Here is a 904,399-nt window from a genome sequence, read left to right as displayed (position 1 = left end):
ATTGCTGCACCAAAAAGTCAAAAAAAAAAAGTTTACCAAAGGCCAATGGGAGAATGTATAAGAATTAAGGTTCTAAATATTGTTGAAAAAAATAAAAGCTGCAACCAGTTAAATAAAACATACAAAAGCAAATAGTCTAGAACCACCAACTTCCCTACATCCTTTTTGGAAGCTTCATTATTTGAAATATGTCTGTGAAGATTTGGCAGGTTTCAAGTCCCCTATCGTTCCCAGTAGATTGTCGATATTCATCATGATCATCGATTACATCAGAATGTTTGCCACCTTACAAATAAAATAATATTATGATTACTGAATTATAATAGTATAAAATGAGCATGAGAGAAGTCCTCTTCCTGAATCACTGAAAATGGTGTGTAAATCACATAAAATAACGTCATGCACAGGTAGGTACTCTGTGGTATATTGGTCCTGTACCTCTGCAGTACGTGCTAAGTGATTTTAGTATTTGTTATATAAATGGCTTAATATGAGTTGGAGGTAACGCGATAAGCATAGTGAATGAATAAATGTGGGCGAGGCCAATAACCTTTAGAAAAGATGTAACCACACTTGAGTACTTTGTTATATCATGAGAAAAGCATGTTATGTAACTGTTTTCTATTCTCATTGGAGAGACTTTTCTTTATATATCAAAAATAGAAAAAATAACATCCAATAACAGAAAACCAAAAGAGTTAGCAGTATTCCTAAGTGTAAAAAACGTAAATTCATCATCCACTAGCAAAAAGAGAGCATAATATTTGCATAAAACTAACAAACATCCGTTTGGTGGACTGCTTCAAAGAGAATGACCTCAATTATGATAAAGGAATTATCAATTTATGCACAACTGAGATTTTCAACTTCACATATTTTTGTCAATTATATCAAAAACTAAAAGTACAACATACATAAAGGCAGGGACACATTGTTCTGACACGACACCACGCTACGCCACTCGACGTGATGCGTCAGATGAACTGTGTGTGCACATACGAGTTCATACCACGCTAAGCTACATTACCAAAAACATTCAAAAATCATGGCAAGCAGCAGTTCCTCTGATGAGTGGGATCAAGAAATAGAAGCAGTGGCAGGTTTATTAGTATTAGAAGAAAGAAAAAGACAAAAACATTGGATACATCCAATAAACTTGACACGTTATTTTCATGGAGAATATCACACGTTAGAGCTTCTCGAAATGAATGATAATAGAGACCGATTTCATATGTATTTCCGAATGAACAAGGACCAGTTTGAGAATTTGCATTCATTGTCGGACCATTTCAATTAACATAATTTCATCAATTTTTGCCGCCATCACCTCGATTTTATTACCAACACGTGTTGATCTCTTGCACACTTCCAGAATCCACGCTACGTTACACGACTCGATGTGACGAAAATCAGACAAGTTCAGATTTGTATCACGTTGCGGGGCGTCGCGTGGCGTGGGGTAGTATCGCGTCAGAACAGTATGCACACGTACATAAAAATGCACGGTGCAGATCCTTATGACGTCGCGTCACGTCGCGTGGCATGGCGTCGCGTCAGAACAATGTGTCCCTGCCTTAACTCTTGTTTCGGAACAGTTTTAGGATTTAGGCGGTTTTTTAGCCTTGACTCCCTCAATAGAATATATTGGTCGTAGTTTAGTCTATTTTCAGAATTTTTTAAACTAAAAAGCAGTTTTTTTTATTTAAATTCAGATTTAGCATTGTTTTTTGCTAATTCCTTAATGCTGGTTTTAGTGTATTTTCAATGTAATGATTCAAATTCCTTTGGATACAACAAGACAAACAAAGATAAGAGAACGCGAATGGCTTGGTGGTACATAAAAAATTTCAAATTGAGATATTTATTATGACTAATACTATTAAGAGCAAACAATAATGTTCCATCTAAACAATATGTTGAAGCTGTTAGAATCTCTCTCTAATCGGCAGTATCGTTGCAACTCTCAGTATTTGCACGACCCAGTATTGGATGATTGCACGTATCCTTTTGGCCGTTATTGCACACACTTTTCTGCCGTCTTTTTAAGTAGGGCACTATAGATACGTTTTGGTATTGCATCTTGGACTCTTCAGTACATTTCGGTTTCTGTTGAATGAAATTTAGTGGGTCGAACATGGCAACATTGCAAGCGACGCTTTAAATCTACGTACCGTGGATAGGGGGGAGTCCTACAGAACTTGCACGCTACTTTATTTATGTTTATGTTTTGATGGACTAGTTCGGTTCGGCACTGACGCTTATCGGAAGTCAAAAAAAAAAAACGCTCGATTTTTGTTCGTTTATTTCCAAAATCAAAATTTTGTAACCGAAACGACTGGAAATGGATTCGTCTTATTCCAAATTGTGCCATTTATCTCGAAGTCACTGGGTGGATATAGAGTTTCAGGATTTAACTTATTCAGTACCACAAGGAAGAAAAGGTAATGTAAAGACTCATTGAGAAATTTGATTTCATTTTCAGTTGTCTCTGGTATGGTGCTTTCTGGCAAGTCCACATGTGCAGTATTTGGGTAATTCGCAGCATTGTTCCTAGTTAGTACAGGTATTGAGATTTACCCAAATGCTGCACATGTGACTTAGTATACACTATTAGTAAAAAATAGACTTAAAAAATAAAAGCAATGCTCTTGCCACATGCTGATTTAAGATAATCTTTTGGTTAAACAGAATTTTGTTACATGTTTGTAAAATAAAAAATGTTTTAAGAACTCCTGTAAGAAAATTTAAAACTTAATTCATAAGTTCACAAAAAGACAATTTTTCTTCATATATTTCATCTCAAATACTTCATATTTCATAGTGGATGCACAACAACAACCCAATTTAAAAATTCTTGATTAGATAATATTTAAACGAATGTTAACTCAATGCTAATATTAACTATCTAAGAACTGTTGAATAAATGAGTTTTTGGTTCAATGAATTTTTTAAGAAAATAGCAAAAATTGGTATATTATGCCTTAAAATTTGCCATTAAACTTGTAAATTTAAAAGAAATATAACAACAATCGTGGATGAATTGCACATAATGATACAATAAACTGTTAAAAAACAACTTAAGATAATCAAAAGCCAGTTAATTGAATCATGAAGCCTTAGACCGTTTGATTTTATTATTGTTATTAGCAATTATTTCGCTATTTGAGCGTGACTGAGTGGCAAAAATTACGCAATAACCAACCGTAAATTATCAGAGCCAGTTTTTACACCCACTTGAATAATTCTGAGGCTATAACATCTTCAAAACATTCATTAGTTACAGCATAGTAGTAACAGAATTAATTATTACTGAAAAAACAGGCAGCAATCAATAAAATAATCTCTCACCACAATACTACTAAGATTAATATTAATTTACACATATGAATCGTTTTGTAATCGTTGGGTAACAGCTGGAAAAGATTTAATCTAGGACAGTACTCCTAGAAGCTTTTTTAATGTTTTAGCTAAAAAAATAACTTTGTAATTAGGCAAGAAAGTTACCTACATTTTCTGGTTTACTAGAAAGTTGATCCAAGTTCCAGTCTTGCTATTAATAAAAATTATAGTTAAAAGCAGATTCACAACGATGTTTTTTAAATGATGTGACCTTATGCAGCATGAAATGTACACAATCCGCTATTGATTCACTACCATCACTTTTACGACCCGGCTTAATAGCAAATTCTAATACTGCAAATTTACATTATGCTAAAAGGATAACACCGTATATCGCCAAGGTACATTGTTCTGATGATTACCAATTGTAATTTTTTCTTATTCTATTGCTAACCAGTTAATCTGCGACCTAAATATGTCACTCTGGATTGAAACTAATATTTTAATGCTTAACGATCTAAAGTTGTGTACTAAGGCACAAAGAAACCTAAGTAAAGTAAATCTAGTTTTATCAATCTGATTAGCACTTTTCCACACTAATTACAAACTTTTTGTGTAACTTGAAACTCCTTGGTATTTAACCGTAATTTGAACAGAGATTTATGAGTACTATTAACCTGCGTTTTATGGATTTCTGTTCGAAAAACTCATGTTCTGCATACAAGTCGATTAGTTTTGCAATCCAAAATGCAATTTAATGCATGTCTCTATTGAGAACTACTAAAATTCCAAGTGCGATATTAATTACGTAGTATATGCAAACAGCATGACAAGTAGTAAAAGTGAAAAAACTGGGTTATCTAGAGTTCAAATTGCCGTATTTTAGACCAAGGCTGATATTCGGTTGCTCGCATATTTAATTCGTAACAAACTTTAAGAAAAAAACACGTTTTAATCAAGGACACACAATCAGCCATAACCTATCATTGTCACTGATATTATTTGAACACACACATTTCTTAGTATTTTTGATAGATCTTGTTCACCGGTTAGCAGCGATGCTACCAAGATTTATTAAACGTGTATTCTATGGCTATTAACAGATTTAACAAGTTTGAACAAAAAAAAAATACTATAGAAATGTATGTTAATGTTATGGAATTAGCAAATAGGTCAAGTCTCATCATTATCAAGCTGGACTTTTGAAATTAAGGAAGTCCCAACGGGTATTAATTTTCACATATTAAGATGTTTAGTATTCATTTTTATATGACAATAATAAAACCAAAAAATTCAAGAAACAGTGCAGTGAATGCTTTGCAACACAGAACCGATTAGCATGACGTGCATTTTATAGTCTTGAAATCAAATCTACTTGCTGTTGAGAACAAATTGAGATCAAGATGTCAAGGGATATGTTGTAACGCTTTTTTTCTTGTAAAGTGATAGACGTTGTGTAATATACACAATAAGTGTTTGTGCTTTTTTATAGACTCATTTGTCTATGTATATTATCTAATGTCGATCAAGTTTTAGCTGAATGACATTCAAATAGCCAAATATATGAGCGTTTAGTGTTTGCTTTTTACTACAATTTAGTCGATCATCAAGTCTCAATTATATGCTATTATCGACTAGCAAAATGTGATCAATTTTTTTCTAAATGCTCGTAGATAAATGATTCCGGTAAAAAAAAAAAAAATGTCCAAGATGCAAACCCTACAGGTTTAATTTTCACATAAACAACAATCTTCTGGATACTGGATTTAGAGCAAAACCTGGCAAGCCTGGATAAAAACTGCGCATTCACACTAAAATAGCTCACGTTTAATAATAGAGGAGCCGGCAAACGATCGAACCGAAGATAAACACCGGAAAATTCCGTTCAAAAATTATCTGGGAAATTTCTTACCAATTATTTTAAGTCTTTGTCCGGCATCATTTACTGGTTCTAATTCCATTGATGTATACTATAATTCTAATCCATTTATCCCCCGCATTACTATACACCAACAAAACCAATTATATTGTTAAGCTAAAAAAGATTATAGGTTTACAATTACTGCCTTTGCTTCATAAATAGAATTATCCAGTTAAACTACTCTCTAGTAAAAGGTACATGCTATAACGTATAGGAAAGTAGTCACTTTCACTTAAATGCATAATTTTGGTGTTTACTTACATATCGCTATTACCGATATGCCAAGAGTCATGAGGTTGTTACTAATACAGTTATCGCTTTACATAAATTATCATTTAATTATTTTTAAAACCCCACACATGTTTAGGCGAAGGCTAAAGCGAGTCCAGAAAACAAAGGACTTGTATACCAAAACGTTTTCATAGTAAGGAGACCGTCAAAAATTGACTTCTACTCGTCATTTAGAAATTGTATGGAAAGATCATTGACATTAGTAACAAGGTTCAAAATGACGCGTACGTGCATGTGAATGTTACTATAATGAGAAACACTTTTGTTTGAATGACTGACAATGGTGGCTAGAGGCGGTTATTACTGATTGTTCAGTTTAGGACTGAACTGAGTGTTGCCAAACTGGCGTGTTTTTGGTACGAATTTGCACTTCCAAACATGTTTTTTCTCAAGAAAAAAAATAAATGACACTATGCATATTAACAAAATGATCGATTTGTTAGTCCAATGGAAACCAATCGAGCTTGAAGGTTTTTGCACTTATATGAGTGATTTTACATGTCGTTTCAACTTGCCCATTTCTATTTTTACAAAAACATTTACTAAGCCTTGATGAAAAAATTATTTTTCATTCGTTACACCTTACGTCAAACGTTTTTTACCTTAACAGTGTAATGAATTATGTATAACCTCTGCCAAAGTGCTTATTTCAATTATCTATCGAGTTAGATCAAATAATTAGGCGTATGTTCAATATTTACTCCGGTTTTTGCTATAAAAAGTAATTTTAATTATGTACTCGCGATGTCATGCAGTTAGTTATGTTAATGAGTTTTGCCTTATTAACCCAGTTAAAAAGAAAGAAAAAAGTTTTGTTATGTGTTAGGGAAAAATATGTAGTTAGTGCTAATTAATCATATAGTTGTATTTTACTTTTCTGAACCGGTTTGCACCTGATCAAAAAAACTCATTAGACCACTCACAAGCAGGAAGTCCAAACTGTTTGACAAAAAATCAAACTAAAAAAAATTAAGCTGTTATATTACGGTTTTAATGTTTCATTTTATTAATTAATAAATTTTATCTAATATAATGTCTCCTTAATATGACTTTAATATAATGTTTATTATGCAAAAAAGTTTATTTATATATATTTAGGGTTATCAGTATTTTTTAGTGTCAACAATTTTTAGCAACCCACAAGCGTAGTAATAACTCTTTCAAATTGACCAGTAAATTAAATTATTCTCACTTAGTATTATTCAAAACCCAATTAGCCTATTGAAGGTATAAAAATACATCTAAATGGTCATGGTCAAAACTATTCTGGCCTTGGATCAATGCTAAGGCAATAATATGCATAATGGTGCAGAATTTTAATTAACATTTCGGTGAATTTCAATGACCCTGTGGGAATTTACAGATAATATTAGATAGCTCCACTTATTGATGTTCGATTAAAAATGTAAGTGGTTAATAAAAATTAACACTTACAAGTTTTTTTAAATGGCAAATTAAACGATAGGTTAATTAACATTGAGAAGCTGATTTTTTATTAGCTGTCACGGTCATTAAGAGCAATTATGTCCTTAATTCGAAAAATAAAAGATGAACATAAATTGCACAACAACTGTTCTTAATTAAGTATTCCTAATAGTACAAAATTATTAACAATTCTTCTAAACGCCCAACAAAATTAATTTTTTTTTATCTAAAGTTACTATCAACAGTATATTGAAATTGGTTCGGACCAAGCCCTGACTGATATTTAATGTTAATTTACATACCATTTCTTAAATTTGTGACGTTTGTTGTAGGATATACCTATAATAAAATTTACAAGCCTATAAAGAACAAACATATGTCAGTAGAACTAGTTTGCAATGTATGTAATTTTAATTTATTACTACCAGACAAAATAAATTGAAACCTACTTTTAGTTACGCATATTTTACTACCAGAATAGTGCAAAAATGATTTAATTGCACAAGTTTATAAATATGTTGTGAACTTTTTGTATATTATATTTTGATATGAAATTTGCTTTTAACGGTTTTAACAATGAGTGTCTGATAATAGGAAGTAAATATACAGAAAATATTTGCCTTGAACTATGGAGCTTATAATCATAGACCCGTTAACGTGTATACTTAATAATAACGAAAACAGAATTGTTAAGAATGACACCTTAATTAACATTTTCTGCAGAATAACTGTAATTACAAATCGTTAATGATCTGAAAACAGCAAAATGGAAATCTACCGTCATGTACCAGTATATAGGAAATGTATAAAAACAAACATATTTTTTTGCAAGGAGAATCAAGATTTTTTTGCAAATTGTTGAGCAATAATGTGACCTTCGTATTTTTTTGCAGAATTGACTTTAACGAATGGAATTTTTTATTACATCTAAAATTATCCGGTTTTCAATATCTCATCTAATAGATGCAAATTAACTTGTAGGTTGATTAGCACTGTCCGTGGCCTTCACTATTATTGTTCAAATGTTTGAAGTAAAGAAAAAATTCTTACTAAAACTATAGGACATTATGAAAATGTATGATCCTGGTGTCAATAAATGCATTTTAAATTATTCTGCCTTGATCCCAATGAAAAGTAGGTACTCCAATAGAATTACAAATACTACACACGTAAAACTGCCTCGTTACTAAATTACTGTCCACTAAATCTTTGCAGGTCAAAAACTAATTTTGAGAAGCGTCAATGGACATTTTAAGCCCAACGAATTGACCGCCATTTTGGGTCCATCCGGAGCTGGAAAGAGCACTCTACTAAATATTCTTGCAGGATACAAGTGAGTTGAGTTCAGTGAGCTATTTACCTCGTTTATTAGTGTTTTAATTATTGCTAAAATTAGATCTTGTATTAACTGTTAATATACGTACAGTAAGTAATAGCGCGGGTACTTATCTGGGTCACACATTTCTCTAAATTGCTGCAGCCATTTACAAATCGTCTGTGAAGTAAATTTGTTAATTTGGAGTTAAGACCAAATTTATTAAAAAAAACTCCCCTTAAGTACACACAATAAATACATTTTAGAGTGTTGAACCATATTCAAAGTAAAGAAACAAGGTCGTGCATGCTACCAGTTCATATTCTCTTATAAAGTTCCTTGCCTAATAAATACAGTTCAATGCTTCGTCATGCTTAATGTTTTCAGATGTAGAAACGCCAGTGGTGAAATCCTTATAAACGGAAAGTCGAGAAATTTAAAGGCGTTTCGGGAATTATCGAGGTATATAATGCAAGAAGATCTAATGCAACCGATGCTGACGGTGAATGAAGCAATGATGGTGGCCGCGGATCTGAAACTGGGACCCTCGATTTCGGTCGAGGAAAAACAGAAATCGGTAAGTTTGACTGATTTTTGTTCGAACCACAAATTTTATACGGCCTTGCAATCCAAATAAATGACCAAATATGCAAACAAAAATTAAAAAATGCAACCTAATTCGTTTTTGCGGAATATTGCAGATATTGGAAATTTTGGATTTGTTGCGCCTGATCAACACTAAAGAGACACAGACCATACAATTATCCGGAGGAGAAAAGAAACGTCTTAGTATTGCGCTCGAACTGATAAATAACCCCCCAGTGCTGTTTTTAGACGAACCAACAACGTAAGACTAGAATTCATATTGTTTTGTGGTTATATCTTTTCATTCATTTAACAAATAACAATCAAAAAATATTATCTGTATGGTCAACGGTTAACAGACCAGAGAACTATTGCAAAATAGTGCTCTTAACCAACATGATGAAAATAAGTAGAATGCACTGCACATTTTTTCCTGCATGGTTGGCACACAATTTTACTCCAAAAAACGACTGTTTCACGAAATCTTGTTTCAGGGGCTTAGATGACCTTTCCTGCATGCAATGCGTCCATTTACTTCAACAAATAGCCCAAGGAGGCCGAACTGTGATATGCTCCATTCACACGCCGAGCGCAAAAATGTTTTCTATATTCGATAATGTATACATTTTATCAATGGGTCAGTGCATTTACCAGGGCTACGGGCCTGATTTGGTTCCTCATTTGTCCGGAATTGGTTTAGATTGTCCCAAAACATTTAACCCAGCCGATTTCAGTAAGTTTCATTTTCTTCGAGTGGTACAAGGGCTGTAAATTTGTTTTTCCAGTTATTGAAGTTGCTTGCCAAGAGTACGGAAATTTTCAGGACAAACTAGTAGAGGCGATTGATAATGGAAAAATCTCCTACAAAAATACTAACCGGGTTGGGTCGTCAGCATTACCTATGATACAGAAAGTTTGTGATGAAGAATCCCAAATAATGGAACAGTATAGCTCTAGCGAGGGTCGGACAAAAACGAACTGGACCACTCAGTATAACATATTATTGATGCGGATGTGGAAACAAATGTGGAGAGATAAGGTAGTAACCGAATCCACTGAAATGAAATGAACCAATAAGGGAACTTTTAGAGTTACTTGGTGCTTCGGACTGTCCTACATATTCTAGTAGGATGTCTGATAGGAACTCTGTACCTTGGAATGGCAAAGGATGGTTCAAAGACCATATTCATTTTCGGTTTCTACTTTACGTGTATTATATTTTTTATGTATATTCCTATGATGCCGGTGTTACTACAGTGTAAGAAACTAATTTCAATATTTTACCCATTAGTAACTTTACTTTGCAGTTCCCAAAGAATATCAACTAATAAAACGTGAACATTTCAACAAATGGTACCGGCTTAGCGCATATTTTGCTGCCATAACCACCTCCACATTTCCATTACAACTAATTCTAGGAACCGTGTTTATAATACTAGTGTACGTATTAACGGATCAACCAATGGAAATTAGCAGATTTGGATATTTTCACTTGATCTGCATTCTCACCGGTATAATTTCGGAAAGCTTAGGATTGCTGATTGCATCCCAGTTTAGCTTAATGGTTAGCCAATGTGAACTCTACGTGAAGTTTTGTTAACTATAAAACTCTGTTACAGAATTCAATGTTCTTAGGTCCAGTTCTCTCAGTGCCATTTATGTTGTTGGCCGTCTACGGATTTGGAAGCGGTTACGACAGCATACCATCCCTAATCAAATTTGCAATGTACTTTAGCTATTTGAGATATTCTTTAGAAGGTCTCATACACACAATGTTAACAAAAAGAGAGAAACTAGCATGTCCAGAGGACGAAGAGTTCTGTATTTGGACTGATATGGATTACTTTATGAAAGACATGGGCATGGAGAATACAATTCTGTGGCTTGATATTACCGCTCTAGTGTTAATTTATTTGCTGTTTAGGGGTGGGTTTTATTATTTATTGAAGCAACGCTTGTCCCCTAACAAAACGTTTCTGGCATTGGAGTACATTGGAAGAATTATTAAATCTCATATTGCACGGTGAGATTAGTGTTTTATTTTAAGAAAGTTTCTCAGTTTTAATTCAACAAGTAACTGAGTAAACGTGATGGAATAAAAGACTTCAATTTTTTTTTAGTGTCTATTTAAACACATTGACTCTTACATACCACAATTTAGTATTCAGACAAGAAATTCAAATTAATGAGGAGGCGGTACAGGTAATACAGCGCGCATCATAGGTGGCGGTGGCGGCATTGGATTAAACATGTGTGGTGGACGAGGCGGTGGTGGTACCGGCAACATTGGTGGTGGAGGCGGCACTCCTCCCATCATTGGCGGTCTCGAAATCATCGTCGGTGGTTTTTTATTTTCCAATTTAAACGCAAATTGTAAGAAAAATTGTTTTGTGTCGCGGTTCCAGTGAGTCCAGAATTTGTTGTCAACTTTTTCAACTTCACGACTGGGTACCTTTAGAACGCAACAGATTAACATAAAACGTAACTCAAGATTATAAAAAGTAACCTTAAAGGCAATAGTTTCGTAGGGTTCAGCTGCAAACAATAAATACTGCCATTTACGGTCTGGTGGTTCAATTTTTTGCTCATAAGCCGACATAAAACGATGTCTGGGTAAAACATGATCAGTAATTTCTGAAAGATTAATTAAACACCATCAAGTCAGTTCTGGACAGTTCACCTAACTAATTTTTGATAATCTCAAAATGCCCTACCTGGATAATCAATTTGGAACAACAAACTTTGCTGTCCGGTTTCAGGATCACGCTGTTTGGTCACGCGATAACCAGGGCGACCGATTTTCACGAATTTTTTTGGTTCCACCCTAGGTTTTTCTGGTTGCAGCATTGAAGGGGCATCTTTAGCCTCTTTGGCTGCTCTTCTTGCTAAGTTAGCCTAATTTTTGTTAGGAGAGACAAATTACTTTTACTAATCAAAAATGTGATTTATTGGGAGTGCAGGATTTATTGCAGTATTGTATACTCTTTACCATACCTGATGTTTCTTGCCTTGGGTATGGGCTAAATAACTTCCTTCATTGTTATGTAGGGTCAAACACAACTTGCACTCATAAGACCCTAAATGGTTTTTCATAAAATAGGGATCCTTTTGTAAGTCAATTGTTTCAAGAGCAAGTTGCCTTAATCTCTCTCTTCTATCCCGATTTGACTCAGACCATGATGCCACTCCACCTCCTCCAGTTTTGCCTCCAGGGCGATTTTGGAAATCCATGATTCTATAGAACAAACAATTTGACACATAAAGTGGTTGTCTACCTCAAGTTTATCACAGTAAACTTGTAATGTTTTAAATATAGTAAAAAAGTCAAAAGACATTGCTTAAATAAATATAGTCATGAGCCTTTGGTGAGAATGTTATAGAACCTTTACCAGGTACATTATGATAGAAACTTACCTAGAAGTTTTCTAATGGATATTCTAAAGTTGATTGGTCTGCATAGATTGAATTCTTGTCTGAGGCTGTTCTAATGGCCACAAAGTATTGCCGAAAAAGGTGGCAGAAAAAAACGATTGAGTAGGAAGTAGTAATAGGAAAAGAAAATCTTTAAATTAATTAAACCAGAATTGAACACTTTCACTAAAATCAACAGTACACACAACTCACACAACCCAAGCAATCCAAAATCCAAGATCGAAGCATCAACAAATGGTAAATGTCGTAAAATGTTAGGTTAACAGTTTAGTTTATACATAAAAGGAATCCGTCATTGGGTCATGTGGTACCGCCTAACTAGGAATCCACATCGCCACGTGACCGACTTCAAAAATGACTTTTGTTTACATAAAACAGACTTTGCAGCACGTGGTTTCATTTCGAGACTCTTGTAGCCGAGCACGTGATTGCTTTATGTAAATTTTCTAATGTTATGCTGCTAAGACGTCAAAACAAAAGCCTAATGTCAACACCAAATTGTTAATTGTATTTTTATACTTATTTGACGGCTTTTCCATGCCATGTGTTTTTCAATTTTTCCTAGCTTTTCCAATTCAATACTAGTCAGGATTTGTAATGTAGTTTCTCCGGTTGATTTGCAGTTCTAAATACATCACATCACAGCGGAAAGTGTGTGTGATCGGCGTAAAATCGCGCGAGCTATTTCCCATGTATCTAAGTCCAAGATTAGCTAATAATCAATTGAAATTTTGGATACAAAATTTGTCATTATATTAGATAGAAGTGAACTTTGGGATATAAACACCCGGATTTGGCTTCAGTTCATAATTTTGTTTATTTAATAGTTGCTTAGTGATCAATGAACCAATTGACTTTAATTTTTTTGTTGAGCTATCCATCCCAATAATTTTTAGTGGAATCTTCTATAAACAGCTACTGGTAAGTATCCTACTCATTTTGAAGTTAACTTTATTTAACATACTAAAATTCTATTACAGTTTGAAGCTCCCTTATCCACAATTTTTGTGAGAGCCAGAAGCAACCTTAACTATCAAACAAAAAACACTTTTAGCAAATTTACTGATAAAAAAAGTTGCATAAATGATGAAATAATCTAGCCTAAATTATGGAAGCCTTGTAAGTATACTACCCATTTTGGTAACCTATGCTATTCAGTTAGTTTAGTCAGGCTAGGCTAGTCAAATATCCAAGGCAATTAAAACCTTGAAGTCATCACTCATCATTGAAATTTGCATTTAGTTTTTTTTCAGACTCATTTATTTTACTAATGCATTGTGTTGGATTCTCTCTTCAACTTGATACTATAAATATACCCCTTTGTAGTGTTTTTGATGAGTGGTCATATTAAACTTGTATCACAAAACCTGCAAAGTTGCCTGTTTTCACTTGTATTGGCCTTAACCTTGAAACTGATGCTATACAATAAAATATGAAATAATTAGTTCAGTTCACCCTTGAGTTGACTATTTAAAAATACATAAGGATTCTTAGAATTTGAAACCACAAAGTATGTTTAGGTTTTAGAATGTGTTTGATTTCTGATGCAGTATAATTAGTATGTATTTTTATTGAACAAACTGTAGTTTTTAGCTTAAGGTATTCAAAAGTAACAGATTCTCCAATGAGAGAAATATGATTTTGTTTTATTCTTTTCATTTGGCATTTTACCATATGTACCAAACTGAAAAGAACATTTTTTTGTACTTTTGTTTAATTTTAAATTATAGTTTCATCAGCAAGATCATAAGCTTCCAACTGAGCAGCTAGAAAAACATCTTCAAATTCAAACAATCCACATTAAACAAATTTTTATTATTTAAGTATGTGTGCACTAACGTTTATATTTTATTCAGTCCAAGAATTGCAAGTAGAATTTTGTTATTGATTCATTACTTATATTTGGAAACAGTTCTAATCTGCAAAGCTAATCAGAAATTACCAGGATGCAACATGATTTATGTATTTGTTATGTTTAGTTTAGAACATTATCTGTGGACAATTATTTTTGCCATTCAGTATTCTATATTTGTCTCTGTTTATCTTATCTGTAACTTTGTTAATTTTCCTATACATTAAAAATTTACTATTTTAATTTAAAAACATTTTATCCATCATTTTTATGTTATAACTGCTACTAAAACCCCATTTTTTATTAAATCTTCCACAATCTAAGTTTTTATATTAATAATAGTAATTTTTAACCTGTTTAAGTAATATCTTAGATGGCACTCTTTTAAAACTTTTCTAACTAGTTTTCCATCTATTATTTTCAGTAGTTTTAAACAGTTACCTAAGAGCATTGTGAGGCTGTGTTTTATTTTAATTAATAATGCTTACTGCATTCCTACCTATGTAGTGTGGATGTTATTATTATGGCCTTTAAGAAAAATCCATCCAAATTGGTATTGGAAAATCGAGGGCTACATGTTTCACTGGTTGTTGGCCATGGTAGCTTCTTGGTGCGATTCAGCCGGATATAAACGTAAGAATAAGCATATTTAGAGAATGGAATCGTCTTAGGGCCGTTTGTTTTTGCAGTTGTGGAAAGTGGAGATGACATATCAAAGTGTTTAAACCAAAGAACTTTAATTATAGCCAATCATCAGTCAACAGCTGACGTTCCTATGCTGTTTTCTTGCTACAATACAAGAAAACAGATATTACCTAGTATAATGTGGATTATGGATAGTCTGTTCAAGTATACGAATTTTGGTGTGGTTAGCTATTTGCATCAAGACTTTTTCATTAAATCGGTAAGTGAGTCATTGGTTACAATCAACGCCGACTACTTCGATCACTTTATATGTTGTAGGAATTAGTTGTTTTGTGATATTTTTCAACATGATAACCTCGCATTTTTAATTTAATCTTAGTAGTGAAAGGATATTTATAATAGACTGCTGCAATGGTCAATTGTTTCCGTTTTTTATAGTGGAATATGTAATGAGTACTTTAGTAGACATACTGGACTTACTTATAACAATGGCAAATATTACAAAAATTAATGTAAAATCTTTAGTTACCTCATTACTAAAATGACCTTATATTAGATACTTTTGTCAACAAAATCCATCCTTTATAAATCATAACATTGCGCTAGTGGGTATTAACCAGCAGAAATTGTTATCAGACCTTTATAAATCATTCTGACCTTTGCTTGTAAATCACCCACATAACAGGCAAGAGTTATCTGATAACTGTTAGGTAACACACTATATAGAAATAATTATTGCTAATCAATTTTATTCAAAAAGCAATTATAAGGTCTTATGTTTGTCAATTACGCCCCTGAGGTGGGTTTATACTTGTTTACACAATATATGAGATTATTATTCTGGTGGTATTTTATAGTACATACTATTATTGAAAAAAAAACTTGCATTTTGCATTGTAGACTGAGTTATTATTTTAAATTTAATTCGTTTAATAGTTTACATACACTTCACATTTGTAATTCCTGCAAACAAAAGTAATTCCAATTAACTTTTTAATAGTTTCATTTAAACTCAAATAATGTATGTTGGTAAGTGGAAAGGTTTGTTATTTGATGATTACTTACAGTGAAAGTCAAAAGTCAAGCTGCATATAATTTCAGGGCAAGCAAAATCGAGAGCAAGCGTTACAAGACTTGTCACAGCACCTGTTCAACAGATACATACCTCTAAACAGGAAATGGATAGTGTTGTTTCCAGAAGGTGGTTTTCTTCGGAATCGCAAAGCTATCTCGCACAAATACGCCGAGAAAAACAACCTGCCAAAGTTCGAAAATGTCTCCCTGCCTCGATTGGGAGCCATGAAAGTTATTATGAAAACAGTCGGTCCACAGTCCTGTGTAAATAACAATTCTAGTAATAAGTCTGGTAGGTTTAAACCTCAATGCTGCGGGAACCGATTTTGATGTGGATTTTGCAGAGTTTCAAAGAGCACATATCGAATATGTCTTGGACATTACCATAGCTTATCCTAATGGGGTTCCCATAGATTTGAGTCACATAGTTTTTGGGAACAAGCCGCCATGCGAAACAGTATTATTTTACCGAGTTTATCGAGCCACGGAAGTGCCTGAAGATATTGATGCCATGACAAGCTGGTTGTTTAAAAGGTAAATCAGATGAGGTTTATGTTATTTTTTGAATATATTTTAGTTTTTTTTTCAACTTTTTAGATGGGAGGAAAAAGAAGAAATGCTTCAAACCTATTATACTACTGGAGTTATACCAGCAGAATACAGCAGAACAAACTCTAGCGAGGTCCGACCAGTCGTCCAAGACTATCTAAGACTATTTATTCTAAACATATTCTTTATGGTGTCCAGTTACGTTCACGTTCGGATGTTTATCGCAGCCTATCATTGTCTACACTTTCTGGTTTATTAGCATTTGGAGTTTCCCTACTTGGTTGTGCTAGTTAGGTATTATATTTAACAAAAAAAATGTGCAACAATCCGCACATTTTCACTATTCAAAGTCTGAATTCCATTTTGCGTTCGGTGAAGTTTGTACACTGCAAAATGCGAAGCTCTCTGTAGTGGCTTACCTTTGCATGAAGGAGCCGAGGACACGCACAAGGATTTGTTTTTGTACATATTGGTAATTTTTAACGTTTGATACTTGATTACACATTTGTGAATTGAACGGGAAGATTGATATCAGAACAATACTGAATTAGAGTTTTGGCTGGATCATTTTGACGGCCTAATCTATTTTCGTATTCTACATCTAGGAAAAACAAGGTGAGTGTGGTAATAGTGGCAACTTTGACTATAATGCTTATTTAATAACTTATAATTTGTAATTTTATTAGACTCAATTTTGTTCGTTTTTAAATTTAAAAACTTAGAGAATTGAGTGCAATCAAGAGCTAATTTTGACGTATTTTCAGGGTAAATCGCTAGTGGAAACAATTTCAGGGTAATATCGACACATTTTACATTTGATTGGGTTTTTTTTTTAGCTTAATTCACGTTTAGCAATCTGGTAAAAGCTAAATATCTGAAATTTGAAAGAAAACAATATAGAAACTGACTTTTAGGAATTACAGAATGCCCCCCTTTTTGCGCATTTATTTTTCGTCCTCGGGGGCAGTGTAGTTTATGCTCAAACTTAGATTTGACTAGGTTTAGCAGCGTTCCCGATAATCAATCTGTTCGTAAAGTATCAATAAAGTAAATATAAAAGGTTAACATACTGTACAACTTATGACCATTGAAAAGCGTAATTATTCTAAAGGTTCAATAGACCACCTATAGTAGAGTGTATATATTTATAAAAATATATTAACATAAGTTATTGTTCTGTATATAAAATTTTGGTGAACACTTTTGCGTCGGTGATAATGTAAATGAAGAAAGACATAAAGTTGCTTGTGCACATGTTTATGTTGAAGACAGGTTCTTTTTTGTAAATAAATAAATTTTAAACTCTAAATACCCCCAAAGAAAATTTGAATGAATTTTTGTTACTAAAATATTATTGATGGTTGTTATGACAGTTGTATCACTTTTAATTTTATTGGAATGGACCTGAAAAGGCGTATAATTGTTTTTTAAAACAACCCATAAAACGGTAAATCACAAATAATACACTGGCAAACCTGCATTCCAAAATATATTTTCGATATTCTTGAAGTATATTGAAATCATGTCATTTACTATTAGTGTCTTTTACATTCACTATAATATTAGCAACAATTGGTTATTTTCTACACAATGCGTATTTCAACAAGTACTTTCTTTTTGAAGTGTTAAGATAGAAAAACTATGATGTGACAGTTAAATAGCAAACACTGCAATAACAATCAAATCACAATTTTATACACAATTTGATTTTAACCACTGTAAAGCAAATGTACATATTTTGACACATTAAAACTTACTTCTCTGTGATAAACTGTTTTTTTAATACTAAAATTTTCCTTGTCTTGCGTGGCTTTAAGAAAGGGTTAATAGAATGTAATCTTGAAGGTCCACATTTTGTCTTTTTTACAGTAAACCCTCGATTGCCCACAGGTTTTTTGATGTTACTCTTCTCTGTGTAACGTTAAAAAGGTAGGATTATGTTGTTGATTAATGTCTTTGGTTATTGTGATCATTAACGGAACAGTAAAAGCACACTGTATAAAAAACAATATTTATTAGAAAACATTTATGATGGCCAGGAGTAAAGGAATATCGATACAATTCTCTATCCGTAATATTATGAACAAAACTGGCGTGTAACAAAAAATTGAAAAAAACGAAAGAGTTAATTGTCGAGGAACAGCAACACCAGTCAATAATATATAAACAGTTATCAGCGAATATTATCGGTAAATCAGTAGGAGAATCAACATTGCGGACGTACATGTACAGCTTTAATTTGTAAAGAAACCATAACTGATTAGTTACATGTCCCATTCTGTTAGTCACTTTATTGTCGTTCTATACTATATGACAGCGCGCTTCACTTTTGTTATTTGGACTAATGTCCAAATCAGGACATTTAACCACTTGTAATTTCCTTACAGAGTTACACAATCACTGACTGAATCCCAAAAAGCATGTCGGTGACAACATATAACACTTAGGTAAATAATTACATGTATTCTGGATTAATGCCCAGTAATATAACAAGGAGCACACTTATTTTCAATATACTATGTGGCAGGCAGGGGTTTAGAGTGAAAAATATATTTTCTTATAAATTTCTTAAAAGTCTCTAACAAAATAAAATGTGAGGTTACAAAAATCGCAAGGTACAGCAGATAAAGATTCGCTATTTGTCTGATTTGAAGCAGCAAACTCAAGCCTGCTGCTTCAAACTGACTTACTATCGATCCATAATGGTTGGAAACATATATCAGTCACAATGATATTTATTCATAAATAAAGCAATACAACATATAAGTATTCATAGTATGAGTAATAATTTTTATTCTCTTCCTATCTAAGATAAATTCGTTTTTTTAATTTTAAAATTATTAAAAAGTTAATAACTGGACTATATTTACAATTTTTTTGATACCATTCACTAAGAGCTTTATCTTTAGCTCCTAGCACTCTATTAATAATTTTAATTTAAGAAATGCTTCCAAATCGAATTTTAAATTGGAAGTATTTCTTAACATTATTCTTGGCCAGCTATATTCAGCTGTCTTATTAAATACCATCTATAATACAATCATAGTTTGAAACACTTTGTGCGATTAACAATGTATCAGTCAAGTCAATTTTACAAAAATTCATATATTAGATCGTACAGAGTGTACCAAACCGAATCACATACATAGGTAACAAATTGTAAATAAATAATAATATACACTTTTTGGCATCTTGGAAATTACACAAATAATAGACTTTGGTATTTTCGATTTGGTATAAAACACTTATACTTGAAAGTTAGAAAATTTGGTCGTTGGAATGAGTTTATTTTGCATCACATGAAAATATTTACACTTCTTTTTTTAAGTAAAAGCATTCAAGCACAACGCTCTCTGACCTGTATTTTCTGGATATTAGTATAGTATGTTACAGGGAGGCCAATTTCAGCTGAAAACATTTTTATATACACACATATTGTACACAATTTTCTACAGAAGTAAATACTTTTTAGCCAAAAAATTCTCATGAGAACGTTCATACAGCAGATAAACGCTTTTATCATTTTTTTGAAGCTCGTTCCCAACGACCACCCTAAAGGTAAGCTTTTTAATTCTTTGGTACATCACACTCAGTAATTGAATAAACTTATTTTCTCTTCAAACTTACGAGTTTATGGCACTAGCACTCACTCCAAGTTAGCCACCAGGTATTTGGGCATCCCGTTTTAAAGACATCCCGTTTTCGACGGCCTTTTTTTGATGATTCGCTCTGTTTCTTGAAGAACCGAATATTGTACGGATCTTCAGCTAATTCCGGATACTGCTGAACGTCGTGGATGTACTGTCCTTCATAGTTGGCTATATAGCCGTTTTTCATCAGTTCCTCTACCTCGTTTTGTGTCCAATCGAGAATACCACTGAAACCATTTTTGGAAGCTTCTTTCTCTTTGTGCCACGCTTTTCGTATTGCCGATAACTTGGCGTGGTGTAGAAGTCTTTGTTTTTCTTTTTCCAGTGTTGTACCATATCTAAAAATGTCATAATTTTTGCAATATCGGTCTCCCACTATGTTTTTCACATTTAAGAAGAACAAGCAAACATTTAACTTACCTCAAATTGATAACTACATTGGATCCATGGATTTTCACATCGAAATAGTTGTTGCCACTGCCGTTTTCACGTACATTTTCATGGAATGTAGTGTTAACCTGTCCTTGTAGTCTTTTAAGTTGCGCCTTATCATCGTTGATTTTCCAGCTGTCTTTTTTGATAAAGTAAAATGCGTCCTGTTGATTACTGTGCACCACAAAGAAGAATGGCAGCAAAAATGATCTGTTGAACACTGAAGTGTAGACGTCACTGTAGATAGGATTGGCTGCCGGGACACTGGATACTATCGCCTCACCGGAGTCAGCTTTGGACACCAAAATTCCTAAAACAACGAATTTCGGTTGTTAAAATTGTTGAAGGAGAATATTTAAAACTCACCTCGTCCAAATGGTGGATCTGATGATGCTCCGATTTTCTTGGGAACCAAATCAATTACGTCAGTTTTCAGCGCTGATTTTGAGTAAACACTCAGTTGCTTGGCATTGCCCATTCTTCTCGCCTTAATATGGGCTAAATATCCGGACTCGGCTTCAGTAGATCGTTCCGTTGTTATTTGACTGGAAATCACGTCCACAGCTTTCCAACTGAATTTCTCACTCAATGATGGAGGCATTGGCCCTCCAGGCAGCGAGTTCATAAACAATTGAGGGGCCAAACTTTTCAGGTGGAAACCAATTTTGTGCAGCCATTCGATATGGTCTTTTGGGATGTCCCGATCGATGCCCATGTTAATGGGGTCGTTGCCATTGAATCTGTATAAGTGCATTTGTGTTGGAGTTGCTACCCTTTCTAGGACATTCTCCCATAGAGGGGACATCCACTGTCCGATTAAAGGGTCATAAACTTTACCGTTTGGCATGTGTACTAATGATGTAACCTTAAATTAAAATGAATATTGATAGTAGGGTAAAACAGTATTTTATTTTATGGGTGACTACTTACCTGATCTAGAATTCCTCCACAAAAGTCTATAGGCAAATACAAGTATGGATTGGAGTCGTAGACAATATGACCATAAGGTGATCTCATAATTTCTCTGGTTGACTGTCCGTATTGACTAAAAATCATAACGGGAGTTCCACATTGATCAGTAGCAATGTAGTATTTGTGCCGATAGACTTGGGCGTAGATCAAATGACCCCTGTTATCGTAGACCAAAGACATCAGCTTACTGTCACGCGGTGAATAAATCTGGCTGACTTCTCTTGGTCGTTCGTCGTTATTGTAGAAGAACTGAGTGATGTTGCCAAAATTGTCTTTCCGGACTATCAGCCTAAAATTTGTTTGTTGTTGCTTGGCTAGAAAAAAGTACTGTTTCTAAAATCTTACCTGTCCAGGTGGTCGTAGAAGTACTTAACATCGAAACGTCCTCGTTTGGTTGCTCTGACAAGCAGCCCCTTAGCATTGTATTGGAATTTTTCCTCTCTAGCGTTTTGCACTACCATTCCTCTACTGTCATATTTGTACTGTCCCTCTCCAAATTTGACAATCCTATCCATGTTGTTGTATTCCATTGGTATGGTATTACCCCTAAACAGAATGATAATGTTTTGGACTGGCACTGATTGCATTGACTGAAACACTTTAAACAAACCTGTAGGTTAAGGACAGCATATTTCCGTTATCGTCGTATCTAAAGCCCCACGGTTCTTGGGCTTCCACTCCTAAAAGTTGACCGTCGCAATCCCAAGTGTAGTTTTTAATATTAGTGTAAGTGTTCACCCCTACATTTTTAGTGTAGGTTCTTGTTTGAGATATCCTCCTGGAATAACATTGTCCAACTTACTGTTCCTATTGCAAAAGTTTTCAGAGTTCTTACCCATGCATGTCATGATTAAACTCCATCCTGAATATTTCCATCCCATGCATGGTTAGAGAAACTCTAGACTCCAAAAATCTGGAGTTTTGCACGCTAGAAAACAACGCAGTACCGTCGTAGACTTGAGTCTCATTGGCCTTCAGCTTGATAATCTATACATCAAATAGTTGTGAAACTCCCAGACTTAATCACTCTGTAATAGCATACCTTGAATGGTCCAATTTGTTCAACTGCGCCTGTTTTAGAATTGTAGGCTAAAGTATAGGGAGGTAAATTCTGTCCCCCAATTCTGCCTTGCAAACCGATTAGTCTGAAGTTATTGTCGTACTCATAAGTGAATTTGGCATTGCTTAGACCAGTTTTGGCACCAAAGTTAATACGTTCTTCCGACAGTAAACTGCTGTCATATTGGTAGTCCCATTGGTATTCGAAATCTTTTTCTACGTGGCTCACTTGACTGGGCATTCCGGTTGTCTCTGAATATGTGTAGAGGGACTTCCCATCTCCATGAACCACCTAAATTTAAAGTTTCATTCATACATAACATAAATGTGACATTCATTTTACAACAGAATGCAATAAAATTACCTCTTTCAGTTTTCCACTGTCATAATAACGATAAACAATCCGAACCCCTTCTCCAGGAAACACGGTTTGCAGAAGTTTTCCCGAATTAGAAAAATGTTGCAAATAAGACCTGGAACTGCCCGGCGGTGTGTAAACCACCCTTATAATACCTAAAAGGGATTGGAACAAATTTAGGTAATATTGAAATCAAAGTTTTCGGAGTATTTGTCTTGCATACCACACACATACAGAGGGAATTCTAATTTAATAATTGCTCGTGAAATATATGTATTTGCACTTACCCAGAGATGGTTGCAAAGCAAACGAATGTTTTGTTCCGCTTGGCAAAGTCACGTGCCTTAAACCTCCATTGTCGTCGTAAGTCAACAAAAAGTTTCTCTGACTGGCAAGAGTGATTTTCGTTAGCATATTAGTTTCGTCGTAGGTAAATATTTGAATTCCATCCTGAGGGCTGGTTATCTCCGATAGCAGACCGTGGCGATCGTAACTGAATTTCAGTTGAGATTCTCCCCATTTCCACCTGAAATTTTTAGAATGAGTATAATCAAAGAACTTTAAGTATATCGATTGACAGTATCATGTGTGGTTGTATTAATTAATATAGTTTTGTTTAAAAATTTGCCTTGACACAACAAAAAACTGATCAACTCACCCATCAATCCTGTTGAAACTATCATAAGTAATATTCAAAACATCGGCTCCATTATAGGGCGTATAGGTCAAAGGAAGTCCAGCAGGATCGTATGTGATGGTGAGCAACGGTAATTTTTCGGAATCAAAAAAGGTTTCCTTGCTGGTAAACTGATCAAACTCGATTCCCAACATTTTGGAACGGTTAACATGAATCTCCCTGTACAGAGTTTGCTGCGGATTGCGGACATCGCCAACCAAACTAAACGACGTGGACATGATGTTGACAAGGTCGTCTCCTAAAGTTGTGGTTTGTTTGGACCAGACTGGAAGTAGTTCAGCTTCGATGGGAAGCGAAGCTTCTAGCAATGGATGTCGCTCTATGGCGCAAATTTCTAGTTTGCTTTCAGCCGCTGTTTTTAGAGCCACAGTTGAGTTGGTTAGAGTGACTGCTTTTGTTATTTCAGCTCCTACAAAAACAATACAAAAAAAAGATTGGTCAAGTTTTGCAGTAAAAAGCTTTGCGTTGATCCAATTAAATTGACCTGAGTAGAGAGAATGAAATTAGATAATCATTAGTCACGTCGGTTGTTTAATTATTAAAGGGGCCCGTCAAGAACTTACCATCAATTAGAATGACTTGCTTGTTCGACTTGCCATTAATATTCAATACGGTCGGAGGATGACTGACGGACACTTCCAGACCCTCGTTGCTCGACATTTTCGAATTTAATTGCAATGTTTCCCCACTTGGTAGAATCACACCTGTGGCTCTGCCCAAATGATCGTATTGGTATATGACGGTGTCGTCCCCCTAGAATAAGTTAATCGTTTGTTAAAGAATGGTTTTTTATGAACATAAACTTGCAGATTTAGTTATTGATTTAATTCTACATCATAAAAACCATATAGTTAGTTTAGAGTTAACACTAACAACTGCTTACAGTATTGCAACTAAAGAGAAATCAGATTTGCTCGTCACAAGCAATATAATTTAGGTCAACTTTCCCCAAAGTTCATCCGGGCCACGGGCATTAATTATTATTCCAAGAGAAGACTAGTCTTATAATAAGCATCCAATTGCACTTAAAACTTGAACCGAAACTCGTTTCGAAACAGTGCACTTACCCCGCTACGACTTAACAGAAGCCCCGTGTTTTGGTCGTAATCCAATTCGATTTCGGAACGTCCTTTCTCGCTCAGTTTCGACAAATATCCCATTCCAGACATCTTCAACTCCGACTTGTGGTCCTGGGTATTTTCTATTGAGCTCACCGCATTAGAGTAATCCCTGAGGGAGATTAAACGAAAATTGAAACAAATTATGAGGCGTCTGTCTCTTATCTAAAGATGGTACTCTGGAACAGCTAGGATCTCGGGAATATACAACTATACGGTGACTTCAGATTCAGTTTACACAAGGCTATCTTTACAGTGACTTACCTCAAAAATTGGATTTTATTCCCTGAACTATCAGTTACGGTAGATAATTTGCCGAAACTAGTATTTTTCGAATACAAAAATGAGTATCTGGTTTTGTCGCTTGCTAGATCTTTAGTGGCCACGTGTTGACCGTAACGGTTGAAAACGTAGATTTCTCCTGATGATGGGTATGGAATTCGAAACTCTCCGTTTTCGTCATGAGTTGGTAAGTAGTGTTCCAGAGCTAATATATGAAGCGAACCTAGAATGATATTATGACTAGTGAACAGTTTCCTAAATTCACTTTTAGTTATTTTTATTTAAGACACCCTGTATATAAACTCAAACCATCCCTTTAGTTGAAATGTATTTATCCATAAAGAAAATAAACAGCAGTAAACAAAGAGCAAACATACTGCATCTAACGACCAGAACGACCTCTCTGACTTAGTATGCCAGACGGTTTCTTTGTATATACACAAAGGGTAATAAAAAACACACCCACCTTGGTCGGCAATATATAAAACTCCCCCAGGTGAAACGCTGATCGCGGATATGGTTTGGAACGCCGCGTTCGACGACAGCAACGTTTCGGCGTTATTAGTCGTATCATCAGCAATAGAACAGGGACAATCCGGTAAATCTCGACTGTTTCTGACGGGGGTCGCGGTTGTTGCGTTCACGGAACATTGACATTTCCTGTCTCTCGGCTGCAATTTACCGGCGAAATGGGTAATTTTTCCAGCAGTATCTATGAGGCGGACGTAATATGTATTGCGGGTGTCAGACTCGGCTATGTAAAGGTCTCCGTTCGGGTTAAACGCCAGAGCGAGCACTGTACCTGAAGACAAAATATTACGATAAATTATTGCTTCCTTCCACATCTCCGGAGACACTGCATTATTCAGCTAGTTTGCGTTTTACTACGGTAATTAATCACCACCGTTGAAAATTCTTTACCTTTTGGTGGTACATGGGAAAGGTATTAACCAATTTCAGTGTTCTAAAATTGTAGTAAAAGTCACTCGCAAGAAATTTCACACTTACCTAATTCGCTCTTAGCTGCTGTAGACCTATTTTGGGCATTGTGACAATGAAGGGGAGTGCCCGCTACGACAGACACTTTCATTTCGGGCGTTAGTTTGAGGATAAGTCTGTCATCTATAAAATGAATGGCACCGTCGAGAGGACTTAGGGCTAATCCAGTGGGCCACTGAAGTTGAGCCTACAAATAAGAGAGCCAATTAAAATCGCGTTATTCCTGTTATTTTCTCACAGTTGCCGAAGCTAAACGCTTTTAGAGAGCTTTTAACTTGTGTTATGGGTATTTTGCTCCCTCTAAACATGTGGCAAAGAAAATATGTTCTATCATTTGTTGTTCGTTTAAGACTCAATTTACTCGTATTTGTGGAGTGTATAGAAATGCGATTAATGTCGAAAATAAGTGGATTTTTATTTTTTTTTTGCAAAATCAATCTCTGCAAATAGGGTTACTTGATTCAAAATCGAATTGGTATAATCTAACTTGTGCTGCAGAAGTAACTTATGCTATAAATATGCCCTTGTGCATTGGAACCCTCCTGGAGCAAAATTAAAAATTACTAAAATTGCACAGGATAAAAAATATTACAAAATGATTTAAGGTCCTTTGGTATACATTTTATGATATCTATTTACACAATACACAATTTTAATGTTTATTTACACAAGATTAAAAAAAAGAAGCCCTAAATTCCCATGAGTCTAATTTAATTGAAACCCCTCGAAAGAGCGTTTCGCACCGAATTATAAATGAATCAGAAAACAATTAACAGAAACCTGTGCAGCGTTACAATGCCGCAAATCCAATTCAACTTCGGAATACAAAATGGCAGAATGCAATTCAATTAATTTTTTAGTTCGAGACGATTAAATCAAATTAAAGGGCTAATGCGTCATTAAGAGAACAGCTAATTCAAACATGGAAACCGAACGTAATAGGCAATTTAACTTTTGCTGTTAGCAGCGGACCCTAAACTGGTAGATTTTTGATATAATTCGTAGGGAATGTTTGATGGACTAGTAATTTTCATTAGGCGTTCCAATTTAGATATTGAAACCGTTACTTGGACAACTTCCTGTGTGCAATATACGCAAATTAAAGTTTCTGAGAGTTCGGAATTCGAGCGGAAATTAGGGCAAAACCCAAGCGTTGCTTTTCACTTCTGTCTGTGACAATTTTCAATTTAACGATGGCCGAAAATTTAGAAAATGATTCTGCACAAGTTTTCAGTTTGTAAATTGTTTTCAATGACCTATTTTAACGATATTGAACTATTAAACCCAGAGTGATGATTTACCTGACTTGCAGCAATAGCTCCACTACATGGAATTGGAATCCAATGGTTGTGATGTCCATGATTCCCAATAAGGGTGTGTATGATTCCTTTTTGATCTACTGCTCTTATGTTAGTACCATCCGCTATGTAAATCGTACCATCAACCGCTATGGCTATGCCCTTAGGATGGGCTAGTCTGGCATACTTAGCTGGTCCTTCATCTCCACACGCTGTATCATCCCCAGGAATACATCTCTCTCCGTTTCCAATAACCTTAAAGAAATAATGAAACAAACCTTATCTCCTCGTGCCATAAGGCAATTAAAACAGATGACGTTTCTAAATTACGGTTTCCACAGACAGCCCAAGAAACAAAGACAGCTGTACCTATTATCTTAATTTAAACATTAATAAACTACACGTAATTAATGCGTTATGTCTTAAGGAGTCCCCTGAACTGTCATTTGTAAACATCCTATAGGATCAATAAGGCATCGCTTACGTTATTAATAATCTTCGAGATACTAATTGCCCGTATTACTCCCTTCTAATTAGTTTCTATGGGAATTTCGGAGATAGGCAAGTGGAAGTCGCATTTAAACTAAATTTTAATTGGAACAACGTACCGCTTCTCGGTTCGATTCTGGTTCGGCTACCGGATCCAGAGATAGAACCCTCAGAATCTGATGTTTTTCCGGATCAGAAACGTAGAGATGCCCGTCAGCAGGGGAAATGGCCAGATAGTATTTATACGCCACTTGGGTTGCTCTGTAAGTAGAAAAAAATACCAATTAAGTTACCTTTTTTAATTAGAAAAAAGCTTGAAATTAAATTTACTTTAGCTGCAAAACAGTATAAACGTTTCCCTCAGGAGTAATTCTGCGAACAAGGTTGAAGTCCCCTACGTAAAGGCTACCATCGGGGCCGCTGGCCAATGACCCCGGAGTTAAAAGTCGGGCATCTTTAGCAGGTCCTCCACATTCACCAGGACACTCCACACTACGTTGTAACCCGGTGCCCATTACCACTTTTACCATACGAGGGTATTTCTAAAAATATAAATGCATATTAATTAAGGTATATAATATTTTACATCCATATTAAATCGTTACCTTGAAATGCAATGTGGATCCATCCCCTTTTTGTAACACTCCCTCGTGGAAGTTGTAGTGATGATGAATATCCAATCCCCAGCCTCCAATATCAGAAATATCGACATCAAATCCTTTAACTTCGGCAGTTTGAGTCACCCAAACCAAATCGTGGCATGCGTCGTGTTGATATCCAATTGAAACCTACGAACAATTTGATAAGGTCATAAATACAGTGAATTTAATTGAAAAATAACAGTAGCGCGAAATTATTTACCTTTGCAGTGGCAATTCCGTAAACTTTTTGCTTGTAAATATTCCTCTTGTTCCAGGCAAAAGTGTGATACAAATTTGGGTCAGCTTCGTAAGTTTTCACATACAGACATCCTTCAATTTCCACTCGTACGTGTACGTGAGTGAGCGTATTAGGGATTTCGTCTCCAGTGAGTTTCATTTGAATGGTAGTTAAGTATCCCAACGATTGGGAGCTTTGATACATTATATTTAAGTTGGAGCCTGAAACAAAGAACATTCAACAATGTAATAAATAAAACAAACAAACTCAGGCGCAGAAACGTTTTATAGTTCTGCGGTAATCGCATTTATGCCACACTATATCGAATTATCTGTACAATTTCCATAAAAGCCCCATCTAGGCCGGTAATTTTGAATAACGGAGTCTTGGAAATCTGCCAATCTAGTTTGGAAACAAACTATTTTCACCGGTGAACGAGGAGTGGAAAACAATTTACTAACTGCCTTCGAGGAAATAAAGCGATGTGAATAACAGCTTAAAGTACTTTGTAATTTATTTTTACTGTTTAGATCACTTTAATAAAGACATGGCCAGATGAAATGATAACTCTAGAGTTTTGTTTTCGACAGTGTTTATTCTTTACTTAGAAATTTAATAAACCGTTATTTCTTGCAACACAACCTTAAGTTGAAATAGTAGTTTTTTTTTTAATTTTAGTTTTTCAATAGTTCGGTAACTCACTTTTTGTTTCAAACAATGTATTGTTACAAACCCTTTCTGTGTTATTTAACAATATCAGGATAAGGAAGTACCTTCAGGCGCAAAAATGAATGTCTTGCTAGTAAATAACTAAAATGGGCTCAAGGAACTTGAAACCTTATCCCAATAGCTCACCTGGAATGGGAATGGATTCCTGAACAATCTGAGTCTCGGCGAAGATGACGCTCCTGCCCTGCATTCCACCTACAGCTTCTGGCATCCACGTGCCCGTTATGATTGGTCTCAGCATTTCGGGGTCGTGTTCCTCGCAAACGTTGGGCAACGACCCATCCGAATCGAAGAATGACCTAGATACTCCTGGGAAGTATAACGCCGGATTGCGACTGGAATCAAATAAAAGCGTCGGCTGTTATAAAGTTCACTTCGATCGGATAAACGTATCGTAAATCAAAGAAAAACAATTGATTTTGACGGCAATCTAGTTTTTGTTGTTTTCTGTATGCAATATGATTTGACGTAAGGATTGTAATTTGCTGTAGTACGATACTCATTTCTTCGAATAAGTACAAAATTTGCATAATCGAGTTAGTTAGTAAAAATCTGAGGACTATTAAATCAATACAAATTTCCAGCAAACAACATTGAAATTTCCACTTACTCTATCAAATGTTGACTAGTTCCATCGTCAGTAAGCTGCATATGAATCGGTTGCAACACTATGATTTGATTCCAAGGTACGTAAACCGTAATGGTTTTCGGTTTGAATGGGGATCGTTGAAATTGAAGTGTAACAGCGCCGCCTCCGTTAACTAGAACGTCAAACCTGCAAATAAAAGTTTTATTCATTCGGTTAGTTTAGACCACCAAAAGTTTGGCTGTTTGTAAAAGAAGCTAGTTACGAGCCTCAGCGTAAACGAAAAAAAAACCAACATATCAACTTCTAAAAAGTAAATAAAGGGGGAAACAATGCGAACGAAGCGCTGAAAGGGTGGATCTTAATTAAAATTTAACTCAAGTTGCTCCCGATGGGAAGACCGAGCACCCACATCAAAGATATCTGCAAATTTCTTTGTAATTATACGGTTTTTGTCTGGCGCAGCAACGTAAATTAAACATAAATATTTTCTCTGAAATTAAACCGACGTCGTGACTTCTAAGATAAACACACAATTGCCAGAACGGAAATGGCCTTTAAATATTTTAGTTAAATGAACCGCAATAGCTCCGCTTTCAGAAGTAATGGTGTAATATTCGTGACAGGTACGTGCATTCTACGAATATGCATAAGACCATAAACACAATCGACTAATACCACCATCCAGTCTTACTAATCCCTTTACAGAGAGAAATAAAATTATCAGACTATAGTACTGGAAGTTTTGAGTTACAACGCTCGTTTGAATGGTTTTATTTTAATAAGATAAAATTACTTTACCGTGAAACACAACAAAGCAACACAGTAAAGTACGAGAAATACTTCGTTAAATAAAAGAGCGAACTTTTCAGTCGTTTATTTTTTCTCTTTGTGTATGCAAGTCGAAAATAGATCAAAGCCAAAATAATCAAAAACACGTTAAAAATGAAGTATTTTGCGATTTTATTTCAGATTAATTGTCAGGTCATAATTTAGTTGATTATGGTGGTACTTTCATGATTTATTAAAAAATCATTTATATCTTACCATCCTCCAGTTCTGGTAAGAGTAAAGCCAAATTTGGATTCCCTGTCGACTGACACTCGAATTCCTACAATTCCTAGGCCTTGCGGAGACACGACTTGCCCTCTCATCACTGCTACTCGACTAAATTGAAAAAAATCAATTCGATTAGGATACGTAAAACTTAAATCTATCTGCTTTTGCATTAGTGGTTTGATAAAGTGTCGCAGTAGAATCCGGGTAAGTATTTTGGTTTTAAAGTTGGAAAATTGTTTTATCAGTCCCGGATTCCGTGCGATGCTACAAAATCAGTTTCCCAATAAATTATCATGAAATGGAAGTATCCATGCAGAACTTTAGCAATATACCCTTGGAAGCGCTGATAAGATGTAAGCTGCATAGAGCGGTAATAATGTAAAACAATCCTGACATGCTTGAAATTAAATATTGACATGGAACGCTTTGAGCCTTTCTTAGTAAGAATTTTACATTATTACAGCAAAGTAACGTTACGCAGGCAATATCTTTACGTCTAAATGAACAAAAGATCTCTATATTACAACAGAAGGGGTATAGTGAAATAGTTTGATTTTCTGGACTTTTGCTCCGTCACTATGAAAATAACGAATATTTATAAGTCACAAATTAAAATTAAACTATTTAATAATTATTATACTTAACTAAATTAGTATTACTGGCTAACTACTTACCAATAATATCACGTAAAATTATTGCTAGCTAATGCAATGTAAAATTTCCAATTATTAAGTGAGTTATTAGTGGAGACAGGTAGTAATAATGACGACCTCGAGCTACAGCTAAGTGTAGAGCTCATTAAACCGTCCGCTAATGACGATCAGGTAGAGATTAATTGTTCGTATATATTTTCGCATTAATCCTCAGCCTGAGCTTTAGACAGACGATGAAAACTGCATCATCACATGAAACGACAATAAATTTGAGCCCACCGAAAATATATATCACACTGTGGGCTCTCTAATTGCTCACACGCCTTATAAATACTCATTATCATAGTGACACAGCAGTTAAACTTTAACAGTGTGTATGTGAATATTGGACAAAATGCAACGATGCAGAATAAGGGTCCCTTTGGGAAAATTAATTATAAGAGGTGCGATAAAGGATATAGGGTTGTACAGAGGTTACAGGTTAATGTGTATAGAGCAGCTGGTTAAAGCGTAACAAGAACTCGGATTAATTGCCCTTTGAGGTAGTTACCATTTTATCTACATCAGATGAATAGTTGTTGCTACGTTAGCTTTAGACAGCTAGCTCTAGGGAGTGATTCGAACACGTAGACAAGGGTAGGAATCCGGTTTGAGCCGTCAAATATATTTAAAATGTGTTTTCTTGTTTCTAAATTTGGTTGTGTAGCCGTCTTTGTCAGCACGATACAAATAAAAAATTTATCTCAAATATTACTGAACCAATCATATTAACTGATATAAGCTTTATTCCTCTGCGTGTTCTTGATGACTTAATCGATGAAAGATTCTCAACTCACTAAACGGATTGGTTTTTATTGACTACCATAACTCTTGATATGGGATACAGAGGGTAGATAACTTATAATTCAATTAAGCTTGGAAACGAAACGGAGATAAAAACGCATCGGTTTCAGACGATAAATTTTTGACTTGTATCAGTTTGCTTTCCGCGGTCATCTTACCTTATAGTAACGATCTACTAGAATGAAATGCACGATTATGAACTCACGTTTAGTTGAGCCGACATCTTATAGGTAGGCATATAAAATTCTGTAATTGTTGGATGTGATTATTGTGTTTGGAGGCGAGCTAAACTGGTTTACTCTTGTTTGTACCCTTTTAGCTTTCCTCGCAACGGCGGTTTAGGTTAGTGGCCAAGTTATAATGATAGTATGAAGAATATACAGATGACTTAGCGACAGAGCATACAGGTTACAATGCAACGAAACTTTAATGCACTTGAATCTGTAATGAAAGTGAAATTCGAGTTGGTTTACTGTTATCGTCGATTTTCGTTAATGAAGAACTTTGTGTGCTCACTAATAAAGCTTATTACTTACAGTAAATAAGGCATTGGATTAATTTCAATCTTGAAATGCATGGAAAATTACATAAACCATTGACGTATACATATTTTTTTAATTTTCCTTAAAAGGATTTGAATATTGCAATCAAGTGAATGATATGAATGCATAAGGCTGATTGATATCGACTGCAGTAATCAGAATTTTAGCTGTGAATTCTCACCATTAGTTTGAAATTTGCCAGCAATTCAGAACTTTCTGTCTATTGAAAATATTGAGTTAACCAAAGTATCACTGGAACGTAGTGAACAGTGACAAAAGTTCCACACTTGTGGAAGCTTTAGAATAGTTGTTTTATGAAACAAAATTATGTCAAAAACATATATTTTTAATTTTGTGTATACTTGTTATTTTTGTTACTTTTTAATTAGAGGAAGAAGATCTTTAGTTTGGTCGGATGGTTGAGACAATTATTTGTTTACTAACTTTGATTTACAATGAGTATATGGATTATTGAAGCACAAGTAAATATGTTATTATGAGTGGAGTGGTTAAAATATTAGTTTTAACTTTAAGAAATTGTGCAGATTCGTACGATACACAAAATCAAACTTATCTTATTACAAAAATAGCGATTTTCTATTTTCTTGTCTCAGTTAAGTTCAATAAAAAAATTTATAATATTAGTTACAGATTTAGACAAGCTTATTTTATGTTAAGTAAATGGTTGCTAATAAATTAGTAAATGGGGCAAATCAATTCAATCCCAAGTCGAGAAAAACAAAGTTGTGCCTAATCTATATCTGATACTTCTTTGACAATAGTTATATATTACTGTTAAAAAAAAAAATAGAATAACAACTTTAAAGAATTCTTCTGCTTAGCTTATAAATCGACGATAACGGAACACTTTTATAACACACGAACGAAAACTTTTTAAAGCGTCATAAACAAAACGTCGGCCCGAATTTATATCGGTTCACTGTTTCATTACAGTTCCAAGCAGGAAAAATAAATGAATGACATACCATAAAAAGCACGATGACAAGTAACACACAAAGAACAATACATAAAATTTAAGACGTACAAACAGAGAGGGAGGTTCGTATATGAATCGTATGCCGGATAAATTCCAGTTTTGCCATCCTTTACGATACTTTTGTCTGGATTAGGGCAAAACTGGAATGGCGCGTTTCAGGAAAATCTAGCTTTCACTTGTATTAAGTTTTAATTGGAGCTAAGCTAGACTTTCCGACTAGAGTCGTATGTATATTTCAGGCAGTACATAGAACAGACAAACAGACAGAGAACGGTTATGGGAGTATGCTGCGACTTACCGCGGTGTAAAGGAGTTCCAGAACTCGCTAGGGGTTGCAGCAGCGACACAGAGAACACAAGACAGGACAGTTACTAATCACTCCCGTAATACAACATGCTTGACATGAATGTTTTCCTCAAGATTTACAGTTTACCAGTAAAATTGGCATAATTAAAACCTTCATGTCGCATACGTATTACTTTAATCACTTCAATTGTCAAGACAACTGCAACAACACCCACGTATTATGTAAAGTGATTAGGGTCACGAATTTTTGAATATGCTTGACAATTGAAATTGTTTAGTTTCAGATCAATATGCGCACTCTCATTCTCACTTTTCGTTCAACTTATGACAGGACAATGTGACGAACACACAATTAAAAAAGAAACTCAAAAAATAAACGAAACTAATATCTACGGACATCTGAGAGACACAAGTTAAAGCAACTATTGGTTTTAATTTGATGTTGGCTATACAGATAAGGCGTTACATAAAACGTAATTTTCTTCTTAATACAATAAGGCAGTTGGTTTATGTATCTCATAACAAATATTTGATCTACCGATTTCATATTAAAAAAATTATAACCAAGTACAATTTATGCATTTTAGCTTTTACTGGTCAAAATCACTGTTTGTAAATACCATTTCAACTCTCAGTAATTGAAGTTTCTGTTTTAAATTCACCTGTAAACGTCCCACGTTTTGTTCAATAAATAAACGGCACGTCAAATATTTATTTAATCGGATATTTTATAACGGCATGCAAAATTTCCCCCTGTAAAAGAATATCTACCCGTTCTAGGGCTGAGTATCGATCGCCAAGTGCCATTATGTTTTGTTGTTTCTTCCGTTCTTTATCACAAGACGGAAATATTCCGGTCGGAATTTTATCAATTCATTTCACTCGCAATAATATTGAATCTTATCTGCATAGACTGGAAATAACATTTAAATTTTGCTTTCTTAGCATAAAAGTGTCGGTGGAAAAATACAATTTCAAAAGTTCTTTACTTTCATTAACCATCGATACATCCACTCCTTTATTTGTGTATAAAAGTAGAAAGTTTTCTTTCGCGATATATCACCGGCAGTAGTTTTCCGGCTCCTTTTATGAAGCAATTCGTAATCAATTCGCGTTTTACGCAATTTTTTCCAGACTAAACCAATTTGTCTGTCTGAATGGAAAGAAAAATAGGGGCATTCAAATGAAGATATCTCTTCATTGCAATGTAAATAGTTTTGCTAACTCCAGTATTGATCAAACAATATATTTCAGATAGAGTGTTATTATGCAAATTGACTAAAAGTACTTTGACCAAGTAGAATACAAGAATTTTTTAACTCCAAATGTATGCCTTGAACTTGTGTCCACCAGTGTGTCTTTCGATACATACGTAATAGGTTATTACAGGTTAATTAAAAGCTATTAATCGCTAAAAACATACGAATGATAAGTTTAAGAGTATTATAAAGCAGGGATGACTTTAAACGCGTATTAAGGTTCTAAGTACACATAAACTAACCTGTATTAACTTCAAAATAACTTAAGGCTTTATCATTAGAGCTGTAGTAATTTGTGCGATCGCCCACTTGGAAGTAAGTTTTACAGATCAAAAATTATGACAATACTAAGATCACTTTTTCCAAGTCAGCGCCGTAAACTAAACTCATATTACTCTTAGTTGACCAATTTAAATACTGCTTGCTGTACAATTCTACTAATACGAGTTTTGGTGTTAATTTTGTGCTCTTTCCAGAGGTATTAAGGGCGGTTATTCTTTCTGGGTACGCAAGCAGTATTTGGTGAACAAACGTTTTTCTTTTGACGAGAAAAAAATCAGTTAAACCGCAAAAGGGTTCGTTCGGAGCGACAGCTCGGCATGGTTTGGACTGAAAAAGGGTAAAACGCACACAAAGGGATTCAAAGACGAGACACACGGGTATTTTCCGAGGCGCCACTTTAAATTTTTAAACGGATTAGTAGGCAACTGTGCGGATCTTACCGAATTTAATTTCGAATTTTTATATTCCATTGTTCTCGGAGAGCTGTGATTAAAAGTTAAGTAGATTAGGTTCTCTTCTTGCATTCGATTAGGGTATTTAAGGGGTTGGTTTTTTGGTAAATAGCTTTTTAATGATGTGATTCATCACCTAAAAGCAATATTACTGCTGTTAGGTACCGGGGGATCAACTGAAAGCGAACGTTGGTTGTATTTAGAAAACGTTAAAAACTAAACGAACTTTTATTTGACAACCCTAGTATTAGTGGCTGCTGCTTAATAGTGGAGGTAAAATTATAAACAATGCTGTCAAAAAATCCATTTTTACAGTCATACTGTTGACTATACCGTCAATATTTTGTCAACTAATTAACTGACAAAAACTTCTTTTCTTAATGCTTCTAATTGCAGGAATTCATTCAAATGACATTGAATTGCATTTTTCACTAAAAACGACAAGAATGTATTCATTTAATATGCAGATTAACATCGAATTAAAAAAAAATAACAATTAATCATCGAGTAAGGAAAAAGTAAAAACTCATGAATACCAATGAGCACAATTGAATACATATCTGCGGTTTTCCACCAACATTTAAATAATGAATTCCTCGTGAACAAATGAGCAAAGCGGTCGAGGAGGAATTATTCGATACCAATCTTGACAATTACAAATTGGTCAGAACTAGGTCAAAGCGACAGCAAATTGCTCGTTTATAAGCATATCAACACTTTACCGTATGCAAAAAATGCAATTATGAGCACAAAATAAATTTCCAAGTTATTTTACTGTCCCTCCGTAATTATTATTCGAATTAAAACGAAATGGCGGCAATAACCCCAAGCTAGTTACCAAAAACATGACATACAAGCCAATTCGCGTCCGGAATCCCCACAGTTATACAGTGGCAGTCCAATTTACTTCCTATTTAATTAAAGCGGCGTCTCGGGGGGATAGAAGGTGAAATTGGGGTGGAGAGGAAAGAGAGAGGCCAGTCAAGGGCAATTTTTTTCGGACGGATCCGGGCAAGCTGAATTTTTCATGTTCTCAAAATGAAGTGTCTCGAACGATTTGTTAATTTCCCAGAAAGTCTATGACGTGTCAACTTTGTTTTTTTTTTTTGGGGGGCGCTTATCAGCAATCAATAAACAAACCTCATTAAATCCAGGTCTACCTTCCACATTAATTTAATTCAATGCTAACCCAAGTTCGTGTCGTAATAAAAAGCGAGTTAATGCGGGGTAATAGCATATAATAGCCTACATTTAGTAGCATGCATTTTTAACCGCAACTTGCCGGGACCCGGGGATTTGAATAAAAAATTACCCCTCGGACGGACCTGAAAAAAAGCTCGGCCAAGGTAGGTGCGACGTCCGAGCTTTGCGTTGATAATTTTGACTTTACCAGGTATTTTACAACTACTTTTGATGAAAGTCCAGTTTATTCAGAACTAATGCTGTCAATTGAATTTTAATGGTGTAGTTGTGAAAAATCCAGCTCTTTTGCTACTGCAAATTTACATTTTCAATAAATACTGTCTAAATGCTCGATTTAAGAGCATTCAGACCATTAACTGAAAATATCAGTAAATATAAATAGCTGCAGTGTTAAATTTCAATAAATGGTGATTACTGCTGGCGGGTGCCCTCCGACATCATATAATTGTTAAACGGGTTTACCGGGAAAGTATTGCATTGGAAAGTAGATCTAATAATTAATTAGCTAGCAGGGTTTCGAACTGTGTAATTAAACCTGGCTTTCAAAAGCGGTGGATATTAAATTCGCTGATACTGGCATTAATTAGAAATAATAATGACAAACATTGATGAATTCCTGGCCGGAAATTGTATTAATCCTATCACGTTACCGGTGCTGTTATTGAAATCAGACCAATGCAATACCATCACCAGAAAAATTGTGACGCACTGTAATTCTCAGTTTTCTATAAGCTCTAAAAACATTAACGGTCTACTTTAACTTACCTTTCTGTGTACTCGTCTATGTGGGCGTAGGATTGAACCGAGTTTTCCTCTATAAGGAACTTAACTCGTTGATAAAACGATGCAGTGACGGAAGGTGGTTGCTTTCGAAGTAAAACTTCCACAGGATCATTGCTGGATATGCACATGATATGGTCCGAACATCCAGGATGTGAACAGCACTCACTGTCTGAGCAATCGACCATTCCGTCTGTTTTTCCACCCAAATTAATATCAAATTTAAAGTTTCGTTGTTCAGTCATACCATGGTCATTATCTGTATCGTCTTGACATTCAGCCTCCAGTAAAATACTGCAGTCAAAACCGGCCCATCCGTCAATACAGACGCATTTATAAAGTCCTTCTTCCAATGTGCATTGTCCGTGTCCAGAACAGGCGTTTTCGCATCCCGCTATAAAACGAGAGAAAATGTGTGAGCAAAACTGGTCGAAAAATGGAGATTTAAGCAAAACAAATTATGCAATAGTGTTATATCATATCTTGGATAAAAAAAAAAGGTTCAACGGGCTTGGAAACTTTCCCATTATGGGGGATTTCGACCCGAGTTTCATAATGCCTCTTGCGATGTTAGAATACAAATTAGCTAAATGGGGAAAACATTGCCGGGCAAAAACACCATTTTGTTCCCCGTTTTCTTTTAAAATATTGAAACGTATGTAATTTTTGTTTTTTTGGAGGAAACGTAATCATTTTAAACAGCCTTGACGAAGATACTCAATCAGTTATTAACTAATCAAGTTACTATCTAATTAAAAAATATGTAATTACTGGACACCCCTTACCATTTACACATACACAAAGAACTGAATGTCTGCCATAAATAAATTTTAAAGAGTCCAAATGGGTTTTGCAAGTGCCTGAAATTGCAATTTAAAAGTTCAAAGTTAAATTTTCAGCTAAAATTGCAAGAAATAGAATAATGCAAATTGCAGTTGCAATTTAGACTGAAAATTTTGAAATGATGCTATTCTCTGCTATAATGCTAAATGGAAGGGAGCTTATTAGATCACTGACTTTCCAGGACTTTTTTCTAATTTTGAAACTACATTTGCTTGCTGACTTGAGAACGTTATTAAATTTAATAATTTTTTTTTATCAGTAGAACAGAAACTTTACTTACTTTACACTTAGTGTCTGTATTGATTTTTTATAGGGGTAATAATGCTGCCATGAGGCACCCTGTTAATCCAAACTAAGCAATTGAATAACTCCCTTCTAGGGACTAAAATTTTAACAAATGCAAATAATAAACGGAACATTTATAAAAATAGGTAAATCATCGTGAATGAGTTAGTAACTTCATTGTGAATTCAATGGCTTAAATGCAAAGTTGCCTTGCTCAATTACGGTTAAATTGCTCGACCATTATTGCGCTATTATGAGGCAACTTTTTTACATCCCCCGTTCATTCTTGAACTTTTCTAAAAGACTTTCAGTAATATTTCGTCAATTAGTATTCTTATATCGTGCGAGGCATTAAGAATCTCGAGGGATTGAGCCTATCATAATGGGAACTTTTAGAGCTCGGGAATTGCGTTTTCAGCATAACGAAAGGACAATTTGTTACGAAATATAATTTAGGGCAGTTAGGCCTACGTGCTCGTCCGATTCATTAGTTAGAGCCTGAGCGTATTTTATAATGAGAGGGAAAACGTTAATTGTATTGACACCTTTTTTAAAATGGTTTTCCCGCATTGAATGCAGTGAAAATTTGTTTGTCTTCAATTTAAACGGATGCCATCAGCTCATAGATAATTGGCGTAGACTATTGATTTTGTAAATTTGGAACCGTTTCCGTCTCTTGATTCCCACTTGTAATCAAATTTCACCCCCAAAAGAGAAGCGGATACCCTTCTTTCTAAGGGATGATTAAACCCTTTCATTAATTAAAAATCCAAAGACTGTCGCTCACGTTTTCGATGCAATGATGGCCCTGTTTTCAGTCCGTAAAAGTTATGTTGGGGATAATTAATTTTTGAGTGTTGGCTTGTATTAGGGGAACGTGGGAAATTGAAAAAAAGCTATTTGCCGTGCGATTGGTTTTATATTATTAGTGTGGGTTTGCCCAACAACGCCTCAATTTGCCTCTATTTTGATTGGGTAGTGGCAATGTGCATTTTTCTATAAACAATTCAGCCATAACGAAGCTAAATGTTATGAATTGCCCGGTATAACAAAAGGAAACCGTTGCGGGCAATTCCAACTTAAATAAAGTTCGTTGACTCTGCTCCAATAATTGGATCCCCAGAGACATTGTAACGAGACTCTCTCGGTAATAATAGTAGCAGTAAATATTTCTTATTGAGGCAATTCATATGATTTATTTTTCTATATGTGTTGCGGTCGGACGAATAAAATAAACGAACGATACGTGTTTAGAGGCTTGGTAAACAATATTTTTTTGGAAAAAACACTCACGTAACGTGCAATGTCGACCGTTCCATCCTTGTGAACATACGCAGGTACCATTCTTGCATTGACCGTGTTCCTGACATCTGGCATCGCAGGGCAATTGCTCGCAACGCAATCCAGTCCATCCAGCATCGCAACGACATTTGCCAAGTTCACAATGACCGTGATCACCACAATCTAGGTTGCATAATGCTGCAAAAAGACAAGAAAAATGATTTAAAAATTTAGTGAGTGTAGACAGTGACAAATTGCAATAATGGTCATCCTTTTTTAAATAAAACCCTTCTATTTTAAGTCTGCTTTACCTGGAATAAGATAGTATAAACGTTAAAGAACCTTTTGGACTCATAACTGCTCAAGATTACTAAAGCCCATATCGATATCTATAAAGCTAATGGGATACCGGAAATAGCATAGTTATGGTCGTAATAGCCTACTTAGAGCACATTAATTAGCGTTATGAGGAAGTCATATCATTTCAGCTCCGCCAATCCTGGCATATTATGAAATTGCCTCTATTATTCCAATATGTTAATTTTAATAACCATCTCCATATTAGGCTGATTATATGCGCGCCAAATAATTACTGAATTTGTGTGATATATGAAATTACAATATGCAAACCAACATATTGGTTTGTATTGTAGTTGGTTCCTAGTAAAACTTACGTTGCGAGCAATCTGGTCCAGTCCAATGTCGATTGCAGACACATTTAGCAGATTCCAGATCGTATACTCCGTGTTCAGAACATGATGGCAGACATTTGTGAACTTGCTCGTCGATAACGTTGCAATCAGCCCCTTTCCATCCAGCTTTACAATAGCATTGTCCATTAACGCAAGCTCCATGTTCAGAGCAATTGGGATCTTTACAATCGACTTCTTCACATCCCTCTCCTAAAAAGCGAAACACCAGCTTGGTAAAAAGTCTGTGACTAATAAAAAAAATATAGGTTTAACTCCTTTATTTTGGAAAAACTGAAACTGGAATGTTGCAGTGTGCCTAGACGACAAAGTTTTAATTTAAAATTAGAACCCTCCTAAATTAGCAAACACTGTCGAAAGTAAGTGGCACTCGAAAAGTTTGGGCGAAGAAGAAAACAACCCAGAGTTGGCATTGGAGGTTTGGAAAACTTGTATCTGCTTACTCTCCATGCCGAAGTAATTATTTCGCTTTAGGGGGTTATTATTTTCGTTAAGGAAGCAATTTGCATCCGTTCCGAGGATCAGGTACAAGTTTTGGTTGGAGTTTGTCTAATTTGAATTAAGGGGTAACAAAGCGGAAATGAATTATTTTTGGTTGAATCTTTACCTCCAAGGTGAGACTTTTGCCTCATCTGTAGGATGTACCTAGATAAATTATTGCGGACAGTTTAATACCAATATAATATTTTCATTAATTGAGTAGTATTAGTAATTAAATAGTTTAGTAGTAAACAGTTAGCGTTCACGAACCAATTAAAGTTAAGGAAAGAGTGAAAAACTAAAAGAAAAGCTCCGCAAAGCTCTATCTACATCTAATCTAATCAACTATTTAATCAAATAAACAAGGCAAGAAACAGAAGACATTCAGACGCATTACAATCGCAAGAAACTACTAGAATTTTAATCAGTTAAGTAAAATAGGCAATAGCGCGTAAACTGTTTATTTTTATTTGGTAGCGAAGATCGACCACTAATCTGATTAAAAGTTCCCGGAATTTTAACTATCGACGAAAACTTCCTTTAGAAGCCTTTAAGGTCTGCGAAGCCCTAACAAAACAGTTTGTTTTAGGATTAATGCTAATCTAATTCTGGGCAGAGGGTTTTCTAGGAAAAGTGAATCTTTGGGGAATCAAATAATTACCTTTCCATCCAGGCTTGCACTGGCAGAATCCTCGGACGCATTTTCCATGACCGGAACAGTCGGCAATGCGACAATCTCCTTCAGGAACATCGCATTCTGGCCCTTTCCAACCTTCTTCGCAATGGCAAATTCCGCCGCCATATTGCCCGTGACCAGAACAAAGTACCGGACATACACCTAAAACAATAAAAAATCGCGATTTGTTTACATCTCCGACTTTATGACTGAATTTAGGATCCATTAAATGATCCTTGAAAAGTTTAATCACTACATAAATGGAAATGTGATATGTACGTTCAATTGAATTTTTGTTGTAATTAACTCGGTCTGCCACATATTTAATAATTAGTTGAAAACACAGCTATTTTAATTACCTGTGTACCAAATTTTAGGCTATTAAATCAATGGAAATAATTTTAACCATTGGCTGGTATAACACAAGTTTATGTAGTAAATTCTAAATTTTGTGAACAGTTATATTGTCATTTAAACGCTCCTAGGGCAGGAAAAACATGTTTGATCAAGTTCAAGTAACAAACAAACAATAAATTAACTTATTCCTTGAGAAATTAAAAGTTATGAGTTGCCTCACATCTTTTTGTTCTTGCGGCCGGATTCCAAAGATTTTATTTCACGTAAATCTGTTTTGCACAACTTTGAAATTTGCCTTCAGATTTTTAAAGTGAGCAAATTAAATTTTTCCGGCAGTTTGAAAGTTCCAAAGCAAAATGTTATGTCAGGCGGTCTTAAGCTTTCCATTTACCATTTAAATTTCAAATTAAATTGGATGTGTGTTTTTTATACAAAAGTTTCGACACAATAAGGGTAAAAAAAAGGAATTAAAAAACTTTGCAATTTGAATTTCATTACTGACCCGGCTGAAAAGTTATTTTGGGTAAGTAATGTTTTCTATATCTAAACGATCAGCAGATTCTCAACTTTGTTTTTCAGACAAAAACAAGACCAAATTTAATCAAATGTCACCGTTTTACACAATTCGCTAGTCATCACTGGCTAAATTAAATTTAAGCAATATTTAACTAGGCACGGGTTTGTTACCTGTTCAAAATAATCGAGGGGATCCCATCAACCCTTCTAGGGCATGTTTGCCCTTTACACCAAAACTACGTTGTTAAAAGTGAGATATCTTCCCGGGTTTCCTGACTTAAATAGGGTTTAGTCGTTTAGTTGATTCGTTTTGAAGATATAAGACAAAGGATATTTATGTAAGCAATGAAAATTACTTCTTATCGTATGTCGCTTAATTTGACATACGGTTTGTGGCATAATGCATTCAATACTGAAATTTCTGGACATCTGTTTGGAATTACACTTTTATCCATAAATCGCTACCGGTGCTGTGAAGGGTCGGTGGGCAAATAATAAATATTGCCATTTGTTTACCTATTCCTAATCCACAAAGACGACTGTCCCATGTGGCCGTCATGTATTTTAGGGGCAGTTGTATAGTAGAGGATTCAGGGGGATATGCAGTTGAAATCGACGTATTTACCTTTTATATAAAGAGGATTTGCCCGGTATCGTACGCGCTACACTCGAGCAAAGACTGAGTAGAAAGGATACGAAGGTATTGATCTCCTGGATTAGGGATTTTTTTTTTCGCTCAATTGAAATTTTTCACGGTTTCAATGGCCACTTGTACAGATTAAAACCAGAACGGCACTTAAATTTTAATGCAAAACTACAGGAACACCCTATTGGGTTCAAATTTGAAAGCAATGTATATATTAGAATTAGTTTAGTTAAAAACATACCCGTTACTACGTTACCATCCTGCGGTATTGTTAGATACATTTCATGGATTTCTTTTTCATACATTTTAAGATAACTTTCTTTAAAGCAATTCAGTTACTTTATTTGTTTTATTATAAACATTCATAACAAATTCTGGCATACAGTTGTTGTGAGCGGCACGAGAAAATTGAGAGCTTCCGAAACTTTATCGCACAAAGGAAACCGTTTTATGAATCGTATTTGAAGTACCAACTCAGGGTCCAGCAAAAATGTAAAACCCTCGAGGGGTTTGCATTGACGCAAAATGTGGACAGATTTTTAAAGCAAAAATTACATTTTCCCTATCTTTTTATATTTGTCAGGAAAACGAGGGAGCCCTTTTTCAAATTTAACATCTTTTGTTTTGCTCAAACGTCACCGACAGCCAGCTTTGTTAGAAAGAGTTATCGTATAGGCGCTAAAAATGTAATTAACTACCTTCCAACTGTTGTTGGCAAGTATTCCTGGAAAATAACGGACAACTGCAATGTCTGTAGAATCTGAAATTACTTTAATGCTGCATTAACTTATTCAAAGACCAATACCGAGTCTTGTTTTTCTTAGGGCTTAATTTAATGACTGCAAACCATTAAACAAAATAATCTCGTCGGGTCGTCGGGAAGGTTATTTTATTTAAGTGCCAAGAGCTGCAATAAATTACAAAAACAATATCTGAACAAGGACACCTTAATAGAATGTAATTGTTTTAAAACAAGAAAAGTCCCAAACGAAAATCAATCAATAAGGTTTTGAATTGAAGCAAGGAACTCCAAAAATAATATGCACTCCCGATCGGGGGCGACTCATTAAATTCCATCGAAGCATTCCATCAGTTATTTCCTGGTCGAGTGCAATTTGAAAATATCTGGGAAAACAAGGTTATTTCATTAAACTCATTAAATTAAGCAGACGGAAAAGCGAACCCTTGAGCTAGAAATTCGACATGTTTTAATTGGATTATACGGTAGGTTTAGAGTACGACACTGAAGTAAAATTCAATTTTCGCTGCAGTAAGAAGTGGCAACGAAAACCAAGTATGAATTTAAAAGAACTCGTTTCCAGCTACTACTTTGCAGGATAGAAGTCCGGAAATGCTCAACCAGATCGTACGAATAATTGGATTTGATATAGTTTTAATTAAAAACTCCTCTGAGTACTGTGATCATTATTTATGAACTCAACTTAATTCCTTAGGACTCATTCACTTTGGAATCCTGACAGTAAAAAATAAACACTTTCATAAAATTTACCTATTTAAAGAAATCATTTTGTAAAACTTACTTTTCGAACAGTCGACCTCCTGAAAACCATCAATACAATCGCATTTTCCTAAGTAACAAGAGCCTCTTCCGGAACAGTCGTTCGGACAAGTGGTGCTTACTCCTTCCGCTTCAGAGATTACCAAGGATACGCTGTATGGTTGCAATTCATCATTGTAAACCGAGATAAACCAACGGCCTGTATCCAGATATTGCAGCAAGCTAACGTTTACCATCATCGATTCAGCGAATTCAGCCTCCCGTTTACTGATTATGTGCCTTTCGTCTGTCGGAATATCTGAAATTATAAAAAAGATACGTGTATTTCTCTAAAAAGGCTGTTGTTTCTCTGCTCAACTAAAAAAAGAGGCAATTATACAATTGAGTACCAATGTTTAACGTATCCAACAAGTTGACATTACCACAAACATCTTATACTTATGTTCACATAAAAGCCAGAAATTTCACTCTTTTAAGTCCTTTACTACTTCTTCATTTTTTTAAATCTTAACTCTAGATTTTTTCCAAACATGTTATTGCATCTCCCCCAAAACTTAATTTAGTGTAGGGGGAGACAACTTCAAAGAGCTATTGTTCCAACTATCCTACTCTGATTAACTTTAAGCGATAAACAGAGGGGGAGGAAAAAATTCACCACAAGCATAAAAATATATCGATTTTCATGTGATGACTCTAGGAAGTCCCCAAAGATCTGACTCAACAAAATTGCGTACCTTAAACGAGTTTGGCCAAAAATATGATGGAGGGTGGGATAAGTAAGAATTTCCAATTATTATAATATTCATAATAATGAGGGCTTTTGCAGACGTTTTATTTTGATTTGAAATGTTTTGGTTTGAGATTGCCTATCAAATTGAATGTATATGCAAACGACATCATTGGACGGACTAACTGAATCAAAAATATTACCAAGGATGATTCAATAGGAAAGCTTGGGAACGAATATTCAATTTTCCAAATACCGGATGGGACTGGATTAAAAACGAAATCTGCCCGAACAAGCGAACTAATACAAATTTGACTGCATGTTATGCATAATCCCCCTTCTGATTTCAAATCTCGTGCACGTATATCGATTTTAGCGGTGATTTAATATAAAAGCGGTTACCTATATCAACAGTCGGATGCGGCAGATCCGGCAAGGAAAAATCTGTGCGGTAGTCGATTTTTATGTCAGAAGGTATGTAGGATGGTCCCTTGGGTTCTGAGTCGGCGAGGATTTTTCGTGTACCCTCGTACGAATTCGAGATGCTGTCCAATACGTCAGTCTTGCGGGAATTGCGGTTCTCGTGGAAAAATTTGAATTCGGATAATGGACGAAGGTCGTCAGTTTCGCCACTGTCGTATCCTAAAACGGATACGTCTTGAATGGATAAAAGCTTTCAGGAAAGTGCGCTTTGGTAACCGGAATAAATGTGTAGTCTCGTGGTGTGAGTAAGTGAGTGTTACTACGACAAGAATGCGTCTTATAAGAATGTTGATTGAACCCCTTTATAGCATTTGCAATGAGTGAACAGTGCCCCAAACAATTTAAGATCAATAAAAATATTAGTGCTTTTTACATTATTTCTTCTAAATTTGTTGTATCTATTCTCCAATAAAGCATTCAAATCGATGCAGTTTTTACTAGTAATTATGTCTGGACAACGTTGTGCCTCACGGCTGCCAGTTAAGCAAATTTCATTAGTTTTGTTCGGAACGAACGATATACACGAGATACGCCCAATTCCGTGTAATTTTCTGCTTAATGATAGGTTTTCGTGTCAACGAATAGTCATACACAAATTGGAGCTGCGTGGGCATGTGGAACTATTTTAACCCGTTCCAGTATTATAGCACCTTGAAACGAAATCGATAAGTGTTTCATGAAAATTATTGGACTCAACAGCCAGAAACATGCTGATCATATGCGAATTTGATATTAATACGGTGCAAGCGAGATTTTGCTGAATCGTGTCTTAAAGGTAATTCAGGTGATATATTGTCGTTTAGATGCAGATTTATTGATGCACAGTTCCAATCGGATAAGTACTGGATTTGAAAAAAAGTCCATTAATATTTTAATTAAACTAAAAGCTTTTAGCTAAATATTTATTCAGAACATCGTACAGCCGACTGAAAATCCAGGATGATAGCGACTAGTATTTGGTTTTCATTTGAATTTCAATTAGTTTCCGAAATCAATTTTCGCAAAATGTATATAAAACAAGTAAAATACGTATGGTGTGTATGTAATGTATCGAAATCGGTTCACTAGTTTCATAGTAAGTGTATATTTAACGCAAATTTGATTGGGTATGTTATAACATGTGATAATATAAGTGGAAAATCAACAAAAACAGCAGAGTGAGAGAAGGACAAACAATAATAAAACAAGTTGGACACTGAATAAAAATAATAAAAACAGTTGCTTATAAATAATGTTTATAATGGTTACCTTCTTCAAACAAGTCTCGTTTTTTGAGTCTGTGATCTACACGACCTCCTTTAACAAACTCAAAGAAATCGTATTGGGTGATACTGGGTGCTACATTCCTTCTACCGTACACAGCAAAGTTGGCACCCCATGGCAGTGTAAAATTAAATCTGCAAAATAAAAATCACGTTTATAGTAACTGTGGAGAATAGCTACTGTTAGTTAAGTGATTAATCATGTTTTAATATTAGTGATAGAGAGCTACAAAATTTGAGATGATTTTCCAAGATATACAAAGTTTAGAGATGTTGTGGAATCTAGAAAACACTTTTAGAAAGGTCTTGAGAATGCTTCTTAGATTTAGATATAAGTAAAATAAACAATGTTCTGACATTATTTTCTAACTAATAATCACCTGAATAAAAAGCTTTTGAAATATACTTAAATCTGACCTCACTTTGACCTATATCCCTAAAAGGCTTAAACGAGAACGAAAGGGCGAATCATATTTAATTCAAGAGACCAACAAAATATAAAAACGACTTTCGAAAGCAAAATAATCTGCGACACTTATACACGAAAGTGCTTACGCAGTTTCCTCCGCATTCGTTTTTAAAGTAGATATATATTCCATAGCTAAATATTTTAAGAAGGAACGTAGGAAACACAAAACAACAAATAAACAGGATAAGAGGTTTCCACTTGCCAAGTGGAAATCCTTGAAATCGCATGCCCGAAGAGCTTTTCCGTGTTCAATTATATTATTTCGGGGAAAACGTCTATGGCTCTATATACACTGTATTGAGGCTAAATAGAGTCGTCTATAGTTTGAGCTCGAAATGCAGTTCACAAAAGTGTTGCAAAGCCACAAACGTTAGGAGCATGCACTGAAATGTGAGAAAACGAATTATTATTACCTGAAGAAAGCCGGCTGTTTATTGCGAAATTCAGAATGCCAAAACTGGTAAGGTGGAATCGTAGCTGTGTGCAGAATATCCAGTTCACGTTGCTCTAACGGTAATGGAGACCATTGCTGTTGTTGTTGAGCTGATTGCAACAAAGAGCTGTGCTGAGTTGTGGCGCTGGCATGTTCCGCAGTACTAGTTGGAAGAGATTCTAAAAAGAAAATATTTAATTTGTACTGAACCTAAAAACAATCCACTTCAAGCTACACTATACACTTAATTAACTAACAAGCTCCTTTCTTTTACGGTTCAGCGTACAAAAGGAAGGTTAGCCTCTTTTTCATCCAACTTTCCCGACGAAAGAAAACCATACAAAAAGCCTACGGCAAAGTTCAAAAGAAAACTCTTTTATTAAAAGAAATAAATAACTGGGAAAACAAAGTGCGGGTCTTAACTGCAAAAACTTTCCTGGAAGTGTTCGCTGTTTAGACACGGTAATTATAGTATGTCATTGTCAGAAATTAACGACAACACTATGGGAAACTTTGGGAGTTTAGGTTTTGAAATTTTATCCGATTCAGAAATGGCGGCCAGGCAGGAAAACTTAAAAAACTAGCCAGAAAACATTAGTTACGTAACATAAAAGTTTGTTACTGTTCGATGTTGGCATTAAGAAAGGATAGTGCAGAAAAGTTTCAAAGTTCGTGGAAATACACATTATTGTACACATACTGACGATTGAAGTTGATTTCTTGGATAATTAAAGATCTGAATATGGATTGGTGCATGAATTACCTTCAGTTGGAATTTGCGTTGATTCTGAGCCCATTGTGATTTGGTCTTGTGTGGCACCAACTTTCACATCTTGGACGAGGATGCAATTTGAAGAATCTATATTTGGCTTCATTGAACTGACCGCTGAAACAAAAATGCACGTTTGATTATCATTAGCAATATAATCAAACAAGTAGTTTAGATTCTTATACACTTACCAGCAAAATAGGTCAGCATCCCCGTAAGCAAAACGCTCAAAAAGATCAGTAGGATGCTGGAACATTTCCACGAACACCGATATTGACACCGTTTATCGATATGGAACCTGGACGGGGAGTATGGCGAATAATGGGACGACGATGGTGGAGGGGCAGGACGAATCGGGAATACCGGGACTACCATTGGAGGGGATGGTTGATTCGTCACCTGGGACGTTAGAGTGTTGTTTTGTCCACCTCCTGGTTGCATACTTTGAGCCAGTTGAGTTTGCGGTATGCCCGTCATTCTGTAACAAAAAAGTTTAGAGTAAATGGACTCCTTGCATGAAATCTCAATCATATAACAAAATTGGTTTTTGCTGGACTACTCCATCATAGAGTAACTTTTTCCTTTATATGTATACCGCTATCGACATAGATATTGGCAACTTTTAAAGTAACTTAAAAACAGACGAGCTCAAGCACTACTAAATAAAGACTATTATTGTTACATTCAATTGCATCTGAAACAAAATTAGAATGTGGTTAACCTACACTCGTCAACCCCCATTTGCTTTCCGTGTAGAGTAACATTGTTTATTACCTAGAAATCCTCTAGGGCATTTAACGAAATCCGTTTCTAACCCAATTGACCGCTAACCAAAAATATTTGCATAAATCCGGGAAATTCTTTGTGAAACTAAGAGCGGTCATTAACTTCCATTGTCGGAAACGACCCCATTTCAGATCCTCGCTACACAGAATAGTCAATTACTATCCTTTTAAGCTGGAGGGCGAGCAGACGCTAATTTTATTTTGCTAACTTAACTTTATGGCGAACTCTGTACAGCACAATAATTAATTATCCGCAGACTAAAACTAAAGTTTTCCCGCTCGCGAAAATAAAATGTTGTTTTCCGCATTGGAGTGCACGTGAAAAACTTTTAATGGGATTTCGGAAGATTGTAAATATAATTATTTATATTGTAACTAACTTTTGTTTGGGGAGGATTACCAATTAGAAACATTTTTACTACTAATTCTGTTGTTCTTTTACGTTTCAATTAAAAAAAATCTACAAGAGTAAGACCAATGATTCTATAATACATATTGTCTAAAAATAGAACAGTAAAAATATTGTCCAAATTTTGCAATTACATAAGTAACTGTTCCTTTTGGGATACTTTTGAATTCTCTTAGGATGCTACATTATCCATTTGACAAGCTATATTATTGCTCCCACACAGTTTCCAAGGCTCCATCCTCCTACACATCTAATTGGATCATTTTCAAGCTTTTCCTGGTAAGAAAAATTCGGGACACTTTCATCAGCGGCAATCGTTATTAGAATTGAAAATTCATCGATTTGAGCAAATAATAATCCAAGCCTTGATACCGGATTAAACTAACCTAATGCATATTAATAGCAGAAGTTGTGAGCCTGCCGACATCGGCTTCAAATTTGCATGGTGGGCAAATAAAAGCAATTTATATTATTGACGCTGGGGAGAGTGGCATCACACCCAGACGAACTGAACCGTTAAATTACATTTTCATAAGCAATAACAAGCATTTGCAAGTGTATTGTGATGCCTCCAGAGTCGTTCGGCCGTTTCCTCCGTTTTATTAGAAAAGGAATCGCTGTAGTTAATGGTGCCGCGCAAATGTAGATCGATTGCGGGATAAGAATGAATAACGTCCTCTGTTCTCTTTTAGTTACGTACACAATCCTACCGAAAATCTACGGGAAGTAAATTTCAAGTGAAAAATTAGACGAGGAGCTTCAGGAAACGAGAAACGAACGTAAAAAGTAGCTAGTTTTTCTAGATGGTATTTTACCTGAGAAATTGGATTTCTTCGAGTAATTTAGCCTGGAGGTAGTTTTAGAGTGTATAGAGTTCACGGTAGAAAGGTTTCCAATCGTTTTAGCCATATTCAGGACTTTTTGAACTAAATTCATAACAAAATGTTCCGCAAAGATTGGCCGCTTTATTACCTGCATGTTGGTAATGAATAGGAAGACTTAGATAGTCATTTTGTCACACTGGATCACGATCTCTGGCAAATTTCTTTATTTTTTCAACAAATTTAAACAAATTTCACTGTTTTTTGTTGAATATATTTGCATGCATGCATTTATTTTTATAATCTCTCCCACTTCCTAAAGCATGAATATTAAAAATATGTGCATTCAAACGCTCGATTCGAATATTGCATTTGCCAGAATTTGCTCCATTTTTTTTTTCAAACATAAAATGAATCATCATTTGCGGCGACCTTTAGCATATAAATAGGGATTTGGGACCTTCATGGGCCCCGAGAGCAATAAATTCACATTTTTGACGTTTATAATTGGATGCAATTATAGGAATTATTGGAAATCGGTCGAAAGCAATGGCCAAAGCCGAGTACATAATTCCACACCATGCAGTGTTCAACCACTGTGAAATCAGCTGGGCTTCCGATTGTATTCATTATGGTCTTTTGTATGGGTTTAGCCGAGCAAGGGTAATCGATTCACTTCGGGTGCAATTTATTAAAATTGATATGCTAAAGGTCCGATCGTTGCGTCGTTACTGCCTGAATCTCCAGACCATATTGGCACTGCCACAAAACTGCAAAAGCATCGATCAATATACTCAATTTTGCATCGAAAGTGTAGTCATCTGGACTAAAATATGTATAAAGTGTGCGAGATTACTTCGACGCTCAACTGGCACTAGAATTTTATATCTACCTCACTGAACTGTATTTCCACATAACTATTCGTAACAGTTTTGCAAATCTTTATGCTGTTCTGCATAGCATTCATAACAAAGTTCTGGTGTTAATTTGATTATTCATATTTTCAAGGGTCAAATCCCTTGAGATCTCATCAGGACAAGCGTCAGGAGTTAAACACAGACAGGATATTGCTTTTTTAGCTTTGTGAATCATTCATTTTAAACTTTATGTATCAGTGCATTTTTAATCAGACCATCCTAACAACTGAGCCATCAAAACTCTGGGAACATTTCAATTTTAATCCCCGTTTCGCAAAACAAGAAAAATATCGTTATGACTCTATTCGTGTCACTGATTTCTATTTTTCATTTCAAGAGCCCTGTCCGGTCATTGTTTGTGTTTTAAATTAAAAAATACACACACACAGGACAGAACAATCCGCAACAACGAAAAAGAAAAAATAAATAATGAATGTTTATGTTTTACTATTGACGGTAAATGTAAGCTTTTTGCGTAATTGCTATTGGAAATACCGGTGAAGCTTTATTCGGTGCTTAAGGAAATTGAATTGATGTCAGTTTTGTTGGATACTATTGACAGGAGTTGGAAGGAAAACCTCATTAAACTTTTAATCGTCATATGCACATTATGAAAATTACATTAGTCACGAATGGGTTTACAATAGTCTAGACTGGAATACATTAACTACCATGGTGCAATTAAATTGTTTTCCATGTGCTATTTCCAATCAAGGTTTGAGGTTGTGGATGAGTTAAAATTGCTTTATGGCCCTTTCGTTTTGAATGAAGGTTAAATTGGCGAGGTTTCCTACTAAAAGTTTCATACAGAAGTGAAAAGTTTTCTTGAGATAAATGGGGGTGTTAATTCTCGTTTCGGTTGAAATATCTTCACTCAAAATATATTCAAAATACAGCATTTTGCGGTTGTAAATATCATTTTCTTCCCTTCGAAAAAGGGTTGCCATATTTACGGTAGTTACGGTCTAAAAGCAGGAACAAAACACGGTGTAGTCAGTGTTTATGCCCCTGTTTCCACGTGAACTTTAAACGGCCAACTTTATATTGTAAACCGTTATACGGGTAATAAAAGTAGGTTCTTCTAAATGTTAATGCCGTTTTCCGTTGCTCCGGATATTCTGAAAACGAGATCCTTATACGATAATGCGCTGCTCCTTGGAAGCTATCTGGTTTTGCTTTCAGATACTTAATTAAATTACTGTTGAGGCCTTTCTAAGTTACGACCAAATAAAGCTACTTAGAAGCTTTAATTGCTCGACTACTTAAAGGGTATTAAATTTACAGAATTATTATGGAAAAACAGGTCCTAAATATCCAATGCCAGTTCAGAATCAATTAATATTATTTTCCTGTCTCTCTATCGTTTTTTTTTCGATATTGTTTTTGTTCGCCCCCAAGCTTGAGGCATAACCTTAATGACACACGCCAGCCCCACAGATCATCAATCATTCAGTAAGACACAGACACATTTGGACACAATTAGTTGAAACTCGTTCCGCCTTTTTCGAATTGATGCCTTCAGGTTTGTGTATCAAACGCAATTAAAGGAAAGCCGTTCCAAATTACTTCTATTGAATGATAAATAAATATAACGTTGGGTTAATTTTACTCATCGTGTTTCTTTTTTAATGATTAATGGAATCGATAAGCATTAATCATATACAGAGTCAAGTAAGTGTCCTCTGATTTTGAGTCTTTTATAGATTAATTTGAATATAATATTAGTGATAAAATAGGATTTTTCTAGTGTTACTGTTTCAATGGACGAACCGTATTTTTTAATTATTTTATTTGAGTCCCAACAGATTTATTTAATGATTCACTTTTGAGAATTGATTAAGATAGTATTTTACTACCAATTTTTCTAAAAAAAGATCAAAATATTGTCCATTAAAATTATATTTTAAATTTCTACGGTATATGTTAACTCTTTGTTAACTTGCAGCAAATTTCTTCTCTTGACTCAAGAATCTTACTGTGAAGGTTCTTTGAACAGAAAGCAATTACTTGATGATGTTTTCTGATTAAATGTGTGGATTTAACTTCAGATATGTTGCTTGTAACGTAACAACAAAATATTACAGCATTTTCTTATAACCACCAACAAATACAAATAATCTTATTGCTTGAACAACTACCAGCACTTGCTGTCTGTTTTACTACTGACAATATTTTTTATATACTCTCATACATCAAAATCTAAAGGTGTTAAGAGTCTGATCACGTAGGTAGGCATGGGATTAACACAGGTATAAGATAAGTAGTCAGAAAAGATAAGACAGACAGATAACTTAAGTTCAGACATAAGTCATTTGAGACCAAATTTTTGGTGGCAAGGTATGAAGAGGAAAGTGAAAGGACTGGAAGTGACATACACAACGTTCCGCAAGTTCTTTTACTACAAGAATGATAATATTGTAAAACAATGTGTGTTACATATCATAATATAGTAGATACTATTTTAGCTGGTTGGTACATCAACAGTATTTCCAGCATTTAATTAATATCTGGATGAATTGATTTTAGTGTCTCGTCCTCAAAAACTTGTTGTAATTTACCAATGGACGTTTTATCTACATAAAACTGAATATTTTTTAATGAAATTTGTTCCAAATCAGAAACAAAGACATTTACCTGGACTCGTGAACAAAAGGCTCGGCGTACTCATTTCGCAATCTGCGTGGTAGCGGAGGTGGACGCTGATTGTTCGGGTAGTACCCGTCCATTCTGCTTAGTTCAAACAGAATGCAATGTCACTTTAGAAAAATAGAGCACCTCTGAAACACATCACATCTTTGTCGCGATATCGAGCGCGTCGCGCACTTCCAATAAGCCCGATGTCCTTAAGTGTCTTCGCGCTGTCAATTCCAAACAATACCGAAAAAGTGTCTCAAAATTGTTTTTCCCCTGGTTTCGAAACGATCCAGACCGTCCGGATCAATCCTTTACGAACCCTGTGTATAATAAGGGGGATATTTACGATGAAGCAGGAATAATGTGTAAGCAGATCGAACACGCACGCTTCGTTCAACAGTTTGCAGCGAAGTGGGGTTGATGCGGAACAACGGCAACTCGGGGGGGTTGCGAACGTCATAGGGTTGCGCCTGCGTCCCGATTTTCACCCCCCGGGACTCACCCCAATGTCGTATCTGTCCTGTCGCCTCACCTGCCTGGACTACGGCGATACTTCAAACGCAGCGCCCGTTTCGCTTCTAGATTTTATTTTGCAGAAAACTTTTGCCATTGCAAAACTACCGGCGCTGCTGCCTGGGAAGGATTGACAGCTTGATTTGCGTGCAACAGAAAAGCACATCGGAAAGGATGCTCGTAATACGGAAATGTTTGAGATATAATTTTAGATTTATTTTGTCACGTTGTGCATACGGCGGACGAATGTATTATTCCTGGAATATCTGCGACTTTCCGGATAAGGCGTGCAAGCTTTTGACTTCTTTGCCATCGCAAATTCGAAATCCCTCTGGGATCACTCCCTTGGCTTGGATATAAACGGTTCTGATCCTCGTTTCAACTTGTCAAATAATTATATTTGTGATTGTCTCTTTCTTTTTTAAACTAGACAGGGTGTCCCATAACGTTATGTTACGACTTAGTAAATACAATCTTCAACCTAAATAATGGTTTTAATCAAGTTTTGCTTTACAGTAAACTCGTTTCATTTTAATATTTAATAACCTGTTTCTGTAAGTTTTTCAGTCATAATCATCATTCAAAATTTAAGTCCTGCGTGTGGTTCTTCATTGTCTTTAAAAATCCGATTTTAAAACAATAATCTGATGGCGTAGAGAACAATAAAACATCAATTTGTTTTTCATAAGTGACATAAATTCCTACTAAAGCTCTTATACACTCTAATCGTCTTCCTTCTAGCAGATTATATTCATGACTTTTTGTCAAGAAATCACCAGTTTAACAGTACCATTTTGCACGTGAAGCGTTTTACCGACAAGATTCATATCATTTATATGCAAATCATATGTCAATCGCTTTTGCATATCTTCTTTGAATTCGCGGAAAGTAAAGTTGGAATGAATTTTTGCGGTGGGAACAACAAAGGCTTTTTCAGCTACGAAAATAACTAATTTCACGGAAAAATCCCCGACGTTTGACTTTAAATTTTTCCCCTTTGGAACGAAGTTTATGCAGGATAAAATTTGTCTTGAGACTGAAAATGTTAACTCGTAAATTATTTCATCGAAAATGTATAGTTTTGGAATTTTGCAGAGTTTAATCATCAAGTGCAACGACACTTTATTAAAATGCATTGCATTCCTGATTCAGGTGCCAGGTATTGACACCAGGAGCACTTCCACATAGTTTTAAACCTGAGCAGCCAAGTTTGTGGTTTATTTGCTCTAAACTTAACTTTAAATCGCAACGGAATATTTCACTAATACGTTTACTTTCTCGGAAGGGTCAATACTGCTGAGAGTTTAATAAACTATGGCAAAATACCCCTGAAAGCTGTTTTGCAAAATAAAGACACCGCATTATATCCATGGATGCGTGAAATCGAAATATATAAGCAATAATCCCTATAAAACCTATAACACGTGCGAGACATCATGTGCCCCTTAATCTGGTGTTTTCTTCTCTAAAGCAGCGGGGGCAAGTGGATGATTCAGGAATAAAGATTTAAAAACATGGTATATTATAGATTTGTGCTGTAAGGAACTACAAAGCTAGTTAAATGTGAAAACTCTTCTCTACTAAATGGATTTCACACCGCGGTAGCTGCATTTTCTATTCTTCTCCGATACACACAACACATTTATGATAATAAACAAGAAATTCAAGCAGGTCGGAAACATTGAAGTGCGCCCCTGGCATATCTTAAAAGTTGCGGATTTTGGTGCGGTGGAACTCAACAAGCCCGAGTTTGTTTGAACGCCAGATGCTCTTACAAGCAACAACTTCGTCGTGTTTGTAGTGTTTCCCATACCCAAACTTATAAGAGCAGCCCCAAAATCCCGTTCCATTCGGTTCTCCCTTTTAGGAGATTAGGGCCATATGATTTTTAGCACGTGGTGTGGAAATCTCGCTCCACAAGGATATATGCGGGAATCTTGTTTGGGATAAAAAAGTGACGATGCTCTGAATATTTTGAATAAAAAAATCCGCAATAGGATATTTTTTCGAGTGTGACATGGAAATGTAATTTTGACTCATCCAATTAGGTGGTTTTTCGTCAATTATGGTTTAGATATGGCGGTCAAAAGGAAAGTCCGAGAAGCAGATTTCGCACAATGGGACGTAACCATTAGACCTTTTTCGTTCTGTAATTCCAAATATAGCGGAGGCTTTTATAAAGTTCTGAAGTCTGTACCCTGTTTAATGAACGAGAAATCCCATTAAAACTTTGGCAGGTCTGGTGTTAAATTATTAATTAAAGATAAGGTTTCCAAATATCATCTATCGGAATTTATCATTGTGAAGGGATATACGTTTAATGCTCCCCTCTCACAATAATTGATTTAACAGTAAATTTAATGGAAGTGATAGATATTTGTCGTAAACATTGTTTAATGTGCTAAATTGACACTTACATAATAGTAAAGATGATTTTATATTGTGCCCAGTTTATTTAGTTCATGACTGGCTTTAACTAAGTAAAGACTTGGTTTTTTTTTTTTCAAAATTTTCAAACTTTCAATCGTAAGCTTTTGTAACGTTCTAAATCGTATTAAAGCCATTACACGTTTAAACTCCAGTTCGCCGGTATAACAAAAGGGCATAGATTATCAGATTTTTGAACTAGCGTTTACGTAATCTGATCAAAAATTAGCCATTCTATAGAAGCTCGCAAATTAGTGACGACCCAGATTTAAATCAGTGGAACGGAAGCGCTTTCATGTATGTTTCCGTGAGAAGCGAGAAGCGCAGTTAATTCACTGTTTCACAAAGTTAGTCCCTTTCAGGCAGAAGAGTGAAACCTTTAATTACATTTTCCTAGTTTAAAATTGTCAAATGCGCCCGGCTTGACACATCCAGATAACTTTATTTCAATTACCTTCTCGTTAAGGCGCTTCAATTTTTTAGAGAAATTGGACCACATTGGACAGACGAAAAACGAAATCTCGTTGAGATTTTGATTTTAAATCATGCAAAAATAATATTGATATTACCTTACAAGTAGTTTAGGGCAATTTTGATTTAAAATTTCTAAATTAATTGGTAGTGTAAATAAACTAAAAAACATATTTTTTTAGTCATAAAATGCATTTCTGTGGTTTAGTTATTTATTGTCTCAAAATATTCAGAAAACAATTTTTAAACTCGTATATGTACAGCCTGTTTCATATTCATTTAATATAACTCTGCAATTGAGCGCTTATTATTATTTATAAAACAAAAACAACATCCTCTGCATGAGACAGTTGTAAACGAGTAAGATAATACGAAACGAAATCCAGCTTTAGCAATATTTAATTTAATACCATCCTCGTGTTTATTAGACTATGTCTAGCTGGTAACACTTGGATCGATATTTTCAAAATGTCTTCAACTGGGAGAGAAACTTTAGACGAGAAAGTCCTAATATTTTTGCTTTTCTACTTAATTCGGGATATAACAGAAGTTCTGATAAAGTTTTTGAAGGATGTACTTTGTGTAATGAACGAGAAATCCTATTAAAACTTCTGCGGGCTCGGTGTTAAATCACGAATTAAGATAAATTTGCCAAATATATTTGTTCATCCATCAAAACCTGAAGTAAGAACTTCCTTTTAAACCGGACGGTTTATCTAAAGATGTAATATTTTACAGTCACACGCTTTCACTGACTAAATATCTGCTTTTTGTAAGTGGCAATGAAATTTAAACATAAAAAAAAGTAACGTTTACGACCTAAATTTTGATTAGCAACAGAGAGAAGTAATGCAATAAACGCGACAAATGACAAATGAAGAAGACAATAATTGCGTTACTGTAAATTCAATACGGGCTTTATTAGTCCTTATTCCTGGTAAAGTGTAAAATTTTACGACGGTTATTAAATTACTGATGGCATCTTGCAAACTTCATTACCCACCCGGAAAAATTGTTCGTGCCTTTTGCTAAAACTCAGCACAATATCGTGGACGGACCACCCTCCATTGGATAAACACGGTCCATCCTTTTAGCAGTTCTAGTCCAGATATCCAGTTACGTTTTAGCTAAACATATGCGTCAACACGAAATTGTCGGGGGTGTATTAGGGTTGGGTCGAAACTGCCAAAACTCTAGTGTTTACTAATACTATTATAGTGGAGGGATTGATTAAAATCGGTGGGAACAAAACAAAGACCTGACCGAATAAAAAACCTTTACAAAACAGCACCATGAAATATTGCGTAGGTTTAGTAGGTTTAATCGGATTTAGGCTGTTGAATACCCTAATATGACTACTATGTAATATTTTATTGCAACAAACTGGTGCAATATCCGTTTGTTTGAAAAACATTTTTTACTTACAATTAAAATTATTTTACAAATAATAACGAATTTACCTTCAATTTAACGTACTGTAGAAGTTTGGATAAATGGAAGGGCCTAGTTGCTCAAACTATCTAGTTTTCCAAACATTACTACTACTACTAAAGCTGAAAATAACACTTTTCTTAAGTTGATTTAAGCATATTTAAAGTCTTCAAGGGAGTTTAAGTGAGAAGCAACAAGTGCTTTGGCATCTTAGTTGCGCCCATTCAACTTTTAGTTTAGTTCTGTTTTAATTGAAATTACATAAACAAATGCCAAAAAAAAAACTTTTGAAGGGGTAGGATTTCAATATAGTGTGGAATCGTAAATTTCCAATCAAGCCTTTACATACAAAGTTGCAATCAAACATAAAATTGATCGTAAATGCCAATACCAAACTCTAACAAATATAGACGCCACCAGGTCTCTGTATAAACCTTAAATTAAGTTGGTGAGGTCAGGATACAAACGTGCAGGTCATACAATCGTTTAATGCCAAAACTGAACAAAACTCGTTGGGTAACACCCACCCTAAACTCGAGCAACGTGTTGACGCATATGTTTATCCCTATAGTAAAATTTCATATCAGGGCACGAAATTCGTTCAGCGTCGCGACTGGAAACTATAAGGGGAAGTCAATATCTCGGAAATTCTATCCCAAATCATAGCCATTCAAAATCGATAGCTAGCAGTCTGCTGCCGGTTTATGTTCAGCAGCGTAGGTAAATTTATGTCACCGTAATCTTTTTAGTAAACTAACTTTGATATGTGAACGATCACGACTGCATCACATGGTTTCAAACCATGAAAGACGAGGTAGAACAAACAAAATGGATGTTTACTTGTGTTAGTTTCAACGAAAACATCATCCATTTATTTGCACTAGGTAGATAGAGCTTGAAAGATTGATTTTCCGAAAGACTACGCCTATGGGTGGTCCTTAGAGAGATGTTTTGCAAGAAGTAAATTACCATGAAAACTTACTTAGAAAGGAATTCCATGCCGGTGCAGTAAAACAGTACAGTTTACTAGGGTTGAGTGACAGGAAATAGAGGAACCGAAGAAGATGTTTGCGAAATGTATTATCGGGAATAAATATACCTACTTAATGGAAAAACGATTAATTTCCATTGATGAACTAGGGAGACAGATTAGAATTTTTTTCCACGTTGATAGTTGAGTTTCTACGAAAAAGCCAATTTTGTAAAACGTTTGAAGCGGAAATTGAAACTAAATGAAAATTGTCCGACAATAAATCGGTGTGCTTCTGAAGTGTACTATCAAGAGAAATATTTTTCTCAACTACGTCTTAAGAAGCACAGTAAAACATTTTATCAATTTGCTTGCAGAATATTATTCCCGTGCTATCAATATTTTGTCGAACCCGAAACTCTAAATTGAAACTTCAATATTGGGGACGGATTAGGTCAATTTAAATAAAATTTCGTGGAGTTGCCGCTATATTGAGCTAAATAATTGAGTGGTTTTACTCACAAAATAAAAACATGACCGGTTATGGTAGGTTTATTATTTATAATCGGAAATAACGGACTTATTATGAGCGCAAAGCTTTATAAATTGCGAGCTTCAATTTCATCTTTTTTTAATTAAAATGGTTTTTATTACCGGCTGTAATTGAGTTGTCGAGCTTTGCCAGCAAGGTTATGATCAATATTTCAGTGGTTTACTCCTTTACATTCAATAAAAAATAGTTTTAACCGAAAGAGAATGGCTTATTTCGATTTATAAATAGCCTTGCACCTTATTTTAAAGGAAATTTCACATAGTTTCAATAAATGATAGACAAAATGACGTTCCAGGCCGCCATTTTGAATTTTTTGTCAAAATATTGACTTGCACCTCATTTTAAAGAAAATTTCATGTAGTTTCAAGAAATGACTGACAAAATGGCGTCGCATGCCGCCATTTTGAATTTTCTATCAAAATATTGACTTGCACCTTATTTTAAAGGAAATATTGCGTAGTTTCAAAAAATGAGAGACAAAATGGCGTTCCAGGCCGACATTTTGAATTTTCTGTAAAAAGTAGTGAAAAAAAACCCTGATACCCAAGGACGGTAAACAGTAAAGGATTGCTCGATCGACCGAATTTGTTTCCCGGCGGCGAATGGATCCTGACGTCACAGTAAAGTCTTGGGCGTAAAATACGCTAAATATGATCGACTGCAATAACTTATTACGTCATACTGGCGGACTTTTTCAATTAAGCTAAAAATACAAAATTTTACGGTTTCAGGATGAAAACAGCAGTAAAATTATGTTTTTAATTAAACTACTATTTCTAAACTCTCCCCACATGCCGTCAGAACAAAAATGTGTCTGTAACAAATAAAGTTAAACGTTGATAGAAAGTGGCTATAATTTAAATTGCATCCTTGTGATTTATGCTTTGGTATCCTCGTCGGTGTCGCTAACTCGGCGCTAAAACGTGGGGTGGTAAAATTGTTAAATTCGTAACGCTAACACCATTAGGGCTCCAGACTTCATATATTCCTGGGGGTTGTGCAAATTGCAGCGGTGCGACGGATAAACGAAGGCTTCATAGTGCGTAACCCAGATTGAGTCATGGCAGGGAATGGAGTGATAAAGCGCCCTCTTCCAGCCCTTTTATTAAATGCTCCGGCTAATATTACCTTGCTCTTGGACTGTCTCGTTTTTAGAGCCCCTCTCTTTGGTTGCAAACCCTAATTTGGCAAAACAGCTTCAAGAAAAGTTTTTTTGACTTTGTTAAAGGATTACCTTTAATGTCGTCGGTGCTCGAATATTCATTGAATATTAAATATCAAGTTTCGTAAGGTTTCGCTTTGAAATTCAAATTCACCTAATCTCTGCAGGGGGGGTGTTGCAACCGTAATGCAGAAAGAATGTTACAAAGTTCAAACCAAAGCTGGGGTACGAAATTTCATTAGTTTCTTCACGATCTAATTGAAATGCGCATTCAGAGTTTAAATCATACGCATCGGAGACATTTCCTGTGTATATGTTTCACGGTTAGGGCTCCCTAATTTAGTGTTTTATGAAGTTAGAATTTACAATGGGCGTGAGAGCGTACGGGGACACTTTAATTGAATTTTTAGCTCAGTGCCAGGCAAATGCAATCACTATAATGCCGAGCCGACGTCTAAAAGCTTTTATAAAGGGGAGCTGTGATCTTATTGATTCTGGTATCAGAGGAATGTCAGATATTTTTCCAATAGCAGCAAACACCATATATACTATATAAAATTCGCGATAACTTAGGCTTAGGCATGTTTCCGTTATATATTTGCATATTTTGGTGACACGATATTGCAGTCCAAATAGGGCTAAAGTAATTTTTATAAGAGTTTTTAGCATAACCAGCAGCATAGTAATTTAGTTACTCACTACTAAACGCAGTAAAATCTAATTCTCTAGTTAAAATTTGCGCACATTGCTCAAAGCTCCAGCCTATAATTTTGTTAATCTCATAATCAATAGCATCCTAATCAACAATTCCAGGTCTGTTAAACTTACCTTACTTACCTTAGCTTAAAATTAACTGTTACAATTGTAGCATTGTTCTTCATTGATTTAAGAAATGTTAATATTAGTGTGATGGAGGTAAAAAAGAAGTAAAAAATCAGTCACGTAACCTCTAAAACGTGAAATTAATTCATGATTAATATGTATAAAAAAATATGATTAGTTTTAGATTGGGAGAAGAGTCTATACAATGGTCACCATGATCACCCAGTTTAGCTCGTTGGATTTTTTTAGAAATATTTGAAAAGTATCTTGGAAAGACTTTTGAAGATTAATTGTGAAGTAAATTACAGATTTTCAAATTCATCAGCAAAGTCAAAACCTTAACCTAACCTAACCTTAAAGTAATTATTCTAATTCTTCTGCTGTTTTTTTAATTTAGTTGTTTATTTGTCTCAGATTTGTCAAGTTTTATTTGCTTATTGTAAAAGAAATTTGTTATTATTAGAGTACACTACCTATATTGGCACTATTTAAGTAATATTTTTATTATTGGTTCTGTTAAATGTTTATATTATTCATGTTGTCAGCATCTCCTATGACATCTGCATAGAGTACCATTTTTGTTTAAACATTTTTAATGCTTCTTTCTGACAATCAACCTTTTGGAGACGCAAACAAGACGTCCCCGTTCTCTACAGTTCTATCCAAAAGGGGTTTAACGTTACATTATAAAACCGAGTTTTGTTGTATCTCTGAAATATTAAAACTTATGCTCGACGCTGCGATGTCGTTTATTAATAAGCTTCATATTCCTCCCTGTTAAGCTCTAACATTAAGCTCCAAACTGAGGCCGCATTCCGAATATTTAATGCAACTAAAACACGGTGAATAAATAACAGAACGTCTGCGACCGTTTTGCGGGTTGCAAAGGTATTTAATGGAAATTAGTTTTTAATTTTTTAACAGGTTCATGCCTAATGCGAAAAAGCTTTGATGCAGTCCGCAGTTACTTTCTACGTCCGCACATTCGGTGGCCAGAGAATCCGGAGGATGTGGAAAGGAGAGGCTTTGTAATAATTTATTGCTAATCCTGGAATATGTTAGCGAATGTTGCAGATAACCGTTTTTAGCCAGAACATTAATACACGTACCAATTTACGAGCTGCACATGGGGTAATGTTTTAGCTAGATTTTTTCAGCGTTGACTAAATAAATTTGCATTGAAAGTTACAAACTGGATATGCATACAACGGCATTCCTAGCAGAAGTAAACGCGTTTAGGGCAAATAAACTTTTGAATTTTTAACACGTGCAGGCCAAATGCGGAGCACTGAATTTTGTATTCACATAAAGTCCGCTCAAAATCCTAGATTTAGCTTTACGTCTAGACGTGAGGGAGCTCTACATTGAGGAGCTTGAAAGCATTTATAAATAATTAAGGATTTTAAATGCGACCGCTACCAACTCGCAGCTACCATGTTCTTTAATTACTCTAGCTCTAGAGCAAAGTTCTTGGTGAAAATTACTTTTTGTCATGATTTTATGAAATTGTTTTCATTCAATATAGTCCATATTGTATGGTGTGGTTTATAAATGACATCAAATTCATGCATAAGCAAACACAGTCTAATCTAAATTCTTAGTTTGGCTTGTATTCTTCAACAGATGTTATGAAGGATAATGACACCTTATTGGTATTCAGGACGAAAAAATTTGATTTCCAATCCGCTAGGAAAATGTAAATTCCAACAACGCAATAGGGTATGAATGAACACACATATATAAATCTAATTTGAATAAAACACTTCAGAATATTATTACGAATATTCAGTTATAATAGATCAGCACATTATGGTATACTACGTTTTTACGACAATTAATGAAAAATACTATAAAATAGCGGTAAATTGTAAATATTTTTTTAAGGTCATTCAGTAACCTACACAATCACAAACAAAAATCACATTTCTGCAACATTTAAAGGACCGTAGCGCCCTTATTTAAGTTTCAACAGGTTTCACTCAAAGGCATAAAAAATACTACTACAAGTTGAGCTAATACTCTCCTAGAGAGTAGTCTCCTAAAGAGCTAAAGTCTTCAAGTTCTCGAAATTTAAAGCAAAAAATATTGGGTGTATAAAACTTCGTTTTTTACGTATTAACCGACTTTCCCCTCATAAAAATTGGGCTAGAGAAAGCAATACGCCTTATTAATCGCGCTGAAAGGAAATTTCAGAAAAGCCTATTTCCGCCTCTAACTTCTTTCTACAAAAGCGACGACCCGTTTCTGTATTTGTCGCGGGTCCTTTATTAAGTTCAAAGAAATTCGTCTCTGTGGGGGAGAAGAAGGCAATAAAGGAGGGATGCTGCGATGCAAGGCGACTTGCTGCGTGTCTTGTCTAAGATAATGAGAGCTTTCCGTTTTATTTCATTAGGGGATGTGACCCTTGCAGTTGTAGAGCTACGGGCGGCCAATAACTCTGCACCAAATAACTGCACGACTCAATTACAAATCGCTACGTCGGGATTTCGGTTATTTGAAGAATAAACCAAATATGTTAAGCTCGTATTAGTTTGTTATAATGAAAACAAGTCTCTAGATTAGAACTTGGATTTTACTATCACGATTATAAGAAGAAAGAAAGAAAGTTTGTAAAAGCTAAATTGTTTTTACAGAATTTGGACTGTTGTTTCTATTAATTATAATTGAAATTATTTTTGTCAAAATTAACAACAATTTATTGTGACTCAACCTTTAGTGTTTCGTGTTGTAAAATTGAAGAATGCAAGAACCAGGAATTTCCATTCCAGCTATTCTATAGCTATTTCCATTGTTGGTAAATTGATTCGAACATCGTTAATCAATCGAAAGGCGTCTGAATTTCGCGAAATCAAATTTCACGGTGGGGGTGTGTCAGTTAAATCGTGTATCAAACGTACTTCCTCCTCAAAACATTTTTCTCCCCTGTTGCGCGTGAGGGGCTCGCTCTGCATGCCCTTAATTCACTTTTTGTCAAGACCAAAGTCTATTTATTACCCGTCAAAAAGCGAATACGAAACAACTTTTCAGTGTCAATAGGAAAATGAAGTGGGCTCGAGTTTTCCCTAGAAAAGCTTAAAGAGAGACGCGATGTGTCTTTCTTTATACTACATGCAGAGCTTTATGTCATACTTTGTGAGCTTCGTTTCTTGGATACGACAAAAATGATGGGAAGCTATTGCATTGATCGAGACTTGTGTTAGTGTACCGGGTGACTTTCTTGCGAAATGTAAAACTATTAACACAGATGTGCATCAATATTGCAGCTTTTACGAAAACCAAACAAAAAAAAAACGCTTATTAGCAAAAATTCCATCCTTCGAGGCAAATCCAAATCGTTCCCTTTCTACGTCCGTCAAAAATTTGTTGTTTACTCAGCGCGAATTTGGCCTGGTGTCTGGAAACTTTTTCAAATCCAATCAAAGCCTTCAGCAAGGGCTTATAAGTAAACAGCGTTTCATTAAATACGATTTGCACACGCCTGGCACTCGAATACCTCCCCCTGTAAGTGACACAATAGGTCGTGGAACACAAAAAGACTTTGTATGTATGCGTATGGTGAAAGTATTCAATAGGTGGTGTATGTAGGCACTCATTGGCGTAACATTGGTAATTTTTTTCACTTTTAGTATCAAATCATATTGCTACATTATTAAGATACTACATTAAATAAACATAAGTGCAGTCCATCAAAATTTTAACAGCTTTTTTTACTATCGCCATAAATCATCGTCTTAAAATGCGAGTTTAAAATTTCCTACTGCAGCATAAAAGTGTTAAATTAGACATTAAAATCCCTGATCGATACCTGCTTTTTAATTCGATATTAAGGAAGCGCTTTCATTTCCGGTAAACTCCAGCTTTTAATAAGGAATTTCTTATTTTGATGTTGCCTCATCTCTACGTCGTATTTTAATTTTGATCGGTATAGATGATTGATTAAGATTTTATACTTTGGGACCTTTTGTGCTTAAATATCGGGGGATGAAGCCGCTTTTCAGATCGTCGAGTAATTGATTGCTGGTTTCGCGAACGAAAAGTAGATTTAGCGCAAGCCAAGGCTGTTTATTCTTTTTGATCTTTTAAGATGTTTATGTCTGGTAAAAGTTTCAAAGGGGCTTAAAGTGAAAAAATATTTTTTCCGTCGACCATGTATTAACAGTTTTTTTTAATGAACGATAAGGAATGCCAAATCGTTCATTAATCCATCCACTAATGCACAGTATAGTAGTATAGTTCCATCCTTCTTTATTTGTATTAAGCAGAGAGAAATAGACACACATTATTTAGTTGACCTGACCATTAACGATAGAACTGTCACTGTCATTATCAAGGGTTCCTATTTCGTTACCTATTACGCGCACAATGTGACTTTTATGCTCTCGAATGATTGCTGCGCTCCACTTTGTGCCGCGCAGCAAACGTCATTCTCAGAGCATAAAAGTCATACTTTTTGCGCTTAATACATAAATAACTATTATTAACCATTTCGATTATTAATCGCTTTCACTAATACACTCGTTGATTAAATAACTATTAATTCACTAAAAATGACTCACTCTTTTCTCCAATATAGTGACCCTTAAACTATCACTGGAAGATTTATGGCTTAAAAATGTAGTTAACGATTTTAAAAGGTATACATAAACCCTGACGTAATTTAGTGGTGGTTGACAATCCCACCCCCACATAAATTGTAATTTAAGCGAGGGGACCTAAACAGCTTTTGTATCATTCGTTATGCGGATTTCTATTATTAAAACAGGCACGCTTCTATACATTTAATCTGCACAATATGTTCAGCAATAAAAAATGTATCCAGGGAAAACGAAAACAATATTAAAACATCGATTTATAGGGTGTATTTATTAGAATCTTAACCCACAAAGACTAAATTGTGTCCATCCTTAAATATTTTTGGGGAACAACAGATTCCCTCCCAAATAAAAATGAAAAATAACATAAATGAGTTCCGGGGATAATCGTTATGCTAAACGTAGTGGAAAAACATTTGAAGGGCTCTTTCAAGCACGAGGAAATTATATTGTGTCAGATTTTGAGATCCAGCTACACGCCTATCCAATATTCGTATCGAAGTCGTGAGCATGACTGGCACAGTTGTCGATAATGGGATATTAGAAAACTTTTCGGTTTATGAGGCAGAAGTGATTTTCATGTAAGAAAATTGTGTTTATACTTGAACACCCTTGATTATCGTTATTCGATATTACGCTCTTATTAATGCCAAGATGATGTAAATTACCTAAAAAGCATCAAATACTTTAATATATATAATATAATATATGGGTGTAAACGTTTTACGGCTTTTTACCTTAAAATAATAACCGAAATTTCATATCGGAATAATAAAAGGTTCTCTTAACTGGAAAAGTGAAAAACCCGTTTTGATATACAATTTCCATTAACTTCCAAATGGCTGAGTATAAAATTAAGAAAATCAGTATTAAAAGACCGTGCTGCTGACAGCCATTGTGTTTTAAAATTGCTTTATTATTTACCTTAATTACGGCGAGGCAAAAGATCAACAAGGTAGATGAACTGATGAATAATAGACCGGGAGCAAATGCCCAGTTATTCTTTAGAGAGTACGTCATTCGGGTTCCGAAAAAGGTTTTGCTGAGTTTTTTTAAGATTCAACTGCTAAAAATCCTTTAGCACCTAAACTACTTTTAATTTAGATAAACTTGTATGGCGTAGTTCTTGGAATAATAATTTGAAAACAACATTTGCATTTCGACTATTCATGTTCAAATCTCTGTGCTGAATGTCCTCTGAAGACTTAAGTCTTTTCCAAAGCGGTTTACCCGCTTCCTACTTAACATGTTATTGTATGGCTGTCCTCAGCAGAAACCGCTATCAGGCTGCTCTTTGTCTCAGGGTCCTCGATGTTAATAGCGGACCATTGTTGGAATCTTTGCCAGAAAGGGAAATTCTGCTCGAAAAGCGAACCGTGCATATCTCCACGTTACCACTGCACTTATCTAATTAAATCTCCCATTTTTTTCTTTTTCTTTTGAGCAAAAACTGGATATCTCCTGTTAGGATCGAAATTCTCTTTGATTCGGATATCGTATCAAAACCAAAAAGACTAATAGGCAATTTATATTTTTGTTATGTTCCTGAGACAAGATTTAAAAAGCAAACTAGTTAAAAAAAAGATACCTTCAAAAACGTTTCCCGCATACGATAAGCGGCCATCCTTTGTTACTTATCTAGAGGGGTTCTTATGCTGTCAGTCAAAACATAATCTCCTATTTTTCATTCCCTATATATACCCTGACAACCGATCTTGCTCCATGGTAACTGTACCGCTGCAGGTAAAGTGCAGGGAGTTCGATATAATGAGATTACGAACTGGACGACCTTACGACAAGTCAGTGTCGGAGGCTAAAATATTTTCAAAATAAATCCAAACAGGCTCAAATAGCAAAGTCTTAACTCTAATAACACTAACAGTCAACCATATTTGTTTTAATACATTTTATTTTGTTACACTTTGGCAACAATGTAATTTTTTTTAACTCTTGACTCATTATTTTTCTGTAACACACAATTTGGCTTAACAGCATATTAATTATACTTAACTACATAGGAAACGAGTCGTTAAGTGGAAATAGTGATTAAAAGCCAATTAGAATTTTAATTTTATTCTAAACTGTCCCAGTTTTCCAGTTAAAATGCTCAATATCCAGTAGACTGACCTACGAAAGTCGAAAATATTGTCGAACACGATCGAGCTGGAAAATATGACGGTTTTTGCTTCAGTAATACATTTGTAAGTCGACGTTTGGGGACACTTAATAAATATTTTAACACGTTTCTCCCTTTTCGTGTTTCTAATTTTCGTTATATTTCGTAGTTTGCGAAAATATATGGACGACATTTATCCCGACTCAGACTTGGTTTTAGTTTTTGACCGGGACATAAGGAGCTTAACTAGGAATGTTCCTATTTTCAATCTGAAGTTCACATAAACTTTTTCCGTTTAGGTTGGTTCGGCTACTATCATGGGACTTGACCGGTGCCATAAAATTATCCCTTTTTTCCAACAAAGACGTTTTATTGTTCACGAAATATTGATGAAGGGACAAATTTGTGTAAAGTTGAAGAAAAGAGTATTTATTTTCAACCAGGTATGTAATAACGTTATTTCTTATGTGTGAACCAGGTGGAAAGATGAAAATTACCTGCCGGGTGGAAAGTACTCACTTTCCAACCGGGTGAATGTCAATATGCGTTTTGTTATATCTGGGCTTACTTTTTGTAGTGAAGAGACTGTGCCGCCAACTTTGCAACAGCTTCAATCAGGTGATGATGAGTAACATCTGCGTCTTGAGAAATCTCCATGTTAAAGCATTTTAAGAATATTAAAGATGGAATAGCACAATAATGACGTTGTCAAGATTGAAAACAAATCACCAGTCGTTTATTATGGTTGAAGTCATAACTACCCGTGCACTTATACTACCTTATTGTTAGAGACTATTAGCAATCAATATTTCAACTAAATGATTTATTAAAAGTTTGATGAGATTTTGATAAATGGTTGAAAATAAAATAGTATACAAACCACGGTAGAAAGTTTAATTTCTGTCTCGAGATAAAGAATCAAACACTTTCCACCTAGAGTATGTAATATACGAACCCAATAATTTGAATGTCATATTAATTGTTATTACAAGTGAGAAAGATTATAAGAAAAACAATTTCCATTATCAGTTGTTGCTTGTTTCGCCACTTTGTTTATTTTCTCTTGAGGCGTGTCTGGTTTTCTTAATTTAGTTTGGGTCCTAAGAGCACCAAAATAGATATAAAAGCTAGATTGCAGTTTATATGATCCAGCAGATTGCTTTTTGGTCAATATGAGGCAGAATTTACGAGACATCCTGGCTCTAGCCAAATAAATTACGTTGACTTTTGTAGGGGATCTTATGTGACAAATTGTCGGATATTTCTATTTTTTATTACGTCAGTCCAGAAAGTAGAGTCGGACAATATTAGGAAACATAGTTTCCAGTTCGTACCAAACATAATAAAGAAATATTTATATTTGCATTGTTACGAACGACTACCGTCCTTTTTCCATTTTGCCTAATTCTAAAGAATACCTGAGCCAAATTAAATTACGTTCCTGTTCTCCAGCAAACGTTATTGGATTTTATTATTTTAGGATATTGCTTCTTCAGCGTTCCTCATATTTCCTAAATTTATGAATACGACTCGAAAATTGTTCTACATATTTAATGTTTATGGACGAGCAACAGGAAGATTTTTAGATTCACCGGGGGGGAGTTTTTGGAACAAAGAAACGCTTCTCAAAGCACCGAAAACATCGTGCTTTAAATATGCATGGATGATTTTTGAATGCGTTCATTTTTTCTCTTAACATTCCTGACACTCTATTCTATTCTATTGTCCTTATGTCTGTTCGTTGTTCTTTTATGAATAGAAATTGAATAACTTTTGCACCAGCTGATTCGAAATCAACAAAATATGCTTAATTAATGTCCACTTGTGTAGACAGTAAATCAAGCATTGGTAGTTTGTAATTTTTATGACCCCATCATAAACCAACATGCAGATTTACCATATCACCTCATTAATAACAGACAGTGAAAACTGTCCCAAGCATGTGAAAGGAAGCTTCGTGGAAACTGTAATTTAAAATGTCTGTAATTAACTTGACTGGAACGCATAAAGTAACGGCCATCAGACCATCAAAGAACAAACCAAAACACGTTCGCAGCAAACTTATTGCAAAGTGACATTAAAACTTAGCGTGGACTATTAATTAGGCTGTCGACGACAGAAAAGTGCTCGAAATTAATGCCTTTGTCCGGTTTTGTAAATGAAAGCGCTGCCCTAACAAGCGTTTCTGTGCCCGGTACTGATGCCAGCAAAAAGGACGCTGATAAGGTTAAATCTAGATACATTTAAATAGTTTCGGCGCATTAATTTTAGGAAGGTATCCACTTGTTGAAAGGAAATCTGGTTTGATGTTAATTCGACGATAACACGATAAAATGTCATTGTTGCTAAGGATTATTTTTCTGATGGATTATTTCCGCTTTGTTTAGCAGCAGGTGATTTGATATGAGAACCGCTTATCGAATTACGTCTTAAACAGTCTTTTTGGTTTAAAATTAGAAAAATATACCTTTTTAACATCGATATATTTGCTCTTTTGATATCTCTAATTTTTCTGAAAAATTAGATGTAAAATTCTAGCTACCAAACTCTTTCAAGCTGAATAAATACCGAAACTTTGCACCACCTATAGTAAAAGCATCATCATTATTCTGATTGGTAGGGATAATAATATTTTATTACACGTTAAAATTAATCGCTTAAAACAGTTCTAAGTAGAGTTAAAAAAGAATTAAAGAAACTTTTAAAAGAGATCGATGGCGTTCTTGCTTCTAGTATTATTACAGTCTTCAAACAGCTAGTTTGAATAGATATAAAAGGAGTTCGGTTTTCGTCTTAAGTCTAAGGGATTTTAAATAGATCGGACAGGGATCTAGGTTTAGAAATAAAACGAGTATGGCCTTTAAAAGGGAAGTTTTATAGCAATTATACATTCAAACGTCCTGAAAGGAAGGACTTAGAAACCCCTCTAGAGAAATCTTGGAAATAGAGTGAAGTGGATTTTTTTTATGACTGGAAGCTTATAGAACATTTAAAACTGAAAATAACAATTGCCTACTTAGCAAAAAACCACAATTTCAAACTTGCGCTTGTTAGGTCCTGAAATTGACATATGCTTTCTATAACTTCCCCAATATACTTATACCCCTATAGAGAGTTCTGTTTGGCCAATAATTGAAGTTGAACCCTTAAATGTTTCCCGGCAACTACCTATTGTACCTTATCTCTCGTCTACCATCCTGCCAATTCAGGCGCATGCATTCACGTTATAACGGCGCTATTTAGTTAGAACAGTTAATTAATGTTACGTAGACCATGTCGATGTGTATGCGTATATGCAGGGCAATATTCCATGCACCCTTGATCCCGAATTTCTGATAGGTGCTTGCGGGTAATGACTTTGAAAATTAGAAGCGCCGCTCGTTGTTGTCAACAGTGTCGTTTCGAAAATGTAGAGCTTTTAAATCCCATATATCGCCGCATAAATTTGCAAAATTACAATTTCAGTTTAACGGGCGTAGCGGTTATCTAATTTTTCTTTTTTGGACCCGGGAATAATCGAGGAAACTGGGTTAGAAAAACAAGGCCATACTAAAATTGGTCTTAAGTGCCAAAATAACACTTGTGTAAAAATGACAAAGGATATGCTCTTTTAAGCCATTTGGTAACCCTCTGGCTACTAAAACTCTTGTTAAAGCTCAAAATTTAGCCACGTCATGCCTTTCCCGTATATTCCAATTTCTTCTCTTATTTCAGCTTATCGTCGAACTAAACTTTGGAGATATTAATCCGCATATCCGTCGATGCGCTGAGTGCGCGACCGTAATCGCTGGTTTTGTCGAAATCCCCGAGACGAGACTGGAACGTTATATTCGTTCTTTGGCAAGCTTTGTCAGATTATTTTCAGCGACTACACTTTTATTTCCCCACTTAACAAAATGTACGTCACTGTATTCAAAATTATGACGTATGATGCAAGTCCCAAAGAATATAATTAATTTGTAGCGACCTTACGATCGAACGAAACAACTCGACGTATTTAACCAGTAATTGCTATTGAAACTCGTGTAATGCGATAACATACCTACAGTTGGCGTAAACCAAGCCCGACGCTCATTGTTGGTAAATCCTGCCAGGAGTTTAATTAACAGTTGCAGTAAAATAGATAATCACTAATTATCCTCCATGTACAATTCCAAAAGAACAAATGTTTCAATTTTTTTGTTGAAAATGCAGTTTGGAAATTGTGTCAACAAATCTCGGTGCATAATTCAGAGATGTACGATCCACACCGATTAAACAACGTCTAATTAACATGCACAAAAGGACTGCCAAGGTTCAATTGTTGCAACGGCCACATCAAGTGTGGTAATATTATGATAATAGTCTTGTAATACATACAAAACACGCCCTACGCCCATTGTTGTGCTATACTGGCAGGATCCTAATTAACGGCTCTATGAAGATGGATGACAGTAATGATTTCTGTGCAACTGTTGTGGAGTATTAATCAACTGAATGCTGCTTTACGCATTATATAAATACGAATGTATTCAAGGTTTTAAAAGAACAGCAGAAATAATTTTTCTCTTTTATAAACCAGGAAACAACATGAGCTTCTAAAAGCAAGTCAAGACGAACCGTCTGTCCATTTGGAAATTGCATTTTGTTTTCGCCTTGCTGATAATTTATGACAGTCCCTATTATCTAACGAACATTTACGGCGGCTTATTTTTGTGGAGTTTTCAACTAAGAGTCAAACTACTTAGAATCTCCCGTTCCACTTAATGTAAGAGAAAAAAAAAAGGGAACAAATCCTCATCTCTGCTTTGTCAGATTGAAGAAAACCAACAGCATGTAAACATGCAAAAACAGAAATGATGTATTATGAAATAGAATGGAACATTTTACATTAAAAGATTAGACGTTAGTTTTATTTTTGTGTTTTTATATTAAAGACAAGTTTTCTGACTTACTAACTTGACTAACTACAGGGTGTCCCGAGAGGTAAGGGACCAAAGTGGACACTTTGAATTATTATTATAAACAGGTTTTTTGACAAAATGATTATTTCGGAATTTACCTAAAGAACATGAAGTGAAATTTTGTCCTTTACCTCGCGGGACACCCTGTACTGTAACTGTATAGCATTATAAAAAACTAATTTCATGAAGAATTATTGATAGCCTACTTAAATTGCAAACAAAATAGTTTAGATAAACGAAATTACTTTAGAGAATTCCCATATGGGACAAACTGTTTTAGGTAATGTTGTTATTTAAATTGGAATTTGTATATTATAATTCGTTTAATTAAATTCGCAGCCATTCTAATGGACGAGACGGAAATACGATAAAATAATGTTAGATTGCCGTTTCATTGTTCGGATGAGCATGTTTAACAATTTAAAATTATTTATTGGACATAAATATGAACTAGTGTCGATACTCCACAGGGTATTATTCGCAATTTGCAGGCTATCGTGTTTTTTCGGCTCCAAAAATGTAATATGTACTATTTAATAGGAAATTAAACGCAAAATCCCTTGAAGTAATTAAGCGTTCGCGTAATATTAATTGTCCGCGTTGAAGCGAGATAAATGCGAAAAACAAACATGGTGAGAGTGATATGAATCCACAAAGCTTGTTTTACCCTAAACACTTTAATTTAGTTTTGGGGACCTTGAAGCTGCGCGCTTTGTATAATGCAATTCAAACTAGCGAGGGTTCGTTAATAAGCGAACCCTTTTCAGACGCTGACTGACAGTTAAATCAAAACATTCAAAATCTCTTTAGGGGTCTGTTTTAAAATTACCCTCAGCCATCAGCGGCCTGCCCATTTATTCCATTGTGAAACACGAGTCCCTTTAATTAGAGTCTGTAACCTGACGATGCGCATACGTAACTTTGTTAATTAGTTTAATTGTTCGGTGCAAACCTATTTATTTGTGTCATTGAAGCAACAGTACACTCTGATGGTGTTCCGAGGCGTCAATTGACTATTAATTACTTCAGGAGATTTGCACTTACAATTTATTACAGGCACAGCAATACGAATGTTTCTCTTCTATTGTCCATACACCCCCGACAAAAATTTGGTGTATGTTCACTTGGTTTTTATTAAACAGCTGTCACGTTTACATTTTTTGCATGATTTAAGAACATATCAAATTTATGGAATAGAACGATAGGGCAACAAAGCAATTCAGATTTTTATCATGCATGCATTCCCGCAAAACTGCTATTCCGCATGCAGATATTGGAACAGTAACGGTCAGTGCATTGTCGGGTTCGTGCAAAGTTTCTATTTTATTCAGGTTCAAAGTAAAAACAGACGATTTTATTCAAAGACACCTAATAAAGTAGACGATGTAATTCGTAAAGCGCCTTAAAAGCAGGAAACCAAAACTGCATCACCCTTAATAAACAAAATCCTTTTGAAGTCGACACGTTCCGCTTCTTTAGTTTTTTTTTTCGTCGGGAAAAGCAATAAAAACAACTGGAACCGCAATCAGTGTTCAAATGGGAAATTTTATTTGCCTTGGGAGTAACAACATCGAATTTCACTCCCGTAGTTACGAAGAACTCCCTTCAAATTTTTATACTTGCTTTCTCTTCCATCAGTGCGAGAGTTAATATTTAATGCCGGTGAAAATAAATTTCCTTGTAAGTTATTGACCTGTTAAATAAATCGGGCCTTGGAAATGTCGTGGTTAGTGAGGAAGTGAGAGCGTGTCGACGTTTTTTCGATTGTTGGGTGTAAGAAAAGGTTACATAAATAATGCAAGTCGATATGCCAGGTAACTTTAGATAATCATTCGGTTGGTAATTAAATTTAGTCACGAATTACATAAATTTCAAACTCAAGAGCAGATGAATAAAGTAAAAAAGTATGAAATATTTGAAAAACAAAAACTTCATACTTATTGCTTCTATTTAACTCTTCTGTGTTATTAAGTTTCTTGAAAGCGTAAACGCGAGAAATATCCTAGCTTCAGCAATTCAATAGGTTAAATCAACCAGGTGAAGAACTCACTTTCAAGATTCAACTTTCAACTATCCAATATCCATTGTCAGTCAAACTAATTCACTTTTATTCATATATCTTACACGCAGAGAGTTCAGGCACAAAGCACATGCATAAAACCGGGATGCAATCCCTTTATCGATCACGTTGCGTTCGACAAGGATATGCTTTTACTAGGCACCGTGTCCACCTCTGAACATGTCACACTAATCACGTTATCTCCTGCTTAATAGCCGACTTTTTCGCTATTAGCGATGAAACAGACTTCGTGCTGCTTTTAGCTTATATTAAGACGATAACTTAATTTAGCGCACTAAAACGCCCGACATAACCAAGTTTCCAAAATGAAAATACGGTGGCGTTTATGACCTATTCTCCTTTTTTTGGGTGCTGTATAATCCACTTAGGGCTATTAATCAAAGTTTTTTGTTACATTAATATTCGGTTTATAACCCTTGAGATTTCAGTAATACATAATTCACTTTGCTTTAGAGTATTTCATAGAACTCGTAGACGATGTTCTAGGATTATTGCCCGCTATAAACCACGTCTCAGAGACGTAAAAACCTTACGGTGACAGATGCATGTGCGTTGATAAACCAGACTTATGGAGATATTAAAGGTTTTACCGCCTCCCAGGCTTGTTATCTTGTACGTTGTATGTCTGGTGGTAAATTACGAAATTTGAAATAAGACATCACTGTTGCAAGGAAAATTGTATCAAGTCAAAACTTATTACAAGTTTCCAAAATCCCAACCAAATGTTCAAACAACGAAGCACTTTGAATTTTCCTGTAGCAATCTTCGTAGGAATCGTATAGGCATTTGAAAACTGTAAGCAATTTCCTTTACAAAACTAGAAGATGATAAGGAAATTGTCGATCCGTAAATGTATTCTAGTGGCGTCCAAGTTGACACTATATTGCTTTTGCACTGCCGGTATTTTCCAAGGATATTGCCTGCTCTCTAAAAGGAAGAAACATAAAAAGGATTCATAAAAGGTTTCCTTTGTGTGTGTGTTTAGTTTCGGCGTCGTGATATTTAATTTACTTTTACTATAAATCTTGTTTATACCGCATAAACTTTTGCTCCTTTTTAAATTCAGTACATATTGTTCTAGGGAAATGGGGAGGGTTTCCTTTCACGGAAACATTTTCCAAGTTTCGCTTTAACGAGAGCTTGAGTAATATGTAAATGCAAATGTGTGAAGGAAATTTTGTTTTATTGTAGTTAATGGATGATTTTACTTCACTCACACACAATTTAATCATTTTCAGAAGCACTCTGCAAGCAAACTATTTTCTCTTGCATATGGTCATAATGTGAACCCTTGAAATTATTGCAAACTAATATAAAAAGAAAAGTAAGAAGGGTAATTCAGGAATTTTGTGTACTGTAAAATGTAAATTTTTCTAAATAACGCAATTTCAAACCAATACTTTTAGATACTCGAGATGCATATCGAAACGTTGAAACACAAGTTTTGCGGCTTTAATTCAAATTAACCGTCATTCTCGATGGCAAACCAAATCCTGTGATTTCCAATCAGCACAGAGATTCAGTGCCGTATCCTGTTTGCAGGCAGGATCAATCAGATTCGGTTTATTAGCGCTACATGCAATAATCTAATTACTATAGGTTAAATGCCAACTTGCTCCCTAATGATTGCTATTCCATGACGTCCCATTGAAATATTAATGTCCTGTTTTGATTCATGTGGTGGGTGTGTGTTTATTTTCCCAATTTGCAATGATACTTGTTCTTATTATGTCATTCGTTGCAGTCCTGGGAACAACTTATCTTTTATCAGAATTCGTTAATTGGTATTTGATTTCAAATTTTCTGTACTGAAATAGAGGATTGTCAGTAATATTACGGTTAATCCTCTCACATTAGAAACCGTCCAATAAAACACAGTGCTTTTGATCCGGTAGTCAATAGGATTCCATTTCCCGTCCGCTTAATAGGCACCTCAATAAGGCCATCTGCCTGTTCATAATCAGAGCATTTCGATATTAAATACCTTTCGGAGAGTCTTTTGATGCAACACCGCATCAAATCAGTCATATTAACGCTGAATACTTTTTACAAAAGGATGTCCGTTTGAACGATGCAGCGTGAGTTAATTGATACAATGCAATAACGAGCTTTTTGTGAACTATGCTGAAATAGTCGAAAATCCGAAATACTAAAAATTGTCGAACGATATTTTCTGCTTTCAAAAAGGTACGGAAATGTTTAACAACATCATTCACATTAATACCCTGAAATTTATCTTACCGCTTTCCTAAACCCCCTCTTGATGTGTATACTTTATAATTAGACAAGGAAACTCGACGCTATAGATACGAGACTTTGTGGAGTCCAATTTAACAGGCCCTTCAAGTTAAAGCTGCAACCTTTTGAGATAATTTGCGTCTAGACGAATTTCACGGGATTCATTGAATGTATTAAGGGCCCGCTACTAATTCGCTTTCCGTTCGATTTAGCTTGGCTAAAGTTCCAGTAAAGCAAGAGGCTACATACATAGCTTGTGGCTTAAAGGCTCTTGCTGTAATAACACATTAGAGAAAATTTAGCGCTCTGTGCTTTTGTATCGCAACATTTAGTTCTTTAATCATTTGTGTTTCTATCTATATCATCTCGCAATAAAATGTTTAACCCAAATTACTGAGAATGTTTAAAAAGTGCATGAAAATAATTTGTAGGTTTATGATACACACAGTTAAATTCTTACTTGAAACTAGCATTTATGTACTTTATATACGACCTCAGTGTAAATAGCTTTTTACACATAATTTTCCGTTACTTAAGGAACCTCTTTACGCACATTTGTAAAAAAAACGCACAGTTTTAAGATCGGCCACAAACTATCGCTCTAATGCTGGGAAAAATTGATTTTGTTTTTCTTCCCATCAGAGTATATTAGATGGAGATCAGCGCGTAATGCATTGTTCATACAGTTTTAAGTAATTACCACTTCGTCTAGAATATTATCTGCAATAGCCAACACATCAAGTAATATTACTGAAAGTTTTCCCTTTCTTCTTAATAACTGTAATGTCACCATAAATAATTAACTGAATTATATGAATTTCGAAAACAGTACTTTCCATTTCGTCGTAGGTAAAGTATAGTACGTCACACGTGCTCTAAGGCATTTTACGCACTCATGGAATTACACACTCGCCGCTACGCGGCTTCGTTCGTAACTTTTTCCATATCGTGCGTAAAATGCTTCTTACAGCACTAGTTACGTAATATACTATAAAATAGCTGCATCAATTTATCTTTCAGATCCAGTTAGCTACAGTAGGTATCTGACTCTCTTTTGCCAATTGATTTCTTTTATAAAAATACTCTCCATAGCAAAACTTACTACCACAACAGCTGACTCTTTTGATAACATAATTAAAACAACTTTATTGTTAATAAAGTAGGAACAAAATTAATGATGTAAAAGTAATCAAACATAAATTTTCCTAGAAATGGGAAATAATATTCATCATGGCAAATTTAAGATAACAAAATGCCAACTCAGACTTTTCCTACTTTGCATATTCTTTCCGTTTTCTTTGATTAAACAATACCTTTAATTTGGCTAAGACGCGGTGCAACGTTCACTTAGGAAGTTCGTTCTTGGTTTACACACTACTAGCAGTGATGAGTTGGGACGGTTTGGAAAGTTTCCGCTAAAAAGAGCCGCAGTTGAAAACTAGTTAACGTTTAAATTAGCTTTGGAACTAACGGCAGGAAAGTTACAGAAAATAAACATTTAGGAAAAAAATCCGAACGTAGAAACGTTTTGAAAACAAGAAACAATAGTGAACATTGATGCTTAATTTGAGAAGGCAATTCAGTTTGGGAATACATTTGAGCCAATGAAAGCTATTAGCGGGCCAATCAATATAAAAACCGCACTGATAGTTCAGACACTCGATTTTGAAATATTCAAAATTAAAACCGGCCCTCTGGGTACCGAATTCCAATTTGAATCCGATATGAAAATTGGAAATGTAACTCTGTATTTTATTCATAGGGTAAAAATAAATTTAACGTTTTATAACATCGGAACCGGCATAACTCACGTGAACGAAGCAAATGGATTTAATTCAAATGAGTTGCATGTGCAAATGCAGTTTGTGAAGTTGGCTTGATTAAATTACGCTACGTGTATAAATATTAATATTTTCTGACTCGAAGGATCATAAAAAATGCACCCCATTAACGAGATTAAATCATTCCCTAGCTGTGAAAAACTACTTAAATTTACGATAAACTTCGATGGCGGTCTAGATACACAGTGGTTCAGCATTTAATTTACAATTGACCGATGTGAAAATAGTTTCTTTCAGCCACTTTTACTATTTTCTTGGCACTTGTCGGCATGCAACAAACACATTAAATTTGTTTCAGCTGTCACTGCGCTGTTATTGTCTAACTTGTTTGGATACTAACCCACAGTGTATCCTCGTAAATTACCAAAATCGTAGATTCGTGTTTTACCACCCATAATTATGTTACGTATAATAAAAGTAAGCATTTTCAATTACAAGGCCTTAAGGCAGGGGGGCGATAAAAAACAAATAGCAAATAACTTGACACGCAATAAAATCGAATTAAAGGCCGGCAGTGTATCATTTATGTAGTTTATCTTAATAAATTTGGATATAAAGTTGGACTCCCTGCTACGTTTTCGAAAATTATGGATCAGATAAGTGTTGCATGTTGGCGGCAGTTTTTCGATTTAAAGGTGAACTTCTGTAACAAATCATAGAATAAAACACACGCTCTAATACAAGGAAAATATTATTAGTATTCATGAAATTTTACTTTTAAGTAGTTGGCATAAGTAAATTTAAAATAATTGTGGAGCTGAAAAAATAAAATATTATTTAATAGAGTATGACAGAGTGATTGAGGATAGGAGTAGTGAAAGTTGTTGTGCAACACAGTGTTGCCAAGTCTAAATATTTAATGGCGGTAGAATAATCAGTCAAAAAACGGTAGATCAAATGATCAAAACAAATTCATTCATTTTACATTATTATACAGGGTATCTTTTAATAGTTGTCAAAATTTTAATTATTGATTCTTGCTATAAAAACCGTACTTCAAAAACAAAAATACAGATTTTTCATTAATAATTGTTTTTCAAGTTTTGACATTAGTGACAGAATCACGTGGTTTTAAAGGATAATTTAGCTAGGCAGTCACGTGACCATTGTCAAAAATCATAAATTTCAAAAACACTATTTATATCGAATACTGCAAGAAAACGTTTCTAAACCCTGATTTTTGCAACTTTAAAGCATGGTTTAACAGTTTTGACATTAGTGACAGTTGTCACGTGATTGTAAAACATTATTTAACAATTTGTATTATACACACATCATACTGTTCTAATCTAAACCACCATGACTGAATAGAAAAATATACAGTTTATGTGAGTTTCATGCAGAATAAAAGCGTTATTTGGACATACTCACAAAACTTTCTACACAATGTAAACTTTTCTAATGATTTTTATGATGTTTTCTGGAACGTTGTTGCAGTGAAAACTTTTAACAAGGTTTCGTCTCACTTGGAAGTAAATATAAATATGAAATCTTAACATAATCAAAGTGGTGAAAATGTTAAATGGTTAGAGTGTTTAATGTTAGGCTAAAGTTCGTAATCTTCTAATAAAATAGTAAAATGGTCGAATAATAAAAGCAAAAACGCCTTAGGCAATTTTTTACCGTGTAGGCGTGTTCATTCCATCGATGTTCTCCCTTATCTTTGCCCTTTCTTAGACCGTCTTTTTCTTCTACGTGCATTATTTTGCGACCGTAAAGTGGAAACCAGACATCTGGACGTCCGCGGAATTTTCTCGGTTAAAATAATAGAAGCGGCTCGCTCATTTCTCTTTGTTGAAGGTGACGGCGTGCCGTTCTCTCCAAGAATGCCATAAATTTACCATCCAGCTCGACAACCGGAGTTCCGCACGTTATTTGCTTTATCAATTTTATAAGATACCCGTGGAGATTCCGTCGAAATTCAATTCGCCGTTTCCCGAATTGATTCCAGTCTTTATAATGGCCCCAGGGGTCTTACAAACAAATACATCTGGATTTAATGCCTACCTACAAAAACATAGTTGGCAAAAAATTTATTTCGCCATCTACGCCTCATTAATATTTTTAGCGCTATCAATTAATTATCCCGGAGGGCATTTCACCAGGGGATTGTACGGCTCTGTAGTAATAGTTGATAATTTCTCCCCAAGCAAACAATTTTAGCTCGTAAACAAACGGATGTCATTATAAAACATTCATAACGCGTCCAGCGTAATGATGATTAATCATTTAGATTTAAGTGAATATTCATGAATTCAAGAGGGGTTGAAATCCCGTGTCCGGGGATAAAGCGAACCTTGATAATGTAGAGGTATCTTTGGATGGGTTGTGTATGCCGGATCTACTGCAACTTCTGGATTAATTAAAGCTGTGCTCTAGACCTTAAGTTCGAAATTATCATATCGGTTCACTGGAATATTCAAGAAACTCAAGCTTTATTGAATCATATGCTTAACTGGAAATCATAACAAGGAACTTCAGTTTGTACCAATTAGAAATCTGGTGTTTTACAATTGTTATATCAGTCGCAATTATCATTAACAGACTTGCTTTTGGTGTTCGGAAATATACCTTTTCTCAACTATCATCCCAATTAAAACCGGAAATTGTGCAACTCAATTTTGCTCTAGTACGGTGTGAAGTTTGCGAGTAAAATTTTATATTTCTATTTACACTTTGACCGTGTTAATTTAGCTGACAATTAAAATAATGACCGCATAAAAGTGCCATATATTTTCCATATATCCGTTATCTGAAAAAGCATTCAGCGTTTAACAGGTAAACATAAAATAAAAATTCTTTTCTGTCACGCGAAATGGGCATTTTAAAATTATTACCCCAGTCGAAAAGAATTAATAATTCTCCATGTCCGAGAAATGTCCGATAGGGGCAAGAACAATAGTGATTTACGGGGATTTTTTTAACGTTTGTTAGGGTTTCTGTCTCATTGTAAATACATGAATGTTTGGTTTTAACTTCATACACAAAATAAGAAAGTTATCGAAAACTGTAAAATATTAAAAGATAAAAAATTACACATGTTGGAAGAGTGTGATGGTCTAAAATTGGAAATATTTATCCAGATTTGCAAAAATCTCCGCATAGTACTTCCGACTTTGAATTCAGAATTTACATTGTCACATTGCAAAAGCTCTTCAAATCAAATTAGACAAAATTTTTCAGTTTGACAACATTGCAAACATTCTTCGAAGCAAATTAGTAAAATTTGTTAACTTTGGCAACATTGCAAACACTCTTCAAAGAAATTAGTCAGTTTGGTTACATTACAAACCCTCTTCGAACCAAAACTGTAGAACTTGTTAGTTTGATAACATTGCAAGGACACTTTTGAACCAAATCACCAAATTTTGTCTTGGATCTAAATTAGGAGAGTTTGTTAATTGGACAACGTTGCAAGCAAACACACTTCAAAAAAATTAGTTGAACTTGTCAGATTGGAAACACTCTTCAAACCAAATTAGTAAAATTAGTCAGTTTGGCAACATTGCAAACACTCTTTGATCTTAATTAGTAGAATTTGTTAATTTGTCAACATTGCAAAAACACTCTTCGAACCAAAATATTAGAATTTTGAAGTTGGAATTTAGTTAATTTCTGAGTTTGAAGTAAAAATTTAAGAAAAATAACGATTGTGGCCCTTCTACGCCTTCGTACTTTTCACTTTCTTATGACCATCAATTTGAAATCCTAAAGCTACACAAACTGTCAAATATTTCAATCAAAATTAACCAATCAAACTGCGTTAACTAAACTATTACAAAGCAACATAAATGATTTATGGTTCAACTAGATTAAAATCACGTCATACAATGCCGTAATACTCGTTAATACGTTTTACGTTAATTAATTAAGTAGAAAATCAAGCAAAAAGGCACTTAATTTCCCATTCTAACATGTTTGTCTCAAATAAACGGCAACATGTTTTCTTTGTTCCGCCGTACTGGTTTGGTTAAATGCATAATTAATTACTCAACAATTTCTTTACAATTTCCGACCTGTGGAGGCAAATTCCGTATTTATAAAGTTTTCCTGCGGTAAAAGCGCTTTCCCGTCAACTCAAATAAAGAAACGCGCACGTTTGCCCGGTGCAGGAGCTTTTTGTATAATAACAGTCTTTAATGTAGCACCTAAGTTTATTGTTTACAACAAAAACGTACCTGTGTTGGTTATTTGCGTTGGGCTGTGCTGCCATGGGTGACCTGGCCGGGTATACAGAAGCCCTAGGGCTTCCGCCGAGCACATAGTCTGGAACAATGTTTTTGTTAGTAATAGTTTCTCAGTTTAAAAGTGCAGAGTTATTACCTAAAATAACAGCGGAATTTATATGAGAACACTAATAAATTTTGTATTAATATGTGAATTACAACTCATTAATAAAAAGAATAATGCATTATTTATAACACTCATATAAACCACTACAATCTTCTACTTTCATTTACGTTTTAAAATACTGGAGAATTCAGTTATGAAGGATAAAAATAAAGTGCATCATTATCAACAATTAATTACAAACTTAAAATTGAAGGGCAAGCCATGTTACAATCGTTTTATTCCTGTTATTCATATGATTTCGTCTGCATTCGTTGAATGCTCACTCGAATTAAGTAGAGAACATTCTGCTACTTTTCTTATAATTAGACTTCCTCAGCCAAATCGGGTGCTTTGCATGCTAACAAGGGAAATGTGTACCCGCATTTGGAGGAAAACGTCCAGACGAAAGAAACTTTAAAATATGAGTGACGTGCCTTCGAATCAAGTGCTTGCTGAGTGGAGGCGACGGCAGGAAGGCGTTGTAATTTAAAAAGGCTTTGCATATTTTAAGTTGCTGTTGTATGCATAGTGAAATGTAAGTATTCAGCTGCATAATGCCAACGGTAAATACCGAGAATTCTGCATATTCAGATTTCAGCACGAATTTTTAAAATGGGTCAAGTTCTTCTTGTGTCTTGAATTTTTGTAAGGGAAGCGTTTACAAAGTTATCTGGCAAACCTCATAACAAAACACTTCAACTCATTCAGATCATTTGAAGGGTGTAAATGATGTTAAATTTCTTCATCCAAGACTCGTATTTCATATTGTCAGGATAATAGGTTGGTTATTATTTACTACTCCCCTGTTTAATCAGCATAATACACTCCTGCACGGACAGCAAAACGTGTTTCCAAATGGAATAAGAAAAATAACTGCAATAACTCTAGACGGTGTCGAGTTGACAATTGCCCGCTCTCGGGCTGTATCTTATATAGTCAGGGGACTAATTCGTCAAAGTAAATGTCAGCTGAGACGAGAATAGGCGAGGACCGTAATAACCAACCCTAGCTAAAACAAAGAAAAAAAATCAATTTAATATGATAGTAACTGTATGCAGAAAAACCACTTCGGTCACCAAACCAACTAATTAATTTGAATCAACCGTTGCACTAGCAACGAAGTGAATAATACATCATCAAGTACATTACATCGTATGAATTAAAACGTCAGCCATTCATAACTTTTTTAACGAGAGCGACACAAAAGCATGCAAATTTATGAATGCAAGCAAAATACAATTTCTGCTTAATCCATTCGTTAGACCGAAAATAGGACACGTTAAATACTGCAGATTTCATTAAAATTTATTAAAGCGAAACATTTTATCTAGCTGAAGCAGAAACGGCCCTTCATACAGAGAGCGCAATTTCTATTCCTTATTGGCACGCGAAATAGTAATTACAGTATATTTCCAGGACAACGGACATATAAATTAAATGTCCTTTTGTATCGTCCTTCGTCGTCATTTTTGTCTAGAGATGGAGTAGCTAATCTGGAAATACAGACAGACATTCTTCTTCGTCGAATTTCATAAAGGTTAATAATTGTTTTTTGTGATTTATACACATAAAACAGAGAACACAGGAAGAAGGTTTTTTTGTTTCACTTGTATGCGATTTGATTGGAAAGAGCAAATCAACTAAGCCACAAGATTAACTGTTATAGGTCACGTGTAAGAGTCATAAGTTAACTAAAGAACACCTTAAAGAATATAAACTGCAGTAGTAAAACGAAATTTTGTGTTTTGTGAAGAGTCTTTTATGCTTCTTTTTTCAGTTCTTGACTAAAACCTACTCCTCCAACCCCTAACACATTTAGGAACTTTTCTCACAGCTGCCAGAAAAATCCTCTTAAATTCAACATGTCATTTTTAGGTAATTTATTTATGGACTAAAATATTAAAGTTTTAAAGGCAAAATTTTTTTGTCTTCACCTTCGGAAGAATGTTTATATAACTTTTATAATCACTCTAACTCTTCTAACTTTTTATCTCGTCGTTTTGCTTATTATTATCCGAAAAATAATGAACCAAACTGCTTCAAGCAAAACAGTAGGATTTTAATCCTAGATTTGCGCTGGCTTTAATATAATACACGTCCATTATCCATTAGGTTGCTAACCCTCTAGCAACCCTATAGGCGCCAGTGCACATAATCTGGACATATATATTTTTCTATTCCCACCAGTTCCGTTACTTAGGACAATTTTTGTCCCCTCCGGCCAATTTAATCAATTTGGATTAGCAAGGAAATCGGTGTTTCCCTATTTTTCACCAATTACATTGTTTTTGTTGCCTCATGTGACAACTAGGGCTTTAATGAATATATACTTCTCGACGCAAACAACATAATTTATGTCCAGTCAATTTTACTGGATTTGATGGAGTGGGACAACAAACAACTATACAACGAAATTTTGTTTTTGCTACAATTTTCATCATTACGTTCAAGTAAGTATATACAAAGAAAACAAAGAGACGGCTACAAAGCACATATACTCGACTGCGCTTCGATATCAGAACAAGAACCGGCTGAAGTTAGAAACAAATCAGGCGATGGAATAATAGTCTCTAGAAAAGTTTGATTTTCGAACGAGATGTAAATTCTTTGTTTGCCAAATTCCAATTCCATTTAGAGCGCAAAGATCTGCGAAGACGGGTTTATGTTGATAATGGAAAGCTCCTTGGAGCATGATTGCCATTACATTGTCGTTAAAGTAAAGCAATGGAGCCAAAAATTTGATTTTTATGCGTGCTACGTGTAAAATGAAAGACCACGCCCAGCAGTTAAACGCTAGGTTCAATTCACTTAGGTTCAAACGAATGTAACATAAATATATTGCCACAGGTCACGAATATTTCATTAAAAGGTTCATTGAGTTCAGAGCTAGTTGAATTAGTTGGCTGTAATTGAACGAATTTAAACAAAACTAATGTTTATTAATATTTCCAGTTAGTAAAATGAATAGAACGCTAATTAATACCATTTTTATTAAACGAAGCTTAATATTTCTGGCAAATGATTGTTGGAGGGTTTAAAAGTTGCGGAGCTACCCTAGACAATATTTTACGAATGACTGATTCAAGGGTGAATTATAATGCGGGCCTAAATCAGTGTCTCTCGGCAACGGATTCAAATTCTAATTAGAGACACTGCTTGGCAAATTAACCACCTCGTACCTGTAGGGTTGATCACTCCCCAAGGGAAAAAACTCAAGTGTTAAATTTTCAGTTAATTACTCGGTTGTCAAGAAATGAAAGTTAGACAAATCTAGATTAGAAACTGGATAAACCCTCCCCCACTTTTACCGAGGTAAATCATAGGAAGAATCCCGCTAACAGCCCCAACCCTTCATTTATCCTTCTCGGATTTTATCAGAATTTGTCATGTCGGTGCAATTCAGAAGTCCATCAGTGTCAGCTTGGCAAAGAGAAAATAATTACCACTGGGAATTGGACTTAGTGTTAAGTCAAATGAGATGTTCTAAGGAAGTCTGCAACGGTAATTAATGAAGATAAGATTTTCATGGGAATATTTCGCGTGGCAAAATAATAAGTATTTGTCTCTTCCATTAGTGTCTGCGTTTGAACTTTTGCCCCATGCTTTTAGAGTTGAAAATAAAAATTACCTCCCTTAAAAAGAATAAATTACGTCCAACGTTTCAAATGAAAAGTAGTGCAAAATTGCACCAATTACCCTTAAATGGCAATTCGGCCGTCTACCCTTTATGTATCTATCAGCCGTTTAAAACCGAATCATTTAAACGGAAACCTTTTATGTATAGCGATCACGTGTTTGGTTTATTGCTTCAATTTAAACGTTTACAACACTAAAATTTTACCGGGAAATAAAGCAAAGAATTCTTCCTGAAATTGGAACTGATCCAGTTGCCAATAACGTCATCTCATTGAATGTAATTTATTTATTCCATTTAGCTTTCCAGTATATATGAAATATTTTTGTAGTGTTTACAGTCAGCAGACTGGCACAGATCAGCACTTTTTTATCCTACATAATATTAGTTATTTACGTTACTAGTGTGGTATGAGCATTTTTCTAGTCACGAATTGTTGCCACCACCACACCAATACAATATATTTTAAGTTTTGAAACAAAGTTTATTTAAAAAATTATTAAATTTTATTAGCGTTAGAAAAGAAGAGCAGAGAAATTTGTTTAAATAATTTAGAGCTAATTGCCCAGAAAGATTGATTGATTGATTTCAGACCCCAATCATATTTTAAAGAAGAATAAACTTCTTTGTTTGTTTCTCTTCGGAAAAATGTGTAAATATGATTGAGCTGGCTAATTGCCGAGAAATTTTAAAGAAGAACTAATATTTTACCTCACTACAATCACATGCTAGTCGAAACCTTTAAAGACCTACGCTAGAACAGACTAGAAATTTATCTAGAGAGACTGGTAACTTTTTTAAACTTCGAATGCCAATTTCGGTTTGCTTTGCTTTCCCCGGCCGCCATGTAACATATAAATTATTCGAAAAACTTTCTTCCTCCATCTTTTAACTTTTAAATAAGCGCTACCTGATGGCAGAAATCTGGTGCAAAAGCTGTAACTCTTATAAATCCAGATAGCCTGAAAACTTAATACAAGTTAAGGAAAAGTTATCGTATAGTTTATGTAGTAATGATTGGCGGTTATGTTTTAAACTTTCCAACAACTACGAAAACTTTCAGTTTGTTATTTTCTTTCTAATTCAGTTTTCTGCTATTTCGTTACGAAACTTTTTAAATTACCTCGTCAATTTGTTTTGGATCATGTTTCAAGTCGCTTCAGTGAATCATTATTTTCAAGAACAAAAGTCTGCAAAGATTACTTTACACAGTAATTTCAATTTTTATGTTCATCCAACTTGTAATTCAAAGACAGTATAGAGTGTACTTGAAATTATTTACTACGTTTAAAATGACTTATTACTTTGTTTTTCTAGATCGAGTCTCAGCTGCGCTTAGAAAATCGTTAAAATTAGACAAAAGTACTTTAAAACAGTAGTTTTATAAATATAAATTTGTTCTCTTTTCTTGGTCATACTGAAGTTAATTAGAATGGTAAAGGGATATAAAATCAAGTCTAGACTTTATTTTACTTCATTAAAAGTTTCTCTGAAAACTTGAAAACAATACATTTATAAAAAATACACAATTTCTCATAGTCTCTGTCAAAAATGTTAATTAATACTTTTGTTTATATCAAAAATCAGGAAATCTTTATTAATTCCCGCCCGAAATTGGATTTTATTTTTAATTAACTTAAGAATAACAAGAAAACGTGACCTTTCTGTTTTCAACAAATGCGTTGGCCTTTATGGCTAATACTTGTTTAAGTTTGACTGTCCTAAAATAATGAATTAATTATTTGTTCTGAATATTTTTATTCGTTTTAACAAACACACTTTCGTTAATTTAATTTTCCAATCGGCACAAACGACGACATTTCTCGCATTCGTCGACTAAGCTTTGGCAGTCCACTATGGCGACAGGACGTGCCTTTGAATATTCATCGTTTCAAAGAGCGCGTTGCAAGTCGTTCTGAACTTGTTTCTAACCGACAGAGTATTTAATGGCCGTTTAATATTAACGCTCCCATATTGATTTTGGAGCCGGAGTTTTGTAAACGCAAAAGTTTTACCAACTTTTATATTGTTTTTCAAATTTAGCTCATTTACCTGAGCTAGTTGTATTAGAAATTCAGGCTACGTTTTTCATATGGCTTAAGGGTGAAATAATTTCTTTGGTTAAAAGTCATTATACCGCAATGTTTCGAAGGCAAATAACAAACTCGAATTCTGTAATTTCGTGTAGCACGCCCCGAGCAAATACGAACTTTGTTCTCAACAATCAGAGTTCAGTAACGGAACCGCAATTGTGTGGACTAGAAAGTCAATAGATATGTCAAAGTCTGTGGCGGAATTACACCATTAAGCTCAAATGATCATCTACCATTTTGTAACGAACCAATCTCAAATCTGTAATCGAACTTGTGGGAAATTGTTTTGCAATCGTAGCAAAATGGTTAAAACGCAAAAAATACGAGTGTTAAGACTATATTCGCGTTATTTCCAGTTTCTGGACTAAATCCCAAATCCTGTTAAGCGTAATGTACAAACGGAGGGCAAAAATGGCACTCAAATTAAATACCCATTTTTCCACCAGGCCAAGGCAGAGAGGAAGCTCCATTAAAAATTTAACCGCTTAAATAAAAATCTGTACTCCGTGATTTTCATAAAAGTGCGGGAATTACCTTAAAATATTTTAAATGCATTGTCGGAAAATGCGTCTTTCTGCATTTATAAATATTTATAGAGGTTCGGTGCTTTGCATTTTATTCGAGTATAATAATTCTTTCGGTTCCGACGAGACACTAAAGAGACTTGATAATTTTGCGTCTGAACTTGAACGTTTTACATTCATTAGGAAAGTAGTGAAAAAGTTTTTACGACTTTCTATAATTTTATTAACGTGGAAATGCTGAAATGTTTCAACTTTTGTTCGAACATAAAACCGTTTTACGGTTTCTGTCAAAATAGTGTAGCAGCCAAAGATGACAAAACCTGTTGACAATCAAAACCTGAAACTTGTGGGGTTCATTTTAATTATTTACTAAGTAGGTTCTATTACAAAGAAATAATTAAATAGGTTATGTAAACACTATGTTAAGTACAATACATTTTCAGACTAAAAGTGAAAAATTGTATACATGATCGTAACATAATAAAGCCATCGAAGACAAAAAAATTAAAAATTAAACTTCCACATCGAAAGAAAAATTAGAGTTGGCCTGATCTTTTCTCATTGTAACTGCTAAAGGTAAGGCGAATGATAAATTACTTTCGTTTATGCACTGACATTTTGACGGATTTAAAAAGCCAATTTACTTCTCACCGAGATACATAAAAGGGATTCAATTAATCTTTAATGGAAAAGTTATTTTACGATGTTTTATTCCCTTTCAGCCCTCGGTTATCGTAATTAAACTCGAGTTGACATTACCCTTTTAAGTTGTCATCTGCAAAAACGCATCATATTTCCTTTTACCTGCAAAAGGAGCGGTGCCACAAGCGAAAATAACAGTCCAGTTTATTTACAAATGTCTACTTTATGAATATGAGAATATTACACACAAGTTTGTGGATTCGTGAGATGGAAACTGGTAAACTCGTTTGGCACTGTAATATTAGTTTGAGGTATCAATCAAGAGCAGGCATCCTGACCACATACCTAGTGTGTAATTTCCTAACCGCATTCATAGACAAATGACGATAATTGTTCTGATTGTTGTTGTCAGTGGCGACTCACCAGTATCTGTTAATTTTCAACAAGATTAATATTTTGTATTGTCTAAGTGTTCCTGTCATGTTGTGGTCATCAACGGCTCCACCACCCTTCACATGCAAAAGCAAACATTAAAAGAACAGGGCGCAGTGACATTGTGATCGATCACTACGTCTCCGATTAACAAAACTTGTTTGTTTCGTCTATTGGTGAATGAATCATCTGTTAACATTTTTTTAATATGGGATGATAGATGGCTCTCTGTAATTAGCGCATGATGAATTACGCTTCTCTTGTGCATGTGGGTGGCTTTTTTGTTCGGTTTATTGGGGGTGTAACAGAAAAATTCGGTTTTGTTTTGGTAACAAGTATGAAATTTTCCGCATCGATTAAACGACGTTGGACTAGCGTAATTTAATTTTAAAAGGAAAGAAATTGCCAGGCAACCACTGTAAAGTAGTTAACGATGCTAAATAAAATACATTTCCATTAATTGAAAATGGAGATAAAAAGCAATGGCGTTCTATCACATTTAACCAAAATGGTTTCCAATTGACCGTGTATTTTTATACGCCGCTGGGCTGGCGGTAAAAACCCCATTTAATTTAGAAAACCGCCAGATACCCGAAAATAAAACGAAAAACGCCTTTTCCACCTGCGTCATTTTATTTCGCCGCAACGTGAAAAATTCTTTCCTGTTTATATGGGCAATGATTAAATAGGTGAAAACTCGAGAGTTTAAAACCCGGTACGGGGATGCATTTTTCTTTCACTCCTCGCCAAAGACGTTTCTCCACGAAAACCATGAAAAAGTGACATAGGACTAATGTGAGTATGCTCGTGCATGAAGTGGGTATACAGGAAAGTGGATGTTTTTCAGAAACTATATTGAGTAAATGGCCTCGGTACTTTTTTAGAACACGCCTGTAACAACCTATTCATCATATTGTTCTCATCCTATTAAGTATTCTTTAAGGTGTGTTCTTGTATGACATGCTTTTAATTCTCAATCAGCGGTCAATGTCCCCGAATTATTAGCTAGAAATATTGTCTTTTACTGGTAATATCAGTTTCAAACCAACAGTGAGCCAAACTGCCAAACTTAGTGAATCACATACGCAAACAGAAATTAACATTCTCCACTATACTTGATAGACATTAGCACAATTAATTTATTAATGTAACAGTTATTTGGCGACCACCACCCTCATTTTGCCCTTCTAATGCAAAGAAATAAATAAACTTCATACATTAATTGTGTTTATTCAATCCGGTACAGTTGTGTGCTCGAACAATAAGTATAGGTCCCTGGTGACACGCAGTTATAAGGCTTTGTATGTTTTAGACATACGGAGTGGTCCGTATTACTATTGTGAGCATTTGTGTTGCTTTCACCCGTTTATGGGTTTGCAATTCATGAATATTTAAATTCGGCCATAAATTTGATTTCTTACAGCTATCACAGCTTTAGTCATACACGGTGAAGTTAATAAGTGTTAGTACAGAATAAGCCCACTGTGATTTTGACTTTGATTTGACTTAAAAATGTAGTTTACAAAACTAAACTTGACAACATTGAAGAACAGGATAAGTGTCAAATTTAGAATGGTTTTTAATTTGAACATTTATCATAAGGTCTGTTCGCAGAATGAATCTCCAACTAATAATCAGAGCTATTTATTATTCTTACAAACTAAACTTATGCAACTAATAATACATATCGTTCTATAGTCCTAAAAAAATAATAATTTTCTTTATACATACATAATTGCAAATTTTCTTTTAACTCTTTTAAACTTTAAAGGAGAAAAATATTCAATATTACACGAAAAATGTTCAATATTTTTCTTCACAATTTTTTGAGTTTATAGATTTAAGTTTACCTCCTTTCTTTCTTCTCTTTTAATCCAGGGAAGAATGCTTCGATAGGTAAAATTGGATCGTGGATAAAGTGAAATGACTTGGTATGCTTCTGCTTCTAGGTGCGATAGCATTAAACGCTCCTGGTTTGTCGTAGTCTTTAAATGAAGATGTCAAATCTGACACTCTTTGAGACAATGTGTAGTCATCGCTTTTCAACACGTCTTCAGTTACGTTACTCTCTTCAACTGAAATTTCAGTGGAAATATCGTTGCTTGTATCTTCTTCCTCCATGGTGTTTTCAACTTCTTCAGCGTTTTCAACCATTTGTTCGGTGGTGTCATTCTCTCATTTCATTCGTCATCATCATCTTTCATTTCTTCCGGTTAAGTTTCGTTTTTTCGTAACTTTTTCTGGATCCTTTCTTTCAAACTTGTCTTCTGGCCGAAATTAAGTTGGGTCTTTAATCGCTTTTTCAGTTATAATCCCACTATTTTCTGTGGTTGTGATTTGTTCTTGTCTTGTTTGTTTGGGGTTTAATCTCGACCTTATGGTGGTAGTAATCTCATCAGTAATGTCCTCATCAATTCGGCTGCTGGCTGTTGTAGGTCTGGTTCTCAATCTGTTAGGGAACCTAAACCTTGCATTATTATTTTCTTGTGGTTGTCTTGTAGTCGTTGAGGGTGTTGTTGATGTTTGAAGTCTTTGTCTGTATTCTTTCACACTAAACCTAGGTCGATTAGGTGAATCAAACTTTGTAGGTCTGCGCAGCCTAGTAGATCTGACTGTGAAAGGAACTTTTGAAGTTGTGGTTGGTATTTACCCTTAAAATGTCAATGTCACGTAAGCTTTCAACCAATAAAAGTCAGCAAGTTTCAGATGGAAATCAGTTTGAAATTGCCTCTACGAACAGACCTAAAGTAAGTGAGGTAATAATAATTGAGTTTAGGTTAGGTTAGGTTATACTTGGAATTCGATGCACAAACAAAAAATAGAAGTTTACTATTTTTGGTTTTTGGGTCAGCCATAAATTGTTCAAACATTTTTTCAGAGAACCAAACCTCTGATTTTTTATAGAATTTAAACGTAGATTTGTAATAACATCTTAATTACGATTATTGCATGCCTAGAAGCACAACTCCACAACAAACAGTTTATTCGGTCGATTTAGCCCAGTGTCATGCGCTTATCCTGATTACATTATTTCTGCAGGAATATAAAGTTCTATAAATCGACGACATATTTCCCGTAGTTACTGCCAACAAGATAGTCGTTTCGATAAATTTAATCACTATATTTCATCCCCCTACATGCAAATGCAAGGTAAACGGTCTGATCGCGAATTATCTTTATAGAGGCGTATTTTCTGTTTAAAAATATCGGATCTTTGGCGTGTTTAAGCGATTTATGTAAAAATCTCGTACGGCCTGGACGTTGTTACCATCCAGGAAGTTAAAAATGACTGAATTTGAATATTAAACAAGCACATTAATGAAAGTGAATATCGGAATTTTGTCCGCTGGGAAATCAGCAAATGTGATAGAGCTTCGGGGAAATCTGAAAATCGGAAAAGCATGTTGTTCAAATTTTGTGTAAACTAACAAACTGTGGAAATAAACTATGAGAAACTGCGGTCAAATTTTCAAAGAGGCAAAAAAACTAAAACCGAAATTTATCGAGAAGACCATTTTCTCGTTGACTCCAGTTATATGTGAAATATACCGTAATCTCCATGTCTTTATGATCCTCCATGGAGCAATAATGTAACAGAGCCAACTGCGTGGCACATGTCCAATGCAGCGCAATGCAATTCCTAGGGCGTTCACAGTGCCATGTTTAAAATTTAATCATGCTTATAAAGGACAAAAAGCGACTCTAATGCGGCTGCCGTAACGTTTAAAACAAATATTTATGGAGCAAATAAGTATTTACCCTAATCCCGAAATTCCAGTATGTGGGACCGTCACCCTTAACAAAGGCGATTATTTCTCTCGAAAATCTCCTATTTGTTTTCGGAATTATTTATTTCAACCGCAAGCTGTTTGAATTATTTTTGTTTGCAAATTTATTGTTTACATTAAACAGTAAAGCACTTATGATCACAGAATATAGAAATATTCTGGCGTGATTTGTGTGACACTTGAATAATCTCATCACATCATTACATAATTAAACAGCTACTTAAATCTTTAAGGTTTAGACGCAGCTCAAATTGATGAGGGCACTCTTTTACTATCGACATCCTGATTATATCTAATAAGACACTTTGTTCATTTAGCAAATTCGTTCAATTCAATTTATCTTTCAATCGATTCAAGTGGACAAACACACTACTTGAATTGAAAAAAATACTTTAAATAGCCAAATATTTATCCTCCAACTTATAGTGTTTTCAAGTACATTGTGTTTTCAAAAAGTAGGATTTTCAGACAGGCTCAAAGACCTCAATCATAAGAATTGACTTGAGGACAGAAAAATTAGGTTAATTTTTATGGTTTTTCAAACAAACCAAATACTTGTAACTTGAAAATTGACATTTTTAATAGTCACATTAAAAACCTAGCTTAAGTTGTACTTAAAATCGACTTGAAAGTGTCGGAAAAACTGGCATAAGACAAACAAAACCTAACTATAACTTAAGAGTAGAGTTTCGATCTAAGCCATAAAAATTCTAGTTGAACTTATCTCTACTATAATTCCTCGTTAAGTTTCCTTGTTAGTCTCAACAATGTGAAGTATGCGGTAATTATTATGTCTTTATGGTCCTCGGTGGGATAATAATGCAGGCACTACTAGCAACACGGAACTTGTCCAAGGCAAAAGGAAGTAGTGCTTCTAAGGGCGTTCACTCCGGACTAATGCGGATTAAACTGTTATGCATAGCGATTTTAAAAGACTTCTCGAACTCCTGTTTAATATAAATATTAATGTAGGGGAAAGTACCATAATCCGACAAATTTTCATGTTCAGATTCGGGAATGAACATTACTTTTAACGATAAAGACTAATTATATTAGTGTTTTTCCTTTGTTGGTATGAGTTGGGGAGTGAAAATGCGAGAATTTAAATTACATGCTGCATTTAATTTCTCGTTGCCTGCTTTTTAGTTAACTGAAGTATATGAAATTTCGTATTTTTGCAAGAAAGTATCTGAAGATAAGAAACTTAATTAAAATTATAAACCGACAAACTAGCGGTCCATAAAATATAATGATAAAATTCTCTTTTCTTAATTCTTCTCCAAATCGTTCAGCCAGATAAGTAATAAAACCCAATTAACTCGTAATTCCTTTATCCGACTTTCCTTTCTCCTTTATTGGGAAACAAAAAATAATAAACTTTAATTTTCGAGTAATTATTGGGGGCCGGACTGTTTAAAGGGAATTGACGTGGAAGCTATCAAATAAGTTTCCAGCAATTAAAGTTTGTGTAATTTCCGCTCGGCGCAAAAATAATAGCAAACAGACACTTCTTAGAGTTGAAATTTAAAATAATAGTATTGTTAATGCAGTGTCTTGTTTTAATTAATATCTGCTTACATTAGACTGAAGTTTAGGTAAAATTGTCAGCATCCTGAAAAAATATGATATTCGTGAACTTGTAACAGATGACCCTTAAAAGGTAAAAAATTTACTGATAATCATTACAGCCGCATTGCAGTACAGTTACCGTTCAACTGTTAAGAAATATTACGGGCAAAACGTCTAAACTTTACAATTTGAAAGCGAACAAGTTTTCGCCTTAATAAAAATACAAACTACAAAATTGCGCTCGTTCAACTTTCTTACGTCTCATATCTACTGCGATTCAATATCTTCAACTTTCTAATATTGAACCATCAAAAGTGGAATATTTCAGAGATTCTTGGGTGTAATATCAGTCGGACATAACCAACAAGACGGCGTCGACGTAAACGGCCAAAAAGACGCTTTTCAGTGCGATGCCACCGAGTTTACCGGTCAATACACGGGGATGTAGTTAACCCCGTTTACACTGCGAGGTCGCCACCTCTCGGTTCAATTCGAAATAGGTCATCCAAGTCTCTTAAGATACAACTTAAAGATAATCAGTTTATTTGGGTTTTGTTGTTGTAAATTATACAATTTACTGAACATCTCTGACAAACCTATAATTAAACTTACAAGAAGAGAAGCATGCTACGCTTAGATAGACAAAATAAGTTGAATCACAAACATGAGAAGATTCGTCTTATTGCAACAGCATGCAACAGGTTTTCTTTTTATTTTTGACATCACAAAGTTTCTTTTAAATTCCAATTTCACAATCTGGCAGAGTATATTTGGAACATTTTCTAATTTTAACTACAAAAATACTCCCCCATGCATATCAAAGTTTTCGCACCTTAAAAGCATTTTACATCAATTCGTTAGCGCGCTTATCATATTTGCTCACACCTTTTCCACCGCGTTGGATTTCCGTTTTAGTTGAGGTTCTCGTACTGAGTTTGACTTCCTCTGGAATTTTATTCCGCCATCCAGATTTAGGACAGAATATGAGATTTAAATGTTTAGATAGTAGGTGCAATTTTACCGCAAATATTTGCGGAAAATCTTTGTTAGTAGTTCTTTCTAGAATAATGAATTTACTGGCCGATACTAAATAATTTCTTCTAACTGGCAAAAGGAGTTCAATTTTTAGAGAGTTTCTCTGGATTAACGTAAGAAAAAAAAATTTTGGTTGATTTGAGGATCGAATAATAATTAGTCAGTATAAAGGAACATAGAACAGTAAAATTAAAATGTAAGAGTCAAACGGGCAACTCCCTTTTGAATATTTTTACCAAATAGAAGCCAATTTTCATATTTTGCTTTATGACAGCAGTCGCAACGTCCCGTTCCAATTTTTAACTGGAAGCAATTTAAATAAATATCCACAACGGCAGTCGCAGATGCAGAACCGCGTTTTAAAAATATTAATCTCTATGAAGCAATAAAATGTCTGCCGACTTTCAAAGCGAGCCGTCGTTTATTTAATTTGTTAAATAGCTGCTCTTCCCTTCCAAGTAAAGCCCCATCACTAAGTGAATTGTCGTTCAATAATTTGAATGTCAGATGAGTTATTTAGTAATTATCGTACAAAAACACATTTTATTACCGCAAATTGCATTTAAAAATAATCCAAAAACTACCTTTTTAATTTATTAGAAGAATGGTACTTTTACGTGAAAACCCATAAAATCTGAAGTAAGACAGCTCAATGTCTTTTCAAACTAACCAAATTAAAATGAATTATTGATGTCATATGCAGACGGAAAGGTTCTCTTGGAAAACGCCTTTTCATAGAGAAAGTCTTTTAAAACGTTCTTTTCATCCGGAAACGTCCCTCTAGAATATATCTGTTTAAATTGCCACGAGTTAAAAATTTGAATAAGACGCGACGAACAGACTGTAAAGGAAAATGTAAAAATTAGCCTCTTTTCAAAGTATTTTTGTTGATATTCGCAAATTTTATATTTTTCCGTTGATGGCAGACCCTTAAGCTCTCAAAATAAGTATTCGTTTTCAAAATGTCGGTTTAGATTCTTTTTATGAAGGGTTTCAGTCTGTATTGTTTTACTTATTTGTAAGCTTAATGCTAGACTTATTTACGAATATGTGATTCTTTCTATAGTTTATTATTACAGGGTATTCGCCTTACAAAAACAAGGGCGACTAGATGGAGATGATTTATTCAAACCACAATTTGTCATTATACATTTTTGATAAGCCGTTATTCCTATAAGAGTGTCTAGACTGAAAATGGTTATAGACGAAGGGCATATCTTTTATTTTCTTATCTACGCTTCAGTTTTGTGGTTCCTAAAAATTATGAGGGTACATGAAAAAGTCAATTTGCACTTGAAACATTTTTTTTTCGACCCCTATCGTATCCATCAATTATTGATTTAATCCCGTGTTTAGTAAACCAGAGAACGTACCTCCCAAATGAGGCAAAAACGTGCGGAGTTCCAACCTGGACGTGTAGCAATGAATCCTTTTTAATTTAGGTCCCAGCAGGGGGTGACTGCTGCTCCGCACCGGACGGGATTCACAATCACTATTAATGTCCCGCTAAGTGGCAATAAAGTTTAGAGACATCGAATTAGTATGCATCGAACATGTTCCCTGGGAAAATTACGCGACACGGCGACCAAACCCGGCCGTCCTTCGCCGAGAATTGAACTAACGATGTCACAAAGAGCTGCTTGTTTGATTTAAGGTGGGATATATGCGATCTAATTTGGTTGCTTGATGTTCCGGTTGACATAATAATCAGACGGGCTCAAATTTGATTTTAATGTGCATGATTCTAGTTAGGGTGCGCAACACAGAACGTCCACGGTTATTCCAACCAGTCCAAATCCAATAATTGCCAATAAGTAAATTCGATCAGAGAGAGCATAATTTCACAAAAAGCATAATTTCTGAGATAAGAAAACTTCTCTAAAGTAAGTATACTTCGAGCCTCACTATTGGATGATAAGTCTACATGTGCAGCGTTTGTGTAAATCTCAGCACAGTGGGTAGTAGTTTATGATTGATCAAAAAAAGCAGCTTTTAGCTTTAGACCAATTATACACAAACTACCCACAGTGCTGCTTCCATTATTAGTTTAAAATCATCAAAAATTTGCAATTACCTGCTGGTAGGTACTGAGTTTCTTCGCTTGAGATTACGTCTCCATTATTCGGTAATTGATATTCTGTCATTCGTCGTAATGTTGCTGAATGCAGTGATCCGCCTCGTGGTGGAATTTCTGGTGGTGCCGGTTCCGGAGGAGAATCATCAGCAGGATCTGTAATATAAGTACTTTCTGTTTGGCCTAATTGCTTAATTAAGTTTAGTACGCGTTTTACTTTATTTCCCCGTTTGTGGTAATATATGTTGGTGTGCAGAGTGCTCAAGCATATACAACGTTCTTTAGCCTACATAAACAGGGTATTGTTGGAAACTACACGTACAATTAACAATGATTCTCGACAATTTTAGTTCTCGGACCAGGAGATTAAGTAAACACTGTTGAATTTTAATGAGTTTCACAAAATAACAGAGCGATGCAAATATAGCGCCAACGACATGTAAATTTATACAAAATTAATACTGTGTTATGTAAATATTAGGAAAACGCTTCCTGTTTTTATGGCTTTCATTTTGCACCGAAAAACTTTCCGATGGGTGTGCTTTGTCACGATCTCCCTTTTCCAGAAAAGAAAATCATTTCCATTTTTGTCGTTTTTAGGCTCCTCGTCCCTGTTCGATTGAATTTAGTTTCATAGCATTTCACCGTGTAAAACTACAATGGACCAGACCAAGGCTTGAAATTCCTTCGGGAATAAACGTAATCCAGTTAACTGATGCGAGAAACTTGTTCTGGCGCCACCTATCTGGATTTAAGTCAATTATGGCTGCTCATTCATTAGCATAACTTTCTTGCCGCAGCTAATATCATTGTCGAGCTTAGTGTCGTTTGAAGCTGGATCCACCCTATAAACCCAAAGTTCAGGGGGTTCAAGTAGATTACAGAGCAGGAGCAAGATATCCACACTACCGAGCATGATTCAATACCGATTATTGGACACGTAAAGTTACTAGAGGACTTTGAATCAAGTTATCACCAAGTAACTGCCATAATAAACAACAGAGTTATTTTAGCAAGTACATACTTTTCTTTTACGATATTTTTATAATTCAAGAGGTCATTTACATTACTTATTATTGATATTATATTTTATCAGAAAGCATCGTTTTTAAAAATAAGCTACACACAATGGATACTTAATTTGGTACATGCCATTATGTATTAGATGTCAAATGTATTGTTCGTTGATAACGTGAACATTACGTGATTTAAACTACCAAGTAGCAATAATAAATAAACAGACTCTTACTTATTTCTCTTATAAATGCATATTAAATAATCATCATAATAGATTCGTTAGAATTATGCGTAAAACATTAGCTAATTGGACAAAGTAATGTGCCAGGCTTGCACTAAAGACACATAGACATACAAATTGTTTGGAAAAACATATTTCACGAAAAATGATCGGCGATTATCTCTCTGTATAATATTTTTGATTTTCAAAAAATTTGGAAAAAATAATCTACATAAAATTGCATTAATTTCAATTGACATGTAAAAAAAAATATAATAGTATATTACGTAACTAATGCTGTAAGAAGCATTTTACGCAGTATATAAAAAGTTAGGAGGGTGTGTAACTCTATGAGTGCGTAAAATACCTTAGAGCAGGTGTAACATACTATACTTTACCTACGACCAAGTGTAAAGTCGTAAAGACGGTCGTAACGTAATGGAAAACTATGCGTAATTAGCTATTTACACTGAGGTCGTAACATACAAACCGTTATTTTTGAAAGTTATTACACAATTAATTGAAAAATCGTTTCTGCTTTAAAATAGTACATTAATTTGCGTTTAGTAGTAACTGCCTACTATCTAATTACCACTTTATTTTCTATAGAATGAATAGCAATAATTACTTTATTGAAATATTGTTAATATCGTATTTGATTGAAATAATTTTAGTTACGTACCATTGCTGAGCCTTCTTGAATGTGATTCGTGATAGGAAATGTCGCCGTTCGGTTGCAATATATTATCGTTGCCGTTGCTATTGCAGGAAGTTGCACTGCTACTCGATGTCATTCCGCCCATTCTGTGTCGCCTTCCTGTACGACCCAGCGTGGTGTTGTTTGATAACGTTTTCTTGTTTCCGGTCGCGTATATAACTTCTCCTGCAACTAAACAAATTGCTCCTTAAAGGCCTAATTGCTTGCAAGTTTGTACAAATTTCTTCTTGGGAACAAAATAGAAGGAAACGACCTTGATTATCGTGTCCAATTTTAGCTCCCCGAAATCACGAATTACATTGTTGCCTGAAGTACTATAATGAAGTACTAGGACGTGTTTGGAAACAAAGACAAAAAGTATTATTAGGTCTAGACAATTTATTGACGCAAATAGTAACCAAGCGAACATCTTCAAGTGTTTTTTTTTTTAAGTAAATACTTTTGAGATATATTTTTACAAGTGACAAGTAGACAAGCGCGTGAAAGCATATTTTTCAATTTGTAAAAAAAAAATTCAAGAAACTTAGTAAAATGTTATAATATGTTTTTTCTAATTATGGCATATAAAGTGACACTTTTCAAAACTGATTAGAGTGACAAAACGTTTTACTTTATGTAACTAGTTACATAAAGTATCACTTTATGTAACTAGTTATGAAAAGTTAATTTCATCACTCCCTGTTTTTATGCATTTCCGTAGAAACATATGGGCGACATGACCATAACATGTCGTTGTCACTGTTTATACAAGGTGCTATGAAAGTGAATATTTGTGTTAAATCACTTTAAAAGATGGTTTTTACCGCTTTTTGGTCAAAATTAGAAAAAATTATGTATGCAACACGTTTCGAAAATGTCTTATTGTGTAACTCATTTAAATTGTAGGACCTCGCTGCGCTCGCCCTACAAACATTCATTCGTTACACAAAATCGATCTTTTCGTAACTGGTTACATAAATAGCTATTATATCACGTAAAATATCCATATGTCATCTAATTTTTAGTTATTTAATAAGTTACTTGCTGTGACAAAATTTACGTTGAAACTTTTTTTAAGAGAGTAGTTTTTGAAGGCTGAAAAAGATAAAAACAAGACTGAATGTCATCAACATTGTTGTAAGTTTTAAGATGATCGATAACACAAATCGAATGATCCTTCACGTAACACTTCACTACATGAATTACCTAATAGACAATACTATCTTTACCTTGAAAGGTAAACAAAATCATGAAGTATTCTAATCCAATAATCGATCACTTTAACAATCTATAATTAAACAGAGTATGTTAATTTCTCAGTTTGTTCAAACACAAAAAAGAATGCCGGTATAAGCCGGCAATTTAATCTTAATTGTTTTAATTGCCATTATTATTAACATCTCATCAGGAATATCTTATTATTTGTTTTGTCTACAACAAATTTGTTTTAAAATAGTAATTATATAAGCGAGGAAAATTTAAAATCAAAGATGGGTAAATTGCTGATAAAGGTTTTTGACAAGACGAATTAAGAAAGAAGAAATAATATAAAAAAAATCACAAATTAACTAAAAAAAAATTTAATAAGAGGAAAACAAGTTTTAAAACAACAGTTAATGATAGTTAATAAGGATTGATATTTTCCAATGATTAAAAGTAAAAAAATGAAAAATGTTCATAAGAAATTAGTTTATATTTGACTCTGAAAATTGGATGCAATTTTTATTTCAAAATTAAATAAGATAAGGGACAACCGGCAACATGTTTCCTACCAAAGGCAAACCGAGGTAAGCCAAAAACATCACCCCAACATCAAAGGAATTATGCCGGCTGTTCCTTCTTGTTAAAAATAGCTATTCCTTGAAATAGTCTTGATTTTTTTGATAACCTTTTGTTGTGTACTCTTTTGGACAGCTTAAAAAATGTAAGAAACTACATTTTTATAAAATCGTGCAAAACAGTACACATTTGTTTTGTTTGTCAATTAATCAAAGAGAGCCTAAAAAACAATAAAATAAAAAAACAGGCTGTCAATTTAAATTTTTGAGACTTGACTGAACTGACGTGTGGTATCGCAAATTAATAGATGAACTCGTGTGATCACCACATCGCAATGCTTCCCACTCGTAAATATAAAAGTGCTCATACCACACTAGTAATGTAAATAACTAATGTTAAGTTGAGCCGTTTATTTAAAAAGAATCACCATTTACAAAAATAACATGAGAAACAATAAACAGAGTAAATAAAATACTCATTCAGGTCCGACTTGTGAAATGAAACAAAAAAAGAGTACTGGTTTGAGTCGGTTACGATTGCTAGTAAAAAGCACTACCCGTTTCATGTCTAATGATAATCAAAAGGTAAATAGATTTCAAGAATAAGTCTGGCTATTATCGGTAACGTAGTCATTATGTATTATTATTGATAAGCAAAAAAAAATGGTATATAAAGGCAAATCATATTTTGTGAGACCAAGAAGTATCTGAGCTACTACTACAACAAAACCACCAAGATGAAGTCTTTTGTTCTTGCTATTATTGGTGCTTTGGGTAAGAACATTTATTTTTGTATCCAGAATAAAAACAATGTTATCACTTGAAAAAGTCGATATTTATTCTAAATTTGGAATGTTAATAATTTGTATTAGTGGACAGAATTAATTTAAGCGTTGTCTTTATTCTAGCAATTAGTGCTGTTCATGCCGTTTTGAGTGGATCTGGAACCACCACCCGTTACTGGGATTGCTGCAAACCTTCCTGTGCCTGGAAAGAAAATGTTGGAGATCTTGACCCTGTCAACTCTTGTGCTGCTGATGGTGTTACTCGTGTAAACGCCTCTGTCACTTCCGGTTGCGATTCTGGTAAGGTATTTTTCAGTTATCCAGAATACATTCATTGATATATCTTATACATAGGTGGTTCTTCTTATGTATGCAATAACCTCCAACCATGGGTAGTTAACGACACTTTGGCTTATGGATTCGTCGCTGCTTCTTTCACTGGTGGTGTCGATAACAGCTACTGTGGTATTTGTCTTAAATTGACTTTCACCGACACTTTGGAAGGCAAAACGTTCATCGTCCAAAACATCAACACTGGAAGTGACTTGGGAACAAATCAATTTGACGTTCAAATGCCCGGAAGTAAGACTCTCTCTTTTTTTCTGCAATATTCAGTACATTTTTAACACTTTGGTTATCAGGTGGTGTCGGAATCTTCACTTTGGGTTGCTCAACTCAGTGGAACACTTCATCTACCGGTTGGGGTGCGCAATACGGCGGAGTTTCGTCCGAATCTGACTGCTCCTCTCTTCCTGACGAACTTCAATCAGGATGCGAATTCAGATTTGAATGGTACGAGGATGCTGACAACCCTGCAGTCACTTTCGAACAGATCGAATGTCCCGATGCGATTACCAGCGTTTCTGGAATTGCCAACAACGACCTGACCATTGGAGATTAGTTATTACTTTAAGAATTGTATATAAATACAATGAAAATAAAAAGAAAAGTGTAATTAGTAATTCAGTAATTTTTTTGTTTTTTATTTAGTGTAATATGTGCAACTGTTTGCATATGTTAGTTTAACATGACGATCGAGTCAAATTTGATTGTCAAACAACATAAAAGCTCTAAAAATGTTGACAGTTATTGACATTCTTAGACTAGTTTAGTGTAAGGAGAGCTGCGTAAAATTAAAACTGAATTTACAGAAAAGTATTTTGAAGAGAAAGATTTACATATGTATTATGTATACATCTTATAATGTATGTAAAACTCAAAACTGCGATGCTATATTAATTAAAATTATAATTTTCTTGAATTAAGCAAATTTATCTGTAAAATGATTCAACTTTATATTAGGTTAGGTTAGGTTAGTTTAGGACATTTGATCTGGCATTAATAATTCTTGCAAACTAAGATGTTTTAACTGAAAAAACAATAGAGTACAGAAGCTTCTTTTGGATCATTATCTACGGGTTTGTATATTACACAACAACTTTATTACATATTTTCCTAGTGTTCAGATTTATAGAAATACAAGGAAAAAGATCAGTAGGAAGAAGACAAAACTCCTGGCTGACAGACTTAAGAAGATGGTTTGAATGTACCTCAGTTGACATCTTCAGAGCTGCTACATCCAGAATAATGATTGCCAATGGCGGATTAAGAAGAAGATTTATATTATGATTTTTCTCGTCCTGTTTAACACCATTCAACAACATATAACTAATCTCTGGCCAAATCCAAATTATGAGAATTACACACTTAAAAAATAAAATTATGTACATAATGTTGTACTGAGTTATATTTAGAATAAAGTGCCTTTCAAATGAATTAAATCCTTATCATTTTAACTTGCTGGTTAATATTATTACCTTAAAATAGTTACTAATTTAAAAAGCTGCACGTGTATCAAAACAACCAACTTCATCGCAATTGCATATTATGAGTAGCTACTTACTGAAAGTCCGGTTTGATTTAACATTACAAAATATTGCGGATATTTTAAGCTAAATTGCAGAAATTAAACTATTGTAAACCTCTATGATTCTGTGTATTTATGTTAAAATTTAAAATATACACTCTGTTAAATATAACCTTATTTAGAGACTTCTTCCGATGGTTAGTTACCTTGTCAAAATGTGCAAATTGGTGGCTATATTCAAGATGGTTTTTAAGCCATGAATTGTAAAAAATGTTATTGATCATGCTTATGAAACAAATTTAAAAAAACACAATAAAGTACTTTAGTCAAGTATCATGATGGTTAGCTGGATCCCGGATCTTAGACCCGATTGGGCCGGATAGTGGAAAATTACATATCTAGTTTTTATCAAAAAGTAAATAGATTTTTGAAATAACGCCAATCTTTATCGTGTAAATTACAATACAACATTGTTGATAAGCATGTTTTTTTTATATAAAAGCCCTGTCGAGCTTGAGAACACTAAGATTTTGAGCTTCTACAACTACTATTCGTTGCTGTCGGTTTGGGTAAGAATATTTAGAAATAATTAATTTCCAGAAATAATAATTTTTGTAAAAAATATAAGAAGACAGATTTAAAAAAAAACTGGTGACATAAAACTTTTACTGTTTTTACCTTTTTATTATTACTAATATAAAAATAATAACTAACTAAAAATTGTGACCCGAGTGAAGAAAAATAAAAACATAAACAATATGAAATATGACATAGAGAGTTTTTCTCTACTCTACATATTTTAGAGAGTACGAGTTTCTTATATTTTAATATTGGAAAATTATATATTGATTAACACAACGAAGAGTAATTCCAGAAGTAGAACACACATTGACACATCGATGTCCAGTTGAAATGGATTTCATCTCATCTAAGTGATATTATCTAATCACAAATTTTTACGTTAAAGGTTCGTATCTTATCAATGTATTGTTAAATAAATTGTATATAAAGGCATTTTGTTCATTGAGGATAAGGTAAATGACGATCAGCAACTTACGAGACTTACTTGTGGGATATAACCAAGCTTAATTTATTTTTTTTTAAACAATTTAATTGTTTGTTAAGTTATCTATCTCTATAGAGTGGTTTTAATATTGTAGGTAATAGTTAGTATCATAAAATTGTATTGAAATTAGAAATTTTAAATGAACGATAACCATTCAAGAGAGTTGAAAGCTTCAGGATGAATTTGTTGCTTTTTTAAAGAATTTTTGTAAAATGTATAATGTATTGTTATAATAAATTTACCAACGCATTTTTATATTCCTCTTGTCCAGCTTATATTAATAAGTGGTGACCAGCAAATGTTTTTGATGCAATATGAAGGTTCTTATTTTTGAGGTTGATCGTACATGTAACACCTTTTCAGTAGCTAGTACCAATTATGTACTGGAGTAAATTAACAGTTGAATTAACTTGTTTTCGTTTATTTTGATTACTTACCTGTAACGATCAAAATAATTCTGCAAAAAAGGATTACTTACTTCGAGAAAACTATATTTTGCATAGATATTCCCGAAAACACAACAACCTCATTCTAAGAACCTTCACGTGAATGAAAAGGGAAACATGTTTATATCCAATATTTCCTTTTATTGCTATTACAACAATTGAAGACATTTTACTAAAACATTTAACACAAACAAAGAAAAGTAATCACAATATGGCCAACAACGTGTACGAACGTAACCAAATAGCCACAAATTATTTCTGAAGTCTTTTAAATAAATATTATCGCCTAATTAGTTCTGACACAATATTTATTTTCAGAAACCACTTCAGTGTAAGTTATAACGTTCGAGTGATTTTTAAACAAATTTTAGTACATTTACAGGGTGACAGTGATAATAATTTTCATATAAGTTTATGTTAAATTAAATTCTGTATTACCGTAACTCATCCTGTACACCAAACAATAATATGTTGAAGGCACTCAATATTGATGTTAACGTTCTAATTTAAACCAAAGCATCATCCAAAATGTCTACACTTAAGACATCAAATCGCTTTTTTCCGTTCAAAATAATCCATAGAAAAAAATAGTAATCGATCTCGAATTTGTGACGTGTATCAAAACACTCAACTTGAAAATTATTTATCTTTCGGCAAATAGCTTTCAAGAATAAGGCTTACCTTTATCGGTAACAGTGTCAATACGTAACATTGTTTGATAAGCCAGAATATGTTATATAAAAGTAGGCCGAAAATGAAAAGACTAAGAACTGTGCCTGCGAAGAGTTCAAAATGAAGACTGTCGCTGTTGCTCTTGTTTGCGCTTTGGGTAAGAATAAAAAATGTTGTCTTATTGTATATAAAAATGTATTGAATTAAGTGCTTAGTTCTACTAAAAGGTATTTTAAACCGAAGGTTTACTAAAATAAGTAAAACTATGTACTTAGTAGAAGTAGTTTGTAAACCAGTAAGCTTATTAATCCCTAGTATCTGAGTGTTGAAAAATAAATGAAGATAAAGGTAGAAAATTGATTTTTTGAACCACGTTCTTTCAGTTTTAATTTCGTTATTAAAAATGTCATTATTGTTTCATAAATCTTTTGGTTTTTTAGGATTTAGGTACATGTTATTGAAATCTTATAAGAAATTTTCTAATTACTTATTTGATTAAGTCTTCGATGCTTTTACATTCGTTACTGAACTTCAAGTGGCTTTGATATCAATTAGTACGTCATCATAATAGAAATTTTCTGTTTAAGCTCCACTCACTTCCTATTATTAATTATTGTAAACAATTTTTTGTATTTACAGCTGTTGGTGTGGCTCACGCTGCCCTCAGTGGATATGGTACCACCACCCGTTACTGGGACTGTTGCAAACCTTCCTGTGCCTGGAAAGAAAATGTTGGACTCTTGGACCCTGTCGTGTCCTGCGCTAAAGATGGTGTCACCGTTGTAAACGCCTCTGTCCACTCTGGTTGTGACTCTGGTAAGATGGGTTTTGATTAAATAACCTCAATAGAAAAAAAAAACGGTTGAAATTTTTGAACTCAAAGGGGGTTCTGCCTACGTGTGCAACTCCCTTCAACCCTGGGCCGTCAACGACTCTCTCGCCTACGGATTCGTCGCTGCCTCCTTCACTGGTGGAGTTGACAACAGCTACTGTGGTATTTGTCTTAAATTGACCTTCACCAACAATTTGGCTGGAAAGACTTTCATCGTCCAAAACATCAACACTGGTGGTGACTTAGGATCCAACCAATTCGACATTCAAATTCCCGGAGGTAAGTTCATTCACTCCTATTAGTTGATTAACCAACCAACTGACTACTTCAGGTGGTGTTGGTATCTTCACCTTGGGTTGCCAAACTCAATGGGATGCTCCTTCTGCCGGATGGGGACAACAATACGGTGGAGTCTCCTCTGACTCTGAATGCGACTCTCTCCCTGAAGAACTCCAATCTGGATGCCACTTCAGGTTCGGCTGGTACGAAAATGCTGACAATCCCCAAGTTGAATTTGAACAAATCGACTGTCCCGATGAACTCACCAGTCTCACCGGAATTGTTAACAACCCATAATTTTATCGCTTTGTGAAAGTTGTGTTATTAAAACATCTCATTATAACAAACTGGTATATTGTTTTATTATTATGTCAACTCTACTACGTGTGATTTTTAAACATTAGATAAAGTTTTATACATTACAATATTACTTTATATTGAACTATATGAACTAAATAAAGACACTCACCATTAATGGTTCTCAATCTCTCGGTAGATGGTTGATAACTGATTCTTCTGGAATTTAAACTTTCCAAAGGAAAAGGTGATGCTTGACGATGTAAAGGAATTGGCGATCTGGGTGATGCTAGTTTCGGAGATGTTCCAGAGTACGCCACACAAGAATTATCGCCCACAACATCCTCTTTCTCTTCCGATCTGTAGTTGCGTTCTATATCATCTAGAACAAGGATTAAGAGATTCAACGTCGAATCTCTACAGATATAAAGGAAACCGTTTAAGGTGTTTAGCTTAATAAAACAGTAAATAAGGTCGACTGGCTGTATAAGAAAATTTGCATTGAGATTATCTCGTGACAGTTTCCCAAATTGAATTGCCAATTTACGAGTCATCCAGTGCCCAAAAAAGCGCTTAATATTCATTGGTTGTCAATATCGCGCCTTTGGATCTCCATATTCGCTATGTCAGACAAATATACTGTATTAGGTTTTGTGGAAGTGAACTGTAACAAGAAAATAAAAAATGAGTAATTGCATGTTTAAAGTCAAAGTATGCCTTAACCAATTTAAGACCCTTTAATTGAATGGGGGGGAAGAAATAGGATGATAAGCTAGTTAGTAGACAATTATATTTTAAATTAACTAAGGTGTTCTTGTAAGAGCTTCAAGCAGTACGTAAAGAAAAGAAAAGCGCACTTTCCAGCAAGCGGAGCACTGAGGCATCATCCCCTATGAAATTACCTGATTAAATTTTCATATTCAATCTTGAGTTGTTTCCCCGGGGGAAAACTCCAGACTGTGTTCAAGTTTGTACGGCTTCTCTCTCCGTTCCTTTAAATGTCCTTATCTAGCCCACGTTAGCCTTTTGCGAGAATTTATTTCATAACGAACCGGTTAACCTCCCTGATGTTAAAAGTAATTTTGTGGTCGTGGGATTCTACATATTATGTACCGGTGTTTTATTATGGCAGGGGTTAATAAATCTGACTAGTTTATGTGTTTTGCCTTTTGTTTGGGGGTGCAAATTAGTTCTGTTAAAATTACGTTAGCGGGCGTATTAATAAAGTTAAACATTTTGTGTTTGCATAAGCCTTGTAAAGCCGTGTGCATGACTTTATGTAGACGTGGGTGTAAGTTTGCAAACTTACATAGTGCACTAATGACAATGCCTGGCCAGTCCTAAGCCATAAGGATGAATATTTGATGTCCTGTTTATTATTACTACATGCTAATGAAATAATCCTTAAAAGACTCAAGGCAAGAAGAAGAAATTGAGTAAAAGTAATAAAATTGTTTTAAGTTTGTCAAGATGTATTTTACTCTTGAATATCGATTTACGTCATCCATCGTCTTGAAGACATTCCAAAACATGTCAAGCGAGAGAGGAGCAGCCATACTTATTACATTTATTACGCGACATTCCCTCCCTTGACTCAAATCCTTCATATTCTTAGAACTAAAGAAATGAAATTTTCCTGTGGAAAACAAGATATATATTAGGGTAATACGCTACGACTTTTGGCACCGACATGATAAAAATATTTTCATTTCGAGAGGATGTAGTCAGAGCACGCGCACCCTTAATATCGTTCTGATATTATTACGGTATCAGCATGTACCTTGGAATATAGATTATCGAATTATTCCCATTGCCTTCTAATACGAGCTTTTATTACGGAATATCATGATTTAACAAGGAATATTTTAAACCATTAAATTCTTCAAACCTGAGAATAATTGAAAAGCAGTTAGTCAACTGTGGCATGGTTTTCAAGTACCATTTTAGCTTCAGTATTGAACAATTAAATTGGAATTGTATCGTTTTATTGATTAGATTAAATTTAACCACTACAATAAAACGTGGCTTACAGAGTCTAATACAGCGATTTACTGGAAAGTGCTATTTTAATTACTACGGAGCTGTGGAGAAAATAGGTAGGAGCGATAAATTCCTTACGATCTTTGCTTAATCGTTGAATTAGTTTGGGAAATGTACCGGAAATATCGTATGATTAAAGGAAGCTTTAGACAATAATTGGCGGTTAGAGGTGTTGTACGGCATTACTCTGTAACTGATAAACTGAAATTTCCAAACCGGAGCCGAGAAAATCCTCACATATTGGCAGAAGTTTGTTCCGCCCCGTTATATAGTTAATGGTTAGAAAAGTCGTTAGAAAAAGAACACTTGACTTGTCTCTGTCCTATGAAAGACTTTCAACCTAGAAACTCACTCAAAGCTAAAAGCTACTTCAAATTAATGGTGTTTGAACGGTTTAGCTTACGCCTAGAAAAAGAGAGGAAACGTTCATTACTTTCTAGAAACTGGTTCTAGCCGAGTGCGCCTTAATTGCTATCTAAAAATATTTGATGAAACCTTAGAGTAGTTTTTTCGAAAGCCATTCTAGTTGCCAGGACAAACAGAATTAAAATTTGTGCCGCTTTTTTTTTAAATCAACTTGACTTCAGCAAAAACTATTCTTCAACTTTTTTCCATTTTTCCACCTTCCGAAGAGACAGTTAAAGCTTATCTCTATTGATTATGGCCAAGTAAGACAAATTACAAGCAAAGAGTAAAAACACTGGTATTGATAGTGATGATTCCTAACTCTGAAAGATTTTGGTACTTATTCCTTGTTTGCTATACTAGTAGATTAGTAATTGTTACCCCATTACTGACTTCATTGCCAATACGTAGGTGAAATGCTTTTCAGTGATACTAAACAGAAATTAATTGGGACTGAAAATGTCTGGATGCAAGATATCGACCATTATACTCAAGTGAGTCGTATATTTTGTAGTCGCAGTAATCTCAGGTCTCTAATTAGTTCGAAATGCAAAACGGGCTTGTTGACGTCCTTTGGCATCTCGACAGTCTCTTGTAATTAGAACGCCATGGGGACGCTATAATTGACATTTACAGGCACTATCCGATTATCGAGGTTCCGGTTTTTTTTTGGTATTTTGTTACGAAAACGGGGACACAAAATATGTTAGCATGCATTTTGATTGAAATGCACAACTTGGCACCAGCGTGCATTCGAACAAAATATGAGTAATCGTAAACCAGCGGGATTTAATTACGGCATCTGGACAGTATTTCTGCTAGAGTTAGGATTTACCAAAGCCAACAAGTTCCCATGAGGAAAGCGTGAAAAGAGAAAAATCGATGACCCGCAGGGTGAAAGGGTATAATTCCCTAGAAAGAAAACAACTGTAATAACATCAAACATCGTGTTCTCCAGGGTGTATTTCGATTGGACTCGGTGGTTTGCTGGAACACAAATCGTGAACGTGTCACGTTAAGCACGTGGACTTTGTACAGCTAGCGGGGTGTCAACCCCGTAAAGCCCATCTATCACGGCACCACTCGACGCTTTATACTTCAAGTTTCTTTCACATACTGAGCTTATGGTTGGAGCATTATTGAAAAGGTGAGCGAAACTTTGTCTTCTCAAACAGGCTAATTTTTGTGTTTTCCACAAATACTATAACCATAGGCACTGACTAACATCAACCATAATTCTTTTGGGTTTAAAACAGGATCAACTTTTTTGACAGCAGAAGTACTAGTCCAATTACACTGATTCTCATGAGAAAAGTAAGAAGGTCTACCAGGATGATCAGTCAAAATCAAAATCACCAACCAGCATTCTAATATATCCAGGTACTTTAAATACATTATTTCAAATTAGACTACTGGGCTGGCAGAAACAAATTATTTTCTAGCTCACGTACAATTCACATTTTAGCTTCTCGCCTAGACTCATTAAAAATACAATAATCCAACAATAAACATAAAGAAGTTTTACTTGTTTCCAGACAATTTCCCCTCGAAATAATTGGTCACTTTCTCTTTCCTTACACAGACCTGCGGGGTTCGATTTCCTTATACACCGCACCGCAGGATTACAATGCCCTTATAATAAATATTTAAAGACCATTTGTCAAAATTAATAATCCAGGGCCCATTACCGACCTAAATACACCGTCCGTATTCCTCATATCCATTACAGTTTTACCTTAATTTACATAAGGTAGGCTGACTAGGCTTACCGTAAATGTAAACAAATTATTGATACAATGTAATTTTATCAGGAGTATTTTAAATGTTCTGTCTTGGTAATTGATGGTCAAATTCCTTGTAACTGTATAACGTTGTTTCCTACTAAATCCATGGGTAGCTACTTAATACAGTAAGGAATACACGGAGCAATATCAATTAACCCAAACTTCTTAACCCCTCAATGACGTTCGATCGATCCATATCCAGCAATAATAAATTTGACGGGAACCCTTATAATCTCGCCTATATAATTATCGTCAATGTGAAATCAGATTGTAATATTGGTGCTTTACTGCACAAACTAAGTCTTGCAATTAGAAAGCTTCGACAACATTGTAATTGACTTTGCCAGGGAAATAAGCTAACCAGAGGCTTTAGCCTTGTCAGATAGAATACTCGATTTAAGGTTAAAAATACACCTACACTAGCGCTGTTGAGTAGTTGTTGAGTGAGTTGTTAAATACAGGGTGGTCCAGTTTTAAATGTCAATAATTCACCAATCCATAGCCAATTAAAAAATAAGTTGACATTCATTATGTCATTTTCCTGCAAAGTGCTTCCTAAGGAAAATACAGTCCTTCAAATTTCTGTTTAAAAAATCGTTTTTTTTGTCATAACTGTCAGACCGTTGGAGCAATATTGATCAAATTTGGAACAAGCACTTTATTACACGTTATTACGGTCAAAGACCCAAAACTAACCCAACCCAACTTAAAAATTTTCTTGAAAACGGAAAATTCACTTAAGAAGTTTAAAAAATATTATTGTAGCCAGTTTTCATAGTTTCCAGACAAACTAAAAGACCTTAGATTTGAAAATTGAATTAGAAAAGATTTTCAGAAGCTTAAAAATTGTGTTTGTAACCAGTTTTCATGCAAATCGAGAGACTTTAATACTAAAAATTGACTTGTAGACATAAAAACTACTTTTTCAAGAATTTGTTACTACAAATTCATACATTTAAACCTTAAAAATTGACTTAAACCCCAAAATGTGACTGAACTAATAAAAAGTGACATCAGAAGCTTAAAATTTGCATTTGCAGTAAGTTTTCATAATTTGAAGACAAATTTCAATATTTTAGTCTTGAAAATAGTCTTAGATGCAGGACATTGACATTAGATTCATGAAAATTGTCTTGAAAACTAATTTTTCGTGCTTTTTACTTTGTTTTTCATTTTCTTCGAATTCTGGACTATTTTTAGTGCTTCAAAACTGCTTTCAGCTTGGAAAGTCGAGTTTCAAGACTATCTTCACCAAGTTATTGGCATAGCAAACTTAAAAAACAATTTTTACATTCTTCATAGACTTAAAATGGCATTTGAAGCTTTCACTATTAAATCGACTTCTAGACACCTCAGTGCTAAAAATTCGGGTATTTCATAATAAACTAGACTGTTTTTAGTGTTTTAAGGCTGTTTTCAGTGCCTCAAATCGAGTTTCAAGACTATCTTTACAAAGTTTTTGACTTATCAGGCCTAAAAGCCAGTTTGTCCACTGACCATAATCTTGAAAATGTTATTTCAAGCTTCTTCACTATTAAATTGACTTCTACACTCATAGGTGCAATAAATTGTAGCATCTCTAAGAAATTCAGACTGTTTTTAGTGCTTTTTAAGACTATTTCCAAAAGTCAAGTTTCTTCAGTAATAAAAGTAAAAAATGTTGGTACCAAATGCTACAATAATAGTCTTGAGAACTAATTTTTAGAAATAAAATAGTCCGAAAATTTAATTTACTTCTAGACTTGTTGTCCAGTCCAGAAAATTGAGTTGTACACCAATTAAAGTCTTGAAATTATACTTTTGGACTCTCTTTAGTCCTACTAAGGTCCGTTCTAGCATTAAAAGTCAACTTTTATATTATTTTTAGTAGTAAAAAATGAGTTTCATGCACAATACAATCTTTGTCTTGATTTCCGGACTTTTTTTAGTTCTTGAATGCCAGTTTCAGACACTCAACCAGGATGGCAGTCTGAGAAAGCGAATCATAAGACCATTCCTAATAGTAAAAAAGTTTTTAGACTATTCAGTACAAATTTGGACTTTCACAAGTCTTGGATGTTCAGTTTTAAACTATAAAAGGTTTTTTTAAATTGAAATTTGGAGGATTGTATCTTCCTTAGGAAACGTTTCTCAGAAAAATGTTTGATTAGCTATCAAATGGTGAATTATTGACACTTAAAACTGGACCACTTTGTATATTTAAATTCTCTTGATGTTAATTAAAAATCAAGTGCAGATATTACAGCCACCCCCCACGAAATTTTCATAAAAATATGAAATGACTCCAATACATATGTGCTAACATCGTAGCTGCATTTGATTGATAGGAACACCCCTCAAGTAAAACCAATCAACCGTCCCCACATCAGTCTTCAATCACTCGTTAGCCTTTATGCTTGCATGGTTTTCTAAGGGTTTGCGTCTATCTATCTCTGTTCTTCCCTGTAATTCCCGATACATCAAAGCGCAGTCTGACAAGTTATTTTCCATCGAGTTAAAATTATATCGAATTGTTTGTTGTTTCCGTAGATTATAAACTGCGAGCTGGTGTATTAGTGCAAATAAATACTCTGAGAGTTTATTGATTTAAAAGAAGTGCAAGAGAAAAACTAAAATGTTGAATATCTCTCATCAAAACAAAAGGGAACAAACATTGTTAGTAAGTTTTTCAACAAATGTTTAATGGAGTCAATGCTAATTGCTGTTAACAATTTTACATTAAACCTAACTATTGCATTTTAGTGAATTTTCCCATAAAGGAGGCGTCACTAAAAAATATTTAAATGTTAAAACTTGTTCCCAGTTGGAGGGCATTAGCTTAATGCCTCTTGAAGCCGCCAATTAGCATTTAGCTGAGTGCAAGTCTGCTGCCAAATTATAAGCCAAATCCCCCTCAGGTATTTTAAAGTGCATTTCTCACAAAACGTGAGCAGTTTGGAAACGGGCGCTAGAATAAAAGTTAGCCAGGAAAGGGAGGGACGATCTAATTACCTATTTACAATCACCCCTATAATCTACCTAGGGGAAATTACCACCTGCGTCAGGTTGATTTGTTGTCGACTGAAATCGATAAGATGATCCCGTATGAGCAACAGCTAACTGATTATTAATGAGCTTTGCCTGATTTCATTAGGCTTTACGACTAGACTAATGGTTCGAACTTACCTTTAAATTCTTTTTGGGCTTGGGCCAACAAGGAAGCGAAAATTTGACTTTCGACTGGTCTGGCAATCTCATCGTCACTAGAACTGCAGGTACGTTCGTTTCGCCATTCCAGGCTGCGTTGTCTTCGCATTCCAGTCAGTTCCTTGTTCGAAGGCTTGCCCCTTCTATTCCAGGAGCCTCCACCTCCTGATCTTTTGTTCATTTTGTTACGTCATCTGAAATAATTTAAAAAAAAACGTAAGCAGTTGTGCCAGAAGACACTTTTAAACTTAAACAAATACTAAGTAAATAAATTACAGTTTGTTTGATTTAACTTAAGTAGAAGTAAACTCAAACATTTATCGTAATGAAAGAAAACATTTTCAAAGCATTGGTATTTAATTTTATTAGAGAGAGGGAAAAAAACACGATTCAAAATATAATAGACATTTCCTTTTTTTCGTCCTTAAAGCTGTTACGGAAATTTTCTGATCCTCCTTCGTAAAAGTCTGGAAGTGCTTCTTCCAATTATTGGTTTCCTGTATGACCGCGTAACCTCCGGGAATAATTGAGAGGGTTCTCCTGGGAATTTCTTATTACGCCCCGACTCTGTCAACCTTATGTGTATATTGGATTTTTATCGAGTGCTAAAATTGACTTTTTCGATCCTGTATTGAGAGTCAGTTCATTTTGCTGTTGATCCATGAGCAAATTGATTAGTGTTAATAAATTCTAATAGATAGTGTTTGGGATGTGTATGCTAAAGCAAAACAAGCAACCCAACAGGCTTGCCAAACGTCAAACCGCATTCGACAATAAGTAATTTAGTTGTTACCCTAATTGCCTCAAGCTATGACATTATTGCCTTCAAAGGGTGCATAAAATTGTTTTGTTGACCATCGCAGGAAGGGTTCAAATGTTTTCCTATTTACCCAACAACGGGGTGAAACTGCAATAGCGATTAAAGCCATAGGGCGTTAGAAATTAATTCGCCGTATTAGATTCTGGTCAGGAAATTCAAATTTTATCAAATTAATTTCTCCAAATTCGAACAGGATTCACGCAAGAATAGATAGGAGCTTTAATCACTAACTTATCTAATTTCCTCGCACACCAAGAGACTTGCATAAACAAAGATACAACCATAAAAAGACTTTTCTAAACAAATGCAATTAGACGACAAAACAACCTCAGAGTAAAGTAATTAGGAAATCGGTCGAATTACTCATTAAAATAATAGAAGTAACTTGGTAAGCCGGAGGAAGCAGAAAAAAGGACGAGCACAATTAGATAATGAGCTTAAAAGTTCCTAAAGGAAAAATACTTTAGGCAGTTTATGCGGCACTCTTCCAAATAAAAACAAGAATGATATACGAGAAGTCATTTAGATTTTTTTTTGTAAATTTACTGCCTCTGGAAATCAACTTGAAAATTGCCAGAGCAAGTTCGTAAATTTTGAAAGAGAATAATGTAAATTTTCTTTAAAACCGTAATGAATCAAAATTGGGTACGATTTAAGTTTAACAAAATCTTGTTTGAAGCATTAAACGCTAAAGAAATGTATTGTGTTTTGCTTTTTAAGAAGAAAACCGATGGATTTTTTAATTGGACTTCTAGAGTGTCAAAACTGAAAACAGCCAAATAATGTTTCAGTCAAACTTATGTTTATAAGTTGACTGAAGGTTTGTACTTTAAGCCAAGCTTAAGTGTGGTTCAGACTATGTAGAATACAGTGTGAACCAAGCTTAATTTGTACGTTTTAACTCTTAGAGTTGTTGAGTATAGATGTCACCAGATGTTGCACAACTGTGGCAGTCACTATTCTTTTCCCTGACTACCTGGGGCCAACCTGGATTACCTGAAGTTCCACGGCACGACGGACTTTTTTTGGTGACGTAAAACCCAAAATTTGGATCACGTCGGGGTTACCAAATTGTGGGTATTAATGTCCACAAATAAAGGGAGGCAAATGAACGGCTGATGAACGTTCGAGTCAACAACAACAATCACAAAACGGTTGACGAACACGTCACCAAACAAAAGTCCATCGTGCCGTGGAACTGGTGGTAATACCACTGGTAATCCAGGTTGTCCCCAGGTGGTCAGGAAAAGAAATAGTGACTGCCACACCACAACTACTATGTTTACAAACATTTGTCACTAGTCTGTATTAACAACATTATTGCCATTTCTATATGATTTCCAGAACAATTAACCACTATAATAAAACGATCAATAATAAAATCTCCCTCAAGACTTTGTAAGATAGAAAAAGACGAGTTCGAACAAAGCAATTTTCTTCAATCAGCATTTTCAAACTTCAATCATTTATTTGTTCCGCCGATTCTCTTACAATCAGGTATTACTGGAGTGTATTTCTCCCCCGAGTTCATATTGAGCCAAGAGTGAAACTAAATATTTTACGTAATGTTGAGTTATTACCAAGAGATTGGAAAAGCGGCGAAATTCGAAAAATTGCCATCACTGAAAAATACAATTTTGCAATGTTGCAAGTCATTCTTAATGCAATTTATATTGGAGAAATCTTAGACCCCTCGAGTTTTGCCAACAGGCCAAGCGGGAATTTCAGTCTCGAAGATAAATTATTAACGTTTTTTCTTCTTTTTAAGCAATAAAAACTAATTAACAGACTTGAAATATAATCTCTATTCTCTGACACAGAATACTCCACTGATGACTGCAGAAGTAAACCCTTTAGTGGAAAAGAAAAAAAGGTAATTTAATCTTTAAATGGAGGCATAAGCCGACAAACTCCGCATCGTTTGAGGAACACTCAAAAAATTTATGCCGTCGTAGTAACAAAGAAGCAAGAGCATTCTCGGGAAACGCTTGTAATATCTATGAAATTTCAGCTTCCTTTTAAAAGAAAACCTCAGACGCTCAAAATTCTTTCTCGGAGAAAGTTTACTTTGTATTAAATTTGTTCTAGATGGATGCGCACGGGAAATGCTTTATTACCGGCATTGCGTCTTCCAATGGCAAAATGCTAATTACTACGGGAAACACCACAGCATCGTGAAAATAATGTTCTCATGAATATATTCTAGACGGTATATAATGGCAATCTTGAAAACAAAAAGACGTATGTTACAAAATATAAAAATCTTGAATTCTTCAAAAAGACAGGGTCATAATTAATAGAAAAGTATTTGTATATTTCCAATTATCTAACAAATGCTCTTGGATGCCTAAGTCACAGATATCAATGTGACCTTTTGCGTTTTAGTGATAGTAGGTCGAGCAAACACTGTATATTATCGTTGATACTACAAAATAACGTAGTTAAAAGAAACTTTACTACCATATTATTCAAGCGGCAGTTTTAAAATGAAGCACATTAAAAACTTGGAAAGTTTCACCAAAGACCAGACTCTAGCCTTTATTAATTCGTTTGATTTTGTGTTTTGCGATATTGACGGTAAGTTAGAACCAAAGTTTTTTTAAGAAAAATGTTAATAACACTTTGTGCAGGAGTGTTACTTCTTGCTACCACACCTTTACCCGGATGTGACGATTGTATGGATAAACTTAAAAATCTAGGGAAAAAAATTGGATTTGTTACAAACAACACAATATCCTCATTTGAACAAGTTTGGTTTTTTTTCAGCCAGTAAAGTGCTAGTATTGATATAGTTTCTCATAGATCAAAGAAGAACTAAAGCATTTTGATGTTACTGATGATGAAATTGTAACTCCATTGCTCGCTACAGTGGCTTATTTACGCAAAATTGATTGTCCCACTGATATTTTCTGTATATGTGGTCAAAAGTTACGGAATTTTTTAGCACAAGCTGGATATAATATAATTGATATAAAGGTGAGTGCAGTATTTCGTAGAAATAACAAGAAACATAATAAAATAATGATAAAAATCTGATGCGGCAGTGTAATTTTTCAGTCTTGCTGTAGCGCAAACAAAGGCTAATCATCTTTGTATCTGTATAGCTTCCAGCAGTGTTTGTTCTCTCATAATGAACTTTCAAACATGAGATTCTCTTAGAAAAACATTACTCTGTGCTTATGTATTTAGGTTTATTATATTACGTCGTCTAGATTATTTTCTTCTAATTTGCATCGTTAGCGCATGTCAGAAAATGGAATTTTTAGATTGAAGAACTACAAGAAGATATGTCCTGCATTAGAGATGTGTGTTTGGAGTTTTTAGAAAAAGCCCAAAGCGTTGGAGCTATCGTCATGGATTTGGACGTGAATTTCAGACTAATTCATGCAGAAGCTGCCATTCTTTTGTTGACTAGAAATCCCACTATACCTTTTTTAGTGGCTGCTACAGATGACAGTGGACCACTGACCAAAGATATTGAATTTATTGGTCTCTATTAAGTGAAACTGTAAACACCAAACTAAAAAGTGTCCTCATAGGCAACAAATTCTACGTTGACGCTATAGCACGAATAACAAAAACCAAGCACAAAATTCTGGCTAAGCCTAGTATAGAACTGAAGCATTACTTGGAAGAAAGATTTGAAATTCCTAATTCAAATAGGGTGCTGTTTATAGGAGATTCGTAAGTAATAAGCAACTTGTGCGAGTTGCATGATGGCGACCAGTTAAAATGTTTCAGCTTAACCACGGACATAACGTTTGCTAATACAGCTGGATTCCAGAGCTTATTAGTCTTGAGTGGTCAAACTAAATTAGATGACCTAGTTAATTGGAAACACGAGGATGAGAACAGGCCAGATTATTATATTAGGAGTTTAGACTGTTTCAGCAAAATGTTAACCTCTCTAAGCATAATATAGGCCAATTACTTAAATACCTTACGCTGCATATTATGCATAATTACTGCAGACCAATTTTGGTTAAAGCCATAAAGTTATGAATAAATGAAGATATGTTGCGTCAATTTTTGGTAAACTATTTATTAAACTCATTTGGACAATATGTCGAGGAACGAATAAAAATCATAATGCGGGGTTCTCATAATCTTTATTATAAGGGCATACCATAAATATTTTGCGAAATGGCATTATATCCAATCCTGCCAGAACATAATTTTAATGGGTTTGTATCCATTAAAATGGAAAATATATTGAGGGGACATAAATAACGACATGATGGCTTTCTACAGAGTTACGGCCACGTAATAAAGCGGTAATGCCGGATATATTCGGTAACTTAACCCTGGTAATTAAACCATCGTGGTCCAAACATTTATATCATTTTTAATGCAAAAACAAATTATCATTAAATGTTACTCTTTTTTTATAACCAGGTAGACATTTTGAAATTTTATTCTGACTGCCTTATTGACTGTTTCAATATACACAGTTTTTACAAAATATATTCATTAAGTTTGTTATTACTTTTAGCAAAAAATTTAAAGTTAAACTTGTTTCTTTCACTCACTCTTGTCGTAGGTTAATTTATTGTTGTTTTAAGTTCCAGTTATAAAACTAGTCATCACAATTTGTTTCATATGTAGTGTTTGTCTGTTATTCACTTTTTTTGTGCAATCCACTGTTATTTCTAGGTTTAGTACACACTATTCTTCAATTCAGTTCGTATCAAAGTGGTACATTTTCTGGAATACTCAACTGGTTTCAAATTTCTTATAAATATTATACTCAACTTAGGCGATATATTAAAAGTTATCCCAAGTGATATTAAATTTTGCTTTAGAAGACGAGCTTTATTAAATTTAGAAAATAGAAAACCTAAGACTGCACAGTAAATACATTTGGTTGGTTCTCAGTTATGGTACGAAACTGTGCTAATAATACAAAATATTACACAGCAAAGACATCAAGCAGGGTGTTTCCTCTCTTCAAGAAAATATTCCCAGTTGTTCCTGGCAGCTCCATCTAGGTTTCGCCCTTTGAATCTGGGAAGTAAGAGGGTTGATTTCCACCCCTCCATTATTGATTACACTGTTCGGATGTAACAGTACACCGCAAGATGACGCCACCACAACTGGATGTAATATTGATTTTTCATTTTAAATTTTTCTGGATTATAACGGTTTCTAGGTCAGGAAAATCAATAAAAGCATTACAGGAAACGCTTTAACCTATGATTGTGACCGTTGAACGAAAGGGGTTTGAACAGATAAGACTGATTCTAGCTAGCTGGCGTCTAGGTCAGATAACTTGGTTTCAATTTCGGTTTGAGAATTTGTGGAAATGTGGAGTTAATTCTCTAAAATGTTTGTTCTCATGCTGGAGCTTTACTACTTGGTAACGGGTAAGGTAAACTTATAAACCTAGACCGGTAAGGTAAATTGAACATAATCCCGTTCTAGTAGTATTAGCTTTGGCTAAACATTGACTTTGCCCGCAAAAAGGTATAAATCCCAGTCGAAATGTTTACGTTGCGTAATTAAAAGTAACGTACACATTATTTAATTTTATTATCAGTTCTTCCTATCTGGATATCCAACGCCGGCTATTTTTATGTTTAGCCGTTCCAAATCTAATCTTCCCTAAGTAATTGCTCCAAGAACCCATTAAACTTAAATGAGTTTTCGGTTTGGTGTACGAGTTTATTTGGGTTTTCGCGTTAGAACGAAGGGATTTTTTATTGCTAAAAAAGCACAGCCGTAAAACCTCATTAAAATCAGGCGATAAACGTTAGGCAATGCCTCGGATAACACTAATGGATTTGCCCACGGATTTTGGTTTACAGTAAGGTTTTCGTTTGTAATTCCAGATATCTGTAGCATGATACATTAACAGGTTATTCATATATCTGGAAGTTTTATTTGTAAAACAATTTTGTTTATTTCCAGAATTTTAGTAAACAAAAGCAATTTTGATAGACAACACAAATTGATTTCTAGGCTTAGTAGCAATAATAATTACTATGCAACCATTATAGTTATTTTTCCTTCTTCTCCATAAATCACACGAAAATGTTTTATTAATGAAGCCGAATTATTTCGCGTCAGGCTCCAAGCAAAATTTATCTTTTCTTTATCAACGTTAAAATTCATATTACATCCTTGTGAGAAGCACACTAAATTACTCAAAAATGCTGCTAAAATTTCCAGATACGATACTTGCAAGTCCCGTAATGCTCAAGTGTGTAAAACATCACCCAAAAGCTAATTACCCGGTAACATTCCAACAGTGAACCGGTAAAAACAATAGAGATAAGGAAATTCCGTTCGTAGCCAAAAAGGAATAAGGATACCCCCATTATCCGGATTATTGCCTCCATCATCGAATTATAAGAGCATACAATCGTATTCCCCTGGGATCGAATTAGCCTAGTTGCAGAAAAGTGAAGCTGTTAGCTGAGATTGAACTAGCGAACAACAGCGTTTCAGTGTTGCTCCAAGGAAAAATAAATAGGAAACATGCACGTATTAACAATCTCGAATCGGAAAACTAAACGGATGTACCGTCCGGAATATTTAGCATGAGCGGATGCTAGCTAAAGAAGTTCATTGAAATCATTTAATTCCGAAATTAATTCCAATCATAAATGACAATCAAATGACAAATTTAACAATCATAAATGACCGTCAGTTTGATATAAATATGCACTTTGCTGTAAATTGGAACTCTCCTGGAGCAAAACTAAAAATTGCCAAAATTGCACTTTTTGTAAAAATAGCATATTTTTTACACACGTTGCTTTGACCCGATATTACTCCCTTACTTGACAAGCTACGTCAAAATGTCATAGAAAACAAAAGACCCCCCATGAGTTGATTGATAACATTGTTTGGCCGCTAGAGGGCGTCAAATTTCCTTTATGTGACTTAGCGTCACAGGCCGCCATTTTGAATTCCATCATACTGTAAAAAATTTAGTTTTGGACTGTAAAAAAAAAACTGTAATTCATACAGCATCCAATCTATATCTCTATCTAAAAAAAAAAGAAATATAGAAAACAAACCATGAACTAAGATCAACTATTTCTAAAGATTAAGCTCGAAAGTCCTAAATTAGAAACGTCCCGCCTCTAAATTTTGCGGAATTTTGTCATAAACAAGGATCCAGAAGTGGAACTTTAATTAAGTTTAAAAGTTGCCTGCACTTTTAAGGCTAAAAACAAACATTTCCAGACGATGTGCATTAAAAATTACATAATTTACTGCGAAAATTAATTCCCACGCTAAGCCTGGCAAACTTTGCCGCCCTGCTTAAAAAATATTATTATTCGCAAGTTTCCGCGCTTCAATCTGAATTATGAAACAACTTTTGTGTTCCAAAGAATTTAAGAAAAATAAATTTAATTTTGGATTACGCCATAAATCACTACATTAAACATTACGATGGTTAAATTTCACTTGACGTACAGATTAAAATCGCAAAACCCATGCATTTAATATTGGCCCTAACGCAAACTTTGCCTGACAAAAGAAACACGTGCAGCACCAACTTAATTCTCTTTCTATAAATAATTACCGGCAAGCTGAGGCTCTGCAAATGTTTTTAAAATAAAAATTTAAATAGAATTTACAGAGCTTCAGCAATGAAGGAAGCAAATTATTTTCTGCGTCATTAATTTTCCTTTTTTATTGAATCGGCTTGTGAGAATCTCCAGCATTTTAAGTACTCATTTTACTCTATAAATTATCCTCTGGGGGAATTGCGATTTTAGAATTTCCTAGAATAATCCCCATTTCACTACGTACTACTGTTGTTTCCGCTATAAATATTTTAAGGAACTAACTGGAATCAAATTAAAGAGAATAAAAGTAGTTGGCGAAAATTTGAAAAATAAATTTTCAAACAATGCGGAGAGTTCTCTTGATCTATTTTATGTAAAACGTTCAGTTTCAATTGTGAATAACTCCAACTTGGCAGCAGGAACGTTCTCTTTTGTTATCGTTAACTATGACAGTTTATGTGGAGGAATTCTCACAAAGGACCCTAACAAAAGAATGCGAAATGGGAAAAAGCTTGGTATAGTTTATTAAGTTGCAAAACCGAATTTTTGCTAACTCATTAAAAGTTAATAAACTAAAACAGTTTTTAGTACTACTCATTTTTAGCAAAACTTTACATCTAAAACATATCCACATTTTTCCCTGAAAGTAAACACAACTTAATGAAGAGTAATTCGTCTTCTGATGTATGTGTTTCTCTGCAGAATTTTGCATTGTAAGACTGGCACAGGCAGTAATTGAGTCCATAAACGTAATGACAACGAGGCGGGGAATTCAAATAGAAACTACCCTCCTAACTTCCTCCTATTCTCTTTGAGGTGCTTTTGTTATTAGATAAGCGCCTATTTTTAGCTTAATACCGACAAATGTTTGCGCTGAATAAACCAATTCGTTGTTCAATTACCGGCTGTGGAACTGAAATGAATAAAGGTGCATTGCATCGTCTTATAGAAAAACAGGCTCTGCATAATTTATAGTTTTAATTGCCCGCCGCAAGCTAATTTTTTCTTTTTAGAGAATTAAACGATGATTTACGACTTGAACAAATTTTCATTTTCCGCTTGGGAGGTAATTTCTTATTTAGCAACTTGAAAGTTAATGATTTATATTTCAACGGACCTGATTTTAATACCAAGAAACATTTTTCCACGCCTCGAGACAAAGAAATGTTTTTCGTCAGAACTTCAATCTGAGTGGCACGCAAATAAGTTTTTCCAACTTCTAATTTATTTTGATGTTATGAGGAGTCTATCAACCTACGAAGCTTTTTAAACCTATTGTTAGTTAATTATACTAATATATTTAATTACCAAGTGTCTGACCTTTCAAGATTTTGTTAATTATTGAAAAAGTTGAACTGAGAACTGAAATTTCAATTAAACTTCCGCTGGTATTTAAACATTCCAAAATATTGTTAAATTACCCAACCTAATTAAAAGATCACTTTAGAAAAGTCATTAAAAGTCCCATCCAAGAACAAGCCAGATACTTATTGTCTTCAGTCCGAGATCAATTTAATAAAATTTAATTTACTCCCAGAAGCGAACAAATACCAAAAGATTTCACGTTTCATATTCAACTTTGTTTCAGTTAACTAATTTAATTTGCGCCCCAAAGAGAAATTTAGTTGTTTTAATTTGAAGAGCTTTTATAATTAAGCAGACCTGTTTATTGTTGTTTCGGCTTATGTAACCATCTGAACCTAATTACAAAGTTTTAGGAAGAAATTTATACAGATAATCATTGCAAGTGAAAAATTCAATAACCTGAAAATGAAGTATCTTAGAACGAATTTTCTCAGCTTTTCGAGTTGATGCTTGTATCGCCGAGCATACAAAAACATAGCCCTTGCAATAAATAATGCTTGTCCAGACTTGGCTATAAAATTAACATATTTATTGAAACACCACGTAAGTAGCGTATATCTTTCGATCGTGTTCAAGTAAAGCTGTAAAAATTATTTATCCTTTCCCAGTTCCACAAATTCTTCAGAAAACTCGTACGGCTTGCCTAATATAGGTTAATGTCACGTAAGCTCCAGCTAGTAAAACTTTGTTTTATGACCTCAAAGCTTGGAAGCAAATTGATCCTTCATCAGAAATTGTGAGACAGGGTGATCCAGCTGATACGATATTACAAGGTGTCCCACAAATAAATGCAAAATTTCAGTTTAAGAATTACACAAAAACGTCAATATCAGTCAGTTACAGGAACGAAATTTTCTTACCTTGTCCACAAAACTAAAACAATAATGAAACGGATTTGATGAAATAAGAGAAAAATTATTCGTGACAATATAATTTGAAAGGAAATAAAATTGTCCCTACTCCCAAAAAGACTTCTTAGACAGAATTAGTTTGTTTCCCAATGGAGCGCATACAAAACGAGGTTAGAAGGTATTTTAGGTATAAAAAACAAATAAAGCCGAAACTGCCTCGAAATAAATTTCGCCATCCCGGAACAACGCCATTACGTCAAGTCTCCGGAGGTTTTTGTGAGGCGAATGTGAAACATTGTACCATTGGAATGCTGTAATATTTATTTAGCGGAAAGGTTTAATGTTGTAATAAAATTAATGATTTAAAAAAAATTTAAAGAAAATTACAAACAACTTTGTGAAGCACTAAACGTGTTCTGTACGAGAAATGATTAAAACTTTTGTTAGCAATGCCGTTACGTAATTCAAGGTATGTCTCCCTGTTGGCCTTTTGTTAGTGCAGAAAGCCTTACGTGAAATTAGTTTAAGTCTCTAGAGACGACGACAACATGCAGACTGGCATGATTTGGTGAAGCCAAAGTAAAAAGCAAACATTGGTTTACAAATAAATTTTCCCGTTTCCGAACAAAGGGTGAACCAATTCCCGTTGGAATTTATGCATCGAGTGGAGAATGACCATACGTTGTAGCTTGACGTTCAATTTTTGTGTAACGTGGATCTGAATAATGATTGCAAAGTGGGAATTTGCCGCCTGGTATTTATGTCTTTAATTCGACGTGTCGGTCGCCGAGAAGATTTATTCAATCACGTTTAAATGGAAAATATTTTTGTCCTATAAAATATTCTGGAGCACGCGAACAAACCACGGTTTTGTGGGATTACTCCAAAAAATCCAAAAATTTAATCGAAAACACGAACAACCTTAAAAGCTTTCCAAGTTCTCAAGCGCTACTTTATCTATTCAATTTCCTGCTATTTTTCCAGTGATCGCTTATCCTCTTGCTCAGAAAACAGTTAACAAAATATTGAAACGTGCAAACATTACCCCAAGGTATTACGCCGAAAAATATGACAAATATTTCTCAATAACTCAAGCTCTATTGCACAAAACCCACAACATTCGGGATCAAAAATTCCAACGGGCGCTAAAATCGGATTACTTATACACACCCTACCTGAAAAGATAAAACGAGAATATATGCGCAACCAAAATAAATCTTGACGTTCTAATGCCTCCGTTATTCATGGTGAAATACACATATCCATAGCGAAATATCTTTCCTAAAAACTCAAATTCAATCCTTAATATGAACATAAATTTGATTTTTTGTTGCCGCCGAAAGTAAATACTACCAATCCTTATTTATAATGGGTAACAAATAGAGATGTGTCTTGTTTTGTCAAAATGTTTGTGGAAATGTTTTACTTTCACCTAACTTAAGGTCTTTTTTTTTTTGAAAAGCTTAAAATATTTATTTCACCTAATTTGAGGTCCTTTGGTATAACTATACCCTTTGCTGTGCATTGGAACCCTTATAGAGCAAAATAAAAATTTGCCAAAATTGCACTTTTGACAAAAATTGAATTATTTTACTTTTTGAAAAATCATAGCTCTTTTATTTAAATTCGCAGGAAATTCGTTGAAAATGGGTTAAAAATGGTCTCTGTAGCTCCTCATGTTACCGAGATATTGAATTTCAAAAAGTACCTAAAAAACCTCTCTGGTGGCTTTTTTTGTGCTTTTCTCTCGTAATTTATAATTTTTAGGTATAATTATGCCCTTTGATGTGCGTTGGAACCCTTTTGGAGCTAAAAAAAATTGAAAATTTTTACAAAAAATGGCTTTTTTCCAATTTTCGAAAGGTTTAAAGTGGTTATTTCACCTAATTTAAGGTCCATTGGTACAACTATAGCCTTTGCTGTGCATTGGAACTCTTATTATATTGATCGTCCTAACTAATTAAAACCTACAGATATTCCAGCCAAGTTAAATTAACAAAATTCTGTAAGAAATTGCGACTGTATTTCACGTTTGTCTGAATAACCCTGCTTAAAGGGAATTTAAAAACGTCCTTTGACATCCCTTAAGGGCCAAGTACGGGTCTTGAACACGCCAGATCGAGTTTTACTTGAACGAACGAAAAACCAGTGGACATTTGCTACCGCCCTTAATACGTATTCAGTCTGACTAGAAAAACATTCTTCAGTAATAAGTTTGAATATTGATTGAATGTTTAAGTAGTCTCATAAAATTCAATGGTTAAAACTATATTGCTTCGGCGTAATTTATGAGATTCCTGTTTGTTAAAAGTTTGGTGCTTTCAGAATAAAATCAAGAAAAGCTTTACTTTTACAGCTGGAAAGTTAGCTGTAGCAAAACCATATTTTGTTTTCTTCTTATTGTTCGTTCTCTATGATGTCAATATCTTTTGATTAAAATAATTAAATTCATATTTAAACCTGTATAATAATTGTGATTGATTTGCTTTTTTTGACCAATGTTGAACATGTGTACTTAGCATCATCGAGTTTCCTATCTGGTTTTGGCATATTCCAGAAAAACTAAAGCGTTTTTCTAACTTTGGTGGTCAAGTTTATTATAAACCTGGTTTTGTCGATTAAATTTACAGCATCTATTATCATAGCTGAGTGTCCCTATTAATATTAATCTTGCCTAAGGGACTAATGTAATAGTAAATCAAGTTCCTGGGCTGTCCCAAATATTATTAAGAGCAGTGACGAGGGAATGAAATTAAGCTTTCCTTCATTTCCCGTTCTATTATTGATGCCATGACTTTTGTCCATAAAAGGGCTCCATATGTAGGGCAACAGAAACAAACAAAACCATTGTCGCAGTTTTAGCACAAGAACTTGCCTCATAAAAGAGAGGGAACTTTTGAACTCTGAGCTGACGCGTACAAAGGCTCCACGTCAATATCGTCTGTTTATCAAGGAACGATTTATTTCAAACGTTCCGGCACCTCGGAAAACAATAGTAAAAGTTGTTTTATTTAAGCAAGAATCTCGATTAGTACGAAAACTTGTTTCATACCCCACTTGGAAGTTTGATTAAGTTTCGGGCTTGTAACCGCGGTTCGGAAAACTAATTCTCCAGGGCGGGATAAAATTTAACTTATCACTTAAAAGTTTGTTGGCCAGGTTTAACACGTGTTTGCCATGACTAAGTCCTTGTGCTTTACTTGTCAGTACATTAATTTTGAATGGAGGCTGTCTCTTTATCCTTAGTATACATGTTGCCAAAGTCATTTACAACGGCAAAAGCTCTAAAGAAAATACTTTTAGCAATTTGTCAAATTTATGTAAATGTTATTATAAATAAAGAATGTGGAAAGCTGGTATAAACATTTACAGGTGTAATATAATAGCTTATCTCTCACTCAATCACTCAAATAATATGTTCCTAACTGATCATGCTATCACGCAAATACCTCTACGTAATATTTAAATAGGTAAGTACAAAATTCTCCAATATGCATTCTTCACCACATTCCGTTACAAAATATATATTGACCTTTTTTAATACCTAAACCATTACATATAAATCCTCTATTATACTAAATTTTGGATTTTATGTAACCACAAACCGAGACGCAATATCATCCCTTCATTCCCTTCGTGCCCTACAGGCTAGTGCTTGTACGGCATCCGGTTATTAAATTTCAGAACAATGTAACATATATTACCAAACCAGAAGGCCCTAATTTTCAAAGAAACTTAATAATACGGCATTTAAGTTTCTAAATGAGGCGCGTTTATTTTTGGGAATCTATGAGGTCACGTGCATATTTTAGTTAATTTAAATTTTCATTTCAGGGTTCACAGAACGGCGGAATTTCTCGTGAGCTTTGAAGGTTGATTGTTCGCAAATTTGAAACGTTGTTACAGTCAGTTAAGTGTATAAAGCACGAGAATATTCAGTTGGCAAATACCTTTAGTTTTTCAACAAAACATAAATAAATGCGGGACAATAATCCATTGAAATTGAAACAATCGACCCATTTAAGCATTTTCGTTACAGTTGAATTTTTGATAAAACAATTACATCGTTTGCGACTATAAAGCAATTCATGAACGACATTTATTGCAATGATAACAATTTTATCATTTCAAATTTAAATCCAATATTCTGATCATAGAAAAACAGATTTAGTCTAGTTTACGTGCAATTCAAAACTCTTTAAAATAGTTATTATCTCAATTCGCAGCACTTCTACTCTAATCTCCGCTTTCAGCGCTTCAGTGCCTGATGTCTGGTACTGAATTTTAACGACATTTGATCGAGTCGCTCAGCGATTTGTATGCATTACTTTATAGAAGGTAAAATAATATGTTTAGAGTGTCAAGAAAACCTAAACAAACTTTCAATTATTTGAAACAACCTTAACAACTCGTCATTCCAGTTAATACCTTCATCAACTTAGTTCATTTATTAACGCGGCTGTCAGTTTCACGTATATTCCTGATTACTGGCCTATCGATTAGTACATAGAGTGAGAAATAGCCTGTCATACAGCGCACAATTTCCAATCTCTTCTTTATTTCCAATATACCCAACCGGGTTTATTTCGCTTTAAACGTTATGTTACCCATCGAACCATAAAACGGGTGAAAGTGTAAGTCGTTAAACGTTTCTCGTTGTGTAATTAAACAGAATTACCTCTTATTTTGAAGGGAATTACACTAAAGTACCTTTTAATGCCGGTTTCCTTCGCTTATAATGCTGGCTTAGTTTTATCGTTGTAGCAATGTTTCATTTTACTAGCAAACAAAGTTTAACTTAAGACGTAATTGCAGAATTGATTTTATTGACTATAATATTCTAAGTGGCAATTTAATGATAAGACTTTAAATTTACCCACTCATACAAGCAGTACAGCATCAGCTTAATGCATTAAATCTTCAATTTCAAATTTAGTACAAGTACAAAGTTAAGTACAGTTTATGGATTTTAGGTTTATTTTCAAAATATTTTAAAGGTTTCTTAACAATATTTTAGAGCCCAAAATTTATATAAAAATATAAAATTCATTTTAAAACAAATCAAACAGTCACACTGTCACTAATCAAAGTCTTGTAACATTTAGCAATGGATCCTTTTTGAAAGACAATAGTATATGTCCTGGACTGATTTCAAACGGTGGTTTTGTCGACTCGTGTAAACTTAATTTGTAATTAGTCAGTGCAGTAATGATACCCACTTTGCTTTGTATGTATCCAAGTCTAAGACCTAAAAAGGAATATTAGTTTCAGAAAAACAAGGACTATCAACCACTTGCCTATGCATTGCCTAGGGCCAATACCAAAAGGTATCCAAGTAAAATCTGGCCTGTCAGCCAACTTTTCCGCAGCAAAATTATCAGGGTTATATTCATCAGGATTTTCGTAAAATTCCGGATCCCTTTGTAGTCCACTTAAAGGAATGTAGATTCTAGTGCCTAATTAAAATAGTATATTATTAACCAAGGTTTAGACAGAAGCTTTTATTGACTCAGTAAACCGTGGATAATATAGCGTTTTTTCCACTATTAACCATTCTGATGTCTTTTTTGAAAATTTAAAAATTTAAGATAACAACAAAACAGCAACATGAAGAGACAACCTAACTTATCTGTCAGACATTAACATTATTATTTACCTAGGTCAATAAAGCGTTCTTTTTTGTTGTGTTTGTGCCAGACTAGAACGAAAGACTCTATTTTTGACCTAGGTCAACAATGATCATGTAGGTAAAGAACTAATTTCTCAACCTACTAATTAGTTTATCATGTTAGTAGTAGAAAAAACATTGAATGAAGTACTTGAACAAAGAAACCACTGAAAAACCTTTTTCAATTAAAATATTAGTTCCTGGGATCGTATAGTTGCTAGTACTCATTCTAGGAATGAAAGTTGCCACAGGATAAAGCCTTAATGTCTCTGAAAGTAACCCATATCAATTTATTTTATTATTCCCTTAATGATTAAGCACCTTTAACCACTTGATCTAAGTACGACATTTCAGTCAATGCTTCCAAAGTTAATTGGCCATTATAGCGGTTTAAAACTGTTATAATTTCTTCACGTAGTTTTTCTTGCATAATTGGATTTCGAGCCATTTCAAATAAAGTGCATGAACTGGTGGTTGAAGATGACTCGGATCCAGCCAAAAAGAACAGGAAGCTTTCGGATATTATTTCATTATCAGTAAAGGTCAATTCACTTTCTGCAAAGCGTATAAAAGTAACTTAACAACACAACTGATATAGAATACCTTGCAACTTGGTCTGTAACATCAAATCCACAAAGTCTTTCCGTCTTATATTATTGTTTTTCCTGTATTTAATAGTGTCCAACACAATCTCTAAAATAAAGGATTTTACAAATTATTAAATGTTTCTAAAAAGTGTCTAAACTTACTGGCAAACGAATTCGTAATTTCTTCAGGGAAAGCCTTATGTCCAAGATTTGCCAAAAAGTTATGATTGAAGAATGTTTCTAGAAAAAAGTGTGAAAGCTGTGGTTTGCTTGTTGCATCACTAATACGCCTGTAACTCTAACATGTTTAATAAAGTTAAAAATTGTAAACTAAACTGACTTAAACAAATTATCTGGTTCGGTAAAAATGTCAGTTTTTAGTCCAAAGACAATATTAGCAATATTGCCAATGGTAAATCTTCCAAAAGTTTCTTTAGCAGGCATAGGCTGTTTCTTATCAGCAAACGTTCCTAAGAACGCCTCCAAATCACCTGAGTTTTCTATTAGAGTTTGAAAAATAGTTTTTACCTTTCCTAAAATAATTCATTATATTTTTGGCACTACCTCCAAATAGCCCATACCTGTCGAAAATATTGGAGACATTTTAGCTCTTCGAATTTTCCACTCGTGACCTTCCATGTTAAACATATTCATCGTTAGCAAGTCCGTTTTGTGGTGATACACTCCGTGGGATGTAAAATTTGCAAAATCATTTATCAAAATCAATTTTATTAATTCCCGGTCAATTATAACCAGTTCGGGAGCTGCGATACTGTAAATTCCAAGTAACTTATGGCCTGAATTTTTGCCGGAATTATAAAGCTCCAAGAAAAAGTCGTATAACGAGGATTTTCCAGTTACAACCGATTTGAAATCTCCAAATATCAGATGGGGTTTTAGTTGGGGTACGCCCTTTTTCAACCAATATTGATGACGCCATTTTTGAACTACCACAAAAATTATCACGGTTCCTAATAACAATAAGAAGAATTCAAGAAACATGTTTTTGCTTAAAACTGACTGATTTAATTGTTACGATTTTTTCAACACAACTACATGAAAATCTTATCAAAAGGTTATCATTTTTATTCATAACAAAATTTAATAGACGCTAACTTATATAGGGTAGACTATAGAGGGACTAGACTATAATAGGAACATACACAGTCTCTGAGAGTAAGCACTAAATGAACACCCTGTATTTAGACATTCTACTAAAAACTTACAAACAACCTGATAACCTTAGAACATAGCCATGGCATAAGTATTGTTTTCGTAAACAATAAATTTGAATTATTTTATGTTTTACTCCAAGCTAAATTAGTACCTAATTCAAGTTCTAGACACCAATTATTGGTGTGAAAAAAATAAGTGATAACATTATGTAAATTATAAATGAACTTTGGCCAATTACCACTTTAAACTGATATTTGAAATTATAGACAGACACTGAATAAACAGAATAATTCCAATAAAGATAAGCAATCTACTTGTAAAATTTAAATTTTTCAGATCAGATCAGATGTTTTATATTTTTGTCATTTATTAACTTTTTGTCTACTGGGTCAAGTGAATTGTACGGAAACATAAATAATTGATGATGTTAAAAATTTGTTTTTTGTACAACATCTCTCATTTTGAGTGATTATGGCACCTGTTTTGAAGCAGGAAAAAAAGTAAATAATTTTTAGGTTAGGTTAGTAACATTTAGCAACAGTTTTACCTTAACAGACTAAAATCTATAATCTTATGGCTAATTTATGTTAATTATCTTTGGGGGTAATTTTAATTGACTTTATGGCAAGAACCTAGGGCTACATTTATTTAATTGCTCACGTTTTTTTGTCCCAAATTTCTGAATTTAGGCTTAAGATTCCCTTTCCGGCCATTAAGGCGGCACAGTTCCTTAATATTTTCACAGGAATTAAGTAGCCGAGTAGAAAATAAAACGGGAAAAAATTTCGGGCGTCATTTCACGTAGCTCGCCTTGCGTCCAAATCGCTTATTTTTCCTCAAGTGTCGAATACGGAACAAACAGACATTGATTTTCCTTTTCTTGGATTTCCTCTGAGATCTCGAGTTTTTCTCGGCTGCTTGTACGACGCATTTCATATAAATCACGTTTATATCCAAAACATGAAACACGTCTTGTTTTTTCCGATTTTTTGTGCAAATAATTTGTCCCTATTTCAAAGGACACTAACGAATAATTTGCTCCCATTCACACCTCGAAAAGAGCGAAATTAAACTTTCATAACCTCGACGCTTTTTTTGTCTCTCGCTCTATATGCACCAAACAAAACATTTTTGCATTCCGCATCTCATTTAAATTGAAGTAAAAGATGTATGTAATTCCGCAAATTACTAACATGTGTCAGCTGCAACAACGAAGCCAGTCACGAAAGCTGAAATGAAATATTACTGTCATCGCTCCAAGTCTTTCTCCATCAACTCAAATTAGGTGGATTTGAAGATGGATGTAAGTTGTTCACGTGATGACAAAATTGTTTCTTGTTTCGCTTATGTTTTTGCAAAATATACGTTAAATAGTCAAGCAGGAATTTTTCATTTTTATTTAATTAAATCCCTCATGTCACTTTGCAAAAAAAAACAAATTACACCGCAATATGATTACAATATTAAAATTTTTTCAAGTGCTGTTAACTGTTAATGTTTAGTAGATTGAATTGTAAAACTCCTTACCCTAGTCACTCTACATATCCTTGAAATAATTCTATTTATATTTTTAAAAACTCCTTTTCCACGTCTATCTAATTACTACTTGATCCAAAAAAAAAATATTCAACTTTTCTATCCAATTCAGTTCAAACCAAAACATCTCATCGCTTTTTGTAAAATCCGCACTGATATTGAATCCTTTATATTCTTCCAAATGGAAAACCAGTTTTATATGACTATGTAGTTTCGTGCATGTGTGGTCTACAATTTAAAGTGACACATTTTATTATCCGGTTCGTAAATAAAGAATATTGTGAAAATTGAAAATTTTGCTGGAAACACTAAAGGCTCTGCCAAATGTTAAAACACAGTGGTCCAAAGCAATACAATATGCTTGCCTAATTTAAAGTTTAATTTTGTTTCTGTAGCTGCTGCATCATATTTTCTAGTTAAAGACTTTATACAACGGATGCATCTGTGTTTATATTTACGGTCTTGTTTTTTTTACACCAAGTTTCTGGCTATATTAATCACTAAAAGTTAACGGAATTAGTAGCAATTCATTGATCAAGGACAACCCAAGAATCCAAACTCAAGAGCGAAAGTTCCTTAAATCATGTTACAAATTCAATTGGTTCGGGAGCTTGTTGTGCATTATACTAAGGAGTTTGATTAAGTTTCGGACTTGCGGCCTCCATCCCGAAAATTAAATCTCAAAGGGAGGATAAAGTTTATCTCATCACTTAGAGAACTTTGTTAGCTACGTTACTAGTTGAACACGTGTTTCCCATGTTTAACTTGCTGCGGTGTGTTTGCAATTAAATATTGATACTGGGACGAAATTGGAACATGGATTATTTATGTTTGACTAACCATTTTTGTTTATTAATTAACAATTTTTGCGTAAATTGAAATCGTATTTTTTTATTGTATACTTATTTCAGGTTTAAAAATAAATTGTATGCTAAATAACTGGAAAAAATCAATACACTACAAAAAAAATTACATAAAATTTTACATTTTTTTGTGACTGACTACACAATAGCATTTCATTATTTTCCGACATTCCGATTACAAAATTAACATTTTAATTACGAGTTTGTTGTAATGATAAGAAAGACATTGAAAATTCACTTTTTAAGGGTTCATTCATTACAGCTATTAAAGCTGGTTTGCGGATAATGAAAATTACGTCCTTTATCTTTCATAAGCACCCTGTTCCGTGCAATATTTTCCGCAAATTTAATTTGAATGTTTTATGCAAATATCCCCAGCTTTCAGCTTAATAATACCGGATGTCCTTTGTTTTGAAGCACCATACTCTGCGTTCTCCTATTTTGTTTTATGCAGATTAAAATTGGGCTGTAACTTACAGATATGACTTGGGTAGGGTTATTTCTCCACTATAGTACTAAAGGTTTGTGGAAATTTAGAGTGTGCAGTTTGGAATTTCAGCTTGTTGTTTTTAGGTTAAATGCACCGGTCAGCTACATTGCAGTACTCTAGCCAATATCAAGATTGTGATGCATCTTTTATCCGTCTGTTCGATTTCAGCGTACCCAGGCGCCCCAACATCATCATTTTTACGTCTCTATAACCATTTGTCTAGATCCACGATAAAGACAAGTTTCACTTGTGTTCTCCACGTTTTCTCTGCCTCAGCCGAAGGTATGAGGGAATAAAGTAGGTAATATTTTATTTTGGTTTAGTTGTACTGCAGTGACCTATATTCCTCATAAAAGCAGTAAATTTAGCGCCTTTTCACCGAACTGACTTCTTTATTACCAACCCGAGCGCTTATTAATGCAAAATGCCTTCTGAAATTTGAAGAAATTGCATATGCTTGACAATACCTGAAATCGGGTTTGCAATTTTCTGTTCGACCCTGACCACAGTACAAGAAAATTTCAAAACTTTCTAACTCAATATTTAAGGGAGCAAAAAGATTTATGGCATTCCCATGCTCCTTGAAGTTCGGCGTTATTAGTTTCAGTGTCATATTTTATATTCTCAAAAGTTAGACTTATACCTGCCTGTCTGGCTCTCAAACTTTGCGGCAATTTTATATGTCGACGTAATAACGTTATTTACGGCTTCAGGAATTGAGTTTTGCGAAATTGCCTACGAACCGATGACAACACGAATAAGATGTCGAAAACCCTTTTGTGTTGACCAGTTTTGGTTTCCGCCAACTTTTACGACGGCCACGGTAAGTTAAAGAAGGAATTTCATTTCCTCGCCACTCCATCGAAAACTTTTAAATCATATTAAATCTCCGAGTATATTTCGTTTCGGTCAACAGAAATTTCATACGAACTCTACTAGTATTGAAGTGCATGTCACTGAAAAATTCAATTTTCAATGATGCTTCGGTAATAGCAATTACAGGACGGTGATCGAGGAGATATTTTGTCAGCTTTTACTACGCTTTTCCAACGAAATGGGTATTAGATTTTTCCAGTAAATAGTGAAGTTTATGACGTGGAAAATGTTTTAAGGGTATGAATTAACAATACAGGCGATGCATGAAAAAATGTCTCTGCTTACATGCAACTTTTCATTTTACAACCCCGATCAATCACTTTAGGTATTGGAATTTCACTGGAGTAAAACTTGTATTACAATATTTAAACAATAGAAAATTACGTGTGAAACCAGTTATTTTTGACTAGTTTGTCAAGAAGTCTCTTTAACTTAAAAAATGGCCAGACAGATCATTTTTGTATCTTATTTTTTTTATATAATTTCTAATATTTTGTTCAATTAAATGGCGTAAAAAGTTAAACTATTGGAAAGTTTATTAAACACACAAATATCTACAAGTTTTGAATTATGCAATTTGTTATTAAAATAAAAAATAAGACAGTTAAGGGGTTGATCAAAATTTAAATCAAATCAATCACCTTACTCAATAACAACTGAAAATATGTACTCGAGTAGCTCAAAGCCAGTCGGCATTGTAATCATCAACCCTCTCTTTGAATAAGAAGTTGTCTAGGAAATATTTCATTCTCAAAACTTCTAACTATTTCCTCAAATACGTGACTGAAATGCATCAACTCAAAGTACGTTTTATTCCCGTAATAACTATAAAAGCCCTTTATATGACGCTTCCTTGTTAAAGTGTTCCATCTTACAAACTGAAAAATCTTAAGCGAAAGAAAGAACGTACACAAAGCGTTTGGCTTAGAAGAATTAGAGATTTTTTAAGTGAAGGTTGGTCGCTGGATATCGTTTAATAATATCACATTAAAATACAAAGCAGATTAAAGGCTCCAATAGCACGAAATCGCTTTCAACAAAGGAAGTCCTTTGCTGAAACTTTAAATTGGAACAACGCCTTTGTATCTTGATCTCTGCACACTTTGAAAGTTTCGTTATAAAGTCACCTTCTTCAACATCAGAAAGCCAATTCAAAGGTCGTGGAAACATGCATTTCGTATTATAACGACCTTAATCGGATAAAAATGTTCAAGCCGGCACAGTCTTATATTCAAATTCCAGATTTTAATGTTCCCGTTAAGCTTTATTTTAATATTAAAAGCATTTTAAAGAAGTTGTAACAGACAAGTTTAATGCAAATAGATGCTCTGCTCAACTTTTAACTAACACTTACTTTTATTGCATTTTAAATAATTCTGGTCTGGGGTTCGCATTACTGATAACGTTCACGTCACAATAAAATGCTGATTGGCGTTCTAGATCCCCGAAAATAACGCCAGAGTCGCCTCTATTAAATGGAAAATGGAAATTCCACTAAAGTAGTAAAATATCTCTCAGTGAATTATCCAAAACAACGCTGTAAATTTAGTAGCAGACATAATATAGAGCGATAACGGCGCTATTCTGCAGTCCATTAGATTAACAGTTCATTGTGCGGACCATAATTTGATTTATTAAAACACGTTTTTGGTTGCTAAAAAGGGCAATGTTGTAATACGGTTATGGCACAACCCAAAAAGTTGGTCGACCTTTAAATATAATACGACCGAAATTGAGTTTAGTCGGTATTTGAGCAATTTCAATTGGACTCATTCGTTTATTAAAATCGACGTTTTTTTTATGCAAGCTTTTTATTCACTCAAAGTACCTAAGTTAAATGTTAAAAGTGTGATTATAAATTGGAAGCTTTGACAACTCAACTGGATTTTTTTTGTTATATTGAAAAACAACAAAAAAAATTTACACAAATGTTTTATTTTTGGAAAACTACATTATTTAAAAAGCCTGTATGACTTATTGACCAATAAAAGATAAGAGCTTGCCTTGTAAAGATCAGTCCTGTCCTTTCCTGTTGTCATTTTGTGCCTTGCTACCTAAGTACCTATAGCATAATAATATCCATATGAAAATTGAGAAAATTTAAAACAAAGAAAGAACAACAACAGTATAAGAGGATGTTTGTCTTTAAATTATAGTTGTCAGTAAATAATTATTATTAACACTTTTTTGATGCCCTTGGCAACGTGGTAAACCATCAGTTGTGTGTTTTTTAACTAGTATATGTGTATCCTTTTTTATCAAACGTCATTGTAACAGTACAGCAAAGCTCTAGTTTGAATCTAACCACAATTGACAGGTCATGTCAAAAGTCAAAACAAAAGATGGAGATAGATGATTTCAACCAATAACAACGTTCCTAGTAGGCTACGTCATACTGCCCACTAATTAATCAATTTAAATCTAATCAGAAAACTTAAAGATTCGTAAAAAAGTCAGCAAGCTTTATTTTTGGTTTAAATTTGAAAAATATTTTATATTTTTCCACTCATTCCAAAAATGAGGAAAACTAATTTTTTAATTTGTGGGATAGGTAAACTTAATGATAGTAATATACTACTACACTAATGAAGGGTAGGAGTTTTACAATAAAAAGACACTAATTGTACGGTTAGTTAAGTTAAGTATTTTTCTTCTTTTGAAAGAAAGCACATACAAATTGGTGTTCGCTTGTCCAATTTACTGTAATCAGCTAAATCAACCGATAGAAAAACAGCAAAGCAGTGCAAAAGCAAACCTTTATAGTAATGCCGTATCATTTAAATTTAAGAGCGTCCCATTAAATAAAAATCGCCGTTTTAAGAGAGTTAAACGTCGACCTTTCAGGCAAAATATCCCATTTCAAAGCTGGGCGGTGATGTGACTCAACTTCCTGAATTTTTATTTGGAATTTATTTTAAAAGGCCTTTTAATTCGTTCGGAATTTGGCGAGGGAGAATATTCTAATGGGAACAAATCTCTCCCTCAAACAAATTAATAGTAAATATAAGATAACGATTAACTTCTCATTAGTTAAGTACAAGTTTAATTGATGGTATCAACCAATAAGACTTATTGACTCCAAACATGGAAACGTAATTTACGGTGGTCACTGGTAAAGTTGCAATTACAGCTCGAACCGTAAATTAGAAACTCGAAGTATATGGCATCGATTATTTCAAATATATGGTATTAATCCGAACGAGTCGGTTGTGCTTCAGGTGAATTACTAGTTCAATATCCGCACTTTACGATTATAATTTGCCACGCCCAGCCTAAGTGTATGAATTTAACCTCAATTAGAACGTGGCGATTGAGGACGATACAAAAAAACTGTTGAATTTTTATTTTCCTTCTGTAAATTCTCCACCATAATTGCCAAGGAAATGAAACTTCCCCCGCTAAAATTTTCTACGTAATACAGATACACACTGATGTAAATTCTCTATTGTAATATAAACTTGTGCCTTTTATATTCTCTTTTAGAATTAAATAGCTCAAAGGGGAATCTAAACTAGATTTCGGCGTACTCCTATATAGCGTTTCTCGTTTTCGTCCGAAAATCGTCCTTCTTTATCTGAAAACTCATACAGCTCTTACTTGTCTGCCACGTAAAATGTTGTGCTTTGTCTTTCAGATTATAAAGCTTTTGTCTGGGATTTGGCAAAGGTAGTTTTTCAACGAGATTTGCCGAAAGGTTCGCGTTACTAGAGATTTTATTTAATGGTGTAGTTTTGTTCCTACAGTCAAGTTTACATCAAATGTATATTCAAGTATTTCTACAAATTTTGTTAATTAAATGTTGGTTGAAAGTTGAACAGAAAAGTATTCTTATTGTTTGACACACCTTTTCGAAACATGCCCGGTAAAAGACGATAACACCGAAAGTCAAAAAGAGTCTTTTAAGGAAAAACTTTTACCCGTATCCTTTTAACGTTAGAAACGGGCTACGCATTTCTTCCATTAGTTGGAGATATAAAATAATGAATGTTCCGACCTTTATTTATTTTTGTGGGTTAACTGGAGGAAAAAGTGTGCGAAGAGCCGTAAAATGTCAGAAAGGTTCGCGGTGGGTACGTACGAATTAACCTTACAATAGGAAAAATGTCTAGTGTGTGTCTAAAGTGTTTTATCTTATTAGTGCAGCCATAAATTAGGAACGGAAAAAGTCTGCCATTTAATATACATTATAACTTTATGTCCTCCAAGTGATAAATTAGATAAAGACAAAAAGTGAAGAATAATGTATTCACAGTCTTACTCCAAAGTACACAGAGAGATGCATATAAACTTCAAGTTTTACCAGTTTCTAATTTGACGTGGAACAATGTCTTTAGTTAAGCGTTACATGATGGTAAAGTTTTATTCAATTGGCTGCTATTCTAGAGCGTGTCGTGGCCACGTGACTAAACTGCAAATAAACCTGGGTTTGTTTGAAAACTAGCTTTAACGGTGTATAATACTGTGTAAATATAAAATGTATCATCTAAATTGAAAAGTATATAGAGAAACTTAGTTTACATAAAAATTTAATTTTAGTTTGAGACTTAGTCTCTAATTAAATGAAGTGTGGAGTTGACCTGGATTAGAGACCTGAGCACGTATTTAACTTTATCGCACGCTTAAACCCCCATTAGCCACAAAGCATCCTGGGAGGACAATAACTTTGAAACTTGGCCAGGATAAACTTTCAACAGCACGAAAGGCAAAAAGGCAGCGCAGAACGAGTCACAAATTATTGCGCCCACATTCGCCTTGTGCGGCTACCGACCGTTTAATGTCCTATTGTTTCACTGACACAGTTTCAAGCATCATTTAACTGGAATGGAAATTCGGTGGTCTTAAGATTCTAATTTCGCTGTTGTATAGTGGAAAACGTACTGTATCCTAACGGTTAAATATTTCATAGAAATTGTCTAATTACAAAGGAAATAGTATATTGTACAACAAGGGTGAATAGGATGTGCCTATTGCACAAGGACGAAAATTTGAGCACGACGCCAAAGGCAGTCGTCTTTTAGGTTGAGGCATGGATTTGATTCATTGAAAATTATAACTTTGTATCATTTGCTTTCTCATATAATAAAGTAGAAGTTTTTATTCTTTGATTGAACACTAACTGAAACTTGAACGGCATTTTCATTGCCTCAAAACATAACCGAAAATGCAATGGTTTTGATGCCAATTGTCAGTGAGGGTGACAATCAAATGAATGTTTACGTTCAAGATTAGCTGTAATTAGTCTATTTCATATCGCACGCTGAATATTGTCTGTGATTGGTCTATTTCATATCGCACTGTTGCGGAAAGTCTAGGATTCTGTATTCGTTCAACCGGTGGCAATTTCCTACTTATCCATTCTCTTAACTATTAAGGAATTAACCAACCTGAAGGAGTAGAAAAACATATAAAACCAATCATCAATCCAATTCATATCTAACTTCTTTCTGCTTCAAGTCAAAATTTTGTAAAATTAACTAATATAGTCAAATATGCCACGCCATGTTATATTGAGGCCATGCAGAAACTCGTTACACGAATCCAGTCAGCAAGCTTAAGTGGATCAAACACTTTGAGGTATTTCACGTCATCTAATGCAGAAGCAGAGTACCTTAGTGTGGTTGTGCAGACGAGAATTTCAAACTTAATGAAGTGATTATCTCGGTATTAAAGATTATTATTTCGTGAGAGCTTTGATTACGGTTTGCGCAAGCAAAATCCAGATGAAGAGGCTTATCGACGGTCTGATAGAATAGCGGTATTCAAAAGTAAATCTTTTGAAAGAGTTTTATTCTAAATGAATTGGTAATTAAAAACTGATTAATGGTGGAAACGGATTACTTCAAGTACATGCATAAATAACGCTCAAAGAATTGTTCAAAATTGCACGATTTAATTGGAAGGAAAAAAAGCTAAGTTCCTCTTCAAGTAATCGATTGCTATTTAAATAGGCCATTATCGGACTAATGCAAGCGCTTTTAGCAACATTCTTTGAGGCTAGTCTAGCGTGCTGCGGGTATCGGAAGGATAAGCTCGGACTTCCGGACAATCTGATAAATGGAGACGGAGGAACATCTATCACTAAATTGCAGATTTAGGGCTAATTTATAAGGAAGTTTATAGAGACACGCTGCCAACTTTGCGCATCCGATATACTTTTTTCTTTTCCCGAAAATAAATTCACAACAAGTTCTGATACGTAAATAACTACAAAACAATTTGCAAGAGGTTGACAGTTAGTAAAAATATCCATGCTAACACATAACATAACTTAACTTAATATAGCATAACATAACATAATAAAAATGTTAGATTAGGTTAGTTAGGTTAGTTACTATATTTGTAAGGTTATTTAACATTGATAATTGATATTAACCAGACACTAGACTACTCCATATATTACATTTTTCTTTCAAGATGTTTTCTATCAAAGGATAGAATAAAGGAAAAAATATAAAAAATTTTGTAAAACCGTAGCTAAATTTTGGTCAAAAACATGGAATCAAAAACAAAAACTGTGTGTGAAATGATTATGCTAGCGAATTGCCTAAAATTTTTAAGAAAAGAGTAGAAAAATGTTGAAATGATTGTGCTGGCTGGTTACAATTTTCTTTTTCTAGATTGTTCGTTACCAGTGGTAATTTTAGGTTTTTAAGTAATTCTAAAATATCAGTCTAAGCACATTCTTTGTAATGAGTTATACAGCTGTTACTAGATCTAGAAAAAGGACTACTCTGGTTTCACCATTGTCCAGATCCTACAATAACTAACATTACAACATATAGGACAATATTCGTTTTATCTAGAACGCACTATATTTAATAGAGTTAAGTGTCTTAAACTCAAAAACTATACAAATTTCTTGCAGAGTTTGCATAAGAGATTTTGGCACTGTCAGAGACCTAGTGTAAATCCCCTCTTTGTATGCTGCTAGAAATTGCGGCACACCACACAGACAGTTTATATTGGCTTGATAAGGGTTCACTATCCTCAAGTAATTACTGGCAGCTCTTAGTAAGTTGCCAACGACCCAAGAATAATAATTTCTGCCTCTAAACGCCAATGACCCTCTTAAAGCTTCCAGAGTTAGTTTAGTTTGATGATTTAAACCCTTTTTACTATGCTGCCCTTGACCCGAATCTTCTCGGAATGTTTTAATAAAGGCATCCCCGCGACAAAAAAAATGGCATGATCCTTATTTCTCATTTTGGCAGTGATTTCGTCTGTTAGCAGAATCTAATATCCCATTTAAATTTAGGGAAGGAGAAAATTCCTCAAGCCGCAATATATCAAAAAGGCCTAGTGCTTGAAAATGCCTCCTCGGGACCCTTTTGAAATTTATATATACTTTGTGCGAAAAAGCTTTGAGCTTTAAATACTGTGTCGAGTTTATTTGGTATTTTTAATTTTCGGAATAAAAATGTGACGTAAACGCTGTCTCATTTTATTTAATGGACGGTGCTTTACATTGCGCTAAAGTTGAAAGTTTTCATTTTGCTAGCCGGAAGAAAAACAGTCATAACAGTTTGCAAAGCCTTCAGAGCGGTTTTAAAATAATACTAAAATACGACTAAAGCATATTAAAAATTCGCAATATAGCCACTGCAAAGAAATGTTAAATACGGCGAGGTTATATTGGCTTTCGCAGCATGGGCGAGTCGCTTGTTAACCTAAAATGTTTTCGAAACGCCTCATAAATTCTGGTGAGTCTCCCTAAGAAAATTCCATTTAACCCACACCGTCTTTAAATTTGTAAGAGGTACATCGCGAGCGTGGTTTTAATATTTAATAGTCTGCATGCGATAGGGGTTAGTCGTACACGTAATAAAAGCGGTTTTATTGTCCAGAATGTTCCAGTTTTTTTTTCTTCTTTCGATCTCTTCACTGTTTAATTGGATTCCGACTTTCGGGTTGTTTTTGGTTAATTCTATTTTTTCTGTCAATACTGATTCCAAAAAAGTAGTTAAAAAAGACCTCTATATTCTTCTTTAAAATTGTTTGAGATTCGAGCCATCAATATGGTAAAAGATCGAAAGGTAATTAGGCAAAAGCCAAGCCCTGCTCATTATCGATTTGGAGAGCAAATTGGAAGTTAACAATTAATAAAGTTTAACGACTTGACGGTAGCTGGAAACGTGAGAATGGTGAAGTAACTCCTCACCTTTTTCTGCCTAATGCCCCACTCAAAGTTAGGATAGCGCCAGCTTAACGACACTCGACCGAGGGGAAAAACGCTGCTACGCTTCTGATAAATGACAGCCAACTCTCAACACTAAATTTCTTGTTGAATAAAGACCCTGCCTCAAGACATATTATTTCGCCTCTAATGGATTTATTTGTTGGAATCATATTTCGGCTAGGTTTTTCCTGAGAACGTGATTTATCGTCTCACGAATCTTAATAGATCACTCGTGATGATCCAGAGTAATTTTGCATTTGCTTTCGGCGAGATACTTAAATTGATTTTATCTACTCCTAGCATGGTAATCATTCATTACATAGCTCATTTTGAGTTACGTAATGAGCGATTTTACCGCACTAGTGCGATAATAATCGATTTTATCGCACTAGTGCGATAAAACAACTTTAAATGAAAATTTCTGCTGTAATTGTTTATTGAATTTAAACATAACTTTGATACATTTTTTCATATTTCTCCTTTGACTTGGCAGGCAACAAGCCAGATACCACGTTTGCGGCAGCTTCTTCAATATCTGACGGAAGTTCTTCAGACATGTTCATAACGAAATGCACTTTTAAAAATTTGTGACTGACACTGTTAAATTGTCGCTTAAGTGATATGTGGAAACAAATGGCCACCATAGCAACAACACCAAAACAGTACAGCGTAGATGACAAGATTTAAGGGTAACAAATAACTACCCGTAGCAAGCATATACGAGACGTTCCTAAATAGTTCACATTGCACAAAATATGAATTTTTTTCTTACTTTACGCTGCTTCTGATGGTCGTAGATAAAATGTTGTACATCACCCGTGGGGTATGGCAAATTAACGTACTCGTGTGATCACCACAACTCGGTCTACGACCTCGTCGTAGCAACACTCCCACTCGTGACTATAAAAATGCTCATACCCCACTAGTAATGTAAATAACTATAAAACGTCACCAAGCACATGTTAGACAAATCCATTGTCAGAACGCTTTTATGCTTATTAGTGCGCACTCTGCTTCTTATCTACGTTCCGAGGACATTTGAAAAATTAAATCGTTCTCTAACGCCAATTTTCCAGACGAAAAGAACCGAAACGATAAATTTCACGAATATGACACTTATGGTTTATTTATGGAAAGTCGGCAACGAAATTAATTGCCGTCAGCGACAGGGTGCGATAATGAGCCGACATCAATAAAAGAGTTTGCGCTCGGACAACGATTCTATGTCTGGACAATGACAAGTCGTCGTATAAACTGGCCGTTTCGGCTTAAGAAATGAATGCCATTACTTCCCTGTGTAATGAGCAGATTTTTGTTTTTGCAATCTTCATTTTAGTGCGAAAAACGTAAGAATGATATATCTGTCATTATGTTGCAAGTTTTGAAGGAGATTTCTGATCTTAAAAGCTTTTGTTGTTTATTTGTTGTGAATTGAAAATTGGTGTCCCCTAGTTCTTAATAAAAAAATGTGAGTAGTAGATAACTTTTAATTTAAAATACGTACTTTTAAGTAATAAATTACTTTAAATTTAATAAAAACTAGAATTTTTCTAATTTTGTGACCCTTGTACAACAGAATCAATTATTACTTTGTTCGTAAATATTTCCTTTCAAAATGTCAATCATCATCCCACTTAATAATAACAAAGAACGAGGAAAATTGAAGAAAACAAAACTGGAAAAGAATTTGTTCGACCTTGTTAGCAACGACCTCTGCCATCAATTACCGGGCATTGTTAGCGTTATTATAGGCCGAGTCAACTGAAACCCCATAATTTTGTCCCCTTATACGGATGTAACAAGACATAAACCAGCTACATTGTGTTCCGAAATGCCTGTTGGGCTTTTGTCACGGGAAATACGTTATTTTCCTTTAGAAATCGCATTAAACTAATAGATTAGTTAATTCATTATGTTTGCTTTGCTTAAAGCAGCGGTTGTGGAGAAGGGTAAGAATGCTATTGATTGGTTTACGAGATATTGGAGAAGTTGGTTTGGACTTCAAATGCAACATAAGTGGATATATTAAGAGGCGATTCCAAGCTGGAGTAAACCACAAGCAAGAGCGTTTTGCCTTGCAAAGGGCGTATACGGTCGTTGAAAGTTCAAGTGTATGGACTTTGTGAGATAAGTTGACCGTTTAAAGCTAGAGTGCTTTACAGTTTTCATAGTTTATTAAATTGTACGAACGCTATGCGTAAAGCTGAACAAAATCAAACAGTTTAAAATTAATTATTATTCAGTGCTGTCTTTACAAGTACAAAAAATTGTTAACCATTTTACCAAAATGTGACCATTACAAAAGGGATGTGTTGGACTGACACCAAACGACAACCTTCAGGGACAACAAAATTTGTACTATTTATTCAGCTGCAGTTTCTTTAAATTGATTGACTCGATTAATTAATAATTCTTTTGGCGATACAACGGTATTTTTCTCCCATCTCTTTACCGTGAAAGTAGCCACTGACACGAGTATACAGACACTGCAAAATCTGAAAATGTAATTTTTCCAACTTCGATATCTCGAAAACCATTGCAAATAGACATAATTTATAGTTATAATATTGTAGATATGAAACATGAGTTTCCAGCATGTTTAACCAGTGGACTCGTACCTTATACACACATTATACACAGTGTGCATGATTATTTATCATTACTAGCAACAGTAAAATGCTTTTTTGTGTACAGATAATTAAAAAAGATGTTAACGCTTTAATAATAATTTTGAGCAACCACACTTAAAACCGCAAGTCGATAACTAAGTACAATACGCTTTGTAAGTAGAAAGGAATGCTTTAAAGCCACTAAATTTTCCAGCTTTTATCGTTTCAAAGCTGTACGAAGCGCAAGAAGAAAATGCTTTATCGACTATCTACATAAGTTAAAATTCCTGATGGCCTTAATCAGCAAATTGCTCCAACTATAGCGTTGAAATAAAATTCCAAAAATGATAAAAACATCCACATTAAAGTGATACATCAATATCAATATATCAAAAAAAAAAAAACACTTCACTCGCATTATGACGATGGAGATATCACGTGCTGTTCCGCTACTTCCCAATCGTGGTCTTTAAACTCGATTTACGGTACCCCCAGCCATTCAATAACGTTAAGGTTAATATCGGCTATCAATATTCAAGGATCGCTTCTCCATTTATGCTTTTTTGTATCGTACAAAATGGGGCCACATCTACTTGAAAAAGGACTTTATCAGATTATTTAAGCGGAAACCATAATTCGAAAAGTTCGGAACGGAAAACAAGAATTTAGGTCATATAAGAAGACAAATTTTTGTTGTCGAAAATTTATAGCTTTTAATATTGTCATATTTTACTATCTGATGATAGAATTAATCACATTTAAAAACTCCAGCAACTGACCAGTTTTTATAAAAGCGAAACCTGGCACGAAATCCAAGTTTTGCTAAAACGATTTCGTTCATTTCATATTCGTCTATTGTAGTAATGTATTCAACTTGTTGTCACACACATAAAACGCGTTAAGAACACTGCGGGTATGTGATACATATCGAAATGTGTTTCCGTTTTATTTAGGAGTTTTTCCCTGGATTAATTAGTTATTTATTAGTGTGCTGTGGTGTATGCAAATTCTGACAAAGTTCAATATGTTAAGGCTTTCAAACGAAGTTTCCTTGACTTAGTATGGTTGTTACTAGTAAAACCACAGTAGTACTGATATTACACAATGATTAAGTCTACATGTGCAGTATTAGATTAGTCGGTAGAACATTATTCTTAAAGTCCTTACTTATATAAATTAAAGTGTTTAACTTAAAGGAAACAAACAATCTAATTCAATCGTGTTTATTATCAGCTTTTAAAACCCAGTCACAATAACGAAAGTAGCACGATTCTAATTCAGCTAATTGCAACTTTTTTCTTTTTTCTGCTCGATTTCGAGCTAGAATCCAGCGAAACCTATTGTCAGTAAATGGCTTTGTTGTATCTTGGCGAAGGAAAATCCATTTCAAAGTAATTGCGCTGCCCTCGAATGTAATTGGTTGATAATTAAATCCGATAAATTGTTTTCTTTGCTTTGTAGTCTAGAATGTCTGTCGTTTCCGCATGTTTCCACTTTTATCCCTGCGATAACTTTATGCGGTGTAGTCACCCAATAATAATTAATAGCCAGGAAACATAATTAACAGAGAGGAAAGTGGAATAAATCTAGATATTAATCTTAAAAAAGAAAAGGTACGTGATGTTCTTTACCTTGTTATGCGGCACAAATTAGGCAGCTTAACAGAACAATGGAAAATTCTTTGGTTACAAAAAGCAACAATTACTGCTATTCAGTTTTAGGTATTAGCTAATTACTAAAGAGATTTACTTCCTCTTTACCGGATACAATCCCTTTAATGACGCTGGCGTCTTTCATAGCTTAGAGCGGTGGATACTATGGAAAAGACTGGAATCCTCTTTCAAATCGTCAAAGTTAACTTGTTCCAAAACTTTCCAACAAAACAATATCTGTTTCAAGGTAAAACGAAAGTCACAAGAAACCCGTCTCAGTGCGACATGGAAAACATGAAGCACATTTTTCCGAACAGAAAAGAAATTAATCAACATCGGAGTGATTGATGATTCCACCGGATAATGTTTTTAGCTTTTGTGATAAAGAGCTGAGTTCGCGTTCGACGGGAATTAGATTTGCATAAAAGGTTTAATTTTTAAACTTCAGCTAGTGACATCCTCTGGAATTGCTTGTATTAATCCTGTCAGGGGAACGCTTTTTCTATCTACCGCACAACAATTGTGACGAAAACACCGTGCAACCATTAAATAAAACTTTGCAAGCTCGTAGATCATCGTCAGAAAGGATTAAATTTAGTGCAGTTATTCTGCTCATAAATACTAATTAGAATGGTACGTGCCGACAATGGCATTAAGAAACTTCACCTAGTGGAAATTCAAAAGCATCTTTTGGATTATCATAAACTAGGTGCTCGGTTTTCATCTAAAACGAGCCATGAGCGTAAAACTACAAAGAAAAGTTTGCCTCTAAAGCTAATTTTCTCTTTGAATGTCAGAGCTTTATTAAGAAGTTTGGATTAGAGTAATATAAAGCCAAAAATTTGGTATACTCATCTACAGTCTGGTTAAGAACTTGTCACATAGTAACTTGTTAGTAAACACTGTTCTACAAATTATGAAATAACATATTCTTTCATGTGCAGTAAAAACGTTATTTTCTCACAAATTGAGACAATTCGTTTGTACGATCATTGTTTGTTTTACAGTTCTCCGTACTTGTAAATACAATTTTATGATAACAGGATTTGGTATTATAATAAAATTCATCAAGCTGTACAGTATTATTTAAATATCAGATTAATTATAATGATTACGCCTAATTGCACAAATTTTACATTAGTTACTTTTGCTAGTTGACACGTGTTGCGGTACGAAATAATGAGAAACATTATTTGAACGCGGCATTCGGCTTTTAGCTTCAGCTGTCGCATTTAAAATGTTAATTAATTAAGTTCGTTAAAATTGTCAATAAAGCCGTAAATTTAAACCGGTTTTAATTAACATTGACGGACCGATAGAGCAAAAACTAAACGCAAATTGTTTTTCTATTTCGTTTTAATTAAATATTTAATGCTAAGTTGAACTGGGTTTTTAGAGAGGTAATGCTATGCATTAAATAAAATATAATTATTATTAATGTTAGTTAGTTAGTTATTTAATTGAAATATTTGCAACAAGGGATCAGGACGTTCATATAGTCAAGAAAAATAAAAATGATTAGAGTACATCAAAATCCACAAAACGAATAAAAATAAATATTTCCTAATAAGTGGTCATAATACAAAACACCACCCAGATTATTTTAATTGAAACATGTAAAAATATAGGCAATTAATTTGGGTCAGTCGGATTTGTATTTACTTTTATTTATACATTTATATATTTCGCAAATTAATCCTAGATTTGGTAGTATATTGACAAATTTAATGGGATTTATTCCGAAACAGTATAAGGACACAAAGAAATTTATTAATAAGTTGATCAACAAATTTATGTTTACTGCAAATTATCTGTATTTGATTTGTTTTACCACAATTTATTTAAGACAAAAAATACGAATTATGCAGATAGTCTGAACTTTTTTATTCAGTAGAAATTGAAACTGTTTGGAAATTACGCAACATTAATTGCCTCTCTGATTAACTCATCAAGACTACGAATATTTCAGTTCGATAGGCTTTCTATAATATATCGGAAGCTAACCATTTTATTACTAATAAACGTGTCACGTGTTGATCATCTAATATCGAATGCACACCCCATTAACTCGAACAATGGTTGAAATGGATAATCTAGAAACTAATTAATTATGGAAATTAGATTACAGAATTCACTTCACTTGGAGATAAATTAAGTCCAATAGTTTTAGTTTTGATTAATCCTCAATTTGGACAATTCAGGTAATTTGCTTAATACGTTTTCAAGAATGTTTCACTCTAATAGGAAACAAAATTATACTTTTCCCTCGTTCTTCTAATCCTCTATTAATAGCGACTAATTCCATGGCATGTCCATTTGATATAATTTGTGAATTCTCGTTATTTGAGCCTCAATCGATGTCGCGCGTTACATTAAAGTATGCCATCAATTACGCGGACGTAACCAGGACGCGCTAGAAATATCGATTTTGAGGTTTCCCAAATATTTACCCATATTAGAAGGGCCTTTCCCACAGTACACGGGCGTGTAACTTTGCTGGCAATGCCATTTTCCATGAAATATCGCTCAGAAGTAGTGTATAGAAACCACTCAGCTGCTCTAAGAGAAAAATTTCCATTTTTTGAAAATTTATCCCCGGATTTAGTTATTTTATACAAGATTTGCAAATTTCTTTGCCACCTATAATATCAATCTCTGCATGGAAGAATATTGCAAGCAAAATTACCATACAGGCCGAGAGACTGAAGGTGTTTGCATAATTTGATTAAAACCGTATAGCATATCAGTTTTAACTTAACTCGGAATACTTGGCTAAACAAGTTTGCTTATTATTGGCAATAGCGAACAAGTGTTAGTATTAATTAATTGTCAAAATGAATGTGCACTGAATAATATTAAAGATGACATAAAATGCCACTTCAACTTTAAGCCAATCAATTAAATAATAAAAGTATAATTTCGTTGTTAATTTTAAGGTCTAAAGTTCTTCTAGTGCTTGCTTACCTTAACTTAAAAAAAAATTAAATGAACGATAGCCGGGTTAACCAGTTTTGAGTCTAAAAACCCTAATTGTATCTCTTCTGTAGAGCGTGAGTTGCATACAAAAATTGGCCATTTCGCTTAAACTCTCGCCGCAAAATTTGTCACGAATCCGAAATAACCTGCATCTGAAACACGCCTTTGTCTGCAGCAACTTTTCCTGTCAGGCTCAATTAGACTCTCAATTTTGCAGACTTGCTGCAATTACATTCGAACACGTCAACTTGAATTCTGGAATTATCGCGACTCTCCACGTTCTAGATTCTCTTGCCGTTCTACTGCTCTAGAATTGGCCTTATTAAAATGGAAGCCATTCCTACGTAGTTAATCTTTTTTCGGTCACATACGTCATCGGTTTTCCAAACTGATGCTAAATTATAGCTGAAATTATTCACTCGTTTAAAATTAACACGTGTCCGAGCACAGCATGTGTTAATTAAGCTACCTAATGGTTTTATTCCGGAAAGCGTCCATAATTTCTGCACGAATCTACTAATTTCTGCCAGAGAATTTCGAACAGGCGAGCACTTCTGTATGATTCTGACAGCAATTAAAGTCATCAAGTAGATTTCAGTTTCTCTCGTCGCTTTCGTCCTCTTGTTCGGTTAAGTGGATTATTTAATTCCGCCTTCTAAACAAGATTACCTTGACTAATTTGTTTAATTAGCGTCGATTATAATCAATTATGTATTAGCAATTTAAATTAGCATTATCCCTAAAAAATGAAAATTGTCTGATTTCTAATAAAAAGCCTTGGGGTGAGAGGTATGTTTATTTCCTCCAAGGAGACCAAAGTGAAGTTGGACAATTAAAATTCAATTATCCGCCATCGTTTTTAAGCAACTACAGTTGCAGGCTACATTCCAAATTACATAATTACAGCAATTAAACTGCAACCATAATGCAGGATAGAATGGCAAAGTAAGAAGTTAGCAACTTCCACCAGCATACAAACCCATTACATAACGTTTAAGCATCGCTAAGCCGGTTACATGTAGTTAAAACGCAGTAAAGTTCCTGCCCTTATTATGCATTCCAATATTAAATCCAGTATGTCTTGGAAATTAAGCCCCTCTATTTCCTGCAATATATCATTCCGGATTTGACTAGTCAATAATTTAAATTTGAACAGCTTGGAAATTCAACTAATTCCCGCTTCAGTTTATTGCTCCTGGGAACGGTCGCATTTGAATAAACTATTACTTTATATGTATGTACTTGAACAGATACTTTGAAGGCGCATCCAGATCTATTTGAGGGATCACGCTGAAATTTAGTTTACAGAGAAACAACTTTAATTAAAACAACTTTAGCATTCATCATGGAAATCAAACTTGTCAATGCCTAGGCGTAAATCAACAATGCTGAAAACAGTGTTCTGACAGAAGATCACAAATAGCTTCAACTTTAGCTGAAAGGTGAAAAAGAAGCTACGAACAGAAATTTCGAGGATGGAGAAGTGAAAAATATTGTCACGTTAAGGAGTAGCCCAGAGGGAAGAATACTCAGGTTTAGCAATTTAAAGTAATCTTACCCCCAGATGGGTGGGCGATGGCTAGAACATGATGTGGGAAGCAGGATCGAGAAGACGGAAGGTTCACGGAGCAAAAGAGGTAAGTAGGTGTGGCAACTTTTGTTGCACGCCTACACTATTTCCGCTGATACTCAGGTGTGGCACTTGATCACCATTGCTTCACAAGAGGCGTACCCAGACTAACCTAGAGATCAGTCAGGGACCTCCCTCTGAGGAAGACCCCCGAGTTCGGTGGTTTAGTAGAGCAATGTGCATCTTTTATACTCGTCAGCCACCTCATTATGCTAACCTCGCTGACTGTGCTGCTTACTGGGTGTGCACCGTAACTACTAACACGGGTGTGACAATATACACGCTGTTTTCTTATAAACCAAATATAATAGATTTGGTAACTGAACGAATTTCATATAATTATAAAGCTGAACAGCCAATAGTAAGAGTGAACGAGTGAGCAACAGCATATTCTATAGTTCTTTGTTCACTTTATCTCTATGAGTGAATTTTCAGTATAATAAATCTAAGATACCAACAGATAAACCAATTTAATCGTCAATTTCATAAAGCTGTATTATCACTTTATATTTGATAATTATGAACAGATTACTACATGAATTACCTTCTAATTTACTTACAAACTTCTTGGGACTTAAAGGACTAGCATTATACAAGCACTATAAACAGTTACCCTTGTGTTATCACCTTTTGTATTCATTATTCAGGCAACGCAGAAAATTAATTTTTGAATATAGCCCCTTGGAGATTGTGGTTGGATCATGCGTGTCAAAATTCCTAATTAAGAGGTTTACGTTTATAGCTCGGGTGGTAAATGGAATAATGGAATCCTGGGGATTAAGCTTTACATATTATTCATCCAGCGTATAAATGTGCCCTTCATCTAAAGCAGGAAAACCTTCTAGAATCAGTTTGAATGTGCACAGCGATTTCGTTTCAAAAACACTTTTAGTTTATCTAAATCCCTGCAGTATGCAAACAGCAAAAGCATTCCAAATTAAATATAGTTTCAAAACTACTTGAACTGAAAGTACCTTAGTCATTAAGTTAATATTTGTTTCGGATGCAGAGATGTTTTCAGTGGTTGATTTACCAAAGCTCTTGGCATTACTAAGTTGGGGATTACTGCCAAAGCTAAATTTGAACTTTGGCCGTATGCGAAGTAAGTCATAAAGTGGAAAATCATCATGGATGGTTTGTCATTACATTCAGACGCGTTTGATTCAGTTTATTACAGAAACTTTAAGCTTTGTAGTATTAAACTATTCGAGATAGTTAACAAGCGAGTTCTTACTGAAACGAAGCTACTGAGAGCATGTCATTTTCCTTATTACAACCGGAAAGTTTGGAAGTATTCCAGTTAGTAATAAATTAGTTTAAAAAGCGTTCAAACTAGGTCATGTTGGAGCTCCTCGTGCTAGATCTACGGCAAATTGTTTAGATACAATCAGCGTTATTTCATAATAAAGCAGCTTTAGTATCGGTAAAGTTTCCAAGTTTGTTCAATCTATTAATTTTGCTGTAAATTTATTACGTTAATTTATATTTGCGCGCAGACTGTTAGTTAAAAGGAAAGTTTTTACTAGATGGCTGTAATAAGTAACTAATGAATTTAGGAAATAGCAGCACAAAGCAGAGATAACTTTTAATGCCCAGAGGTAAATTAATAGAGTTTCTGGGTTCAACTAGGTTAGAGCGGAAATAATCTAAAATCCACTTTCAAATCAACAGTTTCCGATTTTATTATATCAATTAAGAAGGAAATTAATCATTTTCACGTATTTTAATGAGCCACAACTCGGTTGTAAATGCTAATTTGTTTTGGGAAAAACTCAAAGGCGGGAAAGCGTAAATAATTCTATGTATAGAAAAAGACATAATATAAATCACGTAGATGACAGCGTCTTTCACCCACTTGAAACCAATTAAAAAGTATTTATTTCAGCCGTTACACCCAACTGTGTATCAGGCAGTTCACTGAAAACGTCCACCGACAAAAAGACAACTGCTTTTATGAATGGGTTTTATATTTCTCCTGAAAAATTACAGGTCCGGATCATGGTATTTTCAGAGTGAATGTTCGTAACCTGGTCAGGTGGTAGTTCGACCCTGGATGTTTTCACAACCAACAAATTTAAACTAAACTAGCAGGCAGTTGCCAAACGTGCGAGAATCTCTTTAATTAGCACTGGTTCGAATTAAAAATCTAGAGTAACATCCTGTGTCTGAGGATGTTTTTGGCACGCGTTTATACCAGCAACGATTTGAATAATTCCTTTGATACTGCCCCAACACCTGGAGTTGTTATTTCATTTCAACGTTTGTGAATCAAATCATTTAAGTTGAGCTTAATATACTTCTTGTTGTTGAAACTCAAATTCGACCATGCACGGCAAGATTCAATACTTTTTCCAGGTGTTTGCACTAAAATAGCCAGGCCTGGATATTGATCAAAAAAAAAGTTAATGGATATTTACTGAAAGCCTTGGGTACACTTACTCAATCGTTTATTAAAAAATATCCGCGAAAAAGGAAATTGCAATATTTCCGTTTGCAACGGGCCGACAGGAGGCAATATTGATTCTTGCGGCGAAAAGTTAATTAAATTAAAAGTTTACGTTTCAGAAATTACGCCTTATTTCACATGAACCAACTATTTGTGTTGCTTTTTCCGGAAAATGTTACCTTACAATGAGAGTGGTTGTCGAGGCTGACAGTAGTCTAAATTTTTTTCTTTTCGTGAAACCATTCAATTTGTGGTCTAACTTTATGTGAAAATCTTATAAGCAATTAAACTTAAAGAAGCAAATAATATCGTTTTAGAAAGTTAACATTAATTTAAGTCGAACAAATTCGGGGGTTCAAAAATCAACGTCTTTGTGAAACGAGAGAGGAAAATGTATAATTCCGGGCAGCCACCGCTAATATCCAGAAAGTTCTGGGGCATTAGCCAGATTTAAATCGCTGCCGGATTGATTAATGTTGCCTGGAAAAGAATAATGAGCTTTGCATCCTCTAACCCAGAAAACTTGTCACAAACCGGCCGGTTCTCTTCGTCATTATGAATTATTATGATGAATAAAACGCCTAGGAATATGTAGTTGTATACGCGGATTTTATAACATAATATCAACGCCGACATGTTTTGAATGCCATTTTTATTAATGTGTGTACCATTCAATTTGTTTGGGTTGGGGGAGGGTAATTCAAAAACAAGAACTGTTCATTATTCTAGCCTATTATCTTCGTGAACGCGGATTCTACCTTTTTTTTCAACAGAATAATAAATCTACTATCCAATTTGTGAGGTGTTGTTTGGCACCGCTAGTGAAAAGGCAATGGCAGCCCAAATGAATGAAGCAGCTATAACAAAAGAGCATGTTGCAATTAGCCGCGGGAATGCAGAGCATCACGCAGATAGAATAATCAATACTTGTTAGAGTGGTTGAAAATTGAGTTTCTAGTTGCAAGTAAAATTAGTAGGTTGCCAAAACTCCAAATTGGTATGATTGTTACAATCCCTTTAATATTGATTTACAGGTAGGATCCAATAGAATACAGTTTTTCAGTTATTATTATGTTTCTCGAGTGGGATTACACAGGTGTATATTTGTCACGTAAAGGTTAAAGTTGATAACGTCTCAATGTGTGTAGGTAGAAGATGAACACGACCTGTAAATTATATGAAGCAAACAATGTTATTGATACTGTATCTCATATTCAGAAAATATTAAAAACTTGCGATCCATTTGTTGACCAAATCTTGAAATTCCTCTCAAAGTTCGTGATGTTAGACAACTATAGAGAAATAAATGGCGTCATAACTACGTCAGTTTGCTGAGCAGATGCAGTTTGACAGTTGTTCTTAAGATGTGGTTCGTTAGAACTGTCGTGATTTCGATCAAAATATTATATAAAGTCCATCTGAGCAGATTCTCATAAACGCAAGTTTTCGTCTACCTTACATTTTCTGTTTTCTTTAGGTAAACCGTAGCTGTCGTCACTAACCGATTTCCAACTGGAGAAATGTTGACCTTTATTGGCTGGATAATCATGTGACTATGACACTTTATAAATTTTGTTCATTTGTAACATTTTTCTTATAACTCTCTAAACTTAATTTTCAACTTTGATTCTAAAAAGCCCTTTATGTTTATTATTACTACTACCTTCAATATGCTCCACTCTTAAGCACATTTTTTGGTACAATTTTAAATGCAACAATATAAACATAATTTAATCCAAAAAGGACGAAAAAACCTACCTAACGTTCTACTGACTTACCTTAATGGAACTCATGAAGAATAATCAGCTCGGAGGACCTGAAACCAATTAAATTCCTTCAGTGCATAATAAACTATAACATTTAAATAACCAAAAAACCTTCTCGTATAGGAGAATCTAACGCCAACCACAGCAATAATGTGAAAACTGTTTAATATTAGACTAACTTTAATCAAACAGTTTATTAAACGAATAAAAACATTTAGTTAATTACATCCTGCATGCATTTAGTAAATAATTAACAAAATTTCATTAAATTCCGGTCAATTTTGTTTTAATTTGTCTGGATAATTATAAATTCGCTTGTTTTGAACGAAAAATCGAACCGTTTGATATAGTACGCCCTAAATGGCAATTTGCCAAACTAATTTATAATAATGATCACTATATATTCTAATTCAAAAGTAACGGAATCTTCATAAAATATGCATCCCAGACACCTACTAAAGTTCAATTTTATGATTCCGCAGGGAGACTGCGACACGCTCAGTGAATAAGCCATATCGCTGATCCCATTTAGAAAATGTATGACACCGAATTTTTAATAAAGGTACAAATAGCAGGCAAGACGTGAAAAGTATTCAATCAATTTTGTTATACAAATTTTCTCTATTTGAAAATGAGCACAAAAAATCTATGATTACTGTTAGCAGGGCAAAAAAGTACGCGTAACCTAATACAAAACGTCAATATCACTTGATGCGAAAAATAATGTGATTCGGTATTGAATTGGGATAATTCCGAATGGGATTTCCAGATAATCTGTTTTTCCCATTATGGGTCTCTGCATTATTAAACAGCTTTGGCGTTTTATATACGTAACAACATTAATTTCGGGAAGCTTTAGCGAAAATTGCATGCTCGAATCATTCCAAATTAAAGAGCAAGCTGTATATTTTTTTAGCAAAAATAGTTTAAAAACTTTGTCAAGTAAATTGAAAATTTTGAATCTTTGAGTTTCTGTCAAAATTTTTGGACCAAGAAAACGTACGTTTACTTTTCATTTAATTCAACGGGAAGGCAAACTAAAAATAATGGTTTCAAAGTTGAAATGGTTTCGTATTTAATCACACGCCAAATTGAGCAAGCAACCGACTTCACAAATTTTAAAAATCCCGCTGAGCAAGCAAAAATTTATAGCCCCAGCCCACATATTTCAAGGAAAACCCTTTGAAAATATGAATTCCAAACACCATCCGAAAATTAATTTCACCGTGCCCCAGAAAACCAATTCCACGCAAAAGTTTTATTGCAATTTTATTTTGCCTTAAGTGGAAGGTTTAAAATCTCTTTTCGTTCCTCATTGCTGAAGCGCTTTTATGGTTTCCATTTTAAGGCGTATTTATTTTTCTATTCAAAAATGGGCTTTGTCATGATTCGTGTTAATCGCGTTTACACAGACTGTTTGAAAGGAATAGTCTGAGAGATGCTGTGAAATCTGTCTAATTTGGTATTTACTTACATTACGTTAATTCGTCATGAAGTTTGTGCATGCTGTAGAGTGTTAAATTAATAACATCTGCATATTATCAAATTGCAACGTAGGGGGTCGTTGACTTTCAACATTTCCTAACTAATTTAGCAACTGGTCCAGAAACAGCCATATTTGCGTTTCGCTGCGGTCCAGTGCAGTCACGTCAAATCCCAAAATATTTGGTAACATAATTTGAAAAGTTCACCGGCATACCAAATTTAGTTTAAGGCAAACGCGTTTTGCTTCACTGGCTTTAATTGGGCCATAGAAAATTTCGAAACTTTTCAATGGATTACTGAAGCGCTCCGCCATAAAATAGTTAGGGCATAAATCTAAAACTCCCCTATAATTTATAAAGTGTGTATCCCAAATAGCCCCTAAAACTTAAATTTTGCAATTCCCCAATGACTCTGACGTTACGCTCAAAACTTTTAAACGACTTCCATTTTTCATTTCACTCCACCGTTTAAAACACTTTTTTTCGTTCCATAATCACGTTTGTTCTCCCAAGACTAATTCAGTACGATTTTATTCAATTAATAAATTAAAGCAACCGTAATATATTGGCTGTGTCAGTTTCATCAAATCCGTGTTGTAGGGGCCACTTGTAAAATTAAATCGCGTTGAAATTAGGACCGGACCAATAAATCGTCAATAACCCATTTTGGCTTAATGTTTTTCGAACGATAAACGCAATTTTTGGTCGCCAATTGTGGTGGTAATAGATTAAAAATTAATTACCAAGTTAATTAAATTCGGTTTTGTTACTTTTTTAATCAAATACAGCACCACAGTTATAACGGATAGTAATGATATGAAGCAATTTAGGTGTTAGTTCACAAACGAATTTCTTTTTGTAAAAAGCTTTAGAATTAGTATATGTATAGTATATGTATAGCGCTAATTATAGTAATTAAGATACCAAGGGCATTATAAGGATAATAATGCATGAGACAGATAATGTACTTTGACCGTGGGCATTATTTCCTATAATCCATGTGGTGTCTTCAATATTTAATGTCCGACTTTCATTCTGTAGATATTTATTTAAAAAATGGTCAGAGGGCATTATGAAGAATAACGCTCTAAGGCATTATTTCTTAAATAATAGCCCTGTCGGACATTTAACTAAGTTTTAGTGTTTGTCGTGTATAACACATGACAATTAATTCTGTGAGTTGTTTATCTTAATTATAATATAATAATACTTACTTAATTATTATATATTATTAGTACTTACGTCTAAGTCTAAAGTATAATAATAATAATACTTTAGACTTAGAAATAGAAAACTTTAGAATAGAAAACCTGTTTTTTCTCTGAACTTTGATGGATTAAACCCTTGAAAATTTAAAAAACCGAGTAAAAACCCATTTCTAGAATGTAGTGAAACAAACAACACAGCAATTTACTGCTGCTCTATAAATTGCACTTCTGACATTTGCGCTGCACGTGACTGCAGTCAAATAACTGTCAAACCTATCAACCGGTGATTGTTTCACCTGAGTACGTCATGTGTAAAGTCAACCTGAAAGTGAAAGGATCTCCCTGTATATAACACTGTACTTACACTTTTTGTACAGCACATAGTAAATTGTAAAGTAGACCTTAAAAAGCTGAATATAATAACGTAATTCAGGGTGTCCAATTTCAAATAGAGCACTTTTAGAGTTTTAAACAACCAGTTTGGTGCAAATTTGTGTTGAGTCACCCTGTACATTTTTGGAACTGCATCCTTGTGGTACAACATACCATAAAGTGTTGTAGGCCATTAAAAGTTGCACCAAATGACGTCATAATGTACAGGGTGTGTGTGTGTGTGAAATGTACCACGTTTTAATATAAGTTCACCATAATTTTCATTTCGTTTAATATAAACTAGATTAAAACGTCTTCAAGTTTTACTACCATAGAGTGCCTTATAACTTTAGGGTGCGGTTAACGTTACTGGGTTTGGTAGTGTAAGTAAGCTATCGAAGTTTTGGTTCATTGCTAATATGCGGAAATGCGATTTATGTTTGCGATAAAGCTGAGATGTTGCATTATAGTAGCGCTGGTTACGAACCTTGCAAAGTTATAAAACGTTTCATAGCTGTAAACCTCTTGGAAAATTTAAGTGTAGGTCACTATAGGAATATAACAAAGGTTTTTTTAAACCGTAATCATGTCATCCAATTGAAATATTGCTGGTTGTGGGTTGAATTTTCTTTGTTCTCGCATTTGACCTATAGAGAAACTTGACCCCCATCTAAAATGTAAGACGCTCTCAAAAATTCCACGTGGCTTTCCGGCATCGCATTTGGCGAACAGTTTTCGTGAATATTACTTAGAATTTACGAGCTCGATACCGTCCCAACTATTACCATATCGAATAGTAATGCATATCATGGTGTATCGATACTAGGTTGATTTATAAAGACTATAAAACGAACGGTGCGACACTATCTCTAGGGAAATGACAGAAAATTTAGACCTTCACCTGGTGGCTAAAACTCGAAGCTATTTTCTATCTTCTTCAGTTTTGTATTAAAATTTACGTTGAACCACAATAGATAAAAGGACCGACCTAACTATAATAATTCTCAAAGTAACAACAACTGAATTAAAACTGGCTGATGTTGTCTATAAACAAAAAGTTTTCTTTTCAATTCACTCCCTTGTGCACTCTAAAGAAGTTCTCAAGACTTCTTTAATTATTTTCATGTTGATAAGGACGTCGTATTGTTCTTAGCTCAAGTGGTAGCCATCAAACTTATTTACAAAGTCGACAACTTTATTGCATTGGTTCAGTAGAAAAGTTTGCTTATCTAATTTGTTAAGTGTAAAATGTTTGCGTGGTATTTTAGGTCAAAATCTAAAAATTACTAACTTCTAAGTAAAAAAATACCAACTTCTTCTTCTGTCTAATGTTTATTGTATTCAAATATTATCCAAAACACGTTGAAACAACATAATCTAGAATTCAGGGTGAACCTAATAAACATATCGGACAACTAAACAGCAGCTTATTCCGGAACTGCGTTTACACTAACCGTCGATTAGACTAGGCAATATATTTTAGGAGGCTAGAATGTTGCTGTCACTGCACGTAAATGCTAACCCATAAAATTGGTGATACGTATCATTGGGTACGTAAGCCAATCAGTACCGATAAATATTAATTCCAATTTACGGCTAACATTGCCCCGGACCTGTTTAAACAGTTAGGCTAGTGCCTCTATCGGTTTAGGGTAAAATTTAACAGGGTTATTTGCATGTTGGAGCATTAATATGATATCAAACTTGAACTCGATAAAACGATCATATTTTGAATGTAAAAAAATATAAACAATTTAATATATTATTATTATCTATAAACTGTATAACTGTTGCAGTTAAAATAGGGAAAGTTTCCACGCCAGAGAAAACCTGGCCAACATAGATAATTTTGTTGAATGGTTAACTGATAGATAATTGTGAATGCTCTGTATGAAAACGATTTGTATTGTCTATGGTAATTTATATTAAATTATGGGTCTAGTTCCATGAATATTTATATAGCTACGAAATTCAATTTAGGAACAATGTTTATATCTGTCAGGCATTGAACAATGAGAATTTTATAATCGGGGTAATTCCCAGTTTGGTGAAAGTTCAACTATTGAGATAACATTATAAATAAATTCTAGTAACAATAGGTTTGATGATGATTTCAAAATTAATTTAATAATTGTTACATTCATGAAACCAGGAAGTTTTCTAAATGCTGCAACTACATCCTATAATAACTAATAGGAATCTAATTAGCTGTTGTTATAAAGAGAGTTAATTCACTAATACAACAAGCTACAACCCAATATTGGTTGTTTTTAAACTAAAAATTTATTGAGTGCAAAAACTTTTGCGTTCTAACGAAACTCGATTACTATTACAACCCCGTACTTCATACAATTATAAATGTTCGAGCTGACGTTGGAATAATAACCGTACTTCATAATTTTAGCACGCAATTTCATTTTTGCTCCACATGATATATTGTAACGTCATTTATCTGGACCAGTCCATAGAGGCAGAGCATCCAGTAAAATCGCGACATTTGCGTCTGGCACATATCAAACAAACGGATGGGAACAGGTGCAAATAATTGTTACAAATCAGCTAAGGTCTTTGTTTCGGAAACAAATGACTTGAAAATAGCCGGGGCATGTGGAATATTAAAAAAGGTTACGACTATGTTATGGTGTGTTATTGTTGTACAAAGTTTTTGCCGTAGAGAGTAAAATTAATTAGTATTCAGGGCAACGTTGACCCACTAAGAGTATTTCAACTTGTTTTAGCCGAATTAAAGTTGTTGTTACATAACTACATACAGCTCAAACGTATATTGTTAAGCTGAATTTTTAAACTCTGCTGTTCGTAATTCGTTGTTTACAGTTTGTCCTGTTCGGAAGATATTTAATGGCCTGTAGAACTGCATTGAAAAATGTTTTTTCTACAGACCAAAACAAGAAGAATTGAGAGAAGTAAGGAAAGAAGAATACAAATTGTAATTTAATAGTTTTTGTGATTTTTTTTATTTTTTTATTATAAAGGACAAATAAATAAATCTGAAAGATGAACCTAAAAAATTTACAAAATTACATATTTCAGCCTAGATTCACGACCTACAAATGACTTGACTCTCATACTTTCTAAACGCTGAACCAAAACATGACTACAAAGGTTTATTTAAATTCAAATTTAATTAAAGCCAGTTAAGTTGTTTAAACTTAACTTAGTTTTGCGTTATACAATTTTACTCATATTTAATAATAATTACCAAAAAGTTATGTGACATTGTTATAAAAGCCTAAAAGTGCTTACCGTGTTTTGGGCCTAATTTGATATACGATAGCTGATGCCGTGATATTCCACACTAATGTTTGGTATTAAGTCGAGACGCGTAATCTCAACCACACGATCCTGTGGCTAATAAATTTTAAATGGAATAAAAATACTTACATGACATGTATATGAGTTAGGAGGCCATTATATAAATAATAGCTTACTGAGGTACTGTTAACGCCAGATTGATTACACCTTTTCCTGAAGCAAACTTTGCCAGAAATATAGGATTAACTGGAAATACAAAAAGTAATTATATAAGCCGGTGACTAACTATGATTGATTATGTTCTGCATACAAATTGTTTGTACCTAATGTAACTTAATTCATTGAAACACGCTGAAATGTCCTGCAATTTATCAAAATAAAACGGCACATTCTGTTTTTATGTCTACCAAATAGATGATCAAGTAGCTCTTGTGGAGAAAAATATATTTAGGCTTTTCAATGGCAATATATCAATCTACGTCAATATTTAAGAATTCCACTGGCATTGTTTCAGCGTAATATTACCGGGAAAAGAACACAAAGGCAGTAGGAAATTTTAATCAGTCAACAGCTTTGTTGTGTAAGCATAAATAATTGTTTGACAAATCAAACTCTCTAGCCAGGATACCAACTATCGACTACTGAACAAATACGCTTCGAAATAACGGATGCCATTCCAGATCGCAAACTAAACTACGCGTTTTTTATGCAAATTATCGATGATTGTTTACTGTACCGGATAGCTTTCCACCGCTTTTGTAATACCAATTAACTGGCTTTCTTTTAAAATTATAAACACATGAAAATGTTCAAACGGCTTTGATTAGAACAGTGTGAGCGGAGCAGAATTTAATTATACAAAGTCACAATTTTTTACTTTTATTACTAAAATAACAAAAACCTTAACACCATTCTGAAATTTCCTTTTGGATAGAATTTATTAAAGAATTCCTGACAAAGTGATAATTCGAAATGATAAATCGGTTCAAATTCAACCTTCCCAGAAGACAAGTAAAAATGGAACAAATTTATAACATCCCCATTACGGCCTTTCATTATTAATTTATCTGAGAATCGGAATACAAGAAAAAATATAATTTCCTTTTCATTTCTAACAAAAAATTGTTCCGCAGCCGGAGAGCGGGAAAACCATTTTCTTTGTAGTAAATTTCCGTGAAATAACAAATTACGTTTTCTTCATACCTTGTACGAGTGAGTAATAGGGTAAGTAACGCCATTCGAGGTAATAAAGTCGTGGCGCAGTGGTAATGCAGGTATTCCAAGAAGTTGTAAAGGACGGTCAGTGGGATGAGGAAAAAGTCCCGTGCTGGACATGATATATTTGGAACGGTAAAATTTTAGGTGTCAGATGACACAAAATAAATGACGATCTTTTCAGCAAGATTTCAAAGGTCCTCCTAGCTTTATATAAATGTTACACGGGAACATAAAATACGGAAATAACATAGATATATTCGGGTTATATTCAAGGCATTTTTTTCCATCGATGTTATCTCACAAAATTCATTTTCTAGTAAACGGCCACTTTTAACTGTCGCGATCTAGACAAGTTATTAGCTTTATGAAGATATGATATTCGTATAATAATAAACACTGCATGAGGGGTGGCATACTAATAAAAGTGCACATTTATTAAACCCGCACATGTATTTTATTGCGACCGTCTGTTTTTATTACCTGTGTTTGTAAAATCAGTGACGGGGGGAATGGCATTATTTAAATTACATAAATATTGCATGGTATTTGTTATTTCGCTTAAAATGTCCCCTCATCAGTTTTTATTAAATGGATTTGGGATACGAAATATTTAACTGCAATTTATAGTTTTCTGCACCAAAATATATTAAATGTTTTTGTTCATTAATATTACATTTTTTGTATTTAATTGTCTGAGTAGCTTGACTAGAAAGTTCTTTCAAAATCTTCAGTTCTACTGATCTTACTCTGTTAAACTGCTTTTGTAACTTTTGAAAACAAAGTTGTCCGATATTCAAATTGAAAAGTCTGCTCAAGGTAATAATCTGGAGAGTCTGAACTATTTTGAAACTTTGACACCAAGTCTGGAAAGCTGGAATTTAAAAAAAATATATTTGAGAAGGATTAAGTTAAATGAAACTTTGACTGTAACAGATAAAAAGTGCCATAATCAAAGCACTATACAGTGTGTTCCAAATTGGTTCTACATGTATTGGGATCTCTGTAAAAGTTTTACAGAATTTTACGTGACACTTATTTCCGGTTTCCAAATTAAATTATCTTTCTCCGTTTTCCGGAAAATTGGGAAAACGTCAGAGGCTGCATTTTAAACACTCTTTAACAAAGCCAAAGAGAGTTTTGAAACTAAAACATTATTAAGACACTTTTTTACGTAGAACACGATGACGTAATTAGAAAAAATCTATCGTCATTGGTTTCCGAAATATGGATGATAAGTTTGTAAGCCATCTTGTAGGCGCCCATAAGAATTGATAATAGAAAGAAATTTTGCATGTATATTATATACAACGTCTTTAAAGTGCTTATTTCACCTAATTTAAGGTCCTTTGGTATAAATATGTCTAAGCTGTGCATGGGAACCTTTCAAGAGCAAAATAAAAAGGTCCATACCAAGCAAAGCTAATACACTAACTAAGGACAAGAGTTTTGCAATAAATTCAATTCAAACAAAACTCAATTTTCCTCATCTTAACATAATGAAGGGACACTTTAAAAAGCTGATGACAGTGACGTATTATTTTATTTAACGTCTTGGAATTTTCATCTTTGCAAACAATTACCTGATCCGATTGATTAAGCGAATTGAATCTGCTCGAAATTAACGCAATAATAGGGTATACTAGAAAAACATGCTTTTAAAACTTCACTTATCATATAACTCATTCAAGACGATTCGTTTACTATTTAGTTTCATATTAAGCAAAACACTAAAAAACTGACCAACAAACTGAGAGGGTTAAAGAATAATATTTGTCTTTTCCTAAGTTGTAACCAACCAAAAAAATTGCAGTTTCCAGAAGGTATTACTTTTTACAACAGGAAAGGCTCCCTGGGGTTGAATAATATAAATTCCGATTAAAATATAAAGAAGAACCGAATTAGAAGAGAAAACCCCCTGAGCGCGTAACCAATATAAAACATTTTATGGAATAAAATTTCAGGTGTCGTAAATTCCCCGAAGGGACAGGATATATGGACGACCTTTTTAGTATAAGTTTTAGAAAGTCGGCGTGTGTATAAATTTTATGTCCAGAAAGTTGGCGTGTTACAAAGGAAAGTAGACGCATTGTTGGATATATTCTTTAGGGTGGATGTTTTTATTGTATTCTCGGGGTTTGTGCTGACGTAGTTGCCTGGCTCTGTATTCCAGTTTTCATCCATGAAATGTAACATCGTCAATATTGCCGATGCTCAAAAACGTGTTTGATATAAATGTAAAAATTGAGAATTTCTCTCCAACTTGTGTTACACTCTGAATATGCAAGGCGCGATATTTCAAGAGGATGTTTCATTTGAAAATCAATTTTATCCCTCAATATGTCGTTTTGAAATTGTGCTATTCTGTGCAATTTTTACGAAGAGCTTTTTGATTGAATTATATTATGATGATTGATGTTTTATGTATTTCCAGTCGATTTTGTAAAGAAACTCTTATCAACAATATTTCCATACTATTAAATTTGTATAACACTTTAGATACAAGGCACGCCATATTAAACTAGGAATTTGATTGACCTCTTTCGTTTGGTTGTTTATTTACGGAACGGGAAAATGTCGTTTGACCCTAACTTCGATTGACACAATTACCATTCCCCAATCGAAATGGCACTGCCTAAGTTCAGAGGATCGACATTGCGTCACGCCAAACGATTTCCGTTCAAAAGGGAATGACTTCGCAATAGCTTGACATGCTTCCGATAAGAAATTTTATGAAACCCTCGCATAATTTGATTTTTACCACTTTTTGACAACAAATGATGTATTCTCTTTGTTTTGGCCCTCAGCCGTACTCTGGAAGCGCAAAATGGTATCTCATCCAGATTAATTACTGTCTTCTAGACCAAGGGTATTATTCCGCAACGTCTGTATGATGATGTATTTTATTATCGAAAAAATGATGCACAACCTTTCAAAAAAGTCGATAACCATTTTCCGCTACAAAACACGTCGCCTAAATTTGAAATGAGTACATTATGTCGGCCTGAATGAGTTCCTTTAACCAAAAAGCTTAGAAGTACCGGCCATGAAACACTTTACAAAGCCAAACTCTTTTCGCTTTACCGTTCGATGTGCCTAGAAAAGAATAAACATTGAATTAATAAACTATTTTCTAAAGATGAAAAATAATTGCAAAAAGATAATAATTCTCACTTTGTCTTTCATTTCTCCTACAAATTAAACTACAAAAATATCAGTTCTTGATGATATTGAAAAAAGTAAATTATCCAGCTACGTGACCTGCTAGCAATTTATACAAAAGACAATGGTAATGACGATTGGGCATATTAATCACGATAAAAGTAATGAGTCTCTCTATGATCGTGCAATGAGCAAATTAATCCAGGACATGCGATCATTAGTACAGAAAAAACGACAAAAGTTAAGGTCGCTGTCTAACAAAAAATATGGGATTTCAATTAAAAAGTAGCACGAAGTTATGATTAGATAATGGAAGTGACGAAGAGTTCAGGTTCCTGATATAAGAACCTAAGTCAACAATATTTTCACACTGCAGCTGCAACTTATCAAAATACCGCCAGTGATTCCAAAAATAGCATCAAACAAAATTTTCGCTTCCGAAACTAAAGTTAATTTTAGTATCCCTAGTGCGGAACTGGTGTTCCTTTGGGTGTTGCGTGTGAAGTTATGATTTGCTGCGAGCAAATCATTACGTATTCCTGCGTTTTAGGCCCTGATATGATAATTCGTAACGCATCAATCGGTGAACAAGATTAGGACCGACATTTTGGTTGGATCGGAAACCCTTCATTAATTAGAGTGGCTATATTAAAGGTATAACTGAAATTCGTGGTGAAATTATAATCCTTCCACCATTTTACGCTTCCACGGTCTCAATTATTAAATACTATTAGGATTTTAATGGTCATACATGATTACATTGGAAGAGAAAATGATCAAATCAGTGACAAATAAAAATTTTGATTTACTTAACAGAGTGCACAATGTCCACAAGTGCAGTATTTCCGTAAATGACAGCACTAGTATGTAGGTTGTGATTGGTTAAGAAAAGCAGCAAACTGAAAGATGCTGGTTTGTTGACCAACCACAAATTCGCAAATATGTAGACTTAGCATAGTTGTCATTAGGTATGTTTAGTTTTTCCGCTATTGATTATCAAAGTTGCATAATTCTAATAATTATTACTACAAATTATCTATCTGAAAAACTTTGTTGAATATAGATGAAAATCGATATTGGATCGATAATCATCAGAAATGTGCTTTAAGCTGGTATTTGCATGAAAACTCTGTTATGCTGATAAGTGCAACCAGGTATTGATATTTGCTTATCGATGCCACAATTCCAGTTTCAACATTAATCCAAAGTTAAATTTGCATAGTTTGGCGTTTTGACGACTTTACAAATTTTTTATATGAAAAACAGATTTATTAATGTCAATTTTTAAACAAACCTCACTTACAAAATAACTTTCAGGTTAATTCCTACTTCATGATCTATCCCAAGTTTCGCACCATCACTACCGCACCGAAAAACGGTTCGCTACTGAAAATCGCGAAATGTCAACCCCTGAACAAAAATAACGCAAAACCCGCTGAAAATATTTACGATTTGACCGCGACTCCACCACTTTGTGACAGTAAACCGACGCCTGTGCCCGTTTCCACACAAAGTTTTCGGTGAACTGAGGGACGTCTTCGACGCCGTATTCCGACGCCGTTTGGCGCGCATATTCTTCATTTTTCTGTTTTTGTGCCGTTTCGGCTGCAACATTTTAGCGGCTTGGTCACCTACTTTTTTACTCACTCTGTGAGATAAAGCAGGTGGACACGTTAGCGAAATTTCCCTAATTAGTTTTTGCCTGCAGGGTTAGGTTTAACTGTGAATTTTATTAAGGCTGGCCTTAATGTCGCTTCGGATTAGTTGCGCAACCTGTGTCGACGTACAATTTTCAAATTTTTTATTTTTCACTCTTCACAAAGAGTGTTTTACCATTATTTTTCTAGTACTGGACATTTTTCTAGTGTGGTCATTAAAAAAATCAGTAAAATGTTTTAGAAAGTCTAGAAATTTTATAGAAAGACAGGAAATGTAGCAAAAAATCGAGAAATGTTGCAGAAAAGTCTTAGTAACGTTTTGAAATATCTTAAAATAGTTCACGAAGACTGAAAATGTTGCAAAAACTGTAAGGCAGGAAGTGTAATAATGATTTGAATTGACATAAAACGTTATAAAAACACTGGAAATGTTACAAAAAGTTTAACAACAAGTGTACAAACTACCAAACTGCTGTGATTTAATACTGCACAAGGGAACTTATCATTAATTTACATCTTTCTACAGCCACATTTTATTAATTTGCTAACATTTAAAATCTTCTTAGTTGTTACTAGAAAAATCACTCTCACACTAACTTTCTTATTTGCGGTTTGACCAGTATTATTTCTAGCTAAAAAACTATAATAAGGCTAGTGCCCTCAGTGCGAACGAACAAAGCATTCGCAGGCTTAAATTGATGTAAAAATTGTTTGTTGAGAAAGTTTCCTCAGGCATTTCAGTTTAGAAAACTTTTATATTTTACCGAGAAAACTCGTAAAATACTGCTTTGTATTTCGGAATTGAATTATGCGCTCTTAGTAATTTGACTCCAAAGCAAAGTTCACTGCTTCTCGCGTCGCAATGGTTCAAAATAAAGAAACAATCTAAATCCCTCCAACTTTTCCGTAAATGCATCTGCAAGTTTCCATCAGAACTATAGAAATTTAATATTAACCGACTTGATACTGCTTGGCACCTAATCAGTTAGAAGTTACAAGGTTCAGATTAAACTTATACAGAATAGTCTTTACTGGTAAATAATGTGGAAAGCAATAGGAATTGCAACTCAATCTTAATTAGTTTCCTGTAATAAAAGAGGGCAAAGGGCTCGATGGCGTTTTAATATAATAGAAAACAGGATTTCAATCCAGAAAACTTCTCACGACAAATAGTAAGTTCCAGAAGTGCCTCGAGCAGTTCGAATGAATATTGGCGATTGATGCACTTTAGCGTCTTTTGGTAACCACTTTAAACTTTCTGAATTAAATCCAGATTTTATGAATATTCAATAGAACAAGCACTCGAGATTTTCAAATTAAAAGTAATAATTAGTCTTCTAATAAGATTTTTTCTTAAATATTATTGGTTTTAATTTAAATGCAATGTTGTATCGATTCAATACATAAACCAACAAAATTAAAAAAAGTATATATTGTGTACACAAGGTTGAAAACGTTTTCAAATGTGCGTGTGTATTATGGTATGCGTAAAGAAACGTACACAATTCGAAATGTCTTCTACGATGTCATTCACAAGAAAGTACCTCATTAAAGTAAATTACAACGGACATTCGTGCTATCTTGCGTAGTTCTGTTTTATTCATCAGGGTCCTTTAAAAAGCAAAAATATGTTTTGGAACTGTTTTTCATTTATAGGGCGTCCTAATTACTGGCTTTGTGCGTAAAAAATATGCCCTTTTCCTTCGTTAACTTTTTAAGACTCTTTCCGCGCGATCTGAAAGTTCGTCGATCGTTTTTTATTGCTGTAAAGCTTGATTATTTAGAGTAATTTCATTTGAAAACACAAAAAGAACGCCTTTCTTGACGGAATATTAAATTTTTTCGAAACAATGAAGAAAACTTTCCGGTTAAATTGTTCAAAGTTTCTATTTCCTTCTATCCTTGAGACTGTATTAAGAATAGCCTATGCAAGGGAAGTGGCTGATATAGGATTTTCGGGCTTGAGAAAGGAACAAAAGGCATATTGCAAAAGGGCAAGAGCTGCGGCATTTTCTCGTTTTGTTTTAGACAAAGTATGTTACACGAGAGGAAAGTATTTGCTCAGGTTATTGTTACTTTTGTTCCGTTTCCAATTTTCGCGATATTGGGTTATGTAACTTTTATTAGATATTATTTACTCTCGTGAGGGTTGCTGGATATTTCGATCCGCCTTTGTTTTCCCAACTCTTTGTGTATGCTGGTAATTAATTTCTACTTTAGCAGGAATTGTAACCCCGCGCGGAATTTTGTAGCAGGTTAAAACTTTTATCTATTTTCTTAAAGTTTTAGCAGGTCAAAAAGTTAGAACTTCTTCTTCTATTCCATTAAATATTTACAAGGAAAAGATTGTTCCAAACTTCATTACTGTTCAGCGCTTCGAAATTCGCTTTCAAGTAAGAAAAAGTTTTAACAGTGTTATCAAATTATTAACAAGTTTTAAATTACTGCATAATATTGAAAATGACAGTATTTAGTAGTAATCAAACAGCTTTTAGGATTTCCGTCCTTTTTTATTAGCATGATGGCAGGTTTTAATTAAATTAGCTTATCGTCTCAATGCTTCATTTATTGCATTTGCAAAGCTTCAACTTTGTATAAATTAGATTAAAACGAAATGAGAAAAGGGTTCTACGACTATACTGACAAAGAATTTATTCATAATTCAGTTGCGGATTTGAGTGGAAAATTGTTACCTTATTTAACTCGACCACGGATAATTTAATTTTAAAACATTTTCCGGTTAATTGAAGATGTGATTTTCTTGGTAATCGTTTTTTTTTTTGGGAGAAAAGCTCTCCAGTGGACGGAAAATCAATTTCCACTCACCTAATTCCCGACAACAGAATGCTTTGCAGCTATTTATCAACTCGAATTTTAAGTTGGCTTCGTTGCTAATTAGGCAAATCTCACTTCCGAGATATTGTGGTGCTTTGCATGCTAATGTCAGCGAACTATTCCCGTATTTGCATATAGACAGTCTTAACCGCTGAGAACTTGACAAAGTCAATTAGCTTCAATCGTTTTAATGCAGATTTTAGCGCGATCTAAAATAGGCTGTTTTAGTGTGTATGTGACATAAAAAGTGTAAATAAGTTTGCTGAAAAATTAAAAAATTTTGTTAGTACTCCAGTTTGAAGAGTCTAGACTTCAGACAAGTAATTCAGCTTCTTATAACTTTTCCTTCGTGATTTAATGCTCTGGTAACTTAAACAAACAAGTTTGAGTTACAGGCCAATTTATGTATTTCTATCAAAAACTGTAATGTAATTTAGCAAGAAAAAACCTTCAAATATTGGCATTATAATTTGTAGAAGATAAACTTGGCGTATCCAAGGGGGAAGACTAAGAAGAATCGGGCTGAAACCTTCCCCTCCAGATCTTGACTTTATTATTGCACTAAATAACAAACAGAAAATATTGCCGAAAGCTCAACTAGTCTATAATAAAAACCTCAATACCATTATAGTTCATATTGGCTTGAAGCAAACGAAAAAGCTATGATTGATTATAATGACATTACATTAATTTTTAGTGGGAAAATTTTAAGTAAGCTTCAAAATAGGTCAGTGAGAGCTAAAACCCTCTGAAAAATTCACAAAAACACATAAAGTACTATTTAATATATTTATTTTTACACTCTTTATAAAATGTGAAATTTACACTCAACATTAGGATAGCCACTAAAAAATTACAGATATGTTTAACAAAGTAACAACCACAGCGAAATTAAAATATAAGTCATATCATTATATCAATTGCTTTTTTTTAGTAATATATTTTCGACTATTTAGAACCACCACCTAAACAAAAATTGCTTACGCAAAATTAAACACCATACTTATTCATAGTAATATTTTATATTGCTTTCCACTGTTAATAATAATTACAATAATTTATAAATTTAAGAGAAACTTTTTTTGAAGTTTTTTTTTGTCAAAATGTCCGTATTTATGTTCTTTTAAAAATGTTAATGTTATTACAATTTGTATTCTAACTTCTAACCAAAAATCCGTCCCATCAACCTGAAATTTGCACAACCTAGATTAATAAGACTAGTCTTAACGAGTCTAGTATAATTAACAACTTTTTAACTGTCTGATCAGTCAAATAAACTAAACTCGTTAAAACAAACCTAAGGAACCGTTATTATCTGATAATTGTCAAACTTAGAAAGCTTCTAGACAATGACGTATCCCTAGACTAAAGCCACGGAAGACAAGAAGGCCTGACACTCAAAGTCGCATAACACAAAGGTAAGGAATACCGTTTACCACGTCACTTAGTTCTAGGCGGGGGAGGGGGTGGCTGCCCTAATGGTGGCCCTAACGAAGCTTGTCTGAAGGGCAGAGAAGTTCTACTTGGAACTGGTGGGGGTTTCAAAGGGGCGGGAATCGACATTTGAGTGGTTAAAGTTTTTGGACCTGGTGGTCTAGCGGGAGGGGCTACTCCAGGTGGTAAGGCTGGTGGAGGGTAGGTGGGAGGTCCTCCAACCGGTGTTACCGATCCAGGTTCCGGACTACAAGGAGGTGGTAAAGTAGGCTGGGGACTGGGAATCAAATGGGGCTGTTTAGGGTTTATGTGCGTTAAATTGGTTAGTTGAACGGCTCGAATTTCTGTCGTTTCTTGGGCGTGGGGTAGATGGCCAGCAGTTGCAGGGGGGTGGCTTTGGTGGTGTAACTGTTGAGGTTTTTGAATTTGAGGCTGGGGAGAATGTTGGGGTGGCATGGAGAATTTTTCCTTGCCTTCTTTACCTGCGGCCACGTAGGAGAAGACGCAGAGCACCGAGTAGCATATTTGATCAGCCTAAAATCAATAAAATATTCCACATATCTTCCAAACATACACAGTTGAAAATAAAACGTCAAATAAGCTTACACAGTAAAACTACAATGTCATGCTCCGGAAGGTATTTTGTTTAATTCTTCTGCAAGGCGTGCTGCAAATATTTTATGGAAACAACGTATCAGGTGGCTAGCCTAAATAAAATTTTAAGAAAAAAAATCATGCAATTAATTTTGTGCACATATGTAAAAAATAATCAGTACAGTAAAAGTTTACAACAATTATATATATCACAAACCAAAACATTCACAAATTTGATAAATCGTAAAATTGAAAGATTTGCATCCAATTCTTAAAACGGTTAACCTAATTTCTACTCACTATTTACAATACTCAATCTCAAAACTACTAAAAAATCAAATACAAACAAGCCTAAAAGTGCCAACAACAATTAAATAATTAAAAAAATAACATGAACCTTATAGAACACTTACCATGGGTGATTTGTACTTTCTATGAATAACCTGTCGTGTTTTTGGATCTGAAATAGACACAAATACAACATTAACAACAACTATGAAACAAACCTTTCACTTTTTGATACTTACTGAATTCTTCAATTATAAATATGCTCCCCTTTTGCGTGTAGCATTTCCTAATATGTGAAATCCTCACGAAAAACTGCAAAAATTGTTATTTCAATTTCACCACACTTGGACATAACAAAAAAAGTTGCTTAAATCGCTTACAAGCATCATTCTTCTACTGGCATTTTTTTTGTTGGAAGCAACTTTAGACACACACATAGTAGAAATGAAAATGACATGCACTAGGAAATTGCCATCATGCTAGAAGCCTTAGGCAACTTTGGAGATGGTTTGAAAGACCTAGTTTCGGTAACATAGAGTGTATTTTGGTGTCAGTGATGTTAGTGTGATAATTAATATTTAGTGAAAACATGGTGCAATTAAAATAAACAGTGTTAATTGCCATGCGAGAAAACCCGCAGAAAGCAGCTACAGTGGCTACATTAATCACGCGATTTGCATTGTTACATCTATTTTGGTTAGTTTTTGTTACGTTAACAGGAGAGTTTATTGCATTTTTCATTTAAACTGCTTCAGAATTTAAAGATGATCACATAACTGGATAAATCTTGATTAGATCAAGATCAGATTTGATAATTTTACTGCAGTTTAAACGTGACAGAATTGACTGCACTCTAACAGTGCAATGTAGCGGAAATCTACAGGGAAAGCGGCTAACTAAACAAAAACTATGACTAAAACTAACGACCAATTTTAGTAGATTATTTTTATACCTCGAAATCCTGCAAGCAGCAGCGTGTCGACGTGGACAGAGGGACGAGAAAATAATAATTAACAATTAGTATTTTCGACAAATTCGGACCATCTCAAAAGTTCCCATCAAGCCATTTAATGCTTTCTTGAGGATTGTGTTTTTATTTTATTTAAAAAAAAATAATTGAAAAGGTGGTATTTGAATAATAATTAGCCATGCAGCTGTATACCTCCTCTAGAAAGCTTTACTTGTTGTTGACCACTCATCAAAACGAAGAAGAAGTATAAAAGAGAGATAAAAGAAGAATAAATACATCAATAAGCGTATAAAATGTTAATAATATCAATATTGTCACAGAAGTTTTAATATAAAAAAGGGCACATATAGCGGCATGCAATAACAACGACATTGATTCGTCTTCACAGAAGTTGTTACCATACAACATCACAACAAACTTAAAAAGTAATTTAGAAAGAGTAAAATCAAGAAATAGAAAATAACCCTAAACAATTTACTAAATTAACTAGATAAGAATTGAAGTAAGTAGTAAACTATTCTACAAACTTCATAAAAAAAAAATCTAAAAGAAGTGTATTCATCAATTTTACATGTTACAGAAAATTTCGTCATGCCAAGTGATGCCTGTTAGTTGTGTTAATTTGTCTCAAAAAAATTAATATAATTTTTGCTACAGCCTTTAAAATATAATGCATGTAATTAAAAATATGTAAGAGTGGCGCAGCAAACAGGAAAGTTTTGAGTGGTCCTTGCACAAAATTTGCACATCACAGGGCAAAGAGCTCACAACATTTATAATAATTTTGAAAGTGGCTACAAGAATCTCACTTAATTATTGTAACCACTTAATAATACTTTTTTTAAAGTAACACACGATATCAATCGTAAGAATGCCAAGCATTTCAATAGTCCAGACTCGTTTTTTCATAAGCAAAACTGAATAATTATTTCTTCTCACTAACATAAGCAACTACGTCTACAAAAAAAATACATACCTTGCTGTTTGCAAATAGTAGACCGACTCCTTCCATGCATACCTGAAGCAAACCACCCTCACCTGTTGTCATATCTTGAACAGGAAATTCTCCACCCAACTCTGGGACACTCTGTATAGAACCGCTACGTTCAATTGCCTCTTTTATACAGTAGTACACCTGTTTACACTGTATGCAAAAATTTCATGTTATTAAATAGCTAGAAAAAAAAAACAGACAACCTTTTTAGTGTAGTATTTATGGACTTGAGTTTGTCCTCCTGTCCTTTTCCACAGACATAACACTTTGTTTTTAGGGCTGTACGTCATATTGACCAATCTCTCAAACCACCACCGTTCAATGATAACTCCATTAACGGATCTGATGACCAATCCATCATCTCTGACTTCCAAGAAACGCAAATCGCCTGAACAATCTGTACCATGATGGACTGTGAAGCTTTGACGATGCAAAGAACGAGAAGCTAAAGGTTTCAAATCAATATCATTCCCATTCTGAAATTCATCGAGTGTTAATTTGTAATCGTTGTGAGAATGCTATGTTTACCAGATTGTGAATTTGATCCAGCAATAAATTGATTTCTTGACTGTAAACCAAACCTATGTGGCTTTTACCCAATAGTCGGCGGACTTTGCGCTTAATTTCATCTTTGTTGCAGTTAAGCATCACAAGGCCTGCAGTTAAATTGTACAGAAAAGTGGCTAATAGTCTGTCTTCTTCATGTTCAAGCCTTTTTCGTTCAGTGTCGCTTAAACCTTTGTATCTTTCCATCATTTCTCTAGCCCCCTTTAGAAAATCTTGAGTTAAGTTTGTAAAATACTCCTGGTCAGATCAAAAAATAGTAAAATAGCCTGTCTCAGCTATACAGTCTTAAATTTTGTTCTTTCTTGCTAAATATATAATTTTGGATACTGGTGTATGAGATATTTATGTGACCACATTTTTGATTTAGCGCAGCTCTTTTGATTACTATAACTTTAGTTGCACGTCATCAAGGTAAAAATGTTTTGAGGTCCGGTGAGTTTTACTTGTCATTTATGTCTAAGCTTTTAGTAGTGAAAATAAGTTTAAATCGTCGATTTTCAGTTCACAAATTAATTTTCTATTGATAGTATAAACTTATCTGAAGAAGTTGTCTACCCGTAGTTTAGGTAAAGTTAAACAAAATTTGCATACCTGGTCCATTCCAATCATATCTCTTTCCTGTGACACAGCATCAAGAAAAGCGTCTTCCCAAAATTGCATTTGATCCCACAAGTTTGACCTTTCTTTACCTATCAGACCTTCAAACAAATAGTAACGAACAGCATCAGGAGAAGGTGAAGCTGCAGTGTTGATAATGTGACCGCCGTGGTAACGAAAACCAGCACTTAATGAGGATTTGCTTGACCATACACTGGATGTGCGTTGTTTTGGTAATTTTGGAAACTGAACAAAGATTTATTTTTAAATAACGTATAAAAAAGTACAATAATGTTAATCTAAACGCTAACTGAATGTACTTTACATATCCAAGATGATAAAAGTGATAATTTGTAAAGGTACGATGATTTTAAAAAAAAATTTTTAACGTGTGTAAAAATTACCTGTAAAGTTTCCACTTCAGTATCCGACACCGTTGACCTGAAAGATGCTTGATTGCCACCTCTATGCAAATTTCCTGCTGGACCTGCGGTTATCGATCCTGGAGACACTGTTCCTCCAGATCCCTGCAGTGTCCCTTCTCCCTAAAAATTTATATGATAGAAAATGTTATGGGTCAATTTTTCCCAACTGAAAACCCACAGCAACTTAAATTAACAAGATTTAAACTCACATCACTTACGTCAGAATCAAATGATGTTAGTTTACTCAACAACAAATTCTTCTTTTGAGTAATCATATCTTTCAAAATGTCCGTGGTCGATTGATCCCTGTCAGACTCAACTTCCTGAATAAGCCTTACTTCAGGAGGTTCTAAATGGAAATAACTTTGTAGAATGTCAAATTTATTTACATTTACTATATCAAGTACCTGCTTGGGAAGATTTTCTACTTTCAGTTTCCCAGTCAGAGGATTGCAAAGAGTATCGGGGACTTTGTGGAGATTTTGGACTTGAAGTCTGTAACATGTGGTTTCCTTAATTATTAAGAAACTTAACTAATTTGAGTAATCACCTGAGTGATATCAGAAGACAATCCCGCATCAGCAACATCTTTGGTCCAGTAATGGGTATGAGCGATTTCTTGCATTTGGAACACTGAAGCCATACCACCAAGTCCGTAATTACTGTAGGTCACTTCCAAACCATGTTGAATTGCTTGGAGGAGTTTTAACATTCCTTTCCACACTGATTTTGGTATACACTAAAATCTCACGTTAGAAGTGGTGAAAATGGGTTACAATGTTACTTACCACATCATCAATATGGTCATCTGGAGCTATTTTTTTGTCTAGAGTTTTGTTAATTTTACTCAAGACGTAATTGCGATAAGTTTCTTCTTCCATCAGCTTCTTCAGACGGTTTAGTTTGAGCCACCCCACACCTTCTCCCTCCAAAACGTGTGTAATAATCTGAAACCCAAGTTTTTCAACTAGTATCAATCAATTTTATGTCAGAAATACCTCATTTAGGAATGCTTGATTGTCACTATTAGTTGCAGTTTTATCCATACTTTGCCTTCTCTGCAACTCATCTTGACGTTTAGGCACATGTTTAATAAGTGGACTTTTTTCTACAATTCCCTTAGGACCTCTTTGGAATGGACCAAACAAACTGGATTTTACTTCTTTAGGTTTTTGTGAAGGGGGCTGTTCTTGCCTGCAACAACAGTTAATTAACAATTAGCTATCGCATTTTTTACTAACACATACCTGACGTTATCTTTTTTACTGCCAAAGAAATCGGTAAACATGCTGGTGGTACTCGAAGCCAGACCATTCAAGTCAGATTGGATGTTGGAGAAAAAGTCTCTGCCGGCCCCAGCTATAGCTGAGGAAGCCACCAAAGAGGTGTTACTACTAGCAGACTCTCGTCGTTCGTTACTAAATGATTCTCCCTGAAAAAAACACCATTAAAACCATATTACAGTACCACAAAGTGATTAACTGACCCTTAAAAGCCCTTTCATATGCACAGCTTCCTTGGCGGATTTAGTTAAGTCACCTAGAGTTGATTTGCCTACGTAAGTGAGGTCGTCTATGGTGTTTTTACTCATAGCTGTAGCTGTTTTGCTGGCTTCGTGTACGCTCTTTGTAGCTTCTTCTGCAGCCTTTTTTGCATGTATCGTCAGCTAAAAAAATATAAAGTTTTAATTCTGTTTGGGCAGGAATAATAATATAAACTGTGCAATTGTGATTAGTGTGGTTATTGTTTTTTTTTCAGCTAAAAATTTCAAAATTTAAATAACTTGGTATGAAAATTTTAAAAACTACAAATTTTAATAAAAAGCTATTTTGATATACAAGATAAATAATCGTAAGCAAGTGATCGGTGGTATTCATGCAAGCTGTTTGTGTTTGTTAGTGTAACTGTTTAACTTAATATTTCAAAGTTATTATAAAACAAACTCGAAGTAATATGACTGAATTCAAATTGTAGCATTTTTGTGGAAAACTAAGTTTGCACCCAAACTACCAACAAACCTTATCAAAAGGAGGAAATATATGACTTTCCTCAGCTTCGTTAAGTTTTTCTCTAGCCTGTGATTTGAACTAAAAGTAATTTGTTCTTTGATTTTTTCCTTTTTCCTCAATTTTTTTTATAAATTTCATCTTACCTTATCCATTTGTGCTAAAATGCCATCTTGACTGCTTTGCCTTGTCGTCTCCTTCATTAGTTCTTTAGCCTCAGAAGCAAAACGTTCAAACAACGAACCTTGAGATCCTTGTCTAGTAAGGTCACTTCCGGTACTTCCGGCCGAATGTGGAAGACCTGGACTTCCGGAAGAACTAACACTTGAAGTTTTTGAAAATACGTTTCCGACGCTCGGTTGCTTTTGGAGTGGTGCTGGAGTAATTGGAGGAACCTAAGAAGAATTATTTTTCTGTTTTTGTTTTACTCTACAAGTTTCTAATGCAATTAACCTTTCTGATTTTTCTGTTATTGTTCACTCTATCACTTTCCACTGACGACGTATCCGATTTTTGGTTATTATTGCTTACTATAGTTTTTGGAGTTGTAGTGGAATTGGAATCGGACTCGTTCTCCACACTTAAAGCGTCGTCCCTCTCCACTTTAGTAATTTGCCTCTCCAACTTGTCCCGTCGATTCAATTCAAACTCAGAATCTCGATTGAATGAGGGAGAGCTCAAATCCGAATCCGAACTGGAGGAACTTGAAGAAGCTGGAGATTCCGCCCTATTTACTGGTATTTCTCCATCTGGATATTTCAACTCATGGGGTGGTTTGTAGATGCTCTCTGCATCCACATTAGAAGACAAAGTCATGCTTTGAGCTGAAGCCTTTCTCTGATCGTGATAGGAGAGATAACCAGGTGACAAGTCTGAAGACGCCATTTCTGACACAAAATCACTTAAAGAAGAATAACTTGAACTTGTGCTTTCTCCTTCTTCTGAATCAGAACCACTTTCGTCGGTAGGTTGATTTTCTTGAGCTTGTATACTCCTTAAGGCACCTTCAAAATTACTTTGCTGTTAAACTGGCTAACGTAAATAAAACTCTATTACCATTTAATGAACTACCATCATCCCAAACAACAAACTTAATGGGTTCTAAAGTGTGCAAGTACCACTTGGGTTTATCTCCAATAAGGGAAGGGTCCAGTACTCCAGTGTGAACTCTTTGGAAGGTCACATTGGTTGGAGTTAAAGACCATTCGGCTAGAAACTCGACAGCTTGAGTTCTGGCAAACTTGTTCAGAAACTGCGATGCTCTCGGTCTGGATCTGAGGAAACTATTAATCTGGAAAGCGACCACTGGTCTTGGATACAGCCTCAAAGTTCTGGTATGTTCAGAAAAATTTGCTAGAAGGTTTTGGGAGTTAAAAAACCGCACCTAAATCAAAATATTATTAATTTTTTGAACCATGTTGCACTAAGTAGATTACCATTGCAACTCTAGTAGCCACGTCCACTGAATCCACATCATTGCCATAAATAAATGGATTGTACCCTTGCTGGTTAGTGGGAGAATATATTCGTGGAGTTTGAGGGGGAATTGGTGACTGTGGTGTCAACGAAACTCTATGACTTGGTGATACTGGTGATGAGCTTTCTGGAGTTTTGGTAGTTGACACTCTAAAACGAAAATTGTCAATATAGTTCTTATGGTGAAATTATTTCAACATACCCTAAAGTATTTGGTGATGATGTTACACTGTTTCTTCTTGAAGGCTGAAGTTGTGCACTGTTATTGCTTGGCGTGGACAGGTTGGACATTGCCTATTGAGGAATAATGTTATTAAATGTTTTATTAAACTAAATTTAGTACAGCAAATCATATTTTTTAATAAAAAACTAAAAGTTACTACTATTACTACTATAATTAATTTATAAAAATTATTTACTCCTGTGCCGACTTGGTCCATCAGCTGCATTGCCTTCAAAGGAAGAAAAATCCAAGTTTAACCATTGCTTAACTAAAAACTTGTTGCTTATACCTGTTTTAAATGGTTTTTCAATATTGTCCCTTCAGGTTCAGGTAAAGGAGGAATTTCTGTAGGAGAATGAAGTTTATTAGCATCCAGGTCTACCAAACAGATATCATCTGGCAATCTGCAAAACTTTCAACTTTAAGCAAGAGCGTATACGAAACAAAAACATTTTACCTGAAATTCTTCTTATACATTAAGAAACTCACTGGTAACCCTATCACAAATGGAGTTGGTGCTAACAACAACTGCAATTTTAGTGGTTATTACTTGTATAAGCAATTATTTTAACAAGTTTTTATTATTACCTGCTCTGCACAGCTCATACATGTGGGTAATAAAGGAATCACAGGAAACATATATTCTAAGGGGTAAATCATGGTAACAAAAGCCATCACAGACATACAGAGAGCATTGTAGTCACGAGACTGGAACACAACCTTATTTTCTAGTAATATTATAGTCAGTACTTTGAGGCAGGTTTCCACTCCTACAAACCATGAAATTTAGATTTAGAATTCGGTATTTCAGTTAAACGTTACCTAAAAGTTCCAAAGGTAGGTGTAGGGGAAAGTCTACCAGAGAAAATCGAGTATGGCTTGGCAAGGCAAATACTAAAGGTTCGTATACACTAGGAGACAAAACTTCAACCTCAACCCTACAAAAATTAAAAAATTAATGTAGAAAAATGCATTTGAATTGAAAATTACTTGGTTTTTCCAGGTATAGGCACTGGAGCAGACAGTAACTTTAATATCCACGTTTCAATTTCGCGAACATCGTGCAAAACAATTGATGACGCTCCATCGCCAGCCTGGCCAGTCAATACGCTCCAAACACTGTCTCTAAAATTAGAGCAATTCAATGAAAAAAGCAATTTAGACTCGATTTTTATACTAGACGTTTCCTTATTCCAACTCAATTATCGTTAATTACCTGGACGTTTGTTTGGAGGCTCCCACTCTCCTTGGATTTGACGATTCATTACAAGCGTCAATTAGTTTCTTTAATATAAAAAGGCATTCTCGGAACATCGTAAAAAAAGGATGGTGTGAAAGAATGCATAGTGACGTCAGCGAGTGGTTTCGGATTCGCTGAAATGGAAATTCAATTTCTGTCAACACAAAACCAAAGTATTCCTAAGAGAGTTTTTCTTGGAGAAACAATGCAAACCATAGAACCTTAATAATAAGTTTTCTTTTTCTGTTAGTTTGAAAAGTGAGTGACTCTGTGTTTTGTTTGTAGGTTACATTATAAGAAACGATTCTGACCTGTCGTCTTCTGCTAGCTCGTGGAGATGGTGAATGACTACCGCCACTTTCAGAGTCATTACCACCAACAGCCAACCTGGACGTTGGTAAAGTAGTATTAGGACCAGTCGACTCAGAATCTCTTCTACTGAGTGAAAACTCCTTCTCCGAGTCACTTGGACCTATATTGCTACTTCTATAGTCACTGAAAATGACAAATTTTCATATCCTTTTCAACTAGCTGGACCTGGTTATCACACCTTGAAAACGCAGAATCAGAACTTTTTTCCATGCTTTTCCTCCATGAATCTCGTCTCATCCCAGTGTTAGGTCTGCCTTTATTTAAACCAAACAGCCCTGAACTTTTCTCTACAGATCTGTAAAAGTTGACACACACTCCATAACGGGTTTTTCCTGAATCTTTGTCCGTTAGGGTGAAAACAAAAGAGGACGCCTCCCTCAAAGCGGTCCTTTTTGGTCCAACCGACGAACAGCCTTCAGGCTGGCAGAAGTACACCATATCCAAAGGCATAGGAAAGTCCTTATGGTCCTGGATGGGATAACGACGTAATAGTTCAGGAGCCTGCAAAAAATCACACAATTTGATTACTTTTCTAGAGCAGACGTATTAATTTCAATTAACTAGGAAGTTTCACAGAACGAGGAAACCTCAACTTTGTTTCATTAAAACTTTTACCAGTTGGTAATACTTTGTCAACAGTATAAAATTGTGCATGCCTCTTTACCAAAGTTAGAATAGTTAAGCCGTGATTGAAGGGGTTTTAGCAATTTAATAACCAGACAGTCGAGACAGTTCTCAGAATGAGCATAATAGAACTCACAAAAGCAAGAGCTGTTATTGATAAGTGCTGCAAACATTTACAAAACTCTACGTTATACCAGGACATTGCCTAAATGACACGTTGATGTCAGGTAGAGTCCTACGAATTTGTCTATTAATATCCACTCAATGTTGTTGACTCTGATAGTTTTTCATAATATTAAATTATAAGTGTGTAACACAATCTACACCTAACAAGGAGCAAGTACTTGACGAAGCTTTACTAAACTGTCTGGGTGGCTTACTTTATTGAATCAGCATTATTAATCAAGCTTCAACAAACTTTTCCTTCTATTAAAACCAGTTAAACTAAATTACTTCAGACACGTCGTACACAGCTTCTAATGAAAAGTATTGCCTGAAGAAAACGTCCTAAAATATGCATTGCAAGCTGGAAAATAACAGAAGCACGTGGAAAAATGTTCAAATATTAAATCCTTTCCATTTTCGCAAATGGTCAACTTCTACCAACTTTTAATAAAGGAGTAGCGGAAATATCATATTTAAGAAATGTGGGAAGAATGTACTAATAAATCCCAGAGAGTTTCTGTCAACAATACCACATTACTGTCGGAATGCAGACATCCACATTAATCCACAGCGAACAACTATTACGTAAAAGCCTTAAATTGCATTCTAAAGCAGTCACGGGATGGTTTTTATCTGTAAAAGATAAATAAGTTGTAACTTATATTCCTGTAAAAAAAGATATAGTTGGATATTGTTGTGCTCATCTTACCACAGGGTAATTCTAATAAATTTGAATAAAGAACAATTTTCTATTCTGAGTGTGGGTTTTAAGCAGTGGGCGGTAGTCAATTTTAGCCCTTCATAAGAATTATTTAAAGCAGAGACTAATTTCAGACACGATCGTTTTTCAAATTCAATTTGTATTGGTGACCTACATATTTGGTATTCCTTGGTTAATTAGAGACAATTACTCTAGTTGCTTTATTCCGGAGATCAGATTAGGCATTTGTCTATTTTGTGAAACTTAGCAATAAATAAAACCTTGACCCATATACCCAACATTGTAATCTGAATTGATTAATATTCTTGTTACCTGAATATGAGGACTTGTACTCGTTTTGACGGACGAAGGAGTATGCCTTGCCCCGACTATGGTAAGGTAATCGATCAGCCTGGGGCAGAGAAATTGCCTCTCCGAATCCGTCGACATGGCCCTTGTGTATCCCTGGATAAATGGGTCAACTTGCTAAGAGTGGTCGAGGTCTGGCAATATAGGGCATTCTCAGATTGTATTGTACTAGAAAAATAAAATGAGAATCAAAGCCAAGCACATTCTAAACGCACTGGAGTTACTTTCATTCTTTTGAAATGGTAAAATCAATACACAACATACAAACATGTTTCCGGAACTGATAATGTTCCACTTTATTCATTTTTTTTTACTTTACTACACGAGTTTGACACAATAAATGGTATTATGAGGAAAAATATGTAAATATTTAATTACGATAAGATAATCAATAGGTATACAAACAAATACTACCAAAATTATAATAATAACGGAAGATGAAATAGATAACCACTTTGCGTTTAGATATTTTCTAATAGTTATAAAATTAGTAATCTCTATAGTTTTGTTTTCATTTAATCTTACCACAAATGTATTGATTTTAATTTAATGTTCCTATTTGTGTTTGAAACAGTGACAAACCAACGTAAACGTTTACCAAACACATAACCACCAGAACACTGTATTAACATACGACATGGTTTTGTTGTTGTTAAATTCTGGCACAGTTTATGTGGGTGTTTATCATTTCAGTGTGATAAACGTTTGGTTCCATTGTTTTAATTTTCACATTAAAACTTCAAACCAGCAGTGAATTAGTTCTACTACAAATTAATTGTAACTTCAATTCATATTTATTAATATTTAAATTAGTATTGTTTTGTCTTATCCTTGTGGTAACAGATGACACCTAAACTTAACATTATTAAAAAGAAGAAGAAGTAAGTTTACAAAAATGCGTAATGTAGTATCAGGAGTTATTTGTTATTTTCTGAAACAAACTATTCAGGATTTTACTAACGTACGCTCATTAACTAAAACCCTCCCTTTGTCCTTTATAGAATGTGTATTGGATAAATCCTACGACCTCCTTTCTGAATTACTATTCTATAAACTATCCAGCTATGGAGTTTAATAAGCGTTTACACAAGCAATACAGTTTCTCCTCATTTTATCCATGACCCAAGAAAAGAGCACGTGTGGGTGCTGTTCTATATTTGAAATTAGGTCGGTTATGAAGTCAACTCATTCCGTCCTTAATCCACATAGGATTGAGCAGACTCCATTTGGTTTAGCTTTTATGTCGTGTTCTACTTGCTTAAAGTTTACCAATTCGTAAAATTGGGGATTTGCTTATCGTAAACCCACATGTGCAGTATTTCTGTAAATCACTGTTCATAGTTTGGGATTGGTCGAGAAGAAGCAGTAAGCTGAAAGCTGCTTTTTCTGACCAATCACAAACTATGAACAGTGCTGTGGCATTAGCATTATTCAACTGGTTTATTGCATTGTCATTTCAATCATACAAATGTTACAAGTGCTTTAACCTTTATGTTGAACTGAATGAGTCAGTGACCCGCCAGTTTTCGTCAGGACTGGAAATTGCGCCCTCATTGATCCAATATTTTGATTAGCCGAAAATGAGAGCAACAAATTACATGCCATTCCTTCCAATTTGGAAAAGTAAGTAAATTATAAAAATACTTGCACTCCAAATCACAATAGCTCTTTCATAGGCATTTTACAAATTCCATACAAATACATAATTATAAAATGTCTTTCAACAGGTGATTAATAATTGGCTGACGACTAATGACAAAGTCACTACTTATTCCAAAGTTTGATGAGCTCCCAGATCAAAATGCACTTTGAAGCTTATGAGAAGCTGGATGAAACAGGTAACTTATTTGATAGAAATTAAGTAATTTCAGTCTGGTTGGGTTTTTAAGGATTTTTTTTCCCAATCCTTACAACCAATGTTGGACCAGTATTTATTTTCCCCATGCAATCATTTTTTACTTTGCATTTTTTTAAATGTTTTTTTATAATCAAGGTTACTTATTTGTTGGTAATATACTGTTATTCAAATGCATATTATACATTGGTATTATTTTGTCACCCTTCCACACAAAATGCAGATATTGCACTGTTGGTCTAAACCATTTTTAAGTCCAATCACTGTTTAGTTAAACATTGCAATGGAACATAGGAATCCTAGGTAATCTAAATTATTTAGCTGCCAGTGAAGTCATATCGAACGGTCGCAGATTTGTTGTGTGGAAACGGTTGACTAACATTCAATCATGAAACACCACTTATGGCGACGGTTTGATAATGACATCACTGAATGGGCTGTGGATAACTAGAAACTGGATAATTAAATTTTAAATTAGAGGGCGAATAGTGACGTCACGCGATCTTCAGCTCCCCAGCGAGTTTTTTCTCCCTTTTTAATGCAACAGTTAAACTGAAATGGTAAGTATACATGTGGGTCAATCACAAACTACCCACTGGGCTGAGAGACCACAAGGTGGTGTCAAGTTTGATAATTTAAATATTTAGTGATTCAATTCTTATTAGTTTTGGGCACTCATATTTCTTTGTTCTCTTCAGAACTTCCAAAAGCCAAGAAGAGTATATGAGCCGAACTAAACGCTGCAAATTAAATTCCCAGCTAGGCTCCATGGAAAATTACTGAAGAATAAGTAGGTCAAAGATGTCAGAACATCTTAAGGATTAAGATTTTACTGCCCTTACTGAACCATTAGAGAAACAGATTGGTGCATCAGTTATTATAATCTTATTATAGTTAAAGAACGTAACTTAATGGGTAATGAAAACTGTTATGCAATAACTGTACTGAAATTAATTAGTTTCAAAATACGAAACAAAGGTTTTAGATAGCTTTTCCAAACTTGGATTTTAATTAGCGATTGTGTTTGAAATCAAATTTGCTCAGTTTGAATGCAATTTCTCGGAAACCAATTTTAATTTCAACCAATCTCACAATAATGGGATTATCAGGAAATATTGGCTTTCAAGTGGACATAATATCGACAAAAAACATGTTAAACTTCCTAACCAACGTAGAAAAAAAAATAGCTTGACTTGGAGAATTTGTTTTGTTATTCCTGTCCAAGAGTGGGAGTTTTAATTAATTTTGATGGCAATATATTTAGGGAGTTAGAAAACGGGTTGCGTCGCAAATAACAAGCAAAAGCCAGAACAAGATTGGTTAGGCGGACACGAGTAGCATAATTATTTGTTAGACTTGTTTGTTTCTGAAAGTTCTACTGCAGGAGTTTGTCTTTCCAAAACTAGCGTAATTGTTCTAATTAAATTTAAAAAAGTCTTCATAATCACATTTGTTCGAGATAATAAAATGCCCCTTAACTTCAACCCTAATGGAATGAAATACAGCACTTACGTATTTGAGGTAACCATTTTATTTATTCGTAATCTAGCAGCAACCAAACAATTAATATTTAAACATCAAAAGCACCTCGTTACAATTGAAATAATGCGGAATCAATATTTTTTAGCTGTGCAGCACCCGCACCTTCATCAATTACCCGAATAGTGCGGTAGTTACCCTCAGGAATTTGATATGAATCAGGTCACTTAAAACGTACAAAAAAGTGCAATTTTTTAGGTAAATTTAAAACTTTTGACGCTAGATTTAACTGAATGTACACAAAGTTAAAAAAAAAACAGTAAAGTATGCAATATTACCTTCAAGGACTTTCATATCAGGCACATTTTATCACGGCACACACCCGAAAGCAGTGGAAACTCATGGAAAACTCTGACCCCGAGTCGTAATATAAAGGTTTTTGAGGCAGCGCAGTCGCAATTTTCCGATAAATATCGGTCCGGAGTTTCACTTCCCTTTTAGGCATGCGTCACGCTCTTGAAAGATTTCCAGGACTCCATAATTTCCAGAGAACATGTTGGAAATAGTGAAATATGACCGGTTCGTTCAACCTTCCTGTCTGATTCGGGATGAAAAAACGCAGCCCGATAAAATACGATTAAGGTTCACCAAGATAAGCAGGAAATCGTTAGGATTTCTTTAACTTGAAAAAGCACCTGATTTGTTACCTTAAACTGTGACAAAATGTTCTGGTCGTTTTGTTTTATCTGATTTTTGTAGGGTTTTAATGAAGTGTTTAAAAAGGAAATTGTAAACAGAATCTTTTATTTATGCTACGTTAAGCAAAATCGTTATAGCCTACAGCTTATATTAGATAATGTGTTACACAACTGGCCTTTTGTTGGTAGAACTACATCAGTTAAGACTTAAAGCACTTTCCCATTAAAGTCAAATTTTTTTCTAAAATTCGTCCTTTCGTAAAAAACAATTTAAAACTCACCTAAACATTTAAGTACAATGTAGCGCTTAAAAAGAATATCACATAATCAGACACCTCACTCCTTAATACCCCTACCAGTGTTGTATGTATAAGGGCTAATTTAAGTTACAAGTTACGAATTTTGTAGTTTAAACTTCCGAAAGCTAAAACGCGAAAAATGAGGAAATTTACGATTAACGAAACCACGTTCACCCAGAATGGAAGACTGGTCATGCCAAAATCCGATAATAACTCGTTTGGACTAGTGTACAAACAATAGTTTTCGTTTTCTGGACATATCAAGTCTTCCCGATTGAACGAGTATAAAGCCATCATCAAAGCTTGCATCGCACTAGCCAAATAGGAAAAATTGGACAGGAAATAGAACATATTGTTCATGTGAGGAAACAAGCAAAGAGAACCGTCCATGCATAATAGAATGCTTGTGGTGACAGCTCCGAAAAATGTTCCATTCTGAAAATTTGTTCATTTAGGTACTTGTTTTTAAATAAATTAAAGAATATTTACCACTGGGCTAACTAGAGTTCCATACATAGCACCCATTCCTGCCGCAATGAGCGCTACCATACTGTGTACCAGCAAAACCATAAAAAATCGGTTTACTTCTAAAGGTTGTGAACTAATCACGTATGTTCCAATAGTATACGACGTAGCAAATATAATCTGAAATCGACCAATATTATTTGTTAAGGTGTTACTTTTTAAAGTTCTAGAAGCTTTTACCTGCATGGGTAGATCTGCTGCTAAATAAGCCATATAGAATGTCCTCAGTTTGTACCAGCGATTAAAATGCTCTTTTTTGATTATTTTTAATTCATCAGGAACTGTAAGAAACCGTTAAAGTTGTTACTTCAGTTAAACTACTAATAAATTGTGATGATATGACTTTAGAGTTAAACAGAAAAAACAAACTTACACCTTAAAGCAGCAGGCATTAACGAAGTATAGCATAAGTAAACTACACTGACGTTTTGTAAAGAGCAGTTCTGAATAGCTTTGGAAGCATCATATCCGCTCCCTTGAAAGGTTATTCCCAAGAATATTCCCACTAGAAGATTGACGATAATCTTTAATTTGGCCACCGTCTAAAACCAGGTCAGGATTATAATTATTTCATTAGGTCAAGTATGCAAAGGTGCAAAAATCATGAATATTAATAGCTGAGATTACAGATGGTCAATATTGACTTACCCAATCTCTATAGCAGTAGACTATTTGTTTGTTCAAGAGTATGAAAAAACGATTCAATTCGGTTGGTCGTTTCCTTTTTGTTTCTACGTGTGGTATAGAGTTTAAACCATTTTCTGTTAAAGAAACTGCAAGAAAAGTGTAATTTAAGTTTCCTTTTATGTATGTGCTAATGACCTTCTAGAATCGAGCTACGCCAATGTGGTTCCTGTGCTGATATGGCTAATTTATCTATACTGACAGTTTGCTCTTCGCATAGAACCTCCAACACTAAAAAATAACTTTATAACAATCTAACAGCAATTAACATATCTAGGTTAATTGTTCATCATTAATAAAGTATTTCAGGAAAGTACAGTAACAAAATCCACTTACAAAAATCTGCTGGATTGTGATATTTAGGGCAAACGAAACCATGGGAAGCAAGGTAATCAACCGTATTTTCTGGAGCACCCTGATAAACGCATTTCCCGCTTGCCATCACATAAACATGATTGAACGTGTGATATAAAGAGGAACTAGGTTGATGAATCGTGCAAACGATTGTCCTGCCTCGTTCTGCTAAAGCTTTCAGCATTTCAATGCACTGATTTGAAGAACTGCTGTCTAAACCCCTAAAGTTTATATCAACTATAGTCAAAAATATGAAAACGTCGTAAACACTTACGTCGTTGGTTCATCCAGAAACATTATGGGGGGATCATCGATCAATTCTAAAGCAATCGAAAGACGCTTTTTTTGACCACCTGACAAGCTGCCACATAACGTTTTCTTTAATTTTAAAAGTCCTAAAGTGCTTAAAATATCATCAATCTTAAAAGCAAAAGTCTCATTTAGGCTTTTCTGTGTTCGCACAAGTTGCAACCAAAATTAACTTACCAACAAGTCGGTTTTATCGGGCGGTAAATTGGCAATTTTCAATTTCGTAGTCGAATGCATGATTTCGTAGACCGTAAAGTATGAAATCAAATAGTCGTCTTGTAAAATGTAACAAGATTTGTTCTTGTATTGATTTGCTCCTGTTTTTGACGTTTTGCCATTTTTACATTTTATAACTCCTTCCACACCAGACTGTCTAAAAATAAATGCAATTTTTGATTAGTTGAATGAATTATGGTAATAATCGTTTAACATATTATGGGATATAATGGCTAGATTTGAAAAATCATATTGTAAAGTAGGTAACTTTAAATTTTGGAAGTTAAGACGTCATGAATTAAGATTTAGTGTGCTAAATTAAGGAATGAAAAAATAAAACCGACTAATTAATTAACATTACAAAATATTTTTTAAACTAGACCGTTTGATAACCTAAAATCAATGAAACAACCTGTCCTTGCTCATTTGATAGTTAGACTATTTCAACAATACACTTGAACTTTACCACTGCGTGCTAAACTAGATTTTTCAATAAAGTTCAGTTTTTCGCTATTTTTTTCTTCAAATCACACATACTTACTGATAACCTGTTAAAATATTTAGCAAAGATGTTTTGCCAGCTCCTGAAGGACCCATAATAGCGGTCAATTCCCCAGATTTAAACAGTCCGGTGACGCCTTTAACCACCTTTTTGTAACCTGAAAAACAACTCTTCATCATATTAGGTTCAACTCGAAAATTGGTATAGTACTGATAAATTTCCATTTACTTGATTATCGAGTAAAAGTCAAAGCAAGTGCTGTTTATTTCTAATGACAACGTTAGAAGCAGTAAAAATTATTGAACTAATGATTTTTGATGAATTTTTTTCAGTCGTAAACTTATTTGGTTGGGTTGTTAAACTATCATCACAACATCGTTGAGGTCATTTTGTTGACAATATAAATGAATGCAACTACTAGTAGTATAGCTGTTTACCTGTCATCTAAATATTAAACTCCCAACTAGAATAATGGATGGAATTTTAAATTTACTCATTCCACGTGAGGTCATTGCAATTAGTTTAGACTATTATCAATCAAAAGTGCATAAAAAATCCTTGACCGAATAAAGTGTATTGAACTTTTGCGTACGCAATGGCTTTATATCATATGTTTTATCAAGTTACAACATAAAGGTAAAAAATACCTTAAAGAGGTGGACGTTTCTTGCAACAAAACCATCCGCAATGGTGACATCTCTTAAAACCTATATGTGAACTATTGTAAGTATGCCAGTCTTATATGGTGAGAGTAAACTGCTGATTCTTTACGTAACTTTCATTAAGATGTGATAATATCTTTGCGAAGGCTATCTTCAACGTCACAACCAGTCAGATTGTACATTTTCATGTCATTACATGTTCTGAAAAGTGTTTATCTACTTTCATTAATTAAATTTTAACGTAAGACTGGAGTAAATTTAATTGTTGATTTGCAATTTTTAAAACCTAAGAGCATCGAAAAAACTTGAAAGAACCTCATTTAGCAAGATCTACCTGGTTCCTGTCGTGCAAATTTTCATGGCAAACGGGTTGGCAAAAGTCTTGACCGTTTTGACCTTACCCATAAACATCAAAGTCCTGAATTTGCTAATCCTATGCTAACAATTTGTAATATAATCTGACAAACAATAAAAATGCCAAACGTGAACAATCAAAACAAAATCATACTCTGGTGGTATAAATCTTGTAACAATACAACCAATTAAACAAATATTTGTTTGATCAGTGTAGTTGTAAGCCACTTTGTGGCTAGATCGACATAATCAGTAATTTTTGCTATTTCATGTTAGTGAAACGTGATTATGTATATTCGGTTCATTGGTATCAAGACCTACAGATTTTGTAATGTGCTGTTACAAACAATCTTTTTAAACTTGTAATCAAGTTACATTAAGATTTATTGTATTATTTGCATACACCATTGTTTGAGTTTATGGATAGACTGACGTTTTCAAATTTTAAATTGCAATAACTTTCTGGCTGTGTCATTTCTGATAAAATTATTACCACGTACCGAACTTTATCTGAAAATTTGGACCATTTTCTATATTTCCTCTACCTTGTGAAGTTCACCGGTTTTATTGTGCTAATTAAAATAACATATAAAGTGCATCTGTTTTGAATAACTATAAGATGTACGTAGACGGGCAATTTTCAGATTTATGTTAATCATCCAGGTTGAATTGTTCTAATAATTTGTACGTCTACTGACATAATAGGATTAGCGTGAATTAAGTAATTATCGTTTATACCATAACTTGACATTATCATTTTGAACCAGTTTAATCAGGTTGGCATATGCAAATAGGTCTATTAAATGAGTAAAAGTTTTAATTTCAGTAGTTATTTTAATTAATTTTTAATTATCACGCTCTAACTTACACTTCACTTCATTTCCGGAATTTTCTGAACACATGAAAAATCAGTTTTTTTTTGCAAATAAGCACTTGCAAAACAATTTATTTAATTCGAGTTTCTGTGCATGGTTATTATGTTTTATTCGGCAAAACAGGTTTCTAAGTAATGTGTACGTTTCAACAAAAAAGAGTTTGGTTTCTTTTTCTATTGTAGTTTAACCATTAGTTAAGTACTGTATAATTTACGACTGTTCGTGCTGCAAAGTGTATATCAACTGTTAGTTTAACAAAAAATATACAAAATTTCTATAAGACACATTGGATACACTTTTATAAGCACTGTATCAAATTATGCTTATGTTTCTAGTAATTGAACCAATTGATTAAATATTAATTTAACTGACTTTGGTTTATGTTGTTCTTGGAATGTACGATGTTATGACATTTAATTGTTTTCTGACTAAAATCAATCATCATCAAATTAATAATTTTACAATAAAAAATATCTTACCTTTTCCTTGTCGAACTGTTAGCCAAACATTATCAAACTGAATATCCATGGCTTTATTCGAATATAAACTGAGTGGTTGTTTCTCTTCCATTTTTCACACAAAAAAAATACACTGCCCAACTTCAGTTAGCACTAATTCATAATACAGAAAACACAAAAATGGAGCTGATTTGAAATTAAAGCGGAACAGTCAAAACTCGCTCACTAGTTGGTGGATCGTGGTCAAAATGCGGTCTCACTTCTATTCTAACCACCTATATTGCATTTCAAGGATGACATGGCGCGCTTGGAATAGGTTGGTGGTCAATGTAAGCGACAAAACTGACTTGACCCTCAAAGAAGTTGCTAATTTGGATGTTAATCAGTCGATTAAAAGCCATATCTGTTTCTATTTTGTAGTCTGATAAGTCTAGTAAGCATAGATTAAGCAAGCTTATCAGTGCAATTTTTGAGCGTTTCTGATGAAACTTGTTTTATCAGAAACGCTTTATTATTTCTGAAAACTTGTTATTTTAATCACATGAACATAGGTGGTATAACTTGAGTTAACAAATACAATTTTGGAAAATTAATTTTACGTTCTTTAAATTGTTTAAAAAGTATGCATATAGTAGGCCCAAGGTACAAACTCTACGCACCAACTATTTTTTTTTAGAGCCTAATACATACATTACAAACTGCAGTGGCTCTCCTTGAAATTGAGACAAACACAACAAATATTTCACTAAAAATCCTTTTTACATTTAATTTTTGAAACAGTGACTGACAAAATGATAACCTTTATCATGTACAATTAAGTGCAGAAATATTGAAAACAACGTGCGGAAGTTTGTCGTTAGTGAATCTCTCGTGTTTTCTAATTAGTAGGCAGTTTAGGCAATTTTCAACAAATTTACGTTTTTTTTTAATGGGGGGACTTTGGCTTTAGGTGCATATCAAACCGGCAAAAAAAAATTAATGGTCAAGTACGGACACAAATATGTATTTCATGCAGTCTTAAATACTTAATTGGGCTTCAATTCTCATACTTAATTCTTCATACTTTATTCTTTTAGCGTTTTACGAGTAGGATTTAATCGAGAAATAATGCCAGCTTAATTGAGCATACGTGCAAATGCGTACTAGCTCATTAACAATAAATTATTAATACTTAAAGTTTATTTCAGTCATTAGAATAATTTCAATAGTCTGGGTCAACTTTTTGTCATTTATTTAAATACAGAAAAAACGTAAAATAACGTTTTATTGGTTTCTTTCCAAAAGGTACGTTGATGCGTAGTTTTACTGCGTCTATGTCCATTTATTTGTGTAAGTGGCCCATAAATTACATTAAAATAGTCAAAACATACTTATCATTTTTTTTCCGTGTAATCTTTATAAATTACAACCTAATTAAATGGTAATTTCACAATAGACAAAATCAATTTTTGGACAACTTAGTTTAAACTATTTCCTTCTATATCAATCGATGGCCTTAAAAGTGTATCTTCGACACCCTGTATTAATTGAGTTACTTAACCAATTATACTTGGACTAAAATCAGTAAATTACTGGGTTTTACGTAGATTCTCTAAAAAAAGAATAATGATTTTGTTTTTTTATGTATTTTTAATTTGTTAATTACTAGTTGGTATGTCTGTCTCGTGCTAAAACCAAAATAATGATTATAGTTTGTTAAAAATTGTTAACGGAAGTAATAATGATTTTAAATTATTTTGCTAATCGTAAGTGTGAACAATTGTTTTAATATTTTACCTACGAACTCAGTGAAAATAGCTATTTACGTATAGTTTTCCGTTACGTAATGAACCTCTTTACGCACAGTTGTGCTATCGCTCTAATGCTGGGAAAAATTGATTTTGTTTACATTTCTTCCTCTATCACGGTGTATTAGATGGAGATCATCGCGTAATGTAACTACCACTTTGCCTAGAATATTATCTGCAATAGCAAACACATCAAGTAATATTACTGAAGAAAATCTTCTTAATAACTGTAATGTCACCATAAATAATTATTTTAAGAACAACACTAATAATTATTTAAGTAACATGATTTGTGAATTTTTTTTATTACGTTATTATTTTCTTTTTTAGTGGCATAATACCTATGATAAGTACAAATATGATGTCAATACGTTGAAAATATACTATTTTAATGAACTGAATTATATGAATTGCGAAAACAGGACTTTCCATTTGGTCGTAGGTAAAGTATAGTACGTCACACGTGCTCTAAAGCATTTTACGTACTCATATCTCTCTCTTTACGCGGCTTCATGCTTAACTTTTTCCATATCGTGCATAAAATGCTTCTTACAGCACTAGTTACGTAATATACTATAAACTTAAGCCAGCAATAAATTTTATAAATCAACATTACATAAGGTCATAAGATTAAAATGCCAATTTTTACTAGCCATGTTTTGTGACTCTGTCCTGGATAATTAGTAGAAATTGTAGATTAAAGCACTGCATTAATAGCAATTAACATATTATTTTCCGTGATTATAACCTAATGCACGTCTCGTGTTTGATAATAAATACTAAAAGATTTCCTCGTGTACCTAAACAAGCGTGTGTAATATATTTGCATTTTTATTATTTAAGTTAGTAAACAAGTTAAACAAAATTGATTTATTAACTAAAAAATGTTACAAATCACCTAAAAAAAGCCTTTTAAATTACTAAACCCGAGTTTCTTCAATATTTCACCGTTAAAACTTTTCGCAAGCTGTTGAGCCGTTTGGAAGGCTTGTTCTCGGCCGGCCGCCTTTTTGTTGCCGCTTTCTTCAGCGTTAAAAGCGCCTTTTTCATTCTTGCCCTTTGAGCCGTACCCTCCATCGTAGTACACTTGGTTGCCAAAGCCGCCCCCGAGGAAGCCCCCATTTTTAAATGTCGCCCCCAGGGCATAGGCGCCGTAGTTTTCTTTTAAGTTGGCGTCCTGGTCTTTGTCGAAAAATTCTTTCTCTTTCTTGAATTCGTCTAGTTTACGAACGTTATGATGACCTAAATTGCATGTATTGTAGGTTAAAGTGTTTAATGAGTCCTAAATAAAATTACCTTTTGTATCATGTCCTTTTGCGTAGCTGCCTTGATCAACATAGTTATACCCTTTTTCACCACGGCCACTTTTTTGAGCATTAACATAGAAACCGTCGTCTTGTTGTGCAGCTTTGTTATTTCCTCCTAAAATTTAGTTTCGCAATTTTTAGTAACTTGAAATTAGAAAAATACATGAGAAATACCACTAGAAAATTGTAGCTATTAGCAGAAATGTTTAAACCACTAAGTATTGTATTTAATTATTTTTAAACAGTTTGAATAATTATTCCTTCTTAAAATTTAAATTTGATAAAAAAATTCATCATTAAATAATTTCGCAAACTATCCACCTTTACTACAGCCAGTTCTACATAAATTACCACTTTTTTTGTTTTTTTTTTCCAGTAGAAACAAAGTGCATAATATGTGTTTTATCAAAGTTTGGCTAAAGTACAAAGTTCCATAAAAAACTTACCTTCTTCTGCATATTCCTTTTGTTCGCGTTCTTTATTGAAATTTCCGGTTTGTCCTTTATCAGCCCTTTGATGGAAATTGTAACCTTTCCGTCCAGCTTCGCCTTGTACAGCCTGTTGAGCAGAATCAAACGATTTTCCACTTCCTGAAAATCGGGGCCAGTACATAGAGCGAATGTTAGGCTACCGTCCCTCCAGAATCACTTAAATTTTTATAAAAAAAGATAACAGCGACGGGATGAAAGTTTCGTTTACCTTGATCGTACAGCTGCGATTCTTCAGCGAGTAAATCAAAATCGTTTCCGTCAGAAAAAACACTCCCTATACATAATATACCTAAAACCACCCCTATAAAAACCGTTTCAAACATCTTTATTGTTCTTTTTAAACGGGTGTGATAGCAGCGTATGCAGAATATCTATTGACAGAAACTTCGGTAATCCTCGATGTTTTATAGATAGGCGTAACGAATATAGAGACATTGAACTAGATGTTTGTGTCCAAAAAAAATAGAAATTTCGCAATAGGTACGATTATCTGGGATATTTTACACACTCGGCTGGCTTCCTATTATTTGTGGAAGGTTAAGTTCAGCAGAGATCAGAACGGTGGGTAATCGTTTGTTATGACCGCAAACCGTAAATTTTCACGTAATACTATTACCATTAGTTTTTTTCAGGTTAAGATAATTTTCTTTTGCTGTACATTGGAACCCTTCTGTAGCAAAATAAATAATGGCGTTTTTTCAAAAACCTTTATGAAGCAAAATAAAAATTTGCCAAAAATGCATGTCTTTTTTTGTATTTTTGAAACTTTTTTATTTGAACTCCTATCAATTTCGCTAAACCGCCATTAGAAAAGGGATACAAAATACTACAAAATAAGCCAAAACTCGCCTCTCTAGCTCCTCACGTTACCGAGATATTGAATCTTAAAAAGTACTTAAAAAATATTTTTTTTGAAAAATGAAAAATTTTAAAGTACTCTTTTTGTGCTTATTTCACCTAATTTAAAGTCCTTTGGTATAAATATTCTCTTTGCTGTGCATTGGAACCATTTAAGTAGGAGTAAAAAAAAGGGAACAAAGTTCTACCGTCTTTAAACAAAAAATAAAAAAAGTTAAAATGTAAAAAGTAGGTATAGTTTTTGTTTCTAATGCAAATAATCACATTTTAATGTTTCAGACTAAGTAGTTTTGTGCTTTGTACCCATTTTTGATAGTAATGTTGAAATCTATTTGGCAGTTTCACGAGGAAAAAAACAATGTATGTCAAAAAACGGTAATAGATTACCCAATTAAAATATTTAATTTAATTTGAACCAGGTACCTACTTGAGGGTAAACCATCAAAATTGATAACACGTGTTAAATATATCAAGTAAACATACCTACAACTAATGGGCAATATTACATAAAAGTATAAAAGCTCCAATAACTACACGGTGTTTACGAAATAATAGGAATATGTTGTCAAAATGAAAACAGCTAGTCGATTTCCTGTACCAACATAAATATTTTTTTATTATATTTAAAACCCAAAGATGTTAATTGACAATCAACCATAAAACCGGCAGAAAATCATGAACGTAATTACCCAAACTTTCCAGCAATAATAAAAAGCCCAGAAAATAATTATTATATTTTTGTATGCACTACACAAGATATTATTTCATGCATTTTACATGCAAGATCGCTAGGTCAAGGCTAAATCTGCTCAATGCAATGACATAACATATTCAAGATTATTATTTGTGAAAATGTTAACCTTCCCTTTTAGGTAGCAAATTTCTAATAAACACAGGGCTATGGATATATGCGTTAAGTGCAAGCATATTATGCATCTTTGTTCAATTAGCATGATTAATTATTTAGGATCAGTTAATTCCTATAATTATCATTGTCCTTTCTTTGAAAGTCACAGTTTTCCACATTAGCCAAAGGTGTGTGTTCATTCAATTATCTTAACCGGAATTATTTGGTTATATTCTGACTAAAAAATTGGTTGATTATATTTTGTCTGTTAATTTCATGATTAATAGGAAATGATTATTATAATCAAAACAATAAATGTATGTTTAATGTGGTCCTTTAATAGGTATGCTGTTTTATAAAAAAACTCAATTAAAACCACTTGTCTCTTGCCAGTAAAAGCTGTGATGCAAAATGGTTTTTCTGGAACTAAATTTTACATAATAAAACAAGACAAACTATAGTTACTGAAAAATGTGTGTATTATATTATTTAGTGACATGAAGCCATTATATGTCCTACACTATCAAAATCAATCTTTTCACTGATATTTTTAGTTTTAATATTTTCATCCTGATTTCCAATGAAAATCAGACTGTTCCCTTCAAACTTCCATGCATATTTCTTAACCCAAACTTGCAAAGTCTTCTCATCAATGTCTCCTACAAAAAACAACAGTCAATTTTTCCTAATATATTTACTACTAAACATGTCCTTACCTAGAAGCTGAGCCAAGTGTTTCTGCTCAATGGACTGAAATGTAATTCCAACTACATGACAAACAAATTTTCTGATTGAATCCAAAAAGCCAGTAATCTTCTGAGTTAATTCAGGTGTTGTTCGGATTCTTGTCCAAAACAGTTGGAAATCACATTGTTCCAAAATGTCAGCCAAGTAAATAATCTGATTTATTGGATCAGTGGCCAACTGTAATTACAATGTAACTAAATGAAAATATGTATAGAAGAAATCTGAACTTACTTGTTTATCAGTCAACAAACACTTGCACAATATAAAATCAGTGTGAGGAAGGTTAGTGAGTGCCTTCAGTAAAATTTGGCAAGTGATATCAATATTGAAACTGTGAGGATTGAACTGATACAGTTTCAAAACAGCCAAATTGGCCTCAAGATCGTAAGTGTTTTCTTTTGACTGCATTTCCACATACCGTTCCAATGTAGGTAGATTATCAGGATTATATCTGCAATTTTTAACTTATGGATTGCTTTTTGCTTTAAAACCAAACCGCTTTACCTTTCAATCCCATTAAGCATTGTAGCAACCGTTTGTTTCATAATCTCCGCCATTATTTATGAAGTACACGATTTTCTCAATAACAAATATACCTACAGAAAAACTTTACTATAAAGAAAAACTTGAGAAAATGGAAAAATGGTGTTATTCCTAAAACTTTCTAACCTTAAAATCCCAAACGTGAATTTGGAACTGTCAATTAGTCAATGGAGTTAATTGTCACTGTCAAATGGAGGAAGTTGTCCATTTCAAATTGTCTAAACTGTCAACGTCAACGTCAATTTAGTTTCTTTTTTATCAAGAAGGCTGTGGCACACGTTTTGCAGGCAAGTAGCTTATCTAATATTTCTAATATTTCTTTACTAATTATATTTTTTGTTATAAAATTTACCTCTAAATAAATTTCTACCTCACTAGGTTTATGTTGCCGTATTTTTAGAGGTTTAAAACTCGCGCTAACCGTAACTCACCACATTTCTATAGTTGTGAGGTTAGTTTTCCATTTCCTCAACGTTAACGTTTTGTTTTTCTGTTTTAGAAACGCCACACGATGCAAATTTTCGTGAAAACCCTCACCGGCAAGACCATCACCCTTGAGGTCGAGCCCTCCGACACCATCGAAAATGTCAAGGCGAAAATCCAAGACAAGGAGGGCATCCCTCCCGACCAGCAGCGTTTGATTTTTGCGGGTAAACAGCTGGAGGACGGCCGTACTTTGTCCGACTACAACATTCAAAAGGAGTCTACCCTCCATTTGGTGTTGAGACTTAGGGGAGGTATTATTGAGCCTTCTCTACGTCTCTTGGCCCAGAAATACAACTGCGACAAAATGATTTGCCGCAAATGCTACGCCAGGTTACACCCTCGTGCTACCAATTGCCGTAAAACCAAGTGCGGACACACAAATAACCTCCGCCCCAAGAAGAAGCTGAAGTAGATTAATTTTTTAATTATTCTGTTAGAATTGTACCTTTCAGATGTTTTTATTTGAAGACTTCTGAATGTAAGGCATTTTAACAATACACATTTACTTGTAATATCTTTTTTTTCTGTGATCCTTTTTAAAGAATATTATATTAGGTCTGTTTGCAGAAAATCTCCAACTAGTAATCATTCATTGTAGTAATCAGAGAAATAGGCCTCATTCGTTTTCAAGCTCCATGAAGCGAGCAGCGCGTTTTTGACGTCACGATGACGAAATTTAGCAAAAGCATTATTTAACCAACTGTCAAATTACGTCATTGTGACGTCAAAAACGCTCTGCTCGCTCCATGGAGCTTGAAAACGAATGCGGCCATAGTTACATCCATTGGCCACAAGTCAGAAAACGTCATAGTCACGTGAGAATTCCAATGAAACTTGACATTTACTGTTTCCTGAGTTGGAATATCTAATTCTTTGATTAATAGTTGGAGATTCTCTCTAGGAACAGACCTATTAATTGCCTGTTTGGGCATCAACAAACAGTAAAACAATGATGTACAGTTTATAATATTTCTTAAAGCATTTTTTTATAAATAAAACTACTTGAGACTAGCATATCTAATATACACAGCCATATCTGCAGGTTTTGGGGCTTTAGGTCCATATTTACCCAAATTAACATAATTCTGATATATTTCTATAGATTTTTGACTGACTGTAGGAACCTTTACTTGATAGGCATCATCATTTGAAAATACTGACAAAGGTTTAATTACAGTATTACTGGGTGTGAATGCGCTTACTGTGGTACCATTTGCACGTTTACCAGTCAATACATATCTGCAAAAAAATGTATAGTAACTTTGGGACAGTACATTTTTGCGGTGTTACTTTTTATATGTTAATATATCTTCCTTTGATGGTTGTTTGATGCAAAAACCGTAAACCTCTTCTGTGGACGGAAATAATGACTTGAAGGTGATCGGCTCTGGACTAGAGTCTTTTGAGAATGTGTCTGGAGACCCGTCAGAATTCAGACTATCCTCATCGTCTGATGAGTCCTCATTACTACTGGAACTGGAAGACAAATATAATTTTAATACTGTGGAGTTGTTGCTGGTTTAAATAATATAAACTGCTCACCACGTCAACCGGGACAGTGATGGTTTTGGGTCATTTTTAAAACTACGCCATTCTGAAACGAATCAACAGATTTTAATGCGGTTTGTACCACATTAAGCTTGGTTTATTGGCTCTTTACTGATGTAAAAAACTTTTGCTTTAATGCACTCTAACTGCCTTATACAAGGTCTGAAAGAAGTGCGTGCAAAAAAGTGACATTTTCAAGTAGTCGTAGTTGATGAATATTGATTTATCCAAAAAAGATGACATTACAGTGCTCAAGCTCGAATTATATGGCAGCAGCTTTTTATGTATCATTTTAGTTGGGTGTAGATCCAATATTATCTTTTACATAATTTTTGAAGCAACCCTATGACTAATAAGACCATACAGGGTGGCTAAAGACAATGAAAGTGGAACAAGAACGTGCGCAAAAAAAGAAAAGTATTGAATTACAGCCACTTTACTAATAATTTTAACTTTTTTTTCTTACATAGTAAGAAAGGTAGTAGACTTGTTGTCTATTACCTAGAGGCGTTTCTTAATTAACGTCATGTGTCCAAAGAAATATCGATTTTTCCAGAAAATGCATAAAACACTGTTCAATCTTGAATTGAGCCATATTAGCAGGTTTGTATCTATCATTCAAATGCCGTTGTACGTTGAACATAATCTGAGTACTTTTCAGGATAAGCCCCATATTTGGTAAGACTTTACAGGGTGTCCAGCAACAGTGTGTAACTTGAAATTGTTAGCACAACACTTACCTTGTACTAGAGGCAGCTGAACTAGTAGAACTTTGGCCTGTTACGGATGGACTTTTAGCGGCGTTTCCCTTGAGTAGAACCTCTTCTCTTCGTTTATCCGGTCTTGTCCTAACGGCAAAAGGACTACAGTCCACAGTGCACACCGGCATAAAGTCAACTGAACTGCTTATTTGCAAAGCGAAAACGTCGGACAACATATTCAGTTCGTTCGGCCTAAAAGTTTTGTTATACTGAAAGTAGTTTTCTTCCAAATTTGATAATAAAAGTAATGTCTTACCTATAGTAATCAACATAAGAATCAATCATCTCAACATCATTAGAATGTACCTGAACGAGTTCAAAACAAGCCTTAGTCACATCGTTATAAGCATAAGGGAGACAATTAAAAACACCCTTATCCCACCATTGCGTCAATGATTTCAAAGTAAATATATTTGGCTTGTGATGGAAATAATAATCGCTGGCGTAATCCCAAATTTGGGGTTGACTTTCAACCGGTTTGAACAAGCCCAAAAACAAATTTATAGCATTCTGCTTTTCAGCGTCCGAAAATGTGTTACTGTAGTATCGACTCAACGTTTGCATGATATCGTTGCCTTGCGAGGTCCACGGAGCTGTTTTCCTGTAAGTTTTGATTCTGTGCACCAATTGGGAGCCGCCATATTGCAATGCTAAAGTATCTCCATGGTCTTCGTACAAAGACTCCAACATTCGCACGCAGTCAGTGTCAAATTCGAGTTTAGGTGTATCAATAACTCCTAAGGCGCAAAGTTGATATCCTAGAGCACACTTTCCTACAATTTCGTGATTTTTTAAAATTTGCTAGCAGTTAACGCAAAATAAGCTTACCAATAGCAAATTGGGCTGTATTCGTACGATCTAAACAATCAACGCAATTGGTTCGAACAATTCCAGTTTGCCTGTTCCATAACTTTTGATCGGAACGTCCTATAACAGTGTGAGGTTTCTGGTTGTAATAAGTACGCTGATTATGAAAAAAACCAACTTTGGACACGGCATTCTTTGCAATACCAGCCAGCAGTTCCATGACGTTGGAAGTACTTTTGTTTTTTCTAGCCATGTCGAAAGTTTTGTAAACAATTTGATGTTCGACCGGCAGAAATTGGTTTAAATATTTAACGGCCGTGTTAAGTTGATGGCTCAACATCGACTCTTGTGGCTTACGCTCGCGTTTTTTTACTAAATTCAAAATTACAATTGGGGCGCCGTATCTTTTTAAGAGTTCATTGAAATGCGCTCCTGCTGTTTCCGCAAAAGGATCGTAAAAGTCCATTGTTATCGCGGGTTTTCCTACCATTTTACCCATTTCCTGTTTCCAATGACCTAATGAGAAAGTTGTTTGATAATCATCAAATGTATGTTAAAACATTTACTATGACAATTAAGCTGTCCTACATGAAGAATTATTGAGAAAATACCTGGAATTGATCCACGCATTTGAACAAAGGACGTAAAGTGACCATTATTAAATGAAGACAATCCAGAATCATGCACGATTTGTTCTGTTTCAACTTCGTTGGCAACGTCGCCTTGAAAATTCGCTCCTCTCTTAAGAAATCTAGTTCCAGCATATTTACTGGATCTAATAACAAAATAGTAACCTCTTAAGTAAACTGATGTGATCACTTTCAATTTTAAATTTAAGTGCATCAATCAATGAATTCATGTTTCTATTTATACAAACTAAATTGTTGCTCAACAGTTTACTTACCTTCTTGCAATCAAAGTTAAATACAAAGGTCTACCAAAAACATTGATGTTGCTTTGACCAATAAAACCATGAGTAATAAAAATAATCCAATTAGGATGCAAGTCTGCTTTTAAAGCTAACAAATTGCAAAAAAAAAATTTAAAAGACTCTTAATACACTACAGACATGTAATTATTTTACCTTCACTAAGTAAATGTAGATTCCAAACAAATTTCTTGTGTGAATGTGCCCTAACACCAAAATACTGAGTTTCCTTGTTTCCATTGCCTTGTGGAAACATAGTTTCAGTCAGTAAACTAGAGTCATCATCATTTTGACTGATATTTGTGTCACTATTTAAATTCTGTTCCCGGGCAATAAACTGTTTTGGTTCTGTTAAGTTATGTTGCAAAGTATGAGTTAAATCATAACTGTAACTGTAATTAAGTGCTTTAAATAACAGTTTTGTATTAACAGTTAAGGACAAACCTAAAGTAAAAATTGCTAGCCAAATCAATACTTTGAAACATCTTCAAGTATCTTGATTCATCTGGATGGACAATTCTAACAGATTCATGAGGAATATAAATCATAGTTGTATCTTCAATTTTATAAATGGTATGATGACCAATTACAGCAACTTTTCTTCTTTTAGTTATGAGGATAATATAGTAACCCTCAACAAATTGTATAAAACCTTTAATGATTCCCATAATAGTTCAGATGATGATTTACTATTTAATCTACAGTCATACCAACAATCCCAAAAGCTGATATGTATCTAGATATACCGCTACTGCCAGACTTTCTGTTCCCTGACTCAATCATGTTGACTAGATCACCAATTTCTTCAGCTGAGTATTCCACTTTATCATCATAAATCTCCAAGTCTTTTGGTTCTGTACGATCAATTTTCAGTACTCGGAACCGAGTTTGAGTATTATTAGACCCCACTAAATAATATTTCTATAAAAAAATATCAGGTACAAAGCTAATAAAGAGAATATGTACAGTATCATCTCTGGATATATTACCGATTTAGTTTCATAAAGGGCCATTTTCTGTATAGAACTGATAATAGGGTAAAATTCGCTTCCACTTTGATTCATTTTTTTGAAGAATTTATTTTATTCCTAGTGTTTAATCCTAAAAGATCACTAATATGAAAATACTATTAAATATCAAAACAATAATCTCCTAAAAAGTAAATAAAGCACCAGCTGGAGCTGCTGTCAGTGTCACTGTCAATAATCTTCGATTTAAATGTGGTTAGGTTTCTTCTCTTCTTTTTGTTGGTCTTGTGGCATGTTTTCATTGACATCAAAAAAATTGGAGCAGGATTTGAAATTTCCATACTAACTTGTATATTAAACATGTATTTATTAAAAAACGTATAAACAATTTAAAAGTCTCGGTTATGTAAAGGTATAGGTATAGTAAAGATGTAGAGAAATATTTCAAAATTGTCCGTAGGCGAACAAAACTCGATCAATACAATCAAATCCTTCGACTGCATTAAATTGATCGAAAGTAACGAACATTTCAAAGTAACATATAATCACCAAACAGCAGTAGAGCAAATCAGTGATCTTCGTCATATACCACAAAATAAATGATACAAGTGGATGATACTCTGCGTACACTTCACAAAGAAATAAATAGGAATACATATTGTCTATAATTCCTTTTATAAACAGCTAATCTACAACAGAATTAAAAAAAAACTTGTTAAATGTTAAACGAAGATTTACTCTACCAATACTTACAGATTTTTTAAAACCAAAACTTCACGTAGTGTAAACGCGTTTCTATTTTATCAGTTTCTGAAATGCTGGGTAAGTGGCTTGCCCATTTTAGAGCCCGAATGGGTCATCTTTTCAAGACTAGGTAGAAAATCTTTATGCAGTCATAAAACTCCGTTAAAGACAGCTTCAGATGATTTTGCTGAATTGCTTTGTACAACGACACTACCCTTTTGTTACGGCATCATTTCTGCTTTAGCAGAAAATCATATTTTCTGAAGGATTTTATTGGTAGTAAATATTCAAGACATCTTATGTACCTATACTTTGTAAATTATTAAAAAGTATGTTAAAGCATCATTACCACATGGAAACAAATAAAGTATTTTATGATTTTTTATTATCTCTCCTTCAATAATTGTACCGACTTTTTCAATTTGAATGTTGCTGTTGTTTTATAGTCATATACTTTAAAAAGTGTTATTATTAGGTTTGATATTGACATTTGGACTTGCCTTGAGTATTTCAGGGACAAAGGCTAACGGACATAATCATCAACAAATACATTTTTTTTTACTTTTCTCACCATTTACGTATTTTACTTCGTAATGTTTGCGCAGCAAAAAGTAAATCTACTTCATCAACTACTGACAGCTACAAAACAGGTGTCTACCAAACAACGCACTGTAATTTCTGCTTTTTTAAGTGGTTTGAAGTAATCAACAATTATCAAGTAATTTTTAAAGTGGTCACTTGCCCAACTTGTTTATTGTTAATATAAAACGTTGGCGCCCGCATTATTCAACTCAATTCTACAGCGAATCCGATTTTTTCGATTCGTTATTTCGGATTCCAAAATGAAAGTCGCTATAATCCTTTTTGCTTTTATTATTGTAAGCTCCCGAGCAGCTTCCTTGTCCAGTAGTGATGACCAAACTTTAGGGAATATTCTGAGGGCTGTTCAAGTTCTGGATGAAGATGAAGCTAACTACACAGTGGTATTTATATTATTTGATTATTTTATACGAATGGATTTTTTTCTAACATTTGTTTGATCATCAGGAATATCTAGTGGAGTCGAATGGATATCCTGTCGAAACTCATTACGTGACAACTTCAGACGGATACATTCTCACTGTGCATAGAATTCCAAGTGGAAATTCCGGAAATAACCTGGGAAAAGTGGCTTACTTGCAACATGGCATTTTAGCATCGTCTGCTGATTGGTGTGTTATGGGAGCAGGAAAATCTTTGGGTGAATATTTTTTTTACTAATTTCGATGTTTTTTGATAAATTTGGAAAAAATTGCATTGCTATTGCCACTTTTTGGAAAGCACTTGCCATACCTTCCAGATGTTACAGGCAAACTTCTACTTTAAAAATGATAATTAAAAAACAAACATTGTTATATTAATCAGTACTTAAGGTTATCCAAATACCTATATTATTTTCTGCAAAGTAGGAACGTATAAAGTGTTTTGCAAATAATTCGTGAAGTACTTTTTATGACGCCTTCAAATATTTTTCACTTAAATTTAGTTGCATGTTCATTTGACCGAAAACCTGCTTATTACTATTGTTTTACTAAAAATTTTATTGACAGCAAGTGATTTGGCAATTGGGTGCAGAAAATCTTGCTTTAAACTAAAATGTTTATTTATACACAGCTTACATACACCAACTTCAAATTTATCTATTAAGTGTATGTAAATACAGTGTAATTAAAATACGATTTTTATGTACTTTATAAAATGTTTGCAGCATTTTTGTTGGCCGATGAAGGATACGATGTGTGGCTAGGAAATGCCAGAGGAAACAGCTGGAGCAGGCAACACGTGAACCTGACAACTGAAGATAACGCCTTTTGGGACTTTTCCTTTCATGAAATCGGTACTCGGGATCTTCCCGCTATTATTGATTATGTTCTAGAACAAACTGGAGTGTCTTCTGTAAGCTCCTGTTTGAACCAAATCTCCAATTCTGGTACTTATTGAATAATTTCCAGATTTACTATGCCGGACATTCGCAAGGAACCACCATCTACTACACTCTAATGTCTGAATATCCTGAATACAACAGTAAAATTGTAGTTCAAGCTAGTTTGGCTCCTATTTCTTATATGAGTCACATGACCAGTCCATTGCTTAAAATATTGTCATTTTGGACAGGAACTTTAGAAGTAACTTATTAGTTCACTATGTATAAACTCAAAACTTAATAGAAACAAATCTCTTGCAGACTCTTACCAGTATTATCGGTATTAACGAGTTCTTTCCCAATGATGACTTCTTCAAATACGTGGTTTCTGACGACTTATGTGCCGAAGACTCAGTAACCCAATTCCTCTGCACCAACATTTTGTTTGCTCTATGCGGATTTAGCAGGGACCAAATGAACACCACCTTGTTGCCATTAATGACCAAATACACACCAGCGGGCGCTTCAACTAAACAACTGCTGCATTTTGGCCAAGAAATTAAGTCCGGTAAGAAATTTTGTTCATAAAAATGTGAGTTGTTTGAATCAAAAGTCCACTGTACAGGGTATTTCCGCCAATATGACCACGGAATCATTTCCAATATGCTAGTGTATGATTCTTTGACTCCACCCAGTTACGATTTGGCGAAAGTGACAGCTCCCACCTATCTGTTCTACAGTAAAAACGACTGGCTGTCCGCCGAGACTGATGTTGATCAATTGTGTAGTGAAATGGGATCATCATGCAAAGGCAAATTGTTGATAAGCGACTTTTCTTTCAACCATCTCGACTATACTTTCGGTATAGATGCGCCTACTTTAGTTTATAACAAAGTGATTAGCATTTTTGCTAGGTACTAATAAAGAGTCTGAATTAAAAAAAATTGTTTCAAATATGGTATACATACGCAAAATATTAAAGTTATACTAAAAGAGTTTATACATAGAAACTTTAAATGGAAAAAGGGGTAATTTTTGAAAAAGGGATCTTTGATCTAGCTAGAAATGTGTTTAGATGTTCTTGAAAATTAAGAAGAGTTAGGATACTTATTCATTGGAAATCTCTGCTTCTGACAAAGATGGAAACTTCGTGACAGTTGATCATTTTGAAATATAAACGTATTTTGGCGTCCGTGTTTACTGGGGCCTAATTCTTGAAAGGAGGGAACGGAATTTTCATTAATGAATGTGACAGAAGACGCTGACAACGGCGGGTTTCTGTCACATTCTACAGGTCTTTCTCTTGATTATTCCTTTCCCTCGTTTCAAGAATACGCACCCTGGAGTGTTTGCAATGTCCGTCTAATTTTAACTCATTCTAATGGAAAAAGATGGCTTATGTTACTACAGCTTAAAAGTCAGGTTATTATTGTCCCCAAAATACTATAGACAATGTAAGTCGAAAAAATTGCTTGTACATTTGATTAGGAAGAAATGTGCTTTCGCCTTACAATACAGAATATACCTTTGTGTGTTGTTAGGAAAAAGCCTTGTTGCCATTGCAATTGTTGCATACAATGGTGCACATCTGGACTTCATTTTCACTAAGTCTTGTGTACAAAATTTATAACTTATCCACTCTATAATTTCAGATTTGTGTTAAATGTTTCATATACCTGTAAATATGGTTTATTTTATCCACGTTTATTTGCCATAAAATTTGGTCATAGCCGTTAAAAACCAATTATTACTGTACAAGATAATAATGGAATAATAAATATACGTGCAGGTGATTAAGTGTTTTTAGTACAGGTTTTGTTATTACATTACTGTATCATATGCAAAAAAAAATTTGATTATAGAATATATTTGAAAATTCGTAGTTTTTAGCAAATAACATTTTTTAGTCCAGTAATTATACTATAATACATTTTGTTTGCTATAGAAAAAATAAAGTCTACTTCAGTGTGACTTCACCCAGAGGTCAGTATATGCAACAACTTTCTGGATGCCAAAATTACACTTTTTATCAAGACTGAGCTAAAAACCTTTACAAAATAGCTTTTCAATACTGTATGTACGTAAATAGTACTGGAAATAATAGGGTGTTGGCCAAAAATGTTGTTTTCATGCATCAGCAACTATATTTAGGTACAAAAACATCAACCACCTACCAATTCTTGCAGCGGTTAGTCAAAAACAACATATTTTTAGATTTGTAGGGCTAATTTTAATCTCCATTTCAATTATATACAAGCAAATCTGTTAAAGGTGGTTGACAGCTATTAATTTAGTGTTAAAGCTTTTCTAGCCTTTCCATAGGTATGTTGAACACTGAGATTTTTCATCTAAATAATAATCAGCAGTTTTCAGAATACTTTAATAAATTGTGGAATCTGTATTAGAGATGAGTTCAAAATTAATACAAATACTTTGTTTAAATTTGCTGGTCACAGTATAGTAAAATGTTTGCGACCACTGATAGTCGTGTTATTAGAGAGTAAAAAGTAGATAAAATCTTTAAATGTTTGCAATCAGACCATAACATGTTTAATACGAAAACAAATACGACATAAACGAATTTAATTGATAATATGCCAAGAAAATTGCGGCGTCCAACTGGCGCCATTTATTGACGTCCTAAACTAGTCAGTTTGATGCGGATTACAACGTAATCGTATTTGTATGGCTTACAAAGGCGCAAAACCTATTTTATGATTTTTTCTAGATTAATTAGATAACTTAAAAATGTAAGGATATGTATGTTATAAAATTAAAAAATCAACAAAGTTTCTTGTACCGAATTTACCAAGAATGTTGAACAATTGATTAACTATAAACTATTCTAGAAAAATCTAATAACCACTGTCCTAGTTTCTGTATTTAACGTTTGACCCCCATAAACTACGTGGTTAACGATCCAAACAGTGCATTTTCTATTTTTCGATTTTGTGAATCATTAGTCTTTTGATCAGACTATAATGATCTTTAAAGCCAGGTTAAATGGCCAAACAAGTTGTAAAGTGTGGTAAATATTGATCGGCCACAGACGGCATGACTACGTGACTGCAGACATGCCGAATATTTTTTCTGGGACGCCTTTAATATTTATTATACAATACGATTTTGGGGGTTTTGACGTAGAGATTTAAATTTACAATTTTGTTTTATTTTTTGACTGACAATACTGATTTATTTTAAATTACCTTTAATGAAAAGTTGATATGATTACGTGATAAAGATCTTTATGCCACTTATCTTTACTAGTATTGAAGTGCTATATGTAGATAAGTAATTTATTGTAATGTGTCATTTATATTGTACCTAAAAATTCAATTATTCCTAAAGTAGAATTTACCCTAAGAAATAAATTAGAAAAATTGAATATTTTTATATCCTAGTGGGTTATGATTATAACTTAATTTATTGTAGGTGCCTGTAAGCATTGGGTTATAGCGCCAAAGGTTTAGCAGCAATAATCTTTTGCCAAACAGCCGTAGCGAATAATTCTAGAGAAATATTGGAGGTCGTTTATATGGCTGAAAGGAGATGGTTCAATATGAAAATGTGCCAGTTTTCCAATGGAAAATACTTGTAGATTTAGCTGAGAAGGATGAACTGCACGTGTATACTAGCACAGGATATCTTTTAATGCCAAACATATGCTTGTACTTAATCATAAAACGTGTGAATCTCATTAAACTATTTTGTTTTAGCTTGAACAATCAAAATTAGAAAATTTCACGCTCAATTCATGAATGATATATGTTTTCAAGAACGAGCGTACCGAAATAGACCGCAAAGTTCAAGGTTTATCGTTTGATGCTTGTCAATATTGAAACTTCTAACGGAAAATGGTTATTTATATGAAAAATGTATCAGTTTCCGGTTATTATTAGTTTCAAATAGCACCGACCGACAAATTCTAATTAAACGGTGTGTCAGAGTGTTGCTCAAATCATACAAATTTTAGACCGTTTTGAGAATGGTAAAAAAAATAAAAAATTGCTTCATTTGAACTATCGAAGAATCGTATACTACTCCAAATGTTACAATCCTCAATGGTGGTCACAATGTTTCAACTTATAAGTTTAATATTGACTTTCTTTTCCTATTGCTTTGTTCGGGTTTTTGATTCTGAACTGTTTTGAATATGGGTTTGGACCATTTGCACGAGAATTTTTATATAGTGCTATAAATGAGCATACAGAAACACATGTCCCATTTATGCAGATGGCTCAAATCAGTTCCTGAACGGTTCAGAATCAAAATATAAATCATTTAAAATACTATCTAATAGTTGGTAATTGTTTGTATTGACTTTTATTAGATTATCTTTATATAATGGCTATTCTACTTATTATAATGGCTATTTCTAAAAATAAAACCATAATATTAATAAACCAACTTAACCAATTTACTACAACGCATGTTGACGGAAACTATTCAGTACCAGGATGGAAAAATTTGTGATATTGTTACAGTTTCACATTTGGCAATACGCCAACTGCGGATATAGAAAAGAGAAACGGGGAAAATCAATAGCTGACGACACAACATTTCCAAAAGCGTCGCAATCGAAACTGCGTTTCCTCTGCAAGGCCTTTTGGGCCCCAGTTTGACGTCATCGTCAGCAACCCCAGTCTAGCCTTGACGTCACTGGGAGAAATTTTGGTCTGGAAAAGGGCTCAGGAAAGTTTGCGTGCATTGAGGACGTTGGCCAAGTGGGTGTGGCTCATCGGGTTTTACTGTTTATATGGGAAACAAACATTGCATGTGGAAAGTGAAAATTTCAAAATGTTTATACAAACTTAAAAATTGTATACAGCTATGAGAGGCAAGGCATTACCCACACCCAAATAGATTAATCTTTCCATTTTCAATTTGAAAAAATAGTTGATTATGTACGATCATCCCACTCTGGTTCATGGCTCTGACTACTATCATGTTTTAAGTAGGTACTCTTATTTATTTAGTTCAATCAAATTACTCGTCTTGACCAATACCACAATGCAAAATTAATTATCACTCACTTCAAAGGACAATACTTGTCACCCATTCATAAAATGTGTAATCGGCAATAAATCAGTTGTGTAGTGTTTTTCCATTCAACAACACTATTTGCACACACACAAGTTGGGTAACGCGATAACTGCAAATAAATTACCTAGTGTGTTTGATTATCTAATCTGCTCAGTTAATAACTGGAGAAGAAAAGTTTACTCAATTTAGTAAAAACAAAAAATAAATCATCAATATCAGATCGATTGCTGTAGATCTATACAGATTAAAAAGAACTAATCAAGAACAACCGGTTAATTCGTTATAATGATCTCCTATCTATATCTATACCGTTTATGGTTCAGTTAATTTATCGATAAATCCGGATAAACAAGACAGCAAAAGAACAAAGCAATATACAAGTGCAAAGTCGGAAATTCCGTTTTAGTAATCAGGCTGTTTATGGAATTTGTCAGCGTATGGAATAATTTGCATTATTGTGGCTTGAAGTACATTTTTGCTGAAGGTCAATTTATTAACCTTATGTAGGAAAAAAACTCTGCGTATATAGTAGAAAATAATTTATTAACCCTAAGATCATCACAACAAGAAGGAACTTAAACTAAGAAGAGTTGTTTTCCATCAGACTTTAGTAGTGACCTTTTTCACCACCTCCAACATGAGGACCGATTCCTCTGGTGATGAGGGGTCCCTCGATTTTAGGGGCATAGTTGGTGAATTGGCCAAGTCCGGCGCTCTTGAACACTGCAGTGACCACTGGAGCCCCGTGGATTACTTCGGTAGCTTTGCCACCATCACCACCACCACCATAACTACCACCGGGGTGAGCCAAAGCCACTACTACGAGGGCGAAGAGAACAACCTGAAAATTGATTGTTTATTATGGTTGCTCAATCTAGCGGCTGTAAATCTAATTGCAAATTCAATAGACTAAAAAACTGCGCATTTTTCTCCAGTCGCTAAATTGGAGAAAGTAAAAATTTGCCATTTTATTAGCTCGTGACTGGTAATTGAAAGAAATGGCACAGTAAAGTGCAACAACCTCTAGGGTGCGGCCAGTAATAACATAACTAAAATATCTGCCTTTAGTTGTTTTTAATGTTTAATGTAGCAAAATAACAAAAAAAAATTAGTAATTTTTGATTTTTTCAGTTACTCACTTTAAAAACTGATCAAATCTTGATAAAGCTATGACTAAGTCGCTTATCACTTTTTGTGAAAACACTCAATTTATGTGAGTTGATCAATAAAAACGTTAGAAACTAAGGTATAATAAAGTGGGTTTTAATACATTTTAGTCCATCAAATTAATTCATTTGTGCAGCATTTGCGTAAATATCAGCACAGTAGGTATAGTTTGTGATTGGTCAAGAAAAGCAGCTTTCAGCTTGCTGCTTTTTCTTGACCAATCACAAACAACGAATTGTTTGGATTTACGCCAATACTGCCCATGTTAAATCATATTATAATAAATGTTTACTGTCTTTAATTATTTATTAATAAAGAATTAAATTAAACCTTATAATTGCTGTTTTTAAAGGGCAAAGTACTACTTACCAAAGTTTTCATGTTTAGTGGTTTGGTGGTGCCTGTTTGATCACTGATTGAGGTGTACTGAATCATCATAGGCCCATAGCCAATTTATATGTAATGATTTTTAGTAGTAGGGTGAAGAAATGAGGCAATTTTTTAAGCGAAAATTACGTTTGGGTTCCGCATGGTAAATGATTATGCAACAAACGGCACAGAACGCCTATAGTATAGTGCACTAGCTGATCGTCTTAGTACAGGTGCTGCTGTGATATTTTCATTATTTTTTCTTTTAATTGTGTTGACATTTTCCATTGCTTAAAACCTTAACAAAGCACAAACAAAATAGCAAACAACCTTCAGTAACTAAAATTGTTTAAATTAGACTACAGTGAATGATGTTTTAATTAAAATCAATTTGAATATACTATTATAGCGTACTAAATTGACTGCACCTTTACCATACCATGCCATTTAAAATGATCGCTATAATACATGCTTTTTAAAGTCGTGATAAAGATTGTAGTGATCAATTAATTTAAAGTGTTATTAACATTTTACAACATATGTTGCTGGAAGCTGCAAATGCATAATAACCACGTATGTTTAAAAAATAACTATAAATTTAACTTTGTTTTCCATTTTCTTAAGTGCGTTTAGGAAAGTTACGGTTATGTTGAAACTTGTTACAATTACCACATTTAGCAATCAAACCACTTTTGTGCTTGTTTAATGCAATTTAATGTCATTTCTTCCCTCTTGTATTTTTTTCAGTCGTAAACAGTGTGTTACGGTGCACTGCGTCCGATTGTTATTAAATTAGATTGCACACCCCGATACACGCACAAACAACAAAACGAAAGCCAATTAAAACAATGATTAACGTAGATCGATGAGCTGCGATTGCAAAAACGTTGGAAATTACGACGAAAGATGTTAACTGACCAATAACCAACGAAATTATCACTTCACACAAAAGATTTGTTAATTGGATTTCTGCGATATTTAATTCAAAGATTTTAATCAGAACATGCAATAAGTTATTATAATATGAGTTAAAAGTAGGACGTGTTGAAATAGTTAAAAAGGAAGTTGTTTTTGTGTTCGTATAGTATAGTATAGAAGTTGTAATGCAAAGACTTTCTTAAAGTGTATTTTAGGAGAATTGATAACCAATTTTCAGAAACTGCTACGAGATCATATTCAGAGCAATTATATGTTTATTATTACTTTCATGTTATAAGAATGATTGGAGAAGGAAAAGATATCCATAAATAAATTTATAGATACCCTGTAAACTGTAAAAAAATACTCAAAATCCAACGTTTTTAATTAATAGCTTTTTGGTTTACTAAAACACATCTATACAATTAACTTGCTTTTTGTGTTCAATTCTATATTTTTTTAAGGTTTGGTTTTCTCATTTTATTATTATACTTGATTATTTAAAGATAGTTCCTTGAGTTCTGATCCAGAAAAAAAAGAACAAGGATAGTTGAATGGCACGATACAGTAAATTCCATTATTTTCCTTGAGAATGTTTGTCACGCAGCTGGCATTACAATGGCATGGACGAGGTCGATATCCAGAAAATAGAGTAGTCATTTCTGTAAGCTGAGAAAGGATATTTTTTCCAATTGTGCAGTTGCACTGTAATTAATACCCTATCTCAGATCTAAATTGAAATTTATTGAGAAGATTAACTTTTATTGATCGTGTCGCATATAATGTTCGCCAATAAATTGTTACTTAAAATCAGGTTAAAACTAGTTATTTAACATCTAACCGGTTACCGAATGCAGACAAAAAATAGCCTGTTATTTTACTTTTAGTCAAGGCAATAAGCATTGCCAAGGCACGTATTATTATGTAGGGTTTACAAAAATATAATAGTTTTTCCAAAAAAACTAATGCTTTGTAAGGACCAAGTAAATGATTCATGTCATATATTTTTTCCCAAGCAAGATAAAACGGCAAACTGCCAAGGCAGTGGAAAATTTTCAAGTTTTAACAAATTGCCACTAAAGGTAATGACACTGGGTGAGTCTGCTGTGTGTGTACAGTGACTGAGTAATGACGGTTTATTTATAGTTTCAGGCTATTTTCGATTAGCTAGCTCGCTTCTGATATTTAACAGCTTTATCTTTTTAGAAGTTCAATTTTTACGTTCGTTTCAAATACGGAAAAACCCAAAAGTCCACAATTTTTACAGACAAAACTTGACCTACATTTTGAGTCGAATCTCCCTGCTAAACTAATTCAATTAATACTTTCAATAATTATGGCAAAAATGTATGTGGGACTATCTAGTATGACAAACACGTGGGATTAAGTATGCAAAGTCACCACAACACTCACAGCAGTATGTGTTTAAATTACAATAGCTATTTAACATGCAAAGGAAATTTCCACCAGACTGCCAGGATCTAAATATAGATCATCTGGACGTACAAAACTAGGTTGTATATGCATTATTATGAATTTCAATCAGAGAGTCATTATCTAAACCCAGCTTTAGTCCTCTAATCGTTTGGAAATTTTCCATTCGAAACAGGGGAGGCACAAGCAATACGTTGGTCGTTTGCTATACCTTGAATTTTTACTGTTAGACTATGCGTCATAAAATGAGACTTAGAAATTTCTACCACAACTCAAAAGTTTCCTTATTTTATGTTATTATATTATAACATAAACCACTTTACACAAATCTCCCCTAATTCCTATCAAGTGCAAGCATAAATAAAACACAACCCAAGTTATAAATATATACATTTACCAATGACCTTTCTTATGTTAAACATGATGTTTGTATCTATAATTAATCGATAATCTAATTTTCCACCTTAATCTATAAATAGTAATAGGCTAGGCGCTTGCATAGGTATAGCAAATATATGGAAATTTCAGTTTGTTATAAAATATTTACTAATTGGCTTTAATGGCCTTTTAAATGAGGAGTCGTATATATTTTCATATTAAATAGAATTTTATTTTATGTGACCAAATGGACTCGTAAATATTCAGTTTATCATAAAATGCTAATTATTTATTTGGACCAGGTTTTTATTATTTACAAAAATACTCATAAAGTTAGGTTTGTTTGATGATTGTTTTACATAAAATTTGATGAATACACTGATGCAAAAATATGGACTTGCACCTCATTTTAAAGGAAATTTCACGAAGTTTCAAGAAATGACAGACAAAATGGCGTTCCAGGCCGCCATGTTTACCGTCCTAATACTACCTTATTGTTAGAGTCTATTAGCAATCAATATTTCAACTGAATGATTTATTTAAAGTTCGATGAGATTTTGATAAATGGTTGAAAATAAAATAGTATACGAACCACAGTAGAAAGTTTAATTTCTGTTTCGAGATAAAGTAAAAACTACCTAATTTCTCGACAGAAATCAAACACTTTCCACCTGAGTATGTAATATACTATTAATTATCACCATTTGTCCTGCATTTCCAATTACCTGACTCAAAGTTGCGCAATATTGAACATTAGCTGATGACACTGATGCGTCACAACTCATTATTCAAACATATTCCAAAACGAAATGTTTTCATGGGATTTTCTAAACTAGAATTTACCCAGAAAAAATTACATAAATTATAACGTTTTGTGCTAAAAAGTATGAGCAAAACGCTTGTTTGTGCCATTCCTTAGTGAATCGTATCGTAAAAATAGTTGAGAATAACTCATAAAAAAAATCAATTAATTACTATTGCATGATTGTTTGCGTTGAAGGTCGAACGTTAAAAACCTGCATTACTATTGATTAAGAAACTAAATGCGTTGCACTGAAAAGCATCAACCTATAAAACTATTTTTTTAAATTGTACGAATTTATGAAATGTTAGGGGGTTATGTAAAGTAAAAGCGCGGAATATTTTAACAGTGGCTGTTCTTCAAACAACGCTAATAGTTGACACAGTTATGTTAATTATCAAAAATTCCTTTTCTTATTTAATGTAAGAACAAAACCCGCATGTGTGCCTATAAATGTAAGGCAATAACCTCGCTGATTTCTTTCCAACGGCAAAAAAGGAGAAATACGCTAAACCTGATTTGGAATCCAAACTTTTCATATCGATTTGCAATCATTTACATTCAACATATTTGCAAATGAAAAATATAGGAATATTCCTATCAAAATGTTTGAATAGCAAAAGGAAGTATTTATAGCATATTAGTTTAGGTCGGATATTTTAAATTCAAAATTTGATATAGCAATAGTTAATTACTTCTCCAGAATAGTGTTAAAAATGATTAAACCTTAAAGAAATTTTGATATAAATTCAAAAAATCCTGATACGTATTCTTTTGGTACATTTATACAAAGGCAGAAAACCGGTTACTTATAGCAAGTAGAAAGGGGATTATTATTACTTATCACTGGGCAGAAACAATACCTATTGTTATGCCAGAGTTATACCTATAAATTATAGATTCAAATTAGCCAGTTTAAAACGTATCTTCAGGCTTAGAAAATCCAACCAAAATATGAGAATTTGCATTTACCGTTTTACGATGAGGTCCTGTAGAAAACACAGATAAACGATAAAAAAGCCAAACAATCTATTTAAATTTTTTTATTAAATGTCTTGAGTTATAAAGTTACTACAAACTAAATTGTACTGAACATCATAAATGACACAAACGTTAACATTTAAAATAAATAACATTTTACTGAGTATTGGCGTTTGTATCAAAATACCTTGTCACCCATTTATATACAATTAGACTAGTATATTAATCTAGTTTATTAGTTATTTCCTTGTCAGTTATAGGATGAGGAGTTCCAGTACTATTTCTGGAGTTACTTCTTGAGAAGGCAACGCTTTTGGACCTTGTGGACCTGAAGGAGCCCATTCTTTTGGATGATCTGCTGGAGAAACTTGGCAGTTCAGAGTCAAAAGACATCCAACTGGTGTCGTCGTTGTCAAACACTTGTTCTTCACTTTGTCTTCCTTTTTTTTCACGTTTCGTGTATTTTACCGGTCTTTTACTGTTGAACAAATCCCAGTTGCGTTTCACTATCGGCATCATAAAAGCCATAATTCACAGTTTTCGTAACACGGAGGAACTTTGTTCCTACTAGTACATACAATCAATGGACCAGAAATGCTAAGTTATAAACTTATAAAGTATAATAAACCTTAGTACTTTGTTGGCTGACTAAAAGCTGATGTCTGTAAGGCAATGAAATGGCATACTGATAATAAAATACATGGAATCCTCGTAGATCACACGTGATCAGTAAATGTTTTGAGAATGAATGAATTAGATTCCTATCGCATATTTGTGTAGATTTTGCGTACAGCAACATAATATTATTGAAATGGGTCAAAAATGACGCAAATTACTACATTTCCAGCAATTACAAAAATATTTTTTGTTTATAGAAAATTTATGAGTATTATAATTTTCCAGTGGAAAATCACTTTGTTACAGTTAAAACCATATTACTCAAATACGTTGTTATACGGTTTGCTAGTGAGGGATTTAAACATAATCTTGATTAATGAGTAACTTGAAAGAGATTTGTGTTATTAATGTGAAACGATAATATTATGCTGGAGGTGTTTCAGTGTTTTGAAAGCAGATTTTCAGCTTTAAATTACTACTTAGAACTATGTCACTAGGAATTTGCAGTTTTGTAGGAAAATTTGCTCATAATGGTGGAAATGAGTAACAACGTTATCTAAACACTTCACTAAATGCGGAGTTTTTGTATTCTTATCATTCTCCATTCTGTGAGCTATTACAAAGATGACTCACTAAATTAGAGCTAGTACAAAAATAGGAGAAGAAGCATGATTAAAAAATCTAAAAGAAGAAGGACAATAATTAAATAATAAATAATTTAAATCAACATGTGCAGCATTTACTGTTAACACTTTGTAATTGGTCAAAAAAGTAGCAAGCTGAAAGCTGCTTTTTTCGACCAATCCCTAACTACCCACTATGCATAGATTTTTCTAAATGTTGTACCGGGTGATCCAATAAGACTGTTCCTCGACTATATCTGGGGAACCGGTCGTCGTATGATTTTGGGGTAAACATTTTTTTAGGTAAATCGGCCATGTAGAATTGCTGGAAAACATTTTCAAGTTCTAAAAATTACTACTAGAGGCCGGAACTGCCATCTTAAATTTTTAAATTGCATTTTCTATAAATTTTGCGCAATAAACTAGAGTTTTTTTTTCCTCATTTTTAAAGCGAACCAATTTATCTATCATTTTCGTAAAAAACAAATTTCTGTTATTTCAAAAACAAAGATGGCGTGAGGTGTTCAATTGTTTTTGCAATAACCTGCTGTAACTTCTTAACGGTTTGACCAACATTAACAAATTCGGTATTGTTAAAAAGAGCATTTCTTGGGCACTAAGAATCAACCAAAATATAGTTAATTTAGTTGAATCTTTCTGCGTCAGAGGCCCAGAGGGCTACTTTTGACACCATGACTCAAATTCCAAAAAAAATTAAAAAAAATAAAATGGAATGATATGACTTTTTCTTTATGAAAAAGTAGCCAAATAACATCCAAATAGGCTAGTGAAAACCGTTTTTCAAATTCTCGTTCCTAACCTGAAATATTGAGAAAATGAGATTATGAGATATGGTCGAGGAACAGTCTTATTGGGTCACCCGGTACATGTAGATTTCCATAAAACTTCTTAAAAACACATTGACTGTAAATTGGTTATCAGTCTTGAAATTTTAAAGATTAAACTTGATGGATATAGGAGAATTATAGTTTTTTTACATTTTTTTTTGTAATATTATCGCAGTTTTAATGACTCATTTAATTACCCACTCAAGTATCGATTACATTGTTTTTCTGTTTACCACTGTAACAAATAGTGCAATGATAATAACCCATTACGTTTGACAGAAAATTTGGGTGGAGGAATAAGTAAAAAGACAAAAACATTCAAGAACACTGTCGTTTATTGAGTTAAACCATCATAGTATACTGACAAACTTTAACAAACTGCACATTAAGAAATATGTATTATATCTAAATAAATTAGACGTGTTATTTATGTTAACACATTTCAGAAAAATTGCAATCGGGGAGATATAAAAAAATATTAACAAATTCAAACGTTTAGGAATGTGTTATCAAGAAAATCTACGAGGGCAGTAATTCGATTTGGTGCTGTTTTAAAGGTGTTACAAAACATCACCATTTTACTGTATTGTCCCTCATATATTTTTATAAGTACGGTGGCAATACGCCCATATTAATCTTAATTACATGTAGATTTAGAATATTTTAGTTTTATATATAGGAGTAAACTATGTACTAAAAAATCTAACAAGCAAAATATTCTTTTTAATAAAAATTCTGTTATCATTATCCTCCAACTAACCAGTCTTTCAAAATTAAGTCAAACCGCCTCAAAAAACTGAGGCAAAAATTTAGATTCACAGAGTGACAAGTTCTAAGAATTTTGAACTAACACTATTTACTTTCAAATAAAGCCACCAATAAATATCAATTTTGTCACTCCAAGTAAATATAGGTACATATACTACTAATCTATATACACAGGATCCAGCTGGACTACAATAGGTAAGTACAATCTAGACTAAAACATCAATATGCAAGAGATAAGTTGAGGTGTGTGAATTGGCCACTGCTATATAAATTCACTTTATCAAACTCTAAAAGTTGAAACGTTCTAGAATGTTCGCGTAATCGATATTCGAAGTTTTGGCTCCCATTCAAGACAATAATTATTATTGTTTGTTGTTAGAACGATTGCTTTATAAAATATTACTTTCAGTTGTTACACTAGATTTCGGCTAATCTACAATCACTTACAACACCTAACATATGTTTGCAAACGCTTGAAAAACATTATAGAAAAAGCTACATCATATATCACAGGTGACATATATCGACAATGTTGCAATACCTCAAATACGCACGTAAAGCTAATAATTGGTGCCAGATCCCGGTTGCCAAAGGAAAAACCATCAGGATCACCGTCTCATCCTTTGTGATTTGAAGAATGAAAAAGGGGACGGTAACTTTACCCCGCCCTACAACTTAGGAGGGAACAGTTTTTCCGTGTTTCACCGGCTCCTTATCTCATGAACTCGTTCGTTCATCGTCCTTGCCACTCTTCATGGTTCTTTTCAACTTGTCCAACAACCGATTGTGGAACTTGTTGAGACTTGTCGAAGAATTATTTTTGGGTGGCGATGAAGAAGCGCTCTTCGTGGGACTTTGGAAGCTCTGAGAGCTGGTTCTTGAGTAACTGGTCGAATTCGACCTGGTGTACTGTCTGGAAGACATCTTCTCAGGAACGGAGCGATGAGGAGATGTTAAGAAATCTGAACCCGGTGAAGTTGACATGCTGCTTGGACCCTCCGATCGGCATTCGGAGACTTTTCTAGAACGGCAGGAATTTGTGTTGGAACATTCCGAAGTTCGACGTGAACGATTAGACTTATAAATATCCCAGTCGTTCTTCACTACCGGCATCATAAACGCCATACTCAATGTTTATTTTGATTCCGTTAAGTAAAACACACTTTTTTTCTGATTCGAACACCACGGTTATTCACGATCGTGCGCGCTCTATCTCTGTTCCGTGCTTCTACTAGAATGAACCTTCCGGCTAAACCGAAATAATTTTATGTGTACGTCAGGTCGGGTCTGATGATGCCCGGAGAAGGGGGAAGAACGGTGATTCAAACTCGCTTTAAGTTGTAACTAATCACGGGTTAGCCTATTATCTTCTTTAGTATGGCTTACGTGCAGTTTAAAACATACAATCATAATGATAAAGCAACATAAACAAATTGCACATGTTTTTGTTGATTGTAATATTTAAAGTTTGGTAGCAGAAGTTTGCGCCTTTTTGTATTGATTTATGTCTGTTTACTAAAATGATCGATAGATGTCACCACCAGTTTTGCTGAATCATTGCGTGGATACTCTGTTGACATTATAAAGAAAGCTGCCCTCATCAAGTCATCAATATCTTTACATTTGTGTATTTCAGTCTAGATGGCGCTGTGTCAGATCAACACTCTTCACTAGTATCAACATCTTCATCATTTGGAACGTTCCTCTTCAGCTTGTTTCTTGTTCTTCATAAGGTTCCTGAGTTTGTCCAACCATCCACCACCAGGATTCGCCTGTTTCATATTGCTCGTTGATGCGGACACGCTCTTTTCTGCCGAAACTTTGGCTCTGTTGGGTAAATGTTCCGAACTGGTTCTGGGTCTGGAAAAAGCTCTAGAAGGCATTCGATCTGGCACTGAATGGTGTTTGGCCATAGGCACTTTCACTTTACTACTGGACACTAGGACTGGTCCTTCCGAGCCACATTCCGAAATTTTCCGTGTACGACCAGTGCAAGAGGTATTGCACTCGGAAGTTTTTCGCGCCCGACTGGATTTGTAGATATCCCAATCGTTTTTCACTACTGGCATCATAAAGGCCATTTTTCTTTTGAAATCAAAATTTGGGAGATGATAATCAGTCGCGGAACCAGTGCGGACTGAAATTTTGGACAAAACACCGGCTACTTTATGTAATGCTGGCGTTTAGATGTGACGTCCAGATAGAGGAAAATCAGCATGCTATTTTAAGATGTGGATTTAGACGTTTGAATTGAAACAACGAAAAAACAAACGCAATTAACGACCGGAAAATAATATCACATGATGTTGACAAAATACGTTTATGGAGGACGCTAAATGATACATTTTTGTATGATTGCGTTTTTTGACCTCAAATTCAGTTGTAAATAATAAATTGGAACTAGGACGTTCATCTCCCAATATCACTAACACTAGAAAATGTTCAAAATGTGTTTCATTTTATTGAAATTTTTTTGGTGCATTTAGTATTTATAATGCAGTTAAGATAAAATTTATAATTGGATTAAAGCACATCTTTGTTAATCCTAAACAATTCAAGAAAAAGTTTTATCTCTAATTCAGATTGATTCAAGCCAAGTCCCTATTATACTATAATCCGATTATCAACAATCTGCAATATTATTCTCACTTTCTTTCGTCAGTCACGTTTTATAGAGCAAAAAATCATAAAAACAACTATCATAACTTGCTTGTGACACGTAATTCCGTCGTCATATCATTTACTATAGCAAGCCTAATGATTGAAAATATTTTGGCCAAATAAAGGCAATATGTTATAGTAACGCCAAGAATAATACCCAACTCTGATTTTGCTAGGATGTCCTCTGTAAATATTTTTTAGGTAGTGACCTTCTTTCAAACACCTTTCCATAGTGTGGCTATTGTTAATAACAAAATGATTCTTATTCCTGCGAACTACTTAACAATAATCAAAACGTTCACTTAATCTGAACGAAACATGATCCAAATATTTATCCTGCAATTAAAACGACACAGCACCAAAACAGTGGTCAGGTACATTCGTCACTAGAATACGTGGGCAACACGCATAATAATTTAGTACGTCACAATGGCTTTGGCACAAGTTTAAGCAAATAATTTTTACAGTTTCCAGTCATGTGACCACCAAACATTCTATAGTAATCTGGTATAGATATAAGTTTGTGACGCAAACTAGCTACTTAAGTGCTATCAGTTTTCCGTACGAAAGATCACTTCGATCGTCCATAATTAATTGAATACTAACTAAACATGTTTCTTCATTATTTTGTTCTATTTGTTTTGCTAGTAGCAGTTAACACAGAAGAGCAATGTATAATCAGAAATTATGAAGAAGTTGACGATATTGTAAATAGTTGTACTGATATTGTGATTGATGGAATTACAGTTCCCGGAGGTAAACAACTAGCAATAGATTTGCAGGAAGGATCCACTCTCACTTTTAGAGGCACTACGACTTTTGAGTTTTATGAATGGAGTGGACCGATGGTTAAGATTACTGGAAAAAATGTTTTGGTGAAAGGTGAAGAAGGTATTTTACTGCCCTTTACCAGATTGTTGAATCAAAACTGTTTTAATAAATAATAATGTTTAGGTTCAGTACTAAATGGACAGGGTGAGCTATGGTGGGACGGCCAAGGCACATGGGGCACCGTAACCAAACCCAAATTTTTTAGAATAAAGGCGACAAATTCAATTTTTGAAAGGATCAACTTAAAAAACTGTCCTGTGGGTTGCACCATGATATCAAGTTCAGAAAATCTTACACTTAAAAACTGGAAGATTGATAACTTAGACGGCGATGAGGTTTGTTGTTGAATACATTTAAACAAAGTGATGACCAGAAAAGTAAATTCCACATACACAGGGTGTTGCTCCTGAAAATAAGTTTGGTCACAACACCGATGGCTTTGGTATCAGTAGTAGCACAAATATTGTTATTGAAGACAGCCAAGTTTATAATCAAGACGATTGCATTGTGTTTAACTCTGGTAACAATTTTTAAAACTATAACTATAGGAAAAAATAATTTATTGTTACATTGTAGCGAACAACGTAACTATAAGAAATATGTTTTGTCACGGAAGTCACGGATTTTCACTAAGCGTTGCAGCTTCCACAGTCGAAAATGTTGTGGTGGAAAACTCCATCCTTACCATGTCAGAAAATGGTATTCACGTCAAAACCCACGTTGATGGTGGAGAGGGTTTAATCAAAAACATCGTTTTTAGAAACATTACAATGTTGGGTTAGTGGCATTATCCACTCAGCTTCAAAAATTTTTCTAAACCAGACATTTTTTAGATTGCAAAAATTATGGGATCAACGTTCAGCAAAATTACCGGAATCTTCCATCCGGGCAGCCCCAAGACGGAATTCCGGCTAACAATGTTCCAATTTACAATTTAACACTCGAAAATATTTTTGGAAACACTCTGAGTGGGGCAGTTCCAGTATTCATTTTGTGTGCGGAGGATGGATGCTTTGATTGGGAGTGGAAGGGTGTAACTCTTTATGGAAATACAAATAACAATTGTACAAACTACATTCCGGAAGGTTATAGTTGTTAAATAAATTGATATCTATGTCCTATAGGCAGGCCCAATCCATATATGTTCATCTCAGAATTATTCCTTATACAGGGTGTCCATGAAAAGTCTAAGAGAGCTACTTCTGATGTAGACTGTTTTAGGCACAATAGGCAAATACGCCTTTATACTCAAAAGTGATTTACCGTTGTAAAAATCGTTGGCAGATATGAATTCCCCATCTCGAAAAACCCTCTGATTTCTAATTTAAACTACGATTAAAAATTGATTTTTAAATTTTAACTTTGCCGCCCTGTAACTCTGATATTATCAAGTTTTGTATTAAGGCAAATATGGCTAAATCGCTTTATTTTGACCCCAGCTAACTACGGCAGAGCATTGTAAAGACCTTTCAGGGACACCCTGTAAAATTGACTGTATGGTGAGTGCTAACACAGAGTAGCAAACTCACATGACGTGTATTTAGTAACAACAAAAAAAACATTACAAAGTTCACACTGGAAAATGAGTAAGAAAGCAGAGAAACATTTCAGTGTCTCAGTCAAAACACAAGTTTTTGTCCAATAGTCTATAAGTGCAAACAACATCCACTTCAATAAAAATCCACTCAAACATCCTATTTAAACGTAATCGCCTAATTACCAATATTCAGTACGGTGATAAACTATTCAGCTTCACAATGAAGTTAACTGCCTTACTTTACTATCTAATAGCAGTCGTTACCGCTGATCAATGTATAGTCACTGAATTTGATCAAGTATCTGAAGCAATAGAAAACTGTAAAGACATCATAATTAGTGATTTACAAGTACCAGGAGGTGAACAGCTGTCCCTTCACCTTACCGAAGGGACAACCCTAACGTTCAGAGGCACTACCACATTTGGTCACCACGAATGGACCGGCCCTTTGGTATCCTTAACTGGAATCAATGTCACGGTTAAAGGAGAAAAAGGTACGACCTCAAACGTTTTGGAATTTGGCACGGATTCCCTAATCTTTTTTATAGCCCAATAAATAAAATGTTTAATTATCTTGTTTTTGTGGCTATTTAAGGCTCGATTTTGGACGGCCAAGGAAATCTATATTGGGATGGACAAGGTACACATTTGAACAATAATAAACCTAGATTTTTCAGGATATCAATCGACAATGGATTACTGGAAGACGTTCGGGTAAAGAATTGTCCAGTGCTTTGTATTTTGATACGAAACTCAAATAATTTGGTAGTAAGAGGGTGGAATATCGATAATCTTGAGGGTGATGAAGTAAGTTTAGGAAAATTTCATGTAACTCAAAGTAAAAACAGACTTGAATTTGAATTTTTAATTATTATGGCAGTTACTAGCTACTTATTATTTGTTTTAGAGTGTCGTACCAAAAAACGTGTCTGCACACAACACAGATGGCTTTAATATAGAAGATACCAACAACACATTGATAGAACACTCAATCGTCTACAATCAAGATGACTGTGTTGTGGTTGCTGGAGGTCTGTTACTCACTGTATTTCATTAAAATAATTTAAAAAAAAATGATTTTATAGGTAAAAATGTTACGGTCAAAAACATGTTTTGCCATGGCAGTCATGGCCTGTCAATTAGAGGTGTTGGAGCTATGCTGGAAGACGTCTGGTTCTCCGACTCAATTATGACAATGTGCCAAGTTGGAATTCACGTAAAAACTGCCACTAATGGTGGTGAAGGACTGGTTAAGAATGTTACTTACCAAAACATTACTATACTAGGTTTGTAATTTATTCACAAAACACAGATTCACCATTTCAAAATTTATCAATTATAGATTCCACCAAATATGGAATCAACATTCAACAAAACTACCCCGAAGGTAGTGCTCCATCCAATGCTATTCCTATAAGAGATTTGCATTTGTACAACGTTTATGGAAACGTTGTGAACGGAGCTGTACCGTTGTACATCATGTGTGCAGAAGATGGATGTTTCGATTGGGATTTCAAAGATGTTATGGTGCTTGGTGCCCAGAAGAATAATTGTACCAATTATGTACCAGATGGTTTTAGTGGATGTGGAGAAAGTTAATAAGAAATTGTACTAACAAATATTAAAAAAACTGGTCATATATTTTTACCCATAACGGTTTAGACTTTTTTAATAGAGTATAACAATAAACAATAATCTTTAAGTAAGGTAAGGTATTAGATACAATAACGTAAATATCCAAATCAAACCTAGCACGCTACATACTTTAAATATTTCACAGTAAAAAAAGTTGGATCACAAATGATACAGAGAGTATTAATTACAACGACTGTTCTGCATAACTTCTATCACAGCTCCAGGATATTAAAGTACAAGTAAAACCTTGAATCCACCCTTTTAAAATAACGTAGGCACTGTGTTGTTTGTACACGAAAAATCTACATCCTTGTAAATTTCAATCAGTTTGTTCCTATATCTAGAAACGTATAATACATATTTACAGCAGTATAAGAGAAACGTGTCTTTGATAAAACAACAACAATACTTAAAATATCTCAACTGGCCTCCAGTATATCGACCTTCCCATACAAAGCAGCTTGCAAAAAAAATATTGTTTAGGAATTTTCACCCTCAATTAAATACACTTGGTCATCGTTACTTTTACAGACCGTTCTGCACGTTACTACACCAAAAATAATCAGGAACAACGCCCCTAATCCTATAAGGCCGTAACCTGTGTTAGTACCGATTGATCCGCCTATCAAAAGTAATTTTGCTAAACTTGACAAGTCTTCAGTCAGTTGCGCCTTTTGAGCAAACCAAAAACACGGCATCAATGTGGTTTTAACTTGTGAATACATGCTGCAATAGTAATTATTATTAAATAAATTAGTAATTTAGTTAGGTATTGTACGTAACTCACTCAATGCCTTCGACGTTCCTAAGTAAAAGATTTAACTGGAAGGCCGCGTTAACTTTCAAAGGTAATCCAGTATTCGGTTCCAGTAACATTACACTGGCGTGCCTTTCCCGATTGGGCTTCATTCCGTCTACGTTATGTCTGTAGATTGGATCCGCAAGGTAAAAATGCGGAAAAGACATGTAAGCTGGAGCTCCAAACCTTCGAACAAGAATTTAAGATTAACTGTGCACTCTGGCGTTACATTTTCTACTGAGATACTTATAATAAACTATACTTACTTGCAGCTAGCTACCCCTCTCACCCCTGTAGGCATCCCCGAGGCAAAACAACTGGCATTAGGAAAATAAGTTCCGTTGTCAAACAAATCTGCCATTCCCATGTAATAACTACCTTTAATACCGTACAGCGTTTCGGTACCATTGCGGTGTAAAGTTACATCGCTAAAGTGGAAGTTATATGTCAATTATTTTTAGGGGATTCACTTATTGGTCCACCAACCTGCACATGTCAGGAGAAAAAATCGAAACTGTTTCTTGACCACGTACTGCATACCACAATTCACCAGAACTGCCATTTACAATCCCACAATCACCCGGATAATAAGAAGTTTTGTGTTCGTAATTCCATTTTGTTATTATTCCCAGTTTTGATGGGTCCTTGCCTCCACTATACATGTTATAAACCCCGTCATAGGTTGCACTGTTATTTCTCTATAAAACTAGACTGTAGGTTGTTTTATATATCGAAAGTTTAGTTTAGTAGACTTACATCCACAAACCAAGCAAACTTTGTAAAAGGTAAGTTTAGGCTGGATATGTTTAACTTTGACGCAATGTCGATTAAGGGGTCGTCGTAACCATCAAACAGAATTTCTCTGACAGATTTCTGAATATAAATTTTTTCACCCTTTATAATAAAAAAGTAGTTCACTGCTTTCTTTACTAAATAATGTTCACTCTTAACTTTGTCTGCGACTATCTGAAATTATGATATATTTAGAACGCAATTGATGTGATGCAAATCCATCTTACAATAGGAACAGGATTCAACATGGTTAACACATCATCCAGAGTTCCAGAAGACTTGCTCGGTTCAAACTTCCAAGTTCTCTTATTTAGATAAGTGACTGTGTCGTTATCGTTGAATGTCACGTTCTCCCTAATGTGGTGCTCGTAAAAAACGTAAGGCCCCATTTCAACAAAAGCGGGTTTTACTCCCGGATATTTGTCACCCAAGTGAGCATTGGTCCAGTTGAATATGTAAAATTCCATATACATCGGTATAGGAGTTTCTTTCCACATTTGGTAACCTTTTGTATTTGTATTAGATACTGAAAGTTCCTACAATATTTTTTTTATTACTGTATATTCTCTATAGTATAACATTAAGCTAGAGGGCTGGCAAAATATGACTCACATAATTGACAATCGATTGGAATAAACTGGACCATGCTATCGCCAGATAAATACCGAATGCTAAAAACACTCCGGACAAAGACACAGAGGTCCATTGGGCACATCTAACGGTACAGCACCCCATTCTCACCTGCAATCAAAGTCAAACCACACTTAATTGATTTATTGATAAGAAAAGCCTGCAAGCCCCAATTTAATATCTTTGAGTAAATACATTTTAATCTGAAGAGGATATTGTTGCCAAGTGTGTCTATAAAAACAATTTGAAGAAAAATCAATTATCAATCAATGCAAAGCTTAAGTATCAGATTAAGGTAGTTAGCTAATTACAAGCAATAAGTTAGTATCAACCTTGAAAAAAAATTAACACAGATTTTTAGTGAAACACTAAAACACACACATACCGTTCTCAAGTAAATATTTTAAGTAAGAAGTAATAACCATTCAAGTAAATAGCAATTTAAAACACATCAATTGCATACTGTGCATATTATAACTGTAAAATCTTTAACTTTCCCTATCATTAGCGCGTAAAATATAATTATTTACCATATCAAGTTCAAACCAAGCACTGAACAATTAAATCTGCTTTCACCAGCACCTTATTTAGACCACTCTGCTGCACTGTTATAAACCCTGTTCTAATTTATATTTCATAACAACTGTGTGATAAAAACTGTATGTATTATTTGTATTATCAACAACATATGAGTCAATTCCTTCCTGGGCTTGGACAGTAGCAAAGTTCAATTTTCGTTACTGGCTTGCTAATGATGATATATTAAATAATTTGGTCAATTCAAACAAAGAAAAGTAACATAACCACCTTAAAAATATAAAATTCATGATTTTATAAAGGCTTTAATAAAACTAAAGTAAGTAATTACAATAAAAAAAACTGTAACAAAACATAAATTTACATAACACAAATATTGCATTGTCCAATATTAGACACCATATAATCTGCAAGACTGTCTCTCAAATTGTACAGAGAAACACAACCTCTATTGGCCCCTAATCTTCCCACTGATTTTAATGGCATTACTTCCTCCCTCCACGCTGCATTTTCCATACCTGGACTGTCAGTAAACATTGGTGGGCAATACAAGTTTTCTATTTCTTTTAAACAAAAGTTGTGCAGTACAGTTACAGCTTTAACAATTCTGTGAAGGTTCTCTCCTTTGGCTGTTGTTACTGTCTTTAAAATCCCCCACCTTGCTGCCAGTATTCCAAAAGAATTTTCAATTGTCTGCTGAACATGAGACAGGTGGTGATTGAAAATATTTTGATTGGTTGGTAAGTTCTTTACAGGGTATGGTCTTATGATGAATGATTTTAATGGAAAAGTTTCATCAGCAACAAAAAAATAAGGCATTTTAATATTAGTGTCTGGTAACTCTGACTGATCAGGTAGATTTAAATGAGCATCCTCCACACTTTGACCATATAGACTTTGTCTAAAAACTTCACTCTCACTGTGGGATGCAAGGGCCCCAACATCAACCAGAGTGAACCTATACTTGGAATCACAAGCAGCTAATAGTAAAATGCTGGAATTGTCTTTGCTGACAATTTTTGTAGTTCCTTGAACATTAAGGTATTTTCCAGCTACAGCACCAACACAATGTGGAAAGTTACATGTTAATTGAAACCCTTCAGCAATTTGCAACCACTCTTCTTTTGTGAATATATTCTTTAAGTATTCAGGGCTGAGTATCTCACAGATTGCTTGACAAGTCTCATGTACAATTTTGTGTACTGTTGTGTGTCCCACTTGAAAATTTTGAGCCAATATTTGCATATTTGTGCCTAGAGACAGATATCTGCAAATACATCTTGTTGACATATGTATAATTAACTAATATAAAAAGATTTTCTTACTGCAGAGTAATAACCAGTCTGTCTTCAGATGAGATTCCATCAGTCCTATTTTGCTTTTTTATAACAGAAGCCAGTTTCAGATGAAGTTTTTCAAAAACAGCAACTGTCATTCTGGTGAGTTTAAAAAATTGACCCTGGTCTAAACTTTTTATTTTTGCATAGCAAGAAACAGCCCCTTTATTTGATCTTTGCCTGTTGGTGGGACGTATCTTGAAACGTCGTGTTTGTCGTCTTTTTCTCAATTTCAGTGCCAAATACGCGCAAATAGTTAACCCTAAAGCTGCAATTAACCTTCGTCTATCCATGATAGGATTACAAATAAAACTGAATTGAAAATTGAAAGTAAACAATAAACAAATTCTGTCAACACTCTACTGTCTGTGATAACCTAACCTGATAACTGATAATCAGCTGTAGTATGTCAACTGTCAAAAATAAAATGCCAACATTGCCAACAAATCCAAAAAAAAAAAGAAAAATTATTAAACTTAAAACAAGCTGTTGAAACAGAAACAAAAATAAAAATATAGAAACAAAGTCACTAAGCAAATGAGTCCCTATACCTAAATTATTTATAAAGAGTGTAAAGATTCAAATTAGAACTCAGTAAAGAAGGAAAACACATTCATGATTGATCTACGTTCACATCAACCACACATCCACACAATAGAACAGAACAGAAGTAGGTACAAAGACACAAAAGAAAAATGTTATTGGTTTTGGTTTTATATTAGTAATTAACATTAAATTTTGACATTAAACATTGATGGAGCCATATCACTTACCCAAAAAATTAGCACTGCTTGAAGGACTTCATTTTCTAGAGTGAAAAAATATAATTACTTGTGAGCTTAAGATCTATAATTTCATTAAAATGTAAAGGATAACTATGGTTAATTAACTTAAAACAAAACCCCAATGCAAATCCTATTAATATAAACGTCAAAACTAAACATAAAAACAATTGAATACAAACAAAACATAACCTTATATCTATGACTCAACCAAGAGGGACACGTGACACCACTAGCAACTACAATTACTATTGTCATGTGATCATCTCCATTTGGTATCGTCAATTGACCCCAACAAACGTCATCCATCATCATTATCCTTGACCATAGTGACGTATCGTATTATTGTTTTCATTTTTATCAAAGATATTATTATTTATTTGCAAAATGATTTTTCCTGTAAATATCAATAGTATGTAAGAAGAACTAAGATTTCAGAGAAAAATGAACATGGTGTAGTTATTTATAAAGATTGGCAGGTTGCCTTTAAACATGACTGCCTTTCTCAGTGAGATACACTTTTGGACCACTCAAGAAGATATTCTGGTCAAAGACACCGATTATGGCTCATTCAAGTAAGTTAAATTGCACTTACCTACTACATACTGGAATTCTCTAAAAAATACCACTAAGAAAAGGTGTATTAAGATATTATACAAATTTGTAAAGTCAAATATGTAGTTAGTATGTTTATTCTTTATTAGAATGAATGAAGAGTGTTCTTTTATAAGGTTTTATTAAATAAATGCTTTTTTCTTAACTGAGTTGACTGTAAAAATTGGTTTATTCTCATTATGTCACATTTTTTGTAGTTCAAATTTGTTGTAGACTTATTTGGATAATATATCAAGATAAACAAGAATTAACTTAACTATTTTACCAAAATGTGTGAAATAGTATCTTGCAAACTATCTACTGTTTCTTTTATTTCTTTCTTTGATTGACCTATGTCTTCACCTCATCCCCCTTCTTCCACATGAGAAAAGTTATCCCCTTAAACAGGTGGCTTAAACCTATCATAATCTTAATTATCATTCTAGATATTATCAAAAAAAAGAAAGCCATGTATCAACTAACACTTTGGCTAAAAAAAGCTTTTGTGTTAACTCTGGCATCATCTACATCCCAGCCAATAAAAGACCAGACAAGCTACGAGATCGGTTGAAAGAACTAGAAGAGCATTTGCTACTTAATAAAATTGTATACTACTCATGGGATGACAATAGACTGAAAATTTTATTATCCACTGGTTTAATAGTGAATTTAACCATTAATTATAAGACTGGAGATCTGACCAATATAGTTTTTGATAAGCAATTATTTTTAAAACTTCAAGTAAATATAATCTCAGATGGGACTATATTTGGGTCTCAAGTAATTTGCGTTTGCAACGACGGGCACGTACTAGGATATGGTGGACCTTGGAAGGATGGATGGGTAATAGATGGAGGTCCTAGAAGGCGTTTACATTACTATAATGACTGGCTGGTTGTGTATGGAAAATCAGAAGTGGAACATCCACAACCGTGGAGTCCTTTAACTAAAGACCATCAAAGAGCCAATCTGCATTTGTACTGGATCGGTTGCCGCGATCCTGAACTTTTAGCCTATCGAAAAACTGATGGTGAACCCTTGTTGATTATGGTGAGCAAGGTGTGTAGCAGAACTGTTATTGTTGTTGAGCAGAAAGTGTCACAGAAAGGTCGGTCTCTAAATTTGAATTAAACGTGTTGGTCCAACGTAGTTGGTACTTTCAGGAGCTGTATCTGTGGAGGTTAGCAATTTTGAATTAATAGGTAATACCTTGAAAAGGATTGCGGTTACGTCAGTTCCTTTACAAACCCAAGTCTGTTGCACAGCTCTTAGTGAATCTGAGGAGCGCCTTTTAATAGGTTGTATTGATGGCTCTTTAGCTATATTAGATCGAAATCGTGGCTCTACTAGAATTGTTAAAGCGGCTTTTATTGCCACTTTAGCTGCTTGGCATCCTGAAGGGGTGGGTATTTCACCTCTACGTAATCTACAGTTAGAAAATCTAATTTCTCAACTTAGGTTATTGTGGCAGTTGCAAATGAAAAGGGTTACATTCAGTATTATGACACTGCTTTGAACTCGATTAAGAGTCAACTGAGCAGTGAAGATTGCACCCCGGCGGCTTTGCTTGATTTGAGCGGCTATTTTAATGCACAGTTTAATGTAGTTTCGCTAAATTGGGGTCCAAAAGATTTGGTTATTTCGTTTGATCAGGGGCCTTTAGCTATTTTAACTCATACGGAAGGATCTCTGGATTTTAAAGCTGTGGCAAGGCGATACATTAAATCGGGTAAACAAAGTTTGAAGTTTTCGTTTCAGAAGTTCTGAATATCGGAAATTCTCATCTTTTGTCTATTGTAAAAATTACGTTTTAGGAAAAATAGAACAAGCTGTAAGGTTACTTTTAAGTTGGGACTTTGGTGAGAAAGTTTATACTGTATTGCACCAAATAACCATGCAACTTTTACGAAAACCATTGACTCAGGAAATTGCACAACACCTCCAAGAAGCTTTAGGCTCATTTCACAGTTCACCCACACCACTACCATCGCAAATTAGGCATAAGTTTGGTCATCAAGTATGTGTGCGCGTCGCAAAAATGAAAATTTTAAGTTGAAACCAAATTTTAGGTTTTGTGCATTACACGGCGATTTTTTCATCAATTAGTCCGCACTGGTATGTTTGAAACTGCGTTTCTTTTAGCAGTGGATGTGGGCCATCATGATTTGTTTATGGACTTGCACTATATCGCGGTTAAACTCGGTGAGACTGAAATGGCAGCGGCTGCCAGAGCGCAAGCTTCAGCTTTGCTCAGTAGATGTTCAAGTGAAGGTATAAACACTTTCAGAATTGATGTGCACATTTGAGATATTGAGTTTGACGTGGTTTTAGCCTCAAATTGCTCTAGATCGTTGTGTTCTCAATGCTCAGATAGTGAAAGCTGCAGCAGCACAGCAAATTATGATCAGGACAATGACAATGTTCGGTCAAAGTCTGAGCCTCCCGTTGAAAATGTTTTAAGTACGGACTTTATGCAGTCTGTTCCTACAACGTACAAACCTCAAGACACTTTTGAGAGGAACTGCATTGAGGCTCAGAAGAAACCTGTTCCTCCAAGGGCTACTTATGTCAAAGCGCCTCAGGTGAGTAATAATAATAATAGTCACTGTATAAAAGTGTATTGGGGGTTTTTATAATGTTCTCATTTTTCACTTAGGTACCATCAGACTTCAAAAAAACTAACCAAAGCCGTCCCACCGTCCCCCCGGTGCCATTCTACAGATCGTTGGGGGTTTCATACATTCAGCAGTGCATGGAAAACGTTTCTAATCGAACCAAACCAGCAACTGATAATCACATTCCAACCAACCAAGATATGGATCACAATATACCTGGCCTGCCAACTCAATACTCAGCCACCACAACCAATTTAAGCACTTTTGGTTTCTTCAAAGATTTCCGCCACGGTTACGTGCCGCTAAGCAAAGAATCACCACCGTTACCCAGAGTTTCTATTGCTAGCGCCAATCCGAAATTATCGAAAAGTTGCCATAACTTGGACAATTTCTGTCAGGACATGAACAACACATTGTTACCACCGGCACAGTTTTTAAACGTCCAAAATCACGTGTCTATCGATAATCTGATCGATTTGGACGATCCAGTGCCAAAATCGTCGAATGCCATGCGGAAAGTGAATACTAAAGTGAAATTTTCGGATACAGTGACCGCGTTTATTGTGCCAGAAGTGAAACGTCCAGTCAAACCGCCCTTACCTTCTCATATAACTGATCCGCAAAGAGAATTAGCTGCAAGTCTACCTTTGTGTCATCCGAACGAGGATTATTTAAAGGACTTTGCGCCGGTTAAGAAAGATGGGGAGACCGAAAGTAGTGAGACTAGTGCTCCCCCTAAAATTAAAGTGGTTCATTTTGGAGTAGTTTAGATTTTGATTGTATTTATGTATGTATAACAAACAGTATTTTTGAGAGCCTTTTTGCTCTAAATTTATATAGAGATCTAGGGTCAGAACAATAATAAACTGATGGAAAAATACTATAATCAGTCAATAACGTTGTGATTCTAACTTTGCCTAATATGAAGTAAGATTGCAGGGTGCGGCATGACACACAGTCTTGTTCATCATCAGGAGCTTAAGTGTTACTTAATAATGCTGTCTTTCTATACAAGGATAGACAGGGAGACCCATTGATTGATATTATTAAAACATTAATACGGGGGGAACAAGCCCATACTGGAGAGTTTGAAGAAAGAAAAGTGTTTGCTGAGGATCTGCCCTCAGCAACCAACCGAGATAGTAAGCTAAACGATAAAAAAATTTGTTTACGTTTAGCTCCCATACCCTCAAAATGGGCACCCCCATTAATTTGGGTTTAGAGTTATGAGTGTGTTGTGAATTATTTAAGGTTTTTTCTTCTTTTTCTCCAGTATGGGCTTGTTCGCCCAGTATTAATGTTTTCATAATATCAATCAATGGTTCTCGCTGTCTATCCCTGTATAGAAAGAGCATTAGTTTAATTTTATTAAGTAACACTTAAGCTCCTGATGATAGACATGTCTATGTCCGAAACTAGTCGAGCGCGCCCCCTTTAATTAGCGGGCTACAATAAATTTATAGTGGAGAAGACGGTGTGTCATTCCGCACCCTGTTTGCCTAATATATTCAGAATATATTTTTTTATTTCTTTAGATATAATCAGCAACCATTCCGATTTTACCAAACTATGTACTTAATACCTAATAAACGTCTGCCGCATATTTACTGCGAAAGATGTACTAATGCAATATATCAACTTTTATATTTTTATTGTATGTAGTTTTATTTTTTTATCTTCTATAGCAGATGTGGATAATAATGAAGAATTTAACCAGTATAACAGCAAGTACACCAAGGAATCATTTTCAGAGGTTTTCATTGAATTGAAAGGGAAGGAAAATAACAATGCCCTCATTACTGTCATATATTTTCTATAACAGACCATGATAAAGACACATTTTTATTAAAAATTAAACAATATAAAATATTATTGCAATCGTGATCCGTGTGTACAATGTGAACTCGAAATCGATATACTTTAAAACGTAAATTATATACTTTTGGTTTTGTTAAGTTATTTCGATTCGTTATCCTTATTACGATTCTATCATATTATAACATAGAAAAATAGTAATGCCGATAAAAGCGATTAGGCAAAAAAACAATATAAAAGGACGTCTAAGGCAAACTGGAGGTTACTATAGATATCTGATTAGATGGATGTCCTCTCTGATTCGATAATCACATTACAATATAATTATTTATCTCCGTTATACAATTAAGAACACAATTAACTACGTCTAATGATAAAACTGGCAGTCTTTTTAAAGTTTTAATACCTTAAATATATGACTCACTTATGAATCCAGACATGTTTTGATTAATCGATATTTTTGTGTGTAAAATAATCAGATTGTGGTCATATTGAAGCAAGTCTTTTAAGGTTGAAACTGAAACGAATATGTTATCGATATGAAAATAGCCTCTTATATCAAAGCCTGTTAGTGAACTTTCCCATTAAAATTACCACTATACAACGTTTGCCAAATTCGTCACGATCACGAGATATTAGACCACACTACTAAACCTAAAATATCTGAGACCAAAAACTCTTAATAATTACTAAAACTGCGGAAATTTATATAAGAAAAATTCGCAGTTTTTAACGACCCTTACTTTGTACGCATAAAACTCCTTTCTCAGTTATCTTAGCTACACCACTTGATAAAATATTATACTCGACTGAGTAAAATAATTTACTGTAAAGTATATGCAAGACTGGTTATTTGAAAGTCTTATTCAGATGTCATTAGTTAGTTTTAAATTGGTGATCTTAATTTATTACAATTTAATCCAACAAAGTCAGTAATTTCATGTATTTTGTGTTTTTTACTTCTAAATTATTATTTAGAACTAAAAGCCACAAAAAGTGATAATAACCCTAAAAATAAATTTATTTCATCTTTTGAGATATAAAAAAAATAAACGATTTTTGGTAAGCGTGTTTAAAAAAAGGCACCTTAGAAGTTTTAAATTTCTGTGAGTGTTGACCCAAATTAAGTGTATAGACCTTTCTGGACGAGTAAATATTGTACCAAGTGTCAACGTACGTAGCCGTATATCGCATTCCATATTATCGTCGCTACGGTGGGACCTAAAGTTCGTATTTAGAATGCACGATAATGTCCGTCAAGACGTCGTCGGGCGTGTATTAGCTGACGCCCGCCGGTTTTGGCACTTTGCTCTTCGGCCCCCAAACGCGGATACTGCAGTCGTCGGAGACTGAAACGAGCATGTGCGGATAGACCGGATTCCAGGCCACACAGTTCACCGTACGACTATGACCTTGGAGGGTTGCTATCGGCTGTTCATTTCTAATATGCCATATATAAACCTGGAAATAATAAAATTATATGTTAATTTTAGTTTTGTGTAAATTTACAAGCCAGTCAAAGAAAGATAAAAACGTACGTGATTATCCTCGCTACCACTAGCAATAAAATCCTGATTGCATCCTCCAAAAGTGGAGTGTATGGTGAAATGTCCCTGGGTTACGCCTTGATACCGTCGTACTAAATTCTTATCATTTAGGTCCCACAGATGCACACCTTGAGTAGCCACATTCAAAAGAGCCAATCGGTCGTTTTTATCGACAGTGAATGTCATTATAGGATGGTTTTCTTGCAAGCTGAAACAATTTAATACAACTCTGAACACGAAAATTAAAGGTGGTCATAGTTCTGTTTCTGTAAAACATAAAAACGTAAAATTAAAACATGAAATTGTAATGCTTTTATTCAGTTTGAAACGTAAACAAAAACATAAGAAATGAACCATTTTCATTTCTTATGCTAATGTTCTTACGTCAACTTAGATAGTTCTTACTGTTCTTAGTGTAATTTAATGGCCAAACGTTGCTCAGCATTTATTGCATCTGGCAAATTGCGTTTTAATAACTTTGCTGTAACTAAATTGTAACCATTTATTAAAAGATGCTCAAATCAACCTTTTATATTTGAAAAACTGGGCTTCGTCTTTAGGTTTCATTGGCAAAAAATATGTTACCTAATTTGGATTTTTTTTTTACTAATTTTCTTGGTTTTTTTCAGACGAGATTTTCTCCTTCTTTTCTTTAGTAACGCACAGCACAATATTCCTACAGCCGCCACTATAAAAGCATCATCAAAATCCATTTTACTCACTGAACCTACTTTTGTCTGACAATAGAGAGATATGGATGTGCAAATCAAGCCTTGTGCCTAATAGTGGCCTCCTTATGTTGACATCTGCTCATGCGTTTTTCAATAAGGCTAGCCACTAATAGGGATTGTGCCTGCCGTAAATTAGGACTTGGTCATGCTTGGCTTTAAAGAAAGAGTCCTTATTGTACTTCGGTTAGTTCTGTATCATATTCGGCGAATTTCGTTTCAATTCTCAGGTTAGAATTTAAAATAACAACTCAGCCTTATAGTTTACTAGTACTACAAAATTGTATAAACACTGCCTGACTTTTTTTTACCTTTAGAGCCTGGAGTTCTACCATATCTCTCTCATATTGGCTGGCAAAAGTTACAAGTCATTGATTACATTTTACGGATTTACCGCAAAACTATGAATTGAAAGGCTTTATTTTTTATGTTTCTTGTTTTATGTAATTAAGTTTTACGGAAACCAAACTATGAATCCACCTTAAGTCGAAAACTTACATCTGCTGATCGATTTGGTCATCAAAAACATACGAACGGATTCTATGGTGTGAATCAGCAGCGAGTATTGTTTTACCATCGCTACGATACCACAACCCATTCACTCTCACTCCCTCCCATGAATCGAGAACGTTTCCCTCCATGTCACATTGATAAAAATGACCTCGGATTCCCCCAACCTACACAACATCACCTTAAATCTCAGCCACACTTCTCCGACCAGAAATTACGTACAACAAACTTCTTGCCGTCTTTGTGCCAAGCGCAGCAAGTTAAGGCATCTTCTTGTGACTGAGAAACTTTTAGAAACTTCTCAGTATCCAAATTCCACAACCACACGTCGGGGCTTTCTTCGGGCCCGCAAGCGATCAAATGTTTGGAATCGGGATTCCAGCTTATGTAAGCGGCCCCTAAATATTTAACAAACGAGATTATCTAAATTTTGTGCTCATATTTTGTAGTGATTTCAAAATACGGTCTAACCCAATGAATGAATAAGAAATTGAAATTCATTAAATCATTCCGTATATGATGGCTACACGCCTACCATAACTATGGCCTTCTAGCACCTTTCTTAATGTAAGTTTACAGGTTTCAGGATTGACATCCCATATAATTACGTTGGTATCTTTGGATCCGGTGGCCAATTTTGTGCCATCAGGTGAAAACGCACAATACCACACTTCATCACAATGATCGTTTAAAACCTAAACAGTAATGAGATAACAGCCTGTAATGAGATTTTTCTTTTTTAACTATTGTAAACTTACCTGAATGGTGTGAACCGGAAAATCGTCCTTAGAACAAATATGATCAGACAAAAGAGAACAATTGTCCAAGGTGACTTTATCTTGAGTGTTATGATGAGTGCAGTAAAGCGTTTGTAACTCTAATGCTTGGTCCAACAACTGGCGTAAGCGGTTTGGAGGCAACATTACATTTGGAGGTAGAAATGCCTGGAGTTTTTCCATTAGTGTCAATCGCGACTCCTTACCTTTGCCTTTCCTGTAGATTAAGTTGGTTAACTGCTAAAACCCAAATTGATCTAACCTACCACTTGGTTTTCTCATGCAATTCTTCTATACTTGAACACATCATGTAACTAGATAGTTGATGAACTCTGGTAGTATTGTGCTGCAATGGAGTTAGTTCATTTCTAAGGACATGCAAAGCATCTAAAACTCTGCCATCCTCTAAATATTCAAGGTATTTTTGTTCTAGGAGCAAAAACTTCATATCCTACATAAGAATAATATTTTACTAGCATCCTCAACAACTTTCACTAATTATTTTACCAATATATTATTACTGGTCGGTATTAGTTGTCTCAAGTCTTGCAAATCGTGGTCGGCTTTAGACCAATCCCCATCCATTACGTGAAGCTTAAACTTTGTAGCGGCGGGATGGTCCAATCGACATCCAGATTCGTTCATTAAAATGTCGCAAGTACGACTAAACATATTTTAGAATTAGACTTTTACTGTTATTTAAACTAATAACTCCTTACTGAAGTCCTTCACTGCTGAGATATTGGCCGATAATACGCACTATGTCTTGTGCGTTATTGCTGAGGGTGACACCGTTGGCATCCCCGCAATGACCGTTAGTCGAACAGGACGCGCCATTTTCCACAACCCCATTACTGGCCGGTTGCTGCATATCGCCAGATAAACCCTGCTGCCTTCGGGTTTTTTTGCACGGAGGTTCACCACCACCTAGATCAAAGAATTAGGCCGTCTTTGTTGTTAAAGCATCTTAAAAATTATTTAACAAAGTTCTGGTATACTAACAGGAAAATAATCTAGTCTAGCCTAATTAAGAATGTTGAGACACTTAAGCGTGATTGCAAAACCTAATAATACAATTAAACCAAATAGGTAAAGTAAAACCAAGAGTATGGTAAAGAACAACACTAAAACACAATTTTTCAAGACTTTTTAAATATTCCACATGGACAAGTGAGTTACAGTTAAATACAGGGGCACTTCAGTTGAAACTAACTATAGCATGATTAACTTTCATTTGAAATGAACCTTAATGTTTAATCAACAAACTGATGCTTTGTTCATCCTATTATTTATTAAGACAAATATATGTCTTCTATTTTCAGTGTCATTCAGATAATATGTTGGCTAGAAAATGTAAATAAGTATTACTGTACTTCTCAAGAATGAAACAATTACAATTAGTAACACTGTAAAAGTCAGCTAACAGTACTGAAACCTTAAATAAATGATCAGATCTGTAGTGTAATTTTGATTTAGGTTAAATGTAATTTGGTAGTGTGATCTTTTATAACATATCCTGGGCAATTTTTGAATCTACCACCACTCATTTATTTAATATCCTGTATATTTCATAAATATGAAAATGTTGGTATTTACAGGAAGCCTATAAAATGATGAAATTATCATGCTGTCCACATCCCTGGAGTGAAAATGTGCTGATTTAAACATTGACAAATACACATACACTTTCTTCAGTGCACACAAGCAACACAGGTCTTTAAACCAGACTGACCCAAATGCAAAACCAGTAGTTTTTCATGTGAATTAGTATAAGTACAAGTAAGTATGCAAAAGCATAACAAAATAATCATCCACTAATCAACAAAATATAAACAATGTAAATTAAAAAATAGAACAGTTAAAAAAAAATGCAAGTAATATGCCAAAATACTTACAAATGTTCACTAAAACAATAAAAATCCAAAAAAAAAAAATTAAACAAAGAAATGAGGTTTATTCACTTCTGAATCCCATGAGGAAAAGTTGAAAACAAAGATTAAAATAAAAAACAAAGGCTAGTGCGCATCACCAATACTTAAATAATCTTCAAACTCCATCTTGTCCTGATATTTGCCTTTATCATCTAAATTCTTTGAATTCTCGGGGGCTTTAAATAAATGCATGCTTACCGTCGTCACCTGACGAGTCACTGTCCAGAGTTATTTTGACAGCGCAAATGGCCCCCTTACTTTCCAGATTTTACCGTTCCTGACTTGCAAAATGCAAGTTCTTTGTTTTTCTCGCTTATTTGATAGCTATTACGTCATTCGTAAAACCAGGAAAAAATCCAAGAATACGCAACCGAATTATATTTACTTCGGAATGCACATTTCCATTATGTTTAATTGCCAAAAATTGAATCTTTTTTCGGGACTCCTGCGCTTCGGAAATACATGTTAAACGCGAAAACAAATAACAGCTGAAACGCAAACCTATCGAACCAGCTAAAACAGCTGGGAAATGTTTTGTTGACCTCGAAATAGCACAAATGTTTTTTGTCAAAGTTGTAATTCGTTTCATCATTGTATCAAGTCGACCTGGTTATAGATAACACGATTGACGTTCCATCACGTGATCATCTTAACGGAAATGTATTGTACACCACATGACAACTGCCTTTTGACGTCACTTTAAGTTTAGATCTTGGAGACTTACTTGAGGGGCAAGGGGCAAGATCGATTACGAACGCTGTCGCCTACCTGTCTGTTCTTTTGCTCTGGACTGTCTTTATTAGAAGTAGAGCTGTTGCATTCAAACAGTCTTTCTTTCCTTTTCTTTCTTTTACGTGGTGTACGTGATATTAAAGTACATGCTTGCAACCTGCTACGGTACTCTAGACACTGACGTCATTCATTTGACATTGAAAAATATTTAAAGTGGATCTAACCTCACTTATTTATTTTGAATTTACCTTTAAAATGTATAATTTGTATTTTTAGCTGCATATAATAATATTTCAAATTTTATTTGGCTAGTTCAATTGCTTTTCACTAATTTTTCGTGTCTAGAAACATAAATCATGCGGAGTCGCAGCAATTCTGGCGTTCGCCTGGATTATTACCAGCGAATAGTGCACAAAATCATAATGTCCAAACAGAACCCAGTTACTGGCTTATTTCCTTTAAGTGACCAGAATAACCATGCCTGGATAAGAAATAACGTGTATTGTATCATGTCGGTGTGGGGCCTGTCTATGGCTTATAAAAAAATGGCTGATCAAGATGAGGACCGAGCCAAAACCTATGAGCTTGAACAAGCTTGTGTTAAACTTATGAGAGGCCTTTTAATGGCTATGATGCAACAAAAGGATAAAGTGGAAAGGTTCTATTGCAAACATTTACATTGCTGCATTTTTTTTATGACTTTATTTGTCTTTTAGGTTTAAACAGACTCAAAATCCCCTAGATTCTCTTCATGCAAAATATTGCTCTGAGACTGGACAAATTGTGGTTGGTGATAATGAGTGGGGTCATTTACAAATTGATGCTATATCATTGTATTTACTTATTCTGGCACAGATGACTGCCTCTGGTTTACAGGTATGTATCTTCATTTAATTTAGAACCCCTGTAATTATTATTATTGACTGACTATAAAATAAAAAATTCCAATCATGTTGAGTTTTCTTATGACATAATTTGTATGTTTTACAGATTATATTTAATCTAGATGAAGTCTCTTTCATCCAAAACTTAGTTTTTTACATTGAATGTGCCTATTGCACCCCAGATTATGGTATTTGGGAAAGGGGTGACAAATCTAATCATGGCCTGCCTGAATTGAATGCCAGCTCAATTGGTATGGCCAAAGCTGCTCTAGAGGCAATGAATGAACTAGATTTGTTTGGTGCTAGGGGTGGTCCTTACAGTGTTATTCATGTTCTTACTGATGAAGCCCAGAAATGTCAAGCAGTTTTACAGGTAGAAGTACTGCTTCAATTTTTTTTGTTCAAAATTGATGGGGGAATTGGTTTTAGTCAATGTTACCCAGAGAGTCTAGTTCTAAAGAAATTGACAGTGGACTTCTTTCTGTGATTAGTTATCCTGCTTTTGCAGTTGATGATCCTAATGTGATAAACTTAACTAAAGAAACTATTATTGAGAAACTTTTAGGAAAATATGGCTGCAAAAGATTTTTAAGGGATGGATATAAAACTCCAAAGGAGGTAGTTCTGTATTTCTTTTGCTCTTTTTAGCAGAAATAAATAAGTAGTAAAATTATAGGACCCTAACAGGTTATACTATGAACCATGGGAGCTTAGAATGTTTGAAAATATTGAATGCGAGTGGCCGATGTTTTTTTGCTACTTAATAATAGATGCTCTTTTTGCCGGTGATAAGGAGGCTGCTTCTGAATACATTGAACGCTTAGAAGAGGTGATTCGGTATTACAGTTCCTCTCATAATATTAATGTCATACGCATAGGTAATGATTAAAACGGAGGATGGAATTAAATTAGTACCAGAATTGTATGCCGTGCCTGCGGAAGCGGTTGCAGCTGAATACAAAGAACCAGGAACACAAAATCGAATTCCTTTAGGGCAAAGTCCATTTTTATGGGCTCAGTCTTTGTATATTATCGGTAAACTTTTGGAAGAAGTATGCGCCTGAAATTTACATTACTACATTTATAATACTAACTTTGTAAATTTAAGAAATTTTTGGCTCCTGGTGAACTGGACCCATTAAATAGGCGTTTGTGCGCAGAAAAGAAACCGGATGTGGTAGTTCAAGTGGTTATTTTAGCTGAAGATATTGAGATAAGAAACAAATTAGCTGAACATGATCTAATGGTGCAGACAGTTGATGAAGTCGCTCCCATAGAGGTAGACTATCCTATATTTTTTCTTAAGAATAACTTATGGGGTTGTGGGAATTTTAGGTTCAACCAGCTAGAGTTTTATCTCATTTGTACACTTATTTGGGTCGAAATAAGAAATTAGGTTTGACTGGTAGGAAATCAAAGGATGTTGGTATTTTGAGTACAAGCAAGTTGTATTCACTTGGAGATCGAATATTTGCTTTTACACCTCAGGTGAGATTTATTCTTGAACTTTATATCTGCTGGTCAATATCTGATTTTTTGCCGAAATTCGTAAAATAACTCTTGACGACATGACTGAAAATTGTATTCCTTCAGTTTACTGACCTATCACACAATTACATTGCTTCCGATTACGAACTGATGATAGACATTTGCAAGAGCGAGATTAATTTTCTGAAGTCCAGCTGGCAAAATATGCTCGGGCGTCCGCTAGTTACCATTTTGTGTAGGAGTTTTCAGCTAGGTATTTATAATAATTTCATTTGCGATTAACTAACTGCCCGTTTTTTCTTAGTTTTCGTTTTGGTGTGGAATAACCTAGATGCTTTTTTCTCTTAATATGCGTTATTATAGTGGGCACCATATACTGATTAATGTTCGCTGTTTTGTGATCCGTTTTTTTTTTACTTTAGCAAGTTCAGTTGTGATTGTACTGGTCATTTTCGTCAAAATTTGTGGTAGAACGGTAGCTTTTTTCTGGATTTGTGTAGGTTACTGTCCTTTTTTTTGTGTAAAGGATTAGGGAAAGATAAACAAATACATCACTAAATAAACTCTTTATAAAAATGTTTATAGGATTGCTCCATAGGTAGGGTAAGGGTATCACGTATTTATTCTACCCTGTCTAAGAAGACCTTGCTACTTACAATATACTCGTCGAATAGGGTATAAAAATATATTCCACGTGATCGGTAGTGTCCATTTTTATTGTTTTTGGTAGTCCTGGTATATCTGCAATCTGTAAAAACGGATGGTTGTTATTTGGGCTCTCTTTAAATTCATATCGATTTACGACAGTCACTGCTGATATATCTCGGGAATATTATACATTTTTACTTTTTTAAGAAATTTAAACAGAACATTATGCCAATATTACGTAATTGAAAGATTTTTTTGTTGCATGGTCCCTTTTGTACTAATAACACATAGAATATCGATATGAGTGAATACTATACGAGCTACGACTTGGCACTCCTGGCTGATAAATTAACGACACATCTCGCCTTCTTAACAATGAGTTGGCGCAACTTATTGGGAAGACCGACCGTCACTCTGGTCGCCACTTCTCACTATATAGGTAAATTTGCCAACGAAAATTTAAGCACGAGTAGTGACACTATAGCATGTCTTAATAATTGATAGTACACGCTAACTGAACCCTTTATTGATTGTACAGCTTGTTAATCATCGTAGGAATCCACCATCAGTTAAAAATATGAAATAAGTAAGTAATTAACAGAACATTTATTTTCAAATGATCGAGATTGCTGGTAGAAAGTCACTAATAAAACACCTTCACTAAAAGTGCATACAATTCTCCTGGGGAAATTAATCATTAATAATTTTGGTTTCCACATTTTGCATGTGCAATGAATTATACTAATTAAAATAAATATAACAAATTAAATTAGTTTATTTAAACTATTAGACAGAAATAACCGACAAATGTTTTAGATGTACGTTGTACAGTATTCGTTTATTTCTGACTATCGTCTAAACTGTTTCTGATCGTGCTCTGACTTTGCAGAAAATGGAAAAATACCTCTTGCCATGGTCACAACAATGAAAAAACTTAAATCAGGATATATTAACGGAACTCGTGTTACTTTAGGAAATTTCTCTGACTTTTTGAACACCAGCTCAATAACTAACTTGAGTTTTCTTGGTTGCCACGAGGATGGAGTTCCCGACAGTAAGATAAATCATCTTCGCCACTAATTTATATGAAAACTGTTTTGGTAAATCCAGAACTGAATCCTCAAGTTTACCACTACCTGGAAGAACACTTGCAAAAGTCTTTGGCCCACAAAACGACTTTGTTAACCTCCCCAACACCACGAAGAATCAACAGGCATTTGTTGAAAAGACGGATGTCGGTGCGAGGTGCTGTGAAAAAAACTCGATCAATTAATGTCGATGGTAAGTTAACTTACAGTATGTATAGTATGGTTTTGCAACTTTTGATTTTTTTAAATTTTGTTTCACAAACTTAATAGTTTGAGCCAGTGTTTTTATTTAACCGCACCTTTTTGAATAGCTTTAGACACATGGATGTGGAGCCCTTCGGTTTCTCAAAGTAATATTTTTGGTAAGTGGTGAATCGTCTAGCATTTTTGTTCGCTCTCGATGGTTATAACCACATACTACTTCTTAGAGTAGTACTAATTGAGGTACTAATTACATAATAAACCATATTTCTCATAATGACAACTCGTTCGTTTCCATTTGTTTACGTGTCATAAATGTTATGCTGACATTGATCTTCAAGGGAGAGGATGTTTTATTGTGTCAGTTCGAAGATCACTTAGTGTAAATAAAGCGCCGGATATTATACCAAGTTAAAGGAAAATGTCTTTTATGAGGCCAATCCAATTCTATTGGGTCCATGGGTATTTACATACAGTATACATTTTTATTTAATCAATTTCCTAATACTTACTGTTACTCTAGAAGCAACATTTAAGGAAATCTCTGCCCAGTGGGTAGTTTGTGATTCGACCAATCACAAACTACGAATAGTGCTGTGATTCACGCAAATTCAGCACTAGTGAACTTGCCAATAAACTAATAACTATTGATTTATTATTGACTCGCAACGAGTACGTTGTAAAATATGACGTTTCTATTTTATTTTAGCTGAGACGTTGGGAATGGAAAGTAACGCTACTTTGGAGCGGCGCGGCTCTATATTCTTTTCCGCCAATTCTGACGTCGTAGATAGTGTAGACAATAAAGGGGACAAAAGTCCTAAAGTGCTTACTCCTGAAAAACGACCCGAATTGCCTGTTTTAAGTGTACCAAGGCACAGAACTCAAAGCGAAAGTCAACATTATGCTGACACCGAGGTTAGAATGTTTTTCGATGTTTACTCAATGTTCAATTAATCCAGGCTAACTTACGAAATATGTTTATGATATTTGCTAGGTGGATGAATTGTTTGCCATGTTACGCGAATCCGATTCATTAGACGAACAAGGAGACATTCTCCAATTTTTGGTTGCTTCCAAAGGATTGGACTACAATACAGATATGTTGGAGAACGGACGTGTGGTTACTGTTAGAGATCTACTGAAAGGTGAACACTTATAAACCGTTTCTTATAACCTCTAAACTGGTACGTTTACCAGGTCTTTACGAAAAGGCTTGCCAACAAAAAATGTGGGGTCTAGTCAGACATACAGCTGGAATGTTAGGTAAAAGAGTGGAGGATTTAGCCAAATCTGTTACAGATTTGCTAGTCAGACAGAAACAAATTACTGTCGGAATGCCTCCGAATAATGAGCACACTATAACCGCTCCATTGCCGGAAAGTGAACTAAGGTTAGTTTAAAACCTTACACTTCAAGGTGCTCAGAATGTTTTTTTATTAAAGATTACTAATTCACGAAGCTTACGGTCAAGATGACAGTACTGCAATGCTAACTCAAGAATTGTTGGTCTATTTGGCGATGTTTATACGTACAGAGCCGCAGCTCTTTATGGAAATGCTTAGAATGAGGATTGGGTTAATTATACAAGTTATGGCCACCGAATTGTCTCGGACACTGATATGCGACGGCGACGAGGCTTCTGAGCATTTGCTTAACTTGAGCCCGTTTGAAATGAAGAATCTCTTATACCACATCATTAGCGGAAAGGAGTTTGCTATCAGTAGTGGTATTTATTCGAAAAAAAATTGCTTCTACTATGTTGATGTTAATTGGAGTTTAAATTTTAGTTGGACGTGGAAACTTCTCAATTGTCAGCAATAAATCGAGTCGAATTAGCAAGGTAAATTGAAATTTTAAAGAGTGTCAGTCATAAATTGCTCTTTGTTGTTATTACAGAAAAGTCATATTAGCATCGCTGCCGATTCCACTGTTGACGACTTAATCGAACCTGACAGGCAGGGCCAGTGGTTGAGACGCAGAAGGTTAGATGGTGCTCTAAATCGGGTACCTAGAGACTTTTACCCCAGAGTATGGAATGTTTTGGAACGGGTACGTTACACTCACAAACGTTAAGCAGAGGATTATCTTGGACCGAAGTATTGAAACCAACTTTTTTATAGTTTCATGGAATAGACATTGCCGGCAAAGTGTTACCACAATGTCTTACCCAGGAAATGACGCCTGGGGAACTAAAGTTTGCGTTAGCCGTTGAAACCGTGCTCAACACAATCCCCCAACCTGAATATCGGCAACTCATAGTGGAAGTTTTGATGGTGTTAACTTTGGTAGCCGAGTACAATGTTGCCCCTTACTTAGGCGGTGTTATTCAAATCGAATTTTTGGTTCATAAGGCCAATGAATTGTTTTTGGCTGATCAGGTAAGTTTATCTGATTAAAATGCAAATTCTTCTATTTGAATTATTTTCACTGTATAGATGAGTTGTAATGGAGATGCCACATTATGTTGCGCTAAACCGAAAGAACAACGAGAACTGACCAGTTCCGGGGGTTTACTGTGCGGAGGGGCGGCTTACATATGTCAGCACTTTTATGACAGCGCTCCTAGTGGTGCTTATGGTACTATGACGTACTTGACTAAAGCTATAGCAATATATTTGGATTGTGTTCCTAAAACCGGTGAATTAGAGTGCAGTATTTGCTAAATTATTAGATTTTTGGGTGAATATAGAGTCAATTAGATTTTGTGGTAGAGTGTTGTAACTAATAAAACGTTTAATGAGTTTTATTTATTGTTGTAGTTTCCATTATTTATTAAATTTTTTACAATATGAATATTTTATAGGGTGGTATCAAGTGGCCGTATATGGTATATCAGGAATGCAAACTTAAATGTACTGTGTTAGGTAGATGTTTTCTCGTTCAGATCCGGGGGCGGCACTCTTGCGGAGGTGGTGTATCCTATATTTGGGCAAAAGACAAGTCGTACGGAAAATTGGAAGGTCAGTTTAAAGACTCGTCTTATGCTCACGTAGCAGTTTTATTTAATAACCTTAAAAACAAATTTTTTATGACTGCAAAACTTGTAACCAACTAATTGAGGTATGTCTCAATAATTAGTTGTGTAGTTTTGCAGTTTTATTAATTATGACATTTTAAAATGGTTTATTAAATCATATTCACTAAAAAAACTAAAGTAAAATTTTAACAAAAAATTACAGCTATTTTAAACTGAATTTTATTGGACGTGACACAAAATTCGTCAAGTGAAAGGCCCCTATTCGGCACATGACATGAGTAATGTTAAAACAAATTGAATGACCAGCTTCATCGCAGTTACACAAAAAACAATAATTGAGTGTGGGCGTAGAGGTCAATGGTACAAAAGAACCAGGTGCATTGCAACCAGTATTAATCTGTACTTTTAATTTTTATGGTCTAAAAAATTTTAATTACAATTTAGAATGTATAGGTACTGCCACTGCTTATTTAGATACCATAATTTAAAAACAGAGTTGTGAAAAATTTTAATACTTTCAGAAATATAATGTCGTATGATAATTATGTGGATGTGGCAAGTTATAAAATGACATTTAAAAATAGTCGTATTATCTTAATAGTAGGTCACTCATGCAAAACGACTTAAACCTATATCGCATTTCGTATGTATATTAGTTTCTGTGGCCTATTGTAACACATCTGGCCGATATCAAGCTACCGGATTCGATCGATCTGCTAATTGATATTCACGTAACTGTGTATACAAGTGTACGAGACTTTCAAATGTCGATACGCGTACATATATGTATCAAATATTTAAATTTAACACCTCCAGATTTATTAGAGTTAATAAACAAGCCATAGAAATCGACAATTCCGACATACGTCTTTAAGATCTAAAGCGTTCGTCGCGCAATTTGAGTGGAAAAAAGAGAATCCTACGACAATTCCCCATATAAGGACTATCTCCAAACCACATAAATAATTGCAATTTTAGAACTGGTTTTGCGCCAGCCCACACCAAATAATTGTTTACTTTTTGTTATACTACATGTAAAGCGGCTTGGAAAAATCGATCTGGAGAGTGGGATGGTCATTTCTCGCTTAGGCAGTAATTTAAATCAGACGTTATAGCGAACTAACTGGATTAAAACTCGTGCTATTCAGATATGGTGGATTGGGGTATCGGTTTTGTTCTCAAAATGGGTAAAGAATGTTACGTGCGGGACGTTGTAGGAAAATAATTCAAGTAACGCCCCCCCAAGTTTGATTCTTCCATGAGTGTCAGATCTACATTGTTTCTGTCACTTTGCGTATTGAACCAATTAGCATTTTATAGTTAATTTTGATCTGTTTTCTTCATGAAAGCTGAAACTGTTGAAATGTTATAGCGTTTTGGTGTCATATTGAGTTCATTCAGTTATTAAAATAGTGTAGTGTAATCTGTTTAACAAGGAAAAACCGAATTGTCTTATATTACCCCAGAATGACATGATCTTAGCATATTGAACCATGGGACACCCTATACAGTGCGTTTTTTTTAACGCGCAACATAGGATTTTACGTGTTAAACTTTTAAGCCCATGTTAGACCATGTTATTTTGGAACTACAAGTATAAAACTTGACGGGTGTGTCTTTAGTACCCTGAAGCTTAAGTAAGTCTACCAATTTGGTCTAAAAAGTGATTTAAAACTGCAAAAAAATCATTTTTTTTCGAAAAGATTTTATCCTTTCATACTCCCTGTATGCATTGTTGTTCCTTGTTGTTTTTGATACTGGCAGGGCAGGTAGCAGGTAAAGTGACTTATTTTGACTTCATCACGACCCGACATCTTTTGAACGTCAAAAGGGCATTTTATGATTGTTTGGAATATACTGTTTGGCTTCAAATGGAGGTCACTTTGAACAATTCACTTATAAAAATACTTCTTTTGTTCTTAACTTTCTTGATATAAAGTTAATGATCACCCTGTTTTACTTTCTACGCCAAATTTTACCTGCTACCTGCCGTGCCAGTATCAAAAACAACGAAGAACAACAATGCATACAGGGAGTATGAAACGATAAAACCTTTTCGAAAAAAGATGATTTTTTGCAAGTTTTTTAACACTTTTTAGGCCGAATTGGTAAATTTACGTAAGCTTCAGGGTACGAAATAGCCACCCGTCAAGTTTTATATTTGTAGTTCCAAAATAACATGGTCTAACATGGGCTTAAAAATTTAACACGTGAAATCCTATGTTGCGCGTTAAAAAAAACGCACTGTATATAATTCGTTACACTCATGTGTATGTACAGTGATTACCATAATGATAAAACTTTACATTCAAGGTAAAAAAAGTACTTAAATAGACTGATTACAATATCTGCTTACACTCACTTTTGTCAACTTATTAAATACTAACTAATAGAAACAGCATTATTTACGATGACTTGTACGATTTTGTGATGAAGGCTCAGGTATTTAATTACAAGTTACTTTCATATATTCGTACTATACCGTTAAAAAAATCGATCTAAAATTCAGAGTCAATTGTGTTCGTCATTGTCACAGTTTAATAAGTTAATCCACTCGAAACAAGGGCTTAGTCAGAGAATAAAAGACTGTTATGACACATGGATTATTCTTTTGAATTTGACGGAAAAAATTTGCGTGGGTTGTAGATTTGGCTAAACGCCGAGAAGAATGTTAATATAGACACTCCCAATTTTTTTAAGGACGACCAGCGACTCGTTAAGAAGCAAACTTGTAATAATAATTATGATTTATGGTCGGTCTAACTGTATAAATCAGCAAATTAATTATCGACTAGCCAAATCTTTTTTTGGGCGTATAGAAATGACAAACGTTTTGTGCTTATATTATAAGAGGCTGGGTTTTGAGATAAATGACTTTCCACCAAAACGTCAGTTTGAATTTACCGTTTGATTTATCATTTTGTAGTAAATAATTTCAAGGGTCATTATTTATTTGTATTTTGAAAGCAATATTGTGTGCTATTCTGTATACATTTTTATGTTGAAAACAGTTACAAGCCACAAAAGTAATTTCAATAAAACGGGCATTCTTAGCCAAAACGGACGTAAAAGTGTAGCAATTTGAATACGGAATTTTTCAGAATACCCTAGACTCGGCTAGTATTGGCTAAATATGGTAGACCATTACCATATGAAAGGTGTGAAGAGACAAGCTCGGTTAGCGCACTGTCTCTGCATCATTACCGCTAAGGAACTCGCGGATATGGTGGGGCCCAGATGGAAGCACTTTGCTGGTACACCCACGTGCTATTGCTGATGAATCCACGCAACTTTTAATCCATAGGCGGGTTAGTTTTTTTTGTAATTTAAAATAAACCAAACAACTCTCTAGGAAGGTTAAAAAACATAGACAAACATAATAAAACTTCATCCTGTCCTCCACTCGCTTAGAAGTTAGAAAGAAAATAATTTTTCTTAAAAAATGCGCTGGAGTCAGACAGACAACTGTTAATATGTCAATGGTTTGGCTACATGTTATCAGGAAATATATCAATGTCACGTGACCATTTAGCCAATTACAGCCGACTTGGTCTTTGGTCAAAAATTTTGACATAAAAACTCTATTAACATGTCTATAGATTTTACCACATACTCATGGGAAAAGACTGCTAGAAGTTGCGCAATGTTAATTATAAATCTTTGACTGGTATATCCAAGCAAAAATTCCAAACTTACCTATTTTTCCTTTACTGTACATTAGTGGTTTCCAGCATAAAAGATTTCTAAATTTAATTAGCGTAAAGGAATCCCTTTCACTGTACTAACAATAATGAAATAATTGCGGTTTAGGCCCAACAATTTGCTCGTAAAGTACACTTGGAACTAATTACATAGGAAGAATTTATAATTATTATTTCTTTTTACCGTACAGATACACACTCGAAAAAACCGCTTTTAATATTTTTTTTTTATTTATTCTTTAAGACCAATGTGTTACGCTTATGAAGATCTGCAAGAGTCATACCACGCGAAGAATACAGTTAACAGTCAACTAGACCGACTTTTCTATTTAGTTTAAAATTTAAAAATATTTATTCCTGCATATACACCAGTGATTTTAAGCTAAGATTATAAGAAAAATTTTTGGTAACTATTGGCGTTTCAAGGTAAGAGATACTCCCTCTGGTGATTAGTTTTGAAAACAGTTTCGGGCATTCCAGCTGTCATTTCTCCCTTTGTTTACATTGATTTTGACAGTGACAGTGTCATATTATTTATAATGTTAGGTTAGGAACGTGTTACCCGATTTTAGTTCAATTGGCGCTGCGATCTTAACTTGAAACGCCAATAGTACTCTAACTGGGTGTATAAACATGATAAACCTCACTAGATCAAGTTGAGTTGATCGGCGTTCGTCTTCAGCCCGCCCTGAATGAAATCCTACACATTCTCAATCTATTTACGTGATTAATACAGTAAATGGAAGCATGTATGCCGAGAAACAGTCCTGGTCCCTAAGCTTCATATTCCTGATCGTCGTTTTTCCCGATAAGTACAAAAAAAACGAAACCTAAAAAAAAATGAGCGCTCAACGTAATCAGAAAGTCGTTTGATTGTTATGCTAGGTGGAAACACGATTTATGTGATATTTGAAAATAAACGAAGGTTTTACCAGTATATAGTCGACTATAGTAGAGTTTTCTATCCCTTGTGTGTGTGTGAACGTTGTTTTTGATGTGAACTGGACCAGAGTGATTTAAAAAAATGTCTTGACTTTTCAGTTTGTTTGTTCAAAACATGGATTACCTTATTTATGTTTTACTGGGGTAAGTACAAATTTTGGTAATTTTTCCTAATATTTTAATGCTTATTGGACTGATTGTCTTATGTTAAATGTCATTTTATTATTGAACTGATTTATTGAATAATCTTTGGGAAATAAACTATATTCTTACAGTATTCTCGAAATAACTGAAAATATAGGTATCAATAATCATATTACATACAGAATGTGACAAATACGTCACATTGTCAAACTAGTCCTGTCACATTCTATTAACACTTTCGAATAAAATGCTTGAATTGCTTTTTGTAGCGTGGTTTTTACTAGTTTTTCTTACAAACAGCCCTTAAGGCGTGTTCGGAGGGACGCTATACCTATAAATGTGCGTTCCGTGACGTCATTAAACAGTTAGTCATGTGACTATTTTTTCCAAATGACAACAAGTATCACGAGATCCTCTGTCAAATAACGTCACAGAAGTGCTTTATAAGGTTTCAATGAACATCTAGACAGAAACACTTACAAATATGAACTCTGTTAGGTGGAATGGTTGTGATGACATTTGACAGTTGGCCAAAAAGTTTTAGGGCCAATTACACCGACATATTTAAGGGCACCCTAGACCAAGGACGGTAAACAATAAAGGATTGCTTAATCCAATAAACGCCATGTTGGCCGTATCGGCTCGGGCCGATGACGATTTTTACGTCACCATCAAGTCGGAGATCGCGTATTTTACCGTCCTTGGGTATTAGGAGTCTTTTTTTACTACTTTTTTACAGAAAATTCAAAATGGCGGAATGGAATGCCATTTTGTCTGTCATTTCTTGACACTACGCAATATTTACTTTAAATAAGGTGCAAGTCAATATTTTGACAGGAAATTCAAAATGGAGGCCTGGAACGCCATTTTCTCTGTCATTTATTGAAACTACGTGAAATTTCCTTTAAAATGAGGTGCAAGTCAATATTTTGGGAGAAAATTCAAAATGGCGGCCTGAAAGCCATTTTGTCTGTCATTTCTTGAAACTACGTGAAATTTCCTTTAAAATGAGGTGCAAGTCAATATTTTGGCAGCAAATTCAAAATGGTGGCCTGAAACTGTCAAAAAGTACAACTTTTTTTATTTGTCAAGTTACAGTTGACGTCTCGGTGTCATTTTATGTTAGAATTTCCCGGAAAAGACGCTGGTGTAGTCGGTTTTTTGATATCTCAAAAACTACCAGAGTTAGACCTAAAATTTAACATTTTAACCATTTCTTTGCCAGAAACTCGGTTGGATTAAGAGATACATGAAATCTGTCTAATCTCTAAAAATATTTACAATATAATATGTGATATTATGGTAAAGGAAATTTGACGCCCTCTAGCGGCCAAACGGTGTTATCAATCAACTCATGTGGGGATATTTTTGGAAAGCTTGAAATATGCTCTATCTTTTGTTTTCTATGACATTTTGACGTATCTTGTCAAGTAAGGGAGTAATTTAGGGTCAAAGCAACGAGTGTGTCACAAAATATGTGATTTTATGGTGAAAGAACTTTGCGCCCTCTAGCGTCCATCGTCCATAATAAATCGATGATTATTATTTATTTATTGGTCGTTTGGCCTATTTCCAATCAAACACTTGTCGTTTCTTGACATTATCGCAGTTATATTTTGCCCACCCACACTGTCAATTTCTACCAAAATAAAAAGAAGTTTTTCCTAAAACGAGCAATTTAGTCATCTCTGTAGGTTTGAATTATCCCATCAGTAAAATTGCAAATGTATGTTCCGAGGACACGATTAACTTTTAAAGCTAATTATTCTTCGGTTCTGAATATTAATAATTTCTATAAATGGACATTTCGAATGATTTACCTAACTGCTTTAAGGTAGATTCGCTTAATATAGGCGTGACATTAAAAGCCCAATTTGTTAAGATGTAAAAAGTATGGACGTTTGATGGGTTAATACGAGGGTTAGTTTTTGTTAGCCAGTTTTCTTATCAACAGAATTTAATTTTGTGATTAAACCTCGTAATGAATGGTAACACCTTTTTGTTCTATGGCTATCATAAAGGCAAGGCAATATAAGGAAAATGAAAGATTATAAGCGTCCTACGCGTTCTACTATAATAACGAGTATATTTGTTAAATAATAACCCTGCCATGTTTAAGAGAAAACGTTGGATGCTAGATTTCACTTTGAAATACCTTGCATATCATTTAGCCAGCAATTAAGATGCAATTATGAGTTTAAACCTTTTTTCCTTCGCTTAATGCAAATGTCACATCAAACCAGTAATTGCAGTTTGGATTTAATTTTTAACTGTTAACGGATAATTTATGTATTTCTAATTATTACCATCGTTAAGTTTTTATTGTCTGTGATGCAGTTACGAAAGTGAAATTAGCAATTTCGTTATGGGGAAAGAGCAAGTGAGCTTTTTGCATCGCCTAAAATAAATTGGGTTATAAATATCGTTTGTGCTAATTCCGGATGTTCTGCCGAAACTAAAAGTAATAGAAATTTTGCCAAAATTATTGCTTGCCATTGCCTTCTTTATTAGTTTGATAATTGGCCAAACACGTGTAATGCATTATCTCTAAAATTTTACTCTCACCCAAAGAAAAAGTTTTAGCTCAATTCCAAAAAACCACCATTTCTACAATGTAAACACTAGACGAAAGCCTACTGAAATTTTCGAAAATAGTACAGATGATTATCAAGTAGTGGTAGCTTCTTTTAGGCTAATTCGTATTCGTACAATTAGAATCAACGTTAATTAAGTAGAGACAGATTTTGATAAAACTTCATAAAATAAGAATTTAATCCTTTGTTCTTCAACGTTGTTAATATCAACTGTACAACAACAAATCTTAAACAAAAACAAACAGTCCATATTTAAAAAGGTACATTGTGATATTACTGATATTGCAGCCAAAAACATTCTTTTTTCAAAATATGTAAACATCATCAGGCTGACGCATGAATATACTACCGTGGCGCACTGAAAAACGTAAAAATCTAATTTAAATATTATATAGGCAAAAATAAAATGTTATTTGAAAAACACTGGGTTTAATTTTGTAACGTTGGACTAAAAATATAGCCATGAGAAAATAAACGTGAATTAAAGAGTTTTTTGGCATCTTTTGTATTTTGGTTGACAAAGTAATGTGTAATAGTTATAAGATACATTTTGTTCAACTTAAAAGAAGAAATTGGAAATTGAAAAAATTAAGAGTGTTCCTAGAGGAAATTCTCTGAAAATGATGTGAAGAAAGCTATTGGAGAAGCATGAAATGCAGAAAGATTCGTTGAAGATGAGTTTGGAAGTTCTCTTCCACATGTTCTAAAACATTGAAAATGTTGAAACTAAATTAACTCAAAATGGACTTCTGAAAAACTGTAACCAAGAGTCATATGCACAGCTAACCTGTTCTAGTACTAGAACACAAAGTCACAAACTTCTTTGGAATAGGCACTGGTTAGATATTAAAAAATATTGCAAAAGTGCGTTTTTCTTTCATTCCTTTAAGTTTGTAATAACAAAGTAAATACGGCTTTGCTTGTTTATAAAGAATTGTTAATGCAAATAACTTCTGGACTGCAAAAATAGCTGCTAGTTCGATTCTGCGTTACGAATCCTCTGTGGGTATAATGGACATTAATTTGTCTATTTTGTGTGTGCTAAGTTACTAAATTTATTACTACTTTCCTGCTAAAAAGCCCCCTGGTTTTCTACAGTCAATAAATTAATGTTACCAATTACAGTTTATTCGTACATAAATCAGCCAGAACTTTTGAGAAATGAAAAAGTGTTTTTAAAAAGTGAAAAGCACGAGTTTCTTGACTGTTATATGAATGTTTTGGCTCGTAGAAACACTGTACACGGAAGTATCCCGAACCAGTTGTAGTGATTTTGAAAGGGGGGCGTCGCTGTAGAGCGAATAAAAAGAAACGAAAATTGAATCCGTGGCAAAAATAAAACAAGAATAAACACTAACCGCCTGGCACACTAGCGTTCCCAATCAAGAACCGGCGTCGGCAACCTAAGAACACCCGTACGGGTTAATAATAACTCGGAAACGGGCATCTAGTGCCAAATATGGTTCAATCTCGGGTTTCACGACGGCCAAATCGAGAATAAACCGGGATACGGACGGCGGGAGAGGCGTCCCGACGCCCAAAAATAACTGGACGCGACGCTAATATCGGCCTTGTACGGGCCAGTACAAGCGCGGGCTTTTGGCTTTTACTCACTTTTTACACATTTCATGTTGACACTATCAATAAGGTTCGCCTAAGTCTCTCGATGGCGTTTTATTCACGTTTTTCGATAAATTAACATCGGACCAGAACCCCGAGTGACGTTCTTAGTATTGTTATACAAACTGTGATATTAGGTTTACATTGAAACATGATTGAAAGTAAGTTTATTTTATTTTTTTGTATATTCTAACCCGCTTTATTCGAAACAATAATTATTAGAAGTACCGCAATTTACATAAAAGGCATTAAATTTCCCTTAACTTTGAACCTAAATAAACCGAACATTGCCCGTGTTTTGGTACCCAATTTCTTATCAGTGTAACCCAAATAATTAAATAATTTACGAAGCCTACACATTTTCACCTGCTTTAATTAATTTTAAAATTCCTAATAGTTTTCACAACTTTTTTGATGCAAATATTACATAAGTGGGTCAAAAACTAATTAGTAAATAAGTAGGCGAAACCCAGTTCCGTCTAGAAAGGTTATTATACATTTTTATTAAGTGTGGTATTCACGCAAATCTATGGGCCAACATTTCAAGGTTTTGACACCCCTGGTATATACGGGGTGGCTCCGAATTTAAAAATAATATTGTTTTATAATGATTTTATGTGATTAGTCAAAAAAATGCATCAAACTGAAAGCTACAGAATTGAAAAGAAATGTGGATGTTTTTAAGAATTGCATCAACCCTACAAGCGCAAATAAATAAAATCCATTTTTCCATGTTTAGGTTTGGCTGTTACGTTTGGCCCACTCCTGGATCATTTTATGTCTTCTTAAGCTTAAAACTGAAAGAAACCAAAATTTTTTTAGTGAAAGTACATTAAAAATGTGCCAATTAAACCACTAGAATAGCCGGTTGCGTTTCATTATTGCAAAATGGAAGTCGAGTGCCTTTAGACTTCGTTCTATTTCCGTACCGTTATAATTATGTTCCATAAAACTACTCTTAAAACAAACCTGTGATTCAGAGTCATTAATGGAAACAGCGTTGCGTAAAATTATCCTTTATTTTTAGCCTGAACAAGTAACACAAATAGTTCTCTAGTATGAAAAGATATTTGCATCTCAAGGACTTGTTTTATATACATTAACTCACCTAATAAATTACACGACTACATTTCCTAATTTTCATGTTTACAGAGACGTCTACGATGCAATCGGAAGAAACTGAGGAGACTTTAGTTTGTCCTGGAACTCCCTCCTCAGACAAGATGACCTACTCGAAAGTCACCAGCCTACTTACTGCTGAAAGTTTGGGCAAAACTGAGCCTGAGTAAGCATTTTTTCCAACCACTTGCATATCGAACTAACTCAACAATTGCAGGTCTTCTAGCCCAGCAAAATTCAACACCATAAACCTAGAAGATGATATTGAAAAAGTCGAGGTAGAGTCTCAGAGTTCTTCAACAGCATCCTCAGCGAATGATCACGTCACATTCGAGGATAAGCCCGAGTTTATCCCGTTGCCAGACTTCTCCGCAATCCCCCAAGAAAACCCTAACGAGACTGTAAAAAATTGGTTGAAAAAAATCACCGAAATCCAAAACAGTGTTGTAAAAAAACCGGTAGCACCAGCTCCATCTCCAGCCCCTTCGAGAGTTATGAAGTACCAGGATTTGCCCTACATGGGAGAGATTACCCTGGACAACTCAAAACCACGACGAGGCAGAAAACCGAAAAAAGCCGACATTTGCCATTTAATTTATAAGAATTATGGAACAATTTTTCCGGGGACTCCCAACGCCAATAGTTATTTAGAAAAAATCAGCCCAGCACTAGCCAAAAAAACTGTTCAGGAAAAAGAGCAGGAAGCTCTGGCTCAAAAAAGTGACGTGCAAAACAAAATAATCAGCAGCTTACTGGAAAAGAGACTGACGCTGGAGAATAGAAAATCGGTTAGTGATGAGCAAAAAACGATTGAATAATTTTAATTTTGTGTTGATACTTACAGGCAGCAAGTAGTGAAGCACAGAATGAACCGTTGAATTTGTGCATCAAGGACCTAAACCACTTAAATATAAGGCTGAAGGGTAAGGGCGGACCCTCTACCCCAGAAATCAAGTCGGAGCCGGCATCCGATGACGATATAGAGCAAATCATCGAAACTCCATCTCCTTCGGATATAGTTAAGGCGGAGTTGCGTTTTCCTTCTGCTACTCCAGATAGTATGTCCACTTCTAGTCCCTCTGATACACCAAACACTCCCGAAGGAGGAACAGGAAGGTATGAATGAATATTTCTATTTCGGTTCATTCAAACTTGTATACCTGTGCGGATTTTATTTATATCTGTACCGGAAACTGAACAGAAAACATGAATGAAGTTTAATGATTTCCGTTTTCAAAGTCATCAACGATTTAAATATACCACACTGTAGGTACTGTTATTTTTAGAAATGTTACAAAAAATAATAGATAGTGTTATTATTATCTCAGTAGAGTGAGTAGATCATGATTGCTCAAAAAATATGTTTGGTTGCAGTCATACTTTTGACGTCATTGTAATGTTACTTTATGCTAAGTCTACATGTGTAGCATTTGCCTAAATCTCAGTACAATGCAGTGAGTGATTGGTCAAAAAAGCAGCTTTCAGTTTGCTGCTTTTTTTGACCAATCACAAACTACGGAGTGCTGTGATTTACACAGATACTGGCACATGTGGACTTACCATTATGATGTTCTTAATTTGAAATATCCTATTGAAATGACTGACTCAATTTAATCTTTTGTATAATTTAATGAACACACTACACTAATCCAAGTTGTGCATATAAATGTAAATTTACGTCTTCTGCTGTTTCTCAACTAAGTTTATATTTTGAATTAACAATGGTAGCGCATACTGTAAATGTCTAAATGTTCAATCCGCTTAATGCAATTGAACAACACTTTTAACTCACTAGACCATTTACGTTCACGTCTGTCCTTAATTATTACATCTGAGAACTGAAACTGAAAAAAATGTGAATTGGCACTAGATCTAAGGCTAACAAATGCAAAATAGCGAAAGTGTAGTATTTAATTAACAAGTGAACAGCGGTTACGTGAATTACTAGGTAATTAGCATATACCCATCAACTGAAAACTTGAAAAGTGCGTTTGAATGCAGGTTATACCAATATTAATAAGCCAGTTCTTATAATAATTGGTATAAACATTCTTCATTTGTTCAATTTCCAGTTATGTCTACTGGCCCAACACTGGATTATTCTTGCATCCAGTGGCGTTACAACAACAACTCATGATGTACCAACGTTTGGCCGGTAACATGAACTGCAGTTTACCCAGTCACAGTCCCAGGCCACCTCCCAGCAGTAGCGAAACTAAATCTGAATGTTCGGATTCTTTGAGGAGGATTGCTCCAAAGTCATCCAAGTCCCACGAATCTTCTACCGATGCTAGTCAAAAACACCATAACGAAAGCAAGCCCAAAAGAAACGCGAGTTTAAGCTCGAGTGATAAAACGCCAGCGAAACGGAAACGTTCTGCCATTTTTATACCGCCAATACCCACTGAAAATACCACCAATCCCGCCACTGAAGTTAGCATATGCAAGTTTAAATTTACTGGGGGTGCCAAGCCAAGTTTGCAAGAAAAGAAGATGTTGTCTGTGGATTCAGGAGGAAATTTTCGGTAATTTGTGTACCTCAACCTTAAACCAATTAAGTAATTTTGAACTTTTTTTTAAAGGTACTACAGTGGAACTGGAGATAAAAGTATGAGAGGTTACGAGTTCTTCCCTAGAGAAACCCTTCAACAGCAAATAACCAATGCTCAAGGATCCAGCACTGGAGCTTTTCTTCAAGCCAGTGGCGAAAAAATATACCCAGCACCACCTTTGGAGTTCACTGGTGGTAATTCAACTCAGGATTTTTTAATGACTCCTGAACTTCCTGGATCCAGTATAGCAGCAATCCAGCAGGAAGTAAACAACAGCACTGTCGCAGTAAACCGGAACAAAAAACGGAAGTCGAGAAAATCAATTCAAAGAGAAAAGTTAGAGCAGACTTTTAAAGAAAAGGGATTTCTGATCCAAACCCAACAGTTGGAATCAGCTGAGGGAGCCACTTACTGCAAATTCCGGCAGCTGAGAAAGTTTACCCGGTATTTGTTCCGGTCTTGGAAAGACTATTTACCTGGAAACGTTCGGGAGTTAAGCGAGTCCGAACAAAGGGAATTGCAAGCTCAAGGGGCACAATTACCCATCGAGGCTATAGAGGATGTTTCTGTTAAATCTCCAGACTTAACCAGAACGTCATAGCAACGTACAAAACTGGTATAATCTTGCTCATGTTGAGACTGTTTATTGTGCCGTAATAGTGAATTAAATTCAACCAAATCTGTTGAATCGTCTTTTTTTAACGTTTTTAACCAAAGAACTAGGTGAATGTAGAAATTCTGTTTTTGACAGGGTCAATTATATACGGTAACATAATGGTGCTAACAAATATTACCCTTTATTCAGCCCTATGGGTTTTTAATAACACTTTTTTTGTATATTAGTGTAGAAAGAGACATGGTAGTTTTAAAACGATTGTCTAATCTAGTCGATATTTTAGGAACTTATTGTTTTTGTAGTACTGAGTACTTTGATTATAATTATTGTTAATATAATATCTGGTGTATTATTCAGAAACTTCTTCCCAAACCAAAACTGCAGCATATTTAAACACATTATCGCATTTAATCTCCTCCTCTTGCATTGATTTATTTACTAATAGTTTGTGTTTTTTTAATAGATTACAACAAATTAAGTCACATTTTATGCTAGAATATTTTCTTCTTGTAGTTACTGATCATTACTAAAAACTGCTTCTCTGTCATTAAAACCCTCTCACAAGTTGATCGAATAATCCGTTTCACAGACTTAAGGCGTCCAGACGTCTGGCGTCTGGACGCCGTGTTCCTTATTTTCGATCAAGTTCTTTTCAGTTGCCTGGATTTTGCTAAGCGAGATTGTGCGGTCTGATGAAAATGAGTAAAATTAGCATCCCCGGTTTAAATAGGATAAGCCTCAAAACTTGGGCTATTTTTATGGCCTTAAACAATTTAGTAAGTGAGTTGAAAAGTTAAGTTTTGTTTATTTAAAAAGATATTGCTTTGCAGGCTATTGGCATTATAATTATTAGCAGTGTTTGGTTGGTAGATTATGAGGTATTGGAGTTTTTTAGTGCACCTTTTGCCTTTGGAGTTATTGTTGGAATACTTAACATCATTGCAGCTGGTGTTCTGATTGGTGCATTGATCAATGTAAGTTTGGTTACAAATTCAAACAAGTTTAAAATGCTTAAGAGTGTTTTTAAGGGTAATGAAAAATACGTTCTGCTGTACTTTCTTTTGGACTTTATCGGATTATTCACGCTGACGATAGTTTCAGCCTTGTTCAGCTTTGATCCTGACGCATCAAAAGCTTTTATAGGATTATTTGTATTGTGCCGTAAGTACTGTAACATCTTGTTACACCTGGTTTATCCTTAAAAATCATTGTTTCAGTATTTTACTGGATTGTACTCTACCAAATTTACAAATTTTACTTGGAACTAAATGAGTACAACCACTCCTCAATCCAAGCTGGAATTAATGAAATTGCTTGTAACACCCAACTGAATTCTTCAGAATCCTTTCCAGAGAGAGCAGTAGATACTACCATGGTGTGAATGAAATCGATGACTTAAGAAAAAAATTATTATTGATATAAATCCTACCTAACCCTCCAACCTTTAACCCAGTATTGTAATTTTGTATATAAAATTCTAAGCGGTTGTGTATGAAAACTATAGGCAGTAAAATGATTGTGTAAATCAAAAATGCTGACTTTATGTAAATCTTTCTTATCACTAAAACCGATATGCTGAATAAAACAGAAAAAATTACATTCATATATTTTTATCTACCTTACTGATAAGGCAATAGTTGACATGTGGTTTTGGTAGCATTGATGACAACTTCCCAACTGTTATTGCCTTTGCTAGGTTACTTCAACTTTAACAATTATGTGTGCATTCTATCAAAGGTAAGAGTTTTATTATTTAGTAGTTGATAAATGTTTGTTATGTATATTTCACTAATAATGCACTAAACCACTAAGATTTTGCACTGGCTGTGTGAGTCATACGATTATGCTAAAAACTGAGAGGTGATGGAATACTTTCACAAACTGGGTGTCAATTTTTGACATCATACGTTAATTTACCTATACGATTATATGTAAATATAGATATAATGATGCGTGCTGTCAAAATCTTTTTCGCAAATTAAATTAAAGTTGCGTATGGTCAAAAATAGACCCCCTGTACATAAACCATTTCCCTACGAAAGTCTTTAAGAAAATAACTTTGGTCTCAACAAGTGTTTTATTAACCAAGTTAATCGAAAATAATGTTTACATAAGTTTTGACGAATAATTATCGACTTGTGCTAGTTACTATACGAAGCTTTTTGGATGAATTGTAAACAAATCCAAATCACTTAATATAGTTAATTTGTTGCAACAAATAGTGTTAATCATTTAAAGAACTTTACACAGATTGAATAGTAACAAAGGACAGACATTGGAAATGTGCTGTTTCTGGAAAAAGTTACAACAATGGCAAAACAAAGTTGGAAACAATGGAGGACAGAAAGTTACTTTGGTAGCAGTGGCTCATTTGGTAAGTTTGTTTATAAAGTTTTTTTTACGCGTTTTTAACGCTCACCAGAATGACGAGAAAATTAATGTATTCTCTATTCCCTAGGTTATAATTGTATGGGGTCTAATCCTTACATTTGAAGATATTCATATTCAGCATTATCCGTTTAGCTTACATGAAATAGTCTATGTACTTGGATACTACATGGTCCATTTATTGTTAGTCGCTTCTCTAGTAACAGGAACCTTCAAGGTAAGTTACCTTCATTCCCTTATATATGATTACAGCTTTGATATCAAAATCAAATTCTTCGACTTGTATAATACAGAATGTCTAGGGCTTCTACTACTACTGAAGAATAATAATTCCAGATTCGTTTTAATTGTTTAATATTATAAAAATTGCATTTTTGTCCAAAAATGTAAATTTTTCAGTTTTTGAAAGGTTGTAACTTTTTTATTTAAAGGATTAAAAATACTACAAAATGAACTAAAACCCGCCTCTCTAACTCTTCATGTTACCGAGATACTGTATCTCAAAAGGTAGTTAAAAAAGACTCCTAATAAAAAATTTTAAAGTGCTTTTTTTGCATTTGTTTCACCTAATTTAAGGTTCTTTGGTATAAATATGCCCTTTGCTGTGCATTGGAATCCTTTTAGAGCAAAAAGAAAAAATTTGACAAAAAATGCCATTTTTTCAATTTTCCAAAGGTTCAAATTGGTTATTTCACGTAATTAAAGTCCTTTGGTTAAATATTTGTGCTATATAATATCTGTCAACTTTCAGGCATACCAATTAACTAAAAGTTGATAATATTTTCAGGAAAAACCAATTTGGTACGTGCCTTGGATATCAATTATGTTCATTGTTTTCTCTCAACCGTCAGTTTTGTGGATTCAATCACTATTTAACGGTGCAGCATACTATTTTACAGATAATGTGGTAAACGTGACAATTTTAAGTAAGTTCAATTCAACATTCACTCATTTTGTAATTAATTACAGTGATTTCAGGTTTGGTATGGTTCGGATGGTGGACTGTTATCAAACACTTTTGGTACATGTGGTCAACAAGAACCTATGATGAGAAGATTTGAGGCCTCATTTGGATCTGTTCGATATTTTTATTGTCGCCTTTGTTGTTTATTACCGATAGTGAGAAGTATTGTATATGCCACCAGATGAGATTTAGTACGCATTCTATAAAAATGATAATGTCTCAGGCCAGTCTGGCGCGTTCATTTTTGTGTTGCTAAATATAGCTTTTCTACTTGGTGACTTCTTCGATTTCTCGGCTTATCTTCAAATCAACGACCTCGTGCACTAATTAAAGTTGTGATAACTTTTATGCATTGTTTAGTAACCCTAAAAACGTGTTGTCTTCACCAAAAACTTAGTCTTTACCATCAGTAATGTGTAATTATATTGTTAATGATATATGGGGTCATATGGAATATGGTCAGTGTGGGTTATTCCTCTATTTCTATTTATATCTTTGGTATGGTTATTTATAATCTTAGTTGATTAATTTATATCGTCTTCACGGCAGTAAGGCTAAACATTGTAATGATGTTGAATAGAAATAGCTGTTACCAATCAGGCATGCATGAAGACCTTCCCATAAATAAAATGCTCTTTAATGAGGAAGAAAACATCATTGTATCAATTTGTCATATGTCTTGCATTTTAACTTGTTTTTTAAGTTTATTCGATACATATCGAATTACCAAAACTGTAGAATAGTATTAAAAAGTAAATCTGACTGAACTACAAAGGATTTTGAGATACATCAAATTCCTCAAGACAATGTTGGTGACGTTCTGAAGGTATTTTTAACATCGATAAGCATTAAACGCACCGATATCCAGTGACGTAAATGCTGAGAATAAAAAAACAATTATAAAATAATTGTCGAATAGTTTCCTAATCAACTTTATAAAAATAGCCGGGGATCAAGCGTATCCGAATAGTTATAGGTCAACGCGCCTCCTTTAGCGCCTCCACGTTCCACCCGCCAAAAAAAAACTAAATTAAAATAATTAGGAAAGATAAATGATCATCGGCTAGCACTCTATCGCTGTAATTACACCAATAATAATATGAAAATGGCTACCGATTGTTCAGTTCTTAAATTCCTATTGACCAATACACGTCTGTTGTGCATCCAAGAATGGTGATTTTGAGTCCGTCCTTAACAACGCTCAGTAACTAGTAAGAGTCTTGGAGATTTTATTGTTTCGGCAGGAAATCCGCACTTTTTCGAAAAACTCTGGAATGTCGGAAAGTAAATACGTTACAAGTGGCAGTGGCAGTTTGCACGGTTATTTCAGGATTTTGCACCTTTTTGGTCTAATTTGTGTCCTGCTGCATTAATCAAGTGTAATTTTAACAGTAAGTATTAAAACCACCTTAGTTTAAGTTTTTGACCAAAACTGAAAATACCCTTTCCCAATCCAGTTAAACTCAGGATTAGCAGTTAAACTTCAGCATGACGCATGTAACTATGACCTGCACAACTGAGCATTAATATTGCAAATAGTGTTTAAAAGTCGGTGTGAGTGGACTATCGTTAACAGAACTGCTAAAAATTTGCTTTAAGTGAAACAATTTTTACAGAGTAAAGCTGATATTAAAATTGAGTGAATAGCTGCAAGTTGAATACTTGAATTTCCTGGTCTGAACAAATCTATAAACAGAAAGTATTAATAAAGTAAAAAGAAAACTAGTACCAAAAATTACTTCATTGAATTACTGTGTTTAATAATTATGAATACATAATACAACCACCTGAAGGCATTATAGCCGGGCGTTATCATTACGTCCCGCTTATAACGCCCTGAAACCTTTTTTAATATTAGCAATGGCATTTTTATTCTTTCATGTCATAAAAATTACATATTCCCTACCTTAGGATGCTCTTGACTTTTTAGGTAATAAATTTTCGTTAGCTTTTGCTGCATTTTCTTTTATTTATTCTAAAATTTCGTACAGCTTTTGCCATTTTCACCGACTGACAAGACTATCAAAGTCACAACATTCAGGTAACAGTAAACAACATACCGGTAAAGGTATACCACAGACGTTAGGGAGAGTATAATGGCCATCAGGGGGCCTATTCTTGAAAGCAGGGAACGGAATTCTCAAGAGAAATGTTGATAGAATGTGACAGAAGAAGCTGACAATGGCCAGTTCCTGTCACATTCTACAGACCTTTCTCTTGATAACTCCCTTCCCTCGTTTCAAGAATATGTACCCAGGCCGAAACCTGTTCCCCAGGCTGTTTCGGCCTTCAGGACATTATGTTCCCTCTAACGCCCTTGGTACATAAATAGCTATTATATAGACTTTTTCTACACCTACATCAGGGAGGTTTTACAGTCAATTTCTAAAGAGTTTATAAAAGGGAAAAGTAGACAATTGCTACTGGCTGAACAGACAGAAAATCACAGTACTAATTACAGTTGATATTGATCGTAAAAAGATTGATTTTTATTGTCATTCGCATTGACAGTTGGCACCAAACTAATGTATCAGAAAATCCGTAATTAGTAATCAGAAAAACATGTACAGCCACTGGTCACCAATCAGAAAATGTCACAGTGACGTAAATGAGCCAAATTTGGCTTGCTCAACTGCTGTTCGCTCACATGACTTTGACATTTTCTAATTTACGGACTGTTTTCCGAATACTAGTTTTTTAATGATTTTCTGTGGACGGTAAATTTAATTACTAAGTTCGGTCACTCCTTTTTTCACCAATCAATTATCACGTGACTGCGCTAATCGGGCACAATGGAGTGTCATGTGACGTGACAAAAGAGGACAAAATTATCATCCATATCTCGAAAACCAATGACGATAGATTTTTTCTAATTACGTCATCGTGTTCTACGTAAAAAAGTGCCTTAATAATGTCTTAGTTTCAAAACTCTCTTTGGCTTTGTTAAAGAGTGTTTAAAATGCAGCCTCTGAGGTTTTCCAAATTTTCCAGAAAACGGAGAAAGATAATTTAATTTGGAAACCGGAAATAAGTTTCACATAAAATTCCCTAAAACTTTCCCCATTTAACCGACTCTGTAGCTCTTACCGTTTTCGAGATCCCAATACATGTAGAAGCAATTTGTGACACACTGTATAATAAGAAATCTAAAGTGGTAAGATTTAATTGGCATGGTCACCCAACACATTTTTTTTTGGAACACTTTGTAAAACTATATTACTAATAACTCATGTCACATACACCATAACTGAGCGTAAACAATTCGCAGAAATCTACCGAGCTTTCAATAGTTTACACTTATTTTTATCAGGTTAGACAAATCGCTTTTCTATTACTGATTAAAAATAAAAACATCCTTTTCCTGTATCTCAGATTTTTTCGAACAAAAATAGTTTTTAAATTACGTTAGTAAACAAGAAAAAGGGTTATCGCTTTAAAAGTCAATTATTACAAAAATTTTTTAAATTTTTGTGAACAGTCCCCTATTTGCTTGGCAATTTAAATTATTTGAAACTCATTTTCATTATTTTTTTTTATATAAAATTGTAACCATTCTTTTTGACTTAAAAGAGAGATTAAATATCTCTATTATGCAACACAGTTAAATTAAAAATAATTTATACTATAATAATATAGTCTGATCAGTAGAATGAGTTTTGTAATTTGTACCATGTGTTTTTTTCTGCTTAAGGAACTATCAAAATTGTATTATAAATATTCAAAAAGTTCACCTTTTTTAGGTCATTCACTAGACGTTATCATTCGTGACGATTTACAACTTTTGACCTTTTACTAGCTAATTTGATACCCTGGCGTTTTTGACCTTAACATTTCTATTTGAAATAAAAAAAATTAAGATAACAGCCTCCTGGTTACTACATACAGAAATTCTGTATTTAAAATTCCATTCCTGTATAATCTAATTTAAACAAAAGATAACCATGGTTGGTTGTGAAAACGCGTTGACGACATCAATACAAATTTACGATTGTCGTTATGTAATTAGTTATATTTTATCAATTTTTGGTTTTTAGGCATCATTAAACGCTCCAAAAAGATGCTTACGCATCGTCGATAAAGGCGAACTAAAGTCTACCACGGTTTTATCATGCAAAATTTTTCAAGACAGTATCTCAGTTTTTTTATAGGGAAGTGATAACAAAATTCAAATAAATGGTGACAAGCAATATTATCCGAATTTACGGTCAGGATTAAAGCAGACTTTAAGTTGGCGGATTGATATCAAAATTAGTTAAGTTACTCAACAAATGAGTAACGTGATGAAAAAACGTAATATTTCGTTTGAGAAGGTTTCAAAAGTGACGTCAATAGTTTGATTATCTTAAACTTTCTATACATCAGTTATGCAACCAAGCATACACTGCGGGATTGTTAAAGAAGGACCACCATGGGAGTGAAAACTGACAACTAGTTCACGTGATATTATTGCCATTTGCAACAGAATGATCATGTGACAAACGGTCAGATGATGATCGATATACTATAATCCAAGCCACTCTTTGTGAAAATATAACTTCCATTTCACCGTCTTACTTTAAGTCAAGCTTAAAGTTGAAAAAAGTTACAGTATGGATCAAGCTTAACTTAAGCTTGGCTTAAAGTACGACGGTTGTAAAACTCTAAATAGCAATTCTAAAAGGTAAAAATAATGTAACAGTTAATAAATTGAAAAAATAGAGTATAAAACATTGCATAAAGTACCCGCCTTACAAAATACTGCTGAGTAAAGCAAGATTTAAGATAGTAAACAAATTCCTTATTCAATTTTTAATTAGGCTTGGTATACAAGGAACTATCTAATCAATATAAGGACAGTTCTATAAATACACATTGTTGAAACAACAACTACAAAGTACTACCTGAATAAGGTTTGTTCTTATACATTAAATTGATTGCATCATTCGAAAGATTATGGCAATTTGAGGACATTTTTATTATAATATACTTTTATTTTTATCATTATTTACTTTTTTGTAATGTCGTTAATTAAAAGCCATTTATAGACGCCAATCAATTGACAATGCTCAAAAGGTCAATCGGTGCACAAAAGTTGTGCTTTTGACGTGTTTAATAGTACTCTCGTTATCTTGTGCGGGTAAAAATAAAACGCATTTTTTCCAAAAGTCACCTCTGATGTATATTACAGTTTATATGTCATTATTTCAGATGAACCTCCACTACTTGTCTCTAGTAGTCGTTGGGTTCCTAGTATGGTTTATGGGATATTGTCAAGGGGCACCAGCACGTCCAAATTTCGCGGATGCGACAAACAAGATGAAAGTCTACTGTGGAACCATTTTGGCTGACGCTTTGGAAGCTGTATGTAAAGGAAACTATCAAACAATGAGACCAGGTAATGTTACTCATCTAGAAACAGAGTATTTTTGGCAAAACTCGTTTTTTGCAGAATTAGGTTCGTTGCCAAATACTTGTCTCAATGAGTTTTCCTTCCTCTCACACACAAAATTGCTTTATTGGCAACCTAAGTAAGGTTAGCTAACGTTTTTGGTTATTTCTCTTTTTTACTTTTGGTGTTTAATGCCATTTTTTACGGTTTTGCTAACCTAACCTAACCTACCCTTTGGACCAAAACATATAAATACAGTAATTACAGCTCACAGCATTATTTAACTTACAACTGTTTAAAATTCGAAATTTTCTTCTATTTAATAATTAAATTAGTTACCTACACTAATTTTGAAAGATTGGATCAATTCGAGTATGCAGTTTAAATAAAAAATTGTATCAATTAGAAGTAAAATAATCTTTTACTCCAATTTAACGATTAACTAAACTTAACATTCGCCACTCTCAAGTTTATTCGTAAATATGATAAGGGTACTTTTTAAAATTTCAAAGTAAAATAATATAATCCAAAGTACATAGTTTATGTTATGCTTAGACTACAGTTAGCTAACTGTTTATTTTGGCTAATTATAACAATCTTATAATATTTTTCTTTTTCAGCTCCCACACGTAAAAGAACCTGGAAATCAAAACGAGACCTTAATTCACAGTCTGATTACTCTTACGAAACAATTTTGAGCACCTCAGACCGGAAACGTCGAAGACGAGGTATTTACAATGAGTGTTGCGAAAAACCATGCACGGAAGAGCATTTAAGGCTATACTGTGCAAGTCCTTCAGATAGTACATGAAATGGCTTTGACTTTTGCAACAAGAAAAAAAAAACGGAAATTAGTTAAATGCATTTGTTGCATACTGACAGGAAACAAGGTTCTGAAGACGCTTTTCTTTACTCATGTGATATTATTTGCTGACTAATGAAATTGATTCCAAAAACCTTACCTAACTCTTGCTAAGGATATTAGAAAGTGATTGGAATACACCAACTCAAGAAAAACATTGGTGCTGTGAAAATTATTAGGGAAATTATTTATTTTATAAGAAACACACGTGTATGTTAGTTTTATAGTTTAGGAAATTCGTGATAGCAAATTTAAATGAATTGTCTTGTGTCTTTAGAGAAAAAATTTCTCTCAAAGTTAAATTTCTAATAATTCTTAAAACCATGCAAATATGACGCTTTCAAAAGTTGTTATAACTTTGATAAAGGCATTCAAAAAAAAAAAATTGTTAACAGATATATTTTGTACTTGGTAAGGTCATGTCTATCGCTCCTTGACCTTTTACGTAATATTGCACTAAAATTTTGCTATGCACAAGACAAATTTGCTAATACCAGCGGCTGTTATCTAAATATTAAGTTGGTCTATTATGTGATATCACTTATATCAGCTATATTTAGTGGGTTAAGAACAAACGAGAAGATTGACCAGGGTTAAACGTTATTAACCGGTCCAAAAGTTATGCAATATCTAATTATTGTGATAGATCATGTTGTTATCAAATTTAAGCTACGAAAATTAACATTAATTAGGCAAATGGTATATAGTCTTTTAAGTCTAGACCAAAGTTGCGTGGATATATAATTTTGTTCAAATCGGGTACATAGGCTTAGTAAGTTTTCATTATGTAAATGTGTTGTTGCACATGATTGAAAGATCTCACTAATTGTAAATAAAATTATAAACCAATTGGCGTACATATAACCTTCTCGGGTTAATCATTATCGTTCATATGGTGGTTTTAGTCATTAATTTAGCTTTATAAGCGCTTGAATTGTGAAAGTAATCGTGATCAAATCAAAACTAAATAAAGTGATTATTAATATTGTGATAGATGTTAACAAGTAAATTTATTTAATGTTAAATAAATATTATTTCTTATACTTTTTAGTGTTTAAATCTTAATTTCCATATCATCTACTAATACCACACAGAAAGAAGTTTTACAATTAGACAATTCGTACAAAAATTCTCAAACTTTCTATTTCAGGTCAAGCAGGTCACTCATATTAACATTCCTTTAATTATCAGCTTTATATCTTACCTTTTTCATTTCAAAACATGTTTTCTCTAAATATTTACTTAAATTCTGTTTAATCATTTAGCAAACTACAGCAGTAACCATAACAAACTATTCACAGTTTTGGATCGATGACGACGTTTCAAGTTCAAAAACTAAGTTGGAGGAGTTGAATCTCACTTGTTAAATCTAAGTGAAGAGACCACTGCTCCACTTAATCAATAGAACTCCCAACCTAAATCCGGAAAAATTTGACTGACTATGAAGATTCGAATAGCTTTCTTTGCATGGAAGAGTTAGATCTGGCAATTAAAATCATGCTAAGACCTATACCTTCCACCTGAAGATAACTATTACTCCTTGATATGGTCCTAACCAAATTCACTCAAACTCTTACCAATCTGTTTTGAAGCGTAAATTTTCTTGTCGATATCACTCACATGACTGATAATCAAGTGACGATAATTTCTACACGTATACAAGTTACCTTCGTCGACACAATATTATTTCAAACATTTTAAGAGCAAAATAAACTCACATTCAGTGAGAAATATGTTCCATTTTATCTTATCTTGGAGGATTTAACAACAAATGCCGAGTATTTAATTAGTGCAACATGACATTATAAAATTTAAGTAAATAACCTGCTTATACAAACTAAATTTGGTAGGTTTTTTCAACAGCAGAACTAGAAATACTGTTTTAGGAACAAAAGTAATTGATTTTCTTGTGTTGTTTGTTCTAAACATAGATAATAATTTGTTTAAGTTAGATAGCAGTTTATTAAACTAGAGGGTACTTTTATCTCTGCACCCATGTTTGATTTTTCCCAAAACTGATGAAGCTCCCAAAATGACTCATTTTAGTGCTATACACAATATAACATAATTTGACAAAAAAATAAATTACGAAAAACAATCTGATCTGTGATTAACTGGGTCTTTTTGAGACCTACTAAACTAACAAAAAATTTGTACCTAACAACTGTCCCAAATAGTCACACGTCACAATTTAACCAACCACACTATGGAAAAGGCACAAAAACCATAAATAAATGGATTATCACCAGTATTTATACCTTTTACACCTCTCCGGTATTGATGATATGAGATATCGATAACGTTTTTCCCAACTTCCAGTTAAGAGTATTTACTTAATGTACGTTCCACCAAAATATACAATTTGTCGATTTTTGTTTTAAATATTACGTGTACTGATAAAATTGAATTTGGGTTGGTATTGAACAAAAGTAAGTTGATGAGACTTAAAATTCGTTCTGAGACGTATGAATGTTAATTAGTGATTTTTAGATAACGCAGTATCAAATCTTTGCTTAATTTTATACATATACAGAGTGGTTTGAAAATGTTTTCTAAAACAATTTGATCTATATTAGAAGTATCTAAAATTTTCATAAAATCCAATGTAGGTCAAGTGGTTAGAATATTCTTTACGAAATGACTATGGTAATCATATGTTCAGCATTATCAAATTAATAATAGAATAGATAAATTCAATTGTATTATCCAGAAAGATATTTATTGATAGAACACGTAGTTGGGGATGGAGGGGGATAGTAAAACTTAAATATTTTCATTGTCATCAATATTACATCAACACATTGTATATTGATCTTCATTTATTTCATAACTCATTACAAGTTAGTTTCAGATAAATCTTAGTTTATAAGACGATTACAATCGGATTGAAAAACGAGGTGACAGTGGTGTGTCATTAATTTATATTTCGATAAGTGTGTGTGTATTTGTTTAATTTAACACACCTTTTATCAGGTAATTTTTATCAATGATGTTTGCACTGTCATGTATTCAGCAGGTTTAAAACGTGGCAATTAAGTCATATACAATTTTACCAATATACTTTGCCCACCAAACTTTTAAATTCTTGGTAACAATCATCAAAACAAACATTACTAACATGGTTCCTAACAAAAACAAAAATTTTAAAAATCATCATATGTTAAACTTACCTTTTAACGTCTCGACTGTAACGAAAATCGACAAACAAGTTTTGAAAAAAAAATTAGAACAAGAGTATTAAGGAGAAATGTGTGTATCGTAGATAAGAAAATCGCGTCGTATAAAGTATTAATTTATTGAAGGGCTTAAATTTGTCATAAACCATTTACAAGAAAATTGGTAACAGGTGGAAGTAAAATCGTTAAGATTAGCAAAGACACGAGATAAGATTGCAAACAATAAAATTGAGAACGTTTCAACAAGCTGTAGCTAGTCTAGTAGTAGTAAAATTTTAAAAATTTAAATATAATTTTTTGTTTTGTATCAAATTACATATCATAACTATAAATAGTAAAGCATATTTTCCAAATCAAATATTTGCTAAAATACCGTTTTTCTGTCAAAAATCAAACAAGAGTTAATAGAGATTTTATCGTGCAAAACAAATAACATGTAATAAATTGAAACAACATGGATTCGATAAAATTTTGGTTACTAAGAAAATTGATTGGTTTATAAGTTTAGAAAGATAAGTGGAGGATGTTGTTCAGGTTTTCACCTTCATGTCTGTTTGTCCACGTTTTATCTAAATAAACAGTAATTTTTAAGTCTAATCTATGACCCATTTTCAGGGAAATTAGTAATGAAACAAAATTAAGCAAAAACAAATTTTGTTAAATACTGTACACGTGTCGTAGGCATTGATTAAGTACCAGCAATTTCAAACATTTTCGGCATCATCAGCATCTGCTCTGTAGTATTCTTATAAAATAGAACGAACTTATTAGTTCAGGTGATCTTATTCTTTCAATCCATTTAACTGAGAATAACTGTGTTTAATCCATTTTTTTAACTGTAGATTTACCAAATAGTACTGAATTCAGTTAGTCAAAATAAAGTAAAACACAAGTATGTTGTGAAAATGAAAGTTAATTATTCTAACTTATTTTTGGGCTGTACTGGAATAGTTGAACACACTGTATTTGCTCTTCTATGCCTACGTTGAGTTTTACGTATTTTTTAAGCATTTTTTAGCAATTTTTTGGTCTGCCAAAATTAACCGAAAATTTTACTCAATTTATTATAAATCAATCAGCTTTTCAAATTTCTTGTACTGTTTCATGCATTCGTATTGCTCAGGAACAGGAATAATTAAAACTACATCACTTACAGCAACAATATACTTATTTATTGATACATATAACAAAAATGACTAGAAATGTACTACTAATTGCTTGAAAAAACTGAAAAAGCTAATAATTAACTAATTACAGGAGTAATACTATATACAAATATCACAAAATAAGAATGGCAATACTTTGAGAATTTCTGGTGAATTTCAAACTTTAGGATTTCAAGACGTGATTCAAATAGGCTATGTAACAAATAGCCAATCTGAGAATTTCGATTTTGGACAATTTTTTATCGGGCGGTAAAGTGGGCAAAAGTTTCCTCAATTCTGCGAAAGCTACGTTGAAAGCTTCCACCCGGATACGTTCTCTGGTGGCATGAGCAGTACGGTACTTTTGAGTGGCACGTCGTCGTCGACGTCTTTCCTCCCTGCTCAACATTGACATGTCGTTGCCTTTATCCCTGGAAAATAGTTTTCAATTGCATCAGAGTAACAGGTACTTGAACAACCTGTCGAATTTAGATTTCGGGAAATTTTGTTTAAACACTAAGTCCTAAACCAAACAAACAAAAACGATTATATTTATTACAGGTGGTTAAGAAATACTCTTATCTTTGTCAATATTTCATTTATGAATTAGAAATTTGATGGGTAAATATTAAACCAGGCAAATAAAGTATGTTGGTTTGTATTGCAAAATTGAACTATTTGAAACATAAAATCGTTCAAGTCGATATTAAATGACTGATGATTAATTCTAGAAATAAAATGCTTTTTGGGCTTACTTTCTTTTGGAGACCACGTTACTGCAAGAAGTAATCGTTTGTAGAACCTCCCTGTTTTCCATATTCATCATGTCATTGTCGCTGGAATTTGAGGGTGAGTACTGACTCTCAAAAATTTTAATTTTGACCTGGAAAAATGAAAAAACTCAGATAAATATGACTATACATGTTTCATCAAGTTATTTTCCCACAGACCGGCCGTGTCACAATAATCAAATTACAATTTGCGTCATGATTGATAGGGTTGTAATTCGGGGGTGTTAACTTGACGCACGTGTCCTTCGAATCCCTCTCGCGACAACATTACGCTCTAGGGACTTGACGGGTCCCTGTCCAATTCTCGGAAAGTGGCCTTATATTTTTCGATTTGGGTGGTTTTTAGTAAATTATTCAACACCTACATCGATAGAAACGTCAACTTTTATGAAAATATGGCAAATTTGATGCTGAATAAGTTAGGGAAGTGGCTTTTCCATACAGAACGAAACGTAGAAATTTAAATTCGTGTATTTTTTGTACTATTTAGTCACATCTATAGGTTGATAATAAAATTTGCAACAACACATTTAAGTATGTACCGGGTGACCCAATAATGTTCCTCGACCATATCTCATAATCTCATTTTCTCAATATTTCAGGTTAGGAACGAGAATTTGAAAAACGGTTTTCACTGGCCTATTTGGATTTTTTTTTGGAATTTGAGTCATGGTGTCAAAAGTAGCCCTCTGGCGGAGAAACATTCAACTAAATTAACTATATTTTGGTTGATTCTTATTGCCCAAGAAATGTTCTTTTCAACAATACTGAATTTGTTAAAATTGGTCAAACCGTTAAGAAGTTAAAGCAGGTTATTGCAAAAACAATTGAATACCTCACGCCATCTTTATTTTTGAAATAACAGAAATTTGTTTTTTACGAAAATGATAGATAAATTGGTTCGCTTTAAAAATGAGAAAAAAAAACTCTAGTTTATTGTGCAAAATTTATAGAAAATGCAATTTAAAAATTTAAGATGTCAGTTACGGCCTCTGGTGGTCATTTGTAGAACTTGAAAATATTTTCCAGCAATTCTTCATGACCGATTTACCTAAAAAAATGTTTACCCCAAAATCATACGACGAACGTAACGGCACCCTGTATTTTGTAATCCTATTAAACAGCTCAGAATATTCAATAAGAAAATAATTGCTCAACAAAGCTATAAAATATGGTTTTAGAGTAAAAAAAGTGTTAATACAGAAACTGTTATACAGGGTGAATTTTTAGTTCTGCCTCAAACTTAGACAAATAAGAAGTTTCATTTCAATAACAAAACTTAATTGAATTATTTAACTTGAATTTTCAGTGCTATACGCGTACATTTTAAGACTTATGTAGTAGAGAACAAAGCAGACAAAAAAATTGTTACTACAATGACATCAGGTAAAAACAATGGTGCCTCTTGTAGTAAACGCGAACATTATAAAGTTGGTATCTAAAAAACAAAAAAATCATCTAGTTTTTTAAAAATAATTAAAACAACTTTTGTCTGTTAAAGTTTGACGCTAAGCTAAAAAATCCCCTTTAATAATCACAATCAAATCTTATCATAAAGCTCTAGAAACATTTTTTTTTAACAGGAAAATGAAAGTGAAGCAGAAAAGAACAAGGATGATAACCCGGCGACACGTGTTTCTGCTTTTTGGCTTCAATTTTTTATACAACATTTTGAGAACCTATCTGTAATATAAAAATAATTTTTTGACCACAACCCCTGTTTTAAAAGCTACGAAATGAAGTAATCAAACATAATATCATCATTACCTTTTTTTAAAATCCGTCAAAAACCAAACGCTTTGTAAACTTTACACTTGATTAATATCACTTCACTCACCAACCTGCTGGGTTGTACTGAGATCAAAATCAGCGATAAGGGCAGATTTCACAGTTTTCTCTGCACCCTTAAACCCACCCCTCGCGTCCAATAGCGTGGCTACGATGCCACGAATCCACCCCCTAATCAATAGTTTCCATTGTTGTCGTTTAATTTATGGGAAAATGGGTGGTGACTGTTTTAGCCCTGATTGGTTTCTGAGATTTGAGTAAATCAAATATTAATGAGGCAATGAAACGAGGTTGGAATGAAAATGTTGGTTTTTATGTTAATATTGCAGTTTTTAAAGCAACAAATTTAAGTAAAAGTAGTAAAATAAGTAATATTTCGAGTTCGTTAAAAATGAATGACAGGTGTATAAAAAAAACCAACGTTTCACTTACATAGTGAAACTAACCATCATCAGTGCTTCTGTTTCGTTTGCAATGCACAAAATTTGGAAAAAAAACGTTTTTTGACTATAAATGTTTCTTAATTGTCCATAAGTATTTCAAGTATGAGCAACTATGAGATGACTATATGAAACTCTTTAAAATAGAACTAGTTATATGAAGATAGCTATATGAATGGCATTTTTTCGATTTTTTCTAAACTGGAAAGAAAAATTGGTGCAAACTTTAACTTGCTGAACAATTCATTACTTCAGATTGTCTGGTACAAACAGACATAATCATCAACCCCTTAACATTTAGACTTAATCAATCAAAATTTTGACTTTTTTTAATTTAAAAGACCACGAAAACGCGTGCCACCTAACCACAGAAGGGCCGCTTTATAAATATATTGTCCTTTCGCTATTTACAAAGGGTTGACGGTTTCTTTTGTTGTATTGTTTGTTCTGACGTTGCGGTAAACAGAAAAGAAATAATAATAGGGGGTGGTTTTTGTTTTGGGAGGTTTGATGCCATATCCAACTAACTTATGTAATTCAGTGGTCCATGTTATAATCTCTTCCAAAAATTTTATTTAGTTTTAATATACTTCTACTCACAACAATACAAATTTTCTGTTTTTAGTGCTTCAAAATTATATGTGACATTAAATTGGGTTTTGTTATTAAATTACACAAATCGTATTTGCTGTACTTAAAAAAAAATAATCACTTTTGAGTTTCTGTATATTTTAAAGAAAATCTAGCTTACGATAAGTTTATTTGTTTTTCAATCAGCCAATCTCAAGTATTTTGTGTACTAGTCCGGTTGATATACGTAGATTGTTTGCTAAGCAATATCATAATTTAGTTTTAAGGGCTGTTATCAAACATTATTTGACACATTTTACGGTTTTTACTGTGAAAACATGCCGCTGAATTATTACATAATTTAATTATCAAATAATAAAAATAACTTCATATATCTAATGCGATCAGAACTTTGTTTTCGTAACGTTTAACCCTTTATACAGACTATTATGCTTCGGAAAAGGAATAAAAACTGGAAACTTGCAGGCGCTTCTGGCTCCGGGCTGTTTAACCGTCAAATTAAATAACTAGCTTTTCCGAACATCTGGGACCTCGCCCCCTTAAATCTGCATCCCTCGGGAATATCGTCGCAGCGTTCTGGAAATAGTCTCTGGTGTAACAATTTTGTGTTTATTGCCACAAAAATCATTTCTCAAACCGTTCAATTGTTGTTTAAAATACACACTAATCGTTAGATTAGCAGATTGTTTCGGTCCTAAAATCTTGAAATGATCAAATCCATTCTGGTTGAAAGTTGTGAAAAACATAATAATAAAAACTCAAACCCATATAACATATGGAATGCTATAAATCAACGTGTCTAAAAGGGCATTAAAAGATTTACATGGTGACTTAGTAAGGTTTTTTTAACTTCCCTTATTACAAAAGATCATCATCTGTCACAAACTAAAATAAACTTGCATTGTATATCTGCCATGATTAATGGTACTTACACAGCATTAAAACAACTAAGCATTCGAAAAATCTGTTATTCTTTATTTACACACATCATCCCCTTTTTTATTTTAATTGAGGGTGGAAAAAACACAGTGATGTGATGTAGAAAATTCTATCTATTTCTTTGACTATAATAATAAGTAAAAGACATACGCCAATGGAAATTCAATCAAACAAGTGGGAGTAAGGGAAAATAAAATTAGTAGAAAAGTACAGAAGGTATAGTAGGTTTTTTACATGGTCCATCGATCTCCTCCCCATTATATCCGAGGCGGATAATAAAGGCACGTGTCAGAGTGTGAGATTCAATTGTGTTCGGGTGTCATTACACGCATTAAGGGTGGCAGAAGGGCTATTCTATGGCTAACAGTCCTTATATAAGCTGGATAAGTTAATATCGTTACTTTTAGCTTTCCAAGAAATTTTGTAACTTTAACTAACAAACCATAATACTTAAGCATTTTCCTACAATAAAAACATAATTTTTATTAATTTATCATAAGTTATATCAAATAAAGTATCCCTTATGGGAAAACCAGAGGGTGGTTTTAATTGGTCACGCTCCATCCCCTTTTGTCAGGCTGACTAGAGCCGTTTAAAGGGATTATCCTAACATGATTTGTTATCGCGCCTTAATCCATGGATATTCGAAAGGATCTAGCAGGTGTTTAAATCGTTTTTAGTGCTACATACTATTCCCTTTAGTCATATAACTCAACAAATCTTTCAAAATATAGTCTCAAAAAACTAAACCTATATGTACTTTAAAATTGAAACAAGAAAGAATGTAGTGGTATGTCCCTAAAAGTGTTTCGTGAATTAACCACCTGGCGCGTATATACTGTAATTGGATTATGTTATCTCTTTCTTAATGCAAAGCACTAAAAAGAGAAAGAAGCTACAATTGTTGCATTTGACAGAACCCAGCGCCCATCCGTCAATAACACTACTTTAACTTAACCTCAATAAACAAATTTTATTATTTGAACAAAAGTAAATTTAATTGAATTGGCTCAGTTTGCTACTTAACGCACTAGTTAAACATTTTACTAATTTTATACAATATGTCTCAAAGACGAAATGGTGGTAGTAGAAGCCAACTGACTCAAGAGTCTGAAGAAGTTGCAGATCCCACTGAAATTGTGAATAACATGGTCAGATACATAATAAATAGAGCCGGTACGCATTCCACGATAACCAGATCTGAACTTGTTCGTAATGTGATCCTTAAAGCCAAAGTTAAGTTTGATGAAATTATTCAACAAGTTACAAATATCCTGAACAAGGTAAGTGTATACTAAAATATAGGCAAATCAGGGAGGGGCAGCTGCTGGTACATTTGTAGGTGTATGGATACAATCTAATACTCTGTGACACACAGAGAGGTAAAGAAAAACATTTTCTAGTTAGTAATAGACTGAACCCAATTAGTGAACCTGATGAAGAACCGGATGATTATCACAAAGTCTTGATATTACTAATTTTGTCTCACATTTTCATGTCTAACAATGAAGTGACAGATTGTAAGTATACTTCTGTCATAATGGTAATTTTATTAGATAATACAAACTGAATAGTCCATCACTGTGAACTGCACTTCTATTAATTTTAGCATCCTTATATGCATTTTTAAAATCTTGTGGTATTGATGTTGATGTAAGACACCCGATTTTTGGCCTAGTCAAACCATACATCAACAAGGACTTGATTAAAGAGCATTATTTAGTGTGTGAAACTGACACAGTTTCATATAAACCAAAATTCAAATGGGGTGTCAGAGCACAAACTGAAATATCTGAAAAGAAAATTTTGGAATTTGTTTGTAAAGTAAGTTAATTTGATGATGATTACATTTCAATTTAGTTTAAGAAAGTTGATATTAGAACTTAATTTTAGATGTACAAAAATATAACTCCAGAGGGATGGACTGCACAGTTTCAAGCAGCCAGACAGCAAGGGTTTCAGAACTACCAGGAAGATGCTGGTGAACCTATGGATCAGGAATAGTTTTTGCCATTGTGCATAAAACAATCCAAAGTTTATAAAATATTATTTATTTATATAAAAAATTACTATTATTTTGCAGGTATAAAGTACAATAATAATAACATAAGAAAAGTACAAGAGTAAAAACATTCCAAATATGTTTTCTAATAAAAATATTAATTTTTGTAAAAAAGTGTTGTTATCTACATGCCATTGTAAGCTGGTCCGCCGCCACCTTCAGGGACAACCCAGTTAATATTTTGTGTAGGGTCCTTAATATCGCAAGTTTTGCAATGGATGCAATTCTGAGCGTTTATCTGTAGTCTTTGTCCTTCTCCAGTTTCCAAAGGCACAAATTCATAGACTCCTAATTGAGAAAAAAATTAATTTTTTAAAAGAATAAGTTTAGAATGAAATATACCTGCAGGGCAAAAACGTCCTTCAGGACCGTCAAAAACTGACAAGTTAACTTTTACGGGCACCGTGTCATCTTTCAAGGTCAGATGGGCGGGTTGGTCACCCTCATGGTTAGTTCCTGTCAAAGCCACTGACGTCAGTAAATCGAAACTAATTTTACCGTCAGGTTTTGGGTATTCGATAGGTTTGCATTCTTTGGCTGGTTTCAGTCTTTTATGATCCGGATCTAATACAGCTTATTGTTATTGAAAACCAATCAAGAACAAAATCTACATTTACCTCCGTGTTTCAAGGTCCAAGGTTCTCTGCCGCCAAGAACAACGGAAAATCCACCGTAAGCCAAGCCTCCATACAGTCCTAAAGGAGTGTGAAAGCTCGGTCTTATATTTCGGACGGCTTTTAACTCTTTATGAATCCAGCTATTTCGAAATTTATCCTCGTAACTGAATGGTTGAAACGCTTCGGTTTTCTGTTTTTCTCCGTGTATTGTTTCGTAGACGCTTTCCGCGGCCAACATACCGCTTTTCATGGCGTTGTGAGTTCCTACAGTATGTTTTATTATTGATGTATGTATTTAACTTAAAACTACCTTTAATTTTAGGTAAATTGATCAGTCCAGCTGCACATCCAACCAAACATCCGCCAGGGAATGTCAGTTTAGGAATGCTTTGAAAACCTCCTTCAACTAAGGCCCGGGCTCCGTAGGCCACTCTGGTACCGTCCTCAAAATAATGCTTAACTGAAGGGTGATGTTTAAACCTTTTTAAGTAAAAAAGTTCAAGTGATAAACTATGACATAGTAAAAGTTATGGCAAACCTTTGGAATTCTCTGAAAGGACTTAAGTAGGGATTGGTGTAGTCCAACCCCACTACGAATCCCACCGCTATTAACGGAGTATCCTCGTTCAAGTGGTATAAGAAGGATCCACCGTAAGTATTTTTATCTAGCGGCCATCCAATTGTATGTTCCACTCTACCAGGACTATGTTTTTCAGGATTGATCTCCCACAATTCTTTTAAACCTGTAAAAATAGATGTTATATTGTATTTTTACAACTATATAATGTAAGACAATTTACCTATTCCATAAGTTTGATGTTCTGAATTTGTCCGTAAATCAAATTTGTTAATAATTTGTTTACTAAGATGCCCATGACATCCTTCAGCAAATATAGTGCATTTTGCATGTAACTCCATTCCGCGCTCAAAATTTTCTTTAGGACTTCCATCCTTTGCTATACCCACATCATTAGTGGCAATCCCTTTCACACTACCGTCTTCGTGGTAAAGAATTTCAGAGGCCGCATAACCAGGATATATTTCCACTCCCAATTCTTCCGCCTGTTCTCCAAGCCATTGCACCACATGTCCTAACCTTACAATATAATTCCCATGGTTATACATGGGAGTTCCTGCAAAAATTCTTACTGTTAGTGTTAATCTGGGTAATTTAAAAAAAAATTACCTGGGAAGACCGGAATTGGAATTCTACCGCTCCCAGTAAGAAAAGCGAATTTATCATCCTTTACAGGAGTTTTTAGGGGTGCTCCCTTGTCCTTCCAATCAGGAATTAGCTCGTTTAAAGCGGTTGGTTCTATAACGGCACCCGATAAAATGTGACCACCCACTTGGGAGGCTTTTTCCACTAGACAAACCTGTTTCACAAAATGATCATTACAGTTAAAAATGTCTCAAAAGTTGTATATGTGAAGGTGACGGACCCTAATTTCTTTCCCATCTTTTGCCGCTAATTGTTTAGCCCTTATGGCGGCGCTCATCCCTGCCGGACCACCACCCACAATTAGAATATCCGTTTCGTCGGCAAAACGTTCCATTTCCACATCTAAAATAAGTGAACTAATTTTAGTATCATTAAAATTGATTTAATGATTTTACATGATTAGTATGGTGATAAAGCTTTTCCTTACACTTTTAAAACATGATAGTAAGTAGGTATTGCCACTGGGTTAATTAATTTGATATAAGACAGATTTAAACTGATACTCACCTTTCCATCTTGGATCTTTGTCCCTTGAATGTATAGTGTAATGGGTAGTAATTTTGGGAAACTGGTCAGAATAACATCTTTTAAAGTACTTGATTTGTTTTGCTGAAAAAGAATTATTAATGAAAACAATATGTGCTGTTCAAAGGTCATTCTACTAAGTATATTTAAAAACTGAAAAATCTTGCATAATTCAAAATATTCTCTATACTTTACCAACAATAATTTAGAGTTATTAATACTGAAGTAAAAAAGAAATTAAATTAAACCTTTTTATTGTTTATTATTAAAAAATCATATTAATGGTTATGTAAATACTTACCGACTTTAATTGAACTTCCCAAGTTTAAACTCATTGCAAAATATGATGTACCAAACTTAAGTAGCACCATTAACCGAAAACCATTAAAATTCGAACTAAAAGTTGGCACAAATTTAAAAGAAAATTAAAATAACAAACTCAATGCAATTTTTATTTACCTCCACTCAACCCATATGTTTTGGTGAACTAGGTTTACCACGCAAGCTCGTCTCTACAACGTTGCCGGATATACCAAAAATGTAAGTGTTCATCACTTAATACAGAAATCAAAAACATACCACTTAACTACAAAATATATTTTACAAGCGTATTAGCAATAATCAGAATAACGGGTTTACAGCTCCTTTTCATTGCTTTCAACAACCTCCAACCAAAAATTGGCGTAGTATTCCTCTTTGTCCAATACCTCACTGCAATAAAAAGTAGAAATATTAAGATAAAATGCAACGCAACATGGCAACAACACGCGTTAAGAGTGGGTCGCATTAACCGATGGAATTAAACTTTGGACTTTGAAATCTCAATATCCTACTCAAATTTTGTTTTTATTTTGTTCTGTGTTTTGTCAACAGTTAAGTAGGCAATAAAAAATATTTTTTTGTAGTAATCAACCTACCTGATGTCTTTGGACTTGTCTAATAAATTATCCAACAGTCCTAAAGTATACAGTTTTTGTATACCATAAGTAGCAGCCAAATCTCTAGCATTTTTCTGATTAATGCCCTCACCTAGACAAATCTGGAAAAAAAACAAATGACAATTGTCAGTACACAAACAATCTCCTATACTTGATCCAATCATACTTACAAAAGATGGTTTAGAATCCAAATCCAAAACCGTATAAGATTTGCCATTTTCCTCTGTACTAAAGTCATTCAATTTTAGGTTCAAGTCTAAAAGTTTACCCAGTGTAAACACTTCATCAGTTGGTGATCTTTTCAACCTTTTCTGCTGATCATTCTTCCCTGATTGGTGGTCATTAGAAGGGTCCTAAAACTTTGTTAATTAGCTCAAATGCACCCTCTTTGTAACTGTAGAGGAAAACACCTGTTTATGTCCTACAATATTGTCCACTAAACCCTTCCCAAAGTCCACAACATTATCAAACAGTCTGTCAATTTTATCAAAAGTTGTCTTAACAATTTTATTTTTCTTTTTCTTATTGGAACTTTTTCCCTGTTTAGCTGCCACTTTCTTTTCATTCACTTCGGGCATCTGTAATAAACGTGGTAGAATATTCTCAGCTGCTAATCTTTTAGACTCTTTCTTTGATTTGCCTTCTGCTGTGGCCTCAAAATCACCAACCACACATTTAGTTGTAAATGTCTTTTTGTGTGATGGTCCAACTTCGTCCACCACTTGAAATTCCACGTTTAAGTTGCGTAACTGTGCCGCTTCGTACACTTGGGATATTGGTGATTTGATGTTTTGTTTATTTGATTTGCAATTATCTGCTTCATTGAGACATTGAAAAGTGTCTTGATTTTGTTTTAAACTTTTAAGGGCGTTTTGGGCCGCTTCGTGTTTAGCGTTTTGTATAGTGACAGCTTTGCCAAAAAAACTGTTACCACTTACATCCACTTTAATAGTAAAAGGTCCAGTGACATCACCTCCATCTTTTCTTACATGAATAGAATCATTCAAATAAAGGGTTTCATTTAACTTTTGTAGGTAGGACTTTTTTGGCATGTGGATGTCATCATTTTGACCACCCAAGTCCTAAAGAAGTGTTTTACTAGGTTGTGGAACCACATAAAAAGAAACATACCAAAACACTGTCAGTTACCAACATGTATGTAACTGACAGTCCTAGTTTGGCAGCCAAGTTGTTCAACAGTACAGTAGGGGTGAGGCTTTTAGCACTTTCCTTTAATTTAACAGGTGGATGGATATACTTTGTAGTTTTTAATGCAGCATCAGCTGCCAATTGTTGAGCTTCTTTTAATTTTTTACCTTCACTTGCATATTTTTCATCACCCAGATAAAGCATTACTGAGAAAGTTTTACTGTGTGGTGGACCCTGCAATAATGTCATTTAGTTTAAGTTTTGTGCTGTGACAGTTAACATACTTCTTCACTAATTAGTTCATATGAGTAGCTCAGTTCATTAAATTGAGCTAGCTCATGTATCAGGGACATTGCTGATTTTTCATCAACTGTTGATGCTAGAAAGAAATTAGTATTGTAAAATGGTTGATTTAACTTTTGAAATATTTATTTCAGTTATTTGTAGGTGGTTTATATTAAACTTGACAATATAGTGCTTACACTTATGCAAATCCAATAAATAATAATAAAAATAATGCACACACATTAACTTGCCCATGCTTTCCTTTTATACACACTTTACCGCCTGCTCTGCTCTATGAAAACTTACCTCTTTTAATGTTTGTACTTTCAGCAATTTGATCTGTATTCTTAAGGAGTGAGTCCCAGTTTCCTGTTAAATAAATTACAGTTTTTAGTATAAACTATTACATGTAAAACAGTAATAGGGAAATGTGCAGTTTAATGTCAATGTAAATTAAACCCAATTAAAATAAAGCAGTACCTTGTAATTACATATGCCACTAAATACAAACACATGTTAAAATTAAATAATATAATAAAAACAATCAATTGGATAATGCTAATTGAAGAAGCCTTTTAAGGGTTGGAGGTTTTATCTGATTGCCATTGTATTTACCTGGAATACAGTGTTGGTTGCCAAATAACATAACTACTCCAACATATGCAGATTGGCCCCAAGTAAAACTTACAAAGGTAAATAAATATAAAATACACTTCGCCGGCATATTGCTTTCTAAATTTAAACCACTCAACTAAAAACTGAAAAAAAAGAATTTAAGAATCAAAATCAAACCGTTAAGTTTACATTTTTAACATTGTTAAAGCTTAAGTTAATGAAAATAAAAATAATATTTATTTGAGGTTAGAAACAGAAACGTCTCTAGGGGAATTTTTAAAAATGTTAGGTTACAGGATGGCCAACCTCACTACCGTCTTGGGACGCAATCGTTTTCAGCGTTTGGAGCGAGCAGAGCTTTTTTGACGTCACAATGACGTAATTTGACAGTTGTTCAAATTATGATTTTGCTGAATTACGTCATCGTGACGTCAAAAAAGCTCTGCCCGCTCCATAGAGCTTGAAAACGAATGCGGCCAGAATCACAGATTACGTCAGAATTGTCAAAGTCAAAACAAAAGTTTGGTTATAATTTGTTTACAACAAGATATTAAATATGAATATTAAATAATCGCCAAATGTAAATAGTTTATTCTAATATTATAATAATTTAAAACCTATATAATAATTGTATTTTAATTTAAAATATCATCTTCGTATATCGTTCAGCTAGTGTTTTTAGTATCTTATATCGTCAACAAAAAAATCAAAGATACTCAACATGAAGACTGTGTTAATGGTGGCAGAAAAGCCTTCTTTAGCTGCTTCCCTGGCTAGTATATTAAGTAATGGGAAAAATTCGTCTAGAAAAGGTACGAATTTTGTTCTAAACTCTAATAGTTAGCCCTTGCTTCAGTTCATCAACACATGAACATTGTACTTGTGATTTTTTAGGTTTTAATGGTTCTTGTTCTGTCCATGAATGGATGGGCACGTTTATGGGCACCACAGCTAGATTTAAGATGACCTCAGTTTGTGGGCATGTACTGGGTGTTGATTTTGACAGCAAATATAATAACTGGGACAGAGTTGATCCTGTGGAGTTGTTTTCATGTCGTATAGAGAAGAAGGAGGCAATGCCTAAATTGAAAATGCCCGCATTTTTAGCTTCAGAGGCTAAAGGTTGTGACAACCTTGTTCTTTGGCTTGATTGTGACAAAGAGGGTTAGTATAGTTCCCATTTGCATCTGATGCATATACTAGAAATTGTGTATGGTATGATGAAATAAACTAAATATACAAGCCGGTTATTAGACTTTATTAAGTTTAAAATTCTGTTTTTTAACCAAAAATTATCAAAAACTGTATGGGTCAATAGATTGAATTGAAATAAGGATAGCTCATAAAGAGCCATATTAAAACAGTATCAAGGCATTTTTTAACACTTTTTTATTTGGAAAAACTTATTTTTTTAGGTGAAAACATTTGTTTTGAAGTCATGTCTTCAGTAGCCAACAGTATGAGTGGAGATGTTTATTCAGATAGTGTTACTTACAGAGCTAGATTTTCTGCTATCACTGATAAGGATATTAAAGCGGCTTTTAACAATTTAGGTAAGGTTAAGTATGCTGAACATATTTTTAAATTGGGTTGCTCCCTCTGAATCATGTTAGAAGATTTCTTAATGTTTTTATCAATTTTCTCAAACACTTGAAAATAGAGGGATACAATTTTAGTGCATCCAAATGAAAACGAAGCAAAAAGCGTAGACGCGCGTCAAGAATTAGATCTAAGAATCGGTTGCGCATTCACGCGTTTCCAAACGAAATATTTCCAAGGTAAATACGGCGACCTGGACGCCACTTTAATATCCTACGGTCCTTGTCAAACTCCAACACTCGGATTTTGCGTGCAACGTCACGACGAAATTCAATCTTTTAAACCGGAAACGTACTGGGTGCTTCAAGTCTCAGCCCTAACTAAAGACAATCAGGATTTCGCGTTAGAATGGGAACGAGTCAGGAGCTTTGACAAGGACGTGGCCAATATGTTTCTGAATTTGATCAAGAATGAAAAACAGGGCAGGTACTGAAACCACTCTTATTGTGTGCCGTTTGGTATAAAAGTGGTTTTGTAGAGTGGTGAGCGTGGTGTCTAAGGAAAAATCTAAACCACGCCCGGCCGCTCTGAACACTGTGGAGTTAATGCGGGTCGCCAGTTCTGGACTTGGAATGGGTCCGCAACACGCAATGCAAATAGCTGAACGATTGTATATTCAAGGTTATATCAGTTATCCACGTACTGAAACTACAAAATATCCTGAGAATTTTGATTTACAGTAAGTTTTATACGTTGTGAAGTTATAATGACACCATTCAGGAATATATCAATATTATTGTAAAGTCATAGTTTGGGATTGGTCAAGAAAAAGCAGCAAGCTGATTGACTGAGCAAGCTGTAATTATTTCTAAACCTGACCCAAGATTACATAATCTTATATTCCATTAATTTTGAGGTGATTATTGTGATATGTAACTTTTCAGAGGCACTTTGAAACAACAAGAAAACAGTCCAGACTGGGGTAAAGACGTTAAAACAATTTTAAGTCAAGGCATTAACAGACCTAAAAGCGGACACGACGCAGGTAAGATGTTCCATTAAATTGTTGTTTTAGGTTAGAAGTGTTATTTTTCTTAAGGTGATCATCCTCCAATTACCCCAATGAAATCGGCAACACGCAACGAACTGGACGGCGACGCTTGGAAACTATACGATTACATAACCCGTCATTTTATCGGCACGCTAGCCAAAGATTGCCGATACCTTAGTACCGTGATCAAAATAGTTATCAACAATGAAATGTTTTACATTACTGGGAAAACTTTAATCGATCCCGGTTATACTGAAGTCATGACTTGGCAGGTACTATAAATTTGTATTCCCATCGTTATTCCACTACAAATTGGGTTGGTGTACGTTTAGGCTTTTGGCAAAAACGAAATAGTGCCTAAGTTTAGCGAAAACGAGATGGTACCGGTACAAAACGCGCGTCTTACTGAACACCAAACGTCCCCGCCCGATTATTTAACCGAAGCCGAACTCATCACGCTCATGGAGAAACACGGAATTGGTACTGACGCTTCAATTCCGGTTCATATTAATAATATTTCCCAAAGGAACTATGTGACAGTAACACCCGGTCGAAAACTAAAACCTACCACTTTGGGTATTGTTTTAGTGCATGGATATCAAAAGGTGAGTGAATTGCAATAGATTTAGTTTTTGTAGCGGACTGTTCGTGTCGCCATTCAAAATAATTAAATTTTGATTTTTTTACTGTTTTTTTGATTTTTTTTTCAGCTGTAATCTGTATGTATTGATTTCGTTTTAATTTTGTGTAGCTGTATTTGTAATTTTGATATTTTCGGTAGCCGAAAAGCTAGTAATTAATGTTGATACTTCCCTATACCTATCTTGCACCGTTTTTTAGATGTTTCATAAAAATGGTAAATTTGTCAGCAAAACGGTATTCTAAACATTAATTAAATTTTCAACTTTTGAAAGGTTTGCTTCAGTTAGACAGATCACATGATTGAAAAGTTCAAAGACTGGAAATTAAAAAACCTACAGGGTGATCAATATTTACCTTTAAGTCCGATAGATAGAAAAACTGCCAAAAGTATTAAAAGAACATTAAATTTAGAACAATTCTATGTATACTCTTCCTATACCTAACTTCAACCGTTTTTGACTTATCAACAGTTTTTCCTCTTAAAGTGCGTAAAAAATCATACTCCATACTAATCTGAATACGGACACCTATTTGTGCTAAGTTTGAACCAGTTTTGACTTTGACAAATATCTGTCACAACATGTTGTAGTTATCGAATCGACAACTAGACATTATGACCAAGAAGGTGTCCGTATTCAGATTAGTATGGATTACGATTGAATGCGCCCTTTAAGGAAAAACTGTTACTAACTCAAAAACGGTTGGTTAGGTATAGGAAATGTATACATGGATTTGTTCTAAATTTAATGTTCTTTTATTACAAACCATAAAACACCAATGGATCCATTTAAAAAAACGGACTTTTTGCAGTTTTTTTATCTGTCCGACTAAAAGGTGTTTCAACCATTGTCTACCCGAGTACAAAAGGTCACATGAGCAAACCTTACAGTACTTGAGAATTTAATTAAGTACAAGTAAGTAAGTACATTATTTTTATTGTATTACATTTACAACGCATTGTATGCATTTTAGTATATTGTATGCGATACTTTCATAAAAAACTTAATGATAATTCATTCACAGAAAAAGAAAAACACATTTTTCCACTGACACAGGACAATATTAAGAACTTTTTCTTAATCTGTCAGTAACAAAAAGTAGTTTTTTAAAAATGCTCTATAACAGCAGTTTAAAAATATATTTGGTTCAACAAAAACAAATCACAAAATATCAAAGAAAATGTTAAGAACTAATCTAAAATATGAGTGAATTTCAATATGCTTCTATGACGGTCATTGACTATTTCAGATTGATGCTGAATTAGTGCTCCCTACAATGCGTTCAGCCCTTGAAGAGCAACTAAACCTAATAGCTCAAGGCAAAGCAAATTTTAACGCAGTATTGAAGCACACAATCGACATTTTCAAGCTAAAATTTCAATTTTTTGTTAAAAACATTGACGGCATGGATCAATTGTTTGAAGTGTCGTTTTCACCTCTTAGCGCTTCAGGGAAAGCTCACTCCAGGTTGGTCAAAACTAACCAACTAACTGAAAATAACAATAAAACACAACACACATTTTTAGGTGTGGCAAATGTAGACGTTACCTAAAATACATCCAGGCCAAGCCGGCTAGACTTCACTGTCCGCAATGCGACGAAACTTACAGCATACCTCAGAATGGTACCATAAAACTATTCAGAGAACTGAAATGTCCGCTTGATGATTTTGAGCTTTTGTGTTGGACCACTGGCAATAAAGGCAGAAGTTTTGTTTTCTGTCCCTACTGTTATAATAACCCACCTTTTAAGTATGTTTATTGTTTTATAATGTTTGTTTACATCTCAGTTTTCTGTATCATGCTTTGTCTTGATCAGATTAGTTCATTATTGTGTTTAATTGTTACTAAAGCTGCACTTTAATCTTGTGCAAGTATGAACTATTCCTAAAACCCAAAGTTCTTCAATTAACCAATTTACCAACGTTTTATGCAAACATGAAAAAACATGTATGTCTTGAATTAAATCATAGTGGAAATCTTCTATTTCATGTGTTTATATGAGAAAAAGAAAGATGCTAAAAAATGACATCATTTAAGTCTAAACTCATTACTTTCGTCCTAAACAAACATTACAGAATTATTGAAATATGTAACTATTTATATCCTTAGGGATATGAGGAAAGGAACTGGTTGCAATTCATGCACCCACCCAACTTGTGCGTACAGTTTAAATACCAATGGAGTTATCAACTGTGCCGAGTGCGAATACGGGGTTTTAGTCCTTGATCCATCATCAGGACCTAAATGGAAATTGGGTTGTAACAGGTAAATACACAAAAACAAACCTGTATTATCCTACTATAGTACCCGGTGATTTGTGTAGATGCGATACAATCATTAATCTATTTGATGACGCGCAGAAAATTACAATCCTGGAGGAAAATTGTGATTGCGGGGCGCAGCTAGTAAATGTGGAATACAAAGCGGAAAAGTCTAAACTGCCCAATCAGGTGCCAGAAATGAAAGGATGCGTGTTTTGCAGTTCCGATTTTAGCAGATTGGTTGACAGGCCTAAAGTTGCGATAGTGAGCAGACCTCCCCGACCTTTCCGGTAAGTATTCAAATTCAACAAAAATGGTTGCTAATTAATTTATAAAAAGTCATAGAAAATGTCAAAAAAAAGGGAAAACTCCACTAACTGAATTCACTTCTAATCGCCTCTATTACTATTATAATTTTAAACAAAAATGTTATTACAAAAATTTAAATTTCTTTTCTTGAAGGGGCGGAAAATCTGCTGGTCCAAGAGGCGGTAGAGGAGCTGGAGGTAGAGGTAGAGGTAAACCGAAAGATAAAATGGCCCAGTTGGCTGCTTACTTTGTCTAAACATAAGCTTGTTATTCAAAAACTGTTGTCAAAAATTAACTATCCAACGATCAAGGGTATAAAAAATATAATTTTATGATATCTTAATGTGGTAAATTAACAACGCTTTTTTATTTACAATTTTGCTCATATTGTTTTCTACTAATAGTAATTTTTTCAAATCGAGGAGTAGCAGGTCTATAAATATACTATTATTAACTATTCATAGAGTGTTATTTTTAGCTATACGCGGTAGCGATAAAACTTTAAAAGACGTGTATTTGCCGTCTCGGTCCACAAAGTGATAAGAAGACCTTATCTACCATATTCTTAGGTAGTAATGTGTCTTTTAAAGTTCGAATGATTGTTACTGAATTATTTATCTGAATTATGAGATTTTTTTAATGGATACAGCAAGTACAAAAATTGCTATTATCTAAATGTGCAAAGTTGGTTTATTTGAAAAGTTAGGAGAGATTTGTTGTAATCTATTTTCCTTCCGAATCATTGATAGCCGAAAAATTATTACTATTTTTAATAATTACTTCATGATGACTGACCGCAACTGACCTTTCATTCACCGATAAGAAAGAATGAATGCTTCGAACTTAATCGCGCGAAAATGTCAAAACATCTTAGTATAAATACGATGGCTTCGGTGGCCAGATTAACGGCTTTCCTAGCGTTGATTTCGTTGATCGGCTGGTCGCGGGGTTGCGAGTCAACGTTCGATAATACGAGCGTGACGTTGGTGGGCGCGAAAGACGTGAAAACCATAAGTGGTTGTTTCGCCCCCGTCGATGAGTTCCTTAAAGTTTCCTACATTCAGATCTTGGACGAGAATGTTCCGGTGTTGAAAAGAGACGCCATATCGGGCCTGCCAAATTTGGTAGACATAATAATCGATAATAGCAGTATTACAGACCTTGAAAGTGGCTGTTTTTGGGACCTTCCTAAGTTGTATTTGATCAAACTGCGGCACAACAATTTTAAAACCGTCCGAGAAGGGGTTTTTAACAAATTACCATTGACGGAGTTATCACTGACCAACAACAGTATTGAAACCATTCACCCTAAAGCTTTTAACGATCTTCCTAATTTGACTATCTTGCTGTTGGATCAAAACAAGTTAAGTTATTGGTCGGGAGAATGGTTTATAGGCAGTCCAAAAATTAATGTCCTAAATTTTGAATTCAACTGGATCTCTAATCTACCTTCTGGAGCGCTACGACACGTAAACGGCGTCCATTATGACTCGCGCGTCAACCTAAACATATCCACTCACGTTCATTTGAACAACAATAAGATTCGCTATTTAAGCGATGGTGCTTTTAGCGGTATTGAAACTTTCGGTTGGTTGTTTTTACATCGAAACGAGTTGGAAGAAATCAGCGAGTCAAGCCTCGGTTCATTGAAAACTATCGACTGGGTTCGTTTAGAACACAACCAGCTTAGGTGCATACCTAGAAAACTTGTTGATATCTCGCCAAAGGTGTTGTGGTACATTAGCAACAATCCACTTACAGAAGAATGCAGAAACTGGTATGAAGAAGTGAAAAAATCCATGAATGGCAACAACGAATTAAATTGATTAATATTAAGAGTGTTAATTGAAATGGTTGACCAGTTATTTTATATTAATTCATATTTAATGGGCTATTCAGTTTGGAGTGTTTTTGTAAAAGTGTTTAACAATATTTACTATATGAAGTGCATGACAATTTTTGTTTGAGCTGAGTTATTTATTGCTTTGCATTGATTTGTAATTTATTTGTGGCAATTGAATGTAATTTAAGTAGTGTTTAGTTTGTTCTTTTTTAGTACTGAAAATATATTATTTTATCCACATTGTTTTTAAGGTTTATAATAGACAATTACTCCAATGGATACATCAAGCTTGAAATATAATTAATTAAATTAATAGGCAGGGTATTTTTATATTAAATATATGCACTGTACAATAATGCAGAATTATAAAAACACACCTTTTAAGAGTAATCAGATCAGAATCTTCTTGAAAAATGTGGACAAAAAAGTACCAAATTTTAGCTAAAATCAATGTATAATGTAATACAAATTGGAATAAATGTGTACTTTAAATATATCTTATTAGTGTGTCACATTGCACTTGTAATAAATAACACAACTATATAAATAAATAAGAATAATTAAAAACATGTAGTAATTGGAAAAACAACACATTAATAATGACATTCACATATTAAGCTAATTTTGTGGGTAGAAAATGTTGGTAATACCCTCTAGTGTAATTAATCATTAGATCAGCTTGACATTCTGGTAATTCACCCACTTGAACAGCCGGAGACCCTCCATACTTAGTAAATGGTGGAACTACAGTTTCTGGGGCTAATACAGTGTTATCTTCAATAACACAGCAGTCCCTCAGTATGCATCTCCTTCCCTGAAGAACGAACCTATTTCTCCTGGCTTAGAGTGGAAAGGACATACTTACAATAACGCAGTTTTTCCCTATATAGACGTAATTGCCAATTTGAGCTGCATCAATTAAAGTTCTTTCCCCAATAAATACATGATCGCCTATGCCTAGAGGAAAAAATGCAACCCTACCAAAATTCAACAAGTTACATATTGAAAAATTAAGTGAATTTAACCGACCCTTTGCTGAATTTCTTATAGGGTGGCCTTAACACAGCTTCCTTGCTTATGATACAGTACCTCCCAGTTTTTACATTTGCCAAGTCACCCCTAATAATGGCCTCAGCCTGGACAATCACTTTTCCTTGTAAAATTATATTTTGGGAGCCACACAACACGGTTTGTCTGCAGACTTTGTTTCCAGAAGCCTAAAATTGGTCTGATTTTGAACCTCAGCCCTTCTATTACCCACATTAACTTACAGTTTCAACATATTCGTTTTTATTGTAGGTAATATCGCTCAATTCCATTACGAATACCTTTATTATATTATAAACAAATCCAAAATGTAATAAACGGTTTGTGGTACCACACTTTTCATATATTTATCTAATAATAAATAAAATTACAACAAAAACACAAACATAAAATTTGACAACTATTCTAACCAAACAAATTTGTGACTCATTCTTCTTTTCATATTACTAGGGTTAATGCAAATATGTAGTTTTCGGAAAGAAGAAGACAGTTACATTTTATTATAACCTCTGCTAAGTACATTGTTGTTTTGTCAGAGTTTGACAACTGATTCATCCAATTAAAAATTAAAATATAAACATTTCAGTAAATCGAAAAAACTTTAAAGAGTGCATTTGGTTCTAGTAATGCATTAATTGCAACATTCGCGAGCGGCTTGCTTAATATACATAGCGACCTCGCATTTCAGCAACGTTTGCAAAATTATGGCTTCCGCTGTATCAGATAAAATTAAGGAAAGACGCAACAGAGTGAGTTTTTTAATGCTTCAATGCAAATTGCACAGTAATTAGTGCGATTAAATGGAAGGTTTTTACATAAAAATGTTATTTAGGTGCTTTTGGGACCTTTACCTGATGACTTTCTCAGATTGAATGTGTCCCCTCAGGAACAGCAAGAAGCTGCCGATCGTCAGGCAGCTATAGCTTTACAGCAACAATATACAGGTGGTAAGTGAAAAGCTATGAAATAACTAATAAGTATTTTAAAGAGAATATTGTTCTATAAATTTAAACTGTTTTTTTTTGGTGTGACAAGGAAAAGGTTTATTATTGGTTACTCAAATTGTTATTAATGTGTCACTCCTAACAATGGCTTAGTCTGAAACCAACAGTAAACCTGCAATAAATTATCAGATCTTTTTGTTGATTATTATTATAAATTAATCTAATCAAAGGCATGGCTCACACTTCCAATCCGACGGGAAAACTTAGTATAACAATAGCGCAAGCTAAACTGACCAAAAACTACGGTATGACGCGTATGGATCCATATTGTCGTATTCGGGTGGGTCATACCATTTATGAAACACCCACTGATCCAAATGGCGGTAAAAATCCCAGATGGAACAAAGTGGTCTATTGGTAGGTGCTTATGCTGGTCAATCATGATTGTTTTTTAACTGATTTGGGGTATAGTCTAATTCCTCAAGGCATACAAACAATAAACATTGAAATATTCGACGAAAGATCGTTCACAATGGACGAATTAATTGCGTGGACACAAGTGACAATTCCGCCAAAAGTTTTAGCAGGGGAAACCCATGAGGATTGGTATCCACTCAATGGAAAACAGGGTGAAGGCATGGAAGGAATGATAAATTTGGTTTTAAGTTGCAGTGTATGTTTTTCTGTGGGAGTTAGAGAATTTAATGATTTAAAGTGGTTTTAACAGCCTGCAGGTCCCTATTTTTATCAACCGTATAATCCGGTAATGATTGTTCCAAGGGCGGACGCTGGTGGAGTGAAACCTTTAAGAGTGTACACTGCTCCTCCTGAAGCTGGAGAGCCCACCAATCAGGTTGCGCCAGTTTTCAATGAGCAGGACTTAAAACAGGTCCTTCCTTTAAATGATTTTTTAAAATTTCAGTCTTAAAGTAGCACTTTTAGATAGAAGAAATGTTCCCAAACATCGAAAAAGTGGTCGTAAATACGGTGTATGAAGCCAACAGGGGAAACAAAGACGACACGATAAATTCGCTTTTGCAAATGTCTGATGCTTAACCTAGAACTCTTTTACATGTGATTGCTATCTACATATTTCTAGGTAGTGCAGCCATTATATCTCATTGTTTATTATGTACTCAATAGACTAGAGGTCATGTGATTATAATGTGACTATAAAAGTCTCTATAACATAGTTAAACTGATATTGTTGTATTAAATGTCTATGAATTATTAAAATTTGTTTTTTGTGGAATATTCTTTTCTATCAGCCACCAGTTCTTGATTGGGACTTATTGAGTTAATAAAACGGTCCGTTAATAACCTTCCAAAGTTTTATAATAACGTAATTTTCAGTGTATTTCAACAAAATATAAAATTATTTTTACCTTACAAGTATTACATATTAGGGAAATCTGTATGACAAACCTAAACACGAAAGAAAGTTTAAACATAACAAAAACTTTCAGATTAAGGTCCCTGGTTAAACAACGTATTTTGCAACAAAATTTAAACATACAAAAAAATACCTAATGGGTGATATCTTACTTCCAACTCACCTTTAGACAAATTGAAGCAATTGTACGATTATGTACACTAAATACAACAGAGATTGTTGTAAATTTCTTAGTACAACAGTATAAGCGTTTAAAATCTTTGTTCAGCTGTCCATTTACATAAATCTAAGCTTGTAAAATTATGCAGAACTAACTTGTGAAAATATAACCGTGTTACCAAATATAGACACTAAATAAATGATACATTGTCGGGTAATAAGCTGTTCTAAAGCAGAAATTTAGTTAAAGGAACAATATCACTACATACACATTAACTGTACATGCACCGTTAAAATAGAACGGCTAAAATTATATTCGATTTCCGACCGATCAGGTCCAGAAAGAAAACATTACTTACCCTATCAGTGCTTCCAGGTTAAGGCAATATTTTCGTTAAGATGCGCAACAATTACCTAATAAACCCCACAGAAAAATTAATAAACAACCCCAATATGATCATTTAACGTCGATTCCATGTTTTTTTAAAAGGGCTCGAAGTTCAGCGTTTTCCGCCTCCAAACCGTAATTTTTCGCTCGTAATTGGTCCACGGCGTTTGCCAATTTCTTATTCTCTTTAATGTAACTGCCCAAACGAGTTTCGGTCGCTTGCAATTCTATAATATACTCAAACGCTTTTGCCAATATGCCACCCTTGGATTGGCCATCGTATTGTCCGTTTCCTTTAATGTCAGCAGGACTTTCCGGCAATAGTTTCGACAATTTTATTATCCAGTTGTTTATTTTATCTCTGCGCCTTCTTTCCACTTCGTTATGGGTTGCTCTTCTTCTATCATCTCGCTGGAATTAATCGCATGGTAAACGCTATTGGAAATTCACAAACTTCCAGCTAATGGGCTGGCATATTAAAATAACTGTCAATTTATGTCATCGTGACCTTATCTGCAGAGCGAGTTTGACGTCACGATGACGTAATTTGACAGTGGGTTAAATTATGATTTTGCCAAATTACGTCATAGTGACGCTAAAAACGCTCACTCTCGCCCATGGAGCTTGAAAACGAATGCGGTCTCTCTTAATTCTGGCCGTACTCATTATGACGCTCCATCAAGCCTGCAGAGCAAGTTTGACGTCACGATGACGTAATTTGACAGTTGGTCAAATTATTGTCTCCTTAAACTACGTCATCGTGACGTCAAATTTGCTCTGCACACTGGATAGAGTGTTTAAACAAAATTGACCTTTGTTGGCTCCATAGTGTCAAAACAAATATGGCCTCTGTTGACAAATTTTTGAAAGTGAAAAGTGTCGAAATTTTTTTTAGTTTTGATCTTCAACATGTGACATAAATCATTATTTTTTTTCAAATTACATCATTGTGACATCACATGCTTTATGAAGCTATAACATGGGAAATGCCTATACACAACAAAGGAATAAACACAAAGAATTAAAGTTTCCTCACCTTATTTTTTACCTGAAGAACTACAGAGTTGTCCCCTGATATTTTAGGGGCAATTGGTCTGGCACCAGATGAGGAATAGGAATCTGCATTACCGATAACATAAATGGGGCCGTTCAAGTTTGTGCCTGAGATCATTTGAGGCACTGAGCTGCCAGGTGAGTAACTTGAGGGTGCCGGTATGAAATCGGAACTATCTGAATTATCTTGGACCTGCAGAACCCTGTACGTAATCATAGGGCCTGAAAGTATACATCACAATGTACAAATAGGTTAGGAGCTAAAAAATGTTTGAAAATGTTTTTTCTCAATCTCTCAGAAATGTGTAAAAGGTTTTTAACATTAGACAGCAAGGTTACATTGGTAGAACCAATACCTCAAACCGTATTCTACTATCCGTTCAATAGTCATCATCCAATATTGCTTTATGTTCATAATTTATCTAAATTGCTAAGCTTTATAACAATAAAAATAAAACTTTTTGAGGTTAGTCTTACCATCATCCGATTTCAATGAATACTGAACATCGGCGTCTGGAGTTTCAAGTAAAGTCTGTGGAGAAAGATGCTCAACAGAGGGCTCATCATCACTGTCCATGCCCGAGGTTTTAATGTCGCTTATAACAAACTTTTCTTCAATCTCAGTCATTTCATCTTTACTGCAATTGAAATGTTCATGTTTATGTTTACAACCCAGCTGTGCACGAAATCCTATCCAGCATTTTATCATCAAATTCTAGCTACAGTTACATTGACCTTGCCAAAGGCGTTATATAACCGAACGAAAACAAAACATTTGGCGTGGGGCGGTTTTTCTATTGTCTCACCTGTCGTCCAAACGCTCCAAAACGTCCATGAAGGCCCGATTTATTGGATATTTTTCAACTTTTTGAATTTTAGTGCGATTTTGGTCACGAGAACAAAGTTTGGTCATGTGATGCCGTCCGAAAGAAACTATTTGACGATTGACGTTCCGGACATTTCTTTTTTTAAGTGACAGGTGACAGTCACGCTTGCGCTTATAAATTAGATGATCATATACCATAATATGTTTAACCTTCTTATACTTTTTCTGTTTGTCACTCTGTCAGACACTGACTGTCAACTGTCAGTTATATTTGTTTGGGTTTGGCAAAATGGGAGTGTTTTCCTACTTTGATAAACTATTTTAACTTTAATCTTAATTAATATGTTATTTTAATCAAAGTGCGTGAACCGTTTCTGATATTAAACAACCTTAGGAAACAGATATCAGCATCGTCGCAGTTGTAGCTTGGACGACTGCAAGGAAATTTAGTGAATATGTCACGACAACTGAGTCAGTCGGAGCGAAAGCTGGCGGAAAAACTGATTATTTTGAATGATAGGGGCACAGGAATGCTCACCCGGATCTACAACATTAAAAAAGCATGCGGAGATGCCAAATCCAAACCTGGATTTTTGTCAGATAAAAATCTGGAGTCTTCAATCAAGAGTATTGTCAGAAGATTTCCCAATTTGGATACTAAGAACTTGCAGCCCATTCAAGCCCTTCGCAATGAGATTATCAAGTCGTTATCGCTGTACTACTACACATTTGTTGATTTGTTGGACTTTAAAGATCATGTTTGTGAGTTGTTAACCACCATGGATGCCTATCAAGTGGAATTGGACATATCCACAAATTTTGATTTAACCAAAAGCTACTTAGACTTGGTTACCACTTATGTGTCCTTAATGGTGTTACTATCGCGTGTAGAAGACAGGAAAGCAGTTTTAGGTCTTTTTAATGCAGCCTATGAGTCTATACATGGTGCAACAGATCCAAGTTTCCCCCGCTTGGGTTCAATGATTATAGAATATGATGTGCCCTTCAAAAAGCTGTCTGAAGAATTTGTCCCTCATTCCAGACTGTTAAGCCAAGCTTTATGTTCTTTAATACCAATTTACTTGTCAAGAAATGTCACTGCTGATCAGTGGAGAACAGACCAGAAACTGACTTTGGTGGGCAACCCTGCAGTACTGCTGAAACCAGTACTGTCAGACAGAATGAGTTGTGAATATTTGTCTATGGACACTATGGAAAAATGGGTGGTTTTTGGTGTTATGTTGATGCACTCAGTCTTGATTGACTCAAGACAAGACCATTTCAATAAAGTCCTGTTAAATGCCCTGGAAAGCTTCTGGGTTTTGCCACTATTCCGTGATGAAGTATTGTACATTCATCAATACATCTGGTCATATTTGGACACATTAAAAGGTTAGTTACCAGCACCAGAGTGTTTCTAATCTTTATAATGATACAATATAATAACTATGCAGGTTATGGTAAAAGAATTTCTGAAGTAAAAGAAGCCTACCAGCATGCAGTACAGAAAGCTGGCTACAACCACAGGGAAAGAAGAAAATTTCTCCGTACAGCTCTAAAAGAATTAGGGTTGATTTTTATGGACCAGCCTGGCTTGTTGGGGCCTAAAGCTTTAATGGTTTTCATGGGGCTGTGTTATTCTAGGGATGAAGTGCTTTGGTTGTTGAGGCACAATGATAATCCTCCACAACACAAAACTAAAGGTATTATTGTTGTATGAAATAAATGAATATGGGTTTTATTTGTTGTAAAATTTCAAGTAGGTACTAGAAGTGAAAAATGTTTAGGAATGCTTTTAAAAACATGTCTTTCTTTAACTACAATCTCACCAAGAAAGTGTCTTTATGACATCAGTTATTTAAGGATGTTCTCCTGTCTTTGGTAATTGGTTTGGTTCTCTCTATGAAGATGTTTTTGACATTTCCTTCTATAAATTGTATTAATATTATGGAAAAAGCCAAGTAGAGTTCAATTAATTTTGACCTGGGGGTTTGGGATCATTTAATTGGCTAGATTTACCTGAAAATAACAAGTTTTTCATGTTCTAATAAAGAAATTATAGGGAACTAGAAACAGCACATTTTCTTTAGGTTATAAAAAAACATACAGTGTGTCCAGGATAAGGAGGGCCACTATGAGAATCTTGAAAATGGTAAGAGATACAGATTTGACTAAATGGGGGAAAAACATTTTGAAAACGTCCAGTTTGTTTTTTGAGATTTTAAAAATTTTTTGATTTTACAATTTATTTTTTTGTGACGTCATAGACCAAAAATAATTCCACTTCTCCACAGCAACTTCAGAGCTTATTAAAGTGGCATTATCAATTTTTGATTTCTACGTTTTATCATTGCGGAATAACCGATTTTGAAAGCTTCTGAATTCAAAGAAATGCCCTATTACAGATCTGGAAATTATTTTAAATTAGAAATTGCCTAGTTTAATAATTAGTTTGTTATGTAGATCTAACCGTTTTCAAGCTTCCTATATAATGATCCTCCTTAATGATGTGACAAAAATAAAACTACTAATAGTAGTAATTTTTCCAGGAAAATCTACTGAAGACCTAGTGGATCGTCACCTTCCTGAATTACTCTTCCATATGGAAGACCTTCGCGTTCTAGTACGTAAGTACAGTCAAGTTATGCAACGATACTACGTTCAATATTTGTCCCATTGGGACGCCATTTGCCTAAAAGAACAAATGCAAAAATTCGTCAATTGTCCGGAAGAAGAAGCTGTTATCTTATCATCTTTATGCAGCACCATATCTGGTCTGTCTGTAAAGCAAGTTGAGGAAAACGAGACTTTCAACTTTTTCGCGTTCAGATTGGATTGGTTCAGGCTGCAAGCGTATACGTCGACGCAACAATCCAAACTCAGATTGCTAGAATACAAAAGTTTGGGACAGTTAATGGATATGGTCCAGTTCCACACAAAAATGGTGGACAATTTGGATGAAATGCTGCGCGAAACTTCCGACTTGTCGATTTTCTGTTTTTACAGTCGAATTTTCGAGGAACAGTTTCATATGTGTTTGGAATTTCCGGCGCAAAACCGTTATATTGTGGCGTTTCCGTCGATATGCAGTCACTTTCAGCATTGCACTCACGAACTATGCCCTGAAGAACGACATCACATTCGCGAACGTAGCCTGTCGGTGGTGAATATGTTCTTGGATGAAATGGCAAAAGAGGCCAAAAACATTATAACTGCTATTTGTGACGCTCAGTGTAAAATGAGTGATAAACTATTACCCAAAAACTGCGCCCACTTAATATCACAGCAAATAAATCGAAAGAAAAAAGAAAAGAACAAAAAGAACGCGATAGAGATTGAAAAACCTGGAAAAGAGAGTTATAGAAAAACTAGAGAGCATTTAACCACAATGGATAAACTGCATATGGCTTTAACTGAATTGTGTTACGCTATAAATTACTTTTCCAATATTAACGTGTGGGAGTACACTTTTGCCCCAAGGGAATATTTGCACCAGCACCTGGAAAATCGTTTTGCAAAAGCTCTAGTAGGAATGGTTATGTACAACAGTGACACACACGAAATTGCCAAACCATCAGAACTATTAGTCTGCGTGAGGTCTTATATGAACGTGTTACAAACTGTTGAGAACTACGTTCATATAGACATCACCAGAGTTTTTAACAACTGTTTGCTGCAACAAACTCAAGCTGTAGATAGTCACGGGGAAAAAACTATTGCATCGCTTTACACGCAGTGGTATTCGGAGGTTTTGCTGCGCCGAGTCAGCGCCGGCAACATAATTTTCTCGATGAACCAAAGATCTTTTGTCAGTCTGACTATGGAAGGCACTATTCCGTTCAATCCCGAAGAGTATTCGGATGTTAACGAATTAAAGGCTCTGGCAGAACTCATAGGACCTTACGGCATGAAACAACTAAGTGAAACTTTAATGTGGCACATCGCTAGTCAGGTGGTTGAACTGAAGAAACTTGCGGACTCGAACAAAGATGTGTTATTATTGTTGCGAACTAACTTTGACAAACCTGAAGTAATGAAAGAACAGTTCAAGAAACTGTCGAATGTTGATAATGTTTTACAACGAATGACTATAGTGGGAGTAATTCTGAGTTTCAGGCAGCTATCACAGTCCTGTTTGACTGATGTTTTAGAGCAACGAATCCCGTTTTTGTTAAGTTCGATCTTAGACTTTCGCCATCACTTGCCTAGCGGAGATCCTATGAAAGTAGTCAGCGAAATGTCGAGTGCTGCAGGCCTAAATTGTAAAGTTGACCCCACGTTAATTTCCGCACTAAAACTGCAAAAAACTGACACCGAAGGTGAAAACGAACACCTCCTAGTCTGTCTACTGATGGTGTTTGTTGCAGTATCAATACCAAAATTGGCACGATCAGAGCAATCGTTTTACAGAGCTTCATTGGAAGGTCACACCAACAATATTCACTGTATGGCTTTAGCGGTAAATCACATTTTTGGGGCTTTGTTCACTATATGCGGTCGTGACGATATTGAAGACCGAATGAAAGAGTTTCTCGCTTTAGCCTCGTCCAGTTTACTTAGATTAGGACAGGAGGCGGACAAGGAAGCGGTTCGGAATAGGGAAAGTGTGTATTTACTTTTAGACCAGATAGTGCAAGAATCACCGTTTTTAACGATGGATTTACTGGAATCTTGTTTCCCTTACGCGCTTATTAGGAACGCCTATCATGATGTATATAAACAGGAGCAAAATATGTAAGTTTATTAGTTTAAAAATGTAGCAAGTTTTTTTTTAGTTTACTCTTTAAGTTTATAGTGTACAATATGTTGGTAGGACTGTAGGAGTGAAGATTTTAAGACGGTTTAACAATTTTTGAGCTAAAAAAACAAGTTTGGAAACAACTTAACAGCTTCTGACTTGATTTATAATGAACACCCTGTAAAATATATTCTATAAACATTTACTGGCGAAAAATCAAAAAATTTTTGAGTGAATTTAGTATAATAAAGTAAAACAGTACATTAGACAGTAAGTACAAATTGTAAGCGCTATTTGCAGTATACCTTTATTATTATAGTATTATTAGATAGGCGATTTTTATTTATTTGGTATAAATTGTAAACATATATGATAATAAACTGTATTTATATAAATAATTTTGTGTTAATTTGACCCAAATGGAAAGACTTACTATTAGGGGTGGGTGGAATTGTGTTTGTAGCGCCGATTTTCAGGTGGAGACTTAACAATTCAATGTTTTTGTCAAGAAAACTAAATTCACTTTTACAGAAAATCGAGCATCTTAATAGTTTACTACTAACTTCGAAAAATATTTTGAATGAGAGTATATGGATTATTGAACCATCAGTATTTAGACAGTTCTGCTCTTCAGTAAATGAAACAAACAACTGTTCGTATAAAAACAACTATTTTTATTTCCTTATTTACATAAATATTATTTTTACAATACAAGTTACAAGAGAATAGCGTCAAATATATTTTGATATACTAGACTTCTGTATGGATACCTAAGTCAAACACAATAGTTGAATCGGAAAAGTTTTTTGCGTTTTTCATTATTTTTTTTGAATCTTTGTCATTATATCACAATTCCAAAAAGTTTTAACAATAATACACTATTACCCAATACAAAAATACCGCTTATTTTCGAGTGAAAATGTGAACAAGAATGGTTTCGTTTTAAAAATAAATTGAGATCCGTAAAAAAATCTGCACAAATTTTACAGACGTCCTTGCACATATTACGCAAGTTTATATAACTATAATATACATAATAATCTTTTTTGTTACAAATTGAGCGGCGGCCAAAAGAGAGCAATGTGCTGTGAAAAAATATTTGTTTTATTATCAACTAAAATTATTATTAAATTGTTTTTTTTAACAATAGTATGCATACAATTTCTCCACTTATTGAAGAATAATATGGACCGCCGCTTTTCCATATAATATTATAATACACTGTATAAAAGCAAAATATGCATTGTAATTTGTTTGCTTGGTCGTGTAATTTTTGTTTGTTTTTATCTCAAGTAGGTACGGGACAAGTCATGATATAATAAATACGCTGTTTTGTTCATCGTCTACGTAACGGAGTATAGAATAACAAAATATGAATTAAAACAACTATAAATGTGTATATAAAAATAAAATGACTTGATATTTGGTGCACTATCAATGGCAAAGATGTGTTTTGGATTCAAGAATTATACGCCTGTAAAAAGTATTGGCAATGAGACGGCGCAATGCAAGAGCTCCTGGAAAAACTGCCTCTCTCAGCTAACAATATAAAAAATGTCAAATTTAAAACCACTACACAAAAAATGGAATATTTGAACAAGAAATCAGCCTTGTCTCAAAATAAGCTAAACAATTATAATATGCGGACGAGTTTGCGCCCTAAAAAGTTTCAAAACGGTATCAACTTAACCTACGATCTACCACAATTAACTAGTTCAGAGGGACAACTTTGGTCTTGTTGACTACAAAAAATATGATGATGGAAAATGGTTAACTTTAATGGAAAGCACCACGAGAAACTATAAAAGCCATTTTGTCCCTCCGTCACCCGCTTCGGACCACTTAATAAAAGTCACACGCACTTAAATTGAAAAAGAGGTCTTATTGTGTTCAAACACACACATGTTGGCTAAATCCTTATAAAATCACCGGTTGAACCGAATCCAAAAAAAAAAAAAGCAAAACTACAATACTCCTCACCTAATTAACCCTACAGGGTGTTCCAACTCAGATCACCTTGCACGACCTTTAATATTACGGATGAAAAAAACAAACTAAGTAACGGGCGGCCTGACGATGACCTCGGGACTGGACACACGCGGTCTCGAAACGTGGGGAAGTTGCAGATTGCACGTTGCCTCTTGACCTAAGTCGGTCGGTTGCAACCGGTGGGGCGGTGAACCCGTCGCGGCATTAAAATTCAACGTTATGTTGGCCAACATGGGCGTACCTGGGTACTCGGGCGGGGGAGACACCCTAAGAGGGGCGGCGGCATTGTCGCCGAGTCCACCCTCGTCCTAATTACACACAATTCAAGTAATAGAAAATTAAGTGAAAACAAAACTCAAAGTCGATCTCCACAAAATATTTATTAAGTTGTTATGTGCCTGACATATGTTTCCGTTGTATTTGTGACAGCCATCTTCAGAGGCTTAACTACAAGGAGGGGCAGATGTACAGGGTCTTTCACTGGGGACTGATTAACCCCCTTTTTCTGAATTCCCTGTATGTAATTAAAAAAACTGAAATAGCCATTTAATGTAGTTTAAAAAGTTGAATCCAAAATCGACCACAAAATTTTAAATTTTTCTTAATACTTTATTTCAGTTTGTTGTAAAATTGTAAAACATGTCTTATATTCTACCCTCATTTGTTTACGGCTATGATTCCACAGTTATAATTAATGAATGGTCCTATCTATAATTTTATTTTATCAATATGCAAGGTTCGTCAAAAAACAAATTTCGAAAAATTATTAAAATTTTATTATTATTTTTTTGTAAAAATATTTGCACAATTTCGAGCACATTCCGAAAATAGTTAAATATACCGGGTGATCCATTAGAAAAAAACACCATTATTGGCTTTAGCTCTTCTATTTGAAGGCTAGGAATATTTTGGTACTAATTTTTGCTTCAACTTTTTAAACTACATCAAATAGTTATCTCAGTTTCTTTAATTACATACAGGGAAGCCTAAAAAGAGGGAAAACCCTGTACATAAGCTGGAGACTAAGTAGACCACGTAAGGGACGTCACATAACAAGAACCGCCGTTTTAACATCATTCAACTAACTTGGGTTTTGATTAAGTTTTTTCCCCCTTCAAGAATAAAAAACCAAGCAACCTGCCACCGTGGAACCAGAACTGGGTTTCTTTCTACTGTGTAGAATTAAAAAACCAACCACCTTATGTACCTGGGTTCAGCTGTCCCCCCTCTTGTAGAATGACAGCCAGCAGACTGTGACTCTAATTAAGCCTCTGAAAATGGGTGTCTAAATACACCGGAAACATTATGTTGGTGGATTATGGTTTTGTGGAGATCGACTTGAGTTTTGTTTTCACTACTCCACTGTGAGAATATGGACTAGTACTTTTCAATAATATAAAAAATTTTCTTTAATAAAGAAAAGATGACTAATAAAGTGAGTTATACTTACTTTCTGTCAGACTTTATTTCTTCTCATTTCATAAGCTCCGGCATACTGATGACTGCCGGCGGGAGGCGGCGCTGTGGCTAATGGAGAATAATCTAGTTAAGTTGACAAAAATAGAAAACGTCCATTAGTCTCTGCGTGTTTTCACATGTCGTCTAAATAAAACTTCAACAAACTGATAAAAAACAGAATGGAAAATCAACTGAACATGACGTGGATTGTGGATGGAAAAACTGAAGTAATAAATTTTGAAATCAAAATTAGCCTATTTTAAAGCAGTTAATTAATTATACAAAATATAGAAACTAAAGACTGAAACGTCGATATTATACAATGACTGATTAAGCTGTTGCACGGTAATTCTGAAATTGGTTTTCAACTGTGAAAATGTGACCTCTAGGAGGAGTAACTTATGTAAAGGATCAGTATACAAATACAAATAAGTTAGTCTAAAAACACACCTCTTAAAACTGACTTTATAAGAAACAAAAATGAACACAAAATCAAATATTGCAGGGTTTGGAAAAGCTCTTTTAACAGACAAATTATTAATAAGCTTACGATGCAAATGAACGCTAACACGTAAAAACACACATGACTGGAACGTAAACGTAAAACAATGAAACCAAAACCAATGATTGGGTGAACAAAATTTGGAAAAACAGCCGAACGCACTATATTTACTCGTCTGTTTTTCAATTAAATCGGTCAATTTGATGCAAAATATCTCAAAATGTTTAATCGTATACAATTTCTTAGAAAAGCTCCTCTAAATTTGTAAATGATTAACAAACGACCGATTTAATTATGATGAAGTGATGAAACAAATAAAAAGATGAACGTACATTTACTTCCTTTACCTTTAGGGGCTTGGTAATGTCCCCGGCCCTCTCCGTAACCGGCCCGGGGCCCCCCTTGACTAGCTGTCGGTCTACTCGACCGGTCAGGCCTACTTCTGCCGGGAACAGGCCCGGCCGGCGATCGTCCAGTTCTATTATGCTGATATCCCTACAATCACCCCAACAAATAGTTACGGTTTGTTCTGACAGACGAATTTGTGTTTCAATTAAGCTCTGTTCGTGACTGTTGTTCAAAAAAGTGTCATAAACCTCTACAAAGTGTCTTAAACTTTCCCAGAAATGTTTTAAATTCCCAGAGGCCTTTAGGGCCATTTTAAAAGTGTCAAAACTCTCTAGATACTACTGCAAACCTTCCTGAAATTGTTTTGAATTACCAGAAGCCTCTAGAGCTATTTTGAAAGTGCCAATGGTCTTTAAATGCCCTTGCCAACCTTCTAAAAAGTGCCAGAATCCTCTACAAGTCTTCTCTTGTAAGAATTGTTTAAAAAATTCCAGACTCTCCTAAAGACAACTGAAAATCTTCTAAGAATTGTTGAATTTTTATGTCAATTTTGATTGGTCAGTCATATACTATTAATTGTAGCTCCTACCTTATCACAATTAATCACTGACATACGTTTTTTGCTGGTGATTGTGACGCAACTATCAGAAGTCACTGAACAGGCTATATATTATACTCACCATTCTTCTTAAGGTATTGAGTGGGTGCCTTAACGTATCGGTGATGTGCATCGCTGCGGGTTTTTTGGGATTCGACGAAGGCGTGTGCACCGCGCAACACTTGATAAACAGTCCCATAAAAATGATGAAACCAATGCCCATCAAGAGCACCGCCCACCAATACTCAGTAATCCACTGGGCGACCGTCAACAAAGTTTGACGGTTCAGGAGCAGGTTCATTAGACGTACTAATGGACCATCCGCGTCGACTGCACGACATTTGAGGAAAACGTCACAATACCCCTAAAATGTACAACAAAAAACTGTTTTGCCTCTATTTTTCTCCACTAATTAATGACAACTTTTGCATAGTTTTGATTTTTACATACCTGAAAATTATCACAAGGAGATCCGGGCCTTAAACTAATTCCACCGGGAGGTAAACCAACTTTCCCAGCAAATTCGCTGGTGCTTCTACAAATATCGGTCCCATTTTGACACGCCAATTCGCACAGTTTTCTTTTGTCTATATTCGGATGGTCTTGCGAGGTAAGAGAACACGCCTGCAGGTTCCACTCCAAGCATATTGAACCAAGACATTCTCCCTACAATTATATAACACTTCAAGTTGCTGTCTTCTGTGCTAAACCGGAGTATGTTACCTTAATGCATAACTGAGTGCCATTATTACACTTTGTTTTATCTGGTCTAGGCAATGGAGGAGGACACTCTGCACTTCTGCCATTACAATACGACGTCATAGAGCAGTCAGACTCAGGTTTGCACAACTCATGCTGATAGGAGGAAATAAATCTACAACTGTCTCCATTGCAGCAAGGCCCTTGACTTGGACTACAACAAAGCACTAATGCATTTTCCGCTAAAAATGTGTGGTTCAAAATAAAATACCTGCATTCAGTTCCAGGTTTTCTCCGACATCCAACAGCGTTTCTCTGCCTGTCCTCCTGGCTAAGAATTCTCGGATAACAACAGTTTTCCTGGCATTCATTGTCGTCGTAGCCGCAATCGCATTCCTCGCCGGCTTCCACGATTTTATTACCGCAGAATGCACCCGCAGAAGCCGAGAAACAATTCCTTTTTTTATTGTCATCGATGGCGTCCAGCACGTTGCTAATATTGCCGATGGAACACACCGAAAATTTGCTATTGTTCGGTCGGTCACCACTTGTGGCCGACGCGAACATAATGTAATTTCCAGTCAAACCTCCGGGACGACACATTGGCGGATAATCGTGCTGTTTAAGAACGATTTTATTAATGAGTCAATTAAACTATACAAACTTACAGGTGAACCAAAATTGTGTCCAATTTCATGAGCTAGAGTTAATTGAGACACTTTTGGTGGCACTCGACTGTTGTAATTTACGAAAGTGATTATTCCGGTGTTTAATGAACGTTTCGTTGATTGATACATGCCACCTGAAAATTATAGTCAATACATAACTAAACTGCCACCTCAACCAAAGCAACAATTTTTTTTGAGTCATTTTTGTGTGTTTCTTGCTTGCAATTTTCTGATGAAGAGGCCAGTCAGTCTTGAAACTTGAATAGATACGGTCAAGCAATTCAAAGACAATCCAAGAACCTACTCATAGTTGTAATGAAAGGGTCCAAGAACTGACATTATAACCAAACCCTATGCAACATACAGTATTCTAATTTGATTAATACTGTAATGTTTATAACTGTAAAAGGGCTATTCTTAACGATTTTTCAATAATATCTCGTGTTAAAAAAGAGATAGAGTACAGCAGTTTTCTCACAACGATAGATAATCTGATTGCTTATGGAATAGGTAATAGGAAGCTATACCATTGCATTTCATTTTTTTGAGATATCTAAGATGAAAGTGCAATTTTTGTAAAAACCGAAAACTAAATGGAACATTGTTTTGAGACACTCTACAGGACAGAAAATGCTCTTTAAAATGCCGCAAAAACGAAGTTTCTACGATTAGTCGTTTTCGAGATATTTCATTTCTTTCAAAGCAAACTTTCGACTACTCCCACCACTATATTTGAAGAGATAGAAAAAAAAGTTAAACAAGAAAATTCTTCGTAGAGAATAGGGGATTACTTTTATCAGATTTTTACTATACATTTCCATTTAAATTTTCAGAGTTTTTGGACATTTTTCATTTTAGTGGTGTTCAAACGCCCCCTAGCAGTGGATTTAGAAACCTAAAAATTATTTTCAGTATTTTCTCTTGGCCACATTTACTAATAAAAAAAATTTCTTGTAGCCCTAGTTTCCGAATAACAGGCTTATTGGGACACCCTGTACAACGGACTTAAACTTTTCCAGTTTTAAATTGTCACAGAGACCTCTAGGATCATTTTGAAGGTTCCATAGACCTACAAATGCTATTGAGAACCTTCTAAAAGTGCCAGAGGCCTCCACAAGTGTCTTAAACCTTCTCAGACGTGTTTTAAATTCTCAGTGGCCTCTCTAGGACCGTTTTGAATGTGCCAGAGACCTCTAAACTCTACTGAGAACTTTCTGAAAAGTTCGAGACGTCTCTACAACTGCTTTAAACCTTCCCAGACTTGTTTTCAATTATCAGATGTTTCTAGAATCATTTTAAAAGTGCCAGAGCTCTGTAAATAATACTGCAAACCTTCTAAAAACTGCGAGAGGCTTCTACAAGTGTCTTAAATCTTCCAAGATTTTTTTTTAAATTGTCAAAAAGTAAGAAGAGTGAAAGTTTAAAGTCCAAAGACAATTCAAACTGGATTTTAAAAATGACCCAAAAAATCACTGTTCCAGTTGACGTAGTTTATTTAGTCAAGAAACATTCCCAAAATTATAAACAAAAAACAAACATTAGATACGGGGTTGAAACGTAAATTATAAAACTAAATCTTACTTACCTATTGTCTCGGTGTAGGTCTTAAATTTCTCGCAAATTCCTCCGGAAGCTCCGGACGCGCTCGCAACCCAAGCCAATCCTAAAGTGCCGCCCGTAAAATCTCTGTAAGTGAACACATAAGCGAGACAAAAATCTTCGTGATTTCCCAGCGAGTGAATGTTTAAAAAGTTGCTGACGTCGATATTTTCCAGACAAAACTGATTCATGTTGCCGCAATGGGGACATATGCACGTTGAATCGTCGTCGATCTGTACAAAATTTGATTCGATTAAAGAGGAAAACGCGCGCCTAAGTAGTGACGTATACCTTGATTCTTTGCACCTCAAATTTGATGTTACGATGTTCGTTTTTCCCGTCAAACTTTGTGTCTCTATAAATGTAGTTCACGGCAGTGACGTGGTGAGCAATCAGTGATAAAATTTCCTCTCTAGTTTTTTCGTTTACCTCTGATGCTTTGTGAGGGTCAGTATGCTACAATTTAGGTTAGGGTTAAATTGAATTCATTATTTCTTGAATGAATACACTTTTTACCTCTGGAAATGTTTCTCTAATATGCCTCCAAATAAGGGGATCAGTCTGTATATACAAAGAGCAAGTATTTTTATTCTCATCCCTTCGAGCAGCTCGTTTATGTCTGGAATGTTTTTCATTGGCTTCTTTCGAATATTTCATAAAACCTTGTTCGTAATATTCCCTAGGTTTATTGATGTTATTCTCAATTGTATTGCTATTTTTTATGGTTTTATTGTGTTTTTTCTGCTTTTGGTTTCTCTCAATTGTTATATTGCCTGGCCTTTTCCTAAGAACTGGATCTGGGATTGCTGAGTTTTGTACGGATTCCATCCAAGCTATCACGTCATCGTTGATACCGCAACCAGCTGAATGACCTGGAAAGAAATGAAAAAATTAATCAACATTAAACGCCGATTGTGACCCTATTACAATTCCCCCCTCAATTGAGGGTTTCATTGCCGCCGGATCTTATCAGGAAACGTGATAAAGCCTTTCATTACGTTATTTTGGCACGAATCGCTCTCTAGAGGAAAATGGCAATTCGCTCCGTGTAAACAAATTAACCGGGATTAAACGATAACCGCTGTACCAATTCGAATTATTCTGGTTTTGCAAGAAACCAATAATTCTATATTGTCCTAAATAGTTAATGGTAAAGCATTTACTTACCTTCTCTCACGCTTTCGTAAGGATCGTGTACGTGATCCTCGTGATAAATCACTGAATGGAACGTCCTATTCGGATGCGTTTTATAGGGAAAATAGTGATGAGCCTTTTCTACGTAGTAGGAGCCTTTGGGTGAAACAATCTTCCCTTCAAACACTCCATTTATTATTGAGCCAAAAACATTACTCTCAGGTTCTCCTGCAAACACAAACTCATTGAAAAAAAACCTCTAAACTCTACTCAGTTCACTCACCGATAAGATATCCAGTGTATATGTGCGAAGGGTCAGCCTCAATTCGCTGACCTTTATCATCTAAAACTTCCAATTTATCGCTAAACACCTCCAAATCTCGTTTCAACCGCAATCGAAAATGCTTTTGATGGGCAGTGAACGACACATGTATCTGGTTATCACTGGTAAGTGATCGTTTGCTACGTAGATGAGCATTGTGGACTGCTTTGGTATCGTAACTGAGCGTTTCGTAGTGGCTGATGTACTCGTTCAATTTATTTGCTAGAAAAAAATCAAAATTATTATGAAGTTGGATTAACTAACTAATGGCGTTTTCGATTGGCATTGGTCATAAGATTCAACTTAGACTTATGGATCAAGTAGTCACACTATGTATGACTTTGAAATTTCCATGCAAAGCCTGTTTCACATAGAAACAGAAAAATCTAATTGGTAAATGAAAGTACTTAACAAAAATTTGCCTCCTGAAAGAGTACTTTATGCACTAAAAAACCTTCTTTCAGTAAAACAATTTTAACAAGCATAAGAAAAACGGTGATAGTAAATCGGATGCTAAAACAATGAAGTAATTAGTAAATTTAATGATTTATTTTTGTAGCATGATTGGAAATATGCAATTCGCAAATTAGCTGCAAGTTTCCGTGAAAACCCAGTAAACCACAAACCAAAAAATGCCTTATTATTTAACAAAATTAGATGTTATCTAATCAGAAAAAAATCCAAAGTGGAGAGCTGCAACTTCATCTAGCATCCGTTTTGTTGTAGCAGAGATTTCCAAAAAAAAACTGCTAATTAAAGCGTATAACAAGAAATTGGGTACACTTGGCTTAAATTAGATTTGCTCGATTCTTGCGTTTTTTTTCGACACTTAAATGATTTGTGTAATGACACTCAAACAGTTGAATCATTATTGTCACACACGTTTATTTTGAAATCGTCCTGTAAGGTCATTATTAAGTGTTGCATAGGTGTGTAATTATCTTCACCTAAATAAGGCCGTAAAAATCACAAACCGTTCATTAAGCTTGGTTAAGTAGGTTATAGTTTCTTCAAAAGAGAACTTTATTAGCAATCGTTGGAAAGTGAATTTAATTTTTACTAACGCCTAATCCAATAAAACCGAAACAGTAAGTAACTTTCATGCATTGAGGATAAAACGGTTTTTAATAGAACGAGATAAATTACAGCCGCTAGCCGAACGTTTCAGAACAGCTCGTCGTTGTTAATAAACTATACTCTATAACAAATTGCTTTTCGGGTTGGTTAATTATAAAATATTTTTTTAAGTTGGTAGACATGATAGATTTGAAATACGACAGGAAAAGCGGATATGCAGCTGCCGACTGAAAGTCTTAACATTTCAAGCATATGCTGCTTCGAAAGTGAACGTTTATTTAGTAGGTTTATAGTAAGTAGCCTTATTTGCTGGGTTTGCATATGCAAAAACTATACAATTTCTATTAAACTTAGTTCAAAACAGTGTAGAAGTGAATTATATAGAGAAGAAGGAGAAAAAATTATTGCAAATTAATGCTCTAGATAAAGATACATTTAAACAGTTTGTCACAGTAACCCGCGACCATTTTATCAGGAAAGTTTGGTTGCCCCATGCAAAATGTCAAAAATGTTGTCATCAACTGTCAAATAAGCAAAACTCACTGTTTATTAATGTACCCTATAATTTTAGGTTTAATTTTCCATCAACCATGTATTAACAGCTATTTTTAATGGTCAATAACGAATGCAAAATCGTTCATTAATAGGCATTTACGAAAATTATACCTGTCAATTCCACTGTTTACCACAATCGGTGTAACGATATGCATTGTTGAAATGTTTTATAATATCGGCATACTCTCCGTCCATCTCGCAAACAGAACATATTCCTATATCCATTTTAATTTAACAGGTCAATCTCATAAGCTAGCTAAACTGTGGAACAAACCGACAAACCGTCAACCATAAACTAATTTTTGGGGTTATGATTCTAAATTTTAACGGAAAACCTGTCAAAAGTCACTTTTTTCTAATTTACCGACTACCGACGGAACTTCTCGATCTATAAATCATAAACCGGGTACAAATATTCGGTATATGGGTAAAATTTCAGAACGGCAATAGTAGTTACCAAAAACAATTTTTGAACTCTCTAGGTTAAACAGGTAATGAGTCCCATTAATGTACGATTTTAACATAGACAACCAAATACGCTCATAGTATAGTTCCATCCTTCTTTATTTGTATTAAACAGAGAGAAATAGACGCACATTATTGACATCCACCATTACCGACAGAACTAACTGTCACTGTCATTGTCAAGGGTGCCTATGATTTCGGTTTGTCGTGTTGTGTATACAACTGACAATTAGTTTTTTTCAAACTATTTAAGATAATAAACGTTTATTAAAGAATACAGTAGACGGAAAATTTTTGTAACCTACTCTTATGTTAATTGGCGATTAATAATCTCAATTTTATTAAACCATTTTGATTATTTATTACACTCCTTGGGTAAAGAACTACTAATTCTATCACTACTATTAGGCTAGCCAAGTGCGATTGTTTATTAATGTAACAACACGTTCCAAACCATAATGTTTAGCTTATACGTGCTCCAGTAACGTTTTGAGAAGCACTGTTTACATTTCTGGCTAATTAAATTATAAACAATTACTGACATCAGACTTTTTTTGCCACCAAGTCTTATCATTTGTTTATGACGTGGCAGTGTAATAAGTGGAAGAACTCATTAACTGAATATTTTTCTCTGTAAGTAACCGGTGTTCAATAATTATTATGGTCGTAGTTGAACATTATTGAACATCCGTTACAATAAAAACATCTGCCACCAACATGTCATTGAAATGCAATGCACATGCACACACTATACCACACTAAATATACACAACATGGTACCTAAAAAACATGCAAAACGTTAATTATATACAACTTTACGTAAAAGAGGAAGGGTGTTTTCCGGCACTGCATAATTGAAGTAGTGTTCGGTTATTGCTATATCAAGGAGATTTTAATTTGACAATTGTCATGTGACACTCCATTCTGTACGATTAGTGCAGTCACGTGACAACTATCAGATTTTCGTCGGATTGGTAAAAAAAGGAATAATCGAATTTAGTTTTAATGAAAGCACTAAGGATAAGTACATTTGCGTAAATCAATCATTTCTCTTCCAGTTAATATTTGGATGGTTAATCTAATATCAACCTAATAGTTACCTGAAGGTATGTTACTAACGCTCATTTTAAAAAGAAAACCTTTTTGTCGCTATATCATCGTTTTCAACTGAGGCGTGCTCTAAACCGAATCTCTCCTACTTTATCCGCAACATAAAAGGGTTGTTTCCGCCTGACAAAAAAATGAGCTGGCCTAACCTAAAAGAAATATCGTCTCCGACGCAATAGAATAGGTGATTGCACAAAGCTTTATACCGGATTTATGGATATGGGCTGTTCGCCCTATAGAGAAAAACAAAACGGAAACTGTTTAAAGGATCCGATAAAAATAAGACCAAAGAGATCTGCACAATGGTGGTTTGGATAATTAACATGAGAGTAGGGCAAAGGAAAGAGCGAGAAAACCATTGAAAATCAATGCTCCCAACAACGATGCAAACAACTTTACAAGTGACAGTTAACCGAAAATCACGTCACCTGCTGTCGCATGACGTCAGAGCCACTGACACATATCAGTTTCCATCTTTGTCCGGAGCACTGATTTCCAATATCTGAACTTGTCTCTGCCTGCAACCCTGTAATAAACTAAAATGTTTCCTGTAGGTGCTACACTTTTGTTTGTTGGCAACTTTCTCCCTCTGACTGAACGACGAATAAAGAATTTAGAAATTCGAGTCAAAACATTTTCCATAAAGCACAAAGCATTTAATTTAACACAGCTTTCCGCTCTGCTGCTGCTATATCGATTGCGACCTTATAAATATGGAGAAGTTAAATAAAACAACACAAAACGGCTCTGTATATGTCCCACACCCCAAGATCGTGCATTGTATGCAATTTACGCTTTACTATTATCAAAACAACATTAATTATATTCGGTTGTCTCAAAACCGCCTGACAAATTGGCTGTACACCTAAATGTACAGGAAATGAACAGGTAAAAAGGATTACCTTGTATACACAATTTGCAAATTGGCTTTTAGCTAAATCAAACTGCAAAAGCTTTCAACCCAAGTTATATACTGCAATACATATTATTTGGTAGTATTGTAAGGTCCTCTTTAGCAAAAAGTATGATTTTCACATTACTCATTTAGGTAAATAATATTATTGCTAACTACAATAACAAAAAACCACTCTGATAGTTTAGTCTGATTTATAAACAATTAACCAGTATTATGAATCATAATTGATATCTTCAATCATTAATCAAGTAGTGGTTTCCAATATTAAATTCTGCATAATAATATGAGCTAGAACAAAGTCAACTTTTCATATTAATTCCAAGATCACTGTAATTAGTTCAAATTAACAGTCATTTCCGCTAATTTACCAAACAATCCTACATATTCCATTTAATTCAGTGTTAATGGATTTTATAATAAGAACGAATTAAGATCATCAAGTGTTAAATACTTTCCAGGGGCTATAATCTGCTGTACTTTCCACTGTGTTAAAAGTTCACCCAACTGTTGGTCTAAAAATTGATTTTGTTTGATACTAAGAAATCAAGTAATTCTCTAGAATTTTCTGGTACCAGCTTTTATAAGAAAAGTGATTCATATTTTTATCAGAATCGATGTACTTACTGTTGGTTAGTAATAATTACATACGTTTTCCTAGGATGAAGGATTACCAATTTGATAACCATTAGCAGTATTAGCATTGACATTATTATGATAAATGCAAACACTTATAAGTGTAATAAAAAATTGATTTACTTTGCTTCCACATTTTTCTGGTCTATTGATTGGCCTTGTAAAGTTTCAAATTGCATGGAAGGTTTCAAGGTTTACTATTAACAATTTATGTTGGGTTTTGTAGAATTTTATATTGGGACTTTCAGACATAATCACTAACATTTTGACTTGACCTTGTTACAATTAACCACAATTCAGCAACTTTTCACGGTCATGTAACTAAAGAAGTTATTTTTTTATTGTAATTAAGGCTTTATCTTGCCTTTTTCATTAAAGTATTGTTTCTATAACCGGTGTCATTGCACGGAAGATGGGCAAACTAGCACGATAACCATCTCTCTGCTAGGTTTTAATAAAAATAGAAGGCTCCCAGACAGAAAATGAGAATATTGCTTTCCTTTTCAGGGGGTGACGACTCCTGACTATCTGGCAATGGCAGGGTTGGGAACAATCTTCCTGATAATGGCTCCAAACAAATACAACATTTCTAGAGAACTAATTTGAATTTCGGTAATTCAATATTTGTCTGCCGCATTGAAAATGGAAAACAAATATTTCTGTAGCTTGTAGTTTCCCTGGGCCTACAGTTTGTTTTGGATTCATTATGCTGTATAAATGCGTTTACCGTTCAGTAGATATAACACTAAAAATATTAAGCTTTAGTTAAGATTTGAATCAGAAAACTGTTTACCTACACAAATGGATTATGGCTGCTTTATTATTTCTATGTGCCTAAAACAGGGAATATTAATAGTGGAGATTGGAAATTGTGAAGGAATACACAGCAGAACTGTCCATTGATTTAATTAAAATTATAAATTCAAATTTAATTAAATTGGGAGTTGTGTATTTTAATTAAGTTCTTCCACTCTGCATTTAGTTATGATTGGTATAAAATAGGTCACTGGGACAATCATTGCACTTTTTTATACTTTTAGCAAACAACCTGGTGACTCCTAATAACTAATAGTTGATAGGCTGCAAATTTTTTATATAGGCAACTCTCAGTTCAATATAACTTATGTACTAGATGAATAGGCACTTAAAACGCCTATCAGATGATGCTATGCTAGTTTAAGGTTGTAATGTCTCTTGGCCAGAGAATTACAGGAAGTAACGGATTTTTCTTTATTGTTCGCCGTATCTCACTAACTGTTCTCTCCTGTTTTACCTTAACACAACGAAATTATCTAAAAAAATCACATTATTTTTAGTGATTAAAAATGATAATTTAAACAAAACATAGTTTATACCTATAATAATACACAATAATTGCGACCTCATTTTAATTGTTTGGTTTATCCTTCAATATACCCTTCAGCAGTGGATATTAATTATTATGTAGTTGGATACAGTTTATTTTGAATTAACCCACATGTTGATAAACAGGTTTGCTATTAGCAATATGATACTACTAATTATCATTTTTCTAATTTTAGACCTTGGAAATGTCACAGGGCTTCAACATAAACTAGTCCTTGTTAACTGCACAGTTTTAATTAGTCAAGAGTGTTTTTTTACTGTGTGGATCACAGGTGTTTATTTACTCCATTTTCTCATCTATTTTATAATAACATGTTCAAGTTGGATGGCTCTGTAACCAAGGTTGTGTGACTAATATAATGGGACTGGCATATACAGGAACTCCCCGTCGGTGTCACTGGCCTTGCAAACGTCGTCGTTCGATGAGCTGATGTTGCTTGTTAATATTCCTAAGCAGATTTCCATTTTGTTTATTTAATAAAACAGAGAACAGGTAATAAATAGTCTGGTTCAATCCAAGTTGATGTCAATAAATCCAAAAGGAAGAGAAACTAGGTCAAATTAAACATTTTTAGATATTCATGTAGGGAAACTGTTCATCTAAAGTTCTCTTCCTTTGTATGTTATTTCCATAAGACTGAGTTAGTTTATTTCCAGGCAGACTAATTACTTAATGGGATATCTAGCTTTTAAGGAAATTTACAATTGGAAGAACAATTTTAGAGTGAAAACTTGAATTTAGACAAAATAAGAATGCAGGTTTCCCATTGTGATCTGGGACCTTTTTGGGTTGAACATTAAAACAACCCTTAAAACTAGATGGATATAAAGAAAAAGCCAACAAAAAAGCTAATTGACTAGTAAAATCATTGTTGACAGAACAATAAAATGTGTGAACAACAAAGATATACAATTTCAGTTATCAGTGATAGAGATTACTCATTATATTTAAAAAGGATTTATACTGAAGTGTGTTGTTTATGTATAATTACAGATTAAGAGACAATAATTTGAAAATTAAACACTTGAAACTAACAAGGAGCAGTTTAAAAAGCAAATTATCCAGAATGTTACTGTTGCTACTGTTATATTCTTAATAATAGCAGATCAGACATAATATGGCCCTATGGGCTTTTGAAGCAGAGATAATGGGTTAAAAAGGTTATCTGTATGTGTTCCTAACAAGTACCATTGTCTTGACAATTGCAATTCTACTACATAACACTCAAGCCTGAAATAAATTGTATTTACCATATTACAAGAAATACTACTTCCTCAGTTAATCAGTCATTCTAAAACAAACATGCAAGTTGAAACTTGTATGTATTTCTGGGAAGGACTTGAGGATAGTTTAAGGGATAAAGTATTCTAAGAAATAATATCCTATTGAAAATGCCAAGTAAACTTAAAAATATCACATCAGTGTTCATCATCACTTACCACTTTGTATTGGATGTAAAGCCAAAAGCAGAACTGTAACAAAAACACCACCACAGCCACTAAACATTGTCCCCCAAATAAATAAACGGTCGGGCGAAAAAACGCAGGGCGACGAGACCCTTTTAAGCCATATTTACGAATTTACAGCTGACTAATAACTAACGGGGTCCAGTCCGACACGAAACTATTACAACCTTTGTGATATCCAGACAAGTGCGCATGCTATTTTTTATAAACGGTCCTTTTGTCTGATCGCTACCGAGTAGTTTTATACTGAAGGAAACGTCGTTAGCACCATTATCTAAATAATTCCGAATTTTTTACACATCCTACGTATCTCAAATCAATGAATAAACTAATCTAAATCTTGGTTATTGTTTGTAAATACTTTTGGAAGGAAACTGTGGAGGAGACTGTCAGCGATGACATTTATACGTCAATGGCGCCTGCGCTTGCTAGTTGACGTTTGACGGTTGATCAAACACTAGTCAGCGTTGCCAAATCAACATATTTCTGGAACAATATTAAAAAACACAAGAAAAAATTAGAACACTGCTTACATTCAAAGCACTGCTTCTATTTTTTTTTCAAAACGTATTGCAGTCTCTTTGGCCACTTAAGGAAGAAAAATAAACAAAACGCTTATTTCAGCCTATCTGGCAACGCCAGTAGCATGACGGCAGTAGTACTGTCAACACTAAACGTCAAAACCGAACGAAATCGTGATAGAGAGTGGAAAGTGGAACATGTTTTTGATTCTTTGATAAATAATAACAAACATTTTTGTAATAATAATAAATATGGAAGCGTGTTTGGCGGTTGAAAAAGACGTGGACAAGGTCCTTACCAAATTCAACGGTATCAATGAGCACGGCAAACGTGTCCTTTCCGAGTTGATTGACCAAATAAATAGCCTGAAAGAAGAACTGGAAAATGGTAAGTTTCTTTGTTTGTAAAAGATCTATTTTAAAACGTTTTTGCGTAAGTTTTGTGAAATGCGTATAATTAGATTTACCTGTATTTTGTAACCCCAACGAATATACAAGCTTTGAAAAATTATTAATCTGTATGAACACTTTGGAATGTATTTGTTAAGCAGGTCAATGGCCATTGTGAGATTTTAATAAGAACTATTGAACCCAAATATGAGATAAGCTTTTAATTTGCAGCCCCTGAGGATCATACATTAACAAATGTTCAACAAGAGCTCATCAGACAAACATTGACCAAAATTAAAGATACAACCTCAAGAATAGCTTTGGAACACCGTGAGCTGCATAGCTCTGTTTCAAAAGTGGGAAAATCAATTGATCGCAATTTTACTCAAGACTTTGGAGCTTGCAGTAAAGAAAATGTTTTCAATGATCCTGAAAAAGTCCAGATTGTTAACAAAGTCATTTGCAAACATTATTACAGGTACCTCAGGCTTTTAACAGTTTAGTGTGTTTGTTACAACCTGTTTTCTAGACAAGGAATGCACGATGTGGCTGATAGTTTGGCAGAGGAAGCCCAAGTTACAGTTGCAGAGCATGACAAAGAACCATTTACAGAAATCCATCATATTTGTGAAAGTCTGAGCAATCATGATTTAGAGCCATTATTGGCTTGGGCCACAGCACATCATGATGCTTTAGAGGCTCAAAACTCTTCACTGGAATTCACAATTCATAAATTAAAGTACATTCAGTTATTAAAAATGGGACCAGCTTATCAAGCTGATGCTATCACTTATGCCAGAAATCATTTTAGAAACTTTGTTAATAAGCATGAAAAAGGTGTGTTAAACCTCCCCTTATATGCAACTTTTTAACAAATAAATCAATTGTAGATATTCAGACCTTGATGGGAATGTTACTGTATGTTCCAAATGGTATCAATCACTCTCCTTACAGTTCTTACTTTAACACTGACAACGAAATGTGGATGGAAATTTATGAATCATTCATTAAGGATGCCTGTCAATTGTTGGGAGTGTGTGTAAATAGTCCTTTGATTACATGCATTAATGCCGGTTGTCAAGCTATACCAGCACTGCTCAATATAAAACAGGTTATGATGCAAAGGCAGGTTAGCCAAATTTGGAAAGGAACAGAAGAACTCCCAGTAAGTTTTGTTTTCTTCAGTTTGTCTTCTTTGTAACATTTATGTGGAAGTACAACTTTTGCTGGTTGTGGTTGGTGAATGGTCAAGAAATAACAGAAAGCTGAAAGCTGGTTTTCTTTTGACCAATTATATTGCCAAATACCATTTCCAAATGTAGTTCAGAAAAGGTCAAGCATAATTCAGAATAAGAAACTGCAATTCAGAAACCATCAAATGAAATTCAGAACATTCAAAGGCAATTCCATAAAATGCATTATCTGTGAATAAAATTACCAAAGCTGCAACTCCAAGGCTCTTTAATAAATTAATATACTTTATAATACAATGAATGTTATGAAAAAAATAACACAATTTAGGTTAAAAATTAAACTAAATTACACTTGATATTTTCTGAGTTACAATTAACAATTTCTGAATTACAGTTGCCTATTCTGAATTACTCTTGATATTTTCTGAATTACAGTTAGAAATGGTGTAGATTATTACTTATTAAGAAATACTCTGTTCTAGATTGAAATCGATTTGGGTTCAGAAAACCGTTATCATTCAATGTTTGCGTGTCCGATTTTGAGACAACAATCGACCAAAAATAACCCGCCAATGAAACTAGTTTGCGGTCACGTGATCTCAAAAGATGCCCTGCAAAAGCTGGCTAGCGGCAACAAGTAAGTGTTTGTACAACATTTTGTGAATTTAACTAACTGTATATCAATAATTTGGCGTCGCAGATTGAAATGCCCCTACTGTCCCATGGAACAATGCCTTCTAGAAGCTACACGGATTTATTTCTAGATAAAAAATATAACGTTCAATTGGGTGTTTGTAAGTCAATTATTTAGTTGTTTTTAATTTAAGTCGTTAGTTTTTGTTTAGTTTAAAAACTTGTTTTTTCATCATTATTATTATTGATGGTAGCAAAGTAGGCTTTTTAGGATAAAAACATTTTGATTCACCCTGCAACTGTTCAACGAAAAAGTTTCTATTTGATCTCCACACAGATATTTTTACCAGTTGTCTCTTATGACGCGCTGTTTGTATCAAACGGTTCTAATGTTATGTTGCTTTTCTAAAAGTTAGTCATCCTGTATAGCTTCGATCCTACAATAAGGACTTTTTTGACAACAGCACATTTTCAAGTCTAGAGTAGATTTCTATAAGTAGTTTTAACATTGAAATAGAGTGTTAACTGAATCGTAAACTAAATAAAAACCCTGTAAATACTATTTTTTAATGTGGTTGCCGTATTTCTATATAAAGCGCGTTTAAAATTAAATCAATATATTTCCCACAATTGTCTTGTGTGTTTTTTGCCTACTATCCTATGTTAGTTAACAAAATATGTCATTGAGGAATGCTATAGGGAAAATATTGCGACTTTGAACGATTTCGAACTCGAACGAGCTCTTAAAACATTTTAAGACATTATCAGAATTTTCGTATGCTTTTATAGCAGTTTAAAAAAGTTTCTAGAACCGTCTATAAGGTTTCAAACATCTTTAAAGCAGTCCATCAGAACCTTAAATGCTCTTTAAACTGTTCAGACACCTTCCAAATGCTCCTAATATAGTCTAAAAAGGTTTTAAAGCAGTACAGAAACTCCAAAATGTTTCTAAAGCAATCAAAAGCCTTTCAAAACAGTCTAGAAGTTTCCAAAAGCTTTTAGAACATTCTAAAGGCTAGAATTTTTAGCAAAACAAAATATCAACTGTTTGTTATTAGTATAGTATGTAATCCTTGACATTTTTGATAACCAAAACTCTAAGAATTTGACCAAAACAACATAATGATTGACACAAACAGTGCAGTACGCTTTTAATCCTCTCACTATGTGATGTATTGTTAAATTTTTTAGTGAACAAAAATCTAATAAACTTGCAAAGTTTTCTTAAACAAACTCAAACATTTTGATTAACCAAAAAACAACAAAATATGAGATATGAATCCCTCATTGTATACAATATTCATTTACGTCGCTGGTTAGATATATCAGGCAGGTTCTTGTAGGTCAGCAAAAATTTGAGAAGAGAATAAGCAATGCTAAATATTATTACATAGTCTTGATAATTCGCTCTCTAGTGGTCTACAAACGTTTAAATTAGAATGAAATCGTTAACGCTAATATTACTCTCATTTAATTTATTGTCATTATGCCTGGGTGACAATTATTATGACTCATACCCGTCACAAAGGACTCAATATTACGCACAAAACCAACATTACAACTCGGCCGATTTGCAATGGACTGGTTATAGCAAAAACATCAATGAGGGCAGTTGTTCCGGAAACAAGGTGATTGACGAAGAAATTACTAAAGAAGGTGCGAGTAACACTTACAAACAAACTACCGTACGTATTTTTGCCTCAGTGCGTATTATTTTTATTTTGTTGTTGCATTTATTTTTAGTTTAAATATGATAGCCGTGGTCAATTACGTATTCGATGCATCAAAGTGGTGAATCGTATGGCTTTGGATAGTAAAGCAGGCGAAGCAAGAATTATTGAGGGTGGTGTGGGACATGAGTATGTCAGGATTGAACTCAGGTCTCAGTTGGCACAAAATTTGAATTTCCATGTGGAAATTTGGGCTGAACCCACACAACAGTACTCGTCCGTAGGTGTGATGACTAGTTTACCTAATAATGTTTTTATCATGAATGGGAAGAGATACTGCCAATGTTAGTTTATTGTTTTGTATTTATGTAAATTAGATGTTGTTTATTAGTAAAAATATATTATTAAATCCCATTGCTAGTTTATTTTTCTCAAAACTCTACTCCTCTAAAAGGATATTCATTGCTTTCGCTCAATTCTTCAGCTGCTATCGCCCTAAAGTCCTGGTTGTAACTATCCAAAATTGATATTTCCTCAGGACTTAATTCAAAATCGAAGATTTCTATATTCTGCTTGATTCGAGCCGGATTCGATGATTTAGGTACTGGAATCACACCTAACTGAATCAAATACCTGTAAGCATTTCACTTTGAATTACAATTTGGCAGTGGTAAAATCTAACAGACCTCAAAATAACTTGTGAACTAGTTTTTCCGTACTTTTGACCAATTTTCACCAGTTGGGGATCATTGAAATCAATTGATGGTTCATCAGCTTTTTTCCAGGGGCGTGCCGGTGATACAAAAGGACTGTAGCCAGTAATTTCGATTTTCCTTTCTTTACAGAATGCTGTCAGCTTCTTCTGGTTTAGCAGAGGCGTGACTTCAACCTGGAAGGCATTCTCATTAGTTTTCTTGAAAATAGGATTGCTGCGAACATACTTGATTCATTACAGGTTTGATTCTAGCTTTTTCCAGGATTCTCAGCACTTGTTTGCTGTTAAAGTTGGACAGTCCTATGCTCTTAGCCAATCCCAAGTCCACGCATTCTTCCATGCCTTGCCAGGTTTCGCAAAAGTCGTGATCTACCAGGACAGTATTCTGGAAGAATTTAACTAACAGGAAAAATTTGATTGAGGTTTTACTATTACTTTAAACGGGAAATTTATGTCAATTTCTCCATCCGTAACTTTGGCAGCCACTGGCCAATGTATGAGGTACAAATCGATATAGTCCATCCCTAAATTCTCTAGAGACCTTCTTATAGCCGGTACGACTTGGTCTCGTTCATGAAATGTGTTCCATAGTTTGGTGGTTATAAATAAGTCTTCTCTTTTGACTATGCCTGGGTGAAACATACGAAAATAAGAGTGAGAATGTTTGACTGTGCGTTGTTAATTACCTTCTTCAATGGCTTTTCTGACTCCTTCACCAACTTCTTTTTCATTTCCATAGAGCCAAGCTGCGTCAATATGACGATATCCCACTTGTATGGCATATTTGGTAGCTTGAGCACATTCTCCAGGTGAAGACTGCAATGAACATGTATGTATGTGTTTGTCAAATAAAAATACAAATAGTTTGAAAAGTGATTATGTTAAACGACGTTTTCTTGACATTTGGTGACTGAATATACTGTATTTAAGATTATCTCCCTGAGGTAGAGTTTTCTTTCATATTCATAGCATTGCAACGTTGGTAAATTGAGGAAACTATAGACAACTCATCATACAGGGTGTCTCTAGCAGATTTGGACAACGTTTACACCAATTAGTTGATAGAGAATTGAATGAAACGGGATTATAAATAAAAATGAGAAAACATCACTATGTCAACTATAGCCTTTGATGATTTAGCTATTCTATGCTTTTAATACATCTTATATACAAATACAAATATTTTACTTTTGAAAACGTTTTATGTTGGAACAAAAATGTAAAAAAAAACTCACTAGCCAAGTCCCAAGACCCAAAACAGGACACTGCCGTCCATTGTTCAATGTTATAGTAGGTGCAGCCATACTGAAAAACTGGTTTACGAATGTTGATAAAGTGTAACACTGCGGAAACTGGCGGATCAAACGGTAGACTGACGATTTTTTATGGATCATCGCTCATCACTCATACAAAAAGCTGTATTTTTCCTACCACGATCAAAGTGAAAAAGTAAAAGTAAATAAGTGTGGCAATACGGGACGCATACGCATCGATTTTTTACATCGTAATCTAGCCTTGATCCAGGTGATTTTCCAGGACCGGGAGCAACAATTTTTCGAATACTTTTAGACTATTTAGTTTGCAAATTGAAGCAAATTATTGAATATTTTATTTACCAGTTACCATCAAGTGTAAAAAATACTTAAACAAAAATTACAAAAGTTCAAGTCCTACAAAATCAAAATTCTGGTTCTCGTTGTGGTTTATCAAATTCTTCCTTAAAAGCATCAATTATGGAGTTGGCTTCCTCTAACTGTTTTTGAAGTCTGGCAACTTCACGCCTTTTATTTTCGAAAGCTTCCGAGATATGTTGTAGAGCAATTTCCGTATCAGCGGACACCCTTTTGGCCCTATTGGCTTCGGTCAGTTCCTCAATCATGTCTTTTTTCAGCTTGAGTTTTTCGTTTTCCAGGTCTGAAATGACGCGTTTCAGGTCGTCTCTCTCATCTTCCAATCCGTATTTTTCTTTTTTGATTTCCGTTAGTTCTGTGTTTAGTTCGTCGATTTTTCTTTTGTACCTAAAATTTAGTTTAGTAAGTTTTTTGGGTTTGAAAAATTATTGTAACACCTTTCCATGTCTTCGTATATTTGTTCAGTCTCGAATTTCAGTTTGGTGTTTTCCACTTCCAATTCCGTGACCAAATGCTTCATATCAGCCAATTTATCTTTCAGGATCAGTTTTTCGTCATCATCCCTGAGTCTCCTTATGGTTTCCAGTGCTTGGTCTGACCTGGACTGCTCTTCCTCAAGCCTTTTCGTTAACGTTTTGCAAAGTTCTTTTACACTACTCTCTTCAGGTAGTTTGAGTTCGAAAGGTTCCGGTCTATCGTTAATTTTCTTCAGGATAATGTCGAGTTCTTCAATTGATTTTAAAATTTCTTGCTTCTCTTTCTGTTGCTTCAGCATTTCCTCCTTGCTCAAGCCCGGAGGTACAGACTTTAGAGAGTTAATTTTATGTTTTAGAGATTCGTTCAAGGAATATAAGTGGTTTTTCTCTTTAATTAATTGCTCGAACACTTTAGGGTCTACGGTGCTTTTGCGCAATTCCTCCAAATGCTTAGAAAGTTTTAGCACGTTTTGTTGTAACCTTTTATTTTCTGTATACAGAAATGTTTGGTTTTCTAACAGTTGTTTGTTCATCACTGTTTCACTGGTAAATTCTGTTACACCTTCGGGATTCATTTTCACTGAGAATTTTTAGGGATGAGGTATGGAAAAATAATTATGTTTTGACAAATAATTCAAGACAGGTTTGTGATTTTTGTAATCTGTCATTTTTTTGCTAATAATTATTCTGTGTGGTTATATTTGAAACGACAAGGTTCAGGTGTGATTTTGATGATAATGAATTGTTTGCAAACATCATGGGGACATTTGATCCCCTATAGTGACTGATATTGACTATTTCTGCCATCATCATAGCTGTTAAACTTTTCCGATTTTAAACTAAATACAATGTTACGCCATTGCAGTAGGTACTGCCATCATTTACATTTCCTAAATAAGTACCATGATGTAACTGATTCTTTTGTTGCATCAAGTTATTTTTTGGCAAGAAATTGGATGTAAAAGAGTCAGTAGTATTGCAGTGGAAGTTGCAGCATGAAGCAACATGTCGGTGGTACCATTCCAAGAGTAGATAAAGGTACAGCTTGCTTAAACTTACTAATCTATACTAGTGTTTAGTTCTAAACTTGACTAACAGATGGTTCCTACAGTATTAATTATTCGAAAATTGCTACTGACAAGTACTTAATTAAATAGTACAAGCCGATAACCATCTGATAACCTAACCAAACATCCACTTGATACTATATTACTTTAGCCTAAACATTGATTAACGATTCAGTATTTTTACAAGCTGCCACAAAATCACAATGGCTTCTAAAGTGCCGAAAGTAAAATTGAACAATGGGTTGGAAATACCTATTTTCGGTTTAGGAACATGGAAGGTAAGTAAATACATTTCAGAATTATATTTTTTGTTGACTCTGATGCAAGTGTTGGAATCCGGTTCAATAGGTCATCTCTTTCTTATCCAAATTGGTCACTAAGCGGCTTTCGTTTGCCATTTAAGTTAAATTAATAGTTTATTTTTATGTGTGGTTGTTATTGCAAGATTATTGTTAAAATTAGTATACAAATATAATGGTGTAGCTAGTTTATCTTGTTAGTCGTCAAATTTGGTAAAAATCAAAGTTTTTCCTAAATGATTAGATTGTGATTCCATTTACTTATTACATAAACCGTTCAAACGTCAGTTATCTACTTAAACCAAGCTTGAAGTACTTAAGTAAATATGAAACCAATTCGTCTGAGAGTTGGCATAAAACTTATAGATGTTTAATTAATATATTATTGTAGATAATAAGTGTGAAATATTATATTGGTGACATTGCCAGTACTAAATTGAATGTTAGGAATGTGACATTCATTGATTCCATATTTGTCACATTCAAAACGTTAAGTCACTATTTTACTTTGACTTTCGCCATAAAATTAACACAGTAGGGTACTTCAACAAAGTGTCAAAAACTGCTGATTGGACATTTCCTTTAGATGACCTATGACGCAGTCATCCTGGTATACCTACTCTATACAGAGTTCTTAAAAACAAAAAGGTAGTGAGAAACTCTTAGAAATGATCAAACCTGGGTCTTAATTCTTGAAATCAGGGAACTCTCAAGAGAAGTGTTGATAGAATGTGACAGAAGAAACTGACAATGGCGGGTTTCTGTCACATTCTTCAGACCTTTCTCTTGATAACTCACTTCGTTTCAAGAATACGCACCCTGAAGCAAAAAAAATTGGAAGGATTTCAAAATCATCCGAACCTTATCTCGTTTACACATAATTAATTTGTACTAATAGCTAAAGATTAATGAAAAAAAATAGAAATAGCGCTCTTTGCAAATTATAATTAATTGCGATGTATATAAATCGGGAAAATAGTGGTGATAAGTGCAAACATATAAATGCTAGACGAAGCCAACCTAAAGACATCAGTTGCATGTAGTAAAACTGAACTACAGCAACATGAGGGTAGCAATTGTTCTTGGTTTGGCCGTCTGTGTCTCCGCCTTGCCTTTCAGTACAAGGACTGATGTTTCTGACTTTAGCAATAATGGATTGTCTAATAATCAAGGTAAGTTGATTTATCAAACATCTGGTTCATAAAAATTTCCTTTTTTTAACGTTAGACTACAAGGAAGTTCTTAAACAAGCCGACGAGTACCTCGACGAGCAATTGGCTGAAGGCAAAGTTTCTCAAGATTTCGTCGATAAGATCAACCAACAATTAGATGGTACAGAGAACCTGAGAGAGAGAGAACGTTCTGCATACCTTGATGATACCAACCAACAATTAGGTGGTACAGAGAACCCGAGAGAGAGAGAACGTTCTGCATACCATGATGATCCTGATCCCTCATATGCAAGCTATCGTCCTAATCGCAACAACTTCGCAAACCATTTGACAAACGACGCAATCCGTTTGACACACTTGCGAAAGGTCTTGCAATTCCTCTATCAACCACACTATGGCGTTTCTCCAAGCACCATACAGTATCTTATCCAAAAATACGAGAGTGCCCTTTTTATCCATCAACTCAATCAATTAGATAAAAATCAAGGACAAGGTGGATTTGGTGGACCTTATTTTAATCCATACTTACTAGGAAACCCTTTTTACGGACCTCTTAATTACAGTCCATTTACTTACTACCCTTATTAGATATTAGTTTTCAGCTGGCTATAAGCAATGCAGTCAAACGACAATTCTAGTACTACATTTTTCTTGATGTACAGTCTGTTTTGATTATAGCAATAAATAAAAGTCATATAATGCATAAAGTGGTGTTTTTTTGTGTCACTTTAATTTTGAAGGAATAATGTGTACCTTCTTTGAAAGTGATATTTTTACATAACAAAACGTAAATGTCTGCATGACTAGTTTAAGCAAAATTATGATTTAACTTAAAACCTAACGCCATTAGAAAACGTCCCTCTAGCTCTTTATGTTATCGAGATATTGAATTTCAAAAAGTAGTAAAAAAAGCTAATATCACCCCATTATTTAAATTTTTTAGAAAAATAAAAAATTTGAAAGTTCTTTTTTTGTACTTATTTCACCTAATTTAAGGTCCTTTGGTATAAATATTCCTTTTGCTGTGCATTGGAACCCTCCTGGATCAAAATAAAAAATTGCCAAAATTGAACTTTTTGCAAAAATTACATTTTCTCAATTTTTGAATGATTGTAACTTTTTTATTTGAACTCTTATAGATTTCACTGAAACACAATTAGAAAAAGGATAAAAAATACTACAAAATGAGCAAAAACTAGCCTCGCTAGCACTCCATGTTACCGAGATATTAAATTTCAAAAAGTATCAGCCAAAAACTTTACATCGTTTCCATAGTACAGAAAAAACATAGTTAACCTAACATAACACTCAACACACGTTTAATGCATTTTTTTAATGTTTATCGTTAATTTGGGAAGAAGTGTTTTTCTACAAACAACATTACAATCATTTTAAGTTACTATACTCCTGAAAAATTGTCAAACGTTGGCTTTTACCAAATATTTTATAATGTATAAATAATTTACAAATAGCAATAATTATTCTGTGTGGTTATATTTGAAAAGACAAGGTTCAGGTGTGATTTTGATGATAATGAATTGTTTGCAAACATCATGGGGACATTTGATCCCCTATAGGGACTGATATTGACTATTTCCGCCATCATCATAGCTGTTAAACTTTTCCGATTTTAAACTAAATACAATGTTACGCCATTGCAGTAGGTACTGTCATCATTTACATTTCCTAAATAAGTACCATGATGTAACTGATTCTTTTGTTGCATCAAGTTATTTTTTGTAAATATGAAACCAATTCGTCTGAGAGTTGGCATAAAACTTATAGATGTTTAATTAATATATTATTGTAGATAATAAGTGTGAAATATTATATTGGTGGTCACTCTATTTTACTTTGCCATAAAATTAACACAGTAGGGCACTTCAACAAAGTGTCAAAAACTGCTGATTGGACATTTCCTTTAGATGACCTATGACGCAGTCATCCTGGTATACCTACTCTATACAGAGTTCTTAAAAACAAAAAGGTAGTGAGAAACTCTTAGAAATCATCAAACCTGGGTCTGAATTCTTGAAATCAGGGAACGGAATTCCCAAGAGAAGTGTTGATAGAATGTGACAGAAGAAACTGACAATGGCGGGTTTCTGTCACATTCTTCAGACCTTTCTCTTGATAACTCACTTCGTTTCAAGAATACGCACCCTGAAGCAAAAATATAGGAAGGATTTCAAAACCATCCGAACCTTATCTCGTTTACATATAATTAATATGTATTAATAGCCAAATTTTAATGAAGAAAATAGAAATGCGCTCTTTGCAAATTATAATTAATTGCGATGTATATAAATCGGGAAAATAGTGGTGATAAGTGCAAACATATAAATGCTAGACGAAGCCAATCTAAAGACATCAGTTGCATGTAGTAAAACTGAACTACAGCAACATGAGGGTAGCAATTGTTCTTGGTTTGGCCGTCTGTGTCTCCGCCTTGCCTTTCGGTATAAGGACTGATGTTTCTGACTTTAGCAATAATGGATTGTCTAATAATCAAGGTAAGTTGATTTATCAAACATCTGGATCATAAAAATTTCCTTTTTTTAACGTTAGACTACAAGGAAGTTCTTAAACAAGCCGAGAAGTACCTCAAAGAGCAATTGGATGCAGGGAAAGTTTCTCAAGAATTCGTCGATAAGATCAACGAAAAATTAGGCGGTCTAGGGCAAAAAAACCAGCAGAATCAGTATGCACAAGGGTATCCTAGCAGTAATGGTCTCCAAAGAAGAAAAAGGCAAGCAAGTTATCCAGTACCAATATATAATGTGCAACAATGCTTGCAAAGCGTGTTGCAATACCTCCATACATACCCATATGGCATTTCTCCAAGCATCATACAGCATCTTATCGATTTATACGAGCGTGCCCTTTTTCTCTATCAACTCAGCCAGAACTATCAAAATCAAGGACAAGTTGTATTTGGTGGCCCTGTTTTTAATCCATTTTACGGAAACCCTTTTTACGGATCTCCTATTTACGGACCTCCTATTTACGGACCTTCTATTTACGGGTAAATAAACATTAGACATTAGTTTTCAGCTGCCTATAAGCAATGCAGTCAAACAACCTCTAGTACTACATTTTTCTTGATGTACAGTGTGTTTTGATTATAGCAATAAATAAAAGTCATATAATGCATAAAGTGGTGTTTTTTTGTGTCACTTTAATTTTGAAGGAATAATGTGTACCTTCTTTGAAAGTGATATTTTTACATAACAGAACGTAAATGTCTGCATGACTAGTTTAAGCAAAATTATGATTTAACTTAAAACCTAACGCCATTAGAAAACGCCCTTCCAGCTCTTTATGTTATCGAGATATTGAATTTCAAAAAGTAGTAAAAAAGACCCCTTATATCCCCCCCATTTTTTAAATTTTTTAGAAAAATTAAAAATTTGAAAGTTCTTTTTTTGTACTTTTCACCTAATTTAAGGTCCTTTGGTATAAATATTCCTTTTGCTGTGCATTGGAACCCTCCTGGATCAAAATAAAAAATTGCCAAAATTGCACTTTTTGCAAAAATTACATTTTCTCAATTTTTGAATGATTGTAACTTTTTTATTTGAACTCTTATAGATTTCACTGAAACACAATTAGAAAAAGGATAAAAAATACTACAAAATGAGCAAAAACTAGCCTCGCTAGCACTCCATGTTACCGAGGTATTAAATTTCAAAAAGTATCAGCCAAAAACTTTACATCGTTTCCATAGTACAGAAAAAACATAGTTAACCTAACATAACACTCAACACACGTTTAATGCATTTTTTTTATGTTTATCGTTAATTTGGGAAGAAGTATTTTTCTTCCACCAACATTACAATCATTTTAAGTTACTATACTCCTGAAAAATTGTCAAACGTTGGCTTTTACCAAATATTTTATAATGTATGTATAAATAATTTACAAATAGCAATAATTATTTTTTTTTAATTCAAAACAAATTTTGCTTACTAAACTTGTACCTACCTGTTTCTATTTAAAATTTTGCACTTTCTTGCAAAAACAAAGATATTTCTACAAATTTTTTTTGTACTTTATTTTAAAAAAATGCAATGTTACTGCAAATAATAAGTGTTGTATTTCATCACAATTTAATTACTTTTTAACCGTAAATTATATCGCCTTGTGACATTTCACCTTGCAAAAAAAATCTGTCGCCAAGGAACGATTAAAGAATCAATTTGACGAATTTTAACAAACATGTTTTCTTCACATGTATTAAAGTTACGCTAATTAATAATATCAACCCCGATAAGGGTTCGAATTCAGTGTGAGTTATCGGTGATTTGTGCGTATAAATATGGGCGGATCTGGTTCGAAAAGTATCAGTCTCATCCGATCGGTTTGCCTTAGTTCTTCGAAGAAGAAGAGCAATGAAGTCGGTCATCTTATTAGCTTTGGTGGCGTTTGCTGCTGCAGTGCCCCTCCAAACCACCCCCCAAGTACCCAACCAGGTCGTAGGCGGATTTTTCGGACAGCAAAACGGATCCTTAGGTAACATCTGCCAAGTTGCTCAGTACATTGCTTACCAATTCAACCAGTTCCAACAACTTAAGTATACTCCTGTCCAAGTTAGCGAATATCTTTTGGAGCAAGGTTTCCCACAAAATGTGGCCAATTTCTTCGCTCAACAATATGAAACTGGTTTGACCCTGCCTTACTTCCAAGCTCCTTACTTGATTTTCCAGTACTTCTATGAACAAGGTGTTCCTCAAGAAGTTGAACAGTACATTGCCCAACAAATCGGTAAGGTTTACCAATTATTCCAAAACTACTACTCCCAAAATGGTCAGCAGGCTTACGAACAAGTTTACTCTGGTGTACCAGTACCATTCTCTCAATTCATCATTGAATTCGGCAGATATTACAACCAAAACGGTGTCACTTCTTCTAGCGCTTCTTACGCTTACCAGCAATTACTTCTGTCTGAGCAATACATCCAAAACATCTTCCAGTACTTCCAGACTCAGCAAAGATCCCAACAACAAGTTTACCAATACATCTACAACCAATTAGAGTCAGCTCTGAGATCCATCCAAACTGCCAAATCTATCTATCAATCATACCAGTCTTACAATCAATTCTACGTTCCTTACTATGCTGTTCAGTACTACGGTGTTCAAACCCAACAAATCTACCAATACCTGCAAAACGTTTACCTTTACATCCAACAACAACAGTACGTGTTTCCTCAATACGTCACCCAACAAGTGCAACAAGCCTACTTTGCTGCTTTGAACGCCTACCAAGCTTACCAACCCAGGCAGTACCTTTACGGTCAAGGACTCCAATACGAAGCCCAGAGCTATCAATACAACTATGGACAAGTCTACCAATACGTCCAGTACCTGTTGCAGTACGTCCAACAACAAGTCGCTCAAGGTGTAATCACCCAAGAGTACGCCAGCTACATCATCCAACAATTGGAATTGATACAACAAGCTGTTCAGTCTGGATATGTGTCTACCAACGGCAACGGATACCAACAAATCTTCCAGTACTACCAGAACATCCTGCGATACATTCAAAACAACAGCATTGTCCCGCAATACTTCATCCAGTACTTTACGCAGCGCATCCAGTTTGTTCTTCAACTCCTCCAAGGAGTTCAACAAAGGAACTTCGGTGGTTACTTCTCTAGGTATTTCAACCAATCTCCATCCTACGTGCCTTCAACCTACTCCAGTTCTTCCAACTACGGCTACGGATCTTACAACCCAAGTTACGGATCTTACAACTCAAACTACGGATACCAAGGACCCTACACCTCTTCTTACGGCTACGGTTCTTCTAGCTACCCTTACCAATACGGTTCCTATGGAAGCTACGGTTACAAGGGTTTGCAAAATGTAGGCTACCCCTACAGTTTCAACTATGGCAGATACCCATATGTTTCTGCTGCCGCCGGTAAGTAAAATACAGGAGAAACATTATAAAAGTTTGAATAATTATTATTTTTTTTCAGCTGCCTAAACATACAACCTTTAGGACAACCCAGCTCTACGAGAACAAATATTATGTGTAATTGAATGTTGTTATAGAACGAATAAATTGTTGTAATTTGAATGTTTAGTTTGTTTATGATTACGCCCATTTTTGAGTTGACATTTCATGGCATGACAAGTACACATGTGTGTTTGACAAGATCTACTGGGTGTTCAAAAAAACTATCATTGTATTTTTGCGATAAAATGTCATACAACGTTTTGTATGCTTTCCAGACACTTTTTCACATACAGTATGTGTAAATAGTATGGAAAACACAAATGGGGACATTCCATAATTTTCTTATTCCAGAGAAGATTAAAACTGGTCGGTTTGCAATCATTTTTGTATTTTTGTAAACTATTTTAATAGAAAAATTTAGTTTTTACATTTGTTAGAGTAAACAAAAAGTGTTTAAAATATACTTTCTCATGGTGGGCAAATTCAACATCTGACTATTGATTTTTTTTTAGTCCAAATCTGGAGAAGTAGAACAGGCAGTAAAAGATGCTATTGACATTGGTTATCGTCATATTGACTGTGCTTACGTGTATGGTAATGAAAAAGAAGTGGGGGCAGCCTTGGCTGCCAAAATTGGTGATGGTACTGTTAAAAGAGAAGATCTTTGGATCACCTCGTACGTAAAAAATTTGCCTGAATTACCTGGTTTTGTATTTATTCCTATGTTATTACAGGAAACTGTGGAATAGCTACCACAGACCTGATTTAGTTGAGAAGAACCTTCAAATCACTTTAAGCAGATTAGGGCTGGCTTATTTGGATTTGTACTTGATTCATTGGCCTACTGGATACAAGGTTGTCTTCATGACTCATTTTTTGTAGTTTTTTTTTCAATTTCAAATGTTATTTCAGGAGGAACTAGAAGATTTTCCTAAAGATGCCGAGGGTAACATAATTTATAGTGACGTGGACTATTTGGACACTTGGAAAGCGATGGAGGCAGCCCAGAAGAAAGGTTTGACCAAGACTATCGGCTTGTCCAACTTCAATAAAGCCCAAATTACCAGGGTTTTGGAAAATGCTACTGTCAAACCCGCCGTCTTGCAGGTTGAACACGCACTTTCTGTACTTTCTCAAAACTCATTAATTTTTTGGTAGATCGAGTGTCATCCCTACTTAAACCAAAAAAGGTTGATTGAATTTGCCAAGTCTAAGGGCATTGCGGTGACAGCTTACAGTCCTCTGGGATCTCCCGACAGGCCCTGGGCAAAACCAGGTAAAACTTCCAAACTTTTGTTCTGACAAAATATTAATTTGTGCTTTTAGGCGATCCCCAACTCATGGACGACCCTAAAGTCGTGGAACTGGCAAAGAAATACGGAAAAACCCCAGCACAAATCTTGTTACGCTACCAAATCGAAAGAGGAGTGATTACTATTCCGAAATCGGTCACCAAATCCAGAATCCAGCAGAACTTTGACATTTTCGACTTTAAGCTAGCACCAGAAGATATCGCTTATATTGACACTTTTGACTGCAATGGCAGATTATGTGCTTTGGCAACGTAAGTTGTTTAGTATGAATTTATTGGTAATTTTTAAATATAAAAAAAACATTATTTCAGTGCCTTGACTCACAAGTATCATCCCTTCGAACATGATGAGTATTAATTTTTTTTTATGGTGTAAAAACATGGGTTAATAAATCATTTTGTTTATTTTTTGTGTAGTTATTTCTCCAAAATTTGTTTTAAATGTTTGTTGAAGGAAAAATATGCTAAAATTTGTTTCTTATTTGAACATATAAAATCAATTTTTTAAGCCCTACCCTGGCTATGTATGTACTATATTTGTTTATACTAATTATTTAGCGTTCTGACTAAAAGTGTAAAGTGCTTTTAATCAAAGAAAATTTCCAGTCATGCTTGAAAGCTGTTGGAATAATGGACAAATATCAATTTTTTCATTTTTAAAACTGTCCATATGTGCAGCATTTTCTCAAATTGTAAGCACTGTTTGTAGTTTGTGATTGATCAAGAAAAAGATTCACAAATGTTGCACATTTAGACTTAGCACAATAAGCAAGTTTGAACTTATAAAAAAATTGGTTTAAATAATAACCTTACTTTGTGTTAAATCAGTAGTAAGAGAAAAAACTAAAAAGTGGTCAGTTTCTGCTAATTGGCTTCTTCAGGCATACGAAACAAAGTGAAGGTTGCGTTTCATCAAGGCTACAACCCACAAAACATGAAAATTCAAATTAAAAAAAGTTTCTATGATATTACTGAAAAGTAAATTATAGTGATCACACTACTTTGCCATTGAGGTCTTCTAGTTGAAATTACCTATCAAACTTTAAAAGAAGTTTAAAGGTAGAATAGTCAACCAACTATGACATAATAGCTATTTATGTACCAAGGGCGTTAGATAGGACATAATGTCCTGAATGACTGGACATTATTCTCTCCATAACGCCTGTGGTGCATACAAATGTTTTATGTTTCACCTAATTCAGTAATTATTTACTGTTTCTGACATTGAAAAGTTTTGATAGTCCTGTCAGCTGGACGAAATTTTAGAAAATATAAAAAAAAATGCAGCAAAAACTTATTATGTCAGGTTGTTGAACACTGTAATCTACACCGTTTCCATAACGTATAGGTTGAAACATAAAACATAACAAATTAGATTAATAAAAAAACACTTGTTATTAAGCTTAGTAATCTGTTTACTCCAAACGTTTAAACGTACTCTTATCGTTCAACTTTGTAGTGAAAGTTTGTGCTATCAAATCAAAATTTCCACTTGTAAAACTCATCAAAGCATTTATCCTTGAATCTCGACATTTTTGTATACCCTGTACCAAAATTTTCCACGTGATACATTACTGTTGTTAACTCTTCCACTCGGTGTTACATTATAGGTTCGAATTATATTAGTCAGTTCCTTGTTGCTTAGTATTAGTTATAATAATATTTAACTTGATTTTTTCTATAGACAGGACAGGGTTTGGGTTTTCTGCACTTTTGTATTGTAATTGTGAATATTGGTCAAAATTTATGTGAATACGAAATCTCGTACTAAATCAGTCTATAAGTAATAAAAACTAATTTGAAGTACACTCAATGTTATCAAAATTATGTAACAGCAAAGTTGTCATGATATTTGAGATTACTTAATATTGTTTAATCAGAGTAAATTCTAAATCATTATTTTTTTCATATTTGAGATGCAAAATGATAAATTTATGTAGATTGTGTTTAATAAAGCAGAGTACTTTAAGTTTTTTAGTATTGAATTTAAAAATGGAAAAATATGGATGATATAGGAAGGATCACATGGCGGTAATGCGTTTTGAGCTAGTTAAGCTTGGTTTTAACTTACTTTATTATCAATAAGTAGCTTTTAAAAATACGCTGACATTACATGGTTGACATTTACTTAATGTCACTTTTTTCAATTAAAAGAAAAACATCACAAGTCCGGTTCTGATCAATTTGCTTGTTCGCCTTGAACCAGCTCAATTGATAAATAGAAGGTTTGAAAATAGAATCGCGCGCATTCTATTCCGGCATTTTCGTGTGAATGGTTGTCGGCATTGTTCGTTCCGCATTAACAAACATGACAAACAAAGTACCAAAAATCAAGTTCAACAATGGACAAGAATTTCCCGTTTTCGGTTTGGGCACCTGGAAGGTAAGTGCTTTTTTGCGCTGTTGAATTTCAAAATTAGCAGATTTGGTAGCGGAAAATTTGCCGACCGCAGGTGTGGGTGACCTTGATCGCCTGGCAACTGTATATTATACAATACGTGTGTTTTTTCCTGCTATTGCTTGCCGGTATACCCGAAAAATCTTTATTTTAAGTCAAAATGTTTTCATTTACTTAAATCCTAGATTGTTTGCCATTTTGTATGTTTTTTTAATTCTAGATTTAAAGAAAACGTACATAAACGTTTTTTCTATATTTTTTTAAAGAAATTAATTGTTGTCGTTATATTGATGGTAACTTTTATCAAATAAACTATTTATCAAGAAGCTGGAAGAAGTCAAAACTGAAATTGTGATTTACATTTTTGAAATGTCAATATAAAACAGATTTCAAACCTTAAGATATAATTCATGATATCATTCTGGTGGACTAAAACTGCTTATCTTAATTTAGAAAAAAACAAACTACTTGATGAAATTATTTTGTTTATTTTATCTTATTATTATTATCTATCTCTTTGATTATTACGTTTATTAACGATTTCTCATTTAATCAAAACTCCCTTATAGACTATAATTAAGCATTTTAGTTAACAAATTAAATGTTTATAAAGTTTTGGACAAAACTGCTTTTGTAGAGATTAGAGTTTCTTAACTTCAGATCAAAAGCAGCAAGCTAAAAGCTGCTTTTCTAACCAATCAAAGAACACACTGTACTGCGATTGATCCAAATACTGCACTTGCAAATTTAGTATTATTTACCTAACAAGTGCGGAAAATGGTAATTTCCCGCAGAGTTAAAGGGCGAAAAAAATGTTTTCCTACGAGTATCATTTTTCATTTCATTTTAAGTGTATTCTTAACTGATAAATCAAATATACAGTTATGGTTTTATGATTTAACAATTTTTTTTTTAAATAAAATGAGTGCGGAAAAGTAACTTTCCCCACTAGTTGAGTTACATTTTTTCTTCGCTTAAACATCTCATAAAAAGCTTGGTGAAAATGGGTATTTTCGCTCTACACATATAAACTTCAAAATTGCAGGTTTATTATTCATTTATTGTAAATTAATCTTGCAATGCGGAAAAGTACCTTTACCGCCCTCTAGTAGGAAAAAATTTTACATATGACTACTAATTTTTTTAAATACTGTGACAGTTGGGTTACTCCTTTTTCTGGAAATGAACAAGTTTTAGTGAAATTCTCATTTAGTAAAGCCTCAATTATTTTAACAATTTTTCTGTTTTTTTATGCTTTTTTTCGTCTTTTGTCTATCCTTATTTACACTTTTCTTTGTGCTTCTTTTATTATTTGCATTTAGGTATTAATATCAGTATTTTCTCTACTGAACACTTTAAAATAGCTTTTTACTGCAGTCACAATCTTAACACCACCATAATTATGATATAATCTAATATGTTTGTTGAAATCTCAAATTATTACTTGCAAAAACTGTAAGCCGATAAGTACGCAATTATCATCTTTAAGAGAAAACAAAATTGTTGATAAATTGTTATATTATTTTAGTTTTGTAATTATGTCTAAGATAATTATTATGCAAAGCTGTGACGTACTGTATAAACCGACGTTTTGTTTCATAAAAAGCTCTTCAGAATGATTGATTTCTCAACTCAATCATTGTAATTTTTTCAGTTACTGGGTGGTTAGATTGGAGTTATAGTAAAATTTTTAAAGTTTGGGAATTAGTTCCAACTGAAAGAATGATTATTCGACTTAAATATTAAAAAAACTTCCAAAATTTATGATTAATTATTGTCTAAATTGTGCAACTCAATATTTTCTCACATTTAATAACAGCTTGGAAGTCAGAAATAGAAAGTTACTGATAATGTTTTACGTACAAACAGTCCTTGGATCCATTTGCCAGGAATCTGCTACTCAATATAATCTATTATTTTGGAAAAATTTTTATGTTTAGTTTGCTGTTGTAATCACCACACTGATAATGGTTGTAAATTAATTAAGTGCCTGATTTTGGAAAAAGTTGCACTTTTACAACTCTGCGGTTTTGTTAGATAAATTGGGTTGTCAATTTTGTTGTGTATTTTGAGTTAATTTTTGAAACACGAGCTAACAGGTTATCCGGGTCATCTTTAATTTTGCTTATACACAAGTGTAAAATGTTATCATTACGTAAGACAGTTAACTGGCAACAAATTTTGTAGAATAAATATCATTAGATAGATGATTTGAAAACTAAATGATGAATGAGTTATTAACAATTTTCAGTCTAAACCTGGTCAAGTTACCCAAGCTGTCAAAGACGCTTTTGACATTGGTTACCGCCACATCGACTGCGCCCACATCTACCTTAACGAACCTGAAGTAGGTGAAGCCATCAAGGCTAAAATTGCCGATGGCACCATCAAAAGAGAAGAAATCTACATTACCAGGTAAATTCTTAAATAATTAGTAATTAACTTAGCTGACTTTTTTTTCCTTTAGTAAACTGTGGAACACCATGCACCGACCTGACCTGGTAGAACCAGCAATCAGGAAAACTTTGTCTGACTTAGGTTTGGAATACTTAGACTTGTATCTAATTCATTGGCCTTTTGCCCTAAAGGTATTAATTTCCCTAAAGTTTGATTGTTAGGTAAAATTAACGGTTTGTGATTTAATATAGGAAGATGGTGAGCTATTCCCTGTTGATGCTAATGGCAAAACTCTCTTCAGTGATGTGGACTACGTCGACACATGGAAAGCCATGGAAGCCCTGGTTAAAAAAGGATTGACCAAGTCCATTGGTATTTCAAACTTCAACAAAAAACAGGTGGATAGATTATTGGAAAATGCCACCATTAAACCAGTAACCAATCAGGTAATTTCAGTCATTGGATTGTTTATTGTTCATTGTTCTATTGACCACCAAGTAAGAAAACAATGATTAGTAGCTTTATTGATATGTCGCTTTATCATCCAATTTGGTAGAACGTATATTGCAATATGGTATTTCAGTGGGTATTTAATTTTAATGTGAATATTTTTTATCTAAGCACTTTTATTACGCTTATGTCACATTTCCGATAATGTTTTGAAAAACATATTTTGCAATCAATTTTAGATAGAAGTGCACCCATACCTTAATCAAAAGAAATTGATTGAGCACTGTCAATCTAAAGGTATCGTGATCACCGCCTACAGTCCCTTAGGATCACCAGACAGGCCATGGGCCAAACCAGGCGACCCCCAATTGCTCGAAGACCCCAAAATCCAGGCGATTGCCAAGAAATACGGCAAGACCCCAGCTCAAGTTGTGATCAGGTTGCTAACAATGTAATTTATCCCTTGTTCGTTTTATATCAACTTTTTTTGCAGATACGGACTCCAAAGAAAGTTGATTGTCATTCCCAAATCGGTGACCAAATCTAGAATAGCTGAAAACTTCGACATCTGGGACTTCCAGTTGTCCGCCGAGGACATTGCTCATTTGGACACTTTCGATTGCAACGGTAGAATTTGCCCATACGATGAGTAAGTTTTATTCTAACTGCTTTAGAATTTACAAACTAAATTTGTGGGTTTTCAGTGCTTACGACCATAAGGACCATCCATTCATCCGTGATGAATACTAAATCAACTTCACTCATATCCATATTGTTCATAAAATGAACGGAACAACAACGTTACAAATGCAACCTTCAGCTTGAAATATTTTAAGTAGTTTGTTGTTAAATTCCACATTTGTTAAATACGTATTTTTTTAAATATATGTTAGGATCATACACCTATTATAATTACTTAATGTTTTATTTTTTATCCGGTGAACACTGTACATACAGGGTGTTAAAGAATACGTATTACATGTAGGAAACGCGTCTTATAAACAAATATCGTAGAAAATGTAGTTTAATATCTAAAAAATTTCTTACTCCAAAGTTTGTTTCTGCAAAATAATTATTCAGTTCAGTGGCGGAGAACAGGGTATGTTGTCAAGTAATTATTCCTAGTAAGTAATTTTAATGATACTTAGCCCCTTTTGTAGAGAGAAACAAAATTTGTACAACTTTCACACTATGTATCTCAAAAAACTAAAGCTCTGACAATATTTGTCCCCACGTGACCTATAAGTTTCTAATACGTATTCTGAAACACCCTGAAGTGCAGTTTAGTACCCATTTATCTGATTGTGTAGAACCCTTATTGTACTACTTTACCTCAAATTAACTATATTGAAGGATAAAGTTAGGGATAATTAGGTAATGTAAAACTAACATTCACACAAAATAACTAAGAAAGACAATTTTAACGTTTTTTATTACTCAACAATAGGCATCATTCATTTCAGTATTTAAAACAACAAAAATGCCATAATTTATATGTGTGATAAATTTAACAAATACCCTGAGTAAATAAATTATTGACTTTTTTCCCTTTATAGCTTTTAGTATTCGTCATTTTCGAAGGGATGGTTTGGATGACCAGCACCCCTAAAACAAAAAAAAAAACCTTCTTAAAAACCAACAAACATTAAAAAATGAACAAATCATACTCAGAGTGTTGGCAGACTCTTCCATTGCAATCAAACGTATCCAACACAGCTACATCTTCTGGTTTCAGCTCAAAATCGAAAATGTCCAGGTTTTCTATTATCCTAGATTTGGTCACGGATTTGGGAATTGGCACCACCCCCAATTGGTGCAGATACCTAAATCATAAAAAACGTGCTAAAATTGATTTTTTTTTGAAATATTTCCAAATAAACACACCTGAGGATTACTTGGGCTGGGGATTTCTTGTATTTTTCAGCCAAAGCTAAGATTTTAGGTTCTTTAACCAAAATAGGGTCGCCTGGTTTAGCCCAAGGTCTGTCGGGAGAACCCAAAGGACTATACGCGGTGATGACAATATCCAAAGACTTACAGAAAGCTGTGAGTTTCTTTTGGTTCAAATATGGGTGACACTCAACCTAAATAATATTTCTGATTAGTTTTTAAACCAGTTTCATGGGTTTTTGTTACAATACTTGGTTAGTCACTGGCTTAATGGTACCATTCTGGATGATTCTTTCCAGTTGACGTTTGTTGAAATTGGATACTCCAATCGATTTGGCCAAACCTTTTCTGTGGATATCCTCAAAGGCTTTCCATGTGTCTACGTAGTCAATGTCACCGTATAAAGTTTTTCCGTCTGGTCCTTTAGGGGTGTATTCTTCACCTTGCTGAAATAGTATTTTAATTTCAAAAAAGTGTGATTGTCAAAAGTGGTTACGTATATGTTTTATCTTTTGGAGTGAATTGTTTGCATTCCTAAGTAAATTTGATTTATTTGCTTTAAACTTATCACTATTTAATTGACCACGTTATTTAGAGAACTAATTACCCCCCCCCTTACATAATAACACCAATGCCACAGATGTGTTCAATTGAACTATTGATGGCCTACCAAACTGATATCTTCCACAATAATCACATATTTTAGTTGCTACAACATAAAATACCTTGAAAGCTGTAGGCCAGTGAATAAGGTATAAATCCAGATAGTCCAGTCCCAAATAGCCTAAACTTCTTCTGATAGTTGGTTCAACCAAGTCAGGCCTCATCAGGTTACACCACAATTTACTGGTTATAAACAAGTCCTCCCTTTTCACCACCCCTTCCTCAACTTTGGCTTTGATTCCGGCACCAACTTCTTCTTCATTAAGGTAGTAAAGGGCGCAATCAATGTGCCGGTAGCCAGCATCGATGGCATCTTTCACTGCTTGAGTGACTTCACCAGGTTTAGACTATACATTAAATCAAATATAGTAAAGCAGATTTTGTCGTTGTAAAACCAACTTACCTTCCAGGTTCCCAAACCAATTGCTGGCATGAGTTTACCATTGTTCAGGACGACGTTTGGTACTTTCGGTGCCATGTTTTTGGAGTACTAACTATACTAAACCGTCTATGATGTTAATGCTTCTAAACGCTATAGATAACAATGAATACGCAATAGCCATGTGCGCCACAGTTTTATGAAAACTGAAGGTCGGAATTAAAATAGAATTTGATTTCAGCAGCTTTTGACGCCATAGGCGTAGATTGACAAAAGGCTAGAAAGAACAATGAGTGGAACTAAATAAAGCAAATAGATTTTGCAGGGTGGATTATGAATGAAAAATTATAGAAAAAAGTATTAACAATGTATAAAAAGTATTTCGATTAGTTGATCTGCTTTGAATAGTATTTTTTATGCAATTTCAAAACTTTTTAAAATCGTTTATCTTAATAGTAAGTCTACAGCTGTTAATCACATCACAAACTATGCACAGATTGTGCTATAATTTACGTTTTTTTGATTTAATTTTTTCTTTTATTATTCAACTTTTGTCAAACAATTTAAGAAGACTACAAACAACATAAACTCTAATTTTGCCCGGAAAAGCTTCAAACTTATCAGCGTTTTACATAATTAACAACTTGCGCAACCTTCTCGAAATTATCAAAAAGAAACAAATCAAGGACTGTACTTGTCATTAATCACCACGTAATCATTGCTGAGTGTTTTTTTCATTTTTCTTTTCTAACGTTTGACTTGGAAGATAAAAGTGTTGATTCGAACCGGGTAACAAATTAGTACCACTTCTTATCGATTTGAAAATTATATTTATTTATCCGTTAAAACCAGTCAGTTACAAAAGTTTTATATAATTTTTAACAGTACTTATAATAATTATTATTGTAACGCATATTTATTATTAACTAGTTTTAAATGTATAAGTACAAAAAGATTGTATAGAGTGTGACGCAAATAGTGTAAAAATATGTATAAACAAAACTGTTTACTCTACCATATACCAAAAATTATCAATATGACAATTAGTGGGGCCTCACTATAAAAACAAAAAAATGCTTTTGTAAACGCATCTATAAAAAAATAAAATTTCAATTCCAAATCCAAATTAAAAAAAAAACTGATAAATAACAAAAAGTCGATCAACCTTACGTAAACGAATTAACATTTACTCTTCCCCTTCGGGTATGGTAGGAGGAATCACTATAGGACTACTTTGACCAGCTTCATTAGGATTTGTTGGTAAAAACGAAGGTCGTTTCGCGGAAATTTCAGCTTCAGTTTTGATCGCTTCAGCATCTTCAAAATCTTCATCGTCGACTGAAGATTGCTGTTCCAAGTGACGTTCGAGTTGCATTAAACGCATTTGAAAGTAACGTTTCTCTTCGTTGATGCAGGCCAAGTCTTTTTCTTGTTCTGCTATTACTTGTTTCAGGTCGGATATGATGTTTAGGTCTTCTTGACGTGATTCTCGACGTTCGTAACGTTGACGAACTTCTTCAAATCTAGAAAAAATGTTTATTTATTTTCTTCTGAACAAAACTAAACATCCACAAAAGGAATACATACAATTTAGTGAGGCAGGTAACTTTTCTTTGCAGATGATCGATCGTTTCCTGCGATTGTTTGTGCGAACCCATGTATTTCAACCTAAATGCTTCCCTTTCCTTATCCCTTTCTTCCAATAGTTGGGCGATGGTTTCGTGTAAGCTTCTGTCAGAAATGGAAGAAAGGAGCTTTTACAGGGCGTATCAAATTTCAATGTAGTTTTTCACGTGTAACATGCCAATTATATGAAAATGTTTCAGCTTGTAAATCATGCAAATATACAGGGTGACCGATCGACATTGAATGTTTTTGGATTGATTTACTAATCACTGCTAACTAGTACTAACAATTTCAAAAACATTCAATTCCTATACTGATCACCCTGTTGTCTTGTTAAATGCCTTTGAGGACATTTGATGACAATCACCATCAGTCCAGATTCTTCTATTAATTACTAAACATGTATTTTCAAACAAAGATTACAATAATTTGTTACTTTACAGGAAAAAAAATGCTTTACTTAAACGCAATTTTGTTAATGATGATCAATACAGAGATCATAATGTAAAGGAGTGTTTGACAAATGGATCGGGATAGGACGTATGAAACTAAAGGAAAGATCAGTACTAAGACGGATGTATCCGAGGATAGACCACATTTAGTACATCTATATGAAAGATATAACAACAATGGATGAACGTGTGATTTTATATTAATGCGGTTCTAACCTTATTTTTTCGTCAGCTTCCGTCTTCAATTTGGCCAAGTCGCTGGTCTCTTGAGCGATTTCTTGGTTGAGCACCTGCACGCCACCTTCTAAAGTCTCGATGCTGCTTTGCAGATCGTCTATAGTAGAATCTTTGCTCAGGATTTCGTTTTTCAAAGCGTCGATTGTTTTCAGGAGTTCAACTTCTCTAGAACTTGATGATTTTTGTTGGGTGTACAACTGTTCTTCTAGAGTGTTGTATTTGGTTACGTATTCGTCTTCGACCAATTTAACTGCTTCGCACTTTTGGAGTTTTAAATTTTCCCACTGAGAATCTGCAGAGTAAACATTCAGAAGATGATCATTCATCATTTTGTACACAAGTCAACTGCTTACCTAACTCTAGACGGTGCTGCTCTACTAAACTTTCCATTTTCTGTTGTGCGTCTTTTTCAAGTTGCTCTTTAACAGCTTCTAAATTGGAGGTGACATCGCTTAAGCGACTTTTCCACTGATTTTCAACTTCCCTTAATTCTTGTTCATGCTCCATGGTAATTTTTTCTGAAATAAAGTTTTTTTTATTAGTGTGAAAGCAAAGAGCACTAACCAACCAACCAATTTCTTCATCATGTTGCAAAGCCAGTTTCTCATAATTATCGTGATGGGTCATGTCAATTTTATCCATCAGTCTTCTCAGTTCCATGATATCTCTATCTGTGTTAGACCTCACTCTAATTAATTCTTCGTGGTAATACTCATCTTTCTGGTCCAAAGCCTTCTTCAGCGACTCAATCTGTACAGACAATGCTTTTAGACTCTTAAACCCACTTCAGCAGAAACTTACCTCTTTCAGACACTCCCTCATTTTATTCTCCCATTGAGTTTGTCTTTTCTGAAATTCCGCCTCTTTTTCTTTCCTCACCGATTCCATAGCGTGGTATTTCTCTTCGTTGTGGATCTGTTCCATTTCGTCTTTCAGTCTACCACACTCAGTCAACAATTTCTCCTCCCAGTACATTGCAATCTCGGTTCTTTTCTGATTCAAGGTGTCTTTCAATCTTCGTTCCTTGTCTAACAGTTCTTGTCGGTGTAGCCTTTGGATGTGTTGCAGGTTTTCTTTTTCTATTTCTGTTTAGTTCAAATTAAAATATTGTTAACTACTGGCTAGAGTGTACATACCAATAAGGTTTAGCAGTCTTTTAGTTTCGTTCTTCAAGCTGGCTTCAGCCTGCAGCATTTGACTTTGCTGATCTCTCATCTGTTGCAAAGCTTTTTCTTGTTCTGAGGTTCTGCTTCTCAGTTGTTGCACTTCACTTTCGAAGGATTTCAGAGCTTCGACCTAATAATTTAATTTTTGAATGCGTGCGGTTGGGCAAAACAACGTCACTTTACCTGTCCTAACATTTTCTCAGCTTCACTCATTCGTTCTTCAGCTTCTTTGTAGGCTTGCTGGAGTCTTTCTTCGATGAGTTTCTCTTTTTCGTCCAGTTTCTTCTTGCAAGTTTGCTGGACTTCGCGTAATTTCCATTCGAAATCGGTGAGCAGATCTTGTTCCTTGACTATATTCACTGTACGTAGTTTTTCAAAGTCGGCCTTCCATTTTTTTTCGATTTCTTCTTTTTGTTTGGTTGCTGTTTCGAGAGTTTCAGCCAGTTTCTTTCTTTCCTCATCCCTAAAATATTTCACATTTTTTACCGGCTATAGAAGGGACTAGACATAAGTAATACCTTTCAGATTGTAATTCTACATGTTTGGCTTCTAGTTGATCTTTCTCTTCTTTCAGTTCGTTAATCTGTCCTTCTAAAGTTTCAATTCTAATTCTCAAGTTCTTGATAACGCCCTCCAATTCAGTGATTTTTGATTGAGTTTCCACTTCATACTTGCTGTAAGATTCTAAAAAAACCTTTTATTAGCTAGGAAGAAAGTTGGGAAAAGTTGAACCAAACCTTTTTGGTTTTGAATTTCTTCAGTGAGGTCGAAATTTCGTTTGCGATAGTTTTCTAGCTCGTTTTCCAAGTGACGTATTTTCTGTCTAACAATGTCAGCTTCTTTGTTGGCAGCGTTGAGTTCAGTTTGCAATCCTAATGTAAACAAAAATGTAAAAACAGCTGGTTTTGTTCGAAAAAACTTACGATCCATGCCAGCGGATTTTGCAAAGGCGTCACGTTGCAACTCCTCCATTTGGAAACGCAATTTTGTAGCTTCAGCATCTCTGATGGATAACTCTTTTGACAAATCATTTAACTGACTTTGGAATTTGGCTTCTTGGTTTATCAAATTTTTCCTGCAATTAAAACGTTAATTTTAGTTTACAAATGAATTGTAGTGTCCGAACCGTCCAAAACCACCCGGTGAAATGGTTCCTAAGCTGGTAGCACCAAACACCACCAACTTATACATAAATGAGATTTAAAGTGACTGATTTACGACTCAAATTGTGACTGATGGAAATGAAAAAAAAGGATAATAGAGTTCCTAGGATTGCCTTCTAAAAATACGGCAACATTCTTTTATTTGGCTCCCGAAATAGTCTCAAACTCGAGCCAATTCTTTGTGGAACGTTTTAAAGGTAAAGACCTGTTGGTGAATGAACTTTGTTAATAAAAAATATTTTAGTAAATTAAATTTACAAAGTTTTTTAAACATTTTACATAATTGAGCTGAGTATATTTAAAGTGTATGTAAAGCATGAACTTGAACTAAAAATACGACTTTTTCAAAACATTGTTCCTGATGTGTATTAATTACTTTCTCCTAGGTTTTATTTATTTTTAGGTTTAGCTTTCAACACCTGTTTATATGCAAGTTAATTACGGTTTTTTTTAGACTACTTAAACAGAATTTTGTGATAGAAAGTTTACGTGAAAATTAGGCGTCAATATTGCACGAAAAACACTCAGATATTTTCGTTCTCTCTTGACGCCAATTGATTCATAAACCACCCACTTGTATATCAAAAATAGCCAATTACCCTAAGAATAGCATCAGAAATTTGCGCCTTTAAACCTTTCAGTAAATTTTTTGGAAAAAATAAATAAAGAAGAAAATTCATCAGAACGTCAGCTGGGAAATCCCAGGAATAGTTGCAAAATAACGTTTGATCTACATCCATTCAATTCCAGGGCGGATTTGTATATACAGTTCAGTGAAATGCATTTAAGAATTTGCCTACGTCAAGAAATAATCTAATTTATTTATAGGTCTTGGCAAACTGTTTTAACAGTGGAATTTCATATTTTAATAAAATTAATTGAATTTTCCAGGCGGTAAATATTGTTCGGACGAGTTTGTCTGTGCCCAATAAGGTACTAACCAATTGAATTCCTTTAAAGCAGTTAGCGCACCTTTGAAAGTACGGACAATCCAAACTAGTCCAGTAAGTAAATTTATAATAATTAGGCTATACTTGTAATATAAAATTGACGACAGATTTGTACAATTTCCAACTAACCAGTGAATAATAGTTAGGTAAATTAGTGCTTTTCGTGAATCATTTAACTGAAAATTACCTCGTGACAGAATTATATTTATCTACACGTGTCAATCTCAGTTTGTCGACATTGAATGACACACGGATTTTCTATACCAAAAAATTGACGTAAATTTGACATACGTAAGTGAACAGATCAATTTGCACTAATTCTGTGAACTAATGCTTGCTAAGTCTATTCTAGTTGCGCAGATTTCTGTGAAAAATTATATATATTTTTTTAAACTTGGGAAATTTCTCAACACTCTAAAAAGGATTCTTTTTAATCAAAGCAAGAGAATTCAGTAGGGGTACTATGTAACTTGATAGATATAGAAACAGAGATTTAAACAAGGTAGACTTGTAGTAGGACATGCAAGTCAAAGTGAGATGAAGAAAGAAATTTCTTTTCTATTCCCTTACATAGTTCCACTGCAGGTCTATTTTTGAAAACATGGAACGGAATTCTCTGTTGATAGAATGTGACAGAAGAAGTTGACAATGGCGGGTTCCTGTCACATTCTGCAGGTCTTTCTCTTAATAATTCCCTTTCCTCGTTTCAAGAATACGCACCCTGGAAGCTTATGTATGTTTTTCCAGTCTGGCTCTTATCAATAAATCATGGTGTCACCTCTATTTGTCTTGGTTTCGACTGTATCTGGGCCCTAATTTTTGAAAGCAGTGAGTAGGACCCTCAAGAGAAGTTGTAATAGAAGAAGCTGACAATGGCAGGTTTCTGCCACATTCTGCATATTTTTTTCTTGGTAACTCATTTCAAGAATACTCACACTGGATGATATTGGTTCAGACTGTATCTAAACGCCTATGTACAATTTAGCATGATTGACATTGCATGAAGTTTATAAATTGACTTGTTTAGTGTGTTTCCAAAATATGTATACAGGAGTATAAAACTATTTATTACATTGATATCTATTTCTGGTGCTGGTTTGTCTTATAACCCGAATTTAACAAATTTAGACTTAAAAAAGCTTTATCTTTCTTAGCTTTTCTCCTGCTGTTTTATTGATTTTCTATCAAGTTTATTAAATAGTTTCTTTTAATCAACCACAAAACAAAATTACATACTCGTCCTGTACTGTGCTCTCCTCCAATCCACCATTAGGTAGTCTGGCTATAACTACATTTTCAAATTCCTTCTCCTTTTTCGTATTCTTCTCAAAATCATGGCGATCGTTACCCTCAATTCCGTTCACCGTGTACCTAAAAGTTTTTTTGACCTCCATTATGGGACTTTCTGGTGGTGTGGGCGCCTCCTTTTTCGGTCGAGCATTTTGTGGCGGTACCCTGGGCAAAATGGCGGTGGTACCATGTCCGCACGGTTTCACATTGGAACCGCGTCGTTGCGTGAGGCGATTCCCGTCACTCGCGTTCACTTTGAGTCCGTTTACGTAAGGATCGCACATTTTTGAGTCGTTTGGGTCGTTGTTTTTTTCGGAAAATGTCGCCACTTCACAATTGCCGATAGTTTTAGCTGCATTCAGCACATTTTTTGGCAGGGAAGTGGTGACGGTGTCGGGCGCAAGTTCAGGTGTGGAAGGTTGAGTATTTTTACACATTTCCCGTTCATCATTCGACGTGGATTGATCGATTTTTGAGTCATCCAATAATTGGTGGTTATCTTTGCCTGGACTAGAGTTTTTAACTTCCTTGCACTTTTTGCCATTTTCATCTTTTTTGGACTTTTTAAAGAAGCTGAACATGGTTCCGCGTACCCCGAACCCAACTTAGTTCTTTACAAGCCGCACGACATCGCTTTTGCACGCACTTGGACGATTGTCGAAATAAAACTACAAAATTTCTCACGGTTATTTTAAAAGGCGTGTTATAATATTTTTAGAAAGGCGATAGTCCACTTGAACTCAAAACTAATGAGCTTCCGAAAATTATGTCACTTTTACAAGCGCCGAATGGGGCTTTTGCAAGTGAATACGGTGGTCGCTCTACCAGTCTTCTGGCATACAAAAAAACAACAATGAACAGAGGATGTTAAAGGTGGGAGACAGTCGAGAATCTGGAATTGGCGTCACACTTAAAGAAAACCGCGGCAAAATTAGATCCTGTCCTTGGTTGTGTGGATTTCGAGTTGAAACATTTAGATAAATGCGGTTTAAATTTACCCAAGTGGTTAATGTTTACTTTTTGGCATTGTGTAATGTTTTAAGACTTAAAAATTCAATATATGCTGTGTGCAATCTAGGCTGGATATGTCTTCGTGAACATGAACGCTAACTATCCAGAATAAATGTTATTAGGTGGTATTTTGGGAAGGATTATTAACGGCTCTCACGATTGTACAAGATAGATCAAACCTGTTGACCTAGTTTATAAATAAATTTTTAGTTTTAGCATGGACAAGAGCTTTTAGAGTTCACCCAAATTGATTGAGCGTCTTAATTAATTACCATCAAAAATTAAGTGAAAAAATAGAACATAAATTTTGTCACTTACCAGGAAGTTGCTTGGTATTTTTAGTTTTGGCATTCTATTAAAGTTTAGCCAATCTATTCCTCCACCAAGGTATCAGAAAATACAGTAAGTCGAGTACCTCTGTTTTATTAAGTTTCTACAATGTTCAGCTCTCGGTTTTTTGTAGTTGATTGCAAGTTGTGAGTGAAAAATCAAAGAAAGGTTCATTCCTGATCCAGATATGTATAGATAGAGCTTTTTATACACAATCAAGTCCAGCCTAAATAAATTTGTTCTGGAAAGTACAACACACAGCAAACTAGTTTAAACACTGTTCAATACAAGAAATCCTGTACATTTTTGAAACTAGATAAGCAAAACTGGTAAATGGTTCTTATGTTACTTCTCACACTGAAGGATGTTTTAAAATGTAACTCACATACCTGTGCATGTAACAAGTACCTAATAAGTTTACTGTACTAGAAAGCACTTGTACCTACCATTGAGTATAGTGTTGCAGTAAAATCATCCCACTTCAAAGTGTTGAGGTAGATCCAGTTTTATGTAAAGTAAAACACGGTTGGGCTTTTTCCTGAATTTGCTGTTACAATGTGGCTTGGAAAACTTATGAAAGGCAGCAAACAACAATAACTTACGCAAATAACCTCAAGTCTTGATTTTAAACCGTAAAAATTCATCTATCCTCAAAAAACTCAATTTCCACAATACAAACTGTCACCACTATTACCGCCATATTGGAATTTTTGACAAGCACCTTCTAGACTTTCTACTTTCTAGTATAGTAGGCGGTGTAAGTGGCCATGTGCAGTATTTGCGTAAATGGCAGCACTGTTGGTAGTTTGTGATTGGTCAAAAAAAAGACACACATTGACATGTGATCCTGAACTTTTAGCAATACAGGGTAACCGGATTTAGTGTGTTTTGACAGGAAAACTCCATTTCTCGACTAGATAGGAAAATGTCTAGAGCTCAATTTTTGAAAAAAGATTAATGGCAGAAACCGTATTTTGATACCTTGTCAGTTTGCGGCGCTAGAGGGCGTTTTTCGAATTTTTTGCTGCTACCTTCCGTTTTCCCAATAATTGACATGACTTTCTTATTTTAAAAGCAACTTATAATCGAATATAACTTTTAAAAAAATTAGTTTTAAAAAATATTTACTACGATGTAAGTATGTCTATAGTTATTCTTACAAATAACTGAAATATGAAGTTAACTTGCAATGAGTAACAGATATACAGGGTGGTTCAAATTGATTGTAGGGTAATTCAAGAATGGAAAGAACATTAAAAATAAATCTCCAAAGTGTCATATAAACTGTAATCGAAAAGTTTTTTAATTTTTTTTATATATTAGTATTTAGCACTTTTAGTTGAGGATAAATATTTGTACAAGTCAGAATAAGATTTAGAGCTAGAATGTTATAGTTCACAAATAAATCCTAGATTGGGTTATTTAGTCTTTACTGAAACTGACTTGAAATTGTCTGCAATTTTTTAATCAGTTTTTTTTTAATTTTATTCAAATGTTTTTTTTGCAAGCCACCTTAATCTCAATTTTTTTAGTAAAATTTACTGCTCATCATTGTTTTTCCTTCTTGACGGCACCAGTATACTAAACAACTGGCTCTTCAAGTCAAAAGTATAAACATTTTGAATTAAAATTAATTAATAAGCACCAAAATAACCAATTTTGAGGCAATTTTGGTTACACCTTTTCACTGTTTGGCATGCATTTTATCCAAGAAATCACCGAATATTCAAAACGATCATTTTTAAACTAAAGTTTTAAACTTTTAACTACTGGGACTGGGAACGTTGCATAATAAGCAGCTAATAAAAGCAGTATTGTACAGGTCGTTATTACTAATCGATTTAAATGGATTGACAACTTGATAATAACTTTTTGGCACTGAAATTATTGTTTTTTTTAATGTGAAATTATGTAACTTTTAAACACTTGTTCAGTTGTAGTATTAGTAAGTTTACTACAATAAACCTGAAAAAATAGTAAACTTTTTTATTTGCACACAAAACACACACTGCTGGTATTTGATAGTGATGTGTTTACAAAACTTGGGCCAAATACTCGCCGAATCTTTACGAGCATCAATTTTTCACTTTCACATTGAACTAAATCCCTGTCAGAGCACTTTCCCTTCTGGAAATCCTTCCTGGATTTAATAGTCATCTAATAATATGAAATGTACACCATTAAAAAGTTGCTTATACTCCATAAATTCAACACGAATCCACCTACTACCTGGCTAATAATAACTTTGACACCACAATAATAAAGCGTGTTTTCTCAGACAAAAAACTTACCAGTATCCGAAAAAATTGGATATTGTCGAGCAATCCGCATCAACCCCATTAAGATTGATGGCTTCCATCAAAGTGTCTCCATCTCCTCCAACTCCTTGTATTGTGGGAGGTAAATTAGCAATACCGTCACTAAGAATTGTCACTCCATTCAAACCCCTTTCCATATCACTATTACTGTTCGCAGGGCTGAATGAGTCCGGACTAAAGACCCCAGTATCATCGGATTCATCACTGGACGTTTCGGTCAAATCCTCGTCGTCTTCAGGCTCGTCTGCTCCGTCCAGGCTGGCACCACCACTCATTTTACTGAAGATATTCTTCACGAAACTCATTGTCACCGATTTTTCTGCTTTAAGAAACGCGACGCAAGGCGTACGATAAAAGTTTGGCGTTTTATTTGGTACGACGCTATTTGCAGCGCAAAGGCACGCGATATTTAGACGCTAAGCTCGTACAGATTATTTTTGGCTCTAATCTAGATAAATTTTTGCTGAGCCGATGTCTCCTTCTAGCCTGTTAAACACACTGAGAAATGTGGTTTCGTTGCACCTCGACCGTGTAATTTGTTAATGTTTTTTTTGGCTCTGGAAGAGCCCTGAAATACGGTTTATTTGCTGTTAATTGATACAATAAAGTGGCACGTGTTCCATAAATATTTCCTGTAATTGGTAGATTTTGGAATTTTATGTGATTTTTAGGACTGGTCTACACACTTCTAAATTTATCTGTTTTATTCCAGTAAGGCATTCGGTTGACGTCAGTAGAAACACTCATTTTGTATGTGTAGAACAATGAATTGCGTTTTATTTCAAATGTTACAGTGAGCAACGAACCCATTAAAGCGATTCTAGTTTTGTTTCAATGCATTTTTGGTTTGTTGGTGTGGGAAAATACGTCACATTACACGCATGCAAATCAGAGAAATGTCATTTTTATGGTCCACAAGTACAAGTGTAGTATTTGGATAAATCAGTTTTGATTGGTCAAAAAAAGCATACCGCCCATGTCAACTAACTAAAAACAAGCAAATGATGAGTGAAAAGGGGCAAGCAAAGTCAATACTCAAGACAAAGAGAGATATAAACTTCAACAGAGTCATTCAACAGAGTTGATCACGTGACAATTAAAATCTTGTAATCAACTGTCAAAGTTCCATTTTTGTCTACAGCATTTGCAATAGTTTTCTTCTTATTATGGTATTCGCCTGTATAAGACACGATTAATGACAAATAAATAATATAACACTTTAAACTAATACAAAAACTACTCGTAAATAATTATTATTGTCTGATGATACCTAACTATACCCTGATTATTATAACTTTAGTTGCCCCGCATAACACAGGTGCATCTATTGCCAACCGAACTTACTGGACAATAATATTACATAGATACGGAAATTTAAATTACGCGCTATAAAATATGTTGGCAATAGTGCGCAATGTTGTCGTCTGTTTTTCGATTTTCCTGCTACCGAGTTATTCCGATCACCGATTATCTCGCCCGATCGTTATTCGTCTCGAAGTGTCAAATTTTGACGTTAATATCAGCGTTTTTAAAATTTGTTGTGACTTGTGATTCTATTTTATGTTCCTGGGGTCATTAAACGGTTTAATTGTGGACAAATAACATTCCAACAACCACGTAGCTGTCTGTTATGCCTAAACCGTCGAATACTGGCTCCAAACAACTTTATTCTATTGGATTTATGTGCAAAGCTGACTAGCAGTACTAAAGCTAAGTATTACCATTTACTAGCATGAGTAAGCTTATTCTACCAATAAAAAACATTGAATTGTTAAGCCCCTACCTGAAAATCTACGCAAATAAACATGTCTCCATTATTGCCTCAAAGTTTATACAGAAATGCTGAGTAAAACACATCAGATCTCAAAACTCTCATCTCAGGGTCTCCTAATCACGCTTAAACTAAGTTTGCCTCACTCCCAATACCCCAAAAGTTTAATTAAAACAGTAAAAACCACTCAGACCTTTCTGTAAATGCAATTCAAAAAGTAAACAAACACGGTTCTGAAATTAGATGTCACATTTGAAAGTAAAATCATATTCTTCAATTTCGGTTCGTTTTTTATAACATTGACAACGCCGCCCATTTTCACCTTGATGACGTGCAACTAAAGTTATAATAATCAGGGTATATACCCAGATAGGCTCACAAAACAATTAACAATAACAAATTCTTCTTGATAACAGGAAAATAATTTTAACAGAAGTTTGTATAGAATGTGACAAAGCTCGTTGACAATGATAGGTTTCTGTCACATTCTATGCAACTTTTTTCAGTGGTTTTGTAAGGTCTCGCCGTCTTGGTGAAGGAAGTTCACTAATCTGTTATCAAACTGTTATTTTAATTTTTATAATATACTAACATTCAGTTGTAACCACAATATAATTTGGCACAAAAGATAAAATGCATATAAATTAGTTTCATTATAATAATGTGGTAAAGTGCTATTTTCAGCACCTGCATAATCCGAGTCAAGCTTTGAGAAATAGCAACAATGAACTAAGTATACAGGAATTTACAGGGAATTTACCATCAGATTTTAGTCCCAGTACAGTCGGTATAATAATTCAACAACAAAGTTGGCCGGGGTAAAACAAATTGACAGTTGAAATTACCATAGAAATGCATGCAACAACCAAACAACTTGTCATCGTGACAATCCTAATAATCACAAAGTGGTTTAAAGGCGCTGTACCACTTGGTGTAACTATTATTAAACCAAAAAAGGTCCAGTAATGGAAGGTAATTCTAATAATAGTTTAGATTTCGACAGTCGGCCGGTATTTAGAAAGCAGCCAATTTTGTGCCCTTGGATCTCGAGTCAACCGTATCCATCAGCACAACTTCTCGAAAATAAACTTAACGAACTGGCAAAGAAACATGGTGCTACCACGAATAATAACGCATCGACGGTAAGAAAATTACCAATTTACTTAACTTATCATTAATTAAGGTAAATTTGGTCTTACTTTGAAAATATAGCTTTAAACTAAAAATTCGTTTCAGCAAAAAACTGACTCAACATCTACCCCAGCAGCACAGAATCCGTCGTCCACCCATTTTTTCTATTTTCTACGTTTGATGCAACTGTTTCCGGACACTCATCCGGCCACTTTACACACGGTTCTGACCGTGAGTAAACACAATTTTTTCTTCGCCATCGATCGACTTTTGTACGCCCAAAAATGCAAAACCACCCCAAACAGGAAGTTGAACAACACTAACGGACGCGGACGTGGATATTTCCACAACAGGTTGTTGTTGCACTTTTATTAACGATTATTTACAATATTTGTAATGGTAGTAATCGCGGAAGACCACCCTATCATAAAACTGGAACCAATTCTAGTGGGTTTCAGCCCTTATCAAGAACTGTGTCCACAAATTTGGCTGAGGTTGAAAGGATCATTGATTTAGCTGATAAAAGTGAAGCTAATCACGAAGAAATGCACCATCAATTTTGTGTTGATAATTCTGATAATGGTATTTTGATACCTGATCTGTCTTTCATTGTTCTAACAAAAATGTATTATAGTAAGCTACGTTCAAACTACCAACAATCACGAAGTGATAGAAATCGTCTGTTATGACAATGATCGTCAAGTGTTAAATCTACAAACTAAAGCAGAAGCAGACTCTATGGAAATGGACAGTTTCAGCGAAAACGTCGAGAATATTGTCCCAACAATTGGACAAGAATTGTCTTTAGGAGAAGTGGAGGTACCTCCAGTTATCGTAGTCGGTTTAGAAGATGGTGAGTTGCTACTTACTCTTTTTGTACTCCTCCTAAAGCTGGAAACAACCACATTTTTTTCAACTGTACACTGGTTTAATCAACCCTTTTCTGTACTTGTGCATTATAGAGCAAACACTGATGTCGTAAATTATTCGGCGTCAATATATAGAAATAAATAGCCGGGTTGTTTATCATTGAAGACAAAGCAGATGACAACTGAAACGTGGCTGAAACGAAACGCGTTCATAGCAGTCCAGAAATATCCATCAACTTTGAACTTTTTAACTGAAAATAGTAGTCACAAAGGCTAAGGAATCAGCTGCTTTTGAATCACTCAAAATACGTTGATTTTTTGAAATAAAATCAGGTTAACCGTGCATTAAAAAATGTTCAAACTATTTCTCGTTCAATATACACAATAATCAACAATTTTTGATTTTGTTTTTTTTTTATACAGAACTTGCCGAATCACACCATCTAATCGAAGAGCATCCCCTCAACTCTGAAATAATGCTGTAAAAAAATTAAATAAGTATGTAATTATTATTGTTATAGATTTATTGTTGTCAATTTGTTACACTACAAAGCTTTTCCTAATTATTATATCAATAAGTGATCGATTGATGTTTTGTGTGGTTGCTCGTGATCAAAAATATTGTTTTTAACGTTCTTTGTAATAAAATTTATTGCCTGGATTTTTTTTAATCCACTTTGTTTGGTAGTTAGTGATATCAATTAAAAAAAAAAGTAGATTACCCTGTCTTGAACACGTTTTTGTCACGTTTGTCTGTGATACTGCAATTTTATTTAAGTCAGGAGATTTAGGTGTGATCACACCATATTAGTAGATAATTTTAAATAACAGTTACAATATATGCGTAAATTTCATCATATGATTTACACAAATGTGCCTTTACCATAGCACTCCTTGAACAGTCAAATATGTCGGACAAACATTAGTTTTTCTACAAAAATCCTCAACAGAGCATGCGTACACATACCCCAACTGGATGTTACGTTTTTGGTTTTTCAATTTTCCATTAAACCAAGAAACTCGATCAGAAATATCGTTACACACCACGTCATCATTCACATTAACTTCGTAAGCGTTATTAACTCCTACAATCACAATTCCTTTGCCACTATCTTCATTCTGTATTAATTTCCAAAATAACTTTGGTATAGGCATTAGGTATTTGCCATTAACTGTATGCAGAAACAAATCGGTTTGTCGGTCTGTTTTGGAGTTTCTTAGCTTTGATATACCGTATACTCCTGTAGAAACTTTTAAATTTGTTGAGGTTGAATGTGCCAAGTCCCTCAAACTGATTTCCAGTTCGTTCCAGTTACCTCCATTGAACGAGGCCCATTGTGGTGCTGAGTTGACATAGTGAAATGTTGCTAATTGTTGAAATGGGTAAACAAAATCACCTTTAGCAGTAAGATGTCCTCTATTAATAAATCTATCATCATTGTTGCCTTTAATGTAGAAATCTGAACTATCGTCTAAGTCTAAAAGTCTGTTGATTGTTCTGCGTTCAAATGCTCTATTATATAATTGATCCAGACTAGTTGAGGCTGAATAGAAGCCATCCTCTTCAAAAAACTTTCTAGGAACTCTACCATCTCTGTAGTTAATATTGGAAGTAAGATTGTACTGAGAGTAAATGGGTGATAAATTGATATTGTCAAAGCAAATTCGGATATCTCTCACAAAAGTATTCGTAGAAGCGATATGGTATCCAATTTCTATTTCCTCACCTCCTTCCTCACAACTTTTTTCAGTGTATCTCACTGCGTTTTGTGGAATATCCTGACACCGAAACGAGTAAAAACTTACTAAATCTCCTGAGTAAACAAACTCATCATTATCATTGCATGTTGCCGTAATATCTTCACCCACAGGCAAACCATTGCTCAACAAACGATTTCCTGGACATGCTATAGTAATTTGGTCGTTGTGCTTTAGAGTGATCACGTGACTTCTGGAATTTGAGTACAAAATTTGTTTATGCTTGTCAAGAACCAGTGGCGTCGGTTTGAGACGAAGAGGGTCGATCGAACAATCTGAAATTATTTCATAAAATGCCACAAAAAACGTCAACATTTGCACATACCAGAATAAACCAGAGAAGTAAATGACAGTAATGCTAAAATAATGAACCATGTTAAGGGCATCACTAATAATTTACGTATGTGCGATAATGATGATGAAAATACTAAGAATTTATATTAAGAAGACAGTGACAAGAATGATGACAATAAAAAAAGTACACATGTGCAGAATTTGCGTATATTAACGCTGGTTTGTGGCTTGTGATTGGTTAATAAAAGCAGAAAGCTGCTTTTTTGACCTGTGCTGGGATATTCGTAATTTAGCTTCTTAAAAGATATAACTAACATTTTTTTGCATCTAAAATGCTACTACAACTGAGAAACAAACAATTACACGAAGGTACCACCAGGAGAAATTCTAAAGCTTATAAATTATTCCAGCTGACGTGGATTATAAAATGGTATTCACAAATATTTGCCAACCAAAATTTCGGATTTTAATCTCAGAAAAAAGCGGCTACCGTATAAAGATACAATGCTCATCATTTACGTTGAAAAATCCTACTTGATCCCAGAACAAACCTATTAAATCCTAATTACCTGCACATAATATTATAAGTAACACCAGTCCAGTATTTTGTTGGTTTTCCATCAAGATGCTGTTCTTTTTATGTGTACTTTTGATTGGTGAAACAGCTCTAGCTTTGAGTATACCAGAGTACACTAATATTAGTACCGAAAATGCTGGTAAGTACAACCAGTTAGGGTTACGAACTTTATTTAAACTGTTCTTGCAGCTGTAGCTTGTGAAATTAATCCATTTAATGGAGCCACTCCCACTCCATTAATCATAAATGGGGTAAATTTTGTGTACCCAGCTGCAGCTGGGGAAACCACTCTTAAATTTGCTGAAGGAGAAACAGTAGATTTTGCTTGTCCTGGGGGTCGACTAGTTTTGGAGGGGGTTACCACCACTCTGCAAGTTGCCACAGCTTCCTGTGTCACTGGAGCTAGATTCACTGTTAATAATGCCAGGTTGGTGGTTCTGCAAACTGTTTCAAGCAAATTACAGAATATTTCAAACTGATAGGTATCTTTGGTGGCAAATTCAATGTTCTGTAAATCCAGAATCTACTGCCAGATATACAGGAGGATCCTGCGAGGCTGGTGGAAGAGAAGCTGAAGTTGGGTTTGCTATCACATCTTCTAGATTTGCCAGAACACTACTAGTGTGTTTGGATGTGGCCAATCAGTCCCCGATTTACACTTACTACGACTTGATTCCTGCTATAAATCAGCAAGTTCGAGGTTTGTCAATTCAATAGCAATGCACTAGGATAACTAGCTTTAATTGTAATGTAGGAACTCCACGTCCAAGTTGGACACAAGGTTCAGGATTTTTCACCGTTAGCAACATCAACACCCTGTTCACCCAAGCAGTGCAACGAGTGACAATTAATAACCTCTTGGGGCTGCCTGAAGGTAGTTTTCAGTACGTCCAGAATAATAACAACTACTTCTTGTCTAGAGGACATTTAACTGCCCGAAGTGACTTTTTCTATGCCGCTCAACAAAACAGCACCTTCCACTTCTCTAATGCGTTGCCTCAATGGCAAACCTTCAACGGTTTTAATTGGGACCAGGCTGAAACCGACTTGCAAGACTACGCAGAAGCTAACAATGTTCATCTTCAAGTCTGGACAGGTAACACCAATTCTCCTTTAACTGTATTCAAGGGATAACAAGCTTAAACACTACCAACAGGGGGATGGAACGTAACAACTCTCCCACACGCAACAACAGGAGTAGAAACCCCACTCTACCTCTTTGTTAATGGGAATGAAAGGGCTTTGCCAGTACCAGATTTGTTCTGGAAAGTGGTTTATAATCCGGTATCTATGAGAGGTGTGGCTCTTATCGGAGTGAACAACCCTTACAAGACGGCAGCTCAAATTGACCGATTTTGCGATGACCGCTCTGACTTACTAACGTGGTTAAATTGGAGAAAAGACGATCAGATGAGGGGGATTTCTTGGGCTTGTACCGTCACAGCTTTTCGCAGAATCGTGACTAATTTTCCTGCACTTGATATCAGAGGATTATTGTTCTAGTCGGCCAATATACAAATAAATAAAACAGTAGTTTCTTATATTTAGTTGTTTACGGTAAATCCTCTTCCAAGATTTTTCTTTTGATAGTTTTTGATTTTTTTAAATTTTAACCACTTGTACGACACTGCTTTATCCAGTTTTTATTATTGTATTAGACATAAGCTGGTAATCACGTATTTAGAAAATATTAAATATAATAACCGTTTGAAATGCTTTTGAACGTGTTTTAGTTATTATTTTTTGAAAGTTTAACACAACAACTATAGTAGAAAGTAGAACAAATTATGCAGATATTTACTTTTTCAGTACTTACATGGCATTTCCTTTATTAAACATTTCAAATATATGATAAAATACCGTGTATATGACATTTTTAAGACAGTAAACTTTGAACATCGATATCAGGAAATACAGTGACAACTTGCTTAAAAGTAGGCACTGTACAAGCATAGCAATATCCATTCACCAAACCGGTATTACATCTAAACCACGAAAGACTGCCAGAAATGTCCGGACATATAGGCGTGAATTCTTCAATGTAAGGATTGTTCACCCCAATCAAAGCCACCCCAGCTTTGGATACCGGTTCGTACAATACCTTGTAGAATATCTGGGGAACCGGTAAGACTCTATGGGTTTCATTAACAACCAGATACAGTTCAGTTGGTAGTCCAGTTTCTTCGTGTGGTAACGTGGTGACCCCATGAACGCCAGTCCAAATTTGTAGGTCGAGTCCTAGAGATTCTGTAAAGTCCCTCGTATCGACTTCAATTTGGTACCAGTTTATGCCGTTGAAATTTTGCCATTGTGGTGCAATGTTTTGCATGTAGAATGTTGCGTTTTGTTGAGCTGCGTAGAAACCGTCACTTCGTGCTGTCATGTGACCTCTAGCTAAATACCAATTTCCTGTATCGTGGATGTATTTGGTGGAATCAGCTGGTAGACCCAAAAGTCCATTGACACTAGCTTTTTGATTGACTCTGAGATAGAGGTTGGTTACGGTTCCAATCGACCACATTCCAGTGCCTTGAACCCAACTAGGGCGTGGCGTACCAAGCACACGTTGATTGATACTGGCAGTTTGGTCTATGTAAGTGTAGTAAGCAATTTGCAAATCCCAGTTGAAACAAATGAGTAAAGACCTCAAAAATCTACCATCTCCAATGTCAAAACCAGCTTCTTGTTCTCTACCAGAACCCGAGCAACTGTTACCAGTGTTTCTGATACTTCTAACTGGACCACCACTACAACTCAACACGTCCCACCTAACTGGAATACCATTGATTGAAAAAATGTTGTCTGAAACACAAGTGCCTACTAGAATAGATGCGCCTGTAGATGTGACGTCAACAATGATTTCCCGTCCAGGACAGAACAAGTCTACAACTTCACCAGTTTCGAACCTTAAAACATCTTCACCCCATTTGGGATAAATCCAGTCAATGGTGTTGGTGCGCACTATTAAAGGATGAGGATCCACCGCGAATGGATTAATCACACATTCTGTAACAAATTATAGGCACTCCAGTATTTTTCTTAACAGTGGAGATGACAAAATTCTTACCGCAATTAACCGAAGTAGTCGCCAACGCGAACAAGATAGCGGAAACCAAAGTTGACCTCATGATGGCACAGTAGGAAGCCAAGAATATCTTTTGCACCTTTGTTACTTATATGGAAAGCGCCAGATCAATGTTTGATTACTAATCGTTTTATGAGTCTTAATGATGATGAATTTTTTAGTACAAAATTTCATCTCTTACACCCCGATAAAATCAATATGATTAATTATTTTATTGAAGTAAAGTTTGGATTGGAGTGATCTGGCTTACAAAAGGAAATTGCTGCGTAAGTTGAATGGAATTTGTTTTTTAACTTGTATAGAATTGTAAAGAATTTGTGATATAATCCTACCAACACTTGTAAAAAATTAAAGAAAACATTACTACTTAACTAAATCTAAAAATATAAATAATTCCTAAAGTTTATGATAAAATTCATGTTCCGTTAGAATGACGCTCGATGACTCGCATAAATTATGACTCTCCTTAAAACCAACATGTACCACACTGATTCAATCTAAACCAAATGGTTAAATAACCTGTTGAACACTTTTGTGCATCTTTCACCTTCAACAATACAGAAATTAATACCGTTATTAACTGAGCTGAGAAAGTAACTTTCGTGCATAATGTTGGTTCTACTTATCTTTGTGTTATTGTGTTCCTTAACGAATACTGCAGTGATAACTAGTAAAGGTAAGACTGTTGTAACTGTATGTAACCAATCACCTAAAACATTATTTTAGAATGTGTTATTGCCCCGTTTGAAGTGGACTTTATTCATCCTTTGATAGTCTTATCCGGTACTACTGATTGGATTTACCCACGCTGGGGTGATGAGTTCTTGAAGTTTGATCCAGGAAGTTCCTTGGACTTCTTATGTCCAGGTCGTAGTGTTATCATAGAAAATGAATCTACTGGCAAGTCGATTTTAACAGGCAGATGCATTTCTGGTACCACTTTTTCTACTACCGAAGGTACACCAATTAACTGGAGAACCTTAAGTTGTGATGGTTCCCCTTGGAGGGATATCAGACCCACACAACATTCATGTTCTGTGCAGGGCACTGAATTGGAAATTGGATTTTTTCTGGGTGATGGTAGATTTCTAGTCTACCTTATGGTGTGTTTCAACACAAAACTTGAAACCCCTTACTATACATTCATCAATCAAACCGCATCAATTAATCAGAAAATAAGTGGCACCGCAAGACCACCATTCCTTCAGGGATCAGATATGTATTCGATCAATGGTATTTCAAGTTTATACACCAGAAAACGACAAAGGGCAACAATCAACAGATTATTGGGCCTGTCAAAAAATTCCACGACTTACATAAAAACCACAGGAAATTACTATTTAGCTCGTGGTCATTTGACAGCAAGAGCTGATGGTTTTTACGCAGCCCAACAGAATGCAACCTTTTACATGCAAAACGTCGCACCGCAATGGCAAACTTTGAACGGCAATAATTGGCAAAAAGTTGAAAGCCAACTTCGAGATTGCATTGAATACAATGGAGGTGGTGTGCAAGTTTGGAGTGGTGTGCACGGAGTAGCTAGACTACCCCATGGAGAAACTGGAGAGGGTACAGAGTTATATCTTTACGCCAGTGGATCAACTCGAGCTGTTCCAGTACCGGAAATATTCTATAAAGTGGTCTATAATCCGGAAAGTCAAACTGGTGTTGCTTTAATCGGGTTTAATAATCCTTATGTTGAGTCGGTGCCTTTTTGTGATGACGTTAGTCTTAAATTACCATGGTTGAATATTAAACCCAACCAGGCGCATGGATATGTTTACGCTTGTACTGTGGATAGTTTTAGGAAAGTTGTGACAGTTTTACCGAATTTTATTGTTAAGACATTGTTAGTTTAAAACTGAATATTGTCTTTGTTTTAGTTTGTTATAATTAATCATCAAAATGGGGTTTTTCCTATTTTTGGAATTTAGAGTTAGAGGCATTTATAATTGGTTGTGTATTTTATTAAAGTCTAGATAATTTAGAAACGCAAAAAAAAGTTATATCCTGATTGGCTAGGCGTTCTCAGAGCAAATAAAATATGACACAAGCCGGCAACACGTTCATAAATCTCAATACAGTGGATAGTTTTTGATTGGTCAAAAAAAGTAGCTTTTTCTTGACCAATCACAACTAATTTTGAGCAGACAGGATGAAACTGTTTATAGAAAAACGCGTATTTTTAAAGTCAACATTAAGTTGTGATGAATGACGTCAGAGAATGGTTTTGTTGAAGTAGTGTTGAGATTGTGTTGGAACTGTTAAGCTGGTTGGCAACATTTTTCTTGTTGACTTAAAAAACGGGATTTACATTTAAAGATCCTTTGCTGAGTATTTTATGCCTTTTCTATTTTCCTTAATCAATAAACACAACAAACAATAACAAATGCCGGAAAGGCTAATACATAACGTCAAAAAAGCTTACATTGTCATTGGTCAAAATTGACTTCCAACATGAAATCAACAAATCCATCAGCTCTGAGGCTTGGTGGAAAGTTGAGGCTATGTTGTTTTCATCACAGATTTATGTTGACTTAAAAGACAGTGACAGTTGGATCCACCATTAATTCATCAGCACTTTAAGAACACTTTTTATAAAATTGTGGTGCTTGTGTTGGCAACAATACCTAAACTGTTGACTTTAAAAATACGCGTAAAGTTCTAGAGGTTCTCTTATTAAATCCCTAAAAAATATTATTAAATAAAATAAAAGACTTATTCCTACTATTACTAACCTACTTTAATTTCAAAAATAATGTAATAAAATGTAAAGTTATTGTTTATCATACAGTATTTCCATAAGTCAGAGTTTAAGCCCAGAATGAGTATATTTGGTGATAATAATGGGGTTTAAATGAGTAACAGTCTGAACTAATACGTGTCTAAGTGCTGCTGAATTAATTAGTAGAAGATACAATAAGTACTATTATTTAGTAAAAATACATATTTAAACTCTGCATAACACTAGTACTAACAATCAGTAACATTAAAGTGGACATTAAAACTGGTAAACTACCAGAGGCCAGTGGCAACACAGTTACCGTTTTCCTAAAATCAGTAAGACTGCAAGCGTAACAAAACCCTTCTTCCTGACTAGATTGACAAGTAAACCACGACAGATTACTGGAAATATCTTCACAAATTGGCTTATACTCGCTTTTGTAAGGATTGTTATGAGCAATTACAGCCACGCCTTCTTCGGTCACAGGATTGTACACCACTTTCCAGTAAACTTCAGGAACTGGCAGTGCTTTCATACTGCTATTAACAAACAAATACAGATCAATTTCCTCTCCAGTTGTTTCGTGAGGTAATGTGGTCACTCCGTGTACTCCACACCAAAACTGTAAGTCGGTTCCGCTGGCCTCTACGTAGTCTCTTAAATTAATTTCAAGTCTGTTCCAGTTGCCTCCATTGACGGTTTGCCATTGGGGAGCAACGTTTTGCATGTAGAATGTTGCGTTTTGTTGAGCCGCGTAGAAACCGTCAGCTCTGGCAATCATATGACCTCTGGATAGAAATTTGTCATCAGAGTCCTTTATGTATTTGGTTGAACTGTTGTCTAGTCCTAGCAAAGTGTTGATTGTAGCTCTTTGTTGTGTTCGATTGTAGAAGCTGGTGGCTGATCCTATCGTGTAAATTCCACTTCCTTGTCGAAAGGGTGGTGAGATTGAATTTGAAGCTGACACTCGTTGATTTATGGCCGCCGTTTGATTGATAAGCGTGTAATAAGCGATTTGCTGGACTGGATTGAAACATACCATCAACGAGGTAAGAAACCTTCCATCGCCAATTTCAAATCCGATGTCAAGTTCAATTCCGTTCCAAGCACAAGTTCTTCCTGTGTTTATTATAGATCTCCAATGGTAGTCGCTGCAGCTCAGCCAACTCCAATCAACATAGGTACCATTGATGAAAAAAGTACTTCCGGAAACGCAAGTTCCAACTAGAATAGCTTTTCCAGTTGAAGTGGTATTAACCATGACGTTACGACCAGGACAGAGGAAATCCAAAGAGGTTCCCGAAGAAAATCTCAACACGGTTTCACCCACATTTGGGTAAATCCAATCTGTGGTGTTACTACGTACTATCAAAGGATGAAGATCAACTTCAAAGGGGTTGATGACGCACGACACTGCAATTAAAACAATAAATCATTAATTTCTAACGAGTATAACATTTACTAGATATTTTCAGTTTAGTTATTATAACGTATCATCAATTCCAGGTGGATTTAAAATTATTGCAATACAACTGTCATGATAAAGTTTTTTACAAGCTTTACATCAAACTTTTCATAGCAATTGTGATAAATGTTACACAAAATGGTATCTGTAAAATCCTAGACTACCATGATTTCCTGATGATGGATATATACAAATTATGATAGCAAAATGTAAAATATGATCCCGTAAATACCAAATTTTTTTAGATAATTTGTCAAATTGATGAAACGTTTTCGCCCATTCATTCATTGTTATTAAATGAATAATAAAAAATCGAGTTTCTCGAGAACGAAAATTGGTTGAATAGCTCAGCACTATACAGGGTGAGCCAAGACACAACTTTTATGACTCTTCCATAGTGGAATTTGAGGTTCAAAATATAAACCTAATATAGTATTTAAAAGCTTAAATAAAATGTTAAAATGAGCCTGGCACGATGCTCCGTGACGTAATTAGAGACTCTTCCGTAACGTAGGTGGAAGGCTAAAGTCGGAAAATATTCATTCTTTGTAACCATTGCATTGTTGCCAAAGCTATTAACACTTGCCTAATAATGTCTTGTATCAATCAACTATGTTTTGTTGCTAAAAAACAAATATTCTGTATTTTTCGCTATAAGCAGAAGAGAGACGGAGAAACTGGCTTTTCTTACGTCACATGGAACTATTTCGGTGTACCAAATTAGTGTGGTTTTTACTAACGATTTTTTTATTCTAGAGCAAAAACAAGAAACATTTATTTCATATTTTTCGGAGACTACTAATTACCACAAAAAAATAAACAAATGGATGGATTTCACTCTCATTTGATTGGATCTTGGATCTAGAAATTTGTTTCCGGAAACTGTTTAAGTGACTTAATTAGCAATGGCAGACAATATCAGCTTAGTCTCAGATAACGTCCAAACGGTAAGAACGTGGAAGTGAGACTTTAAAACTGCTGAATAACACCATCAGTATCATTCTATAATATGTCCCTCAAAATAAAAGTTTTTTCTGAATTTGTTCACAATAATATTATGACAATAAGACTCAAAAAAGTAATGGGGAATTAACAAAACACCTTTAACCTACTTTTGGAGTTTCTTTATTTTATTAATACAGCTCATAAATCTAACTTAAACCCAAAAAAAACACCCCATTTTTCTATTTTCTTTATTTTGCACCACTAATCTATACTTAAGAGCTAAAAGTTATTCAGTTCTAAACTTCCAGTAAAGACAACTTACAACAACAATCCCCTCTCAGCTACGTACGGAATGTAACTGACAACGTAACGGAGAGTAGTAATGCTGCAAGCGTAACAGAATCCCAACTCTTGATTATTTCGATCGCAATGCAACCACGTTAACCTCTCCGAAACGTCGAAGCAATATTTATGAAAGGTGCTATTATACGGATTGTTCACTCCGATCAGGGCGACACCCCGTTCGGAAATCGGATCGTAAACCGCTTTCCAAAATATTTCGGGAACTGGTAAAAGTTTACTGGTGTCGTTTACGAATAGGTAGAGTTCAGTTGGTTCTCCATTGTCTTCGTGTGGTAGGGTTGTGACTCCGTAAACTCCCGACCAAACCTTGATTTTTAAAGTTAAACGGTTAATACAATGTCTTAGATTAACCTAATTAAAAGCACTACCTGCAAATCAACTCCTCGATCTGAAGCATAATTTCGAACGTCAATTTCAATTTGATTCCAGTTCCATCCGTTGAATTTTTGCCATTGTGGAGCACAGTTTGGCATATAGAATGTGGCATTCTGTTGAGCGGCATAGTAACCATCGCTTCTAGCGGTAATATGCCCCCGAGCTAAATAAGAATCGGTATTGGTTTGTATGTACTGTTCTGAATCCGCTTCTAAACCCAATAACGAGTTCACCGTAGCTCTCTGATTACTTCTTAAAAACAAATTGGTTACAGTTCCGATTGTGTAAATCCCAGAACCTTGCAGCCAATCCGGTCTAGGATTGTCCAAAACCCTTTGGAAAATTGCAGTTGTTTGATTAATGTAAGTGTAATAAGCAATTTGCAAGTTAAAATTAAAACAAATAGTCATTGAGACTATGAATCTGTCATCAGATACTATATATCCAGCTTCTAGTTCTCTACCATCGGTAGCACAAGTGTTTCCAGTGTCACGGATGTCTCTCCACAAGGTGTTACTGCATATCAGATCAGACCACTCGACTATTTCAGAGCCAATTTGAAATTTTGTGTCCGAGTAACAAGTTCCCGTTACAAAATCGACATCAGTAACATTTGCTCCTATGTGAATCACCCTTCCCGGACAAATGAAGTCAATTGCTTGACCGGTGGCAAATTTCAAGTTTCTTTCAGGCCACTCAGGATAAATGAAACTAGTATTTCCCGAAAGCACTACCAACGGGCGCGGAGCAGTTTCAAAGGGGTAAATTTCACAACCTGAAACTAAAAAAAAAACAGTTAGTGTATGATTAGAACACTTGTCAAAACATACTTTCCCTTCATTTATTTACACTAACAAAACACTAATCATACAAAGAAATTGAAAATGATCTAGAAAGTCCACTGTCCCGTTAAATTTTCGATCAACTCATATTTGAATTAGAATTAAGTTTAAAACTTTAAACTACATAATTTTCTATTAGTGGCACTGTAGCCATATGTGTATGGTTATAACTAACCAAAGTAATCCTAATTTGCCTGCTTTTGCAATCATCATTATTAACTTACCATCTGAACTGTCGTCATGTTTGTCCGGTCCCAAAGTCACATACATAATACCGGCTACTATACCGGCAGTGACTAGTGCGGTTACAGTAACTAAAACTACTGCTAACATTTTAGAATTCATATTTACCCTAAATTTACTACTAAGCAAAGTTAATTTGGAAAGTCTTTTATATCCTTCGGGGGATTTAAGGTCGTCCATCTCAATCATCTCCATGATCAGTTAACACACGTACTCTTGTAGATCCGATTAATAAATTCGTTAAGTCGATAATACCTGTAATTAAGATGAATTGCTAAAAGACCAACTATATGCTGTTTACTGGTCTAAATTATGTTGTGTGATACTAACTGGATTGATATAAAAAAATAAATCATAATATCGATACGTTTGAAACATTTTAGATAAACGAGATAATAATTAATCACTTAATTCATGCAAATAATCGGACATTTTTGTTATAGCTAACACTGCTTTCATTAAACTAATTTTTTTTTTAATCAATCACTTAGTTTAATATACCTATTAGGATAGGGTTAAGCTTTTAAACTTTTTATAGCATTTACCAAAATACAATTTTGCTTGCAACAAGGTAATATGAATTTTTATAATAGGCTCATAAAATTTACAAGAGAGAATAAAAAAGGCTTAATTGTAAGCTAATATCAAAATTGTAAAAAGATTAAATAAGAAAAAGACTCACTGAGTGAATTGTGACCAGTTTAAAAGCAGACACTGGAAGGTGCGGTACTGTTTTGAGTCTATTGGGCAAGCTTGTTGCTTACCACAATTAATAATAACCTTTACCCATCATTTTGATAAGATAGGTGTAATCGTAAATTTTACGCTACAGCAAACGATTACCTCAACACAGGGCGTTCCATACATACATGAATATAGTCATCAATTTTCCCCCAAACTCTTCACAACTTTGTTAGAATATATGTTTAAAAAGATTCAATTAGACAATAAGGGCATAAACGTGAATGGAGAAAAGCTAAACCACCTACACTTTGCCGACGATAACGTGCTGATCTCGGACCAGCTCGACGAGGCAAACGAAGAGGTCTCAGAACTATCCGCAGCTTATCTTCTAGCTAGAAGGAAAAGAGAATCAATATGTAACATCTTACAAATATCTGGGACACGAGATCCGAATGAAGACAATCAGACCTGCGAACTAAACAGAAGGATAGGACTGACATGGGCTGCCTTCGCAGCCTTTCTTCTGCCCTGAGATGTATTCAAATCGGATATACCGATATGTATCAAACGAAAAGTGTTTGACCAATGCGTCCTCCCGGTATTGACATATGGCTCGGAAACACCGAATAAAATAAGAATATCTCAAGGAGTCATGGAGAGGTCCATATGTTGGGAGTGTCACTGCGAGATAAAATCCGAAATAAAGAACTGCGTAGAAGAACAAAGGTTACAGATGCAATCGAAAGTCAATATCAGACAATATATGGACCAATAGAAAGGGGTCTCAGAGACAAAGCACACAGAAACAAGAGATGACAGCCGACTCGTTGGACGGACGATTTGAAGAGGATATCTTTAAATTGGATCCAAGATGCCCAAGACCGAGCAAAATGGTTTATGTTAAGAGAGGCTCATGTCCAGCAGTGGACGAGACGAGCTGCTATATGATGAAAGTCATCAAGGGTTATAATTAAAAAGTGTATGTATTCAGTAGGTAATGATCTCTAAAATGGTATTGACCTAGATTTGGTAGATAACTACTACTAGCTACAATCAATATTTGTATTGTTTTTTTTTAAAATTCAAATACACACTTTTAAATCAATTATAGACAGCGCTGCATAGTAACAAAGTATTTAAAAAATACTGACTCTCTTCTTGTTATATAAAGCCAGCGATTTTAAAACTAAATCAATGATCAAAACCACTCTGTATGTACGTTCGAAAAATAAAACAGCGTTTATGGTTGCTCATTTAATGTTACTTATATTTGAAAAGTACTTCAGCAGTAAATCATATTAAAATAATCATTCTGTACTATAACTTGTTGGCTTCAAACCAACCTACCAGAATGCACATTTTTAGTGTGCTGGGTAATTTTAGTTTCAATCACTCCTAACTCGAGTCTTTAAAACGAAAATAATAATAGTATAAACAGCAAACTTGAGGAGTTATGAGCGACTGAACTGTGACGTATTCCTAACCTGAATAATTAATATTAATGTCACTATGAAGGTTCTGAATCGCGGCTCAAACACTACACAAAACATTACTTAGCCCGTCTATTGGGTTCAGTGGCGGTCGGAGGTGGCGGCGGTCCTCTTCTATCCAGCTCTTCCAAGTAATTCAAGACTAGTTGCGTCCTTTCTTGGGGAATGTGATCCAACACCAAAAAACTACGAATTTTTTCATCAATCATACAATGATTACAATAGAATTTAACGCCTTAACCTACCGTTTATCGTTTTTCAGAATGTCTTCGATTTCCTGCATATGATTTTGATTCTCTCTTAAGAGCGTTAAAGACTTATGGGTAATCAATTTGGTCTCCTGCAATAGTTCTTTAAACTGTGTTTTTGCAGTTATGAGCTTGTCCTTCAGGTAATCTTTAAATTCTCGTTCACACTTCAATAATAAAAAAAATGAATAAATCGACAGAAACAAATTGTCCAACTTTCAACTTACCCGTTCACTCGACGCAAATTTGGTGTAGCGCGGATCGTCCCTAATCAACTTTTTCACGTCTTTCCAATTACTGACCAAACTGACGTCAGCAATGTCGTCCAACATTTCACGGAAACTTTGACGTTTCTTCTTCATCAACGTTTCGACATGCTCATTGAACAATTTCTCTTTTTCTTCGCGGGAAAGTGAGTCGGCTAGGTCCCATCTGTGATCCTTTTTAAGGATCCTCTTCACTTCTTTCCAGGTCAGTTCTGTATTGCGCACCAGATCGACTAACAGTGCATTAAAGTGCTAAAAAAATAAACTTTATACAGTAAGCACTGGTTTCAAACTGGCAATAAGACTGAAACTCACCTGCCTGGCTTCATCCCTCTTATGCTGTTCCCGTTCTTTATCTCTGTCACGCATGTGAGTGGCTAAAGTGCGTTGCACCTCTTCTTCGCGCCGTTTCAAGCTAGCTTCTGTCTTAGCTTGACGCTCTTTTTCCCGTTCCTCTTTAGCCTGCAGACAGACATTTAAATAATTTAGAATTAAAGCTGCAACGCTGCAACTAACCTTATCATTGTCTGATTCGTTTTCGCCTTCGGCTTCAGCCTCTTCGCCCTCCTTGTCTGAAGCTTCTTCTGCTTTACTTTCGTCCTTTGTCTCATCATCAGCCTCGTCTTTAGAGTCTTTGTCCTTGGACTCTTTGTCATCCTTGTCTTTGTCTCGTTTATCCTACAAATAGATTATAGATTACCATACACTATTAAACAATCCTAGCTAGTGTAACAATCAAACTTACCTCCTTCTTGTCTTTGTCCTTCTTCTTGCGCTTCTCCTTCGTTTTGGATCTTTCCTTCTCGTCTTTGCGCCGTCTCTTTTCCTCCTTCAGGATTCTACAATATTCCCTAAACCAGTCCTCCCGCATACCGTGCGAATCGACGGCCTTGTAGCGTGCATCCGAGTCGATTTTGCGCTTGACGTCCGACCAATGAGAATGCCGGTCGATGTCGGAATGTTCGCGAAGCATTGCCATAAAATCTTTTTTCACCTGTAAATCGGGGTGAGCGAATTAAAATCATTGAAGGAGAGCCACAGCTCATCTACTCGCTAATGAGTTTAGAGAAAAATGAAAAGTCGTGAATATGCCACCAATGTTAACAGTAAAAAGCTGGAAAAAAGTTTATTAAACCTGGAAAAAATGTAATTAGAATAACCTGAAATAAAACTCATAATTAGTACTTCCCAGCACTAAATATCAAACTCTGAAAAATAAATTAATTAACAACTTCATGACAATCTGAAAAGAAAGTTTTATTAGCACATAATACACACATGGTGGCACTATTTAAACCTATAAGTTTACAAAACAATTAGGGCTTTGTTTTATTTTATACAGTTTTTCTTCAATCCTGCATAGATATTTTTTCTTTGTTTAATAATTAAAAACTAAAATAAAAATATCTTTACAGGTCAATAATACGAACCATTGCCCAAATTACATATTGTTGAAGACTGGCTTAAATGTATATTTAAGTACCGTCAAGAAAAATAAGCTCCGAGTGACCACGTTCGACAATTTTGACAGTGCGAGTATGTCGACCGGCTGCGGTTCAGTGGACACTTTGAGTGTTATCGACATCAAGCGGCAGCGACACCAACCACGCAGTCTAAGTGATGCTAAAGAACACTATCAATTTTAGAATTTCGATCAGGTCAAGCTGGAAAACTTAGAGTTAAGTTCTATAAATATGTTGTCGACCTCTTTCAACAAGAAGCTTAAATGTTGCTAGACCCTGAAGAATGTGTCCAGCATGGTGGTTAGTTGCTTTCACAGTTCTAGTTGAACGGGACCGCTTAAAGTCCCAGCTACATCCATAATTGAAGATTCGTCGAGCGTGCTGTTTCCGTCTACTTCAAATAAAGTGGCAAAGCTATACAGAGTGAACACCTAATTTGGAGTTTAGTGATCACCCTGTATGTACAACCATTGTCAAAAATTGACAGTATGCCACTCTGTGATGAAGGCAAAACCTGTAATGAAATACATACCTACCAACAACGGCTGTTTATACTCAACAGCAATATTCACCTAAATAAATCTACTAGCGTGCGGCTAATAGAATAACACAAATACGGGAAATGCAAATCATCAAAAATCACATAATATGCAATACTTGCATATTTGTGGTAAAAGACAACAATGTAAATTTTAAGAGTTCTTCAACAACAAAATTCAGTATTTTACCACAAACATTATATAATATAAAGAACGTCCATAACGTATAATATAAAGAACCAACTAATACAACTTACCGCTTCGCGTTTCTGGAACTTTTCCTCCTTCTCCTTTCTACGCACCTCAATCAGATACTCGTTAAAGAGGCTTTCTCTTTCGCGCATCTTATCCACGCCTTTAAAGCGCTCGTCCCTTGCATACTTTTGGGCAAAGTCGCTGAATGAAGACCTACAATCATTTTGTGTTAAAATTACCCCAAAAAATTCATAATTAATGCATTAACGCACTTTCCGTGCAAGTGAGCTTCAGTAAGCAGCTTTTTGAACGCCTCCTTTTTCTCGCGCAGTTTGTTTCGTTTTTCTCTGCGCTCCTCCTCGGCTCGTTCCTTCACGTACTTCTCAAAGACTTGCTTACGTTCTTTTGACGTCAGCAACAGGTATCTACAAGAGAATATTACATTCAGTTGATATTTTATTGTAGAGTGTAACTCACCTAGAGTCAAACACGATTTTATGGAGCTCCTTCTCCCACGTGCTAAAAGCAGAAACCTGTTTTTCCGCTAACATTTCCTTAAAAAGTTTAATCCTATTTTCGAGCGGAATGACCGCCCGCTCTTTAGCGGCACGAACTTCAGCTTCTATAGCCGCTTCCTTACCAATATCGACCTTTTTGTTCGGCGTTGGAGTTCCGTTGGAGCCTTTAAAATAATAATGTCTAGATTATTGACAAAGAAAACGAAAAAAACTTACTCGTAGGATCTGCGTCTGACTTAGGCTTTTTAGCGGGAGTGTCGTTTTCACTCTCACTATCATCGGACGACCGTTTAGTTTTTGCCGGCGTTTTGTTAGCAATTTCTGCAACTTTAGCCTTATCAGAAGCCAAAGCTTCAGGCTGAGTGGCTACCATCTTGTCCACGTCAGCACGCTTTACCAATTCCTCAGGCCGCTCCCATACCGATGTCCTCGACGACGGATTGTAGAAAAAGACGCGACCGTCTCCCGTCCAAACAACGCACCTTCAAGTACAAGTTAAAAAATAAATTGACTAAAACTGGTAAAAAGAAAATATTTACCAGGGCGTGCCAGGCACAGGAGTGCTGGAAACGGGTCGCGACTTGTCCTGAGCCTTTTTCTCCTTCTCCTTTTCTTCGTCCTCCTTCTTTTTTCTGATCTCGTCCTGGAGCTTCTCCAGTTTCTCCTTGGCTTCGGACTCCTTGTCTTTCTGCGTTTGCGGCTCCTGTTTTGCCATGTCGCCGTTCGACATTTGCGAACTAGACGAACTCTTACCTGACTCTAGGAAAGCTGGCAGAGGAGTTTCAACTTTCGGTTTTGAAGCTATGCCTTGAGAGGCGGCTAATTTAGCACCTAAAAATTATTAATGTCACTTTCAACTCGCGATGCACTAATAAAAAAACTTACTTTCAAATTCTTTTAAAATTTGGGGTTTTTCCCAAACTGACTCTCCTTTTTGGGTGTGGTGATAATAGGGCCGTCCATCGGGAGCTTTGTGCTCCGTCCATTCCCTAGCTTTTTCAATTATATCAGGATCTATTTTTGAAAGTATTTCTGCTTCAGTGATTGCGGGTTGAGCGCTGGGAATACTCACTAAAACAAATACGTCATTTAGGACCGCAAAGAATAAAACTCAGCAGCCATACATTAAAGATTCAAAACTTAAGAGATATATAACTTCAATAAGATAATTTTGCATACCTGGTGGCAAAAAGGCAGGAGGAATGCCCCAAGGTGCACCTGGGGGCAACCATCCGGGAGGACCTTGACCTGGTGGCGGCATCCCAAAGGGCGGCATACCAAATGGCGGAAATCCGCCAGGGGGCGGACCAAAGTTCATTCCAGGCGGTGGCCCCATCATCCCCGGAGGTGGTCCTTGCATAGGCGGCACCATAGGCATCTTGTTTAGCTGTTCCAGCTTCGGTTCTTCTACTTCTAACATTCTTACGTCAAAAAATTGTCAAATAATTGAAAAGACTAGTTTACCTTTAGCTTCAGGTTTATTAGTAACACTGGCTTGGGCTAGAGCGGCCTGAGCAGCCGTTGACGTATTTTGCGGCTGGGTATTCGTACTTGCCGCTTGGGCCATGGCTTCAACTTGTTCCTGTTCAGTCAAACGTAAGACAAATAAAAGCACAACAATGAAAACACTTACTTGAGTGATAACTTTAACGTTGGGACCTTCAGGCTTAGTCCACGTCGTTTCTCTAGTTCTAGCATTATAGAAATAGGACTTTCCTTCAGCCGCCTTAGTTTCAACCCATAAATCTTCCAAACTACCAATCTACAGTTGAAATCAATTTTAAAAATGGAAAAAACGTATCAAAATTATATTACATCATTGGGCTTTACAGGTGGTTCCCCATAACCTCCAGCCCCTGGAGGTGGTCCACTTGGAGGGCCACCCATTGGGGGCCCAAAAGGAGGCTGGCCACCCATATGAGGTGGTGGACCTCTAGGGCCAGGTGGTCCCCAATTTGGTCCACCCTCTCCAAAATTTGGGGGAGGCCCATTAAATCCTAGAACAACCGATATTTATTCGAAAATTAATCAAGTAGGAAAAAACGTCATTACTGCACAATTTCACTTTTAATTATTTGATTATTTCCATACCTTACTGAATAATATTTAAGTACAAATTAGAAATGGCTTTACAGTAAATTATCAGAAGTGTAAGTGTAAATGTATTATTAAATCTTAAATTAAACTAAATATTGGAGTCTTTGGCAAGCAGGAAAACATAAACAAATAATACCACACTAGAAACAAAATTGAACTAATAATCTGACTGATGCAACTGAAAGACAAAACTAAAACAATTTTGGTCTAGAGATATCACATGTTTGTGTTCACTCTCACTCACCTGGCGGGCCTCTCGGAGGTGGTCCTCCTCTAAATAATGGTGGAGGTCCGCCACGACCCCCTCTAAACATACCTGGTGGTGGTCCAAAACCTCTGCCACGGAATCTAGGCGGCGCGGCGCCGTCATTTGGAGGGCCACCTGGCGGCGGGACTGATGACCATCTATTACTGAAAGAATAATATGTATATATGTGAAGTGAGAAAAATATTTCAGCTTTTGACACAAATTGTGAGAAAGTGCCACCTTACAGTTCTATGAAATTTTAGGGTGGTATAGTTTATTTGAGTCATTTTAATAGCAAACTGTTTTTTGATTTGTTATTATTCAACTATTAAGTTTTTTTTGGTTTATATAAAACCGTAAGTATTTTGTTTACTCACCATTGTTTTGTATTTTGATGAAAACTGAAATTTTCATTTTCAGTACAAAAAAATATGTAAAAAAAAAGTTCTTGTCATTTGATTTTTGGATAAAAAAGTATTTGTAGTGTAGAGTAGTTTTAATTTTTGCATTTGTGGGGGCTTTGCAACATATAGGGTATGAAAAGGTAGTTACAACCTCAAATCTTAAAACCTTTTCCTTATATTAATGTGGTAATTAATCTGAATCTGTCAATTTGCTTTTACCTATTCCCACAAAAATGTTCCTTCTGACTCTGACATATTATCTCTTATACTCTTCATTTATTAAACAAATAAACAATGGTCAGATGTAAGGTTCTATATTATGAAGAGATTTGTCTAAAGAGCAACTTTACTTCAAAAACATGAATGTTTTAGTGGAGTTATCACTTCTAAACAAACTGAAATTGCAGTTGAAATAACAACAGAACAAACATATTAGATTTCAAATAGGTTATTTCTTGTGCAATTTGTAGGAATGCTAATAAAAAATTGGTGCAACTTTCAATTGAAGTTGCACCAAAATAACAAAAAACTAGGATTATCCAATGGACTTGTAGGTTGGTCAAAGACCTGCAAACTAAATGGTAGGACTATTCCTACCAATCCAAATATAACCAAACCTACCCTAACAATTCAATTATTAGTTTGCATAGGTTATTTTAGAATTAATAGATGACAATAATCAGTTGTAATCTACAAATAATAAAACCATGCAAAGGAAACTTATTATGCATATTTCCTAACCACACAAATTACCACAATACATAAAGTTATCAGACATATCTTTATTTACCTAAATCTGCTTTTTTTCTTTTCATTGGCCTCGTTGGAGCCGTCGTCTTCGTATCCGACATCATCCCCATCGAAATTCTCCTGAGACTCCGGTGGTGCAGTGTCCTCGCCGGTGCTTTCGGCCACCTCCATTTCATTACTTTCGGGGTCCGTCATTACGTTAGTAAAACGTCCGGTCCGATCTTTACAGGCTGTGTACTCAAAAATTGGTAGTTTCGATACTAATTTACTCGCTGTTTCTAGTTAAAATGGGAAATTTATTTGAAAAAATGTACGCTACAAACAGCACGAAACTCTGGGATGCGGAAACTCTCAAGATTCAAGAAACAAGCAAGCCACTAATGACATTTACGGCATCCATTTTTATTCCGCTGGCAGCTGGCAAAATAGGCAGTTGGCAAGTTGACATAATCAGGTGTTGTCGCTTCACAAACACTGTTGCCATGTATTACTCGAGTTCTAGAAACTACTGCCCTAATAATTTTTTTTTCTCAACTCAAAAACTCTGATACTCTTGGGAACCCAGAAAAAAAAACAATTTTTCTGCTATCGTTTTTACAATACTCAAACAATTTCTAAATAAATACTTTTAATTGGGTTAATAATGTAGGTTAAATGCAGTATTAATCCGTGAAATTCGTGATTATTTAAGTGTGAAACACCTTTCGTTTTTATATCGATTAATACTACTTAGAAAACGATCTTGAGTTTTTTTTACATATCACGCATACAACAAAAAAAAATAAAAATACTGAAGCTGAAGATGAAAGATGAAAGCAGAGAACAAACAGTTTTTTTTCTTCAGCTTCTATTACTTTTAAGTGGCGAAAAAAAAAAGTGACAAAATCACATGACTTTTAATGTCATCTGCATAAAGTGACCATGTGAGAACTGTTAGAGTTACTTAAAAAAATATAATAAACTAAAAAAAGGGTATTTGTAAATGGACGAGTTGGTGAAAGAGTTTGTTGTGTTAAAATTTTCAAAGTAGAAAAAAATTTTAGGTATCATAGAGTTGGATGGTTTGATGACAAATTTGAACTTTAAAACTAAATTTTAAAATTTCAACTCAAATTTTCTTGTTAACTTACATAACAAAATTTTCTCTCGTTTTAAAAATGCGTAGAAGGCTAATGGTTTTTGTTTTGCTTCCGTATAATCGAGCAACAAAAGGATGAATGAGAATCAAAACCAAATATACGCCCTTAATTGTCTGCACCAAACCGCATGATAATGCACAATGATAACTTTCAATGTCGATAGTATCGACCATGAATCTAATCACTTTTGCTTCTTCTGTTTGGCTAATAGTTGCGCTATTGAGTACTTGGTCGTACCCGAAAAAAAGGCGGTAGTTTTTACGATCAAAACCCCTGCCCCGAGTGCACTTATAGCCGAATGTCTATCTAGACTAGGCAAAATGTTAGAGGGAATTGGCCGGGTCAATTTCCACTCTAGTACTGCACATTATGGGTGTCTCAGATTATATGTTTGTGTGTTTGTTAGGTGCGCTGCCTGGTAAGTACCGCACTTTTTTTCATTTTTCTGGTCTCAGGTACTTTCCCTTAATGATTCGGTTACTGTGACCCGGTGGCACGTTAATACATGAGAATTGTGTAAGAGGTGATTTTGTGTTTACTTTCCAATTTATCTCATTAAATTTAATTTAACTATAATTAATATTTCAGTTGGTAATGATGCGCTTTATCATCAAACGTGGGTTATAGTTATTTAAGCAAATCATCAAAATACACTCATCTCTTTAAAAATATTTAAGCATTATCTGCTTTTAGTTCTTTGACCCAAAAGTGCAATACATTCTGCATATTAAATTACTATTATGTATATTAAAAATGTGTAAATTACCAGTAATTGCAATTTAACACCTTTTCCATGCATCACTGATCATTGTGTTTCAATTTCCCATTATTGCATCCTCGATGGGAACCTGTACGAAACTAACACTTCCTCATGCATAATGAATTTTGCTATTACGAAGATGTTACGATTATTGAGCAACTCTATATAATTCCAGATACACTTTTTTTTCGTATTTAGGGCCACCCAGTATCTCATTGGACAATGCCAATCTGCAACTCTATCCAATTAACAAAAACAAATGTCATCATATCGATCCGGTACGGGATATTTCGTTTCAGCTCTATACGAGGTTAGTAATTATAGAGTTTTACAAACATGTTTTAATTAGCGTTTTACTGGTGTTTTGTATCTAATTTAATTATCTGTGATTGGCTTGGATTTTTGGAATAAGATATTCTAACCACTTTTGAGCATTATAATGATTTAGAGACGTCCTATATTTATTAATCAAATTAGGAGAATATTAAAACAGGCAGCTTAAATTTAAGTTAAATGTTGTCAGCATGTTTTTACCCCCAAAAGTACCTGAAATTATAGTTTTATGTTAAAATTAAATTCATGGACTAGTTCAGAAAATTTGAGCTTCCATTTTTAAAATTAAGGTTTCAAGCTTGCAAGTAATTGGCCTTCTAAGGTCACGTGACTATTGGGTATTATCTTGTTTATAATAATTTTAACACTAAGCTTAAACAATTTTTTTATTATTTTACGTCATAATTGAGAAAGAGTCATAGTGTGACCATTGTTGCAGTGTTGCAAAGTGTGATCAAAGTCACATGACGTGTCTCTTACGATTCCAGCTTTTGCAGCTGTCCAACTTTAATTTGCCAAATTTCCAGCGTTGAAACGAAATTTTAAGGATCACGTGATTTTTGACAGGTTTCAAAAGCGATTTTTAAGCTAAATTTTCAATTCTTGTTTGAAAGCATTTTGAGCTTCAAAATGTCACATGACTCTTTTGCACGGTGCAGAGTTTTTGATACAAAAATGTTAAAAATTGATTCTTAGTTAAATTTAGTCTTTTGGCGCCATTTTTTCAAGTGACTAGCAGTTTACAGGATTTACTTTTTGTATTTTAAATTTGATTACAAAACAGTTTTTAGCTTGTGGGTTTTTACAGTCACGTGACCATTGTTCAAGGAATAGCTAATTTTAGCTTAAAATTGTCTACTTAAATTAGAACGACCAACAATAATCGAATTTGATTGAGTCTGATACAAATATAATTTGAAAAAACTCTTTTTTCTTCCTTGGTATACAAATTTGTAAAATGCACTTTCCTATTCCTTTTACAGTAGTTAGAACTTCCATTATAAGGCTTCTATAGGATATTATGTTATGAATGCCAAACCTACAACCGCCATTATAGGCTCTGAATAGGGTTAGCAGTGAAAAATACTCACTAGGAAAGGTCACATTCTAATTGCCAGTGAAAAAGAAATGTTAGGGTCGAATTATGACAGTAAACCCGGTAGCTTTTAATTGAGTAAACTTTCAACGAGACAATTAAGTTTTCCAATAGCAATTATTGTTGACTGGCATTTTGCTGTTAATAATTTAGAGAGTGAACGAATTAAACGTACATAACTCGAAAAAACAAAAATGTTTTGGGTGCGGAGCTACAAAACAAACATGCAAATATGAGTTGTTTGGCATAATCAAGGCAAATGTGTCATTTGATTTGTATCAGTGCGTTATTGATTGTGCATGATTGAAAAGCCTTGACCTACCATAATTAGTTTTATATCATTAGATAAATTTGTTTGAAAGTTAATATTAAAAGTAGAACAAATTATCATTTATGATTTTTTTTTGGCTATTTGGCTTAATAGCCTCTGGTTCTAATTTGCCCTAAAGCACATTAGAATTTAATGTAGGTCAGGTACTTACAGCTTTGATACGTAAGTCATTGTTTCCACAGGCACAATCCTTTAATGCCCACACCTTTGAGGATAGATGATGACGAGGCTTTAGCCAACTCTCATTTCAACTTTTCAGAACCAACAATATTTTTCTTCCACGCTTTTTTCGAATCCTACCAGTTGATTCCGGCCACCTACATACGAACCGGTAAGTTTTAAATAATAATAGTTAATAAATTATTTCTGACGCCTTTCACGAAATGTGTATAATCAACATTTCTGCAAATATAGTGTCGTAAGACCAGCGAAAAAGTCAAAACCTACTTTCAAATATTGCTAGTATCAGTATCCATTGGGCGTTGGTTTAGACTGGTATCAGTTAGAATTGTAAATGACAAAAATTGATTTTTTTAGACAGAAATGTTTGGTACTGACCTACCTCTACCAACAAAAGCGAGTCTTACAAACCGCATAATATGCATCTGAGCGAAAGTTGGCCGACATTGACCGTTCTTGACATAGAAAATCTTTAATAACATAATATATTAGATATTACATGTTTAATAACCGTGTAATTAACATTTTACAATTGAAGAAAAGTGCTTTCAATATATAGGCCGATATACACGTTACATACTTTTTGTATTACACAATTTAGTGATCTCATGTATAAGATATAGCCGGGACAGTTTATGTGTTGAAACTGTGTATAATATGCACGAATTCTTGGGGTTTTAATTATTTAATTACATTTAGAAATTTGAATTGCCCTATGGCCAAATTTTGCAAGTGTTTTACAACTAAAATATGTCTAAAAAACTAAAACTAAATTCTTCTTATTCTATTTTTTTCTTGTAGCCTACACTAGACGGGGTGATCACAATATAATTCTGCTGAATGCACCCAGATTGGAAGCAGGTCCTTGGTACTACACAGCGGCTCAAAATACTAGAGTGGTAGGCGAGTACTCTGCCCAATTCATCGATTATTTAGTATCTCGAGGACTCTATCTACCCAGTTTGCATTTGGCCGGGCTCAGTTTAGGGGCGCAAATGGCTGGAGTTTGCGGACAAAATGTGAAAAGTGGAAGAATTCGTCGAATTACTGGTTAGTTCATGATTTATGGTTAAAAAAACAACTAAACCGAAAATCAAACAAAATTGTGATGACATAACAGACTTGTTTGTCATTTTAATTTCATTTAAATATTCTATAATACAAAAGCTACACTTTTGAACTTGGTTAAGTTAAAATCAAACTGAATTCCTTAATGAAAAATACAGTTAGTTTCAATTCAGTTCATTTAGCTTTTAGAAGCACTTAGTTTTTCATCAAACGACTTAAATATAGTTAAATAGCTTGAGAATGCAATTTTATTTTAATTAGCTTTTATAAACTGATTCGAAATATTTCGTTTCACTAAATGAACTGCTTTAAAGTAATATTATATTGAATGGCAAGCTTTAAATATTATGTTTCCTAAAAGCATGAGATTTGTGTATGTAAAACTGGATTTAGAGTTTTTAACAAGGATTTTGATTGTCGTGCAAAGCAAGTCAAAAATCAAGCTTAAACCTTCCTTAAATCCCTACACGAGACACTCAATCCTGAAAGGATTGCAACCCATCAGAGCTTTTACGTATAAAGGGGAAAATGTGTCTTTGAGGGAAAAAACATTATTTTTCCGCAAAGTAATCTATTCCATTACAGACGACCCTCTTTAAAGTTTTAAGCAGATCAATTTTTCTGCGACCGATAGATATAGCTATTTTGAACGTTCCAATGCTTCCTGCTAGGATATGTGTGTGTAAGCGGGGTTTTTAGTCAAATTTTTATTTCACCTTCTAAATAATACATAAAAACAGTCGATCATCGTAGGGTTGGATCCTGCCGGACCACTTTTTACGAAATGGCCTAAAAGTCTGAAATTGGACGCCGGCGACGCCGAATTCGTCGACGTCATTCACACCGACGCCGGAATTTTTGGGTACCCACGTCAAATTGGTCACGTGGACTTTTGGCCCAATCGAGGCATTGCGCCACAACCCGGATGTAATTTTAAGGAAGTGAAAAGAAGAAACCCAGATGCTTTACTAGAATATGGTTAGTTGGTTTTGTATGGTAGAACGTAAATTATTCTTCTGTGGTAGCTTTTTGTAGTCATTGGAGGTCCTATCAATTTTTCGGAGAGTCTGTAGTAGATCCGCATGCTTTCCAAGGTGCGGTAAACTGCGAAAGTTGGGGAGACTACGAAAAAGGCGCGTGCAACCAAGAAAATTCCTTTACCACACCTATGGGGCTTTACGTGGACCCCCGGTAAGCGTGATTTAACACCCATTGAATTATATGTAAAATTGTTTTTTTCAGGGCGCGAGGTAATTTTTATATTAGAACCAATCCGGAGTCACCTTACTCAAAAACCTAACTAAAATATAAATTTGAGGTCTTAGATTATTTAGTTTTACTTACTTCACTGTATTATGTTTACGTGTAAGCTTATTTTCCTTATTTAGTTCCTTTAGCACACTATGTTTTCTGTTACTTCCTAAGACCATTTAATAAGAAATTATTGTACATTTTGTATTATATTACATAAAATTTATATGATTAGTATTATGTTACCATAAAGTTTTTTGTATTAGTCTGTGTGTTTGTTGTATTATTTTACCAATCCAAAATACCAAGTTTTTAGTTCATTGGGCAGGGAGTTGTACAGTTTGATGCTGTTATTGATGTAGCTCTTGTCGGTTAAGGTAAGTCTGTGTTTTGGGTTAATAAGTTTTCACCGTGTCTTGTGGTATAATGATGTCTGCTGCTTACTGTTGCAAATTCTGATATTGTGGATTTTACATGTGCCAAACATTGGTATATGTTGTATGGCTCTGCAGCTGTCCAAGGACTCTAGTTTGCCCATAATTCTTATGGCTTTTTTTGTAACAGAAAAACCTTTTGCCAGTCTGTCGAATTTCCCCAGAATAATAGGCCATATGATAGTTTGAACTGGAAAAGATGTATGCTGCCAGGAGACTTCTATTGGAGTGGTGTGTGAGATTCTGCGGAGGAGAAATAGGGTCGAAGAGAGGCTTGATGTCAGCAAAATAGGTTTTTAGTTTCCTAAGAGTGGCGGCAGAGCAGTGGAGCTGAGCAGTGTTACAATGATGGCATAATGATGGTCAAGAAGGGTTGTGTCATCTGCATATTGAACCTCTGTCAGATTTGAGAGATGGGAAGGTAGTTCATTTACATACAAGATGAATAATAGGGGATCGATTATAGACCCCTGCGGGACACTGAGATAGATAAGAGATACGGAGAGATATAGAGATCTGGATAGATAAGAGATACGGCCTCTGGTAGGGAATTTTAGAGATAGGAGTTCGTATAAATCTTACAAAACCGCCACTTACCTAGTTATTTTTAAAAATTCCTCGCTATTTAGCACTTTTAGGCGCTTAATTTAAACACAAACAAGACAAAAAAAGTAAAAACGTATTTTTTATGAAATCGAAAATGTATATATGCAAAACGACCAACAATTAACATTTAGAAACCATAGTAAAATTAATAATAAGTTTTATATTATTATAATTATTATTAACTATTAACATTAACATGTCAGATACTTTCAAGTTGATAAGTGTAATATTTAAATTAAACATTAACATTTACTAATTAAGTACTTTACCTATTTTTTTAAAATAAATACTGTCATTTACTTGCATGGTGATAAAACACTTAAGTAAACAAGGTTCTTCCAACAATTAGGGTGTATGAATTTTCAGTACCGCATTAGTTCACCTTGTACCTCTTATCATCTAAAACCGTTAGAGATAATCAATTTTTAATGGTTAATAGTTTTTTTCTCACTTGGTATATTAAATAAAAATTGCGGTTTCGTGCTTTTTGAGCGGGTAATCTAAATGTATGCTTGGGCAATAAGCAGCCACACGGTTTATTGACCATAGTTCTGATTAGCGTTCATTTTTTTTACTTCTACCACTAATTTTGCCATACACTTTTGGATTTTAATTATCAATGTTTGCGTTAGTTTAATTTGTTGCACCAGAAACAATTATAGTATGAATGCTAGTGTGTCGGTGTTTTGTTTCCTGGCCAATTTACCAGGTAAGTCTGTGTTTTGTTTGTCAAAAATTTCAGTGTTTAGGTGACAATTTTAAATGCATTTACTACAGGTCCTCCACTGGTTCACTGGCAAAATTTCTCCCTACAATTATGGAGCGTTAACAGAAGATTGTGCCCCAAATTTGACCCTTACAGAGACACAGTGTTTCACTTGTATACACGGTACTAAAATTAAATTAAAAAGAAAAAATAAAGTACAACTAAGAAATATTGTAGGGATGATCCGGATACTTCCAAAATAATCACTCCAGACGATGATGCTTCCTTGACACGATCTGGAATCGACTTTTTTTACAAAACTATAATATTTTTCCACGGTTTTGTGGAGTCTTATCAGTCTGACGATGCCCAGTCCATCAAAAACGGTTTAACTCATACTAACCAGACTGTAATATCAAACTTCTAACAAAATCACATTTTAGCATATTTACAACAAGGAGTCTACAACGTAATTTTAGTACAAAACGAAAGACTGTTAGCTGGTTTGGACTATTTCACTGCGGCCCAAAATTGCAAACCGATTGCTCGTTATTCGGCCAATTTCATTGACTATTTAGTCACAAAGGGCTTAAGACTGCAAGATTTACATGTGATAGGTTTAAGTTTAGGTGGGCAAATAGCGGGAATGACCGGCCAGTATGTAAAAAGTGGTAAACTACCTAGAATAACAGGTTAGTAATTTGAAAGTATTGAAAAAACAGCGCTGTAGTGTTATGAAATTTTAGCTTTGGATCCTGCAGGACCGCTTTTCAACAAAAATCCTGTGGACGAACGTCTGGATCCAAGTGATGCGGACTTTGTTGACGTAATTTACAGCAATTCCGGAGTTTTTGGCATGAAATACGGAGTTGGACACTTGAATTTCTGGCCTAATGGTGGCACCAAACAACCTGGTTGTACTTTACCTGAAATTATAGCACGATATGGATTTGCAGTAAACTGGATGGGTTGGTTGCCTAATTGATTGACATATTTAATTTCAAATTTAATGAAACCAAAATTTGCAGTTTTCTGTAATCACTTTAGGTCTTACCAGCTCTACGTTGAATCAATTTTAACTCCCAAATTGATGCCGGCCAAAAAATGTGATAGTTATTTGTTTTACAAGCTGGGATCTTGTAAAAACAACGATATTGCCTATTTAGGTTATTTAGCTGATTCCAGGTTAGTTAGTTCACAATTTATTAACTGTGGCTTAAACATTTTTAAATTTTTCAGGAATAAAGGAAATTACTACTTGGATACTGGCTCTACAGGGATCTACATTTAATGTAGTTAGGTCATTTGTATATATGTACAGAGTTAGAAAATTAAAGTGTTTCAAAAAAGCAGCTTGGTGATTAGTATTTATTACTTTATATGGTGTGAGGTTTGGTAAAAATCAGCTTTCAGCTTGCTGTTTTTCTTTCACCAATCACAAACTACAAACGTATGGGAATATTGAAAAAGATACACCATCACACAAGGGTTGTAAACTGGCCTTACTGTTTGAGTATCAAGGTTAAATTATTCACAATTTCAATGTCGTGTGCAGAGAGTTTGGGAGACGCTGATTGTTGAAATTCCCAACGGTAAGACACCTGCATCCAAACTTTCTCGGTAGTTAGGCCCAATGGAGTTTGCAGTAAGTTGTGCCAGTTCGGTTTCAGTTCCTTTGTCAAAAGCTAGAAATGTCCATTTACAAGCTGTTGCTTTATAGTAGGTGCGAAATGGACTAACCTGATCGAAAGGGCGATAACCGATATGGAACATTTGATGGAGCAAGGGCACTGAGGGCCGCAGGACTTTATTAGGTTTATCCAATACTGGTTTTTCGCTTACGCCTAGTTTGTTATACAGCCATTCGCTGTTGCATTTTATAAAATGCCAGATTATCTGTAAAAGAAGTTTTGTTAGTTCACAAGAATTATTTTATACAGTGGCCAAAACCTTTAAACTTCTTTTACCTTGCGTAGTCATCAAAAGGTCACTAACAATAATCTCCAGCATTTGCTGACTTTGCTCTATATTTTTAGATCCGGCGTTAACAAAAATTGAGGAATCTTTCTGGTATTCACCGCAATGTTTCAGAAATTCTTCAATTTGGTCTGTGTGTTTGTTATCTTCATCTAGGATTTCACGCTTACAAAATACAGTTTAATCGTGATTGTGTTAAGGAAATACCAATACTGCATAAAGCTTCTGCAGCGGCAAGAGCTGCACTACCTGTAGACACTATACTCCCTCTATTAGTCGATAAAGTGCTAGTTCTACGAGGTAATTCTTGCAATTGTTCAGTTTGATCTTGGAATTTGACTTCTTTTTGGTCTATCAAATTTTCTGACTTGGCTAAAATAAAACTCCAGAATCTAAATTCAGTCAAAAAACGATAACTTACCTACTAAACTAGAATATAAAGCGCTAATCAAAATCTGCATCAAAACTGAATTACTCACAGGTGTAACATCGCCCGGGATTACTTCTTGGAAAATATTTGCAATTCGTATTAAAGACGAGTCTAGAAAAGCGAAAATCCGGAAATTAATTAACCTGATCGGACGTTTATCCGGACTTACCCAGCATATCCCAATATTGATTGAAACATGCCACAATCAAAGACATGGCCTGATACATCGTTGCTCCAGTTTGTAAAGCATTGGTTACCGTTTCCTCCACAACCGGCAATATTGGACAAACTAAATTTATTACGGCCTCGTACCATGGAGAACGGATTTGATTCCAAACCTGACGGTAAACTAGTTAAATGGATAATTGAATCGTTTATTTTAGTGAAGTATTAAGTATAGAAGTAGAGATCTCTAGAGTCTAGATCATGTACCACAGAAGTATAAAAAGCTGTTGGCCCCACGCAACACAGATAAAGAAAAAGCTTATTTTAATGAATATCACTGATCTGACAACACCGTTTTTTAGGTTAACCAGACAATATAAAATCGACCCTTAAATTGAATAATTACGTGACGTCTCTCGAAACATTTAGCCCATTCGGGTCGACTGGTAATGGCGACCACAAAAATGTTTTTCAATTCGTCCTCGTCACCGACGTGCAGCAAAATCTGCGAAACTGCAGCTATCAGTTCGTAATAATGGAAATTGGTCAGCGTAGTGGTTTTCGTTTCGACGTTTCGACAGCTACCATCACCAGGACACAAAAAATTGCCACAATCCGCCGTTTGGTTGGTTGTTTTCTTCAATTCAATGTCGGTGGTTGTCATGAATTCGTTTAGCAGTAAACGAAGGATTTTTTGAAGGTTACTGCACAACACCTTAAAAAGTTTCAGTTTAGACAAGCTTTCAGATTACTGCTTTTTCTGGATCAATTACAAACAACAAAATTCTACTCAAATGCCTTATAGAGGTATTAAAATACCTTTAATAACAGAGCCCAATTAGCTTGCGGTTGGGCCAACAAAACCATCATTTCTAATCCCAGCCATCCCGCACTACACGTTTGATCCGGCGTAAAGTTTTCAAAAAAATGGGGCAAAGCAAAGGTAATCCAAGCGGCGGGACCCTCGAGCTTTTGATGAAATAAAAGTGCATTAACTGTACCTTTTTTGAACACCTGAAAGTCGCTTTTACCGGATTTGCGCCCTTTTCAATTTTTGGCCGGACTTACTTTATGTAAAGTGTCTAGGGTGGCTCCTCTCAGCAACAAACAAGAGTACAATTCTTGGCATTTTACGTGGATGTCTCTAAGAATTTTGCTTTTAATTGTGTGTAGATTTCCCGTTAAGTCATTAGCCGAATCGCAGATTGACGGTAATAACTGGGCGACGCATAAAAGTAAGTTGCTCACGTCAACCAAAAGCAAATCAGTCCTTGCTTCAGTTGGTAGACTCTTTAAGTTGAACATTAGAAGTTGGTTAATAAAATTAAAGGAGGAAATACTTGAGTGTATCGGACAGTAAGGATGGTAAGTGATTCGTTTAGCATTCCGGAGAAAACTCGTTGAGCCATTTTCGGTGGCACCGTAGTCCATAAATCCTCTTTAGTACCTCAAAGTGTAAGATTCGAATGATTGATCAGGAGAAACTTAATATCTCACACCTACCCTGCATGTATAACCACCACATTTGAATTATATAAGATCCACGTTCGGATTCGAAGAAGGGCTTTTCGTTTTCCCAATCTAGACAGTCAGCATCTTGGAGAATGTACAAAGAAAGCAGACGACAGTGCAGATCTAGTAAACGTTCGGCGAGCGCTTCACACATGTCATTGTATTTTTTGTATCCTGTACCCAAAAATGTAGTTGAAAACTTTGTGAATAGTAGTGAATGTTTAGTGGACCTGTTTGTAAAGGTTCCATGGAAGGTGATTTGCTATCCTTCATTTGGATGTAGAACCAGAGAAAGTTTTTTAATAAAGCCGCAGCTCCAATAGTACCTACAAAATAGAGTCTAGTGTTAAATAACGGAACCACTGGAACCAGTTTTAACTGTTTTACAACTCGATGGTTAATATTCATTCATACTTGCAAAATAATCGTACAACAGGAACAGGCAGAGGAAGTCAAGGATATGTAGTACTTATACAACACTCCCGACAAAGATAAAAATAATTTTGTAAGTGACATGTCAGTCGTTCAAAGCGGATGTGACGTAATCTAGAACACAAGACATCAATCAGGTCATGTGACAAAGTTTCATCTATCTTTGTCGGAAACATTGATTTAAGTTCACATTTTGTGATTGGTCAAGAAAAGCAGCTGTCAGCATCACTAACTATGAACAGTCCTGTTGAGAACAATCAGTACATACCTGTGAGTACTGTTAGGTCAGCATGATCTAAAGCCTCTTGAGTCAATACGTGCAAGTGTTCTGAAACCCCCCCCCCAAAATGCTTTTATTACTTTTTTACAGTCAAAAAACACGAACCTAACAATTGATCAGCCGATTTACTTAAATTTGAGATAAATTTTGAAGGATCTGAGGTTCGGACAATTCCGCCGCATGCTCCGGAAGTGTCGCTATTGTCGCGATTTTCTTTGACCACTCTTTGAAACAGTCCTGCAACAAGTGGAGTAGCCAAAATCCACTGAAATTACAAAACTCGAACCTGAGGGTTTTCTGTAAGCGGCCACATATTCCTCCTCCCACCATACGGCCAGTTTTACCGCAGCAAATGAAGCCGACCTGGGAAAATCTAATTTCCCACCTATTATACCCGGGCATATAGTTTCCTGTAACACCGACTGTTTGGCCTAGAAAGCGATCAGATTATTGGCAAATTTGCGCTATGACGACTCTCTGTAAAAAAACTTCGTAAAACCTACCTTGTAATATTCCATATCCCGTTGAATTAAAATATTTACTTTATCCATTAAATTTCCATCTTCCATTACCTCCATTTTCGGAGGAATTAAAAATATAAATCGCTCTTATACGGAACAACAATGTGCGCTAAAAGCTTTATTCGGACCTAAAATATATCGACCAAACAAAATGTGCGTTGTTCACGCGGGGCACTTTGCATGAAAAGGGCTTTGTTGTTACGGAAATTAAAACATTTTTTTGATATTCACGGTATTTTTATTAAAATCCGGCCATGAACGAAACAATACAACGTTTAAATAAATTTTCTGTCATACAGTCAGAAATCAATCACACTGGTTAATCAGTCAAAAACTTAAACCATATTACACATAAAAAGTTGTTTAGTATTCTTTCACTCAGGGTAAAAATATCCTTGTTATTATCTCTTTTGTATATTAAACTGGAGCTTTCGTTAGATGTGGTAATTCACTTAAAATCTTCCGGCTGAATTATAATTGAAACGAAAACACCAATTATCTACTTTCTGGTAAGTACGTTTAGTATTAAGTCTGATATCGAGAACTAATTTCCAAAGGCTTAGCAGCCTCTAGTTTGTCCTTACTCGGATTAGCAAACTTATTGAATTAATTAGCAGGCATGACACAATAGTCTCCTCGAAGCATATTGCCAGAAGATTAAGTTATCTCAAGAGGATTGCAACCACCTCAATTATGAACGTTGATATACGTGTGTGGATTGGTGACCATACGTTTTTCCTTTTTGAGTTTAATGATTTTGGAGTGAGTTATCGATTCGATTTTCTTCTAGGGCATATAAAAATAACCGTCTTTTGATTACTGGGTCGTATGCTAATCTTTTGACTGTGACGATTAGTTCCGGATGTGCGAACTCATGGGATAAATCTGCCTATGGATGAAGTAACTGTTTGATGTTAATTCTGCCCCTTAGGGTCGGCCTAATTCTACAATTTCGACAGTATACACACTATAAATAATACGATGATCATCTCACCGTTAATTTGAATTTATTCCGGTTGAAATGATGTCGATATACTTGATAACTAACTAAGACTCACTGATTGATATTCAAAACCAACATACCTATATTAAAGATGCTTCTAGTTCAAAGAACGTCATAAACGAAGACTGGAAAAACATAATGACATAATTGAGCTGGTTAAGTGCACACAAATTTTGAAAGAAGACTAACTAACTATTAAAGTCAAAAGTCACGTTAGAAAGGTAGAGTAAAAGTATAAAAATATAAACTAAAAGTATAAGTGCTCATAATTTTTAAAAAAAGGCTGAGTAAAATAGCAAAACCAACATATTTTAAAGAAGAAATTAGTTTAGCTAACCTCAGAAAGGAAAAGAGGAAAATTAGGTAATCGAAGGTTTCTACGGTTGCCAAATTTGATTATCTACTCAATTTTAAGCCAGCTTATAGGTAATTTACAACAAATCATTTGCTTTGAAATCGCTCTAACTTTTTTCTGGTAAATCTTTTATACAATATTTTCTCTTTCTTCAACAAAAAAAGTATACTTAGTTCGTATCCATAAGATCAAAAGTTTTGGAGATAATTATTGCAATTTGTCTTCTTCTTGGAGGATGAAGCCTTGCACGAAGTTTGAAAATTGGTAATTTTAGGGATACTAACTAGGTTTTCCCTTTTTTGGCTAGAATATACTGGGAAACAGATCGGGTTCCAGTTGTCACTTGGGTGTACCCGAAAAAAGTTATGTCACTTTTAAAGCGAATTATTTGGGGGCGATGCCTTGCAACTTGTGTCTCCACGAATATGCAACCAGCAATACAGTCCTAATTCTCCAATAACAAACTACTGTCTCTCACAAATATGCAACCAGCAATACAGTCCTAATTCTCCAATATTACGCCGTCATTCTAAGACAGTAGATAAGTACTGATATAAGTTCCACCTCACATACTGACATTCAGGACAGGACCAACCAGCAAAGAAGAGGACCACAATTCCCCCCAGACCTTCCCCCCGGGTGGTGAGAATCGTATTCTCAAAATCTGGGTAGAACCTTTCCGCAGTTATTCCGATGCTAATTGGGCTCTGACTGCACTCCTGGCACTTTTCCACGCTTTGGGGAAAAACCATCCCCCACTCACCAGACCCTAAGAGATGGACGAGCGGACGAAGAAAGAAGAAATGGAGGAGAAGAAGGGAGCCAGAAGAGCCTCCGTCACCGGGGGCATCCTTTTCCCAGGATGCCGATGCAACTCTGGGAACTTCCCGAAAGGAAAAATTTCTGGACTCTTAGAGACTTACTTCCTCTTCCCGCCCTGTCCCTTTGGTCTACAGCGATGGGAGGGTGAAAAGCAATTGTCGTGCTTGATCCATCTATCTGAGGCCGCATTCCTTGCCATTGAATATTGGCGCTCTTAAAACTGAGTTTATAATCAAATTAGTTCTAAGTTGTTCATGAGTTATTTAAAAAAGACCAAATTAAAAAAATAACTTTGACCCCCTGTATTTCTGTTTCCGTTGACATTTCGTATGAGGTTAAGTTGTGGGGCCAGTTAAAGGCAGAAATGAGGCCATTGTGTTAATGCTGTTTACACTGTTCGGATCTGGATTTTGGCAATAGTATAATAGAATATACTACTTGCAAGCAAACATCAAAATTTGAAGGCGTTTGAACTGGTTGAAATGTCCTTACAGCATCAACGTGTAATAGGAACAAAAAGTGGCGCAGTCGGTTGGATTTTTTTGTGATTGCATGGGTTTACACCGTTCTGGTGTATAAATCTTCAAAAAAATTGTTTTTGCCTCACTCAATTAATTTGTTAGAAAGTTTAGGACTACTTTAATGAAGTTTAATTCATCTTAAAACACGCCAACAATGTCCTGTTTTTAAATAAATGTATAAAAGGCAAAATATGCTTTTCGACGTAAATAAAGTGAAATGCACCGATAAAACACTTCATTTATAGCCTATTCCTATGACTGTTTGCGACACCCAAAGCAACAAAAAACATCAAATGAACTCAAGATACTCGATACAAAACGGAATTGATATTGAATGTTCAGTCTACGTTCTACATGACAGATTCGCTATTCAAACAGAACTAATTCAAGGAAATTGAATTTCCAATCTCTCTCTCGCGCTCACACACGTAAATTCTGGGTGAAACTAGTTCGTTCGTCAAACAGTGGACGTCATATCGCCTTTTGTTGACACTGGTATTGGCCTGTCAGACGGCGTTCCTCTGATACTTCTGATTGGGTTATAAAATCCATTAAAAACGTGAACAAAAAACGTTGGCGCGGGGGGGAAAAGAGGGTTTTATTGACATATGGAATTGGAAAATTCCGGCCTTTACTGTTTTTTTTGTTGAGGACAATTCAGTTAAATTGTGAATAAATGGTGCATTTTTTTTATTTATTATTATAAAGTTTAAATTATACAATAGTACAGTTACTGCTATTGGAATGCCTCACTATTGGTAAACAAACTGGAAGTGTAAACCCACTTTGCATTTTGTTATCACAATGACTTTACGAACGCACCTGCGTTCATTTAGTTTAGATTACCATTTCGAGTGACTAAATTTACACTTCCAGATAACGTGTTGAGTGTGAACTGTTCATTATCAGTAACGAGTCTAGCAGAGTCAAATTTTTAGCGAAAATGTCGTTTAATGGCAAATTTGTTCTGGATCGGAATGAGAATTTTTATGAACATCTTATTGCTTTAGGTAAGCTATTTTTCTAAAAATTAACTGAAGGTTAATTATTAGTGTAATAATCAGGAATTGCCGAGGAACGTGCCAAGAATGTGGATAAACTGAAACCAACTTTAGAAATTATTGTGCGAGATAAAGAAGTGATTTTTATTAGTTACAGTGGGGAATTTCATCACAAAACTGTACTGCTCCTAGATGAGGAGGTTGATGAAACTATAGCTGTCGAATATCGCATTAAGGTAGGTTATAACATCATTATACTATATTATACAAACCATTTCCTTATTTCCATTGGGAATCCTGTAACGCTCCGGAGATTCCGTTTAAATTTAGACAACAGTCCAGTAAGTGCCATTTAATACCTTTTAGAGCATTGCAAGAAAAATAAACGACCACACGTTGGAAATCGAATCGACAGGAACATTGGCAGAGAGAGGTATCAGACGATACGAATTTTTTGATAAAAGCTTGATTATGGTAAGAATATATTTTTATCCCACGTAAAGTTATATTTAACACTCAATTGTAAAAAAAAGTGAGTGAAATTTAAAACTGCTACCTGGAAATCGACGGTGATGAAGTTCGCGTAAACTGATCATTTTTGAATCAATCGGGAAATCCGATATTTGCTAACACCAATACAGAATTATCCAGGAAATTGTAAATGCAAAACGTAAAAAGCTTTCAATAATAATTTAATCTAAATATAAAATTTTAATGAGTTTTTTAGAAAATTAGTAATTATGAAATGTGTGAAATCAGAATCTGAAAATGTCTTTTTTAAAATCGCTAGTATTCAAAAATATAATAATTTACATAGTATTCAATTCAAAATAAGCCTACTTTCGGTATAACTAGAAGTGTCATAACATTGAAAATATTTTAGTTGGATTAGACTTGTCTGTCTCGTCGTGAGACACCCTGTATAGTGTGAGGACTTATCTTTGTGATTTAAAAGATTTGCTTCCAGATTTTTGGTACAAATTTTTAAAACTAATTATAATAAAAGAAGAAAAATTAATCATAATTATTTTTTTTTGCAGACTATCGAGAATGACAACAAAAGCATACCGATCGCCAAACGATATTACACCAGACTATCATAGAAGCGTAATTATGCCAAGAGAAGTCTATTTTTAATAAGCTAATTTATTTTTAATTAATTTTTTTTTAATGTTGTCTTTAAAGTGTGCACGTTACGGGTATACAGTAGTTCTGGCGCTCTTCTCTATATTTATTGCTTTTTGTACTGCCCTTGTCATTTATTATTAAACTCTTATTGGTGGCAACTGAACTGATAAAGTATTGTAATCATTTCCAACTTTATTGTATATTAGTGGAATTTCTTGATGGCAAAATCGAAACGACAATCAGAAACCCCTGAGGGCGGACGTAGCGAACAAGCCAGGTAGAGTTAATTAAAAGATATTGCACAACACACAGGGTTGTCTCGTATTTTGCTGACCTGGATACCCTTTTGTTCCACGTAACTAGGGGGAATTAATTCTACCAAAATTAATAACATTTTTCTTTGATGTACATCGGAGAGACCACCTGCCTTCCTATACAGGATGGTCCAATATAAATCAAAACAACCAGAGTATGTTGTTACGAAGTTGTGAAATGTTATCAATACGTAAAATAGACTTTCAATGGGTCACTCTGTAGATTTACTCTTTTTGACTTTTCATGATTTCGATAACTATCTAATCTATCTAACAACCAAGACCTTACCTAAATAATATAATATACAAATATAATAATAAACTAAACAGTGTTAAAAACAAGAGCAAGGTTGCCAAAATAGGTTTCTGTCAATTAGGTCAAACGGAGGCACTATTAACCAAAAATGTAATTTTTCCAATTTTAGAAAGACTGTATGGATTAGGTCATCATCGTTGGTCACATGATCAATCTGTTGCAGTTCGCAAAAATATCACGTGGGACTTGTTGCAAGACTTAATCATAACATATCATTGTAATCAGAAGCACTATTTAAAATTTCAATATGGCGTCCAGAAAAAAGAAAAACTAATTTTTCACAATTTTTGGACTATATCTACTCAAGTTGTATAGTGGCCTTTGATTGAGCTGCGAATTCCGCAACTCTAAGGCTCAAAAAGCGAACACTGTATATTTTACTACTAAAACTCTAAAACTACACGTTTAGAAGATTTTATAAATTATTTTGACATATGAGACACTGGCGATTTCCGGGTTATTTGAGGAGATATCAAAAAAGTGATTTCACCAATGGATTGGGCGCCCCAAAATTAGTCAAAAACCACCCTTCACTAGTTTTGTTTTGATAAAGAACGCTTGAGATGCATTATTGTTAATCTGTCACTTTGACAGCTAATAACGTCAAAACCAGTCCGATTTCACTAGGGTTTATGGTACTCATTTTTGACTAATTTGGGGACGGGAAATCCATTCCAGCTGTCAAAGTGAGTACTTTCCACCCGGGTGGAAAGTAAAAGCAGGTAATTTTCATCTTTCCACCTGGTTTACACATAAGAAATAACGTTATTACATACCTGGTTGAAAAAAAAATCATTTTTTGTTGTTTTATTTCATTTTACACGTACAATTTTAGAAGGATTTTTTTCTCATTATAAAGGCAATCCAGAAATGTTGCATTATTATTACGGGGGGTGGCTTATTTTTGATGCCCTAATGCGGGTATTAAAATGTACGTTTATAGCTGGCAGAAGGGCAGTTGCGACAGGCTCCGAAATTAACTGACTGGGCATTATAACCAAAACCAATGTGATATCTGGCAAACGTTTATTTCCTCTAATTGGTAGCTTTCACTGTACGCCTAGATTAATATGGATAATATGACCTATAACACATATTGCTTCACTAATGTGGAAAGTGGAAAGTTACACACGCGGTTTCTTCCCTGTTCTATATTTCCCAATTAACTTTATATAATGGACACCACTGGCCCTAATACACACTGATAATGATTTTGTACGAGAGCCCTGTCAGACGCAGATAGTATTGACGAACGTTCATACAGCTTACGTGTATTTAATTTACCTGGTGATAAATCCTCTTCAATTACCTTAAAACAATCAACATTTTGCAGTGTGTCTAATAATTTATATAAACAACAAAAATTTTACCTTAAATCTAGCACTCATAAATGTTACCTACGCTTTCCCCTCGAACGTGACTGGAAGAAAAAGCAGGAAAGCTACTACATTCCTGGATATGTAGAATTTTATATTTATATGATATTGTCAAGAAAGGGTGCAGTTTATTGATGGTAGGGATCTGGCTTGGATATTTGCCTTCTGTCATGGGAATCCAGAAAATTTACGAGGGAATATTCACGCTTTATTTGTATTGAATGTTACGTACTCTCGTCCCAGGAGTGAAGTGACAATGACGACATGAATTCACTTCTGTCTTAGATTAGTTGTTAAGAATGTCTTGATGATATTTTGCCAAGATAATAAAAGTTGCATCCCGACGAGGTGTTAAGACTTCTAATTTGAGGCTTTTTTTCTGAGTAGTAGTAATAGTAATTTTATGTTTACAAAAACAGACAAAATTAAAAATTTTAAAAAAATTCGATAAAATTAATTAAATATGTATCGATTTGATTAACGCGATTACAGTGGATCCTCGGAAATCAGCCATGAAATATTGCCGACGAATCATAATAATAACCCCGGCATAAATCACATACCTTATCCAGGTAAAAATGTTTCGACTTTCGTGAAATCAGTCTGTCTTTTTTTTTTTTGAACGATGAAAAAGAGAAAGACGACCGTTGACGAGGCGTCGCGACGCCGTCCCAGCATCCCTGTTGGTGTTTGCGCTATCTCGCTTCAGTCCTAAGTGGGCAACGGAATAGAACGGTTTACGTTTTCGTTCCCGAAACCTTCCCTTGTCCGTAAAGTCCACTTACCTGAGTAACGCGCACCCAGTGAATTTAGAGGCTTTTTGTCCCAAAAAAAATTCGTTTTTCGACTTTCCACGAAAAGGAGGAGATCGAAAGGAGTTTTGAACAGTTTAAGTCCACTTTTAGAAAGTTTATTTCGGGAGACGCTCAAAAACGTTCCAGGCGCGAAATAATTCTGCGACAACTTCGGTAAGTATATGTTCGTATAGTTTTTTGTGTGTTTGTTTGGTCCCTGGGGATGCATTTTTTACCGGTGACTCATACTCGGGAAAGTGCGTTTCCATGCCAGGATGACAATATATTTATAAGATCGGACTTATTTATAATGCGGTTCGGCTTTTAATTGACTTTTCAAATGCTCCTTAATTAAATTACTAGCTAAGTTCGAAGTGAGCGCAACAGAATTAGCGCGCTAATTTTATAAAAGTTAAAAATAAACGTCAATCAATCTTCTACGGTTGCCACAATAAAACAATACAAACCAACAAAATTGCTAATAGCATAGTTTAGTGCAAAACCTCCAAAATGTCAGTTTCAAAAGTAATTAGTTGTCAGTCACGCCAATCAGAACATTCTAATCTAAGAAAACTGAGAATTTTTGTACAAAATATGAAATAACGGCACTTAATTGAAAATTATTTACTCCAGAAATATTATCTCAGTAATAGTAACTAAATCCTAGTACTTAAACTTTTATGGTAAAAATCAAAGTTATATGCCGTGACGTAACAAAATTGAAAAGTAAAAATGTTTTGAATGTCACAAGTATGTAGTAACATTTAGTCTTTTACTGTTTTCAAGACTTTTTGTTATTACAAAATACACTGGTGGTTTGCAAGTCCTACAATAGAACACGACTGCCTTTGGCCACAGAGAGGTCATGTGACAAACTGTCAGATGATGAACAAACCTTGAAACGCTTTGATTGATACCATTCATATCCAACGCATTCTTTGTGAAAGTACAATGTTTCGTCATTTGACATTTCTAATCCAAACGCGTTACAATCTAAAAATCACATGACACGATGATTACAAAATCAGAGGCGGTCACGCGACTTTTGGCTAATGTCACGTGACTATCTAATAATTTACAGAATGGTTGAGCTACTATTTTCAAGGCACTTATTACTCAAACATAAATTTGATTAATTTCACTAAATTGCAAAACTGAACCTTAACACACATCAAGGTAATCAGAAAAAACTACCCCGTTGAAATATGTAAAAATCTCATATGGCTGCCATAAAACCACCATTAGAACAGACACCATGTATATTACCTCCTATGAGACGGTTTCTTCACTAATTTATTAGTGAAAAAACACTACAAAATTTGGTACAGTCAGCGAGAAAGTTTGAACTGCCAGAAAATCAGTTTGAAAGGACAGTCATGGACAAAATCGCTTGTAAAACTCACGAGGAGTGAGAAAATGACAGTTTTAAGCACATTTTTGGAATCTTCATTAAATTTCCTATCCAATAACCTGAAAAAACACTACAAAACTTGGTACAGTCAGCGAGAAAGTTTGAACTGCCAGAAAATCAGTTTGAAAGGACAGTCAGGGACAAAATCTCCTGTAAAACCCAGTTGAAGTGGGAAAATGACAGTTTTAAGCACATTTTTGGAATCTTTATTAAATTTCCTATTCAATAACCTGAAAAAACACTACAAAATTTGGTACAGTCAGGGAGAAAGTTTGAACTGCCAGAAACTCAGTTTGAAAGGACAGTTAGGGACAAAATCGCCTGTAAAACCTACTTGAAGTGGAAAAATGACAGTTTTAAGCACATTTTTGGAATCTTCATTAAATTTTCTATCCACTAACCTGAAAAAACACTACGAAATTTGATACAGTCAGAGAGAAAAACGGTGTTGAAGTTTGAACTGCCAGAAACTCAGTTTGAAAGGACAGTCAGGGACAAAATCTCCTGTAAAACTCACTTGGAGTGAGAAAATGACAATTTTAAGCACATTTTTGGAATCTTTATTAAATTTCCTATTCAATAACCTGAAAAAACACTACAAAATTTGGTACAGTCAGGGAGAAAGTTTGAACTGCCAGAAACTCAGTTTGAAAGGACAGTTAGGGACAAAATCGCCTGTAAAACCTACTTGAAGTGGAAAAATGACAGTTTTAAGCACATTTTTGGAATCTTCATTAAATTTTCTATCCACTAACCTGAAAAAACACTACGAAATTTGATACAGTCAGAGAGAAAAACGGTGTTGAAGTTTGAACTGCCAGAAACTCAGTTTGAAAGGACAGTCAGGGACAAAATCTCCTGTAAAACTCACTTGGAGTGAGAAAATGACAATTTTAAGCACATTTTTGGAATCTTTATTAAATTTCCTATTCAATAACCTGAAAAAACACTACAAAATTTGGTACAGTCAGGGAGAAAGTTTGAACTGCCAGAAACTCAGTTTGAAAGGACAGTTAGGGACAAAATCGCCTGTAAAACCTACTTGAAGTGGAAAAATGACAGTTTTAAGCACATTTTTGGAATCTTCATTAAATTTTCTATCCACTAACCTGAAAAAACACTACGAAATTTGATACAGTCAGAGAGAAAAACGGTGTTGAAGTTTGAACTGCCAGAAACTCAGTTTGAAAAGACAGTCAGGGACAAAATCGCCTGTAAAACCCCCTTGAAGTGGGAAAATGACAGTTTTAAGCACATTTTTGGAATCTTCATTAAATTTCTTATCCAAAAGCCTGAAAAAACACTACGCAATTTAATACAGTCAGGGAGAAAAACGGTGTTGAAGTTTGAACTGCCAGAAACTCAGTTTGAAAGGACAGTCAGCGATAAAATCGCCTGTAAAACCCACTTGAAGGGGGAAAATGACAGTTTTAAGCACATTTTTGGAATCTTCATTAAATTTCCTATCCAATAACCTAAAAAAACACTACAAAATTTGATACAGTCAGGGAGAAAAACGGTGTTAAATAAAATGTTTATTTAAACTTTTTAATTAAGAAAAAAAAGCAGTATAAATTACCGTCACCCTAGCAATTTACTGAATATTTATCTCTTACATATAATAATTCCAGAGGAAATTCTACAAGAGAATCTGAATGAAAAATTGGCGAAAGCGACTGCGAAGATTGAATTCCAAGCCGCATTATGAAATCGCTAAAATGAATGTAATAACCTTTAGCAAGAATGTCGTAGATTTTTATGGAGGAGACTTTTTGATAAATCGTTGGTATTCCTGTTTTATTACAATTTCAATACAACACTGAAATAAGTTAGACAAAGTGGAAAGCAATACCCAATACCGCATAATACGCAGGGTGCAATTAATAAAATTAAAAGTCTGGATTCAAAGCCAAATAATGTTTGCGTTTCAATTTACATTCGACTATTTCGATGGGCTATAAATATGTATTATTGCACAAAGCATAATAATGATAATTATTATTTGCGACACACAACAAACACAGCGAGTTTCTAAAAGTGTTCGATCGTAACTTGGTAATCCCTTTAAAACGAATCTGAACATCTGTTTACGGTGGCTACATCGTAAATCTAAGTAAACCAAACTCCATCAAAGTCTCTACGTGTTGTACGTGCAGAAAAAATGTATTCCACCTGGTGTTGTACAATGTACGACAGTCAAAACTTTACTACTTAGTTTAATCTAATTAAGGTAAATCCGTGGACATTAACATAGAAAAACAAAATACGCAAAGCCGCTTACCGGTTTAGGCAAAGTTCAAAATAGGAGCTGTAAATTGAAAAGTTTAATGGGCTGTACCTGGAATTTGTCCCGGTCCAACTAAATGGATGCAACAGGAAAGTGCAGAATTAAGGCAATAAAAATATCAAAATGAAATGTTGGATGGTAAAAGTTTAAAGTCGTTAAAAGTTTTAATATCCACAGTCTTGGCGGTTTCACTCTCGTAAAGACAGCAACATATTTTTAATGGTTGTTTTATCAAAACGCGTAAAACTTATGTGGTTGTAAAACTAATCAAGAAAATCAGCTTTTTTGCAATCACTCTCAAATGCTGCATATGTAGATCTACGATTTCTGTTAACATTTTACCATTAATGGCTATCGATCCAACCAAGCTTTCATAAACCAACAGTTCAATACAACAAAAGAGCATTCTACTCTAACGTTACTGAAATTCATTATCCTCGGCTACTTATCACATTTACACTTAGTTTCCCCTCGAGATATCCTCACAGCTACCGGGGACAATGCTATATAAACCATCCATTCTTCTTATGTTACATCAACGACTTTACGTCACTACTACTCTCTTGTATAGCCATTATGCTGTCCTGTTGGTTCAGAACAGAGGAACTGGTTTAAATTTATCTCAGTTATAAAATTCACTTGCCCCTAACTCAATTAGCGAACGAAACACAGATTTCAATATCTTTTATATTGAATTCGCTGAAAAATAAAATTTTCCGATAGGAACACATTGTGTATACATAAATCCATGAAAAATGATCTCTCACCGAGCTCATACGAAAGAGGACGTAACTGGTTCACCGTTGTGTGCTTGTTCAAATTTAAGGGCACAAAAGATGTGCTTTATTCGACAGAATAAAGAAAATATGCAGTTTTATATTGTGTTTGAGGTTTTTCTTCTGATAAGATGAGACTTTGATTATTATTGTTGTTGTTGTTAAACAAATTTGTAACGAGTGTTATTAAAAACGTATAAAAATGCAAATTTAACACAAAAAAGCTGCAACCAATAATATGTAACAAAGCTTGCTCGAATTATAATCCACCACCGGATTAAAATTTTCCACATTACGTTTGATCGATTGTTTTGTAATTTCCACCGTTAAAATTCGCACAATTTTCTACTTAAGAGGCACAAAAAACCTGAAAAAGTAACAAAGCCAGAAGTAGAATGTAATTTTCAACCATACGTAATAACGAGGCAGAAAGAGAAACCATTCTTTTTGGTCCATTTCGTTTAAAAGCTCGTTTGCCACATACGCCAGAACTGAAACATTTATTACAATTACCTCTCTGACTGTCCTTAATATGAGAGGAAAGTCGATAGTCTGTTAAGCCTTTATTTATATTAATGACCTTTCTGGGAGCCAGGACCTTTTCCGCAAATTAGCCACCAGGGTTAATTCGCAAGACACCCGAAAACTTTACCAAACTTTAACTACTTTTCAAGTTAGTTTTTAATAGCAAAGACAAACAATGAAAACATTTTCAGAGAAGAATTGAATGGAATAATTTGGAAAAACAAAGTTTGTTAGTTTTTATTTTAGCAAATAGACAAGGAAGGCCTAAAAGCTATTTTTTCTTTTTTCAGTATGATGTACTGAACACATTAAATTCTCCGGTTAGAAAAATAAAACGTCAATCATAATCACCTGAATTATGTACATCATCTGACAGACAAAATATTAATGTTAGTTTGGAAAAATAGGGAAAATTTGAGGATATTCAGTGGAAGTGTTTCAGGTAACACAAACTGCTAATAAGTTTAAGACATAATAATAAATCAAAAATAAAAAATTATAAAAAATTGGTATAAATATACCCTTTGCTGTAACTATTAAGTAAAATACTACAAAATGAGACAAAACTGGCCTTCCTAGCTCTTCATGTTACCGAGATATTGAATTTCAAAAAGTAGTAAAAAAAAGACTTCTAATACCTCCTTTCAATTTTTTTGAAAAATGAAACATTTTAAAGAGCTTTTTTTAGGCCAAAATTTGAAAATAAAATTTTTGCACTAAAAAAGTTTTCTACCAGACTAACAGAAGAAGAATTAAACGGAGAGACGTAAAGAAGAAATAAAGATACCAAAATTAGTCCCATAAAAATATAAAGTTTCAAAAAGTTGTACTTAATTCATGATAATCTTGTTTGACCACCCAGTATAGCATTCTACGCAATTATAAGAGTAAAATCAAACTGACAGATATTGAAATTATATAAAACTGTTGCGCTTGTTAACGTCAGTTTTCAATGCAGTTTCTTCAAACTAGCTCAAACTTTAAAAGGGAACTGTGTTGTTTACCAAATTCCAAGTTTTGTTCGTGACAACTACTGACTAAACTCGAAAACTAGAAATCTTTGCTCTAAAATATAATGCGGAGCGAGAAGTAACTTTCCAATTTCCCCGGAAACTTTTCCCCCAGCCTTCGGTCAAGTCATTTTAACATATTATCTAGCGCCTAGAATAGAAAGTTAGTAGTGGCAGGTAAATGCATATTGAGCACAAGTAGTGATGGGTAAATTTACCGTAAAATTAAGTGCGACAGAAAAATTTAGCAATTTTACCAGTAAATTTATGGGTCTAATTGAAATTTGCTTCAGGAGGTTAGTTTAGCAGTTCTTTACGAACATTTTTGCTCTCCTGCAAATTTTTTGTAACTTACACCATTTTCCAGTTATTTAGGAAAAACTGGGTTGATTGCGGTTTGAAATTTAAGCAGCATGAAACTCGGTTTATTTTGTGAGTTCAGGGAGGTTGAACCAATCAAATTAACCGTTTCCTCTTTCCAGTGGTGTTGAGCAAAAAAAACACTCAATCACCATAATTTTCATGTACACCCTGTATACTGGAAATAAAATCGGTCATGCAAACTTACGGTGCTGAGTTAAGAAGTTGATTAGAAACATTTTTGGTCTTTTGCATTTTTTTTGTAACTTAATAATATTTTACCAGTTTTTCAAAATTGGAACTACATTTTTAAGGTCACGTGACGTGTTTTTGACAGGTGTCAACTGGACTTTACAGTGTTGTAAGCTCTAAAATTGCATAATCAAAGTTACGTTATGTGTCTCTTTAGAATGTCAGCTTTTACAACTGTCTAAAATACTCTAAATTTAATTTACCAAATTTTTAAAATTTAAACTACATTTTAAAGGTCACGTGATTAATTTTGACAGATGTCAACTGGCCTTTACGGTGTTGCAAGCTCAAAAATTGATTTATCAAAGTCACGTGACGTGGATTTTGCAATTCCAGTTTTTACAACTGTCTAAATTTAATTTAACAATTTTCCAAAGTTTAAACTGCGTTTTGAAGGTCACGTGACTGTTTTTGACAATGTCAACTGGCTTTTACAGTGTTGCATGCTCAAAAATTGAATTATCAAAGTCACGTGACGTAGTCCTTACAATTTTACCAGTGTGTAAATTTAAAATACCAATTTTTTAAATAATAGGTGTTTGTTTGACAACGTGCTAACTTGGTTACTATGACAGAAGATTTGCTCAAACGTGAAAATATAACCCGTAATTTTAGACAACCATTCAAAAAATAATTTTTTATTTATCAGAATTTGGAAAAACAGTCACCTGACCTTAGAAAATCAATTTTAAGCTTTCAGCATAAGGTCAACTCAAGTGTCAAAAATTTGGAAAAATGTTTACGTTGTCACCTAACCTAACTTAAAAATTGTTACCGTTTCTGAGTTATTTAGCATAAACTAGTTTCGTGCAACAAATTTATAAAACATTGTGATCTAAAATTTGAACACGGTTTAAAAAAACAAAAGGTTGGAGTTACTGAATCATGTTTTAAGCACATTTTTGGATCTAATGACATAAATAAATACTACAAAGTCAGGTAAAATCAGGGAGAAAATTGGTGTCAAAGTTTGAAACGGTTAGTTGACGGTTAGGGAAAAAATCGCTTGTAAAGCCCACTTGGAGTTAGAAAATGATTGCTTTAAGCACATTTTTGGAATCCTCATTAAATTTCCTATCCAATAACCTGAAAAAACATTAAAAATTTTAGTACAGTCAGCGAAAATAGCAGTGTCAAAGTTTGAAATGACAGTCAGGGACAAAATCGCCTGTAAAACCTACTTGGAGTGAGAAAATAACTGTTTTAAGCAAATTTTTGAAATCCTCATTAAATTTCCTATCCAATATCCTGAAAAAACACTAGAAAATTTGGTAGAGTCAGGGAGAAAAGTTTGAACTGCCAGAAACGTAGTATTTGCAATTTACCAGTAATTTACCGGTCAAACTTTCCTGGTAAAGTAAAATATTTTCTTTACTAGTTGTGACGTACGAAAACCTTCCAAGTATCCGAATCCTCCTCGTAAACTTTACAATTAACGTTTCTTTTTGGAATAACTCTCATCTGAACGAACAAAGAAAAGACATCAGCCGCCGACATTCTCAGACGTTTCAAATGTTTTATATAAATTTGCGCGACGGTTTGAATTTTTATCTAGCTTTTCGTGGGTTTGATGTCTGCAAAAAAAGGTTTCGCAGTAATCCAGGAATGACGTACATTTTTCCGTGCCAAATTTGATGTTTCAGCGCAAAAAGCACAGTAAATGGCATCACTAATACGGTTAAAAATCTAATTGAGTTGTTACAGCTCGCTTCGGTTATTTAACTTTATCCAGTTTGAGTTTTTTTTTTTAGTTAGTGGAGTGTTCCCGTCGGTTTCTGCTCGGAATTTTAAGAGCCATTTTAAAGGAAATTAGAACAAAATGTGAAATTTAGTTTTAATCAAATTGAACATTTTTATAGTTTTTTTCTCAACTTTTGGAGTTTTTTAGTAACGTCAATAAGCTTTGTATAGTAAATTTATCGGGTTAGGACAAGCTGAACGTTAAAAGCCTCGTAATATTTCCTTATTTCGTCGAAATGCCTTAAGCAAATACAAATGGCATACATATAGTTAGAGTCAAGAAGCGTGCATAGGTAAACTCGCGTTACGAGATAGAGAGGAAAATGTTTTTGTTTTGAGGTAGAATTTTCTTCAGCATGTACGTTTTTTCTTTCTTTTAATTACGTTTTGGAGTAACTCAATATAGTTGTGTTCTGGGAGTGGCAAAGTACACTTGACGGTTTGTTATTATATTGTGCATAAGTGTAAGTTATTAGGTACTGTAAGCACTTTCAACAACATAAACCATGCTGTGTAATTTGTTTGTTGTTTTCCTTTGTTTTTTTCTCTTGTTTTGTTGGTATATATACACATTTTATTATATATACGATATTTTCATATTTTGGAGTGTCACAGCTTCTAACCAGAATAAGTTAGAGCCAAAAATATTATAGAAATTTTGTAAACTGGATTTTCTGGCACGTTTTTAATAAATGGCAAAACAAAACTGGAGTTAGTTAAAAAAAGTAATCAAAATTATTAAGCCAGTCGTGAACATAATTCCAAAAAGTATGACACACATTTTTGTTAAGAAATTAATTTTTCTTGCACTAAACTTGTTAAAATCGAGTATTAATTACCAACACGTTAAAAATAAGTGAGTCGACGTGAAATCAGCGATATTCTCATTCGGACATCCCATTTTAATTAGCATGATAAACGGAGATACGAAATCGAGTGTTGAAGAGGGTGAATCTGGAATTAATTCGCAAAGTCAGAAATTCCACCGAGTGGATCCTGTACTGCGATAACATCCCAAAAGCTGCTCATTAGATACGTCGGTCGGATTGAAGGCACTAATTGGCGGATTTTAGAATTAATTAAGCACCGATCTATTTCCAGCTGGAAAAACTGCACAATTGTGTGATGCGCTTAAAGGTTATTTGTTAAATTAAACAGGTGAAACTGTTGAAATGTTAATAACATTTCCAGTCGCGCCCTTATAAAATATTCAATTTGAAAGCCCGCACTAAAGTGGATGGCTTCATAAATGCCCTGTTTTATTCAAATTGGGAAAGTTTCCAAAACTGCTAAACTTTGCCAGCTCTGGATTTTTTACTGAGACTCTTAGTTACTCCATAAAGTCTTTTCCGTGAATTAAATTTATGTCAACAATTTCAGGTTTTATTCGTCTTTGTTTAAACGCCAAGAATATTAAGTGCGTAAGAGGTTTAGGTTCGAAAATTGTTGAAAAATTACCAGAGCGAAAATGTTTCCTTGAAAACAACTTTGTCTAATTACTTGGAACATAATTCTCCTTTGAAAGGGGAGATCGATAGAAGCAAACGAGTCGGATACCCTCAAAACATTAATAATGCATCCTTTCGTGCTTTGCTTGGCCGGAACTTATCATAAACTTTTCTTATTGGTCGGATAGTTAATCCTAACGCCAGGTAACACAATTTACTTTGTGAGGATTGAATTCACGCAAGAACTTTTAGGAAAACAACGTAATGGATTAAGTTATTAAGAAACAACATTGTATCTGAGAAATTTTGTTAGGGGGTTAAAGGAAAATTTGTAACAGGATCCACTACTACTACGTTTTACTCATTAAAATGCAAAAACTTGCTTGTTAACCATGGAAAAGGTTGTGGCCTACATATCAAGTTGCTTGATGCGGAAAAATTCAGATTTGGAAGAGGGAAAACCAACTTTATGTTACATGTACACGTTGGTAACAAGTTTTTAATTATACGACACACAAAAATAAGACCCAATAAAATGACTGGAAACAATTAACCGGATAATTTCTTGGTCGTTAGTCGGTTGAAATGTCTATTTTCCAGTTATTTTTGGTTAATGAACGTGGCTAAAAATACTAGTTTAGCGCAACTGAAAAATGATTCTGCACATAGTTTTAATCAGCCTGTCTAAACGAAATCGTATTAACCTAGAATCTGGGTAAAGTGTTTACAAAAATTTCCATAATCCCTCTTATGGGCCACAAATTTGGGATTTGGCTTGTCAGCAATCTCGATTATAAGACTGAAATTTGCATCGCTTCATTTTCCACGGAATTGAGCATATACAGCAGCAGCATATACATATTATGGTAATATTGTATTAAAACGCCATTCAAGCCGCAATATTCCCCTCCTCAACGCGTTTAGGTAAGAAAGCCCCGCGAGGCAATTTCATTACTGCTAAAAAATATAATTAAAAACCACCTAATATCAGGGGAGTTGCAGCAATGTTTTATTAACTTTTCGACAAATTTCTAATGTAAGCAACCTTAAAGTTCACAAAACTAGCTCCAGTTTATTATTCCTTCTCCCAGTTTCTAAACTCCCAAGAGCGTGTTATTAATTTGGACCCAAAAGTAAATTCAAACCGGTCACAATGAGAGTCGGACAACTTTATAGATGATTACGAGCACGAGAAAATGTTTGAATACACATAGCAAAAATCAAAGTAAAATTGTGTGACGTAACAATGTTATAGAAGGTCTCTTTGCAGAAAAAATCTCAAATTAATAATCAGAAGAATATGATAGTTGTTGTGCAACATCTCTCTATCAGTTAGAAAGTACAGATGGCGTTCCCAAATCTAGGAACAGCCCCATTAAGAAGAATATGTCCAGCTATTGCCCATTAGCCAGAAAATATGACGTGAGTATTATCAACCAATAAAAATCAATATTTTCCTATTTTCCAAATTAAGTATGACGTAGCTAACTTTGAGCGTTGCTATTGGATGTAATAATCTCCACCTTTTATTTTGACTTTTGACATGGTTTACGACGTTGACGTCCCAAATGCGGTTAGGTTAACTTTTGTATTTGTCTCCCTCTATACTAGAAAGCCGAAAATGTTACTTTTAATGGCGGGTTAGCGGTTTTCGTTTTATACACATGCAGTAAGAAATATGTTTTTTTTTTATTATTTCGTGTAGTTGATTGCACGTTGTGAGAGAAAAATCAAAAAAAGTTCATTTCTGATCCAGATATGTATAGATAAAGCTTTTTATACACAATCAAGTCCAGCCTAAACAAATTGGTTAGAACATTTGTCCTGGAAAATACAACACACAACAAACTAGTTTAAACACTGTTCAATGTAAGAAAATATGTAAATCCTTGAAACTAGGTAAGCAAAACTGGTAAATGGTTCTTATGTTATTACCAAGAACATTCATTCAAAATTATTTTTGTTGCTCTCACAATGAAGGATGCTTTAAAATGCAACTCACATACCTGTGCATGTAACGATTACCTAATAAGTTTACTGTACTAGAAAGCACTTGTACCTACCATTGAGTATAGTGTTGGAGTAAAATCATTCCACTTCAAAGTGTTCAAACACTGTTGAGTTAGATCCGGTTTTTTGTAAAGTAAACAAGGCTTTTTCCTGAATTGCTGGTACAATGTGGCTTGAAAAACTTATGAACGGCAGCAAACAACAATAACTTACGCAAATAGTAAGTAAGTATTGATTTTAAACCGTAAAAATTCATCAAATCCTCAAAAAACTCAATTTCCACAATACAAACTGTCACTATTACCGCCATATTGGAATTTTTGACAAGGCTTTCTAGTATAGTAGGCGGTGGTTAGGTTCAAAGCTAGAGCATGGCTATACTGTTTTAATGGCGTTTGATAGAAAAGGATGCATATACACTACTTGAAAAAAAGCACAAAACTTAGCAGCGTGGCGCGGTAGGTTGGCAAGAACATTAAAATAAAATTACTAACTTTAACTTAACTATTTGGTTTAACTGTCATTATAACTCAGGGTTAAAATTAAACTAAAACTCTACAATTGTCCCTTAGTTCAACTATTATTAACAAGTAATATAAAAATAATCTCTGTTATCATCATTTCCGATGGAAATTGCTAGCGAGTTCAAGCCATTTAAAGATTTTTGAACTGGTGCCAAACATAACCTCATTTGGCACGTCAGCAAAGAGTCGACTCCTAAATAGATGAGTTAAATGAATGTAGCATCCATTATTGTCTTTGTCGGGCGTTGGAATATGTAGCTGGCAGGGCAGAGTGTACTGATAAGTCGTCGCGAATGGATTTCAATAAAATGGAACATAATGGACCTTTGTGTTCCCCGCTCAGTCGAATAGGTTTTGTGCCCTCTCTAGTTTCGATTAATGAAATGATGATGATGAAATGTCAAAAAAGAGGGGAGCAGACAAGTTTGCTTCAACACTTAACCCTCAACAAACAATCGTGTGTTTTTACTGTTTTGTTAAAAGTATGAATGTAATTAGTATCCTGGCGACATCTATGTAAGTTTCAACAAACTAGTGTAATGTGATGGGGTTTTTCAAATTAACTGCAATTTTCTTTTCCTTACCTTTCTTTTTTTCTTTGTTTTCAGTTTTTGACTTATTTTTGATTTGATATTATTTTAGAGCAATTTCTAGAACAAATTTCTGAATTTTGGACGGATTTAACAGCGCTTTGAGTCGTCTCTGACAGTTCGATATTTTCATTAGCGACAGCTGGAAAATACGCTCCTCTCAATTTAACCGGAATATTTATGCCTTTCTACGCTCCACATTCCCATTAAGGTGTCAGTCGAGTTTGTTTAGTGCGAATTAGTTTGAATACACGTTCCCGGAATGTGTAGGTGCAGTCCTGGAATTTCATGAGCGATCACATACGTCCCCAAAGCCCCTTTTCCGTAAATCGATACTCTCTGACTTATCGAATATCAAGATCACGATGATCAGGTGCGCTAATAAGATAAGCCGTTAATTCAATTTTAAATGGTCTTTCTCTCTGCGACAAAATTTCGAGATCTATAGAAAATGAGAGCTCCCGGCCAATAATGCGAAATGAAAATTGGCACGTTTCCGTTCATCTTTAAAAGGCTGATAAAGCAGGGCACTTCGACCGGAAATATTAGTTTTAGAAAATGGATTCGTTATCCGATATTCCGATTTCTTTCATTCCGTTATTATTATTTTAACGAAACTGGATTTAACACTTTTTAGTTCATAAATTGTAATAACAGTTGCCAATTTTCAGGTTAATGAGTAGGCGGAGTTTTCAAAAGTCACGCCCATAGGCTTAAGTTTGCAATCTGTTATTGGTAAGAAATTTTAGTGAAGGCGGAGCCTACTTAAGCAACGCCTCTAAGCTTTCAAATAAGTCATTTCTGTTCTTGACACAGATTAGGGGTGAAACCTATCAACATCACCTAAAAAAAGCCACACACACGCCTTTAAGAAAAAAATAAGTTTAGTAGTTGGTTAAAGGCGGGGTCTAACAAAACCACGCCTTCAAAGGAGCTATAGGGCTCCAATTGGGGGTAAAAAGAGTAAGTGGGCGGAGCTTAGAAACAACACACACACCCAAATTGTTTTGTGTAAAATTTGGTAGCAACTAAAGCATAACATGTAATGATTTATATTAATCAACTTTGACTTTTACAACTTAAACACAAATGTAATCATTGGAGCCCAAGACTGCAAAACAGGCTGAATATTTAATAAAAAGTTTTTGATGGCTTCTCCTTTACTGCCGCAATAAACTTGAACACTTCACACACTTTACATGAAATAAATACAAGATTTGCCTCAATTAGAAACCATTGCACAAGTTTGTGTCACAAGTTAAACAACCAAAGTTCAACCCGTCCAAAATGAGGTTCTTCATCAAAAAATCGCACACGTCTTCGTCTTCCACGTATTTGTACGAACAAAATCTGGCAGTTTCAGCTGGAAAACAATCAAGTTTCATCCCAAATCCACTGAAATGATAATTATCTTACTGTGAGTGGCGTTACTCATGGACAGTTTGGTGCATGTTCCTCCGGAAACGCTGGCAAATGTTAAGTTTTCAGCTTTATTAAACATTTCGAGGGAGGTTAAAGACTCTGAAATACTATCAATTTGACATACGGTTGCGGTGGTAAGGTCTACAGGGTTGCCACAACCGCTCAAACCCTTAAAACAGTAGTAACATTCAGTTGGATCCCCAGTGACCAACCCTGTAATAATTAAATGTAATGTTGTTTTGATTAGAGAATGAGTACTTACCTGCCAACAGGGTTACCAACGAAAGTACACTTGAAAAAGTCATTTTTGATACAATAATAAGCTTTTGTAAAGTATTTATAGGCTTGGACGAATTGATAATTTTTGGTAATTGAATTAAAAAAAAAAAACGATATTTTATCATCCAACTATCTAAGCTTACTAATTATTTGACTTTCGAAACAAGGTGAGTGGATTGGAATTTCAAAGAGTACTCAGCTGATTTCCTTTCCTTTATCTTTATTCAAAAACTTAAGTATTTGTAATTAACTAAAAATAAACGAGTGATACGCGAAATTTAAGAGAAAAACGGTGATTAACGGTTGTCGTTCCGTCTCTATTACATGTAATTTACGAATTTTTAACTGGATGACGTAAATAAATTGTTATTAGTTATGAGCTGCTAGAGAGTATACTGCCCTGCATCTAATTACTAGTAACTAGGCAAAGGAAAAGGCATAAAACCCACAAAAGCTGTATCGAAAGCATATTCAAATTGCGGAATAGCTTTTAAAAGCAGACTCTCTCTCAATGGTCTTGTCCACTTCAAAAACGATACAAGCAGGAAATCAGAAAACGTATCCGACCATAAAAGAAGTAAAAGGCGGAAAATACACGGCACTTTCAGAGAGATAATCTCATAACGCCCTGTCGATTTCAGCTCTAGCTTCAGACTCTTACACGTTATATCCCCGGAGATACAAATTCCATTTTAACGTGGTTCAGCCTGACATGACCCTCCTCTATTATTGCGTGAGTGATTTATTTCTTTCCGATCAATCAATTTGGGTTACTCAACGTTTTCAAAAACTGATTTTTTACTACTTATAGGAGCTAGCGGTCAACAAAATGTTTTTTTTTTGTGGACGAATTATGAATTGGGGCTTAATTCTGGTATCCCACAGTAATAAGAGATCCAATTATTTGTCTTCTTTTTTCGGTCAAAATCGTCTCCAAACCGGATAAAATTGTTTGCGGCTTAGCGAAGGGTGAGGGTCAAAAACCCAAACAAAAGGGACTTGAGCTTGAGTTTTGACCAGCTAAACCCAATTTTAATTTGAACTGTGTTGTTCGAGGGTTAGAGTTTGGAGTAACCTATAAAGAAAATTAAGTTACCACAAACAAACGTACGTGTGGCAGAAGGAGTCATATTTCACACACCTGAAAGTTCAGTTCAGAGAACTTTCCTTCGATGATGGCCTGGATACGTCACTTTTGCCTCGCCTAGGGATGGAAACTCCATCACAAAGTATCAAATACGCTTTTAAAACATAAATGTTTGAAAAGCATAAATGTATCATTGTCAGTTCCAGTTTCGAGGGAAACTTGACTGGTAACGGGGAGAGATTCGAAGAAAATCGAAAACTTTCTGGCCACATATGCTGGCAATTTATTTCGGTTAGTAGGTGGGCCACAGTATTTACCTGAACAATATCTGGAAACCGACGAATCTTTAATAAATTTAGTGTTTCATAAAAGGCTGTAATTTCTCTATGGAGCTGTGAAGGTGATTTGAACATTGTTTGTCTGTCAATCCTTTCTAGTAGAACCGAAATACATGCTGCAAAATCAGCTGATCTATCCCCTTCAGACTACTTGTTGGGCAGCATAGGACAGACCTCTGGCTATATTAACCTCAAAATAATCTAAACTGTATGTTTAGGCATCATTAAGAGATACAACTATTAAATTGCAAATAACCAGCATTCGGAGAACCAGTTCTGTTTCGTCCGTTAGCAAATAGTAAATTTAGATGAAGAGGGCCATAATCATTATTTACCCTCGTTTCCACATCGAGGGCGATAGAAATTACGGACCTCTCCATGGGCCCTCTTCCAATAAGGACAGGAATACAACCGCGGGCCAGAAACTTCCCACCCAGGGCACAAAAGAAACTTTCTGCGCTCATCAAAATGTAAATGGCTCAATGCGGTTTATATCCAAACCGTCTCGCTAACATGCTAAAGTTAACTCTGTATGCCTCGGTGTGGATCGCTTCTCAAAATTATTATCTATTCAATTTGTACGCCTAAACGTTCCGACTTCCTGCTAAAGGGGAGGTTTATGCAAAGTCGATTTCCTGGATTTGGAGTCAAGCGTGAGAGATAATCAATCCAGTTGTTAGGACAATGGAATTTGGCCGGATAAAAGCGTGAATTGTACCCGATGAATAACATGTGTTCCTGAATGGTTTTATAGCTTTTTAAACTAGAAAATTTGTCTGGTTAACTTGTTTGCAATGAGTTTTTATTTGTATATTAAAAGTTTGATTTTGCAAAAAATAAAATAAAATGAGTAGCTTGAAAAGAAGGGAGGTTAACTCTAGTTTGTTATATAAACCATGTTTTTGGATAGGAAATTCAATGAGGATTCCAAAAATGTACTTAAAACTGTCATTTTCTTATTCCAAGTTATTTTTAGAAGCAATTTTGTTTTTGACTGTCTTTTCAAACTGTGTTTCTGGCAGTTCAAACTTTGACACCGTTTTCTCCCTGACTGTACCTGATTTTTTAGAGTTTTTTTATGTTTTTGGATAGGAAATTTAATGAGGATTCCAAAAATGTACTCAAAACTGTCATTTTCCCACTCCAAGTGGGGTTTACAGCCGATTTTGTCTCTAACTGTCCTTTCAGACTGTGCTTCTAGCAGTTCAAACTTTGACAACAATTTTCTTCCTGATTGTACCAAATTTTGTAGTTTTTTTACGTTATTGGATAGGAAATTCAATAAGGATTCCAAAAATGTGCTTAAAACTGTAATTTACCCACATCAAGTGAGTTTTACAGGCGATATTGTCCCTGACTGTCCTTTAAATAGAGTTTTTTGCAATTCAAACTTTGACAGCATTTTTCTCCCTGACTGTACCCCATTTTTTTAGTGTTTTTTACGTTTTTGGATAGGAAATTTAACGAGGATTCCAAAAATGTGCTTAAAACTGTCATTTACCCACTCCAAGTGGGTTTTACAGGCGATTTTGTCGCAGACTGTCCTTTCAGACTGTGTTTCTAGCAGTTCAAACTTTGACACCGCTTTTCTCTCTGACTGTACCCGATTTTGTAATGTTTTTTTTACGTCATTGGATAGGAAATTTAATGAGGATTTCAAAAATGTGCTTAAAACTGTCATTTTCCTACTCCAAGTGGGTTTTACAGTCGATTTTGTCCCTGACTGTCCTTTAAATAGTGTTTTTTGCAATTCAAAATTTGACAACGTTTTTCTCCCTGACTGTACCCCATTTTTTTAGTGTTTTTTACGTTTTTGGATAGGAAATTTACCGAGGATTCCAAAAATATGCTTAAAACTTTTAGGTGAAAACACTATACAGGGTGGTCAAAAAAAAATTTCATGGGCTATGGCTGTTTTTCCATAAAATGCAAACAGATATTTCCATAAAACTTTTTAGGTGTCCTGTCAAGGATAAAATACGTTTTTGACGTTTTTGACTACGTACGACAGTTGACACCTACAAAGTTTTTGTAAAAATATCAGAAACCGTTTTGAAGAAATAAATATTTTTTTTTTGTTCAAATTTTAACATCCTGTATCTCCATAGCAAAACATCTTTGGACCACAGTTTATATAGCAAACTAGAGTTATTTTTTGACGTCGTTTTTGACGACCCTGTATACAGAGTAGTCGATTATATGTATAAAAATCGTAACAACCATAATAATGAAAATTTGGTGCAGAAAAACGTCAAAAATAATGTGGTGAAAAACGTGCTTGAAAACCGAAAGTGTCACCATTTTGAATTTTCAGATTTTTCTTGTTTTTACCATTCTGTAGAGTTTGGCTTTTAATAATTTGCGCTAAACTGATCATTTTGAAACTAAAACACTAATACAACTTTAGTTTGTTAATAGAACATAAACAAAGTTTGTTGCAGTGATTGTTTTTAGAAAACTAACTTTTCTACTACAAACGTTTTTCCTACTAATTTTTTTTAGTTTAATTAAATGTCGGTTACACTCAACGATTACAAGTATACATCATTCAGGTGAAAAACCATTTTGTTACGATGAAACGTTGGGTCGATAATTAAAATCCGACTAAAAAGGGCCAAAAGCATAAACTTGCACCGTACAAAACTGACGGAAAATAAATTAGTTTCCACTTGTCTTGGCTGCGTTTCGGTTTGTTGTTCCCAGTTTTGCTAAATTATATTTAGGATATTCGTTAGGAACGCAATGAATCCTGAATTTGACAGGAATAACTCAAAGGATCCCCGGAATACAATCCCTGGCATTTTCGGCTCGATTTTAAGTCTTCCTTTTGCCCGATTCTGTTTCATCATACCGGGCTAATAATTATTTTCTATTGTTTGCCTGTTAATTATGGAATTTTGCGAGCTAGTTATTATTAGTATTTTAAATTAACTTCCGTTGCTTTCCATTATCTTAAAACGAACTTTTCTTTATGCTGAGTTTATTTAGTAATTTGATTTAATTAAAAATATTATTTATGGTGTATGTAAGTTTAGTAATTAAATAAATTTTGCACGAAAATCATTAATTTTAATTTGTACTGATTTGACGTATCAAAAGAGTTTTCTAACAAGCCATACGTGCATTAGCAACCGAATGGAGCATACACGTCAAGAAGCACAAAGCTCATTTATATTTTATTGTTCATAAATTAAATATGAGGGCAAACTCGGAGAATAACGGGCAATGATAACAACGAACGGCGAGAATCCTGGAATTGTTTTGGAGCCTTTAAATTTCAAACTAATGCATACAAACCTCTCCTTTAAGTAAATTAAGTTTGCTTTATTACTGTTTTAACTTAATGAGTAATAAAAGCAAACTTTAGTGATGATACATGCACGTGTGTCGTAGTCTTTTCAGTTATGCCGACTGACAATAACGAATCTCAGATGGCTTCCTACATTTTATTGCTCTGGTAAATAATAAATCTTTTAAAGACCAGATGCGCTCTGTCAAATTGTCAAGAAAATTATCTTAATAATCCAACTTCCTCAACAAGAATCACTCTCCTATTTACGACCAACCATTTAATGAACCTCTTTACAGGAGTTTCTTTTTATTTTGATTGGCATTACATTTTAATTCAATAGAGGGGCACAATGCTGAACAAACCGAGAGCGGGCGAAATTATTATTTTCATAAAGCCCGTGAAGCAGGAGATTTCTAAGAGGACGTCAAAACGTCTCTTCAGTCAATATACGTTCCCGTCTGAAACTCTGAAACAACGTTCGGGGAGTATTATGTTAACGTAAGTTCAATTAACTTCCATTAAAATATTTGACGTTAAGGAGGCAAGAGCTTGATGTCGGACCTGATTCTCCTTGAAAGCAGTTGGTTTTGTTACGGGGGTCTTCTAAAGAATATTGTTTGAAGGACAAAGGAACCAGGAGAAAGGAATTAATAGACTGTGTTGATACTATGGTGTCTAGTTTTAACACACCAGTCCGGATTAAAAAGCTCTAAAATCGTGAAAAAACGTCTTAAAAGCAAAACTATTTTCCTCAAAACAGCATACAAACTACTAAGAGCATATTAAGGTTCTGGAATGCTTTAGAGGCATTTGGAAATTCTTAGACAGTTCTAGAGCGTTCTCAAAGCTTTTGGAAACTTTTAGACCGTTTTGGAAGGCTTTCGACAGCTTTAGAAGCATCTTGGAGTTTCTGTAGTGTTTTAAAACCTTTCTGGACTGCTTTTAAGATGTTAGAAACCTTCTAGATGATTCTAGGAACTTTTGGAAGCTGTTAAACTGCTCTAGAAGCATACGGAAGCTTGAAATTTTTAAGAGCTTCTATAGATAAGTTGAAAAGTATTTCAACTTATAAGAACAATCTTGGCTGTTTTATAAGCTTTTGCAAGCCATTTTGGAGCTTCTATAGTGTTTTGGAATGTTTTTACATTTTTTTAAATTCGTTTGGAGCATTTGGAAATTATTTGGTCAGTTTAAATTTCTAAATTGAGTCTTACCCATTTTGCAACAGATAATTGGTATATTTTTGTCTCTGAGAAGCCTTCAATATCTCAATATAGCTATTGCAATTGTAAATTAACTTATACAAAATAAAACCAAACAAAAAATAGCAGCAAATAAGCACAAAAAAAATGACAAAATTTCTAGAAATCCATGGAGTGAACCACCTTGTGGGTACATTTTGCTTACCCTCACTTTTAAAGTTTATAGTAAAACCCATCACTTCCTTAATTTGTTTGAAGCAAATGTCAACCATAACAACAAAAAGTCCGGTAATTACTCGTAAGCCTAAAATTCAGCAATTAATTGCATCAAACACGAAACCCGCAAACGGGCTAGTAAATTAAGATTATAGGGAAAATCCGAAAATTGATTGCCGCGATATGTACGAAGTTATGCGGCTATAAAACTGTTCGTTTTTTGAGATTAATCGTCATACGTGGATCTGCAACGTGATTCCAAGTCGGGACTACTTTTACCGTAAACGTTTGATAAAATTTGCAATAGGGGCACACTTAAGAAAACACCATAAAAACATTGTTTAGAGTACGTAATTTTGTTAACTTTATACAACAGATACGGAAAGTTAACGAAGTTTACAAAACAAATTTGCACGCTTCTTACCTAAAACTGGTTAGAGGGGCTAAATGATTAAATGAAGTTTAAAAGGGAGCCAAGCAAATACGAGTTTGCGGTTAAATACATCAAAGGTTTTAGTTAATAAGTTGATTTTGTGATTTTATTAAAAAAATATAATTTACATTACTAAGATAGTGTTTACGCATAGTTTGTTTGAGTTGTATTAGAACTAAAATCGGGCAACCCGTTCCTAACCTAACATTATAAATAATATGACACTGTCACTGTCAAAATCAATGTAAACAAAGGGAGAAATGACAGCTGGAATGCCCGAAACTGTTTTCAAAACTGATCCCCAGAGGGAGTGTCTCTTACCTTGAAACGCCAATACTAATTACAACAAAAAAGTTTTTTGGTAGACGACTCTAATGTTATGTTTATGTTAGTTTGTTATGTCTTGTTGAACTGTCAAAAGTCAAATTAAAAGCGCAAACGTCAACATTTGATAATATATTTTAATTTGATAATACCATTAAAATTAATACCATTAAACGGTAACAACGTTAATATGAACCCAATTATCGTAAAACATTTTTCATCCATCCACCTATTATCGAATGTTTTGTTGCCAATCCAAATAACGAACATGGTCAAAACCGAAATGGATATGCCCTGTTCGAAAAAACATTTCTATGAATGAATACGCCCATTCTTTTTATCCATTAACTTTATACCAAATGACATGCATTTTCACTTTAGATTTAATAAAAAAAAAATGATTCAATATTAGATAACATTGAAAGTCAATATTATTCACGACACAGCAAAATTTCGATAACAATCCACGTATTAATGAAAAGGACTGTAGAGAAGTGGAACATTATTAATTTCCACCCAAAGCATCGCAGATATGCCGCACATTGCAACAGCAATTAATAAACTTATGATACTTTACCACGACCCAGTGAACTGAACGGATATTATCGATCGAATCTATGTAGTTCAGGCCAAATTGACAAAAGTTTGGCAAAACAATTTGAAGTGACTGGTTTCGGCTTTCCCAGAGAATGTTGTGAACACCCAAGAAAAAATTTTGTAATTGGGAATCAAAGTTGTACTCAAACACTTATTTATGTAACTAAAATAAGAATAAATCTAATTCAAGCTTGTCCTTACTGACAAATGGTAATCTAAATTAAGTCCAATCAAATACGAAAATTGGAAGCCTCAAAGACTGTATGTTGAAACTTTCTCAATTAAATATCGGATTGATTAATAGACGATCCTTCAATACTGAAAACACTCGAAACTTTGCTCCCTCTTCCTTAGATATGTCATTGCAGACGTCATTCTAAGTTTGCTTTTAGCTGAAACTCGACGAATGCAACAATGAACCTTTTTGGGCGGGTTTACTTCTAAAGTAAAACTACTTAAAGGCTTATTGGAACTTGATTATATTGGAAAGTGCTTTTTAGGAATTACCTCAATGGCGCTTTGTTGGTCAAATAAATCTTAATGCGTGAGTCCGGTGAGTGGAATAGGAATGTCCTGAAGTTGTCCATAAAATTTTGTTAATCAATCAGCCGACGTATGGTGGTGATTTGTTGTTGTATTGATTGCATTTTCATCTGGCCCTGTTTAGTTAATTAAAACTTCAACTTTTAAATTGATTGTTCAATTTGCCATGCAGGCGATAGTATTTCTACAAATCGCGATAACTCTCAAAGACTTCACAGCCAGTTCGTTAAGTGAACTTCGAGGAATCTAATTTAATTTTAATACTAAATTCGTTTAACAGTGAATTAAGAGCACTTTTCCGCAGTGAACTTTTTACATTTTAAAAGTCGTTTTTCAAGTTATAAAACGAGTTTCGTTTCCTCTCTCTTTTCAGATTCATTTCAATAATTGTGTTTCAAGCCGAACCATTGATTTTCAGGCAAGAAATATAGTAGACGGCCATTATTTTTCAAATAAAACGACAGTCTTTCGGTATTGTTTTTAAGGCCAACTTTACGGGACATACGTAAAACTTTATCGCGAAAACTAATCCCTTTTCGCAAAAGTTTTGACTTTATATGTTTTTAAAGTTTGAACACACAAATAGATTCGACGATAACATTGCATCGAATTCGACATAAATCATTTTCAATTTGAGTCGGTTGAAGAGTGCGAGAGACCCTAAACGTCAAATAAATCAATTAGGTCTGGAGAGAAAAATGGGGACTGTATCATTTCTTGCCTGAAGAAGTTTGGATTTCATCTGAAACTTGGATAAACTTCTTGAAAAACGTTTTCTAGATCGATATAATTGGTATTATGTTTTATAGTTTAATGGAAAAACTTAGAATTCAAGAGTGATTACATTAAATTATGGGGTTAATGGTGTAGTTAACTGTTCGTAAAAGCAAGCTGAAAGCTGCTTTTTTTTGACCAATCACAAACTAGCCTGTGCTTTTTACGCAAATGCACTGACTGTACTAAACAGGACCGTACCTATTTGAATTTTTATTTAAGAGGCTGTTCTTTAATGTTTCCATTGACTTGTACCTTGTACATATTTGAGAAATTTATTAGTTACGAAATTGTATCCAAAATCCACTAATAACATAAATTGTGATGTTGATATGGATTTTGGCAAAGTCTATGCAGGTTTTTGACTTTGGCTGTACTGAATAGGACCATACCTGCTTAAATCTGTAATACAGTTTTTGTTAAGTAAATATTTGCTAAAAAATGTAGTATTTTCGAAATTTTACCAAAATTTAAAGTAAAATTTATTAAAACATTAGCACCATTTTAATAAGACTGGTTTTTAAGGTCACGTGACATTTGTGAGCCATTTTGACAGTTCCTGAATGTCACGTACAATGTTGCTAGGTCTACAGTTAAAACGGTATATCTACCGGTTTGTTTTACAAAGTCACGTTACGTTTCACCGCAGTTTTGACAGTTCCTGGAGGTCACGTGACACTTTTTCGTCATTTTCACAGTTTTTACAAAATCATGTGACATTTTACAACTATTTTGACAGGTCCTGAAGGTCACGTGACATTTTTTTGTACATTTCCATAGTTTTTCAAGATCATATAACATTATCAGCCATTTTGTAACAATTTTCAGTTATTTTGACAGTTTTTAAACGACGTTTAACAACATCGCAGCAAAGTTTTCGCCTACTTGGCCTGTTTTAAAGGTTTTCTGTTTTTGTCTCGCGCATGCAATTATCAAAGTTTCTCTGTCTGATATTGCTTCACATACAGACAGAGACAGTTCAAAATCTTAAAACTAGAATTCAAAAAATCCCTAACATAGATACGATACGAAAGGTTAAAATATTCTTTTTTACAATATTTGTAATTAAAAGTAGGGAAATAATAAAATGAAGGTAAAAGATTAATTAAACAAATCTAAATCCCAATTTTTTACAAGAAAAATGTTGGCGAAATTTATTTGTTTTTTTTATGTTTGAGTAGGAAAAAAAAATTGTAGAATTGTCCGATAAAAATAGTGTAAATTTGCGAAGACAACAGGAATAAGTCTTCAAAACGACCGTCGCCATCAAAGTTTTAGCGTCCTAAGTGAAAATCTCATCTTATAAATTGGTACAAACGAGACAGAGGCAGCTTTAGCAACATGGAAAATAATAAATAATTCAGGCAACGTAAAAAGGATTCCCTGACATTTGATGGGAAACGAGACAATCCCAAAAGCTGTCTAATGCCCGGATGTTTGTCACTCTCGCTGTCAAGCCAAAAACCCACGAGTGACAGGGTAGAAAGCCGGCAGCCGCCCATACAAAATAATACATCGAAATGCGATAAAGGGACCTAAATAGAATTTCCAGTCCAATCATTCGATATCAATTCTGGCGGGAAAACTGGTTTAGAGTTTTGGCCCGATCGGTAACACTATTTTCAATATGCGGTAGCGCTTTTGGTTACAAATTTCCTTGTCAATTTTACTTAAGAAAGTCTGCTTAGTATTCCTGTTGTCAAGTAACTCTTTTTTACTAACTTATTAGTTGTATGGTACGTTTCAAGTATTATTAATACAAAACAGAAATGTACACAACAGTTTTAATAATCAGATATTTAATTACGTTTTGCTCTTTATATTTGGCATATAACCAGGCACTTTTGCGATAATTAAATGCCATTACGTAAATATTTGCCTCCAATTATATTACCGATTCAACGATGCAAATAACAAATAAAGCCGTTTACTCGAAACTGGGTAAGTTAAATTAAAATAGTGTAATAATATGTTTTTTCCAATCCACATTTCAAATAACCGTTTTTGGGGAGGTCAATGAATATTAAATTGAAATTTAATGGTTACTACATTATTAAAAGTGTATAAAAGATGTAAGTTAAAGGAATAAAATCGTCGTTTGGAATAATTCCGGAAATAAAGCCGTTCCTGCTTATCATGATGTATTTTAAATTTCCGATATTTATACGTTATTTGAATCTTGATAGAGGAAACCTGTACGTCTGCTTCGTGTTTGTAGAGATTCGATTTTTGTAAATTCGCTATAAATTGCCAATAAAGATTGCAGAGGATTTCATCAGTTAAACCTAAAACTATCATACTTTAACCTAAAACCAACACACATCTTGACTCTCATTGATTATACTCTAAGGACATAAGAGATAGGAAATCCAGACGCGGGCTAAAATTCAGTTATGAAAATTCAGTTTTGGGGTCGTAAATCCGGTTTAGGTGGTAAAATGTTGACCGATCGCGATCATCCCCAATCCAGTTAAGTATAAACAGCTACACTTAAGACGTAGAGCAACCAAGTCTGAGAGACGTGCGCGATAATGGAATTAACTTTATAGGAAAGTTGCGGAACTGGGTCTTTAGCTATAATAAATAAGGTGAAGATGCTCTTTCCCTTCTCCGAGTTTGCCGACGTTTATGGGTAGTGATGAGCGATACCGTGATATTTAAATCACAACGTTAATTGTTACCGTTATATTTTGATATCAGTGATTTAATAGTGTGACGTGATCACGACATTCAGGCATTCACGATTTCGGCTACAAGAAATACAGATCATCTTCCAGCCATAGCTCGATGTACGTGCTGTTAATAAGGCGCGATGTCGCTTGCGGCTCGTGTTAAGTCTTACGATGGTATTCGATAATCGACTTTATAGCAAAAACCGCGTTTTAGTAAGTCGCAACTTTGAGATGGGAACTTGGAAAAATCAGAAAACTGTAATCGTAATCACGTTATTCACGTCACGCTTTTGCGATACTTTTGGTAGCAGTCGTGATCAGTGATTTCTAAATATCAGTGATTAAATCACAGTTCGTTATATTTCGCTCATCACTATTTATGGGTTAAACTAAATTGCGTCTGGTTAGCTTGCTCAGGTGAATGACACGTTTGTTTGCCTTCTCATATTATCTACCAATTAGCGAAATAGGGGATTTTGGAGCATGTGGAGAAACACTAAAACAGTCCCAAATTTATATACGGTAGTTGCACAAATCCTTCAGAAGGGAAAATTGTTTATTGTTACTTTTATTTAAAATAAGTCCGGATTAAAAAGTACTAAAATCGTAAAAAAACACAAAACTCTTTTGAGTTTCAGTTCTAGAAATTTGTTGAAGCTCTTTAACTGATTTTAGACTGATGTGGAAGCTTTCAAAATTCTTTTGAACTACTTGAAGAGCATTTGGACAGGTTCTAGAATGCTTTACAAGCATTTGGAAGCTTCTAGACTGTTTTGAAGGGCTTTAAAAGAATTTTGGAGTTTCTGTACTGTTTTAAACTAAACTAAACTGCTATAAAAGCATACGAAAATTCTTAAAATGTTTTAAGAGCTTCTAGACTGTTATAAAAGCTTTTGGAAGGCTTTTGACTGCTTTAGAAGCATTTTGGAGTTTCTGTAGTATTTTGAAATCCATTTAGACCACTTTAGGAACATTTGGAAGGTTTCTGGAGAGTTTGAAAAGCATTGAATGTTTTGGACTGCTTTTAAAGCATTTTGAGAGCTTCTAGACTAGCTGAAGATCATTTGGAAGCCTTTAGACTGTTCTAAAAGCTTTTGGAAACTTTTAGAACATTTTGGAAAGCTTTCGACTGCTTGGGAAGTATTTTGCAGTTCTCGTAGTGTTTTGAAACGTTTTTAAACTACTTGAGGAACCTTTGGAAGGTTTTTGAACAGTTTAAAGAGCATATTGAAGGTTCTGAAACGTTTTAGAGGCATTTGGAATCTTTCAGACCGTTCTTCGGAAGCTTTTAGACTGTTTCTCTGAAAAAAGCTTCTGAAACCTTGTAGACATTTTGTAACAGATAACCATACAAAAAAAGCAGAAAATAGACACAAAAAAAGCAGAAAATAGGCACAAAAAACTAAAATAAGCACAAAAAAAAGAAAATAACAAAAAAAGCATTAAAATATTTGTCAAATGACGTGTTTTTGCATAAATCGTTCACATTAGATGTCAAAGGTTGGTTGCTTTTATTATTTTCAAAAAGCAAAATTTCTATAAATCCGGCTTCTAATAATAAGTAAATCGCAGCACAGTGGGTCATTTGCGATTGGTAAAAAAAAGCAGTTTCCAACTTATTAGCAGTTTTTTTGACTAATCACAAACTAAGACTCTCTCGAGACTTACCAACAGGGTAAAAGACAAACTCATTAAGCTCAACTTGACATTGAATTTTCCCTCAATCTGTGCATTTCCTCTTATTTATGAAGAGTAAATAGGATCGTTGCTCGAACCACTGGATCACTTAATTTAGCTGCATATTAAACAGCTCTACGTAAGCGGGAACAGGGTGAATCCAGTCTAAATGTACATAATTCTGACTATACTAATATGGTATTGGATATTTAACTAAACCATTCACCGCACATGCATAATTCGTTATTGCGTCCCGGTTCTGGAGCAATCTAGTGCATTATTTGGGAATCGGGCCGAAATGAAGTCAAATCGGTTCTGGTTAAACCGATTTGAAATTAAAATGTCACCATTAGTTTAGTGGGCGCCCATTTGGCGATAATAAAGAAAAACTTTAATACCCAGTGTTCTAGAAAGGTGTACAGCTTATTACTAAATTATCCTTTAAACTTGTCGTTAATAATTTCAAACAAATTAGAAGAATAGTAAGTTGTTAGTTTGTGATTGGTCAAGAAAAAACACACGTACAGTACTCAACCAATTTCCCACTAGAACAATTTTTAAACCAAAAATGTTCTCACTCAACTAGTTTGAAGTTATTTACCCAATTCTCGGTTATTTTTTCTTCTAATGTTATCCAAGCTTCTTAATTGTTTCCTAGCGATTACGAAACCCATTTTCTCTCAGCTTAGCCGGGTTAGTTGAACCATTAATTCCCTTAAGTAGCCGAAACTCTTAAACGATTTAGATATTCGAAATGGTTATATTTTCAACAGGAATTTTGTAGGCAGCTCTGAGAATAATTATGGTCTGGGCTGAATTTAAGACAGTAAACTTTTCTGGATGAGAATTTCCATATAACTGTGCTGGAAAATACATTGTCTCGTGTATCTAAATAAAATGTCGTGGGATGTTCCAATAGAAATTTATTACTGCTATGCATTTACCGGAATATTTGTTGCAGAGAAACTGTTACTTATGGTCGTATGCCGATACAAAGACAAACAGCTTTGGCTTTGTCATAAATCAATCGGAAGTGAAGCATCTTTCCAGCTCATTTGTTCGAAATTTGCAATAGTAAACATTTGAGGGTTTCTTGCTTAATTGATTGCATCGGTTAATAGAGCTGGTAATCCTTTGGATTACAACCTTCTCTTTTGTAAGCCGGATTATGCAAATCGAATAATTCAGGTTTGCTCGAGAAAAATACCACTCTTTGTTTGATTGCCAGAAATACCTGGAAGTGTATATACCATTAAATTCTTCTCAGTCACGTCTTATTTGGACCATTTAGCACGCAAAATTTACGATTTGCTAAAAGACGTTAAAACCTAATCATTTCCCCCTGCTCCACTTTTCCGGTTATCTTTTCCTCCCCTTTCACAATGAACTACAGGAATTTTATCGTTTCACGACCGTCGTGATGAGAAACGTTTTTTAATTAAACTTCCCGTTTGTTTCGTCTCAATTCTAATATGTTGTTTACGCTTTACTGAGCTTTTTTACAAAGCGTATTGAAACAATCAACTACTTTGATTTGATCTGTCTCGCATCACTCTGAACAGTATGACACACAATTTTTTTCCGGAAAAGCACGTTGATATTACTTAGTTTTAGACTACAAATTTTCCGTAAAATATTAGTTAATTATATGGTAAATGAGTTAAACAAGACTAGTATAGTTTGATGATGCTGTTTGAACTTGAAACCAAAGTAAAAAAATTTTGTAACAACGCTAATCTACGTGACTATTTTAAAAATAGAGTTTCTTGGCTTTTCTTCAACTATTTTGAAAGTACTAATTCAAAATGCTGGAAAACTGACACTCTTCAGCCTGTTAAGACACCAAAAAGTCTTCATATTGATTAAAACTTATTTGATTGTGTCAAAATGTGCAAAATTAAGAATGTTACTGTTACTGATACGAAACGGTTACATACACAATTATTGTTACTCTAAAATGGTGAAATCGACCTTTTTGCACTTATAACACTTAGTTAATGTGTACTGATGATCACGTGACAATTTTGTTGTATAGCAATGTGGTAGTATGTTAAAAATGACACAGTCGGATTTAAAGCAACTTACCTCTCTCAAAAAACCTCTTGATACCAGATTTGAAAGTAATATGCTACAAAATGTACAAGAAATTTAAAAAAACTTTACCATCCTGTATCTCGAAAACGGAGCAATTTCGGACAAAGGTAACTTGCTTACAGGAATACGTCAGTCAGTAGGGTTTTGTACAGACCTTTTAAAGACACCCTCTATAAGTAGTACATCTATTAACTGGAATACTAATGTACTAATGTCCGTATCTCCAACATTATCTAAGTTAATTTTAAGGACAGCTTAGACAACTTTTGTTGAGACTGTATTATTTTGCACCTGATCTGTCACATTCAAATCTCAACATAGCTTAAGTTGTACTCTAAATCGACTTGGAAATGTCGGAAAAACAGGCATTACAGAACAGTTTGCCAACATGTTTCTACAATAGAAAAATTTAATAGAACCAATAACAATGGTGAATCGAAAGGTATTTTCGTATCGCGTGTATTGCATTAAATCATAAATTCTGCATGGCATTGTATAGGTTAGAAATTAATGTAAGGTCCAAACCATGTCGAACATGGCAAAGCAATGTACGTTAAATGTGCCCGGAGTCAATGTATCTGCGGACATCTGGATAGAGAATACTAAGCTCGCTTGTATATAAGCCCACAATACGTTTTAGAGCACAAAGGAAATGAAACAATCGTGAAACACACACGTTGATGTTGCAATATGGGATTTTATTCCCTTTTGTTTATTATTTGTTCGTTTCTAGTGCGGAAATTTATTGAAGATCTGCTATTCAATAATGGTGGGTGTAAGTAGGATAACGTGCCTTTATGCCCTTAGAGGTAGTGCAGTATAATGGCGGTGGGCAGGAAATTGCTTTTTGCCAGATAAATGTGATCATACTGACTGCATGCTTTAAAATAAAATAAAATTGGCCTTAGGGAAACCAATTTGATATTAAAATTTTTTTCTCACCACGCCGTAGTAGGAAATAATATCCTCAGCGCTCTCCTTTTGCAGTATCATACGAGGCTCAAAGGATTTCGTCTTAATATAAAAGTAAATGACTCGGGATTAGGTGAAGTATTTTGTACTTTTCCCTAGGGCATAATTACGGAATAAATCGATTCGCGGTTCCATCGAGTTTTAAACGAGCTTTCCCGAAACACCATTAAACTTTTACGCCAGAAATATTACGTTATGATTGCAAAAAGGTGTTTTACAGAGGACAGAAAGTATTCGGTTGAGCGTTATTACAATATACAATGCGTCCCAAATACTTGTCGCATAACTGACATTCCAATATCGAGTCCCCTAATCAGCGTTACAAGAAAATGCTTTCAACCCCTGGTCTAAAAAAAATAATATGCTTTCATTAAAAAAAAAGGTTTTTTTAAGAGAAAATTTGCTTGTAATATTGAAATTTTTCCCCAGAACAGAGATATTATCAGATGAATGTTTCCTTATAACTAGAAAACAGGGTGAACCACGTTACTGACATATTTTCTGCTTCAAATGTTACTACGGAAAAAAGATTCAATAAACAGAGAAAACTGGGTTGCTTGACTATTTTACAAGGTAAATTTAGCGTTTTAACTCAAAAACAATATCAAACCAACTCACTGGCGAGCATTAATACTGCAAATCGGATTATTTGTATAATAAAACTGGATGGAAAGTTAAACTCGATAAATTAAAGATTCAACGATAAATAAATAATGAGGCAGAAGTTTTCTGCCAGCAAGATTCAGTCCTAAACTGTGTAAAAGTTTAATTGGTGCTAAACTCTTACTTGGCCCCCCATTATCGGGTTAAAAACTTTATTATTCGGATTAAAGGGCCATTATTTGCTTGAAAAGTCGAGAAATATTCATTCTAAGCGGTTTCCTTAAGAAATGATTAGTGTGTATTGGATTTAAGGGTGAAAAAAGTTATTTTCCAAATGAGTAGCTCACAGTATTTGAAACATTCAGTATAGACATATCATATGATCAGATTTTAATTATTGATTCTTGCTATAAAAACCGTACTTCAAAAATACAGATTTGTCATTAATAGTTCCATTAAATGTTGACATAGTGACAGATCTCACGTGGTTTTAAAGGATTTTTATAGGCAGTCACGTGACCATTGTCAAAAATCATAAATCTCAAAAACACTCTTTATATCGAATAGTGCTTGAAAACGTTTCTAAATCCTGATTTTTGCAACTTTAGAGCACCGTTTGACAGTTTTGACGTTATTGACAGTTGTCACGTGATTTCAGAAGACTATTTAGCTAGACTATGAAGTGACAATTGTCAAAATAACTGTCATAAATCTCAGAAACACGTTTTATATCAAATACTGCAAGAAAACGTTTTTAAACCCTGATTTTTGCCACTTTAGAATATGATTTGACAGTTTTGACGTTATTGACAGTTGTCACGTGATTGTAGAACACTATTTAGTTAGACGGTCACGTGACAATTGTCAAAATAACCGTCACAAATCTCAGAAACACGTTTTATACCAAAAACGCTTCTAAACCCAAATTTTTGCAATTTTAGAGCAAGATTTGACAGTTTTGACGTTAGTAATAGTCGTCACGTGAATGTATAACACAATTTAGCTAGACGGTCACGTGACAATTGCCAAAATAACTGTCATCAATCTCAGAAACACGTTTCATATCAAAAACATTTCTAAACCCAAATTTTTGCAACTTTAGAGCAAGATTTGACAGTTTTGACGTTAGTGATAGTTGTCAGGTGATTTTAGAACACTATTTAGCTAGACGGTCACCTGATAATTTTCAAAATAATTGTCATAATACTCAGAAATACGTTTTATATCAAAAACGTTTCTAATCCCTGATTTTTGCAACTTTTGAGCATTGTTTGACGTTATTGACAGTTGTCACGTGATTTCAGAAGACTATTTAGCTAGACTATGAAGTGGCAAGTGTCAAAATAACTGTTAAATCTCAGAAAATGTGTTAAAATGTAATTCTAGTAAAATTTTGACAATTCTTACAATAGTGACAGACATCACGTGGTTTTAGAGAATAATTTGGAGTAAGAAAATGTCAAATGTCAAATGTGCGTGTTTTTTTTAGAATCTTTTTTAAATTTCCAATTTAATAAACTGAAAAAGTATATAAAAAGTTTCACAACCAACATAATGGCAATAACGTAATTAAAAACAGTAGATTATATACAAAAAACGGGAGAACGGTAGAAGAACTACAACAACGGTATACCTAGCAACATTGCATATGATTGTAGATAACTAGTGATAGGGACTGTCACGTGATGTTAAGATGGCGACGATAAGTTGCACTGTCTGGCGGTGTTATGTCCGTTTTCCCAACATTGGTACAAGTCGAGTTTAAGAACAGCTTAGATAAGTTTAGTTTAGATTGATTTTGCACCTGATCTGTCACATTCAAACTTCAACTTAGCTTAAATTATAGTTAAAATCGACTTAAAGTGTCGTGGAAACAGGCATTAGCGAGTGTTAAGTATCTCGAAAACGCTCTGATTTAGAGGACTGAAGATTGACCGTTTCTATTGAATTTAAAAACTGATGATTATAGGTTATGATTGGTCACAAACACATTTAGAGTTATCATTTGTTTGTGACTTTAGTGTAACTTTATCTTTGACCGACATGTTTTAGTTTCCAATTCGCTATGCATAGTAACAATAAATCTGACCTACATATTTAAGCATCCTCAAAATCCATTTTTATCCACATTGGAAGGCTACAAGATAAAGAAGAGAGCTTTTCTGTCAGGATATTTCCACTACGCGAGTCGAAAGCTCGTTCAGTAATTTTACATTTCAGTAACTCAAGCACAGATTACTATTTTGCTTGAAACTTGAATTCTCCTATTTGCTGTCCGTTAATTATCATATTTTGAACTTAATTCAACGGAACCGTATTACGATGCGTTACGCTTCGGAAAATTTGAAAAGTCGCCCTTATCCTATGCTACTTTATCTGGAAAATAATATTTTATGGTCTAACGATAAGGAATTCTTAAAAGTGAGCTGAAAATAAAATATTGCTTGCTCGCAACAACAAGATTTACGCCAAGAGCGTACGTGAGGTCGCTTGTGACTTTTACATTATTGTGGCCGTCCTCCTCCAAGAAATTATTATCTGTTTGAGGGTTTTATTCTTTTCAAACCTTTATAAAAAATAAGTTCTGTTTTCTGATACCCACAGTCTACATTTGTAGCTCTGATTTATGTAAATACTGCACATGTGAAGAAAAACTCAACTTCCTCGATTATTAAAAATTATACCCTTTTCGACTGTGGAGTTCTTAAAATCAAATTATAATAACGACTTAAGGTCGTAATTAAGACCGACTAGGAAAAAGGGTACATTTTTCATCATTTAAAGGAAACATCCATTGACAGAGGCCCTTAAAGTGCGACGGTTGCAAACTAAAAGCCATCACCCTTTTCGTTAAAAGCCTGTCCTTGCTATTTGAGCCAGATTCGCCCAAGCAATCTGGCAAACGACGTAAATTTGACTGGAACATAATTTTATTTCCTAAACAAGTTTTTTTTTGGTACAAGTTGATGTAAATTTGTTTAACCTGGGCGATTAAGGGCCAGGTACGAAGGGCTGTATTAACTAATCTCATCAATTACAGTTGCCTGTTAACCCATTACACTCTCAAACAGGAAGTCTATTCAGCACTCTGGGTTATTTAGTTCGAATCTCGACAATATTGTCTTTGAAAAAGCAGTTTTAAACGTGAAAAATATTTATCTTGGAATATTACAGGCCAATATTTGGCCATCCATTGGGTAAACTCAATTATTTTTTTGAGGCAAAATGCAAAAAAGAAGAAGTTGTGCTCAAAACCCACCGGCTCTATGGCCACTTAATTGGAATGAAACAGCGAAACGCAAGCTGTGCGAAAAATTTCCGGCTGATGCTGAAAACCCTCGAGTGAAACAATGGAGAGAGTTTGTAGGAATTTTCCTTGTAAAAAAAGTTTCCTTACCCGAGATGAATCGAGTTGCGCCACTGTGGAAATCAATGCCTGACAAATCTCTGTCACGATTTTTTTTAACTTTGTAGTTGTTTTGCTACAGTCAAGAGACTTTCAATTAAAACAAAGTAGAAAATACGGTCATTTTGTTGTACAGTTAATTACCTAAAATACTTGTCATTCCATAAGTTCAAAATTAACTGTATTTTTCAACAGTTAACCATTATTTTGACCTAACAATTCCAGCACCTCTCCTGTCATACCGTCAATACTAATCTCTAACATTCCAAATGATAGAATGTTTAAGGCATTTGCAGAACTTCTAGCACTTTTCAGAAGGTTGTCAGAAGCATTTAGAGGTCTCTGGCACTTTTAAAATGGTCCTGGAAGCCTCTGGCAATATAAAATAGTTCTGGAAAAATTTAAGACAGTTGTAGAGTTGTTTTAGTAGCATTCAGAGGTCTTTGGCACATTCAAACCGGTCCTAGAGGGTTCTGACAATTTAAAACAACTCTGCGAATGTTTACTACACTTGTAGAAGCTTTTAACCCTTTTTAGAAGGTTGTCAGTGGCATTTAGAGGTCCTTGGCACTTTCAAAATGGCCCTGGAGGCCTCTGGCAATATAAAATTATTCTCAAAAAATTTAAGACAGTTGTAGAGGGCTCTAAAAGTTTTCAGTAGCATTTAGAGGTCTTTGGCACATTCAAACCAGTCCTAGAATCCTCTGTCAAATTAAAACAACTCTGTGGATGTTTAAGACACTTGTAGAAGCTTCTGCCACTTTTTAGTGCTATTTAAAGGTTTCTGATAAATTCAAAATGGCTCTAGAGGATTTTGATCATTTAAATAAATTCTTGGAAAATTTAAATATACACTCTGCAGAAGCTATAGTATATGAGCAAAACCGTATATACCGTTGGAAAACCTATTTTGCTAGTTTGTTTTTCAAAACTTACAGTGCAGATTTTGCTTTTCTAGTCTGTTTCAACCAATAATTTAAATCTCACAAAACTCATCTTGTTTAGGTTAATTCATATTTTATGTAACTCAATCCGCCGAATTTAGTAAATACGTCCAAAAGAGGAACCAAATGAATATTCATGATTCGGTCGAGAGGTTTACTTTGTTTTTGACTAAATTGTTCCTGTGACGTTTCTCTCTGTTTAGTGTTGAAACAATCATCATCTCTGATTACCTTTAGTATTATCAATCATACGGCTACTTTGGAAACACTTAAACCTTGATGATGAAGAAAATGCAGTTAATTCGCCTCTCTAGGGAAATAATCAATTACGCGGATTCATTAATCAGCTAGTACCAAGCAATTATTACTGACATAATGATTTATGAATTTTGTCATACATAATTTGATCGAATACGACACACATTTTGTTATCTTGTGACTGCACTACTTTAATCATCATACTAATATTTCAAATAACCGGTAAATTATAGGGTCTAAGCAATGCTTTTAGAGTAATTGAATGTCTGAGTTACAGCTCTCAACTCTAACAGCTCCTAAATAAACACATCTTCTGTCCAATAAACGTCTAAAGATGAGGAATTGTCGGAACCTTTTGTATTCAATTGTTTTGAGCATATTTTACTAAACAACAATAATATACGCGTCAAGTTTACTTATGCATAGTTAACTCTATCGGTGCATGGCAAACAATTCGGGGTATTTATATCGTGATTACCCGGCTAATTGGCGGAAATTTGTGTGCTGTAATTAATTTGTTAGTTTACGCAAAATAACAGCCTATCGATTCCAAAGAGGTATTGATTTTACTATTGTATTAACAGAATTTTATCACATTTTGTTGTTTCTGTAACTAAATTGTGCATATACGGATTTAAAATGTCAATTCCAATAATCATCAATTCGACCTATATTAGACGTAAAATACGAACGGATTTTGTTGGGGAGGTTTTATTCGAAAACAATGGGGCGTAGATTAGCGCCGGGGCATTTTCATAAAAATATTTCAATTAATATTGTCATTTATTTTCAGTATGTCTGATCGGTGCTTTTGTCCCAAGATCAATATTGTGATTACATTATTTTCGAAATGGAACTCGGTAACATTGGCTTTATTATTCGACCACAATTTTTGGTTAATATTTATTAAATATAGATGACAAGTTTAATAACAAAAACCGTAGCAATGTTAGTGTAATTTTATTTATTGTTATTCTGATTAGTTTTTTTTTTACCCTCCCAAACGTTGTTTCAACCAACACATTTAATAGTGTGTTTTGAAAAAATTATTTTTTTAAACTTCTACATTAAAATATTGTCAAAACTCAATGTTCGAAATTGATAAACATGAATAGCATATCCAAGATACAGTGAATTCATTGAAATAGCAATTATGCCGATTTGACGTTACTGACAGCTGACAGTACTCGGCGGTTTCTTGAAACTTGACAGTTGTGTTTGTTTATGGTATTTTACGTACATAACGTTTTGAATTTTTGATAATGAAAAACTGCAATGTGGACAATAACTGGATTTTTTATGTAAGTTCGATTATTTTCTTGTAATTTGTGTATTTACATGAGCGTTTAATGGAAACCGAATTCGGATTGGTCAAAATGTGAATCGGTCAAAAATTCAATTTTAGATCAGTCAGAAAGCCACGTTCAAAATTACACATCATACCATAACTTGATTTCAATTAATTGAGATTATTAATCGCCAATTAATATAACGTTAAACGATTATTATCCTAAAAAGTTTGAAAAAATCTAATTGTCAGGTTGTACCATTGACATTCAAACGTTAAAAAAGGACAGAGCTAGTACAGGCAAAACGCGAAAAATATCAAGTAGGCTGGGATTTGACTGCCCTTACTGGAAAAAAAAAACTTAAAAGGTAACCTGCGATTTCTACCAAGCAAATATGCCACTCTATAGACATTTTTTGGTTTAGTTTTACGGATTCAGAGTGAAAGCCCCAAGGGGCCATACAACATACACAGCTGATCACGATCCGTCATCAATCCTGTTCATAGAAATAGCAGGCTATGAAGACACAAATTTTGACATTTGATTAAAAGGTATTTCGATAGAATCCGCCGCCGGAGGGAGCCACTTTATTTTTTTCTAAAAAATCGCGTGACCTCAGGATTACCAATTTATACGCAGGCCACGTGATTTTTGGATCATATCGCGTTTAGATCCGAAAGAAAACGACTAATTACTAGTTGTCATTGTTGTTGTCACTATGACATTAAGTAGTCTGCCACGTGCTAGCCGTAAAGAAATGACTCTGATTATCACATGACTAACTGTTAAATATCGTTACTTTTGATCATTAAAGTAAAACAATTGAAAAATTATGCATTAATGGGACTCATTAATGAACGATTTTGCATTCGTTATCGTCCATTAAAAAAGGCTGTTAATACACAGTGGACGGAAAAACTAATAAATAATAAATTTACGACTAATTTTATTTACAGTATTTACAGAGAGCATTCTCATAAATTGACATTTTCTTGACCAATCACAAACTACCAACAGGGCTGTGATTTAAGCTGGATTTATGGATTTACAAAACACAACATAAGCACAATTGCATAAGCATAGCTTCTTGAAATGTTAATTTATAGATTTTGTGTTAATCTCAAAACAAAATTGGAACCAATCACATCGCAACGTTTCAAATCATTTTATAAATCAAATATAGTCCGCCTTTTACCCTCTGTTGGCTAAATAAATCATAGAAGGAATGTAAAAAAGGCCTTCGGACCGCAAACGAAGGTCGGTAAAGGGAAGCACGTCATATTTTCTTTATTAATAATATATTAAACCGTCGAAATTAAATTTCTGCTATAATTCACCTGGGTTTCTAAGGTCTTTTTGTCGTAAGGAACATTTTACGGGGCATATTAAGTGTCCGGGAAATCTGCTCCGAAACGGCGTAATTAAATTAGGCGGAGCGCCATTGGTGTAAAAGGGGGACGTAAAAGTAAGTGTGGTGATTAGTAATTACCACCTGGGAAGGTAATAAATGGAAGAAAGTTGCTGTTACTGAGGAAAAAGTATCACTTTCTGTTTATGACCATACAATGTGTGTATTCTATTATGTATATCGTATTACCCTCCCCTCTATATCTATAGCCGAAATCCATTAACTTATTACGAAATTTAATGGCCCCAAATTGAGTTATCATCAAAAAACATATTCTACTCGATTCATGCATAATTTTAAAAGTTTCAGCTCGCCCTAATAATGGTTTAAAATCCGTTTTAATTAAATGTAATTTAATAAGTATTTGCATATTATCCGTTTGCGCGAGGATGTTTAACCGCATACACGGTCTCATTTTCCCTCACTTTTTCCGGGGCTTTTCTCATGCAAATACCATTTAATGAATTCGGCTTGGCTAGAAAATTGCTTTGAAGCATAATATTATAGAGCGCCTCCGAAAAAAAAAATTGAAAGTTTATTGTCGAACTTAATATAATAAAACGGTTTAATTAAAAAGCAGCTTATCGATTGTTTTTGTTGGTTTAGAATTTTTATTATAAGGTTATTAGCATACATGGTATAGTCAGATAAAATTCCAGTCAGTAATTTCGCATTTATGCCATAAATAACTGATCCACCATCTAAAAAAAAAAAAAACAAAAAACAAAGGATAAAGAAGGGTTAGTCACCCCTTATATTAGGTTTTAAAAATGCATTAGTATTGTTTCCATTTTAGGGGGTCAGCCAGATTAACCAAACTAGAATGGTTTTTCAGCGTACTGCCTACTGTTGCGGTATTATAATTAATGGCTTAACCGACACAAACTGGAAAACCAAATTATCTGGCTAATGGTAAAATATTTCAAAAGCTAATTAAACTAGTGCACGTAATTAAATAGTATACAGTTTCAAAGGAATCTGCATGGGATTCATACCGGACTAATATTCCCAATTCACTTTTCTTCGAATTACTATTGTGGAATGGCAGTTAGACTTGTTTATGTAATAAAACGAATTTTTCAGACGGAATTCAAGAAATTTAATTAGGACCTCTAAAAATATGATTTCAGAATGTTCACTCTCATTTCAGCTAGAAAAAAAAACGGAGTAAATAAAAATACCGCGTAACAGTTTTTCTGTTTTTTTTTCCAGGTATACAACGTCCAAAGTGGATCGGAAACTCTTCAGTTTCGTTCAGGTATTTTTATATTAGAATTGAGTTTTTAATCAATCAACAAGGAGGATTCGACTCGTGTTTCGTGTCGTTTCAATTCCATTCGTTTCGAAGCCACAAAGTAGTAAAATCACGTGACCTATTTACTTCCGCATAAGAAAGCTTCACGTGACGTTTTAACCAAAGCCAGCTTTTTAGCCCCGCAAGAAAGATTAAAGTAAATTAACAAATCACAATTATTTTAAGCCCCAATTAACACAAAAACGGGCAGATTAGTTATATTGTATAATTCCTAATTTTACCGTGATGAAATCAGCCATCTGACATCTGTCGAAACGACGTCAAACTTCCAGCTTTCTGTTTACAATTTTTTTTCCTTCACTTCCTAGTTCATTGCATATTACAAGTTTAGTACAGTAAGCTGTTTATTTATATCGCACAATTCAAAATAAAACTAAAACTATTACACTGACCTGCCCTGACATTGAAACGTTTCCAGCTTATTACTTTAAAACTCAAATGTCTTGTTATCTTTATCGGGAACATAAGTTTTTCATGTGTGCTCTCTCTCACTCTTAGTTCCGACGACTATCAACATCCATTTCATTATTTTTTAAGCCTGATTTGTCATATACGACTTATAAACAATAAACACCGGACACTTCTAGTTGATAAAATTGGTAGAAGCTCCCGGACTATTGTTTTGTATCCGGCAACAATTCAGCCTCGAATTCTCGATTGTCATTACCGCCATGCGCTTTGGCTTTACTGCATTGCCAAACTTTGCACTTTGTTCTTGATGTTTTTCAGTAAAACCACATTAATTTGCGTCACGTAGTGGTCACAAGACTCACAGGTTTACTGAATTTTTTTTGAAACTACTTAAATGTTATTTGAACCTTAACTAGTTTTCAGTCAAGGTATTTTGTTCCATCTGTAACAGCATTGTTATTCAGATATAAGACAGTCTGGCATCATGGCACCGACCGTCTGTCAAAATTCCGCATTTAGAGCTCATGCGTAGCGTTGGCAACATTGTCGTCTGAAGCACGTGTGATTGGTAGGGTCGCGTCTCCGAGTTCACTTAACAAAATACTTTTGTAGTTTTTACCAAAGAAAAATTATTTTGTTGTAAGTTTTTATATACATTTAACTTTATCCGTAAGTTAGTTAGTTGTAGTTTTGCCTTTGCTAGGCTGAAAACGGTCGGTGGGGACGATTTGATGCCGATCCAAAATGCTTGGTTATGTGCTAGTTTGGCTTGGGAGTTTTTTTTGTGATATTCCTTGGAAATTTCTATTTTGTGTTTTGTTTGCTCCATTCCAGCTTAAAAAAAACCGTAGTAAACTAAAACAGTGTTAAAAACTTAGACAGGAAGTGTACAGAATCAAAATAAGCAATTACAGACAAACTTGACCTGCTCTGGTTTCATTTAATGACAGTCTGCAAGGCAAAAGTTTATTGCCCTTTCCCAGCTTCTCATGACTTTATTTTTAGTAAATTTAAAATGCATGGAGATTTTCACGAAATTTTTCAAACAGATTGCAACATTGTGTACCTTAATACACAACTCCAAAGCTTGTGCTAGTTGCACAATTTTAAGTAAAGACCCATTTGTTTATATAAACATAATTTCCATGTAGATACATTATTACTAAGTAAAAGCTTGTTTAAAACCTATTTTTCTCAATTTAAATCCAGCTTTGATATGGTTTCTTGATGTTTGTTGTGTCTGGTCACTAAAAACAGTTTCTACTTGGATTTACAAGAACTAGCTCATTTTAGATAAATTGTTAATCTCAGTCTGTAACAAAAAGTGTGTTCATGTTAAAATATCTAACTGGCATGTGTCAGTGTCACTAAAACTGTATGTGTTAATATATGCCGCATTAATTTTCAAGCTCCATGGAGTGAGAAAAGCGTTTTTGACGTCACGATGACGTAATTTGGCAAAAACATAATCGGACCAACTGTCAAATTACGTCATTGTGACGTCAAAAACGCTCTGCTCACTTCATGGAACTTGAAAACGAATAGAGCCATAAGTAAATGACCAGCAATTAAGTAAAGTTCCAAAAAACAAGATTATTTATAATTTAGTACCTATTCTTTCTTCAGTTCTACAGGGTGTATTGAAAATAGCATCCAAGATCATTCAAAATTTTCACTTTACATATCACGAAAATTTTGGTTAGGTGGTCAATTACTGGTACATTCCACAGTTGGGTGTTCCAGTTGTTATTCCTAGCATAAAATCTTAGTTCAGGGAATCATACACATTATGGTATGTAAATATCTTCAAGGATCTAGTAGTAACCATTTATTACATTTTCAATCAAGTCTTTGTTGTGGTCAAGCAAACAAATTTGAAGTTGCAATGAATAGTGCATTGTACACTTTTGCCATACAATATTTTATCACAGGACATTTTAAATTGATTACATTTATTAGGCACCAACACCAGTAATTTGTTTAATACTCCACTACAAATTTACTGAAAACTGCAGTAGATTTACACAATGAAAACATGTTATAAAAGATTCCCATTTAATGGGTTTGCCTTTTTTTGAAATTATTTGGGCGATGTACTTTTCAGAAGATTTGAGACGGCAATCTAAGAAGTGTCGGGCGTAATAGAAAAATTGGAAAGCCTCATCCAATTTAAGGCAAAGTCGTCTTCTATGTCAGTCGAACCAAAACGAGTACAAAGTTTATCCTTACACAACTCTTTAGACAATTTTATAGTAGAGGTTTACTTTCAAAGTTGTTGCCTTAAATTTTGACGTAAAACTTAAGTCCTATTTAGACCTTTTTTGTTTTGTGATTGACTTAATTTTTTTTTGCAGAACAAAGTACACTGCACTCTTTCACCACCCTGAAACCTCCTAGCCAAATAACCATGGATTTGGAACGCAAGACACATATTCATGATGATCCAAACGTCACATTAACTATCAGACTGATTATGCAAGGAAAGGTATGTGGCTGTGGTTAAGTTTTTTTTTTTAATTTAGGGTTCATAAGTCCTAAATTCCGATCGGAATGGAGGCCATATAGAATTGTGCTGCGCCAGCTAAATTAATATCTCTCCAGCAGGTATTCCTCTCACATGGCTTTCAGTAAATCTCATATGCATCATTTTTGCATAACTGAAAGTTTTTCCTTCCAGTTAATTTGATTTATTTAGTTGGACGGTTGGTTAATTGCCACAGGGCGGCGACATTCAAAGTTTTCTATTCCCTGGAATGTTTATATTCGATCCTGTGTGTGCTCTCGCAAACTTTTCAAACACGTGGGACATTTTTCATATATCCATAATTTGATTCGACGTACAGTTGTTAGAGAGTTATTTCTATATTTGTTTTTCCACGTGATGGGTTTTAATTTATTTAATAACAGAAGTAATAAATCTTCTACAAGACTCAAACCTTATTCTAAAAAATATCCGCAGTCTAGTGATTTTCTACCAAGTTGAAATTAATATCCATCTTCTATTAGTAAATTGCTGTGGCAATAGCACTCATCTTATTGTCGTCTTTTTGAAATCAGTCAGAGTTGTCGAGATGTTCCTTTTGAGAGCCTGAAGGGATCGATAGCCTCCCGTTCTGACCATTTGGCGAATTAAAAATATTACTGAAAGGAAATGAACATTAAAACTACATACATGGGAAAGTCAAGCTTGTTTATCAATCAGATAATTCAATTCAATTCTAGTAAGGCTTGTTAATTGCAGCTTCAAGATCTTTTCTTGAGAGTATTATCAAAAGCACATCTTGATTTAATTACTTGTTGCACAATGAACTCTCTTGCAATCTGGTAAATTAAAATACTCAAATAAATTTATGCAGACGGTTTGCAATAAAGGATGTTTTTCTATGAAGTAATTAGTTGGTTTTGTGGGCCCAGGGAATACTTGTAGTAAAATATTAATTAATTTTCCTAAAGTTACACCATCTCTCTTTCTGTCTTATACAACTTCATTACACAGCAACCAGTCTTTTTGTGTTAATTTAAAAGTGGGTAATTAAAGTTATTTATTGCTGCATTCAGTATGAATCCTATAGTTTTTCATTTAACGCTAATCACTCGATTTATTTGCAAATACACCTGTATTAAATGTCAAGGATGAGCGTTAGAGGTTTCAATAAAAAAATAATGATTACCATCTCTTTTGTTGTTTAATCAATCGACTACACGTGATTTGTTAACAAAACAACTCAAATCTACCAATACAGTGACTAATTTTTAATTTATGTTCATTTTGGATCTGTTCAAATACTCAAAAGCCATACGTCGTCCCCGTAATAGGATTTACGTATTAAAGAAGCCCTATATTTTCCAGAAACAAGTTAGAATTTCATATTTTCCCTGTCTTTCCTGTTAAGTTTCGTAATAATTTTCCCAATGGAAGTTTTAAGTTTTGATTCATATTTTATCTAAGCTCCGGTAAAATGAAGAGAAATGTTTTCAAAAGCGACATTTTATCTGGCTGAGTCTTTTCAGAAGGTAATTTTTTTTAAAATCTACAGTAAATAGAACATCATGATGTTATTTGAGAGGTGGAAAACTTTTATAAACGTCACGCCGTTCTAATTTATAATGTTAAACTGGGAAGCAACTTCCAGTGGAAATTTATAACGATCCAGGCCGAAAACAATTGAGCATTCTAGCAATTAATATTTACTTAGGCTCTCACCCACGTCATCCTGTCAAAAAAAGGACAGTTCCCTTTATTGGACTAAGTGGGACCTAATTATTTATTTACCATTTGTAATTACGATAATCGTCCCTTATTCAGACTTGACGGACACGGATTAGTTTGACATTGTCAAAAACTAAATTTAGACAAGAAAACACAAAGTTAATAAAACGTTTACACTATAGTTGTAGAATAAATTAGAGGCTAATAAATTAGCATATTTCGAACACATGAGACTTCCGTTACTTTGCCAATTGCCACTTCAAAAAAGAAAAAACAGTTTACTTTTAAGATGTGCCAATTAAAAATATTTTAATTATAGATTGATAGTGTTGTGGGCTAGCCAACAGCTTGAACAAACAGACTGGTCTGGGTCAGTCTGTATCCATTGCCAAGATATGCAATGATGTGTTGTGAAAATATGCGGCGCAAACTATGACTGTCTTACTGTGTTGTTGATTTCAACCTTGCAAATTACGAATTATTTCTTGCAATGTTACTATTTATCTAATATAGAGATCATATCTATGATGATCAAGAATCTGTTATGAAAATAAAGGATGATCAAGCCTTCTATGGTTATTAATGTACTTATTTTTTCAGGAAGTTGGCAGTATCATAGGCAAAAAAGGTGAAATAGTAAAAAGGTTCAGAGAAGAAGTGAGTTTAGTAAAACGAAAGTTTTAGAGCTAACTTGTTATGACTATTATATTTTTAGTCCGGAGCAAAAATTAATATATCTGACGGTTCCTGCCCAGAAAGAATTGTCACAGTCACTGGACCACCCAGTTCCATATTCAAGGCTTTCACTCTCATATCCGAGAAATTTGAAGAGGTGAGCAAATGTTTTGCACTTTTCCATCAATGTTCACCGTAATGCACTAAAATTTTAATTAATAATCTGCACCAACTTAGCTGTTAGCGATACTAGACTACTAGGAAGAGAACACTTTATCATACGAACGTGAACTTCCTGGTAGTCTTTGATTATACCGATCCATGCATCTCAGTGTTGTTAAACCCTCGTTCTCCACGCACGCAGTGGTGTTCGTCCCAGTTCCAGGACAATTCAAACAGTGGCGTGCCTCGGCCACCGATCACCCTTCGGCTGATAGTGCCGGCCAGTCAGTGCGGTTCATTGATCGGCAAGGGCGGATCGAAGATCAAAGAAATCAGAGAAGTAACAGGTGCCTCGATTCAAGTTGCCAGCGAAATGCTGCCAAACTCCACCGAAAGGGCCGTCACCATTTCCGGTACTGGGGAGGCCATCACGCAATGTATTTTTCACATCTGTAACGTTATGCTCGAGGTAATTTTTTTGTCATAATACATAACAATTAATTACTGAAAGGTGTCTTAGGTGTTCAAAACTATATTGTAAAGAAACCTGCGTCAAAGGTCAATGAAAGTGGTATCTGTCAATACCAACGCCTGCGGAAACTCTTACAATACGCACATAATAAAGTACCTTCATGTAACCATCATTTCAATGATTGATTGACGCTTTTAGCGTTACCACGAAATTAGCCAATTGTTGTATCAAGGCTACACTGATCACCAATAATTAACAGGAACATGTAAATTTGTAAATCTTGAAATTGAAACATAAATAAGAGGTTTGGATATCATTGAAAATAAAAGTTTTATATACGAAAAATTAAAGTAAATTAGAGTGACGTCACTGAAATACTAAAATCTAATTATTGGCTGAAAGTGCAATGGACTTAATTAAAGTAACATGAAGTGCATTTGTACTGTTAATGACAAGTGCACAGTTAGTTGACAACAAAAATATGTATGAGTCCAACATCTGAAATGGCTCTCCTCATTGGTTGCTTGTATTAAAGTGGCAAAATTTAGGAGTAAAAGTTAGATGAGTTTTACACTACTAAGTTATTAATTCCTCACTATACAAGTGTGAACAATACATTAGTTTATAATGTACCTAACCTTTAGCAGTACATATACCTTACAATTGCAATAGCCATGAAGTTTATGTGAATGTTACTTAATGATATTAATATTTGTATTGATATTAATTTACAGTATTAATATGTTTATATTTGAATTTGCAGTCCCCCCCTAAAGGAGCCACCATTCCTTACCGCCCCAAACCTCAAGTCGGCGGTCCCGTGATCCTAGCCGGCGGACAGGCGTACACAATACAAGGCAATTACGCCGTGCCCGCGCACGCTGATGTAAGTACCCCGATCATTTCTCCCCTCCTCACATCCCATCACGGCCCTCCACATCATCCGATGCTGGGCGGGCCCGCATTGGCCGCCGTCGCCCCTCAACCGCATCCAACACAAATCTTCGAGCTGAAGAATGGACCGTTGCCGGCTCACGGGGCCCTCCCGCCTCAGCACCTGCTGCCAGACGTAAGTTTTGACGTATCTGGTGACCCCCACCCCCCACCCCACAGTCGCCCCGCAACCTTTTTGTGCGTGATCTCATGTTTTTCGTATATTTTCAAAAGTGTACATGGCGTTTTTCAATTTTAACTCTTAAAACTCTGAGTGAGAATTGAGAATCAACATTAAGCTAGTTACGCCATCTCTGCTTTACAAAATATGTCACCTTTGTGGTATGCCGCCCTCCCCCCCATCTTATCTCGCATTTACTACAACCCCCTCCATCTCTGTGTCTTTCTCTCATTAGGAACCTGCAAGATTGTTGTGATGTTAGGACTTGGTTGATTGTTAGCGTAAGGTAATTCGCTTTGTAGTTCAATAAGCTTTTGTTACTGTAATTATCACATTCTGTGACATTCTATAAAGAAAATGGCATGTTAGACTTCAGTGGTCAAAGAGTTGTGTAGCATGCTGATTTTTGTTAGTTAGCAGTGTCAACGTCAAGATTTGTCTTAGTTGTTAAGATATTTTACCATACAAATGACCCCATCAAAATCTTTCAACGATGAAAATCCTACTACAGAAAGTAAATCAACCTTGTCTTTAATTCATAAGGAGTGGTTCAATCACAGAATGCAGCATATAATAGTGATCCAGACCATGACATATTCTTCAAACAAATACAATCAGTGTAGTGCATGCTTAAGATAAATTTACAAGCAGTTTTTAAACCAGTTCATATATTTTAATAAACTAAATTAGTATGATTTTTTTTGTAATTAATTACATACACTATTGTACTTTACTACCATGTTTTGGATACATTTTCAAGTTGCATGGATTTTCGTATTTCAATTATTCAATAATTGTGACTCAATTCTGGTGGGTGGCCATTTAACTTACTTCTGGCAGCTGGAAGTTGCGGTTTACAGGAGGCTTATTTATTATGTTAGTCATTTTAGTGATGTTATTAATGTTTTTTTCTAACTAATCAAGACAAGTTTCCAGAGGTTGAACTGTTAGTTTTAGTTTAATTAGTTGCATCTAATGTTTGAAAATTTTCTTTCAGGTTGCCACTCTGACCAAAAATCCGTTGGCTGGTTTAGCCGCTTTAGGTTTGGGTGGTTTGGCTCCTGCTAACACCGGTGGATTAAATCCTGCAGGTAAGGTTATTGAGGTTATTTTGTATCGGTTAAATAAAACTATTTATTGACGCTACAAGTTTTTAATAATATTTTCACTCTGTCTGTGTTCCCACCTCTTGAAGCTGAATATTAACCACGTGCTTTTTGGATTTCCACGGTCTGAAAACAAAATCATTTTAAATGTACTTTTCCTACATAATATGTATACATAATCATTTACCGAATGATAACAAAAGTAAGTAAACTCTCACGAACGGTTTTCTGTTTTTACTTACATTAATGGGACTTCGCATCTTCCAAAAATTTCTTTTGATATTTTTGCATCATCTTTTACATCATACTTTGCGTTGGTTATATAGTAAACTTTTTTTATGCCCGACTGGACAATTAATTTAGCACATTGGTCGCAAGGAATCCGTGTAACGTACATTGTGCAACCAGTGACCTTTGCACACTTGGCGTTAACTATAGCATTAAGTTCTGCATGGCACACTGAAAAGAAAGTTTATTTTTAGGCGACAATGGTTTAATGTTTAAAAATTTGATAATATACCTACCAAATGAGCCTTTATCTTTCAAAAAATTGTAATTATTTTTATCCCACGTAAAGTCCGAGTCTTTGCCTTGTGGCATGCAATTATATCCCGTACCAACAATCACGTTACTATCAGTAACAATAGTTGCTCCAACCTTGCATACAGGATCTTTGCTTCTTTTCTCTGCCAGTCTTGCTTGTGCCATAAAGTAGTCCTTCCATACTAAAACACTTATTTTACCATTATTATAAAAAAAAAACACTGTGGCACCTAGCAATTAACTGCAAATAAACAATAATTGACATTACCCTGTACTTACCCAGTTCGATCTGTCATGATTGAAAGAATTATATGAGTGAGTAGTTTACTGGAAAGTGCATCCGTTTTGCACTTAGATCAGATATTTATATCAAAAATTATCTAAACCAATTTATTAGTATTACGCGAATTAGCTGTTACATAGAAAGTTGATAAGTTTACGAATCGTGGCCATCATAGTAAACAACAAAAATTATATGTACAGATCGGGTGGAGCAAATATGACGTCACGGTGACGCAATTTGACGTTTGGTCAGATTTTTGATTTATCCAATTGACTCCACCAAACGTTAATCATAAATTCATGCACATCTGCAGTATTTGTATAAATCACAGCACGGTTTCAGCTTGCTGTGTTTTTTTTTTGACCAATCACAAACCCACCCACTGTGCTGTAATATTTATGCAAATATTGCATATGTAGAATCACACAAAAATCAATTTTTGAAAATAATAATTTTATTTTTTAGCTCTAGCCGCTTTGGCTGGTTCCCAGTTACGCAGTTCGAATACCCGCACCCAGCAGAATACCAATCAACAAACCACCGAAATGACGGTGCCGAACGAATTGATCGGTTGTGTCATCGGCAAAGGGGGCACCAAAATTGCCGAAATCAGGCAGATTTCCGGTGCCATGATTCGCATCTCAAATTGCGACGACCGGGAGAGCGGCTCTTCGGACAGGACCATCACAATTACCGGCGCTCCCGATGCTGTGGCGCTCGCCCAGTATTTGATCAACATGAGGTAAGTGCCGCTTTATAATTTATACTCATTTAAGCCCTTTTTTCTGCGATTCCTTGCATGAAATGTCTGTTTTTTTTTAAGTGTAGGCTTATAATAAAAACCTTTCAGTGAAAAAACAGATATTTCAGTATAGACTTTACAATTCCTAAAACGTCCATGCGCGTGAGTGAGATTTGAGAGTGTTATCCTAAACCGCGTTGATATGCAGCATATTCGTGTTGTTTTTTCCTACTTATTGAGTTGATGATATTCCAAATTGACTTCAAACCTCATTTGATCCGTACAAATATGATATTTCCTTACAGTTTGAACCAGGTCCTTTTGAAAGATGTTTCATTATAGTCAGTTTTGTGGATTAATTAATAAATTACGTGTTGATAAAGAACATTTTAAGCTTTCCACGAATTATTAATAGTAGATAATTCTTTTATTAGTTTATTGCGTCTGAAATAATACCGCAATAAATGCATTAATTTAATTTTGACAATTAATTAGTAACTTTATGCATTTTTATAGGCTTTTAGCTTATTTTAAAACCTAACATGATTCTTTATAAATAGACTAACACAGAACAAGCACTTCTTTAATTCTTAAGTCGATAATTGAATAGATTTGTTAAAAAAAAAACTATCCCGAATTGTGTGAGGGAAAACTGATATCGATACCACAAAACTTCCCAATCCCCACCTACCGCGGACCCTAATGCCCGTTTGTATCCCCACAGCGTCGAGCTCCAAAAGGCCAACTTAGAATCCCAAGGCTCTCCCAACGCCAGCAGCTCCAATTCCACATCCACGAACGCCGCCACATCCTCATTAGCCAGTGCCATTCCGCTCGCGCAATTATTGACCAAACCGGGCGCGCTAAACGCTTTAAGCAGCCTTAGCGCCCTGGGCGGTCTGACGGAGCTTTTGGGCGCTCAAACGGGCTCAGCCGCAGCCCCCGTGCAGACCACCGGAGTGCACAGGTCGCACAAGTCGTCTTCGTCGTACGGACGCTCGAACGAAGGTCACAAGCTGAAGAACGAGAGGAATAAGTATAATCCGTATTAGAGAAGCCAAGTCGGCGACGATGGACGTCATTGACTTTATATTTTTGATAGTGGCGAGCGCTTTTAGGTGTCATTTTGTTACACAAAATTAACCCACCAGCAATAGTGGGGGGTAGATTTTGATCGTTGGTATATTTTGGGTAATAATTACGACGCATTGGGGCCATTTTAGGGTAGGATTGTTTCTAGTTTTCGATATTTAAGTTAATTATATAACTGATGTTGCTGCTGAAAGTACCAGTTGACAGTCGAGTTAGACAGTTGTTTTTTAAGTTATCAAACAGTACAGTTAAGATTTAAATCATCTGGCGAATTGACTACTACTACGACAAGCCGTTAAAGTACAGAAGACAACCAAAGATAAATTTCAGACTGATGATGAGTTTCCAATATTAATATAAAGTCAATGATGTTTTCCATCCGCTTTAACTGGCTTCCATTATGACATGAAATGATTTGCGGCTTTTTTGGCGTTACTTTTATTGAGTTTATGTTCGATACCACTCAAAAAGTTAAATCAATATTATGTCAGCAAAACGAAAAATTATTCGGTGTTTTAAACCTGTTGTTAAGTTCTGATCATTATCTGCAAGTGGCAATTCTCTGAAATGTTTTACTTACTTAATAGATTATAATAATTGATAATAATATTGATTCAACTGATAAAAGTTTCACTTAAATAAGAGTTTAACTACTTGTGTACATAAAAAAACCAAGGTTTAAACGTCACTTACAGAAGCACTTAGATACTAAGTATGAGTACAGGGTACAAAGCCACATTAATCAGTTTATCGTAGTTTTACAGCACTAATAACAATTTGCTATTATTTATCACACCAAACGTACAGTTGAAATAATTGCACTTTTTTCTGTATGAGACAATATCAGTATATGCTGCTCAAACTTGTGTAAAACATAATGATAATTGTTAAGCAGTATATTTTTTCAATAGTATCAGTGTCTTTAATTGGGCGAGGCTTTATATATTTTTCAATTTTTCTATTTATTTTTTAAACATTTTTCTACGATGGTAGTTTATTATAACATACAATTTGAAGCTGGAGTGTGTTTGGATTATTTAAAATAGACACGCAAGTGGTAGAAGGTCGATTGACTGCCTTTAGGAATTGCTTCTATACAAGTTGTTATATTAAGGATATATTTGGTAGATTTAGTTTTTTATTTAAGTATACATAGATTTGAGCCCGCAATTGTATCTACTCATTTATTATCAGTAGACTACGTTTCAACTTTTTATCGTATCTAGCTACAAAATAGTATAAATTTCATATTATTAATATAATAATATAGAAAATGGTGTCATTTTATTTCAATACATGAAAGGTAGTTTTCCTTATCGAGTGTTTAAGTCAGCTTTTATGGTGGGATAAAAGTTTCATTTGTCCTCTAAAATAGACAAATGAAACTTTTATTGCAATAGCAAGGTGAGATTTTAAAAATTTCCTGTAACAGGTAAATCTTAGTTTGATTACGGGTTCGTTCATTTGGTAAATTAAGTGATAATTTATAAGTTTGTGTTTTAAAGTGTAAATCTACTTTTGTTTTTTTTTTTGCTGTACTACTGACGGCGGTTTGCTTAATTTATTTTTTTTAGGTAGTGCAATTCTTTACTAGGCTTAACCCATATCCCAGACGACACCTCAAGAAAATTGTGCCTAATTGTGTGTTGTTTTTAAAACCTATACAGTCCCCTATAAACATTGTTTATTCCATCACCAATCAAACCAAAAAGTGTGAAAGTGTTGCGTGTCCAAAGCACCAACCAAAATATAATGCCACAAATACATCCTAATGCCTGCCTGCTAACAGACCAACCACCTGTCCGGATCCGGAGAAGAGTACTGTCCTGGTAAGCTTTCCGTCCATTTTCTCTTTCCCGATCGCGACCTATTTTTTAAATGATATTTTCAAATGTTCTACTAATCAAAATTAAGCTTCAGTCACAAAAAAGAAAGTGTTTGATGATATAAGTTTCTATGCTAGTGTTAACACTCTGTACAGGGTGTCCAAATAAGAGTGGCTTTCGGCTTCATTGACCAAACAATTAAACGAGATGCTTCGAGAAACAAAAACTTGATTTTTTGTGGAAATTTTCCGAAACTTTGGACTCCTTTTTAAAACAAAGTTTATCAACCGTTTAGTTAATAAAACCAAGAGCCACTGTAATTTGAAGCCCCTGTACTATAGTTATTTTAAAATAAAATTATTATAAAAAACAATTTTGTGGCTGAACTTGATATGTAAGGCAATTTAATTGACAAGATATTTCCGTAGGATATCCATGGAAACTGCGACGTTGCCAGGTATGCCAGGGTACCACTATTTGACACCGCACCACATTGTGAAGGCACCAATCCACTAAGACGAAAGTACCAATCACATATGCGTCAGACGCGACGGCATCCAACAACATTCTACTGACGGTTCGTAGAAATTACAATTTAAAAGACGTTTAGTACTTACATAAAAAAACACACATAGAGTGTCACCAAAGTTAATGAAGGCTGGTCTACATCAAATACGTGTAGTTACCACCATATTACACACACACACACATATCGAAGGTTATTCTAACATATCGCATTTAACATACAACACTGTAGTTGACAAATTCTAAACGTAAGTTTGCTCAAGAAGACTGTGTCGCTGTTGCCAAATGTAGACCAGTCTTAAAAGATTCAATATTTAGACAATATACTTGCCGGAAGTAAAATTGGTACTGGGAACAAAGCCAAAGAATTTCCGTTTCGATTTTTATATATACAAGATATTTATGTAGTTGTAGTTTTTTGTAGAGCATTATTATATTTATTGAATTGTATACGTAGTTGCGCGTGATTATTAATCGGGCGGGATTGTTATTAGGTTCGGTTTTAAAGACACTTATTAACGGTTTTTTGTTACATTTTTGTTACTCGTTTAGAAAATTTTACAATGATAATTATTACAAGATGATGATAGATTATTAAGAGGTGTGGAGTGATTTGGGCAATTTCGTGATTTAACGGAGCCCACCAAGTCATTTGGGTAAAAAACATACAGCTAAGATTTTTGCATTTTTTCGTTTTCAATATTGGGCTGTGGATAAAGTATTTTGTTACTAATTAGTAGTTGCTCTCATGTAAAAAAATATGTGCCAAATTACTAATTCTTCCTTACACCAAACACAGTTGTACATATAATATCCAAAATTGTAAATGGTATTGTTATATCCTTCCTTTTCAAGACTTACTAAATGCTCACGTCACTTCAAAACTTGTAGTAAACACCACCACACTAATGAATAATAGCCATTTCGGGTCTTTAGAACTGCTGAAGGTAAATAGTAGTTGAAGTAGTTCAGAGACTGGTTAAGAAGAAGGTATTTGGTTTAACTGTCTTATAATTCAGTTTTAAATGTCCATAATTCACCAAAAAAATGCTTCTCAAGAAAAATATAGTCTATAAAAGTTCAGTTTAAAAAATCGGTCTTGTCATAACTGTCAGACCGCTGGATTTTAATCAAATTTAGAACAAATACATAAGAAATTAATACTCATTATGTGATGTTAATGACGTTTGTCGAAACTGTTCTTGTTCAATTTGACAAAATAAGTATCTCTTATAAAATTCTGATTTGAAACTTTGTTTACGAGATAATTATTACGTTCAAACAACGTAAACCAACCCAACTTAAGAATTGTCTTGAAAACAGAGAAAAAATTGACTTAAGAAGCTTAAAAATTGTCTTTGTAATCAGTCTTCACAGTTTTCAGACAAATTGAAAGACTTTAGCCTTGACAATTGACTTGAGAGGCTTAAAAACTGTCATTGTAGTCAGTCGTTATAGTTTTCAGATAAATTGAAAAACTTTAGTAGTAAAAATTGAATCGTAGCCATGAAAAACTATTTCATCTAGAATTTTTGACTACAAATTCACACGTTTCAAGCTTGAAAATTGACTTGGACACCAAAAAGTGACTGTAAACCAATTAAAAGTGATCAAAAGCTTACAATTTGCATTTGAAGTAAGTTTTCATAATTTGAAAATACATTTCAATATTTTAGTCTTGAAAACAGCCTTAAATACAGGATATTGAGATTAGATTCTTGAAAATTGACTAACTTTTCAAGTTTTTTTGCTTTGCTTTTCATTTTCTTGGAACTCTGGACTATTTTTAGGGCTTTAAAACTGCTTTCAGCTTGGAAAATCGAGTTTTAGGGTTATTTTCATCAAATTTTTGACATAGCAGACTAAAAAAACTATTTTTACTTTTTCCATAGGCTTAAACATGCCATTTCACGCTTTGTCAGTATTAAATTGACTTCTAGACGCTTCACTGTGCTTTAAGACTGAAAAATCGAACGTTTTAAACTATTTTTTATAGTAAAAGTTAAGTTTCAGACTCTTCATTGATGAAATTAAACAATTTTGGCATTAAATGCTACGATATTAGTCTTGGAACGCTAATTTTTAGAATTAAGCGTTCGACAATTCGAACTGTTACCAGTATTTGATTAATAGTCTAAAAAATTGAACGCCAGTAAACATTAGTTCAATTATCCTGTTTTTTGACTATTTTCAGTGTCAAAAATTAACTCGTAAACCGCACAGATGACCAGATTTGAATCCTTTTGAGCCATTTAAAAGTAAAAAATACAATAACCCAAGTAGACATTTTTGTCAATTTTGAATAATATCCAATGAGCGTAGAAAATAAAGACTATCCCCCTATATCGATGCGTTTAAACAATTTTGAAGAATGTCATTCTCATCACAGAGTACTCATTTCATAATTACTTGTTTCAAAATTGGTCCAACGGTCTGACAGTCCAACGGTCTGACATAATGCATGTCAACTTATTATTTGATGGGCGATCGATTGGTGAATTATTGACATTTAAAACTGGACCACCCTGTATAGGATAGCCCATGTTTATCTTTTGTCCACCACATTACATACAATGCCGGTTTACCCCCTTGAACTTGTATTATTATGAATAGATAAACCAAATACCTCAACTTAACTGAAAACATAGATAAACACAGCTAATGAAAACTAACCGCTTATAAAATTCTAGATACAGCTTTAAGGAAGAAGTACAAGCAAATTAATGGTCGTCTAGTCATTTCTAGCTCAAAATTTTACCCAATCTCGCGCCATGAATAAAAGACATTAATAATATATTTAGTTTCGTAATATGTTAGCGGACCAAAGAAAAACGTTTTAGAATTTTCCTTTTAGCGAAAAGTATTTTAAGATTATGGCTCGGTCTCGTGCAAATCGAGACGTTGCGCCCAGCTTTAAATTTGTCAATGTAGGCTACTTTCGGAATAAACCGAGCAGTTTATTCCTTCGACTTCGACTATAATTAGGGACAATCCTTTAATATTTAAAACTTACATGTGTACTTGATATATGGCACTTATATAGATATCTCAGAACCCGCACATATATTATTCTCCTTTAAAATACTCACATATAGTCATAAAATTATAGAGACCAAAGTTGGTACATTTCGACAATATACAGGGTAATACAAATTTGACCCTCACCATTGGGTACTGGGAAACTGTAAGAGATATTGGATTTAAACCTGTCAAGGTGGTCATTGTCCGTTTTGCTGTAACGTTAAAATTGAAATTAAAACTTTTAAAATGACGTCTGGATGACTGAACTTTTCTTAGTTTTCAAAGTGAGGATCAAACTTGAATTACACTGTATACAACAAAAACAGCAAAATTAGTGAGTTTTTCAGCTAGTTCTATATAGAGACGTCGTGTTGTGCAACTAAACAAACTAGACTAGCTTGTTTGTAGGCGCAATATTAATTGAAATGCAATTGCAGATGATACTATTGGAACTGTAAACAACAAAATATGTCGTCGAAATTCGTGGTTATAATAAATTCAAAAGGGACTTGCATCCGAATATTGTTGTATTATACCTACTTTGTTTATTAATGGTAGAGTGTTAAAAACAAATCTCGTGTTATTATAAACATGGACTGATCATAATAAATATTTTTGCAATGATACCTTGAAAATATGACTTGTAAATATATAAGTGATGATGCCCTGATGATTCCCACGATTAAAAGAAATAAATCACAATCATAAAGAAATATCATTTAAAGCCTTTCGAATACAGGGTCTTATTATATTAGAAAATATCGTAGATTATTTTGAAATTATTGTCTACTATTTATATAAAATCCAATTAAACAGCATTGACGTTTTTTGTGACCCACTTGTCAAACAAAATATAATATATACAATTTGTACAATTCAGTTGCCAAAAAAAAAATGAACAAACAATAATATTCTAAATAAAAACTTATGAGCCTCCTTGTATATAAAATCTTTTGGCAACTAATTTTCAGGGTAAAAATGCTTATTTTTCAAACGTTTAAGAGCTTGAAGATATTTATATTTGTAGTATTAGAAACCTAAATGTAGCTGAAAACTGAAATATCTACTTTGTACTCTGATAGCTGCAAAGCGCTTTTTGCTTAAGTGGATCACAACACGACTTATTGTATTTTAGCCTTTAGACGCACGCGCTCTTACTTATTGTCAATGTTGTAGCCATTTTATCACTAACAATTCTGACCTGAACCATATCTTTCTGACATATTAACTTATTTTTAAATAGTAAGTAGTATGTGTGATAGACACACCTGTAGTTGTTTGCTCAATATTTTATATCCGCTTACTTAACTAATTAATAATTTTTCCTCTCTTTGCATGGAATTTTCTTAGCTATTCAGACCAAATAAGTCAATTATAGCAAAAATTCTTTAACCCATCAAAAAAAACCGCTTCTTCCGAATTTCCTTTCGTAACTATAACAAAGTGATTTCATGTGCAATAATGGTAGATGGGGCTATTTTCACTACATTAATGTTTAAAAAAATGCATATCTTTGATATATTTTGAATATTGCGTTGATATTGCAAATACATAAAGTAATAAATAAATGTTTAGACTATAATAAAAAAAAAAGATTGTGCGTATATTATATTATATAGCAGTGGAACAATGTTAGACTTACTGCACATTGCCGTTCTTTCTATTATTCTGCAAAAAAATGTTTAGAATGTTTACTATTTAAAATATTCTAGTGTGATACGTTTGTTTTTGTTTAATAAAGTGTGAATTACATTGTGTGTTGTTTTTTTTCCACCTCTAAGAAAATTAGCTTAGTTTTCACAAAATTTCATTTAAAATAGTTCCAGTATTTATAATTCAGTTGAATTCCATTAACTATTTTGAAAAATTGGATCATTACAAGAACTAAAATTGTCTTTTTTAAAAAGCATTTAAAATTTTATTTCAGGAAACATTAAAACAAACTTGTATGCTACTATCGTAGGTATAAAATATACTTTTTCAGTTACATAAATATTGTTATAAGTTTTAATTCCTATAAATCATATTTTTTACAATATTTAATTTGACACTTTCATCACAAACGAAGAAATCGTCAAACCCTGCTGGCAAAGACATGAAGGTGTTAATTTAGCCTTGTAATACATAAATAGTAATCACCGATTGTCCTGAAAACCTAACAAATTTATAAAATAGGCTGTCTTACTGAACATAATTAGTATAATAATTATATTGTACTGTATCAGTGAATCACATTTTTTAGTCTATTCTGGAATGTTATACAATTTTGATTAGGTTGTAGACACTAGATATAGATTTTCCAATAGTAATATCACCCTTCACTTACAATAATAACACCACAACCCTTTCTCCCCCTATAAAGTCACTCACCATATATTATTTTGTAAAAATAGTAGTGAGATACTTTCTTCTATATTCTATGTGATATAACATAAACTGCGCGCCACCTCAATTTTGATGCAGTTTAGACTATCATTGAGCTTAATTTATGGGATATTGGTTGATGGAAAAAACTCTGACTTAAATGCACCGCCACTGTACTATACAGGAAAAGTTAAGTAGTCCCCAATTGATCAAAAATTTGTTTTAACTTAAGAAAGTGTTGTTTAGGTCAATATCCTGGGACATTTTTGGCCATTTCCCAATTAGTATCCTGTGACTCAAGAAATAGCGATGTATCCAAAAAATGCGACGTAGCAGTGCTCAATCTCGAATTAAGGCAGAGTAGCTTTGAACTGTCATTTTAAGTCAACTCTTTTAACCGATACAGAACCATACAGGGTGTTTAGAGACAGCTAAAGTGGAAGAACAATTTCATGTTTCTCTCACTGTCGCTGAACACCCTGTAAGGGTTCACCAAATATGGGGCTTGTCTTGAAAAGTACTCAGATTAGATTGAACAGTGTTTTATCCATTTTCCGGAATAATCGATATTTCTTCGGACACATGACGTTAATTAAGAAAGTAGGTAATACCCTAGACAACAAGTTCCTTATCTAAGCAAAAAGTTAAAATTATTTATTAGTAAAGTGGCTGTAATTTAATACTTTTCTTTTTTTTTGCGCACGTTCTTGTCCCACTTTGATTGTCTTCAGCCACCCTGTAACTCTTCCTAATAACACTTCCTTATGTTAAAACAAAAAAAAATGTTTGGTCAATTGGGGACTACTTGAAAATTTCACTTTTTTGCACGCACTTCTTTCACACCCTGTATAAGGCAGTTAGAGTGCATTAAAGCAAAAGTTTTTTACATCATTAAAGAGCCAATAAACCAAGCTTAATAACGGTCCAAACCGCATTAAAATCTGTTGATTCGTTTCAGAATGGCGAGCAGTTTATTTTACAGGTGTTTTAATTGCCCCACTACTAACTTTAATTAACAAAGACAGTTTTGAGCAGTTGGAGATACATTCAAATCAACTTGTGCTGAATCACCAGAATCTCCGCGTCGGTTTGGCAACATGGCCATATCCACCGCGGTTTCCATGCGAAACATTACCTTTTCCAGTAAAGTTTCGACGGCACGTGCCACGTTTTGGCCGGTGGCGGCTGAAGTCTCTAGATATGGAAGCCTGATCGGAGTGTAATCATTAAAAATTCCACAATCATCTACATTCAGAAAATTTTACCCATTTTGTTCAGCAAATTCTCTAGCTCTCCATTCAGATATCACTCTACGATCCTCAAGATCCGCTTTGTTGCCACACAAAACTATGTCTGGGGTATCACAATATGCATGTACCTGGTTTAATAATAATTAAATAGTAATGACATAGATATTATTGAAAGCAAAACAAGTCCTTATACTGGGTAGATATTTTAAGTGTTTTTTTAACACACTAATTAAGTGATTTGAACTTTATGACCTAATCTAACCCTGTATATATAAACCTGCTTTGCTTCAATCAAATGACATTGAAAACCATCTGGTTTTTGATACATTTGTGCATAACACTAAAAATCAGTGATTTTTAAAAAGCAGCAAATAATAATATGTAATCATACAGGCATTTCATAGTAAGTCCACAGCACAGTAGTTTGTGATTGGTCAAGGAAAAATTCTGCACATTAGGACTTACCATTAAACAGAGCATCTGTCATTAAATAATAAAGCAAAATCTTGGTTAATGTTGGATGTGAACTAAATCAAAAGGTGTGTGTATTTATATGGCAGAAACTGGCAAAAAATAACCAAACAGCAACTGCATTAATTAGTGCACTCCTACCCTGAGTTGCTCTATCCAGTTACGTATTTCAAGGAATGACTGTTCATTAGTCAAATCAAAGATCAGTATAAAACCCATAGCATCTCTATAAAATGCTGTTGTTAAACTGCGGAACCTATTTAAAATTATAGTCTAAGCACTACTGCTAATTTTCAAAATTGCATTTGTTAGAGCAGGCATAAAACATTGAAAATGCATCTAGTACCTTTCCTGACCTGCTGTGTCCCATAGTTGTAGATGAACTCTGTAGTTACGGCCCTTAGATTGATATATCTAGATGAAAAAATAGATTTTTACCTTAGTTGATATAAGATAAACCAGATTTGTGATTACCAGTCGTTTTTCTCTAAAGTCTATGCCCACTGTTGATATGAATCTTGAATTGAAGGTACCATCTGTGTACTGGTAGAGGAGGCTGGTTTTTCCAACTCCAGAGTCGCCCAGGGCAAGAAATTTCATTAAATAATCATAGTCCATACTAAATTAAAACCAAAAATGTAGTAAATTTTGTTAAAATGATTCTCTACAGCTTACCTTAAGGTTTTGCAGACTTTTAATTAATAAAGCGCAAATGCCCTAAAAAAGCCTTTTTCTGTTGATTTTAAGTAAATAATAAAAAAACACCAAATATATGCCAAAAACAGAAATTAGTAAACAAAATTACGTCAACGCCAGCTGGTGCTGTCACTCTGTCAGTTGACTTTTTTTTACTGAACATAAACTAAATGTTGCCAAGTGCAACATTTCTATTGTGTCCCACGTGATATCTGTACAAGTTACGGTGCTTAAGTCACCTGATCCACTTACGCCATTTAACGATCAATTAGTTTGGGAATAAGGAGTATAATTGGCAACAACGTGCGATCTGCCAGAAGAAAATATTTTGAATTTTTTCAAGCTCCAAATTTAGAATTTGTGAAAATTACCATTTAAAATGCCCCCAGTTTAAAACCCAGCATCCAGTTACATATAAATAATAACAGATACAAAAAAAAATTATTATTATATAATGGAAGAGGTTACAGTGGAAGTGGAATATTGGTAAGGAGCAACTGAAATGTTTTCTCTAACAATTGTAGTAAGTAAAATTTATTGAGTTCTTTTCAGCAATAAGTGTGGATATTTAATGAAATTTGAGGAATTAAAACAGCACCTAACTCACCACCATAGTGATGTAAATGTTATAGGACAAGAAGGTCGAAGAGGTAAAGTAAGCCTAATGAGAAAAAACATCCTTAATTCTTGAACTGGGTGTTAAATTAAGCTTTGTTTTAGGGTCATTTGAAGTAAAAGTCAATGGAACAGTAGTGCATTCAAAATTACAAACCTTGGCTTATCCAGATTATAACGATTTAGGATCCCTAGTTGAAGACACTAAAAGTGGAAAATCAGTAGACCGTTTGTGCAAACAGCAACCTATAACATCTTGTACTATTTGTTAAGTCACATTTTAATGGGTGGGTAAATAGAAACAACCCTATATTTGTAAGTGTTCTATTGTTAATTAGAAATCAATGTCTTAATTTCCTAGCAAAGGAATATTCTGACAGTCTCCTTGATACAAAAAAAAAGTAACCCCAAATAAAACCAAATTTCCGGTAAAGAAAAGAGTATACACACAACTACGGACAAAATGAGATGTAAAAATACACTTACACCGGTTTTCCACGAGACTAGAGAAAGTGTACACCAGTCTCAAATATATTATATATTATTTTTATTAAGTTTACAGTAAAAGTTTCATTCTGACACCAAACTGATAAAAATTGCAGTCGCTGTAGGGGCGGAGCCTTTTAAACCAAACATTGGATGGTCTTAATTTATTTTTTACATTAATTTACTCATAAATTCAGTGGTAGGGACATCCAAGGCTTGTTTAAAAATTCCGCCGCTTTAATGTGATAAAAACGACATCCATACAGACGTTATCTTGCCTCTTACAGCTTAAACTAACTTTTATACTCAGAACAATCACCATCGCTTAATGGACAATATGTATGCGCCAATTATACAGTTGAAAATACATTTTATGTTACAAAATTGATCCTAGTACAGTCCGTCCAGGACGAACTTAATATATTGCGGTCGGCAAAGCAACGGAACTCGAAAAAAGCTTTACTTGTGTACAATTTTCAGTGAGGTTGATGGATAAACTGTCCTGGACAAGACTTTGTAAAGAGAGAAAGAGAAGGCTATGTTAGGGCCATAGTTATTCACGAGACTGTTGATTTAATGTAGAAAATCTGAAAAATGGTTGTTATTACATCAGATTTTGATGTAATAACACAGACAGATGAATAACTAAACATTTCTTCTGGCCACAGAGCAGCAAAATTGGAATTTTGTGCTGTATGAAATATTTCAAAAAAATCCAACAAGCAATATTGGTCTAAAATGATTGTACCTACTTTTTTTGTGTTTGAAAGCTTCTTGCAGATGTAACCAGGTCAATCAATCAGTTTGCTTATTTTCTTCAGATTCTTTCCATAAATCAATCAGTTTGCTTATCCATCTTCAGATTTTCTACACTAAAACAGAAATTTCGATCGGAGTCCGTTCAATATCGAGCAAACAAACGTGACACATGGTTTACCTTAAAATTTACTGTACAAAAGTGAGCTGCCTTTACCCCCTAAATAACTTCTAAAAAAACATTCATACAATCTAACCGAGGTACCTATGGTGGGGGTTCCTAATGGAACCATCAAATAATAAAAATTGCACACTTCTTTGGGTGCAAAGTTTCACTTTCTGATACATTTCAATCGAAACTGAGGGAGATTCGAGCCTCTTCACGCACATCCATTATAAAAGGAATGTTCTTTTCAATATACGTCGCCTCTTTTAATTCGTGTTGTTTCTTGTCAACTGAAATTTACCAGACTATTTCACTACTATAATATAAATGCACTTCCGATTTGCAGCGTCCATTCATTGTCGCCACTCTAACTAAACGGCGCACTTTTGGTAAATCAATTAAGTTTGATTGAGTGTACGATTTTGTTGATTAATCCAACCAGCAAGATAATCCATTGAAAACATTAAAAAAGAACAATTAAATGTATGTGGAGATATTTCAAACTATTTTTATGATGAGTGAGAACACCTCGAAGATTAAACAAAAATTTTGGCTTAAATCTTTTCAAGTATTGAAATACAAAAGTTATCCGGGCTTATAAACCGTGGTCCAATGGAAAGAATTATTATAAATCATCATGCACTTCTTGACAAATTAAACTAGATCCTAACAGTGTATACCAAAACTTATGAGTTTTCATTTCCACATACCTTGATGAACTGGAAATTTCCAAGCTTGTGTAATTCTCAATGACGTTTTTAGCCAGCCTAATTTTGAATTTAGTTGCAAACCACTTTGAACGCGCTGTTAAGTGTCGTTTTTGGTTCGGACAAATATTAAATGGGCGGGTGTCGGTGGTTACAATTTGGTCGGACAAAAAACAACAGCTTACCAGCGCGTCTGAAACGGTTTACAAATAACTCACCCACATTTTGGCAAATATTTGTTATTAAATTACAACATTCGTTCTAGAAAAGAAAAATCTTGCTGATTGAACTAAAGTTTCTCTCACATAAGTAATGCGCACGCCCAATAAAACTTTATGGACCGCCCAAAAGTGGTACACCGCACAAGTCCAATTCGTCACTATTTCACTAGTACAATTTAGTGTTTTCAACGCGCGGGAAATCAACGTTTCGACTTTTTGCTGAGATCCTGCGGCCCCCCTTGCGGACTCAAACCCATGCCGTAACCGAAATAGAAACGCGCCAATTCTTGCTGGAGCTGTTGGTGCAGTTGCAACCAGTGCACGTAGGCGCGTGACAAACCGGTCACTTCGGGTTCGGTGTCGTTTTTGGGTTCCTGCTGCTGTTGCGCGGGAGCTTCGTTGACGTTTGGATCAGCATCGGCGCCACTCTTGGTAGCCTCGTCGTTTCCGGTCTCGAAGCTGCTGCCACCCGGTTTGGGTGTGCGCGTTCTTTGTCATCACTGGCTCACCGCGGGAGATTTTTTGTCCTGCGTGGAGTCGCCACCTTGGGGAGTCGAACTACCCGGTGGTACTCCAGATGGTCCTCGATCGCCCGGACCTGAACCTCCTGCGCCTGTAATAAGTATCATAAGTTTCAAGACACTTCAATATCAGTGACTATGTTGGGTCTGGTGCCACCGTATTTTGGTTTTTTAACCTTTAATGAAATTGATGTCAGATTGTTTATTTAACTTAGTTCTACCCAAAAAAGGGTGGATGAAACTGTTTTTGGGAAAAGAATTGTAAAAAAATACGTTTTGAAAGTGGTCAGGTTACACCAAGTCTAGGAAAAATGTCTCCCCCTTACTACTGGAAATGTGCAACGTTGTCAAACCGAAGGTTCAAGAAAACGATATAAGACGTTTAACATGTAGGGTTTAATCGTTAAAAAGCTGAAAAATTAGTAAATTAAAGAAGTATTTTTACTTTTTACATGCAAAGTGACACTTTACTATCTATAATTACTGTTGACAATGCTAACCATAGTGGCCGATTCATATATGTAGCAATAATTATTAAGATCTCAAAAAGAGAAAAAATATGGAAAACTTCCATTTTAAGAAATTAAAAATAAATTTTTAGAATTACTTTACTAATTTTGAACAGAAAAGCAGTTCTGTTTGACAACGTTACTAGGGTTGTTAAACACCAAAATGTTCAACAATCACGCTGGTGGTGCTGATCAAAAACAAGTCATTTATGTTTAGTATGAAGAATGCCATAAGAAAGGAAATAACGTGAAAATATGAGTATTTCCTTCGCGAAAGTAACCCTTATTTTGGTAAAAGTAAGTTAAACAAACAATCTGACATCGATTTCATCAAAAAAGAACCAAAAATACGGTGGCACCTAAATCGCACCAGAACCGACTCTGTTTATATCGTAGGCTGCGGATCACTATTCAAGCAGAAAGAGATGATAACATATTCGTAATTGTTATCTATCAGCAGTGTCACAAATGTTACCTACAAAAGCTGGGTTACCTTGTCGGCAAATCAACAAAACCCCAAATCTGTTCCGCATTAACGAAAACAAAATTTAAAAAAAAAATCAATCTCAAGTCAATCCTGTTTACATCGGACACCGTTTCAAGCGGATAGAGCATTTCAATCCTGTTATTTTTTAGGATTGTCCAGTCAATCCAAATCGTTAATCTCCGTTGTTTATATCGAAGGTTTTATGGTAGTTTACTTGATCGGATTCAGTTTGCTCGATATAAACGTAGTCAATGATTAGACACAACAATGAATTCTAACTCACCTGCGCCCCACGAGTTTGACCCTTGCATGGGGGAGTCGGCCCCGTGGAAACCGGCACCCCCGTGGTTGTCGTGATCGAGTGAATTGGCAGCGTCGTACTGCGTGTTTTCCAGCCTCGTGATCAGCCGCTCATCTTCGTCGCCGAACTCACCGCCCATGAGTGAGGGTTCACCCACCACCATCACGTCCTAGATGAGACAATTAGTAACATTTTAGCTCTTCAGTCACAATCATCTTGTACAAGTTTAGTCATTACCTGCGACGCTAAGGAAAAATTTGGCCCGGGAGACCGTTTTTTGTTTGGTACCGGCGCTGCGTTGTTGGCTGCCCCGCCCGAATTCGAACCTTTCCGTTTTCGTCTTTTGTTCGCCGGCCTCTGCGATTCTGGACGACCAAATTATCAAAATAACTCAATTAGTATTTTGGACATGGCCCATCTCGGTTCCAAGTTAATGCAAGATTTTTTTTCAACAAATTTCTTGCATCAGCCTTTTCATTTCAACTACTACTAACTATTCGTGCATAATTCGGTAATACGGGTTTATCAGGATTGTTTTCATTTTTGCAATACATATATGGACAATGACTTACTGCGGTTTCGTCTCTCTCTCTCTCTCGCTCGCAGCGACCAAATCATTCCCACCCCCAAAATAATTACCTGTCAAACTGTAAACAGACTAGCTACAAAAATTGCAACCACTCGTCTCACACGCACACAACAAGTAGAGCAAAAATGAATAATCCTATAGTGCAAAGTAAAAGAGGTACCTCTCGTACCAGGCGGGGCGATGATGCGTTGCCATTTTTGAAAAAGCGTCGTTTTCAGACAGTCCCTCGGACTGAGCGCGTACGCCTTATTCCTCGACATTAATTCTTGCATTGGTTCTAATATCACACATAGCTGAAAAAGAAAAAAACAATCACTAGTATTTGTTGTTAACACGATAACTTGAAGAACATTAATTTATAATATCAATAAAAGTTTGTCAAGTGACGTCTTACACTATAGTGATAGTAAATTTCGATTGAAATCCATTTTAAAACTCTACATATTATTCTGTTTTTATCAGTGATTTTCAATTTACGTATAGATGCAATTACGCCACTAATATACGTTACCGATAATAGATTCCTCAAACTATTTCTTTCTCCATAACACTGTTCCTAATAGATTAATCTGTGTTTTTATCTTGAAGCTAATTAAATTAGCTCTATCGTTGACGAAATAAAACATGACGTTAGCCACGTGATAGCCATTAATATTTATTTCATTATATTATGTTAAATGTCAAACATTTATTGTGGATTTAAGTTTCAGGAATCAGATTAGCTTAGATTTTCCTTAATCCTAATTTTGAATTAATATTTTAATCAGTCATCAGTCATGAAAAGTTATTCAAATATTGTTATTATTAGAGCTAGGCTGTAGTGCTTTAAGCAACTCCTCACATTTGACCCAAACTTTATGATTTTCTTTGGGAAGGAAATGTCAGAGCGGTCAAAAAATTAGAGGGCAAGAGGTTAAGTCAATTAACACATTTTTTATGTAACTTATTTCACTACTATTACTGCGATAGGGCAAACCTGACGAACGTTCAGAATTACTATTCATTGAGGAGAGATAGTTTAATTGATTTAGTCTATAAAGGTCTTGAATGAGAGCCTGATGTGCTTACATACTAAGAAACTGAACCAAAATAGTCTTACCCTTAAATAATTAAGAGTAGAATTTGTAATGCCCTGCCTCGTAATGTTCTTGGTAAGCTGATCGAGTATCGCGGGATCCTGTTGCCCGTGCATCCCGACCACGGAACGCGGGATCAACTCCCGGTGCGTTCGCACCGCGAAATGCCACGACTTTATCCTCATCAGGTCGTCAAAAGTAAATTCTAAAATTAATCGGCCTTCTGTACACACCTGGAAATTTAGTTCAGATCAATCCTAGAGTTGTGCAGCTAGAAAAGTTAATAACACTTACCTTAGTAAATAATGGTTTCCCATGGTGCGTAACCATAGTGCATTGATCACAGTCTAGCGTAATACTAGTATTGTGGAAGGACTCTTTTGGATGCTTCATATTATAATACAGTTCAGTCACTCCACCTTCAAATATACTCCTAAAATACCTTGGTATTAACGTCCGCCCGATTGCTGCAAAAGAATTAACATCAGTAATGGAGAAAGTTATATTTGAGGGCTTTGGAACTCACTGTATCGTTTGGGACCGTCCTCTAAACAAAACGCCAACGTTAACGAGGCGTCATCCTCAAAGAACTCGGTGGCGAAAGCGTCCCACCACAGATTATCACTGTCCTGTAACAGAGACAACTCGTATTAACGATTGTTAACTATTCATTTATTACTGTGAGAACGATAAGCGTAAAGATTCAACGAAAGTGCACAGCAATTTTGCAGTCCATTTAGTTCGAAATTAGTGACTGTTATAGGGAGTTTAAATGGGAGGGATTAATGGTCGGAAGAAGTCGATGCTTCAGTTACGATATGCTTTCTGTGGAAGCAATTATTATGATTTAATGCATTACAGCATCGATTACTTTATGTAAAGACCTTATATCACTATGGGACGTGAAAATTTGTTTGGAAACAGTCGTAGTAACAATATCTGAACTTAATTTAGGACCTGTCGTTGTATGAAGTATGGTCAATTGATCTATCTATCTAAAACGGTTAAACTAGGATTATTTGTTAACCTAGCTTCTTAATTTATATTGATAGAAAGACCCCTATTTTCACAAATAACTATGTAGATCATGATTATAATTTGTTTTGAAAAAGGGAACATATTCAAAAAAGCAATTTAATTTCATTACTATTTCAGTCTTACAACCTCAACTGTCTTTCTACCAAGAGTAAGAAGTGAAAATTCACTATTTCCTTTATAGAAAAATAAACAAAAGACTACTTACTATCCTTACCTCCGTCCGCTGCTGTAATCTCTTATTCAACTCGTATATTCGGTAATCGGGCTGTCCGAAGTAAGGAGTGTGCCGCCTCGGTACGGGAAGCGACCTAAAAAACAATACAATTAGCACCATAATAATAACAACATCAACTGTATAAACTACGTGAACTAGACATTCAAGTCGGCACACGCAATTATCAGTAAGGTACATCTCAGCTAAGCTGATTAAGCCACTGAATAATGACGGTGGGAAAGCTACAAGTCAAGGTCTAGGTCTGCAAAGTTCCTAGCCAGGGAGGAAAATCCGATAGTTGCGGTTGCAAGTTATGTTGATTTATACGGCATTGTAATTACATACAAGAGGATACGTTAACTTCAGCGCACCGAAAAGTGATTTATACCATCGGATATGGCGACGGCGCAAGATTTAGGTGAAACCATGGAAATTTACGAACTTAAAATCCACTAAAAATTACCAGTGCAAATTTACAAATTGGTTGTTTTAGTGTGAAGCAGATGAGAGAAATTATAGATTGTTTAGATATGTTTGTAGTTGGTCAAAAAGTTTGGTTTTTGACCAATCAATCTTAAAGATTCACCATGATAGCAAGTAGTATTTGCGTAAATCACAGTTTGTTGCTTGACTGCTTGACCAATCACAAACTACCCCCCACTGAAGCACAAGTTAGACAGTTCTGTACACTCTAGTATGTCTAGAAGATGTATTTACGACAACAACCAATGTGGGCTAATAATTTACAGGTAAACTTAAACATTATAGAAAACTGAAAGTAGTATGAGTCAGACTGCAGGCGTCTGGTTAACTATTCAGGTTATCACCTACTGCCACTACCCTTGAGCTGTTTTCAAATTTCCTGTACTTAGCAAAATTTATATTTCACCTTACTGATATAGAATGATATTTCCAGACTGGTTTAATAGGTAAATACTATTACATGTAGTTTAAACCTCGGTTGAAGTCATCAAAATGACTGACGGTGTGTTTGGGCCCTAGGGGTTTCTCTGATGCAAATAAAAAGTGAACCGATTATAGTCGGCTGGCTGTAATAATAGTCTACAATGAGCGTCCGCAAAACGTTATAACACCACGATAAATTGCTCCCGATGATGTATGTAAGAGCGGTTAAGAGTTATCATCCCAATGGGGATTTATTCAATTAACCGCTCATTTTAATTGAATGAGTAGTGGCCGGTATAAATCATTTCGCTAGTCGGTCATTCATCATTCCGGTGATACAATTCGGATTGTCGCTCACTGGATAATATTGTCTTGCTCTCCCCAAACTCATCTTAAATCTTTGAGAGATAATCGAAACACAGTCTATATAATTTATACCCATCCATTGCCAAAACAAATACTCTGCACAAATATAAACTATGTCTAACTGCGATAAGTGTGAACGTCACTGATAAACAAAAAACACCTGTTGTGGTTTGAGTACCTGTAGTAAGGATTGCCAAAAGGGGAGCAATAAAATGGGTCACCGTGTATATGGGGTGGCATGGTACCGGGTCCACAAGGTGATCCAACTGGTAGACGGGGATGATGGTGGGGACCCGCCGGGCCCGGTGTCCCCACCAAAGTTGGCGCACCGTTGCAAATCGTGACTTCAGAATCTTTCGGAATCACTTTTTTACTTTTCACTTTGCGCGCCTTCACTATGACTCCGATTAATTCACCACCACCTAACAATCAAAACTACACTACAGCACTTCCGATCATTCGTATCATCACTGATTTACTGAAGCAAGTCGGATAACATTAGAGCCGGTGCGGGGGCGTATTTCTTCACAATAATGTATGCACATCCGAAGAGCATCGCCGAGAGCAACGTGTTTCGGACTTGGGGGAGCCGGAGAGAGCGTCGCGACGGATCTGGCGTCGTGGCGGATCGCGTACTAAATCGTAAATCGAAATGGGTCTGTCATATCCACGTGAACAACCGGCCGGCCTATATCCTTTATTGAACAACGGTGCGCGTGTTCCAGGAGGCACTCCTCCCGGATATGCCACAAATGTTCTGTACGGTCCTTTAGCACTTGTAGATCAAGATATAATTTAGAACGATTAACTGTACCAGTATATAATTCAACTGGGTCGTACATATCCCAACAAAAACAACTTTTTGCATACCTTTTGCGTTTGACTTGAATTAATACTAGTGTTCAACGTTATTCCTTGTAAGCAGACTGTAATTTGTCAAATGTCAAGTGACATTAGTGTATGTACTTAAGACAGTCACGTGATAATTGTCAAAATCCCTTCTGTCAACAACAACAACGTCAAACAGGCTTTCACATTGTAGGATGTAACAATCTCCATGGAGCGAGCAGAGCGTATTCGACGTCACGATGACGAAATTTGGCAAAACCATAAATTGACCAACTGTCAAATTACGTCATTGTGACGTCAAAAACGCTTTGCTCACTCCATGGAGCGTGAAAACGAATGCGGCCATTGTAAATAGTTCCGTCATTTAAGACAAATTTTAGTTTTATGATAAAAAAACCCCACATTTGCGTAAATATCAGAACAGCAGCTTTTAGCTTGATGCTTTTTTTGACCAATCACAAACTACCTACCCAATATTTTGCACGATTGACCCAACACATACTGCATGAATACTTCAAAGTATGGATTAACTGCAGTACATTTTCTATGACTTACATTTTACATTTACTAAGCGAAAGGCTGGCTTTCTCATTTTTGTCCCGAACAACCGTTATATCCTTTAGTTGGTCTGTAAAAATTTCTGCATGAGCAAATAGTGATTCTTTCCGTCATTTTACCTATACGCTGTACGCTTTAATATTTCCGTTAGCACTTTGTTTTTAAAATGTGCGTGAAAAGGTATGAGACGTTCAATAACACTTGTGTCTTATATGAAGAACGGTATGGTGGATGGTAGCGGGGTTATAACATTTGGGATTTCGAGGAATGTCCGTTTGTAACAATATTTCTTAAAATACATTAACTAGTTAAGAGAATATCTTTCGAGATGCCAAACAACACGAAAAATAAACCAGGAGTAAGAAAACCGGTCTAGAACGGGCTTCTTTACGCTTCATTCTTCGTTTTCTGCCCGAGGCATCTTCCCGCCGGTACAGTCAACCCATGAAAGACGTGAAGATGAAGAAGCTTATTTATTATTTCAATTTTGTTGGTCTTAAATCACAGGACGATTAAAAATCAACACTTTGATTTCTGAAATAATTATTATTGAGGCAAGGAACATACTGCAGATCTCCTTGTTCCCTATTGCTAATGCGAGGGTATTATGCTGGAGAAAATCGATACTTGCTGTGCATATCGTTATTGATTGGGGTTTCTAGAATGATTTATTACTTTAGACGTATTTTTTTGAGTAATATTTCCCAGTTTCTCACCGACTTACTTTTGGTCTAAATTTAGCGATATCAAATGTCAAAAACCATCCATAACATATATTATAATATTTTGGAAGCGGCAGTAATTTTATTATTAACTCGATGTCCTGTGCGCAACGTTTACTTGTTTAATCCAGCGGAGGCTACTTATAGAGAGAAACTAGCAATAAAACCAGGAGCCATGTAAACTTTGCGTCTATTTTAAAAACTATTTACTCCCACGGGGATTATTTTTAATGCGATTTCGATATTTCTTCGTTGCTATTATTACAATCATATCTCCCTGGCAGATGCATTGTGGAGTATTGCTCCGCGGTTTCGAAATAGAATTATATTTTCGTTCTCAAATTGTAGGTCTTTAAATAAAATCAGATTACGGCTAAAATCATCTATGTAATGTGTCAGTAAAACCATCAAAAATTCTTCCATCCCACCTCTAGATGTTATATTGGAATGCCGTTGTTCGGATGTTTGCTTAACGTTTAGCGGGTGTATTGAATTTGATTCAAAGTGTGTTTAGGAATTGTACTTGAGTTTTGTTAAGTTGTTATTTGTTGACAGTTTGCTATATAAATTTTACGATTGTTGGAGAAAGAGTGCAAACAAACTTTTACTAATATAAGAAGTAGCTTTGTGGTAGCACGTTTGCATTTAAGTAGCGTGATTCTAGTATTAAAGTTTGAGAACAACTAAGAGTGCAATTATCTACGACCAATCAGGTAGCAGTATTTAAAGCTACCTCTTCTGATTGATCAAAATTGCCAATAATAGTGTAATGCTTGAATGCTGTTTTCTCGACATTTCCAAGTCGTTTTTAGGTACAACTTAAGCTAAGTTACTACTAAACTTATCTAAGCTGTCCTTAAACTAAACTTATCCAATGTTGGGGTAACGGACATTAATGTCATTGGCACAAATTGCAAACTTAATTGAAATAATTTGGACCACATAATGTATGCATTAATTAAACCCTGGCCACCTAACTGTGCAGAATTAGTGCATGTTGAACTGTTTACTGTAACCTGTTACTTCATCAACTGGCATGCGTTCGCAATATAAATATTATTTACAAACCAAACAAACGAACGGTAGTTTAACTGACAGAATGATCAGCGAAGCGTTCTGACACTTATACTTCATCTCGTCAACTATTATTCTATTAACGCAATCTACCCACAAAGATGGAACCCCAGGGGGGTTTGTTTGCCACACGGATCGAGCAAAAAATAAATTATAACCGTAACGCCATGTTTGGAGGAACGCGGGACCCCATAAAAGGCTTAATGAAGCGATTAAGTGCACTGCAGGCGTGATTCGAATTATCACTTCTTTTACAACTTAAAACGACTTCCGAATAATCTGATACGACTATTTAAAAAACGTTTAAGATATGATTTAAGTCCGATGGCCACTCTTCGCCTGTCCAATCCATTTGTGTTAGTTATCAAGTTCAGTGAAACTGTCATCTGTCAGCGGGGGGATTTCATTTTTTTTGTGGTTATTTTTGTGTTTCCTAACCTAACAAAATTTACTTAAATAAAATGACAGATATTTAAATAAATAAAAACTCGTAATTTTCAAAAGTTTATCCCGTTTATCCAGCTTTTGATGTAATTCATCACAAGTTAAAGTAAAGGGTGTTTTTAAGCGGTTCAAAGTTCCAGAGACATCCGAAAATACAACAGGTAGTTTGGGTTGAAGGTAAGTAACAACTAAAATCATAAATGATAAATCTTAAATGAATATAAACCCCCCTTAAGATTACTGTAAGCAGTCTTTTCTTTCTAGTAAATAAATTGACATTGAATTGAAACAATCTCATAAATTAGCCATAAAAACGAGTGAACATAGTATAGTAGAGTAACCACAGCATGATTAATGCCCATGCACAAATCGTTTTTTTGAACTATTTTATGTGCCAACAAATTTGTGATACGATTAAGCTGGCAAGGCTGATTAAGTGGCATGGCCATATAAGTTTTTTGCGATATTCTTGCTCAATACACATATAAAATCTTCAGCTGTGTTACGTATTACCTTGGTTCTTGCAGTTCATGACTGGCAGGCATGAAATCAAAGTCAACTTTAAAAAATGATGTTATCGACCGTTCTAGCAAGTAGCCACGAATATCTTGGAGGTCTGCGTTGTTGTCAGCACAAAACCAGTTCAACTGAAACTGATTTCTTCCTATCAGAGTGACCCACCAAGGTTTTTTCTTGTGTGTGTGTGACTTTTTTGGTTTCTTAACTTTTTTCTCCCATTGTATGATTTATGGTATTGGAGAAGCCGTGGCAACATCGCGCTATTCCTGTCCTAGAACTTTACTGGACTGACGACATGGTCGCGTTGATTTTCAGATACTTCTCGCGGTCAGCGTTGGGTTTTGTTTTTATTTTATCTACCCACAAACAATTTCATACCAACGTTGTTACAAATGACGATGCGGGCAACCGGCTTGTCTACGGATTTTGGCGGTCTGCCTTCCACCCACAACTACACCCAAACTCGCCGAGATCCCTGACAAATTACACATGAAAGTATTGCAGTTGCTATGGTATAACGTACTCACAATTTTACGACCAACAGCAAACAAGTACATTAAAGATTTTACAGCCCGCCAACATTTGCATAACAAGCAAACCTCTCAATGAGATTCAATAGTGAAAAATTTCACAAAAACACTTGAAATTGGATTAGGCCAGTTACAATTTGATTGAGTACGGAGACACCTCGTTCATGGAATGGCAAACGTGCACGCACGCCGGATTACAATAATGTGTAATAAAATGCAACCAATTAGGTTGTTTGCCATTATGTCGCCCTTGCTAATGCCCAGCAATTTGGCACTATAAAGGCCGCGACACGACAATGTTTTCTTTATATGCTCCATTCTTATCGTTTCATTCAGTTGGGGATTAATTCAATTAGGTATTGGCTTAACAGGACCCAGTGACAGATATAATGTTTATTGGAAACTAGAACAAGTCAAAGCTTACGGATTAGTACCTCCTAACGTTCACTGGGATTTAGTATGGAATCTATCAGCGACTAGTAAAAAAGAGCCTAATATTCAGATAACAGATATTTGATAAGAAAATCAAATATTCCGAGAGTTGGTAACTTAGTTATGGCAATCAGAATTTGTACACAGGGATTCAACTTTGACAGATACTGTCAAAGACTGCATTCGAGTTGACGCTCTATGAAGCGTGCCAATTACGTAGTTTAACAAAACAATGTTTTAACTGTCAAATTACGTCGTCGTGACGTCAAATACGCTCCATGAAACGTCAAAATGTCCAGTCTAATAATGCAACATTTCACTGATTTATTGACATATACATGGTGAGAACTTGCAAAATGACTTATTAATGGAATTTGAAATAGGGGAAAAAATGCGTTTGTAAGTTAGAATTCATGCTTTGATTATAATAATTAAAGCAATAAATAATAACGTTAAAGAAATACTTTTAGCTACAGTCAAAATTAACCTAACTAAAAATATTAAATTTTAAGAAAGCCAAAACTTAAATCATGAAAATTGTTCTTAGAATTGTGCCAATGAAAACTTCATGACAATTAAGGCATTTGCACAACTTACTAAACTTATAAATGTTTTGTAACTGTGAGACTGGGATTTTCAGTTCTCTGTCATTGATTTTTCTTTTCTGAACTTTCCTTTAGTTAGCTTGAAGGAATAATAAAATTTCCTGGTTCAAGAAAAATCATTACAACTCTCCCTCTAGATAGAAAAAGCAAAAAAATATGGACAATTTGGTTAATAAAACATATATGGACGTGTGGACAATATATCTCAAAAATTCATGGTTCCACGGTAAATCATATTTGAATAGACCAAACATAAATATTTAACCATCTCCGGACGACAATTTTGGCGTTAGCCGGGTTGCCTACCCTACCCGTTACCCCTCCAATGCCGAGCTGAGCAAGCAGGCTGCTACGCTTTGCGCTACGCCGGCCCGGCAATCCGGCAAAACACACATAGAAGGCAACGTTGCCGGCTCTAAATGGCTATACTCCAGTCGGCGCGTCGGGGTCGTTTCCAAGTATTATTTTGTTTAGCTGCGACGTTGCCGCAATGAAAAATTTAACCCTGTTAGAGGTGGTTTTTTTCAAAACAATTTTGCAGTAACGGCCGTTTTTAACGCAATTGTAGTTCAGCACAGTGTAGGATCTGACTTAACTCGGACGTTGCTTAAAAATAACGGAATAGGTTTTTAGTTGTAGCTCAGTAAATTTGGCTACGTCGCTAAACGCAGCAGCAGGACAAGTGGAGAGGTTCGGCAGTAATGAGGAGATCGCACTTTAAGTCCTGCAGTAGACCGTTTACGAGGGCTATTCGAAATGTAATAAAGCAATAGTTCACGTAAACGTTTCGAAATGAATCGTTTTATGTCAGTCTGAATTAATGCTACTATTTGTAAAAACCGGTATTTGGGCATGAGACGTATATGGTACAGCTAAAAATTGGCCGACTGTCTACAAATTCTAACTTCAAATAACATCACTCTTTTGCTGCATTTGTTTTGAACTGTCAAATTACGTCATCGTCACGTCAAAAACGCTCTACTCGCTCCATGGAGATTCAAATAAACGAGGGTCTTAATTTCAACCTGATCTAATTCCTGAACTGAAACATTTTTATACCGAATTTCTGAAAAGTATTTAGGTACCTAATTTCCGACAAAACCTCGTATAATACGAGCACGAATCCCAGACCTAGGAGTATACACAGTATACGCTAACTCCTCGTAACAGTTGCTCTTTATGGGGCCCCGACGCGACGAATCGAGTGTAGACGGCAGGGGGATGGTTACGGCCCGACGGGGCGCCGGTGGCTACGGCACGGAAGGTGCGGCGAGAGGGTGAAGGAGGGGGGACGGACGCCACGATGCTGCGTTGCCGTTGTGACACTAGAAATCCCTATGTTTCGGGACAATGTGCATGTGCGAGCACACGCACGTACAGTGATTGTTACTAAACGATCGGATGAATGGTATCCCACTACCAAGTGAAAGGTTGTTGCCTTTCCAATACGTTAGACATGTTCGGGTTACTTGTTGATAGGTAATTGCGGAAAAGTAAAAAAAAAGAGAAGCCTTCACTATCAGGTGGCGATCGAGAGCGGTTACCTAACCAATTTCAATAAAATCTGAGACTGTCTCTGAGTTACTTATTATTTTACCTTCACATTCACCCTGTATATTTACAAATTCTTTGACTAAAATTGAAAAACAGTCAATGAGGACCAGAGAAAAATATCAGGACTATCGCGAATGAAGGTTATCAGCCTTAACGTGCACACTGCAACACTAAAAAAAAAACGCTAGAAAACGTCAAGACAATGGCTTCGTTTCTACTCTACAGAGTGTTCAGAATATAATAAGAAACGTCACTGTCATTGGAATAGATCTTTAAATACAACAAAACATGTCTGTTTTGACATTCGCCAGCGCTCCTAGAAATTTCTTGATTGGTCATAATGTTTTGGCGGGATAGTTTATCCGATGGTTTTTAAATTTCGTACGACATCGTAAAAGTAGAATTTTGTTTAACTTTTTTCTGATATCGTGTCTTTGTCACAAATGGAGGATTTGCTACCTTCTGATACTTGTTCTTTTTGCTCGAAGATTTAGACCAATAAGAATGCAGCATTTTCAACCAATTACAAGAGTTTCGTGTATTCCTCGGATCACGGACGCATGGGACTTTAGCTTAATGATGGGATTACACTCTTTATATGATAAACGTATAAAAGCCATGTATTCTAACGATTTATGACTTGTCTAGTAGAACATACAACAATCAATGGTTTTGGCGGGAACACGACTATAAGCTTTACTAGACCGACCATTAGTTAAGTGAACCATTGTTAAAGATTAATTAATCAGACAGTGAAAAATCACAGAAAATTTTAATAAATAACAGAGAGAGTAGTAAAAGCATTTATAGGAAAACAAGACAAAAAAAACGTTCTAATAAAATGGCAACGTCGCAGTATGTGCCACCCTCCTCCCTCACCTCAACAGTACATATAAAAATCCGTTCACCCCGCGTTTCCCGCGACTGTCCAATTCTATTGATGGGAAATTCTCTCACAAAATCTAATTGTTGACAATTTTTACTTTATAGAAGTTCTGTCAGTCAGTTTAGTGTAATCTGTTGAAAACAATTACACTGACACACACATTAATTCAAAACTCAAACGTCCGGGTTTTATAATTCCTGCAAATCAATAAAGTTAAATTTCAGAGAAGGGATCATCGAAGACCATCTAACTTGGCAACGTGGGTTAAAACCATCCACGTGGTTAGAGATAATAATGCCGGTTCCAGCGTTGCCATGTCCCTTATTGAGGATTGTTTTTTTTTTTTGTATTTTCTAATGGTTACAATCCCAGAATGGTTTATATTCAACTTTTCAAGACGCACTTCCAATTTAAAATATAGCAATAGTTTCTTAATACATGGCCGACTAAAAAAACCGTTTGAAATGTAAATATTTAGACTTAGTTAATTTACTACTATTATGGTCTGAGGACTAAAATAAAGTAGTGAATTTTATGGCTTAGTAAGTACTGGGAATTGATTGCAATAATGATAAGAATTCACGTCACGTTAAACGGAATAATTTGTTTACAAAATACTAAAATATTAGACTAAACTTACCCTGGTTCTACAGGTATTGGTCCGCCCATCCCTCGGGCCATCATTCCATGTCCCGGTTCCATTGGGCCCGACATTGGGTGGCCGGGTCCTGGACCGAAGGGCGATCCGGGCGGCATTCCAAAACCACCCGGACCTTGGGCGAAATTATGGAAATGGGGATTACCGCCCGGTCCCACAAATGGGGGACCCGAGGACCCGGGCCGACCAAACGGGGGCGGTCCACCCGAAGGAGATCCAAATGGTCCACCGGGTCCTGGTCCATTATAAGGTGGTCCACCGCTGTTCGGTGGCGGGGGAAACCCTAAAAAAAAACAACAATAGAAAAAATGTCTGAAAGTATACAAATAGGGAAATTACAATCAAAGGTTAAGAAAAGACAACTATTGCAAACCAATGCTATGGAAAAAGATGAAGAAAAAAATTAGTTAATGACAAGAATTCATTTGCTTGATTAAATGTAACATTGTTTAGCAGAAGCTCCAGATGAAGCTTGCCAACTTAAATTTCACATTAAGTCCTTCTTAGCAATGGGAATTCTTAACAATCAGTTCTATATTTTCTATCTATCTTCTAATCTATACTGACCAGAATTTTGCGGTTGTCCTGGTGGTCCTGGGGTTGAACTACCGGAAGGCGCGGGGGAGGCGGTGTATTGTGGCGTGGACGCTCCTGGAGGAGGTCCATTGCCGCCTTGGTAAGACGGTCCGCCAGCGGACGCGGGAGAACCTGCACCCGCTGGAGGACCCGCCTGGAATTGCTGCGGCCCTTGGAACCCGGTCGGAGGACCCGAACCGAAACCGCCGGCGCCCCCCGCAAAACCCTGGGGTTCCGGACCGGGTGGCGGACCCTTCCAGGGCGCGGCAGGGTCCTCCAGGGTGACGGGCAGCGTGCTGGCAACGGTCACTCGACGATTTGGGCCTGAAAAATGATATTTTTTCTAACCAACTATTCATTTCTAGTAGTGGTATTATACTAAAAAATAAATTTGTTCAAAATCTAGTAATGTTTGACAAGCAAATATGTATGTAAAACTGGCAGATAACTTGACCCACTAGCCTTTCCATGAGTCAAAAACCCCTACTGAGACTAGATTCTGGGTATTTAATCCAGAACCAGTCACAGACAATTTTTGATCAATGTGTGAAAAAACTTCAAAAAAAAGTTAAACCTTTAAATGTTCAACCAACATATTAGAAAGGAGCAGGTTGCAAATACCATTTTAGTACAACAAATACACTATTATTTATTACCAAAAAACTTAAATGTGACATGGTCATACCTTTACTGGGATAGGGTTTTCAGGAGGTTTTTATCAATAATAATGTCAAAATAACTAATGATGACAGTTTTTATTGAATATATAATTTAGGACGGATGGAGAGAAAGGGAAAACAATAACAACCTACTCTGATACTGTCAAAAATCTGCATAACAATCAAAATAATAAGCACTGGGACTACCTATATGGAGTAATTTGTTGATACCATACCCTACTATCTCATTGGTTAAGGTTTATAGAAAATACACCTGTGGTTTGGTTTTACTGATCCTCACACAAGTAACTAATAATAATAACATAGATACATGAAATATTTGTAAATCAGGATTTGACCTGTTTTAGCAAATACATTGCATTAAAAATTACTTCAAAAGTAAGAACTCAAAACATACATTTTTAGGTTCACCATTTAGGCTGTATATCCTTAGTGCATATAGGTACTAGAACCTACAACCTAACAATATTTGTGAAAATCATTGTATAGTATATGTTGAATCATATAAAGAAATGGCAGATATGAGTATCAGTAAATAGTCTAAAAGAATAGGTACTTCTGAACTTGCACTTGATGCTCGACTTGATGTGTTGAACAGGATTAAACTTCCTACCAGACCAGTTAAAAGCCAGTCTTCTGTATGAAGGGTTATAGGTTAGAAGAGAGGTTAGGTACAAATACAGCAAAAAATGTACCAAACTAACTTACACTATTATTTAGCTAGTTCCAGGATTGGCTGAATTAACTTTAGATGGAAACTACAGAAAACTTTTGGATGTCAGTATTGATGAATTGTTTGAAGCATATTTTAGTTCATTTCAATACACAATTACATATATTTGTGTACTTTTTTTGAACTAAACCTTTAAAGCTTTTTGCTTCTAATTGTAGACACACAACCTCTAGGATTAACCCTAACCAAACATGGAAACTAACTTGGGGCAAAAAATCAACCATATTTCTGACTATATCAGCAGTTTAAAAGTAACTTGTGGTATAAAACCATACAATACCAGTATTTTGGACTAAAACTTCCTATTGTAGGGCTAGGAAGCTGGGTATAGCACTGTTGAATGTTCCAAACCAATGCACAATACAAAAGCACTTAAAAACGATTTTGGAGAGTCTCCAATTGATCCAACATTAAATTGGAGCTTTTTTTCACGCTAATAATACATTTTTTGTTTAGGAAATGTTTAAAAACAGTAGGAAACGCGTTTGATTTATTTAGGTTAGAACAACAACAAACTTGAGGTTAAATGGCGCGGTGTTGTCAGATGTATGTGACCGAATAGGTTCTGGTTTAGTCAACTTTAATTTGGTGTGGTGTGTTAAAAATTGGTACTCACCGGGAAAACATCGAAAATTCGAATAACTCGTGGGATAACAAAGCGACATAACTACGTGTTATCACTGAGAAAATGTTCTGAAATTATAAATAAATACCCGCGACCGAAGATGAATTGCACAGTTTGACACCGCCGGTACGATTCCGCAAAATGGCGCACACGCGCACACGTTTAGGTCTTGAAATTCCTATTATTGTTTATTTATTTATTCTGTTGTAAATAAAAGTTTCAATTTGTTCTTAAATACGTGCTAAGATGTGAACTGACCGAAAATGTATTAGCTAATGGTTGAGCGAGACTTTAAGAGTAGTTGCAATAGTCAAGCTTTCAAAAAGGTCTAAGGCAATAAACATCAGGTAACTGGTTCAAAAGGAAGGCCCTCCAAACAACAGGTAAATTTTGGTACAATATTTTATGATGTTATAGGATAGAGGTTTATTTAATTTAGAGTAAAAGTTTTAGGTCAGTTTTGGTTATAATCGCACCTTCGTCGGCAGTGCCGTTGGCCTTTTCGAGTAAGGGAGCAATGGCAGCAACTTTATCCGGACGATTTAGTTTTCTTCTTCGATTTTCTAGATGAACTCTCCTGTAAACAGTTATCGGTGACGATAGTCGCATCCATTTTTACTGCGTCGGGCTGTTCTCGTCCGGTGTTGCCCAGGCGTGTATATTATCCGATCGCGATATGTTTGAGTGACACATTCCACCGGGTTTCAAATTCAACCACTAAAAAAAGCACTCAAAAAAACTGCAGTAGAGACACACGCGTCGATGCCACCAAAGCCGGCAGGGGCAGACCGCGTTGATAAATAGTCGGGATCACAAACTAGGCCACGAGATTCCGTAGATTTTCGACGCGATCCCGAGTTTTGCTTTTTTTTCGAAGTCTTCCATCGCGAATTCGACGACGGCGGTTGACAATGTCACCCCGAAAAATCAATAGAGTTAAACCAACCCCCTTATCCTTTCCCCACCCTCTGTTCATTCAAAAACATCACGATTATCATTACACCGGTCGTCGGCGGCGTCAAGCGAGCACGGTTTTTCGACACTTGCCGCTTAAACGAACTAACTTTGCCGGGCTTCGGCCTTGCTTGACTCACGCTCAGACGTCACTGTCGCCTTGCCACGTCTCCCCAAAGTAAGTAGAGCAGCCATGAAATGAAAACCATCGGTGTTCGATGCTACGCTACCAGATTCATGGTCGTCGGTTACGGTGTGGCGCGATCAAATCCTCGTGACTTTCTGTCCCTTTTGTTCATTCGCATAAAAAGCTGCAAAGTAGAAAAGTGTGGCGGCACCGGCACATGACTGCCACACACAAAATAAGAGGGGATGCGCCCCCTTTTGTTCACTTACACCATACTATCTTCCGGCGTTTTTTTATTACCTCTTGTCTCTTCATGTACTTATTGCATCCAATGCCTAGTGCCTTTCAACAATAGAGAAGCCTGAAGGTCTGTTCTTATCAACTTAATAATGCCCTCAATTAGTTATCCATTTCCAGAAAAGGGCAATAACTATATTCTTCTTTTTATCTTCCCCACATTCTTATGGTAAAACACCACAAGTTGGAAACTGATAAGTTTACCCACAGTAGTGTACTGGGATATTCTGCACCCCATTTTTCCAGATAGAAGAGTATGTCAAATACAATGTATTTGATTAGTTAACCACAAGATTTAAGACAACTGTTTCCAGTTACCTATCCGGTGCGACTTCGGCGACCTCCAGACCTGATACATACTGATAACTTGTTTTTGTTGGTCATATCTTGAGAATGAGGTTTATTAACGTAAACTCCCAGGCCACATATACATGATTATTGATTAAGAACTGGGAATTAAAAAAAAATGATACCAACTATAGAAAACTTCAAAAGGAAATCAATCAATGGAAGAAATTTTGATTGAAATAATTAAACTATTTAAGTTGCAATACTAACACAAAATATTTGTATACACTTTATTTGTGCTAACTCACATAAATCTATTCCACTTTCATCTCTAAAAATTAAGTACATTAAAATCATCCTCTTAAACAGAGTTAATAAATAACAACATCAAGGAACAAAAAACATACACTAAGAATTTAAAACCATGTTTGTGCAGTAATGAAATAACAATAATTTAAGTAGATGCATAGTAACAACCTAAGACAGGTACCTTTTTAACAGTTTGTTAAAATATGTGACAACAGCTAAAAAAATAACTTTGTTATGTGGTCTTCCAGTTGCCACTTAAGTTTACTAAATCAAAAATAACAACCATCAAACACAACATTAATAACAATAATAAAATTGACTAGTTAAAACAATAAATTACCTATAGGTGGACAATTTGAGTTTACAAGCTTAATGTTTTATACCTTTATCCCCCCAATAATCTTCACTTTGCATCTCTGTCAATCTGGAAATTGTCCGATCAAAAGCAAAAATCTCTTCATCTCCAGTAAAAATATTAGCTGACAGGTCTTTGTCTCCTATTTTTAAGTCATCCATGAGCATTCTGTGCTCATCGCTAATACTGTCACTGCTGGGCTTTGAGTAAATGAACAACTGTTTAATAGGTGCATGAGCAGATAAAATAACTTTCGTTCTTTGATCATACAGTGCATCTATCAATGTTATAAATCTCCTGGCTTGAGATCGCATTTTTAGCAGGTCAATTTGCGGCACGTCCCTTATAATAATTGTATGGAAAAACTGCGTCAAATGGAGATAGTCATTAGCGCCCAGGGGCCTGTCACACAACTCATCAAAAGTTGTATCCAAAATTCCACCACAAACTTTTCTAAATGATACTTCACGTCCCAGAATGATAAATGTTTTGCTTCTCACTATATCATTCTCTTTTGAACAGAGAAATTTAAATATTGGCTCAATAGGGTCAAGCTTGTAATCACCTATTATGAAATAATTAGTCTTATCACCTACAAGTTTCTGTCTATAATCAATCCCTGAGTCCAAATTGGCTACTCTACAGTGACTTTTTAAAACATCAATAAAAGGAAGAAAATTTGATCTTTGTAAACCATTTTTGTACAAATCTTCTGGAGGTCTGTTGCTTGTGGCAATCATCACAATTCCATTGTTGAATAATTCAGTGAACAACCTCTTCAGAATCATTGCATCTGCAATATCAGTGACTTGAAACTCATCAAAACATAACAGCCATGATTCTTTTACAATTGATGCAGCTATAGGAGGAATTGGGTCAAATGGTTTGGCTTTCCTGTCTGAAAAATCCTGCACCACCTCCTGCTTAAGCTGATGCATGTGCTGGTGTACTTTGACCATAAATTCATTAAAATGCACTCTCTGTTTGCATTCAATGCTGCACACATTAAAAAAAAGATCCATAAGCATTGTCTTACCTCCACCAACTGCTCCATAGATATACAATCCTTTAGGAGCATTTTGTGTTTTTGACGACAGCAGCTTACTGAAAAAACTCTTCTGTACTGGTCGGTAGTTCTTAATGTCTTCATATACAGTTTGTAGTTGTTCAGCAACTTTGAGTTGGATTTTGTCTTCTTTCAGTTGATTGGCAGCAATTTTTTTTCTTAACTCCACAACTGGTCCCTCACTAGCCGTTTGAAGACGGGCTTGAATGGAAAAAGTTGCCTTTAGGGTAAGTTGTGATGCACTGGACTGAGCAGACAAGCAGATTAAAGAAATCCTTTGCATCTTGGAATTGCGTTGACTTCAATCTTCAATAACATTATTTGGAAAACTGAATCCGCGATGCTGGCACTAAAGTGTTGTTAAATGTTTCTTTTTTATCACAGCTGTAGCATTTTAAATTACGTAATTTTAGTTAGGATTAAAAAGGTTTTGATATTTTCATTTGAAGGCAAGGCGCCAAGTTGAGCCTTTCTCCTTCATCTTTTTTGAGGTTAGTTTTAAGAGTTTTGACTTTTCATACTTGACACCGTCTGATTAAAATTTAATCCAATCACGTAGCGTTGTCAGAAGAATTTTATCCAATCATTTAAGTTCTTCCTTTTCATCAAGTAGACTGATGACATTTGACATTGATGTTTGTCAACTTCTCTTGTTTTTTACTTGTGCTTGTGCATTTTGTTGGATTTGTTCATTGAATAAAATCACATTTTATTTCTGTTTAAATTGTTACAAATTCGTTATTAGGGGTTACTATGGCTCACTTATCGCGAAGAGAAATTGACGAGTTGAAGCCCTCAATAGAAAAAGCAATCTACAAAACATTGGGAAACAGTGATTCATCAGTGCTTAGAGTAGCTGTAGATTCTTTAACAAATGGCTATGATAGACGGAAAATCGCAGATAAATTAGACTCTTATGTGGACAGTAGAAAAGCTACAAAACTCGCAGATCGAATACAAGACCTTATTGATGATTTAGAGGCGGCAAGGAGAACCAAAAAACGTTCCTATGATGATGATCGAGATAGAGATAGAGACTCAAAGAAAAGCAAAATTGAAAGCAGTAGAGACAGAGACAGGGAAAGTAGAAGTAGAGACATTCCTCGAGATAAAGAAAAGCATGGATCTGATAGAAATGGTAGTAGCAGAAGCCATAAAATGGACCCATTGCCTCCTCCAAGCAAAAATAGCATTAGCCTTGCAAGTATCAAAATCCCTCAACCAAATATTTATGGCATCCCCACAGGTTTATTAAACAAAGGGGATGCTGAGAAAGCCAGAAAAATTGCCCAATTACAGGTATGATTTAACATAATCACTTCAGTTTAGTTACAATGTAAAATAATTGTTGTGTTATATTGTAGGCCCAAATTCAAAGTAAATTGTCAACGGGTATATTGGGCAATGCTATTCAAATACCTGTCATTCCAAATAAGCCCCAACCTCTCATCTTGGATGAGGAGGGCCGTACCATTGACAAAACAGGTAAAGCGATTCAACTTACTCATGTAGCACCCACACTAAAAGCAAATTTAAGAGCAATGAAAAGGGAGCAATACAAGGATAAATCAGAGAAGAGGGATGAGGATAACTCTGAAACTCGTTTTATTGATCCCAGAATTGGTTTAAAACCTGCTGTTAGAAATAAAAGAGCTTTAAGGTTCCATGAACCTGGCAAATTTCAACAGCTTGCTGAAAGGTTGAGAATGAAGGTAGGTGATCTTGGAGAGAGTTGAAGTTGTATTTTTTTATAAATTTGTCTGGTTGTGTGTGTTTCTTGTTAGTCTTAAAATTTATTATTTTTATACTAAATAATATGAAGAAGAAAAGATGTAAAAAAAAGTAAAAGTACTGTTATTTTAAGCATTTTGCACAAATTTCTGTAATTGTGGTAATGGTGTACCCAACCCTGCTGTTCTTTAATTGTCCTAATAATTATAATCTTAAAAAGAAAATATTTCTCTTTGCTGTCACTATAGAATCAATATTTACCTTACAGACCCAATTAGAAAAACTGCAAAATGAAATATCACAAATTGCTAAAAAAACTGGAATTTCGTCTGCAACTAAACTGGCTCTTATTGCTAAAAGTGAAGGTACCACTGAGGATGTGCCTCAAATGGAGTGGTGGGACTCTGTAATATTAGTAGACAGTTTGGATACTTTAACACCTGATGGCAGAATTGCTATAAAGAGGGATACCATTAACAACCTAGTGGAACATCCCACCCAAATGCGTTGCCCCAGTAAGTGTTTTTATTTAATTTCACAAGCAAAATTAAAATATTGGAATTTTAAAGTCCATCATACGTTTGTAGTTTTCATTGGTTTCAGATGACTAAGGTGACAATTTTTTTAGCTGATCCTATGAAACCAGTGTATATGCCCGTTTTTCTAACCAAGAAGGAACGCAAGAAGTTGCGCCGTCAAAATAGACGCGAAATGTGGAAAGAGGAACAGGAAAAAATTAGATTGGGCTTGGAACCACCACCGGAACCAAAGTTGCGAATTTCTAATTTAATGCGGGCTCTTGGCACTGAGGCGGTTCAGGATCCCACCAAAATCGAAGCTCACGTTAGGTATTTTTGTTATTTTAGTCCTTAAACATTAACTTTAATGCAAAACAAACTAGGGAGCAAATGGCTAAGCGTCAAAAAGCGCACGAGGACGCAAACGCCGCACGTAAATTGACGACAGAACAAAAACGCGACAAGAAGATTAAAAAACTAAAAGAAGACACATCTTTGGGGGTGCAAGTGGCAATTTTCAGAGTGTTGCATCTGCACGAATTGGCCGCCAAGAAATTTAAAGTGGAAGCGAATGCTAAACAACTGTACATGACTGGTTGCGTGGTTTTATATCCTGATTGTTGTGTTGTTGTTGTGGAAGGAGGACCTAAGCAGATCAAAAAGTACAAACGGTTGGTTGATTTATAAGTTTATTTCGACCTCTTCTAAAGCGTGTTAAAACAATTTTAGATTGATGTTGAATAGAATCAAATGGGAGGAAGATATAGTAAAAGACCCAGACGGTAACGACGTGCCAAATAAATGCGTTCAAGTTTGGCAAGGCACCACTAAACAAAGAAACTTTGGGGAGGTGAAGTTTAAAGTGTGCCCCACCGAGAAATTGGCTCGCGAACACTTTAAAAAACATAAAGTGGAACATTATTGGGATTTGGCTTATAGCGGCGCCGTTCTAGAGCAAGCCAGTGACCTTATTGATTAGAATTTTAGTATTAGGGGAAGGTAAGATTGGTCTTATTACTTTTTTCAATTTCCAGCAAATATTATGTACTGGGTTTAAAGCACTTAAACTTTGAACAGCAAGGGCTTGATTAGAAAATAATATGCTTTTTTTTGTGGCAAATATAATAGTTTTAAAATATGAATTTTATTTTGGGACTGCCGTCGAGAAATCCTGAACGTCTTTTGAAAGTTCAAATTTATTTAGTTATGACTAATTATGAATAACCAAGGGACTCAGATGAAGAATCATTCCCTTAAATGACCTTTTAGGGTAAAAGTGCCCTGATGAAAGCTTGTAGAGAATTTAATTCGCTTCAACTCTCCTTATTTACACTTTTTTGATATTTTTTCAAATAACGGAGTTATGCACTGGTTTCATTTTTTAAAACAGTTTTGAAGGAATATCTCGCTCAAATGATCCTTTAGGGCAAAAGTGCACTGACGCAATCTTGTAGAGAATCAGATGACAGTTGGCGTTGGCATTGAATTTTGATTGATTAGGGGATGGGTTCTTCCTTAATGTGTATTAAATCACGTTTAGTGACTTCTGACTGTTTGCGTGTTCCCAGAACTGTTTAAAATTGCCAGAGCCCTCTAGGACCATTTTTAAAACTTCCATAGACCTCCAAATGCTATTGAGAATCTTGTAGAACGTGCCACAGGCCTCTACAGGTGTTTTAAACTTCCAAGAGTTATTTTAAATTACCAGAGGCCTCTAGAATATTTTAAAAGTTCAATAGACTTTTAAATGCTATTGAGAACCTGATTAAAAGTGGAAGAGACCTCTACAAGTGTCTTAAACCTTTTTTTAAATTGCCAGATGCCTTTAGAACCATTTTGGAAGTGCCAGTGGCCTCTAAATGCTACTGAAAACCTTCTAAACGCCTTTAGAAGCCTGCAAGTGTACTGCACCTTATAAGAATTTTAATTGTTGGTATATAAACTTGATTGGTTGGTGATAAATTTGTTGTAGCCCTGCCTTAAGTTATACCTACAACTATAATCATTTTGCCAATCAATCAATCAACGACGTATGTTTTTGAGTCAGAAGTCACTGAACAGACTATAGTTGCCAAGAACTATTAAATTATTGAAATACTGGGATATTAATCCAGAGTTTTCTAAATCTTTTAATTCTAAAGTAAACGTTTTAGCTGTAATGACAAATTTATTGGAACAACATTTATCTGTTACAGATAATAAAAACTATAATGCTTTCAAATACATTCACAACTTATACTAAGATAATAAGTAAAATAAATTTATTTGGAATATAAAGTACTCGTATTTTTTTTCAAGCAGGTACTGTCGTCAACTGGACAAAACTTACAACAAATTTCACTAAAATGTACATAACAGAAATAAAGCTTTCTTACAATCTAATATCACTTTTACGTAGGTACTCACATAACGGTAAGCGCCGGTTATACGGAAGCAAATCTAATACTTTGTAGCGTTTCCGGGTATGTCAAAAGCAAACCTAAAACTCAACCAGCATAATGACATCACAGATAAAAGTAACTTGTAGTTGTCTCATTGTACTTGTGCAGTGTATTTGCCTAAATTACAGCACTATTTGTAGTTTGTGAAATCACCCATTATGCTGAGATTTACGTAAACACTGCACATGTAAACTTCAGGGTTACGTAGAACGCTAAGTGTCTATATTGAATATGGACCTATTTATCAATTTAACCAGCTCCAGATATAGGAAACAGTCCCTTCCGGCTGGCTTGCATATTTCCCGATGATCTAGGGGCACGTCGCATTTAATTCCGATATCGGGATCGGCCGATTCGTAAGCGATAAATCGAAGAGAAGTAAACGCTACCGGGGTGTTTTCTGTGTCTATGAAACTGAAAATTTCCGGCTTCCAGGTGTCCTGTGCATTGTCAAATATTTCCAGAAATTTTCGGTGCAATTTCAAGACAAAGTCGCAATCTGTAAAAATTGTTTAAACACACTTCTAAAGACATTTTTAACGATTAAACTTACTCGTTTGTATTTCAAGAACCTCGATACTTCTTCGGAAAAATGGGAAAGTCATATCAGCTATTGGGGATCCTTTATGGGGCACACTGTAGAACATTATGCCTTTGGTTTGCTGGTACAAGTTTCTAACATTTTGATGCTGCTCGTCGGCATTCCACCCTGTATTATTATAATTTAAGTACAACTTCTTGAAAAAAGTTCTGAATTTACAAACCGTTTAAAATAATTTGTTTAATGTATAGACCTCCTTTGGAGTGTCCTACCCATACTATTGGTCTGGTACCTAATCCTAAACTTAGCAGTTCTTCCATCATCTCGTTACTTCTTTGAGGAATAGTTGACCTGAAAAATTTCAATAACGCACCTATTAATCACTATTTACTCACACTAGAATAGATCAATATAAGTACCTAAAAGTTTCTAGGAAACTAATCGATTCTGTGCCGTTTTAGTTAATTAGACAAATTGATATTTCGTGCTCGTTTAACCAACGTTAAACTATAAAACTAGTTTATTTCGTGTCGAAAGTTATTTGTGGGAAAGCTGAGTGAAAAAGTTTTATGGAACTGAATTATTTATTTAGACAGTACGGTAAAAGGACAATTTGGGTCAAATAGGGATTTTCTATTTGCGTCTATACATAAAATAGCTCTGTACTGCAAGTAGATTTTACAAAGAAAAACATTACAATAAAATTCGTTTTTTTTGCTCTCTGAAAAAGTAAAAACATTTTCAGGAATTACTGATAAAACAATAGACAGATCTGAAGGTTTATTTGCTGATATTAGTTATTGCGAGAAATACCAACGTGTTTTCAACTGGATTTTATTTAGTGAAATTGCACAGTTCGACTTTCCCACACGCCAAGACCTCGTTTCAGTTATCATTTTATTGTCAAGTCATTCATATGGGAAAGTACAAAAAATACAGATAAATGTAACTATTACCGTTTAAGTGTTTGTAGATAAAGTTAGGAATTTTAAGTATTTAGTCAGCATTATTACTTACCTGGCTTTTATTTTTTGCCACATCGGTCTCCACAACACATCAGTGGTGTAATTAACCCCCAATACTCTAACATTAGGGCAATCTTGCGGTAACCAGTCTTTGGGCCAACATTTACTGAAATTTTCCACGTTTTCTGTGTCCTCCATATACTCGATTTCCTCTTCCATTTGTTCCATCCTGTCCGTTTCATCGGTTTCCTCTTTGGTCCTGGCAATTTTCTTCGGCACCGTAGTGTATATCCTAGTTAGGGTGCGTTTTAATTTACCATCCTTAGCCTGGGGGTCTTCTTTGACCGGCACGAACAGGTCGCCCGTTGATTTACGTCTAACTGGTGCCAGATCTTTCAGTTTGGGGTTGTTTACCCTCCACGTTCCTTGCCTCCATGTTCGGTCCAAACCTATATTTTAGTATTAGTTTAATTTATGCGGTTTGAAATCCAAACTAACCTCCATGCAATCCGTGTATAAAAACAACATCAGCAGCGATTTCTCCTTCGGGTTGATATAGAACCGCAGCTTCAACGCATCTTTCACCCATTATATGGTCAGTTTTGTCTTCTTCAGGTAAACACTCTTCAATTTGAGGTGCTTCTATACCGTCACTTATGGCCAGTCGTCTAGTGGACATTCTTCTAAACCTGATTTTTACCACTCCTGATGGTATGCTCAGTGGAATTCTTTGAAGGGGTGCCAATGACTTGGATAGACTGTTGGCTAGGAATGCAGCTAAAGCTGGCACTAGGTGGTTTGTGACTGTGTAGAGGACGTTTTGCAACCACAATTTCCTGTAATAAAAATTGTACTATTTACTTTTTTTACAACTAAATCTTAAAATAGATATGTATCATAACAGTACGCGATATTTTATCTCCTGTCACATATTAGATTTGGCTGTAGGTTTATTAGTTAGAATGTTCCTGATAGGATTACATTATTACTAATCTACACTTAGAGGTACAAAAAACCTCTTGTAACTGCTCATAAAAGTGATAGTGACGAATTTATACTTACTTATTTTCGCGTTCGGCCAAAGTATTATACTCAGACGAAATTATGCATTGATCGTTCATTATATCCTCCACGGATAGAACCATTTTGAACCTGAAATAATACAAATATCATAAATAAATAATGCGAATAAGCTATTAATTTACTTGATTTCATTTGTTATACTGTTGTTTCTGGTATTGTTCAAGGTTTATTGATCATGGTTAATTCATTTTCTGTTTGAATTAAAACTAATTTAAATCACCCAGCAATACAATTTTTACGTAACATTTTGTTAACTGGTCTGCACTAAACTTACTCAATTACGTTGATCTTACGTTAATCTCTACTATTTCCACTGGACCTATTTTATCAGTTTAACTAAAACGAATCACATCCTGCCCACCGCAAAATTTGAAATTGCCCAGGATGTAACTGATTGCCAAGGTAAACAGTTTTTGCGTTTCGATTAGAATGTTCTATACAGTTACAAATTTAAATTTTTCCTTGTATGGACAACCTTTGATTTGGCATATGCAATGACCTATTTTAATGCACATTCTGATTTTGCATTCTTCAACTTGGAAAAAATCTTTTACTTTCAAAGAACCAAAATACTTAGAAATGACAATGTGTATTTATGTTTTACTAAATTAATTCACACAAGATAACTAAAACAATCGCAATTCTCAGGCCTTAGAATGTGCTTTTTAACTGTTTAATTTGAATTAGTTATCATTGTTTTAAATAAAATGGTTTAGTAGATATTGAGTAATGGATATTTGGGCTTATCATAAAGATAAATCTAAGGGAGACTGGAGATTTTGGTGTTGTTTTAATTACATAACAGAAATCCACTAAAAAATCTGTGAAATTATGACTCATAATTGATTATTAAGCCATATGGCGGTACTATAACTGGAATTTTTAAAATAGAAATCAACAAGTGCTAGATTTGCCTCAGGCTTTTAAAATTGCGTTCACTTATGTAACGACCACCTGAGAATGTTTTTATTACATTTATACGTTCATGGTACAACTTTAATCCTCACCTTTATGAAGAGGTTATCTAATATGAAAGTATAAACGATAAATTTCCTTTGTGTTCTATTTCTAGGTTGCGTTGACGTATGCCCAAGCATGAAAGTATTCGGATGGGTTAAAACAGATAAAAGGTAAATTTCACCCATTCGGATTTTCTTATCAACAGAAAGTGCCGTAAACACGAGACGTCACACATCGCGTGCTTGTTTTTCATTAAATCCATAACACGGAATTGGTTTATGTGTAGAAAAATTATTCTACAAACACGATGATACATTATAATGACTTGACAGTTGTGAAAACAAAAACGTCCATCGATAAATTTGTACAATCGTTTTGTAATTTGATTAATATTGTCACTACATCCATTTTTATGACCCAGTTACATTATCCTGTTTATCAGCAAGTCCACCAGATAAGTGTTACTAATTTGAAAATGTCATATTACTATAGAAATTAATCACAGTTTATAGCAGGAACACAAGTAGAATTCAAGGGCAACAGCTTTGTAAAGGAAATATTAAACTAGGAACGTTTTATTGTCTACTACTATACCACTTTGGTTGAGTTAACATTCAATAAACAAGAAGCCGCAACCAATTGCATGGTCAAGTTCGAAACCAGCTGTAGAAAACCTTGATTGAATTGGTATTAGTTTGTGATTGGTCAAGAAGCTTGATCACAAATGACCCACTGTGCTGTGACATAAAATAGTCACGTGACATATCTGTCAAAATTTCGTTCACCTTACTTGTGCATTAAGAAAATTGAATTTCCGAATTTGTCTTTTTAGTTCGACCACGTGACCATTCACAAACTACCCACCGTGATGGGGACTACACGCCATTCAATGTCTTGACATTCAATGACTTGATATAAAGTTAGGATTAAAATCTCAAAAAGATAGTGTTCTCAAGTATTGGTAGATAATAACGGGTGTTCAATAATTGTTATGGTCAGGTCGCCTATGGATGGCAATTGTCACAAAAAGCGTATGTCTTAGATAACGTTGCAAACAATTATTATATGACAGCTGTCAATCCAAACCATATACGAACTTATCAACGGCCACAGCCAACTACGACCATAACAATTATTGAACACCCGTTATTATTGTAAATAGTTTTGGCAATAATCAGTAAATGAGAAAGTTGTAATAAGCAAAAAACTGATTGCATAAAATGTTTACTAATTGCACTACAAATTGCTGTTAGTGCTTTAACTATTTTGTTACAGTGAACAACTGACTCACTTTTGTTTAAACTGTCATTCATGATAATTTGTCAGTACAGGTTTTATAACAAATAAAGGGCGTTGCGTTATTTAGTTTTTGTCACTACAATGATACAATTATTAATAATTTACCTGTTTGAATGATACTGGAAAATATTGGCGGCATCAAAATGTGATAAAGCAATATTACGTATTAAAATGTATCGCGTATGCTACTTTTTCACTTAATCAAACGAGGACACAGGTTAAAATTGAAAATGACACAAAATCGAGAGAATTCAGGCGTGGAAACGTATTTTTATATCGCGTTTAGTAGCAGGACAACGAACGAATCCCTGTACCGCAGCAAACTACGAACCGCCTGCCATTTATTTTGCTTCAAAACGATTTGGTTCGCAAAACGGTTGCGCGAGCATCTCTCTGTATGTGTGGGTGATTCTACGCCGGCAGAATAATGTTATAATTAAAGAAATATTGTATTGTCAAACAAAACGCGTCATCAAACTGATCTACTCAATGAGTTGATGACGTTGGGTTCATTTCTTTAAACGCCCAATGGACCAGGGGGCCTATTCTTGAAAGCAGGGAATGGAATTCTCAAGAGAAGTGTTGATAGAATGTGACAGAAGAAGCTGACAATGGCGGGTTCCTGTCACATTCTACAGGTCCTGATAATTTCCTTCCCTCGTTTCAAGAATACGCACCCAGAGAGCTTACCATTTTGTTTTTACAAACTTTTCAGTTTTTCCTTTGAAACCAATTAAAGTATTTTCTTTTTATTTTAAGTATCCGGCAAAAGTCCATCCAGTTTAGATTCAAGACTTAGCAATTGCCACATTCCTTCCACTGTCACTCATCATTCCCAAAATACACAGTTAGGTAGAGAAAAGAAAAATAAATCAGCAGGACGTTTGTTTACTGCAATGTTGTTTACTTTAAACCAAAAGTTAGTGAAACTCGCTCAAAACGTAATAATTCTTATAGTTAGTTGTTAAACTTGTGTCATATTTGAAAAATGTACCAAAATTTGACAGTTGCTTTAAAAAAACTCAAATAACTGATTTGCTAAAAATGCAAATTTTATTCAATAAACTGCATTTCATTCTGTATCTTTACACGTTCCTGAATCGCTTTTACTAGTCATTCCTTGGAGATTTGTAAAATAAATATTGCATTCTTATAGGATTTCATAGAAGATTTATCATAAAAACTCTTATTATTGTGCTGCTAACTCGTGCTATTTTATTATGAATTACAGTACAGCTTTGAGAAAATAATAATGATAATGTAAAGAAGAAAACAAAAATTTTGTGCACATGTCAAGCCAATTTTTACTAAGATAACTTAATACAAGTTTTCATTTGTTACTTCATTTTTGTAAATTCACTATATTAGAACTTACCTTAACATTTCCAATAATTGTCAATTTTACTGGAATTTACCCAGTGGTTAATATTATAAAAAGCCATAGCACCTTATTAAAAGAACACTAAAATTTATATTATTTTGGTTGACAAAACTGATTGAAGTAAGCAAACGTGAAAGGTAATTATGATTGATTACCCACCTATTTTGTAACCAAAAATGATCATTTGTCAACTTAATGCCCGTTCCCATTACATTTTAAAACCAGTTTTATCGTTTATTCCGGAGGAAACTGGACCAAGGCTTTTTCCATTCTGTTTATCCCTTAAAAGGTTACATTTTGAACTTTCAGACGTTGATTTACATAATGCCTTCAATTTTATAGGAACAGCTATCAATGTTGTTTGATATTGTAAGTTTTTGCACTTTTATAGGTTTCCTTATTTCCTTTTTTTAAGCCTACTGGCAACATTGCATCTTTAGGTAAATATCTAGGAATATCTCTGACACGAGGAAATTAATTTATTTGAAAACATTTGTTTTGCACCTCAACTTCTGATCCACTTGGCATTTTAACATACTGAGGGTGCCTCTTTTGGCAATTTATCAAACATTCTAGGCTTGTCGTAGGTTGCCCACTGTAGTTATTTCAGTAAACTGTATAAACCATGAATGGTGCATGTCAATTTACTTTAAAAACAACAACAGAAACGTCTAAACAATGTTTACATTGTTACGTGAGTCCGGTCGTGCAGAAATATTTATCTATCGAGTTTCCTGAACTGAATTTAGCTACTGGCATTTTGCCTTCGGTAGTTTTCGAGATAATTAAACACTCAGTACATTTCTTGGCATTAATGCAATAAAACAAAGGTGTTGTAGTATATTTTTAATGGCAAATATAACCGTACAATAATACTAACATAATCCTTAGTAATAGTTACAAAAGTAAACATTATATACAAATTATTACAGTTACTACGGTAATATAAAACATAAAGTGGCTAACTCGAGAAAATAGTGAATCTGTACAAAATAGTTTAGTACATTATGTATAACGTTTTTTTTTATCGTACACGTAAAATCACAGACACTAAATTTTATCTGGCCTTTGTATATACAATGCTTTTGTATAGGTTAATAAATCTTGATAAACTTACACCCATCACCAGTTTGATGTTGTTATGCAAACCAGGTAAAGGGTATAACAACTTAACAAATAAACATAAAAAATATATTTACCACATTATTAATTTAACGATACAATAAAACTCATGTGTATCAACTTAAATAAAACAACTTTTCTAGGAAATTAAATACTTCAAAACATTAACGAAAATTCTACATAACAAAGAAACTTCAAAATTCGATTTTTAACATAATTTATGTGCATTGTTTAATATTGTCATAACATACGTTCCATAAAAGTACGTAAATATACTTTGATTTCAAGATTTTTGCTAGCAATTCAAAACTACTATACAGATTTATCAAGATCAGAACACATTTTAGCTGCCTTGCACCAAACCAACTACACAACCTGCTTATTACAACACTAAAAAGAACACTTCTTTGGCCAACGAGTTGCTAATTTCCTAATAAAGCACCATTTTTAACTGAAAAATTAGTTCCCGTTCTATTTTCTACTAGTGATTATTTTGATACGGCTCTGTAGTGTTTCAATGTGTTTGGTTTGAATTATACAATGAAGGGGTCACAACCAAAATAATATTAATTAGCAAAACAAAAAGATTTGAAGTCTTTTCTCTCAAATTTACACTATTATTTGCCTAAAAACTTATGATTGCACTGTAAAGTGGATTTCTTGTTCCAATATGCCAGGATTTGTGTAAATCACAAACTTTCCATTTGGTTTTCAACCACCCTTTTTCATGATATCCAGTTACATTGTGAATGAAATAAACTGTGCCTAGGCCATCAAGATGAGGAACTACCAGTTTGCAAATTCGTTGTTTCTTCAATTTCCTCTTAGATGCTGATCAACTACAAACATCAACAAGCAAAGACCAGTACTAACACGTTTTGATATGTTCTTCTTCACGGTTTTTTCATGGACGGATGACCGTCAGGCGGTTGAGAAAACGGCATTAGTCTTCCGTGAGCCATTAGTTCGGCATAAAACTTCAACTGTTCGGGGGTGGGAAGAGGCAGCATCGGTGGCGGCATCGTAGACAGGCTGGTGTACAGTGACATGTTTTGTAAAGCTGCCTGATAGTACAAATTTTCCATGAGTGGAGAAAATGAATTGTGCGTTTCGTGGGGTGCGAAACGGGGCGGTAGATAAGGCTGATGCGGCATGGCTGGCGGTGCCATTGGCGGTTTGTGTTTGCTGTAGTCGGGTTTCGGTGCGTTTATATTATTGCTACTGCTATTACTACTACTACTACTGCTATTATTTTTCACGTAAAGATTGCTAGGAACTGGAATATCTGCCGGGCTCTTGTACATTGTGGGAATGCTGCTGCTGTATTTCGAATTAAGTTTTAACTCTTCCGATTTTAGTTTCGCGATTTTTTGAGCGTAAGTTTCCGAACCGGATCGTTTGGGTAACGAATGTTTTGAAACATTAGACACATTAGGATGTCTGCTGCTGTTCACTAAAGTTATTTCCAAGTTCGGACCTAATTTTCTTCCGTCTGGTAACGGAGGAGGAGTGGTTTTGTACAAGTTTTTTGTCACGCTTGCTCGATTGTACGGGGTTTGAGCGAAACTATGTGCCGTTGGCATTATTTCCAATGCTGGTTTTTGTGGGCTGGTTAAGCTCAGATCCATGGGGTCGCCACCACTTGATGGCTGCCTCGGAACGGTCATTGGAATTGTTTTAGGCGTGTGCGGCATCATGCTCGGTTGTAAAATGTCTTTAGGGTTGCCGTACACGACTTTCTCCGAGTAGGAGTAAATCGATCGGGACTGAACAACTTTTGGAGGTGTAGCACCGTTGAGGAACTGAAAACTTTCTGGTGGTTTTGTCTGTTTTACTGGCGTGGTGGAAGCTTTGATTTGAGTAATGTTAATATTGGCTGGTAGAGAAGTTGTACGTCTTTTAGGCAAAACGTTGCTCAACAAAGGAGGAGGTCCCATTGGTAATTTGGGGACAAAAGAGTTTGACGGGGCTTGAATTACCGAAGGGCGGAACTCTTTAATTGAAGTGGCCATACTAGTGGATCTGACCGGTGTAACTTCGAGACCGCCTTCTTTGAGAATATCTAGTTTGATTCTTTTTACATCTCGAAGCGTGGTGTCGTCTTCTCTTCGTATGGAGTTTGTTTCGGCTCTGGCTAAGGGAGACATAACGCTGGCGCTTTCTTTCGGCGTTTCCCCAACTGGATCGACTTTAGTTGAAGGGATATTTTCCTTCCCTTCAATAGGTGACATATTTTTTTCAGGTACTGCTGTGGTAACTACTGGAGCCACCGCATTGGTCATGGGTTCCGGTATTATTGAACCTTCGGTTTTCGTTCCTTCGGGTATCGAAGGCTTAATAATATCTGGTTCTTCCTTGAACTTCTTCTCTACTTCCTTTTTCACAATCACTTCGTCTTTTCGTTCGTCCAGTTTCACTTCTACCGTTACACTAGTTTCCACTTTCACTTCAACTTTGATGTCTAAAGTTTCGATTTGAGGGGATTGTTCTTCACTAATTTTGGTTGGTTTAAACTCTTCTGGTTCAGTTTTTATTACCGGAGCACTAATGGTGGATTGGTCTAACGTGGTTGATTCTGGATTGCTCGTTTTCATGGTTTCGCTCGCGGCTTTGTCTTTTTGCCTTTCGGGCTTCACTCGGATGCTGCGTAACGACGAAGTCTTCCCCGGAGATACGGACTCCTGTAAGAGAAGTTTATATCAGTGAATGTTTGTGTAATATACACTTTTTGATCAATCACTAAGTAAAATTACCATATAATACTGTTTTGTTCGTATTTCTAACTCACATACTTGTGTTAAATGCGTGTTTAAAAGTGATTAAAACGCGTTATTGTGCGCCCTCAATTAGCTGATAAGCGCGACATAAAAAAGTAGGAATTAAGTTTACAATTTTGTAGCAAACTATGCTAAATGTACGGTGTTATATTTACCTTATTAATGGTGGCTTCTGGTGCGGGAGGGCTGGTACTTGACCTAGACGTGGACGGGCTGTCACTTCCCGACTCCGAATCGCTGGTACCGCACTCCGAAGGACCAGTTTGTTTGTTTTTCAGTCTTCGACGTTCTAAAGAGGGAATGGGTTTGTCTTCTTCGCCTTTTTCGTGCCTTTCATAAGCCAACAAAAATCTGAAATTTGTTTTAATTAAAATTATCGTTTCAGAGAATAGTTTTAATAGTGATGATACCTTTCATAATGTCGACGTATTATAGTAGCTGCACTAGTACTGTTCAAATGACCAGTCATATCGTCAAATATTGACTTCCACAGCCGATTGGTCGTAACGCATTCATAGCCACCCAGTTTCTGCACTCTCGTGTAGAATTCGTGCAGGTTTACTGCAAATATTTAACAGACAATAAAATCCGGAAACTGAGTATAACGACATGCAGCAACTTACATTCCTTATATCCTAAAGAAGGCACCCGTCCCATAGGAAGTTGTTTGGCTTTCATAAAGGCCGATAAAACTTTCATAAATTGCTTATTTTCATTGTTTTCGTGACACCTCGTGCTGCGACGAGTTGCCACAGTGGAATTACTTGAGCATACGCCGTTTGACCTTTCATTATTCTGAAAAATCGGAAAATGATTCATTAAAACAGCAATTTTTCAGTAAATCAAAAATCAACCAAACAAGTTGATCGGTTTACGAGGATAATTGATTGTTTACACAAATAAACAATGCAATCGAATCAGAATTAGTCAATGTTATTCAGTTATGCCTTGTCTTAACAAATTTGCTTTTATGTCAGGTGTGAAGGATGGTAAACCTGACATTCCATTCGAACGGCAGCACATTTTAGCATAAAGTAGAAGAAGAAGAAGTCTAGTTAATTACATTTTTTCGTGCTTCTGCAAAAATGAATAAACTTACCTTGGCATAATGATTACTGACAGACGATTCGGATTCGTTGCTTTCCGAACCGGGCGATATACTGCGTTTTTTCCGTTTGCCTCTGGGACGTCCTTTTAATTTCGGTGCCAAATGATTGCACAGCAATTCGTGCCCTTCCAGTTCCGGATAATCGAAAGTGTCTCGACAAAACAAAACCTGGACGAAATTCCATTCTTAGTACGTTTTACCTGCTATTTACCTCGATAACAGCATTTACCCGAGTGTTCGGATGTTTCACGTAGAAACCTCCAAGAGCGTTGACAATTTTGTATTTCAGGTAAAGATTCTCGACACCTTCCAGACGTTTCATCATCGCTCGATAACGGCAGTACTTTGGAAAACTCAGTATGATGACGTAGGGCCCCGATTTTGATGGATCTTCTTAAAACAAGAAAAAATAAGCGTCATTAACTGTTAATAATAGTTTTTGTCGTTGTTGCATCCAGAATGAAAATATATTTCAAGCAATTAAAAGCTTGTTTTAGTAACTAATATGGGTTTTTCCGCATTTTCACCAAGTCATAAACTATAAAACACAAAATGTTGTGGTCTCCCGAACAAAGGGTTAAATTATCATTTTGTTTTAATGTATGATGGTTTTTAAGTGGGATCGTGCCTATTGCATAACAATAAAAACCACAATTATTGTGTATATAAGCCTCATTCAGCTCACCTAGTTACTTCAATTGATTGGCAAACAGTTTTATCGAATGTTTTAAGCCTGTAACAAGGTATAAAAGGACATACTGTGGGTTATCACATTATTTTACGTTCTGGGTAAGTCCATAAATCATTATAATTAATATCAAATTTTTCTGATATTGTGTTTTACTCTGAAAATCACGATTTCTTGAAACATCAGGTGTGAAGGCGTTAAACAACTATTAAGAATGTACACATTAACATAAATTGTCCATACAATAAGCAATTTCTTTTGAATTGTGTTGTTTTGTTGGCAATCTCATACAGGGTGACTTTATAGTGTTATAGTGCTAAATTACGTTTTAGAGGTAAAACCATTACATACATTAAATGATTGTCGAAAGTGGATCACAAACCTAAACGTTGACATTACCATAATAAATGCAGTCACCCTGTATTTGGTGGCAATTTAGAGACGATAATAGCCAAATCAATTATTCATAAGTGTGTTTAACGATTTCAAGACTGTGTACACAGTACTACCACTACAAAAGTCGATTGTTACACTGACTTCTCGCACTTTGACACGTTAATTTCAGACCAATTTTTTGACTGAAAAGCAAGATGATTTGCATAACAACCTTAGTCTTGCTTAGTGTAGTTTTGGTTGCAAGTAATCCACAAAGGAGCCCTAGTTTAACCATCGCAGAGGCTCAGAATCAGTTGATTGGTAACAATGTAGTGCCTCAAAATGACTGCACTTGCACCCACTGGAGGCGCTGTTTGGATGTTAACTCTGAGTAAGTTTTGATTTTCCAAGTCAATTAAATTAATTAACACATATTTTTTTAGTGTACGATGTCATCCAGACTATGCTTTAGTCTGTTGTCGAAGACTTAGATCCGGTCGATTCTTATTTTAGTGTTTATGTGCGTTATTAACTTTAAGACCATCAGAAATCAAACAAAAGTAAATTTCACTTACCGAATTTATCTCTTTCCTGTTCCACATCCGAAAAATCCATTACGTTCTCGGAGAGGGAAAAACTGTTGCCCGCGGGTTTACGAGGCATTGCCAGCTGTTCCGCTTCGATTGAAACATCTTTTAAGTCTTCTTCACATTTGGCTAATCTACCCCAATTCCATTCAGTCTCCACCGTTATCCACGTGATCAGATCGTCCAAACGTATAACGACTTTTTCGGATATCGCGAGAACTTCATCCTAGAAATAAAATACAAATTTTAGCATGTGAAACGCATTCTGATTTTTTTTTTTCAAGAAATAACATCACACTCTATGTGTTAAAGGTTGTACCTATACGGAAAATCAAAATGTGATCAGAAGAGAGAAACTAGTGGAAATCTATGAGTTTGACAAAGATGTAAGTGAGATGGGGCAGTTTGCCAAAGCGGATGTGACGTAATTAGGCAGTTAATCACAAGATACCAGTCTTGCTGATGAAGTGAAGTCAAGAATGACATTTGTTTTGGCAGACTGACACATATGTCACTTACAACGTTTGTTGATACCTTTGTCTCAACACTCTGTCTATAGCTGTATATCTCATATATTTGATATGTCTATAGGTCTGTTAGAGATTATTATATATTACAACCGATTTGAGGTCTGTTCGTAGAGAGAATCCCCAAGTAGTAGTTCCAGATGTATGTGCAGACATTGGCTAGAAGTCAGAAAACGTCATTGTCACGTGACCATTCAACCAATTACAGCCGACATTTCATTGATTTTCTGCTGGAAACCAGATAGAATTTGCTTCTGCGAACAGGCCTATGACAATGTGGTGAACGTTTAGTGCACTATGTAAGATATTAAGAAGCTGAAAATAGGGTAGAAAGACCCTAGTTATTTACTCTAGCCAATTTAGGTTAGGTTTTATGATTCTCACTACCCATCATACTGGAAAATTAAGCCAATCCGAATTTCGAGAAAGCAGGTTATAATTATTCGGTTTTCCTAAAAAAATTGGATAAATAAACACCAGGTAAATACCTAATTTATATTATCTCGGGGCTATTTACCTCTCGACCCTTACTGAAACTCACACAAGCAAATTTGTATTCTGCTTAGGCTGATTGAACAGAACCTCTATAATTTGATCCAATTAAACATTGAGTGAGTTCGTTATAAAGTAGCTTACTGTGCATGTTTATGTTATTTTTTTGAATCCCAGCACAGTGGGTTTTTTGCCCAATTACAAACTACTTGCACAAATGCTTGAGCTAAGTAAAATACTGTAAAACCGAAAAGAAAATCAACAAACACTCAAAAGGAAAACCTATTAAAGTCTCCAATCCGCCTTGGAAATCAATAAGAAATTTGTACTCTTTTCACCTGGGTAAGGTAATAAATTTTTGTGTCTTCCTCTCTAGAAAAACATACTATAAAATTTTCCCATTATAGAGTTACGGTTAAACTGCAACAACTATTTACATTTAAATTTGATGAACTGCGCTTTTACTGCATAGGTTATTCAGATGAGGATGGGTTCGTGTGTCAAGCACCCAATTAGACGTTTAAAACTACATTTGATATAACCGGAATTATCTCGATTAATCTTTCGTAGGAGAAAACTTTAAATGTGATCATAAAAACGGAACAACTAACAAATCATGTGCTTGTATTAGACAAAGAAGCACGTATGTATATTATATGCGGACTGAAATTGAAATAACAATTTATATCCGCGTGTGTAAAGTAAGCAAGCACTCGGGGTGGAAACGATTTTCCCCGGTGTACACGACACATTGGCGCGGTGGTTTATCATGTCTTTTCTTGTTGTTCCAAATGTTTATACTTTTTCTGAGAAAACACATTTAAAAACTAATTTACACTCTAGTCGTCAGTAGTTTATTTTCTTCCCTCTCTCTGAGTAATTAAATGCAATGAAGATAATATTTGACTGCAGCTACGCCACTGTGCAAATAACCAGTTATCAGAGGGTCTCTCAGCAAAGCATAAAGGACGGCAGGCAAGCAAACTTGCCACCCCGCCCACGCACCCCCTTTTCCGATTAATTACTTTATAATGTAAATATGAATTTCAATAGTTATCACGTTAATACTGCTACCACTTCTGGTACAAATTCATTCACAAATCACGTGAGAGTAGCTTAAGCAAGTCCATAAAAATGGTTGGACTATTAAAAAGCCAGGCACAAAGGCAAATAAGTTTTCCTAATAAAATGTTCCTGCAATTTAATTGAATATAAGCTACAAAGCAGCTGTCCCAGTAACATACCGATTATCTTCTACCATCTTACAGTCGACGAGCGGAAAATGAAAATTCCCAGCGAATTCGAACTATGTTATTTTCTTTGCCGTTAAAATATGGCACATGATTTAAAGTTCCGCATTGCGTCTCCGGACTTATTTTCTCTCGATAACTTAATTATTATCAGCTGCAAGTCGAATTTGAGAAAAACATGGGTAGGAGAGGTCATATATTGTCTAAGGAAATGGTGCTTAAACATGACTTCATCGCCTAGTGAATGTCGTCACCGCTAAACACAAAGAACTCGATGATTATCGATTTGAAATTCTACAAATAATAAATTATACGTACGAGCCAGAATTGTATAGTGTAAAAACTGTATGGTTAATAATAGTACAGGCTGTAAATCAGTCCTAAGTTTACAATATTGATTTAAGGACTTTCAAGTGGTATTAAGATTTGTTCTCAACTTTAGTAGTTAGCTACACTATTATTCTAGTAGCTACTTTCTGAAAAAAGTAGTTAAGCTACTAGTTGGTTTAATCTAGTTACTTTTTAAGTTACTTATTACAAATATAATACAGGGTCACCCAGGGGTGCGTAATTGGTCCATAACTATTTTGCTAGTCTAGTCATTGACTTACTTGAACCACTGGGTCACCCTGTATGTATAACCAAACTTCTAATCAACAATAGTTGTAAGAATCGTATCTTTTAAAATAGTTATCTTATTTATCCCATTCACTCAAATTGTTTCGTGTAGTTGATTGCAAGTTGTGAGTGAAAAATCAAAAAAAGTTCATTCCTGATCCAGATATGTATGGATAGAGCTTTTTTTATACACAATCAAGTCCAGCCTAAACAAATTGGTTAGAACATTTGTCCTGGAAAGTACAACACAGCAAACTATTTTAAACACTGTTCAATGTAAGAAAATCTGTAAATCCTTGAAACTAGGTAAGCAAAACTGGTAATATTACCAAGAACATTCATTCAAAATTATTTTTGTTGCTCTCACAATGAAGGATGCTTTAAAATGTAACTCACATACCTGTGCATATAACAAGTACCTAATAAGTTTACTGTACTAGAAAGCACTTGTACCTACCTATAAAAAGTAAGATTAAAATCCAAATGGGTGTACTATATCCGAATACCACATATTTTGAAACCATTTACAAAGATTTTTTGTAAAATTTGATTCCTCAAATATAGCATTTTGGGTAGTTTTGGAAAAAAAATTTTCTTCCAAAAATTCCATTAATCTGATTTTCCCAATATTTGAGGTTAGAAACTAGATTTTGAAAAACGGTTTTCACTTTAGTTATTTGGCTATAATTTTTCATACAGAAAAAGTCATATCATTGAAACCAACCACCTGGCGGCCAAGGATTTAACTAAATTAACTATATTTTGGTTGATTCTTATTGTATAAGGATTGTTTTTTCAATGATAGCAAATTTGTTAAAATCGGTCAAACCGCCAAGAACTTACAGCAGATTATTGCAAAAACAATTAAACAGCCCCCACCATTTTTCTTTTTGAAATAACTGAAATTTTTGCTTTACAAAAATGCTAAATAAATATTTTATCAAGTTTGAAATGAACCATCAATGTGATTCAACACAAACTTGTGTGACAATCACAAACTATCAACACAGTGGATAGTTTGCGCAAATGTGGCTAAATTGGTGGCTTGTAGAGCACTGTGACAAAACACCCTACATTTTAAATGTAAAAACCTTATTAATATGATGATCCATACCATGTTTTACAAATTAATTTTATACTAGGAAACGGTTACATCGACAATCAAATTTTTACCGACTCATGTTTATAATAAATTCGGTCCGTTATAGTTGGCCTTTCCAAAACATTTTTTGCATACCAATTATAAGAAAATCAAACTTTTTCAAGTGCGATTTACGAAAAAAAAACCGCAGATCTGGACGTAAAACTAAAAAAACTTAAGGCCAACACTAATCAAAACCAATTTAATTAACTTAGGTGGTTTAAAATTGATGTTATCATATCACGAATGCCATTCTAAAGTTTACTAGGCACTTTACCGTTTTTCAAATTCCACTTTAGATAAGTTAGTTTAGTTGAATTAACTAATAATAAGTTTTTGATGCTATTTAAGAAAAATTCCATAGTCGTGATAAGAATATTCAATAATAATGCTTATTAGCAATGTTTTTAAACAAAAAAAAAGCTTAATTTTCTAATGCGTTACTAAAATAAGGTTTTTAACTGCTTCGACAATAACAAGTAAACAAACTGGAGCTAAAATGTGGCCATTGTAATGTAATGATTATAAAACTTGGAGTGGCTGGAAAGCGAGTGCACAGGGAATTATGAAGAGAAACAGAGATAGGAGAAATGGGGAGTTTTATCAACGTTTTATCCCTTTCAAAATTCGTTTTGTTTCAAATTAATTAAACCAGTAATATTCCAATTAGTTTTTCTCTGCTTAAGTGTCTGGCAACCTAACAACTTGTTTTTTTCTTGATTTTTTCATACTTAATTAACATGACTACTTTTAATTAGTGTGAATAATTTAATTTTATGTCACTCAGTCCACTTAATAACTAAAGTAGGGAAATTGTGATGGAGTTTTTTACTAGTTTGAAAGTTCACGTAAATTTAACGTGAACAGCCCAACACTCTCCACTTTAAGCAAACCTGAAACCAATTTTGTTACTTTGTTTGGAGATAAATGAACTGTTGGTTATCTCTGTCGAATGGATCGTTTCGCCTTTTCTATCTTTCCCATTCCACTCGAATATTTATGTAAATCGAGGATTTCTAAAAAAAAAAATGAATCTTCTACAAGCCCTTTCCACAGCCAATAATCAGCCATGCAAGCTTATGTAATCCTATTTATGTACAATAAAGTTTATATCCTTAATAATACGTGCCAACATATGGGACGTGTGTTTTGTAAAGCTAAAATTAATTCAATGTTAGATCGATATGCATAATAATTTTTCCTGTTGAACGAGTACCAGCAGGAATAATTATAGTATTTTAATTACTGTCGAGTATACAGAAAGAACTTGTCCATATTGGTTGCATAATGCAATTTCGTGTAAGTAGCTGAAATCAGAGTGTATGGCAAATGGACGGAGACGCAGTGCAAATAAATCAATATAAACCCTCCTTTAGCCGACCCAAAATGGCTTGATGCTTTTTATTAAAATGTCGAAATCGAATTTCGCATATAAGCATTTCTTTCTATGCCGGTCACGTAAAACGCGGCCCGCTGAACAAGAACGAAAGAAAAAAAGGCTACGGATAAAATAATTAATTTGTTTATTATTTTGCTCGTTTACTAAAACGAGTTATTAATTATTCATACAGTCCGATTTATTCGTGCACACTTCCTTTTTTTCACGTGTTGACACCACAAATACATCTCAAAGAACAAGGATGGTATTAAATTTTATAGCGCCAAGCTGGATCAATTTGAATAGGGGAAACACCGAACAATGGATGATAAAACAACCCCTACTGCCTATTGCAAAAGGGTGAATACAAATTTCTAGCTCTCCGGTTAAAACAGAATTCTATATACACAGGTACGATTCAGACCAGTTCAGGTAAATGTTTACTGTACCGAAAGAGAGTATCCAAATACTCCGAAAATCCTTTAACTCAATAATACAGACGGCAAACAGATTTTAATTACGAAGGTAAAATAGTAATGAATAATAAACTTAACCGGTAAATAAATTTGCAGTCTCAGTCCAGAAAGAACGCATTTATTAGACCTTACACACAAATAAAACCTGTTTAGTGTAAAGAGGACTTAAAATGCGGTAATTTAAAATAATGGTTTTCCAACACCGAACAATATCGATCACCGTCCTACAACCCTTTTAGAATTCAGATAAACAAGGAAAGACATATTTGAATTACTCGGAAATTAAACTTTACCTGCTCCCACTGCAGCACGTGACCGTACTAGCACGTTGCAAATATACGGTCATGTGATTAGTGGATTTCAGTACATACATAAACAATGCTAAGTGTCAAAAGTTGTAGGTTAAGTAGGTCAGTGATTTTGCAGTGAAAAACATCAAGAAAATGGAACGATTAGCGGAAAGCCGGCCGATAATTAGGGCGCTTTACGTAAGTGTAAAAAAAAATGGTTTTTTTTCCTACTAAAAAGGATTACATTTGATTCAAAATTAAACAAAACTTCTTACCATTTAAAAACAGCCCGTCAATTGTTTATATTCACGGTTGGGGCTTTGTACACTTTGGTTTAACTGTCCGTTTTAAGTCAGATCAGAGCCCAAACTCACCAAACCAATTTAATACAAAAAACATGAAAATTTGTTTAAAAAGAAAGGATTGGAATCTTATAACCTAACAAACTCATGTCCTGCCTGAAGTTAGTTAATTCTACTATAAAAGTGAAGTGAAGCGTCACCTGGTGGTCTAACAATCACCTAATTAAAGCCACAATATATGATTAAAAATGTGTACACAAATTACTAGAACTTTGTATAACATTATCATAAACATAATTAGTCAAGGAAACATTTATGAACGTTATCATAGTATTCTTCTGTCTAATAAAGATTTGCATATTACAAACTATAACTAGTCGCTTTATTTTACATATTTTTAAATCCGATTTAAAAAACAACAATCCAAAAATAACTTTGTAGTTTCCTAAACGTTTGGCCCCCATAAAGACTTTTCATATAGGATGATATGGTATAATACAAAGTAGACAAAGATAAAATAGTCGGACCAATCCTTTATGAACGTACATTAACAAGTCAAAGTGCTATTACCGTGGCGGTTAAGCCAGTTTGCTGGAAGGATTTATGAGTGAAATTTATTTTAGAGTCGGCCAGTAAATAATATGTTTCTCAATTTATCATAATAGTATTTGCATTTTGCAATTATGTAATAATTTCCAGGAAACATCATTAAAGAAAGACCCATCAAACAAATTGGCCAGCGTCAAAAAATTGGAAGAAAAACTTGAACAAATCCAGCTGGAAACCGAAGCTCTAAATGCGAATTTCAAACTGTCGGATGACTCAATTTCAAGGCGATATCTTCAACTGAAAGGTAAATTCGGCTCTTAAAACTGTCGTGCTGCCAAACTATAAAAAGTATTGTAGACAAACGGGACAATGTGGTAAAAAACAGGAAAGAAACGACGTGGGAATTAGAACAGCTCAAAGTGCGCACAAGCACTGACTATCAGGACTATGTGGCACACTGCGAAACTGAAATCCGTAACATAGAAGAGGAATGGAAAAGAAAATTGGATGCAATTAAGAGCAAAATTGATTACGAAAACGTACGACATAAGAAAAGAGGTTTGCATAGTGTTAAAGTGTATTTTCGCGTTCAGAATAAGAGCAATTTTAGTTGAGCAATTACACAATGAACTGGAAATTACTCAAGGGGCAGCTGCCTTGGAGCAAGACGAATTCGAAACCAACAGTCGAAGGGAATTAGTAGATTTAAATGCGGAAATACGACATCGTCAACAGTTAAAGCAGAACCTGGAATCGGACATTGAACAAATCCAACAACAAGTAAGTGTGTGTTGTGATTTAAATTTGTCTCTATTTTTTGTTATAATTGCAGATCAACTTTTACCAGGGAGATACAAGTAATAACTTGAGTGATTCCGTCCTGGATGTCTTTAAACTAGGACAAATTGAGGAACTGTATGAAAGCCCAACTAATTACAAGGAAAAGGACCCTAAACAAAGCGACCAAACTGCAAATAAATCTACTTTAAGCAAAGAACCAACCGATTTGAATCCAAAAACCAACACAAGTCGCTCTCTCACAAAATATCAGGGATCAACAACCACTAATTTCACGAAAAATCCTCAACCTGTCCCCAGAAAGCGAAAGGTGAAATCTGAGGAAGAGGACGATATTACAAAGATGTTTAACGAAAACAAACGCAAAAACCATCCAGCAGTGGTAAAACGGACCCTTTTCAGTATGGATAATTTGGATTATTTAAATGACCTTCCAGAAACATACTCGCAAAGTTCAAATTGTTAATCTGTTTTTGGTTTAAATAATAATTAAATAGGCTAGGTTAGGTTAGTTAGGTTTGGCTTTGTTAAAGAGTGTTTAAAATGCAGCCTCTGACGTTTTCCCAATTTTTCGGAAAACGGAGAAGGATAATTTAATTTGGAAACCGGAAATAAGTTTCACATAAAATTCTCTAAAACTTTCCCTATTTAACCGACTCTGTAGCTCTTACGGTTACAGAGATCCCAATACATGTAGAATCAGTTTAGGACACAGTGTATAGTATACGTGTTATTTAAATACAAATTAAAATACTTAGAAGGGTTAAGGAAGTAACAATCCTTTCACATAAATGAGCGCAATTATTGATAATCCCACTAAAATGTGTTTTAATGTAGCCCCAAACAATAAGATCGAAATCAGGACTGCGGTCAGGCCTTAAATAAACTTTACGCATTGATGGGTCCAGGGAAAGTGTTTTACAGGTTATTTAGGTTTAAAAGGACTGTTAAATATCAAAATTTTCAGTAGAATCACCTAGTATAATCCATGCTGATAGGTAATCTGAGCAATCAGGTGAAAGTTCTACTAATGAACTCAAATCTTTTATTTGCATTATTAAGGACAATATAACATTTTTTTCTTTGTACGAACGATAGGAGGCACTCATATATTTTATAGATACGGCCAATACAAGATAAAAAACTGTGTAGAAAGATTAAAGCACGTTAACAAAGCAAACATTCCGAATATTCAGCCAATCGAATTTAGCTGTGCGGCTGACTAATAAATCTGCCAGCATATCAAACTGCAAACAGTAAACACTGTGGTCCGTTAGTGCAATATTAAATACTCAACATTTCCTTTCTTCGTCAAATTAATTAACTTATTAGTAAGTTCAGTAAATATTCCGGGTATCATTCGCTTTCTCGCAAAAAAAAAAGTAATTGCGCAACAACAATAATTACTAATCAGCGTTATTATTATTATTATTTTATTCGTTGTGAATTTTTTCATCCATAATGAATTAAATTCGAGAAAGTAACGATTTTATTGGGAAAACGTACGTAAATACTTGGGGACAAAAGAAACCAGTTTTCATATATTAAATGTTTTGAAGGTAATGGGCGTGCGTTGGCCCGCTCTGTTATTCGTGATTATCTATATTCTATAGAGATGGGTCGGTCCGGTCGGACCCGTTCGGACTGAACGGGTCCAGAAAGAGACCGGGTCGGAACGGGTCCAAGTTTCGTAATAATATCGTTCTTTCGGTCCGACCAATCCAGTCAAACTGTGCGGTTTTATGGACCGACTAACCGAATTAAGACCGATTACTGATTGTACCAGTGTTAACACCAGACTAACAAGACGGTTTTTCTTCTCTGAGATTGGGTTTTATTATTTTTTGTTTTCATTAAATCTCTTTCTAAGGCAACATTTTAATAAGTTATCAAATAGTAACACTTATATCACCTACAATTCTACCGTACACCTGTAATAACTCTTTTAAAAACATTTAATTTTTGAAAAAAATAAAATTTAGTTAGGTACGTTACAAATAAATGATATTTGCCTAACAAATCGAGATTTTTATTGGTTAATGAAATCGGATTGAACGGTTTTGACTTTTATACTGAACCGGACTGAAAATAAACACACGGTTAACCCTATTTACGGTCGGACCGAGAGGAACGGGTTCGTTGGAACGGGTCCGAAGACTGGACCGGACCGAAAGATCCGAATCCGCTTTCGGAACCGGACCGCCCATCTCTATATTCTATGCCTTGTATTGTTCGAGCTGGCCGGATGTAATGTACAGGACCTGACTAAATCGATATCTGTTTCAATTATCATTTAGACTGCTTAGTGATTAATTCGGTTTTCAACAATGTACAATTTCTTGTTATCTACAAACCAGGTTCGCTTTAAAAAAGTCAGTCAAAAGTGAAACATTTTTTTGGTCGAGTTCGTCCCTGTATCATCGTGTATCTTCAGCATTCATTCCGCCAACGGACTGCAGCGTATATTCTTGAAACTGGCAGATTTAAAAATACATCAATGGGAACAGAGATAAAGAAAGGTGCATATAAAAAGTTGGAGAATTTAATTTAAGATGAAACGTTTCGACAATTTGTTGTTCATAACCAGTATTAAGTAATTTGGTTAAATTGCTTTCATATACCCCGGGAATATTTAGCTGGTGCGCATAAATGATTCATGACCTCTAATCCATACTATCAGTTTTGGTTGGAATTGTGAAAGGAAGGGGAAGAATTCAGGTCCCTTTTTATATTTTCCCCGTTATTAATATAAGGAAGCGTCTTTTTATACCCTTTCTCTGTTTGTTTAAGTAGATTTTTTATCTTATCTTATAACCACATATGATTAATTCTTCAAGATCCTATTGTGTGAAAGAGATAAAACTAGAATTTGAGAGTTTTGATGAGTCTTAGAATTTCAGTATAGTGATGGTCTTGATCAATCACCAACTATACCCACTAGCACCAGGATTAGTAAATAGACAATTTAAGAAAAATATGATCACGAAAATTAGTATGCACACCCAATAATAACCTTCTTCGTTAACAATTGGCTGTTACGAAACTCGACTTCCTGGTTCGTTTCGGGCCCAAAATATTAATTATAGTCGAACGGATATCACCGCAAGTTAGTCGAAATTATCCAATACTTCCTAGCATACAGCATCGTCCCGAATCTGGCTTGACCCAGTTTCCAACTTAATAAAACATTTTCATAAAACGTGTGTGTGTGCTCTAGTGAAATATAGTTCGTTCTGCGATAATATCGTTACCCAGAGGAGGAAAACCTCTGCTTGTAAAGTCGATTCCTTCCCTCCTCTCTGTTTTATTATTTATAATCACAGATTAAAACTTTGGTTGATCTAATTGGTTTTTAATAATTGAAATTTATCAGACTCGAAATTTTAATATAATCCTTGAATTTTTCATGGTGTGAAAATATCTCGGAAACGCTTTGACGCTGACATTGTCAATAAAAGTCTGGTCACAAGATATTAATCAGCGTTTTTGATAAACTGGTCACGTGACCAACTGTCGCATAATGTTGCTGCCTGTCGCGTCACTTACGAGTGTTATCTCCATCTTTGTTGGGAGCATTGATTTTTAATGCTTCTCCGAAGGTTACGAGGCAGTACATTATGAGGCATTTTGAGAGTATTTTAAGACATTGCCTGTATATTTCAAAATGTTTTGTGATATTTTCATTCGAATTTTCAGCGAAATAAAGGAAAATTTGCGATATTTGAAGCAATACACTGGAGTAGACAATATAGTATATCAATATAACAAAATTGACTGAAAATTGAACAGAACAGCACAGGCACATGTAATTATTATGATAAAATCTGTGTTACATGATATTGTGTTGAAACAATACTCATTACAAATTGTTATAACAATTTACCAATTTTTCAACGTTTAAACCAATTTTTACGGTCACGTGACTGTTTTTGACAGGTGTCAGTTAGCTTTGACAGTGTTGCAAGCTCAAAATTGCATTATCAACGTCACGTATCGTGTATTTTACAATTTCAGCTTTAATGGCTGTCTAAATTTAATTTACCAAATTTTCAACGTACAAGCTACATTTTAAAAGCCACGTGACGGTTTTTGACAAGTGTCAACTCTAAAATTGCATAATAATAGAACATTTTTATTTTTTTTAACTAAACACAATTTTCAGATATTGACCGGGAAGCAGCGCAAGTAAACAAGTTTTTTTTAAGAAATAATTTGACAGCTCATAACTTCATCCCTGTGGCAGTTGAAAGGTTCGTTCACACGTCACAATGTAGTACGTGATTTTTGCTATGTTTTACCTGAAAACAATTTTCTTTCAAAAATTACAAATAACCGAGATAATTCACATAAAATACAACAGTGTAACTAACAGTACTAGAAATATCACAATTGGCCATGCCAACACTGGCAACCTTGCAATGTAGTCTAATGCACTGCATTGCCAAATGTTTCTCTTTATCATTAAAACACAATTTTTTCTTATTATAACTAAGCGCTACCCCGCAAGTGCAAACTACACTGGAACTACTCGATCAGGTCATCAATTAGAAAACTTAATCTAAGACACATAAACTGAAATACTCGTTGCACCATAACATTTTACAACCGAAAATTCTCCTTTAAATCAATATTCCATATCAGTTCAGTCAATGTGAATGATAATAATTATTAAAATTTAAATTATACAGTACAATTTTCCGCCATTCAAAATATCCGCTGTATCAAGTTAAATTAACAAAATTAATCACTGGTAAATTCCATTTATTACCGGATTATATTTCCTGGTTCGATATAGTTATTATCCGCTAAAAAGTTTCAATAATAAGAGAGGGTACTAACGAGAAAAAAAATAATAAAACAGTTAGCCAGTCAATGAATTCCCACTTTACTCTCTATTTTTAAATATTTTGTTAACTGGGCATTTTACCTTGAAATAACGATTTTATTTCGGTTTACAATGCAAATAAGTGAGTTTGCGTTCGAACGAATATATCGCCATCAATTGACACTAATAATTTTATAGGTGGTATTTGAATTTAATGCCAGAAAAAAACGGTTAAATTATCCTTGGAAAACGCAAAAACATTATATTGTTTTGTTTGTAAATATTTAACCGTAGAACAAATTTTGCGTTTAATAAATTGACTCACTTGAAAGAGCGGATAATAATAATTTCAAGGTTACTTTTCGTGAGAATACGTTGAACTTGGGATCAGCATTAAAATGCAAAATCGCGTTTGTATAAGATCATCTGAACAAGGATTTGTTATTGATAAATAATTCTATAATTAATGAGTGGGGGTAAATCAGAGAATTGTCCCATTTATACAAACATGTGATGTAATCATCCAATTCAGTCAATTAAAAATTCAAGGTAAATTTTGCATCTCTGATACCCCCTACACATTAAATTTTAATGCTGCACTGTTATTTTCTCTTACAGAGAGTATTTTATTTCAACATTGCGAAACACCGATTATCACTTCCCAGCGTAATAATACAATAACAATTATTCTTAAACAACCGAAGCGTCGGTTAACCAACGTTCAGTTGAATTTTATTAAAAAAGCATATCCAGCGTTTTATTCAAAACGCGACCTTATTGTTTTACATCTGATGACTAACGTAAATCCTTTTGAATTCCGAGCTATTCGCGTTTTAATAATAATATATACCACGAACCAAAACCTAAACACACATACTCGCGTATATAAATCGATTCAATACATTGACTGGGCCGCTAAATTCTAAATTAAACTAAACTGGCATACTTTGGAATTGGTCTAAAAATATTTTTTCCTACCGTTAAATGAATTCCACCTTAACATAAATATTTATTTTTACCTTCATACTGTCCCATATTTGTTTTCTTTACACCAACATAATGTATGATTTATTAACAGTTTAGATAGTAAATATAACAGTCAGAAGAATCAGCTGGCCTAGTGCCTGAAGGTTAACTGTGATACTAAAGCCAAAAATTCAGTGCAGAAGATTCTTTTGTTTGTATTGAATTTTAAATTTTTATTTTCTTTATTATTTCTTTCTTTTACTGGATTTTTAGTCCTTGACATTTTTATAAAATATTATATAAAAATAAGGAATTTTAAAGTGATTTTTTTGCACTTATTTCACCTTATTTTAGGTTCTTTGGTATAAATATGCCCTTTGCATTGCATTGAAATCATTAAAGAGCAAAAAAAATTTTTACCAAAAATGACATTTTTTTTATTTTTTAAAGCTTCTTTGTTATGTTATGTCATGTTATATTATGTTATGTTATATTATACACATTTCTACTGCTATAGTCACTGATTACAATCAACTTTTTACAGACATCCTGTATGTCGAGTACCTAACACTTTTTTGCAAAAAAGTTAATACTGCAACAACAATAGGTGGTTTGTGGTGTACACCCTGTAAAGTATAAACAATACAATAATGTGTTATTGGGATTACAATGAGGTATTACAATGATAAACAGCATTTATCTACTTGTTTTAAGCAAGAGTTTTAAATTAGTACTTTTCAGCGTGTAGAGTTCAAAATAGCGTTGTAATTATTGGCGTTTCAAGTGAAGACCGCAGCACCAATTGAATTAAAATCGGGCAACCCGCTCCTAACCTATCATTATAAATAATATGACACTGTCACTTTATATTTATAAAATCAGTGTTGTGGCGAATTGCCATCCACCCCAGATCAGCTGGTCACATTGGCAACACTGCTGATCTCGTCGGCAGACGACAGCAGACAGGACGTCAAAGTCAAGAGAGTTGACAGAAAGAAAGTGAGGAGACAGGAGACAGATTCTCCCGACCGCGATCCGAAGATGACCGACTCGTTTTCGACCCACAATTTAAATCAATAATCATCGGAATGATTTCTCTTTGTAAATACTTAGAATTTCTTTCATTTTTGTACTTTTAGTTCAGTAATAAACTGTTTGTGTTAAGAATCACAAGAGTGGCTTATTTTGATGCTTCCCGACAACCAGCCACAGTGTCAAATTCCTAACCAAAATCAATGTAAACAAACGGAGAAATGACAGCTGGAATGTAATAACGCAAGTTTTTTAAATGTAACTTTTTAACTGATATACCCACCCTGTACAGATAAACAAAGCCTGGAAAATCATTGCGCTTAATTCCGATAAATGCAATCAATTAAGGAATAATAAAAGTATTGTAGAAAAGAAACAAATATTATCGGTGAATTCTATGAATCGTTGGTTTGCTACAGCTGATTATCATTAATTGCGGTTGAAAATTGACCTAAAATATTATAAGATAATGTGTGTTCGTAATTATACTGTTAATCTGATAATTTTATTTGTCTCTTTATGCAAAAAGTATTACTACGCCTATGTGTAAGTACAGAATTACTGCTAATTCCATTGTATATTTTGCTATCTACAAGTAGAATAGTACACGTACACTTAAAAGATAATCGTTGTTAGTATTTAAGATAAAATCTAATTTTTATCAAAAAATAACAATAATCTCTATGCCACTTAAAAGTGATTGGTGTATTACAAATTGGCATTATTGTGTATATAAGGAAGTGGTCTGTTACAACCATAATAAAATATAAAAGCACGTTTGAATAAATAATAATAAAAGAAAGTAGATTATCGTTTGCTTAGTAGGTACTAAACCAATATAATACTTGTAGCTCGAAGTAATGAACTTTCGCATAAGCTCAATTACACGTACGACATAAAGCAGGAAAAAAACTTGCAACCTGTTTTAATAACTGGTCTCCTCTATGCGCATTGTAAATACAGCAAAATAATGAAAAGCTTGAATCTTTTTTACGGGTCAGATTCAAACAAAGACTAGAATTAGGTTCGTAGATACAACCGAAATTACGTGAGAAGAAATCTAAACCGGTTTTAATGCCACCATTAAAATACGGAAAAATTGCTTTGTGCAATATTTAAATTCAAATTTAATGCATTCGCTAAAATAATGATTATTGTTTCTATGTGGATGTGTGCTTGGGTACTTTTCGAGGTTACGTTCATAGTTCAGCAGTTCTGTACAAGATGAAACTGGAGAATTTTTAATTAAGACAGATTTGAAAGGGAAATCGGTCGCGGACTAATATGGTTGCAATAAATTAAGTCCCAATAAAAAAAAAGCGAGTGAATGTTCACGGCGTGTTAGTTCTAGATTTGGAAACTACACTGTGTCCTATGAATACCAATGATACTACTATGCACATCCTATGCCATTGTGGATAATCAACCAAATTTATTGATAAGGAAATCCTGACAATTTACAGTAGAGAAAAAATATTAATCAATCAATCAACTGATAAGAAAATATTCAAGAATTTCTCAAAAATTTTGACACTCGCACTTTAATCACATTTAAAAACAAAAAAATTTTGAATCCTACTATAGCAAATTAACCTAAATATAGTAGCTACAAACACATATGTTTACTTTAAAACAACATATTATTAGTTGAGAAGTCCTTGAAACACTTACTTACACGCTTCCAATAAATATATTAAAATTGGCTTTAAAAAAATTCTAATAATGAAACAATATTTACCTAACTATGATAATTTATACGTTAAGGGTGTCATTCCCGGGCTTTTTGAGTCTGAGTGATTCGACGTACCTACTTACAAGAAAAGGTTACCCTAAAAACCACATTCCAAAACATGCAAAGGGACGGATTTACCTCTACATAATAGTTTACCTGTAATTTACATTCAAGCTGTAAACCAATGTTGTTTCTGAAAGTGAAAAAAAAACTGAAATTTGACAGATGTCATGCTATGGTATTGTAAATCAAAAACCCGATCACGTGATGAGTGTCAAACTTTTGATTGACGCGACGGCAGAGAGATGGAGCTAGGCAAAACTGACAGGACTTCTTATCATTTGCCTGCACCTAACCGGAGTAACCTGTGCATGTTTGTATTTTTATTCTGTTTTTTTTTTAATAAAAAACCTTTGATTTATTCATTTTTATGTCTTGATTTTTTTTTAACGAATGAGGTTCGCACAGCCTGCTTGAGATCTGTCATTAATACTGTTCCAGACAGACTTTGTTCGATTTCCAGGATGTGACGTAATTAGACTGTTTTCCACGTGGCGACTGTACACAAATAACAGTGACTATCACGTGTCTAACTGTTAAATCCGCGCACTCTCGATTTTTAAATCGAAATGCCCAGTTGACTTGATGAAAACCTTAATCATAGGTTATTTTATTGTTTAATCTTCAATAACTCGTTTATTTGCACCATTTTTAGTAGTGTTTTATACGTCAATGAATAGCCAATGCAATGAGCTTTCTAACAGTCTCCCAATTTGAATGGATAGGTTAGACAGTTCGGCCGCTAGAGGGTGTCAAAATTGACTAATGTTTTCTAGACTTTTTTGGTGCATTCGTTCAATCGTCAATAACTACCTAATTTTCCACACTTTGTATAAACTTTTATATGTCAATGTATAGCCAATGAAATAAGCTTTCTATTGACGCATAAAAGTTGACGGGTTAGTGGTACGGTTTGGTCGGTAGAGAAGGTGAAAATTTAAAAAAAAAATTACAAAATTATTTTCAAACTTTGCTCACAGTTTGACAACTGACAGTCAGCCAACTGATTGAATTGCAGTGACACCAACATACTTTAATAATTAATATTAAAAAATCACGCCAGCTATTCCAACGATTATTGATTATATGCTTTAATTGGGTAGTTTAGTCCAATACACAGACAGCCGATGTTCCCACATACATCTAAATACGTAATTTATATGGTTATTGTTCCCGTAATACTATAAATTAGATTCAGTTAATTGTTTGCCGAGCAACCACCAGTTTTTTTTATAAATATTAAACATACAGGGTGTCGCAAAAAGTAATGTTCAAACTAGATTAACTAATACATTGGCAAATTTTAGAGAAGCCATTTTAAGTGATTATACCCTGGTAACAAAATCTCGTAGATAAAGTGGAAAATTGGAAATCCGACCCTGTCCCTCTTGCATAAAACGAAATTAACTTCACTGTGTTGTTGGAAGCCATGTTTCGTGTATTTAGCTTTAGCCTGTATTCCTCTTTGGCATATTCATGTTAGATGGTAAAGAAGGTATTATTACCACATTACATATTATTATTATTGAGTCGTAGTACTACAATGGGGGCCTGCATTAAGTACACATTGAATCAAAATGATAATTTGAATGTGGGTTATTGTTATTACGTAACGCTTTATGTTATGAGCTCAACTTTGAACTTTTACTTAATTAACAAAATACATCACCACGTTTGTATGTGTGTAGTAACGGTCGTAAAAATACTTCACAAAATAGAAACAAACTACATAGAATGGGATAATCTTTGTATATAAACCGGCCCGAGTAGCTCAGTAGAGATCGTTGGGTACACCAGTTATACAGAGTGGCTTACATACAGAAAATGGAGGAAACAACAGTTAAAAACCATTTGCCGCTTTCTACCCACAAGGGACCCATAGTCAAGGATTCATTTACATGAAAAATAGTTGAAAAAGCTGAATTGATTTATACTTAAATAATACAGTCCTTAATTGCAAATACATTTTTGCTCTTTTGTCAGTATGTTTGGCGACATACTAGTAAAAACACAAATATTGATTTATAAAGGGCCCTGACAATAAAATAAGGGTACAGTTTAGCCTTTTCCTACTTACCTCACCCTGATCCATCCGACCCTCTGGCGTGTTTTCCGGTAAAAAGTAAAGACGCAAGCTGGCCAAAGTTTGTTCACTATTTTTATCCGTCCACAACAATTGCAATTCCCCGATGCACAACAAATCAGAATCGCGCCACATTTTAACAAAGAAAAACTCACTCAACGTTATGATTTTTTTGACGCCGTTCTTCGAATATTTGAACGCCTTGTAGAATGTGTAGGGACCGTGTTGGCCACAGGGCCCGCCAACCAACTACAAAAAAAAAGAAACATTGCTAGTTACACACATTTTTAGCATAAGCTGTAAATGTATCTAAGGTGGTAGATAAACTGAAAAAATTATTATCAATCCAATATTGGTAAAACTGCTCAAACAAATCCCATTGTTTTCAGTCACTTTCCTTTGTACTTTAGTAAAATGACAAAGTTGTTGAAACTTCTGAATAATCATGGTAATTCCATAAATTATACAAACCACACAAACGTGGCAACTACAACAGGTACACTAGTTGGCAAAATGCAAGGTGTAAACGTAATTGAATGTTAAAAATGGCGACCCAGTTATAAATTGAGCAAAATTAATCTTCAAAAGTCGTTTTTAAATACACATTTTAACCGGAAATTGTAATTGGTAATTTTAATCGATAAACGTGATGGTTTTCAAGTTGGTTTGATGTTGAGTCAGTTTGGTATTGATTAAATCAAAGCTATGAATATCGTGAGAGTGTTTTGGAACTTTCAGTCAATATAACCACCGGATCTTACTCCAAAAATAAGTAAAAATTAGTTAAAATGATTGATTGATGGTCTTATTAGCTCAGTTTTTATTAATAATTAAAAATTTAAACAGATAAACCATAATTGTCTCTCTAAAATGCTTACCCTTTCTACTTGCATTATTTGCAATCACAATAGCCGCCTGACCACGAGGCATCAAAGAATATGGTTATTTAAAAACCACAGTTTACTAACATATCACTCTGAACATTAATTTCACTCAATTTTTAATAAGAAAAATAAAAAAATAAAAACTTAATGACAGTTATAAAATATAATTTAGGTTATGTTATGAAATAAATGAGTTGACAGACAAAAAAAAAGAAGAATTAGTAGGTAATCATATAACACAAAACCTAATAATATTCATATACCACTCATCATATACCTAATTAGTTGATAGTTTTTTTGAGGCACCGAAATAACTGAAGTACACCACTGAATTCCTATACACAGACGTGTTTGTAAACGTGCATATCTTTAAACTGGTACATTATGTAGGTAGGTACAGAAAATACAGTTAAATAGAAACCCAAATTGGATCTTTACCAGTGCGAGTAATCCGCCTAAAGGGAGCAGTCAAAACATTTGACACCACTGATAAACAGTATTAAAATAAAACAAAGTAGTAATTTGCATAACCAGTGTGTTTGGAATCGCAGTGGAATGATATGCACATTTATTAATCTGTTTGTTGAATTGATGGAGTACGGCCCTGAAAAACTGCTGTTATCGAAATAAATTGAGTGTTTTTATGAGACCTATACAAATAATAAAAATATTTCTATCAAAAAAGCTTATAATGCAACGAGTTATCGGTACATTCGACACACACAGTATAGTTATCTATAGAAACTACTTTGATACACTAATATAATACCCCAATATTGACTAAATGAATAAAATATAATGTAATGAGTAGTAGAATATGCGAGCGATTTAATTAAAACTTTCCAGTCCTGTTTAGTCATCCATTTTAAGTTTAATGCGACTATTTTATTATCACGGTCGGTTAATATTATACTAAAGAGCTATTAATAAATTAAAGACAACAGAAATATGATTTTAGAAACGTGTCGATCAATTTAAAGCGCAACGAAAAAACAAAAGAGCTAATAGAGGACAATGGAGGTATAGAAGATCGGTGCGTGGGATAATATATAATTTGATTAATTTTAAGCAGCAGTTAGCGCGACATTAGCAATAACAAAACCGGAATATAAGGTGAACGGAAGGTGATAAAAATATGAGACTTTCACCAGGCCACGAGGGCCCATTTAAAACAACGTCACAAAAAAATTCATACCTGTACGTCACTAATATCCATTTTTATGTTGAATTAATCACAAGAGCACACGAAAACGGCACGCTGACACCATCGTCTACTTTGTATTTACTCTAATTATGTGACGTCACGATACAGACTCAAATTCGTAAACGATCGTAACAATTCGGGAGGTGCTCGTGCTAACTGGCGCTTTAGAATAAAATGGAGGTGGAGAAACAGAAGGAAATGATCCTCGGTCGGGCCGGTTGTACGGTTGTCTTGCCCATGATGCACCGTGCGGAAAGTGAAAACGACAAAACACCGATAAGTGCCAGTCAAACTTATCCACACACGTTTTATTACCGATTAAAACGCTCGTTTCTCTCCAACTAAAAATATACTAATACACGATCGCTTCCCCAAATAACTCTTCAATTTTTCGAATCAAAGTACGGTCCTGGGCTTTGCTATCTGAATTTATTACGCTTGTAAAGCTCGTTAAACTTCACTGCCACTCATTAAAATGTTTCGATTTCAAAGGTCTTTTTGTTCCACTAAATTTGGAACTCTCCGAAAAACTTCCTATTTTATTCATTCACTCGCAAACTTTAGTCACTAATAAGTTGCAGCAAAATGGCGTCTAACATAACTATTCCTTTTAATCTATTTTAATGTACCGATTAGCTGGTACTGTCAAAGTTAAAATATACTTGTATTATCTGATCATGGTTTGAAAACAAACTTTACATGTGACCGAGTTTATTTTCAGTTATTTTTATCTAGTACAAGAACAAACTGAAAAACTGTGCTGAAATATAAAAAAAGAAGAATTGCAGAACTACTGTCAAATGTCAATTTTTATATAAAAATTCAATCAGTTTTTGAAATTTGTCTATACTGGTAGAGAAATTTCAAAATGTCGAGAGACATGTGTCATTCTGGTCACGTGGTTGAATGAACATCAAATCCACAAAATTTTGATCATTTTTGATTGATTTTTGTTCGCTATACAGACCATACTTAAAAAATTGAGATTTTCATTTATTTATCAATTGTTTTCTAAATTTTGACATTAGTGACAGACATCACGTGGTTTTAGAGGATAATTTAGCTAGTCACGTGACTACTGTCAAAATAACTGTCATAAATTTCAGAAACTCTTTTGAGACTTTTGCATCTTTTGAGCAGAGTTTGACGTTAGTGACAGTTGTCACGTGGTTTTAGAACACTATTTAGCTAGACGGTCAGGTGACAATTGGCAAAATAACTGTCATAAATCCCAGATACACGCCTCGTTTTGCAAACTGTAAAACCGTATACAAAAATAAATGTGGAGAACGGTAGAAAAACCACAAAAACGGTAGATATACCGCTTTAACGGTAGACCTGGCAACATTGCTCAAGAATGTCAATTCTCTCGTTCTTCAAAATAACGAAACAGGACAGTCTGGACAGTTAATACGTGTCGGATACTAATCTCGAATGACCTGTCTAAGACCATATTGTGTCATTTCATTGATTTTCAATTGAGGCGATTTTCAATATGTTGACATTATTGACAGTTCTCGGCGGCGTTCAAAATGGTGACTGTTGCCCAAGGACGGTAAACAGTAAAGGAGTGCTTAATCCCATAAGCGCAATATTGCCGGTATCGGCTCGAGCCGGTGACGATTTTTACGTCACCATGGGTCTCTCGCGTTAGCGCGAATGTTTTGCGCGATGCGCGATTGCAGTCGATCATTCACGAATATGATCTCGTACATAGCATCTCGGGCGAATATTTAGCGTATTGTGCACCCGAAGGCCCACTGTGACGTCAGAATTCATTCGCCGCCGGGAAACAAAATCGGCCGATCGAGCAATCCTTGACTGTTTAATATCCTTGACTGTTGCCCTCGTTCCTGCATAGAGCTCGAATCAGATGAGAAAAGGCCACCGCATCATCAATGACGCAGTTTTTAAAACTATTTCTTTCTCCTTCTACAGTTGCCGTCGCATTAGATATAATCAGAGGCGTCCTATTAAAATATTCCCGAAAATATATTGTTAAGCGGTCAAAAAGCCACTTGGCAACGTAGTACGGTTTTTACTTGGACACAATTAAAACAGATGCGGCAGCGGCCAGGGACATTTGGACCTTTTTATATGCTTTTACTAGCCGGCACTCTAAACGGTGTTGCCAAGTTTAAAAAAATGTAGTGGCGGACAGGGAGACTTAGGGGGTTAGGTTAGGTTCCGTTTTAGTCTGGTGTTTTGGTTGTATTGTTGATGGTCGCAGTTGAAGTTCACATAGTGTTATGAATAAAAAACGTTATTTTGTCAAAATGTCTTTCAAAAAGGTTGGAAAGAAAGGTGTTATCATATACAGCCAAGGCCGTGAAATCGTCAGTAACGTCTTACAATTTATGAAGAAAGAAGCAGAAGGAGTTTCCATTCCTTTGAAAAACTTGTTGTCTTTTATTTTCTTTATTAAAAACGACGAAAATGTTTCATTTTACTGATAAAATAATAGCACGCCACTGACTGGCTGCAACAACTTGGAAAGTAACGAGAGCAGCAATATTTAAAGCGAGACGTACAGAGATCGTGACATCATCGTTTGATGACGCCTGTGGCCTTTTCTTAGCTGATTCGAGCTCTACATTTTTCGAGCTTTAATCAGTTTTTTATTATATTTGAGTCAACCATGCATTAACCACCTTTTTTAATGGACGATAAACGCAAAATTGTTTATTAATGAGTCCCATTAATGCATGATTTTTCAATTGTTTCACTTTAATACACGATTTTATCATAGGCAACCAGATAAGCTCCAATAAATTTTATTTCACTTGTTTTGACTGGTTGAGCTTAGGATGTAATAGACCTTTCTCTTGATTTTCGACTTTTTCCCTGAAAATGAGCAAAAAATCTGTTCTTAGGCACCAACTTCTATCTGCACACATTACAATAGAATAATATTATTAAATAAAAAATAGGTTCTTATGTTTAAACTTAAATGAGAAACAGTTAAATTCACCAAGTGTCAAGAATCAATTTTCAAGGTGATAGAACATTTCAAGGCACCAAATATTGTCAAGAAAACGAATTAAAAAATTTCTGGGCATTTTAACGGAATTAAATAAAAACAACTTAGATTGCACAGCAATAAATTAAAAATTATATTAGTATTTAGATGCTATACGAATCTATGTTAACATTCAGTCTTGTCAGTTTCTCATCTATCCAAGTCCTAAACTTGGCAACGTCCACGTATACCCCAGGTATACCCTTCTCACCACATCCAATTCCCCAAGCCACTATCCCGGTTTGCACGTATCGGCCTGGATTTTTCGCGTCTGGACAAACTAGAGGACTTCCTCCGTCGCCCTACCGCAAAATTGAAATTTTTAATTATTTACATTTCAATCAAAAGAAAACCCTTACGGTGCATGTGTCCTTGCCTGATTCACCTCCAGCACACATAAAACTAGGATGCAAGTTGAAAGCCGCTCCCAACCTCGTTTTTCTCAAGGATTTTTGACACTCGTTGAACTCCACAGTGGGCAAATCAATTTTCTTGAGTATCACTTGGTATTTACCTTTTTTTCCTACAGAAAACCACTTTGTAAAACACTTAATAACCACTAATAACAGACGTACATACCAAAAACGTTTTTTCCCCAGCCGGTGCCATAACAACTCCTCGAGGATATCCTTTCGTTTTCGCTTGGAAGACAAATATTTCCAATATTGTCCGCTCTATCGAAGGGACTGCTCAGTATTAACAAAGCGACGTCATTGTAGATCACTTTAGCTGTGTAGTTCTCGTGTATTATCACTTGTCGCACTGTCCTTTCTTGATGGGGCAATCGTTCTTTGGTTGTTTGTGTATCCCATTCACCGGCCCTTATCAGAAATTGGTTTGTTTGAAGGCTGTCAAGAAACAAAAAGTTAATACTGGGAAATCAACTAGATGATTTCTTTATTACAGTCCATCATTAAATGAATATTACTTTTTCAGAGAACTTACTCAGCAACACAGTGGGCTCCAGTTAAAACCACATTGGGTGCAATCAGAGAACCACCGCAAATAGCGAGGTTCTGATCCTTTTGGGGATCGTAATTCGTTTTCAAAATTGCGACCATCCATGGAAATTCACCGTATTCAGCTTCGTTGTCGCTGTAAAACCTTTTATTGTAATGTTCTTCAAACGATTTTCGTATAATTTCACCTGTTTCCCGTTATAGTAAAATCGATGCCATTGACATTGCGAATACCACAGGACACCGAACTGGGTCGGGGCGTGGTAGAGGTAACGACGGGTGGTGTTGGTGTGGTCGATGATGGTTGTATCAACGTTACCTGAAATGGATCCGGTTCCCGAGATTTTGCTGGTACACCGCAACACTTATCCAAGAAATGATCACACGTGTTCACTCCAAATCTGGATTAAACAAATCGAAACATTTACAATACCAAACAACATCCAACCCACCGTATATCAATTAATCCAACTCCATTAGTATTGGTGGTATTTATGTTGATAACAGTATCGGTAATCCCATCGCAATTGTAATACTCCACGCAAATGTGTACTCCTTCATCGGAACCTTCACCGCATTTCTCTAAGGCACTAAGTCCGGTCGGTTTGGGGGACGTCACTTCCTCCAATCTGGCGAAAGGGTCTTCAATTGTTGGTGCGCTTCCGAACACATCTTCTGCCAATTTTTGATCTTGTTGACTTATTTGGCCATTGGCGGTGTTAAGGATGAGAAGACTTGCTAAGATTATTCCCCACATATCTGAAAAATCAGTTTAAAAAACAATTATTACAGAGTGATGAAGGCAAGGAAGTTGGTTTTCTTTTGAATTTTCCACGTTAAAAAATATTTGTTTAACTTTGACTCCTTCTAGCGTTGTTATTACCAACTTTTGCACTTATTAGAGATAAATTCTCTTATTTTTGTGGCCAAAGGGTGTATAAGGACTGTGGTGTGAACGACTTTTTTGGACACATTTTTCACACTGAATGCTTGAAAGGTAATACAACCAATCTAAAATACACTTACCGGTTTTTTTACCTTTCTACAAACATACAAAATAAAGTAACGTTTTTTTGAACAAATTTGAATAATGTCATGGAAAGACGGCAACCATACACACACGCACGCACTGTTCGATTTATACAATTTGCTTGCGCTATTAACCAGAAATCATTATCTGTTTTAACCTTGACTGTTTACGTAGCTTAAATAAAATTTTTAATCTCCTGATGGACTTCAGAGTCGTACTGGTTTTGCGGTCAAAACAAGTTTTGTCCCTGTTGGATACATCTCCCACTATTGCAGTTCAGTAGCGTCGAAACCAGGAGATTACCATATAAAAACGGTTTTGCTGCCCATTCTAGAAACCTGTTGATTTTTCAAACTTTCTGTCTGTCGAGTTAAATATTCTGCGAAACCAGTTTATACAATGTATGCCTAAATCATTAATGTGAAATATTATGGAATTTCCGGTAATACTGGGCTAGCCCTGACCTGTGTCTCACCACCCTGAGAAGTATAAGATGGGGAATACCGAATTACGAGTTCTGTAGTTCAAAGACTGAACAAAATAATAAATTCGCCATTAAGATGCGGGAAATTGTTTAATTGTTTTACTGGGAATCGACTTTCGACCTTTTTATAATCGAGATATAGTTGCAATTAACGACTTAATTGAAGCTAGAACAATAATGCTATCGTAAGTGCGTCCCAGCACAGTGGTAGTTTGTGATTGGTCAAAAAAGCAGCTTTTCAGCTTGCTGCTTTTTTGGACCAATCACAAACTAGGAACAGTTCTGTGATTTACGCAGATACTGCATTAATATCATTATTTTAAATACCTAAAATATACTATTTATTAATTAAATATAATTTACCTTAATGAAATGGTTTTTTTAAATTCCATGAAGTCCAGTAAATTTTTTTAGTTGTACACTGTTTGTTGTCCCTTTATAAATAGCGTTTTATTATGTTATTTATACATTTATTACTACTTTTAATACCCCAAAAAGTTTTACTTTTTAGCTTGACTTTCACTCATAAGATTACAACAAGCCCTCGTTCCTAATTATCAAATAATGCAAATTTAATGAATTCTTAATGAGCATTTACCTTATTCTTCTTGCAACAGAGTGTATTAAGCTTGATTTTAGTTGAACTACCTTGCAACTTGTGACCTCGACTGAGCTACACTGAAAACAAGAAATTTCATTCAAAATTACCTTAAAAATGTTTCATGCTTGATAAAGTCAAAAACCGATTAAGGCTAAACCGTTAAAAGGTCACCCCATAGTAATTTACCATAAAATTGAATTTTGAAAAACTTAAACACGCCACTGTTATTCAGAAACAATTATAATTAATAACATAGAAAAACCAATGATAACTACACATAAGGATTGACCTAAACGATAACATTCAAGCAAGATAAACAGATCAGCTTAACTTGATCAATAATTAAAATAATACATTAAATCATTGCAACAAACAATCTTGTGCGCATTCTGGGAAAATTTCAGTACCACCGGCCAGTCACAAGGTGAAATACAGGATCGAACCCAAGGAGTACCACCGATAACGTGGTCAACGCAGTCACCATCGATCCGGTGGTACCGGCACTGGTTGTTTGCGATTAGTACTGGATAAATAACATCATCATCAAGGTAATTTGTTGGTTTTACCATAGATCATGTTATTATAGGATGTAAATAAAGTGTTTTTGTGTTGCATTAATTAAACTAATAAACCAGTGATTCATATGGATTTAAGTTGGTGAAATTATTTGGTTTGATTTGTAGATGGAGAGAACTATGTTGGTGCCATTTTTCTTTGTTATTTTTACTGTAAGTGTACAAAGTCAGCCTGCAGCTCAAGGGGCTGCTAGTATAGCTGACCTTATCAGTCAAGCTGAAGGTGGAAAGGCATCAGACCCTTTTAGTGGTAAGTGATAGTACTTTTTTAGAAGATGCAATTAATCACTTTGTAATGATATTTTTAATATTTTAGGCAACATCAATGACACTATCGCCGACATTTTTGGTCGTCCAGGATCGAGCACCGTCCCTCCAATAAGCGGTAATAGCGGAGTAGATGGAGGTACTCCAGTAGCAGGAAGCTGCACATGTGTACCCTACTATCTTTGCAACAATGGAAGTGTCAATACTAATGGTGAAGGCATCATCGATATAAGGTACGCATCATTTGCGCAAATCTTTTTAAAAAGTAAACAAAAACTTTACGAGAGAGTAGCAATAACAGAAATAAATACTTTGCAGAATAAACGACGGACCATGTAACAGTTACATTGAAGTATGTTGCGAAAAAGACCAACAAGAAGAAAAACCCATAACACCAACCCCTTCTCCCCTAAAACAATCCGGTTGTGGTTATCGTCATCCCGAAGGAATTGGTTTTAGAATTACCGGTGATAAAGAGAACGAATCTCAATTTGGAGAATTTCCTTGGATGGTGGCAGTATTGAGAGAAGAAACCATCGAAGGTAACCCAAACAAATTGAACGTGTACCAATGCGGAGGCGCTTTGATCCATCCCCAAGTTGTGGTGACAGCCGCTCATTGCGTCAGTGGTAAAAATAAAGCGTATAAAATACGGGCTGGCGAATGGGATACCCAGCACACCCAGGAATTGTACCCCTATCAAGACAGGGACGTGGAAACCATTGTCGTCCACCCTCAATACTACGCTGGGGCTTTATACAATGATATCGCTGTTTTACGTGCAAAATCCCCGTTTGAGTTTGCGGAAAACGTCAACACCATTTGCCTACCACCTCAAGGTACGGTTATGGACTCTAATGAATGTTACGCCACTGGTTGGGGAAAAGACGAGTTCGGCAAGAACGGAAAATACCAAGTGATCATGAAAAAAATTGATTTGCCCATCGTGCCCAACGCTAAATGCCAAGACCAGCTGAGAAGCACCAGGTTGGGACAGTACTTTATGTTGCACAAGTCCTTTGTTTGTGCTGGTGGTGTGCCTGGTAAAGACACCTGTAAAGGAGATGGTGGTAGCCCTTTGGTTTGCCCTATTCAAGGGCAGATCAACAGATATTACCAGTACGGTATTGTGGCTTGGGGAATTGGTTGTGGAGAGAATAACACTCCGGGAGTTTACGTTAATTTACCGTTGTTTAGGGACTGGATTGATACGCAAGTTAAGGCGTTCGGTTTGGCAACGACAGACTATCAAGCCTAGAAAATAAGATTATTTTTATATGTTACGAACCAAATTGTGACAAATGGTTGAATTTACCATAAATAAATATGTATTTTTAACTATAAAACCATTTTCTTAAACCTGATATTTTTAGGACACCCAGTACAAAAATATTGTTAAACGAAAATGCGACTCTAAACATATGAGTAAGACAAAGAGAAACAATAACGGAAAATCCTTTGTGGGGTACGGCGGTCTTTTTAATCTGTTTATTATCCTTAATTCTTTCTAATGTTTTTCGTTTGTCGGCTTTTCGGCTCCTTTGCTTTTCAACCCGCCGCTTCTTATTCTATTTTGACGGTTTTTAACGGTCAAAATAGGTAGTGGGAAAACTTCTTGTTTTTGACGATTTTGTTTCATTCTCGTTTTAACATTTAAACTGTTTGCAAGGGTTTGTCCGTTTGCGTTTTTGTTCTCCCTTCCTATCCTTGCTTGATTTAATAATCAAAAATGTCTCGTTCAGATAGTTGCGACGTAAACAATTTATACGATAAAGATAAAAGTTTAGATGTGTTTGAAGAGTATTTCCATCGACTTTTTTTGGCTTTTACTTCAACAGAAAAATCCTGCAAACCTCCTGTTTTGACTAATAACGCTCAAGTTGTTACAAGTGGTATTACGGACAGTTTTAATGGAGAACAGTATGCCAGTAAGTATGACCCATATAAATATTTGTTTGATTTTATTTGTGCAATGAGATAAGAGAAAAGTGGATCTTTTTAGATAAAACACTAACACATTATTGCATAGAGATTGATATAGATTTGCCTAGTATTTTCTTACTTCACCAAAATATCATTGAAATTCGTTAAAATTACAATATGTAACTTAAAAAACACCCGTCTGTTTAAATGTGAGTTAACTTGTTTCAAACAAGTTACTTTTAACTCAAGAACTGGTCATAAACAAGAAAATAAGTATTTTTAAACCCCTTTATGGTCTTGCTATTATTAGCACTATATGGTTATACCGGTTATGTCTTTATTTACTCTAATGCACCCTATTTATAATTATTATTTTAAACAAATAGACAACCTTTTTCAAGGAAACTGACTAATTGTGGGAATATTTCAGAGCCTGTTTACCGAAAGTCAATGTTGGGTGATGCACTATGTACGACCTGGACAAATTGGGTGAACGGCAAAATAGTCTCTCCTTGCAGTGCAGTGGGACCACTAATTACGAAACCGAAACGTTCTGAAAATTCGGAAAACAACCTAAAATTTCAGGAAAAAATGGAATTTTTCTCTAAACACTTGGATGATTCGTTAACGCAGAAATTCAGCTTGGAGCCTACCAAACCGCGTGCCATAAGAGGGGGTAACTTAAACCATAACTCTCAGGTAAAAACACTTGGCAACAGTTCACCTAAAGAAATGCAAATATTCGAAAATGGTTCTTTAATTAAATACCAGGTAAGAATCGTTACATTTCTTTTTGTACTTATTTTAGTTTTATCGTCTTTCAGCCCCGAACTCAGGCGTCTAAAACGACAAATCACAATAAACAGTCACCCCCACGTGACATGACCTGTCCACCAAAATGTTGCAAATTTTGTTACAATAATGGAGAGCCCCAGGTGATTTACGGCAGTCACATGGCTAAATTTGTAGATGGCACTGTGTCCTGTCCGATTTTAAGACGGTCAGTTTTTTTTTTCAAATTTATACAGGGTGTCCTATCTCAAGTTAGGGAGATATTGAGCCCCAAAGAACTGCCTTCCAATTAACGTTTTTGGCCATAAGTTTTGAACCACTTTGTATATTGTAATGATTTTTGGGTTTAATATTTTATCGAAAGAGACCTTCTTTTTCATTGAACTGCTTAAAACACAATGTTTTAAAAATTATTACTAGAATTCGTTTTTCTGTTTAAAATACACATGGAAAGCGAAATTAATGCAGAACGAAACGAAAAAGTATGAAAGCTGATAGGAACAGTAGGGGTTGGCAGAATTAAAAAATTAATACAAAGTGCTTATTTAATTAATGAGAGTATTCTTCCATATCTTTCGTTATTTTACACATAAACTTTAAATACTAATTTAAATAAAAAAACTAGTTTTAACGAATATTTTTAAAAACATTGTGGTTTAAGCAGTTCAATCAGTTAGTTCCTGTCTTTCTGCTAAGACGAGATACCATTACAATATACAAAGTGGTTCAGAGGTTGAACGTATGCTCCCGAGAGATTGTCACCCTGTATAATGGATCTGTCATTGAACATTTTTTGATTTTAGGTACGTTTGTGAATTGTGCGGTGCCACTGGGTCTTACTCTCACACCAGAAAATACTGTCCTCTGTACGGAAATATTGTGCTAAGAAGCCAAAAGATGCAAAAGTTAATTTGAAGCATTCCTTCTTTTTATTCAAAAAAACACCCATTAATTGTCTGTGATTGAAGTGGTTTTACTTTTTAAAATAATACTGTATGTTGTGTTGCGTTTATTACCTACTTTTTTTTGACACTGTATACTGTAGTTTTTAATTTGTTAGTTTATGGATTAAATGTTTTTTTTTACTGATTAGTTGGATTATTTTATTTTGAAGGACAATTGGAAGAAAACCCCGATAATTATATCAAAATCTTTATTTAATAAATAAAAAAGAAAATACATATTATCATACTAACTTAATACACAATATTAAATATTGAAATGGTATGTATAAGTTCCAACTAAAAACGATTAATAATTACAAAACTCATAAAGATATAATTAAAAGTGCTAGGATAATTTGAGAAAACACTTATATTTTAACACCGGAAAATTCAGGCTATACCGAGAATTTTCAGGTGGCAAATTTGAAAATACGTGCAATTTTTTAAAACGTACTAAATTCAAGAAATTACGTAGGTGCTGGCAGATCATTAAACTTATTTTTTTTTATTCAAATAGACATTATTTTAAACTTATCCGTAGGCACTCAACAAATTGATGATAATAAGGTCGCGTTGTATTTTAAACGTTTCAGTACAAAAACTGAGACATCTAAAAAGCTTTTCTGTTTATTGTAGTAATTGTCACAAACACGCCGTCACTTTTTCAATACAAATATATCCTTATAAGGTATGTCAAATCCTTATACACGACAAAGCCTATACAATAGACACTACACACTTCTAATCAAAGCTTTGCTACAGCTAGAACCGAAAAATAATGCACACTACGTATACGAATACTGAAAGTGAAGGAAATACTTTGCGATATGAACAAGTACAACCTAACATACTTTGTTAATTAAATGTTTAAGAGCTAACGCCTTAACGCCCCCCTACAGTATACTAATTCAAAAAATAATCTATATATCCATTTAAGTAGGAACTCAAACTGTAATTCTGGCTGTGCAGAATTGGTTTTGTCACTTTCACGCACACAAAAAAACATTGTCCAGTAAAAAATTACAGTTTAATGTAAAAGAACAGTACAGAAACTGAGGGTGGAATTTATGTGCTTTAACCCGTAAATTAATTCATGCCATATTTGATATGTCCCTAAAAGCTAATTTTAATACAGTACATTGATTTGGTATAGTTGCTGGGAGATAAAAATGTATTCGGATTATAAATAAATTTAACAAAAAATACATTCAACAATTTTTTTTAAAAAAGATACTGCAATCTATAACTTAAATTCTAGGAATCACTCATCTTACCATTATCGCCATAATAATCGTCCAGCAATACCACCATAAGTCAGTTAATTTGTAATTATTTATATGTATAGATAGTCACTAAACTTCCTGATGGTTATTTGGCAAAATCAAAACAAAACACACAATCATATTATTTGCACAATTTCAGTCTACTAATTAAATTTGACTGTTATTTGTTGAATGTGTTGACGCCTAAACTAAAATCTCCAAACAAGTGAAGAAAACAAAAAAAAATCACAATTTTATCCACTCCTCAACTCACGGATTACAAGCAGATTAGTGGTATACTTACTAATAGAGTGTCATCATTACTATAGTGGAAATGTTCGACCTTACAAAACTAAATCTACCTAGAGAGAGAATAGTGCTAGAAATTACTTTGGTCTGTACGAAATACTAGAAGTGAAATGGAAATTAAAACAATTAATAATTACATTAACGTATAAACTACTATACAGTTTACGCGATTTACACCGTCCGTGCTATTTTAATAAAATACTGCATATAATGATTCGATAAGAAGTAAAGACGCACACTAAAACAAAAAGGCAAGATCAACAGCTTCTTTCTACGATTGGCGGTGTAAATAGCGTCATGGGACCATCTAATACGTTTTACTTTTCACTGCCAGTTTCGGAATGATCTGAATTGTTATTCACCGATTCGTCCGGTTTCTCTTTTTTGATCAGAGTAATGTCCGGATGATTGGCCAGGACCCCTTTAGTTCGTTTGCCGTCCGATGATCCCACCTAATCATTGATGATTAATCAGTTTTGTAAAACGAGTTTAAACAAATAGTAATTTACGTAACAAGTGCGAAAAGTAATGTTTTCCTGCACGGGGAGAGAAGTGAAGAAGTAGTTGCGCTTTTATGCGGTTAAGTTAATGTAATTTTGTTGTATGAATAAGGTTTCATAGTGCAAACAGCGACTTTAGGTAGTTGATTTGTGCGTAAAACGTGCTACTTCTGACTGTTGCGTCACATCTCTTATCTCATTTGACTGGTAGTAGTATACGATTGAGAACCATCTAAAAATGCCAGAAGCACTTCTACAAGTATCTTAAACCATCCCAGACTTGTTAAAATTGTCAAAGGCGTCTAGGATCATTTTGAATCTACTATAGACCTCTAAGTACTTCTGACAACCTTCTAAAAAGTGCCAGAAACTTCCACAAGTGTCTTAAACCTTTCCAGAATGGTTTTACATTGTCAGAGGCCTCTAGAGTCGTTTTGAATGTGCCAAAGACCTTTAAATGCTACTGATAACTTTCTGAAAAGTTCCAGAACTTCCTACAACTGTCATAAACTTTCCCAGAACTCTTTAATTTGCCAAAAGCACCTCTACAAGTGTCTTAAACCTTCCAAGAATTGTTTTAAATTGTCAAAAACGTCTAGTTTCATTAAGAAAAAGGCAATGGCCTCTAAATACTAATGACAACCTTCTAAAAAGTGCCAGAGACCTCTAGAACCATTTTGGAAGTGCCAGAGATCTCTAAATAATACTGAAAACCTTCTTGAAAGTACCAGAAACTTCCACAAGTGTCTTAAACTTTCCCAGAGTTGTTTTTAATTGTCAGAGGCGTCTAAATGCTACTAAGAACTTTCTGAAAAGTTCCGGAGGCCTCTAGGACCATTTTGAAAGTTCTATAGACCTTTAAATGCTATTGAGAACCTTCTAAAAGTGCCAGAAGCACCTCTACAAATGTCGTAACATTTTCAGAGTTGTTTTTAATTGTCAGAGGTCTCTAAAGCCGTTTTGAATGTGCCAGAGGCCTCTAAGTGCTACTGGCAACCTTCTAAAAAGTGCCAGAGGCTTCTAGAACTATTTTGGAAGTGCCAGAGATCTCTAAATAATACTGAAAACCTTCTTAAAAGTACCAGAAACTTTCACAAGTGTCTTAAACCTTTCCAGAGTTGTTCTTAATTGTCAGAGGCCTCTAGAGCCGTTTTGAATGTGCCTAAGACCTCTAAATGCTACTGAGAACTTTCTGAAAAGTTCCGGAGGCCTCCAGGACCATCGAAGTACGTTTTTTTCTGGTGATTGTGACGCAACAGTGAGAAGGCACTGAACAGACACTCCACCTTCATACTTCGTTCAACCCTTAATGATTTAACACTAAATTTAAAAATAAAAAACAACTATCATAGCAAAAAAAAACGAAAACTTACCAGATTCTTAAACACGCTGCTATTAGAAGGAATGTCTGGCAAAATTGAGTCGGTTTCATCATCGGAAGTACCCTCTTCGTAGGATTCCTCTTTGGCAGGATAAGCACTGAGCAAAACCGAATTAATTCGAGTTATTCGACAATTAATCGACTTACCTAGAATTAGTGTCTTGATTATCCATTTGCGACATGGACATCAAGTAGTTCGAGAGCGTTTGCGGTGTGACGTTAAGCTGTTCCGCCGCCCTAAACAGGGTGATTTCTTTACGTTTCAGTTTCAGCAAAATGTCGGTAGGTCCTTGTTCCGTCCAAAAGTCGCGCACCCTAAAACAGGAACACCCTGTCACTTCATTGCGCACGAGTTTTTAAAAGTGAAATGCTACACTGAGGCTATTACAATTACTAAATACTTTAAATCATGCAAATTAACCTGAATAAACCTGGACTAGACAAACTCTTGATGAGAGAAAAATATTGGAGATTCAAAGCTAACCAGTGTTTAGTGGAAAAACTAGTTTATTAACCATATTTAAAGAAAAACTGAGACCTGGTTAGCTTCGGATTCATCTAATTATTAGTTAAATCAAACCACAGTGTGCACTCAAACTACATTTAACTTGTTAACAAAATTTAGATAGTTAAGTTGCGTACCTTCTATTAAATAGTGGATGAAAACTGCAAAAATGAAAACAATTTCAGTGGCAGAAAAATCAAGCTAACCGTCGATATATAACATAAAGATAAAAGGCGATATTTGTGTTCAAAAAAAGTAGTTTTACCTGTATGGATGTTTCAAACAGCCGTAAGAATCCCGATATCTACCGTACAACGTCCCATAAGAGACTCCTAGTAGTTCGGCGGCCACTTTCATTTCCAGACTTTTCGTTTTAATCGCGTCCATCACCCGTTTAGTGAACGGTTCCTCCCAGAATTGCTGTCTTCTGCCCGTATTCAAATACTCGTTCATCTTAATGACGTCCGGCCATTCTTTCTCTATGGTAGGCGTTAAAAAAGACTGTCCGCTCGACGTGGTCACGTTACCAGCCCCTTTGGACGCGTGATTGCTACTGTTGCCTTTGTCCGAGAATGAATTGTTGCTTTGCTCGTCATCGTCGTCTTGGTGCTAAATACAAACCACCAGGACATTGCTAGTACCGGAGAATGGTGAAAAAACAACTGACCACTTCCTTTTTGATTTTTAAAAGTGATTCCTCGTCCGTATTGTTGGCGTGGTCGTCGTCCCAAATCTGCATGTCGTGTTCGCTACTGGACATGGCATCGTTTGAGTAAGTGTCGTCTACTGCACTGACGTTTCCAGAAACGTGAGATATTTTCGGAGGCGTAAAGTGACTTTCGTAGTCATCTAACAAAAAAAAATATTTTTAGGCTACAAAATATACAAGGTGTATACAGTGCGTTTTTTTTAACGCGCAACATAGGATTTTACGTGTTAAATTTTTAAGCACATGTCAGACCATGTTATTTTGGAACTGCAGGTCTAAAACTTGACGGGTGTGTCTTTAGTACCCTGAAGCTTAAGTAGGTTTACCAATTTGGTCTACAAAGTGATAAAAAACTGGCAAAAAATCATTTTTTTTTTCGAAAAGGTTTTATCGTTTCATACTCCCTGTATGCATTGTTGTTCTTTGTTGTATTTGATGTCGGCAGGGCAGGTAGCAGGTAGAGTGACATATTTTGACTGCATCATGGCCCGACATCTTTTGAACGTCAAAAGGGCATTTTATGATTGTTTGAAATACTGCTTGGCTTCAAATGGAGTCACTTTGAACAATTCACTTATAAAAATACTTCTTTTGTTCTTAACTTTCTTGATATAAAGTTAATGATCACCCTGTTTTACTTTCTACGCCAAATTTTACCTGCTACCTGCCGTGCCAGTATCAAAAACAACAAGCACCTATCATACATACAGGGAGTATGGAAAGATAAAATCTTTTCGAAAAAAGATGATTTTTTGCAAGTTTTTAATCACTTTTTAGGCCGAATTGGTAAACTTACTTAAGCTTCAGGGTACGAAACAGCCACCCATCAAGTTTTATACTTGTAGTTCCAAAATTACATGGTCTGACATGTGCTTAAAAATTTAACCCGTAAAATCCTATGTTGCGCGTTAAAAAAAACGCACTGTATTTATTTGGTATAAATACCAGGTGTCCAAGAGCACCCTGGACATAGGAGATTAACATGGGAAAACGGTTTTGATTTTTTTGCGCCTGTACGGTTGATTTGATTGAAAAATCGTATTAATGAAAGTTGTAGTACCGATCACGGACTAATTTTCTGTATTTTTTTCAGATCTCTAACTTGAGCGCTTTCGTCGTAAAACACGAACAAAAATGAGAAAATTTAAACTTTTGGCCTGCACTGTATAGGCGGTTGTCGGGCAACGGGTAAACATTTCATTGTTGCTGGTACGGTTGCTCGACAACCGCTTAAACAGTGCAGGTAAAAAGTTAAAATTTTCGCATTTTTGTTCGTGTTTTACGACGAAAGGGCTCAAGTTAGAGATCTGAAAAAAATACAGAAAATTAGTCCGTGATCGGTACTACAACTTTCATTAATACGATTTTTCAATCAAATCAACCGTACAGGCGCAAAAAAATCAAAACCGTTTTCCCATGTTAATCTCCTATGTCCAGGGTGCTCTTGGACACCTGGTATACCCTTTGCTGTGCATTGGAATCCTTCTAGAATAAAATAAAAATTTGCCAAAATTGCACTTTTGACCAAAAATGTAATTTCTCGTATTTTTGGAAGATTGTAACTTTTTTATTTGAACTCCTATCAATTTCGATAAACCGCCATTAGAAAAAGGATAAAAAAATAAGTCAAAATTTGCCTCTCTAGTTCTTCATGTTACCACGATACTGTATCTCAAAAAGTAGTAAAAAAAGACCCCTAATACCCCCCATTCTTTCAATTTTTTCAAAATGGAATCCTTCTCGGACAAAATAAAATTTTCCAAAATTGCCTTTTCGACCAAAAATGTCATTTTTCGTATTTTTGAACGGTTGTAACTTTTTTATTTCAACATTGTGATTATTAAAAAAATCACAGCACATTTCCAATCAATTGCAGGGTATATCTTGTTTGATTAATATTCAACAACTATACATCTGGTTTTGTTCTCAGACTTCATGATTTTACCAAAGGATTATTATTATGCAATATAACATTTATGTACAAATTTGCCTTTAATTGTCGCGACAACATAATGATTAATTATTGAACAACCTTCCCATTTTTCATTTCCTCAATACAGTAAAATTAAAAATTGACGCAAATCGGCGGAAAATAAAACTTGACTAATTCTCGGCAAAATAAAAATTGCATAAACCTGGGAAAAAAAATCAATAAGTGATTCACATCAAAAAAACGGAAAATTCCATGCGAAACAAAATTGAGTAATCGTGGGAAAAGTGCCGTTTTACCTATGGGCGGTCGTCCTCGTTTCTTTCGGTTTGGTGGGGCGTGATTGGGCCCCGAATGGGAGTCATTTTTCGGACTATCCATAACGGTGGTGACTTGGGGAATGGCCGCCTGTACTCCATTGGAATTTCCATCGGCCGATGCGTTCGACTGTTCATCGTCTTTCCATGAAACCTCCGCCAGTCCTTTGATTCGAAGTTCTTCAGCCGTTTTTAGTAATGTGGCAAGATGATTCTAAAAAATATTTAAAATTAAAATAGTGCAGAAAAAATGGGTGTAGAGTAGCAAATCCATACAGTTTGGTAACTTAAAAATATTTTTAATACTAAAAAAGTCTTATGCACAGTTTAGGAGTTCCTGGTGAACAATTTTAGTTAAAAAACATAGTGAATCTCAAAAATGGCTAGTATCTCTAAACTAATCCCAGATTTTTCCTAATTATTGTACCATTAACGAGTCGTTATTCACTTAATCTACAAAGCATGATTCACCTATTTCCTAATAAGTGAACTGAAACATACTGTCATCCTACTGTTAATTCAAATGGGTTGCAGAAAAACTTTTAAGATAACAACAGTATGATCTGGTAACATTTGCATGTAAATTGACAATAACACGCAAAAGTCCATTACCGCGATAGCACATTATCATTAAAAACAGAAAAAGACGGGAAATACTGTAGTTTTTTTTTTTTGTCGAAGCAAATGCAATCTAGTCCCAACTAACGACACGATATTCTAACTGTAATTTTATTTCGAACTGCAAATAAAGCAAATATTATGTGAGACCTTGAAACATTTCGCACAAGAAACCAGCAGCTAGGCCAAAAACTATCATAATTAAATGTGCGAATTAAAAATAGCTCTTATCTAATTTAATATATTTTTTTTTCCAAAGTAAACAATTTTGTGAAAAAATGCTGTCACTGAGTCACATTTTCAGAATGTGGGCTGTGACTAAACGGAATTAACAATAAGCGTAGCATTGAATTTTTTCTGCGTTTCAAATTTTACATTTTCAATGACCTGAAATTTAGGTTGGCGTCAAAATGAACATAATAAGAACGTTCTTTCATAACAGCTTTTTGTTAATTAAGCCTTGTTAGGTTTGGATCTTTTTCAATTTGGCTTTGGCAGAAGTGCACTTTCCAAATTTGTATAACTGCATTACTCAACCCCACTATGGTTGAGACAATTTAATGGTGCAATCCTTTTAAACTAGCTCGGATATTCAAATTTGATAAACCCAAAAAAACTTGTTAGGCTGCACTGGTTGGCTGCTCTATAAATTGGTTTAAACCCGAGTTTAAACCACAACACAAGCAAAAGAAAGAGGAAAAAACTTATTCAACGCAACCGCTAAAATAATTCCAAAGCAAGGATAAACAAATTATAATTAACGTGCTGGTAGTACCAGGTTTAGGCCTACAAAATATTTGTGTGTTAAGTGTCATGGTGTTTACTTTTGCCTTTTATTTTATAAACAGCATTTTAGGAGACCCAAATGTTAACATATAGAGCCTTGAAAATATTTAAAAATAACTATTTTAGTGACGTGCTATTATGTTTAAATAACCCTAATTAAAGGGTTTAAATTCAATTAACTAGTTTTTTTTTTACTTGGTTAAAAATTTAAAAAATGTTACACCCTGTATATTGGTGCAACCCCTATACTCCTCCATAACACTGAAAAGACAGTAAACAGGGTATAACTGAAAAGTTCCAAATTCTGGTCGAAATCAACACTCTAGACAAAGCAGGGTTGTCACTTTTCTCCTGTTTGTGTCTTTACTTGAAATTTCTTGACAATTTTAGTTTTTATTTTTTTAAAGTAAAACGGTGCGTATGGTACCAAAAAAGTGTATAGAAGGTAAAAGTTGTATTCCATCGATTCCTGAGATATTGAGCAAAAACTGCAAAAAACGAGAGTCAACTTTGACGCATTCTAGCGGCTAAACGAGACAACATAGTCGTGCCCGATCAACGTCACGTGATAGCCCCGTTCATTAGCTTTCTTTTGTTATACGGTGTGTTTATACAGGGTGTTTCAAATAAGCGAGTTATGGACAATTTTCTGGAAAAGTGCACCAAAAGTTCGTTCAAATTGGGAATTTCTGCTTTTGACGAGGGTGCTAAAGTAAGGCTGCTAGAGCAAAAACAATTGAATATTGATACAAACATTTTACATCAAGTAGACCTAGAATTTGACGTAGATGCCAAAAATCAAATAAAAAATTATAAGTTTGGTTTGTTGCTCAAACTTGGGACACCCTGTATACTGATGCTGCACTGAATTATCTAGGAATACAGTATATGCAAATATCTACAAGATTCATATTTGGTTTTTTTTTTATAAAATGAAAATTAAACAAGTTACAAGGATGTTAAAAATTCATTGAACCACCCTGTAAACTACTCCATTGTATTGTCAATAACTCTGTTATTTTGACAATTATAGGGTGGTTCAATATACCAATTTGTAGCCCTTGAAATTCTCTTTTGACCACCTTGTATAGCATTTTTACCTAAAACATCAAATAAGTGAGTTATTTACTGTTAAAACTGAGTTGTTTGATTTTGAGAAAATTGGAAAATCTGAAAATTCAAATAATTCATTGTTTAATTATAATAATTGTACAACAATCCAATAATAATAACAATGACAAGTTTGACAGTTGTTTTCCCTAGCAAGGAAAATTTTCATTTAGGCATGAAGTAATTTTCCAGTAAATTTCCAAAAATGGAAAGAAATTCCATGTTCCTCATACTAAAACTATTCCAAAAAAGCTGTTTTCCCCAGTTAGTTCCCTGATAAATATTATTGCCCCACAGGAAATTCGCCTGGAAAAAATGTTCCCAAAGAAAAAAAAACCCTCTATTTTTGGAGAAAAATCCCCTAATCTGGCAACCCTGACGCAAATGATGATGTGTCAATGTGACAAGATGGAAATGTGACGTCATTCAGCATTTGGTCACATGACCCCTTAATCAGGAAGTTGTGTTTTACACACTGACACATGTCATTTACAAGGTTTTAATTTCATCTCTTTCTAGAACCTAGATTTCCACATTTCTCTCTTCTCATATAGGATTCCTATGTATAATTTTGAATTCCATCCTGTATCGGGTCTATTTGCTGTTTTATAAAATGGCACTAAACCTGAGTAGAAATTATTCCTAATACTGAACTAGGCTATGAAAAATGCCATCACTGTCATTAGTGATTTTTGACAGGTGTCATGTGACTACTAAGGATTATCAAAGAAGTGAAAGCCTGAAAAGAAATAGTTAATAAATATCCATTCTATGAAGAAACATTATAAGAAAGTGAAATAAAGGTAAAATTTCATGTATACTTTGTAAGTCCAGGGTGCATATTCTTGAAACAAGGGAAGGGAATTATCAAGAGAAAGACCTGTAGAATGTGACAGGAACACGCCATTGTCAGCTTCTTCTGTCACATTCTATCAACACTTCTCTTGAGAATTCTGTTTCCTGCTTTCATAGGCCCCCAGGTGTGCATAATAATAGAATTGTTTCTAGTTTGTAATTGGTCAAAAAAGAGTCTTCAGCATGAAAATCCTACACAGACTTAGCTTAACATTGTGAATTATTTCACTGCTATATTTATTAATGCTTAAATTAATAAATTTCAGTATAATGCAACACATCAACAAAAAAATCAACATGGTTTTTCTTGCCAGTTTGCAACATTGAATGAATGCATAGATTGGCAAGGTCTTCTAATAATCTAACCTTGAATCTAGCAAACATTAAAAAAGTAAAAAATTTGGTGTTTATCTAGTATGTAGTATGGTTCAACTTAGGAAGAAAATTACATCATTATCTGTACTTTTCAAATAAACTAAAAATTATGAATACTTACATGTTCAACATTAATTTCTCCTTTGTACATAAACTCAACAAGGCATTTAATGTCTATGTATTTCACATCTTTCATTATAACAATAGGGTCCTTTTCCTCAAACTGAGAGAGAATTGTTTCAAAATAGGTGCTGCAAGCAGAAAGTACAATTTTGTGTGCTTTTATTGTTCGTCCTTCACAAGCAAGTGTCACATCACAAAAAGCCTGGCGGTCCAACAGTTGTGAAAACATGGTTTGGAGGTTGGAATGGTGATACCTCCATCTGAGGCAGTATTGTTGGGGCAGCATGTTGACTTGGGGGTTTTCCTCAAAACATTTGATGTGTCAGTGTTTTGGAGGTTGTTCAAGTTAAATCAATAATGTTTTTGTGATTTTCAGACTTTTTTGAATCCCTTCTGTCACTGGAATGTATACAAACTTTCTTAACTATTTTGATGTGGTTTAGATGCCAGTCACACAACACACAACAACATTGAGAGTTTTCTCAAAATTCTCCTTAGAAATCAGTCATTTGGAAAATTCCCATAAAAAATTTGTCCCTTGTCGTTTTTTTTATGATTCAATGAGCCAATAGCGACTACGTAAGAGGCATGTATTCGCCGGCCAAGCCTTTGCCAGAGTCAAATCAATACATTTCGTCTTAAAAAAACTGAGCATATTTTGAAGGTTTTTCGAATTTCCGGCACCATTTAACAGCCACTTGTAAACACACTAGCTGAACACAAACTACTAGTTTTTTTTTTAATTGAACAACTAACGGCACCGCGTACACACAGAAACTCAAAACGGGGTCAAAATCTATACTTTGCAGTGCAAACACTCCGTAATTGTGCCTTTCATATTTATTTTTATAAACTTGGACTTTTTTACCAGCCTGGGAAAAGAAACAGAAAACGAATAGACGTCAAGTTCATTGAACGACGGCTGCAAGTTTAAAGCGCTATAATCACAACAAACAAACGCGGATTCTAATCCTGAATATTTAATTGACCACTTTGGGGTGGCGCGGATTCACGAAATGCACTCGCTTTTTCGAAACTGTCTCGCAGGCCTGACAAACGGGGCACTTTCAATACTATAAATTTTGGTTTTTGGAAAAGAGACAACTAGTTGACCGTGTAGGGAAAAAATTACTCGATCTACTTTTTTACCGATTTTCAATTTTTCTGAAAAATCTTGACACCCGACAGTTGGCAGCTATCTTCATTTCGGATTTTCACTGTCACTTTCATTAACGTTTGCCTACTCGATTTATTTAAAAAAATTGCCTTCAGTTTAGAAATATATCACATGACCAGTGTCTTCGTCAAACAAACTGTACCAACGTGACACAACCGCCCCACTTCCAAATCCTGTAATCACGTGACGCTCTTTGCTAACTCTGAAAAATGATCACATGATCAACCTCATAAAATAAAGGTTAATTAAATTCATCAATATACCACCCATTACAAAATTAGGTTCATTTAAAAAATACATATAAACATCAAAGTTTTATCTATTTTAAAAAATCATGTTTGTAAGTATTTATTGTTAACTTATAATACCTATTTTGATGATTATAAGAAATGAAAACAGTAAATTAATATTCAAGTAGTTAATTCATGTTGTTGTGATAAGATGAACATTTTTGAAAAGGCACTATACATTATATTGATGTTATTAACTCAAAATTATGAAAAAAAGTACTAAAACAGATTAAAATAATCTAAAAACCTTAAGACTGGTGGTACTACAATGAGTATTTTACTACAACAAACCTTAAAATTCAGAAATGTTATCAAATATGCTCTTCCAATACATTTAAAGGTAATACCAAATAACCTTTACTAAAATTAACACTCATTAACACCACTATTTGTAGATGAGTAGTGAGGTTGAAAAATCTGCCAAAGCCAAATACGACCCAAAAACTGAAACTATATTTGACAAAATTATCTCCAGGAAAATTCCAGCTGATATAATTTATGAAGATGACAAATGTGTAGCCTTTAATGACGTTGCCCCCCAGGCTCCAGTACATTTTCTAGTTATACCAAAAAAACGCATTCCAATGCTGGATAAATGTGAAGATGAGGATGAGAGTGTAAGTTGTCCACTACAGAACCCATTCTCTCTACTTCTGTATTAACATGTTTTAGATTTTGGGGCATTTAATGCTGGTTGCAAAAAAGTTGGCACACAATAAAGCTCCCAGTGGTTATCGTTTGGTAATTAACAATGGAAAAGATGGTTGTCAATCAGTTTATCACTTACACTTGCATATATTGGGTGGTCGCCAAATGAAATGGCCTCCAGGTTGAAATAAAACACAATTTATGTATGTTGTTATGTACAAATGTTATAATTTACTTTTAGCTTGATCTGTGAATTCTTTTTCCCATTCTAGCACTTCCTTTTGTCTAAGATTGTATGACTTTCCATGCTTACCAATACCAGATAAGAATTTTTTAGCACCTTCTACTATATTTTTTAAAGAAATATTATTGGCATTTTCCCTTTCATATTTCAAAAGATCTTCATACACTTGACTAAAAGTGGCATTGTATGCTGAGTCTCTGTCTGAAAGTAGGCATTCCTGAGGAAATTTCTCTATACAAACAGCCAATTGCAAAGCTTGTCCTAAACCTAAACAAAATAATCATTTCTATGGCCATATCAAAGGACAAGTGTTAACCTGATCCACAAGCTACAAGTTTATTGGCCAGTCCCCATTCAAAAGCTTCTTTGGCAGTCAAGGACCTTCCAGTCAAAATCAAATCTAAAGCTCTGGATAGTCCAACTAAAGCTGGAAGTCTCACTGTAGCACCATCACTTAGTGGAACTCCTAGAAAGTGTTATTATAACTTATATTTCCAAGTGAATAGTTCATAATCACTACCAAATCTGCGTCCATATAAACCTAAAACAGCAGTCTCCTCCATAACTCTCAAATCACACAAAAGTGCCAGTTCTAAACCACCAGCAACTGTATATCCACTAAGTGCAGCTATCATAGGCTTTTTCACAAACCTTTTTAATGGCAACTATAAATACAAAAAAAATATACTGACCTCCACTAATACAATAGAAAATAACATACAATTGAAAAGTGATAATTTGTACTTATTTGAGTCTCATCAGTTTCTGCTATTTCTTGCAAGTCATATCCTGAACAAAAGTTGCCCCCTGTACCATACAACACAGCAGCTAAAGCATTTGAATCTTCTTCAAACTGGACAATTGCTTCTTCTAATAACTTTGAAGTGGTACTATCCAGGCAATTTCGTTTTTCTGGTCTGTTTATACCTATTGTCGTCACTCGTCCGACTTTTTCCACTAATATATCTGCAAATTAAACTGTTAAATAATTGAAATTATACCTACTTGAATAAAAACTGTACAATTTTTAACCTTTGTAACCATGGTCCTACAGTTATAAAGGTTGATTGCTTTTGTTAACATGTTGTATCTACATAATATTCAATTTAAAGTAACATCATTAGAGTTTAGAGTAGAATTATTATTATTTATTAATTATTAATATCATGTAAACAGAAAATTGATACTTTCATTAAAAAGGTATGTAAAAAGTTAGGTTATTGAATATTCACACTATTTCCTTCCTAGATGGTCATTGGTCAAAAAAAAAAAAGCCAAGGAGGCAGCTTTTTTAACCAATCAACTGTGCCGAGAAATGTCAATCGTCATTCAAGTGACCGACGTGAAAATAGCAACCTTTTACCAGGGGGAAATCTTGAGTTCTTATTAGGGCCTTTATATACGGTATCCAATTATATATGAAAGCTTTAATATTATATCTTCAAAACTTATTCGATTGTCGACGCCACTGGTAATTCGGCAATGTTCGGTTGTTTGGTTGCTGGTAAAAGGTTGCTGTTTTCACGTCGGTCATACCATAACCTTCAAACTTTTAAAAAAAGAAGAATATGGTTAGTTTAGTTTAGTCCACAGGAATAAAAATATTTAATAAAAAAGTACCTTTAAACTTAAACTATGAACTAAACAGAGATGTTTAGACCAAATTTTATTATCAAACAATTATTAGTTTATAAAACACAATTACACACAACCAGACGAAGTATATGGGACCTGCCTAAATCAGTGGAATTTGATAAAGCCCTATTCAATCCAGAAAATCTGTCTGAAATTGAAGGTAACATCAAAAGAAGAAAGAGTGTTGGTAATATAAAACGCGTCCAGGAATTGTACCAGCAATTAAATTCTATCAATCTCTCAAACTCCCTATATGAGAGCATATCAAAGGAACTGCACAGGGAATGCTTGCTTATACCAAATAAAACACACCCTGAAGTTGGTAACTACCAAAATGACCCTAAACTAGTAAAATATGTGGGTACCAAACGTACGTTTGATTTTGATCATAAGGAATTCCATGAAATCGCCAAAAGATTAAATCTGGTTAGGACAGAACAGTTGGGTAACTTCTCAGGAAGCCGTAGTTATTATTTACTAGGTGAAATGGCTCAATTGGAGCAAGCTTTAGTCTACTACTTTGTAGATAATTTAATAAAAGATAAGTTTAACTTGATTTCTGTCCCTGACATTTTGCCTAGGCAATTAGTTGAATGCTGTGGCATGAACACTAGAGGTGAAAGAACACAAGTAGGTAATCAAAAATAAGTAAAGTTTTTTTCCTATAATTATCATTGTAATAAATTAAGGTCTACACTCTGGATCCAAAACTGCATGGACCAGATAATTGCCTATCTGGTACTTCTGAAATAGCCCTGGCTGGTTATTTAGCCAATCAGGTGTTGGATGTGTCTGAATTACCATTGAAATTATGTGCAGTTAGTCGGTGTTTTAGGGCTGAAACTTCAAGTATTTTAGAAGAACGAGGAATTTTTAGGTAGGTTAATTTGATGGATTGTAATTATGTTAATTGATTAAAATTTAAGGGTTCATGAATTTACCAAAGTTGAAATGTTTATTGCCTCTGAGCCTGGTCAATCAGATAATATCCTGGAACAAATTCGAACTGACCAGGAAAAATTCTTCCAATCACTAAACTTGCATTTTCAAGTTCTTGACATGCCTCCACACGATTTGGGAGCGCCTGCCTACAGAAAATATGATATTGAGGCTTGGATGCCAGGACGTAACATTTACGGTGCAGTCATGTTTATTTTTTGTCTTTGCCTCTTCTTAAGACTTGTCATCTTGCAGGCGAAATCTCCAGTTGTTCCAACTGTACCGATTTCCAGTCGCGCAGATTGAACATCCGCTATAGGAATGCAAACGGCAAAGTCGATTACGTTCATACGTTGAATGGCACAGCATGCGCAATTCCGCGTTTGTTGATTGCTCTAACAGAAACGCATCAACAAAAGAAAGGGTTTATTTCCTTACCACATGTTTTAGTTAAGTATATGAATGGGAAGGAATCAATTAGCAGACAGAAAAAAATACCAGAGTTAAAACTGATTAAAAATAAAAAAAGTTAGATAAATCACACAGTTTTATTTTACAAGTTTTAAACTCAAAATGTAAACAGTTATCTTGCTGGTTTAGTGAAAAAGTAACTTCTAAGACGTAACCATACAATTTCGATCAAAAAAACAGTTATTGAAGCCACATACCCCTCCAATAAAACTATAAAAGCAAATTTTAGGTCGTAAATTGTAAAAGAGATGAAAGGATCGTTCATCTGATCCCTAGATACAAAATAATTCCTTTGTCTATTGGAATATTTCATTATGGCGTTTTTCCTCCACAAGTCCACCAAACCACCTTCAAAGAGGGCTGAAATTTTATTATTAACCCTTTTCCCCAAGTAGAATTTTTTCCTGTATATTATAGTGAGTGGGTAGGAATAAAATATGGTTCTTCTTAAACAATTTATAGGTAAATGGTATGGTTGAAGGTGTCTGAAATATCATATTAAAGTCTCTAGTGAATATAGAAATTCAATCAAACCTACTGCACTAATGATCCGGTCAAACAAACTGCTGAATCTTTTCTTTGTGCCACTCTGTGGATGCATGTAGTGATATTGTTACAAATTTGGTATTTTCCCTTTGTGATTCCATTATAAGACAAAATATGTTCAGTGTTGGATAAGATTTGCAATCTAAAAAATTACCAAAACTTACAATCACATACTGTGCTGCAGATGTAGACTTCTATAAACCTTAAGTCACTGTTCAGTACATCATCAACCGAATCATAAGGTGTGTGCTTTAATTTTACGGTAATTTCTGAATACAGCCTTGCCGATGATAAAACGGACAGGTGTAAAAGGTAAATCACCCAGAGCAGTATAAAAAGTTTCAGTTTGTTGGATCTAGCTGGCGCGAATGAAGCAGTCCAGAACGGATCTAAAAGCCAAAATATCAAAAATTTGCTTTTTTAATTTTTTTTTTATTACCTGTAGCCAAGCGAAGCAAACAGTTCACCCAATCTTGATTGTATTTAGGTTCATTTTTGCTGAACTTACTAAGAAGCCAAATTGTAATACTTGATAACAAGAACACCGAGAGGAAAAGCAAGAAAAGGGGTGCTATATGTAAGTAATAATAATCATCTGATTCTGGTACACACCAGATCATGTGCTCGTAGGCATATGGAGGGCTGAAGTCTAGGTACTGCTTCCATGGTAAATAGGTGAATGAGGATATAGCTGTAAAGTATCATTTTGAACTTTTAATATTTACTGAAACGTCAAAGAGAAAACCTAAATCGATTTTGGAATGTAGTAAGTCTTGAAAAATTCCAGTAGCTGATCCGTTTTGTTGCAAATAACCCCAATGTAAAGGATGATGTGATACTTTAAATGTAATATCTAAACCCAAATGTTTAGATATGACTCTCATCATCTTGACTTCAAATCCTCTCGTCAAATTTATTGTGTTTTTTTTGCCCGTTATATGTTTGTCTATATCAACCACAAAAGGGGGGTAAATTACGGCTCCTACCTGAAATCAAGCTGATTATTGTTACAACCATATTTTTTATATGCTTCCTACCCGTAAGGTACAGTTTGAAGAAACATTTTTAGCGTCAATTGAAAAGTAGTGTTTTATTACTTTGTCACCTTCTGTTAATGTGTATGAATTGTTCCTTAAACTGTACGAACCAATTTTTTTATAACTGTTCAATTTATTTTTACATTTGAAGTTTTTCTCCACGTGATTCCAGTGATAAACATCCACTACGTTGTCAGTTTCTTGTCTTACTCTTAGTACTGTAACGCATACAACACCATTTTGCATGAATAGCTGGAAATACTCGGTTACGTGCTGGCTTGAGCTCAAATCCACTACAACTTAAAATATCAGTATTTCATAAACTTATGATAAAAAAGCTAACCAAAAACGGTGCTTCTCTCAGGATCATTAAGGATAAAGTAGTGCATTCTATGTAACATTTCGCGTAAATTGGACAAACTGGTGTCCAAATACATCAGGAATTTGATGGGTAAATTATCGCGATATTGAAAGAACATAGGTCGAGCCTGAATGCTTACAATATAAATCGACATTTTCTCATTGTTAAGACGATGATGGAACTGGGGAGGGATGGGTAAAACATCGTTTTCTGAATTAATTAAAACTATGGAGGTTCGAGGGCCTGCATTTTTGACAGTAAACGCATTAGCTGATCGCAACAAAACCAACTGCTGTGACCACACTGTTAAATTATCTTGCCAATTTATTGTTAATTTACCTGAAAATACATACTGTTAAATGAAGAAATTTATTTTTTTTAATTGTTACCGTTTGCGGAGTTGATATTGGCTAAAGAAATCAAGCAACTCACAAACACAACACCAATCATCTTTTGACCTTAATTCGATTAAACTTTCTTATTTATAACCTCGCCATCAAAAGTGATTTCTTAATTGTTATTTTAAATCAAAAACTGTGACAAGTGTCTGTTTTATAGATTGAAATAATCAACCGAAAGGTTTATTCTACAAATTAATATTAATGTTCTAATTCTCTTGACTTTTGGTGAATGTACATGTATGTTGAAGGAAGGAACTTCTAAAGAGTTATATAAATGTCATAAAGTTGAAGGTAATTTATAATGGTAAGTTCACATGTGCACTACGTGTTAGTATTTTCTGATTGATCAAGAAAAAGCAGTAAGATGACTGTCCAATTGTCAAGAAAAAAAAGTTTTCTGATCGATTTCTTTTTATTATTATCAGCTCTAGTTATAAATTATTATTCATAAGATTTCCGCGGTTCGCTTTCTTCCGTTATGCGGTCGATGAATTTTAAAGCGCTTTCGTAATCTTCCACACTTGAAATGGTAATAAATGCGCATCTATTTTCAAAAATCGCTGACTCCGCTTATATTAGTAATAATTTTTTGTCTTGATTAAAGTTTTCCATGGAGCTCTTAACTTAAAGTGATACTTGATGTGTTTATAAATTAGTATAAAGCATACTGTTGTATAAAATATATTTAAATTGGCAATCATTATAAATCGGACATATTTAATTCTCTAATATTACAGATAAATAACTCTCAAATTTATTTTATTTTGGATTAAACAATTCTTGTTTTACTATATTTTCTGATAGCCCTAAACTTACATACTCAATATTTACAACAAATTATGAAGACGCAATACACACTAAAAATATAAATTAAGCTAACGCACAAATATACAAAAAGCACCATCAGTCGCAATAGAACCAATACAGTTCTGTTATTTAAATTAAAATTGTAATTTCAATAGTTAGACAAATTCTTTCAAATTTAAGTTACGTTAATCAGTGCCACAGTCATTAAGCTGAAAAACATTACTATGAATTGACTTTTCGTACTTTGACAATCACTTTGCACTATAATACGTCCTTTAGGAGCCGTATACCAATGATACAAATCAGATATATCCCCGTCACCGTGTTTGTTCTTAGTTTGCACCAAACATTCGTAGGTGGAATCAGCTTGGAGATTACGCAGACGATACCGTTGTGTTCTTTCGTTGGTCTCGGGATTCACGATTTGACCCGGGTTTACTAGCAAATCGTGCCAAGGTCCCGAATTGTGATAAGATCCATTTATCTAGAAATAACTAAATGTAATGCTAATACAATATGAGTAGTAAATTTTTACGTGAACTTTTCTGTACAAAATTCTAGCTTCTGTTATAGGAAACACAGACTGGACCACCCACTTTAGCTCGTAATCGTGAGGATTCGAGTGTGTAGGACTAATAATTTTGGCAGGTCCAGGTTTTCCAGACAGTTCTATGTATCTGAAAATGTATTCTTATTACAATGCTCGAACTACTTATGTTAGTTGGTACCGTTTGTCCCGTCCTATCGAGTTTACTACAGAACAAGAATAATTTCCAAAGTCCGATAACTGGACATTTCTTATAGTCAAAGTCCAGGTTTGTCCATTTTTGGTCATCAATCTCCGATCAGTTGGTTGTACTTCAAAGGTGTTGAGGTACCACATGACCTACATAAGTATTATTCAAATTAACGAGATATTAAAGCCCAACTGATGATACAATTTTAATTTTGAAGTGACTCTGTTTCTTCGAAGAGGCTCTATAATAAAACGAACCCGAAAGCGAAAAGGTAAAGGAGAAAAATTAAATCTTTAGCCCTGAACGCCACACACATTTCGCAAATTCAACGGAAATGGAACATGAATATAATTATAAATCTGGAGATTAAACTTAAGAAGATTGGAGCTGTAGTTTCGTTACGATCCCTCCGAGATACTTCGGTCGCTAAAGTCGGTTTCTGCCGGCATGAACTTTGAAATTCCCATTTCGTTTTAATTAGTCCGTTAGTTGTTTTTGGACGTTAAAACCGCAATCCGAGCTTATACCCAAAGTGATTTTTTCCTATTGCGGCAACAGATGTCCTAGTGATTTTATTCGTCAATTCAACTCCAAAAGTGATCATTCACGACTTTTCAAACCGTTCTAAACTGCAGCTTTTCTTCTAATTACGAGAATTAACTCTTAAAAGGACTAGTAGAGTTGTATAGTTTCGGCGCTATCATGAAGTTATTTGAGTCTGCGAAGCTAGTTCCATGCGAACAACTTTGTAATATCCATTTTCGTTTTAATTAGTTAGGATCCTCGCCAAAGTTTATTTTGCTATCGCGCTCTCTAAATAAACACGAAGCTATCCTGGATAATTAGGATTTGAAGTTTTGAGATAACCAAATTATGTTTATTGGTGTTTCAATGATTTTTTTTGAAATCTCATTAAGATGGAAATTGGTCGATTGGCACCACAAATTTTTAGGTTTTTATAATTTTGGTGCAAACTCAAAGAACACGTGACCTAAACACTGCACGTAATTTTAGGGTCACATGAGTGATTGTCATGACACTAATACAAGTGCAACGAAGGACCAGTGCAGTGAAGGACCTAAGAAACCAGATCAACAAAGCGACTGCTATGTCGGGATTGGTCAATAAAAAGCAGCAAGCTGAAAGCTGCTTTTTTTGACCAATCACAAACTAATTTTTTTGACTCACTGTGCTTATTTATGATTTACGCAAATGCTACACATGTAGACTTGGGCTCCGTTCGTTTTGACACTTCAGGAAGCGTGCAGAGCAAAATTGACGTTGTAATGACGTAATTTGACAGTTGAAAATATTTGGTCGAGTAAACATGGCGTCATGTCACTGTCACAGTAAACACGGATATTATGTTCTCGGTGTTGCCTTAAATAATAAAATAACCATTTTAGACCCAATATTATCAGAAAAGTATAATTTTTAAGCAACAAACCCCACTAAGTTCAATAAAAACAAAAATAAACAATTGTCATGGTTTGGTCTTGTTGAAATGTCAAAGCACAAACGTCAACTTTCTGCGCGGTTGCCGGCTTGTGCCTCTTTTGATTAAAATCTACATCTAGCAGGATATTAAAAACTTCTTTCTAAACCCTCAAATGTCCAACCATTGATCATTTACCTCAGCTGGTGGATCTGCATGTACAACGCAATCCAATTTAGCTTGAAGACCTTCGGGCTTATTAGTCCAAGAACGTAACACAGTGACTTCCGGAGGATCTAAAATTATTATACAAATTATAACTGGTTAAACTAGTTTCTAGTATGTAAACTTACACAAAACGTGCAATCGAATTTCTCCGGTTACAGGTTGTCCTATACCGTTTGAAGCCGTACACTGGTACACTCCGCCATTTTGCCTGTGAACTTCGTTTATATTGAGCAAATAACCAGTCTCAACTTGTAAGCCTGACGGGAGTAAGCCATCCTAAAGTTTGAGGAAAAGTTAACGTCTTGCAATAGCTCGGTTAGAGGTGGGTAAACATAAATATGGCAAATAACTCCGGGCTAAAGGTCTCTACTAACTTTTTTCGACCACTGCACCACTGGAATAGGATTGCCGATTGCTTTACACTCGAATGAGACTGGACTGCCTTTCCTAGTCACAATTTGACCACTGGGCGGCAAGATTTGGATACTGGGTGGCACTGAAAATAAAACACTCCTTAAATATTGAGATCTGGATAAAAAGCGCGCCCATTACAATGCATTATGAAGTTGCACTCAAGCAAAATGCCCCATAAATATTCATGATGCGGCTCGAAATTTGTGACGAAGCATTTAGAATTCATGCCCTCCGAATTGAGCAACAAAAAATACCATGATGGCGCTTATTGCGCGAACCGCGACCCTTTTGGGAGGGTTTTTATTGCTGGAGCGGGACTGGTTCAACGGGGAGGAATGTTAAATTAAATTCGCCAACATGCAGAAACCGATTGCTTGATTTGTATGACAAATTAGTGAGTTAGTTTTTTGTTTAATTAGAGAGGTTGCGTAAATCACAGCTGATCATAGTTTGTGATGTCAGCTGGTCATTTTCTGTTTCACAGTATTTTTGTACTTTTCATTTAGGTCGTCATTCTGGCCGGAAAACCCGTTCTACAACCGAAAATTACGTATTCCGAGTGGTTGCCGCTACACGTCCCTCCATATTTGATAATTCAGTTTAAACATTCTCGGTACAGAGTTGGAAATTTAGCGTGCGGCAAGCGATAGATAATTTCATTTCGGCAAATAACGTAGATTGGCTATATTAACCGGCTGACAACGAATCCCCAGAATCCCGAACCCGAATCCCGGATTCAATGAAGCGAGACGGATGAAAATTGTCATTACGATTCTATGATGCTGTTTAGAAGTTGTCGCATATACAGGTGTGGTAAATCCAAAAGCGACCATAGGAAAACCGTGTAACGGACAGAGAAACGTACATTATTGCATACGCGGGACTAAGACAGAAAACGAAAAAAATATCAAGTAGGCCATATTTTTAGCGCGCTGTTGCCAAACGCCGTAAGTATCCAATACCCTCGACAAACTTACTTACGGCGTTTGGCAACAGCGCGCTAAAAATATGGCCTACTTGATATTTTTTTCGTTTTCTGTCTTTATCCCGCGCATGCAATTACCTACGTTTCTCTGTCCGTTACACGGTTTTCCTATGGTCGCTTTTGGATTTACCACACCTGTATTCTGCTATCATACTATATCATTTTATTTCAAAGGGGAATCTTATGATTGAAACTACAATTAGAACGATGTCAGTCGAACTGGAACCGCAGACTGGCAAATCTGCAAAATGAACGAAAAAGTTGGCTCCATTATTTCCGTTTTTAAAAATAATTCCACTTTGCAAACTAATTTATTTATTAAACCGGAAAGTTTTTTGAAGTCAATTTAACTTTACCCTAACTGCTGTTAAAAGGATCGTCCGCTGTATGTGACTGGTAAAAAAATACCACAAATCATAACACAGTACCAAAGCTGATCTTTAACATAATGCATTTAGTTAAACTAGTTTATGTATGTATATAACCTAGAGTATTTACAAAAACAAGCCTTTTGGTGTTTAGAAATGCGCTGCATGTGTGCAGTCAGTACGTGAATATTCATTCTCTATTTTGCTTGCCTCTGCTCTAAAATGCAAATTAGTTTATTTGGTTTTGTGAACGAAATTGAGGCTCTATTTGGCAATTATGCTGACTTTTTGTTGCGTTTTCGCTTTGAAAACTGTTAAAAATGATCGTTTATTGATTTGGATACGTTACAATTCGCTTTTAAAACATCCACATTACGGTGATTTTGTTTCATAACGTATAGTCAATTGGAAATGTTTTTGTTTAACAAAGAAGGCTTATTGATAAGGCTTTCACAAGTTATTAGTATTAAGCAATAATATATTTTGAAACTTGTTGTCATAGGTGGCAGAAGGATGGATAATCTCCGCTACGCTGATGACACCACACTTATCGCCAAAGATGAGCAGGAAATGTCGAGTCTTATTGAGTGAGTAGAGAGAGTGAGCTTGGAGTTTGGTTTACAACTGAACCGTCAGAAAACGAAACTTATGTTAATAGATCGCACGCACAGCATGGAAGAAATGCCTAATATTAAAGAGGTCGAGAACGTGGAGGAAATAACTTATCTAGGTGCCCACATCAGCAGAAATGGCGGATCAAGTCAAGAAATCAGAAGAAGGATAGCTCTTGCCAAAACAGCCATGACCAAACACAACAAAATTTGAAAAGATCGGCATATAACAACCACAACAAAATGCAAATTAGTAAACACAGAATCCTGGACCTTAAAAGCCACAGAAATCGCCAAGTTGGATGCGTTTGAGATGTGGGTCTGGAGAAGACTACTGAGGATTCCCTGGACAGACCGCAAAACTAACGTATCCATACTCGAAGAACTTAACATCCAAGTCAGGTTGTCAACTAAAATCAAACAACTGTCTCTCAGGTATTTTGGACATGTCAGCAGGAGGAAAGAGGGAACACGACCTAGAGGACGTTCTCCAAAACGATGGCTGGACCAGGTGAAGCAGTTTACAGGAAAATCTTTCCTAGACAGCATTAGAAGCACGTCGGATAGAGAAGAATGGAGGGAAACTGCTAAAAACTGCAAAAAAGTTGTTTTAGTTTTGCCGCCATTTTTTCAACAATCAAAAATAAGAAATATGTATATCATAATAAAGTAAGATGACGAATATGATGTAAGAATCAGAAGAAAGTTTTTAATGAGACGAAACAAAATCAGAAGTTTTAACTGAACTAACTGAACTTTAGAGGTAGAGAATTAATGAAGAAAAATGTGCTATTGAGTAAAAAAACTTTTCTAAAACAATAACATAAAACACTTTTCACATTTAAAAATCGTTTTTTAACTAATAATGCGTTTTAATATTCAGAATACTAATTTTAAGTAAACATTACTGTCCAATTTTGCTGTATCTTTCAATTTAGCCCACATACGCCGTAACCATTCAGATTAGGGCGTTGAATATTCATGGAAGGTTTTCTAGGGAGTTTGATTAAATTAACCTTACCAACCTTCAATTTATTTGTTTTACGAGTCTAAAAATGCGTTAATTTCTACGGTTTTATGAAAATGTTCCACATGAAAACTCACAGTGGAAATTTGTCACAGCCGCGGGGATTCTGAACGTTGGGAATTCAAATTATGCTCACTTTTATTATCTTTCCGTTCTGGCTCTATAAATATGCATGAACGCGTTTAATGAAGTTCCAATATGGGGGAATAGAACACATAAAAGTACAATTTTAATTGGACTCAAAGTACCATTTTTAGGTGGAATAAGTTCAAAAACCAGCTGCGTTTTTAAATTTCAAGTTGCATATTCATGAATCGTCAGCTTTTTATTACTGTCATTAAATATACGGTTTGGACAAAACATACATATTCGCTCGCTGAACAAAAACAAACGATTCAAGAAAAATTAATCGAAAATGCGAATGGAAATGACAACATATTGTCCGGGACGAATACAGAATTAATTCGATTAATAATTCCCAACGAATCGGACGTTGATATCAAAAAGGAAATTAAGTCTTTTGTTTTGGTGTCTAAAGAGACGGTAATTAAACCATTCTTTATGCTTACAGCTAATTCAGCTTAGCTATATTATACTAGTTAGATCAGTATAATACGTTTGCAGTATAAAATAAAAATAAAGCGCCGAGTTGTGCTTATTAGTATTCCTACTACCTGTTTTAATTACCCTTGCAATATTCATACAGGAAACTTGTTAACCTGTCAGAAACTAGAATTCCCACAGCTGTGGGCAAGGGGAAAACGGTTAAATTTACCACACGAAACACAGCTTCACCTAACCTCAAAACTTTGAAATTATTGTTTATGACAGTTTTTTTAAAATTGTAAAATTCGTAGCCAATGTCAGTGTATAAAACAACTGAATGTGTGCTATTTGTAACTCCAGTCAAAAATTCAAATTTCGTAACGTACAAGCTACAAAGGTGAATAAAAATAATATTATCTCAAAGGGTACGTTTGTTTGTTCATTATTCCAACATAAACACCGACACTTTTAATTAATGTCACAGAATACTCCGCGTGTGTATGTATTTTAAATGTTTGTTGTTCTCTCCTACCTTTATTTATGTTTGATTATTCCGATAATAATCATAACTAAAACGGCAGAGTTTCACATTTCATTAACGCAATAACTAACTATAAATAATAACTTTTTCACAAAGTTTAAAGATTTCTCATAGCTACAAGCAAACTAGAGTATATCATAACGGAAAATTAGCATAGTAAGTTAAAAGGTGCTTCTCTCTTGAGCATTTTGGAGTTACCTTGCGCCATCACTAAAGGGTTTATGGCCCTGAATGTCGTTCTGTATAATTTCGGTTGAGCAGTTAAAGTTACGACCGTTTCGACCTTTTGCGACTACGAAAATTTCGTATTTGTCTGTTTTATTTGTACATCGCAGGTTTAGTTGGATCGATTTTGGCAAAACACACGGTTATAAGAAATTAAATGCTACCAACCCAAATCATAATTTGGGAATGAATTATCTAGCTCTGAATTCGAATTAGCTCTTTTTTTCGTTTCGTTTTATAAAAAAATCGCATTTCAACGTTAAACAAATTCCTGGTGACATACATGAGACGATGAGTAATGAGGCTATTTAAATTCGAAGTTGAACGTTAGCCCGCTAACTCGTTATGCTCTCCCTCAATTACTGGGAGATGAGGGGGATAGAGGGAGGAGTGAAAGCAATTTAGCCCGGTGGGCGAGATGTGGTGTAACACAACCGGGAGGCACAAAAATTACGACCGAAATGTATATGAAATTAAAATGATATTTAAGCTAATTTCTAGAAGCTTAATTATAATTTTTGGTTCATTTCACTGGTGCTGGAATTCAGGCAAATCTTTTTACCATAATAACATTGAAAGTGTAACGCATTTCCTGCTTAACTGATCGAGTAAAACATTTGATTGTCGCGGATCTAATGTACTTTATGTCGATTTTATCGGTGCACTCAAAACGTAAATCCCTCAAATAGCTTTGCTAAATTGCAATCGATTATACTAAAAGCTGATATATTGTAAGAGGATTCCGTAATAAGTTCGATCGGAATTATTTGAATTTCAGAGTTTGGATTTCCGTGAGGAGTCTTATTGAGTTTCAGACTTTAAATATCCAACTTTATGGTTTTGCTGCTCTATCTATTCCCAACCAAATCGTTTCTCATTTAATTTGCGCTAATGAAATACGATAATCCACAACCGAAATGTTGCCGTCATTAATCGATCCAATTGTAAATTCAGATTGCTATCAATCTAGTTGCAAACGGAATAACTTCGTTAACATAACTTCGCTTTGTCTCTATTGTTACGTCATTCGTATATTTGTCTTCTCAATTTAAAATTAGTTAGTTTCGTTTGTTTAAATTTGTAATTTATGCACATCGGTTACTTATTTGATCATTATCTCTAACAGTATTAGAACGTTACAATTTTATTATACAGATGTGGTAAATCCAAAACCGACCATAGGAAAACCGCGTAACGGACAGAGAAACGTACATTATTGCATGCGCGGGACTAGGACAGAAAACGAAACAAATATCAAGTAGGCCATATTTTCAGCGCGCTGTTGCCAAACGCCAAGTTATTTTGTCGACGGTATTTGAGTGACACTTGGCGTTTGGCAACAGCGCGCTGAAAATATGGCCTACTTGATATTTGTTTCGTTTTCTGTCTTAGTCCCGCGCATGCAATAATGTACGTTTCTCTGTCCGTTACGCGGTTTTCGTATGGTCGGTTTTGGATTTACCACACCTGTATAGACAAAACATGTTACAGTCAGATATACAGGGTGTTTCAAATACAAAGTGTCTGTCACGTGCTTAAACAGCAACACTTTTGCTAAATCTCGTATTTAAAATCTATAACAGCCTCATGTTGGATGGAAATTTCTAAACTTTACATAAGAATCTCATGTACAGGAAGAGAGTACTACTACAAATTAATGCTCTAAACAAAAATGGAGATAAACTTTGTGACATGCGTCAGTAGGAATGGCAAAACAGACATTACGTCATTAAACAGTTGGTCACGTGACAATTTAAACCAGAATTCTGATTAAAATTTGGTAATCAACTATCAAAATTTACGTGTATAACTCAAGTCGATTTGACGTTTTGTTGGGTTGGTAGCAATGAGTGTTGTTACCAGGTTTATATAGTTAAATCTTAGTTTTTAGAGACATTTTCCAACATCTTCTGGCAGTATTAAGAGATTTTTGGATAGCTTGAGGATTTGTAGAGGCTTCTGGCAATTTTTTAATGTCTCTGGAAGCATCTGGCATATATAACAGATTTTGGAGGAGTTTACAAGGTATTCAGAGGCCTCTGGTGATACTGAAAGCTTTTTTAAGGTTTTCGAAACTTTTAAAATGATTCTGGAAGCCTCTGGCAACATATTTAACGAAACTGACCCTTAACTGCGATCGTATTGACCTTAACAAATTCTGATCATTTTAAGGACAATCTGACATTACTACAAATTTTTTACTTTCAGTTTAACTAAACGGCTCTTAAAATACAATTGGACAACCGAAGCTTAAAATGTTGGTTTATTGTAAAGACCAGGCAATTTTAAGGACCATTTGGCAAATACTAAAAGTTTTCTTACCCCCATTTGCATCGTCGTATTTTAAACCGAGCTTGGTTTTGAATGTAACAAAACTGAAGTGACAAAATCACAGTATGAGCTAGGCTTAACTTAAACTTGGCTTAAGTACGACGGTGCAATAACCTTTCAATGAACTTTTACGTACACTTTTTCCCATTCCACTTACAAAAGTGTAATAAATTCTTGGCATAATCCATTGCGAAGTAAAATGGGGCTATTATATTTAAATAGTAACAATATTCTAAGTACTTTTTTAAAAATTATTGCCGAGGCTTCTGGCTGAAATACAGCACCATAAAAGCGTTGTTCAGTTGTATAGCGTGTGCTAGTCCTTTGGGAAAGTTTTGTTGTGGAGCATCTACGTGTAATGTCTTATTTATCGTTCTAAGTGTTCCCTATTGTAACAAAGTCCCGCCCTTATCATGTCACATTTTCCTACCGCTATCGCTCTTAACTAAACTAGTGAAAATTGTTGCAAAATCTGTAAACTTGTCTACAACCTATATCTTACAAGAATTTTTGCGCCAGAATATTCCCATCAGCATTCATTTCTTAATTATAAAACCTTCTGCTCAAAAAGACTGTTCAAGAAATTCTTTCTCGTTTGTCCATGGTACAATAATCACATTGAAAAGTATGCAATTTAATTTCCCAACTGAAAGGATTTGCCAGAAGAGATACTAAAATAATTCGTAAAAGTTAACAGATATTAAAATTCGCTTTATTTCTTGGCCTTTCAATTCCTTTCGAGGTTTTCTTTGCCTTTTCAGTTTTGGGTTAAGTTGGTATTATAAGATTCCTATCAGTTGTAAGAGGATTATAAAGCAGTAATTTGGAAAATTCCTTTTTATATTTATTGGAATTCTAGTACTTAGTTTAGAGCTATATTGCATATTTTCCTCAAATATAAATCACAGTGCACGCATATATTGATGTTTGCCAACAGTAATATCAATAACGTGTTACATACAGACGCGTAATTAATTAACTTACAATACAGTAATTAATCGGTATATAACATAAGCTCACCCATCTGAATTGAAATTGATAAGTTTGACAAGAAGGGCTGATTAATTAAAAGCCGAAATTCTAGTCGAGAGATGATGAAGAGGTGCAATTTTGTGCGACCGAAATAGCCCTTTTCGACGACGGTTTTCAAAGTTTTCGGGGAAAGCGAATTACTTGACGAAGACCAAAATGCAAATGTGCCTGTTTTAAATTCATGAAGTTAAAAATTTAGTTTAGTTCCGCGAAAGGTTGCTGGATTGAAGATGTAACCTGGCGGAAAAGCAACCGAACGCGTAAACTTTTCTCTCTATTAGAATACTTTTCTCCCTCATAACGGACGTATATGGAGTTAAGGAAGTTAGCAACATGATAAAGTTACCCGAAAAGTTTGGACTTTGAAAAACATCAGAATCATCCCTTTTCAAGGCACGTTTCAGTTCGGATTTTGTCGTATTTGTGGCTATCAAAGGGTTGTGTGTATAATTTGGGGAAATCATCTGCAAATTTCGACCGAATTTCCTTGAACAAGTTTAGCGGAGCTGATAAAATTTGACAAGTTTCCAGAGATTGAGTTTGCTCAATAGCAAAGGGTCTGTCTTGATAAATCCCATAATTTATGCGGGTCATTTCCTTGTGTTTCACTTTACAGAGCACATTTCACTAACTTAGTTCAAAACAAGCCTAAAACATTGAATATGTATGAATTGCATATGAAATCGGATCAATAAATTAAGGTTTGTTTACCACGGTCGAATTAATGACGGAATAATTATTAGCTATCCGTTGCCAGGTCGAAAATGAATTATTATAACAAACAATGGGCAAATCGGTTTTGTGGAAATATCGTGATTTGCCAATTCAAGTGTGATGTAATTCGTACTGGTTAACGATGCTATTTCGACCACAAACGATCCAATTTATTTCTACAAAGCAATAAAAAAATAAAATGGATATGGCGAGAAATTTAACATTAATACAAAATAAATATAACGTTTTGCTGATTTTTTGTATCTACAGAACCGGATAGACAAAGTAATTTCAAAAGTTTTATGAATTTACTCAATGTTTTCTAATTGCTGATAGGGATGGGATCGTGAAAACACCAGGGGCCTATTCTTGAAAGCAGCGAACGGAATTCTCAAAAAAAGTGTTGACAGAATGTAACAGAAGAAGCTGACAATGGCGGGTTCCTGTCACATTCTACAGGTCTTTCTCTTGATAATTCCCTTCCCTCGTTTCAAGAATACGCACCCTGGTGCATATTACTACACCGGGTATATGTCAATTGTCAAATGAGAAGGTTTTTAATATCATTTGTGAACAGCTTGAGTCAGTCTACTGTTTTAACTATTTTTTTAACATCAATTGTTTTATCTTGTTGACATTTGAACTTTGACAGCTTTAATTCGACGTCCCAGACAATTTTCAAGTTCAAAACTATATTTATTAGGGTCATGTAACTCTTTTGATAATTCTTTTAAACATCAAGTTTTGTGTTTTGTTGACATTTTAACTTTAAACACGTGACTGTTTTGACTATTTTTTGAAACTAAACTTTGACAGATAAAACTTGACGTCTGAAATAATTTTCAAGGTCAAAACTGCATTAGAGTCAGATGACTTCAGGTTTTAGGGTCATATTAATAATCATTTCCTTGAAACTTAAAGTAGCCTCAAGGAGTGATCAAGGAGGGTTTTAATATCACCCTTAATGATTTTTAAACACAATTTTGAAATTTGACAGTTTGACAGAGTTGAAGCGGATTCCAAAGGCAGTGTCTTTAAAGATTGATGTCATCTGCAACTTATTCTGATTATAAATGCATTAAAATTCTGTTCAAAAATGTAAAACGTCAAAATTAAAAAAAAGAAATAGTAATGAATTTCAGTTTGGTCATTAGTGTCATCTATCAAATAGGCTGTCAACGCACAACAAAATTTAAATGTTTTTCCATCCCTAGTTGCTGATCTGAGTGTAATCAAAAATATTATACATTCTTGCTTCGAACATAATTTGAGCATGTATGACACACATATTGTTAATCAAACTGCGCCATTTTAGAAAACGCATTTAGAAACTAATCAGAAGCTGTTAATCCTATTTAAGGCAGTAAATTACATTACACTACTCACTTAATATCTCGATGGTATGTATGAGATCTCCCTGCGTCCCATCACCAATTTGGCATGTATAATCCCCCTGATCGGAATGTTTGATATCCTTGATTTGCAAATTGTACCCCTCCAGGGATATTCGCGGATCCATTGTTATCTTTTGCTGACCGGCACTGAGCAACGTCAATCCGCGTTTCCAAACAATGACAAAAGGACCTGTAAATTAAGTTGGTTTTAGTCGCAAGTTTACAATGATATTTTTACAAAATGCATATTAATCTTGTTTATAACGAAATGTCTGAAGATAAAACACCTAAATCCCAGAGTGTGCTTTTTTTTACTGCCAAATAACCCCTCCGGGTTTTTGATTGGCCATATGTTTTCGTTGGGTTTATTTAACAAGACCGGGTGATATTTATTTAGGATTGACCCAAATTTTGCAGTGATTAAGCGTTTTGTGTAGCCAGGCGGATTTTATACTCGTGTCGTTGTTGGCTCGTCATAAATTTAGGCTGACGTGGAAAAAAATTTCCAGTAACATTTCCAGGACTTTACAATGGTTCAGTTTAGTTTTATGTTGCTTTGTTCGGGTATAGCTAACCTAAAGTGCAGATTTGAGTACTCTGGCAACGTATAACCCTTTATCTTTGATACTTCTAGGAATTTTGTTGCTTCCTACATAGTATTAACGGATCAATTTATTACAGTATGTACAAAATATTGTGCATTACTCTCATGCAAAATAGTATCGATATTAAAAACTCCGTACAAGTCAAAAGGGCTGGAAGCCACAAACACTCTTGCGTGTATTCAAAGCGCAATGAAGTGCCAGGTTCCATTGTTTAAGGTATAGCAATTAGGGAACATTAAGGGAGGGAACAATTGAAGGGATGAAAAATTTTGCCACCGGGTTTTTCTCTTCTGATAACTTTTTGTGTTTTGCTGCTGTTACTCATTGTTTATTCAGATTAAAAAATGCAATTTTAACTTTGTTTAAAAAAAAATTGTAACTTGATCGAAACTAAAATGGGCAGATACCCTTTCCTTTACCCCTTATCGTCGCGCCCATCAGGAAAACCGTTTAACTTGTTTTGCGTGCCGGGTTAAGCAATTTCCTTCCGATGGTTCTGATAGTGCCATCCGAATGATTGATGTTACATAGCGTGCTTTTTTACAAAGATACCAAAAAAAAAGCGCAAATATAAGGTATTCAAGTTTGATCTAGGTTTAATATTTACTTTAAAATACCGGAAGTAGATAAATGTGCAGCGAACAACTTAATTTGCAAATATCACACTATATGGCGGGTGTTTTTCATATACATCAAACTATAAGCTAATTACACTGTCAACATGATTATTATTTAAACTTCATTGGTTGAAAAGTGTGATTGTTAGATTTATTATACCATGTATTGTTTTATAAGAGTTAGTTTGGCAACACTGTTGTGTGTCTGTTATCTGTCAACTGAAATTCAGACACACGTCACAGATGTGTCAGTGCCCCGCCTCCTATACTCAAAAATGTAATGTCAAATTTAATGTCATGTCACAGTTAATGGCGGCGACCGGTTTTCGTTTTGGACACAAACATACAGATGCATTTAAGAAGTATGTTTTTTCTACTACTAATTAATAATATGCTTATTATTCACTAGTTTTAAATGGATACGAACACCCATTACTAACCCGTGAGTAATTAATCGTTACTCGCTTCACAGGAGTTCAGTCCACTCTCGTACGCAAAAGAGAAATTACAGTGGATTGACGTAACATATGTCAACTTCAAAATATTTACCTTTCCGTGACGACGTAGAAGTCCACAGCGTTTTTCTTAAACTTTGATTTATTTTCTGTTACATTGTTACGTTGTCTCAATTTACTTTGATTTTAGCTATAGCCCTCAAATTGTCTGATGCCAAACCGGATTATAGCAGGCGACGGCTATTGTCACGTTGATAGCAAATGACGTCATCATGACGTAATTTTGGGAAAAACCATAACTGGACCAATTTTCGGCCATTTTCTTTTGTTGTGAATACTTGACATGTACAACTATAGTTTCACATTTTTTGCAAAAAAACACATTTAAACCTAATCAAACCAGTTTAAGTTAATGACAGCTGTCAACCTACTGATTGCTACTGAACTGTTTCAGTCCGCTGACCACCAACGATTTGCCTTTAAAGTAAACATTATTTGGCAAAATCTCCGCTAAGATCAACTAGTAAAGTTGAAAAATCATTTTCTTTTATGACCAGCAGCCTGAACCCTTGAGCCCCTAAAAGGTTAAATACAAAAACCTTTTGGGTTTTTTTGGTGGCACGTAAAAGCGAAAGCTCGTAATAATAGCAAACTACTTAATGTGTAAGGTCTAAGAGCGGGGAGGCCCTTATTGTGTAACGAGGATAATAGAGAAAGTGTCGGCGCATAATAATGCGTTTAACCTTTTTACGACTGTTATAGATTATGCTCGAGCATACAAGTATCGTATTATTAGGGTACCAGTTTAACAAAGAACCGAACATATCGTAGTTAGTTTTGTGACATTTTTTAGACACTAAAAACCTTAAATTTTAGATGATTCAGTTATGATCTGCCGGCCCTCTTTATGGCTTTTCTTTATTAGGGACCAGGGATTATTGAATTACACCCCTGATGATTGTTAAAGGGTACGTGCACTTGCGGTTTACAACTGTTACGTTTGTTTTGCATAGAGTAATTCGATATCCTGTTTGATTTCATTGTTGTCTGTAGATTCAGCCCACTGAACTCTACTGCTTTGACAATGTAGGGCGTTTGAAGTTAATTAAACGCACTTAATTCTTAAAAATGTTACAAACACGTTTTCCAGTCAAAACCATAATAATGCTAATTGGATTTGGCAAATTTAAAATTATGTAGTAATTTAATCAACCGATTAATAGCTCGAATTACCACCGATAAGCTTTCACCACCCTAATCGAATTTGTAATTCCAGATTGGCGGTTATATTCATTCGATGAAACTAAACTGGGATCAAACTATATAATTGCCAATCGATAACTTGTTACGACAATTAATAATATAGATCAAATGGTTAGTCAAGCAAATTTTACAACCCTAAGCGTGTAAACTAAAACCTAAAGGGTTGGATTAGTTATTTATGAAGGGATAAAAGCACTAACCCTTACAGGGTTGCTTGTCCATCCCAAGAGATAATGACCGTTATAAACAAAATATAGTTTATGTTTGTTTTACTGAAACTAGAAAAGTTGAAATTTAAATTTCAAATTAGGAGGATTTCATTAAAAAATATATAATTTCAAACCAGATTTAGTTTAAAGTTCTAACAATACAGTTAATGTTTCACTTCAATTTAAATTACAAATTTATACATAAAAAAAGGCAAAACCTCGTATTACGCATTCCAAAAGTCAAAACCGAGAAGTTTATTTCGTATATTCATATTTTAAGGGCCCCCCCACGTATAACGTTAGTAATACCGAGCAAGAGTTGCGAATATACCTCAGTGAATTCAGCGAGTTGGCCGCATGCCAGGAATATAAAAGAAGGTAACAATTTCTTTTATACCGGTTTCCTGTGTTAAAAGTTATTTCTTTAATATCGCCAAATGGAATCTTTATAGATTCAGATTATTGCCATTGCTGGTGCTTTATTCAGAAACGGGTTTTATTGTTTTGTCCGGTCAAATAACGGATTTTCATAAGATATGCAAATGAACTAATCAAACTAATCAAAATTCGTCGCTTTTAAAGGATTAACCTAAATCCGATGCAAATAACCCGTATATATCAAAGGATTGACTCTTATCGGAAATTGAGGCCCTTATAACCGAACCGGACCGATTTACTAGGATTATCCGGCATACATTTCGGCACTCGTAAATCCTATAGACTGCGCCAAATGCGAGTAAAGGAAAAAATGGAATTAGAGGGAGCCACAATTGAAACAATAGAACGCCCCAAAACGACCTTGTTGTTTTGTCAATCGAACCAAAACCGCACAATAAACCGAATGAAATATGTTAATACAAATTTGCATATTAAAGTAAGCCGTAATACGCTACACAAACTTGCCATGGTAAGCTCCTATTATGTTCCTATTGTATTTGGAACAAGAAACAACCTGTACCGGTCGGCCAGCTGTTAATATTTATAAAGGGCATTAGAATAATAAAGCCCTACTTACGCTGTGAAAAGGGTTTACGATCTTGATAAGTCGAAGCTTCTTTTTATTCTGTAGAGCTACGATTTTACATCGAGATAAATTGACATGATGATCAGGAGCGTAGACAAAAAATTCTGAACCAAAGCGAGAAGAACACTTTGCACGACACTGTTGTTTTTTTTAATCGAGCAAATAACCAACGGATGCCAATCTTGTGGGGGTTTCCACACATCAACACAACCTCGTATTCCAGGATCGATTAAAATATCAAACAGGAATATGCAAATTTTCCTTTGAAGGTTTTTAAGTAGCTAATTGGATTTTGCCCCGTCAAAAGTAGAATTTTAATTAGTTCTGGTTTAATTTAACAGTACTGTTGTTAGTGAGTTAATAAATGATCTTAAAAAAAATGTTATTTATTAATTGAGTTCAGAAATATATTTTCAGATCCAACTTTTATGACTTTCAGCCCTGATGAGGCTTGGGACTCACTGACCTGGCATGATCGCAAGAATGAACGTATTAATCCGCAAAACAAACAGACGAACCGAGGCGAATCGCAGAATTCGAGTGTAGAGTACATACTCATAACTTTACTTTAAGCTGGAAAGGGATTAATTCCATCAAAACTGGGATAGGGAATTGCTACAACCAAGTGCCTCGACTGCTCTAATTCACGTATCAGTGCCAAAAAATTTTAGTTTTAACCAAATTTCAACTTAACCAATTGTGGACGCGCTTTTACCCAAAACGGGGCGGGATCGAAATAACGTTCCAGACAAATATTAGCTTAAAGTGGGTCGACGTTCCCTATCGCAACAGACCGAAGTAGGTACGTAATATATTCAAGTTCGGTTGATAGTTTGACAATTTATATGTAAATAAACTTGGCCGAAATTACGCAAACCCCGGTTCCGGACTCGTTTAATGCCACACGAGGACAAATTGACTATTTCCACATTTACATAGATGTTCGTTAATCAAACGCCTCGAGAAATGCACAAAATATTCTCAAAAAGACATAAATTAGTTGCGTCATACTTGTCATATATTGCAGACGTTTATTTACTGATAAACATATGGCAACAATGTTTTGGCAAGAGTCATTGATGTACGTCAATTGCGTTTTGACAGTTGTGAGAGTTATGGATTATGTTTTTTCGAAGTTTATCAAATAAACCCCCCAAAAATTGGAGTTGCTTAATTTATTTTAGCCATTTTAGACTACAACAACTATAATGACGGTAAGAAAGTGGCATTATGACTATGTTTAAGTTTGACGTATTTTGACAGTTGATGACAAGAAATCAGTTAATTTTTTGATTAGGCTCTTGTTTTGACACACTCTATGGAGCATGCCACCGTCTACTATACTAGAAAGCCTAGAAGGTGCTTGTCAAAAATTCCAATATGGCGGGTATTGGCGTTTCAAGTTGCAGCGCCAGTTGAACTATAATTTAAACGTTCCTAATCTAACATTATAAATCATATGACACTGTCACTTCATATTTATGAAACCAGTGCTAAATTCCTAACCAAAATCAATGTAAACAAACGGAGAAATGACAGCTGGAGTACCCGAAACTGTTTTCAAAACTGATCACCAGATGGAGTATCTCTTATCTTGAAACGCCAATAGTGGTGACAGTTTGTATTGTGGAAATTGAGTTTTTTGAGGATTAGATGAATTTTTGCCCAACCGTGTCAGTTTTTTACTTTACAAAATACCGGATCTAACTCAACAGTGGTTGAACACTTTGAAGTGGGATGATTTTACTCCAACACTATACTCAATGGTAGATACAAGTGCTTTCTTACAACAGTAAACTTATTAGGTACTTGTTACATGCACAGGTATGTGGGTTTCATTTTAAAGCATCCTTTATTGTGAGAGCAACAAAAATAATTTTGAATGAATGTTCTTGGTAATAACATAAGAACCATTTACCAGTTTTGCTTACCTAGTTTCAAGGATTTACAGATTTTCTTGTATTGAACAGTGTTTAAACTAGTTTGCTGTGTGTTGTACTTTCCAGAACAAATGTTCTCACCAATTTATTTAGACTCGACTTGATTGTGTATAAAAAGCTCTATCTATACATATCTGGATCAGGAATGAACCTTTCTTTGATTTTTCATTCACAACTTGCAATCAACTACACGAAATAATAAAAAAAAAACATATTTCTTACTACATCTGCATACGTTTGTGTATAAAACCGCTAATGCCGCCATTAAAAGTGACAGTTTAGGCTTTTTAGTATAGAGGGCGGTGAGCATGCAGAACGAATTTAACGTCAGGAGAAGATAACTTGACAATCAGTCAACATATAGTATAGTTATATTACTTACGTGGTATAGCTTAAAACTCAGGTTAATACTTTCGCCAAAATACGCCTTAAGTTCGGTTATTCCTCTTTTCACCAAACAGACGATAACCTGACCGTTATCACGTGACGTGCACTAATCGTACATAATAGAGTGCCACGTGACAATCAACAAATTTAAGTTTGCTTATCTGAAAATTGCTATACGAAAAGTTAAAGGCAGCTAGGATGTCGTGCCAACCATTGACATATAAAAAGTATGGACCAGCCGGTGTCTTCGAAATCTGTCACCTGACCAGACCTTGTGTGACGTAATTGAACTATTTACCACGTGATGGCTGAAACACTCATGACAGCTGACTCAGCTTATAGTCTTGTCTCCATCTGTCTCTCTCACTCTGGTTGGTGTATGTCCCTCGGGCTTTTAAATAGGAAAAAGGGGTTCATCTTTTTAAATGGTAGAAACAAGCAGAAACAAAATTGCATTGTTGTCATAGTGTACAAAATTACTTATACTAGTACAGGAATTTCAAAATGACGTACTTGGATTGGTTGATCATAGGATATCAGTGAAAGTTTCTGATTAAGTGGTCATGTGACCAACTGTCAACACAGAAAAATACAAAGTTATTTCCATTTTTGTCGGTAGCATTGATTTCCAAATAGTTCTCTCTCCTCATCATTTAAGTTTTATAATTTCGAAATTTCCATACCTGCCTTACACATTTGGACTGTTTTAGATTAATCAAACTTATTTTTTAAATAATTTTTGATATGTTTACTGTATTATTTTCCTTAAAATTATTTTTGCCATAACAGTATTTACGTGCTCTAACAGCGTTAGTTAAATTGGACACAGGCGAGCAATGCGATATGCCATTAATAAACTACCGGTTAAAATTTGTTGTTGATACACGTATACGATGACGCTTAGTTAGTTCAATTTAAGTTTAGAATTGCGTTGCATAATTTGATGAAAACCGAAATCTGGCGCAATGCAGTTTGCCGGTAAAATTTATAAACCGAGTTAACCGGCAGATATAGCATGGTTGTTGTTGTAACTGGCTTATTTACATATAGATTGTCAGCTAGAAACTAAGCGCGGATGTCTGTGGAATTCGAATTTACGTGAAATATACACCTGAAGTTGCTTTTTGCCCAGTATACTTAACAAAATTAATTTTTGTTTACCTTAAAATATGAACGGATAAATTCCAAGGAAAAACTTTCCAAAAACAACCTTATTTTTGCTTATTCCAGCTGAATTGTATTATTTCAACTAAATTAAAACATTTTAACATAAGCGTCAAAAACACAGTGTAAAATATGATTAAAACAGGCATTTTCATTTAGCCCCATTCAAAAAAACGAAAGAGAAACACAGTTTCCTATAAACAGAAACAGTTTTTTCCATTGTTGTTGTACAAACGTTAAAACAATGGAGGCACGCTATAACGAGACCTTTTGCAGACAATGAGGAGAATTGAAACCGAGCGGCACCGTTCAACCATTTTAGGGCCGAAAATGTTTTATAAAGATGGATTGCGGACAAACCCCGGAGGTTGTTCTCGTTTTGTTGCTTAATAAATGGGTTCGAGCTCCAGCTACATTAGTTTAATACAATACAAGATGTCAGTCCGAAAGCGTAATCCTCATTATGTCCGTTGCAACGCCGCTCTCGCTCTGCTTTTTGTTTACTTTCCATATTATCGTTTTGCTCCGGCAAAAAAAACTTTTTCCAAAATTTCCATTTAAATGTGTAGCAAGTTGTAAAGTAATTTCAGCTTTGACGATTCACGTGGAAATTTTGGCTAACAAGTTCGGGAAGTAAAGTCAAACGCAATCCCAGTATCCTACCGAGCAACTTAATGATCTTAACAACGTTAACCTAACCTAACGTTAATCTCTGGCCAATCACAAACTATGATTTACGTATATTTATTTTCTGTAATTTTATTTAACAACATGATCCTGTAAATTACAAAATACCCCCTGCACAAATAAACCTCATCAAACCAAGGGTTTCGTTTACACTGTTTACAGTGTAGCAACATTTTCGATTCAAATTTGCAAACCAATCGGACGTAAACCGATCCGCGGCGGTAAAAGTAACATTCCGCTCTATCATTAAAACCAGACATGGATTTAAATTTCCCTATTTAATTGATGCTGAAATTGATGGGCCCCTAATCTAAGGGATTACCTCTGCCAGTTACCTGGACAAAATAATGATTTGCCCGGATATCCACGTTAAGTCTGAAGCTTGTTTGCTTAGAATAATTGATTTTTTGTGATATTTGAGGGGTGGGTTATGGTGATGAGCTTCAAATATGAATTACGATCTCCCAATTAGTATTCATTTGGGAGTAAACATAACCGGACCGTGGCAATAATCGCACACACATAATGGTACAAATTTATTTCGTTTCCAGTAACCAGCGACAATAATTCACATTAGGGCGGCCAAGGGATTGTCAACTATGAATAATTTCACTCTAATTTGCGGGTTGTAAATATTAGACCGGCCAGGAATGATATTTGCAACGATCCAATTATCGACGAATCAAATATTTCGTTAATGCCGGATTGCGACAATATTTCAGCAGCGTCCTGAGAATTTACATTCTTTTGTGTGTGTGGTCTAGTTTATGAACAACCCTATCAGTGTTTGTTCAGTTACTTTTCCACAGTTCGTTCCAATTTGCATACCCTAGCCATATAGCAGATGTAACGGGCTTAAGCAAATAAGGGCCGGAGAAAAACGACGGTTAGCTGATTTGGCTCTGTGTATTTTTAAATTAAAAGTCGGCCTTTCATCAAATCGGTACAATTGTATGCGGGAAAAACCGGTCCTATTATTCTAAAAATCATTTTGATTAAGTCCAGCAACGTTATCTACGTCCGTACTATTCAATAACCGAACCACTTTGGGTTTGATTACTCAAATACTAAAATTTGATCACAATCCCATTTTTCCCCCTTACAAATAAGTCTAACGTTCAGTTTGACTAATGACAACACCAAAAGCGCAATTTAACTGAATTCTAAAATAAACGAAATTTGATTATTGTATGGACTAAACGGCGATTAAATTACGAATCGTGCCCTTTTGAACGCGAAATGAAAGGCCGCTTTGTTTTGTTACACTCTAAAAATGGATTTATAGAAAAAAATGCAATCAAATTGCAATCCACCTTTGAAAACTAATTTGAAACAGTACAGTAGAAAAAATTTAATTTTCTTTGAAGCAAAAGCCGCGTTTAGTTATCGCTTGCTTTGTCACGTGACATTCATACCGCATACCCGTTGCAATCATGTGACCAGTTGCCAAATTCCTTTGTTTGATTGAGAAAGGTGAATAACGGAACGCAGTTTAAATAGCTGTTTCACCTACAAACAGTGCAGTGTCAGGTACTACTATTTTAACAATTTTTTAACATCAATTGTTTTGATTTGAACTGGTAACATTGGAACTTTGACAGTTGCAAATTTTTTTAAGGTCACGTGACTGAACTTTTACACTTCAAATTTGACGTTCCACAACATTTTCACATTTAAGATTGTATTTGTCAGGGTCATGTAACTGTTTTAAACTCTTATCGATTTGAACTTTGACAAATTTAATTTGATGTCCCAGAGCGTTTTCAATTTGAAAACTGTAGGGATACTATGTAACTGAATAGAAATAGAAATACAGATTTAAACAAGACAGACTTATAGTAAAATATGCAAGTCAAAGTGTGATAGAGAAATAAATTTCTTTTCTATTCCCTTACATAGTTCCACTACTGTATTTATTAGGATCACGTGACTGTTTATTACATGATGTGTTTTTCGAGTTGTTTCTGAACGAATTACGGCTGCTTTTGGAGTATGCTTGTTCGTATTGGGAATGAAACCGATTAAAGTTGAAATAAGTACGCTACGACCCTTTGAAAATTGACAAAATGCAGTTTTTCTCAAAAATTTAATTTTGCCAAATTTTCTTTTAGCTCCAAAAAAAATCTTTCGCACAACAAATATTAGGTTAGGTTAGGTCTTTTTTCTAAAAAAGCGAAACAAAAAGTATTTCTAACTAACTTGTAAATAGCCTAAACGCTGTTTGTTTTTCAATAAGTGTAAAACTGAACATTTTACGAGGATGGGCTAAAAACGGGTCAAATTCACCACAAATCGCGGACAGGAGGAAAATTTATAGTAAACTTTTTCGGTGCGGTATAAAAATCGTGGTCCACAAACACACACATGGAAACAATGGCATGAATACAAAACGGCAAGGGCGTAATGAATGGCGCAATCCTAAAAATTAATTAAAATTTTGTTTGCTTTCTAGGTGTATACGAGCGCCAGTGTTATAAATGATCGAAAGTAAAGCTTTCCCAGGTTTTTTTCATTGTTGACGAACTGCAGCGTTACAAACAAGGGTGGTTTTTATGTATTAAATAAAAACAACTTTACGCATTCGTTAGTGGGTTTGCAATTCATTATATAAACTGCCTTTGGATGTTTTAATGCTCATATTTAAATAAAAAGATTGCAAGTACACAGAAAATTCAGGTTTGCAAGAGTGCAGTGCTTGTTTGTTTGTTGAGTTCAAAAAATCCTAAATGACACGTGTCAGTCAGTATTAAAACGTATTTGTTGGTCACATGATCAACTGTCAAATTACATCACATTTGCTTCGGCAGTCAAAAAGCGGGTTTTACACACTTCTTCAGTGTAGTTAATTTAGCCATTCTGAATCATCAGCAATCATTTTAACCGTTCTTCTTTTGAAAATTTTAGGCAATAATCCAGCACCATCACACACAATCTTTAGCTAGCTCAATCATTTAAACACATTATTTTTCTCTTCTCTTGAAAACACATCACTAGAGTAGGGATTTCTAGAAATGTTGCTTTTTGTTTTGTTGTTTGGTTTTTTTACCCTTTTTTTGATTTTTTCTTCTTTTTTTGCGTGTTTTAGTTTTTTGTGCATATTTGCTGCTACTTTGACAAAAAAAACGCAGGTTTTGACGTAATCTTATTGGTTCTGTAATCACACAGTGGGTCATTGGGCACTAAGTGTTAACAATGACTTTTGCTGTATTGAAATATTGAAGGAACGACAAAAACATTATCTTAATCATTATCTGTTGCAAAATGAGTATCAAATTACAAATTTAAATTGACCAAAAAATGTCCAAATGCTCCTGAAGTAGTCTAAATGTAAAAACATTCCAAAACATTATAGAAGATCTAAAAAATACCTTGCAAAAGCTTACAAAACAGTCGAGAAGCTTCCAAAAGCTTTTGCAACACTATAAAGGCTTCCAAATGATCTTCAACTAGTCTAAAAGCTTCCGTATGCTTCTAAAGCAGTTTAAAAGCAGTCCAAAACCTTCAATGCTTTTTAAACTCTCCAGAAACCTTCCAAATGCTCCTAAATAAGTAGTCTAAAAAGATTTCAAAATACTACAGAAATTCCAAAATGCTTCTAAAGCAGTCAATAGCCTTTCAAAAGCTTTTAGAACAGTCTAGAAGCTCTCAAGACATTTCAAGACTGTCTAAAAGTTTCCTTATCTTTTTAGAACAGTTTAAAAGCTTCCAAAAGTTTGTAGAACCGTTTAAAAGGTTTCAAATGTCTTAAAAGCAGTCCAGAACCTTCAATTCTCCTAAAGTAGTCTAAAAGGATTTCAAGACACTACAGAAACTCCACAATGCTTCTAAAGCACTCGGAAGCTTTTCAAAACAGTCTAGAAGCTTTCAATAACAGTCTAAAAGATTCCAAATGTTCTTCAACTAGTCTAGAAGCTTCCAAAAAATGTCTAGAACTTGAACTCAAAAAAAGTAAAAAATGTTACATCTCTGAGTTTTGTTCTTTTTTACAGATTTTTATGCCATTTTGAGGAAAATTAATTTGCTTTTTTTTCACGATTCTAGTGCCTTTTAATCCTGACTCTACTCATTACAAATACAGATAGACATACAATAAAATGTACAAGCACTGGCAAACAGAAATTCGTCGTGTTTGAGTGAGAAAATGAAAATCCGAAAACGATTTGGAATATGTCGCGTTAAAACTTTTTCTCTGTAAATCGTAAAGTCGGCTTCTGTCTAAACTCCCTGACAGAACTTTAGAAAATACAAATTGTTGCCGAACCTCTAGGAATTTAATTTAAAAGCGGTTTTTCTCAGTTCAGGGAAGCAGGGGTGAACCTCTCCCCCTCCTGTTTTTAAAGTAATAAATGGTCGTCACAAGAAACGCCATAAATCATATGTATACATGTGGTTTTTCGCAAAAGTATTACGTGGAACCTAAGAACGGCTCTGTTTAGTAAAACAGTTGATTGATGGTCGTTTATGTGGTAAATTAGTACCTCTGTGCTAATTCAGTTGAGAGTATTTTAAATTGCCTCAGTTTTTGAATCTATTTAGCATTTGTCGTTTAGGAAATGACCCCATTTGTGCTCGCTGGTTTAATATAGTTATATAAAACGCTGACTCAGCTAACAGTGCAGTGTGGGATACAATGATTATTGAATCGGTCGGGCAATCTATCTCTCGGCTACGATAAAACTGAACAAACTCGAACGTTTCTGAATAATAAAAAACGAATAAAGTTACTTGCAATTTCCGACAATCGGGTGTGGAGCCCTCTGGCTTGATTTTGGTAAATTTGTTTTCTTGATACATGAAATAATTTAAATAAACTCAATCTGTATCTGTCATGTTTGTTTTATTCTTGTTGCCAATACAGAAATTTGTTGATGGTAAGAATGGTCAATTCCGCGCTAAACTCAGTAAATCATTCCGGGGTTGTAAATCAATCATGTTGTCAGGATTTCTTCGTAGTTTTATTAAATACTGTCAGTGTTTCGGCCCAACATAGAAACGCATCCAATATTTCAATTCGATCCCATTTTCAGCGGATTGAGATTTAACGTGGCAGAAAATTTCCGATGCAAAGTAAGTTTACTGTGAAAAATCGCATTTTCGTCTTTAGCGCTCCACTTCTTTCTTGATAAATTAACTTGTATACGTCTCAATAGATCCTAAAATTTCTTGAATGACTGATAATGTTTCAAATTACTTACTTACCAACTGGTTAAACAAAAACAACCAAACAGAGAAACCAAAGTTTGTTGTCCTTCCTCCCGGCAAAATTGTAAGATATAAATCACTAGCGAGCCATAAATTACGGTTTACCATAAATTTAGAGCAATGTCGGAACGAAACATTAGAGCCGTTTCGTTCGATAACGGGATTTAGTTATTTACCTATGAGTAACTTGTCAGTCAGAAACGGAAAACACTGAAAAATTGCGGTTTTATCAGCATCAAAAACTAAATAAACCTTCCGATAATTTATTAAAGCTTTAGAGTGTAATTGATGGCCGCGATTTAATTGAAAATAAGCCGCACACGTGAAAAATTACAAAACCAATCGGTTATCGACAGACAGATTTTATTATTAATTATCGTATTTTTGCCAGATTGTTAATTGTGTTTAATACCAAATAAATATTTAGAAACAAAGTTTACTAGTAGTTTGTGATTGGTCAAGAAAAAGCAGATTTGTTAACCAATTTAAAGCTGTCAAAAACTGAAAAAATGTCTGGTTTGTCTTGTTATGCACACTGGGTTTAGTTGTTTGGATTATTTTTACATTTGTTTTGTAGTTGTATAAGTCTGTCTGTTATTTTGGTCATGTTTGTAATGGAATGGAATGGAATGGGTATTATCATGCCCGTTTTCCATGCATGCAGGAATTATATTGTGTCGAATGCAGTTGTTAAGTGAGTCTAGTATAAGTTTGTGAGTTTCGGAGGTTAAGTTTTTCAGCAATTTGCTTTTAATTTTGTCCTTGCCTGGTGCGGTATTGACAAAAATGCCGTTTGTCAAAATTGTTAATTTGTTATTTTCTTCCAGAAAGGTTCCAATGCACAGCAAAAGGCATATTAAATTAGGTAAAATAAGTACAAAAAAAGCATATTAAAATTTTTAATTTTTCAAAAAATTTGGGGTCTTTTTTTACTACCTTTTGAAATTCAATATCTCGGTAACATGAAGAGCTAGAGAGGCCAGTTTTAGCTAATTTTTTTATGCTTGTTCTAATGGCGTTTTAGTGAAATCTAGTTAAAAGAAGAAGTTACAATCATTCAAAAGTAAAAAAAAATGCCATTTTTACAAAAAGTGCAATTTTGGCAATTTTTTATTTTGCTCCAGGAAAGTTTAAATGCACATCAAAGGGCACATTTATACCAAAAGACCTTACATTAAGTAAAATAAGCACTAAAAATAATAATATTTTTTAATAATCACGACCAAACAACCTAACCTAATTTGGTCAGCAGGAAAAATATATTTTTTTCCCTATTTATAACGCTCACCGTTGCTCCTTCCCTAGTTTTAGTTAAACAAAAAAAAAGTTCAGTGAAAATTTTAGATACAAATTTTCTGGAGCACATAATGCAGTTACCAGAATAAAGGCAAATATTCCGAAAGGGACTTTATGTAATTTCGCGAACGGCAATTTTACTGTCACTCGCTCTATTTATCAAAGGGCGCAAGCTATGATAAAACTTTTGCCAATTAAATTCGCTGGAATTGAAGCGGTTAATCTGAATAGCTTGTTATATAGCACATAACCTGAACGACGGAATAAATTTTGTCCACACATATAGACCGTGAGAAAAGTTTTCTTTGTCATAAAAAATTTCGGTCACCAATAGATCACTAAATTGTACCATATTCAAACATTCAACTTCACTACTTCTAATGCTAAATTTAAGAATTACTTAATTAAAGGATAATTTCAACTTTTTAATTGAGGCTCTTTATATTTCTTAGAGTGAAAACTTTTAAATATGGAGTTTTTATTGGGTAGTTAAAAGGGAGATGCCGTGCTTGCTCCAGTCCCTTTGTTTCAGAGTTAACCGTGCCTTTTAATGAGTCGGGAAATGCGAGACGAGGCAAACATTGAGCATGTTTTATTCAAATCGCAGTTTTTTCTTTAAAATTATATAGGAATTCGAAATAAAGCCGGATCCTCAGCTGTGCTGAATACCATTGATTGTATTATCCAGGATATTTTCAGTTTACTGCCGGGCCCGTCAACTGCCAAAGAAAGCCACAAATTGAATAAACCGTAAAACGCTCATTAAAAATGGAAACAAAAGGAAAAATTACACAAACATTTTTGGTATTCCATTTTGCCATGGAAATTCAGGGAAGCTAAGGGAAATATGGCGGCTTTTTAATTAAAAAGTTTCAGCTAATTTCATAAGGACCGATTCGGATATGCGAGTTTTGAATCATTTCGAACAATGTAAATCGTTGTACGCGACCGGAGTAATTGCCCAAATTTAAGTTCACCAAAAGTTTAAATTAGTTCTCTGCGTTTCTAGGTAGCTTGCGGTATTTGCGATAATATAACACTGAATTTATTTATGTAAAAAAGACTCTCAGACCATTCATAGATCAAATTTGACACTTTGATTTATTCAACAGCCTGACACCGAGAAACACACAGTTCAGTTAGCGCTAATATGATTGATTGTTAAGTTTCTTGTTCTTGAATGCGTCCGTTAAACACAGTATATCAATGATTTATTGCGGTTAAAGGGCTAACCCATTTGTAACTGACATCTCGAAATCCACTTGAGGCTCCTTTTTAACCAATTTAATAGCTAGAATTGATGATTTTCAGTACTGAAAATCTCTCTTAATTGATTTAAATTAACCAGAAACTACTACACGGAACAAATTTTATGTTAAAATGTCGCCCATAATGGATGCGTGGGTTGCAACCGTTTCATCGTCAAAGCTTTTGTTAACAGAGTTTATTAGCAGCTATAATATGCATTAGCACGACCTTCTGCCAGTCGAGTTCTAAACGCTTTATGAGTTGCGGGACTAAAATGGTAAAAAAATGGACGTCATACTCACCCAAATTGTGGATTTCGCAAGGCAAAACTACCGTATCGCCTGTGACCACCTTGAAGATGTTCCCTCTCGAAACGAAACGTGGCACAGCATGATTATTGAAAATCCCTCCTGAAAAATATTGTTTTTTTTTGTTATTTGTCTAACAAACTTAATGGTAAGTCCACAATGTGCAGTATTTGTAGAAATTACAGTGGGTTAGATTGTAATTGGTCAAAAAAAGCAGAGCGCAAGTCGTTTCACGCTAAATTCAACCTTATAAACCACTTTGTCACCACTAGGAGCCGGGCAAGTGTAAAGTAAAGCATGTTATGTGCTTTACCAAAGGAAAACAAAATCGATATTGTTTCAGTCTGTCCACAAGCTATGACGCGGTTAACAAAACAGAAGGAGATTAATTAGCTCATTACTATATGACAAGGCCGGCCTTCATGTCCGCATGAAGTTGAGTTATTGACGTGTGCACAAGGCAGAAGCTCCTGTTATGCCAATCCGATTGTTTTCAGCTTGTGAAGTGCTGATGATAGCTTCGACGAGATTTGCTGATTTTTGTTAATAATGCACGTTTGCAAACGTTGTTGCAGGAGCTTTAAAAAGAGTTGTAAACTGAAAGAAAACGTGTGACGATACTATGTATTACTGCATATTGGTAAAAATGAGACTGTTTGGAGTAGGACGCAGTATTCAAGGTAATTCACATTTCACAGGAATAAAAGACTTGAGTATTTGAGACTTTTTTATTCAGTAAATTAATTACAAGTTTGTTACAGCCACTGTTGTCTTGAAAAAGACAGTTGCCATAAAAAAGTGCGTTTTATTTTGTCCAACCAATTAAATTGCTTTAATTTGCTGAGATGATATTTTTATCCTTTATTACTAAGCCAAATTACAGCACTCTGTAGTTACTAGTTGTGTATTTCCAGCACCAAATCATCACTTTTCAGTCAGGAATTTTTTATCAATAAGTCTGTTCGTAGAGAGAATTGGCTGAGAGATTAGGCGTAGAGACATTGGCCACAAGTCAGAAAACGTCATAGTCACGTGAGCATTCAACCAATGAAACTTGACATTTGCTGTTTCTGAGTTGGAAACCAGTCAGGGATTGTCTATGCGAACAGACCTTTTATTTCCTACTAATTTTAGTAAATAATAGTTTTAAACTTAAAACTGCGGTTAAAACATATTTTCTGAACTATTGGTAGTTGATAGTAGTAAATGAATTTTTGGTTAGGTCACCTACATTTTACATTTTTTGACTCGGAAAATCGGATTTTGCACATATTTGCAGTTTGTTTCATATTTTCATGGTCACGTGACCATTTTTGACTAGACTCGCTGTGTCTTTATAGTATTACCAGCTCAAAAATTGCATTCCCAAAATCACGTGACATGTATTTTACAATTTAAACTTTTGGCACTGTCAAAATTTTATTTAACAAATTTTCACAACCTAAACTACTTTTTTTTATGGTCACGTGACTGTTTTTGACAAGCGCCACTTTGCCTTTATAATGTTTTCACGTAATTAACATTTTTTTTTAAATTTTTTGCCGTGAATATATTTTCATGGTCACGTGACCATTTTTGACTAGTGCCGCCGTGTTTTTATAGTATTACCAGCTCAAAAATTGCATTCCCAAAATCACGTGACGTGTATTTTACAATTTAAACTTTTGCCACTGTCAACATTTTAGTTAACAAATTTTCACAACCTAAACTATCTTTTTTATGGTCACGTGACTGTTTTTGACCACTTTGCATTTATAATGTTGCCAGCTCAAAAATTGCATTTTTATTCACGTGACGTATATTTTACTGTTTCAGCTTTTCCAATTGTCTAAATTAGATTTAGTGAATTTTTACATTTGAAATTACATGTTTATAGTCACGTGACTGTTTTTAACTGTGTCACTTTTCCTGTACAGAGTTGCCAGCTCAAAATTTACCATTTCTTAGTTGAGTAACTTGTATTTTATAATTTGTGCCTCCATAACTGCTTAAATCGGATTTTGAACATTTTTGTAATTTAGGCTACTCTTTTTATGGTCACGTGACTGTTTTTGACTAGAGCCACTTTGCCTTTATAATGTTGCCAATTCAAAAATTGCATTTTTATTCACGTGACGTATATTTTACTATTTCAGATTTTTCAATTGTCTAAATTAGATTTAGTACATTTTTACATTTGAAACTACATGTTTATAGTCATGTGACTGTTTTAACTGTGTAACTTTTCCTGTACAGAGTTGCCAGCTCAAAATTTACCATTTCTTAGTTGAGTAACTTGTATTTTACAATTTTTGACTCCTTAACTGCTTAAATCAAATTTTGAAAATTTTTGTAATTCAGGCTACTCTTTTTATGGTCACGTGACTGTTTTTGACTAGAGCCACTTTGCCTTTATAATGTTGCCAGCTCAAAAATTGCATTGTTATTCACGTGACGTATTTTTACTGTTTCAGCTTTTCCAATTGTCTTAATTAGATTTAGTGAATTTTTACATTTGAAATTACATGTTTATAGTCACGTGACTGTTTTTAACTGTGTCACTTTTCCTGTACAGAGTTGCCAGCTCAAAATTTACCATTTCTTAGTTGAGTAACTTGTATTTTACAATTTTTGACTCCTTAACTGCTTAAATCAAATTTTGAACATTTTTGTAATTCAGGCTACTCTTTTTATAATCACGTGACTGTTGTTGACTAGTGTCACTTGGCACATACAGTGCTGGACACTTTTACACAAACACACAATTTGTAACAGTTTTATACAAATAATAATAGCACATACAGTCAGGACATAAATAATTGCATTTCCAAAATCACGTGGCGTGTATTTTCCCCTTAAAACTTTTACCAATATCTAAATCTAATTTTGCAAATGACTGACTGACTGTTTTTTGGAGTAGTGTGTGTCTTTACAATGTTGCCAGCTATATTTTGATATTTTGTGACTTTGTATAATATAAAACTAGAGTGATATACTTAAATCTTAAAACAAGGATGTACCAAACGATTCTGTGGTGAATATAGTGGTATTTACCGGGGTTCCAATTAATGCTTCAGATGATGCGAGTTTGGATTTACATGAACCTAACTTTATCAATACACCTGCATCCATATCTTTATTACTCTTTGGGACGACAAAGTGTCGATAATCATTGGCTCTAAATCAGTACTTTGTAGCTGGTTGGATGCTTGTCAGTAATATTACTAGATATTATTCTTAGTTGGAACGAACCTAAGATAAACTGGACGAACAGTAATTTTGACGGTTTATACCTAACTCAAGTAAACATAATTGATTTTACTAACTTAATTCCTTAAAACATAGTTTGAATAATTGCTCTTACTAACTAAACCCGATAATTAGTTTAGCATGTCACCACCAGACAACGTCTGATTTTCGCAAATATCTGGCCGCGATTTTCCAATTTTCCTGGTAAATACACTCGTCAAAGTCGTGGAGTTTTATTTTTTGATCGTACATTTCTGTTAATCACGTTGTAGGGCTGTATAAAAGCAATAAAATAAATCACGTTATTTTTGATGGTTTTGATAGGCACCCCCAATATAAGAAATTTGTCAATTCCGATTAACTATACAAGCGTGTAAGACAACTTTCCAGTCCGGATCATCAGCAAATCTCAAAGGGGGAGATAAGTCCAGACAAAACATATTTGTCAGTCATGTTTCAGATGAAATCATCCCCTCAAAATTGCGTTGTTAAGATTCTCTTTTCGGATAAAATAAAAAGTTGCGTTGCTTTATGACCGACAATTATGCGATTTTCTCTTCTCGGGGTGGATTTTATTGTTTGACATTCACGGTACGGTGATTTTTATAGTCTGAGCATCATAACGTTACAGTTTCCCGATTCTATTTACGTAGCAAAGTTAGCGTTAAACCACCCCCTCACCCCCTTCAAAGCCATGACGGTTCTCTTGTAAATGACTTTGCAAAACTTTGAACGATGTCGGATAAACGCTAGTATTGATGTTTTTTTGCACTTACGATAATCACTTTGAAAAGTACAGTTTAGCAATTGTAAACGAAACAAATCGGAGAAAGTTTTAAAATGGTATGGAGGCACCCTGTTAAGTGATATTGCTACAACAAATCCAAGTGCAATCACCGCGTTTAATACCGAACAACACAGTTTTAGAGTAAATCACTGTGATCAAATCACAAACTAGCCACACTTTACTCATCTGTTCCTAGAATTTGCTGGAAATATATCACTAGAGTAATTTATTCTGATCTTATCGTATACGAGTTATTAACTAGTTTTTGATGCGTATCGGCCCCCTTCTATCTGTTATAATGTCGTCGTATAAAGCAATCTTACCAAAGGGGAGACGACGAAAATATCTGTTAATGTAGTGGATCCTATTTCTTTAATGCCTGCAATGCAATTGCCCTTTTAGATCGATGTCAGCGTTGATAATTAATGACTTTCAGATTTATTGTAGTAAAATGGGGTAGGCAGAGTGGCGTTCGGACTGGGGTATCACTTTATCTAGTTTTTTGTTCAAAATCCTGATTAAGCCTCCAGTTCGTTCGTTTATTGAGCCTAAGCAGCAAACAAATGGTTCAATGTTTGAAACCCCAAATTTTGGTAATTTTTGTAGTCGCTTTTTCTTTTTTACAGCGTGAAAATGTCATATTTGAGTGTTGATTGTAGGTCGAATACAATAATTGTATGCGAACTGGCAACAGTGTTGTTGCTGTCATTTTAGTGAAATGTGACGGTAAAGTGAAGTTAGACACTTTGGCGGTTCTCTCTCTAAAAGGTTAGTTCAGTAGTTGTGCTTTATTTCACATGTTGCTTGTACTTTTACTTTTTACTGCACTTAACTAAATTGAACTTGATTGAGATCTGACGTTTTAGTTCATGGTAAAGCTACATATTTCTTATGGCCGCCATATTGAATTTTTAAATTTCCCAACTGGACTGTATTTCCTGATTAAAATGATTTATTGTATGTTAAGGTAATATCAACATTTTTGTTGTGGGAAAAAATTCTGATTACGATGATGATATCAAAAGCGCTTTTTTTCCACCCATGATTTCGGATCCAAAAGCGTTATGATCTAAAAGTCACATGGCACCATGATTACAAAATTACATAAAGGTCACGTGACTTTTGGATCATGACGCGTTTGGATCCGAAATCACAAACCAAAAAATACGGCTCAAATTATCGTTAAAAGTTATACCAGAGCCTCCTATACTAAAAAACCTAGAAGGTGCTTGTCATAAATTCCAATATGGCCGCACTAATGATTGCTGCTACTGTCAAAATAGTTTTTGTTTGGATTTAATTTGTAGAGTTTTGAATAGTTTTTACTGTATTGAACAAAGTTTTGTGGAGTTGAGGACGTAAGTTAGGTTAGTAGTCACCAGTTGTTTTGCTTTTTTCAATGTTAACAAATAGAGAAATACAATAATTTCTAGGCATTATTTATAGTAGGCGTTGGTTATACACATCCTTGAAACAAGGTAAGCAAAACTGGTAAATGATTCTTATGTTATTACCAAGAACATTCATTCAAAACTATTTTTGTTGCTCTCACAATAAAGAATGCTTTAAAATGTAACTTACATACTTGTGCATGTAGCAAGTACCTAATAAGTTTACTGTACTAGAAAGCACTTGTACTTACCATTGAGTATAGTGTTGGAGTAAAATCATTCCACTTCAAAGTGTTCAACCACTGTTGAGTTAGATCCGGTAAAAAACTGACACGGTTGGGCTTTTTCCTGAATTGCTGTTACAATGTGGCTTGAAAAACTCATGAGCGGCAGCAAACAAAAATAACTTACGCCAATAACCTCAAGTTTTGATTTTAAACCGTAAAAATTCATCAAATCCTCAAAAAACTCAATTTCCACAATACAAACAAACGCAAACTGTCACCACCATTTCCACCATATTGGAATTTTTGACAAGCACCTAGCTTTCTAGTATAGTAGGCGGTGCTAAAACAGAAAATTTTCATCAAGAGTGCCTTGGACATTGATTATTATCCAAACGCGCTTTCGAGCATCATCTGTCAGTTTGTCACATGATCATTCTGTTGCAAATGGAAATAATATCACGTGGTTATTTAACCTAGCAAAGGATTGTTTGAGCAGTTATTTCCGCAAAATTGCAAGACTGAATCTAAATTCGGACACCCTGTAGAAACATTTGAATAAGTGGTTGTACAGGGGGTACAAATCTAGTTGGGGTTATGACAAGAAAAGCTTTTAACACACCCTTGTATTATTTACGTTTTGCGTGTAAAACGAAACAGTTTGATTTGAACTGAAGCCCGGACTGTAAAAATCCTCCATTTTATGATAATTTTTATCAAACTTTTCGGGAAAGTTTGAAATGACTCCGCAGGAATCGTATAAAAGTTTGATCGTAAAAATTTAAATGACTTTTATATCCCCGGGCATGTAGCTTTGAGCTTTACAAATAAGAAACGTAATGGTTTTGTCGAGTCCATTAGTCTCGTTTTCAGATTACCTAAGCAAAATCGGATAAAAATGGTTTAAAGCGCTTCCAAGAATAAAATATTGTTAGTTTTGTGGTTCGATCAGTTTAGGAAAATCGTAAGTTTTTATCGGATGTTTTAATGTTTCCTTTAAAAGCACTAAAAGAACTTTTAGAGCTAGTTTAGCATCCTTCTTCTTCTTCTTCTTCTTCTTCAGCCACTTCCTGTCCACTCCTGGACGTAGGCCTCTTTCATGTTTTTCCATGCCGTCCTGTCCTGTGCCATCTGGAACCACCTATTTCCCGCTTGCTTTTTGATGTCATCAAGCCATCTTGTCTGTGGTCTTCCTGTGCTGCGCTTTGTTTCCCTTGGTCGCCAGTGTGTTAATCTATTTGACCATTTAGTTTGGTCTTGTCGGGCCACATGTCCCACCCATTGCCATTTCAGTTCTGCAATACGTTCTATTATATCTACGACCTTGGTTCTTTCTCGGATTTCTTCGTTTCTCTTTCTATCCCTGAGACTAATACCCAGCATCGCCCGCTCCATCGCTCTTTGCATTATTCTGAGCCGATTTGCGGTTTTTTTGGTCATTGCCATCGTCTCGAGGCCATAGGTCGCCACCGGCATTATACAGGTGTCGAAAACTTTTCTTTTAAGGTTAATAGGGATGGTACCATTTCTAAGTATATGCTTCATTTTTCCGAACGCTGCCCAAGTTAGTCTTATTCTTCGTCTTATCTCCGCCGACTGGTTTTCTTTGCCTATTTTTATTGTGTGTCCCAAATATATATACTCTTCCACGTTTTCCAATTCTATCCCATCTATAAGTATGTGTTCTTCGTTGTTACTTATTATTTTGGTTTTTGAGATGTTCATTTTTAAGCCAACCTTTTTTGAAGCATCATTCAGTTGTTTTACCATGTCACTCAATTCATGTCTGTTATTACTTATCAGGACGATGTCGTCGGCAAATCGGAGATGATTTAGGTAGGACCCGTCGATGTTAATGCCTTTTGTTTCCCACTGTAATGATTTGAAGATGTTCTCTAGCGCCAGGGTAAATAATTTCGGAGATATGGTGTCACCCTGTCGTACTCCCCTATTCACTTTGACTTTATCTGTTTTTAAATCTTCATTTATTTTGACATGAAAAGTGGCATTTTCGTATATATTTTTCAATAAATTTGTATATCTGGAATCTATTCTAGCGTCGTCCATTGCTTGTATAAAGGCCCACGTTTCAATAGAATCGAACGCTTTGTGAAAATCTATAAATGCCAAGTGAAGGGGTACGTTGTATTCGGTTGTTTTTTCTATGAGTGTTCTAATAGATTGTAGGTGGTCTATGGTGCTGAACCCCTTGCGAAACCCCGCTTGCTCCACTGGCTGATATGCGTCCAATTTATTGGTTAGCCTGTTGGTGATAATCTTGGTGAGGAGTTTATACAGATGAGAGAGAAGACTAATTGGTCGATAATTTTCTATATTAGTATTATCTCCTTTTTTAAATAGCAGAATTACTTCTGCGTTTTGCCAGGCGTCCGGAATATTGCCATCTTGCAGACATTTATTTAAAAGAATTTGTAAAGACTTCTCGACGACGGCTCCCCCCATTTTTAACATTTCACATCTGATTTTGTCTTCTCCTGGGCTTTTTCTATTTTTCATTTGCGTAAGGGCAACCTGTATTTCTTGCCTTGATATTTCTGGAACGTTCTCCGATCCTACGTTGCATATAATTGTGTTCGTAGCTCTTGGGTCTGGTCTAATAGACGTATAGAGACAGCTGTAAAACTCTTTAATGTGTTCCGCGATACTTCTGTTGTCCGAAACCATGTTTCCCTGGGGATTTTTCATTTTGGTAATCTTGTGTTTGCCTGAGGATAGTTTTGACCTTAATACCCGCATATTTGCATTGTCCTCTATCGCGTTTTCGATCATCCTGGTGTTATACGTTCGAATGTCTTTTCTTATTTCTTTATGGATTCTTTTATTTAGTTCCTGATAATCTGGTGTGTCTCTGGGAGTTCTTTTTCTTTGTTCCATAAGTTGCAAGGTGTCTGGTTGTATTTTAGAGTTCTTTTCGGTTTTTGACTTCGCGCAAATCTTTTTCGTCGCAATGCAGATGTCAGTAGTGATTTTACGGTTAAGTTCATTTATGTCCATTTTATCCAAAGTTTCGGTTGGTTCTAGTTTCTTTCCCAATTCTTCCTGATATTCTGTCGCTCTTTGTTTAAGTTCTTCGACGGTAGGAAACCTTTCTGCTCGAATGAGTTTGTTTCTTTCGATTTTGAGATTGAAGCTAAGAGATGCTCTTACCAGCCTATGATCGCTGTTCGTGTCAAACCGGTTTAGTACTGAGACGTTTGTGCATATTTTTCTGTTGTTCGAGAGTATAAAATCGATTTCATTTCTGATTTTGCCATCAGGGCTTTTCCACGTCCACTTCCTCTGTTGGGGTTTCTTGAAGAAGGTGTTCAGACAGTATAAGTTTTCCTTACTTAAGTAGTTTATGAGCATATCTCCTCTTTGGTTTCTTACACCCAGACCAAAATTTCCGATGTTGTTTGAGTCGGTTGCGCTCTTCTGGCCGATTTTAGCATTGAAATCACCACTTATTATTTTATAGTGAGTATTGTGTGAGTCCATGGCTTTGGATATATCTTCGAGAAATGTTTCCATCTGTTCGTCATCTGCCTGGCTTGTCGGTGCGTATCCGTGGATGAATTGGATACTGTATCTTTTGTTTAGTTTAAGTATCATGTAAATAACCCTGTCGGAGATCGAGTTTACTTCAGTTATCAAATGTTTTAGTTTCTTGTTAATAAGAAATGCCACTCCGCCTTGGCCTGTGCGTTCGACGGAATTGTTTTGGTGTAGTATGTGGCCCGATTTCAGAATAGTGGTTTTTTCTCCTGGCAGCCGTGTTTAGCATCCTACAGCTCCGTATCTATAAACGTCTTTTTGAAATATTTTTTAAGTTAAGTTTTTACGTTTTGATTCTCCTCAAAAATAAGCTTCAGAAAGAGAAGAGAAAAATAATAATATAAATATACATTTTTCTCTTACCTGCATTTAATATGGCATAACACCCATTGGTGATCACCAAATAAACAAAAACAGCAACAATCACAATTACTCGATCCATGGCTAGTTCATTATTGTTAATCTCTGACTTTTATATCACAGCACGTAATTATTCTGACCACATTAAGCTTTGACCGCCACCGTCAAAAGTTGGCGCCAAAAAATTAGTTGGGGACGACAATCCGCACGTGTTTCCGAGGGTGAAATGTTGAAAACACGCGCCGGACCAACCCTCTCTTTCACCATCGGCTGTTCGCGGAAATCTGAACCGTTTCTCGCTGTATATCTATATACATGCAGACGATCGGCGTAGAACTACACTAAACTTCTGAAACACTTGCCATCTTGCTCATTTTGCGGCAATTTTCTATTTGACTATCGTCGATTTCCCCATTTATTACTACTGCTATGAGGGCGACGAGAAAACGTCAGAGAGAGAGAGTTACTCCAGAATATCAGTTATCACATTGTGAAAATCAACCATGAGTATCACTATAAATTTATTTAACAAATTTGTCAGTCAAAAATGATGATTTAATGAAAATCCATTAAACCATCAAATACATCTACATTATTAATCAACATATTAGAACTAATATCAAGTAAATCTACTAGAAGGTTCTGATTGGTTGTGGGTGGATGATTTTCTTTATTATTTTCATTGGCATTCAGCCAGTTAGTACCTGGTTTTGACAACTCCACGTTTAAATTCCAGTCTTGTCCTAAACAGCAATAACAATGTAAGTTTGCAAAAAGTAAATACTAAAGAAGCAACCTTTATTGGAATTTCCGGATGGTCCGGGATTTAAGTCGTTCAAATCTGCAAAAAAAAAAATTTGTATTTGGTCTAGTAAAAATTGCCAACCAAAACTTACTTTGATTATTACTGTCATGGCCTGCAGGTGGTATATTTAGTATCGTAGGATATAAGTCACAGTAGTTTTCATTGACTGAACTGTCAAAATTAAAATTCAAGTTTTTATCGCAGTTTTCTTTGAATAAATACATTTCAAAAATGTTATTCATACGTTTTCCTAAAAATCGTAACTGTAGATAAGAGAATCAAAGTAATACCAAACAACTTACTTTCCGGTTCCGATACTTTTTCCAAAATTGTTCTTGCCGATTCGTCAAAATCAAAATTTTTTCTTTTGCCTTGGGTCATACCTGGATTTGTGATAGGAATGTACTCAAAAGGAATTGGACTTCCTACAGATCCATCCGAAGGTCTGAACAACTGCAAATAAACCTTTACAGGCTCCCTAATATACTGGTCACGATATGGTGGCGTCTTAAACGAAATTCCAGCTTGTTTATGAACATTTGATGAGTTAAATATCCCTTCGGCTTCCCAAATCCGTTGACCTTCGTCATCTTCTTCAAAAAATAGTACTTTTACGTCTTTTTTGTCAACTTTTTCGCAAAACAGTAGGATTTTTTCTCCTCCATCTACTCGACCAACACAAGCACTTAATTCGGTTATCGTTAAGACCATTAAGGAATTTTTGGCAGCAATTACATCGCTAACCACCGGTTTAAGAGGGGTTGTGACTGTTGTTCCATCCACTTGCTGCCTTATAAAGGCTTGAAAACACAGTCGTATTGAATTAAAATTAGATGTGTTAAGGTTAATAACACGACTGTCTGTGAATCCATCTAGAAAGTAATGTAAATGCAGTTTTCATATTTTTGTGTAACAGCAAAAAACGTACTCCTAAAAGGATCAACTCTAACACGTTGTCGTTCAGCCAGAGATTCCAAAACATCGTTTTTTCTCACGCATTGAATTTTGACTTTGTTCAAGACAAATCTCATATTATTTTTGGCAGTGACGGTAACAGTGCACACGCCATTTTTGCAATTTGATCCCACTAACTTGTGCGGGTGCTCCCTATACGTTTATCTTGGCAAAATTGTGTTTCAATTTGACAGTTGACTTACAGATAGGGTGCATCTTTGGTGATGCAAGAAACCACCAACAAAATATCGCCTTGGTAACCGCAAATTTCAATTTCCGGAAAGGTACGATTTTTTGTAGTGCTGGATTTACCCAAGATCACACCACCGGTGTTTTCGCATTGATAACGGAATCTGGCTGTTGGATGTGGTTGCTCAATTATCTAATAACAAACTACTGTTTAGTTACGGTTTTTGCTTACAAAATGAACAGTAAAGTAATGCATTGTGTTGGAGTCACCAAAATGTCACAAAAATATTCCCAATAAGAACGAGCAAAAAAGTTATATTTTCAATTATTTCCATCGACTTTTTGGCTTTCTTGGGTCCCAAATAGTGGAAAACGGACATTGACAGCTCTCGGAAAATCGCACTTTTTGAGTTTTTGCAAAAATTTGCACCATATTCTAGCAGTGAGCAGAAATTTCCGGTGTTTTTGTCAATGTGAGGTTCTAGGATGGTTAGAGGCCCTCAAAAGAAGACAACCCATAATTTGGGTTTGGGTTAGATTTCCTAATCCATAATCTACTTAAATTAGGCCATTTTACGCCAATTTTTACCTATTTCGAAGATTTTTTCGATTTTTGTAGGATCTTTAAGAAGATCCATATTATATAGAAAGGAATTGTTCGAAATTTAGCTAAAAACTACTATTAGATAAACTATTCTTAAATTTTCATGAACTATTAGTTTACATCAACAAAAGGAGAAATAAGAAATAGGAATAATATAAAGAAATTGGTCCACAAAACAACTAATAATACTACATTTACAGGCAATATACCTATTAAGTTGCTGCACTTAAAAATATTGCCAATAGTCCGCTTTTTGACTTAAATCAAAACTTTGCAATTTCCCTGTAGATTTTACGTTTGATGAGTGTTATTCATTAACCTGTATTGGTTTTACCCTTGCGAAATTGGCAACATCGCAATTTGTTAAGTTTTTAGCTGATATTACGATAGTTTTTGATATTCTAGCCAAGAAGATAAATAAGAGAATTGGTCTAAAATGGACTAATTTAAGTAGGTTGTAGGTTAGGCAACCCAACCAAAATCCTGGGTTAGCTTCTTTAAAGGAATTCTAACCCTTCTAGCACCTCACATTTTGGCAAAAAAGTATCATTTTCCGATTTTCCTAGCCTCTTCCCACTATTTGAGACCCAAGGAATCCAAAAAAACACTTTTAGTCGATGGGACCAAATATAACCCATATTTTGTTACGTAGTGTAATAAATAAAAACTGTTACCTTAATATATGCTTGGGTAGGAATTCTATTATTATTGGACATATCGTAAAGTATTGTGTACTATTTGACTAGCAGACACTAACACAATTTAAACACTGATGAGACTGTGACTAAAGGGCTAAATAGCAGTTAAAGCCTGTAAAAGTATTTACGTTGGTATTTCAGTCCTGCTGTATAATGTTATCACCTAAAATCAGGTTTGGACTGGTAAAAAAATGTTTGAACTCATTTCCATTCGTCTTTATTGAAACTGAAAATTAGTCTTGCTTTAAAAAACACAAACATTTAAATTAATTAAAAAACCAAATCGAATTGTAATTAATATAATTCATCATTATGTTACTACATCAGAAACAATTTCATTCTCTAAACTAAAAAATGTTTTATTGCCAAGAAAACTTTTTCGTATTTCCTGTAACTTATGCAAAATATTCTTAAACATGAGTAAAAGTGCGTTGAACTGCGATCGAATTTATTGTTTGATCGATATAACAACTTTGTGGAAGTTGGAAACGCTTACGAAATTTACCAATTTTAAAATAATTTACACAAAATCATCAAACTTGACTTTTCTGAGACTTTTTTCCTACAAATTCACACTTTTACTTTTGTTATCTTGTAGGGTTGGACACCCTTTAAAAAGTAAGAAAGGTGCGCATTTGCGCAATTCCTGTAACTGTTAATATAGGAAAAGGGAACGAGTGGAGGTATGCCAAGTCGAGTAAACCATTAAACCACTCCTTCTGCTCTTCAGTGGTGTAGTAACCATTGTCTGATTCGTATCGCGTACTCAGTCCTGCAAAAACCGACAAAATGGTAAGTTGGGTTTTCTCTTTTTTTATAAATTTGGTTATGATTAATATTTGTAATGCCACTAACATTCCTTTCAGAAAGTATAATAATAGGGAGATATTTTTAAAAAATCTAAATTTGAATTTAAGTCCATAGTACTTTTGTAAATATTATTGTAATTAAGATATGCTATACAGATACTAAGTCAGTTTTAATGTTTTAATTTTTAAAAATAAATAAATCTGTGCGCCTCTGTGTCTTAGAAAAACTTTTGAACAAAATTAATTTAGAAATGCCAGTACAGGGTAACCCTGTGCAATTTGACAAAAAAATCTAATTCTGAAATTCTTTTTTTTTTCATAGAAAAATGAACTTAAATCAATAATTTAAATTTTGTAGTTTTGAAAATAATTTTAATTGACCAAATAAACCTACTTTTTAGTTTAGAAACGCATATGCTTAGTAATTTTAAAAACCTACTACAAAAGACATTAACCTTGTTACGCAGAACTAACGTATGAATAATCTTAGTAATTAATCCATTTTAGGCCGATATATGTATAAGACAATTTCATAAAACCTAAAGTTTTAACCATTTACAGTGCTTATTTGCTTATTATCCATAAATTTGGAACGGTTCAAGAACCGAATAAGTTTCGTCCATGTAAACAGCTATAAAGCGTATCGTTCCAAAGAATAAATATTATTAACTTCTCTATTAAAAGTTGAAATAATATCTTCCATATGTATACAATTAATTTACTTACTTACAGAAACCAGAGCAAACTTTATGATCCGATTTTGTATACATTATCATCAGTGTGTTCTAAATTAAGGAGGATTACAGAAAGTCAGTAAGATCAGTCAGGCAATCTAAGAAAAATTCGAAACAATAAGCCATTAAGTGACTTTATTGTTTTTATAGGACATTAACCGTAATTGTAACATAATTTCCGCGTCGTTCAACTGGAAAATAAATACATATCAAGCCTTACCTTTCATTTTCAATTTGATATGAAGCCATAATTTGATCTTTAGCAATTTAGCCTGGGATGGGCTCAAGTACGGTTCAATTAAGTTTATACAATAACAGTTTGTTTGTAAAAAGTATCTAATTTTTCTTCATTATAGAATGTCTGGAATACTCGGGAACCAATATTATTTAATAAAAAAAAAAAGAACATTTTCCGGTACCAGTCTCCATTATTATGGTGGAACTATTAAATGATTTATAGGAATGTATTGTATTCTATGGCAAGTGAATTCGGGTTTTATCGACCCTTTCCTGCACAAAGGGCTCGTATAATTTCAAATTAAAATTTTATTGATACTCTATTGCCATGGTTTTCTACTTTAATATCTTTAACTCATTTTTGCAATTTGTTTATTAATATATCCACAAATTTAAACCTTTCCGTAATTTTTCTAGTACATCACAGTCACGAAACGTTGCGTGATTTAAACAATACCATAAAAAAGTATTAAAATATTTTTGTAGGAAAAAAAGTTTCAATTTTCTTAATTAAACTACATTAAAAGGTCGGTCACTTGGTACGCTTTTGCTCGTTTAAATTAATGTCGTATCCAAGTGGCGATATCTAAAAGTAGTACTTATACGGTACAATGACTTCTTCCCAGAGGATGGTTATTTATATAATTTGCACCATCATCGAGAGTCATCATCGGTTCAGAATTTGCAATTTCTCACCACTGCACATTGTTGCACTGTTTTTGTTCTTGTTGAAGTTGCATTTTTTTTTGTTTTCTAGAGGGAATGTATATCCGTCCACATTGGCCAGGCTGGAGTTCAGATTGGCAACGCCTGTTGGGAATTGTACTGCCTAGAACATGGTATCCAACCAGATGGTCAAATGCCATCCGATAAGACTATTGGAGGTGGTGATGATAGTTTTAATACGTTTTTTTCGGAAACAGGAGCTGGAAAACACGTACCCAGAGCTGTTTTCGTCGATTTGGAACCTACAGTAGTAGGTTAGTAACTGGTAGGAAAAAAACACTACAAATCACAGATTGTTGGTAATATAAGTGCTGACACGTGGTCGATTGGGTGTAAGTGGAAGCCAATACAGTTTTCTATGTGATTGAACAAATCTTCCGTATTATACTCGTAAAACCGTTAAAGCACTCAACAAATAGCTCCGCTTTGTCACGCGACGGTTAATTTAAATAATGACTCACTTCTACTGAAAAACCATACCTAAAAGTCTTGAGTAACTAATTTAGACCTGATTATTGAAAAGCACAGTCCTCGTTCTTGTTATCTGAAACAAAAAAGCGACGATGATGGATTAAGATGAAGAGAGTCGAACCGGTAATCTGCGCTACAATTTGCAGTAAATGAAGCAATAATTGCTTTGTGTTAGTTTGCGATACCCACATTTTTTTAAGAACGATTGGGTTAATACTCGCTTTCCGCCATTTTGGAGTATTATGCTTGTCTAATTTAATGACGATTTTCATTGGTATGTTCAATGACATTTGACAGACGAGAGTAAACATGGTTTCTTCTGATTTATTTTGATTAAAATTTCAGATGAAGTTCGAACTGGAACTTATCGGCAGTTGTTCCATCCCGAACAACTAATTACCGGGAAAGAAGATGCTGCAAACAACTACGCTCGCGGACATTACACCATCGGCAAAGAAATTGTCGATGTGGTCTTGGACCGAATCAGAAAATTAGCAGATCAATGTACCGGATTACAGGTAAGTTGCGGTTTTAGCAATAAAATAAAATGTTATCAAGCCCTTTCACTGCATTTCCTGTTCCGGTTAAATAATTTTAATGCCGTTTAGTCATTTAACCAACGAGTGTATTAATGAAAGCGATTAATAATCGAAATGGTTAAATTAAATTGAGATTATTAATCGCTCATTAAGAAAAGAGTTGGTTACATTTTTCCGTCGACTGTAGTTAATAATAAATGTTTATTATTCTAAACAGTTTAAAAAAAACTAATTGTCAGTTGTATAGGCAATACGGCAAACCGAAATCATAGGCACCCTTGACAATGACAGTGACAGTTGGTTCTGTCTAATATTCGTCTATTTCTCTCTGTTTAATACAAATAAAGTAGAATGGAACTATACTATGAGACCTATTTGGTTGCCTTTGATAAAATCGTGCATTAAAATAAAACAATTCAAAAATTATGCATTAAATGGGACTCATTAATGAACGATTTTGTATCCGTTCTCGTCCATTAAAAAAGCTGTTAATACGTGGTCGACGGAAAAGGCATTAATTACGTTTTTACAGCACATTAGGCAACACCGACCACATAATGGCCGCGTTTAGTTTGACAGTGACGCCATTTTTACTCAACCAAATATTTCAACTGTCAACCTCGGTGGGTAGTTTGTGATTGGTCAGCAGCAAGCTGAAAGTTGCTTTTTCGATCAATAACAGATTGAGTTTCTGACACTTGCAGCTGAAAATTAAAAATCCATTCTTGATGTGCTGGTATTAAAGTGTGGGTTGTACGTAATACTTGTTTAAAGCGACAAGAAGAATTTATTATCGCCGTTGTCGTACCTCTCGCCAGCTTCTTTTGTTATTAATTATTATGCAAACCATGCACAATCTCCTCTAGTGTGCATCGACATAAATGGCCAACTGAATAGCGCGTATATTTCATAAAAACGATTTTTTTCCTACTTGGGACCGTGTCTGTGGAAATTGTAATCCGTGTGTAGGTTAAGATAATACGAAACAACACCCCGGTAATAAAGGACACGGATTTACTTTAATATTCCCATTTATTCTCTTAACGTCATAAAACTTTTCTGTGATGCATTAATAAAACAAAATTAATAGTACTTCCTTTCAGGATTATAAAAGTCTATCTAAATGACCATCTTCAATGCATATCCTATCTGCAATCTCGTTAAATTGCATAGTGAAAGCCTCATATTATAAATCGATATCAGAATAATATAATCCTTATTAAATAGGGGTAACGGAATTTTTAATGTAATTACCTCGGTCATAATGGACTTTTTTGCACAAATAATAACGGTGTTGGTAACTAATTTTTTTTAACACTAAAATATATACAATTTCAGGGATTTTTAGTTTTCCATTCATTTGGCGGTGGTACCGGTTCGGGCTTTACCAGTTTGTTGATGGAAAGATTGAGCGTGGACTACGGAAAAAAGTCAAAATTGGAGTTTTCCATTTATCCTGCACCTCAGGTACTTCATTGTGTTGTTTGTCAAGTTTCTGGGATAAACTTGGTTGTTACAGGTTTCTACCGCGGTGGTGGAACCGTACAATTCAATTTTAACTACTCACACCACTTTAGAACATTCGGATTGCGCTTTTATGGTCGACAATGAGGCTATTTACGATATTTGCAGGAGAAACTTGGATATTGAAAGACCGACCTATACGAACTTGAACAGACTAATTGGACAGGTACCCTACGAAATTAAATGTTAGGAAAATGGTAACGTTTTAAAATTTAACCAGATTGTGTCATCGATAACGGCTTCACTGCGTTTTGACGGTGCCTTAAACGTAGACTTGACCGAGTTCCAAACAAACTTGGTACCCTATCCACGAATTCACTTTCCTTTAGCCACCTACGCTCCCGTCATTTCAGCCGAAAAGGCCTATCACGAACAATTAACAGTGGCTGAAATTACCAACGCATGTTTTGAACCAGCCAATCAGATGGTAAAATGTGATCCACGACACGGCAAATACATGGCCTGCTGCATGTTATACCGGTTGGTCAAAACCAGTTTGGTTGTCAGATCTTTGTTTTTTATATTAGTTTGTTGTGTCAGAGGTGACGTGGTACCAAAAGACGTAAACGCCGCCATCGCCACAATTAAAACCAAACGCAGCATTCAGTTTGTTGATTGGTGTCCGACAGGTTTCAAAGTCGGTATCAACTATCAACCACCCACTGTCGTGCCAGGTTTGTCCAATTTTTTAACCTGGCAGTTTGATTGAAACTAGTCGATTTCAGGGGGTGATTTGGCCAAAGTGCAAAGGGCTGTTTGTATGCTGTCAAATACGACAGCGATCGCGGAAGCCTGGGCCCGTTTGGACCATAAATTTGACTTGATGTACGCCAAAAGAGCTTTCGTTCACTGGTACGTGGGGGAAGGAATGGAAGAAGGTGAATTTTCAGAGGCTCGAGAAGATTTAGCCGCTTTGGAAAAGGATTACGAGGAGGTAATTTTTGTTTTCAAATTTATTTTAAAAAATAACTTATTTTGCTAATAGGTTGCAGTGGATTCCATCGAGGGTGAAGCTGATGAAGGAGATGAATATTAAATTCTTAATAACTGTATTTTCCAGAAGAATATTTTTAAGGAGCAATAATAGCACTTTATTTATTTACTTAAAGCTTTTAATAACTCTCTAAAATGAATAATTTATACTAGTTAATAAGTACTAACTCATCCAATGCTTTAATAGATATCTAATATAAGTTTTTGTCACGTCCTTTATTAAAAAATTTTGCGTTTTGAATTTGTCGTTTTTTGTGTCACGTGACATTTTATTTCATATTAAAAAAGCAGTCACCTGACACATTTATTTATGGAGCGTTTCTACACTGTATTCCGCTTTAATGTTAAGGCTACCAATTGTTAATTTTGACAATTCTAATAGTATGTAATCACACCCTCCTCGTGCCTCAAAATGACGTAAATTATTAATTTATTTCAAGCCAACCTACCTATATTTCGATTTATTGATTCAAAGTGGAAAACCACCTCGAATTCCAGGCAATAGCCACTCAAACTGTAAGCTAAAAACTTATTTACTATTAGTAAACCAACTTTTATAGATGTTAATTGGCTGAAAATGGGTAGTATGGCAAGCATAGCAACAATTTGTATGGATAAAACTTTTGATAAGAACCGGCAAAATCCTTCGCAATCTGAAATACGGTAAGACCAACTTACATAATCTATAATTTTTAGAAATTTGTTTAAAAAAAATTATATCACACATGGCGTTTTATAAACTCGATAGCCAGCAATAAGGAGTGTGATCGTAAGGAGAAATACCACTTCATTGCATTTATCAAAACGTGATTTCACTTTTATTGATAGTGATAATTGAAATGCATTTGATGGGTAGAATTATTTACTGTTTTATTACAGAGTTGGCCAATTTTCTACTTATCAACTTTTAAATCAGAAACAGTTTTCTATAATATCGTATATTCTACTATTATTACTGAGATATAAATAACTGAAATCACCCTGATTTGACTAGAACAATCTTATAGCATTAACGATACAGAATATAGTGGTTGCATAAATATCGATGCAAATGTTTTTGATTTTGAAACGTTCTAATTCGTACTTGATAACGCGGTTTTTTTAATAACCTTCTTATTCGCTTATCGTTTAGCCCAAAGACATGATCGCAAAATCGGGTATAAATTCCAGTAAACTGCTCAAATATGTCTACAATTACTTGAATAATTGCGAACGGCTAATTAACCGTCACAGTGATAAATCGGTTAGAAAAATGAGTACCAGGATTTTCAAACACGCCACCACCACATCATACGGTGTCGAAACCAGTGAAAATGCATCCTACACGTAAGTTTTAATCTTTGTTTTCTCTGTCAATCACACTTAGTGGGAAACAACCACAAATTTTGGAAATATTAGTTACAAATATCATCCAGACAGATAAAGGAAATGCGTGAATAACAACAAACCAGTGTAACCAACAGATAAGAAACAGTAAATTCGGATATTATTGTGAATGAGCGGATATGTAGACTAATCCATTATACAGAATGAGATGATTTTGGTTTTGGGGTATGAATAACAATGTGTGACAAGTTTAAATAACAAAATTTGTTATTTTATTATCCTTACCCCAAAAAACATTGATTAACGTTTAGCAAATTATCGGAAAAAAATAAATAAATAATTTCATCATCAATTCTTTTGTAATGTTACTGAAGTGGGCACTCCTTTCTTCATTTCTTCAATTTTACGCAAGATCGTAATAAAACGCTACTTCCTTGGTTACATATGGGTTGCGGTCTAGTAATTGGCAGGAAAATTCACCAAATGTTCACTTTGTGCCTGGTTAGTGCGGTGGCTTGTAGTCTGTAGTTTTTAATTTTTTGCAACTCAAATACGATGGGAAATACGGCAAATGTTACTACAGAAGGTCGTTCCGGAGTGAAATGCAAAAAAAATCCAGGGAAACATCGACAGTGAGTTAATTTTCTCGAATTTTTGGTTACTATAACTTTTATTGTTAGGGTGTTTCTTTTAAGCAACTTTACTGATAAAAAATCAATTACTACCACTTGCATAAGCACTTATACACTTGACACGCGTCTAATTTCTAATTGTAATCAAGATACTTCAAAACTTTTTAATTTTCTTTTTTTTTTAAACGTTCGTTTTAACGTTATGCAGACTTTTGCCAAACGTTTAACTTCCTGTCAAATTTAAGTCATTGTGACGTCATATCCGCCTAGATGTATGCATAGAGCGTCAAAACGAATGTGTCTGGGTCACCGCCTACTATACTAGAAAGTCTAGAAAGTGCTTGTCAAAAATTCCAATATGGCGGAAATAATGGTGACAGTTTGCGTTTGTTTGTATTGTGGAAATTGAGTTTTTGCACACACACAACTTGCAATAAACTACACGAAATAATAAAAAAAAAACATATTTCTTACTACATCTGCATACGTTTGTGTATAAAACGAAAACCGCTAACGCCGCCATTAAAAGTGACATTTTAGGCTTTCTAGTATAGAGGGCAGGGCGGTATGAGTTTATCTAAAAAAGTTTTTGTTTTTTAAGTGTTGGTCATATGACCACTTTATGCGTAGCCTGATTGGTGGACATTAACCTTACGTAAATCTGTCAAAGTCATACATATAAATATTTCAATTTTGACGTTAATCATCGTCTACCAAATTATAAAAGTCCTATCAAGGATACTGTGCAAGATGCGTCCCACTTTCTTAAAACTGAGAAGCTTAAGAAGGTAAATACGCTTTTATGTATAAATTGGATATAACCAAAGAACCTTCTAGCTCTTAACAGTTGATTGGTGTAGACAGGACATCAAAAGTTTTCGATAAGAATATAATTTACCTTGTCTATATTATAGATTAATAGATGTTATTTTCTACTCGTGTGATTTCACTCACTCGATTATTTGATTCAGGAACAGTTTACTCGTGTGGAAAAATTTGATTTTATCTGCAAATCAACATTTCGCTTTAGCAACATTACGTTTGCAATTATCCATAAAGATAATAACGGGTGTTCAATAACTGTTATATCCAGGTCGCCTATGGATGGCAATTGTCACAAAAAGCGTATGTCTTAGATAACATTGCAAACAACATTGACAGCTGTCAATCTGTCTGTTTGATTTCAAACCATATACGAACTTATCAACGGCCCAGTTAGCCAACTACGACCATAACAATTAAGCTTTTTTGACGTCACGATGACGTAATTTGGGAAAACCATAATTTGACCAACTGTCAAATTACGTCAGTGTGACGTCAAAATCGCTCTGCTCTCTCCATGGAGTTTGAAAACGAATGCGGCCTTTATAACACATCCGCCAATCAGATATAGTTTGTGTACATACAGGATGTTCCAAGTATGAGAAATTCTAGAATTGTGCGCTGTTCATTTAAATTTTTTCCTTCACTAGGTAATCTAGAGTTTGTAGAAAAACATTTTGTGTTATTATAAACACTTTAAAACGCTGAAAGAAGGACGCCAAGCGTCCCGACGCCTCTTTCGACATTATCCACACCAAAATTTCCCCTCTCCATCCTAAAAACACGCACGCGTCGATATCGAGCAGTATATAATAGCAGGAAAAATTTCCTGCCATCGCGTAATACTTTTTGCTATTAGTCAACGATACATAATCGAGTCCTGCAAGGTTTGCGGGCTATACACATACGTTTTTATACCGGTTGTTTGGTATTTTTAGCTGTATAGTGACCACCAAAGAGTCACAACAAAGAGAAACGTGTCAGTGCGTTACAGAACGGTGTCCATCGTCAGGAAATCGCCATGGAAAAGGACAGACTGGGACAGTGGGGTAATGGGGACAGCGTCGTTCCAGGCAAGGAAAGCGGTCTGGATCGTTTAAAGCATCCTGGATTAAATAAGGTATATTTTTTTTGTGAAAATTAATATACGTTCTGGGTATGGATAATTATACACACACCACAAGCTTTAATTGAAATCATTAAAATTAAGTGCAAATGTTTAAACCTTCAACTGACCTTTACTACAAATTTAATATTAATATAGCTGAGTAAATAAATTTTCATATTCATCACTGTTCTACTTCAGTCACCATTCATACAGTACTATTTCAAAGAAAAAAGCGCAAGTACCATATTGTAAAATTTCATATTTAAGTGTTGACGTCATAAATAGTCCACAAAAAACCCAACAATGTGAAAGGTGGACTATACAGTCGGAAATACGTAATGTGTGCGGTACCACTTGACCTTAACAGGTTAAAAAATCTTTCACCACTTTTTACTTCAGTTTCTTTTATTTCATGATTATTACAATAATTTGTGCATGTCAGTAAAGTATTAATTAGAAACAGTAAGAAATTAATATCTGGAAATTGATATCAATGGAAGTCAACGCTATACAACGTTCCATCAATCCATCAATTTGTCCGATTAAAAAACATTAACTACTAACTACTATTTTCTTTCACATTTGATTATCGCATTTATGGTGAACTTTATTTCATTATGCGTAAATAATCCATGGTTTTTAACCTTGCACTTGAGTATAAAAAGTAAGTCTGGAATGTATTAGTTGCACTGATAACAATGCAATTCCATTCTAAATATAGTTAACTATTATACATTTGAACTGTAATAGTAACTAACCAGGGTGTAATAAGCTATATTCACACCTCACACATTGTTTTTACCATAAATCTTTATAGTTTATTTAACTTACAATTTGGAACATTGAACCTAAACAATGTCATAATTTTAATAAATTCATTGCATACGCAATTTTGCGTTGGTAAACGTTATTATAATGTTTAAACTCGTAAACAAAAAAATATTTTTATCGTTAACCTATACAGAATGACTTTATTTTAAATAATTTAAGGTTTTAGCAACATTCATAAATATCCAATTGGTTTATTTACTTCTTTTCATATCAGAATTTTTTTTAAATTCGATCTTTGGAACTAGGATATGACCAATGAACTTTGCTTTTTGTTCACTGACTTGATTTGAAACAATAACTTCTTAAGGTAACAAATAAAATGATTCACACGAGTCACCTTGACTGAGAGTATGCACTTACCTATTACCTAATAGAATGTTTATTTTCTTATTAAGATGATTAGATTGAGACCAATTTTCTAATTAAGATAACAATCCTCAGCCCCAACAAGTATTAGTTTAGCTTTAATCATTCTTTCGCCCATTAGCAACTAGTTCTAAATCATCAAAATCAAGGGTAATGTTAACAGTTGAAATAAAACTAGTTTAAACAAGAAGGTTAATGAATGTACCAGTATTGTATTGTCGAACCTATTTTTCTGACTTTCTACTATACTACAGTAAACATGCACCAAAATATCGTGAATCAATTGAAATTCAAGATTAACATAGCACTTAACTGCAATTGAATTAATCAGATAGGTAATGTGTTATACAATAACGATTTGTTCTGACACAAAATGCTAAAATTGCGTGAACTCTCGCTATTTCTTGTTATATCGATTGACCGAATAACATAATAAAATAGTAGGGAAAGCCTTATTTCCCTTTAGTCGTGTTTTGAATAGATGACAGACCACTGGTGGGATTTAGTGCCCAAGGTGGGACTACAAGTGCCCATAGCTGAAAATCTTGGGGATATGTTGGGCAGGGTCAGTTTTTGCACGATCCCCAATTTTACAACCACAACTATTTTTATTTTAAATGAATAAAACTTTTTCAGGGTATGGCTTTCACGTTTGAAGAACGACAAGCATTAGGCATACACGGATTATTACCACCTCGTGTTAAGACTCAAGAAGAACAAATCCAACATTGCAAACTTTGCCTGGATCGTTTGGACGATCCTCTTAACAAATACCTGTTTCTTATGGGCCTGCTGGTAACCTACCAGCACAAATTAAACTGTTATTTTAAGCAAATTGGTATTTGCAGGACCGTAACGAGAAATTGTTCTACAAATTTGCCCGAGAATACGTACACGACATTATGCCCATAGTCTACACGCCCATAGTGGGTTTGGCTTGCCAAAACTTTGGTCTAGTATTCAGAAGGCCCAGAGGACTGTTTATAACAATTTACGATAAAGGTCATGTCTATGAGGTTATTAAGAATTGGTAACTTAAACTGCTTAATAAGTTATCATGAAATTAAAACTTGGTGATTTTTAGGCCAGAATCTGATGTCAGAGTGATTGTAGTCACGGATGGTGAACGAATCTTAGGTCTAGGAGATTTGGGTGCTTGCGGTATGGGAATTCCTGTTGGAAAACTTTCTTTGTACACTGCCTTAGCTGGTATTAAACCTCATCAGTGTCTGCCTATTACCATTGATGTGGGAACTAATAACGAAACATTTTTGAATGATCCTCTTTATATTGGTTTAAAGCAGAAACGTGTTAGAGGTAAATCTCACACAAGTTTATACACAAAGTTATTGAATTTTACTATATTTACTACTAGGAGAGGAATATGATAATTTCATTGACGAATTCATGCAAGCTGTAGTGAGACGTTTCGGACAAAACTGCCTTATTCAATTTGAAGATTTCGGTAACGCGAATGCTTTCAGACTTCTTGAAAAGTACAGAAACTCCTACTGCACATTCAACGATGATATTCAAGTATGCCATACATTTTTTGGTCCGTTAGATTTTTCGAAAAATACGTTTTACTAGGGAACTGCTAGCGTAGCCGTTGCTGGTCTTTTAGCATCTCTCAGGGTGACCAAAAAACGACTGAGCGACAACGTTTTGGTTTTCCAAGGAGCTGGAGAGGCTAACTTGGGTATCGCACACTTGTGCGTTATGGCGATGACTTCTGAAGGTTTGTTTAACCAAAATAATTAGAAGACTGTGACATGCAATTTAATGATTTAGGTACGAGCGAAGAAGAAGCCCGCAGTAAAATCTGGATGGTGGACTCTAAAGGGCTGATTGTAAAAAATCGTCCTGAAGGAGGTATCAACGAGCACAAAGCACCTTACGCTCAAAATCACGCCCCCGTTAAAACTCTCACCGAAGTGGTGAAAGAGATTAAACCCTCCATCTTAGTGGGTGCGGCCGCTATAGGCGGCGCCTTCACCGAAGAAATATTAAGAGAAATGGGCGCAAACAACAAACAACCCGTTATATTTGCTTTGAGCAATCCCACTCATAAGGCTGAATGTACTGCTGAACAAGCTTACAAAGCTACTAACGTAAATACTCTTTGCAATCTACTTGCTTTTATATTTAATGTAACTTCGTTGAACAGGGAACTTGTGTATTTGCCAGTGGAAGTCCTTTCGACCCCGTGACTATAAATGGAAAAACCTACAAACCAGGACAGGGCAATAATGCCTACATTTTTCCAGGGGTTGGTTTGGGAGTTATGTGCGCCGGAATTAAGAATATAGGAGAAGACCATTTCTTAATGGCCGCTGAAGTAAGTTAATTTTTAGTTTCAGTGTAAATTAGATTTAAACATCATTGTTATTTATCTAGGCTTTAGCTGAAATGGTAACTGATGAAGATTTAGACGTAGGAAGTATCTACCCTTCTCTGTCTAGAATTACTGAGTGTTCAGTGAAAATTGCTACCAAACTGGTGGAGTATGCATACAAAAAAGGTTTGCCTCAATATTTTGGATAAACTTTGATTTAAAATAAAACATTTTCAGGAAATGCTTCAGTATTTCCAGAACCTGAGAATAAAGAAGCGTTCGTACGTGCCCAAATGTACAACACTGACTACGTTCCAGCAATACCTAGCATATATTCGTATCCAAAATTGTAATAATCAATTGACTAATGCTTTTCTAGTATCTATTCTGTATTTATACTGTGTTTCACTTTTCTTAGTTAATGGGCTGTGCCTCAAAATGCTGGTACTCTATCTGTGGTTTTAAATACAAAATTTTTAGTTTTAAATCTAGGTTCCGTATTTCTGACCAATAATAACTTAACATTTTTGTATTGGTGATAATATTCTGTATGTTACCATAGGTTAATGATACATAAAAAAAGCAATTATTAAATATCAATGTCGTTTTATGTCTTTTACTATTATTACCCTTTCTAGTTTTGAAGAAACTATTTTTTGAACTGTAATTGTGTATAACAATTACAAAGATCGTTAAACGTGTTCTATCAGTTCTTTATGATATGAAGAATTAATAATTAAAAACTGGTTGAAACAATTTGCCCATCCCTAGTTGTACTCAACCCTATCAAATAATACTTTTGACTTGACATAAAACAAGCTGTTTATGTCATCTGATCTGTCATCAATGTTTTGGTTGTGTCAAAAACTTCAAAAAGTCCCATTTATCATCAAAATTTGTATAGAAAGTAATAATAATGTTATTAATTTTTTGATTAGTTCGTTTTGTTCGTATGCAACAACATCGTTGGTCAAACAGACAAAAGTTCGATTGATCGCCTGCGTATTGACCTAGTAAATGTTATTCATATAATCCCTTTTGTGGTGGCTAAAGTGTTTTTTGGAACATTCTAGATTAAATTTTCCTGGAAATTGGAATACAAATAGTGACAAATACAATACCACATACTACAGATAATGATTTACGCGCTTTATTCCACAGTGAATAAGTGAAAATATGTATGCCTGGGGAAGTACTATTCATGGAGAATTAGGTCTTGGAGGTATTGAAGATGAACACATTTTAACACCCCGAGTTCTAGATTGGTAAGTTATGAATTATTTATATTAATAGCAGCAAACAAGCGCTTGCTTTTAATTCTGTTTAGTAAAATAAACTAAGCATACTATGCTAAGATTTTTAATTTTTTTAAATTTACAACTGCTTTAAAGTAGTGCTATTATAATAAATTAACCCTATCATGTGAACAAAGGTTATTACATTTTTTCTTTATCCTAATATATCATCTGCAGTTTGCAAGTTGAAACTTTTAAGTCACAAATTGCCTCAGTCTCTTTGGTTGAAGCAAAACGAATGTGACGTCATAATGATGTAATTTGACACAAAACTAATCTGATCATCCACCGCCCTCTGTACAAGAAAGCCAAGAAGGTGCATGCCAAAAATTCCAATATGGCCGAAATATGGGATTGACAGTTTGCATTTGTTTGTATTGTGGAAATTGAGTTTTTGGATGATTAAATTAATTTTTAAGGTTTAAAGTCAAGACTTGGGATTATTTGCCAAAGTAATTGTTGTTTATATGTTTATTGTTCTAGTGAAAGTGTAGTTTGTGTTCATTTTATTGTGTTATCACTATTGTTATTGTTCCTTCATTGTTCTATAATTTGTGGTTGGTTTTTTAACTTAAATTCTATTGCCTCTACAATATGCCGTCCACTGGTTGTTTGCCAAATTTCTAAAAGCAATTTGGTGAAAGGCCCAAAAGTGTCAGTCTTACTTTCTTCTTACTTTCCAAAAGACCCTGCTCGAACCCAACAGTGGTTGAAAGCTTTGAAGTGGAATGATTTTACTCCAACACAATACTCAGTGGTAAGTACAATATGCTTTCTCATTCAGTAAACTTATTGCCTCTTACATACATTGGTATGTGACTTATGTGAGTTACATTTTGAGGCCGCCTGCATTTTGAGAGCAACAAAGGTTTATTCTGAAGAAACAGGACAGCTTTTAGAAGTTTCATTGGCACATTTACATTTTAAAAGAAAGGTCTTGGTAATAATATAAAACCCATTTATCAGTTTTGCTTACCTAGATTCAAGGATTTCCAAATTTTCTTTGATTGAGCAGTTTTTACATTAGTTTGTTGTACTTTCCAAGACAAAGGGTTCTAACCAAACTTGCTTTGGCTGGACTTTATTGGATATAAAAAGCCATATCTATACATATCTGGATCAGGAATGAAGCGTTCTTTGATTTTTCACTCACAACTTCTAATCAACTACACGAAAAAATAAAAAAAAACATATTTTCTACTGCATCTCCATAGGTTTGTGTACAAAAAAAATCCGATAACGCCGCCATTAAAAGACACATTCTAGGCTTTCTTGTAAAGAAGGCGGTGGATCATCTGTCCAATAACGTAATTGTGACGTCACCTGTGTAGGCTCCATAGTATTTTTTTATCTGTAACATTCAGAACCAGATGGCGCTGCTACTGGTAGTGAAAACACAAAGATTCTCTCTTACAAAATTTAAAAATTATTACTAGAGCCTTTTTTGTTTAATAATGTTCTCTGTAAATTTGACTATGTTAGAAAATAGTAAATTATGGCATATGAATTGGGTTGCCAATCAATATAATTTCTTTGTTAATAAAATTGAATTTCAATACAATTTAGTAGGGAGTTTGTTAATTTTAAAGATAAAATATTCTTTTAGGTACTTGGCTAATAAAGTTGTAGAGTGTGCCTTGGGGGATAATCACACCCTCTTCCTTACCAATGAAGGAAAAGTGTTTTCTTGTGGCAACAACGATTATGGACAGTTAGGTCATGATCAGCCAAGGAAAAGGCCACGTACGTCTTTATTTAGTATGTAAACATTTTGCTTTATGTGTATTGGCTCTTAAAGGTGTATTTTGATATCAAAATAAGCTTCTCTATAATAGACAATGGTGACTTGGTTTTATTTTATACCACTCAAATTATCCCATTGACTATTATTCACAATTTGTTTGTGATTGTGTTGTTGCTCAACCTAGTTTTAAACCATAATAACTCATTTAAAAATCAAGAAAATGCTATTCATAATAATATGTCACAAAACATTCATTTAAGGCACATACTAACATGGTATAAGGTAATTACCAGTAAAGCCCTTTTAACACTAGTTTATAAAGTTTTATATTAAATCAGAGGCTGTCTCTGGTCTGGACGCGTACAATATAATACACGTGGCATGTGGAGCCACACATTCTGTAGCATTAAATCAGTGGGGACAAGTTTTTTCCTGGGGTTCTGACTATCACGGACAGTTAGGCCTGCAATTGGGGGAAAATATTCAACCGGTACCGAAAATAGTGAGAAACTTGGCTTCACATCATATTATACAGTTGGTGTGTGGTCAGAGGCATACAGTTGCTTTGACTAATAGTAAGATAACTTTTGTCTGTATTGTTTTCTTCTAACCGGAAGGTTCTAGGCGGAGATATATTAGCCTGGGGCGCCAATAATTTTGGTCAGCTGGGCATCGGGCTGTTTTCTTCTTACGAGGCCGTTCCAAAGCCTGTTTCTTCCTTAAGAGGCATTCCAATAGTTTTTGTAACTTGCGGTGCGAATCACACATTGGCAATTTCCAAGTCTGGAGCCGTATATGGATGGGGTAAAACCTCAACAGTAATTAAGTGCTACTTTTCAGCTAACCCAACATTGTTTCTAGGGAAAAACACTCGAGGTCAGTTAGGTTTAAATGACACGGAGAACAAAAAATTTCCGACTCAATTGAGAACTTTACGGAACTTACGTGTTAGATATATCGCTTGTGGTGAAGAGTTTTCAGCCTTTTTGACTTTGGACGGTGGAGTTTTTACGTGTGGAGCTGGCATGTATGGACAATTAGGACATGGAAATAATTCCAATGAAATTCTACCCAGACAAGTATGTAAACTGATTGTACATCAATGTATTGGTAGTTTGTGATTGCAAGCTGAAAGCTGCTTTTTTTGACCAATCACAAACTACTGTCAGAGTTCTCCAGAATCATTTTGAAAGTGCCAGAAGGCTCTAACAAGTGTTTTATTGTTCGTTATTATTTTGTGAACATTATAAGAATAAAAGTTGAACTAGAACTGAATCAAACTTAACACACCAATAATGTTTAGGTTATAGAATTAATGGGATCCACAATCACGCAAATAGCGTGCGGTCGACAACATTGTCTTGCTTTTGTGCCTTCCAGAGGTCGAGTGTACAGTTTTGGTATTGGTGGTTCCGGCCAATTAGGAGTGAGAAAAACGAACAGCGCTTGCACCCCCCAGGCCGTTTTAGGTCCGTGGATTTCGCCCGGTGGTAGTTCGCTGATAACATCCGATAATAAAAACGGTCTTAATCTAGTCATTCATAGGATTTTTGCTGGTTTGGTTACCATACACTGAATTTAGATGATTAATATAGTAAATAACTTTCAGGTGGTGATCACTGTTTTGTTTCGGTGGTGCCGCAAGATCGAAAGATTCCTCCTTGTGATTATAGGGAGTACGATCCTCGTACTCAGATTTTAACTGTTACGACTACGTATATAAAGTCGTTGTTGCGTATGTCAAGTGAGAAACCGGTGGATCAGGATGTGATTAGTTTTTTAGAAACTGCTTTCAAAAGTTTGGCTTGTCTGAACGGATCTTTTTTATTAGAAGATGATAGACATTACTATTGTACTAGTAAACATCATGGGATTGATATGAGACTGGCTGAGAACGCTTTCGATCTTATATCAAAAATTGAAAATGAAACTATACAAGACTTGGTATGTTTTTTTGTTAAAAAAGCAAATAATAACTAATGTTTGTGGTTTTCTAGATATACACGGGTATCACTGAAGGCATTCTAAGTCAACTGACTCCAAGTCCTCCAGATGTGGAGTCTCTCCGGATATATTTAATTTTGCCTTTATATCATGAATTTAACAATCCTAAAGAATATCCAAAACTGCAAAAACCTTTTGCTTCGGGGGTGTTGCGTTTAAATAAAACGGCAAACAAAGTGGTGGGGGGTTGGTGGACCATGATGACACCCGACTATTTTGAAAAGTTAATAAACATTTTTAAAAATGTTGCCAGCTACATTTTAATGAACCAAAAGATACCTCAAGGCAGAGTAAGACATTTTTCTGTTAACCTGTTTGGTTAATTAACGTTTTTGCTTTTTAGACTGTATACTATGATGCTGCTCTAGTCGCTATGTTAGATTTAATGGCCTACCTGAACAAACTGAACCATAACGAAGACGGTTTAAAAGTTCCTTACGATATATTCCATATAAACGAATTGCACGATTATTTAGATGTACGAGTGGACTATGTTATGTGGTTGTCTGATAATGACGTAAGTGATATCGCTCCCAAACTGGATCGTGCAGGTTTTAATCCAATGTTTTAGTCGGGAAAGCTGTTTCTTTGTAGTTATCCATTTCTTTTTGATGCTCACGCCAAGTTGAAATTGTTGGAGACTGACCAAGCTTTGCAAGTAAGTATTTCGTTAATGCCTAAAAGATAACTTCTGACTGTGAGACTACAAGAAAACGAAGTACCAAAATGGGTTTTCCAACGATATATAAACTTTAATTGGTTGGGGATATGCTATGGCTTCGGCAGAGGTAAAACTTAAATATTTCATGAATTGATTTCAATTACCAGAAACCTCTAGGACCATTTTAAAAGTACCTACTTACTTACTACTAACCTTTTAAAAAATGCCAGAAGCTTCTACAAGTCTCTTAAACCTTCCCAGTTGTGTTTTAAATTATCAGAGGCCTCTAGGACGGTTTTGAATGTGCCAGAGGGCTCTACAAGTGTCTTAAACATTACCAGACTTATTTTAAATTCTCAGAGGCCTCTAGAGTTCTCTAAGTGCTACTGGCAACTTTCTAAAGCTTCCCAGAACTTTCTTAAATTACCAAAAACCTCTAGGGTCATTTTGAAAGTTTGATAAACCTGTAAATGCTATTGAGAACCTTCTAAAAACTGCCAGTGGCCTCTACAAGTCTCTTAAACCTTCCCAGTTGTGTTTTAAATTATCAGAGGCCTCTAGGACGGTTTTGAATGTGCCAGAGGGCTCTACAAGTGTCTTAAACATTACCAGACTTATTTTAAATTCTCAGAGGCCTCTAGAGTTCTCTAAATGCTACTGGCAACTTTCTAAAGCTTCCCAGAGCTGATTTAAATTGGTAAAAGCCTCTAGGGCCATTTTGAAAGTTCCATAAACCTCTAAATGCTATTGAGAACCTTGTAAAAACTGCCAGTGGCCTCTACAAGTCTCTTAAACCTTCCCAGTTGTGTTTTAAATTATCAGAGGCCTCTAGGACGGTTTTGAATGTGCCAGAGAGCTCTACAAGTGTCTTAAACATTACCAGACTTATTTTAAATTTTCAGAAGAGCCTCTAGAGTTCTCTAAGTGCTACTGACAACTTTCTAAAGCTTCCCAGAACTGTTTTAAATTGGTAAAGGCCTTTAGGGCCATTTTGAAAGTTTCATAAAGCTCTAAATGCTATTGAGAGTCTTGTAAAAACTGCCAGTGGCCTCTACAAGTCTCTTAAATCTTCCCAGTTGTGTTTTAAATTATCAGAGGCCTCTGGGACTGTTTTGAATGTGCCAGAGAGCTCTACAAGTGGCAGCTTAAACATTACCAGACTTATTTTAAATTCTCAGAAGCCTCTAGACTTCTGAGTGCTACTGACAACTTTCTAAAGCTTTCCAGAACTTTTAAATTACCAAAGGCTTCTCGAGCCAATTTGAAAGTTCCATAAACCTCTAAATGCTATTGAGAGTCTTGTAAAAACTGCCAGTGGCCTCTACAAGTCTCTTAAACCTTCCCAGTTGTGTTTTAAATTATCAGAGGCCTCTAGGACGGTTTTGAATGTGCCAGAGGGCTCTACAAGTGTCTTAAACATTACCAGACTTATTTTAAATTCTCAGAGGCCTCTAGAGTTCTCTAAATGCTACTGACAACTTTCTAAAGCTTCCCAGAACTTTTTTAAATTACCAAAGGCCTCTAGGGCCATTTTGAAAGTTTCATAAACCTCTAAATGCTATTGAGAACCTTGTAAAAACTGCCAGTGGCCTCTACAAGTCTCTTAAATCTTCCCAGTTGTGTTTTAAATTATCAGAGGCCTCTAGGACTGTTTTGAATGTGCCAGAGAGCTCTACAAGTGGCAGCTTAAACATTACCAGACTTATTTTAAATTCTCAGAGGCCTCTAGAGTTCTCTAAGTGCTACTGGCAACTTTCTAAAGCTTCCCAGAACTGTTTTAAATTGCTAAAGGCCTCTAGGGCCATTTTGAAAGTTCCATAAACCTCTAAATGCTATTGAGAGTCTTGTAAAAACTGCCAGTGGCCTCTACAAGTCTCTTAAACCTTCACAGTTGTGTTTTAAATTATCAGAGGCCTCTAGGACTGTTTTGAATGTGCCAGAGAGCTCTACAAGTGTCTTAAACATTACCAGACTTATTTTAAATTTTCAGAAGAGCCTCTAGAGTTCTCTAAGTGCTACTGACAACTTTCTAAAGCTTCCCAGAACTGTTTTAAATTGGTAAAGGCCTTTAGGGCCATTTTGAAAGTTTCATAAACCTCTAAATGCTATTGAGAGTCTTGTAAAAACTGCCAGTGGCCTCTACAAGTCTCTTAAATCTTCCCAGTTGTGTTTTAAATTATCAGAGGCCTCTAGGACTGTTTTGAATGTGCCAGAGAGCTCTACAAGTGGCAGCTTAAACATTACCAGACTTATTTTAAATTCTCAGAAGCCTCTAGACTTCTGAGTGCTACTGACAACTTTCTAAAGCTTTCCAGAACTTTTAAATTACCAAAGGCTTCTCGAGCCAATTTGAAAGTTCCATAAACCTCTAAATGCTATTGAGAGTCTTGTAAAAACTGCCAGTGGCCTCTACAAGTCTCTTAAACCTTCCCAGTTGTGTTTTAAATTATCAGAGGCCTCTAGGACGGTTTTGAATGTGCCAGAGGGCTCTACAAGTGTCTTAAACATTACCAGACTTATTTTAAATTCTCAGAGGCCTCTAGAGTTCTCTAAGTGCTACTGACAACTTTCTAAAGCTTCCCAGAACTTTTTTAAATTACCAAAGGCCTCTAGGGCCATTTTGAAAGTTTCATAAACCTCTAAATGCTATTGAGAACCTTCTAAAAACTGCCAGTGGCCTCTACAAGTGTCTTAAACCTATCCAGGCTTGTTTTCAATTGTCGGAGGCTTCTAGGACCGTTTTGAATGTGCCAAATACCTCTAAATACTACTGAGAACTTTCTGAAAAGTTCCAGAGGCCTCTACAAGTTCAAGCCTCTCTCTACACACAACTTTCTAGATCTGTTTTGAATTGTCAGAAATCTCTAGGACCATTTTGAAAGTGCCAAGGGCATCTAAGGGTGTCTTAAACCTTCCAAGAATTGTTTTAAATTGTCAAAAACTTCTAGATCCATTAAGAAAGTGTCAGTAGCCTCTAAATGTTCCTGACAACATTCTAAAAATTGTCAGAGACAAGTGTTCTAAACCTTTCATTTGACTGTGAAATGTTTTGTCTAATGGGAGATTGGTTTTGAATCTATAGATGCAAAACGCAATGCAAAGCGCAGCTAGACAAGCCGTGTTGGAAGCGATGTTCAGTCCGGCTCGAATGGTTTCCGTCAATCAGTTTTTGGTTTTGAATGTAACTCGCGATCATATTGTGGAGGACACTTTGAGGGAATTAAGTAGCGTCAATCCAAATGATTTAAAAAAACCTTTAAAGATCAAATTTTGCGGCGAAGAGGCTGAAGATGCCGGTGGCGTAACTAAAGAGTTTTTCATGCTGCTACTGCGAGAAATTCTTGATCCAAAATATGGAATGTTTAAAGAGTATGAAGAAACTAGGGCCATCTGGTTTTCAGAGAATCCTTTAGAAGAAACTAACGTGTATTTTCTGATTGGTTAGTGATGATGTTTAAGGATAGTTTATGAGCCATATCGATCATCTGTTTCCAGGTATGATATGCGGTTTGGCCATTTACAACTTTACAATCATTGACATACCATTCCCTTTGGCGTTATACAAAAAACTGTTAAACGAACCAGTTGGACTGGTTGATCTCAAAGACTTGTCACCCTCCATGGCTAATTCTCTAAAAAGTTTATTGGACTATGAGGGGGATGATATGCAGGACGTGTTTGGGTTGGCTTTTGACATCAACCGTGATATTTGGGGTGACATAATCACCGTCGAATTAAAACCGAACGGTTCAAATATTCCAGTTACGCAAGAAAACAAGTTTGTAAGTTTACTTATTAGGAAAACAACTATTGTCTCTATATTTTGTTTAGGCACGAGTACGTAGCACTGTACGTGGATTATATATTCAAAAGAAGTGTGGAAGCTCAATATAACGCGTTCCATGACGGATTTATGAAAGTTTGCGACGGGAGGGTGTTGCAACTTTTCCATTCCCACGAACTGATGGCCATTGTCATAGGAAACGAGAATTATGATTGGCACGCGTTAGAAGAAGCTGCCGAGTATAAAAACGGATATAAATCCTCAGATCCTACTATAAGGTAGGTAACACTCACTCAAAAGTATAAAGTTTTCAATGTTAAGGAATTTGTAGGTATTTCTGGGAAGTTATACACGAAATGTCTTTGGAAGACAAGAAGAACTTTCTACTATTTTTAACAGGAACCTACAGAATACCAATTCAGGGAATGAAAGCTATTAAAGTGAGTGCACTGGTTGGGTCATTGTTTTAGCATCAAGCATGTTAATTTCAGATTATAATACAACCAACGGCTGACGACAAGTTTCTGCCAGTCGCTCATACTTGTTTCAACTTGTTGGACTTACCCCGGTATAAAACCAAAGAAAGGCTCAGATACAAATTGATGCAGGCTATACAGCAGACTCAAGGTTTTTCATTGGTTTGAATCAAATCGACTTAGCGTAAATTCTATAAAATATACCTCTATTTTTTCTAATAAAGCGATTTGTACCTCCTCGTTATAGAAGCTCAATACTTCACCTTGAATGCATTCATAGGGGTTTGCTTTAGTTTAGTTTATACAAGTCATAGTAAAAAGATCTGGTCAACTTTTTGCACTATTGTGCCACAATAACGTTTTTTTTTCCTTTTTACAATATTTTTATTTATATGTTTTTCATTACCAAAATACACCTAATGTACCTAATATTGTCTTATTTTTTTTGAGGAGATTAGTTCAAGTGCCTTTATAAACCAGAGAATACAATGTTTTCAAGGTAAGAATGGAATAAGAGGTCTGGGAAACCTCAAACTGTTTGAACTGCTGATTTTATCAATACTACCAGTGTTGCCCAATATTCCCTCCATTCTTAACTTGAACGCTGTATATTAATTATTTTTTTAATGTGGAAGTAATTTTGTATATACTTGTTGATTATTTGTTTAGTTATTTACAACTTGATGTGCTCTGATTGGACTTATTAGTCATACAGCTTCCGATTTTGTTGCCTGCCGCATTAAAAACGTTTTACTATTAATCTGTGTTTTTTTTTAGTTTGATGCAATTATTTTTAAGGGTATAATAATGAAAAACCAAATGTTTTAGCACTCTTGTAATGTGTATATTAATCAGCAGGATATACACCAATTAAATAAAAATGTCACCAGTTTGATGACAACTATTTACACATAATATCTTATTAATAAATAATATCAATAATCACCACTTAAGTTAAAACACACTCACACCTTACAATTTACTTAAAAAAGATTAACTACTATTTTGAAAATAAAGTTCACTCAAATATTGATTTCATAATTCTAGAAAATGTAGAAAATAACATTTTGTATACAATTTGGCAACGTGGTTAAACAAAAAAATGTCAGGGCTTAAGAAATACACAAATGCTGCGTGTATACTTTGTTACTTTTGCCAATAAGTTTTAATTTTCCGTTCTACTAACTTTACTACCTTGACAGATCTACATTATAACTTTCGGTCAAATTTAAGACTTAAAATAAGTTATCGATTCGATATTTTGAGATCACATAAAAATAAATAAGTCGTAACTATCACAATGTCTCGTCTACAAAATGAGTTTTTCCTGTTTCACAGCCTCTCCCACGTGATTTTTCTTTTTCTGGTGTTTGTTCAAGCTACTTTTATCGTGATAGCGATTCTCGCAAACAGGACACGCGTACGGCGTTTCACCGGTATGTATTCGTAGGTGAATCTAAAGAAAAAACAGTTTTGCGTTACAGAACCTAAAACGGTAAAATTAACTTACCCGCCAGGTTCCTCTGTAATTGAAACATTTTCCGCAAAAGTGACAGGAAAACGGTTTTTCTCCCGTATGCGTTCTTTTGTGAACTTCATAGTGGGCTTTCAGTGAGAAGGGTTTATTACATGTTTCGCATTTAAATCTTTGAGGCGTGGTCCCCAGATGGTTCATTTCGTGCGTCTTGAGGGCGGCTTTGGTTTTGAAAAACTTATGGCAAAATGAACATTGAAAGGGTCGCTCACCTAACAGTAAAAATTGCATTATTTCATGAAATAGTTCAAAGTGTCATATGAACCTGTATGGCCTCGTATATGCCCGTCTAGTTGTATTTTAGTTCGAAAACTTTTAGCACAATAATTACATAAGTAGTTTTTCAGTTTAGGTCCTTCATCTTTTTTTGGCCTTTTTTTGTACTGAACCTTAATTCCCTGATGGATTAACTGATGATTGGCAAAGCCTGATCGGCTGGCAAACACTTTAGGGCATAACTCACACTTTAAATTCAATCTATAAAAACCTTATGTCAACCTAAATGACATAAAAACCTTAAAATTGCTCACCTAACGCGGTTTTCAATGTAGCCTGGTTTTAGCTCAACTTCACCTAAAGCTAATCGGTGCCTGTACACATGCTTGAAATGTGCGGGATACAACTGAAATCCTTTGCCGCAATAATTACAAATATACGGAGTTTCACCCGTGTGGATATTCATGTGTTCGTTACGTCGTCTTATAGTGGAAAATTCTACAAGTTTCATGAATAAAAAACCCGAATTTTTTATTTTTAAACAGAAACCTTTAGAGCATATTTCACATTGGTACAATGTAAAAGTTTTAGGTCTGCAACTCATATTTTCTTTGTAATGGGAACACAATTTGGACTTACTGGTAAAAGTACCGCCACACGCTTTACAAACAGGAATCTCACTATTGGAGGGATCATCATCATCCTCTTCAGTGTCTACTTCCACTTTCAGTCTGCGCTTTCTTCTTGAATTGGATTTTTGTGTTTTTTTATAGTTTAGACGTTTTTTAACACGTCGTTTTCGTAGGGAGGTTGTTTCTTCTTCTTCTTCTGGATCACTTGTCTGATCCCCTGTCATTGATAAAATAAAAATATGTGACTTTTTTTTTGGTGACATATTTTTTTAAATATTACACAGATTGATTAATTTGACCAACCTCATGACATCACAAAAAAGCGAGCAAAAAAGGATTGTGGAGTGCAATCTAACTTCAGCCAATAAAATTTCAATACATAAAATAAATTACCTGAATCCTCCTTGGTACATATAAAGCTTGCAGTATCTTCAAAGGAGCTGTCATTATCAAAGAAAAAATCATTACTAACTTCATCGCAATTAATTCCATATTGGAGCTGTTTAATATCATCATTCAAAACATTTAGTTTTGACTCTTTTTCTTCGGCTTCCAGTACTAATCTAAGCACAGCATTGTTGGCTTTACATTTGTCTGCAAACCTTCTTATTTCTTGCAAATAGTTTGAACAGGTTATACACACATTGGTTGGAAGAACATCATTTGGTACAATCTAATAAAATTAAGACTTTATTAAGAGCAGTAAAAACTCAAAGCATGTTGGTGAACAATTTATGATTTGTTTAAAACCACTTTTGACTGAATCTGTCTCTTGCTTACTGTAAACTGCAGTACATGCATTAATGCTGTACTTACTGCTAGATACAATTTATATCAAATAATTACCTCTATATCACTAATTGCTTTAAATATTAAGGACAAACTGGTGTCTATCAGGGGCTTTAAATCGCCGGATATTAAGCAAACCCTACAAATGTTGGGAAAGTCTCTCGAATTTATTTTCAGGTAATCATCCATAATGTCCATTCCATTAACGTTATATTTACATGGAAAATTATAAAAAGAAGTACAATTTTGTATATTTTATTATGCTTGTTGTTTTGATTAGATTTTAGACATTTTGCATAACTGGGTACTTGTCAATGTCAGTAGTAGATAACGCTTCAAGCAAAGAGGTAATTTGACAGATAACAGCCATATTAGTAGGCAACACTTTATTCATGTTTATGTAACCATGGTTGCCTATCTAGCAGCGCAAGTCGTATCCTACATATTTTTAGCAAAACTTATTCTTATTAGGGTTACGTAGGTAACAAATCGAACATCAAATCATTATCTTTTCGAGTACATTTTTAGTTTTATTAATTAATTAGTCGTTGATAATAATAACGTGGTAAACAAGAATTTGATATTAAACACACAAGAAAAAACTAAATCACCGTAAATTTAACTGCCAACAGTGTTTCTGTACACCAATTCATCTTTAGGGTTAATGGAATGAGCCCAAGTAACGCAGTAAGTTTCAATCGGCTGCAAAGCCATTTTATTGATCGAATCCACGATCCAATTACAGTGCACGTGATGACAGGTGTTAGGCCAATGTTTGGCAGTATGTGTAATCACGTCACTGTCGTGAAAAATATAACTGGCTTGCTGGCAGTTTTTGGGTTTTACTGTGGTTCCGCCATACGCAATAAAATACCTGTAAAAAAGAAACCACTTTCCCAATCAATGTTACAATCAATGGATTCAAATACCTTTCAGCCTGTGTTGGTTCAGATGTTGCAAATAAAGACATAATACCCTTAAACAAATCAGGTAAAGGGTTTTTTACTTGTACCCGCAGAGAATCAGTTTTTCGCAGGAAATCTTCCATGTTTTTCTCTTTAGTGCGATCATTTTTCTTTCTGATTTTCTTCGGTTCAGATGAAGTGTCTCCATCATCATGAATTTTGCGTTTTTTCGGCGAATCTACACTGGTAGTTGTTTCATCACCAGAGTCATTTAACTCAGCCTTGTACTGCTTTAACAATAAACTGACATCAGTGTTCTCTTTGGAGTTTTTAAATAAAACTTTCAATTCTTTCAGACTGGTTGCTGTTTCCCAAGTTTTGTCCGTTCTAATTTTAGTCACCCTGGGAAATCTACCCCAAAAATCTTTAGAGAATGAGATAGGGAATAAGAAAGTGTCTAAAACCTGATTGAAATTCCAGCGGCAGTATGAACGTCGTGTTGTTGAGTGAATTCGGCTCCGGTGATTTCCCAAACAGGCTGTTGTTTTGGATCGATTGCTACAAAATCCGGCACCATTGTTCTGGTGCAATTCAACCAATCGGGGACTTTGTTCGGATCACCACTGATTTTTTCCATTTTCAATTCCTTCTGCAATCTTTCTAACGTTTTATCGTCGTGACCTGTTTGGATGGTAATCACTTACTTTTTATATAAAAATACCTCAATTTGTTAGTAAAAGCACTGAAATGATCCCAACTTTTAGGCCCGTCAGGATTTTTTTATTCTAAATGATTTGATAAGAACATGCTGGGAATTACTCAAGGATTTTTAGTATTTGGTTAGTGAAAATACTACTGAAATAATACTACTGAAAATACTAAGAAAATACTACTGAAAATACCAGTATGAACTTTGGTTACAGTACAAAACCGCTTGGTTTTTTCATTGTAACATCCCATTAAAAAAACGGACATCATTCCTCCTTTTTGTCCAGTACCGTACCAAGCTCCAAGAACAACTAAATCGGCACTATCGGCCATAGCGCCACCAAACAAATAGTCTTTTTTCACTTTAAGCCAGTGCCGTTTCCCTGGCTCGTATTTACTCATTTTATCCTTAATCACTAGTCCCTCAAGCCCTAAAATCACCATTTGATCACATGCCCATATAAGGTCTGTCCACAGAGAGAATCTCCAACTAGTAATCAGAGAAATAGCTACATCTATTGGTCACAAGTCATAGTCACGTGAGCATTCAACCAATTGACATTTACTGTTTCTGAGTTGGAAACCAATCAGGGATTGCTTCTGGGAACAGACCTATAATATAACAATATCACACACACCTAACTTCAAAACCTTAGCAATCATCTCTGCTAGGACCTTTGGTTCATCAATTTCGCGCATCTCAGAAAAAACAATATGATTGGGCACTTCCGTCATGTTCTGGTTTAAAATTTGCTTTCTCTCACACAAAGGCTTACCCAACAAACTTTCCCCGTTATAGTACAAACAATCAAAGACAAACAAACACACTGTAGCATCCTGAAACTGAGCTTTTTTGTGCACACCCAGAGTACCAAAAGGTAAAGGTTTTTCTGTTTTAGTGTCCATCATTAAAATTTCCGTATCCAGTATCAAATCTTTGGCGTGTGGGAAAGCTTTAGGAATATAATCTTTAAAATGCGCCACTTTATGAGGCATAACAGGTTTAAGTGCTCTGGAATAGTATTTAAATTCGTTTCCTTGTTTGTGTACTTGTACCCTGCAACCGCCTTGAATATTATTGAATCAAAAATGTTAAAAAAAAGACCTTTCTCCATCATATTTAATCTCAGAAAACATTCCATTTGGACATTTTTTCATGGCGTATTCTACGGACTTACAAGCTTCAGCCAACATTGGAAAAACTGGTGTTAATAGTTTAATTTCTGCACTTTGGACAGTGCGATTTCTAAAACATCTACAACAACCATTGGTTATTTAATTTAGAAACTGATGTTAGAGCCAAAAATTGAAAAGTAATTAACAAATCCAAACAATTTTATATACCTAAGACATAATTAATAAAAATAACCAACTTACCTTTCTACTACACCATCTAAATCTTTAGAAGCCTGATAAACATTATAAGCATCAGGATGTATGCCTTCTAAAATATGTTTTGGCCCTGCCCCCATTCTTAAATCGTGCTTAATTAATCTAATCAGTGTTTTTAAATCATCAGCAGTTAAAAACTTTAAAATGCTTTCAAAGTGGCTGATTTGCTCATCCTCTTTTGTAAGTTTTGCTAGACGTTCTAAAAACTTATCAATCTCCTGTATGGTTACAGTAGATTCCTGGGGAACAGGGTTAAACTTGCAGCTTTTAGTATAAAAATGACTAATGGTGGCACTGACATCACCTTAAAAACCAGTTTTGAATATTCAAAAAAAGTCCAGCTTTGCATGCAACTAACCCTGTTCTAAGTGTTCCAACATTTCATCCTGATCCTCTACAAATATTTTACTGAAAAGTTTAACAAGCTGTTTATTTTGTAAGTTGTAAATTCTTTTTACACTGCCAGGTAACAACAACCTGCACCAAATCTCTATGTCACCCTTAAAAGTTGTACCATCAGCGCCGTTCTTAAAAAATATCTTAATTATGCCTGTTTTCTCAAGATAACTAGGATATTTGGCCACTTTCTCCACAATACATTGAAATGTCTCAAATAAATTGTCTAGGTTTGGGATCAAGTCAATTTGTTTAGCAGGTTTTAATTTAGCTTTATTTTTTTTAACCTTGGTGGGGGTTTTAGGGGTAATACCAGCCAATTGATTCGCCTGATCAATTTTATCATTTATGACTTGCTTAAGATCACTAGACAGAGAATCAAAACCAGCCAGATCATCCACAGTTTCAATGCGTTTTGTGGTGGCCCGCTGTTTTTTGAAGATATCAAACAAGCAATCCACGTGATGCCAGTTTTTCATTTTACCATCCGCAAACGGATTTGGAACGATTTTAGCAATCCTAAGTTCACCTTGCAAGCATTTTTGTTTACACTTCTTGCAACCCGCCCGACCGTTTTTGGCCACATCGACTTCAAACACTTTCTCCTCCTCAGTATCCGACATTTTTTAGATTAAATTTAAAATTTACCGGACTAACATAACAAATTTTTTAAAAATTAATGAATTATTCCCAAAATAAAATTGAAAAATGCACTAACCTCACTCTAACCAAACAAAAAAACCCTGTTATGTGTCAAAATTAGCTGTTAGAATGATGTCAAAACAATAAACAATGGCCAAAAACCACTGTCCACAGTACAATGCCTGTGATTGGTAAAAAAAAAAGTTTTCATCTTGACCAATCACAAACCATAAAAGTTTTTTTTTTTTTGCTCTGTTTAATGGCGTTACCAACTAGGGTATTCTGCCAGCTCGATACGAAAGAGGCTCAGATAGTCGGGCTTGTGCCCCTGAGCCCCAGATAGCTACTAAAAGTTCTAAATAATCGCTTAAAGGCACGATCCGAGCAAAAGATGTAGTCCTTCCTCGTGGAAACTATAACCGTCACTGTCACATCCACGTGGTCTTCTCCTAGGTTTTCACCCTTTCCGCCCTTTGGAAGTGCACCGCACAAGACAATTCCCCGTAGACTTTTAGGAATCGACTTTTCCACCCAGAGCTCCCACCATCTCCACTCGACCGGCTACGGAGTTCGGTCGTCAACTTCAAATTTCTCAGAACACCGTTTCAAGAAACGTGGTTTCTTAGCGACACAAAATGGCGCCCACGAAACAGACGTGCGGTACGTTTCAAGTTGAAAATCGAACTGACCATAAAAGTTATGCAAGCACGTGAACGACAGTGACAGTTGAGTGAGCCGTTGACGTTAAATGTAAGGTTAAAGTATTTGTTGATAAACACGCAGTTTAACCAACAACTTTGTGTAACAGTTCGATTTTCAACTTGAAACGTACCGCACGTCTGTTTCGTGGGCGCCATTTTGTGTCGCTAAGAAACCACGTTTCTTGAAACGGTGTTCTGAGAAATTTGAAGTTGACGACCGAACTCCGCAGCCGGTCGAGTGGAGATGGTGGGAGCTCTGGGTGGAAAAGTCGATTCCTAAAAGTCTACGGGGAATTGTCTTGTGCGGTGCACTTCCAAAGGGCGGAAAGGGTGAAAACCTAGGAGAAGACCACGTGGATGTGACAGTGACGGTTATAGTTTCCACGAGGAAGGACTACATCTTTTGCTCGGATCGTGCCTTTAAGCGATTTTTTAGAACTTTTAGTAGCTATCTGGGGCTCAGGGGCACAAGCCCGACTATCTGAGCCTCTTTCGTATCGAGCTGGCAGAATACCCTAGTTGGTAACGCCATTAAACAGAGCAAAAAAAAAAACTTTGTGTAAAGTAAAAAATGAGTTTTAACAATTACCAGACAATAATAAAGGAAGGCGACACTGTCGTCCTATACTTAACTATAACGCAAATTTATAACGTGAAGGCGCAAGCCAAAATACTGAACAAGAAAGGTACGGAAGTGGACAACACCTTTCAAACTCCGTTCGGAGCCCTTAAATGCGGAGAACTCATAGGACAATCATATGGAACGAAAATATCGCTTAGTAAAGGTTGGGGCTATATTTTGCAACCGACACCGGAACTTTGGACTGTAACCTTACCTCATAGGACCCAAATTATTTATACCCCAGACATCAGCATGATTTTGCTACAGTTGGAAATATGTCCTGGTAGTGTAGTGCTTGAGAGTGGCACGGGTAGTGGTTCGCTGTCACATGCATTAATTAGGGCTGTTAAACCACATGGACACTTGTACACCTTTGATTTTCATCAAGTGAGGAGTACCACAGCTCAAGTAGAGTTTGAGGAGCATGGTTTAGGTAAAAAATATCAGTAATGATCATTTAAGTGTGTTATAAAGTTTGATTTTTAGGAGAATATGTCACAGTAAGGCATAGAGACGTTTGTGAAAATGGTTTTGGTGAAGATTTAACTGGTAAAGCTGATGCAGTGTTCTTAGACTTACCTCATCCATGGACAGCAGTGCCACATGCAGTTAAAGCTTTAAAGACTTACGGTGGTTAGTACACTTTCAATTAACTTAAGACTTAGTGTTATGGTTTGAAATTTTTCAGGAAGAATTTGCTCTTTTTCACCTTGCATAGAGCAAGTCCAGAAAACTTGCCTGGAACTAAGTAAATTAGGGTTTAATGAAATAGAAACCATGGAAATCCTGCAAACCCAGTATAATGTTCAAACAAAACATATACCCATATTAGACTTAGAATTTTTGAAGACATCTAAAGTGGAAAATTCCGAAAAAAAAGACAAGGAAGTGCAGAAAACTGTAACTGCAGTACCACCTGCACAACAACCAGGCCATACTGGTTATCTGACATTTGCTACTTTATACCCAATATGGGCCAGAAAAACTAGCATTGAAAATAACTAAAACTCCATATAATCACTCTAATTTATGAGAAAACAATTTAGCTATAATAAACATCAACAATTCCTGTGAAGTGGTTTGGCTTTCAATATTTCCTTTTGTTCTGTTAAGGCGCGCGACTCGTGAACAAACACCACAAAGTTGATATTCTGAAACAGTTAATTTTCCACACTTGTAGTTTTCACCTAAATCTATTTCATACCTGTTGCCTTGCCGCTCTAACAAATCCATCATTGCTCGTTACTGTTATAGCATGTATGCGATCGCCAAACATAAAAATTGTCAAAGACCTTTGACGAATTTTTCCTCCCACAGTAAGGGATTTATCGCAGGTCAACTGAACCTGATTAAAAATGTCGCTATTTTCCGTATCTTCGGCCGTATCCTTGAACGTGGCATTATCCGGCAACACCCTAACTCTTTTCATAAATTCAAGGGCCCGAATTTTTTCAGTAGGGCCTCCCACTGTTTTTACAATGTTGTCAAAACTTTCTTTGGCAGTTTGGCAACAGTACAGAGTTCTACCTAAGTTTTGAGTAATTTTAAGTCAAAAAGGTTGTTAAATCAACGCAACATACCCTCAAAAAACTGATCCAATATGGGTTTTACAGGTCGTTGCCGTTCCCATTCTGCTTGCTGTTTCAAAACGGGAACATCAAAATCGTAAATATAAGCGCTTCCATTAGCCACTGAACAACAGTAAGCCAGCATGGCAGAAACATCCAAATTAATTTTTTTAATTTTATCTATGTGTTGGGTGGTTAACTCTAGTTGTGGATGGTGACTAGGTGAAGTTACAATTTCTAAGTCTGAGCTTTCAGTTTCACTATCAGAGTCACTTTCTACAGATATGTCATAAGAATCTATACGGTTCCCTTGAACAATTATTCCTTGTTTTTCCAGCCTGCTGGCTAAATTAATACCAATTCCATTGGTAAAAACAAATACTATCTACAATGTGTTTCATAATGTTTTACAAGAAAAGTTCAGTTTAAGTTGAATTTACACCTTTGGGGTTTGAAATAGGCATGGATGCAGTTTGGCACATTCCAAATATTCATCAGCTTGATCCACAATACTCCGAACACCATAACTAGCATTACCCATATAAACTTGACTCAAGGATTTGGGATTACGTGCCACCACTTTAATCCAAGTGAGGCCACTATCACAGATGATATCCACTGTTATTTTCCTATCTTCTAAATTGAAAATTCTATTGACACTATGACAGTTTTCCACCGTTTTTAATGTGTCCACTAATGCAGAAAAGTGGGTCAAGTTTGAACATTGTAAATGTTCTTTTTTTAAGTTTTTATTTTTGTACACCTGTAACAAAATTATGAGGTCAACAGTTGAATTCAATTATAGTTTATTGGACTATAGAATATGGTATTTCAAAAAGGTTATAAAGAACCTTTATTTGGACAATTTGGTCTGAGGACTGTGCTGTAGGTCTTTCTATATAAGAGAAGCCAAGTAACACTCAAAATAGTTTTCAACAGACCAGACAACCAAAAACACCAACATACTCAAAAGGAACATTGTCTTTAAGATTCATTCAAAAGTATTGGATAGTTTAGGCCAGTTTACAATTATTTTGAGTAGTTAACGCTATAAACAGTACCTTTCGTAAAAACTTTAGTTCCTGGTTGATTTTTCTACTGAGTTTTGGTAAACCATCAATATCTCCATGTCCATCAATGTACCTTTTGAGATCTTCTCCAAATTTTATTTTCTGCTCCGCTAATAAGTAGACATCGTCGGTGTCTTCTTCAGAATCGCTGTTTTTCATTGTGCAGAAAAATTATCCCATTCAAACAAAATCCTGTGCAAAACAAAACATCTGTTTGGCTCAAACAAACCATAAAAACAAAAACTTTTACTTGTACTAACCTAATTCTTCTTTTTTTATTAAGTAAGTGTGTTCTGCAGGTTGCCTATTCGTATCTGTCAATGTCATAAATTCCTTGTTTGTTTTGCTCTCTAAAAAAGTTTTAAGGAATTTTTTTAGAAATTCAAATTCACTACTAAACCAGTCATTTGTAGAAACAAACTCGCATTGACTACTTAACTAGTCAGTCACACTCTAAATAAAGCAATAAAGAAACTTTCTTATTTATGCGGTACATTTTTTTAGTCTTGAAGGTTGTGGTGGTATGTGATTCAAGTTCTATTCTTGGCTTTTCCAGTTTATTTTTAAAATAAATTTATCCTTGCCTGTGGACCTAGTTTTTCTCCAGTTTTAAAGCAATCTTTACCATGTCTGGAAATACCGATACACGAGATGCAATTGGAAGAAAATGGTACAGGAAAACTACTCAAAGGTAAATTCAATTTTTAGATAGTAGTTAGGTAGGAGTGTTTAAAATAAACTTCAGTCTTATCTTATGTTGTTTAAGATTTGTTTTACACTAAACACTACGGTAAATGTTGTAAGTATTGTTTATGTGAGAAGGGATCTGTTGCAATACTTTGACCCCCTAATGAGAGGAAAAACATTAGTGGATAACTGAGTAAAAACAACTATAAATGTTAAATCTACATTTCTACAGATACAAAGTCCAAAAGCTTTACCATTCAAACCTAAACCATACAATCTCCTGAATTTGACAAAATATTTATTAGATATTGGATTGTATGTGTGAACTGATTAGGTCTAAATATAAAGGTCAGGTAGCTTGTTATTCAGTGTTTGTCAAGAAATAGTGATAGAAACAAGATGAAGGAAAGTTTAAAAAGTATTATGGGGGTTTTTCCCAACTTGGAAGTGTTAAATACTTCAAGCACTGACACTATGAGGAGCAGGGCCTATAGTGCTGTTGACATGGAGTACTTTAATGATGGTCATGAATCTTCCAGAATTGCTCAACAAAGGTATGAAAGTATTTCAAAGATTCACTATTAGAGGTCCAAGACCCCCATCTGGTAAAAACTTTAATTGCTGACTTGATTTATGATATTTAAAGTTATCTTTACAACACCTATTAGAAACCAATTAAAATATAAAACCACACATTAATAAAGTGATTAATTAGGTTTTTAATAGTCCTGGCTAATCTAGCTATGCCATATAAAGAATGGATGACCACAAAGTACTAATTTGCATAAAATAGACACATTCACCCAACTTAGTCTACTCAAGCCATGTAGTTCCTAAAATAGGTCAGATGTAGTAAAAATCACAGTCACCCTATAGGCGGATCAATTTTTGGACCAACTCCAGACACATTAATTACGTTCTAGGATTTGGAATTTTTTACAAAGTAAAAATTTGTAATGTGTCCTAGTTACTAAAGTTGAATAATATAGGTACACAGTGTTCAATTAACTGTGTAGGTGTGGCATTATTTAGAGTGTACTTTAATTAAAATATGGTGTAGGTTGAATTATCTGAAAGTTATTTATACAGGTACTTTCCAGGTTTATCATGATGTATTATAGTTTGAGAGTTCCTATAATCTCAAAGGATTTTTGTCTGATATTCGGTTGATTTGTGACCTGTCTCCTGATTATTAACAAACTTATCAGCAGCCAGCTGCTATCTACTGTAATGTGGGTAGGTAATTAGGAACAAATCATATCTTCATACAGGGTGTCTCAATCAATGAAAAGTTTTTGCTTATTGAATCCCCTTAATGCTTGCTAAATTAAACACTCTGTGATAAACTTATTTGTTTAAAAGATAAGCCAGTAATAATGGAGTGACAAATTTAAATTAAATTATCCTACTAGCTTAAACGTTTGCACAATATAGTGGACCCCATCATGATAATAAATTTTAGAGTCCAAACCACTCTCTTTTCCACTTCATTCATTCAATGCATTTCATTATAGCAGTTGGCGTCGATGCGGACGTTTGATTACACACAATAATATAGTTGGAGCGTAAATTACATGACCCAAGTGCGTTGTCGTTTTTTAATGTGTACTCACCAGTCTAGATTCCTGTCTCTGTACGTATAAACATTTGATCTGAACGTGACGGAAGTTTAAATAAGACATATTTATCAGTGTAGTGGCGCGGATGTATTTAACTTTTAATTAAAAGAACATTGTCAAGGTGTTTTCTTTGTGTTTTGTTAAGTGACGATGCGCTTTTTGGATGAAAACGGTTGTCTTCCCTTGGAACCTAGGGATGTACCACAAAATGAGTAAGTTTAGTTGAGTAGCACTGTTTGTGCTTTAACAGCTGATTTCACTCTCATCTTGCTTTGTTTGGTTTAGTTTACCCAGAAACGTGGTTAAATACAAGGATTATCCTTCTAAAATTGTTTACGTTCGTTTCAGTAAGCAAAAATTCTCGTTGTAAACAGTTGAAAGTAAAAAGTAGTTCTTTATGCTTAAAAAGTACAGTAGAGCGCATCTCTACTTTGTGTGGTAATTAGCATATTTAATAACAGTTTGGAACAGGTTTGAAAACGAACTTAGTGTTACACAAGAACTATTGACCTATTTTTTATCGAAAATTTGAACACAAATCTAATTGATAGTTGATAGGAATTTTTTTACAACTCTCTCTGCCACTAATATCCTTTCCCTTGTATTACTCTTTGTAATTTTTTTCCAGAATTTTTGTTAACAGAAGTCTTCACTTGGAAAATATTAAATTCTATGGATTTGACATGGACTATACCCTTGCTGGTAAGTTTTAACCCTCTGGGTGTTATAAAATTGTATGTGGCTGGTTTTAGAGTATAAATCACCCCATTACGAAAAGTTGGGTTTTGACCTGGTAAAAAAACATATGGTGTCTATTGGATATCCTCAAGAGATTTTAGAGTTTGAGTATGATCCCACATTTGCTGTAAGGTATCTACTGATTTTGATTAGGTATTTTGAGGAAGTTTTAAATCTGACTTTTTAGAGGTTTATGGTTTGACACTCTTTATGGAAATTTACTGAAAATCGACGCTTACGGTAACATTTTGGTAGCCGTTCATGGATTCGAATTTTTAAAACAGTACGTGGTATTTTTGTTTTTTTTCAGTGTGAACTAATTTTCTATTTTTAGCTCGCGAATTTACGAACTCTACCCTAACAAATTTATCACCCTAGACGAGTCAAGGGTTTACGTGCTCAATACATTGTTCAATCTACCCGAAACTTACTTACTGGCTTGCCTCATAGACTTCTTTACTAACTCACCAAATTACTCCAAAACCGACACAGGGGTGATATGTGGCGAACTTTTAATGTCTTACCAATCTATTTTTCAGGTAAGGTACTAATTCACACTTTTAAATAATGCTTAGGATTAGCAACTAATTAAGCATGGATTTGTTTTTATTCAAGCTTGAAATCAATTTGTAATGAGTAATTTATATAGATGCTTGATTAATATTAGTTCAAGGTCAGTGTTGCAATATTTTCAAGTTTTGCTAAACATTATGGCGGAATAAATTTCGACTATTGTAGGCCATAATGCTTATACAAAAATTAAGACAATAAACTTTAAAAAAAAAACTACTCACTACCACACAATTAACAATTTGCACCGAAATAAAATATGAACACCATAACTCACCTCAGTGATATACATAATTCATGTTTTACATGGCAATGATACCTAAATGGCTAACAAATTACTTGATTTGTTCGCAGTGTCAGAAGCAACAAATAAATAATTGTTATACAGGTAGGGAAATTTCAAAATTATTCATAGGAACTCAGTGGTAAAGAGAGAAGCGTTACAAGTCAATGGACTGAAGAACTTTGTGACAGTCTGCTAAAACAAATGGGACATCTTTCACAGTGTGATTGGTCAAAAAAAAGCAGCTTGTTATTGATCAATCACAAAAAATATCAAGTAACATGATTATAATTGATTTGATGTATAATTTTGAAATTTCTACACCTCTGTATATGGTCATAATTTCCTTCCTAACTATCTTTTTTCAGGATATACGAAACGCTGTGGACTTTGTACATTTGCGGGGTGAATTAAAGCAGCGTACCATCGAAAATTTGGAAAAGTACGTAAAAAAAGACGAAAGATTGCCCACTTTTTTGGCAAGACTGAGAGAGAGCGGGGCCAAAACCTTCCTTCTCACTAACAGCGACTACAATTTCACCAATAAAATTATGACCTACTTGTTTGATTTTCCTCATGGGGCCAAAGTGAGTTTGGTTTCTGCTTTATTGTAACTCTTGTAAAGTTGATTTTATCGCCAGCCTGAGGAACCGCATCGAAGTTGGCAAACCTACTTCGATATTGTGGTGGTGGACGCCTGTAAACCGTTGTTTTTCGCCGAGGGTACGATTTTAAGGCAAGTGGACACCAGCACAGGAGCGTTAAGGCTCGGAATACATACGGGGCCGTTTCAAAAAGACCACGTTTATTCTGGAGGGTCTTGTGATGTTTTTACCAAATTTATTGGGGCTAAAGGTACAAATGATGTGTGAAATCAAACTATTAACGATTAAAAATTGAAATGTTTCAGGAAAGGATGTTTTGTACGTGGGTGACCACATTTTTGGTGATATTTTAAAAAGCAAAAAAATTAGAGGGTGGAGGACGTTCCTAATCGTGCCTGAACTGATGAAGGAATTGCACGTGTGGACTGATAAGTGTCAATTATTTAATGAATTACAGAATTTAGATGTAAAATTAGGTGAAATGTACAAGTAAGACAGCTAGTTACACCTAAAAGTTGATTACTAAATTCGTTTTACTGACTTTTTAAAGAAACTTGGACAGTAGCACAAAAGAGAAACCGGACATTTCCAAATTGCGTAGCGCAATCAGAGATGTGACCCATAAAATGGACATGTCCTACGGTATGATGGGCAGCTTATTTCGATCTGGATCTAGGCAAACGTTTTTCGCTTCTCAAGTACGTTTTTTAAACTTTTATTTCTCACTGAATTTAAAATATGTAATTCTGTAGGTTGTGAGGTACGCTGATTTGTACGCCGCCACCCATTTGAACTTGCTTTATTATCCATTTTCGTACATGTTTCGGGCTCCGGCAATGTTGTTACCGCACGAATCTACTGTGGGTCACGAACAACATTTTGCCGCCGAAGTAGTACCCGAATCGGACGATTTAGAAGAGGAAAAACGTCAAACCAGAGTGAGTTTTATTAATTTTAGTACAAAAGTGTTATGGCAGTTATTTGCTTGAACTGAGCGTTTGTTTAATTTTTTTTTTGCAGATTGTCTTTCCATATTACATCATCAAATAATATAGTTAGTTCACAAACCTATTTTATTTCAGGAGCCTGAACGGGACTTAGTACGTTTTATTGTTTTGGAGACTTTTCATCATGAACCTGGATTGGTAGGATTCCACATTTTATATTTGTCTTTTTTCCGTGTCTTTTTATGGCGGGCAAATTTTTAACGCGTTTATACAAGAAGCCTCAATGGCGATTTTGTTTTAGGTTTTGGAGAGATCTCAAAGTCAAATTCCTCATATCCGGCCTGAAACTCCTCAAACCGTGACGCACACTCACGACGAAGACTTTAGTGACGAGGACAGTGACGAAAAAAACAAATCAAACAGCAGCGATAAAAAATAATATAGTTTTTTCCAACAAAAGTATAGTTGTAAGATTTTTCCTGCCTACAAAACCAGTAGAGTGTGCGAGATGTTCTTCTAGTGCGTTGTTCTTATTAAAACCGAATATAATATTTAGACTGTTGCCTTTGACCTTTTAGGTTTAGATAATAAAGGTTATTGTAAGTCTGAGAAAATCACAAGAAATACATTTATCATCGTTTAATTCTCGTTTTTCAATGCGTGTGTTGCAAATTATTGTAATCAGAAATAACAACTTGCTCAAACTTGTTAATAACTGTAATAATACAAATAAATGTCGGCGCTGTATTTTTTGGTAAAGGGTTTAGGTATACGCACATCGAAAAAAATCTAAATCGTTACGGTTGTGTAGAATATTACTTATATCAGTTATATGTCATTTTAAACATGCATGAGTCGTTTTTAAAACTATTAAGTTAAAAAATGTATTTTTAGTTTTAGCCGTTCTTTTTTTATTTCAAAGTTTATTTGTGTTGAAAATGTTCAATAAAGTATGGTAATAATAAATGATATAGTGTTTATTAATTTTTCATATTATTAAAAAAAAATTGTCATAATAACTTCTGTTCAAAATACTGTGATTGCAATACTCGCAAATAATAGTTTTTTATACAACAGGAGACTTAAACCATTTTTTATTCACGAAAAGAACAATTATTCGAGTGAATAAACAGGTTTAAATCACGTTTCAATATTTTACTAAATTTCGGCGTTTTACATATTAAAAAAAAAATAAAATTACAGTTCTATTAAATTGGCACCGCGCCCCGAAGATGACATTGTTGTTTGTTGTAAGCGTTGAATAATTGACTAATAATAGAACCTGAGAGCAGAGGCAGACCAAAGATCTCTTCGGCAATTTTAACAGAGCAAGATCGGAGACACTGATTAACCTCAGTAAAATTAGTCTCAAGGCATTAACAGGGTTTCTAACGGGTCAATGTCGACTCAAAAAACACCTAATGAAGCTAGGCCTAGAAGAGGACAATACCTGCAGGTTCTGCGGAGAAGAACCAGAAACACCCCACCACATCTTGCTGGAGTGTTATGCTTAAACACACTGGGATTATACCAGCTGGCTGTGGAAGAAATACCTTGAACAGACCCACTCAAATTCAACTAAATCTTGAGGGGCTGCTATGAACAGGGAAACCTTGAGATAGCAGAAGGAGATGGGGTACAATAGATCTAATCAGGTCACAGTACATCTGTCACCATCCACACCTACCATTACCATTAATAGAACGAAATTTAATAAAAAATAATACACAAATTTTTTATTGCATTCACCATGTGTCAAGATTTCTGCTTTGTTAATAAAACTATTCCTGGTTATACAACAAAACTGATAATCGGTTTTGTAGTAGCGAATGAACCACTTTAGGATCTTGAAGTACCTGAATCTCTTCTTTAGAATACATTTTGAAAAAAGTTGAATTTTCTGCATCTTATTGCATTCTCCAAGTGGAACTCACAAAACAACATAAAATTCCATTGTTAGATCTAATCTTGAGTCTTGGAAATATGGTATAAATGTAGCTTCAGGGAGGTCCAACCAATTCAGCAAAATTTATTAGTCTATGAGAAAGGTTAATAACATCAAACCTACATCAATAATAATTATCCTTACATTTTATTACCCAATTACATACATTGTTCCACAATTACATATATTTAAATTACTAGAAGTTTGAATTAGTGCTTAAATAACCAAATTTTTTGCAATATTATAGGTTTGTCACTAGGTGATTATCAATTCCCATTTTCACTCAACAATACACTGGAACAATAACTCCAAAAAATAAAATCATAAATAATGCTTTCTCTAACAAAAAAAAAAAGTCAAAATAAAAAGTTATATAAACTCCATTAATTCCAAATTACACAATTAATTTCCATTTAGTTGCTAACTAGTAAATAATTAAAAAAGTACGTGTATATTTTATTATTACGCTAATAATTACTACTTCCTAATAGTTCATTTTAATTGTGAAAGTAAGCTCTCCTATAATACCATGGTTAATAAACTGTGTAAAGAAATCATTATAGCTATCACCTAGAATTTATCATAATGACTTGAATTATCCAACGTTATTAGCTAAATTTCGCTGTTTTTACCATGTTTTTCTAAAGCGCTAGTGCAAGATTCGAATAGTGTGTCCCCTCTTCCAACTAATTGGCTAAAATCCGTTTTAAATGTAGCCGATCCCTGACTTAATAAGCTGTCGGACTTTTTAAAGCTTTTCCTTTCAGACACTGAAGTATCTGAAACACCTTTATCGCTATCGCTACGTGATGATCCGCGATCTGCGGAGTCCTTATATGAACATCTGAAAATAGGTTTCAGAATAATTTAAAATCATTTTTTGACAACTCAAATGAGAGAATATTTAAAAAATTATAAAAATAGCTTACTTAGATTTCTTTTCCGATTTGCTATCCTTTCGTTTATGCTTTTCTTTTTTTGGTTCCGGACTTTCAGACTTGAAACGCCTCCGGGAATAACTTTCCGGTGATTTAGTGTCACGGTCGTAATGAGAGTTTTTGGAATGTTTGTTTTTCCTTTGACGTTTCATACTTTTAACTATAACCCGTTTTTGATGGTCTAATTGAGGAAAAAGATCTGAAAACACAACGCATTGAAATGGTTATTATAATGTGGGGATCGTAGAGATTACCTTGAGATATTTCTAAAGCTTTTTTCGCCGCATTCATTTCCGCTTGCTGTATACTGTGACCCATAGCGCTGGCTAATCTTTTACCTCTGAAGTACACGGCCACAGTGTAAACTCTAGTGTTGGTTGGTCCTTTGCATTCAATCACCCTAAAAATTCGCAGAAAAACATTTTAAATCCAGAAATTTTTAATCTGAATCTCACTTGTAAACTGGTATATCAGGTTCACCCCCGTCCATAGTTCTTAAAGTCAGACAGCACTGTTGCAGCTTAGATTTTGGATCATTCCAGTCTTGATTCATAATGAAATCTTGCAAACGCGGAAACAAAGTAACCTGGCAAAACACTTCGCAGTGTTCCATACCCTATAAAATCACATTACAATTTATTCTAACAAAAATTTACAATTACCCACCTGATCAACGTATAAAGCTCCAACAAAAGCTTCTAAAAGGTCGGCCCGATCTTTAGTTTTCAGCTCCGGCTTAGGATTGCTGTAAAGCGCATATTGGGCCATGCCCAAATCATCACAAACTACAGCTTGAGTTCGATTATTGACTAGTGAACTTCTCAGCAACTAAATCAGAAGTACAAGACCATATTTAGTAGTAATTAACTAATGATAAGAAGGCAGTACTCTGCAATACTTACGGACAAATGACCTTCGTGATGTTCAGGAAAAAACCGGTACAGATACTCAGAGGCGATCAATTGCAGAACAGTATCGCCCAAAAATTCCAAACGTTGATTCGAGCCCATAGTTAAATTCGTATAGCCGACACTGCGATCCGTAAAAGCTCTGGCCAGCAAACGAATGTGATTGAACTCCACGTTGATGCTCTTCTCGAATTCGGTCAGTTTATTCAAAATGTCGAATTTTTGTATCCAATGACGATCTCCGGTTGGTTCTTGTTCTTGTAATGGGTGCGGCGGTAAGTTTACCCAAACCTAAAAATATCGAATTGTTGTCTTGTTACGAAAGTGATCAAATTAACCAAACTTTTGATTTTATTGTGGTAATTAAGCGTTATAAGGTCCTAAGCAGTGTTAAACGTTCTTTAGACTAAATCTTTAGTCTTTGCCGAAAATAATTCTCAACTAAACTAAAAATATGAAAATTTCTGAAACTGATTGACCTTTCTGAACCTAAACCCACCCGCATATTTGGTATATTATAGTGACGTATACATGGTTGGCTTTAATGGAAACGCACGCGTACATTGCTACATTTATTCAATGTTACTCATGCTTTTCGGTGAAAAGCTCAGCCATTTCGTGACAGTCTCGGTCACCGTGTAACATGGTTAGAAACTCACCTTAAGCAGATCGGGTTCATTTCTGAATAACGTATTAGAAAATACCCGATCGGCCACATCGATCCCTCCATCCAGAAACAAAGCGCCCATTAAAGCTTCGAAACAATTGGCCATGGCGTGTTTCAGCTCCAGATCGTGACACAGATCGGAACCGTGGGCGTACAGCATGAATTGATCAAGCTGCAACACCCTGGCTAACAGTGCCAAGTGCTGGTTTTGAACTATGGCAGCTCTAAAACAGATTACTCCGTTCGTTTTGAGTTAATTACCAAATGTGCAATTATTACCTGTAAGTGGCTAAGCCTCCTTCTTCCAACTCAGGAAAAGAGAAAAACAAGTGAATGGAGGATAGGAATTCAACTACCGCATCCCCAAGAAACTCCAACCGTTCATTGTGTGTGATATTTGATTCGGTTTCTTCTTGTTTACCGAAACGAGACATGATGTTGATCAAAGTATTTATACCTGCAACAATTAAAGGTGCAATGATTGTTTTTTTGAATAAGACGATTTTTTTTAAACCTCTTTTCCGGGTGTTCATGTAATGGATTCTACGGTCACCGTATTCCGGCTGTCTGATTCCGCAATTAGTCAAACTGTTACGCGCATGATCTGGATTTGTGCCAAAATTTTCTCTGTACGACGGGTGGGTCAGGGCCAATTGGAGCAAAGCGCGATTGTGGAATTTGTAACCCAAGGACTGCTCGAGCAGGTTCAGGGAATTGTGGAACCTCAAATGACACACCAGTACCGGCATAAGCATCGCGTGTTGTACTATATCGCACATGATTCCTAGAAATAACAACTTAGAAGTCAACTAGAAAACTGAAGATATTTTATTAAAACGCATAACTAAACAGACCAGGGGCTTGCAAACCGTCGTCTTCTAAAATTCGAATGTTTGTGTCAACATTGTGTCAATAAGGTTGGGTTGAGGACCAATTGATTGTGTTTGCATCCCCCTTTCTTTGTTTTTGAGTTATTAATTAAATTGTTTTTGAGGTGTAAGCTGTTCATTATGGAATGGTTGTGTTATGGCTATTTGGGATCCATCAACACATCCCATCCTACTTCCTCCACAAAATTCATCAAAATTGGTAGAATGTTTGCAAGGAACTGAAAAATATTAATGGTCCAACACGAAAATAAGAAACTTAAAACTGAACAGTCAGAACTATAATAAATAAAACCAACAACAATAATGGCAACAAAACGGACTATTTTATAATGCAAACTTTGAAATCTACGATTAATTACTGAGAAAGAAAGTAAAAAACGTAAAACTATTCAAATTATTGTCATTGATACTTGTCATTAACCCTGAATACGACGAAACAAGTAAAAGCCCTAGATTTATTACTAGAAATTAGTCAATGTTGTGTCAGCAGAATGTGATAGAAAATAACTTAGAGAGTACCAACAATTAGTGGAAAGTTTCTTTCTTGTCTATTTCTATGACTTTTCTATTTCCTACATCGTTACGAAGTTCGCCTGGTGCTCCCTGCTTTCAATAATTATTGTCCAGATTTCCGTTTGTGCATTAAGACTTAAACATACCAGTTCTATAAAATCCTTCAGCCGAAACTGCTACGGTGACGTCCCGTTTCATCTGACCTTGAGTCCTCATTTCCTGCAGTTTGTTCTCTTTGGCCTCCAATTTGCGTTTGTCGTCAAAACTGGGCTTGGACATGTTAGCAATCAGATGCCGAAACTTAACGTATTCCCGCCAGGCTTTTTGATATTCCGGATTACCTAAAATTACCAAAAATACAATTATTTATTATAGCACTGGACTTAAATAATAAAAATGCTTATTCAACAGATTTAACTAATGTTATAGAATGGAGTAGTAATACTGTCGTTGCAAAAACAGGAAGATAAAATAGAAAATGTTTATAAATATTTTCTGATAAAAGTCTTCAGCTCAACAATTATTATAGAATGACAGTCACATTGCGTATATCAGTGCAACGCCAGTGTAGTCTTAAGACAAAGTACCACAAAACCAAATAAAATACACCTAGTAAGTACTAGTAGATTAAAACATTCATCAAAATACAATCTCATTACAGTGTGTATTACACCTACAAAAATAGTTGATTATTCTTACCCGCATAACTAAGTTGAGGAGGTCGAATTCCAAAATGTACAATTTCCGGAAATTTATAATCACCTTCTTTCTGCAAATCAATATTACGATCCAACTGATCCACCCGTACAGAACAAGGTTTCTTTCCCGGGTAAGTCACAATCATACCTTTCAACTCATCTGCAAAATTTTGCCATTCATATTGAGACATTTTGACCATGCACTCTAATTCGTCGCGTTGAATTAGAGGCACCGAACTCTCCAGCAAATATTTAACGACCTGCTGCATGCACAGCACTTCTTTACCGTCTCCCGGCAGTTCCCGCACAAAGCGAGGCATAAAATGGAATTGTGGGCAATGGTTGCTGTTTAAAGGAGTCACAATGTCCAGATCCACTAGTTCTAGCAGTTCTTTGAATAGAAATGTGGAGAACAAGTCCAGTTCCGCGACGCTAAAGTGTTCCGGAAACTTTTCCTCATAGTAGAGTATGGTGTACTCTATGTTGAACCTGATGACTTTACACGGAGGCAAATTGGGTAAAGGTGCGTGAGATAGAATTGAAAAACCTTCGAAAATGTACTCGTGCTCGTCGTGCTGAATAATCGTGGGGGCTTTAATCAAGAAATTTGTGGGTGGTGATATTATTATCCTGTAATGGTAAAGTTTATCAGCGTTATTGCTATAAATTGAACACTTTGGTACTGGAGTTTCACCCGGATAAATTCCATGTCTAATGCCCGATTTTCTGGACTTGTACGAACATTTACATAGAGGTCCGTCGTTCATTTCACCCGAATCGTTGTACCACATTTCTGAATCTAATCGATCGGGATGTTTCTGTTTACGCTGCAATTCTTCCATGCAATAGTCGGCCTCGTCTTCCGAAAAACTATCGTCCGATGAGTCCGAATCCGAACTGCTAATCTCTGTTTTGTGTTTGCACATGCGTTGATGTGTTTTCCTAGGTGGCGGTTCATATTTTGGTTTAGACATTCTAACTTTGGTCGCCTTATTAACCAGGACATCCTCAAAAGTGTTACACATATCAATTAAACTTTCAGTTCCATTAAGTATGTTGAAATTACTTTCCTCTCTTTTATAATAGAGTTCTGAGGGTGTAGACCGTGTCCAAATCTTCTTTTCCGCAGCTATTATATCTTCATTTCTTTTTACATACTCTTCTAACCGCTCACTGATTTTTTGCTGAGTGTTGCAATAGTTGTTCTTCCAGCGCTTTAAAATTGCATCTCTTTCACTCAGATTATCCAACTCTCTTTCTCTCTCACTCTTAAACCATTCCTTAGTAGAGCTTTTGTAACTGGAATGGCTACTCTTTGGGCTTCTGCTTCTATTTCTATTACTAGAGTTTCTATTATATCTTCTAGAAGGACTTCTGTAACCTCTATCAGTGCTTCTATAACTACTCCGTGAGTTGCTTCTACTTCTTCTTCTACTTTCACTCTTGATACTTCTGGCAGATCCACCTGAGTAGCAAGCAGATCCAGAAACTGATGGAGACCTTGAAGGCTGAAATTTACAAAATGAGGGATTTTACACAAAACATTTTTTTTAGGTCAAATTAGAGCTAGAGAGAGTTTGTAGTATTATTAGTAGTATAATGACGGTTTAGTGAAATTAATAGTTCAAATAAAAAAAGTTACAACCTTTCAAAAATTATATTTTTGCTCCAAAGTGCAATTTTATATACTAAGGAGCTTACAGGGAATGTCTAATCTAGAACAACATTATGTGATAAACTTACTTTTATGCTACCACTTTGCCTTTCATATTTGTTGTAAAATTTTTCTTCATTCTGCCCTAATTTTGGTACACTTTCTCCTTCCATACAACTTGGAGGTAAATCCATGGAATGCGCACTTAGTCCTCTGTTAAAAAAGTTTGGTGGTGGAACAGTAAATTGATATGGATTAGGAACACTAGAAAATGCCAATAATATGATTTTAATTGTTAGAATTTGTTATAACTAATCTTAAATAAGACAAGTTAAAATTATGTTTAGTTTGTAAAAGGTAAAGGTCTGTTAATGGCACAAGTTAGTGTTGTTTGAAGTTGTGTAATTTTTCAGGCTGTCTAATTTAATTTTCTTTTATCATAAAATAAAATGTTTCAAGTTATTACTCTGCTGCTGATTACAACCCAACATTAATTACCTTTATACTGTAAAATTTAAACTTCTGTTACTTACCAGTAATTGGGATAATAATTCAAATTAACATTAGAGGGGTACACATTACTTGGAGGGTATGGTAGTGAAGGTGGATTGGTTGCACTCCAAGAAGCATAATTCCACTGACTATAGCAGTATTCACCATATTGTGGTACATTTGGTGGTGTGATACTCCAAGAGGTATCCTTTGATGAGTGATCTTCTTGATTGTTCATTTTAATTATAATATTCCTCAATAATGTTTGTTACTATACTGGAATTATTGGTGATCATTATATCACAGATTTGCTAATAATTTGGTAAAATTCTCTTGGTTTCAGATCAACAGTCTTTTGAGAAGCCTGGAAACCACATTGTCATTATTGCCCTATCGATTTATGACGGTTTATATAAAATTATCAATATACAAAGCCAAGTTAAAATGTTTAGACGAAAGTGGAGTTTTTACTTACCTGCATTTTCTATTTCTTTTCACTTTTCATTCACAATTTTGGTTTCTAATGTACATTTTTTAAAATACTATAATTATTGACAACCTGAACCTATCTCTAGAAGTAGTAGCTTCTTCTCTTTTAAAAACTCGAGGGTAAAGCTGTCAGTTGACGTTTCAATTTGTAGAGAAGATTTACTAACCTAAAATGTTACTTAACCTAACCTCACTTATATAAAAACAATATTTTTGTATACATGTCTACTCAGTTAATACTAAAAAATACTTAAAATGAGTGAGTCAAATAAGAAAATTATTTACGTTGGGGGATTAGCGGAAGAAATAGACGAAAAAATCCTTCGAGCCGCTTTCATCCCTTTTGGCGACATAGTAGACGTTCAAATTCCACTTGATTACGAATCGGAGAAACACAGGGGATTTGCTTTTATCGAATTTGAATCAACCGAAGACGCCAACGCAGCCGTCGACAATATGAACGACGCTGAATTGTTTGGCCGAACGATAAGAGTCAATTTGGCCAAACCCCAGAAAATCAAAGAAGGGTCAACGCGTCCAGTTTGGTCTGATGATACATGGTTGCAGAAACATGCAGGTGAAACAATAAAGGACAAAATGGTTGATGTGGAAAAGGACAGTGAAACAAGTGAAACCACCACCACTGAAGTGCCACAGAAAGTAAAGAATCCTCAAGTGTATTTGGATATCAAAATTGGTAAAACAGAAATAGGTCGAATAACCATAATGCTCAGAGCAGACATAGTACCACTTACAGCAGAAAACTTTAGGGCTCTTTGTACCCATGAAAAAGGGTATGGTTTTCAGGGTAGTTCATTCCATAGAATCATTCCAGATTTTATGTGTCAAGGTGGAGATTTTACCAATCATAATGGTACAGGTGGTAAATCAATATATGGCAGGAAATTTGCTGATGAAAATTTTAAGTTGAGGCACACAGCTCCTGGCACATTGTCAATGGCTAATTCAGGACCTAACACTAATGGGTCACAATTCTTTATATGCACTGCCAAAACAGATTGGTTGGATAGTAAACATGTGGTTTTTGGGCATGTTATAAGTGGTATGGATGTGGTGAAAAGGATGGAAAGGTGTGGAACTAAAACAGGGAAACCTACTGATAAAGTTGTAATTGCAGCTTGTGGAGAAGTTCAGTAACTTGAAATAAAATTTTATATTATATTTTACTTTGTTTTCTTGTATGTATAAAATATTTGTAAAGTAAGTTTTGGAATATAGGTAATTTTATAAATAAAACTGGAAAAATTAGTGCAAAACAATAATTTATAAGGCTCATAAAAGTGAGTATAAATCAATTATAGTAGAACTTGCCCACTCAATAAAATATGAAAATTATAATAAATCAATAGCACACACTCTGATCCTAAGAAATGAAAAAAATATTCAGTTTTGCTACATCAGTGTTAGAACTCTGCTCACTTTTCGAATTTAGAATTTATCAAGAAAGTGGGGCTGGCCGTTTTTTTCCCGTCGTCTGGTAAGAATTTCACACCCATTTTCATTGACTAACAGTGTTTGTTCAAATTGGGCCGACCACTGACCATCAGCTGTGACTGCAGTCCATTTATCAGGCCACATAACATCTTTCCAAGTACCTAGTGATATCATAGGTTCTATGGTGAAACAGTGGCCAGGTTTCATAACCCCTATTGCACGATTCTCTGTAAAAAATAGGTGAAGATTCAATGATAATGGGCATAGGTAAACTTACTAGCATAATGGGGGACATTTGGTGCAGTATGAAACAGTCTATGGATGCCGTGACCGCAATAACTTTTAACCACCGCATACCCGTGCGATTGCGCATGTCTCTGAATAACATTTCCAATCTCCCTGTACTTCTCACCAGGTCTAACAATTTCTATAGCTTTTTGAAGACACTCGTGAGTCACCTTGACTAGATCTTTAACTTTATCACTGACGTTTCCCACCAGAAAGGTCTCATTTAAATCTCCATGAAACTCGCGATGATAGACAGTTATATCCACATTGCATATATCCCCATCTTCTAAAGGGCGCAAATCTGGGATGCCATGACATATGACCTCATTGACTGATGTACAACAAGAGGCGGGGAATTCGTAGTAGTTCAAAGGAGAGGGGTAACATTCCCGTTCGATGCAAGCCTCATGAACTACTCTATCTATTTCTTCAGTGGTTACGCCCACGTCACAGACACGAGCCGCTTCTTCTAGCACTTCGCGGCCTAGTTTGCAGGCTACTTTCATTCCTACAGTTAAAAAGTTATTCACATAAATTGTCATTTGTACTGAGTGGGCAAGACCCAAAGCCATTAATGTTAATTGACTAAAGTGCAGTACTATTAAATTAATTATTTTTTCACAGACAATAAGAAAATAAATGGCGTTTGACATTGAAACCCTAAAGAGCCTCCTGATGAAATTTAGGTCTAGTTGTACCCAGAGTAAGATTTTTTTATTTTGATATCTGGACATGTCTAGTTCTTAACCTTCTTTTTCAAGAATTTGTGTAGAGAGATTGATGACAGAAAAAAGGGTTTTGTCAAGTTAGATCATCATCTGCTGACTCCAAGGAGCTTCAACACCAATGCTATCAAAGTTTTTATTGATTTTATAATCAATGACTACCTTCTATTTCCTCATCATCTAAAACTTTGATGTGACCTGAACCCTTAACTGCTTGCTCACTCAAAGGAAACCCTTGAGGATGATCTGCATAATCAGGACGGCCTATATGTCCTGGCACTGTCCTTTTTGGGGTTTGTGGGAAAGGTCTCAATTTCCCGCTGAAATTGTAATAGGGCCAGGGACAGTAGGAGTCATCTTTCTTGTTGTTTTCCCCACCTGCACAGGATTGCATGGTTAGTTATAACTCACCCTTGCATACAGTAACAGCAAAAATCAAACAGCCATTAAGAAATCAATGTTAAAAGAAACTCAACAATGGATGATACAAATTATTATCTACTATACCTAAAAATGGTACATATTTATACCAATAGTATCTACATAAATTGAGCATTTTGTAGAGGTGTATTTATCTGACTAATGAGTGATTTTACATTTTGACTGCTTCCTGCATACATACCTAACCCTACTTACTAGCAAGAGCGTGAATTATTTTGTGGCTTTTCCAATTCGCCTTGAAACAGTCCTGAGAGCAGAAAAACGATCCTGGTATTCCCAGTTTTATGCACGTGGGACATTGCAATTTGGCGAGGTTTTCGCAACCGGTCGACTCGCACTTTTGCTCCGAGTCCATCACAAATTTTAATTAATTCAATTACAAGAACAAAAAAATCGTATTTTAAAAAACTGAGATTTTTGCAATTAAATATTTCTAGAACCGGATAAAAAGGATAAGCAAGCAAGCAACATTCAAGCTGATTCAAGTCAAAAAAAGTTTTGACACTTTGTTGACAGTGTAGTATGCTAACTTCAGGAATAACGAATAAATTAGGTTAGAATCTTCCTTAAAGTCTATCACCTGATCATTTGTTGCTAAGTACACCATAGATCATGTGATTGGCTAGAAATGCAATATTGGATTTAGGCAGAAGGAATTTCGATAAGTAGAACTCGGAATTTTTATTATACAGCTCTTTTATTGCAAAAAAATATAAACAAAATGCATTGTAACATATAGACTTTTGTATAAATGCACACTACTAAACTAAGTTAAATTAAATAGTTCAGTTGCCCCCACCAAAATACCAGCTTATTGTATCGCCATGTCATTCTGCAAATTAAAGTATTGTTATTAAATTTTTGCTGCTGAATCGGCCATGTATGTTGGAACCTTTTATTAATACGGTTTCATTGCATGTGCATAAAATTATCTACGCCTATGACTGTTGTAAACGCAGTGGCGTCGCATTATTCCAACAAAGTCAAAATACTATTTTTTGGATGAAACTAAAATTTTGCAAAAGCTGTACTAAAGTTGCATTTTTTTACACGAAATCAGATAGTTGAACGTTAATTATCAATAAAAAAAATTTCATACAAGTTGGTTAAAGTCGCCGCCTATGGATTTAGCAGGTATTGATTGAACAGAGTCGGACTAACCAAAAAATTTTCATATTTACTTGTTATTTTTGATCAGTCTAATATGGAAGCTTCTAATATTACTTAAAGCGTACTACAAATAGGAATAAAAAAGCACCTAACCTAATAAAACACACTTCAAGCAAATTTCAATAAAACTGTTTAAAAAATATAGAAAAATAAAATTAGCTAGATGTTTAAATCACCGAATAGGTATAAAGCTAAAAGACCAAAAGAAACCATATTAATTTAAAAATGGAAGGCATTATAGTGCACGTGCACTACGTTCAGAAACCCATCAAGGCTGTGGCTGTGTACAAAAGTAGGTGCAGGCGCCAAACTTTGACGTCACATCCGCTTTACAATTATGGCGTCCTCCACGCCTCGTGATGGTATTGGTTCAATAACATGGCGGTTTTTCTTGATTTTTTTTTCTTTAAAGAGCGAGTAAGAACGCCACATTTATTCTAAATATACAATTAATATTACATTTCTTGAGACACTTTTACTTACAGAGTATACATTTTCTGGTTATTAATTAGTAAATGACCGCTATTTTATTAATTTTAGAATATCGTGAAAATTAAAAGTAAAAAGAAAAAAATAAACTTTTGTATACACAAACGCTCGGTCTTTTAACATACCCATACCCGAATATTTATAAATTTCTTTAGAGTCCGGTTCTGTCCAACATTCTGATTTCTATACACAATCTCCAAAATAGAGGTAGACAGTTCCCAGGGTGTTTCAAATAAATTTTTTAAACAACAATTTAGTTTATATAAGTTCTTATTGCTTTAATTGCAAAGCAATTAATTTCTACTAGATGAATTTCCAATTACAACATTTAACTCAAGTTTTGGATTAATTAAATTTTAGTTGGTGGTGCAAAAATGTTTAATTCATTTTCGTTAAAAATTTATTTACAACAAAATCAAATTACATTATACAACTATCGAGATGATGTACAGAAATTTGATTTGCCCGCCAAGAAGAAAACGGCCAAAAGATGGCGCGGCACATTGTTAGTTAAATTCTCAAAATGGCGTCACGAAGTTTGGTGTGTGAAATTGCTCTAGAAATTTTGCTTCCGTGCATCGTGCTAATGTAATTTTTACGTCCTGTAAACCTTTACGAATTTGATTAGCCTCAAGATGGTTTAGTTTACGTTAATTAGTAAAGTCTAAAGTGTATTCCTTGCGACTCTAAAGTGCCTCTATAGATTCTGAATGGACCCTCTCCAACGTTTGGTTGGAGCCATATTAATGAATATTCAACTTTAAATAAGTGCTAATTTAGGGCTTTTATTTCCAATGAAATGTAAGTAGATCATTCTTGTACTAGTTTTTTGCCAGCTTCGGTTATATTACGGAAAGGGACTTGTTTTGAATGGCCTGGCGTTTGATGTCGGTGTCAGGGGTCACCATTCTACTGATTATTTAGCCCTCATAACAACGTTTTCCAACCGTTTTTTTCGGTTTTTAGCCCAGTTTTGCAGTGGAAAAACGCTAATAAACCACCAGAACATACATGCACCAGACACTCTCTAGTTTAGAGCTACTTGATAACAAAAGATTATTCTATTATTGATGTAATAAGATCGTTCAAGGTTACCCGAAAATTACTATGAAGAAGAGTGCAATTACAATCTCTTGCTTTGTTTGTCTGCACTTTTAACTGTTATTTCATCCTAATAAGGTGTAATTAATCATGTTTGAAGCCCCATACCTACTGATGTAGGTACAGGGTTTTTAAGTATTTAGGTAGGTACCTACTTCTAAACCAGCCTCTGTTATTCATTCTTTAAAAAACCGGTTTTTTGGTGTTGGATGGGATCAGTTTAGCTTTAGCTTTTACAGATATTTATCAGAGGAATTTGCTCAGTATTTTTTACATAAACATTTTTTTCGTTGTTACACTTCAGAAAAATTTAATAAATGTTCTAATTGTTTAAAGTTAAAAATTGAATACTTTCAGACTTAACCTAAGTAATAATTCCTGATGTGGCTTTGACATTCAGTGGTTTTCAGGCCCTATGGAGCGAATGTGACGTCACTATGTCGTAATTTGACAGTTGGTCAAATTATGATTTTGCCAAATTACGTCATAGTGACGTCACATTCGCTCCATGGAGCCTGAAAACAAATAGCCTATCTAATTGTTAGTTGGCTTTGAAACTGCTTTAATTTAACACTAACCAGCAGAAACATCCTATTTTTTGTGTTCTAAATTATCATATTCTAGTGTTTTAAAAAACGATTTTGACAATTTAGAACCCTAAAAATACAGTGGCCGCATTTGTTTTCACGCTCCATGAAGCGAGCAGAGCGTTTTTGACGTCACGATGACGTAATTTGACAGTTGGTTAAATTATGCTTTTGTTAAATTACGTCATCGTGACGTCAAAAACGCGCTGCTGGCTCCATGGAGCTTGAAAATGAATGGGGCCAGTGTTTATAGGGCTAGATAGTGTGAAGGCAGTCTGTGAATGTGACATCACAATGTCATATTTTGACGTTTTTTGTTTGTTTAATTCAGATTTTTTTAACTTATCTTGGTGTCTTTGGGGTCCAAGAAGGACGGAAAATGTTATTTGCTGATTGTTTAAGCAGCTGTTTTTCCATGGCTTCATGGAGTGTGCCTGTGGCCTCTGTTGTTTCTTTGTGCTCTTCCAGATGCTTCTGTTATTGAGATCAAAAATTTTAAGACATAAAAAGTTGTGCTTTGAAGCTTAAAAATTTCAATTATTAAACAATTACTGTGTGTCAAATATTTTACAAATTACATTGTATATGTAAATTCATCATAGCTGAGTCTTGCAACTAATTGCAGATGGGACAGATCAAGATTCTCTAACCTATACCATAGTTTTGATAATCGACCTGGTTCTAACAAAATGGATCCAGTCGGGCCTTGGTACGCGTCTTACAATCGGTTAGCACAAGCGGCTGCTGGAGAACATCATCCGCTAGCGGCCGCAGCTGTAGCTGCAGCCGCCGCCGCCTCTGTTACCACTGCCGCCACTACAGCTCCGGCACCTCCAGCGGTTTTACCTGGAGGATTTTTGTCACCGCCTACTGTTGGCTATGAAACCGTCTTCAGTCCCTTGTTTCACGGAGCTGTTGCTGCCAGCGGGGCTAAGCCACATTATGTCGCCCAGGTTTTATTTAGTTCCCAAGTTCACTGAATGTTAGTGTAATTAATTGGTTATAGGTTTCACAACATCGAGCTTTAGCGGCTCAAGCAGCTGCGTCAAAGCAGGGTGGTGAATCTGCGGAGTTTCATCCACAAACGCAGGCATTTTTTGAGCAAGGTCCCTCTGCCTGGCAACAAAATAGCCCATTTGGCATACTGCCACATGAAAGTGTAGTCGCGACATCTACAGGAAAAACGGTAAGTACAAGACAAATTTGCAGTTTGTTCATAGTAATAGTGATTGGATACAGGTGTCCTATGAAAATTTGAATGCTCATTTTGCCGCTGCTCAAACTTTGAGCAATCACATCAATTCCCAACTGGCCGCCAATTCCAAGTCTTCTAGCAACAGAACGCAAAGTCCTCAAGCTAGTACTGCTTCAATCAAAGTCAGCTCTAATCAACCGAACGCAACTACGTTTTTCCAGGTATCTGAAACTGTTGATTGTTTAGTCAGTTTAGATTTTATACATTTATTTTAACACAGGTTCCAGTGTCACTGCCTGAAGTAAGCGGTGGCAAAACATTTACTTCCTCAAATACTTCCAATCTTCAACAGACTTGTATTGTCTCTTCACCTTCCACTACTAAAGAGTACCGAGTTCCTCAAGCGTCCAATCGTACTTTTTTAAGGTAATTACATATTTATTAACTGTTGACAAAACTGCAGTGTTAATGCAGACATTACTGTTTAAGCGACTATGCTGCTAACCTAGAGTAATGTGGAACAAAGATGCTTTGAATTCTTTTAACCCAAATTATTTGCCTGATTTTTTTTTATTAAATACCTAAAGGTTTGGGGAATGTGCAAAAGTTATTTTTAATAGACATACCATTAAAATTATATTGACTTTTGCACATTCTAGCAAGTGTCTTCTTTTATATTCTGTTTAAAAAACAGCAGTATCTATCTTAGTTATCTCTAAATTTGGGTTAAAAGATTGTCATAAAATGCATTGAATTTCCCATAAGACGTTTTGCTTTTAACAGAAAGTGTTTGTTCAGAATTTGACTATACTATTTCAGTTCTCCAAACCATCCCTCACGGACAATCGAAAAAGCATTTACTTCACCACCTGCTGCTAAACAGCAAACAGCTCCACAGATCCAAACTAAAGCCCAAACAAAAATTTATTCAGAATTGGGTAATCAGCGTGAACAACAACAGCAGCAGCAACAACAACAGAGGTACCACACAGATTTTAAATTTTTTCAAATTTATTCAAATGTTTTTTATGTGGTTTTGCAAGAAGTAATGAGGAAAGCCAAAGCCAATCTTCACCCATAAGTTTTTCAATAATGGATGCTCCTGGTCGTTTAAATTACTCGGGAAGTAACGCTTCAGGGAAACGTCCGCCACATTTCCAGCATAATTACAGACATTACCAGGCTCAACAAGCTCAGGCTGGTAGTTCTGATGATTTCCAACGTCCGAAAAGTGGCCCCGACTACCAGCCAAGGTTGGTATATTGTTTTGTTTTTTTAAAGTGCTGTGTAAGAATCAACTATACATTTGATGTTAAATTTAGTTCGAATGGATCTGAATGTAACGTGGCGGTACCTCGCAGGCCGAGTCCTTTACAAGCACATTCCCAGGCGTCTCCCTTAGGGCACGCTCCCAGTCCCGCCTACCCCATGTACAACAGTCCGATGAATTCCATGTCATCCCCACAAAACGCCAACAGTCAACAGGTAAATTTACGTCTAACTTTGGTTTCTTGCTATTTATGGTTGTGGTGTATGTAGGTGGCTCCACCGTCGCCTCTAGACGTTTCAGTGCCTCGTCCGAGTTCACAAACTGGTGGTAACGTCGCTTACCCGTCAGTCATTACTCGAGCCTTAAATTCAGATAAATCATTTCCAGACCGGTATGAGCACGCTAATCAAACTAATCAGGTTGGTAGTTGGCCGTTTTGCAAGTTTAAACGTGCGCAAATTATTTACTACTTTTAGACTTGTTGGGATGACCGCCAGAATCAGCAGCAGCAGCAACAACAGCGCAAATTTCAAGCTAACCAATCCAATACTCAGTCTAGTTACAATAATTCTAACACGACCATAGAAATAACCGCGAGGCAAACTGACGGTCAACGACAGCAGTATTTTGATTCCAGCACTGGCCATCAGGTGAGTTTCTTATTGTATTTGTAAGTTCAGAAAATTGTAATACCAGTTTCAGGTAACACTTCAAGATTTATCTAGTTGTCGGGGGGATCCTATGACTATAGTAAAAAATCTACAGCAACAACAGCAAACCTGCCAGGTGCCACAGGTGGAGATTAAGCAGGAAGCGCCTAAGCCGCCGATCAAACGACGGAAAAGCGTAGAGAAGCCCGCACCGCCTGCGCCTCCTGAGATTCATGCGCCTTCTGGTAAGCTTTTTGTCGTTTTAAAGGTTCTTGGAGTAAAATTGGTCTTTAGGACGAGTCCCACCACCCGCGCATACTTCAGGCGCCAATCAGCAACAACAAAATGGTATTTACTTTGAATTTGACCGATGGAACCATCCCCCGCCTGCAGCAAAGATTTTTACTACACAAGCACTACATCAACAGCACCAAGCTTTAATGGTGAGTTAAACTCACTTTTGCAAAGTGTAACTAATTTTTGAAAGTGTTTTTAGTAATATTATAAGTGATTTCCTTTACTGAATTGTTTTTTAACGTAAAGTGATTTCTGGCGTTAAAACTAAATGTTTCATTGAATTGGAATGTAAAAACAGGTGCCCCATCCTCACGGTCATCCACCGCCTCCAATACCCTATTTTGCACCGTTTCATATCGCTAACCATCCTGGAGAGTTTCCGCAAACGGTGGAATTGACGCCACTGACTAATTACAACGATCAGGCTCAACATCATTCGGCTGTACAGCAGCAGCAGCAACAACAGCCGCCTCAGCAACAGCAACCTCCGCAACAGCAACAATACCATCAACAGTCACAGCCCGACGATCAACCCAAAGTCGTAGTACCGAATATTGAGGAGGAACTTAATTTTCTATCCGAAGGTTTGTGAGTTTTATTGTTTGTCCTATTTTATGTCAAGAGATTGGATTAATTTTAGACACGACTCCTCGACCGTCCACGATGAATCATTCGGCCTATAAACCACCAAATCCGGTAGGACCGAAACCCGCCGACAAAATTTCAGGGCCAGGGGCTGGTTTTATGAGTAGTTACCTTAAATTTCTTCAAGGGGAACGCGATACGTCTCCTCCACCTGTTATGAGAGGTAATGTGGCAGTAAGTAAAGTATTTAAAACTCATTTCCGTACAATTAGGCGGTCCAGGCAGAAAACAATCGGCTAACACGTGGACTAGAAGGACGGCGGAAGATGGGGCATCAAAACCTCCGCCACAACCGGGAGGTGCGGTCAGGCCCCCCGTAACTAATGGTGCGGTTGCGGGGGGTACTATACTGCCCAATTTGACGGGACCACCACCGGGCATACAGCGATTAAACACTGGCGGAGACCCACAAGACGATCCCAGGTAATGATAGGCGATTTAAATTACCAACTTCAGTTCATAACAACAACAATTTCAGATACTTTCCGTTGCCTAAAGAAAGGAAAAAGGACTTGTTCGACAGTTCGGACGATGGTTTCAGTTCGGAAGATGATTTCTTCGGTACGTCTCGAAAAAATACGCGACTATCCGATTCGTTTAACCTCAGGTCGGATAGGAGAACGCGTGGAGGTCGTTACAGAGGAGCAGATAGAAAGAGACAGCGTATGCTAGATCGGGAAAAGTATGCCCGGAAATCGAGAGAGAAATATAAAGGTGAGTAAATAAGTTTAATCAGAATCGTAGTCTTATTGTGTTTGTTTGATCTAGTGAAAGCTGAAGATATTCCGAAAAGAGAACAAACTAAACGAGCAGTTAAAGGAAAAAACAGTTTAACTGATATGATCAAAGACGCTGACGAACTGGACGAGCCACCGGAATTTCAAGACTCCGAAGATTCCGATCCGGCGTGGACGCCGGCGGCCAGCGTGGACGACGAGGATATGTTACCAGTTAAGAAAAAGACCAGAGGTCGATCTAGTAAGATAAACAAACAATATAAGAAATTTAAATCTAACATGTTGCGTTGCAGTGGCGGCCAAAAATCGAAAACCTAGGAATTTGATAGCGGCTGCTGCGCAGGGCGCTGGCATTAACGATTCCGACGGTTTAGGCGTCTTCCCAGTAGATCAAGCCAATAAGAAACTTAAAACTAACCATAAAATTAAACCGGCTGGCCCTACTTTAGAGGACAATATCGCTGCTGCCATGCAAAGTAATTATTCGCCCGTTAATGATGACAATCCGTTTAAGGTAATGTTTATATTCAGTCTCATGTAAAATGATATGTATAACAACGGTAGACAGTTACATAAAAAAATCCAGAGCCCAATTAAAAGTTACCTTTTTCTAAAATAATCGCTGCAACACGTCAACTTTAGTCTTTAGGACAAAAATAACTATTTCAACTCCAAAAAGGTTACTCTCCAAAGCTGGTTGGAGTAACAAGGTTGTTTTTACTTTTTCTAAACTTTTTTCAATACATTATTAGTGAAAAAAATCAGAATTAAAACTTTTATAATTGTTCTCTTTCTCTCTAATAGACTGGTGAGTTTATTGCCATAAAGTCCGAACTCTTTCACGATTGGCCTGCTATTTGGCGAGTGGACGGAAAAACGCTTCTACAAAAATACGAACCGTTCGAGCAAAATGGCGTTACCATGTACCGGAATATATCCACGGTAAATATGCATTTAAATGTTACTAGTGATGGGCGTAAATTTACCAGTAAGGTAAAGTAAAATTTGGAAAGTTTAATTCAATGTGACTGGAAAGTTTACCAATTTTACCAGAAAAATTCCGATTTTTTTTACGCTCAGTTTAATGGCGTTACCAACTAGGGTATTTGCTAGCTCAATACATAAGAGACTCAGAAAGTGGGGCCTGTGCCCCTGAACCTCTAGAATTTTCACGCACAAAAAGGTTGAATAAAAATTTTGAAATATAACTTCAATAAATGAAAATATTGAGAATGAAAAAATTGAGAAGAGACAAGAAGTAGAAGTTAAATAAAATAAAAAATAGGGTCATAATGGGGAAGAGGAATATACAATGTGGAACTATTACGTAAAAAGTTATTCGAAGGGAAAGATATATGGAACGGGCCGATTTTGTAAAATAAAGTTCTGGAATAATGCAACAAGAATGGTTAAACACTTTTTAATTATTTAAACAATCTGTAATTTACCGGTCAATTTTCAATTTACCGGTAATTTACCTAAAAAAGTAGCCCTTTCTAAAAAATTGTATTTTCAGCCTTTTGTCACTTTTCTTTATTATTTCATCTTCAAATGATGACAAATAATATGTTTTTGAGATGAGAAAAATGACGCAAATCTAAGGAGATTATTATTTAAACAATTTGAAATTTACTAATGGTCAATTTTTCCTGGTAAAGTAAAATATTTACTTTACCGGTAATTTACGCATCTCTAAATGTTACTAATACGATTTTTTAATTGCAACAGTATACATCGTGGACACCAGAAAGTAAAAGTCAATACGTAGCAGTGCCAGTAAAATATAAATCACAAAGTCAATTAGAGACGGTGGTTGAGTTCCTAAAGGACGAAATTACCATTCTGGACCCGAAAATTCAAGAACAAGTCATGAAACAGTGTGAAAGTTATCAGGACAACTTTGAAGTATACATACAAACTTTAATATCACAAGCGCTGGATAGTAACTTCCTTATGGAGATCTTTCAGGAAAAAGGTGCTAACGATAACTATTACTAAATGAAACAGTTGAAACTAAATGTAAAATTACTTAATAGATGAGTATTTCCTGAGCAACGTTCAAACAATTGACGATATCACGGAAAGTAAGAAGAGGAAACTGCTGGAGTTGGTACGATGGCCGACTAATTTACAAGCGGCCGTTTGTATTTGGCCGTGTTTTAACGTTTTGCGAGAAATCAGTCCGACAGACGCGCAAACTCGTTCTTGCGCCGCATGTGGACGCAACAACGTTGCCGTCCGCGTTATTATGTACGGGCAACCGTACAACGCAACCACTTTGGAGGGTTGCCAGCCAGATCCTAATGCCATAAACGAAAAGGTTAAGCCTCATCTTTAGTTATCGATTGTATTCTAATGTTTGTTTTTAGGACTTCTTCATGTGTAGAATCTGTGTGAGTCGAGTGGAATTGGCGAATAAAGTTGTTCACCAGAAATACCTTATGTATATAGAGTGCGCGAAACGTGTGAGTGAGAAACGAACTTCTGATCCTAATAAAGATACCACTTGTATATTAAACGAACTCTTGGCTGACGAAAATTGGTTGAACCAGGTAAGTTTTTTTTATTACAAACGCACTGTGAGATTAATTAAACACAATTTACTTGTTTGCAGCTATTTTTGGAGGTCCGGACGTTTTGGTCTGAAATAGACTGCATAGAACACAACTTCAAGCTGAAAAGTGCTTGTGTGCAGTGAAATTAAAAATACAGGCTTCATAGTGTTACGAGTTTTTTACAAGACATTTTAAAATCAAAAATTGTGAATATTTAACGAGAGTTTATATTATGGAAAAAACGTAATTGTATATTATGAGATTTAGATTGTTAGGGAGTCACTCACGTAAATTGTATATGGAAACTTTTTTAATTAGAGTTATCACGATACCACCGTGTTGAAAACTTAATCTTTATTTTGTGCTCGGTAAGTATTCTTTTAAACGTGATATTCAATACAACTGTAAATTATTAATTTGTATAACGCATTGGTTATTTTATAAAAAAAAGAAACAAAAACAAGAGCACACCAACTCAATAAAAGTCATCATTTATACCATTACTTTATTAATTCCTGCTAAGACAAAACTTCTGGCTGAAATACTTAAGAAAATGGTTTGAATGTACCTCAATTGACATCTTCAGAGCTGCTACATCCAGAATAATGATTGCCAATTGGATCGCCAACCTACGGCGGATTAAGAAGAAGGTTAAAGAAAATGGGTAAGGAATTGGGATATACAAAAATTTGGACGATAATGTCTTATTTATTTACCTTTTCAAAAGAACCTAAACAAGACAACGAAATCATCACAATTGACAAAAAATAAACTTAATAAAGCTGTGACTGCAATATTCATTAAATCAAGTTTGTGTAGATGAGAAAATCTATCATTTTAATACAAAGTCCCTACAGCATTAGCACTGCTATGTATTTAATTACTGTTATTACCATTAAGACGTAAATGCACATCATCGTTATAGGAAAATGTAGTATATAAAGTATCTACCATTCGATTCAATAAATTAAAAATAAAAGGAATTAATGAGAGTGGAGATTAAGTTGTGGCACACTGCACTCTCTGTCCACCGAGGCCGCGCATCTCGTCGTCTTCATCGCACGCATCCTTATACTGTTGTTGTTTCCGTCTCGCTTCTTGTTCAGGATCGAAATCTTCCAACAGACATTCCTCAGCCGAATCCGGAATCATGACTTCCTCACGAGGCGGCAAGCAGTTTTCTAGCTCGGGAATAACTTCCGGCGCTATCGTTTTCGGGAATTGCACCCAGAATTGAACGATCAAACGACCCTTTTCGAACGGGTTCTTGTAACGTGGCATACCTAAAATTTATTATATTTAGCATTGCAAAAAATCACTTCATTTTTGAGTCTGGCTACCTTCATTTTGAATGCACTTGAGATCTCCGTGCTTCACCACCTCCCCAGGAAGTTGGGTAATGACTAGATCACGATCATCAAGCGTTCTAATAACCTTCTGGAATCCACAGAGAGCTTCGACCAATTGAATTTCCAGTCTTAGAACCAAATCGCTGCCGTTTCGTTTAAACAATGGATGCTCCTTTTCCTCTAGCACGATTATGATATCACCTGGCTCCAAATCCGGTTCTTGATCACCTAAAACAATTTTGTTTAGCTTTAAATTTAATAATATAACAAAATCTAAATTTACCTTCTCCATTAAAAACAATTTTTTGTCCGTCAACCATTCCTTTATCAACGTGCACCTCCAAGATCTTCCTATCCCGAACCACTTTTTTGCCTTGACATTGTTTGCAACGATCCTTTGGATTAATCCGCTCTCCCTGTCCCCGACATTCAGGACAAACGGTCTGGATTTGTTGCAGCATTCCAGGCCCCAACTGTTGTACTTGCACCTGCATACCCATTCCCTTGCAAGTGGGACATTGTTCCACTGCACCCTTTTTGCCGCCGCGTCCCTCGCATTTATCACAGATCACGTTCTTTTGTAGGGCCAATTTTCGGACAGTGCCTTTGTAAAGTTCCTCCAACGAAACGGTGAGTTGATGCACCACGTCTTTGCCTTTGCGTTCCCTTCGTCTGCCACGTGACGGACCCATTCCACCTCCAAAGAACATATCGAACAGGTCCATGGGACTGGAGAAACCTCCGCCTACGCCTCCTTCTTTTATGGCTTGTTCGCCGCCTTGGTCATAAATCGCTTTTTTCTCCGGATCAGAGAGAACTTCGTAGGCTTGGGAGATTTGTTTGAACCGTTCACCTTCATTGGGATTTTTGTCTGGATGGTATTTTAAAGCTAGTTTTCTGTAGGCTTTTTTCAGATCATCAGCGGAACAGCCCGGTTTCACCCCCAGGATATCATAAAACTTTGTTTCTTTCACCATGATTTATTACTGTAAATTAAGGAAAACAGTAAATTAGATACATATCATGTTTAGGCCAATTTTAATATTAATATGAATAAATATAAATAATTTGTTGGAGCTCCTGTCTTGAGCACAAAAAAATCTGACAGTTGGTCATGTGATCAGGTGATTGGTTTTTATGTAATCAACTGTCAAATCGTGTCACATGCACAATCTGTAGACCCTTAACTCATATGCCACCTTTGATGGGACTTTATAAATGACATTGACAACCTTTAAGGCTACTGGAAGGAGTGACACAGTGATGTTAATTGACATAAGTCACTTATAAATTAGACTTAATGTAGGGTAATGTCTTGGTTTATAGTTGACTATAAACAAAAAAGGCATTCTTTTTCAATATATACACCTAATCAATGGAAAGGAAAAGGTTTGACACATTTTTATCAGGGCAAGTCATTCATCAAGCACCAGGTATACAAAACAGTAAAATACAGTACCCAGTGTTCTCAAGGACAAAAGTACCCACAAAGGCTTTCAAGTATATGGTTGAAGGCCAAATTGCACAGAAATCACCTACCAAAATTATTTTGCTATTTCTAGGTAAATTCGTTAATACCATACTATTTAACATACAGACAGGTACCAAGTCTACAGTAATAAAGAAAAGATCTGTGATGCAATTGTACATTACAGTAAAAACGTTTTTACTTACCTTAAAAATCGAATAATTGATTTTATATTATGTCGTAATGTACAATGTAAAATAAACTGTAAATGTTAAAAAGTAATCGCCTTGGACAATTGCACCCGCACGTGGTTGACGCGACTAGCTCTTGGTACTCTCCGATACGTAAATAACCGTAGAAGACCAAAAACCAAAAACAGACGACCTATTCACAAGGAACCTTCTAGAACACGGAAAATATGGAATCTCTCGAATACTCGATGTGTCTCAATGACGTGAGACGTGAGTGAAAGGATAGGCAATCGATTGTCGGGAAGCGCGCAGTTGCCATACTGTTAAATCTCAACTTCACCAAAGAATTCGTAAAAATTTTAATTTGTTAATGATTATTCTAGGGGGCAATAGATAGAAATATGAAGGAAAAACAATGTTTAAAATGCAATTTAAATATCTCTAGACTCTCAGTAGCAGATATAATTAATCAACGTTGAACAGTTAAAAATTACGGACCACTGCTGAACTGACACTGTACTTGACAACACTGCATACGGTTAAAACGATATAGAGAAAGATAGAAATAGTTCGCTTGTCTCTTGACATTACAGACTGCAGACTTTGACAACCAACGTGCCACGTTGCCCATATTCAAAATGCTCAAAATGTCAACTGAATAAACATACAAATTTTGGTATTTTAATTTTAAAACGTATTACTTATAAAATAGGTGCCTCTGCGATTCAATCACCGTGAAGAAAAATAATACAGAAGCAGAAGTAAAAAATATGATTCACTATTAGCAAGTGGCAATCTGGCAATGTCGCATTTTCTAATCAAAACAAATAACAAAAACAATTTATTAATTTAAGAATAAAATTAATTTAACATTTCTTAATTGAGTTTAGAAGTTATTATTAGTTAATATTTAATTTAATAGATAAATAATGGAATACCAGAGATGTAGGTTTTGTTTAGAGGATACAGACAAGTTTATGGACATTTTTCAGGACAGCTTTCCAGAAATGATTCTCATTTTAACAGGATTAAAAGTAGGTAATATATTAATTAATTTCGCCTTAAAACATGTAACATATTTGTTTAACACTCTTAAAGTTTTTTAAATTTATTAGAATTGTTGATTTAATTTATGAAGTTGGTCCCATTCTCCCTCCCACTCTCTGCATGATGGTTTTGATAGAATTTCAACTTTTATTAAGCCGGATTAAAGATAACTCCCATAAAATTGCTTACCCCAATTTATTGTCGCCGTCTAACCTGAAGTTGGCGCTGAACCCCGACTGGGCTGCCCTGGCAGATGAATCTTCCAAAACTGATTTTCTTTAAGGGACTTTGTTATTATTAGTACCATTGAAGCTTCCTAACAAAGCAGTGATACTCTTTTTCAGATAGAACAAGAGGATGGTTTACCAAATATGGCCTGTTACCAGTGCCATCAAGAAGTAAAGTCTGCAATGTTGACGCGTTATCAAATAATTAATTCACATAAAATATTACTAGATGAGCTAAATAACAAATTAAATAAATTTGTGGACAAAAATACACAACTAGCTACAACTGAAAGTGATTCTAATATAAAGGAAGACAGGGAACCAAAACTAAATAATATAAAGCAAATAAAGTTTAGAAAAAAACTGAAAGGTCAAGACAAACCTAAAAGTTCATTGATAGTTAAAGTACAGTATGACATTAAGCCAGAACATCTGGAGTTTCTTAAAAGTGTAGGGAGAAAAGATCGTGTGCCTTGTCCTGATTGCGGTAGAGTTATGTTTGGTATGAACATGAAAAATCACTTAATTACACACAAGTATGACCCTGTAAAATGCGAGGTTTGTGGGAAAACTTCAAAAAACGCTCAGGTTTGTTCAATGTGCAAACTTTTTACAAATCACTGTTAAGGGAAATTTTCAGGCTCTCCAAGATCACATAAATTACTATCACAAAACCACTCCAGACAGGTTTATATGCGATAAATGCGGTAAAGGATATAGAGTAAGATTTATGCTACTAAAACACGAAAAAAAGGAACATGGAAGTGGAGAAAAAGATTACGAGTGTTCAATATGTGGAAAAAAATTCTTTGAAAACCGTAAGTTCTCATCTATACAAATAGTACAATCACGTCAATGTTCTGATTACAGTTCACTTAAAAAACCACATTAACATAACACATAAAAAAATCAAAGCGTACAAGTGCGAACACTGCGGCAAAGATTTCGGCCGACGAACCCAGTTTGTGACCCATCAACTCGTTCACACCAAAGAAAATCGTTACCACTGTCAAATATGTGGAAAAGGTTTTAAAATCAAGCAAACGATGCAAACGCATTTAAAAGGCGTCCACGGAATCGAAGAGGAACAAACCGTGTTTTGTACAATTTGCCAAAAAGGATTTTCCACGTCGCAAGGACTACGTGCCCACATTAATTCCAGAGTTCACGGTTTGGAGAAATGCGAACTATGTTCCGAATTTATAACAGTAGAATATCAAAATGTTCATATGAAAGATGTTCATGGCATGGAGACAACATGAGATTGAGTTTGGTTGTGTTGTGTGTAGGTTTTTATTTGTCAATTTTTTTTCATTAAAAAACTGAACTGAAATTAAGTATTTTCACTGTGTCTAATTATTTTACCTACGACCTCAGTGTAAATAGCTATTTAAGCATAGTTTTCCGTTACGTAATAAACCTCTTTACGCACAGTTGTAAAAAAACGTACAGTTTGAAGATCGGCCACAAACTATCGCTCTAATGCTGGGAAAAATTGATTTTGTTTACAGTTCTTCCTTTATCAGAGTATATTAGATGGAGATCATCACGTAATGCATTGTTCAGTTTGAAGTAACTACCACTTCGTCTAGTCTAGAATATTATCTGCAATAGCAAACATATCAAGTAATATTACTGAAAGTTTTCCCTTCTTAATAACTGTAATGTTACCATAAATAATTATTTTAAGAACAACACTAATAATTATTAAAGTAACATGATTTGTGAATTTTTTTTATTACCTTATTTTTTACAAAAGTTACTCTGAATTATATGAATTACGAAAACAGGACTCTCTATTTGGTCGTAGGTAAAGTATAGTACGTCACACGTACTCTAAGGCATTTTACGCACTCATGGAATTACACACTCGCCGCAAATTCGCAACTTTTTCCATATGGTGCGTAAAATACTTCTTACAGCACTAGTTACGTAATATACTATTAACACCTTTGTAGATATTGATTAGGTTTATTTTTTATTTGGCATAAACATATTACATATATTACACTTTTCTTCCGTATAGGAAGATCAAGAAAGACATTTGACCACCTTTGAGTGAGTGCATTTCGATTGTGACGTAATGATGAGACAATCCGCCGCGTTTTATAAAAACGCTGCCGCCTCCCTTTCCGTATTGCTTGTTGTACTCGTTCAAGACTTTAATACAAAACAATTTTTCGTCTCCGTACCAAGTGGTGGTTACGTTCCTGGATATTAACGGGATACTGTCTCGTTCGACTATTTCGTGATAGACCATGTCCGAATCTTTGGCTTGGCTACAATTACCCGCCAATACTTGAGGATGTTCGGCGTGCGGATGAACGGTAAAAGCTGCCCAATATTGGCCCCCATGCAGTATTACAATTATGCATAACAATAAGGAAGAATTCATTTGATTTGTATAATAACATTGACATTAAAGAAACTGTCACAAAACGTCATTATTCGTGTGTAGTTTGTGATTGGTAAAAAAAAACAACTTTCAGCTTGCTGCCTTTTTGACCAATCATAAACACAGATTTTTCCTTACTAATCATTAGAAGAGTATAGTTGAAATTTTACCTTTTGAGAATGACAGTTTTAAGATGGCATCCCGATTAAAAATGGCTGGAATTTAAGCTGGACTCCATTTTACCAACATTTCTAAGAAAATGTCGATCAAAAAAACGAAAATAACTACATTTATAAAGAACACAATGAGAGATCAAATTAATGTATGCCAAAACAGAATTACTATGTAGAAATGGAAATTTTGCAAAAAGAATTATTGGACCAAACTGGAGAACATTTAAAAACTTTCAGTGCCATTTCTACCTGGCAAATATGATGTAAACTATTGGTTTTGGATGGAAATAGACCAGTAACTTTAAGTAGCCACAGAAAACTATCTCAGACAGAAAAACCACTGTCAGTCAGTAATCTTAGTAAAGATCAAAAATGTTGTTAATTTTTTTAGTTTTAAAACTAGATATAGAGACAAAAAATGTCCACTTTGAGTGTGAATGAAAAATGAGTGAACCTACTTCTTGATCAATGATATTCAAGTTTAGGTATTTCGGAACACGGCATTTTTTCAAAGCATTTGCATAAAATTTGTTATTTAATTCAAGACATGCGTGGTTTTTCACCTGCATGACGTCTCGACGTGTAAAATTTTGACTATACTCTGGTCTTGACATCAACACTTTTAATATTTAAACAGTCTGAATAGAATTTCTACACAGATTTGTGACAATATTTTATAAACAAATCTTCCATGTAAGATAAAACATTAAAATAAACTGTATTTCAGAGACAACCAAAGTACAAATTAGCATTATCCTCTATTGATATAAATCTTAATTAGAAAAGAGAACGTTAAAAAAAATTGCCATCTGCGCACACCTTTAGTCCTGCCTAAATTGTAAAATAATGTTTAATCTTATCACAGTTGGGCACTATATAAATTCATGACGTTTAAGTCACTTGTGCTATTTACTCTCTGCACTTAATCGGGCAGCTGCCCGATCCATAATAGCAACCGCTTTGTGTTCGTCCAAGTTTTCCAGAAAATTCCGGATTACCAGTATGTTGACGTTGTCGCGCTAAAATATACATTTTTTTTTCACTTGGAAAAAATAGTGATGGTGAGTTAAATTACCTCGATGGCATACTGCAGTAAATTCCTACTGACGCTTCTCTCACTGGAAATAACTCCGGCCTGCAGTAAATGTCCCAAGTCTAAAAGATCGGCCAAATGTTCATATTTGCCGCTTTCATCCAAAACACAAGCGACTTCTTCCAAACAATATTCTGGAAGTGTCCTCAATCCTGAGTAAATCACATCAGGAGGTTGTTGCGGCAATTCTGATTTCATGTCAACATCCTAATAAAATTTTGTTTAAAAAAAACACAAGAAACAAGGCAGTGACAGACACACCTCTTCCATTTCCTCTTCATCTTCGTCATCTTCAATCTCCTGTTTCATTTCTAATGATGCGCCTTTTTCTTGCTGAAATCAACATATTCTACAATAATCTTTTTACTTGCCAAGACAAAGTCGTACCAAATATCGATTTAAAATATTCACAATTTCTTCGCTGGGCTGCTTCACATTGGCTACTTGGAAGGGCGACAATTCTTGAAAGTCATGCTGTTCTTCCAGAACAAATTGCTTGTGTTTCAGTATGAATTTAATCGCTTCCACAAACTGGTTTTCCACAGCTATTCGAAGCGGTGTATAACCGTTTTTGGGATGTTTCCTATTAATGTCGGAACCTAGTAATGAAAGCATTTTCACTGCGTTCATATTGTGTTTTTCGACCGCCAAACTCAAAGCACTGTAGCCCTCTAACAAGGAAATTAAACTCGTCAATATGGTAATTGAATGATTCAAGATACTTACCATAATCCTCAAGGTCTAAAAAACTCTTTGATTGATCCTTGACCAACTGTTCAATAATAGACAATGGTGAAGCACATACGACGGCCATATGAAGGGCGGTACGGCCCTGTCCGTCCTGTTTAGTCGGATTAGCTCGACAATGCAGCAGGTAGGTAACAAACTCTTCATTGCAACATTGCACGGCAATGTTCAGTGGCGTTTGGTTGTTCGCATTCGGAACGTTAGTCAGTTCAAACTTTCTCGAGAGCACAAACATTTTTAATATAAACGTCACCTCCTCTTTGCGATTCAAACTGATAAAGACGTGAAGGGCGCTAGAAAGAAACAATGTGAGCCAGTTTTGACGAAATAAATGGAATGTTGTTGGACTAACTTGTTTCTTCTGGAGTCGCCTTCTCCAAAGTGATACTCCAAAACATCAGGTGCGCGTTCGTGAGCGTCTGACGACTTAATAAAGTTCTTCAATTCTTTATAGGTTCGTTCCGCTTTTACCAAGTCCTCAGGAGTCACCTCTGCTTTAATTATCACTGACTTGGGCACTGACACATGGGCAGTCTCCATTTGATGATAAAATTCCTCTGTCTGATATCGCCTGTAATTTTTAACGACAAATTTAATATCATAAAAAGTAGTAGCTTAAATATTCTACCGGTTTTTTCTGTCCCTCACATCGTCAGGCAAACGAGTATTAACCCACCCTCCAATATGCACATAGTGTAAACGATCTGTAATCGACGTGTACTGTCCATCTACGGCATTTGAACTATTTTCGTTTGACAATATCGGCAAATATTCTTCAAACAGTTCTCTGAACTCTTCAGAGTTGTAATCCATCAGCGCATTTTTCATGTGCTCATCGTTGATCAGTTCAGTCTGATTCCAGCTGTTGGCGCTGGGAATTGAAACGATTGAATGTTGCGGTAATACAGCGTTATTATTGGGAATAGTAGCGGGTAACTCGGAGCTACTCAAACTACCACTGTTGTAACTGGACGAAGTGTCCATTGAACATCTGGGCCGTTTTGATCCTGGTTTGAACTCGTTGTTAGGCACGAAACGGAACACTTTCGGCTCGCTTTTTGCATTGTCCGACGGTCTGACCAATTCCATAAACACTTCGACCGGCTGAGTTATGTTTGGGTCTCTATCATATGTTGGCGTCCTAAAAATTAATTTAGCCTGCTACTAATTAAGAGATCGATACAGCAAAATTTTTCTCAGCCAAAATTAATGAAAAATACAGTTTTTTGTAAAATTAGAGCCAAAGAATTGTTTTGATTCACAGTATGTTTTTCACCAAATACAGGCTAAAGAAAACGTGCTGCAAATTTCTTAATTTTCAACCCAGTGCATTTGCTGGTTGGGAAAATTGTTATTTCAGGACATGTTTGGAGGTTTTTCCATTTTTGGTCTGTAATTTATAAATTACTCTGTATTTCTGAATGTTCTAAAATTATCTCAGCAATCAAATTCACTGGGTTTAAATTTCAGACATTTTTTTTACCCTGTATATCAGTGAAGAAATCACTTTTGAGGCAAAATGAATGACAGTCCTGATTCTAGAGAAAACGACCTTTCAAAAATTTCTTTATTTATTAAATTCGGCTGAGACATTTCAAAGATACAGGCCATTAAAAATGGCCAAAAATATTGCTAAATTCGTCTTTTCCATCAAGAGTTTATTTGAAACAATTTAAGCAGTACTTTTACTAAAAAAACAGTACACAAAAACAGGACCTACTTGAATACAATGGCATACTGATGATGCACATCAAGTTCACTAAATCTTCCATATCCTTCCCATACTTCAGTATCCTGCTCATCGTCATACTCAAAGAAACGAATTTTGATGTTTTCTGTAAGTTTCCTTTTTAGTAAATTTCCCGTTGGAAAAAACCTACTTTTACTTACTTTTTGTGACCCTTTCAACTAAAAGGAATATCTCTTTTCCACCTCGGGCTGGGCTGGTACAGTGGTCCATACGAACGATTTTCAAATCTCCCGTCAACGCACATTCTATAGTGTATTTAAATCAAATAATTAGTTTCACTATAATAAAACGTACCCAAAAGTTTAAGTATCACTATTACGTACATCAAACTCACCACCGCTAAAACCCATTTTAGGTAAGCTATCAGAACACAATAGAGTACTTACTCAAGTTATTAATTCCGTGACTAAATATAGGAGGACAAATAGGATTCCGAATGCCGTTTTTTACTAGAAACGCATCAAATCTAAGGCAAACTATGTTCAAATTAATGGATTTGCTCTCCTGTTCTGCCAATCCCTTAATCTGAAACGCGTTTAAAAATTTGATCGCATCACAGGTAAAAACACTCAGATAGCTCTCGGATGGAACATTGCTTCCTGACAACGAGAGATATCCACTTGGATTTACTGATTTAAAAGCCAATAACCTCCTGCAGAAAACGTTTTAACATTAGTACCTTCATCACCTGGATCCTCAATATCTGAATCTGATTCCGACTCTTCAGTCTCCATCGTAACACCTACTGAATAACAATATAGTTTACTGATATCCAGCAATTAAAAAAAATCTACCAACCTTCTAGAACAGACGGTAAACTCGAGAGTTCTATAGATGGATATATTTTCATATTTCAAACTAAATGAAATGTGTAGTAGCACAATCAAGCTGTTTTTCAAGACTAGTGACTAATACTGGCCATAAAGAATTCGCACTAGAAACAATACTTGCAATCTTATCAAGGCTTGAACATAAATGGTTAAAAATATATCCTGCATTGTTCAATTTGTTTTTTTTGCTGTTTAAAGAAAGGGTTACATATTTATCACCTACCCAGTCAATTAAGAACGATCGCGTAATTTCCTAGAAAATATCACTACTATCAGCTTCTACAATTTCTTATCTATGAGGGATTATCTAACAACACCAAAATAATCAAGGACACACAGGTTAAACTAATTACTGTAGTTTCAAAGAATAAACTAATAAACCACTAAGAATTCAGCAAAACTGGAAAATACTCAGATATTAACCATGTAGAAAGGGTTGTAAATTCCAAGACTTTCTATTATGGATTGTGTTAAGACTGGGGACAATCAAAAAATTAATTATATTCTTGGCCTGTCTGGCACAAATGTATTGTAAGAAAAATGCCTAAGATCCTGTGACTACAGTATACAGAGAAAACACCTTTTAAAAGACACACTATTTTTCCTAATGGACTAGGTAGTTTGAGGGTTTAGAAACTTTGAGAAATTTTACTGCAAAGAGTTGACTGCAGTTTAACTGGATTAAATAATTTGTTTATTCTTATCTATATACACCTAGGAATAAAATGAGAACAGAACTTCCTTGAATAAATAAAATAAAAGCAGGAATACAGGACAACTAACCTCAACTTGTATCTTGTATCAAAATCCAAAACAATGTAATTGCACTGTGTGTAGTACCTAGTATATGAAACTAGCAAAGCAGCAAAAGCCTTACATCCTTACAATAATCGATTTTAGTATACTTTCAAACATCAAAGAACAAATTTAAAAAATCAATAAAAATCAATAATTTCTCACAACTCACAATCTGTCTATGTTTGACATTTGATTTGATAAACATAACCAAAAATGACACTATTGACAGATGACAGCCACAAATCACAAAAACAAATAAATCAGAAAAAGATCACACATCTCTTTCTAAAACGCAAAAGCTGAGAGACAAATATACAATTTGCATAGCCAGAAATAAGTTATCTGTAATTCTGTTGACCAAAGTTTTAATCACATGATGTGTGACAAATCCAGCCTATCCAGCTTAGCCAGAAAATAGGAAAACAGCACAGTGGACTTATAATATTAGCAAGGTTATTGGCTTAAAAATCTCATATTCAACCAGCTGAGAGGAAGTAAAATTACAAATAAAACCACACAAACTTCCTCTCATCTCTTATGCAAAAAAATCAACTTACCTCTGTGACTTCCTTCATATTTAACTCCCTGACTTTGCCTTCTAGGGTGGCAACTAGTTCCCTTTTCAATTGGGACTTTTTCTTTACCAACTCTCCTACTATATTTTTACGGGCTGTATGTATAATTCCCATACTGTGAAACCTTTAAACAGATTTTCTAGTGCTTGTTAGATTGAGGAAAATAAACTCACCTGGCAATAAACCCTTCATTGGGTCCCACTTCTATTTCATGCGGATCATCACACTCCTCTTTGCCTTTTTTCATTATAAGCCTGTGAGGATGTGGTTTAAAGTCATCAGTGACATTCCACTGGTAGATTGAGCATCTAATTACTGCTTTAGCTGGGAAGTTCATTAGCTGTAATACCTCAAATTATAAAACCTGATAATTTGATTTATTAGTAAAAACCACCTCAACTGAAGGGTATGTCTGTTTCCTGGTTTTGTCAGAGTTCAGTCCACATAAACTTCCATGAGTTCCAGCCATCTCAGATTTGTAGCGGAAACGAAATTTGTTTGTAGGTTGTTCAACAAACCTTAAATAAGGTCCTATTCATAATATAAAACAATGTGTTAGCTATAAGTGTTCTATATAACACTGCATGTTTACTCACGGCCACTTTCAACATGTCCATTGGACAATGTGGTCATTGAAGTGTCACTGGGCAAAATCTGAGTTTGGATATAATGCTGACTGGATTCAGGTGAGGACACCATGAAAGTATTAGAATTGGGTGATGCCACAAAGTATAAAGGTGTGGGAGAATCTCCACTACTTGATGGAGGTGTTGGAAATGCTGCCATATCTGTAAATTAGTAGTACAATGTAATATTAAACTACAGTGCAGGCTAAACACACAGTCTATCAGGCTCAACTGAAAAGGGTTTTTGAAGAAAAAGCACCCCAAACCACTTTCCTTAGTGATGAAAATATACCTGAATCAAATCAAACTTACTAGGTAAAACACTTTGTGGACTTAAGAGACTTGGGTTTAGTGATGTTAGTGGATCTTCCATGTTTTTATAATTATTCACTTAATTACAAACACTAATCACAGAATTTATAAAGACTCAAATGTTGCAGGTTTCCACTCCCTTAACAATAAAACATGGAAGTGCTGCTAGTATAAATAAGACTTGCTAGTGTTCATAAAGATAAGTACAAACCTAATGATGGACTCCCACCAAATTTATGAGAAGGTACTTCCCCAACGGTATTTCCCCTTAACTGTGAACAAAGGACAGATTGAGGGGTTCGGGAGGTGTGGAAATTACAAAAAAGTCCCCTCTTGGTTCAAATTAAAACTATTCAATAACAACTGCGCAACTTTAGACAAGACCTTGAATATTCGGTATTTCTGGCTTTATCTTATCTCATACGGATTGAGTTAGAATTGGTTTCGGGCATAAGTTTTCTTTTATATCTTTATTTCCATGAAAATAAAGTTGCTGTTTATCTATTTTCTTTGTTTGGAATACACTTCTTATCTGTAATTCACCTATTTTAACGGTGACGTAACGATTAATTGTCACTTGACATATGATGTCATTAAGTCAAAATAATTTTATAATTTTTATTTAGATCTCGTGGCAATTTTATCTAGACGCTTATAAAGAGTCACGTGATATTTTATTATTCTTTTACTGTAATATCCAGCGCCCTCTGAGATATTTTATACTGTGTCAAACGTCAAGCAATCACAAACAGCTAACCTCTTTCCTGTTGTTTTTGTTGTGGTTTTTGTTGTTAATTTTATATTATTTTGTGATTGTAGTTTTCCAACTAAAAGTATAGAAATTTGCATTAACTATTGTTATTACATTAGAGATAAGATGGCGGGCGTACAGTCAAGTGCTCTGATTACTGGAGATTGGTTTCGATTAGGACAAGATTTATATTTTAGGTAAGTCAAAAGAACAAATTGAATTGTTTAGATATAATTTTAATAATTAAAGAGCAATTCTTTTGCTCTAACGATTAAAACTGCATGATCATGACGTATTTGCTATCTTTTAAGGAAAATCAAAATTTATTCCATGCAATGGAACCCAGAGATAAGCTTGGAGAATTTTATTGTCTCTTCAGCGTCTTATGGGGGCCCTTTGGCCATAAGACGAGATGATCGCAAATTAACCAAGGTTCGCGGTCCTGGACAAGTTGTAATTTCAATTTTTTCTGGTAGTGGAAATCCAATTTCTTCATTCAAGGTTAGAAACAACAAAAGAAGACTTTTAAACCTCAATCTAACTGTTGTCTACCTCATTTTTACTGATTTGTTGTTTTACAGTGGAACCAAAGACCAATCATTCATATGGGCTGGTCAACTGATGAGAAACTAATTTGTATCCAAGATGATGGCAATGTGACCATGTACGACATGTTTGGAAAACTTTTTCACAAGTTTATCGTGTTTCAAAAGATCCACGACTCAAAACTTGTAGACGCCAAAGTGTTTACCAACACTAGGAACGTAACCGGAATCGCCGTCATGACTTCAAATTATCATATTTTTATTATAAATAGTATTAAAGATATTAAAACTCGACAATTAAGTGATGTCCCTAGTATGTTACTGCTTCAGTTTAACTGCATTTTAGTGAATTGGTTATTGTAGGGTCAAATAACCAGCCTACTTGTTGGGAAATTGTTTCAGAAGAGGCTTCCACTGATGTACTATTTGCAAGAGGCAATAAGGAGCTCTACAGACTCAAACAGGATGAACACCATACTAGCACTATGGTATTTATTTGAGTATATTATTACATCAATGAGAAATGTTACAAAAATTAGGAAACAAACAATTTCAAGCTTTACTGTAATAACTGTGGATTTGTAGTTGCAACCAGATATTTCAGTACCCTACACGGCAATTTTGGAAATGTCCGTCTCGTTAAATGCTCGACATTTGTGTTTTTTTACCGATTCTGGTCATCTCTGGTTGGGTTCTACGGATTTGCGACGCAGATACTGCGAAATTGCCACAATGACAGTGCATCGACCCAAACAACTTGTTTGGTAAGTGAATAGAAGGGTTTAATAATAAAACGAAAATTAAAGAATATCTACAGGTGTGGAAATGAAACAGTAGTAGCTTACTGGGAACAAGATCATTCCATTTTAATAGTTGGCAAAAATGGTCAGAGTTACACTTTTAACGCGGACAGTTCCGTTCATTTAGTGGCGGAAATTGACGGGGTCAGAATCATCAGCAACTCAAACCACGAACTACTGCAAAAAGTACCGGAAGTGGTACAAAAAATTTTCAGAATCAATAGTACCGAATCGGGGAGTTTTTTGCTGGAAGCGTCCAAGCAATTCCAAAAAGGCAGTCACAAAGCCAACGAGTACATCACTTTGGTTAAATCCAATATTGAGGAGGCCGTGAATCAGTGTTTGGACGCGGTGGGTTACGAATTTGACACGGAAATCCAGAAAATGTTGATAAGAGCGGCGCAGTTTGGAAAATGCTTTGTGGCGGGCATGAGCTGCGATAAATACGTGAAAATGTGCCGCTTGTTGCGAGTCCTGAACGCTGTAAGAAGCCCTAAAGTTGGAATTCCCCTAACTATTGAGCAGTATCCTTTCTTATACGATTTACATTCTTAATAAAGACGTGTGAAGTTTTCTTTAATTTTTGCCCCTAGATTGAAATACATGAGACTAAAAGAGTCTGCTGTTTCTGAAGAGAACGAATCACTAAAAAATTTATTGGACCGTTTGATTGTGCGCAATATGTACTTTTTAGCATTACAAATCGCTAAATATTTGCAATTACCCGAAAGTGTGGGCAGTAGCTATATTTTAGTTCACTGGGCCAAATACAAGGTAATTTTTACTTCTCTCCAGTGAATTACGTAATTGATTTTTTGAAACAAGGTGAGCCAACCTCATCCTGAAGAGGAAGCTGTGGCGCGTGAAATTGCGGAAAAACTAGGCTATTCATCAGGTGTGTCCTACAGGGAAATTGCGGAAAAAGCTTCCGAGTTTGGCAAAAATAAATTGGCTATTAAGGTAAGTTTACAGTTAATGGCACTATTGTATTTTTTGACTTTTTGTTCAAATGACGTGAAGCAGGTGAAAAAAGAGGCACTTCTGTCTATCACAGCTTGGTAATTTTTTGACATGTTACTACAATTACTGACATTTTGCATCATATTTGCAAGGCAGAGCATCATTAACAATATAAATGATAATTTCATTATGACTATTTCATTTTGTATTCCACAGAAGTTGAACATTAGTGATTAGGAATGGAGTTTTCTCTTTTAGTACGACATTATTAACTTTGGTATTTATTTACGTTCAAGTGACAGTAAATGCCCACATAACACTTATAACGGTGACTATCATGCTAACAAAATTGGAAAATTAGGTGTACCTACTAACTACAGCGCTGCAGTGGTCTTAACTAGTATAAATTTTTACAGGGTGAAAGAAAGTATAGTTTCTGTAGAGAAAATTGGCATATTTTGTATCTTCTTACAAATATTTGTACAACTTAAAATATATGATCTCAAACCTTAGAGAAATATTTATTTTTGTTGACTGCTTGTTGCTAAAGTATGCTTTTGAAAAAGTATACACTTTGGGACACTCTGGAACTACGTACTTTTTAACTCATATTTCTTATCACTCAACTGTTATACTAATTGACATAAAGGAAAGACTCCAGAAATTATCCGAAAAACGCACCTAATCTAACCTAACCAGTTTGTTATATAGGAGTTTTACTATATTGGTTTTTTGCAGCTCTTGGACTATGAATCAAAAGCAAGCGAGCAAGTGGAACTCTTATTAAAATTACATGAAAACAAATCGGCTCTGCACAAAGCCGTAGAAAGCGGCGACACCGATTTGGTTTATATGGTTGTCTTGAAATTGCGTGATTCAATGCCTTTAGGAGATTTCAAGGTTTTATAATTTGTCCACAAATCTTAGATATTGTATTAAAATGTGCATTTCCCATAGATGACGATACGAAACTTTCCAGTAGCACAGTCGCTCTACATAAAGTACTGCAAAGAATACTACAAGCCCGCTCTGACCGAAATTTACAATCAAGAGGACGATTTTGCCTCCCAAGCTCAATTGGTGTTAGAAAAGTGTCTGGGTGACAAAGTCAGTTACTAATCCTGAAAATTCAGATAATTGTCATGATTCAAACCAACAGAAATCCTTGACCATCGATTCTGAATTAACTTCAGCCGCCGAGAACTACAGAAAAGCTCGCAAAGACCTAAACGCCAGTTTGTGCGAGGAAAACTTGAAACTGCTAAAATTGCAACGCGAATTGGAAGACAAACTGCAGGTGGAGAACAAGCTGCTGGGTAAATCTGTTCACGATACCTGTAAAAGTTTGTTAGAGATGAAGGAGGTGAAATTAGCCGAAAAACTGAAAAATGACTTTAAGATTCCGGAAAAACGGTGAGTGGTTCAAGAAGAAGCGTTCAACGTAAAACCAATACTTTAATTACAGCTATTGGTATTTACGTATCAATACTTTGGCCAAACAAAAAGAATGGATCGAACTGGATAAGTTCTCCAAAGTGAAAAAGTCCCCGATTGGTTACGGGCCTTTTGTGGACGCTTGTTCGGCCTGCAATAACAAAGACGAAGCCCTTAAGTATCTGGCCAAAATACCCGAAGAGCTGAAAGCCAAGTATTATGTCAAAATCGAGTAAGTCACTTTGTTTTAATATTTCAGTAAACAACTTAACCGTATTTATCAGGCACTAAAGTATTGCTAGAAAAGTTGATATTTCTCTTATCTGTACCCTGACACTTTACAGTGTCTGTACTAATCTCATTTTGATGATTAGGAAAGTGGGTTAATTTTTAATTATATCACCCTCTTTAGTAGCCTATACTAAAAAATATGATTCAAACATGAACAACCCATTAATTCTTATAATCCCATTAAACTCTAAGTGGTCTCTGATAAGAACTGTTCAAAAGTCACTTGTCAGTTTATTTATTATTAATAACGATTACTCATTTGGTTTTCCGCAAATAAAGGATTAACCGGAAATTAATTTTGAAGGAGATAAATAAACCAATTTATATTACTTTTTTAACACAATGTTCTCCCAAAAACAATATTGTTTTGTTTAGGTGTTTTGCAGAAGCCTCCGACGCGGCTTTCCTACAACGAGATGCCCAAATGTTGGCGAATATTAAATGTCGACTAACCAATAAACATCCGCATCTTTTAGAAAAAGTCACGGACATGCTTGAACGTTTGCAGAATGGAAATTAAGTAGTTTTAGTAATCAGCCAAAGTAATTTATTGTACATAATTATATGCTTGTGATAACGAATTTATTTACTTTCTAACACTTAACATATTCTCTGTTATTCCAAGTTATCAAGACTGTAGTTTTAGCTTAAGATGCTTAAATAAATTCTATAGTTGAACTAAAAAAACAGCTAAAATCTTATTTAGTCCCAAACACAACTAACAATCAGATTGAAAGCTTAAATTGTAGTAATGTTTACTCAACCAGTAATGATATATCTACATCAAGTCAAGCCTTTTTTCTAAATTTAAAATTTGTGAAACCAACAGAGTACAAGTGATTTGATAAGATTACGACATTTGTATGAGAAATTACACTATATAAGCAAGTAAGGTGTTTGCTAGAAGTAACAGTTACACATTGCAGTGTTAAAATTAGTATAAAAAATATGGCAGGTAAGACTTATTTTATTTCTCAGTTGTCATTTGATAAATAAATTATAATTTTAGCTTACTATTGGGTTGATACATCCGCCAGACAAGGTGCCGTACCATCCACCGCCCTCCAAGGTGGTAACGATATAGATGGCTCCCCCATTTACGTAGGTAGGGCCTTCCACGAAGGTGATTGGATCCCCGCCAAAGTGATTCCTTCCAAACACATTGCTTACATTTCTTACGGCGGTAAAAAAGTTGGAGTGCAACGGTTCCAAGTAGGTTCACCAATATATCTAGTAGCTCATGTAATGAGTTACAATTTTGACAGGTTTTATGTGAACAAAGCTTCGATTGGCAACCGGCACACGGCGGGCACGTGCCACCAAACGCTGTAATTGGTGGAAAAACATCGGACGGTGAAAATTTGTATATTGGTAGAGCTCAGCACAACGGAGCCTGGACTGTTGGCAAGGTAATTTGACTGTAAATTGTTGGTAATTATGGTTTTCTAATGAATAACGTCATCAGGTTCACCCTAGTCACGGCACCTGCTACACTCCTTTCGACGGTAAAGAGCATTCCCATAAAGTGTACGAAATTCTAGTATTGAGGGCCTAATAATTCCATTTTGATTGTAATTTTTAAATTTGTGTAGTTTACTTTTTGTACCAGTAATAAAAAACAATAAAGTTTTGTGTAGAAATTGGTGTATTAGATACGGAATCTCCCTTAAACCACAGCCTGCAATCAGTGCAGCCTAATGGATTATAGAAGCTAAGCGATTTTGGGTAAAATTTGTCCGCACGTCGCGTTGGTTGTTGTTCTTATGTATGGAACAGTGTAATTATGCAGCCAATAATAGGTCTACGTGCAATTTTCAATTTGCCTAACATATCTATTATTAAATAAACTTTAAAAAAAATCACCGATGCAAGTAATAATTCTGGAAAATTAAACTAAACTGCCAAGATAAACGATAAGTATGTTTGTACCTGTATAAAAACAGATAAAAATTTCATATCAGCTGAATTAGTGAGGAGTGTCACTGCTTTTGCTTATCTATATACCTATATAATCATTCTCATTCAACCACTGGTAAAGTAGTAAAAGCATTATAAAAATAACTATGGGTAAGTACTTTTTTTTTCTTAATAACAAGAACTGTAGCATTAGAGTAAAATCATTTCCCGCCTATTAATCAATTGTTAGCATAACCCTCACTAAGCATCCCCAACTTAAAAGTGTTTGTAATTATGTAAGCGTACCAATGGGTGGACGTGGCACCTGGTGCTATTTTTCCCGCCAGCGCAATTAGAGGCGGCCACGACGTTGACGGTTCCGTCATTTACGTGGGACAGGGCTTTCATCAGGGCGATTGGCTGCCGGCCAAAGTGATCGCAAACAAAAGGGCAGTGTACGTACCTTATGGAGGAAAGGAGGTGTTAGTACCCACTTTTAAGGTAATACTGCTAGAGAAAGAAAACACATTTTTGTATATAAGATGGTTTATAGGTGTTAGTTTCACGCCAGCCGCATAGGTTCCAGTGGGTACCCAGTAGTGGCGGTCAAGTGCCACCAGGTGCAGTACCTGGAGGACGAACCAGCAATGGAGAGATTCTTTACATCGGCAGAGTGCATCATAGTGGATCGTTGACAGTGGGGAAGGTACTGCAATAGTTGATGACAAAAAATATGGATAGCTAATTCAAATTTGCATTTTTTAGGTGCACCCGACTCACGGTTCCTGTTACATTTCGTTTGGAGGAAAAGAGCACGGCTATCCTAATTACGAAATCTTGACTTGCCGATAATAATTACTAATTAGATTACAGTTTCTTAATTGAACGCAATCAATTTTTATTTATATAATTTAGCTGCAAACATACGTTTTAAATAAAGGTTTTTTGCAAACGTTACTATGACCTATCCATGTACATTAGGATTTTTATCATTGATTAATACCAGCTAGGGAATTTCAATGCGTCAAGTTTTTTGACAGCATGACACATGCGCGATAACCTACAATTTGGCTGCAGCCTGCCATTTGTGTTGATCGCATTTTCCAAGTTTTTTAAAAACCACATTATTTCCAGGTAATCTTGAATTACTACCCTAGAAAAATCTGGCTATTATTGTGGATCGACCCGGCGTTTAATTACCGAATGGGGCCGCCATCTAGGACGGTTTTCTATAAGATAATGTAACGGGAATGCCACCTAGACCTCGCCTGGGGCCTTGCTCTTCTATCTTTACATAGAAACTACCTTAAAATATGGCCAAGTCAAATGAAGGCTCAAGTGTTTGATCGGATATACGGATTCGACTAGGTTCCTCTAGTTGTTAGTTAGTGTTGTTTCTAAAAATAGTTGTTTCCAAATTTAGAATCTTGACCATACAATAGTTGCCAGATTTCAATCCAAACTGGTGGTTTAATGTTTCACCCCTTAAGTGCAGTTTACTGTTTCAGTATGACTGACTCAATGAACTTTGGTCCTGATTGGATTCGCAACCTTTCTTCAGAAGGTAGTAATTCAGGTGGGTCTGGTGGAGGCACTAGATACCAGTTAGCAGACTATAGGTAAGCAAAATTGAGGGTTTGAATTACAATAACTACCATATATTCTACTCTATTAAGAAGTATGGTTTTATTTATAATGCTAGTGTAATATTTTTTACAATTATTCAAATTTGTTTCGTTAAGATACATGCTTAATTTTAGTTTATCCTTCTATTACTTTAAGCTGTGATGAAATGTGTAATCTTATCAGTAATTTGTTAACTGGATTTGAAAAAATTTAATGATTTACTGAAGTAGTGAGTACTGAAAGTTATAGGCTCTTATGATGTAGATTTATGTGTGATTATAACTACTTTTTTTTGAGGCATATTAAAGTTCTTTAAGCTCTAGGAGGCAGGTTTTGACATTTGCGACATCAATTTATGCATTAAGTCAACTGTCAAAATTATAGCCTACTTAATGGCAAGTTGTTTTTACTCTCCAAGGAAGCAGCAGATGCGCTAATGATGTAAATTATGTCATAGTTGCTCTGCTCCCTCCATTATTTGAAAATGCTATAAGACAATTAATAATAAAGTACTAATATTTGCTTACTTGAACTATTTCTAGATATGGGAGAGAGGATATGTTGGCCCTTTTTGATCGCAACATAAAACCTCCAGCAAGTCTGGCCAATTTTAAAAGCCTTTACTCTGATATTATACTACCACCACTGGCTCTGTTACCAACAACTGATGAAGAGGTAATAATATCCTAAAGTCTGAAAAAGATGTAATTATTAAGAATCAAACTAAAACTATTCACTTTTAAAATTAATTTGGCATATGACATTAACCAAGCAATACAGGCAATTTGTCATAAACAAAGTTAATTGTCAACTGTCATATGCTATTCTATTTTTTTTGCCATGACGAAAAAGGAGACACTTAATCTGGTAAACCTTTAGTGCAATCACTAATTTAGAGACATAAAACAGTGATGACGTTTGTGCACTCATTTACTGCGATTTTTCTATATTTAGAGAGCTGGATGGCAAGGTCGGCCTCTGAGTTTAGGCGGAGCTCCTCGAGGTAGAGGCACCTCTTTGGAAAGAGGTGGACGGGTGAATCGCGGCAGAGGAGGTTACCAGGCGTACGGTAGACCTCCTTATGAAGGAGGTGGTGGCTGGGGCAATGGGGAGCAGTCGGATTGGAGTCCGCGAAAGGAGTACGGAACGCGAACGTCATCGGTGGACAATTGGAGAAGGGCGCGGCACGCCGAAGAGGATGACGGTTGGAGGATGCAGAATATGGGGAGAGGGGCGCCGGATAAGTGGGGTAAGAGACTTTTGAAGTGTTCATTTGATACTTTGTAAAATACTTCTAAGGTCTGTATTGTATTAAGACAAAAATGTGATTTCTAGTCCGACAATCAAGTTGGAGAGCGGATAATGAGGAAGAACGTAGTGGACCACCGGAAAGAGGTGGTCGATGGACCGAAGTTAGTAGAGGACCTTCATCGCGAAGATCTTGGGATAATGAGGAACATCTACCAGAATGGGCTAATGACAATCCAGTAGAAGGCGGCGGATCTTTTGACGATAGAGGCGCTTTTCATGGCTCGGATGACGAGCAGGTAATTGATTTTCCCCCCTGAAACAGGTTTTGAAGGACTAGCAGTTTGTAAAAGGTTTGAATCAATCTGATGATATAAAAGAAACAAATTAAGACAATACTTCCATCTGATTGATTTAATTAGTTAATTTGTCAAGTCCCAAAATTAATTCATTTAAATTTCCCAATACATCACTAAAATTATCCAATTTTCAGCCGGATGGTCGATCCGGTTATCAAAAAAAGGACGGTCTGCAAAAGTCTACGTCACAACAGCATATATCTCACAAGAATCATCCACCTTTACTCACGTCCAAGTCAACAATTTCTCTAGTCAAGGATGCTGAGCAGGAATCGTTGTCTGAGGTATTTTTACAATTTTTTTTTTTAAAAACCACAATTTAACCCAAAACTTGTAGGATAAAAGTCCGGGCGAGAATTCTAACGGCACGCTTCATCTTTCAACGTTGGTTAGAGAGAATAAATTGCCTGTTAGTGAAGCTAGAGACAAATCTTCTAAGGAACTGGTTAATAGTAGAGATCGGGTGAAAGCTGAGGGACCAGGAAAAAGTAATGATGTTCAAGAAGTTTCTAAAGCCGAACACAAGTAGGGTTATTACCTCTGTCTAATTGGTTTACTTGTAATAAACATTTCAGAGTTGAGGAAAACGATTTTGAGAGGCTGCAAGAGGACTTTGTGTCCAAATTAGTGGTGGATGAGGACCCACCAAAAAATAACAGCACCAGCCAGTCGCAACAGTTTGATTTGTCTGGGTTGGCCCCCCCTCCAAATCTCCCCATAGCCGGACAAGATAAATGGTTTTACCAAGATCCCCAGGTAACTGTTTATGTTAAACTGAATTCAAGTTTAGCAAAATAATGTTTTTAGGGTCAAATGCAAGGTCCCTTTACAAATATGGAAATGTCTGAGTGGTTCAAAGCCGGTTATTTCGGGCAAGACTTGAAAGTGAGACGGCATTGCGATGAACGATTTTACTTACTGGGCGAACTGATCGCCATGTGTAACTCAAATCCATTCCAAACCAGGTGCGGTCTCAGTAATTTGGTGATTTCACGATTGTGAAGTTATCCATCAACTTTTAGCGTGCAATTTCCTGTGCTTAAAAATGACATATCAAAAATGCCGGAGCACGATCGACAGTTCCAGATGTTGCCGCAAATCGAAGCCTACAAACAGGCGCAAGCGCGTGTCATGGCTGATCCGTGGAGCGCTCTCGCGTTGCGTCAACACGAACTAGTTTCCCAAAGACTGATTTTGCAACAACAGGTAACAGAAAATTTGTGTTTTTACAACAACTTGCAGCATAATTGTTTGATTGTAGCAAGTTCAACAAGACATGCAGTACGTACAACCACACCCTCCCACCAATCCTTTCATACATATGATAAATCAAATGCAGCAACAGGTGTGTGTTCAAACCTCAAAATTGTGCGAGGAGTAATTTTATTATGGTTGCAGGCAAACAAGTTGCCTCCGACCGGGGTAATAGATAACAGTAAACAACCGCCGAACTTAGCAAATCCCAACGTGGATCCGCATTTACATATGATGACCAATTTTTTGACAATGCAAGGTCGATTACCGGCTAATTTAACTAATCCCCTACCCACCGGCTTACCCGGCGCATTACCTCCTGATAATATAGCCGCTGGATTGTCCGGTCTTCCTGCCGCCAGTTTAGGTTAGTTACATTACAAAGTTTTAATTAACTTTGACACTTTAGTGTCCTTGTAGAGAAACAGTGATAATTGATACTGATAACTTTTTTGTAGCTAGTTTACGAACATTTTTCACAGGTGGCGCTGGCGGGCTGCCGATGCAGGCCGGGTTAGGATTATCATCATCGGTAGAGCACAATCCCGGTCAGGACAACGACCCAATCAGTAAACTAATCAAACAGTTGCATCAAGAAAAACAGCAGCAGCAACACAATTTGGTAATCCATTTACTTATTTTATCAATTAACTTTTTACTTATAATGAACTAATAATATAGGTGGAGTCGTTTTGGCAGCAAAACCAATTTGTCCCGCCCAGTGCGGCAACACCGCAACAACCACAATGGCCGGGACAGTCTCAACCTGAAGTGCCAATGTCTATGTGGGATTTTCAACAATCACAACCTCTATCTAGTCCAGCGGTAAATTAACCTACTTTTTTTTTTCAAGCGGTCTAAATTGATCTTGCCGGTGTAGAAAAGCTACATTATGTTATTAGTACAAAAATGAATTTTGATTATTGTCTAGGAGGTAAAAAAATAATGTCCAGAACTTGATTCAGACTAAACCGTTGCGTTTAGAAAAAAGCAGATAAAATTAATGCACTTACTGTGCTTTGATTGGCTCTACAATACAATCTTTGCATGTTTTTATTTAGAAATACAGTTTTCCTAAGGTTCCAGAGCTAAATTTGTGATTAACGTAAACAAACAGACACAATGACACATGGCACGGCTAACACGATAACAGTTAACAGGAAGCCATTTCCAAAGTTGTCTAACAGAGGGCGTATTATGGCTGTTTAGCGTCATCTATCGCTTTCAATCGTGATTACGCTTACGCCTTCCAAATTTATTGTTTTCTTTTTAATGATGTAAAACATCTCATTTTTAATTCTTCTTTCCTTCCTGGTATGTAGGCTGGTTTTTTACCAAAAAAGTTCCTTAAGAATGTTTGTATTTCCGTTCAATATTTTCAAAAAAGTGCTGATGAGTTTTTAAAATGGCCAAAGTTTGAAAAATGCCTTCTAGCTCCGCGGATTGACAAAATCTCGAAACAAGAGTTTTACCATTAAATCCGTTCCCAAAATTTTATCCTAGTTGTTTTATCCTAACTGGCCGAGAAGAGGTTTTCCGGTCAAAACATTCCAAATACATACACGCTGTATACATGCGGCTTGAAAAAAAAAAGAAAAAAAAGTATATGCTACACGGACGTAGAATGCGATTATTGTGCTTCGCTCAGTTGTCGACCTCAGCACAATAATCGCCTTTCTCTACGCCTAGTAACATAATATACTATTTTTTGGAAAACACTTGTTACGTCATTAATTTTAAATGTATTTTCAAACATGTTATTTTTTCCCGTAGAATCCAAAATTATTAAAACCCTCGGAATTACCTCAAGAATCGGAAGATGTCCAACTAGCGGCAGAAAATGAAAAGGCGAAAAAATTGGAAAAAACGAAAGAAAACAAACAAAAAGAGGACGAAAAGGAACTGAAACGTAAAAAGAAAGCTGAAGAGGAGCAGCAGAAAAAAGTGCGTGTTAATCACTTTTGAAAGTATCCTTGTGTTTAATTAGTTTTGTTAGGAGGCGGAAGAAAAACGTAAACAAGAACAGCGAAAGTTGGAAGCGGACAAAAAAGCCGAGGCTGAGAAACGGAAAAAGGAGGAAGAGCGAATTAAGAGAGAGCTTGAGAAAGTGAAGAAAGAGGCCGAAGATAAACGGTTACGGGAACTGGAAGAAAAACGGCGACTGAAAGGTAGTCAACTTGTACATTTATTTAAAACATAGTTTTGACTAGAAGGTTTTTAGAACAACGGAAGCTGGAAGAAGATGCGAAAAAAAGAACCGATGAAGAGAAACGACAAAAGGAGGAAGAAAGGATGCAAAAAGAAAGAGAACAACGGGAAAGAGAAGAAAAACGGTTAAAGGCCGAGGAGACGAGGCGACAAGAACAACTGTCGATGACCAAAGCTGCTCCCTGGTCGCAGGCAAACTCCACGTCAGGGACGAGTCTCGCCGAGATTCAGAAAGCCGAGAAAGAAAGAAAAGCTCAGGACGCCATCATACAAGCTCAAAAAGCCCAGGTAATTTACAAATTAACATCAGTTAAGAGATAGACTATAATCAAAACGAACAGGAAAGAGAGTTACAACTGCAACAGCAACAGTTGCAAGACAAATCAAGTGGTATTCAACTGGGTTGGGCGAAAAAGGCGATGGAACCTAGAAAAGTCAAGTCGTTGGCCGAAATTCAAGCAGAAGAACAGGAGAGATTGACTAAGGTAAGGTTTTGTCTGTTATATTTTATTCTAATTAGGTTAGGTTAATTAGTAAGCAAAAAAATAATTAATTGAGTATGTTGTCAGGAAGCGGCAGAGGCACGTTTAAAAAAAGAAAAAGAAGCCCGGGAAAATATTTCTTTGCAAGCCACCAGCACGATTTGGAGCGGTCAAAGTCTTAGTTGGGCCAACGCCTCTTCTACTCAATCGCAATGGTCTTCCGCTACTAATATCAGCAGCGGCTTTTGGGATGAGCCAGTTGCCCAAAAGTCGCAGCACACTAAACCGTCCAGTGTGGCAAAAAGTAGTTCTATGTCAACCATGAGCGGAAGCGCTTCCAAACCGGTAACATTTCATTTATTGTGATGTTTCCAGCGAAGTAACTATCCGTTAAATACAGGCTAATCAACCGGCTAAGCAACAACAACAGCAGCAGCAAAAATCTAAACCTAAAAAAGAGGAAACAACAACCAGTGGGAGTGATAAAAAGAACCACAACAATAATGTAGATGACTTTACAAATTGGTGCTACAAAGCTCTATCAAACATTGACACTAATGTCGACGGTAAGTTCTATTCGATTATACTAAACCAAGATTATAAAGAAAACCTTTATAGTACCGACCTTCATATCTTTCTTGCGCGATATCGAATCCGCTTTCGAAGTTAGAGAGTACTGCAAAATGTACCTGGGAGAAGGCAATAACACTCAACAGTTTGCCAACAATTTTTTGGAAAAACGACGATCCTTTAAACAGAAAAACGCCCACAAAGACGACATGTGTTCGCCGGCTCCCGCCATCACTCCTTCCGTGCACAACAACGCCGAATTTCAGGAAGTTAAGGTGCGGTAAGCGAACCAACAAGCTGAAAGAGTTACAACACATTAAGGTGGATTGTATACTGATTTTTTATTTGGTTTTAGGGGAAAAACAAGAAAGCCAAAAAATCAAAAATGCTAAAAGTGGACTCTAGGATTTTAGGTTTTAACGTCACGTCGGCGCAAGATAGGATCAACGTGGGCGATCGGGATTACGGTGATAATCCTTAATTTTGCTACTAAACCTAGGATTTATTGTTAATAATTGTACCTTTAATATTATATATATATATATGTAATTTATATATATATATATGATGATTTATAAGATCGTTTTCTAGTTTAACGTACTGCTTATTTATGTTAAATACATTATGTTTGAAAAGATTAAACATTAGTTTTTACATTAAAAGTCTAAGATCTGTATTTCAATTTACATATTGAAAATAACGTGACGCCATTTCTGAGTCTCCTATGATACGTCTTGTTGTTTAGTACATATTTCATAGTTTGGAAAAAAAAAGATACAAAAAACGTACAAGTTGGTTCTGACAAATTTTTTATTTGAACGGTTAGTCCTGAATTACAATTTGTCCTCACAAAATAGAATTTTAAACTAACTGAATATTTTGTGAAGTCAATTTTATGTTATAGTCAGCAAGTTCGACTGGACTAGTGTTTTAATCAATTGCGGGATATCGATGATGCTGTTTTCAAGTAGCACTTTCAGAATAATACTGATCAATAATAAGTTAAAAACTGTTTTCTTTATCACAAGTAAAATGAAAAAAATACATAAAATATTTACAATGCTACGATTACACCTGCGAAAATAATTGCACAGAATTATAAAAACAATTTAGTGTTTATTTTTACGATTAAAGTCCAAACAATTTCGCACAATTCAAAAGCCTTTCAATTTTACCTTAGTAAATTATATAAAAATAACAACAGGCTTTTAAACCTACTACCCTAACATTTGTACATTTCATTAAATAATTTACACATTTTTGCCTTAATTAATTACTATACACGATTAACATTCACGCCCCATTTTCACTTATGACCACCAGGTCACCTATGAGTCGTTCCATCATTTATGTCGTACAGTATTTGTGCTATTGTTCTCGAAGATTCTACGTTGCTCAGTGCGATATTTGCTAAGTGGGATTCGTACGATTTTAAGTACCTAAAGAAATTCAAACTGCAAATGTTGATTATACCAATAATGGTTAGTATACCTTTTACAATTGCTACTATAAATAACCAAATTTCGAAGGATTAACGATGCAGTTAGACGAATGCTTTTTGTCACAGGTCCTTCATTGTCATCCTGAAATACATTTGATACAATACAATAGACAAGGTGTAGGAATTAACTAAAAAAACTCACAAAAACTGACAGATTAGTATTTTGCTATCTAATTGAAATGCGAACGTGCTGAATTTGATACATGATTGATTTTACATCCAGTGAGCAAACTTTTACAGTTATTGTGAGTTATACATAAATTTTCTCCTTGGTTACTGTCAACCTACTGGTAAGTCAACAAGTGGAGTATTGGAGTAAATCACAGCACTGTTTGTAGTTATGCTTGACCCACTCTGCTGGGATTTACAAAAATGCCGCACATGTGGACATTAAACTGACGAGTACGTCAGTCAGAACTGTTAAAAGTTTGCTCTATGGAACTTTTAATACTGCTTATTCAGACGTTATACAAAATTCCAATTTATACAAGAAAATGAAGCTGCTTGGCAAAACACAAAGGCAAAAAAATAAAATGGCACATCAAAAATAAGAAAAGTAAATCGAATAGGCCCTCACCTGATCTGAAGGCGGCAGCTGAACTTTAATTGTTGTAGTACCGCCCTGCTTAGCCGTTTTGATCTATGCATAAATTAAAAAATGCTTGACTTTCTTTTTTTGCTAAAAATATTAGAGTAACCGCGAATTCTTTGTTTCAAATTTGGTTATGTTTTAGTCCAAAGTCAGCTTTGAGTATCGTGGGTACTTTCAAAATTTGTGGTAACAACCTTAGCACTCACCTGTAATTCTTTAGGGTTAACAAATTCGAGCGCGTGTCTCTTGATCGCGTGAAGAGCAGCATCGGGAGCGTATCCCGGATGCGACGTTGGAGTAACGGGAGCCGGCTCTACGTTCTGTCCTTGTGAGATCTTTTTCCGTCTTACCAAGCTGTGTTTCATGGCCTGCAAGCATCGTGTTTTATTGCAAAGTTACGCCAGCTAACAAAAATCTAAATTCACCTCAATATTGCAGTGCTTATCATGTAGATGCGTCATCAGAGAAAACCTTTTCCGCTTCAGGGAATCACAACGGTCCCACTGACAGATCACCTCTTCATCATCTTGAGGACAATGCGCCTCGCAAGCGTGCATATACACTTGATTGGGAGACTTAAATTTGGTATCCCTGTAATTAGCAGTAATAATAATAATAATAAGTCTTTATTTCGAATTGTGATTAGGATAGAGTACAATGTACATTATCAACTAATACAAAGGAAATAGCGTCATGATAAACTACTATGTAGTACTTAAAGATACTTATATACATTTTCTGCGATTTTTTTTAAATACAGATTTCAGAGAATAAGCAATATTTATTTAATAAAATAATCCTCTATAGTGTAGGGTTCTAATGCAATTTTTTACTTCTTTTTTGAAACTTTTGTCCGTCAATGTTCTCAGCCTGTCTGGTAGGTTGTTAAATAGGCGAATACACATATATTTTGCATTCTTCTCAGTGAGTGTTAATCTATGTTTTGGACAGTTTACATCTTTTTGTTTTGTGTTGTATGTATGATTGACTTTGATGTTAAATAGGTTTTGGTTCTTTTTAAGAAAGATGAGACACTCATATATATAAATTGCATAAACTGTCATTATTTTATTTTTTTTAAAGATCATTTTGAACATTAATCTAATTGCCCTTTTTTGAATTACAAATACATTCTGTATTGAAGTATTTCTACCCCAAAACATAATTGCATACTTCATAATCGATTCAAAGTTGGCAAAGTAGTTTAAGGGCCGCCAGGTTCAAATACCCGAAGACAATTCGAATTCCATAGCAAATTGAGTTTAACCTGCCTAGCAGAACATTTATGTGATCAGACCAATCTAGAAATTCATCAATCACTCCCAAAAATTTTGTGTTCTTGGCTAGTAATTGGCTCCTGTCAGTGAGAAGGGTATTTCATTGGGTTTCTCAAATGTACCTTGTTTTGTTGAAAAAATAATCACACTTGTTTTTTCCATATTTAAAGCTAATTTATTTTTTTTAAACCACTCAGAGGTCCTAATAAACAGATCTTTTCCAGACTGAATTAAAGTGCTGATTTCCTCTTGACCTACAAGTAAATTTGTGTCATCTGCAAAGTTGACGATTTTTTCATTTTTTTTTGCTATAGAATTCAGATCGTTCATGTAAATTACAAAGAGTAGTGGCCCCAGAATACTGCCCTGGGCTATTCCAGTACTTGTCAGGCCTTTATTGGTTCGAAATAGAGATAAATACTTACACAACACAGTCGCCCCATTCACATACAAACGGGGTGGTGAGGTCACGGATAATCTTAATTTTGGGTGGAGCCTCTTCTTGTTTCAAACCGTTACTTAACGTTGAGGATGTAGAAGCTGTACTTAGAGCGGGCGATGGTGTCGGCGTCGGTCTCAACGCTTTTGTTTGTTGAACATTATTATTAGAAACCTGCAACGTAGTAAGTTATTAATTAGAGAATTCCTGCTACCCAGAGAAGCATCAAAATCAACTACTTACACTAGACGATTGAGCTACCGGCCTAGGAACTTGAGTAACGACCACTTGCTGACCCTGAGGGGTTACCACAACTTTCTGATGATGTGAAGCACCACCTGTCGTCTGTTGTTGCAATATAATAATTGTTTTCGATCCGACGTTTTGTCCTTGTTGGGTGAGCAACACCGTTTGCGGTTGTCCGTGCACCACTGCGGTCTGCGGCTGTGCTACCACATAACCTGCAAAACAAAAACGATCGATTCCAAACTGTCTTTTAACAAACCCTTTTTCTTACAACAACCTTGAGACGGATTTGTTTGTATTACATATTGTCCGCTCTGCGTGCCTTGGACTAGCTGGACCTGACCTTGAAGTCCTTGCGATAGAAGCAACTGTCCCGCATTAGTTGGCTGAATCAACACTGATTGTCTTTGTTGCATTCCGGCGTTTACTATTACAGTTTGGCCTGAAGCGGTTTTGATTTGAGTTCCTGCAATAATACGTTTTTTTGTATACAATCAAATATCAAACAACTTTAAATTCTCACCTGAGGAAAAAACAACTTGTTGGTTAGAGCCATGAATTTGAGGTTGTGAAACGATAATTTGTCGAGACTGCGACAAAACCACTTGCTGATTATTATCGACAATAAGTTGAGGCTGAATTCCAGCACCAGTTTCTACAACGGGGGCACTTTGACTCGACTGCGTCGTGTCCTGCATCAACTGGTCCTCGTCTTCGTCTTCCAGAATATCGGCGGCAAAATCGGCGAACAATTTGGCGGCAGCTGTTGAAACGGTGGAAGAACGTTCTTCGCCGTTAGGACTAGAAGAATCGGGCGCTTGCAGATCATTACTGGCTGTACCATTCACGTTGGCGATTAGATGGGGTTTTTTAACGTCGACCTCGTCCAAGTCTTCGGAGGCGCGTCGCTTGATTCCTTTGGTATCTAAAGTTTCCTGTTTGATTTCCACGTCTTCCAGTTTTATTTCTTCGACTTTGATGTCGTTCTCTCGAATTAAAGCCTTCTCTATATGGTTCTCCAACAAATCGGACCTCTCGGAGCTCAGTTTCAGATCTTTGTTCAAACTCCCGTTCAACAAGGTCGGACTCTTGTCGAATTTCTTCTCCAGCAAATCGGCCAACCTTAACGGTTTGTCAATACTGATTTCGCTACCAGGATTTTTTACAGAGTCTTTGGAATCGCTGCTTTCGTTCAATGTTTCTTCCACTATCGGCATACCGTTCAATAAACCTTCAAAACTCGTTAACGAATTATCATTTTCCTCTGTCGATGATACGATCCCCACAGCGGCAAGGCCCGATGTCGACGACAAAGAGTCACTATCTTCATTCACTACAGGAGGAGTTTTCGATTTGGTGTTGTTGCTTAGAGGCGCCAACGGAGGAGGTGGCGGCTGTGGCGGTTCTTTTTTGCCCTTAATCGTGCTTCCGAATTGAGTGGTTGAGGATACGGAAGGGTCTCCCACCTCGCTGTCGCTGAATAATTGCCTCACTCCGTTGATTCTGTGCATTTTTAAAGCTTCTAGTCTACTTTGGTTTTTAGGTGGCGGGTTGTTATCGACGTTTTGTTGAGACAGTAACCTTTGTTGTCGTGCGACGACCTAAAAAATAGTTTTGTAAGTATATGGGATATCTAAATGGGAAGTGCAATAGTACAACAAAATTTGTATTTTAGTTCAGATAGTTATTATCAGTAGTTTAAGTTGAGAACCATTGAATTTGAAAAAAAATTATTAGTTTGAATATTTCAATACAAATCTTCAATGTCAGCAAAATTAAAAAAGAATTTTGCGTTATTTTATTCTGTACATTGTGTTAATCTTTTGTCTACTCCTCACGATAACTTGCATTTTGCAGTCCTCTAATTTTGATGCAAACTTTATACAAAAACAAATTGACAGTCGTCTTAACGTGTGTTTGTTTCACTTACTACAAAAATAAACATGCATCCGTTAATTTTGTTTTGCTCTACTATTGCACAACCTTCTAGAAAACATGATGTTCTTGTCTTAAATATTAACTGTAACATTTTTAATTGAGAGTTAATGACCTCTAAAGAAATAAGATCCGTTTCTTGTTAAAAACAATCAAAATGGTATAACAGAATTGAAATCAACGGGGATACAACGACTTGAAGTGGATCCTTTTTCTAATACCTCCTAAATTTACAGACACACGATACGTTGAAAACAACATCAAAATTTTAGTAATACGTAGGTTAAAGCGTTTTTCATGCGTTTTATTTCACACACTTCAGAACTTACTTGTTAAAGTACATCAAAGACATTAATATAATTTACGTCCAACGGTTTGATTGGTTCTGTATACAGTGTTGCTTTCATAAGTATCTATTATGTTACAAATAACTTCAAACGTTAATAGGCTGGCTTACTATTATTTTACGTGAACTCTAATAAATTGGTTGGTGGTAAGGTAAATATGAAATTGGCATTAATTGGGAGGTTTGGAATATGCTGTTTTTCTTTTTACATGAATTTACAGGATAAAGCTTGTACTTGAACACTCCTCATACTAGTAACCAATTCCAAAAATACCAGAAAGATAAGTTTAAATCGCAATTGCAAAAAAAGTGTAATATGCTGGAGTTAGTGTGTTACCTGGGCTACATTTTGGCAGTCTGTTGTGGCAACCCTCATGCTCACAGTTGGCAAGCATGCATCGTTTACCTTAGTGGCCAAAAGGCTTTTAATTAGCGAACTGCTATTACTCTGGCCTGTTTGTACAATCTGGGTATCTTGAATTTCCGGCTTGATCGACGATGCAGTCGTAGCTGACCCCGACGACCCGCTACTGAGCAGGACATGGCTCAGGTGCGGGTGAGCCATCGCCTTTTTAGGTAAGGGAGACTAAGTTAATAACGGATTCTCGATATTTTGGCTTTCAATTTCGGTTTCATGCCAGCGAACGAGTTTTGTCGTTGGAGTTATACTTTAACAGTTAAACATGTGATAGTTAAGACCCTCATTGATTTTTTTTCCCAAACCCCTACAGTTACACAAAGGTTCCTTTTAATACTTTTAGACACCTAAATTATAACTCCAAGACAAAGTAGAACACCAATTTAACGAGAGAAAGTTAGTACCAACTAACTACAGTCACTTTAGATAAAAAATAATACCAAAGTAAACATAAATTAAATGGAAAATTGCAGTATACTGGATGAGTTTTTTTTAAAAATCACTTAAAACAAAAAAACTCACCCACCAAATAAGCTGTATTTAATAAATTCACCCTGAACGTTTTGAGTATGGGAGATAACGCAAAAAAACACACCAGCTCACACAAAAAAAACTCAAAAACACCTACCTACTATGACTAAAACGTAAATATAAGAAAAAACGCATATCTCAAACTACTTTAAAAGGATCGTTTAGGTTAGGATAGAAAAAGGCTCCACTGTTATCCGATAGTCCAGGTATTCCCGCCAGAATCACGATTAGACAAATTTTAATGGTGGCAACTACAAGCAGAACTGACGTTTTTTTTTTTTAGAAACTCTGAAAAAAATACGAACGACAGATGGCTCAAAAAGAATTTCTTATAATGGTATCTTTTTTCTTAGAGAGTTTATTTCCAAAATTGAAATGTAATTTTCGAAAGAACATTGTACTGAAAATTGTTGTCTTTATGTAGAGTTAAACTTTAAAAACTCAACTTGAAACACGAGTAAAAGAGCCATCCGGAAAAAATTAAACAAACCAAAACACGGCAAAGATATAAAGTAACCGCGTTCCGTCACCGAAAAAAGAGAAAAATTGCTTTACAAAGAGAACCATTTACCTGACATTTAGAATCACCCGGAGCGACCTGCGTCTCCCGTGGCTTTGGTGGAGCGCTCAGCTGAGCTTTAAGGATGGGAGAAGCGGGAGAGGGCGACGACGCGTTCGATGCCGTCTCCGGTTCCGCCTCGACAGCTAGCGGAGAGGCGGCGCCCGTTTTGACAACAACCAATTTGGATTTACGCCTAGGTACCACCGCTTTAGGTGGCGGCGCCGGAGACGGATTGAACGCTGGCTGGGGCGGAGACAATGGAGGGGGGACGTTCAGTTTAAGTGGTTGCGCGCGCACCTTGATTCCCTCGTAGAATTGAGGATCTCCCGGATTAGCCGGCTTCATCGGGTTCGGTCCCACCGTCCCGCCAAATACTGACCTAAAAATGGAAACCCCTCGTATTATATGTCATTAACAATTTTTTGCAGCTTGTAACCTCACCTAACGCATCTGGGAAAATGTAGAGGCGAGATTACTCCTCGTCGCCCGATTTGGGAACAGGAATTGATGTAATGCTTGTACAGCTCTTGGTGATCCACTCTAAAAGTTTTTGACTTCCGTTATATAGTCTACTAGTGCCATAAAGGAATTGAAAGTATGTCCGATTATTACAACTGTAGTTGCACGTCATAACACAGATTATTCTATTGCCAACCGAACTTACCGGACATCGGATCTTAAAACACTCAGGGTGTCACCCTAAATATAGCAGAAGAGTCATTAAAACAGTAAAAACCTCTCAGATCTCTCTGCAAATAAAATTCTGACAAAACAAACACAGTTCTCACATTGATGTCACATTTGAAAGTTAAAAATCATATTTTTCTTGTGGATTGACAAAGCAGCCCACTTTCACTTTGATGACGTGCAACTAAAGTTATAATAATCAGACTATAGTTGTGCAATATGTATCAGTTATGACTGCACCTCAAACTTCATTTGTTATGTAGTTAGTATATGGCTAATAAGAAAAATCATAACTTACTTGTTCACAGCACTGCTCGGTTCGTATGTGGCCCTCAGCCACGCTAAGGCAAATTGTTCATTTTCCTGAATGGCTTGCTGGTGGGCGTGCTGCTGTTGAATCAGCTGTTGAGGCGTGAGAGGCTGCGAGACGGGCGGAGCGGCCACAGTGGGCGTGGTTGTTGTGACGGTTGGCATTGCTGTTGTCATCGGTTTAGCTGGCGTTAGAAGTACGGTAGTTTCTAAAAAAATCAATAATTAGATTTTAGAAAAAAATAACTAAAACACTTAAGCTTGATTTATAACAAAATTTAATTGTAGTAAAAATGGAAGGTATAAATGATGAATTTATGGAGGCTATTACATGACATAATAGGTATGTTCGCAGAGAGAATCTCCAGCTAGTAATCAGAGAAATAGATACATTCATTAGCCACAAGTCAGAAAACGTCATAGTCACGTGAGCATACAACCAATGAAACTTGACATTTACTGTTTATGAGTTGGAAACCAGTTAGGGATTCCCTCTGTGAACAAACTTATAGACTGATAAGTGCCACACATAAATAGTAAATATTAAATAAAAAGTTGTAGCTTGTAGCGGCAATTCCTTTACTGTAGGCCGGAACCCAAAACAAAAAAGATAATGAAATCACGTGCAAGCTATCATTTTTGTGATAATATTCATCTGTCAATGGTGTAATTTTAGTATTAGCCTTAAGAAATTTTGGATTTTAAGTAAATTGAATTATTACTAATACTAAAATTAAATTTTGTTTTATAAACCAGGCTTAACAATTACCCGTTTTAGAAGTAGGAACAACCACCGGTGTAGCGAGTATCCGTTGAGGAGCAATCGTTACACTTCTCAAAGGGGTACTGGCAACGCTGGGCACCACTTTCACTGGCGTCACGCTAGGGGCAGGTGGTGAATTGGACATTGAACTAATAATACCAGCTACCGTATTCGACACAACCACATTGGTTGTTGACGTTTTATCCGACTGAGGAGACGCTGGAGGAATGGGAGTGGACTGTGACTGGGCCTGAGTTTGACTTCCGGACGGTATCGTCTCGACCAGTTTCATTCCAATGCACGCTTTGGGTCCGTAACTTTTCCCTTCCACAGTGACCAAAGACACCAGAGTGTCAATAACCCCATGGTTGCTTGCGATAAAGTTACACGCCCGCTCCCCCAACGAGGATAACGAGTACAAACATTCCAAAGTATAAATTAGTAGCATAACGTCGTGTATTGTAAGGAAGGAACATACTTTTTTATATATGGCTGATTCTAAAGATCGAATAAGCATATCTTCGTTCTTATCGTTTTGGCTTAGTTTATTTAATACTTCTACTGATGAGAGGCAGGCTGCACGATCGTCACTCTGTAAGTTTTTACTAATTATTTTCAACAAAGATGACGCGATTAGGTCTGTTTGTACGTCTTTCAGTTCTAGTTCGGCCGCTATGTTTCCCAACATATCCATACCTAAATTTTTCAAAGCGTTCCATTGCGAACAACAACACAATAATAGAAATCGAACAAACGACGAATTATTTGTTAACACGGAGACATTGTCTTCGATAAAACACAGGTTCCGCAGAATAGTAGCTATTTGTAACACTCGCTGACCGATATAATCCTGGGTACCCAAAGTTCGTCTCAGACAAAACAGTTCCCGATCCGAAGGATCGGACTTAAATTTGAAATACTTTGGCGGCTTTAAGCTATCTTCAATCACTTCACACTCACTATCGATATCACACGTTTGCTCGTTACTTCCGGTCGATTTATCCAGCTCGGCATATTTCAGAAAATCGTCCTTGATTAAACTATCACAGGATTTGTCTTCCTCTCTCAGAGTGTAAAAGTTAGTTTCGTTTGTGAGATCCAAAAATTCACTAGATTCGAGAACGTCATTCCAAAAGTTGTGAATGGGCTTTTTTCTTACTTCGCTATAAATATGTACGAACAGTTGCCGCAGAGAGCCTGAAACAAAACCTTAATGCCCATCTAGTCAGTAAACAGTCCAACAGGAAAAACTCACTGTGATTGAAGATTCCCGCGTGAGCTAGCAGATACATGACAATTCTAGGATGTTTCTCCAATTTCAAATTGTTCCGATTATCGTTGGAAAGTAAGGTGCAAACGTTTATGGCGAAATCCTGTTCGTTAGGCAGCGGCGATATCAATGAAAGAGCCAGCCTATCGTAGTCGGATGGTTTATATACGTTCAAGTCTAGATGATGTTGTTCACGTTTCTCATCTGGGAAAAAATGTGTGTTTTATTAACAATCTAAATTAAAGTCAGTTAATTTAAATAATAATATGAAAAAAATGTTTGAGACTGTCTTCTCAATAAACCTGAGAATGGTACCAATTTTGTTAGGGTTTAATGCAAAGGACAATTTTTTCTGGTGACCAGTATCTTTTCGTTGTAAAAACTATGACAAAACTCTCAAGTCAATCTATCGCATCAAAAAATAATCGTTGTGCATATCATTTCAAAAAATCAATAGTGTGATGTTGACGGTTACGGCAACGTCGCAAATCTGAGGTGTAAACAGCGGCGGCCGGAGGGTTGTTAGTTGCCACGGACGGTAGCGGCAGCGCGTTAACCCACAGACGATTATTGATTTGTCCTTTCTGGTTTTGGTGGGGTCGGTCGGGGATTGGAAGCTGCCTGCCTGCCACTCCGACGCACATTGCCACAATCCACAATACCAAAAATGAAATCGACACCGACAGCAAGACCGCTGCTCATTATCAGCGCTTCCACGTCAGTTAACAAAATTAATTAGGATGTCTTAAAAGTCAAGACCCTTTTTTGAAAAAGTATTATTAGTGATTTTGTTTGTTAAATAACAGAAAATACCTGCTAAATTGTGGTATAGAGTTTACAGCAAATACTCAGCAAAATATGAAACTACAGAAATTTCAAAATTATATACAGGTGTGGTAAATCCAAAAGCGACCATAGGAAAACCGTGTAACGGACAGAGAAACGTAGGTAATTGCATGCGCGGGAGGAAGACAGAAAACAAAAAAAATATCAAGTAGGCCATATTTTTAGCGCGCTGTTGCCAGTATTTAATACCCTCGACAAACTTACTTACGGCGTTTGGCAACAGCGCGCTCAAAATATGGCCTACTTGATATATTTTTCGTTTTCTGTCTTTCCCCCGCGCAGGCATTTACCTACGTTTCTCTGTCCGTTACACGGTTTTCCTATTGTCGCTTTTGGATTTACCACACCTGTATAGGAAATCAATGATAAAAAGAAAACCAACCAACCTAAGGAGGCACTGAGAAATATCAGATGCAAAACAGCAACATCCAGTATAACCACATGTTTTATGGCAGGCATCTTTCAAGATATTTAGCACTGATAAAAAATCAAAACTCCGTCTACTATAAAGGTTTAAAAAATATGTAACTGCGATATAGTGCTTCCCCTGGGAACGAATAAAGCTATTTGACAAACTTCTTCACGTTTTAAGGCTCAACAGCGTTTATAGGGATCAAGCAAGATAATTGCCCATTCAGGTACGCCAGTAATAATACCGATTATTTTTAATAAAACTATAATAATTTACATACCTGTTACATTATGTTGGGAATAAAGATAGGCGTGCGGTACCGCGTGTAATACTCGTGCGGACCAGCGCTTGTGTCTGCTCTCTTCGTCGTCATCACTGCCTCTGTCCCCATCTTCCCCTAAATAATGTACCTTCTCCCATCGATCTAAATATCTAAAAATAACGAAAATAGAACTATTATGTATTTAACACATGTAACATGTTTACATATGTGCAGCATTTGCGTAATTTCAATTTGTGGCAAGCTGAAGTTTTTTGGTCAATCACAAACTATGGTCTTTGTTGGGATGTATGCAACTGCTGCACATGCAAACTTTGTTTTGGGCATTACTTGTCAAGTTCCAGATAACTTTTCTATTGACAAGCAAAACACTCGTTTTGCTGATAAGAAGTTGTATTTGTATTTATATTAAGCATTATCAATGGAATAATTATTATGCAACTGAGTCTTAAATCTGGTTGGAGTGAATATCAATATTAATTAAACCATACAACAAACCAAGAAACTTTGAAATGTGAGATTATGGGTTTAGCACGTCCTCATTGGTATCGATGTTCTTTATGTGCATAAATATAAGAAATTTAAAGATCTAGTGTCAAATGTTCATCAGAGCGTATAGAAAGTCAGACTGGGTAGATCGTGTTTTGTTTTGATACAAGCTATACCAAACATACTGGCGGACCTCAATCAGTGGCGGTACGCGAGACACGACGACAGTGTTCGGCGATTTAACCGGCTACTTACTACTTATCGGTGTGACACTGACCTAGTCTAAGTCAGAACGGGAAAGCCCGCGAAAGCATCGTAAAAGGGAGCGGGGGGGAAAATAGGCGCCAGTCGACCACGTGATTTTGTTTTTAGTTGTTGCCGGCGAGCAGGAGGGTGTTCTTTGGTTCGACGTTCAAAGCTCCTCTCTAGTCACCAGTCTCTCACTCTCTCTGCCTCTCCATACTTACTGACTGACTAACTGTGCAGTGTTGGGCTGGCCGGGGTGCCATGCGGACTGGTCCAAATCTCGATAAGTATAGATCGACCCAAACGCCACGGTTTGTAGAAGCACGTGTCGCCAACAATAAGTTGCTATATTGGTTTGCAAATCAACAGGTGCAGGTAATGAATATTTAGTTAATTTAGTAGATGATAACGCCAGAGGATAACACATTCTTACTATGTGAATTGCATTGTTATTCCAGTGCTTTTTTCCCAATTATAATTGTTTGTTGTTGGTTTTGAAAAACTCTATTTCACCACTTCAAGTGTTACTTAGTAGTCATCAGCCAACCAAACCATATAGAGCAGGGAAACTAGATGCACAAGACCAAAAATACATAAACAAGTACAATTTAAAACCACTCACCTCAAATAAATTTGTTTCAGAGCAACAGAACCATTCACACAGATTGGCAATTGGAAGTGAGGCCAGAAGTCGTTCCATGAATTTTTTGCATTAACCTGAAAATTAAATTTCAGTTCAATACACTCCTACAATCAGACGTTCAGGCACAACAAAATGCAGCAAGCTGAAACAAATGAAATTAATACAAATGTTTGTCATATTTAAAAATGCTACAGTGAACAGTTACAAATTTTAGTATTGTTGAATATAACAAATCTATAATAATTGGACTGGTCTAATAATTATTAGGTCTATTATAAACAACAGAAAGACAACGTCGCCCTTGAGCGATTGCAACCGTCGCTGGCAACGTCGCAAATGAGACCACTTACAGGGGAACAATTTTCAGATCAGTCAAGTTCATCGACCGTTGGAAAACTCGTTCTCTGAATGTGTTGAACTACACAGGACGACGATAACCCAACGTATATAAACGAGGTCCGCCTCTGTAAGCTGCCAGCCGGTATTAATATACAAAGCGTTGATTTACACTGTTTGACTGGGAAAGACAAAAATGTGAAAGATTGGACGTGTTACGCGCAGTCAGGAAAATATGTATTGAGACTCAAGGCAACTATGTAACATTGAAAATGTTTTCACTAATCGCATTAAGAAGAATTGTGGGGAATTTGAAATCTCTCTAAATAAGTCATTCTGACTAGAAATACTCCCTGGAGTATCAATCAAAAACGTGTTCTGGATCCCAAGGAATTAATTGGTTTCTAATCATTTGAGAAACTGTGAATACCACCTTAAGAATTTTATTACTAGAATAGGGAAAGGTGGACAACTTGGCGACTGATAACGTGATGGGAATCGCGGAAACCGAACGGCAAGTAGTAAGAAGAGGACAAACAAAACAGCCAGACCCTGACCTAGACCAAAAGGCGGCACGCGCCGGGCTATTGATGCAGAGGATGGACTAACTTAACTACCTTCACCACACCACAATGTGTCGGCAGCCACTGCCGTCGCCGCATCTCCGTCACAGAGGTTTTAGTTGCCCTTAGTTTAGCTAATTACTCTCAGGTCCCATTAATTCTTTACACAACAGAAACTCTGTGCTAATTATCAAAGTAGAAAATTATGTAATATCTCAGTTTCTGCCTGCATATTGTTTGCTACATGTTCTTGAAAATGGGAAAAGATTCAAGTAATGTAATTTGATAGATTTTTCGTTCAGACAAAATTTAATTAAGTAGGTGTTGAGGTAACTTTACAACCAACATTTGAAATAGAATCTTACCTTGATCCATCCACCTTCTGAAGTCACCAAAGTGTAAAGCAGATAGAGGTCGATCTCTTTTCCTCCAAGAGTAGGACATCTTTTAAATGGAGTACTGTAATCAAAAATAATAAGTTTTAGACAATAAAAAATGAAAATCCAGGATTTACAAATAAGGGTAGATTCTACAGTAATATTCAGAAACCTACAGGGTAAAAAAACTTAATTAAAAATAGGCAACATTAGATTCAGTTTTAAGAAAAATTATTGGACTAAGACTACAGGGTATGAAAATTTCAAAATAATATTTTTGGTGATAAGAATAGAGAAAAATTGGCTAATCAATGGTCTAGACAAAGATGGGGATAAGTTTCTAACTGACATTGACTTGACTGTTCATCACATTGACACATGTTGATTACAAATTTATGTTCATCTTTGTCTAGGGCATTGATTTACAACATGTCTCTCTTCTTATTATGACATTCCTACAAATCAATTTTGACATGTATGGGAGGCAATTGTTTTCAGGCTTCATGGAGGCAGCACAGTAATTTAATTTGGCAAAACTATAATTTTCATTGTCAAATTAGGTCACTGCTTACTCCATGAAGCATAAAAATGAATGCAGCCATAGATTTTCTTCTCCTTGAATGTCAAAATGACATCTTTACCATTTTAGCTTCATACTGTTTTGGTGGTTTAAATTTGACTGAAGTCTAGACTGTGACATTCACTGTGATCCTTCCTATCTAAAGTTGTACAGTCTAATGTTATGCCATCAAAGTGATATTAATTTTATGTTCCATTTTTTATAGAATACTAAAATGAAAGCAGGAAGAATACAATCTGTACTGTCCAGTTTTTTACACCACTATTATGGATGGTTTCAGTAAAACTTCATTTAAACTACACACTAGCTTAGTGTCATAATTTTTAGGGTTTGAAAATATGCAATGCACCAAAATAAAAGCATTCACATAATAAAAAATGATTAAGAATATGAGGGTGCGCTAGAAAGCAATAGGTTTCTTTATCCCCACCACCACTGTCAAAATGTTGCTCCCATAGGAAATTATTCTTTGCTAAGGATACTGACGAGTTGGTAAACCAGCGTACTTACCCCCTGACATCGTGAAAGATGCGTAAGTCCCTCAAAAAACTATCCCTTTCCTTGGAGTACGTGGCCTCGTCCTTTCCGAGGATTTCGGCCATGACGATGGGGAGTTTGGCGCGGTATATCAATCGCCGGAAAATCGCATATCGGGGAAGTTCATCGGTCCGCGACTTGTTTGAGAGACGAGAAAAAGGTGTCCCGAAATGTTTTCAATAGTTCACCTCCCACATTTGGGGATGCTCGAGCTCTCGGCAGTCTTTCAATTGCAAGCAGTCGACGACTCCCTGCGCTAACTATCGCGACGACGTTGCACTCACTCGGTGCGCAGCCAGACACATCGCGAGCGCTGCACTAGACGCCTCACCGTTATCGGCCTACCCAAAAAAACACAAATTCTCCGGCAAATCCAGCGTTTATCGTCCAATTCGCACCGCACTTTTAACAAAATTTACTCTTTTGGGCACATTTATCAACCCATGATGATTATGCCTGGTCCGCTGGATCTTTACAACATGGCTGCCGGTCTCCGTTATAAAGAACACACGAACAGTCCTCCGTACTATTTACGATTTTCACTTTCGTTACGAGTCCTTGACACCTAGAAAATGATGGAAAATTTCGCGAACACTCTGTACAGCACACCCCACAAGAACACCGATTTTAAAGCTGAGTTTCACTGGCCGATAGGCCCGATTAAAAATACACAAACATTTGACAAGACAAACTTGGAAGTTCAAACGGAACTTTGACTATCGAATCGAGCACGAGCATGAGTAGGAATGAGAATTGCGGTTGCGCCATCTACACGCATGTCACGTGAAACGATCTACTGAAATTTTCAAACTGCATTCCAATGTTTTCACTAACTCATTCATTGTTTAGAGTTCCTTGGTTAAATTCAGCGAGTTACGTTATTATCATTGTCGCGATTATGTTTTATAACCGTCTAAAAGTTTAAACTTAGCAATAACATCATTCGTTCATGTATCAGGTTACTTACTTCCGGGAGACAGATTTCTATATCAGTTTATCAAACTACTCTGGCACATAGATGTCACTACCAAAATACATCTTCTGTAATATCAATAACAAAATTAATTTTTTTTAAATCAACAAAAATACGGCAAAAAAACATTAGCTAATAAAATACATTTTATATTTTGTTATGCACAAATTGATTTCTTTACATATTAATTAGGTATATGCCACCTGCGATTCCTTTGTATGTAATATGATTAGTCCACTTTAGAAGAAAATATTTTTACATTTTATTCAGAATTTAAATAAGTAAAATAAAATGGTATTGCCCGAAAAAAATTCAAAATTAGACAAACAATTGACTTTGAAGTCTTTGTTTTGATTTACCTGTTAAAAAATATATATTTTTTTTAATTTATATTCTGGTATATTTTTAATTTGGTTTTTAAAGCAATATAAATTTTTATTAACATTTAATATAGCAACATGTGCTCTATACTAGGATATTTAATAAGGGTTTCACGTGACTATACATTGCAAACAAATGTGACAGACGCCTGTTTTTTACATGATTTTTTGACTTTTACTACATTGCATTGACACGTAACAAATTGATTGTCTGTTTGGTATGTGATTTTGTCCACTTATGTCCTTTTTAGTAACTATTGTTTTTTTTATTTGATTTTGAAAAACACTTTAAGAAAATATCCTAAATTTAAATGCAACGCAAAGTGATTTCTTTTTTATTTGTTCTTTAATGATTAGTGATAAAATTCCTGTGGTTATTAAATGTTAGGTTAGAGTTAGAGCAAGGGTCAAGTTCGGTCAAGTAAAAACAACAACACATAATGGAAAATGTGTCCACTTCTAGCCAAACTGACAATTCCACTGAAATTGTCAGCCTTCCGTTAAGAACTCAGTCAGGCAGTAAAATAAGCAGTAATAACACATTGTCTGTAAATGATGTACAAGCAAAGTTAGATGAATTTTCTAGTGAACTTAACAGTTTACATAGATTGGTTCTGTTGAATTGTAAGCCTGAAGAAAAGGCTAACTTAAAATTTTCATTGTTACATCTAAAAAAAAGCATCACAATGGCTTTAGAAGAGCTGGGGACTGGACTTAACTCTACTTCATATCAATTCAAGTAAGTGACATGATTAAATGAAACAGTTTTAAAAGGATCCTCAAACTATTTTATAGATTTGTTTCATAGATCATTAATTAAATCAGTTATTTAACATTTTTCACTATAAACACAGTGTTCAGGGAGGGTAAAGTCCAAATCATTTCATATTCTGGCTGATTTAAAGATAAAGTAATTTGTACACTGAAAATCAAACAAAATGACAATGACCACACATCAACAAAGTTAGAGCAATGGAGTCTGGTTTAACCTTTATGTCATCTTCAATTGACTGGATTTACTTCCCTATATCATATTCATAAAAGATGATCTATTCATGTGTAAACTACTTCAAAATGTAGTAGCAAATCAAAACTGTTGGCTTTATAAGTACTTACAGTGGCTAGTCAGATTTACATCTTTAGAAGTGATGTCAAGCCATTTTTTGGAATAGATAGACTCATTTTACAGCAAACAGCTGAAACAAAAATGGATTATGTATTGTATAGTCTTGTTTGTAGCATATAAGTATCAGAGTTTGTTGGTCTTTCAAAAAAAAGGTGATCTTTCCAGGAAAACCTTTAAACTTAGTGGAAAACATAATTTAGGTCATCTTACTTTAATAGTTTTTATTGGTATTATTTATAGGTGTGGTTTATGTGATGAAAATATAACTGTAAATCCTAAAGAAGATTTTTGGTGTTCACTGCAAGCTCATGAACATTTTGAGGAATTGTATTGCCAATTCTTAAATGGAGACTTGAAAACTCCAGTCAGTATTGAGGATGTAAATAGGAAAATTGTGCAAACTACCTCAGAAAGTGAAAGTACTCCTACTGATCCTGTAGATTTCAATACAGACAGTAGTATAGAACAACAAGACCTAGAAATGATGCATGTAAGTTAATTGTGTTTGAGTTAGGTTGGATTTATGAAATTTTTGTTTCTATAAGGTAAACTCCCTTCCTCCTGTTAATAATATTAGCAGCAGTAATTCCACAGATAATGTAAACGGTTTCCGTTTTAACTTTAATATTACTTATGATAAAGAGATTGAAGACAAGATTTTTCCGTCGGGCATGATGCAAGCAGTACGTCGATACGATAAAGTTAAAGATCCAACTTTAATGAGAGTTGGGGCTGCCAGGGCTGCCTGTCTAATTTGTTTATGTGAGCTAAGTAACATGAGAGTTGGCAAAAACGCTCTAATTAATCATGCTTTGGGCCAGAGACATTTAAAAGCGGCAACTGAAACGCTAACCCTAGACATTCTACAGTCATTTCACGATTTCTGGTTGAAACAAGAAAAATTGTTTCAAGCCCACCAAGTGTACTTTAGACCATATGATTTCAGTAGAATGAAATGCACCCTGTGTGCCGCCAGTTATTCCCATTCAGATATAATTACCCATATATTAGATAAAAAGCATAAAAGATTAGTAATGGAGATTTACAATCGCAGATTTACCATTTATTACTTGGTGAATTTACAAGTTCAGGTCTATAATGTATCAATTAAGGACATTGAAGCGCGAGAAGCGGAAATGAGACGTTTAGAGGAAGCTAGAACGTCTCGACGCGCTAGAAATTCAGAATCTGATGGTAAGTTTTCTGCAGTACAATAAGGAAAAAAATTATTATTTTATTTGAAGATCAACGAAAAGATGAAGTAAAACCAGAAGCTACCACTCACAACATCATTAAATCGGTGGAAAAGCCCGAAAGCGATAACGCTATTGAGCAACTCCCAAACAGAATGAAAGAGTATGCAGCTCAACTAATAACAAAAACTACCGCAAATGACACAAGTATACTTTGTAAGCTATGCAATATCCTGTTGAATAACAACGTGAAAACGTTGAAAAACCATCTTGTCTCAACGCCGGCGCACAAAGTGACTGAATTTAGTTACTACTGTGAGATTTGCGATCTCAAGATTAGAAACGAGAGTCTTTGGTTGAAGCACGATTTTACTGCCAACAGGTAAACTGTTCTAAATTATAATGGTGAGCGTTTATTTACTCACTGGTTGCAGACATGAAAAAATGGCACCAGGTAGAAAGGCTAATGTGAGAGAGTATGAATGTACCACCTGCAAATTGGTGATTTTTGGGGATGAAATTTCGAAAACTCGTCACTTGTCAATTGGGAATACCAGAACTAAGAAAGAGAGAGGCAAGTAACAGCAATCATATAAGTGACAATTAAGGGCACATTTTCAAGATAAACTCTGTTCAGTTACTTCTGACTGTTGCATCACATCCCTTATCTTATTTGACCAACTGTCAAATTACGTCATGGAGCGTAAAAACGGCCATGATAGTACCAGTTTGACGGTTCAATAAATGTCAGCTTATTTTGACGTTTTTATCAGTTTCGTAAATAAGTAGCATGAGTCTAAAAGTTACTTTTCAAAATGCCAGAATCCTCTAGGGCTATTTTGAAAGTTGTATAGACCTCTAAATGCTGTTGAAAACCTTTTAAAAAGTTCCAAAGGCATCTACAAGTATTTTAAACCTTCCCATAACTGTTTTAAATTGCCAGAGGCCTCTAGAACCGTTTTAAAAGTGTCAGAGACCTCTAAATTCTACTGAGAACCTTCTAAAAAGTGTCAAAGGCTTCTACAACTGTCTTAAAACCTTCCCATAATCGTTTTAAATGCCAGAGGCCTCTATATGCTACTGAGAATCTGCTAGAAAGTGCCAAAGCCCTCTACAAGTGTCTTAAACTTTTCCGTAATTCTTCCCATAACTGTTTTAAATTGCCAGAGGCCTCTAGAACCATTTTGAAAGTGTCAGAGACCTCTAAATTCTACTGAGAACCTTCTAAAAAGTGTCATAGCCTTCTACAACTGTCTTAAACATTCACATAATCGTTTTAAATGCCAGAGGCCTCTAAAAGTGCCAAAGCCCTCTACAAGTGTCTTAAACTTTTCCGTAATTCTTCCCATAACTGTTTTAAATTGCCAGAGGCCTCTAGAACCATTTTAAAAGTGTCAGAGACCTCTAAATTCTACTGAGAACCTTCTAAAAGTGCCAGAGCATTCTACAACTGTCTTAAACCTTCCCATAATCGTTTTAAATTGCCAGAGGCCTCTAGAATCATTTTAAAATTGTCAGAGACCTCTAAATGCTAATGAGAACATCCTAAAAAGTGCTAAAATTCTCTACAAGTGTTTTAAACCTTCCCATAACTGTTTTAAATTGCCAGAGGCCTCTAGAACCGTTTTAAAAGTGTCAGAGACCTCTAAATTCTACTAAGAACCTTCTAAAAAGTGTCAAAGGCTTCTACAACTGTCTTAAAACCTTCCCATAATCGTTTTAAATGCCAGAGGCCTCTATATGCTACTGAGAATCTGCTAGAAAGTGCCAAAGCCCTCTACAAGTGTCTTAAACTTTTCCGTAATTCTTCCCATAACTGTTTTAAATTGCCAGAGGCCTCTAGAACCATTTTAAAAGTGTCAGAGACCTCTAAATTCTACTGAGAACCTTCTAAAAGTGCCAGAGCATTCTACAACTGTCTTAAACCTTCCCATAATCGTTTTAAATTGCCAGAGGCCTCTAGAATCATTTTAAAATTGTCAGAGACCTCTAAATGCTAATGAGAACATCCTAAAAAGTGCTAAAATTCTCTACAAGTGTTTTAAACCTTCCCATAACTGTTTTAAATTGCCAGAGGCCTCTAGAACCGTTTTAAAAGTGTCAGAGACCTCTAAATTCTACTGAGAACCTTCTAAAAAGTGTCATAGCCTTCTACAACTGTCTTAAAACCTTCCCATAATCGTTTTAAATGCCAGAGGCCTCTATATGCTACTGAGAATCTGCTAGAAAGTGCCAAAGCCCTCTACAAGTGTCTTAAACTTTTCCGTAATTCTTCCCATAACTGTTTTAAATTGCCAGAGGCCTCTAGAACCATTTTAAAAGTGTCAGAGACCTCTAAATTCTACTGAGAACATTCTAAAAGTGCCAGAGCATTCTACAACTGTCTTAAACCTTCCCATAATCGTTTTAAATTGCCAGAGGCCTCTAAATGCTAATGAGAACCTCCTAAAAAGTGCTAAAATTCTCTACAAGTGTGTTAAAACTTCCCATAACTGTTTTAAACTGCCAGAGACCTTTAGAGCAATTTTTAAAGTGGCAGAGACCTCTAAATTCTACTGAGAACCTGCTAAAAAGTGCCAAAGCCCTCTACAAGTTCCTTAAACTTTCCCGTAATTGTTTTAAATTGCCAGAGGTCTCTAGGAAAATTTTAAAATTGTCAGAGACCTCTAAATGCTATTGAAAACGTTTTTAAAAAGTGACAGTGATTGTGACGCAACAGTCACTGAACAGACTATAAAATCACATCTCTGTTAGACACAAGTATAAACTTTAGATTGTACATTTTAGGAAACAAATTAACAGACGCAGTAAAAACACTACTGCAATCAAAAACGTACCTTCTGTCTCAGTCCGCTTTATTAGCGGGAAACGCTGAATTAGTTTTGAAAACCCGTTTGACTCGAGATTGTTGCAGCCGACTTGAGTCGGCTTTGAAAGAAACTTTTCCGGATTGTAAGGTGTACCCGTTTGGTTCTAGAGTGTCCGGAATCGGTAATTTGGTAAAGCTTAATTTTTTTCCAGCTGAATTTGTAAAAGCAATAAAAATTTATGAATTTTGGTATAGGACAGTGACTTGGACGTTTTTGTCGACGTCGGCAATACATATTACGGTCAAAAAAGTCAAGACCCAGCGGAACAAGTGATACTCCTTAGAGAGGCTTCTAAGATATTTAACAAGCACCGAGATTATTCGCATTTAGTCAAAGTTTCGACTGCTCGCACTCCAATTTTGAAATTGCATCATTTGCCTACCAAACTGGCTTGTGACCTGTCATTTAAGCACGGTCTTAGCGTAGAAAATACCAAGTTTATTCGGTGATTATAGCGGAAAAAATTACATGAATTTAAGTTGTCAACTTGTGTGCTTTTAGGTTGTGCATTGACCTGCAACCCGTAGTGCAAGAATTAATTTTACTGGTGAAGAAATGGGCGGAATATATTTACTTTGAGAATGTGACGACATATGCTTTGGCTATGATGTGTATATTTTATTTACAAGTTAACGATTATTTGCTTTCAGTCCAATCGATTCGGATACTTAACGGGAATGACCATCCAACTATAACAGGTAAGTAATAAACTTATAATTAATTTCTTTACTGTTGTAATTCTTACAGGATGGAAAATTATCAACTACAAATTGAGTATAAGAGAAATGCAGGCGCATGTCAAACAATACAACAGTACTGTGTTTGAACTGATTCATGATTTCTTCAAATATTACTCTAAATTTGACTTTAACACTGATGTAAGTGCATTTTTATCATACGTTGCAATAATAAAAAATTGTTTTAATTCCGTAGGTGGTGTGTCCTTTACTAGGAAAAGTAGTGAAGAGATCCCAGTTTGAAGAGGCGAATCTGGCGAGTTTACCGAAAGAGATGAGCGCGTATGTGGATCAATTAGAAGGGGAAGATCCGGAAATGTTTCGTTATACCTCATTCATGTGCGTTCAGGATCCTTTCGATTTGAGCCACAATTTGACGAAAGCCGCACAACAGGGTACAGTTACGAAATTTCAAACTTTGTGCAAGTTGAGTGCTACTCACATGGAAGGACGTAAATAGCTTTGGTTAATTGTGTTTTTGTCTGCAAAATTTTTATTATTTCGACAATGGTTCGTGATTTTCTAGAATTTAGTAATTGTGAGAACCTAAAAAATGTTTTAGTGTATTTTTAACGTGTTATTAATTTTTATTTCAAGATATTTTTTTCCTAAATAAATACTAAATAGTATAATTAACTTCGTTGAGGAGATTACTTTCTATATCTTATTGAGAGACATATCAACAGTAAATTAAAATTTAATTTTTATAAAATACATAAGTGAACAACTTTTAATTTAATTAAAATTTAAACATACACACATAAATACCTAATAGGTGTGGTTCAACAATTCTGTAAGACACAGAGTTTAATTATCTCTAAACTACCTATTAACAAGTTAGTAAAAGCTGACCTTACAACAACTTTCAGAGTTAGGTACTTGGTCCCACTATGTTTAGCTTACAAATTTGTCATAAAAGTGCGTTTTAACTCCTGAACCATACAAATTTTCGCTGCCTCGCACAAGACAAATAGGTAAAATCTCATTGGTGAAGTATTATGGTAAGTACTTTTGGCAAGAGTTTAAAAATCAAATAACACTGCTAACTATCGCCAATATCGTAATAAGCCGTAGATCTGTTACTTCTCGAACCACGATCACCCGCCTCGCTCATGGCATCGTGATATACTGTTGCATTCGACATAACCGAATCTCGTTTTCTTACTGAAAATCGAGAGAAACTCAGAATTACACTAAAACTAGCTAACCAAAATACTTACGATTACTGTGTCTTCGTTTTGCCTTTTCCGTCTCATTTTTGATGATAATTTCGTTTACTTTGTACGCCTCTCTTTTAATCCGGTCGTTTAGTTTCCTGCTAATATCCGGAATAGTCCATTCGACCACAGTCACAATGAAACTGACTAAATTCTGATAAACCACAATAAATGCTAGTCTGGCCGCCAATATGTGCCAGTAAATCAACGGACGTTTGTACTTATGCGGATCATCGGGAGGATTCCGAAATTCAGCGTATCGACATAAGGAAATGTTATAGCTCGGAGATTCCGGAGCAGTATCTACAAGTTTAGTTTTCATGAGTAATTTACAATGATAGTTGTTAGTATTCCACCTACCAGGTTTGAAATCTGATGTGTTAAAGTATGCTAAACTAAACTCTAGAAAACCATTCTCATTATGTTCAGGGTTTACCTTTAACATATAAACTAGTTTAGGTATAAAGTGAGAGGAAAATGCTATAATCATCGCGTTGGACACTATGGCAATCCTTCCCACTATAGTTAAAACTCTATACCTAAAATATTCATTGATTATACTTCCGATAGGTAAGTTATGCCCAAATTTACCTACCAAACACCGATATTTTTTACGCGTTGAGGTACTGGTCTTCGATAATATTTTATAAACTTTTTGGCATCCAAACGCATCTCCAACACATTATTTATCAGGGCAAACAAAGGCGCTAGAGGAAAGGCAGTTACAAACAAGGTAACAAATCCATACTGAAGAACTGAAAATTAAAAAAAACATGTATTGTTGGTACCAGACAACGATAAATACAAACCCATTTCTAAATATTCGGAGAATAAACTTCCCGATTCCAATTCTGATAAATTATAATCTACAGTCCATCGATTGCATCCGATTAATTCTTTGTGAGTGTCCGCCTCTTGCAGTTTTTTAGATACGACAAAAACATTGTACATTTTAATACACAGTGGTATAAGCATCTCCATTACGCTGTTTATAGCTTGTTTTCCTATCATGATGATGGCTAACTGTATGGTAAGTTCCATTAAACACCCGCCAGGATTACACTGTAATAAATAATTAATTATTGCAATCCTAGCAGTTTATTACTCATTACTTCTTCTTGTCGATATCCAAACACTTTATTGTACTTGGCCGGATAACCAACAAACTTTCCTTTAAAAAAGGCGATATAGAAAATCGAAGAGTAATAATTGACAAATTGGAAAATATAAATTTTTAAAGCTAAACTGTCGTCAAACTGCGTTTGTGTACGTTGTAGCTCCATTTCAGTCAACCAAACTGCCAATCGGTCATACAACATATTCAAAATCACGATGCAAACCAAATTTAGTAGACCGGCAGTAACTGGTACAACATAAACCCGGACACTAGTTTTGTCCTTGTATAAAGTGTCAGAGGTCAGCAATGACATGCGGTAAATTACTATTCCAACCACCACTCCTAAGGCGATCAAGGCCCAAAAAAAGGCAACAGCAAAACTAAGAATGATCGAGGGCAATTTAACTCGCCAAAATGGTACTACTGGTTCCTGAAGTTGGGTGATTACGTTCAATTTCATTTTTTTTGCGTTGGACAGTCGGAGTAAACATTCGGGCCGGGGCGGTTCGGCTTGTAAATCAAATCCTGTTAAACCCCAACGATGCGCTATTTCAGCACTATACCTAAAAAATTTCATTCCGTAATTAAGTAGCAGCAGATGATTTCAACAAAAGCACATCAGAGTGGTTTCAAGCGTTAAGGATTCACTCACCTTTTCCACAATTCCAAATAAACAGCAGCCCAAATAGACATAAACACCGCAAAGCAAATAGTAGCAGGATTATCGATTAAATGTTGAATTTTCGAATAGGTACAACTTTCACTCAATTTCCAGTAATCACAATATTTATCACACAAAGGACACATGGTGACGTTCAGTTTACAAATATCCCTACTCACTGTGTCCATTTTCAATGTTAAGGCTCCATATACAAGGCAAAAAATGCCCATAACAGCCGCCGGAATCAACATGTGAGTGTAGAAACCCAACCAGGAAAAATACAGGGCAATTTTCACTCCAAAGTAGTCTTTTATTTCGTCAATGGGTTGGAATTTAACCCATTTTGAAACTGAAGCCCATTCGTGAAATAGAAGATTTCGTTTCGACCCTTCATCATCCACGTCACCCTTAAAATAAACACTTTTACTTTTACTGCCAACTAAATTTAAGAATAAGTACATCATGCAAGGGATAAGCAGCCTTGTAAACACCCTCAGCTATTAACTGTTTGATTCCTTTGTTTTGGTCTTCAGGCCCGAATCTTTCCCTCTCCAAAATATAGGAAGCAACAGTAATTTTGACTGAATCAGTGAAAAAATCAGGAGCATCCACATCAAATCTACCCCAAAAAATTCAATAAAAATAAAACTCATTCTCACCAAATAACTAATAGCCAAATTACCACACCACATAAACGTTACACAAACTTACAAATAATCTTTATCCTTACTGAACTCCGCGGTGAGTTGGTACTTTTTTGGCGGGAACTTAGACTTATCTAATGTTACTTTACATTTAGCTAAACACTTCTGTACGGCAGTTACGACAATGTTGTCTCTCGGTAGTGTTTCTTCATTCTAGAAATGTGGAGTATACAGCATAAGGACGATTCAACAACTTATTGCCTACATCTTTGATAGGTAGTCGTAGTCGTAAAATTTCGGCATACCGACAAAGCACACCTTTGGGAACATTGATTTTAACAAAATGTATTCTTTGGTTGATTTCTCTTTCTAGAATTAGTCCAGTATTTTGCAAATTTGTTTCAAATGCCACTCGTTTGGCAATGTGCTCTTGCTTGCCCTGTTCATCATAAGCCAATACAAAATCCACTTGAAGATCTGAATTTGTAAAGTTTTTCCAATTCTGCAAAGTGAAAGAAATTTGAAAAAGATTGAAACACAAGTTACTAGTATCATTTCATTAATGTTCTTTTAAAGTGATAACTTCAACTTCTAGGCTGATTAGTCAACACTGCATGAGTAGCAGTGGTGAAATAAGGTAAAACTATATACACCATTAAAGTGTCAGGTATTAAAAACTAAATGACAATACCCTATTTCTCCACTGGGAATAGGTTCTAATATGTTTGTTGTTTGTGACCTTGTGATGGTTTTCGCTATGTAAATCCGTCATTTCCATGTTTTCTGCGTCCAAATCCGGCACAGAATGGTACAGGGTGTTTCTTGATAGAGTTATATAGTCGTTATTATTGAGGCGGCGTTTGCTTCGCGGAGAATTCACTGAAATTGTATCGAAATAGTCGTCTTCATCTGTGACATCTCCCATACTGGTAAAATGGCTGAAAAAGTGGGATTTTGCTGCAATTCTTTCAGTAATTGGGAAAGTAGCTTATAGGTGTTATTTTTTCTAATATGCAAGCACACAAGGAACAACAATGTTTGAAGCAAATTAGCAACATTAAAAAACAATCATAATTAGCTTAATACTCTAATTTACAATACAAATTTGCAATATCCTATGGAAAAGTCTACTTAATTGAGCATTGAAAAGTTCAAATAGGTCAATGATTCAATTCTTCATTAAAATTCTATAATTAGACATACTGTAATACATGGAAATAACAAACTTGAAAAACCAGTTTCTGAATGGTATCAGTAGATATTTTTAAATATTACTACTACACCTACATACCAGAGCATATGATAATGATTAGTATTTGAATGACAAAGATAATTAAATGTTATAAAGTTCATACTTTTACCATGTCTTTCTCCATGCAAATTTTGAATGGTTTAAAAGACAATTTTCAAGGTCTTGCCACCAGCCTGTAACACAATCAATGAGCATGTGGGGGCCTTAAATACTGAACATCCAATAATGATCTAAATGAGTACAAACACATACACAAAAACAAATTGAAATTATAATAATAGTACCATTTTGTTTCCAAGAACAAAGTGCGGTTCTAACATGATGGACATGAATCAGTGCTGATCCTACTCTGTAAAGCTGATAAAAGAAAAGTCCTTTCAGTCAGGCTTACCTGGAATTTTACACTACAATACCGGTGCTAAAACACAACATAAATATAAAGAATATAAAGACAAAATACATAATTTTTCTTCACAAACCCTAAGTTTAATAATGATCATCTAGTAGGTATTCGTTAAAATTAAATTCGAGCTCTATTTCCGGTAATATTGATGTAATTAGGAAACACTACATTACAAACTGAGAGGACTAATTTAGGATGGATTTGGAAGTGTTATGAAATGAGAGTGTTCAAATAAGTTAAAATGTAAATAAACATATGATAATTGTCAATTCAGAAAGATGTCGGATTCTGAAAAGCGCCTACTTGAATATTTTCGATCAGTAAATTTAACTGAATTCACGTGACCGAACTACATGATACTAAATTGCAGGTCAGGTGATGTTTCTCTTATGTTAATCAGGTCCATATGAAACCTTTATCTAGGAAAGTTTAAAAAAATATTTTTCTTATAAATTATTTTATTAACATATACATAAATGCACTAGTATGGACATTCTAATGTTTAAATTAATAATAAAAGCGTCTCTCTACTATAATAACAAAAAATAAGAGTATTTCTCAAAACCTCCAATTTTTACTAAACTAAATTGAGTGGAATTTTTGTGCCCTTACTTTTGGAATTATTCTTCTGCAGACTTGAATTAAATTTTCAAACTGAGTACCATGCTCAAAAATTGATCATAGTGAATTGTAATGTAGCCATCCTGGTCTGTATCATATTGCCTAAAGGCTGCTGTGAGGGTCTAAAGAAAAATCACATATGAACAGGAAGCTTTAATAAAGTTTGAATACTGAGAATACTCACATGCAACACTATGCAAGCTTGAATAAAATCATCAAATAGAATAGTGCCATCCCCATTTCTATCAAATTTCCTCAAAATTGTGTTTAACAATTCCTCAGAGAGTTTATAGCCAAATGTTGTAAGTGCTGTTCTTAATTCACTGCCGTCAATATTGCCTGAGTTGTCTCTATCAAATGATCTGAAACAATTCTGCCAATCGGTCACGTATTTCCAAAGGGCCCCAAAGTCTTCGAATCCGATTTGGCCGCGATTCTGACGATCAAACATTCCTGTATTTATATTTTTGTAATGCTAAGATTCTCATCAGAATTTCAGTGTTTTTTACCAATCATCAACCTGACTGTCTCTGGATTGAACGGTTTCCATGTGCCATTTGATAAGGCTTGTTGTAGTTCATCAACGTTGATGTAGCCACTCCTATCTCGATCCACACTTAAATAAAAAACCAAAGTTGTAGTTCAATCCACAATACGTTTGTATTTTTTACCTTTGGAATATACCCCACAAAAATTCTTGGTTTGGATGAGCCATTTTTAAGACAAGAAGACCGAAAACGCTATAAATGAACTAAAATAACTAACTGTGATAACAAAATTGATTTATCAATTTAATTTGAATCATAGGCAATTTGAATTATTATTTCACACAACAAACATTGGAGGTTAGGTTTACAATCAACGGTTGACAGTTACAACGTTGCCAAACTGCATAATTCTTCGCTTGGGAGAAAAAGGTCAGATGACAGTAACAAAAAAAAACAAATGGCTACTGGTGATATTAATTTAATTATTGTTACTACACAAAAAATATTCAAGTCGTTCAAGACACATAATATCAAAATATAGACACATATCACAAAATTCAACTTAACAATATAGGCCGCATTCTTTTTCGCGCTCGATGGAATGAGCAGAGCTTTTTTGACGTCACGATGACGTAATTTGGGAAAACCATAATTTGACCAATTGACAAATTACATCATTATGACGTCAAAAACGCTCTGCTCGCTCCATGGAGCTTGAAAACGAATGCGGCCATAAACAGTTTTGGTATTTCAGGTCATTTCCGTGTTATTAGCTGCTTTTTTTAGAGCTTTCTTTTCTCTAGCGAGTACCTCAAACATCTCGGCCTCCTCAATAGTGTCGGGCAGTTTACAGTCCAAAGTTTCGGGCAGTTTAAGGCACAGTATCGCACCGATTAGAGGCGTAATCCCGAATATTACAGGAGGAATCCACTCCTCCACCGTGACCAACGAGGCTACAAAAGGCGCTGCCATAGAACCTGATGACAAAATTATTAAAAGATTTTTAAGAATTTGTGATTTAGTAATTTTGAATGAAAATATTACCAAATCGGGCACACATTGAGGATGTTCCGACTCCAATGTTGCGCACCATAGTGGGAAAAAGTTCTCCCGAGTAAATGTAGACAGTGGGAAAAGACAGCGCTAGTCCGAACATTCCTGTAAATTTCGTGACGTCACAAAGGGAATTACCTAACAGGGAGTCTTCGGCTTACCCATAGTACTCAAAGTTGGTTTAATCCAAGTGGGATGGTCTGGAACAAAACCAATCAAAAACAAGGAAATCCCGGCCAGTACATTGGCGGCAATTAGGGTATTTCTGCGACCCCAGGCTTTTGTGGCCCAGCAAGCGAAAAAAGTGCTCGGAAGCTGTATAACAGCGGACAGAGCCACGTTCAGAAAAATATTTCCTATAAAAATGTAGTGTGATTACTCGGATATTATGTCGGAGGAACTGTTTCGTACCTCCGAGATGTCCAATAAATTGGGACACTCCAAAAAAACAAAGTCCGCACACCAACCAATTAAAGCAAATAGCCACGGTGTACATCCGCATTATTGGGGTTCTAATCAGATCTAGAATGTTACCCTTTCGATTTTCTACTTGGGTGGGGTCTCCGCGACGGTCTAGGTATTCGGTGACGTCAGTTCTGATGTTTTTAGTCGGTAGACCGTTGTGTTTTGCCGCTTTTTCTAATATGGCTATGGCTTCTTCCTTTTTGCCTCCTGCAAACAATTTTTAAAACATTTACTTATTCTTGATTACTCATAGGTCAGTAGAAGCTACCTGCAAGTAGCCATCTGGGACTCTCCGGCATCACCCAGTAGTAGAACACTAAAATCAGCGATGGTATGGAGATGGCGGTTTGGAAGTACCTCCAATTCCTCAAAAAATACGAGATCAAAGGCAGAAGAAGATGTCCCAGATTGAAAGGGATTTGATAAAGGATCCCGATCACCGTTCTCCATTCGGTACCTATTATTACGTAAATATGTGGGTCAATGTCGATCGTGTTAAATCAGACAAAAAAAGCTGACCTTACGCATCAGATGTTTAGAATATTTTTGCGATTATATTTACGTGATTCTGATGGTTACGCACGAATAACCACGACAATCTCCGTTATTGGTTTTTTTCACCGTTGCAATTTTATTGATTGTGATTGAGTAAATAACAGTTGTGAATGTTAGAGAGAGTAGTCATTCATGCTTATCAATTGTCTTATTGTTGTTCAACAATGTTGATGCATGAGTTTAAACTGGTAAAACTCACCAATAAGTTCCATAGTTAATACAAAACTGGTCACCATAGTGCCTCCGGTAGCCAAAGCGGCCAAAAACCGCATAATTAGGAATAGGGAGAACCACGGAGAAAAACCGGCGATGGTACCGGAAACTGCTTGAAGAACGACGGCTCCCACCAACGGAAGTTTTCTTCCGAATCTACAAAACATTAAAAAAATACTTAAGCAACGATATAATAGACATTAAAAACCGTTTAGTTATACAATTTGGCAAATTGTTATCAAAATATTAATGGTTACAGATGGGCGAGCGCTAATTGTACTATGGGTTACGGCAGACCCAAATCCAATCACTTTTTTAAATGGCGTACTGTAATTGATTTGAAAAGGACGCACTTATAGATCTGTAATTATTATATAGATTTGTTTTATTGGGTTTATTTACTACATGTTAGTACTTTCCAAGTTAATGAGAGAGACTCATCTTTTCTAGATCACTTAAACGGAATCAACCCAGATTAATTTCATCAACGGAGAGAAATTTATTTTTGGTTCAATGTTCTTTGTATTGGTAATACATTATGCAGTAAGTCACTGACAACAGTTTTCTATTACTTTCAGTATATTGGTAGATATTACTATAACTAAGAACTTACTTGTCAGATAAATAACCAAACACCATGTTGCCAAACAGGATTCCCAGCATAGTGATCGTTTGGGCAAAATCGGCCAGGTATTGCTTGTCGCACACCAAATCCCATTCTGACAGAATAGTTTCAGTGAAAATTGATCTGAAATACGTACGAATTGTGTTAAATCGAGTTTTCTGTGAAGTGATCATATGTGACATTTGCTCAAAGCACGGTTGGTAGTTTGTAATTGGTCAGAAAAAGCTGAAAGTTGCTTTTCTGACCAATCACAAACTTATGTAGACTCAACATTAGTATGATGATTCTAGCAAAATAATAATCATTTTCTCACCTATTGAATACATGAGCGGTACAGTTAGGGTCGCATTTGTCGAGGGCAGTGTCGGCACAGTAAAAGTCGGTCCGGGGAGCGACAAAGACAATACTAAGCTGGTGCCAGGCCACCGGAAACTTGACCAAGAAAATGGCCAAACAAATCCAAATGTGCCATTTGCCCAACACTCCGATTGATTTTTGCACTATGTCCCCCTGGTGCGGGTCCTCGTCTTTTTCTTTCGATGTTTGGTCGCCATTCTGCACTAAAATTAGTGTTTATTGTACTGATGACAAATAATTATTGAAATTGGAGAAACAGTTAAAGGGGTGTATACAAATAGTTAATAATAGTTATTGTTAGTTAGTATTTAAATAACGATAAAGTCTATACCAAATATATTGTCTACTGGTAATGAAAGACAGTTAGATAGGAATTATCTTAAATTTGAGGTCACTTTAAACGTTATTTTATATTATAAGGACGCGGCGGGTCAATGGAAAAAATATTGAGTAAAATAACAATAATTTGATTAAACAGTCAACGTTCTTTAAATTGTATAAACCGTTTTGGTTTATTTTATTGCCTTTGTAATGCAGTTGTTGTTTTATAATTTTCAAATTTCACAGAGGAAAAAAATATTTAAAACATCAGGCCTATATACTATTTCTCTTGATTGTAACGTAATTAAATTCCGGGTATTTGACACATGTTTTTTATTTTAGTAACCACACCTGTATCTTATATGTGTAGCTAATTTATGAATCATATACCAGGAAACATTCGCAGATCTTAAATGATGAAATTTTTTTTGGGTGTAGTTATTAATTTTTAATCTATTTAATATTTAAAGTGTAACAGAAAAAACGTTGTTATTGCCTTAAAAAAAAAAGAATAATAAAATGGTAACCATATCATATGTTTTTTTTTTGAGAAAAGACTAGGTTTCTTCAAGAATAATTGCGGTTGGGTATTTACTAATTAAAGCATTACAAAATGTATGACCTAGAGAATATAGATTTTTTTCTTATATTGCAAATTATTGTATGCTAATAAGTTTGTATAAAATCGGGGTATTTACCTTGATAGTTGATGCATGCAAATAATAAGCTTCAAATAACATCACTTTCAAAATAAAAGTAATACATATTTACTTACTGGTGTCTGCAAGATTTGTTCACTTAAATCGCACAGTTTTGGTAAACCAATTCACTAAATTGAAACGACAATATTTGTACAAGAACGCGGAAATGTCCACAACGTTAACACTCAATCAAGCGGCCGCGACAAAAGCTTTTGAATATTAGATCAACGGATAGTACACCAAACATGAACGTACCTTATCGGTTTGAAAGAGAGGAGACACGACTGCAGGACCGATAAAAGCTGAACCAAAACGTGGTATCGAACCGCAATAAAGACGAAGAAAGTTGAACGGTCAGCGTTCGGGTACCACCACCCACCACCATCGAAGGATTCAGTACCCGAAGAAGTTGCATACGTTGTGTTACTAGATGGTCCTTAAACTGTTTAACAAGCCTAGGGTCAATAGCAATCATATGAATATTGGTTTCAAGGTGACTCAAATTGAATAATTTTACTCCACTTCCTTTATATTGTTAGTGTTATTTTTGATATCAACTTAGAAAACAATTGTTTTCCCAACACTTTGTTCTATAGTCTAATGTTTAATTCAGAAATAGTGATTTTGAAAAAAGATATAATAACTTAATAAACCACATAAATGATTTTGTTAATATACATATTATTTCTACGTCTAGTAGGATAAAAAGCATTTTACGCACGAAATTGACAGTTATACGTTATGATATGCCTAACATGTGCGTAAATCACAGCACAGTGGGTAGCTTGTGATTGGTCAGAAAAAGCAGCTTTCAGCTTTTTCTCGACCAATCACAAACTACAGGGAGCAGTCATTTACATAAATGCTAGCACGTGTAAAGTCCTATTTTTGCAACCAACATAATTCAGAGTATTTTTTTCATGAAAAAAGTATGTTTTCATCCTATTAACATTACAACTTTAGTAACCATCATAATAATGTTTATTAAAGATAAATGCAAACCTTTTTTTCATAGAAACATGCTATCTATAATCATTAGTTTAGTTTTTAAAATAATAATTATTAATGCTGATAATCATTGAAAACCAATGGTGTATCTATATTTTCTTGCTGATGGTTAAAGCATTACTTTACTACTTAAAAAAAATGGGAAATAATCAAAACACAAGAACAATAATATAAGTATATGTATTTGAAATAACTCTTGATAGGTATCTAAAAACTCTAAAACTAACAGCATCTCAAAGAGTCATATTTTTTTTATTAACAAAATGCGGTTTATTCTCTTTCTATACTTTTTCAGTAAGTAAGTAGGTGCATTTTATCAATTTGCTGGTTAAAGCTAAAGCAACACTAAAAGTTAGTCACACAAACAGAACAACAATAAAATGCACGTACAGGAGGCACTGTGAGCGCCCTTGATATAAATATTAATAAACGACACTCAAAAATACAAGAGTATACTTCTTTGGCCAAAAAAAAACAAGCTCGGATTTATTACTATGATGAAACATGTATAAATAAGGGTTCAAAGACTGTTTGATGAGTCTAAACTAATTTATAGTCCTTGAACCGTTTAAGATGAAATGAACAATATCATATACACACACAGAAAGAAAAAGGCAAATTGCGGCCGCACGCAAAATCATTCAAACAAAAAACATATAAAAACTAAACAAAATAATACTCCCGCCATGTTTGTTTTCAATTTATAGTGTAAATGTAGTAGTAACACTGCTGAAATGCTTCGGTAGTGTATAAGAGTGTATAAAATGAAAATAATATAATGGTTGACACTTTTAGTGGTTCTATTTCTTTTTACTAGTGGGATTTCTTTGCGGTGTTGAAGGTCGTCCAGAGTTCACTCCTTGGTATTGGTATTTAGCTTTCTTTTCTGATGGTTTCAGGATCTACAAGCAATCAATTTAAACTTGCATTAATTATCTTGCAGTGACTAGATTTACATGTTAATGGGACTGTTTGAAGTCACGTTTTGACAGATTTCGGGGTAAAATTACCTATAACTTTCGTATTTACTTCATTTTTCTACAACAAATAATAACTCGCCCAGATCACTTAAGAGAAATCGTCAAAATTTGGTTTGTGCTAAATATCTAGTAAAAGGTATGGACCTTTTTTTTATAAAACAAAAATGGTTTTAAATTTGTCCCCTAAAACTTCAATTCTTTCCCTATTTAACCTAACCTAACCTAACCGACTTCGTAACTCTGCTAGACGAGAACTAGACAAATGTCATAGTGACAACAACAATGACAACTAGTAATTAGTCGTTTTCGTTCGGATCTAAACGCAAAACGCGATATGATCCAAAAATCACGTGGCCTGCGTATAATTTTGTAATCATGGGGTCATGTGATTTTTAGAAAAAAATAAAGTTGCTCCCTCCGGCGACGGATTCTATCGAAATAGCTTTTAATCAAATGTCAAATTTTCCTCATGGCCTGCTATTTAAGATGGCGATCTAGATTTATAATGTTTTCTATGCGTGACAACTAACCTGGAATGAGCACATCAAAGTCTCATCGACGCTCATCATGCCACCGGCGTTGTCAAACTCTCCGCAGTAGTTCGGAGCGGAAAACAGCGTCACCAACTGTCGTTTGGCAAAAAATTCGTAACCATCTTCGACCACCTGGTGCGCGCGACAGATCAAGTCCAGGTCGTGTCTGTTCAAAAATTTGCTGACCACGTCGGCGCCAAACGTAAATGATACACCGCGATCGTTCTCACCCCATCCCTGAACGTCTTTGTCGGGGTCCGACCATAATAAGTCACACAACAATCCTATTTAGAAAAAAAAAACAAGTAAAAGGTGGTCCAAGTGTGGAGTATTTGTTATTATTTGTATTTAATCACAAACTATGAACAATTTTGAAATTTAAGCAAATGTCATGTGAATCATTTCTCTGAATTTCATTCAAAACCTTGTTGCCTCTGCTAACAGTCTTATACAAACTATTTTTAGATCTTTAAATGGGTCACAATTTAAAAATAGAATTTCAGGGGGATGCCTTGTTTAGACTTACCAGTATCAGGCACATCCGTAGGTCTCATAATACGCCTGATCTGTTCCATTCCCTGTAGATCGGGACTGAGACCGCCGTGACAGCAGAAAATCTTCTCGTCGATAATTGCCGCGATTGGCAAACAATTGAAGCAATCGGTAAAGGTTTTCCACAGTTTGATATTGAAGCGTCGCTTGCACTCATCATAAAAACCGTATATTCGATTAATGGAGGCGCACTCGTGATTGCCCCGCAGCAGAAAGAAATTCTCGGGGTATTTGATTTTGTATGCCAACAGAAGGCAGATAGTTTCCAGAGATTGCTTCCCTCGATCGACATAATCGCCCAAAAATAGGTAATTAGCCTCTGGAGGGAATCCTCCGTATTCGAAGAGCCGAAGTAGATCCGTGTATTGTCCATGGATGTCTCCTAATTAAGCAAAAACAGTTAATTTGTAAAATTTAATCTTTAATTTCCAGAAATGAGACAAACAACTTATTCTTTGAAGTTGAATTTTAAATCACTATAAAAGTGATTGAAACCTGTTTCTTATAAAGGACAGCTATTGTTCTTATACCCAGACATTTCTCAGGTGTATTTTTAACTACATGGTGGTCATAGATTCTTTACAATAACAACAATAGAAATTAAAAAACAAAACCAAAGGTATTTATTGACAATAGGATCTAGCTTGGCCTGTAATCAATCACTTTCTGATAAGATTATATTTATTAAACTTGTTGGTCTGAATCACCACTTTGCTTGTCAATATAATGAAACTAATGGGTTTTCCTTACCACATATTTTCAAAGGGGCTTCCAACTCCAACAAAATAGGCTGTTGCAGAAAAATTTCCCTAGATTTCAAGCAGAGACCTCTAACTTCAGCCTCAGTCATGTGAACTGGTTTTCCTGGCCGACATCCTCTAACTAAAACAAAAAAATAAACATTTCTCACCACTTTAATTTGTTGTATAACTATACATAACACAGCACAATCTACTTAGGTATGTAATCCAAATAAATACCAACTAGATTTAAAGATGTATATGAATTAATTATTAACAAAATGATAATAAGGCATTGCCTTTGATTAAAATGTTCTGCATGAAGTGAGTTAATACTTAACAGTAATTAAGAGATCTACCATGCATTTGCCAAATTGTAGCTTGGATGGTTCAAGGAGCCCCATTTTTAATTAAACTAGCCTAGGGTCATAATAACAACTCTTACATTCAGAGGAGGTAAAAATAGTCTTGAAACCTGATTTCTTCTTGACTTCAGTTTCGTGTTCCTGGTGTTTGATAGGTCGTTGTCCTGTTGTATGTAGCATTTGAGTTATTAAAAAATTATTACTCTAAAGACTGACTTAAAAAATATTAAATTACATTAAGCATATACACACTAGTGAACTAATTTTTTTTCTCCTAAAAGGTAGTATTGCCATTGGGCGGTTGACTGACTACGCAAAAATGGTACTATTGGGTAATTTGATGCCTTTTAAAGGTAAAATTATGTGATTATCCTACTAAATCCAATGGATTTGACAGGTGCAAACAAATTCGGTTGTAGTGACGGCGTCCGGCTGTATCGTTCGGTCCCGTTTTGGATAGTGACTTAACCGTAAAAGAGTGCCTACAAAACAGGACAAACATGTAATAATTACCTTCTAATAAACGCTGAATAAGGCTATCAACATTTAAGTCGGGCTCTGCCATTTTCCTCTTCAATCAACTTCAACACAACAAATCTAAAAATAATTTTTAACAGTGCCACCAACTTCGAAAAAATGACTATATTGACAACTGATTATGTTGCCGAACTTGATGAAAGTCAGCTGAAAGTGTACGTCAACAGTTTATCACGTGACCATACAGAGTCTTCAACAGGCTGGTGTCAGGTGACTATTGTCTACGTTCATTACATTGTAAGGTCAAAAAAACCTAACAAATGAGGTTATTCTTATTTATTTCTTGTTTTTTTAAATTAATTTGATTGTTTTTCCAATCAATATTTATGTTTTATGTGGTTTCTTGTTTTGTTAGCGACTAAGGTTTTTAAATTTTAATAATCACGTATCTGGAGTAAATGGTTTGCCCAGTTTAACAAGTAATAATGAATAGTCAAGAATTTTTGGAAGAAAAACCATTAAGAATGCCTGACCTGCATATTATAAAGTGAGTGTGTTTTTAGGGCTGAAAAGGCTCCAAATTGTGTAACTCTGACTAATCACAATATAAAAAAACTTACACCATGCACTAATCCAAACTTTCATTCATACTGTTAAGCAATTTAATTTTTTTGTCTTCTTTTGAACTAACTACAATGTTGTTATTTATAGGGAAGAAATTAAAGCAGAGACACCTAGTAATATATTCTCTAGTAGCTTTGATAGTACTAATATGAAAACAGAGGCTGGTTGCATTGAATTGCAGAATGTGGATATCAAGTGTGAAATTAAAGATTTTGATGGCAGGTAAGAATTAAGCCCAATCACAATCAAATGCTGCTCACACACACATTTTTAGTAAATCATGAAAATATTGTTCAGATTTTGCCTTGGATTTTGCTTTGCAGAATTAAGACAAAATGGGGATATAAAATGCTTTTGTCAAACTCCTAAAGTAACTGTGCTATGCTGGTACTTACAATTCATATGCTTGCATGTATTTAACAAAAAACTTTTACATTTTCCTTGTCTGTACTTAGGTACAATTTTTTTTTAGTTTTTTACCATCAAAACAAATTGACTCATATAATTTTCATAATGTGACCAAAAAATATATAATAAAAGAGGAGCTGCTTTACTGCTACCCCAAAGATGACTTTAGTAATAAAAAACCTAAATGTGAGAAGAGTAACTTTGAAACATCACATTTTAATTCACTGAAACGACACCGCAACCACCATAAAAACAAGAAAGACACTGAAACCTTTGAATGTTACCAATGCGGCTATAAAACAACTTTAAAGTTCAAGTTAATCTCTCATATGCAATGGCACAAAGAAGATAAAAAATTGATTTATATAAGTGAAAGGAGACGTCCTTATGGCTTTTACTCAGATCATTGTCCTGATTGTGATTATCAAACCAATGATAAGAGTAATATGAGACGGCATTTAATGTTACACGGCCGTTTGATTGAGCGATGCTTCTATTGTTTCCATTGTAACTACCATACATCGCGGAAAGACGCCTTGATAATCCACATATCGCGTAATCATAGGCCAAAAGTTAAGAAAGCCAAAGCAAAGTTAGAGTGCAAGAAATGTGGTTTTGTGGCCAACTCTAAAACCAACTTGGAGATACACAAATCCACACACAAAGATGTCAAGCACATGAAAGTGCATGAGTGTACCGAGTGTTCCTATAAAACAATTTACAAAACCGGTTTGGCTAGACACATTGCGTCGCATGGACCACTGGAAGAAAATATGTTTAGCTGCTACTTGTGCAACTATAAAACTATACGTAAGGATGATTTGAAAACCCACATAGGCCGTCACAATAAGTCCAAGTGCAAATAAAATAGTCGAAACTGGATTAGTTTTAATTTCAACCTTCCCCCTGTCCTCGTTTTGCCTGCTTAATACCCCTTAAAACAATACGCTATACAACCCCACATTTTATGTTATAAGCCCACTAAAGTCCAAAATTTATGCATTCAAACGATCAAGCCTTTTAATAAAATGCACGGTGGGGTCCGCGTTAAAAGGATTTAAAATTGGGGATTAGTGTGCAAACAAAACAGCGCAGCCAGTCACCACCACCTGGATTCTAGGCGATTTATATTTTGCCATAAGTGTTAGCAAGAAGAAAACTGGGAAACGAGTCCCTTAATATAAAATAGACAACAATAGAAGTTGTCGTTGGCTCTTAATGGAATTGTCGATCTAGGCGAAGTCAGGAAACCGCAACCAAAGCGATTCCATTTACTTTAATGACTGTGAAAACGTTTATGGTTGAAATTTACATAGTGTAGTTAGAAAAAAGCTCCCCGGTGTATTAACAGTGCTTTATATTCCCCACGCTGATATGATGACATTTTTAGAAACTAAAATTATTATAGCACATGATATTTACAATGAGCGTAAAAACCTTACACTAGCCTAACTATGTACAATCACAAATTATTTAATTGAGCACTACTTGAGTATTTGTACCACTGATAAAGTGAGGATGATTGATGTTTTCGGGTAGTTCTCCACCGTGAACGGAATAGTGCTGGTAAATGTAGTCGGGGGGTGCTGTTGGCTGTTCTCTCTGCTTGTGACAACATCTCTGCTTCTTAATCTGATTTGAACAATCACTAATTACTTATTAGTGTAAAAAAACATTTTTTACCTTCAAATAACCCAAAGTGGTAATCAACAGAATAAACACCACAAATCCCAAACAACAGCCAATTATCAAGCCTAGTCGTCTGGTTAGAATCGACGATCCTGCTATAGAGTTGTCTTGAAGTCCACTCAAATCTGGAGAACCCAAAGTAAGAACCTGTAAAACGCATATTGGTTTTCTATAGTTGGTTACCCAATTAATAAAGTTACCTCTGTGCATTTACTAGTCGAGGAATTCATTAGAAAAGGCAACATTTCTTCTTGGAACGACTCGAATTCCTCATGATTCGAGTTAGTCAAGTTCCATAAAATTGGTCTAAATCGGTAATTTACCCAATTTCCTAACGCTGAGACGCATATCTGATATCTGGCACCGGGATTAAGATTCGTCAATTTCAGTGAACGAGCAGATTGGGTAAGCAGTTTTCTCTTGATCTTAAAAAGTGGAATATGACGCAGACAACGCAAAACCTGGTAAATTGCTTACCTCGCTAGAAATGTCCATGGAGTAGTAAGCAACTTGGTATCCGTACAAACCAGAACGATTCCTGCCTTGCCAGGACACAAATACGGAAAAAGGCTGGATATCTTGTATACCCAATCTAATTACCATGGGTTGTTCGCATAACAGCTCAGTTTCCAGATCCAGGAATATTTTTCCACGTTGTTCTTCAGGAAACTCGCATTTCATAAGTTTAGTGGAATTATCCAGTTGCTTGAGATGATCTTGGAACCATTGCCAGAGCTCTTCAGAGTTGCAAGTACAGGCTAAAGGATTGTCTAAAAAAGTTCAGTTTTTTCTCTCTTTGTAACAGTTTAAGTTCAACCAACCATGCATTTTAATGGTTACAATTTGGGGTTCTATAGGTTTTAAGGCATCTAAAGCTAAATATTGCAAACGGTTTTCGCTCAAGTCCAAAATGTTTAGGCCCTTCATTGACCTGAAAGTGTCTGACAGTATATTCACAATTCCATTACCCTGAAGATGCAAGTCAGTCAGCCCAACTAAATGGATAAAAACTGATTTTTTCATTCTGCAACAAGGTTATAAATAAATGTGTGAACTTAACGTGGTATAGTGTGTTTACTTTGTTAGACGGTTATAAGATAAATCCAGTATTTTGAGCAAACCTAAATCGGAAGGAAAGTCATCCAGTTCGCTAAGTCGGTTATGGGAAATGTTAAGGATTTGCAAACTCATCAAACCGTACAATCGCTCTTGGGGGAGGATTTCTATATGGTTGACTCCCAAGTCCAAAGAAATGAGCCGTTTCAAAGAACTGAAAGCCCCCGGCGATATTTTCAGGATTTTGTTGTGGCCCAAATGGGCGTGCAACAGGACTGGGAACAACTCGAATTCTTTGCTCGTTATTACGATTAGGCCGCTGTTTTGCAAATGAAGCTGAAATACTATTACTATGTAGTAACAACACTTTTATTTTGCAGTTGATTCAGTGTACGAAGATCAACTGCAGTATTATGATGGGCAGCACTGTTTACTGTGCAAAATTGATCTGAGATTTAGGAAGAGTAAGGACACTCGATTCAATATTTACCTCTTCCAGTGCTGGATAGCTGCGAACAGGTCCATTGTCATGCATGTTTACTATGGGATTTCGGGAGATATTCAGCCACTTAAGTCCCGGCAGTGTCATTTGCGACAATGCGGCGTTCGGCACGTGCTGAAATCGATTTTCGGAAAGATCGACACGTCTTAACAGAGGTGAGTTGTGGAAAAAGTTGACCGGTAACGCGGCCAGCTTGTTTCCATTCAAATTCACGGATATTAGTTCGGGTAAGTTCGTCGAACTGAACCCAGTTAGTCCCGTGATCAAATTATGTCCCAGATCCAGATATTTCAAGTTTGGCATGCCGTTGAGGTGATATATTTCCAAAGTGACAAAGTCGTTGCGAGCCAACGCTAAAGTTTCCATTGTTGATATGTTCGATAAGGCCATGTAGGGGATTTGAATGAAATTGTTGTCGCTAAGGTTCAAGTTTTGCAGGATGTTTAGCTGACCGAATATGCCTGGATAGAGGCCGTTGAGGGAGTTTGAACTTAAATCTATTCGACGAAGATTTTTGTTTTTGTGGAAAGCTCCAGCTGGGAGAGTTACTAGACTGCAATTTTTTAGTGTTAGAACTTGCAACGATGGAAAACCGTTGAGAGTGCGTTCGTCCAAATCGTTCAAGTTATTTAATGAAAGTTCTAAAACTCTCAGCCCTGGTATATTTAATAGTTTCAAATCTTGGGATTGTATACTGTTATTGACCAGACTTAGTTCATTAAGACTCCCCAACCCTGCTAATGAGTTGACTTGAATACTGTTAATTGTGCAATGAGCTAAGTTTAGCAGTCTAATTTGTGTGTGGTTAAAGATCGACGTTTGCACCACCCCAAGGGGGTTAAATGACAAATCCAGTTTGCGTAACTTTTTCAGATTGTGAAAAGCCCCTTGTTCGATTCGAGCTATTCGGTTTCGGGCAAGATTGAGCTCCTCCACTTCCCCTAACTCTCCGAAAGTTTCCGGCCTAATTTGTCTTAAACTGTTACCTTCCAAGTCCAAGTATTTCAAAGTTTCTAGAGCCGCGAAAGCCCCATCTTCTATATAAGATATAGCGTTACTATTCAAGTACAGTTTTTGCACTGTGACTAAATCCTGGAACAGTCCCTGTGTAATTTCCTTAAGTCGATTGTTCCCTAACCAAATAATTTGCGTCTTCAGACGCCTCTTAAAAGCGCCCGGATGTAACGTACTCACGCGGTTGTAATCTAATTGCAAAGACACTAAAGCCGTACTATTCGAGGGGAACACGTCCCCCAGGTTTGCAATAACGTTACCTTGTAAATTTATGTGCTGTAAACTGTGCAACGTACGAAACGCTCCATCGTCAATGAAGGATATTTCATTGTGTTGCAAGTGCAATTCCAGCAAATTCGGCAGAGGATAAAACACACCTTCGTGTATTGTTCGGATTTTGTTGTTTTGCAATCTTAGCTCTCTCAAAGCCGTCGTTCTATCAAAAAGACCTCTCTCTAACTCATCCAAACCGTTACCGTCTAGACTTAATGAAGTTAAATTACCATTGTTACCGAAAACGTCCCGCGGCAAATAAGAAATAAAATTCAAACCTAAATGTAATTGGGTTAAATTAGTTAGGACTGAAAAGCTTTCGCTGTCAATGTGACTAATTGCATTTCCCTGCAGGTAAATCACCGATAAATTGGTTGAATCCGCAAACGCATCCACCAGAACTTCTAGGATATTGTTCTCCGACAAAAACACTTCCTTCAAATCAGGCAACGACGAAAACAACCCTCCAATATGATGCAAGTGATTATGACTCAAATCAATAGAACGAATTTTCTTATTGTCTTTAAAAGTCTTCGGGTTCAAGTACGCGATTTTGTTATGGCTCAAATCTAAACTTTCCAAGTCTCGTAACATGATAAAAGTTTCTTCATGAATCGTTTCGATCCCGTTGTGATACAGCGACAGCGTTCTCACCGCCAGGCATACTTTGAAAGTTTCTCTGTTAATAACTTGGAAATTATTAAAGCTCAAGTCCAAATAGACCAGCGAGTTTAAGTGCGCGTAGGTATCGCCCGTGATCGCGCTAATTTCGTTGAAAGATAAACGGAGATGCTGGAGCTGCTCCAGGCGTTTCAAGCCGTTCATCGGAAACTCTAGCAGTTTGTTCTCCGATATGTCCAGTTCCAAAATTGTCGCTTCCAAACCCGCAAACGAGTAATCGGTTATCTGGAATCAAACAAAAACAATCCAAATGTATAGTATTTGTATCAATCATTGTAATTTTATTTAATTCACAAACCTTCCAGAGGAAGGCAAGTTGGAACAAAAATATGTATAGACATTTAAAATGAGTAGTACTTTTATACAATCTTTTAGCTCAGTCTCATTGAATTATTAAGCTCGGTTCTCATGTATCCGGAATTATAATGGAGGCGCGGAACGTGCGGAATGAATGCTTTTTACCATAGAGTATCTTTTTACGCACGGAAAACTACTTGTCGTTCACATGTGACGAGTGACACAGCTGCGGAATGGTTGACGGAATAGTGTTAATACAAGTGGGTTTTACAGGCGATTTTGTCCTTGACTGTCCTTTCAAACTGTGTTTCTGTTAGTTCAAACTTTGACACTGTTTTTCTCTCTGACTGTACTCAACTTGGTAGTGTTTTTTTAGGTTAGTGGATAGGAAATTTAATGAAGATTTCAAAAATGTGCTTAAAACTGTCATTTTCACACCACAAATGGGTTTTACAGGCGATTTTGTCCTTGACTGTCCTTTCAAACTGTGTTTCTGTTAGTTCAAACTTTGACACTGTTTTTCTCTGTCACTGTACTAAATTTGGTAGTGTTTTTTTAGGTTAGTGGATAGGAAATTTAATGAAGATTCCAAAAATGTGCTTAAAACTGTCATTTTCACACCACAAATGGGTTTTACAGGCGATTTTGTCCTTGACTGTCCTTTCAAACTGTGTTTCTGTTAGTTCAAACTTTGACACTGTTTTTCTCTCTGACTGTACTCAATTTGGTAGTGTTTTTTTAGGTTAGTGGATAGGAAATTTAATGAAGATTTCAAAAATGTGCTTAAAACTGTCATTTTCACACCACAAATGGGTTTTACAGGCGATTTTGTCCTTGACTGTCCTTTCAAACTGTGTTTCTGTTAGTTCAAACCTTGACACTGTTTTTATCTCTGACTGTACTCAATTTGGTAGTGTTTTTTGAGGTTAGTGGATAGGAAATTTAATGAAGATTCCAAAAATGTGCTTAAAACTGTCATTTTCACACCACAAATGGGTTTTACAGGCGATTTTGTCCCTGACTGTCCTTCCGAACTGTGTTTCTTTTAGTTCAAAATTTGACACTGCTTTTCTCCCAGACTGTACCAGATTTTATACGGTTTTTCCAAGTAACTGAATAGGAAATTTAACAAGGATTCCAAAAATGTGCTTAAAACTGTCATTTTCACACCACAAATGGGTTTTACAGGCGATTTTGTCCTTGACTGTCCTTTCAAACTGTGTTTCTGTTAGTTCAAACTTTGACACTGTTTTTCTCTCTGACTGTACTCAATTTGGTAGTATTTTTTTAGGTTAGTAGACAGGAAATTTAATGAGGATTCCAAAAATGTGCTTAAAATTGTCATTTTCTTACTAGAAGTGGGTTTCACCAGCGATTTTGTCCCTGACTGTCCTTCCGAACTGTGTTTCTTTTAGTTCAAAATTTGACACTGCTTTTCTCCCAGACTGTACCAGATTTTATACGTTTTTTTCAAGTAACTGAATAGGAAATTTAACGAGGATTCCAAAAATGTGCCTAAAACTGTCATTTTCTCATTCCAAGTGGGTTTTACAGGCGATTTTGTCTCTGACTGTCCTTTCAAACTGTGTTTCTGGCAGTTCAAACTTTGATACTGTTTTTCTAACTGACTATACTCGATTTTTTAGTGTTTTTTTAGATTAGTAGATAGGAAACTTAATAAGGATTCCAAAAATGTGGATAAAACTGTCATTTTCTCACTCCAAGTGAGTTTAACAGACGATTTTGTCGCTGACTGTCTTTTCAAACTGTGTTTCTGCCAGTTCAAACTTTGGCAGCACTTTTCTCCCTGACTGTACCGAATTTTGTGATTTTTTTTTAGGTTATTGGATAAGAAATTTAATGAGGATTCCAAAAATGTGCTTAAAACTGTCATTTTCTCACTCCAAGTGAGTTTAACAGATGATTTTGTTGCTGACTGTCTTTTCAAACTGTGTTTCTGGCAGTTCAAACTTTGACAGCGGTTTTCACTCTGACTGTACCGAATACCTATTGTTTTCATTCGATTGGCAATCTGAAGCCAAGCCTTCTTCAAGGCATTATTATCCTTGTGTTGAGGGTGCTTAGAATCCCACAAAATGGGGTAACTTTGGACAAAATCCATTAGCGTAGTGTTAAAATCGTTTTCGTTCATCTCCACGGACATATTTGCTTTGCTGTTTCTGTTTTGTTTTCTGTCCCTGTCATGAATGTCATGATTACGACGTTTACGCGCGGAAAATATCAAAATATGCAATCCGGTCCGGATAGACGGACAGAACGCTGTTCGCATTCGGCGAATGTTCCGGATTCATGTGAACCAAGCTTTAGGCTGTTTGATTACCCAGTGAATAAAAGAAGTTAAACACATTCGCATTGTCAAAAGGGTAGTAAAAGCCAACACCGTGAGGGGTGAATAATATAAAACTTACGTTACGCAATCGATTTCCCTTGAGGTTCAATTTGACCAATCGCAAACCGTAAAAGGTATAGTCCGGAATCTCGGTAATCTGATTGTGTTCTAAGTCGAGAGCCGTAAGCCTATTAAGTCCTTTAAAAGCTTTTTGAGGAATCTCTTTTAAGTGTGCTGACACTAGACTGAAACTTTCCAGGTGCGGTCTCAACGAATGTAACGCTTCATCGTGCAGTTCTTCTATGTTGGATTGGGAAATTTGTATGTGACGAATCGCCAGCGATTCCGGGAAGAGGTTTTTTGGTAGTTTTCCCTGGGAATTCAAAAATAACGTTTCAAAAAAATACAAATTTTTTTTAGTAGGTTATAGTACCAAGCTTTTGTCTGGTTCATAGATGGATAATGAGTGTATCGGTACTTGAACGGCATCGAGTAGCTTCCTCAAAGTATGAACAGTGGCTGCAGGACATTCCAGGAATATTCCATTCTCGTAATCGTAACAGTGACAAGAAGGATTGGCCGTTGGACTGGGACAGTGCTTATCGGCCCCCTTAACTGCGCCCCATAGTGTTAAGAGACTAGTAAGGGCAGCCCAAAGGAGGCTCATTACGTTAAGACTGTGTAAGGCTCCATCTAGAAGAACAAACATAATAGAAAGTACAAAAAAATGTCATTTTAACTCGCTCTATCTTTACGACCGGTGTATTACTTTTCGCGATAGGAGACTTCAGAGCTAATCTGGCTGGAAACCCATTGTTTGTTAGATAACAATAATAATAGTGCAAAACAAATGGATCAGATAATATTATGAGGCTCCCGTCGGAGTCGTATAACCATTGATAGAGAAATAAAACTGCGAACGAAATAGGTTTATTCCCAATATTGCCCTGTCCAATAACGAAACTTTTCAATATAACGTAATTTAACGGTGATCAAAACTTTCCCGAACTTTTTTGTTAGCCCATATAGGTTTAGATTGACTTTTATGATCCTACACATCCCCTTCTTTTTATCAAATCTTAATTAAAATCACGGTGTGTTATAAACTGTCGGATTATTAACGATACAATTTGTTCAGTTGCTTATCATGTTCGCGAGCTTCTAGCGAAGGCAACTAATAATTTAATTACATCGTATAGATTTAAATGGAACCCGACAAGAGAAAATCAATTCTCGTTAAGTCGAAAACTTCGTTTGCTTTTTTAAACAAATTTATTTATTAGTGCTTAACTAAAAAGCTCAACATTGATTGAAATTTTATTCTGGCAATAATTATTAGCAAAAGATGCGTTAAAAAGTAATTAAAAAGTTTTCCGGTCCGCAGCAGCAACTCTGCAAAGCCATCCATCGGACGATGATTAAAAAATCGGGTAATGGTCTAGCAAAATCCTCATTATTTGTCGTCAATAACGGATTAGCCTGATTACGATAAAATTATTCAAAGCGTCAGTGATGAATTGGTGTATTATACACCAAAAAAAAAACGCTTTAAATTAGCCTGCTCGTTTATTTCTGTCTTAAATGGAATTTTTTTCCTTATAATAAAATAACTAACTTGGTCACGTACATTTCACATAATTATCGGGGAGGGCGCCTCTCAAGCATTTTTTTAAGGTTGTTCGGTCGTAAATCACTCGGAGATTCTCATTTCCTCTCCAGTTGATGTCAAAATCGATACTTTAAATGACGGTTTGATGAAATCGTCAAACTTAGGATCGTTTAGTTAATGCCCTGTCGACAAACGAGAGCTAAGTTGTCTTTCGGTTTTTATCGCGCTTGTAATGTGAAGTTGATGAACGGGGAAAAGTAGCGAAAGTTGCGTTTTCAAAAACGATTTACCACATCACATTGACGTTTGTATGTGTTAACTAAAAATAGCCACAATAACATTCCTTTATGTACAGAAATGTAACCATTTAGAAAAACGTGACTTTACTGAAGAAGATACGAAACCGGGATTGTAGCCACTATCATAACAATAATAATTTATTTGACGTGACACTGACAGGTGCTCTTTTTTATTTTTGGATTAGCGGTGCCTTTCCTCCAAATTGAGGTGCAGAAAGTATAATTAGTTTGGAATGAATGGCCTAGATATTTCATAAACTCTAGTTTAAGATTTGGTTACCATATCTAATCAAATATGTGGCACAAGCCGACAAAGAGATGCTTGACGTTTGTACTTGGAATTTGGCGTTTGACATTAACCAAACAGTTGTTCAATTTTTGTCGTATTTTTCTGTGTTTGTTGGAAGGATCTACGGATTTAAAGTAAACGCTGTTTTCGTAACTATACTAAATATTAAATAACATTAATGAGGTCTGGTAATCATTACAAATTACAATTAAATATCACAATACATTTTGATCAACATTTCCATGTGACCCTAAATTCACTTGCGATGTTTTGGTCACGTGCCTTTAAGTGCGTCAGCCATTTCGTTTCTTAGAGATCATCGTTTCAGGACAAGCTATTTTTCAAATGAAAAGTGCTTTAAAGTGACGTAATTTGAAAGGCCCTTTTTTTATTATAAAGCCACAACACATCATTTTTCAGCATTCGCGTTGCATTTACATGAAAAACACATTCGTAGTTGGCCATTAAAATGAAATGTATTATTTGACAGGAATAAGTCAATGAATTGAATGGTACCATACTTGGATCCACACTCTGGTTTATATTTAAATGATGATAAATTTGAGTAATCTTTGGCCCTGGAAAAATCACGACAGAAAGGTCTTATATTTACGTTAAAGGGCCATTTTTTCCGCAATGATTCGAAAATATCTTCATTACCTCCGCTGGATGTGCTTTTCGCACGGAAACCGTCATTTTTCACTTGGAAATATGCCCCCGGCTGCGATTGTAAGAATTCCAGAATTTTTATTACGGGAATACTAAATGACCCAAATCTATTTTCGAGAATAAGGTTCGAGTTTGGCGGGTCGATTGCATTATATGCTTTCAGACGATAAGTACTCGGGAAAGTTTTGCTGAAATTCACGTGTGATTTAATACCCTTGCTGCCTTAAAGAGAACTTTTTCTTCAGCATTAATATTTATAATAATTAATCACCTTAATTTTATGAAAAAAGAATCAAAATGCAACTTTTGCATTTGATTGTTGTAAAGATAAAGTTTTTTAAGTTAGCTGTGCTAAGTTTCCACCCCTTACACCAATTAAGCCAAGGAACATTAATTTAAGTTTAATTTTTGAACGGATAAAGTGGCAAAAAAAGGAAATTAGAAGGAATTATGGCCATTAATTCTTTAGTAAAACCGACACGCTCTAATGAATCACTATTAGGGCTAGAAATTACGCTGCCTTATTTAAATGTGAGTGCTTGTGTAAGTTCCTAATTTATAGGGCTTGCCACGCTTAATAATATTTATTAACGTATATTAGTTAACAGGGGAAACTTTAGAAGATATTCTGGTTGAATTATTGTCCCGTTCTGGTGATCAAATTTCTGTAAAAGTACTAAAATCCTGGCATTGCCATATTACGTATTCATGATTTTAGTTTAGCAGTTAATTAACAGAATTATGAAGCAAAAGCATTATGTTTTTGTATTACGTTATTAATAAATAATAAGCGGTATTTACGATTTATACGTAAAATTGTGCGGGAAAATCAATTCATATTCGACTCAAAACACAGCAACGTCATTATACAAATCGATTTTCATTTAAATGCAAAAACCGAATTACATTACGTTCGTTTATAATAAATTACATTTACAATATTTATTTAAAATTATTGAACAGGAAAGCTGTTTTTACAAATTAGGAGACCTTATTGTCAATCGAATTAGTTCATTTGTATGTCCAATTTGCTAGATTTGACGTCAGACATTTTTTGTCAAAACTGCATTTTTGGATTTTTTTTATTTTGTTCCAATGCACAGTAAAGAGTATATTTATACCAAAGGACCTAAAAAATATATGTTCAGATTTAAAAACAAACAGCCTTCTTTAAAAATTTCTGTGCTATTAACCAGCTGAGTTATTTCAACCTATTTTCCGCCTTTCTTTTGTGGAGCTGATACAATTTTGCTTTTGATATGAGTTTTCCTTTACAATTAGCTAGTTCAATCATTTCGACACATTCTTTAGCACATTTCTGAGGTTGAGAGAACTTTAAAACATGTTTGGCCTTGCAATCAGTTATTCAATCTTTCTCGCCCCGGAATTGGACAAATCACGTGACCCTACATGCAATATAATTATCGTAATCACGAGACAACTGCTCTGGGAGTTTTATTGGATTTCCCAGCTATTTTAGTCGACATTAATAACTTAACTAATAAACTTAAACTATGACACGAATTTTGAAGACTGTTGATCAAATTTCAAACGGTCCTTTATTATTTTTCCCGTCAAATTGTGTAACTATAGTGGCGGTAAAGTGGAATTAGCATTATTGTATTATTCCGCATAATCCTGTCGGATAGCCGACCGGTAACACCTGCGATTATTAGATTAGCTCGCACTGTTTCTGGTGCTAATGCTTTATGTATTTGCGACAAACCGCAGCCATAGAAAAAAAGTGTGAACGTACTTTGTATTAATTTCGACAGTTAAAAATTGCACGTTGCCATATTGTCGACTTGACTTGTAGTTTGTGATTGGTCAAAAAAAGCTATTTCTTGACCAATAACAAACTTACTCACACATGTTGTGCTGTTGCCAAACGTTTTTGAATTCCCCTGTGTGACAGGTTGAGCCAATACGATTTCATTATAATTCGTTTACGAAAATTGCTATTACTAATGTATTTTTTTTATAGGCAAGACGATTTTTTGTTAAAACGTTTTACGGAAAATTGCTTTTTTTTAAATAAAATCTCGTAACGTATTGACTACTCAATTATGCCTGTCACTGAGTAATTGATTACACTGGACGGAACTGATGGATTGAGTGAATACGGTGATCGAACTGTTGTATGTTCGCTGACCGAGAAATCGAGGGGAATAAATCTTGATTTATTACTAGGACTTAGTTGGTAGGCTTATATTGAGATTTTTTTAAAATAAAAAATCAACTGGACTCAAACAGCATATTGCAAGGGAACTAAATTACTCCACAGACGTTCTTATTAAAACAGAGTTTTGTCATTATTTCAGTAGCGCATTCTCTTATTAGTGTTGCAGAACAATAAATTTGGCGCCGGATGCGAAATTAAAATATAATTTAATACCTTCTTCATTATTAAATTTTGTCTGAAAAGTTCATTTCGAATCACCCGCCTTATTATTAACATCTGTCATTCAATTCTCCCGGTATTCATCTCAATAAAACCCTTATGAAAAATGGAGGAAAAACTCGGAGCGACATCTGTGGGGGCTGTGGCGGCGCCGTTTCGAAACTTACAACCGAGTGCTCTTAGCTCCTTAACGATTCGGTGCTCCTGGCCCTGCAAAGCACTAAGTATATGAAATGGAACAGTAAATCTCGGGAAAGTGTTGCAACACATTTTGTCAAGTGCCGAGAGTTAATAAAGTTTCTGTTTTATAGCGCTTTTTTTTTTGATTGTTTCGACACTCGGTAGATTTGAAGTTGGTCTATATTATTCCCTTATTTAAGATGGAGAATTAGCGACATGTGTCCTTTAATGAGTCTTTAAATAAAGTGGTCATGTGACTGTTCGGGCACACTGACACCTGTCACTTTTGCCACTGATATTCAATTCTGCTTGGAAAGCACTTTTTTAATGATCAATTTAAGTGTTATTTTAAATTGGTAGGGGCATAGCGAAATTCTAAAAATAACGCCGTTAACTTTGCGTCGAAATTTGGGACCGTTCCGGAATATTAAAGAAAAAGCGACAAAAAAGTCAAGTGTCACTCTTGTGTATGTACAAGCAGCAAGCAGAAGCGGGGGACAGCTTCTTTTATCTGCTGTTCTTATTAAAACAAAGGATGCTGATTCGCACTTTGCCCGAGTGGCTTCCATGGCTTTATTATACGCTACGGGACGCCCTCTTCTTATTTATGTTTTCTTTTTTGTTTTTCCTTCAAAAATGTCGCATACGCTCCAGAGATTTTAAATCGTTGACAATTCCCAAACGTCAGTTATTGACGTGTGTCACATTCCTCCATTAAGTGCGTCCGTTAAACGTCACCGAGGTCTACAAGTTAAGAGCGACGTTGTCAGGTTTACTTTTTTTTGGCACTAACATTTTTCTTGATTTTTGGTATGCAAGTTTCATATTGCAACCAATTAAAACTGTAATCAATATCAAATACAGACAGTGAACCGCAGCCGAACAATATCCAATTTCCTCCCGATCCGATTCGGAAAAACTGTATGGTATAATTGACAATCTATAAATGAAAGTTGTGAATTTTGCCTCGCTGAAAGTGCTTTTTCCTGTTATTTACTGTCTTTTTTATTGGTGTGTTAACTTTTATTCTAATTAAAACAGATCAGAGAAAGAAACTGAACTACTACTGTTATTTTAATATACAAAGTACAATTAAAAACTTTCTAATAGATTTATCGATACAAATGACAAATTCGAATTAATGGTGGCAAACAAAATAATTAGAGGAGGAACGTGCCGATGAGTGTCGGCAGCCGTTCGTAAAGGAAATTTAAATAATTGAATATCGAAAGTTGGTCGTCGTTAGACACACAGGAAATTACCAAAAGTTGAAAACTAATTAGTGATTGCTGTAGGCAAGATTAGCGGGAACGGAAATTAAAATATACGAGGGGCTGACACGGACCCGGCTCTATAACAAATCGATTGGTTTTTATTAAATTATCAGGAATCTTTGCAAGGAAAAAATTATTTAGAGGCAGCACCTCGTAACAATTTACGGGCAATCCAGTTCCGGAATATATGGTGGGCCGTGACACCACAAATTTCAAAACGCTCTAACTGGAACAACGTTTAGATTTTATTGGATTCGCATAATTCAGTTAGAATCGTGTTTTCTGATGATTACCTATTTAACATTGCCCATCTATACAATGACTTGTAGCCTCAATCGGTATTTTAATTATTTTTCTGTTTGCACGCGTTTGCATTTATGAAATTATTTGAGTTTTCATCAAATGTGGGACGATTTCAGTAGGCCGGATAATTGCATTATTGTAACAATTCGTAGATTCGATTAATCTAAAGTTGAACAGGCTAAAATTTTTGAAAAAATGTGTATGTGTTTGTGCGGTGGTGTGGCAACACCGTTGATAGATGTCAATGTCAGTCGTTATGGTAGTCATTTGACATTTGACGTGGAAAGTATATAATATTTACTGCTCTGCTCTATTGGCGCCTTCACTAGCGTTATGAATGAAATCCCCAATATAGATCAGGGATTTATTAAAAAGAATAGTCTTAATCCGGTTTGAATGTGAAAGGTAATTGAACGTGTTCTAATAAGCAGGATATTGGCTAAACATGATCTATCGTCGTGCAAATATGGATTGGAAATTTGAAATCGCTCTTTGTGAATCCGAAACCGGCGTTCTCGGTGCTGAATTCGCATCCTCGTTAATTACGATTTACACGGTAAAGGATGGTTCTATCTGTAATTTTACGTAATTTGTTAATTATGGGGATGATACGGTGTAATCGGATATTGTTTACCTAAAATCGTTTGATTTATTTGTTATTATTCGAGATGCCACATACCACGTGATGGCTGTACCCGAATGACAGCTACCATCACGTGCCTAACTGTTAAATCATTCTAAACCGTTAAGTTGAACGTGCCTAGTTGACTTGATGAAAACTTCGATTATCCATATCTCTCTCTGTCTCTTTGGTATGGTTTTAAACACCGCCTACTCTATATTAGAAAGATGATTGTCAAAAATTCCAATATGGCGGTAATAGTGGTGACAGTTTGCGTTTGTTTGTATTGTGGAAATGAAGTTTTTCTGGATTAGATGAATTTTTACGGTTTAAAATCAAGACTTGCAAAAGTTATTTTTGTTTGCTGCCTGTTCATAAGTTTTTCAAGCCACATTGTAACAACAATTCAGGAAAAAGCCCAACCGTGTTAGTTTTTCACTTTACAAAAAACCGGATAGAACTCAACAGTGGTTAAGCACTTTGAAGTGCAATGATCACTATACTCAATATGCTTTCTAGTACATTAAACTTATTAGGTACTTGTTACATGCACAGGTATGTGAGTTACATTTTAAAGCATTGTGAGAGCAAAATGTTCTTGGTAATAACATAAGGACCATTTACCAGTTTTGCTTACCTAGTTTCAAGGATTTACAGATTTTCTTATATTGAACAGTGTTTAAATCAGTTTGCTGTGTGTTGTACTTTCCAGGACAAATGTTCTAAGCAGTTTGTTTGGGCTGGACTTGATTGTGTGGAAAAAACTGTATCTAATCACTTGCTTTGATTGTTCACTCACAACTTGCTGTCAACTACACAAAATAATAAAAAAAACCGCTAAACGCTGCCATTAAAAGTGACATTTTAGGCTTTGTAGTATAGAGGGCGGTGTTTTACACCATGTCAACGGTGAGATAGCGGTGACGTCATTGGTTTGACATGAATATCCAAGATTATTGATTTTTAATTTTATTTGTCAATTTCATATATTGTGTACAGAATTCAATGCTGCATTGACTACTACTATACAACATGCATACAATTGAAAACTTGACGGTCTCTTTAAAAGCCATTTGAAGTATGAACTATCCACAAGAAATATGTTTTATCCGCTGAAAATGGGTCAAATACCAACTTTACTGGAATCTTTTAACTTCAAAAGAATGACGCTTCACTTCCCTTGCTTAATCCATTCGGAAATCGGTCCTAAATCTAAAACTTTTGCTCTGGACAAGAATACGATATTTTTATATCGAGTGGACGAAAAACGTCTATTCGCTTATTGCTTGTATAAAGTAGAATTTTTTCTTTAAAAAACCGTACTTACTGAAAATGAAGTGACAGAAAAACGGTAACATTAGACAAAAGCCATCGTCATGCTTTATGCGCCCGCACATAAGTTAAACGGGTAAGGGAAACGATTAAGGGCCAAAAACAATTAGGATCCACCCTAAAGAAAACGGAAGGCGGGTTATCTGAGTCTAAGTGTAGTTTTATTGCTGGACAAAAACCTGAGCGAAGGATCTCTCTTTATTTTTGCCGCATTACGAGCTAAATGTTCGCGCTAATTACTTTCTCGTTGTGTTGCAGGAGGACGGTTCCAAAAAGTTACCCCTTACAAAGACTCCATGATAATTATGAGCGTCCGTCCTATTGTACCTTTATTATAAGTGCAGAACAATGCTGTTCATTTATTTTTAACGGGTTACATGTTTAATTAAATTGTTCATTGTTTTTTTGTTAAAAAGTTACATTTTGAGAGTGTTAGTTGTAAGCAGCAAGCCAGTTAACCAATCACAACTTCGTAAGTGACATGTGTCAGTCTGCCAAATCGGATGTGACGTAATTGGACAATGGTTACACAAGATACCAATACCAATCAGTCTTTCTACTATGATATCGAGTGCTCATTTGACTAATTGCCTTTTGGCAAACTGACACTCCTGGGTGTAGCAAAAGGAATGTTTTGAAATATTTCCCGCCTTTGTACAGCTAAAACCATAAACCACACAAAAAAAATCAATATCAAAGAACTTATTCGTGTATATTTTTAAAACATGTGCTTTAACCTAAAATAGCACGAATCGAGCCTTAAAAACGGTTTCGGTAAGTTCGTTTTGTGAAGTACGAGGGCACAAATCAGATTTTACGAGTGTTGCAGCTGGCGTTTTCTTTTTGGCTTTTCAAAAACCCGATTGGGCCGCAATATGGATCATTTTTACAATAAATAAACACGCTTTTCTTTCATATTCACCTAAATAAATACGAAACTTCAAAAAAATTGGGTTTGCTTACATTCTGGCCGTAAACCACTTGTGTAACCAGGAAAAATCGATAAATTATATTGGAATTGCCTATGGGACTTAATTGATAGGATCCTTTTGTTATCGGACCAAAAACGGTGACAGTCAGTGAAAACCGCTTTGGGCCATTTAAGTGGAGAAATATGGGAGAATTTCGAATTGTTTTATGACTTTATGGTGATATATGTTTGGTTATTTTGGTAGGGCAACAGCCACAGTAAATTTTCGAAAAGTTAAAATCAAATGATTTTTATTAGAGAGTAGAAAATGGCATTAAAACGTCCGGATGTGAAATCGGATATCTCTGAGTGGAAATTTTTTGACGAGTCACTCGAAGATTTAGTTTAATATTTCAAAGTCCAATATATCCGTACGGAATTGGATATTTCCGGCTACAGCGCGACAATCAGAAAAATCAGTCACGTCCAATATAACTTTCAATAAATTGACCATTTCAGTCATTTCACGGTAGTAAGAAAATTGAATATCAAAACTAGAATACACTGCAAAATTTAGAATAACCACCAATAGAAAAGAGAAACAAAATGATCGTTCCACTACTACAGAAAGGGCTTTTGTTGTACTAGACCAGTATTTTATAACATAAACAAATAAAATCGATCTTCCTGCTCTATTATATTAGATATCGCGCGTGCATCTCTCCAATTTTCCCCTTCGGGAAATTGTGTCACATTAATATTAGCTAAAGTAAATACGGTAGAAACCTCGAAGCATTAAACTGTTTTATAATTATCTTAGCCGGAAGTTGCACACTGAAATATGTGCACACACTGCTATTACTAATGCTGTTAAATATGGGAAAGTATATAGGTAGTTTAATAGGAAGTTTAGCGACATACAGGTGTAGTAAATCCAAAAGCGACCATAGGAAAACCGTGTAACGGACAGAGAAACGTAGGTAATTGCATGCGCGGGAGAAAGACAGAAAACGAAAAAAATATCAAGTAGGCCATATTTTTAGCGCGCTGTTGCCCCTCGACAAACTTACTTACGGCGTTTGGCAACAGCGCGCTAAAAATATGGCCTACTTGATATTTTTTTCGTTTTCTGTCTTTCTCCCGCGCATGCAATTACCTACGTTTCTCTGTCCGTTACACGGTTTTCCTATGGTCACTTTTGGATTTACCTCCTAGCATGAACGTAGAGCCGTTGATAAGTTCGTATATGGTTTGGATTGACAGCTGTCATATAATAATTGTTTGCAACGTTATCTAAGACATACGCTTTTTGTGACAGTTGCCATCCATAGGCGACCTGACCATAACAATTATTGAACGCCAGTTATTAAAATCCTTTGCCTCACTTAGGCCTCTTTGTGGGGATATTAATTTAATTTTCCTCGGTCCGGATTGAGTCGGATGCCGGTCTTAAATAATGCCTTTCCTGAACGATTCCTTTCAGTTGCAAGTTCATACTCGATTTAATTCAATTACTAAGGCCCGTTTTTATCTGGCGTCTGTTAACGCCGAACAATTTATTCCGAGACGGAAATTATGTTAAGCCTCGTTTAAAATAAAACTGAAACTAGCGACGAGGTGTCGCTCGTTTCTCGAAATTACGCGATTATTCACGCCCTTTGACCTCTTTTTGGCCAGATATCCTGTCTTGATCTTTGCCGATGCATACTAATTACAAAATGGCCGTTGCCTGAATCGAATTACGAGTTTTTTTGAACCAATTTATGTTAGTAAGGTTAGGAGCTGGTGATTCCTTGCTAAAACCACCAGATCCAAATTGGCATTGTCACGTGACACTCCATTGTGTACGATTAGCGCAGTCACATGATAAATGTTAGATTATCACGTGATTGCTGAAAAGAGGATTGACCAAACTTAGTTTAAATATTATTGGACGTCACAGGAAGTAACGAGATAAGTGACGACACAATCAGACTTTCCTGTAAAGTGGTCACTGATTTGCGTCATTCTCCCTCTGACAGACTGACAAATGTCACTTTCCAAGCTTGGTCGAGTGCATTGATTTGCAATGTCAGAAGAACAAATGAATATCATGTGTGCACATGTGCAGTAGTTTGTGATTGGTCAATAAAAAACAGCAAGCTAAAAGCTGCTTTTTTTGACCGATCACACACTCACTACCCGTTGTCTACTCATCTCTAGAGTCACTGTTATCACACGTTGCATTACATCTTTCAGAACCTTCTGGAAATCTCAAACATGAAATGTCAAGCTTTAATCAACAAAAGATTAGGGACACCTTAAGGGACACCACAGATCTTTAGGGACACCTTAAGCTGTTGCGATTTGACTGTGACGCAGACCAGGTGCCCACAACTGAGATTTGGTGGACTTAGTATCAGCTAGTGTCATAAAAGTCACAGTCTAGCGCACAATTCTAGAAGTGATTTGACGGTTCGTTTTTGATTGTCAAACTCTGGCTCATCTTTTTAATCACGTGACTCTTATATTGTCCCCCACCGGAACCAAATTGGCTCGAGTTAAACTAAGAAAGTTAATTCTGATTTTACCACCCTGTGTATTAAGACGCTAATTAATTTTAATGAGGAATTAGCTAGAACCGTAAATTTAGATACAAAAGCTTAGGATTAAAATTAGTTAATTGCGTCTTTAATTAAATTATTTTTAAATCTCAAGTTTTACTGCAAATTGAAGAATTTAGCTTTAACAACTTTGTAATGCATGTAAGTTTCTGATTTTATTTAATTTTTAAAATAACCAAACTTACCTGTAAATTACCCGGACACATTTCAGCAATTCAGCAATCACCTCTTTGAACTACGTCATCAACTTAAAATTTAAAGATTCCGCGCCAAAATTCCCGATTTCGTGGATTCCTTCCGGATAAATCCCGATGGATCTCGGCTCGCCGAATTTCCGCGTGCCACTGCGATTTGTCCTAGCTTCCAGTCTCCCACAGGACTGCCTCTAAGCGATGTTGCCAGCTACATCCAAACTTCCTACAATTACATAGTTTTACAGCATCTGTTAAATTACAAGTATAAATTGCCAACAGTGCGAGGGACGAGACAAGTTTCTTCAGGAAATTGATATTTTCTTCATCATCTTTCCCACCACTAAATAAAGTTACTGAACCGAAAGGGTGGGATTAAGCAGGCGGTAATTATGCTCCGATTAAAGTTACACTCAAAAAGTTAAGGATAATGACAGTTTTCCTGCCAAGTTTTATAATTAAAATAGTGCAATTTTAACGCAAAAGCGCTATTCCAGCTTCTGTTCATTTTGGTGACAGATGACAACAAATGTTTGCTGACCACCAACACGAATTTTTCAACGAAACTCCACTTCAATGTAAATTGAATTTACTCTTCCAATTTATGTGGATTTAATTAATTACGTCGGGAGGGAATGGTATTAATTAAATGTTGATTAAAGTCTGCAAGAGGAAATATGAAACTAATTTTGATTTATTTTGCTCAATTAGAGACTTAAAACGAATCAAATATGACGTTATTTCCATAACTTCACGATTTTCTTTCTTGCTTCGCATCAATGATTCAAAAAACAATGGCAAAACGACTCGACTGGCCGAAAGTTTAAAATGTTCGTTGTATACGGTTTGTCAAATATTCATGTGATATTTCAAGCCGGAAAAATACGAAAGAAAATCGTAATTCCCCTCGAGATCTGCAAAACGAAAATGCTCGTGTTATATGGCCCACACCACTCTCGCTATTGTATTTCCTCTATCTATTTATATTTATTCGACGCGTGCCTTGGATTGTTTTGTCCCAACTAGTTTATATGTTAATCTACCTATATGAACTGTGTGTATATTGTAAATTTAAAATTATAAGGCAAGACCGAGCTAAGGTTAATTAATTAATACAGCAGTAAGCTGGCAACTTTTGGGCTTTTTTTGTGCGGACGATTTACGCAACTTTTACTGTCTTTTTCCTGTACTCTCTGCTCAATGTAAAAAAAAACAAATTTGTATATCAAAACTGAACTGGGAAGTATCGATCGAACAGCCTTCCGAGACTAATTAGATCTTCTCTGCAATTGCAAAACCGCGTATATCGCCCCCGCATGAAAATCCGCAATAAAAACAGTTAGAAATGCGACACGTTTACGTGGAAAATAACAATAATAATAACAATAATGAGCGAGGAATCGCACAATTGAGGATGGTCCCGAACGCCAGGACTATTCAGGTTCCCGGATTTGTTAATCTCGCGGGACGCGTCTTGATGAATGGCGTTCACGTGTTCGTACATGCACAAACCGGCCAAGCTTCCTTCCTTTGCATTGTGATAACCGTGGACAATGCTTCGGACCGCAGTGAAATACGGTGAAACGTCTACTCCCTCGCACCCTTACCAAATAATTATTATACGGTCCTGGAAAGATTAAAACTACACTATTCTGATTCGTATAATTAATTTTGATTTTGAATAGGAGCATTTGATTGGGTCATACAATAGCAATTAATTATTAACTGTGAGAAGTTTGTGTCAAAAACGTCCTTATATACAGGGTGGTCAACAGTCAGATATAAAAAAAAAACTTGCTTACTGGACCATTTGTGTTCATTCTGGTCAATTTTCTAGGTCAAAACGTAGAAAAACAGAAAAATTTTATGAAAATCGACTTACTAGACCACTTGCAGTATTTCTAATACATTTTCAACGTCGAAACGTTGAAAAACAGTAAAACCTCAGGAAGGTTGACTTACAATACCATCAGTCCTTCTATGTAGACAAAATTCAATGCCAAAACGTTGAAAGACAGTGAAATTTCATGACAATTGACTTACTGAACCATGTGCCTTCATTCTAGTCAATTTTCAAGGAGAAAACATTTGAAAAGTATTAAAGTTTTCTAAAAATTGACTTACTGTCTTATATGCCGTCATTCTAGTCAATTTTTAAGACCAAAACGTTTGAAAAACAGTCAAATTTTATGAAAATTTAGTCACTGGTCCATATGGTCATTCTAGTAAATTTTTGTCCAAAACGTCAAAAAAAAAACTTTAAAATTCAATGACAATTGACTTACTGGACCATGTGCTGTCCTGCTACTAGTAAACAGTCAAATCTCATGAAAGTTGACTTACTGGACTATTTGTAGTCATTCCAGTCAATTTTAAATGCCAAAACATTTCAAAAATTGTAAAACTTCATGAAAGTTGACTCACTGGATCATGTGCAGTCATTCTAGTCAATTTTTGAGGTCAAAACCTTAAAAAACAGTCAGATTTCATAGAAAATTGACTTACTGAACCATTTTCAGTCATTCTAATCAATTCTTCAGATCGAACCATTGAAAAAAGTCAGATTTTATGAAAATCGACTTACTGGGTCAGTTGCAGTCTTTCTAGTAAATTTTCAAGACCAAAACGTTTGAAAAACAGTTAAAATTTATGAAAATTTAGTCACTGGACCATTTACAGTCATTCTAGTCAATTTTGACGCTCTGTAGTCGCCAAACTGGGCAATTTAGCAGTACCCCTTCAACATCACGTGAGAGCCCCATTTATTGTCCAAAATTTTGTCCAAATGAAGGTTTTTTTTGGCCTACTATACTGGCTACGGCTGGACAGCCGCCATATTAGATTTAGACGTGTCAAGTTGGCAATTAACTAATTCTGAATTAAATCCGGTGTCTGTTGTACTGTAACTGTCACCATCTTGTCACCGATTTTGAAATTGTGGTAAAAGTAAATAATGTTATGTGTTTCATATTATTAAATTGCTATTAAATTTGTGTTAATGGCCTTAATGCTTTAAAATAATATTACCTTCTTTTTCTTCATTTTCATTGAAAGTGTGTACAGGCCAACCAATTACGTGTGACAAGTCCACCAACTGTCAAGTAATATTCATAAAACTTCAAAGCCAACTAAAGTAAAATTAGTATAAAAAAATATCTCTTCAAATAAGGCTAGAAATAGTAAAGTACTCGGAAAATCGAACATTTTTAATTTGGTTCAGCTTTAAATTCCACAAACTTTTTCCGTATCTCTTACAATTTCCGAGATCTCACTAGTGAGGGTGGAATTTGAATTACCCTCTGTATACAGGACCACCCTAAAACATTATCGTTTTTGCAGTGTAAAATGTGATGATGTGACGTTCTGGAAAGTTGTCAGAACATGTACGAAAAGCGAAAAACGTGTTTCTTGGACGATTCCAGATTTTACGTTGTCAATAAACCGGACAAAGTCGCATTTCCGCGTCGGAAACGCCGTAAGCAAGAACGGAAATGTGGTTAGAGAAATAAAAAGTTTTTCTCGTGCTCATTTTTAAATTGGTCTCGAAAAGTTGCTAACTTTTGTTGCTAAAGTAGCTTGGTGTGATTTTATAGCCACCCTGACTGATGGTATATATTTTATTCAAACCCTTTACGTAGAGAAATTACATTGTCATATTATAGGCTCCCTTTAAACCGCACACAATCAAGGTTTACATGAATATCAAAACAATAGGGACCAACACATCAGAGGATTAATAATATGGGGAAGAAACAGTCGCTCAAAAGTCTCAATTATAGTCCCAAGCGTAATATGATGGAACGTTTTGAATTTCAGTGTCACCGCATATTTGGGTTGATAGCTTAGCAGGTAAAGGATTTATGATGGGACAAATGAAAATTTAATGATCCAAAACCTTTCATAATGTATGCGCAAATCAATTGACCAGACCAATAGGAATAAAAGCGTGGGGGAGCCAAAAGTGCATAACAGATTAAATTTCAACGGTCGTTAGGGCATTAATACTGAAGGTAAACTCATCAAATATTACTTAACAAAACGCCAGGACGTGTATCCTGTCCCGGGGGAAATTTCATGGAGCTCGGGTTAATGTAGCAGCTAGTCATGAAGGTTAAAGTTTTACAAGCTTGTCCCACAATCGAATAGCGGCTTTGATTATTACCTAATAAAAGCCTTAATGGTGATATTAAGAGAGTGTCACACAAAGAAAAATGTTTATCCTTTTTTATATATTTTATATTTGTAGGCAACCCCTCTTGCAGGTCAGAGTTAATGTGGTTGCCTACTACCAAAAAGAAAAAATCCAAAATAATGGAAAAGAAAATGACTCTTTTAAGAATAAACTAAACTATAAGAAACCCAAAAAGATTTGAAAATTACATCATAAACTCGATTGATTCGTATCGCATCACGACCTCGCTGAAAGCTCTTCAAACATTGACTTTTCCTCGGGAAAACTTTACAAAATTTAGAAAGTTTTCCCAGCCAGACGGCAGAGGATAATATTTCATAATTTGGGAATTGAAGTGGAGACTTTATTCGTGCCGAAACATTCTTATTTTGACGCTCGCACATATCGTGAAGTTTTAGGAAAACTAAATTACTTTGAGATTTCGCGCTCTCCTACTCCCTCGAATGGATTACTTTGAGCGCTTTCCAGAATAACGGGCAAACTGGAAAGTTATGCAATATTAACTTGTGCTTTTCGGTGCGGGATGATAAACAACCTGAGATTAGTAATTTACCAGAGTTTGTTTTATTTTTTGTTTTCGTAAAAGTTTTGGTAATCATTCGTATGTAATTATATTGCTAAGTCCACATGTTTGTGTGATTGGTCAAGAACACACAAACAGACCTAATTCACTGATGGGGATGGTTTATTAAGTTTAAGGGTGTTATAAACTCTAATACTATTTTAAGCTCTCTTCATAAACTAAATATTACCTAAACAGCTCCTATGCACGGATCCAAGACAAAATAGAACAGTAGCAAAATTTCCATTTTTCCTACGATGTCAAATTGTATGTAAATCTCTGGTGGAATAAATTCCTACCATTCCGTTTCTTTGTATATAATATATAGAGAAGCAATGTCAGAGGATTATATGCTGGAAATAACTAGGAAAATCACTTTTCTAGGCGAGCTCGTGTTTTGGTTAGCTTTGAGTCAGAAGTAATCAAAACACCTGACAAGCATTACATATTTATAATACTTCTTTGAAGAAAAGGAAATTATTACTGTTCCTTGTATGTCTGTAAATTACCAGATGGTTTCTTTAATTAGTAATTTCAAATGTTAAAAAAGCTGTGACTAACATTTTCTGATTACTTTTTTAACAAATTGCCAACTTTCAGTAAAACTGCAGTATTCAAAAGATGACGGTTTATTATGGTTTTTTTGTGAGATAACATCCGAACTTTAACTCTCTTTCGACTATAATCTTTTAAAATTAAGTTGACCAAGTTTTATTAGACTGACTAAAGAATAATTTAAACTTTCGATTGAAGAGAACTTCTTAAATTAACTTAATTACATTTTTCGTCAATAATTTATACTCCATCCGAAGATGGCTTAACGATAAAGTGACAAGGGGAACCGAAAAATATATCATATTACCTTATATTACGTTATACAGTCTTTTCCAAGTTGAGTGGTATCAAAAACACGTACTTTGATATTTGAAGTCGCTATAGGACAAAGTTTTACGTCTCAGTCAAAATAACCCAAAATGTGCGTAAAATTGGGGAATTCCTTTCGTTCAAAGCAAATATATGGCACATCAGTATACTAAATTATTAAATTAATTAAAAACAATCATATAAATAAGGAAAATGTAACTCTAAAAATTATGAGCAAATCCAACTAATTGGCTTTATAACTGTAATCGTTTTTACTTTTTCGCATATCGTTATGTTTTTATACGTAGGATGCAATATTTAAATTAACAGGCTCGTTATGCTTTAACTTTATTACAGTACAAATTAAACAAGTCATTTTTCATTAAATGCAATGTCAAAATTATTCAATTTACGTTTGGTTTTATGATACCGAAAATCAAACTAAATTAGAATGACGTCGTCACAGCAAGATTTAAAATAGCCAGACGATTCTCAAAAAACCTCAGTTAGTTAGGATTGATATAATTAAATTTCATTATAACCACAGCACACATTCTGCATACAAAAAATTGTATACATTGCCCCATCTATTATCTACAGCAGGGACAGAATAATATAAAAAAAGAGGCAATTTTCTGACCAAAACACTCGCACTTTCTATAGAAAGGTCTTGATTATTAAAACTAATTTTTTAATAAAATACTTTTTTCATAAAAACAAGGCTAGTAACAAAAGAAAAATATTTAATCTTGATTACGTCTCAGGTCGTTCATGTTATGACTGCCTGGATACAGAGGGTGCCACCAGTCCAACACTTTAATATTGATCACGGGGTCCAGAATAAGGGTGACGCTATCAGCGCCCCCTCGTAAGTTTGACGATGACCTGGCCGCAGTATCGAACACCAGCTGCAACCTGTGATATTGGAATTTCGGAGCTGAAGACAGAGTGAGGGAGACCGATTTTAGGGCCAAACCTATAAAAAATAATCTTTGATAGATAGCTAAGACAATAATAAGTAAAGGTACCTAAAGTTGGGGGTACCGGACAAAAATGCAAACATGACACCTGTAAAACGCGGCAATGTTCGTCCGGATTGGCTGAGATATCGTCCAGAATCTCGAGCAAATCCGGCACCTCCGATCTGGTCCTGGAATGTGACAGTGATGGAGTGAAAGTTTTCCGTCTCATTTTGAAGAAATAGATAAAGTTTGAGCTTTTTGTGGTGTGCCACACAAGATGGCATTCATAACTTTTCAGACACTCTGGATGCTCTTCAAATGTTGTGATTGGTTTGATGCGGTTCACAAAGGGTTGGTACATGTGATAAAGAGCCCGAATTACGTTTGTTTTTAAACCGTATCGTCTGATTAAACGTTCCGGTTGTAAACATTCAGGCATTGTAGGAACGTTCTTGTAGTAGCGACGGTACAAACTGAACCAAAATCTGCAACAAAAGTTTAAAACAAAGTCAATTTCATAATCCAAAAGTAGATTCAAGACTTTTTCTTACCTAGCACTACAAACAACCTCCAATGATGTGGTACAGATGGCAGCAAAAGTACCAACATCCTCAGGTCTAATGTACTCTGATACAAGAAACCAAATATCAATTGGGTAGTCTTTACCATGTTTCTGGGTTTTGTCCTGTTTATCACTGGATGACAAAGTCTTCTTTCTTACTCTTGGTTCTGCCTTTCGTATGACATATGTGATACTACCGTCCTTGTCAGTTATTGGAACAAATTCTCCTGAAAACCTAGCTTAATAACTAATTACTTTAAAAAAAAAACTTATTAGTACCATCAAAGTCTTCTGCATCTTTGTCATCCCAGTTTTTTTCCACTTCACTTTTTAGCACTACTTGAGTATTGTTTGATGATTTTTTGGTGCGATTTTTGGGTACTGATGAGTTTGCAAAGTCATTTATAGTAATGTCTGAAAGAAATTGCTTAGGTATACAAAGTGTTTTTTTTTATTGATGAGCAAAAATACAAAACAATCCACCACCAGTCAAAAATTAAACGTACCATAATTCATAATCAATAATTGATAAGAAACTTGCAATGTTTGTAATTAAAGTGTTTAAGGTAAAAATTGAAAGAAATTTACCTCCCAAACTCCTTAGCGAACCTTTCTTGGACTTTTTCGGCATGTTGAACTAAAAGTTACGTTTCCTATATGTAAAAAAATAGAATCCAAAAAAAGTGGCATATCAAATTAAGGACTTATTAACTAAAAATCGGATGAAAGTTTGAAAAAGTTTACTTCCGCGAAACACAGCCATCGCCATAAGTGACTGACAAAAGCAGCTGTTTGGTGACAGTTGCACCATTGCCAATTTGTAAAGTTTGGTTAATTATCCGTGTTGCCAACTATCAGATTAGGATTTAAACTTTTTTGCTGTGCCCGTAGAATTTCAATTCAATTATCAGATCAGTTTGTGCGACTAATTATTGCAGTTTTGCTGAAAAATTGGTCTAAATTAATAAATTTGGTTTGGAATAGTGGATGCGACATCTCTGTTCTAGTAGTGGTAACACGGCAATAGAATGAGAAAGGTTTGTTAGTGGAATCTGCTTTACCGGCTGAAATGGGCTTGTTTGACATGGATTGCAATGGCTGTCAAGCAAAATCAACTTCTAAATGTATCTTGTGTATGTAGTTAGAAATAATGGGAATAAAATTTAAAGGTGTGTCTTTGTAAATAACCAAGTATAATGTGTATAATTGTAAATAAACAATTAGGGACGAGGCGGTGGTGCGAAAACGAGACCCGGTTTCAGTGTTTACGGCGATCGTTTAGCTAGAAAACCAGTCGAATCATTCACCAGGGGGTTAAAGGGGGTACGATCGGATAGATCGGTTTTTCTGGATCTCGGTACCCGCGAATAATCGCTTAAGATGTGGAATATGATGTGCGACGTGATGCCGACGATATCGGAGGACAGCATCAGCCAGAGAAGTTCGCAATTTTCCGGCGAGGACGCGAATTTCGAACAATTAATGGTGTCTATGCTGGACGAAAGAGACAAGTTGATGGACAGTTTGCGGGAGACACAGGAACGTCTCGGGGAGACCGAAATAAAATTGTCGGAAGTCGAAAAGGAACGGGATTCTCTCCAGAGACAAATAGCGGCGAATTTACCACAGGTAAAGTGTCTTGACAGGCGCGAGTTTAACACCGCTATCCACCGATTTTACTTTTTGGTTTGCCAGGGCCGTTATTGATTCTTTTCCCTTTTACTCAGTTTTTGTGGGAAAATTGTTCTTATTCAAAAATCTCACTCATAAACTGGATTAAGCTAGCTCCGATGACAAATTGAGTCTCAACTGTTTGAGCCACTCTATTACTGAGCTACTCAAGTTTAACCATCTGTCAAATCCTGGTTTCCTTGGTTACCACAATAGGCAACAATTTCCAGAAAATTGATCATTATTTCTCAATGTTATGTTATAAAGAGGAGATAGTCTTTGTAGTAATAGAAAGTAATGATGTTAAGCAGTAAGCAAACTATAATAATCATGTTAAAGAAGGATAGTGGGTTTTTCCTGCTGTCCATTTAACACATCATAATTTTGATGAATGTAAAACTATAGTGTAGGTTGATCTTTTTGTTGCCTACCAGCTACACATATTAAGTAACAGGTCATAAAAGACAGATGTTGGCACTGGTTTGTTTGTGTACTAGATACAGTTGGGTAGCAGGACTTTATTGTCATACTTTTGAGAGAAATAGTTCAGACTGGTTTTTCCCTTAAAGTCTACTTTCCAATTAAGTGGCAAATACTATTAACAGGCAATTAAATAAGTCACTTGTCTTTTTTCACTCCTATGAGCATTGTTCCACCCACACATCTACATTCAAGTTTATTTAGCAATAATTGTCTGTGGCAACTGTTTACATTAATGATCTAGTCATTTGTCTTGTCTATAGTAATAACAGACTTTTTTCATTAAAAAAAAATTAGTTTCCTTGAAGATCTACCCAACTAGTTTATCATTACCAGGGCTAATGGTAGAGACCTTCTCATGGACCAGGAAATGAATCTGATATTATTAAGCAATTATATTCCATTGTTACTGGAATTCTAATCGAAATGGAATTGCCAAAGCATGTAATGCGTAATAGGCTCAAATGGAAATTTAATTATAGATATCCCTCAAATGGTGTTTCAGAATTACAGTCAAAGGGTTTCCTATACAATTGTGGGCGCTTCCGATCGCAATATGGCAATTAGGAGCACTGTGGGTGGTTTACATGTTTAAATTTGAAAAAAATACTATTATAGAAGTTGTTTGAGTGTTTTTTATGAATAATTCAACTCATAAGATAAATTAAGCTTGTGGCAACTCTGTAAATGCAATAAAGGCGTTTACAGGGGGAGCGACTGGTTTTGGATTACTCCTCAAGATGGTGCTGCACGGTCTGTACATACCAATTTTCTTTACTGTATAAATTGTGTCTTGGGGGGACTTCATGTAACTAACAGAATTTGAATTTTTATTTGCTAATTAAGGCTACCTTTTTAAAAAGGCAGCTTTTTAGTCATTAAGGCATATTGTGCCTTATTTTTTGATAACTGATTACATTTATCATCATCAAGTGTCTTAATTATTACTTCCTTAAATGTAGTTGGGGAGAATTTGTCGGTTTCAGTTTCTTTGACCTTTTTTACACAATTTACCTTCTTTGCACTTTTTCCGTATATCTACTTGGTTAGGAGATATTTCACAAAATCCATGCGAAAGTGGTCTCAACCAACGATTTTGACACCTGTCGCTTTGACGTTGAATAACTCGTTTATTTGATACATTTTGTTATGATTGTTATACATCTGTGGATAGCCAATGAAAGAAGTTATCCATCGACGTATAAAAGTTGGGTGGTTTGTTTTAGAGTTTGTTCGCTAGAGGGCCTCAAAGTCAAGTCTCATAATCAAAGATAATAAAATACCTATTTGAAAGGAATACAGGCAAACTATACACACCATAAAAAAAATCTATTTCCTAATTAGTTGTAGGCATGTGAATTTTGAATAGAGTTTGATGTGTTACTGCTTTCTGACTCTTTTTAACATACAAATAGGGTTCTTCTGATATCGATCGAGTTTGAACAGCTTTATAAACTTTTTACTCCCTGACTAAAATACCTATAAAACCATCCACCAATAGAGAAATTCAAAACTTTAGTGTCGCTGGCGAGCCAAAAACTTTGCGCATACATTTCCATTTTTAAAACTAATTAAACGCTTTTTCTTTGCAGGTAAGGCCAAGTTGATGCAGTATTATAGCGGAGCCATAGCTGAATTTTAAAACAGTTAACTTCCTGACAGAAACGTATTTATTAATCCGGTAAGTGTGCTGCTCTATCCGCTTTTATGAAAAGCGTTATCCTGAGTTTGCAAAGATCAATCAATTATAGTACACATCCTAAGGATAATTTATAGTTTGCACCTGTTCCACCCACGTCCCGTGACTTAAATTGTTTCTCAGCTTCTAATGCTTTCTTAGTTTCCGATCCGAGTAAAGTTTGCGGTCAGAAAATTTCCCAGTGGAAATGCAGCACGTCGCACACGTTCTGTTACAGAGAACCTTTTGCAAAATTGTTTGCCACAATAAACCGAGGAATCGAAAAAGCGAACAGCAAGTCGGAGTCTCGATTCGATGGCTTTTAAATTGGATTATAAGAGTCCTCGACTCATCCTCGTTTCTATTTACATACACCGGGTCGTATTTGTTATCCTAGCTAGGTAGACATGTTCCGGCCAACTAAAATGAAAGATGTCTGTAGACCAAAAAAGCCCATGCAGCACCTAGTTTACATTTAGATGGCGGACAGCGACAAAAAGCCCTAAGCTGGACCCAGCAACCGAAACGTTGAGCTGCTTAAATTAGGGTGTTTTTTGCATTTCGCATAAAGTTTCCGTCGCTAACCCAGTTATTTCAGCTTTATTTTAACTGGATGCATAAAAAACTTACCCCGGTGGTGAGGGCGATGTAAATTCAAAACCCTAAACAAGAAGAGTGAAAAGTTGGAAAATAGATAGTTTATTTGAAAAGAATGTTTGCCTTGTAATCAAGTGGTTGTCTGGGTAATGATTCTTTAGTTGTAGAATAAAGATTGTATAAGAAACTGGCACCCTGCAGAGGATTACCACTCTATGGATGATAAGACTCTTTGATTGATTTCCATCTTAAAAATGTCTCAGGCCGAGTCGTGATGGCTAAAGAGAGCAAATGGCTGGGAAAATCAGGCATTATTTATTACCATCAATTCGAATTTGCTTCAGTTTGGTAAAGTGGCCGGATTACGGGAGCTGAGTGAAATCATTTTCTCATTTTCGGCGCAGTTCTTCGAAACCTGCAACCATTGGCAACGCTGCTCGTCCAGGAAATGACATTAATGCTTGTCACTTGTCAAGACTGTCAAAAGATGCTTGCCACGGCCCAAGGACGGTAAACAGTAAAGGAGTGCTTAATCCCATAAGCGCAATCTTGCCGGTATCGGCTCGGGCCGGTGACGATTTTTACGTCACCATGGGTCTCTCGCGTTCGCGCGATTGTTTTGCGCGATGCGCGATTGCAGTCGATCATTCACGAATATGATCTCGTACATAGCATCTCGGGCGAATATTTAGCGTATTGTGCACCCGAAGGCCCACTGTGACGTCAGAATTCATTCGCCGCCGGGAAACAAAATCGGCCGATTGAGCAATCCTTGACTGTTTAATATCCTTGGCCACGGCCTCCTTTACTAGAAAGCTATAAAATGTCACTTTTAATGGCGGCGTTCGCGGTTTTTGTTGTGTACGCAGATGCAATATTTTATGCAGTTCATTGCAAGTTATGAGTGAAAATCAAAGAAAGTGGCATTCCTGATCCAAATATAGATAGAGCTGATTATTTTATACACAACCAAGTTCAGCCAAAATAAGTTGGTCCAGAATATTTGTTCTGGAAAGTAAAACAAACTAATTTGGAAATTGATCAATCAAAGAAAGTATAAGTAAGAATAGTAAATACCTATAAGCTAAATACTACCTGATCACACAACAAAATAAACCCAAACTACACTTGACTAGAACAATAAACTTATGAACAGACAGCAACCAAAAAGAATTACGTCACTGTGACGTCACATTCGCTCCATGGAGCGTGACAACTAATTGGTGATATTTCTTTGAGTTTTTTCCATTTGTTTACACACCACAAAGATTACAATAAGTGATACAAAGAGCATTAACACATCTCCGAACATGGAGTTAATCCCATTTGAAATGATTGATGGTTCGTGCAAAACTGCTCAAAGATTTCAAAATTGCCCCGGTTTTACGATCTAATCAAGCTAGAGACCTTTATAGGAGAGGTTGATGTTTTATTGGAACACATTTAATAATTCCCCTGGCTCGTATTTTTAACTGTACTCTCGTAAAAGTTTATTTCAATAGATGACTCTAATACGGAAGTGTTTACCATAAGTATTGGTAATCAGATCATGGCAACTTTCAGCAATCAGTTAAGTGTATGATGGTAATTTTTGCAACCTTTAAAAAAATAATAGACTGCGGTAGTCCCGAAACGAACATAAATAGAAGAAACACCCTAATCCCAAACGTATAATGAATATACTCCAACTCGTAATATGTGTGTGACGTCCGCAAAACAGGAAAATGTTTCGCCTTGGGGGAGGAAAAATGTGATTTAAACGGCTAGACGTTCTCGGCCCTTTGGGATCGTCGACAAACGTCCAGACCCAATATTCTGGAATAAAAGGGATGAAATTTCAAGTTTAAAGATCAATTCTAGTTGAACGTCGTTTTTTTTTTGAATCGTTACAAACTGTAACCGACGATTTTTCCTCGCCATGGCAATTCGTCCGAAAATGAAACCGCCGAGAAAATTTTTGATGGAAAACAACCCCAAAGACCCGAGGGGACCGGGTTAGGGCAGTCGGGGGAGCAAAGGGTAATATCGGGGCTAATATACTTTCTAACAAGATTTATGGGGGCTGGCAAAGGTCGAAAAAATCTCGATTGGGGGGGCGGTTATCGATAACTGCACTGGTGGGACCACAACCGATTTGGTTTTTTGGTGATGAAAAAGTGGATGTCCGTCAATCACTGTATTTTTTTGTTGTTCATCATTTTTATTCTGGAATTAATCTTTGGGCTTGTGTAACTGTTAGAAAGGATCAAACCATAAATTTTCCAATTATCCTAACCTAAGCCCTAGCAGAAATAAGGATTTCAATAAGCCCCGAACTACAACGTTTCTAGGGCGATATAAAAGCCCTTAATTGGCCTTAATGATTAACTATGATGACCTCACTAGGGTCTGCGACTGTAGCGCCTTATCTTTAGGGACGATTGTCTCCAGAGGAAGGCTCCAGAGAATTAAGTTAATTTACTAGTGTAAGGCTGTTCAGTATGTTTTCTTTCTGTGTATTTACCGCCCTCAAGACTCAAGTTAGCGGTGTTTTCGGTTAGTGAAACTTAAATTCAAATTAACTTAATGCCAAATTTACATTTTCTCATTAAGTCGTTTATCCTTTATGTAGTTTAGTTTGGAAAATTAGGTTAGAATGTTTTAGTTCTGTATTACTTTACTTTTAAAACTCTAGTTTGGTTCTAAGTTTACTATTTTTTTTTAAGGATTTAAGGGGTAGCCAAAATTAAATCAATCACCCTGTACTTAAGGTTGAAATTGGCATCAAACTCCTGAGTTTACCGTTATAATTGAAATTATTAGTAGACGATTTTGGTCTTTACTTACCTACAGGAAATTGTGTTTAATTTGTAGTCAGTGTAGTGGTAATAAATTCCCCAGACCTACTAGTCCCAAAATGTAGTGGATTCAGGATTTTCTCACTGTCAAAGCCTCATATAATCGAATTTTCTGGACGGAAAGTACATTTTGTCGAAAGGTGCAATTTTGGCAAATTTTTATTTTGCCCCAGAAAGGTTCCAACTGTACATACAGCAAAGGGTGTATTTATACTTTATAATATTATAGGGCATATACAGGTGTGGTAAATCCAAACGCGACCATAGGAAAACCGTGTAACGGACAGAGAAACGTAGGTAATTACATGCGCGGGAGGAAGACAGAAAACGAAAAAAATATCAAGTAGGCCATATTTTCAGTACGCTGTTGCCAAAATCCAATACCACACCGCCCTCTGTACAAGAAAGCCTAGAATGTCACTTTTAATTTAATAAATTTTGTCTTCATGGCCTCCTATTTAAAATGGAGATTTAGATTTATAATGTTTTCTATCGAATAATCCAAGAACAAAATTAATTTTGTCGACGGTATTGGATTTTGGCAACAGCGCACTGAAAATATGGCCTACTTGATATTTTTTTCGTATTCTGTCTTGGTCCCGCGCATGCAATTATCTACGTTTCTCTGTCAGTTACACGGTTTTCCTATGGTCGGTTTTAAATTTACCACACCTGTATATTTTTTAACTACTTTTTGAGATACAGTATCTCGGTAACATGAAGAGCTAGGAAGGCCTGTTTTGACTCGTATTGTAGTATTTTTTATCCTCTTTCTAATGGCAAAGGGTATATTTATACCAAAGAACCTTAAATTAGGTGAAAAAGGCACTTTAAAATTTTTCATTTTTCTAAAATTGGAATAATTTAATTTTTTTATTTTGCTCTAAAGCTTGGTTCCGCCATTAGCAGTTAATCAGGTTTTTGACAAGGATTGGGCTTAAATTTTATTTTCAATACATTTTTATAAGAAAATTGTAGCGAATATTTAAAAATTTTATTTGTAGAAATAAAAAAAGAGTGGAGGCGCCGGGTATCGATCCCGGTACCTCTCGCATGCTAAGCGAGCGCTCTACCATCTGAGCTACGCCCCCCACGTCATACGTTAACTATACCGGCTTTTTAACATTCAATATCAGCTGTTACATTGTTCTACTTTAAGCGTGTTAGGCGTGGTCGGCCAAAAATGTTTTAAATCAAGTTTGTTTACGTACGACGAACGCGTTCACTGAATGAAATTGAAAATAACGACCTCGAGAAGGTCACACAAGAAAGTCATTTATAATTCTCCAGTTATCGCGTCCAAAAAGTAGTCGGCCATCCGAGCAAAAGATAAAAGGAAAAATGAATAATTAGTCTGGACGATCAGATTTATGCACATTACGACGCTGGGGGAAACTCACGTTTGGCACGTGCGCCTGGATGCGATGGGAACAAGCGCGCTTCCCGGCAAGTTGCCGACAAGTCTCCGTGCGGGACAGACGGGAAAGTCACCGCTAAAATTCCCGAAAATGTCGACGTTATTTTCGCATTCCTCGGTGCCGTTCGAATAGTTCGACTTGTGACTTTTGTGGTCAAGTTTTTGTTTGAAAAGTTAGGTTAAATACGACATAATAAGGAAGGCAGTCATTTTAAGCTTGCACAACAGTCATAGGAAAGGTGGATCTAATTACTGAGGGTAAAATTTCAGATAGTCGGTTAATGTACCAAAAGTTTGGTGGTGGAGGGTATCAAATCCAGTTTGTCATAACAAAAGCATTTATTAAAGTCTATAATTGTTTGAAGCACTTCTTTCCTGTCGTTTAACGTTTTGTTTCTTATTTCACTTGTTTTGGTTTTGGACGCCATTTTGTAGAAGAATTGTCAACATATCATGTCACGAGTCCACATGTACAGATTTGCATAAATGTCACCACTGTTCCTAGTTTGTGATTGGTCAAATGATATGGAGTTTGGTCAGCTGCACATGTGAAACGTCAACTTTCTGTACATTGGGATCTGGAATTTACGGCACTTTTCACTATTCGTTTTTTCTTGCAACTGGGTTTTCATCTACGCGACTGTCAGTTTAACGCCTCAGTGTCGTGTAATAACTCAGATTCTAGTTAGTTTACCTGGGAGCTTAGCAGCCAGAACGGGGCCGAGGAGGAAGTCCGAGTCCATTAATCTTCTTTCCAATGATGGATGGATTATATAGTGCAAACCCCGGGATTTGCCGCTAACGTTAAAACTGGCGACGTCCTAACTACCTATATGAAGTCATCACCTTCATTATTTAGTTCTCTCCTTAAAGAGCCATTAATCTTGACGTTTCGTGTTTTCTTCTCTCTCGGTCTCCGGGATCAAGTAAAACCACCCAATATCATTCCTTTTGGAATACGCAAATCCGTACGCATAAATATTTATTTGCGGCAACATATGAAGCCCATTTTTCCGAACAACTTGGAACGCTGATGGGGGCATATATCAGGACTTTATAAGTTAAGCTCCGGACCAATCTCTCGAGGGTTGAGGGTTGTTTTTTCTTTGCGGTAACGTTGACATAATATTTTCTGCTGCCAACCAGATGGTTCACCTGTGTAATTATTGATTTTCTTATTGTTCACTCATTAATTCCTGCTCATTGAAGTTTAGGGTTTAGGTTATAATAAAGGTGCATTGCATACTTTTTTTTTTAAATGACCAGTAATTAATTTTTTTTTTAACACCAGCACTATAACCTTTCTATCAGAATGAGTTAAAACGAGATTGACACTGTAAACACTGGTTGCATTCTTAAGAAAAAATCGATTAGAAATCGCTGAAAAATGCACTAAAATAAATCGATCACCAACCGAAAAATGCTAATCGGACGGCATGTTTTCCAACGAATTTAAAAGCCAATTTCTCGATTGGCGTTTCAAGATAAGAGATACTCCCTCTGGTGATCAGTTTTGAAAACAGTTTCGGGCATTCCCAAGGATTGTAAACAGTACAGGAGTGCTTAATCCCATAAGCGCAATCTTGCCGGTATCGGCTCGGGCCGGTGACGATTTTTACGTCACCATGGGGTCGGAGTAAACCGAAATCACAGGCACCCTTGACAATCTCGTACATAGCGTCTCGGGCGAATATTTAGCGTATTGTGCGCCCGAAGGCCCACTGTGACGTCAGAATTCATTCGCCGCCGGGAAACAAAATCGGCCGATCGAGCAATCCTGTACTGTTTACCGTCCTTGGGGCATTCCAGCTGTCATTGCTCCCTTTGTTTACATTGATTTTGACAGTGACAGTGTCATATTATTTGTAATGTTCGGTTAGGGCCGTGTTGCCCGATTTTAGTTCAACTGGCGCTGCGATCTTATTATTGTAACTTGAAACGCCAATTGCGATTTGTAATTTGTTGATCTGTCACTGTCAGTGTTATTTCAATTTGATTTTAATAATTAAAATTCATTGTTAGTTAATTATTATATTTAAAACTAGGTATCTTTTCCATTTTTCTAATGGGTAAAGCGTCAAAACAAAGAATATTTAAATTATTCAATGAAATAAATCAATTTTCGGGCCAATTTACTGTATGACACTATCCAATCCACCTTAGACAAAAAATTGTTCAAAATCTTGTCTAAAAAATTGAATAGTCTAAAACGGCCTTTAAAGTCTATTTCAAATTATTAATATTGTTTTTTTTTACTAGTACCATATGAAATTCGTTCTGTACTAGTTTATTATATCGCTTAAAAAAATGTAAATTTTCTATTATTTGTTATTATCAACACTTAAAGCTGAAGAACATGTACGACGTTAAACTGTCTGCTTTCACTGGGGGCGTAGCTCAGATGGTAGAGCGCTCGCTTAGCATGCGAGAGGTACCGGGATCGATACCCGGCGCCTCCACTTTTTTCTTATTTACCTACTAAGAAGTATTTTTACTTTTTTTTTAGTTTTACCAACAGCAAAAGTTCGAAAAAAACTTATTTTAAAATTAATTTTATTTGTTTTAAGGTTTTTTTTAATTCTTAATTTATTAAGCAAATTAATAGAAATAAAAAAGGAGTGGAGGCGCCGGGTATCGATCCCGGTACCTCTCGCATGCTAAGCGAGCGCTCTACCATCTGAGCTACGCCCCCTGTGCTACCTGATTATATTATTAGTAATCAGGTGCGCGTGATTATAAATTATAAAACACTCATTATCTCTGGCTACTGATTAGTTTCTGTGTAATTTTTGCCTGGTACTCAATATTTTCACTAAACTCTGGTTGAGTTTCCTTAGACAACTTACATTATATTTTTGATAGAAATTAAAATGGCAGATCTTTTCTCAGTTCTATAGACAAATGCTTCTAAATACACAATACCATCGAAATTCAGAGGCGCTTCTTTCGCAATACATACACGAATCGTATATAAACTCCCGATGGAATTGCAAGTCCTCGTATTTATCATCTCTCTAGTCTCCCAACTAAAATTGCATTACATGCACAGTACTTTTACCGGCGATAATACACAAAACTTACATAACGAGGGTCGTTTCCTTCCCGTTTCCGACATTCGAATGTAACTGGGAACCTGGGTTATTAGTGCGTCCGCAAAAGCCTTGTAAATTTGCCTTACATGACTGTTTTGCGATAAAATGACTGAAATTTAAAAACCAGCTCCAATTGGTCCGCGATGTTTTTTTCGCTGAACAACAATTTGAACAACCCACAACAGAGCAACGGTTCGTTGTTCGGTAACGTGAATAACAATAACAATAACCAGAACAACAATTATCATCATGGATTCAACGGCAACAATCCGTTCCATAATGCTTTGCCAACGCCTTCGCCCTCCGCCTCTCCAAGTACCCCGGGAGTTACTCCGAGCAGTACCAGCAATGGACATCGACTGCTTTCCGCACAGGGAATGGAAACGTTACAGGCGTTTTTACGAGAACACGGCAACGAATGTATTAAACAATTCGTAAAGGTAATTTTTATTGTTCTAAGCAGGTTATTATCTATTTGGTTCTGGATTTTAAGTTTATTTGAAGTTAAATAGTGTAGAACTAGTGCTGCTCTGTTAGGTTGGTTTACAAACGCATCTACATGACATGACATACGTCATTTAAGTCTACAGAATTTGAGGTTAGGTTGCTTGCAATTGTTTAGAATTGCCAGACTAGGGGATTCTCCCCAAAAAGGTTTTTCTTTGGTATGTCAGCTTTCTCATTTATTAGTATTTTTTCCATAAAAACATTAAAAACTCTGTCTTAACAAAAGAAAACACGTTTTGGGCTATACAGGTGTGGTAAATCCAAAAGCGACCATAGGAAAACCGTGTAACGGACAGAGAAACGTAGGTAATTGCATGCGCGGGAGAAAGACAGAAAACGAAAAAAATATCAAGTAGGCCATATTTTTAGCGCGCTGTTGCCAAACGCCGTAAGTATTCAATACCCTCGACAAACTTACTTAGCGGTAAGCGGTAAGCGGTCTTCTTTAGTTTGTTAGGACTGCTTACTTAGCTTCTAAGCGGCTGATGTCGGGTGAACGTACACATTATTGTGTTTATGTTCCAAAATCTAAATTATTATTCATTTACAAACTATTTCGCCATCCTGATGCTAATTTAAATACTACAGAGTTACGAGTTAGATTTTATTAAATTTTACAGTAGACATTTTTACTAAAAGCTGAGAAGAGTTTGAACTTATTTTCTCAGGTTTGCCAAAACCCAGCGACTCGGTAAAATAAATTAAAGCCCGGAAAGTTAATACTTCTCGACTAATTCAAGGCGGAATTTCTGCTAGTGGATTGAATACAACGGGACTGGAAAAAAAAACCGAAACAATAATCCATTTATCCCCTTTTCCGGGACTGCACCGAGTCTCCCGTTTGCTTTCCTAATTCCTTTACAGATCTCCCGACAATTACGTTAGCGATCACGACCGTCGGGACTGGCAATAAGACCCAAAAGTACCTTATCAGTGTCGTCGTTGTTCTGGATCATTGTTGCAGAAAGTTGCGTGGCAAATGTGTTTTCAGACGTGTTAATTGTTCGTTTTTAAGGCGCGTACAAACATGCAGAAGACAGTAACGTAACACAACACAAGGTTGAGGCTTGCTAAGTAGATGCAAACAAATAGAGATTAGAAACTGAGTTGGTTTCCAGCTATTTCATACTAGAAAGGGTATTAAAATACTGCGTAAACAGTGAATGCGTACGATGGAAAGTAATATGCTTGCACAGTCTGTTGCAGGCAGATAACTTCTCCAAGGTTTACGTCTGGATAATTCCAGAAACTTGTGTATTTTCACATACTCGTAAATCAGTTCAAGGGTAATAAATTGTTTTTGAAGATTCAGGTCAATTGTGTTTGGTTATTTTAAATTTATCCAGCCACTATCGATTATAATATTTAAAGTGTCTCTTAAGTAATTCCATTAGCAAGACCATCCATTAAACATTTCCAGTTCACGGGTGTAATATTACATGCATTGTCAATGAAATGAAGTGATTCTGCCTGGATAGGTCGCGCAAAGCATTAGAAATGCAAATACTTACTGGTCTTGGCCTTTATTAATTTCCTAAGCCTCGTACTAATTTAGTTCCGGTTTCCAACGATAAATCACGTTTATGTCGGGGGAATTCCTGTCTATACCGACTATATTGTGCACATTTCCCCCAAGGGGTATGAAACAACAAAGAAATTTCTCGAAAGAAAAATGTTGACGCATTAATTGGGAATATTTTCGGTCTCCAGAGGACCATCTCTTCCAATCTACTTAATTAAAGTCAGGCCTGAAAACGTACATAGAGTGAAACTCGTTAACAGCTCTTCCCCCTTCTAATATCGGATCTTTGGGATCAAAAAGAGCTGTATGTGTCAAAAAGGAACAAGGGAAACGTAGCTAATTAAGGTAAATAGTGTGTGGCAGCAACATATTCCACTTGCATCGTTTTCCCAAAACCCCCGGATGTAATTAAGGTTTCGATGCCGCCAAAACGAAAGACCTGCCTCTGTTGATAGAAGCTTAATTACGGAAAAGGGGGCGTTAAAATGCAGCTTTTGCAACAGGTCAATGGGAATTTGAGTGGGCGTTTTTACAATGTAAATTAGGTTTTTTGGGGGGCTTGTTTGGATAAATTCTGCTTTTTTTAATTTCCTGAAAATTGTTGTCTATCGTGCTTGGGTGTCGAGGTTTTGGAATTGACGTATTTGAGATTAGCCCGGTTTGATGTAGGGTGACACAGCGAAAGGGTCGTGTCAACTTTGATGTAGGCGGTTGTTCGGAACGGATCTTTTTGGAAAGGAATTTTCTATTAGTTTGGAAACCACGTTATTACTCAAAAGTCAAAATTGTGTTAGAACTATGACAGATGTCAAATAGTGGATGCAAGCAGGTTTCAGCCTGCTGCTTTTTCTTGACCAATCACAAACTACCAAGAGTGCTCCTGATTCTGAAAGCTTCTGAATTGATGCTGAAAAACAATGAATAGAACAGAGCACGTCTAATGGAACACAATAATAAAGCTGACGGAAAACTTAACAAACACACCATCGTCAGGAAGGTAATTAATTTTCGACTCATGCACAGGCAGCCCCTAAACTAGACACAATACATTATAAAACGCGTATAATAGAGAAGTGAAGTTGCAACGTCATCCCGTGTATTATCGACGCCCAGCTCTAGTTGTTGGGTTTTCATCGAGAAAGACGGATGATGGTAAACTGGATGCGGTAAACACAATTCCGAATACGGACCCGGGAGACTTTGGAGACGTCATCAATTCGAGTGTCGGGGACGTGTCCGTCGGTAATATGGGCTGCGGGCCATTTCGATTAACACTGACCAATCAACGAGGATTGAGGAAGAAAAATCGTCCGGATCAGGACGGAAAACTTTATGAGATGTTTCGAAAACAGAATCGATGCATCATGTAGTATAACATTATTTTTGTAGAGGCGATGATTTAACTACCATTACGAATTTAAGATTCCGGTTTACAAATAGAAATGTATATTGGATGCGAAGATTAAAGTTTGGAATTCAATTTCCGATTCTGGCACGGTTAAACGTGTTGAAATATTAATAAGATAAAATTATATTACCTCCATAGAGTGTCGGGGTTCGTTTCCGAATAATGGATCTTCTCTGAGGGTAAGGCCGATTCAGATGTTAAACGGAAGTAATGCATATATTCATCACTGCAGAATGCCTGGTTAATTAGAATTTCTTTTTTACCCTCAGTGTTGGATAATAGTAAAGCGATTCATAATCATAAATTACTAACCATCCAACAGAAAACTGGCTTCCTCGCTTTTAATATTAAATCCAGATTGGTTGCACAGCAACGTTGCATCTTATTACACCGAACAAAGGCGAATCTTGTATAAATGCCAGGCAAAATTTCCGTCAACCAATCGAATTAGGTTAGAGGAAACGCGTTTATGTTAACTATGGGACTAGGAAATATTATTAGAAGCGGGTGCGGCAAAGTTTGGTTTCACAGAAGAACGAGTCTGAAATGTAAACGAAAGTTTGCTTTAGACTGTCTCCTGTGGCAATTGTTACCAAGCTGGACAACTTGGTGAAGCTCCGCTTACACGTCATTAATGTTAAATACACCATTTTAATTTTTTGTACTTTAAACACAAATTTGACACCAACACCACTTGTCAAAAATCTATGATGAAAAAAATCACTTGATTAACTTTGCAAAACGAATGCATTTTAAAAATGTCAACTACACTGGTCACGTGCAACGGTCTCATTAGTGCCGTTTTCTTCCATGTAATAAGTTTAACTCAACTGTGAGCTTTTATAAAATTAAATTAGTTTTGCTAGTGGTTTTTCATTTTATTGTTTCATATCTCGTAAACAGCCAAAAACCATAATTTACAGAGACAAAACAAGCGTATTAATGTGTACAGCTAGTTAATGGAGATTGGGAACCTCGAAAATTACAGGACTAATTATCGCGGGAATCATTTATCATGGCCGGTTGTACTACGTTAGGTACTTAGTGACGTATATAATAACCGCATAATTGGTTGGCGAGAAATTGAAATTAGATGCGTGCTATTTTGGAATAATTATTATACTTGGCCGACCGTAACGTATAGTGGAGCAGGGTGGAAAATTACCCCAAACAGTACATTTTTTTATGAACGTGGTTTTACTACAATTATTTCATTCATGGAAAAAGCAAGATGACTTCTCTTTTGAAAGTGTTGAGAGAAAAAAACGCACTCTACCGGAGCTGAACAATAAACAGATACTTCACAGTAACGGACATTCGCAATAAGAGAAACAAACCTTTGTGCCCTAATTGCCTCTCAGACAAAAGGGCGCTCCTCCTAAAAAGCTTTCCTAATGAAATTCCTTCTTTTATTTCTTAGGCAAAAAAATTACCCTTTGACACAATTATATGCCCCTAACCAGTGTGGGTAATGTATTTACACACTCACGTCACCCAGAATTTGTATGATTTATGGTAGGTTAACAACTTTTGCGTAAATCAGTGCACTGTTTGTGGTTTGTGAATAGTAGCTTTCATTTTGCTGCTTTTTTGACCAATCACAAACTATACAGGTGTGGTAAATCCAAAACCGATCATAGGAAAACCGCGTAACGGACAGAGAAACGTACATTATTGCATGCGCGGGACTAAGACAGAAAACGAAAAAAATATCAAGTAGGCCATATTTTTAGCGCGCTGTTGCCAAACGCCGTAAGTAAGTTTGTCGAGGGTATTGAATACTTACGGCGTTTGGCAACAGCGCGCTGAAAATATGGCCTACTTGATATTTTTTTCGTTTTCTGTCTTTCTCCCGCGCATGCAATTACCTACGTTTCTCTGTCCGTTACACGGTTTTCCTATGGTCGGTTTTGGATTTACCACACCTGTATAACCAACTGTATGTCTAAACAAGTTTTCCTTACTTGCGTCTTAAATAAACTGTTTCCCTTTCGGGTTTGCCTGAAAGTGTCCCTTAGTTTAATTACGTTGATTTCAACAAGTTTTTATAGTCCGAACTCAATGGCTCTCGTAGGGATCGTGCTAGACCCTCTAGAAACGTGTTTCTGTCGGCTTTATTATCTATTCCTGTCTTCCCGACAGGGTTTTTTGCCCCCTCACTTCTCTTCTTTTTGTCCTCTGTCTGGCTTTGGTGCGACAAATCAGCCGTTTGTGTTTTCGGTAAAGGGTTTCTTGGTTCATCATCCATAAAATATCAATCTAAGTTGAACATTGTCAGTGGGGTGATAGCAAGGGTCAGTGTAACAAAGTAGTTAATTTCATCGTCGTCCTAATCATCAAATGACAAATTAATTAATTCAGTATTGGGGGGTAGAAACATACTCGAACCTTGGGGAATTAATATGGAAATTACCTACATTTTCGGACCATATTGCATAATCAAGATATTAATTAATATGTTATCGCACTTGCGCTCCTCTTCATCCATCCAGTTACTGTGTGCATATTATATCCACTTTAATGGAGATTTATATATTTTTTACCTTTTGGTCCAATGCAAAATCCGTGTGTGTTAATTTCAGTTTAATACTTAAATATCCGCTCGTCCAAGTCAATAGTGGGTGTGGTTCGATTTAAATCTGTTGGTGCGTTGACTCCACCCAAACTGGGTCACTTATTCATGGTAAAAAATTGGTTTAATGGTACTGAACCATGGGGGGCGTAGCTCAGATGGTAGAGCGCTCGCTTAGCATGCGAGAGGTACCGGGATCGATACCCGGCGCCTCCACTCTTTTTTTATTTCTACAAACAAAAACTTTGTGCTGTAACTTTATTCATTGGTTGGCTATTTTTTTGAGTCAAGAACCAAAACAAACTTGTTCATTAACAGGTTTAATTAAGACTCAATAAAGCATACAGCAGTGGGGTTCACCATTTTAACGAGAATTGAATTGCTTGGCCCCCCCTCAGACACGAGTTACTTGAATCGTGCTGAGAAATAATAGTTCGGTTCTTTATTAAATTATTGGTAATAATGGAGCCGCGGCTCGAGAAAAATGTCCAAAATCGATACTGACCAGAATTCCTTGTATTTTTCAACATCGGCGACGTTGTCGATATCTCAAAACCGTTTAAGAAAGTGTAAAACAATACCTGTCCGTGACAGACGCGAATTTGTAGAGAGAAATGGCGTTGCCGGTCCGGTGTGCGGTTTAGCTGCTGTCATTCCCAGTAGAAATTTTCATTTTACCCACTTTCGGTCTTGTTAACTTAAGCGAAAATTTGTCAAGTTTGTATTGTACAGCATTCCTCAAATAGCTTTGCCCGATGTAGAATTGGTGAATGCATTTTTGTATCACTGAACATTTCTTGTCAGTTGGTGAATGTATTTTAACATGTTCCATTAAAATGGCTTATTTTTTCTTTGGATTGTTAACGAGAATTAAACTCCCGAAAGCAATTTATCATTTTCCTGCCGGTATAGATTAAATCAGGGAACAGATTGCACATTCAAACATAATAATCTGCCGAAAGCAAAGTATGACGGCATCCTAGAACGGGGGAGCCCATCTGTCTTTAGACGGGAATAATCAAGGCGTAGAAGAATAATATAAAAGAGCTCAAAAACGGTTGATAAATGAGCTCTCCATCGACAGTTTAAGTGCACTAATGAATGAATGGACCGGCGCTGGAAAATATGGAAAATTATTCCCGGTCTGTTGTTCTTCAAAAGCACCCGTCGTTTGACTAATAATTAAAAAATGATTTTCGAATTCTGGTTGGGGATGAAAAAAAGACTTAACTGGTGTTTTAGCGCTTTAGGAAAGGTGGTCACAGTGGCAGATTCGAGAAAATTTTATGTTCGCCTTTACTTTGCTAGTGTGTTACGCTTGCTTTACGAGGGGTGGGCGAAATAACAGCTTTTGACATTTCAGCCTTTTCAAGGAAGGAAGTAATTGTTTCCAAAGCGTCGGGTTTTGTTTTGTGCAATTCATTTTTTCCGAGCAGAAAAATGTTTTTCCCCCACTCAAAGCACAATCCAACATTGTGTACCAGTGTCGTCCAAACAAAATTTCAAGGAAATCCGGCTTTCGTCCAAATAACTTTAAACAAATCGCTCCCGATAAATTTCGCGGGACTAATCCCCATTTCCTTAGACTCCCTTTTTCATTGTCAATTTTTATGAGCCCGGCTATACGAAAAAGCAAACGCATTAAACCGTGACAGATTATGATAGATCGAGGTAGCAGCGTTAAGACCGAATGAATAAAACAGCTTTAATCCGTATCGCGGTTTCGAAAAATCGCGGCTGTTTTTTGATTAAAAGTTCATCCCATCTTTTATTTATAGTCTAAGAAAGTTTTCTTACTAAGTAATATTCTCAAACATCCTGTATATGGTGTTAATTACAGTAGGTATTGCTACTCATATTGCAGTTTGGTCAGTTTGACTTAACGGACTATTTTCAGTCATACTAGTCAATTTTTAAGGCCAAAACGACGAAGAACAGTCAAATTGGATGGATTACCGGCACAGATTAAGTCAGTAACATTTAGTAACATCAATGTCTACCTTTAAAAGCAAAGTTAAACAACAGTTATTAACCATGAGAGATCGAACAGACAATTGGATTGATATGTTAATATACCAGGTGTCCAAGAGCACCCTGGACATAGGAGATTAACATGGGAAAACGGTTTTGATTTTTTTGCGCCTGTACGGTTGATTTGATTGAAAAATCGTATTAATGAAAGTTGTAGTACCTATCAAGGACTAGTTTTCTGTATTTTTTTCAGATCTCTAACTTGAGCCCTTTCGTCGTAAAACACGAACAAAAATGAGAAAATTTAAACTTTTGGCCTGCACTGTATGGGCGGTTGTCGAGCAACGGGTAAACAGGTCATTGTTGCTGGTATGGTTGCTCGACAACCGCTTATACAGTGCAGGCCAAAAGTTTAAATTTTCTCATTTTTGTTCGTGTTTTACGACGAAAGGGCTCAAGTTAGAGATCTGAAAAAAATCCAGAAAACTAGTCCGTGATAGGTACTACACCTTTCATTAATACGATTTTTCAATCAAATCAACCGTACAGGCGCAAAAAAATCAAAACCGTTTTCCCATGTTAATCTCCTATGTCCAGGATGCTCTTGGACACCTGGTATTAAACTTAATTTAAACTGATAATTTTCAATTTTCTAAGCATATAGAATGTGTAATTTGTAGTTTTTAATTCTCAGATTTCTTGAATTCAATGTTTTTTATATTATCTTAATCTTTGCTCTTGCTTGTTTGTTAAAACATGTAAATGTAGATTGTTGCGACTCATTATCATAAAATTACTTAGGTCCTAAGGGGGTTGTATAGAGCGACTCATTTGGATGCCGCCCCCTTTTTCATCATCATTGTATAAAACAGTCATTTTTCTTCTAAATAAACACATATTATTATTATTATGTCATAAAAACTGACTTTCTGGACTGTTTACAGACATTCTTGTCAATTTTCCAGGCCAAATGGATAAAAAAACGTCAAATGTCATAAAAACTGTCTTTCCAGGCTATTTGCAGCTATTCTAGTCAATTTTCAAGGCCAAAACGATTAAAAACAGTCAAATATCACGAAAAATAACTTACTGGACAATTTGCAGTCATTCTATTCAATTTTCAATACCAAATCATTGAAAAATACTTCAGTATCAAAAAAACTGACTTTCCGCACTTTTTGGAGTTATTCTAGTCAATTTTCAAGGCCCAAACGATAAGAAACAATAAATTGTCATAAAACTGACTTACTGAACTATTTGCATTTATTCTAGTCAATATTCCCGAAAAACAATATTTTCTACCTGCCATTAGGTAAGATAGCAAAATCCAAACGACATCTGGGCTTTTAAAGTGGCTCCTTGGGTAAGTACGCCCTTTTGTAGTTAATCCGGTCGTTTTTGGGCAGGAGACGCACGTGAAAAGCCATCATCTTTCTCCAAACGTGGGGATGTTTCACGTTTTATTTATTTTCGGAGTGAGAGGAGAATCTTAATTGTGCGGCGGTTCTAAATTATGTACGTTATTGGAGCCCAGAGGGAACGTGACGCTGTCGCTTTGATAGGTTGACAAGGTTGTGAACGCGTCTCTAGGTGTCCGATAAAATATTTAGAGAAATCGAATGAGCTGGATCGCTTTTTGACGCGGGTCCATCCGTTAAACTTCCAACGGGATGGAACGGTTTACGGCCAACATCCATTAGGTAAAAAAAGCACTTCCTAGGTTGGTTCGGCTTGAGAAACCCCATACCATATACTAGCGACCCATAAATTTGACATTTCACTTTGTGTTATACACACCCCCGACCCGCTGAACCGGCTCGTTTTCAGTGTGTTTCACTTCCTTTTCAACTACTCTACTCTAAAATTACTTACTTTAATCTATTATGAGTAGTTTTGTTGTAAAAACTTTATGGTTTGCGGTAGTTAAGAATGTCACTTGATCAAACACCATACTCTGTTGGTTTTTTTAAAAAAAGTTATCTACATAGTTTCCGTAGCTTTTAGGTCTTATTCGAGCAAAGGAAAACATAGTACGTGACTTTCCCAGGAAGTTTTAGATAAAACAGGGCATTTTCCGGATTCTTTTTCACTTTGTGCCGAGCACGAATTGGGAAAACTTTAATCTGCATAACGAGTTCTATTTTAGCGTTTCTTCTGATAACCCTCCCAATTTCGTACTGGTGTAGCATTTACACCCAGTTTCCACAAATTCTGGTATTATTATTTCAAAATAAGATATTGATCCGGTCTTGTATGATTGACACACCACCGGTGTTCCAAGTGCACGTATTAATAATGCATGAACCCAAATGCATCCATTCCCTTGTAACACCATTGTTTTTAGCAGGAAGAGGACTGTTTATCTCGGCACTTTTAAACCCGATTCCAAAGCAGAAATTAAATTTTTGCTTAAAAAACAAATGTTTTTTTTTGGCTCTATAAATTTTAAATAAGATCAGATTGTTTTAGGTTTCGATAGGTTGGCACCCTGTTCGATACCAAGCCGTCATCCATATTTATGCTTTAATTAATTATGCAAGACTGGGTCATTGTGCACCCAGTAATGAAGTACTCGAGCTCCTGACAAATCCTGGTCGGGTTTACACCCTCTCTCGGTTAAATTAAGAGTAGGCGTTTGTTTGTTTTTTTCTGGCACCCTGGAGAATTTGTTTACAGTCTAATATCGACCCACCCGATTTATTTACATATTTTTGTGAGGCTTAATTAGCGGTATTTAACATAGTACAGTCGTGGTTCTTAATTGACAGGAAACTATTTTCTGTCTAGAATATAACGTTTCCCTATTGACTCAACGAATTTCGATACTTTATTGCTCCCGGTTGTGTAAGTTTCCAATTAACGCCCGTTCGCCAATTACTTTCTAGGTTGTTTCCCAAAAGACCAAGTTTTGTACTGAAACTTGCCGCTGAAAATTAATCCAGTGAGTTGTTTTTTTATTTTGGAAATACCCGTTTTAAGTCCGAAAACATAGTATTGAAACACTTGGAAAAGTATGACGTGGTACGTTTTTGACCAATCCCTTCTAAGGACGAATAGTTTGTCTAGTTGTCGGATTGTGCAATGTTACCAACTTAAAGTAGATTTCAAACAAAAAACAGATTACTACAGGGTGTTTCACGATAAATGCGTCATATTTTAGGGTGTTATAACACGTTAAAAAGTAACCCTAGTTCGCTATACAGGGTGTCCGGATTTAGAGTGTTTTTTTGACACAAGAAAACCCAATTTCCGGCTAGATAGGAAAAAACTAGTATACATATCAAGAGGTTTATTTTTGAGAAAAGTTTATGGGGAAAAACCGTATTTGGATATCTTATCAGTTTGCGGCGCTAGATGGCGTTTTTTAAATTTTGCCCATTTTGAAAACTCCTCAACTTATATAGCAAACTAGAGTTATTTTTCAACTTCTAATCAAACCCTAAAATTTGACGTATTTAACGTGGAACACCCTGTATAAAGTAAGCCAATACAGTTAACTATCATTTCTGGCATCCAGTTGACTATACTGGAACGAAGGTTTTGTTCTTTGGTTATCAAGCCCTATAGCCTCTCTGATGAGCCGTAATACGGCGAAACCGGTCAGAGGATTGGGATTGATAAACAAAAAACAAAACCTCACCATTTTCAACCAATCAGATCGGAGTTTACCGAATGATGCGGCATTAATGGTGCTGTTCCTAGATTTTGGAACGCCATCTGTACTTTCTAACTCATAGAGTTGAGTACAGATGTCACCAGATGTTGCACACAACTACCAATACAGTTAGTTTCAATGAATAGAGTTCATAAATCATGACCGCATTCGTTTTCAAGCTCCATGGAGCGTGCAGCTCGTTTTTGACGTCACGATGACGTAATTTAGCAAAAGCATAATTTAACCACTTGTCAAATTACGTCATTGTGACGTCAATAACGCTCTGCTCGCTCCATTGAGCTTGAAAACGAATTCGTTCGGAACTTGTCCTGACCTAGAGGAGAGCAAAAAATGGCCGCCGCTTATAATCACCCATCTTTTTCTGGCATCTTGTAAATTATATAAATCAAAACAAAGACAACTAATTAAAGTCCCCCATTGTTGCTCTCCTGTCAATCTAACCTGGTCAAAGGAATAATTTTGCATAATACCATTTATCCATTTGACACTAATCTAAAGTTTCACTCCTCTTAAAAACATCCTTTACAGAACCTGTCATATATTAATAATTAATTGTACACTCAATTTCTGTTTTGAGACAGTATTAGCGAGCGTCATATTCATTTTAAGGGCGTAATTAAGTAAGACCCATCTGTTTCAAAGTCCAAATGTAATTACTCAGAGACAGGCTGCCTCGACGATAATTTACTTATGGAGAAAACCGGCAAGAATTCTAAACTCGTCCCATTTTTTCCCTTCTGCAAGTTTGATAATACCTAAAGGAAAAAGGAATTTATTTACTTTTGGAACATTACGTATTTGTACTTAGTACTTAGTAGGTATAAGCTTGTTTTTACCTTCTCATAGAAACTGCGCCTATTAAAAACCAAAATAATGCTTAGCAACCTAGTGCTAACCGTAGTGGCCGATTCGTATTAGTGTCAATATTGGTTTATTGCAAATTTAGGAAAAAAAATGCATTAATAACTGACCTAGACTAACCAAGTGCGAAATCCACCAATATTGTAAAGTAAACAAAGGAAAAAGGCGGCAACTATGCTTTAACCTCATAATTGAAGGAACATTGAATGACATCTGAAGTTGACGTACTGTCAAGTATCAGTTATCCTCTGTGAATTATGCGGCGTTGCCAGACGGTTTTTTTTTTCGTTATTAATATTTAATGCTTCAACTAATTTTTATTGTTTTTAATCATAAAAATATGTTTGGTAGCTTAAATATCCGATTAGTATAGGTGGCAAAGCTTGTTTTTATAAATTGTAACTAATTGTACTGCATTGTTAATAGTACAACTCATTGTGGAACAGTGTAACAGCTATTTAAGACTATATTTGACAACACTGCAGAAGGTAAATTGTTTATCGGAGTTTTTTGAAGAAAATTGTGATTTTACCTCAAATTTTCTTTTTTCTCTGGACTATAGAAGCCGTAATCTATATGCAAAAAAAATTTGGTGACTAAACTCGTGGATGCTTAACGTTTACAAGACCTTTAACTAAAATAAACAGTGTGCAAAGACAAACATTTCAAGTTCTTCTGATGTAAGAAAACATGTTATAAAAAAAACGGAAATGTGTAGAATTGCTTCCTCAAAAATGTACGAATGGCTTCCAGGCAGGATAACGCGCGCGTCATACGATAAAAGGGTGCTCCTACAATATTACCTTTTCCCTCGTCTATGACGTTTGATATGCCAGGGCCAAAGGTCCCTTTCGAAGGTGTAAAAAGACAAGTTTACGGTACGTTTAAGACGCGCCCCAAATGGCTCCTCAAGTGCGTTGTAGGATGGAGCAGCTGTTTGGATTCGCAGGTAATTTGGATGTTGTTTTCCGAAGGGTCTTATTGATTAGGGTAAGGGATAATTACGTTTTAGGTGGAAAGTTTAAGGTATAAAAGAAAGGTGGGGAGGAGAGGAGTAGTTTGCCGGGAACTAAGGCAACATTTTATTAAATTCCCGCCCAACAAATTAAGAAATTAATGACTGCAACTTGTGATTTAATTAGTTTTTAAGACGGTTTTAATCTTTACAAATGCCTTTGGTGTTGCTTGCGCTGAACTGAGACGGGAATAATTCCTTTATTTAAAGGCCGTTCCACAGAGTTATAATGCTGAAATAATTACGAAACCGAATTTTAAATAAAAATTAGATTGTTAGTAGATTCCACTCCATGGAAATTTCAAAATTATGCAAAGAGGTAAGAAGAGAGAAACCACTAGAAATGAATAAGATGTACAAAGATGAAGACGAAATGTGACATGTGCACTGAAGCGGATTTCTGATGAAATAGTCATGTGACCAATCTCACGTTTTGCCAGACTGACACATGTCACTTGGAAAGATTGTTGCGAACTTTGTCTAACTTACTCAAATGGTTCTCTCTTCTTATTTCAACATTTCTAATGTATAATTTTGAAATTTCTATTTCAAAAGTTGGTTACCATAATAATGAGCGCGAGAAACTGCACTTTTATTGGTCTTTCTTTTCTCTTTTATCTCAACACTGCAAATTGGTTTGTTAAAGTCTTTTAACGAACTATTTGAATAAAAACTTGCTCAATTTACAAATTAAGCGACTTTGGGAAGTTTTTCAAGTTATTCTGTTTGTTGGGTGTTTTCGCTGCGCAACTCTTATAAAAGTGGAATGAGTAGAACTATTGAAATTCTGGCTCGGTAAGAAGGTTGAAAAGTTTGATTTTTTCTAGAACCAAAATAAACAAGTATTATTTTAATTACGGACTGTAAAAAAGCTGAAAAGTTAGCAAGCAGCAAACAAGGTTTTGCATACTAAATGTTTAATTTAGTCTTACTTTAGTGAGATATTTGCAAATTCGTGGTAAACTACAAATACTTAAATTTTGAAACTGTTTTCTTCCCTGACTACCAAATTTTGTAGGGTTTTTTCAGGTTATTGAATAGGAAATTTAATGAGGATTTCAAAAATATGCTTTAAACAATCATTTTCTTACTCCAAGTGGGGTTTACAGGCGTTTCCTTTAAACTGTGTTTGAATTTCAGATGATAATTTCAACTGATTTAAATACTTGTTGCACCAAACCAGTTTTTGCTAAATAAGTCGAAAACTTGCAGGAGACCAAAATTGTTCCCAATCAACTCCTTAACTCAGCACTGTAAGTTTGCAGGACCGTTTTTGCTTTCAGTATACAGGGTGTGCGTGAAAATTATGGTGATTGACTGTTTTTGGTCATCCTGTACGCAATTTTTCAGATAGATTTTTTTGCTCAACACCACTGGAAAAAGCAGCTCAAGACGGTTAATTTGAGTGGTTCAACCTCCGTGACCTCCCGAAAATAACCAAGTTACAGGGTTCTCAAATTTGAACAAACTGATTTGAAAATTTGTTACAAAAAATTTGAAAAAGAGCAAAAATGTTTGTAGAGAACTACATCCCTGGAAGTTTCACAGTACGTCAGTGTGCTAATAAGATCATCTTTCTAAGTGAAATTCTAAAATTATTTAATATCCGGCTATTTGCTAAGTTTCTAACCTACTTTAATCTAGTCAGATTTACGGTTAGCTGCACCGATTAATATCAAAAAATAATTCATGTCTCGTGACCAGCGAGAGTAATCCTCAAATTTATGGCGGCTTGGTTCCCGACATGAGGCGATACTAAATAAATTTGAGCTCGGTTTCTGTTGGGGGGGTATTAAAGTCGTCTTGCAGCTAAAAAATGTTTCCCCAATTTAAGACCGACTCGGATACAAATTAAATTGTTTGCCCAGATAAGACGGTCTCGGGGTGGTTTTAATTCATTGCTTTCATTTAGTGTGGTGTTTCTAGCAAACTTTTTTGACCTAAATGCCGGAAAAATCCTTTATTAGTGTAGAGTAAAACCAAACGTTTATTGCTTCCAGGCGTTTACGTGGGTCTTCCTAACTTTCTCTGCTAATCAAAATTCATTCAAACCGCCCTTAAATCTGAATTATTCAATATTCAGAAGGGGCTTACCATAGTTACGTATTCGATTAAGGCCCCCCCTTATAATTAACGGGGGGGAGATTGTATTACTTTAAATTACCTTAGGCTATTCGGGCACGAAAGCACCTTTCACCCCTTTTATATGGGCAATAACGAAATTTTTTTGGTCTAAATAGGTTACGTTCCCATCAAGATTCATTATTATTGATTAATTGAGTTACTTTACGTTTCTTCCTGCTTGACAGACGAGAAAATGAATCAATCTATTTTCGCTCTATTACAGATATCCTATAGTGCCTTTATTGACTTTTTCTCTCTTTATTGCAGGAATTTGCCACCCTTACGAAGGAACTGAACTCGGCTAGGGAGCAGCTTTTAGAACGGGAAGAGGAAATTGCGGAACTGAAAGCGGAAAGAAATAATACTCGGGTAAGTGGCGATGAAACCTCCCGCTGATTCCGATATCTCCGATTTTTCTATCGGTTTTACGCTGTATGTTTTGTATCCTGTCGTTTGAATCGGTCTCTCACTCTCCGTTGCCTCTGGAATTTCTATTCAATCCGAACAATTGAAAAGTTTGTTTGTTTTCTTGCTAGAGCTGTATTTTTTGACTTTCGGTTATTTAAAAGTCTACATGTGCAACATTTGCTGAGATTTACGCAAATACTGTCCATGTGAACGTACCATCTCTTTGAGCTACCCTGTCTATGCACAAATCACTTTCGTTTTATTGATAATCAAAGAGTACTAGACTTTTCCTACGCTAATACGATAGAAAAAACCGACAATTACAGTGAAACGTGTAAAAAGACAGAGTTTGGCAAAGCCTTTACAAAAATACAGTGGGGCAAGTTAAACTCGTTGTTTTTACGTCCGTTGTTGTTTTTGAAAGTTTTTACAACATTGGAACCATTAGAGGCTTTTTTCTCTCTCTCTCTCTCGCTCTACGAATTTGTAGCGGGTCGATCTTCGCCGCAGTGCAAATTGGCTCAAAGTTCATTTATCACACGTGAAAAAAAGCGAACTTTACGAGAGAGTTTTGGACGAATCGCAGAATAAAAACTGACAAAACCAAATACGTTGTCAGTTTTGTTAGAACAACTTTTGATCAATGGCATTTAATGTCTGACCAATCGCAAACTACGAACAGATGACATGTTGACTTACCTTAGTTTACTAGAAATATATGTTTTCGCCCAATTAATTACTGGAAAAATGGCACTAAAATCCACAACCCAACCAAACAAAAAACACTAATCTAACTCATAAATAGTGGATATCAACAAAATTGCAAATTCATGTAATGCTATTGGAGAGAAATACGAGCTCAATATGTAATATAGTCAGCCTTAAGCTATAGGCCGCATTCGTTTTCAACCCCTATGGAGCGAGCAGAGCGTTTTAGACGTCACGATGACGTAATTTGGCAAAACCATAATTTGACCAATTGTCAAACTACGTCACTGTGACGTCTAAAAAGCTCTGCTCGCTCCGTGGAGCCTGAAAACGAATGCGGCCACCGCCTACTATAGCCTAGAAGGTGCTTGTCAAAAATTCCAATATGGCGGAAATAGTGATGACAGTTTGCGTTTGTTTGTATTGTGGAAATTGAGTTTTTTGAGGATTAGGCGAATTTTTACGGTTTAAAATCAAAACTTGAGGTTATTTGCGTAAGTTATTTTGGTTTGCTGCCGTTCATACGTTTTTCAAGCCACATTGTAACAGCAATTCAGGGAAAAGCCCAACCGTGTCAGTTTTTTATTTTACAAAGAACCGGATCTAACTCAACAGTGATCGAACACTTTGAAATGGAATGATTTTACTCAATGGTAAGTACAAGTGCTTCTAAAGTGGCAACTAAAATCGGGCAACCCCTTATTCCTAACCTAACATTATAAATAATATGACACTGTCATTTCATATTTATGAAACCTGTGCCAAATTCCTAACCAAAATATGTGAAAATCAATGTAAACAAACGGAGAAATGACAACTGGAATGCCCCAAACTGTTTTCATAACTGATCACCAGAGGGAGAATCTCTTATCTTGAAAGGCCATTAGAGGGCGCCAACACAGAGCGTGTTGGAGATTTGACAACGGCCAAATCACATAATTCAAGAATTGAGGTAGGTGTCGCCATATTTGTTATCAAGCACACTGTTGGCGCATAAATTGTTTTTTACTTGAAATTTGAATATCATTCAACTGTTTTGTGGAAAGATTTTTAGCGGTCACCAGTTAACTATCAAGCACCAATCAACTATTTTTGTGGTAGTAATTAGGTCTGTTCGCAGAACGAATCTCCAACTAATAATCAGAGGAATATGTCCAGCCATTACCCTTAAAATGTCAATGTCACGTGAGCATTCAACCAATAAAAGCCAACAATTTCCGATTCTCAGTGGGAGACCAGTTTGAAATTGCCTCGACGAACAGACCTATTGACGCTTGTATGTCAGACAATAAAAGATTCAGGAATCAATGGAAGAAATCGGCAAACTGTAAACTACATATTTGTTCAGCAAGCTGTTTCTGAAAATTAACATGAATATTAAAAAAATCGTTTGTTTTTGGTCTAACACAATGACAAAGTCACATGTTTTGGAATGCGGCATTTTTGTCTGTGTTTCTCCTAGCTAATTTAATAAAAACTAAAAACAGAAATTTCCTTGTTACCAACAATGCTATACAAAAATTTGAAATAAAATTCCAACAGTAAAAAGGCAAATAAGCTCGACTGTTATTGAAATTTATATCGGCGGCTTTGTGAAAACTTTTCTCGCTAATGTAGCAAATCGCTTCTAATTCCAAATTACTACCGAAGCTTAGGACTGGAATCACAAACAGAATACGAATAACGCTTGCGACTTTGTTTTAAATCCGATGTAATTATCGCGGCACGTTCGTGCCCTGAATTTTAAGTCCGTTTTCAATTTAGTTTTGACCACAAACTCCTATTTCCAATACTTTGCTTCCGAATTAAGTATTAGATCAGTTTTCTGAACACGACTGACGGAAAGAATGCGAGGGCAAAAACTAATTGCTCTTAAATTCCTCCCGGGACACGTCGAGGGACATACAAAACTTTCTGTCGGCATTCGTCCTTTAAACAACGTAATAACGCGCGCCCGAGCGGACAAAAGACAACTCGGGGCCCTTTAGGCGCCCTACGATTTGCTACACCATTGAGAAGAGACAATGGGATACATGTTGCTAATCTGTGCCGTTTTGTGCCCTTGATGGATCGCGCGACATCAATGCCTTTGTGGCCTGAAAAATTATGTTCGGTTGTCCCCTCAAAGGGCGGTTTAATTAAATACACTCACATGTCTGTATGCCGTAGACAGCAATACATAACAAGTAGTTATAGTCTCCATTTTAACGAACAAATTTCCGTATCATTTTACTTGCATCAGATATTCCTTTTGATAATGGCAACCTCAAAGGATCACATTATTACAGAAACGAATTTATTAGGCAAAGATCATGAAAGAGCATTACGTTTCAGTAGATGAAGACTCGGGGGAGAATTGTTAAATAAGCATTTTCGGCAATTGTAGTTTTAATTTTTTCAGTTGCTTCTAGAACATCTAGAATGTCTAGTCTCAAGACACGAACGTTCGTTACGTATGACCGTAGTAAAAAGGCAGGCTGCCGCCCAATCGGGGGTGTCCAGCGAGGTAGAAGTGCTCAAAGCTTTGAAAAGCCTGTTCGAACATCACAAGGCATTGGATGAAAAGGTAAGTACCCTACACTTCATGCTCCATCTCTATTAAAATTATTTATTGTATAGGTTCGTGAAAGACTTCGAGTGGCACTAGAACGAAATTCATCTTTGGAAGAAGAACTCGCAACAACTAAAGAAGAAGTAAGTATTCTGCGAGCTGGGTTGACCAAAAAAACTGATTTGTCACTCGTTACAGTTGCAAAATTTGAAACAAGGATTACCGCTTTCTGGCGTCACCGCCATTGAAGACAAACCAAAGGAAAACGGTCAAGTGGATACGACCGAACAAATCGGCAACAGCAACAATCTTCACAAGGTATGCATCTTTGTTCTTTTCTTGCATGAGTGTATATATTTCGACGTTGTACATAAAAGTTAAAATTTGCACGTCGATGGGGTTATGTATAAATGTACAGCATGTTGTGGAATTCAGGCGTTACCTGCCAAACCACGACTGACAAATGGTGGAGTTGAAGGCGAATCCGCTGAAAGTGCCGCCCGTATTGCAGATTTGCAACAAGCACTTGAGCAACAGGTGAGGATGTTATGTTTAAATGTGAAAAAAGTGACAAAATCCACTGTCATTAAACTAGTTCATTCCGTTTATTCGAATGTTCACTTAACAGACTAACGAAATCAGCACGTGGCAACGGCGAGTGGCTGAGATGCAGAACCGGGTGGGGGAGCTGGAGGAGAACCTGGCCAAGGCTCAGAAAGACTTGTTAAAATCGCAAGACATGAACTCCAAATTACAACGCGACCTCAGGGAGAACGTGGCGCAAAAAGAAGACCAAGAGGAAAGAATTGCCACCCTGGAGAAGCGCTACCTCAACGCCCAAAGAGAGAGCACGTCCCTGCACGATTTGAACGAGAAACTCGAGCAGGAACTGCAGCACAAAGAAGCCCAGATCAAGGTACGAACGTAAACAGACCCGACCGTATTTACTATTGGGATTATCATGATGAATAACAATATCGAAATTATTCGTATGAGTCCTTGTTGTATTGTTTACAGTTCAATCGCACTAATACGGTTAGTTAGATAGTGCATATACACGTTACAGCTTAACCAGTGCATTAACATGCATCACGTTATAGGTAAAATAGCCGATTTGATGTTTAATTTCCAGTTGCACGAGGAGAAAATCGGGGCCATCCAGGAGAAGCTGGAATTGGCTGAACAAAAGCTGGCCCAATATTCGAAACTGCCGGAAATAGAAGAACAGCTCAAACAGCGCATGGAGGCGCTAACGCAGGTGAGACCTCAGGTACGAGGCTCTCAGCTCACTTATTTTATTATCTCTATCCCTGTCTGTTTCTGTCTAATCATCTTCTCTCACTTAAAATTTTCAACGATGTTGTAAACTTTCGATGATTACGTTGCTTGTCCGTTAAAATGCTCCTATGCTTTCATTACAATCTACGTTATTTTCACTATCTTGCTATTTGTAAACATTTCAACCGACGAGCAGTTTAGACACTGTGTATGTTTAGTTAATAGCGCAGTAGATTCATTTTAGATGTTACGGATGATAACTGTGTAATGCGAGGCTACCTTTCAGGCAAAACAAACCAGGTGAAGGTGTTCTTTAACTGCTAATATGGTGTTCTATTGTTTACGTTGTTTGAGTAGTAATTTATTGGATATTTTAAGTATCAAATCTACCGAAAGAAACTATTAGTCCTGTTTTTATTTCCAAAAAAATACATAGTTGCCTTACGTTGTTACAGCTTCATCCAGATACATGTCTGAAACCCCCATAAAGATCTTGACTTATCACATCTTAGGCAAAGTTGCGACGTAATTCCCCATAGTATTTTACTAAAAAGTTACAACTAGCCTAAGGTGGGAAGTTTTTGATGTAATAGTTTTATATGTTAGCTGGAAAGTGAGCCTTGAGCTAGTGATCCTTTAACTTGTAGTTTACTAGTATTGTTTCCTTCGCATTTCTTTTTACGATCCTTTTATTGTCCGGAAATTTCCTTGCTTGTTTTGTGCATCTTTCTGTTAGTTTTAGCATTATTTTGTGTCACAATAATAATAAGTATGTGCGTATAGGCTCAAGAACGGCACGGATCAGCTGAAGACCGAATTCAACGTCTAGAAGCCAGTCTGGACGAGAAGAACGCAGAACTAGTCAGACTGAATCAAAGACTGAAAATGAACGAGGACCACAATTCCAGATTGTCCGCCACCGTGGATAAGTTGCTGTCCGAGTCTAATGATCGATTGCAGGATCATCTTAAAGAACGCATGCACGCCTTACAGGTTAGTTTCTTTTAATTATAAAGAAAATAATTTCTTAACTATCCAACCTGTATGTAAAGGAGAAAAACAGCTTGACTCAGGAACTAGACAAGACAAGAAAACTGATGGAGGAAGTTGACCAGCAGAAAGCTGAAATAATGAAAGAGCTGGCCAAGTCAAGGTTAGAAATTGACAACGTCAAGAGACAAATGTTGCAACAAGAAATTGCTTACAACATTCAGCAAACTGACGCTTTGACCAGGTTAGATTTTCAAATTATTATTCAACTCAAACTAACAAACGTTGGAAATAGATCGCTGTCGCCCAACGCGGTCGACCCGAACAATTTCTCACGTAGCGCCAGCCATTCCAGCTTCGATACGCATTCCTTAAGAAGACCTGCCAAAAGCCGCACTCCAATCGACGAAGAACCTAAAATGGGTTTTGGTTCCCGTTCAATGACCGAACACGAGTGGGAGAAAATGCAACAGGCGCATGTGTTGGCCAATGTGCAGCAGGCTTTTGACGTATCCAGCGATGCGGAAGGTGACGATAATGACAGTTTGTTCAGGTATACTATCGTTTATTTCAGTGGATCTAAAATTCATTATTAGTTATGTGCATTGCAGTACGGCAGATATGCTATCACCATCGGGCCACACCGATGCTCAAACATTAGCCATGATGCTACAAGAGCAGCTCGACGCCATCAACAATGAAATCCGACTAATCCAAGAGGAGAAGCAAAACACGGAAGCCAGAGCAGAAGAGTTGGAGTCGCGAGTCGGAAGCATGGAGCACATGAACTTGTTGGCCAGAGGACGCAGTCTGGAAAGACAATCACCTCCTGTAAGCGGTAGATCCACGCCCAAGTCGCATCATAGCCCTCAGAGGGATTACTTACATAAGTATCACACGGTGAGCTGGGTTTCTCCTCCTGCTCCTTCTGGATCACTTTATTTCAAACAAATCACTATGTTAATAATTGTTTTTATGTGCATTTGAAAACCACCACAGAAGGAGTATGGACACGGTTAGAAAGACAATACAAAAGCATGTAGCTAAATTGTTCAATACTAAAAAATGAAACAAAGAAATTGAGGATTCAAAAAACAATTTTGTATTGTCAACGATGTTGTAGGCTCCGGCAAGTATGTCTCCAGCCCATTTGCAACAATATCACTCGACTTTGAGCCCAGGCACTTTGTCCGAATCGTTACCATCCAGCCAGGTTTGTGCCCACCACGTATCGTCTGTCTTTGATTGGCTGATCTATATTTATCATGACAGTGATTTTTATGTTTCTTTTCATATTAACGCATCTGTTGAGTGTAGTCTCTAGTTTTCATTCGGTTCTTTTTTATCAATTAGTAGAAAAATCAAGTAATTGACCTTTTGAAAAATAGAAAATGTGAAATAGACACGCGACAGATGAGGCTTAGTTTAGTTTCTTTCAATTTGCTTTTACACTTAAACCACCATCCAGCACACGTATACATACACAGACGCCACTGGCTGAATAATCAAGTATTTTTTTTCTTCGTAATGTAACTCAATTATGATTGGCTGTGCATGATCAAATATACAAGAATTTCCTAAAATAAAGGTTGGAGGTACCCCACTTGCTTTTGGTCGCTTCTGATACTTATACGAAACCCATTATTTTAAGAATACTAGTTAAAACCAAAAAATACCCGTTAAAAGTTGTCCCTAACTTTATTTGTTTCGGTGTTGTCATATTTCACGTGATATTTTTAACGGTTATTTTTTACCAATAAGCTAGTTTTCGCTCTGTTTACTAATTAAAACCGGTTTGGTTAGTTGCAATTGGCCGCTTTGTCCTCCGAAATGTCGAGGGAAGAAATGCATTTGGGAGACAACGGAAGCGGGGGAGGGGCTTCGCCTCTGACAGCTCGATCGCTACGTTTAGAACGGATGGCTCAAACTATCGCTCACAGTCAGGAAGAGCTACGAAGGTAAGCTGATGCCCCCACAAACTAATACATTGAATTGTCTAATAATTATCGTCATTAATTTTTCTAATGGCTAGACACGGACGCGCCTTGTCTCCAGGAATTAACTACAGGTTAATATTACTTGCTTAATGCTTTACGTGTTTGGGTGTTTTTGTTCAAAGTTCAGTTGTTCAAAATTCACTTAATTGATGCATTCGATCAATACTAGTTTTAAGGAAAACTGAAGTTCATACAAGTTGACAACTGAGTTTTGAGTTGTTTTGTGTTTTTTTTGTGCAGCCAAACTACTGTTGCGTCTGTTCAGTGACTTTTGAGTCACAATCACCAGCAAAAAACGCATGTCGGTGATTAAATGTGATATTGATTGATTGTCAAAATGACTTAAGGCAGGGGCTACAATAAATTATATAACCAAACCTGTTAAACAATTCTTACAAGGTTTAGAATACTTGTAGAGGCCTGTGGTACATTTAAAATGATCTTAGAGGCCTCCGGCAATTTAAAACAATTCTATGAAGGTATAAAACATTTGTAGAGACCTCTGCCGTTTTTAAGAAGATTTTTAGTAACATTTAGAGATGTATAGACCTTTCAAAATGGTCTTAGAAGCCTGTGGCAAACTAAAATAACTCTATGAAGGTTTTAAACACCTTTTTACTATATCTGAACGGCATTTCGGACACAAAACTGCTATAAGATGACTCATACCACTTATTTTTTGGAAACTGATAAAAACGTCAAAATACCCTGACATTCATTGAACTGTCAAACTGACAATAATTAGTACTATCATGTTTGTCTAATGAAATGATATAAGGGATATGACGTAGCAGTCAGAAGTCACTGAACAATATGTATACGACCAGAAAACTATTATTTTATTGTCTTAGGCCTATCGTACAATCGTAGTTCTAAGCACAGTTTAGTTAAAAAGTTTATGACTTTAACCCATTTACAAGTAGAACCACTCTATTGTACATCTGGGCCTTACATTGCTACTCTATAAAACTGACAATTACCAATCGTACACTAAACTTTAACTTTAAAGATAAATGATCATTTAGCAAATGAAATGCATCATAGATACTACACTATGTTTCACTACTCAATGTGTACATGTATATTAATGCGTTTGCTAGTCAGCAAAAGACAAAGCTTCTCGCTTTAAAATTGCACGACTTCTAGACGTTTAGTTTAGTCAGTAGCGTAGAGAATGTGTGTTTAGGCCAGGACAGAACACTCACACGCCACCATCACCTCTATCCTCTCGTCACAGCAGTCAAGAGAGTTTACACAAAAACCCTTACGCTTCCGCCACTGGCTTCAACAGAGACGCGGCATCGGCAGCGGCAGCGGCGGCCGCGGCAGCTCAAAAGAAAAAAGGAATCAAGAGCAGTTTGGGACGGTTCTTCAGTAAAAAGGAAAAGGTGTGTTGATTGCCTCTACTTGGCTAGTAGGAAAATTTAATGTTGGTAATCAACAGGTGAAAGGAAAAGATATGCCCGGAACCGACAGCAATCTGAGTCTCAGCCAGAGCAGCATCACCCTTCCCGATGGTGACTTGAGTGATTCCATGAGTATATCGGGAAAAGTTGGTCAGAAAGCTGTGGAGTTTGAACGAAGGCAGAAGAAAAAGTAAGACTAATACTAAAAATGTTCATTTTTGCTAATAAGTCTCAACCAAAATTTTGCAATTTAAGGGAACGTGATTACCGACATGAACTGTTAGCCGAAGCAATGAAAGCGGGAACGCCCTTTGCTCTGTGGAATGGACCCACCATTGTTGCTTGGTTGGAGCTATGGGTGGGAATGCCCGCGTGGTACGTTGCCGCTTGTAGGGCTAACGTCAAGTCCGGTGCCATTATGAGCGCCCTCAGTGATACTGAAATCCAAAGAGAAATAGGTTAGATTTTGCTGGCACCAACTTAAAACAATCTCTAAATAAGCCATTTCCAGGCATAAGTAATCCGCTTCATAGACTTAAGTTACGTTTGGCCATCCAAGAAATGGTGTCGTTGACTTCGCCTAGTGCGCCCAAAACCTCTCGCACCACTTTGGCGTTTGGGGATATGAACCACGAATGGGTAGGAAATTCGTGGTTGCCTTCATTGGGGCTGCCTCAATATCGGACCACATTTATGGAATGTCTGGTGGATGCTCGAATGTTGGATCATTTAACTAAGAAAGATCTGCGGGGCCAATTAAAAATGGTCGATAGTTTTCACAGGTACTCCTGAGTTTATGTGGAAAAATTGCTGATGTCTTGAATAAACGGCTGTTTCAGAACAAGTTTACAATTTGGCATATCTTGCCTCAAGAGGTTGAATTATGATAGGAACGTGTTGGAGGAGAGGAGGAAAAACTGTGAAAACTCTAATGTGGACGTGCTAGTATGGAGTAACGAACGGTTAATTAAGTGGGTCGCACAAATAGGGCTGAAGGTAACCTATCGACTTACAAGAGATGTATTTATTGTTAAGTTAATTGGTACAAATTTTCAGGAGTACGGTAATAATTTATTAGAATCAGGAGTTCACGGCGCTTTAGTAGCGCTTGACGAGGGCTTCGATGCAAACAGTATGGCTTTAGCCCTCCAGATTCCTACTCAAAACACCCAAGTGAGTTTCGCCGCTCTATAGTAGTGGAATTTAGTTGTTAACTGGGATTATGTTGATTTCAGGCTAGGCAAACGTTAGAAATAGAATATACTAATTTAATAAGGGCGGCCACTGAACGGCGACCAGATGATATGCGCTCTTGATATGGATGGACGGTCGACGTCCCCAATTAGGCAACATCTCCAAACAAGTTTTGGAATTCGAAACCAATTATTGAATTTTAAAAGAACCATGTAGTGTTCCCGCTGCTCGGGCAGCCAGTGTGCTACCTCCCTATAATACTTGTTGATAATAATGCCGTGCGTTTTTTAGAGGCTGCCGAAAAGCGTGTGAAGTAAATGATACTCCCGATTACATCATACTCAGGTATTTTACGCACAAGGTAAGTCGATATGTGCAGCAATTTGACCAATCTCAAACTACCCACTGTGCAGAGAGTTATGCAAATGCTGCACATGTATATATCGCATAAAATGTCATGTTGACACACACAAGGTTAGTTCCCATAACCGCGTTTTGCGTCTGACGTCACTTATTTCTTATTGGTAGAAACAAAATTAGAAAATGACAGCCCGCAAGAAGCTGAACATTTTCAACTTCCTGCGTCTGTTTTTAGTGTTTTGACGTTTTGGACGACGAACTTTAAGAATGGAAGATATTACCATTTATCCTTGTTTCCAAGGCGATAATTAGCTGAATAACAAAGCAAAGCAAAAAATAAACAAAACATTGACAAATGACAATTAAAAATATCGTGTTTAGAAACAACTACTGTGAACAGTAGAAAAATGTGTTGCCAGATCTGTCAGCTGAAAATTTACTGTTGACCAATAGGAAATTAGTGACGTCAGACGCAATGGGAACACAGCCTGACTATTGGGCTGTCAACGTCAAACTAAGCGCGTGTGTATCGTAATTTATTAGAACAAATGCCTGAGTGTGTAAAGGTTTAGGAGTTATATGTAAGTATATGACTACGAGCTTTAATCCGAGAATAAATACTTGTGACGTAAACAACTTGATAGTATTATATAGGTATACCTAAAATATTTAAAAAACTACGCTTCTTAAATTGTGACGAATGTAATTGGGCATGTTTTATAAACTAGTCGACCGGTCAGGTCAATATGTCAAAAATCACTTGTCAGTTGATTATAATTGTTTCCGTTTACTGAAGTCACGTGACGAGTCATTTTTAACGTTCTGACCCTATAGTCGAGGTTTTTTGGTGGAATTGTACCAAATGGTGCGGATGATTTGAGTGATTTTTCATCATCGTTATTTTGGATACAGATGATCTTGATTGAATGTTTAAAAAAAAATCGTAAATTTGGCGATTTCTAGTATCCAAATTTGGAACTTTACGTTACTTTTGAGAAAGCTTTGGTGCAATAACTTACCAGACAGGATGCTGTAACTTTCTAGACAGGAAGTTGTGGTAAGTCTACGTGTGCAGCACTTGCGTAAATCACAGCACAAACTATATGAACAGTGATTTACACAAATGCCGCACTTTCTAGAATTGCACAAAGTTATTAAAGACCTGTAACAAAAGTTTTTTTGTACCGTGCCTCGGAAATCTGTTCAGCCATACTCGTTTTTAAATATTATTAAACCAAAACCACCATGTATGTTTTTTTGTTTGTTTGTATAAAAGATAACTAAGGATATTTATTATAGTTTTAATTTATTGGTTGGCCGTTTAGGTGCGATATTTTATAGGCAATGTAGCGTTACTCTCACCGAGCGATAGACAAAATGGTGGCTATACAAACTGAAGTGACCGAAACGCCATTTGCGTCTGAACATGCTACTTGTTTAGCCTATCGACTCGCTAGCGAATGATTGCAAGTTCAAAAAGAACGCGTAATCTTAGTGGAAGAAATCCGGAACTAGTTCACAAATGTCCTGGAATTCTTCCGCAATTATAGGCTACATCATCACAGAACAAGTAAAAAACCATATCCCTTAAGCGAATTTAATATTTTCGGTTATAGAACGCGATAAATCCATTTAGTAGACGTCCTATTGTATTCTGTAAATAAACAATTTGGTGTGGCAGCAGTCAGTATTAACCCGTACGTGCCTGCAGTATTTTTCTAGTTTAAACTCTTACCACCTTTTCTATTACAAGTTCAGTTTTATTTTAGGCCTTTTTTTTTTGGAAAATTATCACTTTTTTGACTGGACTAGAACAAAAGTTATACTTTAGTTACCCTAAATAGCTAGTACAAATATTATTATCTTGTAAGCTTGAACAAAGGTATTCTACTAAAATCCAGCTATAATAGCTTCATTCTGACTTTCCTTCCTTTTAAGCTTAACCCTCAGTGAATCCTCATTATAAATATTTAATAAAACTTTATATCAATAATAAGATAATAAACATTTCACAACTCTCATAACTGTATAATGTATAATAAAACTATACGCTGAGACAGTTATTTCCGTTTCGCACCCATTTTCATTACATCAGTAAGTAGCCAAGTTTTTTGTGTGTATATATTATACAGGTAATGATAAAGAACATTTGTTTTATATTTTATACCGTCTATTGTATATTTTGACTAAGTGTTGCTTGTAATTGTTTTCATTTTTTTTTTAAATCATACCTATCATAATATTGTTGTTGAGTATACATACATATAATATATATAGTAATGAAAAATCCTCGGTGATTAGTTTAGTATGATTGGAAATGATTGTCATCAACTGTATAAGGATTAATTATAGCGTTATTTTATGTATATACTACATAATATAACAGACAACCAAAGTCAATTTTGGTGTTTTTTTTTTTAACACCCATTGCGTGTCTCATTTACTATTCCCTACTAATTTGGAGACAAAATTACTGTTATTATACGTGCCATCTAAAAATTAAATACACACAAATCTCAGTTGACTTTCAACAAATCACTTTCACATAGAAGTGAAAAATGATCAACTCAAACGAAAAACTCGTCCGAATATTAAAGATCAATCTTATAGTAATCGGTTTCTGGGAAAGGCCCCTAGCATCCCCCAAGCTAAACTTAATCTACAGGCACTACTCCAAATGTACAATTCTTTTGTTTAGATTGCTCTGCTTGAGCATCTGGGCTGAATTTATTCGTCTCATTGTTCAAAAGTACGACTACGAAACCATAACTTCGGGTATGTTGGTGTTTATGTACACCATCAAAGTTACCCTAAAATTGATTGCATATAAAAAACTTAAAGTGGTGGAATTATTGAACGAGGTAATCGAAAAGGAAGAGGAAATTTGGAAGCACAGCGACAAAGACGTTCAAGCATTTTACAATCAAAAAGTTAAATTATCTAATTGTCTTGCAGCCACATTAACTGGGATCACTTTTTGCACGGTGTTGGCAGCGGTCACAATGTGTAATGTATCACCCATCAATAACCAAATTACATAATAAAAATCAACTTTTAGCATGTTTTCAGTACAACAGACTGCGAGAGCAATATACAAGCAATGTTACTGTAGGCGAAGTCCATTTAGGATATCAACTGTGGACGCCCTACAACAAACTGAACCGCCCAAATTGTTATTACGTCTCTCAACTTTTATTCGGATGGGAAATCTTCAATTTCGTCAGCGCCCAAAGCGTTATCGTTATAGTGTTGCTGGTATATGCCACCACTCGAATGGAGATGTTACAGCTGAAGATTCGGAAACTGATCCCGGAAGATCGTGATAGTTTTGATGCCTACGAAAAGGTGAAAGAACTGGTAGATTTTGTTGAGGAGCATCGCAGAACTATACGGTATGATAGTAACCCAAAAAAACCAATGAAATATTATTGTAAATTATAATTCTTTAGGTTTTGTCAACGCCTTAATGGGTCCTTAAAATTTGTAATATTTGTGGAATACGCAGTCAGTTCACTGGATCTAGCAACTGCGGTAACTAATTTCCTGCAGGTAATTTTATTATTTACAGAGTGTATCACTGTAGTATGTTGTACACAAAAATAGGCCGACTCTACGAAAGGTTTTTTTCAACAAACTCTAGCAGTGTGTCTTCTGACCACCCAGATTGTCATTCTAGGTTGGGCGGCCAACGAGTTGAAGCTCCAGGTCCGACATATTTGAATAAAAATGTTCAGTATTTTTTTGTAACCATTTCCAGAGTGAGCGAGTGGCGGACGCGATATTTGAAAGCCACTGGTTTAATTTAAGTCCAGACGGGGTGAGATTGGTCAAATTTGTACTACAAAGAGCTCAAAAGCCTTTAGTGGTGACCATCGGCCCTTTCGGAGCTATGACCACTCAGTCCGCAGTTTTGGTAAATTAATAATTCAATAATCCGTATATAACAATTTTTATTTATTTTATCAGATGCTGAGAGCTGCCTACTCCTATGTTAGTATTATGAATACTTCTTAGTGTCTACACAGCAGAAAATACACTCATTTTCAATTAGTATGCAAAATATGAAAGAAATCACATTATTAACTAGTTTTTTTTTTAAATTATTAAGTGTAAGTGCTTATGTGAACCGTTCATTAGCCGCACATGTACAACTATGGAAAATTCAAATGTATACATAGGGAGTCTTGTGATAAAAGAAAAATCAAGAGTTAGTCAAAAATGGTGACAAACTGACGTAATCAAGGTATTCATCAGAGGAAGTTGTCATGTGACTGTACTGCCCCTATTCGTTTTGACAAAGTGTATCACCATCTTTCTCTAACTCATTGATTTTTCCACAGATTTCCTGTGTACAATTTTGAAATTTCTTTGTGTTTTAAACCGGCAGGTCATTAACTGCATTTTCTCTAGTTTGATCATCATAAGCTCCATTGTACAGTCTCCTCATGTAGTCTTTACGACTGTCCAACTCATCGTTAGGTCTAGGGTAGGCCTTGTAGCCATAATCCTTTAGGAACCTCACTCCTTTGTAGGTTGCCTACAATTTATCGGGGCAGTAACAATAACACTTAGGGCCGGTACTTTTTCCTGCAGATAAATTTATTCTTAGGATAATTTCCATAGAAGTGACCAATAGCGTCTGATTACAAGATTTTTCTAGAAATTATCTTTAGAATAAAATTATTCTGAAGTGAAAACACTGGACCTTAATCTAACAATGAAAACCAACTAACCTTGTCTTCTACCACAAATCTGTGGTAGCATCCACCGGGGATAACAATCAAATCACCCGGTATCAGCTCAATTCTTAACCATTCGTCGTATTTATCGCGAATATCAAAGTAGCCGCAACCGGTCAAAACCAACCGGAACTCGTCGTGCTCGTGAAAATGCTCAGTGATATGCCCCAGCAGGTCGTCGTCTACCAAATTCTCCACTTTGTTAACGTGGTGATTATCTCTTTGGTCTACAAGATTTTTTAGCAAGGGATCGTCTTCGTAGTTGTTGGTGTCGATCTTTAATAGCATAATTTTAAAAAATCACGTCCACTTTCTGATTGATTATTCACAACTTACTTGATAGTACTCCACTCCGCTAGTTTTGTACAATTCCTCCAGCGTAATGTATCTGGGAGTTAAACTCCTTTCTTCCGTAAGTAACCACACCCGCACCATTTTCAATGTTGGTTCGTTCAAAACTAACGCGTTATTGTGCACGTTAAAGCAGTAAAAAAAATGTGACCAAATCAGGTGACGATGGTGCATGCGAAAAACTGCTGGTGATTATGTATAGGAATGTGAAAATTATCAAATAGTGTCGATCCTGATCGAAACTTTTTGTACTTTGGCAGTCAGCAGAAAAGACTGAAACCGACCAATTAACCAATCGTACATCACTACACTAAAACCATCGAATCGATGGGATAATTAGCCGTGCAAACAACATAATAAATAAAAAAGTGTCGTAAAATGTTTACATTTTTTATCTCAGCCTATAAATAACGACAAAAATGTGGAAAATTAAAAAACATCATGAAGTTTCACTTGGTCGAATTAATTAACAAAAAATTATTAAATACCATCTCTGCTTGAATAAAAATGAACCCTAAAAAAATATTCAAATACGGTATTTTATTAAATTTCGTCCTATAACTAATCAATTATTCATGATTATTTCTAATGATGGTTTCGGAAAATCGAAACGTTGGATTCCAAATTTGCCTCCGCCACCTTGTAGAGGAGAAAAAGTGGCTGTGACGATGTGTCGGTCATTTTTATTTGTCTCTTCAAATAAGTCCAGAAAAAATTAAAAACGTTTTTCCAGATAATTTCGGAAATAGTTGGAATTTTGTAATTTTAAAAACGACGCCCTGATTTAACCGACTTTGTATCTCTTCAAATAACCGAGATCCCCATGGTTGAGCTCGTAAAACGGACATCCTGTATAATATAGGAACTTATTGTATTGTTCTTCAATTATTATTACCTTGCGCCAAAAAGTCGTAAAACGACCACAAGTGATTTGTATTATAGGGAGGTTTTGATATACTATTCCATAGTTGTAACTTATGTATCCGTATTATACACACTCACATCACTAAAAAATATGTAATATTATGGCAAACTTAACAAAACTGTGGATTAATGTAAATGTATTAAAAAAGTGTTTCTTGAAAGCTTTATTAAAAAAAAGTCAAAATCAACAAGGGAATATAATACTAAATTGTTGTCAAACTTAACACTACACAAGGAGTGTAAAAGTTGGTATGTGAATTCTTTTTAAACTTATTTTGCTTACTATACTGGTTGCGTTTACTCTAAATTGTATCCAGCTAAAGGGTTGTACACACCACTCAACCAATCAGTTATTGCATTCAATATTATTATGAAACCAGTAAATACCAATATTTGTGATTGGATTAACAATGTGGATCCTTACGGTGTTTATATATCACATGGTTGGCTGGTATCTAGCACAGCCAATTTTCTACTATTTTAAGCATACTAATTGGTATAATGGTCACAATCAATCTGTCAAAATGTCCACAAGCACTGATTGTCCATTGATATGGTAATAGTTGTGTGACTTAAAACGACTGTATGGGCCTAAAAAGACCCGTGTACCCGGTGAGGCGGGCCCTAAGGGCCGGCAATAATAAAGCACATACGGTGACATCTGGCAGTAAATTGGCACACTCGCACATCAACACATACATCTTGTCCCCTTTCGGACTTAGTGACTTATGCAATGAGATTTTCCGTAAACCTGCGCGTTGCGGTAAATACCTGTAAATCATCCGAGCTCCTAAAAACACAATTTTTATATACAGTTTGGTTTTGTTGCTGTTTAACTGACCTGTCCAGTACAGCCAGTTTCTTTCAAAAATTTCCCTGTCGTCTCCTTCAAACACTTTGTAAACTGAAATGATATAACCAGTGTTTGGGTTGTGGATTTTTGGTAATGGTACTCCTATTTCGTGAATTGGTGGTCTATAAAGAATCATATGATAATGTAATGAAGTGAGAACAAATCATCAATTTAATAATTGTTCTTACCTACATATTGACGCTACTTCAGTGTATAAGTCTAAAGTGTGTGCTGCTGTGTATCTAAAACATGTTAAAGTAGATCAGAAAGTTATGCGGCAATTTCAGGGAGTATACCTGGTCGACCTGGGATCGAATTTTGTTAAACTGGCAGTGCGTAAATTGTTATAAAACATTACTGGATTCGTTTGCGATGTATTTATCACATAGTAGCTTATAAAAGGAAATTCGGCTGAAACAAATATAGTTTTATTAGGGTTTTAATGGGGCAAAACAATCAACTAACCGTTTCTCTCCATATTGGTTAACAACATTCCAGTTACGGCACTCTTCGCCATTGAAACTTCATTAACCAACTCTCCTGCGGTAACTCGTTGCTTAAACAACGGATTAATTAATGGGGACTCTAACACTGGATCGATGGGCTCCAATTGACTCATCAGATGACACAAAACGCAAAGTTTCGGATCTGGCACCTCCATCACCTGGAGATTGGCTTGATTTTTGCGATCCATGTAATTTCCATTAATGGACGGAGGCGGTCTCTGATGATCAATTAATAAACGTAATATAGTCTGTTCATGAGGTTCACCTAGGCTATGTTCTGATTTGACTGTGACAGATCATGTGCAAAATGTCACAGTCAAATTAAAACCTTTTCCAGTAACTTATTTTATTGACGGTATTTGAGTGATACTTGGCGTTTGGCAACAGCGCGCTGAAAATATGGCCTACTTGATATTTTTTTCGTTTTCTGTCTTAGTCCCGCGCATGCAATAATGTACGTTTCTCTGTCCGTTACGCGGTTTTCCTATGGTCGGTTTTGGATTTACCACACCTGTATATAGAATTTTTTGATTAATTTAATTTAATTGTTTAATTACTGATTTTTGAACACTATTTGCAATAAAACATGTTATATTTTTTAACTGTTATTTTCTCGAAAACAGCTGAATATCGACAAAGGGTATGCTATAAGAAATAAAACTTTACCTAAAAACCATAATTGCAAAAAAAAAATTCCATTTGAAAATGTCAACAAAATAAAAGTCTGGAAAGGACATTTGTAGAGGCTTCTGGCAATTTTTAGAAGGTTCTCAATAGCATTTAGAGGTTTATGGAACTCTCAAAATGGTTCTAGAGGCTTCTGACAATTTAAAACCGCTCTGTGAAGGTCTAAGACACTTGTAGAGGCCTCTGGCACTTTTAAAAGGTTTATTTAATTCATTTAAAGGTTAAAAATGATCTTAGAGGCTTCCGGCACTTTAAAATAGTTCTGAGAAAGTAAAACAACTCTGAGCAGGCGTCAAACTGACAATAACATTTCTATTCGATTTTCGTCTAATGAAATAAGGGATGTGACGGTGACGTAACAGTCAGAAGTCACTAAAGAGAATAAGAAAAATGTTTTAAAAAAATCTACATACCGGCATAGGCACTCCGGCAGGAAGGAATCTATCTAAGCTATGGATGGGAATAATGAAGCAGTCTTTTTCTACCCCCGAAAGCGATTTGGCCAGCTCCGAAGTGCCGTGATTGAAACTGACCTAGATGCGTACACTTTATAAACTTTTCCACGTTTCATTGTTTGCAGAAACTTGATTACCTGTCTGGTGGGGGTTGTTTTATTGCCGTGTGACGGCCATTTCAAGCTGACCGAAGGAGTTCGTGTTATTAGAGGCTGGGGCAAATCGGATTCCGTCATCGCCGGCGAGATTGTCGTGCTGGGGGGAGGGGGTTCCCCGCCAGCACCCGTCATGGGGCCGCAACGCGGCTCTGCAATGATCCAGTTCACGTTATTCTCCTATTTATGCTAGATGATGCTTATCTAGTCAGCTGTCGAAAGTTTTACCATTATGCTGTTAAATTAAATTTAATATTCTAGGTTTTGGTCAAAGTGAATCCAAACGTTAAATTTAGCTGACAGCAATTCTGAAACAAAAAATTATAAGCACCTATTTGAAAAGTTATATAAGTCACTTCTAGCGTCGACAGCCTCCCCAATAACATCATCACAATCCAACTGACGTCAACGTGTCGAAACAAAAATAAACATTATATCAATGACAGTAACAATAACAAAAAAAAAACATTGCAAGAAACTGTACGGCACGGCCAAAAATTGTGTTTTACATAGACGAAAAACAGCACACGTCAACTCATTGTTAAATATTCCTGCATATACAAGCTCGCGTCAGGATTTTTGGCACACTCAACATAAGCATGCAGTATTTAAGAGAGGATAAAGTGTTGGTGGTGGTGGGAGCTGGTTTTTATATAGGACTGGGCGAAACAAAAGGCAATTACCGACTATTTGATGGCTGGAAATGCGTGGTTTACCTGAGGATGCCCGTATTTTGTGTTTTCCGCAAAAGAAAAAACGCAGCCACGTCGTCTAAAAATAGGAATTTACGCAACACCAAACGAGAATTTGAACCGGTCGCGGGGATGCGACACTACTGAACAAGTATTGATAGATCTGCACGTTAGTCACGAGGGATTATTAAAAATATTGAAGGATATTTTTGTAAAGTGTCCTGCCAACTAATTTTATATTAGCGTCGGTTGTTAATAAGTGGGACGGGGCTAGTTAGTGTAACACACTGGTTAGTGGGCACGTCTACATAGACCAAAAAATAAAAATAAAATGTTCAAAAAACTACCAGAGACCTCGGCCTTGCGGATTTCTCCGACTAGTTTTACCTGTAGAACCAATAGATCCTGAAACGAATAAAACCATACATAATACGCTTATAAATAATTGTGAGCTGGTTAGGTATTGAGTCGTGCGTTACAGCCAGGTTCATATATTAGTATACAAAAAGGAAAGCCAGTCAACTTTCTAACTTAAAGTAAATAACTAATAAATTAACGTTAGACAGTTGAAGTGGTACTTTCCAGGACTACCTATATAATAATACGTAGAACTATAGGAATCAGACTAAGGGGGCTTGGAAGTAACAAAGTCCTCCCAATAACAGCACAAAGGTTCTAACACAGGATAACCCAACTGCACTAACTAAATCTTACTTTCAAGAGTAAACTTATTAGTCACCAAAAATTTTCTCAGTGATCTAGTTTCCAGTTGGCCACCCTGTATTATTGGGACATTGTCACGGGGTTAACACGCTCGATAATACTTACGTTTTAATAATAATGTGGAAGCACCCCCCAAAATTGCGTATAAAAATATGAAACAAAGTTTTGCGATTAATTATACGCGCTCAAAGCGGCACCCACATACCAAAAAAAAAATATTTTAAAGCTTAAAATAAAGTAGTACCATAATATGAAAAACATAATACTTTTCTATTCTCTTCTCTACTTTAAGCTGAATGGTGTTTCGCCACTCAAATTATAGTAAACATTCCGAAAGTAAACAAAACCAAACTCACCGTCCGAGTCGTCCTGGCTGTAACTGCACCTAGGAGGGCTAAAAAACAAATGGGTGCGGTAATGATGCTCCTCCATAGGTGTGTAGCCCTGTTCTCTGGTGCATCGTTTACTGGCGTGCCGTCCCACGGTGCTTTTGGCCCCTTTCCCTGTTATCGGACCAGATTTTTGTTCCCTGAAGTTCTTACGGAACATCAAATTCATGGCGCCGGTTTTAGTTCAGATTGTTCACCTAAAAAATGTAGTTGTAGATGCACTCTTTAAAACTACCTAATTAGCGGATTTTTCACTTCATCACAAAGATTACTTAAAGTTGAACCAGATGTATAATAGTATATAGGCATGAATCAGTGGCGTACAACCAAAAAATAACATAGTGTGACAATAAGTAGAGAGGGGGAGTGCTGGATGTTTTCTTTATAGTTCTCAAGGATAACTAACATAAACAATTTAAAAATAAAGGCTTGTTGTTGGACAATTTAACGGTTATATGAAATTTTACTGTGTTAGGTTAGGTTAGTCACTTTCTACACAAACTTACCTTGAAAAAGTTTGTATCGTTAAATTGAACACCTAAAAACAATAATAACTGAACAAAAAAATTCAGTTGCGCAAACAACAAATAAACTGGAAATCGAACGTACAAAAAGCCAAGGTCGGTACCGCAACTACTTTTTTACCCCCCTTAGAAAAGAGAAAATCGATGCACTTTTGGGCCCCTAAATTCGACCTTTGAGCGAAATTAAAGAGGTCACAGAAAACTGAAAAAAAAATGGGGGGGCCGCCCAAATTAAAACCGAAGATACGGGGCTTCGCTCGTTACGGCATGGCGACGTCGGCCGACCGTGGCGTCGCGACGCTTTCTGGCTGCGCCATGCGCCCCTCGCGTCTTTATTTTTCGATTGTCCGGCCTTGGTCAAGGCCAGCCCGACGGTCGATTTATTCCGAATTTTGGCAACCAAGATTCGGATACACGGCGGCTCAAAAATTGTTTGTCACTACAGAAAAATATATTCTATGCAAATCAAAAGTTATATGCATTCATTAGGAGAAGCTTCTTTTTTGAGAAAGCGATGCCCAAAAACGTCCATAAATATAGCTAAAGGTGGAGTGGTAACTATGATGCTCAAAATGCATATAACCATCAGGGCCTCCGCATCGAAGTAATCGGAGGAATCGTGGTCTGCTATCAAACCTAACAAAACGGGCGCCAACGCCGCCTAAAACAGAGTTTACCACAAGTACAGAATACAAAAAAACTGTAAATACTTAAACCTCACTTGTACTGTAGCTTTAGTGGCCATGGCCATAGAACAAAACAATTTTTCTTTCAAGGAAAATATCGATCCAATACCGAGCAAAACTGTCATCGCTGTCCTACACAAGATCCCTACCAGAATTACAGCTACACCTGCTTAATGAACACTTTCATAAACCACTCCTTCAAAAAGACACACTTAATCAGACCAATTAAAATTAGGTCACTCTGCAACTGGTCCACTTTTATTTGAGCTCCGGTGATTCCAAACAAAATCGGTTCAAACACGCTCCACAACATTTTAAAACTTTCCGACACTGGATTTTCGCCCACCTTCCATCCTTGTTTGGTCCACCATAACGAAGCCACATACGGAGCTATAACGCACCCTAAAGGTCCTGCTCCTCCATAACCCACTGCAGTACTGCCAAACACCGACAACACCCCTCCGGCTAGGATCATTAAAATCCTCAAAAAAACCTAAAATTGTTCAGTTACAAATCGAGTGGCAAGCTTTAACTGAAACATACCAAGCTGGAGTCGTGACTTTCAGGACAGAAACAGCAAATAAAACCCCACACCAAACCAAAAAGGATTCCCGCAACAACTGACACGGGCAACTGGATTATCAAATTCGTGACGTTGCCCGAGAAGATAAACCCTTGCACAATCCCAAAACCTACCACGGAAAACACGTCAGTCAAAGTGGTAACCGCCATTACCAAAGTGGGAATCCCTTTAGAGATGCCGTAACCCTTGGATTTCAACCTGTAAGATTACTTAGCTATATAGTATGCTCAGTGAAGATTTAGAATACTTGTAAAAGACTCTGGCACTTTTTAGAATGTTGTCAGTAGCATTTAGAGGTTTATGAAACTTTCAAAACGGTCCTAGAGGTCTTTGGCAATTTAAAACAACCCTGGGCAGCTTTAAAACACTTGTAGATTCTTTTGTCATTTTTTAATTTTTTTTTATAACATTTAGAGGTTTATGGAACTTTCAAAATGGTCCTATAGGCCTCTGGCAATTTAAAACAGTTGTGGAAAGGTTTAAGACACTTCTAGAGGGTTCTAACACATTTTAGAAGGTTGCAAGTAACACTTGGAGGTTTGTGAAACTCTCATAATAGTTATAGAAGCTTCTGGCATGCAAATATCAAAATAACTGACATTCAATCAAACCAAAACAAATGTTATAGTTTTTCTCACCTTAATAAAGAAGGTACGGTCACTGCTGGTGAAATGGCGGACAGAGCAAATCCCAGAGCTAGACCGTAGCTCCAAGACATGTGCAGCAAGTATCGACCTAGCACAGTCACCACTATCGACTCAAATAGCCAAGGCAAAAAACCTAGTTTGGTGATGTCAAATTTTAAGCGTCGCAAAGCATCCGGGTCCAATCCCAAACCTGCCCTCACCAATATCACTATCAACGCCACACCCCTATACAATTCCGGTTGTAAATCAGTGAAATTCATAAACCATCAACTTATTACCGTAAAAACTTATTAATCTCTGTGAAGGACTCGTCCATATCAATCACATGACAGTTCTGGAATAATGCGCCAACCAACAAGCTACCGATCAAGCCTGGCAAATTGGTCTGGCTCACAAGACGCGCAGCCAACATGGAAACAGCGCTGAGGAACCCGATTTGAAACAAACGGCCGCTATACGGCAGCACTGGGCTACCCAGCATTATATACAGGGTGTACCAAGTGACGACGCCGATAAGAATCAACGCGCACAGTTTAGTTACTTGGTGATAGGCGGGCCACCATTTGTAGTTTGGCCACCATTGCGGTTGCCACTGTTTCAACTCGGCCTTTGTAACAGTTTCACTGAAAAATGAGAATACATTTTCTGGAAAATGCTAAAAATGTAACTGCCTAACTTACTAACCCTACTTAACTGATAAAAACAGTACGATAAATAAATCCGGTTATGTAAATAATATACAGATAACTTTTGACCTTACAAGGAAAATATTAAAATAATTAAGTTTAAACACATACAAAAAAGAAATAGTTTAGTGACCACAGTATTGACACATATACAATTAAAGACGAGTTTTCCTGTAAGTAATGTGGGTTGTTTTTACTAAAAATATGGAAGTCAGGGTCAAAATTTCAGTTCATTTACATTTGAAATTCAAGATTATAGTTCAGATTCTAGATTAAAGCTCTGGTGGGTTTTAATGGTTAAAATCAAGTGAATGTAGCCACGTTTCATTGATGGAAATTGCCAAAAAATATGACATCACTGAATTCTGGTTAACAATAAGGAAAACCAGCATATCTTGCTAATAAAAGTATAAGTGTAGCATGTTCACTTACTTGTCTACAGCACCAGAACACCCACTTTCAGTTGAGTTATTTCTTGAGCTAGTAAAGTCACGTGACATTTGATTACTTGACTGATCTACAAAATGTTACTATAAAACATCATTAAAACAGTTGAATTTAATACTCACTGAAACCCGGGTTATCCATAGCAGACCAGGAAATCCTTATACACACGAACCTACCGAACTTATGTTAGCACATAACTCATAATTTTCTTAGAAATGTGATACTTTACGTGATTACCGCGTGCTTGCCTTTGCTATGTAAACAAAACCCAAATCCTTTCAGTCACTTTTTTTACATCAGCAAGGTAATTAAAACGCAAATAAAAACTTACCAGGCTAGAATAATAATTAGAACTGCGGCTGGGGACAAGCGAAACATAACGTTCAATCAGAAAACGTTTTAATATATTCCTATAAAAATACCTAAAAATAAACTCAATCGTTTCACAATTGTAACTTTATGAAATGTTTTAAATGACTTAAGACATTCCAGGAAGTTCAATTATAAAACAATTTTAATAACACTTGCCTAACCAACATTAACAATTTGCGAAATAATATAACGAACAAATACAAACTAAGAATCCAAATATAAAGCTGTTTTTTACTCTAAACTTCTGGTCATTAATATTTTCTGTAGTACTCTATACTGTGCTGCAACAGCTAAAAAAATTAAAAAAAAAGAAAATATGAAAACTGTAAAAAACACAGCCACAACTGCACCACTAAAGGTACAAAACAGAACTTTCTCATTTAAATCTAGCAGTCTTAAACCACCAAGGAGGCAGTGAATATACATAGAATAGTAAATGTAAGGAGAAATAGACGGCAACATTGTACGCGTTCCTAACATAGGTCCGCTGCAAACTCAGCACAGTTTGCAGAGTTGCCGTAGCGCTAATTTTGCAGCCGCCTTTCTGGCCATCATCTTATTTGACCCGAACCCATACACCTGTTGTCGTCTGCCATCCAACATGAACTGCAAGGGGACCATCACTTTGCCTTGGGAGGCTTCCTTAGGATTACTTGAAAATACGATCATTATTAAAATACTATGCCAGTATGAAAAATATAGCTTACTTACCCAAATGAGGGATGAGGATTGGGATTAAACTCATAAAGCCTCCTTACTAAATTTTTAGGTACTTTGTTGCTAAACGCCTGGATTTCCTTATACATTAACCGATAAAAGACCTTCCAAACAGTCTGCAAATTTTTCCCGCTATCCAAGTAAATTGCGCCAGCCAATGCTTCAAAAATATCACCTAAGGTCTACAAACCAAGCTTAGAACATTAAAATAATAACCCAACTGAATAACTCACCTTGGGAACATCAATGTACTCAGCCAAATTAAAACCGACGGCATCTTGTTCCTCAAGCAAAATCAGCACTTCATCATCAATTTCAAACTTTTTCGATTCGATAAACTCGGCAAAACGATCGACCATACTCTGAAGCTTCGAGTTGATCATCAGCATATACTTGTGCAAATTGTGCCTGACCACCAAACTGCCAAAAGTGTTATTGTTTACCAAAGCCGATCGTAGATCGGTCAGTTCGCCAGGATCCAGATTGCCGCACGACTCGAAAATGTGACACGTGATCAAAAAGTCCAAAATTGCGTCACCCAGAAACTCCAACTTTTCGTAAGACTGCGTGATTCGGTTGGGGGTGTACGACGAATGGGTGAGCGCTTGCAGCAAGTAGGCTCGATTCTTAAAATGATAATCCAGAATGTCATTCTCGATTATTTGCCAATCGGGAATGTGGAAATTGATGTCGTTCAATGTGGCCGTGGTACTTAGAATGGGATTGGTAATCGACTGTTTTAGCAAGGTCAGCAGATTTTCCGATTTTGGGATGATGCCCATCCACTCGACGAAACGAATGCCACCTATCAGAATATCACACTATAGTCTGTTCAGCTTAGTCAGTGATTAAATAAATATGTTAGTAATTAAATGTGATCATTATAGTTTTGTCCAAAAAGTCTGGAATATTGCAAATATCTCAAAAACTACCGTTTTGATTTTTCTCAGTTTTCATATTGTTATAGTAAATAAAAGCACATGACGTGAAGGTGACACGAGGTTTGCAAGTATACAGAGTCAATCACAAAGTATACCAACTTTCTTAATTCAAACCTGACACCCTGTGTATTTCTTCAGATTTTAAAAGTACTCATAAAGACCAATTCAACGATACACGGTTTCATAACTTTATTTGAGGGAATGATGAAAAAATTCCAATAAGTAAGTTCCTAGGTACCTATTTGCCGATTTTACCTTTTCAAAATTCATGTTTATTGAAAGGTTTACCCACCTATAACAATGGTAGGAGTAACAATAATAGCTATAACGTCATTACGATGTTAAATTGTTATCAATTTTTCCTGTGTCCTAAAGTTAATCAAATTTTCATACTACATAAAATGGTGTTTTTCACTGTAGTAATTCTGTAAACCGTTGAATTGGTCTTTATGAGTACTCTTAAAATGTGAAGTAAGGGGTTAGGTTTGACATAAGAAAGTTGATAGACTTTGTGTCTGACCCTGTATACTTGTAAACCTCATTTCTTTCTCATGTCATGCGCTTTTCAGAAAGAATCTCCAACTAGTAGTCAGAGAAATAGGTAGGTCAAAATACGTCATAGTCACGTGAGCATTTAACCAATAAAACTTGACATTTTTAGAACCTCTGGTAAATTTCAACATTTTAGAAGGTTGCCAATAGCATTTAAAAGCCACTGGCACTTTCTTGACCAATCTAAAAATCTTTGACAATTTAAAACAAGTCAGGGGAGATTTCAAACACTTATAAAACCCTCTGGCACTTTTTAGAAGATTCTCAATACCCTTAGACGTCTATGGAACTTTCAAAATCGCTGCCAATTTAAAACAGTTCTGGGAAAGTTTAAGATAGTTGTAGAGAAGTTTTCAGAAAGTTCTCAGGAGCATTTAGAAGTCTTTGGTACACTCAGAACGGTCTTAGTGGCCTCTGAATTTAAAACAACGCTGGGAAGATTTAAAATACTTTTAGAAGGTTTTAGAATGTTGTAAAATAACTTAAAACACACGTCCACTTACCTTCAATTCCGCAGGTCTCAAAATACGCTCCAAGTAACGCTTCTACGCAATCTGCCGCCGTTTTGTCGCCTACGTAGTTACACTTGAAGAAAGAGGCAACTTCCTGGATTAAACCTTCTTCGCTAGGATCCTCTTCAAGCTGAATGTCCCGTATAGAGTTTAAAGTCTCCTCCGACAGATCTCCGCTTATTTGCTCTTCCATAGGAATGCACACTCGATATAGTGATGCCAACGATGTTTCTTTATTGTCAATACGCTGCTCCACCAACTCGGGAATTTTGAATCCGGGCGGTAGCCAATCGGAGATTTGCAAATCGTTTGTTTTCATTACGCCCGCTATATGTTTTTTAATTGACAGATAGTACAAGTTCTTATTGCTGACCATTCGGCCTTTAAGGCTAGTCGCCTGACCCTCAGAAAAGTTGGGAAATTTTAAGTAGATGTAGATCTAAAAATTGGATTTAATTAAAACAGGTGATGTTGTGTAACAAAAAAATACTTACCGAGCTAAACAACTTCAAAAATGAGTCGCCCAAAGTCTCCAGCCGCTCCATGTTGACGATATCATTAGCCTTGGCGGTCGTCATAGCCTTATAGATCAAACACAGCTCCGGGCCTCTGGCCAGGTTGCTGTTTTCGATCAACTTGATCGGCTTCTCAACGAAATCTTTGAAGTAGGTCAACGCCAGTTGTTCTCTCCGCATTTTAGGCACTTCGTTTTTCATGGTAGTGCCTGTTTCGACGACTTTCTTGTTTAAGAACGCTTCATAATAGTCAATATCTACGATTGTTACATCCAAGTCCCTTTCAATGTCTTTTGGTTCTTCGCTGTCTTTCCACGGGTATTCTCCCTCTAGAATTTTTTTCATGTAGTCCTTGTTTATATTAATACTGCCCAGCGAAGGAATGATAACGTTTTCTTTAGGCTCTGGCGCTAACACATTTATTGGAGTAGTAGTTTCCTCAATGTAGGGTTTGTATGTGAGCAGGTACTCATCCAGTTGTAAAGGTTTTTTTTTGGCAGCCGGGTCATCTGGAAGTTGCATTTCTTTAGCGGCATTCACTCTGAATTCCTCTAGACGACACAAAAACGACAATCTGTAAAATAACAAAATTAATCCTAATCATTAGCCTTAAATAATCAGGACCTTGATATAATAGTGGGAAGTAAATTGGACTGGATCCACAACGCAGCTGGAAAGTCTTGTTTAACCACCAATTCGGCAACCAAATGTATTTCAAAGTCCTCGTAGTTGCGCTCTCGCTTTTTCTTGGCTTGCACTCCTTGGGGCTTAATAAAATTCGTCTTGCTGGTAAGGTGTTTGACGTACAACAATGGTTGATCGGGGTTCAACAGTGTTACGTCGTGCTTGGACTTGAAGTACTCCTCGTAAGTGCCGAATTGTTCGTTCGGAAACATGCTTCGCGCTGACTTGCTCAACGCCACTTCGGTTACTAGGTAATCCTGCAAAAATACACTCGAGTTTTTTAATGAAAATAGTATTCAATAAGATTTGATCCAAATCGTGCTCCTTAGAAACAACACACAGATCAGAAAGGATATGCTTGAATAAATAAATATAGCCTACAATTAGGAAAACACATACATCTGCTGAAGCATTGGCATTAATGACAATCACCGCGTCGTCAACCGATATTTTCGGTACTTTCGCCGATCTCTCTGTTTCGGTGAGCTTATCGGATGGAAATGGACTTTTTCCTGTTTTCTCAGCTATTTTTATCACCAAATAATAATCCCTTTGCTACAAAATTAGTGCATAATTAACAACAACGTTTACAATAACACAACTAAAAACATAATATGGTGGTAGAATGAATCCATATCAGTTAGTTTTACTCTTGTGGGTTAACTGCTGGGTGAGATATTACGTTAAGCAATGCTAAACATGAGTATTCTACTAAAACTTTTTGCCAAATAAACAATACAAACAGAAAAAAACACTCACCCCCATATCCTTGTACCACGGCGACACAATTTTCCTCAAATATTCATCGTGGGTCACGCTCAATGCAAGTCGCTCTTCTCTGGTCAGTTCTGTCCAGGTCTGACGGATTGTCTTGTGTTGCCTCAACACGTCAAAATCGACGGAACCCAAATCCTTCTTGACAGGAACGAACAGTAAACTTTCAGCGTCGTCCCCGTTATCGACGATTATGAACTGCCGGAGACACTTGAGGATACCGTCCAAAACCAGAACATTAAATTGCTTCACGTCATTTAAGTCGTCGTCACCCAGTTTGACAGCGGCCACATTGGTTTTAAGGACGACGTCGATCGTACCCATACTGACGTAGATGGGAAAGTCACACAATGTAGGTAGAGGATTGGGTGTGAGCAGGCCGTAGCACAAATCTGACGTGTACATATTGTAAAAAGTTGAGTAGTTGAGTTCTTCGCGATGTTCGAACACGGGCCGCAGATCAATAATGTGTAGCCACACTTCTCTGTCAGTAGTTAACGGTCCACGTAAGAATGAGGGTATCTGTAAGCGGATATTTTCCACTGTAAAAACACAAAAATTATAGTGTGTAAATATTACCAACCATTTTTTTGTGCTTTCTTTTATTTTTATTAGTGCCAGCCAATGATTCTTTTGTCTTGGGGTAATGCTTGAAAAGAAAATTAACATCGTCTTCGGGCACTATGTATTTTCGGGGCTGCAAGTGATCATCCAGCTCACCCTTTTTATGTAGCAGCATACAAGCCTTGAGAGCTGCAGCTCTTTTGGCTGACTTTAAGCTACTCATGAATTGTCCCTAAATAAATAGGAGTTTATTTTACATATTAATATACTATTAAAGAATTTTCCTAGCACAAATAAGTACATAAACGTGTTCTAAGAACGCTTTTTGTCCGTCTGTAATACTTACAGTGATTGGTTCGGTTATGGGACAAATTGTGGGCATAACGATAGTCACCCTCAGACCCTGCAGCGACTGTTCATAAAACAGTTCGGGAGCAAAAGTTGTATATTTGTCGCACGGAAGACTGTTACAGTACTGACTGAGCAACGAAATGGCCGACACAATGTCCACTCTTGCCGAATTAGGACCATTCACATAATATGGTGGCAGTTCGTCTTCATCGTACATCTTTTGAATTTCCTGAGCTGTAGGCTCAGCCCTAGTAGTATTCTTCCCAATTAGCAACTAAAAACACCAACACATCATTAACATTCCACTTTTTTCGAGCATATACGCAGTCTAGCACCTGCTGAAGGCTTTCTTCAACTTTACGAAACTCATAATACTTCTCCATAAACATTCTAAGTTCAGCGGTTTCCACCATCATGTAAAACAAACTGGTCTTATGTCGGGCTCGGCCTTTCGATTGAATATACGATCTGTACTCATCTGGTTTGTCAAACTTCACTACAAGTGAGCACCTGGAGATGTCGACACCTTCTTCCAATACGTTGGACGCGCACAAAACGTTGATTTCCTTATTTTCGAACATTTGTAGCACTTCACGGTTTTTCTTTGATGTGTACAAGTTCTCTCTGGTGTCGATGTAGGGGTTGCTGTTATATCCCACCATAAAGTTAGGCTTAATATGGGAATATCCCTCTACAGACTGGCTTAGACTAGTAAAGATATAATATAGGACTTTAGCGGTGAAGCGACGCTTCGTAAATACTAAAGCGCATAGTGGTAGTTGGGACTCTTCCTGATAAGAATCAAAGATGCTCAACAATTTTAACACCTAAAAAAAAAATATTTTTAGATTTACTACAGCAAGGACCAAAGAAAAAAGTAATTATACCTAAATCACAGGATTTGTTCTTAACTTACCTTGTCGGAACTGAAACGAAATATTTTTTCTCTATCGCTGAAGTCGGCCATATAATTTTCAAAAACAACCTTAACTCGACTAAGCCAAGTCTGAACAAACGTAAAAACGTCAAATAATAAGGCGTTATCGCAGTGTTTTTTTAGACGTTCCACTTGAATCATATGCGCCAAAATAGCTTTCCAGCCACCATACAATCCCATTATGGAAATATGATGGATTATATCGTGGATCGTGTTGATTAGCTTTTTCAAACCCTCCTCTTTGGTTAAAGGTTTTAAATCTGATCTTGGTAATCTAATAGTAGATGACTGCTCTTTAACAACTTCAAGAGTATTTATCAGTCCTCTGAGTAGGTAAATAGCATATTTTTCTCCATCACTCACTTGGTGATCTGAACACGGCAAAATTTTTTCTTTAGGATTAGTAGAGTACCCAGAAACTTCCAATAGTCCATCAACCGTGGCCACTTGACTGTGGTATGTGGTTTCCAATTTTCTCACTTCAAACATTACATTAGCAGGTTTACAGTTGCTGTTGAGTAAAGTGGCAGTCAGGCCTACTATTCTTGGTTTTGAGGAAACTGATTCCAAGGATTTGCATAGCTGCCTCATTGGTTGATCACTTACTCCACGATGACACTCATCAAAGACAATCAAATTGACTTTGTTTAGATCTGTAATTGAAGAAGTGTTGCAGTCAAGTTTTTGCAGATTTTTTGAAAAAAGTTTTCAGTTTAACCTAACTTTCCTTAGATAAACAAGATGTGACATGCTACTACACTATAGAAAGTATTCTTTCTTACCTAAGAAGTGCTGATTGGTCAGATTGACTAATATTTGAATTGTCATGACCAACACTTGATACTTGTCAAACTCATCGTACCATTTAGATTTAGGCCAAAAATCAAGAGACATGTCTCCACTATATCTGCCCACACTCAAATTGGTTCTTCTCTCTATACATTTAGCATGTTGATCAACAAGGGCTACAGTGTTCACCACCACAAAGGATATTTTACCTCCCTCACTGTACTTTCTAAAATTATTTATTAAGTATTTAACAAAATTTTGTAGTTTCAATTTTAATAATAATTTTTAACTTAATTGTTTCGTAAATTCTAGGAAGATTTAAAACACTTGTGACACTTTTTAGAAGGTTCTCAATAACATTTAGAGGCCACTGACACTTTTAAAATGGATCTAAAGGCTTCTGGCAACTTAAAACAGTTATGGGAAGGTATAAGAAACTTGTAGACGGCTCTGGTACTTTTTAGAAAGTCCCTGGCATATTCAAAATGGTTCTAGAGGCCTCTTGTAATGTGAAACAATTCTAGGAAGATTTAAAACACTTGTAGAACCCTCTGGCACTTTTAAGAAGGTTCTCAATAGCATTTAGAGGCCTCTGGCAATTTAAAACAGTTATGGGAATGTATAAGAAACTTATAGAAAGCTCTGGCACTTTTTAGAAAGTCTCTGGCACATTTAAAACTTTTCACTATATCTAAATGGCATTTCAGACACAGAACTGCTATATTTAAGATGACTCACAGTGTTTATTTATGAAACTGATAAAAACATTAAAATAAACTGACATTTATTGAAGGGTCAAACTGACAATGGCCGCATGCATTCGTTTTCAGCATCCATGGAGCGAGCAGAGCTTTTTTGACGTCCCAATGAGGTAGTTTGACAATTGGTCAATCTATGGTTTTGCCAAATTACGTCATCGTGACGTCAAAAACGCTCTGCTCCCTCTATGGAGCTTGAAAACGAATGTGGCCAATAACTGGTACTATCATGTTATTGAAACACATATTCTTATTCAATCTTTGTCTAGTGAAATGAGATAAGGAATGTGATGCAAGAGTCTTAGGTCACTAAACAGAGAACTCAATTATTTTCCTATTTTCTTATATCCATCTTCAATAATATATATTCTTTTATAAAAAACAAAACAATAATTTAAACTTACTTCTCAGAATGTTGTAGACGTTTCAAAACCAACACGGCAATGAAAGTCTTGCCTGCTCCAGTAGGCAAAAAAATAATTGTATTTTTTTTAATAGCAATTTCCATAAGGGCCACTTGGTAGTCCCTGGGCTTGAAGTCTTCCTCATTATTGTCTTCACTCATGATGGTGGGGACTTTTCAAACTCAAACAAGGCAGTGGCTGATGGTGGCACTGGCAATGGTGGTCTATGCTAGTGGTCCAACTCTGGACTGGGCAGTCTGGGGCTGGGCTTGGCCTTTCTTCTAGAAATTATAGATGTGGCTTATTCGACCAATCAGAAGGATCCACGTCAACCAAAAAAAAAAGAGGAGGAAAAATCCAGGGAACCACCCAGGGAACTATGGGTTATACAATGTCATGTAATGCTATCATAAAAAACAAGTGAAATAGAGATTAATGAAAAAGATATTTTAAAGTGTTATATTTATCTTAAATTGACTGTGGAGAGGTTTTTAACAAAACAAAAAAATTATATAGTTACTTACATTTAGGATATGGGGGGTACTCACACAAACACAACCTAACACCAACAAAAGCTACACCTGACAAATAAAAATTGCTATCTTACAAATATGTATAATAAAATGAACTACAGAACTCAGAACTCCAACATTGTACAGAAAAATGATTTAAAACATGATAAAATTAAAGCAAAAACATACCGGAATTTCAAACGTTCCAACCATCAAATTTTTTTATTTTATCTATTTGTTGCAAATTCAGAATAAAAATATGACACAAGACGTGGACAATGCAGCATGTCTTTAATATGAAGTTAGCGGTATGTCAACTGTCGCAAGTCATATTAAAACCTGTGTTTCCTTGTTTGATCCGTGTAACTAAAAAGCGAACGACGAACGATACCATTGCCATTGTTGCCATATCAGCATAAACAACAAATTTTAATTTTTTTTCAAGTGTTGCATATTAAGTTAGTTTTCATTGAATGCAAATTTTACTTTTGAAGTGTTGTTACTATATCAATTCAACTTGCCCAATATTTCAGTATAGATTTACTTATCGCGGTACCCATTACGTTATTTGATGAGACAACACCGCTTTGATTCGTTTGTTAAGCGATAGCAACAGCGACTATCAAACCCTACAAGACAGAAAGAGAAAGGACAATAGTCCGGGTGCATATCAGTTTTGGGCAATTCACGTAAACTAATGTAACGGACCTACAGATACAAATAATCGCTAGATAAAGTTATAAATTTGGTGACTTGGTGGATAGATTTATACTCAATTTTGATTGATTTGTGATATAACTGATATTAGGATTAAAGTGAACTTGACTGAATTATATGCTTGAACACAAACTAAACGCTGCGTTGCCACGTAGAACATTCGGCAGCTGCTGCTGTTCGTAATCGACACCTGTTGACTGCTCGGAAAGCCGGAATGAGAGAGACCGTTCTGGTTCTGGTTCTGTTCTGAATTTAGTTTAGAATTCTTCAGCAAGAGTGGAGACGAAGCGACGCGTGTTTGTTCCGACCGAAATTACGATTTTGTTAATCGTTTTCGTGTTTAGTGTCTAATTTTTTTAGTGTTTTTCGTGTACAATTCTAGTGCCATATTAAGTATAATGTAGTTTTGTGTTTGGATTAACCGAGCGAGAGGCACACAATTATTATAGGTGAGTACTTTACCATTTTGGTCCTGGTACTTCCTGAAGTGACTTCCTAGTTTGAAACTACAATCTGCTAAATTCTGGTACTTAAAACCAAAACGAATACGGCATTTTGGTTTGGAATTCGAAGAGGTCGAGCTGGGTTTGGCTTCTGACCCATCGGCGGTACCCATTTCAAGGTCAAACCGGTGAAAAAACGGCTGGCATCCGTCGGTTCAATTCCCGGTTGATTTTTTTGTTTTTTACCCGGTAATTTGCAGAAAAATGTGACATCATGCATGTAACGAGAATCTTCTAGAGTTAATTCTAGGTGGGTCGTTGACTTAGGCACAGATAGGACACAATAAGCGCTTTTTTTCCTAGTTGCGTGTTCTCGGAATAAGTGTTTCCCTTGATGTTTCCTAAGTTTTTCTAGGAAATAAATGAATTTTTAATTGGCAAGTGCCCAATCCTGATGCAACTACTAATAGTATTAATCAGAAATGACAACTGTCAAATTTGCACAGCAGTCTAGATCTTTTTTTATTTGTTAATATTAACTGTTAAGAGAGAGAGAGAGAGAGAGAGAGAATAACTTGTGTGCTTTGAACAGAGACAGCACCATTTTAACTGGGTAGGTGCATTCATCCCTAGTGTATCCCCAGATCACGTGTCTTGTTATTGTTTATAAACAATGCAGTCATATGATAATTGTCAAATCTTGGTCGACTTCCAATATCAATTAAAATGCAGAAGTTTTAGTTGATTAATGTTAATTGTGCTGCTTATTTGAAAGTGAACAATTTTTTGGGCAGAAACCTTTCATAATAAGACAATACTAGTTTAGAGAGTTCCACAAAACATAACCTACTTAATTAAAGTTTATCAACAGCAAAACCTCTCTGACAAATATGTATATTAAATTCCTGACCTTTGGCACTTCTTTGGACATTATAATTCTTATTAAATAATTAAGATAAATCTTATCTGTGGCGGTCTTGCAGGACAGAAGCGCGGGTATTTATTTGTTCTGACCTTATTACTTAACTCAAAACTGAGGTCAAATTGAGAATACGTGTGTGGTTTTCTTGAAAAATACAATCTTGTAGCGGAACTAATCGTTTTGATTTATAGAAACAATAACTCGATTTTCCCAAGTTTAATTATTATTGTATTGCGCAAAACGTGAAACGTTCTCTTTTTAATTAAAAAAAACGAGTCTCATAGAAAATAACGATATTCGCGAAGTGAAACTGCAACATCCATATTAAATACAAAATTAACATACTTTAAGAGATTTGAAACGGAGTAAAAGTAACTTAAGAATGGAATTGGATTAATTACGATAATAAATAAGTGCGCTAATTTCACTAAAAATTAAAGATAAAGAGCATAGCCAGGTGGTAATAGCCAGAGTAATGTTTACTTATTAGTGAAAGCAAAAATCAAACATTCAAACAAAAACAGGGTGACTAAACGGATTTCCGCCAGAGGCTCGGCATAGCGATCCTTGTTTTTCCCCTTTTTTTGACTTGTCGGGCGCACGTGGCCTTCCTCCTTTAACGGCGCATCCCGAACCTAAACAAGGGCCAAACGTGCACCTATAAATGCCTTTCTAACTTTAGAACCCCCTGCCTGGTTTCTGTCTCTCTGTATATACACACGCCCCAGTCGTTTATACGTGTTCGAGAGAAAATTAACCGTGAACTTGCCCGTCTGTGTTTTTTGATACCCCATTACTAGATTTGAAAGTTTTCCAGTACTAAACATGTATAAGTACTTCAGCGATTCCAAATCCACAAACGTGTTGTATATTTACTACTGCGAGCACGGTGTTGGTAAGTTGTTATTTCTTTCAACTTTATGGTAAGTTTACGTGTGAAGTATTTGCGTAAATCATTGAGAAATCTTGCACATGTAGACTTTAATTTGTTAAATCAAGTTTTTACCTGTTACTTACTCCATTGACTGATTTGAATTTAAACTCCAGATTAAAGTTAAACTGAACTGAACGTGAGTGAGTTTACTAGCCCTTCTTTCTTCTTCGTTTTCTTTTTTAAACTCAAATTTAAACCATACCTGAAAAATTAATATTTAAATTTACAAATTCGTATTGAAGTCGATTGTCAAAAAGCCATGACAGTGACAGTGACGTAAACTGACGTAGGTGTGACACTTGAACTGACAGTCGATCCAACCATTGTAGTATAAATGTGCTATGCATTCCTAGCAACCATCGACCTAAACAAATTATCTCAAACTGCTTCCTTCGTAAACCTGGATTTTTAAAACTGTAATGACAACCATTTGTAACCTTTGAATTCTAACCGCTTTTGTAAAATCCATTGTCCTGTAATATGTGCCACAGCTGACGTAATACTTATTCTCCGTTAGTTCATCAGGAAGTTTAGTTAATGATTGAAATTTGCATTCTATTTTGGACTATTACCTAATTGAATGCGTTTTAAAAATTACATTGTTCTGTTGTAGTAACCAACTGAGACAACAAAACAAAAAGGTTTGAGAGATACAAGAAACCAGGAGAACAAATATACAAACATAACAAATCCATTAGTAAAATCGTTTTTATTTAAACTGGCGACGGCTTAACGCTAGACAGAGAAATAGTTTGACCGATTATAAAGGCGGGCAACAATTCAAATGGAATGTTCTTAAGGTTCTCTTGTCTTCCTTGAGATGGTTCTATAGTGAACCCAAAGGACCCCCAACCCAAATGACTACCTGAATTTTCTCCCTACACATTGTAGGAAACAGATTGGTCTCAGTTGATTTTTTTTTTAATTTTCTGTTTTACTCGACCCAGTCACATGGGCAACGGAACGGCCATTATTATTTAATACCGTCTCGGTCTGACACAGATCCGCACTCTTTGGCCAATAAACTCACCTACTTATAAAGAAACCGGTTCCGTATTTTCTTTTATTGCCATACAGCCAGCTAATTTCATTACCTCATCTCGCGATTACCCGTAGGGCCCTACAAACCGCGCTATAATGTTGTCTCAATGGAATTTTAGTCAGTCATCTTCCTTATTACCGTCATTGTTGGTTTATTGCACCTTTAAGTAAACAGGTGTTTTACGACTTTGATTCTTGACAGGCAAATAGTGAGAGAAAACCGGAACTGTCAAATTCACATGTGCAGTGTTTGTGATTGGTCAAAAAAAAAAAGCAGGCAGCTGAACGCTGTATTTTTGACCAACCATAAACTACCTAATGTGCTGAGATTTCCGCAAAAGTGACAGAGGAGGGTAAATACAGGCAAGAAGTTAAATCTCATAATACTTTGGTTAGATAGCAAAACACATACAGCCTGTGGACTGACAGTTTTAACAGTAAAATGTCGTGTAAATTTCATTGACCCGGTGCAGTTACGCAACGGTTCACTGTCATCTTACGTCAACATATTCGAACAAGCGGTGTTTTTATTTTTGTTTTAATGTCGGCTACACGCGCATCGACTTACTGACACAGATATGAACTTCTTTGGTCACCAATCTCACCTACTTTTCACGGAACCAGTTTCGATTGGCTGGTTCATACAACCCCGCGCCTAATTTATGCACAATGCGTTATCTTTTGACCATCGCCATGATGAGAATTCATTGAGAAGTATAGATGGCGCCACAAAACATTCGTCGTTTTCAATTGGTATGTAGTATAACTAAACTTGCCATTAAATAAGCAAAATCACAGTCAGATGATTCGTGTGGTATGCGTGGGTGGGTACTTTACCCGAATACCACATCGAAACGCCCAAGCATGAAGTACCGTCCGACATTCTTCCACGTTTGGCGTTCGGCTTTGTAGTACCTACGCTAAACACAAATAGGCCGTACCTATGCTACCGGCATATACATGTTTCCTCATTGCTATTATAGCAATTTACTAGGTCAAATTTTGATGGCGGTACTACTTTACTCCTAAATATTTGAAATCTGACTATTATACCAACGAATCCAGTATTTCGCCCATCTCTTTGTCAACGTGGGAAGAATGGTGGATGCCTTTTCTTTTACCCGAAAAAATTACCTTTGGTTTAGACTTAGACTAGAACTGGCGGATGAGGATTTAAGACACGCTATTGTTTACCAGACTCTCAATCATAAAGTAGCGCAAACTACCAATCAACCAACTTTAGGCGTAACAATGAGCAATTGTTCTTTGATCAGATGCAATGTTTACATAACGGCACACACACTGTCAAACATTAAGAATACTGTTGGTAGTTTGTAATTGGTCAAGAAAAGCAGCAATATTGAAATACCATACTATTTCAATGACATTAGATGGAGCAGGATACATGAGTTTTGCACTAAAAACTCCCCAATCGAAAACGCCATGTAGCATTGGCGTGAATTGCAATTTGACAGTCGAGTGTCAAATTGGTGTGTTCACGAGACATCTGTCATAAACATGTCGGATTACCGTTAACGGTTCAACAAGGTCACCACTACATTTAAATTGATTGACTAATAATAAGTCCGAGGATGTTATTATCACTCTTAAATTGGTCTTGTCAACGTCTAGTATAACTAGTAATTAACTGGTCGACTCAGGGGACGAGTTAATTACGTTATAGTTTACATAGTTGAAAATCTAGAATGGACATCAGAGACCCCGTTATGGTTCTGTTCATTTGTCCTAATTGCTTGATTATTTATCCTTGCCCGGATAAACTGGTCCGTTGCCGAACAGGCTCAACTGCACTCAACCAATTAGTAATTTAAATCAGTGGAGGAAATTAACACTGAATTAGAAGTATACCTTTAAATAATTACTTTAGTTTAGTCAAAAGACTTTGGTTGTATTTTTATTGACGTGTGAAGTAACAGCAAGCAGAGCAAGCAAACGTTGTATGTGTAAGTGGAATACCAGGCCATAGTCAGTGTGGAGTCAATAAACTGTTGGTTTTAAAAGGCGTTTCGACTTTTTCAAAATCCATTTAGCGTAATAACGTGAAATGTTAATCGGCCAATGTGCGAACGATACTGGAACTACATTGAATCTAAAGTCGTTACTATTAAGAGGTGAAGAGAATTCCGAACTCGCCAAGGCAAGCGACTTTTAAACATATTCTTCTCGACGGTCGCAAAAACCAAATGAAAACAATCATTTACATACCACTGGTCGCGGCCATATTACATCTTACTCATGCGATCATGGAGTTTCTGCATTGTATTACATTGACCATTTTGTCAAGAATCTTGATGGTGGGGGCGGGTGTTCCGAAACGTCGGTCCTGATTAATTCCATGCAAGGGCGAACTTGCATGACTGAACCGATTTTTCTTGTCAGTTGCAATCATTGGTTTTAGCTAGTCATCCGAGATTGCTGAAACCAGTACGAAGCCCATTTGGTATTAATTCAATCAAGATCCGTCAAGTAAAGTTAATTTAATTGCTCGCCTATTAATATTATCGACTGGTTTCACTTTGTTGTTGTCCGTCTCGTTTTTTTATCTGTTAGATTGGATCTCTTTTAAAAGAAAATTCTCCTAAAATAATGTACTACTAATTTAGCGTAAGGAGCGCCGTTACACCTGAGGGACTGAGAGAAAAGTAATCTTTGCCACATTCACTATTCGTCATTTCGTGCAACGGTTGCAGTCAAAAACAAACAATCTTTTTGGATACACATCGAGATGTTGGTGGTTGGTGGAATCAAAGACGGAGAAATTAATTACGAATTCCAGGCTGACTGAAAAATTTACATTCTCGAAGCTGTTGGCATTTGTAAATAAATAATAATATAATCACGTCCCAACATTTAAAATTAACGATCTGATCAAACGTGGTATACACTGTCCGCCGTGAATGAATACGAAACGGGCATCAATTAACACAAGAAATGATTGTTGTTGTTGTTTTCGCTTACGTCACGAGCCACCGATTTATAATAATAACAATAAAAACACGAACAATCTCTGGTTTTACTCACTGTTTTCACGTTGAGCTTACACTGCTTGTACTTGTAGAAAACGTTCAAAATGAAAAACTGAAAACACTTTCGAAATTCCAAAGGATTCAAAACAATTTTGTGAGGTTAGGAGTGGTAGTGAGGTTAGGTTAGTTAAGGCAACCAAAAAGGAAGAAACGTAAAAAAATGCAATGTTGCCAAATTTACTCGATACTAAACTGCAATGAAACTCAACTTAGGGCATACCCTTAACCGACGTCATTAGAGGGCCAAAATGTTATGCATGTTTATTTTGCCATTAAATTTACAAGTTGTAAGGTGTTATGCTGAGTTAGGTAAATTATCCTTATCATTTCTAGTCGGGAGATAACTGATAAAAAAAAAACTTGTTTGGCGTGAGCCAGTACATATTTTGATCGTTTCGGGTCGTATTACTTGCGTGTAATGTTTAAGAATTATCTTGTGACAATAATTTAGAGATTAAGAACTGGACAAAATATCATGGAAAAACGTTACTATTCCCTGCCCCCATCACGCCAATTCTCGAACGGTACGTTATTTTTTGCATTATTTGCTGATTTGATAAGAAAATGGTTTATTGATTTTTGTTGCAATGATGTCATTTGTTGGATTACATACGTGATGAACGAGGTAATATACAGTTTTGATAACAAAATTTAATTACTACAGTTACATCTAAAGTAAATAGTCGTTTGACGCAAAATTATATCCCATATAATTTAATGCACTATTGCTGTAGTGTATTTACCACACCTTTATTTGTTGAACAATATAGGCAAAAGGTATCAATCTTATCAAATTCCTTTTAAATACTTATTTGATAGGTTCATGACATTTTTCTAAATACTTATTTATTTCCCATGAGTAACATCACTTTTGAATTATCAGTAATCCAAGTTTTCTTGTAATTATTAGGAAATTGCACTTCATTTTTAACTGAAAACAAACACAAGAGCGTTTATACTTCTTCATTTCATAAATTTAATAAAATAAAAACCTCTCAATGGTGAGAAAATGCGGCGTTGTCAAATTACCGCATAGCTAACATTTTAATGTCAACCTAATAAATCTCTTAGACAATAGTACATAATTGACCTTGCATATTTACTGAACATTAAGAGAGCGATATAAAATAATTCTTCATAAATCTCATATTATTATTTCAATACGTTAATCCACACATTACTGTTTATCGGATCACTACTAATGATTTTGAGGTTATGCTAATGCTAATCTTAAATGACTTTACTAGTTTTTGAGTGCGATGTTGTCAAATGTATGTCACAGTGGGAGTGATAACCGGACACAACAATTCTATTATAGAATGGTGATGAAACTTTTCCCGAAAAACAATTTAAAAATCAATGTTGACTTGATGTCAGATCGATATCTGAAGTGGTTTGTTTTGTTTTTCTAGTTTAAACCATATCTAGAGTACATAGATAACAATATACATGTCTTTATTTTATCGATCTAAATCAAACACCATCAGTCTTAAAGACTTCCAAACCTCACGTCACATATCAATTTGAATGTCATATTATTTGGAAAAAAGCCGGCTCTTTGAAATTATCATTTCGATAAGCGAAGCTATTTTAGTGATATGAGGTCACGATATTGTGTACAATTTGATTGATTGATTAAAGTACACTCTAAATCAATTTGGTAGTTTTTTAGTTAAATTGTAACTGTTGAATGCAGTTGACCAATTAAACCATTGCTCTGTAAACGATAAGATTCATATAATAATAGTTATTGTGTTGTGTTAATTAGGACGTAATTTTGGGACAAATACAATGAACTGGTTAATTAGGTTTGTATTTGCATTACTTAACTAAAGTAGTATTATTCTCAGTTGTTTTATCTGAAAATCAATTACATTCGTTGTCATTGCCGTAAGTACATAGAAGGGACAGATAAACACCGTAGAATTGGCAACGCTGTAACCGAGTGTCTGACATTAGCTGTTGTGACTGTCAACAGTGTCAACGTCACTTTGAATAATTTTGGCGTCCTTTTAATTTGAGTTGTTTTTGTAGTAAGTAGAAATTAGCTGAAATTGGTGGGAAAGAGTGTAAAATAACCATTTTACTACTGATGGGCTTATCGGGGAAATTATTAATGGGTTTATATGTGAGTAGCTTGTCAGAGATAAATAACTTTTTTCTACAGGTAGGTACATTTGTGTTCACTTTTTACTTCCTTAAGCTGATCAAGCTGAATTATCGCTTGTTGAGAACTAGTTTGAACAGTTTAAGAACTTCTAGAATAAAAAATACTACATTTTTCAAATTACCTCAATGTCAAGAGTGTACATAAAACAACATATGATCGGCCACACTACGTGACATTTGAGTACTCGCATAAGGATTTTTACAAGAAATTCAATAGCCTTTGCTTAATTACCGGGTAATTACAGCACGTTTTTGACATAATAACCAGTCCACAGATCAGAAAGTAAAAGAACAGGTTTCAAATGTTTTTTCCGCGTAACGAGCGCATACGCGCGCACACATTCTAAACTGTAACGTAAAGCACGCAAAGGTTGAAAGAGCACGACCGTTGGCAATTTATCAAAAAATTGGTTCTCGTTACTTTTTAGCTGGAAGCGAAATATTTAAAAGCATGCAAAGCGCAAATCGTGTGGCGGTTCCAGTTCGGAGCAACGGCTCATAAATCATAACAGTTTCTAATACGGCTTGAATAACGTTAAAAGTCCATTTTATACGTGTCATTTTTGCAAGCGATTTCATACTTAAATCAGGAAATATAACATCGCTTCAGTTCACTTGTTGATGGGAATTGGGGGGAAAAAACTGTTTAGGCATTGTCCTTTCACCGGTCGTGTATAAACTTGGACGCCTGATTGATTTTCCGTTCACCTTGTCGTGTTTGTTTAAACCCATACAATGGGATAATGTCAAGAATTTGAGACTTAAATTGGGGTTCAGTGCTGAAAGAAACACTGTCTAGACTGCTTTTATAAATAAAATTACAATTTTTGTTCCTAAATTTACCTCAGAAACTACCTTCTTCACTCGTACTTCTTATACAAAAGTAAACTCAACTCAAAATTAAATTTTCAATATCCTTGCATATCCAACTTTTTGTGGTCATTTGCTATAATTTGCGATGATGATGAAACTGAAGGATGTGAGTCGTTTTTAGCAGGAAATTGAATATGTGACATCAAGACTTAATGATAATCGATACCCGGATCGATTTATAGCATACTGTCGCCAGATGAGCTGATATACCTAGAATACAGAGTGGTGTTACTAAATTTACTTAGAATAAATGTAGTAATGAGCTGGTATGCTCTCTCCAATAAGTGGATCATCTATTCTATAACAAACTTGTTTTTTAATTAAAACCTCCCTGTACATTAAACAATGTGGGAAAATCAACGATTCTCGGTCGCACCACCGATATTATTGGATTGAAAACTATTTGTATGGGTTCGTCGGAGCATACTTTTCCTGTTTAGTCTCGATCTGATTAGTTTACAACCGTCGGAATTCGATACGATTTTTTTGTGTTGGTAATTCGGTTTGCAGGTTGAATCGTGCGAATTGTTTGCCGGGAGAATTTTTAATATTTCCATGTATGTAGGTTAGACTAAGGCTTCGAAACTGTTCCTAGAATTTTCATAACGGTATTCAGAGTGTTGAGCCAATATGTGCCCGCCATGATAATTACTTTATTGTACCAGTAAATTGTAAATTACAACTTGAGCTAACATATGTTTTTTTATTCTATTAGCAACTTAGCAATGAGTCACGTTGACGGTTTTTTATTTGCCCACTGGTCACCCACTAGTATGTGGGTGACTTGTTTACATAAGAATTTTTATGACTTCATTCATTTAATATTGTTGATAATCAAGTAGGAAAGTATTTAATTCTTAAATGAATTTTTCAATAATTATTGCATCTTTCTATGACGGATTATAAGCAAGATTGATTGATTAATTATCTCTAATAATCCCAATTTGTTTCAGCTGGTTCCTTACAGTATGAAACGAGTTCGAGTTATTCGTTGCAGCAAAGAACCAACATGACTCAAAGGGATGAAGTCCAAAAGTTCGAGCAAGGTCGGATTAAGGTTCTCCAAGAGGAGCGTTTACACATCCAGAAAAAGACCTTTACAAAATGGATGAACTCATTTTTGCAAAAGGTACGTTTAAATGAAAAGTAGAGTAGTGATTTTAAAATGTGACATTTTTCAGGCCCGAATGGAGGTGGACGATTTATTCGTCGATTTGGCAGACGGAAGAAAGCTGCTGAAACTCCTGGAAATAATTTCGGGCGAGAAACTTGCCAAACCCAACAATGGCAAAATGCGCGTGCACAAAATCGAAAATGTAAATAAAAGTTTAGCTTTCTTACACACCAAAGTGCGTCTCGAGAGTATAGGAGCGGAAGATATTGTAGACGGCAACCCGAGACTGATCCTCGGTCTGATTTGGACTATCATTTTGCGATTTCAAATTCAAGAAATCGAAATTCAATTGGTAAGCAGACCATTGTTTTTCAGTCATAGTTGTGCAAAAGTAGTTTCCGTTACGTACGTAATAAGCGGTATTGTACTCCAGTAATTTTTTAAACTAGGACGAAGAGAATGAAAGCAGTGAAAAAAAGTCGGCCAAAGACGCGTTGTTGTTGTGGGCTCAAAGGAAAACGCACGGCTACAACGGCGTGGAAATCAAGGACTTCTCCAGTTCCTGGAGGAACGGATTGGGCTTCAACGCTTTGATCCACGCCCATCGATCCGATTTATTCGACTACAACGCCCTAGTGGGCAATAAGAATATCGACAACCTGAACCATGCTTTTGACGTGGCCAACAATGAACTGGGTATCCCTAGTCTGTTGGACGCTGAAGATATCGACACTTCGAGGCCGGACGAAAAAAGTATCATGACGTACGTCGCTTCCTATTATCATACATTTGCCAGAATGAAAAATGAAGAAAAAAGCGGCAGAAGAATAGCCAAGATCGTTAGCCAAATGGTGGATGCAGACAAAAAGAAAACCCACTACGACCGACTGACGACAGATCTTTTAGACTGGATCAACCTAAAGATTGTGGAACTAGAGGATAGGAACTTCCCGAACTCACTAGAGGGCATTCAGAGCCTTTTAGTGGCTTTCGGCCAGTACCGTACTCAAGAAAAACCACCCAAGTATATTGAACGTAGCGAAATTGAAGCTTTGTATTTCAACATCAACACCCAACTCAAAGAACTGCGTCAGCCAATGTTCAACCCAGCTGACGGCAAACTGGTCCAAGATATTGAAAGATCCTGGGAAATTCTTGAAAAAGCCGAACATAAACGAGAAGTGGCATTAAGAGACGAATTAATGCGCCAACAGCGTCTTGAGCATCTCAACTACAAGTTTGGGAAAAAAAGCATACTCAGAGAAGGGTATTTAAAGGAAATGATTCAGGTGTTGTCAGACCCACGTTACGGATCTAACTTGGCTCAAGTAGAAGCTACAGTGAAGAAACACGAGGCAATTAGCGCTGATATTTTGGCCAGGGAAGAACGTATGCACGATTTAACTCAAATGTGCAATGAACTAGTTGGAGAAAACTATAGAAATTCAGAGAAGGTTAAAGCTAGGGAGGCCGAAATCATGAGGCAATGGAAAGAATTAATTGCGCTGTTGGAGAAGCACAAAACTAATTTGAACCGAATGGGTGCTGTGATGGCCATTTTGAGGGAGGTTGACACTACTTTGGCCAGCATCGAACAGCTAAAGTCAGACCTATCTTCAACGGACGTGGGAATCCATCTTATGGCCGTCGAGGATCTTTTGCAAAGGCATGCATTACAAGAGCTTCAGGTGTCCAGTTTAGGAGAACACGAACGCAAACTAGTACGATCAGGTGAGCAAATTGCCGCGCAAAACCCGAAAGAAGCAGACATTGTTAAGAAGAAATTGGGAGACTTGGTGGCAGCTTATGAAGAACTGAAGGTAACTTATTAAAAACTTGTTAATTTAATTTCTAAACATTGTGCTTTCAATAGAATGTAAGTGCTCAAAGAAAAGCAGTATTAGAAGAAGCACGAAACTTTTACCAATTTATCCAAGACCAGGAAGACGAAGAAGCCTGGTTAATTGAAAAACAACGTATCTGTCAAGCTGGCATTACCGCTAAAGACTTAAGGGGAGTGTTGTCATTACAGCAGAAACACAAAGCTCTGGTAGATGAAATAAAGCGAAGACGTAACAAGTTTGACCAGTTAGGCGCCACTGGAAAGCAACTTATCCAAGAAAAGCATCCAAGGTAAATTTTACGCTTTACTGTTTACAAATATGTGATTTTTTTTGACTCTGTAATAGTTTTATGTATAACTTTTGTGGTATTTAGATCCGCAGAAATTGAGCAACACATGGATAGAAACAAAAAAGCGTGGGAGCTAGTGGAAAAACTAGCACAAGACAGGGAAAAGCAATTACAAGACGCCGCTGAAGCCTACCAATTCTACGCTGATGCCAACGAGGCCGAGTCTTGGTTCCTGGAAAAAGAATCCATTCTGGCGTCCAAAGACTTGGGATCGGACGAACCGAGCGCTACAGCACTACTTCATCGCCATAAAGATTTGGAAGGAGAGCTCAACGCCTATCAGGGTGACATACAAAGCCTAAACATCCAGGCTAATCGACTCATCGAGGCGGGTATATCAAACTTGGACTTAAAAGCCGAAGTAGATGTCACTGATGATGTTGAAGATGTTCAATACGAAACGAGGATGGTGGCCACGGAGGTAGTGATCGATGAACCTGTTGAAAAAGTCGAGTACCGTACTGTTACCGAGGAACGAACTTTGCCTCAAGTGCGCGCTCTTTACGCTTTCAGTGACCACGGACTTACCATGGTCAAGGGCGAGGTGATGTTTCTATTAAACAAGAGCAATCCTGATTGGTGGTGTGTCAGGAAAGCAGACGGTACTGACGGCTTTGCTCCTGCTAATTACGTGGTTGAAATTGAGCCTCGTATAATTCAAGTGAATGTGCGCAAGCCGGAAACTGTAAAGACTACTCAGAAAATAAAGAAAACCAAAATGGTCAAGACCAAAGTGCCTGTAAAGGTGCGCAAAGCACCAAGGCCTGCTAAAAGGAAGTTGGATGACAGCAATAGCGTGCCCAAGAGGCAGAAACAACTAAATGACACTTATGCCAAATTAAAAGATATGGCCGCAACAAGGCGGGCCTTGTTAGAAGATTCTATTAGGTTGTTCCGATTCTATCGGGAATGCGATGACTTTGAACGGTGGATCAAGGACAAAGAAAAGTTGCTCGCCGTTGAAGACTCCAATGATAGTGTGCTTCAAGCCAAGAGGAAATACGAGGTTTGTTCTTTTTTTCAATACCTACTAATATTCAGAATATTTGAATGTTTCTTTTTGTGTAGAAATTTGTTACTGACTTGTCGGCTAGCACAAAACGTATGGACGAACTGGAACTCGAAGTGAAGGAGTTTGAAAAACAGAATCATTCGCAAATCGACAAAGTCCGCGCCAGGTTCAGGCAAGTCCAACTAGCTTGGCAGAAACTAAATCGCCTAAAATCCACAAAAGAGAAGAGTTTAGAGGGCGCCAGCAGCGTGGAGCTTTACAACAAACTGTGCGAAGAGGCACGCGATTGGATGCTAGAAAAAATGATGCAACTAGAAGGCGCCGTGTTAGGCCACGACTTGAAAACCGTCCAAGCATTGCAACGGCGTCACGACAATCTGGAACGTGAATTGGCACCAGTGGAGGAGAAAGTTAACAAAGTCACACTCCTAGCCAATGACGTGCAGGCTCAATATCCTTCAGAAAGACACAATGTAGCTTTGAAACAGAGCGAAATCGACCAATTATGGGCTAAAGTTAAGGAAAAGGCTGTGGCACGTAGAGCTCGTCTTGAAGACGCTGTCGGCCAACAAATCTTTACGAACGGTGCCAAAGAGTTGCTGAAATGGGTGGCCGATGCTAAAGACAGACTGAACGCGGATAATTTGGTCAAAGATGTACAAACCGCGGAAGCTTTGATAAAAGACCACCAAGACTTGAAAAACGAAATTAAAGCCAAGGAGGACGAGTTCAAGCAATTGATAGAGTTGGGCCGAAAACTATTGAAGACCAATCCAGAACTGCACGAAGTTAAAGATCTGATCGATCGATTGGAGGCTGAGCAAGCTGCTATTGCACGTGGATGGAAAGAGAAGGATCACTGGTTGCAACAGTGTCTTAAACTTCAAGAATTTAACAAGGAAGCAGACAATATTGATGCCGTAACCAATGCTCATGTGGCCTTTTTGGAGTTTTGTGATTTAGGGGTAAGCCATTCAATTATTTTTTTTTTATCAATTTCGATCCTTGTTATTATATATTTATTTTACCGAACAGAATTCCCTTGATGAAGTAGAAGCTTTACAAAAGCAGCACAGAGCTTTCACCAACACATTGGCTGCCCAAGACGAACGAATTGCCGCTTTAGCAAAAAGAGCTGATGCTCTAATTGCTGAACAGCACTACGACAGCAAAGCGTAATATTTATTTTATCATTTATTTTCCATGCAATCCCTAATTGAGGTATTCTAATGACAGAATTGCCAAACGAAGGGATCAAGTGCTGGAGCGCCGTCAAGCTGTCAAGGTCGCTTGCCAACAACGCGCCAACGTTCTAGACGCCTCTAAAAACTATCAAGAATTTTGTGCCGAGGCGCACGACCTCAAGGCGTGGATTGCGGAGAAACGTAAAACCGCCTCAGACGAAAGCTACCGGGACCTCAACAATCTGGAGCGTAAATTGCAAAAGCACGAAGCTTTCGAACGAGAACTAAGAGCCAACGAGGGTCAGCTACGAAGCGTTACCAAGTTGGGCACTGCTCTGATTGCTCAAGGCAGCTACCAAAAGGACGATGTGGCCAAAACGTTGCAAGAATTGAACGAGGCGTGGAAGAACTTGGTGGGCGTGTCACTGGAGAAGGGCAAACGACTGCACCAGGCCGAGGCGCAGGAAAGCTACAATTCCGCCGTGGATGACGTCACAGTGAGGCTGAGCGAGATCGAGGCCAGTTTAAAGAGCAACAATGTCGGCGTAGATCTTCGTTCTTGCCGTGATTTGCTTAAGAAGCACGAAGCTTTGGAGATTGAATTAAACCAGGTTGAACATAGAGTTAATGACTTAGGTAAGTTCTTCAAGCAGAGTATACAAAATAGCATAATTTATTTCCTAATATTATGACAACTTATTCTCACTCCTGAAACACCCATTAAAAATTATAATTTTATTACAGTGGCACAAAGTCACGACATGAGCGATGACGGCCATTTCGATTCGGAATCGATCAGACAAAATGCGTTAGCTAGTCAACAACGACTCAAAGAGTTAGAGGCACCGACACAGGCACGCAGAGCTGCTTTAGAAGAGTCTCTTAAGTTTTACAAGTTTGGTTTCGAAATCGATTCGGAGATGCAATGGATCAAAGAGCACATGCCTCAAGCCACCTCCGAGGATGTCGCAAACAGTTTGCACCAGGCACAGAACTTCCACAAGAAAAACAAAAAACTGCAAGCGGAAATAGTCGGTCACAAACCACAAGTGGAAAAAGTGTTTGAGCTGGGTCAAGGTTTAATTGATCAACAGCATCCGGAGGAAGCTAATGTAAGGTGTTATATTTATCTTGAAGTGTGTGGCTACTTTGTTGTTGGTTTAGATTAAAAAGTTGTGTGATAAACTGCGTGACGCCTGGGCTGAATTAGAAGACAGCACGACCAAGAGAGCTAGCAAGTTGGATTTGTCTTTGAAAGCTCAACAGTACTTCTTTGAGGCTAGTGAAGTGGAGTCGTGGCTTAACGAGAAGGCTAATATTCTGGATAGCAACGATTACGGACGTGATCGTGACTCAGCCACTAAACTTTTGACTAAGCACAAGGTACGTTCGAACCGGTTTTATTAATCAATATTGAAATATGTATGTGCAGGCTTTGGAACTCGAACTGGATACCTACAACAATATTATCGCCGAAATGGGTCACGGTGCACAAGCAATGATTAAATCAGGTCACCCAGACGCAAAACTAATCGCTGAGCGTCAGGCCAGCTTGGAGCACCTAGTCAGGTCACTCCAAAGAAAAGCGGCAGTGAGGCAACACCGCCTCATGGAGTCTTTGTTTCGTCACGAATACTTTGTCGAATCTGACGAGTTGGAGAGCTGGATTGCCGAGAAGCTTCTCCAGGCCTCATCAGAGGACTACGGCCAGGACTACGAACATCTACTGCTGTTAAAGAACAAATTTGACGACCTGAAGCACAAGGTAGAGTCGGGGGCTGAGAGGTACAAACAGTGCGAGGCTTTGGCTCAAAAACTACTTGCCAACGAGAATCCTTACAGTGTGGACATCCAAAACAAACAGAATCAACTCGAGTAAGTGTTTTGCATATTGTAAATGAAGTCTAAGAAACTTAATGGTTTTGATTTGTTTGTACACGCTATCACTCTTCAAAAAGTCAGTGTACAGGTACAGTCACATTTCCATATATCATAAAATTAACCTATCATGTTTTGTGTTAAAAGCACTTGTTTTCGTTTATATCGCACTTACCACCACGGTGTTGGTTACTAACTTGTTTCAGAATCGAGACTATCCCATCTGAAATTTGTCATGAAGTTGAGCTAAAACACGAGCGCGTCAGGTAATTGTTCATCTTAACATTTTTATACAATACAGGGTCTACGTCTCTAATATGAGTTACAATATGTAAATAAAGTGAAACATGTTCAGTTAGTCGACCCTGTATACACAAGCTTCTGAAATACAAACTTCTAATGGGTTCGAATGTTTTGAATGTATAGAAAATCCTGGGCCAACTTGCATGATCAAATCAAAAAACGCGAAGAACGTCTGAACGCAGCTGGAGAAATCCACCGATTCCATCGCGATGTCGCCGAGGCTCTGCAACGGATCCAGGCCAAAAACGCTGCACTCGGTACAGACTTGGGTCGCGACCTCAACTCCGCTATTGCTCTCTTCCGAAAACACGAAGCCTTTGAAAATGAACTAGTCGTTCTCGAAGCTCAACTACAAGTGCTTGTAGAGGACGCTTCTAAGCTGCAAAAGGTCTATCCGACCAACAAAAACAACATCCAGCAACAGCAGGAATTAGTCGTAGACGCTTGGAACGGTCTGAAAGAGCGGGCAGATTTGCGCAAAGATCAGTTGCAAGGCAGTATCGACTTGCAGAAGTTCTTGGCTCAAGTCAGGGACTTGACCAATTGGGCTACCAACTTGCGTCTGTCTATAGACGCCGAAGAACATGTACGCAGCGCAGCCAGAGCTCAGATACTTAAAAGGGAACACGAAGCTTTAAGAGGAGAAATAGAGGCTCGGGAAGTCGATTTTCAGGCAGCTGCCGAAAACTTAGCGGCAATGGAACAAACTGGCCATTATGCCGCCGCCGAAGCCATTGAACGCTACAATATACTTGTTCAGGTAAATAAACCCTTATATGTTTTATTCAAATTTATACTATGTTATATTTTTAGGAAAGGGAAAAACTGCACACAGCTTGGAGTGGTAAAAACATCCGTTTAGACCAACTCTGTGACTTCTATCTTTTCCTCAGAGACGCTAAATCTTTAGAGGATGCCTCCAACACTCAAGAAGCCGCTTTGAGCCATAACGATTTTGGTGAAACCGTTGAAGAAGTAGCCAATCAATTAAAGAAACATGACGAGTTCGAGAAGCTGGTAGCGCATCAGGACAAAAACTTAGAAGCGCTATTACATTCGGGCAACAAACTTCTCAAGCAAAATCACTTTGAAAGCGAACAAGTGGCCAGAAAATTGTCTGAGCTGCAAGCAAAACGGAACCGCATTCATCAGTTGTGTGCACAACGAACCCAATTGTTGCAAGACGCTTTGTTGTACGCAGAATTTGTGCGGGACGTAGCCGAAGCGATGACGTGGATTGCCGAAAAACAAAAGAAAATGGATATTGAAGGAAAAATGGGCGACAATATTAAGCTGGAAGAGAAAATCAAAATCTTGCAACGACACCAGGCATTCTACGCCGAGGTTACGGCTAATATGGGCAGGATCGAGGAAGTCCAGACCAACGGACAGAAACTGATTGCAAAAAGGCACAAAGCCAGTCCGTTGATACAGAAACAATTAAATGATTTGCAACGGGCCTGGACCACTTTCATTCAAGAAGTAAATTTACGAAATCGAGGTCTCGAAGAGGCTCAAGACATTTTGGCTTTCACCAACTTGCTGGAGAAGCTAGAGGCTTGGATTAGGGATAAGGAAGTGATGATTCAAGCAGGAGATACTGGACGTGATTATGAACATTGTCAGCTGTTACAGAGGAAACTAGATGATGTAGACAGCGACATGCGTATTGACGATGCTAGAATTAAACAGGTTTGTTTTCAAATTAGAAATTACTCTCAAAAACAACAAACATTCTGTATTTTTTGACTCTTATTTAATAATATTTACAGGTGAGCTCGCTGGCAGACAAACTAGCCAGACAAGGCCAAAGTGGTGTGGTAGAACGCCGTGACGCTTTTATTTCAAAGTGGCGCTCGTTACAAGGCGCTCTAAATGACTACCGAGACAAACTGGCAGCCTCTTTGGAAATTCACTTGTTTGATCGTGATGTCGCCGATACCATCGAACGTATCCAAGAAAAATGCAAAGCTATGGAAGTGGATGATGTGGGCAAAGATTTGACGGCAGTAGAAGCCTTGCTGCGTAAACAAGACGCGCTCGAAACCGACATTAAGGCGGTGCAATCGAAAGTTGATGATGACCATCGAGTTGTGGCACTTGAACTGAATAAGAAGTATCCCCAAAGCCGGAAACATCTGCAAGAGAGATTGCACACTGTCGAGGAGCTTTTGGTGACACTGAACGCGGCTAAACAACGTAGACGTGAGGACCTTGAGAAGGCCTACTTCCAAGAGAAATTCAAGTCGGACGTTAAAGCCCTAGAACTTTGGGTTAATGAAACTATCAAAAGAATGGAGGGTTACGATAAACCCAACAGTATTTCCGATGCCGAGGCTCACTTACAATTGCACGACGAAGTCAGGGCGGAAATTAAGGGCCGTCACAAAGCCTTCAGAATCCTCATTAATACCGGACAAACTTGTGATTTAAAAGACGCTCCTGTGATTGTGGACAACGTTGCCAAGCTGCAGCAACTTCAAGAAAATATTGAAAGCGCGTGGGAGCAAACTAAATTAGAACTTGATCATGAATATAACATTCAAGACTTTAAGGAGCAAGCAAACCAGCTCAACAACTGGCTGGCCACCAAGGAGGCATTTTTGAACAACGACGACGTTGGAGACACTCCGAGAAGCGTGGAAACCTTACTAAGGAAACATGCTGACTTTGAGGTGATGCTCAATAAACAACTGGTGAGAGTGGATGAAATTTCGGAAGTGGCTGAAAGGATTTTAAGTGTAAAACCGTCCGCTGAAGTTACATCTAAACTGAACGCCATATTGAACAGAAAGAATCGACTGTTGACCAAAACGGCAGAGCGTAGAGATACTTTAAACAAGTCGAAAGGACTTCAGCAGTTCTTGCACAACGTGAACGACGTGGAGATTTGGCTGAGCCAGAAACTGGCCATAGCAGGAGACGAAAGTTACAGAGAGCCCAGCAATCTACAAAATAAAATACAGAAACATGCAACCTTTGAAGCTGAAGTGTTTGCCAGTGGTGAGCGTATTCAAAACGTGGTGGAAGAAGGCAAAGAACTGATTTCTTCAGACCACTACGCTGCTAAGGAAATTGCAGACAGGTTGGACGAATTGGAGAACGATTGGAAGCACCTTTTGGAAATATCTAACTTAAAACGGGATCGATTGAACGAAGCCTATCAAGCTTTATTGTTCAATCGCTCTTTGGAGGAGTTTGAAACGTGGCTGAGCGAAGTGGAAAACCAGGTCAACTCTACTGAAACTGGTAAAGATTTAGCCACCGTAAACAACTTACTTAAACGTCACACGGCTTTGGAAAATGACGTATTACAACACTCGGAAAATTGCGACCAAATTCACGATGCCTCAGAGCAATTTGTTAAAGGTGGACACTTTATGGCCGATGAAATCAAGGATAGCGCCGAAGCAGTCATAACACGTTTCCATCAGTTGCGAGAACCTTTGCAGGTAATACTAGACAAGTTTTTCATTAGAGTGTTGCTCTGTAACGGTAATTTCAGGTTCGTAGAGACCTTTTGGAGTCGGCTAGTATGCTGCATCAATTCACTAGAGACGTGGAGGACGAGTTACAGTGGCTTCAAGAACGGGAGGTTTTGTGTTCATCTTCAGACTTGGGTAACAGTCTCATAGCGGTGCAGAGCCTGCATAAGAAGCATCAGGTGATTGAATCCGAGTTGGGGTCTAGAGAACCAATAGTGGCGAGTTTAGCGTCCCGTGCCGCTAATTTAACTCGTTCCAATCATCCTTTGGCTCATATAATCAGGGACAAAGCTAACCAAGTTAAGGAGCAACTAACCCAGGTCAGAGATTTGGCTAGTATCAGGCGATTGAGGTTACAGGATGCTTTAGAGGCTCATTTGGTAAGTACCAATTATGTTTCAATGTGATAAAAAATAATAAATAATTGTTTTCGTTAGTTCTATCAAGAAGTGATGGAAGCTCTGACATGGATTAAAGAAAAACGACCATTTTTGGCTACCAGAGAAGTGGGAAAGGATGAAGACTCTGCCCAATCGTTGCAAAGGAAACTGGAAGCGTTATCCCTGGAAATTAAATCTTTCAAAGCAACCGTTGATAAGTTAACTCAAGCCGCTGATAAGCTGATCGAGCGCGAGCACTTTGATTCAGTCAATATAGAACTAAAGAAGGTAAGTTAGCAAAAGGTTATCATGATGCAAAAATATATCAACAAAACTATTCTGAACAGAGCCAATTGGAGACTGAGTTTAACGATTTGCGCAAATTAGTCTCGGAAAGAGAAGTGAGACTGGCAGAGGCGTTGCAGTATTTCGGTTTCATTCATGAATGTGACGACGTACAAGACTGGATGCGCGATCAAACAGTTAAAGCCGATTCCGAGGAGTACGGAAACGACCTGGAGCACGTCGAACTACTGATTCAGGCATTCGATACCTTCCACGTTAGTTTACTGAACAGTGAACCCAGAGTGATACAATGTATGGAGAATGGCAACGTCCTCATCAATTCAAAGACCAGCTACAGTTCGGAAGTGCAACAGAAAGTCAGTGAACTTCGGGCAACCTGGGATGATTTAATCGAGCTGGTTAATGCCAGAAAAGAGGCACTGAACGGAGCCAAACAAGTGCATTTGTTCGATCGGACCGCCGAAGAAATTATCTCCTGGATACACGAAAAAGAGTCTGACTTGATTTATGGCGCGTACTTGCAAGACTCGGAGGCTATCGAAAAGTTGATCAGGAAACATCAAGCTTTAGAAACTGAAATGAAAGCCATTAAGGAGAGAGTAGAGTACATTATTCAAGAAGGAGACCGGTTGGTTAGCGAATATCCGGATACTAAGGAACACATCGATGATAAGAAAGATGATACCTTGTCCGCCTGGGAAGATCTACTGATCAAAGTGGAAAGGGAGAGGGATTATTTACTACAAAGCGAGCAGCTGCAGTCTTACTTTGATGAGTACCAAGAACTCTTGTAAGTTAAAATAAGAATTTTTTTTATAGCATACACGTTGATTATGATAATTTCCGTATTCTAGGGCTTGGATTAACGAGATGCTAGCAAAAATTACCGCTCCAGATCTACCTCAAGACTGTATAGAGGCCGAACTCCTTATCGTTCGACACGACGATTACAAAACAGAAATTGACGGTCGTGCCTCAGCATTTGCTAAATTCTACAACAGTGGCGAAGCCTTCATCGACAAAAATCATCCGTTGGCGCACGACATCGAGGATAAAATCACGATTTTGCAGCAGCGCATGGAGCTGCTGGTGAACATTTGGAACCAGCGCAAGCTGATCTACGACACCAACTTGGACGTGCAAATATTCAAGAGGGACGCGCAGACCTTGGACAGCTGGATGGCGCTAAGGGAGGACCTTTTGAGAGACGGCAAAGTGGGCGACAGCATTCTGCAAGTGGAAGAACTGATCAGGAAACATCGGGACTTTGAAGAAACGGTCAAGGCGCAACAGGTCAAGTTTGAAGCGTTGAAACGTCTTACTTTGTTGGAGGAAGCCTTCGAGCAACAGTTGAAGCAAGAGGAGTTGGCACGCAAAGCTGAAAAGGAGAGGATTGAGCAGGAGAAGTTAGAGAAAAGGAAACGGCAGGAACGAGACAGAATTACACAATTAAGAAGGCAGGAATCGGGCGAACGAGAGCATCGATATTCGGATATTCCAGGTAAAATTATGCCAAACAGTTTGGAGTGTTGTGATTATTGTTATTCTTTTTGTATGCAGAACACGTCAATGGACAACATTTAGGCCCAAGTGGGGATGGCTTTGGGTCACAACATCTTGGCCCCCCATCTAATTCGCCCTTAATGTCTACAGTGCGAGCTGCGTCACCCCCGTCTTTAGGTGAAATTATTCAAAATATTTACATAACTTTATAAAAGATTATATTGACGTTTAGGTACTCCAGTAGTGGTGAATCTAAGGAAAACCAACTCAGTTGCCCAAATGTTTGACAGAGAACGTTTCCGTCGCGGTTCCGATCACGCGGTAAAAAGGGCAGAAAGCATGAAGGTGGGTCCTGGCTCGAAACCTGTGAAGCGTACGCCCTCTTTTACAACTCGAAGAAAAAATTCGTTTAAAACGAAAAATGCCACAGGTAATCTATCAATGTTTTTTCTTTCATGAATTATTTTGACTCTTTTTAACTTTAGAAATTGAGTTACCCCCAGTTGAGGCCGAAGGCGTTTTAGAACGCAAACAAATCTCCTTACCGGGATCGAAAAGAGCTTCAAACCGGGCCTGGAAACAATCGTACACCGTACTCTGCGGTCAATTGTTATGCTTTTTCAAGAACAAAGACGATTTTGCCGCTAGTAAAGCGAGCAGCGCTCCTCTGACCATTCACAATGCTGTGTGCACAGTGGCCGACGACTATCACAAGAGAAAATACACGTTCCGTTTGATCATAGTGGACGGATCGGAATTTCTTTTTTCTTGCGCCTCCGAGGTGGAAATGGAAGATTGGGTGAACAAGATCAAGTTTAGGGCGCGATTGCCGCCCAGTCAGCAATTGATGCACTTTGACGTGGTTCCCAGCAAGGTTGTCCGAATTTCTGAAATAAAAACGATTTTGTAATTGTTCAAGTTTTGCATTTGCAGGAACCTAACGATGAAATGAGTTCGCAGTCGAGTCGCACGTCCAGTCCTGACGTTTCGGACAATGTCGTCCTCAGGCATGAAAACAATGCCGCTAACAACGGCAATCGACACACTTTAGGTGAGTATTTTTTTTTTAATTTCCACTTAAAAAAAACTGATAATAATTATTATCCTGGATTTTTTTTCACACCTATGTTTGTTAAGTTAAAATCAAAGAAATATCATCATTTTATCATAAATCATATAGAGAGTCCGCCACCGCCACTGCCCAGGACTGAACCCCCTATCAATTACGCTTCCAAAGGTTACATCTACGAGAACAGCGGAAACCATTATGGTTAGTCGTTTAATTGCATGTCTGCACCCAAATGATGTTCTCCTTACAACCTATTTTAACACCACCATCTATGACCATTAATTTGCATGCATTTTTCCGACTACCAACTCTTCTTGCATTTAATAACGAAATCGTTAGTTATCACGGTTAATTATTATCCTATTTTAGATGGTTACGGTGCCAGTCCAAGACCAGATAGCCAAAGTTCACCACCAAGACCAAATTCAATTAGCGGCCAGGACCGGATGTCGCATCGCATTCGGGACGCTCTGTTTGGCAGAAAAAAGCGAAATTCGCAAATGTAGTGCTTTTTTTAAGATTATATATATTTATAAATAAGCAGGATGCTGCAGCTAGAAGCTATTAAGAATAAGTATTAAGTGGAAAACTGTTTTTTTTTCTGTTTGTACGAATGTAGTTAGTGTTTGTAAATAAAAAATTTAATGTTGTGTTGAAGATACCAAATCATTTTTTTAAATATAGAGAGTAATCTATATATTATTATATATTTTTATTAATGCTATTGTCAAAATAAATCTGTTTACATACTACCCTATTTAATGCAGTTTATTAACAAAAACCTAGGAAGTTCACTATAAAACAATTTTATTTGTAAGCCTTAGAGGTGTGAAAGAAAACAAAAGGACCTATAATACAAATTAATGACTAACTTCAATCACTACAGGTGTTAACATTTTATTTAAGACTTGTAGTTATCAATAACTGCGGGTTTTTCTGGATAATCATTGTAGAACTCAAACACTCCAAGTCCTTTCCCAGCTATGAGACTGCCAGCTAGAGCGGCAATCCCCAGTAGCAACTGGGCATTGTATTTCCTTTGCTGGGCATCATAGTTTGTCTGCCAACTGCCTGAAGGTGAGGGGAGGTCGTTGTAAGCGGCTCCCGGTGCCGGACCATGTCCATGAGAAGCTTGTCTGCATTGCCCCACTGGACACAAAAAGTTTATGTAATTAGGAGGGTTTTTAGGTTAGGGTGGTACCCCAATACTTAGAAGACGGAAAATTATAGATTTGATGTATTTACCTTGTCTGGCAATTAATTGTGCCATCCTTCTTGGTATCTGCATTTTGTTGGCAATGTTTAAAACTAATTTTTTAACTGAAAAAGTACAATTCTGTTATGCAACCCAAATGGGGACCCCGAAAAAACTGACAACCTGAAAGGTGTCGTGCCTGTCAAGTGTCAACAAAACGTCATCAACTGATGAACAACTAACTAGAGAGGAGCAAGTTGTAGGAATGTGCTGATCCTGGAGAAACTTGGAGAAAAATTAAATCAACATTTCTTTTTCTAGATTCTTTATTATCTATTAAAGTACAAAATTATCACAAAAACTTAAATAAAACTAAACTGGCAGTCTTCTTAACAAAAATGGAACAAAAAAAAATACTGATCACATTTTGGTTGATCTACTTATGAGAGCCTTTCCTGCCAAGTCGTTTTGGCTTAAATTTTTTCTGCACCTTCTGTCCCACACTCTTTACTGGACCAGTCAGCGTAATAGGAATCTCCCTGAACGGGACCTGCTTACCCTCCAATTTTTTCGGAGCCGTGATGTTTAGCACCCCGTCCGAAGTTAGTTTTGATTGTAGTTTTTCCGCATCAAACTCCTCGGGAAGCGTATACTTCCTGATGAAGTGTCTGGAAATGTAGCCGTGCTCATCTTGCCGTTCTTCGTGTTTTCCCTCAATAGTGATCACATTGTCCCCGGTAAGTTTGACCGTAATTTCCTCAGGTTTGAACTGCTGAACATCGACGCTGGCTTGAAAATTGTCTTTGGTGGTGGTGATCTCGGACTTCTCTGCTTGCTCCAAATCGTGGAGAGTTTTGCTCAACTGTTGAGTTTTGAAATTCACCAGGTCTTCATCCAAAAACGGGGCTAATAGTGATAGACTCCAGTTTCGACGGACGGGACGAATTTCGTCGAATAAAAGCGGTAGTAAAGCCATTTCTTTTAACACTTTTGCACTAACGAATTATAATACAGTTAACTGGGAAAGCTTTCTTTACCTTGTTGCACTTAGAAGTCGGTACGAACGCTTAATAAATTCCAACTGACGGAGAACGACAGAGCCCCCTTCTTTTTATACTTTCAAGTAAGAACGCGGGAATTGTCTAGAATCGTGCAGAAGTTCCCTGAACGCTCGCTAGGCGGAGCCGCGGATAATTCGAAGAATAAGCCACGACAGTGTTGCCAAATTGCTAAACCATCTTAGAGAAGACTGAAAAGATATTGTTAAATAATTTATTTTAAGCAAATGAACAAACATAAATTAATTTTTTAAGTAAAAATAATAACCGTAACTTGTTTAAAAACATGAATGTCAAATAGAAATAGTCAGTTTTGTGTTTAGCTATAGTATGTCCAAGGTTTTCCTGTTGATTGTAAATGGCTTTTAAATTGTAATAAAAGTAGGTATAGTAGATAGTAGTAATAAATGGTAATCGTTTGTGATTGATCAAAAATGCGGCAGGGTGAAGCTTTTCTGATCAATCACAACTACCCACTCTCCGGAAACTGTAAGGACATCACAAAATCTGCACATATAGACTTAAATGTGTGTTATGCCCTACAGTAGTGATTATAAAGCTTTAAAAAATCAAAATCAAAATGAAAACGTATGAAAATGAGACTGCAGACTGTAGGACTAACATTTGAAAAATAAACTATTTGATAATTCATTTCTACTTTACAAGTTGTTTTTGAATCAAATTTTATTTACTACTCAGCAACTCAGTGGCAAAAACTCGAGTAGTTCTTCATTATTTGTAACCATCGCATAATTACAAGAAAAACTTACCAGAAACGTAAACAAAACGTTTAATTAAAAACAAAAAAAGTGCGGCAACGCCGCGATCGGCGAATTCCAGTATTTCCAGTCTGTGCAGAATTTACTTGAATTCAAAATACAAAACTGTTCATTGAATGCTGCGACTAGATTTTGGAAAACTTGAGTATGACTTGAGTAATTTTACTGTTTTTTTGCTGTTAGAACGTAATTTTAATGCATGGTTTGGATTTGAATTGTGTGTTGAATTAATTTGATAAATTTTGCAGTTTTCAATATAATTTTTTGGCGCAACTTGTGTACTTATCAAGAGAGTTCAGACTTGCGCATAATGGCGAGTTTATTACAAGGTAATTTGAATTTGAGTTACGTTTTTGCATTTAAGCAAGAAAAAAGCCAGTTCAGAGTTCAGGTTCAGCCAGTAAGTAGGTATCCTACAACTGGCTATCGGTTCTATGTTAAACTTAAGCTTATTAATAACTAAAACATTTTGGTTGGACTCATTATAGTATTCTTTTACTGAAAAAAAACAATAACTTTTGAGATTCAATGTGTTTTAAGTTGTCTCTTTTGAAAAACAGAGTTTAAAAGAATCAATACCGGTATACATTCAATGAACAGTTGTTTGAAATAATAGAAGAGTTCCATGGCAACGCACGCGTTTTCGCGAATTATCGAGAACGCCTGGGGCGCAGGTATAAATAATCGTTCTACCGGCGAATCCGCCATCAGTCAAATTTGAGCGTTCGTAGTGAATACTCAGCGATCAGTGGTGAAAAGAAAAAGTGCGCTAGTGATACAAAAATGGCTTTGCTACCATTGTTGTTCGACGACCCGTGGCTGTCCAGCCCAACCTTGCTGAGGCCCTCCAGAATTCTGGACCAGCACTTTGGATTGAGCCTGGACCCTGAAGACATTTTCCAGCCCCATAATCTCAACAACCGTCTGCTTACCAGGACCCCGGCTGGCTACCTGAGAAACTGGCGCTCCAATGCTTCCCAAGGGGACGCCGGATCCACCGTCACATTTGACAAGGACAAGTTCCAGGCCAACCTTGACGTGCAACAGTTCAAGCCTGAAGAAATTTCGGTCAAAGTCACTGGAGACAACGTCTTGACTATTGAGGGGAAGCACGAGGAGAAGAAGGACGAGCACGGACACATTTCCAGACACTTTGTGAGAAGATACGTGTTGCCCAAGACCTGCGACATGAGCAAGATTGAGTCCAAGTTGTCTTCAGATGGGGTTCTCACCATTACAGCTCCTAATGTGGAAGCCATGGAAGTGGAGCACAAAACCGTTCCAATCACTCAAACTGGGGAACCTGCTAAGGCTCAACCAGTTGAACAGAAGAAGTAATCTCATTTTGTTTAATTTTGTAGACATGTAAGGTTTTTGTGATTTTTTTTGAGACTGTTTTAGGATTAATTTTCATTCCATTTCTTGTAAGTTTCAGTTTTGTAAAATAAAAGTTTCTTCAATAAAATGTTGTCTTTTTTTAGCTCTTTCAGGTGATTAAAAGTTCCAACATAGTAAAAACTCACCTATTATTTATTATCATAGCAGAGACAATTAATCAGAGTAAAAATTTTGTGTTAGTGACCATCATAAACAATAATAAAGTAAATAATCTTGATATAAATAAAATAATTAATAAAGCTTAGTTCCTATGATGCACTGATATATCACCATGGTAGTTTGAGTAATCAATACTCAAGAAGGCTTCAATTTTTGCATATAATGGGCTATCCGTCTCTTCATTTCCTCATACCTTTAATAAAAAAATAATAAATTGCCTTAAATTAAATCTTCCTAAGTGTTATTACATACTTGGCCTTGACTTTAATTACTTCACGTTCCTCCTGCACATAGTATTGCTCCAAAATAGCTCTGCATTCGACCAGGGAGAGATTCAAAAATTGCGCCACCTCACTACTCACTTCCTGAGTAGTATTGCTATCCATCAGAAACAATTTGGCAACGTCTTCATGAGGCCCCAACAGCACTCGGCTCAATAACGGGTACTCGTCGTCTTTCAGCCGGCGCTGTTCTCCATTGTCCCTCACCACAAACAATGCGAAATTGTTGCAGTCACTTTCCACTTTGTACTTCTCCAAGAGGAGTTTGATGACGTCTTGAGTGTTCACCATCGAAGTGACCCACACGCTCATCTGACTGCCGTGGGGCGGAGTGAAAAAACTGGTTTCACGATCGTAAAAATGGCCGTTAATCGAACACCTTCGTTTAACCTGCGCAAATGCGGATTAAGTACCAAAAACGTGACAGCAAAACAGTTGTACCTTGCTTCGGGATAAACGGCGACCAGGACGTCGCTTAATTGCTGTAGAACCACTTTTGTACGGTCTTCTCAGTACGACCTCTTCAGATACTGAGCTGACGTCAGCGCTTGTTGCACTTAACCGTTCCAAATCTGGGGTATTTTGTCTCAGTCTCTCTAAACAGTCTGGACCCGACATAGACCTTTATTAATGACATTAATTTACAATTTTATTTCAGGCTTTAAAACATACTAACCTGTTTAGGTTATTACCCATTAAAGTCCACGTTTCTTCCGTACTATTGCTACAACTTATTAAAGGAATTTTATCTTCAGTCAAACTGGTATCAGTCGTTACACTACAATCTAAGGGCGCTTTCAAAGTGCTAGAGTCTTCAGTTATTGTCACTGTACTGCTACTTAGTTTATTTGTCAACTCGGACAAGCTGAAACACTCTGATATCATCCATATTACCAGAAACTTAAATAACTCTCACCTGGACGAATCTCCACTGCTTTCGGTGCTGATTTGTGATGGTAGTGGTACTGGCATGGTTTGATACAACTTTTCACCTTCATCAACTATCCGTTCCACTTGTAGTAATTTGTCCAGTTCATCCATTTCAACGTTTTTAACGTCCAACTTTGCAGGTAACGTTACACTTTTGGGCATCAGACTTTTAGGGGAATTTGGTTCGCTATTGTCCAGAACACTGACATCAATAGACTCAGATCCACTTTCTATACCTGATGAAGAAGAACTGATTATAAAATGAAGTTGATAAATAAGAATAATACTAACCTGTGTCAGATCTGGTGATTGTACTTGAACTCATTGAAATGTCATTCAAACTGGTATCTCTAGATATGTTCTCTATATCATCATCAGTGTCATATTCTGGACTGGAACTGACTTGATAAGAGTTGCGCTTGCGCACCGTGACAACAGTCCTCTGGTCGTCATTCTCTTTCAAGTGAATCACTCCCTGAATACCCCAATGAATACGCAATGAACCTTCCAAAATGTATCTTCCATTCACCTCCCTACATCGTATTTCACCGCTTTTTCCCTCGTAATATTGATTGTAAACCTATAAAATAACAATCACAAAATGATACTTCTATACTGATCCCACTAGGTATACCCTAATTTTAGACTCTAAAGTGGATCTGGGTGTTAAACATTTGTTGCCGATTTTTGGCGATTCCTTTTTGCCAAAACTGGTGTGCGACTCGACCCGGCTGCCGTGGCCAAACAGTTGAGGGCCGAATAAAGCACCATAACAAGGCACATGACAGTAAGGCACTCCCTTGTGTTCTGCATGTTGACCTGGGTTTAATCGTTTGCCGCACTCTTCGCACCGTAAACATTCCGGGTGCCAGTTGTAGCCCAAAGAATGCATTCTTTCCGCTAGAAGGAACATTTCTGTGTTTAAAAATGCATAGTTCAATGTCCTCAACTGACATTGGATTCAAGAATTTTGACATCCCCGGTAATTTACCAATAGAATATTTAAAAAAAAGCCCTTGTATGGTTGGAAAATGATTGCAAAGTATACTGGAATGCCCTTAATAAATGCGCGCTTTCAAAAATTAGTAGAAATATCATTTTTTAAAGTCGTGCACCATCAATAGGTTGTTCTTAAAATGGAACAGACTTCAAAAACAAAAACAGGACACTACATTTTTAAAAATGCAAAAAATGTTACTTTATTTCATTAAAACTTAATAGTAATGTGAATTTTGGCTATAAGAAACTATCTTAAGTAGTATGAAAGTTTGCAGTTCTATCTGTAACTAACAAAAAGCAATTAAATAAAATTAAAACCAAAAAAAGAAGCCAACCAAATGTGAACGTTCCTCCAAGGACTTACCGAAATAAACGGGTTTTTGGCACTTGTGACATTTCCACATCGTTTGGGCGTGTCAGCTAAATTATTTCATAAATATTTACCGGTTAGTAACTGATAAACAAAATCGAAAAGTGCGGTAATTAAAATTATTTTTAATTATAAAAAAGAAAAGTTCACTGCACCGACCCAACCACACAAACACAACAAAAAGCTCAAGTCAAATGTCAAAATACAATTTTGTTTGACATATCATGTGACATAGCGGTGATATTGCAAAATCAAAGACTACAAATTCTTACTAGAAGGGAAACGCCGCCATACCTGAAAACTGCTTTTTTGACCAATCGCAAATTACATTTTAAGTCTGTACTGTGATTCCACCATTTATTGCATTACACACTAATTTCAATTTAATTTTATTAGAAACAAAAAAAAACCTGATTACTATTTTCCTTTTACCAGTTGATTTGTTTTTGACAGTTAACCGTTAAGGTATAAACATAAGGTTGATATAATTTGATGTTTTATACCATCAAAGTATCAATTACCTTCTGAACAGCTATTACAAGGGATGCCCTAGCTTTGATTTAAAATGATGATTGTCATGAATTTTAGTCGTCATTCAAGGAGATAATCAGTATAGTGGCTTAAACCCTTTGATGTCTATACAAAACTAAAAATTGGGTCAGTCACTTTATAAAGCGACAGTATGAAGGTTCTCCAACGAGAAACTGAAATAACATTTTTCAAATTTAACATTTGGGTATTAAAAACGTGTCTTTTATGGCCTGAAGACTTAAATTACAAGTACGACAAAAAACGATTTATTAAAGACTTGACAATGGTGGCGTCTTTAATGCCGTGCTTTTTGCCTATTCTAGCCGATTTCCTACAACAATTATATGGTGGGTTTCACTCCTTTTTCTCTGTGTATTACTGTTTTTATTTATTACAGAAGAAGTTCCCGACTTAACTGAAGCTGTAGAAAACATGATAGCGTTGAACTGCTTGATAGGAATGTTTTATATGGTGATTTGTTTTGTGCGAAACCGCAGGATGATTATTAAACTTATGGCAAGAACTTCCTAAGCAATATGTCTGATTAAAGTTAATCTTAAATATTCTAGATTGATATCAGAACATTCAATAAATACGGAAACGACTCAATTACTCAGGAAGTGGATAATAAGGCAAATCTGTTCAGTAAAATGTTTATGTTTTACGGGATTTTAGGCAACTTTGTTTACATGGCAATGCCGCAAATTAGAGTTAGTAAATGTCACCTAAAGCGCACTGAAGATATGATTGAAAAAGGTGTCCCTTGTGGACTTGTAAGAACATCAAAATTTTTAATCAGAATGAAATCAAATTTGATTTGTGCAGGTGGTTCGCAGCTATTTTCCGTTCAAATTCGACTATTCCCCAGTGTTTGAAATTGTTTTCGTTCACCAGATTTACACTTGCACTATGGTGTCCGTGGTGGTTTTGGTACTGACTATGCTTTTTTGTGGGTTCCTGATGCATATAGTCAATCAGTTGAAACACTTACGGGTGCTGATCGCACGCTTAAAAAACGTACCCCCCGAAACGTTTGAAAGAAAGCTGATTTTTGTGGTACGGTACCACGTAGCTATAATACAGTATGTAATTTGGGAGTACTGTTCAATAGATTCAACCAAAGATTGTGTAATATACAGTACCATGCTTTTGTTCTACATCACTCTCACGTCGGTGGTACTGAGCGTACTATGCTTTGAAATTCTAATGGTGGACGCTTTTGCCGATTCTGTCCGGTTTACTTTGCACTTGCTCGGTTGGCTGATTATTCTTCTGTCAATTTGTTATAACGCGCAACTGGTACTGGATCAGGTAAGATCACGTGATTTTTTCCTACATATACAATTATAATACGAGTTCAAGAGTCAAGAAGTAGCCAATGACGTATACTCTCTGGATTGGTTCAATTTATCTGTTGATGTTCAGAAAAAAGTCCAAACTGTCATAATGCGATCCCAGAAGGCTTTGGTAATGGAAGCTGGCGGTATGGGAGTTGTGAGTTTATCGGCATTTTTGAAGGTATACGACAGTTTAGCTAAAACAGTGTACAGGGTGGGCCAAATTTTAGGGGTAGTATTTAAATGGAAAGTGCTCTTATTAATAGAGATTGACAAAAACTGGTCGGTGTTTGAAGCTCAAATTTAATAGAAAACCTAATGCCAAAAACCGTTGGTTAATATCTCCGTCACCATTTGATATAGTTTTTTTATATTAGACACGGTTTTTGAGATACCCACATAAAAATTGTTTTTGTAAATGGAACACCCTATATATTATTTCATTTTTGAAAAGACCTTAAAATTACCATTCTAATGACATATAACGATATTTCAAAATTTTTTCTTTTTAACGATTTTTTTGTGCGTATCTAAAAAACCGTGTTTAATAGAAAATAACTTTTTACACTACTGGATTCTACGCAAAAGTTGCGGTAGAAATGCATTTTTAGAAATAAAAAATATTGCATATGGAAGTTTTGAAGAAAAGTACGAATTCGGAGTAGCACCCTATATCTGTCAAACGGTGACAGATATTAACCAACGGTTTTCGTCATTGTTTTGTATTAAATTTCATTGACATCAGTTTTTGACTATTTCTATTAATAAGAGCACTTCCCATTTAAATACGTCCTTGTACATTTCACAAACTTATTATTTTAGGTACTCAGTTCTGCGTATTCCTTCTTCACGTTGCTGTTGAAATTTAAATAAAAAATTTGATGTTATAGCGAACTGACCTGTAGAAAACCATAAAATCGCACAAGCATTTTTGAGTTTTAGTCCCAAAACCTCAGATGGTAAACACAGACAACACATTGAATAGTGAAAGGAGATTATATTAAGAAATAGATTTACATATCTTTAAATTCGCCACTACTGTTAAGCAACAAAATATTCGGATTTTCTTTTTCAAATTCACTCGGTTCCCGTTCCCGGTCCTCTTTCCCCCATTCGCCCACACAACTCATTACATTCGGCTCCTTTTCTTTCTCATTCTCCTCCCGCTTTTATCCATTCACATAAAAGAAGATACACACAAAACAATTAACCAATTTTATTTTAATAACTAGCAAATTTCATTTATTATTTTAATTTCCATTCACCTGGGTATCCATTTTCGCAAATCTATCAAACATATTAGCGTAGATCTTCTTCTCTTTTTGCAGCTGTTCTTTCAAGATCTTGTTACAAGCGTTCAGTTGTGCTTTGGCTGCTGAATTATTGGGATCAACCTTTAAGCACTCAGCAAAGTCCTTGGCGGCTAATTGAGCTTCTTTCAGGTTCAATAAAGCCTGGCCGCGTCGGAACAATGCTTTCTCGTTTTTGGGATCCAACTCCAATGCTTTGGTCGCAGCTGCGTTTGCCTCAAAGTTGTCATTCTTTTTCAAATGACACAAAGCTATGTTTAAGTAAGAGGCCAACAGTAGGGACTTTCTCTGTTCAACTATTTCATTATCACTATCTACAAAAAAAAAATTGTATTGCAATAGGACTTTAGTTAAAATGTGAAAAATTACCAGTATCATTTTCCAGGAATGTTTGGATTTTCTTGTACAAATTAATAGCCAAATCATACTTGGCATCCTTAAAATAACCAGTTCCTTTGTCTTTAAACAATTTACATTGTTCAATTTTTTCTGCAGCATCCATGGCCCAACTTTCCTTGGCCTTTTCAAAGTTTTTCAGTGTAACCACATACTCTACAGTGGCATCAGGTGGAATATTGTACTGAACAGATCCTTTATTTCCAAATGCATACTTTGGCTTGATAATCAATTTGGAAGATTCTAGTTTTTTAAACTTTAAAAGTGCTTTCTCCACCCCTTCAATCACATCAAGGGCGGCGCCTTCACCAATGTTGAATGTTACATCTCTGTCTTCAAATACGCGATCTTGGAATTTCCCAATCAAATGGACTGTAATAATTAAGGGTTTTAAAAACCATTTAAATAAATTTTAGGGTTTATTTACCTTGAACCTGAGCTCCATCATTAGGTGTAGTATAACCGGCACCAAGTGTTAACACTTCAGCCCTTTCAATTCCCCCATCTTTGGCAGGACTCAAATCTTCACCCTTCCAATCTATAACTTCAACCTACACTTAATTTGTAAATATACATTCAAACATTTTTTCAGACTCACATCAAATTTTAGTGTTGCATTTGGAGGTATTGCTGGAGGGCTACCACCCTCTCCATATGCATAATTGGGGGCGCAGGTTAGTATGGCCTGTTCACCCTTTTTCATTGTTGCCACTCCAATGTCCCATGCTTTAATCACACTACCCTTCCCCAGATCAAATTCAAAGGGAGAGTCTCTATCACGGCTCGAATCAAATTTGGTTCCATCCAACAGAGTACCAGTGTAATGAACTGTGACTTTAGATCCTTGAGGAGGAAGGGAATTGCCTACTCCCTCCTTCAAAATTTGCTTCAACACTCCACCATCTTGTGAGGGAGATATGTCCACTTCTACAGACATTTTGCTTTTCCAAAGTTGGAAACTGAAGTTGATAAATGGGAATAAATCAGATTCTACACTGTTCCTATACAAAATTGATTTTGGTTTTAATAAATAAAAGAGTTTTTTACCTTTGATGAAAATAGTGCACTCCCAATCACTTGTATAAAGTAGCGCCTTAAATTGTTCACGGAAATACACAGATTTCCCTATTTATTTAATGCCGTTTAGGTTTGAAATGTTTGAATAACCCTCCAACCGGTCTCACTGCCTTAAAAAATTGGAACAAAATGGTGTTTTCAGTTTTCTAGAACTGAAAACGACTTAAAAATTACATTTGACAGAGTGTGACAGTTGACAACTCAGTCACGTGGCAAAAAAGTGAGGTTATAAGATTGTTTACAAAACATAAGCATTCTAATGTTATTTAAAATTAAAATAAAAGTGAAAATGTGGTACATTTCGATAAACGCATTTGGATAATATAAAACAATAATTAAAATGGTGGTTAGAGTTTTTAATTTGTGGCCATGGACTTTTTTTTTTTTGGACCTGGATAAATTTAGTACCACCACAGAAAATACCACAAGCTATTTTCTGTGGTACCACATTAAAATTTCTATGGTCAAAAATATCCACTTATGTAGTATATGTGAAGGTGATAACCAGTAGTAATCTTATCAGTACCTACACTTAAACAGGTTTTTGGGTTGTTTACACTATGATTAGTAGTAAACTGAAAATGGAAGTAACATCTAATAAAAACTTAGGTAAGTTTCTACTATATTTTATAGATCTAATTAGTAATTATTGTTTTACATTTATCATATACCTAGATAGTGGTGAGCACTTCCACTGCCAAATGTGTGATGTCACAGTGCATAAAAATGATAGAGAAAATCACCTTAAAGGAGCAAAACACCAGTACAGAATCCGACTGAGGGAATCCAAAATTAGTAACTTTGACCCTAAATTAATCAACTCTTAACTTTATATCATCCACTTAACAGAACAAATAAATCCAGATCTGCACTGCCACATATGCAAAACCAGCTTTACCAACTCGCACTTTTTCACCATACATATAGGTAGTAAAACCCATAAAAGGAATTTGAGAAGGAATCAAAGAAGATTAGCTAATGAAAATACTGAAAATAGTAAGTTTGGTGCTATTAATCTCCTATGGTTGGCAATGTCTAAATATATTTTTTTAGGACCTTCTGGAACAGTATCATGGTATAATATTGGAGAACCACATTTGGTATTCTATAATATAAGGCTTAACTCACATACTTATACCACTTCTGTACTGTCCACATTTCTAAACTATGTTTTTGAAAAGTGGTATATGTGTGTGTTAACCCTAAAAGCATGTTTGATTTCAATTATGTGTTTTATTTTTTTGAAAAGAGTTAAATGGTTTTTTGTATATTTATGAAGGCAATATTGCAAATTACCTCTTATAAGCTTTAAACTAGTTTTCATAATATTTTGATTTTGATAAAGAATACTTTTTTATAAAATTGTGCAAAAAAGTACACTTTTTTTGAATGATTTTTAGTGAAAAAACTTTTACTTTTTTTGCACTAGTGGTAGTCTCTTTTTTGCAGAACAGCCCCATTAATGCCGCATCATTTGGTAAACAACGATCTGATTGGTTAAAAATGGTGAGGTTTTGTTTTTTGTGTATCAATCCCAATCCTCTGACCAGTTTCGTCAAATTACAGTTCAAAAAAAAGAAAAAAAAAACAAAATGTCACTATTTATAAGCATAAATAACTATTTTAAATTAGCAGGGAAAAATTCGGCCAAAAGGCCGACGAGCTCCAATCCTGTGCAACCTAGTTTTGCCAATAGAAACTTACGGGGGAATATCAGATTATAGCAGCAGGCGCGAGGTATTTTTCCCTACTAAAGCAAACAAATTAACCACATTTTTATTACCATTAACAGAAGTATCGACCTAGAAATACTAAGAACCCTGAAGGTTACAACAAAACCTACATTTGCTCAGTAACGGCTTACTGGGCTATCAGCCTGGCTTTGGATGAAAACGTCGCAAGTTTCCAAATCAGCCTTAACGATAAAGAATGGGGGGATTTTGGGGATGCAGTTGTGAAAGTTGAGCTGAAAGAAGTTGACAGTCAAACTAATTTTACTTCCACATATGCCATTCAGTTCAAAGATATTTGCAGTAATGTTAAACATATTGAGTCTTTTACGGAAGGTGACTTATGTCTACGCTGCACTGGAACTTTTTGACTTTGATTAAATTTATTTTTTAGGAAGATTTGCATTTCATAAACTACTCAATCAAGTAAACAATGTTAAATCGCTAAAACAATCTGATGGTTATATTAAATTTGTGGTCTTTACTACTGCTTTGCCTGCTGACGCTATGAATAAACAGAGCACACTTCGTACGGAACATTTGCATGCACTTCATCAAGATTGCGTCTGTATGTTTTACAGGATTTATTTGGATTGTTGTATATGTGAGTATTTCCAGGTTCTTTGGAAGAAACCACAGTGATAGCTAAAAGTCTTAGCAACAGGAAAAAACTTGTGATAAATACGTCAGATACTAACGACAATATTTTCTTCTTTTATTGCACTGACAAGTACCACACTCTACCAAGAATTTACTTGTACACTCATCAAAGTAAACAGAAGCGCTTTGGAGCTGAAATAGATGAGCTAGTATCTGAACATTTACATAGTGACTATAAAGTGAACATACACAAAGATTTCATAAAGTACATAGAAAATTGGTGTGACGGATATTTAGGAGGAGATTACAAGCTGAACAAAGAAGATATTCTGGTAAAACTCAGTCATATGATGCTGAACAAGTTTAAGGTAGTAGCACAAGTAAAGAACAGTTTAGAAACAAATCGGAATTATGAAATTTGGCAACGCGCAGTTTCCTCAGTGGACTTAGTGGTTTTATCCAAAGACCCCGTGATTTTGTCGAAAATTTGCGCTCCAATTAACGTCCAAATCGAACGGGAGTTAGATCTAAGAATTGACGGTACCACCCGATCTATTGATTTACGACTGGACTCCAAGCAGGACCCCATTCGTAAACTTAAAAACCCAATTCTGAAAATGTACCTTTTTGAGGAAACCCTGGGTGAATTGTATCATAACATTCCTCTAGATGTGGCTTATGACTTTTTCTGGAAAGCTGGACTGACCCCGTTAATTCTTCAAGTTAAAAACTTGGAGGAACAATGTCAAGTTCTAGATATAATTAGTATGGTTAAATCGTTAGGGTTGACTAGAAGATACCTTTTAATAACTCCAGATCAAGACATAAAAAATTACTTAAGGTACCACATTAAGTCCCTTACGTTTTTTATCACTCTTGACGATGTCGCTCCTAAGCTGTCTGATTCGATGCTGAACGATGTGAAAATTAACGTCAGCGAGAAGTTTTCCTTGAGTTTAAGAGACATTCAACAATCTGATAGATTCTTCCAGAAGACAGTGACTGCTCATGAATTTTTTGATATGTCTTTGGGATGTTTCAGTTTCAAGTCGTTTGGCAACAATTTGGCTAGGAAGGACGGTAAGGCCAGTCCAATTGTACTGGATGATGATGTCCTCAAGAGGCTAAAGGAGGAAATCGACTTTAAAGACGAAAAGAAAGGGATTTGGTTTAGTCAGAAAGATGGACGGCCAAAATCATTGAGAGACATAGATCCCAATTTGTTTGCCTTTGGACGTTTTAAAAAATAACCCAACACTTTAATAGTACTGACACATGATTCTTGGTGGTTTCAAGACGATAAAGCCAAACATGGGTAAAAATAAAATCGTAAAAAAAGTGTAGTATTCTGCTGGCATTGACATCTCAATATCATTGAGAGATGGACACTTTGCGTGTTTAATTAAAAAGTATTAAATGTTTATTTTGCTTTTAATTTGTTTTTTTTTCAGTTAAAATATTTTTGACCCTGCTTTGAAGAGCGTATAATAATGATAATTAACGAATCTATTAACAGACTAGAATTTATTGATAACCAAGTTTACTCCACGCCTTTCATCAATTGTGGACCAATACCCATCCTGGAAGCGATTTTAAGCTGGGACGCTGCAGCGTCTCGTAACGAGAACAAATGAACCATCTCCGATTCGGACCTGGCCAATTTAATGGCCTTGTTGAACAAATCTATTGCTATGACTAAATTACCCCTAAAAAAGCCTTGATTTACTAGAATTTTATTAATAATTATTTAGCTTACCTTTGAACTTCCACTGTTCCTAAAGTTTCATATGCAAACTCGCACTTTTCATCAATATCAATCGCTTGTTTCATCAATTGCACAGCGTTTTCAATTTCCCCCTTCCATTGTAGCAGTAACAGCCCCCTGTGGACGTAAACAGACGCATTTGCCGGGTCAATTTTCAGCGCTCTCTGGTATAAATCTTCAGCTTCTTGGAATTCCTGTCTTTCAGTTTGAACCTACTCAACAATATCTTCTCTACATTAGGCAAATTAAAAAACTAAAATTTTACCTGAGCAAATAAAATGTAAGTTTCCGGACAACTAGGAAACTTGTCTATGGCTTTCCTGAAATCGTTCAAACTCGCCATCAGTACTGAAACATCTTGAGACTGCATCGCGTATCTGTAGTCCGTGTAGCACTTTTGCACTACAGCTATAGGAAAGTCGGGATTGAATTTCACTGCTTTTTCAAAGTCGTTTCTAGCTTCGTGCGTTTTTTCCATCAACAACATTACTTGACCTCTGTGATGGTAGACATCTTGAATTGAAGCCACTTTTTTATAGTCAGAACACATACAATCAAATTTGTTTAAGTACCCGAGATTTCCGGTCCTAAAGTCGCAGCTGTTTCAAAGTCCGCTAAACATTCATCCAGTTTTTCAGTTTGCATGTAAATAGATGATCTTTTGATCAAAGCGTTTACTTTAATGCTAGTATCAGCGGATTCCGACTCGATAATGTTAGTTAAATCATCTACAGCCTCTTTAAACTGTCCAGTAAGAAAATAGAAAGAAGCCCTTAAAGACAAGGCTTCCACTTTGAAATTTGATTCGGCTTCACTTAAGTTAAGTTCTTCAGTGCATGCTGCGATAATTTCCTCATACTTTTCAGTGGCAAACGCTAGCTTAGCTTTTAAAAACCCTGCAAAACACTATATAACACTTGGTCACGGCTCAGAGTGTAAAGCGCACCTCTCAGTTCACCCTGACCAAGTGGATCGGCAGTTTCTAGCAGTTTTTGATGGACCGGATCGTGGGAAAATGAAGCAAAGTAGGTTTTAATGAAATTTTTTGACGGCACTACTGGTTTTCGATTTTTCAGTGCTTCAGTTGCATTTTTCTTGCCCAATTCTTTTAACACCCGATCGGCCATTAAAAGAGCACTCTGATTACCGAAATTTTGTAGCAGACACACGGACGTTACGTCGTCTAGGGCGTTTTCCCAGTCTTTTATCATTTCATAAGCTTTTGCTCTCCTATAATCATACAAAATAACTTGTAGATGATTGAAAGTGTTTAATAACATGTATGACAAAGTAATTTGTGCCTTAAACTGCCATTTTAAAGATATTAAATACAATTGAAAATTTATGATCTGAAAGTGAAATTTCTGCAATTTTTTTTAGTTGTACCCTTAAATATCACCAACAGTGTAAAAACAATGTAAAAGCTGATAGCTTATCTTTCCAATTTAAATATGATATGGGGGTCACATCACATTACTTCCAGACCACACTGGAGATAATAAAAATATTAATATAAGTAAGATTAATCCCAAATAAATTCTACAAATTCCAATACATGGTAATTTTCTTCAAAATACATACCTATACAGTGCTTTTTCATATTTATTATTCAACTCGATGGCCTTCTCACAATCTGAAATAACTGAGCTCCATTTTTTGAGTTGCTCATAAGCCGCAGCTCTGTTTTGGTAGTAAGTGGCCAAATCGGTTTTGTACTCTTCTGGTATAATTTCAATGGCTTTATTATAGGAGGATATGGCCTCATCATACTTTCCTCTCCTGAAGTTTTCATTTCCTTCCGTTTTGAATCGTTGAGCGCGTTGAAAGGGCGTCTCTTCCACTTCGTTCTTTACCTCCTCCACTGAATGCAGAGACTGGTTCTTGCTGGTTTTCATGTACCAGTAGGCAAGCCCTACAGCTCCTACGGCGCCCAGCCCTAAGGCAATCTGCCATTTTAACGTGGAAATTCCAGATCCGCTGGATGAGACCATGGTTTTTCCAGTATACTAGTTGCTTGAAAACTGGTGTTTTTTTCCTGCCACTACTCCTCAGCCAAAACAAACAGAAAAGACATGAAAAAAAATCAAATTTGATTTGAGTTATCAATGAAGTCAAATTTTAGGTTAGGTTACTCTAGATTTCGTTGAATTGGCAACTTTTGTTTTAAACTGGAGCGGGAATGGGGTTAAAGTGACAACTGGATTTGCATAAATGTAGGCAACCAGTATTACAGAAAATTTTGCTGGTCAGAATTATTGAAAATGACTTTAAACTTTTGCGGATTTTGAGACTGAGGAGCCGTTCACTTTTCTTTAATAAGCATTACTAGGAAAAAAATGATGATGTAGTGACTTGGCAATAAACCTTGAGGGTCGACATTCTAATGTCGCCGGACATGAAAAAAAAACTGCCGACAGTTGTTGATACCGATACTGATCGATTATTACTTATTAGTTTGACTGCCAAACTTGTGGGGTGTGTCCTTGTCTGCACAAACCAAATCCTGTCTGTATGCCTGATTCTTCATAATAATGACGTCATTTAAAGCACACACACCCACACGATTGTAAAATATTTGCGCTCATTCACGCTGAAAGTGCGTATACACCAGCTTTTTTCAATAGGTTTTGCGTAACTGCATTCTTCAATTTAACGCATGGTTGGATGATCAAATTACTTACTGAATTTTAAAATTTACTTTCCAAACTTACAAATATCAACAAAACAGCTAATTAATGGTAAAAAGGCAATTTTTATGCAAATCACCCCATGTGGGAAATGTGTGATGTTGCAAACCAACTGACTAGGTTTCTTCAGAGGACAGTTAAACAGAAAAAAATTCTCGGTGCAGACTCCTACATCCGAGGTCGACATCCAGTGTAAACGTGGCCAATTAATTATATTGAACTTGATCGGATCAAAGATCTGAAAGGATCTGAACTGATTTGAAAAATGGTGGGGGTTGGACTTAGGAAACTTTTATTTTTTGGCTGAACGCGTGTTTGACTGAATTTTACGTTTATTAACTACAATCGAGGCAGTATATTGCGTTCGTGCTTTTGTGTGTGATCGTGCATTATTTTTTATGTTTATATAGTAAAAATGGTGAGTTGATTTTATTTGTTGTAAGGAAGAACTTATTCTTAAAATATCTAGAAATATGTGATTAGTTTGAGAAAGTTTTCGATTGGCAAAAGTAATGTATTTGTATATCTTGCTCTAACAAATGTCACTAAAAAGTATATGGCCATACAGCATAGTACTAACTGCAGCCAATCAAGAACGTCACTAGAGTGCAGGTGATTTAATTAATAACTCTGTAAGTGAATGTTATAGATTTTTAGCTATCATCACAGTATTCTCCAAGCATAGTATTTTTCACCCAAAAAACCTTTAGAAAATTGTGATATTGTTAACAAGTAAAAGGATGTTATATTTGTCAAGTAAACTGTTGCATTCATAACTATGTATTTTAATAATTTCACTGTACTATTTTGCAAATATTCTACAATGTTGATTCAGCTGTATAATTTATTGAAAAAGAATAATAAAGCACTAAAACTGCTTAGGAGTAATTAAAAATCAATCAAAAGTCAAAATTATGAATGCAACACTCAGAGAATGACCAGTTCCGGTGCTGCTTGTCAATAATGACCGTTAATAGACAAATACTGCCAAACAGCATTTTTCGAAACGAAAACGGTTGCTCTGCCAGTAAATCTCTTCTAAACATTACCACTTTCAATGTTAACGACCGCAAATAATAAAATTAATGCAGGATGATGCCATATAGTGCACATTCTGAATTATTGCGTCATGTTCTTATAAGCGTGCTTGTAGTAAACATTGCCGCATGAATAATTTATTTATTGCCAGATTTTTGTGCTAGAGGTTTACAACATATTTATTCGTTAATTTTTAACTTACAAAAAAATGTGTTTTATAGAGTTGTACGTGAAATAAAATTAACCTTCAAAGTGCATTTAATTGCAAAACAGTAGTAACACACTTGAATTATTTACATACATCAAAAGATACATACTTGCGTGACTGGTTCTGTTATGTTAATATTTGCATTGTTTAGTGTATATTTAAATTAGCCTAATAATAATTATCAGTTGTATATTACCATATGAGGATTATTCTAGCCACTATTTTAGAATGTATTTTTTAATTTTTGTTCGAACAAATGCTGGAGTTAAGGCTTAGTGAAAAAAGTTCCAGTTCCTACATAATTAACAATGAACCATGCCTGCGGTCCTAATAGGTTCTTTTTTGGAGCTTAAATAACCTGGTGAAGGTCAATATAACAGCACAAATCACACGTAATTGCCCACACACTAATACTAAATATATTTCTAGATTAGTTTGAACTGTTTATGGTTTTGGGTGTGGTCAGTTATGGTAGCTTACTCCAGCTGCCAACAACCGTTGCTGGACACTTTATCTGGACAGGTGAGTTATTATTTACCTTTTATTAACAATTACATTTAAATGACTATTCAAAATATAGGTTCGAGCCATAGTTGACGGCCAGCAGTTTCCCAGCACTTACCCAATTTACGCATCAGCCAGAGAACTATTCAGACCGCCTTTCACCTCCCTTTTTACGCCCAACACCCTTAAAGAGCGACCGGAAAGTTCAGGTCAACAGGAAGAATACCGGTTAGTTTCTTGACACTTGGTGACCAAAAGCTTTCGTTAATTTTGTTGTTTTGTCCAGGAAATACCTCAAGGAAGAAGCGGAAGAAATGGAAAAAGAGCGACAACAAAATGAAATTGATGGCAATTTCAATCCGTTCGACTACACGCAGTCAGGTGCTTTGGAGCCGGGCAGAAAGACTTTTGTCAGAGTGAATATACTGGGCAATAACTATGGATATTCCTCGTGAATTTTTACCACAAACGGACGATATGATTTTTGCCATATAAATGAAATAAATTAGTAGTAGTAATGTGTAATAATTGTTTGTGTTTACACCAAAGATTCAAAATACAGTATTAGTTGGCTATATTAATGATTATTGTGTTTTCTTTCTAGTGTTAAGAAAAGTGATTTAATTTTCATGTCATGTAAGATACAGGAAGTCGCCTAATTGACAGGAAACATTTTTTTTTTATAAATTATTTAAGTAATTAAATTATCAATTTATGAAGACTTAATACATGCAATCTATCTTTTTACACTGTGGAGTAACACACTTCTAATGTCAAGACACTTACTGGTCATATGATCTGCCTGTCAAAAAGCCTGAGTGTCTGACAGGAGTGACCAATATTGTCAAAAATTATTCGTTATCCGGCGCATAAAATCTAAGTTATACGAAACTGTAATTTGATTAGTAACCCATGGTTAAAAATATGTCAAGTTTATGAGATATTATTCAAGATTCTAGAATCAATTCAAGGAATGTAGATCACAAGTTTATACGGTTTTTTTGACATTTGACAATCGGTTGAACCGGGATGAAGGTGGTAAAAATGGCGGCTGGAGGACAGCTTTACGACTCATTTTCGCTGACATTAAGCAGTAATTCAGTTTAAATCTTTCAAATGCGTACGTTTTGGTTTGCCGCCATCTTGAATGAAACGAAACCTCCATATATGTAGAATTCACATAATTTTTAAGGTTAGGTTTGACCCCAAAACTTCAATATGACACTTGAGGTCTAATGGCAATTCCACAAGTTCAGTATTTACGTGTATCACAGCACTGTTCATAGTTTGTGATTGGTCAAAAAAATAGCTTTCAGCTGCATTTTTTGGACGAATCACAAACTTTTCACAGCGCTGAAATTTACGCAAATGATGCACATGTAAGGTTAGCATAACTCATTAACCGAAAAGCAACTAGTTTTCTTTAAATCTATATTCATACAAGTAGTAATGTTTTTGTTTGATTTTTCCATATTTTTTTGCAGTGGTGTCACTGTTGTTCAAATGTCTGCAAGTTGCTGAAATTGGTTTTTACTGAACTGCAATCTTGTTTGTCTGTGTATATATGATAGTCAGTTTCAATTTTTATCTTGAAATCAACTAAAAAACAAGTATATTAGGGTGTGGCGCTCCAAATTCCGGATCACCTTTAGTAATTCTGGCAATGACCTTCCTAAAGGTTCCCCATTAGGCGCTCATCAAAATACCATACAGCTTCCGTAACGATGTTTTTCCACTAATATTTCAACTTTTTTGTTAATTAAAACCTGTTACACCACAATAACCTTTAAGAGCTAAAAAGGTCACTTTAACAGTTTTTTTTTGTAGTTTTTATTAGATTTTCTGCTGCATTTTGTTCGGAGGTTATGTAACCGGAAATGCAGTTTCACCAAATATCTGACATGTGGGGTCCCACATTGTTCACAGTGAACCCACAGCCGGAAAAATGCTTAATCGGACCAGTTCCGCAATACTCCCGCACTATTTGCGCTTAAAGAACCAACAGTACCAGTTCGGTTCTTTAGGGAGTGTTGCTGCCAGGGTCGCATTCGCTCCAAGGTTGTATCGACGTATAAAAACCAACTTTGGTCGACTGGGGGGCAGTAGTTGGTGTCTGTTAGTGCTGTAGGGTTCTGTTTCGATTTTGATCCAAAAATGAAATTTTTAGTGAGTATTTTTCTTTAATTTTGTGTCAATTAATTTGCCGATTTAGATTGTTCAAAATAATCCGCCACCTTCTGAAAATGGCGATGTCTGGTACCACCTATTTATTTGGTTAATTTTTGTTAAAATTTTTGTCTTAGTGAGTATATCCAAATACTGTTTCATTTTTTAATGCAAAAATTCGTTTTTTTTCGTCTCTTAGCGAACAATTCAGGAAGTTTTTTTTACCTGTATGTACTTATCAAGGTTAACCACTTTGATAACTGGCGTTCTCTCGTGTAATAAATTACTTGTTATAAATCGGGAAGTAAAACAAAAACTGGCCTGGCTCAATGTAAAAGTGGCTAAAATCGATTTGATTGGTTTTACGGTAAAGTTTGTGTGCAACGGGAGAACGGCGGTACCCACCCAGTACCACTTGCCTATTCAAGAATTCGCTGAGATAGAAATAACCTTTTGTTTGACCACCATTTGCATAAATCGTGCATTCAATAATGCAATAATAGGTCTTAGGTTACTTCGCTAAGAATTTTCATGTTGTAATTTAGTCTGATATTTGAAACATCTCTGATGGTCGGTTCAAATTAAATTTTCAATTTAAATTAAAAGCAGAGTGTGTTCGGAATTTGATCGATTGCAAAGCTGTAATTTGACTTTTTTTTCAGGTAACGTTCTCCTGTATACTTGGATTGGCCTTAGGTCAAAATTATCAAGGTGACCCTAGAACGGCGGCCATAGTAGCTGAACAAAGGTATCTAGGAGGAGATGGACGTTTTGGAGCCACCTACACTCAAGAGGATGGTGTTAACTTTAAAGAAGAGAGTGAAGCCGATGGTACTCGTAGAGGAAGCTACTCCTACGTAGATCCTAACGGACAAAGGTGAGAATTGATTTGTTTGGGTGACAACCTTTAAAGCGAGAAATATATTCTTTTCTAGGCACACAATCAATTACACAGCAGGCAAAAATGGTTTCATGGCAACTGGTGACGGAATACCCCAACCGCTTCCAACCACCCTGCCAGTGGCACCTCAACCCCAATACCAACCACTTCCTCAGTACAATGCACCCGATTACCGCCCATCCCAGCCTCAGCCTCAGCCCCAACCCCAATACCAGCCGCAACCACAATACCAACCACAACCACAGTATCAACCACAACCACAATACCAGCCTCAACAACAGCCACAGTACAGGCCCCAGCCTCAGCCGCAGCCCCAGCCTCAGCCTCAATACAGGCCTCAACCCAATTACGACACTTACACCACTACTCAAGCCCCTCATCGGTTCTATCCACCTGGTAAACTGTCTTTAAACCGATCTCCTGATGGGTTCAGTTACACTTTCAACAAAGCCTAAAAGTGTTTTGGCAGTTGTATAGGTTAATTTTTGTATTAATTACGTTTTTCGTGTCAAGTTGCGTCTTAGTTTAAATAAACGTGGTAAGTATTTATTTGTTAATGTACTATATTGGCAACACTGTATATTTTTGATTGAGACGTTGTGAGACTGAACTGATTGAGGTTGTAATTAGTAAGATTTTGATTTTTCAATTTTTGTATGTGATGGTAAATAAATAATGTGTGTATAAATTATTAATATAATTGTGTTTAATCATTAAAGTAGTCTAAAAGTTCTTATTGAAGTAATGCAATTTATGTCACTTACAGAATTTTATTTAAAAAATTAAATAAGTCAAAATACAAAGGGAGTTTTTGAAAGAAGGGAATTAGGAATATTGGAAACCGCATTTAAAATTTGTGATGCCAAATTTAAAAATGAAAGATGCCAAATTTATAAATTAGAAAAAGTTAATCAAAAGAAAGTGTCATTTGGTCACAAAACATCAAGCAGGCTTTCTGATAATGTTGTCATGTGACCAATTGTCAAATAACAATTTTGCTTCATCTTTCGAGTTGATGTTCCATCTAGTGTGCCGGGCAAATTTTACTAAAAGTAAAACTAAACTGACCAACTGTCAAATTACGTCATCGTGACGTCAAAATGTGATTGATTATCAATGACAATTGTGATTTTGGAAATCAATCACATCAAATCGAAATGTTTACATTCCATTAACTGGTAAAATAAAAGGGAATATAAGTGTTTATAGGGTCGTATTTCGCTTCAATTTTTTAGCGCAAAGTGGTTAGGTTTACATTTAGTAGGACAGATTAACGGCAAGCCAATATGGGGTTTATTGATTTTTTTGGTGTTTTTGACATAATTCTATAATTTCTTTTGACAAATCACTGTCTGTGTTACTTTTTGTGAAAAGTAAATGTAACTTTGACTGCAAATATCTCAAAAACCGTACATTTCTGTACAGCACATATTAGGCTCTTAAGTAGGCACTGAAAAGCTGCATCGAATGACGTAATAATGTACAGGGTGTCCCATTTAAAATAGTCGAGCTTTCAGCCTCTGAATAAAACGATCAATTTGCTAGTTTTACACAGAAGGTAGGTGCAACTTGTGATCCCAAATAACTCGAAAACCGATATTTTTTTACAGCATTTTTAGACCATTAAGTAGGCCTTGAGAACCACAATCGAACTACGTAATAATATACAGGGTGTCCCATTTAAAATAGTATAGTTTTCACCCTTTGATGACAGCACTAACTGTACTAAATTTTACAGAATGTTAGTGCGAGTTTATGCCTAAAAATATATCAAAACTGTACTGTACTAAAGACTTAATGTCAATACATATTATATTATATTTTTAATCAACACTATAAGATATCTAAATATACGAATCAATTATTTACAGTTACAACACAAAAACTTTTATTACTATCCTGTATACTGGGGCTCATTAGAATCGTACACTTCATTATTGTATCCGGAGTCGTATTGAGGGGTGAGGTACGAGGCTGGAGGTCTCGTCCTTGGTCTGTAGGGTTCTGGTGCTTGTGGATATTGTGGTTCCGGTTGCCTATACAATCCTAACCTTATCGACTCACCAAAGGATTTATTAATTATAATTTACCTGTAATATTGCTGTGGTGGTGGTGGTGGGGGGTTGTTGTATTGGGGCTGTGCAGCAGCTCTATTTCCGGCAAAATAATTGAAATTCACTTTCAATCCTGTCGGATCTTTGTATGAGTAAGTGCCTTGAATAAATCCAGTAGGATCACCCTGAGCTGCATGCGAGATTCCATCCTCTGTCTTGTACTGAAATCCAAACGTACCTGCATAAAGGTAATAATTTAAAAAAAATTACTTATTAAATTGCAATAAACTTAAAATAGTTTTCGTGTCTCGTTACATCTAAAGTCGATTTTATCTATATTGTGGACACGCGACCGTTACGATAAATGCAGTCCTAAGAATCCAGTAAGCATGTTAGGGCTGTTAATGGTTTTAGGGCAGGTTATTTCGTGTGGGTTGTGTATTGTGGTGCAACCGAAGGGACCTACTCATAGAGCTGTGGCGGTTGACTGTTTGGTCAAAGTCAGTGAAGATGCTTACAATTTTTTCCAAACCAAAAACGCCCTAAACAGACGTTTTTTGTTAACCTATTCAATCACAGAAAATTTAACCACTCCAGCGTTTGAAATTCAGGCGACACTCTTAAAACGACTTCATCGGCAAAAGGTGTGGTCTGTTGAAATAATCGAGGGTGAAGCAAAGTTGAAGTTTACTGCCTACTCAGAAAATGATTTCAGACGTCCTGTAGTGACAGTTCTGAGTGACTTGTACGTGTTAGTATGTGATAGCTTAGAGAATCTGGACATTAAACTGAACTATTTAGCCAAAGCGGAAAGTTTCAACAGTGAAGCTTTTTTTATAGTGTATTACTCTAAAACAGTTTACACACAAAACGAGGAAATAGTTAAAAAAGCTTTTAAGGTAATATTTGGTTACTCAATAAGATATGTGGTTGTTGTAATCCCTAAAACTCTGACCTCGTTCGAGCACTACATTTTCAAAATGGAAGCCAAAGAAGGTGTACCATGTTTCGCATTTTCCAGCTACACTTTAACAATGCTACCAAACAAATCAAACAATCTTCAAAACATTTTTGGTGAAATTGTAATCAAAGACTACAACAAATGCTACGCACCAGTTCAAGCACTGCCCTATCCTCCCTTTGTAATGAAATCACACATGGGCGTTGAAATCGATATTCTTAAATTAGTAGGGCTGATGTTAAACCTAACCTTCATCATCGAATTGTACCCTAACTATACCATGCACTTGGGGGAACAAACTCCTAATGGTACATGGACCGGCTTTCTAGAACCAATTTTTAGCGACTGGCAACTGGGAATTGGTAGCATTCCACCAGATTCCGAACTGACTGAAGATTTCACTTTTAGCGTACCGTACATCTGGAATCAAAATGTTTACGTGGTACCTATCGCTGCCCTCGTACCGAGCTGGAGGATTTTAATGGCTATTTTCACTGTACCCATGTGGGGAATTTGTCTCGCTAGCCTAGTAGGGTTTGCTGGTAGTTGTTACTTGGTAAAAAACCAGAATGAAATGCGAGTGTTTCAAACTTTTGGTGGTTGCGTTGTGGTGGCGTTTCAACTGGTTCTGGCGCACCCTGTTCACACCCACCCTAGAGGTGATTTGGTTAGGGTGCTTTTTGAAGGGTTTGCCATTTTGTGCATTATTCTAAACTGCGTTTACACCTGCAGTTTGATTTACTTCCTGCAGAATCCGGTTAGAGAGCGTCAAATTTCGACCCAGGAGGAAATAATCAGTTCTGGTACTGCTTCAGAAACTTTAACGAAAATTTGTTTAGTTAGTTGGTTTGCAGGATTAACTTTAGGAGGTTCCCCAGTCTATAAAGAAATGTTTAACACTTCTACCGACCCTTCAGTTCGGGCATTGTCCGAGTCTTATGTGACTGTTGATGAAGACTTAAACTCGGAATCTTATTGGTTGAACATGGTGGTCCAGCAAGGCAATATATCTACTATAGGCGTGAAAGCTAACTTGATTTTTCTCATGCAGACTCACAGTGGTTTGGTAAGTGACCATCACGGTCACCCAAAAATTTTTCTACTGCCCAAACCATTGAGAAGTCAACCGGTAACAATTTGTTTTACTTATTAATTGTAGCACACTAAACTAGATTTCAGATAGGTATCCTGATGAGAAAAGGAAATTTTTTGGAAAAACCTATCAACAGCGCCATTCAGCGGTTGATTCTAGAAGCAGGATTCATAGAAATAATTTTAAAAGGGTACGAAAGACCGTCAAAGTCAGTTCGTGATGATGAAGGGGATGAACACGAAGACGATCAGTGGGTTTCCGCCCTTTCTACACATAACCTTGAAGGGGCGTATGCCCTATATGCCATGGGGGTGGTGTCTGGAGTTTTTGTGTTTATTTTAGAGTTGCTTTACTATCATTCGTATAAATTATATTTTAGGTTTTACTTGAAAGTATAATAATTATTGTTATTAGATTAGTCACCAAGTTGTCTGCTTTCTATGTTAGTAAACTGTGATTAATGAATAAATTGGTACGTACCATCTACTTTAGGTTCGAGCCTAGAATCCTGAATAATCGAGGGATTAAATCTGGAATTTTGGGACGCTACTGAACTCACAAGCACACATAGTACCTGGAAAAACGAAAGCTTTAACAATAATTTAAGTTGCAAATTTATATGGCGCATTGAAGGTTGTCCTGATAATAAAACATGAAATATGCATTCATCTATGAAATTATGCATGCTCTGGTCGGAAAACTGGTCCGGATAAATCACATTTAATTGTGCATATAGTTAACTGTATTAAAATATGATTTAAAAATAAGTACTCGTAAAATAAAAATTCACACCAAAAATCATTAATTAGGCAACCAGGAATACTTACGGCAATACGATGAAGGCAACCAGACATTCTTTCAATTTTTAAACAAGCACGCTTCTAAGCACTACTACAAGTCGTCAGAATGTGTGGCCCAATTGAGGCCGACTACCACGTTTATATGGGGGGCCGCACCCTATTTTGGAACCCGCCGATATGTCGGAAAAGCATTCCTGCATCCTGCATTTTAATGTGCAATCTAACTATGCATTTTTACGGCCGTCTGAATTACTATCAGTGCGCCTATTATTAATGTTTTATTTATTTAATGGAGGCCAATTTACGTGGTTTTTATTAGTGTGTGTCGCATAGTTGGTGCCAATTAGAAAAAAATGGCGCAGACGGAGAAAAACTCCCACAAGGATTACGGAGAAAAATTGAGGCATTCAAGTTTTTTCGAAACCCGGTAACGTTTTGACGCTTTTTTTGGGATTCCAAGGTAAATAAACATGGAAGAATGGTAACAATGGTTCGGTCGCATGTTACGGATCCGCAATGGTACTGACATGTGCACACACAGATTCAATGGTGAGCTTAAGATCACAGCTGTGTCGAATATTTACCCTCTTTTGCTTTGATAACGTTGTCAGTAGAGATGGGCTTTTAGTTACATAGAAATCCACAAGTTCATTGTGTAAAATTTCAAATTTAGGAAAGTGCTAGGTCTACATGTAAAGTATTTGCGTAAATTGCAGCATGGTTGGTAGTTTGTGACTTGGTTGGTGTTTGCTGCTTTTTTGACCAAAATACTGCATATGTGGATTTAACTTCTTTCATTATCGACACAATTTATGACCTCATCTCTACTACTTGCCCCTTAATCTCCCCCCATACGAACGTCAACATTTCCAGTGACAGGATCAAAATACAATAATGAACTTTAGTACAAAATGACCTGCCTTTTAGGCACTGTATTATTAAGCCGTACATTATCCGGGACGTCAGCAAAACCGGCTATTAGAATGGCCTTTTTGGCAGGGATAAGGGTCCCCGGGATTTGTTGCCCTTCGTAGGGCGATGAATCAATTAATTCAAAGCCGCCATCTTAGTGATATTGCGACCGCAAACGTTAGCGATGACAAATTGTCCAGGGACAGGGGAGTGTTACAGATTGTTTTCCAAAATAAAAAATTTAGTTTTAAATTCCATGTTGGTGGTTATTTTATTACTCATCCAGGAAGTTTGTTAAGTTGGTAGGACAAAATTAGGTTAGAACCACCATTCATTTTAACAATTTTATTATGTTTTTTGTTTAAATGAGTTGTTAGGTAAAACTTTCATTGACAAAGCTATTTTTCTGTAGTTTATTTTGTTAATTGCAAAAGGCGGTATAATGACAGAGTGTCCTACGTAAACATTAATCGTTTTCTTGAAGTGTCTAATAGACGCCTACTAGATAGGATACATAAAAGTTAATGAACTGAACATTTCGGTATCTGGATTGCATTGAACACTGTTAGTTTAGGCTAATATTTCTTATTATAGTTTAATCCTTCAGGAGGTGTATAATAAACAGGATGCGTTTTGTTGTGGAGGGTTTAATCTGCGTAAACCTCTTAAAAAGTTCCGGTGTTTTGGGTGTCGGCAATTTACAAGCGTATTTACTGGTTAAGTTGTTACAACCACAAAGGTACCGCCTTCAGAGAACCGTTCCTTAAAACCTTCGGCCAGAAAATTTGAAGAGTGGCTTGGAAATTGATAATTAACTGAACAAAACCAAATTTATGTTAAAAAAATAGTGGGACAGGGGGGTTGAAAAATCAAACGTCGACTTAAAAAATAACCCCCAGTTAAACCGCATTCTGCCTCCGCCAATTGAACAATGTTGCCAACGCTCGGGGCGTTAGCTTGTATTTATTCCGAAGGGTGGTTGTCTAATACCCCAGCGGCGTGCGATTAAAACCGGTCTAGTTCCGCGTGTTGCTGTTTAAAAACAGGGCACGACACTGACTAACTATAACCTTACAAAAATCGTCCCAAGCAGTCCATTGAAGAGATAATCCCGGTAGTTAAAAAGCCGAGCCCCCTGTTATTTTAAAACCCCACTCGGCGCCCTAGGGCAGTTAAGGGAAATTATCATCTGAAGAGCGAAAAGGGCTCCGCACGTAAGCCCAGTGCAGTGATTTTTATGTCAACAGCCTTGGGCATAATTTTTTATTTGCCTTTTGTAGTGCAAATCTGGAATTTTAAGTTCGTGCAGTAAAAAATTTTATGATAATTCACATGTGCAGTAATTGCGTAAATCACAGCAAGCTGCTTTTTTGACCAATCACAAACTAACCACTGTGCTGGAATTTATTCATTCCAATGAAATGTCAAAAACAGTTTTGGAAGGGCAAAACGGCCATTAAAACACACTTTCTCATGAATTTGGCAGGCATTTTATGATATATCAACTGAAAGTCTTTAGAAAATCACTAAATTTAAGCTAAAACTCTATGTATTCATAAGAAAGTGTGTTTTAATGGTCGTGTTTGTCCTTCCAAAACTTTCAATCAGCTGTTTTTGACATTTCATTGGAGTGCCAAATTGCCGCACATGTGGCACATTAACCTAAATTTGAATTTCTTTGTTTTCTTGAAACTTTTACACCCTATTACAAGTCACTTTTTGCTTTGTTTTAATGGTATATTAATAACATTACCGTTTAAACAAATGTTATCTAGAGCAATAAGGTGCCAGTCCATTTTTCCTGTCTAAAAATTATTAATATAAACATTTCTTCTCACGTGACCGTAAGAGAGCTGTCATGATTTTCCGCACTACAAAATTTGATTTTCTTTTTTAACATTAATTTATTGTTACAAAAGTGGTTAAAACGCTCTCTGTCAAATATGGAAAAAAGTTTGGCAATTGTGACAAGATAATATAACAAATAAAGGTCATTCCACATGGGCAGCATTTGCGTAAATCTCAGCACAAAAGGTAGTTTGTGATTGGTCAAGAAAAAGAAGCAAGCTGTAAGCTGCTATTTTTGACCAATCACAAACTACGAACAGTGGTACAATTAACGCAAATGCTGGCAGACTGCCATGTCAATATTTTTCTTTATTGGTGTGTAATGGTTTCTTCTTTTTACTTTACTACCTTCGCCTGTATATTTAAAACTAAAATTGACTACCAGCTTAATTAAGCAGAACAAATAACATTTTAACAAGTTATCGTTGTGTAAAACTCGTTAATCTATTCTTGAACTTTTCTCATTTAAGCTTAACCAGCTACCTATTATAAGTGTTAAATACTGAGATGTTTGTCTTGGTGTATAGTTATTAGGATTAGCTAAACCGTTTCTTCGGAACTGTTTTTAAAGATTGCGGTCCAACCTTCGCATTAACTCCGGCTTAAAGTTGCCTTTTGTTGTTGAACTAAACACCTTGACAAATTGACGTGCGGCCATTCGGTTTCGGTAGCCGTAAATCTGTTCTCGGTAAGGACTTTTCGACAATTTTCCACCCTTTCAAATCTTCGCACAAAAACCGACTCATCAGCTCCAACCAACGGCCACTGTTGTCAATCAAAATAAACCACGTCCCTCGTATATAATGGGCATATGAATATGACATACGTTTTGTCAGTTTTTGTTGGGGACAAAAAAAGGGTTAGAAAATAATAACAGTGTGGGATAAACGCAGTTAAGAGATTAAGTTTCAATTGCCGGTTTTAAATTTTTATTTTGCCTCGTGTGCAATTAAAGTAACAATCCAACCACCCTTATTTGAAATTGTCACTTTGATCGGGAACAAAATGTCCCAAGTGCAACGTATGACCGTGACCACTCTGCAAACCGTGGGGGTGACACCACTCCCTGAAGAAGACAAGTTTAAAAGGAAGAAGGCCGAGCCCATTGGTGATGGATTGTTTGATCGACTGGATGACGTCAATTTTCTTCTGTTTTGGATTATCATTATTTTGTGTTTTTTGACGTTGTCTTTGTGCTTTTCCAATCTGATTATCGGTTTTCATCGGATAGTATGCGAACTGAAAAGGATCAGCAACAATTAAAATGGAAGAGAATTAGAGCATTTTTGTAAAGAGTTCCGGACTTACATATACCAGCCTATAGAAGTTTCTTCCTGTTTTTTTTTTTTCGAGAAGTGTAGGGGAATGTACCTAAAGTGATTCTATTGAATCGAGTAGGTATACGCGGTGTTTGGTAAACCCACCGCACATGGTGCGAAACCATTTGAGGACCACTCGAAAGCGCAACATACAGTTTAATTTTCGATTGCTTCGTGTTTCTATAAGGAAATGATAAGGACCCGCATCGTTGTCTGTGCGGATATTCCCGTGAGAAGATACCTATTAATATTTAAGGTTATGTAACAGTTACAATTCACGCTGCTTGTGCAGCATTGAACAGCACTATTTCTAGTTTTTAATCACAAACTACAAACTATACCCACTGTGTCAATCAATGGTAAGAGTAGAGAACAGTTGCAAATAAAACTCTTGACATACAGGTGTGGTAAATCCAAAAGCGACCATAGGAAAACCGTGTAACGGACAGAGAAACATAGATAGTTGCATGCGCGGGACAAAGACAGAAAACTAAAAAAATATCAAGTAGGCCGTATTTTCGGCGCGCTGTTGCCAAACGCCAAGTATCCAATACCGTGGACAAAATTAATTTTATTGTTGGATTATTCCTAATTTATTTTCATTCATTTGGATAATCTGTATACGGTCAGCGAGCTGTATTTAGTCCGATTTCTGTCACAGTTTGAATGAAATTACTTATAAATTATAAGATACTTGGCGTTTGGCAACAGCACGCTGAAAATACGGCCTACTTGATATTTTTTTAGTTGTCTGACTTTGTCCCGCGCATGCAATTATCTATGTTTCTCTGTCCGTTACACGGTTTTCCTATGGTCGGTTTTGGATTTACCACACCTGTATACGGTAAAAGCTTTACAATTAACATGTGTCAGTCTAACTCTGTGACGTAATTTGAAAGTTGGTCTGTTCGCAGAAATACTCTCCAACTAATGATGAGAGGAATATGTTCAGCTATTGGCCATTAGCCAGAAAATGTCAAAGTCACGTGAGCAACCAACCAATAAAAGTCAACATTTTCCAATTATCCACAGTAAATAAATCAATCTGATGAAATAATAATGTGTTCAACTGTCAAATAACGTCACAATTATTGCTCTAAGTAGACTGACACTGGTATGGTGCAAATCATAGTAAATGTTTTAAATGTGATTTTTGTTTCTTTATTAGAAACATTTGTTTGTGCATTATGTGGTTTATCCATTTTCGCAAATTTTAAAACTGTTCTTTCCGGTTACACTATTTTTAAAAGAAACCAAGAAATAACAAAAAAAAATTTATAAATAAATAAATAAATAAATTACACACATTATTAGCATCTTTGTGGATACTGTGAACACAATTCTGGCCATATGGCGGCCACCCTAAATCCCCTCAACTGTAATCGCGTAGAATGAAAATCGATTCTTCTAAAAACATCGTCCGTGTCAAATATCTCTGGATCGCTCCATACTCGTTCGGCAAAAGCGGCCGTTCTCGGCCACAATCTGGTTTCTAAATCATCTGAACTAACTTGTTCGCTCCACAGACACACCTCACCACCCAGGACCTGGTGCATCCGATTTGGGTAATCTTTCCACGGGCGGTACTTGTAGAATTTTCGCCAGTCGGTGTAAGGATCGCAGGCGCCGTTGTATTCGGTTTTCTTCCAGGGTCCGAAGCCGCAATCCAGGTACCAGTTACCCACGGTGGAGAAAATGATTTTGAAGCCTTTTTCTAAGATTTGTTTAAACTGTCCGAACCAAAATTGAACCACCAGTGAATCGGGGTTTTTCAGTGAAGTGATGTATTTGTCGGTTAGAGGACTGGACCATAATACTATGTTTTTTGGTAGAGTGCCCTTATTGGCTCTTTTTACTCTGTCGATCATTTGATTTGTAAAGTTGATCCATACCGCGTGCAGGTCATTTTTTTCTTGTCTAGCCGCATCTGTTTCTTTCCAGCATTCCGTCAAAACTTCATCGTCTCCAATGTGGAAGGTTTCAGCGTCAGTCCCCAGTTCTAGTAAGTCTTCGTAGATGCTTTGCAAGGTGTCTAGTGTATGAGGATTGTCGGGATTTAAAGTGGCTTTGAATATGTCAGGACTGTCACACAATACCTCATCTTTAGGCCAACTGTTTGGAGTGACATGACTCGGAGCGTCCACTTCCATAATAACGCGGATTCCTCGTTTTTTCGCAAATTCAACCAGGTCTTTAACCTCTTCTGGAGTGTATTTAGATTCGTAGGAGTAGGAACCTTCCAAAGCAAACTGCTGGTTGTGCGGTAGGATCATGGGAAAACTGGTGACGTCAGAGACGTGAAGATGTAAAACGTTTAACTTGGAGGCTGCCATGCCCTCGACGGATTTCTTTAGCAACTCGATGGGAAAGAAATGCCTTGACACGTCTATGAGGAGGCCTCTATGGCCGAAACTTGGTGCGTCGGTTACCTTAATATCATGATAAATACGAAACCTTTTAGAATCGTACCAAATTAACTGGCTTAAAGTTTCAAGACCATGTCTAGCACCAAAGTAATTGTGTGCATATATGTTGACCGTCACTTTATCAGGTAGTTTCTGACTGTACAAAATGTAACTTTCATTAACACTTGCACTGAGAATCGGAGTACTGTTTTCAACGTGTAAGGTTAGCTTTACAATTTGGTCCTCATCGTTGTGCAACTGGAAGTCATCGTCTGTCACAAGATTGTTAAAAAACACGTTGGCAGCCTGCTCCAAGTCCGATTTGACTTCATCAGGGGAATGAATTTCCAGAAAAATATGTTCTTTCAAGAAAGTTGTTGAGTTTTTCTGTCGTACCACTATTTGTTTCGGTTTGGGCCATAAAGGAGGCGTGTCCTGGCATAGAATGATGCATGTCGACAAAGTAACAGATCCATTTTTGTAACTTTTCTGGCACTCATTGTTAATGCATTTCCATCCTTGGAACTCATGGGATTGAGTTTTTCCTTTCACTTCCTGACCAATACTGGACACTATCACTAAAATCACGCAACAAAACACCACCAATGTCATTATTTCTTTAATATCATCACTCATTCCGTTTAGTGTGGGCAGTGTTGTAATATATTAATCGTATACGTATAGATAAAATGTTATCTGCAGTCAGATGGAATTCAAAAAATGATAGATGGTTCATTGGGAAAAATGTGATATTTGAGATGTTTTTAGTGTAATAAGCAATACACAGCCTGATTATCGAAGACGTAATCTCTTAAAACAAGTTCAGTAACAAATTCTATTTGTACACAATTTTTTGATAAAAAAGATACTTAAAGACAACCTGAGTAAAACTAGTTGGAACTAGGAAATGTGTTTTGAAACTTTAATGTATGCTTTTGCCTACCTAATTATCAGGGTAATTAGAATACTTTTGATAATAACAAACACAGTACAAGGTGTTTGTAGTTATTAGTAATTAGCAAAAACAGCAGCAAGCTGCTTTTTTGACCAATCACAAACAACTGACGCAAATGCATATAAACTTTTATTTCCACAAAATATCATTATTGGTTCTTCTACCTACCCTACAAGTTTGGCCAAAGCCCACCCTGTATAGATAAAAAAAAGTTAAAATGCTTGCAGAATGACGTCAAATATGTTCATAACCGTCGTATCTTATCTATTTAATATGTTAACCAACATTTACTTGTTGACCAAGTGAATTGCTAATTCTGTTGGCGTTAAACAAATATGAAATTTGCTATTATTCTTGGGAGTAAATGCAATTTAAAATAAGGAAGTCGGACAAAACTTTTGCCGTTTATTAGTCCAATAAATCAACCTGTTCAAAAAGTGCACAGTTTATACTGTTATCAGTTAGTTGTAATAGTACAATTGGTTTGTTATCTTTTAAATTTATTTGACCATAAATAATTTTATATTGTGGCTCAGTGACTGTTTTGGAAACAATGTAAATTATATTATTATTCTTACTAGTGCCCCTAAAAGTTAGGCACTTTTAGGGGCAATAAAATTAGTTAGGTAGGTTCAACCCAAATTATGTATAAATAAATTTATCATTCTCTTCTTGAGTATCAGTCTGCAGATGGTAATATAATAACAGAAAGAGCGTTTGTGCCTTTGCCCTATACGTCTGGCAACCGAAATAACCATACATATCTACCATAAAATTCGAAAAAGACAAGAACTCTTCAAATTATATACAATCATTAATAAACAAAACGTCTTTGGATGGCGACAAAACTCGCGTATGCTTTGTTGCCTTTGAACAAAAAAGGGGGGCCCGTTAAGGACTCGTTCCCTTTAATTACCCTCTCGAAGTTATATTTTTCGAGGACCCGATTGTTTTTAAAAGTTGTTACAGATTGGTACGATTTGGAGTGGTTCTACCACCTGTAACTGCAACATTCCCGCCTTTTCGAGTTAAACTGGTTTGGTTAACGTTGTTTTGTGCAGAATGTGAGTAAATCACAGCAATTTTCCTTGATAGGGAAAATAACTGTCAAATTTGTCATTATTATTGTCAAACTTATCATGCATTCTAATGAGATAATTTAAGACATCTAAATTTAATGATTAAAAGTACATTAAACTTGAATTTAGATTGATATTGGATGGTTGGTACAACTAATTAAAAAATGAATCGTCCAAAACTTGCTTATTTGAAACATCCTGTATAAAATCACCGTATAACAAAGGACAGCTAATGAACGGGGCTATCACGTGCCGTTGAGCGGGCACAACTAAGTTGACCCGTTTAGACACTAGAGGGCGTCAAAGTTGACTCTCGTTCTTTGCAGTTTTTTCTCAATATCTCAGGGACGTTTCAGGTTAGAGGTTTTTACAACAAATGCACCTTGATGGGATGCAACTTTTACCTTCTATACACTTTTTTAGTACCATGCACCGTTTGACCTTGAAAAATTAAAAACTAGAATTGTCAAGAAAAGATATTTTTCAGAAAATTTTTTATTTTCAAAATTAACCTCAACTGCCTAAATACCTTCAAGTTAATAGTACAAAAATTTAAAAAACAAATTATTTTTGATTTTCCAATTTTTCCGGAAAATTACCGAAAATTTTCTGAAAATTTTACATCCCTGATTGTCAGCTTTCCTAACTGTAAATTACAGACTTTTTAACGTAAAAGACGAGATTTTTCGAGTCACATCATTCTAACTGTTTAAGAATCGGTAATTTCAGTTCCGGATAAATTTATTCTTAGTATAATAGACACATAGCGTCTGGTTTCACTGTTTCAGGCTTTCTAGAGAATATAGCCCTAAATGCAATTTACAGACTTTTCTAGGTAAAAGATGACATTTTCCGGGTCACATGACTGTGGTTGATAGGTGTCAATTTAACTTTACCGTGTTGCCAGCTGCGAACAGAACTTGATAACTTATTTTGATAAATTCAATCAAAAATCAAACTTTTTATGAAAGTACCTACAGCAAAAATGATGTTGACCACACCGCTATCACTAATCTCTGACCGAAAATTTACGGCGGCCATATGCAACCACCACTTTTGTCTCTTTTGCTCCTTCTTGCTATGTTGACATTCATTTGTGTCAACAATACAATAGACAGGGTGTTCAAACAGAAACAAAAATGAAAAATACAATTTTATTTAAGCGTGCATTGCTTCAGGAAAACTATATTTACATTATAAATCTAATACACAGAAAATCACAAACGTCTTTATAATTAGATAGACTTTAAATTAATTCTAAAATCACAGTTGTTTTTAGTACTTTCAGTACTGTAAATGGTACGCCCCTAGTGCAGTCTTTTTTACGACGTATTCTTCTAATATGTAGTTGGAACCAGTTGATATAATATACAAAAAATTTCAGTAAGGAACATACATTTTTGAGAAAAATAAGATGATCCTACTGCTCTTGATTGAAAAAAAGCACTCAGTCACATGATATTGACACTAATGGAAAGTTTTGAATATTTGGCAACATGGATTTATCTTGAAAGGTTATTTTTGTACATATCAATTAGAACTTTGACCATTGATACAGGGCCTACCGCTTTCTCAAAAAATAAATTTTTAATATCGTCTCCTTCAATGACTCTAATTTTTAACAACAGTGCGATTAAATTACTGAACCTTACTTGATCGTGAGGTTTCGTGCTAATTGCGTACTTGTGGAGATTCAATTTGGCCTCTTCGGCCATTAGTTTTACGGCCACTTGATCTTGTAATCGAACATTTGTTTTGTTTTCTTGGCCGGTAAACAAGGCTAATAACCGCAGCATAGCATACTCTTCATTACTCATCAGAAGTTGTTTTTTGACGTGGAGGACTTCCTGGAAATCTTGAAGGCGTAACGCGAAGGCTGCCAATTTGGTTTTGTCTTCGCGATACGCATCGCAATGCTCCATCAGCGGTTTCAAATCCAAAGTGGGCAACAGTTGGCAACAGGACAATACAAACATCTCTTTCCAACTATCCTCTAGGAGCACCAGCTGATCATCGAGGCACAGATCGGTAAAGTATTTTTGCGATTTGGTCCATTGCACGTTGAAGAAGAGGAGACTTGCTGCAGCCTCGCAAACATCTTCGGGGGACATTGTTGGGGTGGGCGGAGATTCAGGGGGCGTAGCCAGTAAGGGTTGATGAAACGCAAATGGAGGTATCTGGAAGTAAAAATTGTTGTTAATTTTAATGACGCAAATGTAAGAAAACGCTTACTCTTCCTAGCATTCCGTATGGAGGTGTGGATAGCATTGGAAAACTGGCCATAATGGGATGGAGTTGTGCCATGGAAGGGGCGGGGAAAGCCAACCGCGGTATGCTCAAATTCAGAGCCCCGTTGTGACATATTGGGTGAGATGGCCTTGTAGACGGACCAAACGCAATTACTCTCTGCTGTTCCTCAATAAACGAAGTCATGGCGCGCCGTATTGTCGAATTTCGGGGGCCTCTTTCGTGTTGCACCGCTGCAATTAAACAAAAAAACGATTGATATTTCCAATACCGCCTCTTTTTGATATAAGCCTTACCGTCTTTGTTCATTCCGGCATCTTTACACCGTTGGAGTCGGCATGCCCTGCATTGGTTCCGGTGAGTCTTGTCGATTAGACAAGCCTCGCGGGACTTACAGGTGTACTGCCGATTCCTACGGATGGATCTTTTGAAGAATCCAGCGCAACCATCGCAAGCGAATATATTATAATGCTTGCCTGATGAAAAATCCCCGCAGACTTTGCACGGGATATCCAGGATCCGACCTGAAAATCAATAGAATTGAGTTACTGAATGATTAGTTATGCAACCACACATACAACACGTAACGTCTAACAAATCTGTCAAGTGTCAAGTTTTAAATTTTTGGTTATGTGTCATTTTTTCAGAAAGTTTTGTTTACATTTCTAATTTTTTAGTTTGATTGTAGTTATAACTTGATCAGTTTTATTCAATGTTAGATTTTACAACAAACAGTGACTATTTTCATGGTTTGAAATACTACTAAACCGCCTAGACAACAACAAAGTTAGTTCACTTTTCTCCAGTTATTGCATTGAATTGAATAGTTTGTTCATCACTTCTAAGCTTCTATACCAATCAATAATAATGAAAACATAAAACTTAGATAAGCTTAAGTGAATTAATTCTTTTTCATTGATCCAAAGTCCACAGCTAAACTATGTATTGTGCCCATTATTTCAGTTGTTGGAACAGGATAGAAATACAGTCCTATATTTTTGCCCTAAGGTTTATTTTAAAAATTATTAGTTATTACGTTCTTTGTAATAGTTGTTCATTTTACATGGGCAATAATTGCGTAAATGACAGCACTGTTGTTAGTTTGTGATTGGTCAAAAAACAAGCAGCAAACTGAAAGCTGTCATTTTTGATCAACCACAAACCAGTCACTTTGCTGAGACATTCCAAAAAGTCTTTACCCAATTTTAATTATACTAAGTATAGATTAATTGCACGTTTTGATGAAACAATTTAAAAAATACGTACTTGTATTAAAACGTCGGTAATCCTTGGAAACGCGAAAGTTTGAATTATCCTGAACGTTTTCGGTTAACATCGCACTTTTAACCCATTTGACTTCGGAACCTAACTACTTGACTGAGTGCATGAATGAAGGCTTAAAAACCTGAATGATTGGTGTATACATATCCGAAAAATTGATAAACGAAAGTATTTGCTTACACGAAAAAATTTTGATTGGTAAACCAGATAACGTTGAAATATTATTGCCTCTTAAAAGTAAAGATACAATTAATATATTTCCGTGTGTATGCATCAGTGTAATTTAATTTTATTGTTTTATTAGCAATATTTGGTTTTAACCCAATCAAAGGTTTTAAAGTCTACTTTTTGAAAAAATGGAAATTTTAAATTATAGTTTGTTCCCATGATAGAGTAGAGAACTAATAGGTCTGTTCGTAGAGAGAATCTCCAAATAGTAATCAGAGAAATAACGGGTGTTTATGGTCAGGTCGTCTATGGATGGCAATTGTCACAAAAAGCGTATGTCTTAGATAACGTTGCAAACAATTATTATATGACAGCTGTCATTTCAAACCATATACGAACTTATCAACGGCCCTACGTTCATGCTAGAACAAGAGAAGCACAGCCAACTACGACCATTTATTGAACACCCGTTAGATACATCCATTGGCCACAAGTCAGAAAACGTCATAGTCACGTGAGCATTCAACCAATGAAACTTGACATTTACTATTTCTGAGTTGGAAACCAGTTAGGGATTGCCTGGAACGCCAGGAATGGCGTTTTCGATTGGCAGGTTTAGAGCAAAACTCATGTATCTGTATTCTGCTGTATTTAATGTGATTGATATAGTATTGCCAATCGAAAACGCCATTAGACAAACATGAAGCATAAACTGTCAAATAACGTCACATTGATTTTGACACATGTCGTGTAAATCCATCTTTGTCTAGACCATTGATTTGCCCTTCTTAATTTGTAATTGAATATCTTTGGAGATTAACTTATCGTTTGAAAATATGTCTGAAATTGCAATAATCGAAAAACAACAGGAAAAGCAGATCAAGTCGTAAATAATTATTATTTATCGTCGTCCCTTTCCTCTCCATCACTCTTTATACACATTTACAATATTGCTACGATAAAGGAACGAGTTGTTGTTACGTGTGCGAACATTATTGTTTGACTTGATATCTGTACCAGATAATCCCGATTGAAGATCTAATTCTCTCCGAAGGATTAACGGATTTCGAGACTTTAAAGTTAACAATTATTTGACTGGGAGATTATTAGAAGTCTTACATGCGCGATTTTATTATTATTATTATTTTTATTGTCGGGGTTTAGCAACAACAGTACGGTTCCGATTACTCTCTCGTTGCAAAGGATCACAATTTATAATCGGTTTTAATAAAACCTGTTATTAACACCAGTTACTTAAAGGGCTAAAAAGCAAACCTTTAACCTTGGAAAAAAAAAAGTAATTATAACGATTAGGGTTTAATTCAGGAACATTGGAGTGCTCTACTAATTAACGTTATTAGGTCTCTAATCCTTGCAGGAATTTTAATTAGGAAATATTTATGATTAATTATTACAAACTTTGTTGAAAAAACTTTTTTACAACTTGCTTATTAGTGGATTCATTCATCAAAGTGAACAAAGTTAGAGGACAAAATCTGCAATTTTTTGTTGTATAGTATAAATAACTAATATTTTCTAGTAACTATCACTTACTGGATGCTCCTGCGGGTTGAAATTGCCTATTCATATCCTGTTGCACAACCCCACTTTCTGACTGAATACTCATCACTACCACAGTATCAAAAAAGTCAAAAAATACAAACACAAAGGACAACGAAACAGTCCGAATTACCCGGTTTCTCAATTCTAAATAAACTACGGTAAGGGCTTTCCACCCTTATACAGGGCGCGCTGAAAGTATTCAGTGCTTCTGATTGGTCTCACCCCCACCAATCCGGCACCCTTCGAACCGGTCGTTTCGAGTGGTCTTTTGCAGTCCAATGACTGAAAAGGGCGCTTTGATTGATGATTTCACGCCCGTCCTTGGTTCTTTTAATGGGGAAGAACTCTGATTGTCTTGTTTCCATTGAAGGAAATAAGATAGTAATTCAACTTTCTAATAGCTTAAATTTGCTTTGAGAAAACATAGAGCTGGAGTATGACTATCTCACTTTTTTTCTGTTTTTGGACATTAAAAAAAAAACATAATTGAAAAAGATATAAAACAAACACTTACACGATTACTAAACCAAAAATCTGAATTCTGCAAATTTTTCGGTAAATATTCTAAGAAAATTGTTTTTCTGTTTATGGTCATTAGAACCATACAAACCGGACCAAAAATCATTCATTATTTTGTAAATCACAACCAAATTTACCTTTGATTAATGCTGCCAACTTAATGATAATTACAAATTCTAGTAAAACGCTTATGTTTCTGGTACTACCCCCTTAATATTAATAGTAAAAATGGCAACGTTGGAAAACAAAATTATTTCACTTATTCGTATTTACAGATATTTTAAGCTTTTTAAATACTTAATTAAAATTCGTCAGTCAATAAGATAAAGAAAGTCATTCGTTAAGTATGTTTTTCCGTTACAGTGTATGATTAAAAGTATAATAATAGGCACTTGTGCTATAAGCACAAATTTGGTGCTTATCTTTTCTAGTGTCTTAAAGTGACTTTGAAACTTTGTCGCTTTTTTTGATTAAAATTATCGTACCGGTTTAATTGTACCAGTATTGAATCGTGTGATTTGTTGATGGGAAAAATTTGAAACCTGATTTAGTTGAGTACTAACTGTTAAGTGGTAAACGGAGACAAAGACAGTTGGTCACTTGATATCTTTATCAGAAGCTTTGATTGATATCGCGTGACCATCCATTCAGTCTTGTCGGATTGATAGTTGACAGATGTCACTTTGAACATTTTTGATTGTTTTTCTTCTTTTTTTATGGCATTGTTCTGATATTTTAATGTTAAAAAAAAAATAGAGAAAATAATAATGATGACATCGGAAAGATCTGCCGGCTGCAAACCGCACCAAACAATGACCGATCTATCGTCGATGATCTCCGCACAATACGCAGATTAGCTTAGGTTTAGCTTCAGTGACATTTGGTCCACTGTATTGAAATCGTGTTCAACCGGACAGTGGCGCTACTAACTAGATATAATACTTTTTGAGTATGTTAGTGATAAAATACCACTTTGAGGGACGCCTATGAGTTGAATCCAGCACCGCAAACAACACCGATAATGGTCCCGATTTCAATCGCACTAAAGCCCCTTTTACATCTCTAATGATAAGGTCTTAATAAACATGAGGGTTTTATTTTTTTTCGGGCAGGTAATAATCAAGGAGAGGGGGAGATTTAAACCTTTACAATTTTTCTGAGGTGCATATTATTTCTGGTTAGCTCCGATATAAAATTCGTTTATATTGGGGGTCGTTAACTAATAACTCCCTTAAAAACCATATACAAAAGGCTATAAAAGTTTAGTCAGCAAATACACGGTAAAGCAGGTGTAAAAATATTAATCTAGACTTAAATAAATTATTTTACAACGTTACACGTACCTTAAATTGATCACGAGAAGTCGCGTAATTTATAAGCAGAGTGATTGTCAAATAATATGTTGGTAGTTTGTGATTGGTCAAAAAAAGCAGCAAGCTGAATCATAAACTGCATACATACATTAATGTCCGGTTTATACCTCCAAATTAACAATTAAACTAAATTTGCTTTAAAGTCAAATTAATTTTCTTCGTCACTTGTGATAAAATGTGAAACTTGTTTGGTTTTACTCCATATTTCCAAATTCTTTTACCACAGCCAAAGAAGACTTCATCCATTTTTTATTATTTTCAGTTTTTGAAATATTTTATAGCTGATTTTTTTTTAGAATAGGTCAAAGTTAACTTATCTATATCCCTACGCCTTATAGGTTAAGAATAAAGTTAGGTAGAGCTCTGTTTCTGTTGCACCATCTAAATTTTGAACTTTAGGTGTTACCTATTTTAGGTGGTCGTTTCTGAGCCCCTAACGACTTCCTAAAAATTCTCAAATTAACAGTAAAATTCGTATTTTACTATTTTTGAAGTATAATAGATGCGTTTGATGATGATTTAGATTATTCGATTTCTTTAAAAACGGTTTTCCAAAGAAAGTGCATGAAAGGTCCAACTGTTTCGACAAACTGGACAATTTTACGATTTTCCGTCGTTTTGGACTCACTAAACCGACAGTTATTAAAATATTATTCTATCCTTCTTTATTTGTATTAAACAGAGAGAAATAGACACACATTATTTAGTTGACATCCACCATTGCCGACAAAATTAACTGTCACTGTCATTATCAAGGGTGCCCAAGACTTACGTTTGCCGTGTTGCTTATACAACTGACAATCAGTTTTTTTCAAACTTTTTAGGATAATAAATGTTTATTATAGTTAATATCGAGAATCCGTTTATTCAATCCGATCAAGTAAACCGCCTTAAAATCCTCGATATAAACAACGCCGATTCACGATTTGAATTGACTAGTCGATCCTAAAAAATTAACAGGATTGAAACACTGAAACACGAAAAAGGTCGTTTGACAGCTGACTGCATCAAAATAGGAATGCTGTCATCAGTGTCAAGTGTCAGTTCTATTTCAATTTTGTATCTTTTTTTATTTTGTTGTTGTCTTGCTCTCATTACATTACATTTGACAGAAGTTCTCACAGTTTTCCTGCAATGATTAGTAACAAACCATATGGGACCAGGTTAACAGGTTTCCCACGAGCTTGTTTGTTGCACTGCAGGAATGACGAACTGATTGCCACCCCCCTAAACATCAATTATTATAAAACACTGATCAGGGGATATCGTCAGTTTGAAAATAGGCCAGATGACGCCTCTGTCAGTGTCCCTCTTTATCGGGGGTGGCTCGATTGGTCTTCCATATGGTGTGCTGGGAAATGTACGGCACAATTTGTCACGTAAAAAGCCTGTATTAGTAAAAATCCCAGCAGAATGACTGCTTTCACTATAACTACTGCACTAGGACTCACCATAAATGGTATCCAAGCAGAATGCCTTTGGTCGTATTGCCTTTTGTGTTTTTGTGGCTAAATGCTAGATTATAAGCCCCCTGCCTGGGCAGCGGCACTGAGTAAAGGCAATTTTTTCATTTAGTGGGAGCTTAGGACAGGCAATAGGTAGAAAATTGCAACTACAAAAGGATGCGACTAATCAACCAGTTATGCTTTTCGCAAACCTTGAAAAATAATACTTTTCGTATTTACCACTAGATTTTACTCCAATATCATTAAAAATGATGGATGTATAATTTGGGTGTTGTATCGGAATTACGACTACCCTAAACTGCATCATCGCCCAGTTATCGTGAGAACTTATTAGCCCTATATAGGGTGGACATTTGTTACTGATCAGCATCGAAAATTTCAGGAATCATTTAAATTACATTGCAAACTGCCGTCCTGCTGTTGGCACCTAGTTAAATGTGGGAAAATTTTGGTTGTTCTTCCCCATCACCCTAAAAGTGCAGAGTTATGCAATCAATCCGCTAAATTAAATCGTTCTGTACAATTAAGTGAGAAGTGGTTTAATAAAAGGAGGCTATATTGGATCTTCCCTCTTTGGAAGAGGGTGAGCAAAATTGCACGCGTAATCAAGTTGGAATTTTAACAGCTAATTTTATTAGACAATTAGTTTGCTAGAGTTGTACGGTGTAAACATGACCTCAAAGTGGATTGGTCAAAAAAAGCAGCTTCCAGCTTACTGTTTTTTATTGACCAATCACAAAGCTGTAATTTACGCCACTGTCAAGTCAGTCTACACGAGTATTTAACCTTTGGGTTCGTAATCCGGTCGACTTTTGTATAAAACGGCCCTTTTGTCTTGGATCATTCTTTTCGACGTCAAATATGGGGGACCTGAAGGGACTAGTTTTTTCCTTTTCTGACAAAAGATGTTCTCCCATTGTCCTCCACTCTATTACGAAATTATCGGGTGTCTCTACTATACCTTTTTAACTTAAAGATTAAAGCAGGGAAAAATGTCAAAAGAACGCTATAGGTGAAGATGATGGTGTACAGATTGGAAAAAGGAACACGGGCATTATTTTTGTGTTGTAAACAGATCCTTTAAAGCCAGTTTGCTGGTTTTCAGTGCACTAAAAACTTAAAAACATTTTAATTGATGAAGAAAATCACAAATGTCTGGTTTACGCAAATTCCGTACCCGTGGATCGTAATTACCAGTTGGTCATCTGATATAAATTCTATTTTTTGATGAGTGGTCATGTGACTAACTATGTGATGGTAAATCCGCGATACACACACAAATTGGGGATTTTTAGTTTGATTAAAAAAATAATAAATTTAGAATCATTTTTAATATCAAATATTTCAAAGCATTAATCAATTTTTGATGACAGGCTAGTTTAGTACAATACTATCTCGGTATATTGACGTCATATTACATTTTAAAAATCGTTAAGGACAAAGGGATAGCTTTTTGCAGAAAAGTCCAACGAGATGCGTTTATTGTAAACATTTCAGACCTCTAACTTGAGGCGTTCCTGAGATATTAAAAAAAAAACAACGAAAAAATAGTGTCAATTTTGACTACCTCTAGCGGACAAACGGTATAACTTAACCTTACCCACTCAACGTCACGTGATTAGCTTTCTTTTGTCATTCTGATGTCTAAAACACAGAACGTTGTAAATAAGAGAGGATGGACAATTTTTGGGCCTACTATACTAACAGCGGCCATACTGGATTTTGCTCAATCAAAGTGACCTTCTTTACTTACTTCAAACTGGGGAATCTGACGTCCATTTTGCTCTAACTGGCACGGTTTCGGAGATGACCTTAAAATTATGACAGCAGTTTGACAGTTTTAAGACGTGGCACTCCTAAAAAATGTCTGTTTGTAAAAACATCATTTTCGTTATTTTTACGCAAGACTGAACCTTAACATGTTGTACATCATGGTACCCAGAAAAAAGAAGCCAAATTAATTATGAAAAAGTTTAAAAGAAAAATGATAGTTGAAGATGGTGACTAAAAAACAAACAGACAAAAGGGAGGTTAGTTATTCACCTGTGACACACATTCTATGCCATAAAAGGCCTGATTGTTTACGCAATTTTATGATATAATGATAGGAATTCTTTTTTTATTGGTTGGTTATTTTCTGTAAAAGGCTGTCCAAAACCACAACATAGCGGAAGTGACCTGAACCTTCAAATAAACTTCCTTATTCAACTTGTGAACCCTCCAAAGTAGCCGACATTTTTTACTGTTTTGTTATCTAAATAAGGGCTTTTTAGGTACAGGTTATTTTGATTTACACTCCACTTAAACTAACTTTCCTTTAAAAAACTCCAATAAGTAACTATGTTGACTCCAATTGATTGCTTGTACGTGCTTAACCAACGTCTGGGCCGGTGTCGGCTAGAAAAGATAATGGTTTACGATCTGGTAGATCCAGAATTTTTTACTAGTTTGTGGGGTTTTACAATATTTTATTAAAAGACATGGTTTACTTGCCGCCATCCGTAAAATTGGCAATCCTTTGGTATTTAGTATTGTTGTTGTGAAAAGTGCTCTAATAAGATTAACGTCATTGACGCTATCTTTATAAATAAAATGAATATGAAAGTTTTAAAATTAGCTTATGACCGTAAAATTATTTTAAATCGAGTGTCATTGTTATTGTTATTAACGTCAAAAACATCTCAAGGACCACTTGACTACCGCTTTACAATTGCACTGATTTATGTAAGTGTCTCATTTCAAACAATTCAATTGTTTTAAATTTCGAGAACCTGAACCGAAAGATAAATTTAACCGTTACTCGCTAAATCGACCTTTAGCGCAAACAAGTGTGACAATAAATTGATGTCGCGCAAATATTTTTGCGGATTAAGGGACAGTTTTATAACCGACAAATAAGCAACCCATAAAACTATAAATTTAGCAATGGAATGTTGTGTTTAAGCACCCGAGATTACGCGGTAACTTGTGCGAATTTGCAAATAAGGGAATTTAATTTTATGACAATGTTTATGTTAATTAATATTCAGAGTTGCAAGTAGTACGCTTGGGAAGAGAGAGTCATTGCAAACCAATGTGATTGACAAAGAAAAACTTTGTGTCAGTGTGACGGAACGAATGTAACGTCATTTGACAGAGGTGCACAATGGCCATAGAGCGAATATGACTGTCAAATCAACTGTCTTAAATTATACGTCATTGTTACATCACATTTGCTCTGGAACGTGAAAACTGACAAAGTTTTTCACCGTCTTTGTCGATTCTTTCTTATCATTGATTTTTTATGGAAAATTTTGAAGTTTTGAATTAGTGTTAGATTAGTGGTTTCTCTATTAGGATAGGTTGTTTAGTTAAGAACGATTTGGATGAAGTCTAATATAGCTAAAATGTGATTTATTTTTAGTGGTTTCACCCAATTCACCAACATAAATCAAGAAGGAGCCAGAAGATTGCCATAGAAGAGTAACATCGATCAACAATTTATAGAAGTTCATAACGGACTACGTAACGTCATTTATCGGTGTGCCACAAGTGTCACGTGGGTAAGTGTCAAACTTAGCAGAAAAGTGTTATTTTTAAAGCAGCCATTCTATGTAAATCTATGTGCAGCTTTTTATAGCACTAAGGTTAGGTTAGGTTTAGCTTGCTGCTTTTTCTTGACCAATCACAAACTAAGAACAGTAAACTATAATAACATATAGTGCCATTTAGCTCTATGAGTAGCTTCGACAGGTTTGCTAAGAGAAGTTCTCACAGTCATGTTTTTGACGACCTGTTGGAGCGGAAACGACGTCTTGAATAACAAAAACGACAGTAAGGCAAGGAATATAACGTCTTGAGTATGAATAAAGGGCAAAAAAGGAACCATAATGAATAGGGCCCCGTATCGTATGACGTATAATAAAGTTCACTTTAACGGCAAGTTAAGACGTTATATCAAAAGACTAGCAAGGATGAGAGTATCAGGTGTGGGCCAGCCTCCTGCTTCTTCGCATCCAAAGAAAAACGACTTCTCTTACAAATTTCCTATCTGCATCCGGGGCGGCAAAAGCATACGCACCCAACGGTCTAAAAAAAGTGAATTTAGCGTCGTAAAGCCCCCAAGAGTAATTATTATTTGACTGAAACGGGACCGTATTTACCCCCCGACGAAGTCGGCATCATCCCTTTGTGCGAGATCGTCCAACCAACTAATAGGGATAACTAGAGTTAGGTCAGTTCTTTGAAGAGAAATCGCGCATTGGCAGTCCAGGTGTACCTTGGGGCTTAAGTCCATTGGCGTGGAAGTGTATTGTAAGGCTCCGGATTTTTTTCCATCCAGTATTAAGTTGTCGTTAGTCGGTTAAATAATGCCTTGGGTGTTAAAAGAGACCTTTAATATACAGGAAAAAAATGGGATTATCACTTATGTGATTTTTGTTACGAAACTTTACCATCAAATACTAAAAATGACGTCAGTGCCAACTAGAAACAGATATCAAACTTCGATTTTGCAATCGAATGTTTTCTTTAGTACGTATTTTGTATTTCTGTAAAGCAAAATAAACTGGTGACTAGATATACAGTACTAATTCGGCCATATTGGAAATTTTGAAAAGCACCTTCTCAAGCTTTCTAGTATAGGAGGTGTTGTCCTAACCCAAGCATTATGTCAAAATAAAATAAATCTTGTATGGGTGGTTGCATAAGTAATGAAAACTGAAAGTTGTACTTCTCACTATTATAATGTTATGAATTCACCTACAGTGATTGCTAAAATTCCTGAATATTCAGTCAGTGACGACTAGACAAGAAAGATATTACACAGGGCCACCATTATCCTGATTTTTACGTGTAAATGGTTTACCATCAATTTTCCCACCTTTATGCTCTCATACAGTATATAAAAAGGTGTCCCATCATATTAAATTCCTACTAAGTACGTCATCAACACACTTAGAAAAGCCAAACAATACCGATAACATCTTGACTATACCAGCATCCTG

General features: G+C 35.3%; 127 protein-coding genes, 12 long non-coding RNA genes, 4 other non-coding genes and 1 pseudogene across 281 annotated transcripts; 69 read left to right on the top strand and 75 right to left on the bottom strand.

The window, feature by feature from the left end:
* The first annotated feature begins 2,204 nt into the window (after positions 1 to 2,204).
* On the top strand, positions 2,205 to 10,989 carry LOC145730837 (ATP-binding cassette subfamily G member 4-like). Its single transcript, XM_081982281.1, has 9 exons — positions 2,205 to 2,441; positions 8,192 to 8,309; positions 8,679 to 8,868; positions 8,993 to 9,138; positions 9,371 to 9,609; positions 9,662 to 9,915; positions 9,966 to 10,134; positions 10,184 to 10,440; positions 10,496 to 10,989. The coding sequence occupies exons 1-9, from the start codon at positions 2,342 to 2,344 to the stop codon at positions 10,901 to 10,903; spliced, it is 1,881 nt and encodes a 626-aa protein (XP_081838407.1). The 5' UTR covers positions 2,205 to 2,341; the 3' UTR covers positions 10,904 to 10,989.
* On the bottom strand, positions 10,983 to 12,548 carry Sf3a2 (splicing factor 3a subunit 2). Its single transcript, XM_081982284.1, has 5 exons — positions 12,291 to 12,548; positions 11,871 to 12,111; positions 11,591 to 11,771; positions 11,383 to 11,510; positions 10,983 to 11,328 (listed from the first exon to the last, which is right to left on the bottom strand). The coding sequence occupies exons 2-5, from the start codon at positions 12,105 to 12,107 to the stop codon at positions 11,059 to 11,061; spliced, it is 816 nt and encodes a 271-aa protein (XP_081838410.1). The 5' UTR covers positions 12,108 to 12,111; positions 12,291 to 12,548; the 3' UTR covers positions 10,983 to 11,058.
* Positions 12,549 to 12,806: 258 nt separating this feature from the next.
* LOC145730839 (acyl-CoA:lysophosphatidylglycerol acyltransferase 1-like) lies at positions 12,807 to 18,199 on the top strand. The gene is made up of 7 exons (XM_081982283.1): positions 12,807 to 13,229; positions 13,289 to 13,427; positions 14,585 to 14,793; positions 14,850 to 15,064; positions 15,907 to 16,171; positions 16,224 to 16,413; positions 16,477 to 18,199. Exons 2-7 carry the CDS (start codon positions 13,417 to 13,419, stop codon positions 16,685 to 16,687), a joined length of 1,101 nt encoding a protein of 366 aa, XP_081838409.1. The 5' UTR covers positions 12,807 to 13,229; positions 13,289 to 13,416; the 3' UTR covers positions 16,688 to 18,199.
* A 226-nt stretch (positions 18,200 to 18,425) lies between these two features.
* Positions 18,426 to 174,276, bottom strand: Ten-a (Teneurin-a transmembrane protein). Of its 8 annotated transcripts, XM_081982261.1 has the most exons (43): positions 174,052 to 174,276; positions 162,047 to 162,084; positions 119,007 to 119,221; positions 111,785 to 111,994; positions 103,576 to 103,782; positions 101,657 to 101,812; positions 85,712 to 85,799; positions 50,000 to 50,286; positions 49,803 to 49,925; positions 49,020 to 49,218; positions 48,124 to 48,272; positions 46,795 to 47,034; positions 45,688 to 45,963; positions 42,613 to 42,789; positions 41,436 to 41,663; positions 40,774 to 40,959; positions 38,600 to 38,746; positions 38,338 to 38,545; positions 34,369 to 34,395; positions 31,024 to 31,143; positions 30,001 to 30,165; positions 29,517 to 29,725; positions 28,644 to 28,882; positions 28,388 to 28,570; positions 28,113 to 28,324; positions 27,902 to 28,043; positions 27,297 to 27,548; positions 26,005 to 26,182; positions 25,463 to 25,798; positions 24,979 to 25,219; positions 24,664 to 24,826; positions 24,160 to 24,349; positions 23,558 to 24,005; positions 23,187 to 23,425; positions 22,906 to 23,054; positions 22,525 to 22,833; positions 22,318 to 22,469; positions 22,093 to 22,260; positions 21,828 to 22,028; positions 21,441 to 21,771; positions 20,877 to 21,375; positions 20,499 to 20,820; positions 18,426 to 20,416 (listed from the first exon to the last, which is right to left on the bottom strand). In XM_081982261.1, the coding sequence occupies exons 3-43, from the start codon at positions 119,206 to 119,208 to the stop codon at positions 20,068 to 20,070; spliced, it is 8,907 nt and encodes a 2,968-aa protein (XP_081838387.1). In that variant the 5' UTR covers positions 119,209 to 119,221; positions 162,047 to 162,084; positions 174,052 to 174,276; the 3' UTR covers positions 18,426 to 20,067. The 8 variants fall into 8 exon arrangements, with proteins under 8 accessions (XP_081838387.1, XP_081838388.1, XP_081838389.1 ...); XM_081982262.1 differs by lacking the exon at positions 34,369 to 34,395; XM_081982263.1 differs by lacking the exon at positions 46,795 to 47,034.
* Positions 105,986 to 107,115, top strand: LOC145730842 (endoglucanase-like). Its single transcript, XM_081982285.1, has 4 exons — positions 105,986 to 106,142; positions 106,277 to 106,453; positions 106,508 to 106,735; positions 106,795 to 107,115. Exons 1-4 carry the CDS (start codon positions 106,106 to 106,108, stop codon positions 107,052 to 107,054), a joined length of 702 nt encoding a protein of 233 aa, XP_081838411.1. The 5' UTR covers positions 105,986 to 106,105; the 3' UTR covers positions 107,055 to 107,115.
* On the top strand, positions 110,201 to 111,662 carry LOC145730843 (endoglucanase-like). Its single transcript, XM_081982286.1, has 4 exons — positions 110,201 to 110,361; positions 110,844 to 111,020; positions 111,088 to 111,315; positions 111,368 to 111,662. Exons 1-4 carry the CDS (start codon positions 110,325 to 110,327, stop codon positions 111,610 to 111,612), a joined length of 687 nt encoding a protein of 228 aa, XP_081838412.1. The 5' UTR covers positions 110,201 to 110,324; the 3' UTR covers positions 111,613 to 111,662.
* LOC145730277 (uncharacterized) lies at positions 122,255 to 123,873 on the top strand. Its single transcript, XM_081981401.1, has 6 exons — positions 122,255 to 122,424; positions 122,478 to 122,596; positions 122,650 to 122,823; positions 123,114 to 123,336; positions 123,387 to 123,531; positions 123,589 to 123,873. The coding sequence occupies exons 1-6, from the start codon at positions 122,334 to 122,336 to the stop codon at positions 123,767 to 123,769; spliced, it is 933 nt and encodes a 310-aa protein (XP_081837527.1). The 5' UTR covers positions 122,255 to 122,333; the 3' UTR covers positions 123,770 to 123,873.
* On the bottom strand, positions 134,538 to 136,890 carry LOC145730637 (cytochrome P450 6a2-like). 2 transcript variants are annotated; one of them, XM_081981955.1, is made up of 8 exons: positions 136,420 to 136,890; positions 136,185 to 136,371; positions 136,001 to 136,128; positions 135,855 to 135,944; positions 135,573 to 135,806; positions 135,428 to 135,520; positions 134,881 to 135,039; positions 134,538 to 134,831 (listed from the first exon to the last, which is right to left on the bottom strand). In XM_081981955.1, the coding sequence occupies exons 1-8, from the start codon at positions 136,838 to 136,840 to the stop codon at positions 134,668 to 134,670; spliced, it is 1,476 nt and encodes a 491-aa protein (XP_081838081.1). In that variant the 5' UTR covers positions 136,841 to 136,890; the 3' UTR covers positions 134,538 to 134,667. The 2 variants fall into 2 exon arrangements, with proteins under 2 accessions (XP_081838081.1, XP_081838080.1); XM_081981954.1 differs by having other exon boundaries at positions 136,179 to 136,371; positions 136,420 to 136,889.
* A 3,740-nt stretch (positions 174,277 to 178,016) lies between the features above and the next one.
* On the bottom strand, positions 178,017 to 194,261 carry Rab3-GEF (Rab3 GDP-GTP exchange factor). Of its 10 annotated transcripts, XM_081982276.1 has the most exons (34): positions 193,958 to 194,261; positions 190,250 to 190,453; positions 188,606 to 188,928; positions 188,367 to 188,550; positions 188,032 to 188,189; positions 187,806 to 187,940; positions 187,638 to 187,753; positions 187,404 to 187,585; positions 187,273 to 187,343; positions 187,105 to 187,219; positions 187,012 to 187,044; positions 186,795 to 186,886; positions 186,553 to 186,742; positions 186,173 to 186,500; positions 185,570 to 186,120; positions 185,263 to 185,511; positions 185,129 to 185,197; positions 184,597 to 184,776; positions 184,358 to 184,542; positions 184,109 to 184,304; positions 183,899 to 184,057; positions 183,661 to 183,849; positions 183,518 to 183,605; positions 183,320 to 183,459; positions 183,090 to 183,230; positions 182,680 to 182,931; positions 182,050 to 182,289; positions 181,725 to 181,997; positions 181,504 to 181,671; positions 180,510 to 180,518; positions 179,797 to 179,869; positions 179,683 to 179,729; positions 179,282 to 179,382; positions 179,069 to 179,209 (listed from the first exon to the last, which is right to left on the bottom strand). In XM_081982276.1, exons 2-33 carry the CDS (start codon positions 190,364 to 190,366, stop codon positions 179,299 to 179,301), a joined length of 5,337 nt encoding a protein of 1,778 aa, XP_081838402.1. In that variant the 5' UTR covers positions 190,367 to 190,453; positions 193,958 to 194,261; the 3' UTR covers positions 179,069 to 179,209; positions 179,282 to 179,298. The 10 variants fall into 10 exon arrangements, with proteins under 10 accessions (XP_081838396.1, XP_081838397.1, XP_081838398.1 ...); XM_081982270.1 differs by lacking the exon at positions 179,282 to 179,382 and having other exon boundaries at positions 178,017 to 179,209; XM_081982277.1 differs by lacking the exon at positions 180,510 to 180,518.
* Positions 191,689 to 193,863, top strand: LOC145730845 (uncharacterized). 2 transcript variants are annotated; one of them, XR_014178685.1, is made up of 3 exons: positions 191,689 to 191,908; positions 192,013 to 192,123; positions 193,768 to 193,863. It is a non-coding gene; the product is annotated as an uncharacterized LOC145730845 (long non-coding RNA). The 2 variants fall into 2 exon arrangements; XR_014178684.1 differs by lacking the exon at positions 193,768 to 193,863 and adding an exon at positions 192,175 to 192,227.
* A 145-nt stretch (positions 194,262 to 194,406) lies between the features above and the next one.
* On the bottom strand, positions 194,407 to 200,020 carry LOC145730838 (ATP-binding cassette sub-family G member 1). The gene is made up of 11 exons (XM_081982282.1): positions 199,577 to 200,020; positions 197,246 to 197,363; positions 196,666 to 196,861; positions 196,454 to 196,599; positions 196,162 to 196,400; positions 195,964 to 196,056; positions 195,790 to 195,914; positions 195,515 to 195,683; positions 195,322 to 195,422; positions 195,106 to 195,261; positions 194,407 to 195,051 (listed from the first exon to the last, which is right to left on the bottom strand). Exons 1-11 carry the CDS (start codon positions 199,665 to 199,667, stop codon positions 194,704 to 194,706), a joined length of 1,782 nt encoding a protein of 593 aa, XP_081838408.1. The 5' UTR covers positions 199,668 to 200,020; the 3' UTR covers positions 194,407 to 194,703.
* Positions 200,021 to 202,155: 2,135 nt separating this feature from the next.
* Positions 202,156 to 203,827, bottom strand: LOC145730408 (uncharacterized). 2 transcript variants are annotated; one of them, XM_081981603.1, is made up of 4 exons: positions 203,349 to 203,827; positions 203,096 to 203,239; positions 202,639 to 202,764; positions 202,156 to 202,584 (listed from the first exon to the last, which is right to left on the bottom strand). In XM_081981603.1, exons 1-4 carry the CDS (start codon positions 203,461 to 203,463, stop codon positions 202,241 to 202,243), a joined length of 729 nt encoding a protein of 242 aa, XP_081837729.1. In that variant the 5' UTR covers positions 203,464 to 203,827; the 3' UTR covers positions 202,156 to 202,240. The 2 variants fall into 2 exon arrangements, with proteins under 2 accessions (XP_081837729.1, XP_081837730.1); XM_081981604.1 differs by having other exon boundaries at positions 203,096 to 203,296; positions 203,349 to 203,486.
* Positions 203,828 to 205,301: 1,474 nt separating this feature from the next.
* On the bottom strand, positions 205,302 to 206,287 carry eIF3k (eukaryotic translation initiation factor 3 subunit k). Its single transcript, XM_081983036.1, has 4 exons — positions 206,097 to 206,287; positions 205,824 to 206,043; positions 205,562 to 205,769; positions 205,302 to 205,504 (listed from the first exon to the last, which is right to left on the bottom strand). Exons 1-4 carry the CDS (start codon positions 206,147 to 206,149, stop codon positions 205,335 to 205,337), a joined length of 651 nt encoding a protein of 216 aa, XP_081839162.1. The 5' UTR covers positions 206,150 to 206,287; the 3' UTR covers positions 205,302 to 205,334.
* RpL40 (ribosomal protein L40) lies at positions 206,267 to 207,133 on the top strand. Its single transcript, XM_081983037.1, has 2 exons — positions 206,267 to 206,422; positions 206,635 to 207,133. The coding sequence occupies exons 1-2, from the start codon at positions 206,303 to 206,305 to the stop codon at positions 207,031 to 207,033; spliced, it is 519 nt and encodes a 172-aa protein (XP_081839163.1). The 5' UTR covers positions 206,267 to 206,302; the 3' UTR covers positions 207,034 to 207,133.
* A 436-nt stretch (positions 207,134 to 207,569) lies between these two features.
* FIG4 (polyphosphoinositide phosphatase FIG4) lies at positions 207,570 to 211,864 on the bottom strand. The gene is made up of 11 exons (XM_081983034.1): positions 211,655 to 211,864; positions 211,376 to 211,586; positions 211,110 to 211,317; positions 210,822 to 211,057; positions 210,642 to 210,756; positions 210,349 to 210,512; positions 209,759 to 210,253; positions 209,187 to 209,703; positions 208,910 to 209,122; positions 207,912 to 208,097; positions 207,570 to 207,860 (listed from the first exon to the last, which is right to left on the bottom strand). Exons 1-11 carry the CDS (start codon positions 211,727 to 211,729, stop codon positions 207,620 to 207,622), a joined length of 2,661 nt encoding a protein of 886 aa, XP_081839160.1. The 5' UTR covers positions 211,730 to 211,864; the 3' UTR covers positions 207,570 to 207,619.
* Positions 211,865 to 213,130: 1,266 nt separating this feature from the next.
* Positions 213,131 to 215,224, top strand: LOC145731312 (lipase 3-like). The gene is made up of 6 exons (XM_081983035.1): positions 213,131 to 213,360; positions 213,425 to 213,617; positions 214,125 to 214,312; positions 214,369 to 214,542; positions 214,602 to 214,848; positions 214,906 to 215,224. Exons 1-6 carry the CDS (start codon positions 213,220 to 213,222, stop codon positions 215,199 to 215,201), a joined length of 1,239 nt encoding a protein of 412 aa, XP_081839161.1. The 5' UTR covers positions 213,131 to 213,219; the 3' UTR covers positions 215,202 to 215,224.
* A 4,623-nt stretch (positions 215,225 to 219,847) lies between these two features.
* LOC145731315 (uncharacterized) lies at positions 219,848 to 221,018 on the bottom strand. The gene is made up of 2 exons (XM_081983038.1): positions 220,860 to 221,018; positions 219,848 to 220,164 (listed from the first exon to the last, which is right to left on the bottom strand). The coding sequence occupies exons 1-2, from the start codon at positions 220,926 to 220,928 to the stop codon at positions 219,931 to 219,933; spliced, it is 303 nt and encodes a 100-aa protein (XP_081839164.1). The 5' UTR covers positions 220,929 to 221,018; the 3' UTR covers positions 219,848 to 219,930.
* Positions 221,019 to 227,778: 6,760 nt separating this feature from the next.
* LOC145730890 (uncharacterized) lies at positions 227,779 to 229,683 on the bottom strand. The gene has a single exon (XM_081982395.1). The coding sequence runs from the start codon at positions 229,352 to 229,354 to the stop codon at positions 228,947 to 228,949; it is 408 nt and encodes a 135-aa protein (XP_081838521.1). The 5' UTR covers positions 229,355 to 229,683; the 3' UTR covers positions 227,779 to 228,946.
* A 143-nt stretch (positions 229,684 to 229,826) lies between these two features.
* LOC145730891 (uncharacterized) lies at positions 229,827 to 230,387 on the bottom strand. The gene has a single exon (XM_081982396.1). The coding sequence runs from the start codon at positions 230,308 to 230,310 to the stop codon at positions 229,918 to 229,920; it is 393 nt and encodes a 130-aa protein (XP_081838522.1). The 5' UTR covers positions 230,311 to 230,387; the 3' UTR covers positions 229,827 to 229,917.
* Positions 230,388 to 231,431: 1,044 nt separating this feature from the next.
* LOC145730885 (polygalacturonase-like) lies at positions 231,432 to 232,842 on the top strand. The gene is made up of 5 exons (XM_081982390.1): positions 231,432 to 231,781; positions 231,845 to 232,056; positions 232,118 to 232,241; positions 232,298 to 232,498; positions 232,555 to 232,842. The coding sequence occupies exons 1-5, from the start codon at positions 231,502 to 231,504 to the stop codon at positions 232,818 to 232,820; spliced, it is 1,083 nt and encodes a 360-aa protein (XP_081838516.1). The 5' UTR covers positions 231,432 to 231,501; the 3' UTR covers positions 232,821 to 232,842.
* A 597-nt stretch (positions 232,843 to 233,439) lies between these two features.
* On the top strand, positions 233,440 to 234,912 carry LOC145730887 (polygalacturonase-like). The gene is made up of 5 exons (XM_081982391.1): positions 233,440 to 233,752; positions 233,854 to 234,065; positions 234,166 to 234,289; positions 234,344 to 234,544; positions 234,601 to 234,912. Exons 1-5 carry the CDS (start codon positions 233,479 to 233,481, stop codon positions 234,855 to 234,857), a joined length of 1,068 nt encoding a protein of 355 aa, XP_081838517.1. The 5' UTR covers positions 233,440 to 233,478; the 3' UTR covers positions 234,858 to 234,912.
* LOC145730884 (protein croquemort-like) lies at positions 234,880 to 239,907 on the bottom strand. Of its 2 annotated transcripts, XM_081982388.1 has the most exons (9): positions 238,977 to 239,366; positions 237,645 to 238,918; positions 237,097 to 237,225; positions 236,712 to 237,020; positions 236,449 to 236,658; positions 236,179 to 236,390; positions 235,959 to 236,120; positions 235,681 to 235,878; positions 234,880 to 235,619 (listed from the first exon to the last, which is right to left on the bottom strand). In XM_081982388.1, the coding sequence occupies exons 2-9, from the start codon at positions 237,645 to 237,647 to the stop codon at positions 235,373 to 235,375; spliced, it is 1,470 nt and encodes a 489-aa protein (XP_081838514.1). In that variant the 5' UTR covers positions 237,648 to 238,918; positions 238,977 to 239,366; the 3' UTR covers positions 234,880 to 235,372. The 2 variants fall into 2 exon arrangements, with proteins under 2 accessions (XP_081838514.1, XP_081838515.1); XM_081982389.1 differs by lacking the exons at positions 237,645 to 238,918; positions 238,977 to 239,366 and adding an exon at positions 239,762 to 239,907.
* Positions 239,908 to 239,931: 24 nt separating this feature from the next.
* Positions 239,932 to 244,631, top strand: frtz (WD repeat-containing and planar cell polarity effector protein fritz). The gene is made up of 8 exons (XM_081982381.1): positions 239,932 to 240,345; positions 240,811 to 241,472; positions 241,528 to 241,766; positions 241,823 to 242,093; positions 242,179 to 242,381; positions 242,434 to 242,635; positions 242,696 to 242,946; positions 243,021 to 244,631. Exons 1-8 carry the CDS (start codon positions 240,263 to 240,265, stop codon positions 243,747 to 243,749), a joined length of 2,640 nt encoding a protein of 879 aa, XP_081838507.1. The 5' UTR covers positions 239,932 to 240,262; the 3' UTR covers positions 243,750 to 244,631.
* A 138-nt stretch (positions 244,632 to 244,769) lies between these two features.
* On the bottom strand, positions 244,770 to 250,815 carry LOC145730883 (WD repeat-containing protein 26). Of its 3 annotated transcripts, none has more exons than XM_081982385.1 (10): positions 250,485 to 250,815; positions 249,075 to 249,282; positions 248,863 to 249,019; positions 248,622 to 248,806; positions 248,338 to 248,572; positions 248,115 to 248,274; positions 247,802 to 247,977; positions 247,568 to 247,746; positions 246,333 to 246,549; positions 244,770 to 246,255 (listed from the first exon to the last, which is right to left on the bottom strand). In XM_081982385.1, the coding sequence occupies exons 2-10, from the start codon at positions 249,224 to 249,226 to the stop codon at positions 246,073 to 246,075; spliced, it is 1,644 nt and encodes a 547-aa protein (XP_081838511.1). In that variant the 5' UTR covers positions 249,227 to 249,282; positions 250,485 to 250,815; the 3' UTR covers positions 244,770 to 246,072. The 3 variants fall into 3 exon arrangements, with proteins under 3 accessions (XP_081838511.1, XP_081838512.1, XP_081838513.1); XM_081982386.1 differs by lacking the exon at positions 250,485 to 250,815 and adding an exon at positions 250,251 to 250,430; XM_081982387.1 differs by lacking the exon at positions 250,485 to 250,815 and adding an exon at positions 249,358 to 249,867.
* Positions 250,816 to 251,219: 404 nt separating this feature from the next.
* Positions 251,220 to 258,076, top strand: LOC145730879 (putative phosphorylase b kinase regulatory subunit alpha). Of its 4 annotated transcripts, none has more exons than XM_081982378.1 (20): positions 251,220 to 251,676; positions 251,735 to 251,894; positions 252,009 to 252,275; positions 252,332 to 252,520; positions 252,579 to 252,731; positions 252,781 to 252,954; positions 253,011 to 253,181; positions 253,238 to 253,390; positions 254,330 to 254,477; positions 254,928 to 255,092; positions 255,149 to 255,319; positions 255,438 to 255,488; positions 256,037 to 256,245; positions 256,325 to 256,475; positions 256,528 to 256,720; positions 256,773 to 257,056; positions 257,118 to 257,170; positions 257,227 to 257,379; positions 257,451 to 257,708; positions 257,766 to 258,076. In XM_081982378.1, exons 1-20 carry the CDS (start codon positions 251,375 to 251,377, stop codon positions 257,991 to 257,993), a joined length of 3,633 nt encoding a protein of 1,210 aa, XP_081838504.1. In that variant the 5' UTR covers positions 251,220 to 251,374; the 3' UTR covers positions 257,994 to 258,076. The 4 variants fall into 4 exon arrangements, with proteins under 4 accessions (XP_081838504.1, XP_081838502.1, XP_081838506.1 ...); XM_081982376.1 differs by lacking the exon at positions 254,330 to 254,477 and adding an exon at positions 253,496 to 253,643 and having other exon boundaries at positions 251,221 to 251,676; XM_081982380.1 differs by lacking the exon at positions 255,438 to 255,488 and having other exon boundaries at positions 251,222 to 251,676.
* Positions 253,942 to 278,429, bottom strand: LOC145730894 (uncharacterized). Of its 2 annotated transcripts, none has more exons than XR_014178697.1 (2): positions 278,035 to 278,429; positions 253,942 to 254,138 (listed from the first exon to the last, which is right to left on the bottom strand). It is a non-coding gene; the product is annotated as an uncharacterized LOC145730894 (long non-coding RNA). The 2 variants fall into 2 exon arrangements; XR_014178696.1 differs by lacking the exon at positions 278,035 to 278,429 and adding an exon at positions 267,047 to 267,184.
* LOC145730882 (uncharacterized) lies at positions 262,041 to 271,933 on the top strand. Of its 3 annotated transcripts, none has more exons than XM_081982384.1 (6): positions 262,041 to 263,094; positions 268,461 to 268,593; positions 268,654 to 269,215; positions 269,272 to 269,543; positions 270,500 to 270,952; positions 271,010 to 271,933. In XM_081982384.1, the coding sequence occupies exons 1-6, from the start codon at positions 263,082 to 263,084 to the stop codon at positions 271,578 to 271,580; spliced, it is 2,004 nt and encodes a 667-aa protein (XP_081838510.1). In that variant the 5' UTR covers positions 262,041 to 263,081; the 3' UTR covers positions 271,581 to 271,933. The 3 variants fall into 3 exon arrangements, with proteins under 3 accessions (XP_081838510.1, XP_081838508.1, XP_081838509.1); XM_081982382.1 differs by having other exon boundaries at positions 262,046 to 263,094; positions 268,645 to 269,215; XM_081982383.1 differs by lacking the exon at positions 262,041 to 263,094 and adding an exon at positions 267,255 to 267,469 and having other exon boundaries at positions 268,645 to 269,215.
* On the top strand, positions 272,155 to 273,192 carry LOC145730888 (uncharacterized). The gene is made up of 4 exons (XM_081982392.1): positions 272,155 to 272,371; positions 272,426 to 272,569; positions 272,624 to 272,756; positions 272,813 to 273,192. Exons 1-4 carry the CDS (start codon positions 272,288 to 272,290, stop codon positions 272,974 to 272,976), a joined length of 525 nt encoding a protein of 174 aa, XP_081838518.1. The 5' UTR covers positions 272,155 to 272,287; the 3' UTR covers positions 272,977 to 273,192.
* LOC145730889 (uncharacterized) lies at positions 273,195 to 275,225 on the top strand. 2 transcript variants are annotated; one of them, XM_081982393.1, is made up of 5 exons: positions 273,195 to 273,332; positions 273,846 to 273,969; positions 274,054 to 274,200; positions 274,771 to 274,909; positions 274,953 to 275,225. In XM_081982393.1, the coding sequence occupies exons 1-5, from the start codon at positions 273,313 to 273,315 to the stop codon at positions 275,042 to 275,044; spliced, it is 522 nt and encodes a 173-aa protein (XP_081838519.1). In that variant the 5' UTR covers positions 273,195 to 273,312; the 3' UTR covers positions 275,045 to 275,225. The 2 variants fall into 2 exon arrangements, with proteins under 2 accessions (XP_081838519.1, XP_081838520.1); XM_081982394.1 differs by having other exon boundaries at positions 273,198 to 273,332; positions 274,962 to 275,225.
* LOC145730893 (uncharacterized) lies at positions 276,015 to 278,025 on the bottom strand. The gene is made up of 2 exons (XR_014178695.1): positions 276,854 to 278,025; positions 276,015 to 276,216 (listed from the first exon to the last, which is right to left on the bottom strand). It is a non-coding gene; the product is annotated as an uncharacterized LOC145730893 (long non-coding RNA).
* On the top strand, positions 276,188 to 281,160 carry LOC145730892 (insulin-related peptide 4-like). The gene is made up of 3 exons (XM_081982397.1): positions 276,188 to 276,338; positions 280,135 to 280,321; positions 280,936 to 281,160. Exons 2-3 carry the CDS (start codon positions 280,135 to 280,137, stop codon positions 281,124 to 281,126), a joined length of 378 nt encoding a protein of 125 aa, XP_081838523.1. The 5' UTR covers positions 276,188 to 276,338; the 3' UTR covers positions 281,127 to 281,160.
* A 4,343-nt stretch (positions 281,161 to 285,503) lies between these two features.
* On the bottom strand, positions 285,504 to 288,475 carry LOC145731029 (helix-loop-helix protein 1-like). The gene is made up of 3 exons (XM_081982599.1): positions 288,057 to 288,475; positions 286,254 to 286,381; positions 285,504 to 285,929 (listed from the first exon to the last, which is right to left on the bottom strand). Exons 2-3 carry the CDS (start codon positions 286,322 to 286,324, stop codon positions 285,683 to 285,685), a joined length of 318 nt encoding a protein of 105 aa, XP_081838725.1. The 5' UTR covers positions 286,325 to 286,381; positions 288,057 to 288,475; the 3' UTR covers positions 285,504 to 285,682.
* A 2,492-nt stretch (positions 288,476 to 290,967) lies between these two features.
* MAGE (necdin, MAGE family member) lies at positions 290,968 to 292,223 on the top strand. 2 transcript variants are annotated; one of them, XM_081982588.1, is made up of 4 exons: positions 290,968 to 291,330; positions 291,390 to 291,567; positions 291,657 to 291,871; positions 291,928 to 292,223. In XM_081982588.1, exons 1-4 carry the CDS (start codon positions 291,109 to 291,111, stop codon positions 292,030 to 292,032), a joined length of 720 nt encoding a protein of 239 aa, XP_081838714.1. In that variant the 5' UTR covers positions 290,968 to 291,108; the 3' UTR covers positions 292,033 to 292,223. The 2 variants fall into 2 exon arrangements, with proteins under 2 accessions (XP_081838714.1, XP_081838713.1); XM_081982587.1 differs by having other exon boundaries at positions 290,973 to 291,330; positions 291,941 to 292,223.
* Etf-QO (electron transfer flavoprotein-ubiquinone oxidoreductase) lies at positions 292,083 to 294,951 on the bottom strand. The gene is made up of 11 exons (XM_081982553.1): positions 294,933 to 294,951; positions 294,775 to 294,869; positions 294,456 to 294,557; positions 294,169 to 294,290; positions 293,913 to 294,102; positions 293,527 to 293,859; positions 293,265 to 293,469; positions 293,037 to 293,206; positions 292,727 to 292,990; positions 292,452 to 292,673; positions 292,083 to 292,397 (listed from the first exon to the last, which is right to left on the bottom strand). Exons 2-11 carry the CDS (start codon positions 294,842 to 294,844, stop codon positions 292,234 to 292,236), a joined length of 1,842 nt encoding a protein of 613 aa, XP_081838679.1. The 5' UTR covers positions 294,845 to 294,869; positions 294,933 to 294,951; the 3' UTR covers positions 292,083 to 292,233.
* Positions 294,952 to 295,055: 104 nt separating this feature from the next.
* Positions 295,056 to 297,756, bottom strand: LOC145731001 (double-stranded RNA-binding protein Staufen homolog). Its single transcript, XM_081982563.1, has 8 exons — positions 297,461 to 297,756; positions 297,152 to 297,214; positions 296,845 to 296,939; positions 296,543 to 296,794; positions 295,822 to 296,493; positions 295,582 to 295,764; positions 295,391 to 295,512; positions 295,056 to 295,184 (listed from the first exon to the last, which is right to left on the bottom strand). Exons 1-8 carry the CDS (start codon positions 297,567 to 297,569, stop codon positions 295,109 to 295,111), a joined length of 1,572 nt encoding a protein of 523 aa, XP_081838689.1. The 5' UTR covers positions 297,570 to 297,756; the 3' UTR covers positions 295,056 to 295,108.
* Positions 297,757 to 297,984: 228 nt separating this feature from the next.
* Positions 297,985 to 303,720, top strand: Top3beta (DNA topoisomerase 3-beta). The gene is made up of 13 exons (XM_081982542.1): positions 297,985 to 298,272; positions 298,355 to 298,624; positions 298,876 to 299,013; positions 299,137 to 299,485; positions 299,538 to 299,738; positions 299,944 to 300,044; positions 300,099 to 300,322; positions 300,383 to 300,655; positions 301,941 to 302,158; positions 302,218 to 302,442; positions 302,803 to 302,958; positions 303,017 to 303,244; positions 303,417 to 303,720. The coding sequence occupies exons 1-13, from the start codon at positions 298,182 to 298,184 to the stop codon at positions 303,517 to 303,519; spliced, it is 2,577 nt and encodes an 858-aa protein (XP_081838668.1). The 5' UTR covers positions 297,985 to 298,181; the 3' UTR covers positions 303,520 to 303,720.
* A 127-nt stretch (positions 303,721 to 303,847) lies between these two features.
* On the top strand, positions 303,848 to 305,419 carry LOC145731013 (uncharacterized). The gene has a single exon (XM_081982578.1). It carries the CDS (start codon positions 304,121 to 304,123, stop codon positions 305,087 to 305,089), a length of 969 nt encoding a protein of 322 aa, XP_081838704.1. The 5' UTR covers positions 303,848 to 304,120; the 3' UTR covers positions 305,090 to 305,419.
* A 122-nt stretch (positions 305,420 to 305,541) lies between these two features.
* DCTN5-p25 (Dynactin 5, p25 subunit) lies at positions 305,542 to 306,577 on the bottom strand. The gene is made up of 4 exons (XM_081982591.1): positions 306,378 to 306,577; positions 306,136 to 306,323; positions 305,972 to 306,083; positions 305,542 to 305,920 (listed from the first exon to the last, which is right to left on the bottom strand). The coding sequence occupies exons 1-4, from the start codon at positions 306,423 to 306,425 to the stop codon at positions 305,720 to 305,722; spliced, it is 549 nt and encodes a 182-aa protein (XP_081838717.1). The 5' UTR covers positions 306,426 to 306,577; the 3' UTR covers positions 305,542 to 305,719.
* A 106-nt stretch (positions 306,578 to 306,683) lies between these two features.
* Positions 306,684 to 308,349, top strand: LOC145731019 (toll-interacting protein-like). Its single transcript, XM_081982586.1, has 6 exons — positions 306,684 to 306,902; positions 306,986 to 307,100; positions 307,328 to 307,514; positions 307,569 to 307,770; positions 307,825 to 307,986; positions 308,040 to 308,349. The coding sequence occupies exons 1-6, from the start codon at positions 306,858 to 306,860 to the stop codon at positions 308,151 to 308,153; spliced, it is 825 nt and encodes a 274-aa protein (XP_081838712.1). The 5' UTR covers positions 306,684 to 306,857; the 3' UTR covers positions 308,154 to 308,349.
* A 65-nt stretch (positions 308,350 to 308,414) lies between these two features.
* Positions 308,415 to 311,057, bottom strand: Usf (upstream transcription factor usf). The gene is made up of 4 exons (XM_081982579.1): positions 310,897 to 311,057; positions 310,568 to 310,728; positions 310,074 to 310,312; positions 308,415 to 309,448 (listed from the first exon to the last, which is right to left on the bottom strand). The coding sequence occupies exons 1-4, from the start codon at positions 311,001 to 311,003 to the stop codon at positions 309,107 to 309,109; spliced, it is 849 nt and encodes a 282-aa protein (XP_081838705.1). The 5' UTR covers positions 311,004 to 311,057; the 3' UTR covers positions 308,415 to 309,106.
* A 124-nt stretch (positions 311,058 to 311,181) lies between these two features.
* On the top strand, positions 311,182 to 316,052 carry Hem (Nck associated protein 1 Hem). The gene is made up of 3 exons (XM_081982533.1): positions 311,182 to 312,308; positions 312,371 to 312,619; positions 313,466 to 316,052. Exons 1-3 carry the CDS (start codon positions 311,372 to 311,374, stop codon positions 315,652 to 315,654), a joined length of 3,375 nt encoding a protein of 1,124 aa, XP_081838659.1. The 5' UTR covers positions 311,182 to 311,371; the 3' UTR covers positions 315,655 to 316,052.
* A 255-nt stretch (positions 316,053 to 316,307) lies between these two features.
* Positions 316,308 to 332,958, bottom strand: kuz (zinc-dependent metalloprotease kuz). Of its 4 annotated transcripts, none has more exons than XM_081982538.1 (14): positions 332,530 to 332,958; positions 324,933 to 325,193; positions 324,683 to 324,877; positions 324,032 to 324,387; positions 323,807 to 323,971; positions 323,502 to 323,748; positions 321,917 to 322,050; positions 321,520 to 321,866; positions 321,273 to 321,462; positions 321,000 to 321,215; positions 320,632 to 320,913; positions 319,936 to 320,098; positions 319,094 to 319,185; positions 316,308 to 317,951 (listed from the first exon to the last, which is right to left on the bottom strand). In XM_081982538.1, the coding sequence occupies exons 1-13, from the start codon at positions 332,594 to 332,596 to the stop codon at positions 319,100 to 319,102; spliced, it is 2,709 nt and encodes a 902-aa protein (XP_081838664.1). In that variant the 5' UTR covers positions 332,597 to 332,958; the 3' UTR covers positions 316,308 to 317,951; positions 319,094 to 319,099. The 4 variants fall into 4 exon arrangements, with proteins under 4 accessions (XP_081838664.1, XP_081838666.1, XP_081838665.1 ...); XM_081982540.1 differs by having other exon boundaries at positions 319,094 to 319,170; XM_081982539.1 differs by having other exon boundaries at positions 319,951 to 320,098.
* Positions 332,959 to 333,228: 270 nt separating this feature from the next.
* On the top strand, positions 333,229 to 335,923 carry Sou (required for meiotic nuclear division 5 protein souji). Its single transcript, XM_081982571.1, has 6 exons — positions 333,229 to 333,465; positions 333,699 to 333,945; positions 333,997 to 334,304; positions 334,358 to 334,632; positions 335,143 to 335,297; positions 335,361 to 335,923. The coding sequence occupies exons 1-6, from the start codon at positions 333,330 to 333,332 to the stop codon at positions 335,422 to 335,424; spliced, it is 1,185 nt and encodes a 394-aa protein (XP_081838697.1). The 5' UTR covers positions 333,229 to 333,329; the 3' UTR covers positions 335,425 to 335,923.
* A 737-nt stretch (positions 335,924 to 336,660) lies between these two features.
* On the top strand, positions 336,661 to 337,377 carry LOC145731025 (uncharacterized). The gene is made up of 2 exons (XM_081982592.1): positions 336,661 to 336,978; positions 337,037 to 337,377. The coding sequence occupies exons 1-2, from the start codon at positions 336,733 to 336,735 to the stop codon at positions 337,310 to 337,312; spliced, it is 522 nt and encodes a 173-aa protein (XP_081838718.1). The 5' UTR covers positions 336,661 to 336,732; the 3' UTR covers positions 337,313 to 337,377.
* On the bottom strand, positions 337,309 to 339,145 carry LOC145731009 (aldo-keto reductase family 1 member B1-like). The gene is made up of 6 exons (XM_081982572.1): positions 338,914 to 339,145; positions 338,365 to 338,494; positions 338,114 to 338,307; positions 337,905 to 338,063; positions 337,650 to 337,852; positions 337,309 to 337,596 (listed from the first exon to the last, which is right to left on the bottom strand). The coding sequence occupies exons 1-6, from the start codon at positions 339,070 to 339,072 to the stop codon at positions 337,395 to 337,397; spliced, it is 1,047 nt and encodes a 348-aa protein (XP_081838698.1). The 5' UTR covers positions 339,073 to 339,145; the 3' UTR covers positions 337,309 to 337,394.
* Positions 339,146 to 339,264: 119 nt separating this feature from the next.
* On the bottom strand, positions 339,265 to 340,450 carry LOC145731017 (uncharacterized). Its single transcript, XM_081982583.1, has 2 exons — positions 339,747 to 340,450; positions 339,265 to 339,696 (listed from the first exon to the last, which is right to left on the bottom strand). The coding sequence occupies exons 1-2, from the start codon at positions 340,358 to 340,360 to the stop codon at positions 339,357 to 339,359; spliced, it is 954 nt and encodes a 317-aa protein (XP_081838709.1). The 5' UTR covers positions 340,361 to 340,450; the 3' UTR covers positions 339,265 to 339,356.
* A 512-nt stretch (positions 340,451 to 340,962) lies between these two features.
* On the top strand, positions 340,963 to 350,004 carry LOC145731015 (aldo-keto reductase 1B-like). Its single transcript, XM_081982580.1, has 7 exons — positions 340,963 to 341,130; positions 348,800 to 348,963; positions 349,022 to 349,142; positions 349,200 to 349,394; positions 349,446 to 349,563; positions 349,614 to 349,851; positions 349,912 to 350,004. Exons 1-7 carry the CDS (start codon positions 341,056 to 341,058, stop codon positions 349,955 to 349,957), a joined length of 957 nt encoding a protein of 318 aa, XP_081838706.1. The 5' UTR covers positions 340,963 to 341,055; the 3' UTR covers positions 349,958 to 350,004.
* Positions 342,161 to 345,480, top strand: LOC145731021 (uncharacterized). 2 transcript variants are annotated; one of them, XR_014178726.1, is made up of 3 exons: positions 342,161 to 342,323; positions 342,379 to 344,836; positions 344,892 to 345,480. XR_014178726.1 is itself a non-coding variant. In XM_081982589.1 (2 exons), exons 1-2 carry the CDS (start codon positions 344,728 to 344,730, stop codon positions 345,350 to 345,352), a joined length of 570 nt encoding a protein of 189 aa, XP_081838715.1. In that variant the 5' UTR covers positions 344,676 to 344,727; the 3' UTR covers positions 345,353 to 345,480. The 2 variants fall into 2 exon arrangements, 1 of the variants encoding a protein (XP_081838715.1); XM_081982589.1 differs by lacking the exon at positions 342,161 to 342,323 and having other exon boundaries at positions 344,676 to 344,836.
* On the top strand, positions 346,665 to 348,407 carry LOC145731002 (uncharacterized). Its single transcript, XM_081982564.1, has 2 exons — positions 346,665 to 348,248; positions 348,307 to 348,407. Exons 1-2 carry the CDS (start codon positions 346,715 to 346,717, stop codon positions 348,312 to 348,314), a joined length of 1,542 nt encoding a protein of 513 aa, XP_081838690.1. The 5' UTR covers positions 346,665 to 346,714; the 3' UTR covers positions 348,315 to 348,407.
* A 1,816-nt stretch (positions 350,005 to 351,820) lies between the features above and the next one.
* On the top strand, positions 351,821 to 355,759 carry LOC145731011 (aldo-keto reductase 1B-like). Its single transcript, XM_081982575.1, has 7 exons — positions 351,821 to 351,982; positions 354,249 to 354,412; positions 354,465 to 354,585; positions 354,646 to 354,840; positions 355,084 to 355,283; positions 355,338 to 355,493; positions 355,549 to 355,759. Exons 1-7 carry the CDS (start codon positions 351,872 to 351,874, stop codon positions 355,592 to 355,594), a joined length of 993 nt encoding a protein of 330 aa, XP_081838701.1. The 5' UTR covers positions 351,821 to 351,871; the 3' UTR covers positions 355,595 to 355,759.
* A 498-nt stretch (positions 355,760 to 356,257) lies between these two features.
* On the bottom strand, positions 356,258 to 357,968 carry LOC145731016 (aldo-keto reductase 1B-like). The gene is made up of 6 exons (XM_081982582.1): positions 357,801 to 357,968; positions 357,460 to 357,744; positions 356,986 to 357,180; positions 356,729 to 356,928; positions 356,512 to 356,667; positions 356,258 to 356,449 (listed from the first exon to the last, which is right to left on the bottom strand). The coding sequence occupies exons 1-6, from the start codon at positions 357,873 to 357,875 to the stop codon at positions 356,404 to 356,406; spliced, it is 957 nt and encodes a 318-aa protein (XP_081838708.1). The 5' UTR covers positions 357,876 to 357,968; the 3' UTR covers positions 356,258 to 356,403.
* A 615-nt stretch (positions 357,969 to 358,583) lies between these two features.
* Positions 358,584 to 365,457, bottom strand: LOC145730991 (uncharacterized). 4 transcript variants are annotated; one of them, XM_081982535.1, is made up of 12 exons: positions 364,607 to 365,412; positions 362,181 to 362,332; positions 361,995 to 362,129; positions 361,776 to 361,941; positions 361,441 to 361,720; positions 361,228 to 361,387; positions 360,893 to 361,170; positions 360,664 to 360,841; positions 360,445 to 360,609; positions 360,071 to 360,383; positions 359,364 to 359,507; positions 358,584 to 359,299 (listed from the first exon to the last, which is right to left on the bottom strand). In XM_081982535.1, the coding sequence occupies exons 1-12, from the start codon at positions 365,239 to 365,241 to the stop codon at positions 358,963 to 358,965; spliced, it is 2,943 nt and encodes a 980-aa protein (XP_081838661.1). In that variant the 5' UTR covers positions 365,242 to 365,412; the 3' UTR covers positions 358,584 to 358,962. The 4 variants fall into 4 exon arrangements, with proteins under 4 accessions (XP_081838661.1, XP_081838660.1, XP_081838663.1 ...); XM_081982534.1 differs by having other exon boundaries at positions 360,893 to 361,176; positions 364,607 to 365,347; XM_081982537.1 differs by lacking the exon at positions 364,607 to 365,412 and adding an exon at positions 362,384 to 362,509 and having other exon boundaries at positions 360,893 to 361,176.
* Positions 365,458 to 367,973: 2,516 nt separating this feature from the next.
* LOC145731028 (uncharacterized) lies at positions 367,974 to 369,551 on the bottom strand. 2 transcript variants are annotated; one of them, XM_081982597.1, is made up of 2 exons: positions 368,293 to 369,551; positions 367,974 to 368,234 (listed from the first exon to the last, which is right to left on the bottom strand). In XM_081982597.1, the coding sequence occupies exons 1-2, from the start codon at positions 368,622 to 368,624 to the stop codon at positions 368,159 to 368,161; spliced, it is 408 nt and encodes a 135-aa protein (XP_081838723.1). In that variant the 5' UTR covers positions 368,625 to 369,551; the 3' UTR covers positions 367,974 to 368,158. The 2 variants fall into 2 exon arrangements, with proteins under 2 accessions (XP_081838723.1, XP_081838724.1); XM_081982598.1 differs by having other exon boundaries at positions 367,974 to 368,158; positions 368,293 to 369,388.
* A 1,353-nt stretch (positions 369,552 to 370,904) lies between these two features.
* Positions 370,905 to 372,751, top strand: LOC145731018 (uncharacterized). 2 transcript variants are annotated; one of them, XM_081982584.1, is made up of 5 exons: positions 370,905 to 371,232; positions 371,327 to 371,574; positions 371,625 to 371,803; positions 371,856 to 372,074; positions 372,514 to 372,751. In XM_081982584.1, the coding sequence occupies exons 1-5, from the start codon at positions 371,056 to 371,058 to the stop codon at positions 372,573 to 372,575; spliced, it is 885 nt and encodes a 294-aa protein (XP_081838710.1). In that variant the 5' UTR covers positions 370,905 to 371,055; the 3' UTR covers positions 372,576 to 372,751. The 2 variants fall into 2 exon arrangements, with proteins under 2 accessions (XP_081838710.1, XP_081838711.1); XM_081982585.1 differs by having other exon boundaries at positions 372,184 to 372,600.
* A 59-nt stretch (positions 372,752 to 372,810) lies between these two features.
* LOC145730479 (uncharacterized) lies at positions 372,811 to 385,551 on the bottom strand. The gene is made up of 6 exons (XM_081981694.1): positions 385,445 to 385,551; positions 384,744 to 385,017; positions 380,749 to 381,942; positions 378,612 to 378,851; positions 376,598 to 377,725; positions 372,811 to 374,123 (listed from the first exon to the last, which is right to left on the bottom strand). The coding sequence occupies exons 2-6, from the start codon at positions 384,955 to 384,957 to the stop codon at positions 372,970 to 372,972; spliced, it is 3,930 nt and encodes a 1,309-aa protein (XP_081837820.1). The 5' UTR covers positions 384,958 to 385,017; positions 385,445 to 385,551; the 3' UTR covers positions 372,811 to 372,969.
* Positions 374,699 to 376,436, top strand: LOC145731005 (salivary endonuclease-like). The gene is made up of 5 exons (XM_081982569.1): positions 374,699 to 374,858; positions 374,909 to 375,146; positions 375,202 to 375,419; positions 375,474 to 375,815; positions 375,876 to 376,436. Exons 1-5 carry the CDS (start codon positions 374,768 to 374,770, stop codon positions 376,220 to 376,222), a joined length of 1,236 nt encoding a protein of 411 aa, XP_081838695.1. The 5' UTR covers positions 374,699 to 374,767; the 3' UTR covers positions 376,223 to 376,436.
* Positions 377,987 to 379,668, top strand: LOC145731006 (salivary endonuclease-like). Its single transcript, XM_081982570.1, has 2 exons — positions 377,987 to 378,480; positions 378,531 to 379,668. Exons 1-2 carry the CDS (start codon positions 378,414 to 378,416, stop codon positions 379,661 to 379,663), a joined length of 1,200 nt encoding a protein of 399 aa, XP_081838696.1. The 5' UTR covers positions 377,987 to 378,413; the 3' UTR covers positions 379,664 to 379,668.
* On the top strand, positions 379,976 to 380,390 carry LOC145731032 (uncharacterized). Its single transcript, XR_014178728.1, has 2 exons — positions 379,976 to 380,076; positions 380,330 to 380,390. It is a non-coding gene; the product is annotated as an uncharacterized LOC145731032 (long non-coding RNA).
* A 1,134-nt stretch (positions 385,552 to 386,685) lies between the features above and the next one.
* Positions 386,686 to 394,073, bottom strand: LOC145730989 (transcription elongation regulator 1). The gene is made up of 18 exons (XM_081982532.1): positions 393,704 to 394,073; positions 392,507 to 392,673; positions 391,981 to 392,162; positions 391,799 to 391,927; positions 391,630 to 391,747; positions 391,345 to 391,578; positions 391,051 to 391,236; positions 390,705 to 390,996; positions 390,382 to 390,647; positions 390,125 to 390,329; positions 389,920 to 390,072; positions 389,710 to 389,860; positions 388,196 to 388,444; positions 387,967 to 388,128; positions 387,766 to 387,912; positions 387,412 to 387,702; positions 387,182 to 387,351; positions 386,686 to 387,122 (listed from the first exon to the last, which is right to left on the bottom strand). Exons 1-18 carry the CDS (start codon positions 393,856 to 393,858, stop codon positions 386,996 to 386,998), a joined length of 3,384 nt encoding a protein of 1,127 aa, XP_081838658.1. The 5' UTR covers positions 393,859 to 394,073; the 3' UTR covers positions 386,686 to 386,995.
* Positions 394,074 to 395,058: 985 nt separating this feature from the next.
* On the top strand, positions 395,059 to 400,086 carry LOC145731010 (lipase member H-like). The gene is made up of 7 exons (XM_081982573.1): positions 395,059 to 395,220; positions 395,761 to 395,872; positions 397,505 to 397,653; positions 398,304 to 398,552; positions 399,324 to 399,548; positions 399,596 to 399,761; positions 399,813 to 400,086. Exons 1-7 carry the CDS (start codon positions 395,172 to 395,174, stop codon positions 399,868 to 399,870), a joined length of 1,008 nt encoding a protein of 335 aa, XP_081838699.1. The 5' UTR covers positions 395,059 to 395,171; the 3' UTR covers positions 399,871 to 400,086.
* Positions 400,087 to 401,137: 1,051 nt separating this feature from the next.
* LOC145731012 (lipase member H-like) lies at positions 401,138 to 402,920 on the top strand. Of its 3 annotated transcripts, none has more exons than XR_014178725.1 (7): positions 401,140 to 401,570; positions 401,639 to 401,750; positions 401,805 to 401,953; positions 402,011 to 402,259; positions 402,314 to 402,535; positions 402,615 to 402,752; positions 402,807 to 402,920. XR_014178725.1 is itself a non-coding variant. In XM_081982576.1 (7 exons), exons 1-7 carry the CDS (start codon positions 401,525 to 401,527, stop codon positions 402,856 to 402,858), a joined length of 987 nt encoding a protein of 328 aa, XP_081838702.1. In that variant the 5' UTR covers positions 401,146 to 401,524; the 3' UTR covers positions 402,859 to 402,920. The 3 variants fall into 3 exon arrangements, 2 of the variants coding, with proteins under 2 accessions (XP_081838703.1, XP_081838702.1); XM_081982576.1 differs by having other exon boundaries at positions 401,146 to 401,570; positions 402,596 to 402,752; XM_081982577.1 differs by lacking the exon at positions 402,807 to 402,920 and having other exon boundaries at positions 401,138 to 401,570; positions 402,615 to 402,753.
* LOC145730995 (uncharacterized) lies at positions 402,919 to 407,141 on the bottom strand. 2 transcript variants are annotated; one of them, XM_081982544.1, is made up of 16 exons: positions 406,867 to 407,133; positions 406,650 to 406,794; positions 406,469 to 406,600; positions 406,352 to 406,411; positions 405,882 to 405,977; positions 405,643 to 405,825; positions 405,480 to 405,586; positions 405,208 to 405,429; positions 404,959 to 405,153; positions 404,546 to 404,854; positions 404,144 to 404,312; positions 403,966 to 404,085; positions 403,752 to 403,916; positions 403,518 to 403,696; positions 403,308 to 403,463; positions 402,919 to 403,252 (listed from the first exon to the last, which is right to left on the bottom strand). In XM_081982544.1, the coding sequence occupies exons 1-16, from the start codon at positions 406,939 to 406,941 to the stop codon at positions 403,070 to 403,072; spliced, it is 2,496 nt and encodes an 831-aa protein (XP_081838670.1). In that variant the 5' UTR covers positions 406,942 to 407,133; the 3' UTR covers positions 402,919 to 403,069. The 2 variants fall into 2 exon arrangements, 1 of the variants encoding a protein (XP_081838670.1); XR_014178724.1 differs by having other exon boundaries at positions 403,112 to 403,252; positions 403,535 to 403,696; positions 406,867 to 407,141.
* Positions 407,142 to 407,145: 4 nt separating this feature from the next.
* On the top strand, positions 407,146 to 407,756 carry LOC145731034 (uncharacterized). Its single transcript, XR_014178730.1, has 3 exons — positions 407,146 to 407,267; positions 407,323 to 407,393; positions 407,451 to 407,756. It is a non-coding gene; the product is annotated as an uncharacterized LOC145731034 (long non-coding RNA).
* A 2,568-nt stretch (positions 407,757 to 410,324) lies between these two features.
* LOC145731027 (fatty acid-binding protein-like) lies at positions 410,325 to 411,877 on the top strand. Of its 2 annotated transcripts, XM_081982596.1 has the most exons (5): positions 410,325 to 410,343; positions 410,462 to 410,595; positions 410,650 to 410,822; positions 410,953 to 411,060; positions 411,627 to 411,877. In XM_081982596.1, exons 2-5 carry the CDS (start codon positions 410,529 to 410,531, stop codon positions 411,687 to 411,689), a joined length of 411 nt encoding a protein of 136 aa, XP_081838722.1. In that variant the 5' UTR covers positions 410,325 to 410,343; positions 410,462 to 410,528; the 3' UTR covers positions 411,690 to 411,877. The 2 variants fall into 2 exon arrangements, with proteins under 2 accessions (XP_081838722.1, XP_081838721.1); XM_081982595.1 differs by lacking the exon at positions 410,325 to 410,343 and having other exon boundaries at positions 410,370 to 410,595.
* Positions 411,878 to 414,145: 2,268 nt separating this feature from the next.
* LOC145731031 (uncharacterized) lies at positions 414,146 to 414,664 on the bottom strand. Its single transcript, XR_014178727.1, has 2 exons — positions 414,506 to 414,664; positions 414,146 to 414,431 (listed from the first exon to the last, which is right to left on the bottom strand). It is a non-coding gene; the product is annotated as an uncharacterized LOC145731031 (long non-coding RNA).
* mub (poly(rC)-binding protein mub) lies at positions 414,546 to 472,526 on the top strand. 8 transcript variants are annotated; one of them, XM_081982560.1, is made up of 11 exons: positions 414,550 to 414,688; positions 454,490 to 454,535; positions 457,358 to 457,488; positions 459,814 to 459,870; positions 459,929 to 460,045; positions 460,253 to 460,519; positions 461,286 to 461,591; positions 462,634 to 462,727; positions 464,034 to 464,310; positions 465,035 to 467,231; positions 467,657 to 472,526. In XM_081982560.1, exons 3-10 carry the CDS (start codon positions 457,411 to 457,413, stop codon positions 465,360 to 465,362), a joined length of 1,524 nt encoding a protein of 507 aa, XP_081838686.1. In that variant the 5' UTR covers positions 414,550 to 414,688; positions 454,490 to 454,535; positions 457,358 to 457,410; the 3' UTR covers positions 465,363 to 467,231; positions 467,657 to 472,526. The 8 variants fall into 8 exon arrangements, with proteins under 8 accessions (XP_081838685.1, XP_081838686.1, XP_081838684.1 ...); XM_081982555.1 differs by lacking the exons at positions 414,550 to 414,688; positions 454,490 to 454,535 and adding an exon at positions 455,793 to 456,113 and having other exon boundaries at positions 465,035 to 466,806; positions 466,977 to 467,231; XM_081982559.1 differs by lacking the exon at positions 454,490 to 454,535 and having other exon boundaries at positions 414,546 to 414,688.
* LOC145730846 (uncharacterized) lies at positions 428,484 to 429,293 on the bottom strand. Its single transcript, XM_081982288.1, has 3 exons — positions 429,132 to 429,293; positions 428,864 to 429,082; positions 428,484 to 428,810 (listed from the first exon to the last, which is right to left on the bottom strand). Exons 1-3 carry the CDS (start codon positions 429,271 to 429,273, stop codon positions 428,674 to 428,676), a joined length of 498 nt encoding a protein of 165 aa, XP_081838414.1. The 5' UTR covers positions 429,274 to 429,293; the 3' UTR covers positions 428,484 to 428,673.
* Positions 462,770 to 463,724, bottom strand: LOC145731026 (deoxycytidylate deaminase-like). Its single transcript, XM_081982594.1, has 4 exons — positions 463,565 to 463,724; positions 463,267 to 463,475; positions 462,985 to 463,201; positions 462,770 to 462,868 (listed from the first exon to the last, which is right to left on the bottom strand). Exons 1-4 carry the CDS (start codon positions 463,579 to 463,581, stop codon positions 462,802 to 462,804), a joined length of 510 nt encoding a protein of 169 aa, XP_081838720.1. The 5' UTR covers positions 463,582 to 463,724; the 3' UTR covers positions 462,770 to 462,801.
* A 192-nt stretch (positions 472,527 to 472,718) lies between the features above and the next one.
* Rab27 (RAS oncogene family member Rab27) lies at positions 472,719 to 475,722 on the bottom strand. The gene is made up of 6 exons (XM_081982590.1): positions 475,535 to 475,722; positions 475,334 to 475,478; positions 475,206 to 475,273; positions 475,001 to 475,115; positions 474,404 to 474,516; positions 472,719 to 474,346 (listed from the first exon to the last, which is right to left on the bottom strand). Exons 2-6 carry the CDS (start codon positions 475,475 to 475,477, stop codon positions 474,151 to 474,153), a joined length of 636 nt encoding a protein of 211 aa, XP_081838716.1. The 5' UTR covers position 475,478; positions 475,535 to 475,722; the 3' UTR covers positions 472,719 to 474,150.
* Positions 475,723 to 475,873: 151 nt separating this feature from the next.
* On the top strand, positions 475,874 to 476,489 carry LOC145731030 (migration and invasion enhancer 1). Its single transcript, XM_081982600.1, has 3 exons — positions 475,874 to 476,041; positions 476,108 to 476,205; positions 476,276 to 476,489. Exons 1-3 carry the CDS (start codon positions 476,010 to 476,012, stop codon positions 476,440 to 476,442), a joined length of 297 nt encoding a protein of 98 aa, XP_081838726.1. The 5' UTR covers positions 475,874 to 476,009; the 3' UTR covers positions 476,443 to 476,489.
* Positions 476,481 to 497,177, bottom strand: Chi (LIM domain-binding protein 2 Chi). Of its 7 annotated transcripts, none has more exons than XM_081982547.1 (11): positions 496,435 to 497,177; positions 493,912 to 494,244; positions 493,327 to 493,627; positions 483,242 to 483,335; positions 482,516 to 482,618; positions 482,284 to 482,456; positions 482,013 to 482,222; positions 481,075 to 481,206; positions 480,562 to 480,699; positions 480,307 to 480,493; positions 476,481 to 479,119 (listed from the first exon to the last, which is right to left on the bottom strand). In XM_081982547.1, the coding sequence occupies exons 1-11, from the start codon at positions 496,565 to 496,567 to the stop codon at positions 479,004 to 479,006; spliced, it is 1,920 nt and encodes a 639-aa protein (XP_081838673.1). In that variant the 5' UTR covers positions 496,568 to 497,177; the 3' UTR covers positions 476,481 to 479,003. The 7 variants fall into 7 exon arrangements, with proteins under 7 accessions (XP_081838673.1, XP_081838672.1, XP_081838671.1 ...); XM_081982546.1 differs by having other exon boundaries at positions 480,562 to 480,689; positions 481,074 to 481,206; positions 483,233 to 483,335; positions 496,435 to 497,176; XM_081982545.1 differs by having other exon boundaries at positions 483,233 to 483,335; positions 496,435 to 497,176.
* Positions 487,946 to 494,323, top strand: LOC145731033 (uncharacterized). The gene is made up of 2 exons (XR_014178729.1): positions 487,946 to 488,337; positions 493,340 to 494,323. It is a non-coding gene; the product is annotated as an uncharacterized LOC145731033 (long non-coding RNA).
* Positions 497,178 to 497,900: 723 nt separating the features above from the next.
* On the bottom strand, positions 497,901 to 499,848 carry LOC145731004 (putative ATPase N2B). Its single transcript, XM_081982568.1, has one exon. The coding sequence runs from the start codon at positions 499,635 to 499,637 to the stop codon at positions 498,303 to 498,305; it is 1,335 nt and encodes a 444-aa protein (XP_081838694.1). The 5' UTR covers positions 499,638 to 499,848; the 3' UTR covers positions 497,901 to 498,302.
* A 142-nt stretch (positions 499,849 to 499,990) lies between these two features.
* Positions 499,991 to 502,745, top strand: Prp3 (pre-mRNA processing factor 3). The gene is made up of 6 exons (XM_081982552.1): positions 499,991 to 500,653; positions 500,719 to 501,066; positions 501,354 to 501,600; positions 501,714 to 501,933; positions 501,987 to 502,274; positions 502,333 to 502,745. Exons 1-6 carry the CDS (start codon positions 500,108 to 500,110, stop codon positions 502,580 to 502,582), a joined length of 1,899 nt encoding a protein of 632 aa, XP_081838678.1. The 5' UTR covers positions 499,991 to 500,107; the 3' UTR covers positions 502,583 to 502,745.
* A 1,005-nt stretch (positions 502,746 to 503,750) lies between these two features.
* LOC145731003 (protein SERAC1) lies at positions 503,751 to 510,404 on the bottom strand. Of its 2 annotated transcripts, none has more exons than XM_081982565.1 (7): positions 510,268 to 510,404; positions 506,613 to 506,702; positions 506,049 to 506,386; positions 505,603 to 505,999; positions 504,809 to 504,936; positions 504,598 to 504,753; positions 503,751 to 504,543 (listed from the first exon to the last, which is right to left on the bottom strand). In XM_081982565.1, the coding sequence occupies exons 1-7, from the start codon at positions 510,273 to 510,275 to the stop codon at positions 504,257 to 504,259; spliced, it is 1,404 nt and encodes a 467-aa protein (XP_081838691.1). In that variant the 5' UTR covers positions 510,276 to 510,404; the 3' UTR covers positions 503,751 to 504,256. The 2 variants fall into 2 exon arrangements, with proteins under 2 accessions (XP_081838691.1, XP_081838693.1); XM_081982567.1 differs by lacking the exon at positions 510,268 to 510,404 and adding an exon at positions 508,998 to 509,233.
* Positions 510,405 to 511,106: 702 nt separating this feature from the next.
* LOC145730142 (uncharacterized) lies at positions 511,107 to 538,073 on the bottom strand. Of its 4 annotated transcripts, none has more exons than XM_081981164.1 (9): positions 537,529 to 538,073; positions 535,444 to 535,698; positions 516,919 to 517,156; positions 515,510 to 515,670; positions 515,272 to 515,448; positions 514,796 to 514,967; positions 514,583 to 514,733; positions 514,328 to 514,523; positions 511,107 to 514,076 (listed from the first exon to the last, which is right to left on the bottom strand). In XM_081981164.1, exons 1-9 carry the CDS (start codon positions 537,547 to 537,549, stop codon positions 512,289 to 512,291), a joined length of 3,159 nt encoding a protein of 1,052 aa, XP_081837290.1. In that variant the 5' UTR covers positions 537,550 to 538,073; the 3' UTR covers positions 511,107 to 512,288. The 4 variants fall into 4 exon arrangements, with proteins under 4 accessions (XP_081837290.1, XP_081837289.1, XP_081837291.1 ...); XM_081981163.1 differs by having other exon boundaries at positions 515,510 to 515,673; positions 537,529 to 538,070; XM_081981165.1 differs by lacking the exon at positions 537,529 to 538,073 and adding an exon at positions 536,328 to 536,482 and having other exon boundaries at positions 515,510 to 515,673.
* On the top strand, positions 515,929 to 516,922 carry LOC145730144 (uncharacterized). The gene is made up of 3 exons (XR_014178549.1): positions 515,929 to 516,069; positions 516,534 to 516,734; positions 516,787 to 516,922. It is a non-coding gene; the product is annotated as an uncharacterized LOC145730144 (long non-coding RNA).
* Positions 523,183 to 525,262, top strand: LOC145730143 (uncharacterized). The gene is made up of 5 exons (XM_081981168.1): positions 523,183 to 523,300; positions 524,104 to 524,257; positions 524,311 to 524,511; positions 524,564 to 524,733; positions 524,786 to 525,262. Exons 1-5 carry the CDS (start codon positions 523,256 to 523,258, stop codon positions 525,215 to 525,217), a joined length of 1,002 nt encoding a protein of 333 aa, XP_081837294.1. The 5' UTR covers positions 523,183 to 523,255; the 3' UTR covers positions 525,218 to 525,262.
* Positions 538,074 to 540,626: 2,553 nt separating the features above from the next.
* Positions 540,627 to 542,525, bottom strand: LOC145730263 (phenoloxidase-activating factor 2-like). Its single transcript, XM_081981375.1, has 7 exons — positions 542,403 to 542,525; positions 541,968 to 542,274; positions 541,704 to 541,916; positions 541,502 to 541,651; positions 541,136 to 541,404; positions 540,916 to 541,079; positions 540,627 to 540,858 (listed from the first exon to the last, which is right to left on the bottom strand). The coding sequence occupies exons 2-7, from the start codon at positions 542,270 to 542,272 to the stop codon at positions 540,661 to 540,663; spliced, it is 1,299 nt and encodes a 432-aa protein (XP_081837501.1). The 5' UTR covers positions 542,273 to 542,274; positions 542,403 to 542,525; the 3' UTR covers positions 540,627 to 540,660.
* A 1,474-nt stretch (positions 542,526 to 543,999) lies between these two features.
* On the top strand, positions 544,000 to 545,818 carry LOC145730264 (phenoloxidase-activating factor 2-like). The gene is made up of 4 exons (XM_081981376.1): positions 544,000 to 544,178; positions 544,314 to 544,455; positions 544,522 to 544,705; positions 544,791 to 545,818. The coding sequence occupies exons 2-4, from the start codon at positions 544,314 to 544,316 to the stop codon at positions 545,728 to 545,730; spliced, it is 1,266 nt and encodes a 421-aa protein (XP_081837502.1). The 5' UTR covers positions 544,000 to 544,178; the 3' UTR covers positions 545,731 to 545,818.
* A 121-nt stretch (positions 545,819 to 545,939) lies between these two features.
* Positions 545,940 to 548,279, top strand: nanos (RNA-binding protein nanos). 2 transcript variants are annotated; one of them, XM_081981379.1, is made up of 4 exons: positions 545,940 to 546,400; positions 546,826 to 547,094; positions 547,220 to 547,395; positions 547,991 to 548,279. In XM_081981379.1, exons 1-4 carry the CDS (start codon positions 546,202 to 546,204, stop codon positions 548,100 to 548,102), a joined length of 756 nt encoding a protein of 251 aa, XP_081837505.1. In that variant the 5' UTR covers positions 545,940 to 546,201; the 3' UTR covers positions 548,103 to 548,279. The 2 variants fall into 2 exon arrangements, with proteins under 2 accessions (XP_081837505.1, XP_081837503.1); XM_081981377.1 differs by having other exon boundaries at positions 546,826 to 547,166.
* Positions 548,280 to 548,325: 46 nt separating this feature from the next.
* On the bottom strand, positions 548,326 to 560,086 carry LOC145730250 (uncharacterized). Of its 2 annotated transcripts, XM_081981358.1 has the most exons (8): positions 558,910 to 560,086; positions 555,027 to 555,258; positions 552,756 to 552,937; positions 552,354 to 552,697; positions 552,226 to 552,249; positions 551,731 to 551,898; positions 551,576 to 551,681; positions 548,326 to 550,154 (listed from the first exon to the last, which is right to left on the bottom strand). In XM_081981358.1, the coding sequence occupies exons 1-8, from the start codon at positions 559,195 to 559,197 to the stop codon at positions 550,020 to 550,022; spliced, it is 1,479 nt and encodes a 492-aa protein (XP_081837484.1). In that variant the 5' UTR covers positions 559,198 to 560,086; the 3' UTR covers positions 548,326 to 550,019. The 2 variants fall into 2 exon arrangements, with proteins under 2 accessions (XP_081837484.1, XP_081837485.1); XM_081981359.1 differs by lacking the exon at positions 552,226 to 552,249.
* A 308-nt stretch (positions 560,087 to 560,394) lies between these two features.
* On the top strand, positions 560,395 to 561,272 carry LOC145730262 (adenosine 5'-monophosphoramidase HINT1-like). The gene is made up of 3 exons (XM_081981374.1): positions 560,395 to 560,718; positions 560,774 to 560,995; positions 561,051 to 561,272. Exons 1-3 carry the CDS (start codon positions 560,647 to 560,649, stop codon positions 561,210 to 561,212), a joined length of 456 nt encoding a protein of 151 aa, XP_081837500.1. The 5' UTR covers positions 560,395 to 560,646; the 3' UTR covers positions 561,213 to 561,272.
* LOC145730261 (putative enoyl-CoA hydratase echA8) lies at positions 561,225 to 562,484 on the bottom strand. Its single transcript, XM_081981373.1, has 5 exons — positions 562,293 to 562,484; positions 561,992 to 562,236; positions 561,791 to 561,935; positions 561,587 to 561,736; positions 561,225 to 561,537 (listed from the first exon to the last, which is right to left on the bottom strand). Exons 1-5 carry the CDS (start codon positions 562,351 to 562,353, stop codon positions 561,251 to 561,253), a joined length of 888 nt encoding a protein of 295 aa, XP_081837499.1. The 5' UTR covers positions 562,354 to 562,484; the 3' UTR covers positions 561,225 to 561,250.
* Positions 562,485 to 562,847: 363 nt separating this feature from the next.
* On the top strand, positions 562,848 to 564,382 carry SerRS-m (Seryl-tRNA synthetase, mitochondrial). Of its 2 annotated transcripts, XM_081981365.1 has the most exons (5): positions 562,848 to 563,368; positions 563,432 to 563,535; positions 563,595 to 563,782; positions 563,832 to 564,043; positions 564,100 to 564,382. In XM_081981365.1, exons 1-5 carry the CDS (start codon positions 562,921 to 562,923, stop codon positions 564,375 to 564,377), a joined length of 1,230 nt encoding a protein of 409 aa, XP_081837491.1. In that variant the 5' UTR covers positions 562,848 to 562,920; the 3' UTR covers positions 564,378 to 564,382. The 2 variants fall into 2 exon arrangements, with proteins under 2 accessions (XP_081837491.1, XP_081837490.1); XM_081981364.1 differs by having other exon boundaries at positions 562,848 to 563,535.
* Positions 564,379 to 566,995, bottom strand: LOC145730246 (uncharacterized). Its single transcript, XM_081981347.1, has 8 exons — positions 566,649 to 566,995; positions 566,242 to 566,598; positions 565,899 to 566,191; positions 565,607 to 565,847; positions 565,301 to 565,552; positions 565,064 to 565,250; positions 564,854 to 565,003; positions 564,379 to 564,800 (listed from the first exon to the last, which is right to left on the bottom strand). The coding sequence occupies exons 1-8, from the start codon at positions 566,707 to 566,709 to the stop codon at positions 564,428 to 564,430; spliced, it is 1,914 nt and encodes a 637-aa protein (XP_081837473.1). The 5' UTR covers positions 566,710 to 566,995; the 3' UTR covers positions 564,379 to 564,427.
* Positions 566,996 to 567,327: 332 nt separating this feature from the next.
* On the bottom strand, positions 567,328 to 606,355 carry LOC145730252 (opioid-binding protein/cell adhesion molecule-like). Its single transcript, XM_081981360.1, has 9 exons — positions 606,009 to 606,355; positions 596,455 to 596,562; positions 580,048 to 580,245; positions 570,242 to 570,363; positions 569,993 to 570,143; positions 569,838 to 569,935; positions 568,196 to 568,353; positions 568,003 to 568,144; positions 567,328 to 567,951 (listed from the first exon to the last, which is right to left on the bottom strand). Exons 1-9 carry the CDS (start codon positions 606,085 to 606,087, stop codon positions 567,643 to 567,645), a joined length of 1,365 nt encoding a protein of 454 aa, XP_081837486.1. The 5' UTR covers positions 606,088 to 606,355; the 3' UTR covers positions 567,328 to 567,642.
* A 154-nt stretch (positions 606,356 to 606,509) lies between these two features.
* On the bottom strand, positions 606,510 to 609,395 carry LOC145730253 (embryonic polarity protein dorsal-like). 2 transcript variants are annotated; one of them, XM_081981361.1, is made up of 7 exons: positions 609,232 to 609,395; positions 607,968 to 608,146; positions 607,739 to 607,917; positions 607,113 to 607,682; positions 606,902 to 607,060; positions 606,802 to 606,846; positions 606,510 to 606,748 (listed from the first exon to the last, which is right to left on the bottom strand). In XM_081981361.1, the coding sequence occupies exons 1-7, from the start codon at positions 609,271 to 609,273 to the stop codon at positions 606,561 to 606,563; spliced, it is 1,362 nt and encodes a 453-aa protein (XP_081837487.1). In that variant the 5' UTR covers positions 609,274 to 609,395; the 3' UTR covers positions 606,510 to 606,560. The 2 variants fall into 2 exon arrangements, with proteins under 2 accessions (XP_081837487.1, XP_081837488.1); XM_081981362.1 differs by having other exon boundaries at positions 606,914 to 607,060.
* A 495-nt stretch (positions 609,396 to 609,890) lies between these two features.
* LOC145730254 (tubulin alpha-3 chain) lies at positions 609,891 to 615,529 on the top strand. The gene is made up of 9 exons (XM_081981363.1): positions 609,891 to 610,047; positions 611,793 to 612,015; positions 612,578 to 612,750; positions 614,110 to 614,238; positions 614,291 to 614,461; positions 614,516 to 614,775; positions 614,836 to 614,969; positions 615,021 to 615,229; positions 615,281 to 615,529. Exons 1-9 carry the CDS (start codon positions 610,045 to 610,047, stop codon positions 615,329 to 615,331), a joined length of 1,353 nt encoding a protein of 450 aa, XP_081837489.1. The 5' UTR covers positions 609,891 to 610,044; the 3' UTR covers positions 615,332 to 615,529.
* Positions 615,530 to 616,414: 885 nt separating this feature from the next.
* On the top strand, positions 616,415 to 623,318 carry LOC145730248 (NADP-dependent malic enzyme-like). Of its 3 annotated transcripts, XM_081981355.1 has the most exons (12): positions 616,415 to 616,614; positions 617,517 to 617,543; positions 619,029 to 619,188; positions 621,010 to 621,168; positions 621,222 to 621,403; positions 621,458 to 621,690; positions 621,749 to 621,909; positions 621,964 to 622,111; positions 622,165 to 622,484; positions 622,541 to 622,711; positions 622,771 to 622,894; positions 622,946 to 623,318. In XM_081981355.1, the coding sequence occupies exons 1-12, from the start codon at positions 616,430 to 616,432 to the stop codon at positions 623,059 to 623,061; spliced, it is 1,986 nt and encodes a 661-aa protein (XP_081837481.1). In that variant the 5' UTR covers positions 616,415 to 616,429; the 3' UTR covers positions 623,062 to 623,318. The 3 variants fall into 3 exon arrangements, with proteins under 3 accessions (XP_081837481.1, XP_081837479.1, XP_081837480.1); XM_081981353.1 differs by lacking the exon at positions 617,517 to 617,543 and having other exon boundaries at positions 616,473 to 616,614; positions 619,007 to 619,188; XM_081981354.1 differs by lacking the exons at positions 616,415 to 616,614; positions 617,517 to 617,543 and adding an exon at positions 617,918 to 618,034 and having other exon boundaries at positions 619,007 to 619,188.
* Positions 623,319 to 623,544: 226 nt separating this feature from the next.
* Herc4 (HECT and RLD domain containing E3 ubiquitin ligase 4) lies at positions 623,545 to 633,432 on the top strand. Of its 4 annotated transcripts, none has more exons than XM_081981343.1 (16): positions 623,545 to 623,721; positions 623,782 to 623,973; positions 625,610 to 625,746; positions 626,086 to 626,322; positions 626,372 to 626,551; positions 626,609 to 626,826; positions 627,051 to 627,303; positions 627,357 to 627,691; positions 627,745 to 628,041; positions 628,095 to 628,268; positions 628,323 to 628,409; positions 631,495 to 631,852; positions 631,908 to 632,190; positions 632,244 to 632,474; positions 632,528 to 632,636; positions 632,688 to 633,432. In XM_081981343.1, exons 2-16 carry the CDS (start codon positions 623,885 to 623,887, stop codon positions 632,838 to 632,840), a joined length of 3,141 nt encoding a protein of 1,046 aa, XP_081837469.1. In that variant the 5' UTR covers positions 623,545 to 623,721; positions 623,782 to 623,884; the 3' UTR covers positions 632,841 to 633,432. The 4 variants fall into 4 exon arrangements, with proteins under 4 accessions (XP_081837469.1, XP_081837468.1, XP_081837471.1 ...); XM_081981342.1 differs by having other exon boundaries at positions 625,610 to 625,761; XM_081981345.1 differs by having other exon boundaries at positions 623,546 to 623,973; positions 626,070 to 626,322.
* A 60-nt stretch (positions 633,433 to 633,492) lies between these two features.
* On the bottom strand, positions 633,493 to 636,590 carry LOC145730249 (uncharacterized). 2 transcript variants are annotated; one of them, XM_081981357.1, is made up of 7 exons: positions 636,455 to 636,590; positions 635,448 to 635,727; positions 634,972 to 635,271; positions 634,737 to 634,920; positions 634,472 to 634,683; positions 634,183 to 634,418; positions 633,493 to 634,128 (listed from the first exon to the last, which is right to left on the bottom strand). In XM_081981357.1, the coding sequence occupies exons 1-7, from the start codon at positions 636,494 to 636,496 to the stop codon at positions 633,982 to 633,984; spliced, it is 1,401 nt and encodes a 466-aa protein (XP_081837483.1). In that variant the 5' UTR covers positions 636,497 to 636,590; the 3' UTR covers positions 633,493 to 633,981. The 2 variants fall into 2 exon arrangements, with proteins under 2 accessions (XP_081837483.1, XP_081837482.1); XM_081981356.1 differs by lacking the exon at positions 636,455 to 636,590 and adding an exon at positions 635,901 to 636,158.
* On the bottom strand, positions 636,348 to 640,588 carry DNAlig3 (DNA ligase 3). Its single transcript, XM_081981346.1, has 8 exons — positions 639,207 to 640,588; positions 638,834 to 639,152; positions 638,562 to 638,711; positions 638,095 to 638,513; positions 637,651 to 637,887; positions 637,213 to 637,429; positions 636,773 to 637,159; positions 636,348 to 636,717 (listed from the first exon to the last, which is right to left on the bottom strand). Exons 1-8 carry the CDS (start codon positions 639,865 to 639,867, stop codon positions 636,462 to 636,464), a joined length of 2,646 nt encoding a protein of 881 aa, XP_081837472.1. The 5' UTR covers positions 639,868 to 640,588; the 3' UTR covers positions 636,348 to 636,461.
* Positions 640,589 to 640,596: 8 nt separating this feature from the next.
* On the top strand, positions 640,597 to 642,284 carry Trmt61 (tRNA methyltransferase 61). Its single transcript, XM_081981371.1, has 4 exons — positions 640,597 to 640,693; positions 641,153 to 641,642; positions 641,696 to 641,842; positions 641,898 to 642,284. Exons 2-4 carry the CDS (start codon positions 641,159 to 641,161, stop codon positions 642,212 to 642,214), a joined length of 948 nt encoding a protein of 315 aa, XP_081837497.1. The 5' UTR covers positions 640,597 to 640,693; positions 641,153 to 641,158; the 3' UTR covers positions 642,215 to 642,284.
* On the bottom strand, positions 642,201 to 644,239 carry LOC145730256 (UPF0415 protein C7orf25 homolog). Of its 2 annotated transcripts, XM_081981367.1 has the most exons (6): positions 644,108 to 644,239; positions 643,839 to 644,039; positions 643,220 to 643,540; positions 642,790 to 643,162; positions 642,414 to 642,736; positions 642,201 to 642,360 (listed from the first exon to the last, which is right to left on the bottom strand). In XM_081981367.1, the coding sequence occupies exons 2-6, from the start codon at positions 644,004 to 644,006 to the stop codon at positions 642,268 to 642,270; spliced, it is 1,278 nt and encodes a 425-aa protein (XP_081837493.1). In that variant the 5' UTR covers positions 644,007 to 644,039; positions 644,108 to 644,239; the 3' UTR covers positions 642,201 to 642,267. The 2 variants fall into 2 exon arrangements, with proteins under 2 accessions (XP_081837493.1, XP_081837492.1); XM_081981366.1 differs by lacking the exon at positions 644,108 to 644,239 and having other exon boundaries at positions 643,839 to 644,089.
* Positions 644,240 to 644,362: 123 nt separating this feature from the next.
* Positions 644,363 to 650,265, top strand: Nt5b (5' nucleotidase B). Of its 4 annotated transcripts, none has more exons than XM_081981351.1 (12): positions 644,363 to 644,538; positions 646,782 to 646,855; positions 646,906 to 647,023; positions 647,079 to 647,174; positions 647,226 to 647,430; positions 648,113 to 648,331; positions 648,386 to 648,599; positions 648,655 to 648,838; positions 648,900 to 649,047; positions 649,102 to 649,287; positions 649,432 to 649,494; positions 649,598 to 650,265. In XM_081981351.1, exons 1-12 carry the CDS (start codon positions 644,474 to 644,476, stop codon positions 649,733 to 649,735), a joined length of 1,710 nt encoding a protein of 569 aa, XP_081837477.1. In that variant the 5' UTR covers positions 644,363 to 644,473; the 3' UTR covers positions 649,736 to 650,265. The 4 variants fall into 4 exon arrangements, with proteins under 4 accessions (XP_081837477.1, XP_081837474.1, XP_081837476.1 ...); XM_081981348.1 differs by lacking the exon at positions 644,363 to 644,538 and adding an exon at positions 644,846 to 645,088; XM_081981352.1 differs by lacking the exon at positions 644,363 to 644,538 and adding an exon at positions 646,057 to 646,365.
* Positions 650,266 to 651,368: 1,103 nt separating this feature from the next.
* drosha (ribonuclease 3 drosha) lies at positions 651,369 to 658,615 on the bottom strand. The gene is made up of 15 exons (XM_081981341.1): positions 658,477 to 658,615; positions 658,043 to 658,365; positions 657,599 to 657,773; positions 655,857 to 657,363; positions 655,304 to 655,498; positions 654,269 to 654,538; positions 654,034 to 654,211; positions 653,747 to 653,978; positions 653,082 to 653,378; positions 652,846 to 653,007; positions 652,635 to 652,795; positions 652,434 to 652,579; positions 652,171 to 652,378; positions 651,874 to 652,085; positions 651,369 to 651,811 (listed from the first exon to the last, which is right to left on the bottom strand). Exons 2-15 carry the CDS (start codon positions 658,237 to 658,239, stop codon positions 651,726 to 651,728), a joined length of 4,026 nt encoding a protein of 1,341 aa, XP_081837467.1. The 5' UTR covers positions 658,240 to 658,365; positions 658,477 to 658,615; the 3' UTR covers positions 651,369 to 651,725.
* Positions 658,616 to 658,673: 58 nt separating this feature from the next.
* cyp33 (peptidylprolyl isomerase cyclophilin-33) lies at positions 658,674 to 659,672 on the top strand. Its single transcript, XM_081981372.1, has one exon. It carries the CDS (start codon positions 658,746 to 658,748, stop codon positions 659,646 to 659,648), a length of 903 nt encoding a protein of 300 aa, XP_081837498.1. The 5' UTR covers positions 658,674 to 658,745; the 3' UTR covers positions 659,649 to 659,672.
* An 84-nt stretch (positions 659,673 to 659,756) lies between these two features.
* On the bottom strand, positions 659,757 to 661,907 carry LOC145730258 (methionine aminopeptidase 1). 2 transcript variants are annotated; one of them, XM_081981368.1, is made up of 4 exons: positions 661,595 to 661,907; positions 661,121 to 661,336; positions 660,223 to 660,741; positions 659,757 to 660,172 (listed from the first exon to the last, which is right to left on the bottom strand). In XM_081981368.1, the coding sequence occupies exons 1-4, from the start codon at positions 661,752 to 661,754 to the stop codon at positions 659,940 to 659,942; spliced, it is 1,128 nt and encodes a 375-aa protein (XP_081837494.1). In that variant the 5' UTR covers positions 661,755 to 661,907; the 3' UTR covers positions 659,757 to 659,939. The 2 variants fall into 2 exon arrangements, with proteins under 2 accessions (XP_081837494.1, XP_081837495.1); XM_081981369.1 differs by having other exon boundaries at positions 661,466 to 661,601.
* A 1,404-nt stretch (positions 661,908 to 663,311) lies between these two features.
* Positions 663,312 to 665,181, bottom strand: LOC145730869 (uncharacterized). Its single transcript, XR_014178687.1, has 2 exons — positions 664,154 to 665,181; positions 663,312 to 664,096 (listed from the first exon to the last, which is right to left on the bottom strand). It is a non-coding gene; the product is annotated as an uncharacterized LOC145730869 (long non-coding RNA).
* On the top strand, positions 663,562 to 672,592 carry LOC145730865 (uncharacterized). Its single transcript, XM_081982355.1, is given in 22 exon segments — positions 663,562 to 663,859; positions 665,372 to 665,699; positions 665,753 to 665,932; positions 665,986 to 666,162; positions 666,222 to 666,367; positions 666,761 to 666,922; positions 666,985 to 667,194; positions 667,264 to 667,426; positions 667,481 to 667,861; positions 667,914 to 668,106; positions 668,156 to 668,304; positions 668,457 to 668,742; positions 668,799 to 668,966; positions 669,016 to 669,226; positions 669,282 to 669,517; positions 669,572 to 669,781; positions 669,834 to 670,054; positions 670,345 to 670,482; positions 671,269 to 671,515; positions 671,577 to 671,860; positions 671,910 to 672,092; positions 672,155 to 672,592. Coding segments are annotated over 21 exon segments (4,293 nt in total). The 5' UTR covers positions 663,562 to 663,859; positions 665,372 to 665,435; the 3' UTR covers positions 672,239 to 672,592.
* Positions 672,593 to 672,783: 191 nt separating this feature from the next.
* Positions 672,784 to 675,363, bottom strand: Droj2 (DnaJ heat shock protein family (Hsp40) member A4-like). The gene is made up of 4 exons (XM_081982356.1): positions 675,119 to 675,363; positions 673,728 to 674,430; positions 673,436 to 673,672; positions 672,784 to 673,378 (listed from the first exon to the last, which is right to left on the bottom strand). The coding sequence occupies exons 2-4, from the start codon at positions 674,419 to 674,421 to the stop codon at positions 673,095 to 673,097; spliced, it is 1,215 nt and encodes a 404-aa protein (XP_081838482.1). The 5' UTR covers positions 674,422 to 674,430; positions 675,119 to 675,363; the 3' UTR covers positions 672,784 to 673,094.
* Positions 675,364 to 675,890: 527 nt separating this feature from the next.
* Positions 675,891 to 677,710, top strand: LOC145730867 (uncharacterized). 2 transcript variants are annotated; one of them, XM_081982357.1, is made up of 4 exons: positions 675,891 to 676,137; positions 676,495 to 676,965; positions 677,018 to 677,195; positions 677,248 to 677,710. In XM_081982357.1, the coding sequence occupies exons 1-4, from the start codon at positions 676,033 to 676,035 to the stop codon at positions 677,637 to 677,639; spliced, it is 1,146 nt and encodes a 381-aa protein (XP_081838483.1). In that variant the 5' UTR covers positions 675,891 to 676,032; the 3' UTR covers positions 677,640 to 677,710. The 2 variants fall into 2 exon arrangements, with proteins under 2 accessions (XP_081838483.1, XP_081838484.1); XM_081982358.1 differs by having other exon boundaries at positions 675,998 to 676,141.
* A 1,929-nt stretch (positions 677,711 to 679,639) lies between these two features.
* Positions 679,640 to 686,211, bottom strand: Rel (nuclear factor NF-kappa-B family member relish). 2 transcript variants are annotated; one of them, XM_081982353.1, is made up of 15 exons: positions 685,888 to 686,211; positions 685,335 to 685,526; positions 685,133 to 685,269; positions 684,912 to 685,078; positions 684,721 to 684,862; positions 682,922 to 683,060; positions 682,676 to 682,780; positions 682,506 to 682,620; positions 681,414 to 681,926; positions 681,138 to 681,356; positions 680,765 to 681,078; positions 680,426 to 680,709; positions 680,300 to 680,371; positions 680,021 to 680,245; positions 679,640 to 679,964 (listed from the first exon to the last, which is right to left on the bottom strand). In XM_081982353.1, the coding sequence occupies exons 2-15, from the start codon at positions 685,522 to 685,524 to the stop codon at positions 679,851 to 679,853; spliced, it is 2,736 nt and encodes a 911-aa protein (XP_081838479.1). In that variant the 5' UTR covers positions 685,525 to 685,526; positions 685,888 to 686,211; the 3' UTR covers positions 679,640 to 679,850. The 2 variants fall into 2 exon arrangements, with proteins under 2 accessions (XP_081838479.1, XP_081838478.1); XM_081982352.1 differs by lacking the exon at positions 685,888 to 686,211 and adding an exon at positions 685,677 to 685,875.
* Positions 686,212 to 686,420: 209 nt separating this feature from the next.
* Vps16A (vacuolar protein sorting 16) lies at positions 686,421 to 691,144 on the top strand. The gene is made up of 13 exons (XM_081982354.1): positions 686,421 to 686,624; positions 686,739 to 686,928; positions 687,009 to 687,285; positions 687,336 to 687,460; positions 687,558 to 687,736; positions 687,790 to 688,296; positions 688,366 to 688,546; positions 688,598 to 688,732; positions 689,471 to 689,632; positions 689,690 to 689,839; positions 689,892 to 690,145; positions 690,198 to 690,398; positions 690,833 to 691,144. The coding sequence occupies exons 1-13, from the start codon at positions 686,554 to 686,556 to the stop codon at positions 690,975 to 690,977; spliced, it is 2,577 nt and encodes an 858-aa protein (XP_081838480.1). The 5' UTR covers positions 686,421 to 686,553; the 3' UTR covers positions 690,978 to 691,144.
* A 117-nt stretch (positions 691,145 to 691,261) lies between these two features.
* LOC145730478 (pfs47 receptor-like) lies at positions 691,262 to 693,310 on the top strand. The gene is given in 8 exon segments (XM_081981693.1): positions 691,262 to 691,412; positions 691,467 to 691,669; positions 691,723 to 691,866; positions 691,923 to 692,006; positions 692,166 to 692,182; positions 692,620 to 692,854; positions 692,907 to 693,059; positions 693,119 to 693,310. Coding segments are annotated over 8 exon segments (930 nt in total). The 5' UTR covers positions 691,262 to 691,405; the 3' UTR covers positions 693,206 to 693,310.
* Positions 693,311 to 693,386: 76 nt separating this feature from the next.
* On the top strand, positions 693,387 to 700,768 carry Gyf (GIGYF family protein Gyf). Of its 4 annotated transcripts, none has more exons than XM_081982348.1 (22): positions 693,387 to 693,487; positions 693,862 to 693,972; positions 694,522 to 694,654; positions 694,934 to 695,228; positions 695,315 to 695,526; positions 695,721 to 695,870; positions 695,924 to 696,111; positions 696,162 to 696,342; positions 696,394 to 696,551; positions 696,609 to 696,792; positions 696,848 to 696,931; positions 696,985 to 697,207; positions 697,323 to 697,462; positions 697,522 to 697,665; positions 698,614 to 698,784; positions 698,837 to 699,008; positions 699,062 to 699,336; positions 699,390 to 699,533; positions 699,618 to 699,875; positions 699,931 to 700,096; positions 700,149 to 700,375; positions 700,456 to 700,768. In XM_081982348.1, exons 1-22 carry the CDS (start codon positions 693,402 to 693,404, stop codon positions 700,579 to 700,581), a joined length of 3,828 nt encoding a protein of 1,275 aa, XP_081838474.1. In that variant the 5' UTR covers positions 693,387 to 693,401; the 3' UTR covers positions 700,582 to 700,768. The 4 variants fall into 4 exon arrangements, with proteins under 4 accessions (XP_081838474.1, XP_081838473.1, XP_081838476.1 ...); XM_081982347.1 differs by having other exon boundaries at positions 697,299 to 697,462; XM_081982350.1 differs by having other exon boundaries at positions 697,299 to 697,462; positions 700,149 to 700,380.
* Positions 700,769 to 701,097: 329 nt separating this feature from the next.
* On the bottom strand, positions 701,098 to 717,023 carry Bap170 (Brahma associated protein 170kD). 12 transcript variants are annotated; one of them, XM_081982338.1, is made up of 20 exons: positions 716,259 to 717,023; positions 715,157 to 715,250; positions 713,872 to 713,966; positions 712,515 to 712,666; positions 710,962 to 711,180; positions 710,356 to 710,915; positions 709,713 to 710,298; positions 708,933 to 709,152; positions 708,389 to 708,487; positions 707,957 to 708,326; positions 706,774 to 707,004; positions 704,679 to 705,756; positions 704,427 to 704,621; positions 704,153 to 704,370; positions 703,896 to 704,083; positions 702,619 to 702,784; positions 702,400 to 702,561; positions 702,179 to 702,241; positions 701,592 to 701,683; positions 701,098 to 701,539 (listed from the first exon to the last, which is right to left on the bottom strand). In XM_081982338.1, exons 1-20 carry the CDS (start codon positions 716,348 to 716,350, stop codon positions 701,425 to 701,427), a joined length of 4,995 nt encoding a protein of 1,664 aa, XP_081838464.1. In that variant the 5' UTR covers positions 716,351 to 717,023; the 3' UTR covers positions 701,098 to 701,424. The 12 variants fall into 12 exon arrangements, with proteins under 12 accessions (XP_081838464.1, XP_081838460.1, XP_081838467.1 ...); XM_081982334.1 differs by having other exon boundaries at positions 709,713 to 710,915; XM_081982341.1 differs by having other exon boundaries at positions 706,843 to 707,004; positions 709,713 to 710,915.
* Positions 717,024 to 717,827: 804 nt separating this feature from the next.
* LOC145730146 (uncharacterized) lies at positions 717,828 to 724,200 on the top strand. Its single transcript, XM_081981176.1, has 10 exons — positions 717,828 to 718,377; positions 719,005 to 719,254; positions 719,310 to 719,958; positions 720,009 to 720,339; positions 720,392 to 720,531; positions 722,745 to 722,956; positions 723,022 to 723,272; positions 723,329 to 723,525; positions 723,575 to 723,705; positions 723,761 to 724,200. The coding sequence occupies exons 1-10, from the start codon at positions 718,079 to 718,081 to the stop codon at positions 724,022 to 724,024; spliced, it is 2,724 nt and encodes a 907-aa protein (XP_081837302.1). The 5' UTR covers positions 717,828 to 718,078; the 3' UTR covers positions 724,025 to 724,200.
* Positions 724,201 to 724,245: 45 nt separating this feature from the next.
* LOC145730145 (anoctamin-1-like) lies at positions 724,246 to 729,104 on the bottom strand. Of its 6 annotated transcripts, XM_081981171.1 has the most exons (14): positions 728,935 to 729,104; positions 728,740 to 728,873; positions 728,559 to 728,685; positions 727,895 to 728,141; positions 727,469 to 727,705; positions 727,271 to 727,416; positions 727,019 to 727,178; positions 726,551 to 726,966; positions 725,894 to 726,461; positions 725,591 to 725,843; positions 725,377 to 725,536; positions 725,142 to 725,320; positions 724,785 to 725,084; positions 724,246 to 724,728 (listed from the first exon to the last, which is right to left on the bottom strand). In XM_081981171.1, exons 4-14 carry the CDS (start codon positions 728,126 to 728,128, stop codon positions 724,607 to 724,609), a joined length of 2,775 nt encoding a protein of 924 aa, XP_081837297.1. In that variant the 5' UTR covers positions 728,129 to 728,141; positions 728,559 to 728,685; positions 728,740 to 728,873; positions 728,935 to 729,104; the 3' UTR covers positions 724,246 to 724,606. The 6 variants fall into 6 exon arrangements, with proteins under 6 accessions (XP_081837297.1, XP_081837295.1, XP_081837299.1 ...); XM_081981169.1 differs by lacking the exon at positions 728,559 to 728,685; XM_081981173.1 differs by lacking the exon at positions 728,559 to 728,685 and having other exon boundaries at positions 728,847 to 728,873.
* A 194-nt stretch (positions 729,105 to 729,298) lies between these two features.
* LOC145730147 (programmed cell death protein 6-like) lies at positions 729,299 to 730,336 on the bottom strand. Its single transcript, XM_081981177.1, has 4 exons — positions 730,151 to 730,336; positions 729,989 to 730,095; positions 729,664 to 729,932; positions 729,299 to 729,601 (listed from the first exon to the last, which is right to left on the bottom strand). The coding sequence occupies exons 1-4, from the start codon at positions 730,192 to 730,194 to the stop codon at positions 729,500 to 729,502; spliced, it is 522 nt and encodes a 173-aa protein (XP_081837303.1). The 5' UTR covers positions 730,195 to 730,336; the 3' UTR covers positions 729,299 to 729,499.
* A 93-nt stretch (positions 730,337 to 730,429) lies between these two features.
* Positions 730,430 to 734,695, bottom strand: LOC145730066 (organic cation transporter protein-like). Of its 2 annotated transcripts, XR_014178532.1 has the most exons (10): positions 734,332 to 734,695; positions 733,192 to 733,438; positions 732,867 to 733,001; positions 732,240 to 732,409; positions 731,754 to 731,942; positions 731,432 to 731,692; positions 731,182 to 731,376; positions 731,012 to 731,125; positions 730,661 to 730,944; positions 730,430 to 730,549 (listed from the first exon to the last, which is right to left on the bottom strand). XR_014178532.1 is itself a non-coding variant. In XM_081981051.1 (9 exons), coding segments are annotated over exons 1-9 (1,539 nt in total). In that variant the 5' UTR covers positions 734,333 to 734,695; the 3' UTR covers positions 730,430 to 730,717. The 2 variants fall into 2 exon arrangements, 1 of the variants encoding a protein (XP_081837177.1); XM_081981051.1 differs by having other exon boundaries at positions 730,430 to 730,944.
* A 734-nt stretch (positions 734,696 to 735,429) lies between these two features.
* On the bottom strand, positions 735,430 to 739,101 carry LOC145730067 (serine/threonine-protein phosphatase PP1-beta catalytic subunit). 2 transcript variants are annotated; one of them, XM_081981053.1, is made up of 5 exons: positions 738,949 to 739,101; positions 738,081 to 738,212; positions 737,305 to 737,712; positions 736,776 to 737,062; positions 735,430 to 736,167 (listed from the first exon to the last, which is right to left on the bottom strand). In XM_081981053.1, exons 1-5 carry the CDS (start codon positions 738,998 to 739,000, stop codon positions 736,066 to 736,068), a joined length of 981 nt encoding a protein of 326 aa, XP_081837179.1. In that variant the 5' UTR covers positions 739,001 to 739,101; the 3' UTR covers positions 735,430 to 736,065. The 2 variants fall into 2 exon arrangements, with proteins under 2 accessions (XP_081837179.1, XP_081837178.1); XM_081981052.1 differs by lacking the exon at positions 738,949 to 739,101 and adding an exon at positions 738,516 to 738,630.
* Positions 739,102 to 739,218: 117 nt separating this feature from the next.
* LOC145730068 (zinc finger Y-chromosomal protein-like) lies at positions 739,219 to 743,250 on the top strand. Of its 3 annotated transcripts, none has more exons than XM_081981056.1 (3): positions 739,219 to 739,459; positions 739,624 to 739,758; positions 743,070 to 743,250. In XM_081981056.1, exons 1-3 carry the CDS (start codon positions 739,398 to 739,400, stop codon positions 743,071 to 743,073), a joined length of 201 nt encoding a protein of 66 aa, XP_081837182.1. In that variant the 5' UTR covers positions 739,219 to 739,397; the 3' UTR covers positions 743,074 to 743,250. The 3 variants fall into 3 exon arrangements, with proteins under 3 accessions (XP_081837182.1, XP_081837180.1, XP_081837181.1); XM_081981054.1 differs by lacking the exon at positions 743,070 to 743,250 and adding an exon at positions 740,009 to 740,824 and having other exon boundaries at positions 739,222 to 739,459; XM_081981055.1 differs by lacking the exon at positions 743,070 to 743,250 and adding an exon at positions 740,009 to 740,824 and having other exon boundaries at positions 739,430 to 739,564.
* Positions 741,284 to 761,553, bottom strand: LOC145730065 (uncharacterized). The gene is made up of 10 exons (XM_081981050.1): positions 760,483 to 761,553; positions 748,240 to 748,499; positions 747,886 to 748,179; positions 743,180 to 745,384; positions 742,712 to 743,025; positions 742,455 to 742,657; positions 742,111 to 742,403; positions 741,834 to 742,058; positions 741,628 to 741,780; positions 741,284 to 741,576 (listed from the first exon to the last, which is right to left on the bottom strand). Exons 2-10 carry the CDS (start codon positions 748,471 to 748,473, stop codon positions 741,418 to 741,420), a joined length of 4,080 nt encoding a protein of 1,359 aa, XP_081837176.1. The 5' UTR covers positions 748,474 to 748,499; positions 760,483 to 761,553; the 3' UTR covers positions 741,284 to 741,417.
* LOC145730936 (uncharacterized) lies at positions 753,059 to 756,251 on the bottom strand. The gene is made up of 2 exons (XR_014178713.1): positions 756,090 to 756,251; positions 753,059 to 753,283 (listed from the first exon to the last, which is right to left on the bottom strand). It is a non-coding gene; the product is annotated as an uncharacterized LOC145730936 (long non-coding RNA).
* Positions 761,554 to 766,445: 4,892 nt separating the features above from the next.
* Positions 766,446 to 768,416, bottom strand: fsd (transmembrane protein fates-shifted). 2 transcript variants are annotated; one of them, XM_081981292.1, is made up of 5 exons: positions 768,219 to 768,416; positions 767,910 to 768,044; positions 767,620 to 767,857; positions 767,135 to 767,553; positions 766,446 to 767,082 (listed from the first exon to the last, which is right to left on the bottom strand). In XM_081981292.1, the coding sequence occupies exons 1-5, from the start codon at positions 768,259 to 768,261 to the stop codon at positions 766,850 to 766,852; spliced, it is 1,068 nt and encodes a 355-aa protein (XP_081837418.1). In that variant the 5' UTR covers positions 768,262 to 768,416; the 3' UTR covers positions 766,446 to 766,849. The 2 variants fall into 2 exon arrangements, with proteins under 2 accessions (XP_081837418.1, XP_081837419.1); XM_081981293.1 differs by having other exon boundaries at positions 768,137 to 768,386.
* A 286-nt stretch (positions 768,417 to 768,702) lies between these two features.
* Positions 768,703 to 808,350, top strand: Liprin-alpha (PTPRF interacting protein alpha). Of its 20 annotated transcripts, XM_081981258.1 has the most exons (23): positions 768,703 to 768,799; positions 768,855 to 769,259; positions 795,326 to 795,427; positions 798,576 to 798,740; positions 798,794 to 798,868; positions 798,924 to 799,043; positions 799,161 to 799,262; positions 799,354 to 799,641; positions 799,858 to 799,995; positions 800,787 to 800,996; positions 801,056 to 801,237; positions 801,289 to 801,546; positions 801,590 to 801,893; positions 802,117 to 802,206; positions 802,797 to 802,951; positions 803,026 to 803,061; positions 804,177 to 804,378; positions 804,435 to 804,586; positions 804,652 to 804,854; positions 804,908 to 805,178; positions 805,236 to 805,392; positions 805,453 to 805,569; positions 805,632 to 808,350. In XM_081981258.1, the coding sequence occupies exons 2-23, from the start codon at positions 769,011 to 769,013 to the stop codon at positions 805,710 to 805,712; spliced, it is 3,657 nt and encodes a 1,218-aa protein (XP_081837384.1). In that variant the 5' UTR covers positions 768,703 to 768,799; positions 768,855 to 769,010; the 3' UTR covers positions 805,713 to 808,350. The 20 variants fall into 20 exon arrangements, with proteins under 20 accessions (XP_081837384.1, XP_081837383.1, XP_081837388.1 ...); XM_081981257.1 differs by having other exon boundaries at positions 768,726 to 769,259; XM_081981262.1 differs by having other exon boundaries at positions 768,727 to 769,259; positions 801,605 to 801,893.
* On the bottom strand, positions 775,912 to 775,984 carry TRNAA-AGC (transfer RNA alanine (anticodon AGC)). The gene has a single exon. It is a non-coding gene; the product is annotated as a tRNA-Ala (tRNA).
* Positions 778,697 to 778,769, top strand: TRNAA-AGC (transfer RNA alanine (anticodon AGC)). The gene has a single exon. It is a non-coding gene; the product is annotated as a tRNA-Ala (tRNA).
* Positions 778,930 to 779,002, bottom strand: TRNAA-AGC (transfer RNA alanine (anticodon AGC)). The gene has a single exon. It is a non-coding gene; the product is annotated as a tRNA-Ala (tRNA).
* On the top strand, positions 785,555 to 785,627 carry TRNAA-AGC (transfer RNA alanine (anticodon AGC)). Its single transcript has one exon. It is a non-coding gene; the product is annotated as a tRNA-Ala (tRNA).
* LOC145730210 (uncharacterized) lies at positions 791,555 to 792,482 on the bottom strand. Its single transcript, XR_014178564.1, has 2 exons — positions 791,895 to 792,482; positions 791,555 to 791,813 (listed from the first exon to the last, which is right to left on the bottom strand). It is a non-coding gene; the product is annotated as an uncharacterized LOC145730210 (long non-coding RNA).
* Positions 808,351 to 808,490: 140 nt separating the features above from the next.
* Positions 808,491 to 810,050, top strand: LOC145730198 (odorant receptor 7a-like). 2 transcript variants are annotated; one of them, XM_081981290.1, is made up of 5 exons: positions 808,491 to 808,956; positions 809,009 to 809,342; positions 809,400 to 809,499; positions 809,554 to 809,655; positions 809,708 to 810,050. In XM_081981290.1, exons 1-5 carry the CDS (start codon positions 808,509 to 808,511, stop codon positions 809,870 to 809,872), a joined length of 1,149 nt encoding a protein of 382 aa, XP_081837416.1. In that variant the 5' UTR covers positions 808,491 to 808,508; the 3' UTR covers positions 809,873 to 810,050. The 2 variants fall into 2 exon arrangements, with proteins under 2 accessions (XP_081837416.1, XP_081837417.1); XM_081981291.1 differs by having other exon boundaries at positions 808,491 to 808,961; positions 809,020 to 809,342.
* LOC145730202 (acireductone dioxygenase-like) lies at positions 809,884 to 811,303 on the bottom strand. The gene is made up of 3 exons (XM_081981295.1): positions 811,026 to 811,303; positions 810,684 to 810,965; positions 809,884 to 810,487 (listed from the first exon to the last, which is right to left on the bottom strand). The coding sequence occupies exons 1-3, from the start codon at positions 811,212 to 811,214 to the stop codon at positions 810,326 to 810,328; spliced, it is 633 nt and encodes a 210-aa protein (XP_081837421.1). The 5' UTR covers positions 811,215 to 811,303; the 3' UTR covers positions 809,884 to 810,325.
* Positions 811,304 to 812,113: 810 nt separating this feature from the next.
* LOC145730197 (uncharacterized) lies at positions 812,114 to 817,240 on the bottom strand. 7 transcript variants are annotated; one of them, XM_081981282.1, is made up of 10 exons: positions 816,931 to 817,240; positions 816,392 to 816,621; positions 815,667 to 815,717; positions 814,603 to 814,772; positions 814,424 to 814,543; positions 813,283 to 813,541; positions 813,114 to 813,228; positions 813,006 to 813,059; positions 812,806 to 812,939; positions 812,114 to 812,754 (listed from the first exon to the last, which is right to left on the bottom strand). In XM_081981282.1, the coding sequence occupies exons 2-10, from the start codon at positions 816,591 to 816,593 to the stop codon at positions 812,537 to 812,539; spliced, it is 1,323 nt and encodes a 440-aa protein (XP_081837408.1). In that variant the 5' UTR covers positions 816,594 to 816,621; positions 816,931 to 817,240; the 3' UTR covers positions 812,114 to 812,536. The 7 variants fall into 7 exon arrangements, with proteins under 7 accessions (XP_081837408.1, XP_081837411.1, XP_081837409.1 ...); XM_081981285.1 differs by having other exon boundaries at positions 815,700 to 815,717; XM_081981283.1 differs by having other exon boundaries at positions 815,667 to 815,699.
* A 137-nt stretch (positions 817,241 to 817,377) lies between these two features.
* LOC145730194 (sodium/hydrogen exchanger 9B2-like) lies at positions 817,378 to 820,471 on the bottom strand. Its single transcript, XM_081981280.1, has 9 exons — positions 820,329 to 820,471; positions 820,120 to 820,250; positions 819,983 to 820,067; positions 819,143 to 819,487; positions 818,856 to 819,089; positions 818,178 to 818,415; positions 817,857 to 818,127; positions 817,670 to 817,800; positions 817,378 to 817,609 (listed from the first exon to the last, which is right to left on the bottom strand). Exons 2-9 carry the CDS (start codon positions 820,136 to 820,138, stop codon positions 817,421 to 817,423), a joined length of 1,512 nt encoding a protein of 503 aa, XP_081837406.1. The 5' UTR covers positions 820,139 to 820,250; positions 820,329 to 820,471; the 3' UTR covers positions 817,378 to 817,420.
* Dcr-2 (Endoribonuclease Dcr-2) lies at positions 820,380 to 829,701 on the bottom strand. Of its 3 annotated transcripts, XM_081981249.1 has the most exons (16): positions 829,569 to 829,657; positions 829,392 to 829,448; positions 828,868 to 829,148; positions 827,699 to 827,931; positions 826,896 to 827,569; positions 826,315 to 826,806; positions 825,975 to 826,253; positions 825,648 to 825,860; positions 825,050 to 825,586; positions 824,690 to 824,845; positions 824,231 to 824,547; positions 823,586 to 824,180; positions 823,083 to 823,530; positions 821,320 to 821,891; positions 821,081 to 821,268; positions 820,380 to 821,021 (listed from the first exon to the last, which is right to left on the bottom strand). In XM_081981249.1, exons 3-16 carry the CDS (start codon positions 829,026 to 829,028, stop codon positions 820,865 to 820,867), a joined length of 5,022 nt encoding a protein of 1,673 aa, XP_081837375.1. In that variant the 5' UTR covers positions 829,029 to 829,148; positions 829,392 to 829,448; positions 829,569 to 829,657; the 3' UTR covers positions 820,380 to 820,864. The 3 variants fall into 3 exon arrangements, with proteins under 3 accessions (XP_081837375.1, XP_081837376.1, XP_081837377.1); XM_081981250.1 differs by lacking the exon at positions 829,392 to 829,448 and having other exon boundaries at positions 829,569 to 829,701; XM_081981251.1 differs by lacking the exons at positions 824,690 to 824,845; positions 829,569 to 829,657 and having other exon boundaries at positions 829,392 to 829,548.
* Positions 829,702 to 830,269: 568 nt separating this feature from the next.
* On the top strand, positions 830,270 to 854,709 carry kst (spectrin beta chain, non-erythrocytic 5 kst). 5 transcript variants are annotated; one of them, XM_081981247.1, is made up of 26 exons: positions 830,270 to 830,545; positions 840,479 to 840,654; positions 840,707 to 840,991; positions 841,089 to 842,459; positions 842,513 to 842,772; positions 842,857 to 843,838; positions 843,901 to 844,809; positions 844,880 to 845,019; positions 845,081 to 845,664; positions 845,773 to 846,140; positions 846,193 to 846,411; positions 846,461 to 846,903; positions 847,113 to 847,172; positions 847,333 to 847,969; positions 848,023 to 848,901; positions 848,982 to 850,661; positions 850,715 to 851,074; positions 851,132 to 851,362; positions 851,422 to 852,170; positions 852,235 to 852,881; positions 852,941 to 853,060; positions 853,116 to 853,313; positions 853,369 to 853,757; positions 853,817 to 853,934; positions 854,064 to 854,153; positions 854,322 to 854,709. In XM_081981247.1, exons 2-26 carry the CDS (start codon positions 840,535 to 840,537, stop codon positions 854,456 to 854,458), a joined length of 11,976 nt encoding a protein of 3,991 aa, XP_081837373.1. In that variant the 5' UTR covers positions 830,270 to 830,545; positions 840,479 to 840,534; the 3' UTR covers positions 854,459 to 854,709. The 5 variants fall into 5 exon arrangements, with proteins under 5 accessions (XP_081837373.1, XP_081837370.1, XP_081837371.1 ...); XM_081981244.1 differs by lacking the exon at positions 830,270 to 830,545 and adding an exon at positions 836,853 to 837,007; XM_081981248.1 differs by lacking the exon at positions 830,270 to 830,545 and adding an exon at positions 838,130 to 838,291.
* Positions 831,925 to 832,966, bottom strand: LOC145730209 (uncharacterized). Its single transcript, XR_014178563.1, has 2 exons — positions 832,468 to 832,966; positions 831,925 to 832,096 (listed from the first exon to the last, which is right to left on the bottom strand). It is a non-coding gene; the product is annotated as an uncharacterized LOC145730209 (long non-coding RNA).
* A 33-nt stretch (positions 854,710 to 854,742) lies between the features above and the next one.
* Positions 854,743 to 855,359, bottom strand: COX7B (Cytochrome c oxidase subunit 7B). The gene is made up of 2 exons (XM_081981301.1): positions 855,198 to 855,359; positions 854,743 to 855,101 (listed from the first exon to the last, which is right to left on the bottom strand). The coding sequence occupies exons 1-2, from the start codon at positions 855,238 to 855,240 to the stop codon at positions 854,854 to 854,856; spliced, it is 291 nt and encodes a 96-aa protein (XP_081837427.1). The 5' UTR covers positions 855,241 to 855,359; the 3' UTR covers positions 854,743 to 854,853.
* Positions 855,360 to 855,455: 96 nt separating this feature from the next.
* Positions 855,456 to 856,250, bottom strand: LOC145730204 (heat shock protein 67B3-like). The gene has a single exon (XM_081981297.1). It carries the CDS (start codon positions 856,121 to 856,123, stop codon positions 855,584 to 855,586), a length of 540 nt encoding a protein of 179 aa, XP_081837423.1. The 5' UTR covers positions 856,124 to 856,250; the 3' UTR covers positions 855,456 to 855,583.
* A 1,421-nt stretch (positions 856,251 to 857,671) lies between these two features.
* Positions 857,672 to 858,449, top strand: LOC145730203 (protein lethal(2)essential for life pseudogene; annotated as a pseudogene).
* Positions 858,450 to 858,493: 44 nt separating this feature from the next.
* Positions 858,494 to 861,305, bottom strand: Rassf (Ras association family member). Its single transcript, XM_081981278.1, has 8 exons — positions 861,116 to 861,305; positions 860,387 to 860,652; positions 860,044 to 860,332; positions 859,739 to 859,988; positions 859,499 to 859,687; positions 859,264 to 859,444; positions 858,794 to 859,212; positions 858,494 to 858,734 (listed from the first exon to the last, which is right to left on the bottom strand). Exons 1-8 carry the CDS (start codon positions 861,153 to 861,155, stop codon positions 858,677 to 858,679), a joined length of 1,692 nt encoding a protein of 563 aa, XP_081837404.1. The 5' UTR covers positions 861,156 to 861,305; the 3' UTR covers positions 858,494 to 858,676.
* A 125-nt stretch (positions 861,306 to 861,430) lies between these two features.
* On the top strand, positions 861,431 to 863,917 carry LOC145730208 (odorant receptor 49b-like). Its single transcript, XM_081981302.1, has 6 exons — positions 861,431 to 861,999; positions 862,050 to 862,168; positions 862,222 to 862,425; positions 862,478 to 862,963; positions 863,015 to 863,170; positions 863,812 to 863,917. Exons 1-6 carry the CDS (start codon positions 861,804 to 861,806, stop codon positions 863,860 to 863,862), a joined length of 1,212 nt encoding a protein of 403 aa, XP_081837428.1. The 5' UTR covers positions 861,431 to 861,803; the 3' UTR covers positions 863,863 to 863,917.
* A 49-nt stretch (positions 863,918 to 863,966) lies between these two features.
* Fkbp59 (FK506-binding protein 59kD) lies at positions 863,967 to 865,902 on the bottom strand. The gene is made up of 6 exons (XM_081981281.1): positions 865,743 to 865,902; positions 865,294 to 865,654; positions 865,123 to 865,246; positions 864,669 to 865,067; positions 864,255 to 864,613; positions 863,967 to 864,155 (listed from the first exon to the last, which is right to left on the bottom strand). The coding sequence occupies exons 2-6, from the start codon at positions 865,630 to 865,632 to the stop codon at positions 864,003 to 864,005; spliced, it is 1,374 nt and encodes a 457-aa protein (XP_081837407.1). The 5' UTR covers positions 865,633 to 865,654; positions 865,743 to 865,902; the 3' UTR covers positions 863,967 to 864,002.
* Positions 865,903 to 866,075: 173 nt separating this feature from the next.
* LOC145730189 (uncharacterized) lies at positions 866,076 to 869,537 on the top strand. 4 transcript variants are annotated; one of them, XM_081981273.1, is made up of 9 exons: positions 866,076 to 866,381; positions 866,448 to 866,567; positions 866,622 to 866,768; positions 866,826 to 866,872; positions 867,222 to 867,278; positions 867,408 to 867,509; positions 867,565 to 867,838; positions 867,897 to 868,070; positions 868,121 to 869,537. In XM_081981273.1, the coding sequence occupies exons 1-9, from the start codon at positions 866,333 to 866,335 to the stop codon at positions 869,350 to 869,352; spliced, it is 2,202 nt and encodes a 733-aa protein (XP_081837399.1). In that variant the 5' UTR covers positions 866,076 to 866,332; the 3' UTR covers positions 869,353 to 869,537. The 4 variants fall into 4 exon arrangements, with proteins under 4 accessions (XP_081837399.1, XP_081837398.1, XP_081837401.1 ...); XM_081981272.1 differs by having other exon boundaries at positions 867,405 to 867,509; XM_081981275.1 differs by lacking the exon at positions 867,222 to 867,278.
* On the bottom strand, positions 869,515 to 871,997 carry Tom70 (translocase of outer membrane 70). Its single transcript, XM_081981279.1, has 6 exons — positions 871,449 to 871,997; positions 870,814 to 871,097; positions 870,440 to 870,763; positions 870,133 to 870,380; positions 869,859 to 870,079; positions 869,515 to 869,808 (listed from the first exon to the last, which is right to left on the bottom strand). The coding sequence occupies exons 1-6, from the start codon at positions 871,856 to 871,858 to the stop codon at positions 869,643 to 869,645; spliced, it is 1,653 nt and encodes a 550-aa protein (XP_081837405.1). The 5' UTR covers positions 871,859 to 871,997; the 3' UTR covers positions 869,515 to 869,642.
* Positions 871,998 to 872,816: 819 nt separating this feature from the next.
* Positions 872,817 to 874,888, top strand: LOC145730206 (uncharacterized). 2 transcript variants are annotated; one of them, XM_081981299.1, is made up of 4 exons: positions 872,817 to 872,972; positions 874,230 to 874,322; positions 874,381 to 874,532; positions 874,591 to 874,888. In XM_081981299.1, the coding sequence occupies exons 1-4, from the start codon at positions 872,970 to 872,972 to the stop codon at positions 874,757 to 874,759; spliced, it is 417 nt and encodes a 138-aa protein (XP_081837425.1). In that variant the 5' UTR covers positions 872,817 to 872,969; the 3' UTR covers positions 874,760 to 874,888. The 2 variants fall into 2 exon arrangements, with proteins under 2 accessions (XP_081837425.1, XP_081837426.1); XM_081981300.1 differs by lacking the exon at positions 872,817 to 872,972 and adding an exon at positions 873,995 to 874,167.
* A 1,422-nt stretch (positions 874,889 to 876,310) lies between these two features.
* LOC145730201 (uncharacterized) lies at positions 876,311 to 878,107 on the top strand. Its single transcript, XM_081981294.1, has 3 exons — positions 876,311 to 876,470; positions 877,133 to 877,347; positions 877,406 to 878,107. The coding sequence occupies exons 1-3, from the start codon at positions 876,459 to 876,461 to the stop codon at positions 877,824 to 877,826; spliced, it is 648 nt and encodes a 215-aa protein (XP_081837420.1). The 5' UTR covers positions 876,311 to 876,458; the 3' UTR covers positions 877,827 to 878,107.
* A 1,060-nt stretch (positions 878,108 to 879,167) lies between these two features.
* Positions 879,168 to 882,432, bottom strand: LOC145730205 (uncharacterized). The gene is made up of 4 exons (XM_081981298.1): positions 882,307 to 882,432; positions 881,960 to 882,053; positions 879,462 to 879,663; positions 879,168 to 879,407 (listed from the first exon to the last, which is right to left on the bottom strand). Exons 1-4 carry the CDS (start codon positions 882,331 to 882,333, stop codon positions 879,266 to 879,268), a joined length of 465 nt encoding a protein of 154 aa, XP_081837424.1. The 5' UTR covers positions 882,334 to 882,432; the 3' UTR covers positions 879,168 to 879,265.
* Positions 879,682 to 882,125, top strand: LOC145730191 (uncharacterized). Of its 2 annotated transcripts, XM_081981277.1 has the most exons (3): positions 879,682 to 881,189; positions 881,241 to 881,515; positions 881,566 to 882,125. In XM_081981277.1, exons 1-3 carry the CDS (start codon positions 879,815 to 879,817, stop codon positions 881,875 to 881,877), a joined length of 1,962 nt encoding a protein of 653 aa, XP_081837403.1. In that variant the 5' UTR covers positions 879,682 to 879,814; the 3' UTR covers positions 881,878 to 882,125. The 2 variants fall into 2 exon arrangements, with proteins under 2 accessions (XP_081837403.1, XP_081837402.1); XM_081981276.1 differs by having other exon boundaries at positions 879,682 to 881,515.
* Positions 882,433 to 887,496: 5,064 nt separating the features above from the next.
* LOC145730493 (putative beta-hexosaminidase fdl) lies at positions 887,497 to 889,636 on the bottom strand. Its single transcript, XM_081981708.1, has one exon. It carries the CDS (start codon positions 889,397 to 889,399, stop codon positions 887,669 to 887,671), a length of 1,731 nt encoding a protein of 576 aa, XP_081837834.1. The 5' UTR covers positions 889,400 to 889,636; the 3' UTR covers positions 887,497 to 887,668.
* A 2,301-nt stretch (positions 889,637 to 891,937) lies between these two features.
* Positions 891,938 to 894,469, bottom strand: tll (nuclear receptor subfamily 2 group E member tailless). Its single transcript, XM_081982742.1, has 4 exons — positions 894,311 to 894,469; positions 893,341 to 893,568; positions 893,030 to 893,277; positions 891,938 to 892,974 (listed from the first exon to the last, which is right to left on the bottom strand). Exons 1-4 carry the CDS (start codon positions 894,378 to 894,380, stop codon positions 892,300 to 892,302), a joined length of 1,221 nt encoding a protein of 406 aa, XP_081838868.1. The 5' UTR covers positions 894,381 to 894,469; the 3' UTR covers positions 891,938 to 892,299.
* Positions 894,470 to 904,399: the final 9,930 nt, after the last annotated feature.

This window comes from Ips typographus, linkage group LG6 (genome assembly GCF_016097725.1).
Source record: "Ips typographus isolate SLU linkage group LG6, UJ_Ityp_2.0, whole genome shotgun sequence".
In the NCBI taxonomy this organism is placed as follows: Eukaryota; Metazoa; Arthropoda; class Insecta; order Coleoptera; family Curculionidae; genus Ips; species Ips typographus.
This window is presented reverse-complemented; position numbering and strand designations above follow the sequence as displayed.

Bases quoted from the DNA above. Each gene is read 5' to 3' on its own strand.
- Bap170 (XM_081982334.1), bottom strand. From the start codon at position 716,350: ATGGCCGAAATCCTCGGAAAGGACGAGGCCACGTACTCCAAGGAAAGG. The intron at 705,757-706,773 runs GTAACACACTAA...ACTATTTTTTAG, and splicing joins ACTGCCAAAATGTAGCCCAG to GTCGTCGCACGACAACAAAG. The intron at 701,540-701,591 runs GTATACTAACCA...GAATTTCTTTAG, and splicing joins TATAGTAGCAATTGTAAAAG to GTACTTAAAATCGTACGAAT.
- LOC145730147 (XM_081981177.1), bottom strand. From the start codon at position 730,194: ATGGCTCATCCAAACCAAGAATTTTTGTGGGGTATATTCCAAAG. The intron at 730,096-730,150 runs GTAAAAAATACA...TTTTTATTTAAG, and splicing joins TTGTGGGGTATATTCCAAAG to TGTGGATCGAGATAGGAGTG. The intron at 729,933-729,988 runs GTAAAAAACACT...ATATAAATACAG, and splicing joins GACAGTCAGGTTGATGATTG to GAATGTTTGATCGTCAGAAT.
- SerRS-m (XM_081981364.1), top strand. From the start codon at position 562,921: ATGTTTAGACCAAATTTTATTATCAAACAATTATTAGTTTATAAAACA. The intron at 563,536-563,594 runs GTAGGTAATCAA...TAATAAATTAAG, and splicing joins CTAGAGGTGAAAGAACACAA to GTCTACACTCTGGATCCAAA. The intron at 564,044-564,099 runs GTGCAGTCATGT...GTCATCTTGCAG, and splicing joins GCCAGGACGTAACATTTACG to GCGAAATCTCCAGTTGTTCC.
- LOC145730842 (XM_081982285.1), top strand. From the start codon at position 106,106: ATGAAGTCTTTTGTTCTTGCTATTATTGGTGCTTTGG. The intron at 106,143-106,276 runs GTAAGAACATTT...TCTTTATTCTAG, and splicing joins TGCTATTATTGGTGCTTTGG to CAATTAGTGCTGTTCATGCC. The intron at 106,736-106,794 runs GTAAGACTCTCT...TTTGGTTATCAG, and splicing joins TGACGTTCAAATGCCCGGAA to GTGGTGTCGGAATCTTCACT.
- LOC145730261 (XM_081981373.1), bottom strand. From the start codon at position 562,353: ATGTTAACAAAAGCAATCAACCTTTATAACTGTAGGACCATGGTTACA. The intron at 561,936-561,991 runs GTATGTTATTTT...TTGTATTTATAG, and splicing joins CAAATTATCACTTTTCAATT to TTGCCATTAAAAAGGTTTGT. The intron at 561,538-561,586 runs GTTAACACTTGT...TATTTTGTTTAG, and splicing joins ACTTGTAGCTTGTGGATCAG to GTTTAGGACAAGCTTTGCAA.
- LOC145730248 (XM_081981355.1), top strand. From the start codon at position 616,430: ATGATCGCAAAATCGGGTATAAATTCCAGTAAACTGCTCAAATATGTC. The intron at 617,544-619,028 runs GTGTCTGGGTCA...ACCACCAAAGAG, and splicing joins CATAGAGCGTCAAAACGAAT to TCACAACAAAGAGAAACGTG. The intron at 622,895-622,945 runs GTTTGCCTCAAT...AAACATTTTCAG, and splicing joins GGAGTATGCATACAAAAAAG to GAAATGCTTCAGTATTTCCA.
- Top3beta (XM_081982542.1), top strand. From the start codon at position 298,182: ATGAAGACTGTGTTAATGGTGGCAGAAAAGCCTTCTTTAGCTGCTTCC. The intron at 299,739-299,943 runs GTAAGTTTTATA...GTAACTTTTCAG, and splicing joins CCTGAGAATTTTGATTTACA to AGGCACTTTGAAACAACAAG. The intron at 302,159-302,217 runs GTTGGTCAAAAC...ACACATTTTTAG, and splicing joins TCAGGGAAAGCTCACTCCAG to GTGTGGCAAATGTAGACGTT.
- LOC145731315 (XM_081983038.1), bottom strand. From the start codon at position 220,928: ATGATGATTCAGTACACCTCAATCAGTGATCAAACAGGCACCACCAAA. The intron at 220,165-220,859 runs GTAAGTAGTACT...ATCAATTTTCAG, and splicing joins CACTAAACATGAAAACTTTG to GTTGTTCTCTTCGCCCTCGT.
- Sou (XM_081982571.1), top strand. From the start codon at position 333,330: ATGGAAGCGTGTTTGGCGGTTGAAAAAGACGTGGACAAGGTCCTTACC. The intron at 334,633-335,142 runs GTAAGTTTTGTT...ACTCTGTTCTAG, and splicing joins AAGGAACAGAAGAACTCCCA to ATTGAAATCGATTTGGGTTC. The intron at 335,298-335,360 runs GTAAGTGTTTGT...TTGGCGTCGCAG, and splicing joins AAGCTGGCTAGCGGCAACAA to ATTGAAATGCCCCTACTGTC.
- LOC145731013 (XM_081982578.1), top strand. From the start codon at position 304,121: ATGTCAAAACATCTTAGTATAAATACGATGGCTTCGGTGGCCAGATTA.
- LOC145731017 (XM_081982583.1), bottom strand. From the start codon at position 340,360: ATGAATCCCGAAGGTGTAACAGAATTTACCAGTGAAACAGTGATGAAC. The intron at 339,697-339,746 runs GTGTTACAATAA...ACTAAATTTTAG, and splicing joins ATATACGAAGACATGGAAAG to GTACAAAAGAAAAATCGACG.
- Herc4 (XM_081981342.1), top strand. From the start codon at position 623,885: ATGTATGCCTGGGGAAGTACTATTCATGGAGAATTAGGTCTTGGAGGT. The intron at 626,323-626,371 runs GTAAGATAACTT...GGAAGGTTCTAG, and splicing joins TACAGTTGCTTTGACTAATA to GCGGAGATATATTAGCCTGG. The intron at 628,042-628,094 runs GTAAGACATTTT...TTTGCTTTTTAG, and splicing joins AAAAGATACCTCAAGGCAGA to ACTGTATACTATGATGCTGC.
- kst (XM_081981244.1), top strand. From the start codon at position 836,959: ATGGAAAAACGTTACTATTCCCTGCCCCCATCACGCCAATTCTCGAAC. The intron at 840,655-840,706 runs GTACGTTTAAAT...GACATTTTTCAG, and splicing joins TGAACTCATTTTTGCAAAAG to GCCCGAATGGAGGTGGACGA. The intron at 845,665-845,772 runs GTAAGTTCTTCA...ATTTTATTACAG, and splicing joins ACATAGAGTTAATGACTTAG to TGGCACAAAGTCACGACATG.
- LOC145730889 (XM_081982393.1), top strand. From the start codon at position 273,313: ATGTGTGCATTCTATCAAAG. The intron at 274,201-274,770 runs GTAAGTTACCTT...TAATATTTTCAG, and splicing joins TAGTAACAGGAACCTTCAAG to GAAAAACCAATTTGGTACGT. The intron at 274,910-274,952 runs GTAAGTTCAATT...AATTAATTACAG, and splicing joins GGTAAACGTGACAATTTTAA to TGATTTCAGGTTTGGTATGG.
- fsd (XM_081981292.1), bottom strand. From the start codon at position 768,261: ATGCCGAAAAAGTCCAAGAAAGGTTCGCTAAGGAGTTTGGGAG. The intron at 768,045-768,218 runs GTAAATTTCTTT...AATTTCTTTCAG, and splicing joins TTCGCTAAGGAGTTTGGGAG to ACATTACTATAAATGACTTT. The intron at 767,554-767,619 runs GTAAGAAAAAGT...CTTTTGTTGCAG, and splicing joins GAGGTTGTTTGTAGTGCTAG to ATTTTGGTTCAGTTTGTACC.
- LOC145731019 (XM_081982586.1), top strand. From the start codon at position 306,858: ATGGCTTCCGCTGTATCAGATAAAATTAAGGAAAGACGCAACAGA. The intron at 307,101-307,327 runs GTAAGTGAAAAG...ATCTAATCAAAG, and splicing joins ACAGCAACAATATACAGGTG to GCATGGCTCACACTTCCAAT. The intron at 307,515-307,568 runs GTAGGTGCTTAT...TTTGGGGTATAG, and splicing joins TGGAACAAAGTGGTCTATTG to TCTAATTCCTCAAGGCATAC.
- LOC145730066 (XM_081981051.1), bottom strand. The intron at 731,943-732,239 runs GTGAGTTTTACC...ACGTAATAATAG, and splicing joins ATTAACTATGGAACTTATTG to GTACCGAATGGAGAACGGTG. The intron at 730,945-731,011 runs GTAATATTTTCA...TTTTGTCATCAG, and splicing joins CTCAATGTGTGCCCGATTTG to GTTCTATGGCAGCGCCTTTT.
- LOC145731006 (XM_081982570.1), top strand. From the start codon at position 378,414: ATGTTGGTTCTACTTATCTTTGTGTTATTGTGTTCCTTAACGAATACT. The intron at 378,481-378,530 runs GTAAGACTGTTG...ACATTATTTTAG, and splicing joins TGCAGTGATAACTAGTAAAG to AATGTGTTATTGCCCCGTTT.
- LOC145730882 (XM_081982382.1), top strand. The intron at 268,594-268,644 runs GTAAGCATTTTT...CAACAATTGCAG, and splicing joins TTGGGCAAAACTGAGCCTGA to GTCTTCTAGCCCAGCAAAAT. The intron at 270,953-271,009 runs GTAATTTGTGTA...TTTTTTTTAAAG, and splicing joins GATTCAGGAGGAAATTTTCG to GTACTACAGTGGAACTGGAG.
- Rel (XM_081982352.1), bottom strand. From the start codon at position 685,737: ATGGAAGATCCACTAACATCACTAAACCCAAGTCTCTTAAGTCCACAA. The intron at 680,372-680,425 runs GTACGACTTTGT...TGTTGATTTCAG, and splicing joins ATATTTTAAATCGATATTTG to CAAGAAAAAGGCGCATCATT. The intron at 679,965-680,020 runs GTAATTTAACTC...TGTATATTTTAG, and splicing joins TACTGCAGTATGCCATCGAG to CGCGACAACGTCAACATACT.
- LOC145731005 (XM_081982569.1), top strand. From the start codon at position 374,768: ATGCTGTTCTTTTTATGTGTACTTTTGATTGGTGAAACAGCTCTAGCT. The intron at 375,147-375,201 runs GTTGGTGGTTCT...TCAAACTGATAG, and splicing joins TTCACTGTTAATAATGCCAG to GTATCTTTGGTGGCAAATTC. The intron at 375,420-375,473 runs GTTTGTCAATTC...ATTGTAATGTAG, and splicing joins TATAAATCAGCAAGTTCGAG to GAACTCCACGTCCAAGTTGG.
- LOC145730843 (XM_081982286.1), top strand. From the start codon at position 110,325: ATGAAGACTGTCGCTGTTGCTCTTGTTTGCGCTTTGG. The intron at 110,362-110,843 runs GTAAGAATAAAA...TTGTATTTACAG, and splicing joins TGCTCTTGTTTGCGCTTTGG to CTGTTGGTGTGGCTCACGCT. The intron at 111,316-111,367 runs GTAAGTTCATTC...TGACTACTTCAG, and splicing joins CGACATTCAAATTCCCGGAG to GTGGTGTTGGTATCTTCACC.
- LOC145731002 (XM_081982564.1), top strand. From the start codon at position 346,715: ATGAAGTCGGTCATCTTATTAGCTTTGGTGGCGTTTGCTGCTGCAGTG.
- LOC145730068 (XM_081981054.1), top strand. From the start codon at position 739,398: ATGAATAGTCAAGAATTTTTGGAAGAAAAACCATTAAGAATGCCTGAC. The intron at 739,460-739,623 runs GTGAGTGTGTTT...TGTTATTTATAG, and splicing joins CCTGACCTGCATATTATAAA to GGAAGAAATTAAAGCAGAGA. The intron at 739,759-740,008 runs GTAAGAATTAAG...ATTTTTTTTTAG, and splicing joins ATTAAAGATTTTGATGGCAG to TTTTTTACCATCAAAACAAA.
- Dcr-2 (XM_081981250.1), bottom strand. From the start codon at position 829,028: ATGAGTGAAGACAATAATGAGGAAGACTTCAAGCCCAGGGACTACCAA. The intron at 824,548-824,689 runs GTATGTGTTTTC...GTATTTTTGCAG, and splicing joins ATGCCAATGCTTCAGCAGAT to GATTACCTAGTAACCGAAGT. The intron at 823,531-823,585 runs GTAAGTATTTTT...TCCAATTTTTAG, and splicing joins TTTTGAAGTTGTTTAGCTCG to ATCTACATCTACTTAAAATT.
- frtz (XM_081982381.1), top strand. From the start codon at position 240,263: ATGACTGCCTTTCTCAGTGAGATACACTTTTGGACCACTCAAGAAGAT. The intron at 241,473-241,527 runs GTCGGTCTCTAA...TGGTACTTTCAG, and splicing joins GCAGAAAGTGTCACAGAAAG to GAGCTGTATCTGTGGAGGTT. The intron at 242,382-242,433 runs GTATGTGTGCGC...ACCAAATTTTAG, and splicing joins GGCATAAGTTTGGTCATCAA to GTTTTGTGCATTACACGGCG.
- LOC145731312 (XM_081983035.1), top strand. From the start codon at position 213,220: ATGAAAGTCGCTATAATCCTTTTTGCTTTTATTATTGTAAGCTCCCGA. The intron at 214,313-214,368 runs GTAAGCTCCTGT...AATAATTTCCAG, and splicing joins AACAAACTGGAGTGTCTTCT to ATTTACTATGCCGGACATTC. The intron at 214,849-214,905 runs GTAAGAAATTTT...TCCACTGTACAG, and splicing joins TGGCCAAGAAATTAAGTCCG to GGTATTTCCGCCAATATGAC.
- LOC145730201 (XM_081981294.1), top strand. The intron at 877,348-877,405 runs GTGAGAATTGAT...ATTCTTTTCTAG, and splicing joins GTAGATCCTAACGGACAAAG to GCACACAATCAATTACACAG.
- LOC145730887 (XM_081982391.1), top strand. From the start codon at position 233,479: ATGAAGTTAACTGCCTTACTTTACTATCTAATAGCAGTCGTTACCGCT. The intron at 234,290-234,343 runs GTCTGTTACTCA...ATGATTTTATAG, and splicing joins CTGTGTTGTGGTTGCTGGAG to GTAAAAATGTTACGGTCAAA. The intron at 234,545-234,600 runs GTTTGTAATTTA...TATCAATTATAG, and splicing joins CCAAAACATTACTATACTAG to ATTCCACCAAATATGGAATC.
- cyp33 (XM_081981372.1), top strand. From the start codon at position 658,746: ATGAGTGAGTCAAATAAGAAAATTATTTACGTTGGGGGATTAGCGGAA.
- LOC145730879 (XM_081982378.1), top strand. From the start codon at position 251,375: ATGCGGAGTCGCAGCAATTCTGGCGTTCGCCTGGATTATTACCAGCGA. The intron at 253,182-253,237 runs GTAGACTATCCT...TGGGAATTTTAG, and splicing joins ATGAAGTCGCTCCCATAGAG to GTTCAACCAGCTAGAGTTTT. The intron at 255,320-255,437 runs GTAAGTTAACTT...CTTTTTGAATAG, and splicing joins TCGATCAATTAATGTCGATG to CTTTAGACACATGGATGTGG.
- DNAlig3 (XM_081981346.1), bottom strand. From the start codon at position 639,867: ATGTCGGATACTGAGGAGGAGAAAGTGTTTGAAGTCGATGTGGCCAAA. The intron at 639,153-639,206 runs GTTAGTTGCATG...CTGGTTTTTAAG, and splicing joins GTTGGAACACTTAGAACAGG to GTGATGTCAGTGCCACCATT. The intron at 636,718-636,772 runs GTATTTGAATCC...TCTTTTTTACAG, and splicing joins GAACCAACACAGGCTGAAAG to GTATTTTATTGCGTATGGCG.
- LOC145730408 (XM_081981603.1), bottom strand. From the start codon at position 203,463: ATGTTTGAAACGGTTTTTATAGGGGTGGTTTTAGGTATATTATGTATA. The intron at 203,240-203,348 runs GTAAACGAAACT...CCCGATTTTCAG, and splicing joins ATCGCAGCTGTACGATCAAG to GAAGTGGAAAATCGTTTGAT. The intron at 202,765-203,095 runs GTAAGTTTTTTA...ACTAAATTTTAG, and splicing joins AAAGGAATATGCAGAAGAAG to GAGGAAATAACAAAGCTGCA.
- FIG4 (XM_081983034.1), bottom strand. From the start codon at position 211,729: ATGAATCAAAGTGGAAGCGAATTTTACCCTATTATCAGTTCTATACAG. The intron at 211,058-211,109 runs GTTTGTCCTTAA...ACTTAATTACAG, and splicing joins GCTAGCAATTTTTACTTTAG to TTACAGTTATGATTTAACTC. The intron at 209,123-209,186 runs GTAAGACATTAC...CAAAACTTTTAG, and splicing joins TCTTATGTTGATTACTATAG to GCCGAACGAACTGAATATGT.
- kuz (XM_081982538.1), bottom strand. From the start codon at position 332,596: ATGTTTAGTGGCTGTGGTGGTGTTTTTGTTACAGTTCTGCTTTTGGCT. The intron at 321,867-321,916 runs GTAAGTTTGTAT...GTTCTTAAACAG, and splicing joins GACACAATTTTGGTTCACCT to CACGATTATCCGCCAATGTG. The intron at 320,099-320,631 runs GTGAGTATAATA...GGGTGATTGTAG, and splicing joins TCAATACCTTAAGAAGAATG to GGATATCAGCATAATAGAAC.
- eIF3k (XM_081983036.1), bottom strand. From the start codon at position 206,149: ATGGCGGAGATTATGAAACAAACGGTTGCTACAATGCTTAATGGGATT. The intron at 206,044-206,096 runs GTAAAGCGGTTT...TAAAAATTGCAG, and splicing joins ATGCTTAATGGGATTGAAAG to ATATAATCCTGATAATCTAC. The intron at 205,505-205,561 runs GTAAGGACATGT...TGTTTTTTGTAG, and splicing joins ACACTTGGCTCAGCTTCTAG to GAGACATTGATGAGAAGACT.
- Chi (XM_081982545.1), bottom strand. From the start codon at position 496,567: ATGCGACTATCGTCACCGATAACTGTTTACAGGAGAGTTCATCTAGAA. The intron at 482,223-482,283 runs GTAAGTGTTATT...CTAAATTTCCAG, and splicing joins GGAAACCATTATTTACTAAG to GTGTGTACAGAAGGCCGATT. The intron at 479,120-480,306 runs GTGAGTTAGAAT...TACTTATTACAG, and splicing joins GTCAAACTCGTGGGGCGCAG to GCGCAGGAGGTTCAGGTCCG.
- LOC145730888 (XM_081982392.1), top strand. From the start codon at position 272,288: ATGAAAATGAGTAAAATTAGCATCCCCGGTTTAAATAGGATAAGCCTC. The intron at 272,570-272,623 runs GTAAGTTTGGTT...AGTGTTTTTAAG, and splicing joins TGATTGGTGCATTGATCAAT to GGTAATGAAAAATACGTTCT. The intron at 272,757-272,812 runs GTAAGTACTGTA...TCATTGTTTCAG, and splicing joins AGGATTATTTGTATTGTGCC to TATTTTACTGGATTGTACTC.
- Trmt61 (XM_081981371.1), top strand. From the start codon at position 641,159: ATGAGTTTTAACAATTACCAGACAATAATAAAGGAAGGCGACACTGTC. The intron at 641,643-641,695 runs GTAAAAAATATC...TTTGATTTTTAG, and splicing joins GTTTGAGGAGCATGGTTTAG to GAGAATATGTCACAGTAAGG. The intron at 641,843-641,897 runs GTTAGTACACTT...GAAATTTTTCAG, and splicing joins AGCTTTAAAGACTTACGGTG to GAAGAATTTGCTCTTTTTCA.
- LOC145730256 (XM_081981367.1), bottom strand. From the start codon at position 644,006: ATGAAAAACAGCGATTCTGAAGAAGACACCGACGATGTCTACTTATTA. The intron at 643,541-643,838 runs GTACTGTTTATA...ATTTTGTTACAG, and splicing joins AACTAAAGTTTTTACGAAAG to GTGTACAAAAATAAAAACTT. The intron at 642,737-642,789 runs GTATGTTGCGTT...CTCAAAACTTAG, and splicing joins ATTGGATCAGTTTTTTGAGG to GTAGAACTCTGTACTGTTGC.
- COX7B (XM_081981301.1), bottom strand. From the start codon at position 855,240: ATGCAGATACCAAGAAGGATGGCACAATTAATTGCCAGACAAG. The intron at 855,102-855,197 runs GTAAATACATCA...TTTTGTGTCCAG, and splicing joins ACAATTAATTGCCAGACAAG to TGGGGCAATGCAGACAAGCT.
- LOC145730246 (XM_081981347.1), bottom strand. From the start codon at position 566,709: ATGATTGGTGTTGTGTTTGTGAGTTGCTTGATTTCTTTAGCCAATATC. The intron at 565,848-565,898 runs GTAGGAAGCATA...GCTTGATTTCAG, and splicing joins CTTCAAACTGTACCTTACGG to GTAGGAGCCGTAATTTACCC. The intron at 564,801-564,853 runs GTAGGTTTGATT...ATGATATTTCAG, and splicing joins TTGACCGGATCATTAGTGCA to ACACCTTCAACCATACCATT.
- LOC145730890 (XM_081982395.1), bottom strand. From the start codon at position 229,354: ATGGCGTTTATGATGCCGGTAGTGAAGAACGACTGGGATATTTATAAG.
- LOC145730249 (XM_081981356.1), bottom strand. From the start codon at position 636,041: ATGGACATTATGGATGATTACCTGAAAATAAATTCGAGAGACTTTCCC. The intron at 635,728-635,900 runs GTAATTATTTGA...TAATTTTATTAG, and splicing joins AAGCAATTAGTGATATAGAG to ATTGTACCAAATGATGTTCT. The intron at 634,419-634,471 runs GTTCATATGACA...TTTTACTGTTAG, and splicing joins GCATATACGAGGCCATACAG to GTGAGCGACCCTTTCAATGT.
- Rab3-GEF (XM_081982270.1), bottom strand. From the start codon at position 190,366: ATGTCGACGGATTCGGAGAGGCAATTTCTCTGCCCCAGGCTGATCGAT. The intron at 186,121-186,172 runs GTAATAGAGTTT...GTAATTTTGAAG, and splicing joins TGATGGTAGTTCATTAAATG to GTGCCTTAAGGAGTATACAA. The intron at 184,777-185,128 runs GTTTGTTGGTAG...ATATTTTTTTAG, and splicing joins TATTTCCTCCTTTTGATAAG to CTGACGATACATGCAAAAAA.
- Nt5b (XM_081981348.1), top strand. From the start codon at position 644,934: ATGAAGGAAAGTTTAAAAAGTATTATGGGGGTTTTTCCCAACTTGGAA. The intron at 646,856-646,905 runs GTAAGTTTTAAC...GGCTGGTTTTAG, and splicing joins CATGGACTATACCCTTGCTG to AGTATAAATCACCCCATTAC. The intron at 648,839-648,899 runs GTAAGACAGCTA...GACTTTTTAAAG, and splicing joins AAATTAGGTGAAATGTACAA to AAACTTGGACAGTAGCACAA.
- tll (XM_081982742.1), bottom strand. From the start codon at position 894,380: ATGTTAACCGAAAACGTTCAGGATAATTCAAACTTTCGCGTTTCCAAG. The intron at 893,278-893,340 runs GTAAGGCTTATA...GTTTAATTGCAG, and splicing joins TGCCGGAATGAACAAAGACG to CGGTGCAACACGAAAGAGGC. The intron at 892,975-893,029 runs GTAAGCGTTTTC...TTTTACTTCCAG, and splicing joins CATACGGAATGCTAGGAAGA to ATACCTCCATTTGCGTTTCA.
- LOC145730892 (XM_081982397.1), top strand. From the start codon at position 280,135: ATGAACCTCCACTACTTGTCTCTAGTAGTCGTTGGGTTCCTAGTATGG. The intron at 280,322-280,935 runs GTAATGTTACTC...TTTCTTTTTCAG, and splicing joins CTATCAAACAATGAGACCAG to CTCCCACACGTAAAAGAACC.
- LOC145731011 (XM_081982575.1), top strand. From the start codon at position 351,872: ATGGTTGTCGGCATTGTTCGTTCCGCATTAACAAACATGACAAACAAA. The intron at 354,841-355,083 runs GTAATTTCAGTC...AATCAATTTTAG, and splicing joins TTAAACCAGTAACCAATCAG to ATAGAAGTGCACCCATACCT. The intron at 355,494-355,548 runs GTAAGTTTTATT...GTGGGTTTTCAG, and splicing joins AGAATTTGCCCATACGATGA to TGCTTACGACCATAAGGACC.
- LOC145730204 (XM_081981297.1), bottom strand. From the start codon at position 856,123: ATGGCTTTACTACCGCTTTTATTCGACGAAATTCGTCCCGTCCGTCGA.
- LOC145730264 (XM_081981376.1), top strand. From the start codon at position 544,314: ATGGAGAGAACTATGTTGGTGCCATTTTTCTTTGTTATTTTTACTGTA. The intron at 544,456-544,521 runs GTAAGTGATAGT...TTAATATTTTAG, and splicing joins GGCATCAGACCCTTTTAGTG to GCAACATCAATGACACTATC. The intron at 544,706-544,790 runs GTACGCATCATT...AATACTTTGCAG, and splicing joins GAAGGCATCATCGATATAAG to AATAAACGACGGACCATGTA.
- LOC145731012 (XM_081982576.1), top strand. From the start codon at position 401,525: ATGAATGCTAGTGTGTCGGTGTTTTGTTTCCTGGCCAATTTACCAG. The intron at 401,571-401,638 runs GTAAGTCTGTGT...CATTTACTACAG, and splicing joins TTTCCTGGCCAATTTACCAG to GTCCTCCACTGGTTCACTGG. The intron at 402,536-402,595 runs GTTGGTTGCCTA...CAAAATTTGCAG, and splicing joins ATTTGCAGTAAACTGGATGG to TTTTCTGTAATCACTTTAGG.
- LOC145730883 (XM_081982385.1), bottom strand. From the start codon at position 249,226: ATGCAGCAACCGGCCAGTAATGGGGTTGTGGAAAATGGCGCGTCCTGT. The intron at 248,275-248,337 runs GTAAGTTTACAA...ATTACTGTTTAG, and splicing joins TTCCGGTTCACACCATTCAG to GTTTTAAACGATCATTGTGA. The intron at 247,747-247,801 runs GTACGTAATTTC...GATGTTGTGTAG, and splicing joins AAGACGGCAAGAAGTTTGTT to GTTGGGGGAATCCGAGGTCA.
- LOC145730208 (XM_081981302.1), top strand. From the start codon at position 861,804: ATGAAGGTTCTCCAACGAGAAACTGAAATAACATTTTTCAAATTTAAC. The intron at 862,426-862,477 runs GTAAGAACATCA...TGATTTGTGCAG, and splicing joins AAGGTGTCCCTTGTGGACTT to GTGGTTCGCAGCTATTTTCC. The intron at 863,171-863,811 runs GTATACGACAGT...TTATTATTTTAG, and splicing joins GTTTATCGGCATTTTTGAAG to GTACTCAGTTCTGCGTATTC.
- LOC145730493 (XM_081981708.1), bottom strand. From the start codon at position 889,399: ATGAGTGATGATATTAAAGAAATAATGACATTGGTGGTGTTTTGTTGC.
- LOC145731025 (XM_081982592.1), top strand. From the start codon at position 336,733: ATGAAATCGTTAACGCTAATATTACTCTCATTTAATTTATTGTCATTA. The intron at 336,979-337,036 runs GTACGTATTTTT...ATTTATTTTTAG, and splicing joins ACACTTACAAACAAACTACC to TTTAAATATGATAGCCGTGG.
- LOC145731026 (XM_081982594.1), bottom strand. The intron at 463,202-463,266 runs GTAGGTATATTA...CTTTCTTTTCAG, and splicing joins GAAAGATAAAGGCTCATTTG to TGTGCCATGCAGAACTTAAT. The intron at 462,869-462,984 runs GTAAGTAAAAAC...TTTTGTTTTCAG, and splicing joins AGATGCGAAGTCCCATTAAT to ACCGTGGAAATCCAAAAAGC.
- Rassf (XM_081981278.1), bottom strand. From the start codon at position 861,155: ATGTGGAAATGTCACAAGTGCCAAAAACCCGTTTATTTCG. The intron at 860,333-860,386 runs GTATACCTAGTG...GTTATTTTATAG, and splicing joins CTTTAGAGTCTAAAATTAGG to GTTTACAATCAATATTACGA. The intron at 859,688-859,738 runs GTGAGAGTTATT...AGAGTGTTTCAG, and splicing joins AGCAGTGGAGATTCGTCCAG to CTTGTCCGAGTTGACAAATA.
- LOC145730995 (XM_081982544.1), bottom strand. From the start codon at position 406,941: ATGGAGGTAATGGAAGATGGAAATTTAATGGATAAAGTAAATATTTTA. The intron at 406,601-406,649 runs GTTCGAGTTTTG...CACTTGTTGCAG, and splicing joins CGCTTACAGAAAACCCTCAG to GACTGTTTCAAAGAGTGGTC. The intron at 403,253-403,307 runs GTTAGTCCATTT...GGACATTTCTAG, and splicing joins GTTATCGCCCTTTCGATCAG to CTTTTGACAAAGGAACTGAA.
- LOC145731009 (XM_081982572.1), bottom strand. From the start codon at position 339,072: ATGATCCATAAAAAATCGTCAGTCTACCGTTTGATCCGCCAGTTTCCG. The intron at 338,064-338,113 runs GTAATAGTAAAA...AAATTCTTCCAG, and splicing joins ACATAAATTTCCCGTTTAAA to AATACTGTCCTGGTAGATCA. The intron at 337,597-337,649 runs GTCTGTTAGATT...AAATGCTTACAG, and splicing joins AGTTCACAAGTTATTTTGAG to GTATTTGATTCAGTTAGGTG.
- Ten-a (XM_081982261.1), bottom strand. From the start codon at position 119,208: ATGAACAAAAGATCAGGAGGTGGAGGCTCCTGGAATAGAAGGGGCAAG. The intron at 30,166-31,023 runs GTAAGATATAAA...TTTTATTTGCAG, and splicing joins CTTACCAGAACTGGAGGATG to GTTTGACGTTCTAGTTAACG. The intron at 22,834-22,905 runs GTAATTTTATTG...CTTTAAATTTAG, and splicing joins ACAGTGGAAAACTGAAAGAG to GTGGTTCATGGAGATGGGAA.
- LOC145731029 (XM_081982599.1), bottom strand. From the start codon at position 286,324: ATGATGAATATGGAAAACAGGGAGGTTCTACAAACGATTACTTCTTGC. The intron at 285,930-286,253 runs GTAAGCCCAAAA...ACTATTTTCCAG, and splicing joins AACGTGGTCTCCAAAAGAAA to GGATAAAGGCAACGACATGT.
- LOC145730197 (XM_081981282.1), bottom strand. From the start codon at position 816,593: ATGAATTTGATGTTCCGTAAGAACTTCAGGGAACAAAAATCTGGTCCG. The intron at 814,773-815,666 runs GTCTCTGGTAGT...GGATCATTGCAG, and splicing joins GAGAAATCCGCAAGGCCGAG to AGCCGCGTTGCGGCCCCATG. The intron at 813,542-814,423 runs GTATGTAGATTT...ATTGATCATCAG, and splicing joins CTGCCGGAGTGCCTATGCCG to AGACCGCCTCCGTCCATTAA.
- LOC145730189 (XM_081981272.1), top strand. From the start codon at position 866,333: ATGATTAGTAGTAAACTGAAAATGGAAGTAACATCTAATAAAAACTTA. The intron at 866,382-866,447 runs GTAAGTTTCTAC...TCATATACCTAG, and splicing joins AACATCTAATAAAAACTTAG to ATAGTGGTGAGCACTTCCAC. The intron at 866,769-866,825 runs GTAAGTTTGGTG...ATATTTTTTTAG, and splicing joins TAATGAAAATACTGAAAATA to GACCTTCTGGAACAGTATCA.
- LOC145730146 (XM_081981176.1), top strand. From the start codon at position 718,079: ATGGAAAATGTGTCCACTTCTAGCCAAACTGACAATTCCACTGAAATT. The intron at 722,957-723,021 runs GTAAAGCTTAAT...ATTTTGGTATAG, and splicing joins TGTCCGGAATCGGTAATTTG to GACAGTGACTTGGACGTTTT. The intron at 723,273-723,328 runs GTGATTATAGCG...GTGTGCTTTTAG, and splicing joins GAAAATACCAAGTTTATTCG to GTTGTGCATTGACCTGCAAC.
- LOC145730198 (XM_081981290.1), top strand. From the start codon at position 808,509: ATGATCAACTCAAACGAAAAACTCGTCCGAATATTAAAGATCAATCTT. The intron at 809,343-809,399 runs GTATGATAGTAA...ATAATTCTTTAG, and splicing joins GAGCATCGCAGAACTATACG to GTTTTGTCAACGCCTTAATG. The intron at 809,500-809,553 runs GTAATTTTATTA...ACACAAAAATAG, and splicing joins CGGTAACTAATTTCCTGCAG to GCCGACTCTACGAAAGGTTT.
- LOC145730191 (XM_081981276.1), top strand. From the start codon at position 879,815: ATGTTAGGGCTGTTAATGGTTTTAGGGCAGGTTATTTCGTGTGGGTTG. The intron at 881,516-881,565 runs GTAACAATTTGT...ACTAGATTTCAG, and splicing joins AACCATTGAGAAGTCAACCG to ATAGGTATCCTGATGAGAAA.
- LOC145730837 (XM_081982281.1), top strand. From the start codon at position 2,342: ATGGATTCGTCTTATTCCAAATTGTGCCATTTATCTCGAAGTCACTGG. The intron at 9,610-9,661 runs GTAAGTTTCATT...TTGTTTTTCCAG, and splicing joins ATTTAACCCAGCCGATTTCA to TTATTGAAGTTGCTTGCCAA. The intron at 9,916-9,965 runs GTAGTAACCGAA...GGGAACTTTTAG, and splicing joins AACAAATGTGGAGAGATAAG to AGTTACTTGGTGCTTCGGAC.
- drosha (XM_081981341.1), bottom strand. From the start codon at position 658,239: ATGAACAATCAAGAAGATCACTCATCAAAGGATACCTCTTGGAGTATC. The intron at 657,774-658,042 runs GTAAGTAACAGA...GGCATTTTCTAG, and splicing joins AATTATTATCCCAATTACTG to TGTTCCTAATCCATATCAAT. The intron at 652,086-652,170 runs GTAAGCTATTTT...ACCTATTTTCAG, and splicing joins AAATCGGAAAAGAAATCTAA to ATGTTCATATAAGGACTCCG.
- Liprin-alpha (XM_081981252.1), top strand. From the start codon at position 779,546: ATGTTTTTTTCGCTGAACAACAATTTGAACAACCCACAACAGAGCAAC. The intron at 802,207-802,796 runs GTTTGTGCCCAC...CGGTTTGGTTAG, and splicing joins AATCGTTACCATCCAGCCAG to TTGCAATTGGCCGCTTTGTC. The intron at 802,952-803,025 runs GTAAGCTGATGC...TCTAATGGCTAG, and splicing joins AGTCAGGAAGAGCTACGAAG to ACACGGACGCGCCTTGTCTC.
- LOC145731018 (XM_081982584.1), top strand. From the start codon at position 371,056: ATGGAAGGTAATTCTAATAATAGTTTAGATTTCGACAGTCGGCCGGTA. The intron at 371,575-371,624 runs GTTGTTGTTGCA...TTGTAATGGTAG, and splicing joins CGTGGATATTTCCACAACAG to TAATCGCGGAAGACCACCCT. The intron at 371,804-371,855 runs GTATTTTGATAC...AATGTATTATAG, and splicing joins TGTTGATAATTCTGATAATG to TAAGCTACGTTCAAACTACC.
- LOC145731003 (XM_081982565.1), bottom strand. The intron at 504,937-505,602 runs GTAAGTAATAAT...GAAATTTTTCAG, and splicing joins TGGCAAAAAATAAAAGCCAG to GTCAACTATTCCTCAAAGAA. The intron at 504,754-504,808 runs GTTTGTAAATTC...ATAATAATACAG, and splicing joins TAAACAAATTATTTTAAACG to GGTGGAATGCCGACGAGCAG.
- LOC145731028 (XM_081982597.1), bottom strand. From the start codon at position 368,624: ATGAGTTTCGTGAAGAATATCTTCAGTAAAATGAGTGGTGGTGCCAGC. The intron at 368,235-368,292 runs GTAAGTTTTTTG...AGTTATTATTAG, and splicing joins TCCAATTTTTTCGGATACTG to CCAGGTAGTAGGTGGATTCG.
- Droj2 (XM_081982356.1), bottom strand. From the start codon at position 674,421: ATGGTGAAAGAAACAAAGTTTTATGATATCCTGGGGGTGAAACCGGGC. The intron at 673,673-673,727 runs GTAAATTTAGAT...AAATTGTTTTAG, and splicing joins AATTGTTTTTAATGGAGAAG to GTGATCAAGAACCGGATTTG. The intron at 673,379-673,435 runs GTAGCCAGACTC...AATAAATTTTAG, and splicing joins CAAGTGCATTCAAAATGAAG to GTATGCCACGTTACAAGAAC.
- LOC145730202 (XM_081981295.1), bottom strand. From the start codon at position 811,214: ATGCACCATCGTCACCTGATTTGGTCACATTTTTTTTACTGCTTTAAC. The intron at 810,966-811,025 runs GTAAGTTGTGAA...ATGCTATTAAAG, and splicing joins GCGGAGTGGAGTACTATCAA to ATCGACACCAACAACTACGA. The intron at 810,488-810,683 runs GTTAGTTGGTTT...GATAAATTGTAG, and splicing joins GATTTGTGGTAGAAGACAAG to GCAACCTACAAAGGAGTGAG.
- LOC145730250 (XM_081981358.1), bottom strand. From the start codon at position 559,197: ATGCTGCCCCAACAATACTGCCTCAGATGGAGGTATCACCATTCCAAC. The intron at 552,938-555,026 runs GTAAAACGGCAC...TTTTTTTGTTAG, and splicing joins ACGAGGACGACCGCCCATAG to ATGACTACGAAAGTCACTTT. The intron at 552,250-552,353 runs GTAAAACTACTT...TCATTTTTGCAG, and splicing joins TGTTTGAAACATCCATACAG to TTTTCATCCACTATTTAATA.
- LOC145730891 (XM_081982396.1), bottom strand. From the start codon at position 230,310: ATGGCCTTTATGATGCCAGTAGTGAAAAACGATTGGGATATCTACAAA.
- Usf (XM_081982579.1), bottom strand. From the start codon at position 311,003: ATGACCAAACTTTGTTCTCGTGACCAAAATCGCACTAAAATTCAAAAA. The intron at 310,729-310,896 runs GTGAGACAATAG...TTTCAATTGCAG, and splicing joins TTGGAGCGTTTGGACGACAG to TAAAGATGAAATGACTGAGA. The intron at 309,449-310,073 runs GTGAGGAAACTT...GATTAATTCCAG, and splicing joins TTCTTCAGGTAAAAAATAAG to CGAGATGATAGAAGAAGAGC.
- LOC145730839 (XM_081982283.1), top strand. The intron at 15,065-15,906 runs GTAAGTGAGTCA...ATATAATTTCAG, and splicing joins AAGACTTTTTCATTAAATCG to GGCAAGCAAAATCGAGAGCA. The intron at 16,414-16,476 runs GTAAATCAGATG...TCAACTTTTTAG, and splicing joins ACAAGCTGGTTGTTTAAAAG to ATGGGAGGAAAAAGAAGAAA.
- Sf3a2 (XM_081982284.1), bottom strand. From the start codon at position 12,107: ATGGATTTCCAAAATCGCCCTGGAGGCAAAACTGGAGGAGGTGGAGTG. The intron at 11,772-11,870 runs GTATGGTAAAGA...AACAAAAATTAG, and splicing joins CCCAAGGCAAGAAACATCAG to GCTAACTTAGCAAGAAGAGC. The intron at 11,329-11,382 runs GTTACTTTTTAT...TGCGTTCTAAAG, and splicing joins ACGAAACTATTGCCTTTAAG to GTACCCAGTCGTGAAGTTGA.
- LOC145731010 (XM_081982573.1), top strand. From the start codon at position 395,172: ATGGGTGTCTCAGATTATATGTTTGTGTGTTTGTTAGGTGCGCTGCCT. The intron at 395,221-395,760 runs GTAAGTACCGCA...TTTCGTATTTAG, and splicing joins TTTGTTAGGTGCGCTGCCTG to GGCCACCCAGTATCTCATTG. The intron at 399,549-399,595 runs GTTAGTTGGTTT...CTTCTGTGGTAG, and splicing joins AGATGCTTTACTAGAATATG to CTTTTTGTAGTCATTGGAGG.
- LOC145730065 (XM_081981050.1), bottom strand. From the start codon at position 748,473: ATGAGCCTCCTTTGGGCTGCCCTTACTAGTCTCTTAACACTATGGGGC. The intron at 745,385-747,885 runs GTAAGTTTTATA...GTTTGATTCCAG, and splicing joins AGGGAAATCGATTGCGTAAC to ATAACCGATTACTCGTTTGC. The intron at 741,577-741,627 runs GTAAAAAATGTT...TGTTCAAATCAG, and splicing joins CCACTTTGGGTTATTTGAAG to ATTAAGAAGCAGAGATGTTG.
- Hem (XM_081982533.1), top strand. From the start codon at position 311,372: ATGTCACGACAACTGAGTCAGTCGGAGCGAAAGCTGGCGGAAAAACTG. The intron at 312,309-312,370 runs GTTAGTTACCAG...ATAACTATGCAG, and splicing joins ATATTTGGACACATTAAAAG to GTTATGGTAAAAGAATTTCT. The intron at 312,620-313,465 runs GTATTATTGTTG...TAATTTTTCCAG, and splicing joins TCCACAACACAAAACTAAAG to GAAAATCTACTGAAGACCTA.
- Prp3 (XM_081982552.1), top strand. From the start codon at position 500,108: ATGGCTCACTTATCGCGAAGAGAAATTGACGAGTTGAAGCCCTCAATA. The intron at 500,654-500,718 runs GTATGATTTAAC...GTTATATTGTAG, and splicing joins GAAAAATTGCCCAATTACAG to GCCCAAATTCAAAGTAAATT. The intron at 501,934-501,986 runs GTATTTTTGTTA...AAAACAAACTAG, and splicing joins AAAATCGAAGCTCACGTTAG to GGAGCAAATGGCTAAGCGTC.
- DCTN5-p25 (XM_081982591.1), bottom strand. From the start codon at position 306,425: ATGGAATTGAGCGATATTACCTACAATAAAAACGAATATGTTGAAACT. The intron at 306,324-306,377 runs GTAAGTTAATGT...GACCAATTTTAG, and splicing joins AAAACGAATATGTTGAAACT to GCTTCTGGAAACAAAGTCTG. The intron at 305,921-305,971 runs GTAAGTATGTCC...TTCGTTCTTCAG, and splicing joins TAGGGAAAAACTGCGTTATT to GGAAGGAGATGCATACTGAG.
- LOC145731016 (XM_081982582.1), bottom strand. From the start codon at position 357,875: ATGGCACCGAAAGTACCAAACGTCGTCCTGAACAATGGTAAACTCATG. The intron at 357,181-357,459 runs GTATTTTATGTT...ATACTATTTCAG, and splicing joins ACTGGCCTACAGCTTTCAAG to CAAGGTGAAGAATACACCCC. The intron at 356,668-356,728 runs GTGTGTTTATTT...TTTATGATTTAG, and splicing joins CCAGCCCAAGTAATCCTCAG to GTATCTGCACCAATTGGGGG.
- MAGE (XM_081982587.1), top strand. From the start codon at position 291,109: ATGTCTCAAAGACGAAATGGTGGTAGTAGAAGCCAACTGACTCAAGAG. The intron at 291,331-291,389 runs GTAAGTGTATAC...GTACATTTGTAG, and splicing joins TTACAAATATCCTGAACAAG to GTGTATGGATACAATCTAAT. The intron at 291,568-291,656 runs GTAAGTATACTT...TATTAATTTTAG, and splicing joins TAACAATGAAGTGACAGATT to CATCCTTATATGCATTTTTA.
- LOC145731004 (XM_081982568.1), bottom strand. From the start codon at position 499,637: ATGCAAAGGATTTCTTTAATCTGCTTGTCTGCTCAGTCCAGTGCATCA.
- LOC145730884 (XM_081982388.1), bottom strand. The intron at 237,021-237,096 runs GTGAGTCATATT...AAAATATTGTAG, and splicing joins TCCAATCGATTGTCAATTAT to GAACTTTCAGTATCTAATAC. The intron at 236,659-236,711 runs GTAAGATGGATT...TCATAATTTCAG, and splicing joins TGTTGAATCCTGTTCCTATT to ATAGTCGCAGACAAAGTTAA.
- LOC145730145 (XM_081981170.1), bottom strand. From the start codon at position 728,128: ATGGGAGATGTCACAGATGAAGACGACTATTTCGATACAATTTCAGTG. The intron at 727,417-727,468 runs GTAGGCAATAAG...CCACATTTCTAG, and splicing joins TACGACTACCTATCAAAGAT to AATGAAGAAACACTACCGAG. The intron at 727,179-727,270 runs GTAAGTTTGTGT...TTTTTGGGGTAG, and splicing joins AGTAAGGATAAAGATTATTT to ATTTGATGTGGATGCTCCTG.
- LOC145730991 (XM_081982534.1), bottom strand. From the start codon at position 365,241: ATGTTCAGCTTCTTTAAAAAGTCCAAAAAAGATGAAAATGGCAAAAAG. The intron at 361,942-361,994 runs GTTTGGTTCAAC...AGGTTTTTTTAG, and splicing joins AGAAATTCAAAACCAAAAAG to AATCTTACAGCAAGTATGAA. The intron at 361,388-361,440 runs GTAAAGTGACGT...TTAAATTATTAG, and splicing joins CTGAGAAAATGTTAGGACAG to GTCGAAGCTCTGAAATCCTT.
- LOC145730205 (XM_081981298.1), bottom strand. From the start codon at position 882,333: ATGTCTGGTTGCCTTCATCGTATTGCC. The intron at 882,054-882,306 runs GTAAGTATTCCT...TCGTTTTTCCAG, and splicing joins GTTGCCTTCATCGTATTGCC to GTACTATGTGTGCTTGTGAG. The intron at 879,664-881,959 runs GTACGTACCAAT...ACCTTTATGCAG, and splicing joins GCTCGAACCTAAAGTAGATG to GTACGTTTGGATTTCAGTAC.
- LOC145730989 (XM_081982532.1), bottom strand. From the start codon at position 393,858: ATGACGGACCCCGAAAGTAATGAAATGGAGGTGGCCGAAAGCACCGGC. The intron at 390,330-390,381 runs GTAAGTTTTTTT...ATTATTTTAAAG, and splicing joins GTCAGACGCAGATCCTACGA to GCTCCAACGGAACTCCAACG. The intron at 388,445-389,709 runs GTAAGTTGTATT...CCCGATTTACAG, and splicing joins AGTTCCAGAAACGCGAAGCG to GTGAAAAAAGATTTTATGGC.
- RpL40 (XM_081983037.1), top strand. From the start codon at position 206,303: ATGGAGTTAATTGTCACTGTCAAATGGAGGAAGTTGTCCATTTCAAAT. The intron at 206,423-206,634 runs GCAAGTAGCTTA...TTTCTGTTTTAG, and splicing joins CTGTGGCACACGTTTTGCAG to AAACGCCACACGATGCAAAT.
- Etf-QO (XM_081982553.1), bottom strand. From the start codon at position 294,844: ATGGTGCTACTTAAGTTTGGTACATCATATTTTGCAATGAGTTTAAAC. The intron at 293,860-293,912 runs GTAATTTTTTTT...GAATTTTTGCAG, and splicing joins TCCAATTCCGGTCTTCCCAG to GAACTCCCATGTATAACCAT. The intron at 293,207-293,264 runs GTTTGCCATAAC...TTACTTAAAAAG, and splicing joins CCTTTCAGAGAATTCCAAAG to GTTTAAACATCACCCTTCAG.
- LOC145730277 (XM_081981401.1), top strand. From the start codon at position 122,334: ATGAAGCACATTAAAAACTTGGAAAGTTTCACCAAAGACCAGACTCTA. The intron at 122,597-122,649 runs GTTTGGTTTTTT...AGTTTCTCATAG, and splicing joins CAATATCCTCATTTGAACAA to ATCAAAGAAGAACTAAAGCA. The intron at 123,532-123,588 runs GTAAGTAATAAG...AAAATGTTTCAG, and splicing joins GTGCTGTTTATAGGAGATTC to CTTAACCACGGACATAACGT.
- Tom70 (XM_081981279.1), bottom strand. From the start codon at position 871,858: ATGGTCTCATCCAGCGGATCTGGAATTTCCACGTTAAAATGGCAGATT. The intron at 870,381-870,439 runs GTACTTAAACAA...CTTCAATTCAAG, and splicing joins TTTAGGACCGGAAATCTCGG to ATGTCTACCATCACAGAGGT. The intron at 870,080-870,132 runs GTAAAATTTTAG...ATTGTTGAGTAG, and splicing joins CTTACATTTTATTTGCTCAG to GTTCAAACTGAAAGACAGGA.
- LOC145731027 (XM_081982596.1), top strand. From the start codon at position 410,529: ATGTCGTTTAATGGCAAATTTGTTCTGGATCGGAATGAGAATTTTTAT. The intron at 410,596-410,649 runs GTAAGCTATTTT...TGTAATAATCAG, and splicing joins TGAACATCTTATTGCTTTAG to GAATTGCCGAGGAACGTGCC. The intron at 410,823-410,952 runs GTAGGTTATAAC...AATACCTTTTAG, and splicing joins CTGTCGAATATCGCATTAAG to AGCATTGCAAGAAAAATAAA.
- LOC145730838 (XM_081982282.1), bottom strand. From the start codon at position 199,667: ATGGAAGAGAAACAACCACTCAGTTTATATTCGAATAAAGCCATGGAT. The intron at 195,915-195,963 runs GTCATTAGCACA...CTTTTCTTGCAG, and splicing joins GCGTAGCTCGATTCTAGAAG to TTTCTTTAACAGAAAATGGT. The intron at 195,262-195,321 runs GTAAAAGCTTCT...GGTCGATTTCAG, and splicing joins CAGCAGATCTACCCATGCAG to ATTATATTTGCTACGTCGTA.
- LOC145730846 (XM_081982288.1), bottom strand. From the start codon at position 429,273: ATGATAAAATATCGTTTTTTTTTTTTAATTCAATTACCAAAAATTATC. The intron at 429,083-429,131 runs GTAAGTACTCAT...TAATTATTACAG, and splicing joins GTTGGTAACCCTGTTGGCAG to GGTTGGTCACTGGGGATCCA. The intron at 428,811-428,863 runs GTAAGATAATTA...ATTGTTTTCCAG, and splicing joins CATGAGTAACGCCACTCACA to CTGAAACTGCCAGATTTTGT.
- LOC145730206 (XM_081981299.1), top strand. The intron at 874,323-874,380 runs GTGAGTTATTAT...TTCAAAATATAG, and splicing joins TGGACACTTTATCTGGACAG to GTTCGAGCCATAGTTGACGG. The intron at 874,533-874,590 runs GTTAGTTTCTTG...TGTTTTGTCCAG, and splicing joins GGTCAACAGGAAGAATACCG to GAAATACCTCAAGGAAGAAG.
- LOC145730263 (XM_081981375.1), bottom strand. From the start codon at position 542,272: ATGTGGGGAATAATCTTAGCAAGTCTTCTCATCCTTAACACCGCCAAT. The intron at 541,917-541,967 runs GTGGGTTGGATG...TGTTTAATCCAG, and splicing joins GTTGGATTAATTGATATACG to ATTTGGAGTGAACACGTGTG. The intron at 540,859-540,915 runs GTAAGGGTTTTC...ATTTTGCGGTAG, and splicing joins CAGGCAAGGACACATGCACC to GGCGACGGAGGAAGTCCTCT.
- LOC145731021 (XM_081982589.1), top strand. From the start codon at position 344,728: ATGAGGGTAGCAATTGTTCTTGGTTTGGCCGTCTGTGTCTCCGCCTTG. The intron at 344,837-344,891 runs GTAAGTTGATTT...TTTTAACGTTAG, and splicing joins TGGATTGTCTAATAATCAAG to ACTACAAGGAAGTTCTTAAA.
- LOC145730254 (XM_081981363.1), top strand. The intron at 614,239-614,290 runs GTACTTCATTGT...TGGTTGTTACAG, and splicing joins CCATTTATCCTGCACCTCAG to GTTTCTACCGCGGTGGTGGA. The intron at 614,970-615,020 runs GTTTGTCCAATT...AGTCGATTTCAG, and splicing joins ACCACCCACTGTCGTGCCAG to GGGGTGATTTGGCCAAAGTG.
- LOC145731015 (XM_081982580.1), top strand. From the start codon at position 341,056: ATGGCTTCTAAAGTGCCGAAAGTAAAATTGAACAATGGGTTGGAAATA. The intron at 349,395-349,445 runs GTTGAACACGCA...ATTTTTTGGTAG, and splicing joins TCAAACCCGCCGTCTTGCAG to ATCGAGTGTCATCCCTACTT. The intron at 349,564-349,613 runs GTAAAACTTCCA...TTGTGCTTTTAG, and splicing joins CAGGCCCTGGGCAAAACCAG to GCGATCCCCAACTCATGGAC.
- LOC145730143 (XM_081981168.1), top strand. From the start codon at position 523,256: ATGGAACGATTAGCGGAAAGCCGGCCGATAATTAGGGCGCTTTAC. The intron at 523,301-524,103 runs GTAAGTGTAAAA...AATAATTTCCAG, and splicing joins CGATAATTAGGGCGCTTTAC to GAAACATCATTAAAGAAAGA. The intron at 524,512-524,563 runs GTTTGCATAGTG...GAGCAATTTTAG, and splicing joins CGTACGACATAAGAAAAGAG to TTGAGCAATTACACAATGAA.
- nanos (XM_081981377.1), top strand. From the start codon at position 546,202: ATGTCTCGTTCAGATAGTTGCGACGTAAACAATTTATACGATAAAGAT. The intron at 546,401-546,825 runs GTAAGTATGACC...GGAATATTTCAG, and splicing joins TAATGGAGAACAGTATGCCA to AGCCTGTTTACCGAAAGTCA. The intron at 547,167-547,219 runs GTAAGAATCGTT...ATCGTCTTTCAG, and splicing joins GTTCTTTAATTAAATACCAG to CCCCGAACTCAGGCGTCTAA.
- Vps16A (XM_081982354.1), top strand. From the start codon at position 686,554: ATGGCGGGCGTACAGTCAAGTGCTCTGATTACTGGAGATTGGTTTCGA. The intron at 687,737-687,789 runs GTAAGTGAATAG...GAATATCTACAG, and splicing joins CGACCCAAACAACTTGTTTG to GTGTGGAAATGAAACAGTAG. The intron at 688,547-688,597 runs GTAATTTTTACT...TTTTGAAACAAG, and splicing joins TTCACTGGGCCAAATACAAG to GTGAGCCAACCTCATCCTGA.
- LOC145730637 (XM_081981954.1), bottom strand. From the start codon at position 136,840: ATGTTTCTTGAATTCTTCTTATTGTTATTAGGAACCGTGATAATTTTT. The intron at 136,372-136,419 runs GTATGGGCTATT...GAATTATTTTAG, and splicing joins GTCTCCAATATTTTCGACAG to GAAAGGTAAAAACTATTTTT. The intron at 134,832-134,880 runs GCAAGTGGTTGA...ATTCCTTTTTAG, and splicing joins TGGCCCTAGGCAATGCATAG to GTCTTAGACTTGGATACATA.
- Fkbp59 (XM_081981281.1), bottom strand. From the start codon at position 865,632: ATGTCTGTAGAAGTGGACATATCTCCCTCACAAGATGGTGGAGTGTTG. The intron at 865,247-865,293 runs GTGAGTCTGAAA...AATTAAGTGTAG, and splicing joins ATGCAACACTAAAATTTGAT to GTTGAAGTTATAGATTGGAA. The intron at 864,156-864,254 runs GTGAATGGAAAT...AATGGATAAAAG, and splicing joins TTGCGAAAATGGATACCCAG to CGGGAGGAGAATGAGAAAGA.
- LOC145730479 (XM_081981694.1), bottom strand. From the start codon at position 384,957: ATGGAGATGATTGAGATGGACGACCTTAAATCCCCCGAAGGATATAAA. The intron at 378,852-380,748 runs ATTTTTACTAAA...TTTCCAATTCAG, and splicing joins TATGCAGAGTTTAAATATGT to TGCCCTGCACAGAACATGAA. The intron at 374,124-376,597 runs AAAAATGTCATA...AAATAATTTCAG, and splicing joins TGTTCAAAGTTTACTGTCTT to ATTGTTCGATCGACCCTCTT.
- LOC145730252 (XM_081981360.1), bottom strand. From the start codon at position 606,087: ATGGATCGAGTAATTGTGATTGTTGCTGTTTTTGTTTATTTGGTGATC. The intron at 570,364-580,047 runs GTGAGTAGTGTA...TTTTATTTTCAG, and splicing joins ACATACCATCGAGATATTAA to TGCCACCCAGTATCCAAATC. The intron at 570,144-570,241 runs GTTAGTAGAGAC...CTCAAACTTTAG, and splicing joins TGGTGCAGTGGTCGAAAAAA to GATGGCTTACTCCCGTCAGG.
- LOC145730194 (XM_081981280.1), bottom strand. The intron at 819,488-819,982 runs GTAAGTGAACAT...CTCATTTTTCAG, and splicing joins TGTTCTGGTGCTGTAGACAA to TGAAACTGTTACAAAGGCCG. The intron at 818,128-818,177 runs GTATGTTTCAGT...GAACAATTTTAG, and splicing joins AAAGTCACGACTCCAGCTTG to GTTTTTTTGAGGATTTTAAT.
- LOC145730262 (XM_081981374.1), top strand. From the start codon at position 560,647: ATGAGTATTTTACTACAACAAACCTTAAAATTCAGAAATGTTATCAAA. The intron at 560,719-560,773 runs GTAATACCAAAT...CACTATTTGTAG, and splicing joins CTCTTCCAATACATTTAAAG to ATGAGTAGTGAGGTTGAAAA. The intron at 560,996-561,050 runs GTAAGTTGTCCA...AACATGTTTTAG, and splicing joins GTGAAGATGAGGATGAGAGT to ATTTTGGGGCATTTAATGCT.
- LOC145730885 (XM_081982390.1), top strand. From the start codon at position 231,502: ATGTTTCTTCATTATTTTGTTCTATTTGTTTTGCTAGTAGCAGTTAAC. The intron at 231,782-231,844 runs GTATTTTACTGC...AATAATGTTTAG, and splicing joins TTTGGTGAAAGGTGAAGAAG to GTTCAGTACTAAATGGACAG. The intron at 232,242-232,297 runs GTAACAATTTTT...GTTACATTGTAG, and splicing joins TTGCATTGTGTTTAACTCTG to CGAACAACGTAACTATAAGA.
- Gyf (XM_081982347.1), top strand. From the start codon at position 693,402: ATGCGCGATAACCTACAATTTGGCTGCAGCCTGCCATTTGTGTTGATC. The intron at 697,208-697,298 runs GTTAGTTACATT...ACTTTTTTGTAG, and splicing joins TCTTCCTGCCGCCAGTTTAG to CTAGTTTACGAACATTTTTC. The intron at 700,097-700,148 runs GTAAGTTCTATT...AAACCTTTATAG, and splicing joins CATTGACACTAATGTCGACG to TACCGACCTTCATATCTTTC.
- LOC145730253 (XM_081981361.1), bottom strand. From the start codon at position 609,273: ATGTCCAATAATAATAGAATTCCTACCCAAGCATATATTAAG. The intron at 607,061-607,112 runs GTAAGTTGTTTG...TACGATTTTTAG, and splicing joins AAAAGTATCGGAACCGGAAA to GAAAACGTATGAATAACATT. The intron at 606,847-606,901 runs GTAAGTTTTGGT...TTTTTTTTGCAG, and splicing joins CCATGACAGTAATAATCAAA to ATTTGAACGACTTAAATCCC.
- LOC145731001 (XM_081982563.1), bottom strand. From the start codon at position 297,569: ATGCCGGCGAAGTGTATTTTATATTTATTTACCTTTGTAAGTTTTACT. The intron at 296,494-296,542 runs GTATGTTTCTTT...ACACTTCTTTAG, and splicing joins TGGTAACTGACAGTGTTTTG to GACTTGGGTGGTCAAAATGA. The intron at 295,513-295,581 runs GTAAGTATGATT...TTTTTTTTCCAG, and splicing joins TGGATTCTAAACCATCTTTT to ATTTGTCTAGGTGAGGGCAT.
- Rab27 (XM_081982590.1), bottom strand. From the start codon at position 475,477: ATGGACTATGATTATTTAATGAAATTTCTTGCCCTGGGCGACTCTGGA. The intron at 475,274-475,333 runs GTAATCACAAAT...TTTTTCATCTAG, and splicing joins ACTTTAGAGAAAAACGACTG to ATATATCAATCTAAGGGCCG. The intron at 475,116-475,205 runs GTACTAGATGCA...AATTTTAAATAG, and splicing joins GACACAGCAGGTCAGGAAAG to GTTCCGCAGTTTAACAACAG.
- mub (XM_081982555.1), top strand. From the start codon at position 455,993: ATGACTTTATTTTTAGTAAATTTAAAATGCATGGAGATTTTCACGAAA. The intron at 460,520-461,285 runs GTAATTTTTTTG...TTGAATTTGCAG, and splicing joins TCTGTAACGTTATGCTCGAG to TCCCCCCCTAAAGGAGCCAC. The intron at 461,592-462,633 runs GTAAGTTTTGAC...ATTTTCTTTCAG, and splicing joins CTCAGCACCTGCTGCCAGAC to GTTGCCACTCTGACCAAAAA.
- LOC145730142 (XM_081981163.1), bottom strand. From the start codon at position 537,549: ATGGATATTAGTGACGTACAG. The intron at 515,674-516,918 runs GTAAGTGAAATT...TCTTGTTTTAAG, and splicing joins ACAGGAAAGAGATAAATTCG to AAGATCCATCAAAATCGGGG. The intron at 514,968-515,271 runs GTAAGTTTATTC...CCGATTTTTCAG, and splicing joins TCAGTAATCATTATGCCAAG to AATAATGAAAGGTCAAACGG.
- LOC145730067 (XM_081981052.1), bottom strand. From the start codon at position 738,615: ATGCTACATACAACAGGACAACGACCTATCAAACACCAGGAACACGAA. The intron at 737,713-738,080 runs GTAAGGAAAACC...TTGCTTAATTAG, and splicing joins AGCCCCTTTGAAAATATGTG to GAGACATCCATGGACAATAC. The intron at 737,063-737,304 runs GTAAGTCTAAAC...TTTTCTAAATAG, and splicing joins TACGGATGTGCCTGATACTG to GATTGTTGTGTGACTTATTA.
- LOC145730258 (XM_081981368.1), bottom strand. From the start codon at position 661,754: ATGGACTCGGAGCAAAAGTGCGAGTCGACCGGTTGCGAAAACCTCGCC. The intron at 660,742-661,120 runs GTAGTCATTGAT...TTTTAACTGTAG, and splicing joins AGATGATGAGGAAATAGAAG to GAATGAAAGTAGCCTGCAAA. The intron at 660,173-660,222 runs GTAAGTTTACCT...TATTTTTTACAG, and splicing joins AAATGTCCCCCATTATGCTA to AGAATCGTGCAATAGGGGTT.
- LOC145730867 (XM_081982357.1), top strand. From the start codon at position 676,033: ATGGAATACCAGAGATGTAGGTTTTGTTTAGAGGATACAGACAAGTTT. The intron at 676,966-677,017 runs GTTTGTTCAATG...GGAAATTTTCAG, and splicing joins AAACTTCAAAAAACGCTCAG to GCTCTCCAAGATCACATAAA. The intron at 677,196-677,247 runs GTAAGTTCTCAT...TTCTGATTACAG, and splicing joins AAAAAAATTCTTTGAAAACC to TTCACTTAAAAAACCACATT.
- LOC145731030 (XM_081982600.1), top strand. From the start codon at position 476,010: ATGGAAGAGGTTACAGTGGAAGTGGAATATTG. The intron at 476,042-476,107 runs GTAAGGAGCAAC...AGTTCTTTTCAG, and splicing joins ACAGTGGAAGTGGAATATTG to CAATAAGTGTGGATATTTAA. The intron at 476,206-476,275 runs GTAAAGTAAGCC...GCTTTGTTTTAG, and splicing joins AGGACAAGAAGGTCGAAGAG to GGTCATTTGAAGTAAAAGTC.